The sequence below is a fragment of the Lissotriton helveticus genome, chromosome 3_2, assembly GCF_964261635.1.
Source record: "Lissotriton helveticus chromosome 3_2, aLisHel1.1, whole genome shotgun sequence".
In the NCBI taxonomy this organism is placed as follows: Eukaryota; Metazoa; Chordata; class Amphibia; order Caudata; family Salamandridae; genus Lissotriton; species Lissotriton helveticus.
Window position 1 is genome coordinate 257,936,337 of NC_136062.1, and position 1,153,433 is coordinate 259,089,769.

Genomic DNA, 1,153,433 nt, shown 5'->3' on the forward strand with positions numbered 1-1,153,433 from the left:
ACAGTGGAGGAATATGTGGAAAAAATGTTGTTAGCTACAATCGGAGCTGAAGATCTCTCCACCAACTTCATATTTGAAAGATCTCACCGGTCCTTGGGCCCTAGACCCCCACCAGGCACTGCAACCAGTCCCCGTAATCGCGTGGCTATTGAATTACCGGGATAGGGACGTCGCCCTAAAAATAACCGTAGATAAGGGCAAATCAGCTTTGAAGGGAACACATTTACAATATATCCTGATTTCATGGCAACTTTGCAAGACAAGAGGCGAAAATTCATAACGGTAAAGCAGGAGCTGAGAAAAGGAACCCTTGCACTCCATAAAAAGGCAAAAAGTAGCCCCCTGATATACTCACAGATTAAGAGACAGTAAACAATCATGCCGTAAGCTAGAAAGGATCTGGAGACAAGGTCGTTCTCAGCACAAGAAGGCAGACTATAGAGCCGCAATTAGGCTTTATAAAACTGAAATTAAGGCGGCTCAAGCCCAGTTCTAAGAAACAAAAATTAACTTGGCCGCAAATGCTCCCAAGGAAATCTTTTTGATAGCCAAATCACTGATCTCCCCTCCCCCAGAGCGAGCACCACTAGATGGGGCACTTGCCCGTTGCAATAATCTAGCAACTTTCCTCTTTCAGAAGATTCAGACCATCTATTCATCTTTTGCCTCGGATAGAACTGAACCTGATGCTGCTACAATAGCAAACCCCAGCATACCAGTCCTCTGTACGCTGGAATAATTCCCTCTCCTTGATTCTGCCTTCTTAGATAAAATAATCCCTAAAGTTACCTCAGGATCCCCGAGAGACCCAGAGTATCTGAGTTAATCAGGGCAGACCAAACTACCAAGCCAATTCTTCACTGGAAAGGAAACAAGCTTCCGGGGACCGGTTTCTGGCATTACAGCCGTCTTCGGCCCGGCTTGCTTGAATCCTGATGGTGCAGTGAGCAAGGGACTCATGTCTGAGCATACCCTTCCACACTTGTGGTGGCCAAAATAATTGCAAATAGGGGGTGGTGATGGACAGAGTATCTGAGTTAATCAGAACACTCCTACCCAGTCAAGAGATCAGGGCTTGATCCATCACCGTTTTTTATCTCACTGCACCATCCCAGTTCAGAACCTGGCTATATGCAAATTAGTCTGTCCCTGGCCCAGTGCATCATGGGAACAGGGCAGACCAAACTACCAAGCCAATTCTTCACTGGAAAGGAAACAAGCTTCCGGGGACCGGTTTCTGGCATTACAGCCGTCTTTGGCCCGGCTTGCTTGAATCCTGATGGTGCAGTGAGCAAGGGACTCATGTCTGAGCATACCCTTCCACACTTGTGGTGGCCAAAATATTGCAAAAAGGGGGTGGTGATGGACAGAGTATCTGAGTTAATCAGAACACTCCTACCCAGTCAAGAGATCAGGGCTTGATCCATCACCGTTTTTTAGCTCACTGCACCATCCCAGTTCAGAACCTGGCTATATGCAAATTAGTCTGTCCCTGGCCCAGTGCATCATGGGAACAGGGCAGACCAAACTACCAAGCCAATTCTTCACTGGAAAGGATACATGCTTCCGGGGACCGGTTTCTGGCATTACAGCGTCTTCGGCCCGGCTTGCTTGAATCCTGATGGTGCAGTGAGCAAGGGACTCATGTCTGAGCATACCCTTCCACACTTGTGGTGGCCAAAATAATTGCAAAAAGGGGGTGGTGATGGACAGAGTATCTGAGTTAATCAGAACACTCCTACCCAGTCAAGAGATCAGGGCTTGATCCATCACCGTTTTTTAGCTCACTGCACCATCCCAGTTCAGAACCTGGCTATATGCAAATTAGTCTGTCCCTGGCCCAGTGCATCATGGGAACAGGGCAGACCAAACTACCAAGCCAATTCTTCACTGGAAAGGAAACAAGCTTCCGGGGACCGGTTTCTGGCATTACAGCCGTCTTCGGCCCGGCTTGCTTGAATCCTGATGGTGCAGTGAGCAAGGGACGCATGTCTGAGCATACCCTTCCACACTTGTGGTGGCCAAAATAATTGCAAAAAGGGGGTGGTGATGGACAGAGTATCTGAGTTAATCAGAACACTCCTACCCAGTCAAGAGATCAGGGCTTGATCCATCACCGTTTTTTAGCTCACTGCACCATCCCAGTTCAGAACCTGGCTATATGCAAATAAGTCTGTCCCTGGCCCAGTGCATCATGGGAACAGGGCAGACCAAACTACCAAGCCTATTCTTCACTGGAAAGGAAACAAGCTTCCGGGGACCGGTTTCTGGCATTACAGCCGTCTTTGGCCCAGCTTGCTTGAATCCTGATGGTGCGGTGAGCAAGGGACTCATGTCTGAGCATACCCTTCCACACTTGTGGTGGCCAAAATAATTGCAAAAAGGGGGTGGTGATGGACAGAGTATCTGAGTTAATCAGAACACTCCTACCCAGTCAAGAGATCAGGGCTTGATCCATCACCGTTTTTTAGCTCACTGCACCATCCCAGTTTAGAACCTGGCTATATGCAAATTAGTCTGTCCCTGGCCCAGTGCATCATGGGAACAGGGCAGACCAAACTACCAAGCCAATTCTTCACTGGAAAGGAAACAAGCTTCCGGGGACCGGTTTCTGGCATTACAGCCGTCTTCGGCCCGGCTTGCTTGAATCCTGATGGTGCAGTGAGCAAGGGACGCATGTCTGAGCATACCCTTCCACACTTGTGGTGGCCAAAATAATTGCAAAAAGGGGGTGGTGATGGACAGAGTATCTGAGTTAATCAGAACACTCCTACCCAGTCAAGAGATCAGGGCTTGATCCATCACCGTTTTTTAGCTCACTGCACCATCCCAGTTTAGAACCTGGCTATATGCAAATTAGTCTGTCCCTGGCCCAGTGCATCATGGGAACAGGGCAGACCAAACTACCAAGCCAATTCTTCACTGGAAAGGAAACAAGCTTCCGGGGACCGGTTTCTGGCATTACAGCCGTCTTCGGCCCGGCTTGCTTGAATCCTGATGGGCCAGGGTCAGACTAATTTGCATGTAGCCAGGTTCTGAGCTGGGATGGTGCAGTGAGCTAAAAAACGGTGATGGATCAAGCCCTGATCTTTTGACTGGGTACGAGTGTTCTGGTTTATTCAGATACTCTGTCCATCACCACCCCCACTTTTTGAATCGTATCCACCAAGCAGCCACTTAGTTGTGGGGTCCCCCAGGGCTCCGCCCTGAGCCCCACACTTTTTAATGTCTACATGAGGCCTTTAGCAGGGATAGTCCATCCTTTTGGTGTTCGAATTGTCACCTACGCAGACGACACTCAGCTGGTGGTCTCATTGAACCACGCTGAGGGGTCGTCTAGCACTCTGAGCCCATGTTTAGAGGCAGTGGCCAGATGGATGGAATCCTCCTGCCTCAGACTAAATGGGGAAAAGACGGAAATCATGCTACTGGGCAACCCCTCACCTACCATTCTGGTCCCCATCTGGCCTACATGTTTAGGCCCCCCCCCCCTCCTCCCAAACCACAGATAAAAAGCCTGGAAGTTTGGCTAGATAAATCACTGGATTTCACTTTTCAGGCCACCAAAACCTCATCTACCTGTTTTGGGCTGATGAGAATGCTCGGGAAAGTTCTCCCTTTGCTCCCGTTCCAGGCGAGGAGAGTCATGGTTCAGGCCCTGATACTCTCTCGCCTGGATTACGGTAATGCTCTTTATCTGAGAGCTCCGGTGGCCGCGATCAACAAACTCCAGGTCATCCAAAACTGTGCGGCCCGACTGCTTTTCCAAATTCCACGCTGGCAGTCGGCCAAACCCGCTCTGAAGAAGCTACACTGGCTTCCTGTGGCAGCTAGGGTACAATTCAAAGCTATGTGCCTGGTCCAGAAAGCCATACACAAAACAGGTCTAGCCATAATGCACCCTCTAGCCACTCCCTACCTTCCCCTCAGAGCTCTCTGCTCCAGCTCGTTACATCTGGCCACCACGACTAAGATAAACAAAGCTCGCTGGGGCGGTCCCTCATTCTCACACAATGCTGCGAGAATATGGAATTCCCTCCCGCTTGACCTTAGAGAGAACAACAATCTGCTGGCATTCAGAAAGCTTTTAAAAACTCATTTGTTCGGAAGAGCCTGTTAGCACCCTATCCTGCCGCCTTTTGATTCCAGTAAAGCGCTGCGACGCCTCAGGGTAGACTATGCGCTATATAAATATAATTTTCATTTCATTTCAAAAGCTCAAATTGAATATGCACTTCTCTACCCGGCTTAAGGGAACCAATGGAAGCATCAAGGGAAGCAATGGTTTTATACCAAACCGCAACAAGTGGAGGAGTTACTGAAGCGGCTGAAACGGCAGAACAATGACCCCAAAGGGGTACACACTCCAGAGCCTCCTCACCGGTTAAGGAATGAGCCACAAAATGATGAGGTGAAAGCCACTCTAGCTATGTGACAGCTGACGACGAGACAAAATGATGCCATCCAGGAACTGATATGAACATTACCAGGAGTCGCCCTACATCACCTGGGACCTGAAATACTGGTATGCTGGATAAAGATATCTGGGAACGCGGATCACCTTCACTCCGGCAGACACAGCTGATTTCATCTGGCTGGCTCTGTGGAAGTATGGGAAATTGTGCTAGCCTCTAGGAGATCCCCCCATAAGGGCATTTCCCTATTCCTTTGGACTGCACTAATATGTGCGCCTTGGTTATGGAATTTTTTTTTGCAAGGGAGAGGGAGGGACTGTTATGACTGGCATGATTAGGATGCTTCAGTGGGAGGGGGGACAAGGGGATGTTTTATTGTTTACGGTATTTCCAAGATACGTCATGACAGACAAGTATATGAGAATTCGGTACATGATACACACAGGAAGCAAATTCTGCAAAGGGCACATTGCTATTTATTGTGTACAATAGACACAGATGACTAATTGGGCAATACACCAGACCTTGCACATCATCACCTGGAATGTGAGAGGGCTAGGTGATTCACGAAAATTTCGTCAGCTACTAGCGTACCGAGTTAGGCACCAGATACAAATTGCCCTTCTTCAAGAAACGCATACTGATCCTTTGCATCCCATCACATTTGCCACCAAGTGGGCAGAACATATGTTGTTTTCATCATACTCATCCTACACTAGGGGCACAGCCGTACTAATTAAAAAGTGTCCCCCTTTCTCACTAAACAGTACCTTACTGAACCAAAATGGGAGATACACCATAGTTTGGGGGTAATTGGGCACAGATTCAGGTACATTAGTGAGCTGATATGTCCCAAATGTAGATAATCCTGAATTTTTTACACTTCTGTGGGGAAAGATAAGGGAAATAGGCTCTACTCATATCATATGAGGAGGGGATTTTAATGTAGCACTTTTAAGTGTCTCCCAGATTCACTGCCTTTGTATTAGCACACACGTCCTCGATTCTTTCAAAGATCGGAAGGTTGTCAGTATGTCTAATATATTAATAATGACTGATTGGTCTTGAGTGCTAGAAGGTAACAAAGCACCCTCTAGTAGTGCTTAAAAACTGGATACTTCCGCCTAATCATTAACAACATCCTCCCCTCTTTCCATGTAGCTATTACCATTAATTATGCACATTTATTATTTACTGGTGGAGACTGCTTCATTTTAACTTCATGGAGTAGCTTCCAAAAGCTGGTCTCTAGTGCTAAAAAAAAGTAGTGAATGTCGCTTTGCAGTCTTCACTGCTTATATGATACTGACTGGAGCAGACATCTTTTGCTTAGTTAAACTACTACCTAGGTGATTTTGCACAAGATGAAAAAGTGAAAAGGGCAGATTTTCCTAAAATCCTTTTCCATATTTAATAAGGTTTATATTTAGGAAGAAGAACTCGGATTTAGAATTACCTGTTTTAAATAGTAATGCAACAGATTGCTTTGTCAGAAAACACAACAAATTCACACATCACAAATTGAAAAAGGGATTAAGTAGTTTCTAGTAAATGAAAGTTGGCAGGGCCTTAATCACGGTATCAGTAGTAAGTGCTCGGTTATGGCACTAAACAGCAAATCAGCAGCCCTATTGGTGAAATGTAAAGGATGTGAAAGGTTTAAGTGAACACTTTGAACATTGAAAAAATTAGAAGCAACCTTTATCAAATATCAAACCAATATGTCATTAACACATTTCTCAGAGAAATTATGCTGAAAAGGCATTGTTTGCCCCCATCTTTCCTTGGTTAGACACCTCCCAAAACACATGGGGAAAGAAGAAGGTCAGCAAATAGGAGGCTTGGAAACAAAACAAGCAGCATTTTGTTCAAATTTGTTGAAGATCATACTGTCCACAACTAACTCTCATGAAGAACTGAAAGGGGTCCCAAAGACCCATTCTTCCATTCTCCTTGTCGAATAATGCACACACCAAAGGAAAAACAGGCTAATCCAACCTGAAAACAACATTGGGGACAGATATACCATCTAGGAAATGCCAGGCGATCACCCACATAACTGTGGCATGCTTCATCATTGGGCATTCCCACACTGGAACTCAGGTGAGTTCAAGTGGACAATGGCAGTTTTCATGGGCGCAAGAGATTTGTTTTTATTATTTAGGGAGAGCGAAGACTTCTCTCTTAGTAAATAAAAAAAGGTGTGGCTCACTTGATCTCACATGAGTTAGGATTAGCCTTGTTCTTCTTTAGGGCTTCATTATGATTTTGGGCAGAAAGCCTCCTTCTTACAGTTGGAATCTCCTAGACCGTATCGGAACCCTTCCGATCGACTCGGTCGGTTTACAATCCGCCCAACCAATTACGATGTTTGCGGTTGGAAAGGAAACCATGCAGTTATTCCGAATCAGTTCCGCACCGTGCACCTCTATGGACAGCGTTTCCGACCGAACGAATATGATGTCTATTTCCAACAGCATTTCCGACATGAAAAGGCTGTCGGAAAGTGACTTTGGGGGCCCCTAACAGAGCCGCTTCATCCTGAGGCCTCCAGTTGAGGGGCCAAGGAGTACCTAAGAGACCGCTCTGTAAAACCCTGCAATGTGTGACAGGCACAATGGTGTGCCCGCGACAGGGTGCAGGGTTTTCCATAGGGATCAATGGGACTCCGACCAAACAGTGTTTGGTCACATCGTAATTGGTCGGGCGGAAATGCTGATCGCGAGTCGGTCGGTCCCCGAATACGAGATTTGTCGGGCGGAAAGTTTCCGCCTGAAATCACAATGAGGCCCTTACTTGTGAATGGAAGGCTGCATTATAAAATGCATAAATTGGCCCAATTGTTTAGATAAAGTATTGGTGGGAGATTCCTACCACCCCACACAACCCCTAAACATCGTAGTGATATTTGAGCTCACTCGCATGCTTCACTTCACCACATCGGCTTTGGATAGACTTCAAGTGGGCGGTATTTTAATATTCTGGCTACACCCCTGCCTGGGTCCAATTTTGAAGCACCAGCACCAGACTTCAATGAGGTTTGCGCTATATAAATTCCTGAACATTTAGCATAACCCTGGTTTTGCCATTGACTCTATTGAATGCTCTAAACTGCACTGTCCTGTCTCATTTTGCGTGATAGACCAGTGAAATAACTCCTTTTTACGGAAGCATTTGCAGGAAACACTGTTCATCAGCAGATGAATGTTCCTACTACCTTCTAGGAAGTCAAATGAATGTGTACTGACTTAGGGTCATGAAATGCCAGATTACACTCTAATGAGATGCATGTCACTGACATAGAAAATCAACACCAAAACATGCCAGATTGGTGTATGAACAAAATATCAATTTAAAAATAGCAAGAGAGAGAAATATCGGAAATAAAGTATCATCACCCACAAATATCGTGACGCAGAAATATCATTCACGAAAATATCATTTTTTGAGATAAATATTGTAAATAATATCAATGTTTTTAAAATAAATTTCCCTAATTGAGTGTTTAAAAATGTGTTTTTTAAATGATTTTAATATGTTTTAGTTGATATGTTAATTTTGTGTTACTATTGTTTATATTATTAATTGCTTTTAAAATATAACTTGCAATTCTAAGTGATTTTGAGGTTTTATAAAGTTTTTATATTAACTCATATGGTTGTAGTTGTTTGGTTTGTAGAGGGATAGGGTAGGAAATTAATTAGGTAATACATAATTAAGAATTATTTAATACATTTTATTTAATTATATGATTGTCATTTATTATGTAATTTATGTTAAACAGATTTATTTTTATTCTATGGTTTTTGCAGGCTGTTAGATTGTAGGGGTATAGAGTGGGACGTAAAACAGTAAATTTCCCTACTGTTGCACCGTTTGGAGTGGGAATAGTACATTTTAGCCCTCTGAAGTCCAACACTTCACCTATGTTTGACCTGTTTGGAGTGAGAATAGTACATTTTACTCTTCCGAAATCCAACACTTTGCATACAGTTTGAGAGACTGGAGTGGGGATAGGTAATTTAACCCCCTCAAAGTCCAACACTTTCCAAACTGTTGTGTAGTCTAGAGTGGGAATAGTGAATGTAACCCCTCCGAAATCCAAAGATTTCCCTACTGTTGCTGAGATTATAATGGGAATAGTAAAATACCCCATCCAAAGTCCCAACAGTTTCCCTACTATTGAACTGACTGGAGTAGGAAAAGTAAGTATTACCCCTCCCAAGTCCAGCACTTTCTCTCTTATATATCCGGAGTAAAGTGGGAAGAGTCTATTTAATATTCTTACACTCCAATCGTTCTCATAATAGTGGTTAAATAGATGTTATAGCATTTATCGTTTTATTTTTTAGATGTTATACTATTTGTTTTTATTTTTAAATGTATTTTATTGTTCATAGTATTTTGTGTAAAGGTACTCAATTGTTTAAAGTTTATTTATTGTCTACACTAATTAATATATTTTTTGTTATTCACTTGTTTATGTACAGATTTATTGTGTATAAGTGACCTATATAAATATACAGTTATAGTTATCACAAGTTACTATTACTTATGCCCTAAGGTAATTTTAACTTATGCCCACACCATGAACACTTATGTCATCAATCTTGCAGTGATGTCATAGAGCATTTTTTGAGTGTTGTAATATGTGAGGTAATTAGCAGTGCATTTTGAAGGTGTAAGTTATAGCTGCTTTAGGCCACAAGTCATTAGGAACCTAGGGCACAAGTCAGTTGGAACCTTAGGTATCACTCTGGAATCGGTTCTCAGAGTGATTCTGTCCTTTGTGAACCCTGAAGAAAGGTTCCTTGATGGTGAATGCTTGTATTCCCCCTACTCTCCTTGCTGATGTTATTGCTACGAGAGGCACTGTCTTCTATGAAAAAAATATTAAGTGTGCCCTGTGTAGTGGTTTTAAAGAAGGTCGCATTCACTGGCTGAGGACAGTATTGAAATATACCCAAAATGGCTTACAGCCATTTTAACACTGTATACTATTATCTATATGTACTGGGGATTACCAGCCTGAAGACAAGGAATGATTCAAGCATCAATCAAATGAATATATGAAAGATCTTGTGTTGAAGAATTAAGGATTTCCTGTATTTGTCACAAAATTTGCAGATTTCACCAAAAATGTTGTTTCTATCTCAAATTGGTGAAACTAATGCTGACAGTGATTGCGCCACATCATTTGCATGTCCCGCATAATTTATATAACCTTGTTGCATAGTTTATTACTCCATACCCCATATCCTCTTGCCCTGATAATGTTAAAGTTCTGCAAAGTGTTTTGGATGATGATGAAATCCATCCATATTTCACAGACAACCTTGAAAAAGTTTCATTTTGTTTACAGTACCCTTTGAAATATGTGTGTATGTTTCTATCTATCTATCTATCTATCTATCTATCTATCTATCTATCTATCTATCTATCTATCTATCTATCTATCTATCTATCTATCTATCTATCTATCTATCTATCTATATATCGATCTATCTATCTATCTATCTATCTATCTATCTATCTATCTATCTATCTATCTATCTATCTATCTATCCGTCTGTCTGTATGTTTGCTATCGTCTTCACTCCAAGATATCAATGCAGATACCTTCTGCAGTACATACAATTTTTATTTTCTCTCTGCCGTTATGCGTTTCGGCTGAACACAGCAGCCTTGGTCAAAGCTTTTTCATGTTCTGCCTCATCGAAACAAAGATAAAACTTTCCTCATAATTCATTGTAGCAGCACATATTGTATTTCCATGATTAAAATAAGATTGCTTTATATATTGGTACTAATCACAGCCATCCCGATTACTGTTTCATATTTCTAAAATCATTTCCACAATTATTCATAATTCGATCTCAAAATAAAACATGCCCATGCTCTATCAATCAAGCTGGTGAAATCCACTAATTTGGTGACCTCTATACGTGTACTCTGGCCAAATTGTCTCCGTGTTTTTTTTCTCCATATAATACACTACTCACACCTAGGAGTCTTCATTGGTGCAGCATTTCATTAAGGCCATGTGGGCAATCATCCAATCATATTAACCTTCCTGGCAATTTATTTCAATGCCAATAATTTCATCTAAAAGATTCCAAAAACAAAATCATAACTGTGATATACTGGGGTGGAATAAATCAAATCTAGTTACTGTGATATTGCTACTTCAACTTTAAGATTAAAACCACATTAACCACTTGACAGGATGCAGCTTACATCCACCCCTTTGCCCATATGGGCAAATGACCCATTGTCAACATCCACACATCCTTTTTCTTATCCTTCTTAAGGGCAGGAATGTCATATCTTATCAAAATTAAGGCCATTTGGTACCTGTAATTAAGATATATATTGTAACTGGTTTCCATCTCCCTTGGTGCTTTTGCCCGGTCCCCATCGATCCTGAGGGTAAAGCATTGATCACATAATATCATATCTGCTTGGGATCATTCGGATGGTGTGCTGCACAATGTTTTGCAACTGGATTAGTTTCATGCTGAAAGGTGACAGATAGATCATGGTACTCTTGCCTATTCCGCAGACTTTACTTTTCGAAAATTGTTTAAAGCCTGCCGGAGGTCGTAACCAACTCTCCTTATTTGACATTTCAGGACTGATACGCTAAAGAGCAGCAGTTAATGCTTTTTTTCCAAGCTGTTTTTATTAATTTTAAAGGAAAGGTACAATCAACAGAATGGTAAGTCTCACATCTCCACTTGGTAAGTCATCACAAAGGAGAAGAAAGATACATGGTTAGAGCCTGTAAGTCCATGGTGTGCGTAGAATACAAGTAATCATATGCATAAACTGTACCTTCATAATGATAAATGCAGATATCAAAGACAAACAATGGGTAGAACTAGGGAAACTAAGCAACAGGGGGAAAAAAGGGGGGAGAGGGTATATTTAGGGTAGACATAGCGGGATTCATTCAATCATAATCATTCAAGAAAGAGGGAAGATGGAAGCAGTTTGTGTGGGATCTGTTAAGGTAGGGTCATGCAATATAAGCATTGAGGCCTATGTGTGGAGAGAAAGGAAGTAAAAGGAGGATGTGTGGAGTAGTATCTTGGGTGGCTTCATGAAGGGAGGTCATCATTTCATGTGCGGTGTAGAAATTCAGAGAATAGAGTGGCCCACTGTGGAGAGATGGGTTATCTCCTCATAACGAAGGCCATTCTCCTCTGCCGTACTCCATTTGTGGACTGCACCATACCAGGATTCCAATGAGGTGGGGGGTTGTCGGGGTACACCAGTTTAGAGAAAGAATGCGCCTGGCGAGGAGAAGTGCCAGGGAGGCAAAGCGCAAGCGTACTTTGTGGGGCCTGCATTGCTTAAACTGCTAAGTGAACATGCAGCCCAAGTGTGGCTATGAGGAAGTTCTATAATCTAGAGGATTTCCTGTATCTTAACACAATAATGATGTGGGAATTGACAGGACCACATCATGTGCCGTAGGTCCGCATCAGAGGCTTGATATCTAGGACATTTGCCTGGGGAAAAATATGATTGATTTGGGCAGGTGAGAGATATGCGCGGTGCAGAGCAAGAACTTGTAGATTTGTAAAACGAGAGTTGCAGGATGCCTGTCATGGAAATTGTAAGGCTAATTCCCATTCGTCATCATGAAGAGCCCATCTGAATTTCCACTCCCATTTATGTCAAAGTGTTTCTAGTAAAAGCGAGGTCAGTTCACGTACCACCTAATAGAGCCAGGTGATTAAATGGCATCCAGAACCCATGGTTAGGATTGTCTGTAGTACTGGGTATGGTGAGAGCTCAGTTGTCGCGGCGTGCTATAAGGTGTGATATGTATATGAGGCAGTGATGTAAGAGAAACTGTCCAGGAGGCAGTACATACTCAGTTGTCAGCTGGTCAAATGTAAGGAATTGTCTGTCTTGGAAGAGGTCTCCTATTGTTTATAACGCGCAAGAGGTCCAAGGTGCCAAATGAAACCTTGTGTAAAATTCAGAGAATTTAGGAAGTCCTATCAGGGACAGGGTCGGGGGAAATGCTGGTAGTGTGTGTGACATATGGTAAACATGTGAAATGCATGAGCGTGCTACAGCCATTTGTATGGGCGGAGAGGTGGGAGGCAGTGTTTTCTGTAGAAGAAGGTGAAGGACAGCCTGAGGTGTCATCACTCTGTCTGTACTACATGTCTCTCCCAGGTATCTCTCGTTAGTCCAATGTGACACCTGAGAGATAATACACCTCCAAGCCGCCCCGATTGAGAGGGAGCTGTAGTTTGCTGTGTGCCACTCGACGCCGCCCGCTACCCCAGATGAGAGCGATTTGCAGAGAATTAAGGTCTTGGAAGAAAGAGTGTAGGAGGGACCACTGGGAGACTGGCAAAGTAATATAATAGCTGAGGTAATATGATAATTTTGCTCAAAGTAATTCTCCTTAACGGGACAAGAGGCAGAGAGCACCAAAATTTCTTTTGCGTTTTTATGCCATGAACTGCCACCGGGAGATTCCCGTCGAATAAAACTAAAGAAGTGTGGTACAGGCGGATCCCGAGGTAGCGTGAGAAGAGCATCCTTTACTGAAGGCGCTTGCTTGTAAGTAATCAAAGGCCATTTGGTTATGTGTGTACCTATTACCGGAACTGCTTTGCCTATATGTCAATTCGTTCTAAGAAGGGCTCCCAACTTCTTTTCTTGATTGTATATGTTGTTCTGAATCTTACTTCTGTTCTACATTGTTTAGAAAACAGAATGGTCTCTCTACCTTTGTTGTTTGCTGATCAAAGAAATGGCGTCTGCCATCCTGAAATGGAGTAAAGTTAGCCCCAGAGAGTGATTTTATTATACCACTTTGTCATTCTTCATGATGGATTTATGACTTATGCACACAAGATCCACACTTAAGGTATGTGGAACTTCCTATTGTCTACGATGAATGTGGCGATATCAAACCCTTACTTGAGTGGGGTGTACTCAATTGTAACTGGGAATTTTCTGTCTGACTTTCTCGTTTAGCGCCAATAAAGAATTCGTGAATACACTAAATCTTGGACACAGTAATCATTGTTGCCCTTTACTGTGCAAATACCACTGAAGTACTAGAACCCATTCCGGGTCAGAAATACAACTGGAACTGAGGTTGGTTTCCCTACAATATCTTTCCACAATTATCACTATTCACTGGATTTCAGTGGATTTGTTATTTTAACACCACATTATTTTCTTCCCTTGTACCTTTTCTCCATATAGGATCCATACAAAGAGATTAGAGGTACTTCGTGGATTATAAATATACTTTTTATTGATCTGAGGCAACATTGAGGGGGTGCCATGTTTCTTAAATCACTTTAGAAGAGTCACTGCTAAATGTTTGGAGATTGGATGTCACCAACTAAGTCACTAGTAAAACAGGCTTATTTTCATTTCCTGGCAATTTTTGTTTGTAACAGCGATCATCTTTTACCTGCACAAATCTGTCCAGTTACAGCAATAGTGATATATTGTAGTAAAACAGCATGGGTTTCCTCAGACTCAAGGACTATATTAGAGCCACTCTCTGCGCTAAACATAGTCACAAAGGGTAACGAACATCTGATGTTAGTGATGGATATATTTTACTCCCAACTTCTATACACTTGTTTGTTTCTTAGCCCTGAAGAAGTCGCTGCGCACATCAATTAAGCGCGACGAAAAACGTGTTGGCAAAAATCCTCAAAATTAAACTGAAGTAACTGTTTCAACGGAGGACCAATAGTGTTTTTTATTATTTTTATTATTGTCAATGATACATAATATATACTGTTGGCATGTGCAAAGGACTGTTGTTTTGGTTTATCAGTGGTTATCCACACATTGGGGAGGAGGGTGGCTCTCCCCACCCTTATGCACCGCAATCAGGATTGTACACTAGTACATACTCATTGCAAATTTCCAAGGAGCGCCATTACCATACACAATCCGCCAACCAAGAAGCCCTGCTGATTCTTCTTCTAGGGCATCAATCTGTTTTTGGATATGTGCTCTATCCATCTCTGCATGTTTAATCAGGATTGGTACTAGCCCTGCAGATGCTTTAAAGTTTACTCTCAGCCCACTCTTTTAGTATCTCAGGATCTAGGCTTTCAAAGCTTGGTGCCACCAGTATTCTCAGCTCCTAGGAGTTGTTCATGGCTCTAAATACTTTGTTAATGATTTGTATTCCCACCATTTGGTTAACTCATTTAGTTTCAGTTTCTCCATTAATCTTATTTTTTCAGGCATATCCACCCAAGGCTGCCTTTAAAAACTCTCGGCGCTGATGTCAGTGTCTCCTCATTAAACATTTTTTATGTTGCTTCTCCCCATTCATACAGCATGTTTGCTGACATTTTGATATAATTATACTCTGACTACCAGTTAAATCCTGCTCCGTGGCTTCCTGGCTCTCACTGCCTCCTCACCCATGTGCCTTCTCACCTGCTACCTTGAGAGGTCTGCAGGAGTCCTCCGACTCACCTTCGACTTCACTGTGGCTGGACGTCACCTGCTACCCCAGATGAGAGCCTTTAGCAGGGAATTAAGGCCTTGAAAGGAGTGTTGAGGGGATCACGGAGAGATTAACAAAGCAATATAATAGCTGAGGTAATATGATCATTTTGCCCAAAGCAATTTTCCGTATCGGGGCAAGAGGCAGTGAGCATCAGAATTGCATTTGTGTTTTGATGTCTTGTAGTGTCACCCCTAAGATTCTCGAATACAACCAAAGAGGTGTGGTATAGGCAGACCCCCAAGTAGCGCGGGAAGAGCATCCTTCACTGAAGGCACTTGCTTGTAAGTAATCAAAGGTCATTTGGGTATGTGTGTACATATTACAGGATCTGCTTTGACTATATACCAATTCTTTCTGAGAAGGGCTCCGAATTTATTTTCTTGATTGTATATGTTATTATGATTCTTACATCTGTTTTTCTTGCCCTTGAGTATTATGTTGTTTAGAAAACAAAACAGTCTCCCTACCTTTCTTGTTTGCTGATCTCTGTGCTTCTTCAATAATTTTGAGGCTATACCCTACCTGTAAAATCCTTTGTTTCATGTCTTCCTGGCAGTGTTGTGTGTCTTCTAAGGTTTTCTACATAGCATTTCCTCATTTAAGATGCTCATTTTCTGTATGTTTGGGATGGAAACTTGAAGTGTGCAAGATTGTGTTGCCCACAGTTTCTTTCCTATGCAGGCATTTCCAACTTCCTATTCTGTATGAACACATCCAAACCAAGGAATGTCACATTTGTTTTACTGATGTTACGTGTAAAGTGTAGTTTCAGAGTATTGTCATTGATCTCCTTCACATATTGTTCAGCAGATTCAATTGACTTCCTCCACACCACAAAAAAGATTGTCTATGTACCTGGTCCAAACCACAATGTGGTCATCCCATTTCCGACTGCGGTTTCTGCAGAGCACCTGTTCCTCCCACCAGCCCACATGCAAGCATGCATAACTGGGACGAAATAGTGCCCATCACAGGCCCATGCCTGTTGGAACAACTCTCCCCTGAAAAGGAAGTAGTTGAACTCCATGCACCTACTGCCACTGTAAGTAAAATTTGTGTATGTTTGTATAGGTTGACCTTTCTACTTTGAAAAAATTGCTCATTGCCCCTAAGACATCCTCATGTCGTATGCTCGTATACGATGCTGTGCAACAAGTACAATCAAAACATAGTCATCCTCCATGGGGATATCATATACAAGCCTTAAAAAGTCCCTCTGTCTTTAACAAAGCCTTGCGCAGATAATATTGGATGCCCTGGGAGTACTTTTGAATTCTTGTGGACTTTGAGGATCATATAGAGCACTGGCGTCTTTGGATTTTCGTTATGCAAGAACAAATGTTCCTCATGAGTGATAAGGCCATCGTTCTGCCATCTTTTGAGCTCTTTGTTAAATTGTTGTTGAATTTGAAATAGCACATTCCAATTATATCTGATGTAACAATTCTTGTCATTGAGCTGATTATACGCTGCTTGTGAATACATACACATTGGCCACAATACACGCTCCCCACCCTTGTCTGAATTTGTTACAACATCATGCTTGTTCTGTCGCAATTTGGTGACTAAATTCCTATTTTCATGATGGCAGTAGTTTTCCAGCCCTCTTTTGTTGGCTTCCATATGGATCTACCTAACCCCTTCCATGATGAAATCATGAAAAATGTCTATGGCAACTTTTGGTGTAATGCACAAAGTTTTAGATGGCGATTTAAGGGGAGTGGGTGTAGTCCCCCACACATCGAGGTCATGTTCTTGAATTATGTCCAAGTCTGTAACTAGGCCATCCCCACTAGTAACTTCACTTTCTAGTTCTGCCAAAGTTCTCATTAAGGATAACTCCGAAATTGTCATAGATTTTTCTTGGGCTTCTGCTCCCAGAACCCCACTTGGCTTTGTTTTTTTTTTTTAGCACGTGCACCTTGAGTAAGTTCAGCTTTCTCACAAATTTGAAGGTATCAATTTTGGTCTGTGCATAATTTAAGGGATATTCTGGACAATAAGATAAGTCCAGCAGTAAAGTTTCTTCCTCAACTTTAGTCAGTATGAGATCAGATAAATTGGTAATGGAACTGGTGTACACCCTGGCTTTCATTTTGACCACCATGTTTCTTTGTATTTGTGATTTGCTGTGCCAAGTCTTTGCTGCTGCTTCTGCTTCTTTCCTTTTTGTTTCTGTGGCTATGGGTTTTTTGATTTCTTGGCCTCAGCATTTGGTGGCAGCCTAATCTTTAATAATCCAATTCCTATTTGATTGACAATGATTTGGTCACTGTACCACCTGTTGCTCCTTCTGCTTGCACACTTTCTTCTGTGTCGGACTCCAACGAACTCAGCTCATTTTCAGTGTCATCGGGACATTTTTCTTGTTTATCACGAATGCCTTCTACTGACGCTGCCACCTAATGTTTTTGAAACTTTTCGCAAATTTAAATATTTGCCCTCACTCATACTCCAGTTCGCCCCTAGAAAAACATTTTCACTTTCTGCTGCTTAATACTTTCTACATGCTCTTTTAGGCACACTTCCATATCTGCTCGATACATTACAACAAATTCCTGATGTTGATGACTTGCTGATTTTTTTTCTAGGGCATCAATCTGTTGTTGGATATGTGCTCTATCCTTCTCTACATATTTAAGCAGGATTGGTACTAGCCTTGCAAATACTGCCAAATTTAGCCCACTCTTTTACCAACTCAGGATCTTTGACTGCAAGTTAAACTCTTTGGCTTCCTGGCTGTCACTGCCCCCAGGGCCGGCTCTAGGCTCACGGAGGCCCTGAGCAGGGAGTGTAGGTAGGGGGCCCGAGGCCGCCAAATCCCTGCCAGGGGACGCCACGCAAATATGTATCTAAGGATATATATTGCGTGGCGGCCCCTTGGGTTTGGTGGCCCTGTGCAGGTGCACAGCTTGCACATGCCTTAGGCCGGCCCTGCTGCCCCTCACCTGTATGCCTTTTCACCTGCTGCTTTGAGAGGTCCGAGGGAGTCCTACGACTCACCTCTGACTTCACCTACGACTCACCTCTGACTTCACCGTGGCCGGCAAGGAATCTTCGGATCAGGACGGGTGGCCTACGGCTGCTGCACACTTGCTTCCATTTCTGGTACAAAATTTGGTTGCAGACAGCGTACTCTTGGTTAAATCAGTAATTGTGGATTTTACTCATTTGTAAAAACTGAACTTATCACTGTAAGGTAAAACAAACACATTATCAACATGTTTGTGTTCCCCAGATTCAATTATATGCTCTCAGTGAAAATTACAGTATCTTAACCATAAGACCTTGACAAGAAGATAAACTGCTACATTGGAGGATCCATGAAACTTAGTGACAGCAGCAAAGCGCCACACATCCATAACCTCTGTAAGAGGTTATATCCTCCTAGCCTCAGAATCATGCAAGCCAAGCGTGCATACTGGGAAAGAGGAAATCTCCCACCAGCTCCACATTAAATGTCTGCCTGAGAGACATTAATACAATGGCCTATCGAATAATTATTCTACCTAGTAAATGGTTGGAGAACAATCTTCAAAGTGATCTGGGGATGTTTCTGCAGCACTAGCACAGCTCGCTTCAGCAGAGTGAATAGCTTATCTCTACGATGTGTCTGTATTTATAAGCTATTTTACTAGTTTGTATGGTTCTTCCTTCTCCTCTCTGCTTTATTCCATGACCCATTTCTTTTCCTGTAGGCTCTATGATGGGACCCCTTCCTGTTCTGTTAGTATATAGATGACACTTATGGGTTCCTTGTTTCTTGCCAGTTGTCCTTCATCACTCTTATGTAGAAGATGGCATATTTTACACTAACACCCTATCAGAGAAAAGACTAGAAAAGGAACCTCTTCTTGCCTTTAAAAGAATTCTTTGTATGTTGCAATTGGAAATATCGATATCGATACAATCCCTCTTGCATTGGATTTGAGTGAACCAGACATGTCCACAATTATATGCTTCCCCACCACTCTAGCTGCAGGAGATGAGAAGCCCTACTCTGGTTTACTGAATTAAGAAGAATATGTTGCGGTTTTAACACAAACCAGTTTAACTGATGGATACGGGATGTTAAGGCTATCTTAATATTTGACCCTGCCTCCTGGTTAAAAGGCGCACCTTGGTGAGTAGATGGGAAACCAAAAGGCATGTATTGGGACTACACACTTTAGTCTTACCTCCACTACCCGATATACCCTCAAATGTGAGTTTATTTATTGGAGGTCACATTGACAGCTTTCCTTTTTACTGTTTTTCTTTGACTTTCCTATTGTCTCCATGTAATGGCCCAACACAATTACTGTTTTTAATAGCAAGCTTAGGAATTACCAGCTCTATTGTGCATCTAAGTCACAATAACATTTGCCTGTATTTACTTAATATTTGTCTCTTTCAGAACCTTAGACGAAGTTGTCTAGTAGAAATAACCTTAGTGTTGTGGCAACTTCTTTTAATAGATACCACTCTAAATTATGTATCCCCATTGATTGTAATGATAGTGATTAAAAAATTTAGAAACAATATGTGCCAAAATACATCAGAATAAAGGTAGTGCATTTGAGAAATATGTTAACTACTCCCCATCAGGAACTCCTATTTAAGGCAAGCACGCTCACAAATGTGTGTATACATAGAGAACCACTACCCACTTCTTCTAATATTGTAAAGGATCAGAAGGAATTATTTGTGGTAATGCAGCCCACTACTAATATTGTAGACAGGTCAGTGGCAGGACGTTGGTGCAGATGGATTATACTCCCGCCATCTACCAAAGAGTAGATATTCCGGAGCACACCAATGCTAAAGGACCAATTCACAAAGGTAAATTTACATATGAGTAAATCTATCTACACTTCCACATTTACACCTACACTTTGTCGTAAATGTACCACTTTCGGCTAGGCACTGTTTCTGAGTGTAAATTTACTACATTGTGTAGACTTCTATCTCTTCACCCCTGAAACAGAAGGTGGAACCAAATTTACAAGTTTAAAGTCGCTAAAAGCAAATTTTCAAATGTAGGCGCAGAACACTGCCACGGGGGTGGGAGGAGGAGATAATCTCTCAATGGCAAAGTATAGTGAAAATTACAAAAGTTTAATAAACTTTTTTTTAAAAATAGGAAAAGTATTTCTATGAAAGTTGTTATTTTTTATTTGATTTACTTCTTTTAAGAGTTTTATATAGTGCTGACACGACCCGAGGGGTATCGGAGCGCTTTACAGCAACAAAAACGACTGATATTAGAGACAGTCACATTACAATGACAACACAGATTCCAGATAGTCAATTTCATATATTGTTATGGTGGTGTTGCCTTTGAACGCGGTGAGTTGGCCGTAAGGGATTTTGATGGCATTAGTAATTTGTAAGTGGCTTGCTAGATTATTTCTTCATTTGACCTGGCAGGTAGTGTGAAAGATGAAATCTGTTTTTCTTGTCTTTTGGAGGTGTTGTGGTAGAGGTCTGCTATGAGTGTTTCAGGATGTTGTTTGAGTAATCTGTGTTTTAAGATTTTTGTGGTGTTCGCTGAGAGGTTGGGGGGTTGGTGATGGAGAAAGAGTGTGGACCGTGGGGTTCCAGGTATTTGAGAAGTATAGGGGACAGGGGTTCTTTGGCGGCCTGGATGTGTTTGTCGTGTATTTCTTGTCATCTTCCTCGATAAGGGGGTGTTGTGGAGGGAGCCTTCAAGTTGAGTCCTAGACTAACGGGTACTAACAGGATATCGGGATGCTATGCCTCAAACGCAGGGGATAACCCTAAAATAAGGGGCAATAGGGTGACAGTTGAGCCAGCCAGTTGATGTAGGCAAGTCTGTAGTTAGATGGCTCCTAAAGGGTTAAGTAGGTTGTAATTTATGATTTGGTCACTAGGTGGTGCTCCAGTGCAGTGGCTTTCTGGGCTTGGCAGGTTCAGTAGTCTTTTTATTTATTCGTTTGTGTTTAAGGTAGATTGTGGATGGATTGGAGGGAAATGGCTTAAGGGAAAGTGGGCAGCTTCAAAGTCTAGACCTCCGCTCGCTGGTAGGCAACTGGGTGGTGCAGCTTCAGTGAAATCAAACAGATGGAACCAGTCCCAGATGGCTGCACCCTAATGGAGTCTTATGGTTGGATAAGTCCTACTTTACTTTTTCTGAAACTGCATGTAAGCAGTCCTATGTAAATATTAACTTGTATTTATTTTATATATTTATCTGAAATGTAATCCACATTTTCAAAAGTGTATTCAACTTTAACAGTGTAGTAAAAAAAGGATGTTGAATAATAATGTACATGTATATTATATATTAATTTTAAACGAAGAACAACATACAAAATCCCACAGAACTATTAACTTAATTTTGAATCAAAAATGAAATTATTTAAACAATAATAAGTTAAATCAAAGTTTTTAAAACTTTAACAAAACAAATTCCCACCTAAAGTAAAATGTTTATATTTATTTATTATGTATAACACATTAAACAAATGAATGTATAGGATTAATTTAAGTTCATGGATTTTTTTTAAACGAAGATTCAGTTATACTCACTTAAAAAGTTATTGCAATATTTTATAATAAGATATTCTTTAGTGTTTTACTTATATATAATTTGTGTAACATTACCTAAGTGTGTGTGTGTATATATATGTGTGACCAAGGGCAAGTGGTGCCCGAAACGCGTAACTAGGAAGCAAGAATAAAGATTTGAATTTGCCTGCAGTTCTATATATAGTCAAAATTTACTTATTTATTTTTAACATTATTTCCTAATAGGTTCAATTTTGATTCCCTGCCTCCATTATTTTCTTAGGGAAGGTGTTTCAGTACCCGTGATTGGGCATGTATGATACTGTTTAGGGTCCTTTTTGGCTGTAATAACTTTTGAGGTGCATTTTGAGAGTAGGAGTGTGCTTACTCTTATGGGTGGGTCCATGGCTCAACTCTGAAAATTTGTTTGAGGGGGTTGAAAACCCTTCTCAAGCAACAACCATATTCCTTGTCAGAGTCAACCACAAAAGTCACTACTATTACCGGGTGCTTAACCCTCTAGTAGCTTGGTACAAAAGCAGTCAGGCTTAACTTAGAGCCAATGTGTAAAGTATTTACGCGCCACATAAACAGTATTAAAGTGAAAATACAACAGAAGAAAAATCAAACAAATCTAGAAAATAGATTGAATTTTAATAAATAAAATGAAACCTGAACTACAAGAATCCAATCAGTAGGTTAGTCTGTGTCAAAGTTACCAGTTCTGGCCGACTGGACTGAAGCACTGGAACATTATTTATTTTCCTGCAACTGCTCCAAAACTCAATTTATCACCTAATAATTTAAGGTAACCAAATGATGTTCTATGGGAGTGATAGGCCTTTCAATAGTGAAAAATGTGTTTTTTGCTACTAGGACTACAACTTAAATCCACATGTCCTACTTTTTAAATGCAATGCTCCCTTCCCTATGAGCTTTGAGGGCCAACCTTGAGGGTGATTTATTTGTACTAAAAAAGGAAGGTGTAGGCATGGCAAAAGGTTTATTCTTCTAGGTCAAAATGGCAGCTTAACAGTGCACTATAGTCACAGGGCAGACCTGGGGCATGTTTTAATAGGATACTTCAGAGGGTGTAGCAGTAAATGCTGCAGGCCCACTAGTAGCATTTATTTTACAGGCCCTGAATATGCAGGTTTCATTTACTAGGGACTTACAAGTAAATTACATTAAATGTGCCAATTAGATGTAGGCCAATTGTACAATGTTTTAGGGAGAGTAAACACGCTCGTCAGCACAGGTTAGCAGTGGTAAAGTGCACAGAATCCTTTGGCCAAAGAAACGATTTCAGCAAACCAGAAGGGGTGTAGCCAAACTGGTTGGGTGACTACCATCCAAGGGTGTCAGGTCTAATACTTCTGTAATGTATATGTACGTGCTCAGACAGCTCCTCAGATGGAGCAGTGATTTCAGCACATGATAGATGGGAGAGGTGGAGGTTGAGACCTCCGCCCAAGTGTTAGTGAATAGCAAGTTATAATATATGAGTAGTACTATTGAAGTACTTCTAAATGTACTACATACTACGGTGTGAAAATAGGCTCTTGGGTGTCTAGCCTATGTTTCAGGGATGTGGACAAACGCAGTCTAATGCTAAGTGGGTACCTTCCAATGGTCAGGTCCCTATTAATGAGGAAGATACATAAGGTACCGATGTGCATGGGATTGGCCCCCGACCACTTCAAAACAAATTTAAGTGGTATGAACCCACTCGGTCCCTTCGATCCTCCTCTTCTAATCTCATCAGTATACCCAGGATCAGGAAAGCCACCTGTGGTGGCAGAGCCTTCAGCGTAGCGGCAGCTCATCTGTGGAATAGACTACCTATTGACATCAGGAAAACAGATGAACTGATGGCCTTCCGAAAAAAGGTGAAAACATGGGTTTTCCCTAAAATCTAACTATCCAGAATCAAAAGATATCCTTTCTGCCCCTGATGCACAGCGTTTTCAGCTATATGTACACAACACGCCAGGATGCCCGTAGGGTTGCCGAGCGCTTTACAAATGCTTAAATAAATAAATAAATAAATAAATGTGTCCCTGAGGAAGACAATGTATAGGAGCCACAGCATTACAAGGGGCCTTTATTTTATTTGTTGTATACATGAGTGAGGTTGACTCCAGTTGTCTCCCTGGCACTCATTAATAGACAGCTCCTTCGACTTGTACCAAAATGGAAATATATAGAACAGAAAGAGAATATGGTCAGAATGGACCAGCCACACAGATGCTCGGGACTTTCATTTTCACTCTCTACTGCTGATCCATCTCGCCAGTGGCAACATGCATCTAAGCACATTACTACCAAACACTAAACGTGAAGCTGCAAGCTCATAGGACCTTGTGGCCTGAACCCTTCCGGAGCAATAGGTATTTATTTTACGCTGTTCTCACTTGCACAGTAACTAGTAGTTGTAACTATTTAGGAAGACTGAATGGTATCCAATTAGAATTCATTGCCCATGAAACTCTGATCACTACAATACAGTCCTCGCCCAACAGTAGGCAAACAATTAAGAGTTTTCAAATTGTTAGTTTTTAATTTACGCTTACACTCTCCATTTTATACTCTTTAAATATCTAAAGCGGTCCGTTACATTCAGTGCTGCTCCCTGATATAAAAATGAATTTTATGTAATGTTTGTATGCTTTGTCTATATTATTGAAAACTCTATTTAAATGTACCACGTCTTCATCTCATGTACAATTGGAAATAGCTCAAATGGGTACTCTTCAGATGTTGGATGGTTCAGCAGAAAAAATAAAAGCAAATCAATATAAAAAGTGCACTGCTTTTAATATTCATACAGTCCTCCAGGTTCTGCCCTTTCTGCCCGTTTCCTTCCATCACTATCCATTCACCCTCCACTGGCAGGTGGAGACTTTCAAGAGGCCTCTATGCAGCTTTATATTTACCTGGGGGCAGACACAGACATGAAATAAGGACACAGCATATAACAGGTCTTATCTCCTTCAATCACGCTTTTATTGTTACCAGTTGACTTTCCGTTCAGGTGGTGAGAATAGGTCTAGACACTCTTATGGAAGAGCAAAAAAACCTCAGCTTTTTAAAGGGTTCACAATAAGGTTCTTGACAGGTTGGCATATGTTTTCTTGACACCTGCTCTCTCGTATTCTTCATTCTATAATATCTGTGCAGGTGTTGTTGCTAGGCTAACTGGAAATGGATATCAGTAGCTGTTTGCTGTGTGGTTGAAGCTTTCAGCAGGTACCAAAAGAACACTTGGAAGTAAGATACTTACAATTTAGTGGTGATATAGTGTAATTGCACAGTTGTACTTCAAATGCACATTTACCTTCCTGAGGATAAGTCCTAGCATGTTGTGTAACTACTTTCCTGGTGCACTAAAGGTCTCAAAAATATTAGTCACATCATCTTTGCCCCTAGCCATCAGTTCACAATGTGGAAAGATCCACTCAACGCCCTGTCAGTACAGCAGCCACTGTCTGGTTTTGCTTCAGTTCCAAAGAGCATCCTCTGTCTTTAGGACTGTTCTCTCCAGGATTAGGAGAGAAGTTCCAACCACAAGCAGGCGCTTGTGATCAACATCTGAACCCTTTTATCCTCAGGAATTGCCTTTCACCAGAGAGTGATGTGCACTTTGTGGGAGGTAATTGGAATTAATAAATGAAAGTTCAAGTAAAGTTCAAGTATAAAATTTGTATAGCGCACTACTCACCCAGAGGGTCTCAAGGCGCTTGAGTGAGGGGGGGTACTTTACTTATCGAATAACCAAGTTTTTAGTTGTTTTCTGAAGGAGAGGTGGTTCTGTGTAAGGCGGAGGTGGGTGGGGAGAGAATTCCAGGTCTTGGCCGCTAGGTAGGAGAAGGATTTTCCCCCCCATGGTGGATCTTTGGATGCGTGGAATTGCGGCGAGGGCTTGATTGGACGAACGTAGTTGGCGGGTGGGGATGTAAAAGGACAGGCGTGTGTTGAGGTATTCGGGTCCTAGGTCGTAGAGGGCTTTGTGTGCGTGGGTGAGGAGACGGAACGTTATTCTCTTGTTGACGGGGAGCCAGTGGAGTTCTTTCAGGTGACCAGAAATGTTAGCTTGGCGGGGGATGTCTAGGATGAGTCTGGCTGAGGCGTTTTGGATGCGTTGGAGATTTTTCTGTAGTTTGGCTGTGGTTCCGGCGTAAAGGGTGTTTCCGTAGTCCAGTCGGCTTGTGACCAGTGCATGGGTGACCGTCTTTCTTGTTTCGGTGGGGATCCAAAGGAAGATTTTTTTAAGCATTTGTAGGATGTTGAAGCATGATGATGAGACGGCGTTGACTTGTCTGGTCATCGAGAGGGAGGATTCCAGGATGAAGCCCAGGTTGCGTGCGTGGTCCGTTGGTATGGGTGCGTTTCCTAGGGCCGGTGGCCACCATGAGTTGTCCCAGGCGGAGGGGGATGAACCTAAGATGAGGACTTCCGTTTTGTCTGAGTTCAGTTTTAATCGGCTGTTCTTCATCCACTCGGCTACTTCTTTGAGACTCCTGTTTTGAGGAAACCATGGGGTTCCCTCATACTGCAGCGTATGGACCACCATTTGGGCCGATAATCTTGGGGCTCACTCGACTCCAGAGGTTGACATGGTGTCTGCCGGATTTGGGCTTTGTCACTTGTCTCTGCATACTCCAGGCTGAACCAGGACATCAATATGACATCAGTATGATGGATCTGAAGCGCTGCGAGGCCTCCGGGTAGCATGGGCGCTATAGAGCTACAGAACTCTTACTGGACACACAGCGTGCTGAGACCCTGACGCTGCAACACCTTGCTGCATAGCGCTTCGCGCTTTTAACTTACCGCTTTTTTTCATTTTGGTTATTTTTATTTTCCTTACCCTGTTTTTAATTAGGGACTCCTGGCCCCCACTTGCACTATAATTGGCCCCTGCACCGCTACTTAGCGGATCTGGGTTCCGTGGGCCCCTAGGTCGCCGACACTTCTACAGGCGCCATCTTGGGTGAGGACCGCCGTCCTAGAGACGCCGGACCGAGCGCTCTAGCCTTGCGGCCCTCCTCCGCCCGCCCTACTTAAGTTTTGCCCTAGCGCGCAGCGGTGACGCGCAGCGGGTAGCGCCTTCTCTGCGCCTGAGTCGCGCCAGAGTCCTGCCCGTCTGCGCTCGTCAGCGCTTGGGGAGCGCTAGGGCTGGGCTCTGTCTCCTGGTCGGTACGTTTATCTATATCATCTTAGCTGTCTACAGCCATGTATTCTAAAACCGATCTTCTCCGCCTCCGTTCCACTCCTGTTCCTTGCTCGGAGAATTCTTTTCATCCTTTGTGTGGACCTTTTAGGTGTCCCGGCTGTGCTTTTATGCTTCTTACACCTACCCCGATTTCCATTCACTGCCCTGCTCCTCGTCTGTCATTAGAGCCTACTATATTTAAGATCTATCATCTTAATGTTCGATCCTTAGTCAAGCACCACCTTGATGTCCATGACTTACTTGCTGAGGCTCCTGACATACTCTTTATGTCTGAAACTTGGCTTCATAATGACGCTTCAGCTGCTATTAATTTAGCACTCCCCCCTGAGTACACCTTCTACACTCTCAATCGCGACTCTAGAGGGGGTGGCATCGCTGCCGCTGTCAAAACCAGGTATCCCTGTACTTGGAAGGCCATGGATATTGTGGGATGCGAAAGTGCTTATTTTTCAGTTTCTGTTAATCCGCATTTTTCTTTCTCTGGTTTACTTATTTACCGACCCCCTGGCCCTGATGCTGCCTTCAGGGCCGCCCTCCCCGATGTAGTTAGTTCTTTGGCTCTGAAAACTGCCAATTTCAATATAATTGGAGATCTCAATCTGCATTTTGACTCTCCTTGTCCTTCGGTGGCCAGTAGCACTTGTGCTGATTTGGAGGCTCTCCAACTTTCTCAATTAGTTCATCATGTCACACATATTGGTGGTCACATCCTTGATCCTTTTTTTACTTCTCTTACCTCGGCCAAAGTCCTGCTCCCTAGACCTATGGCCTGGACTGACCATCACCTAATTGAATGCCATCTTTTACTTGAAGATCCTCCTGCTGCTGCCTCTACGCCTGCCACTCTCAGGCGTCCGTGGAAAAAGTTGAAACTTAATGATTTTCATCAACTTTTAGGTGAGGCTCCCTTGGCCCCTTTCACAGATGTGGAGTCCGGTTACAATCTTTACTGCAGCTGGCTCACCAATGCATTGGACAAGCTTATTCCTCTTACCCTGACTAAACTACAGCGCAGCCACTCCAGTCCCTGGTATGATGATGCTCTTCGGCAATTAAAAAAATCTTGCAAACAAGCCGAACGAGCCTGGCGCAAGTCATATGACCCGGTCAGGAAAGCTTTGTACCGTACTACCATCAAGATATACCACAGAGCCATTTGCAGGGCCCGGGCCTCTTACTTTTCTCGTGAGTTCAATGCTAGTTCCAACCCTAGTAAACTTATTTTTAAAGCACTGAAAGACCTTTCTGCCTGTAGAACCTCTACCGCTGAGACTTGCTCTGCCTCCCGCTGTGAGGATTTGGCCGCCTTTTTTATTAATAAAGTGGAAGGTATTTATCAAGCCTTTTCTAGCCCTACAGGTTCTCGGCAGTGCACCACAGTCACTCCTAAAACTACCATCCCGCTATTCCATCTTCCGGAGCTTTCTGTGGAGGAGTTTGACAAACTCGTGATTAGGGTGAAATCAGGTTCCCCGAAAGATCCTCTGCGGCCCCCACAATTCAGGGAATCCTCCTCTATTTGCCTTCCCCCGCTTCGTAAGCTCATCAATTTGTCCCTGTCCTCGGGCTCTGTTCCCTGTGCCTGGAAACAGGCGCAGGTAATTCAAGTCCTGAAAAAACCTGCTCTAGACCCCAAAAAAGCGGAAAATTATCGCCCCATTTCTCTCCTCCCGTGGGCCGCCAAACTGACTGAGGCTCATGTTAATACCATTCTAGCAAAACATCTCCATTCTGCGAATATTTTAGACCCCTCGCAGAATGGTTTTAGGCCCGGTCACAGTACCGAGACTGCGCTCCTGTATATGGCGGAACATCTTCGCATGTTGGAGGATTCAGGTCACACGGCGGCACTAGTGCTCCTTGACCTAAGTGCCGCTTTCGACACTGTCTCCCATGACATTCTACTACAACGTCTGGTTGAGGCGGGGGTGGATAAGCTGGCCCTTAAATGGTTCAGATCTTTTCTATCTGATCGTTCCTTCAGGGTCATCACTCCCCCCTTCGAATCCAAACCACATGCGATTGCCCAGGAAGTTCCGCAGGGATCGGCTTTAAGCCCCACCCTATTTAATCTCTATGTTCAGCCGCTAGCTGCTGTTGCCGTGCGTGGGAACCTTTCCATCGTGTCCTACGCAGACGACACGCAGCTGGCGGTTGCGATTAGTGGGGCTTCTGATCTCGAGGCAGCAAAGTTCCGTGAGGGACTCATATCTGTGGCCCACTGGATGAATGATAATTTCCTGCAATTGAACGCTAAGAAAACCGAGGTGCTCATTGTGGGAAAACAAACTCATCTGTGGGGCGATAGCTGGTGGCCACATGAGCTCGGTCCTACCCCTACCCCTGTCACTCAAGTTAAAAACCTTGGGGTTTGGTTTGACTCCCAATTGAGTTTTTGTACCCATACTAAAAAGACCGCTGCATCTTGTTTTGGGATTTTGCGTCAGCTTCGGTCCACTTTTAAATATTTTGACGCTCCCACTCGACAATTGATCGTGCAAGCCATGATCTTGTCTAAACTAGACTATGCTAGCTCTCTTTTTCTTGGAGTCAATCAGGCTGAGCTCTCCCGGCTCCAACGCGTTCAAAACGCTGCCGCCAGGGCTCTGGTTGGTTTGCCCAGATTCTGCTCAGCCAGAAAAACCATCTTTAATCTCCATTGGCTTCCGGTGGCACAGAGAATAAAGTTTAAATCCCTGATCTTGACATTCAAAATTCTTAAACTTTCTTCCCCTCAGATTTTGCAGCAACTGATTTCCCCTTATATTCCAGCTCGTTCTCTGAGGTCCTCTGCCCTCCACCTTGCCATAGTTCCTCGTTTCAGGAGATCCAGGACTGGCGGTCGCTCCTTCCGAGTCCTCGCCGCCAAGTTATGGAATTCCTTGCCTGTCCACATTCGTGCTATTGATGAGCTCCTTGCTTTTAGGAAGGCTGTCAAAACCTTTCTCTTCCCCTTAGCTCCTTAGTTCTGCTGTTGTGTTGTGTCTTCCATCTCCTGTCCGGTTTTTATGTTCTGTATTAGCGCCAGGTCGCCCCTTTGCTGGGGCATCTGTGCGCTCTATAAATCCGGATAACATAACATAACATAACATAACATAAATATTCTTTCAATTCAATTCAATTCAATGATAGTGAGAGTTCCTCCATCATTCTCTTGCCAAGTTCTGACTGGCGACCATCAAGAGGGACAGGCAGAGAACTGCTAATGTTTACATCTGGGTGCTTCAGGATTGAGTCTCTCCATATTATCAAACATAAGCCAGCTGCAATGGAGAATATGTATATGCCATGCATTATATAATTTACCTTTGTCTAGCTTGGGTTTTTATTGTAATGTAGATTTCACATTTATTAAACATCTGATGTTGTAAACCTGATCTCGTCCAAAGCATTTCCTCTAAAAGCAGGCTAATATAGCATTTGATGCTCTAATGGAAAATCGATGCGTTTGTTTCTTCCTCCTCACATATCCGGTTATCACAGCGTACCAAAGTGAAAGGCGCTCTGCAAAATGGCAGCAGTGCAGTGATTTACTAGGATGTGTTTCGGTGAAAGCGGCGGTGATTTTAATTGGCGTCTGCATAGAATGTAATTGTGATTGCAAAAGTCTGAGCAAATGTCAACGAATTATGGCCCATTGTAGCCCTTTTGTTCTCCGTGGTTGGATCTGCATTTTATAGCTTTCTTTGTTCGCATTCATGGTTTGTGCCGTGGTTTAATGGCCTCATTTATGGAAAGCCGACACTTGTAGATTTCCAGGGATTTGTTTACGGGATACTCTAATCCGCACGTGCACAATGTAAAAACTATGCCATTTGAGTGTTGTGTTGGTAGTAGAGCTAATTGCAGCTGCCAATCCAAGCTTTTGTCCTAAATATCATTTAAGCGGGCTCGAAGTCTTCAGAAATTAATATAACAAGCCATATATATGTAGCCAAAATCATCTTTTCCAATCCACTCTGCAGCTCCTCTATTTGTTTCTTATTTCTCCATTGACAATTAAGGTTTGTTCTACTTGTGCAAAAGAAGTCCGAATCTCAAAATATTTGAACATAGTCGGTTTTTTTGTGGTTTGCTCCTAGGATTTGGTAGGTTCATAGATTTGAGATGAAAGACACAAATACCCAAGATTATGTCTAGAAAGCTACACAGTCGTAGATTTTTATATTCCTCCTTCTCCACACATACTCGTGCAGAACCTTATTTTCTTGCAGATTAGTTAACTCAAACTTTCCTCTATGTATTGTGGCTATGCGCATTAGCATGCGCAACAATTTGTTCTCCACTTGGTTCCATACACTGTCCTGTAAATATATTTACTTCGCAGTAAGCATAGGTGTGTTTCCAGCCATTCTAGGCCGTGCCCAATGATCGTTCATTCACAAACGTTTTCGCCTTCCTCAATATTCCAAACATGTGGATAGAGTCCCAACACCACCCTACCCATTTCTCTAAACCACTACTCCTAATCTTGGGATTTCAGAAAATCCCCATTCCTTGACATAGCTGCCACCCCATTGTAGTGCTTTATACGCCTAATTATCAGCTAACGGTAGGACCCTCTGTGGTGATTCGTACTACTGTGTATATTATATTGTATTATATTATATTATGTCAAATCATATCATATCATATTATATTATATTGCATTATACTATATCATATTGTATCGTATGATATATTATATTTTATTATATTATATTGTATTATATTAATACAACACTAAGTAATCTCTAATGCACTTTGCCATCTTTAAGTTCACCTGAATAGAACTATCCCTACGTCCTAAACCTTCCCTTAGAATTTCACAGCTTAGACCTGAAAAGAGTGAGTCGTTAGCTGTAATCAGCCCGGTGGTTAAAGAATCATTTTCGGGGGACCAGGCAGCTAGGCAGGTCCGATGCACCATATGAGATCCCCTTACCTCTGGAAAGCCCTAACTCTGCTTACTCATGACATCGCCTCCTTCGAGCATGGTGAAGGAGTTAACAAAGTCTAACAGAGTAATTTATAGTTCGCCTTTAACGTCAATGAATGACCAATAACTAGAACATGCAAATCAGTTAAACCTGATGCAGTATAAAGCAGAGCTTTAGATGCAACATTCTACACAACATAACGTAAACATTCCCCAGAAATTTGATAGGGTAAGGTCACTACAACATCTCCCTCATTTAGGAAAGCAACACACCGTTTATATGAACACGAGAAAACTGAGGGCACAAACTATTTCTCTCAAACAAAGGTGTCTACCATCTTAGTAAGTGGGCCAGGCTTTCCCAGCACCTTGAGTTACCAATACTAAGAGTACCCGGTAGCTGCGGAAGATCAAGTCCATTGCACATTGGACTCCGTGAGTCCAATAGGAAATGAGGAATTACCAGGGAATCCGTAATTCTGGGTTCAGTTCCCGGGTAATTACTCATTTCCCCCACATACATTCACACAGAGATATCGTCTGTTTTTATCATAAATCATAAATTACTTTTCCAATTAGACAATTGTTAAGGATTAAAATGAGTGCAAAAGATAAAACAAAATTATGTTACAGGCATCAGGAAAAACACCATTACTGTGCACCTATGCAAATCCTGAAGTCATACTCGCTCGTTATCCTGGGAGTGCAAGAATTAAAATGATTTTCATTGGAGCATGAGATGTAGCAGTTTGGTATAACATGAAAGCACATAAATCACTCTATACCATGCATGTAGAGCAAACAGGGTAAAGGATGAACACCTAAATCATTTTATGCCCCTATGCAATCAATAAGACAATTAGGCGCTGGGGAGGGGGCGATGCAGGTTCCAGTCCATCAAGGAGCGGGTCTGTCGAAGAGCCAGGTTTGGAAGTTTCTTGTGAAGATGGGAAGCGATGTTGTCTGTCTGAGGTGGAGGGGAAGGTCGATCCAGGCCTTGGCCATGAGGAAGGAGAAGGAGCAGCATCCCAACCTGGATCTTCTGGTGCGGGGGACCACAGCATAGGAGAGCTGGGCTGATCGTAGGGTTCTTTGGGGTGTGTGGAATTTGAGTCTGCTGTTCTAGTATGCTGGTCCAGTGTCGTGGAGGGCCATGTGTGCGTGGGTGAGTATCTTGAAGATGACTCTAGCCTTGATGGGGAGCCAGTGGAGTGTGCACAGGTGCTGGGAGATGTGGCATTGTCTTGGCAGGTTGAGGACCAGTCTTGCGGTGGCGTTCTGGATGTTCTGTAGCCTGCGGGTGAGGTTTGTGTTTATTCCAGTGTAGAGTGCATTGCTTTAGTTGAGTCGGCTGGTGACCAGGGTGTGAGTGACGGTCTTTCTGTGTTCGAGGGGGATCCATTTGCAGGTCTTGCGTAGGAGGCGGAGGGTGAGGAAGCAAGAGGACGAGGCAGAGTTGATATGGCGGTCTATTTTGAGCTCGGAGTCCAGGATGATTCCTAGGTTGCATGCGTGGTCCGTGGGGTGGGCGGGTTTCCAAGGGCCGACACATGATGGCTGGGACAACAGAGCCCTGTCTCCGATAATCCCCAGCACACTGAGGATTACTCCGGGCCACTGGTCTGCATGGCTTTGGGACGGCACAGCAGATGTTTCCTCCAAGCCAGGCTCACCCACAGACTTCCCAGGGTGTGAGTTGGGATGGAACATGCTGGCTACAAGACTTGTACGGCACTGAACAAGAGGACATGCCAGTCACTGGGGGATTAAAACAAAGCCCTCACCACACACTTATTGGCAGAAACCAGGTGCACATGACCATGCTAGCACAACCTGTTTGAATCCAGGGACAGCGTTCTCCCTGCGCTGGGTTGCTCACAAAGCCCGGCGCTGGACTCACAAGTCCCAGGGCTGGTTTGGGTGGAATACTTTTTGCTCCCTCGGATTTTCAAAGCAAAGAAGCTGCTTGAGATCACTGGGAGCACAAAAGCAGGAAGCAGGCAGCAGGCCAGCACAAAGAAGATGTTTTCAAAGAGGCAGTTCTCCAGTAGGCTGGCAGGTCAGCACAACAAAGCAAATAGTCCCGATGTTGTTACCTCCTGGCAGCACAACAATCCTACAGCATGTAGAGCCAACAGCGTCTGTCCACGCAGTGTCTAAAAACATGGAATCAGAGTCCCTCTACATATACTCAAAATGTCTTTGATCTGGGAGAACTGCAAAAGAAACCTGAGAAATGCACAGCACCCCTTTCAACTCATTCCTGGCTCCAGACGTACAGTACGGGTGTGAGGTCCAGACACAGCCTATGCCAATATAAGTGCGCCCTGCCTTCCTCTCTCTTAGCCCAGGAAGACCATTCACTATGCAGGTGAATGCAGATGCAACCCTGTCACACTCAACTCTCCTTGTGTGATGTCAGTCTGGAAAGTATGGACAAAGTGTAGCTGTCAGGCTGCAAAGCACATGGAGTCATGAGCACAGAGAAATGCCAACTTTCTAAAAGTGGCATTTCTACAATAGCAATGAAAGATCCTGCTACAACAATAAGCAGGATTTATCACCACTATTCTCAACATCCCAAATATGGCAATGCTGCTCCTTTCAGATCAGGAATTACCACTTAGGCACCTATAAGGGAATTCCCCAAAACAGCCCACAAGAGGAGTAGGCCTTCCCGCAGTGAGAAACCAAAGAGGCTGTTTGTCACTACCAGGACATGCCACACAATAAAGGCACAAGTCCTACCTTTTACCTATACAGCACCCTCCCCATAGGCCTACCTAGAGCCTACCTTCGGGGTGACAAATATGTAGTAAAAGGGGAGTTTGGGGCATGGAAATTAACTTTAAATGGCAAGTCAATCTGGCAGTAAACTGTGCACACAGGCACTGCAGTGGCAGGCCTGAGACAGGTTTGAAAGGGTTCCCCTGTGGGTGGCGCAAGCAGGCCTGCAGGCCCACGAGTAGCATTTAATTTACAGGCCCTGAGTATATGAGATACCATTGTTAAAGGGACTTACAAATAAACTAGATACTCCAAACAGGTATAAACTAAACATACCATATTTTAAAGGAGAGAGCAGATACACTTTAGCACTGATTAGCAGTGGTAAAGTACCCAAAGTCCTAGAACCCCCAAAAGGAGGGTCAGAGAAATACAGGAGGAAGGCAAAATGTTTGGGGATAACCCTGTAAAAATGGCTAGATCCAACAGATTTCGGATGCTCCTCTGTCTCAGAAAATGGGAGCGGCATCCATTTAGTATGTTGCATACATAGCAGACACACATAATGTATATAATACAATGCAATGATGTAAGATTGTTGGGGCATGCTGCACAAATGGTGCCTCATTGTTGCGTTGATGCCTGTCACATCAACGTGTATGTGATAATCTTGATTGTATGACAACAACAGGTTTTGGCTCCGAATATCTAAATTCACTCACTGAACTGTTCTCTGTGTTAGAAATGTTAGAAATGTAGGTCTCTAGTTGGCAGTGGTATAAAATAAAGATCGTATTTGGTTTACCTTTAAATAATCACAAACAATATTTCTTTTTGCAGACATCACAATACGTAAAAAGAGGCAGGTAACCAAATTTGATTGTGATTTATCAAAGTAGCCCCTTAGCTCCTGTTTGAATAAGATGACACCCACTAAAAATTACTTTAAATCACTCTCATACTTTTCTTTAGATGTTCCACTTCTAAAAGATTAAAACAAATCAGCACAGAACTGGTCGTGTTAACTCACTCTCGTGGTAAGAACCATTGAATGTATAAACTGTAGAAATCAGTAATCCTCCGAAGCATCAAAAGTAATAAAGTTTCCCTCTTCTTTTCTTTCAAAACAGACCCCTGACGAAGGGGCCCTAGCCCCGAAATGCATTGGGTTTTTTATTTATTTATTCCATTGGAAGTGTAATTTTGTTTGAACTGAAGATTATGCAATGTCGAAATAATTGCTTACTCTGCAAATAATCATGTATGATAATAAAATGTAATCGTGATACTTCAACTTTTGAAACGTGAACAAAAAATTATTTGAATGAATTATTGGAGAATTTGTATTTTTTGTGGTGCATGTTAGAGTCCTGGTGACTTTTGGAACCAGGCCACATACTCTTAGGAGTGTCAGCTACATATGGATTTACCAATTCGGTAAATATACCGATTCGGTATTTTACTGAATCGGTATATTTACCGAATCGGTAAAATTACCGATTCTAAAAATAACATGCCCCTACATCTGAAAACCCTAATACCGGTCGGAAACGGCCGAAATCGGCCGTTTCCGACCGGTATTAGGGCTCCTACATCTGGCCCAAAGTGCCCAGACTACCGAAACCAGCAACAACAAAACCCAGCACACAGTCCAAAATACCTGCCCCTACATCTGAAAACCCTAATACCGATCGGAAACGGCCGAAATCGGCCGTTTCCGACCGGTATTAGGGCTCCTACATCTGGCCCAAAGTGCCCAGACTACTGAAACCAGCAACAACAAAACCCAGCACACAGTCCAAAATACCTGCGGTAGAGGCAAAAAGTCTGGGGAAACCATGCCAAGGATGTCAAGTCTAACACTCTACCTTTCTTCGTTTTTTAGCATTGGGCTGCACCATCTTAATCTCAAATTGAAGCTCTAATGTGCACAGTAGTCAAGGATCTGCAGCAATACGTTCACTTATGTCATCCTCACTGCCAGTGAGCCATATACAAGAAAACACACTTCATTTTTTTTCTTTGACAATCGCCTGATCCAGATAGATGCTGCCAGCTCTTCTTTCCAGGCAACAACTGCCTTGGAGAGAATTTGATGGTGCAAACCACACTCTAGAGTTTCCATTCATGGCACAGCACAATAACAAGTAGAAGGAATTCTAGGACACAAGTGCCAGATACTTCTGGTGGGCTTGCAGGAATACTGGGCAGGGAGTTAAACGCCTGATTGCCATAAATTAGCAGTGCAATGATGGAACTACCAGGCAGTGTGAGCTCAGCACAGTTGGAAAAACAATCCAGACAAGGAATTTTAGTCCTAGTTCCTGAGGGGTCCTCACCAAGATGAATCTGGTTTTACCCTTTAGCTGCCCTGCCTGACACACCCTCTAGAGAGATCTGGCTACAACAGATGAATTACTTCCTTCATAGGACTTTCTGGCTGCATCACAGGGACTGCTGGATGGATCTTTACAGAAATGTGAGGAGGTTCAATTTTGCAGTGAGAATCTACTACTTCATATCTGTGTAAAGCTGTTTCCAGTCACAAAACATTTGTATTTTTGTGAAAACACACATTCTCCTTTCTGTAGGTTGTCGGCTCCAAGTCATCTATGAAGTACCCTGGATTCTTAAAGTGTTCAGCTAACAGTGTGAATATATTGTTGTAATCACTGTTATGGTGATGATTACTCATTTACTTCACAGTTTAGCCTGTTCTATCCTCAGAAAACACAGAATTAGATAAATCAAGAGTAGAAGGGCAGATTAAGACCTGACTGTATTGTCATATGCATATTACCTATTGCTTTGGTGTATGTACTGATTTTGTTGGCAGTGCAGCATTCCGTATTGTGGTATGACAAGCATTTGTTTTAAATTGTTAGATTGTCTAGAAGATATCAGTGGAGCCACTATGAAAACTTATCAAGAGATGCTTGGCAATTAGATTGCCATACCAGAGACATACTTCTACTGCACATTTTTATTAGGGGTGGGTGATAAATTCAGTAGAGACTTGCCTCTACAGGGAGAGGGGGGTGGATGTACGAAAAAAAAAAATATATATATATTATTTTTTTTGTACATCCACCAATCTATCTATCTATCTATATATATATATATATATATATATATATATATATATATATATATATATATATATATATATATATATATATATATATATATAAATAAAAGAAAACTTACCGGGCAAATGTGTCATCCAGACTTTAACCAATCAGGCAGTTGCTCTCATGCTGAGAGCAGCGCCCTGATTGGATATAGCAGCATCACTCGGCGCTCCACAGCGTCCAGGGGGCCGCATTGACTCTAACCCATCTGTCTTAAAACAGTTGGCTTAGAGATGCTTAAAGTGCTCATGTACGGCTTGCCATTTCAAGACGGTTGGCCAAAAAGACATGCACACCTTGAACATAAGTGCATAGACAGCTCACCCTCCTCCCTGCTGCTGTCATTCAGCAGCAACCCCGCCCCCGTCCTGACGCTCATTCGGGATGGGGATGAAAAATAAAAATGGTATTAAATTACCATTTTATTTTTCATGGAGGTATGAGGGGATTTTAAATGGGGTCATGCATCTCCGCTCCAATGGAGGTGCCCCCCCTGGATATATTCCACTCCGCCACTGGAGTTGGTAGAATTTTGGCTACATTTTCAGCCAAATTCCACCAACTGCTGTAAAGTTTTTTCTCACCCACGGTAAGTTAGCAAGCAAGAACCCCCTAGCATGGTCTTCGGGCGCTTAGGAGGGCACCCGGCAATATTTTTCCAACACGGGCGGTCGCGACCATTCGTGCTGAGAAAGCTGCCACTCGAGTACAAAAATGGCAGGAAAATCAACTCTTAGCAGAATACCCTTTGGTGCATTGATGCGGACCTTCGTGGAACCACGCAGAGGTTTTTAAAAAAAACGTTATTTACCAGTTTCAGAATTAACACAATACCATTTCCAGCTCCAATTCAACGACAGTTGTGACACTACAAGGTATATTACATAAGTATCTGCATTACATGCCTTGTAGCTCCTGATGAATGTGGGTGTTCTTGACAATTAGTGTTTTGCTTGCATAGTACATATCCTTGTTAAACTCCACTTCTTATACTGCTGTATCTCAGTCGAATCACAGTGCGGGAAACATGCATACATTAAATTTAAATATCCAAGTTTTAAGCTCATGGATAAGTGTGCCAGAAGTTAACCAATGCCCGCCGGCACTAGCCCGCTATTTGGCCGTGGGATAGGTTGTGATTGTGTTGTGGCCGTATATTGTTTAAAAGGGCCCCAAATGTCCCATGGACGGGATTTGCTGGGCAGCGGGGTGGCATATAAATCGTAGTTGAGGTTGCAATATGCCAGACTATTTAGCCAGTCTTTGCATGTCGGCACTGCATTCCGTCCCCATTTGAGTGCAATATCCCTTTTGGCCTACAGCAACCCCAAAGCCGTAAATTTCCTGACCTACTATGGGATGCTGTTCAGTATCCCAATAAGGCTATGACAGGTGTAGGGTCTGGGTCGAATCCTATCATGTCCCAGAGTGTGGAATATGTAGGTCCAAAATCTGCCAATCTTGTAACAGGTCCAAGCCAGGTGCGCAAAATCTGCATGTGGGGCCTTGCATTGTAGGCAACAGAGGGGTCTATCTGGGTGTATTTTGTATGACATTTCTGGTGTAATGTAAATTCTGCGTAAGAATTTGAAGTAAATAAGCTTGTGGCGGCTGTTCAATAAAACCTCCTTAGTTTCTTAGTTTGTAAACAGCATGTAGCCCACTGGTCATCAGTTATAGGGTGACCTAGATCTGCCTCCCAAGCAGCCCGTATCTTGTCATCGTGGACTGGGATTATCTCTACACAGGCCCTGTACAGTTTAGAAAACAGATAGTCCCCCGTGCTGCTATCTATAACTATGGACAGAGGGGTGAATGGGTCCGGTTCGATAGGAAATCCAGAAATCTTAGCTCTTAAGGCTGCTCGCAGTCGGGTAAGCACAAATTTGTCCATCAAAGATGCCTCTTGAAACTTATCCCCATCAGAGACTGAGAAGGCTTGGCCCTCAATGTAAAGGTCTCTTTTGTGGTCACGTCAAACCGAGTAAGAGCACGCTGCACTATCCTTTCCCCAGTTATTGGTAACCTCGGGCAATACATAATCAGAGATCCCAGCACCCTAACTAATTTTTGCCAAGCCCAACTGGTGATGGAGACCGTCTGAAGTTCTAGAGGGTCGGGGTAGCCCAAAGGTAACACAGTGTTCAATGTGTCCGGTAGGACCAGATCTGCCTTGGGTCTTAAATAGGGAATTCTGGCGTCAGGATGGAACCAGGAGTTAGCATAACTGCACTGAGCGATTAGTAATATAACTGAAAATTAGGGACTTCCAAGCCTCCCCTGTGGTATCGAAGGGTCATGACCTCCCAGCGGACCCTGGGTCATTTACCCCCAAGTCAGCCGAATAAGGTAGGTGTGAATGGATTTGAAGAAGCAATTCATACGAGGGAAAGGTATTTTATTAAATAAATACAGAAATATGGGCAGGACGATCATCTTAATCCGCGCCACTCGCCCGCGATCAAGAGTGGAAGCCTTAGCCACCTATCCACTTGCTGCTCCAACATGTGTATCGCTGTGCCATAGCTCAATAGTAACATTTCGGTGGTGTTTAAGTGTATGTTTATCCCCAGGTATTTAATAGAGTCAGAACACCAGGTTAATGGATATTCACATTCCCATTTGACTGTGCCCGTGGTGAGGGGGAATATCCCAGACTTTTGCCAATTTATACCAAGGCCATAGAAACTGCCAAACTGAATTATCTCTCTGATTAGTGGGGCCAAATTATTTTGAGGGTCCCTGACATATAGTATAACCTCATCTGTGTATAGTGACACCAGTAGTGGACCCGTGTTAAATTGGATCCCTCTTTGTAAATGACAGTCCTGAAAATATCCAATGAGTTGTTCCATTGGTAGTATGAAAAGTAGTGGAAACAAGGGGCAGCCCTGTCTGGTGCCTCGGGAAAGTGTGCCATTTAAGTGCAGACTAGCAATGGGGGGCAAGTACAGTAGCGCCGTGAGATTGACGAACCCAAAGGGCATGCCTAACTTGCGCATAACCGTCCATAGAAATGGCCACTCCAGAGAATCAAATGCTTTCTCTGCATCCAGCAGAACTGCCTCTGCAGGTGTAGCCAGGTTTATTCGGTGCAGGACTGCGAAGAGAATACGCAGGTTTAGGGAGGTAGATCTATGGGTACGAACCCCGACTCGACTGGGAATAATATTTTATCCAGTAGCAGGGCAAAGCGCACTGAGATAGTTTTTGCCAAACTTTTATGATCAAAATTTAACAGTGACAGCGGTCTATATGACCCGCATTGTAAGGGATCCTTGCCAGGTTTTGGAAACAAGACTTCTTGATCACTGCTTCTCTCAAAGTTGGCGGCAACTGATTCTGTTCCAAAGATTCATGATAGACTCCTAGGAGCTTAGGAGACAGTATATCTTTGTGTTGTTTATAGAAATCACCCACGAAGGGGGGCGGAGCTTGCCAGCACCGATGGAAGTCGTGTGAGAGCCGAGCTCCATGCTAATGCCCCAAATATCCTGTTAAATATCCTAAATCGACGGAGCCTGTAAACTCCTGGAGAGAGGATACGCTCTCCGAAAGTAGATGAGTGCCGACCACTGAATTCTGAGGCGAAAAGGGGAAGTTAAGATCACACATGCCCACTGGTGGACCAGGCCTCTGACCCTGGACTTGCCTGGGAGGCTGGCCGCCGTGCGTCGCCTTGCGTGCGGCTTGTGCAACGGGATCCACCCCGGGCCCACCGGAGCGCCGTCGGACCAAGAACGGCCCTGCGGGGCGGGGATCGGCCGGGAGCCGGGGAGGTGCGCAGAGCGGGCAGTAAGCAGCGCGCTGCCCCCGAAGTACAGAGAGGAGGAAGAGTGACACAGTGCCGCATGTAACACGCCTTGCAACGGAGGTCCGGCAAAGAGTTGGAACTAAGGTACGGGAGGCCAGAAGGGGACACCGCGCGGGGCTGTCGGCCTGCGCAACTCAGGAGACAACTGCCGAGGCTCCTCGGTAAGCCCGCTCACACCGCTCCGTCGGGGCTGTCGCCCCCTCTCCCCCCCCTCGCAGCTTAAAACTCACGGCTGGCTTGGGCTAGGTGCGTGTGATCGGTGGAAGACAGAGGCTTGCAGGGGGAAGGAGGTGCAGAGATTGACTGTGGGGAGAGAGACGTGATCAGGAGTCCTCCCCCCCTCCAATTGACCGGCACAGAGACCCGGGAACCCCTGTACTGTCCCCGCCGCGGGCCCAGCACGAGCGACTGTGGGGACAGGTGGAGAGGGCCGGCGGGGTCGCAGTGGGGCCTAGAGACCTGACGCAATTGGGGCGATATTGCCGGCTAGACCCGCATGGCACCAGCACACCAGAGGAGATGAAGGGTTGGTGCCAAAAGACTCGTCGCATCTCGGCGCGGTAGCCAGGAGACGAAATATGTATGCTGTTGTCGAGGGCGGTAATAGATCAATCAATCAATCAATCAATCATAGACATTTATAGAGCGCTCTACTTACCCGGAGGGTCTCAAGGCGCTAGGGGGGGGGGTGCTGCTACTGCCCGAACAGCCAGGTCTTGAGCTTCTTCCTGAAGGCGAGGTGGTCTTGGGTCAGGCGCAGGTCGGTCGGGAGGGAGTTCCAGGTCTTGGCAGCCAGGTAGGAGAAGGACCTTCCTCCTGTTGTCGTTCTTCGGATGCGGGGGACGGCGGCGAGGGCGTGGCTGGCTGATCGGAGGTGTCGTTTGGGAGCGTAGAAGTTGATGCGGTTGTTGAGGTAGCTCGGGCCTTGATCGTGTAGGGCTTTGTGTGCGTGGGTGAGGAGACGGAAGGTGATTCTCTTGTTGACCGGGAGCCAGTGCAGGTCTCTTAGGTGTCCGGAGATGTGGCTGTGTCGTGGGATGTCGAGGATGAGTCTGGCCGAGGCGTTCTGGATCCGTTGGAGTCTCTTCTGGAGCTTGGCGGTGGTTCCGGCGTAGAGGGCGTTGCCGTAGTCCAGTCGGCTGGTGACGAGGGCCTGGGCGAGATAGGCTGATACCCAAAACTGCAGCTGCGTCACTACCTGATCCTTCCCGGGAGACAAGCCGGGGTCTTGGATGGACTTGGATGGTCTTGGATGGACTTTCATAACGCCTGGGATACTATTGCTGGAGAGGGCCTATGTGCAGGTCTAGCTGCTGCATGAGTGAGTGGCGAACCTCTAAGCCACACATCCAGGACTACCAGTGCGGTGTCAATAGGCTGCAATATTCAGCGCTGAGATCCTACCGCGACGCGCTGCTACAGCATACTGGGATGCACTCAGGAGTGGATGGCTGGAAAGGCGTGATGACATAAGTCCTTTCTGAGTTTGTGCCACGGCGGAGCGACCATTGGGGTACAATAGGACATACTGAGCTACTAACTGGAACACGCTCTACGCACTGGACGCCAGGCCTGGAGGGTGCTGTGAAGCGGAGGCCCTGTCGATGCATAGGGGCACTCAGAAGCGGGATCAGTGTCTGGAGAAGTGCTTTAGACTCTGCAGCTGAGGAAGTGTTGTGAGGCCAGTCGCTTTGGAGCCCAGACGGACCGCCATGGGTAAGGGCGACAAAACCCAGACCAAGTTAGCGTTTGATCAGCGACGCTCGAAGGCACTGGAAACCCAAGTACCTGAACAATCGCCGCGGGTCAAGGGCCCAGAGAGCACAATGTGCTCGGACATAAAAGACATGCTAGTAATAATGGAGAAAGGCTTGCAAGACAGCATGGCGTCCATCGGATCGAAAATTGACACCCTCACGTACCGCATGGATCGCATGTCAGAACGAGTGGACAAGCATGCGGAGCGGCTCGACATGTCCGAGAGGCGGCTCACTGAAGTTGAAGAAGCGCAGACTGAGTGGGATAAAGATCGCAAACTGTTTAGTAGACTACTCCAGGTCATACAGGATAAATCAGAGGATTTGGAAGCACGCTCGAGGCGCTCGAATATTTGCATTACGGGGGTCGCGGAGAGGACGCAAACGGGGAAGATGGAACTCTTTGTAGAGAAACTACTGGTCACCCTCCTGGGAGATGACGTCTTCTCACCAATGTTTATTGTGGAAAGGGCACACCGCACGATGGGTCCTCGCCCGCGCCCAGGGGCTCCCCCAAGACCAATAATAGCGAAATTATTAAACTATAGGGACAGAAATACTGCACTGCGGGTTGCAAGAGACAAAGGAAAACTGCAGTTTGAAGGCATGGATATCTCCTTATACCCTGACTTCACTGCGAAAGTGCAGGAGGAACGGCGGCACTTTGCTCCTTACAAGCAACAGCTCCGTGAACTCGGCCTGGACTACGCAATGCTGTATCCGGCAAAACTGCGAATCAATAGACAAGGGCACTCACATTTTTTCACAGACCCTAGAGAACTCCAGAAGTCTTTGAAGATGTGGTCGAAGGAGCAGAGAAGCAGTCCAAGGAACCAAAATGGGGAGCAAAGCAATGACAATCAGCTGGATGCGCAGGAATAGCTTGGCTGGTACGACACAGACCTCCCTACTGTAGTACTTATTGCAGGCTGATCGAGGGTGTATGCGAAGGACCTACTACTGCAGTGATTGCTGGGCAATGTCCAGCGTCGAACTATGGGAACGAGAGGGACTGCGACTGGAATGCAGTGATACAGCTGGGTGAGATCTTTTCATAATATATGTGCCAGAGAACAGACATGGGACAGTACAAGGTTGGCTCAAACGTATGATACCAGCATATGGATATTGAGCTCTGTTCACTCTAGGTGGGCTATATAGGAAACGGAGAGATGTCCTCGGAAGACTTACTGTGTAATAGCTCAGGCTCACGTTGATGGACACAATGGGGGTAATTGCGCTGGGGCGACTTGGAGGTGCATACCACTGCTGCATTGTTGTTTGTTTTTCTCTGGTGACCTCTGCCCTGGCGCTCTGATGGCCGCTAGAGAGGCCAAGTTGGGGATTGTTAAGGAAGGTTCCAGTGGAGGGGAGGGGGAGGGAAGGGGCTCTGCCTGGCCAGGTTGGGGGTGGTCGGCTGTGGGAGGGGAGAAGCGGGGTGGGGGGGTGTTGTATTTTTGGGGGGGGGGAGCTGAGTGTTAAGTCAAGCGGTTTGCCCTTTAGTCCTACTAGTTATGGGGAGAGTTTTGATTTTGGGAAAGGGGAGTTGAAAGTAACGCCAAGCAATGTGTTGCCTGCTTTTACCTGTTGCAGACTGATGATGACAATTATGGCTTTGCTGCGGATAGTGCGCAGAGCTGGGAGAACTCCGTTTGATGACTATCGCATCTCCCTGTTGAGATGGCTGATGCAACCGCACTGACCTCAGAAGGCGACTCTGAGTCGCTGAGAGCAATGACATGGAATGTGAGAGGACTCAATGACTATCGTAAGCTAAGAAAGGTTCTAAACTATTTATACAGGCACCACATTGACCTCGCCCTTCTACAGGAATCCCACCTCCCACTCAATAGTAAGATGCTATCAGCTAAGGGGTTCGGTGGCAATAGTGTTGCAGCGGGGTTCACTACACACTCCCGAAGGGTAGTCACCTGGGTCAATCCTAGATCTAAACTGAAATTAGCCCTGATTGAAGCAGACCCGGAAGGCCGCTACATAATAGCCAGGTGTGTTGGCAAGGGGCACGACCTCATAGTAGTCAATGTCTATGGCCCCAACTACGACAACCCTGAGTTCTACGACGCTTTGACGACGCATTGCAGAACCCATGTTTGCTCAAGAAAGCTCTGGGGCGGGTGATTTCAATTTTGTGTTTGATCCAGACCTAGATAGATCGTCGGGTCCGGCCCGACGACCGGCCGCTGCGGCGCAATTAATGCAGGCGGAACTGGTTAAACTAGATCTAGTCGACATCTGGAGATACAAGCAGCCCGCAAAAGGCGGTTATACACACTACTCAGCCTTCCACGATGTTCACACAAGAATTGACTACTGGCTAGCGTCTCAGACAATGCTGAACAGTATTAAGGGGTGCGCGACATTACCGCGTACACTCTCGGACCACTCCCCCTTGCTTCTCGTACTTGCGGCGCCGGTGAGAAAAGTTCCCCCCTTCACATGGCGATTTTCCCCTTATTCCCTATTGGCTGATGCATTCAGGGGAGAATTGGCAGAGGACATAGAAAGCTTCTTCGAGATAAATCTGGGGTCTGTTGACAGCTTCCAGACAGTGTGGGACACTTTTAAGGTGTACATCAGAGGGGTGGCAATGGCCAAACACTCAAGTGTACTTAAGTCTATAAGGCAAAGACTGAAACACCTTGAGACTCAACTGTCGGACCTTGAGGGGCGTCAGCGGAGTGTCCCTGATGCAAATACGGCAGCGCAAATCCAAACACTGCTTGCTGAATATAATGAGGAGGCAGATAGGGAAGTGCAGCACATGGGCAAGTATGCCGCGGCGCGAACATATGGGGAGGGGGAGAGGCCTAGCTCGCTGTTGGCACGATTGATGCGAAATGATAGGTGCCCTTTGGTGATTGACGAACTGGTCTCGGACACAGGGGTGGTAATCTCAGACGAGTCGGAGATTCTCAGAGAGTTTACAGACTACTATACTGATCTCTACAAGTCCAGGTCCTCGCAGGTGGAGGAGGAAATAGACGATTACCGTAGCTACATTAAAATGCCATTTTTATCTAATTCCCAACGGGAATTCTTGATGACGCCCATACAAAAGGAGGAGATCTTGGAAGCTCTGGAAGGGATGAGATCGGGCAGTGCCCCAGGGGCAGATGGGCTGACGGTGGGCTTTTAAAGACAAACTGGTCCCTCATCTGATGACTCTCTTTGATGACATTTGTGAGGAGGGCAGCATGCCTGTATCTATGAGGGAGGCCCTGCTTGTTACTATCTTAAAGCCTGGGAAGCCTCCTAATGCCTGTAGTTCTTACAGGCCGCTCTCCCTAATCAATGTGGACGCCAAATTGTATGCCAAGGTTCTAGCTACTCACCTGGCGCTGCTTGTGCCGGAGCTGGTGGGCCCGGAGCAGGCTGGATTCATACCTGACAGGAACCTCAGGTACAATATTCGCACAGTGCTTGGAGCTATGCAACATATCCGTCAAGAAAACAAAGCGCTGGTGATTTTCCTTGACATGGAGAAGGCCTTCGACTCTGTGGAGTGGCCCTTCCTGATAAGAGTCCTACGAAAGTTTGGACTGGGGGAACCCTTTCTGCAAATGCTGGGAGCATTGTATTACAAGCCCATGGCGAGACTAAGGATAGGAGACAGAGTCACGGATGCCTTCGAAATAAGCAGGGGAACTAGGCAGGGCTGTCCGCTCTCGCCGCTCCTATACGCACTGGTTGCGGAACCGATAGCTTGTGCGATCAGGGAATATCATAGTTTGAGGGGTGTCAGCTTTCCAACATACAAAATTGGCATCTCTACTTATGCTGACGACACTCTCCTATATATTCGCGACCCGGAAGTAAACCTCTCACCAGTGTTGAGAGAGGTGGTGAGGTTCGGTGCTCTTTCTGGGCTTAAAGTAAATTGGACCAAATCAGTTGTGTTCCTTTTAACGCCAGTAACCCAACCATTTGATATGGAATTCCCATTGCAGTGGACCACCGACCCAGTAAGATACTTAGGGGTACAACTCCACACAGATCCGGACATTCTTGTGAGGGAAAATTATGGGGTGGCATACACTAAACTAGTAGAAGATGTGGACACATGGTGTAAACTCCCGTTATCCTTAATGGGAAGAATAGCCATCATGAAGATGGTGATCTTACCACGATTTTTGTTTCTGTTCAATCACATCCCTGTGGTCCTGTCCAAGGCTTTTTTTAGACAATTGACTCAGGTCCTCATAAGGCTGGCCTGGGGGGGAAAACAACCCAGAGTCCAGTGGAGGGTACTGATGCTCCCTTATGAAATGGGGCGTTTGGGTGCCCCGGATATGGAGAGATACTACAGGGTGGCACAGGCAGCCCATCTACATACATGGATACATGGAGATCCAGATATCCTGCATGTTATTCTTGAAAGGCTATTTGCTGACCGTTCCCCTCTGCCGGCTACTGTCTGCTACCCTGTTGACCGAGGCGTTGGTAGGCTGGACTCGATCAAGACTACAAACCACGCCTGGCACTCCTTGGTACATGCACAGAATTGTGAACTGCTCTATTCCCCACTAATGCAGATAGAATGGGCAGTGTGGCTGGCCCCACTAAAAGAGAAAGGAGTCACAAAAGCATTACACGAACTGGGAATTGTAAAGATGGAAGATATATTCACCAATGGGACAGTTAAAACTTGGGAGCGGGTACTTCTCACGCAGACAGAGCCCTCACTTTTAACGCGCTTTCAGTTTCACAGGGTCCGAAGTGCGTTGCTGGACCTCTTAGGTCCGGATCTAGCAGAACCACCCGAAGTTCCGGAGCTCACTTACGTGATTAAAACGGTGCCGTCCCGTAAACTGGTTACTAATCTCAATAAACTAGGGGGCAGATTTATGTTGGGAATGTGCCACGTTTGCGTCACGCAACTGCGGCGTAAACGTGCCGCATCCCTACGACCCATTTACAACGTGACGCATCTAGGCAGATGCGTCACGTTGTAAAGCCCTGCGCCACTTGTGGGCGTTCCGGCGCAGGGTGGGCGTTCCGCAGGTGCGCCTCGCAAAAGAGGCTGAGTGAAATCTATAAGATTTCACTCAGTCACTTTCAGGCCAATGCTGCGTCAAAACCCTGCGCCTGCTTGAAGCAGGCGTAGGTCTTGACGCAGCATTGGTCAGATAGGGCACCCCCGAGCCTTGCTGGAGCTGCGTCGCGCTTGCGACGCAACTCCAGCAATGCGCCACCTTTACGGCACAGATGCGTCACGCATCTGTGCCGTTTTTGCCCCATGGTGCGCCGCATTGTAAATGCGGCGCACCATGGGTGGCGGAGCAGCGGCGCATGATAACTGGCGCATCCCTGGGGATGCGCCAGTCATCATAAATCTGCCCCTAGGAGTTCAACATAAGCAGTTCCAATACTCCAAGGCTAGGACTGAATGGCAGCATGATCTGCAGATGCAGATAGACGACGAGATGTGGAGATATTGCTGTACCAGCACCAGGAAACTGTCTCTGAATGGAAGGCACAGATTGATCCATTTCAAATACATTCAACGAGTTTACTATACCCCAGAGAGACTACATAGATATGGACTTAGGCAGTCAGCGGAGTGTGAACGTTGTCATGTGCAAGTTGCAGATTTTATGCATATGGCGTGGAACTGCCCAGGTGTTGCAAAATTCTGGACGGAGGTGTTCTCGGAACTGAGCCGGATCCTGGACAAAGAGATTCCGGTAGGCCCGGCATTGGCACTGCTAGGATATTCCAAGACACTCCCGGTAGCACTGCGTTGCTTGGTGGATATGGCTTTGCTAATTGCTAGGCGGGTTGTTGCTATTTGCTGGATGAGGGGACCGTTACCTACGAAGAAGAGATGGGCCAGAGACATGCTCTACTGCTGTACGCAATCGGAAACATATAGCGAATTACTCCCACCCAAGAGTCGCCCCAAGAACTTCTGGGGTCTATACCAGACATATTTAAGTGCAGGGGAAAGGGAGGAGACAGAACAGGGGGATACGCTGAGCCGGATCAACTGGGGTCACCGCTGTAGGGGAGGGGTGGACTGGGTAACGTGGAATCGGGAGGGAAACGATATGGTCCTAAGGGGGGGAATGGGGGCAGGGAGAGCTACATAACCTAGCGATACTGTCAGGAGAATTGTCCGGAGTGTGGGTCGTAGCGGCGTTGTACTGAAGAAGCCGATGACCAACTTCCGGGAGTGGTGCAGGCTTTTCTGTAGTGGGCAGAGGAGGGGGTTGTGTGTTAGACTACTCCCAGGTGTTTCAATCAGGGGGGCAACAGCTGGCAGGTTGAGGGGGGGTTGTTGGGGTAGGAATTAAGGTTTAGGATATTGTAAGGAGCCTACTATTGGTTTACAACTCTCTGGGGTTGGCGTGATGATGGTTCAATCCTGGGAGTAAGCATCATTTATTTTTTTTTTTTTTTATTAAAATCACCCACGAAGCCATCTAGGCCAGGGGCGGAGGCACCGTTTAATGCATCAATCACGTTAATTATTTTTTCCATGGAAAATGGCTCAGCAAGGAAGTCTTGCATATATTTATCCATATACACCAGCGCAATCTCCACAAAGTAGTCATCCCGCTCCGTGGAGTTGTGCACAAGTTTGAAAGTGTACAGTTTTTCATAATACGCTAAGAATGTGTCCTGGGTGTCAGATGTTTCCGTTAAAGTAATCCCAGAGTCTGAACGGAGTGCTGTAATGTATGGTTTGGAATATGGGGATCTCAGTAGTTGTGCTAGCGTACGCCCCGGCCTTTCGACTTTGCCATACCTGCGTGCTACTGCACATTTGCTGAGGAAGTGACTTTCTCTTTCCGCAGCTTCCCGAAACTCTAACCGTAACGCCAAGTGGCACCGCTCTCCCTCAGCAGCATCCGAGTAACATAGTATAAAGGCTTCCAAAGCAGTCAGCTGTTGCTCAATATTGGCTATAGTTTTTCTCAGTTCTTTCAGTACCCCTGCGTGTTTTGATATGGCAATGCCCCTGATTTTTGCCTTGAAGGCCTCTCAAAGCGCTGTCCATGTGTCCACTGACACTGTGTTTAAATCAAAATACTCCTCAATAGTTTCCCTAATTTCAGAGTCAAATAGGTCATCATTTAATGCCCTGCCCGGGAATCGCCACTGGTGTTTGTGTCCCTCCGTTCTGGGAATGCGTAGTTTTAGCAGGACGGGTGCATGATTGGAGTAAGACCGGGGGAGTATCACAAATGTGTTATACCATGTGCGTCGGAATGGGGCAATCAGCCATAAATCTAATCTGGTCCAGGTATTGTGTTGGGCTGAGTAATGAGTATATCCCGGGTTCGCCAGATTGCGGACTCTCGATACATCAGAGAGCCGGAATGCCTCGCACATGTCCAACCACACCTGACGAGCCCGGGGCTTGGAGTCTGCCGCCCTAGAGGAGCAGTCAATAGTACGATCTAAGAGTAAGCTAAAATCCCCACCCAATAGCACATTGCCAGTACCCATATGTAAAAGTATGGCGTCAAGCTCATGGAAAAATTTAGGGCTGTCAATGTTCGGGGCATAAACGCATACAAGAGTAACAGTGTGACCCATCAGTCTACCCACTACTATTGTGTATCGACCCTCTTGATCATTATGGCAGCAAGTCAAGGAGAATGTGAGTCTCTTATGGATTAAAATCGATGTGCCACGGGCATAGGTACTGTGATTGGAAAAGAATCGGTGAGCATCCCAGCCAGCCGGTAAATGTGTGGTGTTGGACCTGGTTAATGCAGGAAGGCGATATCAGCATTATGTTGTTGCAAATAATGTAGCACATGTTCACATTTTTTGGGCTTGATGAGTTCCCTTACATTCCAGGTTATGAGAGACAGATTCAAATGGTCGGCTAAATCAGGGGCAGTCGTCATTGATGTGTAGTAGAACAATGAAAATGTGGAGCGTGATGAGTATCAACTTGATGGACATGTTTGGAGCTGGTATAGAAATAACATCTAACAATTTGGGAAATTTCCCCACCCATCCTCGTGTCCCAGTACGCAAGGCAAACACCCAATTAACCTAATGCATCCTGGAAACATCCCATTTGGAAGGACAGGGTTGAAGACTGATGCATTGTAATCTGTGAGTTGAGCAGTGTGCTACGCACCTAGGGGGGAGGCAATGCTCCAGTGGTGCCCAGCATTGCTAAAACAGTGTCAAAAAACAATAGTCGTGCTGTCTCGATTACCATATTAGCACAGTTATTACATAATATCGATGCATTTAGAATGTAAAATCTGAAACAGGACTTGCAAAAAGCTTGAGCTTCATTGGGGCTGTCGAAGATGCTGGATCTCCCGTTAACGTCGACCCGCAGTTGTGCCGAGAACAGCATGGCATATCGGAGGCCCAAATTTCACAGCGTTACTTTGACACCAGTGAACTTGCGGTGTGCTTCCTGGACCATGATTGTAAAGTCCGGAAATAACAACACAGTAGAGCCCTGCCATGTAAGCGCACCACGTTCTCGGGCCAAACATAGAGCAGAGTCCCTATCTCTAAAGTTCATTATATGAGCAATGATTGGGCGAGGTGGGCAGCCACGATTAGGATGAGGGCCCAATGATCGTTGCGCCCGCTCCACAACGAAGCCAGGGGTGATCACCTCCTTTCCAAAAATGTCAACCAGCATTGATTCCATAAAAGTATCCATTCTTCCTGTGTTTGGAGGTTGTTGCGGCAACTGCGTGCTTCTAAATCTTCGTTTTTAATGGAAATGTCCTAAAAAAAAAAATCCATGTGTTCCAGTCGTTTTGTTGATTGAGTGGCGCCGTCTTCAAGATCCAAGATACGACCCTCAGCTGTGTCTAAACGTTCATCATGAATGTCTAGTTTGGCCCCAAGGGAGTCAAGACACTTATCAAGTGTGTCAAATCTGTTATTGAGCGATTTGAACCCAGCCCTGAGTTTCACAAGTAAATTGGGATGGGAGGAAGCAGCTCCTGGCACAGCAGCTGAGCCCTGGTCGCCATCCGCCATAGTAGGGCTGCTGTCCAGTGCTTTGACTGTGGCGATGGGAAATGATAGCACTCTCTGCTTGAGGTCTTTTCTGCCCATGACTGTGTGCCCGTAGCCAGAAGAATTGTATGCCGCTATCAACAACAGCGAGTTCGGGTTGAGATGTGGGCACATGGCAATGATGCCAAATGTAGTGTTGTTTGGGTGCCGCGGCCATCAATTTGAGAAGTGTGGAGTGTTGGCGTTTTATTAAAAAGGCATCCACAACAGTGATAGCCTGGCACAGAAGGCCCCAGATGTATCTGTAGATTTGAGGTGACCAGGAATCTGGGGGAGAGCCTCCCTGCAGAGGAGGTGCCTGGATGGATGATTCTAACAGGAAAGCCCCAGGCAGCGCAAGGTGATTAGGCCTTAGGCAGTGATCTCACACAGCGTGGGAAGGGACAGCAGCGTCCCGGCGATCTCTGAGGCATCCCTCGCCACAGAAGAGGGCAAGCTTACTCTTCGGAACGGATGCTCGGGCGCCTACCAATTTCATGTGGCGCAGGTGGGACTGTGTCTCTACTAGTCATCGCCTCGAGGCAAATGGCGGATCCCAATGCAGTCTCTAAGTCGTCGTGGCCCCATCTACACATCAATCTTGTGGCAGAGGGTTTGCGCTGTCTCCAGCGGTTGACCCCCCCACAGCCCCTGCTCCCAGCTGAGCGGCTGCCTTCCTGGAGGGCCCGAGGACCCTGTCTCCCCGGGGGCCTACAGGGGCTTCGGCAGAGCAGTGCGTGCCCCCCGCGTTAGCTGGAAAAAGGGGGGCATGCTGTGACAGCCGTATGGGGCAAGAGATGGGGAAAGCAAGTGATGCACTCACCGCAGCCCGGACTTAGGCCGGGGGTTCCGCAGCAGGCACCTCCATGCCTTGCTGGCATGCCCCTTTAGGCAGCAGTCCGGAAGCTCCATCAAGCCGCGTTGCAGGCCGCCTCAGGTCCAGGGGAAGTTGTCAGCGTATTGCAGGCAGATTTAAGGGATGAAGATGTCACCGCTGCCGCTCCATCAGTTGAGGATTTAGTTAATTGTGTTGCGGTGTCTTAACGAGCTATATCTGCAGAGACAGCTGGATTGTTGCTGAGCCATCAGTCGGAGCTTCAATGCCGCATGGCCATCTTGGTCCCTGGCTAGGCCACGCCCCGCAACCTCTCAGAGCTTTCATGTAACTCTGCGGAATTCCGCAGAGTGAAACTCGGCGATTTTCGCCCACCCCATATTTTATTACTCATCAGATAAATTGCCTTTATCAAATACAGTGCACAGTACAGTAGAGTACAGTTGCATAGCTACATTGCTAATTCAGAATCAATCGAAAGTAAAATATGGTTCATTGTGAGAATGAGACTAGAAAAATTGCTTTTGAGATGGTAAAAATAGATTCATTGTTGGGTAGCACTTGAAATTTAGCAGTGCTTTCAATTTGCAAATGTCCTTCAAAATGAATTAACATAAGCTGAGTGTTGGACTTGCTCTATTGCTTTATCGTCTTTAAAATTTTCATATTCATAAAGAAATCAAGCCATCTTTGTTTTGTCTAATTTTGTGACATTTGGATTGAGTCATATGAAGATCTGTGAATAGAAATGGCTGCAGGCAATGAACCGAGGCTGGATATGAATCGATGAAAATGATGTCAGGATGGATTTTTAAATTTGTTCTAAGAAGCATATCGAAACAATGGAACTATTTTTTAAAGTGGAAATTATGAATATTTAGAGAATGACTGGGCCACTGTAGGAAGTACAACATTAACACTAATGTGCACATTTATTAATATATACAAATCCAAAAGTAGGATCCATTTTTGGTGGATATCATAATCTATATGTCTAACAATAGGATGTACGTTGTTACAACGAATGCTTTTACCACGCATGCTGTTACAACGCAAGTTTTACCACGCAAGCCATTACAACGCATTGCTTTGGGGGGTGCTGGATAGTGAATAGTTTAATTTATTATTCCAACTCCAGTCCCCGTGGATAGTAAGGAAGGTGTTGGATAGTAAATTAAACTATTACTTATCCTAGAGCGCCCCCCAGTGCAATGCGTTGTAATGGTTTTCGTGGTAAAGCCTGCGTTGTAAAAGCACTGCGTGGTAAAAGTTGCGTTGAAAAGGATGTTCCCCCTAACAATATGAACACATAAGACCCATATAGGATTCTACAGGATGTATCTGTCACTATTTGACACATGGCACACATTTATTCAATAGTTTCCTTTCATCACACATATAGTTCTGTAAGGCCCAGGGTACGTCCTCGTTCTTGCTTAGCCAATTAAGTAGACATGACTAAGAACAACACTTTTTGAGCTGTTTCCTGAACAAGGTTAGCATGTAGTGCGGAACCTCTTCACCCCCACATTTTAAACGTTTCAGGTAGAGGCACCCTAGGTTTGCTTCACTCAAGCACATGAGTCTATTTGACTCTTACATGGTTAGGCTGTTATAAGGTAAGTTTGGGCCACTGCAAAAGGGTGACTTGTTTATCAAGGCCTAGACCTTACATTTTACCCTCAATGAGGCTGGCAGGCACTGAAATTTGCAAACAACTGAAGACAGATCGCAACCCATTTTGGACTGGTGCTTTTTAATGTCCTTGGTGGTAAGTTAGGGCAGTTTTTGGTGCAAACTCCTTTTACCATGGTATTATGACAGTAAATTTGTGGAGTTGGTAATGTGTGACAAGAATGTTTGTACATATTAGTTGGATGACATCGTTGTGATTTTACTTTTTTGGTGATAGAAAGAAACGGCAGGAAGAGACAAAAACATCATGGCATATTGTAATTAAGCATGTTTTGAAATGTTGGATGCCATTGTAAGACATTCTATCTGCATGATGGGTTTATCTAATTTAATTGTCATTTTGGGCTTCTGAGCTCTTTAATGCTGCTGTGGACTGCTGCTTGATAGAATCAGATGTCTTTGCTCTCCTAGTACAGCTCCAGGTACAGTGAGACTGGTCTACCTGCCGCTCAAAGCTTCAGGCTGACACTGAGGAATACTAAAATTGAAAGAAAACTAGTTAATTTTAAGACAATAGTAAAAGTGCATATCTCAATGCATTTTACATTAGATCAGTTATATGATTGGCGAGCAGGATATTTCCCCATAGTTCAAAATAAATATCATGCAGTATTGAACCCTGTCCTGATTCCTATATTGCAAGAAATGTGTCTTGCAAGAACACATTTTTCCAATTTTGATCTCAACATGTCGTTGAGTTATTCTGGGATAATGTCAGCAAAAGGTACTGTACTTCATACAGGTAGACTTGGTTGATATGATGGGTGGTTAGTAGAGTTGACAGAGCTGGTGGTTAGAGGAGTGGTAAGAGATACACTTTAGACATGGGGCTGCCCTGTTGGAATTTCTACTGCAGAAATATCTTTTTTGGCATTTGATGCTTCTCTGAACAATAATATATCAGAAATCATACCACACTGGCCATTTTAAGAGATTAACACCAGTAGGGCAAGAATTGTTTTTGTGTGTTTTTAATAAATAAAAACTACCCCATATCACTGGTAGTTGGTCCAAACCCGGGCCCTTAAAATTATGCCTGGCCAGCTTGGAAGAAAAGGTAGGAGATCACTGAAGACAACTATATTAGAAGGATATCTGACTCTATGTTAAACAAACACTAGAAGAAATATTTCAGCTGTAGCATGAAATCTTGACCTCTCAGACCTATTTCTGTATGCTGGTACAGCATGTTTGCAATCCTGTTCCTTAGGTAGATTTTGATTTACCCTGCCGAGGATGGTTTGGCTATCTCCTAGGGAATTGTCCTCTAGACAGTCTAAGGTCCAAAACAATTGAGAGATTCCATGGCAGAGGATGTTGTATCTGAGTTCTGAAGCACTAAGTTTAACAGTGCCTTGCTGGGGAACAATTGACACTCAAGAACAATTTCTATGGACCCCGTGGTTGAATTTAAGGCAAATGATATCCCCTTATCTGATTCCAGGCCAAAATTCATCCTGGATGACAAATTTTATTTTTGGGATATATCTGGCATACTTGGGGCCACAACTACCATCTTTTAAATTTCCAGAGGATTAGGGTATAGTGGAACAATCCATCTATCTGAGCCAGGACCTTTTAGCGCAAGTTAATTCTCAATTACTCACATTTCACAGAGCTTTACCATGTCCACAATAGGTATCCACCAATAGGTATCCACCAGAGTCTCTCGCCAATTGGAGCTGACCTCATGGTGGACCTTATTGGAAGCAGCATGTGCCTTCATTCTGCTGGGCTTCTGTGTGCTCAAAAAGCGACTAAGGTGCTTAATCAGAGTTTGGTGCATGCCAAAAGTGCTGGATATCCTGTAAGCCATATTGCAAGTGTATTGATTTCAATAACACTCTAAATACAGCAGACGTTTGTGTGGATGTCCCACTCATACAAACATGAGGTCTTTTTTAATGAGGATTCCTTCTTCATCTATCTGAAAACTAAGGAACCCTACCTGGTTTTAGCCTCCAGGTTGGTAATGGTTCTGTTAAACTTTCTTTTTCCCCAAACCAAAAAGTTTCTAAGTTTTAATATCAATCTTATCAGGGTCAGATCACTAAAGTTTTATTTTTGTTTTTAATTTAACTTCCAACTTGGCACCTTTTTGAATTTGTTTCAATTGAATGTTTTTCATTTTTGCCTTTGAATCTTTTGTTGTTGTTCTTATTTTTTTTTAATGCTTTCTATTTTAGAGTTAGTGTGGGCTTTGTAAATTCTTTATTTTTTTACCTATATTCCTGTTTGGTTGCTTTGATACACAAAACATATCATATATTATATCTGAAGATTGATAACCCATCTCACATCAGGACATTGCCTTTCTCTCTCACAGGCTGCTAGTGGCCTTTGCAACCCACATCAAACAAAACTATCTTTCAAACCATCTGCTGGTAAAGTTGTAATTAATTAATATCATTAGGCCAAATTAAATCCTACTAATGAGTGACATAAAAATCTACCTACAGGGAAATCAGGACATAATCCTTAGGGTCAGTTAGAAATGCAAATAATGTGGTACCAAAATATCATTGTTAGATTATTGGTGATATAAATTATGTCCTGGGGTAGAAGCTCAATATAAATGTTACTCTTTATGATGATTTACTAATGGAAAATCTAAACCCAATTGAACAATGTTTTTGTAAATGATCTGAGATACAACCGGGCTCTCATTGGAATGTCAGTTTTTTCTACAGACCCATCCACAGCGCCACCAGTCCTTCGAAGATGTTATCTTTGCTGAAATGTGTTACAGCAAACAAATGATGGACGGAAAGCTGAGAATGCAAACATTCTCCCCCAGTCAAAAGATCTGGGTTAAATCCATCATTATTTTGCCCACTATGCCACCCCAGTTTGGACCCAGCCATATGCAAACCAGTCTTGATCCTGTGCCCCATGGGAACAGTTCAGACCAAACTGCCAGGCCAGGTCCTCTCTGGACCGGAAACAAGCATCCTGGGTTTAGGTGTTTCACCCCTCACCAGCCAGGGTAGCGTGAATCCAATGGCACAGCGAGCGAGGGATCCACGTCTGGGCATACCCTTGGCCACTAAGGGCGAACATAGCAAACGCAACACGATGATGGACGAAGTGCTGAAACTTTTCAATCACTCACCCCCAGTCAAGAGATCTGGGTTTTATCCAACATTCTTTTGCTCACTATTACTCGGCTTAATTCATCGACTTTTGCTCACCATGCCACCTCAGTTTGTAGCCAGAGATAGGCAAATCAGTCTTGACCTTTTTCGTCATGGGAACAGTCCAGCCCGAATTGCCAGGCTAGGTCCTCCCTGGACCGGAGACAAGCATCCTGGGACCGGTTTTGGTGTTTCACCCCTCACCAGCCAGGGTAGGTTGAATACAGTGGCACAGCGAGCAAGGGACCCACATATGGGCATACCCGTAGCCACTTAGGGCAAACTTAGCAAACGCAACTAGATGATGGACTAAGTGCTGAAACTTTTCAATCACTCACCCCCTGTCAAGAGATCTGGGTTTTATCCATCATTCTTTTGCTCACTATTACTCCTCAATTTGGTCCTAGCCATATAAAATTAGACTTGAACCTGTTCCTAATGAGAACAGTCCAGACCGAATTGCTAGGCCAGGTCCTCCCTGGATGGGAAACATGCATCCTGGGACCGGTTTTTGGGATTCACCCCATATCAGCCAGGCTAGATTGAATCCAGGGGCACAGCGAGCAAGAAGCCAACATCTGGGCATACCCTTGGCCACTTAGGGCGAACTTAGCAAACAGAACAAGATTATGGACAGAGTGCTTAAACTTCGCCCCACCCCAGTTTCGACCCAACCATGTACAAATCAGTCTTGCCCCTGTTCCTCATAGGAACAGTCCAGCTAACTCATCAGTTACCCCAAAACTGGTCCCAGGATGCATGTTTCCTGTCCAAGGAAGACCTGGCATGGTCAGTTCCGGCTGGGCGGTTCCCATGAGGTACAGGTTCAAGACTGATTTGCATATGGCTGGGTCCGAACTGGGATGGCGACGTGAACAAAATAACGATGATGAATTCAGCCAGATCTAACAGTGACTGGGGTTGAGTGTCTGAAATTTTATGCGCTCCATCCATTATCATATTGTGTTTGCAAACTCTAAATCAGGGCTTGAATCTTGCCATATAAAACGATTATCTCATGAGTTGTTTGAATAGCTAATCCCAGGGCAGAAGCAGCATTATTACTGAGACGTTCCAGTGCTTAATTGGAGCCGGTAGTTTCCAGTTCTCAGCACAGGAACTTAAATGTCAACTCCAGAACTCATGACACTCTGCCAAATGGTGGCACTATATGCCTAGTTTAAAGAGAAGCAAAATAACAGGTGTTTAATAATTCAATATACTTAAAAAATCACTAACACCTGCCACCAGGATCAGTCTTATAGATTGGGCAGCGTGAACTAATCTTGTCACTGTCAGTTCTCATTAGCAGCACTGGCATGGGCAATGGATGGTCGTGCAAGCTGCCAAAATGTAGTTTCTTACTGACTTATGTTTTTACAAATTAGGCACAGCGGAGACCCCATACTTTTCGAAGATCACACACCCAGGCTGCAAAAAGTATTTATACCTTTCAAAGCAAACCTGTTCTGTTAATGATGAGGCAGCTAACATGGCCATACCACTAGATGGTACTGGATTCTGGAGCTGCTGTGATTTCGCTTTTCCTGTAGAACGTGTTTTTCCCTTTTTACTTACAAACGTATGCTCATGCTGTGTGATGTCCCACTGATTATTTTCACCTATGTCCCCAAGAATGGCTACATGTCTTGCTAGTCCAATCTAATGTCATTTAGTTTCAGTCTACTACTGCTCTTGTGGCATTTATAATAGAAAATGCACTAAAATTTCAGTTCTGTAAAGTTTAAGAAAAAATCTGAAAAGAGTGAGCTGCATACACCTCCCAGTCTCAGTTTAAAGAGATCTGTGCATTACAACTGCGCTGATTGTATGGGAAATGATATCATTGAATTGAAAACAGTTCAACAACATATGCTCATATTAACTTAATATTCATCTCAGTACTAGTGGTTTCTAATATAGCCTTAGAGTCTGACGTAGCAGGCTTTTCTGGCCATTAGAGGCCTGCTTCAGTATTAAAAAACAAGCAGGATTTTAATGGCTTGTAGATCCCACTATGGAGAGTTCTCAGTAGAGAGAAGAATGTTCTAATTTGTAAAACAAAAGCCACATGGAGCCCGAAGTGGGTTGAAATCCCCTGGGGCTCTGTGAGGCCTTTATTCACAGCAACAGCTCTGAACAAACATTGGAATGTTGATGCTTTGGGCTTCTATCAGCCATTAGAAGCCAGGAGCACTCTATTTTCTTCGAGCGCTCATCATTCCATTGTTCTAATAGAGGATAAAATAACAGAGGTGCTGCTGTTTCGTAAACGTGCAAACTTTGCCCTGAGTGAATAAGTCGCGACATTCTTAAACAAACATAAGTTTACCTTACAAATGTTAGAATTGACAGAAAGGTGACAGGATAGCGATATTCGTGCAGAGGAAGTAATATGTTATCTTATATCGTTGGAATAGTATTATTATATTATGAAAAGTGAAAGTGGCATCCGTTTGAATTTTCTGTGCAACAACTCCTAGATTGGATCATTTTGAAGAAATGCATGCTTCACAAAAAGTAGAACATTTGGGAATCTACTCCAGTAAATCTGTATATATTTGAATGCATGTACCATTCTCTTTTTTCATTTACATTTGAAGACAGTTCGAATTAGTTGGTGTGTGAAAAGATTTCTCCCTTTGAAATAATCCCTTCCTCTTCATCCCCGTGGAAGATGGTGAACGTTCCCTTCTCCTTCCTACTTCAATTACGCAACGCCAAAGTCAGTTGGTCTGGCCTAAGAAAGCTGGGGTGGTGCCACATTTCTTTGTATTTTTTTTATTTCAGGCATATGGCACGAAATTACCAAAGACTGGCAAAGCCTTGGTTGGCAGCGTTTTCGTTTTGTCAATGTTTTGTCACAGTTTTTGCAAAACATATTGTTGGGGAAGCTGCCTGGTCCTCGTCAATCTGACAAAATGACACTGACTAACGCAAAAACATTTTAATGATCTCAGGAAACACTTTACTATAGTAGTCCCTCAGATTTATGGGAACTACTTTATGTGTCGATGTGCCACTTGTGAAAAGACAGAAAGCCATCACTTAGAGTGAGGTTAGCCAATGGCTGAAGAGGGATGACCCACTGCCCCTACTGTAAGCTCTGGTGGGTAGAAGGAAAATTTGAATGGCACATCAATTGACCAATGGATGAAGGGTGCTGACTGAAAGCCTCTAAAAGTAAGTACATTATACATATAGTTTTGGTAAAATGAAAAGGTCTTGGCTAACACTAGACCTAGACGAAGGTTGAAAAGAAACCTGATGCCACTTAATCCTGTCGACATTAACCTTGCAATAAAAACTGTAAATGAAAAGAATATATATTGGATGTAACTTTAATATAACAATACAGGTGGTTCCTAGCAGGTGCGAGTAAAGAAACCGTTTTTAGTTTTAATGCGCATCACAATAAAATATTGGGGCGAGAAAGGTACTACTATAGTGTAACCTGAATGCACAGCTCAAACACATAGGATAACAAAAAAAATGTAAATAACAATAATAAAGAATGAAGAGAAAGGATAGTGTTTAATTATTGGCCCATCAGCCCAGCCAACGTAGTGAACTTCTTCTAAGGCAGATGTGCACATGTGGTTAACCAAAGTGCTATCACTCTCAGTGCAAGAGAAAGAATGGCTGAAGAGGGCTGACCAATGACCCTGCCCAGTATTCTGTGGTCAGGGGAACCGAAATGTAAATGACAGTTGCACAGTTGAACATAGCAGTGGATGAGGAGGGCTGAACCAATGCCCCTCTACTATGTATATATGTGTGCATTCTTTATTCATAAATGTATATGATTGAGGCAGGCAAAACAGATAAAACTGTGTATAGCCCAGACCTCAGCATTTATTCCGACTTTTACAGGGCTACTTTTATGTGACAAAAGCAAAGGTTTGTGAAGAACTATACGATTACTAACTTGGGATTGTTGTATGTATTTTAAACAGTCGTCATCTTGCCACAACCCCATTTCTGCGCTATTTCTAAATTTAATGCTCCATAAATTCTGCCCAATTACTGGATTTTTCTCAGTACTAATCTCCACCTAGTTAGGCTATTCAGAATCTCTCAATCTACTGCTCAAAAACGTTGGCAAGGAGACAAAGCAGGTCTCCTTTGAAAAGTGGTTAATTTGTACCAGTCGTTGCAGGGTTGGGCACCGACGCTTATTTTTAGGGAACAGGACTTATTTAGCATAATCAGAATGTGACCCAAAGCAAGAGAAAAGAGTAGAAAAGAGACAAAGAAAGGAGCAAGAGAAATATTGTGGGGGTCATTAGAGATGCTTAGGTTTGCTTCAGAGACAATATACTGTTTCACTCATTTTACGAACATAAACGTTGCTATTATGTGAACGCCTCTCATTCATTTCAGATTACCAGTTTTTATTAACTGGTAATATTTTGATACTAAGTAGAGCACGACCTGTGTCTATCACATCGCCATGGGAGAAGGCGCTATCTCAGTCGACCACTGCCAGAACTAATGCTGCATTAAACTTCTAAGCTTGAAGGCATCTCTCTGGCATGGCACTTAACTAAACCGATGAAAAGGACGGCTGAGATAAGCACGGGCACAGGAAAAATGAATGGCGAAATATTGTTTCTCACAGGAAAAGTAATTTATTGCTTGTGTGAAGAGCTTTGCGAAGCAATTTTCTTCTTACGCAACGCCATAAAATCTGTAATGAAGTAGATAATAGCTATCTCTTTTGTTTTCTTTCAAACCTTTTATTCGTGCCCTTGAAGTGGACTTTGAAGGTACTGTATCTATTGTCACTCTACAATAAGGATTTCTGGAGAGCAATGTTTGAAAAAGCCTTTGTGCCACACCCACTGGGACACATTCTAATATTAGAAACACTGGAGCATGGACACACCACTGCGTGCATGTAATTCCTTAAGGGAATTAAACTCAATAATCAATAAATAATCATGGACCCGGGTGCTAAATACATTACTGACATGTATGAGCATTTCACTGTGAACCTCCATGGAAAGTTCACTGAACATTAGCACCCCATAATCTCTGGATCAACAGTTACATTTAGCCCCAAATTGGTAGAGGTCTTTTTTTTAGTCTGAAGTTCATTGCAATTGATTCAGTAGCCGTAGTCTGCATGGACGTTCAATGTAGGCGTGATATCAGACTCTATGTGGGCGTATAGCTGTTTATCAGACTCACATTTGTTGCTCAGGGTGGTAGTGGAAGGCAAGGACCACTGAGAGTAAACATGTCTCTTAGATTAATTAGTGCAGTTAGGGATAACAAGTGCTCCCCCCTCATTTCCATCCATGATTTTTCTGTGATATTATCTCCACTTAACTCGAAGTATGAAAACGGTTTGCATCAGCATCACTGACAACTAGCACTGACTGGTGTGGCAATTAAGGATGAGAGGATGCAGGTAATCCTCTCTGGAGGCAGGCAGGTGCATATTTATTACCATGCAGATTAGCGTAGCAGTTAGGTCATTAGGGCATGTGAGTCAGTGCCCCACCAGAAGAGTCATGTTATTAGCTAAGTCCATGGGTCACTTTTACTGCTTACATCTGACACACAGAATCCTGAGGAACCACATGGTGTGACACACAGAACCATACAGATATTTTTATCCCCAGGTATACTGCCACATTAGTGACTCTTGATTCTCTTCTCCAGCCTTATTAACGGCCACAATCTGAGTTTTTCTTGTATTAAATTGATAACCAAAACCCTAGCTAAACTCCTCTGCCTCAATGAGCATGACTGTGTTCGCTTCATCCTAGGAGTAGATAGCAACATCATCAGCACGAGAGGTCATCTTAGTTGTATACCCTTAATTATGGCTAATACCCTTATACACAATGGAAATATGGCTGCATATAAATGGCAGACAATGACGGAGATATCACGCAGCCCTGGTGGGTCTCATAGAGAATAGGCAAACAGTCCAGAGTAACGCCCAGTTACCATGACTTTAGCCCCAGAATCTTTATAAAGTAATTGTACCCACTTACAAAAGATCTGACCAAACCCCATCTTTCTCATAATTTACCACAGACATATGCATCAACCTTTGTCAAAAGCCTTCTTGGTATCCAAGAAGATAATGCCAGCCCAACTCCCCAAAAGCCCTGTGGCGTCAAACAACACTACTACAGTATTTATATGTGTAGTATTGTGTCCTGAGGGGAGAAAACCAAAGTCTCAATAATGGAGGCAAGACATTAGCCAGTATTTTAAAATACATCTTGGCGTCAGCATTAAGGAGAGATATACACTGATATGTTACTCTTTTGCCTTCAAGCTTGCTTTTTTCAAAGAGATAGCTATGTTTAAGTTTCAAGTAGATCGACCAACATTTTTAATATAATACGGAAGGTATGCAATCCTCACCAGTCATTTCACCAGCTGATAAAGAAGAAATCTCTTGGTTAACATCTTCATCAACAAACTAGCATGTACATTATTAAGCTGCTTAAATAGGTATCATCCAGATAAACGTCTATATCTGCATAAGAGGCCTCCGTGCTTTTTGCTCAATTTAGGTATTGACCAAAATCCATAAAGGTTTCCAATATGTCTTCAGGGCAAGACACAAGTTGGCTTGCTACATTTTTCTTTGATTTCTAAACAAGCACCTTGCCTATTGGATCATCTTATTCATACTCTAATCTCTTGTATGCCTCAAAGACAGCCGCTTCTTTCCCTTAAGCATTCAACCAATGCAACTCCTATGCTTCACAAGACACTGATATAACTCTCTTTCTAGCTTTTTCTGATTTTGGATTAGTCTGGAATGCAATACCTCTTTCTCCTTGTTCCATGTGGTCCTATTTTTATGCTCCACAAATCGAGCAGTTACACCCCTTTTGTAGGCATTCAAGGCATCCCAGACTTTATTAAGAGGCGCTGCACCAATATTAAGAGAAAGAAACATTTGAATGGCCAAAAACATACAACTTTTGTACTCCAGAACTAACAACAAGGAGCGCTCAAAGTTTCATCACCCAACCTTCATTATAAGGTTTTTATTTCAAGCAGCATTGTAATGTGGTCAGACTTGATCGTGGATCAAATATAAACCTGTATGTTGGTCACTTCCAAGCTGCAGGTATTTTAAAAGTGGAAGGCTAATTTTTGTGGCTTCTTTACCTCTGTTGGGTTTAAAAAGTAAGATCGTTCATGCAGTCAGAAACTACTTTGACACTACAGGTCACCTTTTAACTATAGCTAACTGTTACTGCCCACCAATTGTTTTTAAATTATGCTTGCGAAACTTACTTGCTCAGTGCTCCCCTGGTCCGCCGCGGCTCGTGCCGTTTAAGCGGAGGGGCAGGAAACATCTTTACACCTCTCACTCTCTGCCACTCTCCTACGGCAGGTCAGCGCTCCACGCTTTCGCGGTCCTGCCCACTTCCAAGCGTAAAAGGAAGTGCGCCAAGCAGACGTGCGCAGCGGCACGCCAAAGGCAAGCTCATCTGCGCCCGTCCGTGCCTGACCGACGCCAAACATGCTGCCCTTCATCGAACTTTCTCCCTGCAGCAGTTATTCCACACAGCTAAGGATGTCAATTTAAAAATATATTAGCCAAGAGCTTCATCACCATAACAAACCCCTTAACAGTATCCCACCCAATCACCACTAATGAACCATGCTACGTCTGACAGCTGAGCAGCTGAACAGCTCCAGTGCCAATCCTTTGACCAGACCCACGCACTTAACCAGGCTCTATTGCAACGCACATTCTCTACCAAAACATGCACTAGAAATCTGGTCCTTACTGGACTCAGAGAAACCCGATCTATTTTTCATCACAGAGACTTGGTTGCAAGATTCCTCTTTACCAGACGTAACAACAGTACTTCCCCCTGGCTACAAACTGATAAGACAGGGCAGGAAAGATAAAAGGGGTGGTGGAATAGCTTTGCCTTTAAAGCTAACACTAAAACTCACATTGTCGAATCCCATCAGTCAGAAAGGGGCGAACTGTGCATCTTTAATATAGAGCTCACAAACAAAGATTCCTGGAAAGGTGCCCTCCTCTATCGTCCACCGGGAAATAAAACCCACTTTATCAACAACTTGACCGAAATAATCACGCCTCACATTTTAGCCACCAAGAAATTCTTCCTACTTGGAGTTTGTAACTCCCACGCTGAACTTTCGTCGGATCCCCACACTAAAGATCTTACCACCAGTCTTGGCACACTGGGTCTGGAGCAATTGGTAAAAGGCCCCACCCATGTTGCTGGACACTCCCTAGACCTCATATTTTCTAACTCCCCTAATGTCATTTTCGACCAGTCATTCCCAGTCTTATGGTTCGACCACCATGTATTAAGGTTTCTGGTACCTGGGCCATTGACCAAACACACACCCAAGTGAGAGTCTAAGCAAAGTTGATCTTAGAGAAAGATCAATACAGAGTCCATTTTAACTCACCTCACCCTTCCCACCCTGTCCGAGACCACCCACATCGTCACAGCTGCCAGAGATCTGGAAACTGCAATTAACAAGACCTTGGACACTATTGCCCCAATAAAGGACACAAAATGCCCGTCCAAACTCTCCCCCTGGTTTACCCCTGACCTAAAGACAGAGAAACTTATCGTCCGGAAGGCCGAACGCAATTGGCGACACACTAAAAATGAGACAGACTAACAGGACTACAAAAAGACACACAGGGGCTACATGGACCATATAGCCTTAGCAAAAAAAACTACCTATGAATCAGAATAAATCAGGCCTCCAACTCACATAAATAACTCTATAAAATAGTCAAAGAATTTACCAACCCAGCCGCATGCCAACCACCTCTTACAGCCTCCCAAGAATGGGTCGACACCCTTTCATCTTTTTTTGTACAGAAAATTGAGGACATCTACAGACTGTTCCCACCTGACACCATACCTAAACATGAGATAAACAAGACTCCCTCCCCACTCACCCCCTCCCTCAAACAATTCTGTGCTATCACAGAGGATGACGTAACTCTCATACTAAACAAAATCAAATCCGGATCTCCAGATGACCTGGCATCCACTCAGATCTTATCTAAAATCGCCCCAACCCTTGTCCCACACTTAACGAAAATCTTCAATATTTCACTGTCCCAATCTACCGTTCCCACTCTTTGGAAGGAGGCTACAATCCGACCAATTCTGAAAAAACCCACGGCTGACCCGAAACATCCTGTCAACTATCGACCTTTCTCCCTCCTACTCCTGTTTGGCAAGGTTATGGAATCACTGATCAACGGGCAGCTATATAAATACCTGGAACACAACAATCTGTTAGACTCATCTCAATCAGGTTTCCAGGCGTGCCACAGCACCGAAACCACCCTACTCGAAATTGTCGATAACATCAGGCTCTCCCTCGATGCAAAACAAGCTGCTATTTTAATCTTGCTGGACCTGTCTGTGGCCTTCGACGCCATCTCATGTTCTTCTAATGTGACTGTTAGAGATTGGTGTCGAGGGCTCTGCATTAAGCTGGATCAGAAGCTACCTGTCAGGCAGGTCCTCCAAGGTGCAAATAGGTGTCTTCTCCTCCAAAAAACTGAACATTGATAAAGGAGTCCCTCAGGGCTCCATATTGAGCACCACGCTCTTCAATCTGTATGTGTCACCCCTAGCCAAAATTGTCCGAGACCATGGGTTTGACACGGTGTCTCATGCAGACAACACTCAGCTGCTAATCACACTCAGAGCAGATCAAAATGACACTAAATCCAGATTTACACACTGCATGCCATCCATCAAAGATTGCGTGAAGAGTAATCATTTATTACTCAATGCGTGCAAAACTGAAATCTTACTCTTCGGCAATGCTCAGAACATTTGGACTGATGACTGGTGGCCACCATCATTGGGTCCCTGCCCACCATCCAAATCCACAGCACGAAATCTGGTCATTATGATAGACGACAAACTTTCTAAGGTCGATCACATAAACACCGTGATCCACACCTGCTTCAGCCAAATGGGAACCCTCAGAAAAATCTTTAAGTGGATCCCTTTATCATCCCGGATGCCCCTAGTACAGGGTCTCATCATTAGCCCCCTGGATTATGGCAATGCCCTACTGGCTGGAATAAATGAAGAGCATCTGTCCAAACTCCAAGTCCTACATAACATGGCAGCCAGATTGGTCCTTAACCTCCCTCCTCGCACCCTCTCTGCCCCCAGTCTGAGAACCGTCCATTGGCTCCCCATAAAAAAGAGGATAAACTTCAAAATCTGCTGCCTAGTCCATAAATCCTTAAACGGCAACAGGCCCAAATATCTAGCCAAAAAACTAATAGGATGCCAACCAGCCAGACTACTACGCTCGACAGGCAAATCCCTGCTAACCTTGCCCAAAGTGCGCACTGTAAGGAATGGAGGTAGAGCCTTTTCTAGAATAGGCCCTGAATCCTGGAATGCCCTACGACAATATATCCGCACTGAACAAGACCACGAGAGGTTTTGCAAATGACTCAAAACCTGGCTTTTTCAGCAATAACGAGAGACCACTCATGGTGATCTGAGTATTTCTGCTGGCGCTGTGAGACCTACGGGTGATACATGCGCCTAACAAATACCAAATAACATAACATAACACATCAAACCTGCTTCCTGCAACAAAAAGTATTTTCAAATAACACATGTTTATGCAGAGGATCAAACATCCTCATGTTATATTTGCTAGCCACGATTTATGTACTCCTCAAACCTACCTCCCTCACCAGACTCCTGTCTGGTACCAGAACTATTCTGTAGCACCTCCTTGTAGGTCATCTTGCCTTGCAGTTCCATCTTTAATGACCAGTGTTGCAATTAAGGATGAGTGGATGCAGGTAATAATCTGTAGTGTTGGCTTTCCAGCTTATACACTGCTGTCATCATTTGAAATGTGATCATTCATGACATATTAGAATGTTGGGTTCTGAGCTCCAGTCAGTTTGGAGCTTGGGATTGAGCTGAAAAGTGACAGCTCCTGGATGGGGTTTTACTTTATCTTATTCTTAATATTACGAATTACCACCTTGTACCATCTTACTCAATAATTATCTATTATTACAAGAAGCTACATGGACCTGATCATCATTTACTTCAGTACATAATCTCTAAAGGTATGCAGGTACTCGTGTAAAATATGTGTTACAAATTTGATCAGCACGGCTGTGATGTGATAAGGTATGTGAGTCAGTGCCCCCCTAGAAGAGAGATCTTATCAGCACAGCCCCATAGTAGCTTTTTGTAGCTCCAAGTGATAGACACAGAAACTTGAAGAACCACTTGGGATCACACACAAAATCATGACAAGACAAGGACTGGACCAAGTGCCAGACCAAGATACAACAGTGGAATCCATTGTTAAAACTCTTTGTAGTGTGGGCTAGAAGACCATGGCATTGCTGACTGTCAGGCAGGGTGAAGATGCTTGTACTGACAAACTTTAGATTCTAGTGCAAACAATGTGCCATCTTCACAGAGCACACCAGTCTCACATGCACCAAGAGGCTATCAGGTTTACAGTATGTACTGTTCTCAAGCCACTCGCTAAAATCATTATGATGGAATTTTCTTTTCTATGACTCCGAAACATAACATCTACATTTTACTGTCTATAATAAACTGTAATTACACAGACATCAATTTCCCAAAAAGCCAGGGGCAGCAAATTTGACATCATGTTTAATGTAAGCATTGATCACCTCACAAGGTTGACTCCACTCTGAGCGCCTCTTATTTGCTACCAGTGTGATAGGGGATGGCAGTGATTTCCAGGGTTGTTAGAGTGTAAAATTCCACGAGACTCTTCCGCAAGCTAACAACACTTGATTGTAAATGGCATGACCAGTTATTTGTTTGGTGAAGAGGAATAATTAAAGCTTTGAACCTCTAATAGAGGGTAGTGTTAACCTCGATTGGTGTTATTGCATTTTGCAGTGAAGAAAGAGGAGTCTACCTTCCAGAAAGCTTTGTGTACCAGAAATAGTATCCTCAATAGAATTCTCTTTTGGACTGGAACAGTTGGCTCACATGTTAATACTTTCTAAGACAAAATAGAGATGAGCAGCAGTATAGTTGATGTGGTGCAAACACTGGTGTAGGATGTCTGGATGTACTGTATTTTACAGAAAAACCTTGATAAAAGAAGGTAATGACTACGGAGATGCGATGTGGGAAGCTAACAAGTAAAATTCATGTATGGAGTTTAATATGAAAGAAAATATTGTCTGAGTCCAAAAAAGATAATTGTATATTGGCTGAGTGCCATCATCATCATCATCCATGAAACAGATCTGCCCTCTACTGGAGTAAAGACATCAACAACGTACCACAATCATACACAAAGCGTGGCCCTCCTCTTACACATTGGGCCCAGTTCCCTCTTCTTTTTTTAGAAATCAAAAGCTCAATAGCTTCATACCGGCTGGAAATCTTTAACTCCACTCTGAACGAAGGAATCATTTCGACCCACACATATTTTTTAATTAAAATGTGGGTGGCCCAGATAACTAAAACAGTTATACCCTAGAACAGCCTTATCTTTGCTAACGAAGGTCATGGAATCCAGTGTTGACTCTCAACCCAGGAACTTTTTAAAGGGCAATTAACTTCTTGATGGATATCACTGAGGCTTCTAGCCCAGATGCAGCATCAAAACAGGCACTCTGATGATTATCAGTGATATCCTTAGTAGTCTAGACAAAGGAGGAGGATGTTACTGGTTCTCCTACATATGTCTGCTGCTTTTGACAATATAAATCACCACTCTCATCTAACCATCCTAAAGAACAGGATAGACATCAATAATATAGATATCAAATGTTTTTCATCTTTCCTGGGCAACCGGACCCAAATAATTAAGATTAATGACTATTTTTCAGAAAAAACGTCCTTGCAACAAGGAGTCTTCCAAAAGCGAATGCTATCTCCCACTCTCTTCAACACCAATTTTAAGCCTCAATCTAACTGTCTCAGTTGATTTATCAGCAACTACCATTTCTATGCTGATGGTGCAAAGATTTACTTTCCCAAAAAACATTGAAACCTATCAGAAACATTGACTATGATCCACTCCTTGTCAACAGCCCATTCTCGAAAACTCAACCCAAACAGAAAATCATTTTTCCTCAGATCTTCCCTAAACTACAATCTAGTGGTAAAGAAATTGCTTGAAGATATCACTCTCCTAAACATCATGCCTAACACCGAGGCCTCTGGAAAATCACTAGGGTGTACATGCATCAAGCAAAGGAATTGCGGTTCCTTACTAGTGATTATTAAGGAATCGCTGTTAAAGAATCGCAATTCCTTATGCATGTAGGTTTCGCTGAAAAAATAGTGATTCCTTCACATTCCCTATTAGCAAATCGTAAATTGCGATTCGCTATTAGGAAATGCTTTCCCATTCATTCCTATGGGCCTATAAGCCTATAGGCCCATAGGAATGAATGGGAAAGCATTTGCAATTTGCGATTACCAAATAGGTAATCGGCAAATTGTGACTGCAAGTCAAAGGTGAAAGGGTCCCAAAAGGCCACCCTGATGGACCCCAAAAATGGTATTTGTGCACACGTGGCGCACACGCCACATGGCACTTATAAAAATGCGATTTTGTGCATTTTTCTAAGGAATTGCAAAGTACCATAAACTTGAAGTTGATGGCAATTTGTGATTTCTTAATGCAAAGTCGCAGTCAAAGAATGCATCTTGCGTTGCATTTAGGGAATCGCAAATTGTGATTCCCTAACTGCATTCGCAAAATAGGTAATTACAGAAATTGCAAGAGCATGCATCCTTTCAACATTAAATTATGGCAATTTCACCAATGTAGGTATTCCAAAATTCACCTCACATCCATCAAAACAACTCTGCATGGTATATCACATCAGAAAATTAATTTCCCCCATTCTACGCTATGTGAACTTGTTTCCTACTTAAGCAAGGGCCAACTTCAGACCTGCCTGCAACAACCACAGAGCAGTAAACAAACATACACCTAGGTATCTTGCAAGCCACTTCAAATTTTAAGGAGAGCAATCTTAGCAGCACAAATGCCCTCCACCTTGGAAATTCAAAAATTAAATAATCCAGGTCATCAAAGATATCCTTCTTGAGAAAAGTCCTCTGACTATTGATAAGAACAACCAACTCCTATGAAGGGTTCAAGGAAAAGCTTAAATTATATCTCTTGGGGCCTGTACATCACATGCTGTATCAAATTCACAAATGTAAACTAAGACTGTAGACTTTTTGATCCTAAAACAACTGGTCTGCATATGGTAAAACTCCACATGGGTATATTAAACCTTGTTTCCTATCCTTTCCTCTGCATCCCCATCTATCTGCTGTAACTGATTAGTTGTTTTTTGCATGCCTTTATTAGCTAAAACTCTTTGCACTTGTAAAATGCTGTGATACCCATAGGTTGTTTGATTTTCAGAAAACTAAATAAATAAATAAAAATCATACGTTTTATAAACAAAGATTTACGGTATAAAGAATCCACTAGCTCATCCCATGGTTAGGGGCAATAGAGTTCTTAATTCTGGAAAGGATAACTCTATTATATAGACTTTATTGTCATAGAAAGGCTGACTTCAATAGTTAAGACTATGTCTAAGCCCTTGGTCTCAAATATTTAATTGTAGTACTTGTCTGAGAACAAGGTCCTTGACAACTCTTTAAGAAAGCGCAATGAATTACAATCTGGCAAAAAAATCCATCTGCAGTAACTAAGCATCACCATTACGTAGCCACAAACACTCTGAGCCATATGGAACTTACACTCAATGAATCTAAAGGGACCACCAACGTTGTTTGTCTTGAATCCTGTGGAGCTCTGCGAAATGTAGATTGTCTTGCTTCCACTTGAATGTTTTCCATAATACAGGTGAATCAGCTACAAAGCCTCAAACCAAGCAGTGCATACACTCTGTATGTACCAGTCACCTCCTCTGTAGCAGAAGATTCAAGCACCTTTGAAGTTCAGGGGATCGCATCTCAGTGCTTGTCCAGCATACATGGGTGAGCTGGAGTCATGGACCAAGATACACAGTACTCCTCACAAATAAAAGTGATGGGTGAATTGGTTGAATTGAGGAGTTTTGATTAGCATTCTGAAAAGAAGTAGAATGGCCCGCCAAAGGAAAATTTGGTCAAAGGAGATATAAACAAAATTGCTAATGAAGGGACAATCTGGAGCAACCTTTGAGCATCAGAGAAAGAAAACACCAAAAGCTCAGTTGAAAGCCAAGGAATTGTAGCCTTTGCTGCTCTTTAAATTCCTCTGCAAAATCTTAACCCAGAAGGGAAAGTAATACAATGGCTGCTACCATCTGTAATTGGTTTGTCTCAGTTCCCATAGACTTGTAGTGTTGTCCATTTTCATTTTCAAAGGATGCTTTCTGTTACATGTGTTTTGTTGACCCTCACAAGTCCTATGGGTACCACTTTCTCCATTCCCACTCCATTGACCTTGCCACTGCCTAACAACTCCTACCAGCCCATATTTTCTTGGTTATTTCCATTAAGTCAGAATACATCCGCCTTTGACAGAATTACTGAATAGAGTTATCCACAGTAAGAACTGAGATCCAACTATGAACTAAGTATTGGGCAAATTACACATTGTTTTTCTTATTGTGGTGATGGCTGCAGGCACAGTACTGTGTGCGTGCTTACAGGACTTCACATTGTTGTCAGCGTCGGTGACTGAGACTATGCAGGATGTTTTCATTTTACTAGCATCACCATAGAAGGCATTGATGCTGCTTGGGCTGGCGGCTGGGCCCCCATAAAACAGCATGCAAGGGGCCCCGTAAGAAGCAAAAACTGCTGTGAGCCAGAGCGAAAAACAATGAGGAGAACTGCCTGTGGCTCTCCATGTGCTCTGACACATCTTTAAATTGCAGCTATAGACTTTTTCCTTCCTCCCTGGCTGAAGCACCAAAACACACCGCAGCTCAAGACTAAAAATATAGCTGCTCTCAGGCACTAGTGGAAAGCAGCAGTCAGGTAACTCACCCTAGGGTTCATACCTTTTCCAGTAAAAAATTGGCCATTAGTTGTTATTCAAAGAATCTGCAAAGGCGTGGATCTGATACTAAATAGGACTGAATACAAAATTTTATTTATTCATTGGAACGTGCCATTTCTCCATATGTTTACTTTAAGTGTTAGTCACTCATAGATCACCTCCAGAAGACTTTTAAAACTGCTTATTAATGTTTCCTGTTCACGCCCTCAGGCAAACCAGTCATAACCAGTGTTGCTCTACCCCACTCTTGGGTATAAGAAGGCTGGGGAGCAGAGAGGACGGCCTCTCTTTTATGCCGCTCCCCAGCTGAGTAACTGCCCTCGATGGGTCCGGGCCTCAGGCGAAGGCCCTTAACTATACTTTTCGTTTTTTCTTCTCTGCATGTGTTTCCATTTGCGAGAGAGGATCGAAACAGCGGTCTTTCCAGTAGGGTATTGGGATGCCCACGCATCCTTTTGTCCCATATTTCTACTGGTGACTGTAGGTTCCATTCTAGGCCCAGGGGAAGGTTTCCTCCAGCGATGCGCTTCATCGAGGGGATCAGCTCTGGAATTGGATATGACCGGCGAGTCACAAGCATTCGAGGGCCATCGATGGCTCACACCGATTTCAGCTAAGTGTGGGGGCAGAGTGAATTTTGGCTGGGGAAGTGCACATTTTACAACTGAGTTCGCTTGTGTCTGCCGTATTTATTGATCGTTGGGAGCTCGCAGGATTCGAGTTCCTGGGAATTGCCATTGACAGCATTTGGCCCCCATTTTATATATGCGCAAGGTTTGGCGTATTGCGGCAGTTGAGTGTCAATGTTATCTTAAGCAGCCACTTCAGCAAACTGCAGTTTGGCTTTGAGGGGTGTAGCGCATTTTTAGCCGCCTGCCGCGCATCGGCGGCATTGTGTCTCTGTGTGTACAATATCCCACCTCATCGGAGGGTATTAATGGGAGCATGTGTTTATGTAACTCTCCAGTCGGTACTTCTACAGGGGTGGAGTAGTGTAAGAACACCTTGTCAGGGAGGCGTGGGGCGTGTGAGAGGTAGATCCTGTACTAGTGTGGGTGACATTCTCTGGTAGTGAATTACAGCCATTTTCGTTTTTCACTATTGAAAGGCTATTTTGCCCACAGGCTATAATGGGGAATGCTGCATATAATGTTAACCTGCATATCTTCCCATAGGAGCAAGATAGAAAATAAAAGTCTGGTATCCCTGAACTCAGAATTTAATAACACATCTTTAGGAAGGATGGTTTTTAAACCCTGTGTTTGAAAACAGCACTTTTAGAAAGTGGCTGTTTTCTTGCCTGACCTTTCTGGGTGCCTTGGCCTGTTTGTGAATTGACTGTCTGATTTGTGAGTGACAGGGGCTGGGGTGGCTCCCAGAGGCTTAGTGAGTCATCCTTGGGCTGAATAGCTCCATCTGCATCTTGAGTGGTGGGAGGGGATAGCACCAGGGCCTGAATAAGGCTGTGCCTGCCTTCCACAATGCTGGCTCCACCTCCTGCTGGGCGGCTGACGACCCTGTCCCTCTCTCTCAAAGGAAGGAAGAAGTCAAGTAAACAAAGTGCTCCAGGACTGGCCAGAACTGGTTCTGACTAAGCCAAGGCCTCTCTGCCCTGAGAGAACAAAGAGAAAAGTGATATAAAAAGGGCTATTTATTTATTTATTATTTCAGCTTTTAAAGGGCGACAGCTACCCGAAAGGGTTTACCAGCACTAAGATAATGCAGCTAGTAGAAGATAGAAGAGGCCATTAAGTTATTGATCAAAAAGCCAGGTCTTGACAGCTTTACGAAAGCGAGTGTAACAGTCCTCTGACCGAATATCCAGAGGGAGGGAGTTCCATAACTTGGGCCCCAGATAGGCAAAGGAGCGACCGCCCATTCTGGAGAGTTTGACCTTAGGCACAGCAAAGAGAACTTGGGAAGAGGAGCGAAGGGAACGGGTAGGAGAGTAGCACTTCACCAAGGTCTGCAAGTACATAGGTGCCACCTTATTCCTAATCTTATGCATGTAGCTAAGCGCCTTAAACTTCACTCGGTTTTCCACCTTCAACCAGTGAAGGTCACGAAGGCGACTAGATATGTGATCAGTTTTGCGGCAGCCACTGAGAAGGCCAGCCGCGGCATTTTGCACAAGTTGCAGGCGTCGAGTGACTGCCTTGGCCACCCCTAGGTAGAGTATGTTGCCATAATCCAACCGGGAGGTGACCAAGGCATTAACTACAGATCTCTGGGTGTCACTAGGCAGCATCCACAAGATCTTTCTGAGCCAGCATATGATGGTAAAACATGTTGATGACACCTTATTAGCCTGAACCTGCATTGTCAGACCCCTGTCGATGATGACACCCAGGTTACGCACCTGCTCCTCTGGAGAAGGAAGCGGGCCTAACTCTGCAGGCCAGTGTCTGGGGGACCAGAGATCTGGTTTGTGCCCAGGACGAGGACCTCCGTCTTCCCCCCATTCAGTTTGAGAAGATTGTGGTTCATCCACTTGGCAATTTCCCCAAGTCCAAACTGAAGGAGAGAGATGGAGGCCTTGTCAGATTTAGTAAGGGAAAAGACAACCTGTGAATCGTCGGCATACGTGAACAAAGTAAGTCCGACGCTGTCTGCTTGTGGGCCAGAGGGATAACATAAAGATTGAAAAGTAAAGGACTAAGAATGGAACCTTGGAGGACACTGTGAGGCTGGGAATAAATATTAGAGGTGGCTGAGTGAGAGAAAATTTGGAAAGTGCGGTCAGAGAGGAAGGAAGCCAGCCAGCCAAGGGCTGATCCTTCAATACCCATGGTGGATAGAGAGTCAAGGAGAATTTTATGTGATATGGTGTCGAACGCCGCGCTGAGATCAAGTAATATCAGTGCGGCCGTCTCACCTCTGTCAAGCAGGGACCGAAGATTCTCCGTGATGCCTAGGAGTGTTGTTTCCGTAGAGAAACCTGGCCGAAAACCTGATTGCGAAGGATGCAATAAGTTGTTTGTGGTCACAAACTGGGTGAGGTGGTGATGAATGTGTTGCTCTAGAACCTTAGAAAAGGCAGGCACAATGAAATAGGGCGATAGTTTGACAGAATCTCAGGGTCTGCAGTAGGCTTTTTCAGCAGCGGCGTGATCATGGCGTGTTTCCAACTGGCTGGGACGTAAGCAGTCTTGAGGGAGAGGTTCAGAGTGGAATAAATCGCGGATAGTTGCGGGGGATCAAGTGACCGGAGTACAGCGATAGGTAAGGGGTCGGAAGGGGAGCCAGATTTTATTTTACACAGAATTTCAAGAAGACCATCAGGCTGTAAGGCCAGGTTAGTAGCGGACCAATAATGGAAGCCAAGTGTCGGTTAGCCACCGTTGCATATGTGGAAGAAACCACATGGTTGTTATGGCTGTTTTGAGTGGAGATATCCAGATGGATCTTGTCCACTTTGCTAGTAAAAAAACTGGGCAATTTCGTCACACTTACGGCTCGACAAAGGGGGAGCTTCTGCTGTAGTTAGGGAGCTACCCAGAACACAGAAAATGAGATTATCCTGGAATCAAGAAGGAACCTCTGCCAAGGAGAAAGCTGGAAGACTGAAGAGGAAGGACTGTCCTGCTGTGTGTTTGTGGGCTGACCTGCAGCTGCTTTGCTGCCAAGGAGAGGGGAAGGACTTTGCTGTTGCTCTGTCCCCTGGGGCCTGAGGAGAGCTGACCTCCTGTGAAGAAGTCCCAGGAACAAAAGGACTTCATCCCCAGCTTCCTCCTGAACTCTGCTGTATGAGATCTGCCCTTCCTAGAGTGCTTGATCCAATTGTGGGGCCTCTGGAATTGCCTTCTGTTTGGGGAGCTGGACAAGAAGAAAAGAAGAAGATCTGCAATTCTCACGCATTGCTCGCTTGTGGAGCGTATCGTCGACAGTGTGAGAAAATTCCAGTCACCGTGAAGATCGTCGCAGCGCATGTTGCCGCTGCAAGAACCGACACATCGTTCGCTTGCGGAGTGCATCACTCTGGTGCGGGAAGATTCCTGTTGCTGCGCGTATCGTCACAGAGCCTGTCGCCGCTGGGTGAGATCATCGCACCGCTTGCATGCGGACCGCATCACGTCGCTGCAAACATTGTCACAGAGCCATCACATCGAGGGGCCGTGAGAGGAGAAGATCACGCTGTGCTGCGCATTGCCGCCGCACCTGAGATCGTTGCCGTCCCAAAGATCGTCGCATCGTGCCTGTGCGATACGCTTCCTACCGAACCTGCGCACCGGAATCCATGCAAGGTATTGCATCCCTCCCCATACAGACTGGATCTGTCACAACACGCTCGCTCTGTGCAGCGGGGCTGTTGCATCACCTCCCCTGGGTCTCAGGAGTGACGCATCGCTTGTTTTTCAATGCTGCAGCTTCCATTTGGAACTTTTGTCGCATCTACAGGTGCTTTACCAGTGGTTTCGTTCGTTTCTCGCGGACCGTTCCTTCTGTGTGGCTGCCCCGCCCTATCAGTCCAAACGACATCCTCTGTCTCTTGGGGTCCTGCAGGGGTCCTCGCTGAGTCCCACGTTGTTCAACCTCTACGTGAGGCCGCTGGCTGAGGTTGTGAAGCTCTGCGGTATGACCATGGTGTCGTACGCAGATGACACCCAGCTAGCGGTCACGATCAGCGGGGACTCCGGGGTGGATGCCCCAAGATTCAGAGAAGGACTCCGGGTGGTGGCCAGTTGGATGACGTCCAACTGTCTCCAACTGAATGCCAAAAAAACTGAGGTTATGGTCTTTGGTAAGCGGACGGAACTATGGGGAGACACCTGGTGGCCTCCTGAGCTGGGCCCCACCCCCACTCCGGTTTCGGAGATTAAAAATCTGGGGGTTTGGTTAGACCCTTTACTCAACTTTGTTGGCCACACTAAAAGGACGGCGGCTTGCTGTTTTGGCATCTTGCGCAATTTGAGACCCGCACTTAAGTACTTTGATGCCGCAACCCATCAACTTGTGGTTCAAGCGACGGTTTAGGCTCGGCTAGACTATGCTAGCTCCCTTTTCATAGGGTTAAACCAGGCCGAGCTTACCCGCCTCCAAAGAGTGCAGAATGCGGCGGCCAGAGCAATTGTAGGCTTGCCTAGGTTTTGCTCGGTCGCCCATACTCTGCGAGCTTTGCATTGGCTACCCGTTAGGCAGCGGATCCATTTTAAAGTGCTGTGCATGTCCTTTAAGATTGTAAAGGACTTATCGCCCCCGCTACTGCATCAACTTCTGCGCCCCTACATTCCGGGCCGCACCCTGCGTTCTTTGAACCAGGAATTAGCAGTAGCCCCACGATTTAAACTCAGCCGGGCCGGGCGTCGCTCCTACAGGGTGCGGGCAGCCGCACTCTGGAACGCTCTCCCTTTGAAAATCCGGACCCTTGGTGACTTGCTTTCCTTTCGCAAGGCTGTTAAAACTTTCTTGTTTCTCCAGCACTGTTAAATTTTAATCCTTTTTAATAATACTCTCTGTTTCTTAGTTATGTTGTGTGGCTACCTTGTTGGGCGCCGGGACGCTCCTTCGCTGGAGCAGCTGCGCGCATTACAAATGCCATTAACATAACATAACATAACATAACTTTGGGCTAAACGTTACGCAACTGTGGATTATTTTGTCACAAACCCTAGAACTCTTTTAAAATCATATTCTTGAACTGTATGTTGGATTTTTTTCGTTTTGGTCTTGTGTAGTTTAGATAAAGATACTTTATTTTTCTAAACTGGTGTGGAGTCCGTTTATGGTATTTTCACTGTGTTACTGTGAGTGTTGGTACAAATACTTTACACATTGCCTTTGATAAGCCTGTCTGCTCGTGCCAAGCTACCAAGGGGGTGAGCAGGGATTATCTAAAGAGTGTATCTCCCTTGCCCTGACTAGAAGCAAGGGTCCCTATTTGGACATTGGTACCTACCTCTGCCAACCAGAGTCCCCCAGATCTAACACAAAGCATAAAGCAACCATCTATAAATTGCCCCCTGTAAAAAATATGATCACACCACCTTATACAACGTGGACCCCAGCTCTGCCCCTCCTCAAACCACCCCATAAAGAGGTTCACGTAAGGAAGTGCTAACCTGGAACCCATAACTGTCCCTTGCAGCTGTCTAAACCAATCATTGTTGAACAAGAAACCATTATTCTTCAATATGATTTCAGTCATCGCTAACAGCATTTCTGTGTGCTCCAATAGGGCTATAGATCTAGTCTTTAGCACCTGTCTGAGTGCTGTTATGCCCTTTTCATGATTGATACTTGTTTAAAGAGAGACATTATTGAGTGTTACAATCAACATGCCTGGTACCCATGTCACATCATTCAAATTTTGGAATTAAAATCAGAGAAATGCTAAGGATCTTCTGCATCCTAAGGTCTCATAAGGACTAGGCAGCAATAAACAATGGCAACCCTTACCTTGCCTTTCGGGTTGTCTCGTTTTCGCAATATATGTTATCATATACCACAGACAGTAAATGTGGTATTAGAAACGCAATTTCGGTTGTGGCTAGTGAATGTAGGTGCTTGTCCTACTTGTTCTTTTTTAAGGAACCAGGAAGATGATGGCATCAAGGTGAGGTTGTATAACATTACAATAACTTCAAACATCATGATGTTAAAAATATGAGAACAAGGATTTGACCATGTCGATTCATTCCAATTCACTAGACATTTTAGATTACATAAAGGTGGGCACCCACCTCTATCTTGCCTATACAACTCTGATTCTTTCAAAGACATGTTCATATCTGCCCTAGCCACGCGAATCTCACCTAAAATAGGTACATTGGCTATGTCATATGCTTTCACTGGTAACAACTCCACTTCTCCATGTCTGGTGCTCATCGCCTGCATAATGTAAAATTGTTCACGGTTCATCATTGTGCAATGTTCCACTGTCCTCTTGGAAAACACTGGGTCACTCATTTAGGCCTCATTCTAATTACAGAAATCAATAAATACATTAACATGCAATCATATGTTGAATTGTAAGGGTGTTGGGATTATTGACAACCAGCATAATTATATATAGGCGAAAGATCCCTAAATATGTGTCTCCGGCACAGATTCGCCTACAATTTGGCCTCATACAGGTAAACAATTTGAAGACAGAGTGCTTTCATTAAGTGCTGCTACAGTCTGAGGCATTCCTGTAAAAGCTCAATTACTACCATATGTGACCTTCAAAAGGGTTTTAAATAAGTGAGTGAAGGAAAATCTCGGATTGAGGACAAATTAGTTCTGACAAAACTTGCAGACAGGCCATTATTGTTTGCTTATGTCATGAGGATCCGATTTTGAACTGTAGATTTATTAAATGTCTTGCTAGTTTTCAGCAAGTTTTGGCTGCCATGTCTGGAGTTGATACTATACAACAATAAATACAGGCAGCCTCGCTCCATAATATTAATGTTAATAGTTTTTACTCCTCGAATGATCCAAACCCATAAGCAGACTTTCATTTTCTACCTCAACTCTGTTACCTCAAAATCAAATTATTGAGCCCACAAGACAAGAACAGAAACTGTCTTGTGCATGCAGGAAATGTTTATAATGTATAACTTTAATGAAGTATTTAATGTTATTTATCATTCTTTTGCTCTGATTTTAATTAACAGATGCCAAGAAATTGAAACTGGAAATTGAAATTAGCAAACCCCAAAAAGCTGGCATGCCTTAGCTAGCTGACCTCTTGTCAGAATCTCTGCACTAATGAAGATCTTCATTGTGTTTGTTGGTAATGGGATATACAGGTCTCATCTCTCGAAGACACAACAATTGTTAATTCATTACAATGAGGAAGAAGGACCCATTTTCAGCATTACCTTATGAGGGGCATTTGATCTTGTTAGCAGCAAAATATACAAATATGTAATTTCAGGTCAAACCTTTGATACCCATGGTGTTTATATTAATCCTCATGCCCATGGAAAGGCGGGATTTTGGCTCTAGAGTCTACTTACCATTCTCCAGAATCCCGTCACAGGTCGGCTAGACCTTTTTACCTGTCATAGAGTGAATTTAGGCAATCTTTTCATATGGAAAATAAACGAATTTTAGAAATCCCAATTGCTTCCCCCAAGAACCACTGACAAAACTAAGTTTGAAAGGTTTATTACATAACCAAAAATAACTGCAGATACAAACACCTCAGCAAGAGGTTCAGAAGATAAACAGGCACTAATACAAACATAATCCTACGGAAAATTCTCAGGCGACTGATGAACAATACAAGGATCAATTCCAGAACCATCAGACTGAACAAAATAGCTATAACCTGAGTTCTGGTACTCATCGGGATAATAGACATAAATTCAGGTTAATCTGTCCCTACTCTATACTAAGTGACATCCCTACTCAACAATAGCCAGATCTAACCAAAGGTGTCAGCTGTGGTGACTTCCCAAAGAAGTTCGCCCACATTCTCTCTCAACTAGAGACGCCTTCCTCACAGCTAAGCTCCTTGACCATCTAACCGCTCTCTCTAGCTCCTCAGCCCATCTGCTCTGCCTCCACCCTCGGGGTGCTGTCCCTAATACGAAACCCCAAAATGTGAACGACACGCCTTCAGGTACGCCCTCTCGAAGGTGTCGGTTACATGAAGTTTTCCACTGTGGCATTCTTCCATCCTTGTCCGTTAAACGTCCTTGGGTCTCAGACTCTCTGTCGCTTCCAGTTGTATCTTCAAATTCCTGGTCTACTCCTCCATGTCTGAGTCTAGCATTTCTAAATGTCATACACAATGGGCCCTTCTACTCTACAATCTACTTGGTGATGCACCTGCAAAAGAATATACGCAAGTAGGCTCACATTCCATCAATGTTGCAATATCTTCCAAAACCTCTTTCATAAACATTTCTACCGTTTATATGTTTAAGCAAAACATTTTCATACAGGCCTGCCCCATTTCCATGAACTAGGCCTCTGCTAGAGTTTTAGGCCTCACGTTTACATGAGCAATTCTCTGGATTCACTAGGCCTCCAACCTTAACAATAAATGCATTTTTCTCTATTTTCGACTAATTCTCAAGTACATAAAGCATGATTATACGTTTCCATTAGTCAATCTGAAGGCACATTAGTAAATCAATTAAACACTCTTATCATTAGTGAAAGATTTCATTTCAAAAGCATCTCTATATTGCAACAAGTATGAATTTGCACTTTGTAACGTTGGTTCTGCACATTTTCTAATACCAATTTACTTTAGTACGTTATCATACATTGTATCTAACCATGATTAAAGTCCTTTATATATACGGGTGCTGACTACTTGTACATATGATGCACCCCTACAAATTTCACTGTAAATGGCGCTCTCTCAGTTCCCCCCTTTGATGACCCGTGTCATCACCACCCTACCTCATCCTCAGGGTAAGAACCGACTAAACCGAGCTTGTGGCCATTTTCCCTCGCTTGAGCATTTCCAACGCTCTCAAGCTGCGGTATTGACTGTCCTGCAGCCTCTCCATTCGTATCTCTTGCGCTCTCATTGATCTCGCCAACCTGTTGGACTTGTACCACTTGTACAATCTTACCAAACCCTACAATCCAATCACACATGCCACTGCTATGATAAGGGGCTTCAGTACAAATCCATGGAAACTCTTTCCCAATTTGGCAAACCAGTTTCCAACTTTCCCAAATCCCTTGCCAACCTTCTCCCACGCATTCTCTTGTGTCAAGTCCTCAATTTCATAATGGATTGCAGTATTGTTGCTTATATATTTCTCCTGATCCTTAGAGTTGTCTGGTATATAAGTGCAACATTCTTGGACCTTCAAACGTTTACAGACCCCGCCCTCTTTCGCTAGAATGACGTCTAGGGCAAGAAGGTTCTGTAAAACCATTGTCCTGATCGACAACATCTCACCCTCAACCAGCACTAATGACTTAGCTGTATTCATCGACAATTCATCCACCACAGTTGCCAACCGCCGTATCTTCACGTCATTCAAAATGACACCCAACATAGGTATCGCTGCTCCAAACACATCCCCCACAATTGCTCCAGCACTTTCCCCTCGCTTTACCCTCCTTTGAGGCCCTCCCTCTAAGAGTGCAAAATCTTCCGTATGATAAATCTTGGGAAAGATGATTGCTAGGTAGCAAGTTCCATACCACTTCTCTGGCAACCTCACACACTCATTCCTTCCACAAACAAAATACACAGTAGGAATCACCTGGACCACGCTCTTCAAGAAGTCCTTTGTGTAGTATTCTAATGTGAAGGTGTGGTCACACGTAGTCTGACCCACATACACATTTTCATAATACGTCTGTGGTCTGTGAAGACACAACTTCCCTTTCTGTACTTCATCTAGAGCTATTGGACCATAACTCCCCCTTGACTTATGCTGCTTCTCTTCTTCGGTCCAATCTACCTTGCCTTGCCCTGAATCTCGCAACTTTTTCTGTTTCGTGTACCTATCTTCTACTTGTTCAATGAACTTCTTTTCTGTATCAGATAACAAACATGTCAGGTTGTGTCGGTGTGCATACGGAGTGTCTAGCTCTTAAGTGGGAATGAAAAAATATCCAAGTCTGTCCTCTGACTTATAATAATCCCACTCGTTCAAATGCTTATAATTCGGGACTTCTGGTAACACAGCATCATAATTCGAAAAGAAATATTCAAAGTGATTTCGCCCATAAAGGATACTAATCAGCAAACTACAGGATATTCCATATGTCAATGGAAGGTGATGGTATCTAATACCCTCATCTACTGAGGCTGGCAGTTGCATACACACATAACAGTCCTTCGCATCCATCGCCTCAATGTATTCATACAACAGCTTTGCATACGCATTCTGCCCAAAATTTCCTTTAGACAGATCAGTGTGTAGCCTACGAGTTTCTGCAGCCAGTATGGCTTTCTCTCTTCGCTCTCTGTCTTCTTTCTGGCTAGGGGTGGTAGGTGTCGGTGTCCCCACAGCCTTCTCTACCTGTTCGTGTGGTGCAAAATAAGAAACTAAAACTACTATCGCTATAAGGAGTATCACTCCTCCTAAAAGAGTGCCTACTATGCACTTGGCTCTACGATTCGGGTTTCCAGACGCCATGGTCTCAGCACAAAGTAGTTCGTTCTCGGAAAGAACCCAAAAGTCTCCTTCTGTGCTGTTTGAGTCTCTCGAACCACCTTGGAAAGCGGAAAGTCCCGTTTCAGTTCTTCTTTTGTTTCAACAACAGACAACCTTAACCCTTCTCCGTCCTCTGTGGAAAGTCCCTAAATTTATTCTTCTTCCACTCGGCTCTAGGTTAAGTTCAACAGCTATTTACAAAGTCTTTTCAAAAGTCTTTCAAAGCAAATTCAAAGTTCAAAGTTTTCAATAGTCTATGATTATACTTGATCCGATTGCCTGCAACACATAATCTAAAAGTTCCATCCGGAGCACAACTTCATCATATGTTGGCATGTCGGGAACAAATGTAGGAAAAACCAGTCTATCCAGGAGTAAATCACGTATCTTGCTCAGGAGAGGGGGATTGGGAATGGTGAGTGTCAGTTTACCTTCGATTTCAAGTCCAGGAACCAACAGTATCACTTCCAGCTTAACATTTGGGATCGTACTGGTCACCGCCACTGACCTCACCCTCCCGGACCTCAGTACACCTGGCATTTGTAAATGGGTAGGTCCACTCTGGAGTGGCGTATCTTCGGCAAGGTACTCTCACCCTCCTTGACCTTCTCGGACCCCCGTGTTCTGCCCCTTGTTCTCCCTCCTCCGGATCTGATTCTTCGGACAGAGGAGCAAGGTCTCTTTCGGAAGCCAATCGTACATTCATTCGCCTCCACCTCTCGGGCCAATGAGCCTCTGCACCCCTTGTTCTCCTGCTTCTCGTTTGCACACCCTGTTCGTCTCCACTGTCAAAGTTTTCTGCACTCAGATCACCTTCTTCGCCACTTCCTCCCTCTGAGGCAGATTCAGTGTCACTGTTGTCGTGGTCGTTTCCTGCCTGTTCAGGGGAATCCCAAACTTCTACAGGCACCCCCACAGCTTGACTTGTCCCCTCAGATGAATCCTCCTCTTCGTTGTTATTTTCATCTACGAGAGGAGCTGTTCTCTCCACAGGTGCTGGGACTCGGCGGGTGTGAGAAGCATGGACCCAATTTGGCAATCCACCGCACTTCTCAGCAGTAGTAGTGACTAAAATCACTTGGAAAGGTCCTCTCCAACGTACATCCAGGCAGCTTTTCCGCACGTGTTTCCGCACCAGGACCCAGTCACCAGGGCACAGGTCGTGACAAAGGTCGCTAGAAGCCGGGATTTCAGCAGCCTGCACCTGAAGAGACACAGAACGCATGACATCAGAAAGTCCTCTGCAATAGTCAAGAATCACATCATCTGTGATATTCAGTAAGGCAGTTGTAGGAATAGATGGCAGTCTCATAGCCCTCCCCATCAGTACTTCGTGAGGTGAGAGCCCTGTTCTTCTGTCTGGGGTACTACGCATGCTCATTAGTACCAATGGCAAGGCATCGGGCCACTTCAGGGACGTGGATGAGCACACTTTTGCCATTCGAGCTTTCAGGGTCCCATTGATTTGCTCCACTATGCCAGAAGCCTCTGGTCGATAGCTACAATGCAATCTCTGGTCAATGTTCAGGGCAGAGCAAAGCATCTTCACAACTTCGCTATTAAAATGTTTTTCTCTGTCCGATTCCAAAGATGTCGGAACCCCGAATCGTGGCACTAGTTCCCTCAACAATAGTTTTGCTACTGTGAGTGTATCGCACCTACGAGTGGGATATGCCTCAACCCATCTAGAGAACACACACACAATCACCAAGACATACCTGAGGCGATTGCACCTCGGCATCTCGATGAAATCTATCTGCATCCTATAGAAAGGTCCGCCGGACCTCCCAATGTGACTCAATGTAACAGGTGTTCTTTTCCCAACATTCAGCTGTTGACAGGTTACACATCTCTGACAAACTGCTTCTGCAGCCTGTCTAAATTTTGGATTGTACCACGTTTGCCTGAACACACGCACCATCGCATCCCTTCCCAAATGTACAGGACCATGTATCTGTCGTGCCATTGCACTCACCAACTCATTCGGTAACACAGCTCTTCCATCGGCTGAAACCCACATGTCCAAATCTCCCTTGACACAGCCAGCCGATTCCCACACCCTTTTTTCATAATCAGATGTCTGTCCCTGCATGTCTCTCAACTCTTCCCATCTGTCTGCCACCTCAAGCATCATGCTTAGTTCGGTTCTTTCCATTGGTCCCTCAATTGTTTGTTCCGTAAAGGAGTATCCCTGCTCTGCACAATAACGTGCAACTTCATCAGCATAGCGGTTCCCCAATGTCACAAAATCGGCTCCCTTTGTGTGTGCTGTGCATTTTGCCACAGCTATTTCTGCAGGTCTTTGCAAGGCCTCCAGCAATAACCTGATAAATTCACAATTTCTGATTGGGGAGCCCGATGATGTCATGTAACCCCTCTGAGACCACAACTGGCCAAAGTCATGACCCACCCCAAATCCATACTGGCTGTCAGTGAATATGGTGATCTTAATTCCGTTGGCTGCCAGACAGGCACGCGTCAACGCAATTATCTCAGCCACCTGCGCGGAGTGTACTCCTTCCAGGCAAGCTGCTTCAATTATTCCAGAAATAGTGCAGACAGCAAAGGCTGATCTCAACTGACCAGTATTGTCTCCTACACATGAGCCATCCACAAAATAAATTTCATCAGGATCTGTTAATGGCACATCAACAATATCCGGTCTAGGTTTGGTGCATAGTTCAGTTACATCAAGGCAGTCATGGTCTTCCCAATCATCATCTATATCATTTGGTAATGGCAACAAGGTAGCAGGGTTCAAGACAGAGCACCTCCTGAGGGTCACATTCTCCGCAGCAAGTATAACCTGCTCGTAGCGTGTGAGCCTGTTGTTTGTCATGTGCTGCGTCTTGGTCCTGGTCATCAACAATTCCACAGAATGTGGTACATATACTGTCAGTGGATATCCCATCACAATGCTTTCGCACCTTTCAATGCTGACATCTGTTTCAGCAACGGACTTGAGACATCCCGGCAACGCTGCGGCTACTGGATCTAAGGTAGCCGAAAAGTATGCAACTGGTCTACGGACTCCTCCGTGATCTTGCACTAAGACTGCACATTCGACCTAGGCCATATTAAGGGAAGTGAGAGTATCGGCTTTTCTATCAAGCTCAATGCCTCCACCTCTTTCACGGGAGGCCTAATCTATCGCCCTCCAGGCAATGCCACCTCCTTTTTGGACTCCCTAGATGAAATACTGGGGTCACTCATGTTACGCTACCCTCACTTCACTCTAATGGGAGACATGAATTTGCAACTGGAGTCGTGCGACGACCCACATGCCATTTGTTTTCAACATACCCTTAATATCTTTGGACTGGCCCAATTAGTTACCGCACCTACCCATCTAGCCGGTCACATGTTGGACGGTATCTGTTCCAACCTAGGTACTATGTCCACGTCCCCTCCCATTCCGCAAATTTGAACCAACCATAGTTTCATCCCCTTTGACATTGAGCAAAAAGTCCAAGCTTTACCAACTATAAAGCGTTCTCAACCCTCCTTCTCGGTAAACTCGTGAAAGGTGACCGACCGCATTAAGCAGAACTCCCAACCACTGGCACAGGCACCTAAGTTGGTGGGAGACGCGTCGGTTGACTCACGTAATTTTCACGTCTGGATAAATCAGATTATCTCGGACAACTCTAATCCTAAAGGTGACCGTGTGAAGTGTCTCAGAAGGAAACTGAGCGCCCCATGGTATACCCAGGCCTTAACTGAGAGCCACCTACTTTGCAGGATAAAAGAAAGGAAGTGGAGGAAAACATATGACGAGGCATCCAGAGCCCTCTATGTTCAGCAGAGGAAACTATACCTCTGAAGCATAAAATCTGCCAAAAAAGAGTATTACATAAAAGCTATCAACAACGCCCACCAGAAGCAAAACACGTTTTTTTCAATCGTTAAATCCTTCACCCACCCCAAAGCTCTCCAGCCTGAAATCCCTCCCTTTGAAACCTTGTGCAACAATATTGCAGATTTTTTCGGGGAAAAAATTGCTACCATTCAAAAGGATTTCCCGCCCCCCCTGACCATTCCCATTCTAGGTCCCCAGAAGCAGGTAGTCTATAACCATCATTCCCTTTGCAGGTTCCAACCTGTCTCCCTCCAACAGACCCGCAAAGCGATCATGGCCTGCAAATCAAGAGCACCAACTGACTCCTGTCCCCCTCGCATACTGCATCACTTAATTGAGGCAGTCAATCCAAATATCAACGCCATCATCAATGCTTCCCTAGACTCAGGGGTAGTGCCCAACGAATGGAAGAAGGCCATCGTGAAACCCTTAATGAAAAAGCAAAATAAATCCCCCACAGACCTGACAAACATACACCCTATCTCACTTCTGCCTGCTCTAGGAAAGATCACAGAGCAGATAGTGTACTGGGAGCTAAAAGCCTTTGTGGAGGACCATAACATTCTGCATCCCCAGCAATCTGGCTTTCGCCCCAGCCACTCTACCGAAACGGCCCTAATAGAACTCTCCGATTCCATCCAGTTCCTGCAGGATGAGGGAAGGAAAGCCGTCCTCATCCTGCTTGATCTCACAGCAGCGTTCGACACAATCTCTCATGCCATCCTGATTGATAGGATGCGTGAGATTGGCGTGACAGACACAGCTTTGGCATGGGTAACATCTTTCCTGACTAATAGGTCCCAATCTGTGTCTTTGGGTCCCCATCTATCCAGCGAAAAAACCATTACATCGGGAGTACCGCAGGGGTCCATATTAAGTCCATTACTTTTCAACATCTATATGGCACCCCTCCTAGCTGTGATAGAGTCTCATGGGATCCTAGTCACGTCTTACGCTGACGACACCCAACTCGTCGTCTCTATCGACAAAAAATGCACGGATACAGAGCTGCGTTTCCAGAATTGTCTCACGGAGGTATTTCAGTGGTTGAATAAAAACCACTTGAGGTGCAACAGTGGGAAAACTGAAATCATACCATTAGGTAAAGATCTGCTTTTCTGCCCTAAGGATTGGTGGCCCAAAGATTCAGAGGCCCCGCCTAGTGCAGTGACCTCTGCGCGCAATCTTGGCGTGCAATTTGATGCAGCCCTCTCCTTTGATGATCACGTCAGGATCACGGCCGGTTGCTGTTTCGGACTCATCAAATCTCTAAAAAAATTCTTTGACTTCCTCCCCATTGCGTCCAGGAAATCGGTCGTGGTCGCATTAATACTCTCTCGACTCGACTACTGCAATGGGTTGATGGCTGGAGTGAAAAAGTCCACTCTGAAGAAGTTGCAAAGTGTACAGCACGCAGCTGCAAGATTAGTGTTAAAACTTCCCAGGAAATCTTCAGCCTCAGCAGCATTAAATTGTCTCCACTGGTTGCCACTGCACAAGAGGATCCTTTTCAAACTCCTACTAACAGTTTTCAAAGCCCTGAAAAACACAGGTCCTAAATACCTCGCCAACCGTTTTGTCCACTATAACCCTGCACGATGTTTGAGATCCTCCGGTGGTAACCTTACCAAGATCCCGAGGTATAAATACAAAACCAGGGGCGGAAAAACTTTCACAGTCCTAGCAGCTAGGGCCTGGAACAACTTGCCTTTAAACCTCAGACTGGTCGAGACTGAGAGTCTCTTTAGGAAACAACTGAAGAGCTGGGTCTATCAGCAATCTGATACTTATGTGATGGCCGCTATTTAGATTTTTTCATTATCTAATCCCATCCACGCACAATTAGCGCCATGATGCTCCCTCCGGAGCGATAGGCTGCGCTTAATAAATACCCACAAATACAAATACAAATACTGCCAATGCACACCCTTCTCTCTCACAGCAGAACAATGCAAATGATTTAGCATAATCTGGCATTCCTAGAGCCGGAGCGCGACACAGGTCCTCTCTCAGTTCAAGAAACGCCATCATACAATCTGTGTCCCATGGTACAGGATCATTTACGTCCTTGTGCGTCAGTTTCTGCAATGGCTTCGCTTTCAGAGAAAAGTTAGCAATCCACTGTCGGCAATAACCAACCATGCCCAGGAACATCCTAACCTCTCTTTGAGTCGAGGGCACAGTCATTCTCATGATTGTCTCAATTCTGTCAGGCGACACTTTTCTCTTTCCCTTCTCTATTCTGTGACCCAAATATTGCACTTCAGATAGGCAGTACTGTAACTTGTTGGGGGACCCTTGTGTCCGTTTTCTGCCAAATGGTTTAGCAAGGCAATGGTGTCAATTCTACAGGCATCTTCGGTATCTGATGCAACAAGGAGGTCATCTATGTACTGTACGAGAACAGGGTTCTGCGGCAGTACCAGACTCTCAAGATTCCTTTTCAGCAACTGATTAAAGATCGATGGACTCTCTGTATACCCTTGAGGAATTGGACACCATGTTAAAACGCGACTCTCTATTTTGAACGCAAAAAGAAATTGGCTTTCCTCATGCAATGGGATGGAAAAGAAGGCCTGACACAAATCTATCACCGAAAACCATTCAGCTTGAAACGGTATCTGAAACAGTATCACGGATGGATTCGGTACCACTGGACAGCATGGAACAACTATGTTGTTAATCTTTCGTAAATCCTGCACAATCCTGTACTTCCCACTTGGCTTCTGCAAGCCCATGATCGGAGAGTTACAGGGACTTCCCATAACCTCCTTCAGAATTCCCTGTCTAATCATGGACTCAATCACAGGTTTTATACCTTCAAGTGTTTCTGGGGTCAACTTGTAATGGGGAGTTCGAGGGAATTCAACATTCTGTCTCACCTGAATTCTAACTGGCTCTACCCCTTTGATCAGTCCAATCTCCTCTCCTGTGAAGTCCCAGACTTCTGGGGAGACCGAGTCTCTCAAGTCCCAAGGGAGTTCCTCCACAGTTATAGCAGGGTACAATTCAATGCACACATGCGTATTTGCAACCTTAAAGTCAGCATCATCATCGTTAGTCTGTAATTCCACTCCCTTTGGGGTACAGTAGATGGTGCAATTAAGTTTACATAAAAGATCTCTTCCTAACAGTCACACAGGACTGGAATCACACACCACAAACTGGTGTCTGTCACTAAAACTTCCAATCTTCACAGGGACTGGCTCAGTCAGGGGGTTTGTCATTCTTCTGTTTGCTACTCCTACCACCTGTATGGTCTGTCCTGACAGAGGTAAGTTGGGAACTACCGCAGACCGCACAGTGGAGCGAGAAGCACCGGTGTCAGAACCCTATATGAGATCTGTCTCTGTTTTCTTGCCCTGGGGACAATTCAGTAATCTTAGCGCCGGGACACTTCCTTCGGAGGTAGCTGTGCGCTCTACAAGCTTCAAAATAAATAAATAAATAAATAAAATAAACCAAGAAGGTGGTGGGATGTCCATCCACATCTGCCTCTACAAAAGGTCCTCTCTGATCTACCTCCAACACTGCTCCAAGAGTACAGCCCTCCTCCCCATCCAGGTACCGACCTGTCACTGGGTCAAAGTAATAGCACTCATCCCCTTCAACTATGAAAAGCATCTGCTGGTATACCTTGTTCCCTGCTGAAATCTTCGGTGGCTGGGGAACCGGAGCCCTAGGGGCTGAAGTCTCCCCTTTCATCGTCTGCAACTTGGTCCCTGTCACCTTCCGTACCGGAGGGGCCTGAACTTCCTCCTCCTCCTCCTCCTCCTGTACCTGATTGTCAGGGTTATGGGGACACTCGCGTCTCCAATGCCCTACCTCGTGACATTGATGGCACTTGGTCGTCTTTTTCAGGGTCGCTATATCTATCCTAGGTCTCGGACCTTCCTCGTTGTCCCTCTTTTGTCCCCCTGATTTCCTTCCCAGCGTGCCATTACCTGACTGACCCTGTCCTCCCGCTTGCATCTGTACTAACATCAATTTGTCCTTAAGCTTCTTTGTCTTCGAATCTATCTCATCACTGCAATACCTCGCATACCTCAAAATCTCATCCAGGGGTTTGTTTTGCCAACAGATTAAATGTTGCTGTATCATAAGGCAAATATCAGGCCTTAGTCCTAGAACAAATTTGGATACGAACTGTCCCATGTCCTTTGGGTCCATCACGTCTAACCCACTGTACTGCTTAAATATCTGCAATAACCTCTCGTAATATTCATGCACTGTCTCTTTTGGTTCCTGTCTAGTCCGATCTATTTTCACCCAGTCTATGTCCTGTGGTGGTACCTTAGTCTTCAGCCACGTGATCGCCTGCTCATACTATGCCATCAACCTGGGTGACGGCCCATTCGTGGCCGAATCTCGTTCTGGCTCCGCGGTGGGCCATTCAACACTAACCTTGCACGCTATCCACAAGTCACTGGGGACCACAATGTCAAACAGTGTGTTCAAATCAATCCACAGCACCTTCGAGATTTTAACAAACCTCTCCACCTGTTTGTACCATTCCACTGGACTCTCCCTCAACCTTGGAAATGTGTTCATAAAGGCATCCAGATCTCCCCTACTTCAAGGTACATGTACATAACCTCCATGAGCCACCTCCCGCAAAGGGTATGCCTCTGCATGCATCAACCCTCCTCCCAGAGATGTCTCCAGAACGCTCCTTCTAACACTCTTTCTCTTTGACCACCTTTCCTCCCATTTCTCCAGAGGGGACCACATTCGTATTCCCACTATCAGCTCCCTGATGTGAGTTTTTAATCCGATCACCCTCTTTTCTTCTAAATCCCGATCTGAATACTGTAACCGGTGGCCACTCTGCAGTGCTTTTGTTTTTGTCAGATCTACACTATACTTATTCGCCAATTCAGAGAGTTTCTCATGAGCAGTCCTAGCCCTCCGTGTAACATCCTTCGCTACAAACAATAGCTTATCTGGTACATATAGTTCGATCCTTTCTAGTGGCAATGTACCTTCCACTATCTCCTCCACTTCAGTTTTCAGTCTCAGCACATCTATCCTTCTTGCTTTTATCGCAGCCCTCAATGTACCTTGGCTAGTAGTTCCATTAGAGTCCCTCCCGCCACAGTCCTGACTCTCTCGCCTGTTTTCCTCAGGTGTATTGGGGGGAACCCTTCTGTTCTCCCAGCCTTCTTGAACCCACTCCCGTCTACTGTCGCCAGAGGTGTGGTGGGACGCCCCCCTATTCCCCACCCCTTCTCGTTCCCATTCTTGCCGATTTTCACTAGGCGCGCTGTGAGACACCATCCTATTATCCTGCTTTTCTGACCCAAAGACATTCTTTGATCTATCACTCTGAGTGTCCACAATGGTTTCCCAAGTCCTCAAGTCTGGCCTTAATTCTCTCATCGACCTCGGCCTTGGTCCCCTCAGATCCATTGGTCCCCTCCAACCCATTTGCTCTTCCGAGGAGTCTGCCGATGCCACCAAGGGAGTGCTTCTTTCTACAGGCGTTGGCAACTGCCTCCACCCTTCTGTCCCATTACTCCTGTCCTCGCTGGCGCATCTCTCACTCCCCCTTACCACCGGACTCTCGTCTTGTTTCTGTTCTGGGTTGTACACTGATACTATGGGACCTATGGTAACAGGTACCGTAAGGGCATCTGGCAATTTCTGTGAGTGGACACCCTCTTCTACCCGAACTTTTTGTACTGTGAATCTTCCCACTACTCTTGTCACTGGGGAGGGTGGAGGTGTCTTTTCTCCTTTTTCTGGACAAAACGTGTCCCCTGCGGTACTCAAACTACTCACCATTTGGGCCCCACCATCCCCTTCAGAGGCTTCCCAGTTCCTGGCTGATGTTGGCGTGCCCCCCAACTCGGGATTGTATGGAGGTGGTCTCTCCGACAACAGCCTCTCTATCAGGCTGTCGTCGGTCTCACTGTCCTCATCCTCCGTACTTTTCCTCTGTGCATCCCCTGTCCTTTCCAGCAACGGGTACATCCTATCCCCTTCTATGGTCTGTACCCTCCATCTCTTGGCCAAGGCATCCCATCTCGCATCTTGGACCGCCCTAACTGATCGTTTCACTCTTTCTTGTCTCCTATCTCTGTTCCGTTCATGGGCTGCCCTGATCCATGCATTTAGTGCTTCAAACTGTGTTGGTCTGGGCAAAGGTCGCAACGCAGCCATAATCGCTTTCAACTGATACAGCACCTCTAATCTAAACGTTCCATATTTAGGAAATGTCAATTCTTCGTTTCCGTCTGTCATCTTACACCAGGTACTAAGCCACAATATGGTGTGTAACCCAACATTCGTTGCCATATAATAAGCTGGAGTATCCTCGGGTGGAGCCTCCTCTCCACCCCGAGGTTCTATCCTGTTTTCGCCCTTGAAACATTTCCGCAATATTTTAAAACATTTCATGATGAAAATCCACAACGTTTCCTTGTTTACAGCACTCGTTTACTTCCTGATGACAATCCACCAATCTCAGCGCGGCTTCTCACTAACCGCCCTATCTCAGTGCGGCTCCACGCCAACCGACCAATCCCAGCGCGGCTCTTTCTGACGTCACTCGCCTCCGTTTCGCAGCAGTTTCCCTCCTCTCTCCGTTCCTCTCGCGGTCTCGCATGCGTCCCAATCATACACTGAAAATGATTACTTCCGACCAAGCAACCACTTTCCTGACAGTACGGCCACAGTCTAACTGTAATTGTCACCTGAACTGGCAAATGTCTGTCCGCGAACGACCGGACAATCGCCTCACTGATAGGTTACAAACTCACGGCAACTTCCGACCAACGTCCGTTACCCACGCACTCACACATCCGTTCCCCCTATCACGGTCCTGCGGGCGATCAATGGTACCTCATGACCCCCTTAACAATGGTCGACAATTACTTTGGATGTTCGATACATCCGGACCACTTAAACTCTCCTTGAGCTCAAGATTTCCACTGGTTGCGCGCGCTCACAACCTGTTCCTCTTTCACACTACAGGCATTCAACTCCGCATGACAATACAACACACAATACAACATAATACCGCAATCTAGCAACGCATGACCCTTTTCATACTCACTCTCCTTCGACCTGCTGCTTTCTGCCGCACTGTCACTCTCCGTCAGTTTCCGTGGAACGCCGTCCTCCTTCCGCGAATCTCTGGACACTCATCCTTGGTTTCTATGGGCCTCGGGGAAATCTCAACCTACTTCTGGATTACCCTCACTCCAGAAGGTAAACCATCCTACTCTGCTACCAACTGGAAAGGCGGGATTTTGGCTCTAGAGTCTACTTACCATTCTCCAGAATCCCGTCACAGGTCGACTAGACCTTTTTACCTGTCATAGAGTGAATTTAGGCAATCTTTTCATATGGAAAATAAACGAATTTTAGAAATCCCAATTGCTTCCCCCAAGAACCACTGACCAAACTAAGTTTGAAAGGTTTATTACATAACCAAAAATAACTGCAGATACAAACACCTCAGCAAGAGGTTCAGAAGATAAACAGGCACTAATACAAACATAATCCTACGGAAAAGTCTCAGGCGACTGATGAACAATACAAGGATCAATTCCAGAACCATCAGACTGAACAAAATAGCTATAACCTGAGTTCTGGTACTCATCGGGATAATAGACATAAATCCAGGTTAATCTGTCCCTACTCTATACTAAGTGACATCCCTACTCAACAATTGCCAGATCTAACCAAAGGTGTCAGCTGTGGTGACTTCCCAAAGAAGTTCGCCCACATTCTCTCTCAACTAGAGACGCCTTCCTCAGAGCTAAGCTCCTTGACCATCTAACCGCTCTCTCTAGCTCCTCAGCCCATCTGCTCTACCTCCACCCTCGGTGTGCTGTCCCTAATACGAAACCCCAAAATGTGAACGACACGCCTTCAGGTACGCCCTCTCGAAGGTGTCGGTTACATGAAGTTTTCCACTGTGGCATTCTTCCATCCTTGTCCGTTAAACGTCCTTGGGTCTCAGACTCTCTGTCGCTTCCAGTTGTATCTTCAAATTCCTGGTCTACTCCTCCATGTCTGAGTCTAGCATTTCTAAATGTCATACACAATGGGCCCTTCTACTATACAATCTACTTGGTGATGCACCTGCAAAAGAATATACGCAAGTAGGCTCACATTCCATCAATGTTGCAATATCTTCCAAAACCTCTTTCATAAACATTTCTACCGTTTATATGTTTAAGCAAAACATTTTCATACAGGCCTGCCCCATTTCCATGAACTAGGCCTCTGCTAGAGTTTTAGGCCTCACGTTTACATGAGCAATTCTCTGGATTCACTAGGCCTCCAACCTTAACAATAAATGCATTTTTCTCTATTTTCGACTAATTCTCAAGTACATAAAGCATGATTATACGTTTCCATTGGTCAATCTGAAGGCACATTAGTAAATCAATTAAACACTCTTATCATTAGTGAAAGATTTCATTTCAAAAGCATCTCTATATTGCAACAAGTATGAATTTGCACTTTGTAACGTTGGTTCTGCACATTTTCTAATACCAATTTACTTTAGTACGTTATCATACTTTGTATCTAACCATGATTAAAGTCCTTTATATATACGGGTGCTGACTACTTGTACATATGATGCCCCCTACAAATTTCACTGTAAATGGCGCTCTCTCACCCATCTTGGCCTTAGGGGGTCAGTATGTGGTCCAGTAGCTTAGTGGGCGACCTGTGTTAGAATGTCAGTGTCAGCAGTTGACTGAAAATCATCTTGTTCTTGGCAATAACTACATGTCCTGTGCCTAAAATTGTAAATGTGTCAAATACAATATATAATTAAAATATGTCAATCATTACTTGATGGTCACTTCTACAGTCTTCCACTGCTGATAATATGTGGTGCTCCTGAGATACATTTACATGTCACTATTTACATACCTATCCCTTACAGTGGAGATCCACGACATGCAAGACGCCATGGGGTGTATTATTAAAGTGTCCTGGGAAGGCAAGGGGTGTGTGCACCCATTTTCTGCACCTGGACATTGGTTGTATAGAAAGGAACACTGGTGCGTGCACTGTTCCAACTGTAACACAGATCGCACTGGTGCACATGTAGCAGGTGCTATATCAAGGTAAAATTGTATTATTTGTATGAGAATCACTTTGCCTCCCTCTGTGCCTGCATTATATTATTGATGTGGGTTCAGAGTTAAAGAGGCCTCCAGGAGAAGCACTTATTGTGCCCTAAATAGACATGGTGCACAGTTGTGCATCCCCTGGAAAGGGAAATATTTGTCTCCCTTTGTCACGTAGGATGTTATGTCGTATGCACAGTGAAAAGCAGACCGGCTGCTTCAAACAGACTTTACTAATGCACTGCTCCACAGGGCTGTTGCAAGTTTGTGGCTGTGATGGCGCTGCACATTCATTACGACCCAGGCAACTGACCCAGTCTGCACTCGGCACGCCCATTTATAAATGCGCCACTGTGCAGACCAGGGCAGTGTTCTATGTCTTTAAGATGAGCTCATATGTGAGCTAAAGTGAAAATATTTCAGCAGCTTTGTTGTAGATCTGTGGTGGTTTGTACCTGGACTAACATGAAATAATGAGGTGCACTCTGGATGCTTCCTTGTAAAAGAGCAAAGGTCACAGAAACCACATAGGAAGAGCACATTTGTTGTAAATAAACGTAGCGTAGTCTTTGTAATTCCTTGTAGTTACTTTATTCATGTAAGATGGTAAGTTAAGAATAAGATAGGGTTTACCAATCTTATTCTTAACTTACCATTTTACATGAATAAAGTGAGACAAAATGTTGTAAATAAACGTAGCGTAGTCTTTGTAATTCCTTGTAGTTACTTTATTCATGTAAGATGGTAAATTAAGAATAAGATAGGGAAACCCCACCAGGAGCAGCCTCCTGCGGATGTATGACGTTACAACGCAGGCTATTACAACGCCTGCCTTTCCAACGCGGTTTTTACATCGCATACCATTACAACGCATAGCGCTTTTGGGTGTTGGATAGTGAATAGTTTAATTTACTATTCCAACTCCAGTCCCCGTGGACACTAGGGAAGGTTATTGGATAGTAAATTAACCTATTACGTATCCTAGAGCGCCCCCCAGCGCAATGCATTGTAATAGTTTGCGTTGTAATGACCGCGTTGTAATGGTAGTGCGTTGTAAAAGTTTCGTTGTAAGTGATGTTTACCGCCTCCTGCCTCTCAGCCCTCCATCCAACTGACAGTCTTACACACTCAACATTCTAACAGGCTCTCACATCATACATCATTCTAGGCCGAGCAGCAGGAATAAGTACAACAACATTGCTGCATGGAGGATTTGTCCACGTACCCTGTATCGACGCAGCACGTGCTTATGCACACTCTTCAAATTCTCCAGCAACCGTACAGTTTCATTTAAGAAGCACATATATTTCTTAAGCATAGAAAACATTAACATACATTTTAATGCATTTGGAAATATAAGATTCTTAAAGTAAATATTATCATTTTAATTGCACAGTTAAAGAATGTCTTAAATTATTTTCAAGTTGTCATCATTAAAAGTCAATAAAAGGGAATCCAGCATGGGTGCTCCTATAAAGCTACAGCGTGACCAGCCGTGTCAACAAGACAGAGGCATGGACGTGGAAAGAGGTCCTCTCCAAGGAAAACATACATTGAGAGGAGGGCGGTGGGTCGGAGGATGGTGGGGTGACCATAAAGGGAAGAATATGGAACAAGGCAGGTAATCATTTTCAGTGCTTTGTGAGCGCACGCTTCCCATATTCCCCCGAATATTTACTTGTAACATGTCTGCCTAACATTTCCAGGATTAGGACTGCACAACTTAACAGGAATGGGGCAAAACAATACATTGAGAAAACCATCAGGTGCAAAAAAATATTAGTTTGAGAAAAAAGTGAAAATATCAAAATGACTGCAAGCTAAACGGGCATTAAGGTTGCAAACTGTGTAACAAATTATAGAGGGGACGGTAGAAATAAAAGAAGTCGTCCAACTTGGAGAAATAATTAATTTTTCTGAGCCATACTTTTAGATGAAACTGAAATAACACTGAGAAAAATGTTCCCTGAAAGATAGCTTATTTATTGACATTTTGCTTGGTGAAATCTCAGTATAATGCTGCAGAAGACGTACACAGCGTCTCAGTCGATGGAAGTGCCAGCAGACCCAATTTTGTAGCCAAAAAATGGCTTTATTTAACTGTCTCCCACCTGAAATTGACTGTGCTTCAACCGAAGTCTAAGGGGAAAATATATTCCCCCGATTTCTTTTTCAAAATCTCCCACTTATCCAAGTCGAAAATGTCGGCATGTATGTAAATGTAACTCGGAGAAAAAAAGTGTATATGCCACAGTCACATAGATAGTTTGTGGTGTCTGGGGTCTGTTCCGGTCTCATCGGTGTCATGCAGTTGGTATCCTGTGAGAATTTTGAAGCTGAGACAAGCTGTTACCAGACACCACAAGCCCTCAAGACCAGAAGGCAATCAGCAATGTTCCCCCATGGGACTCAGCCGCCCCAGCTGGTGATCCACTGACCAAGCACAGTTTTTAAACAGCTGTCAGAAATAAATGCCACAGGCCTCTTCTGATATATGACAAATTGGCTTGATTAAAAAATATAATTTGAAATATTGATTCTTTAAAGAAGTTTTATTTTTTTTAAATGCCTACAAAAATCCCTCCGCGAATCAGCAAACATCACACACATTATCCGTGCAATGCTTCTTTAGCGTTTTTATGCAATTAAAAGCATTTCTGGGATTAGATTGAAAAATATAATTGTTTTCTTGGTCAGCTGATCTCAGAGAAGTGATCATTTTCCCCATCAGCATTATGAGAAGTTCATTTGAGGGATTTGATCATTTTTATTTGGTTAAGACTAGGCTTGGATCAAATTTTAAATGTCTTGAAGTTACTCTTAAAAATATTCTCAATATTTGAAAAGTGTAGATTCCAGCTAGCAGGATTTCACTTGCTGCAACAAAAAATGTTGGAAAGTGTCCTTAGATGATTAATGTGTTTTCAGAAATGTTATAGCATTCCATAATTCAAGAAGAGTGTTTAAAAATATGTGTTCACCTGGGCTGAGCTATTTGTCCAATAAATTGGATGAGGTTTGTTTTCTATTCTTGATCAACCCTTTTTGGTTTGATAAACTTGTCTTGTTGATAAGTTGAGGATGATGACAAGTGTTAAGAATCTGCAAGTTCACCAACTGTAATGATATGGGTTCGCCCTCGGAGGCGGTCCGATGCTCAATAGGTCCACCTCTTGATAGCCTCAATTCTGCATGCCATAATAGACCAGCATTTTAAGGTGATCAACTGAGGGAAGGGAAGGGAGTGAACAGCAGGGAAGGAGTCCTGAAAAATGAGCAACACACCATTAATATGTGTAGTTTTACCCACCTGTGCAAAACATATCATGAACACCTTAATGTACCTGCAAACAATAAGAAAGCCTTTGTATCAACCCTTGAAACTGAGTCCATTTTCATGTAGATAAATGTTAGTATTGGTCTTATATAACTCCGCTTACTCTTCAATAACGAGTGGCTTATAACCTGGAAAGGATACCTCATTTAACTGTAACAACAAAGAAAAAACAATATTGGTAACACATGTCCAATGACTACTCTCTCTTCCCTCTTTATGAATCTCTCTTTTGAAATGTCATTTGATGTACAGACATAACACTTAATAATGCCTTGCATCACAGGGAGGGAACCTTAACTTGACAGGACGCACGTTGAACCCTGTTAATAAACGGCAAAGTATAACCACCTCTTAGGCTTTTGAGCCATATTTGAAGAAGTATAAAATAATTGGGTATTTCGTCATACCCCTAGGATAGTCTGTGAATCACAAGTAATGGTAGTCTGAATAATGTAACTCAAGAAATGTCTCATACAATTATTTACACTGAAACTCTGTAATGCTCCTTGTATACTTACAATTACAAAATATTCATACATGGAGGAAATCCTATCCCCTCAGCAAAAGTCAGTATATATTTTACAACCAAATAGAGTGATACAATAATCCCAAGAACAGCAAGTTCTTGTGGTACCACGCTGTCTCCAAGTACACTGATAGATTGGGACATTCACCAAACGGAAAAAAAACTTCTAGTTGGTGGTAAATAACGAATTCTTAAACCCTTGTAGCACTGATTACAGTGCTACCTACATGTTAAATTACAGAATAAGTAATTTTACCGATTCTGTATTTTACCGAATCGGAAAAATTAAAGACTCTGTAACATTACCGATTCTGTAATTTAACATGCCCCTACATCTCAATATCCAAATACCGGTCGGAAACGGCCTACCTACATCGGGCCCTAGATCTCAATCACAAATATACACTGTGCCAACTGGCACTAGGTAGTACTTTACAGGGGTTTATATACAGGACAGGGCCAATCGGGCCACTGTCAAAACCATAAGAAAAGGTAAGTAGTGAGAACAACCAGTGACTACTGGTAAAATACTGTACTTAGCGGAAACATATTAATGTGTAAACACATTAGGCATACATCACAGTTAAAAGTGTACTGAAGTAACACTCTCTAGGTGGATACATCAGCTCAGGCATCAAACACATTATGCACACTCTCAGGGCCTTACGCCCTCGCCGGCCCACTTGCCTTCCTCTGGGGGCCCGTCTGGCCCAGAAAATGGAGACGAGGGTGTCACCCACCCTTGTATCTCCTGAGACCACACAAAGAAATGCCCCAGTTGTTGCAGATGTACGTGCTCTCGCGATGCAGCTGAGAAAATCAGCCTTGGCACCACTGTGCCTCTGAAGCCCCACTACAGGACTTCTAAAACAATGCCCCCTTGTTGCAGCTGCTCGCGCTCTTGCGGTGCAGCTGTAGGAGAAAAAGCACCGGCACCACCGTGCCTTGTGTGTAACCCCGGGCATAGTGGGAGTAGCGGGACTACGCAGAGGGCTACGCAGTTGAGAACAAACTCAGTGGAACTCCGTGGAACTCCGTGGAGCTCCGCTATGCCACCCGCTCCCACCCCCCTATTAACAATAAGTGATGAAGAAGAGGAGGGCTGCCCGGGGACGCCGCAGACAAGGTAAGTGTTTTTTATTTACTTTAAAGTCTTTTCATTGACGTTTTCATCAATTGTTAATAGAGGGGTGGGAGGCGGGAGCTGGCCAACTCCGCTCCGCTCTGCCGCGGAGTGTGTAGTGATTTGCCTACTCCGCCTTCTCCGCGGAATGCGGTGTAAGCAAATCTCTGCATACTCTGCGGGTGGAGCGGAGGTCTCCATCCGGGGTTCTTCTTGGTGCCCTCGATTGGCACCAACATTGCTCAGCCCCAATCACCGGGCTGGTCTGGGTAAGATTCAGGAAGGGGCCCAACAGCAGGCATCGACAGTGCCCTGTGGGTCCCCACTCACTGGGACCCTTCAAACACAATGTCCCCATGTTGTAGCGGCCCAGGCTCTCGCTGTGCCGCTGGAAGAATAGACTCCAGCACAAAATAGTGCTCCAGACAGGCCCCACTCGCCAGGGCTCTTCTCTGGGCGGCGGTCAAGGAAATATGCAGGTCTCCTTGTAGGACACGGCGGCAGCGGGACACTGAGCAAAGTGCATCGTCCCCTCCACAATTCCTTCTCCCGCAGCAGTCTCTGGCCATACACTGGGCTTCCACCGGCATGGGAGCCCTGCCCCTCTCCAGGCAGCAGGTCTGCCTGACTTCCCCTTGTGGTGCCTTCTTCTCGCTTCCTCAGCAAGGCTCCACTTACATCCAGGCGGTCTGCCTAACTTCCGGCTCGGGCGGCGGCAGTGCAGAACAGAAGCCCACGCTAGAGGCTCACATCGGGGGGCACAAAACGGCGGGGTAGGCTCCCGCCCACGATCAGGCAGCACAGGGGGAATCCCCGCACTAGGATTCCTTCCTCACAGTGCTTTCAAGTGCAGCACCCCTGAGGCACTCGTCCCGTCCTCTGGTGCCAGCAGTAATAAAGGTGTAGCGCTCACTACTCCAAATGGAGATCTTCCCATTTAGCTTAGCGCTGACTCACCCATCCCTTCTGGAGCCACACACCTCACCAGCCCCTGTCACTCCAGAGCCAGACATGCAATACACATCAGGCAGACAAAGACACATCGCACACAGAAATGCCAACTAAAAGTGGCATTTTTAAAATAGTGATCATAAATCTGCGCACACCATTATGCAGCATTTATTATCACTATTCCAAACATACCAAACTTGACCATGCTGCTCCTTTCATATCAGGAATTACCACTGAAACACTTATCAGGGAATCCCCAATGCATTTCTATGAGAGGGCAGCCTCACAGCAGTGAGAAACCAAAATGGCTGTTTGTCACTACCAGGACATGTCACGCACTTAAGGTACATGTCCTTCGTTTTTCCTACAATGCACACTGCCCTTAGGGCTAGCTAGGGCCTACCTTGGGGGTGACTGACATGCAGTAAAAGGGGGGCACAGATGTGGCAGCCACTTTGTGTGCCACGTCACAGCGGCAGTAAACTGAGCGCATAGGCCCTGAAATGGCAAAGGCCTAGGACAGGCTTGAAAGGCTTCTTTGGTAGGTGGGGAAATCAGCACTGCAAGTCCACCAGTAGCATTTAATTTACAGACCCTGGGTATACCACTTTACAAGGGACTGACAGGTAAATTAAATACGCCAAACAGGTGTACACCAATCTTACCATGTTTACCACAGAGAGCACTCAAACTTTACACAGTACAGCAGTGCTAAAATGCCTAGAGTCCTAAAATCACCAACACCAGGTCAGAAAATAGACTAGGAAGAAGTCAACAAGTTCAGGGATGACCCTGCAAAAAGGGCCAAGTCCAACAAGGTGACATTAATGTTATGTTTTTTGATGTCACAAAATTATTCAATTACATTTAGTAAGTGATAGATAGGTAGCTCAGTGTGTGCCTGCAGTACTGCATCAACCGTGAAGAGGGACTTTCTCACCTCCTCTCACTAGAACATTTAAGGTTCAAATCTAAAAGGAATCTACAAAAATAATATATGTATAGATCGAGGAATATTGGTGGTAATACACAGCCTTGGTGGACTTCAACTTGTATCAGAAAGTTTGGTGTGCATTCCTTTTTGGTCCACATCCGACCTGACAGTAGTCTCATTATACATTTTTTGAAATGCTCACAGGAAGTTATCCAGAATCTCATGCTCTCTCATGGTGGACAAAAGAAGATTTCTGTCAAGTGAGTGGAATTCCATTTTCAGGTTTATAAATACCAGGTGAAGAGTGAATTTCCTCAGCTATTTAATTTACGTAAGATAGAGTCTCATAGCCTGGCCTATAGTTTCAGTTCAAAGGAATGAGATTACTTTCGATCCAATGCTGGATATGATTAAGATAAGTTTCCCATGGATTTTTCCAACTCCGTCAAGTAGTGCAATTGGACGATAATTGTTTTGAGTTCTTGAATTTTCAAAGCAGACTTAACCCAGTCACATACATTTTGGTGCAGCTGGACCGTTTTGTATTTGAGTACATGCTTTATAGCCGTTCCATAGGTTGATGAATGTTTCTTGTTCCAGAGGATTTAAATGCCTTCTTCTCAAGACATCCTTTGATACCTGTCTGTCCTATAGACATACATCATTGCACCATTCCAGATTATCCACATTGATTTTTACTGGGTTTCTAAGAACTGTATTTATTTGTCTTAATCTGGAACGTAAAAGGACCTCAACAGTTCACAAAGTTTCTGTTGCCATTCCTGTGTTTTCCTCATGTTGTAGTATGATTTAGGGCCTACTTTTGCGTGCATGTTATGTTGGCATAGCTTATTAGGAGTTTAAACGCGATTTTACCTTTTGCTGCTTTTGCACACGACACCGCATAGCTGCTTTTGTACGTTGGCCTTCACGAAGGTCTCCACATGAGAAAAGGTTTTGTTTTCCGACATTTCTAGACTTACATCGTGCCCCTAGTCTGAACAGTGAGTGCTGAGCCGTCAAGGTTATCAAAACATGTTAGCTGTTTTTTGGCATGTTCGTGTAACACATTCTAGACACAACATTTTGGCAGCTGTGAGCCAAGTAAGATTCTGGCGCCTTTATCATTACACACTTGCCATGATTTCAGGCACGTGGAAGATTTCCATTTCCAGGGATGCATAAAGTCTATGCTGATCCAGATGTAATTTACTCTTACTGAGCGTAAAGGTAATGGGGTCCCCCAATACAAGCCTAAGAGACCTTCTTTTGTTTATAATACATAGTTCCTATATATGGAGGGTGTTCAAACTAGGTGCTATAGGACCTGTTTTCACCATCATTGTAATATGATTCCTCCTTTTGATTTTATGGAATTGTAACCATGCTGACCATAATATTTTTAATCATGCGTCTGCTTATGTTGGCTAAGATACTGCACATGGAATCGCTGTGTTAAAATAAATATTTTAACCTTACTGTGTCTCTTATTTACTCCTGTTGTGGACTGGTATGAGAGTATAACAACAGGGTTTTCTCACTTCTCACCATTCCTGAGATGGTCCTAAGTCGCATGTTCTAGGTTGTCTAATCATTGATTACTTTGCTATAGGACGTATAGCTAATGTGACACTGATGCTAGCTGGTTGGGGTTTTTCTAGGTACGAAGGTGAGTTTCTGGTACACCACAATTCACTGACATCCTGGGTCTCTGTGCACAGTTCTGTGTATGAGCATGATCCTTGCAACATGGCGCCGCCAACGAGTGTGACTGTGCAACTTGGGGTGTGATTTTTGCAGCTGTTTATACTTGGTGCTTCGGGACCCGTCAATGGCTGTCCTGCCCTTCGTCATTAAGCGTGTTCAGGATGAACACGGGCCGGAGGCGGCTGTGGAGTTGGGAATGCGACTCATGGGAGCATTTGACATGGTACGCGATCTCATCCTTGCAAATGTCAAGGGGGATGTGGTCAGTTTCCTAGTGTCTAATGCTTTGCGCGATGTCCCAGACACCGACAAACCCCATCAGTTACCGAAAATTATTACGGAGGCTTATAAGATCGATGGCCGTAATAGTTTGGGTGTTAAGCCTTTTGCTAAGAAATAAACACAGCAGCAAACTCAACAAGCGTCATCTGATAAGGATGACCGCCCAAAAGTTCAGAAACAAAATTGGAATAAGAACAAAAAACAGGGGAAACAGAAACAGGGGTCCCGTTCTGCTTCATCTACACCTGCCTCTACTGAGCGTACATATGAGTAGCGCGACCGCAGTACTATTAAGTCACCTGATAGATTTCAGGTTCCTGAACAACGTTTTCCTTGCAGGAAAGATCGCTCTCAACCACCGGTGGAGGAGGAAGCAGAGGTCGAGGTGCCCAACAGAGCCGTGAGCATCCTCGCAGGGCTGACGAAAAAGGCAAGCAAGACGAGTCAATGCGACAAAGACCCCAGTTTCAAAAGAGGAAAGTTGCTGCTGTAACAGCGAGATATGCCACAGATAGTGAGAACGCAGCTTCGGAATCTGACATGGGCGCTGACACTGTTGGACAGCGCGGCGTAGATTACCATAGCGTGAGAGCCCCTGCCTCCACTACTGAAGGTGACAGCGACTGACACCTTCGTTTTAGTTGAGACAGCAGACACTAGAGTGGCTCCCCCTGACAGGCTTTATGAAATTGTCCTTTAATTGAAGGTGACATAAAACGTACCTTAAAAGGTTTTTTTTGGGAACATCTAACTACTACCTATGATATTTTGTTGGCGGAAGTTGACTGGCCCCCACACATTGTCTTAGCTGCTCCCCAAGGGGAGGAGGTAATCCTCCCCAGTTTCGCACACACAGTGCCGAAAGAGCAGGTGCTGCATTTTGAAGAAGAATGGGCTAAGGCGCTTGCGCCGGCTTTGTACCGTACTCACTGTGGGTGGGACAAATTTTCCCCTCAACATGAGATTCCTTTGCGGTCAATGTCATTACCCCAATACCCCATGCGTAGAGAAGCAAAAGCTTCCGTTGCGGAAATCCTTGAACAATTGGAATATCAAGGTGTAATTGAAACATCTGTGTCTCCAATGAATAACCCCCTTTTTTCTGTGACCAAACTGGATGTTTCGTACCGTTTGGTATTGGATTACCGCCACTTAAACTCACATTGTCGTATGTGCGCGGTGCAGAATACTCACAGTTCTGCTCTTGTGGATAGTCTTGTGCGTAAACTGTTCAAAACCACACTTCACATATCCAATGTTTTTTTTGCCCACAATCTGTCGCCACTTAGTAGTCAATGGACATCTTTTACCAGTGGTGGCAAAGAGTGCCACTTTCACCATTTGGCTATGGGCCATAAGAATAGTCCTGGCGTCTTTGTCGCTCGCGTTGTCTCTCTCTTGGAGGAGATCGACACAGATGCATGTTAGTATGTGGATGACATCTATGTCACTGACGACGAGTTGTGGCTGCATCTGTGCCGGGTGGTCCGCATAATTTGCAGTTTTGCGGATTTTGGCTACAAGTTTAACTTTGCAAAATCTCACATTGCAGAGTACACAGTGTTGTACCTGGGCTATGAGCTCAACAATGAAGGTCGAGGTTTAGCTCCTCACTTCCAGGAGAAATGCGCACTTTTGCGAGCACCCACAACACTGAAAAAACTACAATCTTTACTGGGCTTTTTGAATTTCGGGCGTACCTACATTCCTGAATATGCCCAGCGTATCAAGCCTCTTTACGATTTGTTACGACCTTCTTTTTCCAAATCATTCTGGCTACCTGAGCATTCAGCAATCTTTGCAGGCTGATCTGCTTTAATCTAAATTCTTGCTAACCCGTGATAACCACACCAACCTGGTGATAAGAATTGTGCCAGCGGCGGTGGGTTTCACGTACTTCACATTTTTTATGAGAGTGACACAGTCCCTATCGCTTCGGCTGAGTTGCGGTTTTCCACTGAGGAAAAAGTTTTGACAGCAGTGCAAATGGCGATTCTTAAATAACGTGCACTGTCGCAGGGAGAACGCATTTTGGTTGTTACTCCATATCCTGCCTTGGAGGCAGTGACGAAAGCCAGTGTACCAAATTCAAAAGCTTTGCACCCTCGGTGGATACAATGGGCCACGTCATTGACATCTCCAGATGTCACGTTCATTTTTGATTCCTCACTGCAAACTCAAGAGTACTTGTAGTATGAGTTTGTTCATCCTGCTCCTCTGACTATGCGCCCATTTCCGTTGTATCATTTACACTGACGGAAGCGCGCAAGAAGCTACGGATTCAAAGCATGCATATTCTTCGCCCTGCGCAATTGTGGTTGGTACTATGGTGAATGGTGAATTTAAGTCCAATGTCGTGCATACTCAGACATTAGGAGACTGTAACATCTAATTGGCAGAGCTCCGTGCTCTGATGCTTGCATTGGAGTACACAGACCCCAGTGTGACCACTCTAATTGTAAGTGACTCTTACTACTGTGTTCAATCCTACAGTGGCAATCTACCCTTCTGGACTCAAAATGATTACCGTGACTCCAAAGGGGGCACAATAAAACATAAAATGATCTGGGTTCGTGTGGCTGAGCTTAAAGAGAGGCTGCCTCTTGTCCTTGTAATTCATACTCTGGGTCACCAGCGTGTTGGAGTTCACGCTGTTGGCAGATGTCTCACAGACAATACTGCGAAGGCAGCAGTTGCAACATATGCAGTAGCAGCGGTTACACGTTCCAAAAGTAAGATTGATGATAGCATCTTGGCAGCTATTGCCGCAACAGAGAAGGAGTGCCTTTCTCCCGCGATTGAGAGCGGATCCCGAGTGAGACTGAATACCTCTACCAGGAAATTACCCGTTTTGGAATATGACCGAGCACGACGGGGCAACCCGCCCTGATTAGGTCTTGTGTTCGTGATAGACTTCAGTACCATAGGAATAGACTGCTCCATAACTACTATAAGATTACACGCACGTACGGTCTACCTCTTCTAGAAATTTGACGATTGCGAAAAGAAAGAAATCATTCCAGTAATTTACCACCGTGTGAAATTAATTTCTCCATGCACCATGAATTCATAGTGTACCCTTGGTTTCACGTTTCTTGTCCTGATGAAGACCCCGATGCAAGGCCTTAAGCACGCCTACATTTGTAGCGTGGGGTCGAAAAGTCGACGGCTACTTCTTTTCATCTCAGTTGACGCCGCCCCTATTTTTTGGATATAGAATACCAGCGTCAAATACATGATTCTTGATGAATGTTTGGAAATCTGGGATTCCATGTTTTGGCTCAGGGATCTGAAGCCAACTTAGTTTGCAAATATTTAATGATTTTGAAATAATTTCTTGTCACAATTACTATCATCTCTTACTTATTTCTTTCTTTCTCACAGCATCACGCTATTTCTCGTCCTTCCCTCCTGTCTTGGGTCACTGTTATTGTATTTCATGTATTGTAGATCTTGCCCATTGTGATTAATTTACAGTGTGTTGTTTTAATGTCCATATTATTGTCATTGTAAATAAATATGACTAATGTCTAAACGGTTCACTGGGACCCTTTACTCATATATCATATAGCACCCAGGTCCCCAGTGACTTATTTGGGTAAACCCCCCTCTCCATTTATCCCATGCAACAGAGAAGGAAGGTAATTACCCTAGGGGTTTCCTTCTAAATACTCTTATCATTTATGCCCTGATAAAGTTCCTTATGTGAGAATTAACAACGTTGGTGACAGGTTAATTCCCAACGTGGACCGCAGGCGGGCTTTGATTACAGCAGCCCACGCCGAGATGGCTTCGGCGCATGCCGGAGTCTCAGCTACTGTTTCTCTTCTCTTGGTGACGGGGTTTGTACAAACAAACACCTGATTATGTCCTTCAATGTGGTGTTTGTCAGCAAATTAAACCTTCTACTGCTGCACGCCCGCCTCAAACTCAGTTGTACATATATAATAAACCACTTGCGTGTGTTTATTTGGATCACTGCGGTCCTTTCTCATCTGATACTGCGTATAAGTACATCTTAGTTGCAGTTAACTCTTGCACACACTTTGTGTGGCTATGGCCTCAAAGGAGTGCTGATTCCAGGACTGTCGTAAGGGATTTGCCTGTCTTTTTGAGAATTTTTGCGTGTGGTTCCTTCCATTCGGACCAGGGTCCAGCATTCGCCTCTAAGGCGTACAAGGATTCCATGGCTTCATTGGAGGTCCAGGTCAAATTTTTGTCTCCATACCGGCCTGAGGGTAATAGTGTTATGTTATGCAATCCATGACAGCTAAGGTATTAGGTTCTGGCAGAGACTGGCTCAACCACCTCAATAGCGTACAACGTGCACTAAATAATCTCCCTCGAAGGTCTATGGGTGGGCGGACCCCATACGAAATGCTCTTTGGCATGAAAATGTTTGTCCCGGACCTTGATGGTCTAAACATGGCGGCGGCAGTCGCATCCTTTGACGTAGATGAACTTTCTAATGTTTAGCAGAACCTACAAAAGACCAGAGACAGTCTTGCAAAGGAACACTTGACCTCCACATCTGATGCTGCGTTGCAGATTCCGGTAGTCGGCTGGCTACCCCAAGTTGGAGAACTGGTCCGAGAGAAGATCGACAACAAGATAGAATTTGGTCCTTCCTATTGAGCTCCAGTTGCCGTGCTTGGCGTGCAGGGTACAAGAACAGTCATTTTACCTCCTCTTCCTGGGCGAAAGGGGAACAGGTACATCTTCATTGACAATGTCAAACTACACAGGGTGGCCGATTCCTCATAGTATGACTCCTGCTGTTTCGTGTCCAGCAATGGTGCGACACTCTGTTTTGGTTCTGGATCCTGTCATCAGCCCTGATGTTGTCATTGAAATGAATACAGTTACGAATCCTTTATTGACTTCAACTGCTGGTGATCCTCTTAATGATACTGAATATACTGACTTGTCTATGCCTGATTTGGAGACCCGTGTGGCTAACCAATCCCGTTTTTCATTTGACACTGCCACTACAACATCTAAGGCCCCTTTAAGAGTTTTGATTTTTGCTACCTGGTTTAAAAAACATTTTTGATTCCCCCTCGCGCTTACATTTGGCTGGTACTTTTTGCAATTTTTTTATTCATGCCCATCGTATTTGTGGTGTATTTTTTTGTTTTATTAATGGACACTACGTTCAGGAAAGAACTTCAATTAGACTGATTGATGGAATGTTGGCCCCTCCAATCCTCTTCGCACAAAATGAAGAGGAACCAGACATTTGTGAATATAACTGCTTGGCCCGTTTTAGATGGGATTGCATGGGATGCTGTAAAGTTCTAGATTCATGGTCCCACAGAGGTTATTAATGTTCCCAATGTACTCCGTGTTTCTATGGGGAATATGGTTATTTGCTCTGATGAATGGGACTTCCAGGCCACAGAGGCTTTGTTTTCTGATTTGAAATATTATGCTGCCTTTGATGCTGAAGATTTATATTTAGAGTCTGCAAACTATGGTGATTTGTACTGTTACCAGCATTTTGGAAATCACTTTCTGCATAAAACAAATTCATTTAGAGATGTGGTTAATGGCACACAGTGGGGACATTGTGCCGCGCCAGTGGAAGGCAGCTCAAAAACGCTTTTGAAAAGGTTTTTTTATTTTACTGATTTTAATCAATCCATCCCTGGTGCATTTTATTTTAAGTTGACTGAGAAATCCTCTTCCAAGTTTAGATTTACCCACACTAAATTACTGTATTCGAAGTTCTTTATTGACCAGTTGGCTGTTGGGGGCTATGAAATGTGGAAATATACCATTGATCTTAAATCTGTTTGGGGTTCTAAAAGTTGGCAAGTGCAAGGCACTGAGGCTTTGCATCGTGCATGTCTCATCCCAAACCATATGTTGTTTCTGAATGCTACTATTTCACAAACCACCTGCTTTGGATTGGCTACTTCAAAAAAATTAAATGCTCCTTAATTTCCTGATTTGGGTGAATTTCCCCATTGGAATAATTACACTAGTACTTCCCTAAGTGACTTTATGAAACATTTCTCTTTTAATGTCTGCAGCATTAATCCAGAAGGCTGGTTGCTATGGCAAAAAAGTGCAGATTCCTGCCAGCACCGTTTTCTGGGTCTGACCCCTGGCTATACAGTGGTTGGAGTGGATCCCCGTTTTCAGACTCAACATTCAGTCACCACCTATTCTGTAGGCAAATTATGTCAGAATTGGTCCAGACACTCAACCTTAGTGTCTGTTAAGCTGAATTTGTCCAAGTTGACTGACACCGTCAACTCAAATGATTTTGTGAAAGGTCCTGCAGCAGGCAGATCGAAAAGATGGGTATATGCTGCTTACAACGAGGCTTGGAAACTGTCCAGGATTGAAGCTGCTTCTAGGCTCAGTGCTATAGATCAGGCCAATTTAGAAAAAGTGCTTGCCATTGTACATAATAGCATTAACACACTTTCCTCCCGCATTTATACATTGGACAATATTGTTTCATCTGTTGTTGATATTGTGCAAGAAGACGTTGCTGTACTGGACCTTGGGCAGAATCAATTGCATTCTCTTATGCAGTTTGCATGGACTCTTCAAACGTTGAAAAATGGCAAGGTGCCTTGGGATTACATGAACATGAGTTTGTTATTTTTGCCTTTTAATTTGACTGTTAAATAACAATTTATGTCAATGAAGAATGCCGCGTTTTCGCTATTGCATATTGAAAAACTGGAGCCCCTACCATTTTCAATGGCCAAGTCGAATTCTGCAGTTTGGCTCATCCATGGGTTGATAACTCTACCTTTTCCCGTGTTTAAATTTTAATCTTGCATGAAACACTATGCCATAGGTAGATTTGAACCTTTTGGTAGTGCTTATCTTCATGAAGTTTGGAATCTCCCATTCACATATAGGTGCTTGAGGGAAGGAAAGGAAGTTTATTTGAAAGGTGAAGATTGCTCAGCCACACCAGATCATTCATTAGTCTGTATAAATCTGCAATTGCACGGTTCTTGCAATGTCCAGGCGCCAAATGTTGCATTTGTTTTGAAAGGCACCCCCACCCCGGCTTTTACACCGACTTTCACACTGCTTGCAAACGGTAGTTATTTATTATTAAATAATGAGGATTGTTGTGGTATGCTTGCTGGTATTCCTTATATTGTTACAGTTTCCCAGTGTGTAGTTTGCTGTAAGAATGTCTTGTTTCCTCCTCCACATGGGAGGCTCGATGTTTCCGTTCTATCCTGACCTTGAAGGCAGAGTTCAACAAGATCAGTCGAATAAGAGCACTTTTGTCCCAGAAGGAAGTCCCCCTTACATCTGCACGTGAGACATTCGTCCTTCACGTTGCAAATACACTTACTGAGGTGAATGCCTTATTAAACACAGACCTGCCCCTGCATTTCGGTGCTTTGAGTCACACAATCTTTGAAGCCACTGGCCTGGCACAGTTTTTAAAGTAGTATGTTCTGGCCTTGTGACCTCATTTCAAACTATATTTGGAGTGATCCCAGCATTTTTTCATTCGATTTTTTTCGAATGTGTTCGGTGGTTTCCCGTTAATTCTCGCTTTGGGAGCGGGCATACTGCTGTTAATTTGTTTACTCCAGAATGGATGCACTGTCTGTGCCCACGACGATCTTCTCAGGCTGCTCCAGCTTCGTAACCGGATGCTAGAATACTATGGATCGCTGCCTCTGGCGACTCTGAGTGTGGCGTATGGTTTATCTTTCCGGTTCTCATTCTTCACTTGTGTGCAGCCTGTTTTCCATTGCCTAGATTGTGAATTTGAATGGGCCCTGGATTTGTGTCTCTGCAAAATGGTGTCTCATGACCTGAATTTTAATCTACTAATGAGTCCCTTAGTTGCTCATGAAATAAATTGTTCTGCTTTCGGGGTTATGGCCTTCGCAGTGGCTCAAGGGGTTTTAGGCAATTGGAACATTTGGGCTGCTGCCAATAACTTTCTTTACCATTGGATTCAAGCAAGCCTTGCTGAAGACCGCTGTAATGCCAGAAACCGGTCCTAGGAAGCTTGAAGCCGGTCCAGGAAGGCATGGCTTCGCAGTTCGGGCTGGTCTGTTCCCATGAGGCACAGGGTCAGACTGATTTGCATATGGCCATGTCTGAACTGGGGTGGCAGAGTGGGCTAAAGAACGGTGATGGATTAAACCCAGATCTGTTGACTGGGTGTGAGTGTTCGATTGGTTCAGATGCTCTGTCCATCACCACCCCCTTTTGTGGCAATAACTTTCTGGCACGCAGTTACATTGAAGTAAGCCCGAGTTGTCCTCGTCTGTTCATTTCCATTACTTAATTGGATGGCTAAAATGTTCATGGATGATCACAACGACTTCCTATTGGAGGCAGTCGCAACGTATGGTGCCTATACGCTTTTGGATTGAAGTGTGAATTTATGTGCTTCATAGACACGTGATGAACTCGTGAACTCCCCCTGTACTGCCTTAATGTTTCTCTAAACTTTTGAGGTCATTTTTCACACCATGGCCACCCGTGAATGGTTTCATTGAATTGGTTACTTTTTAATTCGGATTTTTACTCCCAATTCACAAATTTGGCAAAATTCCTGAACTTGGTTCTGTCTCATTCGAACTTGAACTCTGCGTTCTATGAAGCTTGTCCCTTTTATTGTGCGTTCCCCGAACAAGGGTGGGTGTAGGATGGTTTAGGACCTACTTTTGCATGCATGATTTGTTGGCATGGCTTATTAGAAGTTTAAACACCATTTTACCTTTTGCTGCTTTTGTACACAACACTGCATAGCTGCTTTTGTATGTTAGCCTTCACGAAGGTCTACACATGAGAAAAGGTTTGTTTTTCGACATTTCGAGACTTACATCGTGCCCCTAGTCTGAACAGTGAGTGCTGAGCCGTCAAGGTTATCAAAACATGTTTGCTGTTTTTAGGCATGTCTGTGTAACACATTCCAGGCACAACATTTTGGCAGCTGTGAGCCAAGTAAGATTCTGGCGCCTTTATCATTACACACTTACCATGATTTCAGGCACTTGGAAGATTTCCGTTTCCAGGGATGCAGAGAGTCTATGATGATCCAGATGTAATTTACTCTTACACAGCGGAAAGGTAATGGGGTCACCCAATACAAACCTAAGAGACCTTCTTTAGTTTATAATACATAGTTCCTATATAGGGAGGGTGTTAAAACTAGGTGCTATAGGACCTGTGTTTACCATCATTGTAATATGATTCCCCCTTTTGTATTTTATGAAATTGTAACCATGCTGACCATATTATTTTTAATCATATGTCTGCTTATATTGGCTAAGATACTTCACATGAGATCACGTCGTTAAAATGAATATTTTAACCTTACTGTGTCTCTTATTTACTCCTGTTGTGGACTGGTATGATAGTATAACAAAAGAGTGTTCTCACTTCCCACCATTCCTGAGATGGTCCTAAGTTGCATGTTCTAGGTTGTCAGATCATTGGTTACTTTGCGTTAGGAAGAAGAGCTAATGTGACACTGATGCTAGCTGGTTGGGGTTTTTCTGGGTACGAAGGTGAGTTTCTAGTACACCACAATTCACTGACGTCCTAGGTCTCTGTGCACGGTTCTGTGTATGAGCAGGATCCTTGCAACAATGTTAGTAATCATTTCAAATGTTTCCATGTCACCTTCATTTGATTTATAGTTCTAGGTGATCATAGTAGTCAGTTGCTAGCTGATTCTGTCACTGCCAAACTTATTTTGCCATGTTTGGAGAACTCAGGTGACTCTTTACTTTATGGTACATGAGCTTTGAGCCCTGTATAGAAACTAATGCAAACAGATGAGGATAAATTTCAACTGGCCTTTCACATGCATGTCAGTGACAAAATGCCATGATTACGTGCTGATTAGAATATAGTCAATCTGACTTGTCTGATTGTTAGATCTGTATTTTTTCTTTTCTGGAGTGCCTGATAATGTGTGGGTCCACATGATGCTATCATTGGGTAAATATATGTACTTCTTTCCATAGTATTTCTATAATTGTTCATTGAGAATTCAAGTATACCCTATACAGTTTGATTTTCAATTAGATCTATCTCTCACCTTGTAGTGTGTGGTGTAATAGTCACCGCAGACCACAATTATTTTTGTTTTTAAATTTGAGTCAGCCTCTTTTATTGTCAATCATGTTTTTAAAATTGTAGATTCTAGGACCTTGCATAGCTGGCACCTTGCATATTTTTTTGCTGGAGACAGGGAAGCATTAGAAAAGTTTATGATCATCAGATCACTCCCTAGCATGAGGTACTGTATGTTGCTACTTATTATTGAGTTTGCTTAAGCTTTAACAGCAAGAGTGACTGAAGTCCATGTGATCAAACCTTTTTTTGTTTTATTGATTTGATTCATGGAGCACAGCATGGGGTAAAAAGATCCATGGCCACTTCTTCCATACCCCATGTTTCTTGGAAGCAACAGATCTCAAAAGATTTTAATAAAGGACACTTCATTCTTCTCCTCTTTTTATGTTTTACTCTGGCAATATTTCAGTGTAATAATTAGTCTGGTACAAATGAGTGCCGGGCCTGTTTGCTATGACTGGATGTTGTTGGTGCTCTTAAGGCTGTTGCTAACCAACCAGCCTCAGTCATTACTGTTTCACCCGCCTTGACACGGTTGGTGGTTCTTATTTGTTATTAGCATTATCTCTTTCTCTCTAATTTGATGGTGGAGAATATCTTTCTGATTAGACAGGTTATTTCCACTTGCATATTTCGAAACAGATCGATTTATGCATCCATAGGTCACTTTGGTGCTATCGCTGAAGCACTTTGTATTCCATTTCTCTGCTTACTTCATGATCATGGGGTATGACTTCTCTGTACTTGGGGAGATTTTTATACCTCAAATGTGTCTTTCATTACCAGGATTGTCTTTGCCAGAGTTTGAGTCAATCATAAGGTCTGCTCTATTTATCAAGAATTTCAGTAAAAAAATGTTATTCGAAGATGCGTGATTTGGAGTTGGCAATGATTGAAATGCTTTCAGGATATTTCCCCCACTCTGGATATCATGATTTCCTCTGGAGGAATACAATGATATACAATTATACTATTTGTTGCAACACTTTTATTTGTGCTTCCATTACTCAGAAAGTCCATTTTTAGAGGTGACAACAAGGCAAGACGAAGGGGTGTGGAATGGAAAGGACAATCACAAGACCAGGGCATTTTCAGAACTACGAGGAGAATATATTGACGGTATCAGCTTTACAATCCATTAGCACACTTGTACCTATTCCTCTATATAACCTATTTTCATATGAACTGTCTGATGCTGAGTCAAAGATGTTAAGGAAAGGTCTCTTCTTTGTTAACAAATTCAAAACCCGGTAGAGACCAAAACAGAACTTTTACAATTTCTTTGCAAAGTTAGACTCAAAAAGTACTTTGTGAAAGCAGTCGACACACGCAAGACCATTGTAAGTGGCCTCAAAAATAAATCGTACTTTTGCCCAGAAAGTACCACCATGTCTCCAGTGATCCTGGCTTTCAAAAAAACTATTATCAGAGAGGTAGATCAAATTAATGACAACAAACTTTTCTTCTAGCAAAACTGTTCCAAAGCTGAATCACTGTCTATATGTGAATTGGCTAACACTATCTCTATAGTCATCAAACCTACTGATAAGGGGGTGGGATTGTTTTTTGACACATAGCCCTGTATGCCGGAGAAGTAATGCAGCAACTTAACAATAGTACTCATTACAGATCAATACAACAGAATCCTAAACGGCAGATCTCAGCTAGGATCCTAGAACTGACTACCAAAGCCCGGGGAGGGGGCTCGATATGCCAAAAGGAATTCAGGTTTTCTGAATGCAAAAAAGGGCAAGATTCCTAATTTACACGTCTTGCCCAAGGTTAATAAAAGTACAGAAAACACTCCTCACCCCACTGATCCCTGGCTGAAGTGGAGGTGGTGTTTGATAAACAGCAGCCAGGATTGGGGGGGCACAAGATCGGGTTGATGTTGGTTTGGAGACAGGAAGTGGAGGTATTCATAGGCTGAGGGTGGTAGCAGTTGGGGTGGGAAGTGTAGGTGTGGGCCAAGTAAGAGTCACTGGAGTGGTCTGCCCAGGCAGACCAGATGGACCAAGCAGCTCCTTGTCATATGGACTTGCAGGAGTGGGGTCCTCACTGAAGGTTTGCTCCTGTTCCTCAGCGAAGATAGCCTCAGTGGCAGAGGTTGCCTTAGTACTCTGGGTGTTGGACATATTATGAGTTTTATAAAAATGTGTATTATTAAACTATGGAGTATACATCAGATGAGTCTGAAGCTAAAAAAGAAGGAACCTAAATGGAAAAAGATAATGTACATATTGATTGTTTCTTTCAATGGTATTGCAATACAATACACAAACTGTTTAAATTACACACAACATTACTTCAAAAACACAGGTAAAAAAAGAGCCTGATATGAATAAAACATTTAGAAAGCATACATAAAATATACCAAAGATTAAACACAACACAATAGAGAGGAGGATTGTGAAAGAAACTATTCCAAGGCCTAGCAGGCTAAAAATCTGACAATTAGACAACTCAGAAGGATATATTGCATTTGTCAACATATACACATTACAGAGTGAATTGTATTAACAAAATACACTTATATTCAGCATGCAAAATTACATACCGTAACATTTTAAAGTCAACAATGTTTGATTTGTGATAAAAATAACATCAATTCAATGAAATGACAAGGATAGGACAACATACAAAATTAAACAAAAACATTTCAAAACATAGTATGAAATAGAGATTGATGAATACGTAGCACTTTAACATATGGGGAAATGGTGATAGAAAAGAGAAAAAGAGCAAGATGACATTGCAACATTTTTTTCACAAACTTAAAACAAGACATCATGGCAGTTGTAGTCATTTAAATTAAACATTAACAACACCTGCAAAATGTAATTTAAACATATATTGTGTAAATATGCAGTACATATAGAACAGACATTTACAATATGAAACTAGAACTGGGCGGTGAACTCTGCTCCATTCCCAGAGTTTGTGGAGATTGCCGCACTCCGCACCGTTTGCGAAGTTCAGAAAAACTCCAATCCGCTATTTTTCCTCGCTTGTGCTTGCCAATGTTAAGTTGGTGAGCACAAGTGAAGAAAATCCAACGATAGACCACCTCCCAGTGAGATTTTTCAACACGGGCGATCACGGATGGTCACGACCGCTAACATTGAGAAACCATCCATTTGCGTTGAAGAAACTGCTGCTCAAGTAGAAAAACTCTAGAGCAGCAGAAAGAAGCTGCGTCCTCTAGCGCTGTTCATGGTGCTGTTCATGCTGATTTTCCATCCAGGAGCAAGCTACCCGGAGCTAAAAATCAGCGTGAATGGTTCGACCTATTGCACTCCGCAGCTTACAGAACTCTACATTGCATGGCAGAGTTTTTGGGTCACTTTGCGGAGTTACAAGAAGAAACATTCACACAAACAAAAAAGACAATGAAAAATGATAGAAATATATATGTGTTTCTATGTTTCCAAAAGGTGCAAAACACATTAGCAACAGTTACATAAAAAGCAAAAACAGCATTTAGGTTTAGTGACACATTCAAAAGTATAACTTAAAAGTGTCCTCTTTACCTGGGATTCCAGTCAATCCTTCAGGATGTAGAATCTGCAAGACCATCTCCTCCAAGTGAAAAAGTTGTAAGGTGGCTGGGAGAACCACCACCACTCCTCTGCGCCTCCAGGTGATGGTTGGAGGCCAGGGACTCTCCCCCACAGGATGTTCCACCTCTTCCTAATGTCCTCCTGTATGCACAGGTTGTTTGCTACAGCATTCACTCTGTCAAATATTCTGGTCCACATTTGCGTTTTCTGGCTTTGGTTGTATTTTGGACTTTGGCTCTAAACACTTGTGGCTCTACTCTAATAATTCTATTCACCATGACTGACAATTTTCCCTCTGTAAAATGGGGATTTCTACTCCCTGCCATATTCCCCAAAAAAAATGAAATAAATGTTAAGACCCACAAGAAAATAAATGAAAGAGGAAAGAAAAGGGACAAGAAACAGAGAAAGCCAGGAAAAACCTAACTTCAGTGTCAACAATTCTGCTTGGCAATGTTGTGCTGCTCAGAATGGCAAAGTATTATGGTCTGAAATGGAGTGAGTTTTAAAGGGTGGTGTGCAGGTGGAAACAATTAGGCAAAACACATCGGGTGTGTGATGCTAGCATTCATCCAAAAGCCACAGGAGTATTTCAATGTTTAACACATGCCACAACGGAATACCTCAGTCTGCAATCCACCTCCAGAACAATGCCATCACAACTCTGAAATCTAAATATGCTCAGCGGAATCCTGCCACCCTGACCACCATGGAGCAATATTAGCCATCAGAGGAGTCCGCTGTGTCCGCAGCGGTGTGCCGCTTACGCAGTGGTAAATGCTCTGTCGATGCAGATGGCGATTTAGCTAGGACACATCTAAATATGGGGGGTGGGATTCCAACAGCTTGGCGGAGTACTTATAAACTCCACCACGGAGGGACAAGGGGAGTCCTGCGAAGATCCCAATTGGCCCATAAGTTTGAAGATAGAAATCTTGATCGGGTGAAGACACCAAAAGAATTCAGTTGGTGGGAGGACTTCCAGGGCATGGAATTTGAGTTTCCCCCAATCTGTGATTGTCACTCCAAAACTAATAGCTTAGTGGTACGTTGTCCAATGCCTTTCTGAGTTCGTGAGAATTTCTTCAGTCAGTCTGCTGCCTTGCCCCACTGAGTGATTTTGACTTCCAGGAAGAAAGACTGAGTACAAAGGTAAAGCCTTTGCCCGAACAAACCATGATTGTTGTATCCAACCCAAGCTTCATCCTGGTTGGCTGCAAATAGCTCTTAGGTCCTGGTCTACTGCGTCTATTGACTCCCTTAAGGTATTTGTGTCTGTTCGCACTATTTTTACTTACATCTTGAAAATGTAATATCTCTGGCTCCCATTTTTGTAGTTTTAATGTCATGTTGCTCCTTAAATTATTGTCTATTGTTATAAAGTGGTGTGGGACTTTACTTAATTTGTGGTATTGACTTTTTAACTGCTTTGGTATTTCAAAATGCTTTACACATTTTCTCTAAGTTAAGCCTGTCTATTCTCTGGCATAGCTGCCACGGATTGAGCTCTAGTTAAAATTCCGATAACATTATAGTGGACCTAACAAGATAGTGCCTTTTTTACTTGTGTTGGACCCTGCCCCGTCCCCCCACTAATATACACCTTTTTCCCAGTAATCTGGAATAATGGAGCCGAAGAGCACATAACACTATGTACAATATTACCTTACACAGAAAAAAATCCACAAATGATAAATACTTAATCAAAATAACATTAGGTAAAGGTGTGAAGCAACTCAAATCTTCATTCTCAGGGGTCTCACTAATACAAAAGAAGAATCTGACACAGAAGCTGGAATATAAAGAGAACATTTTTATTAAACTCAAATGAGTGAGACTACGTCACACAGAAGCCTTAGCAACTGAATGAGGCAGTCTGCTAGAATGGTCTTACTTCACGTCTTATCCTACCCCAGGCATGTAAGGGAGTTGTACCAATTACATTCCTAAACAAATGGAAAATCTGGAGAGTCAGCAGGTGAGTAGCCTTTGGGGTTTTAGCAGGAAATGGGCAAAACATTATAATTACATAGTTCACAAAGGTTAATCTGATTTAGATGGCACGGCAGGGCATGGCATGATTACATGTACAGTATCCCAACCCAAAAGTTAATCATTAAGAATGTCCCAAATTCAATCTCCAAAAGCCGGACAAACCTATAATTGAAAGCATAACCCATGTAATGAAGAAACATAAAAAAGAAACAGTAACAGATGATGAACAAGATAAGGCATATGCAAGGAAACTAAAAGTTAACGATGTCCTGAACATTGATTGGCAATCTCAGACAAAGATCGATCAGGGAAATTGGCTTTGCGAGGTCAGTTTCAGGTGAAGAGGTCAGTTTCTTACAGTTCATTCCAGAGTCAGAAAGAACCCTAGTTAATGTATACATGGACTAAGAAGGCCAGGCCACTTTGTTCGCCAGGCTACATTCACAGGCCTACGTGAGGGCAACACAAAATGGTGGCACAATATAAAATGGAGTCAGTCTCGAGAATTACAGAACCTCAGGTGAAGCGCAGGTACCGTACATGTTTAAACCAATACAGAGATTTCTCCATCATAAATTAGAGTAAAAAGACTCAAATAAAATATATGTCTTAATACTAGTGCATCAGGCCAGAGCTGCACAGATTGAGTTGTCTTTTTTTCTCTCCAAGGGCCAGAGTCAAAATCATTACAGTGTTGCTGACAGATTTTGGAGTATGCCTTTAAAACAGAATAATAGTGCATCTAGCATTGTTCTTCTGCCTTCTGCATTAAAATGGGTTTTAGATATTTTTTCTGTGAATCCATTACGGCTGGGCACAAGCACACTATAGGTACCATGGAACTCCTGGGCTAGTTTACACATCCTGCACATACTGTAAGTTTGACACTTTGAGTTCCAAACACCATAAAAATCCTTAAAATGAAGATAAAAAAGCCTGCAATCAGAACGGCAATATTCTCCAGTGGCCACATATCAAAATCGAGGTAAGGTTGCCTTAAAGGAGTAAATATTTTGATGGCGTATTAACTCTGCTTGTACTTTTGCTGCAATCCATATATTCCTAAACAAGCTGGAAGATGTAACTCCTTTTTTACCACTAGCTTCTGGACAGTTCTAGAAAAACCTGCTAGTGGGAGGGAGATCGCAAACTATAAGGAAGGGAGATGGTAAACTATCAGCAATTTTGCAAATGAACTTACTGAGAAAAATGAATCCACCGTGAGTGTAGTTAAAGCTTTGTTAATGTGAGCTCTCAGGGTGTTAATTCCTGCTTCCTTACAATCTATAAAGTAAATGATTTGGTTAATATCAGCCATATCAATGAGAGGATTAAAGCCTAGTTCTAGAGCCAGATGTAAGACCCTACCAATTTGTGAGCCGCAAATTACGTTGTTTTGAGACTCGCAAATAAGAATGTATAACAGTGCCTCAGACACTGTTTGCAATTTTTAATAGGGTCATAAATTGCCTGGCTCATTAATATTCATAAGGCAGATAGTATTGGCGATCCCATTAAGAATGGCTAGCACTCCCAGGGATGGGGGCCTGCTGACCACTATGTCTGTGTCTGCTTTTTAAATAAAGCAGTTTTTTTTAAAATGCAGTACGTTTTTGATAAAGGAAAATGGGATGTATTTAAAAAACTGGGACCACTGCCTGCTCTTAACATTTTTTTGAATGCCAGTCACAAAGGGGAAGGATTGCCCTGAGGGACCCCTTCCCATTTCTGAGTGGCTTACCACCTACTTGAAGTAGGTGGTAAACTGCGAGTGTTTGGCGACCGCCATAGCTGTCACAAAGCAATGGTACATACCATTAGTACTCGCCATTAGGAAGGGACGCCCTTGGCATACACCTTCCTAATAGCGAGTTGCAGACCGGATTTTTCGAGTCTGTAATAGGTTACGGACTCACAAAATAGGTTTTGTACATGGGCCAGACCTATTATGTGGTCGCAAACAGGCCGATTTCCCGTTTGCAACTGCAAAATACAGTTGTAAATCTGGCCCCTATTCTTAAGCGGTACACAGGGGTAGGCTGTCTTAAACATAGGAGTTTTTTCAAATACAGTTTCAAAAAGATTGAATCTAAGTTTTGAATGTTTGTACAAGGCCAAAGTAAGGAACCATATAAAAGAATAATCTTTGCTTTTATGACTTCCATCAAAGGACCTATTGCGCCACCCCCATATAATGTAGACACCAAAATGTACCACACCTCAAAGTATCAGACATAGACTTAGATTTTCTTTTTTGTTAACTATTACTTGCAAATTAAATGACTTTGTGTACAAAATTTCATGTAGAACACTCTAATGCAGATGATAAAACAAGGGAACACATAATGCAATGTATGTTGTAACAAGCAGACGTCGAGAATTTATGTATAAAACATTTCTAGGTCATAAAGTGCACTACAATGAAGAGCTCAGTGCAAGATTATAGGTTATGATTAATAAAAAAGTACAGTAACTCTGTATTTCAAATGAAAGGAGTCAGCATGTGACTTTAACTGCATTTGTGAACATTTGCTCCCCGACAGACTTTTATTTTTCTAGCTTTCTTACATTTACTTTAATCCATCAGCCAATCCATTTATGAAGGTCTTTGGGAATACAGCTATAAATGAGAAGATAATAAGAAAACATACTTCAAGGAAAGCCTTTGTGTGCAGCAGCAAGGAAATCCGCTCTAACCCTGACAGCATGAAGATTGTAACACAAATGAAACTTCTTAGGTTCCAGTCACCGTATTTTAAAGAACCTATAACTGCATCCAAAATATCGAATGCATATTAGCAATCAATGAGACATTTAAAATGTATTAGTGGATAATGTGCTGGTATTAACCCCTTCGATGCTGGCCCGTTTCCGCCGCTGTGCGGTAAACAAACGAACAGGGCGGGGCCGTGACGAACCCCAGCCGTCATCCGCAAACGAGCGCCGCGGAGCGTGACGGCTGGGGTTCGTCACCAGCATGGAAGAGGTTAATGTAATTGAGTTTTATTACAGTGACAATTTGTAAATAATATTCATAACAATAATGAGAATAACTATACTGCTTGTGATCATTTCTTTGATAATGAATTGTAAAATCAGTTTTAGATTCTATAATTTTTAACATGAGTTAGGTTTAGCAACTGACTAGGTGGTATAAAATTAAACAAATATACTAATACCTTTAATTCTTGTTGACAAATATTGCCAATTACTAAGACTTCAAGAGGAATTTCTCAAAGTTCAGATACAGAATAATAGTTTTGTTTTTATAATTCCTAATGAAGAATTTTTCTGTAGAAAGTTTTATATTTTGTCATGAAAACTCTTCGGAGACTATTTGTAAACAGGAGCATCCCAGAAAGGCATTTTCCAGAAAGGACCGACCTGCCTACATAGTTTACAAAGGACATTTTAAATATGCAAAGACTGACACTGATACCCACATTCATGCACAGACACCCGAACATAGACAAACATTATAACACCTTAAAAAACAAAAAATGAATGCTACGAGGTTGTTACTTATTCCTTCTCTTGTACTCTCCTTTGCCTTCATTCCCCAAGCCACAGACGACCTAAATAAAGACCAGTGAAGGGGAAAATGCAATGAAAAAGGGGAATACACATGTGCCCTTTGTCTGTGTGCGTCATTGACGTGTATTCAAAGTTCATAAAGAGCAATAGCATAGGTATGTTTTATGTAATTTCCGCTCAATTCAGGGAAAGGCACTACCCATTTAATGAAAGCAGATCTTGATACCGGCTCTCATCAATAGGAACCTGTCTTCCCCATATTGGTTTCATAACAAGCAAGACTTGACTAAGAATCAAATTTATGCCAGGTAGATATTTCATAAATGCTTGGAAGGGCAACCGACAAAGTACTTGTACTTAATGCATTCTCCCTCCGCAAATGCAGGTCTCAAGTGCTAATCATTTTTTTCTTTTTAGAGAGTATTATATAGCGCGAACTTGAACCGAACCGAATCAGTTATCAGAGCGCTTTACATAGCACCAGTTACGTTACATGAGGACACACTTTCATTTTTTTTTAGGCACGGGGAGATTAAGTGATTTGCCCAGAATCACAGGGGGTTTCTGGCGTCGTTACCGAGACTCGAAACAAGTTTCCGAGGTCGAGCGCCTTAGCCGTTAGGCCAACCCCTCTCCCTATCATGATCATGATGTGTATGCGGAACAATGGTACTTGACATTTGCTTTTAGCAATCCTGGCATGATAATATCACAATAATATGACCAACTCTGTATTCTCTGCTTTTACAGAAAAGATCATGAATACTAAAACAGTGAGTGGTTTACAGGGGAGGTCAGAAGACATAACCATTTTATTTTCTTGTAATTTCACTGGCTCCTGTTCACATTCATTGCTTCTCTGCTCATGTACAGTGCAGAATGTATTCAAGAGAGAATTGTTGAATAAACAAAATGACACCAAAACAACAAAAATACAATGAAGGAAACCGGATGTATGAGTGTTTAAGGTTTCAAGTAAAAATAGAACCAAAAAGCACTAAGCCACAATGTGGGTCAACTGGTGAGAGTAGACCGGGCCCTAGGTAGGATTTCACACCAACTGTGATAGAGCGTTGATTGAATAGAACTGCCAGGTACAACCCAGTTGGCATTATTACCTTGATACTTTTTTGGGGAAATCCAGATGCTTCAGCGGGGCAAGGCAGCACTAAACTGTAGTGTGAAAATGTTACTTTTGCAGCAAGGAAAGTCCTGGTCGAATACTTTTGCCACCTACGCCCAGAAACGATTTTACATTCAGACTCAATATCTTTTTCTGAGATTTGAATCCTCCAGTGGGGCAGGGCTGCAGGCTGTGTGCAATGAGGTTGGATACTTTCTCATCAAGGCCCCACTGAATCGTAGTTGCTGCTGTGGAGAAGCTCAGAGCGAGGGAAACCTGTTTCTTTAGCAGAGAAAAGTTGCACCTTTAGTGGATCAGCGGGGCAGGTTTCTTCCAGATCCTCCAGAGGTCTTTGAGCTCATGAATGTCCAGATTTTCAGAGACGATAGAAGAAGTCAAGTTAGACACAACAAAGGGTCCCATGCTCACTCCAGCAGAATCTACTAGCAGGGTCCAGGTCTGGTCCTGTTGATACTTATTCTGGCCAGCTGAACGCTTCAGAAAAAAGTCCACTTGCAGCTTGTTATGTCCCTGTAACCACACAGGAAGTCAGCCAACTGTCTCTTGGTATCCTTTTCTTTGATTGGTACAGTTAGGAGCAGGTCCAGCCCTTTAGCTCTCCTCCCGGGTCTCAAACAGCAGAAGCACTCTTCTGTTCTTCCATAGGCCCAGAGTGTTCTGAAGTAGGTGCCTTGGGGTACCCCATTTATCCATGATACAAGCCTGTAGGCAGGAATGGATCCTGGTCCTTCCCAAACCAATAGGGTAAAAGTTCCCAGCGGTAACCCTACCCACTTTTACAGAGTGTCCATCACTTACTAAATCCAAAATGGCAAAACCCTTCTCCCCTTGCATAGAGCCTGTGAGGCTATCCATATGTGTAGGCAGGGCAATGAGCAATCCCCTCCACCTTGATCACTCTAGTTCTGGGGAGAGGTTTTACCCCTCTGCCTTTGGTGTTTTCCTGACAAAAGAAGGAGATTGAGCAGGTGGCATCTGACATCTGCTTTATTACAGGAGAGGCTTCTTTGAAGTAAATGATGTTCCTGTTTCAAAACGTTCCTTTTCCTTAATATGTATTAACAATCTCACTTTTTGATTAAGTTGGGCTTTTAAAAATATTAAAAATTGTTGTCTCGCTAGATCCAAGCCGGAGATAGCAGAATTATTATTTATTTATTATTGCTTCCCAGTTTTTCTAAGTGGGCCCGCCATCCTTCCTACAGTAAACATGGCTTTTGAATGCTATTCCCTGTAAGGATGTGTTAGCTTTCAATTATTACTTTTAAATAACATACACCATCCCTTGTGGGCTTTAAGGCCTACACAGGCGTGACTTATTAATATTTAAAAGGGACATTTTCACCTGTCAAAAAGAGTCTTTTTGATAGGTTTGGCTGTATTTTTACAACTGCAGCAGTCAGGCTCATTGGTAGGTCTGGAATCATGTTTGTCTTGGCACACTAATGGATGGCACAACAGTATGGTAGTCCATAGTTGACATTTACCTTTCCATGCTATGGATGCGTTATGAGACACTATATACAGTGGTCTTATAGGAAAGGTAAATAGGCCAGGAGTAAGGCAATTACAGCATCATTTACGGGCCAGAACACCTGCACTATGCTTGGTTAGAAGTGTCCCAGTGAACAGAGTAAAAATACCATTAGCACTGATCCTCAAAAATGGGGATCAATAAGCAAAGATTCTCACAATTACCTATCGCCATATTATAACAGACTATTTATTTGTGTTAAAACATAAAATACTAGTTCATAGTATAATGCTTTTTGCAGTAGGTTCTTCTTACAGTAGTCTCCTTTATACCAATCAATCCAATTTGCATCCACTGTCCCCATTCAGGCAATCTATAAGTCTCGTGAGGTGCTACAAACTTCATGATATTGTGGAAATAGAGGCAAGTTTGTATGAGATGTAAGCCACAATCGGTCCTCAAAAACGCGCCTTTTTGGGCTGTTACATTCAAAAGAAAGCTGACAAGCGACTATGACAATTTAATGACCCTCACCGCAAAAATATGCCAGGAGGAGATAGACGTGGCTGGGAATGCTCAAGGAAGAATAGAAGTTCTTGATCTTTGGATGCTTTCAGATTTTATCAAACATTTTAATACAGAAATGTAAACACTTGAGGTGGCACTTGCATCGGACACAATGAACTGAGCCCTGAGGAAAAGTCTGATTACTTTAACTTCATATATCACCTGAAACCTGAGAAATATGGTAATGTGTTTTTTGCCTTATACGGTATTGTCAAAGTAGTACAGGTCTTGTTACTAGCTTGTAATGGGGCGCTGAGGGGGAGTCTTTTCAGTAAAGTCATTCTTCTGTCTGCGGAAAATATTAGGTAGGCAGGAGACTGTGTTGCCATGAGACAGAAAGAACTACGGTGGAGAGTTTGTGCCTATAAAGGAGTTTAAAGTTGAGGACATGGGTAGTGGCTATAAGGATGATAACATTTTGGGAGGCTTTCCACAAGACAAAGCCCAGTCACCATATAAATAATGGATGCAGTAAAGAGCCACCTTGAGATACCATGACCTCAGAGCAGCGACGAGACTGACTGATGCTGACTGAGCTCCCAGGGTCTCTCTTTGGCTTTTAACAGTCCTTTTAAGCATGGCCAGGACTTCCTCGAGTAAAGCCTTCCATAACATTGTCAGCATGCAAGGCCTGCATGAAAGCTGCGGGAACATGATGTTTTATGTTTATTAAATTCCAAGTAAGCTCCTTGTGCATTAGTGTTACGTTTAGATTCCTTAAATTATCTTTTTTTCTTTTTCAGAATTCCCAAGGGAAGTAACGTTTATTTTTGACAGTGCATCCCAGAGCAATTATGTACTGAAAGCCAAAATGGAAACCCTCACGGTGGCCTGTAGATTAACACCCTGGAGACACATACCTCACTAAAACCAGACAGATGAAGGTAAGCAAAAACAAAATGTGCAACTTGTTTTTCCTGCCATTAAATCTGATAATATCTGTTGTTGGTTATTCAAGTATAAAATGTTTCGGCAGCTTATTTGGGTTTTACCAGGCTTTTATGTTGGTTTATCATTTTTGCTGGGCATGCTTACCAGCATCCCACTCACTTGAAGGGAGGTTGTATTGAAAGAAATGGGAATTACTATCAAAATCCGTCAGAACGTTCCTGAAGGTGGTTATCATCTTTCTAAATGAAGGTATGAAGCGTAGGTCTTTGACGGGGGTCTTACAATTGTGATATTGCGAAATCTGAATGCATAGCTTGGTGTTTCTGCATGATAAAAAAATCATACACCATCTGGCGTCACTGTCTTATTAAATGATCTTTATCATTCCACTTGAGACGGTGAAGGTGAGCGCACGAGAAGCCTCAGAACAGTATTTACAGTTCTTCCGAAAAAAACATGTTTCGTTTATATAAAAAACGTGTAAAATTACTTTGGTGTAGTATAGTCAACAATTGAAAAACATGTTTTTATTCATTTATATGTGCAACATAGATTAGAGCATAAATCATAAATATTATGCTGAGGCTAGATCTATATAAGATATCATTTGGTACCTGCAGGGAAAAAAAACATGTGTTGCTCTAACCTACTTCAACTAATGTTATACACAACTACCGATGATTCTTCTACAACTATGATTTGCCAAACTACTGGCACTAGAATATACATTACTACTTTTATTAGTATTATTTATGGTAGTGTTAGTACACATCTTGTTGCTACGTCTTCAGTTAATACTACAACTGCTTATAACAGTTATATGCTATTGTTATTACTTGTAATAGTCCTACTAGTTCTATCCCTATTATTAGTAAAATAACTAATATCATCAGTAGAAATGTAATGCATTGTCAGTGGTGGAAGTAAATTCTGCCTGTGCAGATATGACCATTTCTATGCTAAGAAGATGAGGGCTACTAGATGTAGTAAAGGTAACAGTAGAACTAGCAGGAAAAGTAGCTCTAGTGCTAATAAGGCAATAGTGGTACGAGTGAAATCTCGGCTACTACTAGTCATAAGCTTTAGTCTTACTTCTATTGGTATTACTAGCACTCATCAGAAATTTGGTTATTAATTGGGGAGGCAGTGATCCTAATAAACATAATAAACAGAATCTAGTTAGACAAAACAGTTATTAGAAAGTCTCTACTCATCTCCTGGTAGCGATGGTGCTAACGTCATGTAATCCCCATAAAATGTCTTGTTTATTTATTTTTAATTTTTTTTACATAGTTTTATATAGCGCGAACTTGACCCGAATCGGGTATCAGAGCGCTTAACATAGCACCAGTTGCATTACATGAGGACCAACAAATTTATAGTCAAGAAAACAACACAATAAAATTAACACATTTTAGAAAAATTGAGGAGGTATAGTAAGCAAAAAGACAACAGCAGTCTAAGTGATATTCAAGAAGGGCAATAACCAGAGGACAATCATATCAGTGCTCCATGATTAGAGACTTTTGGCTTCCCTGGACCTAGCATATACTCAGTGGAATGTGTCAGATACGAGCAACAAACAACACTCCAAGCATCTTATAATGGCTGTAAAAATATTGGGTTATTTGCTGAGGGGGGTAAGCCCCATTCAAGCAGTAAACTCAACCCTTGTTAGGGTAAACCACAAAAGTCGGTAAATAAACATGTGCGTAACCCTTTGGTGGCTTGGTACAAAACCATTCAGGCTTAACTTAGAGGCAATATGTGAAACATTTCTCTAGCACTCAAACAGTAATAAACTGAAAACAAAACACAGCAACAAAAAAACAGGTCAGGATAACAGAGTAAAATTTAATGACACCAAAATGATACACATGTAATCAGTGGCTTGACAACTGTTCCACATGTTTATCGTCAGTTGGACAGTCTAAACAGCACCTTGCTGCAAAGCTTGTTCAACAAATTCCACTGTTAATATACAAACTAAAATGATTCTAAAGAATAATATTACACTGATGTCAGGGAAAAGTAAAGATGTGAGCAAATACAACAAGGCATAGCCCTCTCTTATCAATCTCCCTTTGAAAACTGGAAAAAAGGGTGGCTGCATAAAATGCCTGCCGGCTACACGGTCACCCAACAACAGCAATCAAGGGAGCATGGCCACAACAAACAACACATGCAGGCCTATGGCAAAAGCACACTGGCTGGCTACACAAAATAGCCACTGACTACATGGTCAAATAAGAACAGCAAGCAAGGAGGCATGGCCACAACAAAGAAAACATGCAGGTCTATGGCAAAAGCACACTGACTGGCTACACAAAATGGCCACTGGCCACGTGGTCCACAAACAACAAAAAGCAAGGAGGATCATGGCCACAACAAAGAACACATGCAGGTCTATGGCAAAAGCATACTGGATGTCTGCACAAAATGGCCACTGGACATGTGGTCAAACAGCAAGCAAGGTGGCATGGCCACAACACATAAAACATGCTGGCGTATGGCAAAATCACACTGGCTGGTTACACTAAATGGCCACCGACCACATGGTCAAACAACAACAGCAAGCAAGGAAGCATTGCCAAAATAAAGAACAGATGGAGGCTTATGACAAAAGCACACTAGCTGACTATACAAAATGGCAACCAACCACATAGTCAAACAACAGCAAGCAAGGAGGCATAGCCACAACAAAGAACACATGCATGCCAATGGCCAAAGCACACTGGCTGGCTACACAAAATGGAAACTGGCCACATGGTCAATAAACAACAACAAGCAAGGAGGATTTTGGCAACAACAAAGAGCACATGCAGGCCTACAAAAAAAGCACACTGGTTGGCTACACACCGACCACATGGCCAAACAGCAAGCATGGAGGCATGACCACAACAAAGAACACATCCAGGCCCATGGCAAAAGCACACTGGCTTGCTACACAAAATGGCACTGACCACTTGGTCAAACAGCACCCAGCAAGGACTTATGGTAACAATAAAGAACACATCCAGGCCTTTGGCAAAAGCACACTGGTAGGCTACACAAATTGGCCACCGACCACGTGGTCAAACATCAAAGGCAAACAAGGAGGCATGGCCACAATAATGAACACATGCCGGCCTATGGCAAAAGCACACTGGCTGACTACACAATTTGGCCACCAACCACATGGTCATGCAACAACAGCAAGCAAGGAACCATGGGCACATTAAAGAACACATGCAGGCCTATGACAAAAGCATACTGGCTGACTACACAAAATGGCCACCAACCAGATTGTCAAACAACAGTAAGCAAGAAGGCAAAGCCACAACAAAGAACACTTGCAGGCCTATGCAATATCATACGAGCTGGTTACACAAAATGGCCACTGGCCACATGGTCAACAAAAAACAAAAAGCAAGGAGGATCATGGCCACAACAAAGAACGCATGCAGGCCTATGGCAAAATCATACTGGATGGCTAGACAAAATGCTCACTGTCACTGGAACCAAGATGTACTTGCCGGTGTTCAGCCCATAACTAGCTCAAAACTGGGCCTGGGTTCTTGTGTGCCACTTAAAGGAGGACCTGGCTTGGCAGTTTGGACTGGACAGTTCCTATGAGGTGCAGGGTCAAGACTAATTTGCATACGGCTGGGTCCAAGCTGACATGACATGGTGAGCAAAAGAACGATGGGCTGCGATGCTACCCTAGCAATTCCCAGTGGTTAGACAAATTGCAAGCATTCCTCCCATCATCTTTAGTGAGTTTCACATTTTTTAAAGTGTAATTTTCAGAATAATAACCTTAAATCTAACAGTACCCTTTAAAAGGATTTTAAATTACAATTTAAATGAGGGGTAGAGCTATTTCTCTACATGTTCCAAAACTGAAGTTATCACTTAGTAAGTTTAATAAGGTAACTGAGTGTTAGTCTGTTGGAGATGTAGCCCTGCTACGGTGGAAAAATACTGTTGACGTTTTTCACTGCCAGGACATGTGAATGAAATAAAATGAAATTGCAATTTACAGAGCTCTCTACTACCCATGGGTGTCTAGGAGGTAAGAGATTCTGGCAGAGGAAAAAAGACAAAGAAAAGAAAGAAGTGGAGGAAATGATGAGACAATGTAAGCATAGCTATTTATTAAACAACCATGTCTTGAGAGCTTTTTGGAAGGTCAGTAAGTTGGTTGTTTTTTTCAGATTCAGGGGTATTGAGTTCCCTAATTTGGCCATTGTCACCACAAAGCTTTTGCCTCCCCAGGTGGCTTTTATTACTTTAGGCACAACCAAATTAACCAGAGAGAAATATCTTAGTGGTCTTGGAGGAGTGTACCATTGTAAGAACTGCCTTATGGACTCTGGATACTCAAGGTGTAGAGTCTTAACAGCTATACAAAGAGATTTAAACTCCACCCGCTTTTTTACCGGGAGCCAAGGGAGCGTGTGGGAGACTGACTGATATTTTGGTATCCCTATCAGTAGTCTCGCTACCGTGTTTTGAATAATCTGGAGCTTGTGCAGGGATCTTTATATGGGCACTAAGGAGCAACCCACTGCAATAATCGATTTTAGAGAAGATAAGTGCAGTGATCACTGCCTTCCGCAGGTCCAGAGGAATAAATGGGAACATTTTTCTGAGTGTCTTGAACATTAAAAAGCAAGATGAAATGATGGCATTTACATATCCTTCAAAGAGAGTTTCTCATCTAAGTGAACTCCTACATTTTTTGCTTTAGCAACAGGAGTCGGGAGAACTCCCAATTCCTGAGGCCACCACTTGGGTGACCAGAGCGATGGGTGATGGCCAAAGAGCAGATCCTCGGTTTTAACCAAGTTCAGTTCAGACAGTTATTTGACATCCAGTTCCCAATCTGTTGCATGAAATTATGGAAACAAATGAAGGTCCTCTCTAGATGTTCCGTGACAGACACCACAATCTGGGTGTCATCAGCATACGAGACTACCCTGAAACCATAGCTTTTAATCAGTAGTGCTAGAGGTTTTACATACAGGTTAATGAGAGTTGGACTCAGTGCGGATCCTTGCAGTACCCCGCAGGGTAGTTTAAAACTAGATCTAAAGCCGTTCGATTTTACAAATCGTTTCTGTCTAAAAGAAATGATTGAAAAGCATAAGGGCCTTGCTCCTTATGCCTAAAGAAAAAAGTCAATTGATAAGAAGGCCTTGGTTCACTGTGTCAAATACTGACAAGAGATCTAACAGGATTAAGGCAGTGTTGCCTCCACTGTCCAATGTTTTTCTAATATGTTCTGTGGCAGTAATCAGAGCCAACTCAGTACTGTGCTGGCTTCTTAAGCCAAACTGTGATCGATCCAGTAGTTCTTGTTTCTGGATAAATTGTGAAAGCTCAGTGTGCATAGCTTTTTCCACCATTTTATCAGGGAAAGGAAAACAATATAGGTCTATAGTTACTGAGATTGCTAGCATCCAGATTTGGTTTCTTTAGAAGTGGAAGAATAGAAGCAATTTCCCATTTTTGAGGAAAATATCCTGAAGAAATAAATCTGATTAAAGATGGAAAGGAGATAGTCTGGGACGATGTCTGAAGCTAGGTGCAGAACTCTCCGGGGGGGGCAGGGTTCAAGAGGTGACCCTATATGAATGTATATATACAAATGTCCTACGTTTTAAATACCTTACACCCTGCTGTATATGCATTTAAGTTTAGGGCGTACTTTAGGAGTGACTTATTAGGATTAAAAAGGAAGGTTTAGGCCTTGCAAACCTTTTATTTTGCCAGGTTGAATGGCAGTTTAATACTGCACTATAGGCTGCAATGAAGGCCTGAGCCCTGTTTTACAGTGCCACTTTAGTGGGTGAAACACGGGAGTACTGCAGCCCACTGGTAGCATTTAATTTGCAGGCCCTGGACACATGTAGTACCATTCACTAGGCCTACTCTTTTTATTAACTGACAGAGTTTTAGTGTACATTTTAAATGTTCTATCTTGATTGATCGATTGACTCCTATACCACTGGGGCAATGTCTTCACCATCTACTATGGCATTACAGGAAAGTTAAATAGATCAATTGGATGAACCCGATTTTATTAGTACCCTTTTATGGTCAGAGAACATGCACTGTGGCACTGAAAAGTAGGGTCACAAGGCACAGAGTCCTGATACCAGCAGAAATCGGGCCCAGATAGGAAGCTAATTTGCTGCTATCACTTTTTTTAATGCTTTGGTGGAATTGTAGCCAATCCGCATTACTCTTCAATGCAGAGTTCTGGCCAAATTCTGTCTACCGCCGCATGGTGGTATTTTTTTGCCATGAGGCTCCAGACTAAGCAAGCTTGCAAGTGAGATTCGGCGGTTCAAGAAAGTGTCTGTGTTCCTTGATTATTATTGAGGTTAGGGGGTCGACAATGTAGGATGTGGGATTTTGCTCTGATATAATTTTAATGAGTTCATCTTCTGTGAGGGTTCAGAATTGTTTGACATGATGCATTATTCTTCCCAGGTTAGGGATCGTGGTGTTTGAGTGCCTCGTGTTCCTTGGCTACTTAAACTGATTGCTGGAGTGTGTCTGGTGTAGAGTTTTTATTGCAATTGTGGTAATTGAGAGAAAGTTCAATCCTCTTGATTTTGTCTGTGAAGAATTCAGCAAAGTCTTCGCATTTCTTAAGTGTGGCCATTTGGCCCTATACATTGGGGAAGTAGTTTGTTTTTTGATTATGTTGTGGAGTTTTTGGGGGAAATGTCTGGCCTTGCCCAGTTAGGAGCAGAAACAAATTACATTCATTCTGAAGATGCTTTTTGTAATTTTTTTCTTTTGTTGCGTAAGTGTGTTAGGTGTGATTTTGAAGGGTTTTGCTTCCCTCTTCTCTCACCTCAACTGAGATCTCTTCTTTCTATATTGATTTCTTCATTGGACCATGTGCAAGATGGATTATTCCTAAGTCTTTTTAGTTTTAGTACTACTTAAGTATGTCCGATAATGTCTCTGTGTGTTGTACAGTTATATCTTCCAGCATATGCTTGTCCTTTGCTGGTAGTTAGTTGACGCTTATCTTGTCTGTTATCTTGTTGGTGTCTATTTGTTTGATGTCTTACACCGAGCATTTCGGTTTGTAAGGCTGCCCTTTCAGTCTATGTACAGTTGAGCTAAGGTGGGAGTTGATAGTATGGTGGTCAAACTAGGGGTGGGCATAACTTGTCATTGGCAGCATGGCCCATTAACAGTGGGGGCGAAACCTCGGATCACTCCTCTCGGGTGACCCCCAGGCTGCCTACCAAGCCACCAATCCACCCTATGAAGAGGTTAATAGGAGCATTCTCGAAAGGGTGGGGATAGACGATGAGACCTATCGAATATGACTACGGCAAATCAAAGAAGGGGTAGAGGAAACACTGAGGGCATTATACTATCGGGTAAAAGATATGGCCGATAGATGGTTGAGACCCACAACCTCCACTAAAGAAGAGATAATAGAGAAGGTATACCTAGAGCAGTATCTCTCTTCCCTACATAACCCCATACAGCGATGGCTCAGCAACATTCTCAGCTGACCCTGAACAAAGCCGTAGAGATAACTAGTGCTTATTATCGGGCACAGGCAATCCAAAAGGGTAGGTAAGAGAATCAATGGAAACTTCCAGGAGGGGTTTCGACCAAAGGCCAGAAGGGTCCAACCCCAAGAAGAACTGAAACCATCACTATAATGCCGGGTCCTGTACCCCCGTCTTCCCGACCAGTTCCCTCACCAGGGCCCCAATGCTTTAACTGTGGACTATTTGGATACATTGCACGTACCTCTCCCCAGAAGAAAGTACCAATGGAAGTAGGATTAGCCAAGGTCCTGTATGGCACACAGCCAGGTCCTAGTCTTCGTTATCATTACCAGGTCGCCGTCAATGGAGAGACCCGGAAGGCCCTGGTAGACACTGGGTGGGTACAGAATGTCATGTATCCCCAGGAGATACCTGGTGGTGTGCGAACTATTAAAGACATGGTAAACAGAAGATACCCCACTACGGAAGTACAGATCCAACATAAGCCATCAACTAAGACAGTACCCTTGCGAGTAGGACTCATCCAAAAATTGCCTGAGACCCCAATATTAGGAAGAGACTACCCACATTGGGACAGCTTACTACGAGACACCTGGGAAGAAGGGGAAAAATTGAGGGAGACAGGCCCCTTTTCCCAAGTGCGAGAGAATAAATGTCCACTAGGGAAACCCTGAAAAAGTCACAGACAAAGAAGGGCAGAAAAGAAAGAATGGAATTGTGTCTCTCTAGCCCAGTTTGGGTGAGACAGTGTATGGGCAACTGATCGAGGATTCCAACTGGCCCAAAGAGAAGGCTCCACCCTGAGAGAAGCGTGGAATAGAGCCTCCCCCGTGGCGGACCCTAACCAAGTATCTCCCCAGTTCTTTGTAAGAAGGGGTCTGTTGTATCAAAAGGGAGGAAATGACCATACCCCGCAATTATTAGCCCAAATCATAAAGGGAAAAGGTACTGTTTGTAGCACATAGCCATTTGTTGGGGCGTCATTTTGGAGGGGAAAACTGAAAAAATCATACTAGAGAAGTACTATTGGTCAGTAATTTATGAAGTAGTAGGGAGATACTGTAGAGAATACCCACTCTGCCAAAAATATACCAGAGATCCACCTTCCAAGGTCCCACTAAAACCTCTCCCTAGAATAGAGGAACCATTTTCAAGGGTAGGTATGGGCATAATTGAGCATCTTCTTCCCTCTTGCAGTGGATGTTGTTATGTCTTGGCCCTGGTTGATTACGCAACCTGATCCCTGAAGCAGTGGCTTTACGATAACCCAATGCAACTCAAATCGCTAAGGCTATGATCAATATCTTCTCCGGAGTAGGGTTCCCGCTGGAGATTGCAACTGATCAGGGAAGGCCATTTGTGTCTGAAATGCTAAACCAAGTCAACAGCTTTAGATTAAACAGATAAGAACAGCGGCCTATCATCCACAGACAAATGGGTTGGTGGAGAGATATAATGCCACGCTGAAAAAACACTGAAGGAGTTATTAGAACCAGAAACGCGTGGGAAGATATGCTGCCCCTAGCCCTATTCGCCATCCGATGCAAACAGCAGAAAAGCACAGGATATTGCCCTTTCAAAATATTATATGGTCGACTTCCACGCACCTTGTTAGATATGCTCAAAGAAGAGTGGGAGGAAGAACGAGTGGGGTACACCTCTGCCCGAGTATGTCCTTAACCAAAGAAATCAGTTAGGCAAGACCTGCAAAATTGTAAAATCCCATTTAGAGAAAGCTCAAACCAATACAAAAGGTTCAATATGACAAAAAAGCCAAAGAAAGGACCCTTTCAGTAGAAGATCTGGTCCTGCTTATGATGACCACCTCTGACCATAAGCTATTAGGACAATGGCAGGGTCCATTCCAGGTGATATAACAAGTGACCCTAGTCACATACTGACTCAAAATGGACCCAGAAAGGAAAACAAACACACAAATATTCCATATTATTCTATTAAAGAGATGGTATGGAGCCAGACTCACATTACTGGGTATTCCTGAGAACCCACCTCCCTTATACCTACAAAGTATAGACACCGATTTATCAGGCTGTCAGAAACAGGTGGTAAACTCCAATTTCCAATCATTAAAATCAATGTCTTCTTTGCTTCCCAGGAAAGCAGCGGTAATCGAACATTCTATATAGACTCTTCCGGGGAAAAAGATTAAATTATGTCCCTATCGAATACCAGAGTCTCGGCGAGTTGCTATTGAAAACGAAATCCAGCAGAGGCTTAAAATGGGTGTTATAGAACCCTCCACCAGTGATTGGAATTCCCCAATAGTAATTGTCTCAAAACCTGACGGGTCTATCCAGTTTTGCATCGATTTCCGAGAGGTTAACACATTTTTGCAGTTTGATTCCCATCCACTCCCGAAGGTAAACTAAATGATAGAACGCTCGGATGAGGCACAGTACATTAATACTCTAGGTCTGTGCAAAGACTACTGGCACCCGGGCATGTGCCACCTAGAGAGCAAGATAAAGAAAAGGCAGTGTTCTCTACACCAGGAGGGCTATATAGTGTTACCCTATTGCCCTGTGGTTTACATGAAGCCCCAGCAACCTTTCAGAGGCTCATGAATACCATTTTAAGACTGTGCAGCGCCTTTGCAACAGCATACATAGATGATATTGTTATTCATAGTACGTCTTGGGAACAACACTTAATGCACTTGACAAGCGTTATCCAGGCACTAGGTGATGCAGGGCTGACTATTAATCCGGCCAAAAGCCATAAAGCTGTAAGGTCCATAAAATATCTGGGATACCTTTTAGGGGAAGGTAGCATAAAGCCTCAAAAAGAAAACAAAGCAGCGATATTGAACCTGCCTTTTCAAAATACTAAAAAGGACCTGAGAGCCTTCCTGGGCATTCTGGGATATTACAGACGATTTATCCCAGACTTCTCACAAAAAGCCGCTCCCCTGACTGACTTATTAAAGAAAGGTAGCAAAACCAAAATAGAACTTAAGAACCCATCACCTGCTTCCCTACATGCCTTCCAACAGCTTAAACACACTCACATCTAAACCGGTCTTCATCAGTCCTAAATAAAATAACCCCTTAATTCTGCAAACAGATGCCTCAGAGCAAGGCTTATTAGCGGTTCTCTCCCAATTAGAAACCCATGGTCATGAAGGCCTGTGGGCAACATCAGTGGCAAATTGTTTCCATGAGAGACACACTACGCGTAATAGAAATGGAAGCCCTAGCCATCAAATGGGCTATCGAGTCTTTACGGTACTACCTTAACGGTAGAGATGTTGTGTTGTAAACAGGCCATGCTCCATTGGAATGGCTGTCCGGTATCAAAGGGCACAATGCCCGGGTACTGAAATGGTTCCTCGCACTCCTACCCTTCCGGTTTCATACATATCATCAAAAAGGAAAACACCAAACTAATGCTGACTATCTGTCCCGATACCCTGTAGATACTGGTCTTGCAAGCTAGAAAGTTAGGGGGGGGATGTGAGATAGGCTAGCCCACTCCCTGAAAACAACCCATCACCCCAAATCAGCCCCAACCCTTTACCCCAAAACGTCCCTCACTTACCTCTTCCGCCTCAGCACGACAAATGGCTCCCCCAACTCTGTCCCTGGAAGATAAAAGAAGAAAGGGTTAACGCCATCAGCCAGGAACCTCTGATGACTCAAGGAGGCGGGACTGTGGAGGTCAATGACGAAACAGAGAGGAAGGCAGGGAGTCAAGAGAGGACAAGCAGGTTGGAGAGGAAGAACCCAGAAGACGCAGAGAGGAATAACGCAGAGCCCAGCCACATTCGCAGAAAAGAGGGCTGGACCAGTTCCATCGGAGCCATCGGAGGTGTCATGTACGGAACCGAAGAAGGAAGACCCACTCCCGAAGAAGACGAAACCCCTGAATCCTGGAGTAGAGAGTGGTGGTCGCCCTGGGATACGTCACTCCCCCGCCGCAACTCCAGAGAGTTGCAGCACGCCAGGTACGGGTGTAAGAAGGGAAAGGGGGTGGGAAACATAGGTGACGGTCAAACAGAAAAGAGAAAGAAAGATGGGAGCCAGAGGGAGAGGTTGCCCTAAAAAAGAAAACGAGAACCGCAGTGCCCAGATAAGCGGTCGGGCATGGCGTGTATCTCGGTGGAAGCAATTGTTCATGGGTTATTTTTTTCTTTCTCTCATGGGTGGTTTCTTTTTTTCTTTTTCTTTTTTGAATTTGGAGTGATTTATTGTAACATTCACTTCTACTATGCAGAGGGAACCATATTGATGAGAATTGGGTTCAAAGGAAAACCCAATCTGCAATTTAAATTTAAACCAAAAAGGGAAGGCAATAGAGATAGACAGCGTACACAGTCATCTGATCTAAATGTGCACAGCCCTTTCCCAAAGACACAAACTAGGAGGTTCGACCTGAGAGCCACGAGATCGCCTGATAAAAAGGAGGTAGGGACGATGAGATGACTTGCCGTTCACATCAAGAAGGGGTATTTCTCTAACACTTCTGGGTGTGGTGAAGGACTCTACCCCTCCTAAGACCAAATACACCATTCCCTTGTTACTCACCTTCCTTTCCCTGTGTTTCTTTTCCTGGCATACCAGGGAGACACACCACGGAAGCCCAAACCTGCAAAGAAGACTAAAAGACTAATATCATGGGAAGAAGAAGACTACAAAGTCAAAACAGTCATCATAAGACTGTAATTTGTTTCCTGATTAAGTGTTCACCCAAAAAGGAGAGAATAAACGCCAAAATAGAAAAGCAGATTTGGCCTCCTCGATTTGTCTTTCGCTCGTCCCTCCCACAGACGGCTAAATCACCTTATTTGCGATCCTCGTGATCAATTGATTTCATTAGGAAGTTCAGGGGACGAAAAGGTCTAACAATGGTGAAGCAAAGTCATTCCGCCATTTTTCAGTCAGGAAAGTGATGTCTATTTCCTGTGTTAAGATTGTTTCAGCTATTTCTGTTGCATTTTGTGTTGCAATCCTACAATTGTGAAGCATACATTAAATGCTTGATTTAGTAGTCTCCATATTTTAGCTTGAAGCTTTGGTATGGCAATGAGTTGATTAGGAGTAATTTTAGATTTTCACTTTGACTTTGTCTAAATTTACTCATGTGCCCAAGTATCATGAAACTCTGTAGCCATAAGACTTTTTTTGTTGTAACATTGCATGATTTGAGGGGGTTTTCTAATTCCTCTTGATTCATCCTGTTTGTCGTTCATTGAGGTCTCTGTATCCTGGCAAGTAGGGTTATGGTTGACCAGGATAGTCTATGAGTGTTTTCCCCTCCCTGAGCTCTGCTTGGCCCACATCCCCTGGGGGCCATTCAATTCAATAAGGGGATGGGGCACATAGGCCCCCTCTCTAAGCTGTTTTTGGCCCCATGAACCCCATCCCCAGGGGCATATCTTAATTTAGAGGGAAGCGGTGCCATGTGGTACTCCTCACCGACGCTCATTAGGCCCTAAACTCCATCTCCGGTGGTCCCATGAGTTAATTAAGGGTGTGTGGCCCTCTCCTTGAGTATTAAAAAAGCTCTGCGTACCCCATACCGTAGGGCTGTGTTTTTTTTAAAGTGTTGGAGGCCCACTTGGCCCCCCTCCTAAAAAGTATTTTAGCCCCGGGGACCCCATCCCGAGGCCTCTCATTAATGCAGTGGGTAAATACCGTGCTGAGGGCCATGTGGTAAGCCCCAGGGTCCCCGGGTCCCTAGTAGGCTCCTTGCTTGCAGTGAGAGCCAGCATTGCTCCCGCCCATGGAGAGCAATTATTTGTGCTGCTCCCTAGAGGTGGGAGCAATCTGTTAATCTTTTTCCCTGTCAGTAACAGTGTGGGCAGGGAAACTGATCAAAAGTCTTCTCTGAGCTGGTTGGAGCATTTCATTTTGAAAGCTCTAGCCCACCCAGGAACAGACTATGGGTTTGGGCCTGTTATTGGAGAATACAACCCTGACCACCATTTTTTCTAACCGTGATCCAGGTGGAGTCCAATAACGATTTGCTTTTTCATTTTGGCCCCACAGGAGGGGAGGCCCTCTGGATCCCCCTATCTGCCATAGGAGGGCAGGGTATCCTATGTTGCCCCCTTATGTTATTTTTCGTTTTTTAATTCAGGACAGGAGACAAAGGGCTATATGTATAAAACTCATGTTTTGTAATTTCTAAATAATGATTCAGTAGAAATAGCTATTAGGGAATCACAAAGTGAGATATACTTAACAGTGGATTCCTCAAATATCGATTTCTTCAGATTTGCATTCACAACTAAGGAATCGCTATTCAGGACATTGTAAAATTGCGATTTCTTAATAAGAACTCACAAATTAGGAAAAGTCACATTTTGGATGCAGAATGATGATTCCAGACCAGGAAATTTACAAATACAGGGTGTGGCCACACCACTGAAGCCTAGCAAGGTGCTGGATTGAAGGAGTGCTCCTGGCTCACTACCTGAAGTGGTTTCTGGCAATTCCTGTACAACACCAGGTCAAGTTTCTGAAAAGGAGCAGGATCTACTGACAGAAGAATGTCTGGCATATATGGACCACCTATTTGGAAAAGCCTCTTTCACTGTTCCAGAGAGCCAAAAACCAAGATATGGAACAGCATCTTGGAGAATGTGAATTCCCTAGGTGTCACACAAGGACCATCCCAGAGACATGCAAATGTTGGTATGACCTGAGATCTCATACAAAGGAGAACATGGCTAGCAAGATGGCTGAGGGTTGTGGCACAGGTGGTGGGCCCTCAAAACATCCCCCTCTCACTCCCATGGAGACACTCATTGAGGGGACACTGGAAGCAGAAAGTGTGGTGGGAGTGTCAGACATTGATACCTCCAATCCTGCAGACACCAGCCAGGGTAAGTCTGCTTCCCTTTACTTACTTTACAAAACATAATAATTGCAATTCCCCAAATATTTCACCACAGCATAAATAACTCCAGTGAGATGCTCGTCTGACCATGGCAATGCATCATGGGATTTGTAGTACACCAAAGTTGCATGCTGTACTGTGTGATAATGACTACACCACACATATCGGTACATCACAAACATGTCACAAACACATGGTGCACAGTTACAGCAATGTGGTAAACAGACATTAACTATTTATTTACACTAACTATAAAAATGCATCTTGACAGATCACACCCAGGATGTGTCAGAAACAATTGAGGCTGAAGAAGTTCCCGACTGACAGCGAACAGCACTTTACCAACTCCTATGCGCATCACTCCTACTGCTTGGAGAGCAACCATTGCACCACTACCAGTATTTGTGGATAGTGATGAGGGACAATCCCAATTAGGGAACAACAACATCTGTGGGCAGGACACACACACAGCATAGAGCCCAACCAACCACAGCCTACAATGACAATGTGCCAGAAGACATGGCTGTGAGTTCTGCTGTGTTTGGTGGCTTGTAGAAGTCCATCATCTCTGTACAGCATCTGCCAAGCAAATAAATCAGGACGGTTAATAGATGTCTACTAAGTATGTCAAGCTTCACACAGCAATTGCAGAAAGGGCAAGACCGGTGGATTGCTTCCTTGGAGAAGGAGCACTGTGTGCAGAGACACAGGCAGTACCTGGCAACCTTTGATTCCCTTCACCCATTCCATAAACCAAATTGCAGTAACCACAACAACTCTAGCAAGGAAAACTGTAAACATACACACTGAAATGTGGCACAGCTGTCAGGATGTTGTATGTGGGTTAGTTCAAGTGACCACAGCCCTTGAAAATATACAAATCCACAGCCTCTGTGTCCCCAAAATACTGACCCCACCTGAGAGAAAAGAGGGCACTAGCCTCAGTGGCACATCTGTGCAGGAACTCACAAAAAGTATATCTGGTGTCTAACAAAGACAAAAGGAGAGGCAACAGAATGAATCACTTGTGAGAAATTCTGCTTCTTTAAGGATGAAAACCCTCACTCACCCATGGGAGACATGCTTCATCATTGGGTTCCCTCCTTACACCCAGATCACAAGGTACCAGATATGGGCTACAACTCCCCAATAGGGAGATGCAGAGGTGTTTTCAATTAGATGAGCAGATGTTGATATGCATTGAGGGGCAGAGTGAAAAAATACAAAACCTATCTCCAGAGGGATGAATTGGATTTATTCTGGTGCCCTCCGAGATAGGGCTAAAAACAAAAGAGGACAGGTGGATTGTAAACAAATATACCTCTTTATGTAGTCAACATGTCTCTGCCTGTCAATGACCTCAAGAGGGGTTCCAAGTCGTTCGTCAGGACTCAGAAGGAAAGTCACTCTGGTTAGAAAATCAAAAAAATGTTACCAGCCTCACAAAAGGTAAGTCTTGCAGGAACCGGATGGCCCAACGGAACTCGGGGGCCACCAACATTCTATAAAACACAACGCAAACAGGAGATTATATCTGAAGCAATTGGACACAAATACAGTATCATGTGTTTTGGTGAGTACGTCTGGTGCCCAACACCAACAAACAAAGTGATGCCGAGTGAGAGAAAGTGGGTCAAAGTGGGTCATCTTACCCGAGACGGAGAGGTAAAATCCACTCTCAAGTCTGTGAAGTCGCCTCATCCACAGACCTGCATCGTGTAAACAGGAGAACAAAAGAAAGCAGTGCAATCACTTAATACATCCCTTACCAACAATGAACTTTAGTTGTGAAACCTTAAAAACAAAAAATTAAAGGACGTGTCACAGTGTTCGAGACAGTGTACTTGGCATTTCCCTGTCATGTGTGTTTCATATGCCTGTGCTAGGGCCATTTCTATAGTGCACGCTATGTCTTTTCTCCCATAGAACACCCAGATACCGTGCTGTATGCTTAAAAATGAGTTCATAAACATACCCTCTCCCCTGTGCAGGGGTATCTAGCTGCAATTTCCATATTTCACAAAACTTTCTGAGGGTCCCTTACCCATATAAATTGGTATGTAGAAACTAAGATGGTGTTCAAGAGCACTGATTGGAGAGGTGTAGGTGAATTCATACATGAACTACACCTGTTCATTATAACATAAAGTGATATCTAGTAGTTGCTGCCAGACCAGCAGATTAATAGAAAGGTGGGTAAAACCACTGACTCCACCAGACTAATAGGCGTCCAAGTACAGGGTCAATCATGCTGCTTTGGGGGGTAGGGTGCATCAAAGAAACGCCATGTGTAAATATATTACTTTAAATAAAGGAAGGGAATCCAAGGAAACACCATGCTTGCTATGACAGAATGGAGCTGAGTACAGCCCTGGCAGGTTTAGTGCAAAAGCTGTAGGATGAAGTTGCCTCTATTCTTCAATAACAGGGATTGTAGGAAGGAAACAGGGAGGGTTGACAGTCCTACCCCTTGAATACAGATTAGTGTGTGTCCCAGTGTGGGACCGCTTACACTACTCCTGAGGGCAAGCATTGAAAAAATGCCATGTCAAAGCACCTTGTAGATGTTTGGAAGGGCAGGTACAGATTAAATCCTACTCAGACATGACCGAAGAAGACTAGGTCCGGAAGTGGGTTGTGTGGATAGCGGCAGTACAGATTTGCCATTTCTATTTAACTTGAAGAGAGGCAGACAGTAGTCATTAGCAATGGCCAAAAAAGTACTCAGTGTCTAATCAAACTGCCAAAACAACAAAATACACCTGTACCTGCACAGTTACTGTGGGAAACCTCCATGGCGTGCCCGGCAAGAGTAGGGAAACAGGGAAACAGTCCCGGGTGCATCATGTTAAAGGGCCGCCAGTGACTGTAACATGCCAATAGTGGGTGGAGAGACACATGGGGAACTCTGGGAAGTGTAGCCTTATTGTGGGACCTACTCAGTTGAAGACCTTCACCAGGTAATATAAATTACCCTGCAGATTGGAATGAGCAAGCACAATATGTAAAGGTCTGTAGTTAACTGTGACTGTGAATATAGTCACTCCACGAGACCTTGTTGCGGGACCATAGGGTAGTGCCAAACAACGCTTCAGGCTATAAATAAAAGAGAGCCCTGCTGCCTATGGAGTGCTCATGCCAGCGTGCCTGCCACTGGCGAATGGGAGAGGGGCCCCAGTTTATAGGACAACCTGCAATGGGCAAAGTAAACAAGTCTGGGGTAGCTATACAATTATATGATGTGAAAGTCTCAACCACCTGCTGCAAGGAATCACTGTGGCACCTGAGGGGCAAAGTAACTTGACTCTGGCATTGCAGTAACAGAGTGAAAACTAAAAGCAAGTAACCAGAACTCTACTAAGTGTAAACTATCTCAGCAGGATACCTTCTCTCCCTGCCATAGTCAAAGTATTGGAGTGACAACAGGACATCTAATTCAAGGGAGTTGTGGGAGAACCAAATGAAGATGCCTAATATGTATAGGAAGAATTTCATAGAGGGAAAGAATGTTCCGGAAAGTGATGACTGAGCCATAAGTGAAGCACTATTATCACAAACTTGCCCATGGAATGTCATTGTTTAAACTCTGTGAAATGGTTTTTGAGTCTAAAGCTCCAGCGTCGGTCCCTCTGGAAAAGTACTGTTTCTAAGGTATCCATACTCACTCAATCAATCAATCAATCAATCAATCAGGGGGTTGTAAAGCATGCTACACACCCATGAGGGTCTCATGGTGCTGGGCGGTGAGCACCTCCGTTCAGTGTCAGAGCCAGGTCTTGGGTGTCTTCATGAAGATGTTCAGAGAGGGGGCGCGTCTGATGTCGATTGGGAGCTCGTTCCAGGTCTTGGCCACGATGTAGGAGGTTATTCCACCTGTTCTGGCTCTGCGGATGCGTGGTGTTTTGGCGAGGGCAAGGTCGGCATATCAGAGGTTTCTCTTGGGTACGTGGAAGGAGATTCTCTTGTTGAGGTGTTGGAGTCCAGTGTTGTTGGGGCATTTGTAGGTGTGGGTAAGTATCATGAAAGTTATTCACTTCTCAACGGGGAGCCAGTGCAGGTTCAGCAGGTTTAGGCTGTAACTGACGAAAGAAACACGCTACCATTGCTTTCCATTTTTGTATGCTCTCTCCAGTGAGGCATACTGGTAGTTGCAGTTCAAGATTCCCCTTTGGTGGGGTCCATCACAAAGCAGTCGATAATTCCTGCTTTATTCCTTGCCAAAGTTTCCACAGTCCTCCAGTGGGCCCCCGAAATCAAAGGGCAGCTGCCAAAATAATAGGGTCTCACAAGCTGCTGTTAGACCGATGAATTTGCCGTCAAGCAGTCCCTTTACTTTTCAGTTAGGGCGGTGCATCTCCTGCGGCTGAGGCAGCTGCATCATTAATTCTCCTGCAAGACAAAAATGAAACATAAGTATGTGTGCCATGTGGAAGAGGAAAAGAAAGGTAGTCCGAATGAAAGGAAGATAGTGAAATGGGAGGGAGAGGGAGTGGGTGGAAGGGAGAAGGGGAGGGAGAGGCAAAAGAACAGAGGGAGGAGAATACAGCGATTCGGCCTACTGCACCCAGCCCTCAGTCTTTACCTCCTGTCACCCATTTGTCTAGGACGCTGGGGTATGCGAGAAAGAATGTGGTCCAGGTAGTCCTTAAAATGAAACATATGAATGGCCAGAGATTACATTATTAGCTACCGGATCATCGCTTACCTGAACCTGTGCACCCAGGGTGCTGCAGCCCAGCACCTTCCCCCCCACTGTGCTCAATTGTATGTACTGCGCACCCAGGCTTCACTGCTCACCTGCCACCATCAGTGTTTCCAACGATGTGTTGGTGCAAGCTCCTAGTCCGGGGTACCTTTGTAGGGTGGGAGAGCAGGTCTCCGGTTGGGGATGGTGTCTTGATACCACGATGGAAGGCATCAGAAGGCCGAGGGCATCATGAAGGGGTGAACACCCGCTCCGCCCATTTTGGCTCAATCAATTCAGTGTCTGAAAAGGGAGAAATAATTTAATGGTGGAAATGTCTGGTGGTAAATGAAGGTTTATTTCAAGCTTAATAGAAAACACCAGGTGAGTGCATCCTTCATTTTTGAAGTACGATCTACCAACTGTTAGTTGTAATCGTGGTTCGTAGAGGAGTTGGAGTGCACGAGAATACAGAAGGTTAAATAATAATATGTTATGCCAACGTTTATATACAAAGGAACAGAGCGCATGCTAGAAGCCTAATGTGCGCGTGTAATGCAGTGGCGGAAACCTGTGTGCATGTACACTTAGTAATGAGCTCCCTGCAGTGCCCTAAAAGCCAACACCACATGTTTGTAGGGCAATGCTGCCCACTGGCTGAGGCCTACAGTACGGTCCAGCAGGTCCTTAAAATGAGACAGGGATGTGACTGAATGAGGCCAGAGATCACATCATTACGCACAGCAACATCTCTTGTTCGCACCTGCGCACTCAGGCTGATGCACCCCACTCCTACCCCAGCACTGCGCTCAACACGTGTCCGTAGGGCAGCGCTGCCCGCTGGCTCGGGCCTACAGAACGGTCCAGCAGGTCTTTAAAATGAGACAGAGATGTGACTGAATGAGGTCAGAGATCACATCATTACGCAGGGCAACTTTGCTTGTTTGCACCTGCGCATTCAGGCTGATGCAGCCCACCCCTCTCGCTGCCCCACGCTCAATTGGAGCCGCTGTGCACCCAGGCCCCACTGCTCACCTGCTGTCATTGTTGTGTGTGCAAACACTACGGGCAGCAGTGTTCACAATACAGTTGCAGTGTTGATTGCAGGATGGTGTACACCTCATGGATCCCTTTCGAAACACGCGGGCAGTAGGGCTCACAATTTAGTGCCAGTGTTGATTGCCAGGATGGTGTACAACTCATGAATCCCTTTTTTGTATTGTGCATCGTTATCCTATTTATACGTACACAAAGTGGGCTTGGCTTGTGTACGCCAGGCCAGCGTAGAGGTGGGATTAATTGTTCCGAGTATCTGGGCTTTGTTCAGTTCTTGCCTGGCCAGGAAGTGTACTTATGTGTGTTTCTTTTGCCGTTCTGACGTTGCAGAATGCGCAATTTACATTAATGTAGCATGTACCGGGAGGGCGACAACTATCGCTAATGAGATGCTGTTCGAAAATGTTGAATGGCCAACATCACATGTCGTTGTCAAGCTCGTGGATATGCGCAGACACGTATGGTGTGCGTTATTATTGAAAGTGTTGCTATTGCGAAGCGCACACATGTGAATGTGCTCAGATGGAGGGAGGATCAGCAGTGAGGCTACGTCATACACAGTGATAACGCTCATTACAGTCAAGCAATATATGTCAAACGTGAATCTTAAAGTCTCACATATAACACACTACTATATTGGTAAAGCCTAACAACAGAGCGTGCAGCAATACAAATCAACACATTACTGTTTACTGTTTGTCACATGTGATCTAGGATGTCCACTCTGCCCGTGGCTGATGATACTTCTTAGAGCCACCAATACCCAGGCTGAAAGGCAGCACAATAATGTGCACACACACACACACCAGGGGCATTGTGTAACACACATTTGTTTTTTGATGTAACGTTTGGGATGCATGGCCATCACACATGGAAGGCTAATGTACAGACCATGAATATTGATCAAGATGATCATTGCATGTTGTGTGTAGTATAAGATATAAGATATGTGTATACAGCAAACAACTTTTCAAAGAAGCTCTTTATGCAGAAGAGGTATCTCTCATCAAATGCTGTAGAGAGAATGACTAAAAGGCGTGGGGTCGTCCAACTGTTACAATGGGAAATGTTATGAAGCAATCAAATGCTTTTTTTTAAGGTCACATGGCAATCGCGCACCGAGCGTATAAGGAGACCGCACCCGACGCGATTTTGAGAAAATATATTTATCATAACATAAGTTTATTACAGTAAGAAATATATAAATGTTTAAAATATTTTAGATTATCGCTCGCTCTCATATACTGTTTAAAGTTATTTAGAGATACTTTTGAGACAAAAAAAGAGGGAATGCGTACCCGGCGCAACTCCATACGTCTGTGACGTAACACAGGGCTTGGCAGTGTGCACTCATCACAGGCACAACGCACAGCAGGCACGACCCCATACGTACATGACGTAACACGTGGCTTGGTACTGCATACCCGTCGAATACCAAAGTAGCAGCTGGGGCGACTGCATGCGTATATGATGTTACGCGGGACGCGGTGACAAAAACCCGTCGATAGAAAATGCACATTTTTTATTTTATTTAGATATCTTATAAAGCGCCTGAATCACCCCACATGGGGTATCTCCGCACTAAGGACTGTAGAAGCATGAGATCATAGCATTAGAACAGGAAAGTCTTCAGATTCTTTCTAAAGCTGAGATAGTTGTGGGTAAGGCGAAGTGTCTCAGGTAGCTGATTCCCCATTTTGGGCGCCAGGTGAGAGAAAGCTTTTCCTCCCCACTAGGTTTTCTTAAAGCGGGGGATGACCAGGAGGCCTTTGCCTTCCGAACGGAGCCTGCATGAGGGGATATATGTGATCGATTTGTTGGATAGATATGTTGGGCCAAGCTGATGAAGGCCCTTGAAAACTATGCAACAGATTTTAAAGTGAAAACGTTTGCGAATGGGGAGCCAATGGAGTTTGTGTAGGAGAAGGAGGGAGGGGGTACGATGGGGGGCATTGGTAACCAAGCGGGCTGCTGTATTCTGTACCACCTGTAGGGTCTGTAGGGCAGAATCTTTGGCAGAAATAAGGAGGGCGTTGCTGAAGTCCAAACGACTGAGTACTAGAGCATGTATAAGAGTCTTAAGGGTAGAAAGGGGGAGAAAATGGAAAACTTTCCGCAAAAGACTAAGAGCATGGAAGCAAGAACGTTTGGTGGATGCTATGTGCTCATCCATGAACGTTTGGTGGATGCTATGTGCACATCATTTACAAGATTAGCAATATGGTAGATCGGATTCGAGTGGTGATGGAGCTTGCTACGCCACCAGTATGTGAGTGCAGTTTTCTCAACAACAAAAAAAGAGATACATATTTTTGGGGGACGATATAAAACATTACATCATTTTTAAAGTTAAAAAAAGAAGTATACTAGAGTTCCAAAATATTTAAAAATATAATAGAAAAAATATAGGTTTTATAAACATTAAAAAAATATGAAATTAACATTTAAAAAACCTTTGCAATTTATTGAAAAAACCATAGGTTTTAGAGACGTTAAATTTAGGATTTAGAATTAGCATTTAAAAAATCTTAGAAATTCAATAAAAAAACGATAGGTTACAGGGACGTTATAGTTAGTTGAACATTTGACTCATATAAAACCAGAGAAATTCGCCTGTTATAGTTAGTTGAGCTAACTATAACTCGCGTGCGCGCAACGCACTGGGGATGACGTCACATCTTACATCACTCATGACATGGTCAGTGACATCACTGATGACATCACTGATGACATCTCAAATTACATCACTGACAACGTCACTGATGACATCATCCACGTGAAAATCTGATGCACTCTAAAATACAGACTACTATGTTTGAAACCATACACACAAGAATGCCAGATACTACATACCACCCACTATTTCCTAGGTCTATACACACATATATATATATATATAGCACAAGGGGATTAGGTAATTTTATTCACATTCCTAAGATTAACATTGGACGCCAAACTGACAAGTTTCGACAAAATGTCTTTATCGTAAGCAAAAACTGCCATTTTACTTTCTCTTCTTTAGTGTCCTTCTTCAGTTTCTCTTTACTTGCAATGCATTATGGTAATGGTAGTTCATATATTTGCAATGCGAACTTCACAAAAATGTTCATTTAATGAAGACAAGTGACTTAGTCAAATGAACATTGCTGCGAAGTACTTCTACATCATTTCATAAATACTTTACTGGGATGGTTGCCCCAAGAAGAGGCACCAAAGGAGGCTGTGTTGTAAACCGCAGCAATTCTAAACCGCTGACAGTGCACACACATCACATATATCACACACATAAATTTCTATATGTATTCACGGAAAAAACACAGGTCACAGGTGCTCCACTGTGAGCAAATGAGAGCACTGTGAAAAAACACTGTGAAAAGCAAAGTGCTCCACTGTGAGCAAGTGAGAGCACTTGTTTGCTATGGGCGGTTTGCTATGGGCGGTCCCTAGAGCCATTTACTACTCCAGGAGGGGGGCCACATGCCCCCCCCCTCCATTTTTGAAAGTAGCCCTGGGTCTGTGTGGGGGGGTTGAAGCCAAAATTGGTGTAATTCCATTCAGCAGTTCGGGCTGTAGCCATGTCTAAAGTTTCCTATAGAAATTAACATGGAGAAAACGCTTTTTGTGACCCCCCCTTTTTTCTCGGCTCCCGCTTGACAAATCACCTAAAAATCTTAAACACGGGAGTTGACCTGACTGCCCCATTCGTTTTGAAAATTTTGTGAAGATTTGTCAAACTGCGCAAAAGATATTAGCAAATCAAAAATATATATATGTGTATGTGTGTGTATAAATATATATGTTTTATACAGCGCATACAATGCCTGCACTTTACTTACACAAGGTCAGATTCATTTTATTGTAAGCATGGGCAATTAAGTGATTTGCCCGATATCAAAGGCTAATGAGCCAAAACTGGAACGCGAGCATGGTTTCTCAGATCCAAAGTCGGCAGCTCTGTCTACATACATATTTCTCAATATATGTGCGAAAGTCATACACAAGTGTTATGGATGTGTTGAAATTTTGTGTGTAATAAAAACAAATACTGCAGCAACAAATAATGGAAAGTTCACCGAGAGTCTCCCTTGTGAATATTTGCAAAGTTTTTTTTTTAACTAAGCTTATGGATATTGATCTGCACCTTTGAACTGGTGCACAAACAGGGCTAATCGTTTGATACACGTTGAAATAGAGGATTATATTGTGGTTATACTCCAAAGGCTGAGTTGGACCCACAATGTTTTATTGCTGTGAATATGTTAATTCTTTTGTTTCTTGTTATTTCCAGGACATACGTCAACCCATATTTATGTTGCTGGTTGTTCCCTAGAATTCCCCTGCCGATGATGTGCAAAGCCAAGGGCATCCAGTATAGACTTCTGGTATTTTTGTTGGTTTGGAGCAAACAGGCGAGAGTGTCTGTCAGAATGATTCATAGGCTGCGTGGTGCAGACTGACATATTCCTGAAGCTTTCACATTTGTGAGTCAGTTTTAGAAAAATGATTGCATTTATCTTGGCAAGAGCGCAAAACATTTTTAAATTAAAAATAACAGTTTTGCCACAAACCAGTGTCAGCATTGATGAATCTCCAAATCTTGCTAATGCCTTTAATCAGACACTTCCGCCAAGCTCTCACAACTCGGAACTTGTTGCCAGGTTAACTACATCTGTCCAATTGAGTTGTGTTCCTAAATTCTCAGGAGCGGCCTACCTAATGTCCTTCATGTAGTATATCTAAAGAAAACACATTTGTCTTTATATTGTGAAGTCATGTTTCAATAATAATGATAACTTATTTTAACATACTGCTCCATAGCCCACTCAAAGGGATATTGCTTTAAGTAACACTCTTTTGTTTGCCCCTGTTGTTACATTACACCAGTGAAAACATGAAGTTCAATCACGTTATTCAAGCTCAAGGGTCTCTTTTAAAGTTATGCATGATAGTCATATTTTATTTTCTCAGGAAATGATACCTTAACATGTCTACCTAATGTTAACATTGCGGATTTATTACTGAGGTGGAAGAGCATTCTCGATATAATTTAAGCAACACTTATATTTTTCAAACCATTATTCAAACCACTTATGATGCTATTTTAATATGCAAAAATGAACTTCCACCAAACATTAGGCGTTTGCAGAACAAGTGGAGTTTCACTCCCTGGAATTCCACGGACTTACATAAAAACTCTGCGAGATTCCACGGAGTTCCGGTAGAGGTGGAATTCGGGAGGTCGTACTGATTTTTAGCGCCAGGAGCTTGTTCTGCACTGTAAAAAATCTCTGTTACACGGCGGTTGGTGGCATTTTTCCAGGTCTCCATGCTCCAAGTGGAGTGTGGCGTGGGCAAAACTCTGTGAACTATGCCGGCAGGGTTTATCACCCACACCTACAGAATGTCATGCACACACCAACATCAAGGCTGCCTAATCTTGATTCCAGGTCATGTTTCTTTCTTACACAGATTTAAATATCCTATATAACTATAGGAATCTGCATGACCTTTTTCATTCACTTGACACGTTTTACTATTTTCCCTTCATTATCTCTCTTTTTTTTTTTAATATGGCTAACTTCCCAAAAATGTGTGCTGGTTCCCACCACCTGCCACCACCAGCACCAGGATGGCAGCAAAGACTAGGGCACATTTTATAGCTTTTTACAACTTTTGTACATTTCCCATGTAAACTCATCGTTTTGGTTAAGAAAGTGAAGCTATACGTCCCATTATGCATTGTGGTGTTGACTATAAAAAGAAGGATTGGTTGAAGGTCATCATTATGGCATAGGCCTGTTGACATTTCTAGAATGTGTCAAATGTTTGTGTTTCTTTTTTAGAAGTTCATGATTATCTTTCACAGTTCTCTGGCAAATGTTGTTTTCTTAATATGGTTTCTTCAGGTGATGTTGGCTTGGCATTGCTACCAGCTGTTTTTCTGATAGTTTTCAGTGTGCTTTCTCAGTTTTCTACAATGTCTTTTTGTCCGAGGGCATGACACATGCGATTAATGTCAGCGGCAGCAGCAAAAGGAGAAAGACATGCTTTTGGCAGTGATTTTGGGCATCAGCAAAAAACGATCTTACATGGACTGACAGCAGGTGCCATTATGCTACTGTCGCCCTCCCTGATGACATATAAGCAAAAATACCGGTCACTAATAATGGAATCATACATTTACAAAAAAAGTAACTGCAAACAAGTGCACGTTTAGAAATAGTTGTGGTGCACGTTCAGGGTCCACCTCAAAAATAACAAAAACATTTTCTTTAGAAAAGGAAGGCATACACAGTTGCAGAATAGGAGGGTAGCAAAGAAGGAGAGGGTGGGAGGAGAAGTCAATGTGGGATGAAGAATGTGAGGTGGGAAGGAAGGAGAGAAAAAATTAATAAAAGCACATACATCCTAGAGAGGGATGAGGATGCAATGGATGAGGAATGATACACAGCGTGTGGGGGATGTTAGACAGTGGAAACAGCAAGAGGGAGTGAGCAAGCTACGTGCTCCCATTGCGTTTTGAAAGAAAATGAAAAAAGTAGTACCTTAAATGCAAACAGTAGAAAAACACAGGTCACAGGAACAAACTATAGAAGCAGGGAAATGAGAAAGACAAAAAATCAAACTAGTCAAGAACAAGGGACTGACCCAAAGGCCGCTATATGAATATTGTTGGACTTGGCCTTTTTTCTGCAAGGTCATTCCCAAATGTTTCTGACTTCACCCTTTTGTTTTGCTGACTTTGGTTTTGCTGGCCTTAAACTATGCACACTTTATCACTGCTAACCAGAGCTAAAGTGCTTGTGCTCTCGCTTAAAACATGGTAGAATTGGCTAATACCCCATCGGCATATTTAATTTACCTGTAAGTTCCTAGTAAAGTGGCACTACTCGTGCCCATGGCCTGTAAATTAAATTCTACTAGTGGGCCTGCAGCACTGATTGTGACACCCACTTGAGAAGTCCTGTAAACATGTCAAAGGTTTGTCATTGGAGCCTGTATATGTAGTTTTAAAACTGTCATGCTGACCTGGCAAAGGAAACCTTTTGGCAGCCCCAAACCTCCTTTTTAGTACACATAGGTCACCACTAGGTTAGGGCCAGGACAGCTCAGTAGGCAGAATGCAGTGTTTTAAAAAAGTTAGACATGTGCGTTTTAGTTTTACATTTCCTAGCAGTGAACAACTCTTAAATTCATTACGGCCTACCTCTCCCATAGGATGACATCTTTGGTGTCTTTGGAATTGAAATGGAAAATCCCGTTCTATGGTAATGTTGAGGTTTTAAGTCACATTTTTGAAAGTGCCACCTTTTAGAAATTTGGCATTTTCCTGCCTTTCCCATCTAGTGCCTGCAGCCTGTCTCTGGGTCCCATGACTGGATGTAGCTAACAGTTGGGTTTTGTGTATTTCTCATAGACAGCTATACACTACAGAGATCTTAGATGTGCCTGGATTGGCCATCACTGACAAGATGGGAGGGAGGAGCTGGGTACAACCTTACTTACACTTGAATGGACTGTGTCCTACATCCACACAAAGAGCTGCATAACCCCTGTAGTTCGTCTGGAGCCAGAGCAGGGGAGGCAGGAAACTTGTGCACTTCAAAGGAAAACCTCTAGAAGCTTCTCCCACTTCAAAGTAGGCACTTGGTACCTCAACCTCAGATACCAACTCTTCAGTACACTACTGGACGTGTGGACTCTGCCAGGAAGAAGGACTGCTGTGCTGTTGTACTACCCGGCTGTCCTTTTGCCCTGGTGAGAAGGACTGGACCTGCATTTGTTGAACCCAGCATCTCAGAGTTACTCCATGTGCTACTTCGCTTGCCTCCTGACTACAGCCTGAGGGTCAGAAAGCTCCAACAAATTTGAATCCAGCACCTGTACTCTGCCATATGTGAGCCCTACTGTGCCACGTGGTGCCACCCCAGTCCTGAGCCCTTGGAAGAGACCGGAAGTTGCTCCACCAGCCTATCGGTTTATCCCGCAGGACTGACCCATCTCTTCCTGCATCTCCCGCAGAACCAGTGCATTGCTTTTGAGACTCATTGCCTTCAGAACCAATGCATTGCCTGCTGCGGGGACCTCCCTGACTCAAGAACTATGCATCACCCATCGCAACCCATGAGAGTCAATACATCTCCGTGCAAGGACATCACCTCACCCAACACAGCCCATTGGAACTGCTACTGCATGACACATCTCCACTCAAGAACACCACCTCACACTTCATGGCTCACCAGAGACACTACTGCATGATGCATTTCTTCGTCTGGACTTCACATCATCTCTGCTACATGACATCTTTTCGTAACCAGGATTCAGGTACTACGGTACTGTGTTCAGCTGGCCTGAGTGGGTCCCTGTAGCAGGCTCGTACTCCATCACTTTTGGCCAGCACTCATAAATTTATCTTGGTCTAGCGAAACCAGATAACAACGGCTGGCACTTCGGGCTTTTTGGAGCCATTTTCACTGAGATCTTTAAACTTGCACATCTCCAGTTCTACTGATTGTATTTTAGTCATTTTGGTATTGTTAAATTGATTACATTTATTATTTTTCAATATGGGTGTGGGATTTGTCTTGTGTTGTATTTTCACTTTATCACTGTTTGAAAAGCTGTATAAATATTTTTCACATTGCCTATAAGTTAAACCTGACTGGTCTGTTGATTTGGTTAATTTGGGGGTTTGCTTGTGCCCCAACCTGACAAGGATTGTTGTTGCTGCTTGAGTAGGGTGTCACCCCCCTCAACCAGTAACCAATTTCTAACATATATATTTTATGGTATTAATGACAATAAGTGTCTGACAGATGAAACTGGCTGTAGTTGAAATTTAAAACAAATCCCTTCAGGTACAACTCATCCATTCAGGACAATAAGAGACTGAAATACTCCTCCGTAGGCCAAACACAAGACTGTAGAGGATAGCTATCAAATCAAGGGCAGACAAATTAGACAACAAAGACATCCAATCAATAGCAAAGATGTGACCCAAACCACACTTTGAGCCAGATGTTGAAAGCCTAATACCGGTCGGTAACGGCCGAAATGACCGAATTTCGTCCGTTACCGACCGGTATTAGGCTTTTCAGATGTAGGAGGCCACATTTCAGGATTCGGTAATTTACCGAATCGGTAATTTAAGAAATCTGTAAATTACCATGGGCCCGATGTAGGTATCCAAATACCGGTCGGTAACGGACGAAAATACTGATTTTCGGCTGTTACCGACCGGTATTTGGATACTGAGATGTAGGGCCATAACAAAATGCAGAATCGGTAAAATTACCGAATCGGTAAAATTACCGAATCTGCATTTTGATATGTAGGTAGCACTGTAAACAGTACTACAGTGCTTTCAGGATTCGTTATTTAGCACAAATTATTAATTGGTGGTAAATAACTAATTCCTATGCAATTGCAAATATGTGCATTTACACCTGTGCCATGTGGCACACATACATGCCCTTAGGGCATGAAGCCCTAATCAGGGGTGCAACAGGGTGTCAAAGTGACACCCTGTCACCCTTGAATTTTTCGGTATTTACCAAATTGGTAATTACCGATTCGGTAATTGCCATTCATTCCTATGGGCCTACAGGTCCATAAGAATCAATGGCAAATACTGAATCGGTAAATACCGATTCGGTAAATACCGAATCCTACCGATTCGGTATTTTGTACCGAATTTTTACCTACATTGGATTTACCGATCCATAAATACCGAATCGGTAAAATTTATGAATCGGTAAATCCAAATTACCTACATCTAGCCCCAAATTCTTAAAATACAGATTCGGTAAATTACCGAATATGTAATGTAGGGAGCACTCAAGTGAGTGCTTCTTACATTTAAGGATTCGTTATTTACCACCAACTATTAGTTGGTGGTAATTAACGAATTCCTTTTAAAAAGGTATTTTTTTTGCTTTTTTTTCAGAGCCATGTGGCAGACATACATGCCCTTAGGGCATGTATGTCTGCCACATGTGCACCCATGCACTATTCAGGGGTGCAACAGGGTGTCAATGTGCCACCCTGCCACCCTTGAAAGGGTTCCCCCTATTAACGATTCGGTATGGGCCTCCTCTAGGTCCATAGGAATGAATGGGAATTACTGAATCGGTATTTACCGATTCGGTAAATACCGAATCGGTAAATACTGATTCTTAATTACTGAATCTTACCGATTCTGTAATTTTTACCCAAAAATTATCTACATCCCATTTACCTATTCTTAAATATCGAATCGGTAAAATTCGGTATTTAAGAATAGGTAAATTGAGATTACCTACATCTGGCCCTTTGGGCTTTATAGCTCTGATGGTTGGTGTTAGTGGTGGTGGGGAGATTACAGAACATAGAAGGAAACCATCCTCTGTGCTCCCTGGACGGAATTCCATATAGTATTACTAGTGTTATGGGAAGTCACAATAATACATGGCGTTGCATGCTGCTATCGCAAACTCCCACGCTGCCAGCCTCTTCTACTCAATATAGTGAGCTGAGGTCGCTGGTTTGTAGCAGAACCCACCCTTATCAGGGCTTTACTGTGCAGTGACACTATCTTGTCTCTACTAGGAAGATGGTGGGACCAAGTTGTTGCCTAATGGAACCAGTGAAACCAGTAGCTATGTGATGGTGGCGGTACCACTGGCTCCCTCCTGTGGAGAATACTAGTGAGGAGAAGGGGGAAGGGCGGCATACTTTCAAATTGGTCCATTGTCCAGCCTCACAGACGAGACTGCATCTGCATGTTCCTTGGCTATGAGTTGGTCCCTTTGCTCACATGCTGGTTCTTCCACCACACGTCACTACCGCACACTGCTGCAATTGTGAAAGCATCTGAGAGTACATTGCAGCATTCACTTCACTTACAAATAAGTGTGCCATTCTTTCAAGAACACCCACCTCCTCCTCCCAGATCACAAATAAAACCTCCTTCTTTTATGCAACAACAATGTCCACTGTGCCTTTTCTAACCTATTGTGCAATAAAGAAGCAGTGGACATGACTTCAAACATTATTAGTTCAACTTTTGATTACAAACATTTACTTTCAGTTTCCTGTTATTTGTTATCCAAGTCATGTACAATCCGGATTCCTTTGCGGATACAATTCCTTGTCGATATATGTTTGTCTAAGGCCAGGAGTCAGCCTCGCCCCTTGAAAGAGAATAAAATGGTGTACCATTGTATGTCAGTAGGAGCAACGACGTCTCCCAGCTAGCAACATTGGGGAGGGGCGGTGACGTCCTTCAAGAAACACAGAAAGGCACTAATTGTTATTTATTTTGTTCTCTTAAATGATGAGAACATAGATACATGTTTCCTCCCTTTTCGGGGCAATGTGAAATGGGGGACAGGATCAACAGTGAACAGAGCTTTAACTTTCTGTTGCACTCACTCCAACTTGACTCAGAAAAAGCCAAACAACTCTGATTCACTCCATCGAGGTGGCTATGAATATATCATTATCATGATTGTATTTCAAACAGAAAAAAACGCATCTTTCTGTTTAGTGCGTTGCAACCAAATGCCAGTTTCCCATTTATCATATTTCATAGAATTTGTTTCTTTTCATCTGAAAGAATTGTGCATTTTGTGGTCCAAAGGGCTGGCCAGTGATGTTACTAGGGAATACAGGGCCTCCGCCTTCAATAGGTGCCAATAGTTTTTCAACTGACCTTATTGTCCTAAATTGAAAAATGGGACCAGTGCTCTCTGGTCAGCGTCCCCAGGAAGCAGAGCCACACCAAGACGTCATGAGTTACTCCCTATCTCTAATGCTGGTTAATGTGCAGTTTACTCTTAATCAGACAATCCAGCCAAAGAGCAGGTGAAACTTGTGGACTTTGCACTAAGTCTGTTAGCCCTATTTTCTTTTGCTTCTTTTTTGCCTCCTCCCACATTTTCTGACCAGCCCACATTATTTATCAACTAGCCCATCCCATCTACCCCTCACTATCCCCACATATTCTTTCCTCTCCTTCTCTTTTCGTGTCCTCGTTTTCCTGCTCTCTGTCCCCAAAAAATAATCTTAAGTGAAAAAGAATGCCTCATTTAATCTGCTTCCCCTTTTTTCCTCCTTCCTAATCCAACTTTTAAAAAAGTCCCCTGCTTCGACAGACTATGCCCGCAACCTCGGCATCATCTTAGACAGCAAGCTATCTATTAAGAAACAGGTAAATGCCATCTCATCTGCCTGCTTCCACACCCTACGCATGCTCCACAATATCTTCAGGTGGCTCCCAGTCAACACCAGAAGCACTGTCACACAGGCCCTCATCACCAGCAGGCTGGACCATGGGAACACACTCTTCATCGGAATCACCACACACCTCCTGAAGAGACTACAGACAAATCAAAACTCTGCAACAATACTCATCTCGACCTCCCCAGATGGAACCACATCATACCCCACCTCAGGAAGCTACACTGGCTCCCGATCCAGTAGGGATTTCAGTTAAAGATGCTGACCCATGCATATAAAGCCCTGCAGAAAGAAGGACCAGCATACACCAAGAAACGCATAACCTTCCACCAACTGACCAGACACAATCCGCCTCCCGCTTCCTCTCAGACACCCCTCAGATTTGCCAAGGCAAAAGCAGAGGATGTACCTTCTCACACCTGGCAGCCAAAGTTTGGAACGACTTCCCTATACACCTCAGGATTGCCTCTTCACTCCAACAATTCAAGAAAGGACACTAGACATCGCTGCTCGAGTGAACAGACCGCAACCACAGCGCCTTGAGACCCTCACAGGGGATTTGCTGTGCTTTATAAATCCTTGGTTGATTGATGGAAATATGTAATTCTTTCCCAAATATTCTGTATTATTCAGTGATTTATTTGTTAACAGAGATGGGGCGCTAGGTGGCACTAGACCGGCATGGCCGCTCTGGTGTAGAGCTCTCGCCCTGCCGGGGATAAAATATAATCATAAACCCTATCCTTCCTTCTAATTGCATCCACAACCTTCACCGACGTGTTGGCGAGACCGAGCTGCTCCCTCGGTGAAACTCCTGAGCGGTAGCTCTTACGGCGAGCCCGCAGTCGGCGGGCGAAGTTACTGCGGGAGAAGGTGGCTGTGCTGGCGGTCCTGCTGAGCAGGCCGGGGATCCACGTGAGACCGGTGCTGCACGGCCCTGTAGGCCGCGACACGCAACAGATCCGACGCTACTCGTGACCCCCAGCTTTGGAAGCGGCGCCCCCTCGCTAGATGGGAGGACCCCCCTGCTGGTAGGACTCTGCCGCCCACCCTCCCTCCCCCGAGCCCCCTTCGGCAGCTCCTGGCTTCTTTGGCAACGTGGTAGGAGCCTGCAGACCCGGGACGACGTCCACTGATGCTCCAACAGTGGTGGGGGGCTAACTGTGTCGTTGCCTAGGGGCGGCGGGGGCGGTGAACACCGAACTGCGTGTGGCGCCGCGGGCGCAGAGGCGAAAGCAGCTTTAACCATCGTCCTCCACACCCATGCACTGCCCGGGTCCCTGAGCTTCTCCTCGCTGTCCCTGCCTGCGACTGTCTCGGACACCATCTCCCGACCAGCCCATTGTCTGCAGACAGCACGATCCTGCTGGGCCACCTTCCCCAAATACATACCCTGTAGCCGCCATTTTGGAGACATCATATGAACGCACCCGCGGGACTAGCCGTAGCTGACAGCCCAGATCCCCCTGCTGTATTGGATCCGTGGGGCGCCGTGGGCTGGCCTGGTCTTACCTTGCCACTATCCTTTGGATCATGAGATAGGCTGCTCTGAACTGTCCCTGGATTACCCTCCTGTGTGGAACACACTCGCAGGGTTGCTGGCACTGCCGGAGGGCGCGTCATCGGGGGGCTGTAAGTGGCGCTGGAACTGACCGCATTAATTGAAGGGAGACGGTGTGAGAGGACCGTTCGGGGGATCGTCCCCCCCCTCCCCTCTGTTCCCCCTACTTGCACGGAGTTTGGGAAGGTACTGTGTCACCGCCACCCAAAGGACCTACCTTGGGTGTACTCCTACCCACCACTTTCTCGAACTGAAACTGCGCAAACAGCTGGGTGGTGGTGCGCGGGTTTCCCTCTCCCCTACTTCATCGCACCCCGTGCCGCCCGATCAGCCGCAATGGGAAAAACGGAACCCAGACAGTCCAAACTACTGTTCGATGGACGCAAGACAACGAGCGCCAACTCTAAAACCCAGAGTAACGATGATCCGCCCGAAACAGGGGAGGACAGCTGGAAAACCCTCCTTGTCGCCATGCAACAGAGCCTCACTTCAATTGATTCCAAAATTGACTCAACGAACCATAGACTAGATAATGTAGTGGCGAAATTGGATGGACATGAAACACGCCTTAAAGAAGCTGAACAAAGAATCTCTGATCTAGAAGATGGCGCTACCTCTAATCAAAAGCAAGTGGCACAAATGGATTAACTATTGAGGGTCATAGCTGACAAGAACGAGGAGTTGGAGGCGCGCTCCCAAAGAAACAACGTTCGTATGCTAGGCCTGGCGGAATACACCAGCATTGGACGATTGGAAGACTACATGGAACGCCTATTAAGTGATCTCTTCGGACGTGAGTCTTTCTCGGCGCAACTGGTTATTGAACGCGCCCATTGCTCCCTGGCGCCCAAGCCTCCTCCGGGAGTGTCACCGCAGCCGATCATCATGAAATTTCTTAATTACCGCGACCGGGATACCCTGCTACGTCTGGCGAGAGAGAAAGGTGAGTTGCGCTTCGAAAATACAATTCTGTCATTTTATCCGGATTTCACCCAAGCGGTGCAAGATGCTCGGTGGAAATTCATCGCGGTGAAGAAACAGCTCCAAACACGCAGTATCCAGTATGCGATGCTCTACCCCGCTAAGCTACGGATTCACCACAGAGGCTGTCAACACATTTTTTTGACATCCCAACTAGCCGAGGAATATCTAAAACGCGACAGAAGATCATCACCGAGTGAAGCGGCTGCCCGGCGCCGCTCGCGCTCCCATTCACCCTTGTCTGAACCTTCCTGAGTCGCTGTTTCCATGCAACATCAACCTTAATCTGGCGCCTCTCTCCTGATGACATGCAGCCGACCAACTGTCTGGTGATGTATAATGTTCCTATTGACTTGAAGGATCTTATTGTTTCCCGGCCACTCGCCTCCGTCCCGTCATTCTGACCCCTGTGATCCAGGAGGTTGTGGATGGGTGAAATAAGGAGCTGGAGTGACTCGGGCGGGAGCCCCTAGTGGCCCCCCCATCTGAGGGTATTACCCACTGAGAACTAATGATTGTTAATGTTTGGGACTGTTGCGGCCGGGTGCTAATACTCAGCGTATTGTTTGGGGGGGGCTGCTTTTTCCTGGCAAGTTGGGGTTGCCAGTGTGGGAGCGGGGGGAGGGGGGAAGAACTGTGGTAATTGGTCCGAAGTAACAATGTTCTATTCGCAGTACATGCTTTGTGGCACTTTTCCTTCAACTGCTTATTCATTTTGCCGTTTGCCACTACCCTGCCTATTATTTCACACTACCTACCCACATGTCCACTATGACCAGACCTGAAGCAAACCAGACCATTAGATTAGCTTCCTGGAATGTTAGGGGCCTCAATGACCCTAGGAAACGAAGGCAGATCTTGGGATATCTAGACAGGCATGGCATAAATGTGGCTCTTCAACAGGAAACACACCTGGCTCCTGGGCACGCTCCACAATTCGCATCCAGATGGGCCTCCAGCCGCACCTTCTCGCCTTATTCTAATTATGCCAGAGGGGTTGCAATTCTGGTAAAAAAGGGAGTGGCCTTCACGCCTACGGGGTTTGAAACTGATAAGGAGGGCAGATTTTGTCTGGTGTGGGGGCGCCTGTGCTCGCATGACGTTCTATTTGCTAGTTTCTACGGCCCCAATGTGGATAACCCCTCCAGTTTACTGACACTATGGAGCAAAATACAGACATTGGGAATCACACACATTATCCTGGGCGGAGATTTTAATACGGCGCTGCAGCCGACGCTGGACAGATCTCGTCCACTCCCTTCACACTATACCAACACACGTACCACGCTCAACGATATAGTAGTCGATAATCACTTGACGGATGCCTGGCGATACAGACACCCTGCTTTGCGAGAAGGCACACACTACTCTACCCAATACTCCACCTGGGCGCGCTTAGATTATGTTTTTGTCTCTGCGGGTCTAGCCCCCTGGCTGCGGCACGCAAAACACCTTGCCCGCACTTTTTCTGACCATTCCCCAGTCCTTTTGGAGATACAACTTCCCCTGGATAGCTCTCCCTTTCTGTCATGGCGTCTCAATCCGGCACATCTTCGGGACCCTGCCTTTAAAGCCGAATTGGAACAGGACATCCAGGATTTTTTCGAGCGCAATATTTCATCTGTTGATAGCATTGTCACCGTTTGGGAGGCTTTTAAGGTAAGAGTCAGAGGCTGGTGGATTGCTAAGGGAGGTGGTGTTCTACGGTCATTGCGCACGGACTTGCATAAACTGGAGGTAGAGTTGAGGGACTTGGAGAGGTCCATCGATTGCACCCCTATGGACCCAGATGCTCATATGCAAATGTGTAGTAAACTATCTGAGTACACGCAACTGGCTGACAGGAAGAGCAAATTCTTAGGAAGCCCGCATTTGGCCCGTATATACGGGTAAGGGGACAGGCCAGGCAGGGCCTTGCCGAACGCGGTTAAGGCCCCTAGATTCACTAACTATGTTACTCAAATACAAAATGACTGTGGCGGTACTTATAAGAATCTCCCTGACATACTTCGTACTTTCCGGGACCATTACCAGAAACTATATTCCTCGCACAGAACAGAACCCCTTGATCTCCCCACATACTTTGATGATGTCGCGCTGGCATGGTTGGGTAATGCGCAGCAGAAATTTCTCCACGCTGAATTAGAACTGGATGAAATTACCGAAGCTATTATGAGCATGCGCTCGGGTAAAGCCCCTGGCTCAGATGGCCTCCCCATTGATTTTTATAAACTCTACGCCCCCATTTTGGCCCCCATACTTAAACAGGTGTACTATGCCGCTCTGGAAGAAGGTAGTCTGCCCCAAACCATGCGCGAGGCCCTTATCACTTCCCTGCTCAAACCTGGTAAGCCCCCCTCACACTACGACTCCTATCGCCCATTATCACTTTTAAATTGCGACACCAAGATCCTTGCCAAAGTGTTAGCTACGTGGCTCAACTTACTCATGGAGCGCCTGGTTCTTCCTGACCAAGCTGGGTTTTTGCCTAATCGTGCTACATCCCATAACCTCCGCACTCTTCACGCTGTGCTTCAAGACCTTAACCCTAAATGCGACGCCGTGGCGGTGTTCCTTGACGCCACCAAGGCATTCGATTCCCTAGAATGGGATTACCTGTTTGGCACGTTACAACATATAGGGCTGGCCTTCAGTTTCCTGGACTGGGTGAGGTTGCTATATCATCAACCTACAGCTACTGTGCTCCTCAATGGGGCCAGGTCCACTCCGTTTACTGTCCAGACAGGTACCCGCCAGGGATGCCCACTGTCCCCCATCCTCTTTGCTATAGCGATTGAACCCCTAGCCGCAACGCTCTGGCAAAAACATAATCATCGCACCCTCATTTATAGCTCCCGACCACTCCTTGTCTCACTTTACGCAGACGACCTCACACTTTATATTGAAAAACCCTGTGAAAATTTAAATCCAATCCGGCGTGAAATAACTAAATTTGGGGTATTGCCGGAGTACAAATCAACTGGGCCAAATCTGCGATTTTTCCGCTTACAGACAGCACACACTCATTCCAGCTGGACTACCCGTTAGTGTGGGAACAAGATGACCTGAAGTATCTCGGCATCCACATACATAGGGATAAGGAGGCACTGATGCGTGCCAACTATGGCACTACACTAGACAAAATAACGGACAACGTAACTAAGTGGCTGCACCTCCCCCTCTCCATGGCAGGCCGCATTGCCTTAATTAAGATGAATATTCTGCCCAAACTGTTATATCTCTTTGTAAATATCCCGTATAACCCAGGCACTTTTTTCTTCCGCTCCCTCAGATCTCAGATCACGCGATTGATTTGGAGTGGGAAACAAGCGCGTCTCAGCCTCAACACCCTCATGCTTCCCTTTCACCTGGGCGGATTCGATGTGCCCAACTTTGAACGATATTATGACTGTGCACAAGCGCACTTCGCCGTCTACTGGTATCACCCACCCCCCTACATGGCACACTTGGCAGTTGAGGACGGCTATATGGACCCCTTAGTTCCCACTGGCTATATACACACCACGGTGAGCCAAAGAAGCCGGGACCCCTCCACTGTAGACTGTACAGTACAGGCCTGGAATCGACTTGTGCGGGCCTTTGATAGCCCATTTGTTTATTCACCCAATCTCCCTTTATTGAATGACCCGAGACTGCAGGTCACCTGTGAAGTCATCTTTCAAATCCTGCTCCGGAAACTTAAAATCCGTTGCTGGGGAGACCTGTACGTGCAGGGTACCTTCCGCACGGCGGACCAATTTTTTGGGGACATGTCCCCGTCCTGCATGGATACCTTCTTGTTTACTAGATTAAGGCACAATGTCCGGGCCCTTACTCCTTCCTTCCCCACTGAACCAGACACGTTTGCTCCGCTTCACGCCATAGTTCAGCCGACACCCCAAAACACGTAATATCCATGCTATACAAACATGTGCAGGCTGCACTCGGAACCACCCTCATCAGGGCTGGAGCGGAATGGGATAAAGATCTTGAGTCACCACTAACAGACGAACAATGGTAAAGCAGCTGTATTCAAATGCAGGTGATTACAAGCAATAATAGATTACGACTTTTACACTATAAATTTCTTCATAGATTATATCACACACCTGCCCGGCTGAAAAGATTTCACTTGCGCGAAACAGACTGCTGCCTACGCTGTGGTGCTGCTGGCGCTGATTTCATACACCTGGCTTGGTCCTGCCCCCGGATTGCCAGTTTTTGGGAACAAGTCTTTGTTGGCCTCACATAAATGCTAGGCGTAGCTCTTACCCCGTGCCCGCTTCAAGCATTGCTGGGATTGAGGCCCTCAGACTATTACTTGCAAAGCGATTAATAGCGTGCCGCTGGGGTAGAGGGCGTGCCCCCAAATTTAAGTGTTGGATTCGCTCCCTGTCTACCTGGCAAGAAAACTTACACGACTATGCGGAACTCCTACCCCCTAATTCCCAGCCAAAAGACATATGGGCTCCCTTCACAGCATATCTCCTCCAGCGGAGAGCAGGAGAGGACACTGGCCAAGCTGTGGTGATCACGGACACTGCCACGTCACCTCAAGTGCAGGATAGATAATGCCCTCCTTTACATGCATTCCGTACCCTCCCGACGACGTTTTATGATTTAACTGTATTGCCATTGCTGTGCCTGGGAGTGCGACTGGGATCGCCCACGGGGCCGCTATCTGGGAAGTCATTTGGACATGGTGCCCACTGTTATATCTTGCATGATTGCTCTGTTTGGATGGTTGGGGTCCCTTTCTTTTCAACTGAAGCATCAGGACTCATCTACAATGCTCCAGGACTACTTCGGACTTTCGATTGCTGTATTAGATTGCTATGTTGGGGAGGGGAGGTGGGAGGGCGGGTGGAGTTACTCATGAGATGTTCCTTTGTTTATTTGATCATTGCTCAGTACTGCTCTGCATGGGAAGATGCCACTATTCTGTAACATAATATAATGTATACCAACTTGACTTTATTGCATTGATGTACCATGCCAACATGCTCAATAAAGATTTTGGAAACTAAAAAAATATATATATATATTATTTGTTAACAGCGACAAGTTGAAAGGCAATACGGAGCATACGTTAGGGAGAGCAGATTTCAAGGTAAAAGAGAATATGTAATTTGATGATATATTTCGCTTCCTTGGTCTTGTTCATGCTGTGTTTCAGAATTGTTAGTTGGCAGACCACGTGACTACTTACAAAATTTTAAGGCTAAAGAGTGTTGCACTGTTCTTTTGTTTTGTGAATACATGTTAGTAAAAATAACCCCTAGAACAAATGGTGCTGTGATTGTAGATGTGTTAATATTGATATATACAATGACAGTGTACATCATGATATATGTACGTATACGTACTTGCATTGCTTTTGTCTAATCCACCCGATATGACCTCCCCATCAACCCCAAATCACAAATAAATGGTCAAGCAGGCCCTGTGACATAGGCCAGAAGCAACTGCTTGACAGATCATGGGTAAGGTGACACAAAATCCTTAGACAAATGCACAAACAGGAAAAACCAGATCGATCCCACAGATCGGCAGTGACACCATAATGGTCTTAGGAGATTGGCCCCAATAAAGCACGTTTGGTCGAAGGGGCGAGCGATCCCAAAACACTCTAAAGACAGTTGCCCCACTAAGTAAGGAACACTCAGCCAATCCGAACACAGCGTGCACAATAATGCCTGGTCGTTTGGCTTAGTGGACTAATGTGTCCATTGTAGGGTCCTGTGTTCTACCTCATGTCGTAGGTTCACTCCTGTCGGGTCCACTCGGCCTTTCATCCTTCTGAGGTCGACAAAATGAGTACCATTGAGGTGGGTAACAAGAAACATCTGTTTTTTAGCACCAAGATATCCTTGGGTACAACAAATACACATGTTATGTTACTACACGCAGTGATCACGTGCTCCCCATGCTGGAAATCTGGACACATACCCACTGGCCTCAAATTATGTCCACGCAAGGTCGAGACCCACCTGCGCTTCTTATCAAATGACCAGATTTATGGCCAGATTGCTAGGTTAAGATTTCTGTCTGCAAAGGAATGTGCAAATTGTTTTATCACGCTTTATGTAATGTACTAGCAGCCCGCCCCAGTGTTGCCTGGGGCAGAAAGGGGCTGGGGGCAGCATTTGAGGCTTGCGTGCACTCCCACTCCTGCCCCCTCCCACCCCCTCCTGCCCCCGGCCCCCTCCCGCCCCGGCCCGGCCCCCTCCCGCCCGTCTCCCGGAGAGCCTGCCTGATCCTTACCTCAGCCGCCGGTCCCGCTCCAGGCGCCCCGCCTGCAGAGGCCGCCACTCTCCAGGCGCCCCGCCCGCACAGGCCGCCACTCTCCAGGCGCCCCGCCCGCACAGGCCACCACTTCGCCCAGCAGCAAGCAGGGCCGCGGCAGTCCTCCCAGCAGGTCGCGATCTTCGGCGCCATTTCAGGAAGTGTTGCCAGGGAGCGAAAACGCAAATGATGTCATCACACAGACGTCGCGGCCGGCGCTACTTGCAAGGGACTACTTTATTTTTATTTCGACATTTTTTAAACAACGTATATTTTTTATTTTTAATAGCCTATGTCCATCTGCTTGCCCTGAGGTTTTCAAAGATGTCTTGGATGTTTTGATTGGTGGTTTATATTTTCGAGTTTATCTGGCTCAAAGGTTTGTGTTCTTTCTTTATAATAGTAGTATAGATAAAAAGATGGATGAACCCAATGTGCTTTGAGATAGTTCTCAGACCCTGACTCTGTTGTCTGTTCTCCCAGCTGCTGCGTTTAATTAGACCAACTGTTCCTGTTTTGACAAATGCCTCGTCTTTAATTTTTTCAAGGTAAATTCATATTTGTGCAACAGATGGGATAGTTTTAATAATAGGTCATTTGCAGGGAGTACCATCTTACTTGCTGAGCTTCACAGATTATCTATTGCACAGTATTCTGTGAACCCTAATATGCAGTTAGTTTCATACATAAAAAATCATGGTTGGAAATTCATAGAAAATAGGAGTTGCGCTTTTCTTCTAGTGCAAATCCCACTTGTAACTATTGTGGCATTCTACAATTGTTGATTTAGGACTCAGGTGAGGAACACTGGTGTATCCAGGGTAGGAGCAGCAGGAGGCAGTCGGAAAGGCAGTGGACATCTGCAGCATTGGAACTTTGTGGGTATTCACAAATCTTTCCAATTGTTGTAACACTCAATTTGCACAACTACACTTAGGGATTAATTGCTTGTTCCACTTTTTCTCAGCGGGAAAGATACCAGGGTTGGAATTAATTATGTCAATCAATCAATTAATATGGATTTGTAAAGCGCGTCTAATAATCGATGAGGGATGTTGTGAGATAACGAGGATTGCAGGTTATTTCACTCAGACTGTGGAATAACATACAGACCCTCGAATACCAGGTCCAATTGCACATTTTGCCCTTTTAGGAGAGCTAGTAGATATAAACTACAAACATTTAACAGCTGCCCTAATTAGGTGTTAAATGTTGCTGGGGCCTTTTCTACTGCCTTTTCTATTGGATGTTCTGGCTGCAGGAGGGTAGTTTTATTTTTAGGTCGGGCCTTGGCAGCGCATGCGCTGCGAGCCATGCTGTATTAGAGTATGTACTTGAAGCCCCGTCCACTCTCCGCCCATATTTGTCATTGGCTTTTGTCATTGTCCTTTGTGAATGCTGGCTTCTGATTCGTTATTAGGCTTGTTAGTCCCTCCTTAGAACAGCCTTATCTTCATTTGTTACCTCCCATGAGGACTGGCACTTTTACTTCGGTTGTTACAGGGTATGTCTTCTTTAGCTTGTAAACAGTATTTTCTTTAATGAGTTTCTCTTAATTCAGGAGGGTCTCTCGTGCGCAGTTGTGAACACCGGCTTTATTGAACTCGTAGCAAAAGGGGAGCTCTTAGGTGGCCAAGGGAGACAGAAGGGGGCAACTCAGCAATACCTTCAAGCATTTGGAATGCAATAGGTCTCTCATTTGCAAGAGTTTAAGCTATTGACATTGTAAATGACAATGCCTTTTATTTATGTTTAAAAAAACAAAACATAAATAAAAGGCATTGTCATTTGCAATGCCCGTAGCACAAACTTGAGTAACTGTGAGGCGTATTGAATTGCAGATGCTTGTTACTTTAGCTGGGGGAGATTCTTCTCTGACCTGGAGGAACCAAGATTTCTGGGTTTGGAAACAACAGCTGCGCGTAGCCCTTGAATTTCCACAGAGAAGTCAAGTAAGGCTTGAAGTCTCTGGGCACCAAATTATTGGGTCCTGATTTCGCAGACAACATAATTCTGGGAATGGACATACTGGGAAAGAGATAATTGCCCAGAGCAGTCTCCACCCGGGATACCACTCTGACACTTCATAATAGGTCCCTTAGTGGCAAAAAGATAACAACATCCACAAATTTTATGGAGTGCAGAGAGATGGAATAGTTAGATCTGCTAAAGTACACATTCATTATACTTACTACTTTGAAATGTCGACTGTGTGGATAATCTGCAGGTTGTAGGCCATTCCGAGTATGCATGAAAAGTAATGATTATATAGATTGCCATTTGTATTTTCTTGAAGGACCTAAACGTTGGAAATTAACACAAATGTGTAGGAATAATCCTATGATACCTAAAACGATGACTAATACGAAACTAAACCCCTGCATTTTGAATCATGAAGAACATTCACATTTTAGAAGCCATGCAAATGCCAAAATAATGCACTGCCTAAGCTTAATTAATATTTTATACTTGATGCCAGTATCCAGACCCTATTTACCACCGCAAGAGGGGGTTTGTTTCAGATCATTTCTCATACTCAACATGGCCACCAAGAGTTCAAAAGCTCAGGTTAATGTTCTTCTTTCTTGTATTGCTCTTCTAGATGGACCGGTGCTGATTTACCCTCCCAGCCTGGTTCTGCTGCACATCAGGCAGCAGCTCTCGATGATCACATGACTCTGGATATGGACTCGGTCCTGTCAGACTTTGTTCGGTCCACAGGGGCAGAACCTGGTCTGGCAAGGGACCTGCTTGAAGGTAAGCCTGATGTGTGAGGTGTCTACACAGAGCTATGCGCGCCTGTCAAAACATCAAAGATTTTATTTTCTCATGATGTTGCTTGGTTCATGAAATCATGGTTAATTCACAAATTTTTGGTTAGGGAATACATTTTTTTTTAAATGATGTATTATTTTTAGATTACATCATATTCCTCTTACCTTATTTGCCTAGCACTCCTGCAGCTCAAGTGATTACTTGGTGCTAAAAGATTCAAAGGTCAGATTACTTAATTATCTCAGGCAGGTTGTCCAACGTAGTTTCAAGAGAGTCTGATCCATGCCTGAATTTCAGGCTAGGTAGGTAAAATATATGCCAGTTAAAGTAGAAATTATTTACATTGTCAGCATTAAAACAGGATAGGCATCCAATGCTCCTGAACCTGGTGCAGCCGTGCCTCAAAGGAGCACTATGAAATTAGCCAAGTTTTAATTTTTGATACTGAAAGGGAATTCATTCTCCAAGGCTCAGAACTTTATTAAGTGCCAGAGCATGTTTACTCTCATGGAGCAGCTATTATAGTCACGTGCCTTGACCTCTGTGTTTGCCATGTGTATTGAAAACAAAGTCAAAAACTTATCAAATGTCCAAGCTCAGGAAGATTATCACATTCAGCATTCTTCAAATTACTTTCTAAGCGCCAAGTGCATTGGCCAACAGTGATTGTGTTTGTTTCATATATGACATCAAATGTGTGATATCATGCAAAGCTAGTTTGGTTTTAACAAGTCTTGTTTATTTACAATCGATAAATAAACTGCTCTACAAGACATATTTCAATAATCTTTAAATTATTACCAGTTTTTCAAGAACCTTAAGTGTAATTACCCGTTTTAAATCTACGTGTACTAGACTATGATATAATCACACGTTTTAAGTGAAATATGAGTGTATTTTACTGTTTGCAACAAGTAATCTTTCTTGTTAACACTGTCGAAATGTTTACCTTTAGTGTCCCTAATGCAGTGACTGAAATGTAGTCAAGGATTTCTACTCTTTTTATGGTATTGCTTATTTATAAGATACACTGGATTGTTTGTATCTGTTTTCATGTGTAATCGATGTCAGATATTTTTTATTATTAGGTAAATAGTCGATTTTCTTGCTACAAAATATATTGTGCCCACAATCCAGTAAAACAATCATTGGAAATTGTACGAAATGTACTTTAAAGTTTAGAATCATAACAGCAAGAAGAGTTAAATTAATACCAGGAAACTGATGAACTCGTTCCTTGTAATAAAATCTAAAAGCCAGAAAAAACACAATAAGGTAGACTCCCCTCATGAGAAACAGACTGTAGTGACGTTGGTAACACACTAGACTAATCTAATGGGCACAGACTGAATTAGGTGGGTTTGAGCAAATGGTAAGTAAGTGCAATTGTTGAAGATCATCAAGTATGCCTTCTTGCTCTTCCGGTGCCCTAGGCTGCACCACATTGCTCTGAATTACTGTATACCATAGCTTTTTAATCTGCTGACTTCATAGGCGGTTTGCAGTGAATTATCCGTAGTTCGATATGAAATAATGCTGCCTATCGATCCTTAGCAGTGGTATATTTGTAAAAAACATAAGTGCCGGGACTCTCAACTGGACACAGCTTGTACAACCCCATTTCTCTGTTAACACCCCCTAAAACAGTATCAACACTTTAACCCTGGGCGTAGTTCGCATAGTAGCGCTACGCGTAGCTACGCGAAGTGCACTTTGCACTACGCGAGCTACACGTAGCACTACGCGAACTGCGTAGTAGACTGTTCGCACTGTGCAAGATGCCGTTTTCAATGATTGCACAGTGCGGACAAGCATCCGGCACTGTGCAATCTTTGAAAACGGCATCTTGCACAGTGCGAGCTGTAGTTTTCTGCCGCTCGAGTAGATTTTTACTCGAGCGCCAGCTTTTTCAACGCGGACTCGTAGTTTCTCATCGCGAGCGGTCGCAATGAGAAACCTGACCTCCCTGCATTGAGAATTTCTCCAGGAGGTTTATTTTCCACACTTGCGATCGGCAACTTGATGTTGCTGATCGCCAACGAGGAAAAAGTCTCGCTCGATGTCATTTTGCTTGCTCGCGGTCACCAACTTGATGTTGAGGACTGCGTGCAAACAAAAAATGACCGCTGTACTACGCTACGCTACGCGTGCTTGCACTGTGCTACGTGCAGTTCGTGTAGTGTGAAGTAGCGCAAACTTCGCAAACTACGCGAGCGTAGCGTAGTGCTTTGCCCAGGGTTACTACTAATCATCAAGTGGGGAGAGGATGTGGTGTAATGGACAGAGCTGTCGACTTTTGAACTGGGGAGGAGGTTTGAATCTGGATGTCAGCACAATATACTGTGATTCTGGGGAAATCACCTAATCTCCTTATAAATGAATGCGTCCTTAATCGGTACTCATGAAAAGCATTGTGTTGATGATTAAGCGCTGATGCTGAGCACCAGTAACCACTGGCTCAAATTAAGCACTGGTTCTAAGAGTACACTAGTTCATTTTTGGAGGAGTCAAAAAAGAAAATCTAACAAATGATTGAAATTTTGGAGGCCAAAAAGTAATCAGAACAATTTTTCAGGTAAAGTTGGCCATTGTTTCACACAGTTGTGCAGTCGATTCTCACTATTTTAGAGCATATATGGGCACTGATTTGTGGGACCAAGAGTCGATGTGGCTACCTAGGGATTAGGCATCTCCATTAAGCCATGGCTGGTGACGTCAGTGATATACACACCCTGGGTTAGTTGTATGTAAGCATGGGCGGATCTAGCGGATCTCGCGTACGCGAACTTGCGGATTTACGGATTCGCAATCCGCGAAGATCCGCGAACTCTAGCGGATTTGCGGATTTTCCCGTTTTTTGTGTTGGCGCGCGTTCGCGCCGATTTTGGGACAAGTTTGCAATTGCGAACTTACTTTTCGGCTCGCAACGGCCGCGACTATGTTGTTTCTACGTCTGGTTTATCATCACAGGTTCACAGCACCCTCTGTTTCACCACTGCCACCCTCTGGGACACCCATGCCACCCTCTGGTACATCCTCACTGCCACCCATTAGGTTTATTTATCACTGTAGATTATGGTGGTTGAAAAAAGCAAGCACACCTGCCCTTCTTCAACTGCCATCAATTAATTTGTGTTTCATTAATGTGTCAGTAATTTTGAAAGTTCCAGTCTGGCTGGCACCTGCTTCCTTCCTTATCTGTAATTTGCTTTTTGTTGCAGTGAAATTTTTTTTTCACAGGACCTTTATGGTCTACTTGTAGCTATTCTATGAGCCTGCTGTTTGGGTCATAGCAGGGTCATAGAATAGTTGCAAACTCTGGAGGGGCCCATCAGGAAGCACTACCTTGAATGTTACTAATGTTAAGTTTGAACTTTTGCACCTGCTCATTGCTTTCAGTTTAGCTAAAATCGTTTTTTTCTGCAATTTCGCGCGTTTTTTGGGGCGCGAATCCGTGCGAGATCGATTTCGGAAGCCGCGAATACGTGCGAATACAAAAGTGTTTTTTTTGCGACGTGTATGTTCGCGTGATCTTGCGCGTGTTCGCTAAGGTGCTTCTAGCTATACGTTTGCCAAGTTACCCTATCGGTCGTACACGGGCGCGGCCATCTTGTTGGCGTGACGTAATTCTGTTTCCGGCCGCTATGTGTAATCTCGCAAAGTGTGCTGCTCGCTAGTACAATTTCGCGCGTACTCGCAAGGAAAATCTCGCGCGAACTTACCCACGCGGTCGTGAACGGGCGCGGCCATCTTGTTTCTCATTCATTGCTATGGTTCTGGGCATGCTTTCTCTATCCTCTCTCAATCTCTGCCATCCTTTGCTTGTTTGAAGTTTTTTTGATCTAATTTTACTTATTATCTATCCCTCTATTTTTCTAGCTCTATATTTTTGTGTTTTCTGCAGCTTTTAGTTACTTTTAAACTACTTTTTTAAACTCTTTTCTTTTCTTCTTCACTATTCTATTTCTTGTTTATCATTTAACTCTATTTCTGCCCAGACCATGGTAAAGGGAGCCGGGAAGCACCCTGAGAAGGGGAAGGGTCCCGCACCCCGTGCCCGGCTCCCGTGCGGGCGTTTAAGGGGGGAGCAAGTGGTCCCGAGGGAGATCTTCAGCGCGGAGGAAGTGGCGGCACTGATCTTCCACGTCCAGCGCCGCCTCCCCAAGACGATCCTGGGAGGCGGCAAGATCGCGACTGGCTATGGCATCCGGGAGCGTCGCAAGCGGTGGGAGAAGGTGTGCCGGGCCATGTACAAGATCTCTGGGGTCCGGCGCGCATATAACCAGGCCACCCACCGCTGGACCGATGTCATGGACCGGGAGCGGGACTTGCTGGACGCGCTCGGCGTAGAGGTCCCCGGGCTTGGTGAGTAGTAGTAGTAGTACATTTACTACTCTGTTTTATCCTGCTCTGTTATTTGCAAATCTTTGTTCTTTACCAAGAGCAATAATGCTGCCGATTACATTGAGGTAAATTATATTTCAAAATCTTCTATGCATTTCAGGTGCACTGCTCTCCTTCTCAGTAGCCTTGCTTGCTACTATGCTTCTTTGTTTTGTATGTTGTGTTCAGAAGCATTTCATTGGCCTGAGAAATTATGTATGAGTGTAGTGTAAAGATAAGAACTGCGTAATGCTAGACAGTAAGGGTCATATTTTCAATTACCGGCGCATCCCTGCAAAGTAGCAGGGATGCGGCAGTAATTGTGTGCCATGCCACCACCACCCATTGGCCCAAAACGTCACAGAAGCCTTACGCATCTGTGCCGTAAAGGCAGCGCATTGCTGGAGTTGCGTGCCAACGATGGCGCAGCTCCAGCAATGCTCTGGGGTACCCTATCTCCCCAATGCTACATCAAGCCGTACGTCGGCTTCAAGCGCGCAGGGTTTGAGTCATGCATCATTGTCCTAAAAGTGACTGATTGACATCTTGTCGATTTCCCTCAGCCACTTTTAGGATTCGTTCCTGCGCAGGTACGCCCTCCCTTGCGCCGGAACGCCCCCTGATGGCGCAGGGCTTTACAACGTGATGCATCGCCCATATGCCCATATGTGTTTTTTTTTAATATATACGCCGCACCAACACCATGGCGAGTCTTTTGTTCTGCCGCTGCGTCACAAAAGGCACGCAACAATGGAGGAAAATGAGCCGCAACTTCCGCAAGGGACTTCTAAATCAGCCCCAACAGACTGAAGTCCAGTCCTTCCTTTAGACACATGGCTATAAGAAGAAATAGTGGCGGTGGTGGCGGGTGGATTGATAGTTTGAGTATTCACTGATCTGCAAGCAGGATGGACTTTGTCTGTCACTTCGCGTGCTGCGCACTGCTGCCTGCAGTGCCAGGCCTAGGCAAACCTCTTTAGTAGTCTGTTTATTGAGTTACATAGGAACTTTCTAAGTCAACGTTCCGCAAATCAGGCAATACGAATAACGTAGTATACCACATGAGATAGATCCCGTGGAATAGTTGTCTATCTATTTGCTATTTTTCCAAAATATTTTGTTATTGTTCTTTTGAAATGTTTGATTTGGTTGAAAAATCTCATCCATGTTTTCTGGTTTTTCTTTCTTTCATGTTGTACATCAGCTCCCCCCAAGGGCAAGAGGACACAGGAGGAGGGTGCTGAGGATGCAGGCCAGGATCGGGCAGGCGAGGGCTCCTTTGCTGGCCCCAGTAAGTTTACATTTTAATAAACAGTACCTATTTTTTCCTAGCGTTCCTCATTCGATTTTTTCTAAATCGTCTTTGATCTTCTTGTAGACTGGATATAAATTCTTATCCTGCCTTGAATATGACTCCCTGTGGTATTACTAGACTATTCTTATTAGTCTGTCTGTGTAGCTAACTAAGATTGGACATTTGGCAATTCCATTGGACTCCCATTCTATTCAGCAATACCTCTATGCACTGTCTCCTTACTGACTAGATAGTGTGGCAGAGTCATTCAGCTCCCGAAGTCACCGATTATAGATCCCCAATGATCTCTAGATTATCGTACGCAGGACAAGAGAGTAGTACGGAGTCACAGCACAGTCAAGAAGTGTCAGAGGCACTCATGCTTGCAAAAATTCCAAAACCTTTAGCTCATCCACTCTAGTCTGGAGGAACAAAAACCACAGAGTCTATTTAAGTTTAAAAGCTTTATTAAAAGTAAACACATTTATTAAAATCTACTTTGTCATAAAACTATTTAACTGAAAATGGAAAAGTGGTTAGTGCTTACGATAAATTGGACACATTTCTTGTGGTCGAGCCAAGCTCTCACCTGGTTTGAACTTGATCCTGGTCGTGTTCTTAGGAGTCAAGCTTCTGTCTGTTAGGAGAAAAAGTGGTGCGTGTTAAAAATCAAAAGCAAGCATTCATCAGTTGTGCATAAAAGTGCAGCAAGACAACAGCCTTCCCTGGAAAATGGGACATTTTTACTATGGAGTAGACAGTCACAAATTATTACATTGTATTCTGTTTTTTTAACATTTCTCCTAGACCAAATATAATATAGTAGTGAGTGGTGTATTCTAACATTCTTAAATGTACTTCGTAGGTGTAACATCTGGTGACGGGGCCAGCGCGGAGGTGGCTGTGTTGGGCGAGGACTCGGAGGACTCTGGGGAGGAGGCGGTGCAAGAGCCGGCGGACGGTCCTGTGGGGGTTCAAACGGTGGTGGCGGAAACAGGTAAGCTATATATTCCTTACTTATTGAGATTGAAGACTGCATAGTGTGCTTTCTGCACGGGTGTATTACAATTACAAATCAACCAGGTAGTAGCCTCCTCGAAATGTACTTCGACTTAGCTGTGAAGTTTTTGGTGAGAAGAATCCCAATAAGTTCTTAGACGAACGTGATGGATGGGATGAACGAAAAGCGAAAGAAGGGTGTAAGTAAGTGGGACGCGAACTTGTATGATGGCTGGCAAAGAAGAACGATATGTGTTTGCTTGGCCCCCGAGGTGGCTGGGAAGGAAAGAATATGGTATGGTGCATGGCTGGGTCAATGATGAAGCAAGGATGGGTGGAAGGACAGCAGCCTGGGTGGGTGAAACAGAAACTGTATGTGTGCGTATTCTTTGACTGAATGGATGCCCGGAGCATGGTATTCTCTGACTCTTAGATAGCACATGTGTATCTAGAGAGAGTAGATGGTCGCCAGGTGAAGTAAGTGTTACCTTGAAGAGCATGTACCACCGCACCCGCACGTCCGTTCCAGTGCAGGGAAGGCATGGAAAAGAAATTGTAAATGTGTCCAATACTACCATGAATAGTAGCAGTACTTTGTATTGCGTTTGCAATCACAGCATATATCTGGTTATTACGGTGGACACTCCGTACCTCTCTTAATAACTTTAGTTTACTTGTAGTACGTCATTCATGTGTGGGTGTATCACTGTTCACTCAATATTAAGCAAAGCACCTAAAGTCATCTCATATGTCATCAAATACGTCCCATGTGAAGTGATAGATAATCAAATTAGTTAGCTTCTTCATTTTCCTTTTCTAGTACTCATTTGCACTGTAGGGTGAAAGGTAAATTAATTAAGCAGTAGCCCTTGTAACAGAGTATTCTCAGTGCCACCCGTAATAGAAAAGTAATAGCTTCACCACCTGCATGTACTGGACCGGTACAGTAACGCAAGTCTGTCTCACTCATCATGGTGTGCAACTTTTTTTCTCGGGTGCAAGTTCACTGTGCTGTCCATGTCATTCTGCCGGCTTGCATAAGATAACGTAACAATTTCCCTAAACAAGAGAGAAGAAGAAGAATAAGACTGGTGTACTGTCATAGTCGACTGTAATGGAAGTCCATAGTGGTCGTAGAATTTGTTCATTAAACTACCACTAATGTTAGAGCAAGGATGCAGAAGTGGGAGGTTACATAGATACTGTCCTCAATAGTTTTGTACTGTGCTTTCAATTTGCTACTTGTACTCTGTGACCCAACTTTCGGCTCAATCACTTTGTGTTATTAATAAGGAGCATTGGTTACAGACTATGTCTTTCTTTCTTCATATAGTTGCTCCTTCCAAATCAACAACAAGGAGGGAGCAGGCTAGATTGGCCCGGCAACGGAGGCTGGAGGCCACTGTCGCCGAATATCGGCGGCTGGTGGCCCTGGAGGAGGAGGAGGACACGCAGTCGAGCGGGGCAACAACGACATCCTCGACTGTGACCACTGCATCCTCCTCCGTGACTAAGCCAGCAGGACCGAGCCGGGCTAAGAAAGATGACCGCCACCGCCAAGCAACCGAAATACCAGCTGCCCCCCACAGGAGCTGCAAGGACCGCCAACGCCGCCTACGAGTCCGCATGTCCAACCTGGAGCAGGAGGTCCTGAAGTATAAGAACTTGGTTAAGGGCCTCCGCTCCGAGCTTGCCACCCTCCGCAAGGAGTATGATGCCCATGCTGCATCATGCACCAGCACCAGCACCCTCCAGTAGTGGAGTGTCCCTTGCCCTTTTTTTATAGACTTTTGGGGGGTGGGATTTGGGAGTTGGGATCGTTTTGGGACGTTTCAGAGACAATCGTTGGGGTTAGGGTGGGTGAGGGAGATTATTTTGTTAGGGCTAAATAAATATATTTTTAAACTTTATCTGACCATACCTGTTTTTTACTGCTTTTCAGTCTGGTGGGTGGGGGGCGGGGGTGTAACAGTAACTTTGTTTTCCTGAACAGTCGTAGGACTTTAGTAGTACAACCGTCAATCTCTTGTCTACTCCGAAATAATACTCCATTATACTACCTCCCACCAAACGCTTATCTTACCTGTAATTTGTGTTAGAAATTAGGGCTAGGCCCAGGGCTGGCTCCAGGTGAAATGGGGATTAACGTTGTCAATCCTGGGCGGGTGACATTTCCTCATTGCGGTGGTACTAGTGGTGTGACACAGTGGCAGTTGCATGCCTATGGAAAAAAAGAAAACGAAACCTTGTTTGTCCTCCTTACTGTAGCATTACAACGGTTACGGTACGATCGAGAAAATAGCAGGTGACAGTACACTAGAACAGTGCCATAATGTAGCCTAACAAATGGTAAAGTATTTGCTTGCAAGTATAACTAGTACTTGCGTTGAATTTATTTGACATTGGCTACTACTACTAGAAGATATAGTACTGAAGCTGAGTAAGTCTAGAAGATATCCTTGTATTCCTTCACCAGCCTGTTGCTATGACCTTATCCTCCCCAGCAAGTGTGTGGAATTATTGATGTCATTTTAGTCAGACATCAAGCAAAACAACACAGCCCGGGGGAAGAGGGTTAGGGTTTGTAAAATGGATGGGAATGGGGGTTTCTTTTTGGGTAGGTTTTGTTGAGAGAAGAAAAAAAAAGCAGAGCATGGACAAACAATAATTGAAGATACAGACAATCTTTGGTTACAAACTAAAGGTAAGCACATGCAGTCACACTCATAGAATAAAAGACAACAATGGATACTGTATCTGTATTGCGTATGTTGTTGGAGTTGTCCTGTTGAATTTGGTAAGTAAGTTGCATGCAGCAAACAATTCCTCTTATTGGCGGCACTCCTCCATTCCAGCTGACGCTTCGTCCATCAATGTGGTGACCACTGACAGAAGACACCCTGTCCACTGCCTGCCTGGCGGATGTTGACTGAAACCCGGCCTGTAATTATTGAACGGAAAACAGGAAGTGCTATTACAATACCACTGATAAATAAATAAAAGGTATGTACGCTGTGTGGTTCAAAAAGTGACACTTTGATTTCCCTAATAGACAGTACAATATTTTTGAAATTGCGTGCTCTGTCTGAGTCACCTTTTTAAGGATCAATAAGTATGGCCAAAATATTATAGCGGATCTTTCCCCTCAAGGTAGGTGTACTACTGTGTTTTAGAACAAAATTTGACCTTCCCAGCAATGCTCCCACCAAGACCCTTACTAAAGCCAGTCGCAAAAATGTAGAAGAACCCCAATCAGATCTCCAAAAACGATGCCTAGCAGAAAAATGGTTACAAAACGTACTTTGAAAGTAACAGTAGGCCCAAATACAGACCGTGGATTGTATTCAAACCACTTGCAAGCAAGCAAAAGTATCCATAGCCAGCATCGCTCCAACAGTGCTCTACAACAACAGAACTGCGTTGCAATAGAACCCCCCGAAACACATGCAATCCTGCTGCTAGGGCTAACCCTAACGAACCCTAACTTACAAAAAGTGCCAAAACTGGTGTTTCCTTATGGATTTTGTCCAACAAACTTCTATCCGGTATTAGACCTTCCCAGGAATGCCCCAGGCAAGACCCGCCAACCCACCCGCAAAAAAACACCCGACAACACCCCCAAACAGCGAAAAAGCTAAATCTCATACTTACAATGTCTCTCGGCCTTCGGTCCAAACGCGGCGCTGTGCAGCTAGGTCATCATCATCATCATCAATCATCATAACTCCTGTTTTCCACCACGGATTTCCTGAAAAGCAAATGCAATCAAGATTAGACTGTCGCAGCAGTGCTTCGACAGAGACCCCGGCCGCAACCCACCCACGAACAGCAGGAAGCCCCCCAAAACGCTACATTGAGCAAGATGTCAGAAGAAATAGCAAAAAAAAGGCTGTTCCTTATGGATTTTGTCCAAAACACTTCTATCCGGTATTAGACCTTCCCAGGAATGCCCCAGGCAAGACCCGCCAACCACCCGCAAAAAAACACCCGACAACACCCCCAAACAGCGAAAAAGCTAAATCTCATACTTACAATGTCTCTCGGCCTTCGGTCCAAACGCGGCGCTGTGCAGCTAGGTCATCATCATCATCATCAATCATCATAACTCCTGTTTTCCACCACGGATTTCCTGAAAAGCAAATGCAATCAAGATTAGACTGTCGCAGCAGTGCTTCGACAGAGACCCCGGCCGCAACCCACCCACGAACAGCAGGAAGCCCCCCAAAACGCTACATTGAGCAAGATGTCAGAAGAAATAGCAAAAAAAAGGCTGTTCCTTATGGATTTTGTCCAAAACACTTCTATCCGGTATTAGACCTTCCCAGGAATGCCCCAGGCAAGACCCGCCAACCCACCCGCAAAAAAACACCCGACAACACCCCCAAACAGCGAAAAAGCTAAATCTCATACTTATAATGTCTCTCGGCCTTCGGTCCAAACGCGGCGCTGTGCAGCTAGGTCATCATCATCATCATCAATCATCATAACTCCTGTTTTCCACCACGGATTTCCTGAAAAGCAAATGCAATCAAGATTAGACTGTCGCAGGCTCGCAGCAGTGCTTCGACAGACAACAAAAATTACCCACAAACACCCGGAACCCCGCCAAAGAGCACCTCAAAGGCAAGCAAGTCAGCAAAAACGGCAAGAAATTTCCACCTCATATTTGGTCCAAAGCACTTTTGTCCATTATTAGAGCTTCACAGCAATGGGCCCAAATCCGTCAACTCACCCGCAAAGAAGTACAACACCCCCACAAGTGCTGAGTCTTTCTTCATTGGGCGTAATCCAGCACTCTGCTTGGAGGGAAATCGCAGTCTGGAGGAGGAGGATAGAGGAGCATGTTCTTCAGAACTTGTGAACCTGAGGAATGTAGACTGCGGCACCTTCAAATCAATAAGCAAACAAGTGAAGACAGTTCTGATGATGGTCTTGTTTTTGGGATTAGGTGATTAAAGTTTGAATTAAATTAACTGTGCAAAACAAAGAAAGAGAGACACAAAGCACACAGGAATAAAAGTGAATAAGGACGAAAAAGAAAGTTCTTGATTGATTGTCTCATTTTCAGGGCTCGGTGTCAGGGAATAAGAACAAGATTTCGTCATCATACTCTGCGAATTCAGGCTGGATGAGGTCAGTGCCACCGAACAGAGAAAAAATCCCCTCATCTACGTTGCCGTCCTCCTCGTCTTCATGCGGCGTGCTTTCTCGTACTTTGTAATCTGGTGGTATGAGGTGCTGATTCATCTTGATCATTGTCAGCCGCTCCACATTTTTGGGCGAGAGGCGGCTCCGTTTGGGAGTTACAATGCCACCAGCAGCACTGAAAACACGTTCAGAAGACACACTTGCGAGTGGGCAAGACAAATAGTTTATAGCCAGTTTGGAGAGCTGTGGCCACAATTGTTTTTTGCCATGCCAATACTGCAATGGCTCCTCATTAAGAAAGACCTCTGTTGAGTCATTCAGATAGTCCTGCACTATCGACTCAAGGTCATCAACTGTTCCTCCACTTTGCTTACTTTTTGCTGTGCCTGTGACATTTTTTCGAGAACCATACCCCATCAAACTTAGCCAATCCTCCTCCGCAGCCACTGTTAGTGTTGTCATTGTGTGTGGTGCAGATGATCCAGTTGCCGGTGTCTTTAACGGCTGAGAGGTCACTTGTGCCCCAGCCACAGGTGCAGAAGTGGATTCTTGTGACTGGGGATGGCCTGCTGATGCTGATGCTGATGTACTGGCTTCTCCTTCAATAACCTGCCGTTCTTTTTCAAACCTCTTGGCTGACCAGGCTAACCAATGTTTGTACTTTTGAACATCTGCATCAGCAAAAGGAAAGAATGCTTCGTCTGCCAGCGCCTTTTTGTAGCGTGGATCCAGAATAGTAGCACAAATGTAATGCTGTTCTGAGTTGATCATTTTAAGACGTTCATCACCACGTAGGCGCTCTAATAATTTCTGAGACAAAATAAAATGGTCTTTTTTTTTTCATCTTTTTCAAACTCAGAAGACACCGCCATCAGTTGGTGCTCCAGCATGCACAACAATGGGATAGCTTTTCCCAAATTACAGTCCTCCTGGCTGACTGCACGCGTGAAGAACTCAAAAGGATGAAGCATGTCTGTCAGGCTTTTAACTATGTCCCATTGCGCCGCACTCATCCGCAGGTCCTCCTTCTGAGATGTACCCTCTGTGAAGAAATAGTGATCGAGTACCGTATACTGCTCATACAGACGCTCAAGCATGTAGAAGGTTGAGTTCCAACGTGTTGCCACCTCCTGGATGAGTGCTTTCACTGGCATTCCACGTTGAAGTAGCAGTCTCCTCAGATGCTTCCGGGCCTTAAAAGAATGGCTGAAATGGTTGCACATTTTGTGGCAGGTGGCCATTACCTCGAACGCTGTACTGTCTTTATCACTCAAGAATTTTTGAACTACCAGGTTGATACAGTGCGCCAAACACGGCACTCTAAAATAGTGACCCTGCAACATGGCCTTAACTACATTGGCGCCATTATCCGTGGAAACATAACCAATCTTGCGTTTTAGGGGGGATAGCATGTTCAAGACCTTTTTGTCAAACTCTTCCAAAAGGTTTTCTGCTGTGTGACTTTTCTCCAAGCCAAACATGGCTAGTGTTGCATGTTTCCGAGCAGCTTTGAAAACTTTGTCCGGGTCAACACCTGCGTTTAGCTTTGCTTTAACACCTGAAAAAGAGACCCAGTGTGCAGTGATGCACATGTAATCAGCGCCTGCGCCACTGGTCCACATGTCTGTTGTCAGATGTATTGTGTGAACAGCACTCTTCTGCAAAGCTGCCCCAATCGCCTCCAGCACATCTTCATGTAGTGCTGGAACCGCAACTCTGGCAAAATAGAACCGGCTCGGAACCTTCCATTCAGGGCAGAGCGTTGCCACTAATTCAAGAAAACCTACCGCTTCTACAAAAGAAAAAGGTAGAAGGTCCACAGCTAGCATTTTAGCCAGCTTAGTGTTATACAGACGCGTCAGTGGGTGGTTGCGTTCATATGGCACGTCTGAAGTAAGCATTGTTCTAATGTTGCCCTGGACCAAGCATTTACGGGCTGATAATGACTTCGTTGACCCAATTTTGCTCGCTGGTGAACTTTTGTGCGTTGGTGTCTCACTCGCTCCAACACTCTTAGTGTGCCTCACATTGGGTGTGCTGCTGACAGGGGTACTGGGTGTAAGGGAAGTGTTTGACACGTCTTCTTCCTGCTCGTCATCATCCGATGAAACATCAACGTTTCCTTGAATTTGGCCTTTCTTGATCGCATCTAGGTGCGCAAACCATTTGACAGTGTGCTGTCTCCTAAGATGACCTCTCTGGCCTCCGGTACCATAGTTGGTACCTGGCTTACCACGACTAACTGCTTGCTTACAAATGGTACAAATGGCAAACTTTGGTTTTTTTGGACAAACAGTAAAGAAGTCCCAAACTGGGGACTTGAAGTGTCTGTGGGACATGGAGGAGGCGGCGATACTGGTGGTGGTGGTCATGAAGCTAATGCCAGATGAAGTGGAGGATCTGGATTGCCCAACTTTTGTACGTTTTGCACTTTCACCGCCACTAATTAAGGTCGAGGTTGACGGAGGTCTCTTCTTGCCAGAAAGAAATATGGAAGCGGGACGAGTTGGTGTACTACTTAACTCCAATGATTGTGGTGTTTCCACTGCCTCCTCATCGACAACATCATCATCATCATCATCACACTCAGCAGCTCTTCGGGCTAGGGTCAAAATGTCTGTTTGCTGCATGCCCGCTGGGGCTGCAGTGACCTTTATGATGACTGGGTCGTCGTTGGCAGAGTCTTCATCAGCAGCAGTATCCGCCACTTCTTGTTGAGACTCATCACACTCCATAACTCTGAGACTTTGGACGAGCTTCCTTTTACGCTTAACTACCTTTGTTGGATCATGGTGTGCCTCACTCTCAGACGGCTGTGGTGCTGGTTCCCAAGTTTGATCCGTATCATCAGAAGGAGGTGTGCTTGAAGAGGATGTAGACACCACCCTTGATCTCTTCCTTGCTAGGGGTGTGGAAGACAATGAAGGATCATCAGGAGGAGTGGCTTCCTCAAATGATACCTCGCCTTGATTGTCGATTTCCTGATGTGCCCCTACTTCGGGAGGAACAACTATTGTGGGCACTTGTTGTGACCCTCCATGCACCTCTGCTTGTGCATCTCCTTGCGCTGCCTCTCCTTCCACATGTACTTGGGCTTGTACTTGCACATGTGATTGTTGTTGCGGCTGTGGTTGTTTTGGGGCCATCTTCTTCAGAGCAGGTCAGCAGGCAGCAGTTGCACGAGTTGCAGAGGGTTCTGTGTCCAGACGTGACGTCGCGTGACGTTATGCTGCACACACCGCTGCAGGACTTCTTCCTGGCACTGGTGGTTCTCTTGAGTCTTCTTGTGCACCTAAAAGCAATGGAAGACAGAGGAACATCAGTTCAGTTATACACCCCAAAAAATCGACAAAACACAGAAAAATGAGCACAATCCCATGCCATCCATGATGTTTACATTGAAGACACCCCACAGAAAGACTAGGGACATGCAAGTATGCAACACTCACTACCCCTGGGCATAATGGATGAAAAGTAGGCAAAATAAGTGCAGGCCTCAGACACTGCCTCTCCTCAAAATGGCCCCCTTACACCCCAAGCACATGTTGCCTGTACCAGCCAGCACTCAAGATGGCCACCACCACCACCCACATGGCCAGTCCACATCAACAGTACACCCCCAAAAAACAGAAAAACAGCCAGAAATCACCACAATCCAATGCCATCCATGATGTTTACATCAAAGAGAGTGAGACCACACCACAGGCACACTCAGTCCATGCACCACCACCACCCCTGGGCAAGCAAAAGGCCACACCAGCAGCCCCCCAAAAATGACAAAAAACACTAAAATAAGCACAATCCCAGCCCATCCATGGCCTCAATTATGTTTAAATTCAAGAAGACACCCCACAGAAAGACTAGGCCCATGCAACACTCACCACCCCTGGGCAAAGGGCCACACCAGCAGGCCCAAAAAAATGACAAAAAACAATAAAATCTGCACAATCCCAGCCCATCCATGGCCTCAATGGAGTTTAAATTCAAGAAGACACCCCTCAGAAACACTAGGCCCATGCAACACTCATTACCCCTGGGCATAAGGGATGAAAAGTAGGCAAAATAAGTGCAGGCCTCAGACACTGCCTCTCCTCAAAATGGCCCCCTTACACCCCAAGCACATGTTGCCTGAACCAGCCAGCACTCAAGATGGCCACCACCACCACCCACATGGCCAGTCCACATCAACAGTACACCCCCAAAAAACAGAAAAACAGCCAGAAATCACCACAATCCAATGCCATCCATGATGTTTACATCAAAGAGAGTGAGACCACACCACAGGCACACTCAGTCCATGCACCACCACCACCCCTGGGCAAGCAAAAGGCCACACCAGCAGCCCCCCAAAAACGACAAAAAACACTAAAATAAGCACAATCCCAGCCCATCCATGGCCTCAATTATGTTTAAATTCAAGAAGACACCCCACAGAAAGACTAGGCCCATGCAACACTCACCACCCCTGGGCAAAGGGCCACACCAGCAGGCCCAAAAAAATGACAAAAAACAATAAAATCTGCACAATCCCAGCCCATCCATGGCCTCAATGGTGTTTAAATTCAAGAAGACACCCCTCAGAAACACTAGGCCCATGCAACACACACTACCCCTGGGCATAAGGGATGAAAAGTAGGCAAAATAAGTGCAGGCCTCAGACACTGCCTCTCCTCAAAATGGCCCCCTTACACCCCAAGCACATGATGCCTGTACCAGCCAGCACTCAAGATGGCCACCACCACCACCCACATGGCCAGTCCACATCAACAGTACACCCCCAAAAAACAGAAAAACAGCCAGAAATCACCACAATCCAATGCCATCCATGATGTTTACATCAAAGAGAGTGAGACCACACCACAGGCACACTCAGTCCATGCACCACCACCACCCCTGGGCAAGCAAAAGGCCACACCAGCAGCCCCCCAAAAACGACAAAAAACAATAAAATAAGCACAATCCCAGCCCATCCATGGCCTCAATTATGTTTAAATTCAAGAAGACACCCCACAGAAAGACTAGGCCCATGCAACACTCACCACCCCTGGGCAAAGGGCCACACCAGCAGGCCCAAAAAAACGACAAAAAACAATAAAATCTGCACAATCCCAGCCCATCCATGGCCTCAATGGTGTTTAAATTCAAGAAGACACCCCTCAGAAACACTAGGCCCATGCAACACTCACTACCCCTGGGCATAAGGGATGAAAAGTAGGCAAAATAAGTGCAGGCCTCAGACACTGCCTCTCCTCAAAATGGCCCCCTTACACCCCAAGCACATGTTGCCTGTACCAGCCAGCACTCAAGATGGCCACCACCACCACCCACATGGCCAGTCCACATCAACAGTACACCCCCAAAAAACAGAAAAACAGCCAGAAATCACCACAATCCAATGCCATCCATGATGTTTACATCAAAGAGAGTGAGACCACACCACAGGCACACTCAGTCCATGCACCACCACCACCCCTGGGCAAGCAAAAGGCCACACCAGCAGCCCCCCAAAAACGACAAAAAACAATAAAATAAGCACAATCCCAGCCCATCCATGGCCTCAATTATGTTTAAATTCAAGAAGACACCCCACAGAAAGACTAGGCCCATGCAACACTCACCACCCCTGGGCAAAGGGCCCCACCAGCAGGCCCAAAAAAACGACAAAAATCAGCACAATCCCAGCCCATCCATGGCCTCAATGGTGTTTAAATTCAACAAAACAGTTGTATCATGCACCCATAACCAACCCTGGTCCTACTGGATACTGTGGCTACCCACAATATAATTTATTTAATTTTCTGAAAAAGTTCCAAAATTGTACTTGCAGCAACTGTAATGCCCCAAACAAACTTACTTGTGAAAGTTGATTTCTAATCCAAAAGTGATCCAAAGACAGTCAAAAAGGCCTCAAATCCAAATATCCAGCAGCACCCACAAAAAGTAATCCTTCCAGCTCCAGATCCAAATGAAAGTGACCAGGAGATGGACAAAGCACTGGGAGGAGCCTGCTGGACAGGAACAGGAAGTTGGAGACTGTGGGGCACTTCCTTCCTCCCCCCCCCCCAAAATGGACTCCTTGCAAAAAGAAAGGCCATGCAAATGTCAACCTGAGGAGTGATTCTGATAAAAATCATCATTTTCTGAAGGTTTATCCTGTTTGCTGGTGATTTTCTTGTGCGAAATTGCAAAATCTCTACTTCGCAAGTGCGAGATTGTTCCTTTCCGCCGCAACTACGTGTTCGCAATTGCGAACTCTCGCGAGATGTGCTGTGCAAGGTGGCAAGCCGCGATTACGTATTCGCGGGAGCCAAACTCCCGCGGGAACACGCAGCAAGATCCAAAATGGCGCAGCACTCTCAAAATATGATCGAGAAAAACAACTCGGCAAACGCTAAATGACGGAAAGTGAACGCCGTGCACCACGCCGCGCGCCGCAACCAAGCAAAAAATCCGCCGCGAGCGGATTCACGGATTTTAGACAAATTCGCGAGCGTTCGCGGATTGCGAATTTGCCGAAAATCCGAAAAATCCGCGAGCGGAGCGGATTTTACGCCCATACTTAGTTGTATGTGCATATAAAATAAAGTGACAACTTTTTATCTGAAATTCAATCCGAATACAACTCCGTTTTTTTTGTTCTCATTCTTTTCTTTGACTCCTTTGTATGGACTTGGCTTCTAGAATTCACCATAAACAAAAACTCTCTCACCTGGCCAACTTGTTCCATCTAATGCATTGGCTTAATTTGTGATTCTCAGCTAGAACCAGCACACGATCTCCCCTTCAACACAAACATAGGGTGGGATTTGCTGCTTGCATTACTTACAGGGCCGGCTCCTCCATTTGAGCAGAGGAGTGTGTTGGACTTGGCCCTTTTTGTCCTAACTTTTTTTGCTTTTCCCCCTAGCCTTTTTACTGACATGGTGTGTCTCAACTGAAAATAATAAATGTTGTGCAATGGTGTACGCACCTTTATTTCCACCATTGTAGAAATGCACCTTTGTAAAATGTCACTTTAAAAATGGACGCCATTTCTGTCTGCTTGTGCCGCCTGCCTGATGTGGGTTGGCGGTCCAGTGTTTGAAGTGACAAGGTGCTCTACACTTCCCCCAGTGACAGTGAGGCTGGAACAGCCAGGGATCTTCTAGAAGCTTCCAGCCCTTTCTGGTAGGTGGGAGGAGGGGTGCATATGTGAAGCAGTAGAAATGCCATCTGCTCAGACTGAGGGTGGACTGGAATGAGAGGGGACACTCTGCCAGGAGGTACCGTCGCATGGGCCTGTGTGCTGGTCCCTGAGCCTATCTGTACCCCTCTGCTGTCTACAGGGCCAGTGAGAGCCGTTGCTGGAGTGAAGACTGCTGTGTCAGGAGGAGTGCCACTTTATGGGAGATGACTGCTTCTAGGAGCTGCTGTCCTGTACTAATGAGTGCCCACTGTCTGCTTATCTTACCCAGCCTGGTCTGCCTGCTCTGCTGCCCTAGCACCTTGTGAATGCTATACTTTGACTGCCTGCACTCCAAGGAGGTGAGGAGCGTGGGTGCTACTCCCACGGGTGGGACCGCGGGAACTGTGAGTCACCTAGCACCTGGTGAGTGCCATATTTGAAGTGACTGTGCTGCTCTGCCTGCACTCTAGCGCCTGTTGGGCTCTATTTTCCTGATTACCAGAAGAGGTACACTATCTTCTCTGCCTGAAGATTCTAGTGGGACCTAGTGCCTTGCATGCGCTATATTCAAGGTGCCAGGGGAAGAGGAGCTGACGCTGCAGCGCTGTGCTCTCAAAGCACTATATTTCAATTCCTCTGCATGTGTTCTGCACTGGGGTGCTGCCAGAGTGCCATATTTGCATTGACTGTGGTCTGCTTGTTGCCAAGGCGCTACAACTGTGCCCAGGAGAAGATGAGCGGACGTCCGCAGCACCGGGATTCTAAAGCGCTACGAGGGGATCCCAGCGTGTGAAATTCCCCCCTGCCTGCTTGGTTGACAGTGAGCAGCTGCAACGTATTGGGGGGCATTGTACTCCTCAGGAGAAGAGAGAGAGGAGTGAGAGACACTTATGCTCTTCCCCAGTGCTTTGCGCACTTTGCTTTTGCTGTTTTTGCAGCCAACCCTGACTTTGCAGGACATAGGGCATTTGAGCCCCAGAGAGAGGCCAGTTGACCTGGGGCCAGTTTCAGAGTGTTGTGCCCCTGACTGGGGTGAACTGTGTTTATGCTGGCGAGGCCTATTGCCCCATATGATTTATTGCATAATATTGTTGTATAATGCATTTGTACCTAGGATGATACCTAATGCTTTTCCCTCAGGTTTGCAGTGCTGATTTTAGGCCTATTGTGTTCCTGGGAAAGATTTGCCACATGATAATATGTTTATACTCTTGGATTGGTGGAGAGTATAATTGGCAGGCCTACTGTGGCCTTTATGCTACTGTTGATGCCTCCTACAAATGTAATACATGCCTAATGCTTTTATGCCTAATGAGGTTTTCATGCCAAGTGTCATGCCAAAGGGTGTCTAGGCCTAATGTCATATTATGATGTTTTCACGTTTATGCCTACTGCCAATGTGATTTAAGCTAAGTGCATGATCCTGCCAGTAGCTACTGGCGGTTATACATTTCTTGCTGGTTTTACCTTGGCTACTTGTACTTTGTGATGAGACTGGCTGCTATACATTTACTGCTTATGGACTTTCATTTATCTGTGGACTGTGTAACGATGTTGGCAGTGGGGTGATTGGCCCTGCCCTGTAAATAATCCCCTATACATGACTACCTGGTGCCAGTTGGTGCCGTGTTCATCACTGTGATTCCCTTCTGACATGTTTATTTTACAATACACATACTGTTTTTCACCTAACCTGGTGTGGAGTCTCTTTTTGTAGTTTGCTTTGTGTGTCGCCTGTGTGTACTGCACGCATGCTGTACACATTTTCTCCGGAGTTTTGCCCGCCCGCTCTGCACCACGCTACCTGTGTCTAACAGAGTGTCACCCCACAAGCCCTAGAGCGGAAAAATAAAACGGTATTACTGCTTATTTATCACCGTTTTATTTTCCCGTCCTGAACTAAGTGTGAGGATGGGGCGAGGCTAGCGCAGCCGAGCGGGAGCAGTAAGGACCTGTCAGCTTTAAAATGCTCATGTCTGTTTGACCAGTCGTCTCAGGACATCTACCCAGACATGCACATTTTAAAGTTTTCTAAACCAGCTGTCTACAGGCAGCTGGGTTAGAGAACGTGCATGTCTCCAGTGCTCTTAGGAGCTCTGGGAGAGCCTACTCTACCCAATCCTGGCTCTGCTTTCATGCTTCGAAAGCAGCTCTAGGATTGGGTAATGCAGTTTCCTGCATCAGGAGCTTCCTGTGAGACACCAGAAGGAGGAGTATGTCACAATGCGGAAGGTAAGTGAATTTTCTTTTTTTTGTACCACCACCCTCTGTATATGCCAGCTGCCACTGGTTACTTATGGTGTTTCTTTCTGGGTTGCGCTGCCACTTTGGGCACATTGTTATCTCTGAGTCTCTGAAAAATTTGCAGGTCGGTAATAGTGGACTTTTCCTTTCTTAATGTAATTATGTTTATATATGTTTTCATTTGTTTGATATAAAAATATTAATTTATAGCCCTGAGGAAGCCTTTCAAGAAGACGAAACTTGTGTTGACTAGATTGGTAAAATATGAAATAATCAAGTATCAACTTTGATGAAGACTTCAACTTTTGCTTTCTGATGCTCAAGGGTCTCTGTAGCTTAATTTGGAAAATTTCACGTCGCCATTGGGCAGGGTCATAGAGAGGAAAAAGCATTCCCCTTGGCTCCATTATAGAGGGGGCAAAAGATGAACATCTAATCCTCCTAAATAGTGTTTAAAATGTGTATATTTTCCTGTTGTTAGGACCAGAAAACCACAGAAAGAGTTGTGTTGAGCTAGGGGGCATTCAGGAGAATAGCAGGCTCTAATAGAGCCCCGTCCACATCTTTTTGGGGTTCTGCTGCCCTAAGTCTTCCAGATCGAATCATTTGTGATCTAGGGAGAGTTTAAGGTAAGTACTGAACTTTTGTTATATTGCTGCAGTTTATGGATTCGAGTTTCTGGGTCCTCTGTAGTTGTTCGGCAACCTAGTTGAATCTAGAAATTACAGTTTCATTGAAGTGTCCCTTCCTTTGCATTGCTATTAAAATCATGTCAACGCCCGTAGGTATGGATTTTTAATAGTGAAAGTCAAAGCAGCCACATATTTGTTATGAAAACTCAAAATATTCACTCAAATTGAAATGATGGCAGCCTGTGACAAAGCAAGTAGTCCTGATTATTATAACTGCATATTTCATGGTTGCTAGAGGCATATGTGGGGGTGCTGTGGTTTGAGCAGGTAGGGTCTGGCGTTGCACAATTTGTGTAATAAAAAAAGTATCATATCTAGTAGTTATGGCCCACATTTTAGGGGTTGAGTGCTGTATCCTTACTTTAGTGGGTACCCCTTGAATTTCTAGAGGCCCTAGAGTGTTTTACTTACTTTCATTTTGTACATATACACAACAGAGTCCTAGAATGGGCAGCAGCAGTGCAAGCTACACACACACACCCTGCCACGAACAGAAGTACGATACATTTTTATTGCGCAGTTTTTTCCATGTGAGCTCTCTGCAGGAGTTACCAGCTCCCTATGTTCACACTGTGCGATCTTCACAGTGAGACTGTGTGAAGTGAGCCAGGTGAGCTGGCAGGTATTAGGTGGTGGTGCATAGACAAGCATACACACATACACACCTAGTGGCACAAAATGGACACCACTGGCTCTAATCCAAGCAAGTATATTAAACCCCCATTCCTTCTTTTTGTTGTAGATGAAAGTAGTCACTATTTTGGGTATAGGAGGCTCCCCACCTCCCTGCCTGTGCCCCAGTGCTTCTGCACCCCTTCCACAGCTGTTAGCTGCACCCAGTTGCAGATTTATTTATATGATGTTTAGAAACTGATATTTTATTGGATTATTACCCTTCACCTGTCGATGAACTAGTACCTAATTAGGTGAACTAGTGTCTTGTGCTAGTGACGACTACACACCATACAGAACACCGCAGCCAGACTCGTCCAGGATATCGATAGATGAACCCATATCACCCCCCACCTCAGGGAACTCCACTGTGTCCCGATACAGAAAATATGCCAGTTTAAGCTACTGACCGATGTATAGAAGGTGTTGCACAACTGCGGACCAGCCTACTTGAACCACTGCCTGAACTTCCATCAGCCCGCCAGACACCTCTGCTCCACCCCTCGCATCCGACATAGCAGATGCAGAGGTCACTCCTTTTCCTAACTAGCTACGAAGACATGGAACAAGCTACCCTTTCATCTTCGGACCTCCTCATTTCTTCCAGAGTCTGAAGACCTGACTCTTCAGCTAATCAACTGGACTCTGCCAGCACCTAGATACCCTCACGGGTGACATCTGTGCTCTACTAATCTACTGATTGATTGCCAGGTGTCAGATCTATAAAGAGGGGCATTACAATAAAGTTGCAATCATTCTTTGCTCCTGCTTATCACTAACTAATGACTCCTTTCAAACAGATGCAGTTTCTAACTTTCTGGTGTTTGCAAGCAAAATTAGAAGCAACAGTGTGAATTGTCTAGCAATATATTGATCTCTACATTCAGCTACTGCTGAGAAGTAGGACATTGGTAGAACTGTGGCTGAATCTAGATCATGTCCCTCCTTCGTACAAAAATAGTGTTGCACTGCATCTTTAGTCTATCCCTATCCAGTGATGAGAGGAGTTTCTGGCTATAGTCCATGTTGAAGTGTAATAGTGTTATATCTAAAACTAAAAAGAGTGTCTGCATCCAGTCACAAACTTTAATTAGATATGGGTAGTCTCTATCAAAATATTGGGGCCCTATTCAAGGGTTAAATGTAAAATTTTTGAATATTAGTACAGATCTACATCTGTGTAAGCTTGTTTTAACGATTTTGTTTCTATTCACAAGCATTCCTAGTAGTACTCCTGGAAAGCTGCTCTAAATAAAGGTTTCCATTCGCACTACTCGGAATTTCATGTGATAAGTCCATGGTGTCCTATTGCCCTATGTGGAATTCTACATAGCATAGAATTCAACGCAGGGGTAATGAGAATTTGCCTAGCCTTCGTGCTGGTAAGTTCCAATTCGATTAAGGACTCTGAGGCGAGGATTATGCCTTCTACCTTCGCTTTATTATTACACACAGCAGCAAGAAAAACATCAAACAACTACATTTCCCATGAACACTTGGGAAACAGAAACTTCTGAACATTCGCCCTTCGTTAGTGTCAGCACTCCAGCAGCTCCCATCATGCAACGCTGCTGTTTCCTCTTCCTCTTTCTTCACGCGAAGACCATGTTCCAGAATTCTCACGCATCCTGTTGGGACCATCATTCCCTGCAAAAATCGCAATGTCAGATACCAACCATCTACTTAGCCCAACCAAGGTCACATGGCAAGAGAAAACAGTGCAAAGCAATTAGAGCTATAACAGCATAAACCTTCCATGAAAGAGTTACTTACATTCCATACGGGGAGGGTCCACTTCCTGAAGTCATTGGGAGGGATAATCCTCGCCTCCGAGTCCTTAATAGATTTGGAACTTACCAGCACGAAGGCTAGGCAAATTCTCATTCTATGGCAGGACCGGAGACTTCGGATTATGCCAGTTCAAAGCTTATCGACTACTAGCCGAGCCACTTCCAACACTAGCTTGAAATAAAACCTCTTAAAGCTGGAATCTGACAACCAATCGGCCGCTCGCATCAGATCCTCTAACCTATCCCCAAGGGCAAAAGCTTTAGAGGCCATCGCCCCTCTCGCGGAATGAGCACCGAATTGCTTGATATCAATCCCCATCTCCTGCATCACCCAACGCACCCACCTGGTGATTGATGGGGAGGAAACTGCCTTGTACGGTTTGCGTAGGGCAATGAGAAGTTGTCTTTCGCCCAGAGGGCGAGTGTCCTCAGTCATTTCCTCGTAAGCACGGAGGCACTTCACTATACACAGTTTAGGGGAATCTGGAAAGGCCGGGTACGAAATGACCCGTGTGTGGGACTTAGTCCGCCTACTCACCGTGAAGGATACCCCGTTGGGGGAAAAAACCCTGGCAGAAATGTCAAGAGGTCGTACTTCCGAGACCCTCCTCCAGGATATCAAGCACAAAAGCATTGCTAGCTTAGCTGTGAGTTCTTTACGAAAAAGAAATTATTTGGCTGCCAAGACAGAAATAAGTTCAGAACCTTGTTTACATCCCAAAGGACGGAATAACGTGGTTCGGGAGGCAGCGAGAGGCGGATCCCTCTCAGAAGTCTGCACACCAAAGGGTGCTCCCCAACCGGGGAACCCTGCACTAGATCGTGACCAGCCGAGATTGCGGAACGGAAAGTATTGATTGACCTATAGGCAAGACCATCTTCCGCCAAACTGGCCAGGAAGTTCAGAATGTGGACTACATCTGCCCCCACTGGATCAAAACTCCATCGCACACACCAACTACGCCATCTATGCCAGGCTGATCGGTATCTCCTGGAAGTGCTATCCGCCCATGCCTTGGAGAGCAGATCCTCTGCTTTTCCCGAAAGGCCTGGGAGCGTCCAACGACGCCGGAGATCCTCCAAGCCATCAGCTTCAGCGATCCCTCCTGAACCAACTGGAGGGGAGTCCCGTCCAAACTGAGCAGAATGTGAGGAGAGTGGAGGAGTAGGATTGGAAAATCCCAAGACAGTTCCAGAAGAACCGGAAACCACACTTGTGATCTCCACCATGGCGTGATCAACACCGCCTCTGCCAACTGACGACGCAGCAACGCTGACACTCGTTTTATCATTGAAAACGGGGGAAAGGCATACCCCTTCTCGCCCGACCAATCCTCGAGGAAAGCGTCCGTTGCCTCCGCAAACGGATCCGGTTGCCAACTGAAGTACCTCGGAAGCTGATGATCCAGGCGTGAAGCAAACAGGTCCACCGTGAAGGGACCCCACCTGGCCGCCAACAGAGCGAAGACCTGAGGGTCCAGCTTCCACACGCTGGCATCCAAAAGGTGTCGGGAGTGCCAATCTGCCATTTCGTTCTGCCGACCCGGCAGATACTCCGCCGTGACCGACACCTGATGGTCTAGGCAAAAGTGCCAAAACTCCGGTGCAAGGTCCGCTAGCATTTTGGATTTGGTCCCCCCCAGATGATTGATGTATCGGACCGCCGACATGTTGTCCATCCGTACCAGGACACATGATTGCACTCTGTCCTTCGTCCAACACTGGACCGCAAAGGACCCTGCTAGCAACTCCAAACAGTTGATATGTAAAGACTGCTCGTGTGCGGACCAGGCGCCACCCGTGGAAAATTCTCCGCACCTGCCCCCCCAACCAGACCGACTGGCGTCGGACTCGATAACTATATCCGGGGCTGATCCAAAAATCGCACGGCCGTTCCAGGCCTCCATGTGTGACAGCCACCACTGCATCTCGTCTCACACCTCCTCCGAAAGAGGAATCAGCTGTGAGTACGTCAGGCCTTTCCGAAGGTGATACGTCTTCAGACGCTGCATTGCCCGATAATGAAGAGGGCCCGGGAATATGTCCTGAATCGAGGATGACAGGAGACCCACCAAATGCGCCAAGTGGCGCAGAGATATGAACGGCCTCGCCAGAGTCTGTCGTAGCTCGTGTCTGATCTTCGCCATCTTCCTGGCGGGAAGACTCAAAGTGGAAGCCACCAAGTCTATGTTGAACCCCAAAATGGTGGCACACTGGACGGGAACCAGAAGGGACTTCTTCTCGTTGATAACGAAGCCCAGTCCCTGAAGGAGGTCGACCGCAACCTGCAGTTGGGACACCAGCTGCTCTGGACACTGGTCCATGAACAGCATGTCGTCCAGGTACACGATCATCCTGATACCCCGCAAGGCCTCTACCGCCGGACGCATCACCTTTGTGAAGCACCACGGCGCCGAGAAGAGCCCGAAGGGCAGCGTGGTGAATTCGTAAACCTGACCGTCCCACCTGAACTGGAGGAAACGACGGTGAGGAGGAAAAATCGGAACCGCCAAATAGGCATCTTTTAAGTCGAGCCTGACCATCCAATTGGACGGATGCAAAACATCCCTCAAGAGGTGAATCTCCTCCATTTTGAAATGGCGGTACACCAGCCACTCGTTGAAGTCCCTCAAATTGATGACCGGACGTCGCCCCCCGTCGACCTTGTCGACCAAAAGAGGTTGCTGAGGAAACCCGCGGGATGCTCTCGCGTGCAACAGATCGCCCCTTTGAGGAGGAGGGCGGAAACCTCTTCGCGCACTAAGTCTGCATCTCGCTGTGAGAAAGTCATGGGGCTGGGACGCTGTAGCTGACACGGACGACCATGGAACTCCATCTGGAAGCCCTGGACCGTCTGCAGCACCCAAGCATCGCTTGTAAGGGAAACCCGTGCCGGGAATAACTGCGCCAAGCACCCCCCTACACGCAAACTCGCTGAGGGCAGTACACTCACCTCTTCCAGCACCCTGTTGCTGGCCTCTTTGGCCTCTTCGGCCACGGAATCTCTGTCCCCTCGTCTGGTAGAAATTTTTGAATCGGTCGTTGGTTTGAAACTGATCGCGGCCGGAGCCTTGCCACGACCGAACGAGCAGCCCCTGCCACGTCCGGCCCTCTCAAAAACCAGAGGTCCAAAAACTTTCTTTACATTGGACTGTGCTCTGTCCAGAGAAGTAAACGTGGCACAAATTTGCCGAGCTCCTTAATGAACGGGTCTCCGAATAGACCCCCTTGTGCCACAGCGCCAGCCTCAGAAGAGGCGAGGTCACCCAGCTTTGGGTCAATCTTGATCAACAGTGACCTCCTTCTCTCAGTAGAGAGGGCGCAATTTGCATTGCCATGAAAAACAATGGCTCGCTGCGCCCAATTGGAAAGGACCTCCGGGGATATAAGATCCCCCGAGACCTTGGCCTCTTGGGCCATGTCCAGAATCTTGGTCATAGGACCTACCACATCTAACAGCTTGTCCTGGCAGGTACGCCAGGACCTGTCTATACCCTTCCTAGGGTCTTTGACAAATGTAGCCAAAAATGTTGCCATCTTTGGGTCGATATCTGGGGTCATCGCCACCTTACCATCTAAGGTGGGGCGAGGACACTCTGCTCTAAGGCGACTGCGGGCGTCCTTATCCACGTGCTTTCGCAAACAGTTTGCCACATATTGGGCCACCTTTTCCCCGGGGACCCAGTCCGAAGACCGGGGGTGGACAATATCGTCCGGGTCCAATATGTCCGAAGGACCCGCGGAGGAGGCAGCTTGGGACGGAAGCCACGACCTAAAGGAACAGGCCTCCTCGTCCGTATCCGGAGAATCCCCATCCTCCTGTGGCTCCAGGGACATTGTGCGTGGGGTCGGGGGAGGCACCTCACTGGGGGCACAAGGATGGGCTGGGACCCATTGTGCACCATAAAGGCACTTTTAACCCTAGCAAAAGCCTCAGAGTCAACCCCCTCAGTGCACGTTTTTTTATTGGGAGGGGGTAGAATAAAGGCCGCAAGTTTTGCATACGCCTCATCCATCTGCGCTGTGAGTCGCTGCTCTAGGGTAATCATGGCCTGATCAACTGCTCTATAAATAGAATCATCCACCACCTGGTAAAAATCGTCATCCCAGGGGGCGTAGTTCAGAGGGTCCTCCTCTGGCTACTGGCCTTGGTCCCCCTGCATCATGAGGTAAGTTAGGCTCTGCAGGGTATCAGAGATATGGCACAGCAATCAATCAAGGGCCCTCACGGGCACTGACTTCAAATTGGGAGGGAGCCCAGATAATGGGGGCACGAAAGGCAAACAATTTAAGGGGGGGTTAGCCCCAGGGTACGCTGCAACCCTTCTACTTATAGGGCACCACCCGGAAAAGCGTCCCACCGCACCCACAGGCTGGTGCTGATTTCGACCCCACAGGGTGTCAGAGATTGCAATACAACCCACACAGGGCGTCCAATAATTGTGAAAACCTAACTTTGCGACCCCAAAGGGTGTCAGACCGGGTGGCAGGGAGCAAAACCAGCCACCTGTGGCAAACGCGCGAAAAAACACCTTGAAAAAGCGTCCTTCCCTCGCGCTTGTCACAGAGTGTAAAGCTCGTCCCCTAGCGGTGGGAGGACCACACCACGCTGCTACTGCTACAAAATCACGTGAGGAGCACTAAAAGCGTACCACGATTTTCAGGGGACACTGAAATTAAGAATTAGGTTAGCGCTAGCCAAGAAACCAAAAACGCTAACACCACAGCCCCCAAAACCCAGGAGAGAGAGTAAAAATCACTTAACTTGCTGCTGAGCAGCGAAGAAAGAGGAAGAGGAAACAGCAGCGTTGCATGATGGGAGCTGCCGGAGTGCTGACACTAACGAAGGACTAAAGTTCAGAAGTTTCTGTTTCCCAAGTGTTCATGGGAAATGTAGTTGTTTGATGTTTTTCTTGTTGCTGTGTGTAATAATAAAGCGAAGGAAGAAGGCATAATCCGAAGCCTCCGGTCCTGCCATAAAATTAAGTTTCCTATGAAAATGTAAATTTTGTTTTACTCTGCTTAAAAAAATATCCTCATAGAGAAAGCTTTTCTCCTACACCTAAATCTGGGGGTGTCCATTCCTCTTCTAATCCTCAAAGGACAGGTACAGGGCTTAGGATAAAGCGAATCATATCCAGAAAGAGAAAAGAGTAACTTTACGACCCTATTATAGCCTGGGATAGAATCGGTCAGAGTTTGGGGATACCCTCAAGTGCACATGTCTGTGGGCTTTACCATACTTCAAAGAAAAGCCAAGTCTTAGAATACCTCAAAAGTGGAATTTCCTACTGCAGATTTTTCTACCCTCATTGTGTAGTAAATGTATTTACACCTATCAGGAACGTCTCTGAATTCCTGACAAGAGTAAAAAAGGTATGTTGGGCGGTAAACTTAAGTTTATGACTGAAAATACCTTGGAGAATAGGACCACCCACTGGTCACAGGTTTACATAAAAGCATGCCGTTTTTTTGCAGCTAAATAGAATTAGCATAGACCAAGTAACATACTCATTATAATTCTAGTGAATTAGATGGTTTCTCAGTGAGATATGTAAGGTCCCCAAAATAGTAAATATAGTCAAAACAATGGTACAATTCATACAAAAGTGTGACTCAGCACCATTGTTAGAAAGTTTAATGTACCAGCAAAACTTGTGGCATCTGCATACTCCTGTGCCCCGTGCTTAATTTGAACCAGTGGTTTCCAGTGCTTGGCACCATGATTTAATTGTCAACACCAGCACTGATGACAGTTTGCCACATTGTGTCATTGTCTATCTAATTAATGACTAACACCCACCACCCAAGCCATTCCTATAGCTTTGGGGGCCCCCCTAATGGTCTGATTGTCACATCTGTAGGAGTGTGATCGTTAGTAATTGTATTGATACTTTCATTGGCAGCATTTTGTAGGGGCAATGGGTGTTGCAAGCTGCAGTTGCCTCCTGACGAGGGCCTGGCACTTATTTCTTTTTACAAATGAAGTACTGCCTCAGCCACAATGTAAAAGATGCTGCAGGAAGGCTTCCAATTCGAGCTTTAACCCTACAGCAAAAAAGCTTGCCCAGCGGCTCAATTTGAAAGCACTTATGCATGCAAAGCCTGACTTATGCCCAACTAAGCTGAAGAAACAACTCAGACTCATATGGCTACGGGACCTGCTCTCAATTTTTATTATCTCTTAATGCTCTGGTATTGTGCCCAAAGATGCAAATCTGCAACAGTCAGACCACTGCCCAAAGAGTAATCACTAAAAGTTTAGGATCTAAACAATTTGCGACCAATCTAGACAGGCTGGAGAATAGATAGGGATGGTGTTCCTCCATCAGGGCATGGAGGCGAGGGGCTCTTCCATCTCCGTTGGATAACAGGGATGCCTGCCAGGCATAAAGGAGGCCATGAGCTGTAAGTTGTTTCAGGAACAAGAGAGAAAGGCAGTTAGATGTGTAACACATTGCCTGTGGAAAGCTAACAGGGGAAAACCAAAATAAACCGCAGTACTGTAGTGGAGGAAAATTATGAGAATAGTTGTTTACAGGACATACCAGACACAAAAAGCAACTGCTCAAAGTTGTTGCAGTGTTTGTGCTCCCACGACAGTGGTAGAATGAGGCTTTATTAGTTTTAGACCTCTGTGATAAGGTAGTTCCTGGGTGATGAGCTGATTCTCTGGGCTGAGAGTAGTGGCTAAATCCTCCTGGCCTACACACTTCAGAGTTGTCCTGAGTTGTTACCACATACATGCCTTCTTGATGGTTCTTTTATGAAAATAACGTTCACCATCTCAGGGTGCTGAGGGAAGAGTAGGTTGATCCTTGGAATTTCAAGGCAACTTCTTAAATAGCTGTTGCACTGCAAGCAGTCATTTCTGTTAAGAAATAGTACAGTGTATGTAACTCAGTAGGCAGGGAGGACCCAATACACTTGCAGAAATCCTAAACCTGTAGAAAAAATAAATCACAGATTATCAGGTACAACTTGATGTACGAATAGTGTCTGTGACAAATCTTACTCTGCAGCCCAGGCAAATCTGTGTGTGAGGTGGGGATTACTATGCTGGCATGCAGGTCGGATCATTGCATCGGTCAATGCTTACCTAATTAGGTATACTTATCTGCTTCCAACTCTCAATACAGTGAGGGATGAAAAAACTTCGAAAACAAGCAACTACCTAATCATAGCTTAAGGACTGTGTTCATATTCTTATTGTTGGTACATTATACAGGTTGCAATATTGTAGTATACTGTTTGGGATAAAACCTTCAGTGTTGGACTTGGTTCCCTCTACCTGGTCACCCCTAAATGTTTTGCCCTAATGCCTCCTATTTTCTGAAGTTCTTTTTTGTTGGCTTTAGGACTCTGTACACTCTACCACTGCTAACCAATGCTAAAGTGCCTGTGTGCTCTACTTTAAACATGGCAAAATTGGCTTACACCTGATAGGCACATTTAATTTGATTTGCTTATAAATCTCTAGTTTAATGGTACAACATGCACCCAGAGTCAGGAAATTAAATACTACCAGTGGGCCTGCACACTTACTGTGCCACCCACTTATGTAGCCCTTTAAAACATGTCTTAGGACCGCCATTGCAGCCTGTGGGCAGTTTTAAACTGCCAATTCGACCTGGCAAATTAAACCTTTTGCCAGGCCTAGACCTCACTTCCTAATACATATGTCACCACCAGCGTCGGCCCTAAACAGCCCATGGGGCAGGATACAATGCATTTAAAAGGTGGGACATATAGTTTTAGGATTTACACTTCCTGGTAGTGAAAAACCACTAACTTTATTTTCCACTATTGTGAGGCCTACCTCTGCCATAGGATAACATTGGGTTACTTTATTTATTCATTGATACATTTTGTTTGAGAACATATAGAAATGCCATATTTGGTCTCTAAATACCTGTAAATTAAAATCCCATTTATTGGTGAAGTCAGAGTTTAAGTCACTATTTTGAAAATGCCACTTTTAGAAAGTTGCCTTTTACTTCTCCTAATCATTTGGTGCCTGCAGCCTGTATCCTGAGCCAGAAACATGGCAGTTGGCCTTTGTGTGTTTCTCCCAAACAGTGAGACAAAGGGGGACAATGTGTTGGCAGGCTTGGCCATCCTGCGAGGATGAGTGGGGCGGAGCTGTTCCCTACCCCATTTAAATTTCAAAGGAGCTGCCTCAGCACACTCACAAATAACTTTACACTACCATATTGTCACCCATGATCTCTTGTATCCTGGGCAGGGAAGAAGGGCATTCCAGAACCATCTATGAGGGTAAATTTCTAGATGTTGCTTGCACTTCAAAGCTGGGACCACATATACAAACAGAACCTTCAGACCCACTCTTCAGTTCACGTCTGAACCTGCAGAGGACCCCCAGAAGGACAGTGTGAAACTTTAGAAGACTACCCTGCTGCATGAGGTCTGCTTCATACTACAAAGGACTGCCCTGCTGCTGTCAGACGACTGATGTGCTGCTTGAAGCCTGCCTTGTACCCTTAGAGGACTGCCCTGCTGCTTGAGGTCTGCCTTGCTGCTTGATCTCAGGACTAACAGAGTGACTCCAGGGCCTATTCGCTTGCCTCGTGTTCTGATCTATATGTACATAAAAAGCTTCAACAACCTTAAACCCACACCTGACTCCTGCTGGAAGTGACTGCTGCCCTCCAAGTGGTGCCCACCCAGTTCTTGATCCTTGGAAGTGGTGCCAAAGGTGCCCGAAGAGCCGAAAACCACAACTTGGGACCCTGAAACTTTTCTATCAAAAAGTGCTCTGAGGACTGACAGGAGAGAGGGTCCTACCTGCTTGCTGATTCGCTCAATGTGCATCACTAGTTGGCCTGAATTTGCTTTAACTCCCGCTACATTCTTCCCTCCAGCATCAAATCCTGTTTAGTGGCTCCTCTTCAGAGGTGTAGGCGGCCTCATGGAGCCCTCGTTGACAACAACCTGCAGCTTCATCCTGCTGGAGATTTTGACTTCCAAAAACACACAACCAAACCTAGGAATCTTCATTGCAATTTCGTTCAACTGCTCCCAGATGACTTCTCCTCCTCAGACACCTCCATTTAGCGGAGACAGAGCCCTATACACCTTGTTCATTCAAACTGAGGTCCATCGAAGTCGGACATAACTTTTGACTTTGCTCCAATCCTACGTTACTAGATGTCAGTAGTTGGCTCGTTGATCTTTTAGGCATTCGTTTTAACAAAAAAATGTAAACATTTATTTTTCCGGTGCTACTAATTGGATTTTCGTTTTTCTGGTGTCAATGTATTTATAAATGTTTTCTTACACTTTTATAATTTGTTGTGGGTTTTTGCTTGTGCTGTGTTTCACTTTATTACTGTGTGAGTGTTGCATGAATACGTAACACATTGCCTCTAAGTTAAGCTTGATTGCTTTTATGGCAAGCTACCATAGGGTTAAGCACAGGATAATTTGGAGACCTTTGTGGTTCAACCTAATAGAGATTGTGGTTTCTGCCTGAGATGGGTTCTGACCCCCCTCAACCAAATGCCCAATTTCCTACATTTAGCTAATTGTAAATAAATATATCTGCATGTTTATCAAATTGACTCTTCATTGTCAGGCACTGTTGTAGCAATGGTGGTAGTTTGCCTATTTATAATAATAGAAAGCTCTGTCCCACAGTTGCGGCTGTCAGCTATGCAGAGTAGTTTGGCAGGCAAATGGGTGGTTGGTGCATACATGGGCAAAATTACATTAACAAAATGCATGCCAACATGCATTACATTATCGTTTTAAAGTTAAAACAGTAATGTAATGCATGTTGGGGATTTAGGACATACATACAGACAAAAAAATAAAATAAAAGTCACTTACCTTGCTTCAGGTCCTCACTCCGGTTCTGGTGTTCTTCTCTCATCCAGGATTGGGGCCAGCCAACTACCCAAACCAATCCTGGTGCTGCTCTCATGAAGCTTTCCAGGCTCTCTCAGTGTTCCAAAGGTCACTGGAGGCCTCAGCTTGCTCTGAACCTGGCTGTCCAAGATACCTGGGTTGAGAGGTTTAAAGTGCGCATGTCTGGCTGGTTATTGCAAGACACCCGGCCAAAGAGACATGCGTACTTTAAACTTAAAGTGCCCTGCCCATCTCTCCTCTCTGCTGCTGCCAATCCGCCCCATCCTGACACTCACCTTGAGATGCGAATTTGCTGAGTTACTAAAAATTAAAATGGTAATAATATTTGTACCATTGTATTTTTATCTGGGGGCCTTTTACTTAGAAGAACAATGCTTCTCCACCTTAACGGAGGAGCCACCCCTGCAATCTAGCCCCTTTTTATTCAGATACAGGAGACATCCCACCCGTTTACAGATCAATGCTGTTAATTCCCGTTTACCTTACGTGCACTGTCTCTACAACCAAAGCTTCTGAGGATAAGTGCTGAGGTGTGCTTGTGCTCAACTAGGTTTATTTAAAAAGGTTTCGAGTAGCTGAACCCTATTGCGCTAATGCATAACATCACTGCGTGGGTCAAATTGATGTTCCCTTGTCAAGGTCTTCAGGAGAATTGTAGTTCGCTGGTATTTCGTTTATAAATTACTCATACTTCAATGCTGCCTTTTCTGTGTGTATAGACCGAATAAGCGGTATTGAGAGAGCAGCTGCACTGCCTAAGAAGAGACATGTTCTGTAGGTAAGTAAGAAAGTTGGCTGGCATCTTAGCAGTGTGAACAGAAACCATAGATAAGGCTCAAAGGGTGCATGCTACAAGGATGCAAGAAAAATCCATATTTGAAACATCTCGTGATGCAGCCCAGAGACGAATGCAGCAACATTCTGTTTACTTGCCCAACAGCTCCATAAAAAATCAAGAAATTAAGTTGGGGGGGAAAGAGGAACAGGCATCAAAGCTGTCATTTCTATGGAGCAGTTGGTGTTCCACAATTTTAGGTAGGACATACTTGACTTTCTATATATGCCTCTCTGTAAAGATGTATGAGGGTGTTAGAGTTAGTGAACCGGGTCATCGAATAGTATGTGGATGGGCGGACGGATACCATCATCTGCAGAGTAGCACAGTGACCAGAGCCGGACTGACCGTACCGGGTGTTTCCCTGGGAGGCTGGAAGGGTTGGGGCCTGTTTTGTTGCAGAGGGGGCCGGGTTTGTTACTGGGGGCCGGGTTTGCAGCGGTGCTGCAATCTGGGCTTCCAGTAACAACCCAGGGGGTACTGGTCCAGAAAAATTGCCAGGGCTGCTTTGGGTTCCTACCCGGCCCTGACAGCGACACTGGATAAAATGCATTACCGTCCACATCTGCAACATGCATTTACAATGAATGGCTGAGACACCTCCATCATGTAGTCTGTGAACATGGAGCACGTCATTAAAGCAGCCATCTGCATCTACCATAAGGGCCGGTAGAATATTGCTTTTCTTTATTAGTGTAAATGTGAGGTTTGGCTATAACCTTTTGATTAAGTGGCAATATTTGGAACTTGATAAATGTTTTATGACTAATGCAGGTTCTTTCCTTTTAAAGGAAATGACATATGGTATGATTCACATGGGAATCTTGTGCCAGTAAATTGTTGTACGCTTTGTACCATACCTAACATTTACTCATGCCTTCGTTTCTTTATTTTTGCTTTTAAAATACAGAGAATAATATCCTACAAAAACAAGAGCCCTTATTTCTCAAGATACAGTGACGAACATGATGGACAAGTAACATACACTGAAGTTAAAGTCTCGTTTAAAAAGTCAAACAATGCACTTATTTTTAAATGTATATTCTTTTGAAGTCTGACAACAGATTAAGACTACAAGGTGAGCCTGCCTGCTCACTTTATGACTTCTTATTACAGATTTTTCTCTTTTCAGATTACACTCTCTTTCTGCACCAGGCCACTCTTTTAAGAGAGAGTGCGCTATAAAAGCATATTGAACATTACACACTACCAAAATTCAGACATCCAAGCATCAATTACAAGGCTGTTGCATAGGCAGGGATAATGCCAACAAGACAGCGATAGCCTGGCCTCCACCACCCTGAGTGGTCAACCACAGCGACTTAATATAAAGAAGTGAGTAGTTTGTTTGCCACACAATTACATTAGGACCTGGTGTGTTGGAAGGAAGATAATGTGAATATAGTGGACATTATTGCCTCAGAGCTTCTGTAACCTCATAACTTTCCCTTCTCTGAGCATAGGAATCCCCTCTGCCCTACCATAAACTCACAGTGACCAAGGTGAAATCTGAGCTCTTGTGAGAGCCATCTCCGCACCCAAATGAACACTTGTAATCCGTAGGCTGACCTTCAACGGGGTCTACACAAATACCTAACAGAAATTGAGTGCAGATGGTCTCCTTGATCATGCCACACGCCTGTTTAATAGCAGTGAGGCAATCTCTGTGAGTCCCATTTTGCTGAGAATTATCAGCAGCGGCCGCTGCAGGTAAGTGCGGTGCGGCGGTGCGGGGCATGTGGGGGAAGTCGACAATGGAATGGTAATTATTCATTTTATTTTCCCTATTCCGTCATCTGTTGACTATCTCTGCTCCCGGCCCACCCCGCCCCATCACGCATACCTGCACTGGCCGCTGCTGGGGCTTATGCACCCTGGGGAAAGTAATTCTAAGAAGTACCAGTGTGATGGCCCAAGGCCCCTTGTGGTCACTGCCTAGTGGTGTTTCTGTGACAAGCAGAAGCCAGGTTTGGGCCAATGGGACCTTTAGGTGTGGATGTCTACTGAAGATAAAAAGTTCTTTGCAGAAATATATGAGGAGAGCTGATGCACGCTTGTTTGAAGATGGTTTTTAACCTGGTTTTCTGATTTCGTACAAGGTACCAAAAGAGAGAAAGGCAGAAGACTTGAAATAAACAACAATGTAAAGTAGAGTAAAGGTTATAAAAAGAACTTGGGATGGGCGGATTACCATGCTTCTTTAAGAAACTCCCTACGAATGGCCTGATAATTTGCAATGCTTATGTCAGGACTCAAAAAAGGGTAAGGGAAATGTCACATGATGCACTTATTGTCTTGGCTGAAAGGGATGTGAATGAATCATTGTCCAGGCAATTTCAGTGTACCTTTTACATCAAAGACTAGACACTAGAGATCATTGGCAATTGCAAGAAAGAGACACAAATGGAAAAATGCAATGTCATAACAAGACCTCAGGGGGCCCCCTACAAGGCAAGGGTGGGGGGTCTCATTCCCATTACCTAGCTGCTTCTGAGTGTTTTATTTGTTATTAGTTGGCCGGCTGTTACAAAGGCCCCCCACCCTTTGTGGTGAATGGTATGGGGGTCCTCAAAATCATGGTACGCCTTTATTCAGTGCACCTAGATGATTTCCATGTGCTACTAGTTGTTTGGTGTCTTCGTCTTGTTCATGATTTTGAGTACTTATCTAGAGTAACAATAACCCTGTACTTGTAACGCGTGAACTAAGCACCTCTAAGGGTCTCAAGGCACTGGGGCCTGTCGTGAGATTAACAGCCCGATTCATCAACCAAAATTGCGATCGCAATAGCTGCGAATTAGCTATTGCGATCGCAATTCAATGAACCGCAATTCATGAAATGAAAACAGACTAATTTGCGATTTCGCAAAATATATTTTGCGAATTCGCAATTAAAATAGCAGAATCTAGATAGAGCCCCCTTAGCGAATCGGAATTAGCGAGACTCTAATGATTCTGCGATTACTATTGCGAATTTGCAAAATAATCGCTAATCAAATTCATGAAAAATCGCATTTAGCAAAAAACCTCAAAATCGCTATTTGCGAGGCGCAATTTAAGGAGAACCTAAACCAGGTGGTAACCATGAAGTAAAAAAAAAAAAAAAGCCCAAACTAGAGACACAGTAGGATCATGAGGACATTCACAATGCCAGGACTCTACATGGTGGTCAGGCGGCGAAGGTTCCAGGCTGCAGCAAGGAACAGACGCAGAATCCAGGAGCGAATTTTCCGCCAGCGGATCACACTTCTGGGCCAAACTGAGGAGGAAATCTACTCCAAGTACCGGCTGAATGGGGCAATGATTACAAAGCTCATCCGGGACCTTGACCTCCTGATGCAGCACCCAACAAGGAGGGCCAATGCCGTGCCCACCCATGTCCAGGTCTTGTGCAGCCTGCATCTCCTGGCTTCCGGAAGCTTCCAGGGGATAGTTTCCGTTGCAGGGGGGATCTCCCAGAGCACCATGTCCCGCTGCCTGAGGAGTTTCCTGGATGCCATGTTGAGCCGCCTACACCATTACATTAAATTCCCAAGCATCCAACAGGACTTGAATCAAACCAAGCTAGAATTTTACAACGTAGCACAATTCCCCCATGTAGTAATTGGATGCATAGACTGTACCCACATCCACATCTGCCCACCCGCAGAGACAGAATACATGTACCGAACCGCAAGTCCTACCACTCCCTGAACATCCAGATGGTATGTAACGCCAAGACAATCATCACTGACATAGTGACACAATACCCGGGGAGCACGCATGATTCCTTCATATTCCGGCACTGCGGCTTGCACATACGACTGGCCAGGGGAGACTATGGCGAAGGACACCTTCTAGGTAAGTACACGTGCCAACAAACAGTACATGACAGGCACTCACACTCTGCTCCTTTCATTCAGGTGACAGCGCCTATGGCCCCCGTGAGTACCTCCTCACCCCATACCTCAACCCTGCCACACCACAGCAACGGCGTTACAATGCTGCTCACATTCGCACTCGGAATTGCATTGAGCGGACATTTGGACTTTTAAAGAGCAGGTTCCGCATCCTACACAAGACTGGTGGGGCCCTCAAATACCAGCCTGAGGTCTGCCTCCGCATCGTGGCTGTGTGTGCAATACTCCACAACATTGCTACCAAGCGGAGGATGCCTGTGGACGTCTCTGGTAGTGAGTCGGAAGGGGACAACCGCCAACCTGCAAACGTGCATCATGCACGAGGGGAGAATCCTGCTGAAGGACACAGGTGGCGCAACCAAATGACAATGAACTGTTTCTAGTGCACCCATTCCCCTCACACAACACTGCACTCATTCATGACAAATATAATAATGACATGAGTCGGATTTACGTGAGACCATAAATTCTTATTGTTTATTCACAATAATGTGGCCTTTGTTGTCCATGATTTCACATGAGAACTGTATTGCGTCATACGTCCCCATGAAGGGGTAGAGGGCTTGCTTGTTGAATCAGAATGGCCCTGTAGGCAGAGTTAAATGTGTCACTGATGCCTCTGTCCGGACCCACCCAGTCGCCTCTCTGTGTCCTCCACAACGCTGTTGCCCCGTGATGCTGCAGTGGGCCTGCTGCTGCGGCGGCGTTCAGTTACCAGCGACAAGGACATGCTGCTGTGGCTTGAAGTGCCCTCACTGGCATCATCCCCCCCCCGCTTCAGCATGGGCAGTTGGCTGCAGACTATGCACTGCTGCTGTCACCTGTTCAAGTGCCCTGGCAACATTGTACCATCTGCACCTGCATTGCATTGCAAGGGACCGGCGGGAAAGTTGTGAGGTGGCATTTCCAAAGATGTGATTGGACCTGGTGTAGGTTGACAGGCGGGTCAGCAGCTGGCGGTGGCGGCGGCGGGTGATATCCTGCTGGGATACCAGGATCTGGCTGTTCTCACGAACAGCTGCGGTCATGCCCTGCATGCATTCCGTGAGCTGTCCCACATTTTGCGCGGTCTTATGCAGCTGCAGGTGAATGGCTGCCAAGTGACGCGCCTGTTTCTGATGTACCGCGAGCATGCGGCGTTCAATGGCCAGGATCCCGTACATGGACACCCCTGCCTGCGCGCGTCAGTCCGCTGGACTGTGATCTTACTGCGGATGTGCGCCTTGTCTGCCTCCTGGCTGCTGGTGGTGTGGCCTGTACCACTGCCGTGGGTGTCAGTTGGGGTGGTTGCTGGGCACCTGTGGCTGCAGGGGTGGCCCTGTCCACATGGGGAGGTGGTGGTACTGCTGCAGGTGGCTGAGATGGTCCTGGTCGTGGTGCAGGTTGGCCCTCACCCTCGGTGTCCCCCGGGTTCTCCTCAATATGTAGGGCCTCACTGTCGGTGCTGGGTTGTTCAGACGCACCTGTGATGTAATGGGTGCATGATTAATGATATGTATCTTGCACATGATATGTATCTTGCACATGAGATGTTGCTACATGCATACAGGCTTGCTTTCCCTGACTGGCTTTTGGAATTACTTTGAATTGACAGGTCTGGCTGTGTTGGGCTATCTGGGAATTTTGGTTACACTACAACTACCACAATGCAATAGGGCATTTCAGGTGTGCATGGCCTGCATTACTAGGGATGTCAAATAGCTAGCTCAGGAGTCATGGGCATTGTTAGGAGACGGGGTCGCAGTCGCATAGCATTTACCTTGGGATTGTTGAGTGGGTCGGGACGAGTCCAGCTGGCTAACCCCCACGCAGGCTTCAGGAATCAGGGTGTCCTCCACAAGGTCTTCCAGTGGAGTGTTGGGTGTGACAGTGGGCTCTCCTCCACCGGTGGCAAGTCGCTCCCCCAGCCTCTCAGCGATTCGCTCTTTGGCACGCCTTCTAAGGTCGTACCACCTCTTTTTTAATTTGTCTTTTGACTGCTGGGTCACCCTGACAGAATTGACCTTTGCGCGGATGCGCAGCCAGATGCGGTGCTTGTCAGCCTCAGGCACCCTCCGGGAGTCCTTACCAAAAAGGCGAGCATGGTCCTTACAGACTCCCTCTATGAGTAACTCAAGTTCTTCCTCAGAAAATTTTATCTTCCTCTTCCTTCCTGGAGCACTGCTCCCTGCTGCTTCCTGGGACATTTTGAAGAGAGAGGGAACAGCCTACTTCCTGGTTGTGATGTCAACAATGGGCTCGAAATGCGACTTCCCGTTTTTGCGATCTCGCAGTTAGCGAGATCGCAAATTGCGATTTCGGTAATTGCGAGATCGCAATTTCAACATGGAAAACGGCCGATTCTGCGAATTTTATGTCGCCAATTGCGGCCGATTGCGATTCGCTTTTCTTCATGAATCCCATTCTGCGAATTCTAAATTGCGATTCGGTAATTATTGCAATTTGGAATTCGCAGAATGTAGTCTTGATGAATCTGGGGGCTAGTGAGCTATTGCCCAGAGTCACATGATGCTGAGCTGCCGCCTGTGCTGGGGATCGAACAGTGAGTCACGTGGGTCAGCCACTCAGGCCGCTGCGCCACACTTCTCCGTAGAGTAGACATTTAAGATGAGTTTGGTTCAGTGGTGCGTTGTTGCGTACTTTTTTATATGTAAGGTAGGCTCCAGCCAAAAAACAATAGTCATCGTTTACATAATTTGATTCATGGGGTTGCCTTTTGGTCTGCCCCCAGAGAAGACTAAATAATCAAGTTTTATGCACCTTATTTACAATGCTTTCTCATACACTCGCATTTGGGAAATCAGAGGGTATGCAACTGGTAAAAAGCTTTTACTTTTGTACTAGGGGCCTCATGTACAAAACCTTTTGCTTATTTTTTTGGTATAAAGCCTTTAATGAGACAGAAAACGTTTTCCAGCTCGTTAAATTACTTTTGTGATCCTTTCTAAATCACAAATAGGAGGTGGAGCATGAAAGGGCCGTACCCTCTCCTATACCCCAATCAGAAAGGAATTTATCAATGGTCTAAAACTGCAATTGAGGTCGCTAACCATTGATGAGGTATAGACCCATGATTTGGGGTGATAACTGATTAGCAAAGAGCCCTTCCCTTTTGGAGGTCAAGTTGGCAGCCCTGGGGAAAGCAAGCAGTGGTCTAAAGAACCACTGCCTGCATACCCTGGAGTTCTTGTAAAACTTTTTTTTAAAGCAGCACTGATTTTTTTAAGGAACAATGGCAGTTTTTTTTGTATTTTGTTTAAACTTTCAGTTTTGGAATGTAATCATAAGGATTGTGGCCTGCTCTCTATTTCAGGCTACCTACTCTGTGACCACAGACAATCGCAGGGAGTTGCAAATTGCCACCTTCCTTATGAATATTAATTAGGCAGATCATTCAGTGACCCCCTGTGATTTGGTATTTTATCAACCAGTCTATTAATATATAAGTTGATTTGCAAAATGCTTTTCCACTCACAAAATGTTGGTGCTGATTTGCAATCCCTTTTTGTGAATGGAATTATAGTTCATCAGGCCCTATACCCAGTTAATGATTCAGAAACATGTTTCTATATAGCTAAATGGGTTTAGAAATAGTTTCCAAAATGAAATGCACTTTAGGAGTGATGAGTTTTGGGTGCCCCTTCCAAATGGCCATACAGACTCTGATGTATCAACTATTGAGCAGTTACCAAATCCCAAGCTGGGTGGTATCTGATTTGAAATGGGGAAATGGTTTCCCTTGGAATCCTTCCCCATTGGAAATTAAGGCTCCAGTTTGAGGGGGTGAATGCAGTGGTCCAGGGAACCACTGACTGCTCTCACGGAAGTTTTTCAAAATGGAAAAAAAAGAATTCTTTTAAAGCAGCTTTTGTCCTTTAATGTCCTTAAAGGAACTCAGACTGCTTGTACAAAACAAGTTTTTCATCTTGGAAAGAAAGCACTGGAATGGCAGTCTGCTGTCCATTGTAGACCTCCATCCCTGTTGTTGTATCCAATCAAATGGGGTCTCAAATTGGGACCTGCCTCATGAATATTAATTAGGTGGGTCATTCTGTACCCTCTGAGATTCAGTATTTTATGAAGCGACCTATTTGTACATAGATTGGTTCACAAAATTAGATTCAAAAGCTACTTGATCTGTGGACAAAAATCATTTCAAAGGGCATGAAAGCACAGATTATTCAGGCTACCCTGAGTTCTACCACCAATACACGTCTGCTATTTTCAAAGACCATTGTAGTACAAGCAGGAAAGCAGAGTAAATGTTTCTGCGTTGCAACTCTTTCTTTGAAGAGTCTTTATAATGTTTTATAGAAACGCACCGAGCAATACTTTGAGCGCATTTCATGTAGTAAGATCAGACACACAGCTGGATAAGATGGCAATAGGTCTGTTTTCCTCAAGTAAGTGTTATTTCCCGTGAATTAGTATGTTCAGACTAAGAGATAGTATTGAGTAAGACAATGAGTGGGTAAATCTCTGCAGAACATTTACAGAGGTGATTTTGAATCTATCATTAAAATTTGTGAGGAGGAGCTACGCTTGCAACCAAGATGGCCGCTTAGGCTCCCGGCTCCGCCGACCTCCATCCCCCGCTGGATAATCCTGCTACAGATCCTGAATTTCCACCCTGCCTCCGGGTGTGTGAACTGCTACGTTGTATTTTAGTGCAATCCCGGGATTTTTCTCAGCTTTGTGGACGAAGTTACGTTGAGTTTTAGTTTGGGGCCTACACCAGCTTGTGAGCCGGAGACTCGAGTACTGGCCCAGCCGGGTTCCAGTTGAATAACATCGGCCGTGGGTGATCAACAGGGTCCGGTCCTTGGATGTGGAAAACTTTTTAAGCCTGATTTTGACGGCGGTTGTTGCTCTAGCCTACAATCGATGGAGGGTTGACGAGGCACGACTGTGCGCGGTGGGTGTGGGTCCCTGGCCCGGGGACCCGGTTTGCCCCCGCCGGTGTTTGCCGGGTTGGGATCTACACTTGTGGTACCGGAGCCTGGATTGCGACCTTGGTAAGTCCTCGGTCTCCCTCCATGACAGTCCGTCTCAAAATTTTCCGATTCCCCCGGGGTAGGCCGGGCCTCGTGGGGACGCGAACATGGGTGTCTCGGAACAAGATTTGGTGGGACGGACTGAGTTTGAACCGTCGATACGATCTGTACTGGCAGCTATCGGGGCACTACATTCCCATGTGGAGTCCATTGTCCGGAAAATGATTGCGGTTACACACGGACATGGACAAGTGGGACCGGACCCTGCTCCGTTTCAATATCCTGATCGGCCTATACCACCCTCGGCGGTCTCTGTCATGACAGTGGGCCCTGTGCCACGAGAGGTGTCGGAGCTTCATGGCAATGTGATGGCCGATTACCGTGTACTCGACGTGCTCTACGGATTGCCAAGCCCACCATCATTGCCTACTGAGTGTGGATTAGTTGTTGCTCCCCTTCCGGACACTCTTGATGGGAACTGTCTATGGAACGATTCAGTGTTTTCCCCCTCTACGACGCTTTCACTACCATCACAGAGACAATGACGTTGGGAGCTCATGTCGATGAGGGTCATCGTTGAGGCCGATAGGGTTCCCAGGGACTTTACAACTTTGCCTTGCCTCATACGGAACTTTACTGAACGGTTTTCACATTCTGATTATCCTGCGGCGGCGAACGCCTGTCCGGAAGGGGCTTGTACGACTGATCGGAAGGGTCAAGGATGAGGCTGATTGTTGGGGTTTGGCACCAAGTGGTTTTCTGAAGTGGGATTCGGTACCATTGTATTTACGGGAGGTTGGGTGGTGGCTACTGTTTCCCCTGTTTAGTTTTAAATTTGCTTCTCAATGGAGTTGTGTGTTTTATTATGGGGATTCTTGGTTCTGGCGGGGGGAGGGGGGACCGGGGGCCCGTATTGAGGTGTCCTCCTCCACGTTTTTCTATATTTAGTACTTAGATAGATGGGGCGACAGGCACGCTGCTAGTTGGGGATAGGGCGCAAGCCATATGCAGGGGTGCAGGGTGGGGGGAGGGGTGTTTGTCTAGTTAGTATTTGTAGTTGTTATGTTTGAAATCCTTCAAAATCCTGATATAGGTGGTCTTATTGAGTAGCAGATTTGTGTTATGGGGTAGACGGGTTCTGGTGGAGATATCACTTGCGTGAGTTAGCCAATTGTTGCGTAATTTATCATTGTGTTCGGTATGCGGCTGTAACTTCGTAACCTTCTTATTGCTGCACCCTTCCCCCTCCCTTCTACTCTGGGCTGTTACTCAATGTTTATCCTGTTTTCCTGGGGAGGTGGGGTTGGTGGTAGGCATTTGTTTGACTATCCTGATTGTAATACGGCCGCATACCTGATGTAACTCGTGAGCAAACTTTATTGATGATTCTCCGTCTATATGCCCTGTATGTATATTATTGATCCTTTAACTCCACTATGTAAGCCACCTGTTATTGTTTTTCCTTTTCTTGTTTCTTCAATAAAAAGATTTTTTTTTTTAAATTGTTACAACACTTGAGTTCTAGAATTGTGCACCTGTACTAAAGAGCTCTTCGACATTCTTGGAGTGGTGACTACAGTTAGATATGTGAAATTGTGGATGAGCATTCTAGATCAAAGTCTTGTCTAACAGAGAAAGGATTGTTCTGTAATATGTTCGGAGAGAGACGTTTGGTCCTCATAAGGAGCTGAAGATTGTTGAAAGGCATAAACCACTTGCATCCACAGCATTCTCACCGACAGGGGAGAATCCTAGTGGGGGGGAGAGAAATCGATCAGGCCTTGATTGTTACACAATGTCCAGATAATGAATGTGCCTCGTTCTTTTATACAGTATGTAGGCAGATGCTACTTAACTTTTCTTCAATCTTACCCAGTCACACTCAACTGTTGCTCACCTTTTTTACCGTAAAAGTATATTCCTTCGAAGACTGAGGTTTTAGTAGAGGATGCTTCTTCCCCCTTACTGGAGCACAATGGAATTGCCTATTTCAATGGGCCCCAAACCAACTCCTGTTAAATCTGTCTGGAATCTGGGGATTACTATAGATGACAAGCTTTCCTTAAATTCCCAGATATCTGTAATATATAGTTCACATGTTCATTGTAGTCTGCCTTTTGCGTCCATCCACAATTTCACTCCCTTGATGTTCTCAAATTCATTCAGTCCATGCTAGATTATAGCAACAGCTTCTACCTGGTATCCTCAGTTTACCAAATATAGTCCTCTTCAACTGATATAACATCAGCTGCAGACTACTCTCTGGCTGTTAAAAAAAATTAAAGCATATCTTTACTGTTTTTCACCATCTGCATTGGCTTTCTGTTCATAAATACATACAATCCAAATCTTTGTGCAACATTGTGCATAAAGTGGTTTCACTCTCAACCTTTCATGGCTTCCAAATGTAAGTGAAAAGTTTCCTCCACATTCTGTGCTCAGCAAAGTGTGCTCAGGTGACAGAGCCTCTTTGTTAGCTGCCGCTAAGCTTTGAAGCTCCCTTCTGCTGGTTCTTCAGTCTGAAATCATTTTCAGAAAGTAGCTAAAAACCTGACTTTTAAATCAATAATCTGACTACTCACTTCCGTTCATGTTTTTTCCTGGATTTCAGTGTCAGCAAGCTTTTGCAACAAAGCACTTTATGAATAATTTATAACATATCTCTTGGAAATTACCACATTCTGTTCTTCTCTACCTTAATATCAGAGAACATTAATAGCTCTCACTGATTAGATAGAAGGTCTTGGCGAGTTTGAATCAATTCTGGACTCTCCTATTAATCAAAATGTATTATAGCGATCTATAGACCCGTACCTGGGACACCCTTCTCATGAAGATACTTGAGAAGGTGGTCAGAAAATGGTTGACTTAACACACCTAAGCAATAATTACCACTTGGAGCGTAATATTTTGGGGATTACATATATCCTCTGTTTTAGATTTTAATTTTTTTTTTAAACTCTTTTTATTAACCAATTAAAAGAAAAGAAAAAGGCATCAGGTTAGTTAACAGTTCTTCATTGGCTTGGTTCATACATCGCTCGTACAAAATTACTTAAACAATTTACGATTCATAGGATCACGGGGATTCCTGCGCCTCGGTTTCCATTTGTCGCACTGGGGGTGTACAAATCTCGCCACGGTGTCCATTACAAGCCCCCCAGTCCTTTCCCCATTTCTCCGGACATTAGATTTTCATTTTAAATGAGCATCTTTTCGTAATGGAGATTTGCACTATTTGTTTTCTCCAATACGAGAATGTTCAATGCACACATTTTTTCCTGATAGACATTGTCACCCTCTGGACTGTACATTTATTCCCTGGGTCGTGCAGTTCAGAACACAGTGCATTGCTTTATTTTTTCTGCGCTCATTGGACATGACTCTTTTACTTGAGTCTTAATTACAATGCTGCTCTATACTGTTGGCACAGTGTGATAAACTTGCCGTTTTATTATAAAAACAGCGTCCATGCTGAAGTCGGTAAAAGGTTCACTTTCCGCCAAAATCATCCTGAAACACTGCTGCAGTTGTGAGCTGTGAGTAAGATGCAGGTCTGCTATCCCCGATCTTTACCCTGGGATGGAAGATGACCATGCAAGAGAAGTGTATAGGCCTGCACACTTAGACGGGTGCATTTGTTAATACACAGATGCCGGCTTCCTGACATACAGTACTAAGGTATGGGTTAGGTCATTCCAATAGGCCTGGCAGATGAGTACTCCAGAAATGCTCTCTTCAGCATAAGGAAATTAGTGATAGATAGGAGTAACTTTTTTACCATTGTGAACAATTAACATGTAATGAATTGTTTTTGATTTTCACCATTCTAATAATGTTTATAACAGTGATGTGTTTCTTCTTTTCATAATGGCAGTTCATGTTTGAAAATGCAACACTGTATCTTTTCTTTGGGACACTTTGGACCATGCAAAAGTGATAAACAAAAGGGTGAGATCTGTTTTCACATTTTCCTTGGGAATCTGACAGCCATGTTTTAGGTTACTGACAACATCTATATATCTGTAGGTTTCAGGTGCTGTACTGCGAGCTGGCCAGACAGACCAATAATTACTGATTATATAAGAAGACTCAGTCTCTGTATTAGGAAGTTTTGTTGTTCCATGTACACAGTCCTACTAAATTAGTAGGAACCGAATAACATGGCACCACCAACGTTCTAGGTCTGATACCTAGTTAATGGGTCTCCTGAGTAGTTTCTGGCATGTGACCAAAGCTCCTCTATATGGGGACGTCTGCTGTGATAAGGGGTTATCCTTTTTTATCTTAGTAGGGAGCATCTATTTATCTCTGTAGATTAATTTGACTTGATTATTTAAAAGGATTAGCTCTGAGTCCTATAGTTTATTTATTTATTTATTTATTTTGAAAGTTTTATAGAGCGCGAACAAGACCCTTGCAGGTATCAGAGCGCTTTACAGTAAATGTGTATAGGCATATCAAACAATAAAATTAAGCAGGACTGTAAGAATAACGTCAGAAAGCTTAATAAAAAAACAAAAGGACAAATCAAACATTAAGGATAAACAGGACCATAATGAATAACAGCAAAGACAATCACAGATAGAAGGCTAAATCAGATAAGGTGCAGAACCGGACCGGTTGGTTTTGAAGGATGATGGTAATACATTGATGATGAAAACGTCACAATAAATGGAACAAACTGTACATATAAAAAGCCAAGAAGTGAGGTGCACAGCAAGGGCGAATCATGCTGGTCAATGGTAGTGGCAAAAATTGATTCCATTGATAGGTAAGAAGAATGGAGTAGGGGTTCTCAACAGTCATGTAAGGCTATGTTTACGTAAATGTTGCCATAAGGATGCCTTTTACTTCCAGTTTGAAGGAAGAGGTGGAGGGGTTCAGTCTTATTTCTGGTGGAAGGGCATTCCATATCCTGGGTGCCATTCCTGAAAAGGAACGATTATACGTTTTTTTCTTATTCAATTTTTATGGTTTCACAAGGAGGTTTTCCGCAGTTCTTGTTGATCTTGACTCTCCAGATATTGTGAGTTTTTGTGTGAGATAGCTGGGTGCACTATGATGTAGGGCCTTGTGCGTCATACAAGCTATTTACAGGTGAATTCTGGCTTCAAATGGCAGCCAGTTTAAAGATTTTAGATCCGGGGAGATGTGGGCCCTTCTTTTCGAGCCAGTGATGAGTCTCGCTGCCACGTTGGTGGAGGCTGTTAGAGGAGCTGTAGTGGCTTTGGGGAAACCGCATAACGAGACACTTCCATAGTCCAGCCGAGGTAAAACTAGAGCCTGAACCGCTAACTTGAAGTCATTGGAAGGTAGGAAGGGTTTCAGCTTCCTTAGTGCATTGATCTGAAAGTTTTCTCCCTTCGTTGCGTTACTAATATGCTTCTGCATATTGAGGTTACAGTCCAGAGTTATATCCAGTGATTTTGCCGAATCCACAATGGTTGGTTGAACATCGAGTGCTGTGAGGTGTTTGATCAAATTGTGCATTGTGGGGACTTTGGCGGGTGGGGCAATAAGGAGGAATTCAGTTTGTAAAGCATTCAGTTTGAGGTGATTCACTGCCAGCCATTTTTGGGTGGTCTTAAGAGTATTGTTAAGCAAACTAATGTTGTCCAAGGTGTTAATCTTGAGGTAGAGTTGGGTATCGTTTGCATACATGTGGAATTGCACGTTGGATGTTTGTAACAGATCGGTGAGTGGTTCCATGAAGAGGTTGAAGAGTATAGGGGATAACGAGGAACCTTGTAGGACTCCTAGCGTAACAGGAACTGGTTTGGACAATGTGTTGTTGACCTTGAATTTTTGAGTCCGGTTATGCAGAAAAGAGGTAAACCAGTTTAGCACTGGTCCTGAGAGACCCATTCTGTGTTTCAACAGATCTATCAAGTGTTCGTGTTTGACCGTGTCGAATGCTGAGGAGATGTCTAGTAGGATGAGGAGGCATGCTTCGTTATGATCAAGTAATTGAAGTGCATCATCAATCATGTGTGTCATGGCTCATTCCGTGCTGTGATTTACACGGTAGCCGGATTGGTGTTTATTTAGGAGGTTGAAGTGATCGATATGTTTTGTCAGTTGGTGATGAACACATTTTTCCAGAAGTTTGGCCAGGGTGGGAATATTGGAGATAGGGCAGTAGTTGTTTAGGTCCGTGGGGTCAGATGTGGGTTTCTTAAAGGTTGGAGACACCTGCCCTACCTTTAGGGAGTCCGGGATGCAGCCTTGTTGAAGAGAACTGTTGATGACCTTGGTCCATAGGGGTAGTAGCAGAGGTGTAAGATCTTTAACCGCATTTGCGGGGAAAGGGTCAGTGAGTTGATTGGAAGGCTTCAGGGCACTGAGAAATTTGCCTATAGCTTCTTCAGAATAGGTGTGAAAGTATGACCATGTTGCGTTGTTTTTCAAGGTAAACTTTGATGGGATTTGTTGAGACGCGTTTGGGGGTGGGTGGAGGATTTGGTGAAGGGGCAAGAGTGAGAGATTAGGTCCTTGAGGAGATCTTTCTTGATGTTCTCAGTCTTTAGGTTAAAGTGGTTAGAAAAGTCCTCACATGATGGTTGTGGGTGAGTTAGTTCTTGTGGCCGTTGAGGTTGGTCCTTATATTGCGTTTTGATTAATTCAAAAAGTTTTTTTTGTCGATTTCTTGCCTGGTCAAGTTGTTGGCTAAAGAAGTCTGTTTTAGTGCGTTTGACCTTACGAAAATAAGCATTTCTCTTTCTTTTTAGAGTCAAGAGGAGCTTGGCGGATGGTACTGATCTCCAGTTGCGTTCGGAAGTTCTGAGAGAGCATCTATCCTCGTTAAGGAGACCGTTGAACCAGGGTTTAGAGTCTTTCGTGGAGACTCTCTTTAGTTGCAGGGGAGCAAATTTGTTAATTATCGAGGTCATGGAGTTTAGGTAGTGGTTGGTGAGGTCAGTTACGTAGGAAGTTCCAGCAGGGGTTAGAAGTAGATTCTGGCTAAAGGTGGGTAATATGTTTTTGTTGAGCTTTTTCCAGTCTCTTTTCCATACCTTAGGTTTTGTAGCTTGGGCAGAGATCCGTTTTTGATTGTTTCATTGATGAAGAAGGTGATGATGTGATGGTCAGACCAATCACAAGGGAGGATCGATTCCAGATGGGTGGAATCAGTCTTCGAGAATATTAAGTCTAAGATTGCGCCTTTATTGTGTGTCGGGCTGTTGCACAGTTGGTTGAGGTCTAAGGCGTTGAGGAAGTTTTTGAGGCGGTTGACCACTGTGTCATTAGGGTCATTCCAGTGGAGGTTAAAGTCACCCAGGAACATTTGTGAGTTTCGTCGATCAGGTCCATGAGGTGTTATGTGAATAAGAGGTTGTCGCCAGGTGGGTGATAGATGATGTGGAGCGAGCAGACAGGTTTACCATTACTGTTGATGTCGAGGCTGATGTATTCAGAGGAAGGGAGTAACAAGGGTATGTCTTTGTTTACGGTGATGTTGCTCCGGTGTATGCATGCAATACCACCTCCAATCTTGCCTCCCAACCTGTCTAGTCCGATGATGTCATGGTTAAGGGGAGCCAAAATGTCGATGAGGGCGAGGAAGAATCTGTAAGCCATGTTTCAGTGTGAATTATGAGGTCAAGGTTAGTCGAGGTAATGAGGTTGGCTATGTCAGTGGCGTGTTTCGATGCCGATCTGCAATTCAGCAGTGTGCATTTAAGACAGGGGTGGCGGGGGAGGAGGTGTGTTCCTGGATGAGTGGGACTTTACAGAGATTATTGACGGTGATTTCTCTGTTGTTGTGAGTTGAGGGCCTGTGAGGGTTTGCGAGGATAGAGGGGATGAACATGTGTGTGAGAGGATCGGGGGTAGTAAAGGCAGGTACTAGGAGAGCAGGAGAGAGAGAAGATCGGTCTCGGAGAGATGGTTGTAGGTACGCGATGGGCGGGAGGGTAGGTTACGGGAGGGTACTGATATCCACCTGGGAGCAATGTGTTTGATGGTGAAGTGGGATGTTGGATCTTGGGAGCCATGGATGACTTGATAGCATGACTTTAAAAGCGTGGAGGTCTTCTTTGATTAGATGAAGTGTGGACACGATCTCATCCAATCTAGTGTCTGCTGTGGTTATGGTGGGGGGGAGATGCGATTAGGTTGTGTGTCTGGGGTGTCAGCTGGTTGGGTGAATGTGCTGGTACCGGGGTGCATGTGTTCGACTGTGCAGCTGTGTGCGTGTGTGGTAGGGATAGTGATGTAAATGGTTGAATAGAGGGTTTGCCATGTAGGTGGGCAGGAGTGGGAGGTGTTGAAGGAGGCATAGGTTGTTCAGAGGGTGGACTGTGGCGTGCAGGGTACTGAGCTGTGGTGAACTGGTTGGCATGTGTCAAGTCCTTGAAAGGTGTGATATTATGAGTAGGGGAAGGAGGGTGAGCTATGGTGGTTCCCGTAGTGGGTTCCGTTGTTAATGGAGGTAAGTGAGAAGAAAAGGTCGAGTTAGAGGGGGATTGGTTGAGCTGTAGGGAGTCGATGTTTGTCGTGATGTTTTGAGGTGTGACTGGGTTGGGGGAGAGATGATGAGGGGGGATAGAGGGGGAGGGCGGTGGGGAGCTATGGTCAGGCCTAGAGTGGTATCCGTAGAAGTGTGAGGTGCAAGAGTGGTCCCAGCCATGATGGGTAGGGGAGCGTGAGCTGTTTCGGTGTGGTGCTGCTATGTGTATAAGTGGGGGTGGACGTCCGGGTAACTGGGGTCGCGGAAGCAGATGAATCAGGAGAATCAGAAGCCTGAGATGGCCGGAAGGGAGGGAGGGATAGGGTTATATCATCCTTACTAGGGTTGGTGTGGGTGTAGGTGGGTAGTGAAGCAGTTTGCGGTTTGTCCACTTGTTCTTTAATGATAGGGAAGGTGTTGTCTAGGAGGTTTAAACTACAGTCAGTGGCTTGTATGAGGATGGTACCGTTGTTATAGATAGAGATTGTTGCTGTAGCTTGAAAGAGTTGGGAAGGGGCAATATAAATAACTAGACCGTGTGCCGATTTTCTAGTGGAGGAAATAGGAAAAGTGGCTAGGAGTACTTTCCTCCATTGTACTCTCCGTTTTGTGTGGAAGATGATGTCGATGGTTGAGAGTCCGTTGCGTGGTGAGAAGTAGGGATCAGCGAAGAGGGTTTCAGGGTGTGATTTGATGAAGTTGTGTTTAAACTGTTTGGCCGATTTTTTTGAGAGGCCAGGGGGATAGATGATGTTGTGTGTGTGAGTGCCTGTGAGTTCCATGGTATAAGTGGGCGGGTAGGCGAAGGTGAAGAAGCACCAAAGAGACTCACGGATGCTGGGGCCAGGAGGGGCCCTGAGAGAGGGAAAGACGGAGGAGGGAAAGACGGAAGCAAAAAGGTCAGAAGCCAATGTGTATGGGGCTCTTATAAGGGTCTGTGCTGTTTGGGGTGATGGGCTTCGGTAGGTGGGTGGGTACGGGAGGGGGAAGTATCAGCTATGGTGGAAGTATCAGCTTTGGTGGCGGCTGGATTTTGGTCTGGAGGTGGGAGGCGGTAGGTTCTAGAATCCTAGTGATTAATTCAAGGGGGTCAAGTGCAGGGTAGGATGTGGAGTAGGCCGGGTAAAGGACAAAGAGGCATAGGGATCATTCCAATATGAGAGGGAAAGGGGGAGGAGGGAAAGACGGAAGCAAAAAGGTCAGAAGCCAATGTGTACGGGGCTCTTATAAGGGTCTGTGCTGTGTGGTGTGAATGGCTTGGGTAGGCGGGAGGGTATGGGAGGGGGAAGTGTCAACTTTGGTGGCAGCTGGATTTTGGTCTGGAGGTGGGAGGCGGTTGGTTCTGGAATCCTAATGATTAATTCAAGGGGGTCAAGTGCAGGGTAGGATGTGGAGTAGGCTAGGTAGAGGACAAAGAGGCATAGAGATCGATTAAATTGAAAGAAGTTAATGAAGAAAATCTGACCTGAAATAAGGAGGTGGAGAGGTAGGTGGTCGACGTTTATGTGTTGTACCCTTGTGTAGGGATCATTCCAATATGGCTGCTTCCTTTGTAAAGAGCCATATACACATCTATGTAGTCCTATGTCTATTTCCATGAAGGTCGTCTTGTTTCAATTTCCATCGGTCTTGTGATGTTATTAGTCCTTTTACAGTGGTTAGGTTGAGATTCCATGCAGACCTGTGTCTGTTTCCATTGAAGTAATCTTGTTTCCCTTTCACTTCATCATTGGATGTATTTAGTCCTTTTTCAGTTGTTAGGTTGTAAATCAATGGGGGTTGGTGATAGTCTCGCTCCACCTACCGCACGGCCCCCGTGTGCTGGCCTCCACCGCTGCTCCTGCTTGCTGCCGCTGCTGATTGCCTCCAGGGACCCCGCCCTCAGGCCTTCCCCCTCGCCACCTCCTCCGCGCTCTTTCCCGCCTTCCAGACCCCCGCTGCTGCTCTCCTGCGGCCCCGCCCCCTTCCTCTGCCCTGTTCCCCATTCACTGCCCCGCTCCCGCCTCCAAGCTGTTCCTCCCTTCCAGGTGTCCACATATAGCTGGGACCGCACGGTAGTGAGCTGTGACCCTTCCAGGTCGCTCCACCTACCGCACGGCCCCCGTGTGCTGGCCTCCACCGCTGCTCCTGCTTGCTGCCGCCGCTGATTGCCTCCAGGGACCCTGCCCTCAGGCCTTCCCCCTCGCCGCCTCCTCCGCGCTCTTTCCCGCCTTCCAGACCCCCGCCGCTGCTCCCCTGCGGCCCCACCCCCTTCCTCTGCCCCGTTCCCCATTCGCCGCCCCGCTCACGCCTCCCAGCTGCTCCTCCCTCCCAGGTGTCCACATATAGCTGGGACCGCACGGTGGTGAGCTGTGACCTTTCCAGGTCGCTCCACCTACCGCATGGCCCCCGTGTGCTGGCCTCCACCGCTGCTCCTGCTTGCTGCCGCCGCTGATTGCCTCCAGGGACCCCGCCATCAGGCCTTCCCCCTCGCCGCCTCCTCCGTGCTCTTTCCCGCCTTCCAGACCCCCGCCGCTGCTCCCCTGTGGCCCCGCCCCCTTCCTCTGCCCCGTTCCCCATTGGCCCCCCCGCTCCCACCTCCCAGCTGCTCCTCCCTCGCTCCGCCCCCCCACTCTCCATTTATGGCAGAGTCTGCGCATGCGCGCAGCGTCCACGCGCAGCGGGCGTGCCGATTGTGCGCCGAAGGCGCGCCAAAGGCAAGCCTGTCTGCGCCCGTCCGCGCCTGGACCGCGCCCAGCACCAGGACCCCTGGCCCCCGCCGCCGATGCAAGACTTCCCGACAGACCTACGACGCCGCCACTCTCAATGCACTCAATGCCGTCCGGAACCCTGCCTGCTACCGAGCAACCCCGAGACGCACCCACGGACCCTTCGCCTGCCAAGCCTGCCGATTCACCTGCTACCGGACCTGCACCACCCCCGCCAAGTCGAGCACCAGCAGCAACCACCTGAAGTGCATCCTGCTCAACACCCGCTCCGTCCACAGGCACGCCGTGGAACTCTGGGACCTGCTCGACGCAACAGCACCGGACGTCGCCTTCCTCACCGAAACCCGGATGAACGCCTCCTCAGCGCCCGACATCGCCATAGCCATCCCGGATGGATACAAGATCACCCGGAAGGACCGCGTCAACCAGACGGGAGGAGGCATCGCCATCGTACACAAGAACACCATCCGCATCTCAACGAACTCTGACGAAACCTTCACCGCCGCCGAACACCTGCACTTCCAGATACACACTGACCCCAAGACCACCCTCCGAGGCACCCTCATCTACCGACCACCGGGACCACGCACACAATTCAGCGAAGACATTGCAGACTTCATCAGCCCGCACGCCCTTCCCTCCGCCGACTACATCCTCCTAGGGGACCTCAACTTCCACCTGGAGAACAACAACGACAGAAACACCACCGCCCTGCTGGACAACCTCGGACTCAAGCAACTGGTGAACACCCCCACCCACTATGCCGGCCACACGCTTGACCCCGTCTTCTCATCCAGCAAGCACATCTCCTTCAGCCACGCCACCGGACTCCACTGGACCGACCACAGCTGCGTCCACTTTAGCTTCAGAAGAACTACGACCCACCACCACCCGCAACAGGTTCCCCGCCGAAGCTGGAGCAAGATCACCGCCGAGCAGCTCACCGCCTCCCTCAACCAGAACACTCCCACCAGCACAACGGACCCCAACGAAGCAGCCAGCAACCCTACCAAGTGGCTGACCGCCTGCGCCGACGACCTCGCACCACTAAAGAACCCTCCCAGCAGACCCGGCAGCAAGAAAACCCCCTGGTTCACCGACGAACTCAAGGAATCCAAGAAGAACTGCCGCACCCTGGAGAAGGCCTGGCGGCTCGACCAGACCACAGACAACAGGGCCGCCCTCAAGCACGCCACCCGCAAACACCATCAGCTGATCCGCGCCACCAAGAAAATGGCACTCAAAGAACGACTGGACAACAACGCCCACGACAGCAAGGAACTCTTCAGCATCGTCAAAGAGTTCTCCAACCCCAGCGATGGAAACAACGACATCACTCCCTCGCAAGACCTCTGCAACTCACTCACCTCGTTCTTCCACCGCAAGATCGCCGACATACACAACAGCTTCGACGCACAGACCATGCACCCTACCACCGAACCATAGCCCGCCACCACCACCCTCTGGAACTGGACCCCGATCAGCACCGAAGACACCACCCGCACGATGAACTCCATCCACTCCGGATCACCAACCGACCCATGCCCACACCACGTCTTCAACAAAGCCGACGCCATGATCGCACCCCATCTCCGAGACATCATCAACTCCTCCTTCCACACCGCCACCTTCCCGGAGAGCTGGAAGCACGCCGAGCTGACCGCCCTCCTGAAGAAACCAACGGCGGACCCCACCGACCTCAAGAACTACCATCCCATCTCACTCCTTCCTTTTCCGGCCAAAGTCATCGAGAAGACCGTCAACAGACAGCTTGCTGCCTTCCTCGAGACAAACGGATCCCTCGACCCCTCGCAGTCCGGGTTCCGGGCCAACCACAGCACTGAGACCGCCCTAATCGCTGCCACCGACGACATCAGAACCCTGATCGACAACGGGGAAACAGCGGCCCTAATCCTCCTGGACCTCTCAGCGGCGTTCGACACTGTCTGCCACCGCACCCTAGTGAAGCGCCTCAGCAACATCGGAATCCGTGAGAAAGCACTGGAGTGAATCATCTCGTTCCTTGCCGGAAGAACCCAGAGTGTCCGCCTCACTCCGTTCAGATCCGAGGCCACCGAAGTCATCTGCGGCGTACCACAAGGATCTTCACTCAGTCCAACCCTCTTCAACGTCTACATGAGCCCCCTCGCAGCCATCGCACGCCAACACAACCTCAACATCATCTCCTACGCCGACGACACCCAGCTGATCCTCTCCCTCACCAACGACCCCACCACCGCCAGAGCCAACCTACATGAAGGGATGAAAGACGTCGCCGACTGGATGAGGAACAGCCACCTTAAACTGAACTCAGACAAGAGGGAAGTCCTCATCCTGGGATCATCACCCTCCACCTGGGATGACTCCTGGTGGCCCCCGGCCCTGGGCACCGCTCCCAAACCAACGGACCACGCATGCAACCTGGGCTTCATCCTGGACTCCTCCCTGTCGATGACCAGACAAGTCAACGCCGTCTCATCCTCATGCTTCAACACCCTGCGCATGCTCCGCAAGATCTTCAGATGGATCCCCACTGAAACCAGGAAGACCGTCACCCAGGCACTCGTGACCAGCCGACTGGACTACGGGAACACCCTCTACGCCGGAACCACAGCCAAACTTCAAAAAAGACTCCAACGCATCCAGAACGCCTCCGCACGACTCATCCTCGACATCCCTCGACACAGCCACATCACCGGACACCTGAGAGACCTGCACTGGCTCCCCGTCAGCAAGAGAATCACGTTCAGACTCCTCACCCACGCACACAAGGCTCTCCACGACCTTGGCCCCAAGTACCTCAACGACCGCATGACCTTCTACATGCCCACCCGCCAGCTACGATCGACCAGCCACGCCCTCGCCACCGTACCACGCATCCGCAGAGCCACCGCCGGAGGAAGATCCTTCTTCTACCTGGCAGCCAAGACTTGGAACTCCCTCCCCACCCACCTTCGGTGAACCCAAGACCATCTCTCCTTCAGGAAGCAGCTCAAGACCTGGCTGTTCGAGCAGTAACATACCCCTCTCCCCCAGCGCCTTGAGACCCTCCCGGGTGAGTAGCGCGCTTTACAAATGCCGTGATTGATTGATTGAATGATTGATAAGAGTGAGCACTGTGAGGGGGTGGACCCCTCTCCATTGATGTTTATGTGGTCGGCTATTTTGTTAAAATGTAATTCAAAGATCATACCAGCCAAGTTAACTCAAAAACATAAGTAAAGATAAAAGTTCAAAATAACAATAAAATGAGGAACAGTACCATTAAGGCTTCCGCAAAGTCGCCGATACAGTCGTTGTTTACTAGACTTGTTGAGCTGCAGGGTACATCAGGGCCACCCTTAGATGATCGGGGGTTCTGTTGGTGCTGTGGAAGCAGAGTGCTTAATCAATTGTTCCCCATAAAGTTCCTTAAAAGAGGTCAAATTGCCATGCAATCCGCGTTGTTGTGTGTTGATCCTGAGGGGGCAGTGCTGAGTAGCGTCTTCCTCCTCAGAGCCGCCGAGAGGCGCATATCCTGGCCCCTGATCCCTCAGCCCTCGCGGAGATCGAAGCGCGATGTCTACGCTTCCGAGGGGAGATCCTGTTTTGTCTGGGGCAGCCTGCACTCTGGTCGTGGGGCCTCTGCCCCCTTGACCCGCGGGGAGATCAGAAGCGCGATGCCTGCGATGCCTTGGGGTGAACATGCCGCACATGGGCTAGCCTACAGCCTCGTCCGGAGGTTCCCAGAGCTTTCCCCGAGGGTCTCCGATCCAGTTAGCCCTCTCTCCCTTATAACTGGGTCCCTCAGGCTCATTCAGGCTCTTCCGGCAGTCGTCGGATCCGTCTCCGTCCCAAAGTCGGTGTTCCTCGGCAGAAGCTCAGAGCCTGTGAGGACGTGGGTGGGTGGCGATGAGCTCCACAACCTCGACGAAGAGACACTCGGCTTCACTGAAAGGCGGCCAGTCAATCCTCCATTCCGTGGGATATATCCAGATGACAGATGTTCTTCTGCCCCGATCCTTGTACAATTAGATCCAGAAGATGTGTGTTTTATTCCTGTTACGCTTGTGAATTAACTATACATAGGCTCACCAATGGCAGTGGTGCAGGTATCTTTGTGGTTGCGGCATACGAAGCATATAGATGTGACGTTTTTTATTCCTGGGTTGGCTTTCCTGCAGTCAATACCAGTAAACTCACATTTTACAACTAACACTGAGGCACCAGTTCCAGCTGCATATAGACATTAAGAATATTTAGATATATCTTTAACATACCAGGATCATCATAATTGGTTGCAAGGCGCTTTTGCCACATACTGTTCACAATGTTAGGCTGGGTCCTCTCAGTAATGATGGGGCCCCATAGCCAGCTTTGGCAGGCCTTTTACTAATCCACAGACATTACCCCAGAGTCTAATTTAGTATGTTCTGCATATATCTACTACTGCTCCGGCAAGGGCAGCCCAAGTTTGATATGTTCAATTTGCTATGCCTGTAATTAGTCCTATTACCATTGATGCCATAATGGGTAAAGTCCCTACCAAAGAAGATGAAAATCCATCCAAGCATACCTCAATTTTCTTCACACAAAATGCTTCATAAATCACAAGGCTTAAGTGAAACATTAATTCTTAAGAGTCTAATTAGGGATGTACCTTACTCAATCAGTACATAAATACTGTTCAGTTAGACATTGCTTCTGTTCTCATAAATGGCTTGTGAGCTGGATCCGGAGAAAGACACAGAACATAGATGCTTATAAGAAGAGAAGAAGACATTTTACCCTCCCTACATTGGTTTATCCACAGAAGACAACTAAAACTGTTTGGTGCACATTAAGTATTCAAGCCCCAGTGGTGCTCTAGTGATTTTATCCATACTGCTCTATGAGAAGTGCGCTCTCCCCACCCTTCTGGCTGATGCTTTGAATGAGTTATGGGGTTGTGAAATGTGGTGCTCCGGAGGAAGGCATTTGTGACTCAACTCGCGTTGAGAAAGATTAGCTAACTCACATTAGGACACAATAGCAATACAATAAATAGAATCAAGAATGTTAAAAGATATTGAATCTACAATTGAACTGACCCTATGTTGTTTTCTGAAGCATTATTTGTTCCGATTATACCTTCCTTTTCCATTATTATCCCTGAGGAAGTTAAAACAGTAGCAGCTACAGAAGGGGCCCGTGCTCAAGTCCCAGCATTATCCTGTAAACCAGGCGGGTTGAGATAAAGATTCACCGTATATCATGCATATAAGTCACGGCAAAATATCCTAATAAACATGGCTCTAACTTCCCCATTAGGGAAATTCAATGGGCCTTAATATGAATATGGCAGTCCACGGTCCGCCAGACTTGCGAGAGCACGGCAATGGCGGTCTTCCGACTGCCCTAGTATGACCAGGGCCACCCTGGGACCACTGCAATTGCCAGGGATCTGAGAACCCTGGCGTTGACGCAGCAGTTTTGAGGCCGCAATATGCTTTGTGGGGCTGCTGCAGCCCGCCAAGCAAATTACGAGTTTCCTCACCACCACACTTTTCATGTGCATACTCCTCAGTATCTGCACGGCATGGACTTTAGCTAAGCAGGTACTGATTTTGACATTCTCGTTGTAGTGGCTGGTTCATAGGCACTGCTGTGGGAACACCAAAAGCAGCCTGACAGACAGGAGGAAACACCTAATCTGGTGGGCAGTTCAAACATGGGTTTGGCTGTGAGGGAGCGGGGCATTCCAACTCCTGCACCTCCTAATTCATGATAAGGCCCTATGACAGTTAGAATAGCAAGGCACGATTGACCCTTGTGTCTACCTAATGATATCCCATTGTTTCCCGTGCTTAAACCAGATTATTCCTTTCATATAGTCTTAAACTATCAACAATTAAACAGTCACACACACACATTCTGCTGTGCAAAAAGCACACAGCACAGGCTTAGTAAACTACATTGTTCTAAAAAAAAATGCAAAACTATATTGGATATTTCCAGTGGCTTTTACTGTCAAATATAGCAGCTAAAATTTGCAACTTGACTTCCTTTAAAGCCCTATGGTCAAGTGAAAATTCTGTATGCTTCCACAGGGGTAACAGTAATGGTCTGTTTTTAGCCAAACTACAGAAGAAACTTCAACGAATCCAGAACGCAGCCACACGACTCATCCTGAACATCCCCCGCCACCACCACATCTCCGGACACCTGAAGAAACTTCACTGGCTCCCAGTCAGCTAGAGGATCACCTTCTGGCTCCTCACCCACGCACACAAAGCCCTTCACAACCTCGGACCAAAACTCATCAACCACCGCCTCTCCTTCTACTACCCCCCTCGCACCCTACGCTTGACAGGACAAGCCCTAGCAGCCGTGCCCCGCATCCGCAGGGCCACCGCCGGGGGCAGGTCCTTCTCCTACCTGGCAGCAAAGACCTGGAACTCTCTTCCCAGCCACCTGCGCGCCACACAGGACCACCTCTCCTTCAGAAGGCAGCTCAAGACCTGGCTTTTTGAGCACTGACCCCCAGTCTTTGTTGAACATGCCTACATATTTAATCTTCCAAAATCTAAAATTGCCTTTCTCAGTGTCCTATTTTTGAGAATTGATTTATGAACTGAAGGAAAATGGCTGGCACCATATTTCAACATTCACAATATATCTCAGTCTCACTTGGGTTGTATAAACTTTGGTAGAACATACATACTGGGTTAGGAACAGTGGGTAAACCATGGCACGATTTAATTCCTCCAGATTTTTCTAATAAGCATTAGACTCTGTAATGTTGGGAGCTCCATTGAAATCAATGGAATGCTCTGGGCTTCTAATGTTGTCGTTCACAGCTGTTGCTGTGGACAAAGGCCTCATGGACCCCGGGAGGATTTCAGGTCCCTTCGACTCCATGAGGCCTTTATTTTATTTGTTACAACATTCTGCCCCCTAGTAATGGAAGGTTCTAATAGCCTTGTAGCCCTCCTTAGCTGGGCTATACCGGCATTAACATCCTGCTCCCTTGTTAATGGCCCTCGCCGAGTGCTGGAAAGGGCCTTTAGTGGTCATATTGTCCGCTACGGCAGGCTATAACACTATATTGGACAACAAGGATGTATGATGCTACAAAAGAAGCCGGAATATCGACAGCGTTATCAATGTAGGTGTTACTAGGAAATTGCCATTACCATGCCAGTTTCAATAAATGTTGGAAAATGCAACATTGTATTTTTTCTTTGTGACACTTTGGGCATGTGAAAGTAAAAAACAAAAGGGTTAGATTAGTTTCCACGATTTAATTGGGAACCTGAATGTTCTAGGATACTGATATCTACTACTCTGTAGGTTTAGGAGTTTAGATGCGGTAATGTGAGTTAGCCAAACAGACCAATAATTACTGATTAAATAAGAAGACTAACTTTCTGTATTATGAAGTTTTGTTGTTTTTTATTCACTGTCCTTCTAAGTTATTAGGAACCATATAACAGTGATAGCCTGGATTCAGGCATCATCCTGACAAAGAAATAGCACATATGAAAATGAGAGAGTGTCAATTATTTGCACTATTTGTGCTGCAAGGCCTCTTGGCCTTGTTCAATACCATTACTAGTGATGTTTTTCCTGCATTCCCTAGATCATTAATGTCCTTCCTTGTTGAGCAGACATCACAGAAGGTTTTGAATGGCATGTCAGTGCAAGCAGTGGAGAGAACATGCTGAGTGCCTCAAGAATTCTCCATAGTGTTTTTAACATCTACATAACATCATACAGGATGTATTGGTTGTATGAAGGTTAGTTTTCTACATATATACTGGCATTAATCCACTGCTGCTCCCTATAAGTAGAAACTTTACGGCAGATGTCAACACCTTGTCCAGTTTCTTTGAAGTAATTCAGAAATGGATAGATGGAATTGGCTGGGACTTAATACTAACATAATCTAGTTAATTCTGTTGTGTTCCACAGTCATAATTGGAAAACTGGGTGTCTTCTACAAATGTAGATAATGTGACATCAACAGCAACCGCTCCTGTAATGTTATCCAGGGTCAAGTGAATTTCGTGTCTAAGACCTGTAGTCCTTATATTCATCTGCTCTCCAAATTACAGTCCTACTTTCCAGAGGCGGAAATAGCTTATTTAGCTAGAGGTATAATGGAATCTAGGTTTGATTATTGTGGTAAACTCTTTGTAGGTGGCATCAAAAAGCTATTGCGTCACCTACAAAAAATTCAAAAATGTTGATCTCAGATTGGGGTGGGCTGAATTTGACAGCTACTTTCCTCAGCTATACTCTTCTTAGGCTTTATTGGCTGCCAGTGGCAGACTGATTTAAAGACTAGATCAGTATCACGGTCTTCAAAGTAATCCACCATAATAACCTGACATAGTAGAAGACCATGCTAAAAGCAAATGAATCATGCAGGTCTTTATGATATATGGGCAAGGACTGTTTAAAGATCCTTATAGTCACATAAAGTACGATTAGAGATAAACATTTGTAGGTAGCAGGGGCTCCCTGTCAATCTACTTATCAACATCAGTAGTTCTGCCAGTTGTGTCAAATTCAAGAAAAGATCCTCTTCTAAGCTGCTGCCTACAATGGTTTGGACTACCAGTGCTTGACACCTAAGAGAGTTAGTGAATTATAAAATCACAATTTTATGAGTAGAGTCTCATCTAAAAGCAAATAATTCTTTCAGGTTTTCATCTGAGACTGAAACTCGCATTTTATGATAATCAATCAAATTTTACTCAATTGGTGATATTGCTTTTGCCATGAGATTGACCTTTAAGGGCTGTTTCCATCACATGGTGATCACTGGAAAAGAAATCAAGCACCCTAGTCAAATGCAGTGTTAAATTGTTCAGTGACTACAAAAACATAATCAATCGGGGATCACAGTCCCAGAATTTCTAAACGTTGCCTTTAGCTGACCTGTCCCCTGCAAATTGGGCATATTAATTTAACAAATCGGCCTGCAATTTTTCAAAGAAAAGCAAAGGCATTTTTTAATTCAAATGTCCCCCAAAATAAAAAAGGCAGACAAGGAACATTCCCGTAACATCAATACGTTGTTATCAAACTTGTCTAAGTTATCCTCAAAAGCTGCTGTGTTAGATGGGATTTAAACTATTAAACATATCAGTGACCTAGGAAAGACTTAGAAGATAACAACTCAATGAAACAGGGTTTATGCCTGCAAGACTAACCTTGATTCCTCTCCCACAGACCAACCATCCTTCCAAAATTTCAATACCATAGGCATATAGGTCCTGTACACACTCCTGAATAATAGTATATGCCCGAGTTTCATTTGAAATGAGACTCTGGTTGCTTCGTTCCCACCTTGCATGGCAAACCCCACTTAGTAGCAAATCAGTTGAGGAAAGCACGATTAGACTCAGCACTGCCATTAATGCTACGAAAAGTTGTGAATTGTTGTGGTGCAGATTTTTCCTTTCCCCTTTTTTAGGGACTTAAAATGGATAGCGACAGTAATACTTCTGTTTTTCAGCAGTCTTCCTTACTTGCCTCAGAGTTGTATAGGAAGGAGGTGCTTTTGAGTGCAGGCTCAACTAGGCTGGGCACCTTCCCCACGATGTCCTGCTGGATTCGATTTGCTGCTGTGGAAAATAATGTAGTGGCAGAAACCTGATTCTTTGGCCCAGTAGCGATGCACCTTTGTCGGATTGACTTGGAAGTTTGATCCCGGTCCCCAGTCAGGTCTCGGAGTAAAAACGTTGGAAAAGATTTTTAAGAATCAGATTTCAGGAAGCGTTAGGAGGAGTATACTTAGACACCAGCCAAGGGTCCAGAACCTCGGGGTCAAGACTCACTCCAGCAGGATCCAGCATTAGAGTCCAGGGCAAATCCAGTTGGAACTGGTCTGCTTGGCAGTTGCAGGAAAAGCTTCTGGAAGTTTGCTGTGTCCATGTAGCTCAAACTAGAGGTCAGCCAGTTCCACTTGGAGTCAGTTTTGGGATCATTAGTTCAGGGTAAGCAGGCTTGTTCAGTGTGCAGACCACAGAGCAGTCCTTATTCAGATTTTTACAGGTCCAGGAGTGTTCTGAGAGTGGACCTGAGGATGCCATGTTTATGTCCAGTGCCATCCTGTGGGTGGGGGGGGGGCCCTAGTCACTCCCTAACCAATGGGGTAAAAGTTTCCTAGAGTGACACTGCCCACTTTTGCAGCACTTCCTATGCGTTTTACTGTAATCTATAACACAGTGCCCTTATTCAACCTAAATCCAACTTGCAGAACCCTTCTTCCCCTGGTCAGATCTTCCTGTGCCCACCCAGAGGTGGGGCTAGGATAACGGGCAAGCCCTCCCTTGTGGTCACTCCAAACCAGTTCTGAGCAAGCCTTCGTCTCCCACTGGGTTTGAAGCAAAGCTGAAATGGCCAATAAAAGGTGGTAGGCCTAGGTGTGAGCTACAGCAGCCTGTGCCAGGATAGGTACTCTTGAAGTTCAGAAAGGAGCTTGGCACAACACCGAGGCCATCCTGGGCAAAGAAAAAAAACACCTCTCCACACTCAAGCCTTTTGTTCACTGGCTGGGAGCAATCCTTCTCTCACCACAGGGGAGTCATTCACCAGTGGGGTGACACTGGCTAACTGACACATTTGCCTTAGTCTGAACAATGGCAACTTTCTAAAAGTGTCATTTTTAAAATAGTAATATAAACTCTGACTTTACCATTAACTTGGATGTTAAATTAGTATTAAAGGGATCCTTGAATAATGCTCCAGTTATTGCAAGTATTTCCCTCTGGAACAACCAGTCCTTGCTACAGTGAAAAACGACTTTGGAGGTTTTTTACTACCAAGTCATGTAAACCTTTAAATATACATGTCCTACGTTTTAGATACCATGCACTCTACCTTTTGGCCACTTAGGGCCTACCTTAGGTGGAACGTTTGAAACTTTCCACCCATGGCAGACCTTTAGACATGTTTTACAACCCTATGTTAGTGGGTGCACAATGAGAACTCTAGTCAACTAGTAGCATTTAATTTAGAGACCTTGGGAAGATATTGTACCATATACTAAGGACTTACATGTAAATTTGCTATGCCAGTTAGGCTTATGCCAATGTTATCATGTATAAAAAGCAGAGCACAAGCACTTTACCACTAGTTAGCAGTAATAGATTGTGCAGAGTCCCATAGCCAACAGAAATAGGTGCATCTACGGAAGAAGAAAATCCAGCTGAATCAAATCGGTCTACGGACTGCATTTCCAGCCGAGCGATTAGGATGTCAGATACGGACAGCCATTCCGAATTGGTTGTTCTGACACGGATCAGGTGTCGGAATTTGACTTTGGGGGCTCGTCGCAAGCCCCACTTCACCCGAGGCCCTCCAAATCAAGCCCAAGGGGGGACCCATGGGTCCCACTTTCCCATGCAGGCACCCTGTCGCAGGCACCATGGGTGCAAGGTGTTCCCCAACCTCCCCTTTTGTCAATGGGAGCCTGTGTTCTCGTTCGGAACACAGGCTCCCATTGAAGTCAATGCGAGTCTGACTGAACAATGTCCGGAAGCATCGTAATCGTTCAGTAGAACTTGCAGAACCCAATTTGTTTGGAAACCATTTCAAATCTGATTTGGTCAGGAGAGTTTCCAGACGACATTGTTATTGACCCCCTAGTAGTGCATTTTCTACTTTTGTCTCTTTACCCTTTTCTAGTACAAATTTAGAGGATGCAACCAAATTTATGAGTATAACGTTCCTACTGGCAACATTTCACACATAGGTTGAGATCTCTGTCACCTTCGTGGAGATTTCCACCACCCTGTCGAGATTTCCACCACCTTGGTGGAGATCTTCCCCATTTTGGTTGAGCCCTCCCTATGGGGAAAAAGTATAGAAAATCATAAAGTGTATGAATTTTCAAAAGCGGTACAAAATGCAGTTTGTGAATCAGGTTCTAAGTGTTTACAAAAAAGCAGCTTTGATGTCACTCTTGAGGTGATGGGCACACGTTGAGAATTCCAAACGTATTGGATAATTTTTATCAATGTGTGGAAAGGATTGATTCTTGCAAGAACAAGAAACAGCCTTTGTGCAAGAATCACATTCCTGTCAGGGTATGGCATGGTGTTAAAATATGATTATGGTGAACTGATCACCAACAAGGGGATTTATGGAAAACGAAATTAGACTCCAGACGAGACATGTCAATCATACACCTTCAAGAACTGAAATCAGCTGCTGGCAAGGCATCTTGATTATGAGTTCATGGAAGCAATTTTAGTTTGTTTAATATGTTAATAGTCTATTTGTCGCTAATATTTTAAAACATCATATGGCCAGAGTCACATTTAAACACTTTTGGAAATAAGAATCCCAGAAGTGGTCCATACTGTGATTTAAAGGTATTGAATTTCAAATATTATCTGTAACATGGCAGCTTCTACATCCAGGGATTCCACAAAGGTATTTAATCAAATGTATAGATAGCAAATGTATTGTGTAAAAGTTGCACTCACCTTGGCTTAGTTTCTGGAGGAATGTGGCGCAGAGTGTCAGCGGAAAGGAGAATGCCTAGTTTGTGCTCGGAAACGATCTTCTCCATACAGTGTTCATATTTACGATCTCTCTGTTTGAAGGTCGCGTTCGGTGCAATGGAGTTTATTTGCTTGATGTAGTAAATAATTCTTTCCCGTCCTGCTGGGTCCTATACACTCTGAGGAGCAGACAATGGTGCTTCTCTGAGCATCTTTTATACCACAGGAGTCAGCATCCGTGTCATGAGCGCTTGAAAGTGTCTGCAAGCGAGTTTTAGTCTCTGACCGCTTCCTCATCCATCATAAGGACACATGCCCCTGAGGTACAGGCTGGAGTATACTTCTGGGCACATAAAAAGCCTCCACTGTAAGATTCGGTGATGCTACAGATGCCGTCTCATGTACATACAAACACAAGCATAGTACACCGTATATTTGATGCATTTGAAAGTTGTGTGGTAGACTTGCTTGCATTTCCATTTAATTCCATCAGCAATAAAAGCTGCTTGTGCATAAAGAAGCCATGAAGTTTGCAACGTATACTTCTATGATTCTATCACGACAAAAACAACTGGATGAAGTACCAATTTGTTTTAAGCGTTGCGGTGTGGGTCGATGGGATAATATAATGTATTTCTGGATAGTTCTTCCACTAATTTCGTTATCAGAGACACATATTACAAATTATCATTTTCAGTGATTGCTTGATTGCAGAATTGCTCATCAACAAACGACCCGACCGGATATTGAAGGTTGAAGGTTAAATTCACCGCCAAAGTAAGTTCCCCCCAAATCTGGTTACAGGAACACAGTTGCCCTACGAGAGATTATCCCTAGGATAGGAGTACTTATAGACCCTCTTCCTTAATTTTCTCCTCCCTGTATTTATTGCCGATTCTGATGCAGCGACTTACATTGATGTGTCTTCCTCAAGCCGCTGACCCTGATGTAACATATACAAAAAAAAAATATGTTTTAAATAAAGGTAGTATCCCACGGGGTTATTCAGTTTCTTAAATCCTTTTTATTTGACTTCCTTTAGATTCAGAGTGCTCATGCTTAAGTCCTGATGATGACCTCAGAATAACGGAGGTCGAAACGCCGTTGACAACCAGACATATTTAGACTCCTTTTATACAGTTAAAATCAAGCAAGACAGGAGTCATGTGTCTTTTAATAGTAATGCACTGGCTTCTATTCCTTTTATCACACCTCACTGCACCTCCCTATCACTGAATAACCTGAGCACATGTTCATGTTTATTCTAGTAAATATCAATTAAAGGATATTCTATGCCATAAATGTGTTTATCTGCTACTGGTTCATGTCTCCATGCCGATGTGGGGCTCATTTATCAGGAGATATCGCCATCAGAATGTCACTTCTAGTGACGTTCTGATGACGATATCCCACCTTCCTTATTTACAAAAGTGGCATTAAGCCACTTGGGACCAGATGTACGACCATTTTATTTTGCGCCTCGCAATTTTCGACTAGTTGTGAGTCACAAATTGCGAGGTGCAAAATAAAATGTACAACAGTTTGTTTAACACTGTTTGCGATTCCCAATGGGGTCGCAAACTGTAAGGGATCCCTTCACCTTTGGGAATGCATGCGCAAACATTTTTTAAGCGCAGGCAGTGGTCCCATGGACCACTGCTTGCCCTTAAAAAATGAAACTGACAGACAGGGTGCAGCTAGGGGCAGGCAATATACTGGCAGTCCTATACAATAGGGGACAGATTGCGAAATTGGTGGGTCCAACAAAACATACAGTCCTACTCTGGCACACGACACAGACACGACTAGGATGGAAAGGAGTGATCACTAGAATGACTCCACTCTGGGACACAAAGCGGTTAGGGCAACTAAGGAACAGCAAGGGCTTTGTTCGGTGGGATGATATAGGTATTTCGACAGTGGAGGACATGTGGGACAGAGGGACTATCATACCGTTTACACAACTACAGCAACAGTATGACCTGGCCCCCATAGAGACCTTTCGCTACACTCAAATACGACATGCTCTATTGACGATCCTACCACCAGAGTCGGACGTGCCTGAGGTTTCCCCACTAGAAGACCGCATACTAACAGACCACATGCCAAAACGCGCCACATCCCTCACCTATCGCAAACTGGTCAACAACCTTCCAGACCCCCTAGGCACACTGAAAGATAAATGGGTGACTGAGGTGGGAGACATGGACGACACTGTGGCAAGAGGCCCTGGCGTCCCCAAAAGAGATAGGTATACCATCAAGATTCCGACTGGTGCAACTTAAAATCCTCCACTGCACATACTACACTAGACAAGTATTGTTCAAAATACGTAGAGCACAACACCCATATTGCCTTAGAGGATGCGGAGAGGAGGGATCTTTCTTTCATACGCTGTGGGATTGTTGCAAAATAGCTGATTATTGGCGTAAAGTGTTGCGTACCATATTACAAGCAATGAATGTATCACTCACGCCGGAGCCACGCAGGTGCCTCCTAAATGTGTGGGAACCTAATGATCTCACGAGACACGGACAGACATGGGTCACTTTGGGTCTCATAGTGGTGAAACGTAACATTGCGAAACATTGGGGGTCAGTGTAGGTACCGTCACTAACAAAATGGTGTAAAGATATGGACCTCATCATGTCAACGGAGAGGACAGTGTATATAATCCGGAAATGCCCCCAAAAATGGACTAAGATATGGACTCCTTGGAACACCTATAGAGGGGACATTTGTGAGGCAGTGCCAGAAATTGATGATGATAGTACTGATGATGACTCTGAAGACTACTGAGGTAGTGATGTCACGGGAATTGAGTGCTGCGTTAATTAATGGTGACAAAGTTACAATGCGAACTGTGGTAGGCCTATTATTATGGTTCATTGACATACTGATACTATATATATATATATATGTACTCTGATATATATGCTATTGTTTGGCTGAAAAACAATAAAACAGATTTAAAAAAAAAAAAAAATTACATTGAAAAGTTTCATTTTTATTTTTTAAATGCAGCCAGTTTTCCTTTAAGAAAAATGAGCTGCATTTAGAAAGAAAAAAACTGCTTTATTTACAAAGCAGTCCTACACATGGTGGTCTGGGAGAGCTAGCCATTGCCAATGGGGTAGCAAATCGTGACAGCCTCATTAATATTCATGAGGAATGCAATTTGCAACAACCCTGGGAATCGCAAACAGTGTCTCATCTGGCCCCATATTACTTACCCCAGGTTCTCTAAATTTATGAAGTTATCCTTGTTTTTCTATATCAATGCAGCACACATGACTTGCGCATGCCCTGCATAGTTACTTGCATTAACAGCCAGATACAGTGTTCCTTGTCTTTGCAGTGGCATAAAAGCCAAAGGGCTTAGTGAAGACTTTTGCTTACATTCCATCTGCCAAGTTCTTTGTGTTGAGGTTGTGTTGAGGTTGTGCGAGGGGACAAACAGAGCAGGTGTTGGCCAGGAGATATGTGACTTTAGACAATACCCATAACCATTTTATGTAATATAGCCCAGTACATATTGATAAGTGCACAAATAGCGAACGCTCCTAGCACATTATCATACATCATGAGATAATGTTACATAGTATTGTCCTGTGTATCTAAAAAGATGTGTGTGTAAAAAGTAGAAAAGAAAGGCCTCCTCAGCAAAGCCCCCCTAGCAAGGTTCTCTGAGTAGGCACTGCATGCCTCCTAATAGTAAAGCAATGTTTGTGTGTGGTCTGCATTTAAAATCGCCAAAGAGTAGGATCAGACAAATAATGGTTCATATCAGGGCAGTTGGGTAGATCGAAAGAAAGCCTCTTAGGTGCAGAATGGTACACTAGGACCTCCACAGCAGCCTGGTCTAGGTCAGCGACATGACTCATTGCACATCATCAGCAGAGGGATGTCGCAGTGTGTTAGAGTACCCATTTCAATTAGGCATCATTTCCACCTGCGGGTTCAAGAAACCTCGTCAGCTGCGTTCTACTATTGTTTCCCTTGTATCAGGGCTGATGGATAGATTTCTTGATTTAGTGTCAACATGTCACAGGATTAAGATATTCCAGACCAAACAAAAGAACCAGCATCGTGTACTGGTTCTGGGGAAAAAACTCCTCCCAATATTTTGTAGTGTAGTTCCTATATTCCCAATAGGCTCTGCGCATTGGAATAATATCTTCAATAGTATAGACGTAGGACAGAGGTTAACTAGGTCTTCTACTGACGATATTAGACTTAAGTTTTGTGTGCCAGCTAGCTCAGAGTTCACTAGAAACTTTCTCGAATAAGCGAGGAGGAGTTTAACCTCCCTGGATAGACAAGAAGGGATTTACAGCCTTATTCATCAACGGGCCGTTTTGCGAGCCCCAAATAGCGATTCATAGCAAATCGCTATTAAGGACTCGCAAAACGGTATTCATGATGTATAGCGAGAAAAAAAAGCAAATCGCACGCGGCCGCAAATACCGTTTCCGATCATCGAAAATCGCATAAAAACGCTATTTCCGGCAACATCCGTGTCGGAATAGCAATATCGCAAATAGCGATATCGCTAATAGCGAGATCGTCAATAGCGGGACCGCAAAAAGCGCGAGATCGGGAAAACGGGAAGTCGCATTTCGAGCACAGTGATGACATCACAACCAGGAAGCAGCCAGTTCCCACCCCCATTCACCACAGTGAGGCAGACCTCGAGGCAGCAACAGAGACATCTCCTGCAAGGACACCTGCTAAGTTGGACTACCACCTCCAATACCACTGCAGCAATGGCTGAGGAGGCAGTACCTGGGCCCAGCAACCCCAGGCGCAAGAGGAAACTCAAGTTCTCGGAGCAAGAGTTGGAGCACCTAATTGAAGGGGTGGTGGAGAACCACTCCAAACTTTTCGGAAAAGAATCAAGGAGGGTGCCCGAGCAGGAGAGGCGCAGGATCTGGCTCAGGATAGCGGCTGCAGTGAACTCTGTGGGTGTGGCCGACAGGTCACTGGATGACCTGAAGAAAAGGTGGTACGACCTCCGAGGTCGTGCCAAGGAGAGGGTCGCGGAGAGGCTGGGAGAGTCCCTGGGCACTGGAGGGGGAGGACCTACAGTCCCTCCAAACACCCCCCTGGAGGATCACGTTGAAGACACGCTGGAGGAAGAGGCGTGTATTGGAGTCACCCGAATGGACTCATCCCGCCCCACCCAAGAGAGCCAAGGTAAGTGGCATGCAACTGCGACCCTGTCCCCTATGAATGGCCATGACCCTATAGCCTCCCATAATGTTCCAAAGTCATGCCATCGGTGCACATCAGTTAATGCCCTAAAGCATTGTGGGACATGTAGTGTGGCCACAATGTACAAGTACCCCAATGCAGCCTGACAGGTCCAAAAGTACGCAATTCTATAGGCTGTCAGGGAATGTCACCCAGCATGCATGTAGCAACTGCACGTGTGACAGATACATGCAACTAATGTACGTCCACTTCCCCTCACAGGTGGCGCTGACAGCAGCGACAGCGAGAGGCTGCACATAGATGAGGATGCACAGGATTACGATGAGGTGCCGTTACACACACAGCCTCCTGCGTCTGCCGCAGCAACTACACCTGCAGCCCGGCCCACTACCACTGTGCCTCCAGCCTCTGCCCCAGCACCAACACCTGCAGCCCGGCACACTACCACTGTGCCTCCAGCCTCTGACCCAGCACCAACACCTGCAGCCCGGCACACTACCACTGTGCCTCCAGCCTCTGCTGCAAAAAACAACAAGTGATGGACTGAATGTGGATCAATGTCACACACTCCCCCAGTCAAAAGATCTGGGCCCAAATCCATCGTTTTTTTGCACTCCACACCACCCTGGGTCAGATAATGGCTTTATGCAAATCAGCTCTGACCCTGTTGCCCCATGGGAACAGTCCAGTCCGAACTACAACAGCCATATCTTTCCCAGACCGGAATCAAGCATCCGAGGACCGGACCGGTTTCGAGGTAACACCTCTCTTCAGCCCGGCTAGCTTGACTCCAAGTGGTGTGGAGTGCCTGGGACCCACGTCTGGGCATCCCCAGCGCACTTAGGGCGGCAATTGCAAAAAACAACAAGTGATGGACTGAATGTGGATCAATGTCACACACTCCCCCAGACGTGGGTCCCAGGCACTCCACACCACTGGAATCAAGCTAGCCGGGCTGAAGAGAGGTGTTACCTCGAAACCGGTCCGGTCCTCGGATGCTTGATTCCGTTCTGGGAAGGACATGGCTTTTGTAGTTCGGACTGGACTGTTCCCATGGGGCAACAGGGTCAGAGCTGATTTGCATATCGCCATTGTCTAACCCAGGGTGGTGTGGAGTGCAAAAAAACGATGGATTTGGGCCCAGATCTTTTGACTGGGGGAGTGTGTGACATTGATCCACATTCAGTCCATCACTTGTTGTTTTTGCAATTCCAGCCTCTGCTGCAGCACCAACACCTGCATCCCGGCACACTGCCACTGTGCCTCCAGCCTCTGCTGCAGCACCAACACCTGCATCCCGGCACACTACCACTGTGCCTCCAGCCTCTGCAGCACCAGCAATGCCTAGCTTGACTCCACCAGCAGCTGGCGCTTCAACATCAGGTCCTGCGACAGCGGCAACCCACTGTGGCAGGCCAGCAGAGCAGGCGTGGCAGGGCTCGCCTGCAGACCAATGCTCCCAGCACCAGGAGTGGGAATGGACAGCGGCTGCCGAGCATGAGTGTCGAACGTCGCATGCTCTGTATTCACCAGCTGCAGGCACGCCGGCAAGGGGCCATACAGCTGCAGCTGCATAACATTGGCCGCAATGTGGCAGGTGTGGGGGACCGGATGGACCGCATGGCGGCAGCCATGGCAGGTGTGGGGGAGGGGATGACCCGCATGACTGCAGCCATGGAGGCCAACACAGCTGCAATGATTACACAGCGCAACACGGACCGCCGCCGCCACCGTCAGCTACTGACCCGGCTGACGGCTTACACCCGGTCAAACTATGTTATTGGCAATGCCACCTCGCAGCTATCGCGCCGGTGCCTGGCGCAGCAGCAGCAGCTCATTCAATGCTGCGAGGATGTTGCCCGGGTACTTGAGGGCCTGACCACTGCCGTGATGGCACTTCACCCTGCTGTACCTGCCACTGTCGGGGGTGACGATGCCAGTGAGGGGACATCAAGTGTGAGCAGCCACTCTGCTCACACGTAGGGGCGCTGAGACGCAGCACCAGGCCTAATGCAGGGACACGTGCGGTGGATGAGGAGGAGCCGGAGAGGCGCTTGGGTGCTTCGCGCCGGAGGCGCACCTGACTGAATGGTACTTGTACAGGCACAGGCTGAACATAAGCCTGCCCTGTGTATTGGACGCAGCAGTATGCTGAAATACTGTTTGCAATGAAAGGATGTCAACTGGAAACATTATTGTGATTCAAACATTAAGATTTAATTTGGCATCACACATTGGCGTAGTGTCATTATTATATTTTGCATGCAATTGTGATATGTTGGGTGAGGGGAGAGGGTGCACTAGAAACAGTTCATTGTGATGTGGTTGCGGCGTCTGTGGCCTTCAGCTGGGTTCTCCCCGTGTGCATGACGCCCATGTGCAGGTGGCCGGTCGTCCCCTTCCGACTCACTGCCAGATATGTCAACAGGTATCCTGCACTTGGTAGCAATGTTATGTAGTATTGCGCAGACAGCCACAATGCGGCAACACAATTCAGGACTGTAGTACATGGCCCCACCTGTCTTGTGCAGTATGCGGAAACGGCTCTTCAGTAGCCCAAAAGTCCGTTCAATGCAATTCCTTGTCCGTATGTGTGCAACATTGTAACGCCGTTGCTGTGGTGTAGCAGGGTTGAGGTATGGGGTGAGGAGGTATTCACGGAGGGCGTAGCCACTGTCACCTGAATGAGAGGAGCAGAGGGTGAGTGCCTGTGCTACGCAGCTACTTCATTGTAATGTGACATTGTTGAAAAAGTGTACTTACCAAGTAGGTGTCCTTCCCCAAAGTCTCCCCTGGCCAGTCGTGTGTGGAGGCCGCTGTGCCGGAATATGAATGAGTCATGGGTACTCCCTGGGTACTGGGCCACTATGTCCGTGATGTATGTCTTAGCATTGCAGACCATCTGTATGTTAAGGGAGTGGTAGGACTTGCGATTGCGGTACATGTACTCCTATGCAGCTGGTGGGCAGATGGCGATGTGGGTACAGTCTATGCATCCTATCACATGTGGGAAATGGGCCACATTGTAGAATTGTAGCTTGGTCAAGTCCAGATCCTGTTGGCTGGTGGGAAATTTGATGTGTCGGTGTAGCTGGGTCAGCATTGCGTCAACGAAACTCCTGAGGCAGCGTGACATTGTGGGCTGGGATATCCCCCCAGCAACCGCTACTATCCCCTGGAAGCTCCCGGAGGCCAGTAGGTGCAGGCTACACAATACCTGGACATGTGTAGGCACGGCATTGGTCCACCTTGTTGGGTGCTGCATCAGGGGGTCAAGGTCCTGTATTAGCTGGATTATCATTTCCCCATTCAGGCGGTACTTTGCATATATCTGCTCTCTGGTTTGGCCCAGCAGGGTGACCCGCTGGCGGAATATCCTGTCCTGGATTCTGCGTCTCCTCCGTGCTGCTCGCTGTAGCCTTCACCGCCTGACCACCATGTACATTCCTGGCATTGTGAGACTCCAACTGCTGCTGCTGAATCTCCTTATGTGTGTTTGGTCAGGCCTGCACCTGTTCCTGATTGGCCAACGGTTTTTCAAAAAAAAAATTCCAATGGCTTTTATGGTTACCACCTGCTTTGGGTTGTCCTTTATTTGCGCCTCGCAAACAGCGATTTTGGGGGTTTTCGCTATTTGAGAATTTTCATGAATACCGATTGCACTTGTATAGCGAATTCGCAATTTCTTTTCTCAGATTCCGATTTTTTTTGCACTCCTGCAGGGATTTTGAGAATATATTTGCTAATTCGCTATTTTTGGATAGCGCTTTCGCTATTTTCTTGGTGAATGCCGATTAGGGAAATTGCGCCCGCAATAGGATTTTTGCAGCTATTGCGGGCGCAATTTTGCTTCATGAATGAGGCTGTTAGTTTCTGACAACCATAGAACATGACAACTTTGCTCTCCCTGATCAAGAGTATATCTCTAGAGTCGTGTGAAAACAAAAGACAGCTATTTTACTCAGTCAATACGTGCATACTTAGTTTCACCAGATTGCAGAGAAAAGGAGAGACGGGCGTTTTCAATAAAAGGTGTTATTTATTGATCAGTCTCTTTTCTCATACAAGAGAAATGAATCGCTACAATTGCAATACTTATAGTTAAGTAAAGTGCATACAGTAAAAGCAGGATTATAAAATAATACTGTAAAAGCATTGATATGGTTTCTTAGCCATATGATGACGCCCTTCAAATTCTTGATCGCAATGAGTCCTGCCTCCTCATCCTTCTTGACCTCTCGTCAGCATTTGACACGGTCAAACATGAGAACTTGCTGGAGCTGCTAAGCACTAGAATGGGTCTATCGGGAACGGTTCTCAAATGGTTTTCGTCCTTCCTTCACAACCGGTCTCAGAAGTTCAAGATCGACAATGTGCTATCTTCACCTGTGCCTGCAGATCTAGGTGTTCCACAAGGATCCTCCCTATCCCCCACATTGTTCAACCTCGTCATGGAACCGCTCGCCACCTTGCTCCAAGCTTCTAATGTCCAATTCCATATGTACGCCGACGACACACAACTGTACCTAAAGCTTCAATCTCCGGAAGATATCAAACATCTGAATTCCACGCTTATTAACACTCAATCTTGGCTAGCCGATAATCACCTCAAACTAAATGCTCTGAAAACTGAGTTCCTTCTCATCTCACCAGCGGCGAAAATTTCCACCACCCAAACATGGCTCAACAACCTAACAGCACTCAATGTCCAACCCACCATCGTGGACTCAGCGAAATCCCTAGGCATCACACTGGACGCCAAGCTCAACATGCAGCAGCACGTCAGCAAAGCCACAAAAGCAGCCAATTTCCAAATCAACACACTGAGGAAAATTAAACCCTTCATCCCTATTGAAGACTTCCAAACTGCTGTACAAGCGTTAGTCATCCCTCGAATAGACTACGGAATTGTGACCCTCAGCGGACTCCCGCTATCCACAACAGCACCCTTAAGAGCCTCCCTGAACGCTGCCGCAAGACTCATTACTGGCTCAAGAAAACATTCGCATATTTCCCCAGACTTAAAGTCCCTAAAATGGCTGCCTTTTGAAGCCAGAATACAACTAAAAATTGCAGTTATGACACACGCGGCCGGGCACCACAATGCACCCAACTACCTCGCTCAAAAGTTGTCCATATCAGGAGGTTCGAGATCCAATAGAAGCTCAAAAAATCTACTCCTGAAACCCCGTAGATTCAGGAAAGAGAAAACTTACAAGCGCTCCTTCTCAGGAATGGCACCCAGGATCTGGAATGCGCTCCCGCCTGAAACCAGGCGTATCTCCTCCGCTGCACTCTTCAAGAAAGAGGTGAAAACCATCCTTCTGGCCAAGATCTCCTGAACCTTATAGGTGCCGGATCAGAGACTCTGCATTGCCTTGTATCAATGCTCACCTTGTCCTTTGGCACTTTACCTCTACTTGATGGAGACACTACTACGCTACCTTCTTGCTACCGACCAATATATGAGACACATTGGGTCACTGATTCACCCTCCCGATGCCCCCACTCAGTGCGCTCTCTATACTAAAACACTGGTATAAGCCTTCCACACACCCAAGGTGTACCTGAACACCTCTGTAATGGGATCAATGACTTGTGCCGTTTATATTACCTGTTTACCTGACTGTATATTGATATGTTTTATGTATTTTATTATTATCCTTTCATGTTAGTGACTACTACATTGCTCCCATTACCTCTGTTCATTCCTACTGCCCCTACCCTGTCATTGTGAAGCGCTCTGATATCTGTAAGGATCTTGTTCGCGCTATATAAAACTTTGAATAAATAAATAAATAAATAAATGATACTTTAAAATGGATAAAAGATATACATACATATATACATTGACTAATCTTACTCAACTGGTGCTTCTAACTACGCCTACCCCGGTGTACCTGACCTAAGCCTAATACATGGGAGGGAGTATGTAAGTAGCAGTTTAAGTTAAGTTTGTTTTGCCAAGAATCTGACTCAAGAATTCTCTATAAGGGTTTAGTCAGTTCAGTACCTGGGATTTAGAAGGCAGGAGGGCTGGTATCTCTTTCTCAGGACTCGGTATCCCAGTCACCCGTGAAGGTGGGCTGGAAACGCTGGAGGCTGGATTTCTCAGCGCGTCAAAAGGGGAGGGGCAGCGTCCGTGGGCTCTCGCATCAGCTGGGCTCTCCGGCAAGTAGTCACTGCTCCAGGTTCATCACCACCGTGTCTCTGCTTAGGACAGCATTGGTATATTTATACCTGAGAGGTGCTGGGTTTGACGTAAGGATGGACATAAGACGTCAATAAGGATGTCACTAAGAACTGAGCGTTCTTGCAGTGCTTTACAGGAGTTCTCGGACTAAATCAAAACATGGCAGGCGGGGATTTCCCAGATTGCTCTAGGCTTGGATTTGTTTAAGAACTCGGTGTGCTTTCTAGGGGGCTGGAGGAATAGTGCTTGCTTAATGTGACAGCATGCGCTATGACTAATTTATGAAATGGGTTTCTGTGCCGTTGTATGGATATTAGTGATTTATAACTGGGCAAGGGTCAGAAATAGGAGTATCGATACAGGTCCCTAGATAAACACACTACACCCACTCCACGAATTCATGTCCATATTTACTAACCTAAGTAATAGTAAACATAACTAATAGTGCATGTGTATACCGAACCACCCCAAAATAAAATTTTTTTGCATTTGAAAAATGGCATATTTGAAATACACGAAAATGAGTATAGGTACTGTATGCATTCAAGCAGTGTAGTCATTCAAAAAAGGATGCACATTTTATATCAGCATGAATGATTTGCGAAAATAACACATGAAATGGCTCTTAATACAGAAGAAAAAGTGCGAGACCACTTCATCACATATAAATACAATTATATGTAAATATGCTATAGGCTGAGGTAAAATATTGTCTCTAGAGTTCCTAAAAATAGAAGCTCTGTTCTCTAAGAATAGTTCTACTTTAAGCAGAGGACAAGTGCCAAAAAAAAAAGGTAAATATTTTGGACTTAGAAAAAAGTTTTTGTTTTCAGGGGAAGAAGAAAAATTGTTCCAAATTGACTCAGTAGCTCTGTTTATTAAAGCTGAAGGCCAAATTCAGAGTTCAGGGAACGCTGTGTGCTCGATTGCTTAAAGTTATTCTTTCTGTTCGGGGGAAAACATCATGTCAGACAGATTTTCAAAAAAGCAGTTTACCGCTTCAGGTGAAAGTTTGACTAAGTTGGAAAATGTCGCTACCATGTAGTCGTGCGCATGTTCGCTTTCAGTGATGTTTCGATCAGCATTGCTTACTGAAGGTCGTACCTGGTTGATGCTGCTCTCATCTTGTACTTCACTACCCTTCAATCGTAGTGGTGAAGTCTCCACGAATGCCGTCATCAGGATAGGTAGCCGCTGGGGACAGCACGATGCATGAGCCTTTACTGGACCCAACAAAGTATCTGTATCCAATGGTACTTCTGATTGTAGTGTAAGACAGGTGTCCAACACGCATTCTTCGCCGCATAGCATGCACCTTAATACAGGTAAGACACAATTCTGCCATATGGGTCTGAACAAAAGAAACCAGGTCATATTCAGATCTCTTAGCCGGGCTCATCCAAGGACTTTAGTTATGCGGTCCCGATAGCGTATAGCTAGGATCGTTTCTTCCATTGTTGCTGGAGTCTTGTCTGTGACATGGCTTGCCATAACGAAGCAGGAGTAGCAAAAATAAGACGCCTGCTACGAGTCCCAACAGGAGTGGAAGTCCGCCAAAGACAGAATGGACAAAATTGGGAAATATACCCAGGACTGCTTTGAATGGGGTTAACAGTCCCGAAAAAACGGTCTTAAATACACTCGCGATACCATTCGTATCCGAAATGTTTAATATTTCGTTCAGCATTTCTGCGAAGTGTAGGGGGCAATTTGTTGGAGATCATACGTTTCTTTTGATGACGTCAAATGAACTGCTGTCTGTAGGAGCACAGTCTTCATTCTGCTTAAAGTATCAATTCGAATAGAAGAGATTTTCAAACTTGGCCACATTTTTCCCTCCCTGTCTGGAGTGTCGTTTGGAAACAACGTCTATCTCAACATCTGTAGTGCTATTACTGTCAGGTGTTGGCTTTGGAATAGACGGTTTGTTCAAGTCTTTAATGTTTGCTAGGCCAAGACAGGTAGTCTGTTGAATTGTGTCATTCAAGAATATAATTTGTTCTGGGATCATGCAGGCTCCAAATAAGGTATCTGTACCTTGCACTTGCCAATCTTTTGTACCCCACATTGTTTTTGTTTCAATATTATCGTTCCAGAAATCGAAACCGAATGTATTCATTTTGTCAAAAAATGATTCTGAATAGATTAATTTTGTATTTGTAAGCATGGTTTTCATTCCTGTCTTATTTAACAATTTGAAATAAAACGTTTCTGCATTACTTGTGTTAAACCCTGAAAAATATGGACATTTTTCATAAAATGTTTTCGAACTGCCTTTTGGTGGAGTTGCACAATGTTCCCATTGGTTATAATTAAAAACATTTCTAGGTTGAGCAGATTTATGCAGATAATGGGTACCATAGTGGTTGTAACAGTACATCTGGTCATAATTAGATGAACCCTGTAAATAATCATGTTCTGTAAATTTAGATGACATCACTAGATCTTACATCATATCATTAATACTTTCAAAATCCCAATCATCAGCGAATGTGCTAGGTTTTACAAAGTCACTTAATGAAACCTTAAATTGATGAGGATACTTCAGGAGCTCGACCGGGCCATAGATTTCGTAATCAGTTTTGTCCCATGCTACCCCACCGGGTATAGGATTGGCTGTGAAGTTTACTGAAGAAAGTTCTCTTTTCTCGATGTGTGAAGACTTGTGTGGTTTCAGAACCAAGTTGATTTTCTGACTTGCTGTGTCCATTGTAACATATTTTCCCTCAATGAAATGTCCCAAGTATAGTACCATGATGAGCCAAAGTATGAGGACAAATACACCTTGTGCCACCCAAAATTCAATCCATGGAGAAATCAGATAGGTTGCTTTTAGTTGATGAAGAAGTTCTTTAGTCTTGTCTTTAAAAGTTGTTTCTGATGTTGGCTGTTCCTCAGGTTCACTCTGGTCCTCAGAAAAATCATCGAAATTGATGAAGTAGCCTGATGCAGTTCTGTCAATTGTTTCAATTGCTTCTGGATTCCTTTTTGTTTTTGGAATTCTCTTTGTTTCATTAGCATAGTCTGTGGGTACATCATTGTAGACTGGTGTTTCTTGATGTAAGATTTGGATTTGGGTTTCAAGAGGTTTAAGTTCCATGGCTTTGTTGCATAGTCCTTGTTGATTCACTGTAGGTTTATCAAATGTGATTAGTCTCTCAGTTTGAACCTCTATGTTTGTAGCAAACTTTGGTGTTCTGCTATTTCTTGGGAGTCCACTTGGCCTACTACTTATTATCGGCCACATGATTGTGGTTTAACCAGGTCGATGGATACAACTCGGTTCTCCTTTTTACCAGCAAGGGGTGGTAGTACAACTGATCTTGTCTGTTGACAGCTAAGACAGGTACTGATTTTCTGTAAGAAGGCCCACATTCCTTCTTCACCGCTATCTTCTCTCTGACCAGATCCCCGATTTTTGGAATCCAGACAGGCCTTGCTGGGACAGGTGGTTTTTCTTCAGTGGTTGTTGGCTGTCGTTTCAATTTTATGTTGCTCAGGTTTTTTCTTGTTTCATTTAAGTCCTGTAAAATAGCCAAACGATCTTTGATATCAAAGCATTTTTCTTTAACCACTGAAGTTTGACTATCGAGGTCCTGGATCAACATTCTAGTCCCAAACAATAGTTCGTACGGACTGAGACCTCTCAGAGAATTTCTTGGCAGATTATTAAGACTACGTTGGACACTTATTAAATGTTTGACCCACCCAGCCCCCGAACCTAATACCTTTGCCGTTATAGATTGCTCTATGCCTTGGTTTTTTCTTTACACCATCCCGTTTCCCTCAGGAAGGAAGTGATAAGAGTCCCGCAATGCAATGCCCATGCTGGCCATGCCCCCTCCATAAGCTCGAGAGCTAAAAGCAGGACAATGGTCAGAATGTAGCATGCCCCTTGCGTATATGCGATTATAGACTCGCAAATCTTTTTATAACAGTTCAGACGTCAGCCGAGAGCTGGGGTCTACATTTTAAGTGATGATAGTCTCTATATGTTAATATGACGCATTATTCATACTGGGTTTTATATATTTATTGTTTAATCCCATCTTGAGCGAAACGCCATGGCAAAACACCGTCTCGGTCGCCACTGCGATCTCTGTTGCAGTTTGGACAGTTTTTTGCAAATATGTGATGTTGCAGGCTCATTCCTGGCCACCAGTATGTGGATTGCAATTCTTCCAGAGAATCCTTTAGCTTAAGGTGTCTAAGACCCTCACCCATATAAGCGTCTGCTATTAACAATATTCTCCTGTTCGTGTTTGGAATTACTCTATCCCCCACTCCAGGGATTTGAGCAAAAGGAACGGAGTTTACATCGATTATGTATGTATAATTGAGTGGATAGGTGATGGGTAGCGCTGAGCAGTCGCCTTTTGATGACGTTTTCACCGCCAGCATTGTTTCCCCGTCAATGTATTTTCCTGAACGCTTTTTTTGTAGCTACGGAAGCCGATTCATCTTTGTAACCATTTTGAACCCATTTCTGCAAGTCGTTATTGTATGATTTGATGCAGTAATATGAATCGCACACTATTAGTGTCGGGAATTCGCGATCAGCATTATCTAGCACCATTTTTAACGCTATTATTTCAGTTTGTTGTTCTGAATTATTTTCCACTGAATGTGTTTTAGTTACCAGAGGTCTCAATTTACCTCCGCGCCACACGTATTTAACAATTTCGCATGTGGCGTTATAGGCTTGTTTTCCCCAAACCGAGGGTTGTGCATGTCCGTCTGTATATATTACACAGGCATACTGTCGTATGGGCCGAATGTCGATTGGCAGAGGATATTCTCTTTCATATTCTAGATTTTTTTATTTTTTCATTTCCGGGTCAAAATAGTATTTCACTCTGTCTGTAGCAAGAGAATTTTCCCATTGTATGCATTTTGGATTTAATGCCACAGTAGGTAAATTACATGGGCTTGTTAATGCCTCAAAGGCTGATTCTGCTGTTCTGACTGTAATCCGTCTGCCGTCAGCTTGGTCTCTTTCTCTTGCTACAGCTGTTTGAACCGCATGTACAATGTTTTCCTTAATGCTGAATGTTTTTTCAGCTTCTGTGTACAAATGTGATTTGTAAGCTATTGGTACCGTTTCTCCCTCATTAGAGGTTAGGTATGTGAATCCGCATCTTCCTGGGATGACTCAGATTACAAGGTTGCGTGTGTTATCGCGTGTTTGCAATTTTGTTTTAGTTAACATGTCTGTTTGTAATGATCTCAAAATTTCTGTGTGTTTTTGAGTCCAATTGATTGTTTTAAAATCTGGTTTTATTAGGTCATAGAGAGGTTTAACCCTCTCTGCATAATTTATAATGTACGTACTACCGAAATTCAGGAAACCTAGAGTTGATTGTAAGTTTTTCAGCGTTCTTGGTGCTTGGATTACGGCACATTTCTCTAGGAAATAGTCTGCCAGGCTTTTGCCTTCACTTGATAGTTCATATCCTAAAAACAGGACAGTTAGATGGGCAATTCTTGACTTTTTGAAGTTGAATTTATAACCCTCTGCTGCGAACCCAAGTATTATGGTGTTCACTCTTTTCAAGTGAGTATCCAAGTCATCATCTGTTAGATAGATGTCATCGACATAAGATAATGCCTCATCATCATATATTTGTAGTAACTCTGTTACTCTCGCTGAGAATAATCCTGGGCTGTTCTTAAACCCCTGTGGCAAACGACAGAAATTTGCTGCGAGCCATTTATTGAGAAAGCGGTCAAATATCTGCTTTCAGGTGCTATATTTTGACAAAAGAATCCATTAGAGATGTCTAATGTTGTTTTGTATTTTTTGCGCACTATGCTATTCATTAGTGCTGTACTGTGTGAGTTTTGTACTGCAAATGTTTTACAACATGAGTTAAGGTGTCTGTAGTCCAAAACTAGACGATATGAATCATCTGGCTTGGAGACAGGAAACAAAGGATTGTTCATTTGTGAGGTGCATGTTTCAATCACCCCCTGGTATTCAAGTTGATCTAAGATCTCCCTGATCTGTTTTTTTGCTTCCTGCTTAATTGGGTACTGCCTTTGTGCAGTTGGTTGAGATTTTAACTGGATTTTGTGAGGAGGTGAGTCCTCATCCCATCCTACGTGGTTTTTTATATAATGCAGGAGCTTGGGCTACTGCCCACTTTCTTGCAAGTGTATATTTTTTATGTATTGGAATGTGATTTGAGAAGGCAGGCATAATCATTTCTTCGCCATGAGGGCACTCCCTGACAAACTCTGGTGGCCAGTCTTTTTCAGCTAAAAGGATGTCATAGCCTTTGGAGAGGTTATCCCAAAATAGACCCCTTATTTTCCTAGTCTTATCTCCCTCTATACGTAATGTTATTTTGTATATTTTATGAGGTTTGCTAACTCTGGTGTCTGCAGTTTCCACTTGAATGTATTCATTCGTGTCCACTGTCTCCAGATGATTCATCAGGATCTTGCGAGCTATGCTCACTTCTGCTGCGCTGTCTAGCATTGTCTGAGCCCACTCTCCGTTTTTCAGCTGTGTCCTAAGGATCCTCGGCATGTTTGATTACTTTAATACTGGCTACCTTCTACTTTGGAAACTGTAACTTTTTACTTTGATGAGCAGGTTCCTTGTCTTTGGACTTGACGTGCTCTTCCCTGTTTTCTGACCGTCCTCTTCTTTCCGGTTTCTGCGAGGAAGTCTGAAAAGATCGAGATGGACGTGTATCAATATCTTGATATCTATCAGGTTTTTTCAAATTATCCCTATTTCTAAGGTTTTATTTTTTCTCAGAGGGCTCCCTCTAGGGAGACTTGTGTCCTTGGTCCGGAGATCTCTCTCTCCGCCGAGGAGACCTTCCTCTGGACTGGAATCTTTTTTCTTTGGGAGTGGATTGTTTATTTCCATCCCAGCTCTTTTTTGCAGCGGTTAGATTGTTTTTAATAAATACTTTTTCAGGATTTTCAGTTAGTTGGGGTTTCACTGGTTTCTCACCCAAACTATCTCTTCCTAGTTCTTCATAGGATTTTTCTATGATTCTGGCAAGTTCAAATGGTTGTTCTGCTATATCTGTTTCTTTCAACTTCTAGCGGATCGCTACAGATGCTGCTTCCCCTTTTATGTTGGCTAGTAATATAGCCGAGACCTGCTTGAAGTCTTTCAGTAATTTCATACCCAGAGTTAAAGCAGGTTCTGGACCGTATTCATTTTGAATCTGTCTTAGTACGTCTGGTATTACCGCCATGGACGGAACACCATGTGTTTTTGTGTAAATGGAAGCAAAGACTGTGCCCCAAGTGTCACAGTCCTCCACATGTGGTGCGATCCCCATTGGAAGACGGATAGTCAGAATCCTGTGTTTCTCAGTAGAGGTAGTATCCGGAAATACCGCCTCTATTTGAGTGATTTTTTGTGCTAACCAGAATGGAATTTGTTCCCGTTTTGCGGGTACTTTACCTAGACATGACTGTATGTTCTGTGGTGTGATTTTATTTGTGTTCCCCTGATGAGGGGTCAGCTGTGGAATTTTAATAGCTGGTTGGACTGTTGAAGTCCGCATTACATATTGGACTAATTGTCTATGTATTTTAATCAGTTGTTTTAGCTGTGCTAAAAGTTCCCGGTCAGACATTTTTTGTATGTCGGGATGTGGTGTGTAGCCGGCTAGTACTGGCCATGTTGCTCCTGGTCTACCTAGTGGACCGAGCCTGGTGATGTGATCATTATGTTTTAGGGCGCCTTTAAACCAGAGCAGGTGCTCTTAGTATTTTAATGGGATTTCCACCTCCTCGAAAGGAGTGTACGCATCCGGAGGTTCCTCTATTTTATAATAGTGGAATTCTTTTGTGACAGCGTTTGCTGCTGGAAAGTTTATCCATGAATAGAATACCTCTGTCTGCCGATATTCGTGTGCCTCAATTACGAATATGACTGTACCACCTCTTGGTGTTAGTCCATTTTCTATTAGCTTAAGAGTTATAGTTTTCCTTATGTTGACCGGGGTGAGTATTGCATCTGGGTCTTGCTGTAGGAGACTTGTGTCATCCGCTAGGAGTTGAGCTGCTATTCTAGCTGCCTCCCTTTCTTCTTCATTGTCTGACATTTTACTGACAAGAAGGTTTTTGTTGCAGATCAGGTTTTCAAGGAAACAAAGATTAGGTGCACAATATTTTGGAACACTGTATCCTTCAACGTTGAATAAACCAAAAACTATACATAGAAATCTTTTTCTACTAAGTTCTGGCGGATTTTAACCTTTGACCCACTCCAGACGTCTTTGGAGTATTTACGGTAAAAAGGGTCTGTGTGAAAAAGCACGACTGAGTTACTCTAATGTCTTGCGTTAGATTTATCGCCTTACCAAACCGTTGGGCGCCATATAGTGTAGTTCCTATATTCCCAATAGGCTCTGCGCATTGGAATAATATCTTCAATAGTATAGACGTAGGACAGAGGTTAACTAGGTCTTCTACTGACGATATTAGACTTAAGTTTTGTGTGCCAGCTAGCTCAGAGTTCACTAGAAACTTTCTCGAATAAGCGAGGAGGAGTTTAACCTCCCTAGATAGACAAGAAGGGATTTAGTTTCTGACAACCATAGAACATGACAACTTTGCTCTCCCTGATCAAGAGTATATCTCTAGAGTCGTGTGAAAACAAAAGACAGCTATTTTACTCAGTCAATACGTGCATACTTAGTTTCACCAGATTGCAGAGAAAAGGAGAGACGGGCGTTTTCAATAAAAGGTGTTATTTATTGATCAGTCTCTTTTCTCATACAAGAGAAATGAATCGCTACAATTGCAATACTTATAGTTAAGTAAAGTGCATACAGTAAAAGCAGGATTATAAAATAATACTGTAAAAGCATTGATATGGTATCTTAGCCATATGATACTTTAAAATGGATAAAAGATATACATACATATATACATTGACTAATCGTACTCAACTGGTGCTTCTAACTACGCCTACCCCGGTGTACCTGACCTAAGCCTAATACATGGGAGGGAGTATGTAAGTAGCAGTTTAAGTTAAGTTTGTTTTGCCAAGAATCTGACTCAAGAATTCTCTATAAGGGTTTAGTCAGTTCAGTACCTGGGATTTAGAAGGCAGGAGGGCTGGTATCTCTTTCTCAGGACTCGGTATCCCAGTCACCCGTGAAGGTGGGCTGGAAACGCTGAAGGCTGGATTTCTCGGCAAGAGAAAAGACAGCGTCTTTCTCAGCACGTCAAAAGGGGAGGGGCAGCGTCCGTGGGCTCTCGCATCAGCTGGGCTCTCCGGCAAATAGTCACTGCTCCAGGTTCATCACCACCGTGTCTCTGCTTAGGACAGCATTGGTATATTTATACCTGAGAGGTGCTGGGTTTGACGTAAGGATGGACATAAGACGTCAATAAGGATGTCACTAAGAACTGAGCGTTCTTGCAGTGCTTTACAGGAGTTCTCGGACTAAATCAAAACATGGCAGGCGGGGAATTCCCAGGTTGCTCGAGGCTTGGATTTGTTTAAGAACTCGGTGTGCTTTCTAGGGGGCTGGAGGAATAGTGCTTGCTTAATGTGACAGCATGCGCTATGACTAATTTATGAAACGGGTTTCTGTGCCATTGTATGGATATTAGTGATTTATAACTGGGCAAGGGTCAGAAATAGGAGTATCGATACAGGTCCCTAGATAAACACACTACAATTTCAACCCAACGACTTGAAGGAATGTATCACAAAATACCACTGCTGGGACCCTATTATAACACACACAACCCTCCAACAAAAAATGAAATTGGTATATGTGTGGCTGTATGAGTTAGGGCATTACTGGAAAAACATTTCAGGGTAGGCAGAATCATGAGTGTAAGGACAAAAGACATTCTCCCAACATGAGCGGAAGGAACAGCCAAGAATGAAGGGAAATTCATGCCTCGATTCATCTTTCAATAGCAATTTCAAGGCCGCTGGTGGGTTTTTCTTCCGTTTTCCAAAATTATGAATTAATACCGTGTGTTTTATTTGAGGTGAGAATTTCGCAATACCTACGATAATCAGAAATGTTCGCCAACTCTATGCTACTAGCACAGTCTCTCCTGTCTGTCTTCACTGGGAAAGGGAATCTTGGCGCTCTTCGGTTCTGCAGTATAGACATGTTTTGGGAGTTTTTCTTGGTAGTTCAGTTGTTCCTTTATCACACTTTCCCAAGCAGCCGGGATAGAATAACATTTGCGTTTCTCCAATGACACAAAGATTTAACTCAAGTCCACCATTTTCCAGTTGTGGTGTATGTTGCTGACCAACTGTTTTAAATTGGCTCCAAAGACGCTCAAGCAGCACGTCTTTTTTTTTTGTGTTTGAAAAGCTTTATTAAGAATAATAATGATAACAATAAAATTGACAACAGCAAATAAGAACATAATGCAAATATGCCATAACATTGCTAATGTCAACTAAGTAACAAAAAGCATTTTATGGGATTTTTAAGGGGAGAGAAATGGGAAAAAAGGGGAAGGGTATGAGAGAAAATATGCTATAACATAACAATATTATAGAAGGTAACGGCAAAGAAAAAATGGTACAAGCAATAATCAAAAATTGTATAATGTATATAAAACATTGCAATAAAGAAAAGCTGCAAAACAGTATTGAGATACACAAGAAGGAGAGAGTAAAAAATTTCAAGGAGGTTTAAAATTTTCGGAATTGTTAAAAACTTGTTTCTTTTGAGCTAAATGATCTAGGTATGTGGTAATAGGTAACCAATACAGGTCTACATTACGAGGTGGTTTACAGGAGGAAGCAAAGGAAACATCAAATCTGTGAAAATGACATAATGAGTTCCACCAATGTTGTATGGAAACATTTGTAAGGGATTTCCAATTAGAAGATACATGCTGAAATGCGAGTGCAAGCATAAGATCAAAGAGACCCTGTGAATGTGAAGGAAGAGTTAGAGAATCTGAAAGACTACCAAGAAAAAGAAGAGGGAGTGATTATGGGATGGAAAGTGTGAAAACATGGGAAATGAAAGACCAAACTTGTTTCCAAAAAGAAGAAACTGTAGGACAGAAAAAGAACATATGTAGAAGATCAGCATTATGGTATTTACAAGTCCAGCAGCTAGAGTCAGAGGAAGATGTGAAACGAGATAGGGAAAGAGGAGAAAGCTAAAGTCTGTGGTATTGAAAAAATAGAGATTGAGTAAGAGATGCAGCTCGAGAAACTTTCACAATTTTGGACCAGAGTTTGTCCCAAATGGTAATGGGCCAAGTGCATCCCAGATCTGTTTCCCAGGAGAGTTCCAATTTGGACTTGACTCGGTCCGGATTAGGGGAAGAAAAGAATTTATAAATAAGAGATGCTTTAGGTAGAGTAGAGAGTATTACAAGAAGATGAGAAGGGGTAGTAAGGGAAGCTGAAGAAGGAAGAGAATGACAACGATCTAGAATGATTTCCATAAGAAGAGTATATTTCTGTAGAAAAGAGCGAGGACAATGAAATGTAAGTTGAAAATGGGGAAAAGAGCAAGACGATACGCCATCGAAAAGATGGCGGATCCATATGATCCCCTTAAGTCTCCAAGAGGGCAAACAAATAGGTCTATGTTGCAAAAGAATACGAGAGGTATACCAGATGGGTAAGTCTAGAAAGGCTTCGCGCGAAATAAACGACGGAGAGAATAAAGGTTTAAGAAGAGAGGAAGTATGTTTGAACAATGGAAGCAAATCATAAGGGGACTTAGAAGAGAAACGCACTATCTCCTCAAAAGAAAAGGGCGATAAAAAAGATTGCTCAATACAGAGCCAAAGAGGAGGCTTGATGAAAAGAGAAGGATTTATGGTAGAGACGGAAGTCTGGAAAATTAACACCACCATTTGATTTAGGACTGCGAAGAGAAAGATGAGAAATTCTATGTTTTTTATTTTTCCAAAGAAATTTTGAGATAGAGGAATCAATACACTTGAAATACAAGGCAGGAATATGTATAGACAACATAGAAAGAATGTAAATAAGAATAGGAGCGATCATCATCTTAATGGAATCAAGGCGACCCCACCAGGAAAGAAAAAGAGGGTTCCAAGAAGAGAATAATAGCTCAATTCGAGAGAGAACAGCAGACATATTTAATTCATTAGAAGTGGCAATAAAATTGGAAAACCAAATACCAAGATACTTAGAGGCCCATTAGGATGTCGGGCGGATTGCCACCGCCAGCCTGGCGGGGGCAATCCGTCCGACATCCTTCCCTGAATTCCCCCCCGCCATAGTAGTACCACGGCGGGAGAAAACACCACCCGCCACTTTTCCACCCCGGTCGCCTTGCGGCCGGGGCGGAAAATGTTGAATATGGTGGCGGTGTCTATGAGACACCGCCAGCCATATTACAATGGCAAGAGTGCAATGCCTTTCCGTGGCGGCAATGCCGCCACGGAAAGGCAGGCGGTATTCACTCACCAGAGTGAAGGTGAGTGGGGGGGTGCACACGGGGGGGGTACCTGTGGTACCCCCCTTCATTTTCATTTCCAAAGCGGCAGGCACCGCGTGGTGCCTGCCGCTTTGGAAATGAAAATGCTGTGATGTATTGTCAGCATTGTGGTGGGCGGTGCAGAGAGGCCCGCCACAATGCTGAGAATACAGGATGTGCCCGCCACTGTGGCGGGCACATCCTAATGGCACCCCCGGGAACCCCGCCCTTAAGGCGGGCGGTCCCGTTTTCCGATAGGGTGCCCGCCCGCCATCCTAATAGACCCCTAGATCTTTGTGCTATTCCAAGCAAACCCGGTGGAAGAAAAGAGGTGAGGGAGACAAAACTTAGTCAGAGGGAGAATTTCTGTTTTATCCAAATTGATCTTATATCCTGAAACAAGGGCGAATGCTTCGAATTCAGATAATAAGGGACAGATAGAAGATTCTGGATCTGATATAAACAAGAGGATGTCATCGGCATATGCAAAAAGTTTTAATTCATGGTCACCATAGGGAAAACCAGAAATGGAGGTATTCTGCCGAATGGAGGACAAAAAAGGTTCAAGGGCTAAAACAAAAAGAAGCGGAGAGAGAGGACAACCTTGACGAATTCCTCTTTGAAGGGTGAAAGAAGAAGAGAGTTGACCATTCACGAGGATAGACGCTTTGGGTGAAGAATATAATAAAGAAATAAGAGAAATACATTTGGAACCAAAGCCATGCCACTTAAGTTAGGCAAATAAAAAAGACCAATCTACTCTGTTAAAAGCTTTTTCAGCGTCGACAGTGATAGCAGCCAAAGGTATTCAAAGAGAGGGGACTTTATTTAGGACATTTAGAAAAAGACGAGAGTTGTCAGAGGTAAGCCTTCCTTTAATAAAACCGCACTCTTCTTTTCCAATAAGATGGGGCATGAAAGGGTCTAAACGTAAGGCAAGTAATTTAGCGAAAAGCTTATAATCAACATTAACAAGCGAAATAGGGCGATTAGTTTTTACAAAATTTAGGGTCACAGCCCTCTTTCGGAATGAGACAGATGGTGGCATCTTGAAAAGTACCTGCAGCCATACCAGAAGAATAAAAGGATTGAAAAAGCAATAAAAGTTTGGGTAATAAAAGGTCAGAAAAGTGCAAGTAAAACTCAACCGGGAAGCCATCAGGGCCAGGAGTTTTACCCTTAGTGAGGGAAGGCAGAGCCATAGAAAGATCATGCAGGGAAAGGTCAAGGTCAAGGGTTGGAAAGTTAAGGTGAGAAGTAGAGGGTTTAGGTAATTTGTCAAAGTAAGACTGAATCATAGAAGAAGTAGGAGGAGATTCTGAAGTGTATAACTGTTGATAAAAAGATTGAAATTGTTCGAGAATATCTTTATTTGTGTGGAGAAGAACATTGTCAGGAGAAAAAATGGATTCAATGGAAGTACGCTCCTTACGAGATTTAAGATAATTAGCTTAGAGTTTCCCAGATTTGTTACGACCTCCATAATAGCGGTCACTACTACGCAGAAGAATGGAAGAAGCATTATCCGGTGTTGAAAGAAATCTTTGCACGCAAGAGGTCTGGTGGCATATATTTATCGGAGGAGGTATAGAACTGATGTTCCAATTTTTTAATATATGCGAGAGAAGACTTACGTTGTTAAAGAAATTGCTTCTTTTTCCTAGAGACAACGTCAATGATAAACCCTCTCGCAGTAGCCTTAAAGGAATCCCAGAGGATATAAGGAGGAGTGTTGGGAGTAGAGTTAATTTGGAAGAAGTCATTAGTAAAAGATCGAAATGAAGAAGAGAAAGTAGGTGTTTTTAAGAAGTGTAGAAGTAAAGCGCCACCGAGAAAACTTAGGATGAGGTGGGAGTAAATCCATATCCGTTATAATGGGGGCATGATCTAAGATAACAATAGGCTCAATAAAAGAGTAAAGTAGATTTTGAGTGAGAGATTGAGAGAGAAAGATATAGTCTATTCTAGAGAAAGAAACGTGAGGGTACGAGAAAAAGGAATAATCCAGGGTGTCTGGATGCGTGAGTCTCCAAGAGTCAGAGAGTTGTGTTTGTAGTATAGTGTTCAAGAATTGCTTGTGAGGTTTGTGGGGAATGAAACGAACAGTGGACTTACGATCAAGGAATGGATCTATAACTTAATTACAGTCTCTTCCTAAAAGAAAAAAAATCATCTTTGTGTTGTATACACTTGCTTGTAATTAAAGGCCAAAACGAACAATCTGGTTGAGTAGGACCATAAATGTTAAAAAATTGTGCGAGAAATAGAGTTAATCAGTAATGTAACCAAGATCCATCATCCTTCCAAAAAATGTTCCTCTAATAACACCTTACATTTCAATTTTTATTAATTAAAATAGCAACTCAATTTTTTTTATTAGAAGAGGGAGAGAATAAAACTGCACCAACCCAGTTTCTTTTTAATTTAAGGTATTCAATATAATTAACCCCTTCCATGCTGCCGTCGGCCATTGGCCGACGGCAGCACTTCCTCGCTGGTGCTGCCGTCGGCCAATGGCCGACGCGGCCCACCCGTTTTGCGGAAGCGCCGCACTTCTGCAAAATCGGCGGCGCAGCCGAGGGGTTAAGGTGAGTCTCCTGTAAAAGAGCAATATCAGGGGTATAGGAAGATAAATGAGAAAGTACTCTCTGCCTTTTAATGGGATTAATAAAACCTTTTACATTCCACGAGATAACTCTAAATTTATAAACCAAATAAACATAATAACATAAAAATTTGTAAACAAGTATGAAAACATCATAAAGCCGAAAAGATAAAAAAGCAATATGCCATAACAAAAAAAGAAAATAGGATCCAAGAGAAAAGAGGAGGGAAAAGGAGAGGAAAGAAAGGAGGAAAAAGAAGAGAAGAGACCGTACATATCTAAATGGATGACTGAAGTAAACATACCTGAAGGGGAATACAAAAGAAGAAATGGGGTAATGGCGACACTCAACAGGACGAATCGCCTGAAATCTAGGAATCCAACCGCACCAGGACACAAAAAGGAAACCAAAGGACAGGATTCACACATGTTAAGGAATCAGGGGACACGAACATGCGCTGGAATCTCTGAAGAGAAATAGGAAGAAGAAAACAAACATTAGAAGAAAGCAATACAATGGAAACAACAAATAAACATATATGACGGAATATTTAAAAATGCTTGTATTAAATTTGAAGAGAAACACCAACAGGAAATCTGTAAGAAGAAACAAGAAAGCAAACAAATGTAAATGCCGAGTCAATTAGCCAGGAGGAGGAGTAGAGGTATCCATGCTGCTGTTAGATTGAATATGAATAAAGTTCTTTAGTTCGCCAGGATCCAAAAAAGTCCAAGTCTCAAAGGAGCTCGAAGATTCAGGAATTCCTTTCTTCTAGTTGCGGTGGCATTGGAGACATCTTGAGATATAAACACTCTCTGACCAAGCCAGGAAACTTGACGCTTTGCTCTTGCTGCAGAAAGGACGGAGAGTAGATCTGTGCATTTCAAGAAGAGAATAATGATTCCACGCGGTTTTGATGAAGTAGATGAACGAGGACCAAGTCAGTGAGCTCTCTGAATACTAAGAGAAGTAGTGGGAGGCATATCCAGTAAATTTGGAAGAAAGGAAGTGAAAAAAGACACAGGATCATCACTCTCCAAGGATTCAGGTAGGCCATAAATACGAAGGTTGTGTCTCCTGTTCCTGTTTTCTAAATCCTCTATATGTTGCTGGAGAGTCAGGACAAACTTTTCCAAAGCAGAGATACGTTGAGAGTTGATTTGGATTTCCACAACTTGTTGTTCCACAGAGGTAAGTCTATTGTCCATCGACGACCATTTTTCCTTCAAGATCTGCATATCACTACTAATCTCCTCTACAAATGGACGTAATGCACGCGTATTTCCTCCAAAATTAACTCCATAGAGATAGTGGGGGGTGACTTATCAGGAGAAGGAGGATCCTGTTCCAAGCGCTTAGTCGAGGTAGTAGGAGGAGATGATTTGGTAGACGTAGAATGAGTAGAGGAAGAGCGGTTAGGCGTTACGCCAGCCATTTGAATGTCAGCAGTATGAGAATGTGGGATTGAGGAGGATGACACTCGGGCAGAGGTGGAAGGCACAAAAACAAATTTCAATGTAGTGAACAGTGGATAAAAATAAAGAAATGACCGTCAATCTGTTCACAAAGGTTGAGTTAGCTAGTACAGCACACAAAGGAGACCATTCGAGAAGAAGGTACAGCAGATTCTTATTACCCAGCGCTAAAGATGGAGGAGATAACTGAGAAAGTCTAGATGTGATAAAAAGTTAACATTTGAGAAGAGCACTTCACAGTAAAATAACAGGCAGCAGCCGATGACGTCGACAGGAGGTAAATGAAAAACAAAGGAGCCAAATGTTATAGCTGATTTGAGAAGAACCACCTGGAGAAAAGCATCCGAAAAATGATGTAGGAATTCAAAATGGCGGTATTCCTAAGGGAAAAAAGCAGGAGGTAACAGCAGATGGTCAATCACAAAATGTAAAGGAAACTCAGTAGTCCGCTGTACAGCGCAAATAAGGGAGGAATCCGCTGAGGGATATGGAAAACAACAATCAGCTACCAGACGATTTACATCAAAGAAGTAGACATGAGGCTCCTGAAATTAGTGACAGGAGAACAGTGAGTGGACAGGCTCTTAAAATGTCGGCATTTCTGAGGAAAACTTAATAGTGTATCCAAAACGTAGGTAAAACATCCTAAAAGGCAGTAAGGATAACACAGTCACTGGAGAAAAGGTTGGAGAACCACAGAGGTAGAGGGGTCAGAATATGCAGAGCTCTTTCTGAAAGGCGCAAATTCCATCATTTTTACTCACGCTGTGGTGCTCTTCAAAATGGCGGCTAGTTATGCTGGAGGAGACGCGATAAAAATTACATTGAGCGCAACGCGCTGGAGGCTCCAAAACTGTCTCACACCGTACTGCAGGCACTCCGATGCATACCGCTGCTTGCAGGATCCCACAGCGTCTAGAATAGCGGTAATAAATTGCGGGAGAAGCTGCCGGTGTGGCAGAGCTATTCATCAGGCGAACATCTTGAATAGCACTGAAACCACGCCCCCTCAAGCAGCACGTCTAAGTCACCACCCACGGGGATTTCATGTTGCAGTCTTTGCGGCTTCCAATTGTGGTGGACTTAGTGCTTAATTTGAGCCGGTGGTTTCTGGTGCTCGGCACCGGCACTTAATTGTCATCCCTGGCGCTTGTGACACTCTGCCACAAGGTGGCCCTGCCCGGCATATTTGGAGATGACCTCAACTACAGGCAATTATGAATTCAATATATATTAAAAATGACTGTTACCTACTGCCCAATCATTCCTGTAGTTCTGGAGGCCTGAAATAGTCTGAATTATAACACTTGGAAGAGTGTGATGGTTGTGTTGTCACTATCATTGGCAGCATGCTGGGGCAGTGTGTGGTGCAAGCTGCAGCGGCCCCCTTCAAGAGAGAGCCCCAGCACTTAATTTTATTTACAAATTAAACGCTGGTGTTTGTGCGAGTGTTGATGAGACTCACAGATGCTGGGTGCAGTAAGGGTTGACCGTTGTTTCTGGCTATCCTGTACACTATGCTTTCCTGTCACACGACAGGAAGTGTGCAACAGTGATAGTTCATTGGCAATGAAGCACTTCGGCGCATTTTTACCATCATTCCAAGTTAGACAGGGAATCGTGGACTACCTGAATAAGAAATATTGATTGGATTTTTGAAGCACCTTGGTAATCAGCAAGATAAGGGGTTGTGATCCTAAGTCACGGATCACTTAATAAGTTACCCTTGATTGAGGCTCTACAGAAAAGTTGACCTAATTTGGATTGACATATAGGTACCACTGGAGGATTTTCTGAATCGTTTAGGAGCCCTCCGCCACCTTTAGCAATCACAAGGCCAATACACAAGCTACCTTCAAATATATCCATATTCCGACGAAGACCCGCGAAGATGTTCATCACTTACACTGTTTGAATAGGGATCGAAACGTTAACTTACAGATCAGGCATTCCGTACCAGCACTTCACATATCAGTGCTCAATAATAAGGCTACATGTGGTAATACATATGCTAAGTCACCACAGATGCCAAATTAAATTTTTCTTCTATATGTTTTGTAAATGTTAAACGTTTGTTTTTTGTTGATTTAATGACACTTATTTATGCATGTATGGATATATGTTGTTGGACTGTCTTATGCTTTTATATATTTGTATATGTAGTGTGCTATACGATATATGACTGATAATATATGGATCACTTTTTTAGTTTATAGCGTGAGTCTTACTGTTTTTTTGGTGTTTTTGTGAATATGTATGCTATTCAATGTTGACTGTATACCATTGATTGTTTTTCCTAGTATTAATGAGAAAGAAAAAGCTTAAAATTCTGCCTTGCTCGACAGAACCACCCATCGCTATCATTAGCAGCATAGCTGGGGCAGTTTGTGGTGCAAGCTTTAGTGCCCTCCTCAAGAGAGCCCCGGCACTTAATTTTTTTTACAAATTAAACAATGGTGGTGGTGCGAGTGTAGACGCAATCGCAGATGCTGGGTGCAGTAAGAGTTTGATTGTTGGTTTCTGGCTTACCTGTACACTGTGCTTCCCTCTCACAAGACAGGAAGTATGCAACTGTGATAATTTATTGGCCCAAGTTAACCCAGACAGTTTGCGTCTTGGGAGCCCTCCATGACACTCCTCAACGGGACAGATATTCCCCATTCCGCACAATGACGGTTAACAGGTTCAGAGGCCTGAAGCAGCACAGGGAGGTCTTCAACCTTTCAGGGTCCCATTCAACCAAACACTAATGGATATCTGCGAGCTAGGAGAGACTCAGGGGCCCCTCAACACATTCTGAAGGGGGCCCCATAATTTTGCGTTACGCCAATGGAGTTGGTGGCTGCTAAACCCCATCCCCGCACAGGGAATGCACTAATCGCCAAAATCTTTGCTGTGATCTTGCTTACAAATGGCACACCAGGAAAATCAGGTTGAAGGGAGTTTATTCCAAACCAAACAGAAACACCCTCAATTCGTCCTGGCTCTGGGGAGAAAACTCCCTCAACCTTCCAACCCTATAACTTAAAAAGTAGTAGAACACGCTTGTCCATAGGCACCACTCTGTATGTCCCATTATAACAAGTATTATAAAGAACAAGGGTCCTTAGAGAAAGAAACTATGGAAAGAGATAAATATAGACCAAATGGAGCTATATTTTTGGGGGGAATGTCCAGCCGGACAATTTATTACCCTGATACAAGAATAATCATACAACAATATTAGAGTGTGATAGAAGCGGGACACCAGCCGGTGTCCGACTAACACACTAAGAAAACATACAACATGAAGGAAATAGCAGGCAATAGCTGGACATCTGATTAGGGTAAATCATAAACCAGACAATCTGTAACATACACATATGCAAGAAAAAGTGTAAATCAATTTATGCATTTAGTGTAATGGTGTCGACGACGTTTCGAACCACAATTAATAAAGGTTCATCCTCAGGACAGAGGGTAATTGCCTTAAGAATACACATTTGTAAAGATATCACTAGTGTAAATATAAGTATGCCATATCATAGGAAGAGAAGGGAGACATAAAAAAGATAAAGACATGTCATTAAAACATTGTTAAAACTGCGTGCATAGATTGCATGACTCATACCATGCCAAAGTGCTGACGGCAGCGGGGTGTAGTACATGCTGGGTGCAGGCAGTGTGAACAACGGAAGGAGCAAGGCTAGTGGCGCAGCGTATCAACAGTGATTGTAGGTGACTCTGGCTAGTACAAACCGGGGTGCAATAGTGGTAAATAATCGTGCGGGAAGTGAATCGGCAACAAAGTAGGAGTGCCGGTAAGTGCAAATACTGGGATGTGAAGGAATGGGGTGCGGGCTCAAAAAAGAGTTGCTTACCAATTGTGTAGCACTCAATTTGAGAAAACGTGTTCTATTTATTTTGCTCCAGGGCAAAAACCGTAATTGATCTATTTGGGTGGGAAAAGGAACTGTGAAATGACTCGAACTGTTGCAAAAATTACAGGGCTGTAAGAACGAATCCTACCTTTGAAAATGCCCAGGGTAGAATAGGATCTGTGAGTGAAGAGGACGAATTATAGTTAGGGTAACGACAAAGTGATAGCATTAAGGTAACGTTTACAGGGGAATACAGCTTACCCGAAGTAAGTTGCTCTCGATATCCGGGTCTGAAAAAGTAAACAAACAAGCCGGCGGCGTGAGTGCCGGTATCTCTTTAGCCACATAGAATGGAGGCAACCAGAGAGCAGAGATGGGTCTCACCTGGTAATACAGCTCGCAAGTCCACAATAGGGGTTCTTGCTGGCACGGGGAATCTGCGCAGCGTCAACTACAAAGGCAGGACGCGATGTAGTGAGCAAAAGGTGTCACGTGGGTGTTGTGAACCAATCGGCATACGGCAAAAGCTGTCGGCCATTTTGGGTTGGGAACAAGAACCATAGAAAGGGCTGTAATAGTGGGAACACCAGGGCGAATTGAGAGTGCATTAATATTTAACCGAGTGAAGGACGGGGAAATGCATGCCGATACGTTCAATTCACTTTAGACATGCAGTGACATAATGTCAACATAATTAATACATTTATACCATATGTTCACGATTTCTGGCAATAATAGTTTAAATTATTCGCATATACACAAAAAAGGGGGAGACAATTGTGTTTGTAGGCGCCAGTCAAAATATCAGTAGAAAAAATCAATTTCAGACCATGAAGTCAGTTCAAGGCAGTTAGATCAAAGAGGTCCAATCCTCAGTCCGATTAAGGCCAGTATGAAGACTTTTTGTCTTCAAAATCCAACGTAGTTCCTCCTTGTTCAGAAGTTGTTGTAGGTTGCCACTGCGGCTAGGGAGTTTGACCAGGCAGATAATAGTCCATTTGAAATCCATTTCTGTGTGGGCCTGTTCAGTGAAATGCTGTAAAAGGGGAGCATTCGCAGTTCTGCAACGTATCCTGCTCCGATGTTGGCATATCCTCGTTCGTGTCTTTTGTATTGTTTGTCCTATATAAATCATAGAGCAAGGACAGAAAATTGCATAGATCGCATTTGAGCTGTTACAGTTAGAGAATTCTCTACGTTCATATTTAATATCTTTGTACATTAACTCTTTGCCTTCTATAGTGCTGTCACACATGGAACAATTACCGCATCTGACATGTCCAGTGAGTCTTGGCAGTCCCCAGAGTGTATCAATTGTGGTCATTTCTGCAGGGGTGGGTAATGCTGCCCGCACCAGATGGTCTTTTAAGTTCTTGGACTTTTTAAAGGCAAACATAGGTTTTTCTAGTTGTAGTTGGTCAGCATTCAACACGGGCCAGTGTTTTTTAATGCTCTTAGTGAGGGAATTAGATATTGGAGAGAAGGTGGTAACACAGACCAACCGGTTCTGTGTCTTTTTTGGTTTGGATTCCAATAGTACTTCCCTTGGACAAAACCACTCTCTTTTTAACGAAGTTTTTATCAATCTGCGGGGGTAGCCACGGGCGCTAAGTTTGGCACTAAGTAAATGAGCTTCTCTGAAGTAATCTTCTTTTAGATAACAATTTCTCCTAAGCCTTAGGAATTGTGAAAAGGGTAGAGATTCACGAAGAGCTCTTGGGTGATTGCTCTTGTAACACAATAAAGTATTGCGCTCAGTAGGTTTCCTATAGAGGCTAGTAATGAGAACACCTTCCTTCTCCTGTATGTTTAGATCTAAGAAGGGAATGTTTGTGCGACTAGTGGTGAGGGTGTAAGTCAAACCACTGCAGTTGGAATTAAGCCAGTGTAGGAATGGGGGTAGTAGATCTTCGCATTCATTCCAAATCATAAAGATGTCATCAATATACCTTTCAAGCAGGCATCATCCCGGCGAAAATGTAAGTCACGGTTCTCGGCATAGTTTATGTAGCGACGAGCGATATGCTTGCCACCGTCTATGCCATGCACCGTTCCCAATAATACTTCCCTACTTATCGCCCTGTGTAGCCCGGTAATGTGCCAGTGTTCCATGCGGTCTCGCTGGAGAGGCTTTTCGAAACTGTGGCGAGGTAAGCACTTTCTATACCTCGTTTGCTATTGGGGTCTAACGGAGGCTGCAGGAACACATAGATTCACATATATATTTTGATCAGGTTACCGGCAGAATCTGGAACATACTCCCTCATTAGATTACATTGAGAGTCATGAGTGCCAGTGGGGATGTGACTTAGCGAGGTGGTGCGTGGACATGAACTTAATGGGTCAGGACCTAATTGAATACATTTTTATGTCTCCTGAGCCCTGCTCCCTTTATTTATTTATTTCTCGTATTCGCATCGATTGAGTGAATAGATGTATACCCGGATGGGACACATCATAAAGGCATCAAGTTGTCACTGATGTTTTTTAATGTTGTTTATTTTGTTTTTGGTTCCCAGGTTCCTATCAGGAGCATTGTTTCACCATGCAGCTGTAACCTCATTATAGGTATAGTGGTTACCGTTCCGCCCTGTTTGGTTTAGAGGGTCCAATTTTATTTTTCACGTGCACCTTTTTTTAATTATAGCTCCGGTCCTGACGAAGCGCCAATGACCCTTATGGCGACGCAGGTGCGAAACATGTTGACCTATAACTTCAAGACACCCAAGCATAGTATGCCGTTGGGGCAATATTTTATTTAGCAATTATTTGCAAAGGGTTTATACAATATAGATATTCGCTGCATATTTACCCTTTATTAAATTTTATCACTACACTTGCACGCACCTTTCAGTACCCTCACTGGACCCACGCCCCACACACCCTCATGCACCATCCGGCAGTCCTGAAAAGATCTCCGATAAAGAGACCCTTCGGGGGACCCGTAGGGGATTGCAGCGCCGGCCCTACGAGGAGCAACTGCCCGATGATGAAGCATGACACCTTTCGGGGTGTGTGAGGGCAACACAGGACAATAAATGCTTGTCCCACCTTACTAGTGGGTCACACTTACCTGGGACATTCTTCTTTCTATCTCACTTTTCTATCTTGTGTGCACGGGTGACTATTAGCACCCTAAGGCGTGAGTGACTGTTTGCACCCCGCTTTATAGGAACAGTGTTCCCCCCTTTTGATATTATGTAGATATTAGGAGCATGGACACTGGACCTTGATTAGCTCCTTGGCCCTTTTCTCCCCCCTTTTTGTAAAAATCAATATACCTTTTCCATAGGGCAATGCCACTATGGAAAGGGTTAGACGGGGTCAAGATACGCCCACATTCAAGGTTATCCATGTACAATACTGCCAGGTTCGGAGCAAAAACAGCCCCCATGGATGTGCCTTTGATCTGGCCGTAATACTGGCCATCAAACAAAAAATAGTTCTTGGAAAGACAAATTTCCAAAAGCTGAAGAATAAATAATGTAGGTATAAAATGGGGTCTTGGGCGGCTGTTGAGAACTCTTTCAATGACTAACATAGAGTCATTTTGAGGTATGTTTGTGTATAGTGACTCCACGTCCAGACTACAAAGTACATTGGACGTGGAGTCAAATGGATGTTCCTCTATCATATTGATCATATGTGTGCTGTCGCGTATGTAGCATTGGGTGGCCGGCACGAAATCTTTAATAAAATGGTCCACAATAACGCCCAAAGGCTCTAAGGCTGACCCGCAGCCTGACACGATGGGCCTACCGGGGGGATGTTCTAAATTTTTATGCACCTTCGGTAGTGTGTAAATAACCGGGGTACGGGGAGATCTGGCATTAAGGAAAATATATTCTTTTTTGCTTAGGAAGCCTGAATCTAGGCCTTCCTTAGTGACCGACTGTATCAAATTTTGTATCTCAACTATCGGGTTCCTCGGGAGTTTGACATAGTGTGAGGGATTGTTCAATTGTCGAAGAACTTCTGCTTTGTATGTGTCAAGATTTTGTAACACAATTCCGCCGCCTTTATCTGCAGACTTAATAATTAAGTCAGAGTTTGATTTGAGGCTAAAAAGTGCTTTTTTCTCCTCCAAGGTTATATTGTAGGGAATGAAGGTATGCTGCTTCTCTAAATTGGAGAGGTCCTGTAGGACCAGTTTCTCAAATGTCAATATCTCAGGAGGCACCATGTTGCCCACTGGTGAGAAAGTGGAAGGAGGTCGGAATGGAGTATTTGGCATAAGTGCTGGTTTAGGATGAAGTAGGAAAAAAGCATGTAGTCTCAGTTTCCTAAAGAACCTTAATATCTCTGTCTGAACATCCAGATAATTGGGACGTACCGTCGGAACAAATGAGAGGCCCTTGTTTAATAATGACAATTCAGTGTTGGAAAGGGAGTGATGTGTGAGGTTAAAAATGGGCAATGGCATAGGATTAGCTGAATCTGCTGAAATAGGCATTGTACTGGTGCTTGTAGCAAATTGCTGATCTTCCATTGGTAATGTGGGCGTCTGGTACTCCGTTCGCCTGGCGGGTAAGGGCCTCGTTGGGCTGACTTGGGTTTTCCCCTCTTGGGGGGATCGGCTTGGCCTCTGGATAAAAAAGGAGGTCTGTTGGAAGGACCAGGTGCTCCACCTTGATCGGAGCTATCAGAAGACTCGGCCAAGGAGTCTGAGAAACCGACCAATGTCTGGCGTCTGTTGTAGCGGCCCCACGGTCTTTGGTTCTGATTCTGTGGGCCACTATATACTCGGTCTGTGTAAAAATCTTTGGCTAGATATGGGTAAGCTCATTCTTTTTTTTTTAAACTTTATTGAGCCACAAAAATATATGTACAAACACGGGCCGGCCGCTAACAGCAAGGCATGGTGCAATACAAGAAAATCAGTGGTCGAAACCCCAGCGGTCAAGCGAGAACAGGATACAAAGTGCCGCACAGAGTGTAGAGCAGGATAAAAGACTTTTCTTATTGTAAATAAAAACTTAAAGAAAACAAACACAAAAACAAAAACAAAGGCGAATAGCGTAATGAACAGAGTCAGCCCTAAAGAGGGGGGAAGCTCACGAACAGGAGATACAAATTGCATGCAATAGAATGAGTCAGGGTGGGGGGACAGAGGGGAGGTCAAGCAAACCATATGATTAATGAACGAACTGACGGGAATGCCAAGTCAGGGGGACAAGGGAACATCAGGGGTCTCTACCAGGGGAGGAGTACAGATGTTCCCACGATAGGCATTCCACTGACTCCAGATCTTCGTCCAGGCCCCTGGTCTGCCCCTAGCCGTGTACACCGTCTTTTCCCGGAACATAGACCAGTCCATATTTTCTACCCACACAGACACTTTAGGGGGTCTTTGCGAGCCCCAAAGCTGCGCTATATCTCGCTTTGCAACCATGTACCCCAGGGTCGCCCATCTCGTCTGGGCCACAGTGTAATCATTGGGTTCCCACACGTTCAGCAAACACCTCCGGGCCTCAGGCAACAGGGCAATCCCAGTAACATCAGCCATCACCGCAAGCACCTTAGTCCAATAATCAGCCACCTCCGAACACTCCCAAAGGATATGGAGAAACGTAGCACTCATCCCGCACCCACGTTTGCACAAACCATCCGGGGAGAAACCCATCGCAACCAAACGAGGACCTGTAACGTACACACGGTGTAATATCTTAAGCTGGACAAGACGGAGCCGGGCGGGAATGGCGACCTCTTTCGGGGAAGACAGAGCCGATTGCCAGTCTTCGTCGTCCAAGTCCAGCCCGTCTCCAGTCCATACTTCTCGAAGCCGGCCGAGTAAATCGCTCGATTGTTGATCAACTTCTTATAGATCAAAGAGATAGTGCTATCAGGGAGATGACCGTCAAGTATACGATCTTCAAGGGGGGAGGATTCAGGGATGGCGGCACCGGAGACCAGTACCGAAGTCAGAGCATGACGGACCTGCAAATATCTAAAAAACTCTTTGTCACTCAGTTCATATTCATTCCGAAGGGATTCGAAAGACTTCACCGCTCCGTTCACCCAAAGGTCACCCACTCTACAGATACCAATCATGTCCCAGCGGTCAAACCCCTTCGTAGTCCAGAGACTACCCAAACGTTCAGACGCATAAAGTGGAGTCGCCAGCGTGACTCGATCAACCCAGCCCATGCTCACATTCGCAGCCCGCCACACACCGACAGCAATCCTGGTCGGACCCGTAAGGCAGAGCCCAGCCGCCCTGGAATAAAGCACTCCCTTGAAGTCTCCACCCGGCAATTGGAATTTGTCCATTTCAAAAGCCGGATTCGGGCCGGGGGAGTACATCGAATGGTTGATGGCGGACAACTGGGAAGCCCAGTAATATCTTCTGATATCAGGAAGCGCCACACCCCCGTCATACCAAGGGATGGTAAGCTTCGCAAGGGCAATGCGCGGACGCCCGTCCCAAATCAGCCGTCTCTGTAAACCCTCTACCTCCCGGAAATAACTAGGAGAGATAACATCAAAAGAATTCTGGAGTGCATAAAGAAAGCGCGGTAGGGACATCATCTTGAAGAGGGCGGCCCTGCCCAGCGGCGACAAAGGTAACTTACGCCACCGGGCCACATCCAGCCTCAATCTACGAAGTGGGGGAAGGAGATTACGTTCGAAGCGGAGCGACGAGTCCAGTGTAATAAATATACCCAAATAGGTAAAGCCCGTTTGAGCAACCTGAATGGGAAATCTACGTGGTAGCGGAGGCAAACCGCCAGAAATAACATACACACAGGATTTAGCCCAGTTTATAATCAAGCCAGAGTTCTTGCCGAACGAAGTAAGGACGTCAAAAAGGACATTCAGAGATTTACGTGGGGAGGTAAGATAAAGAAGAATGTCATCGGCGTAAAGCGAAACACGATCCTCAAAGTCGGGGGACCACCGTATACCTTTAATAGACGGCTCCCATCAGAGCCACGCAGCGAGCGGCTCCAATGCGAGAGCAAAAAGCAGCGGAGACAAGGGACATCCCTGCCTGGTCCCCCTACCAAGGGAAAAGGGTACCGACACTCGACCGTTAACAACGACCTGCGCCAAGGGGTTGGTATACAACAGTTTCACCCATCCGATAAACTCCGGGCCGAAACCAAACTTCACGAGGGCAGCCCAAAGGTAGGGCCACTCTATCGTGTCGAAGGCCATCGAGGCGTCCAATGAAGCCAAAATGGCCGGTTCCGTCAGAGACCCCGCCCTCGCAAGGACACCATGAAGGCGTCGCAGGTTAAGGGCCGTGTTCCGGTGCGGGATGAACCCGGATTGGTCCGGATGAATCAACTCACCGATGACCACCAGCAGACGAGTGTCAAGAACCTTGGCTAGAACCTTAGGCTCAGCGTTTAACAGGGAGATAGGCCGATATGACGCACAAAGGTCTCGGGGCTTACCTTCTTTAGGAATAACCACTATCGTGGCCAGACGCTGGTCATAGGGGAGTGTGCCTAGATCACGGGATTCCCGAAACATCGCTCGAAGATAGGGCGCAATCTTATCAGGCCGCAGCTTGTATAGCTCAATCGGCAGGCCGTTCGGGCCCATGGCCTTGCCCGAGCGGAGAGATCGAATTGCCGCCGCTATTTCGTCCGTGGAAAACGGGGCCTCCATAGATACCCGCTCCACTTCCGAAAGGCAGGGCAGATCTATATCACGCAACAAGAAGTGGGAGTCATCTTCGTCCCTAGCCGACACCGGGGAGTAAACCGTACGGAAATAATCCGCAAAACATTCCACTATCTCACCCGGGTCAGTCACTCTCACACCATCCAAAGTCTGAATCACAGGCACAACACGATTCGCTCTTTCCTTCTTGTCCAACCAGGCAAGCAATTTACCCGCCTTATCCCCAACATCGTAAAGTCGGCCCCGTTGTTCCCTATACATCGTCTTGGCGGCATCCGTGACCAGGGACTTGTATTCAAATTGCTTCAGACTAAGGGCATGGAGTTTGTCACACGTAACACCCGACTCCAGGTCAGCCTCCAACCCAAGTATTTCCGTTTCCAGAACCACCACCTCCCGATGCCTGGCCTTCTTAGTTTCAGCGATAAGAGATAGGGCCTGCCCACGAATCACCGTCTTAAAGGCCTCCCATAGGGACAACGCAGAGGCGACGGACCCTTCGTTGTCCAGAAAGTAGTGGTCTAAGGACTCGAGCAGTTGATCACGTGTCCCAGGAGAGCTCAAGTACCAAGGATTGATAGGTGCCACCCGCCCCACTGCTTCAATACCCATTCCAAAACAGAGCCAGAGCGGGGAGTGGTCAGAGATGCCCCGGGCCAGGTGTCTAATCTCCCGGATCGAGGAAGCCTGTGCCGCTGGCATGAGGAAATAATCAAGGCGGGACAAACTCCCATGAGTCCCGGAGTGGAAAGTATATTGGAGCTGGGTGGGATGTAGAAGTCTCCAGCAGTCCACCAAACCAAAGGTATCCAGGAAACCACCCAGCCAAGCTTGGGCCTAAGGGGTATCCCTGGGGGGGTGACGATCAACCAAACCCGAGAGAACAGAATTGAAATCACCAGCCAGGAAAAGAGCACCATCAGGAAGTCCCAACAGCACTCGGCCAACATCAGAAAAGGTGGAGGTCTGCAGGCCAGGGGGTACATAAACGGTAAATAGGGAAAGGGTCTTGCCCTCATATCGTCCCACGAGGGCGGCATAGCGCCCTCTATCATCCAGGAGTAACTCGTCTATCTCAAGGGGAAGGGAAGACCGGACAAGGATGCCTACCCCTCTGGAGCCCGTAGTAAACCCCGAGTGTGCAACAAGACGATAGCCCCACCTATTCATCGCATGACAAGTATTACCCACTAGGTGTGTCTCCTGCAAAAACACAATATCAGGAGACAGTCGTCGCAAATATCGCAACACCACCCCCCGTTTTATACGATCCCCCAAACCATTGACATTCCACGAAACAAACCTCAACCCATCAACCCCCATCCCAACATGTGACGCAGGAGCCACCCCACAAAGAGCAAGACACTGAAAATAAAGTTGCAAACATTACATCGCCTTGAAAAAAACAAAACACAACCACAAACACCCCACCAACCCACCCCCCAACACCCAATGCAACACCCCCCACCCTGCACCCCTGCAATAGACTGAAAAGCCACCCCAACATGCAGTGTGCCTGTCGCCCAAACAACCCCATTCTACAGAAAGACCCCGGAGGAGGAAAGGGCCCATGTCCCACCCGCCACCCCGAGAGAGGAAAAAGATGGGGAGACACAGAAAACAAAAACCACACAACTACGGAACCCCAGCTGAAATTGTCTTGTTACGGGGGCAGAGATATTACTGTCAGCTCTCCACGCCACCCTCGGCCCCATCCGGGAGCTCGGCGGGATCAGTCAGGTTAGTTCGATCTGGCAAGGAATCCAGCCAATCACTGACGGTCTCAGGTCGATCAAAGAAAAATGTCCGCTCATTGTACTCAACTCGCAGCCTGGTGGGAAAAAGCATGGCATATTTCAGTCCCAAGTCTCGGAGACGCTTCTTGACTTCACGGAAGCCCATTCGTTGTCTCTGGACCAGTTGAGAAAAGTCCGGATAGAAATTCACAGTAGCATTCTCAAAAGCCACCGGGCCCTTCACTCTCGAGGCCTGCAGGATAGCGTCTTGGTCCCTGTAGTGAAAAAGCTTGGCAACGATGGGCCTCGGCGGCGCGCCTGGCTTGCCCTTTCCACCCGGAACACGATGGGCACGTTCCACCGCAAAGAATTTGCTCAACCCAGACGGAGCAAGGTAGTTCTGAACCAGGTCCTCAACAAGGAGATCAACGGAGTGAGCCTCAGGATTTTCCGGAACGCCAATTACACGCACGTTACAGCGTCGTGCCCTGTTCTCAAAATCCTCCAGTCGATGGGACATGAAATCGTTCGCCGTTCTAAGATTGCCAATCTCCGTCTGAAGCTCCGAGACGTCGGCCGTGAGACTTGTCGTCTTGAGGTCCAATGACGTCACCTTCTCATTGGTCTTGGACAGATCAGCCCGAATCAAGTTCACATCAATGGCCACAGTGTCGATTTTGTGAGCCAAGGTTTCGTACTGTTGGCCGATAGTCTCCTTCATGTTAGAGATGGCACCCATGACGTCCTGTAGGGATAGCTCTGCCATCGGGTCCCCCATTGCACTCGGGGTAGATATGACGGCACCCGGGGACACTTTAGACTGGACCGGGCCCCCACGAAGGGGAGTCTTGGTCTTCCGTCTCTCTTGGTCCCCTTTGCCAGACATGGTGGAGAATGAGCCCCCGAGGGACCCTCGCGACCTGGTGAAAATGGCCGCCGAAAAACAGGGCGCCACCGTCCAGAAATCACCAACGGGGGCAAGTCAAGGTGTGAGACGGCCCGGACAGATCCAAATCGAGCGAGAGGCTCCCTTACACTGCGTCGTTGTTGGGTCAGCCACCGGCCAGACACATCAGTAGAGAGACGTAGTCAGAGTGGAAATCGAAACCGAAAGTTAAGAGGGGGACTCATGAGTCGAATCCCACTGCCGCTGTTGTTCAACTTAGACACGGCATCAGAGCCTCGCCAAGTCCCGGGAGCGCCCCGAGGCGGGCCTCGGAAAGTTCGATTCGACGTATCTTCGGTGCCCCCGGTCCAATTCAAAATCCGAAACCAGTGTTGAGATCAGCCCAGGTTCCTCTTCAATAATCCATTTAAGAATCCAGGATATTTTCAGGATATTATGCCGGGAGTGGCGGGGGTCCGGAGAGCTCCGAGCTCACGCGGCCATCACGGATGCCCGCTAAGCTCCTCCCAAGGGTAAGCTCTTTCTTGCGAGAAGTTTTTAATGTCTTTTCTGACTTTGGTTGTTTTTTTGTTCAACTCAATTCTGTGAAAGTCGCTTACAGTTTTAGCTATATCATCTAATAGTTTAGTGCAATCAGGTACAGGGCATTTGTCTTTTATTTGTGTTTCCAGATCTAGTATTTCCAATCCTAATTTTTTAAGTTCCTCTGAGGCAATATCGATACCTAATGCCATCCACTGTCTAGAACAGCCGGTGCTGATATAACTGAACCCTGTGGTATACTTGGGGTTATCAGTAAACACACCCGGTATGTTGCGGACTTGCAACCCAAGCGGAATAATATTAGCCTTGAGGTATTGGGTAAGAAGAAGTATCATCAATTCCAACCTAACAGCCTTCTTTTTGATTTTTTCTAATTGGTCACCTAATGGAACATTAAGTGTACTGGGACTTTCAGGGTTATCTGTAAGTAGAGACGGGCCTTCTAGAAGTTTTTTAAAATACTCCTCGTTGTATAAGGGCGTGTGGTCAGACATGCCCTGGAGAGTAAGGGAAGAGATAGGAAAAAGGGAATGGGAGTGAAGAGACTGACAAGGGACAGTGACCCGCTTCATAACAACCCGCATTATAACAAGAGCCTATTTCAACAAGGGCATTGCAAGTAACCTCATTACTTTGTTGGGAGGGCTGCCAACCTGGAAAATATCAGTGTGTCTGGGCCTCTGAACATCCTTGCACAGAAGCTGCTGATGCCAATGTGTCTGCAGCAGATGAACGTATGGGGGTAAGTTCTGTGGTGGTGCATGCTCTTCACTCCAGGGCTCCGTCTCAGAGTATTCCCACCTGTGGTAGTGTGTTGCAGGAAGGTGCGGTGTGTGCCACACACCTCACAAGCCCTCACCACAGCCCCAGCCGTGATGGAGGAGCTATGTAATTAGCATGTGATTATACAGAGAAGAAGGAAAGCGGCACTGTCGCCAGCTTATCAGTGATTTCATAGTAACAAAAGGAAACATTTCAACACATTTGTACTAAAGTATTCCTGGTTAGTAGTCTTTTACGAATTGTGAATTATTCCGACATCAGAAGGTGCTTGTGATATGAAATAAGTGGCAGGCCTTTTGTTGAGAGATTGCAATATTTCATACGTCATGTTAGTAAGAATAACCATTCATATACCTTACACCATAGACTAAATATTTTATTGATATTTACATAACAAGAGTAAAATATTATCATATTTGAGAGTAGTCACAGTACACAGGTAATGTACAGTGTTTCACTAATAAAACAACATTCATTTCATTGTTTAAGTGTTGCTAAGCAAACAACAAATGTTTTAGTTTAAAATTGTTTCACGTATGAGGGGGAATAAGTGAATTGCCTCCTAACACCCTGAATTATGCATTAAACATTCCAACGCTGTCTGGTGTGTATATGGAAAAGCCATAACTTTGCCATTATGCCAGGTGGAACATATGCTAAGAGCTGTTATGTGAACATTTGTGCCAGACTGCATTCCTGAAAGCCTACGACACTATGCAGAGGCAGCCCTGCAGGTCCCTACTTACATGTTACTATGTCAGGACCACTTAATAAAACTGCTGTGGCTCTGCCGCATAATTTTCCTTTAAGGAAAAGGGAGGTTGCTTCATTAAGTTTTCCACTCAAACCCCATGACACCGAGCTCGAGTCCCTCTAGACTGCACACACTGCGGATATGTGTGCAGACTAGTGCTACATTCTTCTGTGGACTGTGTCTTGGAAGCTGAGGCTGATGAGCTGCAAAGAAGCCAATAGAGTGACTGACCTGCTGTCAGTCAGAAGTTATAAAGGACTTTGTTTGCAGTGCTATGAATGTGAAAGCAGAGGTGATGGGAGACAGAGTTGCACAGAAAGAGGCAAATCACATCTTTCAGTCCTCAATATAGGTAGGTCATAAAAAGCATACATGTTATCTCTCTCCTTTACCTGTATTATTGCGTTGCATAATTGTTTTCCATTATTAAAACTGAGCTTCGACTTACATATATCAGGGACACAACTCAGCATAGATGTGGCAGCTGACTGGAAGATAGGATGTGAGGTAAAAGCAAGCTCGGCCTAGAAATCAGCAGGGGAAAAGAGAATAGTCTTACGTGTGCAGTAGTTTGCAGCTGCTGAAATGGTGAAGGGTCACCAAATGCGCATGGCACACAGTGGAATGGCATGACATTGTGGTCTCTGTTTCCCATCACTTAACAGCCTCAGGCACATAGACAGATACACTGTCCTAAGAGGCCTAGACTCCCCTGAGACCTTCCTCAGATGAACTCAGCCGCTGCAGATGCTGAGGCCCATGCACGTCAATTAGAGGTACAAAGTGGTCACAGCTGGTTGACCCCTGGCTTTGTGACCACTATCCTCAGATGTGGCAATGACAGTGCCAAGAACACAGAGGTGGTTTCGTATTTCTTATTTTCTGCCTGTTTTTCATTATACTAATACAGAATAATAATCTACAATTCACTGTTAGTGTCATAAAATTCACTGTTAGTGTCATAAAAATTGGAGCATACTTGGGAAGGGAACCCAAGGTGGCAGCTGTGGGAAGTAAACATGGTTTTGAATGTATATTGTGTACATGCTTGTGGTGAGAGTGTTTATGTGGGAGAGAGTGTGTGTCTGTGTGTGAGCATGTGTCTGCATGTGTTACAAATAGGGGTCTCTAGTTGGCAAAGTAGATACCTTTGTCCAAATCGGGACCCTTGCTTCTAGTTAGGGTAAGGGGGATATAAACTTTAGATAACCCCTGCTCACCCCCTGGGTAGCTTGGCACGAGTAGACAGGCTTATCCCAAAAGCAATGTGTAAAATATTTGTACTCAAAACACACGGTAACACAGTGATAAGACCACAAATGAACACCACACCAGTTTAAAAATAATAAAATATCTTTATCTAAACTCAACAAGACCAAAACGACAAAAATCCAACAAATATGTACTAAGAATATGAATTTTCAAAGGTTTCAAAATAAAGATGCGTCTGTTCCTAAGACATTGGGGAGGCGATGCAACAGTTCTGCTGCACGCAGGAGAAGTGATGCGTCAAATCCGATCTGTAGGGGGAAGTGATGTGTCGACTCCGAGATGACTCTGGTCCGCGGGTGATGCGTCGGGAAAACTTGCTGCACAGGTGCAATGCCTGGAAATCCTGGATCTGGTGGCGATCGATGCAGTGGCATCGAGCGGCACTGCATCAGCCACGATCCCTCGATGAGTTGCTTCTTGCAGCCACAACTGGCGCTGCGTCCGTACTGGAGTGATGTGTGGAGATTCTCGCACAGAGGCGCTGCATCGGAAACACAACTGCAGCGATTTCTTCATTTCTACTTTTCTTCCTGTTCCCAGCAGCAGGTACAACCTCCAGAGGCCCACAACTGGAATTGGCACCTCCTGGCAAGTCAGAACTCTCAGCACCAGAGTTATGGGGAGCTGGGGGTGAAGTCATTGTCTCATTGAGACTTCAGAACAGGAGGCCAGCACACACATGCCCTTGGAGATCTTCTACAAGCAGGTTCACAGAAAGGTTCCAGTCTTTGTCTTTTTCTTGGCAGAAACAACAACTGTAGCCCAAACCCTCACAGCACATAGCAAAGGGTCAGTACTCCTCTTCACAGCTCTTCAGCTCTTTTTCTTGGCAAAGGTTCCTCTTGAGTCCAGAAGTAATCTAAAGTTCTGGGGTTTAAGGTCTACTACTTATGCCCCATTTTGTATTGTTCTCTTTGTGCAAGTGTCTCCGAGCCCAGCCCAAACCAGTTCCGTCCCCACTGGTGCAGTATGACCACAGGGGGTGGATATAGCATTGTGCAAGGCAGACAGGCCCTATTCAGGTGTAAGGGAATCTCCTCCAACTGCTCTAAATGCAGCCAAGCCCCATTCAGCTTAGCTCAGAGACATCCAGGAAGGGCCAGGCACACCTCAACACCCCCAGTGACTGTCTACAGTGAATGCAAATCCCCAGCACCTGTCACTCCAAAACCAGATGGTCAATCCACAAACAGCAGAGGCAAACAGAATGGTTAAATAAGAAAACACCTTCTTTCTAAAGTGGCATTTTCAAACACACAATTTTATAACCATCTTTACTAAAAGATGTGTTATTAAAGTCTGAGTTCAGAGAGCCTAAGCTTTATTTTCTAACTTTTCCCTATTGGAAGTTAAACTTGTAAGATTTTACAAAGTATTTGCCATTCCACCCTATGGAGCAGATAGCCTTTCAATAATAAAAAAAAAAGATATTGGCAGTATTTTACTATCAGGACATGACACACACACCAGTACATGTCCTACCTTACACTTACACTGCACCCTGCCCAGGGGGGTACCTTGGGCCTACCATGTAAAAGAAAAGGGAAGGTTAGCGCTTGGCAAGTCGACATGGCAGTTAACAAACTGCGCATAGATACTGCAGTGGCAGGTCTGAGAAACCTTTTCAGGGCTACTAATGTGGGTAGCACAATCAGTGCTGCACGCCCACAAGTAACATTTAATTATTTAATTTACAGGCCCTGGCACCCTTAGTGCACTTTACTAGGGGCTTAACAGTAAATCAGATATGCCAATCAGGAAGAACCAATTGTAATAACAATTTTCACAGGGAGCAATTGCACTTTGACACTGATCTGCAGTGGCAAAGTGGCAAAAGCATCTAAGAAAGCAAAAACGAAATTCAGCAAAGCATCAAAAATACAGGTGGTAGAGGCAAAACGTCAGGGTAAACCAACCAAAGGTGCCAAGACTAACAGTATGTGTAAGCATGTGTTTGTAAGTGAAAGTGCATGAGAGTCAGTGACAGGTAGTTAGTGAAAAGGTGGAAGAATGTAATGCTGCACCAAATTTGCTGAGTTTCCTTGTGTCAGAGAGAGAGAGGAAAATGTGCCATATCTTACAGTGCTGTGGGACACTAGTGTGAGCCATGCACCAACGCACACACTCTTGCGCCATAGTGCAATTGTTTGTGTGTTCCCTGAAGCATGCGTTTTGTGTTGGAAGGGTTCCCTTTCAGTTAAAAAACGATGCTTTAACTGTTTTCCCACTTTGTACAACGCAGTACACATGTAAAATGGGAATTCCCCCTCATTCTACCATCTTTGCTGTTCTCAATTTATGTATCATGATTCAAGTATACATCTGCTGTAGTATATATGGGAGACAGGGACTATCCTATGGAGCAGATATGTTATCTATGTATGCTGCCAGCAGTATTATTGGACTGTATTATTGGCTTTATTCCTTTCTTTCAAATGTAATCAATATACAATCACAGCAACAAAAAATTGGAAAACTGAGAAGGAATGTAAACATTTATCCTCGAAACGTCTCCCATGAGGTGATGTAAGATTTTGGTGCAATGTTTGTAAACAGGGATTTCATCAAAACTCTTGGGTTAATGCATGGGAACGCACATGCACCGCCCATAAAATGTCCCCTTGATGCAATGTATAAAAAACAGCGCATTGGACAATTTTGCATTATTTTAGGATACTATCCAATGCAAATCCTGATTTGCGGTGGATAGTAAATCCCACTCTAATACTTTGCACTCAGTTTGCTTCACTTTTGTGTGATGCAAAACCAGCTCAAAGCATTAAGAAACCTGAACCTGGATGTCAGTAAGTTGAAGTTAGTGAGAGTGAGTGTGATTACGAATTGTCAGGGACTGTCCGGGACTATGTGGGGAACACAGTCAGGGACTGGGACAAGGACTGGGAACTGGGTAGAAGACGTACACAGAAAGGAGGAGTACAGCGCTGCCCAGGATCATACAGGGAGTCAGAGGAGAAAAAGGGATCCAAAGGGGAAGCCTCTACAAGTGAACAAGATGGGTAAGACTCAGAAAGGAAGGGCACTTGTGGTATATAAATAAATAATACCGGATCTAGGTTTGACTGGACATAGTAATAACAGATAGCTCAATAAATAAGAGTCAAGATTCGAGGTAGTAGGAGTTTGCAGGTTTAATACAGCATAAAGGACAGGAACAGGACATCCTGCACAGGAATAGGATGGCAGAGCCCGGCAGCTGCCGGGGCTGGATCTGGGATGAGCGCGCTAACTTTAATAACAGTACACAAGCATATATACTAAAACAGTTGCATTACAATACATACAATAGGCGGAGCAGTGGGTGTGGTCAATAGCAGTCGCGAAAGATAAGGGTGAAAGTGGGTGTAACAGGAGGCGTATACATAGACATGTGATGTAAACGTAACAGAATATGTCATAAATGGGGCGGAAACATGGAGGGGGCTACCTAAGGAGCCGGGACCTCTAACCTAATAGTGCGCGCAAACTGACAATGACGTGTTACTAGGAGAAGCTGGGGGCTATGAACTCTGTACTAGGAGCAGAGACTGAAGTCTGGAGAGTCAGGGCGACATGTACCTAAACCCTATCTAGTATCTAATGTTTAGAGAACATGTTGATATAAACTAAAAGTCAGGAGGGGAAAGGCTAACAGACTCTAAGACTGGAGCATGCATTATTCTACATGTAGTGCGTGTTGAGGAATATTAAATGACCATAAATACAGTATTTCTCTTATATGGAGACGTAAAGGCTAGACCATGACGGAAACTATTGATGCGATTCAGTAGCTTAGGAATGCAGAGAAGGAGGGCTGAACTGATAACTAGAATCATAACATACTCTTGGTAGACTCGTAGGCAGAGCCAGGCTGAACCGGGCACTGTGAGGCAGGAAGTAAGTGAAAGGTCAGGAACACAGGTGGGGGCTGTATCGCTCCTCAGCGAGGGCTCAGGAGACAGGAGCTGAATCTGGTGTCCGGGCCCTTTTGAGGCCTAGAAACGGGGACTTTACAATGAAATAATCGTGCACACTGTGAAACGTGGCAACGTAACTTTACATAGGCCTGATATTCGTAGTATTCACGAGAACTGGGAACTGGCATACTAGGGATGGACACAACTGTAATTGCGTCTTTAATCAAACATGGGAAATACATATGCATATTAATCATGCACACATAACATAAGATGGGGAACACGTAGGGACACAGAACATGGCAAAATGTACTTTTCCACATTCCCTCCTTGTCACTACGTTTCCATCAGGAAACATCAATATTCATGATACTATCTATCATTTCATACAGTATCATTTGCTCGTCTCGAATTTTCTTGGAACGGGATTTAGAACGGGACTTGGGACTAGGAATACAAGAGGTAGCACAAATGCCACAAATCGCAGGGCCACATTGTATACAGAGGCAGCAACTGAATATGATCGCTACTGCAATACCTAGAAAGGACAATACTTTCCATCCCCAGGCGGAAATTATATTCCAGAACCAACCGGACCATGTCCAGGTGCCTGGATCTTGGTGTAACATATGGGCAATTTTATGGAGTCTGGTTATAGCTGAATAAACAGACGGCGCGTTATTAGGAATGAAAATGCAGCAACTAGATCCGATGACTCTACATGCCCCGCCCCTATCGGCCAGTATGACGTCAAGGACGAGACGATTCTGGAGCACGACAATTCTCATAAAGGATTGCTCTTCGGTTAAGTTACCTAGAGCAGAGGTAGTCTCAATCACTACTGCCTCGAGTGTTCTGGTTAATCTACGTATCAGTTTACTATTCACAACAGTACCTAAATAAGGGAAGACACCTTTATTGATATCTATGTATTGTTCTAGAGCAGTTTCAGTATAATCGACAATCGGGAGGTCTCTCTTGTGTCTGATATGTACTAGGTGGGAATTCCTATGGTAGTCAGGTGGGGCTAGAAAAACTGGTGGCAGTAGGAAGGCAATGTAACAGGTTCCCTCCCAATCGAGGGGCAGACGAACATATGCGGTCTGACCACAAACAAAATAAGAATGACGTGAAGCTTTGAAAATAGATTTCCCACTGTCACTATACTTGACAATAGTAGTACAATCACTATGGCCTACATGTACGGAACCATTCTTTCGGACACATAATTCACCTTTTACTGGTAATACTGACATAGCAGGTAAGTCTGGAGTAGTATCAGACTGAACATTCAGGACCATAAAATTCGAAGAATAATTACCCAAATTATAAACTTCATTTTCTAGATCTAACCCTGTTCTGTGGGGAAGACCTTGCTTGCCTGGGAAACATGTACTGTTAAGAAAAGACATATCTGTTGAGGATGACGTTAACGTGGACCATGCTCCACACGAACCATTATGCGAAAATGGATAAGGAAAGAGTGGCAGAACTCCCTTCGGTGTCTGGAAAGGGGGGAGTCGACCACACACCCAACAATTAGTGGCATTGCTGGTCTGGTGTGAATAATGTAACATGCGGATAAAGGAATTATTACGCATAGCAAGACGATAAGAGAGTTCATGAGGAGGCAGATCACTAAACGTATGCTCTACTGTAGTATTAGAAGACTTATTTACATGAGAAACTAGAAAATATAAATAAAATGCATAACTTGTGCAGGTAATCATAAGGCTGAAAAACAATATGAAACTTAGAAAAACGATACATCGGATTGAGTTTTGACTAACTCTCTCACTATGGGGGTCTATTTTATACATGTCAGAAACCGGTCTAACCGTTTCACCTAGGGGAGGACTTAGACAATCAAACTGGCTGACTTATTTTACTAGACCTTAATTTTAGCTTATACTCCTGCTGCGGAGTTTTCTCTAACAGGGAGGGATTTGTATCATTGTCTTTTGCGGGACAGTCCTTGAGATTAGTACTTTGGCAATCTTTATAATCCTCGGAAATGTTCTTGGAAACAGTCTTTAATCCGTAAAACTTTTTCACATGAGACAGGTGGACCCAGCCCTTCCTGCCTTCCAGCTTGACGGCAGTACGAGTGGCCAGGAGGACCTGTTTTGGTTCCTTCCAGCGGGGCTCCAGCGGACTTGAACGATCAAAGTTCCTGACAAGAACCAAACATCCAGGAACGATGTCATGCGGTGCCACCTCGATATTGTCTGGAAATGCGGCAGAAACCTGTGAACGACAAGAGTGTAGGGCAGACATCAAGGAAGCTAGGTAATCTGTCAGCATATTACTTGAAACATCGGTAATACTTCGGGGTCTAGGTGTACCCCACACATTAGGGGGGCGGCCGAATACGACCTCGTACGGGGACAGACCTGATCTGGAATGTGCGACCATGCGCATATAAAACAGAGCGACTGGCAGAGCAACTAACCAGTCCACACCTTTCTCTTTACATATTTTGGCAATGCGGATTTTCAGGGTCTGGTTATGTCTCTCTACGAGACCGGCTGCTTCAGGATGGCGTACACAATGGAACTTCCACTGGTACCCTAACAAAAGGGAGATGTGTTTCATAAGCTCAGATGAGAATGGCTGGCCGTTATCAGAATATACGACCCTAGGGAGTCCGTAGCGGGGGAAGAATTCACGAACCAACTGCTTGGCAGTGGTCGCGGCTGTGTAATCTGGAACTGGATGTGCCTCTGTCCACCTGGACAAAGCGCATACAACTACAAGGACATACTTGAAACCTCGACATCGCTCCATCTGAATATAATGTCTAACATAGCTTTTTCTCCTAAGTGTGCTGGACTATGTGCGGTATTGATAATGACTTGAACCATAGAGTCGGGGAGAAACCATGTGGCTCTACCCTTCGTTACCCATCCCTGATCTGTCTGGACCCCTCCTTGTTCGGACCATTTCTTGATTTCTTCGGGAGTAGCATGTAACTGGATATCTATGACATCTTGAGTGGGGTCCTTAACTGTCATACATGTAGTCGGATCTGGAGTATGTGTCTGTGTCGGGTTAACTGGAATGTCTGGAGTCTGTGCTGTAAGCTTGGCTGTGCGATCTGCTAGATCATTACCTTGAGAAATAATGTCAGTAACTTTCGTATGTGCTTTGCATTTCATGATAGCAATAGATGTCGGTAAGTGTATGGCATCTGCGGGCTGTGGAGTCTGGGAATAATTGGTTCTGGCCCTCCTTCGGGTTTCGGTGCTCTATGGGAGTTTTAGATCGGGATGTTCCTTTCTTGCTCTCATAATTTAGGTTCTTTCCTAACCCTCTCCTTTTTCTTTCTTCTCTTCCTATTCTAAATTTCGGGATTGCTGGGCGACAGACACACTGCTGGGGGGGGGGGTAGGCCGTAGCCTCCGCATGCGTGTAGGGTGGGGGGTGGGAGTGGGTCCTTAGTTTATGGGTTTTAGTTTCTATGGTGCCTTTGTTTCTTTTTCTTTTGTCTTTCTTTTCTTTTCTTTGGGTCCGTGTGTGGGACTAATGCGGGCGGGTGGCGGCATGCGATGATCCGATTGCTCCTGTTGTTACTTTAGTTACACGTACCTTGGCCGCCGTACCGCCGGGGGAAGCTTGACTTTTGGGCTAGGACTGTCGGACTGATTTGTCAATCTGTTGCCGTTACGCCTACACGGACTCAGCGTTCTGCTTCTATATTTTATATTATTGATCTGCAAGTGCAATGCCGACCTTTATTGTTGCTACAAAAAATGTTTAAAATTTACCTTCATTGCTCCTTCGTCACGGTATCATGTTGAACTAAGCTGTGGTCTTTGATGCTCGCTTGGAGTTATGATATATTACTGTGTCGCCATATTGTATGCGCAAGTGCCTTCACGTTTTTGTGGCCAGCCGGTTGGTTGTGGGCCCGTATATTGTCTTCTTAAATGCACAATAAAGGTTTTTGGGGGAAAAAAAAAAAAAAAAAAAAAAGTGTATGGCATCTAACAGAGCTTGAATAAGGAGACCATGCTGAATCTTGGTTCCATGAGAAGTCATGAAACCTCTCTCCTGCCAGAGCACTCCAAAGTCGTGTACGACTCCAAATGCGTAACGTGAATCTGTATAAACATTAACTTTCAGGTTCTTGGCGTGTATGCAGGCTTGTGTCAGAGCAACTAGCTCTGCTGCTTGAGCAGAGAGGGTGTCAATACGGTGTGTTTCTATAACTTCAGTGTCAGTAGTCACTGCATACGCGGCTACTAGTTCTCCTGTACTTGTTCTCATACATGAACCATCCACATAAAGTGTCAGGTCGGGATCTGGTAATGGAATATCTGTCAGATCTTGTCTTGGCTTTGTCATAATATTAACTACTTCCACACAGTCGTGTGTGGCAGGATTCGAATTAACTGACGGTAATAGTGTAGCAGGATTTAGAACGTTGCAGCGTCTGATTTCTATGTGTGGCTGGAACAGTGTCAGTTCATAACCTGTTAAACGTGCAATTGTCAAGTGCTGAGTCTGTGTTCGGTTTAAAAGAACTTCCACAGAGTGTGGAACTTGTACTGTCAAGGAATGTCCTAATACTATGGAATCACTTTGTCTGATAGCTAGTGCTGTGGCTGCAACTGACTTGAGGCACGCAGGCAGAGCCTGGGCTACAGGATCTAATGTGCTCGAAAAATAAGCACAGGGCTTGTATTGTCCTGCTTGATCTTGTGTGAGAACAGATAATGCTGTACCTTCACGTTCAGTGACAAAAAGTGTAAAAGGCTTACTGTAGTTCGGTGTAGCTAGAACAGGAGCTTGGCATAAGGCTTTCTTTAACTCATTGAAACTAAGTGTATGTTCAGATGTCCAAGGGAGGACAGTCGATACGGCTGCCTCCTGTGTCGTTAACTGTATCAGTGGTTTAGCTAGAAATGCATACTGAGGAATCCATTGTCTGCAGTAAGAAGTAAGGCCGATAAAAGCACGTACCTCCTTCTGGGTCTTGGGCTGAGGAAGACTCGCTATTAACTGGATACGGTCTGGTGTCAACTGCCTACCCCACTTGGACAGTAAGTGGCCTAAGTAGATCACTTGCTGGACACAGAATTGAAGCTTCGAAGGGGACACCTTGTGCCCCATCTCGGCAAGAAAATACAAGACTGTAAGTGATGCTCGCTCGCAAGCACGTTCAGAACGGGCTGTGATCAGTAGATCATCGACATACTGGAGCAGGGCAGTGTCTGTTGGCATGTGAATGTTGTCTAGTTGTCTCTTAAGTGCTTGACTGTAAATGCTAGGACTTTCCGTGAAACCTTGAGGAGCTCGTGTGAATATATAGCTCCTTCCACTTAAACAAAATCCGAAAAGAAACTGGCTGTCTGGATGAATGGGGACACTGAAAAACGCGTTCTTGAGGTCTATGACTGTAAAAAATGAGGCTTCGGAATCAATGGCTGTCAATAGGGAAGAGATATCTGGGACAACTGGGTACTGGGGAATAATACATTTATTGAGTTCTCGAAGGTCAATCACTAATCGATATACTGGGGGTGCATTTGGATCAGTACGTTTCATGACTGGAATGATCGGAGAATTACATACATTGGAGTTAGTTTCTACAACTACTCCTTGAGCCATGAGCTCGTCAATAATTTTGGATAAGGCTGCTACAGCCTCAGGTGGCAATCTGTACTGTCTGATTCGTGGTAACACTACACCTGGCTTGAGAGTCACACGATGGGGTGTGATTTGCATGAAGCCAACATCAGTTGGACCTTGCGCCCATAGATGCTGCGGAACATTAGACAATCTTGGATCAAAATCTCGTAATACATAGTGACCCTTGAAGTCACGTAGAAACAGTCGTATTCCCTCGGGGAACAGCAAATAACTGCACCTAATTCTTTCAGTGTCTTAATACCTAACAAATTTTCTGGACATGACTTCGTAAGTAACAGATCAGTAGTGCGGGACAATGGACCTACTTCTAGAGTAACTGGCTTAGATATCTCGTTTACAATATGCTTTCCTGAAAATCCAAGGGAAACATTTCTAGAGCCTGAGAGCGGAGCCCCTGGAACTTCGGCGTGACTGATGGTCGTCCTACTTGCCCCTGTATCAATCAGAAACTTTCTGTCTTTCCCTAGTACTTGACTATGAACATAAGGACCTTCTTGATCTACAGGTATCTCGATGAGAGGCAAGCCTACCTCCCTCTCTAGGCTGTTTCATGAGTACTGTTGATACTCTGGATACTCTGTCTGAGCATACTGGTACATTTGCTGTGTAACATGCTGTGTTGCAGCAATAGGCTGCGGTGCTGGAACTGTCTGTTGTGCATTCTGTGGCTGAGAAGTCTGTGAAACTTGTTCTTGTCTAGGCGGACGTGGTCTTTCTTTAGTCTTACCAGTAGCTATATTGTGTTTCAGAACTGCACACTTGTTTATGAAATGACCTGGCTGTTTACAATAATTGCAGGTCCCTTTAACGGGAGCTGCAGGATGACTGGCTTGATTCGGACCCCTCTTCTGACTGTCTTGTGGAACAGATTGTGCAACTAGTACTTTCATTTTCGTGTCTTTCATACGTTTCCTTTCATGATCTTGCTCTTCTCTGATTCTATTCTGGTGATATTGGAGCATCTGTAACATCTGGGACGGGGTACTAGCTTGCCATGTACTTTCGACTTTCAAAACTCGATTCTTAACTTGTGGACTTGAATTCTCGACTAATTTAGTAACAAAAAGATGAGGGTATGACTCGCTACTCGTCTTCAAGCCACTGTTTATAATAAAGCATTTCTCAAATCTAGAATAAAAATCACTAGTGTCTTCGTCTTGTTTCTGTTTACAGGCTGAGATTGCATCCCAGTCTTCCTTTTTAGTGGCTAATAATCTGGGCAAAACTTGTATTAACAATTCTGGTAATTCTTTACATTTCTCTCCAAGACCGGTACCTGGTACTCGTATCTTATCTTCAGCTTCTAGAACTGCCCAATCGATCTTTTTCTCTCCCACCTCCCATTCTTTTTCCTTGAGTTTCTCGTATACCCCTGCGGGCAACAGGACCTTTAGCATTTTAATAATATCTGGATACGTGTATTCTCCCATACGGAGCATGTCTTTTAATTCTCGGTGGAACCCTGCTGGATCTTTGTCATGGCAAGGAATTAATTTCTTCATCTCTAAGAGTTCCATCTTTGTAATCGGGGTGTAAACAAATACTCTTTGCATTTCACCATCTGCTGTCCTGACTGGGTGTACTTCTCGTAACGGATTCTGTCTATCTATGTAAAAGGGTTTACTTTCTGGAGGTGAAACATGAACAAAATGCGGGTTCAGGAACGTTCTATATTTGTGGCGCTGTTCTAGAATGACACTAATTAAATCGGTACCTAAACCTTTCCATCTATACTGGAGTAACTCGTTCAGGACATCGTGTAACGGACCTGGATCAGAATGTTGACCCTCATACAATGTGATGAGGTGCTGAATCATATACATACCCACCAGTCGTTGCTCGGCTGGGGGCAGTTTCAGAAACATTTGTGCCACTATTTCGTCTGGAAAAGTGGTAGAATCAGTAATCCATCGGACTGCTGATCGGGCTAGTTCTTGTTCATGCATGGTATTTAACTTACTATAACCGATTCGTGATTTCAGAATCTGATCGGTAGCTTGAAATATTTGTTCTAGAGAACCTTGTTCTGGTGCTGGGTGATGAAAAACTGACTTGTGTTCTAGGCGTAAATGGCGGTCTGGAAATCTAGATTTTCCTACATACGCTATTCTGGCGGGATTCTCGTCGTCTACCTCTTCAGTAGAAGAGTCATTCTCTTTCTCGCTTACTTGTGCTGCTTTACGTTGTTCGTGTAACTTTATTATTTCCTTACGAATTCTCTTGTACATACTCTCTATACTACTGATAGTTCTGTGTTTACCCTCGGCTATATTATCACTCCACCTTGTCAGGATTCTCATTTCGGCCGGATCTTTGGTCGGATAATCTTGTTCCCTTATTAAACAATTAATCAGAAACTTTAATATCATGAGCTGGATCTCAGCTTTCCTTTGGGACATGTCTTCGCCAATACTTTCTGGATCATCCCCTGTACGGATGAAACGATATATTCTGTCTAGATCTTCTTTCATATTCGGTAGGGTGTCCAAATACCCGGTCACCCGTCTTAAACGGATGGAATATATAACTGTGCTATCATCACCTGCAACTGGATCATAGCGGCATTCAGTAAGAGCTCGTCGGATATCTGCAACGGACTTATATTTGGGCGTACGCTGTAACGCACTTTCATGTAACTCGACTAATGTTACACGTTGGTGTGGTGGCGGGGTACCAGGAGGACCTCCTCCTGCGGCCCCTATACTGGAATCGTCGACTGATACTCTTCGTGCTGGCAGAGTGGGAAATTGTAATGTAGACTGGACCGGGGGTACCGTAGCAGGTACTCCGGTGTCTGGAGGAGCAGGAATTACATGATTTACAAGGACTGGCGGAACAGGATTTGCATATTCTGGAACCGTGTCGTCCAAGTAGGACGAGATGAAAATATCGGCTGCGGTCGGTTTGTGACATAGCTTGGTCGGAACTAATGGTGGCGGAAAATTACTGGATGCCTCCGGGGTCGCTTTTGGCAAGCCCTCGGCAAGAAGAGGATACATACCCTTAATGAGGGCATTCCTCTGTCTGTCTGACTGTTCGGTTTTAACTCGTTCACCTATCTCGATTAATTCCCTTTCTTGGGCTCGTTCTAAGGATTCTCTACTTAATTCCGACTTTCTGATTTCTTTTTCGGTTCTTTTATGAGATTCTTTGCGCCATAACTCGATGGCATCTTTCTGTGACTGTCTGGCTTTCTTTTTCCATAATGCTTCTTCTACTCGCATGATGCACTCGGCATCCCATGTGCCTGATACAGGCCATCTATACTTTTCTTCTAACTCTTTGGTGTACTCCACCCATAAATCTAGATATAATATGGCACTTATGCCATGCTTCTGATACATAAAATGACCTGGACTGTCCCTAGGCGGGACAGGAACTGCTGCTTCTAACAGACCTTTTCTGGTTTTTAACTGACGTAGTTTAGAAAATAAAGGCATGACTGAACTGTAATCTAGACACAATACAATACAAAATGAACACGATAATTACACCACTCTCATACCACGACATTAAAATACATGAAGAACATTTAAAATAACAGTTCTGACAAAATACTACCTGGAATACTGGAAACAGAATACATGAATTTTCTCGAGAACAGAACTGGCTAGAACAGAGACTAGATGCACTGCTGAAACAGTACGAAACTTACCGGTCTCATAAAGAGACACGTCAGGACCCGCATCCACCGAAGTGGACACTTCGTTTTGGGTCTGTGTACCACCAAAACCCACGGACCAGAGACAATTTAGATTGACCCTGTCTAGATACTACCCCAGCAACGGTACTCACCGGGCAGCAAGAACGGAAGGCCTCGGACTGGACTGGACTGCTTCGACGCCGGAACGGACGAACTTCGGACTTCTGTTACGGGTGGGCCTCCGGATACCTCGGACCTTGGACTCTCGGCTTGGGCTCTGGTCGGGACTCGCCGCGTTCCTCCACCGCCTCGTCTGGATGCTGGACCGCAACCTCCATCTCCTCCGTGGGCCTGAGGGATACTTGAAGCAGAAATATCTGCACGTGGCCGGTATGGTTCCGTCACGGCTGCAGAGGGTCAGGGGGCATACGTGGCTTCACCGGCGCGTGGGGAAAGGGCAAGTCCCTGTTCGGGCGCCATTATGTGGTATATAAATAAATAATACCGGATCTAGGTTTGACTGGACATAGTAATAACAGATAGCTCAATAAATAAGAGTCAAGATTCGAGGTAGTAGGAGTTTGCAGGTTTAATACAGCATAAAGGACAGGAACAGGACATCCTGCACAGGAATAGGATGGCAGAGCCCGGCAGCTGCCGGGGCTGGATCTGGGATGAGCGCGCTAACTTTAATAACAGTACACAAGCCTATATACTAAAACAGTTGCATTACAATACATACAATAGGCGGAGCAGTGGGTGTGGTCAATAGCAGTCGCGAAAGATAAGGGTGAAAGTGGGTGTAACAGGAGGCGTATACATAGACATGTGATGTATACGTAACAGAATATGTCATAAATGGGGCGGAAACATGGAGGGGTCTACCTAAGGAGCCGGGACCTCTAACCTAATAGTGCGCGCAAACTGACAATGACGTGTTACTAGGAGAAGCTGGGGGCTATGAACTCTGTACTAGGAGCAGAGACTGAAGTCTGGAGAGTCAGGGCGACATGTACCTAAACCCTATCTAGTATCTAATGTTTAGAGAACATGTTGATATAAACTAAAAGTCAGGAGGGGAAAGGCTAACAGACTCTAAGACTGGAGCATGCATTATTCTACATGTAGTGCGTGTTGAGGAATATTAAATGACCATAAATACAGTATTTCTCTTATATGGAGACGTAAAGGCTAGACCATGACGGAAACTATTGATGCGATTCAGTAGCTTAGGAATGCAGAGAAGGAGGGCTGAACTGATAACTAGAATCATAACATACTCTTGGTAGACTCGTAGGCAGAGCCAGGCTGAACCGGGCACTGTGAGGCAGGAAGTAAGTGAAAGGTCAGGAACACAGGTGGGGGCTGTATCGCTCCTCAGCGAGGGCTCAGGAGACAGGAGCTGAATCTGGTGTCCGGGCCCTTTTGAGGCCTAGAAACGGGGACTTTACAATGAAATAATCGTGCACACTGTGAAACGTGGCAACGTAACTTTACATAGGCCTGATATTCGTAGTATTCACGAGAACTGGGAACTGGCATACTAGGGATGGACACAACTGTAATTGCGTCTTTAATCAAACATGGGGAATACATATGCATATTAATCATGCACACATAACATAAGATGGGGAACACGTAGGGACACAGAACATGGCAAAATTTACTTTTCCACACACTCACAATTGACAGGGAACGAATGTGCAAATTATTTCCCCCCAATCTGTAGCCAGGAGATGGATACATCTGGGATTCTTGAACTACCCCATGCTTTACATAACGTGGATACTAATAGAGATGTTCCGCTGATAGACGAGGGGGAAATGGAAAGCCCTCTTCTGTCAGAAAATATAACTCCCACTCCCGAGCAACCGGACCTCCAGAAAGCCCCACAAATTTTAAAAATTCTTTCGTGGAATGTGGCTGGCCTGTCAAATAAAGTAGACTCAGATGCATGGGCCGAACTAACTCAATCAAACAGTGTTTGTCTCTTTCAAGAGACTTGGTCAAGGGATGAGATCCCCTTTCGGGGTTTCCACACATTTTCAATCCCTGCTGTTTGGGGTGGGAAAAACAGAACAGGGTGGCTGGACAGGATTATTCGTGAAACAATTCACCAGACACACAGTCAATCTGTACCGTGTGACCACTGGATTTAATTTTCCAAACAAGTTTATTTTTCTTTTTTACATTTATCAGCAATTTTTTGAAACACAAGCACAAACACCTACAGACAGCTTGTTCCTGGGAGAGAGTGAGCAACACGGACCTTCTGTGGCTTGATTACTTCATTCAGAAAACGGGCCAACTTTAACTGCCGGCCTGAACTGAGGCCAGTGACCGGCCGCTTCCCTCCCTGTGGTCTGCATAGCCAGACCTACACGCGCAAAATAATGTGAGCCGCCCTGATACCTGCAAGCTTCTGAAGCCTGACACCACGCCTTAAGTCCTGCTCTGCGCCTATTGCAGGTGTGAACACGACATACCTACGCCACGGCAACCTTTGTGCCCGCGTGCAGAATCTGTTTCCCAGTCCCTGTCCTGAAGAGAACCTTGAATACTTAGGTTCGAAACGCGTCGACAATACCACCCTGTGGCTACAACAAAGGGTGCCGCTAGGATGTAAATCATACCACCACTCTGTATCCTAGCCTTGCAACCCTATTTAACATTACACCACAGGCTTTCGTTGACAGGCAGGCTTGTTTTTGATCTCAACCCCGCCTGTCACTTGGTTTTTTCAATCTCTAGGACTGGTTCCCGTTTGTTCGCTTATGGATTAATCTCTGCACTGTATATAATTGCAATTTATTTGAATTATTATACATTTGTGATTGTCTTTTGGTGTGTCTAACCAATCTTTTGTTTGATTCTTTGTTGTAAATTTGTAAATGTGTGCATTTGTAGATACTGTATATATGAACCTTTTGAATTGACAGTGGTTTTGTTTGTGCTTGTGTTTCAAAAAATTGCTGATAAATGTAAAAAAGAAAAATAAACTTGTTTGGAAAATTAAATCCAGTGGTCACACGGTACAGATTGACTGTGTGTCTGGTGAATTGTTTCACGAATAATCCTGTCCAGCCACCCTGTTCTGTTTTTCCTATTGTTGAGATCCGGGTTGGTCAGATGTAGGATCCAATACCTTTACTGTTTCACAGTTTGGGGTGGGAAAGGCAGACCATCTGGAGGCTTAGCAACCTGGGTGGCCTCGGATATAGGATGCCGAGCCTCAAGATATCCAGTAGACTCTGTAGACATACTGGCCGTCCTCCTTGAATGGCCGGGTCCTTTTAAACTGTTGGTTATTAATATCTATTCAAGGCCAGTCAAAAATGGGTCCACCTCCAAAACTATAGAGCTTCTCTCTGGCCTACTGGAAACTATCCCAGCGGATATGTCTTATTTAATAGGAGGCGACTTCAATTCACATTTTGAGCCTTTACCTGGTTTACTCGATGGACCCTCCCTAGAGGAGGATTCGAGTTGGCAGGTTCCTCGGACGGAAGCACCTCCTCCCAGAGCATGGACAACTCTGGCCATACAGATCAACACCTTAAACCTCACCATGGGTTGAGAGCCTGTAATGGCCGTACTAGGTCCGATATTCCATCTAAATGTACTTTTAATAAACCAGGGAGGGAATCTAGAACCGACTACTTCCTTGTACATTTAAAGGCATGGAAAAGGGTGGTTGATTTTAAAATAACATCAAGACATGATAGTGACCATAATACTCTGGAGCTACAGTACACCATCCCTTGGGTGAAAGTGATAGGTGAGGAGAAACAGAAAGGAGGAATCCTTCTAGAGAACAACAGGAGGCGGATAAAATGGGATAGGCTTGTCTCCAGCGGAGAAAGGCTTACCTCTCTCTATGCTGGGATTATTCCCATCCTTGAGGAGGCTTTCGACTTGTGGGATCCACACTCCACAATAGATAAAAATGAGGACCTGGTCCAGGTTCATACTCATTTAATCAAGAAACTTGAAGCAGATCTCTTTATTAAGGGCCGCCCGAAAGCAGAGGGACAATTTATCAATTCTTGGTATAATCGCACTTGCAGGCTGGCAAAACAAGACCTTATTTCCACCATAAAGGAGGGAGGCAGCAGGTCAGAGATCCGCTCTAAAAGGAGTGCCTATAAATCACTTGTAACAAACGCTAGAATGGAGTGGGATATACAGTATTGGGAGAATCTATCGGAGTCCCTAGTCGATAGGGACTCCCGTAGATTCTGGAGAATGATCAATCACGGGAGTGGGGACCTTCCATCCGCAATTGAACCAAACATTGCCGCCAATGTTTGGCAGGATCACTTCCAGAGGCTATATGCCCCCGAAACTGATGAATTAGAGACACCAGTACCTAGTATTACCACCACATATAGATCAGCCCCTTTTAGCCTGAAAGATATTGAGGTGGCCATATCGGGGCTGCCATCCGGAAAAGCCCCTGGCTTAGATGGGATCCCAGGTGACCTCTTTAGGCAGGAACCTGTGATCTGGGCACCATACTTGATGGTTTTGTTCAATGCAGTGTTGGGGGGAATGGGGTTACCAGATACTTGGCTGGGAGCAGAGGTGGTACCGATATATAAAAAGGGTTCGCCTCTGCTCCCCGCCAACTATCGCCCGATTAGCCTCATTGATGTTACCCAAAAATTGTTTGGAAGGCTAATCCTGGACAGGCTGCAATGTTGGATGGAAGAGACAGAGATCTTGAGTCCCCTTCAAGCGGGCTTTAGGAGGGGTGTCTCAACAGTGGACCAAATATTGAGATTAAATATCCTATTTTGGAAAACTGCGTATTTAGAAGGGGGGTCACTGTACGCAGTTTTTGTAGACCTCCGTGCCGCCTTCGACCTGGTCCCACGGGCCAGGTTGTGGGCGGTACTAGAGGACATGGGTGTCCCTGGAGACATTCTCCAGATTCTTATCAGACTCCACACAGATAATTATGCCCGGGTAAGATACGGAAAGGGAGGCAGGCTCACAGATAGGTTCCCTGTCCAACGCGGGGTAAGACAGGGATGCGTGCTGGCGCCGACCCTGTTTTGTTTATTTACGAACGGGGTGATAGAGCACCTGTGCAGAATCCCCAACATTGATGCGCTGCAATTGAACAGCAGTAGGGTGCCGGCGATTATGTTCGCCGATGACACCCTGCTGCTGTCAAAAACACCAATGGGGCTACAAAGGATCCTGGATGGATTCCTGGACTTTTGTAATAAAAGGGGATTGGAAATAAACCCAGTGAAGACTAAATTTATGATCCTGAGCCATAAGCATAAAAGCTGCCCAAACCCACGCTTGGGGTCAACACCTCTGGAGAGAGTTCAAGTGATTGAGTATCTGGGCATAACACTCAATCAAAATTTAACCTGGTTGCCACACAAAACAAAAGCAACCACCAAATTAATCCAGAGGGCGGGTGCAATCACAAGAATCGCAAAAAAATCCCCCCTCCGTCCATTGGCACCCGCAATACAAATTTATAAGGCCCAAGCACAAGGAGGCATTACTTATGGGGCCGAACTATGGGGACACACACCGCTTCATTCTATACAAGTGGCCGAGAACAATTTTATTAGACACTTGACGGCCCTTCCTTTGAGCACTCCACTACTCCCGTTGAGAATGGACTTGGCATTGCGCCCAATTACTGAAGAACTGAGCCTCAAACCCTTGACTTATTGGAGGCGCTTGTGGAGTAGTCAGGATTTGGGCCACTATAGAAGTGAATTACAGGAACTTCTCAGATCGATACACGTGTCCAAAATTCAATGGCTCAAGTATATTAGAGACATGTGTATGACCCTTGGAGTCCCAGAGCTATGGAATAACCCTGAACTAATGTCTGTAAGGCTTCCCCGGAAAGCACTCGCTAAACTTTTCTATGATTTTATGTTGCAAGGTTCTATCAGTTCAATCCGGGAGGGCTCTTTAACTGATACATTCGCCAAAGTAAAAGACTTTTATAGTTTTGAATATGTCCTTGATGCAATGTCCCCTGTGCATGTAAGAAAAATCTTTTTACAATGGAGATACGGCTCTCTACCCCTGAGGTCGCTTACCAAAAACTGGGATGGTAACCAAGACTCACCTAACTGCCCCGCGTGTAATTATAAGCTAGAAAGTGACATACACGTGGTCCTATTTTGCAAAGCCTACTGCAGAATTAGGACCTACTGGCTCGTCCCCTACCTAAGAAACTTGGGCTTTCGAACTTATGCCCCAGCCTACAGAGTCCTTAAAACTGACCTTGCATCTCCAACAGTGTTTGTAATGGCGAAATTTCTGACGGCAATGTGGAGAGTACGCGCAAGAATTATAAGGGATTCTACCGTGCCATGATTAATTTGTTCCTAATCTAGTTTAAAAATGTACTTTGAAACCTAGAAAATGATTTTATGGATTTTAAAACTGATGATTTTTCTTATTATACAATTTTATTGTCAATGGTCTAATGTTTGTTTACCTGTACATCTTTTATGATCTTAACGATCGAAATAAAGATTATTTGACTTATTCCTTTCTTTCAAATGTAATCAATATACAATCACAGCAACAAAAAATTGGAAAACTGAGAAGGAATGTAAACATTTATCCTCGAAACGTCTCCCATGAGGTGATGTAAGATTTTGGTGCAATGTTTGTAAACAGGGTTTTCATCAAAACTCTTGGGTTAATGCATGGGAACGCACATGCACCGCCCATAAAATGTCCCCTTGATGCAATGTATAAAAAACAGCGCATTGGACAATTTTGCATTATTTTAGGATACTATCCAATGCAAATCCTGATTTGCGGTGGATAGTAAATCCCACTCTAATACTTTGCACTCAGTTTGCTTCACTTTTGTGTGATGCAAAACCAGCTCAAAGCATTAAGAAACCTGAACCTGGGTGTCAGTAAGTTGAAGTTAGTGAGAGTGAGTGTGATTACGAATTGTCAGGGACTGTCCGGGACTATGTGGGGAACACAGTCAGGGACTGGGACAAGGACTGGGAACTGGGTAGAAGACGTACACAGAAAGGAGGAGTACAGCGCTGCCCAGGATCATACAGGGAGTCAGAGGAGAAAAAGGGATCCAAAGGGGAAGCCTCTACAAGTGAACAAGATGGGTAAGACTCAGAAAGGAAGGGCACTCACAAGGCAATTTAGCATTCAGACTAACTACACCCAGGACGGACGTGCAAGACATATATATAATACAACATTAACAATAAAGGGGGGTGTGGGGTAAAGCACTCAGGAGCTCCACATGGTAAGACTGAAGCTCAGTAAGTTTCTTACCCGTAATTGCTGTTACAGATACTGACTGCAAATACCCACGTGTAGGATATGCATGCAAAGGCAGGGTCTGTGGAGCTTATACTTATAGTGATGTTATAAATGTAACTCAAAGATAAAACTCACAGTGAACAAGAAACACCACCTAGGTAGTCAGCTGAGCCCATGGATCCTGGCGATCAAACAGGAACGCGCAAGGCAGTAACAGCAAAGGGGTAGAACTAAACACAGTCACAATAGCCAAAGAGCTAGTAAGGAAGAGTGCTTAACAGGAAAGGAAGGAAATGACAGGGCACACTTGGCAGAAAGCAGGTAACAAACATACAAGGTAACAGAAGTAAAACAGCAGAATAGAAAGGCAGCCAACTAGAACTGGAACCAAGGAAATGGGAAGCAAGGCAGGGACTGGAAACAGATATACAGAAGGGGAGGCTACAAGGGTATACTAGAATAGTGCAGGTTAAGGAATCAAGAAAACAAAAAAGCATAGAAGGCAGTATTGGGGCAGGAACAAGAAGTGAGGTAAGGATCAGGAGTCAAGATAGCACTGCAGACAGTGCTGGTTCAGGAACAGGGAACTACCAAAGCTTCAGGAGTCAAGGTAGCACTGCAGGCAATACTGGATCAAGGAAACAGGACACAGCTACAGCTCAGGAAACAAGGAGTCAAGAGAGCACTGCAAGCAGTGCAAATCAGGAACAAGAAAATAGCTGAAGCCCAGGAACAAAGAATAACTATAGCTCTGGAACTCAGGAAACAAGGTAGCACTGCAGGCAGTGCTAATTCAGGTACAAGGAATAGCTATAGCTCAGGAACTCAGGAAACAAGGTAGCACTGCAGGCAGTGCTAATTCAGGCACAAGGATTAGCTATAGCTCAGGAATCAAGGAACAAGGATTAACTATAGCTCAGGAATCAGGAAACAAGGTAGCGCTAATTCAGGAGAAGGGAAACTGCTGTAGATCAGGAACAAGGAATACTAAGGCTCAGGGGTCAGGGTAGCACTGCAGCCAGTGCTAATTCAGGAACAGTTAAAAAAGCAGCAGGTCAGGAACAAGGCATAATTAAAGCTCAGGGAACTCTGGAAACAAGGATTGGTCTCACCGGTAAACAGCTACAATGACCAACCTTTGCCTGAAGGGAGCTGGGGCTTAAAAGAGCTCACAGTAATCATATGCATCAGGTGTGAGCAGGCTAGCAGACTCCAGCCACAAGTGAGCTGAATCCCTCCACCCATCCTTGGCCTGCAGGGGTGGAGACAAAGCAGTGAGCAGGGAATTCTGGGTAATGGAGTTTCAGGCATGAGTAGGCTGGCTTCAAGTATAAGCAGGCTGGCTTTCACAAAACCCGGCATGGATTGGGAATGGATGTCAATTCCTAAATGATGAGTAACACATTTGAGAGTATACAGTGTAATCTTGGATGAAAAAGGTGAAACCTAACAAGAGCTATATCATAAGAAGCTAATCTAAAACAAACCTCCACAATAGGCAAAACATAAGTAATTGGTCCAATCAAGTCTCAATGACTTAACCCTTGCTCAACCCTTGATAGTTTGGCAAACGAGTGGTCAGGCTTAACCTAGAAGGCAGGTTTGTGTAAAGCATTTAATATCACCAAAACAATAAACAAATGAAAGGCACAACAAAATTAAATCCAACAGAAATTTATAAAAATAGAGAATATTTCTATCTTTAAAACAACACCACAACAACAGTAATCCAATGTAAAGAACAGAATATATGAATTTTTAAAGGTTAAATCGTAAATTGTGCATTTTAGCACCAAAAAGCTTAAAGCACCATTGCGGCTATCTGATCGCATTGGAACGGGACAAAGTCAATGTTTTTAGCCATTCTCAATGGAGTGAGGGTCAAAAAAGCTGATTGCTAGGTCCCAGTCAAAAGTTTTATTTCGGACTTAGTCTTGTTCCTGAACCTTTTCTCTCAACGTTGAAATCCTCGAAAACGAATTTCCTGTGATAGTTACATTAAATCTAACTGTGGCAAGTTGTTTTGTTTAATGTGACTAATAATTTCATACTTTGATATTGCTAGCTAGCTCCAAAGTAAATATATATATATTGTTTAAAGTTTCAAAAAACCTTTATTGATGCCAAATGGTTCCATACACAGCATGATGCCTACATCCCAGGCGAGCCAGCAATGCAAGTTGACGTGTCATATAGCATTAGAGGCGGGAGAGAAGGTACACAGCAAGCCGCCTACAATCACATTGGGCCGGCCGCGTCAGGTGGGCGAGTATTATTGTTGGCTTCAAAAAGGCCTCGAACAATAATGGTCTAAAAAACCAAATAACATAGTAATGATACCACTGTTCACCAATTTAACAGGATAAAATGTCCACATTCGATGATTCGTGCCACCTAGTTGCATTCATACATGTTTTGCCCTAAACTCAGTTGCCACATTTTAGTACTTATGTCCCGACCTGTTTGATCTCCCATGTGCATCAATTCCCATCCCCGCCATGTGCGCCATCCCTGTCAGTGGGAGTCAGTGATTGCGTCTGGGGTTGTAGTGTGCTCCAGGAGGTAAGTCTGGAGAGGAGCCCATATGTCGCGTGGGCAAGAGGAAGGTGGTAAGAGTTCAGCATAGGTATGTAACTGTTATTGACAATATATAAGATTGTGTACCCAATTTAGGAGCTCTTCTTCTGTCCCACCAGAGGCGATTCGTCATTTGGCAAGGAGGAGTGCCAAGGAAACATATCAATGTATCTTAGCAGGCAGCGGTTCAGTGTAACCCAGGAGTGCAGTCAGGGGTCTTCCAACACGTGTAGCCCAGTCATTTGATCCAAAGCGAGCATATTTTTCCCCCAATATCGGCGGACAGGCGGGCAGTCCAAAGCCAAATGTTTGAAATCAGCTCCCTCTTCCCTACATCGATCGCATGGATCATTATCACGCAAATGTAGGTGATGCAGGCGTGCAGGCGTGTAATACAAGCGGTGAATGTATTTGTAGTGTATGTTGCGCAGTCTACTGATGGTCGAGACCTCACCGGTTTGGTGACAGCAGAAGGACCATTGTTCTTCAACGAGGGCATACCCTTGTTCACCCTCCCATTTATTCTTGGCTGGGGGAAGGTCACACTCGCAATCTGTTTGAGTGGTGCGATATAGGAGTGACACTACATGCGTAGGAGTAGTTCGCTGCAGAAGGGCATGAAAGGGGGGCATGATGGAAGGCTCCTGTGGAAAGCATGGGGTGAGGGTCCGCATGTCCTGCCTAAGCCTAATGTAATAAAAACGGTCTAGAGGGGTGGGGGTTCCGAAGAATTCCTCGCTAGTGCAAAATTTACTGTTTGAATATAGTTTTCCCCAGGTAAGGATGGACAGCTTATTTAGCAGGCGGCGGCAGCCCCTTTCTTGCGAGACCGGGAGATCGTGTCTCCCCTAAAGGGGTAGTAAGGGTGAATAAAGTAGGGGACAGTGGGTTCTTCGAGCCAGGCCCTATCTGTGGTAAATAAATAAATAATACCTCTATTTTTGACTAGATATAACAATAACAGATAGCTCAATAAATAAGAGTCAAGATTCGAGGTAGTAGGAGTTTGCAGGTTTAATACAGCATAAGGACAGGAACAGGACAACCTGCACGGGCAAGATCTGGGATGGCTAGCCAACAGGGGGGCCCCGACAGCTGTCGGGCAGGATCTGGAATGAGCGCGCTGACTTTTAATAACAGTACACAAGTATATATACTAAAACAATTGCATTACAGTACATACAATAGGCGGAACAGTGGGTGGGGCCTGTAACAGTCGCGAAAGATAAGGGTGAAAGTAGGTGTAACAAGAGGCGTGAACAGGGCGTATACATAGACATGTGATGTAAACGTAACAGAATATGTCATAAATGGGGCGGAAACATGGAGGGGGCTACCTAAGGAGCCGGGACCTCTAACCTAGTGGTGCGCGCAAACTAACAATGACGTGTTACTAGGGAGAAACTGGGGCTATGACTTCTGCGCTAGGAGCAGGGACTGAAGTCTGGAGAGTCAGAGCGACATGTACCTAAACACTATCTAGTATCTGATGTTTAGAGAACATGTTGATAGAATCCAAAAGTTATCAGGGCAAAGGCTAACAGACACTAAGACTGGTGCATGCATTATTCTACATGTAGTGTGTGTTGAGGAATATTAAATGACCATAAATACAGTATTTCTCTTACATGGAGACGTAAAGGCTAGACGATGACTGAAACTATTGATGCGATTCAGTAGCTTAGGAATGCAGAGAAGTAGAGCTGGACTGATAACTAGAATCATAACATACTCTTGGCAGACTGACAGGCAGAGCCAGGCCGAGCCGGGCACTGTGAGGCAGGAAGTAAGTGAAGGGTCAGGGATACAGGTGGGGGCTGTATCGCTCCTCAGCGAGGGTTCAGGAGACAGGGGCTGAATCTGAGTCCGGGCCCTTTTGAGGCCTAGAAACGGAGACTTTTCAATGAATTTAACGTGCACACTGTAAAACGTGGCAACATAACTTTACATAGGCCTGATGCTCGTTGTATTCACGAAAACTAGGAACTGGCATACTAGAGATGGACACAGCTGTAATTGCGTCTTTAATCGATCATGAGAATACATATGCATATTAATCATGCACACATAACATAACATGGGGAACACGTAGGGACACAGAACATGGCAAAATTTACTTTTCCACATTCCCTCCTTGTCACTACGTTTCCATCAGGAAACATCAATATTCATGATACCATCTATCATTTCATACAGTATCATTTGCTCGTCTCGAATTGTCTTGGAACGGGATCTAGGACGGGACTTGGGACTAGGAATACAAGAGGTAGCACAAATGCCGCAAATCGCAGGGCCACATTGTATACAGAGGCAGCAACTGAATATGATCGCTACTGCAATACCTAGAAATGACAATATTTTCCATCCCCAGGCAGAAATTATACTCCAGAACCAACCGGACCATGTCCAGGTGCCTGGATTCTGGTGTAACTGATGGGAAATTTTATGAAGTCTGGTTATAGCTGAATAAACAGACGGCGCGTTATTTGGAATGAAAATGCAGCAACTAGATCCGATGACTCTACATGCTCCTCCTCTATCGGCCAGTATGACGTCAAGAACGAGATGATTTTGGAGCACGACAAATCTCATAGCAGATTGCTCTTCGGTTAAGTTACCTAGGGCAGAAGCAGTCTCATTCACTACTGCTTCAAGGGTTCTGGTTAATCTAGGTATTAACTTACTATTCTGGATAGGTCCTATAAAGAAAAAGAATCCTCTATTGAAATCTGTATACTGTTCTAGAGCAGTTTCAGTTTGATCGACAATCGGGGACTCGATCTCCCTTCTATGTCTAATGTGTACTAGATGTGTGTTTCTGTGATAATCAGATGGGGCTAGGAAAACTGGTGGCAGTAGGAAGGCAATGTAACAGGTTCCATCCCAATCGAGGGGCAGACGAACATATGCGGTCTGACCGCAAACAAAATAAGAATGACGTGAAGCTTTGAAAATAGATTTCCCACTGTCACTATACTTGATAATAGTAGTACAATCACTATGTCCTACATGTACGGAACCATTATTTCTGACACATAATTCGCCTTTGACTGGTAGTACTGAAATTGCAGGTAAGTCTGGAGTAGGATCAGACTGAACATTCAGGACCATGAAATTCGAAGAATAATTACCCAAATTATAAACTTCATTTTCTAGATCCAACCCTGTTCTGTGGGGAAGACCTTGCTTGTCTGGAAAACATGTACTGTTCAGAAGGGACATATCAGTTGAGGATGACGTTAACATGGACCATGCTCCACACGAACCATTATGTGAAAACGGATAAGGAAACAGTGGCAGAACTCCCTTCGGTGTCTGGAAAGGGGGGAGTCGACCACACACCCAACAATTAGTGGCATTGCTGGTCTGGTGTGAATAATGTAACATACGGATAAATGAATTGTTGCGCATAGCTAGACGATAAGATAGCTCGTGAGGAGGCAGATCACTAAACGTGTGCTCTACTGTAGCATTAGAAAACTTATTTACATGAGAAATTGAAAAACATAAATGAAATGCATAACTCGTGCAGGTAACCATTAAGCTTAAAAACAATATAAAACTTAGAAAAACGATACATCGGATTGAGTTTTGACTAACTCTCTCACTATGGGGGTCTATTTCATACATGTCAGATACCTGTCTAACCGTTTCACCTAGGGGAGGACTTAGACAATTAAACTGGCTGACTTATTTTACTAGACCGGAGCTTCAGTTTATACTCCTGCTGCGGAGTTTTCTCTAACAGGGGAGGCTTGGTATCAATGTCATTTGCGGGACAGTCCTTAAGAATAGTATCTTGGCAGTCTTTAGGAAAAATGCAATCCTTGGCAAAGTTCTTGGAAACAGTTTGTAGTCGGGATCCGTGAAATTTCTTAACATGAGACCAATGGACCCACCCCTTCCTGCCTTCCAACTTGACGGCAGTACGGGTGGTTAAGAGGACCAACTTCGGCTCCTTCCAGCGAGGCTCCAGCGGACTTGAACGATCAAAATTCCGGACGAGAACCAAGCTTCCTGGAACGATTTCATGCGGTTTCACCTCGGTATTGTCTGGAAATGCAGCGGCAACCTGTGAACGACAAGAGTGTAGGGCAGACATCAAGGAAGCTAGGTAATCTGTCAGCATATTACTGGAAACATCTGTAATACTTCGGGGTCTAGGTGTACCCCACACGTTCGGGGGACGGCCGAATACGACCTCATAAGGAGACAGACCTGATCTGGAATGTGCGACCATGCGCATATAGAACAGAGCGACTGGCAGAGCTACTAACCAGTCTACACCTTTCTCTTTACAGACTTTGGCAATACGGATTTTCAAGGTTTGATTATGTCTCTCTACGAGACCGGCTGCTTCTGGATGGCGTACACAATGGAACTTCCACTGGTACCCTAACAAAAGGGAAACGTGCTTCATTAATTCAGATGAGAATGGCTGACCGTTATCAGAATACACGACCCTTGGGAGTCCATAACGGGGGAAATATTCACGAACCAGCTGCTTGGCAGTGGTCGCGGCTGTGTAATCTGGGACTGGATATGCTTCTGTCCACCTGGACAAAGCGCATACAACTACAAGGACATACTTGAAACCTCGACATCGCTCCATCTGAATATAATCCATCTGGAGGACTTCAAAAGGGTGGTCAGGGGGCTGGAATCCACCTTGTTCCACCGGGACACTTTTACCTGGATTGAATTGACAACATATCATACAAGTACGGACTTTCTGCTTGGCTGCAGCTCGTAAATGCTTGTTAAACCAAATGTTCTGGATACTGTCTAACATGGCTTTTTCTCCTAAGTGTGCTGGACTATGTGCGGTATTAATAATGACTTGAACCATTGAGTCGGGTAGAAACCATGTGGCTCTACCCTTCGTCAACCATCCCTGGTCTGTCTGGACCCCTCCTTGTTCGGACCATTTCTTGATTTCTTCGGGAGTAGCATGTAACTGGATATCTATGATATCTTGAGTAGGGTCCTTAACTGTCATACAAGTAGTCTGTTCTAGAGTGGATGTCGGTGTCTTGTTAACTGGTATGTCTGGTGTCTGAGCTGTAAGCTTGGCTGTTCGATCTGCTAGATCATTTCCTTGGGAAATAATGTCAGTAACTTTCGTATGTGCCTTGCATTTCATGATAGCGATAGATGTCGGTAAATGTATTGCATCTAACAGAGCTTGAATAAGGAGACCATGTTGAATCTTGGTTCCATGAGAAGTCATGAAACCTCTCTCTTGCCAGAGCACTCCAAAGTCGTGTACGACTCCAAATGCGTAGCGTGAATCTGTGTAAATATTAACTTTCAGGTTCTTGGCGTGTATGCAGGCTTGAGTCAGAGCAACTAGCTCTGCTGCCTGAGCAGACAGGGTGTCAATACGGTGTGTTTCAATAACTTCAGTGTCAGTAGTCACTGCATACGCGGCTACTAGTTCTCCTGTACTTGTTCTCCTACATGAACCATCCACATAAAGTGTCAGGTCGGGGTCTGGTAATGGAATATCTGTCAGGTCTTGTCTTGGTTTAGTCATAGTGTTAACAACTTCCACACAATCATGTGTGACAGGATTTGAAGTAACTGACGGTAACAGTGTAGCAGGATTTAGAACGTTGCAGCGTCTGATTTCTATGTGTGGCTGGAACAGTGTCAGTTCATAACCTGTTAAACGTGCAATTGTCAAGTGCTGAGTCTGTGTTCGGTTTAAAAGAACTTCCACGGAGTGTGGAACTTGTACTGTCAAGGAATATCCTAATACTATGGAATCACTTTGTCTGATAACTAGTGCTGTGGCTGCAACTGACTTGAGGCACGCAGGCAGAGCCTGGGCCACTGGATCTAGTGTGCTCGAAAAATAAGCACAGGGCTTGTATTGTCCTGCTTGATCTTGTGTAAGAACAGATAATGCTGTACCATCACGTTCTGTGACAAAAAGTGTAAAAGGCTTATTGTAGTTCGGTGTAGCTAGGACAGGAGCTTGGCATAAGGCTTTCTTTAACTCATTGAAACTAAGTGTATGTTCAGATGTCCAAGGGAGGACAGTCGATACGGCTGCCTCCTGTGTCGTTAACTGTATCAGTGGCTTGGCTAGAAATGCATACTGAGGAATCCATTGTCTGCAATAAGAAGTAAGGCCGATAAAAGCACGTACCTCCTTCTGTGTCTTGGGCTGTGGAAGACTCGCTATTAACTGAATACGGTCAGGTGTCAACTGCCTACCCCACTTGGACAGTAAGTGGCCTAAGTAGATCACTTGCTGGACACAGAATTGAAGCTTTGAAGGAGACACCTTGTGCCCCATCTCGGCTAGGAAATACAGGACTGTAAGTGATGCTCGCTCGCAAGCACGTTCAGAACGGGCTGTGATCAGTAGATCATCGACATACTGGAGCAGGGCAGTGTCAGTTGGCATGTGAATGTTGTCTAGTTGTCTCTTAAGTGCTTGACTGTAAATACTAGGACTTTCTGTGAAACCTTGAGGAGCTCGTGTGAATTTATAGCTCCTTCCATTTAAACAAAAACCGAAAAGGTACTGGCTGTCTGGATGAATGGGGACACTGAAAAATGCATTCTTGAGGTCTATTACTGTAAAAAATATTGCCTCAGAATCAATGGCTGTCAATAGGGATGAGATATCTGGAACAACTGGATACTGGGGAATAATACATTTATTGAGTTCTCGAAGGTCAATCACTAATCGATATACTGGGGGTGCATTTGGATCAGTACGTTTCATGACTGGAATGATAGGAGAATTACATACATTGGAGTCAGTTTCTACAACTACTCCTTGAGCTATGAGCTCGTCAATAATTTTGGATAAGGCTGCTACAGCCTCAGGTGGCAATCTGTACTGTCTGATTCGTGGCAAGACTATACCTTGCTTGAGAGTCACACGATGGGGTGTGATTTGCATGAAGCCAACATCAGTTGGACCTTGCGCCCATAGATGCTGCGGAACATTAGACAATCTCGGATCAAAATCTCGTAAAACATAGTGACCCTTGAAGTCACGTAAAAACAAACGTATTCCCTCTGGGGAACAGCAAATAACTGCACCTAATTCTTTGAGTGTCTTAATGCCTAACAAATTTTCTGGACATGACTTCGTAAGCAATAGATCAGTAGTTCGGGACAATGGACCTACTTCTAGAGTAACTGGCTTTGATATCTCGTTTACAATAGGCTTTCCTGAAAATCCAAGGGAAACATTTCTAGAGCCTGAGAGCGGAGCCCCTGGAACCTCGTCGTGACTTATGGTAGTCCTACTTGCCCCTGTATCAATCAGAAACTTTCTGTCTTTCCCTAATACTTGACTGTGAACATAGGGACCTTCTTGATCTACAGGAATCTCGATGAGAGGCAAGCCTACCTCCCTCTCTAGGCTGTTTCATGAGTACGCTTGATACTCTGGATACTCGGATTGTGCATACTGGTACATCTGCTGTGTAACATGCTGAGTTGCAGCGATAGGCTGCGGTGCTGGAACTGTCTGTTGTGCATTCTGTGGCTGAGAAGTCTGTGAAACTTGTTCTTGTCTAGGCGGACGTGGTCTTTCTTTAGTTTTACCAGTGGCTATGTTGTGTTTCAGAACTGCACACTCGTTTATAAAATGACCTGGCTGTTTACAATAATTGCATGTCCCTTTAACGGGAGCTGCAGGATGACTGGCTTGATTCGGACCCCTCTTCTGACTGTCTTGAGGAACAGATTGTGCAACTAGTACTTTCATTTTCGTGTCTTTCATACGTCTTCTCTCGTGTTCTTGCTCTTCTCTGATTCTATTCTGGTGATACTGGAGCATCTGTAACATCTGGGACGGGGTACTAGCTTGCCAGGTACTTTCGACTTTCAAAACTCGATTCTTAACTTGTGGACTTGAATTCTCGACTAATTTAGTAACAAAAAGATGAGGGTATGACTCGCTACTCGTCTTCAAACCACTGTTGATGCTAAAACATTTCTCAAATCTAGAATAAAAATCACTAGTATCTTCGTCTTGTTTCTGTTTACAGGCTGAGATTGCATCCCAGTCTTCCTTTTTAGTGGCTAATAATCTAGGCAAAACTTGTATCAATAATTCTGGTAATTCTTTACATTTGTCTCCAAGACCGGTACCTGGTACTCGTATCTTATCTTCAGCTTCTAGAGCTGTCCAATCGATCTTTTTCTCTCCCACCTCCCAATCTTTTTCCTTGAGTTTTTCATATATGCCCGCAGGCAACAGGACTTTTAGCATTTTAATTATATCTGGATACGTATATTCTCCCATACGGAGCATGTCCTTTAATTCTCGGTGGAACCCTGCTGGATCTTTGTCGTGACAGGGAATTAATTTCTTCATCTCTAAGAGTTCCATCTTGGTAACTGGGGTGTAAACAAATACTCGTTGCATTTCACCATCTGGTGTCCTAACTGGGTGTACTTCTCGTAACGGATGCTGCCTGTCTATGTAAAACGGTTTACTTTCTGGAGGTGAGACATGAACAAAATGCGGGTTCAAAAACGTTCTATATTTGTGGCGCTGTTCTAGAATGACACTAATTAAATCGGTACCTAAACCTTTCCATCTATACTGGAGTAACTCGTTCAGGACATCATGTAACGGACCTGGATCAGAATGTTGACCCTCATACAGTGTAATGAGGTGTTGGATCATATACATACCCACCAGTCGCTGCTCGGCTGGGGGCAATTTCAGAAACATTTGTGCCACTATTTCGTCTGGAAAAGTGGTAGAATCAGTAATCCATCGGACTGCTGATCGGGCTAGTTCTTGTTCATGCATGGTACTTAATTCACTATAACCGATTCGTGATTTCAGAATTTGATCGGTAGCTTGAAATACTTGTTCTAGGGAACCTTGTTCTGGTGCTGGAAGATGGAAGACTTTCTTGTGTTCTAGGCGTAAATGTCGGTCTAGAATTCTAGATTTACCTACATACGCTATTCTGGCGGTATTCTCGTCGTCTACCTCTTCAGTAGAAGAGTCATTTTCTTTCTCGCTTACTTGTGCTTCTTTGCGTTGTTCGTGTAACCTTATTATTTCTTTACGTATTTTCTTGTACATACTCTCTATACTATTGAGTGTCTTGTGCTTACCCTCGGCTATATTATCACTCCACTTTGTCAAAATTTTCATTTCGTTCGGATCTTTAGTCGGGGAATCTTGTTCCCTAATTAAACAATTGATCAGAAACTTTAATAACATGAACTGGATCTCAGATTTCCTGAGAGACATGACTTCACCAATACTTTCCGGATCGTCTCCTGTACGAATGAAACGATACATTCTGTCTAGATCTTCTTTCATATTCGGTAGGGTGACCAAATACTCGGACACCTGCCTTATACGTACGGAATATATAACCATACTATCCTCGCCTGGGACTGGATCATAACAGCATTCAGTAAGAAGTCGCCTGATTTCTGCAATAGTCTTATATTTGGGCGTACGCTGTAACGCACGTTCATGTAACTCGACTGCTCCTGAACGTCTACTTGGCGGCGGGGTACCAGGAGGACCTCCTCCCGCGGCCCCTAAACTGGAATCGTCGACTGATACTCTTCGTGCTGGCAGAGTGACTGACGTGGCGGGAATTTGTACTACGGGCTGGACCGGGGGTACCGTAGCAGGTACTGCAACAGGTGCCCCGGTGACTGGAGGAGCAGGATTTACATTATTTACAGGAGCTGGTGGAACAGGATTTGCATATTCTGGGACTGTGTCGTCCAAATAGGACGAGAGAAAAATATCAGCTGCGGTCTGTTTGTGACGTAGCTTGGTCGGAACTAAGGGTGGCGGAAAATTACTGGATGCCTCCGGGGTTGCTTTTGGCAAGCCCTCGGCAAGAAGAGGATACATACCCTTAATAAGGGCATTCCTCTGTCTGTCTGACTGTTCGGTTTTAACTCGTTCACCTATTTCGATTAGTTCCCTTTCTTGGGCTCTTTCTAAGGATTCTCTACTTAATTCTGACTTTCTGATTTCTTTTTCGGTTCTTTTATGAGATTCTTTGCGCCATAACTCGATGGCATCTTTCTGTGACTGTCTGGCTTTCTTTTTCCATAATACTTCTTCTACTCGCATGATGCACTCGGCATCCCATGTACCCGATACGGGCCATCTATACTTTTCTTCTAACTGTTTGGTGTACTCCACCCATAAATCTAGATATAATATGGCACTTATGCCATGCTTCTGATACATAAAATGACCTGGACTGTCCCTAGGCGGGACAGGAACTGCTTCTTCTAACAGACCTTTTCTAGTTTTTAACTGACGTAACTTGGAAAACAATGGCATGACTGGGCTGGAGTCTAGACACAATACAATACACAATGAACACGATAATTACACCACTTTCATACCACGACATTGAAATACATGAATGACATTTAAATTAACAGTTTTGACAAAATACTACCTGGAATACTGAAAACAGAATACATGATTTTCTCGAGAACAGAACGGACTAGAACAGAAACTAGATGCACTGCTAAAACAGTACGAAACTTACCGGTCTCATAAAGAGACACGTCAGGACCCGCATCCACCTAAGTGGACACTTCGTGTTGGATCTGCGTACCCAAACCCACGGACCAGAGACAATGCAATTGACCCTGTCTAGATACTACCCCAGCAACGGTACTCACCGGGCAGCAAGAACGGAAGGCCTCAGACTGGACTGGACTGCTACGACGCCGGACGGATGAACTTCGGACTTCTGTTACGGGTGGGCCTACGGATACCTCGGACCTTGGACTCTCGGCTTGGGCTCTGGTCGGGACTCGCCGCGTTCCTCCACCGCCTCGTCTGGATGCTGGACCGCAACCTCCGTCTCCTCCGTGGGCCTGAGGGATACTTGAAGCAGAAATATCTGCACGTGCACGGTATGGTTCCGTCACGGCTGCAGAGGATCAGGGGGCTTGCGTGGCTTCTCCGGCGCGTGGGGAAAGGGCAAGTCCCTATTCGGGCGCCATTATGTGGTAAATAAATAAATAATACCTCTATTTTTGACTAGATATAACAATAACAGATAGCTCAATAAATAAGAGTCAAGATTCGAGGTAGTAGGAGTTTGCAGGTTTAATACAGCATAAGGACAGGAACAGGACAACCTGCACGGGCAAGATCTGGGATGGCTAGCCAACAGGGGGGCCCCGACAGCTGTCGGGCAGGATCTGGAATGAGCGCGCTGACTTTTAATAACAGTACACAAGTATATATACTAAAACAATTGCATTACAGTACATACAATAGGCGGAACAGTGGGTGGGGCCTGTAACAGTCGCGAAAGATAAGGGTGAAAGTAGGTGTAACAAGAGGCGTGAACAGGGCGTATACATAGACATGTGATGTAAACGTAACAGAATATGTCATAAATGGGGCGGAAACATGGAGGGGGCTACCTAAGGAGCCGGGACCTCTAACCTAGTGGTGCGCGCAAACTAACAATGACGTGTTACTAGGGAGAAACTGGGGCTATGACTTCTGCGCTAGGAGCAGGGACTGAAGTCTGGAGAGTCAGAGCGACATGTACCTAAACACTATCTAGTATCTGATGTTTAGAGAACATGTTGATAGAATCCAAAAGTTATCAGGGCAAAGGCTAACAGACACTAAGACTGGTGCATGCATTATTCTACATGTAGTGTGTGTTGAGGAATATTAAATGACCATAAATACAGTATTTCTCTTACATGGAGACGTAAAGGCTAGACGATGACTGAAACTATTGATGCGATTCAGTAGCTTAGGAATGCAGAGAAGTAGAGCTGGACTGATAACTAGAATCATAACATACTCTTGGCAGACTGACAGGCAGAGCCAGGCCGAGCCGGGCACTGTGAGGCAGGAAGTAAGTGAAGGGTCAGGGATACAGGTGGGGGCTGTATCGCTCCTCAGCGAGGGTTCAGGAGACAGGGGCTGAATCTGAGTCCGGGCCCTTTTGAGGCCTAGAAACGGAGACTTTTCAATGAATTTAACGTGCACACTGTAAAACGTGGCAACATAACTTTACATAGGCCTGATGCTCGTTGTATTCACGAAAACTAGGAACTGGCATACTAGAGATGGACACAGCTGTAATTGCGTCTTTAATCGATCATGAGAATACATATGCATATTAATCATGCACACATAACATAACATGGGGAACACGTAGGGACACAGAACATGGCAAAATTTACTTTTCCACATATCAGGCGCTAGTAGTGCATTGAACAGTGGTGGAGGTCAGACGTCTCGGGAGAGCAGGGGTACCCAAATATGCTGAGCATGGTGTGGTAGTTATGTATCCGTCCTCTATTGCCAGGTGGGGCATGTAAGGTGGGGATTTATCCAATAGGCTGCAAAGTGAGCCTTGGCACAGTTGAAATAGAGCTCCAGATCTGGTACCTCATTTTCCCCCGGCAGCAAAGGGTCTTGTGAGGATGTCCCAGCTCAGCCTAGCTTGTTTTCCGCCCCAAACAAGATGAATCAGTTGGGTTTGGATATCTTTAAAAAAATTGTGGCTCGGAGCGTAGGGGATGTTTGTAAAAAGGTAAAGCAATTTGGGTAGTAGCACCATTTTAATCAGGGAGGCTCTGCCAGCCATGGAGACGGATAGCGCAATCCACCTGATGAATTTTTCAGTTAGGAGATCAAGCGCGTGCCCGTAGTTGGACAGCATCAAGTCGTCCCGGTTCAGAGAAATAACTATTCCGAGATATGTAAGCGTATCCCCACACCACATGAGTGGAAAGTCAGGCTCGAAGCGCGTGGTGGTGTCTGTAAGTGGGTATATCTGGGATTTCCCCCTGTTGATATTGACCCCTGCGAGGTGGCAAATAGGATGAGTAGCCTGAGGATGGGATTGAGACTTTCGTCTGGATTGCGCAGGTACAGCATAAGGTCGTCGGCATATAGGGAAATTAGTACTTGCCTTTCTGGATAGATAAGAGAATGAGCCCGGAAATGCTGTCAGACTTTGGCCGCCAGGAGTTCAATTGCTATGGCAAAAAGTAGGGGCAAGAGAAGACACCCCTGGTGGGTGCCTCTGGCATTGTGAAGGGGGGGATTGGATGCCGTCGACCATGACTCTAGCCCGTAGGCCAGTGTATAGTAAGTTTATCCAGGCCAGGAAAGGAACGGGAAACCCCATGCGTTGCAGGACGAATGCAAAGTAATCCCACTCTAGTGAATCGAACGCCTTAGTAGCGTCGAGGAATATTGCAGCTGCATTCATGGAGGACTGCAAACAGAGTGCGCAGGTTGTGAGACAAGCCTCTGATGGGTACAAATCCTAATTGGTCTGGAAGTACTAAGGCAGTCATGAAAGGGCTGATGCAGTTGGAGATCAATTTTGCTAATATTTTGGCGTCGACATTGATTAAGAAGAGGGGCCTATATGAGTCACAGTGTGAGGTCGACTTGCCCGGTTTGGGCAAGGAGATTGTGCGTGCCTCTCGCATCGTTGGGGACAGTATGCCCGTTTCACATGCCTCTTCAAAGACACGTCGTAGTACAGGGATGAGTAAATGGCAGAATTTTTTATAAAATTCGGCCAGGAGGCCGTCTGGCCTCGGGGCCTTGTCGGTTTGTAGTTGCATTATGGCGGATACGATCTCTTCATCTTCATGGTGTGCTAGGAGAAATTATCTTTGTCTGTTTCCCAGCCAGGCTATTCCTGTATCTTCGAAGCAGGTGGTAAAGTCTACTGGGTGAGTTCTATGTGTCTTGTACAGGGTTTTGTAGAAGCTACGGAAAGCTACCATGATCTCTGGAGTGTTTCTATGAGTTGACCGTTTTTGTCTTCGATTTCGAGGACCATGTTAGAGAAGCGGGGAGGGCGAATCAGGAGCAAATATAGACTTTATTCCGTTTAATAAAGGCTTCCCCATTCAGTTAATGGAGCTAGCAGTACTAGAATAGGGAATACTACTTTGGCTGTTTTTTCTTACCAGGGCATATAAAACATATTTTATATTGTCCCTGTTTTTTATAACTATGTACCCAACCCTTGTGGCACTTAGTGCGGAACTTAGTGGTGACTTATAAGTAATAAAAATGCAATTTTGGACTTTGGAAGTACTTTTAATTCCAAAGTTGAATTTGGACATAGTTTAATTTTACAAACAGCTTGCAAAGCAGACCTGCCTTCAAAATGACACCAGACACCACAGCAATGCATGCTTGTGGTATCTGGACATGACATTGATGGCATCGCTATTATGTCAAGGGTGGAATGTAGATTACATTCTTATGATGTCAGGTTAGAATGTTAGCAGGGAGTAGAGAATCTTGTGAGAAGAGCGAGACAGTTTACTTGGATGGTTGGCTTAGATCCTTTCTCGGTACCAGAAGGATTATCCAATAAATCTACTCCTTCAATTTATCCTTGTTGGTGTCCTCAACTTCACTTTGGTGACAAGCCGGTACCATGACCTGAACCTCAACAACCGAAGATCAATTTAAGGATTGTGTATTATTGAGCTCTTTTTATCAGATCATCTCTCTTCTAAGGGGTCAATGTAAACAGCGGTCGTATGTTTAACTATTTCTTGGCCTGCAATATTGCTCCAGAGCTGTAGATTCCTTTTATTTTAGCTTTGCACACTTCAGGGCTAAATGGTCGATCTCAGCATGACCAGCACTCAGGCGCAAGCTCAGAAACTTTATGGGCAATGTTACGGGCACGTAAGGGGTGCCATTTGAGACCGCGCGACTCTCTGTGAACATTGTTAAGAGTGTGTGATTGCTTTCATCTGTTCGAACGTAGCTGCTCTGTGAAATCAGTGTCATTCACTGCAGCATGCACTGCAGCATGCTCAGCGCGTTTGACAGTAAAACTTGTGTCATCTACAGTGCATGGTTTCCACAGCACTTTGAAAGTCATATGGATCGTATGTAAGCATTAACATGGAGCCAGGAGCAGCCAATCCCCTGCCAAAGTAGCTGGGCGGGCTGGGCCAAAAGAGGGAGGTGAGGAGGGGAGGCGGGTTCAGGGGAGAAAACAAAAAAAAACCTTACCTGAACATCGCTGCCCGCCACATCACGCTCCTCCAGACTTCTTCTTCTGGGCATAGGCTCCCAGACGGCACTGTGGCCAATCATGACGCTGCATGAAAGCAGCATCGGGATTGGCTTGAATTCCTGCAGCTTGCGCTCACAGGCAGACTGGGAACGTGTGCCTGCTCTCTCCAGTCCCAGCAACCAGCTAGGGCTGGAGAGAGCTTCACTGCGCATGAGGGTTAGGCCTGCATGAGATGGCCGGCCAAACCCTCATGCTCAATGAAGCGAGTGCTCACCACTCCACCACCATCAGTGTCATCCCCTGGAACTACTCCCAAGACACAAGACCTGGGTCCCAGGGGATTAAAATAAAATGATAATAAAAAGGATTTAAAACATGTTTTATTATTGTTTTGTTTGCTGGTGGTGGCAAGGGGGTAGTGCACCTCCGCCCTAATGGATCCACCGTCACTGCATGGAGCTGTATTGTTCATCCTTAGTGCAACCATACTGTGTAGCATCACCACTTTCTTACTGACTGTTCCTTTTTGCCGTGGTGTTGCTGAGGTGCATTTTTACCGCCAGACTGCTTTGGTCTCTGCTCTCCTCGTTGTATGAACAGAGCCTGTGCCATGTGACCTGTGCCTCAAGAATTGGATTGGCTCAAGATTTTGGAAGCGGATTGGCTATGCTTGTGTTGTCTGAACCGATTGGTCTAGAATTCTGCAATGTCATTGGTTCCACTCTCATGCTGAAAGATTCTTCTCCTTCATAGGGACAGTGTTCTGCTGTTTGTCAAAGGTTTTACTCGGGTATTATTTTGAATACCAGCATGTAAAGAGGACTCTTTTTGTTATTTTTTTTTTTTTTACTGTGCCTGAACAATATGGAAGGGGGTAGTGCTCCTTCTTTATTTTTATTATCGCCAGGTGAACCAGCCATTCAATGTTCCAAATGGTTTTACTTAAGGGTATGTGGCACGCAATTGAGGGTGGAAAGGAAAACAACTCTTTTAATGCATTGTTTGGCCCTAGAAGGTCAGGAGGTATATTAACATTTGCCTGATCTATCTGAGGATGAGACTGAAGGTTTAAATGAGTTTGAATTATGTATTAAAAAGTTAGATGGCCATTATCTTCACAAGGTGAGTACAGTTTTGGGAAGGTATTACTTTGGGAAGAGGATTCAGAGGGAAGGTGAATCCTTGGATAAATACATTTCCTCTTTGCCCAAGCCAGCTTCCACTTGGAATTTAGGTGTGTCTTCTGAAGAAAAACTCTGTAACCAGTTCATTTTGGGGTGTTCAATTGATAAAGTCAAAAAATCGTTATGGCAGAAAGATAACCCAAATCTGAAGGCTGGTTTAACAATTTCCAAAAGATGTGAACATTCAATAGCTTGTGTCAAGACAATAAAAAAGGATACGGTTACAGTTAAGAAAGGGGATGGTGATAATGTTCATCTGGTCAAACCTGGCATTAAAAAAGACACTATTAGAAAAGATGATGTTAAGGTGTACAAGAAAAGTTCTTGTACACCTTAACATATCGCAGCATGTAATCAGCATATAGCGAGATTAGATCCTCCAAGTCAGGGTCCCAGAGCAGGCCTTGTATCAGAGCGTCAAAATGGAACCAATTGAAAAAGGGCTCCAGTGCAAAGATCAGTGGTGAACTCATCTGAGAGCGTACCATTTACTCTGGCAGTTGGCTCCCAGTACAACTGCTGTATCCAGGTAAAAAGTACAAGCCATAACCCAGTTGCTGAAGCAACGCCATAACGTATGGCCATTCTAGGGAATCAAACGCCTTCTCGGCATCCAATACCAGGAGTACCTCTGGCTCTTGTAAATCTTTCGACCAGGATAGACCGCCAAACAGTCTCCAGAGTTTTTATCTTGTATATCTGTAGGTAATGAAGACTGATTGATCTGTATTTCTAAGGCCATTGATCATCTGAATCAAGCCAGTCACTAAAACTTTGGCCATTATTTTTGTTTCAAAATTAAGGAGGGATGTCAGCCTGTTGGAAGCACATTTGTGTATGGGTTTTCCGGCTTTGTGGATTAAGACCACATGGGCTAGTCAGAGATCTCTGGGAGTTTTCCATCAGCCCTATAGTCATATAGCATATTTCTGATAGGTTGCATCACCCGTGTCTGTATATATTTAAAGCATTCTGATGGCAGGTCATTAGCCCCCATAGATTTCCTTCTTTGGAATTGGGTGGGGGTCCCCGCAAACTCTCTGTCTTGCAGATCCTCCTTCAAGCTCTTCCTGGCCTCCCTGTTCAGTAGAGTGTCCTTTATTAACCCCTTCGCTGCGGCGGCTATTCCGCCGCAGCACTAAGGGGGAGTCGGGGCCGCACGGCGGTCCTGTGCTCGTGACGGAACCGCTCCGTCACGACCCTCGGGTGAGCTGTGCTTGTGACGGAACGGTTCCGTCTCGGACCCGCCCGCCCATTAGAATGTCAGCGCAGGCGCGGAATTCGCGCCGCAGGCGCCGCGAGCGGGCCGTGACGTAACCGTTCCGTCACCAGCACAGCCCACCCAAGGCTTGTGAAGGAACGGTTCCGTCACGAGCATGGGAGGGGTTAAGTAATTCACATTTTCTCAGTCCGCGGGTCCTGTTTGAGGCGCATATAATTTCCCCAAGTAGCCTGCAAAAACCTGAGCAATCTCCTGGCCTTGTTCCCAGCTTCATAAATCCGGCTCTGTTTTGCCTTGTAAAGTAATCTAGGTACATTATACTGCAATCTTTTTTATACCTCCTACAATTGTCCTAAACTTATGAGCAAAATAGAGGCTGGTGTCAAGGTGTATTAGGACTCCCAGTCTAGGATCTTTGTCTCCAGGTCATTCAGTTCACCCTCGCTCTCTTTCTTCTTCCCCTGCACATGGGCTATTAGAACACCGCTGACAACTGTTATGTATGCCTTCCACAGAGTCACTCCTATTTTTATTGAGGCTATGTTCCGCTTCATATACCACTCCATGATCTCCTGGATATGTTTCAGTATGTCCCAATCTGTCAATTCCCAGGGGACTAGCCTCACCCAGTGTTAGCCCGGGGCAACGGGTTCCATAATATCTGTCTTGCTGACTCTCCGGGATCAGGAAATAGTCAGGTCGGAAGAGGGAATAGTTTGAGCTGTGTATTGTCGAGCTTCCAGGTCAGCAATACGCCATATATCAACCAACCCCTTGACCTCTAAAATGTTTTAGTCTGGTGTCCCCCATAATCAGCTCTGACTCATTGCAACTCTGTCCGGGCCTTCGTACACAGTGAGATTGAAATCCCCCCCCCCCATTATGAAGGTGGTGTTAGGTAATGTTGCTATCCAATCCCCCATCTTCTCCAACCCTTTCTTTTGTAGGCCAGACGGGAAGTACCAGGAGGCCACCATTACTTCCTCTCCATTCCACGCACCTCTCACTGCCACCCAACAGCACTACGAGTACGTCCTTGCCTGTGTAACGTGTATCGGTAAAGACCTACAGACCAAGATAGCTGCCCCCTTTGACCCTGTGAAGAAACTGATATGTGACAGCATTTTGTATTTGCTCCTCCCCATAAAACCACAGCATTGCCTGCCAGGTGAGTCTCTTGCAGGAGGATTAGGTCTGGGGAATAGCACGCCAGGTATTTTATCACCACCCCCTGTTTCAATTTGATCCTCAGGCCATTCACGTTCCAGGAGAGAAGCTTAAGAGAAGTGCCCCTCCCTATGCCAATGAGAATCCCATGTACCATCCTTGCGGTGTAAGCAACACCAACCCCACCAAACCCTCCTCTCACAGTAGTAAAATGTGAACAATTTAGCTGTCACTGGTTGAACCCACCCACCCATATCCCCTCACCCTAGCGTCCCTTGATACAAGTTTTGAACTACCCACTCCCCTAATGCTTGAGATGCCAGTCACCCCCTATATTTTTTGATAGCTTGCCAACTGCCGTTCTATGGGCATGGTGTGATATGAGTGACATGTGTACCGTGGGTGAAATCCGAGACCAGAAATTCCACTTAGGTACTTCCTCTTGCCCACATTGCCAACAGATGTACTCTGCCAGTGGTCGTGGCCCTTACGCTCCCCCAGACTCCATCAGATAATTTCATCCGCCATCCTCGGGGTGATTGCAGGTGCCCCCAGGTCCTCCACATCCTCCTCTGATGCAGTAAAGCCTTTATACAAGGAGTCTGTATCCCTGTCGAGGGCAGTCCAATGATTCTTGGATGTCCATGGCTGTTGCTGTTGCACCTCCCTTAAGACACACGCTCTATCCAGTTCTGCCTGGACCTTGATGGGAGTTGCTTTACTGCATCAGTACTGCCAGCTTTTGCTTTTAGTTTCCACCATCCGGGGGTGACTGTCTCCCCTCGTTAGGGGGTATAGGGTGCTCCCCTTTCTCTGTCGATTCCCACACTGCTGCCGGGGAAGTGAAGACGTGGGATTCTTCCCATACAGTGAGTCAGAAGTGTGCTGGGTAGAGCAGTGCATATCACAAATTGAGTTGACGTAGGCGTTTTTTTACCTCAAGGGATTATTTGCACTGATGTTGCACTGTATTGATGCAGTTTGCATATACGCTGACCTAGCTACCCTTCACTTGCCAGGGCCCATGGGAGCGTGTTGTTTGGAGGGTATTGTCTGTATGCCTGTAGTTAAGCAATCTTGCCAACATATGTCACAGTGGAGCTTCCTGTAACCCTCTGTGCTTGTTTAATGGCATAAAGGTTATTTGCCTCGCTCCATAGCAACAGCAACTGCTTCACGAAAAGCTCAGCACTGGTCCCTCTGGTCTGATTTTTCTGGTAGTCTGATTATACCTATGTTGTTTCTCCGAGATCGGCCCTTCGCTTTGTCCAGTTTCGCCTCGAGGGAGTGAATGCTTGTTGCAGCGTACGGATCGATGCAGTGAGGCCACAGGGCACAGATTTGCAATACTGGATTTTGTGTCTGCTACTCTTTTGCCAAATTTCTTGTCGTCAGTAGATAGTAATCCTACATCTTGTGCTACTGATCCAATTTTACATTCTAATGAGACGTTAGTATCAGGGAGTCTGTGGGGTTTCTCCAGCCCAGGTGTTCAATGCAGCCAGGCTGGAAAAACCTAAGTGTGCATGTGTGTTCGGCCAGCCTGAGAAGGGCGGCCAAACACAAATGCGTACTTAGGGAGTGCACATAGCACTCCTCCTCCTCCCCCTCCCATTGTCCGTCCCTCCCGCACAAGCTGGCTCAGAGCCGGCAAATGGAAAATAAAGCGATGCAAGAACATCTCCTTATTTTTCATTTACTGTCTCTTTGTCAGTTGGGCGATGCTTTTCTGCCATTGCTGAGGAGCTGCAGCTGGATGTGGGCAGAGAAGGGTTTCTGCCCTTGCACACCTTTGCCACCTGCTCTGAGCAGTGGTAAAGGTGTGCAATGAGGAATAAGTAAGGTGGGGGTGGAGCGAGTGTACCGGGAGGGTTCAAAAGGGGAACATTATCTGCGCTCCAGTGCCGTGGTAGAAGGTCAGGTGGTGGCCATTGACTTGTGCTGGCTTTTTCCTAATGTGATTTTACCAGCCATATGTTACAGCCGGTAAAATTGGGACCGGTGTTCACCCACACTGAAAATCCAGATAATTGGGCGGAATTCCACCCAATAATTCCACTCTTGTGCATTACTCTGGCTGACCACTAGTTCTGCAGCCAAGTCTGGTGTTAGCATAGGATGGGTGGAAAAGTTCTGCAGTTCTTTCCAGCTACTAAACTACTGTAAATTATATGATATGAATATTGTGAATATTATCGTAAATGTTTTCATTGTTCACGGTTTCTTTAAGGGTTCACCACCTCTGATCATTATACCATACTCAGTGCGTATTATGTATAGCCTAGCGGCTTCCTGTTGAGAGTGCAGTACGCAGACTATTGATTGACAAATATACTCAAGAGGCTTAAAGACCTTTCCCCCTACCGTTGTAAAAGTATAGTGCATTACAGAAATTTGCACTGGTGCTAAAAACACAAACCTAATTAATTTACAACATTTTTCTGCTTGATTATAGGGAAAGATGTATTTCGATTTTGTCTGCTTGCATAATAGGGAAAGATGTATTTCCACTAGGGTAAAAAGAACATGAAGGGATTGCGCATTATTTTTGCTGTATTTATATAATTAAATAAATTGAGAATATAAATGTTTTCACTTTCCAGATGTGACTATGGGGTTATATTCCAGGCAAAATTAAGATGTCCCAATTTCTGGAACATATGCAGCAAAGCAGGGCAAAATCAGTATGTACTATTATTTTATAAAGAATAAATAACGTACCAGACTCTCTTTGTTACAATCTCTAGTACACATACAAAATGATTATAAGCAAAGCAAAAGAGTGATGTATTGGTTTCACCACAATCAATATTCAAATGTTTGTTCACCTGCAAAATGTAATGTTTGTTTACCCCAATTCGCATGAAACAAAAAGGAAAATAGACCGAAATGCTGTTGCCTCTTTTTTGCACCAGTGCAAACATTCTGGAATGTGGGCACTGGTGTTTCAAGAAGATGAAAACATGTTGTGTACCAACATTCAGTGGAACGTTTTTGTAGGAAATTACTCGAAATTCTTAAGGCCTTATTATGTTTTCCATAGTAATCCCAATTTACCACACAGAACACCAAGCCATCATGAAATCCATCCATTCAGTAGCGCTCCACTACTCCCGCCACCTCTTCAACCTAGGGAGTACAGATATAAGCAGTCAAATCACCATCATCCTTAATACATCCATCACCACAGCCTCCTTTTCAGACACAAGGAAACACAAAAAGTCAGAACTCTCCTCAAGAAACCGTCTGCCGCCCGAGCGACCTCCAGAACTGCCACCCATTCTCGCTGCTCCCTTTCCCCACCTAAGGTCTCGAGAAGGTAATCTTCCAGCAGCTCGCCAAGCACCTGGAGAGAAACAACCTACTAGATGCCTCCCAATCCAGTTTCCGCATCAAGCACAGCACTACCTTGATTGCCGCCACTGATGACATCCGCGCCCTACTTAAAAAGGGAGAATCAGCAGCCCCGATCCTCCATGACCTCACCGCAGTGTTCAACGTAGTATCCCATCACATACTCATCACGAGACTGCACCACAAAGAGACTGAGGGAGATGCATTAAGATGGATCGCATCGTAACTCACGGGACGAACTCAGAAAATCTGCCTTCCTTCCTTCATCTCAGAACCCAAGAGCACCATCTGCTATGTCCCTCAAGGTTCATCCCTCAGCCCCACCCTCTTCAACACCTATATCACACCTCTAGTTGACATTGTCAGAACCCACGATCTCAACTTCATATCCTACGCTGATGATACCCAGCTCATCTTCTCACTCTCAGTAAACCCACCATTATGAAGACCAATTTCCACAGCTGCATGAAGAATGTTGCCGACTAGATGAAGGCCCACTGTCTGAAGCTCATCACTGAAAAGACCGAAGTGCTGAACTTTTGCCACAACACCTCTTCTTGAAACAACACCTACTGGCCGGCCCAACTCGGTCACATTCCAACACCAACAGACCGCACCCTCACCTAGGCATCATCCTGGACATCAAGCTCATCATGAAAGGACAGATCAACACAGTCCCTGCCACCTGCTTTCACACTCTCCGCATGACCCTAAGAATCTTCAAATAGCTCCCTATTGGCACGAGAAAAAACTTCACTCAAGCCCTAATCACCAGCCTGCTGGAAAACAGCAATGCACTTTATGCAGGAACCAGCATCGAACTCATAGTAAGACTTCAGACAATACATAACTCAGCAGCCAGACTCATCCTCAACCTGCCCAAACAGACTCACATCACCCCACACCTCAGCAAACTCCACTGGCTACCCATGGTGCACGCCTACAAGGCCCTCCAACCGAGGATCAGCAGACATGAAATACCGCCTGAACTTTCACCAATCATCCAGAGATCTTCACTCCACCTCCATCGCACAGACAACACGCATCCGCCACAGCGGAGGACGTCGTTTTCCTAATTCACCACCAAGTCCTCCACCTTTGGACATCAACCTCGTTTGCGGTCTTCAGGAAGAGACTCAAGACCTGATTTTTCAACTGAGCCCTTTACAAATACTGATTGATTGATTCATTCATTCATTCATTTATTCATTGACTGATTTGGGTTCAATTCCCAATTTCATATTAGGGAAATAACACCACACTTTTTCCTGAAACCAATATTGCCAGATAAAGCCTGTCAAAAATATTGCCCATTCTGACTTATAAACTTGGAAAAACATGCAGTATTACTGTGTCACTCCTCATTCAGAGGTGCAGTGATAATAATGCTATAATACTGTACTCTGTAAATACCTACACCATTTAGTACCATTTTAGTTTTGGCCCTTGTTCTTGCTCCAAGGCTTGCCACAGCCTGCAACATGCCACAGAAGCCCTTCACTTGGGCACTCTGCGTCTTTTACTAGCAGGAATCGCTGGAGGGCCAAGACAAGATGCGACAATTGAACAAATATCGCAGACTCCTTAAGTGCTTAAAGTGCCACATAATCGTATTATGAAAACCAATGATTGCCCAGGTCAGAGCCTCCCAAATGTCTGCTGGCTCAATTGAAGGGCTGTTTCAAGATGTTTGTTTTCAAAGCAGTAAATGTTCAGAACTGCCAGAACAGCGGGACAAAGACTCACTGTACAGCATGTTCTTTTAAAAACATTGCTGATTAAATGAGGTAAGGAAGGTATAATCGTGATCAATATAAATAATTCAGGCGGCAGAATAGCTCAGTGGAATAATGCTGCTGCATAGATCTCGGTAAACATGCACTTCAGTTTCCAGCTTCAGCAGTGTCAGTCCAGCCCTTCCCCATTTTCAAGTCTGTAACTGGGTGTGCAAAGGGGCAGAATAAACTGATTTGTGGCCCTTACTAACTTTGATCTGTGGCGGCTCTCAGGTCATCACAAGATAGAATGCTTCTACATCCTGTGAATGCTATGCAGGATTTTCTAGTAGATCTCACTGGACACCAGATGAACAGTCACCCAGGCTCTTACCACCAATAGACTTGATTACAGTAGCGCTGTCTACATCGGAATCCCAGCCAATTTCCTACGCCAACTCCAAACCAGCCAGAACGCTGCCGCCAGACTCATCCTGAACATCTCACAAAATAACCACATCTCTCCACACCTCAACAATGTCCATTTTCTCCCAGCCAGGAAAGATGTAAGTTCAAGCTAGGATCTTTAGGTAGCACTAAACAGAGGGCCTTCATAGAACAAACATACACTGTTGACCATAAAACAGCAGCAAATGCTTAGTCCTTGCCCTGGGGACCACTGCCCTAAAGTCATGCATGCCTGATTAAGAGTTGGTCCATTGGAAGCCAAGGGCCATCAGTACTAGAAGCTCCCAGGGCTGGGATCATTAGCATTTAAATATCCCACCAGTACCCTGCCATCCACCAACTTTTGTTACTAGCATCGCTACTAGAAAGGAACATAAATCGCTCTCTCACAAGCATTTCTTAGTTCTCCTTGCATGCAGCAGGAGTTCCCTTGATGACCAATTCGTCCACCCAGGGACTATGAATCCCTTCCTGTGATGGCTGCCTTCGCACGGGAAGCATTGCTATCGAGTGCATATCACCCCTACAGTAAGTCTGGACTTCCCTGTAACTCCGGGATGGGTGCTACTAATTTGATCTATGACGATGCCCCCGGACTGGAACCTTGAGCATGTAGGCAACACGGAGCCGGATTAACAGGGCCCATGCCCGGTGTAACTTTGATGGAACATTTGATGGGCTTTTAATGATGCCCCCTGGGCGGATACCAAAACTGTTAGTCCTTACCTTGGTGCACGAGCAACCCCGGCTGATGCCCAGTGGAGCTGTCATATGCACTATAGAGGAGTCTGGCCCTGGTTTCACCCCCTCAGCCGTCACCTATCCAGCGGGTCATCTGACAATGTTTTCCTCATTTCCCCATTGTGTTTCCTTCCCTCCCCCTCCTCCTCCCTCCATGATTCTTTGATCTAATTGATATAACTATGCAACCTGCATCTCGCTGATCCTCTGAAACCTTGAACATTGTACACACCACGGAGCCAGATCAACAGGGCCCTCACCTGGTGGAACTTTGATGGAACTTTCGATGGACCTTTGACGATGCCCCCTGGGCGGACACTAATACTGTTTGTACTTACCTTGGTGCATGAGCAACCTTGGCCGATGCCTGGTGTAGCTGTCACATGCAGCTATAGAGGAGTCTGGCCCTGGTTTCACACTCTTGGCCGTCACCTACCCAGCGGGTCAGCTGACTTTGTTTCCCTGTTGTGTTTCCTTCCCTCCCCCTCCTCCTCCATCGTGATTCTTTGATTTAATTGATGTAACTATGTAACCTGTAACTCACTGATCCCCTTATAAAGCGCTCTGATACCTCCGGGTCTAACCAACGCTATATAAAAACTTTTCAAATAAATAAAACATATATAAATAAATAAATTTGCCCATGCCTACAAAGCTCTCCAAAACATTAAACCAGCTTTCCTCAACCACTGTATCAACTTCTACCAAGCCATCAGACACCTTCCATCTGTGTCCCAGGCAAGCACACGCCTCCCTCACATCAAGAAGACCAAAAGTGGAGGACACTTCTTCTCATACCTTGCAGCTAAGACCTGGAAATACCTCCTGCAACGCCTCCGAACCTTCTCCTTCCTCATGGATTTCCGAAGGAACCTCAAGACATGGCTCTTCAAGATGAAACTGCCATGATCTCCTCTTCGCCTGCCCTACTCAAAGCCTGGCTATCCTCACGGGTGATTAGCTATGCTCTACAAAATAACATAACATATCAAGCAGAAACTTACAAATACTGCAAAAATATTTGTCATTACACACCTGTGGGGTGGGAGCAAAGGGTACCAAAGAAGCGGAAAATGGCAACGGAGAGTAAAAGAAAATATTAAAATGGTAAAGAAAAACATGTCACAGGTAAATGCATTGAGAGCTTGCAAAGGAAGACAGGAGTGGAAAGTTCAAATAAGAAAAGCCAAGTAGAAATCACAAAAGAAGCATACAACAAGAATGGAAATAAAGAAAGATGGAAAGGGAGAAAGACAAATAAAGAGGAAGGAAAACCAAAAGACAGAATGAAATAATTAGAAATGGCAGCAAGAAGGAAAGATAGAACAAAGAACGCAATAAAAATAAGTAAAAAAAATAGGGAGACCAGGACAAAAGATTGTAATAATGAAAAAGGACTGAGAAGAAAGAAGTAACAAAATGAAAGGAATACAAAAAGAAAGGATGATCGAATACAAGGTAGAAGGAAGGGCAAAATAAACAAGAAAATTATGAAAGGATGGAAAAAAGCAAGAAACTGGAAAGAATAAAAGGAAATTAAATAGTAATATAAAGAAGGGCAGAGATAGAAAGAATGAATGAAAGAATAAATGAAAGAAAGGACAGACTGAAAATATAACTAAAAGAAGGAATAAAAAGAGAATGAACAGTAGTAAAGGAAGTATAATAGAATGTAAGAGAGAAAGATGGTTAGAAGGACATTATGAAAGAACATTAAAATGAAAGAGAGGAGATGGAAAGAATTAAAGAAGTTAATACAGAAAAATAGTTGTAAACCAAGCTCTTTTAAAATTCATAGTTTTCCACTATTTTTTGCCAACTTTACTGGCTTTCATAGAAAGGGCTGGGGTTGCTTACTTTCTTTATTTTTTAGGGCCAGAGGTACAACCCTTACATTTTGCGACTTACAAAGTACAATTTATAACAGCGTCTCAGACACTGTTAGCAATTCCTAATGGGGTCGCAAATTTCCTGCCTCATTAATATTCATGTGGCAGGTGCTATTTTTAACCCCATTAGGAATGGCCAGCACTCACAGGGATGGTGGCCTGTTGGGGTCAGCAGACCACCATGTCTATGACTGTTTTTTTAATAAAGCATTTTTTTAATGCAGCCCATTTTACTTAAAGGAAAATGGGATGCATTTAAAAAGGAAAAATGAAATGTTTTTGTTTCATTCTCTGGTAGCAGGCAGTGGTCCCTGGGACCACTGCCTTCTCTTAAAAAATACACACTCATAAAGTGAGTTTGCGAGTGGCTTACCACCTTCTTGAAGGAGGAGGTAAACTTCAAATGTTTTGCGACCGCAGGAAAGGACCCCCCCTTGTGGGTCTAAGGTGTTTGCTCAAGCTGAACCAATGCATCCTCTGCTGCTGAAACACAATCGATGCATCTACGCCCATGTAGGAACAGAATTGGTGCATTACCTTTAGAAAAGCTGCATCACCTTTGGAACCTTCGCATCTCGGAACCGAAGCACCATTGCTGCTGCATTTAGAAAATCGACGCACCAACCCTATTGTTCGGAGAAAAGGTACGCATCCCCTCTTCTGCGTGCTGGATACCGACGCATCTCTTCTGCTACACCCTACATCTTCATCAATGCAACTGGGATTCAATTAGAGGCTTGTCCAAGGCTGAAGGGGAGGGTCCCAGGATGAGTACTTCAGTCTAGGCTGAGTTAAGCTTGAGGCAGCCGTCTTTCATTCAGGTGGCAATGGCCTTCATTCCGCTGTGGAAGTTGGTTCTGGCAGTTGTGGGTTCATTGGAGAGGGAGAGGATCAGCTGGGTGTCGGGGACGTAGGAGACGATGTTGAGTCCGTGGCTACTGAAGATTACTGCAAGGGGTCATGTAGACATTGAAGAGAGGGTGGCTCAGGGAGGAGCCCTGGGACACCCTGCAGCTGATCTCTGTAGGTTCTGAGAGGAACAGGGATAGTTGAACTCGCAGAGTCCCGCTGGTGAGGAAGGAATGGATCCAGGATTAAAGTACTTTATTTCAGTGGCCCTCAATGGATCCCTGTATCCGGCCTGCGCTACATCGTGTTTGGCCTAAACCTTTGACTTTGTTCCGGTCGAGTGCAACCAGATATCAGGGAGAGGATGTGGACTAGAGGCTAGGGCGGTCGACCTTGAAGACAGGGACCCGGGTCTCGGCAGGGACACTCAACATCCTGTGATATTGGGCAAATCACTCAATCTCCTTGTGCCTAAAAATTAATGTGTCCTTCTGTAACGCAACTGGTGCTCATTCAAAGTGCTCTGATACCTTCGGGTCAAGTTTGCGCTATATAAAACTAAAAGAAAAGAAAATAAAACACATGTACGCGCTTATTCCATCTAAGTGCTATTTTTCAGTTAATTCTTTAAAAATGAATCTCTCAAGTTCTACTTATTGGATTTTTCTTGTTTTGGTCTTGTTTTAATATTAAATTAAGAGCTATCTTCCTAACCTGGTGAGGAAACCTTTTGCGTGGTGTTTTCACAGTTTTACTGTTTGACTGTTGCACAAATACTTTACATATTGCTTCTTAAGAGAAGCCTGACTGATCTGTGCCAAGCTACCAGAGGGTGAGCACAGGTTAATTTAGAGTGTGTTTGTGACTTATCCTGACTAGGATTGTGATTACGGCTTGACCATGGTTTATACCCCAGTCAATCAGGAACACAATTTCTAACAGTTGTCATACAAAGTGCATGTGTCCTACAAACATTGCTCCCACATTAAGTTTAATGCAAAAAGAAGGAGGAGGTAAAGTCTCCCACCGAAGCAGAAAAAACTCCTTCCCCATGCATTTCTCTGACTCTGGGGCAAGGTCCAGTAGAGCATGTTGAAAATCAGAGTGAAGTGTAAAGTAATGGATTTGTGGTCGTTTTCGCGCAACCCAGTCCAGTTTAAAATAGTCTGTATTCAGAGTGATGGGTGCTTTGTCTCTACTGGTCCTAGAATCCTGAAACGGATCATACCCTCTGCAAAGTAGAGGGCAGCACTCATCTGCATGGAAGCCACTTCCGTACAAAGAAGGTCAGGTCATTGGTGTGCTCGGCCATTGAGATTTCATTTTAGTTGGTACACCCAGTGTGACTCTGGCCACTATATTGTAGATGGTCCTCTATGTGACTGAGCGAACCAGTGAATGCTGTGAACAGGTCACTGTAGTGCTTAAAGTTGCTGGCAACATGTAGTTGGTGCAGGTACATGTTGGCTGTCAGATGTAGTAGTGGTGCAACACAGACAAAAGAAGGGCTGATGGAAAGTGGTGGCTTGGAGAACTGAACAGCAGGACCTGGCTGACAACTTAACAGGAGAGAGTGACTGATGGAACAAAATATTTTTGGGTTGTTACTATAATATGCCTGTAATTCCCGATAAGAGTCTGGAATTCTTACTCTAAAGATGCATCTTTGAAGCTGGTATTCTGCACCAGCTGCGGCCCGTGCAGGTAAGAGAGGTGTGGCCGTGTGGGGTGGGAGGGGGGATTTTGACATACGACCACGAGAGAAAATTAAATATTTATTTAATTTTCCCTCGTGGTTGTCTGTCCAACCTCCCCGCCACCCCCAACCTAGCCCCGCCACTCTTACCTGCACGGGCTGTGGCTTCTCTGCACCTCCAGGTTGCACAACCGGAATGAGAATCGGGTGCCAGCCATGAGTATAACATGAGTACTGTTGATTTTAGTTCTTGTACCACTGTTGTTTAAACTTTTGTGGAACCTCCTTACTCAGCACCACATCTCTTATGTATCTGCTGCAGTTGCTCTCTCGTCTCCGCTTCAACTGAAACCTGATTACAAGACAGTCATCAGCAAGACATCAGTTTTGCTCTCTCTATTGAGCACAGTGGTGTCCAATGGTCAAACTCTGTGACCTCTATGGATTCTTTCTCTTGCCTCTATTTCCCTCATACTCTCCCATCCTGCACTGTGTATGGCAACACAGTGGTGGTGGATCTCTTATGATTTAGGTTGTGGCTTGTGATGTGCTGATGAAAGGGCAGATTGTTTTTATATGGAAAACAGTAAGTGCACGAACTGTATAGTTTCTACGGTCGAACCCGCAACCCTATGGGTGGGACTGGGTACTTGGGCAGTCCACACCCCATGTCCTGGGTGAGTGCTAGCCCCACACACAGGTTGCTTGTGGATCCTTTAATGTATGCTGGACAAGGAATCTAATAACATTGATTTAGAATTATCTCAGCTACAAGGAATCAAGGTGATGTCATTCCTCAGAGTAGGTCTACGGACCACTGAGAGCTAGGACCCGGTGGTATTTACATTGTCCTTAGGATAAAGAATGCAGCTTCTTAGGGAAACAGAATGGGGCAGGGAAAAGTTGGCCTGGGCTCCTACTATAATCTGTAGTCCTATTATGAATCAAGATTATTCGGGGGGTGCATGTGGAGTCACTCAGCCTTGCAGGCACCTCCTTCAATCAATATTCACCTGAGTGTGGTGTCCGCTTAATTATACCTGAAACATATGAAATTATTGTAATCTATGGCAGGTTTAAAACTATTGGCATTTTCAGAAATTGAAATAGTCAAGCTAAGTATCTGTTTACAAAATATATAAAAATCAGTGGTGGAGACCCTTTAGATTTTCAGTGGTTCAGTGCTAACTCTCAGGTCTATATATTGGCAATTCTATTGATTGACCTCGCCTGATTCACTATGATACAAGTATGTCTTTTAGAATATATTAGATTGTTAATTGTCAACCTATTGTCAACCTATGAAGGTGCACGGTGTCTTACCCCACACAAAATTATTTGTGTTGCCAATGGATAATGCTTCATTAAAAAACACCACCAGGCCTTGCTCAAGTTGTTACATGAAAATTTAGAGAATGAAGAACTCTCCCCCCAGTCATGTCACTGCGCTGAAGACGTTGTTTAACTTATTTTATTTACAATAATCTGTGTACTCTTATTGAAAAATGCTGTATGCGGGATATTGACTTTAGTAAAGATGACAAGAAGAACATTAAGTTTGTAAATCAGTACACACTGCTGGGCCTTGACCCTATTTATAAAATACAAAAAGCCTCCCCAATATATTCCTCCTCACAACAAGCTCATGGACCATTCAACTCTCACAACTTCATCTGTCCTTTTCCACTACTTTTTGCAATCTGAGAGGAAATGTAAAGAAATCCCACATATAACCATCAATTTGAAATGTTTGTTTATCTTTTTATTTCATTAAAAAAATGTTTTAAATGGTAATGCTTTTTTTTTTAGAATGTAAATTCTCAGTCAGAAAAAAGAACAAGACCATAATTACACAAATTTAACATCACATCACGAACTGGAAGAATTATAAGATTGTGATGCGGTGTTAATTTTGACTTAGTTAATAAAATACCTATTTAATGAAATAAGTCCAGTGTTAATAGACATTTACTTTAAAATGCATAGATGTCGACTTTTTCACTAGAAGTGAAATTTACAAGCATACATTTAATACACTGGAGTATTCCTGGAAATGTTGTCACATTTGTAACAAATTTCTGAACTGACGCTAGAAGAAAAGCATAAATTACTCTGATCTTTTAACCTCTAACGAGAGCATCTCCATTTTTTCGAAAATGGCATGCTTCTGGCAACCTAATAAACATATTCACTGCACAATGGGGCCGGCAGGCGCCTGTGGGAATCCAGATGGAATTAACCGATCAAGCACACAGGCAAATTTAATGCAATAGTATTCCGCCCTACTGATGGAAATCTGCAGCACTTAGAAGAGATCGATTTACATTCCGTAGGAAAGAAATATCCCTCATGCCTTTCTTCTTACTGGCAGAGCTCAGAAGCCAGCAGCAGCCAGTCTGCTCAATCAATCTTTATTATTCGGGCAGACAGACTCCATGGCTAAGCTGTGTGCAGGTTTGACTCCCCCTTTTAACTGGTCACGGCAATAATACATAAGATGGGGCCGAGCATCATTATCCCATTATGTCCCCGACAAGGAGCAATACACGTTTGAGAAGTGCCTGTGAAATGGGTGTCATTAAAGGCTAACTAACCCAGGGCAGAGGTTACTAACCCTGGGATGCTGCTGGTAATCCCTGGCACTCCTCTGCAGGCCTTGAGATGTAACCCATCTCACTGGACTTCACCCTTTTTGGCTGCAGCAGGGCCAGGGCAAGGATGTTGGCACCACAGGGAAAGGATAATTTTGTATGCTTCCCTTGGCATCCACGACCTACGAGTATTTCTTCGCAGTAACACCGGGCCTTAGACCCCCCCTTATCAATTACTGTCTATTAACAAACTGCAATCTTGTGTGAGGTGACATCCGTTCCTTTGATGTCCTGCCAGGGGGAGTCCAGTGGAATGTCAAGTCACTTCTGCTACCACTTGCATTTGGGTAAAGTTAACCATTACTCTGAATGGTGACACTTCACCCCCTTTCGCCCCCTCCACCTATGGAAAAACAGACGTCCTAAGTGCTCCTGTATAGAATCCCTGAATGTCCTCACACTGCCCCTTGCTACGGCCATTTGTCGAGGTTAATATGCTATCAACAATAATGGCTTTTCCTCTAGTTCTTAGGAATAAATATCCCTAGACGACTATTTTCATTATTTCAACTAGGCAACCCGGGTCACATATTCCCTTGGAGCCTGCTGTGCTACTCATAGTCACAATCAATGTTCTATCATGCGTATATAAAAACAGATTGTGTGTGTGTTTGTAGGACAATACCCCAGATGGCTACAACAAACTACTCCACCCTCCAACTGTGAAAAAAGGGGACGGGGGGGTCGACAGGGCCTCACGGGAGCAACACCCGGGGGGGGGATAATACAGACTGGTACTCGCCTGTGTCCCCGCTTCTCATCATCAGCGCCTGTCAACCCAAAACGAAAAATGGGAGTACAAACAGTGTGCAACAAAAACAAACCCAAAATGTGTAATAACGTTTTGGTTGACCCTTGAAAATTTAAAAAGAGCTGCGCTGAACTAGCATCTATAACTTTATTCTTTGCTGTTCGCTCACTCTAATAAAACAAACAACCAACATGTTTCATCACCATTCTTACTTAGCTGGTGATTTCTTCAGGGTCTTGTTCGGGTCAGCGGGTAATTAGCACCTTTTAAAATTCTCCATATATTGTACCTGCAAGGGGTAGAGACAACAGAACACAAACACACATACAATCTTTTAACTGTGTCACACTGTCTAGCCAGGACGTTAAAACATACACCACTTCGGAGCCCCTGGTGTCACTCATGTATCATGAAGGCTAACTTAATACTTTACCAGGTGGCCCCTGTTGTGTGGCCTACCGGCCCCCGTTGAAGAATTTATATTATGGGGAGTTCCCCTCGCTTGTTTAGCGGGTCCCGTATTTGGCTCCTGTGATGAATGAGTGTTGAGAACGGCAGCTTAGCCGTGAGAGCCAGCGACGTTAATAATTGTTTTACCTCCATAGTGGATTATAGTGTTCAAAGACATAGGTTTTGGATATTGGTTTTATAATATACATTATTCTGATTGTGTCACCGTACTGTTACGCAGCAACAGGGACGTTAGTTACTCACCATGGCGAATTTCTGTTTAGCATTCACTGATGACCACATAGCGAACATTCTAGCAGGCCCTTCCCTTCTACCAGACACTCCATTAGGGAACTCTAACACGGCACGTGATGAATGGGAGAAACTCTCTACATTACGTAAACGTCAGATCAGGATTGCCCTTCACGGGGCACTCATGACTGAGTACCTTAGGGCAGGGGCGGCGCCCGCTAGTCTTCTAGTAAGACTAGAACCAAAGATATTCTTGGAAGACAAACAGTTCCGGGTCGATTGGAGCTACATAGCGAACAAATGTACCCGGGACTGGTTGATACTAATCATTAATACTGCTAAGCGTCTCAGTGAAGAATTGCTTACAGAAATATTGGAACTTGAAAACACCATAAAAAATTACTCTACCATACTTGACACTAAGGAACAACTGTCCAAAATCCAACTGGATCTAGGTGAATATCAAGCGTATATGGTCAATCAGAAAATCAAGGGCCTAAGGCGTAACCTAGACAGATTCAGTCATGAATGGGCTTTTCCGTACACTGAGGACCAATATTATCAGCAAGGCAGCAATACTAACCAACAACCACAGCGTGGCAAGGGTGGACGGGCACCATTTAGGCGTACTCCAAACAACTGGGTGTTTGATAACACCAGCAGTGAGGACGATGATCAGAATGAACAACCCGCGCAGGGCAATCCGCGGGTTAGGTTCAATGCCCAGACGAGTACTGATCAGGATCTGGGAGCACTGTTCCGGGTTTTTTTAGGGCAACAACAAGCAGACCAGAGAGCAGAGAGGGGCCAACTCCAGAGGCAGGGGTCGGGCTCGGCAATTTACAAACACCAACCAGCAAGCCTACTCACCCAGAATTACACGCAGCAGGGGCAGAATGCCAATATAAACATGCACAACAATATAGTGGTGAACCTTTCGGATTACCAGCTTACAACGACTAAGAATGCTATATTGAATAAAGGATTAGGATATGTCCCCACCCCGAGACATGACAGCTTCCAACTGAGAGGAGAACTCTATGGGATGTTTAGAAAAATCAAATTGTGCAAATTTTTTGAGGGAAAAGATACATCTCCTGCTGAGACAATATACTGCACTGACCTACGCCGTCCCTCTACCTTCACACCCTTAAACCACCAAGTGGGTCCTGAAGTAGGAGTCTTTGAACAGAAAGTTCTACAAGACATTCAACAGTTAGAACTAAAACAACAGACTCCTAAACATAGCAACATGTCTAAAGCTGATTAAACAGCAGTAAAAGCCTTGCAAGATAATAGATCCATCACCATCAAACCAGCCGATAAAGGCGGGGCGGTGGTGGTGATGAACACCCTCGACTATGAAAATGAGATACACAGACTTCTGAGCGTGAGGGAACACTACCAACCTCTGGCTAGAGATCCTACAGAAGAACTGAAAATCATGATACAAACAATTGTTGGGGAGGCACGGGAAAAGAAGTGGCTTACCACCAAGGAGGCTGATTTTCTTATCAACCCCACTCCGAGGATACCGGCGTTCTATATCATGCCTAAAATTCACAAGGCACAACGGCCCCCTCCGGGCCGTCCTATAGTTTCTGGCATCAACTCCATACTAGAGCCATTGTCACAATTTTCGGATTTTTTCCTCAGGGAATGCGTTGTTACGCAGCCGTTGTTTGTACAGGACACCACTGATATTCTCAGACAGTTACAGACAGCAACATATGATCCAACAGAGCAATTCCTAGTTACCATCGACATAGAATCATTGTATACAAATATACCCCAGGAGGCGACGCTGGTGGCAGCAGCTCGATCCCTGGAGGAGTGCAAGTGGTTCTATGACACTCCAAGGACTTTCGTACTGCAGTGCATTGAAATAGCATTGACAAGGAACTTTTTTGCCTACAAGGAACAACTATATTTACAGACATCTGGGACCTCGATGGGGGCTACTTTTGCCCCGAGCCTGGCCTGTATATACGTGGGACATTTTGAATCCTATCATATCCATCATGAATCCAATCTCTTCCAGGGGAACATTGTCCTCTGGAAGAGATACATAGATGACATTCTATGTATTTGGAGAGGATCTGCCGACAGGCTAGATCAATTCCTGTCGTGGCTGAACAACTTGGACCGTTGCCTTAAATTTACATGGACCGTGGATCGCTACAAGGCCACATATTTAGATCTAGACATAGAGGCCAGAGACAATGGTCTCCTCACTACAGTTCACCAGAAGCCAACGGACAAAAATTCACTACTGCATTATGAATCATTCCATCCGCGGGCATTGAGGGACAACTTGCCTGTGGGGCAATTTATGAGATACCGCAGGAATTGTTCCACAGTACAAACATTCTTACAACAGACAGAAGGTTTGTCAGAAAACTGGTCGCTAGGGCTTACCCGCAGAAAATTGTAAAACAAGCTAAGAAACGGGCCCTTAATACTCCCAGAGAAGCCCTCTTGGATCGTAGACCAAAAAAACAGAATGACTGCATTCCAGTTGTTACCACCTTTGGTCCCCATTCTACCCAAATTCGCCAAATAATACGTAAACATTGGCACTTACTCAGCACGAGCTCGATGCGAATGCCTCAGCCACGCTTTGCGTTTAAGCGTTCCTCGAGTTTGAGAGACCGGCTGGTCCACTCACGTGCTCAATCTACACCATCTGAATCCACAGTTCCATCTGGTTACTACCCGTGTGGGAATTGCAATGTGTGTGCTCTTACGAAGAAAACGGGTATGATAACTAGGACCAATGGTAAAACTTGGTATCTAAATAAATTCAGTAATTGTAATACTGACAATGTCATCTACAGACTGACTTGCCCCTGTGACCTCCATTATATTGGCTTGACCTCTAGAAAAGTAAAAACCAGAATACAAGAACATCTTAGCACGATCAAGACAGCTAAATTGACAACCAAGCTGGTGCAACACTTTTCTGATATGAAACATCAACCCAGAGATGTACGCTGGGTGGTAATAGAAAGTGTCAAGGGGGATGAACACAATATGGGGATCAGACTACATAGGAAAGAGGCGCGTTGGATCTATGAAGAGGGCACTGACCAGCGGGGCCTGAATGAAGTGATCGAATGGAACCGTATGGCCCGAACATAGAGAGTCACAACACTGGCTACGGGAGTGACAATACAGATCCCGGGGAAATGAGGATTTGTTTTTACAGAGGACAGGTAGGAAATGCTGTGTCTCATAAGAATGAACAAATGTGATTGCCACTTGTCCTGATACATATGACTTGAGATAGTTGCTCCAGATGTAAAAATAGAAAATAAAAAACAAAAAACAAAAAATAACAAACGAAACAATAAAAACTGGAATGTTTTTTCAAATAGGCAGTGACTATAGATCTTAGATCGCCACTGGTAGAGGGCGTAGTGCGTGCGGTTAACTCAGACCTGACAAGAAGCTACGAGCTAGTATTAGATACAACATATAGTCAGCACTAGCTTAAAATGGCGTCCACAGTTACAGAGAAAAAAAGAGACGTCTTACACGCAGGCCACGCAGCGGAGCGAACACGTGATTTCACCCGTGTTCACATATCCCTTCACTGGACGCTGCACATTGTACGGAGGGTGAGCGGAAGCCACACGATTCAGGAACACCGGTAAGGAGTGTATGTTGGCTAAATGAAATCTCGGGAACGGCCCGTTGTTGAGACTAGAGATCGGGGGTATGATAAACGGTACATGCGATCCCCGCATTGGGAGAATGTAACTTCAGACGCAATGCGCAGTGGGCTTAGTCACTACAATAACAAGTGAACAGAATGGGGGCTATCACTTCCGAGGCACGAACTAACACAATGGAGATAAGGATGTAGAACCGTAGTGACACTTGACTAGTAATACAGGTTTTTAAAAAACAAAGTGAACGTTGGAAACGCGAACTGTGTATACATAACTATCACGTTTTCCTCTCTGCAGATACTGACCTTGAGGCAGTATAAGGGACCCGCTAAACAAGCGAGGGGAACTCCCCATAATATAAATTCTTCAACGGGGGCCGGTAGGCCACACAACAGGGGCCACCTGGTAAAGTATTAAGTTAGCCTTCATGATACATGAGTGACACCAGGGGCTCCGAAGTGGTGTATGTTTTAACGTCCTGGCTAGACAGTGTGACACAGTTAAAAGATTGTATGTGTGTTTGTGTTCTGTTGTCTCTACCCCTTGCAGGTACAATATATGGAGAATTTTAAAAGGTGCTAATTACCCGCTGACCCGAACAAGACCCTGAAGAAATCACCAGTTAAGTAAGAATGGTGATGAAACATGTTGGTTGGTTGTTTTATTAGAGTGAGCGAACAGCAAAGAATAAAGTTATAGATGCTAGTTCAGCGCAGCTCTTTTTAAATTTTCAAGGGTCAACCAAAACGTTATTACACATTTTGGGTTTGTTTTTGTTGCACACTGTTTGTACTCCCATTTTTTGTTTTGGGTTGACAGGCGCTGATGATGAGAAGCGGGGACACAGGCGAGTACCAGTCTGTATTATTCCCCCCCCGGGTGTTGCTCCCGTGAGGCCCTGTCGACCCCGCCGTCCCCTTTTTTCACAGTTGGAGGGTGGAGTAGTTCGTTGTAGCCATCTGGGATATTGTCCTACAAACACACACACAATCTGTTTTTATATACGCATGATAGAACATTGATTGTGACTATGAGTAGCACAGCAGGCTCCAAGGGAATATGTGACCCGGGTTGCCTAGTTGAAATAATGAAAATAGTCGTCTAGGGATATTTATTCCTAAGAACTAGAGGAAAGGCCATTATTGTTGATAGCATATTAACCTCGACAAATGGCCGTAGCAAGGGGCAGTGTGAGGAAATTCAGGGATTCTATACAGGAGCACTTAGGACGTCTGTTTTTCCATAGGTGGAGGGGGCGAAAGGGGGTGAAGTGTCACCATTCAGAGTAATGGTTAACTTTACCCAAATGCAAGTGGAAGCAGAAGTGACCCGGGTTGCCTAGTTGAAATAATGAAAATAGTCGTCTAGGGATATTTATTCCTAAGAACTAGAGGAAAGGCCATTATTGTTGATAGTGTTATGAGTGGGGGGCGGCCTATCCTTGTCGCAATTGTCCCTCTTTGGCTCCTGTGATGAATGAGAGGTTAATATGCTAACCTAGAGAGACAGATACTGAATGTAAACTGATGTCAAGCAAGTAAGTTGTCTTGCTGGTCCTTTTGTATTTATGAACCAATATTTTAAGTGCAAGTAAATTGGCTAAAGGTGAACCGTGATAATCTGAAAGTGGGGCTGTGATTGACAGAATCAGCTGGGTATCGGTAAATAAGACCAACATTAGATTATGACATCAGCCACATCTGCATGAAGGCACCAAGTGTTTGCCTTATATTTGCGCCCAGGGGCACAGCTCGGTGCATTCTAGGGGATCCAAACATCTAGATCGTTTTGGTAGCTGAAACATAGTAATTGTGCACATTAAAATCCAAAGCAATCAGATTGGCACTTTCTGTTGCAACTATTGCTCTTAGTTGTACATTAGGTAACATGAACATATTGAGTATTAGAAGCAGTATTGATTACAGAGATGTGAACATGTGTCCTGTCCCTGTTTGCCTGCATTCTTGCTTCAGTGGCGGGCACATGATTGTTTATATGCCTGTGTGAGATGAGAGGAATCAATGCTAACAGTCCTATAGCGCGCCTGCTGCCCTCATTATGAACCCCTGCCTTCAGCCCAGGCCATTGCCTGCAGGGCGGACAGTTATCATCAGAGTGGACAGTTATCATCATCATCTTCAGGGTGGACAGTTATCATCATCATCATCATCATCATCAGGGTGGACAGTTATCATCATCATCATCATCAGGGTGGACAGTTATCATCATCATCATCATCATGAGGGTGGACAGTTATCATCATCATCAGGGTGGAGAGTTATCATCATCATCATCATCAGGGTGGACCGTTATCATCATCATCATCATCATCATCAGGGTGGACAGTTATCATCATCATCATCATCAGGGTGGACAGTTAGTAGTGCTGAATGCCGGTTCAGTCCTAACCACTGTTAATGCCCCGAGCAGAGGGAGATAATGCTGCTCGCCTTCATTCATTCTCCAGCAGCGCTGTGCCAGACCCAGAGCTCTGTGTGCTGTGTGCCTTGCATCCTTTTGATATTGTATGTTCTCTGTTAAGACCCTCTTTCCAAGGGATGCTGTAATAAAAGGAGGTAACACCGCCTCTGGAAATACTCATACTGCAGGGTCTGTGTTTTTCCTGATGCAGTAGTACTTCCCCATTCCAAGTTCGGCAGCTTGGACTCCCAAAACTATGTGTGGTATCTCCCACCACTTCCTCCCCCCGGCAGATCTGCTTAGATTGGAACGACTCGCGGTGACGTCATGCGAATGTCACCGCGACCAGCGTTCTAAGCTGAGCGCCTCGGGGGAATGTGAAGTGCCACCCGCCGGGATTAGTGCTGTGGCTGAGGTCGCTGTGTTAAGTACTTAATAAACGTTCTATTTAAGTACCTACCTCTGCGTCTGGTCTTCTGTCAAAGCAGACGCTACACTGGCAACGAGGGTAACCGGTCAACAGCGACCTCAACACGCTTGTGGCAAAGTGTATTTTAGAATGGAGTTCATGGCCAAGGCGGAGAATGCAGACTGAAGAGCTGCGGATCTCGAGCGATGGCTGACTGACACCGGCGACGGCACAGACGACTCACGGCTAAACCCTGTGATGAGGAGAGATTGCAGGGAAGGCAGGAGTGACGGCTGATATCCCTCGGCGCAGATATCCCTCAACGTAACCCAGTATTAGGAGAAAGTGCCGCACCGTGAGTAGAGCCAGCTGATTGAGGGCAGACTGTGCACCTGTGCGCTGGGCTGTGCGTGTGGGACGGACTGTGCACCGGCTGACAGAGTCGCGTGTGAGAAGATTCCCTGTGCGGGGAGCGAAGGTCGCATCAGCAGGGAGGAGCGCCGGAGGAGGAATAAAAATGGAAAATAAGGGGGGCCGACTATTTAGCGAGAAAGGCCTGCAAGAGCTTTAAGGAAGTATGATTGGAGGTGCCAGCATCGTGAGGCAAAGAAAGGAGAGTCTACAACGTGTTAGGCTTCGGCATCATTCCAGCTTAGACTTTGCCAGGGCAGCGCGTAACAGAGCCCTCCTCAGCGTTTTAGCCTAAGCCGGTCTCTGTGTATCTAGACGTCTAGTGGTGCCAGCGCGCGCTGAATCAAGAGTACCCCCACAGCATACTGGCAGACCTCAACGAAAACAACATCGGAGCAGAAGCCCTCACTCTCCGTGCAAGGCTCAACTCACCTGTGGCCCCCTCCCCTGTTGCTCTTTTGTACTCTGTGTTGTGAAGTAGCACCTTTTGGAGTCTCCGGTGTGGTGAGGATATCTTCGGCAAGGGATTTTCCTCAGAGTAGCAACATCCTGTTTTCATTGTACGACGACTGGACTGTTGTCAAGCTAGTATTCACCCCAGAATTGATTTTCTCACACACCACAGTGCCACCCTGTGGTTGTTGTGGGGATTGGTTTAAATTAACAGTGAAGGAACAGTAAAGTGCTCCATCCAAAGACTGGCAAAGCGAGGTGTATTTACCGTGGTAGTCTGTATAAACCCTCTCATTCTATTCCTCTGTGTATCTCTCACCCCCTCCACTAAGCTGTCACCGTACCTTTGGGAGGGACCAGCATTGCTGTAAACATGCAGAGCGTAACGCCCCCGCCATTCTTTTTAACCAACCCAGGGGAACCTGCAATACAGTGGAAAAAGTGGAAAAAGGTGTTCTTAAATTACGCTACTGTGTGTGGCCCAAATCTTGGGTTGGAGAGGAAAGTGGCACTGTTGGCCTATTATCTGGGGGCAGAAGGGGAGGAAGTTCTTGATCACCTCCCAGACCTAGGGGTACAAGAAGCGAGGGGTCTTAATGAACTAGAAATAAGTTTGAAAAAACTGGATTTACATTATCTCCCGAAGACTAGCACCATAATGGAGCGCTACCATTTTGGGAAAAGAGCACAGAAGGAAGGGGAGTCAATAGAGGACTTTGTCTCAGACCTTAGGAAGCTAGCTGCGACCTGCAAATTTGGTGGTGCAAGTGAGGAAAGGATCAGGGACCAGTTTGTGTTGGCATGCAGGATGGAACGGGTACGGGAGGAATTGTGGCTTAAAGATGACCCACCCCTAAGAGAGGTCCTTATAATAGCCAAACAGGTAGAACACATGCTCCAGTGCGTCAGTGAAATTAAACAGGATAGTGGCGAGAGGAGAAGCGAAGAGAAACCCAAAGTAAGTGAGGTTGTGACTGAGTTGGAGGCTGTGTCTGTGATCAAGGGCCAGAAGATAGCGAACAAAGAACATAAAGATGACAAACCAGGATGGTCGTTCAAAGGTGCCTGTTACAGGTGCGGGAAGCAAGGTCACATGGCCAATGACAAGGAGTGCCCCGCCCTCAAGTTCACATGCAACAAGTGCGGAAAGAGGGGCCATTTCAGGCAGTATTGCAGAAGCGGACAGGGATTCAGCAGGCAAGGTAAGGAGAGGACAAGCACGGTCTGTGACGAAATAGTTGTGCAAGTGGAGGAAGGCCTGGTCTGCAGCCCTAAAGACACCGTAAAAGTAAAAGGCACGGAGTTGGAGGCACTATTCGATTCCTGTTCAAGGATAACTATCATCAGTGCGAAAGAGTTTTCACGTCTATCCAAAGGGAAGGTGGTCTTGAAGAGAATGGACGTGAGGCCTGGGGGATATGCGGGTCGCCCCATCTCCATGAAAGGTTACTTCTGGGACGTAATTGAATACAAAGGCAGAACAACAATGTCCAAGGTGTATGTGTCCACTGTCGGTGATAACATCCTGGGGTGGCAAGCACAGAAGGAGTTAGGAGTATACCTGAATCCGAACAGCAATCCCCAAATCCTGATACAGGAGCCGGAAGAGGGTCTGGTGTCGGAGTTCAAGGAGGTATTCAAGGAAGAGCTAGGATGCCTGAAGAACTACTGCCACAAGATCAGATTGAAAGAAAATGCGAGACCAGTAGTAGCCAAGGTCAGGAAGCTGCCTATCGCCATCCAAGAAGCAGTGAAGACTGAACTTGAGAAATTGTGCAAGGCAGGAGTAATTGAACCGGTTGAAGCGACAGAATGGTTGGCACCCATCGTGGCTGCACAGAAAAAGGATGGATCAGTTCGACTGTGCATAGACTTGAGGGCCTTGAACAAGGAGGTGATAGTCGACCGCTTCCCGCTGCCCAATATCACCCAGATGATGAGCATGTTAGAGGGTGCAAGAGTATTCTCCACTCTGGACCTTACATCAGCGTACTTCCAAATCAAGCTTCATGAAGAGTCGCAAGAACTCACAGCGTTCGTGACACCCATGGGCGCGTACAAGTTCAAAAGAATGCCGTTTGGGTTGGTTTCTGCGGCAGCTGTCTTTCAGAGGCTCATGGGAAACATCCTGAAGGAAATTCCTGGGGTTGTATGCTACCAGGATGACGTCCTAGTGTTTGCCAGAGATCATGAAGAGCATGACAAGAGACTGAGACAAGTACTAGCCAGGTTTAGGTCACAAGGACTGACGGTGAAGAGAGAGAAGTGTGTGTTTAGGTGTGCAGAACTGGACTTCTTGGGACACAAAGTGACTGCGGACAGAATCCGTCCCAAAGCAGAGCTCCAGGACACCATTGTAAATCTGGCGCCCCCGAAGAGCAACGAAGAGATCAGGTCCTTCATGGGAATGCTAGAATTTTATGGAAAATTCATACGGAACCTCGCAGGGAGAACTCATGCCATCAGACTGTTGTTGAAAAAGGAGACGGTGTTCAATTGGAGTCAGGAGTGTCAGAGTGAGTTCGAAGACGTGAGGAATGCTCTTGCTGAAGCACCCAGTTTGAAGTCCTATATACCTAATCGTATGACAATAGTCACCACGGACGCAAGTGCCAAGGGGCTAGGGGCGGTGCTCACACAAGCAGGCAAAGACGGAGAAGAAACTATAGCTTTCGCCTCAAGATCCCTCCAAAAGTCAGAAAACAACTACTCGGTGATCGAAAAAGAAGCCTTAGCAGTGTTCTGGGCGTTGAGCAAATTTAGGGACTTCCTGTGGGGCACCACGTTCATCCTTCGCACTGACCACAAACCATTGGTGGAAGTCTTCAGCAAAAAGGGGTTGGATGCGATCTCCAGTAGGATCAGGCGTTGGGTTGTTGGTCTGCAGGAGTACACCTTCAAAGTCGAGTACGTCCCTGGAGCTCGCAATCTGGCGGCGGACTGCTTATCAAGGTTGGTGAAAGGAGGTGATGAAAATGAAACGCACGACAGAACGGAAGATGATCTGGATAATCACCAGATGGAAAATGTTTGTGCCATCCAGAGAGCAATTGGTGAGGAAACATGGAAGAGTGCATTAAAGGACGACGGTGTCTTGGGTGAGGTGTGCAAGAGAGTAATGGACAGATGGAAACATGAAGATAAACGTGTGGAGGCTCTTCGGCCATTCTGGATTGTAAAGGATGAGTTGTCTGTGGTCGACGAATGTCTGTTCAGAGGAACGAGGTTGGTACCTCCCGCGACGGTGAGAGAGAATCTCATTGACTTGGCTCATGATGGCCACCTGGGCATCACCAAGACCAAACAAAGGCTGAGAGAAGACTATTGGTGGCCGAGCATGGACCTGGCGATTGAAAGGAAGGTGAGAGACTGCATCCCGTGTAGCAGCAGCGACAAAGTGCTGAGGCAATGGACACCCCCAATGGTGAGCAGACCACCGCCATCAGGACCCTGGGAAGAGTTGGCGATAGATATCGTTGGTCCCTTGACAGGAGAGGTGCGCACGCCTTATATCCTGGTGCTCATGGATCTGTACTCCAGATGGCCAGAGGTGAAATTGGTGAGTGAAATCACAACTAGGGTCGTCATCGAGTTCCTTCAAGGGCTGTTTGAAAAGGAAGGATTACCCAGCAGTCTACTCACAGATAATGGAGTGCAACTGTGTTCAAAAGAGATGGAGGATTTCCTGGGAGAGAGAGGAATCACTCACAAGCGGTGTGCCTTGTACCACCCAGAGACTAATGGCATGGTGGAACGTTTCAATAGGACCCTCAAGGAGAGCATCCAGTTAGCCAAGGTCAGCGGCATGAACTGGAAGGAGGAAGTATGGAGGCGCATTGAAGCATATAGGTTCACCCCGCACCAGACAACGGGAGTTACCCCGTTCGAAATGCTCCGAGGAAGGATTCCCAACACTAAACTGTCTCCAGGGTGGATGGGTTGGCGCAAGGGTTGGTCAGACCACTCCAAAGAAGCGGAAGGGTTGATGAGGCAGGAAAGAGCAATGGGGGAGAGGAAAGAAAGATTCGACAGGCTCAACTCCACACGGGAGGCTGGGTTCCAAGTTGGTGATGACATTAAGATCAGGACACCCACGGGCAGGGCAAGTTGGTCAGGGTACAGTAGGCCCACCAAGGTCACAAAATTGTTCAGGAATGCCATCAAGACCCAGGAGGGGAAGATTTGGAACCTGGGGAGAGTAGTGAAGTTTTACCCACCTAGTCAAGGTTCAGATGGAGGCAGAGTGGGGGAGGACGACTCTGAGGGGAACTGTGGCCCTCCTCCTAAGAAGCGGGGGTCAGACCCCCAACCTGGTGGGAGAGCTAGTTTGAGAATGACCAGACCACCCGGACATTTTGAACAGTATGTAATGATGTAATCCTCCTGTGATTCCTGGTTGCCATGTTCTTTTGTTCATTGTTTTCCACAAGGGAGGGGGATGTGTGGTATCTCCCACCACTTCCTCCCCCCGGCAGATCTGCTTAGATTGGAACGACTCGCGGTGACGTCATGCGAATGTCACCGCGACCAGCGTTCTAAGCTGAGCGCCTCGGGGGAATGTGAAGTGCCACCCGCCGGGATTAGTGCTGTGGCTGAGGTCGCTGTGTTAAGTACTTAATAAACGTTCTATTTAAGTACCTACCTCTGCGTCTGGTCTTCTGTCAAAGCAGACGCTACACTATGTATTTAGTTTATGGTGTGTTTTTTGCCTGTATAAGTGTTGTCGGATTTTCAGTTGTGAAATTGTGTGTGTGTGTGGGAGGGGAGCACTGGGTCCAGGCATTATTTGCGCAGGAGGTATGATCTCGACTTTAGAGCAAATTCTCGTTTTCACTTACATTTGGATCATGGGGGCCTTTAGATTGTAGACCGTGGCAGGCTGCCAAGCTGTCTTCAGTCTGTGCAACTTTCACAGTACCTGGAACACTTGTATGTTTTAACGAGGTTACACCTGGCCCGGTGATTCCTTTTTGTCACGACTGAAATATGACATTTAGCAGGTGTCTGAAAATGAAGTCATATGAGCTGGCTTATGTAATAACTGCAACGTTTTTCCGTTCTGATTTCATCTAATCCATATGCATTGGTTAATCTCTGTATTTTATTGCAAAGATTTTAACACAGAGAAAGGTATTTTAAATTCTTGTACGTGTATTGCAGAGAAAAGCAGTGTTAAACTCATTGAGACCCAGAGTAAATTCAATTATCTTAGTACGTAGTAAATGAAGACAGCTGCAAAAGGTCACCTTGGCACATCTCCAAGTCTGCCGCTGGGTTTTATTATATTTCATTTCCACAATAATTAACTAGATTGACTTTTAAAATCACTGCTGCCATAGAATAGAGCTGGAGACTTTTTTTTAGTCCTCTTATATTCGGAAGGGTATGTCCCTTAATGTGCCATTATTAAACCGTTTGAGATCTTAAGAGAATGGGCTTTCAGGTACAGAATTATTATATGTAACACGACAGCGTCATAATATCAAAGCTGAACTCTTAGCCTCAGAGCAAGCGTGCGTCACCCGATCTAGGTGCTGTCAAGAAAGAGCAGTGTTCTCAGCCATTTTAACTGGTTTTTGGACATCGTTTGCCTGATTTAGCCATTTCTTTATTTCCCCCGAATTAGCCTTTCAATCATAAATAATCTGGGTGGGTCTTTTTTTGTGGTAATCTAACCCATCTATAAGAAGGCTTATTTGGTCTCGCCTACAGGCCACTCTACAGCTTTGTGGATTAAGGGCCTTATTATGACTACATGGTGGTGGCGGTTGGGCGACCGCCGCACTGCAGGACTGCACCTCCAAGCATATTTTGAGTTTTCATGGCAGCATGACCACCATGAGAAAGGTGGCAGAGAGGCAACAAAAGAGACCCTACCTGGGCCCGCTCCTGCTCCAGGGCCCGGGGGTGCAAGCAGGGGGTACGTGTTGTGTCCCCTGTATTTGTGCACCCCAGTTCCTGCACGGTGCAGCATGCATTACATGGTGCATGCCACACTTTGCAGGAAGTTGCAGACAGTGCTGTCACGGCAGCGGTCTGCATGTAAAGATCTCCAACGAGCCTTACAGACCAGCGCTGTGCCACAGCACGCCATGGTTTACAGTTGTAAAAAGGCGAGCGGTGTGGGAAAGGTTTGGCGGTCCTACCTGCGGGGCGCACGTGTGGCGGCCAATGGGAGACCCCCCAAAGCCGTAATAAGTATAAGACCCCATATTGATTTATTTTTTGGGGGGGGTTTGGGGTTTGCAACATTTATTTATTGTATATTGGTGCAGTAAAATACACATACACATGGGACCAACATATTACAGGTCGTCAGCAGTAGTTAGGACAATCAAAGAATAATAAAAAGAACATAGAATCTGGGGTCTGCGAAGGTTTGTAATAACCAACATCAAAGTATCTTTGATGAGCAATAACACCCCATGAAAACTAAGAAGAAGACTCTTCTGAAATACCTCCATGGGGTAGGGGCAGAAAGGAGGGGAGAAGTAATGTGGAGAGTCAAAGCCACGGAAGGAACACTAGAGGGTTGCCATATGAGAGGAATGACAACACGGTGACAGGCAAGTGTGGTGGAATAGCCCTCGTCGCCTCTGCAAAGTTGTCAGCCAATGGTTATCTGTATTTTGCTGTGCCTGGGGTAGAGATGGGGTAATAATGTTATCAGGTGCAGGGGATATAGTATCACTTGTAAAGAAAGGACCCCAGACTGTCTCAAAAGTATTTTGTTATTCATTGAGCTGGTAATTTTTTGTGGCAGGCTACTGTATGGAGTTCAAGCAGCCATTTGATGTGTGAAGGTAGTGTGGGTTGCCACCAGTGCTCAGTTTGGACGTGGGAAGTGAGGCAGCCAGCCATCGTTGTACATGCAATGACAAGTCAGTGAGATCTTAGATGAGGGCGAGATCAATATAGAACCACATTGTAGGAATCGACCCCCCACGTATGCAGAGTAGGAAGGGAGAGCAGGACCATGGGAAGTGAAATAGGTCACAGTGATCAATGCTATACCTTCAGCAGAGGTAGTGGGGCAAAACCCTGGCCCTTTTGAGTTTCCAAGCGTCAATATGAATCATTCAAGATCTTGAAATACAAGAGAGGTGGGACTTCCAGAGAACTCCACCATGGCCAAGAAGCAAAGAGGCCTTTTCTAGGAGTGGCTCCCACTGAACTCTAGTTGCTGTGAGAGTCGGAGAAAATTAGGATTTTGTTAAGATCTCATTAGGGGCGAGATAGTAAACCCCGATATTGGCCCAGAGTGTTCAGATATTGGAGGGAAGGCGAGAAAGCAACTCCACTAGGAGTGCTCTGCAAGTTGAACAAAGACATTGGACCTCCTGGCGATAGCACCAATGATCTGTAGCTCAGAGTTCAAATGCAATCCTTAGAGACAAGAATGGTTTAAGCCTTCCTTCATTAAGTAAAGTAAAGTAAGTAAAGTAAAGTCCACATTTGTAAAGCGCACAATCACCCGTAAGGGTCTCTAGGCGCTGGGGGCCGTCGGGAAGATTAAGCGAGCTATTGCCCAGAGTCACATGGTGCTGGGCTAATCTGCCGCCGGAGCCGGGGATCGAACCGTGGTCCCCAGATTCCAGCGTCAGTCGCCCTGGCCGCGGCGCCACACCTCTCCCCATGTATGTGAGCTAGCCGTCGCTGTCCATGCTCATTACATGAATTTAAGTAGAAGGACTGACCACCTATGTGGAGAGCTACGTTATGTCGTTATAGAGCTCTTTGGAGAAATAAGGGATAAATTCCCCGAAGTATATGGACATCATTCATGCTGCTGTCATCGCAGCATGTCGGGAATGAAGCTATGGATAACTTGGGGGACCACTCTACCCAAGCAAGTTGCTAATATGTTAGCCATAATTTTGAGATCCAAACTGAAGAGGGAGATCTAGCAATAACTGGCTCAATTCAAGGTGGTCTATGTTATATTTGAGAAGAATGATAATGACCGCTTTGTTGGATATAGTTCTCAGGGAATTATCCTCTGTCTCACAAAAAGCCTGGGTTAGGTGGGGTGTAGCAATAACCTTCGCTGTTTTATAAAACTCTCTGGAAAGCTAAACCTCTTCCAGAGATTTACATGTTCCGAGTGCCTATATGACCTAGCCACCTCCTCCTCTGTGAAATCCCCCAAAAGTATATTGCAACTCTCCTCATTAAGGGTGGACAGTTTCAAGGATTCCAAAAATCCCTAAATCTGTACAGAAATGGCTCCATATTTTGAGGGATATAGGGAGAAATAGAAGGCCATAAATCTTTTGATTATATCTCTAGGATGTTCCAGGGGGTGTCATTAGGCATGATGGATCACAGAAATAGCTGCTAGCGATTTCCTCTGCCACAGGCAGCTTTCTTCCTATGTTCATAGTGGCATCAGCGGAGCTTGACTAAGCCTTTTTCCAAGGTATCGAAAAAGAGGAGTTCAAGCTTATTTTCACCAATCCCAAATGATTCTGCAGTGCTTTTGTGTGTGTGTGGGGCAGGTAGCTTTTCAGTGTGCCTTCAGGGTACTAACCTCAGACTCCAAAACCAGTATGTCCACAAAGGCGCTGTGTTTCAATCCTGCAGCATCCTCAGCGTTGCCTTACTCACTGCCCAGAGTACTCTGCAGGAACCTACTAATCTTCATTATCTGTTAGGTTTGACCAACTGTGATTACGAAGCTGCTGCTTACCCTCTTGGGATTTGTATGCAAACGGCCTCATTTTCCATCTGATTGCAGATGGGTGAGTCACTTCCAAGTCCAGTTCTAGTCTGACTGGGCTATTGTGGTCACTGTCCCCTCCATTCTATCATGGTAGGTAATGTAAGAGAGTAACTCTACCTGCAAAATATAATAGTCTTTATGGGATGGGACCCCATGGGGCCAAGAGAAGAAGGTGTAGTTCTTACAAGACGGATGGAACAGATGTTAAAGATCAATGAGGGCATGATCATCTTGAAGGTCCAGAAGCAGGGCCCTATCAATCCAGTGGTGGGAGTCAACACTTTCAGTTCTTTCCAGAGTCCGGTCTGAAGCTAGGTTCCATTCACCTCTTAACAAGACAACTGTTTTTCCAAAGTATGATAATAGCTTAGGTCATTGGGCAAGAAAGCGCATTTTATGGGTGGTGGGGCATAAATGGACCCCACAACCACTGATCGCTCCAGAACCCCCTCTCCCATATGCCCTCTTTGCCTGACCAAGGACCTTACACAACAGTCACTTCCTAATAAGTATTGCTACTCCACACATCATGGAGCAGCTGCTCACAGAGGAATGCTCCCCTTGTTATATACAGACCTGCTGTTGTCATTGACTACTCCCACCCATTCCAGCTTAAGTTTTGATGACTCTACTGGGGGTAGATGGGTCTCCTGGAGTAGTGCTATGTCCGGGTGTTTCATGTGTAAAAAGTGTAGAATTTTCTTGCTCTAGATGTTGTTGGCTAAGCTATTAACATTCATAAATATGGGTGACATTGCCAAGGGTCATACAAGAGGGTACTCACATCTGAGATTGCAGTAGAAAACTATGAGCGCTGTGATCCTTTGGGAAAAGTAGAGATTCATTTGCTGATGTGGCTCTTGAGTGGAAATGAAGGAGGGAATAGAACGTAGTGCTCAACCCGCTTAGGGATAAGGGGGAAAACTATCTGTCGGACTTTAGGTTACTAAACAAAACAAGACCAAAATGACAAAAATCCAAAATACACAATTCAAAATATTACTTTTAAAAGATTTCAAGCAGTTCTGTCCATAGGAAACTATTGGTGCGTGATTGCTATACAAGGTACCTCAAATGTGTCAAAATCCACAGTGCAAAACAGCCTCAGAGGAGGGAAGCATTGGAAAACACAGCTATACATCAGTTCCTGAGTGCTTGGGGAGGCGATGTGACAGTTCTGCTGCACGCAAGAGAAGCAATGCGTTGAATCCAGACTGTAGGGGGAAATGATGCGTTGATTTCAAGATGGTTCTGGCCTGCAGGTGCTGCGTCGGAGATGCATGGTGCACAGGTGTGATGCATGGAAATACAGACGCACTGGAGGTCAACGCAGCAGTCAGCAAAAAAGAGCTGCATCAAATTTTTCAGCTAAGGTAACACGATCAGTTGTTTCTTTTCGGTGCACAGAAGGGCTTGCGTCAGAGTCAGGGCAGTGGTCTCAGACTTAGGAGACCAGTGCGCTGGGCTCAACGTGCAGCAATTCCTCAGGCCACTGATAGGCACTGCATGGATTTCTTTGGCCGCACGGGGATATGTGTCAGGAAAGTTACTCACATGGCGGTGCTGCATCAGAATATTCAGTCACAAGAAGAGTGAAGTTTCGATTCATCAGGTTTCTTTATGTTCCTGTAGTTCTTTGCAGTAGGAACAACCACCAAGGGCCCAGAACTGGATTTGGCACCACAGGGCAGGTCAGAACTCACAGTAGTGGAGTTCAAGGAAGCTGCAGTTGAAGTCTCTCTGTTCCTGAGACTTCTTAACATTAAGCCTTGGAGATCTACTTAAGCAGGATACCAGAGCTGGGAAAAAGTCCAGTCTTTTCCAGTGCCCACAGGCAAAAGCAGCAACTGCAGGTCCTCTGAGTCAAGAAGCAACCTAAAATCCCAGGGTTTTAGGTCCAATACTTATACCCCTTTTTCTTTTCGAGGTATTGTTCACAAAGTCTCTCTTGCTCAGTAAAACCATTTTTGTTTTTTCTGGTCCAGTTTCACTACAGGAGGTGGAGACCGCATTGTGCAGAGTAGCCACAGCCTATTCAGGTGTCAATGACAACTCCTCACACCACTCTAGCCCCCTTTGTGTGAGTGTCTGACGTTAATGCACAAATAGCCCTTGTCAGTCTAAAACCAGTGGGAGGCACACTGGATGGTTAAACAAGAAAATGCCCACTTTTCTTAAAGTGCAAAAAGAACAATTGGATGACAGAATATTGACCAATGTCAAACATTCACACCGGTATAGAGATCTTGGTCTAAATCCATCATTTGGTCTGGACTGTTGCCATAAGTAACAGGGTCAAGACTGATTTGCATATGGCTGGGTCCTAACTGGGGTGGCGTGGTCAGCAAAAGAACGATGGATTAAACCCAGATCTTTGTGACTTGGGGTGAATGTTTGCATTGTTCAGCATTCCGTTGTTCATTTGTTCCTTTCGCTTTTGTCGACCTAAGTGGGAAGGGTATGCCCAGACGTATGTCCTGTGTTCACTGCACCACTGGTTATAAGCTTGCATGACCAATGAGGGGTGATGCCCCAAAACCAGTCCCAGGATACTTGCTTCCGGTCCAGGGTTGACCTGACTGGGCAGTTCAGGCTGGACTGTTCCCATGAGGTACAGGGTCAAGACTGATTTGCATATGGCTGGGTTCTAACTGGAGTGGCATGATGAGCAAAAGAATGATGAATTAAACCCAGATTTTTGTGACTGGGAGTGAATGTTTGCATTGTTCATTATTCAATAATAATTGTTTCCCTTTAAACATGTTTAATGTCTGCTACTGCAGAGCCTGTGTGAGTGAATGTGAGTACATGTGTAAATTTGTAAAATGTTAATGAGTCTGCTGTAGTACCCAACATATGGGAGGTAATTCTTGACTCCCTGAGTCATCCTATGCAAAGTATACGCCTGGCATACTGGAGGCAAATCTCATCATATGGCAGTACCCATGGCACAATGCCGGTGCTTGCATTTTGAAGGTAATTCTTGTAATAAGGGAGGACAACCGTGGCATGTGAGCATGGGCCAGGTACCCATGTGTCAATGATGGCCCAGAGAAATTAAAGGTAATTTCTGGCATATTGGACATTCATGGTATATGTACAGAGCCATTGGCAACATTATGGCACTGGCATATAGTTGGTAATTCAACAACAGGCTTCATTGACACAATTTGGAAGCACATGAATATTTAACAGATGCCTTATGAGGGTCTATGGCTTTTTAGGAAATATTTGTGAAAATTGTGTTTTAAAATGTACTCTTTCATCCAATGTGTTCAAAATTTGCAAGGGGGAGAATGCCCATAATCCTTCTTAGAGCTGTCCATCTAGCTCACCTTGCTTGTTTGCTATAATTCAGGGCCCGCAACTGTTCAAGATCAGCAGTTGCTACTGTCTTAAAGCTCAGTATCAAATGGTCATTTGGCATTCAGCAGAGCAGGGAGTACGTCAGCCTTTTCTGACCTTACGGCAGTAACAAAAGGCCAACCACTTGACTCTTGGAGAGCAGTTTCAATCCCTGGGTGCCAGTAGGAGTCATTGTGTCTTGTTTCACCAACAGACCAGCAAAATAAGTCTTCTTTTCTTCACTATTTATGGTTTAGCTTTACAGCACCGCTGTTGCCAGACAATTATGTGAGCATCACTAATGACGGGCCATGGCTCTGGCCAAATTTTGAGAGCCAGGAATACATGTAATTAATGGTTAGAAGTTGTGCGCTTCCACATAAAAGTCCCTGCCCTTTCCACATCTGTGATCAATGTGTTTATTTATCCAGCTGTCTGAGCTTGTACTTTCAGGAGCACACATATGGCATTGTAATGCTATAAAAGTGTCCTAGATAATTGATGGTGTTTTTCTCTGGCAAAAGCACAGATTGAGGAGGGTAGTCGTTAACCTACATGGGTGTTTAGGTCTGGTGTGACAGTGCAACTGTCCCATGATCTTTTAAACCACCCCACTATATTCTATAGTTCTTTGCATCCACAGAAATACATATTGATTCCCAACTAATTACTTATATTGCTTCACATTACTATACAACATTCCTTTAAAACCAGATATTTTGGCATTGCCAATGCTTGTTTTCTTCTGAAGTGAGGAACATTCTAAGGAGGCTGTGGAGATGTATCAGTCTTATGATAGGCTGTCACTGGAGAATTCCCTACACCTATTTGCGGCAACATTGCTCCTCTCTTAATTTTTCGCATGTCTATCTCAGTTTGCTGCACACCTTTCCAGGGCACCACACCCAAGACTGCCCCAGCCTTTCTTCAGCTGCATGAGCATTGCCCTCCCTGCTGAAAAAAAGCTCGAGCCATTTTGGAGAAGGTACTCTGGGAAGGATTGTCATAAACTGAGTAAGTAAACCTAAAGATAAAGAGGTTGTGTTCATAGCCCTTTCCACTTTATGATACCATTAATAGAAGCAAGAAGTCAGGATGAAAACATGAAATGCATAATTTATGGGAGAAAGAAAATATATAATCTAGGACTGTTAATGTAGAAGAGAACATGAATTCAATATCAAATTCAGGAAGATGCAAACATTTACGATTGCTGGTGCCGACAGTATAAAGACATGCATATTTATCCAAGACAATTAGAGAACAAATCTAGTTATGTTGTTAATCTAAAGTTTTCATGCCCCAAAGATTATAATGTTTAGTAACCTAAGCACTATAGCTGGTACCAGAGTGTTAGACTTGCCATAGTTTCCTCCAGACTTTTTGCCTTCAGACTGCCTGTTTTTGTTGACTTTAGGTAAGGTAAGTTTATTTGTTTAAGTTAATGAAACCCTTTACAATATTCACTTAAAACGACAAGACTGATAAAAAAAAAATCCATATTTACAAGCTCAAAAAACATAACTTAAAAATCAAACAGCTGGTTCCTGATCGTTCAAACATTAAAAAGCTGACATTTTTCTTTTGCGATCGCACCTGAAATTTCCATTCTTTACTCATTATGGGCCATATGTATCAAGCCGTTTTTGAATCGCAAAGGCCGAAATTCACAGAATTTCGGCCTTTGCGACTCGCAAACGGCCGTTTTGCATGTTTTGGGATGTATGAAACATTCCCAAAATAAGGAATTGCAAAGTTGTGTGATTCCTTATTTTGCCATAGCATTTAGGGAATCGCAATTTTGCGATTCCTTAAATGCTATGTATGTAGCATTTTTGGCTAGCGAATTATGGTTAAGTATTCGCAAATTACCACCAACTTTTAGTTGATGGTAACTTGCGAATTCTTCAAAAAATTCATATTTTGGCATTTTTTAAGGTGGCATGTGATGCACACACATGCCCATATGGCATGTATGTGCGCCATATGCACACACATGTACATTTCAGGGGTGCAGCAGGGTGTCTTTGAGACACCCCTGCACCCTTGAAATAATTCTCAAATTGCGATTAGCAAATTGCGAATTCACAATTTGAGAATTATTTTGCAATCATTCCTATGGGCCTCCTGGCCCATAGGAATGCATTGGAAATTATTCCTTAATTGCGAATTCGCAAAATGCGAATTCGCAAATAAGGAAGATTAAGGAATCACTAAAAAATAGTGATTTTTTTCATACATACCATTTTGCAATTCCTAAATAGCGATTCCTTAAAAATCGCTATTTAGGAATTGCAAAATAGTTTGTTGATACATATGGCCCTAAATATGCGAAACTTCATCGGCGTGACAGTTCATCCAGAGTGCAATATGAGGTACTTGCCTCTAGAATATTAGACTGAGGTCCTGGGTGCATTATTAGTTTAAGATTACAAACAGAGTTCAGTTTGCCTTTTGCCCGCTCTTGAATGCCTATTGCATTGTTGATGCAAAACAAAATACATTTAAGAATCTAAAATGTTCCACACAAAGACAGATATACAGCACGATCCATAATTACAGGCTTGAGGAGCATTACTTAAAGCAACTGGTTCCTAGATGATGTCAGACGTTAAAAGAACCAAAGCTTCGGATTTACGATCAAGTGTCAAATGTACCCTCGGACTAAATAAGTCTGCACAGTTTCAGTACCTTGAAAATTGCAAACGTATTACTTGTTTTCGAAGACTTGAATCCGGAATGCTTTCTTGGATTACATTGTTAGTTAAAGTTGTTAACCTTGCTGGACTTAGGGCTCTGCACACTTTACCACTGCTAATAAGTGCTAAAGTGCCTGTGCTCTTTCCCATGGTAACATTGGCTTAAACTCAATTGGCATATTTAATTCACTTATAAGTCCCTGGTATAGTGGCACTACATTTGCCCAAGGCATTCAAATTAAATGATGTAAATCAACGCCAGCAGCACTGATTGTATAACCAACATAAGTAGCCATTTAAACCTGTTTCATGCCTGCCATTGCAGAGCCTGTGTGCACAGATTAAATTGCCATTTCGACCAGGCAAAATATACCTTGTGTCTGGCACAAACATTCTATTTTAACACATATGTCACATTAGGGTAGGTCCTGGACAGTCCAGAGGGCAAGTTGCAATGTATGTAAGAAGTAGGTCATGTACTTTTTAGTTTTTAATTTGTTTTGTACCCCTGCTAGGCCCATGTTTCCCACAGGATAACATTGGAGTTGCCTTACTACATTTTATAAGTGTAATTTCCAAATGAGAAGAGATACCCAGGTCATGTTTGGTGACTCTGGAATCTTAATTTAAAATCCTAACTCATCTTGAAATCGTATTTGAAATCCAGTTCTGAAAATGCAACTTTTAGAAAGCTGGCATTTTCTTGTTTTAGCCAATTAGTGCCTGTAGCCTGTCTCTGGTCACATGGTGGGTGTAGTTGGCAGTTGGGCTTTGTGTATGCCTCCTAGAGAGCCACAGACAATGGGAGCTTAGGTGTGGCTGTATGGGCCATCACTGGCTGGATGGGAGAGAGGAGCTGGACAGGACACCACTTACACTTGAATAGGCTGTGTCCTGCCTCCTCATAAAGGGCTACATACCCCCTGTGGTTAGTCTGGAGCCAGGGCAGGGAAGGCAGGGCATCTGTGCACTTTAAAGGCATGCCTCTTGAACCTTCTCCTCTTTTCAACATCTGTGTAAAAAGAAGGACCTCAGACACCAACTCTTCAGTAAAATTCTGGACTTGTGTATGCTCTGCCAGGAAGAAAAACTGTTGTGCTGCTACAAGGTTTGCCACTCTGTTGGACTGTTGCTGTAAAGGAACTGCTTCCCTGCTGTGCTGACCTGCTGCCCTCTTGCCTGGGGAAGAAGAACTGGACCTGCAACTTAATCTTGAACGTAGGACCCCAGAGTAACTCAGAGGGCTAGTCTTCCTGATCTGAGCCTCAAGAACATAAAAGGCTCCCTAACAGCTCCTGCACCCATCTTTGGCGACTTCCTGACCCCCAAGTGGAGCCACTCAGATTCCCGACCCTTGGCGAGGCTCTCAAGCTCTTGAAATCAGGCTTTTGAGCTCTTTGCGCCCGTGACCAGGCCCGTTAATTCTGACTCATGCCGCTCGCTCAGAAAATCTGTGCAAGCCACGGCCTGCCTGTCTCTTTGCCTAGCAGTATCGACAGCCATGGGGAACCGTCAACATGAAGCACCAGCCTGCCCAACCGGTGTAGCAGGGATCCTGTTCTCCTACAGAACTGTGCATAGAGACTTGGAACCTTAGTAAGTTAGGGTGTGCCAAAACTCACCTTAGTACCCAAAATCCCCTTACCAGACTTGCTACAGTGTCTTATTGGTCATTACAAACTCCCAATATTTAGACAAACCAGAAAATGGACTCAGATTACCTCAGGTAACGTGGAACACATGAACACTCTTTCGTTATACAATCATTTCAAACCAAAACAAGGAGTAAATGAGGACATGTGCATATTTGAAATGTTTATTCACTTAATGCAGGGTTCTCAAACGCAGTATCTTAGATAATACCAACAAACATATTATAAGAAGCAAAATCATCAGCATAGCTACTAGTCCATAAAATACACATGGTGACAACATATTAAAATGTTGAAATGAATCGGGTTTAACAACACCTAATTCTCACCCTCCCTAACTAGCATATTATATTATATCTAAGAAGGTCTCATTGGGTTTTAGCAGGGCGGCCCCATACCTCAAGATCCCAGTGTGAAGGGATCACATCATCCTCCACCAGCTCTCTGCATGCGAAGCACCATCAAGTATGTGTGGGTGCGCTGCGTGAAGCAATATAAAACGTGCTTAAAGCCAGAATTTGGCTGCCGCTGTATGTATGTTATGTCTAGGAAGGTGCGAAGATCAAACCTCACAACAACCACTGTGTCGAGTTATCCTTGAAGGCTTCAGCACTTAGTGTACAGACACAGTTCACTAAGCAAAGCTGATATCAGAGTAATAACATATTATTCTCGTGTGAATCCAAAGCGCTCTACTAGGCTCAAAGCTACTACAGCAGTTTATGTGTCGTGTGAAAAAGCAGCAAACAGGAAGAAATCTTCTTATAAGCTCATGCTAACTTAACACAGCATATAGGTAATGCGTATCAATATGACACCGGGATGCCCAGGATGCTCTTCGTGCCAAGCCAACTACAGCCTGCATCGCTCTCCTTGCTCCCGGCGACCCTCTCCAGTGCGAACAGGACTCTTACCTCAAAACTTGAGAAGGTAAAACTTCAGAGGGACTAATCTGGAACTGTAGTGGACGTGTGCTCCAGCGATGTCAGCCTCCACTTTTGACTTTGACCCAGTCCAGCACAACCAGATAGCCGAAGCTGGCGCTTTATGCTTTCAAGCCTTATATTGCAGATAATTCTTTAAAAATTCATGACTCCAGTTCTGCTGATTGGATTGTTATCCTTTTGGTCTTGTTGTATTTTTTAAATTAAGCTCTCATTTCCTAACCTGTTGTGGGATTCTTTTTGTATGGTGTTTTCCCTGTTTTACTGCTTGCAATGATGCACATATGCTTTACAGATTGTCTCTAAATTAAGCCTGGCTCAATGACAAGCTACGAGGGGGTTAACCACAGGTTAATTCGGGCAGTAGTGCTGCTACCTAGCAGTTGTGAGGGGGATGGGGAGGTGGGAAATACAAAAAATGCCACTTACCTTGATATGGCTACCTCGCCTTCATCTTCTTCTCTTCTCCTGTACAATAGAAAGCGCACAGCCTCCCAGACTCCCCTGACGAATCACAACGCTGCTTTATAGCAGCGTTGTGATTGGCCTGAGCTCCATGGTTCAGCGCTCATACAGGGGATCGGAGGCTGTGCATGTTCTCCACACAGGCTGTTAATGGGGCTGAATTCCATTTCCTAATTTTACTCGGGAATACCTGGCCGATGGCCTTTATTGCCTGCTAAGAAGTGTGGAAGGAAGAAAACAATTTACCAATTATACATTTCCCCTCCCGTCCCACTAAATAACTATGGATTCGAAATTCAGTTTTGTTGATTTATTACAAAGCCAGGAACAACAGGATATAGACAAACCTCAGAATAAAGGCATAGAGATACATGAAAACTAATACAAAGCCCAATCTACGAACATAGTTCATACGGCACAATAGGCACCGCACAAAAAATTCTAAAAAGACAACACAGCTGAGTTTAGACACTGCGTCCATATCCTTTTTCATTTGTATTTCTACATTGAAGAACAATCTGTCCCTACTCTACTTCTAAAGTGGAATCCCATCCTAGTTTCCTAGAAGAGTTTCCCCAAAAGGTGCCAGAATGTGTTGACTTCCTCAGAAGTGCACTCACGTTAAATTGGTCAAGTAGCGTAAAGCTCTCCTTTCCCAATCAAAGGCAGAATCCCTGCAAATCTGCCCCTGTGCCTAATACAAAAAGACAAAGTTACACCCCTAACAGATCACATGGTACATTATTCCATGAACACCTTCTTTAAGTAACTTTCCATAAACTCCAATTAATTTTACAGCTCTGTTCGTCGACCTTGGTTCCCAAGTTTCACCAGGCACGGAAGGTGTCCTCCCTTCTCTCTGTCCGAGCTCTTTAAAGCCATTCCTCTCCACCCATGTATGTTCATAAATCTAAAATAACAAGGTCAATATCCTGCACCTGCAGTAGGGGTGAAAAGAAAACTTTCTACACACATAAAGTTTAATTAGCTCCTGACCTGAGAGCAAACGAGGAGAAATGAAACCTTTTAGATAAACGAAAGTCAGGCCTACATTTCAGGCTAACCTGAGAACGTTCTTTAAAGTGCATTTGTTACACATGCCCCTATATGAGTCTTAAAACAGTGACTATGTTTATTTTGAGTACACAACAGAAGCTGCTCCTAAGATTATGACCAAAAAGCTCTCTTAAGTATTAAGTGCCAGTGCTGGCATCTCACAAAAAGTGAAGGACTGTCCTCACACACCACTAGGTGTCATGCTTCAGTCCTCGCCCCCTAGAAACTTGTCTTGGTAGAGGACTATAGCAATCACTTTGGTGAGGGGACAATAATTTCCCCAAATTCACTTTTTTTGTAATTTTACCACCATATAGCTACCTCCCCCTATTAAATGTAATTTGGTAACTGTACTGGTTTTTACCTCCACTCAATTTCACTGGCCCCCGCTTAGCTTTAGAAGTGCCTCCCTGTCTCCAGGTGAAGGTCCGCCCTCTACCAAATGTAGCCCTCTACCCTCCAAAATTGAGTCAGCTATTGCCCTTGAATTAATGCAGACTCGTCTACATGTTTTCCACTATTTATTTGAAAAGTTTTATAGAGCACGAACAAAACCCAAATGGGTATCAGAACGCTGTACAAAGTAACAAACGTTGACATGAGGTAACAGCATGAGTCCAGTACAAAAAGGAAACATAAGAAGTACATGAAACATAAAAAGTACATGGGGTGTAAGGGGAAGGCAAAATAAATGTAAATGTAAATGTAAATGTGTAGTATTTGTATAGCGCACAAGTCACCCATGAGGCATCTTGGCGCTTGTACGCATACAGCTGTGGAACCCTTCCTGGCTTTTCCTGTGAAGGGCCCACTCCTGGGCATCCCCAAGGTGAAGCCAGGCATCCTAGCGTTGTTGGGGCTGTTGTTAAGCTAGCTATTGCCCAGAGATGCAGAGTGGGACCCATGATTAGAATAGGCACCGAGGCGAGAATTATCAGGTCCGAGGAAATTCAGCCCGAGACCCGCCGAGGTGGGGATTGAACCCTGGTCCCGGGCTAGACCTCTGCATCAGGGAATTCCAAGAGGCATTGTTTTTGGGAGTGTACACTGTGGGATAGAGAGTATCACACACTGCCATAGGTACTGCCGAAGCAAGGGCGCTCATAGACCGCAAGTTAGGAGCGGCACGTTGTAGCTCCTGTTCAATAATCCTAGACTTTTCACAAAAGTGCGCTGAGAAGTCCTCCTCGCTGGGGCAGGGAGTCTTGAGTGCTGGGATAAGATTAGTAGAGTGGTTAGCTTGTTGTTTGATGATTTCAAACTGTTTCTTGTGTTGGTTTTTAGCACTGCAAATGTCTTTGTTGTAAGAGTTTCTCAACCTCCTTAACTGATTGAGACTAGTTGTGGAGGGATCATTTCTCCATCGTCTCTCAGAGAGCCTAAGTTTGCGACGTTCCTCATTAAGGGAGCCATTGAACAAGGGTTTGGATTGTTTGATCAGAATCCTTTTGAGTTGCTTCGCTGCAGCAGTCGAGAATACTTGTCAAATCACCTACTGCGTGCTTGTCCTCACCTGCTCCACTATTCACTGGTCATTCACTGGACCACCTATGATGTGTTGGCACGGTCTACATTGATAGCTGTATTATTGTAATGTACGATTACATGAAACAAAGTGATACAGAATCAGTTTTGGTACTTAATAATATTTGCTTAGGAAGCAAAGGCTTGTTTCTCTTCCTCCGAGGGAACCATTCTTTTTTAATATATACAGAAAACTGTGACCAGCGCAGCTTTCCAGGTATTGTAACACCTCAAATGGGTGAAACTATCTATGGGAGATGAAAAATACTGGATGCAGACATATGTATTTTTTTACCAGATTTATATCAGACCAGTGTTCCTAATCTTGAGACTACCCTTTATAAATCTTCGTTTCAAATATTTTTTCTAGTTGGTTCAGTTAAAGCAAACAAAGTCTACACCTCACAGAATGTACATTAATTCTAATAAAAGCTCTGAGGAATGATTCTAGAGTGCTGGGATCATAGTGGATATTTTCACCCACTTTTCACACTCCTGAGGCACTTCTGTATTACAGTAGGGATCGCATATGCTTATCTAGCCCCTTCTGTATTACGTATTGCCTGCATTTAGATTCCACCCAATGTGGAGGGTAGTTACTCAATTTATATCAGAATGTGGTCTAATACAAACCTGTGCCATATAAATAACTCAGTTGCATGACCTATAAAGGGAAGAGATAGAAGAGCTCTAAAGGCAGCAGCCTGAAGATCCTCCAGCAAAGCAAGCAGTCCACAGCTTGCACAAAGTTCAGAGTCCATAGAAGAAACATCCTTAAGCCCCACAACCAGTGGGAGTACAGGAAGACTAATGCCAAACAAGATTGCCCAGATCTGGGACAGGAAACTGTAGCTCACAGTACAAACCTAACAGCAAGCACCCATGAGTTTGCAGGGGAGGGCCACAGACAGACATCATACCGTATCCATAATGCCCCAAGTTAGTACTAAAGGGGAAGCGAGAAGTGAGCCAAAAGTCACCCACGAGCCAGCATAGCAGTGCCCAACAAATCAATGGGGAAGAACTTGCCCAAACGCACAGGCACGTCTGCTTGAAAAACTCTTGGCATTCCAATGAAGGTGATAGACATGCATGCTATGCACCAATGAACACCTACTCCCACCAGAGTATAGGTGAGGCCAAAAAAGCACAGGACCTGTAGAATTCAAAACAAACACAAAGAACACCCGAAAATTTCATGCAAAGAACCACGCGGCCTTAGCCAAAAGCAGGGAGGGGATATAGCCCTTGCTCAGTCTCCGACTGAAAACAGTAGGCAAAACTTTTGACAACACACTCACACCAACAACAGAGATTGCGAGCCCAGATCCCCAAGTTCGAGGCATGCAACAATATGGAAATCAGACCCAGCAAAGTTCAAGTCTTGTCCCAATAATTAGCACAGGGGTAGAAACCACCAGAGCCAACAGGACCAACATTAAAGGGCGTCGCAACCAGAAGAAGCCTATACAGGGCATCCCACACTGAACCCTCAAAGGCCAGGTAGAACTGTGGAATGCCTGAGGAGTCACCAGAGCCAAAGAAGAGGACTCTTCCACAAACAAGTATTCTAAAGAAGTAAAGAAAGCCACACCTTACAGTGAAGAACAAGCAAGTACTGCAGACCTAGAATGGCAAGACCATCAAATAAGGCATCAGTACTTCGTCCAGAGCATACAGAAGGAACAAGTAGTGGTCCACAATGGACAGAAACCCCACAAAATTGAAAGACCCACAACACACTAGGAGCATTGCAGATGAAGCAAGTGGAAAATAGGCCACAACATGCATACCCCAGCTTCTAATGAACCTGTAGACAAACCTCCATGAAAGATAAAGCAAGGCAAGCAAAAGCCAGCCAGCTTGTCAATTAGGAGCCACATGGATCCTTGATTGGGTCTAAAGTGGCTCCCTGAGCTGAGACAAAAGTGAGAGGGGTTGACCCCCTGATAGGATGACCATCTGGGCTGTGCCCAGGAACTCAATTAACTTCAACTGGTGCCTATCCTGTCACAGGCAGATATCGCTCACACCTGAGTCTTTCCCCTCCATTGTGCTGCTGGTCAGCCAGCCACCACTCCCAGTGGGGGGGGGAGCTGCGTTCATAATGAGTTTGGAGTGACTACAAGGGAAGGTTTACTCATTATCATAGCAACTCCTTTTCTTGAGCACAGGGAGCTTTGCACATGGGAAGAAAGGTTCTGCAATATTGGCAAAACACACAGGAAGTGCTGCAAACATGGGTTGGATCATCAATGGGAATATTTACCTCATTGGTTAGGGATTGGAACTGTGTTTTCCCCACTCATAGGCTGGCACTAGCCATGAATGTGGCAACCTTCGTACCATCCTCAGATCACATTTGGACCTGTGGAAGAACAGAAAAGAGTAGATTTGCTGTGTGTGACATGAAAAGACATGAAAAGAGACTTGAAGACTGATCCTACTCTCCCTCATGAACCTAGAATGTAGGTGAGTTCACAAGGCTGATCATCTAGCGCTACAGGTACACAGCAAACACTAAGTGGCCTTTTCCAGCATTTCCAACTGGCAAGTACCAACATGACCGGCCAGGACCATTCTGTTGTCCTCTGCTGGAGTGAGCCTTGACCCCCAAGTGATGTCTCCAAGGTTCTGGACCCATGGCTGGTGTCCTGTGTGCTCCTTCCGAAGTTTTCTGAAACTTGTGCCTTTTTGCTAACTTTTTCCTCTGCAAACCGATGGGGAACTGGGACTGACCTGCTAAGCCAATTTGATGGAGGTGCATTGGCACTGGTCCGAAGGTTCAGCTTTCTCCCGCTACGTTCTTCTCTGCAGCACCAAAAAGGATTTAGTGTAACCTCGCGGACAAGGTGTCTGGCCACGCAGCAGGGTAACCACAGAAAATGCTAACAAGGCAACCCTTTGCCTCCTAATGCCTCTTCATTTGTTATTTTTTCTGGTACATTACCAGAAGGCTCATGTGTCTTTTCCTCCAGGCGCTATTGAGTAGAAAATTTTAAAATCTGATATTTTGTCCAAAAGGGTTATCTATCCTTAAAAACGTTTCAGACGTCATACCAAGCTTGTCCAGTCTCAGCAAAAGCATCTCCCACATCCAGAAACTTCCAACAACTTAAGCAAGCTTCCTCCTGACAGCAACTTTTCATCTGACTACCCCAAGGACTCTCTCTACAAATAGACCAAGTAGCTCTTAGACAACATGATAGAGATAATTATTTTTCTAAATATATATTTACTGTATTTCCTTGACCGGATATAATATGACTAGCCAGTTCTTCTAGCAGGACAAACACCCCAGGGACTAAACACCTGAAACAAAAGAAAAACTCATGATTGTCATTAGTGGCTAGCTGCCCACTAGGTATACCCACAGCATACAGTTGGCTTAAAGGAGGGCAAGCATGTGTCGGGTGTCCATTGAGATAAAGCAAGCATACTTATTGTTTTACATCCAGCAAATTCAGATGTGAAAATGCATTCGCCTGTCCATATTTAATAGAAGCAGGAGCAGAGGGATAGGAGGGATGAGTGAGAGTGAAATGGACCTGACAAAGCAGTGAGACAGAGAGGAAGGTAAATAGTGAGGTCAGCTGTGGGCATAGAACAACTAAACCGGTTGTATGCACAATCTAAGTAAAATGTAGAGGACACTGAATTCTGAGGTCATAGGATAGTACTTTTTGTAGTAAGGAGAAAATAAGTTAAGTGAGAAGGCAGCTCAAAGTGGCTTCACTAAAAAGGCCAGCGTCATGTCCCACGGATCCCAAGCACTCCTGATTGGTTTGAGTCAACACACTGAAATTCAAGTTTGAGCCTCTTTTAATGTTATTCCGAGCACTTGTATAGCGCAGTCTGTAATTAGTATGACTTTCCCAATGTTTCTATTGCACACTGGTGTTGATTTGGGTATGTGGAGATGTGTGCTGTGTGGCGTGTGAGTATGTTAGTTTGATCAGTTGAGTTGGATGAGACTGGAGGGCTGTACTAAATGTATTCTGTACGTCTTCAGCTGGTATGTGGGCCCATTGCCTTCAAGGCATGTATTGTAATTAACTGGCAGCAGTGAGTGCAGTTGGATGTCTCAATACCGAGTTAATGATATGTATATATTTTGCTGAGGGTATGTTCAGCATTCTATGTTAATGTGCGCTATTTTTAAGGGGTGTGAAGTATGTCTTGGTGGGCAGTAATGGTGGTAACATGTTCATACCCACCTAAGTGGCATATGTGTTTAGTATCTGATGCAAGTGCAAAGGTCTATCTAGAGTGTACCATTGGATGTTGTGTGTGTGACAGGCACTAATTGACACATCCTGTTGTTAGGCATGTTGATGTCCATCAACATGTCTTATCTATGCGGCCACAGTGTATGGCCAGCGTTAGGACTGCTGTTGAGGTGGACTACAAACAGTCTAATAAGCAGCTTTTGTTTGCTTCAAAATGTGGTCAGGTACTGAATTAGGACAGGATGTGGGCCATGTGAAATCTACTAAGCTACCCTGCTACCTTCTCAAGAGTTAGTATTTATATGAAACGTTTTATAAAGCGCGAACATGACGCGTACGGGTATCTGGGCGCTGTACAAAGGAGCTGATGCGAGTAGCTTGAAAGTATGATTTCACAGATGTGTGCTTTTCTAGAATTATACCGCCCAAAGTGTGAAAGTTCTTTCATCCAAGTTGCTGAAAATCTTTAGGGATTACCAGCGACTGAAGGATGCATAGGCTGGGCATCTTGTCCACTAAAAAACCTTGTCTGGCAGGTAGCTCAGTGCCAGCAGGAACCAATATTTATAGCGGTTACTGAGCAAACCACTGCGTTCTAGCGTTTGTAGTGTTTTCTACAAAGGATAGGGCACCTGATAAATGATAACAATGGTTTCCAAAACAGTGCCTGGCACTAGAGATAGTGTCCTTCCGTCACGGATTTACCTGTTGTTATGATGTACACGTTCTAGTAGTTGGGATGGGAGGAGTCTAGGGGTTGGAGGAAGAGGAGGAGCCGTGGCAGGAAAGGGGCAGTTAGAGTAGGGACATGGAACTGATAGGAAGCTAATAATAAAGCTCCTTGTGATATAACATAAGTGTCTGTCACTATTGATCACAAGACATGACAACTGGCGACGAGGGTGGGATGAGATGACCTGCCATCCCCACGTTTGAAAAAGAAGAATATCCTGTCCCGGGCAGCACCAAGGACGTGGTCGCCGTCGCGACGCGTGTGCCCCCACGAAGCCGCCACCCACAGCCTTAGGCCAGCGGTAATTAATCAGCTCCGCGATTCAGGGATCGCGTGGAGCCCTGTCCGACCAGCGTAGTCGAGCGCTGAATGAAAATTACAGCGAGCGGTGCTTTGCGCAAAAAAATCGGGAGTGCATCGCGAGTGTGCCAAGAGCGGTGTGCATTGAAAGAAGAAATTGGGAGCCCACCCCAGTCCTCCTGAATCGCCCCGAAATGTGAGGAGCATCTGGAGAGGTGCGGGGACCCCTGTGGAGGCGCCAGAAGGAAAGCGCCGGTATCGCCGAAATTGGAGCTCACCCCCGATGCGTGAGAAACGGCACGCAGGCAACGGAAGAAATCGGGAGCTCACCCCGAGCCTACCTTGATGGTGAAAGTGGCCTGGAAGTAAGAGCTGGGCTGCGCGAGAGAGAGCCTCGGTGAGTGTCCATTGAGACCGAGTGAGATGACGAATCAATGAAAATCGAACCTCGTGGGTGATGAAAACTTCTGTGTGGCGGCCATCTTAGAGTCAGGCAGTCATGAAGGACATCCCTGTGCAATGCATGAGCGGCCATCTTGAAGTCAGGCATTCCAAGTGTGAGGCTGAAACAAGCATTGAAAAGGCAAAAACAAGCATTGGAAAGGCAAAAACAAGCATTGATGAATACAAAACAAGCACTGATGAGTTCAAGGACAAGCATTGATGAGTGCAAAACAAGAAAGAGTGACAACTGCAGAAACAAGCATTGATAGCCGTAGAAGCAAGCACTGGTGAGTAGAAGGACGAATACTGCCACCTGCAGAAACAAGCATTGGCAAAAGCAAGTGCAAACAGTGGCGAATACAAAGCAAGCATTGGACATTGTGAAAGCAAACACTAGCCAGCATACAGGTGCGTCGCTAACACTCCAGCACAACCATGTCAACCTCACCACATCGGAACGGAGGTGGGGCAGCGGTGGCTGCTCCCGTTGTGCCCATTGTCTCACACCTGCGTCCCCCGGAATCACTGACCCTGGTGGCGGGTGGTAGTATGGGCCCTCGATGGCAGGAGTGGCTGGAGGATTTAGAAGATTACTTAGAAGGGTCGAAAGTCACAGGAGACAGAGAGAAACTAATTGCACTCGGCAATCTCGTTGGCAAGGAGATTGGAAAGGTGATTAAAGAACTACCGACGGATGACAAAGGCACTTACGACAAAGTGCGTGATGCACTCAACAGAAAGTTTGTGCACAAAAGAAACGTGGATTACGAGAGATACGTGTTTCATCAGGCACGTCAAGACAAAGAGGAAATGATGAGCACTTTCCTATCACGACTGCGCCGACTGTCGCAGTTCTGCAATTTTGACTCGTTTTCAATGGAAGATGCTATCCGACTGAGACCTTTTAAGTAGCCATACAGTGTAACCATTTTGTATCAAGTTCTGTATGTACTACTCTGGTATACACTTGTAACACTGATTTAAAAGTGCCCAGTTTGCTCACTTCTCCTTTGCCTGAAAAATCCTTTCATCTTTCTTACAAAGCTAACCTCTAACTTTTCACTTTGCTCTCTGTCCCAAGTAAAGCACAGGATTGTGGTCGTCATTTCTGAAATATTGCTCTTGTATTGAGATGTTATAAATTCTATGATTATTGTATATAAATAAACTCCTTGTCCGGCTGGACTTGGACAAATATATAGCAGCCTATTATGGTCTGTTTATCATTTCATCATATCTCTGAAATTGCTCTGGACCATTGTTTTTTCCTAGCTATCCGACTGAGAGTCATTGAAGGCTGTCATTCAGAGACACTCAGAAGGCGATTGCTAAGAAAGAGCCATAACCTTGATGAGATTGAGGAAATGACCAGGGTATACGACCAGGCAGAGGAGCATGCGAAAACCATGGAGACAGGGCGGAGCGGAAAAAAAGAACAAGCGTATTGGACGCAAAGCTCCAGCACTCAGAGAAGATCAGGTGATCCTCAGAGAAGGTCGCGCCCAGCGTCCAGACACACACATCGAAGCCATCGACGCTACGAATCGAGAAGGAGAGAAAAGAGATCGAGTCACACCAAGAAGCCAGAACGTCCCCGAAAATGCTACCGATGTGGGTATGACTTCCCGCATACAGACACTTGTCCAGCAATGGGACAGCAATGCCGGATATGTGGGCGCAAGAATCATTTCGAAGTCATGTGTGGAGTGTACAGCATGGAGAGAAGAAGTGAGACAACCAGATCTCGACCAGAAGAAAAGCGACACCACGCAAAAGCCGTACAAGACAGAGCACTGCCGTCTTCTGGCTCGTCCCATTCCAGCAAGGAATCCCACAGGTCTCAATGGATCAGAAGGTCACCGTCAACGGAATCGAGGTCAACCTCTCAAGAGACAACCTTCACAGATGAGTACATATGTATGGTGGCTGACCCGGACCAGCTAAAAAAGTATCCTCCGCTGGACATCAAAGTGGGAACTCATGCCACCAAATTTGTACTTGATAGTGGGGCATCGTTAAATTACATGCCCGTGACAGAATACAACAAGATGAGACCACCACCTATACTGAGTCCCGCACATGTTAGGGTGTTTACCTGGATGGCAAAGAAACCACTTCCCTGCTCAAACACGAGTCCACAGCAGTACCGGCTTACATCCATGTTATCGAGGGACCGGAGGCTGACTGCCTCCTCAGTTTGCCCACGGCAGAGAGACTCAGACTGGTTGAAATCCTGTACCGGGTACATGACAATCCAGACATTGTCCGGAAATTTCCCAAATTGTTCAGGGGGCTGGACAAGATGAACAAGTGTCTAATTCGTCTACACATAAATGACCAAGTGCGCCCTATTGCGCAGCACCCAAGGCGGGTACCTTTTCACCTTCAGCAGGCAGTAGAGGACGAAATTCAGGAACTACTTCAAGCAGACATTATCGAAAAAACGGACGGTCCCACACCCTGGGTGTCACCAGTCATAAATGTTCCTAAGAAGGGTACCCTGGAGAAAGTTTGGTTGTGTGTGGACATGAGGCTGCCCAACACAGCCATAGAACGAGAGCGGCATCCGGGGCCTCACCTGAGTGACATGATAGCGGCAATGAATGGAACCAAAGTATTCTCAAAGCTAGATCTCAACAAGGGATATCATCAGTTGGAGCTGCACGAAAAATCAAGATACATTACTACATTTGCCACCCATCTGGGCCTGTTTCGGTACAAAAGACTGAGTTTCGGCATCTCTTCTGCAGCTGAAATATTCCTAGAGGTGATACGGCAAACCATCAGGCATATCCCGAATTCCCTAAACTACAGCGATGACATATTAGTATATGGATCAGACACCCAAGAACATGACAAAGCCCTGGATCGAGTATGCCATGCTCTCCTGGAAGCGAATCTAACTTTGAACAAGGACAAGTGTGAATTCCATCAGTCCACTCTCAAGTTCTTTGGTCACGTGTTCTCCGGGGCTGGAATGAAACCTGACCCCGAGAAAGTAACTGAACTCAACGCCACCAAGAGTCCTCAAGATGTCAGCGATGTTAGATCGTTCCTGGGAATGGCCAGCTATTGCTCTAGATACATCAAGGACTATGCAACGATCAGTCACCCCCTTCGTGCCCTTATGAAGCAGGGACAACCGTTCATGTGGAGCCCTCAGTGTGAGCGGGCTTTCCAGGAAATCAAGCAGGCAGTGGAATCGGCGAACAATCTGGCCTATTTCAGCGCCAAAAGGAAGACAGAGATCACGGTGGATGTCAGTCCAGTGGGTTTGGGTGCCATCCTGGCTCAATATGACAGTGACAATGAGCGGCGTCACATTGTGGCATACGCCAGTCGCAGCCTGTCCGACACTGAGAAGGCCTACTCTCAGCCCGAGAAAGAGAGCCTAGCAGTCGTGTGGGCGTGTGAGCATTTCCATGAGTTCATCTTCGGCAAACACTTCACCATGATCACGGATCACCAGGCCCTTGTCACCATTTTCGGTAATCCCAAAGCTAAGATGCCACCCCGCATTGAAAGGTGGGGTCTGCGACTGCAGGAATACACGTTCACCATCATTCATAAACCCGGGAAAGGTAAGAATCCGGCGGACTACATGTCCAGGCACCCTCAAGCATCCCATGACTCACTTCCGTCAATGGCTGAGGAATATATCCACTTTGTGGTAGATGTAGCCCGACCACCGGCAGTTCCAATAGAAGCGATCAAGTACGCCACGGCGCAGGACAATATCCTTCAGAAGGTAGTGCGCCGGCTGCGCGCACATCGCTGGAGAAATGATAGTGAGGATGAAACAAGTGACCCACAAGTAGGTCAGGAAATACAAGCCTTCCGACACGTCAGTGACGAGTTGTCGGCTACGTCAGAGGGGCTCCTGTTAAGGGACCATCGGATTGTCATCCCGAGGCAGCTACGTCAAGGAGTGGTCAACCTCGCACACGTAGGTCACCGGGGAGTTGTTGCCACAAAGAGAGCTCTAAGGGAAAGAGTCTGCTTCCCGCAACTTGATCAAATGGTTGACCTCACTTTGAAGGATTGTCCCCAATGTCAACTGGTGAAGTCAGGAGAGCCTCCAGCTCCTCTTCAGATGACTCCATTGCCCAAAGGGGTATGGCAGGAACTTGCCATGGACTTCTATGGACCCCTCCAGTCAGGTCGTTACGTGGTGGCTATCATGGATGAATACTCCAGATTCCCGTTAGCTCAATTCGTGTCTTCAACCAACGCCTCCAGCACGATTGCTGTGCTAGACGAAGTATTTGCCGCATGGGGTGTTCCAAAGGAACTCAAGACAGACAATGGTCCTCCTTTCAATAGTCATGATTTCAGCGAATTTGCAAAGCATTTAAACTTTCGGCATAGGAAAGTTACGCTGTTGTGGCCACAAGCCAATGGTACCATTGAGAGATTCATGGCCACCCTGAAAAAGACTTTTCAACAGGCCACGTTGGAAAAGAAAGATTTGCAAACAGCTCTGAACGAAGTGCTCAGAGCGTATAGGACTACTCCTCACGCCACCACTGGAAAATGTCCTGCTACCCTCATGCTAGGACGACCCATCAGGAATAGGATCCCGACTTGGGAAGGAGCTCTAGCTCTGGTGCACCCAACACGCCCCCATCGAGAGACAGCAAGAGCTGACCGAGCAGGGAAGAGCAGGATGAAAACATATGCTGACACCAGACGGCGCGCCAAGTCTCCCTCCCTCCAGACAGGAGACTGTGTAGTGGTTAAACAAGAGCAGAACAAGAAGACGGATTGTCGGTACAAGGAAGAGCCATTGATCATCGCTCAACAAAAAGGCACCATGATCACTGCTGAGTCGGAGCAAAGAAGAATTACCAGGAACGTGTCTCATTTTCAGAAATGTACCCCGAGCATGAGAGAGACACTTGATGGGACTCCAGCCCAACTAGATGTTGAAGGACTGAGTCAACCGAGTCCAACCCTGAGACTTGACAGGCCACAAGAAGACGTGCCTACAGACATTGGAACGCGTCTCAGATCACAAAGAGACATACTTAAGCCAAAGAGACTAATTGAAGAGATGGAGTGAGAATATTTAAAGTTTTGTTAACAAGGGGGGAAATGTTATGATGTACACGTTCTAGTAGTTGGGATGGGAGGAGTCTAGGGGTTGGAGGAAGAGGAGGAGCCGTGGCAGGAAAGGGGCAGTTAGAGTAGGGACATGGAACTGATAGGAAGCTAAGAAATAAAGCTCCTTGTGATATAACATAATTGTCTGTCATTATTGATCACAAGACATGACACCTGTCAACCCCGAAATCCCTGGGTTGAATAATAAAAAAGACCGAGACAGCCTTTGATAAGTGCTAAAGGCTGTTTCAATTAACTCTCTAAACAGTACTTTTCGAATACGTTACAACAAGAGCCCTCTTGATTCTGCAGATCAGCCTGACAGACTAACGTCACCGGCAGTCACAAGGTCTTTAAAAAAACAGAAGAACCATTGCTCAAAATAGAATACACCCTGTTGACCTAACTAAATCATTTCTCACTTAGATTTCAATTAGCAGGTTTGCATGCTGCAGTTTGATAAGCTAAATTTATGCATGGTAGCAGGAATTTTCAGACAGTGATTACATCTATTTATGGCATTCCAAAAAAAACAGTGGGAGACACTTTTTATCAGTTATAGCTAACCTCTGTTTCTCCTTTTACTTGCGCCTGCATTCGCTTTTCTAACTTATCTCAGAAGGAAGGAACTTGTGAATTAAGTACAAAAATAGCTACTGTGCTTGTGCCTGGGGTGTTAATGGTTCTTGTAATCTTGGTTCATAGACTGAGCACCGCCAAAAAGGAGTCTATTTATTGACCTTGAACATGCATGGATCTTTTTTGTGACCCGTGCTAATTCTGTTTGTTTATGGGTTTTCTATTCATTAAACCGGACTCTTATTTGGGTTTGCGATTTAAAGCGCTACCCAAAGTATACAGGGGCGGCTCTAGGCTCATGGCGGCCCTGGGCAGGGAGCATAGGTAGGGGGCCCCCCAAATTAGTCTTAGAACGATAAAATTTAGGAGGAGGAGGGTATTGTGACACACGACGACGTGAGGGACTGGCACAGACGGCAGCAGTGCCAGGGCCATGACAGGGGCTCCGGACCCACAGCCCCCCCCACAGAGAAAGAATCGGCGGCTCTTTGCCCGGAAACGTCAATACTGATACCATATCGAATATGGTGTCTTACGCATTGCGGATGGCCACGTCCGTTGCGGACACTGAATATAGTATAAATTGGCGTGGCGGCCCCTGTGGCCGTGGCTTTTATACGCCTGGGCCAGCAGTGGGAAGGGAAAAAAAGAAGCCAATCAGGAACCACGAGGCCAGTGAAGAGGGGGGGACCGGGGTCAGGGTGTTTGGAAGTGGAACAGAGCCAGAGGCCACCAAATCCCTGCCAGGGGCCGCCTCGCAAATATATATCCATCCTCAGAGGATTCATATATTAAGGATATATATTAGCGTGGAGGCCCCTGTGGTTTGGAGGTCCTGTGCAGGTGCACAGCTTGCACATGCCTAAGGCTGCCCCTGAAATATATGTGAAGATTACAAGTGGGTGTGAGGGAAACATACTGCGGTGCATGGACGACCAAGGGCAGCATCTGGTGCCGCCCATAGGTGGCACTGGCGTTTCAGGAGGGAGGGGCTTGTTTGGAAAACAGCTGAAATGCCATGTCTTTCATGGGGTCGTGAACTGATGTCTTTTTCTTGTCACAGAGTGTACAGAGATTGATCTTCTTTCCACTATCTATAAAGATTTACCTATTTAACAATGTTTTTAATCTGTTTTCTTTGAAAAATGTTAACATCTCACGAAAGCTTGAAAAGCGTCGTATAGATTATTTAGTCAAAAGTAGCAGCAGTTACTTGAAGGCTGTAGTAATGAGCCAGGGTTCCTGAACGTGGGAAGATAAGCAATGCCTGTGAATCGTTGTGATAGGAAGTTCCAGGACAGCTAAGTTGATTGCAAACCTTTCTCCTCTCAATAACAATAATTTAAAAGAAAAGAGTGGAGGGGGAAGATAATTATTCATTTCTGAGGAGCAGGACAGGATCCGTTTCTTATGCACAAAGTCGGGGCCGGACTGACCGTATGCGGGATCTGGCTTTTCTCCGGGAGGCTCGAAGGGTGGGGGGCAGTTTTATAGTGGGGGGCGTTTTTGGAGCAGTACAGCAGTTTTAAAAGTACTGCAAAGTTTCTTGTATATCCAGAAGTTTTTTGGGCAACCATAAAAGTGTCAAGATAACTCTGGTGATTACTGTACCTGCAGGAGAGAGATGGGAGTTTTTTTGTGGTAATTTTGACTCATCTAAAGTAGCACAGGGGGTTAATATGCCTGCTGCAAAGAATGTATACCATGCATTGACTTCACTAAATAAGATAGAGGTGGAAGAGGTTAACACATGCTCGGTCACCCCCTCTTCCTAAATGACCCCCTCAGTGTCTTGAGCTGGTAGCTCTCCTTCACTGAAGCCACAAGGGAGCCTTCACAATGGTTAATTGTGGCCAATGCAACCAAACAAATCTGGCTGTTAAATTATGGCGCACCTGGAGCCTAAAGCACAGGACAGATTTCACACTTTGTTTGTCATGTCCTTTGTAGAGTCTTGTGCAGTTTGCTATGTGATTTATATTTTGGGAGTACAAAAGTATTCGTTTTTCACAGATGTTTAATTATATTATTAGATTCATATACGAAATTGTGTTTAGTCGATCCCAGGTCAATGGGAAGTTGCTGGGCCTTATCCTTGTCCCCAAGGGCATTTCAGCTATTGGAGCCCTGGAACCTTGAACTGAGAAACAGATACCTCTTTGACACTAGACTTGCAGAGTAGCGAGGCAGAACAGTCCTGGGCTGACTCAGGAAGGTGGTGTGGGCTAGAAACTCAGAACTTGGAAATGCAGTAAATAGCACCAAACAGTTCATTCTCCAGCGAGTGCTTTTTCTTTAAAACGGAAAACATTGTAATACATACACAAGAAAATACTTCACAGATGATAACAAACATATATAAGATAGGCTTGGAAACACCAATTGGAATTCCTCCTAATGGTGCCACACAGAATAACTGGAGTGAAAAGTATGTCCCCCAAAATAAGGTCACAACCCCACAACTACTCCCCTGCAGTTGCGGCATGCATGTCTTGCAGGTGGGGGTGGGCGCGGGGGGTCGTGCGGGGAGGGGGGGGGCTACATGGGGGGTTTAATTTAACACAAAAAAATAGACTTACCTTTCCGCCAGCCGGGTCCCGCGTCTTCTCTGCTGCTGCTCCTGCTCTACAGCCTCCGACAGGAATAGGAAGCAAGCAGCCAGGCTCCCTCCCCTAAGTCAATCACAATGCTGCAAGCAACGTTGTGATTAGTGGGGATGCCGCCCAGCCAGGGGCTTACGGGGAGGCCATGTTCTCCATGCAGGCTGCAGAGAAGATCAGAGTGTGCATGACGAGATTGGGCGGCTTCAGAGTACCGACCAAACAGTCATTGCGCCCTCAGGAGTGGGCACACCACTCCTGCCCTGGCTGCTCGCATTTCAGCCACGCCCACCCCCCTGCCCGCAACCGAACATAATGTATATGTTTCTACTTTCTGCACTGGGAGGAAGCAGTGTGGCGACTCTCCTCCTCCCTAGTGGAGGAGCCACGCCTGCTTCCCTGAATCTAGCCTGTACCTATTAGATGTGATGTATGTAGTAGCAATGTATGCCCAGCAAGTCCTCTCTATAAAAACAGTAATACCTCTGTGCATGGTTACAGCAAACCGTCGCAGGGTGTTCAATATGAAAAATGAAAGCCTTTTTGCCTTGTAAAAGGTATTCACAATTGCAGTGTTCGACCTACTATCTTTGATAATGCATGTTGCACAGTACCCAGAAGATTGCTAGCTTTAATCTAACAGATATGACATTTGTCTTTCTTCATAGTAAGTAAAACCTATTAGCTTTAACACAACTATTCACAGGTAAAATAATAAGTCATTCTTTCTCTAATACAAAGTTGACTAGCAACCATCCATGGACCCATAACACATGGGCATCACATATTCTCAGATGCTTTGCAAAAGCCAGGCCTCTCTATGAGGGGATTCAATAGGTGCCCTGGTCCTCCTCCTTATCACCTGTATTCTTCCTCCTGGAGACCCAGGATGACTCATTTTCTCTCTAGGCCATGACGCTTAATGGAGTGCTCACTACTCCATCAGGCCCCTGCATGCCAGGGCCTGAGGCAGTGTTTCATTTTAGTTTTAGATTCTTTGATGCACCTGTGAGTTATGTGTATTTATTTTGCATCTTGATGATCTTATTACATATAGTGCTCCTGCTCATCCACGGAGGCACTTGTGCTCACACCCTGCTTCCTGCAGGAACATGGCACGAGAGTTGCCTTCGACAGTTTTCGGCACTGCGGCTTTCTCTTCTTACGAGCAACTTCACTATAGGATCCTGTCCTCCTGTTTATCTGTGGGAGACTCCGACCAGAGGTGTTCCTAGCAGCAGAAACCAAGATTCACCTTTGCAGGGCACTTTCTTTTCCTGTACTGTCCAGGCAGGAAGTCTTTCTGGCACCTGCAGATTGAGTGTGTGTTCAGCAAGAGTGTGTCCTGCGCACTCCTAGGGTACCCATAGCAAGATTAGTCCACAGAAGACCAACTTTTAAGGTAATTTAAAGAGAGTTGATATTATCAGAAATGGAAATTCCAACTTCACCCCTTTCTCCAGCAGGCGAAGCCTAATCTCCATGGAATTGGGCTTTTATGTTCAGGTCACGGGTACTTGATCTGTCGCCTGGGGCAGCAGAGCAATGACCTCTCTCCCCCAGGCAGCCCATACAATGACTGTCATGGAAATATGCCAGATCATGAAATATGTGAACCAACCCAGATATGTCCAAACAACCTCCATGTTTGGATTGTGGGTCCAATAGTTTGTAAACAAGGCAGAAACACTGACCTTTGTATTGTTTTCCAATCTGTAATTACAGTGAAGCACTATTTATGCATGGAGACCCTAGTCGTGAAAAAAACGGTTAAGAACGGGCAGAGAATAACTTTTACACCTAAATGTACTTGGAATGCTCCTATTTTACTGGAGCAGAATTCTACAGAAAGTCAATTCTGTACAGAGTTAATGAAGCACCTTCTGCAGATGCAAACTTTTATTTTCTCCGTGGAACAAAGTATTTTCCCCACGGAGAAAGGACATTCCCTACACCCTATGAGGAATGATCCATTCCCCTTCTCATCCTGGAAAAGGAGCTACTTCAAACCTTTGCTGAAGTAAATCTCTGATAATTTCTATTACGGCAAGGTGTTGTGTATTAGAATTTTGGAATGGCACCAAACCTACACGTTTGTGGGTGCTCCTGATAGAGCGCGCAGGTCTCCCGACTATAATTTTACCATACACGTATCGGGCCCATATAATTTCCAATTTACCATATTCATAAATCGGGCGACCTTGCACTCTACTACCAGTAATCCTTGTTCCTTCCTATTTTATTTCCAGTGTACCCGACTTACCAATCCACCATTACGGGTACCTATGACCACAATGGATCAGGGAGCTAGCTGTAAAAGAAAGGCAGACACAAAATACTAAAAATCATATACTATAATTTGCACTCATAAATAACCAGAGACTCAGGAAGTTTTGAAAACCTTTATCTAAAGTTCATCAGTTTCATAAAGCATTAGGTTTACCACCACTAAACTGTCGATAACTAAGATTACAAAGAGCACGTATCCATAAAGAAAGTATATGAGACCAACCATTTATGAGTTTAAAGGAGGGTAAGAACAGGGAACATATGAGTAAGAATTTTCAGGGTTTAGACTAGGCGTGGAGCAGCTAAAGGACGGGGACAATAAGGAACATACTAGAATATATATCCTTCAAAGGTGGACATGGTACGAGAATTTTTATCAGTCTATAGAGAATCGAAAGATAACATGTGACTGTTAGGAAGGCACACACACACTACTATTTCAATGCAGATTTATTATAATTTGCTAAAGGAGGGTAAAGAAAAGGAACATCTATATATCATGAACGGAAAAACAGGAATGTGCTTAAAGGATGGGTAAGAAATGGAACATGCTAGAATAACAACGACAATGTAGGACCTATTCTATTTTAAACTCAGAGTGGGCACCTTACCTCTGGCTGACTTGGAGATCCCCAACGGCTCAGCCCTCAGCTTTCTGTGCGGTGTGTCTTACAAGGGTTGAGACAGTGGCACACTTCCTTTTTGAATGTCCCGACTACCGTGCCCCAAGGAAGTGCTGGCTGGTACCTCTATGCAGGCTCCTTGGCACTAGACAACATTTGGTGGCTCTCCGCATTTTACTAACTGATACTTCCCCTTTTATTGTCTGCGCTGTCTCCAAATTCCTAAAATGGGCTTGGATGATTCGAGCAAAAAGGCTTTCCATCTCAATTTAATCTTATTTTAATTATTTATTGTATTTTTATCTGACTGTTTTATGAAAATATATCTGTATGTCATTTTTTTTAATTCTTGAAATTACATTTTGTAATGTATTGCTTTTAAGATATTTACGTATCGAAATAAAGCCTTTTTCACTCAGTTTCATTTAGTGGTGCAAGAAGCATGGAAAATCAATTATGCAAGAGTATGACTTTATTAAAGGAAAGAAAGGAAAAATAGAAGATGCAGAATAGATTTCTCAGCTCTATATTTACCTAGTATGGTGTGAAGACTAACCCTGGCCACGGGTCAGTTAAGGACAGGAAGAAACACAAGTATAGGACAGTCGCCAGTAGGCCAGCAGGTGCAGAATGGACACCCCAGGACAGGACGGGAAAACCAAGTTAGGATCAGGACAGGACCGCAAAGGTAAGACCAGCACCCGCAGTTCGGAAGCAACGCCTGCGCTCCACCCTCTCTGCAGCTATCAATTAGAACCCGATTGGGTTATCGAATTCCCCAGCAAAAGTGCTCCGCCAGCACTTAAGGTCAAAACCTCCGCTTGGGTCTCTGGAAATTACAGACAGAGTGCTCCGCAGCAGTCTGTATCAGTCACCTATTGAGTGCGTTGGGTCAGTGACAGGTCAGCTATTCGGACAAGTCGGACAACTTTTGCTAGCAAAACCTAGGCTAGTTATACTGTTTTGGGGTCAGTGTACCACCCCCCAAATGTTGCAAGTGTAAGAATCCCCAATTTTGATTGGTCCACAAGTAGGCCAGGTCAACACACCAACCACATTTCACTTCTACAAGACTTAATTAGCATATTCTGGGACCGCCTATTGAATTTGGGGTTCCCATGACATAAATCTTAACGTTACAATAGTGCATCTATGAATTATGATACATTTAGAACAGTTCAGCTTTTTCTGCTAGGCGAAGGTGCATCTTCCCAGGCACATCTTGGCTGGGACCTTGGCTTGGCAGGGTTTCAATGCCACCGGCAGAAGACTGTCATGCGCAGAAAGGCTGTTCAATATGGAGTATTTTCATCCCGCATGCTCACGGATTTTCAATACATGTAAAGTAAGCGTAAACAATTTAGAACATAGAAAATAAATGATTACACTGTATACCAGGAATCCCTATATGACTCCCCTTATTTTATATTAACTATAGAATTATTATTAATGTGATACGAACAGAAAGCAGAAAGCAGCAAGACAAGCTTCGGCATGTGAGAACACAAAAGCGGCCATCTTAAGTCAAGTGCGCAAGCGCGAAAACTTCCCACCAGAACTGCGAGTACGTCACGTCACGTGATTGTGACCGACGCATGCGCAGAAGAAACTCCCGCCAAGCAGCGGCCATTTTTAGAGGCAAGCTTTGTTAAGGTTAATAAACACATAGGCAAGCATCACTCGGATACCCAAAATGTCAGAATAAAAGGGAAATTAGTAAGACAAACAAGTTGATTTAGTTCATTATGGTTATTCGAGGTTCATGAGTACAAGCAAGCCGCTTTATGTGCGAATTCTTGCTCCATCAATCCCCTTTTTGATGATATTTGATATCATCACAAACAAAATAGAGCCAGATGCCAACTTTTCTCATATTTTGCCCAATTTGATTTCTTCAAACATTCTGTTAAATTTTTCGTTTGTTTCTTTATTAGGGTGAGAATTTTTCACCCTTTTATAAAGCTGATTATTCATTTCTTCTAATTCAAGTTCATCCACATTCCGTTTCACCCCTCTCTGGTTCACAGTATACTTTTTCTGGTGCTTTCGACATTTACAACAAACTAATATAGTGAATACTACTAAACCTATTCCTGCAATTGGCATTAGTACCTTAATCAGAAGACTTCTACCTAAATTAGCAAACCAATGACCTACGGCGGAAAGACCATCAGTAAGTCTCTTCCAGGCACTGTCAACCTCCAGTGGTTTGAGTTCTTTTGCCAAATTAGTAATGTTCCTTACATACCTTTGGATTTCCACACTTTTATCTGGTATGTAAGTGCAACAATGTTGCGCTTTCAACATTCTGCAGACTCCGCCCTCTTTTGCCAATAGAGTATCAAGGGCAAGTCTGTTTTGTAAAACCATTGATCTGACCGCAACCATTTCGGTATTGACCATCAGGAAACCTCCAGCAGTGTCGGTAGATAACTGATCTACTACTGTTGACAATTTGAAAATTCTGTGTGCATTCAGAACCACTCCCACTGCAGGTATCAGTGCACTAAAAATATCTCCTACAATTTCACCAGCACTTTCTCTCTTAGTCCGTACTAATTGGTTAGTTTCTTCAGTGCTTCCAGTGATTTTTCCCACATGGAATATCTTTGGAAAGACAATACCAAAATAGCAACTCCCGTACCAATGGTCGGGCAATTTGAAGTAAGCCTTGTTCCCACAAATAAAATAAATTCCAGGAAACACAGGCTCTGTCCCATCTTTGAAACCCCAACCTCCAATTACCTTGTAATTATGTTCGCACTAACTGGAACCAATGAAAATATTGTTATAATAACTAGTCATTTCCCTTTTAAGACAGAGCTTCCCCTTCTTTTCCTTCTTTTCGAAATCCAAAAGCATTGCAGCATTAGCTCCACCATTTGAGGTGCTCCCTATACTCTCTGCCCATTTAGGAACCTTGTGGTTCTTGTCTTTGGCTTTCTTTTGGAAACTCTCTCTTCTTTTCTCTACCATGTCTAGAAATTCTTTTTCCTTTTCATGTAAAGAACAGGTCAGGTTATTTTTGTGTGCATCATCTATATTAATTTTCCCTACAGTCAGAAAATAATCACTCATGTATTTTGCTTTATCTCTAGTCGTATGTACAGGGTTCAGGTTTCTTCGAACAGGAAGTTCAGAAAATGTCACGTCAGAGTTTGAATAGTAATACTGTAAAGGTCCTCTTTTATAGAATAAGGTAGTTAGTATACTACAGGAAATTCCATAGGTTAAGGGCAGGTGATGATAAGTCACACCTTCAGCTACAGAAGTAGGTAGCTTCATACAGACATAACAGTCGTCTATTTCCATAGTTTCTACATAATGCAATAACAGGTTTGCGAAAACATTTAAATGCGTCTTGTTCTTAATTTTGTTAAAGTGTAATCTTTCCTCATCTGGTGCTTCTATGTCTATTTGTCTCCGTTTCAGGCTAAGTGGTTTGTTCAATGTGTCTACTCTTCGTGGTGTCTTTCTAGTGTGTGATTCTACAGTGTCGTCAGGTAAATTATTATTTGGGTACAGACTTGGGTTCTTGCTCATCATAGAAGGAAGTGTTATTGTTAGTCCTATCCAGAGGATCAGTACTATGGCTACACTACATAAACATACTTGGCAGCATGTTTTACAACAACCTCGTCTCGGTCTCCCGCTCTCAGAAGAATCAGACCTTTTATCTCAAAAGAGGTGACAACCCCTCTTTGTAAATTTACACAGCTTGCATACTCGAGTAACTTTTCAGGTTGCGTTTGCTTCTTCACAGATCTGTTCAGCAATTACTTCTTCGTCACTTTCATCACTTTCGTCACTTATTTCCAAATTCTCTAACTCCTCCAATACGTAATATGTCCACTCAGGACTCGCGTACTTGTTATTCAGTTTCTTTAAGCGAGCACTTCTTCTCTTTACCTTGGTGTGGACTGGATCAGTTTGACTCAACACCTCATTTATTTGTTCAGGCTCCTCGTTTATCGTCTTCAAACGTAGTCTCAGCCTTTTCACAAATCGAGGTACTGAATCACCCTTTCGGAGTCTTTTGAATGGCACTGTCTCTTGGCTTTTGTCCAATATTCTTTTATTTTCATTTAGTTGTGGCACATTGGAGTCTTGTTCGTCTTCAACAGTTTTCCCTACTTGACTAGGTCCAGGTCTTTCTTCTGTTTCTTCTGCCTGGTCCCTAAACTGGCCTTGTTCAGGTATCTGTTGAGTCTGACTTTGATCTATTTCGACCTCTTCTTCCTGAACACAGTTGCCTAATCCTGTCTGTTCCTGTTCACGCTCTTCGAACTCTTGATTTTCTTCTGCATGAACTTCCGCCCTAATTTCTATCTGTCCCTCTTCTGGTGCAGGTGTTCTGGGTAGAATGTCAATTACCTGCTCTTCCCCTATCTGGTCCTCCTCAGAGTCAGATCTTACATGGATTTCGATGATCTGAGTAGGTTCTTCTTCACCTGTCTCGTCCTCACTATCCCACTGTCTGTCTAGCTGGGCTTGGCTTCTGGTTCGGATTGGGTCAATTGTCAGGTCGATGAGTGGAACCCAATCGTCTTGACTGGAGCTCGGTTGTCCCCCATCAGCTACGTCAGGACCAATGGCTTGGGATCCTTCAGCTGGGCAACCTTCAGCTTCAGTTAGGTCTGGTTCAGTCACTCTCTTCGTGTGGCTGGCATGGATCCAGCGAGGTACTCCTGCACACTTTACAGCTGTGGTGGTTACCAGGATCACTTGTCGTGGCTTTCCCCACCTCGGCTCAAGGCAACTCTTTCGGGTGTGCTTCTTTATTACAACCCAATCACCAGGATTCAGGTTATGTGTTGGAGTCGTTGCCCTGGCGACGTCTTCTCCCCCAACCTGGTGAGAGATAGAACGTACTTGGTCAGCCAGCTCCTTACAATACTCCAGCACCAAATCATCAGATATGCTTATCTGGCACCCATGCTTGCCGCATTGCTCTTCCCATCAGGATTTCATGTGGACTCAAGCCCGTGTTCCGGTCTGGAATACTTCTGAGTCCCATCAGCACAAGAGGCAGAGCATCTGGCCATTCCAGTTGAGTGTATTCACACATTTTTCCCAATCTTGACTTGATTGTGCCATTTATCTGTTCTACCACTCCGTAAGCCTCTGGACGATATGCACAGTGCAGATGTTGCGTGATTTTGAATGCTTCACCGATTTGTTTTATTATTTCGTTCTGGAAATGACTTCCTCTATCAGATTCAATTAAGACCGGGAAGCCGTAACGAGGTATAAGCTTTCTAAGTAATAGTTTTGCTACTGTGATACTGTCATTTCTACGTGTAGGAAAAGCTTCTACCCATTTTGAAAACAGGCAGACAATGACAAGCAGGTATCTCATTCCTCGACAAGGAGGCAACTGAATGAAGTCAAGTTGCAGTCTAATGAAGGGGCCTTCTGCCTTTTCAATTTTCCCTGGTAACACTATGGTCTTTTTTCCAGGGTTAAATTGCTGGCAAGTCAAACACCTCTGGCAGAGTGCCTCTGCTACTCTTCTGAAATTCGAATTGAACCATGTTCGGCGGAACATGCGAATCATCGCATCTCTGCCCACATGTGTATGTCCATGTATCAGTCTAGCCATAGGAGCAAGCATACAGTCTGGCAACACAGGCAACCCATCAAGGTAAACAATGACACCATCTTCATCTCTCCGGCGGCACCCAAAGTTTCTCCATCTCTGTTTCTCCTGTGGCTCTGCTGCTTCCTGTAAGTCTCTCACCTCTTCCCATGTATTCACTACCTCTAGCATCAAAAGTTGGCAGCTGCTTCCAGTTCCCCCAACCCTTATATTGATTGAGATTTTGTATTTTGCACAATGTTTAGCTAACTGGTCAGCATAACAATTACCGGCTGTCACATCGTCATTGCCAGATTTGTGAGCAGCACACTTGACCACAGCCAATTCTTTTGGTAACTGGATGGCTTCCAGTAAATCCTGCACATATTTTCCATTGCGGATAGGGGTACCTGAAGAAGTCAGGAACTCCCTCTGTAGCCACAATTGGCCAAAGTCATGCACAACCCCATAACCGTACTGGCTGTCAGTATACACGGTTATTCTCAAATTTCTCCCAAATTTACAAGCTTTTGTCAATGCAATTAATTCGGCTATTTGTGCAGACTTAACTCCATACAAATAAGATGCTTATTATGGACGATCCAGAGTGCACACCGAGTAGGCAGCACTTAAGCCACAGTCCTCGTGTCTCATGCATGAGCCGTCTACAAACAGCTCATAATCTCCATGGTTCAAAGGGTGCTCTTTAATGTCTGGGCGTGGTTTTGTACTGAATTCAGTCAAGTCAATGTAATCATGTGCAAATTCTTCCCTCACTTCTTCTGCGAATGAGATAGGTAGTAAGGTGGCAGGATTTAAAATGTTACATCTTTCGATGGTTACATTTCCTGCACCTACAAGGATTCTCTCGTACTTAGTCAGCCAACTAGGTGTGAGATACTGGGTTTTCGTTCTTGTCAGTAAAATCACAACAGAATGCGGAACATACACAGTTACTGGATGTCCCATCACAATGGACTCACTCTGTTCAAGACTCATGCAGGTTGCAGCTACAGATTTCAAACACCCAGCTGCTACTGGGTCCAATGTGTAAGAAAAGTATGCCACTGGACGTCGAGTCATGCCATGAATTTGGGTCAGGACTGAAAGTGCACAATTGTCCCGTGTGTCACAGAACAGTGCAAAATCCTTTGAATAATCAGGCATTCCTAATGCAGGAGCAGTACAGAGACAATCTCGTAATTTGGTAAAAGCTGACATGCTTTCGTCATCCCACTCCACTGGGTCACTTGCTCCTTTCCTGGTCATTTTTATCAATGGTTTTGCTAGGACTGCAAATCCCACAATCCATTGCCTGCAGTAACCTACAACTCCAAGGAACATTCTGATTTCCTTCTGAGTGTTTGGCAATTCCATGTTTCGAATTATCCTGATTCTTTCTGAGGTGACTTTCCTGATACCTCTCTCTATCTGGTGCCCCAGATACGTAACTGATGTAGTACAGAATTGCAGCTTTTCTGGGGACACTTTATGCCCTCCCTCACCTAAATGGTTCAGTAAGGCAATGGTGTCAGTCACGCAGTCTTTTCGGCTCCTAGACGCCACCAAGAGGTCATCTAGGTACTGCACCAGAACTGAGTTTCCGGGCAAAATTAGGGTCTCAAGGCACTTTTTCAGAATCTGATTAAAGATTGAGGGGCTTTCTGTATACCCCTGAGGGATGCGATTCCAGACGAACACGTGACTGTCGAATTCAAATGAGAATAGAAATTTGCTGTCTGGATGCAATGGAATTGTAAAGAATGCATGACATAAGTCAATGACGGTAAACAATCCTGCATTCCATGGAATTTGGTATAAAATCACTGCAGGGTTTGGCACGACAGGACAACAGGGAACCACAATTTTGTTAACCCTTCGCAGGTCCTGTACTACCCTGTACTTACCGCTAGGTTTCTTGATTCCGATTATGGGTGAATTGCATGGACTGCTCCTCACTTCTTGTATGATTTTGGCTTCTAACAATCTTTTAATTTCAATGGCAACTCCTGCTTTTACTTCTGCACTCATCTTGTACTGTTTAATGTTTGGGTACACTGCATTCTCCTTTATGGTTATTTTAATCGGGTCTACCTTTGCCATTAATCCTACATCCTTTCCAGTAAAATCCCATACCTCTGGTTTTACTGTTTCTTAGAGTTCTTCAGGTAAATCTGCTATGGTCAGCTTTTTAATTTCAGAATCGGATCTTGCTAACATTAGTTTGTAAATTCCATCTTCGTCTGGGGTCTGAATTTCCACGCCATTTGGTGTGCAAAAGATGGTGCAATTCATTTTGCACAACAAATCCCTCCCTAACAGGTTTACAGGACTGCTATGGTCAGCTTTTTAATTTCAGAATCGGATCTTGCTAACATTAGTTTGTAAATTCCATCTTCGTCTGGGGTCTGAATTTCCACGCCATTTGGTGTGCAAAAGATGGCGCAATTCATTTTGCACAACAAATCCCTCCCTAACAGGTTTACAGGACTGGAGTCGCAAACGACAAATCTGTGCATTTCTTTAAAATTTCCAATCTTAATTTCCATGGGTTTTGTGACTGGGGTACTAATTAGCTGATTAGAGACACCAACTACCTGGATTGCTTCTCCCGAGAGGGGTAGGTTTGGAACGTCTGCTGTTCTCACAGTAGAACGAGTGGCACCAGTGTCCAACAGAAAGGTGACGTCATTTCCTTCAACCTTTCCTTCAATGTATGGCCCTGTCTGGTCCACCGGCAAGGAGGCGCCAAGTACACACTCCTCGTCCTCCCCCCTCAGGCACCATCAGTAGGTATCATCACAGAGAAATGTGTCGTTTAACAGGAATTGTGGAACAGCTGCATTTCTGTCCTCCCTTCCTTCCCACATTTCAGTGTCTTCCCTCTGCTGTGCTTTGCCTTTATAATTCTGTCTAGGTGCACGAGGCAACTGATTCTGCTTTACCTGTTGCTGGGTCTTTCGTGGTTTCTCATTCTGCGTCTGTGGATTTAAATCATTGATTTGGATATTACCATTCTGGGCATATGGACACTCGTCTCTCCAATGACCTTTCTGGCCACATCCGTGACAGGGGAATTTCTTTTTTGCTTCTTCTCTGCTCATTTTTACTCTGGGTTTTCCTCCCCCCCCCAGAACCTTGATTTTGGGTATTACTATTCATGTTACTCAACTGTTTTTCTTGTTGTTCTGCTAATTTTACTTGTGCCCACATGACTTTTTCCTTTAAGACCTTTCGTTTGTCAGCCATCTCATCTTCACAGTATTTGGCATACCTTAAAACCTCATCAATTTTCTTAGACTGCCAACAGATTTTATTGTCTTTGATCCATTGGCAAATTTCGGGTCTTAAACCTGATACAAACCTGTAAATGAAATGAGTCATGTCCTTCATCTCAATGTTATCTAGGCCACTGTACGTTTTGAACACCTGTAACAATCGTTCATAATAAGAATGCACAGTCTCATCTCTATCCTGGGTAGTTCTATCTATTCTGGTCCAATCAGTTTCTTTCGCAGGTACCTTCCCTTTCAGGTGCAACATTACTTGATGGTATTTTTTCATTACCTCATCGGAAGGAGCTCCTGTAATAGGGTCCCTCGGGAATTCCTCACTAGGCCAACCAATAGCAATTTTACATTCTGTCCACAAATCTACGGGAACTACGATATCGAAAAACCCGTCCAGATCTTTCCACAAGCATTTTTGTACCTTCACAAACCTTTCTACCTGCCTGTACCAATCCACAGGTTTCTCTCGTAATTTTGGGAAATCATTGGTAAAGGACACAATATCCTGTCGTGACCATGGAACATGTACATACTTTCCACTTGGCACTTCTCGTATAGGATATAATTTTTCTGCCTTGTCTGCTTCTTTTAGGACATACTCTGAAGCCATCTGTTTTGATCTAATTTCCTCCTTTTTCTTTGCCCATCTGACTTTCCATTTTTCTAATTCTCCCCATTTTTGCAACAGGTTCACTAATTCTTTGATCTGTACCTTTTTCCCTGACACATTCATATTTTCCAGATCTTTGTCTGAGAACTCTGCTCTGTAGGGTTTTTGCAATGATTTAGATTTCCCAATATCTATTCCCATGCTAACCGCGGTATCCAATAATTTCTCATGGAACACTCTGGTATTACGGGTGATGCTCTTACAGATAAACAGCAGTTCTTCCTCAGAAAAGGTATTTAGTCTGTCTAACTCCACATTTCCAGCCATCAGTTCTTCCAATTCTATTCTTAATTTGTAAATATCTAATGGTTTCGACTGAGGATTTGGTTTCTCTAATTCTCGACTCCATCTTTCGATTTCTTCAGGAGTCACTATGGTGGCACTTCTAGTACCAGAAGCTGACTCAATCTGCACTTCTCCTGAACTGAAAGGAGCGTTCTTCTTTCTTGAACCCCTTTCTGGTTCCCTTATCGGTAAATCCATCAAGGAAATCACAGACTCACATTCACTTGCTTGGTCATCTACAATTAGGGATTCTTTTCTCGGCTGCACTACAGCTGGGGTAATAATTGGAGTCTTTGGACACCCCTGTTTATCCCCATACAAAGGAACAACTGGTCCAATAGTCACTGGGATTGTCAAGGCTTCAGGACTTGTATTTAGTAGGGAAATTTTCTGAATTAATTCTGTTCTCTGTTTACTTAGTGCCTCTCGTTCTCTCTCCTGCAGTACTCTTTCCAGGTTTGTTTCATGTACTATTTGCGGAGTCAGGGTTGGGGCAGTTGGATGCGTCATACTAGGTCCCTCACCATAATTAGGTTTCAGGAATGGATTTCCTGTGGTTAAAGGTCTTGGTTCCTCCTGATAAGGAGGTATTTGACAGCCGTCTCTTACACTTACTGGTCTTGATCCCTCCTGGTAAGGGGGTCTTTGGCAAACATCCCCTACACTTGAGGGTCTGGGTCCTTCATTATAAGGAGGTGGATTCTTCATGAACAATTCCTCCAAATAATCGTCATCTGAATCCCCACTGGTCACCCAATGTTTGTTTTTTTCTGTCTTTTTTCCTCCCACAGGGTCTCTTAGTGCCATCATAGGGTACAGTCCTTCTACTATCATATTCTGTCTCCATTGTTTCATTCTGTTCTCTCGGGTTTCTTGTTTCACTTTAGGATACCATTTGGTTAACCCTTTATCCATTCTAGGTTTGTCTCGCTCGAAAGCCTCTATCTCCCATTCTTCTAAGGCTTCGTACTGTGTCAATCTGGGTCTGGGATGCAAATCATTCATTCGGGTTCTCAAATTAAATAGAATCCTACTATTAAATGTACCATCTAACGGAAATGCCCAAACTCTGTCATTCTTTGTGTATGCCACCCAATTTTCCAACCATACACAAGAATGGTACCCTTTATCAAACATCATGAAAGATGCGGGAGTATTAGGTGGTGGAATGACAACTCCTTCTCTAGTTTTGATAGGCTTGTCTCTTTTGAATTTTTTTTTCACTTTGCCTACTAAGGTCATTTTCCTCTTGTTTCCGTACATAATGTCGTATCTACGACCTTTCCACTGATCTTTTCCAAACCCTAGATATCTTGGATCTGGTCTAGTCTCCGGAGTGTACGAATGCCACATATACTTTTCCCATAGCGACCTTGTTTACAAACTCACTCCCAATCCAGATACGTCTTTTATTCCTCAACAACCAATCAACACGGTGGTTGCAAAATTTTCTGACCAATGGGTGTGCGGCCTTTTCGTGAGACAAGTTCTCACGCTTCTGCGCTCACCCCTCCTTTACAATACCATCTCCGCTACACACCCGCTGTCTCTACCAATACCAGCGCGGCTCAGAGTGACGTCAGAGCAGCTTCGCAACTGACTCCCTCCTTCACAAGGTAACGGAAGCTTGATTTCTTTCTTAAAGTGCAAGTGCTTTAGTTAATTTACAACGTAAAACATTCGCCACTGTACTCAAGTGTCTAGAAAGAAAAGATACGTTCCACTGCAAGTAAACCTCTTGTCTACTTTTCATATACTACGGATAGATCTCTTCTGCCTACCCTTCACTCAAGCATTAGAGAACCTGCTACTTCTTCGACTCATCCACTCTTTCCGGTATATATACTGAGTCTAAAGTTTCACTAGCGAACTCTTTTGCTATCACTCAAGCTTAGACGAACCTGCTACTCCTTCCGTGTGACCCTTACTAGGTTATATCACAATAGAAGTTTTGCCAGCAAACTCTTTGCTACCATTTATTCAATTATACATTTAGAAAACCCTAATTAGTGCTTCCAGTTCTACCTAACCCGCACCAATTTTCCTCTAGCCAGTGACCTCTCTACGGCATGGATTCTCCTCACCACCCGTTATTCTATTTCCCCGGGGATTCCAGACAAACATATAACAATCACTAACGAGGTTTGTTAGAACATATATAAATATATCAGCAAGAAAAACAACTTAAAACATTTCATAATTTTCAAAGCAATAAAACATTTGTAAATTCGTTTTAGCAGCAATTAACCTACCTACCTATCTTAACTAGTTCTACCTACCTTTAACTAGTCCCTAACCATCACCTCTGCTACCAGGAAATTACTGATAGAGCGCGCAGGTCTCCCGACTATAATTTTACCATACACGTATCGGGCCCATATAATTTCCAATTTAACATATTCATAAATCGGGCGACCTTGCACTCTACTACCAGTAATCCTTGTTCCTTCCTATTTTATTTCCAGTGTACCCGACTTACCAATCCACCATTACGGGTACCTATGACCACAATGGATCAGGGAGCTAGCTGTAAAAGAAAGGCAGACACAAATACTAAAAATCATATACTATAATTTGCACTCATAAATAACCAGAGACTCTGGAAGTTTTGAAAACCTTTATCTAAAGTTCATCAGTTTCATAAAGCATTAGGGTTACAACCACAAAACTGTCGATAACTAAGATTACAAAGAGCACGTATCCATAAAGAAAGTATATGACACCAACCATTCATGAGTTTAAAGGAGGGTAAGAACAGGGAACATACTAGTAAGAATTTTCAGGGTTTAGACTAGGCGTGGAGCAGCTAAAGGACGGGGAAAATAAGGAACATACTAGAATATATATCCTTCAAAGGTGGACATGGTATGAGAAATTTTATCAGTCTATAGAGACTCGAAAGATAACATGTGACTGTTAGGAAGGGTAGAAGTGGCACACACACACAACTATTTCAATGCAGATTTATTATAATTTGATAAAGGAGGGTAAAGAAAAGGAACATCTATATATCATGAACGGAAAAACAGGAATGTGCTTAAAGGATGGGTAAGAAATGGAACATGCTAGAATAACAACGACAATGTAGGACCTATTCATTTAGTGGTGCAAGAAGCATGGAAAATCAATTATGCAAGAGTATGACTTTATTAAAGCAAAGAAAGGAAAAATAGAAGATGCAGAATAGATTTCTCAGCTCTATATTTACCTAGTATGGTGTGAAGACCAACCCTGGCCACGGGTCAGTTAAGGACGGGAAGAAACCCCCTAGGATAGGACAGTCGCCAGTAGGCCAGCAGGTGCAGAATGGACACCCCAGGACAGGACGGGAAAACCAAGTTAGGATCAGGACAGGACCACCAAGGTAAGACCAGCACCCGCAGTTCGGAAGCAACGCCTGCGCTCCACCCTCTCTGCAGCTATCAATTAGAACCCGAATGGGTTATCGAATTCCCCAGCAAAAGTGCTCTGCCAGCACTTAAGGTCAAAACCTTCGCTTGGGTCTCTGGAAATTACGGACAGAGTGCTCCGCAGCAGTCTGTATCAGTCACCTATTGAGTGCGTTGGGTCAGTGACAGGTCAGCTATTCGGACAAGGGTGACAACTTTTGCTAGCTAAACCTAGGCTAGTTATACTGTTTTGGGGTCAGTGTACCACCCCCCAAATGTTGCAAGTGTAAGAATCCCCAATTTTGATTGGTCCACAAGTAGGCCAGGTCAACACACCAACCACATTTCACTTCTACAAGACTTAATTAGCATATTCTGGGACCGCCTATTGAATTTGGGGTTCCCATGACATAACTCTTAACGTTACAATAGTGCATCTATGAATTATGATACATTTAGAACAGTTCAGCTTTTTCTGCTAGGCGAAGGTGCATCTTCCCAGGCACATCTTGGCTGGGACCTTGGCTTGGCAGGGTTTCAATGCCACCGGCCACCGGCAGAAGACTGTCATGCGCAGAAAGGCAATCCTTTGAGGAGTCCTGGCAGGTACAAATTGAGTTATTTTCAGTGGTAAATGCACAGCTTCAGCTTGACACTTTGGGAGTCTCAAGCTCCCTTTTTTGTAATCCTTTTCCAGACGCAAATGTGATTTAGTGTCTCTGTTTTGTGCATGTTTTCTGGGGGATTGCTCACTTTGAAGTGCCCATTCCTCTGTCTTGCTCTCTCTCCAGAGAGCAGTCTATCACAGCAGGCGTGCCTACAAAAACTGATAGCCTTAATCATAGGCAATGGGAGTGATTAGCGAATCAGACCTGACTGCAAGCTTTAGTGATTGTGCATCAAAGAGTGAGCCAGAAGTTGCCATCAAGTGACCCGGGTAAAAAGGGACGCTCTTTCTACTGATCACTATTACTAAAAAATGCTGTGCTGCCACCACAGGGCTTTTGCTACTTAACTCTATGTGAAGACATTAGCCTTCCACCTCTAGAGGGTAGCACTTTGGGTGTCTGTCCTGGTCTTAGCCAGACTGCATTCTATGAGAAAAGCCTAGATCATGGCGCACAAGCATGATCCGTGTTTACCCATGGCCAAAAAAGTCTTACCAGGGATTCAGAGATCAACACAGCTGGGGCACTCAGGCAGGGGTACATGTCCATCACCATGCAGAGACTTTTCCATCCCAAAAAACATTTGGGGTATTCGTGTGTTAGAATGTTACTTCCTATAGTTTGGTTTTCACTTTAATATCTTTCACAGGGACATTCATTTCATACATCGGATGAACCTTTGTAGTTGTGCTGTTTTTATTTCCTTTGACATTTATGCAGCTGGTGAACTTAAAGCTCTCCTCTTTGTCATGATGTAATGAACACATGTTGGATTTGCCCCATTGACAAACAGAACGCCTGGAATACAAAGATTTAACAGAAGCCAGTTGGATTGATATCACCATTCATGTCCAAATTCAAACACCAAGCATATTCCTCTCTCAATAACATGAAGAAATGACACACTACGAAATATAAAAAAAGATTTTTGCCCGGCTAGAAAAAATCGCATCAAAGTAAGTAACACGGGTAGACATCTAAAATGAAAAGTTTCGAATGAATGCAGTATAATTGCCTTACCTGATTAGTCATCGGGGAGAAAATAACAGGGGATGGTACAATTACAGCAAATAAATGCTCAGTTACACCAAGCAATTCCATAAATCAATGCAGCTGAAATTTGATCAGTAAACTGTCACCGCTGTGTAAGCTTATATAGGTACATGTCTTTGCTTATCTAAATAGACTGTGCCCAGATAATCTCTGCAATATGAATTTAATTCTGTAGCTCATTGCAGATACTGAAAACAATAATCTTCCCTCCACCATTCCCTAGTTATATCATTCTGAGAATTCAGCAAACATGTTTTGCTATGGCTTTGAGCTGAACACCCTTATCACACCGGTGGCTGTAACTTCTTCCCTCCTACACACTGCCTGCCTGGCATGTAAAAAAAAATTGATACTTGTATAACGCACTACTCACCCGCAAGGGTCTCAAGGCGCTTGTATGAATACCGCTGTGGAACCCATCCTGGCTTTCCCTGTGAGGTGTCCACTCCTGGGCACCCCCAAGGTGGAGTCCAGGCATCCTTAGCGTTGTGGGGGCCGTTGTGGAGATTAAGCAAGCTATTGCCCAGAGTTGCAGAGTAGGACTCCATGATTGGAATAGGCACCGAGGCGAGAATTATCAGGTCCGTAGAATTTTTGAGCCCAATGCCCGCCGAGGCGGGGAATTGAACCCTGGTCCCGGGCTAGACCTCTGCATCAGGGTCTGCCGCTCTAACCATTGAGACACACTCCTCCACATGATCCAATGATGTGCAGACTGGCTTACAGAAGCTATACATCACCTATCCCTGCCAATCCAAACACTGCTGTCATGGAATTTATATCAGTAAACAGCATGAGAGCCATGCAAGGATTGGCTGGGGCAGGAGAACCCAGTGCCCCGTCAGAGACTGGTGGTGCTCTATCTGTACACTCGCCCCCACCTCCATGACGGTGCAGGTTGTGGAGTCCTGAACTGTGGATGTAGAGCTGGCACAGGAAAACTCCGGTCAACAAGGGGGAACATTAATAGCAGTCTAGGGGAAGTATTTTAATTGGTAAAAATATGTTTTATTAATGAGTCTGGTATATGCTGGCCCACAGTGGGAGAAGTGCAACACCCAGCACCCCTATGTACGAGCTGCCTCTGGCTAAGAGGAGAAACAAATAGAAGCAGATACCAGTTCTGACATGATGTTAAAAGATTGGGGTTAAGATTTTCATGACAATATTGCTGTATATAATGATTTTATGAAGAGAATTCTTTTTGTATTGCAGAATTGAGAAAGTCCTTGTGTATGATGAAATGCATTGGCCAGAATGCTGTATGTATGTTTTTGTAGAAAGATATTTATATAAATAAAGAAGAAATAATTGAATTTAATATAGAAGATTGATGAAATAAGACTGTCAGTGGATCAATCAAGTTATCGGTCCTGACCAAGAGGGGTCAGGCAGGGTTGTATAATGGCACCTTTTCAGGTTTTTAAAAAAATATTAATTTCTCTAAACAGAGCCCTGAGTTTATGTAGTGATGATACCCCTAGAATTGCCTCTCCTCTGCGGATGATGCCGTTTTAATCTCACAAACAGTATTGGCCTCCACAAACTTTTGAGTGGTTTTAATAGTTTTATGAGAAGTAAACCATCAGAAATCATTTATTTTAATCTGTGGTCCAAAACACACTAAAACAAAATCTTTTTTATTGGCGAGACCGCAATTACAAAGGTTGTTCATTTCAATTATTTAGGCATCTTGTTCAAAGCAAACCTGTCATGGTGCTGCATGACCAATCAGAGGATAGAGAAAATGGGAGTTGAGAGTGAATCTATTTTTAGGTTTGCAAAAATATTGGGGCAGAAGCCAATTACAGAGAGGGTCCAGCTATATAAGTCTAAATGTCTGGGTGTGGGAACGTATGGAGCGGGCATGTGGAGCCACGAAACACCGACCAGAATTCAGGCATTTTAAAACAAATTTCTTTGTCAGTTGCTGGCTATTCCGAAACCGACCCCAACCTTTATATCCCACAGTGAATTGGATATGAGCTATTTAGAAGACAAAGTTAAAATGGCCCGTTCTTACTCTTGGTCAATATATGGCCTACCCTACAAGCGGGTTTTTCAAGAGACATTTTAGGCAATTGCCTGTAATTGGATAATAGATACTCTTTCCCGTGGTTGACATATGTAAAGAAAAGCTTTAATAACATGGACATGATTAACCTTTTTGATTATCCAGACTGCATTGGGCCCCAAACTAAGACCATAGTAAAGAAAAAATGTACTATGATAAATAAAGAAATTAGATTCCCAAGGGCAAGTTGTTTAACTTCAGTTCTTAACTATCTGCCTATTTTAAAAATGCATGGGATAGAGCAGTACTTAACCTGGATAAAAAAAACAGAACACAGATTTTGGGCCAGATGTAGGTAGGCCAATACCGGTCGGTAACGGCTGATAATTAGCGAATTTCGGCCGTTACCGACCGGTATTAGGCATCTGAGATGTAGGGGCCACATTTAAGGATTCAGTAATTTACCGAATCGGCAATTTAAGGAATTGGTAAATTACCGAATTCTTAAAATACAGATTGGGTAAATTACAGAATCCTTAATGTAGGGAGCTCTCAAGTGAGTGCATTTGTCATTTAAGGATTCGTTATTTACCACCAACTACAAGTTGGTGGTAAATATCTAATATCTTTAAAAAAGCAATTATTTGCTTTTTTAAAGTTCAATGGGGCAGACATACATGCCCTTAGGGCATATATGTGTGCCACATGTTCACCCATGCACTATTTAGGGGTGCAACAGGGTGTCAATGTGACACCCTGCCACCCTTGTAAATGGTCCCCCTATTACCGATTCGGTAAATACCGAATCGGTATTTACCGATTTGGTATTTACCAAATCGGTAAATCCCATTCACTCCTCTGGGCCTCCAGGCCCATAGAAATGAATGGGAATTACCGATTCGATTAGGTAAATACCAAATGGGTAAATACCGATTCGGTATTTACCGAATCGGTTATTCCGATATTACCGATCGGTAAAATGAACCGAATCTTTATCTACATCCCATTTACCGATTCTGAAATACCGAATTGGTAAAATTCTGTATTTTAGAATTGGTAAATGGGAATTACCTACATCTGGCCCCATATCTTATAAGGCTCTGGTTAAATACAATTCGTTTTTTGGTTGCTTTCCCTAAACCTGGCTCCTGGTTTGAATTTTTTCTGGTTTGCCCATGTAATAACTCCTTATCACAATCAACAACGCAGTTTATACTTTTTTAAACTTTATACAGCAGCTTGAGAAGTGGTTTCTTGCGACCACTTTTAAAGCATAAAGGCTTTACTTCACACCATGTATTGGATTAGATTTGGTGGCCCTTAAACTTAGGGTTGGTACAGCACTATTTCTAACTGTTGTGTTGTTATAGCCATAGTTGCCCTTCTCAAATAATAAATTCCAGTTGTGAAATGCACCCGTTTCCTGGACAGAAGAGGGGGATGGGACCAAACATGCTTGACCTAATGATGGGGATAATGCCAGTTGACCAATCAAAGATGGTTTACGGTGGATTCATTTGCTATGATAAACCTTTTAGTGTTTACTGGATTGTCGTGGAGAAAGGTTCACTTGCATCTGGAAACTGGTTACTGGTGCCTATTAAACTCTGTTTTCTTTATTGCTTAAGTAGATAAACTATAATTTTTTCTACAGTATATCAATTGTCCAAAAAGCTTTTGGGCCAGAACTGGGTCTGGTGTGTAAAGCCAAAAATGATGATTAAGGAACATCCCTGGGTCACTATATACACCAACAGCAGAATATACACAAGTAGCATATTTCAAATTTCGAATTCCAGTTGGGACTCTAATGTAATGGTACCATATAGTTCTTGTAGCCTGCGTCTATTATGATTTGTTATGCAAGGCTGAGATAGAGAGCCGGCCCTTTGTGTGAAAAACTTCAAATCCAGTAACTCACTGCTATGACGTATCAACAGTTGTTATCTAAAGCTGTTACCCACTGTTGCTATGTCATCAAGGAATTCCAGGCAGCCTGACAGGTTCTTTGAAAGCCTGTCAGAGCAGCGCTTGAGTGCAGGGAGCACAGCTTGTGGAGGGAAGAAGATTAAAGACACAGATGGTGTTGGGGGTGCGTGGCAGGAGGTCAGGTAGTTTGTAAACAGTTGGGTGCAGGGAAGTCATATTATGTATGGCTCCCCCATTTTTCTCTGCTGAATTGCTCTGGGTCTTCCACTGACAGTTTGCGCATAAATGCAGGTGGACACAGCAGTTCATTTCACAAACACCTTTGAACGCTAAAATATTTGCAAAAGGAAATCTGTGCAGTAAGCATATACGTACAATTTGCGCTATTTGCAAATATACCATCTCTGAAGTTCGGGTGGGTGAAGTGCAAAATGTGCAACTATTTGCCAAAGGAAGGGGTGCAACAGGTCATGACAATATTGCATATGTGAATGGAGAAGTAAAGACATTTCAAGACGAACATTTTAAGTAGTGCAATTACTATGAAGAAATTTAAGTCTGTAGAAAGTTTGCTGATTACCAAATATGGAGCAAAGGATCTGCATCAGCTTTGCCTGGACCTGTTCCTGGTCCAAATAGAAGATTAAACATTTACTGGGCAATGGTTGTTAGTTCCTACTATGAATGCAATGCAATTAAGCGACCACTGCATAGAATCTACTACATCAAATTCCCACTGCACTGGCCAAGTCCAGTTAGTCACTACATCACTATCACTACCACTACACCAACACAACATAAACATTGACAACAACCATAAAATTATACAATCCTTGGTAGCATGGCAGTAAAAGTAACATTTAGCACAGACTATCCCTCAGCATCCCAGCTGAAAGACCATTGAGGTCTAATCATACCCTAACAAAATGTTCTACATGAGTACTGACAGAGCAGCGGTTGAAACAAGGAAGTCCTCTGCAGGGTAATGGATGTGCACCCCTGCCCTGTGTGCCCAACTGTACTGATGTCTGGATCCCTAATCCTGATTTTTGTCTTAGGCAAATCGGATCATGTGTGTGTGCCATGACGTAGGCCTGACTCATTGATTGCAGTCTTGTCGGACGAGGAGGAGTGCCCAACGTGCTTCCCTCATGGTGTGAGAGTCTACTGCCTTCACCAGGAGTTAAGTATACAAAACAGTGATGGATGGAATACTTGAATTAAACTCAGTAACTTGTAATCACTCATGGCCACATTCCAAATGTTATCTTGCACACCATGTCACCTCAGTTTGAGCCCACCTATATCAAAATCAGTCATGACCATGGCTTTGCAGTTTGGGCTGGACTGTTCGCATTGGAGCAAGGTCAACACTGACTTACATATTGCTGGGTCCAAACTGAGGTGTGCAACATGCCAATGGACATGCGGCCTCAAGTAGTTATCAGTGGCTAAGATTATTTCAGGCTTTCCATCCCTTACTTTTATGTAAACTTTGTGTAGCCCTACGTCGGATGGTACACCCAGACGTGAGTCCCGTGCATACTGTGCCACTGGAACCAAGGTGTACCTGAATGATGAGCCCATAACTGTGGCAAAACTGGTCCTGGGTTGCTTGTGTTTCGGTTCAGGGGAGACCTGGCGTGGCAGTTCGGACTGGACTGTTCGCATTGGATTAGGGTCAAGAATGATTTGAATATAGCTGGGTCGAAACTGAGGTGACATTGTGTGCAAAATAACAATCGGTTGGGTTGCAGCCCGAGTAATTAAGAATGGCTGAGATTAATTCAGGCAATTCATCCATCACTTTTTTGTATTCTTTGATGTTTCACCAGCGGTTAAACAGTATAAGTGTGGTAGTGGCAGCATACCGTGTAGTGATCAGTAGGAATTGACTGGTCCTTTCTAACCTGTGTCAGTGGAGTGAGGCCTACTGGCTCACTCAGTTGAAGTTCTGTTTCTTTGTGCTTTACTCACCCTTGGCTTACAATGTGTTGGTGAGTAGGTCTGTGCAGCAGATGAGTGGTGAATCTGTGGTGGGTGTATGATTGCTTGGAAAGGGTGCTGTACAGGGATAACACAGTTCTAAGCTATACATGCATGGTGAATGCATATGCAGGATGTATGTGCGCCCATAAGTGGTACAGTACATGAACGCTACAGTTCTGTACAGTATGTGTAGGCTTCATACATGTACTGGCTTGTATTTATGCCTGTTGATGGTACAATACATGGAGGGACCAGGGTTCTATTTTAGGAGACCCAGGCCTGCATGGCCAAATGTGAGGGGGTAGAGAAATCCACCAGACAGATTTTGTATATTGCTGCGTTCCCGTAAGCTGGGTGGGGCACACACTTGAAAGGGTGCTAGTTGATTCAGTGAGAGGTCACGAGGAAGGGACCTGGGCACATCGCAGGTGATGGATCTGATAAGAGAATCTCAAAGCGTAGGACTGGGTCCTGGGCTAACCTTTTTATGCACATAACTCTTTGGCTGACATCTCAATATGAACTGTAGTCACTCCTACAAACTGTGTTGTGGGGCTATCAGCTATGGAGCTACTCCTGCTGTGACAAACTTATTTCAAGAGGAAGAAGAGGGCAGAGGAGTGGGCGAGGAGTGGGCACTTCAAAAGAAGCAGACCCAAATACACTTCAGAGACTCAGACTCTAAATCACATTTGATCTCTGGAAATGGACTATAAAAGGGGAGCATTGGGCGCCAAAAAATGTAATCTGCTAAGCAGCCAGTTGGGCTGCATGAGGAGGGGAAGCTCTGCAAAACCTCTACCTGTGACCAGCACCGGGAGGCTAACACCTGCTATTCTCCCTGCTCGGTGAAGGGGCATCACCCATGGAATCCAAGACCACCTGCCTTGGAGCCTGGAGCACTAGTGCCTGCCGGCTTGCCACAATCAATTTGCCTTGTGAGGAAGAGCAGAGAGTTTAAGGGAGTGAGGTCCAGTGGAGACCCCTGCATATTGGACCACTGCTGCGATGTGCGAAGAAACGACTGCTGCACCGACCGGTAATGTCCGTGTGCAGGATGAAGTCAGTGACCCTTTTATGCCAGCGACGAGCCACTGTGAAATCAGCTGTGTGCATCACTGCATCAATTGGGTCAGAGCCCATGCACAGTGAGGAGCTGCAATCCCATATGCCAGGAGGCACCACAGCGTGAGGAATGCCATGTTGTGAGGGCCTTAGCCCTTGAGCTGTGGTGAGCCATGACCTCATTATCCAGGGTGGATTCAGCTGAGGAGTTTGCTGTACCAAACAGGCCAGAGCCCGTGTCCATGAATGATACAGTTATCCTGGATGCCAGAGGAGGTCATGGGGAGCAACAAACCATGCGACCTGATCTACCACCTCTGTCAAAGTAGTGCGACAATCCTCCTGTGGGAGAATTGTTACCAAGCCAAGGGACCTGCTTTAGGGTCGTCGCATCACCACTCCCCCACTCCATGAAGTGGTTTTTACACTCATCCTACAAGGAGGAGCCGCAATGAACCTATGGTCCCTTAGGTGGTGCGACCATTTGTGAGGACATTTGGTACCGCTGAGTGCAGCCCTCATGGGCTACGCATGGTGAACTCACCTAATTGAGCTGCTGCTCCAAGCACCCATGGACGAGTTGGGGTCAGGAACTCCGGATGCTCCAAGCGTTCCGGGGCAGGTAAGACTGATTTCAGGCCAGTTGGCCCCTTGGAACTTGCTTGTTAGGTAGCGCTGGGGCGCTGGCACACTGTTGACTTTAAAATAGAGTCAAAGTGGACTCTTAAGACTAGTACTACTAGAGGAGCTTGCCCTGGATGTTGCCTATAGTGAATGGGGAATACCCACTATCACTAGGAACAAGGAGGGAGTGGTACTCACAGGACTGCCTAAAGAAGCAGCCGAGCCCTGACCTCAGTGGAACTCTGTAGTTGTTTGTGAATGTTGTATTTTTCCTTTGTGTTGGTAGCAGTATAAATAAAATAATTCTTTTTTTTCATAAAAGTGGGTATTTGGCTGGACAATGCTTTATTGCTGCTGCAGCATAACATTTGAGTAGTGAGCCTGTGTTCACTCCCTGTACTCCTCCCCCATGCCCGCACCAGTGCGCCTTGGACTTCTCAACCACGTAACTACTGACAGTCAAGTGCAGAAATGGTATTTGGTCCAGTTGCTCAGAATCCATAGTAGTTCAACCACTACGGTTGGACCCAGTAACCCCTGCTAGTCCCATGGCTCTCTGAAAGATGTTCTAACAAATAAGACTCAAGCAAAAATTGCTGAGATCTGAATTTACTATGAAACCATCAAAATCTAATAGCACCATATGACAGAGCTGTGTTCATTATGGCATATTAGTGATTTTAGTTCTAGTAGGTTTACAAGATCAACGTAAGCACTAGATATATAAATTGCCTTTCCCAAAATCTCGTCTATCATCTTGCATATCCTGATAAAGTGCGGATTGGTCGGGTGAACTCACATCCTCAAATCACTATTATAGATGAAGATTCAAGAAAATTGTTTAGTTTTAAAATGATTGTACTGTCTTTTTTGTAAATACAATTGTTACTTATATGTTTCTGATAATTGCAGAGGGCTTACACTCATATACATTTACTATAGAGCATCCCCCAATTCCCTAAGTCCTTCTTGGGTATGTTGATAAAATTATTTCACAGGAACCAAAGACACGTTCCAGATTTCATGAGTCTGAGCAATATTGGTTTGTACAACTGCTTTTGTCCTCTAGCATCACCATAACATGTTAGAAGGTAGTGCTCCCGAAACAGTTGTTTATTATATTGGTAGCTCAGGACAGGCAGAGTTGTATGGACCGGGCTCTGCATCTTATTTCCAAAGGAGGTTAGAATTGGCTTTTGAATAGGGCATACTTCCCCATTAGGCTTGAAACACATAGCAAATAGCTTCAAGATGTTGTATTTAGAAGATTAATGGACTGATACCGACTGCAGTCTGAGGTTGTTCTCAGTTCGGCCAAGCCGATCTATGCATAAAACTTTGACATGTGTAAATATTTGAAGTCTGAACTAGGAAGCAGGTTGTTCCATTGTAAATGTAAATCCATTAGGCTCTTAATACTCACATGGCCATTACTATAGTCCTATCCAGCACACCCCCTGCCACCAATATGAAGTGAAAGGTGGCGCTTGTTTTAAAGTCTTTTCTGAGCTCTTTGTAGAAATAGAAAATCTGGACTAGCATAGGACATTGTGTTTTTCTAATGGTGTTAGCAAATTCAGTTTCTATGGTAGACTTGACTGGAATTTAAGATACTCCTCAACACACTCTAGTTTTTGTAGACACTTTGACACCATTATTGAGACACTGAGCACCTCACATTCAGCCGCAGCCCGTGCAGGTAAGAGCGGTGGTGCTACGGGTCTGGGTTGGGGGGGATTCGACAGACAATCACCAGGGAAAATTAAATAAATGATTAATTTTCCCTCGTCGTCACCTGTCGAAATCCCTTATCCCCCCGCTCTTACCTGCACGGGCTGTGGCTGCTCACATTGGTAAGGCAATAAGGTTGTTCGTTCCAACTTCTACTCACCCCCATGAAGTACTAACCATGGTGCTAACTTTCTAATTGTAGAAGATTTTCACATTGATTGTTCTGAAGTTCACAATTAATATCCCTCCATCCCCACTCCCCACAGAGTCCGTTGTCTTGGGAAAACTTACAAGCTGAAGATGCTCTCCGAGTATCTTAACAGTGCCAAGAGCACACACTATCTGGAAGAACGACCCCGTGTCCGCCAGGACCGCCCTACTTCTGCACCAATTTAGGAAAAAGTTAAGTTGTGCCTCTTGTTAGAAAACTACAACACAAAGCATTACCAGACCATAAATCAGTTACCTCTCTCATCACTCGTTGAATCTTTCACCCTGTACAGCATCCCATTGCCTATTAGCTAGGTTCACGCTATAGAAATACCACACGCATACATATGTACACGTCACCATACCTGATCCAGGTATCCAGTAATGCTGGTTTTGATGAAGGAATTATACTTTCACGCGAAAGAACATGTAGGGGTTGAAATAGCACATTATTTTTGTTTGTCAAAGAAAAGGAGACTACGCCGTTTTAGCAAGGGCTTTAAATAATGTTGTTACCTGATCCTTCATTCACACTATAGGTGTGATATTTCACTTCAGTTGCTAGAATGTATCTGACAAGTTCATATGCACATACACACTTTACTTGAAGTAAGGCGAAGGGATATTGGAGCACACATTTACCAGCATATCTGTCTTTGAACAGGGGTTGCAGAGCATTGTCCATTTACACAATTTAATTGCGTGCTGCTAGTCAATTGATATAGAGAAATTGATGAATGGCTTACTGATTTATTTATTATTTCAATTATTTAATATACTACAAGCCAAGCTACAAGAAACAGAGGAACGCTTTAAGGAGAATAAGCTTACATTATTTTCGCACAAGTCTTTCGAAGTTGAGGTGCTTTATGCAGAACATGATGATATGTGGGATCTAACTGAAACCAGTTTAAATCATCCAGATCTTTTGGAAAAGGGAAGGGAATATGCTTTGGCGACAGGTGTACACCTAACATTGTACATCGGTTCTGAACTTTGCAAATATGTCTCCCTTACATTGCATTTGTACATATATTTGCATTGCAATATGCATTTGCATATTATCAGACATAGAGCAATGGAGTACTTTCAGACATTCATATAGATATACAGCTATACGAAGCATGTTTGAATGTTTGTTTATGCTTTTTGGAGTTAAACTTCATAATACATGTATACACCATGTTTCTTTCAGGATCCAAAAGTCTCACTTATCTCCTGCCCATGGCAGTAGCTGGTCAAATATTATGCTTGGATTGTTACGCTATGTGATGGTATTGAGTTTATCAAACGCGCGTTCACCAAGCGGTTTCATGGCGCTGTAGTGGGAAACATGGAGTTGAGATACAGAAAATGCAGTGCATTAGTTATATGCGTGACTAAATAACCACGTTTTTAATTGTTTCAAGATGCAGATCTCATCTCAAGGGGAAAAGAGTTCCAAAGTTTCAAGGCGATAACTGCAAATCTGGCGCCACCCAGTCTCTTCTTCTTAAAATTAGGAAGCAGCAAGAAGTTCAAGTAGGCAGAATGTAGTGGGCTTTGAAGGGTGTACTTCAGGATTCGGTATTTGATGAAGAGAGGGCTTTTACTGCGAAGTGATTTAGAAATGGTGCAACTGACTTTGTTATACAGGCAGCTAGTGGAGGCCCATCATCAGTGGGGTGATGTGGCAACGTTTGGCTTGTTTGTAAATTAGACAGGCTGCCTGGTTCTGGACAATTTGAAGTATTTTAATGACTCCTTTGGGTAAGCCAATGTAAAGAGAGTTGGCGTAATCAATCCATGAGAGGACAAGGCAATGAAGGCCTGGACAAGGGCCTCAAATTTGACAAATTAAGCTTTTTTTTGTTTGTTTATAATTTGCACATCATTAAGAAGGAAGACGAGATTACTGAGCTGATTTGTGGCTTCATGGATTGATTGGCATCAATGATTATCCCAAGACTTTTTTCAGCTTTTTGTGGGGCATAGGGTTTTCCCAGCCCTGGCGGCCAGAATGAGTCAGTTCAGTATTCAAGCTTATTTTGAATGATGAGGATTTAAGTTTTTTCCATGTTTAATTTCAAATGGCTACTGTTCAACCAGTCACAGATGAACAGCATTGTGGATTGGAAATGCTTTTCAGATTAGGGGGAATTATCTAGTTTAAAGAGTAATTGCATGTCTTCTGCATAATTATAAGTCTTACAATTCATTAGTTTCAGTGTGTGAACTAGGGGCAGATGTATATGTTGAAGAGGTTGGGAATAAGGTGGGTCCTTGGAGGGCTCCGCAATCTAGATGGACATGAGAAGAGGTGAACGGAGTTAGAGGAATGGACTGGGACCGGTCTCCTAAAAAAGGAGGTGTCGGACCTGGCATCCTTATGGTGGTGCTTCTCCAGACTTTTTGCCTTATACCTCCTGTTTTTGCTGATTCTTTTTGCTGGCCTTAGCACTCAGAGCACTTTACCACTAATAATCAGGGCTAAAGAGCATGTGCTTCTTCCCCAAACTTGTGTGTAATTTGTGTATACATGATCAGCATATTTAATTAACTGGTAAGTCCCTTGTAAAGTGGTAACCATATACCCAGGGCCTGTAAGTTAAATGGTAAAAGGTACTAGTGGGCTGCAGCAGTGATTGTGCCACCTGCAGAAGTAGCCTTTCAAACCTGGCTCAGGGCTGCCACTGCAGTGCCTGTATGTACAGTTTACTTCCAGTTTGACTTGGCATTTAAAACTACTTGCCATCGTTAAACTCCCCTTTTATTACATGTAAGTCATCCCTAAGGTAAGCTCCAAGGGTAGGATGCTATGTAAGTTAAAAGTAGGACATGTTCATTTATGTTTTACATGTCCTGGTAATGGACATACAGGCTATTTCGTTTTAAACCACTGTGAGGCCTACCCTTCTTATAGGTTAGCACTGGGAATTCCCTTTTACTTTTTTAAGTGGTGAATCTCAATCAGAAAGGAGTTACATTTTCATGTTTTATCTCTTTGGATTGGTAATGATAAATCCTCCTTACTGGTGAAGTTAAATTTAAGCTTACTTATTTAAGCCTGACTCCAATATACATCTGGCTGGCCTGGATGACAGCTACATTTGTGCATTCCCTCTAGACAGGCATAACACAGGACACTCAACTGCATCTGCATTCTGTTGGGTCTCCCTGGGCAGGGTGGAATGGGAGGGGCTGACACACTTCAATAGGTAGTATCCTGTCCACAGACAAAGGGCTGAATACACCCCACAGATAGCCTGGCAGACAGGACTGGGTTGAAAGGGATCCTTGTGCACTTCAGAATGTTCCTTTGAAGTCACCCCCTACATCAAAAGCACTTTTCGATATAAGTAAAGGTAAGGAGTTGGCCTAATGGCAAGGGCAGTCAACCTCGAGTCTGGGGAACCAGGTTTGAGTCTCGGCAATAAAGCTGAACATCCTGTGATTATGGGCAAATCACTTAATCTCCCTGTGCCTAACAAAACTAAATGTGTACTTATGTAACGCAACTGGTGCTATGTTAAGTGCTCTGATACCCAAAACCGGGTCAAGTTCGTGCTATATAAAAGTCCTTGAGAAAAAAAAGTACTGGGTCTCTGACCCCCTAAAGTCAGACACTTTTTGGACCTGTAAACAGACACTGCTGGATCTACATTCGCACATTGCCAGAAGGACTGCTGTGCTGCCAGAAGGGACGGCCACTCTGCTCACTGCTCTGTTGTGTTAGCCATGCTGATTGCTGTGCTGCAGAAGGGACTGCTGCTTTGGTACCTGCCTTGTTATGCTGGCCTGCTGCCTGCTACCTTTTGTGTGCTGAACTTAAAAGTGCTCTCCAAGGGCTTGCTTACTTGCACCCTGTTCTCGAAGTCTCAGGGTCATCAAAGACTTCAATCCCTGCCATGGGACTCTGCTATATGGGATTTCAGCAGCTATTCTTCAACTATCAACCACCTGCTCGTCAGCTTCTGTTGCTCCCAATTGAGCTCTTTGTCGAGGGCAGAGATCGATCATTGCCCAATTCACTCTGACCCAGCACGCATTGAGAGCTGGTCGAGCATGTTGTCGTCGTACAGCTCCAAGTGCCTGTTACCCGGGACACAGCAGCACCAAAGCAAGTCCTCTCTGTGCGGCCTGCCTGATTGCCTTGACAATGAGAGTCTCTGTATCAGCACCGCCTACCACTTGTAGATCTCCACCCCTGCATGCCAACCTTGAACATTGTGATGCAAGGCCCCTGTAGCTTCCGAAAGGTACTGTGATCCCGACCTCGGGACCGTAAGATCTGAGAACCCACCTGCATGCCCCGATCCCAAAAGGACCCATGCAGTTTTCATGACGAGTGTGGATTGGGTACAACCTGTGTTTTTAAATACCTAGCAATCCACTTCTTGGATCAAGAACACTTTAACCCGCATTTGGACCAATATTACTGTAAAGAATCAAATAGTAGCAAATGATCTTTTAATATTTGTGTTTTCTAAATGAAATAACTTGAAACATACTCATCAGATTTTTATTGTTTTTGGCTTGTTTTGTTCAGAATGTAATAAGCTATATTTCTAAACCTGTGTGGAGGCTTTTTTTTGTGTATTTATTGTGTTACTGTGTGTGTATTACACAAATACTTTACTGCGAAAAAGAGAGTGACGCACTCCTTTGGGGTATTCAGGAAGCTCTCAAAAGATGGTAATACGGTAGGTGGTGCAATTGGGTAGGCCCTCCTGAGTATGAGGATGATCAAGACGTAGTTCCACTCTCTTAGTATAAGTGAGTGTCTCCCTCTTGCACTCAGTATATAAGTTCGATATTTGGTTAAGAGGGTAATTACTTGCTTCACAACATTTTTTATCATATATCTTTTTTTATTTCACGGGTTATCCAATGATAAAACTGTCCATGGAATCTTCAAGTTAACTTTGAATTCACATTCATTGAAAGTGCCCAATGCATTTCGGGCCAATGAGCCCTTCATCAGGGGATAATACAGCGTCTGTGAGGACGGTAATATGAGTATTTAATGTTAAGTGGTGTCGGTGAGTAATCCGTGGGTTCTTGTCAGAGCCCGACTCGTATTACCGTCCTCACAGATGCTGTGAGACCTTGTTTTTACTGTAGAGCTACCACTATTTCTACCTTAAATGCACTGAGTATTTTTCCAGAGTTGAGGGAATGGTTGAGAAGTGACAAGACCGGATCTGGAATAAAAGTGAGAGCTGTTTTCAAATTTACAGGAGGGCAAGGTTTATTCAGAGAGCCCGATTTTACTTCTATAAGTAGGTCCACAAGGCAATCCTCACTGATTTCTTGGAATCAGGATAGAGTAACAGGGTGCATGTCATCTAGAATATTCTGGTTCGAGCGAGAACTAGTGGAGATGTTTGCTTTAATGGTCTTGATTTTATCTATGAAGTAGGTATTAAATGCATCACAGAGTCTGGGAAAGGGTGATGGGTAATGTCACTCTCTCAGAGTTGGAGAGTTCTGAAGTTTTTCGAAATATCTTCTTTTAATTTGTTTGAGAACGAGATATTTCTGTTTGTAAAGAGAGTTGTTAGAGTGTATTAGCCTCTATATTATAGATTTTCTGCCATTTACATTTGTGATGATGGAGGTCTAGTTTTTTTACGTTGTAGTGCCTTTCAGAACCATTTGGAGGCTCCATGACATCTGGGTGGTTTTATTTTACAAAGGTGTGCATGAGTATCACTGGCTTTTGTGAGCCAGTCAGATACCATCTTTCTATGTTGGTCGATGTCATTGGATTGATCTGGTGTGGTTAATATCCATGAGTTGCAGAAGGATTTTTAGTTGACTTGTAACCAGCTCCTGAAAAGGAGTCCAGACTGAAGTGGAGATTTATGGGAAAATAAACTAGTCAGTGAGAACTTAATTAGATGATGGACAGACCAAGCACATGGGTACACTGTGAGGTTGGACAGTGATAAGTGTATGTACTAGACTTGGTCTAAAATGTGACCATTGATGTGAATGGGGTTCAGCACATGTTTCTCAAGATTTAGGTTGCTGAGATAATCAGAGAAATCTGAGGAATGATGTCCTCCCTTCTCATTGTTGGCCCAGTAATTTAAATCTCCAACCAGTAGGATTATGGCATGATCAATGAGAAATTCTTTATAATGGAACACTAGATTCTGTTAATATCCACAAGCCACAATGAGCTAATGGTCCTGGAAAGATGTACAATGGCAAGCTTTTAGTAAAAGACAGACTAAAGAATGAGATCCTTTTGCATCAAGGCCAAGATGGCGATTTTTTAAAAATATTTGGGATTTGAACTTGAACCCCAATGTTGTGTCAATGGCCCTTTCTCACATTTCACACTTTGTTCACCAGGCTGACTGAACACACTCTTTGGAGAAATACCAACTTTTCAAAAAGTGCAATCAGGTTTTTCAAAAGGGCCTTTGAACTGAAACAGTACTGTCTTAAGGAATGGTTGATATCAAGTGTGTAATGGATGAAAGTGGAGTGGCAGCCCTGAATTTGTTAGATCTGTTAGTGGCCTATAATACCATCTAGCACTCAATTGTATTGCATCGTTTAACCTAAGCTGGGATTTCGGCAGGATAAAACTGAACAGTTGCCCTGGCTAACTCCAGATGCAGTCCTAAGATGATTCTCACTAGTGTTCATCAGGTCCCCCTACTGAGTCTTTTATGTGGCCCCATTTGCCTTTCTCCTTGATCCATTTGGCATTCTGTTCCATACTAATACTTGTTACTCAGGTGATTCTCAGGTTAAGCAGCAATTTGTCTTCAGAACCTGAGAAATTGTCTCCATGAAATCTCAGTCTGGTTGGATCAGCTGCTGCTTGGACAAAAGCCTGAGACTTTGGGGTATCTGCCTTCCCCTTCAAATCAGGCAAGGAATTCGGGAGTCATGATTGATGTTAATTTTGTGCTTCATGGAATACTTCAAATCCATCTGTGTCTCTGGCTTCTGTCTTCAGAATAGCATCAGAAAAATAATCAATTTTGTTGCCACCTGCTTCAATGAAAGCTCTGATGCAAGATCTCATTTTGTAAAGAATCGTTTACTGCAGTTCTTCGATGGCTGGCCTACTAAAATATCTGTTCCAAAGATTGCACACCCAAACTGCAGCAGCAATGATGATCTTGGAATAAAGGACCATCTCAAATCAACAGCATAAGCTCCACTGGCTAAAGGCGAAGACAATACGTTATTTTAAAGCCCCATGTCTTTGCCACAAGTCAATTTACAACACTGGTAAAGAAACACATATGGTCTCACTATTCAGCTGAAATCAAACTTTTCTTGTTCTAAGATCTAAACACGCAATCTTGGGCAAAATCCCTACATTTAAAAAAAATCAGATTAGGAGGTTGCTCTTTAGTGATGGTGACAGCTAAGCATGGTATTTTTGCTGATTGCTATTCGAGCTCAATTGATCCTTAGCATCATCAGGAAACATCTTAAAACCTGCCTGCTCCCTTATATCAAATAGTTGTTTGGTGAGGGTATTCTAGTTGTTTTCTTCTCTTTCTTGACCTGTGGTCCGGTTTTCTTTCTCATTAGTGCTGGGATAATTCTTTCTGAACTAGCTGTTTCGCTGTACAAATGCTATCAATCAATCGCATGGACTGAAAGCAAATGAGGGAGGGCAGTGTAGGCCAGTGTTGAAAGATGATCAGGATGAATAGCAATGAAAGAATTACATATTCTAAGTCTGGTATCACAGCTATGGTCAGAGAACCTGGTCCACGCAAGTCAACCAATCTTTGTCCAAAACAGAGGAGTACAGCATCCTCCATCATCCATGGATTAGATGGTGTTGGGAAATGACTACACATTCTGTCAAATATAGGCATTCTGGCTCATTGTAGACCAGGTACTTATGTTGTCCCCCTCAGCATTAGTTCTTTCATTTAATCTCTATGTGATGTAGCCCCACATTTGACGGTGTTTTAGGGGAATGGCCTTCCATAGGAAGAAAAATGTTTTTGCCAAAGAAAAAAAATAAGCTTATTTGAATGTATAATTTCTAATGAACGCACTAAGGACAATAATTTACCAACTTCTTTACTAAAAATATCAGTTTTTAAATCTGAATGTGTGTTGGTTAACATGCACGTTGCTTATTTACATACTGGCATTGTTTGTAAAGGCCTTTTTGCAAAGAGATGGCATTGGTTGCCAAATCATATTCTCTCATATGTCTGCAGGAAAAAACTGGGACCTGACTGCAGCCCTGAATGACTATGAGCAACTCCGGCAAGTTCACACGGCCAATCTACCCCAGGTATTCAATGAGGGAAAGTACTACAAGCAGCAAGAGCGGGACCTACTCCAACAGGTGACCAAGGTGGAGAGGACAGGACTTCAGCGTCAGGATGACATTGCCCAAGGTAAGTGAAGAATATGTCTTACGATGTATAGAGAGTGGAAAATTCTGTAATATGTATTTATTCATATCTATACACCGAATAAACAAACCATATAGTCATAATGAAAATGATAAAATATACTATACAATTTTACAGTTTTCCCCTAGGATGAGACTTCATATAGAATGCATTTAAAAATGAGATCACACCATTAACAACTTGTAAATCATCCGTGTTGGTTCAGTTTGAAATGACTTCAAGTTCAGCCTTTCACTTGGATTCATTCAGGTTCAAAATATTCACTTGCCTCAGTATTGAACATCTTCAACATAATGTCTGAAGTATCAAATTTATCTCTATTTATTAAGGCGTAAAAGAGATATTTTGAAGAAAATTCATTACTTCTTGACAGGAATCTTGGACACAAAAACCTCAAAGACAACAAAAAACATAAAGTGTAAAGAATCAGTGGAATGGTATTAAGAAAACCTGAATGAACAAATGAAAACTGTTAATGCTACAGAGCATCCAGGTGCACATTTTGTTCACCCCACATTTCGTAGTAAAATTTAGAAATGTGAAAAAGAAGTATACACAGCAAAGATTTACATTTCAGAATACAGATTGGCTAAGCAGAAAAAGCACCCTAGGTGTTCATGATAGTAATTAAAATCATGCACACAATTGTTTGAAAGGAACACCAACGATTCAATTGAAAAATGTATGAAGTTCCCTGCATCCTGTAATGTCCTCAGTTAGGCCCCTGCAAATGAAAGACACAGGCACACGTGGGGTATCAGTGGTGGCCAGATATGTACTGACTCACGCCCAGGTCCCTAGGCTCTTTATTCAATGCCTTACATGCTGGCCGAGCGTTCGCTGGGCCAGCCTACTATGTTGGCGTTGTGGGGGTCCGCTGGAACGACACCCCTCTTAATAAGTGCGAAGTGGGCTGGCCCGCTAAAGACTACATTACATTCCTCCTTTGCCCAAAGAGCAAACATTCAAAACTGTGTGAACAATACAACTCTAAAAAGTAAACATCAGTCTCTGACAGATAAGATATTCACGGAACAGTCTTACTTGGTTCGCCTGGGTTTTCCTGGCTCCGGCTTACAGGGGTCGACAGCGGGCAACAAAGTCTTGGTACTTTTTGGGACGGCCGAGGATGGGGCCGCAGGTTGTACCGACTCTGGCTGCTTCTGGCTGAAGGGGTCAGAGGCACATCAGCTTGACTTTCAGTCTCTTGCACTGGCTGACCGCTTCGGCGTTCCTGGCCTTGGGATTTTTCTGTAGCAGGGGTGGTTCGGCCAGCTTCTCCGCTGACAGCTGTAGGCCGGTCACTATTTTCTTCGGGCCCGTGTGGACTGTCCAGATCTGTGGTGCTAGGTTCATTGAGCATCGGGAACTCTTCGGACTCGTCAGCCGGGATTCTCTTGAAGAACGACAGATTCTGGGTTACCTTCTTGTGACCTCGGGAAGCCGTCACCATTGTGCCTTTGATTTCCGTCACAGTCCATGGATCCAGCTCAAACGGCATCTTGAACTTTCCACCAGGGTGGCGATTTCGCATGAGTACTCTGTCACCCACAGTGATTGGGCTCTCCGCAGCATGTCTCCTCGGGGAGGCATCTTGGTTGATCTTTGTCCGCTGTGCCAATGACTGGTTCGGAGGGTTCGGGGACTCTGTCCACACGGGATGGTGTGGGATGGTGTCAGTCACCGTTCAACCAAAGCATAGGCCGCTCGGAGAGATTCCGGTGGTGCAGTGAGGTGTGAGGCAATATTCCAGAAGGAACTGGTACAGAGCTTGTTCAAGGATGTGGCCGTCGGCGAGGGCTATTTGGATTGTCTTATTTAGTGTCCGCATCAGTCGCTCCAGTTCTCCGTTCGCCTGGGGCCACCTGGTGGTTACCCGGCAGTGCTTGATTCGCTGGGACGAGAGATACTCTGAGAGTTCTGCGCTGGTGAAGGGTGGGCTGTTATCCGTTCGAAGTTCCCCAATTAGGCCGTGGGTCGCCATGACTTTTTCAAGTTTGGGGATGACATCTCTAGCTGCTGTGGAGGAGATGATCTCGACTTCTGGGTACCGTGAAAAGTCATCTACGATGACCAGCATGTACTTCCCTCAGTGAAGGCTGCCGTAATCCGCGCTGGCTCTTTACCGTGGGGAGTTGGGACCTGCTTCTGTGATGACTGGTGTGGGTCAGCTGGGGAGGCTGGTTGCTAGGCACACTGGGCAGCGCTGGATGATTGACTCAACTTGCTGGTCTAGGCCAGGAAACCAGACCTCGCTCCTGAGGTGGTTCTTTGACTTAATGATTACTTGGTGTGGTCCATGTCCGAGGAGGGCGGCTTGGTGAGTCAAGCGCCCAGGTTGAACAAGGCAAGGACCTCTCAGAAGGCAGCCTTCGGTGGATCCTGACAGCTTGTGGCGCATTTGGTGTAGAGCTCTCAAGGTGGTCTGTGCTTCCATGTGAGAAAGGGTGTTGGGTTTTGGAGCAGCTTCCAATCACCTGAGGAAAGCGCTCGGATGGCGATCTGGAGGCAATCGTCTTCCTTGGTTGCTTGTATCACTTCTTCGAGCGAGATTGGGAGAGGTCTGGACCACTCGATGGTCATCCGCACGTACTCCTCGGTGGCTGTCACTTCTGCTGCTTCTGGCTCCGTGACCGGTCTGGCGTACCTGGATAGGAATTCGGCTGGGTTGAGGGTGCCTAGTCTGTACTTCACTGTGAATTGAAACTCTTGAAGCTGAAGTACCCACTTCTCTATCCTTGGGGGAGGACGTGATGAAGATCCTTCAAAGAGTGGAATGAGGGGTTTGTGGTCAGTTACCACTGTAAATGGAAGTCCATACAGATAAATGTGGAAGTGGCGACAACCCCAAAAGATCACAATGGCCTCTTTCTCGATTTGAGAGTAGCATTGCTCTGTGGGAGTGAGGGTCCAACTGGCGTAGGAAACAGGGGCCCATTCTCCACAGGTTTGCTACTGGACCAACACTGCTCCCAGACCCGTGGGGCTGGCATCTACCACTAGGTGGCATTTGTGTCTGGGGTCAAAGTATACCAGTGTCGTGTCAGCTAATAGGGCATCTATTGTCCTTTGGAATGCCTCCTCTTGCTCTTTTTCCCACACCCAGTGGCTGGTGGTCTTGGTGAGGTCTTGTAGGGGACCAGTCAGGTCTGATAGGTTTTTGATAAAACGTCCGCAATACGTGACCATGGCAAGGAAGTGGCAGACTCCAGACACTGACGCCGGGGCGGGAGCGTTTTGTATGTTCTTCACTTTGTCTGGGTCAGGGCCAATGCCTTTGTCGGAAAAGCAGTAACCAAAAAAACTGATGTCTCTCCTCAGGAACTCGCACTTCTCTCGGTGGAGGGTGAGTCCGCTGTCTCGGATTCGGGTGAACACAGCCTTGAGGCATTGGATGCGCTCTTCCAGAGTGGGCGCATGCACTAAAATGTCATCGCTGATGTTGAGGACACCTTCCAGCACTTGGAGGACATACTTAACTATCTTTTGGAAGACCTCAGCGGCGCTGGAGATTCCAAAATTGAGGCGAGTGTAGCTCCACAGTCCTGCATGGGTGGAGAACGTCGTGCTGGGGCGAGAGTCTGGATGGAGTGGAATCTGATGGTATCCAGAGCGCAGGTCCATTTTTGAAAACCATTTGGAGCCGGATAGTTCTCCGATGATGTAGTCTACCGTAGGGGTCAAATGGCGCTTGCGCTCGATGGTGAGGTTTGGGACCCTCATGTCCACACAGATGCGGACTGCATCGGGTTGTTTCAGTTTCTTCATGACAACAATGGGTGACACCCAGTGGGTAGGGCCTCGCACCCATTCGATGATACCGGCTTTCTCCAGAAGACGCAGCTCTGCTTCTACTTTGGTGCTTAGATGGAAGGCAATCCTCCGGTGGCGGAGGGCAATCAGGGCGATGGACTTGTAGATGTGTAGGCGGATTGCGGGCCCTTTCAGGCATCCGATTCCCTCGAACAGAGTCCTGAATCCTTGCAGCAGGTGGTTCAGGTCATTGGCATGTACGGTGAATGCAAAATGAATCAGATTGAGGTCTTGTGCAGTCCGGCAGCCTAGCAGAAACCCAAACCTTCTTGGGATACATACACTTTGGCCTGCTGGTGGGCAGCTTTGTGAGAGAGATCAGCCTGGAATACTCTGCACAGCCTGAGTGGATACTTGATGCAGTAGGCATAGACTAGTACCCTGGTGGGGCGGAGCATTGGGAGATTTGGCACACCGGTTCCTCCTGGATGGTGGCGGCTGGTTTAGGGTCCATGTGGGCTGCCCTGGCTTTCGCCAACACTTTGGAGCGGCCAAGCGTTTAGATGTCCCTGATTGGCATGTTGTGTTCTTGCAGGACTCGTTCGCGCAGCTTGGATGATGCACAGCCTTGAATGAACTGGGCTCGGACCTCGTCGTCCTCGGCAGGGAGGGTGCAGGTGCTCGCCAGATCTTTCAGTCTGGCATAGAATATGTCCACAAATTCATCCGGGAGCTGGTGTTTTTGGCGGAGCAAGAAACGCTTGTAGTCGGGGCTGGCGAACGGCTGGAAGTAGGACATGATGGCGTCAAGCATTGTGGCGTAGTTCCTAAGGGGGCAAATCTTGTGGATGTCTGCCCCGCCTAGCTGGATGAGCATGGGTCTCCGTCGTGGAACTGGAATGTCTGCAGCATTGAAGGAATTCTCCAGGTGCTCAACCTACGCCTTCCAACGGCTGCTTGGGGGGGTGGAGGTCCAGTTATGGTGAAGGGCTCGAGCAGGGGAACCGTTGCCATGCTGGTGTGGGCACAGGCATAGCCGGGGTGACCAAACTACGGCGTCTAGATGCTCACAGGTAGCTTCTGCGGACGTACCTGAGGCTGACTGGGCTTTATGCGGCGGTTGACTGGGGCCACAACAGGTAGTTAGGAACGAGATGTATCCGGTGGGAATGCTTAACCACAGTGTGGAGGCACCGTGTTCGCGAGGGTTCGCCCGAGCTAGATAGAACCTTGCTGTGCAGTTGAAAGCGGGCACACTGTGTCCTGGTGTCTCGTGGCGCAGAAAGTAGGCCCAACAGGCAGGCTCCTGTTGTCAGTGGTGAAGACAGGGGGCCAACATGTGCACTAGCAGGGCGTGTGCTATTCTGAGGGCACCAGGGGGCTGTTTGCAGCGAGCGTGCCCCAGTCGCTGTTACCGGTGAAGAAAGGAGTCAGGTCGTCCCCAGTGCGGGAGGCTGGGCAGTGCGGCCGCCATGAGAAGGGGAGGTGGGAGAGAGGAGCAGCTGGGAGGTGGGAGGGAGTGGACGAATGGGAGCATGGGGGCGGGTCGCAGTGGACCCAGCGGCAGGTAAGCGGGATCGGCGGAGGGTACGCCTGTAAAAAAGAAGGGCACAACAAAGACAGGGGAAAAAAGGGGCAAGAAAAACGGGTACAGAAAACAATAAAAACTATTACAGTACAATACAGGTAACAATTACAATGCAATATGGGCAACAACCAAGCAAGCAAGCAAACTTAGGTCCTACCACTGGCCACCAGGCATGAGGCGCAGGTGGTAGCCTGCGGGTGGAGGAGGGCCTTGATCTCAGCGCAGAATGGCAGCAGGGCTCAAGGGCGCAACACAGTGGTAGTGCTGAGCGGCCTGGGGAGCGACCTGGCTAAAGAGGGTCAAGGGTCGCTCTCTTCACCGCGCAGCGGCCGCCATAAGAAGGGGAGGTGGGAGGGCGGATCAGCTGGGAGGCGGGAGGGAGCGGACGAATGGGCAGGCCGCAGGGGACCCAGCTGCAGGAAAGCGGGATCGGCGGAGGGCACGGCTGGAAGAAAGAGGGGCACAGCAAAGACCGGGGAAATAACGGTTGAGAAAAACGGGTACAGAAAACAATAAAAAACAATTACAGTACAATACAGGCACAATACAATACAGGGACAATTACAGTGCAATACGGGCACCAACCAAGCAAGCAAGTAAACCTAGGGCCTACCACAGTCCACCAGGGATGAGGCACAGGTGATAGCCTGCGGGTCCAGGAGGGTCTTGATCTCACCACAGAGCGGCAGCAGGGCTTAAGGGTGCAACACAGTGGTAGTGCTGTGTGGTGTGGGGAGCGACGGGCCTAAACAGGTTCAAGGGTCGCTCCCTTCACCGCACAGCAGCTGCCATAAGAAGGGGAGGTGGGAGGGAGGAGCAGCTGGGAGGCGGGAGAGAGCAGACGAATGGCAGCGGGAGCAGGGCCATAGGGGCACAGCTGCAGAAAAGTGGAAAAAAGAGGGGCACAGAAGAGACAGGGGAAATAAGGGGTGAGAAAAACGGGCACAGAAAACAATAAGAAAACAATTACAGTACAATAAAGGCACAATACAATACAGGTACAATTACAATACAATACGGGCAACAACCAAGCAAGCAAGCAAACCTAGGGCCTACCACTGGCCACCAGGGATGAGGTGAAGGTGGTAACCTGCGGGTGGAGGAGGGCCTCGATCTCACAGCAGAGCGGCAGCAGGACTCAAGGGCGCAACACAGTGGTGCTGCTGTGCGGCTTGGGGAGTGCCCTGCCTAAACATGGTCAAGGGTCGCTACCTTCACCTCGCAGCGGGCGCCATAAGAAGGGGAGGTGGGAGGGAGGAGCTGCTGGGAGGCGGGAGGGAGCAGATGAATGGGAGCGGGGGTTGAAGACGCAGGGGACGCAGCAGCGGGAAAGCGGGATGGGTGGAGGGTACGGCTGGAAAAAAGAATGGCACAGCAGAGACAGGGGAAATGGGCGGCATGAAAAACGGTACAGAAAACAATAAAAACCAATTACAGTACAATACAGGCACAATACAATACAAGTACAATTACAATGCAATACGGGCAACAACCAAGCAAGCAAGCAAACCTAGGGCTTACCACTGGCCACCAGGGATGAGGCGCAGGTGGTAACCTGCTGGTGGAGGAGGGCCTCGATCTCACGGCAGAGCGGCAGCAGGGCTCAAGGGTACAACACAGCGGTGGTGCTGTGCGGCGTGGGGAGCGACTTGCCTAAACAGGATCAAGGGTCGCTCCCTTCACCGCGCAGCGGGCGCCATAAGAAGGGGAGGTGGGGGGGAGGAGCAGCTGGAAGGCGGGAAGGAGCGGACCAATGGGGGTTGAGGGGCGGGGCCGCAGGGGACGCAGCTGCGGGAAAGCAGGATTGGTGGAGGGTACGGCTGGAAAAAAGAGGGGCACAGCAGAGACAGGGGAAATAAGGGGCGAGAAAAACAGGTACAGCAAACAATAATGGAATACGGGCAACAAGCAAGCAAGCAAGCAAACCTAGGGCCTACCACTGGCCACCAGGGATGAGGTGCAGGTGGTAGCCTGCGGGTGGAGGAGGGCCTCGATCTCACGGCAGAGCGGCAGCAGGGCTGAAGGGTGCAACACAGTGGTGGTGCTGTGAGGCGTGGGGAGCGACCTGCCTAAACAGGGTCTAGGGTCGCTCGGTCTATCCTCAATAAACCTAAAAGATATTTTTTTCTGATATCTCCCCCAAACTACACTGTCCTTGTCAAAACCTAGATTGATGCACTGAACTTCTATTCCCTCAGTATGGCGTGCACTAAATCCCTAGGCTTCTTCTTAGACAGAACTTGAACTTTCAAGCACGCACAGTACATTGGCTTAAGCTGCAAAATATTAGCACAGGATCCCTAGGTATTAAACCTGTCATGCCAGAAAACTCTTTTAAACAAGTATGTCAAGGCATTGGTTCTATTGAGACTGGACTATAGAAGGTTGCTTTTAGCAGGAATCACTTAACCGGTCAAGGCACTTCTGAAAGTGCTACAGTCAGCGGTGAGACTGTTCACTAACACAAGAATGTTTGCTTATATAGCCATAATCTTTGTCACACAGAATTAGCTACTTAATGAATCAAGAAGTATTTACAATCTAGTCTGTACTACACATGCATCAGGTATAAGCTGTAGGCTCATGCAAAGTCCATAAAGCTTGTCCCGGTGTTGGTGTGCAGGGTGGGTGGCAGATGGTGTTACCACCTTAAACTAAAACGCCGGGCATGTGCTACTTGAACCTGGTTGTGGTATACTGTAGGGATTACATGAGTTATGCCCACCTCTATCTAATGTGTACTAATTTAATTTGGGCACTTTTCTTTCTTCTGTTCTTCTTTGTTTTTCCAGATTTCATAACTTCCTCTAGGTCTTTCATTGGCTCCAATTCCTTTAATAGTTTTTCTTTAGCCATGTGTTTTACCAGACTAACAATTAACTTAATGGAGAATTGTACTGTATATTTACAGCATTCTTTCAATAGGTCCTCTTGGATGTGAGAATTAGCATGTTTTATAAACTTTGTTGTATTCTTCCTTAATACTTTTATTTGGGGTCTTTTTTGACAAATCCTTATCACCCTTGAGGTCTAGTCTGCTTTAAAGCAAACTGCTTATGAAATAAATGTAAGATAAAGACATACATGCTTTAATATGCACCCATATGCCTGCCAGGCACAGGACATTAAACCTGCAATGAACAACAATCAGAATGCGGCCAGAGCAATAGCCAGTGGCTGGGATGTTAAGGTTAAGATTTTTAACCAGTGTTATTAAGAGGGTTTTTATTGATTCTATAATGGTAGGTTTGCAGCTGAATGTGTCAATGGGCCCAATTCACAAAAGTTATCTGAAACAAAATCCTAACTTTACAACTTTTGGTATTCACAAAAGGCATTTAGTAGTATTAATGTTAGGATTTATAACTTTACTACTACTAAATGCCTTTTGTGAATACCGAATGTGATAAAGTTAGGATTTTCTCAGTTTGAGTAGCAAAGTTAGGATTCCTAACTTTACTACTACTAAATGCCTTTTGTGAATAACGAAAGTCGTAAAGTTATGATTTTGTCTCAGATAAATTTTGTGAATCGGCACCAGGTGAATAAGCCATTTCTGAATGTGTAGGGAGTTGTATAATAGGAATTCTGTTTTGATAAAGTTCAATTTAAGGTTGTTTAACTCCTTCGCTGCGCCCGTCGGTCAACGGCCGTCACGAGCACTACCTCTGTAATGCTGCGCACGTCCGTTGGCCGACACGGCCCCACCCACTCCTTTAAACCGCCGCACCGAGGCAGAATTCACGCCACAGTTAAGCGGTTAGAGAGAGTCGGGTTTGTGTTTAACCTAGAGTGTTATTGAGTCAAATGATATCTTCCAACTAGGATATATTTAAGTATAATTGCATAATATCAGCATACATGTGGCGTGCAAGGTTTGATTGCTTGAGTATTTCCATCAATGGCTCCATATAGAGGTTGAAGAGTGTGGAGGAGATGGTTGACTCTTATGGAACTCCACATCTCACTGGTGAGCCTTTGGATAGTGGGCTGCCTGTCTTGATCCGTTTTGAGGGGTTCCATAAGAAGGATGTAAACCAGTTGAGTATGTTACCTGATAGTACCATTCTGCTTTCTAATAATTCTAGAAGGCTGTGTGGTTGACCATGTCAAATGCTGATGAGAGATCTAGTAGTATTACGTGAGTTACGCCCATCTCTATCTAGTTTGTCCCAATTAAATGTGTGCGCTTTTCTTTCGTTTGTTTCTTCTTCATGTTTTCCCAGATTTCTCTCCATTTTTTAAAGCTTCCTCTAGGTCTTTCATAGGCTCCAATTCCTTTAACAGTGCTTCTATTTTGGATGATTGTAAATCCATCTTCCTCCATGTATTTTACCATAATACCCATTAACGTAATGGTGAATTGTACTATATATTTACAACCCTCTTGAATTTAGGAATTAGCATGATTTGTAATCTTTGTGGTATTCTTCCTCAATAATTTTATTACAGGTCTTTTTTGACAAATCCTTATCATCGTCGAGGTCTAGTCAGCTTTTTAGAAGCCTGCTTATCAAATAAATGTAAGATAAATATATGTATGCTCTAAAATGCACCCAAATGCCTGCCAGGTACAGGACATTTAACCTGCAACGAACAACAATGAGTCCAGAGCAATAGCCAGTGGCTAAGATGTTACAGTTAAGATTTTCATCCAGTGTAATTCCGAAGGTTTTTATTGATTCAATAATGGTAGGTTTGCAGCTGAAAGTGTCTAGGTGATTAAGCCATTTCTGAATGTGTAGGGAGCTGTATAATAGGAATTCTGTTTTGAGGGAGTTCAGCTTAAGGTTGTTTTGAGAGAGTCCGGTTTGGGCTTAACCTAGAGTGTTATTGAGTCAAATTACATCTTCCAAGGAGCATATATTTAATATAATTGCATATTATCAGCATAGTTGTGGTATGCAAGGTTTTATTGCTTGAGGATTTCCATCAACGGCTCCATATAGAGGTTGAAGTGAGTGGGGGAGAGGGTTGACCCTTGTGGAACTACACAGCTCACTGGTGAGCCTTTTGATAGTGGGCCGGCTGCCTTGATCCAATTTGAGCGGGTCTGTAAGAAGGATGTGAGCCAGTTGAGTACCTTGGCTGATAGTACCATTCTGCTTTCTAATAACTCTGGAAGGCTGTTGTGATTGACTGTGTCAAACGTTGATGAGAGATCGAGTAGGATGAGTAGGCAAGAGTCATAGTGGTTTAGCGTTTGGGGCATTGTCCATGATGTGTACGATGGCAATTTCTGGTTAAAATGTGTCGAGTAAGTTGAACTGACACACTTGATTGGGTACACATTTTCTAACAATTTGTTGTGAACGGGGATGTTTGTCACCGAACGAAAGTTGTACAGAGCTGTAGGCTCCCCGCCCACTTTTTTCAAGAGGAGTGTCACTTGCCCAATCTTTAGACAGTCCTGGAATATGCCTTGCTTTAGTGATGAGATTACGGTCAACAGGAGTAAAATAACTCCAGCTTGCTTGGTTTTAAGTCTCGGGAGGATGATTTGTAATTTGATTCTCCTCTGGGGATTGTAAAGCACTGCAGCCAATTTTCTCTAAACTGGCCAGTTAAAAACTAGACAAAGCCACTAGCGTTGAATCTGTGAATTACCAAAAAGAGACACCAGTCACTCGCAACCTTATCTTGAGCTTACCAGACTCGTTTGACAGTAATGGGCCATATCCTTAAAGACTGAACACTGTCAAAAAATAAAACAAGTTTGACAGACCCAGGATCCAGTTTAACAAAGCAATTAATTTGGTCAGCAAAGTAATAACTGTAGTTGGCTACCAAAGTATTAGAGGACTAGAATTCTATGTTAACAAATTCAAGCTCTTGGGTCAGAGTAGGGTGTTCTCAGAATGTGGGTCTTGGGCTATATACAGAAAATTCAGGTTCACAAACCATGGAAATAGATTTACATACCAAAATATGGAAAAGCCTAGTTCTAAGCATGCAAACCTATGTACTGGATGCATAAACAGGTTTTCTAAGTTCTGTCCATGGATCCAAAACCCTTGTGCACAAATCAGTGATTTCTTTTACAATGGCTAATCTAGAAATCATGTTCTGAAGACAGAGTCCCGTTCATGGGTTCAGGACCCCAAGGTCTTTCTTTTCGAAAATTGGTTTCTGGGTTACTAGTTGTGAGTTATGGTCCAGGGTCCATATCATAAGCAGCACAGATACAGAGCTTAGATTAGTGTATCAATCAACCCTTGGCATAGTGTGCGTAGCGGGGCTACGCGGAGTGCCACGGAGTTGAGAACAAACTCCATGAAACTCCGCTACGCCACCCGCCTCCACCCCCCCTCTTAATAATTAGTTATAAATTATGTAAAAGTAAAGAAAAACTGACTTACCTGGACTGCGGCGCCCCTGGGCTGCCCTCCTCTTCCCCGCCGTCTCTGCAAAAACTGAAATGCACAGGCGTGCGCGCAAGCACAGTTTTCGCAGAGACAGCGAGGAATAGAAGGAGGGCTGCTTGGGGACGCCGCAGTCCAGGTAAGTTGTTTTTCTTTACTTTTATGTAATTTACAATTAATTGTTAATAGGGGGTGGAAGCGGGGGCTGGCCAACGCCGCTCCGCCCCAGAGTGTGCGGAGATTTGCCTTCTCTGTGGAATTCAGAGGAGGCACATCTCTGCACATTCGGCGGGCAGAGCGGAGGTCTCCGCCTGGGCTTAGCATCAGTAACAAACTAAAGTAGCTAGAACATGGATCTTTGAATATTTTGTGAGAGGGACTACGGTTCTTCTTCTTATGTAGACACATTCTGTATTTACAAACCCAAGTAACTTAATTCAAGATCAAGCACTTTTTTATGTTCTTTGATTTAAGGCATAATATGGCCAGAAATGAAGTCCATGCAGTTCATAAACCAGAGCTCTGTGTCTGTGACTTATTAATGTATTTGTATTTATAAAGTGTGGCCTATCACCTGGAAAGTATCTAGGCGCTAGAGAAGGTGTGTAGGTCACCTGCTGTGTGTTAATTGAAGACCCATGTCTTCAGCTTCATGCTGATTTCCAGGAGCAAGGAAGATACTCTTACTTGTTGAAGAAGGTTTGTTAGAAATGGGATTTCTGGTTGGCTAAGGCTTGTGCCAAAGCCAGGCAGAAACCCCCACTCTAGTCGGGGCAAGGGAGTTACACGCCAAGATAACCCCTGCTCACCCCCTTGGTAGCTTGGCACGAGCAGTCAGGCTTATCCCAGAGGCAATGTGTAAAGCGTTTGCGCAACACACACACACAGCAGCAACACACTAGGCACACCACGAAAATGAACTCCGCACAAGGTTATATATAAAAATAGCCTTTGTATTACCATAAACACATTAGATCATAATCACACAGATACACTGTGCCAATTGGCACTGGGCAGTATTTACAGGAGATTATATACACAGGACAGGGCCACATGGGCCACCGTTAGAAATAGCACTTAGTAGAAATAGCACTTAGAATACCTGTAGCACAAAATAACACTTGTAGAACACAACCAGTAACCACTGGTAAAAGGTAGGTACACACTACGCAATACAGTAGGCATAGATCACGCAGGAAAACATAAACTCACTAGTAAAAACTATACTAGGCAAAACAACATCCTAAGCATAAAAACACAGTTAGAGGTATCACAGGCATAAAGGCATTGCACATTACGCATAAATCACATTAGGCAATTATTATCACCAACATAGAATACCATCAACCTGCGCAAGAATCACATTAGGTACTGTCCCCAGGCCAACTGGCCTTCCACAGGGGTTAAAATGCACGATGTCCAGAATGTCCGGGCTGGCTGCGCACACAGCGAAAGAAACCACGAAAAAGGGCAGCCTAAACGTGGCAGCTGCCCACTAATTGCTGGGCAGCTGTAGAAATGAGCATGGGCACCTGCGTGCCCTAGGAGCCCTCTGTCTGGGACTCTAATTGCCAAACTAGCCCCAAGTGTCACTCGGGGACTTCAAAGGGGGTATGCCCCCAAAAACAATCAACCCAGGCACCTTTGGGGGAGTCCCACTCGGGGGACTCCTGCAGACACTTGCCCCCAACATTGGAGCGACCCTCTGGTAGGCAGGGCCGCTCATAGAATATGCCCTGGCCCCCACTGTGCCTTTAAAGAACAATGTTGCCCCCATACAAAGTCAGCGACGGCAGGCGGAGAGGCAGGCACCGTCAATGTGCCCCGGCGCTCTCTCTAATAATGAACAAAGGAGCACTACTCACCAGGCTGGACTGTTCTTCTCTAATGCAGCCACATGCGGGACCGGCACTCGCACTCCTCTGGTCTCTGGGGGTCTCCCAGCCTTGTGGGACCCACGTCAGCTCCTCCTGCTATGGGGGCGGGCGCCAGAAATGCCCCTCAGGCCCTCCTCTCTGCAATTCCTCTCAATGCGGCTCTCCCTCACACTGGGGAGCTCCGCTCTTTCACCGACACGGCTTCTGCTCGGGCGCTTCTTGCAGCAGGTGGAGTAGGTTCCTGACGAACTTCAGGCTCTAGTTGGCGGCACATGCGGGACTCCTCATGACACACAGGAGCCCCGTCAGCGACTGCAGCCCTCTTCCACCTCACTCGGCTCCACGGGGCACAGGCGGGCAGTCCGGGGTTCTGATCACGCCACGGTCTTCCCCAGAGTACAGGAGCGCGGGGTGGGCTCCCGTCCGCTTCCTGTTGGCCTTCAGGACTTCCTGGTCGCCGCAGGCAGCGCGGCGGCCCTCCAGGTTCCCGGCACTCCTGGCTGCAGTACTGGGTAGGCACCAGTTTACATCTAAAGTCCCTGGCAGGGTGGGCATCCGCTAGGGCTATAAAATGAAGCACAAGGTCCCTGGCAGGGTGGGCACCCGCTAGTGATACTTAAAAGCACAAATCTGCGGGGTGGGCACCAGTGCATGAAATCGGCCAGAAGGGCAGGGATCCCACGTGGTGCAGCTTCGCGCTGCAGTTCAAAGGTAGAAGCGCTGCTCCTCTTGGACCCACAACAAAGCACTCTTTAAAAAACAAAGGGAGCATAAAGCGCTCCTCAGGAGAATAAAGCGCCTTCAGGCACTAGGTTTCTCAAGGTCCAAAAAAAGTCTCTTCAGAAGGCAGGGGGGCATAGGCTGGGCCCAGGGGCCAGCTCACAGGGCCCTCCAGCAGGGAGGCAGTCCCCAGTGGCGGCACCTCCTGGCGCCCAGCAGCAGCAGCAGGCCCCCTCAAGATGGGATCAGTCAGAACATTTCATATGGGGTCACAGGCCCTTTTTATACACAATTTCCCTTTGTCTAAGGTTGTAGGGCAGGGGGAGAACCAGTTACAACTGGTTCTTGAGCACTTTGTTTTGCTCAGTTCCTCTCCCCATTCACAGGACAGGCTAGGGACATCAGACGCACCTCAGGGGGTGGAGCCAGCATTGTGGAGGGAAGGCCCAGCCCTATTCAGGTCCCAGGTGCACTCCTCCCTCCCATCAACATGCAGATCTCTCCATTCACCACCGGGGCAGACCCATCCTCACTCCTGGAGCCAGGCACACCAGCCAATCACAAGCCAGACAGTCAATTCACATTCACTGCACAGACATGCCAACTTCTAGAAGTGGCACTTCCACACCAGACACATTAAATCTATGCACACCATCGCACAGCATTTAATCTCACGAGTTCGCACATACCAAACTCGCCCATGCACTCCCCACACATCAGGAACTACCATGGACACACATATCCCCATGCATTCCTATGGGAGGGCTGGCCAATCTCACCACACGCACTCAAACTGAGCACGCACTTTATACTGGGATACAGTGTTAAAGTGCGCAGAAGCCAAAAACAACTAGTATCAGGTCAAAATTAAAAGCAAAAAGTTTAGGGGTGAACCTGCCAAAAGGGCCAAGTCCAACAAGGTAGTTGCAAGTTTTGGGTGCGAGGTAGGAGGTAGGAGAAGACTAGACCTCCTGTTCTACTTTTGCAGATGGGAGGAGTGTGTGCGAGAGAGAGTGAGGCAGTGAGGAGGTGTCTGGGTGGAAGTGGAGGCGGCAGTTGGGGCAAGCTGGTCCTATGTTATGCAGCATCTTGTATGCATATTTGAGGAGTTTGAATTAGAAGCTTTGTGTGTCGGCAGCCTGTGGAGTTCTCTGAGGTGAGGCATGATGTGTGTGCACCAATGGAGGTCCAAGATTAGTCTGACTGAGGTGTACTGGATGTGCTGAAGACGGTGAAGGAGGATGTTGGGGATTCCGCCATAGAGTGCATTGCCGCAGTCTTCTCTACTATTGACTAGGGCTTGAGTAATGGTATGCCTGGAGTTCTTGGGGATGCATTTGAATTTTTTTCTGAGGATGCGTAGTATGTGGACAATGGAGGATCTAATCAGTTTAATCTGTGTGGCCATCAGGGCCGGACTGGCTACCGGGCATTTTGACATTCTACAGTGCTGGGGGCTGATTTCATTGATGGGGACCTGCGTGTGCAAAACGAAATTCGTTTTGCATTGTTGATTTCGAGGCACACGCAGGTCTCCATTTACGAAATTAGCCCCCACCGCAGTGACATCAGCCCCCGGCTCTGCAGAATGCCAAAATGCCCGGTAGCCAGTCCGGCCCTGGTGGTCATGTTGAGTTTATCATCCCAGTTTTTGTGAACGGTTAGTCAGTGATGGTGTTGGCCCAAGCTCTGAGTTTCTGAACATCAGCACTTAGATCCAAGATCTAGCTATCATCTACTACATTCACCTAAACCTGGTTAAGGGATTCGGAACTTTCATGGTAAGGAGCTAGAAATCAGTTATGTGCATGTTCGATTAGTAATTTCTGGGTTCGAAAACCAAGGTGTCATGAACCAAGAACTGAGGTTTATGTACTGGGATGCATAAAGACACTTGTACTGGGCACTGAAACAAGAGATCAAATAAATGCTAATTCAATGTTAAAGTGCATTTACAGTCTTTGGATACTCCCTAAATCTGTATTCAGGCTGTTCTGTCATACAGGTTATGAGCCACATGTTTTTTAATATAAATACAAAATCATTGGATTATCTCACATCTCTTGTAAAATGTAGTAATACTTGTGAGGAGGTTCTTGGAAATCATGGCAACATTGGAGGATATTGATACAATAGTTATTGCTTTGCTCATGATAACCTTGAGATACCAGAATGTTTCTTCCCTAATTTCGATATGCCTGCAAGCACTTGACTATATTGATCTTCTTCCCGAATCAGGTTAGAATAAATTACAGTTAAATCCAAAAGTTATTTTTAACTTTAAATATTGAATCCTTTGTGTACCTTACCTCTGATGGAATGACATTTTAAAGCTAAAACGTTTTTGATTTAGCTGTATAATGCTTTAATAGTAACCTCAGTGTTTCTGCTGTGTTCCTCACTGTTGGGTTGAAGGGATTATGTTTGCATTTTGCATTAGTAAAATACCAGGTATTTTCCTGGCAATAGGTTAACGCTTTTAATCATCGCTATTTCTCTTCCAGAGAAGCGACTCTCCAGGGGGATTTCTCATGCCAGTTCTGCAATTGTCTCTCTTGCTCGATCCCATGTGGCCAACGACTGCAACAACGAACAGTTCCCTCTGGAAATGCCCATCTACACCTTCCAGCTCCCAGATCTTAGTGTGTATAGTGAGGACTTCCGTAGCTTTATTGAACGGGATTTAATTGAGCAATCAACAATGATTGCTTTAGAGCAAGCAGGTGAGAAGACATTTACTATAATTTAGTTTTAATTGCATTTTTTCTTGGGGAATGCTTGACTTCCATCATTTGCCTATACAGGTTTGAGGACTCAGGGTCACTGATTACAGTGACGATTTATGGATAGATCCACAAGCTTCTTAACACATAATTCTTATCTCCAAAAAGACCATGCTGAACTATAATTAGTTACAGCTAGTTAGACAAATTATATGTGCAGGTTCTGGTGTAATGTTATCTTACCTGGTGTAAATTCCCACTGAACGTTTACTAAGGCGAGTTATAGCACACAGGTTTGTGTACAAATAATACTTTTTTGTCATAAAATAATTGATAATTGGTACTGTACAGTATACTTGGTACTAGTAGCTTATAGATGCTGCTAGGTGTTTACTATTGATGTCTTTAGGTTTCAGTTGAAATGTTTGAACACAAACAAATCCTTTGTTTCTACTGCTTGATTTATAGTGTGCAAATTCTAAAAATCTATGTACCAAAATCAGACTGAGTAGAACCATTTTCAGTGTCTCTCAAGACGTTCAAGAGTTTGATAGCATTAGTGATTTGTTGGAAATTGGGTGACTGGTAGAGCGGGGTAAAACCCTACTCAAGCAGCAACCTCGATCTCTGTAAGGCCAACACAAGCAAACCACAATTTACCTGTATTTAACCCTCTCATAGCTTGGCACAAAAGTAGTTACTTAGAGGCAATGTGTAAAGTATGTATGCAGCATTTCAAACAGTACTTAAGTGGAAATACAAATAGCAAAATATTCTGTGGTGGCTTCTCCGCTGAGGCAGAGGAGTGTTGCCCCACTGTTGTGAAGGAAGAATAAAACGATAATAATGTTTTGTTATCATTTAATTTTTCCTATTGCAGTCAGTGGTGGGGCGGGACTGGCTAGAGCAGGGGGAGATGTTGTTTACACTTCCTAGGTGCTCATGACTGTTTGGCTGGCCCCCTTGGACCGGCCAAACAGCCATACACACTTTGCATCAAAAATGACAATAATCCAATCAGTAGAATTGAAGATATGCAATTTTAAAGATTTAAGTGAAAATCGTGCCAAAATGCACAAAGCTGAACGTGATGGAGAGCTGTCTGGCTCAGGGAGACCCCGTTAGGCCCACTGAACTAGAGTGCCTTAAATCCCAGTTGCAAAGTGTTGCAAACTCCTTGCATTTAGGTGCGCTGGCCGGTGACGAGAAACCGTTGATGTGGAGCTTGCGATGCTAGATCCTGTGCCAACTTGCATCAAGTAACAAAGTCAGTGACCATTGATTGGAACTTGTTATGCGAGGTCCTGCATCCTAGTCAAGGAAGCTGCTTGGGTTTGCAAGGACTTGCAATGCGTCGTCTCTGAGGTCAAGTACTGATGAAGCTGCTGGGGCTTGTGAGTACTTGCTTTGAGATATGCTCCATCAAGCGGGTCCACTTGTCAGTGTTGAGATGATTCATGCTGGTTCAGGCTTGCGGAGATATCGGGACAATACGCGGACCTGCGTCAAAGATACATGGCACACAGAAGCGGGTTGTGTCCCTGTGGCTTGAGAACAGGAGGGAAAATGACTGACCCTTGGAGATTTAGGAGTCCTGAGACACACAGGCAGGCTGGTTTTTACAATGGCAGCTCACAGCAGAAAAGTCTATATGCAGCAACAGCTGTCCTTAGGCAGCAAAACATGTCGCCATATCAGACTTCACAGCTGGACAGTTCTTTTTCCTGATAGAGTCCTAAGGTCCAGAAGTGATTTAAAGAGTTGGGGGTCTCAGGTCTAATATTTATACCTGGTGACCACTTTGAAGTAGGAGAGTGTTCTAGAGGGATCCACCCCTGAAGTGTCACACATCCCTTTCCTCTGTGCCCTGACCCCAGCTTGTCTGGGGTCACAAAAGACAAGTGACAAACGCCTTGTGAGTGCATTCTGGCAGAGCCTTTATGATGTGCAAAAGATGACTGCTCCTACCCCTCATTAAGTCAGAGTGGCCCATTCTACCAACACCAAGCTTCCCTTTTTCTCACTGTCTGAGAGCAATACATGAGGACCAACTGCCAGCTATACCTACTCATGTGACCAGGGACAGGCTGTAGGTATTGAATGGTTAGGATATGAAAATGGGAACTTTCTAAAAGTGACATTTTCAGATTTGTGACAAAAAATCGGACTCTACCATTACAGAGGGCTTCTAATTACAATTCATTTGGCTCCAAACTCAAACTGTCTGCCTGTTCCCAATCGAAAGTTATAATTTTTTATATGTAATAATTTAACTCAATGTTATCCTATGAGAAAGTTAGGCCTGACAGTTGTAAACAATGAATTTAGGAGATTTTCACTACCCGGACATGTAAAACTTAGAAGTACATGTCCAAACTTTAAAATACACTGCAACCTGCCCTCTAGAATGTGTCGGGATCTATCCTAAGGGTAACCTATATGCAATTAAAAGGGAGGGTTGTGTCTGGCAAGAGGTTTATCTTGCCAGGTCCAAATGGCAGTTTAAAACTGCACAAACTGGCTGCAATGGCATGCCTGGGAGATGTTTCAAAGGCTACTAAAGTGGATAGCACAATGAGTGCTGCCGGCCCACCAGTAGCATTTTATTTGTGGGCCCTGAGTACATGTACTACCACTTTACTCTGGTCTTGCGGGTACAGTAAAAATGTAACTTGGGTTTAAGACAATTTTACCATGTTTAAAGGAGAGAGAGAGCACGCACTCTAGCACTGAGTAGCAGTGGTAAAGTGTGCAGAGTGCTAAGGCCAACAGAACAAGATCAACCAAAAATGGAGGAGGAAAGCAAAAGGTTTGGGGGAAGACCACTCTAAGTTATCAAGTCTAGTATGGAGGGAAGTGACACTTATTCTGGTTTCTTCTGGGCCTTCTATACATTTATATATAAATAACAGTTGCCTACATAACAACTTGATGTAAATATTTCAAACAGTTAATGAACTTCCAGTTTGTTACACCTCAATGTTTTTCCCTAACAACACCCTTCAAACAGAATTTGAATATAAATTTGAATTGCATCTGTGTTGTTCTTGCATACATATTAACATTTAAAATATTTCACACAATGGTTGTTCATTCAACAAAATGCAAGAGGTTGCACAAGAGAAATCATGCAGTCTTTCCACAATGAAGATGATTCTACTCCAAGATACTGCGAAATGGCACCCATTTTTCAGTCTATAACTTTCTAAAAGTGTGTCCATTCAACTGTCTTCAATACGCTGACATGATCCTACTTTATTGTGTCTAAAAGCATGTGCCTTCACCTGTCTTCAATACACTTATATGATCCTACTATATTATGTTTTAGACCAAGGCCAATTCCTAGACATTTCTATCATTTCATTCTGCCTTCCAGTTCTCAAAAATGCATGAACATTAAACACATATAACATTAAATATATATGGGAGGGTGCCTCTTCTTTTTGCATGGTCACACACCATTTTTCTTTTATTGACTACTATTGCAGTTTTTTTAACTCTAAACTAGGTGACTGCTATCTTGGCCAGAGTTGATGTATTCTGGCCCTTAAAAAATGGTATCATGTCTATCTCCTAACTGGCCTTCTGAACATTCCAGTAAGGCCTTAGTATGTAGCGTAGAATACCTACCAATGGCATGGAAAGTTAAATGTCACCTATCGATTGCAGCACATGTTGTGCCATCCACTACTCTGACAAAATATGGCTGCTATTCTCCTTTTACCTGTGAAATAGGTCACCCCAAAGTAGGCCTGTTACTCCACAAGCTCATGCGATTACAACGCGGTCGTTACAACAACCTCGTTGTTACATCGCAGTACCATTACAACGCAAGTCGGTACAATGACTTGCTCTAAGGGACGCTCTAAACTAATGAATAATATGATTTACTAATCCAACACCTTCCCTACTGATGCACACACTGGAGTTGGAAAAGTTGGAAAAGTAAATTATATTATGTCTAAGTCCAGCGCGTCCCCTAGAGCAACTAATTGTAACAACTTGCATTGTAATGGTACTGCAATGTAACAATCTGGTTGTTGTAATGACCGCGTTGTAATTGCATGCATTATAAACGCATGCAATTTAACAAGCTATATTCCCTAGTAGTAGTGACTAGCCCCAAAAGTTATTTTCATAGTGAAGGAGCATACCTATTCTCTGACAAAAAAACAAAGTTCAGTATAAAATAATAAGACTAATATTTCTCAAAGTGAGAAGCTAGAAGGATAATTCAAACACTATTCTTAATGTTTAGTAAAAAATACAATCCATTGTTGAAGTCAAATTTTTTATAAATATTTTGTAAAAGTGATTTTTTAAACATTTGACTTTGGCTTCTTGAACCTCTAGTTGGGTAATCAGCCTTAGCCTGCCAGCAACTCATCTATCAGTGATGGGTGTTAGCTATGTGCCACTTTTGAGTTCAGTAAGGGCAGCTGGATAGGCTTAAGGAACTCCATTAACTTGAAACGCACCAGGGGGAGACCTGCCCAATTGTAGTTAAATGTAAAAGGAGACCTGGAGAAGAGCGTCTATGGAATGCTGACCTCTCTGTGGACAGCTTTGCACCAGCTCTTTGGGAAAGAGAGTTGCTTCTTAATATAGTTTGGTGTACTAGAGGAGGAGGGGACTGCTTATTTCCCTAAACACAACCCTGACTTGCACACAAACCACCTCCAAGGGCAGAAAGGCTGTGCTGTTTTGGATTTTGTTATAACAGTGCATTGTGGGATAGTTTCAGTAAGGCAAATAGGATGTGCTCCCGAAGTCAGAAGGTTTACCCTTAGGAACTCTTTCCTCATTGGTTAAGGAGAGTCCAGGTGTCACCCAACCCACTAGCTGGTGAATCGTACAAAAGTGGCACCTTACCCACAGCTCATCAGAACATTTTCCTGACATACGGAAGAACAGAAAAGGAGTTGACTACTGTGGAAGACATGTAGACATGTGAAGGACTGGACCTGCTGCTACTCAGGGGGAAGGTGGGGAAAAGGTCATTTTTTTAAAAAACTTGCTTGCAGGACGGCTTACCGCCGCTGCCTGTCGGTCGACAGGAGGAACCAGTGAGAACACAGGCTCCCAGACTCCCCTAGCCAATCACGATGGTGTCTTATAGCAATGTTGTGACTTGGCTGAGCGCCGTGGTTTGGCGCTCAGAGAGGGACTGGGAAGCTGTTCATGTTCTCCACCCAGGCAGTGCAATACAGCTGGTTGAGAACATGCAATGTGTGCATGACAGTTTGGCCGGCCAAACCATTGTGCATCCCTTAGAGAGTGCTCACCATCTCCTCCCTCTGTACCCCGCTCTGGCCAGCCCATCCCTGCCCCGCCTACATCTATGCAGGAACGAAAAACTAAAATGATAATATTATTGTCTGTTATCATTTTAGTTTTCTTTTTTGAACTGCTCACAGAGCAGTAGGACAATGCTCCTTCGCCTTATCAGAGGAGCCACATCTGATTTACAAAAAGCTACATCTGAACAGAGAAATCCTGACTGTGTCAAGGAGATATTGGCCTGATAGGGGTCTTCAATCCCTGTCAAATTTGAATTTCTCTTCCTTTTCGCTTCAATAGGACCTTGTCTCATAACTATCCTGCCTTGAGAGCACTACAACCTGCAATTTTTCTCCAATGGAGGATTTCTACTTCCATTGCAGAGACTGATTACCATGGGGGGTGGACGTACCGTATTGGAAATCGGGACTGCCTGACAGAAAGTCGCAGTCCCGACATGGGCATTCTGATACGACCGCCACCATGGTGGCCGCATTGCCTATTGTTCGTAATGCGGCGGTTGCTGCTGGCTGCAGCACACGCTGCAATACAAAAAGGGTCACTTGACATATCCCTGCACAACGTTGCAGGCACCATGCGGTGCCTGCCACATGATGTAGGGACATGTAAGGGGGCACCACTAGTGCCCACATTGGAGAGCCAGGAGTTAATGGGGCTTACTGCGGGCCCCCAATGTCCCTTTCCGCAAGTGTTTCCATGTCTGGTGTACCACCATGAAAAGGCTGGCGGGAGGAACATCGTAATCCATACGGTGGTGCCTGGTAGGCACCACCACCATTGCAGGGATTGCTGACCCTCTGCCACATGGGCAGACTCAAAGAACCCGTCAGATGTGTGGCGGTTGGTGTTTCCAACCGCCATCACACCCTCCGCCATCCTAATATGGCGGCCGGTGAAGGTGGTTTAGATGGCGTAATGACCAGAATACTAGATTGGGTGGAGTACAGTATAGATTCAGAGCATGTTTAGGTACATTACAGCAATGCTTACATTTATTTATTTTTTTCAAAGATTTTTTTATTGAATTCAGCATTCAGAAATAGAATACAAACATTGATAGGCATACGTTTCAATCGGTTTGTAGCTGGTTCACATCTTATAGCTGTAGTAGATAAGTGATACATTAATTCAAGATGAGTGTCTGTTTTGTCTAGACATTTCCATTTCAACAGCTGGGGATATTCCCAGGCCCCCTCTATGTGCATTCCAACCGCCCCAATTCCTATCCCATTTCTTGGGACATCCTCTGGCTTTTAAGACTTCTTTCTCTGCTTGCCATACATTTGTCAAATTCAAAAGTTCTAGTTGTGGGTCTTTCTACCGCCCCCCATTTCATGGTGAACGCTCTTTTTACTAAGGTATATCCCAGAGTGGCTAATTGTTGCTCCACCTCTGTGAGGTCAGTGGCCTCCCAGATGTTAAGAAGCCCTAAAAGTGGCGTTAGCACTATCTGTTTTTTCCATTGCCTCTTGCATTTGTAGCGTAGCCTGATCACCATTTGTGTCATATGTGGGGGCATCCCCAAATTATATGATAGAAGGTTGCCACTTTCTTGACACCTGCGCCGACATAAAGTGTTTTGCCTAATTCCCATCTTCGCTAAAGTGGTCCCCGTGAAATATGTTCAGTGTAGGATTTTTATTTGTATCAGCCTGAAGTGAAGAGTTATTGCTGCTTCCCGGGGGGACATCAGTGCCGTTTGCCAGACCTCGTCGTCAATATGTCTGATGTCAGCTTGCCACCGCACTCAGAGAGTGCGAAAAGGATCTGGCAGGTTGTTACACAGTTTGCGATATGTTAAGGAAATAGCTTTGTTTGAGATGGGCTCAGATAATAACTGGTCTTCCAAAGGGGAGGACTCTGGCAACACACTCATGTCCAGGAGCGCTGTTTTTAGTGCGTGATGGATCTGCATGTATCGAAAATTCTCTCCGTGATTCAGCTCATAGTGTTTCTGTAGGTCACTGAATGTGAGGAGTTTACCCTTTTGTACCAACTGTCCCACGGTAGAGATCCCAATCGTGTCCCATTTGTCAAATCCTGAGTGATAACATAGGAGTCCCAATTTTTGAGAGGCCCACAGTGGTGTGGCATGTGTCAGCACACCAGTCCATCCCAAACGTTTTGTGGCCTGATGCCATATTTCCACAGCCTGGACCATTGGTCCCACATATCTCACTTTCCGGGGTTTTGTGTATAGGGCTCCCATGTATCCCTCCCTTCCAACCTGGTATTTATCAAGCATGTATGCTGGGTCTGGCGGGGAGCGGTAAAAACCAATGATTTGTGGCCACTAATTGCGAGGCCCAATAGTAGAGACGTATGTCTGGAAGTGAGATTCCTCCATCGCACCACCCTTTGGTCAGTTTGGCCAGTGCTATACGGGGCACTCCTCCACTCCATAATAGTGAGCGGACTTCGCTTTCTATATTGTTGAGGTATGAGTCGGGTATTTTATGGGGCATTTTTGGATGATATATAAAAACCTCAGGAGTGCAAGCCTCTTAAACAGGGTGGCTCAGCCCAAATGCTTACATTTTTATCTAATGTATAGTAAATATGAATTTGCTAAGGGGGGCTCTTTGCATTTGGCCTTTTATGTACAGTGTGGGAGATTTTAGAATTAATGAATGTGGATAATGAAACAATCATTGTTTTGCACAGACTACAAAGAAATGAAATGAAATGAAAAATTACATTTGTATAGCGCATAACTGCCCTGAGGCCTCGCAGCGCTTGAAGATTAAATGGCTTAGCGCAGGCTCAGGGCAGATCAGCAGGATTTTGCAAACAAATGCGTTTTCAAGGCCTTTCTAAAAAACAGGAGGTTGCTATTTCCTCGGATGGCGAAGGGAAGGGCGTTCTAGAGTCTGGCCGCCGAGTGGGAAAAAGAGTGGCCACCCCAGCGGGCTCTATTGATTTTAACAGAGGTAGCCAGCTGCAGGGTGCCAGAACGAAGGGAGCGGGCTGGAACATAGGGCGTAACCAGAGGGTGCAGAATCGCTGGGCCTACACGATGGAAGGATTTGTGCAGAATGCACAGAGCCTTGAACTGCACTCTGGCAGCTATTGGGAGCCAATGGAGGTCTTTCAGAGCCTTCCTCGCCGACTGCCGACGGGGCAGATTAAACAGTAGGCGGGCCGCACTATTTTGTGTGACCTGAAGCTTCTGAAGTACCGAGGCCGGTGCTCCCAGATAGAGAGCATTCCCGTAGTCCAGGCGGGAGAGAATCAGGGCCTGGACCATGATCCTCCTCACCTGGAAAGGGAGCAAAGGGAGCACCCGCCGGAGCATCCTCATTAGTCCAAAGCAAGTGGCGGCGGTCTTGGTAGCCTGGACCGAGAAATCAAGGGCGGTGTCAAGCCAGATCCCGAGGCTCTTTATCTGGGACCTAGGGGCGGGGGGAACGCCTAGACATGGTGGCCAGACGGGTGCAAGAACAGACGGGGAGGAATTACCGAGGAGAATGATGTCTGTCTTCTCCCCGTTAAGTTTCAGACAAGAGGCTTGCATCCATCTGGCAACAGCCTCTAGACAGGGGCCTAAGGTGTTGGATGATCCATCTGCGTGGTCTAGAGAGACCACCAGCTGCGTATCATCCGCGTAGGTGACAATACGCACACCAAAGGGATGGACTATCCTGTCCAGAGGTTCCATGTAGGCGTTAAAAAGGGTCGGGCTCAGGGAGGAGCCCTGGGGGACCCCGCACCTGAGAGGATGTTTGGGAGAGACTATCTCGCCCTCGAAGACCTGGAAAAAACGCTCGCTCAGAAAGGAGGCAAGCCAATCTAGAGCCGCGCCCGACACGCCCATGCCAGCCAGTCGATGTAGTAGCGTGGCATGGTTTACCGTGTCGAACGCGGCGCTAAGATCTAACAGGATAATGGCCACCTTTCCTCCCTGATCAAGCACGGCTCTTGCTTCTTCTGTAACCGAAAGAAAGAGTAAGATCGTCCAGGGATGTGAGTAACTGAGAGTTTTAGCCTAACCTGAGGTGAATGCCTGGGATGTATTCTTTCTCCCCTTCTCTTTGTTTTATATACAGATGGATTGATGAATCAATTAACAGGGGCTGCGATGAATACACACGGACTGAGGAATAAGTCTTGATCTGTATTATTATATTCAGATGATGTTGTGGTCTGCGAAATGTGTATGGACTAAGAACCAGATTGATTTCTATGTTTTATTAATGGATTCCTGTGTTTAATTCATCCAAACCCTTTTTCTTAAGAAAGGGTTCAAAGGGTTGATAACATGTATGTAACATGTGTTAACCCATGCTCCATCATTTAACTACCTAGGGATTCCTTTCACTACAAATAATTCATGGCCCCCTGTACTGAGGCCCAGTAGACGTAGGTTTGTGGTGTGGTGTTGGAGTTTTCAATTTTGCAACTTGGTTTGGGAATAAACCCATTAAACACATGACAATTATACACAGTAGTAAAAGTGTTCTTATTGTTAGATATCGTGCAAGTGTTTGGGGTTATGTGGAAATTACCTCTTTGCAGGCATAATCATTTTACAGACATTTCCCGGATTTTCCCATCGCAAGTAACATTTTATATCTCAAAAATATCTTAATAAAAATATATATTTTTAAAAGTTAGTAACACTTCATCTGCTAGGAAGAACTAGGAGAAACTTCTGTTAGGCATGGGCAAAATTTAAATTGCCTTGGTGTTATTCATGTTATTTAGTAAATTTGGCACTATGCTAGATATGCAAAGTTTCCCCAAACCTACAATCATGCCATGGTGTGTAATTTCGTATCTTTCATAGTAAAGATTTACTGCAAACACATGGGTAATACAGAACACATGCAGCAGTTTTTCACAGTGCTCCTTTTTAAATGCATCCTCGTGGCAAAAAATCATGCAGGGATGCATTTCACGCTACATATAGGACAAAAGAATGGATTTGTGTTTTGCATAACTACGTATAATTTTGCTGTAATTTTGCACGATTATGCAAAATTAAATTACGCAAAAGCGAATTTCAGGACATTCACAGACCCTTAATATCCATGTAGACTAACCCCAACACAACTTTACATTCAGAAATCATATTATATTCCTTAAAATTAGAGCCAAGATATTCCTGGTTGGGTCATTTAAAAAACTTTTCACAAAGTTGGGCTGTCTGAAACTGTTCAATCTCCCTCAAAATATTAGTAAGGTGTGTATACTGTGATTACAGAAGGGGATCTGTAAGAGGAAACAATTTTTCAAAGAATGCATAGAACTGAGAAAAAACACTGAGCATTTACTCTTTTGAAACCCAATCCAGGACAGGAACCAGATTTTAACTTTAGCCCTAAACAGTCATGAGCGCAATGACCCGGGTTAGAGCAGGACTAGTTAGCATTTACATCTCCTTTAGATTGAGACGTGAAAAATGTACTAACTACAAAGTGGCTTTTTTGGGGTTGTGTGACAGAGGCACATATGGCTAAATCATGCATGCCTCTACAACACGGTCCCAACAACGAATACGCCCGAACAAAGCATTCCTTTACCATGCATTACTTTACCATAAATGTCTTTACCACACAATTTCTTGGTAAAGACCTGACTTGTATAGATATGTGTGGTAAAGATCAAAACCCAACCCCCTACCCTTAGCCCTAAAATCTCTCCTGACCACCGAGCCTTAAAAAACGACCCTGCCTCCCCCTGCACTAAACACTATCCTGACCCGAGCCCTAAACACTACCCTGATCTGCCCTGAGCACTACTCCAACCCCTGAGCCCTGAACACTACCCAACCCCCAGCTCTAAACACTACCCGACTCCCGCTGAGCCATACACATTACCCCGTCCCCCGAGCCCTATATACTACCCGGACCCCTCTGAGCCCTTAAAACTACCCAGACACTTAAAATCTAACCCCCCCTTCCCAAAACCCAGCCCCAGCCATAACCCCACCTCCACTTACCTCACCGCGTCCTCTCCAGATCCTTCCTGTTCCTGTTCCCGCCCATCCCAGGATCTAGACAACGCCCTGCCTTAATCACGCATGAGTGGATAAGATATATGAGTGGTTACGGCATGCCTGGTTGAGCTTGCGAGGAAATGACACGTGTGGCTCTGCCCGCGTTGTAAAGGCCATATACCCTTATTTTGTTTCTGCAGGTGGTACCCTACTCCATGTTTGTTTTTCTGTAGGACGATTTTTAAATGCAGATGTACAAACAAGCAACATTTTTTTATACCTAATCTGTGATTGAGTGATATTGCGGTGTAGTTTATTGTTGTTTTAGCTGCTTTTTAGTGTTATTTGTCTCCAAAATGAACTATTCGTTGACTGACTGACATTAACACTAGTGGTACATTTACTCCCCTAATCCAGAATCAAATAAATGCACATTCTGAAAGCATACCCAACGTTTACTTCCACAACTTCATCACTCTCTATGAAATTGATCTCTTCTTCATATCCAAGTTCTGGCTCACCATTACTTCATCTCCCACCTATGGTGAGCTCACCCCAGATCGTTTCTAGATCACCATATTTCCTACTCACATTGTAATTTTGAATACATTTCTGCACACCTTGCAAATTAACCGGCACACTCTATCACTTTCCATCTCATCTAATTCACCTCTGTCCTCCACAAAAGATTTATTGATACATTCTAATCCTTCTTCCACATCACATCTTCCATATCCAGCTCCATTGCTAATAACATCTGTTAGTGAAGTAGTAACACCCCAGCACCAAACCTATGAGAGATCCTTTACTTGGACTTGTTGTGTCACTCAACCTTATCTTCCAAGGAAATTGTCACACCAACAACCTATGAAACAACCAAAACGAAATCCTCTTACTACCCCTGACTCTCTCTAGTCTGAATCTTCTCCCCACCTAGGCTGGATTTGACTGCTACCTACTACGATTTCACATCTCATCTGTCGTTAAAAAGGAACGCTCATATACCTTCTGATCAACAAGACATGTCCTCACATTATCGTCTATCAAAATCTTGGCCGCCGTTTCTCCTGACCCTAAACCTGTCTTGGACACTCTTCTTAACAACCTAACGTTCACTCTCCAGGACTTTGCTGACATCCAGACATCCATTCACAGCAAGAACACCAAAGATAACTCAGATGCAGCAGAGGAAGCAAAGAGTAAGAAAAGTTAAGGGTGTAATGGGTTGTTCCCCCCAGACTATACAGTATACACTACAAACCAAGAAATATATATATATTCTAATTCAGGAGGGTTGCATAGCACAATCCTAATGCTATACTAAACAGGTAATGTGTTTTGGTTTAAAGGTTGGTATAAATACGAACCCTCGCCTACATCATCGTTTATGTGTTCCCCCACATTCACAAGATTAAAATCAATAATGAGTGGAATTAACCTATCTATCTTGCCAGATAGTTGCCATGTTTCTGTCTAAACCTGTTGCTTATAAATATTGCAAGACTTTCATCAGGACTGTGACCCAAATAAAAAAGAGGCACACAGTGCGTTACATACTCTTCTTAGCTGTGTCAAACTCTTCCCTAACCTGTAGTGAAGACAATGAAAAGCAAGCATTTTAAAGCCAACAGGTCTTGTCTTGGTAAACTTGTGATTTTTGTTATTTCTTTTTTTGCAAATGTTTAATAAGCATTATGGGCCAGATGTAGGTAGGCTTTTACCGGGTGGTAACGGCCGAATTCGGCCGTTACCACCCGGTAAAAGCAATTTGACATGTAGGTCCCTGTAATTTACAGACTCGGTAAATTTACCGGTAGGTAAATTTACCCAGTATGTAAAATACCGAGTCGGTATCATTACTGATTCCGGACAATTGGTATGTAGGTGGGACTCTTCTGAGTCCCACAAGCAGTACCACATCGGTATTTTACCATCAAATACTACTTGATGGTGAAATACCGTTTCTGGTGTGCATGCACATGTGTGCATGCACACCTATGCCATATGACAGGCAGACCTGCCCTTAGGGCAGGTATGCCTGCCACATGGCACCCGAGCCTCTTTTGGGGGTGCCAGAGGGTGTCAAAGTGACACCCCCTGCACCCTTGTGACAGTCGGTATTTTCCGATGTGGTAAATACCGACCGGTATATGCCCAATCAATCCTATGGGCTTCAAAGCCCATAGGAATGCATGGGCATTAACTGGTCGGTATTTACCACATCGGAAATTACCGACTGTTTCCGATTCGGTAATTGCACATCTGCAATTACCTACATCTCGGTATTTTTATTTTCCGACCTCTTAAATACCGAGTCGGTGTGACTCGGTATTTAAGAGGTCGGTAAATAAAAATTACCTACATCTGGCCCTTAGTATCTTGATCCTTGATGAAGTTCGAAAATTATTCATTGCTCTTATGTCCAACAGTCTGATTTTTATTGCATCTAATTCATCCTCTACATTATAAAAAGTATCATCCAAAACAGGATTAGAATACTTGAACTGTTGTATATACTTTCATCAGCCCACCACACACCTATTCGCTCCCTCAATCTCACACGCACACATTCCCTGCATCTGCAAAAGGAAAACTAGATGTTGCACAAACTGTGACATCGCACCCAAGACATGGAACAATCTACCTCAAAACATCAGAGCCTCCTCGTCACATCAGGAGTTCCACAGAAAGTTGAAGACCTGGCTCTTTTTTTTTTATTCAAATAAGTTTTTATTTGTTATAGTTGTCATTGTACAGTTTTATAAATGTAGCAGTGAACCGGAATATGATATATCATTGGAAGAAAAATCGAACAATTACCAGACTCGTTCTCATTCTACATATTTTCATGCGCCACCCTTACACTCTACAAGCATTAAATACAGTGGGTAAGAACAACGTTGAGTTGTGGTGATACGTGAAAAGCTGGTTGGGAAGGTTACCCCATTAATTGACAGAGAGGACTGCCTGCCGAGGGTAGATTACCATAGACAGGTCATATATAGAGGCGGTACTTTGTTGTTCCTAGTTAACTCGGTAGAGATCTGGAGGTGGGACGGAAAAATAGTGGTCCAAACCAGGAATAACAGGAAGACCGTAGCCCAGCTGTAACAGCAACAGCCCACCCATACCAGAAATAACAAGATATTATGCATGGTATAAGCCCCCAATCACATCAGTCTTATGGAATACGTGAGGTCTACGCTCAGCCCTGTATGGAGCACAGCACATACAATTCACGATAGGAGGGGGGTCCAAACTGCACCACCACCTCCCTCTGCTATCTGATCTACATCTCCCGAAGTACTCCACCCGCTGGGGACCCCTGCCGAAAGTCAGGCAGCATAGCGTTCCAGTGAGCAGCAATGGGGATTTTCCGGAGACAGAGAGTCTCCTCTTTGTGTGGGGTGATGTTTTCGGCCCTGGCCGACACCAGCAGCGAATGTCTCCAAGCTAGCAGAGGAAGGTGGGCGAAAGATTTCCATTTCCTTGTGAATAAGCACTAAGCCACTAGCAGCCTTACGTCTAGGAAATGTCAAGTTCCCCTCTGACGTGTACTGCTAGGAATGAGATGTAGTAGGAGTTCCTCCCAGGTGTGTGTCATGGTGCGTTCAGCTCAAAATGACTGTGACCGACCGCCAATATGATGCAAGCTGGGGGCAGGACCACACCGTGTGAATCAGGTCTGCATCTAAAGCACGGCATCTGGGGCAAGTTGCATCAATGTGATGGAAATATTGGTTCATCTTATCTGGGGTAAGGTATGCTTTTTGTGGGAAGTAATATTGGATTTGATGAAAACAAGCATTTTGGGGAATCCTATCAGAAATTTCTAATATTGTGGCCCATTCTTTGTCTGGACAGAGGCGGGCTAGGTGGTTGAACTAGGGTTAAGAGCAACACCACCGCATGTTGACACAGCAAATCTTCTGGTAAGATGTCTGCCCGTTCTATTAAACAGTGAGGTGGGTCTGATGCTCGCTTTACATGTCTCTCTACCAGTGCCCTAAAGCAGCGAGTAAGGAGCTGTGCAAAACGTATTGACCAGGGTGTAGATCGTCCTCCTCTACCAGTATGCCATAGGGTAGCAGTACACCGTCTCGGTAGAGATCACCTAGGTTGTGGGTGGCTCAGGGGATGAGGTGTCAGCCGGAACATGGGGAGTACCCAGTATGGGAAGCGCCGGTGCAGAAGGGGTCATCGTTTGAGGGAGATACACGTTTCTGTGTAAGGAGTGGTAAGCAACTCCAAGCAGTTGGGAGTCTGGTGGCCTACAATGAGCACAGGTGGAACAACGAGAGCAGCGCTTTGAGCGACCAAGGGGGTAAGTGCAAGAACACCCACTGTGGCAGGAAAGCGAGATAATATTGTTCCATGTTAGGAATAGTCTGATCTCTTCAATCTGTGGACAAATTTAGCTTTGAAAGTGCCACTCGACAACTGGGGCCATTCCAAATAAATTCCCTCATGGTGCGTAAATTGTGCAAAAATGGGGGACACAATAAATGGGGACACAATATAGAGAGGCAAGTTAGTGAAATAGGATAACAGTCTCTGCGGGACGACCATTTTCAGTAGCACTATCTGACACTTGACCGATAGGGGAAGCGTGTGCCAGAAAACCATCTGGGAACTAATAGCTATCACAGCTCTGATAAGATTACCATCAAGTAGTTAAGTTAGTTGATGATCGATCCTAATTACTAGATAGCAGAATGAATTCGGTTGCCACGTGATGGGTACACCGCAAAGTGCCAAGGCGGGATCAGGACTTGTGGATGTGAACGGGAATAAACAAGATTTCGCCTAGTTTACCCTCAAACCAGAAAGGGCAGCAATGTCAGTGAGTATGTGAGCCAGTGCAGTGGGAGTCGACTGCAGATACCAGAGGTATAGAAGGAGATCATCTGACAGAGAGATGTAATGTGAGTATTGTCTCCCGGGGGAAAGCCTGAATCGGCACCCCTTACAAGAAGAACGTCCGCTAGTGATTCTATGGCCAGGGAAAAAGAGCAGAGTGGATAGCAGGTATTTTTGGCGGGTGCCGCGGCACATCAGGATTGGGTCTGATATGTAGGAACCCGTCCTCACCCTGGCCGTTGGCACAGTGTAGACCAGTCAAACCAGATGAATAAAACAGGGCCCAATATTGTAGAGAGGCATGGTGGAAAAAAGGAAATCCCATTCCAGAGAATCAAAGGCCTTTTCTAAGCTGAGCACAAGATAGCCCGAGGAAGGATAGAGATGTGTGGAGTAAGTGGAAACACTGAAGAAGCACCGCAGTTTCAGGGAGGTGTTACGAGCTGGGATGAACCCATTTTGATCCAAATGCACCAGTGATGGAGCTAGGGGTGCCAAGACCTGGCCCTTCTTATAAGCACATTGGGGACCACACACCTATACACCTGCCCACTTGCCTGCATACCCTCTAGAGTGATAGGTGTGCTATACAAAGCAATATAGCATTACAAAACTTTTCCTTATTTATCTGCCATTGATGCTGCCCTCTAATTTTCTGAATGTCATACGGGCATGATTAGAATAGGAACATGCCATGGGGAGACACACTAGGCTTAGGGCCTGTCTTCGAGTTTGGCAAACAAAGTTTACTTCATTTGGGTGACAGAAGAAAATACTGATGTCACCCCAAAGGAGTTCTGCCTGCCAAATTTATCTTTGTCTTCCGGCCCTGTGGGCATCTCTCTACATTGACAAAAACCACTGTTATGGGATTTTTTGTCAGCTTAGGAAGAATTTGACCGGTGGAACCATCAGCCATAAAGATTGGCCGTCAAATGTTTCAACTGTTTTTTGGCTTCCCAATTCCCAAAGTGGGAATTTGTTATTGAAAAACAAAAAAAAAATGGTTCTCATGCCCTGGGAGTGTTATCCAAGGGTGTTGGGCTCCTTAGTTTTATTTCTTGTCCTTTTACTGACAGCTTTTTCCTGGTAGTGTCAGAGGTAAAAAACACCTTACACTGTCCACCCAAAATACAGAAGATTATGTAAAGTCCCTCTTCCAATGACCCCTATTTCATTGAGCCATCGGGGGAAGTATTCTGTCCATAGAGCTAACGGAGGTCCCTGACATAGTAATTCATACGGTTTGCCACAGAGCACCCTGTCCACCAAACTCCAAATCAGAGCTTCAATCCTCCTACTGCTGCTGTTTTTTTTATCCATGTCAATTCTTTGCACTTGGAAGCATTTTCAGACTTCAAGCACTGTAGATGTGGAGAAGACTATGGTGATAACAATTGCTTTTTATATAAATTAAACCCCTACAAGTAGCATGCTGCCAAACATCAGTAAAGTCAGCAGTTAGGTTAATGCCAAATTATCTATAGAACATGGTGAAGCAGCTATGCCAATAAACAATTTCTCACTGTTACCCATATTTGCAGCTGGCTACAGGACTCCCCTCCTGCCTTCCCTATAGTTCATGACTCGGTGGTTCTCCTGCATTGTGTCACCAGGTTAGTTACATAGTCCTCATAATCAAACCATAGACTGAAAACTGTCCGGATCGCACCTCCAAAGTTTGCATGAGGTTAGTGAAGTTTGTCAGCTCCTCCACTTCAAAGAAATCATCAACAGTTAGTATTGCTTTATATTATACTCCGGCAAGAATAGCACAATGGGGGAGGACTTTCTTGGATTACTTGTCCGCGGTGTGGTAGGTCGGCAGCAGACCTCGTGCATATGTTTGCATCTTACCCACGGCTTCAGTGTCTGTTAGAATCCATCACGAGATTCTTGGATCAGTCTCTGGGGCTAAAAATTATACTATCCCCCTCGTTGGTCTTATTGGGAGTAAGCTGTAGGAAAGAGAATGATATGGCGTATCAATTTCTCTTTATGGTTACGGCTGTATTACGGATGAGTATCGCCTCTGCCTGGCTTGACCCTTCCCCTCCCACTTTTCATCAATGGCTATCAAGCTTACTCTCAATTTATACAATGGAAAGAGCTATCTATGAGAGGAAGGGTTAAAAATCGAAAATGTTAGGGCAGGGGATCTGGGCCCCCCTAACAAGATGGAAGGATTTATAGAAATTATAATAACCCAGGTTTATAAACTGAGCTGTTGCGCTGATTGTTTTTTTTATGTGGGTTTAACTCAATTGTTATAGTTTTTTGTTTTTTATGCTTTTATGGTTTTTTCTTTGAAGATATATTGTCTCTTGCTTAAAATGTTTCTATAATTGTAATGCTTTGCAATTATTTTTTAAAGTAACACTTTGTAACCTTCTTCCTAAAACCTCATATTCTAGTTTTTTTTAATTTGGTTGTAATCCATGCTGATCTCTGGGAAAAAATGCTAAACTTGAATAAAGAGATTTAAAAAACAAATAGAATTGCAGTCTTAATGCATGGTGTCAAGCCTAGAGATCAGGAAACCTCATTCAGGTTGTGTGGCCACCATAGGAGCAAGCCAGGAGGTCACATGAAATCCTCGAAGCTGTATGTTTCAAATATCAGTACCAGATCTTTCTTGCTGTGTTTAGAAATTTGGCGTTTTCCTCTTTTCCCCTTGGTGCCTTATATGCCTTGGATATTGTTCTAATGTTCAACTCTATCACACATTCAAGTTGTTCCACAAAATAATACATCTCATTATATGGCAGCTACAGAATTCCCTCTGTCATCACCAACTGGTATTTGAACACTGCTACTGTTCTGCGACCATTACACTCACTATAAATCCAGTACTTTAACTACTACCACCATTTGTATCTTACTAATAGAAAAAAAGACAGTACAACTCAGGGTTGATATTACAGCTTGTATATTCAAAGAAACAACATCATAATCCCAGTAATTAATCTGGACCCAAAGATATTTGAATGTGGTGTCCACCCACTTCAAACCTGAAATGCTAAGTATCCTTACCCCAGAGCCGACAAAGGGCTTAACTGGTAAAAAAAAAACATTTGTCACAATATACTTTCAACCCTTACATACCACTAAACCATTTTAATGTGCATATTGTTGGGTTTAGTTCAGCGTGAACATCCTTCAAGCGCAACAGCACATCAACTCTGCAATGTAAAGATTTTGTTTTTTTAATGATGCTGGCTGATTTTGGCTTATTATTTTTATAATGCTTAATTGTATACATGGATGCCTACTTGCCTCTTGTTTGCAGAGACCAAGGCAATGCAGGGCCCAATGGATTCGTTCTCAAACCAGTATGTGCAAATTGCACACCGCTTGTTTTGTTAATCCGTGTGTAATTTGCTTTGTGACCTTCATACAAAGAGGTTGTCCCTAATAGGGCAATTGCTGCTTTAACAAATACCACAGTGCTACAAAGATTTATGACTTCACCACCAGAGGGATAGATGGTGTGTCTAGAGGGTGGTCCATTACAGATGCTTCATTGACTTTGTATCATTGATTCAGTTTTCAAAAGAAATATTTAGGCACCTGTAGATTTTGCTACAAATGTTGGATATTAGGGATAACTGGAACATGTATTAGCATTGAAAAATGTCTGTTTGTCCAAAACCAATAAAAAAGACAGTTTGCAAAAAAACATATTGTTGAGCTTTCCAGGCACACCTTTTAGCAGTTTTGGAGAATAAGTGTTTTGTCTGTTTAAAAGATTAAAAAGCTTTCTAATTTTCTTAAATTAAAGTTGAATATTTTGCTTTCTGTTACTGCCATCCCTGTTTGAGTCCCAAGTGTTCAGAAGAAATGATCTTTTGACCGGTCGTCAGATGACCAGTACCACTGTCAATTATTAGTGTAGAACTCACCTGCACTTCTGATACTGATAGTAGAGACCACAACGAAGTGTGGAATTCCAGCCCGGCTGATCTTGACCAGAGTAAGATTTGTGTTTCAATAAACGTGCCTACAACAGGTTTCATTCTGAGCCTTTTCATTGTTGTGAAGAAAGAATCCTCAACAAGGGCTCATGCAAAGCTTATCTGAGGTCATGGCACTCTGATTTTCCTTAAACTGTGCTCATTGTCTAGGGAAGAAGTATGAGCTTGAGAAAGGACACAAAAGAACAGCCAGTCATTAAAGGCAGCAAGAGAATCTGATAATTATATATTTTATTTTCTATTTATTTTAGGTTCTACAGTGCCTGCTTTACCCATTAGGTTTTAGAGAACTTTACGTACATAAGAACTGAAACTGAGAGTCCTACTTTGCAATTAGCAGTACTAGATGAAAACAATGTTCTCATCAACCAGGAGTTCAAAGGGAGGTCTTTAAAGGGGGCAATAGTGGGACGGAGTTGTACGGTAAGGCTCAGGGAAGTGTGGGGCGGGTGAAACATATTGAGGACATTCCAACTGCTGGAATGAAACATTTAAAAGTTGCTTGAAAAGAAACGTTTGTACTTCTTTCCCAAAGCTGCACAGGACTTCTTCTCATCTCATCTCCTTAGGTACAGAGTTCCATAGAGTTGGGGGGGAGGGAGTACCCCAACATAGAATTTGTGTGAGGCTTAGTAAGATTTCAATTTCTTACTTTCAAATGCAGAGGGGTAATTTGCATTCTCAGGAATAAGTGAAGGTGAGATATTTGTCCCAGTGTCAAGACTTTGAAGGTGAGATCTGCGAGGTTTCATTTAACACTTACCCTAGTGGAATCCAGTAGAGGTCTTTTAAGGGAAGATGTAATCGAATTAGCTAAATCTTTCTGTTAATTGAGAAGCTGAATCAAAGAGTGCTGTTAGTGGTGCCAAAGGCGTTTTTGTAGCGCCTGTGAGAAGGGCATTTCCATTCTAGTTTTGAAAGGACAATTGCTTGCATAGGGGTGTGAAAGTCGGATTTATAATAATAAATAATAATAATAATACTGAGTTTTCTAGAGCGCGAACAGCTACCTCACGAGGAGGTGTCCCGGCGCTAAAACGTACCACAGAGGACCCGGGGCAGGAGTGGGAGACCTATCGAGGCTGGCAAAAAAGCCAAGTCTTTAGCAGCTTTTTAAAGCAAGGTTCAGATGGAGCCTGCTGGATTGCTTGAGGTAGGGAGTTCCACAGCGCAGAAACATTTGCTGAGAAGGTGCAACCACCAAGGCGTGCCTTTTTTGCTCGTGGGACAGCCAGCAGGATACGGTCATTAGACCGTAGTACACGGTTTTGGGTATACCTTGAAAGGCGTTTTTTTAGGTAGAGTGGACAGGAGCCGTGCAAAGATCTAAACGCGAGTGTCAGGGCTTTGAATTTTATCCGGTTGGCGACAGGGAGCCAATGCAGGGTTCGAAGATGCGGAGAGACTGACTGTTTGAAAGGAATTCGCAGTAGCAGCCTCGCAGCCGCATTTTGCACTACCTGCAGTTTATGGATTAAGAATTGTGGGAGACCCAGATAGAGACCATTGGCGTAGTCCCGCCGTGAAGTAACAGTTGCATGGACTACCATTTTTCTGCAGCTCTCGGGTAGAAGTCTAAGGAATTTTCGAAGGTTTCTTAATTTACTTAGGCAGCAGCCGGCCACTTGTTGGATATGGGAAGAGAAAGACATCTTATCATCCCATCTCACTCCAAGGTTTTTTGCCGAGTAACTGGGCAAAGGTGAGGGGCCCATTTCCACCGGCCACCATAGCTCAGGGGCGGGGACAGGGCCTTTACCGAAGAAGATGACTTCGGTTTTATTGGCGTTTAATTTTAGTTTGTTGGTATTCATCCAGTGTGCAATGTCCTGGAGACAGCCTTTGAAATTTGCAAAGGATTCCTGTGTCATTTCCGTGTACGGAAATACCAACTGGGTGTCGTCGGCATATGAAATTGCCTTAACACCCCAGTTGGCAATAAGCGTAAAGAGGGGGGCCAGGTAGATATTGAATAAGAGAGGGCTGAGGGCCGAGCCCTGCGGGACTCCACAGTTGAGGATTTTAGGTATGGAAGAGATCGTCCCGAGTGCCACCTTCTGCGTTCTCTGAGATAGATAGGAGTTAATCCAGCTCAGCGCGTGGTCTTGAATGCCTATCTCTGCCAGCCGACTGAGTAATCTGGCGTGGTCCACCGTGTCGAAGGCGGCCGATAGATCCAGGAGTACCAGCATAGCTGAACTACCTGCATCTAGCGACCACCTCACTGACTCGGCTACCTCTAGGAGCGCTGTTTCAGTACTGAAACCGGGCCGGAAACCAGATTGAGTTTCATGGAGAATGTTGCTGGCTTCCACAAATTTACTCAATTGGCGTTGTATCACTTTTTCCAGCATTTTTCCCGGTGCGGCTAGAAGGGATATAGGGCGGAGGTTCGTCAGATCATCTGGATCCCCATTTGGTTTTTTTTTTAGGGGGAGGAGCGTGGCATGCTTCCAGATGTCAGGGAATATTCCTGACGTAATGGAAGAATTCCAGATACTTTGGAGTGTGGGCGCTACAGAGTCCGCAATGGTGCTCCAAAGTTTAGCTGGACAGGGGTCATCAGGTGAACCGGATTTGCAACGGTTGAGCTCTTGCCTCACCTCGTTCAAGGGGACATGCGCGAACTGGGTGAGGATTTCTTCAGACTCGCTATTGTACGCTGTGTCCTGTTTCTCAGTATTTATTACTGGACCAAAGGAATCATATACTTTCTTGATTTTGTGATCGAAGTATTCTGAAATTTGCTCACAGAGTAATGGTGTGGGGGTCACCTCTCTTTCAATACATTGAGGTTTGAGGAAGGACTGTACAACTTTGAACACTTGTTTGCTGGATTGTTCTGCCTGCCTAATCGAGTCCGCATAGAAGCGCTTTTTATTATTCCTAATGGCTTTCCGGAATTTTTTTAATGCATCCTTATATATAGTTTTTTCGTCTAGGCCGTAGTTTTCTCTCCAAAGTCTTTCCAATTTTTTACAGGCCGCTTTCTCCTCTCTAAGTTCCTGCGTGAACCAGGGGGCCGAGGGGGATTCTCTTTTTGAAAGAGCACGAGAGGCAGGGGCAATAGAGGAAACCATACCTCCTATCCATTCGTTGAGTAGCACTGCGTCCCTATTGGGATTATTTGTCAGAAGGGGGGTGGTACGCGCCAGAACCGGGAGCATAGCCTCGGGGGTCAATTTTTTCCCTTGTCTTTTCATAAAATAGCACTTACTAGACACCTTGATATCGCTTCGGATATTCAGAGTGAATGTGATAAGTGAGTGATCTGACCATAACAGAGGGAGGGGTTTTTCAGGTCGCACCTCCTTAATATTAGTAAAGATGAGATCAATCGTATGGCCCCCAGTATGTGTGGGGCCCTCATTGATCAGTCTGAGGCCAGCCGCATCTAACGTTGTACGGAGTGTCTCTGCCAAGGCATAGTCTACTTTATCCATGTGGATATTAAAATCACCTACCACTAAAAAAAGGGGATGAAGAAGTGAACTCTGTACTATCGTATCTAAAAGGGTAGTGAGGATGGGATCCGCACTGGCCGGGGGGCGATATATCACTAGCCCTGCTAGTGAGAGCTGGGGGCTCACTTGGAAGCAGAAGTGAAGACCTTCAATACCTTGAATCGACGTGGCAGCCGAGGATGTCAGTACTAGGTGCTCTTTGAAAATGATCGCTACGCCACCACCTCTTTTTGTCCCAGGCCGGTTGGCGAGGCATATTTTAAATCCCGGAGGGATGGCCAAAGCGATAGAGGGTAGGTCTTAAGTTTTTCATGGAATAGTGTTCTGCGCGGGCTGATTTGGGGTTATTTTCAATATGAGCGATCATGGTGAAGTTTGAGCAGGTTCCGAAGCCAAATATTTCAATTCTCGATTCAATATTGATGTGAAACCTTCAGAAATAATCCCAATTATCCAACTGATGTCAATTCTAGTCTCCAATGAGTAATATAAATCCCATCTTCTCTAGATTTTAATTTCATGTTGTTTGCCATGATCCATTTTGTGGCTGTTAGAGACTTTTTGAAAGTGATGACAAGGTTGTTTGACACTGTGATATAGTTACATCTTCTCCCATCATCTAGGGATGCCATCTTTCCATTCTGAATGTTAATACTATTCACATTGATATCCTAATTAATGACCAGGGAAGTCATTTGAAATTTCTCAGTGAAAGTATATCTCCAAAGTCCAGGCCAGGGTTGCCGCCTTGCAAGTTGACCTAACTTTTTAGCCCACAAACTGTAAACAGGTTCATACTGATACACAAAATGTGAATCCTCCTTGTTCTTTTTTCCCACTGATAACAGTTGAACATACTGGAATTCATTAAACATGGTTAAGTCTATTTGCCCTTTTATCTACACTACGATTTTTCTATATTATAGTGAGAATTAGTTAAAATGCTGGGTCCTTAAATTGTTTGTTCTCTTAACTGCATTGCATTTTAAATTGACGGTAGTTTACTTACTTAAAACATATCTATTCTCAGGAAAATAATAACGGCGATCATCATGAACCACCCATAAACCACTCAGCCATTTGCTAGAAGTCCTAGCGTAGCGCCGTGATATCCTTTGGATGAATGTCGCACTTTATAAATACAAATACAAATACCCCGTCACCTCCCACGTGTAATACTTAAGGTTGACCCAGAAAGGGGACTTCAAGAAAACATCCCTCTTGTACCATGGTATATTTGCTGGTAGGAGTATTGTGTATGCACAGCAAAAGCACATACACAAGCCTTGGGTCTTTCTCCCACCCTTCTGTTTCTAATTGTTCAGAGAAGATTTTAACCATTCCCTTTGTATATGTGTGACTTTTGGACAGAGCGATTTTAAGGGTGGTGGATGGCATATCAAAAAATATTTATTGAATATATTGAAAATAGCACATGGAGCTAGAGAAGGCCAATCAATAACGCATTCCCTTGTTCTGAACAATAACAGTCAGATTATAGTCTTATTGCTTGCCGTAGCTGGTTATATCGTCCATTACAGTGCCCGGTCCAGCGTTAAAGGCCCAAGGGGAGGGCCTTTAACAAGGGAGGGGGACTTTAATGCCGGGATAGCCCAGCTACACAGGGCCATTAAGCTATTGGAACATTCTGCCACTAGAAGGCAGAATGTTCTAACAAATTAAACAAAAGGCCTCAAGGGACCCAAGGGGATTAACACCCCTTCAAGCTCCCTAATGCCTTTGCTCACAGCAACAGCTGTGAAGGACAACATTGGAATGTTGGCGCTCTGGGCTTCTACTGGCCATTAGAAGCCCGCAATTTAAACCAAGGAGGGAGGTAGAGCTATTAGTTGGATTTGTACTCCACTATCATAAGTAAATAAACAAAAGAAATCCAACATCAGGGGAGGGAAAGAGTGATCAATGGATATTGAAGCACTCAGTGTTTGTTAAAATACCCCTCACACACCAAAAGGCCCCTTGGTGTCATGCTTCATCATTGGGGTCTTCGCACCCCTCTATCGGGATGCGGCGTGCTGCGACCTACGGATACGCGGGAGCACTTTAGAGTTGGCTATGTGTGGTGTACAGTGTGTGGGGTATGTGACTAAAGTGAGTAGGGAAACGTGGTGAAGGAAATTAAAAAGTACCTGGCACTGGAGTGAAAAATTTTTTATTCCGAACTCTGGCTGGTACTAGTAAAAACAAGTGCAGGGCGAGATCAACCTGTTATGTTAATGAACAGGATCTCTGGTGTGCTGTGTTGTCGACATGTTTCGGAGACAAGCTCCTTCTTCAGGAGAGGGGCACAAACTCCCTTCCCTACTCACGTCTTCTTCTACAAAAAAAAGTGTAATATTTACAAAAAAGTGAAATTTTGTAGGAATAGGCTAAGTGTGCCTACAGCGGTCTGCTACAAGTACAATGACCTGTAGAAAGACAAAACCAAAAAACTAATGGTTACCCATGTAGCGGGTAGTTGCAAGGCGCAGTCGCCTGGAACCACACCATGTGCTTTTTAATAAGCTGGTAAAAAACGGACTCACAACACAAACAACATAAAACACATAAAACTAGGATTTTTACTGTCAGGTATACTCATACTTGTGAAGCCTGGTTGGTGGGCTTCATGAACAGCGCGTTGGGGTGCTGCTTCAATGGCTATCTGTGGTAGAGGATAATGTAATTGTAAATTGCAGTCTATTCCCACTTACTTCTAAAGATAAAGGTCGATTTCATGTGGGATGTTGTCTTGGATGATATACTCACAAGGTCCGGACACTTTGATCACCGCCTTACCCCTCTCGCTGCTCCGCTGGTATGGAGTCATGCGAAGGACATGGGTATTTATACTCTGTTTTGTTAATTGGTTTCGTTAATTGGGCGGAAACCGGAGTGTCTCCATGTATGGGTATTCCGTATGGTAGCCATACAGGGCGCTCGTATGTTGCTGCCGTGTTAGCATAGGAATCGCGTCTGTCTGGTCTAGTTAGTGCCGCTTGACGCCGCTACTTCCTCGCGCATGCGCAGTTTGTTCGTTCCCTCGCGCATGCGCACAGGCTGTAAGCGCACCGATTTTTGTCTGAGGAGCGCTGCATCCCGATAGAGGGGTGCGAAGACCCCAATGATGAAGCATGACACCAAGGGGCCTTTTGGTGTGTGAGGGGTATTTTAACAAACACTGAGTGCTTCAATATCCATTGATCACTCTTTCCCTCCCCTGATGTTGGATTTCTTTTGTTTATTTACTTATGATAGTGGAGTACAAATCCAACTAATAGCTCTACCTCCCTCCTTGGTTTAAATTATAGTCTAGGCAGCGTGCAGCTGCGGGAGTAACCCAACCTCTCCACAACACATAATCACATACACTAGGTCACTGTAGACCACAGCGGTCTCTCAGAAATGGAGGACGAACATGGCTTAACCTTCGGCGAGGATGAGATTGACAGAATCTTGGCAGCAGTAAACCCTTTTGAGGGACTTACCAACCCTGAACCCGGCCCAAACATCGATGATTGGAACGAATTGGTAAAATTAAGACGTAACCAAATAAAGGCAGCTCTACATGGCTTGATAATGACAGGATACTTGAGGAACAAGAGGGGACCTGCAGGACTTATTGTAAAAAATGAACCGTTCATTTTCCAGACCGACTTACAGTTTAAAAAAGAGTGGTCACTGATCTCTTGGCACTGTACCAGGGACTGGTTGGTTCTAATAATTAAAACAGCAACCAGAATCACACAAGAACTTAAAATAGAGATCGGTAAAATCGAAGTCAAACTAAAAACGTACATGTCGACAGAAGACCTAAAGAACAGACTGGATGAATTGAACCAACAAATGACGGAATTTGAATTCACCCTGAAACAAAGCAAACTCAATAAATTGAGTAAGGACAAAGATAAATTTACACCGGAAGGAACGTACCCATACACTAAGGCTGACTATGTATCCACGAGAAATGACACAGATAGTGATGGGTCGGACGGCAGCTCCACCGGTTCGAATTCCAGCGGTGGCAGAAGGAACCGCCCGAATAGAGGCGGGTGGAGACAAAGACGACAGCAGTTCCCAAGACAAAGAGGATGGAGGGGATACCCGCCCCAGTATCCGCAATTCATGGGACCACCCCAACCCCCCCCTTTCCAGCCTTTCCAGTTCAACCATCAACCGGATATACAGAGTTTCCCACAATGGAACCAAGACTACAATGGAGGTTTTTATGATCCACAGCCTTTTTTAGGCTCCCGTCCAGGAACACGGGGAAGGAACCGGAAGGGCAACAACGTCACATGGGAGTCAACAGACCAAGGGAACCCCAGACAAACCAGGAGCATGACGGGCTCCCTACCGAACCAGGCATCAACCAGCAACCAGAGAGGGACCTAGTGGTGAATCTCACCTCTAAACCACTCACGAGTATCCAAAGACAGGTACTAAATAAAGGCCTGGGTTTTGTACCAACACAAAAACCGGACATCTTCAAAGTAAATGTCGAAATGAAAGAATTTGTACGAAAGTTGAAACTACAGGTCTTTTTCAGTGACAAACCAACAATAACCACATCAACAGACACTGGTCTGAGACCTAAATCGACCTTCACACCTCCCGACCCAGCACTCCCAATCGAACTACTCGCCTTTGAAAAGGCTGTCATGACGGACGTCAACAAATTAGATGTGTCATCCACACAAGTCTTTCATAATACGACAAAGGAGGAACAACTTGCCTTAAAGAGTCTATCTGGAGACACCAGCATAGTCATTAAACCAGCGGACAAGGGGGGAGCAATAGTGTTACAGTCCGCTGAGGACTATGACACTGAATGCATGCGCCTCCTGTCGGACATACGCAACTATATGGTTCTACAACAGGATCCAACGGAACAACTCAGGATAAAAATCGGGAGTATGATTGAGGAGGGTCTAACACACAATTGGCTGAGCAAAAAGGAAGGCGAATTCCTTGAGCAAAAGAAACCCCGCATTCCCTACTTTTACAGTATCCCAAAGATACACAAGGACTTCAGAAAACCTCCGGGGAGACCAATAGTCTCAGGCATTGGTTCCATCTTAGAACCACTGTCAAAGTTTGCGGACGCATTCTTGAGACCTTTGGTGCAGTCTACAAACACGTACCTAAAGGATACCAAGGCAGTATTACAACTTCTTCAGGAAATGACCTTTGACCCACATACCCAACTACTAATGTCCCTTGACGTGGAAAGTCTATACACCAGCCTGCCCCACGATGAGACTTTGATGATCATCGAAGAAGTACTCTTCACCACCAAATGGAATTACCAAACACCACGAGGCTTAGTTCTGGAATGTATCTCACTGGCTCTGCAAAAAAACTTTTTCCAGTACAAAACAACTATTTACCAACAATGCCATGGGACCAGCATGGGAAGCACCTTTGCTCCCAGCCTGGCTGGTCTCTATGTGCACCACCTAGAGACCAGTAAGATACTCCACGAACAGAACCCGTACAGGTCAAATATAAAATGTTGGAGAAGGTATATTGATGACATCCTGGTCATATGGCAAGGCGACCATCAGTCAGCGGAAACCTTTGTGAATTGGCTAAATACCCAAAACACATTCTTGAAATTCACGAGCACAATTTCAGACCAAACAATGGTTTTCCTAGATCTTAACATCTATGCAGATGCAGGCATACTAAAAACAACTACTCATTTTAAACCTACTTCCAGGAATTGCCTACTGAGGTACGATAGCTTTCACCCTCGGCATCTACGGGAAAACCTGCCCTACGGGCAGTTCTTACGCTTAAGGCGTAACTGCACAGATGTGTCTATTTTCAAGGAACAAGCGTTTGACCTCAAAGACAAACTCAAACAACGAGAATACCCAAACAGGATCATCAACAAAGCGCTAAAGAGGGCAAGAAATAACAACAGAGAGTCATTACTGGAGGAACGAACAAGGGAACCTACTGAAAATAAAAGACCAATCTGTGTGACAACCTACAACACCATGTCGAATGAAGTATCCAAGATAGTGAACAAACACTGGAGAATACTAACGAGTGGTGATCTGGATCTAGACAAACCGATGTTTGCCCACCGCAGAGGACGCAACCTAAGAGACATTTTGGTACACACCAGACCAAAACCTACTACTGTGTCCCCCCAACTATCAATAGGGATCCAAGGCCACTTTCCCTGTGGGAACTGTAGCAGCTGTCACCTAACCGAAAAAAGTAAAAAACTCACCTTCCGCAATGGATCAACATGGGAGCAGCGTAGATTTACGAACTGCAACTCAAGAAACGTTATCTACCTCATCAAGTGCCCATGCCACCTTGAATATGTGGGAATGACAACACGAGCCATAAAAACGCGTCTGAATGAACACAAGAGTAACGTACGATGCAAGAAAAGCACAACGAAAATGGCCACGCATTTTCTCACAATGCAACATTGCGTTAATGATTTGAGATGGACAGTAATCGAACAATTACCCACTGATGCTGGCCTTTTTCAAAAGGAACAAAGATGGGTGTTCCGTCTGGGCACACATATTAATGGGCTCAATGATGATGTGCCATGGAGCCAACTGTCAGCATGAATATCATAACAACACCTATGCCACAGATCACACAGTTAACACATATTCCTTTATTCTCAAAAACAGGACCTCGAAGTAGCTTCTAGTAGTGAGCTATTGAAAACCATCGAGGGAACAATACTGCTCCTGCTGTTTTTCTCACCCGCTGTACTAAGCCTTGTGACCACACACAGCACCATTCTTGAGATAATTGGAACTTCTCAAAGACACTAAGTCCGCAGCGCTCCTCAGACAAAAATCGGTGCGCTTACAGCCTGTGCGCATGCGCGAGGGAACGAACAAACTGCGCATGCGCGAGGAAGTAGCGGCGTCAAGCGGCACTAACTAGACCAGACAGACGCGATTCCTATGCTAACACGGCAGCAACATACGAGCGCCCTGTATGGCTACCATACGGAATACCCATACATGGAGACACTCCGGTTTCCGCCCAATTAACGAAACCAATTAACAAAACAGAGTATAAATACCCATGTCCTTCGCATGACTCCATACCAGCGGAGCAGCGAGAGGGGTAAGGCGGTGATCAAAGTGTCCGGACCTTGTGAGTATATCATCCAAGACAACATCCCACATGAAATTGACCTTTATCTTTAGAAGTAAGTGGGAATAGACTGCAATTTACAATTACATTATCCTCTACCACAGATAGCCATTGAAGCAGCACCCCAACGCGCTGTTCATGAAGCCCACCAACCAGGCTTCACAAGTATGAGTATACCTGACAGTAAAAATCCTAGTTTTATGTGTTTTATGTTGTTTGTGTTGCGAGTCCGTTTTTTACCAGCTTATTAAAAAGCACATGGTGTGGTTCCAGGCGACTGCGCCTTTCAACTACCCGCTACATGGGTAACCATTAGTTTTTTGGTTTTGTCTTTCTACAGGTCATTGTACTTGTAGCAGACCGCTGTAGGCACACTTAGCCTATTCCTACAAAATTTCACTTTTTTGTAAATATTACACTTTTTTTTGTAGAAGAAGACGTGAGTAGGGAAGGGAGTTTGTGCCCCTGTCCTGAAGAAGGAGCTTGTCTCCGAAACATGTCGACAACACAGCACACCAGAGATCCTGTTCATTAACATAACAGGTTGATCTCGCCCTGCACTTGTTTTTACTAGTACCAGCCAGAGTTCGGAATAAAAATTTTTTCACTCCAGTGCCAGGTACTTTTTAATTTCCTTCACCACGTTTCCCTACTCACTTTAGTCACATACCCCACACACTGTACACCACACATAGCCAACTCTAAAGTGCTCCCGCGTATCCGTAGGTCGCAGCACGCCGCATCCCGATAGAGGGGTGCGAAGACCCCAATGATGAAGCATGACACCAAGGGGCCTTTTGGTGTGTGAGGGGTATTTTAACAAACACTGAGTGCTTCAATATCCATTGATCACTCTTTCCCTCCCCTGATGTTGGATTTCTTTTGTTTATTTACATTAGAAGCCCGCAGCACTCCATTGTCATCAATGGAGCTCACAACATTCCAATGTTCTAATATGGTTTACATTAGTTTAAGGTGGATTTCGAAGGCTCATAATACCATGTCATGTTAAACCACCACAGTCATTATAAATTAGTTAAACTGAGTCAATTAATAGGCAACTTTTCCAAAGCACACGAATGTGAGAATGATCATAATGAAAAAATTGTATTTTTTTAACTTGATCATTACTTTTTGCAGTCTTAAGTTGGGCTAAAGAAATTATCTGTGTATGTTCTGTAGTGTAATTCACACCTTTGCAGGTGCCCGAGTAGGGGATAACCACATTGAGGTGGGCATTGCTAGGTGCAAGACTATCCTTCATCTGTGAGATACCCTAATACCCTCACAATGTCCTACATGTAAAATGGGCTGGTATTTCCCTATCCTAGATACTGGGGTATCCATACTTCCAAGTTTGGGGAACAGTTGACCCATTGTATGTTTACCATGAGCGTTCAGAACGAGATTAGGAGTTACCTGGGAACTCTGTAATTCTGGGTCTGATTTCCCTGGTTATTCCTCATTTTCTCCCGCACTCTCATATAAATATTCTGGATTTTTCAGCAGCCGAAATCTACCGTTTTGCATTCCATCACCGCCGATTTTAACAAGTTGCAGAACAAATTTGACTTTTTAGTTGATCTGGATTGTTTGACATGCTGGCAATCCTGAATGCGTAGACAACTTGCATTATGTGTTTTATTTATTAGAATATAAGTATGTTGCACCCTTTCTTACGTTTTGGCAGGTGAAACCTGCTGGAATCTGACAGGGCATGAGAGTATGACTTTTACCGTGACGTGGATTTGATCTCCCAAATCTTCATGGTTTACCCCAAAAACCCAAGGAATCAGATTTTATCGGGTGTGATAAATAATACGTACTCTTCCTACACACTCGTGATCGTGGCCATACTGTTTTGAGCTAGGCAGAGTTCATCGTGGTATTATCACTGATCTTTATGATACTGAAACAAAACAATAGCTCGGTTTTTTAAACAATGGAAAATCACAGTATAAAAATATGGTCGAATTTGTTTTCCTCTACGTGGTACAGCATTTATTTAACCCGCGGGCAAGTGAGATCCGTGACCTCATTTTTTGGCAGTATTCTATTTGCAGCCATTTGGCTTATCTCGAAGATGAATTTCATAAGATTCCCGGCTGAACTTTTACTGAGCATTTGCTTGATTGGATGGTTTCCACGGGCCTCTCATGCGTGTCCCTTCCTCTGATGCATGCTTCAAGGGCAGGAGTGACTGATGAATAACCCTGCAGACATTACTGCAAGGAGGAACAGGCCCCATATATTCTGAAAGGAAGGCTCTGCTCTCTTCTCCGATCAGCATACTGCTTATAAAAAGGGCCTCAACCTTTGCACGAATCATGAGTGTACATGGTTAATAAAGTGAAGGGGAGGTAAGAGGCATTTAATAGGCATGAGACAGGCTTTAGCAATTATACTGTTTTGGATATAAAACCATGTAACCTGTTAGGATGATGCAGACTGGTGCACTGCAATCATGATGATAACGTCTGAGCATTGCTTTAATAGTGCAGGCTGGAGGTTGTAAGAAGGTCACAAGTAAATGTGGAATAAGAGCTAGGATAGGTGGGAGGAAAGGATGCGAGCAGTGATAGCTGGCTGAACAGGAGATAATTCATGCAGAGTCCTTGACAACATTTCCATTATTATAGAGGGCCATTTGTAGCTCTGCAGTTAACCGTTGATCCCTAGCCCAGCTTCTACTGAGCACTGCATGCTAAGCTTCATCTCAATTACCTCCGCAGCTGGCTGGCAGCGATAAACACACACAGTCACAAAGTGAACAGAAGCTAAGGTCCTTGTCTGGCTTTAGTGCTGATGCTGAAGTGAGCTTCCTGCCAACTTCCATATCCAACTCCAGAGCAGGGATGAAGCAAGGCAAAAGTGACTTTTAGACTGCATTTTTAAGTCAAATGTTAATATATTTCTCAGCATCTACAGTCATCCCACTGGACGGTTTAAGGTAGAAAATTGGGTCCAACCTGCAGAGCAAGGCCACCTGATCTACCATTGAATGTAGTTCAAATTATATTGTTACCTCGGATGTCCCTGTCCCTTGGGCTGAGTTATATCTAGGACAGACATCCGCCACCACTAATTTGCTTAAGCTAATCGGTTCATCAATTTGATTCTTCTTCAGCATCACTCGTCACTCCGACAGCATCCCGGTCTTAATGCTCTGTGCTTCTCAATGCTAACTAACTAACTAATTCTACCTCAATTCTACCTTTCCGTATACTAGTACCACCCATTAATGTTTCAAACTTATGATAATACTATTTCTGATCGGACAGGCAAAGGTAGGTGATCATCACACCATGCTTACATATTACTCTTTTCAGTTAGCCCTTTGTTAACACTTTCCATGCTCATGATGAGCTCAGCTCGTCATGAGGCACGGTTGAACTGTGCTCATGACGAGCTGAGCTCGTCATGGCCGTTGAAACGTTCACACGCGGGGATAATTTCCCTGCTGTGCTGAACGTTCCAAAACAGGTGTGAGCCGAGCTCGTCACAAGCACGGTGGTGCAGCGCGTGGCCCCCTTCCCCCCGCACAGCTGGTGAAAATGCCCCGCAGCGAAGGGGTTAATAAACTCCTCCCCTTAATTCTTTATTCAAACTTTATTTCCCACCTGCATTCACAATGTAATTGTCACAAATTATAATTTCCCATCCATTTCAGTGGACTGTCGTTCCAGTTCTCAGGAAAGTATCCATCATCAACCTTGGACGATGTTCAAGTTGACATTGCGTCTTCGACCTTGGTTGCACCACACATGTGCGGTAGAACGAGAGGGAATAGACTGTGGCTCACAATTCTAGGCCCATAATAAGCACTATTGAAAGAGTCAAAAAGACAAATGTTAGAATCAAAAATAAATGGTTTCACTGTATACCACCTGTCTCTACTCTAATCCCATTTACTTATTATTAGTCTCCCTGCATTAACATTAGTAAAATAGCTGATTTTAGTTTTCCAGCAAGTAAGTGGCAAGCATGTGAGTTTCAAGTGGCCATTTTGTTAACTATGGCACAAGTGCAGAAAGTTCCCTCCAAGCAAAAGGTACGTCATACTACGTATATGCAGTAGACGCATGCGCACTAAAGATTTTCGGTTAGCGTCCATTTTATAATTACACTCGGGTTACTTATTAATAAAACATGTAGGCCTAAACTCAGAATATAAAAATGCATCTTTTAGTAAAGATGATTTTTATATTGTGTGTTTGAAAATACCACTTTTAGAAAGTGTATATTTTTTTGCTAAGACATCCTGTGCCTCTGCTGGTTTGTGTATTGACTGTCTGGCTTCGGAGTGACAGGGGCTGGGGAGGTGCATTCTCTCAGACAGCCATCGCGGAGGGTTAATGTGTCCTTTCCTGAATGAGTCAAGGCTGGGCTGAATAGACCTGGGCTGCATTCAGAGTAGGGGGAGGAGTTCTCACTAGCACCTGAAAAGTGCCCGTCTTCATTTAGAGTGGTGGGAGGAGATTTACCTTGCACCTGAATAGGCCCTGTCTACCTTGGACAATGCTGTCTCCACTTCCTGCCGGGAAACTGCACCAGAGAGGACAGAACTGCTTCTTGCTGGGCAAAGATCTTATCTGCCACCAGTGAAGAAAGGAATTTGCTGTACAAAAGAGTGGGCCCAGACCCTGAACTTTAACTTACTGCTGTACTAAGGAACCTGCCAGGAAGAAGAACCGGGAGAGCTGGAGGAGGAGTACTGTCCCTGTACTGTGTGCTGTTGGGGTTGGCCTGCAGTGGTTTCTTCTGTCTTGGGCAGGAAAAGGACTGGACTGTGCTTTCATCATCCTGCTGTTAGAATTTTCTCGAAGTGCTTGAAGTAGAGCTTGCCTCTTGGTGGAAGTCTCAGGGACAGAAAAGACTTCAAAGATCACTTCTGGGAATCAAGAGGAACGTTTACCAAGGTGAAAAGCTTGAGAAACTGGCAGAGGAATACTGCCCCTGTGCGGTTTGCTGTCTGGGATTGGCCTGCAGTGGCTACTTTCTGCTAGGGAAAGGAGAAGGACTTTGCTGTTTGCTTTGTCCCCTGCTTGAGGAAGATCTTCAAGGGCTTGAAAAAGAGCTTGCCTCCTCTTCTGAATTCTCAGGGACACAAAAACTGCACCCCTGTCCTCCCGGAACTCCTTTGCTGGGAGTTCTGACCTGCTGAGAGGTACCTGCCAGTGTTCTGGACCTCTGGATTTTGTTTTGGGACTGGAAACTGCAAGAACTTTGAAAATCGATGTAACGTCTGCTTCAGACGCATCGCAGCGGTACAAGAAGATTTTTTGACGCATCACTGCTGCCGAAGAATCGTCGCAGCGCCTGCTCGCGGATGAAGTGTCTGCCCTGCGACACATCCTGTGCACCGATCTCCGAGATCACTGCACCGATTCTGACACAGGCCTAGTTGGAGAAGAACCAACGCATCGTACCAAATTGTCACGCATTGCATCAAAACGTCAAGTCTGTTGCATCGTTGGGGGATGCAGTAAGAAACTGATGCATCATCTCCTCTCGGGTAAGAAACCGACACATCACCTCCCCTGGAGCTAGGAACTGACGCATCACCTTCCCTGAGTGTAAGGAACTGACACATCATCTTCCTGCAGCCCTTTTTGCTTGCTTGCATTTTTCAACGCATCCAAGGTACTTTGTGTAAAAGTGTTGCATCCTACATTTTCTTGGAACAGAACGGTTTCTACCTTTTAAGAATCATATTTTTAGTACTGCATTGTCGATTTTTGTCATGTTGGTCTTGTTTTGGTTTAGATAAAGATTAGTTATTTTTCTAAACTGGTGTGGTGTCCATTTGTAGTGTTTTCGCTTTATTACTCAATTCAATTTGATAACTTTATTTCGGCCAAAGGCCATAAAAGCACAAATAAAATATGTACATACAAGATAAAATACATAGAATACATACATAGTTAAAAACCTTGGTTAAAAAATTATTAAACAATAAGTTATCAAATGATTACTGTTTATGTTAACCAATGCTTTACACACTGCCTCTGAGATAAGCTTGTCTGCTTGTGCCAAACTACCAAGGGGGTGAGCAGGGGTTATTTTAAAAGTGTATCCCCCTTACCCTGACTAGGAAGAAGGGTCCCTACTTGGCCAAAGGTACCTAATTCTGCCAACTAGAGACCCCCATTTCTGACAAGCAGGAAACCCCATCCTACCTTTGGTGCCATGGGGAGCAGGAGAGGGATTGTCCAACTGGAGGGAGGACAGGATGAACCCACCTCTTAAGGAATGCACAAATGAATATTTCTCCTGCATTCATGCTAATACAAGTAGAGTGTGTGCGCAACACCAAGGCTAACTGTTAGACTCAACCACTTCAGGCTGGCTGAAGTGGTTGAGCTCATTACAATCCACTGCTCTAGATAGGATGAGTACTATGCATGTGTACGATAACCTGTGCTTACTCTTAGATAGCTTGCCACTAGAGGGCCCACGTGTAAAGTACTGGCACCGCACCACCCATGCAACACACTGCGTACACCACTAGAAGACTCCACAACATATGTATGAAATACTTGTCTTTGTATTGCACGCACACTGAAATCGAAATGAGATAAACATTGTATATACACTTTACAGTTATATGCAATTGCCGAACCTTCCCAATCACAGAAAGGTCAAACAGTCACAGGTATTTGACTATGCCTCATGACCCAGCCCCTCAGTCACTCAACTACACCAGCCAATGATGCACGTTACCCTGCTGGCACCCTGCTGACTAGACAGTCGGAAACACCTAACACAGAAAGAAACAGTTACTTAGTTTCGTCCATCCAAATTAGACCTCCAGGCAACCGGTGGCACCTGCACAAGTGAGGGATCATGATCCCCATAGACAAAAGTTTGTGACCCAGGAAGCAGGCCCACTTCCAAGTCTGGAAAAATGTTTCCCCTTAGGCAGAGTTGTGAACTGCCGTAGTCCCTGACAGTCAGCTGCAGGTGCTCGGAAGGCACACAAAAGGCCACATCAGGATGTTCTCCACGACAAAGTACCTTGTGGTGTGGGTCCAGGGAGAGGCAGCCAATTAGGTCGGACAAAGGCTGTGATGTATGGCATTGTTGTCCTCCTGATCTAGAGGTTGAAGACAGTCTCAGCTCCCCTCAGATGCCACACGAACTGAAGCCAAGCTTGCACAGGTCCACTTGGTTGAATGCCTGGGTCCCTCAGACTCTGCAAGCTTCCCCAGCACTTCTCGAACTCCTCATGTCTCAACATATTGATTTCTCCTTCTACAGAGCTATAAAAATGAACATATGCAAAGAAAATGCCCTGTCGTGCATGAGCATTGCTGTAAAGGGTGCAGAATACAGTCAAGTGAAATGTTTATCCTGTGTATGAATTTTGTCTTTGTCTTCACACATAAAGAGGGTATGCAAATGCTTGGAGGAAGGTATGGTGAGGGATAGCACAAAACCAATAACAATCCTTTGGGATTGACTGAAGAACCTAAGTCTTCAGTCCATATACCCTCCACATTCCCTATGCACTTTTATACACATTTTGCATATAGTTGACCTGTGTGTAAGTAGGATCTGTGCATTGTTTGGATAATATAAACTAAGGGCTTGGTGCCTAGATTGGTTCCAGACACCCCGCAGGATATGTTGCCCTATATTCCAGCTAGCTCACAGTGGCACTGTAAGCCACCTATCTTACCAGGGAGCAATCAGTTTCTGGCAATTACTGAAATTGACAACCCTTCATTTCTCAGGAATCATGGAAACAGTACAGAACCTTTAGCTCAGTCACTTGTGCTCACTTGTTCTCAGAGAAATATACAGAGAATACATAGTGGGATGTTTTCAATAATATTTATTGAACCAACTTTATTCTTGCATAAATACGTGTGCTAGAATGATTAGGAGACAGAAGTAAATAAAGGAGATTACAGGTACCAAAAGAGTAAAAAGTAGATACATTTCTACCATGGTGCTGAAGCAATGAATATATACAGGCATATATGTAAAATGGTAATCTAACATACTCCTATGATGCAAACCCTACTCTAAGTGTACCTAGAGTGTTTGTAGGTGTAGAGCCAAGAATACCCCATAGGGACGACCCTACCCCATTAGCTAAGGGGGAGAGAGTAGGGCCCATCTTAGTCTGTAGTTGGACATCCCTCACGGAATGTCAGCCTGGACCATGGTCATTTCTTAACATGCAGGGACCTTCGGTTGTCAGCAGCAGTGCCTCCTCTACCAATCTATCGGGATGCCTATTATTTATAATAAACCAGCCTTCGCAATGTGCGCGCTAGGTTAGTGATGTTATGGATATCTGAGTATTGCTGCCACCCTGTGGACGAATATAAGATGACTTTTGTACCTAGTTCGTAGAGAGGCCTGGTTCATGATGTTCATGGCATCGTGATAATGTTGTGCAAAGTTGGATGTATAAACAAAGTAGCTTCAGAGAAACGAATCTAACATTGTTGTGCATGCAAATGTGTGCAAAAGGTCACCACTAAAATATTATTTTCTAAGACAATGTAAGGAATAAGCTGCCTTGCTACATAGGCTTTACTCGGGAGTATTACACTTCATGTAGTCTTTGTTTGTGGGCCGTGTAGGTGTATTTCCGAATGTAAGCCAGTCATCGAGTATGGCTCAGCATTAGCAACACCACTCTTCTAATCTAGTAGGTTGTTTCGGGAATGTCTTTTCTATCTCCAATAAGTTAGCCCCGTCTCGATCTAGATCATTGGTCAGTTGTTTTCGCATCCCGTATGTTGTGTTCATACACAATCCCCAAAGTAGCACTTTCATTGCTTCCCAGTCGGAAGCCCTAGTTATGGAACTTCCCCAGTTTTGGTGGAAATAATGCCCTGGTGACATCTAGACTGTGGTCAGAAATGGCAGGTCTGCTAGTGCCTCTGCACTTAGGCGCCATTGTGAAACTGCAGGGCATGGTCGTTCCTGTAACAGGGCTAGCAGGAGGGGGGAGTGATCTGAGAGCTACCTCGCCAGTTATGACACTTCGCACATCAGGGTTGCAAGGGCTAGGTTCTAGTCTGCAATATGTATCCAGTGCCAGTGTTTAGAAAGAAAAGGTTCTGGTGTTTAGGTGCTTTTCCCTCCATATATACTTTAACCCAAAATCTTGCAGCCTCATTTGTAGTCGTGTTGTCATGTGGGGTTTTGTGTGTGCTCTAGGGGGCTTGCCGTCCAGCAATGGATCTAGTACAATTACAGTCACCTGCAAGTAGTATGCTTTCAGCTAAGAACAGAGCCGCTGCTGTAACCACATCAGTAAAGAACTGTGGGCTATCTACATGTGGAGCATACCCCGAGATGCAGTTCAAGACCATCTAATACCCAAGACATGATCATGAATCAGCACTCTTTGTCAACTACATGTCCTTTATGTTGAAACAGTACCCTAGGGGCCACCCAAATTAAGGCACCTTGTGCGAACCCCAAGTATGACATTGCATACAGCTGACCACTCCTGTGCCTTTGCAACACTAGTAGATAGTCTTCCCAGACATGTGTCTCTTGTAAGAAGGCGACTGCCATATGATATCTCTTGAGTTAAACATGCACGCTCTGACGTTTCCTAGGCTGCTCCAGTCCTCTGACATTCCACGTCAGGAACACTATGACTGGCACCAGAGGAAGGAAGGACCAAAAGAAGATACCTCTCCCATCCCACATCCCAGCAGCAGCCATGCGACCTCTGGTTCCTACATGTAAAGGCTATTCACCTCTAAATAAAATTATCTCGACGAAGAAAGAAGGAGCATATTGAGGCCCTTCAACTTACTATCTGGTATATATACATTTTAGGCTTGAAGGATTTGAGAGTCAAATTCTGGATGTTACCTCCACCCCCGCACCACAGCAGCAGAAGTAAATTAGCAGTTCCCATTAACTCAGGACATAGTAAAAGCTGTCACATTTTCATAGGTGTTCCCGTCTGTGTCGCCACCCATCAGAGCCTCTAGTTTATTTACATTAAAGTATTGAGTCAGGAATGGCTGTTGTCGGTGCTGTCATAGTGGTATTCTGGGCTGCTCCGTCTATCTGAATGGATTTTTGGGGTTACCAGCTGGGTATTTATTTCATGCAGTGTTCCATCAGGGCAAGCCTCTATGCATCCCCGGTCAGTATGTGGGCCATGTCATACAGTGTTTGTGGCTCGTCTTCTCTGCCTTGACAATCTATGCTTTGTCATGAAGGTCCGTGAACTTGGATTCCCAGTGGGTTGGGAGATAGGCCCCGGGAGCATGTTCACCCAATCTGATGCCTCGTCACCGAGCTGAATAAATGCACTTTTCCCTGATATAGCACTCAAAGCTTTGCCGGGAACATCAAGCCACGACATAGGTTGTGATTGTGGAGTCTCGCTTTAACTGTCAGAAAGGTTCGCCGTTGTTCTTGGACCTTCATGTTACAGTCCAGGAACTGGTGACCCTTGAAGTTCGGTGAGCCCTTTACTCGAATGCATTGTAGTATTGCATTTCAGTCAATGATGGCCCTTGGTGGGGCACCCATGCGGGGTGCTGTGCCAGTTCCTTGTATGCTCGTTCCACCGTGTAGAAATTGGACAATGTCTGTGGGTGCATACATTTACTAATCCACTCCTCGAGGAACAGCTGCACCGACAGTCCTTCTGCCTTTTCCAGAAACCCTACAAAACGGAGATTATTCCTTCTAGATCAACCCTTTGCATCTTCAACACGGTCCTCTAGGTGCATAGTCAGTTTTTGAAGCGAGGATAACGTTTCACGTAGAGTAGCAACCTATGACTGCAGGCCTGCCATGGCACCTTCCATGGTAATTACTCAACAAGGTAACATCAATGGCCACAGAATCCAGTATGTGCCTCACCTGTGCTCCTCGTTAGAGCTACGATCTAGGTATAATTGTCAATTTTGTTGGACTGCATAGTTTAATCTATCTTGTCTATCCCCATGATCCCTCTGCCAGGACCCACAGGTAGGACCCACTTGTGTTCTGTCCAAGTTCCCCTTCAGAAAAAGTCACAGTTTTTGACCCTTCACACCTAGCCGAAAGGGACTTGTTTTCAGGTACGTAGACGGCAATGATCATTTGGAGGATCTTATCAACTGGTGACACCCCACAACTACTGGATTTGGTACTGCTCAGTTCAGTGGCAAGTGGAAGCATCAAACTCCTAGGCAGAATGTAGCACGTATGTCCAAAAACCTTGCTTGCCTTGTATTATCATCCCCTTTTGTATCGCTTTGTACTATGCCTCCAGGCAACTCCACAGGTTTCAGGCCCTTAGGTATGGTGGTGCCCTTGGGGTCTCCAAGCAATTACTCAGTACAGCAGGTAATGGCATGCAGTTTTTTAATCAGGGCTGGGCAGGATCAGCACACACTCCACATAGCCATAGCCCTATCAGTCTTCCTAGCAGCCCGTATGCTGAGGGCTCTGCACTCCGGAATCCTATCAGTGGGGGCACCAAACCTAGCACCAAGGATTTTTTTTCATTTTTTCAAAAAATCTATTAAATGGCCTTCACGTGTGCCACTACTACACCACAGTAGCAGCCGCCAACCATCATGCTTGCAGCAACATGGGGCTGATATCGGCATCCCTCAACCCCACCCCCTACCCTCTTCACCTCCGTCCGGCCTCGGGAGCCTTCAAGTGAGCGAAGGGCCACGCCTCCAGCCCAGACCGCAGTAGCTTCGGTCCAGGGATCAAGCCCTCCTCCGCTGCCACCCAAAGGGGGGCACCATCCCATGTCGTCCGGTGACGTTGGCATCAGTCCAGATTCTGCCGCACCACCAGCCACCGGTTCAGCAGGTCCCCCAAGACTCTCAGAGTCAGCTGTAGCCAGTTCCCAGCAACTCTCAAGAGTGCCAAGCGGGCCTCTCCCATCACGGATAGCCATACTTCACTTCCACAGGTCCTTTATCAGGCTGCTCACTGCCGCAGACCTGCCCAGCCAAGCACTCCACCAGGTTTCTTGGTCGTCTCTTCCGGAGGGATTCCACCACGGAGCCTCACTGGTCATGCAAGGCCTCACCACACCGAATAGGTAAGCCCAGTACAGTGTAAGATTACTGTGGGGTCCTCTGTAGAGGGGGCAGAGCCGATATCTGGGCTCACCACCAATGCCTCTAGCGTGTTCTGGGTGCAGGGAAATGTCCAGGCAGTACAGCATTGAAGCGCACAGCAGGATTTTGGTAGAATAATGGGTTCTATGTCGGAGCTCCTTCAAGGTGTGTCCGCCATCTTGGCCATTCTGGCCACACTCCCCATTAGTCTCTCATACTTATCTTACTGTTGGTTCCGTAACAAGACTAGAGTGTTTTCAGAATTACTGAAACAATTACCAACTATTCTGTGTTACCCTGCAGACTCACAACCTGTCGCAGCCACCCACCCTACCTCAATAAAAACCCTATCACTTTCAGATCCATTAATTCCCTCCTGTCAGTTGTTCCACACTTACAAAAACAAGAACCAGTATTTACACTAGTGAGCTGTCTAGTAGGTAATGTAATGTGGTGATCAATACAATAGCGTTCCTATTTCCCAATTTTCGAAGAGAAACATAATCCCAGAACCCCCTGGACTTACCTGCCACCAGTGTTCCACCCAGTCAAGGCCCTTGCCAACATTACTCCAGCGCCTCAAGGCATCTGCCTCACCGTTCTCACTCTCTCTCTATCCAGTCTCTCTCTTTTTGTGACTTTTGTGTAACTTCTTTCACACTTTCTACCTTTTCTCTCACTCTTACTGCGACTTTTGTGCCTTTTGTACTCACTCTTTGGGCTTTCTCTCTCACTCTGTGTGCCTTTTCTCTTTGAGCCTTCTCTATTTTTGCCTTTTCCTCTTACTTGTACTGCAGCTTTTCTGTGCCTTTTCTCTCACTCTGTTGGCCTCTTTGTTGCATTTTTCTCTCTTTTGTCACTGAGTGTGTGACTTTTCTGTGCTTTTTTTATCATTGTTTTAGCTTCTTTTTGCAATTTCTTTCACCCTTTTCTCACTCTATGCGTCACTGTCCTGTGTTTTTTTCTCTCGCTCTTGTGACTCTTTGTGCAATTGCTGTGATGTTTCTCTCAGTTTTTCTGCCTCTTTGTGCCATTTTGTTCACTCTTTTCTTAGTCTGTAACTTTTCTGTGCTAATTCTCTCTCATTTTTTTTGGTGACATTTCTGTGCTGTTTCTCTCACTCTTTTTACCTCTTTTTTCCATTTCTTACTCTCTATGTGACTTTTTTGTGCTATTACTCTAGCTCTTTTGCCTCTTTGGGGCATTTCTCGCACTCCATCCATGACTTTTCTGTGTCATTTCTCTCCCTATTTTTGCCACTTTGTGGCAATTATCACATTTCTTTTCTGACCTTTGGTATATCTGCAGCTTCTCTGCATTTTCTGCGATCTCAGTCCTGCTATTCCACCCACCACTCCTTACCAGCTCTGTTGCGCCTCTCTCCTTCATGAACATTACACTCCTCCTCAGTGCCACCCACTGCCGTCCCGGTGCTCCTCCCCTCTCACAAGATCTGCTTAATGGCAGCCACAGCGGGGATACACAGCAGGGTCACCTTGGATCTTGGACCTGCTGCAAGACGTTGCCATGACCTTCTAATCCTCACCAAAACATGGCTGACCACAGTTTAAACACAAGACATTACCACCGCCACCCCTGCGGAATCCAAGATCTCTAGGCAAATCTGCTAAGAGGAGGAAGAGCGATCATGTACAAGAAACCTTCATCTGCACCGCAGCTGCTGAAGCCAGAACAAACTATATGGAGCATCTCAAATTACAAACCATAGAAAATGTCGCCCTAGTTGGACCCGGATCTACTGCCTCCCAGGACTCCGAGCCAACTTTGCAAACAACATTGCAGACTTCATTGTGCCCATACTCCTCGACACTTGTGCCTTCATTATACTAGGAGACCTCAATTTCCATCTTGAAGACCTGACTGACTAGACTACCTGGGGACCCTGGGACTAACCCAAATTAATGGATTTCACCTATACCGCTGTACACATTATAGGCCCCTTCTTCACAATCTTCAACAACATTACGATCAACATCCTGAAACCGGTCACCTGGACATGCCACGCCGTAATCAGTTTTACCATTAATATTCATCAACTCAGAAGAGCATCTTCTCCAGTAGGCCCAGCATGCTGACATGGAACAACCTAACAGAGACAGACTGGACGACCACTTTTCATGAGAACAAACCAGAATCCACAGGCATACTAGGAAACAGCAGTGATAACTTCAACCAGTGGATGACCAACAGCACCAACTCCCTGGTTCCCTTGAAATGAAGCAACAAAGCCAAAAAACAGAATACTGGTACACAGAAAACCTGACAGTGACCAAGCGGCACTCAAAGCAGAATTGGAAAAAGATGCCTTCAATCCCGCCAGTGAAGGTACCACTAGCTTATCTTCAAACCAAGAGGAAGGCCCTATTGAAACGAATAAAAGCCAGCTCAAACAGCAGGAAAGGCATCTTCCCAAACTTCAAAGATTTCAGCAAACCCACAGCTGTCACTGGAAAAATCAACCCATCTCAAGATCTGTGCGGATACCCCAAGAATTTAATCTGTAGCAAAATCTCAACCACATACAGCAACTTCCTCCTGCAAACAGATCCCTTGGACCTCTCCAGAAGTCCCTCAGGGATGAAGGAAATCAACACCATCACCAAATGGGACACCATTAGCGCAGAGGAGACCGCAATAATCATAAAAACCATTCATACTGGGGTCCCGGCGGACCTCAGCCCACACTACACCTTCCACAAAGGAGTTACCCCTATCAGCATGGCCTTCACCCCCATCCTCCACATGTTCACTACATTTATGATAGAAGCAGCCACCAGGATGAAATCCAGTTACCTGAAATTGAACTTGGGCAAGATCAAGGTGGTAGTCTTTGGGAAGAATGGCTTTCCAAGGGACGCCACCTGATGGCCCACCGTCTTTGGACCCACACCCTACTTACAAATGAGAAACATCGGAATCATCATACCCAACAAACTGGACAAGACAACCTAAGTCTACGTTGTGGTCTTGACCTACTTTAATACACTAAGGATGCTGAAGAAAATCTTCAATTGGCTTACAGACAACAACAAAAATTATCATCCATGCTCTTATCGCCAACAGACTAGACTATGGAAACACCCTGCACGCATGGTACCAGCCAGCTCACAAGAAGACTGCAGCAGCCAAACTGTCCTCAACCTCACACACTGAGAGAATGCCACTCACCTTCACCTACACCTACAAAGCTCTCCACAAGGCTGCCTGAGCCTACCTGAACAGATGCATTCACTTCCACCAACCTTCCAGACACTTCCACCAACCTCTGCTCTGTTGGTCTCTCACTAGCACACACTCTATGCATGTACAGAAAAGCAGAAGAGGGGCCACACGTTCTCGTATAAGGCACCTGCAGCCTGGAATGTCCTCCCACAACACATCAGAGTCTCTTCTGAACATTCGCAAAATGCTGAACAACTGGCTTTTCTAGTAAGCCCCCAAGGATGGCTCCACACACCTTCTACAGAGCGTCCAGATACCCTCATGGGTCATTAGTGTGCTATGAAAACGCTGAAAACATAATATAACTTGCTAATAAGGTTACAGGAAATCAATCACAGGCAAGGTAATATATCATTTTCTTCTGATGTATTGCTATGTAAAATAGTATTTATATAGCGCAACATTCACCCATAGGTCTCTTAGAGCACAGCAGATAATAAACAAAATACATTTCAGGAAAAAATTCAATCTTAATATTTTTCCAAAAAAGGATGATACAGCTTCTAAGCAGCAAGCTCCTTTGATAGATATCTAAACAGATTGTGAGACCTCGTAAGTAACAATGAATAATCATACACTGATCAAAAATCAAAGAAACATAGGCATGAGAGAATTTAGTTACTGTATTGTAAAAGCATGCAGATAAAAGTAGAATAGAAGGAATATACTCATGTAATAAAATAGCTTTTAACGTGCCTTACATGTTATGAATCTCTTAATCATCCTTACTGAAATAATAATGTGTGTGATGAATTATTTAAATCTAATATGATTTTGTTAATTTTACGTGCGATATTGAAGGGTTTCATTTTGAATTTCATAATTGCATATGTGAAAATCTGCACCGAAAAGTGACCAGAGAAAAAGTGGTGTTGCATGGCCATCTTTAGTGCAACTGTTCTGAAACCTTTAGATTATGATCTTCATATATGTACTAATGTAAATCATTGGAAACAATATTAATATTTTATTACTGTGAACTTGTGACCGAGGTCCCAACAGAGGTAGAAGCTGCCCAGTGAGACAGGCGCAAGTGGTTGTCTCCAGAGGGCGCCAGAGAGCAGAGCCAGAGAGACGGACAGTGAGACAGACCGCCGACCAGAGCGGAGCAGAGCGGAGCAAAGCGGAGCAGGAGCGGAGTGGGAGGCTTGCTGCCAATACTACGATCTAAGAACCCCCTCCAGCCCACCGGCCCATCGGGCCCCCGCAGCGCGACCCGCAGTGCAGCAGGCAGTCCAAGCGGTGGTATTAACCCGCAACCTGCAGCGACGACCAAAACAGAGACCAAGCAGTCGGGTCTCTCAATAGCGCGGAGTGGAGAGGAGCAGGAGGCTCGAAGGCAACTCCGCGACCGAGAGCTACTCCGCCCGTTCGTCAGCCCGGCCCCCGAAGCGCAGCAGGCAGCCCAAGTGGCGGAAATCAGACCGCTATCTGCCGATGACAATCGATGACAATCAAAACTAGACCAAGCACTCGGGTCTCTATAGCGATAACGCTGTGCGTGGGTGGCCCCAGCGGCGAAGACGGCCTGCATAGTTAAAGACCCGCCGTTGATCGGCGGAAAGGAGTGGAGGGAACCGAGGAACGGATCGAAGTGGACCGGAGAAAAAAGAGAAGACCTAGAAAAATACTCCAATGTGCCAGTGTTACACCAGTATCAAAGTGGCTTGAAGCACCAGAGTAAAGCCCCAGAACTGGTGGACTCCGGGACAGGAGACTGCCAATTTGAACGGAAACATCCCGCAGTAGGACGGTGAGAGGGGCACCTGGGACTCGGGGAAAGGGGTGGCGGTGATTTGAGCGGTCAGTACCACCATACCCCGCCCCAACGACCCCCCCAAAGCGCCCTACGCCTCCAAAGAGTATCCACTCAACTATTTAATCAACGCCTACAGAGATTCTAACCCCTCCTTATAGCCCATCAACCTCCTGATAGTACGTAGGGTAGTCCAAAATAACCCCCCCCCCCCCGAGAAGGCAAAATAACAACCGCCCCAGGATAAGGTAATGGCTTACAAGAAATTGAGGTCGCAAACCATTTTCATGAAACGAATGGGAACTGAAGAGGCAATCAGAAAGTCCTATAATAAAGCGGTGAAAAGTGGACGGATAACAACGACTCCGGCAATAACCAATTATTTTTCCTCTCTTACCATCAAAGGTCAAATAGAAAGTCAACCGCAAAAAGAGGGAACAAAACCCGAGTCGAAGGAGGGTGGAGAAGATAAACTGGGAGCTCCACAGTATGAATCAGGTGATCAAAACCTAACAAACTCCGTATTTGAACCTGAACAAAAAATCAGTCCATTAGCTAAAGAGGAATCCCCCTTGGAATCTGACTCATCTGGCCTAACTACTCCGAGTCTATTAATTATCCAACGTAGTCCTGACTGTAACAACTCATGTCCAGAAACAATTGTTAAGGAGGACGATAAGAAGCTCGAACCGCACATAAGGCCAGATGAGATACTCACCAGCACACTACAAAAATCCCCGGATCAAGAAGTAGATCTTGAATACTCACCAGACCTCCATATGTTCAAATCCACCAGCTTAACTAACTATAATACTCCTGTGTCTAAGTCACTTTTTATTTTGCAAGAAATCTTAGAGTCAGTCCTTTCACTCTTAGGTCACATTCTGGAGAATTCAGACCAAACTCTTGACACCCAAATAGGAATTCTAAAATTCCTAGTAGAAGAAAAAAGGAAAAAAGACCACTCTGAGTCAATAAAAACACAAGAAACGCCAGTAACTATTCAAGAGGCAATAAGTAACAACAATACCACCAACACGCTGAAAGTCCAGGGAAAAAGTGAAATCGGTACTCAAACGAGAAGAATATCATCTAAGGGAACTCGGAATAACCAGCAGGAATAAACAATATATTCCCTAAAGAAGCTCTTCAGAGAAGATCCAATTAATACTCAAAACCAATATACTATTTTTACTAATACCAAAAATAAACCAACAACGTCCAAACCGGTGACTGATCAAGGAATGAAGGCTAATATTATCTTCGACGGCGAACAAGTGAAGAACATAGGAAAAACCAAGAAGAACCAAGAAGGAGCTGGGAAAAAAAGAGGAAAGCCGCAACAAAGAATCAAAAAGAAGAAAGCGCGTAGGCTCAAATTTCAGAAAGTTATAATCCATCCCGCATCCCAGCACAACCAAGAAGAAAGTATGAAAGCACAGACTCCCATAAAGGGAATAAACCGAAACATGGTTACAAACGCAGACAATAAAACTCTTCAACAAAACACTACCTTAAACCCAAAAGCCGAAGAATTTCACCTCAACCCAACAATTATAGAGCTAAGGGAGCGCTATAAAGGGCCAGAAGACCATGACAAAAATGCCCCACCCGGGGAAGAAACATCGTCAAAATACTTACAAATAACAGAGCTCTTTCCTACAGACAATGTCCCACTAAATCGAGGCTGAATCGTTAACCTTCTCCAACGTATCATTTCGCTACAAACCATAACAAGAAAAGAAATCGATCTAGTAATATTCCCAGATAAAGAAAATACCAAAATAGCGGTGGTAGTATTTTGGTCATCGGTGTTACCAGGGATCATCTTAAGAGAACAGGAGACCCTACACAAATGTGGCTATGACTTGATCCCAGTACAGGAAATCACAGTTAATAACCCCAAAAAATGGCTCAATTGACCTTTATGGAAAAATTCCCATATTCAAAATAAAATTATCTACAGCACCGAAGACTCAGCAGCAAACTTAAATTTAAATCAAAATTTAAAGATTTCAGTGAAGAATGGAGAAAGAGAAGTTTGGAGCCATGACGCAGAAGCAAAGGAAGCAGCAAAAACGCTCCAGTCATGGTCATGGATCGCTGAATCATTGAACGGCAGGAAAAAAGCGAAGTTTACGACTTATACCGTTTAACAACGGCCTTTCGATAACATCATGGAACATGGCAGGGAAAACTACAGACAAAATGATGGAAGCCACAAAAAATCGACCGGACATACTGGCATTGCAGGAAACCTGGTCAACAAAACCTTTTAACCAGGACGGATACTTTGTTTATGACACCCCTGCACAAGAAGCCAAACGGGGACACGCTAAAGGAGGGATAGCTATCCTATTAAGGGATGATTATCTCTGGGCCCAAGAGATCGTTGACACAAAATCTAATCAATTCCAGTGTATAAAGATCAGGTTGGAGACTCACCCCTCAGACCCACAAAAAGGTCTATTTCTTTTCAACGTATATGTTCCTCCCGGATCAAAGAATGACGTCCAATTTGAGGAAATCTTTGACGCCATCCAGCAAATAATCGAAACTGAATCCCACTTGCCATACCTGATCATGGGCGACCTCAATGGCAAAATATCAAACACCGAAATATCCAACTGGGCGAACTGGTACAAAGACGAAGCCCTAGAAATTCCGGTGCCGACATTTCCGATCAGAAGCAGGGCTGACAAAAGGGGGAAAATGCTATTAGCGTCACTCCCAATACTAAATGGAACCATCTTAAACGGGAACGTGGAAGGTGACATCCCTGCATCCCACACAATACGGGGAAACAGAACTTTTTCAATTCTAGTTATATGATTTGTAGTTTGGAGTCGTTCGAGTCCGCTTCAAATCTCCGTATCTATTTTACTGAAGAGAGTGACCACGCAATCTTGTACATACGCAATGGAAAATAAGAACCTGCCTACCTAGTCATATCATGTTTAAACATAGCAAAATAGAGGTAAAAATAAATCAAAGGCGGATCTATTGGAACTCAATTATGTTAGATAAAATAACCACCTTAACCGACACAAACCATCTTTTATCCATAGAATACTCCGCTGACCCAATAACAAACTTTGAATCCATCATCAAGAAATTAAACCAAGTCTTTCAAAATAAGCTACAACAAGCAGCACCAGTAATGAATATAAATAAAAATACAACTTTGAATTCATCAATTGCAAAAAGATTAAATAAACTTATTAGAGCACAATACGTGGATCGTTCAATCTCAAGACAGGCAGAAATTAACAAGCTGAAAAATCAACTCAAGCGAGAAAAGCGTCGTCTAAAAAGAATAATGCAGGGCAAAAACTGGGTCGACCTACAAATTGCGGAACAGCAGCGCAACCAACGATCCTACTGGTCATTAATCGCAAAGGAGACCGGTACAAAAAAGGTCCTGCAAGCCATCCCTGTTCCCCCTCAAGAATGGGAAAACTACCTGACAGACTTGTATAGAGTAAATACGAGTAATGAAGAGGCCGATAATACTGGGAATGAAAGCGAAGGAAATAACGCTCCGATAGGAACCGCTTCCCCATTTTCAATAGAAATGCACATCTAAAAGGCAAGATCTACATGAGCCTCCGGCCCAGTCCAAATACCAATCAAGGTCCTACAGGCAGACCCCAAGGGTTGGAGTAAGATGCTCTCTCCCCTTTTTAACTTCATCTTCAAAACAGGATCAGTTCCAAAATCCTGGAAGGGGAGTATCATAATACCGATTTTTAAAAAAGGATCAAGATATCAGGCTGGTAACTATCGCCAAATAGCATTACTAGATGCCACGGGGAAAATCTTCGCCGCCGATGTATTGGACCAACTTAAAAATTGGGCATTTTCTCAGGATCTAATTCCCTTATATCAGGCCGGCTTCAGACCAAAACACTCGGTTGTCGATAACATCGGGATATTACAAACAATCCTCGACAAATACGTTGTAGGAAAATCCCAGCCGGTATATGCAGCATTCATTGATTTTTCAACTGCATTTGACCGAGTTGATAGGCCATCTCTCTGGAAAAAACCGAGGAAGTTGAAGATCCCAGAACAATTATTACAAATTATAATCACACTACATTCGCGCACGTGGTGTCAAGTGCAAATGGGGTGTGAAAAGGGCTTGACCAACATAATTCCAACAGCAAACGGACTCAAGCAGGGGTGTCTCCTAGCCCCCTTGTTATTCTCACTATATCTTAGTGATTTGCCTCAGCACCTGCAACAAGTGCCAAGTCTGCCTCCAAAGATCGCAGCCCAAAATGTTCACGCCCTCCTATATGCAGACGACATCGTAATGCTAGATCTCACGCCCTTTGGTCTGCAAAGACTCCTAGACTCTCTGAACAATTATACCCAGGAAAACTTCTTAATCCCGAATCTCACTAAAACAAAAATAGTTTCCTTCTCAGGAAGAAAAAGAAGCACCAAATTTAGCTGGAGACTCGGCGGTGGAAAAATAGAAGAGACTGAGGAATACACCTACTTGGGCAGGATTTTCACAAAGACCTTAAAAAACAATCTACAGGTTAACAACCTGACCAGGAAATCCGAGGTGCACGCCGGAGCCCTTCAAAGATTATATGCGGCCTCAGGTAACCGACATTTCTCATCCCTTCTTAAAGTATATAGCACAAAGATACCTCCAGTTTTATCATTTGCTCTGGAATATATTCCAATAAAACAGTGGTCATTTTTGGACCAAAAAGAAGGGAAGATACTGAGGAAAATGCTGAAGGTATCACAATCCACCCCGGTGCAAGCTCTTCGTCTTGAATTTTCAATCACGAGTTCCTATTCAAGAGCTATCGCAAATGTCATCAGGTGGGCATATAACCTGCTGCACGCAAAGGATGGAACCCTTCGCTCTCTACTTAAAGCCGAGACCTTCGACTGCGATGCTTCGAAACAAGTATTCTTCAGCAACATGTCCACTGCATTCAAACTGGCTGAGATAAATGCAAATCTGTTGCTTACCTGGACCCCATCACAACTAAAACTCTTTTTAAAATGTTTTACTCCCAGACTCAGTTACGATCTCGATTTTTCACACTGCGCCAAGTTGACTCTGTATAAAAGCTTTGCAGAAACAATCGCACCCAAGCAAGTACAACAATACATAGCCTTTAATCTCTCGCATGGCGCTAGGAGATCAATTACCCTGTTACGACTCGGCACTCTACCAGTGCTATCTCTAACATCAAGTTGGCACTCAAATGGATCTTCATTATGTAACCTCTGCCACGGAGGGGAGCAGGACGTAGAACATCTCTTATTCGCATGCCCTAATCAAAAAGTAGTGGCAGCTAGGACAAGACATCTGTATCCTATATACATTAATTGCCGTATTACTACAGTAAAGGACTTGATCACTGTATGCAAATCTCCCCCCAACGAATTAGTTTGTTATAACTTTTATACATTTTTGAAACCTTTTTTAGCTTTGTACTAACATGTAAAATTTTAAAAAGTACTTGTAACTGATTTTTATCGTATAACATTTGTGGTCCTCAGTAGAGTACCAAAACAAATAAAATAAAACTTGAAAAAAACTTGATATTAATATTTTATGATTTGAAATAATTTTACAGGCTGATACTTTGAAATGCAGTAATATTCCATAGCTATCTGTGATCTTTCAAATATAACTAATAATGTATTTTGAGTGCCTATGAATTGGAAGAATCTTAGAGAACTGTTTTATGCATGAAATGTATATTTTCACTACTTTATATTCTGCAAATCTTTGAAAGCACATATACTAGGCCTGCCTTTTTTCGTATTTTGCGCTGCTTCACACTTTTGAGAAAGTTTCAGAAACTTACAATGTGAAGCTAACTGTATCTTACTAGTAGAGTTCTTTCTAGCTTGCAAGGACTATTTGCAACAAAGTCGATACTTTTGGGAACAATTGCAATGGGAAATGATACTCATTTTTAACAACTTGCCCTTTTTAACAACTCGCTTTAATCCCAAGGGGAGTCCCAAGTAAAAGTATCACCTTCTTACAGGGTCATGTAGGAGGTGGTATGCGTTTTGTTTATCCCTGGGAGACAGTACTATAACCCAGAGGTTTAAAAAAAAGAAAAAGACAGACAAGAATAATTTATTGCCATTTACCAGCTTCCATGAAAGATCATTGAGAAGAAATCTACCATGAAGTCAGTAACAGTTATTAAGAGAACGCAAAACTGTTAAACATTATGTTAAACATTATGGCACATTTTGTTATAAAAATTCCTGGAAAGAGTCTGTATTAAACATTTATTAACTGAAGTGAAGTGAACATCTATTCACAGGGTTGACACAAACGAAAATGAAAACCCTATTGAATGAGAGCAGAGTGAAATTAATGTTACCATTTTCCTGAAAAAGTCAAAAGTTATATTTTGTGATCTGGAATCCTTGGAATATTATTGAAAATGATTACAACCGAAAAGCTTAATTTAAGAAAACCTGTTCGTTCATATACATGCAAGAAAATTGCAGAACATATTGATCTATTCAGAAAAAGACACTAGCATCAGTTTACAAGGAACATTAAGAGCACCAAGTTTGGCCATGCCAAGTACCCAACTCATGTGAGCGGTCAACCGCCCGCAGCATGCAGCGATTGAAGCTTCGCAGTGGGGGAGGGGGTTGGCCCCTGGGCATGGCCAGAACCTTCCCTTCACCTAACTTCCCGCAGGTGGCCCACCTCTGGCAGTGCACAACCTTCGCCTATGCACAGCAGGGAGGATTGGCGAGTACCCCACGGTGCATGGCCGTAGAGTCTGGTCCAATAGTGGCTGCTACCGACCAGGGTTGGTGGGGCGGGGGATGGAGGTAGGGGAGAAAAATTATAATTAAAAAAAAAACGCACTTTCCTTTTCTCCGCAGCCTGTGGCTGCCGCCTCTTCATTCTATGTCTTCCCCTCCACTGGAGAAATAGTGCTGATGAAATTGGAATGGAGTGGCGCACTCCTTTTCCCAATGCTAAAATGTGGCTCATGCAGGACAAATGTAAAATTATGTAATTTCTCCAAAGACAGTGTGTGTTGTAATGAAACACAGCTTATGTTAGTTGTGAATTTATCTGAACAGATATATGAATAAGTGAAAACAAATACTAAAAATCAAGTTAGGTTAAATTATTCTATTTTATATTTTTTTTACAGGGCGTCTTAACTGGTGGTCTACGACATGTTCAAGTTGTAAGCGCCTTCTTCCACTGGCGACCACAGGGGATGGAAACTGTCTCTTGCATGCGGCATCATTAGGTAGGGAAATGACTTTCAAGAAACGGCTACTGTGCAGATTAATGAAGATGACAACATTCTGACGTGGCCCTGTGACGCTCTTCATTGACTTATTTAACGTCATGGAATTAATGTCTCATCTAATTGGAGCCGCCTTGAATTCTAGGGAAAGTATGCTATTATTGAGTGATTCCATTGACATTTTTGCTTTCAGTTGCAAAGTGATGAATAAAGGGTTTGTTCTAATAAACAACTACACAAACACAAATCAAATTTGGCATCTGGGTAGGTTACCCTGCACAAATCAGAACCTTGTCTTTATTTTAAGAATAATCACAAAACAGGTAGTGGAGGGTCTAAGGAAATTTTTAAGACCTGCCCAGGCTATCATCCCCTAATAAACATACTGTTGAACACAAAAAATCTGGGGGTCTAGTGAGAAAGTCAACAGGTTATTCTCAACTCCTAACACCTAAGGGTGCTCGGTAAAAGACTTAAAGAGTCCTATGCCAAATATACTACCCAACGCATTTTCCTCCCAGCAAAAGTAGGTGAGACCCAAGGTCCAGAGATGGATTCCCATCAATGTCTTGTAAGTGATCTTATAGTCTTATCATTTGGTCATCCAAAAGGTTGGGATGGGGTATCTCTGTGTAATTGAGATACCTTACAAACCACCTTTTCGGACAGGGAACAAACCCGCAGTTGCTCGGTAGACCATGCGTGGGATCACTTAATGGGAGTAAGTGCAGTGAAACAAAAGTGAAAGAGGGTAAGATTAAAATTAGAATAGAAAGCGTACAGTGAAAAACTGTAATAGCTGTAGGCCTCTTTCTCATTAAAAACAGGAACAGTGCAAAAATGCAGTGTAAACAAATAGCTGCATGTGATCCGACATGTTTCTGCCAAAAACACCTCCTAAGGCTTCATCAGGGCCTCTGTTCTAAAGAGATATTATTGTCACTGCTTGTGCGTGCTACAAATTAAACCAACCATCAATACAGTGATTAACTTAAACCATAAAGGATATATGTTTCTCTATTCCTCCATGTCAGATGGTGTTATTCTCACCTATAATACAAAATATAGCAGGAAGGTATAAAGACATAGGGTAGTAATTATTTTGAAAATAAAATAAAAATGTACCATTTCGTCAAGGACAACAAGAGTTCCTTACTCACCCGTCGTGACAGGGGATATTACCTCACCTCGCCTGGACCAAGCTCATGATAAGGGAGGCCAAGCTCTATGAAGGTAAGTGAAAAGAAGGGTTTCTCACTATGAGTAAAAAAGTGAAAAATTGCTGGGAGGAAAATGCGTTGGGTAGTATATTTGGCATAGGACTCTTTAAGTCTTTTACCGAGCACCCTTAGAGCTCAGAGTTGTAGGAGTTGAGAATAACCTGTTGACTTTCTCACGAGACCCCCAGGTTTTTTATTTTAAGCATGCCACATCCTATATCACATCTGGTATGGGGGACAATGTCGTGGCCTACTGAAGGGACATTTCTGCACAATTGGGGCGTCATAAGGTGCGACTTGAAACACTATTTAGCTACAGGCATTGTGTGCCTGTGCGCCAGCCAGGACCTGCTTCAGCACTGGTGGCGCCCGGTGCAATATTTCGTTTTGGCGTCTCCATATCCAGGGCTGGACAGGCATTTCCCCGGTGGGCTGCCAGGGTTGGGGGTCGGTTTTTGGCCCTTGGAGGCCGATTTTGTTACAGGACCATTTTTGCAGCATAGCTGCAATATCGTCCGCTGTATTGAAATAGGCCGAAACGGCCGTGGCAAACAGCTCGGCCGCACCCCTAACCCCCTGGGGGTTGGCCAAGCACTTTGCCAGGGCCGGTTTTGGTTTCCAGTCTGGCCCTGCCCATACCCCTAGGTCGCCTCCTTGGACTCCCTCACTACCACCAGGCAAAAGTGCCTCTCATCTCTCCAATCACAAGTTTTGTGAAACACAGCGCCTCTCCATGAGGCCAGCGCCTCCTAGACTGGTCAGTACCCAGTGCCACCGCACCGGTTGCACTGCCCTAAAGCCAGCACTGGCGCCAACTTACGCCACCCTGGTGAATGTGCAAAGGGCACAGCTGTCGGTTTCGGCATTCCATGAAATGAGTAAGCCCTATCTAATTCCGCTGGTAGCACATGCGGGTATCATTGTTAATATGTAGATCTCCCAGGCAGGCACGGCCCGTGCCGGGCGTTATACTGGGGCAGTGACGTCAGGCAGGGGAGGGTCAGGGTGGGGGGTTGTAAAATGCGGGATATGGACCATTAGAGGTAAGTACTGATATAAATAAATAAAACGAACTTCGTTGCCCACGCTGCATCACATTTGGCGATGCAGCGTGGGCAACGAAATTTGTTTTATTTATTTTTATCAGTACTTACCTCTAATGGTCCATATCCCGCATTTTACAACCCCCCACTCTGACCCTCCCCTGCCTGACGTCACCGCCCCAGTATAACGCCCGGCACGGGCCGTGGCTGCTCCCAGGTGGTAGTTTCCAGTTAAAGGGGACCGCTGAATGTCCTGTCAGTCATACTCAGCTGTCACAAACATGCAGAGACCCTACCAAATTTTGCCAGGAATTGTGCTTACCCTGCAGAGCGGTGGCATGAAGCAGGGTATCTTTAGCAGTAAAACGTCTCTGGGCATTAACAAGTGAAGAATGCATCACAGCACACATTCTTTATCGCATTCTTCAACCATTTGCTCCTATTTTTGTCCATGATTTTTACTCATATACCTTTTAATTTTTTTCTTGATTTCTCGAATGGCTCTTTCCTCATCTCTGATGTCAGGGACAACCTGCCTCTTAGCTATTCTGCTTCTGCATTACTCTTCACCTTCAGGCAAGAACTATACTATCCACAAGCAGGTTTTTTACCCTTGTATTTTTCCCTCACAACTGAGAAGACCTTTTTCTTTGCATGACTGGAGTGTTTATGATAAAACTCTAGAAGCAAGAAAACATGTAAAGTCTTTTATTAACAGTATCTTGCATGTGAGGTCATCTCAGTATTGTTTACACAATAGCAGACAACCGATCCTAGCTCCCCCCACCCAATAAACTTTGAGAATCTGGTAAAAAAAAACAGAGCATCATGTAGGTCCATTATTGTTTGATATGGGGCTAGGTTATGCTCCAACCAGAACCATCAACCCAGACGTTGAATGTAGTTGTGTATTACTACAAACACAGAAAGGATAAAGAAATAAAATGTGATTCGATAGTGCTCCTAATGCAACACATATTAAAATGTATCTCAAAATTGAGTTTTTTTATTGAAGTGCTAAGTGTTAAACATAAAAACTTAAACAAACGATGTAGGGCTGTATATAGACATGGCCCCTTCTCTTAACAATGAAACAGACCACATTAAGAGTACAGTGACCATATTGATCTGCTATTCCAGATGCAAAACATAGATTTCTTCGAATAGACCTGCTCAAAAGAGATGGTCAAGGAACATAGTGAATTGATCATGTTCTAAATAACCCTAAAGTCTCTTCACCACTATTTGGCTATGTAGTAACACCCTTGGGCAAACAAGGTTGATTCTTCATGTAGCAAACTACTTTTCTACATACTGAATCGCAGATCTAACAATGGTGAGTTACAATCTTGCTTTAATGTGCATCAAAACATAATTCTTTTAGTTTGTAAACTATAAGAAAAGACCTTGCTATTTCTGTAGTATTCTGTACATGTTGAAGTGCTCTTTGTAACAGTGCAAATTGTCTTTTAAACACACACGCCAACCTCGAAGAACAGATATCAGGAAGATTTAGACAATCAATTTGAAGGATTTATTTTCACCATAAATTTACCTTTCAGTGGAGGTGGAAGAAATCTTAAGTAGGAGAAAGTTATTGACTGTGATGTGTGTGGTGCCACTCTTTTCAGCGAACAAAAGCAGAGGTCGCATGGGTGTCATTGGTGCTGATCCCAGTTCAATATACACCATTGGACTTTGATAAATTGTAATGGCTCTTACGAAGTGTGATGCTGAGTATTCTATTTTATTATAAAAAAAATACAAATAATTAAACACAAGTAAGAGAAAGTTAAATTGTGTTCTTTTTAGCTTAAAAAATCGAGACTCTCTGCAAGAATTTTTACTTTAATCCTTCACTGGGGTCCTTCTCCTTCGATCCAGCTCTGGTCACTCTCCAATCAGACATGCTGTTATGCTATATGGCAAATTCATAAAGTAGACTTGGAATATCTCGGGTTTTTCACCTTCACTCTCTTCTCCATGTGGCTCTTAAATGTCAGGCTTCGTCCTAGCAAACAATACCAAAATAGGTCCTGCATTCACAGATAGAAGTTATATATCAAGCAACCTCATTTTGATTAGAATGGTGTTTTAGTTATCTGACCGCCATACAGATCACTTTATTCATGATTGGCCTAAGTGTCTTCCCTTATTTGAAATGTAAATGGGACAATGACTGTGACTAAATGTTTCACCTTCCATTCTTACCCCACATTTGCAAAAATACCTCACATGCATATTTCAGCCGCATAGATTCCCTGATAAGTACACTTCCATGGTGATCCTTGGAATCACAAGGGGCTGGAATTAGTTTATAGTAAAGTGGAATATCTCTTGTGTACTATATGTCAGACAAAGAATATAATGGCATCTTCAAGTGAGCTTCTTTCAATATCATTGAGCTTGAGTTCTCAAAATCTACCATTATATTTTAAACAAATGACATCCAGTATGTAAGCTGCATTCCAAATGTGGCCTATGTTCTAAATTAAATGCTAGAAGGACATTTAATCATACTGCAAATGCAACATCTTCTTTCAGACACTGCCACGTTTCGGAATGATCTCCAAATTTTTTTTAACCATTTTTAGGTATGTGGGGATTTCATGACAGGGACCTTGTGTTACGGAAAGCGCTTTACACCATGATGAGGAATGGCGCAGAAAGAGATGCACTTAAAAGACGGTGGCGATGGCAGCAGACACAGCAAAATAAGGAGGTGTGTAGATCCTATTCAAATATTTTAAAAACCGTTGTTGGGTTTCATAAGTTGGGCTTTTTCATATCTTTTTGACCTAGAGATGTTAGAATTTTGTCTGACTTGTGATTCGCCCTCTCCCCATGCATGGCTTGTACCCTAACGTAAATTATCATAACTAACAAGGACCCCCTGTGAATGAATAGAATTCCTGGGACAGGGTAAAACAAATAATGAAAAACAACACTCCCAGGCAATATATACTGCAGTGCAATGTAAACAAGCAAGTCACAATGAAAGATGTGAATAAAAAATGTCATACATTTTAATCATATTCATAAGGGTTAAAAACATCACAGAAACGGTAGCATATCACAAAATTATGATACACCTAATATATTAAAAACATTTCTTACTATGGTGCTTAATTAAAAGACGATGGTTTCTTCAACGCGTTTCAACATAATTGGTGTCTTCATCAGGAAAGTAGCATCAACAATCTAAAATTAGATAAACAGTTTTAAAAATCTATACTTTGTTAAAAATACATCGTTTCTTGCTGTTACATTGCATATGTCAGGAACATTTCTCTTAAGTGCTGCTATATAGCACCAAAGAACAATAATATAGCATAATGAAAAGAGTTGGGAACGTGAGCAGAGAATGTAAAAAATTAGAAGGAGTTAATTGGTCGCGAAGAGCAGATGGCATAAAATGGAAAGAGGATAAATGAAAAAGGAAAGACCTAAACACTTTTCATTATGCTATTTTATTGTTCTTTGGTACTATATAGCAGCACTTAAGAGAAATGTTCCTGACATATGCAATGTAACAGTAAGAAACGATGTATTTTTAACAAAGTATAGCTTTTTAAAACTGTTTATCTAATTTTAGATTGTTGATGGTACTTTCCTGATGAAGACACCAATTGTGTTGAAACGCGTTGCAGAAACTATTGTCTTTTGATTAAGCACCATAATAAGAAATGTTTTTAATATATTAGGTGTATCATAATTTTGTGATATGCTATCGTTTCTGTGATGTTTTTAGCCCTAATGAATATGATTAAAATGTATGACATTTTATATTCACATCTTTCCTTGTGACTTGCTTGTTTACATTGCACTGCAGTATATACTGCCTGGGAGTGTTATTTTTCATTATTTGTACCCTAACGTAAGACAACAGTCATGGCATTTTCTGTAACTGCATTGATAACATGCCTAACAACATCTGAATTGAAATCATTTATAAGAACACTGTGCCTGGCGAGGGCACAAATTCTAGCTACTCAAAGGCATAAGTTATAGTTACTTGTTTATAGTTAATTGAGATCATTATAACAGAGGAATTTCAGTACTTTTGTTAAATTTAAAATGTTACGTTTTAACTGACATTTTCACCTAACTATAACGTCCCTTTAACTTTTGTTTTTCCCTGAAAGGTTTTTTTTTCTCCAATGTATAGTAAAATATCCAACGCTGTGCATGGCATGGGGTTTGGCCAAGGATCTAGCCTGTGGTCAGGCCTGCACCCAACTCTCAATGAAGAGTCAACCTCCAACTGAACATGGTCTGCAGAAATCCATAGCATGGTTTTGGGCCCCGGCAGGAACCCAGACCCCCATGGGTACCTAATCCACCTTTCAAAATGTTGTTGCACCATAGATTCATGCATCCTCCATGATTCTACAGGGGACCATGATGGGATGAAAATTCACAGGATGTGAGGTTCATAAGCCTTTTAGTTTTCAAAAACAAACTCACTCTTTGGGAGTTTGATTCTGAAAGACAAACAAATGTAAATAGTTTGCCAGCCGGCCATCCACTGATCATTTAGTACATTGAAATGAACTGCTTTAACAGAGGTAACTTTCAATGTACAGAGATGACTGCTGGGCCGGCAGTCATCTCTGAATCTCAAAGATGGTAGTCCATCAGGGTAGCAAACGTAATGTCTTCTGCCACCCTGACGGATTGAATACAGTCCAGCAAGCTTTAAATCAGGCCCTTGGTCATTCCTGCTTTGTGTGGTTGGTTTATAAGCCAGATTTGAAAGGCATTACAGAGATGAAAGAGTGGTGGAACCATACCAATGGTTGAACTGTTGTGTTAGAGGTTTCAAGGGTATATGAGAAACTGTAGTCTAGCCTGTGCTGGTGGGCTACTCAGCACATATTTGAAGCCACATGTCTGAATATTTTTAAGGAGTTTGTATGAGAGTAGGATCTGCTTCTTATAGTTACCCCCACCTTTTGCTGATGTTTCACTGTTTTTCGACTTTAGTCTGGCTGGGACCCTGGTATCCAGGGCCCCAGCCTAGCTGCTTCCTCTCTAAAATGATTGCTTGTACGTTAGGTACACCACAGATTGGATTATGGGGTACCCTTATAATTCCCTAGTATATGGTATCCTGTATAGGCACCCCAGAGGCCTCTCAGGGGCCGTAGCATGTATTATGCCAACCCTGAGAGACCACTCAAAATGACACCATTGGTCTGCTACAGCAGCCTATGTAAGGTGGTGTATGCACCCCTTACTTAGGTATAGGTTCCCTTAATCTCACTTATATCACTACACATATAAACCTACCAGTCACCCCTATGGCAGGCCCTATCAATCCCGAAGGCAGGGTGCTGGGTTTTGTGTGAGAGGGTGCCCATGAATGAGCAGGGCCCCTCTGTAGCCTTGAGAATCTATCCTCCGGGGTTGTTCTGTGATGCAGCCGCACCATATACTCATAAGTGCATTATAACCTCGCTGTAAATGCTAACTGTGAAATGGCTGCCAGTCCTGGTGGGGGAGGTATGTTTCTACCCTCCTAGACGGAGCAATATGACCACACCAGTACACCCGGTACCAGCTTACCAGAACCCTGGCATCACAAGATGGATGCTGCCAGCCACAGACACACGTCTGCCATCCTGCTGCTGGACGAAACTCCGGTAGGGAAGGCTGTACAATAGGTTTCCTGTCACAGGGAGTTGTAACCACCTCCCTGACAGGCTTTAGTGAATTGGGGCTGGTTGGGTGCACTCCAAGAGTGCTTTGATGTCTGCACTGGGGTCATATTTGGCGTCCCTGTGCACAGTCTAGCTCAAACCGGTAGCAGAGGCTACCAGCCCCAGCTCTGGTAGGTAACTGGGCAAAGGATATGGGTTTAGCCACCCCTCTATCCTGACCCTCCAATAGGTGGATCAACAGAATTTGTCCCACCCCCTCCTTGGGTATACAGTAGGAACGCATGACTACAGGACTTTAGATTTACCTGGCCGAAACTCTGCTACAGAATCTCAGAACTTCATCTACCTACACTTCGTTGGATGACTGAAGAATCTCCTTTGGAGTAAAGGAGTTACTCCCCTGCAAGGCAGGCACCAAAGACGCATCTGTCTGGTTTGCAACTATGCAGCTCCTGAAGGACTCCAAAGACTTTGCAACACAGGAGGTGGGTTTCCAAGCTTCCCCGAGGCCGATCCGTGCTCTCAGCAAACCTGAGATCCAAAGCCTTCGTGGGGACCGTGCAACTGGAATCCCTGGACACTTCGACTATTTGCAGCTGCATATGCTTCTTGGTGATCCCTGAGGCTGTGCTTTGTGATACTTGTAGTCCTGACCCCGAGCAGTGATTCCACTGAAGATTAGTGGCCTACACTCCACGAGTGCCCCGGGGCTGGTATTTAGTGATTCCTCTTGAGGTCCCTTTGCGATCCCTTCTCCGTCGACTTGTGGGTCCCTGAGAAGGGTACTGTAACTTTGAATGGGCTTACCTGGTTGCTCCAGATGTGCCCTGACTCTCCATTGCTTAGGGAGTCACCTGGACCTTGCTAGTCCATTCCGAAGCCTTTTTACTCTTACTGCATAGGTTGCTGTTGCCAAGGCTTGTTGGTCTTCGATTCGGACACCGACTCCCCAGCACTCAAAATCCTTTGTGGGACAGCTCGTCTGTGGACTCTGGTCATCATCGACATCACCTGGTCCCCCTGGCAGGGGAGTCAAGCTGCACCTCATCGCACCTGAAACACCTGACATTGGTGGGCATTGGTCTATCGTGCCCCTTGTCACCCCAAAGTGATCCAGACTCTGTCCCCTCTGCTTTCAGGTTCTTCACATCTCTGATCCAGGTTTGGATCGCACCGGATACTTTTCCTTTCCTCAGCAGCAGCACTTTGCAGCAACTCACCATTGAAAACAGCGACGATTCCCGACATCATTTGGCACCTACACACCCGGCTTCCCTAGGTGAGGTAACACGAGTACTCCGGTGCTCACATGGGTGCTGGCCTTAGAACCTTCTAAGTCTAAAAGGGTTTGCTCCAAGTCCTCTCTGAAGTGTCCTTAATCTTTAAAATACTAACCGCGACTTTCCCATAGGATTGTACGAAGCTCGCGTCTGTGTTCTCACACTGCACACGTCCCCCGTGGGTTCCCTGTGTCACCTCCTTGGGTGGTTCCTAGGGATCCCAGCGATTCTACGTGCTCTAGGCACTATGTCTAGTCAAGTCATGGTTCTTATACCACTTTCTTAATATATGGTTTGGTCTCCCCTGGGACCCATTGTATATTGTGCTATTTACTTACGTTCTAATGTGTTGATATTGTGTATCTTGTTCTCTAATCTCATAAAGAGGTTAGTAGAGAGTGTTTAGTAATAAATACATATATTTGATATATACCTTGTGTGGTTCCCCTTTCATTTGGTCATTCAAGAGGTTATAATCCGGTAAACCAAGATGCTTTACACTCCTTCAAGACTTATAGCTTTCAATAAAGGTCTTAAACCTATCATCAATAAGGGTTGTTTGGACTGGTACAAGGTGCCTAATATAACTAGTGAACAGCATATGCCAGGCCAACTTCTCACAGAGATCAGTTGCAGGTTTGTGATGCGATCTTTTAACTCATAAATTATTGGCTTTTGTCTGTAGGTGGAGAGTGAGCTCAAAGAACTTTCCCAGAAATATGAGGATTTATCACTGTTTAAACAAAGGAGTTTTTGGATTTGTTGATGCACCAGCCTCAATATACTGCTAGGATGGGAATGAAGTGTTGAAAATATTAGTGCTGTTGTGTAGGCTACTAAGCCCAATCTCCCAATTATCATCTCAAATTACAAATGGTTTTTGGCCCTGAAGAGAAAGGATGTTGAGGGTCTTAATTGAATTGTCTCTGGACCATTGTCAGGTAACTGAGCATTAGATTCAGATGTGAGGTGAAGTCCTCATTCTCTTCAGAATACTTCATTGTGGAATAGATGTTATGTTAGAATTCAGACCAGGCCTCGAGGCACTTCATGTTCAACATTAGCATTGTGTTTGAGCTGGGTCAATGCATGGGCATTTTGGGATTCAAAACATGGAGTCAGGTGCCAGATTGAGTTGGATTGTAGTTGGGTGGAGAAATTTGGTTCTGTGGCGCAGATGGTAATGCAGTATCATATTCTAGCAGCAATCGATGAGTGGTAAAGGGTTTGTGTGTTTGAGGGTGAGTGAGTTATATAAGTAGTGGGATCTGCAGTGAGGCTTTAGATGATCTCTTCAAAGGTCAATAGATTTTTGTCATTGACTTGAATGAGGATTCATCTTTTATTGTAAGGGTAAGATTATTCGAGATGAGCATAGACCGTAGTTTATCTAGCCTTAATTCCAGGTTTGTCATAATTCAGAGATCTGTAGTGGTGTAAACACATCCGCTGTGGAGATTCTAGATTTGTTGTTGCATTTTGTAAAGTATTTTTCTTTTATTTATATTGCATTTACGTTGAGGTTGGTTGTTCTCCCTCATTATGATGAGGCGTCCTGTGTGCAAGGCGTCCTGGCTCAAGAGGTTTGTCAGGATAAATGGGTAGGCACAGATCACCTGCCATGGAGAGATGAGTGAAAAAGGGATGTGGTGAGGAATTCAGACTTTTTACCTGGAATCTGTGGTAACTGTGATGGATTACAAAGAGCACCCTGGTTTCTAAAAAGGACCCTAAGGTATATTTCGGGGATAGTAATCATTAGTGAGGAGAGACAGGAAAGAGGCAAGTTTTTTTTAGAGTGAAGTAAATGAGGGCATGCAAATTAAGAACCGCATGCGATGAGTAGAACTGTGCTTGGCTTTGTTCTTGGTGAGTCATCTATGCCAATCCTCCAGATTTTTAAATATAAAATGGCTTAAATTTAGCTTAAGTTCAAACATGTCTCCACTTTCATACAAGTTAATGAAAAAATGACAGTGCCCTAATTAATGTGCTGCATGTTTTAAGGCTCCCACTTCTCAGTTTCTAATTGTTGACATATTGGGTGATGAAGGGAATAGTAGTTTGCTCTGTTGTTAGAGGGGTCAGTGGTGTGAGACCTGCCAAGGGCCACCTCCTTATTTAGCTGATGGCAAATCTTTTGAGAGCAAGTGCATCAGCTGAAGCAAGTGAGCAGTCATGTTGAAATTCACTCACCGGTGCTGAGCAGAACCAACATGGCTGCTTTCAGTTTTATTTTAGTTGGTTTAAAGGGATTGCTTACAGTAAATGGTGGTCTCTGCTTGCCCATCAAACTTGGGTGGAACTACACAGCTTTGGAACTCAGCTGGAGTAGAGCATTAGCATGGCACCTGATGCCTGAGGTGGGGAGTTAGAGAGGCTGGCTTACCTCATGTGTCTGCCCAATAGTTAGGGAGGTTCCGACTGATCGGCCAAGCAAGTCTCTGATAGGCAAGTGAAGGGCAGCACCAGGGGCCATAGGAGAAACCATGGAGGCATCAGAATGTCGATGATCCCTGGGGAGGCATCAGAATGTCGATGTCCCAGCCTCTCTATTAGTCCTGTCTCCTTGGGTTCATGGTAGGTCTGCACTAGTGCCTGGTAAGTCAGTTAAGTTCAGCAGTGGCACATAATTCCTTTCAGTACACTTGGTTGACAAATAGGTGCTCTTTATGAAGTGCATGCAGTGTTTTATTAAGTGCACCAACTTGCGGCACAAAAAGAAAAGATTTGGAAGCCAGGCCTGGTGTGCAGAATCAGTCATGGACATGCTATGCCAACAAAGAAAACCATAAGTAAGCATTCAAATAATCATTCTCAATATGATTAGTAACATTAGGGCCTGTTTGTGTTTGAATTTTTTAGTTTTACTATTGTGCACCGCATCAGACGTGTTCTTGTTATTGCTATAATGAAAGTTTGTGCAATCTAGGTAAATCAACACCCCCTGGGATACTGAAACATGAAACATGAAATTTGAAGAAAAAAACAGGTACATTGACAGACATGACGAGCCAGAGTACACACCATGGTGCTCAGGCGTTTTTTGACTGTTGGTTATGTACCATGGTTGAGTTCTGAATCACTTACTGATTATAGCCACACAAAAAGATGATGGACGGAATGCTGAACATTGTCAAATATGCTCCTCCAGTCACAGATCCAGGCCTAAATACATAATTTTTTTGCTCACCACGTCATTCCAGTTTGGACCCAACAATATGCAAATCAGTCTCGACCCAGCTCTCTATGGGAACAGTCCAGCCTTAAGTGCCTGACCAGCTCCTCCCTGGACTGGAAAATAAGTATCCTGAGAACAGTTTTGGGATATCAGCTCATACCAGCCAGGCTAGCTTGAATCTGATGGCGTAGTGAGCACAGGATCCAAAATGGGCATGCCCATCCAACTTAGGGTGAAAATTGCAACACAAAAAGATGCTGGACAGAACGCTGAACAATGTCACAGAACTAGGCCTAAATCCATAAATGTTTGCTCACCATGCCATTCCAGTTTGCACCCTGCCATATGCAAATCAGTCTTGACCCCGCTCCCCATGGGAACAGTCCACCCCCAACCGCCCGGCCAGGTTCTCCCTGGACCGTAATTTTGGGGGGTGAATGTTTGACAATGTCCAGCATTCGTCCATCATCTTTTTATGCTGCTACAGTCACCCTAAGTGGTTATGGTATGCCCAGACATTGGTCCCATGCTCGCTATGCCACTGGATTCAAGCTTGCCTGGCTGAGGAGGGGTGATACCCCATAACCTATCCCAGAATGCTTGGTTTCTGGACCAGAGAGGACCTACCCTGGCAGTTTGGGCTGGACTGTTCCCATGGGAAGCAGGATCAATGCTATTTTCCATATGGCTGGGTCTAAACTGGGGTGGCATGGTGAGCAAGTGAGCAAGAAAACTGTGGATTTAACTCCGATCCGTGACAGGAGTGAATGTTTGACAATGTTCTGCAATCCGTTCATCATCCTTTTGTGTCCACATACATATTAGCCAATTTTTTGAGTTAATCATCCTTTTGTGTCCACATACATATTAGCCAATTTTTTGAGTTAATTTTCCATTGACATATACCTTTTAGATGGAAAGAGTGGCAGTATGCTCTACTGACCCTGACAGAAGATACTTTCAGGCAAGCATTGCTGCTTCTGTGGCATTTCCAGTCAGCCAGTACAGTCAACGGTGGCAATGTGAGCAAACGGTTAATGTCACGGCCCCTGAGAATTCAGACACTCTCCTGACCTTCACTGCTGCCGCCATTTTGACTACTGTGTAGCATATCTACTTCTCTGTACTTTCACTTTCTTTCTCTTTGGGGATTTCAGTCTTCACCTGCAGATGCATTATCTTCCTTTCATCTTGGTCTAAGTTTATTCACTCTGACCCTGTGGAATAAATCCCACACACATCAATGGATTCTATATGGTCTACTTTTCTTCTCTCACCCCTCACCTACTATTTGTTTTCTAGCTACTCCTGAAGGGGTTCACTGCCTTCACTTCTTCTCTTACTGTACTCTTCCTTCCTCTGCTACATTTCCTTTATTGTGAACTTTGATCCCTTAATATTCTTTTTTTGGTGTCTTCCACTACAACTTTATTCTTAGAAATGTATCGGCATTCCTTCATCCTAATCTCATTTCAGCTCATCTTTCTAACAAAATGTCATGTGCCCTGGACTCACTTTGCACTCCTCCTCCATTTGTCCTCTTTTGTAAACCTTCCCACTATGCTTTATCCCTCCACTCTCGCCTCACCATTATTCCCTCTACAAAGGGCAGAGAAGATAACAAAGGATCATCTTACAGCTGACCATGCCATCTGCCTTCTATGTACTCTCATTGAAGCTACTCTACCACGCACTGTGCAACTCTTTTATCAATAACCTATTACTTCTATGCACTTTACCACCTCTTGTCTCAGTCTATGGACCCTTTTGTCCTCTTCTCACTTTCTCCAGCTAGACATTGCAACATTTCTCATTGCTCCTCTCCTTCTTCATCATTTACCTTCTCCTCATAAATGTATTTCACACCCTTCTTTGAACCCAAGCTCCTAGTTCATTTCTATATGGATTGCCCTTTTGACTCTCTGTCTTTTTCCTCTGCCATCTACCCTAGTTTGTACCCTATCTTGTCTCCTTTTGTAATCTTTCTCATTAATCTGGTGTTTTACCATTTCCTATGATGCAAGATGTTGATGATGATGTTACAAAAAGACGTCTGATTAAGCCTTTAAAAGAACTTTCTATTAAGATTTAATTTGCGATGTGAAAGCGGTAGAACTGGGCTTGAGCAGGATTTGAACCATTTCTGCTCTCGTTGACGAAGGGCAAGTCACTTTTGCTAGGGTCCTCTGAGAATCATTTATTAACAGGTTTCATGGACGGTTGATTGATGTGGTCTTAGTGAAGCATCTTGATGCAACACTTGCAGGAGAGCTGAATCAAAGTAATTCATAGCATCATTAACCGAGGAAAACATTCTGTTATACCAGTTCAGTGCACCATTACTCCCAGCTAGACAGTTCTTTATAAATGATTAGAAAATACAATTAACAGAAAGTCTTTTATTTATCTACACACCAACATGTAGACAGTGAAATATTTGAACACTGAAATATTTGGAAGGAAAATAATGTGCATGCAGTGAGTGTTTGAATCCATGTCATCCGGACACCATTGTTAGTGACCTTTTCTTCCAAAACCTTGGAACCAAGACTACTACTTCCAGAATGCATCTATTGGGTATTAAAAGGCCCAGTATTCTAAACATGGCGTTCTAGTGAAATGGGAAAGTAGTGCAGCTGTGTTGTTTGACCTTTATCTCAGATTGGCTTACCCTTCTTCTTTTGTAGTCTGGCCTGGTTTACACTGAAGAAGAGTGGGAGCGAGAATGGAATGAACTCCTGAAACTTGCTTCAAGCGAGCCACGAACACACTTTAGCAAAAATGGAGGAGCAGGTGGTGGGTAAGTTTACATCCTTCGGTTATTATTAAGTATGTAATCCTGCATATTCAAGCTACCATCACAGCTCGATCTCATTTCAGCAGGAGCTACTTACTTCAAGAAAAAATGGGACTGTTAAAGCCCTCAACACACAATTGAAGGTGTGTTTGAGAGTATCTTCCACATACTCAGCATTCATTGACCCCTGAGAGCTTTTCTGTACTGTCTTAGCTGAATACATCAAGACTCACAATCATACATGGAAAGGAAGCTTAAAATATTGGGAGTCTTTTTCTCCACCTACTCAAAGCTTTAACTCTGCTGATACTGTCATCTCTGTGGTCAGTTATGATAATGAAGCTGAAGGCAGGAGAAGCGGTCTGCTTCAAAAGCACAACAACAGGAATTAAATAGTATTGTATTTAATTTAAAATAATTGTCATTTCCAAAAAGTGAATGAGTATAAAGTTTTGAGAGAAATAAGCATTCTGGATTTGCTTGATCAGTGGACTTTGCTGGTAGGCAAAGGATCTAATGGTCAACCACGGGCGTTAACTTTGAATTTTCCATTGTGTTGATGCCCTGAGTGGTCAGGGTGACATTGATTCTGGTCCTTGAGAGGATGGGGGGAGGCAGTCTACATGCAATGGGTGGACAGTGACACCAGCTGACAGACCAGGACATTAAAAAAGAACCTGACACGGCTACTAAACAGATGGTCACATACGCCAGTAAATTTGCCATAATTTGTCAAAGAAATGCTTATATAAATATAATAAATGAGCTAAAGTATTGAAAAAAACTGCCACAGATAAGTCAATGAATCGAAAGTGGCTTGTGAGCTTTGAACTTTCTTAGGTATAATTACCATCGCTAGATGGCAACGAGCAAGCAAGCATGCGGAGTAACTGGATCCTCTCTCTGGAAAATATGAATAGGTCTTACCCCAAAATAATTTTTTTAAAGAATTGGGCTAGAAGTTCTTTTTGCAGCACTTTTAAAAAATTTAGAGAAGCTGTACATTTACACTTATTTTTGAAGTGGCACTTATGGACTATTCCAACACTTCAAGATCTGAAGAGGTTGCCAGACCTTCCCCAGGGTAGTTGTTAAGGTATCCAAGAATTATTTTTAAAAAATGGATCCAATGAGTTTCCAAATAAATTGATTGAAACCCGTTACGTTTTCCATGCTACTCTCAAATAGAAGTGAGAGATGTGCCACAGTACTCTGCAGCATTAGTACTGCACAGCTGCAAATGATGTATACTCTTTGAGTAATTTGTGTGACCTATGGTATATCTGCAAACATAGCAGACTAAAAGCGTGAGAAATAGTATCTATCAGTCACAGGAGGCACTACAAGAAATATAGCCATCATAAATACTGCGGAAAGAGAAATATTCAGTATTAACTACTGTTCCGTGAAGGTCCATGAGGTATAATGCTCTTCATTGTTTATGCACCAGTTGCTTCTAATATTTTCCAGAGGGCGGCTCAGTCTGTCAGTGGCCTATCAAAATGCATTGGCCACTATTGAAATAAGCTAAAGCTTCTGAGGTAAATTATCCTCTTAGACTTTCCCCAAATGTGATGTCACATAGAACTCTATGGTGTCATCTGAACAGGGTGAGGTCTAGAGATGGCAGGGTGTTGTTGGATGGAGGCCAATAAAGGAGTTTCTTACCGTGACTTCATGTGGAGCCTATTTTCCACACATTACCCTCCTCAATATATGCCAATACTGCTTGTCATATCTTAGAATATAGTACAGTGTGCCACTCTGTTAAGAATGTAACTTAAACAGGCCATAGATGCTCACTGGGCTAGTGTTGGTGTTCCAATACGACCAGTCTGCTCGGTGTGCCAGGAATCTTGCTTGGACCGAGGCCTTTTTGTATAATTTTCCTTGTGTAATTTAGGTGAAATGCCCAAAAAGTGATGCAAAGTTGTGTTAAATGCCTTTCTGGCAAAAACACACAGTATGGTGCACGAAATGACACTTGTAACTCACGGTAACTGTCACTTTCATTTCTGAACTGGCAACAGTGGTGCGTGCAGAAGCCTGCCTACTTGTTTCCAGCCAATAGATTCTGTGGAGTGGATTTTTATTTATTTAATTTATTTATTTAATGTGATTTTATATAGCGAGAACTTTAGCCGAAGGTGTCAGAGCGCTTTACATAAGAACCAGTTGCAAAACATAAGGATTTAGGATTACATGCGTTACATAAAACATACAAACAGAAAAAATTGCAAATGTACAAGATGTAAAGTCACACAAGGAAGAGATACAAACAGAAAGAAAAATTGCAAATGTACAAGATGTAAAGTTACACAAGGAAGAGATAGAAACAGAAAGAAAAATTGCAAACGTACAAATAGTAAAGTCACTCAAGGAAGATATACAAATGGATATACTCTAAGAGTCACATAGGAATGGTAGAGAGTTCAAATGTCTACTGCATGTACTCGTGATTAGAGTTATCTCTATATACATATATACACATAGATGTTCTCAGGTCAAGACCCAAATAAATCCAAAACAAAAACCAGAAGAGCAGAGTTCCATTAAGTGGGGTCGGAGGGGGGACGCAGTCACAGCACCAAGGGAGGGTGGGAGGGATACAAGGGTATGGAGAAAAGGCAAATCAGAAAAGGGAAGAAACATTTGAGGATCGTCAAGGGGGAAACGAGGGAAAAGGGTAAAGGACAAGCGAATGGACAAGATGGCGGGTCGGGGTCCAGCTAAGAGAGGGGCCACTGCAGGTCAAAGACCGATGGTAGGTCAGAAATGAAAGTGACAGTTACCGTTCGCCTAGGTGAACCTGACAATAAAACCACTGGGCATATTTGCTGTGGAGACTGAGAACTGGAATTTATTTTGTACAGTGGAATAATGTATCGATTGACACTACTAGTTGTGACACTGCTTTTGTCGCTTTTAGCCCTGAAGAAGTCCAGCCTTTGACGAAATGATTTGGCTGCCTGAATGTCGTATATATAAGGACCGTTCCAATCTACGTTTAAAATAAAAAGAAGAGATTGACACAAGAATTGGAAATCTGTTTCTTTTGGACTGTTGACCCCAATTTACAAGTGTCTAATGGTGCACCATGCTGTATGTTTTTGCTTATGTAGGTCCTTTATTTGGACTGCACCTTGACAGCAGGTGTTGATAGATGTGCACATTTTAGGCATATTTTCAATTTTTATAAATTTGGGGATATACAGAATAAGTTGCGTGTTGTGCTTGGGGTCCACTGTCATTTTAATGTTTTGATTGCGTTTGTCATTTTGCGCTATTTTTAAGCATGTCCGTAAGGACACATTTTGCTCTGAAAATTGCCAAAATCAGAAAACAGCTGCTCTTGTTCTGTTTGTTTGAGTGTTTGAATGCTCCTTTAATAGGACTTTTACCGCAACAACAACTCAGTTACTCAAGATGAAATAATGGCATAATCTCAGGCATTTCATATAAAAAGTGTAAGTTAAAATGTCAGAAATTGCTGGAGGCTTATGCTAATGTGGAGAAGGAATTGCTCAAATATGTGATTCATTCTAATTTTTGCCAGAAGCGCTGAGGTCATACCTTATAAAGGTATATCTCCATGTAAGAAGCTACACACTATGGGGCAGATTAGGATACCGGTTTTTCCATATCCTCCGGGCCGGCGGAAGCCACCGCCGGCCCGGAGGATACGGAAAAAATGCAGCAGACCCACCAAAGACCCACCGCCACATTAGGATGGCTGGTGGGTCCAGGTTTACGTCTGCAGCTTTTCCGCCCCGGTTGGCTTACAACCACGGCGGAAAAGCCCTAATATGGTGGCGGTGTCTGTCAGACACTGCCAGCCATATTAGGATGCCCAAAAAGAAATGCTTTTCCACGGCGGGTTTTCCGCCGTGCAAAAGCATACGGAGCTTCACTGCGGGGGCCCGTTGCGGGCACCCTGGGTGAAGGGGGGATGGGGGAGCACATGGGGGGTACTTATGGTGCCTGCCGCTTTCTGCATACAAATGCAATGTATGCATTTTTAACATTGCGGCGGGTGCAGCTTGAAGCTGCAGCCGCCGCAATGTTAAAAATAGAGGATGTGACCGCCAGAGTGACGGTCACATCCTAATTGGACAGGAGGGAACTCCGCAGGTCATGCGGAGCTTCCCTCCTCCTCGATGGTCGCGGACGGACTCAAGTCCGTCCGCGATCATAATGAGCCCCTGTGTCTGTTTTTCTGTGTGCTAAGTTGGCATGACAAATTACTGGTGGAGCTCATGGGAAAAGCGAAGATGCTGGGAAGGATGACAGTTGTATTATGGCAGGGCTTTCAGAATGGTAGCCCAAAATGACATGGTAGGTCACGTTGTTGCCATTTGTTACAAGTTACTTAGGTCATCCCGATCAGTAGGCCCAGGTATCAATAACTATCCAAATCTCAAACATTCATGGCTATCCAGCAGGTTGCTTCTTCTGTTAAATGTATTCTTTTAGAGAACTTCTATTAGTTTTAGAAGCTCTATTAGTTTGTTCCTTATGCTCCTAAATGTCTTTCATGTTCTATATATCATTACTATAAACGTAGAGCTTTGATCTTTGTAGGAAGATGATAATGAATCATATTATCACAAAAAGCAGCCTACTCTAAGCAAAAAGCAAAAAAGAAAGGTAGAATTAACAAAATGCTCTCAACAATTTCCAATGTGTTATTACAAATCTGCAAACTCTACTTTTCCTTCTACCGCAGTTATCAGAACTGAAATAAGAAAGGAAAGACACATCAAATCTAGATGACATTTAAATGGCAAGTTTCCATGAATGTCTTTAAAAAGCCTAAAAATACAAAATGATGCTCAATTATATTTTTTCCTTTCATATATTCGATGCTGTCACAAAACTCGCCTCTAATGGATTTTAATAGTTAAACCTGGCTTTGTTCTTCAGCTGTTCGCCGCCAAGCCTTTATTGCCCTGCATACAGTATCTACATTCCCAAGATGTTCACTTATTATATATTAATGCAAGATGGAAAAATTTACGGAAACATCCTCTACAATGTGAGAATTAACTTTTGCAGAAAAATGCTTTTAGTACAGGAATAAAAATGACCTCCAACCAGGCGTTTATCAATATTGAAAACTCATGAGATCTATTCACAAACTGCATCTTGTAGTATATTTAGTAGCACAATAATAGATCCTCACACATGTAAATGTACTACTTCATAGTAAATATAGCAGGGGTGGGGAGAGTGGCTAGAAATAAGTGCATACTTACTCCTAATTGAAAGGTTTTTGGGAAAAGTAAGGAGAGGTTTGGGGCGTGTTTGGGGCATGTGTGGGGTGGGGGTATGTTAGGGGTGGACATGCACCTGCCCACCAAAGAGTAAGTCCATTAATATTAACAAACTGAACTTGTAAAGTTGCTGATGCCAAAAAGAGACCTATATCCAGTTTAGGGCTGAAGTAAGTCCTGCACAACACATGGCCAATGACTGGTACTGCAAAACCCTCCCGTATAAAATAATGTTGTTATGGACTTAAAATGAATCACTATCAGAAATAATATTAAAATAATTATTTGAAATAGTTAAATAATTATAAATTAATTTAAAGCATCAAAACATATAATCAATCATTCAATATCTTTATTTCAGTCTAAAAAGCTATAAAAGAGCAAGATAAACATATAGATACAGATTATATGATAGCAGATACAAATACAAAACATATAAAAGAGAGAAAAAAATCCCACAAAAAATATTACAATAAAACCGGGATAAATATAACATATTAAATGAAATAAAGCTAGTACCTAGATATTAGCTGGAAGGGCATTTTGTAGTTTCATAAATAAGGTATAAAGACTGGAAATGAAATGTTGATCATCTCAATAATACTATTTCACTCAACCATACATTCCTCTACCAACACTTAAGTGTTCATTTATGGATCAGCATGACTCTTGAAAATAAAATATTTGGAGTATTACAGCAAGATCTAGTCCTCTGAAAACTTTTTAACAAATTAGATTTTTCAGGCCACATATGAAGTCCGTATCAAAAGACAACAATTGCGGTTTGAACATCCATTTTCTATTCAATTCACTTCTTTTTAATATTACTCAAAGTTCAAAGTTCAAAAAGTACTTTATTCGGTTAAAAGACAATAACCATAAAAGCAACAGTACAAATATACACATTTACACAAGGAAGTTATTTAAAAATGACGATTCTAATAAATTTCATCGACACCAATTGTTTTCCGTAATTTAAAAGCATGTTTAAAAAAATTAAAAACTACAGTAACAGTAAAAACAGTGTCCATTCTCTGAAATTCTAAAAAGGCTGGGCGACATCTGTTTAAATTAATTTCTTTGAGGAATGGGACAATGAATTTCCTACGTGGTAAAATATAAAATTTACAGAAAAATAAAATGTGGATGTCAGATTGGGACGAGGAATCATCACAGGGGCAGGTAGGCAAATTTCGCACCCATGAATTCATTACTGGGAAGGACAAAAGTCTAAAAACAATATTTAGTCTAAAACGGGACAAGAGAAATCTATCATAATTAGACATCAGCAGGGTTAAGTATGGCTGTACTTTTTCACCAGTTAATAGCAAGAGATGCGAGGTAACAGTCTTTTTTCTCATTTCCTCTCGCCTTCTCTTTTCCTCGAGGTATTCAATGCACAGGTTTTTCAACACTTTTCTGGATATATTGCACATTAAGAGTGGGTCCTCATAATATTGTTGGCAACCAATATCAGTCAGAAAATGTTTAACGTAATCTAGCCATTCAAATCTACCCACATTGTCCAGTTTTAATACATCCTGCAACATAGCCCGATTCATGACACACTCATTAGTTGTCCATACCCTATGCCACAAGAGGATGGGTTGTATTTTAATTGTGTCAGATATATGGGGTTGTCCCAGTTCAGTATGAATGATGTAAGTCGCCACACTTTGTGGGACTGTCAGGACATCCCTCAAAAATTTGTTTTCGGCTGTTTGAATTGATTCTATGTTCGAATTATCCCTAAAGACCCGAGCCATACAAAGCTACTGATATACACGTGGCATTATATATACTTAAAATTTCTCGAATTGGTTTCTTGCCCAGCTTTTTAATAAAATTCTTTAAGGCCATTATTGTTTTTAGGAACAAAAGTGTTCTGGCCTTTACAGCACTTGTCCACACCCCAGATTCATGGAACAAAATACCAAGATAGGGAAAAGTGGGAGTGTTTTTCAGAGGAACTTTATTTATAAACATACGTTGCATCTGCTTTCTAGATCTTATGCCACAGTTCATGGAAAAGGTTTTACTACAATTGTTTTTTTAAATCTAAACTCGACATGAACTTCTCAAAAGATATTATCAAGTTTTGTAAGGCTAAGGGAGTGCGTGCCATTAGGACTGCATCATCCGCGTACAAGAGTGCAGGGATAGATCTCTTACCAACCCTGGGCATATCCTTGCACTCCTGCAGCAGATGGTGCTCAAGTCCATTTATGTATACCAGAAATAGGAATGGGGCCAGGACGCACCCCTGGCGTACTCCGCGTCCCACGCCAAATTTTCTGGTACATTCGCCCCCCTTACCATAACGAACTGATGCTGTGGCTCCTGCGTATAGTTCTCTCAGAAAACATATGATGGAATCTTCCACACCCAACCCTTTCAAGATTGCCCACAGTTTGACATGTGACACACAGTCGAAGGCCGACGATAGGTCTACAAACGTGAGGAACAAACGTTCACCTTTTACCCTCGTGTACTTTTGCTGAATAGTCATTAAATTTAAACATTGTTCAACAGTTCCAATGCCCTTCTGGAATCCATACTGTAGGTCACTCATTGTCTCATTCTTCTCTGCCCAGCTTTGAAGTCTTGCCAAGATGATTCTCCCGAGGATTTTTATCGATGAGTCTAGAAGGGAGATTGGTCTATAACAAATGCAATTTTGTCTATCTCCCTTCTTATATATCGGCACAATGACCGAGGTAAGCCAAGATGGATTTAAGCCCCTTGCTAGTGCGGCATTAAAGAGCTGTACCAGCATGGGGCCCCAGATCTCGATATTTGCTTTGTACAGGTCTGCCGGAATCCCATCTGGACCTGCGGCCTTGCCACCCTTCGTTGCTTTCAGGCCCATCGTAACTTCCTCTAGGGTTATCACCAATTTTTTGGCCCCTGCTTCAAAATTACCCATTGTAGTAGGATCTAAAATATGGCTTTCATCATGAGACCTATAAAGATTTGAGAAGTGCTCTACCCAATCCTCCTCAGTGATAGCAATCTCCATGCGAGCCTTGAGATTGTCGTAGAGGAAAGGAGTGTTTACTGCCCTCCAGAATGGGGATGCATCCTTGGACAGTGATGCTTCGCATAGAGCTTCTAAGGCCTCCTTTTTAATCACATTTTTTCTCTTTTTTAAAGCCTCATTATATAATTTCCTAAAACTTCTTATTTCCAAAGGGTCTCGGGGTGTCCTATGGATAGCATGTTTCAAAGTAGTCAAGGCCCTTGTACATGCATTATCGAACCAGGTTTTCTTACCCTTTGCCCAAGACTTTACCTCCACCCGCAGACTATTTTTAATTGTTGAAGCAATTTTATTAAAATGCTCTAATATCTGCTCACTATTAGACTTCTCACCCAGGCAAATCGCGAAACTATCCGAACACACCGGCAGCAATTTGCCTAGGAACATTTCTGGGACGACCTTACCCCATTTTAGAGTATACCCATTTTTTCTCCCAAGGACCACATCAGGAACTGTGCATAAAGAATCCACGTCTTCACGCTGTTCCAAAAATGGGTATTCAACCTCCATTATTTGGGGTAAATGGTCGCTTACTGGTAACTCCATAGGCTTCATCTTAATAATTTTATGACTAAAACTATTTGAGGAAATTATGTAGTCAATAGTGGATGATGCTCCTCTACCAATAAATGTGGGCATAAAGGGAGTGGGTTTATGGGCTATCTCATTAGCATAACCCAAATCATACATAAACAGTATTTCATTTAATAAATCCTCAATCAAGGAGTGGTCAAAATGTGTTAGGGTAATCTCATGGTCTAACATTAGTCCACAGATACCTTGTTTTCCCTTTGCACAGAGCGGACAATTAAAATCCCCACCCCATAAAATTATTACTTTCTTGTCGTTTTTGTCTATTTCGTATTGTATGTCCTCCCTCAGCATTTTTAAGGTGCTGGGAATTTCATTTTTCGGGATATTGTTATAGAAGTTGATAACCACAACTTTAATTCCCCTCTTGTTGCTTAAGGTTATTAGTTGTTAATAACAGGATTTCGGCATGAAACATACTCGCTCATACTTGAGCTGGTTTGAGAGGAACAGAATTAGGCCTCCCTTTGCTCTCCCCGGTTGCCCCCCCCACTGCCGGGGTGAAAAAAGTTCTATAACCATTTATATACACAGGAACAGTAGACCAGGTTTCTTGAAGGGCCAGGATATCACAACCATTTATAACAGTTTCCCAAGATGGATTTTTAATTTTCTGCCTTAATCCTGCCACATTCCAAAATAGCAATGAACAGGATTTACTATGTTCATTTACTACGGGATCAGACAGGGACGCATTACCCAGAACCTTATCATGTGGCGGAGAACTCACTCCTCTATACTTATCCCCCTCTTTTAAGTCAAGGGTACTGAAGGACTTGCAACAAACTTCTTCAGTCTCACCAGGGTTCTCTATACAGCCAGTTTCTGCTCGTAAAATCGCCTCATTGCATTCCCATGACTTCTGATCTTTTTCAATTCCCTTGATTTCACTAATATACTCCCCTAGTCCTGATATTTTGTTTTGGCGAGTATCCTTCTTGTGTCAATCCACATAATCAAGACCTGAGAAAACATCAAATCTATTGTTAGTTGGAATATTATAGGCAGGTAGAGCTATACCTCTACCATCCCAGGAATAATTATTTCCAAAACTAGGGCCTAGGGTTGATGGATAAAGCTGCCTAGGATGGAAGTTAAATATTCTATGTGGTTGAGAAAGAGGAATCTGACTATAATCTTGATGGTTAAATCCAAACCTGTTAAAGGGTTGCTTTTCTACTTCCCGATTTTTCGGATATTGAACTGGGCGGAATGGGTAGAAGTAACTCAGATAATGTGTAGAAATGGAATCGCTACTTCTTGGGTCATACCAATCCCCAATATGCCTAACAGCTCTTTGATCTTTAAAGTTGACTATAATTACATCCCCTTTCTTGTCTTTGGGTCTTGAGCCCACCCAGGTTGAACGCCTAACATTTAAAATGTCCCCGTTAATATGGGCAGGCAAAGGTCTGTTGTTACATAGCCAATAGATGACTTTGGGCCAGATGTAGGTAGAATAGATTTACCGCTTCTTAATTACCAAAAATTACCGAATTTTACCGATTCGGTAATTAAGAATCGGTAAATCTGAGGGTTGGATATGTAGGTATTCCAGATGTGCTGGAATAACGAATCGGAAAAATTTGGTATTTACCGATTCGGTAAATACCGAATCGTAATGCCCATTCATTCCTATGGGCTTTGAAGCCCATAGGAATGAATGGGCATTACCGATTCGGTAGGTGCAGGGGGTGTCACTTTGACACCCTCTGGCCCCCCCCAAAACAGGCTCGGGTGCCATGTGGCAGGCATACATGCCCTAAGGGCAGGTCTGCCTGTCACATGGCATAGGTGTGCATGCACACCGGAATCGGTATTTTACCATCAAATTGGATTTGATGGTAAAATACCGATTCGGTAAGGCCTCTGGGACTCAGAAGAGTCCCACCTACATCTGGGTGCCTCAGATTCGGTAAATTTACCGAATTTTTATTTTATCGAATCGGTAACATTACCGAATCGGTAATTTTACCGAATCGGTAAAAAAATGCCCCCTACATACCTGTCACCCATTTACCGATCGGTAACGGCCAAAATCGGCCGTTACCGGTCGGTAAATGGCCTGAAACGGCCACCTACATCTGGCCCTTTGTTTCTTAGGGCTTGGTGGTCTTCCCTAGTGCCTAAAGGGAGCTCAGGGACACCCGTCATAACAATAGCATAAGGGGCAGCTTCTGGTGGTAAATCAACTATTCTATGCGGCTGCCAGTTTGTATTATGCGGATGCCCAACCCCATTGTCTTTAGAGACCTTATTTTGCGAGGGTTCTGCTTTTTCTTCTAGAGTCAAATTATCATCCCTTTGCTCGCTTGCTTTATTTATACTTAGAACTTTGGAAGCTGGCTTCATCTTCAGCAAAGGGGGTGTCTGTACTTTTTTCGGGGAAAGAGAGGTTGACTCAATTCCAACATGGTTAGGTATTATGGAGGGAATGAGGCATGGTGGAGCTGTTTTTGTTGCTAACCTCATTTTTACAGGTATTACACTGGGGTTTATGTTATTTAACCCCTTCGCCAATTCCGATAATAGGAGTGTGTTTTGTTCCACCTTCTTATCAATCAAGTCTAGGAGCATGTTGATCAAACTGGTCTTTTCTATAAGGGGTTTCATTAATGATGTGACCAAGATTTCAATTTTTTCCAACAAGCCGCCCTCACTAATAGCAAAGTCAGTTGTCAATAGGGGGACCCTAGGTGTAATCAGTGAATCATTCGACTCTAACAGTGTTGAAGTTGGACCCCTCTTTTGTACTTTGCCGTGTCGATTCTTTAATGGACAACCCCTTCTTTTTTTGGTTTTGGCCTTGGGTGGTGACATATAGTTTGTATTAGGAGGAGATGTAATAGAAAATCTAGGGGAATTAGATAACCCTTCATCATTACTGTTGTATGAACTCAACAAAGACACACAGGTATTGGGAGGTGTGCTCAGCAGGGAGACATCAGAGCTAGGATTGGCCGACATTTCTCCTTTGTCCTCTGTATCTATCGTATTAACTAAACCATTTTGTATTAGTTTAATGTTTGTTAACTTCAGCGTGGTACAGTCCCTATTTGCCCCCAGGGAGGATCGTCTTCCAATCAGTGAGTCCAAGGAAAGCCCCTCGTGCACGACCTCGGCCAGTGATTGCTAAGCTCCTTAATTACCACGACAGAGACATGACCCTAAAGCAGGCCAAAGTGAAGGAACCATTGCTATACGAAAACCAGCGTGTCCTAATCTTTCCAGACTATACCCGCATGGTGCAGCAACAATGTCAGTCATTTGCTGCGGCCAAGGCCCGGTTGCGTGATTTGAAATTACAATACGCTCTTCTGTATCCGGCCCATCTGAGCGTCGTGTATCAGTCCAGCACCCACTTCTTTGACTCCCCGGAGGAGGTGTTTACTTGGACTGACGAAATTGTGCCGGTGAGGGTGCATACGCCTCCGGGGTTGGACTCGGACTCCTCTCATGGTGGGTCACAGGCGCGGCTCCCCCGGGAAGCACGGCGCAATGACAATTGGAGGTCCAGGTCACGGCAGCGATCTACGTCATATATGGCCACGGAGAAGGACGCGGGAGTAGCCGGGAAACAGTCTAAGGGCTCCTGAATATATAGAGTGACATGAGGGTGATGCCTTTGTTTCTGTTTTGCCTTCGCCTCCATGGACTTTGGGTCCTGCCCTGGGAGGTGTTGGGGCCCCGTCAAATTTGGGGGGGTTGCGTGTTGGAGGCGCCTGAGTGTTCCTGTGAGTGCCCTGGGGGTGACTGGGGTGGGGGGAACCCCTAGTTGTGGGTTGGTAGTTGAAAGTTTTTGGGGGGATGGGTAGTTTTATGGGGATCCATTGGGGTGGAGGGTCATCGACCTCGAGTTGGGGGTGGAGACTCTGCTACACCGCGACTGGTGCTTCATTGTTCTTTGAGGTATGGGGTGGGGGAGGGGGTAGGGGTCACGGGGGAATGTTTGATGTTGAAACAGGGGGATGCACGGTCCTAGTGTTGTTGCAGTGGTGGCTGAGTGTGTGCATACACGGCGCATACAGTGGCTCTTTGATACGGGAGGTCTTTGATGTCATGCCCTGATGATGGGGCACACTGCGTGTCCTCAGTTGGAATGTGAGGGGAGTATTGGATAAGATTAAGCGGGGGGAGATCTTGAAGCAGGACAAGCGAGCGGGGGCTGATGTAGTAATGATGCAAGAGATGCACCTTTTAGGTAACAAAACCCTTTGCCTCCAACGATATGGTTATACTCAGGTCTTTCATGCTGGCTTCGCTAGGGGCTCCAGAGGGGTGGCCATTCTGGTACATCGTAGGGTTCCATACGTCCATACCACTCAATGGGTAGATAAGCAGGGTCAATACATATATGTCCAGGGCACCCTTGAGGAGGAGTCTGTTATGTTTGGTTGCGTCTTCGCCCCACCCCTGTTACAGTGGTCTCTGGTGGAAAAGATAATTGAGGTGTGGGCGGATATCCTAGATGTACTAGCAGTAGTGGGTGGTGACTGGAATGATGTTGTAGACGGTGCACGAGATAGGTACAGGCCTGGGGGAGGGGGGGGGACGGTGGCAGCCGGCAGTACCAAGTTGAGTGATATGATCAGGAATCTGGGCTGGGTGGACACCTGGAGGCATGTCCATGGTACACGGCGCGAGTATACCTTTCTTTCCGCAGTCCATAAATCCTTCTCCAGACTGGATTATATATTTGTCCCTACGGCAACTCAGGGCAGGGTTGAGACCGCGGCTATACTGCCGCGGGGGCGTCGGACCATTCCCCAACGACCGTTACTATTCGTCTGGATCGGCGGCGACAGCCATTTCGGTGACGCCTCTCTGGTTGGCATCTGCAACTAGTAGACTATCAAATACACATGAGGGAGGCCTTCGCCCATTATATGGCTGAGAACGTGGGGACGGTGGCGGACAAGGCGACGGTATGGGAGGCCATGAAGCCCATGTTGAGGGGCATCGACATTGCCTGGTGTGCGGCGGCTAAGAGGCGGCGTAGGGAGGACTTAGATCAGGCCGAGGCAGAGATCAGGGACCTGGAGTGGCGCAGCAGCCTGGAAGGTGAGGGCCGGACAGTGGGGCAGTTGTTGTTTGCTCAGCAGTCTTACGCCTCGTTATTATTGGAGGAGGCACGGCAGATGTGGATGGCGACCCGCAGTCGAATATATCAATGGGGCGATAAATCAGGGACAATGCTTCATAGACTGTGTCAGGGCCTGACTCAGGCTCAGTCCCTCCCGCGGGTTGTGGATGGCTCTGGATCCCTGATTACAGAGCCTCGGGCGCTAGCGGAGAGCTTTGCGACGTACTATGCCGATCTATGTGCCCCAAATTAATGCATCTCCGCGGATCTGATTGACAAATTTATAGCTGATCTACCACCGCGAGCAGTTTCGGATGAGGCTCGTGACCGCCTCGATCTTCCGCTGACGGAGGATGAGTTGGGTGTCGCTGTAAAGGAGTTGAATACTGGCAAGGCCCCAGGCCCTAAGCGAATTCTTTAAGAAATTTCACTTACAACTTGGGGCCCACTATAGAAAAGTGGAGGAAGAGGCTAGGGAGCGTGGCTGCTTACCCCCAGATTGGAGACATGCTGAGGTGGTGGTATTTCACAAACCTTGTCGGCCCCGGAGCAGCATGCTTCGTACCGTCCAATTTCTCTTTTAAACGTGGAGGCCAAGGTCTTAGCCAAGGCGTTGGCCAATCGGTTGCTGCCATATATCTCTGATCTCATACACCCTGATCAGGCGGGCTTCATGCCCCGATGGGCGACGCGGCATAATATTAGGCGGGCTCATGTTGCGGTGGTGGCGATTCGCTCTACCGGGGTGCAGGCGGCACTTTTGCTGGCCGACATGGACAGGGCGTTTGATTCGCTTAGTTGGATATATTTGTTTTCGCTCCTGCCCCGACTGAATCTGGGGCCCGTTTTCGTGTCCTATGTGCGGTTGCTGTACACGGATTTGCAGCTTCCGTTCATGTGGCGGGGTTGTCGTCCCCGAGTTGTGCCATAGGGAGGGGAACCAGGCAGGGCTTCCCCCTACTTATTCGCCTTGGCCATGGAGCCGCTGGCTGCATGGGTCCACGTAGATGCGCATGTGCAGGGGTTTGAGTGGAAGCGCGGTCTGTCGGACAGAGTCGCGCTCTATGCGAACGATGTCCTGTTCTTCTTAACGGACCTAAATAGGTCGGGGCTCCGCCTGATGCGTATTTTACAAATTTTTGGCGAGACGTCGGGCCTCTATGTCAATCCGCGCAAATCTACCCTCTGGGTGCTGGGGGATGGCCCGGCAGTTGGAGACTGGGCGTCAGCCCTTCAGACCGCAGTGGGAGGCATTAAATACATTGGGGTGTTCCTGTCCGAGATCTCCGCTGTATCCTGGGAGCGCAATGTGGCGCCAGTTTGGGAGCGCACCCGGGCGGATATTAAAGTGTGGTCCCGCATGCCACTGACAATCTATGGTAGATCGGCCATATTTAAAATGGTGGCCCTGCTTAGACTACTTTATCAGTTGCAAAGCCATCCTTATCCTGTCTCACCCTCCTGGTTTCGTCAAGTAGACTCGGTCCTGGGACAATTCCTCTGGGTGGGTGGTTCGGTCCGGGTGACCCGGCCTATGCGCTGGAGCAGTTCCTTATGGAGCCCCACGCGCTCCACACCTTGCTATACATGACGCAAAGGCGCAGGGCACTGCCATCAGTGTCACAGGTAGTATTTGATGTTTGGAGGCAAGCCCTGCGGCGAATGGGGTGGTGGCAGACCCTGACTGAAGAAACTCCTCTTTGGCGAAATGGCCGTTTCCCTGACCTGGCGGCCCTTCGGGGCTTTGCGGGGTGGGACGATATCGGAATTTCTAAACTGGGAGATGCCATGGCCGGGACGTCGCTCGAGTCGTTCCAGGACTTGAGTGCAGAATACCATATGCCCCGTACTCAGTTCTTCCGTTATTTACAATTCCGACATGCCATTGCCCCATATCTGGAGGGATTGACATCTCTTCCGGAATTAAGTCCGCTGGAGGCTCGGTTTTTTATGGGAGACAATGAGACCAAAAAAATATCACGCATATATCAATCCCTTATTATACATTGCTCTTCTGATTTGCAGAAACTGAAGGGGACCTGGGAGGATGATGTTGGAGCGTTGGAAGAGGAGGACTGGAATGAGGCTCTGGCAGGCCCCAGAGGAGCGGCCATTTCTGTCCGCCTTAGGCTGATCCAATTCAAATACCTCCACAGGGTATATTTCACTCGGCGGAGGCTGTGGCAGGCGGGCAGTATCGCGTCCCCGATCTGTACTAGGTGTGGACGTGAGGAGGGCACTTTCTTTCACACGGTGTGGAGTTGTGGTCACTTAGACAGGTTCTGGAATGGGGTTTGGAATGGCTTAGATGAGGTCCTGGGATGGGTGCTCCCCCGCACGCCTCGCCTGGGACTGTTGCATGTGTTGGATGGAGTGGGGGGGAAACCTTTACAAGAGGCACCTATTGTTGCTGGGACTCACAGTTTCCAAACGAGATATAGCACAGGCGTGGAAGGACCCGAGGGCTCCGACATTGGTGGCGTGGAAGAGGGGGCTAGATTTTTGTATGGGGATGGAGAAGCCCATATTTCTTGCCCGGGGCTGCCCTCGGAAACATAAAATCTGGAAGCGTTGGGCTGATTTCAGGGGCATTTGGCTTGAGCCTCCGCCAGAACAGGACCCGATACTGGATGTTTGAGTGTGCTGTGCCGATGGATGTGTGTGCACAAATTGCCGACATTGTTTGAAACCGTGCAGGATGGGAGGGTTCCGGGACGGTTGGGGGTTTGGGGGGGATGGAGGGGCGGGCCGGAGGGTGGGTTGTTAATTGCATTCATTTTATGGTTTTTGATGTAAAAGATGTGATGGATCGCAATGCATTATGTGTATCTATATGATTGGCAGTTGTCTCTGGAGTACAGAGCTCTGCGATTTCTGTGTGATCTTTCAATAAAATCTGTTTAAAAAAAAAAAGAATTCACCAAGTTCTGAGATGGGTGAAAGGGCGTAGGCAGGTCTTTAACTGCTTTAAAATGTGGCTTTGCAGAATTGTTGCCAGCCCTAATTTTTTCGGTGAGGAAATCAGCCTTGGTAGATTTAATGGCAAGCTTATAACACTGTAACCGGGCTTTATGCTTTTCCTTTTCCCCATGGGCTAAAGGTTGACCTCCATCTACACTCATGTCTACGGCAATCCTAATGGAGACCCATACATTTGAGAAAATGCCATCGAGAGTGTATCCTGAGAAATCGGTAGCTACATATTGGACATAAGTTCAAGGTGGGAGGCCGTAACCTTTCATAATGGGTCATTAAGATGGAAATTAAAATCCCCCAGAATGGTAAATTGAAATGTATTGATAAATTCAGTTACCCATTGGAAAAATCGGTTTTTGTGATCCGTCAGTTAATAATTCTCAGAAAGAGAAACCCACGCAACAATTATAGAGTCTTTTCCATATTTAAACAGGGCACACTTAATAACCCTTCAAAATTAGTGCTTACATGAGCTCCAGAGAAAGAATTAATACTCATAGTTGAAGTAAATTGATGAGCTGAATACGATAAGGAATGATATAAAATATAGTATTACGATAAATAAAATTGCAGCGTACAGCAATCACCTATTTGAAAAAAAAATTGCACAATTTTAGCTAGGAAGGGTCAAATAGCGCCAATTGCATATGTATTGCCCAATTTCACCCCATTCTTGACATGGCATTTGCATCATGTAATTGATACAAAATGTCATTCATGTACAAGAGTTTAGTGCTAGTTTTCCATTGCTGGTGAAATGTACATGATCTTTGTCATAGACTGGTGGACTCAAGCTGAAAACAGCCATCTTAAACGAACTGGTTGGTGTAATGTCTCTGTTTAATGCCAGCTTTCAGCCAACACTGAGCTTTTGTTGATATGTTTTAATAGACACACACAGCTCTGTTTGCTTGTGCTCGAAAGGGTTGCTACCTTGAAAATTGATGTGATCTTAGGTAGCTGGGGAGGATGTAACACTTGTTAAAATCATGTTAGATGCAGGAACGCTGCAACTCGCGAGGGTAGCTTAACCAGGAGGCTGAGCCCTTGGCCCGCTGTGCGAGGTTATTATCGTGAACTGCAATCTTCAGACCTTCATATTGTATTAGCTTAAGAGCAAGTCCTGCCCTACTGACAGCGAAAGGCAACTGAACACATCTGTGTCTGCTGGCAAACTTAATTATAAGTTCAGTGTCACTAAGCCTGTAGGGGAAAGACACAGTTTTCTCTTCATTACTATTCCCTCATGGCAGACCTTTTGTAGAACAATTTACTCACGGGATATCTCCAAAATTCTGTGCGGGACCTGTGTACATGCAAGTCGACAAGTATCTGGGTAGGATGCTACAGTGTAGACTACTAATGCTTCTGGTTATGTTCGCACATTATAAAGTAAACATGCAATGTTTTGTCCATTTTTATGAATAAAATGCTTGTCAGTGAAGGCGCCCTTCCAGAGGGTCTGACTGGCTTGTCATGAATCCTTTGTACAGCAAAGAGTGGCTTTGGCTACCTGCCGAGCCTGACTAGTGATCGAAACCAGGCATGCCAACAATATTCAAACAAGTCCCATACGTGAGCATAGCGACTGAGCATGCCCCTCTTCATTGGTTTAAATAATTTTATTTTAAACATTGGTTTCAAAAAGTATATATTACAGCTCCCTGATTCAAATATATTGACTAACCATTCAGAGGAATGGAGAGTAACAGACCTACTCAGGCCTCAACACAGACTCCCAGCTTGCAGTGGGAAACGGAAACAAGAAAGGCAAGTGGGAAAATGCTCTGCTTATTCATGTGGATGTCTTTCCAGATAATGTGAATAAAACAAAATGTATACGTGGTGTGCAGGAACTTTTGCTACAGACAATCCTGAATGCTCTCAAAAAATCATCATTTGGGCAGGGTCTGTTGAGGCGTGTTTTTAATGGGTAAAGAGAAAGCTTAAAGGGCTAAAGTAGCTAATGCTTTTCCATGATGCGCTACTGGTGGATTGTAAGAAAAGCAAAGAACGTGAGAAGGTGTTGATCAAAGTTTTGGAAAAAAAGGAAAACGGTAGTCCTGTAGTTCAGAGTAAAAATATTAAATTACAAGTTAACCAGGTGCCTCGTTTGGTACACACTATCGTCCCATGATTGACTTGCCAGAGTAGATAGTTAAGGCATCTGTTCTTGAGGAAACTGATTAACTGTGTTCATTTCTTATATTTGTCCAATATTATTTAAATTTCATCAGATCTTTGTCAACATTGCACATTCTAAAAGCGCAAATAGACAAAATTAGCTGAATGCGTGGTTAAAGGAATGCTGGTGAGCCTTTGATCCTATCAAGTTAGTGATGGGGAGAATGCTCATCTTGGGGAATTCTGGTGTGCACAGGAATGTTGTGTTGATGGAGGATCACAGTTTGTGAGGTGTAATGTGTGAACTTGGCCAGCTCGATAATGGTGGGTAGGTTATGTTATGTTATTGTAATTTGTATAGCGTATACCCCTGGGTGTCTTGGCACTTCCGGTTCTCCATACTGTGTTTCAGACCAATAATTCTAAAAAACCATATCTTCAGTTGCTTTCTAAATGCAAGGAGCATTGGAATTTCCCTCAGGTATCGTGGGAGAGAGTTCCACTCCTTTGAAGTGTTGTAGCTGAAGCTCCTACCTCCCCAGCTCACCTTTCTAATTCTGACCGTAGGCATCAGATGGAAGTTTGCAGATCTCAGGGGTCTGTTAGGGATATACCATTTAGAAATATCCCATCAAAATGTTGGACCTTCTTTATGGAGGGCTTTGTGGGCTATACATAATGCTTTACATGTTACCCTTTGGCCGACTGGCAGCCAGTGAAGGTCCTGAATCCCTGTTCTAATGGACTGATATTTAGGTATATCCAGTACGAGTCTTGCAGCGGCATTTTGTACTGTTTGCAATTTGTTTAGAAGAGTGGATTGGATATTAATATATAGGCCATTGCAGTAATCTAGGTTAGGTAGGACTAGTGAGGTTACAACCGTCTTTCTAGGTTTTATAGGAATAAAAGGAAATATTTGTCTTAAGGTTTTTATCATAAAATATGCCGAAGACACCAATTTGGATACTTGAGGTTTTAAGATCAACTTATCTTCTATGATAACTCCCAAATTTTTGGCTTTGGTCACTTGTATGGGAGGGGGGCCGAGATTATCTGGCCACTACTCAGGTCAACCAGGGGGGAGAAATTCCCAAACATGATCACTTCCGTCTTGGTTGAATTTAATTTTAGGCAGTGATCATTCATTCAGGTTCTTAATTGGATCATACAGTCGTGGAGCTTAGTAGAATGATTGATGTCCTTGTCCACTGTCGAGGGAACCAGTTGGGTATCATCGGCATACAAGGTGGGACTCAGATTGAAACTTCTGATTAATGGGGCCAACTCTGCCACATTGATATTAAAAAGCATGGGACTCCACGATAAACCCTGCAGGACCCGGTTTGGCAGTGTAAAAGGTGTTGATTTAAAATTGCCCAGGTGAACAGATTGAGTCCTTCTGATAAAAAAGAGGTCAGTAGGGCGAGTGCGACTCCTCCAATTCCTATTGTTTTTAAACGCTGCACCAGAAGAGTGTAATCTACAGTATCAAATGCTGCGGATAGGTCCAGCAGCCTAAGAGCTGCTGACCCACCGCCATCTAATGACGATCGGATTTCTTCTGTGGTTTTTATCGGAGCCGTTTCCGTACTATGATTGGTTCTAAGCCCAAATTGGCTGTGGTCTAAAACCTCGGTGTCAGCAATAAAAGCAGAGAGTTCTGTATTGAACTGAATTATTTTTGCAGGCTAAGGAATTCTTGCTATGGGTTGATAGTTGGTTGGGTCAATTGAATTCAGATTTGGTTTTATTCAAAAGAGGAAGAATGCAGGTCTGTCTCCAAACAGAAGGAATATTTGATTAAACAACTTGGACAAATAAGGTCCCATAAAGTGACTGATGCTTTTTATAATTTTAGGGGGAGCAGGGGTCTTCGGGTGATCCTGATTTTGATATAGAAATACATTTGACTATTTGAGTTGCTGAGGTGGGGGTAAAGTTAAGAAAGGGTGTTTTGGCTGTGTCTCCTTGCCCTATCTTCTCAAATGATTTGGAAGAAGCAAATTGATTAAAGATCTGATCCACCTTGGATTTAAAGGTGTGGGCAAATGTGTCACAGAATTCTTAGCTATGGTTGGCAGAGTCCTCTTTCATGCTTGAGGTCAGGTGTTTTACAGTTTGAAAGAGTTCCTTGCTTGAGTGACCCGCTTTTTAAATCAGTGATGTATAATATTGGCTCTTTTCGAATTTCTTTTTTTTTAAAGTCTAAGAGCAAGGCTTTGTATTTGTATTTTTCTGGTGCTTCATAGTGTTGTCTCCATGCTCTTTCTTGTCTTCTGCAAGCCTGTTTGGCCAATCTTAAGGCTTCAGAAAACCATGGAGCTGAGGATTTTTTCCTATTTTTATTAATGGTTATAATCGGGGCAAGTTTTAGGCAGTTGGAATCTAGCCATGAGGTATATTTTATGGCTGAAGATTCTGCCTTTAACTCCAAATCCATCTGAGTTTTGGCTAGGTGGTCTACCAATGATAGAGGATCAATTTTATGCCAAGATCTATCCGTGGTTTTGGCGTAAACCCTACTCCTGTTATCGGTTAGAAGAGGCATATATCTAAAAAGAATAGCATGATGGTCAGACCACGTTGGCGGAAGGGTAGATATATTGTATAGAGCAGGATTATTGGAGAAAGGGCCATCTAAAGTATGTCCTGCTAGATGTGTAGGTTCTTTGATAAGCTGACTAAGACCCAGCTCTCACATCATTTCTAGAAGCTCCTTCGTGTCTTTGTCTTCCAACATTTCTAGGAGGAAATTCTAGTCACCTAGAAACGTGAAGCATTTGTGTTGGAGACTTAATTCTAATAGTGGGCTTAAGGTGATGGTGGTGTTTGCCTCTCATTCATTCAAAGGCCCTAAGTTATTTATTGGGAGGAGTGGCCTGCACATGAGCTACGCAAGATTTAAGTATTTCCTTTCAGGAATATCCTCTAAGAGATAATTGTCATTTAATTCATGGTCTGTATTGTAAGGGAAGGGAGAGCTTTTCCCAGGTTAAGCAGGTGGGTGAAAGATGTTGGGCAATTCAATTTCTCTGTAGAATATTTGACAAAATAAGGCAGCTGATTGATTTTCTTTCTAGTTTGCCTATTGTGGGACAAAGTGTTTTGATGACCCTATGTTATGCATGTGTATGAGTGAGCTGTAAAGAAGAAAAAGTAGGAGGAGTCCAAACCTAACGATATGTTGCTGACAGTGCGGGGAGCCTAATTATAGAACCTTGTCCGATTTACAAAAAGGGTTTGCAATGTTAGAGAAGAATTGTGCATACATGATGTGCAGTTATGCAGGGAAAGCAGATGGATTCCTCCTGTTACAGTGAGGGAAAATATTTTTAATCTGAATCATGTAGAGATTTAGGGAGGAATTTGACAAAGGGTTGTGTTAGAGAACAGTATTGGTTGCCTAAAATTAACTGAATTATGGAAGTATTGTGTGTGATAGGATTCGTGGGGTCGCAAAATGTGGTGGCAAACTCCTTTTGCATCAGTGGAGATTACTGAGGAGCCATAGTGTAAGTTAGGGATGAACTTTGTAGGAATGGAAGCCTTATTGCAACAATCAGTGACTGGTCATTTTGCTGGTTGATTATACGAAGAAGTGGGTCTCCGCCAAATGTGCTACTTCTGTCCAGACAAGTAATGCAATGGATTTGACTTGAATGATGGATTTGCTTGTGAGAACATATCCAAAGACATACTAACTGACAATCGTATTGTTATTCTCAGCTTAGATGTATAATTTCTGCCTAGCATTGGCCATTAAACATCATAGAACTACCCTATTTCTGTGGCTGTAGTTTCACCTTTCATTGTCAAATAGAATTGTGTGTCAGCTTGAAGTTGAACCCTTAATGCTTGAACTCTTTTGTGAGGAAACAAGAAGCATTGAGAACTGTGGCCTTGCCTCTCTTTTTTCCTGCTAAAAAGAGCGGCCGGCGCCCGTCTGCGCCCGTCCGCACCGGGCCGGGACCAGGGGCCAGATGCCCTGCTCGGGTACTGACCTACGTGACAGAGACTTTATGGGCACTCAGGGGGGATGGCTATGTGCTAGAGGAAAGTGTGCAAGCAAGGTTGCAAGCTGAATCCCTGCTGAAGGCCAGCAATACTGAGGTGGAGGGGTCCCGGAGGACTCAGGGTCAGACCCGAGCCCCTATGGGAATTTGACTGAAGGTAGCGGTGCTTAATACTCGCTCCTTGCAGAAACATCATCTCGAAGTGTTTACCCTACTACAAGAGGGAAACATTGATATTCTGGCACTACCCCAGATATTGTGGCAGCCCTGCCAATGGATTTTGATGCGGTATGGCACAATAGGCCAGGGGACTCCAGGGGCGGGGAGTAGCAGTCTTGTTTAAAAAGAGCCTTATGGTCACTAAAATACTTGCGGAAAATTGTGACATTGCGGACGTTTTGGGGATAAAAATGTCCTTGAAATCCTCCTGCCTGAGACTGATGGTAGTGTATCGGCCCCCTAGATCCACCCCTGATTTCAAAGATGGTTTTCTGGAGCTTATAACTGATCTATGTTCCAGATATAAACACCTCATAGTAGTGGGGGATTTTAACTATCATTGGGACAAGACGCAAAGAGAACCTGTGGAAGCTCTATTTGAGTCGAATATGAGCTCTATGGATATGTTGCAACTGGTGAATAGCCCTACCCACATTAAAGGTCATATTTTAGACCTTATCTGGTCTTCACAACTGCGGGCACAGATAACCGATATCAGTCCATGTGCCTGGTCGGATCACTCACTGTTAAGATGTTGGGTCCCTAGTGACAGCCCACTCTTGCGACTTCCACCATTGTGGAGGAAGGTCAGATTGTGGGAAAATGTTGATGCAGATTCTGTAGTTACTCGGCTCCACTCAATTCCTGTCCCTGTTGTGAGTTAGGACAACCTAGACCACAAAAGTGCAGCCCTATTCTCCTGGTTACAACAGGCCATTGATTCACTGGCACATGAACGGAAAGAAAGGGTTAGAGACAAAGGGAAAGGGGCCCCATGGTTTGATGAGACACTAAGGGTAAAAAAGCAACTTCTCCATCAAGCTGAGAGGAGATAGAGACTTAATTATGAACCAACAGAATTAAAAACCTATAAAGCCCTCCTTGCTACGTATAAATCAGCTATCCTAGGTAAGAACGCAGCATTTTACGAGGCAACGATTACTTTGGCAGGAAATAAACAAAAAGAGATCTTTGCCATTCTGAAGGAACTGAGCCAAAAAGGGGAAAATATGCCCACAATCGCTCTTCCGACCTGAAAATAGATTCCAGGATTTCTTTCTCCAAAAAGTTTTGGACATTGGCTCAGAAATTACCACAAACCCCATTGACTCCAGGTCTCTGGATCAGACTAGCACTCCTTGCCCTAGCAGCCAGTTGGCTAGTTTTCCAAGGTTTGATTCTGCTTCCCTGGCTGCAGTAGCAAAACAGATTAAATCACGGTCTCGAATGGACCCCTATCCTCCGGGGATTTTCCAAATTGCTCTGCCGGGTCTGGAAAGGCAGGCCCTGGGATTACTCAATGAGTCTTTAGATCTGGGCTACTTACCAACCAACTTGAAGGAAGCAAGGGTCCCCCCCTATTGAAACAAGCATTTGCAATGCAATGGGTGTCGCATTATGAAAGTTTGAGCTATTGGTCTTGTAAATGACAATTTTTTTATTTATGTGTTGGTTTTAAAAATAGCTAAATTAATAGCTTTGTCATTTACAATGCCAATAGTTATAACTTTCGCAAATGTGACACCTATAGCATTTGTAATGCAACATGTTTTGTATTTACGTGACTCAGATGTATTGATATTACAAATAACAATGGCTTTTAATGTTTTTAATAATTAATACTTGAATAAAAGTGATTGTAATTTATAATGGCAATAGCTTAAACTTTTGTAAATAACTTTTGTTGTGAAGATTATGTTCAGTGTATTTTATTGTGATGAAAATCCAAGAACAGAAGTGAAATATTAACATTTTTTTGTGACATTTGTAATAAAGCTTGAAACATTGAGAGAACATATTTGAACCAGTTGTTGTTGAATGGTTGCACAGATTGATGCTGTGATGGCGCGGAGTGATGTTGTGGTGGTGCTGAGTGATGCTGTGGTGGTGCTGAGTGATGCTGGGGTTGCGCTGAGTGATGCTGTGGTGGTGCTGAGTGGTGCTGTGGTGGTGCTGAGTGATGCTGTGCTGGTGCTGAGTGGTGCTGTGATGGTGCTGTGTGATGCTGTGGTGGTTGAGTGGTGCTGTGGTGGTGCTGAGTGATGCAGTGGTGGTGCTGAGTGATGCTGTGGTGGTGCGGAGTAGTACTGTGGTGGTGCTGAGTGATAATGTGGTGGTGCTGAGTGATAATGTGGTGGTGCTGAGTGGTGCTGTGGTGGTGCTGAGTGGTGCTTTGGTGGTGCTGAGTGATGCTGTGGTGGTGCTGAGTGATGCTGTTGTGGTGCTGAGTGGTGCTGTGGTGGTGCTGAGTTATAATGTGGTGGTGCTGATTGATAATGTGGTGGTGCTGAGTGATGCTGGGGTAGCGCTGAGTGATGATGTGGTGATGCTTAGTGGTGCTGTGGTGGTGCTGAGGGATGCTGGGGTGGTGCTGAGTGATGCTGTGGTGGTGCTGAGTGATGCTGTGGTGGTGCTGAGTGGTGCTGTGGTGGTGCTGAGTGGTGCTGTGGTGGTGTTGAGTGGTGCTGTGGTGGTGTTGAGTGATGCTGTGGTGGCGCTGAGTGATGCTGGGGTGGCGCTGAGTGATGCTGGGGTGCGCTGAGTGGTGCTGTGGTGGTGCTGAGTGATAATGTGGTGGTGCTGAGTGATAATGTGGTGGTGCTGAGTGGTGCTGTGGTGGTGCTGAGTGGTGCTGTGGTAGTGCTGAGTGATGCTGTGGTGGTGCTGAGTGGTGCTGTTGTGGTGCTGAGTGATGCTGTGGTGGTGCTGAGTAGTGCTGTGGTGGTGCTGAGTGATAATAAGGTGGTGCTGAGCGGTGGTGTGGTGGTTCTGAGTGATGCTGTGGTGGTGCTGAGTGATGCTGTGGTGGTGCTGAGTGATGCTGTGGTGGTGCTGAGTGGTGCTGTGGTGGTGCTGAGTGGTGCAGTGGTGGTGCTGAGTGATGCTGTGGTGGTGCTGTGTGGTGCGGTGGTGGTGCTGAGTGATGCTGTGGTGGTGTTGAGTGATAATGTGGTGGTGCTGATGAATGAATATATAATGGGGTGTTTTTGTTGTGTGTCCAGTTTAGCCGTTTCCACTCTTTTGCACTCTCCCGCCAGCATTTTGGCAGCCTGTGCAGGCGCTAATTGTGCTTCTGCACGCCCCAGCATTACATTTGCGTCTGTGTTCAGTTTGCAATGCAACTGTTGTTGGAAAATCCCAGAAATTAATCCTGCTTTCCGGTTGGAACTTCGGGCTTTATGTCGATTAGTGACCCTTAGGTGGGAACAAAGTTTTGTGAATGTGGCCCATATTTCTAAAGTGCGAGCATCACCAGAAACTAGTGAACACACGAGCTTTTCCGTGATGCTCGGATTTCTTGGCGTTTGTTTTATCTTAATAAACTTTATTGCACACCAAACGAAGGGAGCTTTTTGTCAAATAATTAACTATTAAACAATGATTCTTCGCGGGGAGGTGCATCCGAATATGATTAGGAAAAGAAAGAAAGAGGAGCTGAATCCGCTTTTATCCCACAGTATAATGTAATCACGTGCTTTTACAGCGCTGTGCAGTGAGACCAGGCTGCTTCAGGGCGCGTGTTTCTTTATTTTAATTTTAGGGTTTGACATAACCCAGAGGCACATCCACGCAGCAGCGGGGCTCTACAAAGTGCTATTTTATTGTAGCATGAGCTTTATAAACTGTAAGTGCTGTACATAAAACTATATCGTGTGGTGTGGACCGTTTAAACCTGTGTGTGGGAGGGGGCATGTACTTGAGACAGTACTAAAGAGCAGAGCTTAATTTTGAGATCACACATACATGTAAATGTTACCGATGCTACAGTCTGCGTCTCGTGTTTTTAGTGCAGTGCTGGATTGAACTGGTAGTCAAATAATTGATCCTTATCCGTGGCCTTCTTCGTGACTTGGTCATTTTGAACAGTGACGCAGAGCGAATATATCAGAAGAGCAGTGATGCTGTCAGGGAAAAAGCCCACTTCTCTAGTGGGACTAATAGTGCTGCGTGTTTCACATAGCGCCTAGTACTGTGCTCGTCATTATCACCGGCTCAAATGCATTCAATGTATCAACAACGAAAGGAGGAAATGGCGAGATTCATACACTGCACGTGTTTCAGAATACTATGAGTGTTATTATGAGGTTAGCAGAGGGGAAAAACTAAGAACGTGAATGAATACCACGAATAGCTAAATGTGTTACATATCAGCCTCAATGAATGTATGTCTCATTATCTACTAAGAGGAATGTAGAAGTTTTCCTACATCATTTGGTTTCAGCTTCGCATCTGCCGCCGTCAAAGAACAATGGCTGCGTGTTTACCAGCACGAGTGTCAAAACGGACAGACTCTTCTGTGTCACGAAGTCCTCTCCCAGCGCGTGCTAGCTGAGTCACGGTTTTATAACATGCCCACAAAGTAAACCCCTAACAATGAAAACAAGCATTGGCCGCGCGCGTGGTGGGCTGCGCACAAAACAAGGGGAAAACGAGTCTAACAGGGGGCAGAAAGGCACAAACAACGAGTCTAACAGGGCAGAAGTGCACAAAAAACGAGTCTAACAGAGGGCATAATATATATAAAAATAATGAAAAGCGGCCGCAAAATGCTCAAGAAATAATGAAAAGCAGCCGGGAAATGCGAAAGAAATAATGAAAAGCGGCCAGGAAATGCAAGCGCCGGGAAATGCAAGCGGCCGGGAAATGCGCATTCCTTTGTGCTGGGGGGCGGGGGAGCGGATCCCTTTGATGAGAAGCTCACGGCCTCGCGGCCGTGAAAGTGAAAGCAATTAGGGGGGAGGGGAAGTGAGGCAGAGCGCGCACTGCGCACGCTGGGGAAGCAACAGATGCCTGTGGGAGGGAGGCTGATGGCTTTGATGTGGACACGCTTTCCGCACGAGTGCACCACACAAACTGTCCGAAATCCGTGATGGTTTCAGACCTTGGTTTTGGCTCTATATTCTCGCCTATTATCCCTTGCGGGATTAATAGGCGAGACCTAAAAACCAGGGGCTGACAGCCTTAAAAAACTAGAGGCCCATTTCTCAGCTCCCCTTTCTAGCAAAAATATTGGAACAAAACGTCTTGAAAAGACTCGCAAAATACTTAGATGACCACCATCTGCTCCACTCCAGACAGGCGGGCTTTAGGACATACCATAGCACAGAGCTGGTGATGGTGTCCGTCCTGGAAGAGCTTAGAATTAGGGCCAATAACAAACATCCGAGTGCTCTGATTTTATTAGATCTGTCAGAAGCATTCGACACGGTCAGCTATAACATTCTGCTGAACCGTTTGTCGAATCTGGGCATAAAGGGGCAAGCACTTCAATGGCTAAGATCCTTCCTGACTGATCGCACTCAGAGAGTTCAAATGGGTGAGCAGTTGTCGAACTTGGGCTCCCTGACCTGTGGAGTCCCCCAGGGTTCTGCATTGCTTATACTGCTTTTTAATATCTATTTGCAGCCCTTGGTGGAGGCTCTCACACGCAGAGACTGCCAGGTCTTTAATTACGCTGATGACACCCAACTCTTAGTCTGAAATGACAACACCAGCCAGGTTCAAGAATCAGTGAAAAATCTACTCAGGTTTACTGTTAACTGGATTGCAGCCAATTCTTTGAAAGTCAACCCGGATAAAACCGAGGTGCTCATTATTCCAGCTCAAAATCGCTCTTGGTGTGATCTTTTTTGCCTCCAGAATTGGGTGTGGTTCCAATCCCAGTGCCAGTAGTAAAAAGCCTGGGCCTGAAAACTGACTTGGATCTGTCTATGTGCTGCCAGGTTACTTCGGTGGTAGGCATCTGCACGGGCTTACTTAGGCAACTACGGAGACTTGTTCTTCTCCTCTCTACTTCTGCATTACAATCAATTGTCTCCGCCACTGTAATTTCTCGGCTGGACTACGGGAATGCCCTCTATCTGGGCATCCCCCAGAAGTTCCTGAGGAGATTGCAAGTTGTACAAAACGATGCGGCCCGGCTCCTTTTTGGTCTCCCTAGGAGAACGCGAGCCACCCCTCTACTACATAAATTGCACTGGCTGCCCATTGAACAGCACGTGCACTTTATAAGCCTTTGTATAGCCCACAAGGCCATTTATGGGGATGCACCGAAATACATAAAAGACCGAGTGCAAAAGTACGTTCCCGGCCGGGCTCTACGTTCTTCCGAGGCCTGCAGGCTAGCCTCTTCCAGGTACAAACTTAACACTAAAGGTGGCAGACCATTCTCGGTCCAACTTCCACAGATCTGGAATGACCTACCGGAGAACCTGCGTAAGGAATCGGCTCTGGTCTCCTTTAGAAAGCTTTTAAAGACCTACCTATTTAGAGAGACATTGACATCTGTCTAAGCTCCGCCTTCGCAGCTACGCTACGACCTGCCCCTTCTCTAGAAGCGCTTAGAGACCAGTGGTGATTTGCGCTATATAAAAATAAAATAACATAACATAACATAAAGTACTGGGTGTATATGTTATGTTCTGGTATGTTATATATATTTATATTGCGCGCAGATACTCGGCAGTGTTCCAGCGTGTACTTGGAAAAAAGAAACATAAGCCAGAGCAACACCTAGAAGAGAAGGGTTTTTAACTTTTTCTTAAACATCCCAGGATCCTGAATGCCGCGCAGCACCTGGGGCAGTGCATTCCATGCCAGAGCAGCTTTCCGCACAAAGGAACTCCCAACAAGCCTTTGGCGTTTGAACCTAGAGGTCTGCACTAAGAGTTGCGAAGAAGAACGCAACTGTCTCACTGGATTGTATAAAGTGAATCTCTTCTGTAGGTAGGAAAGACCCACGCCATGAAGAGCCCTATGGGCAACAGCCAAAATTTCGAATTTTATTCGGGACTCCACTGGGAGCCAGTGCAAAGAGTGCAAATGAACATGCACACTACACCTGCTAGATAGACCAAGCAGGAGTCTGGCAGCCGAGTTTTGAACAGCCTGCAATGTATTCAAGAGGTACTCAGGGATGCCTACATAAAGTGCATTGGCATAGTCCAGGCGGGACAAGATCAGGGCGCGGACAACAGTTTCTTTAGCAGGTCTTGGGAGGAGAGGAAGAAACTTCCTCAGAGCTTCCAGAGTGCCAAGCAGGTCCCAACCAGCTACTTGACCTGGGTTGAGAAGTTCAGATTCTCATTGAACCAACCCCCCAGATTTTTAGTAGCGTTTCCCATTACACTAGGCAAGGGGAAGACAGTGTTGAGCAGAGAGGACTAAATCATCGTCCCTACCCAAGAGAACAGAAGCTGGGTGTCATTAGCGTAGGCCATCACTTTAGCCCCTAATCTCTTCGCCAAGCAAACCAGCGGGGTGACATAGATGTTAAAAAGAAGGGGTCTAAGTGATGACCCCTGCGGGACATCTGTGGCCACCTTCTGAGGCACAGAGGCACATGGTGGGAGCCAGATATGCTGCGTGCGGCCTTCCAAGAAGGACCTGATCCAGGCCCAGACAGACCCGGATATGCCAAACTCAGATAGGCGATCAAGAAGCAAGGAGTGGGGCACAGTATCGAATGCCGCCGGGAGGTCTAGCATGACCAATGCAGCTCTCCCGCCGGCATCCAGACACTCACGGATTGCCTCTGACACCTCTAGCAATGCCGATTCCATGCTATACGAGGCGCGGAAGCCAGATTGTGCTGGGCGTAACAAACCCGATGCCTCGATGAAATTGGTCAGTTGATTTGTAACCACCTTCTCTCAGACCTTAACCAGACTTGGCAAAAGCAAGATAGGGCGATAATTTCCAGATATCAGCGGGTCAATGGATGGCTTTTTGAGGAGAGGAAGAATTTGTGCCTGCTTCTAGGACCAGGGACAAGAGCCTCCCGCAAATACATGTTAACAATCTGATTAACTTCGTGATTAATGATGTCAGCAGCAGCTGCCAGAAGTCTTGCAGCACAGGGATCAGTTGGAGAGCCCGACTTCAAGGCCTTAATAATTTTAAGAGAGCAAGCCAGATCTATTGGCGCAAAGGTTGACTGCGAATTAGCAGGACCAGCAGCAAGCTGGCCAGATGGGGAAGCCGTAAGCACCATGGTACAGGAGGAGAAAGTAGCTTATATATTGCAAATTTTGTCCAGAAAAGTTTTTGTAAGAGTATTACATCAGGACTCCGAAACTGGAACAACAGTAGCCTGAGCACTGGGAATCATAAAACTTTGTACAATGAAGAACATTTCTTTTGAGTTATTGTTGGCCTGGTCGACACGTGAAGTAAAGTAACGGCTTTTATCAGCAGCTATAGCAGCGTAATAGCTTTTTTGTTTTGGATCTAAGTGAGTGTTTCGCTATAGGGCAATAACCACTAGAACGCCATGCCCTCTCTTATATTTTACATTCATGTTTCAGGGTTTTCAACTCTAGAGAAAACCACGGTTTCGAGGGGGAATATCTTGCCAGCTTAGGCCGGCACGGTGCAGATAGAGTGGACTCCGAGTCAGCGATCCAATCAGTAAACCTGGACACATTCCCCTCCAGGTGTTGCTGAAAAGAAGGCAGAGAGGCAGCCAAAGTGCTGATGAAGTGGAGAGGGTCAAGTTTACTAAAAGTCGGAGGGTGATGGCAGCCGACCAGCCTGGTGGGCTGGGTGAATTCCCAGGAAAAACAAATAAGGAAGTGATCTGACCAAGAAACAAGCAAGGGCATGACCACCTAAATAGGGAAATTAGAACAGATGGGGTTTAAGTGGTGGCCTCCTTGATGAGTGGGATGGGTAACCCATTGAGAAAGCTGAGCTGATCGAAGGCAGTCAAGTAAATCAGCAGAGTCTCTCAGAACCAAGTAGTGGGTAAAATGCAGTGCTTGCTCAGCCACGCGTCCCCACAAGATATAAGAAAGGCGCCAGCTGGACCAGGGGGACGGTAGATAAGGGAGCCACCTAGTGTGAAATGGGCTGAAAACTACATGCTGAAATCCAAAGCCTCACACTTGCCCCAAATACTGGAAGTATTGCTATGGAGAACCCAGTTATCCTTATGCAAAATGGCCAGGCCACCCCCTCTGCCAACTGGGCGATCCACACGATGAAACTTATAGCCAGCAAGTTTTGCCAGCGCAACAATGAGGTTGGATGAGGAGTCCAGCCAAGTCTCAGTGACAAACAGCAGGTTTAATGAATTGTCAGAGACCAGGTCGAACACGTCCACCAAATGCTTCCTCAATGATATAGCATTAATAAGGGCAGCTCTAATACACAAGGCCCTCGAGGATTCATTAGGCAAATTGCAAGAGGAGAGCTCTAGTATCAGAGTAAAACCGCAATCAGAGCAAACAGAGTCCGAATTAGAGAGCATAGAGTTTCCACTATGTGAAGGGCATGAGGAAGGCCCAACTTGGGCAGCATAACTGGCCCTGGCAGCTGACTTAGCTCTGAGGGGCGCATATTGCTTTGGTCATTCATTTTTCAGGACACAATAATTCTTTTTTTTTTTAAATACATATTTATTTTTCATTTTCATTTCTTCAAGTAGAGTTATTTTGCTGCACATCTATAACATTTTGATTTCATTGATAATTGTTTTGGGACAAAGGGGAATGTGATATGGTTTTCTTTTGGTGTGAATTGACATAGAATGTTGTGATGCTACCTAGGATGTGGACTCGAGAATGTGGAGACTACGTGGTGCTCGAATGTACTAGGGTCACTTCTAGAAACCATCTTTCTGCGTGGTCCTTTGGTGGTGTGTCACTGGAACAATATATTACCCCTTGATGCCAACGGTGCTGTACTCCACTTATTCCGAAGATAATCAAACCTAACACATCGCCAAACTTCCAAGGCGCACTTTGTGATATGTGAATGCTTCAGCCAGTAATGAGCTCTTGGTATAAAGCACTTTGCATTTTGTTATTTTCATACTCAAAATTCTCTGTTGGCTAAAATCTAGAACTGGCTGAATATATCACACATGAAGTGCCCCACAGAAGGAAATTGGGATACTGGGTGAGGGGGGAGACACTCTACTCAAGCAGCAACCACAGTTCTTGTCAGGGTGAAACACAAGCAAAGCCCAAATGTACCTGTACTAAACCACCCTCTGGTAGCTGGGCACAGAGCAGGCAGGCTAAACTTAGAGTCAGTTTGTAAAATATTTGTGCAGCACTTCAAACATCAATAAATTGAAAACATCACCCAAGAAGAAATCCCACACCAATTTAGTTAAATAGAGTAAACTTGAAAAAATCATTTGAGACCAAAACACGAAAAATCCAATCAGTAGAATTTTAAATATGCAAGTTTTAAGATTGAAATGAAAAACAATGCTTAGAAGCACAAAGCGCCAACAATGGTTATCTGGTTGCACAGGACCAAGAGAAAGTAACAAGTTCAGGCAGACCACAATGGAGCACTGGCTAGATACAGGGACCAGATTAGGTCCATTGAACAAAGTACCTTAAATCCTGATTGCAGAGCGTTGCAAGATCCAGTGCAGAGGATGTATCGCGCAGCAACAGTTCTGCGGGGATGTGGGCAGTGATGCGTGGTCCTGCATCAGAGATACATTGCACACTGGTGATCTTAAAGAGGCCATTGACAGGATTGCGATATGAGGTCAGCTTCGAGGATATAGTCAATGAAACCTTAAAATGTGAGGTCCTGTGTGTGTGATGCTTTGTGCAGTGGAAATTCTGAGAAGCTGCGGGCTGCAATGCGAGGTCCTGCATCTGTAATGCATCGTGCAGCAGCGGTTCCAATTCGGTGCTTTAAGAAGATGTGTCGAGCTTTATCTGTTCTGCCCAAGAGACCACAGCTGATTTGCCAGAGCACCTTCCATGGGTGCAGGACTAGGGTGGAGCCTCTTGGGGGGCAGGGGTGAGACTCACAGCAGGCAGATTCAAGGTACCGGGATCAAGGTGGCTGGAGCCTGTTCTGTCGCTGAGACTGTGATCAGGAGGCCAGCCAATTAGCCTTTGGAGTCACTCTGGTGGTCCTGGCTTCAAGATTCAGGTCTAGTTCTTCTCTTTCAGGCAGCAGGCCAGAAGAGAGCAGTCCTTTCTGCAGAGCAGCACAGCAGTCCTTTTGATTCGTCCACAGGTCTAGAGCCGTACGGAAGAGTTGGGTATGAGAGTCCATTATTTATACCTCGTTCCAACTTTAGTAGGAACCGGTGAGAAGGCTCTGGAGGTTTCCATCCCCAAAGGTGGTTGAAATTTCCTGCCTACTTGTCCTGTACCCTGATTGCCTGGGTGCCCAAAAGACTAGTGTCAAGCCCTTTGTGAGTGTGCTCTAGCAGTGCCTTTGTCAGGTGCAGGGTATTGGGTGAACCCCCTATCAAGTCAGCTTTGACCCCTCTATCAAACCATTTATTTATTTATTTGTGTATTTTATAAAGCGCGCAGCGACCCCAACGGGGCATCCGGGCGCTAACAAAAGACTCTGACAACTGGAGGGATCAGGAAGGGAACCAAACTAAGAAGAAAAGAGAAGGGTTTTCAAAGATTTACGAAATGCGGGTTCTGTTTGAGAGGAGCGAAGAGCTAGAGGTAGAGGGAGCTGGTTCCAGTGCTGAGAGGCACAAACCGCAAAGGTTTTGCCACCTGCACGGGAACGTTTGAAACGGGGAGTTTCCAGCAGTAAAAGGGCATTGGAGCGTAGTAGCCTGGGTTTGACATAAGGGCGCAGGGTGGTCTTCAAATGGGCTGACCCAGTGCCTTTAGATGTACGAAAGGCCAGCGTCATTGCCTTGAAGACACACCTTTCGCAATGGGGAGCCAGTGAAGTTTACGGAGAGATGTGGTGTCTAGCAGGGATTCTCTCCACCAGCCGAGCAGCGGCATTTTGGACCGTCTGTAGTTTGTGACACAGGCCGGCTGTGATACCAAGATAAAGAGCATTGGCATAATCAAGATGGGAAATGATTAATGCCTGGATCACAGTCTTACGTCAGTCCTCCGGCAGATAGTTAATGAGCCGTTTGATTGTTCTAATTTTAATGAAGCAAGAGGCTGCTACGGTCTGTACCTGGGTGTTAAAGCTGAGGTTGGTATCCCAGCGTACTCCTAGATTTCTCACAGAGTCTTTGGGCGTGGGGGCTTGACACAGATCTAAGGGCCACCACAGACTGGAGTCAAGGGGAGAAGGAGATATGAAAAACAGGATCTCCGTTTTGCCTGCATTGAGACGGAGGGAATTAGCATCCATCCAGTTGGAAATGTCTCTAAGGCAGGATTTCAATGGCTCAAAGGCAGAGGCAGAAGGGGTATCAAACGTAAAAAGTAGCTGAATGTCATCAGCATAGGATATGGACTTAATCCCAGTCTGAGCAATCAGCTTAGCCAAGGGGGAAAAATAAACATTAAACAAAAGCGGACTGAGGGAAGAGCCCTGTGGGACTCCCCATCTGAGCAGTCTGGCAGTGGAAGTAAAGGGAGGGGTGAAAACTTGCTGTGTACGGTCGGATAGATAGGAAGACAACCACTTCAGGACAGTGCCCCCCAGTCCCAGGTCCTCCAACCTTCTCAGCAAGATCTTATGGGAGACGGTGTCAAATGCTGCTGAAAGATCCAGCAGCACTAACACCGCCCTCGACCCTCGGTCAAGCGTCCACCTCACAGAGTCGGCCATTTCAATAAGGGCCGACTCCGTGCTGTGGCCCGACCTAAAGCCGTGCTGGGAATCATGGAGAAGCCCATTGGACTCGATGTAAGTCGCCAGTTGAGAGTGGACCAACTTTTCCAAGACCTTGGCCGGGGCAGGCAGAAGGGAAATGGGCCTGTAGTTACTAGGAAGGTCAGGGTCGAGGCTGGGTTTCTTCAAAATGGGGACCAAGGAGGCATGTTTCCATTTAGAAGGGAAACATCCTGCTCTGAGGGAGTCATTCCAAATAAGATTAAGATGGGGGTTAAGTAAGGAAGCTAGTTTTTTGTATTCCTTGGCAGGCCAGGGATCGTTAGGGGAACCTGATTTGCATTTAGCCAGCTCTTTCAAAGAGTCGGCTTCCGATATTGTGGCAAATTCACACATGGAAAATGGAGGCGGTATAGAGGGAATGAGTCGCTCGATGCCTCCCTCTCGATCCTACCAGAGATGGTCTATTCAGCCAACACCTTTTTTCTTTTTGTCTCATAGTCTGGGAGCAAAACACAAAGAAAATGCCAACTTTCTAGATTTGGCATTTTTAGAATTGTGACTAAAAATATGACTTTACAATTAAAGACAGTTTTAAATCACCCAGTTCGTTAGACATCAAATGCAACATTCATACCTTCACCCAATTGAACGTTATTACTTATTATTGTGTCTTGCGAGTTAGCGATGACCGGACCCTTTTGGTTCCTGATGGACGATGATGCAAGTGTTCGAGTGTGGTAAATAGAGTTCATGTTTAGAATGGCGCGTTTGAAGTTTGTCGATCTGACCAAAGGGAATCATAAATTAGAACTCAAAGAAAATTGCTAGTACATTACCAACTTTTGTACCTATATTGGTTTGCTCAGATATAAATGATTGTGTTTTGGTGTGTCATCAGTGGCTGAACTTTTTCAAGATGTCATTTTATGCATCATACAACCTGCCATGAATGCCTTCACTTACAGTGATGACATATTAGTTTTCAGAGCTACACAAAAGGAACATGATAAAGCTCTTACACAAGTGTGTAATTGATTTGCTGATGCTGATATAACTTTGAAAACTGAGAAATGTGAGTTCCACAAAACAAAACTCGTATTCTTTAACCATAACTTTTCTGATGGGGTATGACATCAGATCCAGCTAAAGTAACGCTTTGTCAGCCACTAATACTCCACAAGTTGTTACCATGTCACACTCATTCTGTGGCATAGCCAGTTACTGTTCTCAATACATAAGTGACTTTGCCACAGTAAGTGCTCCCTTAAGAGACTTAACTAAAAGAAATGCCTAATTTTACATTCACACAAATGTGAACAAAGCTTTAAGAAAATCAAGCATGCAATTTAGAAAGCCACTGAAATGGCCTACTTTGATCTGAAACCTTATACAGAGGTTGGTGCTGATGCCTAGCTGGGTCAGGTTGGGCACGATCCTTGCCCAACACAGTGGACACCCACGCGCTCAAAGGCATATCCAAGCAGAAATTTGTCACAAACTGAACACACCTATCCGCAGCCAGAGAAAAAAAGCCTAACAGTAGTGTGGGCTTGTGGACATTTCCAAATATTCCTATATGGACAACCTTTCACTCTTGTAACAGATCATCAAGCATTGCTTACTATCTTTGGCAACGCAAAAGCCAAGATGCCTCCTAGAATTGAGCATTGGTGTTTGAGATTACAGTAATATGACTAGACTATCATAAGTTGTAAGATCAAAACTTTGCTGACTACTTTTCACGAGTACCAGTTCAGTGCCCTGGTTACCCTTTGAAAGTGGCTGAAGCCTACATTAACATCATTGTGAGGTCCAATACACCTGTCATTATTTCAATAGAATAAATCATTGCTATAACGAGCAAAGATAGTGACATGTTGATGCTAAAAGACATTATTGCACATCAATCTTGGAAAAAGCACATTGGACCTCTCACACATGACAATGAAAATAAAAGTAATAAAATGTGAAAGATGAACTGTCCATTAATCAAGAAGGTATTGTCTTACAAGGTTCACAAATTGTCATACTGTAGAGTCTACGACAACAAATAATGACTTGGCCCAAAAAGGACATTGTGGAATCCTTGCCACAAAACAGGCTCTCAGAGATCGAATTCGGTTCTGGATGAGAGAGTTGAAAGAGAGTTGAACGCCTGTCATCTGTGCAATTGCTCATCTCCCAAAACCACTCAAGATGACTTGAATATTTCTGATCTGCCAAAGCATGTATAGGAGTGAATCGCTGTTGATTTCTTTGGTCCTTTGTTTTAGGGGTGGGGTGACTGCCCAAAAAATGTTGACAGTTCATTTCCATCCACCTAATGGGATTATTTCCCACTGACATCACCTCTGTTTTATCTCGGTTAAGTTTGAGACTCCTAGCTGCCATCCCGTCCATAACAAAATTGCGGGCCCCCCCTGCAAAGTGCATGGAGTGGGCCCCCACACTTCGGACCCAGTCAGGAGCTCTCAGGCCGGCCCGTGCAAAGTGTGGAGGGGGCCCCCTGGAGCTCCGGAGCTGCAATGGCTATTGTTACTCCATTGATCTGATCTACTGTGTGCGTGAGAAGCAGGAGTTAAGGAGATTAAAGAAAAGGCCAAAACTTTATGATCTCCTCCAGTGGTGTGACGTACAAATGAAACAAATTAGGGCTTAAAGAAGAGCCCTGTTGTACTCCACACTTGAGGAGATAAATATTTAACTGCCTATCTTCTTCAAATACTTTAAAAGATCGCTTATAGAGAAAAGATGTAAACCATTTCAGTGCTGTGCCTGCAATGCCTCCTTCAGCTAGTCTTCTAATCAGTGTCGGGTGTGAAACGCTGTCAATTGTAGCATTTAGATCTAGTTGGATTAAGGCTGAGGAAACACGTTTATCCAGAATTGACTTCAGTTTGTCCGTAACTAATAGGAGGGCAGTTTCTGTACTATTATTCTACTGTTCTAAATCCTGTTTGGGAGAGATGTAGGCTTCCGTTAGACTCCAGATGTAAGGATAGGTATCTATCTATCCATACATGTGTGTGTAAATATCTATATATCTATCTATATATCTATATATATGTATCTATATATATATATATATATATATATACATACATATATATATATATATATATGTATGTATATATATATATATATTTTCACATATATATAAAATACTTACTAGAGGAATGAAAAATGTGTAAATACATTTAAAAATACATACATGAATAGATGCATAAAAATATTATATCTATATACTTAGATGTATATATAGATATAGATAAACGTTATCATTGTATCCATATATTAGTAGATAAATAATGTGTAATCTTATAAGTTTATGTTCCTATAATAGCGCATATCTGTCACAATGTATAAATATAATTATAGCACTTGGATCTATAAGTGCTTCTCTACTGAAATATTGGGGAACAAATATAAATTAAAAACTGTTAAAAAAGTTAAATAAAAGAACATGTATACAAAAAAAAAATTACTTTAGAGCAGCAATGGAAAGCCTGAGTTTGTAAATATTTATCCATGCATGTACGTATGGGATTTTATCTAGTGCAAATGTATACCTCCTGATTATTTTGTATATGCTTATCATATTAAAATCACTCTGTGTATACTTTTGATGTGGGATTATGTATCTACATATTTATACATTTTCAATTTATATTTCCTTCGACTCCACCTTGTGTCTGGAGTAGCATGCAAGTATGCTGAGAAGCGATTTAACCCCTTGTCAGTGGTAGCACGTGATATATAAATTCAATTACATTTTAAACTGTATGGCTAACTCCCTTTTCCCACTTTTCTTGCCAATCTGCTCACAGGAGGGTGATGCAGTGTTATGATGGCCTTCATCAGAGGTTACAATAGGGCTAGTGACATAAAACCTGTCCTCCTTTCACTTCCCTGAAACTTTCCCTGACCAACACCCACTATTCCACCCTTGTTCATACTTGTTCGGCAACCTAATTTCATACCTACAATAAAGGCACCGATTGTAACCTCTCTCAGAAACTCCATTACACTTCCTCTGAATTCCATCCTGCTGCACCTGAACAGACTCCTCTGAGCTTTTACCGTGGGGAGTGGGGGGTTGTATAATGCCTAATCCACTCCAAGTCCTGTGTTAGCTCCATTCAATTTGTATTGCCTCCTTAAATATGGACCAGGACTTGTGTTTCAGCTGCTCTTTGATTGGCTTCATGTAGTATTTACCGGTTTTTCTGCCTCCAGACCCAGCACTCCTGAAGTGAACTCTTTAGCTTTTCCTGGCCTCGGAACACTTTCTAAAGGTGAGGAATTCAGGGTGGGTTCATGCAGCTTAATACAGGTGAACCTGCTGATCTGCATCAATGGTTACTTTTACCCTTTAATATAGTCCACCCTAAATGAATGAATTACGGACTTGTACCGCGCACAGCTACCCGAAAGCATCCCGGCGCCTTTCGCTCACTCATTCACAGAGGGTAGGTCTGCACTCGTATGACTGCATCTCTTCTCCTCAGAAAGAGAGAGTGTGTGTGTGTGTGTGTTAATTTTCCTGCATAAAATGACTGTGTATCTGTATGGTCTTGTTAGTTCTGGGCTCTGTTGAATTCCTTTAATCTTTTTTTTTTTACCCATTTGCTTTTTTACTGCTTAACTATAGTGATATTCTAAATACTGTCAATGTTAACAACGGTTGTGTTATAATTGACTTGTGCTATTCCCTTCTCTAGCTGTGTCTTCCCTGCTGCTCAGCCAGGATGAGTGTTAGAATGTCTGATGACCTCACGGAATGCTTGAGTGGCGGCTTGTGTGTGCAGTGGCAGTTGGTGGATGCAGGCTGAGCTGCAGGGAGGCTGCTCCTGGTGGGGCTACATTTCCATCTACCTATCTTCTCCTAATGAACTTACCTTGTAACTAAACTTTAATAAATCCAGCCTGTTTTATATACCTGACTCCTGGCCTTTCCATTTACCAAATGTTCCCTATCCCAGGGGGTATTTTTGTGGCTTTTGTTTTCCCTTACTATCTACATTACAAAGATTTAACTTGAAGCAATGCCTGCAAGCAGTGCACGCCTGGTGACATTTTCCTCCCGGCCACTCATTTATCTGAGTCCCCTGGATGGCTGCTTTCTCGCCGAGGTCTCGAGGAAGCTCTGGGAGTTCAGCGAATGTTTGTCTTTTACACATGTGGGTCGGGGGAGAATTGCAGCCTCGTCTGGAGAGCTGTGGAGCACAACATATTCATCTAGCCAGGAATACATTCCATGGCGCTCTCATATCTCCAATGCTGTCATTTTACAAAGCTAAAAACGCATGATAGAGATTATGAATAATATATATTTTCTGTTTGTGAAGAGCCTTTTCTGCAATGCTTAAAATGAATGGAGACATTTGGTTTTGTCATAGTAAAAGGTTTGTGGAATTGCGACAAACAGTGATGTGGAGACAATGTCGACATGCCTCTCTGAATACATACAACAGGCTTATACTTCATACTAGTGCAGGCCGCCCGCTCATCCTGCCCCCATGAGATTATCTCACTAATGGACTTCCTAAGTAGCAGCTGGCTCTTTCATTGTTACGTTTCTCACCTATACTGCTGCGGTAAACATCTGTGCTTTTTCCTTGTGTAAAATATGTGACTGTAATAAACTAATGTTATGGTAGGTGCTCTCACCCTGACATGCTCCCAAAGCTAATTGACCCTCAGCTTTAGAAATAACCTTACCGTGGAGATATGTATAAAAACCATGTGACATCTGACGTGTGAATTCTTTGATTCAGATTGTTCTTTACAACTCAGAAAGTAGTGTACTAAAGAAGCACGTGGCTTCACTCTATTGTGTAATGGGAAACAGTATTTACTTGCACTCTTTGTGTGTAATTCAATAACATATAGATTCCAAGATGCACTATGCATCCTGTTCATCATGGGTATAAAACAGTGAGGTAATGCACAATGATGGATATTATGTTATGATCCCAGTATTTGTAGAGCGTACTATCACCCGGGAGGGGATCCTGGCCCTGAGTAGGCCTGGGCGTGAAATTCCGCTCTGCTTGCAGAGTTGGTGGAGTGGTTTCCACTCTGCATGGAGTTCTGAATAACTCATCGAACGGACCTAATTCACACTGTCGCTTGCGGAACTCCGCGTCGTCGGACAGAGTTTTTTGGAGAACCCCGCCCAGGCCTAGCTCCTAGGAGGTGTGAATGTAGCCTTGTGGGGAGTAGCTAGACAAGAAGTCCGGTCTTCAGCTTCTTGCAGAACTCAGAAGTGAGTAGGAAACTCTGATGTGTAATGGAAAGTCGTTTTGACACTTCAGGAGTATTGTAAGGCAAAGCCAGGCAGACGGGTCTGGTTGTGTTGAAAAACGTGGTCCTTAGGGTACATGCGGGTTACTTACAACCACCTGCTACGCCTTCCCAAGAATGAAGAGTCGGTCAGACAGTAGAGAATACAAACAGTTAGTTTATTAGCAATACTCTGCAGAGGAGTCCATCATGACCTGCACCCTAAGATGTCTGCTGAAGGACTGGCACCCCAACAGCCTACAGTGGATAATCATTCCTCTCATGAAGCCTCCAACCACACCCACCATGGAAAACTACCGTCCTAGGCCGAACATGAACAAAGAGGCACAGTGGGATGAGCTAACACCTGCCAGATGGGTACACGTTATCAAGGCCTTAAGGCCACAGTGCTGGTTCTCAGCATCTCCTAACGTGGGAGCAGAAACTACACATTCAGATAAGTATGCAGGGCAGAATGGCCTATTCATTAGCAAGTCAGAAAACAGCCTTGAGCAGCAGAGAAAATAATAATGAAATTCAGTGTTCTGCTGAGGCAAGCAATATGAGCAGTGAGGCCTTCCTCAGGCACAGTCTAAGCAGCCTACACATTATGGGGATAACTCAGTGGGTTGCATACGTAAATACAAATGGCATCTATTTAGCCACGCAATGCTAACCTAATATAGCATGAAACAAGTGCATTGCAGGAATTTGGAATTTCAAACCTAACAGTGTGTTCACATGGGCTATGTGCAAGGAGTCTGGTCGAGTGGTGGTATCTAGATGGTTTGTGACACAAGATACACAATTATTTCAGAACAACAACCAACATGATCAATCCTTTGTACCATTTAGAGTTTCTAGAATTGATATTATGTCATTATGGTCTAGGGTCTCTCCGTGAGCAACGCAAAGTTAATGAGACTATCACATAAATAACACTCCCATTTACATCATCAGCCATCAAAAGCAACATAAATGAGAACAGCAGCAGCGCTGGAGAGAGATAAAAAAAAATCAAATGTTCTTTGTCAAGCGTTATACTTGTATGGGAGCACTCTAGGGCGGCTCGCAGTGGACTTGACTGATCTTCCCTATAATGGGGCAAAGCAATTCATTACTGGTCTTCAGAACCTGAAGATTACACATAAGGCATATGTGCATATTTATCCATTTTCGTGCTCATCGAAAGGAAGGAGGATACTTCCAACATAGTCTTGTGTCAGACAAGTTTGGCACAACATCTGCCAGGACTGCCCAATTTCCCATTGTCTCAGATCGCTTCTCCTTTCCTTTTTTTAACACTGCACCGTCATACTCTGCCTACCTGATCAAATCCTTATCGCACTTCCAGAAACAAGAGCCCTTAGTTATTTTACAACTCATTACTAATTATCGACTAGCAAGAATAATCACTAGGTCTGCAAATCTGGGTGTAACAATGTTTACCTTATTTCTCAGATAAAGACCCGGCAAACAACATCTTGGGGCTACAGTGTAGTGTAGTTCCGATAGTATCCTTTCATGCAGGACCTAAGCTGTTTACGGATAGCATATACTGTGGGCTTGTTGGCAAACTGACTCTGCACAACCCCACCGAATATGTCAGCCTATGTTTTCGCATTAGCTAGCTCACAGTGCCACTAGAATATTCTGTTATCAAAGAGATTACTTTCTGGCAACCACAGAACATAATTGGACCTCAGACTTGTGGAAACAATATACTACTTTTCACCCAGTCACTCGTGCTTGCTTGTTTTGCTCTCAGAGAGATACACAGAAGAAACAGTTAAGCGTGTTTACAATAAGAATTTATTGTACCGTTGTTCTTCTCATGTAAGATAAGTGCGCTGCTACAACTGTAACACAGTAGCAGAGATATAGAACCAGCAGTGCGGTGAATAAAAAGAAATAGTATTGTTCTACCAATTTGCAATAGTCATGAACACATACAAGAATATAAAATGCATTTATAAAATAAAGTGCGTACTCCTAAGATGCCTGTCTAGATGTACCTAAGTGTACCGAGTATGTGAATATGTGTAAAAGAGCCTAAGTCTAAGAGCCAAGTATCCCACTAGGATTTAGTTGAACCCCCATACATGAATAGTGAGAGTGTGGGACTTCTTAGTGGACTTGAGCTGGACACCCCGCAAGGGATCGTCAGACCACTGTCAGCTGGAGAGATGGCATGCTGGAGTCGCAGCGTCTCTGGTCAGTGTGTCGGCCTTGAAGTCTTGGTTCCCTCCAACTCTCTGATAGCAAGAGGTACTGTATTGATATAGTCTATGTGCGTGTGTTCCTCATTGTTCAGTATGAGGATGACGTTGGGGATTAAACCTTGGGCTTCGATGCGAGAGGTGAAGTGTACCTCCTGGAGAGTGTACTCATAAATGATTCATCTGTGCTAAGGATGACGTCTTAGCAATATCAATTGGGAAAACCCACCCTCGACATGGAACTAGGTGAATGGTTTAGTCCATAAAAAGCTAGATTCCTTATAAGGCGTTATGTCCCTACAAGGCTGTCTGTCCTTATTTTGAATGATGTCCTTATAAGGCTCGTTCATATGAAATGTCGGGGAGATGATGTAGGGAAAGTGTACGATGTTCACTGGACCTATATCAGGGTACCAATATGAAATATAACAACAGGAGAGTTTTGTTTGTAGCGTGTTAATGATTTGTACCACTTTTTTCCAGTATTCCCTCAGTGTGCGGAAACTCCATACCATATGATAAACATCTGCCAATCAAATTGGCATCTTGGGCACAATGCCTGTGCTTCTAGACATATTAAATTTATACTTTTAGGGGTAATTTGCAGGTAGTAATAGTTCATTACTTTGAATCTGCAGTTGCTGGAGAAATTGGGTGTATTTTGTAGGATAGTTGTCCATTCCTCCCCAGTCTGTGGTGTACCCATATCCGCAGAACACAGTTCACAAAGCCTAGTCAGAACACATTGCAGTGTACTACCAGCACTTTATATACCAGGGTAACCACTCTATGCTCACTGATGAGTGTGCAAATAGAGCTAATGCATCAGTGTATTGGGGGTTCCAGTAGCCAGCCCTGCCACCACCCACGTAATGTGGCAACTATTGCAATATACAATAGAATTACCATTAGTGGATCCCTGACTCTCCAGGGAGTTCATGCAATTCCTTGAGCTTGTCAGACTCAAATACCCCGCCAAGTTTGGTCAGTCCCTTTGCTTCCCAGTCAAGATATCCACTCCAGATACCTGCATGGGGCAATACCAATAGTGCTGTTAGTGGACTATACAGGACATATAGCAAGCGTGTGTAATTTGTAAGGCTCCAGTCCATGCATATCGAAGTGCCCCCATTAGGTTCCCTCCCTGTGAAAGTGAGGCTTCATGGATGGACTAAGGAACAGTGGATCATGGATGGACTTAGGAACAGTGTCAATAGGTGGTCAATCTCCTGATGCTCCCCAGCGCTTGTCCCAGCACCGTGTCGCCCATTGTAGTTGCTCAGTTAGGTAATGTAGTTCAAAATCTGGGACAGACAAGCTACACAGCTCCATCATGAGTTGGAATTTGGAAAGTGCAATTCTGCTCCTAATAGGTCCCCAAATCGGTTCCAGTATTAAGGGGTCAAGTTCCTGAAATACACACCTAGGTATCTGTATTGGTAAAGTCATAAAGAAGAACAGGAGCTAGGGCAGGCAAACCATTTGAGGAGGCTATACAGAGTGACATCCCTGTCAATTTGGCGGCAGGTGTGTCCACATATGTTTGATAGAATTTGATGGGTAGGCTATCCGATTCGGGTACCTTACCCTTTGTTGTCCCTGACTTCCTAAACCAGCATCCTCCCCTACAGGGAATTAGTCTTGTCAGGTGATAGTCAGGCCATCCTGGCCCTTATCAAGTAATCATGTGTATCCTGCACTCAGAGGGAGTACTGCAAAGCATATTGTTTTTCATACTGAGCCTTGAATATCTGATGAAATTCGACTTGAATGTAACCTAGGTCGATGTTAGCAGTGTGGATGCTTAAGATTGGTGAGCCCTTTTTCTCTAAGTTGGCTATCTACACTAATAACCTCCCTGCCATGTCTCTTTCTTCTTGCTCTTTTGGGAGTAAAAGCCTTTTAGGCAATTTATCATAGGGAGCAAGCCCCCCTTTCTACTTTTACCCGGCATTCAGGGGTCAATACATGTAGGGCCACCCATTCAAGTGTGTTTAGTTATTTCTATTTTCTATGTTGTCATCGTTGAGTTGCGCCCTGACCCCAGCTGTGGTCATCAGGCAATGAATGCCCTTTGATCAAATTTTTTAATGAATTCCATTCAATCATTATTTAGGAGGTGATTTCCTTATTTTCAGTGAAATAGTTGGTGACTGCGTATCAGAAACCAATTGGGGAGGTGAACGTTGGAACGCGTTCTTCTCTCTGCTGGACACGCAGAGGTAGCTGGACCCCAACAATCCCCAGAAACCAGCAGACGAACACTGAACCAGAGACACCAGTGCTCATCCAATAATCTCAAGGGAAGGGGGTTTGGGAACAAACAATACACTAAAATAAATAGTTAAAATAAAAATCTAAAATAAGGTTTGTGGCGTGGAGAAGCAAACTCCTGGGACATCTGTTCTAAAGTTAGGAATGAGTATGGGGACCAACTTCTGCAGTAGTAGTAAAAGACATTAAAAAAAACACAAATAATCAATGACATAAATCATGCATAAACTTCTGCATTGGGTCACGATAAAAGAGGTCTTTTAGAATGATTAGAATAAATCAGAACTGCACTCACACCATAAGGCGCCAAAAAGAAATACACACTTGCACAATATTGCGCCAAAGATAAATACACACGCACACAATATTATGCCAACAAAGATTATACATAAGCACACCATACATTCTTATTGCAATGAGATGAGACATATTCTGTATCCTTCAGCTGAAATATGTCCAAGGCTTCAGAGCGTTACCAAGACCTTGTTTCAGTGAGAAAAATCAGAGACGTAACAGGGTAACTATAAACACTGCAATAATAATGTACACTTCTATCAGCAAGAACTATGCATGAAAGTACATAAATGATATAAGGAGGGAATGACCAAAATCCAGGCAAAGTAGCGTAAAGTAAGCTGAGCGGGAACAAGAGGGAACTGTGATATGGAGGTTGCTGAGTCGAGCTCTGGCATGGGTTGGGAAACAAATGTAAGAAAAACACCCCCACATACCGGAGCAGAGAATTTAAAGAAATATAAGTTAGCTTTTCTTCCTCAGTGGACACAGGGAGTGAAAAAGAGGCATGTGTTGAGAACCTTCTAGGAGCCCCCACCGACAGGCAGTTTTCCTACATAGGATGTAAGTGAGTGAAATGCATCTAGCGCCCTGGGGTTCACCCTGACTAGTTCCCCCACTACTGCTGGAGTGTGGAAGGGGATTGGGCAGTCCGATGGATCCTGACACTGCGTCTGTTAGCGCATCTCTGAATAGACGGTTTTCAAGCACCTCTACATTAAGCCTCTTGTTAAGAAAACGTATGTGAGGGTTTCCAAATGTATGGTCAACAACAACGGCTCGTGGTCTGAGTGTGGTTTAATGAGATATTCTATCTGCATGACCTTCTCATGTATGGGATAGTTGCACACAAAGTTGTGAACATGGAGATCATGTGCCAACTTTTAGAACCCCAAACAGATTTAAGGTCAACTGTTTCCTTCCACAACTCGTAGCCTCCAACAGCTAATTGGTCTATAAAGGACTTCGAGTAAAATAATTTAGTATCGGGAAGTCTAACCTTGGACATGGACTTTTCTGTCATTTTAAAATAAATGATGTGGGATTGGACTGATTAAAATCAGTAAAATAAGTGTACTTTTTCAAAAAGGTACTCAAACTGCCTTGTATAGGAGCTGGACAATGTTCCCATTGTGTATAATTTACAGTGCTCCTCCTGGAATTAGTTTTATGTAGGTAGAGGTTTCAAAAATGTTGGTAACAAAATAAATGACCATAATTAGCAGATTCTAAATACAAATCTTCAGCATCAAAGGCAGCATAATATTTCAAATCAGAAAACAACGCTTCTACGGCCTGAACATCCCAATCATCAGAACGTAGGTTTTGTTTAACTACATCCCCCATGTTAACTCTAAGCACATTAGGGACATTGATAACCTCAGTGGGGCCATGTATTTGAAATTTAACAGCATCCCATACAATCACATCCAGGACAGGCCAAGCAGTGATGTTAACGAAAGCCAAGTCTCTCTTCAATCTGTGTGCAGTATGCGACGAGGAATGGGGTGCCAAAGTTCCATTGAGATGTCGAATGCATGTTCTCTCTTCGACATAGTGTCCATTGACGATTCTGAAAAAATAAAACACAAAACCAATAGACATAAAAAGGTAAATCGAAAAAAGCCCCAGCCAAATATATGTCCAAGGGGGAATCAAAAAATGTTTTTTAAATCATCTTGCATAGACTGTAATCCGGGAAGGCTTTCCTGATGTGTGTGAAACGGTGTCGAATGAAAATTTGGATTCTGTGGCTAAGCGAGTTTGTAAATCAGGCATTAATAAGTCAGTTGGGTAAGTGTAGTCAGTTTCATTAAGTTGAGTACCAGGCAATGTACTCAATAAAGGACTAGAAATTGCAGGGATCTCGAGGGCAACCTCAGACTCAGGATTCGAAGCCGTGGCCAATACAGAATTTCTCACAATCGAAGGACATAAGACTGCCGGTGTCATACTAAGAAGAATAGGCCACTCTGTGTATCTTGACATTGTCAATGGAGATATACCTGTTTCCTTTACGACCTGGAAGTGGTGGTAAAATGACTGTTCTTGTGCCCTTCACACCAAGCACTGGAACTGGAGCTCGATAAGAGGGACCAAATTATTTTCTGTTTTCAATCTTCTCCCGAACTAATTCTCCAACTTGGGGTAGCCAGCCAACTACCGGGCTCTGCAACGCATCATCCGAGGTGGAGGGCAAATGTTCCTTTGCAAGACTGTCTCTCGTCTCTTGTAGAGTCAGTAAAACATTGCAATGTTCATAAACGTCAAAGGAGGCAGCAACAGCCGCCGAGTGTAGACCGTCAAGGTTCGATACATACATCTTGATACCAAAGAGCATTTCGTATGGGGTCCGCTCACCCAGAGACCTTCTAGGGAGATTATTAAGCGCACGCTGCACGCCATTGAGGTGGGCCAGCCAGTTCCTGCCAGTGCCTATAACCTGAGCTGTCAATTATTGCTTTAATTTGTTTATCAGCAAGGAGGGATGAGGAATTAAAGCGTCCGTTTCTTTCCCCAAAGTAGATAATAGATTAATCAAGATGAAAACGGACACTTGTGTCACTTCTAGACCATTGGTTAAGAAGTATATTAAAATACCCTCAAACACTCAATGTTGTTTGGAAAGCGGTATATGTGTTTCCTCCGCCCCACATTGTAGTTATGGCAGTTATCATTGGGTATTCTAGTTATTTGTAGTTTGCCAGCCTCATCCAGAGGCACCTCTGGTCTAAAGTGCAGTGTCCAGAGATGAAATAGAAAAAGTGTGAAATCAAATTGTTGGAAAAAAGGAAAAAATCTTAAAAAAGGGGGAACACACCCGAAGTTTTTTTATTGGAGGGTGAAATTCCTCTGTTCTAAAATATGCTCATACTTCATATAGATCAAGTTATTGTATCTAGGAGTATAATGAAAAAATTGTCGACATGTTTCAGCTCCTTCGGCCCGAGGGGTTTGTGGAGCTTTCGTCAGGACTAACAAACAGAACATTTTTTACTCACACAATTTGTGTAGTATCTTTTGTGGTCGTTTTCGATTATTTTTTAAGAAAACCGTTCCTCCAAATTTTGTAAGAAAGGAAACAAACATGCACAAATACACACTTTTCATTTGTATTGTATTACATTCAAGAAAGGCTGAAAAGAGATAAATTAACTTTTGTACAATGTAAGCATTATGTTACAAAGATTGTTGATGGAAGGATACTACTCACTGGATTAGGGTAGACTAGCTAAACGTGGACCTCTGGAATGTGGTCTCAATTTATAACAAAGTATAATTTCACCGGTTAACTGGTGTGGCAGCGTTAATTCAAGGACAGTTTGATGTTGCACAGTATATCTGGTCGGTAAACAACACGAACCCCAATGAGGATACAATTCAGTAAAGGATACGGGTCTTTACAAACTCATTAAGCGCTGTATTGGCACTGTGGCTCATAGGCTAGGTCAATTGGCGGAATGCTCAAATTTAACTTAAGATTTTTAAAAAGTTTATTGAGACTACCACCAACGAGTGTGCCCTAGTCCGTCACCCGAAGTGGTATCATGAGCGGGTTCACGGGAAGACACAATGTTGAAACAAAGGTTAAGTAAAGAATGTTGGGTTTGTCCTACCTGAATCGGTAGAACCAGTTTCTCCATCGGGGATTCCGCTAGTTGGAGCACAGAGCTGTTTAGAAAGGGGGGGTGCGCATCATTATATTAGCAGCTTACTCGTCTTACCGGTTATGTTTGGAAAAGAATCTGCGCCGCCATTACCTGCGTGTTGAGCAATTCTCCGACTTGTGCTGACTCTGCCCCCGGATGTAGAGTGCAAGCTTTGGGCTTAGATTTAAAGGGGCTTCGCTGGCGCACAAGAACGTGGAGTTTTTTTATTTGTATATTGACACATCTTTATGGTTCCTCAAAGCTGTTAACACGGTAAAGTTAGCAGTGTTCAATTGCATCTTGCAATGCCTGGTTTGACACATCGAGGGAACATTAGAGCCTGTAGTGAGTGTTGGAACTAGTTTGTTATGTTAGATACATCAAAAAAGCATTGGAGTCTGCAATTAGTGTTGGAACCAGCTTGGTATGTTAATGCAGGTAATAGAAGATTTTATTTTGCGAATTGGTGCCAGGGTATGAAATCGTTCAATCCTTGTTCATAAGTTTTAAGGCGATTGACCCACCTCTGTTCTTTTTCATACAGTATTTTCTCAGAGTTGTGGGATTTATCCGTGAGCATTTCTATCACGGTCCAATGGAGCTCATCACAGGAATGGTTCAATTCTGTAAAGTGGGAACACAATTTGGTGGTATTCTTTTTTAATCTTATATTACTTTTATGTTCGCCAATTCTTGTCTTTATTTTGCGGCAGGTCAAATAATAGAAAACTACCACAAAAGATACTACACAAATTGTGTGAGTAAAAAATGTTTTGTTTGTTAGTCCTGACGAAAGCTCCACAGACCCCTCGGGCCGAAGGAGCTGAAACATGTCGACATTTTTTTCATTATACTCCCAGATCCAATAACTTGATCTATATGAAGTATGAGCATATTTTAGAACAGAGGAAATTCACCCTCCAATAAAAAAACTTCGGGTGTGTTCCCCCTTTTTTTAACATTTTTTCCTTTTTTCCAACAATTTGATTTCACACTTTTTCTATTTCATCTCTGGACACTGCACTTTAGACCAGAGGTGCCTCTGGATGAGGCTGGCAAACTACAAATAATTAGAATACCCAATGATAACTGCCATAACTACAACGTGGGGCGGAGGAAACACATATACCGCTTTCCAAACAACATTGAGTTTTTGAGGGTATTTTAATATACTTCTTAACCAATGGTCTAGAAGTGTCACAAGTGTCCGTTTTCATCTTGATTAATCAATTATTGCTTTAAGTCACGGTTCATTCGTTCCAAAACACTATTACCCTCAGGTCTGTATGGAGACGAAAACTTGATTTGGACCCCCAACGAAGCCATGGCATCCTTATACGCCTTAGAGGCGAAAGCAGGACCCTGATCCGAATGGAAGGTACCACAGGCAAAAATCCCTACAAAGACATGCAAATCCCTTAAGACAGTCCGTGAATCAGCGCTGCGGTGAGGCCATACCCACACAAAGCGTGTGCATGAATCAACTGCTACTAAGATAAACTTATACGCAGTATCAGAAGAAAAAGGACCGCAGTGATCAGGATAAACACAACCTAGTGGTTTATTAGAAATGAACAACTGTGCTTGGGGCGGACGCGCAGCAGTGGAAGGCTTAATCTGCTGGCAAATGTCACATTGAAGGACATAATCACGTGTCTGTTTGTACAGTCCCCGCCACCAAAAACGCTGTTGTAACTGAGCCACAGTGGCTGAAACGCCTGCATGCGCAGACGCAACTCCTTCATGGGCCAATGTGATCAATGTATTTCTGCGATCCGAGTTGGGAATCAATCTCTACCCAACGTCAGGTATTTTCACATAAGGAACCTTATCGGGACTAAAGTAGTATGAATACTTCGAAGGGAACCCCTTAGGATATTTACCTATTTACCTAGATCATTGTATGTTTTATTGTGCTACCCTTGGAATCACGAAAATCATTCTGAATCCAAAAGAACACGTTTTCATTGTAAGACTGGACACAGTAGTAAGAATCACTTACAATAAGAGTCGTCACACTAGGATCAGCGTACTCCAATGCAAACATCAGAGCACGAAGCTCTGCCAATTGTGCGGTGCAGTCCCCTAGAGTCTGCGTGTGCACGACTCTGGACTTGAACTCATTGTTCACCATGGCACCTACCACAATGGCGCAAGCTGAAACGTATGCGTGTTTAGACCCATGCGCAACCTGCGCCGAACCATCAGTGTATATGTTGCAATGGAAATCCTCCAAAGGCCGCATAGCCAAAGGTGCAGGATGAACGAATTCATATTGCAAAAACTCCTACGACTGCAAGGAGGCATCAAAAATAAATGTGACATCCAGAGATGTCAATGATGCTGCCCATTGTATCCACTGAGGGTGCAAAGCTTTAGAATTAGGTACACTGGCTTTCGTAACTGCTTCTAATGCAGGAAACGGGGTAGCAACCCTGTGACAGAGCACGTTCCTTAAGAATCGCAATCTGCACTGCCGTCAAAACTTTCTCCACAGTGGAAAATCGCATTTCAGCCGAAGTGTACAAGTGTGACTTGTAGGCAATAGGTACTGTGTCTCCTTCGTTAAAAGTAAGGTATGTGAAACCCACCGCGCCAGGGATGATTCATATCACCAGATTGGTGTGGTTATCATGAGTCAGTAAGTATTTAGATTCGAGCCGATCAGCCTGCAAAGATTGCAGTATGGCTGAGTGTTCTGGCAGCCAGCACGATTTGGTGAAAGTAGGTTGTATAAAACAACAACAGGTCAGTAGGAGGGTCCCAAGGGAAATAATTTAACGACCAAACACAGATACGTCCCCCAAACAAAGACAGTCTGAACAACAAAGAGTAACTGTGGGTCTAGACAACATAATCCATGACACAGTGTCTGTCGTGTAGCTCTATTCTAAATTAAATTGTACAATTTAACAAAACGTGACTTTAAGTACAGTCGGATACTCCCATGTTTTGAAAAGTACCCGTCAGTTAACGGCCAGTACCGCCCTTATCATCATCTGGGCCTCCTCACACCAAGGAGAGTATTCTTGCAGCCACTTATGATGAATAAAGTGGGTGCCCCAGTGTGTAGATTGTTTTCAGGAAGGTAACCATGGACTGATAACTGCAAAGCAGTGCGTAAAAAAATGTGAGTGAAAATAATAGTGTGTGACTAAGTGCAAATTCTAAAATTGGAGAACCGGGAGGGAAAGTTATTTGTTAGGTACCTCACGTGTTTCCAATGCTTAAAAAATCAGTGCGGAAGAAAATAGTAGGTTTAACAAATAGCTACTATATATATTCATATAAGGTCAACATGTTTCTGCAGTAAGTGGACCCACAATGGTGTCCGCTGCTTTCTTCAGGACCATATCTCGCTACTGCTTAGTTATTGGTTTCTATCAACGGGGTTTATTTCTCAATTGAACTTTTGAAAACTGATCTCTCTGGGCCAGGATAACCCCTGATACAGTGAGACCTCGAGTATGACGTGTCTTATTCAAATCCCGCCCTGTGTTAAGTACGGGATATAAGCACTGACCAATACAAATAGATAGGCAGTTATCAGTTCATGGTTACCTTCCTGAAAACAATCTACACACTGGGGCACCCACTTTATACATCATAAGTGGCTGCAAGAATACTCTCCTTGGTGTGAGGAGGCCCAGATGATGACAAGGGCGGTACCGGACGTTAACTGATGGGTACTTTTCAGAACATGGGAGTATCCGACTGTACTTAAAGTCATGTTTTGTTAAATTGTACAATTTAATTTAGAATAGAGCTACACTACAGACACTGTGTCATGGATTATGTTGTCTAGACCCACAGTTACTCTTTGTTGTTCAGAAAGTAGGTTGTATCAAAGCATACAAAGGCTTGATACGCTGGGCATATTCCGGAATGTATGTCCTCCCGAAATTCAAAAATCCCAGCAAAGACTGTAATTTTTTCAGAGTTGTTGGAGCGCGCAGTTGTGCGCATTCCTCCAAAAAGTGAGGAACCAATCCTCGTCCTTCATTGTTGAGCTCGTAGCCCAGGAACAACACTGTGTACTCTGCAATGTGCGACTTTGCAAATTTGAATTTGTAACCGAAATCCGCAAAGCTACAAATTATGCGGTCAACTCGACACAGATGCTCCCAAAGTTCGTCGTCTGTGAGATAAATGTCATCCACATACGAACATGCATCTGGGTCGACTCTCTCTAAGAGAGAGACTATGCGGGCAGCAAATACTCCAGGACTATTCTTATAGCCCATTGGTAAACGTTGGAACTTCTTTTGTTCGCCGCCGCATGTAAAACTGGTCCATTAGGAACTTAGACCATCCAAATGATGGGCATAAAAACCGTGGAAATGTTAAGGGTGGTTTTAAACCGCTTACGCACCAGACTATCCACTAAGGCAGAGCTGTGTGTATTCTGTACTGCACAGGTACGGCAATGCGAGTTTAAATGCCGGTAATCCAATACCAAACTATATGATCCGTCAGGCTTGGTTACAGTAAAAAGAGGGTTATTCATTGGTGACACACATGTTTCAATCACTCCTTGATATTCTAATTGCTCAAGGATTTCCGCAACGGAAGCCTTAGCTTCGCGCCTAATGGGATATTGAGGTTGAGGCTGTGGCATAGACCGCAAAGGAATCTCGTGGTGTGGGGAAAATGTATCCCAACCACAGTGTGTACGGTACAGAGCCAGCGCAAGGGCTTTAGCCCACTCTTCTGCAAAATTCAGCGCATGCTCCTTCGAGACTGTGTGCGCGAAACTATAGAGGATTACCTCCTCCCCTCTTGGAGCTGCGAGAACAAAAGGTGGGGGCCAGTCAGCCTCCGCTAACAAAATGTCATATGTAGTCGTAAGATTTTCCCAAAATACCCCTTTTATGGTACGTTGTATGTCACCTTCAATAAACAGGACTATTTCATAAAGTCTATCAGGGGGAGCTACTCTAGTGTCAGCTGTCTCCACAACAACATAACGGTCAGTCGCTGTCACCTTCAGTAGTGGACGCAGGGCCTCTTGCACTATGTTAATCTCCGCCGCGCTGTCCTGCAAGGTCAGAGCCCATGTCTGATTCCGAAGCTGCGTTCTCACTATCTGTGGCATATCCCGCTGTTAAAGCGGCAAATTTATTTTTCTGAAACTGGGGTCTTTTCGGTGTAGAATCGTCCTGCTTGCCTTTACCATCTTTCGGGCGGGGCTGGTCGCGTCCTTTCTGGCCACCCCGACCCCTGCCGCCTCCTCCACCACCGGTCGATGAGGCCGATGAGTCCTGAAAAGAACGTGGAGAGCGTTGATCAGAAACCTGAAAACTATCAGGTGATTTTATCGTCGCGCGATCGCGCAAGTCATAAATACGTTCTGGGGGCTCAGTGCTCTCTTAGGTGATTGGTGGCATATCGTGGATGAGATATAAGCTGGAACAGAGTGATTCATTGCTCTGTGCATTATGAGAAGAGGCTTAACTCAGATCTGCTTGTTCAGAGGGAGCCAATGCAGATTTCTCAAATGCGGCGAGACGTGCTCGCTATGATAAATTGAGCACCAAGGCAGCATCCACATTTTAAACCGTTTGTAGTTTTCTCAGCAAATATTGTGGGAGACCTGCAGAAAGGGCATTAACATAGTCCAACGTGGACAGAATCAATGCCAGTACCACTGTTATTCGCACTGGTACAGAAAAAAGATGCAGAATCCTTTTTGGCGAGCGCTAAAGTCCAAAGTGTTTGCCTACTACCATACAGATTTGATTATGCAGAGTCATCAGACTGTTGAACTTGGCTCCCAAGTTTTATACCAAGTCTATTTGCAGGTTGGGCAGAGAAGCCTTATCTGGCCAGTTAGCTTGCATGGTGAAGCTGAAAATGTAGCCAAAGCTAAAAACCTCTGTCTTCTTGGTATTACATTTGAGCTGGTTAATTTCCACCCAAAGAAAGACAGCCAATAGATAGTGTTTAATGGAATCGGAGGCAATTATCTCTCTTTTCTGGAAGGAGAAGTCCATTTGAGTATCGTCTGTATATGAAATTATCTTGGCCACAAATGATTCGACCAGTGCCGCCAACAGGGTCATATAGATGTCGATCACTGTGGAGATGAGAGCTAAGCCCTGAGGTGTCCTGCAGAGACACAACACTTGCCAGATTAAAAAGCGGGGAACCAGACTTCCTGTCCTCTATCTGCCAGAAAGGATTTTAGCCACTCCAGCGCAGTGTGTCTGATGCCCATGTCATGGAGGAGAGCGTTCAGCCTGGAATGAGAGATCATGTCAAAAGCAGTTGACATGTCTAACAATACCAGGACTGATTTCCCACCAGCATCTAGAGTGATTTTGATCAGTTTAGAGACTTCCAGAAGAGCAGTCTCTGTGCTGTGTTTGGGCCTAAGCCCCGACTGACTGGGGTGAATTAGTCCATTAGATATGGTATAGCTGGACACCTGCTGATCAACAAATTTCTCTACATGTTTTGATGGTGCTGGCGGGAGGGAAATAGGCCTATAATTGCTCGGAGCATTAGGATTCGTGATAGTTTTTTTTTTATTGGTAGAATTTTAGCCTGTTTCCAACAGATGCTAGAGACCAATTTAGCATTAAATTCACAACAGGATTAATAGCGTCCACACCAAGAGCTGGAGAAACAGGGAGCAGGGATCAGAGGGGGAGCCTGACTTCAGATTTAAAATGCCCGCCTTGGAGTCATACAGGGAATTCGAATTAAAAGAGGAGAGGGGTCAGGATGTGTTACAATAGGGCCTGGCTTTAGCCTGCATATAAAATTCCTGTTTTAGACTATTCTGAATGTTCTTTATTGCGAAAAAATTGGCCAGTTGTAAACACCACTCGACTGAAGGAACCTTACTTAGATGACAGGCAGTTGGACCTGAGAAGCTATTTTACAAATTTCTCTAGATTTATTTTCTGTCCTTTTGGTACTTCCTTCATGAAAATCCCTTTTTATTGAATTAACTAGCTTACCCGTCGCGCGTTGCTGCGATCTCTGAAGAAAGGAAATTCAAGGAAACTCATTATGATAACATTGAATTTACATTGTGTCATTTTTATTGAAACGTATTCATTTTAATATGGAAAACATTTCAAAGTGTCGTTTTAATTCTATTTATTTATTCGAGTGCTTGTGGATACACGATTTCTTGTTTTTCCGTCTGGTGCGTACATCAGTATCCGATAGATTATGAGGGCCCGGGGGGGCCAATATTTGAAAAAAAGGTATGCCAGAAACCGTCGCTGGAGTGTACTCAACAACTTCCCAAAGTTTCCTGGCGATCGGATGAATGCTGTTTTAGTTCTATTTATTTATTCGAGTGCTTGTGGATACACGATTTTTTGTTTTTCCGTCTCGTGCATACATCAGTATTCGAAAGATTATGAGGGCCCTGGGGGGTTGATATTTAAAATATTTTTATGCCAGAAACCGTCGCGGGTGTGTACTCAACAACTTCCCAAAGTTTCCTGGCGATTGGATGAATGCTGTTTTAATTCTATTTATTTATTCGAGTGCTTGTGGATACACGATTTTTTGTTTCTCCATCTTGTGCGTACATCAGTATTCGAAAAGATTATGAGGGCCCTGGGGGGCCGATATTTAAAACATTTTTATGCCAGAAACCTTCGCGAGAGTGTATTCAACAATTTCCCAAAGTTTCATGACGATCGGATCAATGGTGTTTTAATTCTATTTATTTATTCGAATGCTTGTGGATACATGATTTTGTATTTTTCCAGCTTTTATACATATATTTTTTTGCTGTTGCAGGGTGTCATTGAACTGGGGCAAGAGATCTTTGATCTACCTGGTATTCGATCTGGGAGAGGGGGATAATTTTTCTACTGTGGTACATTTACAGTTGTCCATCACCTGTGCATCTGACTCAATAGACTCTATTGACTCTAGTAAGTTTGGCCTATTGTGTTCATAAGTACCCTGCACGTTCTTCTGAGTAATCCTGGAGAAAGTTCTAGCTTTAATGTCAAGCAGGAAAATTTTCTTGACTTCTATAAAGGGATACGTGCCAACATAATTGAATCAGTTAGTGGTCTGTCCAAGGTACTGGGAGGGAGTTGGACATGCTTAAACTTATATTAGAAAAAGTTAATCTATAGTATGGCCACAAATATGAGTGGGTTTATTAGCACATTGGGGGAGACCTAAAGAGGACATACTATTCTTGAGACCATCATGTCTTTATTCGAGGGACAGTCCCAATGTATATTAAAACCGCCTAAGATGACGCACTGCAAAAAACGCAGAACTGCATAAGAAACTGCCTTGTTTAGAGAATTCAAAAAGAGGCTGTCGGTCCGGGTGGTCTTCAAATCAAAATGCCACGAACAGATTGCTGGGCATTCAATGTCAGGCAGAAGCCTAATGCTTCTGCTTTAGGTAGATCAGCTGCCGAGAAAGTTGATCATGTATAGGTGTGCATATAAATAATAGCAATTCCGCCTCCTCTCCTTATTGGGTGATCAAGGTTCTGAATCTTATATCTGAATGGGATAGCCATTTCTATGATACGTTTAGATGAAGCTGGCAACCAAGTTTCTATAATAAATAGAATACAAGTCCTCTCATCTCAGAGAAGGACATGTACAGAGACCACATGCTTTTGAAGAGAGCGCACATTAACAAGTTGTGCTAAGAAGGGTTCATCCCTTTGTTTTGGGGGGATCCAACAAGATTCATACCTTTATCTTAAAATTGAAGAGAAAACAAGTAGAGGTGTTGGCTACCTCGTGAGGCTCCATTTTATTGGGGAAAGTATTAGGGGGTATTACGGGCTAGTAGGTCAGCTTTAGAGTACATCATTGTTACCCCATTGTCTGTCAAGAAATGGGCTGAGTAGCTGGCGCTGGTCGCTTCTGGGACGCTGATGGGCTCCGATGGACTTGCCTTTGTCTTGCCAGGGGTGCGTCCACTGTGTGTCCTCCCTTTGAACATACAAAATAGTGTCTGGAGCAAGAGAACAAAGCGCTGCCCCACCCACTACCAAATACATATGAGTATGGAAGTGAAGGCGTCATGGGAACTAGACCGTTGCCATGAGCTGTGCCAAGTTAAAAAGTAATAAACACCAAAGTTAAAAAAAAAAAAAAAAAAAAAACACTGCGCCACATAATCTATTAAACAGTAAAATTATTCCACCCCACCAACCCTTCATCTATCCCCAATAAAAGAAGTGAATGCATATTTTAAAAAGGAAGAAGATTTAAAAAGGTGGTAAACGGGCTTCTTCCATTGCCAGACCGCCGTGCTGCCACAGCATACATTCCTATGCTGCGAGGTGATACTGAACCAATTCTGAGAGGAGCTAGGCCCAGCTGATGTATGTTTTCCTGTTGAGGAAACACTCCCTCCTGGCCAAAGTCTGATAACAGCTTGTTGCTATAAACAGGTATGCAGTGTGCTAAATCCCATGAAATTGTATGTGCAAGTTATGCTACTCCATGCTCTGTGCATAGTGCCTAGAAGTAATTTTTAGGGTGTTAGATTGTCAACTGACATTCATTCAATCATTTAATCAATCAGGGGTTTATAGAGCGCGCTACTCACCCGTGAGGGTCTCAAGGCCCAGGGGCGGGGAGCAGCTTAGGATCACAGGATCAGTCGAAGAGCCAGGTCTTGAGGTCCTTCCTGAACATGTGAAGGGTCGGTGAGCGTCTGATGTTCACAGAGAGCTTGTTCCAGGTCTTGGCTGCGATGTAGGAGAAGGCTCTCCCGCATACTCTGTTTCTGCGGATGCGGGTGACCTCTGCCAGGGTGAGATCGGCGGAGCGGAGGTTCCACTTGGGTACATGGAAGGATAATCTCTCGTTGAGGTATTTGGGTCTGGAGTTGTTGAGGGATTTGTAGGCGTAGGTGGGGAGTTTGAAGGTAATCCTCTTCTTGACGGGGAGCCAGTGGAGGTCTTGTAGGTGTTGGGTCATGTGTTTGTGGCGCGGTGTGCCGAGTATGAGTCTGGCTGCAGCGTTCTGGAAGATTTGGAGTTTGTGTAGAAGGGTTCTGTTGATTCCAGCGTATAGGGCATTGCTGTAATCCATCCAGTCTACTGGTTATGAGTGCGTGGGTGACTGTCTTTCTGCAGTCAAGAGGGATCCATTTGAAGGTCTTATGGAGGATGCGCAGGCAGTTGAAACTGGTGGAGGCGACGGTGTTGATCTGGCGGTTCATGGAGAGGGAGGATTTGAGGATGATACAGAGGTTTCGTGCGTGGTCTGTAGATGTGAGTGGATTCCCGAGGGCGGTGGGCCACCAGGTGTTGTCTTAGGCAGGGGTGCAGGATCCCAGGATGAGGGCCTCGGACTTCTCTGAATAGAGTTTCAAGCAGCTGTCTTTCATCCAAGCTGCCACGCTCTTCATTCCTTCCAGGAAGCTGAGTCTGGTGTCTTCTGGATTTTTCGTGAGTGAGATGATGAGCCAACCCTGTTACGAATGTTCATATCATTCTCCTTGTTAGTGACATACATATGTTCTGTTCTGTTTATATTCTCTGTGGTTATTATTCATGTGCTAAGCAACACAGTGAGACTGTTGAACTTAAGCACTTTTGAATATAAAGTATATTTTTCATAGTACAGTACTTGCATGTGATATGCTAAAGAATGTCCCCTTTTTAAGAGACTGTTAATAACCCAAAAGTCATGGACAACTAATTGACAAGCCTGTTGAGAAGGATTGTGCGGGACTGCAACAACCTTGACTTTCATGCTGAAGCTCTGGTGCTCGGAACTCAGTTCATGCATTCATTGGAGGAAAAGTCGAACCTCAAAAAACTAAGCCAAATGCTTAATTTATGCAACCTGGTGCCCAATGTGGGGAATTTGGATTTTTGGCTCTTTGAGTAGTCTTTAAATATGCGCACACAATAAAACCATGAATACAGATATATGGAGACATCTGTATTAAACATGGTTACCTCTTACAGGGAATAAGGGAGCACCTATCAAAATAGGTTTGTCAAGTTTGACTCTTAAGAGGTTATTCCCCATATGTGGGTTTTTGCTATTCTTTGAATCCAGTGTCTTTTGGATCTGTTCCATTATACTGGTGGCTCATGTTACAATAGGAGTAAATTACCGAGGGGCCGTCACACAACATCTCAAGAATAGACATGTGTCCGATGCCGGAGGGAGGGACAGGTACATTTGTAATAGATGCAATGCAGCATATGCCTTTGAGGCATTTTACTTATGGGTAGAATTTAAGGTTTTAGGCACTGCCTCAGGGCACTTTCAGCCCTACAAACCAACAGCATCGCCTGCACTCTATAGATTACACCAGTAAAGGATATCCCTTTGATTTACCAAGAGCACTAATATTGGTTTGCAGGTGAGTTTCAACACACATATACACACAAATGTTGAATTGAGTGCCCTGAGTAGTGAAGGGGCTACATCACCATTACTACCTGGATTCACACCCTTTCCATGTACTGAAACCCAACCCATCACTGAAGTGTTAGGGATCTTGAATTACAGATTGTCCTTATACAGAAAATCCGTTCAGTATGTGCCATGAAACATGAAACCTAAACCAGCTGCAGCAGGACCAGTTATACAGGAGCAGGTTGCAGTACAACCAATCAGTCAAGAGACAATAAACGCTATCATGGGAAGGATGCCCTTAAAGCTTGATGAAGTTGCCTTCTGGTTTGCTCACAAGACCAACCAGTTGGAAGCAGTTTACCCTTATACAAAACCACAAGACCAGCATAGAATATTGACTATGTGTCTTCCCCTTAATATAGTGCCACCTGAAGAGGAGTGCAGTGTGCAGTACTCGGGGAAGTATATTTGCATGCATCTACACAAAAACACATAGTACACCCTCACTAGAAGTTCTCCCCCGAACTATTGAAACAAATACAAAATGATCATGCAGGTCTGTACTTAGTTATGTAGGTAATGGGAAACTTCTTTACAGTCTCCTCAATCATCCTACACAACATTAAGGGAGAATCATCAAATGTGACCATGCGCTAGAGGCTTGCAGTCTTTCCTGTTCAATACTATGAATAAGAAATATCAAGAATAATTCAGGAAGTTTACCACTCTGTGATACATTGGGTACACAAGCCATTAATTAATACCTAAAAGCGACATAAAAAGTTCAGAGCCACTACAAGCTGTGGGGGTCCCCCAGGCCAGAAACATGTATGCCCATTCCAATGCATTAAATTTGGAGAGGCACTACGGTGGTACCACCGTCTGCAGCCAATATTCTAAAAGGGAAAGCATAGAGGTGCCCTGATTGAATTTGAGGAGGCCAACAACTCCTATATTATGGTGTCTTGTCCGACCCCCCTGGATCTCAGCGTTCACCTCTAGAGCTAGTATCATCACATTTGCAGCAGCTATCCATTTGATAAGGTCTTCGTGCCCTGGGGTCAGGTCAGCTACTGCTGTCCCCACTTTATGTACTCTATCTGAGATGTTCCTATGATCAATGGGTAGGAGCACTATGGCCATGGTCAGAGCATCTATTTTGAGTTCCAGGAGGTCTCTCAAGGCCTCACTGGCAGACAATCTGGCATATAATGTATCCCCTTCGAGAGTGCTATCTGCCAACTCCTGTGGATTAGCCCCTTGTGCAACCTTTGCTGTTCCTCTCTTGCTGCTTCCTCCTTATGTTTTTTAGTTTTACCCATCTTAGTTTGTAAAGTGATCAATGCCTCTGTCAATGGCGACCAAGTCCCTCAGGGTCAATGTTTCATGTTGTTGAGTAATTATACCAGTATTCGGCATAGCAAGACACTAGGGGCCAGTGTCCCGCCTAAAACTCAAATTTTCCCCTACCATCCTAGCTCCAATTTGCCATCAGCTAGTCAATTTAGGTGCCCAATGGGACTGGCCCACCATCCTCAGTGCTCCCTAGCCTCCATTTTGCCTTTAACCGTGGACCCCACCTTCCTTTCAGTCCACAAGTCCCACTGCCCTTGCTTCATCCCAGTTCCCCGTTAAGTGCCTTCCTATCTGCACCCGGTATTGGGTTGTCTCTCCTCTTTGCCCTTGCTCGCCAGGAGAGAGGCGTGTTGTGATCCCAAAGGCACTAAGAGGGCTCTGTTGCCGACAGAGAGGCCCAATATATCAAAACACACAAGGCGATGGACGGAATGTTGCACATTGGCAAAACATTCACCCCCAGTCACAGATCTGGGTTTAATCCATTGTTATTGTGCTCACCACGCCACCCCAGTTCAGACATGGCTATATGCATTTTCACCCTAAGTGGGAAGGGTATGCCCAGACGTCGGTCCCGTGCTCACTACGCCACTGGAGTCAAGCTATCCTGGCTAAAGAGGGCTGGAAGACCGAAACCGGTCCTAGGATGCTTGATTCTGGTCCAGGGAAGACATGGCCGGGCAGTTCGGTCTGGACTGTTCCCATGAGGCACAGGGTCAAAACTGATTTGCATATGGCTATGTCTAAACTGGGGTGGCGTGGTTAGCAAAATAACGATGGATTAAACCCATATCTGTGACTGGGGGTGAATGTTTGACAATGTTCAACATTCCGTCCATCATCTTTTTGTGTTGCATTTTCACCCTAAGTGGGAAGGGTATGCCCAGACGTGGGTCCCGTGCTCACTATACCACTGGAGTCAAGCTATCCTGGCTGATGAGGGCTGAAAGCCCGAAACCGGTCCTAGGATGCTTGATTCTGGTCCAGGGAAGACATGGTCTGGCAGTTCGGTCTGGACTGTTCCCATGAGGCACAGGGTCAAGACTGATTTGCATATGGCTATGTCTAAACTGGGGTGGCGTGGTGAGCAAAATAACAATGTATTAAACCCAGATCTATGACTGGGGGTGATAGTTTGACCATGTTTTGCATCCCCTCCATCATCTTTTTGTGTTGCAGACCCAGTATATCGACAGTATTCTCCCCCTGTTGTTGGATGTAAATTACTGTTCTTTAGCTGCGGCTGTGTTCAGTGTCTCTTAAAAATTCTACCATGCTACACGGAGTTCCAATACGGCAGAGTGCGTTAGGTCATGCCGTTTGTGCTGATTTTTAGCACCAGGTGTTTGTCCCATGCTGGAAAATCAGCTCAAACTGCACCATGCTCAGTGAAAGAGGGCACTGCTTCTTTCTGCCTCTTGAGTTCTACAGCTTCTTCAATGCGAACAGGAGGTTTTCTAAATGCAAGCAGTCCCAACCATCTGCGACCACCCGTATTTAGAAATCTCATTGGGAGGAGCTTTAGCATTGGATTTTCCTTGCACGCGCTCATGCTTGTGAGTGTGAGCAAGAAAAAAACTTCACTCCACTTTGCGGAGAAGAGATGTTCGGAATTTAGCGTGCTCACAGAGTGAGTAAAACTCCTGAAACTCCACTAATGGAGCTGAGTTCATGTCCCAGGCCACGTGGGACCCAGGCGCTTTCCGACGTTTCCCTCCTAGGCAGGGAGGGGAGCTCCATTCCACTGCTCTTCACTCCATCACAGCCAGGCTATGTTCTCAGAAGCTATAGCATACCTGAAAGCAAATTAGGAGAATTAGTTACTGTTCACTGGCGATATTGATAGAACTAATTTGATAACTTTATTGGATTCATCTAAGAAGCAACAGCTGGCATTAAAATCATCATTGGGGCGTGGCGTGAAGGCCTACCATGGCAGCTGCTTTATGAAAGAGCTCCGCACTGCTGTGGAATGAAAATATCTTACCTGGTGCGTTACTTGGACTCTCCACCCAAGATTGAGTCCTGGGATGTGGCAACAGCTTACCTCTCGAGGAGCCCCGGTGGGGACGGCTGCACTTGCAGAATCCCGAATTGCTGCATTACAAAGACTGGTCAGTCAACTGGAAGCTCGAGCGAAGGATGCTGAGGGTAGGTCCTGGCGGTACAAAAGGGGGTGGTGATGGACACTCTGCCACCCCAGTTCAGACATGGCTGTATGCAAATCAGTCTGACCCTGTGCCTCATGGGAACAGTCCAGCCCGAACTGCCAAGCCATGCCTTCCCTGGACCGGAAACAAGCTTCCGAGGACCGGTTTCTGGCATTCCAGCCGTCTTTAGCCCGGCTTGCTTGAATCCAGTGGCAAAGTGAGCAAGGGACTCACGTCTGAGCATACCCTGCCACACGTATGGCGGCCAAAGCGGTACAAAAGGGGGGTGGTGATGGACGGAGCATCTGAACCAATCAAACACTCACACCCAGTCAAAAGACCTGGGTTTGATCCATCACCGTTCTTTAGCCCACTCTGTCACCCCAGTTCAGACATGGCTGTATGCAAATCAGTCTGACCCTGTGCCTCATGGGAACAGTCCAGCCCGAACTGCCAAGCCATGCCTTCCCTGGACCGGAAACAAGCTTCCGAGGACCGTTTTCTGGCATTCCAGCCGTCTTCAGCTTCTTGCTTGAATCCAGTGGCAAAGTGAGCAAGGGACTCACGTCTGAGCATACCCTTCCCACTTAGGGTGAAAATGCAACACAAAAAGATGATAGACGGAATGTTGAACATTGTCAAACATTCACCCCCAGTCACAGACAGGGTAGGTCCTGGAGCATCAATCTATGCATTATGGGCATCCCAAAGGGATTAATCTCAAACTGGCTGAAGACTCGGGTGGCAACTCTAAGGTTTCCTCTTGCTTCATAGTCGAGAGGGCGCACAGAGCTCTTCTTGCCAAGTCTTCTGTAGGCTCTCCACCCTGACCTTTTGTTGCCCATGTCCTCAATTATGCAGACTGAGATGCTGTTCTCTGAGCAGCACGCTCCCTTGGCAACCTGACATTTCATTCCTTTCCAGTAATGATCTTCCCAGACTATACTTTGGAGGTTCACAGCAACGGGGGTCCTTCTAGGAAATGAAACAGAAGCTGAGGGCGCTAACATTCACCATATGCTCCTTTTCCCTGCCCGACTGAAGGACATTTATCGAGATAAGACTCTATTCTTCAACACCCGGAGACGGCATGGGACTGGTGCCCAAACTTGAGGTTCTGCGTATGTCCTTTATGAGGAAAATGTGGAGGGAGGAGATATTGGAGGTGGAGATGGATGTGGCAGAGGCAGGAGGCCTCCCAGAGACTGGAACACTACCACGCAGTGATGTAATCAACGTCCAGAGGGCTGGGTGCCTACCACAGGATCTGGAGGAGTAATCAATGACAATTTGCATATAGCCTTCTGGTTATCACCAATCAGCTGTGTTTTTTACTAAGTCTACAACAGGGACAATATGCTTGTAAAGCTATTCTGGCTTACTCTGTCACAAATCGAGTATAGTTCAGAAGGTTAAGCCTTCTATTCTAGATGTCTATATGTGCCCAGCAAGTCTCAATGTGTAGTATTGGTACAATGGCTCAATCATAAGTATGTTTGCTGCAGAGACCTGTTTGCAATTGATGGTAACACGTTTTAACCATGACATACCTTGGAGAATGTCTGCCGCCAAGAGTTGCATGCAACCATTATACCCCAGACTTGTAGTCGCAGTAAAATACCTCTGTGAGTTAATATATTTATTGCATAGATCATTTTTTAACTTGTAGGTCAGATGTGCCACTCCTTGTGAAATAACTGAGTGAGGAAATCGCTCAATGCAAAAAGCTGTATATCACATGCAAAAAGAAATTTGAATGCTTTCAGGTTTTAACTTGCTCCTTTATTTTTCTCAGGTTGATAACAAGGGTGCTATTAAGTAGGTTAGTAGCTGGATACTTCACCTAAACTCCTAATCTTCTGTAAATGGGGCCTGGATTGATGAATATTTTTCCAGGTCTGCTGTTTTCAGTTTCCAGACCGGCCTGTCTTTAACCAACATCACTTTGCATTTTAGAATTTTTAGACCATAGTCCCTCCATTGTACCATATTCAGCCAAGGTCGTAGAAAAAGACACCAACAGATGCCTCCACCTTGCAACCACGAGCTCCTCAACACCAAACCATCAGACTTCAGATCTAACCACAGTACTCATCATAACAACAGTTGACCTGAACTCAGGTCACTCCCCACGCCACACGGCCCCTCCTAAGTGCCCGTGCCTCTCTCCCGCTGCTGCCAAGGGTTTGGCGCCCCTGGTGACCGTTTGGTGACTGTTTTGGCTGAACTGCTAATCTTGTTTCTTTTTTCCAAATTGTTTATTGTAACTTGTCTTAGTATTTCTGCTTTTTTGTCTCTACTTAGGCGCTCCTTCTAGCGCCACTGCCCTCTGTGCCCCTCGCCCCCCGCTTCCCACCGCTGCTCCCCTGCGGCCCACCCCCTTTTTGCCTTCTGTGTCCGTCCCCTCGCCCATTGGCCGCCCCGCTCCTGCCTCCAGCTGCCCCTCCCTCCCACTTGGCCTCTTATGGAGGTTGCTGCGCGGCAGTGAGTGTGACCTGTCCTCGGGTCACTCCCCACGCCGCACGGCTCCTCCTAAGTGCCCGTGCCTCTCTCCCGCTGCTGCCGAGGGTTCGCCGCCCCTGGTGACCGTTTGTTGACTGTTTTGGCTGAACTGCTAATCTTGTTTCTTTTTCCCAAATTGTTTATTGTAACTTGTCTTAGTGTTTCTGTTTTTTTGTCTCTACTTAGGTGCTCCTTCTTGCGCCACTGCCCTCTGTGTTCCCGCCGCTGCTCCCCTGCGGCCGGCCCCCTTTTTGCCTTCTGTGTCCGTCCCCTCGCCCATTGGCCGCCCTGCTCCCGCCTCCCAGCTGCCCCTCCCTCCGACTTCGCCTCTTATGGAGGTCGCCGCGCGGAAGGGCAGCGGGGGCGCGTCTCTGGCACGCCAAAGGCAAGCCTGTCTGCGCCCATCCGCGCCTGGACCCCGAGCCCCCCGCATCGCTAGACTGCACTACGACTCCAGCACCCTCCACGCACTCAACACCGAACGAGACCACCCCTGCTATCGGGCCACCCCGAAGCACACCCAAGGGCCCTTCGCCTGCCGGAACTGCAGATACATCAGCATCCAGCCCACCAAACCACCAGCCAGAGAACCCAACCACCTCCACTGCATCCTCCTCAACACCCGCTCCGCTCGCAAGCACGCCATCAAACTCTGGGACCTCCTTGACTCCACTGCCCCCGACGTTGCCTTCCTGACGGAGACCTGGCTGAACGCCACCTCAGCACCAGACATAGCCATAGACATCCCACAGTGCTACAAGATCTCCCACAGAGACCGCACCAACGGAGTGGGAGGGGGAATCGCCATCATCCACAAGGACACCCTCAGAGTCTCGACCAGCACCGACGACACCCTCATCACCGCCGAGCACATGCACTTCCAGATCCACACTGACCCCAACACCACCCTCAGAGGAACGCTCGTCTACAGACCACCCGGACCTCGACCACAGTTCAGCGACACCATCGCCGACCTCCTCAGCACCCACGCCCTCACCTCCACGGACTACATCCTCCTCGGGGACCTGAACTTCCACCTCGAGAACAACAATGACGCCAACTCCACCGCCCTGATCAACAACCTCGCCAACCTTGGACTCAAACACCTCGTGACGACACCCACCCACGCCGCTGGACACACGCTGGACCCCATCTTCTCCACAAGCCCCCATGTCTCCTGCAACCACACCACCGAACCCCACTGGACCGACCACAGATGCGTCCACTTCACCTTCAAGAAACCCACTACACACCACTGCACCCAACAGCTGCCACGCCGCTGCTGGGGCAAGGTCACCAACGACCAACTGACAAACACCCTCGCCCTGAGACCACCCGCCGACCCCACTGACCCAGACACCGCCGCGACCAACCTCAAACAGTGGATCAACGACTGCGCCAGCACCCTCGCCCCTCTCAAGACCACTACAGCCAACCACACCAACAAGAAAGCCGCCTGGTTCACCGAAGACCTCCGGATCTCCAAGCGCACCTGTCGGAAGCTGGAGAAGAAATGGCTCCACGACTGAACACCAGACAGCCATACAGCCCACAAGAACGCCACCCGCAGACACCACCAACTCATCAGAACTGCCAAGAGGACCGCCTTCAAGAACCGCTTAGACAACAACGCATCGTGAAAGAACTCTCCAACCCCAGCTCCAACACCAACGACATCCCACCATCACAAGACCTGTGCGACTCCCTGGCCACGTTCTTTCACCGCAAGATCACCGACATCCACGACAGCTTCAACTCCGACACCCCCGCACCCACCACCGAGTCCACCACCCCTGCGACCACCACCCGCACCAGCCACCTGACCGCCTGGTCCTACGTTAGCGACGAAGACACCATCAAAACCATGAACTCCATCCACTCCGGATCCCCATCTGACCCCTGCCCTCACCACATCTTCAACAGAGCCAGCACAACCATTGCGCCCCACCTCCGGAAAACAATCAACAGTTCCTTCGAGACAGCAGCCTTCCCGGAAAGCTGGAAGCACGCCGAGATCAACGCCCTTCTGAAGAAGCCCAAGGCGGACCCCAAAGACCTCAAGAACTTCCGGCCCATCTCCCTGCTCCCGTTCCCGGCAAAAGTGAGAGAAAATATTGTCAACAAACAGCTAACCCGCTACCTAGAAGACAACAACATCCTGGACCATTCCCAATCCGGTTTTTGCAGCAACCACAGCACCGAGACCGCCCTCATCGCCGCCACTGACGACATCAGGATCCTGATGGTCAAAGGAGAAACAGCCGCCCACATCCTCCTGGACCTATCTGCAGCCTTTGACACAGTCTGCCACCGCACCCTATCAGCACGCCTCCATGAGACCGGAATTCAAGAGAAGGCCCTGGCCTGGACCACATCCTTCCTCTCCGGCAGAACCCAGAGCGTCCGCCTCCCACCGTTCCGCTAAAAAACCACCAAGACCATCTGCGGCGTCCCACAGGGATCCTCCCTCAGCCCGACGCTCTTCAATATCTACATGGCACCGCTCGCCCACGTCGCACGACAACATAACCTCAACATCATCTCCTACGCCGACGACACCCAGCTGATCATATCCCTCACCGAAGACCCCCACCCTGCCAAAGCCAACCTCCACAGAGGAATGAAGGCCTTAGCCGACTGGATGAAGGACAGCAGACTGAAGCTGAAGTCAGACAAGACGGAGGTCCTCATTCTCGGACCCACCCCATCAGCCTGGGACGACTCTTGGTGGCCCACATCGCTAGGCACATCCCCGGAACCCACAGACCACGCATGCAACCTGGGGGTCATCCTCGACTCCACCCTCTCCATGACCAGGCAAGTCAACGCTGTCTCCGCGTCCTGCTTCAACACCCTCTGAATGCTCCGCAGGATCTTCAAATGGATCCCACCCAACACGAGAAAAACTGTCACCCAGGCCCTCATCACCAGCAGACTCGACTACAGGAACGCCCTCTACTCAGGAACAACAACCAGCCTCGGCACGACTGATCCTCGACGTCCCCCGACGCAGCCACATCACACCCCACCTGAGAGGCCTGCACTGGCTCCCCATCAACAAGACGGTCACCTTCAAACTCCTCGTCCACGCACACAAAGCACTACACAACACCGGACCTACATACCTCAACAACCGACTCAGCTTCCACACCCCCACCCGAAGCCTCCGCTAGGCCAACCTCGCCCTCGCCACAGTTCCTCGTATCCGGAAAGCCACTGCCGGCGGCAGATCCTTCTCCTACCTCACCGCCAAGACCTGGAACACTATCCCTACCAGCCTACGGCAGACTCAGGAGCTGATGGCCTTCGGAAGACTTCTCAAGACATGGCTCTTCAATCAGTAGCACTCCCCCCCCCCCCGCGCCTTGAGACCCTCACGGGTATGTAGCGCGCTTTAGAAATGCATTGGGCAGCGAGGAGCAGCGGCGTGTTGCGGTAGGGAGCGACAGTGGCAGTGTCTCCCCGACCCGCTTCGCTTTGCAACAGACATTGGGCACGAATTGGGTGCTTGCTGCCTTGATCCCCTGTGTTCCTGCATCTGAATCTGATCCGATTTAATTAATATTTAAAAGTCCCACGTTACCTTTTAAAATTGAACTGCAGATTGCTTGCATTTCTATTGCATATATGCGCTGTGTTTTAACATCTTTTTATTATTCTGACACAATCTATGTGCTTGTGGGAAACGTAAGGGGCGCTGATACTCACACAGGTAGCCTGTGCTCGACGTTCCATCCTGCCCGCCCCGGTCCGACTCGGTAGTTAGTACCGTTGAGCGGAGGGCGGGGCAGGGAGAGCCAAGTGCTTCCGGCCACTGGAGCGGTTATCGTTCTAGCTGATATACGGACGGGCTATTTAGCCCCCTTGTCGGCAGGAGCGCGCAGCGGTCGCGCGCAGGGACGCGCCTGATACAGCGCCTGAGACAAGCCAGAGAGAAGCACGTCTGCGCCCATCCGCGACTGGACGGGGCCAGGGGCCATGTCCCCTATATCGAGAGACAGAGATCACTGTACGTCCAACCGGGTTAGTTACTCAGCCCAAACGTTACTTGATTTACATTGTGTTCCACAGTTAGTCTGTGCCGGTGGGGCGGGGTCCCCTCCGGAAGGCCCTTTCTCATGCCGGAATTGCCGATTTCAGACGCAATATCATTATGATAATGATCTTCCTTCAGATAAAAGGATCTCTGGGGCGGGCTCCAGCTTTCAACCGGGATGGAGCAACTTGCTCTGCAATGTGAGATCTTTACCCAAACACTCTGTGGAAGTTTGGGATCTTATCTCCTCGCAACTACCTGATTTATGTTTTTTTACTGAAACCTGGCTCAAGCCCCACGCCATCCCTGCTATTACAATGGGGATTCCAGAGGGGTATAAAATGGTTAGATTAGACCGCCCGATCAAGACAGGTGGTGGCATAGCCATAGTCTTTAAACGTGGCATCAATGTTTGTGTTTTGGAACAACACTGCACTTCGGAAATGGAACTGATGGTTTTTAAAATTAGTGCCTCATCCAGGAACATTTGGAAGGGAGCTTTGGTATATCGCCCCCCTGGCCCGTGTGCTAACTTCCCTGTGTCACTGATGGAAATACTGGCCCCGCATGTACTCCCAGTAAGGGATTTTCTACTTCTGGGTGATTTTAATATTCACAGCGAACAACAGGACCTCGCTGAAGCCCAGACATTTCTGGAAGATCTCAGTCTCTTGGGTCTTACCCAACAAAATGTAGGCCCCACCCATCGGGCCGGGCATACTTTGGACCTTATCTTCACAAATTCATCAAAGGTTGCATGCCACCCGCCCAGGCAGGTTTATTGGACAGATCATACTGTTTTGAAATTTGTTATGTCCCATTCGGACAAACCTTCTAGTTTAACAGTGACCCTCCCTTTGAGGCGGAGACAATGGCACAAAATCTCCCACGAGACTTTCAAGGAGGCGTTTGTAGAGCCAAACATTACATCCACTGCTAACATTGACCTTGCCCTCTCCCAATATAATGACGCCATTCAAAAGGCGGTGAACTCAATTGCCCCTTTAAAACTCTATAAACCACGCTCTGCACAAAGGCAGGAAATTTGGTTTTCAGAGCATTTGAGGTCCCTGAAACAGGCATGTAGGAAACTGGAAAAAGTATGGTGATCATCTCACCTGGAGGCTGACAGAATTAGTTACTGGACAGCCCTGTCCTCTTATCATAAGTCCATAAAAGCTGCTCGCAAAAAGCATATTTCCCTACAATTGGAGGCAGCAGGCAATGCCCCTAAGGTGTTGTATCAGATCTTGCAGACCTTCATTAAACCAGTGGCTTGTGAAAGTCCCAATCTTTCATCACAACAATTATGTGATGATATCTCTCATTACTTCTCCAACAAAATAGATAACGTTTATGAGAAAATTGCTGTTTCTAATTCCTCTACTGTCAGTACCCCCAGGACGCTACCTCAGTATGAAAAGCCTGATCATTTTGCAACACTCATTGGGTTCCCTGCCATCTCACTACTTGAGGTGGAGGACCTTATGGGTCAAATTAAGAGTGGCTGTCCTTTAGACACTATTCCTGCCAGAGTTGTGCCGGTGGTTGGCAAGGTGCTCGGTCCTACGATCCAGTGCCTTGTCAACCTCTCGCTCAACGAGGGCCTAGTGCCACTGGAGTGGAAGAAGGCAATAGTAAGGCCCATTCGGAAGAATTCAACCATCCCATGGTCAGACCTGTCCAACCTCAGGCCCATCTCCCTACTCCCGTACCTAAGCAAGCTTACGGAGAAGCACGTTAATAATCATCTTTCGAGCTTCATCGAATGTATGGATAGCTTAGACCACTCTCAGTCCGGTTTCAGGCCTCTTTACAGTACTGAATCGGCTCTGCTATCCGTAACAGACGATCTCCGTATGTACCAGGATAAAGGACACTCGGTAATCCTGGTACTACTAGACTTATCGGCAGCATTCAATACCATATCCCATAACATCCTGCTCAAACGTCTTGCCGATATTGGGCTTACGAGTATGGCCTTGGCCTGGATCCGGAGCTTTTTGTCTGATCGAACCCAAAACGTCAACATGGGTTCGTTTCATTCAGCAGAGGTAGAGATTACCAAGCGTGTGCCACAGGGCTCATGTCTGAGCCCCACTCTTTTTAACATATATGTGGCACCCCTGGCTAGGATTATGAGAGCCTTTGGTTTCATCCCGGTGTCATACGCTGATGACACTCAGCTCCTCTTTCCCTTTAAATCTCTAACCCCTGAGACAATAAGATCATTCTCCGAAGGTATGAAGGCGGTCGCACAATGGATGACCTCGAACTTCCTACAGTGCAATGTGGGGAAGACAGAGGTCATGCTGTTCGGTGACGCCAAAATACTATGGACCCCGGACTGGTGGCCTCACGACCTAGGCCCAGTCCCCCCGCTGAAGCAGGTGGTAAAGAACCTTGGGGTTCGATTGGACCAGAATCTGTCCTTTAAAGAGCACGTGAACAGCGTAGTGGGTACCTGTTTCCATGTTTTGGGGCTTCTCCGCAAAGTATTCCCTCTCCTTCCTGATTCAACAAGAAAAACTCTGGTGCAGGCCCTGGTGCTAAGCCGGTTGGATTATTGCAACGGGTTGCTTGCATCGGCCAGTGAGGGGATACTGGGCAAGCTCCAAGTGGTGCAGAACACTGCAGCAAGATTGGTCCTAAATGCTCCCCCGAGATCGCCCATAAAACCCTTATTAGTAAAATTACATTGGCTCTCCATCCGCCAAAGGGTCAAATTTAAGAGCTGTTGTACTGTCCATAAAGGACTGCACGATTTAGGACCTTCCTACTTGGCCGAAAAATGTATCCCCTATAATCCCTCCCGTAATCTCAGGTCCTCTAACCAACTCCTTCTTCAGGCACCTATTGTAAAGAAGTCCAGACAAGGTGGAAGAGCCCTGTCCTCTGTTGATCCAGCACTCTGGAACAAACTCCCCTTGGTGCTCAGGCAATGCAGTGATTACTTAGCGTTTAGGAAAAAGTTGAAAACCTTTTTATTCCAATGTTAGTAGTTCCCAAATACACTGTCCTCCTGTCTGTAGACCATCCAACAAGGCATTTGGCGCGGAGATACTCCTTTGGGAGTCAGATTCCAGCGCGGTATAAACTCACAAATAAAATAAATAAATAAATTGATTGATTGATTGAGTTGATATCCAGATTGTTAGACCTGTCACCATTGGCGTGGGTCTCCCCTGCATTTTATGCCTTTGCCTCATGTGTTTTGGCTGTATGTTGGACTCTGTTCTTCTGGTCTAGATGCTAGATGCTTTTCGCACTTTGCTACTGCTGTTCAGTGCCAAAATGCAAATGCTCCCTTTGTAAATTATTGCTATGGATTGGTGTTTCCATGATTGGCTGATGTGATTTACTCAACAGTCCCTAGTACAGTGCACTGTGTGTGCCTAGGGCCTGTAAATCAAATGCTGCTAGTGGGCTGCAGCACGGATTGTGCCACCCACATAAGCAGCCTGTAAATGTAACTCTGGCCTGACATTGCAGAGCCTGTGTACAGTCTAGTACTGACATGTTAACTTGGCAAGTGCACCCACTTGCCAGGCCCTAAACTTCCCTTTCCTTTCATGTCAGTCACCACTAAGGTAGGCCCAAGGATCCCCTGTGGGCAGGGTGCAGTGTATGTGAAAGGTAGGACATGCCCGTGTGTGTATGTGGCATGTCCTGATAGTGAATTACTGCCAATTACATTTTTCACGATTGTAACGCTACCTGTTCCCATAGGATAGAATGGGGAGTTTGCTTACAACATCTTATAAACATAACTGCCCCTGGGAATAAGGTAGTAAAATAAAGTTTAGTATGCCTGAACTTAGAATGTCAAAATGCATCTTTTAGTGAGGGTGATTTACATTCTGTGTTTGAAAATACCACTTTAAGAAAGTAGGTATTTTCTTGCCTAGCCATCCAGTGTGCCTCTGCTAGGTTTGTGTAACGCATGTCTGGCTTTTGGATGACAGGGGCTGTGGAGGAGCAGTGGGTCCAGAGAGCCTGATGAGTCAGGGCTGGGCTGAATAGACCTGGGCTGCATTTAGAGTAGGGGGAGGAGATTGCCTTTCACCTGAATGGGCCTCGGTCTGCCTTCCACAATGCTGTCTCCACCTCCTGCCAGGAAGCTGCACCATTGGGGACAGAACTGTTTTGACTAGATATGGACACTCTCTGCCTTCAGAGAACAACTGATTTTTGTGTATAAAATGAGGGGCCCAGACCCCAGACTTTTAGATCACTTCTGGGAAAACAAGAGTAACCTTTGCCAAGTAGAAGAGCCGGAGAACGGGAGGAGGAATACTACCCCTGTGCTGTTTGCTGTCTGGGGTTGGCCTGCAGCGGCTACTTGCTGTCAAGGAAAGGAGAAAAGGATTTTGCTGTTTGCTTTGTCAGCTTGCATGAGGAAAAGATCTGCAAGGGCTTGAAACTGAGCTTGCCACCTATTCTGACGTCTCAGTACACAAAGACTTCAGCCAACAGCACCCCTGAACTGCCTTGCTGGGAGTTCTGACCTGCAAAGAGGTGCCTGCTGTTGTTTTGGCCCTCTAGAGAACTGTTTTCTGCTGGGAGTTGGAAAATCAACGCAACTTCGAAGAAGCGAGACGCATCTGCACCTGCGTCCGACGCATAGCCGAAGAAACCGTCGCAATGCCTGCCACGACTCGAGAAATCCTTGCAAACTGCATTGAGTGCACTGATCTCTGAATTCCGAGATCATCGCACCGAGTTCGACACATGGCCTGCTGTGCGGCTGCAAGAGTTCAACCATTGTTCTGGATCGTCGCATCACATCACATTGAGGCGCAAAGTTTGTCACATCGTTGGGGAACGCTGTAAGAAACCGACTCATCACCTCCCCATGCAGTAAGAAACCAATGTATCATCTCCTCTCCGGTAAGTAACCGACGCGCCATCTCCCATGTGCTGCAGTAAGGAACCAACGCCTCACTTCCCCCGGAGCAAGGAACCAACGCATCACCTTCCCTGGGTGTAAGGAACTGCCTCATCACCTTCCCTGCAGCCTGTTTTGTTTGTTTGCGTGACGCATCCCAGGTACTTTGTGAGGAAAGTGTTGCATCTGCAATTTGCTTTGAGCTGAACTATTTCTACCATCTAAAAGTCATATTTTTATGACTGTATTGTGTATTTTTGGGATCACTGACAAAATATAGAATACACAAATATAGAATACCCAAAATATCGAAGTAAAAATATAGAAAACAAAAATATCGAAGTCCTATTCACAAACAGGTAAGTACAAAAATATCGAAAAAATATATATAGTCAAAATATCGAATTTTATAAATGTCTTAAAAGTAATTTAAAATGAATGAAATAATAACTATAATTAACTAAAACATACTTATAACTACTTAAATAACGTTACAATTATTACATAATTAATTTAAGTTAAAAAAAATAAACATACAATATGAGTTTTTACCACATATATATATATTAACATAATATTAATTAAAAATATACAATATTTTTTACCATAGGATACCGGGAGGGTAAAATTTACTATTACCACTCCAGCAACTGCAACAGTAGGGTAAACATTAGATAGCGTAGGGGTACAAATTACTATTCCCACTCCAGTGAAGGCAACAGTAGGGAAAGCGTTGGATAGCGTAGGGGTAAAAATTACTATTCCCACTCCAGTGAGTGCAACAGTAGGGAAAGCGTTGGATAGCGGGAGGGTAAAAATTACTATTCCCACTCCAGAGAGTGCAACAGAAGGGAAAATGTTGGATAGCGGGAGGGTAAAAATTACTATTCCCACTCCAATGAGTGCAACAGTAGGGAAAGCGTTGGATAGCGTAGGGGTAAAAATTACTATTCCCACTCCGGTGAGTGCAACAGTAGGGAAAGCGTTGGATAGCGGGAGGGTAAAAATTACTATTCCCACTCCAGAGAGTGCAACAGTAGGGAAAGCGTTGGATAGCGGAAGGGTAAAAATTACTATTCCCACTCCAGAGAGTGCAACAGTAGCGAAATCGTTGGATAGCATAGGGGTAAAAATTACTATTCACACTCAAGAGGGTGCAACAGTAGGGAAAGCGTTGGATAGCAGGAGGGTAAAAATTACTATTCCCACTCCAGAGAGTGCAACAGTAGGGAAAGTGTTGGATAGCGTAGGGGTAAAAATTACTATTCCCACTCCAGAGGGTGCAACAGTAGGGAAAGCGTTGGATACCGTAGGGGTAAAAATTACAATTCCCACTCCAGTGAGTGCAACAGTAGGGAAAGTAAATATTTAATATATTAATAAAAATAAATTAAATATCAATACCAATAAAAAATAAATTAAAAGTAATTACCAATTTAATATAATAATTAATCTTTTAAAAATACAAATAAATATTAATTATTAAAATTAATTACCTATTAATACAAATAATTACCAATTACCAATTATTTATCAATGAAAAATTAATTAACAATTAATTCAAAATAAATACCAATAAATAAATTTAAATATTTATTAATTACCATTAAATTACTTCCCATCCTATTCCTCTATAAACCCACAACCCGCTACCGAAAATAAATTCATAAAATTAACATAATTATCAATTAATCAATTAATAAAAATGAATTACCAATTACAAATTAATTAATTACCAATTAAAAATTAATTAACAATTAATTCAAAATAAATACCAATAAATTAAAATATTTAATTAATTACAATTAAATTCCTTCCCACACTATTCCCCTATAAACCCACAACCCACTAGAGAATTAAATTACGCAAAAATTAAATATCATAAAATTCATAACTTAAAATACATTTTAATAAAAATATATACTTTTCGCACTTATACTAAAATACAAAGCACTTAAAAAAGAATCGATATTAATAATACCTATATTATATACTTCTATATTTTGACTTTCTATATTTATAAAAATCGATATTAAATTACTTACCTTAAATTCGATATTTTTGTTGACAATATTCTGTCCATTCGATATTTTGTCCATTCTATATTTTTACTTTGCTATTAATGTAATTCTATATTTTGTATTCGATATTTTGTATAGTTACCATATTTTTGTTGTTTGGGCTTATTTTTGTTTAGATAAAGATTACTTATTTTTCTAAACTGGTGTGGTGTCCATTTGTAATATATTACTGTATGTGTTCACAAATGCTTTACACACTTCCTCTGAGATAAGCCTCTCTGCTCGTGCCAAGCTACCAAGAGGGTGAGAAGGTGTTATTTTGTAAGTGTATCCCCCTTACCCTGACTAGAAGCAAGGGTCCCTATTTGGACAAAGGCACCTACCTCTGCAACTAGAGACCCCCATTTCTGACACAGATGATCCTCAACAGAGGAGAAACCACACCCTGCATCCTATTCAGCATTCCTGCAGCCTTCCACACAGTCTCATACTCCATCCTGATCATATGTCTTCACGAGGCTGGCATCCAAGGACCCACCCCCGATGGGCCTGCATCTTTCGCATTGGAAGAACACAACAGTCAATTCCTCAGAAGCTCAGAAACTTAGTTGCGGACTGTCACAATGTTCTTTACTCAGCCCCATCCTCTCCATCATCTACAAGATGCAGCTGGGTAGTGTCATCCATGCTCACAGCATTAACATACCTACACTGACGACACACAACTTGCAAACAAAAACCCAACATGAGGAACAACTTCTACTTGTGCATGACCGAAATGGCCTCCTAAATGAAGACCTCCTGCCTCAAACTAATCCTAGAGAAGACCATACTGGTGATCTTCGGAAAAGATGACCCAATGTGGGCCTCCACCTGGAGGCTTAAAGGCCTCTAACTCACTCCCATCCCCACCACACAAGCAAAAAACCTAAGGATCATTATCGACAGCAAGCTGGACATGTCAGACCAGGTCAATACTGTCACCATGGCCTACTTCCCCACCCTGAGAGTACTGAAAAAGCTATTCAAGTGGCTACCTAACAACACCGGGAAAAACTCGCACCCAAGCCCTCATCACCAGCAGGCTGAAATTTTGGAACACCCTGTATGTGGGAATCACCAACCAACTCACAAAAAGACATCAGACCACAAGAGCCAGGCTGGATCTCGACCTGCTCAAGTCTTCGATGACGCACTTTATAACTAGAGTTAACGATGTTATGGTATTTACTTTTTTAACACAAATACAGAAATACGGAAATGTTAAAAAAAGTTTAAAAAAAAATAGAGAAGTCTAGTTATAAAGTGCGTCATCGAAGACTTGAGCAGCACTATACTCGTTTTTTCCAAATCCAGGAATGTTTGTGCACCCCTCAAATATACTGAAAGTGCCAAATATTGTACAACCATCCATTATGTTACTAATTTGCCCAGGACTGGTGATCAATATTGTGTCCTTGCTTTTTATTTGCCTTATCTCTTATTTCTGCTTCACGTTGGGTTGGTAATTCTTTGCAGTGTGTCACACTGTATCAAATAGCCATTGCTTTCCCTGGTACATACATGTGCGACTACTGTTCATCAAATGTCTTTAATTGGACACACTACTGTTCATTAGTTCACTCGGGTTCCACTCACTCGGCGGGGCATCTATTGGACCCTATTCTTGCTACCATTCCTTTTGATTGCTCCCAGAGTGCTCGCCCGCTAGAGTGGTCAGACCACTTTGCAGTCCATTTTGCTCTATCTAACATCAAGCAAACTGCTGAGAGCAGCCACAGCATGGGAGATTTAATTCATCGGTGGGGTAAACTCGACGTTATGAAGTTTAACCAGCACCTTTCTAACACCCGCCCTGAGAACAACGATGTCCCACTTAGGGATTTGAACTCTGCTTTATCTCACTGGCTTACCAATGCGGTAAATACTGTTCTTCCCCCTATCCCGAAACTCTCCAGATCTCATCGCTGCCCGGCACCCTGGTTCTCGGCCGATTTAAAGGCCTTACGAACCAATTGCAAGGCTCTTGAAAGAAAATGGAGGCATTCTTATTCGGCTTCTCGGAAAATTGCCTATAAAGAAGCCTTGAAGGGATACCATTCCCAATGTAAAGCTATGAGAGCTGCGTATACTGTAAACACAGTAACACAAGCACAGAACTGCCCCCGCACCCTTTTTGCGGTTGTTAAAAAACTGACAGGAGCAGATGCCATCCCGACTCCCCCGGCCTTGGAAGAAGCCAAATGCAATGCTATTGCGGAATTTTTCATTGCCAAGGTTGAGCACATATATAAATCTATGAGCGCTCCCATGACAGATAGTGAACATCTACTGGGACCAACCGTCGTGAAAGATCCCCTGTATCCAAAGGCAGCGGTAACTCACTGGCAACTATTTGATGACATCTCATTTGCCTCGTGCCTGAACAGCGTCAGATCCGGCTCACCGCGTGATCCGGTACCTGCAAAGATCTTAAAGCTGTTGGATCTTGAACCTCCGTGAGTTCTTATGAGACGTTTGAATGCCTCATTAAATGAGTCCCACGTGCTACCTGATTGGAAGCACGCTATGGTGGTCCCTCTCCTAAAAAAGGCCGGAGCTGATATGTCCAACCTCGCCAACTTCAGACCGATATCCCTGTTGCCTGTTCTATCTAAAGTGTTGGAGAGGCATGTGAATACACAGCTTACCCATCTTGCAGAAAATCAGAACTTTTTACATCCTTCTCAGTCCGGCTTTCGTGCGCATTATTCCACCGAGACTGCGCTACTCGGGGTAACGGAGAGGCTACGACACGGTATCGATCGCGGGGAAACTCTTGCCCTCATCCTTTTGGATTTGAGTGCGGCGTTCGATACTGTGTCTCATTCCATCCTATTGAACTCTCTCCGGTCCCTGGGAGTAGATGGTCCTGCGTTGGCCTGGATTACCTCCTTTTTAAGTGAGCGCACTTTCCAGGTCTTTTCCACGAAAGCCGCATCTGAGATTTGTCCTTCGGCGTATGGTGTCCCTCAGGGGTCCATCCTCAGCCCGTTATTATTCAATATTTATATCAAACCTCTAGCTTCCATCGTAGAGGACGCTGGGCTGACTATTTTTTCATACGCCGATGACACACAAATTGTTTTCTCCCTCTCCAGCACTGAAGGCAGCAGTGTGTCTAAGCTGAAAATTGGATTGTCACGCGTGGCTGAGTGGATGCAGAGGCATCTCCTCAAGCTAAACGGTGACAAGACCGAGATTGTCATCTTGGGGAAACACAAAGAGCTTTGGGGCCCGCAACACTGGCCTGGTGCCATGGGTCCCCTTCCCCAACCGGTCCCCGTGGTTCGCAACCTCGGATTCCTCATAGACGACAAGCTCTCTATGAGGCAACAGGCTACCAAGGTGGCTGCCATCTGTTTTTCCACCTTGAGATGGCTCCAGAAAATTCTTTGGATGTTGCCATATGTCACCAGGAGAACCGTTGTCCAAGCGTTAGTAACATCTCGCCTGGACTATGGGAACGTCCTCTACCTTGGCGCCGATGCTGCGACCATAAATAAATTGCAGGTTGTGCAGAATTCGTCGGCTCGACTTTTATGTAACATCCCTAGGAGATCCTCGGCCACCCAGGCTCTCCGCGCTTTACATTGTCTCAAGGTCCCGAGCCGCATCAAGTTCAAAGCCTTATGCTACCTTTTTAAAATCAAGCAGGGCTCTGGCCCTCTGTATCTTCAGAACCTTGTTCTACCTTACAGGCCCAGCCGTACATTAAGATCTTCGACTAACTGTGACTTTGTCATCCCAAGATTCAAACTTGGGAAGATGGGGGGAAGATCTTTTTCCCACCTAGGTCCCAAATCTTGGAATGCCCTAGCCACTGCCCTGAAAACCGAGACTAATTTGTTCTGTTTTCGGAAAAAATAAAAAACTTTACTTTTCCAATAGACTTCTGGCTGTTTTAGCTGTTAATAATGCTGCTGTAAATGTCCATTTTCTTCTTCAGTCTATCCCTTGCGCCGGGAAACCCACTGCGGGTAGCTGTTGCGCAATATAAGTTTTGAATAAATAAATAAAAAAAATAAAAAAATTAGGTAGGGTAAAGGATCTCCCACTTTTTTTTACTTACCTGCACAAAACAATATGTCTGACAAAACAGACCAGCAGTGGGCGAAATTGCAATGTGGATGCTTCATGCAAGTTGGAGGGCACTTATGGCTCCAGTCCAGGCATTGTTGGGTGGATGAAATAAAACTATGCCACCCTGGATTACTTTTGAGAATGTTGTTCTTCACCCAGTACGAAATTCCATAAATTCGCTCAACTTGATGGATATAGGTAACCACTTCACACCCCTCCTATCTAACACCAAAGAGTTTTGGGCTAAATTGTTAACAATTTTCGATATTCATAATCGAAGAATCTGAATACATCTTTTCCTACTCTTGGTTCCAGCCATGTCTTTTAGGCGTACGTGTGATTTTATGCAATGGACAGATGTTGCTCCTGGATACCATTTAATGTTGTGAAAAATCTTCATAACATGAGCTAGGTCTCACGTGACTAACAATTACTAAGCGCCATAGAGTTCCTGGAATTTCACAGTTTTGCTATCCCTTTGATACATGCAGTGGGCTAGTGTCCCAAAATATACTGTGCTTTGTGGTGGATTAAGGACCAGTGTGTTCCCCGCAGTTGCAATACAATGTGGTGGAATGATGTCCCTGTGATGCAATGCAAAGTGTTGTGTGCCTAGTTTGCAGTGTATCTCACTGACATCCCTAAAACACAGTGTAGTGTGTTGTTTATTGACCCTAAAATGCAGTTCTATATGTGTTCAACCAAAATATCATTTTTTTAAATATTGAAGTGCACTCACATTGACTCACACAATATCGACTACTAGCATCTCGTCAGATAACTAGATGTGAAGTTAAGAATAGGTAAACTAAATGTTCTTGTTTACGCTAACTTGATGTTCAAATTTTTGGAGTAGGTGTACGTTCAGTTCACTATTATCGAGTTCAGTGTTTTGATATACAAATGTTTGGATAAATGTCTGGAATATGTAGTGCTGTTTGATGGGTTGTCCTACCCAATAGCATCATGCACCTACTCAACAGTGCAGTATATTGGGAAGGTGTGTGTGTGTGGGTGTGTTTGTATGTTATGCAGAGTAACGAATTAATTGACCTAAAATGCAGTGTAGCGTGAAGGGTCTGTGGCCTTAGGAAGCATTACAGTGTGATGAGTTTGTGTCCTTAGAAAGGCTCGTTCTGCTTGGGATGGTCTACAGTGTTGAGGGTTTTTATTCTTAAAATAGAATGCAGTTTAGTTATTTTGTGCCATTAGAATATAATCTAGACATGTAGATTACTAATGCTAGGATGCAGTGCAATATTTATATAGTGGGAGCTCTTCCTGAAGGTATTGGGTACATGAGTGTCGTGTATTTCTATAGGTTCTGAATCGATCCCCCTATTCCTGACCCTATTCTGGTTAAACTACCTAGCTAGTTAACTAACAGTCAGCCCATGAGGCAAGAAATTCCCCATGATGCAGATACCGTTATCTGACGCAGTCACACTACGGCACAGGAACGTGTTATCTGATTAGGTCATAACGCTTGAGATCCAATTAGACAAGCGATATTCCTCCAGCCCCTGATAAGGCATACGACGTTCTCATAACAAATCAAACCTATGACAACCTGGATAATCCGTGCGGCCATTGTTTTGATTTCACAGAGAACTTTAGTAAAGAATGTGCTAACGAGCAAGTCGTATGACATCTTTATTGACGTACCTATGTCCATCCTTACGTCAATCCCGGCACCTTTAAGGTATAAATATTGCCGACCTTGCCCTATGCAAACACACGCGTGGTGACAAGACGGAGCAGCCATACTTGCCGAAGCAGAGAGCAGAAGCAGACCCCGCTGGCAGCAGCCCCGCCTTCCTGACGCGCTGAGAGACGCGCTGCTATCTCAAGCCGAGAGACCCAGCACCGGCGCTTCCGGGTAGCCCTCGCAGGCAGCCTGGAATATCGAGAGCAGAGAAAGAGATACCATTCCTCATTCATCCTAACTTCCAGGTACAGAACTGAATAACCCCTCCTAGAGAATTCTTTAGTTATTCACTTGGCAAAAACAAACTTAACTTAAACTGTAACTTTCTATTCCCGCCCACGCATTAGACTTAGGTCAGGTACACGGGGTAGGCGTATTTAGAAACACCAGTTGAGTACGTTTAGTCAAATGTATATGTGTATGTAAATATATTTTAATCATTTTAAACATCATATGGCTCAGAAACCATATCAATGTTTTTACAGTATTATTTTATACTATTGCTTCTAATGTATGCACTTTACTTAACTATAAGTATCGCAATAATATCGATCCATTTCTCTTGTACGAGAAAAGAGACTGATCAATAAATAACATCTTTTTATTGAACACGCCCGTCTCTTCCTTTTCTCTACATTCTGATGAGACCAAGAATGCACGTACTGACTGAGTAAAATAATTGCCTTGTGCTCACACGACTCTTGAGATTGACTCTTGATTAGGGGAGAGCAAAGTTGTCATGTTCTATGGTTGTCAGAAACTAAATCCCTTCTTGTCTAATCAGGGGAGTTAATCCTTCCTTGAACATTCGAGAAAGTTTCTAGCGAACTCTGAGCTTAGCTGGCAAACCCAAAAATTAAGTCTAGTATCGACAGTAGTAGACCTAGTTAACGTCTGGCCTAGGCCTTTACTGCTGTAGGTACTATTCCAATGCGCAGAGCCTATTGGGAAGATAGGAACTACACTACATGGCGCCCAACGCGTTTGGAAAGGGCGATAAAACTAACGTAAGACATTTAGAGTAACTCAGTCGTGCTTTCTCACTCAGACCCCTTTTCCCAAATACTCCAAAGACGTCTGGAGTGGGTGAAAGGTTATAATATCCTCCAAAACCTCGCAGGAGGGAACTCCTATGTATGGTTCTTGGTATAGTCAACGTTGAAGGATAAAACAGTTCCAAAATATTGTGCACCTAATCTCTGTTTCCATAAAGAAACCTGATCTGCAAATAAAAATAATACCATCCTGTCAGTAAAATGGGAGACAGTGATGGAGAAAGAGAGGCAATTAGATTAGCTACTGAAATAGCAGATGCTGATGCTACCATGCAAGCAGCAGACGCGGATATAATACTCATTCCGGTCGCCAAAAGGAGATCTATAACCTTAAAACTTATAGAAAATGGACTGACACCTAGAGGTGGCACAGTCATATTCGTAATCGAGGCACACGAATATCGGCAGACAGAGGTATACTATACATGGATACATTTTCCAGCAGCAAATGCTGTAACAAAGTACTTCCACTATTACAAAATAGAGGTTCCTCCAGAAACGTACACTCCTTTCGAGGAGGTGGAAGTACCACTCAAATTCCAAGAGCATTTGCTCTTATTTGATGGCGCCCTAAAACATAATAATCACATTACAAGGCTCGGTCCTTTAGGAAGACCAGGAGCAACGTGGCCGGTCTTAGCCGGATACACACCACATCCAGACATCGACGAGATGCCTGCACCAGAGCTATTAATACAGCTAAAACAACTACTAAAAATTCACAGAAAATCACCCAAATAGAGGCGGTGTTTCCTGACACCACCCCGCTAGAAAAACACAGGATTCTGACTATATGTCTCCCAATGGGAATCGCACCACACATTGAGGACTGTGACACTTGGGGTACAGTCTTTGCTTCCATCTACACAAAAACGCACGGTGTCCCATCCATTTCGGTGATACCAGATGTGCTAAAACAAATTCAAGATGAATACGGTCCAGAACCTGCTTTAACTCTTGGTATGAAATTACTGAAAGACTTCAAGCAGGTCTCGGCTATATTACTAGCCAACATAAAGGGTGAAGCAGCAAACGTGGCGATCCGCCAGAGGTTAAAAGAGACAGATATAGCAGACCAACCAGCTGAAATTGCCAGAATCATAGAAAAATCCTATGAAGAACTAGGCAGAGATAGTCTAGGTGGAATACCAGTAAAACCGCAACTGACTACAAGTCCAGAAAAAATGTTTTTTAATAATAATAGCAATTCACCAAAAAAGAACTGGGATGGGAACAAACAATCCAATCCAAAAGAAAAGAAATTCCAGTCCAGAGGAAGGTCTCCTAGGCGAAGAGAGAAATCTCCAAACCCGAGACAAAGGTCACCTCAGAGTGAACCCTCTGGGAATAGATATAACCTTAGAAATAGGGATAATATTAGAAAACCTGATAGATATCAAGACATTGATACACGTCCCTCTCAATCTTTTCAGAATTCCTCGCAGAAATCGGAAAGAAGAGGACGATCAGAAGAGCACGCCAAGTCCAAAGACAAGGAACCTGCTCAACTGAAAAAGAAATCACAATTTCCAAAAAAGAAGGTAGCCAGTATCAAGGTAGTTAACAATGCCGAGAATACTGAGGACACAATTGAAAAACGGAGAGTGGGCTCAGACAATGCTAGACAGCGCAGCAGAGGTGAGCATAGCTCGCAAAGTCCTTATGAATCATCTGGAGACAGTGGACACGAATGAATACCTTCAAGTGGAAACTGCAGATACCAGAGTTAGCAAGCCCCACAAAATATACGAGATAACATTACGTATAGAGGGAGATAAGACTAGGAAAATTAGGGGACTATTTTGGGATAACCTCTCCAAAGGCTATGACATCCTTCTAGCTGAAAAAGACTGGCCACCAGAGTTTGTCAGGGAGTGCCCTCATGGCGAAGAAGTAATTATGCCTGCCTTCTCGAATCAAATACCGATTCATAAAAAATACACACTTGCTAGAAAGTGGGCAGTGGCCTTAGCACCTGCTTTATATAAAAATCATGTAGGATGGGATGAGGATTCTCCTCCTCACAAAGTCCAGTTAAAATCACAACCAACTGCACAAAGGCAGTACCCAATTAAGCAAGAAGCTAAAAAACAAGTAAATGAAATACTAGATCAGCTAGAATACCAAGGGGTGATTGAAACTTGCACCTCACAAATGAACAATCCTTTGTTTCCGGTCTCCAAACCAGACAATTCGTACCGTCTAGTTTTGGATTACCGACACCTTAACACATGTTGCAAAACTTTTGCAGTGCAAAACTCACACAGTGCTGCACTAATGAATAACATAGTGCGCAAAAAATACAAAACAACCTTGGAAATTTCCAACGGATTCTTTTGTCAAAACATAGCACCAGAGAGCAGATATTTAACTGCATTCTCAGTAAATGGCACTCAAAAACAATTCTGTCGGTTAGCCCAGGGGTACAAGAATAGCCCGGGGGTATTCTCAGCGAGAGTAACAGAATTACTACAACAATATGATGATGAAGCATTATCTTATGTCGATGACATTTACTTAACAGATGATGACTTAGAAACTCACTTGAAAAGAGTGAACACCATAATACTTGGTTTCGCTGCAGAGGGTTACAAATTCAACTTCAAAAAGTCCAGAATTGCCCATCTGACGGTCCTATTCTTAGGATATGAGTTATCAAGTGAAGGCAAAAGCCTGGCAGACAATTTCCTAGAGAAATGTGCCGTAATCCAAGCTCCTAAAACACTAAAAAACCTACAGTCAATTCTAGGCTTCCTAAATTTCGGAAGAACTTACATTGCTAATTACGCAGAAAGGGTCAAGCCCCTTTACGATCTAATTAAACCAGACTTTAAAAGATCCAGTTGGACTCAAACACACACAGAAATTTTGAGATCCTTACAAACAGACATGCTAATTAAAACAAAATTTGAAACCCGTGATAATACACGCAACCTTGTGATCCGAGTCATCCCAGGGAGATGCGGATTCACATACCTAACCTCTAATGAGGGAGATAAGGTACCAATTGCATTTAAATCGCACTTGTACACTAAGGCTGAAATGAAATTTAGCCCAACGGAAAAAATTCTTACAGCAACACAGACAGCTATAGCAAAAGAACGAGCCCTGGCACAAGGTAAACGAATAATAATCGTGACACCAATACCAGCCTTAGAGGCAGTAACAAAGGCAAGCATTCCAAATGCGAAAGCACTCCATCCGAGATGGATACAATGGGCTAACTCTCTTGCTGCAACAGACGTGGTGTACGAATTTGATCCTTACTTAAAAACACAAGAATTTCTACAATATGAATTCGAATGTCCTCTGCCAACCGAAATTCTGCCTCTAGACCAATACGGCTGTATAATATATACAGACGGATCAGCACAACCCGCAGTAGGGGGTAAACAAGCTTACAGTGCTGCGTGCGCGATTGTTAAAGGTCGTTGGCACGAAGGGAAATTTAAACCAACCCTAACTAAGACCCAATCTCTAGGAGATTGCACAGCTCAGCGAGCTGAATTACTAGCATTCAAGATGGCGCTTGAAAATACCGATCGAGAATTCCCCACACTCATAGTGTGCGATTCGTATTATTGCGTTCAATCTTATAATGAATACTTGCAGATCTGGCTTCAAAATGGTTTCAAGGATGCGAAAGGAGGCACAATCAAGCATAAAATGCTATGGGAACAAGTAGCTCTTTTACAAAAAGAACTACCAAAGACTCACGTGATACATACACTGAGTCATCAACGTGATGGCGTTCACGTTGCAGGGAATTCATTGGCTGATGAGGCCGCGAAGGCAGCTGTGCAAACGGCTTCCGTAGCTGCCATCACCCGGTCAAAAACAAAAATAGACAGCGAAATATTACAAGCTGTCAGCGCTTCTGAAAAGGATTCGATAGAACCACTCCCTAAAGGCTTTCCATTAAAGTACTCATACATAACAGATGAAAACAATGTTCCTTTTGCTCAAATCCCTGGAGTGGGGGATAGGGCAATTCCAAACATGGAACACAGATTAGGACTAATAATAGCGGCACACGAAGGGCTTGCTTCTACCCATGCTGGCGTCTCGGCCACAGTATCATTATTAAAACAGAGATACTGGTGGCCGCAAATGAGAAGACAAACAAGGAACTATGTTCTAGCATGTGAAATATGTCAAAAAATGAAAGTATCAACTGTGAGACGTCCAGCACAGACGCCCCTTCTAATCTCGGATAAACCATTAGCCTGTGTTTATCTAGACCACTGCGGTCCCTTACAAAGGGACGGTAACTATAAATATATCTTGGTCGCAGTGGACTCATGCACGAGATTCATATGGATGTGGCCCCAGCGAACGGCTGACGCCAGAACTGTTATAAAAGATTTGCGGGTCTTTATCGGCACATACGCAATTGGCATTCTGCATTCGGACAATGGTCCTGCTTTTAGCTCTCGGGCTTATAAGGAGGCCATGGTCAGCATGGGCGTGCAATTGCGGTACTCTTGTCCATTTCACCCTGAGGGGAACGGAATTGTTGAAAGAAAAAACTGTGACATAAAGCAATCTATAACGGCAAAGGTATTAGGTTCGGGAGCTGGGTGGGTCAAACATCTAATAAGTGTCCAACGTAGTCTAAATAACTTGCCAAGAAATTCTCTGAAGGGATTCAGTCCGTACGAATTATTATTCGGAACTAGGATGTTGATCTCTGACCTTGATAGTCAGACTTCAGTGGTAACAGAAAAAACCTTTGATGTCAAAGACCGTTTGGCTATTTTGCAGGACTTAAACAAAACAAGAAAAGACCTGAGCAACATACAGTTGAAACAACAGCCAACAACCACTGAAGATTCACCACCTGTCCCAGCAAGACCTGTCTGGATTCCAAAAGTCGGGGATCTAGTCAGGGAAAAGATCGCGGTAAAGAAGGAATTTGGGCCTTCTTACAGAAAAGCAGTTCCTGTCTTGTCTGTCAACGGGACAAGATCAGTTGTACTACCGCCACTTGCTGGAAAAAAGGAGAACCGAGTTGTATCAATCGACCTGGTAAAACCACAACATGTGGCCGATAACAAACAGTAGGCCAAGTGGACTCCCAATAAGTAGCAGAACACCAAGGTTTGCTACCAGTACAGAGGTCCTAACAAAGAGGCTCATCACATTCGAAACGCCTACAGAAGAACAACAAGGACTATGCAACAATGCAATAGAACTTAGACCTCTGAAAACCCAAATAAAGACATTTAGCAGAGACACACCAATCTATACTGAAGTACCAAGTGAAAATGCAAGAAACAAAAATCCTGAACCAATTGGAACAATTGACAGAACTGCATCCGGTTACTTCATCAACTTCGATGATTCCTCTGACGGTTTCAGCGAACAAAAGACACAGCCATCATCAAAATCCTTTAAAGACAAAGCGAAGGAACTTTTGAAAAAACTAAAAGAAACATATCTGATTTCTCCATGGATTGAATTTTGGGTGGGTTTTGGTGCATTTATCCTCATACTTTGGCTCATCATGGTATTTACCTTGGGACGCTTCATTGAGGGAAAATATGCTAAAATGGACACAGCAAGTCAGAACATCAACTTGGTCCTCAAACCACACACATCTTCACACGTCGAGAAAAGAGAACTTTCTTCAGAACTTTCTTCAGCCAACTTCACAGCAATTCCAATACCTGGTGGGGTAGCCTGGGACAACACTGACTATGAAATTTATGGTCCGGTCGAGATCCTGAAATATCCACACCAAATTAAGATCTCTTTGAGTGACTTTGCAAAACCAAACTCATTTGCTGATGATTGGGACTTTGAAAGTATAAACAATATGATGTCTGACTTAGTAATGTCTGCTAAATTTACAAAACATGATTATTTACAGGGTTCTACAAATTATGATAGTATGTATTGCTATAACCATTATGGTAACCATTTCTTGCATAAATCTGCACAACCTAGAAATGTTTTAAATTATAATCAATGGGAACATTGTGCTACACCTCCAAAAGGGAGCTCTAGAACCGTATATGACAAATATTCATATTTTTCAGGTTTTAACATAACTAATGCTGAAACATTTTATTACAAATTGTCAAACAAGACAGGGATGAAAACCATGATAACCATCACAAAATTGATATATTCAGATTATTTCTTTGAAAAAATGAATACTTTTGGATTTGATTATTGGGACAAACATGTTGATTTGAAAAGTGTTTGGGGTACAAAAGAATGGCAAGTACAGGGTTTAGAAGCTTTGTTTAGAGCCTGCATGATCCCAGAACAAATGATATTTTTAAATGACACCGTCCAACAAACCACCTGTCTTGGCCTAGCAAAAATCAAAGATTTAAATAACCTGTCTATTCCAAAGCCAACAATGTTTAGCAATAACTCTGATACAGATGAAGAAATAGACATAAACCATATACTTAACCAAAACAGAACACATCCTGATTGGAAACAATGGTTGATCTGGCCCACAGATACAAATAACTGTCAAGATAGATTCCTGAATAAAACACAGGGTTTCAAAATGAACAGGCCAGACCCTAGATATCCTCAAAGACATCACCCAGGGATAATAACAACCTACAGTGTGGGCAAATTATGCCTCCAATGGCTACAGTCTTCCACACTGCCTGAAATTAAGCAACACCTAACTTTACTTACTGATGGTGCTGACTTGCGTGATTTCATACTGGGACCACGCAAACAGCGTCATAAGCGTTTCATAGCAGCCTCTGTATATGCAGCATACAATGAGGCCTGGAAGGTTACTCAAATTGAGACAGCAGAAAGAATACGGGAAATTGACCGTATTAATTTGGAAAAATCACTTTCTGTAGTGGACAATGGGTTAATGACTCTGTCCTCCAGAATTTTTTCATTGGACAGCATTGTGTCTTCAGCAATCGATATATTATCGCAAGACTTACTATTATTACAACATGGTCAGTCACAATTGCGTTCTATTGTACAGCTTGGCTGGACGTTACAAAATCTGCGTTCAGGCTATGTGCCTTGGCGTTTAATCAACACAACGTCACTATTCCAAATCTTTAACCTTACTGATAGACAAATCGGTATGGCGCAGAAGGGTGCTGATTATACAATCTTGAGCATTGAAAAACTAGAAAGATTACCAATGACAATGTCAGAACGACCTGTCAGTGAATGGATAATACACGGAATCATAAATATTCCAATCTCAACCTTCAGGTTTCAATACTGCCAAAAATATATACAGGCTGGCATGTACGAGAAATTGGGAAAAGGGTACCTTAAAACAACTTGGAACCTGCCCTATTCACATGCATGTGTCAGTAACAAAGGACAGAAAGTGTTTCTTAGTGGCAACAATTGTGCTATGTCACTGAGCGGCACGCTTCTGTGTAACGGTATTAGTTTGCACGGAGCCTGTGAAGGGAATTCATACAACCTTTCATGTCACCAGCAAGGCGCACCTGCAACTGAAATAGAACCATTCTTTCAAAGACTCTATAATGGGAGTTACATTCTTATTGTAGACCGCAGATGCTGTAGTCTTATGCCCGGGACTCCTTATCTCGTCACTACGACGGCGAAGGTCAAGTGCTGTGGACGTTCTTTGTTCCCCAGCTCCTTTCCAGACAGGGAGGCAAGGGCATGGCCCGGTCTGAAAATTACTTCTATTCGAATAGACACTTTAAGCAGAATGAAAACAGTGCTTCTTCAGACGCCTACAAGGCTCACGTCATCTAAAGAAACGTATGATCTACAAGTCGCAAGGACGACTGCAGAGATACATACATTATTATCAACCAATTCCCCCGTACATTTCGCGGAAATCCTGAGCGAAATCTTAAATATTTCTGATACCACAGGAGTCTCAAAGGTATTTAAGACAGTATTTTCGATGGCATTAACACCATTCAAAGCCATACTGGGTATTTTTCCAGACTTCGTCCATTCGATTTTTGGCGGACTTCCCCTGATCCTAGGACTAATTGCAGGAATCCTATTCCTGGTCCTTATTTTTCGTTATGGCAACCCATGTCACAGAACAAAATCTCACGACAATGGAAGATACGATCCTAGCCATTGGATACCGGGACCGGATATCAAAAATCCTGGGACTCTCCCGGCTTAGAGACCTAAACATGACTTGGTTTCTATCATTTCGACCAATGTGGCAAAGGTGTGTTTTACCTGTACTAAGGTGTCTGCTATGCGGAGAAGAATGCGTGTTAGACACCTGTCTGACGCTACAATCGGATGCGCCAGTGGATGCAGATACACTGTTGGTTCCTACCAAGGTTCACGCACTGTGCTGCCCTCAAAGGCTGCCAATTCTGATGACGGCATTCCTGGAATCTTCACCACTGCGATTGAAGAGTAGTGAAGTTCAAGATGAAAGCAGCATCGAACAGGTACGACCTTCTGTCAGCAATGCAATTCAGAATGTCAATGGAGACAATCATGCGCACGAATGCATGGTTACCCCTATTTCCGACTTAGTGGAACTTTCCCATGAAGCTGTTGACAGTTTTTTCGAAAGCCTGAATGATATGATGTTCTCTCCGGAACAGAAATAGAGACTTTTGAGTAAACTCGCACGCGGCGTTCCCTGAATTCGGCCTTCAACTTTAAGAAATAAAGTCACATGAACAATTACAATCCAGTTCACGGACAGCAACTTTTTTCAGCAAGCCCCTAAAATATTTTTCTATATATTTTTTCCCGGGACACTGATCTTCTGCTTAAAGTAAGAAACTATTCCTAGAGAACTAAGATTTCTATTTTTTTTAGATTCTTTATAGACTTTATATAGACTTTAGCTGCCCACTGGTATGTTCACAATATATTTTATGTGATGAAATGGTTTCGACTTTTTTTCTGTATAGCCATATTAAGAGCCATTTCATGTGTATTTCTCATATACCAACAAACAATAATGCATAACAATGCGTGTTTACTTTTGCATTTGATTCATAGCTTAAGTGCATACGATATATATGACTGCAATTTTTCAGTATATTTGAAAATTTCGAAATGCATTTATGTATTTTGGGGTGGTAAGGTATACACTATACTCTATAGTATGTTGTACTATGTTATACTATGCATAGATTAGTAGATATGACCATAGTTAGCGTGGAGTGGGTGTCGTGTATTTCTATAGGTTCTGAATCGATCCCCCTATTCCTGACCCTATTCTGGTTAAACTACCTAGCTAGTTAACTAACAGTCAGCCCATGAGGCAAGAAATTCCCCATGATGCAGATACCGTTATCTGACGCAGTCACACTACGGCACAGGAACGTGTTATCTGATTAGGTCATAACGCTTGAGATCCAATTAGACAAGCGATATTCCTCCAGCCCCTGATAAGGCATACGACGTTCTCATAACAAATCAAACCTATGACAACCTGGATAATCCGTGCGGCCATTGTTTTGATTTCACAGAGAACTTTAGTAAAGAATGTGCTAACGAGCAAGTCGTATGACATCTTTATTGACGTACCTATGTCCATCCTTACGTCAAGCCTGGCACCTTTAAGGTATAAATATTGCCGACCTTGCCCTATGCAAACACACGTGTGGTGACAAGACGGAGCAGCCATACTTGCCGAAGCAGAGAGCAGAAGCAGACCCCGCTGGCAGCAGCCCCGCCTTCCTGACGCGCTGAGAGACGCGCTGCTATCTCAAGCCGAGAGACCCAGCACCGGCGCTTCCGGGTAGCCCTCGCAGGCAGCCTGGAATATCGAGAGCAGAGAAAGAGATACCATTCCTCATTCATCCTAACTTCCAGGTACAGAACTGAATAACCCCTCCTAGAGAATTCTTTAGTTATTCACTTGGCAAAAACAAACTTAACTTAAACTGTAACTTTCTATTCCCGCCCACGCATTAGACTTAGGTCAGGTACACGGGGTAGGCGTATTTAGAAACACCAGTTGAGTACGTTTAGTCAAATGTATATGTGTATGTAAATATATTTTAATCATTTTAAACATCATATGGCTCAGAAACCATATCAATGTTTTTACAGTATTATTTTATACTATTGCTTCTAATGTATGCACTTTACTTAACTATAAGTATCGCAATAATATCGATCCATTTCTCTTGTACGAGAAAAGAGACTGATCAATAAATAACATCTTTTTATTGAACACGCCCGTCTCTTCCTTTTCTCTACATTCTGATGAGACCAAGAATGCACGTACTGACTGAGTAAAATAATTGCCTTGTGCTCACACGACTCTTGAGATTGACTCTTGATTAGGGGAGAGCAAAGTTGTCATGTTCTATGGTTGTCAGAAACTAAATCCCTTCTTGTCTAATCAGGGGAGTTAATCCTTCCTTGAACATTCGAGAAAGTTTCTAGCGAACTCTGAGCTTAGCTGGCAAACCCAAAAATTAAGTCTAGTATCGACAGTAGTAGACCTAGTTAACGTCTGGCCTAGGCCTTTACTGCTGTAGGTACTATTCCAATGCGCAGAGCCTATTGGGAAGATAGGAACTACACTACATGAGCACCAGTTACATTACACAAAGACACACTCATTTTATGTAGGCATGGGGCAATTGAGTGATTTGCCTCGAATCACAGGATTTTAAGCCCAGGCTGAGACTTGAACCTGGTTCCCCCACCTCCAAAGTCGGCAGCTGTGGCCGTAATGCACATCCTTTCTTAGTGTGTCTAGGAAGTACTTTAGTAATAGCCAGGACCTATCCTCGTATGGAGGTATCTCCTGTTTGGATTATATAACGCTGCTGTACATTACCAGTTAGAATTATGAGTATAATGTGTACTTTTATTGTAAAGTGATATCCCTTTTACATTGTTTTTGATGGGAAAAAAGCTGACATTTCTCCTTCTGTTTCCTGGGGCATTGACAATTAAAATCAGAGCCAGTATGCATGTTATTCTCAAAAACCTACTTGGATAATTATTTTGGTGCAATTTAAATCAAGGATTGTGTTGAATGTTAAGGTGATTTTGATGTTACATTTTGACTTCCTACTGCGTGTCCATGCAAATGTTTGAGAGAAGTGTTTTCGCTCACAAATTTTTCATGGGTAAAATTAGACAGTGGTCCATGAAACTTGAATAGGGCTACTTTTTCTGGAAGTTCACAGGTTCATAGGTTGTTATTCCCCCCCCCCCCCAAAAAAAAAAAACCATTTATTATATTTTGAATAGAATACTTTTTTATCACAGCTATAGTTTATCAATTGACGCTACTGTATTACTCCTGTTAAGAGCATTGATGAGATCCAGGAAATCCAGATATGTCTGAGATGGATAGGGTCGTGGGTTTAATGAAAACATAGGACTTGGTGGGAATAGGAGTTAGCACTTTTAGTCGTGTATAAGTCAGTGCTCCTGTAAGATGAGAGCCTATTGTGATGTCATTATAGAGTTGTGCTGAATAATGGAATATGCTTTTTCATTAACTTGATATCGTATTAATGTTTTGTAACTTTTATGGCTGTGTTTACTGCCAAAACAAAAATGTTTAATAATACTCCTTTAGGCTCATATTATGCAAATGAAATATACTGGTGTGTTTGTGTGTGTGTAATATATAGTTCATCATAAAATGCATCGTATTGATATTGCACAGATGCCTTTACAAAGTAAAACCAAGTCCCTTCTTGGACCTTCTTCACTTCGAAATAGAATCTGTGTTTACACTTTATAGACGTTTTCTGCGTTTGCGACTTGCTTTTATAGATTATTGATGCGACTGGCTTTTAAATGTTTGTTTTCCAACATGCTTGCTCCTCGTTGTCATCTTGACACTTGTTGAAAAAATATCTCGGCATCTCAGGGGAAAAAGCAGATTTCATCACGAAGCAAACTTGCTTCTTAGTACTGACATAATTGCCTTTTCATGTGGCGAGACGCATCACCGTTCGTTTGTAGTATGCGCTGTATTGTGACATTTCTTTCATGTTATAAAAACTGAGTAAAGATGTCTGCGGGCATTTTGAGGGCGAAGGCTAATGGCTCTTTCAGCGAGAGATGTGTCAGGGTTCTGAAGACACCCATGTGGCTGCTCTTCATCGAATGCCTGCCGAGGTGCATTTGTTCATGTAGGATAGCGGGCGCCCTTTTGTTGCAGGCGCTCTTCGTTGCACACGACTGACTTGGTGTTCCACAGATTCTGATTTTGATTTAGTAGCTCAATGGAAAAACTGAAAGGGCAGAACCTCTGGCCCCTAGAAATGAGAGTGGTGTTCTTTCTGTCACTGGTATCCAGTGCTTAACTTGAGCCGGTTGTTACAGTTGGGGCCCACGGGCATTCATTTTGGGAGACTGGTACTTATTTTTCCTCATCAGACTTTGACCCAGAACAGGAGAGAGGAAAACACAAAGGGGGGAAGGAAAAACAGAAATAAGTGACAAAGATAGAAAGCAGGGATGGAAAACGTACCTGAAAGAGTGAGGTAAAGGAGCAGATAATGTCTTGTGTTGAATGGAAGTGGCATGAAGAGGAACTATGGGTAGTCTTTTTATTCGGCACCCCTGACATTTGATAGCACCAAGTGCGGGCTTCTGAGAAAAACATATTTTTTAATAAAGTAAGTGTTGCTGATATCAAATCAAAAGATCAGAAGAAGAAATATTTTAAAAGTTATATTAAGTAGAATCACAGAAAAACATGTCATTGTGTCAAACTCAACTATACAGTTTAGCAGATGTGCAAAATAAAATCCATACTTCCAATTGAAAGCACATATTCTGATTACCCATTCTAGGTAGGCTATTGTTCCATAGGTAAATGCAATAACTTTGGTACACTTTGGCAGGAAAAGAAAGATTCAAATGAGTATGATTTAAGTACCTAACTTGTGCATTTTGCTGTTTTCCACTATTTTTGTATTCTCTTACATTCCCTTGAGCTGTAGCTGTAATTTTTTTTATTTTATTCAGTATTATTTTCTATGACCATGTTTTTATAACACATTAGAACATTTCAGTGTTTTATTATGTAATGTAACGTATGTTATGTTTATTCGAATGGCATGCATATCACTAGGGGGACACCCTAGCGTCGAAGAAGGGGAGGAGCTAAGCTGATGGGTCCTATTGGAATAGCCAGGTTTTTAGTTTATTTGCAAATTCCTAAGATAGAGTTGGCAGCTTTATTGTGCAACGGGAGGTCATTCCAGGCTTTAGGTGTGTTTATGTATGTGCATGAGGTGGAGGTCTTTAAGATAATTGGATGTGTGTATGTGTGTGCATAGTGGATTTTGAGAGACACTCTGACTGGTCCATTCTGAACGGTCTGGTGTTTCTTGGACAGTTGTGTGGTGATTCCAACAGAGAGATAATTTCCATGGTCCAGTCAGTGGGTGATCAGTGCTTCAGTGATAAGTCTTTGGGGGTCTAGCGGGAGCCATCTAAAAACTTTCTTGTGGAGTTACAGGGTGTAGAATCAGGTGGAGGCGACCATGTTGACCAAAGCATATTATTGCAAAACCTTTAAAAAAATCACTGAAAAACATTTAAAGCAAATATGTAGTTCTTTGCTCGGCCAAGAAATATTGTCTGGTATTAAAACACATCGAAATTCGGCTAGAAAACGTCAGTTGAGTGGAGTTCATTGTAACGGATGTATGTCATTACAACGCGGGCTTTACACCGCGCTACAATTACGACGCAGCCATCACAACGCAAGTCGTTACAACGACTTGCGCTGGAGGCGCTGGATGTAGGAATAGTATGATTTACTATTCCAACTCCAGCCTACGTAACAGTAGGGAAGGTGTTTGAATAGGAAACCATAATATTCCTTAGTATATAGCGCCATCCAGCGCAAGTCGTTGTAACGACTTGCGTTGTGATGGCTGCGTCGTAATGGTAGCGCGGTGTAAAGCCCGCGTTGTAATGGCTGTCTCCCATTATAACAATACAAAGGAAGAAACCAATATAATTTACGAGATATGGCGAGCAACATAATTATGGCCACTTCTCTCATTGCTCATCCTTACCCTTATGCTTCGATATTCCAAAATGATTACTGTCCTGATCCACAAAGTTGCACTCACTATATTTCAATGTAGGTTTTTACACATGATGTTTCTCTGCTGTACTTTGATGCTCTGAGCCAAGTCCTTTATCTTGGTCAGAACTAGGGGCAGACAGAACTTACAGAGTTTCACTCCGTGGAATTCCACAGAGTTGCATACAAACTCAGCAAGTTTCTGCAGAGTTCTGCCGATAGATGGAAATATGCATGCTGTGCTGCTCGCACTGCAATTTAGTGTCAGTAGCAAGCGCTGTGCTGAAAATATCAGTTCGTACAGCACCATGTGGTGCGCTGGAGCGATCAGCCATTCCAATTGATTTTGCTTCTGTTCAAGTGGGACACCTACCTGAGTAGCAGTAAATCTACTCGGGAAGCAGCTCTCTCAATGTGACTAGCTGTGACCGTACCTGTGACCGTGACTATACCTGCATTATAAAATGAAGCTAGGGGACCCCAAATCTTGATCCCATTTTGGGAACCTCGCGGGAAAAATGATGATCGGCGGAATTTGTCTGGAATGCCGCGTGACTCTGAGTGACTCCGCGTTACAAGAGTCATCAAATTCGGCCAATTCTGTGGACAGAATGAAACACTCCCCTCAACCCTAATTCTAACGCTTGTGCAGATATTCAAATCCACTGGATTTTTAATTTTTTTAATTAAGACAATCATTAGGTAGTGGACAGATTTACCAGCTTTCTGTCCAGAGGTAATGTGAATCTTAGCCCTGGGTGAAAATACCATCCTGTTACAAGTTAAGAAGTTTGGAATAATACAGTATAAGAATTTGTTTACTTAGTTACCACAGATATTCTGGGCAATTTGCAAGAGGAAAAATCTAGATGTGCAGAATTATTGTACAGTACATAACCCATTTTAATTTTAGCAGTCTGCTAGTTCTTCTTACTGCTTCACGACCTCCCTAGCTTCTGATTACTATTTGGTCTGAATTTTACAACCCCTGTTTGTCCAGGGATCAGGATTACTAGTTGAGTGGAGCTTAGTGCATCCAGTAAGTACCAGGTGCATAGAATATCTCACAATAAGTTACATTTAGGCAGGTCAAACCTGCTGGAACTTACCACGAATAAAAGAGTACAGTCTTTAGCGTGCCATGCTGAGTTGTATGTTATTCCTCATTCTGAGAAGGTTATATTTATTGCATTAAAAACAATAGTACGCCTCAGTATTGTTATCTATCTGGTGCACTAAAGAGCACCTGGCTTCAGACAATCTCAACATTGGGACCCTACAGTCTTGTCCACTAGTTTGGACCCACTGGTTTTACTGGACATTGGCCTCCAGCACAGAGCACCAACATATGCAGTTTTTGAGGACCTATAAGAGATATGTAAGCATGAATGAGGTTAGATATTTAGAAATATAATAAAAAATCTAAACCTGTTTTCTTAATAGTAAAGTAATTCTTTTTATGTGTGATATTTTAAGGTTCTGATTTTTATAACATGACCTGATTAAAAGTTACATGTATTTTTACATGCTTTGTACAATCTAAATCGTAACAAAAAACAACTTTTTTCATTCTTTAGGCAGTAAGATGGTGTTAGACCAGGTATCATTGGCGTGAGTCTCCCTTCCATTTTGACGGATTGCCTCCTCTGTTTTGATATGTTTTTGCAGGTTTTATGCTTTGGGCACTGTTCCACTGCTAATCAGTGCCACAGTGCAAGTGCTCCCTATGTTAAATTAATGTATTCATTGGTTATTCCATGATTGGGTTATTTGATTTATCTGTCAGCCCCTAGCACAGTGCACCATGTGTGCCCAGGGCTTGTAAATCAAATGCTGCTGGTGGGCTTGCAGCACTGGTTGTGCAACCCACCGAAGCAGCTTGTAAAGTGTGTCTCAGGCCTACCATTGCAAAGCCTGTGTGCAGTCTAGCACTGCCATGTCTAATTGGCCAAGTGCACCCAATTGGCAGTCCTTAACCTTCCCTTTGATTCATGTTAGACACCCCTATGGTAGGCCCAACGGCAGGGTGCATTGTAAGTATAAGGTAGGACATGCTCTGGTGTGTGTAGCATGTCCTAATAGTGAATTACAGCCATTTTCGTTTTTCACTATTGAAGGCTACCTGTTCTCCATAGGCTAGAATGGGCAGTTAGATTATTACATTCTTATAATCCTAACTGACTCAGGGAACATGGTAGAAATTCAAATGTAATATGCCTGAAATCAGAATGATAAAATACATCTTTTAGTAAAGTTGGTTTTAATATTCTGTGTTTGCAAATACAACTTTTAGAAAGTAGGTATTTTCTTGCCTAACTGTCCAGGCCTGCCTCTGCTAGGTTGTGTATTCATTGTCTGGGTTTGTGAGTGACAGGGCTGGGGGATTCCTGGAGACAGGCTGGGGCAGCCCGGTGGTGAATAGAGAGGTCTGCATCTAGATGGGAGGGAGGAGTTGCACCTGGGACCTGAATAGGGCTGGGCCTTCCCTCTACAATGCTGGCTCCACCTCCTGTGGCTGATGTCTCTGCCCTGCACTGTGAAAGGAGAGAAGGGATCATGTCAACAAAGTGCTCAAGAGCTGTATCTTCCCTCCCCTGTGCTGGCTCCACCTCCTTTGGGGCAGCTGATGTCTCTGCCCTGCACAGTGAAAGGAAGAAGAGAGTCATGTAAACAAATTTATTTATTTGCGGATTTGTAATGCGCATGGCTGCCTCAGCGACGAGGCGTCCCAGTGCAACCAGAGACGAGAAACAAGAGCATGAGAGAACAACCTAGGGATTAAACATCAAACGTAGGGAAAAGCCAGGTCTTTATGGCCTTACGAAACACCAGAAGGTTCGGGATGACTCTAATGTGAGCCGGGAGCGAGTTCCAAAGTTTTGCCGCCAAAAAGCGGAAAGAGCGTCCCCCGGCCCTCGCTCTCCAGACTCGAGGTACGCAGACGAGCGCGAGGTCGGCAGATCTTAGTGAACGCCCAGGCACATCGGGCATCAACAGACGGGATAGTCCTGATGGGGCCTGGTGTGTTAAGATCTTGTGTGAAATACATAGCACCTTAAACTGAATGCGTTTTTCGACGGGCAGCCAGTGAAGTTTAGGGAGCACATGTGCCACCGAGCATGATCTAGGTAGTGCCACCAAAAGCCGCGCCGCCTCATTCTGAACCCTCTGCAGGCGCTTAATGCTGGCCTGATTAGCGCCCAGGTAGAGAGAATTGCCGTAATCTAACCTGGACAAAAATGGACACCAGAACAATGGTCTGGCGAACTTTAGGAGGAAAAAAACCAAGCAGAGGTCTCAAGCCTCGCAGGAGCCCGAAGCAGACCGCTGCAACGGCTTTCATTTGTTTCTCGAACGTCAGTCCGTTATCAAACCACAAAGTGCTCAGGAACTGGTTTGGACTAGGCAGAGGCCTCTCAGCATTCAGAGAACAAAGGATTTTGGGGTATAAATATTGGGACCCTGATCCCAAGAAATGAGACGACTTCTGGAACAAGAAACCTTTTGCCAAGGAGAAGAACCAAGGAAGCTGCAGGAGTTTTACTGCCCCTCTACCAGTGTGCTGTTTGCTGGGTTGGCCTGCAGTGGTTGCTTCATTGCCAAGGAAAGGAGAAGGAACTTTTTAAAGACTTTCATCATTTACAGAATATTCTCCAATGGCTTGAACTGTGCTTGCCTCCTGCTGAATTCTCAGGGACAAAAGACTTCATCTCTCCTCTGAATTTCGTTGCTGGGAATTCTCAACTCCAGACATTTGCGTGTCGCTGTGAGCTGGTAGCGCGACGCACCGAGAGGAAGCGTGTGGCTGCCGCAGCCGAGATCGTTGCATCGCCGGAGAAGCGAGCCTTCACCGCATCTCTCTGGAAGCGTGTGTTCTTCGAAGCTGCCTGCTGTCTCATCATTGGAGAAGCGTGACGCCATCGTGAGAGTCTCCATTGCATCACCGGAGAAGCGTGTCGCAGGGCCTGTCGTGGCTCCAAAGTACAGAGTAGTCGCAAGGCTGCCAGGGCATCTACACACCATCATTGCATTGCCGCATCAAGGGCGCCATTTTCTCGCATCGCCACAGGATCATGGCATTGCATCAAGGCTCCATCTTGCGCACCGCAACGGGCCCGCAGGCGAGAATCTACGCATCACCTGCGCACCAGTAAGGATCACAACGCATCCCCTACTCTGCGAAAGCATTGAGGCACGACGCATCATCTCCACCGGATCACAGAACGGACGCATCTCCCCTTTTGCAAGCCTTTTGTTTACTTTGCGTTATGCATCCAGGTACTATGTTGAGAACTTTGTCGCATTTATCATCAACTTGAACTAAGCAACGTTTTATCATCTTTAAGTAATCTTAAGTATAGTATTGTGGATTTTTGTCTATATAAAGAATACTTATTTTTTTAAAACCTGAGTTGTGTCCATCTGTAGTGCTTTCACTGTATTACTGTGCATATACACAAATGCTTAACACACTGCCTCTGACATAAGCCTGTCTGCTCGTGCCAAGCTACCAAGGGGGTGAGCAGGGGTTAATAAGGAGTGTAATCCCCTTATCCTGACTTAGAAGTAAGGGTACCAATTTGGACGAAAGTGAATACCATTGCCAACTAGAGACCCCCAGATCTAACAGATGGCGTTGAATAGTAATAACAGTTTCTCGCGTTCTGAGGGGCTTTAGGAAATTTACAAAAGATCTGCACCCTCAAACATTCAGCAGATCATTGGCTTGAATGTATATTATGTGATATGGTACCTTTTGTGAGTTATTTTCCATCTAACAATAATCATTGGAGTTAGTAGTTCCCGAAGATCTCTACTTCATAGATATCTTTTTAGGTTGAGCCAAGGAAGTGCATGCGCTATCTCTTCGAGACATGCTGTATTCACCCTGTGGGCTTTCGGCCCGCCCATTGTCTTTTTATTCATCCCTGCATTTGCCATTCCAAAATGATTGCTTGCTAGTGGGTATTCCTTCCTCTTTGTCTCCCCTTTTAGTGGTTGGTTTCCTCCCTCAAAGCACCGCTCAATTACTGTTAACATTACTCTTCTGTGTTTATGTATTCATTTGAAGGGACTAAACTTTCTTTGATGCCTGCTCGTGTCACTGTATGGCCTTCTTCGGTGGCTCAGCTTCTGCTCCCGTCACTTAATCTCCTCGTCTCGTTAAAATACTGAGATGAAATGTCAGACACCAGACGTAGTTTTCAAAATTGCCTCTTTAATTTTTTCTGACTTCAAAGTGTGAGGATTTCCCTCAAACCTATCCCGCTTCGCTGCTTGTTGCTTTACCAGACCTACAACAGCCCAACCTTGCAGTACAGTTAGAGGCAAGGCTTGAGCAACTCCAATCTTATTTTCTCTGATGCTTGTTTATGTAATGTGAATTCAAGTGACCCAAAGGTGTTGGAGCGCTTTACGTGAGTGCTAGTTACTTTACACAATGCCCGATTAATTTTGGGGGGCATTATCATAAAGCACAAACTCAACAGACCCAAAGGCATTGAAGTGCTTTACAAAAGTGCCAGTTAAATTACACAATGCAGGTACATTTTTTTGTTTTAAGGTGCCCAGAGATCAAGTGATGCAGATGCCACCCCTGTTTATTCATTCTTTCCCCTCTAATTGTGAAATGGGAGCAGCATTCTCACTGGCCTGTTAGTCTATCGACCTCCAGGTCCGGCAAATACCTGGCTGGCCCCGTTTACCGATTACATAAGCTCGGTCCTCTCATCGTCCAGCAACTTCTTAGTCGTGGGCGATCTTAATGTGCATCTGGAAGACCCCACAAATAGCTTGAGCACTAGCCTTATTGCCGACCTGGTTGCCATGAACCTCACCCTTCAGAATAAAGGTTCCACCCACAGGGGCGGTCATCTACTTGACCCCATTTTTTCCAATATTCCTCATTTACTTTGTTTCCCATCCCTACCGATTCTTTGGTCTGACCACTATTTAATTAAGTTTACAGTTGTCAGTACCGAAGCATTGACTAATAGTAGACCCTTTGGGAGCATAAAGAAGAGAGATTGGAAAAAGTTGGACATAGGTGCTCTCAATAAAGCTCTGGCTGACCACTCACCGTTTAGTCGGCCGGACCTAGCAGATATTGAAACTGTGGCTTGCGCCGTGAATGCCTGGCTCCTTTAAGCCCTTGATATTTGTCTTCCTTCAGTTCTGAAGAAAAGCACCACTCACAGAACTCCCGCCCCTTGGTATAATGAGTCTCTTCAAATCGATAAATCCCGATGCAAAAAATTAGAACGGGCTTGGAGAAGGGATTACTCCGCCTCCACTTGCCTCGCTTATAAAACTGAGCTGAAGCATTATCACAAAGCTTGTGCCCAGACTAGGGCAAGCTACGTGAATAAAGTGATCTCCGAAGCGGTCAATAAATCTAAAATTGTGTTTAGCGTGGTCAAGGAACTTGCTGGCTCCAGGACTACGGCCACACTTCCCTCCCTATCTAATAATAAATGCGACGAGCTTGCACAGTATTTCATCTCCAAGATAGAGAACATACATCAGGACATTGCCGTTCAAGGAGCTAATAACATCAGTAATATTTTGGTCAATCTGCTCCATGACGTCGGTGTGGCCGTTGCCTCTCTATCACAGCCATCGGTTCCACTCCTGTTTTGGCCTGATCTTCTTACTTTAACCCTCTTGGAGACCCTGAGCAAGGTTAAGTCAGGTTCGCCATTGGATCCGGTGCCTGTCTCCATACTACGCTCCTTGGACCTCCCCCAGATTTCTACCATCTGCATGCTGCTTAATCACTCTCTAAATTCTGCTACTGTTCCCAGCTGCTGGAAGCACGCTATGGTCACTCCACTCTTGAAACACTCCACTGCTGATCCCAACGTTTCCTCCAATTATTGTCCCATTTCTTTATTGCCTATTTTTTCTAAAGTCCTGGAGAGACATATTCACGTACACTTGTCTCAGTACGTTGCGCTCAACAACTTATTACACCCTTCTCAGTCCGGCTTCCACCTGGGATTTTCCACCGAGACTACTCTCTTAGGTGTGACTGAAAATCTACGCTTGCTTCAGGATCGACGGGAAACGGCTGCACTGATATTGCTTGATCTCAGTGCAGCATTTGATACCGTATCCCATAACATCCTCATCAGAGCTCTTGCGAACATTGGCATTGGGGGTAAAGCCTTGGATTGGCTCTCGTCCTTTTTGAAGGATCGGACCTTTAAAAATGTTTCCCACTCATCCACCTCTAAAATGTATTCTTCCCCTCATGGTGTACCCCAGGGTTCTATTTTGAGTCATCTTTTGTTCAATCTTTATGTTACCCCTTTGGCTCATATCGCTCAAAGGTCTGGGCTGAATTTATTCACTTACGCCGACGATTCACAAATCGTCTTTTCCCTATCCCTTGCTGACCCCACTTTGCCATCCCATTTGCAAGCAGGACCCAGCGACATAGCTTGCTGGATGAATAGCAACCTGCTTAAATTAAATGGCGGGAAAACGGAGGTCCTGGTATTAGGTAACAAACCAGATCTTTGGAGCCCGAGGCATTGGCCTTCTGCCATGGGTGCCCTGCCGGTCCCATCCAAACGTGTGCGCAACCTTGGAGTGACCATCGACAAGGGGTTATCTATGAAGGACCAAGCCAACAAGGTAGCAGCCACCTGCTTTACCATCCTGCGGTGCCTCAGAAAAATCTTCTGGATGCTTCCCTCAGACACCCGGAGATCTGTGGTTGACGCCTTGGTGACCTCCAGGTTGGACTATGGTAATGTGCTCTATCTGGGATCCACCAAGGCAGTCACTGGCCGCCTCCAATTAGTTCAGAACGCCGCTGCTCGGCTCCTTTGCGGCTGTCGTAAAACGGACCATATCACGGAGCGTCTGGGGGAACTCCATTGGCTCCGCATCGAAAGCCGTGTAAAGTTCAAGGCCCTTAGCTACATGCACAAGATTAGGGCGGGTGTAGCTCCCCTATACCTTCAGTCTCTTGTTAAGCCCTATTACCCTTCTCGCTCTCTCGACTCTTCTTCTCAATACCTATTCTGTGTACCTAAGTTTAGACTGTCCAGAATGGGTGGTAGTGCCTTTTCTAATCTAGAACCCAAACTTTGGAATTCCCTTCCTTTGGCTATTCGCATGGAGGACAGCCATGCTTGCTTTCGAAGAGCAGTAAAGACCTGGCTCTTTAATCAGTAGTTTTCTTTTCTGTTTTGTTGTCAGGTTGCTTTTGGTCAATTAGCGCCGGGAAACCCTCACGGGTAGCTGTTGCGCTTTATAAATTCAATAAATAAATAACTTCATCCCTCCCACGTCGGTGTATGCCCCCTGCCTCTTCTTGTTGTCCTCATGCTCTCAGAGCTCAAAATTCAAAGCGCATTCACTGCAGCTCCCCATGGACTGTGAGCCATTTTATATTATATAATGTGAATTTGAGCGATCTTAAGGTGTTGGAGCCTTTGCATGATCGCTAGTTACATTACATAAGGCCTGATTGGTTTTTGGGGCATTTTTATAGTGCACAAACTCGACTGACCCAAAGGTATTGGAGCGCTTTACAAAAGCGCCACTTACATTATACAAGATCAGGCTATTTTTTTTTATTTTAGGTGCGCAAAGATTAAGTGATGCCAATGCCTTCCCTGTTTATTCATTATTTCCCCTCTACTTGACAAATGGGAGCATTTTGTTGTTGTTGCTTTTTTCAGTGCTCCTATACCCAGGGGCTGGGACAGAGGGCGTGGCAGGGGCTTGCTGGTAAACGGATGGTGCAAGCAGGGTTTTGAATGGAAATCTCTGGAGAAGGGTGCCTTGTGAATTGAGGGAGGAGGAGGGATTCGACTTCTCTGCCATTGGAAAGTACTTCACTGATTTTTTTATAGAGTGTTCAATACTCTAGTGGTGCAGTCTTACACAGAATGTAATAGTGCTGTTGACTTGTATCGAGGCAATTATCTATCTGTCTGTGCGTTAAAAAGCCTTGGAATGTGTCCATAAATGTTTCTTAAGGCAAGTATGTATTCCTGAATTGCACTGCATGACCCACTGTGTACTGATTGTATAGCTCTACAATCCCATGTGGCACAGCACCCAGGATCATGTGCTGCATGGCTAAACACTTATACGGTCAAATGGTAAGACCTATTGCTATGCCAATGCTTTTTTGTTGTGGGTGTTGCATATACAATCCACAGGCTTAATGAGGCGAAATCCAACATACTAATTTATAGACCAAACATTCTAATGTGATGTAGTAAAATATAATTCAGTTAATGGTTTATTTCTGTAAATTAGAATAATTTGCTTTACTCTCCTTTTCCCGAATTCTTGTAGACATTATAAATTCACCTTGACAAAATACTTGCCACACAGCCACGCCACACTATAAATATTGATTGCCATCTAAATTCAAGAAAAATACAGGCTATGGGTCCCATTACGATGCGGGCAGGAAGGGCTCTGACCGACGGTCGTAGCCCTCCTGCCCGCATCTTAATCACCGATTCAGATTCATTTCCAACCGAGCCATTTCGATGGGCTCAGCCTGAAGTGAATCCAAATCAGTCTTCCGAATTGCTCACGACGGGCTAAGAGAACCCATCCGTCATTCGGAAGGTCCACAGTTATCCACTGCTGGCTCTTTCCGGCCGAGGGATTACGATGGTAGTTACCCACTGCTTTTATGTGCCAGCCTTTCCAGCACAAAAATGCATTGGGAAAAAGCTATGGGGGCCCTCAGCAGGTCCCTCATGGGTGCCAGACCGCTGGATGGCAGCCTAGGGGGCAGCTATGGTGCCCCCCTGTTGATCCCTGCACCCGGTTGCAGGCACCTTAAGGTGCCTGCAACCGGGTGCAGGGATGAACTGCACACCTGCTCTTTGCTTTGAGAACATGTATTCCATTCGGAATGCATGATTTCATAGCAAAGCATAGGATTGCAACTGAACAGGGTTCGGCCGCATCCTAATTCCTGGGCTGGAACCGACGACTGGAGGTCGTTCGGTTCCAGTTCCAGATTAATGCCTGATGGACTCTGGTCCGTCCGGCATCGTAATCGGCCCCTCAGTTGGCATGCAAATTCTTGCTGCTGAACTCATCTTCTGTAGCTTCATAGAGAACAAGCAAGAGTTCAGAGTAATAGTGTATGATTTGCTCAGCTAATAACCAACATGTCTCATGCAAGTAGTACAATCAGAGACACAATCAACTTCTTCCAAGCATGTTTCAAGCATCGTGGTGTTAGGCACATTTATTTGAAACAAATCACTTGGCAGCTTAGAGAATTGTAGACTCAGGGTAAACTGGATATTACACCTGCAGCTGAACAGTCATACTCTTCAGTCCAGAGTGGAGAATTTATATATTCTAATGAAAGTACATTTAACTTGAAATTGGGGCTTCCTCAAATTGAAACACTGTTGAAAAGGCGTTTGTACGACTATTTGTTGTGTCTCTCCTCGAAGTTTGATGCAATTAGCTTATGAAAAACTGCAAATGAGGTATCCCACTTTTTAGCATTTATATTTGCAAGTAATAAAATTGCCTATAAACTAGATTTCCCTGCACAAATGTTTCATGTTCTCTAAATTTCTGATTGGCCTAATGGAACAGCAGCTGTAGTGAGACCTCATTGTTGCCCGTCTTTAAAACATGTACATACTCACCTGGCTCCATGGAAAGCTCTCTGTATTTGCTCTTGCGAATTCGAGGAAAAAGCTCTATTACAATTTGCATTGACCCTGTCGTACCGCTTGTAGCTTCTTGGTAAAACTGTGCATTTGTTGAACAACATAAATGTCAGCATTGTGCCAGACCGAGTCCGTACACACCCTAGGATATGTTGGCCTATAGTCCTGCTATCTCAAAGCGCACCATCTGCACCCCAAACCCAATCAGAAAACAGATGAATTCTGCAACCTCAGAACATGACAACCTTGACTCCCCAAGAAAATTGTGGTAACAGAACCCTTTCTTTTGGTCACTCATGCATACCCAAAGAAATACTCAACATGGCATTTTAATATTTATTCAAGCATTGTGATTCTTGTATAAAGTAAGTGTGCTGCGATAATCAGTAGAATGAAATAGATAACTTAATTATGAGAATAGTTAAAAAGATTAACAATTCCACCATTGTTCTATAACAGTGAATATATGGTGACATATGAGTACTGTGTTCTAATGTACTCCTACCTAGGACTTCCTAACCTAGTTTGCCTTGGTTGGTGATCTGCCAAATCCCTTTGGGGTAGTACAACTCCCCACTACCTGAGGGTACTTGTCACAGGCTACCAATCTTGGTCATAGGGTGGACATCTCTCTTTGCAGGTGTAAAAAGGACTCAACTGGGCTGGAACTCTATCATGCAGCAACCTCGTAGTGTCAGTGCAGTGAAATGCTCCTCTAATTTAAACAAGGAAGCAATGCTGTATATATATTAACAACACCCATGCTGCCATGCTGTAGCCCAAGTCAGGCCGCTATTGTTTATTCTATTGCGATAACTTAGTCGCCTACCATACAACAACAAGCAGAAACATTGGTGCAATTAACTTTATGCTTTGTACAGAATGTTCAAGGTGTCGTGATAGTGTGTCTATGAAGTGGTAATGTAAGCAATGCAGTTTCAGAGAATATTATCCTGCATCGACACACAAGCAAATGTATGTCAAATATCACTGTGAAAGGAAGAAGGCAAATTAAGAAACATAAGCATGTAAAATGGTGGTGTTTCTACTATGGCCTATCCTAACCACGTGACAACCCCGTCAAATATACATTTAGTGGATAAGTCTGAATTTTGAAGTCTAACTAACTGTACCTGTTCCTATCCCCACCCTGTTTGAGCAGTCCTCACTCGCTGAATGACACATGCCCATACACACTTCTGCTCTGTACTAGGATCGTGCAGTAACTAAGGGCCTCGTATACAAAGTGTTTTAATGGTTGCAAATGCTCAGACTCTGTAAACCTGAAGTTTGTGACTGTAAAAACACTTTTTAATATGTGTTAAACCCATTAAATGATTTGGAAAAGGTTTTCCAGATTGTTAAATGGGTTTAGGAAACTACATAGTATTGCTATTTGGAAGGGGTGTGTCAGAGGCATCATTTCCAAATACCTAATCCTTATGGTATGTATTAATGTTTTGTGACTGAAATCCAGTTGCAAACCATTAAACGTTTATCACCAACTCAAAGGAAGGGGTAACCTGGATGGGGTCCTCAAGACAACCCTCTCAATTTGTAAATGTTGACAAAAAAGTTTTTTAGAAGTAGGCAATAGTCCCATGGGCTATTGCCTCTTCCTAAAAAAGGTTTGTGTAGCTTTTCATTTTTTTAAAAAATGCAGCCCATTTTCATGTAAGGAAAATGCTTTGCGTTTTTTAAAATAAATATTGCTTTATTTAAAAACAATGACAGAATTGCGGTCTGCTGACCTCAACAGGCCACCATCCCTGTGACAGTGGCCAAATGAATTGGGTCGCACTTTGTGATCTACCTCATAAATATTGATAAGGTGGGTCGAATTGTAACCCACTATGATTCTATATTTTGTGAATCAGCCTACTATTATATATGTTGGTTCACAAAATCAAATATGATTCTGTAAATGCTGGTGTGTCATTTGTTTTTTTTTTATTTGTTTTTTTATTTTCGTCCTCATACATGCCACCAGTAGATGTTATCTCTAGATGAGCTTACTCCAGGCCACTAACACTTCTGTCCTTTTCCGCCCGAGTGTTATGGAGAGCCGTTGGAGATTGCCCAGAGGTAGGTCAATACCAATCCAACTCCCGATTTCGATGTTGTGTGCCTCTTTGGGAGGATCGGACCATTAACCTCTGGCATAATCATTGGACTTATGGATTTCATTTTTCACACCATAGGTTTAATGCTGACCACAGTTTTGTTGAATTAACACCACCACACAACAAATCAAAACGACTTACATCCATAATATTCCTTAGACAGTCGGCAAATTTTGGAGGACATTCAGATTTCCACTCTCTGCAGATCTCTCTCCTAGCAATAACAATAACGTAAAAAATAAACTGTGTAATATGACTATTTATGTTGTAATCTTGTGACAGACCAAATAAAACTAATCTAGGGCTATAACTTATTGGAATTGATAACACTTCCTCGAGAAACTCACAGACTTGCCTCCAATACGTAGCTATTTCCGGGCATTCCACAAACATATGACCATCGTCCGCTGCTAAAGATTTACATCTTGGACATAAGTATTCTTCCGTTGCAAATTTAGATAGTTTCGCGGGTGACCAATACGCCCTGTATGACGTAAAGAGATGGTTTCTTCGCAAATTTGAAGGTTTTATAATTTTATGGGATAGAAAAAAGGAATCCATCCAAACTTTTGGAAGGTTACCTTCCATCTGTACAGAAGAATTACCCCATAACTTAATGATTTCCACTTCATGGTTGTCCCTTCTTCCCACTAAAATCCTATTCCATAACGCAGTCTCACCCTTCCATCCCTTATCTCTACTAATTGATTTGAAGATGGGACTCTCCTCCTCCTGGGACCAGATCTGATTTCCCCACCAAGATGACAGTTGATAAAATTTAAATCTAGTCAACGTTCCTCTTGTTAGATTTGATAGGGATTCCCAGTTCAATAGAGAGGAGTTAGTACATAAATCTCCCCAGTTGGCAATACCAGCTGTTTTCAATGGAAGGGCAAGTTGATCCTGTAAACATTCCGGAGTGCCAGGAGAGTCCCATATCGGGGCATGAAAATGGTAATATGGAGTACCCAGAATTCTACGCATTGATTGCCAATTATCCAAGGCTGCCCGTAAAATCTTCAAACGAACTTTCTTAAAAAACTTCTGATCTCCAAATTTATAAAGAAAAAAGTCTGGGCCGTATATTAGGTCTGATGTCATTGCTCGATACAGTTTACCATGTGATGAGGAGTCCAATTTATTAGCCAAGAGTGTGAAGTTTTTAAACTGAAAAGCATAACAATACAAGAGTAGATCCGGGAGAGCCAACCCCCCCAATTTCAGGCCCCTCCTCAATTTCTTACAAGCTATTCTTGGGGATTTTGTGGACCATATAAACGAACCAATCCTCCCTTGCAGTTTAGAAATATCTTTTTTGTCGAATTTTAAAGGGATAGAATTAAAAAGGAAGGAAACCTTTGGTAATATAATCATTTTTATTAGGTTAACTCTACCGTAGATATTAAGAGGCAAAGTATTCCATCTGGTCAAGAGCTTATTTATTTCCTTGATGACCATTGACCAACTCGTTTTTGGGATTTCTTCCAACTTATTTGTGAGATAAATCCCTAAGTATCTAATTTTTGATTTTGTTTCAGGTATATGAACTGGATTATTCCAACTCATTATGTCAGTTTTGTCTTCATTTATGGTATATCCTGATACTGAACCGAAATTTTTTGCTAATTCAAAAAGCCTTGGAATAGCCTCAATAGGATTAGATGTGTAAAGGAGGAGGTCGTCGGCGTAAAGAGCAGTTTTAAGGATCATATCTCCCATTACAAACGGTTTAATTATTTGATCTTGTCTCAGGGAGCAAACAAAGGGTTCGATGTAGATATCAAAAAGGAGAGGAGACAGGGGACAACCCTGTCTTGTTCCCCTGGAGATATTAAGCCACTCAGACATGCTACCGTTAACTAAGATTTTAGCCCGTGGGCTTCTATATAAGGATTCAATCCCTTTAATGAAGATTTCTGGAAACCCGAATTTTGTCATAGTCTTCCATAGAAATCGCCAGTTGACTTGATCAAATGCTTTCGCGGCGTCTATGGCCACTAAGGTGAGGGGCATCTTCTTTTCAATTGCTACATCGATTGCGCCTATTACTTGGAAGGTCAGGTCGTTCAATTGACGGTCAGGGATGAATCCCCTTTGGTCTGGGTGAATAATGGACTTGATGATTTTAGCCAACCTAAATGCCAGGATTACAGAATAGATTTTTTAATCTGAATTTAAGAGGGAGATGGGTAGGTATGATTCTATTCTTTTAGGGTCTTTGTTTGGTTTGGTTATTAAAGAAATTGTGGCCTCAGACCATGAGGTTGGAATGCTTTCGCCCTGTAGGAATATTTTATTGAAAAGCCTTAATTGCGTGACTATCATTTCTTCTATGTTGTCTTTGTAGACCTCTATTGGCAACCCATCCGGGCCAGGGGCCTTATTTCCAGACATTTTTTTCAATTGTGATCTTACTTCACCCTCCGTGATCTCAGCAACTAAAAAAGTTCTGTCTGTCTGACTGAGCTGGGGAAGGTCTCTCAAAGCCCACCAGGTGTCTAACTCCTCCGCCCCTTGTGTGTTCTTTTCACGATATAGTTCCTCCATAAAGGCTCTTGCCTCTTCTTTTATCCCTTTATCTTCTGTTAAAGGTAACCCCGTATTCCGCTGTGTTAGAGAGCTGATGTTATTCCTACTGCGTTCTGACCTTGCCTTCCAAGCTAACATAGAACCGCACTTTTCTCCATATTCAAAATTACGCAACTTACTCGCTTCCCACCTGTCTTTGGTTATTTTATCCGCACGGGCTTTGAATCTTGCCTGTAGTTCTAGTAATTCTTTTTCGAGACCCTGTATTCTATTCCTATCATTCAATACCGCTTGCTGTAATAAAATTTCCTTTGTTTTATTAAGGTAAACTCCTGAGTATCTCTTTCTTTCTTGAGCTTCCTATTTAAGATCATTTGAGAACCAAAAGTCCCCCTTAAATAAGACTTAAGTGTGTCCCATAATATTTGATATGAGGTCGTCCCCTCATTAAACAAGAAAAATTCCACTACACTGGCCTTAATATTATTTCTAGACTCATTATCTAATAGGATGGACCTATCCAAAGTCCATCTGTATTCTGAGTGACTGGTTTTAAGAGATAATTTTAGTTTGATCGCTGAATGGTCTGACAGTCCTACTGGAATATGTGAAATTGAGTCTATATTGGAAAAAAAAGATTGATCTAGCAAAAAAAAATCTATTCTAGAGAATGGGCGATACTTTTTACTATAAAATGAATACTCTCTAAGAGTTCCATATTTGACTCTCCAAACATCTTGCAAAGAAAAATCTTTCATGATATTTTTTAAGGCTGCGAGGGATTTATTGGGGGGGATTATATTTAGTTTTGGAGGTACGGTCAAGTTGCGGGTCCAATAGAAGATTGAAGTCACCTCCCAATATAACTGGTACTGTGTATTGTATTAGGTATCGCTCCAGTTTTTGAAGGAAGCAAGCATTATCCTCATTGGGACCGTAGTAAACTGCACACAGGAATTTAAGACTATCAATTGAAAGAACTGCTGCTAGCCATTGGCCCGTCTGATCTGTTCCCCAGTCATGAATTTTAATTCCTTTGTTGGATCGTAGTACTAAGGTTACCCCTCTAGTAGAACCAGTTTGCTTAGAGCAGAGAACTTCTTGTACCCAATTAAATTTCATAAATACTTTCTTGCACTCTTCCGCCCCTAAATGTGTTTCTTGTAAAAAAAATATACATGCTTCTGAATCTTTCAAAAAATCACAGACTCTTTGCTGTTTTTTTGGGCTCCCTATGCCATTTAAGTTCCAGGAAAGGATTTTACTATATAATACCATGACTAATGTTATGTGCAAGTCCCTTTACAAGTACCTTTGCAGCTTCCGATAATAGTGGCCTGTGGTCAAATTTCAATTTCAATTTAAAAAAAAGCAAGGTTATGGCAGTTGAGGACATTTTTATTTGTTTTTCCCCCTTGGTGCCCCTCCCTGCCCACCCCCCGAGGAACCCTACCCTTCTGTTTGGCGTACTCACGCCGTTTGGAGCCTCCATACTCCTCCATACTCCTAAACACCCTCTATGTGAGATTTTAACCTACGGTACTTCTATCCCGAACCAACTTATAAACACTACGTAACACCTAACCCCTCTCTCCCCTCCCCTCCCTCCCTACTCCTTCCCCCTCCTCTCTCTCCTCCCCCTCTCACGATTTTCTTTTTTTTTAGTTCATAAATAATGATTTACCTGGGTAAAAAATAAAGTAGTAAAAGGGGGTTAAGTAGACTCCTCTACAAAGGAAGAAAAGAGAAAGAATAGAAGCAAGAGGAGAAAAAAAAAAAAAAGAAAGGAAAGTTTAACTACTTCTCATTTTTGCTAATACATCATCTACTTCTTCTGGGAAGTGGCAAGTAAACATCTTATTGTTCCACATTATCTTTAATAATGCGGGAAATTTCATTTGGACCTGGGCCCCCAATGAGCGTAACTCTGGCATCCTAGAGCCCAGCTCCCATTGTCTCTGAGCAGTCTTACCCCCGATGTCAGATCTAACTTGATATGGGTTTGCTCTGTAGTGGAGAGAGGTGCGTGCCAAGCACCTCCCAAGAATTAGCTCTTTAACGCTATATGTCTGAAAGTAGACCAGAATCTTCCTCGGCGCTTTGCATTTTTTAAAATAAATATTGCTTTATTTAAAAACAATCACAGAATTGCGGTCTGCTGACCTCAACAGGCCACCATCCCTGTGACAGTGGCCAAATGAATTGGGTCGCACTTTGTGATCTACCTCATAAATATTGATAAGGTGGGTCGAATTGTAACCCACTATGATTCTATATTTTGTGAATCAACCTACTATTATTTATGTTGGTTCACAAAATCAAATATGATTCTGTAAATGCTGGTGTGCCTTTTGTGAACATTTCTTTTGCTAATCAAATTATTTGTACAAGTGGCCCCAAATTCCAATCAGGAAGTACTGTGGACTCAGAATTGATTTCGTTTGTGATGTGTGAAGGTTGTGTACCCAATATTGCTACAGCTCGAGATTCCTGGAAAAACAGATTTGCACAAGCATGTTCTGACAAAACTAATTTATCCATGAACAAACATGATTTTTGGATGCATTTCCTCCACCTATAAAAATTGGATTTGTTTAATAAAAAAGACAGTAGTTTATACTAATAAAGTCCTACATCTGTGGATTCCCCCACACTATACTCGTCTTTTGCTCAAGTATACCTCATGTTGAACTTTAACCAATACTTGTAAAGCTTTCTGAGTGCCCTAATGGGTATAAAGTCTGAGCTATATAAACTGGAAGTTACTGCAGCATTTTCTATCACTAAATGTAGGTAGTGCAAAAAATGATTTTTCTCTAAATTCACATTCTTGAGACATTGCCCTTTAAGTTTTTGTTTAATAAATTTGACACAGTCATTATATTTGTGAGAAAATATCTTATACGATTTGTATTGTGTTTTCAAGAGCGGACAATGCGGAGGATCCAGTGTACGAGAGCTTGGAAGAGTTTCATGTGTTTGTTTTGGCTCACATACTAAGAAGACCTATTGTGGTTGTGGCAGATACCATGTTAAGAGACTCAGGTGGAGAAGGTAAGTCCTTAACAAATGAAAGCTTCACTTCATTGAACAGTTCAATGAACCTTTCACAATATAAGTTAACATTTCCTTATGAATATCAATTAATACATTTACAATGAAAAATATGTTATAATTATGTATACTAATCGGCCTGGTGTGCAGGACAGCGGGACTATCACACTCAGCAAGGGTTTAGTTGTTGCTAAAAGAATGGAAGTACATATACTTGTATTTCATGAATAGTATTCTTTAGTTGCCTTTATTTACATACAATATGAGGCAACAACTATGGACCTGATTTCAATGTCGGGGGTAAAGCCTCTGACCAGGGGTCGTCTGGTTTCATCCCAATCGCCATTTAAGGATGACGGCGGTCGGTACAAAACCGGAGGAGGGATTATGACGTGGTACCCACGGGCTCAAGGAGCCTGTCAGAGCATTGGAAACAGCATAATCCCCTAATGACAGCGGAGCCAGGCTCGGCTCCGCAGTCTGGATTATGATGGCACTTTCCGACAGCCATTTCATGATGGTCTTTCCAACAGGAAAAGGCTGTCAGAAAGTGTCTTTGGAGGCCCCCAGCAGGGCCTTCTATTTACATTCATGGTGCCTTCCACACTTGTTAATAGTTGGGTCATGCATATGGCAATTTTCAAGCATATGTGTATGTGTGTTTGTGTGTGTATATATATATATATATATATATATATATATATATATATATTACCTACTGGCGGTCGCCAGTAGGTATATATAGTTAGGATTTTTTCTCTATGGGATTTTTGAAAATTCTATGTCTAATAACTTTGGCGTTTGTGGACGGAATTGGCTGAAATTTTCAGGAAAATGGAACATTTTGTTTCTGAGCAGCCCCTGAAAATTTGGGGGGGTTTCGTCAAGGGGGGGCCGAGAAAAAAGGGGGGTCCCAAAACGTGTTTTTAACATTGAGTTTTCCATAGGGCGGTTGGCCTCACTTTTAGCCCGAACGGCTGAATGGATTTGCACGAAACTTGGCAAAATTGTAGGGACTGGTAGCCCGATGTGCCTTTTGTAGGTCTCAATATATGTGCTACAGTGGATTTTGAGAAATTAACGTTCAAAAAAAGATATATATCTAGAGCCGCGCCTGGAGCGCTCCCCGGTACGCGTACCGGGGAGCGCTCAAGGCGCGCCACGCGACTTGCGCACGGCAAGCTGATTGGTTCTCGGGTGTCTGTAAACATTCGAAACAGTCCGCAGCGGCCGCCATCTTGTGTCTCGGTAGGATTGAGACACAAGAGGTGGCAAAAATCAAAGGGGGAAATGAGCAAGAGGGGGCAGGGTACACACCCCCTGACCCCCTAGGTTTCATGTGGGGGCCATAAAAGGCTCCCGCGGGTGAAAAAAAAAATAAAAAAAATTCGATTTTCGCGGGGGTGAGCGCCCGGTACGCGCACCGGGGAGCGTACGGGGGAGCGTACCATGGAGATTAAAAATGACAGACTTTTAAAAAAATAAAGCTGCTTTTTAAAAATTGGAGGTAGTTCTGAAAAGAACTTTTTTTTGATTTTGTTGTTTTATATATTTTTTTTGTTTTTGTTGTTTTATATTTTTTTAGACTTTTTAAAACAATTTTATATTTTTTTTGGATTTTTTTCAAGGGAAAAACAAAAACAAGGATTCCAAAACTGCTCAACAGGAGCAAAAAAATTTGAAAATTTAGGGACTGGAAGAGCAGCGGTGTTGCTGTTTCTTTAGGGCAATCAGTTCAACACTCTGCTCCCCATAGCAGAGCAGTTCGTCACACTCTGTGCACAAAAATTTGATGCCCGCAAACACCGGCTGAATGTTAGGGACCATTCTTCCACGGGGTGGTCCCGAAGGTGTTGCTCCACCAGTGGAGGTGCTGCCGCCATCTGTGGGTACATTCCGTGCCAGCTCTCTGACACTCTCCCTGGCAAAGTTGTTAGGGTGTCTTCTTTTCACATGCCGGATCAAATTAGCATTCCCAAAACTATATTTTTTCAGAGGATTGCCTCTGGATAAACTACTCCCACATATTTTGCATGTTACTTTGGGAGCGTTGACTTTTTTCTGTCCTTCTGGGATTTCGTAAAATTTCCAGATGAAATGGGTTTTTTTCTTTTGCTGAGGAGGGTCCTCATCTAAAAATCCCTCTGAATCACTGCTGGATGACTCTCTTGCAGCCATTGCTGGAGATCAGAAAAGTAGGAGATAGAGTAGACACAACAGCTCTTGCTCTCTCCAAGTACAAAGCAATAGTGAGAGAAATGGGTGGGTTTCACACAATTTGGAAAAAAAAAAGTTCTGAACCAATGAAAAGTGTTATTTTAAAGTCACATGGTTTGACGCGCTTACGCTACGCGCCCCGGGGCGCGTCCCGGGCGTGTATCGTAAGCGCATCGGGGCGCTTACGTTGCGCGATCGTATGCGCTTCCGGGTGCGCTTACGCGGTGCGTCATAAGACGCATCTCGCGGCTACGCGATACGTGTCTTATGACGCAAGGCGTGGCGGCTACGCGATACGTCACGATGTTGTTTTCGTTCTCGGCAATAGCGCTTCCGGGACGCGCATTAGTACGCGCCCCGGGGCGCGCCGCAAGATTGTGCTTACCCGTGCGTTCACCTGTCCGCGCCCCGGGAGCGCACTAAAAATAATATTAAAAAAAAATAAAAAAATTATACAATATAAAATTAGATTTAAAATGTATTATTTTTATAAAGATTTGCTATTAAAAAACCTATGAAATTCACTGAAAAAACCATAGGTTATAGACCATATATAGTTAGGAATTAGCATTTACAAAACCTTGAAAATTCACTGAAAAAACCATAGGTTATAGACCATATATAGTTAGGAATTAGCATTTAAAAAACCTTATTTTACTCACACAAAACCATTGAAATTCCATATATAGTTAGTTGTACTAACTATATATCGCGCACCCGCAATCCACTGCTGATGATGTCACATATTACATCATTCATGACATGGTCAGTGACATCACTGATGACATCTCAAATGACATCACTGATGACATCACTGATGACATCTCATTTGACATTACTCATGACATCACCGATGACATCATTCATGTGATGATACGATGAACCTCTTCAGACTCTAATATAACCGTAGATACACTCAGTGTAAACAGACACTCACAGACTGTCACTCATCCATGGAGTTACTCACACACCTAATCAGTCTTGCAAAGAATCAATCACACCTCCATTTGCTCAACTATATCGTTAAACACACCTTACTTATTGAAACATATAATAACACATATTTACTCTGTTATACAATCCCTGATACAAGTTCACAATAATCCATACAGCCACTCACACATTCACTGGCTCTTATGCACAGTTATTTATATATGTCAACTACCACATGTACTGTGTTTTACATATGTACTTACTTTGACATGTAGCACTGAGATATCCATTCACTCACCAATACACTCATGCACACAGTAAACCACATGCACTTTTGAACCCATACATCTAGTGAATCAACTGCTCACACATCTATGCACAGAGTCATACACCTCCCAGCCACCCACACACACACTCAGTCTCCCATACAAATACTTGGCCAACTAATCAATAACCCATATAGTTAGTCATATAGCTAATGATCAACACATGCATCAGATTACAAAACAACAGACACAATGGTGCACAATTTAAAACAGTTTAGTCACTAACCTATGCACTCAGTGAGACACATTTAATCACTCACTTATACAGTCAGTCATGCACCTACTAAATACATCATCCAGACACTTATACATCCACTCATTCTTCAATATATAAGACATATTTTAACTTTACAGAAACATACAGTCACTGGATGTTGTCATCAGTGATGTCATCAGTGATGTCATTTGAGATGTCATCAGTGATGTCATCAGTGATGTCACTGACCATGTCATGAATGATGTAATATGTGACATCATCAGCAGTGGATTGCGGGTGCGCGATATATAGTTAGTACAACTAACTATATATGGAATTTCAATGGTTTTGTGTGAGTAAAATAAGGTTTTTTAAATGCTAATTCCTAACTATATATGGTCTATAACCTATGGTTTTTTCAGTGAATATATATATATATATATATATATATATATATATATATCATCACTACCCACTGTGGAATATTTGCAGATATTTCATGTGCAGGGGCACGCCAGCTCACGGAAGTAACATATGACACACATCGATACTACAAATACCATCAGGCCACGGCAGTGGCCACGCCCTCGAAGGCGGGATTGTGGACATTATCAGCTTTGTCAAAGAATGCCGTGCCTCTGCTCTTGCAAGTCCGTCGCCTTTGAAGAAGTGGTTTCCCCACGAAACGCGTCTGGCAATTTGGACTAGAACTTTTGTGAGTGCGAGTCTTCAACACCGCTGTTCCCTGTAATAAACAAGTGTGGCAGAAACCTACCTGTCGTGTGGCCTTTCTAACAGCAGACACCTCTTGGTTGACATATGTGTGTGTGTGTATATATATATGTATATAAATATGTGTGTGTATATATATCTTTCTATATGTAGGTATATATATATATATATATATATGTGTGTGTGTGTATATATATATGTGAGTGTGTGTTAATGTTTATATATATATATATATATATATATATATATATATATATATATATATATATATATACAGCAGCTGCAGTCTCCCAGCACGCCGACGAAACGACAGAGAGACCACGCAAATCCAGCGTTGCTTTTAGGCACAGGTATTTTTTAAGGTCGAGTTACCTTGCTCACAGATATATATACTATTTCATACTCCGCCCCAAAAGGGGTGTGGCCGCGACTGCAGCCCGATTGTCATTGTAGTGGCAACAATATTATGTCAGTGAGCAGCCACGCTAGTTCCCCCAAATAAGCTCACAATGTACCCAAGTGGGTGGTGGGACATAGCTTGAGTCCCCGCTGCACAATATCATTCTTCAAAAATCGGCATTCTGTTCCATAAGCGGTGGCGTTGGTTGGTGTCATCGCATGAGTGTCTCAACAACACCGGGGCTTACTCCACGGCTCATGCTAGCCGTTCAACATCCAAAACAAGTTTGCCTGTGTAAAGAGAGCCCACAAAGAGGTAAGTTCAATTGCCACATTTATTCATGAAGGGAGCAGCGAAGACCAGCCGCCATGCCTCACATCATTATTCCAGTCCAGCCGACGCGTTTCGTGTTCTACACACTTCTTCAAAGGCCAAGGAACAGCAGAGAAAGCAGCGCAGCATTTTTTGGTGGCACCGTTGTATTTCATACTCCGCCCCAAAAGGGGTGTGGACGCGACTGCGGCCCGTTGGTCGTTGTAGTGCCAACAATATTTCTTCAGTGAGCAGCTACGCTAGTTCCCCCAAATAAGCTCAAAATGTCCACAGGTGGGAGGTGGGACATAGCTTGAGTCCCCGCTGCACAATATCATCCTTCAAAAATCGGCATTCTGTTCCATAAGAGGTGGCGTCGGTTGGCGTCATCGCATGAGTGCCTCAACAACACCGGGGCTTACTCCACGGCTCAGGCTAGCCATTCAACATCCAAAACAAGTTTGCCTGTGTAAAGAGAGCCAACGAACAGGTAAGTTCAATTGTCACATTTATTCATGAAGGGAGCAGGGAAGACCAGCCGCCATGCCTCACATCATTGTTCCAGGCCAGCCGACGCGTTTCGTGTTCTACACACTTCTTCAAAGGCCAAGGAACAGCAGAGAAAGCAGCGCGGCATTTTTTGATGGCACCGTTGTATTTTATACTCCGCCACAAAAGGGGTGTGGCCGCGACGGCAGCCCGATGGTCGTTGTAGTGTCAACAATATTTCTTCAGTGAGCAGCCACGCTAGTTCCCCCAAATAAGCTCACAATGTCCCCAAGTGTGTGGTGGGACATAGCTTAAGTCCCTGCTGCACAATATCATCCTTCAAAAATTGGCATTCTGTTCCATAAGCGGTTGGCGTCATCGCATGAGTGTCTCAACAACACTAGGGCTTACTCCACGGCTCAGGCTAGCCGTTCAACATCCAAAACAAGTTTGCATGTGTAAAGAGAGCCCACGAACAGGTAAGTCAATTGCCACATTTATTCATGAATATTCATGATATTGTGCCAACAATATTTCTTCAGTGAGCAGCCACGCTAGTTCCCCCAAATAAGCTCACTCATGCGATGACGCCAACCGACGCCACCGAACCCACGAACTTACCTGTTCGTGGGCTCTCTTTACACAGGAAAACTTGTTTTGGATTTTGAACGGCTAGCCTGAGCCGTGGAGTAAGCCCAGGTGTTGTTGAGACACTCATGCGATGATGCCATCCGACGCCACCGCTTATGGAACAGAATGCCGATTTTATAGTTATAGTTAGGACCTAGCTACCATAGGAAATCCGCAACATTCTATTGGGAATAACTCTGGCGCCGGTTGAGGAATTTGCGTGTAATTTTCCTAAATTTTGGCCAGCTCCGCTCCTTCCCTGTAAGTTTTGGGGGGTCGTGAAGTGGGGGCTGAGAAAAAAGGGGGGTCCCAAAACGTGTTTTCCCCATGTTAATTTCCATAGGACGTTCTGACAAGTCTACAGCCCGAACCCCTGAACGGAATTACACCAAACTTGGCAAAATTGTAGGGACTGGTACGCAGATGTGCCTTTGCTATATTTGGTGAAAATTGCTCCAGTGGTTTTTATGAAAATTTACTTCAAAAACACATATATATCTATAGGCCCGCTACGAGCGCTCACCGGTGCGCGTACCGGGGAGCGCACCCGGCGCGCTATGGGAGTGCGCAAGCGGAAAGCTGATTGGCTCTCGGGTGTCTGTCAACATTCTGAACAGTCCGGAGAGTCGGTAGAATCGAGACACAAGAGGTGAAAATAAAAAGAGGGCAGGGTAGACACCCCCTGACCCCCTAGGTTTTCTGAGGGGGGCCTAGAAGGACCCTGAAGGGCAATTTTTTTTAAATTTTTTTTACATTTTCGCGGGGTAAGCGCTGGGGGCGTTCTCATGTGCGCTCTCCGGTACGCGCACCCTGAGCACACCACGGGGAAAAACAGTGTAAAAAATTATAGTAAAAAAATTATTTAGAGTGCTTAGAGGTAGGGTAGATCTGAAAAGAGCTGTTGTATTATGTGGGTGTTTTTTTGTACCTCACTTTTTCTGAATCCCCACGTTTACTCCCCTTTTCCTCACTCCTCTCACACTCACCTTCTTTCAGACCTTCTCCTTTACTTTCCTTCCTCTCTCTTCCCTTCCTTCGCTCCTTTACTCTTTTTCCTTCCCTTACTCTCCTTCCTCCACTTTACTAACTGCTTCTCTTACTCCCTCTGTCCTCTAAGTTCTACACTCCCCTTCCCTCATTCTCTCTCTGTTAGCCTCATTCTCTCCGTCCCCTTAGTCTCTCACTCCTCTTCTGTCACGCTCACTCCCTATAACTCAGCCATACTCCCACACTCACCTTCTTTCAGACCTTCTCCTTTACTTTCCTTCCTCTCTCTTCCCTTCCTTCGCTCCTTCACTCTTTTTCCTTCCCTTACTCTCCTTCCTCCACTTTACTAACTCCTTCTCTTACTCCCTCTGTCCTCTTAGTTCTACACTCCCCTTTCCTCATTCTCTCTCTGTTAGCCTCATTCTCTCCGTCCCCTTAGTCTCTCACTCCTCTTCTGTCACGCTCACTCCCTATAACTCAGCCATACTCCCACACTCACCTTCTTTCAGACCTTCTCCTTTAATTTCCTTCCTCTCTCTTCCCTTCCTTCGCTCCTTTACTCTTTTCCCTTCCCTTACTCTCCTTACTCTACTTCACTAACTCCTTCTCTTACTCCTTCTGTCCTCTTACTTCTACACTCCCCTTCCCTCATTCTCTCTCTGTTAGCCTTATTCTCTCCATCCCCTTAGTCTCTCACTCCTCTTCTGTCACGCTCACACCCTATAACTCAGCCATACTCCCACACTCATCTTCTTTCAGACCTTCTCCTTTACTTTCCTTCCTCTCTCTTCCCTTCCTTCATTCCTTCACTCTTTTCCCTTCCCTTACTTTCCTTACTCCACTTCACTAACTCCTTCTCTTACTCCCTCTGTCCTCTTACTTCTACACTCCCCTTCCCTCATTCTCTCTCTGTTAGCCTCATTCTCTCCATCCCCTTAGTCTCTCACTCCTCTTCTGTCACGCTCACTCCCTATAACTCAGCCATACTCCCACACTCACCTTCTGTCAAACCTTCTCCTTTACTTTCCTTCCTGTCTCTTCCCTTCTTTCGCTCCTTCACTCTTTTCCCTTCCCTTACTCTCCTTACTCCACTTCACTAACTCCTTCTCTTACTCCCTCTGTCCTCTTAGTTCTACACTTCCCTTCCCTCATTCTCTCTCTGTTAGCCTCATTCTTTCCGTCCCCTTAGTCTCTCACTCCTCTTCTGTCACGCTCACTCCCTATAACTCAGTCATACGCCCACACTCACCTTCTTTCAGTCCTTCTCCTTTACTTTCCTTCCTCTTTCTTCCCATCCTTCGCTCCTTCACTCTTTTCCCTTCCCTTACTCTCCTTACTCCACTTCAGTAACTCCTTCTCTCAATCCCTCTGTCCTCTAACTTACTCACTCCCCTTCCCTCACTCTCTCTCTGTTACCCCTATTCTCTCCGTCCTTTTAGTCTCTCACTCCTCTTCTGTTACGCTTACTCCCTATAACTCAGCCACACTCCCTCACTTACCTTTCTTTCCTCCCTCACTCAGTCTTCTACTGTCACTTCTTCCTTCGCTTCCTCTGTCTTCTCACTCTCTTACTCCCCTTGTCTCACGCTCATTTGCCTTTATCCACTCTCTATCACCACTCTTTCCTCAACATCACTGCTCTTCTCTTACCCTTTCACACCCCCGTTCCCTTACTCCGTTTTCTTCAGTTATCCTCATTCCCCTTGTTCACTCCCCTTCTCCTCACTCACCTCCCACACTCACCTTCTTTCAGTCCCCCTAGTTCACTTCCCTTCCCCTCTCGTCCCTTTCTTTGCTCCCTCACTCATTTTCCTTTGCTCTCTGACTGCACTCCACTTCACTCACTCCTTTTGAATTTGTAAAGAATACAGCTCTTTTTGGAGAATTGGAGGTAGTTCTAAAAAGAACTGTTTTTTTTCTTCTTTTTTAGGTTTTTTTTCTGAACAAAAACAAAAACAGGGAATGCCAAACTGCTCAACAGGAGCAAAAAAACGGGGAAAATTAGGGCTGGGGACGGCAGCGGTGGTCTTCCCTTCTGCGTACAATGTTCATGATACTCTGTTCTCAGTAGCAAAGCAGTTCATCACACTGCTTACACTTGATAGTGATATCATTGAAAACAGGCTGAATGTTTGGGATCAGCTGCTGCTGCTCAGGTCTTCCTCTCACGGTTGCTCCTCCAATGGATGTTGAGGCGCCATCTCTTGGGGGATTACGTGCCAGGTCCCTGACACTCTCCCGGGCATAGTTCTGGGGCTGCCTCCTCTGAACATGCCTGATCATTGTGGAGTTGTCAAAACTGTACTTTCTTCTAGGGTCACCCTGTGAAAGAACTGTTTGGCAAATTTTACACTCCACCTTTCGAGCATTAACCTTTTTTTCACCTGGTGGTATGGTAAAAAATGTCCATATAAAGTGCTCCTTCACCTTGGGCTGAGGAGGCTCCTCCTGGATGAACTCATCAGAGTCCTCACTGCTGCTGGGTGGTCTGGCAGCCATTCTTTCCACTAAATTGAAGAACAGAAGGGAACAAGTCTTGCTGTCTCCAAAGTGAAAGAGGTAGTGAAGGAAATGAGTGGGGTTTTCATTAGTTGTAAAAAAAACTGTAAAGAACCAATGAAAAGTGTTATTTTAAGGTCACATGACTTGACGCGCTTATGCTGCGCGCACCAGAGAGCTTCCGGGGGCGCTTACGCAGCACGAACGTAGGCGCTTTCGGGGGCGCTTACGCAGCGCATCTAAATGACGTTTTGCTACCTTTTCGGAAATACGTTTAAAGTTAAAATACGGGTATTTAAAATCAAAAATATTAGTTTTATAAGTATGCCACTAAATGTCTTGCAATTTTTTTTTACTTTAAATACAAACTTTTTTTTTTTAGGACATGCAATATTATTAGCCCCCCACTCCTCCAACATTTCAGGTCGTGTTTCCGGCTGTGTGGGCATCGTTAAAATCCTCAACCCCTTTGGTACTCTGACAATGTCCAAGTATTTCTGCAATGCAATGATTCCCCAGCTTTTGTTGATTTCTCGTTTATACTGGTGTTCTAATTGTCCAAAGCATTGTTTTAATGATGGCTCTGTTACTCTTTCTATATTGCCCTATTGTTGTGTAATTGTCCGATCCCCGACTCCAGTTGAGAACGTGAGTGTTATCTGATCATCACGCTCTGCCTTTCGTGCCTCCATTTATGACTGTGCAAAAAAGACCCCACTTTTCTTAATAGTAACAAAATCTCGAAACGGAGATGCTGATGATGAGCGTACCTGTTACTTTTTTCTCGGAAACAAATCCTGCTAAATGCCAGCTCCGTACCGGGACAACAGAGTTTGTGCTCTCGCAGTTCCTCCGGTGCTAGCAACACAAGTCGCTTTAGTTAAACCCTCCGCTTAGTGTTTGAGTTGGTTTTTTAAATCTCTACTCACCTCCAGAAAAAAAACACACTCCCAACGCGTTTCGAGATCAGCCGATCTCTTGCTCACGGGTGGAGCTTACCGGCACCATCATTCATTTAAAGAAACATACTAAGTTGTAAGGTGTACCACGTGATCATAGACATAGAGAATTTCTTCAAATTACATGCTGTGTTAACCAAATAACCATTTCATGTGAATATATTATTATATGCAGAAACTAAATCAGTTATAAACGAAAGTCACCATTCATCTGGCAATTAGAATTCAATTACGAACTAATTCACGAACTAATTTAACATTGCGAGTGAACGAAATATCCAGCTTAGTGGCCATGTGAAAATTCATCTTCTCATTATTAACATAATTAACAGCCAATAGTCGTACAATTCCCCAACTGTATTAGCTGCATACAATTATGAAATAGTTCGTGAAACAATACCGCCCAAGTGGGCATATGTCGTGTGTTCTGTTTGGCCCATAGAATGACTTCCAAATTCAGCCCAAGTGGGCACAATCAATGAAAACTGCATGCTCCTGAAAAGGAAAAAGAAAAAACACAGCTGTATATGACAAATCTTACTTTACAGATCCGTGTACTATTAAAACCAATTAAAATCCTTGAATTTCAGTTACCCAAGAAGCAGCATCATATTCCCACACCAAATTAGACTATTACTCAAACCTGGAGGTGAATGGCTAACTCCTCCCCCAAGTTGTGTCCCACAGGCTGCATGGTGTTGTACATTATGATATACTTTGATTCTAGTTTTCTCAGTTCCAGCCATCTGTTACCTCCCCTTTTATTGCTTTCAACGCTGTCCAGAACACAAAATTTCATTAAGTTCGGATTCTTGTTATGTTTCTCGGCAAAGTGCCTAGCTACAGGATATTGTTGGTTCACATTCCTGATAGCTCTCTGGTGTTCTAAAATTCTGAGTTTTGCTTGTTTCGTGGTGCACCCTATATAAAACTTCTTACAGGGACATTCCAGTGCATAAATAACGTACTCTGTTGTGCAGCTCAGATATTTGGTAATCTTATGTGCACAACGGTCGTTGGACAGTTGGATAGATTTGCAGTTGTTACTATATTTGCAGGCCTTACACCTGCGACAGGGATAGAATCCTTGAATAGTATTGGTTTTCTGGCTACCTTTTATCAATGTGCTGCTTAATATATCCTTAAGGGATTTCGCTTTTCTGTATGTCAGAGAGGGGATGTCATGAATGGCTTCCCTGATATCCTTATCAAGCTTGAGAGTATCCCAATATTTGAGTAAACATTTACGCAATCTCCACGATTGACTGTTATAGGTAGTTATAAAACGTACCTTTTCCTCAGTGTTGCGTTGTCTGGGAATTAACAGCTCTCTTCTATCCATGGCATTGACCCTCAAAACCGCCTGCTGGATTACCTTCTGACTGTATATATATCTATATACACACATATATATATATACACACACAATAGTGCTGGCAGCCAACGCATTTTAACAATTGCCTTTGACTGGGCCAACACTGCAAAAACATTAGTAAACCTAATTTCTACATTCTCCTTCTCCCATTTCCACAAAACAAAAGAGTAGAGCCTCAACCTTTTAGTCATCTTCATCCATCTGCAGGTCCCATTTTGTTTCTTTGATAAAAGTTCACAAATGTATTTTCATCAATTCAAAACAGTAACAGAGCCCTGCATGCATAAATTACCAGGTTTATGAATTCATAACAATCAAAAATTATTTAATAATACAATGAGCTCAGTGGAAGAATCTAACACATCTAGTTTCCTTTTTCATGAAATAATAACAATCAATTATGTATGGTATATACGTCTGCCCATATTTTTATCTATATTTGCAACATGAATCAACAAATCGTATATTTTACAAAAAAAAAAAACGTTAAATGCTATATATAAAAACGTTAAATGCTATATATAAAAAAGTTGCATAGTGCTGAAAGTGCTCTCTCATGTAAAGTGCACTGGTGCTTACAATGACCTTGTACGATCTCACATAAGCCATTCCATTCATAGCAAAGTATGTAATGATCACTCATATATTCTTGTCAGGATGCTCATGACTATTTCCTTCGTATCTAAGTGAGATACTGGACCATTATTCGTAAAGCCATTTTTGTTCATCCTGGCGTGCTATTTTCATTTTCTTTTCCATTTCATACAATATAATTTTTGTTTGAGTCTAATAAAAACTTACATACACTGATTTTTATACATTCATTCTAATCAAGGATTTGTAAGTATATATATTCATATGTACCCATCCATGTTTAGATCGTAATTTTGAGGGTAAACCAATTGAGGGATTTTGAGGGTAAACCAATTGTCTCCAAAGAATATTAAAGTACTACATGTTGAAAAAGTGCAGGATGCTAAAAGTGCTATATATTCAAAAGCTCAGTAGTGCATGTACTAATCTTGACCAGTCTCTACATTTTCCATTTATAGGTAATACGGTATGGGTCATTCTTGTTTATTTCACTCATGACACCTATGACTACCAATGTTATTTGTCCGCATTTTGCATGTCCCTTCTGTTTTTCTAGAAGTGATTTGTATAACCATTGTTTACCTTCACTATGTAGAGCAGCCATTAGTTACATTTTACAGAATCTATCTTAAGCAGAACATTATATCATATAAAGTGACTAGTGCATAAAGGCAACAGTTTACAAATGTAAAATGTGCGCGGTTAATATCTTACTAAGAGTTCCTCCATTAGAAAATGAATATCCTAAATTTCTTTTATTTTCTCATACAGGTAGAAAATACATTCTAAAATGTAATTGAATGTTGTACTATCATATCTTTTAGTTATCGAGAAAGACCAATCATGTAATCAGGAAACTCATATCATCTGTATACTTTGAGATCATATATAAAATTATTTGAATAACTATGGTGTTTAGACCATCTATATGTTCTCTAAATCACTCTCAGTCTTAAATAGTCATATACTGTTTGTACACAATTAAGACATAGTAAATAAGGGATCCGATATTCAATATTATTTCCAATGTATTATTTTACCATATGAAGACATAATTGCAGCATTATAGATTGACATGAAGTTCTGCCTCCAGATTGTGTCCCCATGGTTTTTCTGTATAGAGTAAGAGAATCATCTTTGATTCACATATTCCTAATTCCAAATCATGATTACCATGTTGTGGATGTGGGTTAATGTATTCTATCCCATAATACCTATTCCATAGTACATGATGTACTTCCCAAAATTATATAGCCATCGGGTATACTCAGTCCTGATTTCTGATTGCTGTCAGGTGTTGTAAGATCCTCATTTCACCGTATTGATTGTACTTTCAACATATATCTGCTAACAAGCACACTCTAAAACATATACAACATTTTTTGAGTTGCATGTAATTCTTTCAGTAATTGTTCATATAGAAAGAGTAACAGAGCCATCATTAAAACAATGCTTTGGACAATTAGAACACCAGTATAAACGAGAAATCAACAAAAGCTGGGGAATCATTGCATTGCAGAAATACTTGGACATTGTCAGAGTACCAAAGGGGTTGAGGAATTTAACGATGCCCACACAGCCAGAAACACGACCTGAAATGTTTGGAGGAGTGGGGGGCTAATAATATTGCATGTCCTAAAAACATGAGAAGATCCTCATAAAATACGCAAATATGGATTTGGATGATACACATAAACTGAATAAAGACTTAGAGGATAAAATCCTCCTTGAAAATAATTTTCTTTTCCATTTCATACAATATAATTTTTGTTTGAGTCTAATAAAAACTTACATACACTGATTTTTATACATTCATTCTAATCAAGGATTTGTAAGTATATATATTCATATGTACCCATCCATGTTTAGATCGTAATTTTGAGGGTAAACCAATTGAGGGAATTTGAGGGTAAACCAATTGTCTCCAAAGAATATTAAAGTACTACATGTTGAAAAAGTGCAGGATGCTAAAAGTGCTATATATTCAAAAGCTCAGTAGTGCATGTACTAATCTTGACCAGTCTCTACATTTTCCATTTATAGGTAATACGGTATGGGTCATTCTTGTTTATTTCACTCATGACACCTATGACTACCAATGTTATTTGTCCGCATTTTGCATGTCCCTTCTGTTTTTCTAGAAGTGATTTGTATAACCATTGTTTACCTTCACTATGTAGAGCAGCCATTAGTTACATTTTACAGAATCTATCTTAAGCAGAACATTATATCATATAAAGTGACTAGTGCATAAAGGCAACAGTTTACAAATGTAAAATGTGTGCGGTTAATATCTTACTAAGAGTTCCTCCATTAGAAAATTAATATCCTAAATTTCTTTTTTTTTCTCATACAGGTAGAACATACATTCTAAAATGTAATTGAATGTTGTACTATCATATCTTTTAGTTATCGAGAAAGACCAATCATGTAATCAGGAAACTCATATCATCTGTATACTTTCAGATCATATATAAAATTATTTGAAGAACTATGGTGTTTAGACCATCTATATGTTCTCTAAATCACTCTCAGTCTTAAATAGTCATATACTGTTTGTACACAATTAAGACATAGTAAATAAGGGATCCGATATTCAATATTATTTCCAATGTATTATTTTACCATATGAAGACATAATTGCAGCATTATAGATTGACATGAAGTTCTGCCTCCAGATTGTGTCCCCATGGTTTTTCTGTATAGAGTAAGAGAATCCTCTTTGATTCACATATTCCTAATTCCAAATCATGATTACCATTTTGTGGATGTGGGTTAATGTATTCTATCCCATAATACCTATTCCATAGTACATGATGTACTTCCCAAAATTATATAGCCATCGGGTATACTCAGTCCTGATTTCTGATTGCTGTCAGGTGTTGTAAGATCCTCATTTCACCGTATTGATTGTACTTTCAACATATATCTGCTAACAAGCACACTCTAAAACATATACAACATTTTTTGAGTTGCATGTAATTCTTTCAGTAATTGTTCATGTTTTTCCTTCAGATGTTTTAAATTCCTTCATGCTGACCCCATATGAGCATGCTTTACATTTGCCACACTTCCAAAGCCCAATATTTTTGTTGGTCAACCAATTCTCGTTTGTTATTGGCTGAAAAAATGCATTTTGACTATATATCCCAGAAATCTTGTTTTCCGATATGTAATATTAGGGTGGCATTCCACTACTGATTTAAAATGCTTATCATGTTGGAGAGCATTCCCATTCCTTTTTCAATCTTGAGCCTATATTCTTATGCTCATTGTTGTATTCCATAAAAAACCTGGTATGGGAATTTTTTTCATTATGTATATATCAGTATTCAGGATTGATTTCTATCTGTTCTCTCTCCTACAGTAACTCATCTCTTTTCTTATTCCACACTCGGTTGTATACTTCCTGCAGTATCTTCTTGGTGTAGCCTCTATTTATGAATCTCATAATCATCAACACTGATTATTTTACAAAAAACATATCTTGTTGACCAAATTCTATGTGCTCTCAAAATCTGGCTCCATGAAATGCTCCACTCTAATGCCTTGGGGTGACCACTGTTAGCAAGTAGTTGTGAAGTACTTGCCGTTTCTTTCCAATGTATTTTTGTTTTTAAAACATAATTTTCAGTATACAGTGTAACATATAAAAAAGTGATCTTAACTTTGCCCCAGACTGAGGTGAGTTGGATATTAAATTCATTACTATTTCATTCATCAAGATACATCTTTAGTGTGGTCACCTTACCTTCCCAAATTACAAATATATCGTCAATAAATTCCATATCGCAATTTGTTCCATATATATATCTTATTTCTCTGCTCAGGAGACCTCCTTCTCCCACCATCCCATAAATTAGTTTGCATATGTGGGAGCAAAGGAGGTTCCCATGGCCAGTTTTTGTAGATAATATTCATTATTAAGCCAGAAAACATTGTTTGTTAAACAAAATTGCAGCATGGTCATTTGGGTAGGTTGTGGGTTGTAAGTAATTAATTGATCTTGAACTTAAATAGTACATACATGCATCCATTCCAAGGCGTGTTCAATTGATGTTTACAGTAAGGCCACATCAATTGTCACCATGACACATATGTTCTTCCATGGAATGTTATCAATTTTTCCTAGAAAATCATTAGTATCTCAGACATGCAATGGTAATGTGGTGACACGTTCCCACAAAAAGAGGTCCAAATATTGTTGTCTTTTTTCAATAATGATCCAATGGAATTTACAAAGGGTCTACCAGGCGGATTAAGTCTATCTTTATGGATTTTGTTAATTCTAAGGTATGTATATTCTTCATAATCTAGGAGATCAGATTTGTACCAATCCTGCCACATAAGATTTATTTCTTGTTGAATTTCCTTAATGGGATTAATTTTCAAGATCTCATAATGTTCTTCTTTTTGTATATGTCTTTGAGCTTCCAACATGTAGTGTTCTTGATCCATAACAATGATATCCCTTCTTTGACGGAGGGATTAATATTTATTGATTTGTTCTTTGTCAGTTTCCTCAATTCTTGCCACTCCTTTGATGATAGTTTGCCTTTATATTGACATGTGGGTTTTCTCTTATTTTTTTATATCTTCTATTACCATCTCATGAAATATATCTATTTTATTCCCAGCTGGCAATTGTAGGAAAAACTTGCTATGTGGTTTTAGGTCACTTGAAACATATGAATCTGTGGAGAACCCCATTTCTCCAAGTCCTCTATTCTCAATTGTGCTTTCCAAACATATTTTTTCATCCACGTCCAAATTTTCTCCTGCCAATCCACTCATTTTCTTAACTTAGGGGTTTAACCAATAGTGAAGTCAGATGTTCTTATGGTTCCACCAGGGTCCTGGGCTTGTGGTTGCATTGTTTTCATTGCATAAAGCTTACATATTTGTAATGTCCTTGTAAATTTAAATGCTTCGATTCTTAAATTCACTTAATTCGTATGTAGTGTTGAATAGAAACTCAAACCATATTTTAGAATACATGTGATTTTGTTAATTTTGCATGGTACATATTTATTACCAATGGGTACATTTAAGGGTTTAGGGTTGTGTAGGGGGTATAGTGTTGTAAGGGTATTTGTAGGATTTAGGGTGAGCAAGTGTATTGGGTTGTAAGAGTATGTTTAGAGTTTAGGGTGGGTAAGGGTGTTAGGTTGTAAGGTTATTTGTAGGATTTAGGGGTAAGTGTTTTGTGTTGTAAGCGTATTTTTAGGGGTCAGGGGTGGGTAAGGGTATTGGGTTGTAAGGGTATTTTTAGGGTTTAGGGGTGGATAAGGATGTAGGATTGTAAGGGTATTTTTAGGGTTTGTGGTGGCTAAGGGTATTGGGTTGCAATGGTGTTTACAGGGATTATGGATGGGAAAAGGTATTGGGTGGAAAGGCTGTTTTTAGGGTTTATAGATAGGCAAGGCTAATGAGTGGAAAGGGTATTTTTAAGGTTTTAGGATGGGTAAGGATATTGGACTGTAATAGTGTTTGTATGGTTTAGGGGTGGGTAAGAGTATTGAGTGGAAAGGCCGTTTCTAAGGTTTTAGGCATGGGTAAGGGCATTGAGTTGTAAGGTTGTTTTTAGAGTTTAGGGGTGGGTAGGGGTATAGGGTGATAAAGCTATTTTAAGGTTTAGGAGTGGGTAGGGGCAGAGGGGGTAAGGCTATTTTTAGGTTTATGGGATGGTTAGGGTTATAGGGTGGTATGAGTTTTTTGGGGGGGTTATGGGTGGGTCAGGGGTATAGGTTGTTAAGAATATTTTTTTAGTTTTGGGGTGGGTAGGGGCATAGGGTGGTTAGGATACATATCTGTATGTATGTATGTATGTATATATATATATATATATATATATATATATATATATATATATGTATGTGTATATATATATATGTATATTTATTTCCAGAACAACAGGTCACTGCCGCTGCTCCACGGGTCCCGGGTGCTAGACTAGCGGTGGTGAGCCGCTACACACGCATCCACAATGGCAACACAGCCTGGGTCAACCAAGAATGAGCGCACTCACTGAATTTTCAAGCGAAGTGTTTTTAATGTGCAAGCCTCCTGCACTGGCAGACCCTTTTCTGCGCTAAGCCTTTATCAATGTCAGTTTCAATTTTCTCACGGAGCCATTTTAGTCAAAGCAGTGCATCACGTGTCAATCATAAACAGAAAAGACGGTTCGCTGGTCTTAGTTAGTCGCCAGAATAGTGGCGGCCATCTTAAAAAGTGTTTTAAAATATAAGCATGTGCAAATAAAATATATTCAAATAATAAGTGTGGTGAATAAATCGACATGTATAGAGACTATTTATCATGTTGCATAACATAGGAGGGTGATTATAATCATTGATAAAAATACTCTGTTTTTGGTGGTGTAGAACGAAAGTAACTGTGCAGCAAGTGATCGCTAAAGGATGTGCATCGTCAACATGTTATCTGTAGTCTAGTAGAGATAGTTTTTCTCAAGACGTTATCAGATTGTAAAATATGCCAATTCCTTTTGAAAATCTGGACCATCTGTGGTGAATTCTCATTATAGTGAGTAATCATCCTAACTGGTCCTTCCCGGTTCCGTCTACCAGTATCATTAGTTGTCTTTGCTATTAGCAATTCAGACCTAGTCACTTGTTCCACCCTCACCTCAGACTCATGTAAGCTGTTGGTGGTGTAGCCCCTGTCTTTTAACTTTTTAAGGGACTCATTTTTCACTTTTTTATATTCAGGCTGTGTTGTACAGTTACGTTTCATGCGTTACAATTCCCCGTAAGGGATATTTTTAACCAGACATTCCCGCATGCAAGATAGAGTTGCCTGCTGTAGGATTACTATACAATCTTGTCAGCAGTTTTTCATCCTCTATGAATACCTCCAGATCTAAGTAGCACACCCTTGTGTCACTGATATGTTCTGTGAATGTCAAATTTATATAATTGATGTTTAATGATGCAATGTATTTTTCCTCCATAGAACGACTGCCTCGCCGTAGAATAAATAGGTTTTCTATGTATCTGGCCCATAAGGCCACCTTGTCAATCCAATGCTCATGTCTTTCACCCCAGGCCTTGTGCTTCTCTCACTAGCCCACAAACAAGTTTGCGTAGCTGGGGCAAAGCATGTGCCCATCGCAGTCCCACACTGCTGTTGATACAGTTGTCCTGAGAATGTAAATATGTTATTTTCTAAGCAAAATTTGACCATGTCTAAAAGCATCAGGTTATGTTTTTGATATTTCACTGGTCTTTTGTTTTGGAACCATTCTACTGTGATCATACCCTGTTCATGATCGATATATGTATATAAACTTGTGATACCAAGATTAATCAGCAGTAGATCCTCCTCCCATGTCATACCCTCAATGAGTCTTATAAAATCCTGGGTATCTCATACATATGAGTCTTAGTCCTTAACTAGAGGTGATCAGAAAGAGTTAATATATATATAGAGGAGTTTTCCAGAAGGCTATTGATAGAGGCCACAATTGGTCTGCCGGGGGGGGATTTTCATGTCCTTATGAACTTTTGGGAGATGATAAAAGGTTGGAAGAACAGGATGTTCACAATACAAAAACAGATATTCGTCTTGAGTCAACATACCATCATCTTTCCATTTCTTTAATCATTGGTAAAGGATTTGAATGCAGTTGGCATATTCTGCTTTGTTGATGGGCAGACAGCAATGTGCACCGTTGAGTTGTCTTTTCGCCTCCTTGTAGTAATTTTCTTTATCAAAAAACACTATGCCCCTCCTGTCCAAAGGTTTGAATACTAAAAAATCATCCTTCTTAAGTGCTTGTATTGATTGCCATTGCTTGAAGGTTAAGTTGCACTGCTGTTTTCTGTGATTGTCTTTCTTTTCAAGTCTGCGATGATTGCTTCACTGAAACCATCGATAGCATCATGGGGGGGTTTGTGGCATTATTCTTGATTTCCTTTTAAGATCGCTTCTTCCACTGGACCTGGTGATTTCCGCTTGCACTAAGCATATATCTACACTGGCCATGCCTCCTGGTCCACTGATGTCACCTGTGGAGTCCAGAGATTGTAATATCAATAATATTTCAATATCATGGCCGCTAAGGAGGTCCGTACCATGCGGAATATTAGCTCCTTCACCTTGTATCTTCTTTGGATATAGCAAGTGAATTTTTTGAAATTTCAGTTTTCGTATATATTTAAAGAGATCTATGCGAGTCTGTGCATAGTTAAATTTCGCTGTTGGGCAGAATGTCACACCCAGTTGTAGAACTTGTATTTCATCTTGAGTGAGTATCCTTTTTGAAAGATTCATCTAAGTTATTTTTTCTGTTGATTTTACCATTTACCTCTCTTCCCCCTGCTGCGAGTGACTCTCTGGGTAGGAGCTTCCCCTCCTTCTTTTCTTACCCCTCCTTGTTTTTTCATTTTTTTGTTGTTGTTCTGGAGGATGAGTCCTTTGCGCTAGTCTTTGTCTGGTTTCTCTGATTAATTTGTATTCCCGAAAATAACTGGGCTCACCGGTGTTTCCTCTTTCAACAGTTGTGGTTGACTGTTCCCCTTCCGATGTCTCCACCTGTGATTCTGATGTCTCCCTGTTGAAGGACATAGCACCACTTTGTTGGCTCAGTTTCTTCCTGGGGCCATCATATTTCCGGGCAAAAGTAAGGATCTGGGCTGTCGCGTAGTCTTGCTCGTCCCTTTGAAATTTGATTTGCTTGCATCGGCTGATGACATTCTCTTATTCCTTTACGTTTCATCATGATATTCTTGAGTTCTTCATTTTGTTTAGTATCTTTGTCTTTATTAATCATCTCCTCGAGTTTTTTGATCTCTTCCAATAATTTGTCCCTATCACCCCAGGCATATTTGATTAGGATCATTACCATCCCTTTGGCTGACTCCCTAGCATGTACTGACCAGTCCTTCAGTAATTGTGGATCACGGTTCTCATATGATGGAACTGTAAATATGCAGAGACCTCTTGGTATCCGTTCACAATCCTGGTACTTCTGTAATGAAGTGGCCTCCCACCATTTTTGTATCTCTTTTTCATAGGTGTTTTCAAGGGTCTGATATAAAAAATTTCAAATTGCTTGGATGGGTGGTGGTAATATTAGTACCTTTTTGATTTGTCCTCCCTCTGGACTGTTGCTGTTTGTAAATAACTGATCGACAACAGTAAGAAAAGCTCACTCACCAGTGGTCCACTGCCGAGGTTCACATCCTTCGACCCAGAATCCTTTGTGCGTTTCCAGTCAGTGGTGAGCTCCCAATTCCTATACGTCGTTTCGATGATTTTCAGTACGCCGATGATCCTCAGGCAAGCATAAATTCTACTGCAATGGGCCAGGCACCCACAAATATTTCCAGAACAACAGGCCACTGCCGTCGCTCCAAGCGTCCTGCTCTAGCGGTGGTGAGCCACTACCCACGCATCCACAATGGCAACACAGTCTGGGTCAACCAAGAATGAGCACACTCACAGAATTTTCAGGCAAAGTGCTTTTAATGTGCATTTTAATGTGACTGTAATCACTCGCATGTGTTATTTAACTCAATAAATTGTCTCTATACGATTTCCCATTCAAGGCACAATTGTGAAAGTACAGTAGAGAATTATCGAATATTACTGAACTGCCATTTGCCATATGGTATAGGGGCAAATGATTGGTATCCATCATGAATTTTTATCAATGATTGTTATCACCCCCTTGTGTTATTCAATATGATAAATAGTCTCCATACATGTTGATCTATTCACCACGCTTATTATTTGAATACATTTTAGTTGCACATGCTTATGTTTTAGAACACGTTTTAAGATGGCCACCACTATTCTGGCTACTAACTAAGACCAGTGGACCGTCTTTTCTGTTTATGATTGACTCGTGATGCACTGTTCTGACTAATATGGCTCAGTGAGAAAATTGAAACTGACATTGATAAATGCTTAGCGCCGAAATGCGTCTGTCAGTGCAGGAAGCTTGCACATTAAAAGCACTATGCTTGAAAATTCCGTGAGTGCGCTCATTCATTTTGGTTGACCCAGAATGTGTTGCCATTGTGGATGTATATGCAAATCCTGAGTGCGGCGTAACTTTGTTCAAAAAATTTATTTCGGACATGGATTCAGCCCCACGTACTCACCCGCTGTAGAGCACTTTGGTTGTGGATCCAACCGACAAATCGAATTGAACCGGAGGCGCCTGGCATTGACTCTTCCCATAATCAGCAACACAACTGTAACTTCTGGGAAACCACCACGGGTCTAACGGAAAAGCCAGCTGACGGAACCAGAGACCGCTACCGGGGTAGGCGCTTTCCTATCCGGAGGTGAGTAGAGATTTAAAAAACCAACTCAAACACTAAGCGGAGGGTTTAACTAAAGCGACTTGTGTTGCTAGCACCGGAGGAACTGCGAGAGCACAAACTCTGTTGTCCCGGTACGGAGCTGGCATTTAGCAGGATTTGTTTCCGAGAAAAAAGTAACAGGTACGCTCATCATCAGCATCTCCGTTTCGAGATTTTGTTACTATTAAGAAAAGTGGGGTCTTTTTTGCACAGTCATAAATGGAGGCACGAAAGGCAGAGCGTGATGATCAGATAACACTCACGTTCTCAACTGGAGTCGGGGATCGGACAATTACACAACAATAGGGCAATATAGAAAGAGTAACAGAGCCATCATTAAAACAATGCTTTGGACAATTAGAACACCAGTATAAACGAGAAATCAACAAAAGCTGGGGAATCATTGCATTGCAGAAATACTTGGACATTGTCAGAGTACCAAAGGGGTTGAGGATTTTAACGATGCCCACACAGCCGGAAACATGACCTGAAATGTTGGAGGAGTGGGGGGCTAATAATATTGCATGTCCTAAAAACATGAGAAGATCCTCATAAAATACGCAAATATGGATTTGGATGATACACATAAACTGAATAAAGACTTAGAGGATAAAATCCTCCTTGAAAATAAGGATGACGCAATAAAATATAGAAAGGAAAAGGACACACGACTGGATAAATATGAGGATGAGATTCAACAAAGAAAACATAGAAAATACATCAGGGATGAAACAGATAGTCAGGAAGGAAGAATCCTCACCTTTGCAAAAAGATTTGACACTCTCAAACTAAACCATGGCAAAAATATTAAACCAATCACTGTGAAGCAGCCGGTGGCTCAAATCCACCTAAAGCAATTTCTTTTTTAGAAGAGATGCGCCTCATGCATCTGGATCAAACGCTAGCAGGAGGACGAGGGAGAGGAAGAGGCAGATGGCATGGAAGGCGAGATTCAAAATCTTCCGGAGCACAAGCAAACCCGGAGGCTCCCGGCAAAAGAAAACAGTACCCCTTACACAACTTGAAACCACGCAAATAGAGGATGCCAATCTCATCATCAATTTGTCCAACCATATTTTGACTGAAGAAGAACAACTACTCCGGAACAAAGGACTGATGTTTTCTCCAGAAAGACATTTTGATTATAGGGATACTAAACTCGACATGTACAAGTATGTGGGAAAATTAAAACTAACTAAAACTCACATCAATTGCCACGAAGATACTCCAGAAACAGATGCAAAGCATGGAAATCCAGAGGCCTCAAATCTACTAACCATCAAACAGAATCTGGATCTTAAAAATCTTTTTGATTTGATGTACGATTCAGATAATAACACAACTACTAAAGAGCAAGTTCTAAATGAACTAAGTATTGAGACCACCGGACTCAGGCCGAGTGCCTTTAAAAAGAAATCAAAATACTGCCAGGCAACTGTCACCGGGAAACAAAATAGATCAATTTTCAGAGGCAGTAATGAATGAATTGGACAATTTATGAAAAACATGCAATAACGGCAAGCAGGAAAACGTGTCCACAAAAGAACAGCAATAAAAACGCTGATGGACAATAGTGAGATAATTATTAAGCCCACAGACAAAGGCGGCAACACAGTAATACAGAATCGATCTGACTATGTTCAAGAAGCTCACAAACAGTTAAGAGACACTACTAAATACCACAAACTACAGGACAATCCAATAAATGGGATGATGATAGAATTGGAAAAGAGTCTTGTAATCTGGAGAGATAGGGGTCTATTAAGTGAAACAGAATTTCAATTTTTACCCACTATACCAACTATTTCTTTCCTGCCCAAGATTCACAAAACTCTAGTCAACCCTCCGGGACGCCCCATAGTATCCACATGTGACTCCCTATATGAAAATGTGTCCATATATGTGGACTACTACCTGGCACCGATGGTCCAAAATCTCAGTTCGTATCTAAAAGATACTGGTGACTTCCTACGGATTCTGGACAATACTATTTGGAATGCCAATTACATCATGGCCACAATCGTTGTTGTATCTTTGTATACATCTATTCAACATAAGATCGGACTGCAGGCATATGCGTATTTCCTTAAACAACATAATATAAAGGATTTACAACACTCTGCCATGCTCCTCATGATGATCGAGCTATGTCAAATAAACAACATGTTCTTATTTGAGCATGAACTATACAAACAACATTGTGGGACTGCCATGGGCTTTTCCTTCTCACTGAACTACGCCAATCTCACCATGGGGTGGTGGGAGAAGGAGATTGCTTGGGGGCCGGTTACACGGTTATATTGTGGGTACGCTACATCAATGATTTATTTATTATCTGGAATGGTGAAAGAGAGGAATTTTTGTCCTATTTCAAGAACCTGAATCAAAACGATGTTGGTCTGGCTTTCACCTGTTCAACCAGCAGGACTACAGTGAATTTCCTGGATTCAACAGTCTTTATAGACCAGGGACAAATTCAAACTACTCTATTCAGGAAACAAATGGCAACTAACAGTATCCTGCAAGGGACCAGTTTTCATCCGAAGTCTCTCAGAGACAGCATTCCATCTGGAGAATTTGTACGGATAAGAAGAAACTGTTCAAAATATGAAGAGGCTAATACCAAAATTCTGTAAAGTGCACATAGATTGCAGAATAGAGGATACAAATCTGAGGAAGAGTTTATAAAAAATTGCATAAGTGACCAGAACAGGCACTCTCATCCCAAAATCACAAAAATAAAATTAGCCCATTACATCAGGCAGTGGGGCACCAAGACTCATCCTAACTTACCGCAAGGAGAGCCCACAAATCATTCAGATTGTGCAAAAATACTGGCATCTCCTAGCCAATGACCAGGAGATTGGAGATATGACTGGTGACAGACCACAGGTGACATATAGGAAGGTACCTTTATTACAAGATACTCTAATCCAAAGCCACTATCAAATGAAAGCCAAAACATGTTGGCTGGATGATAAACAGCTTGGCTACAAGAAATGCAACTAATGCAAGGCATGTAAAGTTGGAGTCAATTGAGCACAGTCCAAAGACTATGTAGGAAAAACCAACAAAATCAGCAGAAAAACACCTGTACCACACAGTTTGTGGTCTATGTCATCCAGTGCGCCTTTGGAATGAGATATATAGGGTCAACTGTTTGCATGCTTAAGAAACGGATCGTTGAACATATCCTCAAAAATAAGGATCTGAACAACTACGCCACAGCTAGACATATGGCGACATGCCAGAACAGTGATTGGAGAAACATGGAGTTTTTTGGACTGGACACAATCTCAGTGAGTGAAAGGGCAGGGGATAGAAAGAAAAAACGTAGACAACTGGAGTCCCGATATATCATTAACCTACGAACCAAGACCCCAAGAGGTCTTAACAATGACGTAGAACTCCATGTACATCTGTAACCTTTCAATCAGCTTTTTAATTTAGCTGGGTTGTTGGGAGAGTACGATCTTAGTGAAGGATTCCATGCTTGTAACCTGAGCCACTTCTGCCTTAGACTTATGTTTCCTGTGTATCATACTAATATCAAAAGTCAAGGTAATTTTGCTTTTCTTTCTCTTTTATAACTGCCATTGAAATTGGGTAATTTGACCAAGTTTGTGAGTTATACATCCATTTTATTTAAACAAAATGTGCATAGAAGGTTGTCTGCTACGCTCAGATTACAATTAGAAATACTGATACACTGGGTATGCATGAGATCATTCGTTATTGCAATACTAAGATTTATTCAGACACCCTCAAATGTGCAGGTTTGAACAGACTTGGCCATCCTGGTGTTGAGACACTGCTTAGCATCAGAAGTTATTAGAGTTACTCACAACGGTCAATATGGCAGTTTGTGTACATATTATTGTTCGATATCTACTGTCACTGTACAACATATAATAAGTGATATGACCTCCTACTCTGTATTGATATATTATTATATTGCAGTACCCCCAGGAAACACAATATACACAAGAAATTAGCATCTGTAGTATTTAGGACATAGAACATAAGATTGAAACTACAATTTCCAGAATGCCTCATTATGGGCTATGATGGGACTAGTATAGAAAGGGCATTGTGGGTAAAGTCCTCTAACCGTGAGCAAGGCTGTTGTAGCTGAAACGCGTTGGTGAGACTCACAGATAAGGGTCCTGATGGTGACTTGAATAAAATAATCTGACCTGCAAATCCTGAATGCGGCGTAACTTTGTTAAAAAAAAATATATATAGATATATATATATGCACCCAACGCCCACTCAATTACGAATGAGCCCGACATATGCCGACTTGCCATATATATATATATATTTTACTTTGCTTTTTAAATTTACCACTGTAGTAATTGCATGCGTTGTAAAGAATTTATGGTAAAGGCTTGAGTGGTAAAAGCATGCATTGTAACGTCACACAACCTTTAAAAATAAACAATGGAAAACAAAGGGTTTTAAAGTGTGCTGGTCAGATCATGCTCATGCTTTTGTTTTGCATATAGATAGGTCCTCTCTCCTGCATGGTGGTCATAATCAGTGATGACCTTTAGGCCTTTAGGGGCAAGGGGTCGAGGGAGTCTGCTGTTGATTGACTCAGAGAGTCAAGTGCATGTACGAGAAAGAAAGTTTTTTTTTGTTTTTTACAACGTGACTGTTCAACACATTTCTGTTTACAATATTAAATTATACCATGACATCGAGTGGTATTTGTTAGAAGTGATTGATTCTAATCAGAAACATTTATGGCCCCCACTACTACTGCCATGACGACCATGCTATTAGAGAAACAAAAAAAGTTAGATGTCTTTTGCCATCTATACATGGCCTAGGGTGTTACTAAAGGGAGAGAAACCTAGCAAACCCCCTGCAGTGATCAGGCTCACTCACTGTGCTCACTCTTTGCATACTGCATGGGGCCTGTCTAACAAATTTTGCCTGGGCTGCTTTTGGTAGGCAGTCTGGTCCTGCTCGTGAAGGCAAGCCAGTACTCTTACAATTGTGGAAATGAAGGGTTCTCCTTGGCCTTTAGGGAACTGTAAACTCAGTACAGGACATTTTCACCGGATACTAACTAGATACATGCAGCAAACACTGCTTCTATCTAATTCCAGTTGTAATACTTTTCATGACTACCTGTATACTTCAACACCAGCCCCAAGAAAGTTTAAAAAACCAGGATTATAGCATTACAAATATTAAGCAGTACTGACACAGGAGGGAACCCATGATTGCCTTGGTGACTCTTATGTAAGGGACAATTTATTAAACACATATTTTTCAATATGTTTGCAAAACAAATGTTTGAAATAGATAATCAAATGTCAAGGAAGTATTTTAGATTGTGAGAAAGTGCGTCTTTTTGTGTGGAAACCCTCAACCATTTTGTGGAATGGTGCTGCTTGTTTTTGAAATCTGCACTCTGGGGCACTGCTATCCGGTACCCAGTGTATTTCCTTTGACCCCTAAAACATGGTAGCATTGGCTAACTTCTAACTGGGAAATTTACTTTCCCAGGAAGGCCATTGTATATTGTGCAGTAAATACACATATAGCATGGACAAATTACATATCACCCTTAGACCGTAGCACTTGTTGTGCCATCTTGTAGGCTGACAAAGAAAACATGGCTTTAGCCCTACCTGTATAGCCTGACTCTTGTAGCTACTAAACCTGCAGGCGAACCTGTTAAAAGTGGTACATGTAAGAATTTAGTGTTGTCATGATACTACAATGAATACAACAATAACTCTAATGCTATCTTTGGTTTGGTTTGGGACAGGCTACAGAAATATTTCAAACATGATTTATTAAAAATCAAATTCTCTGAACCAGTTTGGTACAGTTGAGGAGGAGGGACTGCCCTAAACACACACTCTGACTAGCATTGCAGCAGCCTCAAAGAGTAGAAAGATGGTAGAATACTGGATTGTAGTGCAATAGTGAGCAATAGTTTACAGTAAGGCAAAGCAAGATGCGATTCAAAGGTGAGAACTTTATTCTCGTGAATTAGAATGCGTCCAGGAGTCATTTCCACCCACTGGGTAGTGAATCCTACAAAAGTGGCGTCTTCCCCACAGCTCATCAGAACACTCTTTGTACCTGTGGATTAACAAAACACTGGACTTGCTGTTTCAGACCTGTGTAAAGACCTGAATGGCTGGACCTGCTTTCTCTTATACCCAGGTCCAAGACATTGGAGCCATGGATTAGTTGGCTGACCTCCTGTGTGGTTATAGGGACAGAACAAGCTGCATGAGACCATTTTCTTGAAGTGCCCAGCTGACCATTAGCAACTAGACCCGGACTTGACCCTTCTGGTGGTACCTGCTGCATTGAGTCCTGCCGCCTAAGTGCTATCCTTGAGGTCCGGGGAGCCTTAAACATGCCCAAGAGGATCTGCTCCAGAAAGTCTGAAAAGTTGGGGCTGAGAATATATTTGTACTTTCAAGACCTCTGGATTGTTAGCGGGACCTCACAGCAAAGGTGTCTGATTTTGAGTGATTTTTGTTGGATACAGGGTCTGAATTGCGCTGCTGGAAGATATGGAGCTCAATAAAAAGGACTGAGTCAGAAGGTAGAACTTTTGACTGGTAGAAGGAGTGAAAAGTATCTGCCTGAATCGAGGACTTCAGTTACTGTAAAATTTGAAATTCCTCCCTCTCTGGCCTTTTCCCACCAAAACCAATGGCTGTATCGGGACGTCGTCCAACAGCTAACCAGCTTTGAGAGGACTTTTTGGATGCAGTCTGCTACCTTGTGCCATTTGAGAATTCCGACTTCCATTTCAGAGTTTTAGTCGGAAGGTGTGAGAACCCCATACAGAGGGCCATGGGGCACACAGGGCTACCTGGACCCAACGGTGGTGGCTGAGGCCTTTTACTCCTGATGTCCCGGGGACCGACTTACTATGGATTCTGAGCAACTGGGCCAAATAACCCTTCAGCACTATACTGTCAGTACAAGCTATGGTACAGCAGTCCAAGGCTCCCTTGGTAGATAAACTTTAGTGCACTCGAGTCATAACTCAAAGAGCACGCAGCAATGTCAGTATATCAATGTACAGTCAAATACTTATTTTCATAGTAAAATAAGCATTTTATTTCTAACTAGAGATGGACATAACTTGCAAACTTCAGGTAGCATATTTCCACAAATTTACCAAACAATTACATAAAATTATGCAAAAATATTCAAACTGCATCTCGCACAGAAAAAATTACACGAACGGTCCTTTCGGGTAAAAATTGAACTTGAAAATGTAATTTCCAGTTGCTTATGTTCAAAACATTTGGATTTGCAGTTTTGCATTTAAAAATTAACTGAATGAAAAAAAAGTGTACCTGAAATGATTGTTGACCACCCACATTAAAAGAACTGCTGTTAGCGTTCAAACTTGTAATTTCACTTTCACAAATCACTCAAATGGTTCAGCCAGTTAAAAATTCTACCTTAAATGCTGCTCACATTCAAAACTGAACCGAACTGTACATCTCACATTAAAATTTCCTCCCAAAATTATGCAATGTGGAGTAATGGCGTAATCTCTGTAATTTTACATTGATTTTTGTAAGGTGAAATAACCAAAATGACGGCCTATTTCTAAATCCACGCATTGAAACAAGTAATATGACATTCATATGCAACAACACAGTCCCCTTGAGGTCTGGGCTCTAGTGTTTCAACGGCAATCCCTGTCCCATCTGCTTCTGCTACCGTGATCGGAGTTATTCCCCATTCACTGGTGGTCACATCTACAAATGCTCACTAATAGGCCTTAATCAAGTGTTCATTTTGACTCTTAGAAAGTAGTCAAAAGTGTTCTTGGTGCCACAGCAGCTATAGCAGCAAGTCCCCCTGGGCCCTGTAGGCTTGTATCAAATCTTACCTGCTCCAGCAGCAAGGAATCATTCAGCGTCTCAGCGGGTGCCCCAACCACAGGCACTTGTGATGCTCCAGTCCTGCCTGGATGTATTGGGCTGTGCACAGGAGGCACAGCAGCACCTGGCAGGCGCCGGCTCTCTGTGAGCTTGAGCAGCCAGCTCCAGCAGCGATCTGAGGTACTCCGGTTCTTCCTCCCCCAAGGGAAGCTCTGCATTCTCCACTGGGGGAGGATGTGATCCTGGTGTTCCCGATCTCGTCCCAGTGAGTTTCATGCACTCATCGCATCCTCCTGTATGTACCAATTAGGTCGGGGGCAATTCCTCAATGCTTGATTTCGACTCAATGGTCGCACTTCAGTTCATCGACAGCACCCCAAACTCCAAAAGTTCATTAGTACTGGCAGCCCCATCTGGCATACGGAGCTGCCGCGATACTTGCACACGAGATGTTGACATTTTATGCACTGCAGTCCACATTACAGTGGCCCCTCCTAGCAAACGGGGTAGTCACAACAATGTGGTACGGGCTTCATGCTACCCGCACCGCCTTTCACTCATAGTTTTCTTCACAGCGGTCATCTCCTTACAAAAAGAGGTCACCGACCTGTTTCTGCACATGGGCAACAACGCTTTTGATGCAGCAGCTATCTCTTCACACTTCACTCTGGGAGTCCTCGCGACAGGGCACTCCATTGGACTTCACTCCCTCTAATGCTCTCCTCTTACCCTTGGGCACTCAGGCCCTGGCAAGTAGGCAGGTGCTGGAGTTCCAGAGCAGATGATCTTGGTTGCACTGGGTGATGTCCCCTTCTCCTGGCAGGGAGACTAGCAGGCCTTGACCCCCAGGTCTTAGTCACCAGCAGAAATCTTGCAGAGCTTCTCTTCCTCACACAGCCTGACTAGCTGCTTGGCAGATGACAAATATTTGGGGTATCAATCTGCTCTTCTTATAGTCCATTTTCAGACACCAACTGTGATTTAGGGTCTGGTCTTTGAGGTTTTAAGTTGGGGGTTCTACTGCTTTTGAAGTGTACTCCTTTCCTTTTCTTCTTTCCTCATGAAAGGCTGTCTGTCACAGAAGGCAAGACTGTGAAGCTGATTGTCCCACAACACAGTTCATGATAGTGACCAGAGTTCAACCTTTATGTCACCACAGTGATATGCGAATCAAAAGGTTAATCTCAGGCTACCAGCCTCATTCTATATGACTCCTTATTTGTCCCATCTGCTTCCTGAGATGTATTCAGGCCCCTTCATTGTGATCTCCTACTGAATCAAAGAGCACTTTTAAAGTGTACAGAGGAAGTTGCTCTCTCCCATCTTTAGTGTGACCTACCCACCTCACAGGAATACAACAATACACAAATCGATATGGGGAGATTCCTCTACTCCTCATGTCTTCACCAGGCAGGCCGTGGCTTTCTAGAATGGAACCCAGGATCCTCCATTTAATGTAATATTATAGGCACACTTGCACTCTGTGTACGTACACAGCACTCAAAGCCCAGGGCTGTTACCTCCTTATATTGTGCCACCCCAGGCACACATACATTCAGCACACACAATCACTCTGCATGCACTACTCAGTACTGAGTACTGTATCCTTTCTGTATTGTGCCATGGTGTGCTACATACAAACACACCTACTGCACAACACTTCATCCTTCATGTATTGTACTTCTTGGAAGATCACATACACTCAGCACAAGCTTTCACTGCACATGTACTGCCCAGCACTACATCTCTCATGTAATGTATTCCTCTCTGGTATACACACACCAGTACACAAACTCAGGAAGCATGCACATTACTGCTCTCTCTGTTCTGTACCCTTCCCAGGCATGCATACATCCAGCACAGTCACCACTCCTGCACTGCACAGCACTCTACATCTAACTGATGTAGGCCAAGGGTAAGTTAAGAACACTACAGCGGAACTCTAAAAAGGTGAATGAGCCTGTAAGCCTCACTCCAGTGGCACAGGTTGAAAAGGACTTGTACAATCCTACTGATCACTACATGGCATGCTGCCATCACTGTGTTCATGTTGCTTAACTGTTAGTGAAGGCAGTAGCCTCAGGCGTGGACATGCAGGTTAGAGCGGCGGGGCACAGTGGGGAGAAGTAGACAGACGACGACAAGGGAAACTATTTAAAAAAAGAAAGCTACTTACCTTGCGCACGCCGCATTGTTGACTCTGCGATGCAGGGAACACAAGGTAGGTGGCTTTCTTTTTTTTAAATTTAAGTTTTCCTCGTCGTTTTCTGTCGACTCTTCCCCACCTTGCCCCACTGCTCCTACCTGCACGGGCTTCACCTGAATAGCCTTCCACCACTATGAGTGTAGTGCTTTGGGTTTCCACCTGGGTCTAACAAGACCGCAATCCGTGAGACAGGCCTATGGCATGGCTCTCACACATGATTTGTTTTTGCCCATGTTGCCAAAAATTAGTATTTTGGATTCCAACATTGGAACAGTTGGAGTTCTTTCCCAACAGAAAGTAAAATTTCTGACCGGGGTGAGTTGCTTAGTGCATCGTGCCTAGGTTCGTGTCAACCACAAACAGTGACTTCTGATTGGTACTTCACTTTTACTTGTTTTTTTGCCTTAAATGCCTTAAAAAACAAATCTCCCTATTGAGATTTTTGTAATTTATAAATCATTTTGTTTATTACATTTTTGCTCTAGATTTAGAAGTTGGTTGTGGGATTTTTGTGTTGTGATTTGACTTTTTAACTGTTTGGTTGCTTGGTCCTTGCACTTAACCCGGGCCAACGCTGTGACAAGCTAGTGGGCTGCATTGGACAGACTGATCTTCATTGTAAATCCTGTAACTTAGTCATATCTAAGCCGAGCCTACTTCGACACAAAGCCAGTATAAGAAAACAAACTCTGCTCACGATTTTTCAGCTTAATGTCAGGTCCCTGGTAAAGCACCATCCTGAGGTCAATACTCTATTGACCGATGAGAACCCAGACATATTATTCTTGTGCGAAACCTGGCTCAAGGACGAGCTAACCAGCATTCCTAACCTTACGTTGCCGGATGGATTCTCTATGATATCCATCAATAGAGACTCTAGGGGAGGCGGCATTGCCGTTATCTACAGAACGCCATACTCTTGCTCCTTTCTGAAGGAAGACATCACGGGATGTGAGTGCGCCCATTTCAAAATCACCACTAGCCCTCATTTCTCCCTCTCTGGCCTTTTCATCTACCGACCCCCGGGGCCCACCTCTAAATTTACGGAGGAACTTTTAGAGGTAGCCCACGCTCTGGTTATGAGCTCCGACAACTTTACTATTTTGGGAGACCTAAATCTCCACTTTGACTCCATCTCGGATCCTACCATCAGTAATCTCTTAGCGGACCAAACAGCCCTACAGCTGATCCCTCTTATACAGTCCACTACACACTCTGCTGGTCACTTACTCGACCCTGTTTTCACCAATATCCTGGAAGCCAGAGCTGATCCACCCAAACCCATGGGTTGGACTGACCACTTTCTCATCAAATTTGTGATATCGGCCGATACCCAATCCAACAAGGATTCGCCTTCCTCCTGTCTTAAACAGCCCTGGCATAAACTCCAAAATAAGGATCTCTCCGCTATCTAAGGAGAACCTAACCTCGCAACCACTAACGACATCAATATGTCGTATGCCTCCTTTCAGGACTGGATCACTAAAGGACTCGACACCCTCATACCTGCCAAATGGACTAGAGGACGTAGCACCCCCTCTAATCCATGGTATGATGAAAATTTGAAACTTCTTAGAAAGGAATGCAAAGTAGCTGAACGTTACTGGAGAAAGGACTACAAGGACAAGGACAAAGCTTTTTACCTGTCCAAACTTAAATCATATCATAAAGCTATACGCGCGGCCCGCGCATCCTTCTATGCCAAGGAAATCGACTCCAGCTCCAACCCTACGAAAACCATTTTTAAACTGGTTCAAAAGCTGCAAAACTGTGGCAATCCTGCCTCATGTATCTCTTCCACTGAGCAGTGTGTGGACCTCGCCACCTTCTTTATTGAAAAGGTGAGGAAAATTTATAACACCTTCTCACAGAATCCTTCTGACCGCACTAGTTCCTCCAACTCCCCCTTTAAAGGCACCAGACTTACTTGTTTACCTGCTATCTCTCACGAGGATCTAGCTAAACTCTGTAGAAAGGTGAAATCTGGTGCCCCTTCAGATCCCATGAGACCGGCTCAATTTTTAGAGGCTCTGGACTTCTTTCTTCCATCCCTGGCCACACTCCTCAACCTCTCCTTCTCCTCGGCAACCGTTCCTACATGTTGGAAACAGGCATGGGTCACTCCCATTATCAAAAAGCCTACCCTGGACCCCACAAAGCCGGAGAACTATAGGCCCATCTCACTGCTCCCCTGGGTGTCCAAACTAGCAGAAGCCCATGCTAACACCGTACTATCAGACCACATGGCCCAAAATAACATCTTGGACCCTTCCCAACACGGGTTCAGGCCAGGGCATAGTACGGAGTCCGCCCTTCTATCCACCACCGAACATCTCCGGAGGGTACTAGATGCCGGTCAAAGTGCTGCGCTGATACTACTCGATCTCAGCGCAGCCTTTGACACGGTCTCCCATAATATCTTGCTGAGTCGCCTGGAAAACATAGGGATCAGTGATCTGGCCCTCGAATGGTTCCACTCGTTCCTGACGAGCAGATCCTTCCATGTCTCAGCACCCCCGTTCACCTCCCGATCACACTCTATCGGCCAAGGAGTTCCGCAGGGTTCGGCTCTCAGTCCATCCCTTTTTAACCTGTATGTGCAGCCTCTCGCGGCAGTGGCCAAAGAATGGGACCTCACGCTGGTGTCGTACGCCGACGACACACAGCTGGTAATTACCCTCACTGAGGCGCCCTCAACCTCTGCCACGAGATTCAGGGATGGACTGGCTGCAGTCGCCCATTGGATGACGGCTAACTGCTTACAATTGAACGCAGGGAAAACCGAGGTGTTGGAGCGACCATTGGTGGCCTCCCTTGCTGGGCCCCATCCCTCCTTCTAAATCTCTGGTAAAAAACCTGGGAGTTTGGTTGGACTCCTCGCTGAGCTACCAAACTCACACCAAAAGAGTAGCAGCTACGTGTATCGGGCTGCTGAGAAGCCTTAATTCCATTCTAGGGTTCTTCGACCCCAAAACACGGCAGCTCATAGTCCAATCCACCATCCTTTCCCGGTTAGACTATGCTAGCGTCCTACTCTTAGGCGCTAACAAAGCTGAGACAACCAGGCTTCAACGAATTCAGAATTCTGCGGCCAGGGCAATAGTTGGCCTTCCTAGAAGATGCTCTGCTAGAGCCACCATACAAAGACTCCACTGGCTCCCAGTGGAAGCCCGAATCCAATTTAAGGCCCTTACCACTGCCTTTAAAATCCTCAAAACTGATGGCCCCGAACTCCTCCGTCCGCTTCTAACACCCTACACCCCCCAGCGCAACCTCCGCTCCCTAGGTCAACATTTAGTAGTGGTCCCCCGCACGAAACTCTGCCGTGTCGGGGGTCGCTCTTTCAGACTTTTGGGAGCAAAACTCTGGAATTCCCTTCCCCTGAACATCCGCCGCCTTGACAACTTGTCCGCTTTTCGCAAGGCAATAAAAACTCACCTGTTCCCACTATTGTAAACCTCTGGCCTCCCCACCCCCTCCCAGTAGGTTATGCTATGGTTTCTCAGCGCCGGGACGCCCCGTTGCTGGGGCAGCTGTCGCGCTTCAACAAACTCGTAACATTACATAACATAAATACTTTCTACTTTTTCATAAGTTGAACATTGCTTTTCTGTACCACAACTATAACTGAAACTGTGTTTTACCCTGACAAGTTTGTGCCCTTATTCTTTATGATAGACTTACATCCACCCTAATAACCCACTTTCTTACATTGATCATTGATATTTAGTTTAACACTTTTTATATTGCAGCTTCTCAAAATACGTTTTCTTTACAGCCTTTGCACCCATCCCATTTGGAGGGATCTATTTACCTCTGGAGGTTCCTCCTAATAGATGTCACTGTTCACCCCTCGTTCTTGCCTACGACCAGGCTCATTTCTCTGCACTTGTGTCCATGGAACAGAAAGATCAACAGAGAGAACAAGGTAAGATGGTAATACTCCTTTTTTTAAATTTAGTTTAAGAATTTGCTGAGGTGTGGTACAGGAGCTTCTGGAATAATGGGTCCAATACATAGAGCATCATGTTGTGTGTGGTTTTGTTTAGAAAAATGTAAATAGAATAGCACCAAACAATATTCGAAGTTTGATTTCTTTTTTATTTTACATACTTTCATGACACATCTTTGCAGTTTAGGCACAATGGAATGCAGGGATGTGGCTTAGTCCCTCATTATGAGTTCGGACCGCCAAACCAGTTGTGGCGGTTTTTCAAAAGCACTGCAGTGGGACAGCCAAAGAACCCCCCACCAGAGTAAAAATAAGTTTAATGGCTTTGGCGGTCTCGGAATAGGCCAGCAGCATGGCGGCCCCGCTCCGAGACCTGATTAGAACCCATATGTATTAAAGGGAAAATAAAAAGAATCCTTAGAATGAAATGAATATTGATCTTTTACATTTCAGTCAGAGCTAAGAAGGGTGTTAGCATACATCTTTTCAGTACTTCCTTTCCAGCACCTTTTTTCTAACTATTGAGGTCTTAGAATAGACAACATAAATTGTCATAAATGCCCAACCATTAGACATGAACTAAGGTTATTTACTGCAACAATGGATGTGGCTATTGACTTTTTCTCAACTATGTATATGCAGGGCCTCTATGAGGTGAGAGCAAAGGCTAATAAAAAATGAATTGTAAAAAAGAAATCCTATTGTATCTGGAGTACCAACAATTCCTGCACCATTTCTGCATGACAGGTTCTTTATGATTATAGAATTTGAATGTCCCTTTACAGAATGGAAGAATACAGCAAAATAGACCTGTGGAACCCGTGGTGAAACTTGTAACTGATTTACGCAACTTTCAACAGATTCACTGAACTTGTTCATAATTTGTTGCCGTGATTCTTTAAATGATAACATTACAATACATCTACAAAGGGGATATTTATTTCAACGGGGGTAGTGGCACCATCACCCATTACTTTCTCTTGTCATGTTCACACTCTCTGGCTTCCCCATAGAAATGAGTGACATGGAAAAAGCCTGAGGCACATCCAACATTTTTCCACTCAACAACATTCAGCTGATTAACCAAATGCAACTCTAGAAATAATGGATGCAACAGAAAGTACACTCTTTCACTTCATAATCAATGTAACCACCCGTTCCCAAACCTCTCACATTTTTCCACAGTAAGTTATGATTCAATATGATTAACAAACTGTAATGATGAGAAGTCCACAAGTGATGTAGTATTTAAGAGATGCTTTATTCCAAGATGTACAGAGAGACCCAGCAGGAGCATCCATCATGGTGCTCAGCTCAGCCAACTGTAAACTCACAGGCAGATCACCAACATTCTGATAGATGCATGACATGAACATTCTATTGGAGGTGGAGAAGGACAGCATAGGGAATACCAAGATACTACATTATCCTCTCTTCTTAACGGAAAACAAAAAGCTAAAAACAGCAACGATGAACAGGAGGAAATGAAAACAAGAGAATTGAGCAAAAGCGGAAAAAGGAACAGCAAAGAGAAAATACTCATAAAAAGAGGACATAGAAAGAAGAATGGAAAAAACATATAAACCATCCTCCCTTCTTACACCATATAAACCATCCTCTCTTCTTACAGAACTTTAAAAAGAAGAAAACAAAGGAATGCAATAGAAAAGAGAAGGAACAAAAGAAACCTTCGTTTCAAGAAAAAGGAAGATGAGGAAAAGTAGAGGTGAAACCTCATCAAAACACTATTACCTCTAAACAAGATACAATAACGTAATGCAAGAGATAACAGTGCAAACAGTTGCAATAAAAATTGATCAAATCTGAACATATTTAGCATAGAAAGCATAAATGCACATAAATAGAGAAAACACAAGCCAAATATGTGGATGTAAAACTTTAAAAACCTAGACTCTTAAAAGTGAATGGTAAACTAGCATATGTGAATAAAAACACAATAATGCTATAAGACTATAACCCAAGCATAGCTCCACTGAAAGAAACAAAATACACACACCCAACAGGGCATAAAACAAAAATAGACGAGGTCCGTGTGGACAACTGACATAGTGTCAGGTGAGACTAAAACCCACTACAGTAATTTAAATTAAGTAGATGGGACTATAACCCACTACAAACAAATGGGACTGAAACCCATAGCAAAAACATTTAAAATAAGTAGATGGGACTAAGACCCACCACAAACAAATGGGACTGTGACCCATCGCAAATACATAGAAATTGCGCAAGTAGGACTAAAACCCACTGCAAACAAATGGGACTTAAACCCATAGCAAATTAAATAGGTAGGACTGAAACCCACAGTAAGCAAATGGGACTGGAACCCACCGCAAAAGACATTTAAATTAAACAGATGGGACTAAAACCCACTGCAAGTAAATGGGACTAGGACCCATCACAAACATTAAATAGGTAGGACTGAAACCCACAGTAAACAAATGTAGTGAACATATTATGCCAACTGGCATACTGGGGTGATGGGACTTAAGACCCACCCCCAACACAAAGGAAAAAAAAACATGTTTCAAAAAGGAAATGGGACTAGAAACCCATCCCAATACTAACCACAGCTAGAAAGTAGGAAATACATTTCATAAACCCGTGAAGAAAAAGAAAACATATTGTTTACCCCCATTTCTTTGTCAAAACTTGTAAAAACAGAAAGACAGTGGTGTGCCTGTCACCGGAATGAGATTGACAAGCAAGTTAAATTTACCACAAAACGCTATTACTTTAATGTCATTGGTGCGCTAGTCACCGTGTAAAAGTAGAGGTAACTTGGAGGGAACACCGGAGCTCGATTCTTGCCCCCGAGAAAAATATCCATATTATAATAAAAACAAACTGATATTTCGCTTCCGATTTACCAAAGAACAGTACCTTCATTATCACATGCCGCTCCGTCTGCTGCATCGCAAAGATTGAACGAGCGAAAGGGAAACTCAGAATGACACTTGACTCGCTGACCGCTGAGTGACAAATAAACATTGAGGCAGATAATGTACACAGCGTTACGTTGAGGCAGGCAATGTTCACAGCGCTCGGAAAGGCTCCAAAAAACAAAGATGGCGGCACGTAGAGTGACGCATAGCAGGGTGGCTCACGGCGCTTCTTGACACAAACCACGTCGGGAGATCATGGAAAGAGGACGACGCGTCACAGAAGCCCCACATCGGCGTCACTGAAACTGATGAACGTGATGAGTCCAGCAGGTGAGAGCGTGCACACCCGCGCTGCATTTTTAAATGAGGAAACTGACGGTTGAACTGATGATAACCTCAAAGGCTCTATTTTCAGTGTATTTGGCTCAAAATAAAGCAAAATGATGTACATAAAAAAACGTTTAAGCTTTGGCAAGCATGGTGAAAACGATGAAAGTGACAGGACGTCAATAAAAAGATAAGACCATAACTGCAGCGATCAGTTTGCTCTGGGCAAAGAAAAACTTTAAATAAAATTAACTTTCAGTCACTGCTGCACTGCTGTAACACCACTAGAACAGTCACACTTCTTTCCCAAACATCGTAGGAAGGCTTAACCTCATGTGAAAGTACAACACAGGATGAGCCAGGAAATGACAAAATTAAGGTTTATACTTGAGGGCACAGCTCCAACACAGCAAATAATAGGCTCTCCTTGTAAATAGGACAATAGGCAGAGTTGGCAAATGGAAAGCTTACCCTCATGTGAGGATACAGCGTGAGTCCCAAAGTCAGTACAAACAGGCATACCCAGCGTCAGGGCAGAGCTCCAACTTAAAATTTGTAGACTCACTGTTACACAGGACAACTGCCAGACTGCTGTGGGCGACCGGTTGTAGGTCACTGGTGGGGTCATACTAGCAGTTGGGGTAGCTTTTCTTGTTGCAGGAGGTCCTTTCAATAATTTGTAGTTTACTTTCTTAATATCTTCTAGTTTGAAGTACTTCTTGACTTGACAGTTGTAGGTTCTTCCTAAAGATCGTCGCCAATATGTAATGATGAGAAGCCCACAAGTGATGTAGTATTTAAGAGATGCTTTATTCCAAGATGTACAGAGAGACCCAGCAGGGGCATCCATCATGGTGCTCAGCCCAGCCAACTGTAAACTCACAGGCAGATCACCAACATTCTGATAGAAGCATGACATGAACATTCTATTGGAGGTGGAGAAGGACAGCATAGGGAATACCAAGATACTACACAAACACAATTGACCACGTTATTAAGTCTTTATAGCTGTCATTTAAGAATTAAAAACACATTTTTTTTAGAGGATATTTTAAAACAGCTAAAATTATACATAAAACAAGATCAATCATATTTTTTAGGTGTCTTAGAGTTCTTAAAACGTTACCTGTTCCTGTGAGTGAGAATAGCAATGCAGTGCAGGCTCTGATGCGAATGTGGAAGATGTTGTGCTTTGAAAGCATTAGAAGAAAATTGTGGCAAGACCCACAAAACAGCAATTATTTTTTGTTGTTGTTGTATCAATTTAGTTTGGGGGCTGGCCAATTTTGGGCAATCGCAGGTACCAGAAACAGTTCCCGCCTCACTCCAGGGAGCAGATTGTAGGGTTTGCCCCAATCTGGCTGCCAAGAGCCTAAGAAAGCCTACTGGACACCAGAGATTGGGGTCCATTCTGCCACTGCACAGCACCCTTCCACTCCCTGGCCCTTGTTAGTTTCTATGCTTACTGGGTAGCACATTGGGGCCCTGACCAGCAATCTGCTTGCCCCAGAGAGTGCACAAGGCCATCAGGATAAAACTTTTTTGTTTTTGTTTTAAAGGAATGGGCTGGAATGCCGGCTACTCCTTGTATGACCTCCCATTCCCCCACCCCTCTTAGTTTTCAGATACTTTTCTACCACCTCGGGCCATATTATGAGGTTTACCCCATACCTATCTCGCCCTCAAACTTAAGGTAGGTGAAATGGTAAAACAGGAAATATTGACCACTATCTGAAAGAAACGCAAATACTGGGATGATTGTGTTTTACTGTGTTTCTTGTTTCTGAGAGTTTAGCACAGCAAACGTTTTGTTGAGGCTATTTTTGGAAACAATTAAATCGTAATTGTTGCCATTGTTTGTAAAAAAAAAAAAGTTAAAAGAAAAGAAAAACATACGCACACATGTTAGGGTTTTCTAAAGCCCTTCGAAAGCAAATCATAGATCACAAACCCGGGGTACCGTTACAATCCCCAAACAGGTCTGGAGACATGTGCACACACATCAGTCTGTCAATCTCTAGTTTTAGATCCAGCAGTTGTAGAGAGAGAAGGGTACCAAATGTTTTACATGTATGTCTGGGTTCACTGGGTGGTGAGTAATTCTGTGTCCTCCTTCCATGGCTGGACAAGAGTGTATGCGGTTGTGTAGAAGAAGTTTAGAGACTTTAGCCTTTTTGGCCGCAAATGCACCGTGTCAGACTTGTATAGTCTAGTAGGTTGTTCTCGAGCGACCTAAAATGGAACAACATTTCACCAGCCATTTTGTTTAGGCCTCTATTCAAACCATGCCGGATCCCATCAGGCTTTGCTGGGCAATCAGGATAGGAATGTGCACATCTGCTGCAAGTTGCTCATCCAGCCTCAGAAGTCTGAAAATACTAACCAAGTCACCTACAGGAGCTAGTAGGCCGGATGTATGACGTTACAACCCATACTTTTACATCGCATGCCTTTACAACGCGGTATTTACAACGAATACCATTACAACGCATAGTGCTTTGGGGCGCTGGATAGTGAATAGTTTAATTTACTATTCCAACTCCAGTCCCCGTGGACACTAGGAAAGGTGTTCGACAGTAAATTATTGAATAGTCTATGACTCGTTTTTTTAGTGTTCAGAATTTTGGCGCTCAACTTCTCACGGTAGAGTATTAATTTGTCCTGGTATCAATGTAGGTGCTTCTTGGCCAGAGGAGAACCTTAACCTCTGTAAAAAAAAAGGGGGGCAGAGACCTCCCTTTTGTTCTGTTTGGGCAAAGATCCAGAGCACACTATATATATCAATAGAATGTTTTCTTGTAAGAGTATTGTTTAATTAGGGATAGATCAAACCAAACGTGAATTTTTCAAAAGTTTTATTCATCAGCAGTGTTCACCACTTGGGAATCACTGTACATGTCACTCAAGCCGACACGTGTTTCATCACAGCATGTGGCTGTGACTCTTCAGGGCTGATCTTAATGATCAAGGCGCGTGGTCGGGGAACCGGTGATAATTCCAACCCGGTCCTTATCGGGTGGTTTTTAAGTTTCGATATAGCGGCACCAGTCAGTCAGTCAGGTTGCCGAAACCAGTTCGTTTGTTTGGGAACCGCACTTGGAGACGGACGCTCATCGAGGCAAGAATACAGGCTCAACACGGCCTCCGCTCCACTGAATTTGTCTATATAACAAATTCCCCAAACAAACGAACTGGTTTCGGCAACCTGACTGACTGACTGGTGCCGCTATATCGAAACTTAAAAACCACCCGATAAGGACCGGGTTGAAATTATCACCGGTTCCCCGACCACGCGCCTTGATCATTAAGATCAGCCCTGAAGAGTCACAGCCACATGCTGTGATGAAACACGTGTCGGCTTGAGTGACATGTACAGTGATTCCCAAGTGGTGAACACTGCTGATGAATAAAACTTTTGAAAAATTCACGTTTGGTTTGATCTATCCCTAATTAAACAATACTCTTACAAGAAAACATTCTATTGATATATATAGTGTGCTCTGGATCTTTGCCCAAATTGGACAGTAAATTAAACTTATTCCCTATCCTCGAGCGCCCCCCAGCGCAATGAGTTGTAATTGTTTGCTTTGTAAAAGTTGTGTCGTAAAGGCACTGCGTGGTAAAAGTTGCGTTGTAAAGGACGTTTCCCAGTAGGCCATTCTCCTTTAGCCAGCTAGAGATAAGACCTGGGGAGGTAGAAAAAGGTTAGCCAACAGCTAGGTAAATAAGATGCATTCTATCAGGCATTCAAGGGCAACCTTTAATGCATGCACTAACAGAATAACAAAACAAGGGTTCAGAAATTAAGGTTAAGAAACTAACGCACTTATAAGGACCTATATTGTAATTTTGTAATGTATGTCTGTAAAACGACAAAAACAGATCGGAACCTCAAAACCTTGAATTTAAAGTTTAGTTAAGAACAGGAGAAAACCATAAAACCCTAGAACTCTAAAAGACTGCAGCGAGGTTTCTGAAGAAACTAATCGAGATAAACTCAAAACAGATGAAAGTTGAACAACAGCGGAGATTACTTTATAGCAGACCAAGTGAAGTCCAGAACAATCAATTAAATGAGAGAGGATTTAGAGGTTTAAAGAACAGGAATAGGTGGGTACCTAAAAAAATCAAGCAGAACAATAGTAATGCTGAAATATAGTTTTTAGAACGTAATAACCATTGCTTATGTGTACAAGGACATATAGAGTGGAAGAGTGCGGTGGGATCTTGAGGTGGCGTCAACTCAAGGTCTGTAGCCATGTCCTCTCTCTTTCTCGTGCTATTCCCCCTTGGTTATGCATCGACCCATTGCCTTGATTCGGTGGGCATCAGCTTGTTTATAGGAGCAAGGCCCATTATCATGGCTCCTGGTGGTAACAGATACATGTGAACGGTGCACTCTATTGTTACACATTGTGGCTTATTGCAAAGTAGGTAATAACTAGATTGCCATGGAAACTGAAATCTGTCATCACCCTGCAGTTTGGATGTTTCTAAGGACAGACCAAGGATTGAATGGACACCCACATATTATGTTTTTCTTCAGCTCATATATAACTTCCTCTTTGTCTGTCTTTCCAACCCGTAGCTGCACATCCTTGCCTATACATTCTGAGTCTGCATTTGTGTGTCTGGGGGTATACACATGTTGCAGCTGTACATGAGTATATATGTTGCTCTCGATGTTGTATTACTGATGGATTATGTGCATGGGCGCTTGCAGTTCTGGTATGTCTGTCTGCCTAGATGCCTCTCGGTCTTTGAGAACGGGTATCTTCATGTCCGTTTGTCTGTGCGTTGTGGTTGCTGTACGTTTGTTAGTCTGGCTGCAGGCCTTTGTGGCAGAAGGAAGTGATAGCGTGTGTTGGTGCATGTTGTCTTTAGGCATGCTCTGTGTCTGTCAAACGGAACAATAGTTGATATATGCCAGTGTGTGATCTATTGTCGTGTGTCTCTGTGCTTGCAGCATGCATAGTCTAAACCTTCTGCACCAAGCATGGTCCTAACTCCCTGATTGTTGTGAATGCACATAGAATGCTCACCATGTGGAATCGGCAGAACTTCTCACGTTATTGTGCTGGGTCTCTTGATATGAATACGGGGCTTTTTGACCTCTTTAACATTTTCAATGTGAATAAATATACATGTATTTGGTCTTTCATGCTCAAATATGTAGAACGAAACTAGGGTTGATAGTCGTTCATCACACAAATAAAGCACAGGATTTTCCTTTAACTTCTACTTTCCATTTCTCTAAAACAATTACTCAAAGTCAAAGTGCATCAATTTCTTACTGATTTACAAGGCAATGACTCATAAGGCTACAATCTTAATAATGAGTAACTCTAGGGATTTCAAAACGACTGCTGTGGTTAGTCTTTTTTGTTAATTAAAAGAAATCCCAAGGAAATCATGAGTCAGAAACATATTTGCACAAATGTTGTCGCACCATCCCCCCCCCACTGTGTATATCCCATAGAAATATTCAGCTCCTTCGTGTGCAAACTCAGCAAACAACTTTAACGGGGATTTTCTCAACCAACATTTTTATTAAGTAAATCTACTCGGGCACTTTAGTTTGTGGAAATTGTGATGATTTTCAGGAACAAAAGAGTTAATCCCATATATCTGGGCTCACAGCTCACACGGGCAGAACTGTGTTTGTGGCAGTGCTTAATTTGTAAAAACAATTAGTGCCAGGGCTCTTGTCGGGAGGCCACTGTAGCTTGCACCACACATTGCCCCTTCCAGTGCTGCTAGCGACAGTGCCAACACAACCACTAACCATCATAATCCTACAGGTGAAATAACTCGGGTTATTTCAGGCCCCCAAAGTTATAAGAATGGCTTGGGTGGTATGTAATAGTCCTTTTGAATGTATATTGAATTAATGATTAACTGTTGTTGTGGTCATCTTAAAATTAGCCAGACATTGCCACCTTTTGGCAGACTATCACAAGCTCCGGTGTTGACAATTAAGCACTGGAAACCACCAGCTCAAATAAAGCACTGGTTTGTGGCCGACTCCCACAGGGGTGGCGGCTCCGAGATTTGGTAGGGAAAGGAGTCAGGTAGAACTACCTTACCTTTTCCTTAGGCGGTTAGCATGGATGGCGATACTGCACCTGTATGAACTGTCTAGTGCAGAATAAAATCAGTGGTTTCTGAGACAGTTCCCATGGGTTGGATGGTGCAATATCTCACTCGGAGTTGGCTTGTTGTTCTCAGGCAGAAAGGAAGACGAGCAGCTAAGAGGACTTAGCAGCGGACATGAGTCATTACAAAAGGGCAGAGTACAGTCCTGAAAATCCTTTCAAAGGGGATGAGCTTGTGTGGGACCATGCTCTAAGCCTTTAGGGCCGATTGGACAGGCCAACTAGGGAATGGGTGGTACAAAGAGATTAGCCAATCAGGAATGGGGGCAGACAAGTATCAGAGAGTCTACTGCTCAACCCTACATATATAAAAGATGTAAATGCCTTAAAACGGGAGATACAGGGTCCTAAAAGGGATGATCGATACCATCATTTCTTGTGTAGGGTAGTCTATAGTCTGTAGGGTTTACAGTATCTATAGGAAGACCACCCCCCGCCCTACGTCTTACCACGAAATGGATTTGTGGGAAAATATGTTGACTGGTGACCTACACTGGAAAAATGAACTAGAAGGAACCTGGGATTAGAGAAGGAGTAATCGCAACATATATCATGAGTATGAAGGAATACTTTTGTATGTTCTTATGAACTGTGAAAGACAGAATCCCATATTTACAACCCCCTTATACTGGTATGGCCCTGCTGTTTGCACTGTGACAGTTTGGAGCCTGAAGTTGGACTTAAGAACGCCCAAAGATTGTGAACTTACTACAACACTTCGCTCACAGTTTCAACAGCAGCAGTATCAATTCGACAAAGAGTTGTTTCAAAAAGCTTTACAGGCGCAAGGAACCCACCGAGTAACGGTCAAAGAAAAACATCAAAAAACCCTACTATAATTAACTGAACTCATTGCAAGGGCATGAATCCAATCCAATGTACCTTCAAGCTTGTTCCATAGATACACACTGGGATAAGGTCTTGTGCATTTCTTTACAACATTTGAGTGAGAAGTCTGTAGTGCTTTCTGGTCACAAGAACCCTGTTGACAATACACAGCCACTCTTTTATAAGATATATATATATATATATATATATATATATATACATACATATAGCTATATATATATATATATATACCAGGATTTGTAAAGCACACAGCTACCTCTGAAGAGGTGTCTTGGCGCTGGGGGCCGTCAGGAAGATTAAGCGAGCAATTGCCCAGAGTCACGTGGTGCTGGGCTAACCTGCCTCCGGCGCTGGGGATTGAACCATGAACCACATGGTCTGGAGTCAGGCACTCTGGCCGCTGTGTCACACCTAGTCCAAGATGATGGGCAAACATTGCTTAAACCCACTAACTCTGATGGGAACACTTATGCAGATCTTAAAGCAGCTACAGTTAGGTTTGGATGACAAAGCCTTTAGAGCGAAGTTCCACTCCATCAAATTGCAAAACTCAGAAACACCATCACAATTATTTTTTAGAATGTTGGATCTGGCCGACAAATTGCTAAATCCCATTGACTGTGGAGGGTTTTAAATATAAGACTGTATGAAATAAGTTATTGAAGCACTTCAAACAATTGGCGAAGTGATACCTCAACTATATTCTTTAAAAGTGGAGGTCTAGCTTCTTCATCTCAATTGGCTGGAGCCATTAAATGTAATTATCTCTGTGGAGAGATTTCCTTTTTTATTCAAAACAAACGAAAGAAAGTAGTCTAGGGAACTCAAAGACAGGAATATGGAAAGAACTGCGGTGTGAGGAACTATTCCACTGGTGGAGCTTTAGTGTTATGAGGCTGGAGACTTGGGTCAAAACGAAGAACAGGGTCTCAATTGAATCTAATAGAACGAATGAAGGTTGGTCTAGCAGATGGTACTAGTAGAACAACATACTTCTGAATCAACTATATAAGCAGGAAGTAAAGCCACTCGAACCTTAGTAGTCAATGGATATCTCCATACTGTGATCAATCCATAGTTAAACAAAGAGGTTCCCACAATTGAAAAGGAACCTATAGTTTGCATCCACAGGGACACCAAGCTTTGTCTATATGAAAAGTTGACTTAAAGATCAAGAGAAGTAATAATGTTGACTATTTCCCTGGAATCCTTGTTAAACTGGAGACTGAAACCTAACAAATCCTTCCAAGAAGTCAATTGGAATCATCATTCATTAAAATATGCTTTGGTGAAAGATGGGAGAACATCACCAATCCCCTTCCCAGCATACAGTACTTCCGGAGAGAGAGGATTGGCATATAGAATGGTAACTGTTGGGTTTTTTGCCTTCACTTCTCCGGCTTTCTGAACCAGTTTTTGGTGAATTTTAGGACTCTGTGCTCTTTACAACTGCATAACCAGTGCTAAAGTGCTTGTGCCATCTTCTCTAAACATGGTAAAATTGGCTTACACCAAATTGGCACATTAATTTACTTTTAAGTCCCTAGTAAAGTGGTTCTGCATGTACCAAGGGCCTGTAAATTCAATGTTACCAGTAGACCAGCAGCACGTATTGTGCTATCCACTTAAGTAGCCTTTTTGAACATGTGTCAGGCCTGCCACTGCAGCCCATGTGCAGATTTAAACTTTTATTTCGAACTGGTAAAATAAACCTTTTGCCAGGACTAAACATTACTTTTTTTTTTTACATATAAGTCACTCATAGGGAAGGCCCTAAACCTCTCATAAGGCAGGGTGCATTGTATATAAAACATTGAACAGGTACTGTTACATGTCCTGGTACTGAAAAACTCTTACATTTGTTTTTCACTACTGCAAGGCCTACCTCTCCCATAGGATAACACTGGAATATCGTATTATATTTAAAAAGTTATAAAAAAAATTTGGGAACAGGTAAAACGGTCAAATTTGGTGTCTACGGAAATGTAAGTTAAAACCAACTTCAATGGTAAAGTTGGATTTTAAGTCACACTCCTAAAAATGCCACTTTTTGAATGTTGCCATTTTAATGTCCTAACAATTTAGTACAAGGTGCCTGTATCCTGGGTCACATGACTAGGTGTAGTGTGCATTTGGCCTCTGCATATCCGTCGCAGACAGTATAGCAAAGGGGGACCTGATGGGAGTGGCAGAGCTGTCACCTACCTCACTTGCACTTAAAAGAAGTTGCCTCCTCCCACACACTAAGAACTTGACACTGGCCTTTTTTGACTCCAGACATTCTGGGACCAGGACAGGGAGGAAGGAAATTCCAGATGTGTGGCGAAGTCTATAAGTTTCTCCCACCTCAAAGCTGGCACCAAGTATAAATATTGGACTCTCAGACCATCTCTTTAGTACACTCCTGGACCTGTGGATAGTACAGTAGCAGGGATGCCCTGCGATAGAGGACCGTAATGCTGCTTGAGATCTGCCCTGCTGTCTCAGTAGGAAGACTGGACCTGATCCCTTCACCCCAGGCTACCTGAAGAGACTCCAAGGGTCAGCGGCCTGACCTGTTTAGAGCACAGGTACAAAACAAGCTCCAAAGACATCCATGCAACTGCCTAGCTGACCTACTGCACTGGACCTGCAACTGGACCGGCCCAAGCTCTGTTGCCCGTCTGCTGGAGTGATTTCCTGATCCTCGTAAAATATGTATGGAAAATACCTAATCTCTGAGTTCCACTCTAACTACTTTACCTTTAATACAGTGCCTTAATATAAGTTGCCTTGAGTAGAGAACCTGAATGTGTACGACAGTGAAAATTGATGATCTCATGGTATGATGAAGTGATGGTGGGAACAAGCATATGCTGCTGGTTAATATTCAATTAGGACAGAAACCAAGGCAAAAGCTGCATGCAATATTAGTTGCAGAATATAAAATAAATAACAGATTCCACCAGAATATTCCGTCTGAAACCATCTTTATTTAAAAAAATTAAAAACTGTACAAACAATTTGTTAATGACTTTGAAAAAGACTATATATTGGCAATAGATGAGCTCACAAAGGACACATGAATTCTTTCTGTGACTATTTTAACAATTGAAGACGATCTAAGTGTTCAAGAGCAAGCCGATGAAGTACAAGAATTTCTGGAATAGAAAATCCAGTCACCTATGTATAACCTCAAATACTCAAACTTCCATACATCCTCCTTTTTCATCCATCATATATTTGCCCATTCTTTTTACCCATGCACTTAGTTACGTACTCATCCATCCATGCTCTCACTCATCTATACAGTGATTGACTCATTCATGGCGGGACTGCGAGGACCAGCGTGCTGTGCGGCGTTGATCGTCCGCAGCTGGTCCTCTTCCCGCCCCTCCTTCTTCTACACCTATTTAGCTGGTAGGCTTCACGCGCACGACGAAGCCCGGACAAAGGGCAGGCCGTCTGAGGCCGTTCGAGGTCGAGAGAGGTCGGGTTGGGTCCCCCCCTCTTTCATGTGAGCTGCGGATAATATTGTATTTATTTTTATTTCATTGGTGTGGGGATCGTTGTGATTCTTCCTCTTAATTGTACATCTGGGTTTGGTGCAATTACTTATTCTATTGGTCGTGCTATTGTTGGCGGCCCAATTTGATCCTTTTTGAAACATGCCCCTACTATCTGGGAAAGAAAGACTGGTACAAGTTACCACATTGAACAGGGTGTTTACTGGCACGATTGATCACTTTTTAAACGAACAACATGTATTTTGGAAAAGGAAATTGCTCTTGCCGAAAAACGTTTATCTATTGATCTTGTAACAGGGAAGCGGTCTTCGTTGGGGAAAATTGGGCAGGTAGTATCTCCCCTTCAACTATGCCAACTTGATCCTAGCGTCAACTTATGCCCAAGCCCCGAAATGGTGCCAATGGACCTGAAGTCCGATGTTGGGAGCCATGTTTTAGATATATCAACGAAGAGCTCTCATACTAACAGCCTATTGAGTATTGTTGCAGATTGCTCTGTATTTTCTAGTTTATCACTTAGTCCTGAGCATAAAACCCCACCCATGGGAGAATCTCTTAAACCCAAAACCAACAAGAGGAAAAGAGAAGAGACATTCCAGAAGGGGGGAATTGCGAAGTTATCTAAAAACAAGTGTACAGCACAATCTGAACATGTTCCAACTACACCCGCTACCAATATTCCTGCCCCTATAAATCCTACCGAACATTCTCCAACTAATCGAACTGACGATGTCCTCTTAGGCAAGATAGAATTCTTGGTAAAATCCTTAATGTTGCCGTTGCTAGAACGCACGAGGATGTTAAATGCCAAAATGGACCAGTTGGAGGTGTTAGTAAGAGAAAACACGGTCACGCTAAAAATCCTAGCAAATCGTCCTGCAAATATAGTAGATGTCCAACCTGGAACTAAATGACATCTCGGGGTTAGTGTCAACAGCTAAACCTGCACCCTTGCTTCCTCAGCAGGAACAGCAAAGGCTGGAGAATAGCAGGAATGATAATAAACCTATTAGGGGTAAACCTCTTAAGGAAGGTTTGGCAACGAAACCACAGCCAGCTCCCAGTAAGTTAGCTAAAGCCATCCGGCCGCTGAAACAAGGCAAACCGGCCACCAAGTCTGTTATCCAAAGGCGCAAAGTGTTAACTTACCTCCTGAAACAGCCCTTTACACTATCATTTTGACGGGAGTTGTTCCATTGGAGGGGGTGAAATTGGAATCATACAGGGAATTATATAATAAAGTTACATACTGGCTACATAAGAATAGAACCCTTCCACCTATGTCCACAACAGAGATCTTAAATGTCAGAAGAGCAAATTGGGTAGGCCAATTCCCAAAAGATCTGGAGGGGGACTGTGTCATAGTCAGCTTTAGGGAGCCTTGGGTGGTGGACTTTATCTGTAGACAACCAAGATTCGGTAAAGTGGGTGAAGTCCAATCATTAACCCTGCATTATTTCTATCCCCAAAGAGGCAGGCTTTGTGGTCCATCCCAGCAAGTACCTTTGCATCAAAATAACAGACTTAGAGAAAGGCACCCTTTTGATTTGGTAACACATTCTCCATTTTTTCCTCTACTTTCAAACCGGTTTGAACCACTCTGTGGTCTGGAGGGGGTTGATTGACTCCAGTGCAAGTCAGTAGGTAACATCAGTCCAGAGAAAATAGTTAGCTGTCCAAAGGGTTCTGACCTATTTCAAGTCGGGGTGGAGGAAAGTAGTCTCCCAGGACAGTGTAGTCAAAGTGAGGTGGTAGTGAAGTCCCTGGGGGGGAGTCAGAATGGGGGCGTCTTCAATGGAAGTACTGTGGAAGCCGGTTCTGATGCCGGAAAGCTGATGGGTGGGGGTGGGTGGCAAGGAGAAAACCCAATGGGGCCTCGGACCTCAGCCAAGTAAGTGCAGTGATAAATCAGGACCCAATGATCAAAATAGTTTCATGGAATATCGCAGGGCTGAAGGGGAAACTGGATGGGGCAGAATGGGGAGAGTTTATTGACCAGCATGATATTCAAATTTTTGAAGAAAGTTCGGCACTTGACCCAATCTTTCATGCAGGCTACATTAATTTTTATAAACCAGCTATCAGGGGGAAAAAGGGCAGACCATCCGGTGGACTGACAATATGGATTAGACAATCCCTTGATTATAGGCCACAGGAATTGATAGTCCAAAACATGGATATATTGGGATTAAAACTTTGTAGAGAAAATCAACAGGATATATTTTTAATTAATATTTATGCACGGGGCCTATCAGGAGGGCGGAGTCCAGCAATTATCGATGATCTTGATCTTTTGCTGAATTCAATTGGGAGGGACAAGTTTATAGTAGTGGCAGGGGATTTAAACTGCACCTTCGAACCCCTTCCGTGTGAGGGAGAGGACAGTTATGGAGAGGTTGACCAGATTTGGAATGTTCCACTCCTTGCCCTTAACCCTATTAATAAGGTTACCGAGGCAGCACTGCACTGGCTAGGCTTATGCCTGGAGTGAGGCCTAAGAGCAGCCAATGGACGGGCAAACTCGGACAAAATTGGGCAGGTAACCTTCGATAATGGAGCCAGTAGAAGCAGAATTGATTACTTTTTAATCAAACTAGAGTTTTGGTCATTACTAGATGACATGGTAATTTCTGCACGTCCAGAGAGTGACCACAACCCTTTGATATTAAGTCTGAAAATCGTTGGTGGGCTTGGTAGAACTAACGCCACAAATTGTATTACAGCAGAGGCCATCTTAACCAACGATAGATGCAGGGTACGCTGGTGTAGGGTATTGGATGATCCAGTCACTCTTGACAAAATATCCTGCGAAGATTCATCTTCTGTAAATGTAGTTAAGAAAGTGATTGCAAAATCAGCCCCACTTGAGCAGATATGTATTCAACATGAGCAACTGTTTGATAAGTTGAAAGCTCTTTTTACTAAGCCAGGGAAATCTGGAAAAGTCGTGGGACGCTCTCCTAGTACCACATGGTATGATATAACATGTCGTCAGGCCCATAGCTCCTTGATCAATGCCATTAAATCCAGGGTTACATTAGATATTAAGATGGCAAGGTCGAACTATAAGATGGTCCAAAGGGAGGCGAAGAAATTGTGGGACGATCGCCGATGGCAGGATCTGTATGAAGCCTGCTTGTTTTCGAACCAGATTCTGGCAGGTTGTGAAATGGGGAGGGACTTTGGACTCGCAAACACCAGCTAATCATGTCCCTGCCGAGGATTGGGTGACGCACTACTCAACCCAGTTTAGTGGTTTGGAAGTGGCTTTAACGAAAGCGCCGGTATACCCGATGGTCTCGCCTTTAACACCTCGTCCACCCCTTGTGTTTGAAAATAATGAGGCAGAGAAGGCGTTAGGACTGGTCCAAGCGGGTAAAGCGCCCGGTATGGACTGCATCTCGGCTGACCTTTTCAAGCATGATCAGCATAACTGGGTGCCATATATCACGATACTAGCTAATGCCATTGCTAACGGGGCAAGGATCCCAGATTCATGGAGAGGGGTGGAAATTCTACCTATTTACAAAAAAGGCGATCGATCATCCCCAGGGAATTACCGCCCAATAAGTCTTATAGATGCCCTTCAGAAAGTTATAGCAAGAATGGTCTTGGCTAGAATTCAAGCTTGGATGTGAAAGGAAAACATTCTATCTCTGATGCAAGCAGTCTTTAGGTCATGTACCAGCATGATCGACCAAGTGTTCAGATTTATTCTGATATACTGGAAGGTCGTGTTTTTAGGTGGTGACTCTATATATGCAGCGTTTGTGGACCTTAAATCCGCATTTGATCTCGTCCCACGGGACAAGCTGTGGGTAGCCTTGGGTAAAATGGGGATGCAATCAGAACTCCTGGAGCTTACCACAAGATTGCATGAGGATAATTTTGCTAGAGTTAGATGGGCTAGGCAGGGGCAGGTGACTGAGCCCTTTCCTGTTACTCGTGGCGTAAGACAGGGGCGCGTTCCCGCACCAACCCTGTTTTTATTATTCATTGATCAAGTAGTGCAGTTCCTAGCAGACACGCCTAAAGATGCGCCGGTATTGGGCGGTACCAAGTTTCCTCTCCTCATCTTTGCAGATGACACGTTAATTCTGGCAAAAACCCAAAAGGGTCTACAGACCGTGATAAATAAGTTTGTGGACTTCTGTAAAATCAATAATCTAGAAATCAATGTGTCCAAAACTAAATTCATGGTCTTAACCAAAAACAGACCACAACGGAGCCATGTCAGCATGAAAGGCATCGACTTAGAACAGGTGGATGTCATGACCTATTTAGGGGTGGTTTTAGATTACAGACTGCGTTGGAAATCACAGATCGACGCCCTCTGTTTAAAATTTGCTCGTTTAACGGGGTGTCTCCTAAAGGAGCAACGATGCTCACTAACTAAAAGGATTATGCCAGCATTAAAAATCTATAATGCAAAGATAAGCTCTGCAATCCTTTACGGTGCAGACTTATGAGGCTATGTGGATCATGCTCCTTTGGTCAAAATTCAAAACAAGTTTCTGCGTAGCCTGGTAAGTCTCCCACAATCAACCCAGATGCAACCTTTATTATTAGATATGGGCTGTCATTCTATTAAAGACTTAGCACGGTATAGGATGGTAGCTCTGTGGAGACGTATATGGTCTACACCGGAACTGGCCTTATTTGCTAAAGGAATTTTAGATCTAAGATCAATCTTAGGGTCAGGAAACCTCCCGTGGTTTCGTGAAGTGAAGTCTATATTGCGAAACATGGGCCTAAGTCTACAGTGGTCAGACCCGGGAAACAATGCTTTTCCTTCCAAAAAAGAATTTAAATTATTATACTGGGCAACTGTAAAAGAAAAATCTGTCATGTTATCACAATCGGCAAATTTGACAGGTTTGTTTTTGAGTCACAAGGTAGACACCCGATTAGAGTCTTATTGGGACACCATCATCGCAAGTTTGGACAGAAAACTCTACCACCAGTTTAGAGTTGGCTCGCTGCCAGTAAGGACGTTTACACACAAATGGCGTGGCCAACAAACTGAGTTCTGTCCCTGGTGTAGTGGCCACAGGGAGTCTATCGGCTACATCTTCTTTGCCTGCCCTGCATATTCCGCACCCCGGGGCAAATGGCTAAAACCCATTTGTAGGAGGATTAAGACACGGGAGTGTACGGAAGCTCTCTGGGTTTTAAGAACAAACACATCAGAGTGTGTTTCCATAGGTGTGGCAAAATGTTTAGGGTGGGCATGGATTATCAGAGCCAGGTACCCATCTGTCATTGATTAGGTGATAAAAAATGTATTATGAATGAATTCTGTACGTCTTCTGAGCCAATTTAATTAGGTTTTAATGGATTAATTGATGTATAGAGGATTAATGTGAACTTTTAAAATTGATAATTCATTATGTACTAAGTTTTATGGATTATGTGTATCTTTTATATGATATCTTTTATGGTGTAAAAATCGAAATAAAGACGTATGAAACTGAAACTGACTCATTTTTACACTCACCTTTCCACACAACTGCGCCAATAAATGACGAAGCACTTTCATTTAGAACATAGCCAGTTCTAATCGCTTGTGCCACAGCTTGCTTGCATAGCTGTAATGAAACTGTAGCAAAACGGAGGCAGTACTTGTGTTGCACTTTCTGTTTCTCGTTGCTAGTCATGATACCTGTCATCTATTAAATACTAACCTATATGCAGGTCAATGCTGGGGTCTCTTTGTAATATGGAACTGCTGAGCTGGTGTCACCGTCCACCACCTGCAGTTTAATCTGCACATATGAGCAAATGTGTTTAACACGTTACTAAGAAAGCTCCTTACACAGGCCAGCTCTAACTCTTTGCAAGTGTTAACTGGTCGCTGTCATGGGTTTAGGAATTAAGAGAGATGAGATATTCACAAGATTGTCTTAATACTTCTGATCAACAGAAAATCACGATTCATTGAGGAGGGAGGGTGATGCCTTTTTATCTACATATGGAATGAAAATCATGATTCACTGAGGAGGGAGGGTGGTGCCTTTTTATCTAAATAAGGAATGAAAATCATGATTCACTGAGGAGGGAGAGTTGTGCCTTTTTATCTACATAAGGAATGAAAACGCCAAAATGTTTTAAAAGTATAACACGGTGGAAGGAATGAGTCATGCTCTAGTATAAAGTTTGTTTTACTATTCTAGCCTGTAGGACTTGGCCTTTTTGGTTAAAGTTCTCTAACCCTTTTGCTTCCCCCTAGACCGTTTTCCTGACCTAGAGATGCCAATTTAGATGCTTTAGGTACTTTGCCACTGCTGATCAGTGTCAAAGTAGAGGAGTTCTCTATGTGAACTGTAATGGTGATTGGTTGTCCATGATTGGTATGTTGCCTTACTTGTAAAAGTCCCTTGTAATGTGCACTGTGTGTGCGAGGGCTAGTAATGCAAAGGTGTGCAGAGATGGGAACTCAGGACTTCTGTGTAGGGCCTGTGCGAAGAATGCTAAGTTAGCATGTAGCCCTGACAAGTGCAACCACTTGTCAGGCCTGACTTTCCCTTTTACATACACATGGGGCACCCCTGTGGTAGGTACCAGGTAACCCCTGGGCAGGTTGCAGTGTAGGTAAAAGGCAGAACATAAACTGTGTGTGTGTTATGTTCTGAAAGTTAAAAACACTCCATTTCGTTTTTCACTGCTGAAAGGCCATTCTGCCCATTGGACAGCATGGGGAAGGCTGGGTGTTGTGTTTGTTAGCCTAGTTTCCTGTCAGTTTATAATGGAAAGGTGAAGTTTGGTATGTGTGGACACACAGCGTCATAATGCATCTTTCTGTGAAGGTAGTTTTGTCACTGTGTGTTTATAAGCCTCTCTTTTAGAAAGTGGCTGAGTTTTGTGCTCTGAGCATTTCTCTGTGTCTCTGAAATGTAGATTGCCTGTCTGGAACTGAAAAGTGAGAGGAGCCGGGAGAGGTCTTGATGCAGGGAGGGGTTGAGATGGCACCAGGCTGCCCTGCATCTGGAGTGTATGGGGAGGAGAAGCCCGAGAGGTGAAAAGGCCTGGGCTGGTACTATAAACCAATTGACCCATCTCCTGCTGAGTGATTAAAGGATCCAGACTTCGAGTGTCAGAGAGAGTGGTGACACTCAGAACTGATTTAGGGATGGCTAAGGGACCCCTGAGCATATACAAACGTCAAAAACAGTAAGGGGTATAACTATGAGAGTTGAAGCCCCTGAACGTTGGAATGAAATAGATTTGGATTGAGACTGAAAAGGCTTGGACCCATTCTGTGGTCAGAAGGAACCTCTGCTAAAGAAGGAGCAATTGAAGAGACTGCTGTGGATAGACCAATCCTTGCTTCGTGATCTGGGGCTGGTCTGCAGTTTGCTGTTCTAACTAAGGAAGAGGCTGCTGGGACTGTGCTTGGAGGTGCTGGGTCCCCTTGCTTGAAGAAGACAGTAACCACAAGGGCCCGAGGTCAGCTGGCTCCCTGTTTTGGAAACACAGGAATATAAAAGTTTCCAGAGAAGACTCTCAGATTCGCTGTGAGTGCGTGTGCTCTGTCTACCCTAAGACCTTTGCAAGTTGTGCCCTGTGATCTTGGGCACCTGGAGTTTCAAGGGAGCGAGTTGTGGTGCAGCCCAGGTGTTGGTGAGGTGCGCCTGGGCCTCGTGTGCACCAAGGAAGAAGCTAGACTCGGATGCACAGCGTGCGTGTTGTGGTGCAGCCAGGGCTTTGGTGAGGAGTGCCTAGACATCGTGTGCACCAACGGAGGAAGTGAGTCTCAGACTCGCTGGGTGCGTGTCACGGTGCAGCCCGGGTGCTGGTAAAGAGCGCCGGGGCCTCGTAGGCACCAAAAGGAGAAGTGAGTCTCCGACGTGCAGGAGTGTGTGTTGTGGTGCAGCCAGGGCGTTCGGGAAGAGCGCCTGGATATCGTGTGCACCGGGAGAAGAGGTGAGATTCAGACGCGCAAGAGTGCATGTTGTGGTGCAGGCAGGGCTTTGGGTTAGAGCGCCGGGACATTGTGTGCACCGGGAGAAGAGGATAGGCTTGAACTCGCCGGTGTGTGTTGAGGTGCAAGCGGAGCATTGGTGAAGAGCGTTGGATCATCGTGAGCACCAAAGAAGAGGCAAGTCTTAGACGCGCAGTGTGCGTGTCGAAGTGCAGCGTGAAGGTACTGGTGAGGAGTGCCAGTTTCGGATGTGCACCGAATTGAAGTAAAGTCTCCACAGTGCTGAGGGCGGGTTTTGGTGTGGACTGAGCCCGCCGGAGTGAGGGCCAAGTCATTGGGGCCCTCAGAGTCAATCAGCAGCGGCCCGGACCAGCAGCCACAGAAGAACTGAGCCGCCAGCCCGAGTCCGCCGCAACCCGCGACAGAGTTCTGGATCAAGGGCCAAGTCGCTGACATCGGGTATGAGTGGGATCGCGCCCCCCCAGGTAATGTGGATCAACACCTAGGGTAGGGTGGGGTGCGGGTCCGGAGGGACACTCTCTCGGCCTCCCACTTCAGTCAGCTGCACCGTTGCTTTGGCTCGGATCTCGGGACGTGCTGACCCAGGACAGGGCAGTACTGGGGCCGGAGTGGAAAGCAGTACTTTTTTGTGTCAACATTTGACGGGGGCACTGTTAACGGAGCATGTAAAACTGTCGTATTACACTTTGCATAATTGCTGCTAACGAACTATCAAACTGTCCTATGACGCATGACCACATTTGTACCTGACGAACTTTATGCTTGGTGCACTATGCACTACGTTATTTCTCCCTTGCATATTACCTGCTTGTAACGTGGCGCATTGCATTATTTCTTCAGTGCACAGTATCTGAGTATAATGTGGCACAGTGTATTATTTATTTATTGCACCGTGCAGGATTGTAGCATGACGCATTGCTTTGTTTCTCTCTGGTACAGGGCATGCTGATGGTGATACGCATTGCATACTTCCTTAACTTACAAGTACATGACTGTGGCGCTACGTACGGCATTGTTTCTCTGTTGCACAGTATAAGAGAATATCATTACGCATTGCAGGATTGTTTCCTTTTGCAACATGTGTGATTCTAGCAATACGACTTGCCTAACCTTTTGGGAAATGGCTAGAAGTGAGCTTAACTGTTGGTTAAGAAGCTGTGGTTGGGATTAGAACCTACCAACACACCGGAAAGAATACTACCCATTCTTATATGTTGATTTTGTATTGTTTGGTCGTAACATATAATTGCTTATATAAAGATTATACCCATTTTTATCAATACTTGTGTGGAGTCTATTTGTGATGACATCATGGGATTGCATGTGAGCGTGGTTGTACATACTGAACAATGATGCCTTGGAGATAAGCCTGGCTGCTCATGCCAAGCTGCTAAGGGGGTGAGCAGGGCTATATCAGATGGTGTCCTTACTTATCATAACATTGAAGCAAGGGGTTGGGGACTCACGCCTCCAGCAGTTGGTGGTGGTGGTAAGCAACAGGGATCTCCACTTCCAACATGGCCCTTCAGTTTTGCATCGCAAAGTTCTGGAAACAACAAATGTTTCACAAGAATAAGCAGAATCTCCTTTACCTTCTAGTGAGAGACTCACAAAATAAAATGAATTGAACAACACTGTTCTGCAGGCTGTTATCTTTTAAAGTGACACTTTCTGAAGCCCCACCCTAAGAATGCTGAGTACACCTAACCCTGTTGTTTGTAAGTGTTGATCTGTCTTCTGCTGGGTGAAATGTTGCATACGTTTTAGAGAGATCGGAGTCCCTGTGCTCTCATTTCTCTTTCATTAATTGGTTTAAGCCGCTACCTGGTTGCTTTAATTCACAAAATCCACTCCATCACTATTTCTTTGCTCTATTTTCAGATAAAAGTGTTTTCAACTATTATTAGAATTTCACCTACTGCATGTACATCTCTCCTCTTACGAAATGCATAATATCTTAGATGAAAAGCACCAAGCAAACTATACCGGTTACTTTGTCTTGCCCCTCCATCGTCATTGCTTCTTTTGTTCCATTATTGTTTGTTTATGAATATCCTTCTAGTGTTGCTTATTTGTTAATTCTCATTGGAGCAGCTGCAGGATCCAGAGCCAGTGCTTAATTTGAGCCAGTGGTTGCAGTCGGGACCCATCACTCCTTTTTTTTTGGGGTCCGGTACTTATTTTTGCGTAACAGACTTTGAACCAGACTAGACAGGGAGAACACAAATAGATCAAAGAATGAGGAAGCAAAAGACAGAAAAACAAGGCCAAAGGGAGAACCCACGGAAGAAAAAGAACTGCAAGAGTAAGCTAGATAGGCATGGAGTATTTAGTAGTGGATCAAAGTGGCATGAGGTGAAATCAAGACTATGATGCCTTAGCATTCGGTACCCAGACCTTAGATGGTGAAAGTCTTGAACCTTTGAGTAAAACATTGCCCCCCCCATTCTGTTACAAATTAAAATGAAAATATGCCTTTAATTTGAAACAATCATTTCAAATGAATTAATCACAATTCATCTGAGAAAGACAAAATACAGAATTGTTGTCCAATTAGTAACCTTTTTTTGTAAAAAGAGTCCCAACCAACACCTTCAAAATCGAAACCAGTTTTGTCCATTCATTAAAAACAGGCCCCTGTTGTGTGTCACAGTCCCAAAGCTAAGAAGGTGATCTCTATTCGTTCTTCCTTGAATGCACGACAACAGTAGGCACATAAAAAGCGTTGACATACGTTTTGGTGAACCATACATACTTCTTCCGCCTTCTTCAGGATTAACAGATGCAAAGTGGAGTTGGGACAATCTTCAATCAGACAATAAAAGGTGGTCTAAGATTCAAAGGAATAATTTATTCGCTTCTCATGAGGTAAATGCAAACTGAACTCCATGCACCAAATCAAGAACAGCCCAAGTAATAGAGAAAAAGCAAGACAGGACACATATGTCAAGAAACAAACTCCTCCCTTTTAGCGATGTGTTTCTGGTAAAACACATTTTAGCTTTTCCGCTTGTTAAAACTTTGGCCAGTACTTTATACTCCAAGTACAGCATTGATAATCAGCAAGAAGATGCTTCATTGAATGGGTCTCTGTGGTTTCGTAAAGGTTACTATTGGCACCTCTTTAATGATGGGGACTTTGCTTTTTTGCCAAAAGATACATGACTTGTAGGTGTGGGGCAAGTATGTTCTGTTAGGTGGTGTAACATTCATGCACGCTTCATGCACAAATGTTGTTTGATGTTCAGTTTGCCTAGTGTTGCCAACTCTGGGTAGTATGCTGTTTATTTCTGCTTCTGTGTGTACCACAATGTCATGTACCACAACAAAGAGAGGGACAAGGAGCTTGATCAAGGTCTAGTACCCATGCTCCTTAGGAAGATAAACATGTGAAACAACAAGAGGGAGCACTTGTTCCTGTTTAGAAGAGAATTAAGAAGAGTGGTAGGTATAGAAAAATGTGCCGGCGATCTTCCTTAATAGGAAGTGATGCCCTCACACACCCATGTAGCTGTCATTCTTCATCATTGGGCTTTTTGCTCCTCCTGGGCCAGCGCTGGAATGCCCCATGGGCCCGACGAGAGGGCTCTTTGTTGGAGATCTGTATAATAAAACAGCCATGATGATGCGTAAGCGTGTGCGGAGCTGATAAGTGACTGTCTGTGATCTAAAACTACCTGCACTGTCATGAGTATATTAAGGGGTCCCTTTGGTAGGGTTAAAAGAGGTAAAATAATGGCATTCGATGCAGAATTATGAAGCGCGACTGCCGGTGAGTGAAGTAGGATTACATAATGGTTCATGCTTAGTCAGGTCGACATGTTTCACACCCTTGTTGTCCAGGAGGATCCGCGGCATTTCTTCAGGACCAGAAATATGGTGTGTACCCTACTCTAAATCGGAAAGGGTATTGAAGTGTAATCAATTATGACATGCCCTAGTGGTTCAGCATATGGTCAAGAGAGTACCTGGGTCATGCTCACCCTATCCTGTTTCTCAATCCAACCTGGAGATAAAAAGAAAGAAGAAAAATGAAGAAAAAAGAAGAAAATCACCACAGAATAAATGATTCTGTTTCCTGGTAAAGTCACTCGCAATGGCGATTTGCCTGAACATTTCATTGTAAAGTGCAATACCACACATTTTTTTATTCCAACAACTCTACTTAAATCTCTTGTAGACAGGACCAAGTTCCCCCTCCTGTTGTTACTCATGTCCCACAATGTTATCATGTTTCTGCATCGTTGCTATGAGGGTATTATTTTTTTCCAGCCAAACTGGAAGACTTGCAATCTCACAGTGCCTTTAGGACATATCCCTTTTCCTTAGTGTATCGAGAAGTTATGTAGAGCCTGCTTTTTTCTCTTCTCATTGCTCCCTAGTGCCTGGGTCTGTAACTCCTGCTTTTCCAAGGTCTCTCATTTCTGCCTCGAGACTTAAGCCATCCATACTCAAGGCTTTACTAACCATATGTGTTGTCCATGTGGCAGGTCCCTCTCACACGGACCTTGAATGCTTCCCGTTCAAGTTGTGTGCTGTATGTTGATGCCATATTTTTGGTAAAATATGTTGTGGTTTTGAGTTATTCCATGTATGTAGTGTCCCTCAATGCTTCTGGCTATGGTCAACAAGTCAAAATAGAGGTTGGGAGCTTGCCCCTGGGCAGTGTGATCAAACACATGTTATGATCTAATATTTTACTTAAGCATTCTGCAATCAGCATGTGACCCCTTCATATTAGTGTTTATGAGGAGGTCTATTCTAGTGTGGAGGAAGTTCACACAAGAGCAGAAGGAGTAGTTGTTGCCACAGGGTGAGCTGCCTGCCATGCATTTGTAAGTACTCAGTAGTTGATGTGGCATAGAAGTGGCAAAGGCTACGGTTCTGCATAGCGATGGCTTTGACCTATTTAAATCTGAGTCTACCACACTGTTGACGTCACCTCTCGCAAAGTGGGGATATTTTGCATGTGTGTCACTAGAGATGATACTTTTGTTCTTTTGTTTAGGAAGTTGGACAGTGTGGTGTTCGGAATGTACACACTTATAAGTCATATCAGTTCCCGCCTAAGTTATCTTCTACTATTACATACCTGCCAGCAGTGTCAATCAATGTGTTCTTCACAGTAAAGTGGACACCCTGCGTAATCCATAGTAGCATACCTCTTGGATCCTTCTCTTGAGCTTTTCTTCATCTTCCCCGTCAGCTGTATTTCTCTTCATAAATACAATATCCACCATACCTCATCTTATACAGGCATAATTTATGTAGCATTTAGACAAATTATCGATCCACCTTGCATTCCATGTCATCATAATGCACCTAACATGGTTCATCATGTGTGAGTACTCTGAGTATGGAACCAGATAAGACTTGTGCATCTGACAGGTGGTTGAAATATATAGGCTATTTAGTGCAGTTCTCCAGGGATTGGCTAGGGCAACGTAGGTGGAGGCGATGTACCAATAGCTTCTTGCAGAGTCACAGTTTATATCCTTGCCTGTCATGGCCTGTGTACATTTTTTTATGTGTAACACCCTCCGAGGGTGGGAACCCCAACCTTCCAAGTTCAAGAAATGCAGGAACTGTCCCAATCAATGTTTCATCCCATGGTTTCGGTTGAAAGTTTATGGGTAGGGCTAAGGGTGAAAGTTGCAGTAAAGCCTTCCTTGTAGCCTTCCTACCATGCGCTGTTAAAAGATGACTATAAGAATACATGTAAGACTTCAATCATTATCTGCTAGTTATTCTTCTGCAACATTCTCTTTCCACCGGTTATTTTGGTTCTACAGTTGGATTTCTATGAAGGATCATTATTGGTCCTGAAGGCAGTGTGCAGGGTAGTTTTCATCATCCTGTCATCTCTGCATCTGACATGGGTATGTTAGATTTGACATCCTTACTGTGGTCTTCACCTCTCCTGTTTTCTGAATTAGTTTTTGTTGGCACTGGTGCTCTCTGCACTTTCCTGCTGCTAAGCAGTGCTAAAGTGCTTGTGTTCGCTCCTTAAAAACATAGTAATATTGGCTTACACCTCTTTAACCTATTTAATTTACTTAGAATCTCAAGTATATGGTACTACATATACCTGAGGCCTGTAAATTAAATGCCACCTGTGGGCCTGCAGAACTCAATGTGCCACACACAACAGTAGCCCTTTAAAACATGTCTCAGGCCTGCCATTGCAGCCTGTAATGCAATTTTAAACTGCCCGTTTGACCTGGCAAAATAAACCTTTTGCAGGCCTAAGCTTTGTTTTTTAATACATATAACTCACCCCTGGGATAAGCCCTCAAAGGCCATAGGTCAGGGTGCATTATATTTAGAAATTAGGACACGTGGGTTTAAGGTTTACATTTCCTGGTAGTGAAAATCTCCTAGATTTGTTTTTCACTACTGTTAGACCTATCTCTCTTATTAGATAACATTGGGTTACCCTATTACCTTTATTAATTACTAACTTTTAATTGGGAATAGATAGAAATGTCATGTTTGGACTCAAATAAATTATAATTAAAAAATACTCTTTTATGGTAAAGTTGGATTTTAGATAGCAATTTTGAAAATGCCACTTTTAGAATGTTAATCAACATATACAAAGACCATTACTTACATTAGTTAGTGACACACTTACTTTTTATTCGTGGACACGAAAATCAATTGGCTTGATCACCTTTGATTCCATCTTTCGCTTTTCATCAAAATACTCTTGCAATTTTTAAACGTAACACGTCATAAAGACCATGTTGAACAAGGCAATCAACTACAATATTTGGAAGCCCACATGACTACCAGCGAGTTTATGTCACAAACCACTTAACATCTAATAGTGAAAGTTAAATAACAAAATATTAACCATGAACATCTAGAAATTGGTGATATGAAATAGTGTCTAAGCCCTTAATTTTTAAAACAGGTGGTGTTAACATTTGGTTATCACATTTATCCACACTCCTTCAGTGAACCATAGCAAGGGATTGAGCATCACTTCTTAATAAGGCCATAAAAAGTGACCCAGGTTATTTATTTACAATGATAGGTTCCCTGCATGCTAGAGATTCTCAGCCAACTCCCTTGGTTAGAAAAATGATCACGTGTTTCGAACACCACAGTTCAGGGTTCTCCGAAGAACCAATAACTGGTGTACAATTTTTTCATATGCAGTCCATCTCACTTTTTTATGTGTGTTATTGTCCCTTCTTCTGGGGTGTCCATTCTTTTACGGTGAGCAATAACTCAGTATCCTCCATCAGTTATAACAAGCTGCATGTCTGATTTTACATAGCCTCTGTGTCCTGTAATGGCTTACAGCATCCTCAAGCTGCTTGTTTCAAATAACTAACAGAGGATACTGAGGCATTGCTCACCGTTCCTAAGCCAGCCGTCATAAACGCCTGAAGCCTGCCAAGAGTGATGACACACAGGCTCCACACAGATCCCTCTTTTTAAAAACAAATTTCTTGAAAATCACCACAAAAGAACGCACAATTGCACTTCCTGTTCTGAGCTACAGGAACAAAACAAGATACAGATGCCTCATTGCAACTGCCCCGCTCACCTTCTGCAACAGGACCTGCCTTAGCCTTTCTGGCCTCTGCTAGAGTGAGTTCCTGATCCTCAAGAGGTGCCTCACCAGGGCCTGGTCCCTTGGCTAACATCAGAGTGCACTCCTCAATAAGAAAAGGAGAAATCCTATAGGTCTTGAGTCTTAGCCGTTGGATTTTTAGAAGGTAACCTTTTCAGCAGAACTAACCTGTTCCCGTGTGTTTGACCAGCAATGCTTCATGGTCAGTCTGAACTTGTGACATTGCTCCAGGACCAGATAACTGTGAGTGCTTTGTTCATTTAGGCGCAATACCTACCTGAAACCTTAAAATTCAATATCTCTTTTTCTACTGATTGGATTTTTGTCATCTTTGTGTCAGTCTATTTATTAAAATGTACTCTATTGTTCTAAATTTGGTTGGGATTTTTCATGTGTTGTATTTTCACGTTCGTGTGCTGCATAAATACTTTACACAGTGCAGCTACATTAGGTCTAATAGCTTTTGTGCCAAGCTACCAGAAGGTTAGACAAAGGTTTCTTTAATGACTTTTGTGGTTCATCCTGATGAAGACTGTGTTTGTTGCTCAAATAGGGTTTTCATCTCCCTCCATCTATAACCCAATTTCTTACCGGGTGTAACATTAGTACATATCTATTTTCATCTCCACTGTTGTCCTCCTTGATGCAGCTTCCTTGCATGTGGAATCAGTGTTCATCTCCCTTCGGGGAGTTCCTCTATAATCCCAAGATCTAGCAGCAAACATTGAAGCCTCCTGCGTCTTGCAGAATGGTGTTGCCTCTTCATCTTGTTAATTTTCTTCATCTGCCCAGCTGCCTGTCCCTAGGTATGACAATCAGAATGTCATGTTCTGCTGTCTGCTACTCTGTCCTCCCCAGGCTGTTCTGGAATCCTTTAAGAAATTGCAGTGATTATTATCTGTGATTTTAAGAATGGTGGCACCATGTATTTGACTCCTAATTGTCCTACTTCCTGTTTCACTTTTTAAAAAAAGTGCACCGTTTTGACTGCACCGCCACTGCTTGTAGTCATCCACTGCTAATGGGCTTTTCTTTCTGGTTTCTGTGAGAAGAGGGCATCCTCTAGTGACTAAAAAGCCTCTGGAGTGCTATTGCGGTGAGGTGAAAAGAGCATGAATTTGGTTTCATTGTGCATTCCCTCTAGACAGCCACAAACACAGGAAGGGTAGGTGTGTTGAGTGCCCATCTGCATTCTGTTGGCTCATCCTGGCAGCCGCGGCCCGTGCAGGGAAGAGTGGTGGGGCCAGGTAGGTTGAGGGGATTCAGCAGACAACCACGAGGGAAAATTAAATAAGTAATTTGTTTTCCCTCTTTGTCATCTGTCGAAATCCCCCCCACCCGACCCCACTGCTCTTACCTGCACTAGCAGTTTTCTGTCCCCAAACAAAGGCCTTATTACCCCCTACTGATAGTCTGGAGCCAGACCTTGATAGGAAGGACCTCTCTGCACTTCAAAGACCCTTCTTTGAAGGTACCTCCACTTTAAAGCCACAACTGGGTATTAGTACTGGGTCTCTGACCCCTCCTGCTGTCTGCTACCCTCTTCCCTGCTATAGAAAAGGACTGGTCCCATCTCACTTGAACCCAGAGTAATTCCAAGTGCATGCTGGCTTGCTCCCTGTTCTGAAGTCTTAGGGATATCAAAGACTTCCTGCAACCCTGCAACAGCACCTGCATTTTGCCATCTGTGAGTTCTGCCCTGCCAAGTGGTACCAATACAGTCCTGGGCCCTTGTAAGTGAGGTTTTCTTTGCTGAAAATCTCAACAGTGACTCATTGTTGCTATTGCACTGATCAGAACCGGCACATTTCCCCTATCTTCAGCACTGCTCGACACAGAAGATTTCCACAAGTATGCTGCTCGACAATGCTGTTTTGCCTATGAATCCCTCAGATCTACGGTGACGCATCACCTCCCTGCTCCTCGCATCTCGACATTGACGCAGCACTCTCCAAAGGTACTGTTTTGCGCTGGCCAAGGCTGGTCCCTGTATCTGACCTGTGCTCCATTGCAGTCTGCCTGAATATGTAGATTTTCCCCAGTCAAGGATGACCAGAAGTCTGGCGCCTTAAGACTATAAGCACTATATTTTCATTTATTCTTAAAAAATTCATAACTTAGGTTCTACTTATTGGATCTTTGTCGTTTTGGTCTTGTTTATTCATAGAATAATTCTCTATTTTTCTAATCCTGTGTGGAGTCTTGTTGTGGTGGTTTGATTGTGCTACTATGTGTTGTGTTGCACAAATACTTCCCACATTGCCTCTTTAGATTAGCCTGACTGCTCTGTGCCAAGCTACCAGAGAGTGCGCTCAAGTAGTCTTTCAGTGTATATCTGACTTACCCTGACTAGGATTGTGGTCCCTACTTGGACAGGGTGCATACCTTTGCCAATTAGAGACCCAATTTCTAACATCCTGATAGTTAAAACATCTTAAATTTGTTTTTCACTATTGACCGGCGCACTTCACCCAGAGGATAACATTGGGGTTACATTATTACATTTAATAAGGATAATTTCCAAATAGCAACATGAAAGCAGTTCATGTTTGGTGTCTTTGGAATTATAATGAAAACTCCTCGTTCTTGGTAAAGTTGGATTTTGAATTGCAATTTTGAAAATGCCACTTTAAGAAAGTCTACATTTTCCTGCCTTAGCCATTTAGCGCCTGACGACTGTCTCTGAGTCACATGGCTAGGTGTAGTTGGCAGCTGATCCTTGTGTATTCCTCCCTGACAGACACACACAACAGAGAGTATCGGACAGCCACACACAACAGAGAGCGTGGGATTGCCGAATGGGCAATCACTGACAGGATGGGGAGAGTGGAGCTTGTCACAGCCCCACTTACTCCTGAATAGGCTGTATCCTGCCTTCACACAAAGGACTGCATACCCACTGTAGTTATTCTTGAGCCATGGGAAGGGAAGGGAGGAAGGATACAGCACTTCAAATGGAATCCTCTAGAAGCTTCTCTCACTTTAAAGATGTTACTAGGTATAAGCATTGAACGCCAGACACCAACTCTTCAGTACAATTCTGGACCTGTATAAGCCTCTGCCAAGAAGAAATACTGCTGTGCTGCTGAATGGACTGCCACTCTGCTGGACTGCTGCCCTTCTGTGCCGACCTGCTGCCCTCTTGCATTGACCTGCAACCTTTAACCAGAGTGAGTCCTTGGGCTAGTCCCTTGTAACCAGCACCTGGACTCTGCAACTCCGAGTCCTACCCTGCCAAGTGGTGCCACCACAGTTCTGGACTCTTGAAAGTGGGCCTGAAGGTGTTCATCTGTAAATCCAGCAGAACCGATGCATCGCCTCTGCTGTGAGAACCCTCCCGGCGCAAGGACTTTGCATCGCTCTTGCAGCCTCATTGTAACCACCGTTGCGTGGTGCACCTCCAGTGCAGGCCTACGCATCTCTAGTCCCTCATCGATGGCATACTCGACAATGACGCAGGACTTCACATTGTAAGCCTTGCAGCTGCCTTGGAACCAGCCGTTGCTCAATACATCCTTCACGCAGGACGTCCTTGATGACACCGGACCTCGCATCGTAGCTCATCGAAATTGATGCTTTGCGAAACATCCCCGATCTGGACCTCGCGGTCGGCCTGAACTTATGACTTTGTCCCGGTCCAGCGCTACTAGATATCCACGGTTGGTGATCTGTGCTTTATGGAGCTATATTCACTGACATCTTTCAAACAGCTTATCTCCGGTTCTACTGATTGGATTTTGGACAATTTGGTCTTGTTTTATTTATTAAAATGTATTCTACTTTTTCTAACTTGATGTGGGATTTTTCGTGTGTTGTATTTTCACTTTGTTGCTGTTTGAAGAGCAGCATAAATACTTTACACAGCTCTGTGCCAAGCTACCAGAGGGTTTAGCAAAGGTTAATTTGGGGAAACACACACGGTAGTGGTGGATATAATATCGCGCTTCAAGAGAAGGTGTTGTCAGATATGGGTACAATTTAAATAACACTTATTTGCAATTCGCCAATTATAATAGGTGACACTCAAGGTGAGATACCCCACTACACTCGATTAGAACAAGACACATAAAATTACTTATTCAAAAATACGCAAAAGACAGGACCCCGGCACTCTAAATGTATCATATAGACGTTTTGGATATTATTCTATAGCACAGAAAGCACCCTAGGATCATGAGAGAGACGTCGTGTCACAGGGATTCAGTATACAGATCAAATTTGCATGATTCAACAGTGATTTATTTCCTCACAAATACATGGGATAGATTTCAGACAGTTATAGCAATAACACAACAAGAATCTCCTAATTAGAGTTGCAGTTCCTTGTCTGTGTAGCACGAAAACAGCCAACTCGCGTTTCGTCACCACCGTGACTTCCTCAAGGCTTGTAGTATAGTAGCGGGATGAGCCTGGAGCAATAATCCAATTTGTAGCTCTAGATTCTCGAGATACCGAAGAACTCTTGCCAAAGCTAGTAGCAGAGAGACTTATAATGTAGTGGCGGATGAGTCTAGTAAAGGGTCCACATGGAGCTCTAGAGTCTCAAAAATGCTGAGGATCCTTTATCGAAAATGATAACAGATAAGCTATAAATATTAATTCAATAAGTGGTAAAGCCTCGCTTGCCTTGTGCCACTAGATAGGCCGTGAATCCTGAGCAAATGTACACTAGGCAGCAGTTAATAATTTGGCTGCTCGTAATTCCCCAGCTCAGGCCTCTCTTTTAATAGAAACTCAGGATATAAATCAATTCAATATGAATGAAATGATATCTCTAATGTAGCTGCTATTTCGGTATTCAAAGTCCAATAATGTGGTGCTCCAAAATCGATCGCTATTAAGCCAATGTTAAAGTTCTCTGCGTTAGTCAGTTCATGGTCCACGATGGGGTCACGTGAAGCGGGTACTGTAACCTTTCCTGATAATATCGGCGACCCCAGCAGCCTGTGTCCGTCAGTTTTCAATAACCAGAGGTTAATTTGGGGTTTGCTTGTGACTTCACCCTGACAATTTTTGTGGTTGCTGCTTGGGTAGGGTTTCACCCCCACTAGAACCAACTTATTACAACTACTCATAAATAAACTTCCACTGTATACTTAATGTACTCGCTACTACATGAGGAACATATATTCACTATTCTGGGTTCCAAAAACAAGCAGTTTATCTAAACAAATGCATTTGTTGCAAAAAGGCATAAGCATAATTAGGAACATCAACCTCATTCTTCGGATTTCTCCATTTCACTCCAGGGAGTCATAGCAAATCTGATCAGTGAGAGAAAGACACCTGGTGGGATAAGGCAACAGTAGCTGCACACATTGACCCAGAGTCATGTAAGAATATGTCATATTTTCCAGCATTCAACTCTAGGTCAGTTCTGTATTTTATGTGGACTTTAAGTGGCTATGGGTCATTGATAGTCATATGTATCCCTTCTGCTGGTCTCTTTATTTGAGCAGCAAAATCAAGCAGAGTCTGATGATTGCCACATATTCCTTCTAGTCAGACAACCTATCATCATCCTGGAATGACCAAAACTCTCTGCTGAAAGAGGACTCACAGTGTCCCCCCCAGTCTTGGTCACTGGTATCATTGGTGACAATCAATGCTGACAAAGTATGTCTTGGGCAAATATGAGAATTAGACCACACTGGTGGGTGTGATTGCGGAGTCAATGGGGAGTTGACACTTAAAGCTATGGGAGATGAAGGCCAGAACTGACCTGGAAGAGTCTCCGGGCTAAAATCTATGCTGGAACAGAAGGCAGTAGATTTTGAACCCATCTCAGACCCTTGTGTACCAGAACTGGACTACCATATCCAACCACTGCTACCAGTTGAATTTTCAAGTGAAACTTAAATCCAACATTCTAAACGGTTATTTTTCTTGCTTTTCTATTAGCAAAATCATAGATGACATCATCACAGTCTAGTTCATCACTCAGTTGTATATATAGACAGTATGGCAAGATTTCTTAAACGTAAGGCACTCATTGTAGATCTTAGGTAATTCTTAATCAATTTCAATTTAGAAAAACTCCTTTCACAACTAGCAACACTTACAGCAATTGTAAGGAAAATTCGCAGTAGAATTACAATATTTGGAACGGAGTTCTCAAGACTGTATGTTAGAATAAACTGCAAAAGTTCAAGGGGACTGTCCTTCCATGTCTCGTGTTGCGTAGCAGCAACAGAAATAAAACTCTGAAGTCTTTTTCTCTCAACCAGGAACTCTTCCTCATTAATGTCATCATGATAATGATTTAGTTGACATTCATATTTATCATCCAAAAGATTTGATGGAGTAAGGAAAGCATATTTTTCAGCAAGAACATGAAGTTGTTGAAATCTTGTGGTGATTTCTTGGATCACTCTGTCCAGTGAAGAAAACATTTCTCTTCTCAACTCAGTTTCGTATGACAATTCAGCACCTCGTGATTCTTCACCTGCCATAAGTTTCTTCTTTCTACTCCGACGATCCATGACTATCCCAAGATCATCACAAATTTCTTTGGCGTAAGCTACTGATTTGTTAACTAATTCACACCTATTTTCAGTTAGAAATGATTTTAAAGCATTGAGCTTTATGTCACATTGTTGAATATTCAATCCTTTGGTTTGGAGGTAGACCTGAGTGTCGTTAATTTCTACAAGGACAGATTCCCACAGTCCAAGAAAGCACAGGAAGGAAAAAGATTGTAAAGCAACAAGCAGCACACCAGCATCTGACCTGGTAACTCTATTTTCTTCTTCACCAGTTAAACGTTCTACAGCACTTAAGATTTTTGAGTAATTCTTTTTTACAACACTCACAGCATCTCCACGTGCACTCCACCGAGTTTCTATTACACGCTTGACACTGTGACCAGTGACTGAAGTCAGAATATCCCAGCGATGGGTCGAGGAAGAAAAAAACGTAAACAAACGCTCCACAGTTCCAAAAAAGGTAACAGAATTCACAGCAACAGAAGCTGCATGTAAACCAGCCAAATTCAGCGAGTGATTTGTACACGCGACAAATTCTGCTTTTCCATTAATTTCTCTGATGCGTCTTTGAACGCCAGTATGTTGACCAGCCATCACAGCAGCATTATCATATGCCTGTCCTCTACAATTTTGAATATCAATTCCGTTGCTTTCTAAATTCTGCAAAATCATAGTTGAAATATTCTCAGCAGTTTTTCCTTTAGTTTCAATGAAATCGACAAATGATTCCACAACCATCACTTTATTTCCATTGATCATAACGTAGCGTAAAACTTGGCTTGTCTGATCCTTATGAGAAATATCAGGGGTGCTATCGAACATCATGGAAAAATACTTTGCTTCTTTCACTTGCTCAATAACTTTGCTTCTTACTTTTTCTCCCAAAATTTCTATAAACTCATTCTGAATAGTAGGCGACATATATGATTTAGCATACTTTTTCCCAGCTTAATTCTTACAGTATGCTCACGTAGCACTGGATCGTATTTTGCCAACAAATGAACTAATTCTAGAACATTTCCTCTATTTCCTGTTGAATCAGGTTCATCATCAGTCTTGCAATTAATTCCTTCTCTGTGACCCATAAAAGCCAAATTTTGTTTAGCTAGGAATCTAATGATATCCAACAATCTTGACAGTATCTCCCTCCACTTCTTTACTTCGTTTTCAACTTGTTCTTGTGCCTTTTTATCAATTGTTGCTCCACATCGGATTCTAATTTCCAACTCCTTCCATTGTGTGAAACATCGAACATGGGCAACACTAGATTCATGATCGAAGATTTTGGGATTCAGTTTCCACCACGTGTTGAATCCATCTGCAGAATCAAAATTCGAATGACTTCTGTCAGCAAATAGTCTACAACAAAAGCAGTAAAGAGCTTTCTTGGAAGGAGAGTACACCAACCATGACCTCAACATTTTTTCATTATTTGGCATGGTTTGAAAAAACCACTCGCGTGTAAGTTTTCTGGTTCGTCCTTTGATCAAAGCACCCTCACGAATGACATCACCAAAATCAGAATCTAGATGTTGAACCACAGACGCCCCTTGTTGTACCAGCAAGATACGTGTGTCATCTTTAATCTTACTTGGCCAAAGACCAACATCTTTTAAGTCAACAGCTGGAATTTGTTTTCCATCAGACCCCTTATCACTTGTTGAAGTTGAAGGATCACTTGACTTTGATGATGGATTGACTTCGAAATCAGAAACTGCTCCAGTAACAGTAGTAGTACTAGCAGTTTCTGCTTCTGTAACATTAGTAGTAGTAGTAGTAGTAGTAGTAGTAGTAGTACTTTCTGTTTCGCCAAAATCAGAATCTAGATGTTCAACCACAGACGACCCTTGTTGTACCAGCAAGATACGTGTGTCATCTTTAATCTTCTTACTTGGCCGAAGAACAACATCTTTTAAGTCAACAGCTGGAATTTGTTGTCCATCAGACCCCTTATCACTTGTTGAAGTTGAAGGATCACTTGACTTGGATGATGGATTGACTTCAAAATCAGAAACTGCTTCAGTAACAGAAGTTGTACTAGTAGTTTCTGCTTCAGTAGTAGTAGTAGTACTTTCTGTTTCGTGACTGAGGTATTTCAGTAGTGAACCTTCATACTTTTTTAATTCTTCCTCTCTAGCCTTTTTCTTTTTTCTAAAGGCTGCACCGCTTTCTTTTATTCGCTTCATCTTTAAGCTTGAAAGAATAAGAAAAAGATATTCATAATAAAAAGAATAACGTTTAAATACATCCAATTTCAAAATGTTAGCTTGTAGTCTGCTCCATTTCAATTGCAATAAAATAAAGTGAGACAAGAAGGGCATGCGACTCCAACAACTTGTAACCCTCACTAACTTGTTATCTGACACAACCTGTATGTTGAGTACCATACAGAGGGGGGCGTCACATCACTTCCCAGCTGTCAGAGCGCGGCTCAGTTAAGGGGCCATTAGGCCTCCTTTTGATCGAGTGGCCTGGAACATCACACTTAAATGTAAATACAACAGAGACAAAAGCATACAGCTGGTTATCTCTTCACAGAGGTACTTAAGAGAGGCATGCTTCTGACTTTGTTAGGCCCCTTTATGTGAGTGCATGTACTGAAAGAATGTCAGATGTGTTGGTCTGTCCCAGTATTTACACACAATGTAAATAGTACTATTTTACTTTCTTTTATAACGCTACACATCCCAATGCAGAGTGTCAGAGCGATTTTAATAACCTACAGATTGAAAATAAATCATGCCAGCGTGTAAATCAGTGAGTGAACAAGATGTGTTATTGCATGAGTCAGTGAGGGTTAAAAGTAGTAGCAGTCACATATCCTACGTAGCTCACTGTGCTATATTAAAAGGCTTACTGTTTATAAACTGCAAGTAACTAAAGGATCTGACTGTGTTCAAAACAGTAACCTTACCTAGCTACATTAAAACAAAATATGTCACCTGATCATTACATGATGTGCTTTGCAGGCACATTAACCTTCTATACTACTTCGAGTCAGATCTGAGACTACACAAAACAGAAATTTCTCCAAGAAAAAAACGTTATCCTCCAGGGTTCTCTCACCGATTGTTATTCCCTGATAGTTACTGGGCACCTCTGAAGCAGATGCCTTAACCCTCTAAAAATAATAGGAAATGCAGACTTGGTAAACAATTAAGCATAAAAAATCTACTAACATGCTTCTATTTGTTGCCAATTTCTCACCAATCCCACCGCATACTTCCAAAAAAGACACCATCCAACAACATCAGAGTCACTAAAGAGCCAGAGAAAGAGGTGCTCAAAATATGTCTTTCTCCACCATTTTGTAAACAAGTCACTCTTAAAGTTACCTATGCAGCCCATTAAATGCAAGTCTTACTCTTTTTCTTGCTTTCCTCTCTGCTCTGAAAACATGTCATAGTCCATCCCGCCGGCCAATAAACAGCCCTGGGATGCTCTTACAGTCTGGTGATCTTCGTACCATGTTTACATTTGCCTATTTTATAAAATATCCATCCCAATTACGACAGTCTATGTAAACGCACAGAAAAAATGGCGTATATATCAACTTCTAATACGCCCAATAACATTCACACTGAGGGCAAGTGCCAACATCCTGACTGTGAATGCTTACATTGTTAGATTAGATTTGTTTTGATTAGCTTAGATTAGATTATTTGTTCTTTCAGTGCTTGATCTCCATCCACACAAGTTTGAGTGGAATAACATTTAAAAAAATCATTAAAAACAATGTGGGATTCTATTTCGGTGCAAATGATATACAGCACAGAAATAGTCTGTTAACTTCAGCGTCGGCTGCAATGCAAATGCCCACCCACCCCCTTATTTGTCCTTCCCTCCGTGAGCCTGTCACCCTGGAACAGAGCTGCGGTGCTGCCCATCACTGTACCCAAGAAAACAAACACATCTAAGGCAACTTTTATTTCAACCAGACATTTTAACTTCATGCACCTGCCTCCAGCAACACCTGCATGACTTACTTACAGCACCATTGTTCCGTGCATTTCTTTCTAAGACTTCTCTACAAAAGAGCGGAACATTTTGGACAATATTCAAGGTGGGGGGTGAGGGGGTGGGGGACTGTGAGGTCATGTTGTGTGCTGCATATGAGCACAACCACTGGCAAAGCGAGTAGGTCACGCTGTTGTGGAGATTAAGCAAGCTATTGCCCAGAGTTGCAGAGTGGGACTACATGATTGGAATAGGCACCGAGGCGAGAATTATCAGGTCTGTGGAATTTTGAGCCCAAAACCTGCCGAGGCGGGAAATTGAACCCTGGTCCCGGGCTAGACCTCTGCATCAGGGTCTGCCGCTCTAACCATTGAGCCACACTTCTCCACCTTAACCTTACTATCAACATGCCTTGCCTAAACACAGTCATGCAGAACAGAGGGAAATCAATATCAGTTGTTACAACTTTAAAAAAATATATATATATCCAAATTGAGATGACCCATTACAAAGGTATCTTAAAACTTTGAAGGTATCCAACTTATAGGAGAAGATGGATGTCTAGCTATGTGTTTGGACTTGTGTAGTTACGGTGTATTAAAGACTAATTTTTACCAATGGTGGTTTTTCTTGGTTTCGTTGCTGTTCTGATTGATTACATGTCTTTTATCTTTGACGTAAACCGCTATTTATTGAGTTTCATCAATAAATAATTTTTTACACATGACATGGTTGACATGCAAAGGAGCGAGAAACTCAGTATGTATCAATATTATTGAGAGGCTGGATGTCAGTTACACTTCTAGCACGGCTGAGAGTACGAAGTGGATTCAGTGCAATTGATAATTCGTTATAACTTTGGACTGGCTCTTGACCCCCCCCCCTATCACTACTGTTCAGTCCCTTTAAATTCGCCAGTGTAATGTCTGATCTGAAAGGTAGGTTGCCCGTAACGTTTTAGTTTCAATTGCACATAGTTGATGCTTACAGGCAATCAATGATCATTTCCTTGTTGTAAATACACATTTAAATAAACTTCAAATAAAAAAAAGGTACAATGGTGGGTCACATGCCATTTGACAGAATGCACTGTAATGCTAGTGATGGCCAAAAAGTGTGCAAAGCAACTTCAGCTGCTTCTTTATTTTTGGTAAAATGAAGCCATCATAACAAAGAAACTTTGCCAAACTAATTGGTCTGCATTGCACTCTGGGTCATGAAAAAATATTGTAAAACGCCTGCTATAGTGGGAAAAATAAATCAGAAAACAATTGCTTTCTGTATCCAATGCACCCATAAGATCAATAATTTGCTTTGTGAATCAGTGTGCATTTGAGATGTACAGTTGCCCCTCATACATTAAAATGCAGGCATTCCATTGGAGAGAAGAACGATGCGCCAAACAGTATGAGGAGTGGGGGGATACAGTAAACTTACTGATCATGGTTCGCCCTGTATATTGGGATAGTTTGGAGCTCTGTCCCCCACTGGGCACTTGGGCTAGGTTACAACATTTATTCCATCTCCAATTCTTCTATACCTACCTTCTTTATTTCTCTCTTCTCTGTCCCCTCCATGTGCACGCCTTTTCTCTCCCTTGCTCTTTTTTAGTTTGTCGTTTATAAGGTGTTCTGTTATTCCATCTCCCTGCCCTCCAGCTCCCTCCCCCACCACCATGTGCCAAGCAGGTTGGTTGTTGTAACTAGAATTGTTCTGTGTTAATAACTAATCGGATTGCATTTTCTGGATGAATTAACAAATCTCTAATGATGTATTGATTACGTGAATGCACATTGCGATATCCGAAAAAAGTACTTCTGCATTGGGCTTTCAGATCTTACATTTTACAATTACAATTACAATGGTATTGTGCCCTACTTGTCTCTATTACTAAATACCTGAAATACATTGTTTACAGGAAAGAATGTCAGCGTTCACGTTTTAATCCAACTATCTCATCATGAACAGCAAGGACACAAAAAATATAGATGTTTATCAATGACTACATTTTCAAGTTTACTAAATGACTACGTATCTCATTTTCTCGGCCAATTGCAAAAGACGTGAGACGCCTGTGCTCTACTCAGATCAGCCAAGTTCCAGCCGTAATCATATCAACGTTATATTGCTGCTTTTCTCACAAAGCTAATTTTCTTTGCGATTTGTAAAGCACTATGCTAGATAACCGATGTAGCCTATCCTATATAAAACCACGAATACAAAAAACTAAAATAAAGTTCTGTAAATAAGTAATTGCTGTGCATAATGGTAGTGCGTGCTAATAGTCAGCCCACCAAACAAGGCGACCACAAAAGATATTAAACATGTATGTCTAAATGCACCCATCCTTAAAGAAAATCTAATCACAGTACAGTAACTGTAGATTGCTGCCCCCAGAAAGTAGCTGCCTCAACTGTCACTCCTCGTTCACTGTAAGTTTGCCTTTGACCTTGTAATGTGCTCCGATGCATTTAAGTCTGTTCATTTTGTGATACTCCTGTCACTATGTACTGTAACCTGTAAGCCGCTGCAGGCCCTCTGGTCAGTCTGACTCTGAGACTATGAACTGAACTCCCATTGACTTATTATGTGCAGACAGATCCATCAGGAATCTGGTGCTGCGGTGCAATCATCGTCCGTCCACCTGAATGATTACAATCATTGTAATCGTTCAGATCTGGACGGACCAGACGGTGGGACGGGGGCGGTAATTTTCATTTCATTTCATCAGGACAGAGTGCATCATGTGCATTTCATTCTCTCTCTCTCACCTGTGACCTGCTAGTTGCGACGCACGCGTGCCACTGCCAAATTTTCAAGCAACAGGCTGAGCAGGGCCAGGCCAGGCACCGTGACGACGCACAACTTGTGATGGTGGTTGGTGGCCTGCACGCACTTCTTCTCCGACGACAGCAAGACGACGGGAGGGGCGCGATGAGCGCGCACTTGCGCAGCGCGTAACACGCCGTCACGTCTGGCTGGCTACGGTGTGGCGAGGGCTGGCCCAACGGTCCTTACAGGGCCGTCATTGGTTCGCGCTCGTGCGGGTGCGCGCACGCTGAATGACGGCCCTGAGAACTAGTGTGTAGTGTGGTTGTGGTGTGCACAGAGGCTGGCTGAGGTGGCGGCGGGCTGGGCCCCCAACAACGGTCGGTGTCGGTGTCGGTGATCGCATCAAACCGATTATTTATTATATCCATCCACCCTACACTCGCAGTCCCGCACCGGAGCTTCAAAAGGGCAGGGCATGCATGCGGCATGCCACCGCGGCCGCAACGGGCCTCGGCTCGGCTTCCACAGTGGGGGGCGTTGGAATTATTGCATGAGACGGCAGCAGAGTTGCTTATGTTGCGGAGTGGCGGTAGCGAGCGAGACTAGTGCAAGAATAGGAATGTCAATAGAGACTGGGGCAGAGAAGACGTGAGACTGCAGCTAGAGCATGGCACGGGGTAACGTAAGGCCTTTCTGTTAGGAGGGTGAAGCTTCATTCAGTCTTGTGCGGGAGGAGAGGTAGTTGGACAGCAGCCCTGGAATGTGGTTGAAGAGGGACCCGGAAATTTTCCTCTTGCAGGTGTCGAGTGATATTTTGTTTCCCTTTTTCGAAGTTTCATGTAGAGCGAACTTGACCCGATCATGATGGTAGAACACTTTTCATGAGCACCAGTTGCATAACTAACGGACACAGGAATTTTTGTTGGGCACGGGGAGAGTAAGTGATTTGCCGAGAATCACAAGATGTTGAGCGTCCCTGCCGAGACTCGAACCCAGTTTCCCAGCTTTGTGGTTGACCGCTCTAGCAATAAGGCCACATCCTCTCCTATGGCGGTAGTAGGGTGCAGTCGATGTTGGTGAAACTAGAAAATGGGGATGAAATTGCTTTCGGGTTGCTCCCTGACACCGGGGACAATCTAATGCAGCTCAGTTTTAGCCGCCAATAGTGCTGTAATTTTTTTAGCTCATGTTTGCATTGTTAAAAAAAACTGCAAATCGGAACGCCACGTGCGTGCTGTTGGCTAAAAACTCCAGGATTGGGTGGGTCTAAGTGTTATACAAACTTGTGACACTTGAGCAGCCATTCAGATAGTGTGGTTGTATTAGAGGCAGAGAGGGGGCTCTTTCACTCTTGGATACGATGTTGCAAGTCTTTTCGAAGAGAGTGTGATAGCCTGAGCGGGAGAGAAGAGGGACCGGCGTGGACACAGATGTAATCCAAAGAGGTTCGAGAGAGACTCGAGTGAGCAACTTTAAGAAATATACCCCAAGGATAAAGGGGGATTAGTTAGGCGCTGAGCTACCTAATTAATTGTAGATACATTTAAGTGGAGTTAGTGGGATGACACGCAGGAAAGAGGGGGCAGCTTCAGAGCAGGTGCGAGGGAATATAGCTGCCAGCCCAGGGTACAGTAGAGACGGAAAGCAGCCCGTTAGGGAGTTGTAGCATTTATATAGAGCTTCACTGAGCACGACAGTGCATTATCGGTATATACAGCCCACACTCAGAGTAGTAGTGACAGTGAGTGTCGGGCCGGCCCGCTCGGCCGCGGCCCAAAACACCCGGGCTAATCAAATTAAACTAACACACAGTCTCAGACTCAGACATGGATGGATTAGTTCATATTTTTTTTATTGCAGCAGCAGCAGGTCATCTGTAATCAGGGGACGCCGGCGCAAAAACTCAGCCTCCGTCCAGAGCACCCGCCCAATAAAGGTGCCGCCTCAGCGGCCTCAATAAAGGTGCCGCCTGGGGCGGACCGCCCCCCCCCCCCGCTCCCCCCTAGCTACGCTAGTGGCCCATCCTGAAGAAACCCAATGCTGACTCGTCTCTCATGAGCAATTTCCGTCCCATTTCCTTGCTCCCCTACCTCAGTAAAGTACTGGAGGCCTATGTCACCAACTTTCTGAGCTCCTTCATCGAGCGTACCCAATTTCTCGACCCTCAACAGGCTGGTTTTAGACCCGCCCATTCAACTGAATCGGTCATGCTTTCAGTGATGGAGGAGCTGCGGAGGGGGGCGGACCTTAAGATCAGCCAGAGTCTGGTGCTCCTGGATCTATTGGCCGCATTTGACACGGTCGACCATGACATCCTGGTCGACCGTGTCAGCGATGCCGGCGTCCAGGGTCTGGCCCTCGGGTGGGTTCGCTCTTTCCTAAGCGACCGTCACCAGGTAGTCCGTCTCTCCCACTTTTCTGCTGGTAAAGTTAGGTTGACATGTGGCATCCCTCAGGGCTCTTCCCTCTTTCCCCTCCTTTTTAATCTGTACCTTACCCCTCTTATTCGTTCTTTACGAGGCGGTAATGTCACTGCATTTAACTATGCAGATGATATTCAGCTGGTCTTTGACATTGAATCCTCAGCCCAATCAATCCACAATTTTCAATCTACACTGTGCTTTATTAGCGACTGGATGGGGAGAAACCATTTGAAGCTCAACCCCGACAAGACCGAGTTGGTCTTGATCGGGGGTGTTTCCACCCCTTGGAGCTCCAACTTTTGGCCCTCATGTCTGGGCCTTCCTCCCCGCCCTGTCGACTCTGCTAAAAGCCTTGGAGTCACCATTTGCAAAGACCTCTCGATGAAGCCCCATATTAATGCTGTGGTCTCGTCCAGTTTCTTCCATCTACGCAAGGTTCGGAAGATATCTCGCTTCCTGACTATGGAGGCCCTCACCTTGGCACTCCTGGCTCTCGTAATGTCCAGGATAGATTATGCCAATTCCCTTTATGTCGGTATCCCTGCCTACCAGATAAATCGTCTGCAGCTGGTACAGAACCAGGCTGCAAGACTGATCTTCCGTCAGCCCAGGCACCACCACGTCCGTCCCCTGCTTAAAACCCTTCATTGGCTCCCGGTAGCCATGCGCTGTGAGTTCAAACTAGGCTGTATCATTTTTAAAGCCCTGGCCGGCCTTGGCCCTGCCTTTATTTCCTCTCTTCTCCATCACTACTCTCCATCGCGTAACCTCCGGTCCACTCATCTCGTTTGCTCACAACACCCACTTTTAAGCGCAAGAAGTATGGAGGGCTCAGATTTTTGTTTCTTGCTCCCTCTTTCTGGAACGTGCTCCCTTTAGAGTTTAGACTCACTACCTCTTACGCCCATTTCAGATCCCTCTTGAAAACCCATCTGCTCCGTAAGGCACATGACTAGGTATTCTCTTCCCCTTTCTCTCTTTTTTTCTCCTGTTGCAAGCACTTCTCTCTGTCCGCCTCCTTTTGCCATTAGCGCCATGAAACCGTTGGGTGTAAGTGCGCTCTATAGGAGTTTTTAACATAACATAACATAACAATGTAAAGTGTGAACAACCTCTACCTCTGCCAGCCCAGTAAGACCATCAGTATGTAGATAAATACAGATGTAATCCCTGTCATACCCAGCCCTTCATATGCTGTGGCTGTCTGGAAAGTATGCACCCATTGTAGCTATCACTCAGCCCTAGACGTGTATTGGAGTCAAGCTGCAAAGCACAAAGTGTCATAAGCACAGAGAAATGCCCACTTTCTAAAAGTGTCATTTCTAAAACAGCAATGGAAAATCCAACTACACCAGTCAGTAGGATTTATCGCTACCATACCAGACATGGCAGCACCACTCCTTTCAGATCAGGAATTACCACTTAAGTAAATATAAAGGTATTCCCAATGGTAGCCAATGAGGTAGTAAGAAACAATATAGGATGATTTTCACGACCAGGACATGCACACATAAAGGCACATGTCCTACCTTTTACTTACAAAGAACCCTGCTCCTAGGGCCTTAGGGGTGACCTATGTGTAATAAAAGGGGAGTTTAAGACTTGGCAAGTAGTTTTAAATGCTAAATTGAAGTGGTGGTAAACTGCGCATGCAGGCCCTGCAGTGGCAGGCCTGAGACAGGTTTGAAAGGCTACGTCTGTGGGTGGCACAAGCAGTGCTGCAGGCCCACTAGTAGCATTTAATTTTTAGACCCTGGGTATATTAGATACCAATTTACAAGGGACGTAAATCAAATATGCCAAACAGGTATAAACAAATCATACCATTTTTAGAGGAGAGAGCTCATTCACTTTAGCACTGATTAGCAGTGGTAACGTGCCCAGAGTCCTAAAGCCAACAAAAAGAAGGTCAGATAAATAGGTGGAGGAAGGCACAAAAAGTTGGTTATAATCCTGCAGAAAGCGCTAGGTCCAACAGTGGGTAAGACAGGATGATTTTGTAAGTTGCCCACTTGGTTCTTTAGAAGGTGATCTCCCCACTGCTGTTTTTGGAATCACATACCAATGAATTCTAGAATGCATGGAAAACGTTAAGTCAATCAATCCTAGGAATATATGACTTTGATAAATATCTATCAAAGTCATGTATTCCCAGGATTGATTCACTTAATTGGTGTCCATCTTGAAGCAATTACTTCAATCTTAACATGTTCCCATTTTTGACCTACTACTAATTGAAAGCGTCCTGACAAGTTCATAACAGGAAGTGTGGTCTGTCTTCTTTAGGAGAAGTTTGATTCTTTCCCACATTGCTTTCTGATTTTCAACCACACTCTTGTCACTTTACCTGGATCTTGCGTGGCCCTGGGGGGATCTTGACGGACCCAACAGCATACGCTCTGCTCATAATATCCATTACCCGTCTGCTTGTTATGTGGGCTCACATCAATAAGTAGATGTCTGGGCATCCAGAGAACGCAATAATAGTTGCTTCTCTACTCTGGCATGCCACCTATGTTTGCCATGCACACCTCTAACACTGGAATAGGGCAGTACGTTCTGACCACCTACAAATGAAACCATTCTTTGTAATTAGGTCAATGCTTATTTACATTTATGGATTCCTTGGGCACACATTTTATCAGATTACCTCCACCACATTGGGCATTCTTCTCTCATTCAAAGACAATATAAGCGATTTTTCTAAAATTCCTGCTTTACAGCTCTGAATCTTAATATCATTCACAGTTGTTTTCATTTTGTTGTATTTGCATGTTATGTGCCCATTGAAAAGGGTCTGATGTTTCATTATATAATGTCCCTAATACCTTTTTTTTCGATAGAGTTAACTACGTTGAAAGTAAAATAGCTAGAAATCCTTTGGTGTTAAGTCAGTTCATAAAAGTACAGGGTTTTCATTCTGACAGTCCTTTAATCAAAGGTGAGACGTGGAGCACTTGAAAACAAGTCTTTGTGAATGTGTTAGTTCAAAGCACATATTCTTTGTTTGCATTCTCATTAAGCGTATGACACTTTCGTGGAAGTGCTCTGTCTTTGGATGCAAGGAACTCAGTCAAATTTCAGTGGAGTGCGACGGTGCTGTGAAGTTAGGCTCCAAAAAGTAAACAAATATAATTTTTTGTCATTAGTGTTCTGATCCGTCTCTATATTGATGGACATTTTAAGCTCATTTAATTTTAGTTTTTGTGATGGGGTGGAAGACATGAGAGAGCAGGCCGTGGAGTGACTGAGCAAGACAAACATAAGAAAAACGTAGCATCTATAATAAATGTATTCTAATTAGGCCTGGGCGGAGTTTGCAGGAAGTGACAAAAAACCTCCGCCGTCCTACTCGGAGTTCCGCAAGATTTATAGCGCAGGGTGTTTGGCCTGCTCTATAAAATCAGTGTGTACAGCACCACGTGCGGCTCAAGAGGGTGCTCCTTCTTACCACAACATGAGTAGTAGAAGTTCTACTCGAGCGGCAGCCTCCTCAATGCGAACGGAAGGTTTCTCAATGCAAGCATAGGTGACCATCGATGACCACCCGTGTTGAGAAATCTCACTGGAAGGTGGTCTAGCGTTGGATTTTCCTCGGTCGCGCTCACCAATTTAACATTGATGAGTGAAAGCGAGGAAAAAACTCTGCTCCATTATGCGGAGCGGAGATTTTCGAAGTTCCGTGGAGCACGGATTGTGGAAAACTCCGCAAACGGAGCAGAGTTCACTGCCGAGGGCTAATTGTTTCAAATAGTACAAGTAAAGTTTAACACTTCCGAATGCCCTTGATTGAGGAAGACTTTCATTGAATCACATCAACATTTAGCGCTCCTTATTTACTCCAGGAGAGTAAATAAGGTGCATTAGGGGGCAATACAAATAGAAAATACTGGAAAACGTTACAAAATTATATTTAGTTGGACTAACAGTGGGTAAAATTGGCTAATAAGTTGGGCACATCATAATTGGAGCAGAAAATAGTAAGTTTCATTTTAGCACGTTAAAGTAATCCAAAATAGAAATTGAAAAACTAGAGTATTGGTTACAGGACAACAGATGGCAAATAAGCAAACATATACAAGAATTAATAGGAGAAATCATATGTAGGTTAACAATGTTTGCATAGTTTCATCTGAGATATTCAGACCAACATTTGTTGAGACAAGCTGATCTGTCCTGTGGTATTCCAAGTGTGCTTTGTGTGTCTTTTACAACATGGTCACTAGGTGGCATGGACCACATTAGAAGATTTCCAATTATTATAGCAAGTAAGTTTTAAATGTACATTAGCAGAGTTAAAGGTCATAGTATTCGACTGCCAGAGTTGGGCCTTCGGTGGGGGACTGAGGAGTTTCGGTACCTAGGAATAAGGGTCTCCCATATGAAGGCTGCCTTTCAACACCTAAATATCAGCACTCTCCTGGAACGCCTGAGGACCTCTATAGCTTCTGGTCAAAACTTCCCCTTTCGGTGAAGGGCAGGGCGGTGGTATCGAAAGAGGTCTTCTTGCCTCAGTGTCTCTATTTAGTTCAAAGCTTCGGCCTGAGTACTTTTGTAAATTAGACAGCTTTGTTATCTCACTAGTGTGGGCGGGGATACACACAGGGTGTGTATCCCCGCCCTGTGTGTAACCCCATCCTCCACATCTCTTAAATGTGATGTGGAGGATGGGGACTGGCCCTACCAGACTTACAAATGTATTATTATGCCACCACGCTACAACACGTGGCGAAATGGTTGAATGACTCTGACAACTGGGAGAGGAGATTGTACGCAGATATGTTAGGGGGGATACCCTACTAAGGTTATTAATGATAGCAGGTCGCTCGGAGGACCCCGTCCCTTAACTGGTAAGACCGACAGCAATCTGCAGGATTCTGTGGTTCTGAAGGTGATACACAGAGCCTCATTTGGCAGGGAGCTTAGTCTGCGGGACCTGGACCTGTTCGTGCTATTGACAGGGACATGTCCATGGAACTGTAGTGAGTGGGTGGATGCACAGTGGCGGGTGACCTACACCCAGGGAATGTTTTCCTCATCTTTCAGGAGGCACAGGAGACGCTTTGGGTGGGCCCAAGTCAATTGCTACACTATGCCAAACTGGAGAATATAGCAAGAGAGTTGTGAGCTGGGTTCCAGTCAGTGCCCCGACTCTCCCAGGTGCTCGGCAGGTTGATCTGGTGGGAAGATGGGCGGCACCTTATTACCCTGTTTTATAGCATGATACAGGTGGATAGGGAGGGCACAGAGTGTGCATCACAATGGACTTGGGCAGAGGAACTGATGGATCCTTCTCATGCGAACAGGTGAGGCGGGTGTCCTGTAACCACAAGCTTAAATTATTGAATTTCAATTTCCTACACCACATTTATGTGACCACTAGATAGTTGAAAAGACTAGATGCCGTTAGAGGAGCTGGCTGTGGACGGTGTGAAGAGTTTTCTCAATTTAGCCTCGCCTGTACCTGCATCCAAAATATCTGGAGGACTGTATACCAGTCACGTTTCGAGATCCCCCTTACTCTGCCGGCTTGCCTTTTGGGAGTGGTGTCAAAACCCAAGGACTGTAAGTTCCCTTACAAGCTAGCCCAGCTTGCATTGCTCTTAGCCAAGAGGAGAATAGTCATCGGGTGGATGGGTGACAGACTGCCACACTTAAATTCATGGCTTAGGGACCTATGTGAATGGGGTGCGGTGGAGGAGGCCCATATGCGCCTCACCCATACTGATGAGAAAGCCGAGGATGAGATCATGACCTGGTAGGTAGTTCATAATAAAGTCAATGAGGACGGTGATACCAGCTGGGGGGGAGGGCTCGGGCAATGAGGAGTGAGATGCTTGTTTTGATTTTAATGCCTTGCACAGAATGTGACTGCCAAGTCTGATAATGTATTCCCTTATATTCTCACAGAGTAATCAGGTAGGGTCTTGGACTCATCATTCTATTGCTCTGGATATAAGTTTTTCTACCTCCTAAAACCTGCCTGTTGTGATATTGCTCTGTTGACTGTGGCATGGGATGGATGCAAGGGAGCAATACTCCTATTGAAAAGTACACTATTTTTTGTACTGCTTGTCTCTTTGTTCTTTGTTGTGTTTTATGAGCAACACAATAAAATAAAGTTTAAAATAAAAAGGTCTTGATATTGTATTGATACCGACGCTGCATATTCCACATACGAAATGACTAGTCAGTGGTGACAAGCCCCATACTTAGGTAATCTGTGTTTTGGACACTAGATGCGCTTTCAGCTCGTACTAGATATCTCTGATGTTTTACATCTTTTAAAAGAGAAAAGAGGATGTTCTAGGTCAGTATCTAAGGATTCTAACATCTTTCTATTTTCAGAGATATAATTGAGTTACAAATGTAATCTTTGGTGATCATTGTTTTTTTCTTTAGTAGGCGTGAGCATGGCTTCTCTAGGGCAGAACTAGCCCTTCTTTCTGGCACGTGTGAGGAGGTGTTTAGGCTAACCCCCCTCAACAAGATGGGAGATCAAGGTGTCAGTTTCTCTAAAATAATTGTATTTCTTAGTACATTTGAGGCGTACGCGTAAGAATTGCCCAATTGGTAAATTCTCACACAAACTGTGAGAATGGAAACTAGAGTATAGTATTGTGGAATTTCTATTAGTGGGTTTTCTATATAAGGTAGTATATACAGACCCATTTTAGGATTTAACTATGAGGTCCAAGAAGCTAATCTGTTCAGTATACGAAGTCATAGTGAATTAGATATGTGGTTTTATTCTTTGAGCCAGCTGTGGAAAAGTTGTAGTTCTTTATGGCTACCTGTCCAACTTAGGAACATGTCATCAATACAGCATTTTCGTACTGTCAAATTGTTCAAAAATAGACTGTGATTATTATGGAGAAACCCCTTTTCAAATTGGTGCATATACACAATGACTAATAAGAAGGGTTGAGGGTGCACAGCTGAGGTTTTCTTTCAAATGTTCTGTCGAAATTTAAATAGTAGTTTTGACTGGTTGGGTGCTCTCTCAGGTAGCGCCTCCGTCCGGTGGGCGCATAAGTGAAACTATGAAAAAGTGCACGCTAATGATGCATGTGCATCCCTGTTTTAGAGGCACACCCTTGGGTTAAAAGACATCCAAAGTTTTTTGAAGTTTTTTTTATTGTTCTTTTTTTACTTTTTTATCGAAAGTTCATGATATTATCAACATATCATATAATTTCATTACTTGAATCAAAAGCGGGTTCAATTCCAAAAAGTAGAGCTCCGATGCATTTCAGGCTATATTAGCCCTTTGTCAAGGAGTACAGTCGCAGGCCTCGTCAGAGGGTATAGCGATTTGGGAGCGCGAACGCTAGAGCTGTAGGGTGTAGCCAGGGCCGGCTCTAGGTTCAAGGTGGCCCTGGGCAGGGAGCGTAGGTGGGGGCCCCGGAAGTGGGAGTCCGGGCGGGGCGGAGCGCCGAGGCCAGTGAAGAGGGGGTAGGGTCAGGGTGTTTGGAAGTGTAACAGAGCCGGAGGCCACCAAATCCCTGCCAGGGGCCGCCACGCAAATATGTATCCATCCTCAGAGGATTATTATATTAAGGATATATATTGGCGTGGTGGCCCCTGAGGTTTGGTGGCCCTGTGCAGGTGCACAGCTTGCACATGCCTAAGGCCGGCCCAGGTGTAGCCCGGTGATCCATTGGTTTGAATTCATGCATCATTAGCGTGCACTTTTTCATAGCATATACACAATGGCCATATTTTGGACAAATGCAGCAGCCATAAAAACTCAGATGGTTTGGAAGTAGTATCCTTTAAGGAATTTGAAACTATATTTTTAGGTCAAGCCTAAGGCGGCAGAGTGCATGCGCTGCTCGCTTTGCGAGTCATGCAGTTATCTAGTATAGAGTGGAAGCTTCATGGAAGCTACGCCCATGTTTTTAATTGGCTCGTGTCATTGTCTTTCTTAAATGCTGCTGTCTGATTGAATATGAGGCGTGTTAGTCCCTCTTTATTATGGCCATATCGTCATTTGTATCCTTCCACCTATACTAGCCCCTTTACTTTGAGTGTTGCACGGTATGTTTTATTTAGATTGTGAGCACTATTTTCTTCCCGTGCCTCCCCCTACCTCCCGCAGTCTCGGCCTTCTCATCCCCCGTACTCCCGTTTGCAATTCAATAGGTCTCGTGTAAATGCAAGTCCTACTGCATTGCAAATGCTTGCTCGGTTTACAAGAGCTCTATGACTACCGGTCAAGTAGGCATTTTCTATAAACACCTCCTCTGATTCTGCTCCAGCCATTTTGAAACTGTATATCTGTAATCTCAGTGATTAAGTCTCAACTGTAAAACATAGACATAACACCTAAAAAGAAAAGCATGTTCTTTTAAATTGATATAGAAATCACAAGATGAGTAAATAAACTTAAATTAACCCCCTACATTATCGCAGTATTTTGAAATAGGAGCCATTAAAAATGTACAGTTTACCTCTGGAATTGAATGTTTTATATTGGTACTTTATATAGTATTTTTACAGACGCGATCTAAATGTTCCTACCGAGATGAACGTTGTCACTGTCAGTTGATACCCGCCCTTCAGTTCGCGCAGCTTCTCTCCCGACCAGTTCCGCCCTGAACTACTTAAAGATGTAATGCCCGCATTTTTTCGTGTTGTAAAGTGGCGTGTCAAAACAAGGGCGGTGCTAGTGATGGTTCTGCCCACTACAACCTGCTCTTACTGATTTGTCCAAATATATTATCATAACACCGGCGTACTTGTAGAAGTTTAACCCTCGGCACTTTTGACCCACTGAACCTTCTCGCTAGCCGCACTACAGATCGCGGGCTGCCAATGGCAGAGAAAGAGGACCACCCTAGCGAGTGGAGCCGACTGGAGTCCACTATCCTCAGCACCATTGGACGCTCAGGGACCTTTACCTGCCGAGTATGAGAAGATGTATAAAGAAACAATTCCCAACAGGTATTATTTAAGAGACAGTTCTCGGAGTGTATGCAATATGCATTACTGGTAATAAGAAACAAGGAGTCACTTGCGTTCTTTTGAAAAACGGTATGAGAAGACGCAGTAAGGATGCATCAGTCGTGCAGCACGAGCGCAATGCCGATGGAGAACTCACCAGCGCCCTGCAGTGCCTACTGGTTAGTGGCCATGCCTCGTAAATGCAGAGCTCCCCAGTTTTTATAATTCTCAGAGGAGTGTGATGTATTTACCATATTTAATGATGCCAGAGAAAACTCTGTCACCCACTGTTACATTATAAAAATTTACAATTATTTATAACTTGAAAAACGAGTGACTTGCAAAGTAGTAAGCCAGCTCTCTAATGTGTCCAAAGTGATCCCTTTTCTGTCAAATTAAGCAGTCTGTATGAGAACTCCCCATGTAGAGGAAGAGCTTCATAATTTTTCGCAGAAGCTGCTATTCAGACACCAGAGATTTGAAAAGTCCCATTTAGATTTTAGGTTCTAGCCCTTCTCACCAGATGTGAAATTTTTCTTGTTGTGAGAGTTCAACCCAACCTCCAAATGTGTAAATCTCATACGCAAAAAATGAGACTTGTCTCTACTTGCCAGCTTTCTGTGACTAAATAGAATTTGGCTTTTTCAGGTTTCGCTTATCATAACGATTTGATCACAGTAAATAAATCACGCAGGGGCCTAATCATAGCTTAACATCACATCATATGACATTAGACCGAGACTGTGCCCTTCTGAGAGGTTCACAACCATGGTGTGAAGTTGTTCACGTACTGAGTTTCATGGTGTAGAAACTCTGTGCTCCAAAATGTACGCCTTACAGTGTATAATGAGTATGTACAGTGCAAAGATGTGAGGCTGCACTTAGTGTGTAGAACAACCACCAATGCACATTTGTATTCAAACGCCTTTTCCCTGGGCTATTTCTAATCTGGAGAAGGCATATAATTACTAGAGGTAACACTAAAAATAATAATAAAAAAATCTAAAAGTACCTTATGTATAAATAGCAGTAACAAAAGATTAACCTCTGCTTCAGCTTTTTATTTATCTTTTCCTGATCTCTGTTCTGCACCACCCCACCCCAGTCCCAGCGCTGAACTACCACCTGCTTTCCCTGCTGCCCACTCCAGTCCTGCCCCTTGCCCCCTGCCCCCAGAAGTCCTTCCCAGTCACATTGCTACTTAATTTCAGCTGCAGAGCTAACCAGCCATTAAGCAGACACTACCTGGCCCTTCCTGTCCCATTTACCTGTGCCAAGTACTACAACTATACCTTGCAGACCCAGCTCCAATATTGTTCTAGGCCCCAGCCACACGCACCTGCTTAAATCCTCCCTGTAGACTCTTGTTCTCTCGCTCTGCTCTACTTTTTGTCGTGTTCTATGACTGCTTTCCTAACATTTTTTTATTATAACCTTTCAACATGGTGTACAGCAGCCACAATGCTCTACAACAACATAGCTTAAAGACATTGGCAAAACTAATAGCTCTGGCTAAACACTTACATGGTCCCAAAGGCAAGACCTATTGGCTATGCCAATGCTGGTTTTACATGGCAATATTTAACAAGTTGACTAAAATGAAGTTGAACACATTTCTGTGAGGCTCCTTTTATTCCTTCTCTGTATCGTCTCTCCTTGGCACTGTTCTACGTGCTTTGAGAAACATACTTTATTTGTGGTTATGCCAACTACATTCAGATGTTGTGGGAGGGTGAACAAAAATACGTTCTGCGGACGGGGCAGGAGGAAAGATGATGCCATGTACTATCTGACCAAACAAGCGACACGCATTGAAGTAGAAAGAGTGTAACTTACTGTCTGACACTTTGGAATAGGGAGGTGAGCTTGTATTGTAGTTGTAGAGGCTCTTCTATAGCGCATGGCTACTCGGGAGCATCCCAGCGCTTAGGACCGACCAAAGGGAAGTGGATTGCAAGGAATGCGGAAGCCCAGACTCTAGATCCTGGGAAACAGAACAGTTTTCAGCTTCTTTCGAAATGCAAGTAAGTTCGGCTCTTGTCGGAGGGATGGAGGAAGGGCATTCCATAACTTAGCCGCATTATACGAAAAAAGACGGCCCCCTGTGCGGGCCCTATTAATCCTGGGAATTGCTAATAGATTTTGCTGATTGGAACGAAAGTTCCTAGATGGTTTATAAGGCCTAATCATGTCATCCAGGATGGGGGGACCTCTCCCATAGAGTGTTTTGTGGACCGTACAGAGGGTCTTGAAGTGAACCCGCTCCCTCACCGGAAGCCAATGCAGAACACTCAACGCGGGTCTAGCTGAGGAGCGATAGCTAGCACCCGTAAGTAGCCTCGCTGCAGAGTTCTGGGCAACCTGAAGTTGCCGAATAACCGAGACAGGGACAGCTTAACAAGTTGATTGTGAATTCTGTTGGTACCTCCATTGGGGTCGGGCAGATGTCAAGTACCTTCTTTATGACATTAATAGGGCCCTATTGGGGGATATTTGTGTAGAGGGCTTGTTCATCCTGAATCAGATTAGGCCTGAATGTTTTTGAAGGATTTTCCTGTCAAAGCTGTCCAAATTCTTTTAGAATTTTTTTCTCAAAAGTTTAGACCTCAACATAGAATTAATGTAGATGGTAGGTAGAAAATCGAGTGGGTGTTCTACATCTGTGAGTTGGTGTGAGAGTAATAACGCTCTCTCCTTGAAGAAGGAACAGAGTCTGATTTTGCAAAAAATGCATTCAGCGCCAAATCTATAATGAAGAAAATAGGTTGGTGAGAACAAAGCTCAGTCCACTGCTCTGAACAGAAATCTGAGGAGCCATCAGATAATGGGTAGATAGATTAAAGATAGGGGTTTTATTGCTGGCTTGCGACGTTTGCATTGGTAAAAATGACTCCTGGTCTGGCATGCTCCCAGTTGGTATTGTCTCTGTTGTGGAAGCTGTACATTACCGTGTCCTCTCCCTCTCTTCCTGCTGCATCCGTCACTGCAGCTACCTCTAAAACAAATGGGGGGCTAAATTTGTGGGGGGTGTCAGTTGTATGGAAAGAGATTGACTGAAGGGCAACTGCATCCCACTAGTACTACAGATTAGAAATGTTCCTGTCACATATGTTGATGACCCAAAATACCATTGAGATTTCATCCACAGCTCAAACCATTGATTTAGACACTAGATGATATTATGGATAGATACAGCATTTAGACACATTCAGAAGTTGATCAGAGAGTTAGCTTAACTAGAGAAGGAAATATTTGAAGATCAGAGTTTATCTGGTGCTAGAGAAGCATTACATAATATAGACAAAAACCATTGCTGAATTTGAATCTATTAACCAATATTACAAATGTATCAAACTTTAATAGGATATTTGAGATTATGACAAGAATATAACCTATCCCTACTTATAAGCTAATCATTATCAAGCAAATGCTTGAAATACACAAAACAGATCCACAACAGAAATTCATCACTTTCTCTGACTCATCTGCTACAAGCATTTCATCATTACACTCACCATTATAAAAACCTACTGGCAACGTGCTAAATTGTTCTGCACCGCGTGAGCATTCACACAATTCATAGTTAATAAACCGGTGATGTCTTCATGATGAATGAGCGATACTAAGTGAAGACAAAGCCTTGGTGGTGAACTCTGCTCCCCTTGCGGATTTGCGGATTTTTCCACACACCACATTACACGGATCTTGCGGCGTTCCAAAACACTCCGCTTTGCATAGCAGAGTGGAGTTTTTTTCCTCACTCACGTTTGTCAACGTCAAGTTAGCGAGCACGAATGAGGAAATCCACCTCCCGGCGAGATTTTTCCCAGTTTGCGATCGGCAACGGCAAGTTGGCGAGCGCGAGTGTGGAAAATCAACCTCCCGGCGAGGTTTCTCAGCGTGGGTGGTCGGATTTCTCATTGCGAGTAGTCACGCATGCTCGTGACCGCTCGCGTAAGAAACCGTCCTTTCGCGTTGAGAAAGCTGCAGCTCGAGAAAAAAATGTACTCGAGTGGCAGAAAGGAAGCAGTGCCTGCTTGCGCTGTGCATGGTGTCGTTTGTGATGACTGCGCAGTGCGAACAAACACCCGGCGCTGAAAAGCACCGCGAACAGCATTTATCTAACGGTCTCTGCAGCTTGTGGAGCTCTGCGCAGCGGAGTTTTTTACGCAAAACTCCATGAACTCCACCCAGGCTTAGTGAAGACAGAGACAAACCTGGAAATTTTGCTGAAGCACTGGTCAGGAAAGAGGCCTCAAGTCAAGCTGAGCTCATGGAGACTTTTCTGTCCGTTAGTAGAACTACATGTTTACGGCTTTCAACATTTTTGGCGGAATGAGCACTACCCAGGAAATACATGTCTATCTGTATCCAGCCCTTAAGTGTAGAGATATTATGTGCCTATGCATACGGGGTAGAAGGAGCTTCCTCCAATATGTCCAGGACCCATACCAGGAGCCCTGGACAGCTAGATGGTGATCTTGGCTGTGCATGGAGACTTTACTTGTGCCATTTTTGCAGTGGCCACAAGACCTCAGGAGAAAAAGGACCAGTGTACAGTCATCCGAGGGAATAAGGAATCATGGGCCACAGACACTCAGCCAAGAAATGCATATTGTATGTATACAGAAGGCCCTTGTCTAGACTGTGAGCCAACCAGTAAGTAAACTGGGCCATGGGTTGTAAAGAGGCCTCTCACTAGATTTAGTTTGTTCTTGATCTTCTTAGTGTAAAGACGGGTGAAATGGAGGTCCAAAAAAGTGGAGAGTAAAAAACAAGTGTGTTCCACCAGGGCTAGAGCCTAGTAGGGTCTTAGTGCTTCCTCATCGGAGGTGTATCTATCTTCCTCTTCATTGTACACCTGTGCAGAGGAGGTTACGTCCTTGGACTTATCCTTTAGGACCCTTGTGAGAAGTAGGCCTGATATGCAGTGCTCACTATTCTAGTGATCACTATGTATCAGTCCAAACAACCCTTATTGATGTTTGGTTGTAAGTCAACCTGATAGACCAGCTATCCTAGTAGCATGGACACGTGCAGTCTTTAGGCTAAACTCTAGAGGGCGTGTTAAGCCAGCTGTTTTACCATCACATTTACCCCTTGAACACCAAGTGAAAGGACACCACACAAGTTGTTATCAAAAATAAAGTATATTTATTTATAACAAGACTACCCTGGCTCTTTATGAGACAGGGAGCTAAGCACACAACAAAACTCTTAAGAAAATACTTCAAGTCGCACAATTTACACAAATGCCCGAGGGGCACGAAAAACCATATACACAAAAAGTGGAATGCGAAATTACTAGCAGGTAAGTACTATTCTCATAGGCTTTAGAATCGCTAGGACTGGACTACTGAACCTTTAGATTGCAAGCAGGAGGCCTAGGGACGTCGTGTGCAGAGTGGGAACTCTCACGCGTAAGGCGGAAAAAAGTCTATGGAGGCTAGTAAAGACAAAGTTACTGTTCTCGGGCGAACCCGACTAGGTAGGTCAAAAACGAAAGTGAATCCGGACACTTAGAGTGTTGGACTACGCTGGAGCACCGGAGTACTCGGTTTACCTAGCCCAGGGGCTGCGGCTGCATAGGGTTCAAGTGGCGTCGGAAACCCTCGTTGACGACCCAGGAGCCTGAAGAAAGAAGTTGCTGGCAGGCGGCCAGTGAAGAAGTTCGTGGTGATCCAAGCCTGGATCAGGGAAGTTGAAGACCTGTAAGCAGAGGGGACCAAGTTCTGAATCACTAGCCAGTGATTTAGGGGGGCACCAGGATGGCACCGGACGAAGTCACCTCAACCAGGTGAGTGGGCGCTGCTGGGCTCTGCAGTCCCTCGGACCAGGAGGCATTGTCGGCCACCAGGATGGAGGTGCGAGCTGTCCCACGAAGGTGTCTGCTGTTGACGTCGCTGGACCCGGGATTGGGGCAACAAGTCTTGGCAAATGCAAGCCCACGCGGTGGACTTAAAATGGCGTCTGGAGTGGACCAGGAGGGTCCAGGGTGCTCCTCTGTTGGAGGGGAGCAAGGGCTAGTCTGGAGCAACCAGACCAGCGGTGTTTGTCGTCGTGGAGCGTCGTAAAAGGGCCACTAGCCAACGGGCAAGTGACCTGGACAACACGGTGAGCAGCAAAGAGCAGAAGGGCCCCACGCAGATCTCGTGGATGCAGGGGGCTGAACTTCGGTGCTGGAGCTGCTCAGGGTCGGGGCTTCTCTTACCCCAAAGCACTCAGTCGATGGTCACTCGGTGGTCGTGCTGGACAAGCGTCGTGCAGTCTTTAAAGATGGCCGGTCCCTCGAGGTCTCGTCACACCCACGGATCACAGCTGGGCTGATGATGCAGGTTGAGGTCAGAGGTGTCAGGGAAGCTGGTTCTCGTCGTGCTGGGCAGTCTTGATCCGGAGGAGAGACTTACAGCAGACCGCGATGCTTGGTTGGTGCCTGCTGCTGCAGGGTGACTACTCCTTAGTCACAAGGGAGAAATCTTAGGAAGAGTCTTGAGTTCCTCTCGTAGAAAGTCGGTTCAGGATTCAAAGATTGATCTGATTTGGAAGGGGGCCTGCTCCTACCTTTATCCTGCAAAAGGGGGCTGGCACGCGACTAAGTCCTGCCCTATGGGTGGGACTAGGAAGGGGGGTGGTTACACCCCTCTCCCATGCCGGGCTTTCCCCAGCTCAGGGGCTGGTGTGCCCCTGGAACTGGTTCTAGCCGGCATATGCACAGTGAGCACCGGGGTGCCACTTGCAGTCACCTTCCTCTAAAGCCCTGCCTACCTAGAATACACAAAATCCTGTCTGGGACGGTGCTGGCACTGCCCCTGGCAGGAAACCCTTTGTCCTTGCCTCCCGCGCTGGGAGGACTCCCAGCAGCAGGAGGGCAGACTGGTGTCTCGGTGGCAGCATCCATTTTGTGGAAGCTGAGGCTATGTCAGACTTTAACCGGGGTTACAGGTTACCAACATGTCGTGTCCCTCTAGAAGGGTGGAATGCTAACCCCGTCGCCAGAATTGGCGAGGGGTTAGTATTCCAATTCGTATGACACCTTACTCGACATGTTTTGATAATGTTATACCAAAGTTAGCATTTGACCGCGAGGTACATAATGCACTTAAGAGTATATGGTATAGCGTTATCATGGAACAGCTATTAGGACTTGGTTCCGCAAGCTGCAAACGGGCTCAGCTCATGCCAGAGCACCATTTCACATTATTCCAAGCACTCTGCCTTCAGGATTGTTAAGGCCTGCCATAGGAGTGACTGATAGGAATATATGTGTCCATTTTAGGGTTAGATATAGGAATACTATATCTAAAGCAAAGGGTGTGTACACCACCTTGCCCCAGCTGTCAAGCAGCCAGTTGTGTCAGTTTTGGATGGCCAGCCAGGGGTGGCATAATACATGCTTCAGCCCCTGGTAGGCCCTGGGTACACCTATGCCCTGGATACCTAAGGTATACTGTACAGGGACTGATAAGGTGACTCAGTATCCAATCAGATATGTACCTAGGGTACAGGGAATCCATTTTAACAGAGAGAGCAGTGGGCCTGGGGTCCTGAATGGCAGGGCCCCAGGTCGACTAAGTCGGAAAACCAGCAAAACACCAGGCAAAAACTTGGGGGCAACCATAGTCAGGGTTCTACCTTCCTACAACCCTCATAGGATAGGTAACAGTTTGCCTCTGTCTCTCATGGGAGGGAATCAACCACTGAGGCGCTTGCACACTAATGGCGATTGTACTCTTAGCTTTTAGAGGGGTAGTGTTTGTTCACCAGACGTTAGTGATCCAGTGGCCAACTCAGAAGCCAGGCGTGTCCATTGTGGACTCCTTATAGATAGATTCAGCTGGCCAACCCACTTAAAAGATAAGACCTCAGAAAGCAAGATCTTCCATAAATATGCCAATAAGCTCTAGGGCATACTCAAGTGAACGTTCCAACTTGCAATTAAATCCTACAAGAACCAAATTTATCAGTAGGCATTGTATGCAAAGCACTAATCGAACTTCCTAGTCTCTATAATCTCAAGAGACTAGTATGCAATGGCAACAACATCAAAGAAATAATGACGTACGCGAAAAACGTACACACAGAAGTGATCGGAGCAGATGCATCCGCCCTCCGGGACAACTGGGAAAATCTGATTAGAAACTTTTTTTTTTTTTTTTTTTTTTTTTTGAAAGACCTTTATTACACATTACACATATACACAGCGGTGTGCCTACAACCCACTGGTAGGGCCGGCCACAATCAGTGTACTATGCAAGAACATTGACGCAAATGCACAAGTTGGAAAGGCACAGCTCATGAAGGCACGACAGAAGATCTGAATGTTATAGTGACAGTACATCGGAGGACTGCGGCTGTATCACCCTTATGTGAGCTCGGTCTCATTTTCAAGATATCCGCAGAAACAAAGTCAAGCAACAACAAATCCCAACTACCCCCCAACCCCCCCCAGTCCTGGTCCCCGTGAGCAGTCCGAGTTCGTTAGGCACAGTGTCCAAGAGGCACTCAATCTCAAAATCGGCAATAAGGTCATCTACAGGGAGGCATTATGTAATTGGTCTTTTCAACCGGGCACAGACAGTAGTGGGGAATTGCAAGGTAGCCAGGCCACGCCAACCTATCTCAGCGCATAGGGGACATCCAATTAATTCCATAGCTCATTCCTACGACACAGGACGATCGCCCCTCCCTTACTCAGGTACCACTCATTCAGAGACGCCGCCTCCCTCTAACAGGTCGGCATTCACACTCCTCTCGCTATCAGTGTCAGCTAGGGACAGCATATAAAGTGTAAACGAAGCCCATACATCCCGGGGTCGCGACTGCGCTGGCAGTCCCTCATAGTAAGTGTTCAGTTGGTCCCTGCAGTAAGCCATGTCAGTCAGCCATTGCTGCACATCAGGCGCTCTCCTCCCTCCCCATCCCATAGCAACTCTCCTCTTAGCCAACTGGAGCGCCAAAACCACAAATCGCCTTGCCGTCGCTGGTACACCAGAAGCTATCCCCAAAAGACAGAGGCGCACATCCAGCGCAACTTCAGTCGACGTCATGACAGACAGCTTCTCAGTCACCTCCTTCCAGAAGCCATACACCCGCGAGCATCCCCAGGCCAGGTGCACAAAATCAGCATCCTCAGCACCGCAACGGACACACTGAGCAGCAGCCCGAAGGCCAAATCGAAGCAGCTGAACCGGCGTGTAGTACCACTGATGCAGAAATTTATAATGCAAAAGGCGGAAGTTGCCATTAATCACAAATCCCCCAGTCATAGTACAACATTCGGTCCATTCGTCATCACTCAATGGTTCTGGGAGGCTCCTGTCCCATCTGGCCCTAGCCAGGACTGCTCCCCCTCCCTCATCTTCCTGCGCAGCCCTATATAGTTTAGACAGCAATTTAGTCCTGTCCTTTGCGGTGTAAAGCAGTTGTAAGGCCCCAAGCGTTAACGGCTCCCCCGGGTATGTCGGAAACAGATCACGTACAGCAGCTCGAAGCCTAACGTAGACAAAGGTAGCCATACAAACACTGGTTGAACGGGCTGTCATAGCCTGTAAGGATATAAACGATGCCCCAGGGAAGAGGTCCCCCATTGTTTGTAGTCCAGCTTCCCTTAGAACCTGTAATCCTCCAATCTCACCCGATACTGAAATATCAGAGTGATAAAGCAGCGGCATAGCCGGCGCATATAACGGCAACCTGTCAGCCCGTCTACCTAGGTCCTCCCAGGCGGTCGCCGTGATTCGCACCGTGTCAATCTCCCCCTTCTCAAACACCGAATGGTCGTTGACGATCATGGCCCTCAGGGGACGTGGCAGTACAGCACTGGCCTCAAGCGCAACATGCGGGGTGTATGGTGGAGCGTTCATCCAGTAGATCGCAAAATGCGCTTGCGCGCAGAGATAATATAGCTTTATGTCTGGTATGGCGAACCCCCCCAGTTCATATGGTTTGGTCAATACCTCCCATGTTACCCGCGGCTTCTTACCAGCCCAGGTGAGAGATATCAAAAGGGACCGCATCCTGGCAAAGAAATGCGACTTCAGCGGGACAGGAATGTTGACAAAAAGATAAAGAAATTTCGGCAGCACCACCATTTTAATCAGGGACACTCGATCCGCCAGGGACAGTGGAAGACGAGTCCAGCGCGCCACCTGATCCTCCAACTTAGAGATGGCAACGCCATAATTAGCCCTTATAACTTCTTGACAGTCCCTATGCACCCAGATGCCTAGATATCGAACCGATTCTGTTGCCCATTCCAGCGGAAATTCCAAGGGGATTTGTTGAGTTGCGTCCGTGAGGGGCAATACCACAGATTTGTCCCAGTTGATGGTCAGTCCAGAGTGGCGACCAAACTTAATGAATTCACGGAGTATGCTTTCCAGATGGAGCGCCGGGTCCCTGATGTAGAGGACCATGTCGTCAGCATACATTGATACGGCCAAAGATCTAAGTGGGAACTTTAGCGCCGCCTCCGCATACCTCTGCCGTAAGATACAGGCCAGAGGTTCCATCATGATAGCAAAAAGCAAGGGTGAGAGAGGGCAACCCTGCCTCGTCCCCCTCTGAATCGGAAACGGGGAGGAAACATGACCGTTGACCCTAACTCTCGCTGTGGGCGCAGTATATAAAAGGGCAATCAACGATATAAAAAAGAAAGGCACCCCCATCCGGCGTAGGATAGCCAGCATGTACCTCCATGCCACCGAATCGAAAGCCTTGGCGGCGTCAAGCATGACTGCCACCGCGGCCAGCTCCGGTTTAAGCAGGTGTAGCACAGCAAATAGAGCTCTCAGATTGTGAGTAGTAGACCTGAGGGGAACGAACCCCGACTGATCCGGCAGCACCATGACTGGCAGAAGTAAACGCAATCTTGTGGCTAAAACTTTGGCGATTATCTTAACATCGGTGTTCATGAGCGAAAGGGGCCGATACGAATCACACTTGGTCGGGGGCTTCCCTGGTTTAGGCAATGCTACCAACAACGCCTCTCTCATTGTCGCCGGAAGCCGGCCGCATTCAAACGCCTCCTCCAAGACCAACGCCAATTGCGGGATCAGCAAATCTGCATATGCCTTATAGAATTCGGAGGGAAGGCCATCCGTGCCAGCCGCCTTCCCATTTGGGAGAGCAGCAATTGCGTCCCTAAATTCGGCCGCAGTGACAGGAAGCATAAGGAATTCCTGCTGGCCCCTGGACAACCATACCAAGGCGATGTCCTCCAAATACCGATCCACGTCCTCCTCATCCGCCGTGTCCCTTTGCTCATAGAGCTGCGCATAATGTTTCGCAAAGCAGGCGAGAATACCGTCCGTGCTAGTCACAACGTCCCCCTGATCTTCGATCTCCTGCACCGTGCAGTGGCGTGCCCAGGGGTCCCTGATCCGATCCGCTAGCCCCTTTCCCGGCCTACCCCCTTCACCGTAATACCTAGCTGTAGCATGTTTGGACAGAAATTTCACCTCTTGCTCCGCCAAGTCGTTATATTCAGTGACTTTGGATCTAATGTCAGCCAGCAATGTGACCTCCGCACACACCTCCAGTCTCCTCTCCAAAACCAGCAACTCTCTCTCCAGCCTGGCCATGGAATCCCGGATAGACGTGAGCACCCCTGATCTCAGACCAATACACGCCCCCCTCACCGTCACCTTAAAGGCCTCCCACACTGTACTCATCGTGTCAACAGACCCCACATTGTGCTCGAAAAACTCCTCAATTATCTGCCTCAGCCTCTCACTCAACACCTGATCAGTCAGCACGCCAGGGGAAAGACGCCAAGTGAAAGGAGCAGGAGCATGCGATGGTAGCTGCAGCACCATTTTGACAGGCGCATGGTCAGAGATAGTACGAGGCAAGTGTTCAACACCCATCACCCAACCGCTCACATCACGAGTCACAAGCCAGTAGTCCAATCGCGACCACGTATCATGCGCCGACGTGCAACATGTCCCCTCCCGCTTGCTCGGATACTTCAATCTCCAGATATCCAACAGTTGCAGCCCACTCATACCCTCACATACCGCGTCCACCGCTTTCTTGCGCACATAGGGCCTGTCCTGTTTCTTGTCCAATTCGGCATCGAGCGTGACATTCCAATCCCCTCCACACAGGATTGCCGAAGGAGGAAGCATATAAAGTTTGTTCCAAAGTGTATTAAAGAAATCAGGATCATCGACATTCGGTCCATACACATTAATGAGAGTGATCAGCGTACCACATAATTTACCCTGTACAATGATATATCTACCATCCTGGTCAATTTCCTCATGATGTACTTCAAATGGGACATTTCTCTTTATTAGTATCATCACCCCACGGGCATAGGAGGAGTATGCCGTAGCCAATCGCACCCCCGCCCACTGCTTGCCCACCATTTCAGCCGCCTTACCCCGAAGGTGGGTTTCCTGAAGAAAAACCACCTGAGCACCATGTCTATTCAAAAAAGCAAGCATTTGTCGTGCCTTTTGCGGCCTATTGAGTCCCCTCACATTCCAAGTTACACACGTGAGTTTGCCCCCCCTATCCATATCGCCAAACCTTCAAGCAACCCATCAGCCAGCAGACCCCCGCCAACTCCCACCCGATGACCCAACAATCTATGTCCAGCGTCCTAGTAAGGACATGATCTCCCCTACAACGAACACCGCACCCACACCGAGAGCTCTGAACATATCCCAAAGATATCTCAGACCCCCCATCTTTGACCAGGAAAAAAAACGACCCCCCTGTAAACATCAAAAACCCGTCCCCCATCCCTCCACCCACTTCAGCATACCCAATTCGCCAAAGCCATCCCATACCCCCCCCCCTTGCAACCCCCAACAATGCAACCAACTGTGCGTGGGGATCTCCCATGTCTGGGGGCGTAGCGGCACTCCACCCCCGCCAGGAAGCTGACGAGAGTGTAGGCCATTCTCAATAACAAAATCCTCAATCCCTCAATCCCATCCATGTGTCCAAAGGAGTAGACAATCAGCAAGCAAACAATTCAAAAATCAGCACATTGCCATAGGCCGCCCAAAGTTATGTACAAGGCCAATAGGAGCATTAACTGCAGCAGAAAGCATTATTAGTGATCAACGCAGCAGGCGCACATGCCCCCCCTGGGCACCATACATCGAGTCCGGTCTCCCTCAGAGCCTACAGATGGCACAGCCCAGACCATAGCAAACACAACATCAACATTAGAGCCATCGCAGGTCTGAGCGACCACGTCTTTATAACAGCCGTGACGGCAGAGTAAGGCAGTCCAGGCATTGGGGCACCTTGAGAGGCGGCATCAGCCATCAACTGCCAAGCTGTGCATGTGTCTCAGTGCAGTACTGCTCAGTCATGCCCCTTCCTTAACAATCGTACGCAACAGGTTAGGCAACTTCATCCTGCCGCTCATCCTCGCCATCGCGTCGTTCATTCGGCTCTCCATTACGTTTTTTGAGTTTTTTGGCGTAGTCCATGGCCGCCTTAGGGGAGGAAAAAATCTTATTATCCGCAGGGGGACCGATTCGAAGGCGGGCGGGATACAGCATGGCATATGTAATGTCCTCAGTACGCAGTAATTGTTTTACCGCGGCAAATTCTTTGCGGGCGGTTTGCACCGCCATGGTGAAATCAGGATAGAACTCAAGTTTGTTACCCTGGTATTCTATGGAGCCCTTTTCCCTTGCAAGGCGTAGGATAGTATCCCGGTCCCTATAGTTCAGGACCCTGGCCACGATAGGACGCGGCGTCGCCCCGGGTGGAGGACGCTTAGCCAGGGAGCGATGGGCTCGCTCCACTATGAAGACACGAGACAGCTGGTCAGCCCCAAATATGTCAATGAGCATTCGTTCCATGTAGTCCTCCATCCGTCCAACATTTGTTGATTCTGGCAGGCCCGTGACGCGAATGTTGTTCCTTCTGGACCTCCCTTCCAATTCCTCGTTCTTTGCCTGTATGACCGCCAACACTCTCTCCATGCTGAAAACTTTCGACGAGACCGTGGCCAGGCCATCTTCGGTGGCAGACACTCTTTGTTCCACTTCCCCCATCCGCTCGTTTTGGCGGTCAAATTGCGTCGCCATTAGGTCTAGGCGGTGATTAACTGACTCCATGGTACCTTCAATGGATTGGAGTGTCTTTTGCATAGCCACCAGGGTAGACTCCAAATTCGGGGTGCCCCCAGCTGCCCCCCCCTGCTCAGAGTCAGTTGCCGCCTGGGTAGCCATAAGTACAGTTTTTTTCGCCTCAAAAGTGATTTTCGGTTGATTCCTCTCCGTCCTGCCCATGGCGACAAGCAACGCAGCCCAGATGTAGGCGCAGAGACGCCAGGCAGCTACAACACGCAAGACGCCCTGATCGATCACAGAGTATATACTAGCTGTCCCACTACAAGGCACTGGCCTAGGCCCCCGCAACAAACCCCAGCTCAGGACAGTCAGGCTCACCGCACCCGGCGGTGAAAGCGCGCCAAATCGACCCTGCAGCAGCTTCACAGCCCTCGCGTTGAATGGCAGTCCAATAGACCCCCAAGTGAGCAGGTGGCGATATCTCTAGGGCCACAGACCGGGTACACTCTCCCTGGCAGCCCCTGCGCCCGAATCCGGGATCACCAGGCAATTTCCACTTTCCAAAGGCAGTCCTCTATGTGGGACGGGGGTCCGGAGCCACAAAATGGCGGATACGCTGCAGGTCCTCAGTCAGCCAGCACAACAGCACCCCGTGTCCAGCCTCAGCAGAACGACCGCTCTAGTGAATCTGCCCCCAGGAAGCGTCGCCTGTCCAGCCGCTCCACCCAGGGCCACAGCGCCGCCACTCCACCTCACTGCGGGCCCCCTCCCCGTGTCCCCGCCAGCCTCAGCTCGCGCGGCGCGGTCCAGCGCGGCCCGGCGCCACCTCCGCAGCCCCGGGCTTGCGTAGCACCCCGCCCCACTCACCGCCACCAGCAGGGCCGGGTCCAGGCCGGTCGTTTTCCTGGCGCCTCTTCAATAATAGGACACCGGTCGGCCACCTCAGGAACCGGGCGCCGCGTTATCCAGGCGATATCAGAGGCACCAGCACAGGCAGTAGCGGGACGGCTCCTCCGCAGGGGCCGATGTCTCTGCAGGCGGGATCCCGGCGTCGGGCAGCTCAGCCCCGGGTACGCTCAACACAGCCGCCAAACTTAAGAAAGGCGCCTCAGCGAACCCCCAATGTGAGCGGGGGTCCAACAGCTTAGTTACAGGGCTCAGGAGTCGGATTATGCAGGATAAATGAGCGAATATTAGATGGTCTTTGGCAGAGCCTCACTCACGTGCGGCCATCTTGCCCGGCGCCCTCTAGCGCCCCCCATCTGATTAGAAACTTAATGGAGAAATTCGCGAATCAAACCCAAATCACCAAAAGGAAGACCGGAAAACCACCCCATGAGTCTCTGGGTCCAATATTGCGTAAGAAAAGGTCGTTTAACCGAGAAATCAGAAAGCTACATGCAATAGCCAAGACAAAGGGTGAAGATACTGGCAAACAAATTTACAACTTGAGACAAAACTACAAAAAAGAAGTGTGGTTAGAAAAATCAAAATACCAAAATGACATCTGGCAATCACTGCTAGCATCTAGTAAATCAAATAACAACGGGAAATTTTGGGCTGAAATTAATAAAGTGGCAAATGGAGCGGCACAGGACTTCAACGTTAACATACTTGAGGGCGACTGGATACAGCATATCGAGCAAGCCCAAAGGAAGAAGATCTCAGCATGGTGCATGGACCAGCAGACTCCGCTACTAATAAATACCCAAGAAGCAGAGTCACCACCAGATGGAAACTGGATAACGCCATCTCAGGTAGCAATGGTCCTTAAAAACTTGAGGTCCAAAGGCGCCCCAGGCCCAAACGGCCTACCGAACGGTTTGTTCAAACAAGATCAACAGTTTTGGGCAGAATATCTCACCCCACTATACAATGACGTATTTCAAACCGGAAGTATTCCCGAGTCATGGAGAGGTAGCATTTTACATCCTATTTTTAAGGCAGGAACAAGGTCCGACCCAGGCAATTACTGCCTTATTGCACTCATAGACGTCAAGGCCAACATTTATGCCTCGAATCTTCTGAAGGACCTGGAGGATTGGGTGAGTGCGAAAAAGATTCTGCCGATCACGCAGACAGGTTTCAGGCCAGGAACCAGCACATCATGCAACCTGCTGGCATTAAACCTTATGGTGGAAAAAGGAAAGGAAAACTCAGCGAAACTGTACACATGCTTTGTAGACCTCAAAGCAGCGTTCGACACAGTCCCGAGGGAGGCACTATGGCGAAAAATGGCCAACTGGGGAATAACATCAAAGCTGCTGCTGGCCATTATAAACCTATATTCGCATACCTGGGTCAGAATAAAAGTAGCAAATGGCTATAGAACGACAGGTAAAATCTTCACCCATGTTGGCCTTAAACAGGGCTGTGTATTGGCACCAACTCTCTTCAACATCTTTACAGCGGACCTGGACAAGTGTATCGCGGAAACAGAGAGTGACCCACCAAAGTTAGCCAACCACAAAATTAGGAGCATACAGTATGCAGATGACATTGTACTCTGCAGTCAAACTCCGTTGGGCCTACAACGTTCCATCACAAAGCTCAACGACTACATCTGTGCACAAGGGCTCCAAATTAATTACAATAAAACGAAGATCGTGTGTTTTGCATCTCGGCCAGGGAGGAAATCCTTTAAATGGCATATTGCAGGCAATACATTAGAGCAGACCTCCACGTACAAATACTTGGGAGTTATAGTTGATGCCAGGTGGTCGCTGAAAGATCATCAGTCTTATAGAAAGGCACAGGCTACCAAACTACGCTTTGCCCTAAATTTGTTAAAAAGAAAAATGAATTGTCCATCTAATTCGCATTTTTTGAAGGTAATATCTGCAAAGTTTCTCCCATCTCTTACGTATGGATCGGAATTGTATAAGGGAAAAGACGCTAACTTTTTGAACACACAACAATCAGAGTTGTTCAAATACATCTTCCAGATCCCGAGGTTTGTATCTCAATCACAGATCCGCTTGGAATTCGGTCTACTAAACCAGCACCAAATCAGACAAGCAGCCATATTAAAAACATGCTGGAAATTAAGAGCTGCTGAAGAGGACACGCTCATGGGCCTCTGCTGGACTGAGATGAACAACCAGAAAAAGACAAAAAACTCATGGAAAATGGTATGGGAGAACGCCGTTTCGAGCCTTAAGTTGGAAAAGGCATGGAACACAAACCAATCATTTGTGGCGTTCAAAAAAGAGACTAACGCAGCAGCAAAGCAAATATCATGGACAGTAGACAAAGCTGCCATAGCAAACAAAAAACATGGATGCACTGTGTTGGCCACGTATGGGAAGCCGGAGCCACAACCTTATTTAGTCAACCATATATCCCCAGCTGCTCAAAAAACACTTTTAAAATTACGGCTGGGAACCACCATATTAAAAAATCACACACCTACATGGAAGCAAACATGGCTGACACCGGTTTGCAGACTATGTGGGGAAATGGAAGAATCTTTGTTGCACATAATGTGTATTTGTCCGTCTTTAACAAACTTGAGACGTTATTACCTACTCCATATTTTTAGACTTCTTCAAATCAGATCATGCCGCCCAGCCGTCATGCTGGCTCTGAACAGCCATCAACTGCAGACAGCTTGTACGGCCGCTAAATTTTGCCAAAAGGCACTCCAGCAAATCCTGAACACTGAGGTAAAGGACTGCAAACGTCTGAACCCGACTGTGTGAAGCGCAAGTATAACTGCAAAAATATCACGCACACAGACATTATAGAAAGTCTTCTTTTAACGATTCTTCAGTTTGTATATTTAATTTATAAATCATATGCTTTTTTTTCTCCTTTTTATGTGATCAATATTGTAAAGGTTTTAATTAACTATATACAATAAATGTACTTACTTACTTACACTAGGCAATGGGGGAGGAATGGAAGATAAGAGTGGCCTCTTCAGCAACATTTCCAGATTCTGATTGATTTATTGATGGATTTATTGGAGAAAGATCCTAACATGACGATAGGTGCTGACTGATTCCCAAAAGCTATTGTTATTTATTACCATGGTCAAGTACTCCACATCCTTATATATTACATGTTTCCCTAAATAAAGAAAGTCCCTAAGCATTGTTTGGTATTTAAATTGGACATAATAATCTACTATTTATTAATAATATGGCATACCGTATTGTACTGTAAAAACAGAAAAAACGTAATTTCTTTTCATCCGGAATGCTTCCTCACTTGCAACAATATGTTTATTTCAGAAAAAAGATACCACATACAGTAAAGGTAAATTAACATGCTAAACATATATTCAATAATACTTCCAGAGAATAAATGATTCAGGACAGTCTCCCTGTCTCATACATCACATTTCGACTGGGCAATTCACAAGTTGGACTACTCCAGATGACCAGGGATTAGCAAATTTACTGATACAGTTAATAGTCAAGAAAACCCATGTATGTAGATGTTTTACATAAGTCAGTTATGCGTAAATACTGTATCTACAAGTGATATGTGACCATAACATCGCTATTGGACAGTTGGCGTAGAGAGATCTTTCTGCTTCAGTGACCTAAGTTTTATTAAGTGTGTAATTTTCATTCTAGTACTACCACTGTGCAAACAGGTTATGTAATACTATTATGCCCAAGAAATACAGTTAAAGAATACATTTTTAGATATTCATTGAAGTAAGCCTACTCCATTCTGCTTACTCATTAATGCCTATTTGACTGCTTTCAAGGAGTCAATCCACTTACATTACCTTATGTTACTTTCTAGGGATACCTTGCCACACCTTGGTACAGGTCAAATTTGCTTAATCACTTCCTAACGTAACTCACCTGCTATATGATTTTTGTTTCATAAAATGTTGTAAAAAGGGTGAATTAGGTTTTTCACAACATATTCTGCAGGACTCAGTATTTGACGTATATTCTATTTCAGGGCAAAAAGTAACAGATCTTGTTAGTTGTGCTGTAACTCATATGTTGATGCAGTGTGGTTTTTGTATTCCTGTAATGACGTCTTGTATCTTGGTGTAAATAGTGTGGGGAAAGACCCTACAGGAGTTTCATTTAAAATGACCTCCAATTTCTGGTAAACCCCGTTGGAATGTGTGGTAAGCAATCACCCTGGTTACATGTGTGCTCTGAAGGTAAAGTGTTTTATGTCTATACCTCAGGTTAGGCTGTAGAGACTCTTTGCCACACTTTGGCACCGGCTAAATCTGTCAATCAATTAGGGTTTATAAAGCAAAACTTCTCACCTGTGAGGGTCCTAAGGCACTGGTGGGGGGCAGAGCGGGCTGCTGAGCCATCTGGTGCTGGAATACAGTTGAAGAGACAGGTCTTGAGATCCTTCCTTAATTGGGTCAATGACGGGGATTGTCTGAAGTGGAGAGGCAGGGTGTTCCAGTTCTTGGTGGCGAGGTAGGAGATATGTGTGATCACTTCCCGTGTAACTCCCCTGCTGTGTGATTTTATGTTCTGTAAATTGCTGTACAAAGTGTGAATTAGGGTTTTCATAATGTAGAATTTTACGTATTTTATATTACAGGGCTACCGGTAACAGATCTTGTTAGTTGTGCTGCTATATTGAAAGGTTTAATAAGACCTGTGCTGAAGTCACCACTTTACCTGCACATTGGTATCTTTTTCTAATGATCACTTTTTACATGTTTTGCACTTACACAATAAGATACTTAGAAATCATTCTACATGTAGCACATTTCTAAATAATAATTTTATCATATTGCCCGTACACACTGTCCAATGGCTAGGAACATTGAACAAGGGTGCATTTGGCTACCCGGCTGACATCCACGACAGCTTCAACATCTCCACCGCCCCGACAACGCCAGACTCCACCCCCCATGCGAACCCCACCCGCACCAACCGCCTGACCTCCTGGACCAACGTCAATGATGATGAAACACGCAAGATCAATAACTCCATCCACTCAGGCTCACCGTCTGACCCCTGCCCACACCACATATTCAACAAAGCAAACGCAGCCATCGCACCCCAACTATGGAAAGTAATCAACATCTCCCTCGAGACAGCCACATTCCCGGAAACCTGGAAGCTAGCCCAGACCAACGCCCTTCGCAAGAAACCCAAGACGGACCCCAAGGACCTTAAGAACTTCCGGCCCATCTTCCTGCTCCCGTTCCCGGCGAAGGTCATCGAGAAAGTCATCAACACGCAACTGACCTGCTACCTCGATTACCGCAACATCCTAGACCCATCCCAGTCTGGATTCCGAAGAAACCACAGCACCGAGATAGCCCTCATCGCCGCCACAGACGACATCAGGATCCAACTTGACAATGGCGAAACATCAGCCCTCATCCTCCTGGACCTGTCAGCCGCCTTCGACACGGTCTGCCACCGCACACTAAAGACACGCCTCCAAGAAGCCGGAATCCAAGAGAAGGCCCTGGACTGGACCACATCCTTCCTCTCCGGCAGAACCCAGAGCGTCCGCCTTCCCCCCTCCTGCTCCGAAGCCATCAACATCATCTGCGGCGTACCCCAGGGATCCTCCCTCAGCCCGACGCTGTTCAACATCTACATGGCCCCCCTCGCACACATCACCCGCCAGCATGACCTCAACATCATCTCCTATACCGACGATACCCAGCTGATCATCTCCCTCACCGAAGACCCGCACACCACCAAAACCAACCTCCACGAGGGAATGAAGGCTGTTGCCGAATGGATGAGGAACAGCCGACTGAAGCTGAACTCGGACAAAATGGAGGTCCTCATCCTCGGAACCACCCACTCAGCCTGGGACGACTCCTGGTGGACGACCATGCTGGGAACAGCACCAACACCCACCGACCACGAACCCAACCTGGGATTCATCCTTGACTCCTCCCTCTCTATGTCGAAGCAGGTCAACGCTGTCTCCTCCTCCTGCTACATCACCCTCCGCATGCTTTGCAGGACCTACAAGTGGATCCCCAACGAAACAAGAAGAACGGCCCTCGTCCGCAGCAGACTAGACTACGGCAACGCACTCTACTCAGGCATCCTGGCCAAGCAACTACAACGACTGAAACGCATTCAAAACGCCTCCGCCCAACTGATCCTCAATGTCCCTTGCCACAGCCACATCACCCCCCACCTGAGAGACCTACACTGGCTCCCCATCGAAAAAAGGATCATCTTCAAGCTACTCACCCACACACACAAAGCCCTCCACAACACCGGACCAGCCTACCTCAACGGCCGACTCAGCTTCTACACCCCCACCTGCCAGCTCCGCTCTGCCAGCCTCGCCCTCGCCGCGGTCCCACGCATCCAACGAACTACCTCCGGTGGCAGATCCTTCTCCTTCCTTGCAGCCAAGACCTGGAACACCCTTCCTACCCACCTACGGCAGACCCAAGACCGATTCACCTTCAGAAGACTCCTCAAGACCTGGCTCTTCGAGCAGTAGCAGCACACCCTCCCCCTCAGCGCCTTGAGTAGTGCACTTTATAAATAGACTGATTGATTGATTGATACCCGGTTGGAGACAGCTCTGATTATCAAGACAAATAATCACATCAACGCTGCATCTTTGACACAGTGCAATTGGAACAGTGATTTTATTATATGAACTGTCTCTGAATCAAATTTTGTAGAGGAACACTCTTCTGGGTTTGTCCTTGAACGGTGTACTGTGGCTGAGATGCAGCCTTGCTGACTCTAACCTTTATCTTGCAAAGGACAATAGCCTAATCTACACCAGATCAGCTTCTGATATATCATACACAGGTATGGGGTTTGATTTGTCCCAAGGGATCTGGCAGAGGGTACTCCCACTATGCTCTAGCTAATGTATGTAGTATTAGATAGGAGTAAAAATATCATTATATAATCACATTATCGCACAATAATATTGTACTTGTTGAACTGCTTATCTTTTCCATCATTCGTGTAATGCTGGTTACAATCTTTTGTTTCATCCTGCTAATAATTGGAGCTCATGCTTTTTACACAAGAATACAATTGCTTCAATATGTGTTTGAAAAGTCAACGTGTATCTTTCTTTTGTCTCCCTTGTGTATTCTTGAGTAATAACAAAAGGGTAGATCTGTTTCCACAATTTCCTTGGGGAATTAGAGTGGTTATGTTCTGAGGTTGCAGATACCATCTGGTACCTTGGTAAGGTTAGGAGTTCAGATGGGTCACTGTGAGCTAGCTAGGAATTGGGACAACATACTCTGTTGATATGAGTAGACCCAGTCCCCATATTCTGGTGGTTATGTTGTCCTGATACACAGTCCTACTTTATTCATAGGAACCGTATGACACTAATTTGTATGTTGATGCAATGTGTTTTTGTATTTCTGTAATGACGTCACGTATCTTGGCGTAATCAGTGCGGGTAAGACTCTACATCAGTTGGATTTAAAATGACCCCCAATTTCTTGTAAACTTCTTTAGAATGTGTGGTAAACAGTCACTCTGGTTACATGTGTGTTCTGACAGTATTGGGATACATGCATTAAAATTGTGTATTGTGAATACCTAATTGTGAATTCCTGGGAATCGCATTTAGGTCATTGCAATTTGAAATGTTTGAAACTCAAAGAGTTTCATATAGCGATTCCCAGGGGGTCGCAAATCGCTCTACCTCATTAATATTAATGAGGTAGGTCGCAATTTGCGACCCCCAAGTAATTGCAAAAATCACAGGGATGGTGGCCTGCTGAGTCAGCAGCCCACCATGTCTGTGATTGCTATTAAATAAAGCAATTTTTGTTGTTGAAATGCATTCCGTTTTTCTTAAAGGAAAACAGTATGCATTTTTTAAGAGTAGGCAGTGGTCCATAACAAACATTCACAAAGGGGAAGCAGTCCCTTTAGGACCCCTTCCCATTTGCAAGTGGGTTACCAACTTCTTAAAGCAGGTGGAAAAAAGGCAAATGTTTTGCGACTGCATTTCAGTCTTGCAATTGGTTTCGGAATTGTTTCCAAACGAATCGGGTTCTGCAAGTCCGAACGACTGATATCGATGTTTCCCAACATAATTCGTACGGATTCCCATTGACTTCATTAGGAGCCTGTGTTCTGAACGAGAACACAGGCTCCCATTGAAAAAAGGGCTTATTGGGTAAAACCATACACCCTGTGATGGGCACCCCATGGTGCATGCTACACTGTGCAGTGTTTAACACGTGGGGTCCCGTGGGTACACCTATGGGCCCTAACCGGAGACCTCAGGGTGAAGGTCAGATTCTGACAGCCGTTTCTTGATGGGATACGAACTGCTATCCGAATCGGTCATCGTAATCACTCACTCGGAAACCGTGCCCATAGAGCTGTATGAATCTGAATCGGCTATGAACGACTTGGTCTGTCCAAATGCCACTCAGAACCGATTCGGACAGCCCGAATGGTTTCCTTGCATCGTAATCAATGGTCTGGAAAGGCGTCCGATTTGTTCGGAAACATAGGTTCATAATCGGATTAACCAAATCCGAATCCCGTTCTGAGCCTTTCCTGACGGTATCGTAATTGACACCATAGAGTGGATTTTGTCTCAGCCTCTTTTTTATGAATGGATGTTTTTGTTGTCTATCTCACTACCCTGGTCCTGATGTAATTGCTGTATTGACTAGGTGCATTTTAGTCTCACAGTGTTCTGATTGGAGGAGTTGTATAATTTCACCACAATCATGATGGAATATTTTTTTATTTATTTTTGGCACACCATGAGAGTACACATTTCTTTCCTCTACTACACTTTAACTCTTTGTAGCCTCTCAGCTTCATGCTGTGCAAATTTTTTTTGTATTTAGCATTTTAGTTTACTGTTATGGTATAGATGTCCACCATGTTAGACCAGTAAATTAAAAATGCTTGCCATGCTCCTGACGCATGCAAGCATCACAATATACATGTGCACATGGATGCAATAGGTGGCCAAATTGTTGCAACTGAGATTGGGGTATTGGTATTGGTATTTCTAGGATGCAAGAGTACCAGACTATTACAAACCTTGAACTCGTAAATGTGGATTAACCTCAGGAACTGGTTCCGAAGAGGTTATTCTGCCTGGTGTCCCCACTAGTGTGCGTAGAAAGGAAAATGACAAATTAAACGCAATGGAAATGTTGCTTCCAACAACAATAGATTTGCGACGAGGCCCATAATGAGGACTTTACTAGCACAACTCAGTTGTGTTCCTGAATCAATGCTATGACCTGGAATTTGGATCATCAACACGTAAACCACTAGAACAATTAATCGATTTGACACCTAATCAAGGAGATGATAGAGCAGGGCTGGGGATGAGATTTCTTCCTCTGTGTAATCAAAGCACCTGCTCCCACCTGCTGTGACAAAATCCAATCTAATCAGGCTTCTAGCTGTTTTCCCAAATCAAAGCTAATCAAAAACATTTCACATTATGCATAAATCAGCAAGTCTTAAATCTGTGGTGTGTTCATTTTGGACACAAATACATTTTCCCAAATGCAAACAAACCCTTAAGCAGAAGAAAAGCTTGTGAATGGGGAAAGGGAGAAAGAAAAATAATTCAGCTTTGTGGCACCTGACGACGCCGCACTTGTGTTCTACCTGCACATCGACCAGCCATGAAGCAGGCACGACTCTTTAACAACACGGAGGTAGTTCATCTGCCAATGGATTCGCTTTTCTGAGAAACAAGCTTTTTTCACTTCTTGACTACAAGAATTCAGCGGGGGTTTAGGCAGATGTATTAGTAGTGCCGCCTTAAATATATAGGGGCCCCGGGCAAGACATATGTTGGGGGGGCTGTACGGAACAACAACATTGCATTTTATTACGCACTTCCTGCTAATTCAAGAATGCATAATCCCACACTGTACTTGATTATATGTTAAACTTTCGGTAACTGGGACACACAAAAATAATTGAAACATGCCTCGCAGGGAACACAAAAATCCTTAAGATGTCATCAAGTAAACGGAGACAGAGTAAGAGGTATAGGAGACAGAGAGAGACGTCGAGTGATTAGGATACTGAAATAACAGCTGGCAGAGGTCAAATGGACAGAATGCTCACTTGCCTTGTGGGGCCTTGGAATGTGGGGGCCCTGGGTAATTACCTACTTTGCCCATGCCTAAAATGTATATCCTGCATTAGGACTAATGACTGATGGAGCCACAAAAGTCAAAAAGTGTTCATGGCATGTCTAATCATCATTCCCTGGGCCGCCCGAACAGTCACAAGGTGTTTTTTGCCACCCTTAATTTTACTAAGTGTGACCACCCCGCCCACGAAGGCGACTCCCTTTTTGCAGGTATTAAGACCGTTTCCATTCCTGGACTTTTGTGATGTAGCCTAATGCATTCAGTGTGTTGTTGCCTTGTTTTGCTCCCATTGCACTAATTATACTAACATATCTGAAAATAATGTTTTTTCGATAAAAAGTTCAGGACTGGAGACAGTGTTCTTAATGACCTGGTGTGAGGTGTCATCCCAAAACAGACTTAGTACCAGAGACGTTAAAACAAACGTATTCATTAGAAACAAATATTTCCCCTAGTAGTTAGCTGTCTTCTGGAGAAAACGTCTATTTGGCTGGTTCGCCTACAGCCAATCCTTCTTGCGGGTTCCTAGACAAGGTCACTATGTGCGCTGTATCTAGTCACTCCCTTACAGTAAAAGTGTGTCATAGTTGCAGGGTGTTTTGGGTGAAAGGAGCTGCTAGAAGGTTTGGGCTAACAATCACCATTCGCTGACGTGCAACAATAGGACTCAATAAATAATTGTCCAGTCTTTGCTTTTTGTCTGAAAAATGAAAAGTATATATATTCCCCAGACACTACTAAACAGTATGCATTAATTTACAAACATATACATCAGTCTGATGGAATTACCTTTGATGACAGTCTGAGATTACATTTGATCATTAGTTGGTCATGAACCCCACATTCACAATATTCCCCACATATATCAGATAGAACATCACAATATGGGAAGTGTCTTTGTCAACACATCAATATATTAGGCAAGCCTATTAGCTTTGTCAAGGGTTTACTACATTCTAAGAGCATTAATCATGTTAAGAAATCACCATATCACTGAAATCAGTAATCATGTTTAAATGCAATCACTATTAGTCAATACAACATTGTAATGTTTATCAAAAATCACTGTCATCAACATACTTTCAATAGGGCATTGAAATTAACACAACATGTGTCTAAGACTTTTCTTTATACTTCAGTACTAAATAAAAAGCAGCCATAGATCCAACCTCTAGAGGTCCTTGCACTCCCAAGCTGTACAGCAGAAGTTCCAGCCCAAGTAGTCCATTAAAATGACTCTTTCCTAGCCTAGGTATCAGAAATTCAATATTCCCTGACACTTTTGGTCAGATGGAAACTCTACATGGAGGTGCACATTTTTTTCTCTTAGTTTTTTCCAAGTTTGGTCCCACCCGGGGCAGCCATAAATGTGTACAACATTGGAGCTTGTGAGGGGAGCCTCAAGGCACCTGCAAACCCCATGGCTCCATGAGGGCAGCTTGTGTGCTGCGTGGGAGCTGGAATTTGCTCTCCTACTCCCTCTGTGTGGGAGCCGATCCCCTCTCGCTGCTCCTACAGCAGGACCCATTCTATGTGTTGTTGGGCACCCCCACCCCCTGCAGACAAGGCTTAACTTTCTCTGCCTAAGGTAATGGGGTCCCCAGCCTTGAGGCAGGAAAATAATGTCCGCTTTGGCTCATCAGTAATTATTTTTGTGTCGGCTCCCACGGGCATGGGGGCAATTAACATTCAGGCGAGGGGGCCCATGCAGGCCTGCTTCCACTGTGTTTTTTTTTAGGCAACCATGTCTTCTCTAACCCCTGGTTCACTGCTGAGATAGTTTAGAACGCAGCGGTGGAGCCTCATGCGCTTTGTTGTTCGCAGAGGTCAAATCATCTAAACAGCCACATCTTAGCTCACTTTGCACCAATTTTGATGATCTGGGACTCACTGTGCTCCTGGTGGCCAAGCCCAGCTACTTAGAGTAGTTGCCACACTCTGCAGGGAACTGTTTTCACTGGCTCCCTGCGCTTGCTTTCTGCTTTGCCTGGCTCCAGGGGTTCCTTTCCTCCTGCTCGGTCCCAGAAGTCCAGGTATTCCCCCAACTGGATTTAGGGGGTGTAAGTGTGCCAGTGTCACTTGTTCAAGAGCCAGTTATCTAGTCCTGAGGGTCAGATGCAGATTCCTTCATACATCAGTGCACCAGGTGGCTTTCCCTTGCAGCTGTACATGGTATTGCTGCAGTCGCCGTCCAGGGTCTTGCTCTCCTTCAGGTTCTGGGGGTGCTACTTTTATGCTCAGTGCCAGCTTGTGGGTGGGAGACCACCCTTTGTCTAACCCTAAAACTGGTCCTGGTCAGTTCTTCCATTTCCCCTGGGCTTGGCTCCAGCCTGGCTAGTGCAACAAAGGCAGGGGTAGGCCTGGTGTCCGGTTCCTTTTTGTGTGCTGAAGGCAGGTTACTTTGAAGTGTAATCAGGGAAAGCATACCCCCTCCTCACCCATCCTGTCTGGAAGACATTCTCCCCACTACACACATGCCTTTTTGTTTCCCGTCTGGCCCCAATATTCATTGCCCAATGGGAGAGCAGGTACTCACAGAAAGACCCCAGAAACTTTAGGCAGTGAAATTCCAACTTTCTAAGGGTATTTTCAAAATAGTAATTTGATATCTGACGTTGTCATTAAAGAAGATTTAAATTTACAATTAAAATGAGTGGAAGAAGTAGTTCTCTAGTTTATACCAATCCTTATTTAGAATTTAATAAATGTAACAGTGTAGCCCAATGATTCCCTATAGAAGCAACCAGCCTTGCTACAGTGAAAATCATGTTTGGGGACATTTCACTGTAAGGACACATTCAACATTAATTGCTACATGCCCTACTTTTAAATGTCATGCACCCTGTCTTTATGAGGAACAACATCTACATATAGGTGAATTATTAGTATTTAAAAGGAAGATTTGGGCCTATTGGAAGGGGTTACTTTGAGAGGTTGAATTTGCAGTTTAAAATTGCCACAGGCAATGTACTTGTGTGCAGCTACCAGGCTGTGCACAACTGTAGTCTGTCATGTGCAGGCTACACCCGTGCACACATGCTTATGCACATGTCCACCTGTAATGCTCCAGTGCACCCTTACCCTAACTGCATTGTAGCTGCCTTATCTTAAAAGGTGGGCACCAGCAGTAAATATGTGCAGCCCAGCTAACATGCAATTCCTAGTAGTGAGACTCAGGTAGTGGAGACTCAACCACAATAAAGTTTTCAAAAATGGGTGACCTAAAGCAAAAAATCCTGGTGTACTAAATGGGCTGAACCCATTTGCAAAAGCATTGCCATAAGTTGCCTGTATGTGATTGATAATTCTGCGAGGGTTCATGTAATGTGAAGAACAATGGTTCCATGCAGTGATAAAGCTCGGGAGATGAGCTGCCTTAATTTGGATGAAGAGACAATGGGGAAACTCAAGGAGACATACTATGGTTAGGACTCACACTTACATCATTAAGTTGAAGAAATTATTCAGCTACTTGTAAAGCGAGTGAGAAAAGCCAGCCCACACAAATGAGTCATCAGGTGCTGTAAAAGATTTGGTAAGCTGTAGCAGCACTCATGCTCTATTGCTTGTCTTTAACCCGTTCCATGCTGATGACGGAACCGCTCCGTCATCAGCTACAGGTGCGCTGTGCTGATGACGGAGCGGTTCCGTCATGGGCCGCCCAGCTCGATAGAACGCTCATGCGCGGCGCAATTTCCGCGCCTGCGCTGAGGGTTCTATTGAGCGGGGCGGGCCGTGACGGAACCGCTCCGTCACACGCACAGCTCAACCGACGCTGGTGACGGAGCGGTTCCGTCACCAGCATGCGTCCGCCGCGCGGCCGCCCCGCCCCCTTAGCACTGTGGCGGAATAGCCGCCGCAGTAAAGGGGTTAATATGTTGCTGTCTCCTTGGTGTTTTTGTTGTGGTAAAGACTGCATCAACCATATACTTGCAGTAAGTTTTGGGATCTTTTATTTGGTGGTCCTTCGAACATTTGCACCATGACTTTCATTTCAGAATGCTTTATCACTCAAACAAAAGCCATGAAAACATAAAAGGGAGGTGTGTATTGGGTCTTTAGTTCAATTCAATTCAATTTCAATTTTTATTGATTTACATCACGTCCTTATTTACAATTATAAATCATTTATTAAAAGGACACATAAAAGACGTGACAGTCTCAATGCGAGCATACTGTTAATACATAGGTAAAGAAAATTGCAAATTGTAGCACACAAATTCATCAGGAGCGGTCTTCGCTCAGGCAATCAGATCATTGACTTTAAATATATTATATTTGAAACACAAAGGTTTTAGGGGCAGACAAAAAGAACATGTTTAATATCTTGAATCCCACCCTTACAAAGTTCACATGTACCAGTCTTATCTCCTTTGTCATACCAATGCTTTTTACAATTATTTAATGTCTAACGGTAAAATGGGTAATATTAACATTATTATAAATCACCTAGTACTATGTTTCAAGTAAACTTCAGGTAGTTTTGATTCTGCTTGAAAGATAGTCTGTCATAATTGAGTTGGTAAGTTTCTAACCAAAAACAGTGTGCAATATTCAATGTGTAGCTGAATCTGGCCATCACATTTTTGAGTTGTGCTGATGGCCATAACTGCAGATGGGTGAAAAAACATTGTAAATTAACTAGTGCAATCTCAAGATTATTCTTAAAAGTATGAGTTTCTGTTTTTTCCCTACAGGTTTAATTCCTTACGAGGCCACTAAATGTACCTTCTGATTCGTTAAGTAGATTGTAGGCCCATCTAATCACATTTGCAAAGGATCTATAGTAGGCATTGAGGAGGGAAAGATCTAAGCGTAATGCTTCGACGTGATTTGCTTGACTCAGAAACAGTATCTTCCGTAGAAGCCTCCCTTCAAATATATTTAGAATGGACCATTAGCTTATGGGGATATATTCGAGCGCATACGATAGAAATGGGGGGTATCTGTGCCGGATAGATGTCTAGGAGAATTTTAAAATGACGCCTGGCGAGGAGCAGTGCAATCTTTTTGAGGCGCCTATGTGAGCTGTTGCCTTGAGGCCTGTGTGGGGAAAATGAGAGGTACTTTCTAGGGTCTGAGAGAAGACCTTTTCCAGATATATGTGTGTTGTTGTTACCACCTCCACTGGCCTTCTGCCCAACCTGCAATTAAACGGGTGATACGGTCTCTTTCCTCCTAGAAGGTACCATTTAGTTTTGGAAATAATTATTTTTAAGAAATTATCCTCTGCATACACATCCAGATTCTTCTGAAGACCAAAGGGTGCGAGGTTGAAAATGACCACATTGTCAGCATACATGAAAACATGCACATTTTGGAGTGCAATATGTGGAGAAAAATTGTTGATCTTATTAAAGCAGGCAGGTAAGTCACTAAGATATATTGAAAACAAAAGTGGGGCTAAAATGCATCCCTGCTACAAACTATTTTGAGTTAAAATCTTAGAAGTCAGTCCTCACCTCCCCCAGTTAAAACTGCACCAAGTGGATATATAAAGTGTATAAGTCAACAAACACAGAGTATATAACTTGCAACTTAGTCACCACATACTTGTCAATAACAGTTTGCACTATTGCAATATTATCAGGCACAGAGTGTTTGAGTCTAAACCCCACCTGGACTAACGGTATCACACTCTTCAAGTATGACCAGTACTCGAGGTGATCCAAAACGCTTGAGGAAAAGATATTCCCTGTTGCATCGAGTAGTGCAATTTGATGGTAATTACAGGGAGAAAGGCGGGAACCATTTTGTGAAAGGGGACTACTACGCTTCCTGTCCATGAGCTTGGAATATGTCCAGTTGCATAACAGTGAGACACAAGGGGGGAGGGGAGGAGTGGTGAAAAGGCTACTCCAGCCTTATGGGTCGCTCTGTAATACCTTTATGGGAATCTTATTGGGGCCCATCTCTGCAGAAGACCTTGCTCTCCTTATATACATCTCAATCTATTTCTCTTTTGGAGGTATTACATGCCAATGAAGCTTGTGAAATGGCTTTAGAGGCTCCTCACAGTTCGTACAGGCAGAGCTGTCTTATGCAGTTCAGAGAAGTAGTTAATCCATTATATCTGAGAGATGGATACTGCAGCAGGATTTTTCCTACTGCCCATAAATCTAGAGATAAGCTGGAAAAAGATTTGACTGTCTTTTTGTAGGGCTGCTTGCTGCTTTAAGTATACGCAGTTCTTATCCATTATAGTTTTTACTGTTTACAAAGCAAGTTTTCCTCCTTTCCCTTCGCAAAGCTTGAATTTCTTTGCCCCTTGTGACTGAGAAACAATAAACTGGTGATGAATGAGCTTGTTCAACTTTCAAGAAAGTTCAACTTCATGTCAATATTTTTTGGTAAGGGCCTTTTCTTTCCGAGGTATACATCTCCCCTGCATCCCATGGACAGCATCTCAGATTATCTCTTCAAATGTCTGAATGGGACTTCTTTCTTCTAGTGAAAGTTGAGACCGAGGTGACATGACTACTGCATTCATCTGAGTTTTGCTGTTTGAGTTCCAAATAATTCAACCTTGCTTGCAGGCTATAGAAGCTTCTCAGTTTCCTTCTGTTTAGGACCAAGACCATTTTTGATGTAGTTGCAATTCAAGTTTTGAATTTAATATTGCCTGCCCGCTGCCTTGAACAAACTCAGATTTGAAGAAAGCAAAATTCCCCTTTTCCTGTGCATGGATTTTGGCCATTTGTAGTAGACTCTTGCATCAGTCCATGCCCTTCATACAGCACTAGTGGACCCAAAGTCAACTTCAATGGGGAATGGAATGGATACAAGGGATTGCTATTGTCAGTACCCTGTGCCCTGCTAATATGTGTATGCAGCTCATTGTCATTTGCTATGTGAAGCATGCTCTGATTGGAGCGTGTGGCCTCTAGACATATTACGCAACCAGTCCCCATGTCCCAGTTTCTGCTGTGCACGGCCTTTGACCTCTTGTAGCCAGCGTTAAGTAGAGATACTAACCCCATGTTCATTGAATGTGATAAAGTTGTTATTTACATGTGTTTTCCCACTTGTTGCCTTTGTTTTTCTTTTTCAAAAAGTTGTCATACCACTTCAGTGCTAAAGCATTGTGTGCGTGTAGGAAAGGAGTTCTGCCCATTTAATCCTGCTAGATTTTTTGCTTTATGACTACTCGATTTTGATCTTTTACTGAGTCTCACCAACTGAGTATTACAACACATTCTGTGGAAAAGGGCTGAGAGTGCTTACTTTCATTGCCTTTGAAGATAATCTCTACTGTGGTGCAGCTGGGGTAAAATGCTCTGGACAGGTTATTCATAAACACTGGAGCCCACACATGTTTACATAAGCTTCATGATTGAGAGACAGAGGGCCAGATGTAGGAAGGGAAATACCGGTCGGTAACGGCCGATTTCGGCCGTTACCAACCGGTATTTGGAGTTTGGGATGTAGGAGCATGTTAAAATACAGATTCGGTAATTTACCGAATCGGTAAAATTACCGAATCTGTATTTTGACATGTAGGTAGCACTGTAATCAGTGCTACAGGGGTTTAAGAATTCGTTATTTACCACCAACTAGAAGTTGGTGGTAAATAATGAAAACCCTTTAAAAAGCATTTATTTTGCTTTTTAAACAGAGCCTAAGGGCATGTATGTCTGCAACATGTGCACCCATGCACAATTGAGGGGTGCAACAGGGTGTCAAAGTGCCACCCTGCCACCCTTAATGTTTCCCCCAATTACCAAATCGGTATAATTGACATTCATTCCTATGGGCCTTCAGGTAAATACCGATTCGGTAATTACCGAATAATACCGATTCGGTAATTAAATCGGTAAAATTACCTACATCCCGATTGCCAGTTCTTAAATACCGAATCGGTATGATTCGGTATTTAAGAATCGGTAATCTGGGATTACCTACATCTGGCCCTCAGTGACCAGCTGTTCCGCGCTGCCGTAGGAGCGCCATGCGTGTGGGTAGATTTACGAGCCCTGGCTGCACGCACTAGAGGTACCGTACCTTACCGTGCTGCTCCACGGGAACAGACTGCGGGGCCCATTGGGGACACCCTTAGGGTCACCACACTACTGCAGGACCTCTTGGCCTGCCCCCTTACTGACCCAGAGAGGTTGTATCTTTTATTTTTTCTTTATTGTTTTTTCATCACTGTGTAGTACTGAGCACTTGAGGTCCTGAGGAATTGCCAGTTGGGCAAGAAACATGTCGACCTGACCAGAGGGTTCGAGGTAGTCCGCTGTGCCCTTAAAGTCTCTATCTCCCCTCCCACTCTTTTAATCAAGGGAGTTAGCCACGTGAATAAATGTCCTTGTGAACTGACTCACCTTTTTTAACCACAATCCCCTCACGACTACACCTTCACTTGACCCCTCACACGCACTCAACCATTGGCTGGAACAAAAGAACTCCACCAAAGAGCGCCTCTTACGCGCCCGTCAGACATTGCAGCGCCAGTCTGACGAGGAGCAGGAGGCCAATGATGAAGCATGACATCTAGCTCACTGGGTGTGTGAGGCCTTCCAGTTCCAACAAGGGAACTCCTTGTTCCCTGCCTTTGCTCTCCTTGTGTACAACACACACACTTTCTTGTCTATTCCCCGGGGAACTTTGCACCTTCTGCTGTTTACTGCGTACAGGTAGCCTGTCACAGAAGAAACCCTTCATGGATTGCCACTTACCTGTGGTATGTCTTATATTGTGGGTGAGCATTCACAGTGTAGGTCTGTAGTGCTTACTCAAAGACCTTGGTGCTTAACAAAATTACACGCTATAGGTAAATCTGCACCAAAGTACATATTTGCCCTAGTTAGGCCTACAGGGTACAGAGAGGTATCAATCTTAGGGCAAACATGCATTGTGAATAGAGATCCACAGTCAGTTTCTTCATAACTGTACTCCTTATGGCAATTTAGGAATTGTAATATTTCCCTGCAGGCATAATCAGATTGCAGACCTTTGCCTCACATACTGTGCCTATTTAATTTCCCTGATGGCCAGCAGTAGGATCAAAGGCATCCCCACACAGTAGAGCAATTAACATGGTTTGGCCGGTTTCTTGGGAATGGAGGGGTTTGGTAGGGAATCTGCAGGTGCGTATAAGCTCCTCACATTCCACCTGAGTTGGGAATGCAAAAGCTTACAGAAACAAAGGGGAAAGGCCAGACCTCTGGAGGCAAAAACAGGAGCGGCTCTACTATGAAAGTTTGTTGGGAAGGGCTCAGGCAGGTGCGTCAGTTGATGGCCAAGCTGTAGCTCCCAGTGGAGGTCTCTCTATAAACCACTTGAAGTGGCAATGTTGAAATGTCCCAGAATACTGTGCAGGAAGGTTGGGGCAGTGGTGGAGTGATGATGTGGCACCTTAGGATTAATACAGGTGCCTGGCTTCTAGTACTTTCTACCCCCTCTTAAAAACCCCTGCACAAGGGAGAGACTATGGAGAAGACACTTGACCTGGGAATGACAACTGCAAGCACATTTCCAGCTGAAAGTATAAGTCACCTGATGGCTCTGAAAGGATGGTCTAAAGAATGTTATATCTGGGTGTCCCCTAGGACTAGGAATGGTCTTTCCGGGGTCAATGGCATCGGCCATATTGTGCCCCCTCAGGAACAGTTGGAAGAATGGACCTGCTGGGGGATCCTGAATGGTTCCTCTGCGATTTCTGTGGACTGGTCCTGGACTCCCCTGATACACAGGTAGCTTTCAAGTAGCCAAGAGACTGTGGAACCTTGGAAGTGTGGCATGTAGGTTGTCCAGCTTCCTGCCTCCAGGGAGGCTGTGGATGAAGCTCTCCCAGCAGAAGAGAGCAACAAGTACCCAAGCAGAAGACAGGTTTGGCAAGGATGCAGCAAAACCGCCTCCCAAAAAAAGTACCTGTAAGAGGCAAGGAGGCCAGCGAATGTGCTCCCAGGGTTAGAGCTTGTCCCCATTAAGAAAATGAGACCAATATTATCGAACTAGGCCTCATGTGCTGGGCAAAATTGCATCTAAAGCTTGTTCCCAGGTGGGTACTCTACATGTTACAGAAAATGCCAGGCCAGGCATAGCCATGGGTGGGCCAGGCTGGGGCTTAGCGCATCCTCATTTGAAAACTTTTTAAATAGAGACTTCACCAAGATTTTCCGCAACTCCAGGGAACCCATCACCCAAGATCCAATTAATTGGAACTAGCCTGGGGGAACCCATCTCCTTGGGACAAAAAGCTGCAGTTTGAGCGCCACCATGATCCTCTCTCAGGTGATGAGTCGCCCAGCTCCCTGTTGCCCATGTCTAGGGGGGCGGGGGGGGGGGAGGCAAACATCATCCCACCACTACTTGCCCACAGGACATAGTTGGGAGAAACAAGTTGCCAGTTCTGGTGCCTATACCAGGAGCAGTGTCAATCAGGCAGGGAGCCCACTGGGCAGTGCAAGAGTGGGCACCATGTGTCCAGTGAGCACAGGCACCCAGTATTTAAATTAAAAAGATTGCAGCGGGAGGCTGCTAAATAGAAAAAAATAACATTTCCTGAAAATGGCAAAGTATATTCATACTGGAGGGCAAAGGAATGCCCCATAAACCCTGGCAAGGGGGCTTAAAATAACATATACTCCTGTGGTGCGGTTGTGCACTAGGAAGGGCAAGGGCACCACCAATGCATCTTAGAATGTGTTTGGGGAGCTGCACGGAGTAGAGCAGACCTCCTGAAAAGTTGACCGAAAAGTCATAAAGGGGTTACATTTATGCCCCTTGGACATGTTTTGCCTAATTTCAAAGCACATCTAGAATGGACTGGGGAGTGCATTGACTGCTGTTGGTAGGTCCTAAAGCTGTAATGGCAGCACTGTAAAAGCCGAAATAAGACACCGAGACAAAAGTTAATCCATGCAATGCTTTATTAACAATGGTCATGGTTGCCAATGCAAGGTTTCACATTATAATCAATGGTATTAATTATTGGTACTACCCCTATTGATTTCAATGGAGTTGCAATGGTGGGTTATAACAAGTTTTCTGCTTTACTGATGTGGTGACACCTTGACACAGACTGTAGGCCTGCCTTATTGGCAGTGACATTTCTTATATTGTGATATTGCATCCAGTATCGGTGGGAGTATTGTGGCAATAAGGATTCAGACCCCACGAAGGGTGTAACATGTTTTGAGGGTGTCCCCAAAGGTATTTCCATCTACTGATTGGATACATTTGTAATTAATGTATAGTATTCAGTAGTATGTGTAATAAAAGCATTTAGCATTTGTATAAGAAAAATTCCCTACTGGACAGTGTTGTTGTTGCGTACCAGTGAGCTGTGGGTACTAGCCCACACCACCTTCCCTGAGTAGGCCTTGGACTGCTCTGCTTTACTGCTCTGCAAGAGCAAAGTGCTACAATGGGGTACTTGGTTCCCAGTAAAGAGAAAGTTGCACAATTATTACTTGTGATAGACTTTCATCCATCACATCTTATAACCTAATTTCTCATAGTGCTAATTTGAGCTTTGTTCTTGGAAATAGAGTACTTTTAACTCTTCTAGGATGCATCCTCTTTCTCTCCCCTAGGGTTTAGAGTGTGCCTCACGTCCCCCAAAGATTATTTTGCTCGATGCAGTTTAAGTACTAGTTTGCAAACTGCTTGCATCATCCCATGATTGCAACACAATCACATTTCTCTTTTAAAATATTTTTGTACCAAAATATCTGAGGGTTGGTTGTACCCCTGTTCAGGGTTTCTGCTATACTGGTGAGGAAAAAATCCTATGTAACTTAGCATATGCATGTTCCTCAAGTCATTCCAACCTGTACACTTCTCAGGAAATGCGCAGTTCTATTAAATGGGCCATACAGTGAATGGTGTCACAAGGCATCTCATAACACCAGCTAACATCATCTAACAAAGCAACATTTTGATTATCAGAGATACAGGACTGTTTAAAAATAATTGTTTATTTGCTTCACACTGGATGACCCCTCTAATTGGATAGTACAAACACTCTCAGTAAGGTTGCTTTACTTTTCTGGATAAATCAAACACTTCTCAGCAGGTCTGCCATATATTCACATGACATTAGCAGTATGTTCTATAAGAACAGGAACGCGCCACTCATGCTTTTAGCATTGTTCTGCCTGTTTCCAGGTGTAATAGACATGAAAACTATACTCCTGGAAGGCATCTCCAATATGCTCTCCTCAGGCCTCACATTAACAGTGGAATCAGTGGAAGTTAGTGTCTCACCTAATGGATCAACCAGAAACCTGGAGCTCTGTGATGTTTAACCACTGAAAGGGTGAACAACCACGTGTTCTAGCATTACTTCTTCATTCTTCAGCTGTGATTAACTTTTACACTCAGACCTTTACAATCAACATATTATCAAATGCAGTTTTAATCTAATAACTGCCATTGTACAATGTTTCCATTCTCTCATTTCCTTTCAGCTTTCTAATCCAAGTCATACCATTGACACTCCAAAAAGATTTTTTTGTTTCCATTTTAGAGATTGTTTTCATTTAGAGACTTCCTTTTCCTTTAGACTACTAAAATAGATATTCTTCCTGCATTCATGAGTCTCTTGAATGTCCTTTCTGCATTCCACAAACTCCTGTTCATCTCTTTAATCTCTACCACTCTTAGCTTCATTCCCTTTAGTATCAGAATCTGATATGTAATTTTATCTGGCACAATCTTCATTGCCTCCCTTTTCAATCCATTGCTAGCTTTACATATAAGTTCTACAGTATGTATATTTAATCTTCTTTTCCTTCTTTCGTCTACCTTTAATGCATCCATGATCTCTGGCTTGGTTCCCTTAGGCAGCCCAGGTCCCCGTCATGTGTAAGCACAAGCAAACCCAGACCAGTTTTGACCTAGTTAGGTCTCATCACTGAGGTCTAGCTTGAGTCCTATGAAACAGTGAGTACGGGACTAATATCTGGGCATACTTGTTTCACTTAGGGCATATACTGCAAAAACAAGCTGATGGAACGAATGCTAGAACTAATCAGTGGCAATAGCTCAGGCCGCGTTCCAGATCATAATTTTTCACTCATTGTGCCATTCTAGACAAAAACCTGTCTCATGAAGATCAGCGCTGGTCCTGCTCCAATACATACAGTCCAGCCCTAACTGCAAGGCCAGGTCCCTTCCAGGAAAGCTTTGATTAATCTGAGCCACAGCAATCATTTGGGGCCACATTCGCCCACTGTGCTATTCTGGACAAAGACCAGTCTGGCAAATGCTCAATCTGGTACGTCTGAAAGGAGGATGTGTAACTAGAATTTGCTATAAGGATCATGGATTGAATGATACAGAGCTCATTTTGTCTTTCACATGCTGGGTCAATGAAAAGACTTGTGAACGAGGCAGACTATTTTGAAATCAGATATTTTTGTAAAAAAAAAGGCCAATGTAATGACTTGAGTCTGAGTAAAATGTGAATTAAAGGGGTCCTGTTCAGAATTGATGAATGCCTCATGGCTTTGAGGAACCTGAAGGTACTGGTTTGCAGAAATGAAGGGGCCTAGATAAGCTTGTCACTACTTCTTATTTTAAAAAATGGACACTCAGCCAAGTACGGGGCAAGTCACAATGAGTTCTTAGTTATAGTCTACACTTAATGGCCATTTAGCGGGTGCTTTGTAATGCTACAGGTCGTAGAGATCAACATCACACTGAAGAATATATTCCGTGACATAGTAATATTCACCAGATTGTGCAGCAAGGCAGATGTCGCCTACTCCTGACTTCTTTTTATGTGTCTAGAACATGTGTGGGTGGACAGGGGTTGTTACTGGCTGAACTCATCAGAAGTGATAGAGTGCATGTTGTGATTCAAGGGGCAGCATTGTTATTCATATTATCTTCCAGTCTCACTTTAGTGCTGGTTTTACCTGAGACAAAATGAAATAAAAAGTGGCTTGCCTTAAATTAGTCACTTGCTACAACAATAGAAATGGAAGGCAGACTGTTCAAGAATGGTTTGCCACTGGAAGCTGACGTGCTTCTCCCTTCAAAGCATTAACCAGAAATGGAGCCTTCTTAGTAATGATGTAGAGAGTGTAGTCATGTTTGTTCGAATTATGTGGAGCAATACAAATAACGTCTTTCAAGGTGAGTAAAGAATGAGTAAATAGAGTTACATTGAGGCTGTCGCATGTTTCTCATTAAATATAGGAGTAGTCCCACCCTATTAGTCAAATACACTTGCTGTTCAATTTTCAGATTTCATAGAAATAAAAGAAGGTGCGTGAAAATCAAATGATGTGTATAACAGAAAGTAGACATTCAAAAGCAGAACTGACAACAGTACAGCAAGTGAGAAAACAGCCTTACTCCTACATGCAGGTGCAGATCTAAATCAATGTAAGGCACTTTTTCTGACAACAGTGAAGTTTGCCAGCCTTTTAAGTAAGATCGTCCAAGAAGGAGGGATCGGACAACTGTTTCTGGATTACCTATTGCAATGAATGTTATTTTATGCTCATCCTGACTTGCTGAAATATAGACCATACAAAGTTACTAGCCATGTGTTACTTTTTCTAATTGTGAGTTTTACTTCTATCTGCCTTAAGCCAACCGTTAGGCTATATCATATAACTTATGTGTAAAGTCTAGGGTTCCACATATGAGTCAGTCTGCCTTGAGCCTGCTAGTGCGATTTTCATTTGCAAACAAAAATGCTTTTTATTAAAATATTTAAAACCTGTGTTTAATTAACACATATACTAAAACTTTTAAACTAGGTAATCATACTTTAATGATATAAGCCTCCAAGTAAAGTAAGCCAGGGCTGACTTAAATTAGTCTACCTGTTGATGCCATGTTAATTGAAAATGGTGCATTAACATTCAAAGGTCTGTTTTAATTTAAGTCATTATTTATCACAAGAGGTTTTTCGCTTATGCTGCAGATGTTGTAACTTTCTAGAAGCCGTCTATTAGTTAGTGCATAGGCTTTTGTTTTGTATTAGACAACTGATAGTGAGGTTTTCACCGGGAGAAGAAGAGGCAATCGGAAGGATGATTCATAAGAAGAACAGCCTGGACTACAGAATGTGAACAATGTAACTTCTCAAGGTCTAACACTAAAGACTATTGTACAAGTGTGAGTAGCAGTTTACTAGAATCCTATTGGATAATATAGGAGATTAAAAGACATTTGTTGCCATTCAGAATATTGTGTGTTTATATCAGTGTTTACATAAGTGTTTGATCTTAGAAGAGAGAGGACCTATCTCTGATGAGGACTTCTCTGAGACCTGTTCCCTTTAAATGTCTTTCATTCGCACTGGAAGGGGACTCCTCTTTGAGTTTCTCTAAATATCTCTGTTTGGGAGATTTCTTAGCTTACTTCATTGATGTCTGATGATGTATAGCTGAGAATACTTTCCAGCTTATTATGCAAAGGCTCTATGCTTAAGCATCGAGTCTCGTATTAGTGCTCCTTATTGAGTATCTTACTCCATATTATTCCAATGTTTTAATTCTTACACATTTCTCTTTATTGACTGGGCTAAAAGTAACAAATTATTTTTTATGTTATTGGATTGATGTAGACCTTTGCTCCTTTTGATTTATCCTCATTGACGAACAAAGGTACATACAACCAGTGGCGGGGGTGATTTAATGATTATATCTGAAAACTAAGGTATTGAAAGCCCCACTCCTTCAAGACAAAAGTATTTTGATAACCTTATGAGAAGTTTAGGACATGGATGCATGAGACCATTAGGTGGAAAGCTGTCTCAAACAGAAAGAACTGTCCAAACTTTGATGAGTAGCTAGTATGCCACCCAGTCTATGCATTGCTCATCCCTTGCAGGACGGTAGGGAGACTGATTCCCATCCTACTTCTCTGGGTAGTTCCATTTATCCAGCCTTAATTTACTCCTCAGTTCCCTCACTTATAGTAAGGGACAATCAGTCATCAATCTATATCAGAGAGATGTGCTTAACAGAAAAGTAGAAAGCACAACTCCCAGCTAACATTCACGATATTTGAAGAATAGTGACAATATAATGCTGGTCGCTTTAGGCGACTGTGTGTGGATTTTGAGTCACTCCACCATTTCCTACTACCTTCCATTACCATTACAACAAATACACCTTTTCATATCCAAATAAAGCTTAGCACCACCTCACACATACATGTGCATGATGACTGGGGCACAGTTGAAGACAGCAGATCATGATTCTAAGCACATTCCTACTCCAGTCACAAAGTATCATTTAAAATATACCCAGCGGTGCAAAGTTGTGTGCAGCAACTGGCGAATTCGGAGAACATACCTCAGTTCAATTTAGACTCTTATTACCCATGCTCCGAAGCATTTGTACTTAAACTTCTATAGCACTTCTCTTCTCCACTAATGCTCACCTGAAACGGATCAATATACATTTGAACACATGAATGATACATTATAAGATATGTCAGTATTTTAGTAAAACGTAATCACATATGCTAACCCACCACATTAATTGTATAAGTAATCAAGTGCTCAGACATAGCAGTGAATCAGCAGGTTAAGGTAGGATTTTATTAAACACTATCCCATGGTTTAAAGGCACACAATTATAGTACAGTGAGTCAGCAAAGCCTGCTATAATTGGAGCCAATTATATTCATAATCTTCAGAAAGAGCAATCTGCACTTGATTTTCTTTTTTATCACCACATATTCAATCCAGCATTGCTGCTTGTGGATGCCACCGGCAATGCTTTTCTACAAGCACAAACGGTGCTTTTCTCGCATTTGAATTAGGAAGGCACAGTGTGCCGTGGACGGTACGTCATTGCCAATAGTCACAAAGTGGTGCTGGCTGCCCAACTGCATGAAATTACTTGTACAACGAAGAACCAAGTCTCAGAGTACACACTGTCCCCAAACATAACAAATTATCCCCTTCTGTGCATGAAGTTTTATAAAAAACAGAACAGGACCACTTAAATTTCCTAATGGAGTTTTAAACATTTTTGACAGAATAACTATTATTAAGATACAGTTTACAGACTGAAGAAAGCATTGGCTTAGAGTTACAACCATATGCCACTCAGCAAAGGAGGCCCTTGTTATCTTTGCATGAATCTCTTCCGCTACGAATCTGGTATACAACTCTTTGAATAAAAAAACATTTTTACTTGAAGGTACACACCAAAGGAAATACCATAGAAAACAAAACTGTCAACATTTCCAACATTGGTGTCTCGTACACCCTGAAGCTCAACCCAACCAACACATAATGCCTATTCAATTTCCAATAACAACAAACAAGAAACATTATAAACTATACTCTATAACATGAACCTTTAGGGATTCCAACTTTTCGCCTAATGCTGAGTCACTTAGAATTACCAGGGACACCCTGCCTCACCCTCAAGGTACACATTTCTTCCAGAAAGTGACTTCAGAAATGCTTTTCAGTCCCTCATAATCTTGCACCTGGATGGTGGTAATGCCCGATTCCATGGCCTCCCAAACGCCACATTGGTACCCCTTAGGGGCATCCTACATATCACAGCATGTCTAATCCATGGCCTGAGGAAATATGATCACATCATTCCCATCCCGATGGAACTACACTGGCTTTCCATGCCAGCCTGCACCATATTCAAAACGAGCTGCATAATTTACAAAACGATCATGCTCAGCAACCACAATTATCTTACCGACTTGTCTATCTCTGGTTGTTCTCAGTCAGCCCAAAGCCAGAGGACCATCAGACTGTGGAATAATATCTGTAAAAAGCAAAAATAAAAGACAGCAGGCCTTTTCCATGTATGCACCCAGGATCTCTGGAAAAATATCCCCATATCCATCGGGACCATTCCAGCACTATTACAACTTAAGAAAGAGGTGAAGACTCACCTCTTTAAAGAACACTATATCACAATTCATTAACTGTCCATGACCCAGCTACCTTTCCTGTTACTCATTTACTTTATGCTTGTCTTTGACCATGTACAGAACTCCACTGCTGTTTGTCTAGGTTCCCACTATCAAAATACCATAAACATACATATGTACATACATCTTCATTATACGATGATGATGATAGTGATGTATTTATAAAGCATTCAATACCCTAAGATGTCTAGGTGCTAGCCGTGAAGCAGATGGATTCAACTCAAATAGATTAGGTGTTATGCCCAAACAGCCATGTTTTTAGACCCTTTCTAAATTTTAGCTGCTCCATCTCTTTTTTGAGTGATGTTGGAAAAGAGTACCACAGTTTGATTGTTATATTGTTGAAGCTCTTACCACTCCACCTGGACCCTTTTTATTCTCGAGGCGACAAGATTCCCAAGCTCAGCTGATCTGAGGGATCTTGCTGGGATGTAGGGTTTAAATGATTAGCCCGTTGCATTGGCCCTAGATTGTTCAGTGATTTGAATGCAATGCAGAGAGATTCGAACTGGATCAGTTTTGGGACCGACAGCCAGTGGAGATGAACTAGGACTTTGGTCACAGAGGTAAATTTAGAGAATCCTTAAAGTACTCTTGCTGCAGCATTTTGAACAGTCTGTAATTTCTGGATACTGTGTTTAGAAGCACTGGTAAACAGAGCATTGCAGTAGTAAAGCATTGATGATATCAGTACAGATACCACGGTTTTCCTTAACGTCAATATACGTCAATAACCACGTCTTTGAACACCTGCCAAATAAGTCCATGCCTTGAGTCATATCTTCTTTTAAATATCAAATTCTCATACATAGATACAAATACCCTCCCCACAGTGAAGTTACCACTAAAGGTTTTCCTTGGAATTTTCGACACAAGTGTTTTAGTCACTATTAAACTCTGTGGAAAATCACAGGCTTGCGCAGGAGGAGCCAAAGAAGATTGCTAACATTCTAAAGGAAAATCATGTGTAGAGATATTTTCAAGGTCATCATTCGCCACAAATTTACTTTCATCAAAAAACATTTGACTCAATATGGCATCACCTCTCTCACGGTAATCCTTGTCGGGTGTTTGCATATACTTAGATAGACATGTACATAAACTATAGCCAAATGTAATAATGGTCTTGATATTGGCGTGCGGCAGGAGGAGCATCTTATGGGTAATAGAGAGAAAGTTCTGGTCAATTTTCGGAGCACATGTGTAAATGATAATTTATGTTCTTCACTAGAAAGAGGCCTCATTACTGTCTGTGCCACCGTGCACTAAATTTCAATCTGGTGCGAAGAAATAGCGGTGATGCCCCACTTTCCACAAATCTGATCTTGAGTGTCTCTAAGTTTGTGATAACATTTCCTTATGTGATTAGCACTGGGTCTCCACAAAAGGAAGAAATGGTCCAGAAATTGCTATTATCTACGCAAGGTTACAGTCAAAGGTTGAAGAAAGTATAGGATGTACCCAATGCTTGCAAGTTACTAGATAGCATGGGACACATGTCTAGGAGCTATGGTCAAACAGAATAGACCAGCCCAAGCTGAATTCCCAGATGTCAACCATAGAGGGCATATGAACCGTCAAGGTCCTAAACTGAGAGCCTTAAGAACTTCCTGTTCCACCATGCAAAACAAAAACTCACAGGTCCCTCACAAAAGAAAGCAGCAAGCCTGACAGCACTGTAATGGGTTAAACAGAAGTCCTCACTACCTATCCTACAACAGCCGAGATGCATAAAAAATGGAGCCTACTGTGACAGATTACGCATGAAGTATCACAACAGTGCTAGAGATGCCAAGCAATTGGTGCACACTGCACTTTAGAAAAAGCATAATAGAACAAAATAGAAGACAGTCCTATGGACTTTGACTGTGCAGTATTGACTGTGGGGCTGATGCTGGTGTTAATAAGGGGGTACATTTGCACTCTTCATCTTGTCGGAGTTTTGTCAGTAGTACGTTGCTTGGGGTGCTGCTATCACAGTCATCATGACGAACGGGTTCTCTTTTAGAGTAGCTGGAATAGGCTATTGGATGTTCTTAACCTGATAGTAAACAATGTCATTTCATGCAGTGAAACATCATGACAGTATGCAAGAAAGAGCCGCCGAGGGGTTGCTATGATGTGTTACCTTGGTACTTGAGTGGATGTAGGGGGAAGTTCTATCTCTTGTTTCCTTGTCTGTGGGCAGTGAGCATTCCTTGCAGGGATGATCTGAAGAGCGAAACATATATAGGTCATAAGAATCTTTTCTGTATGATCTCTACTACAAATGACTAGGTTCAACTGGAAATGCGATACCTGTAGCTTTCCAAGAATTCTCGCAGCTGCTTTCTTTTCATCATAGTATGAAAGTCTGCACATCTGTTTGAACAGTGCTTCCAGGAATTGAACTAATGTTCGTTTATGAGAGGTTATAACAGAAAGACGCTTATGGTTTAGGTGACTGCACATATGGGGGCAAATAAGAGCTCACCTTTCCTCATCATTTTTAATGGTGGATGATCGCTTATTTGGACTAAATGCCAAGAAGAGGCACATTCTAAATAGAAGATGAAAAAGTCATAATATTTCACACTATTTTACAATATAGCACCACAACCTGAATGAAGATTCTGGCTAAATAAAAGTGTACATTTTGGACAAAAATGTTCACATCAAATTAAGCTAGGCTGGTTGTAAAAATAATTTGTTTTACTTACTATCGTACAGAATTTGCAATGACAACTGGAGACCTATTTAAGGTTTCAGTAAACCAGGCAGGTCATTTAGACCCAGGCAGTGCCTGGTCTGTCAGGGGGAGAAGACGGAGGTCTGCGGCACCTTGGCGGAGGACCATCCGCCATATGTAGAAATCCCCAATTGCCTTTGGAGGGATCTCAATGTTGTGCAGATATGCAGCTCCGCAGCAACTGTTCTGCAAACTGTTTTATTTAGAGAAAACAATCTGCCGAAGTGGGACATTGTTTATTCTAAACAATAAGCAAATGACCACGATGCACATAAAGTTTTGTCTCTGTTCGTGCGTACCATTCTGCATTTTTACTGTCTGTGTCCACCAGGGATTCTGTAGACGCTTATAGGGAAACTCAGTGGCATTCATCCTACCCCCAGTATGGGGTTAACGTCACTGTGACCTGGTGGCCCCTGGTGGACAGGCTACCAGGCAGTGTGAACCTGGAATTTCCCTTGACTTTAGATGCAGTGGAGGAACCACGAGTGTGGTGGGCAGGAGCATCGCTGCTTTACAGCGGTTCTCCCACTCCATCAGACTGTAAATAAAGCCCTAGGTTGAAGGCTAAAGGTTAAAATTATTCTTGTTTGGAATTTTTACACCCTGAATGTCACTTTTAGGGTTTCTAAAAGAAATTCATGTGGGCAAATTCAGGCAAGAGTAGGGATTGACAGGCAGATTGTGAACGTTTTACACTAAAGCATCTTTATGCTCAATGCTCAAACAATTTAAGATGTTTTTGATAGATGCGCAAAAAGTTTTGCACACAAAAAGCGAATTCATCTGGCTTTTTTTTGCAAAGTACAAAATTGCATTCCTATAAAGAGGGGTGTGGCATGGCAAATGGAGTCAGATGCATAGGCACCGAGCTCCGGCGCCTATGGCCAACGATGGCAGCAATCCTGGTTCCCCGGGGCCCTCTGATGGGGTGAGAAGGAGGCAGGGATGGGGTGATTTACCCAGACACCGTGGGTGTCATTAAGAAGCAGCATCTGTGGATGCGGAAGCTGCAGCAGCCCGCATGGTTTAGACCATGGCATTCCAAAATGCCCCCGGCCATAGGACACAGCTACCTTAATGCAGGAGGCATTGGATAGCCTACTAGAGGAGCCTTGCAGAGTGTGGAAGACCATAGAGAGGGTCTAGGAGGGGCCTGGAGGTGACAGGAGGAGGATCCTGCCTGGTACACATGGGGCCTAGACAGGATTGTCGCCGGACTGCTGGGTGGCACCCTTGCCCACACTGGTGCAGAGAGGGGCTGAGCTTGGACCCAGAAGTAACCCAGCAGCTACAGGATTGGGGGTCCCTATGGACCTGTCATGGGGTCCAGAAGGGAGCTTGGCTGGCCCACAGAAGGACTCCGTGCCTGGGTGTACTACGGAGACTGTGAGCCATAGACATAGCACAGGGACTCCTGCACTAAATGGAGGAGTGTCATATAGTGGAGGATGCCACTTCCCTGTTGGGGACAGAAATAGCCTGCAGGAGGAGGCCTGAGCTGGCGCAGATTGGAGTTGGGTGGTAGAAGCCAGAAGATGCAGAGGTGCACGCAACAGCGACTAGAACAGGAGGGTAGGAAAGTGCTGAGGGCACTTGGGGTGCTCGTGCCAGAGAGGGAAGGTGGCGGGCCTTGCATGGGGCTGGTGATGTTTCGGGCCTGGTCAGTGAGCATCAAGGCAATGGGTAGCTGGCTTATTGGTGGGTGCCAGAGCAGGGGTCAGTATGGGTTCTGGTTGAGCTGTAGCCTCTGAGCTCTTGATGGCGGCCCTGAATCCCCGCCCCCTTTTTTTCTCTTGAGGTTCTAGGGGAGCACTGGAGCCATGGATTTCTTTTTGGACCTCAGGCATGCACATAGAAGCAAATGGTCAGAACAAAGCCATACAGGCAGTCACCCCTGTGCCGGCATTCTATGGGAGTCTAGAGACCCGGGACTGGAGGCCCACTTTGAAGCAATAATAACAGTTAACAAGGACACAAGATACTGTGGCTCAGAACATGGGTCTCCTACTGACAGATCACAAGAAGTTGGTCAAAATCATTTTGCAGGCAGAGTCCACGATGGTCCGGCTTGAGCCATGTAGGTGTAAAATAATGCTCATCAGCACAAAATGAAAGAAGAAGTGACAACCGTGCCAGGGAAACTTTACGTGGAGGAAAGCTACCACCGTAACAACATCAGGGTGGTCAGGGTAACAGAAACGGAGGAATGCCCAAGTATTGAACTGTGTCTGGAACTGTGTCTGGAAGAGTGTCTGTCAGCCGTAGTCCTGGCAGGGCAAAATCTTGAAGTGGTTTACAGAGGAACTTTCACACAGAGTTCTTGGCTGCCCGTCCACTCCTGGGGTGCCGCTACGAGTGATCGTAGTCGTGCAGCAGAGATATAACAGATGGCGTGGGCACATGGTTTGTGGTGCCTGCAGGGTGAGAGTGTGAACATATATCTGGATACTACCACCATGGTCCACTCTGCATCCACTATTAACTGTTTGATGTAGTCGCTGTTAGCTGTAAATGTTTGTCTCACATTCTCTTGCAGGAATTTTCATTGTAGGTGGATATGATTATGTTACAGAGCCACTTTTTCACTTACGCAGACCTTAGTGTGTGTGCGTTCACGATGCCTGCTTAGCATCCGGCAGGTCCTGGTAGCACTGGTACTAAAGAAAGCCAATTGACACTGGTTTGTTTGGCTGAAACATGAAGACCCTTCACTTCATTGGGATGTGCAAAATAATGTTTTCTCCTACAAGTCCACCATTGATTTTTAAAATGGAGGAACTATATAATGAAAATATTCTTCTGTAATTTTACTTAGTGTCCTGGAGGCAATTTTGAGGTTCACTCCCACTTTATTCACCTACCCACCCAACAAAATCCTGCTCCACTGTAATCAGGCATCGAAGCATGCCTAGGAGGCACTCGGCTCCCTAGGTGCAACCCAATGATGAAGCATGCCACCAACTAGGTTAGTGGGTGAGGGTTCTTTTAAAAACCCAATGGGTTTTCCTTAAGGGAGACAACTTCCGTAACCTGTAGGATCCTGGTCTTTGCAGATTCAATTTAGGTACTTCTTTTTCTTTGTTAATAGTTCTTTGAGGAGACGGATGAGCCCTCTTGTTCCGTTCTCTCTCTCTTTTTTGTTTAGAACGGTTTTATATAGCGCCAACCCCACTCGAAGGTAGTGGAGCGCTTTACATTAGCAACATTTACTTTGTTTGTGCAGTATTCTTTAGTGCCAACAACACTCAAAGGTATTGGAGCACTTTACACTAAACCCAGTTCCTTTACATTAGGACACATTCATTATTACTGGTTTTTTTTAATAGTAATAAAATTCCAATCATCACAGGTGTAGACTGCAGACAGTTCGATGTTAGAACATCAGGTACAGATTACTGAACATAGTTATACATTCATTCTATCATGTCAAGCGTGAGATGTTTCCCCTTAGCCATTTCCAATTCTACAGTAGGAGATATACATAGGTTTCCATGATAAGCATTCTACCCACTCCACTTCCTATCCCATTTTTTGGGGCATTCTCTGAGTATGAATACTTCTTTTTCTGCTACCATACATTTATCCAGCTCAGCCGCCCATACATTTATTGAAGGCTGCCCTGCCACCCCCCACATTGTAATGGCTCTCTTCACCAACACATAACCCAAAGTAACCAGTTGTTGTTCCACTTCAGTAAGGCCGGATGGTTCCCAAATGTTGAGGAGCCCCCAGGATGGAGTGAGGCTGAACTGTTTGCCTAGTGCGTCTTGCAGGTATGTGGTAGCCCCTTCCCATAGGTGATGCAGAAATGGACAATCCCAGATAGTATGGTAGAAGGTTGCATCTTGGTGACACTCCCTCAGACAATATGCGTCCTGATGCGTCCCAATTTTAGCCAGTGTAAACCCGGTAAGGTAAGTTCTATGCTGAAATTTGAATTGAATCAGCCCGGAAGCGAAGTGATATGGCTGCATCCTTTGGTGACATTAGAGCAGTTTGCCAATCGTTGTTGTCAATGTCACCAATGTTGGATTGCCACCGGCTGCGGAGAGCTAGGAAAGGGTCAGAGAGGTTATTTCACAGCTTGCGCTACGTTAGGAAAATGGCTTTATCAGGGAGTAGTTCAGAGAGTAGTCGATCCTCAAGAGGAGAGGATTCCGGGAGGTTACCCATGTCTGGGAGAGCTGTCATTAGGGCATTAAGAATCTGCAGGTATCGAAATGTCTCCCCTGGGCCATTTTGTATTTCTCCTGCAGTTCTGGGAACGATAGGACTCATCCCTTTTTCACGAGGTGACCTATATTGGAGAGTCCAATCGTGTCCCATTTGTCAAACCCTTGTTGATGGCACAAGAGTCCTAACTTCTGTGTGTACCACAACGGAGTGGACTGTGTCAGTACATCAGTCCAGCCCAAGCGTTTGGTCGCCTGGTGCCAAATTCGCACCGTGCATGCCGGGACACATTCATTTTTATAGGCACAGGGACATTAAGTGATTTTCCCAGAATCAAGGATGTTTTAGCAGTTTCATATATATCGCTAGCACCACCAGAAGGTATTGGAGTGCTTTACCTTAGTACCACTTACTTTTGATGAGGACACTGTAAACATAGGCTAATTACTTAGTCTCTCTGTGGCAACACACATTTGCTGTTGGCTGCCCATCATACTCCTGCCAGACACTGCTTGCCCACGCTGAACTCCTGTTCCACATGTCCCCTCTTTCCCCAGATCCTCTACTGCCCAACTCTGCTTTTCTTCACAATTGTTTTTTTTGTTCCATTTCAATAACGCTAACACCACCGAAGGTAATGGAACACTTTACATAAGCACCAGCCACTTTTTTTAGGGCAGTTTTATATGGTGCCAAACACCACCCGAAGGTATTGGAGCACTTTACATTAGCACCAGTTACTTTATACAAGGAGACATCCATTTTTGTAGGCACGGGGAGAGTGCATGATTTGCCCAGTATCAAAGCTATTAAGCTGACACTGAAACTCAAACCCTGTTTCCCAGCTCCATAGTCGGCAGCTGGGACCTTTATGCCACATCCTCCCCCAAGAAGCTGCCACATCGTCTCCCTAGCCTCAGCCTCAGTTCCAGATTTTGTGATTACAGGCAAATCACATAATCTCCCATAGGCTGCCCACATTTGATGTTCGTTGGCAGGTCACCTCTTGCCCATCGCTGCTTGCCCCGCTAAACTCTGTTGCACAGATCCCCTCCTCCACTGACTCTGTTTTTCAATTTTTTTGTATCCAGTTTTGTGTAGCACCAACACCACTCGAAGATATTTGAGTGCTTTACATTAGAACCAGTTACTTTCAAACAATCTGAACAGCAGATGCACTGCTAGACAACATGGCTAAAAGACATTCACATTGACAAGACCAATACTCTGGGCATTGTTTAGCTTTCTAAATCACTAATCGGGCTACTTTTATTTTGGTGCCTGGACCAGTCTGACCCTGGACAAGATGGCGTGTTGATATCTGATTACATTTCTTTCAGTACACGGTCCTAGTAATGAGCTGCACTATCACGGAGCATGATGATGATTTATTACTTTGAAGCTAATGATTGCATTTGCCTGTGCAGGCAGGTTATAGACAGCTGTACATATGTATTTAATTGAGAAACATTGGAACCATAGCCACACATGTTATAATGTTTTATTGAAGGTGAACAATAAAGAGCATATATCATAGGCATGCTCTTGGTTAGTCAATCACTGTCAGCTTTGTGGTGCCCCTCCAGGCAGCCAATGAATTATGTACTAGTCATCTGTAGGATGTTAAGTTAGATATTGATTAATATTGCCTTGTAAAATGTGCATTAGAATAATCAAGGAATTCGCATTGCCAGAAAGTACAGGGATAATTTTATCATGTATTGTATGAGGGTATGACCCAGGAGTGTAATTACTCCATCTTAAATTTCCTATCACTTCAGTCTAGCTCTGTAATTGCAACACTGATCTATTCGCTGATCAGGCGAGAACAAGTTGACGTTAATTTGTAAACAGAGCAGCCATCTTAAGTTCTAAATTCTGGTGCTTTTGTTGCACTGGATAACATTATACCCAATTTACTACAGTAAACTCGTGTTTGCCTCCCACTCTAAACGTTAGATCCAATTACTGGTACATTAATTAAGTAATCATTTTTAATGTTGTTGCGTTTTATTTGTGAATACAATCCATAGCCTTTACAGTCTTTCTCTCTATAATTCAAGTTCTCCACCATCCGTTGTTAGCCTAATGCCTAGCCATTACAGTGAATCTAGCATAAGTAGGCCCCATTTGGCATATGTGAGTATTTTAGACAATATGATAGCCCCATTCATCCATTGATATATAGCGCTTTTTTCAGTGGCATAATGTGGACATTCTAGAGATTTTGGTGGATTTGGACTAGTAATATGCTCCACCAATGGCATATTGCAGGCATTCTAGGCTTTGTGGTGAATCAGGGATTTGGGGGCCTCCTTGTAATATTTTGTTATGTTGTTACTTGTTTAAAGGGTGCTGTTATCCATAGCTGTGCTGGTCCTGAGTAAGTGCTCAAAGGCAAGCAAATCACAAAAAATCTAACAAAGCACAATCCTTCATTATTTAACGAAGAGCAAAGACTTCAACCCTTTCTTAGAAGACAAAATATTAGTTTCTTCTGTAATGTTAGTTTCTTTTGAAAGACTTAAGGGTGTTTTTGTGCATAATATCAGTTGTACTTACATAGAGCTATAGCAATTGAAACAAAATCATTATGATGTATTTAAATGTCTTTTTCTAGCTTTGGCTAGCTAGGCCTCGACCAGACCTCAACGACATTTTGCTTAAAATGGAGGCTGCATCATGATGCACATTTTGTGTTTGTGTTTCTTGTTAGTGTATGCAGGAATTCATGAATTGTTTATTTTTGTATGACATATTGTTCTTGAAGAACCTGCTAAGAGAAGCCTTAGCAACATGTCAAGGTTCTTCCAGCAAACGCACTGTAATTCCATTTGTTCTCAATGTTTCGGTGTTGATTATATAACCACCACCGAGGCCAGAAGGAGGCGCACCAGTATTCATGTAGTGGACTAATGCTAAGGTGATAGAGTATGTGATATTTAAATTGAGAGAATCTGATTTGTTATAGCAATGATTGCACAATGCTGACTTTACAGTTTTAATAATTTTCTATTCCACAAAACTATATGTACCTTTGAATTTGGGATTAGCCGTAGAACTTTCTTGAGCTTCTAGGGGTACTGTCCTATTTCTTACTGAGTTTGCAGCACATTTTAGACAGTCTAAATCTGATTTCACCCCTTATGTACTACTCTATCACTGTGAGACTTCATGGCAAATTATTTCTACCTATATTATAGAGATTTTTACTACTTTTGCATTCTCATATTTCTGTATTGCAGATTAACTTTTAAAAAACCTTAATGGCTTCCCTTAAATATAATCTCAAACTCCCTTTTTGAGTCAGTCCTTTCTTATTGACTGTATTTAGAAATTCTGTTTTGAATCTTGTCTCTCGGGGACACATTGCCCAATAGGCCTCGAGGTTAACAACATCCCCGATTCACCCAATATTGGGTGCCCCACTGTCATACAGATTTTTAAGGGGTATCGCTCTTCCACATAAACAACAAAGACAGGGTGTTCCGTTCACTTGTTCTAGAGACAGTGAAAGACTGACTACTTGCTTTAGACTTTTTGAAACAGGAAATGATGGCTGTCTGAGCAAATGGGGAGTGTATAATGGCTATCCTATTTCAGGCATTATTTTACTAATGGTAACGTTGGCCCCAATGGCTTCTGATGGGCAATGGAGACTCTTAAATTTGGTGGCTAATAATAGCAAATGTCAATAGTCATATGCATGTACTTGATTAAAAAGACAGGCACGCAGCTGGGGCTGGGGTCAAAATGTAGGCTTATTAAATAAAATTGTAACTACATTATAATCACTGTTTCTGATGAGATTATTGGAGTGGTATAACCTAGTGTTCGCTCTAAAGTCTGCACCTGTGAAATCTGTATACCCCAAGATATTGCTCTTTGGATCTATGCAACTTTGTTTTTCTCACCTGTCTCCTTCGAGTGAAGTTGCACTTATTATATGGGAATGAAAATCTACTTGGAAGAGACAGAATGCACAAATAAAAAAATAAGTGAGATAAAAAGTGCAAGACACAATTTTGTAAGAGTGTTTCCTATCAGAAACCTTTTTGCGAGAGAATTCTTCCATGTTTTTTTCAGACTTTTTATCATGTAAGTCAAGTTTTCTAACCTTATTTTATTTTTTTAAACTTTGCAAGTGTCATCGATTTTGTGAGGGTTCCAATGCTTTAAAGAATACGTCACGAAGTTATAGAGGGAAAGGAATTTATTTTACAATTTTAGAATATCATAATATGTCATGATTACATGATTATTCAGTAGAAACATGATAACTGTATTTTAATTGCTTCTGTTGTTGTTTTTTTTTCTTTTTGCAATTTTAACAATCTCTTTTTTCTGCAGCTGTTATCCCTCTGACCGACTCAGAACACAAATTGCTGCCTTTGCACTTTGCCGTTGACCCTGGAAGTGATTGGGAGTGGGGGAAAGATGATAACGATAACACACGATTGGCCAGGTAAATGTCTGAATTTTAATTAACCAAAAACATAAAAGAGGTAGGTAGTTTCAGGTTCTAAAGGCAACATTACCATAGCACTTACCATAAACCCAGTTAACAGTTAGAGGCACCAACATATTTTTGATCTTTAATTTATATTTATTTATCTGCCTGATCCATTGTTTGTCATTATTAACTTTATTAATATTATCTCAGATGCTCCTGAATCCATCGTAAGAGTAAGCGTAATTGTTTGTTAAGCTACTTTGGGGTTTCGTATCATGCCAGCAGACCTATGTAGATAATGCTCCGGTTACTTACCGGTAATCTTCATTACTCTGAGTCCTGGTCTTTCTTGATGCAGTCCTGAGTCCTGCCCTCTCACCCTGGGCATGGTAGTTGATAATTTCCAGTTTGGTGTGTTATACTTCTTTCATTTGAGTGCTATATTACAGGTTGTGAATCATTAGTTCCTTGCATCCCGTGGTGGTGCCTGAGTAATGGTGCCATCTTGATTAAACTTTTTTGCTTCAGCTAGGCAATTGGTAGTGTCACAGAGGAGAGGCGTCTCAAACGTAAAGATTGCATCAAGGAAGATGGACGAGGAGGTAATGTATTAGGATTAGGAAAAGGCCAATAGGAGAATAATGTTTTTATAGTTCATTACAAACTGAAATCCAGGGATCCTACATTCTTGGTTGCCAGTTTTGGGGACAAAGGGTTCAATCACAATCTTCTCTAAACAGTTTTCTGCAGTCTGCTGAGGTATGGTCAAAGTATATATTAACCAAACAGTCACATTGTGTCCTAAATATTGTTTACAAACATATTGTAACATTGATGTTTATGACAGGCTATTTACACCCAATTTCATAATATTTTTGACAAGGATATTTAGAATACCATTTTCTGCCAGAATACATTTTGCTAATAATAGTCTGACATAAAACTGTTCTTGAAAGGTAGGTAACTTAGTGTCCGTGTTCAGGACTGGGGGTAGGTCCTTTGATAAAATGGACAATGAACTCCCAAGCGCCTGCCCCCAAGTTTTAGATTCATGAAATAAGGCTGAGCCTTAGCTGACCAGACATTCCTTGTTGGGATGTAGAGGTCGCCACTCTTTCCATGTGCCCTTGTTTCAGAAGGATCCTGCACCGTCAATTATACTTCCATTTTCATCCAGTACACTCTCAAGAGCTAGGTTAGTGTAGTGGTGTCTCTTGCAGTTAAAGGCCACTCTTTCCCCTGGTGCTTTATCTCTTGTAATATGATTGAGCTTCTTGGAAAGGTCTGTATGAGAACGTAGTGCATATTCAGTCGGGACTTGACCAGTGGTCTGGTCAACTTTTGCAAACATTTACATACAGATAATGAATTTGCACATATGCAAAAAGGTAGCAAAAATGTACCTTCTCTTGCTAGCTTTTTTCTCTTTATCTTTGTAGAGCTTAATTTGGGTATGCCCTTTCTTTTTGGACCCTTTGTGTGCCCTGGATATGGTTTTACTCCAGCCATTACCAGAAGTAAATATCTCGTGCAGAGTGTGAATGGTTGTGAAAAATTCTCTGAATACCCACAAAATCAATGATATGTCAGTAGTCAGAAGCTTTCTGTGGCATCGATGACCTGGAATGCCCACACCCTCTCATGAGAGAAGATTTACCCGTGTGAATAATTACACTAACGTGGTTTAATTTTAAATGTGAGTAAATCGCTTTACAGGCATAAATGCAGGTTTTGTGCACTCCAAGCTTCTATTTGATGCCGTTTGCGCACCTAAATCGAATTTAGGTGAAAATGCCTTTGTGCATTGTGCCCACTAAATTTTGTTCATGCAGATTAGACCTGTTAATAATATTATGGATATTCTAATCATGAAAGGAGTTTCAGAAACTAATATAAAATGAGTCTGGCAAGGATGGACATGGGGATACTTCAGGACTTGGTTGGTTGGAGGCATCATGTCTCATTAGAAACTGATCCCACTGAGACACTACTTCAACCATTGCATGCCTTACTTGATATGTCTCTGTACTACGGTGGTAAGAGGGACCGAGGTGGAGTAATGAGTAAGTATCCAACCGACCTTCGGAACTTTGCTCAGCAGGTAGTAATAGAGCTCTCACCCTATAGTTTTGTAAGTAGCTGAACACAAACTGTTACCTGCTTTGTTTCCACAGCTTAATCCTGTCTCTGGAGGCCAAGTTGAACCTTCTGCACAGCTACATGAATGTAACATGGATACGCATCCCCTCGGAAACACGGGTAATACTCCATTCATACACCATGACATTTATTGTGTACTGTTTACACAGTTGTGTTGCTTCAAACACAGTGTTATATGCTGCATATTTGTTCTGAGGCACCTATAGACTAATCTGGGCACTTTAGTTTAACACCATCTAAATGCTCTATTACATAATGTGATGGTGCATTCTTCTCCCAGAATTCAACAACACCCCTCCATCACCTGGTGTGTGCAGGACACCCAAAGCTAACAACAAGACTGGCTGCCCTTGTAGCTTCTGGTAAGCCTGGTTGTAAGTTGTTCAGAAGGTGATTGGCCTCTACAAAGTCAGAAATCAATTTTCTGGTGGATTGTTCAATCAGTGTAGTATGGAGTGATAGGGTTGAAAGGCATGAGGTTTGGTAGAACTGATGACCTTCGTTTATTGCCATCTATAGCTGACTGCAGAAACTACATAACACCATAGAGGAATCCAGATAAATGTGGACAGATGGAGTAATCTAAAACTGTTAGCAATTTGAGCAGACATTGGTCCAAGTTGAGGTATAGCTACAATTTCTTGATAAAAGTCAGTAATTTCATGACTAGGCAGAGATGGAAAGAAAAGCATAAGGTTATGGTTTTCCATTCCACTGTGCATACTCATTATTGCATAATAGACCAAAAATAGTGGCAGAAATATTATATTGCAAATGAAATAAAGTGTAAAGTGAAAACGTAAAAGTATGAGAAGTAGTTTTTCTGGCTGTCATACTGTATACGGCCTGATTACAAGTTAGGCGGTTCATTCCAACCCTTGCGTAAACCCCTGTTTACACACAGGCTGGAATTATGAGTTGTTAGGTATTTCGCACATCCGATAATTAACTCAATCTCTGTTAAATTTAATGGCAGTATCTGCTGTATCATGTGGATTTAGGTGTGTTAAACACCAAAATCTACATGTCATTCTCCAACAACTTGTAATATGTCATATTTATCACACTCGATAAATGACGTAACCTGTGGTATCGTTATTTAACATGTGCGATAAATGGCACCAATACTCATAATCATGACCAAATAGTGTCTTAGTTGTGCCTTGCATAAGTACCCTTTGGGGCATCACAATTACACCATTTTTGTAAAACGAGTACTGATGATGTTTTGTTTTGCTCTTTTCACTGAAAATACGGTTAGCTTTGCTCTGCTTTATGATTTGTTGATTTAGTGATGTATACATTTAAAGCCCAAACTATAAAATTGAGGGGTCACCATGCACTGGGGAGGTTAATACAAGGAGTATGTGGTCAGGTGAGGGCTAAGAAAGAAACACGTAGGAGTACAGGGAAAAGGTAAGGGATAGGTTTTAAGTATTGACAAGTGGGTGCCAAACATGTTGCCTGAAATGTGGTTGCTGACAGGGGAGGATGTAGTCAAGAGCAGGGAGAAAGGTATAGCAATGCTAAAGTTGGAAGATGCAAAGTGTTGAAGTAAAGGGCTTTCTACATAAGGGGCATACCAAGAGGTTACACTAAAACCAGATGCTGTTTGAGGAGGAGAGTCGTTAGCTCCTTCCTGAGACAGAGGAGGAATGCACCTTCTTCATCTTCTATGCCCATCTTACTATTACTACTGCTGTGATCCTCTTGAGGGGTTTAATGCGCTTTCCAGACATTGTGGCTTACCAGATTATTGTGGTAAGATGTCTTGCTTGGGATACGGTTAAAAAACAACAAGAGAAAGAGCAATCCTGTTGATTTTTGAGACCTCTGTTAGGCAAGTTGCCATGTGTGAGAAGGGCTTCTCTATGTACAGGTTCAGATTGTGCTTGGCTGCCTTTGATTTCTGTCCAATTTGTCTACCGAATCTAAGGACAGGGTCAATGTGAAAGCCTGAGGATTCTGTGCAGCCATTGGTTGTGGAATGAAGCCATCCATCCCTAGCCCTTGTACTCAACACATTGTCAAACTAGGCACATAAATCTGACATAGGGACATCAGAGTGAGAGGGTAACATGCATTCTTGTTTAATATATTTCATTGACACTAGGACAGATGATTTTGAATTGAAGGCAAAATCCATGATTAAAAGTGTCAAATGTCACGAGGCTTGCAGCTAATAAATATGAGATAAAATACCTCCCACCATACATCATGAGGATACTGCAAGTCACAGAGGAATTTGTTGACCAAATAGAGTAATGAGTTGCTTCATGTGGTCCTAAAGCGCTGATGTGATTTTCAATATTTTTTTTAAAGGTAAATCAGCTTCATTGAGAATTAACACTGGCAAAAAAGAGTAATAATAAATGCTTATATCCAAAAAGCAATAATCATACGAAACTCTCAATAAGAAAAGAAGCTGTTTAACATTTTCCAACTTTGGGTTAATATGGGCAGGAGGAAAAAGGGGGAAGGAGGAAAAGGAAGAATATCAAAATTGTAGCCCAAGTCACAACAATATAGAATATAAATGTTAAAGATCATAGAGTGAAACAAGGAGATCACCGCATGCGTGCGGCAGCTTTTTTCGCGCTGTGCGGCGTTTTGCGAAAAACCGCATTACATGACGAGCTGAGCTCGTCATGAGCATGCGAGCGGCGCAACTCATGACGAGCTCAGCTCGTCATGAGTGTGGAAGGGGTTAACGAATGCATATGTAGAGAATAAAACATCTTAAGGTGTTTTAACATTTTCAGAGGAAAAACAATTAGTGTTTTTGTTAGCAACAGAGTCTAAAAATTAAGTTAGTGGCAACCAATATAACTCTCTATTAACTTATGGAGCAGACAATGAAGCGAAAGCTGTGTCAGGCCGTGTATTATATATCAGAAGAACATTTTCAATTAGGTATAATTTGTTGTAACACTAAAGCCAACATGAGATACTACATATTATTATAAATATCTGAGCCAGTATCTTCAGATAAACTTCCTATGAATAGTGTTAAAGGAGAGAGTGAGGAATGCAAGTGAAAGATTGTTGTGAGTTGAGATCAAATCTTTTTCCAAAAATATACTGTGGGAAGGCAATGCCATTACAAGTGAGTAAGATCACAATTAGTATGATTACATGACCAGCCTTGATTGTTAGTATTATTGGCTAGTTTAACAAGGTTGGTGTGAGTAAGATACAGTCTGTGATGACTGAGTAGTAGAACCTGTTCTAGAGATCTCATGGATTTTATCCCATATTTTGCTACAGGGAGTGATAGGCCAGGTAAAGCCCAAATCTGATTCCCAATTAAGCATATCCTTAGTTTTAGTTCTAGATAGATTTTGGAGAGTGATGCTATTTATACATAGGAGGTGCTTTAGGAAGAGAGGTTAAAATAGTACAAAGAGAAGACTGCATTGTAGAAGGAGTCAGAGTTTCTGATAAAGAATAATTAACTTCCAAACTAATGTTTGTGAGGAGAAGATATTTAGGTAAGAAGGAACTGGCCACTTAAACAATTATTGGAAGTGTGAAAAAGAATGAGGTTCATTATCAGAAAATAAATCTCTGGGCCATAATATACCCTTTTGTATCTAAAATTTATAAAATAATTGTTTTTTGTTTATAGTAATGAGACTAGTATATCAAAGTGGATATTATAAGAAATAGTCTCAAGTCAATGTGTGTGGCTCCATAAAAAGGTTTTACTGAAGTGCAAGTCTGCTTGAAAAGGGGTGAAGATGTGATATTAGTGTTAGAGGAGAAGGAAAGAATCTTTATGGGAGAGAAGGGTGAAAGTAAGGAGCAGTCGATATCCAGCCATTAAGGCAGAAATTAACATTGTAATGGAGAAATCCATTCGAATACTTGTCTTAAGCGGAAGGCTTTATGATATAACTGTAAATCTGGAAAATGAACACCACCCTCCTGCTTTGTCTTTCAGGGCTTTGTAAAAAACACAAATCTGGATTATTTTTATTACTACAAAGACATTTAGAAAGTATTGAATTGCTGGCCAGGCACCTCCCCCTCTGTCGCACAGCTCCTCCTTGCTGCGCCAGTGCTCCTGCTGCTGCTCAGTGGTGCTGTGAGGCGTGGATTCGATCCCACGGTGCCTGACTGCCGCCCGCCTTTCTGTTCTCCCTGCTGCCCAGTGTTGCCCCTTTCCGTTGTGTAATGTCCTGTTTTGTGCCCTGTTTTTTTCTCTTTTCCCTTTGCCTTTCCCCCCCCTCTCCCGTTTCCTCTCCCCACTCCTCCCCCTTTTCTTTCTGTAAACCCCTGCCTGTTCCAGCCGCTGCTTCCCGGCGGCCCCGCCCTCCTCGTCGCCCATTTGCCGCCCGCTCCCGCCTCCCAGCTACTCCTCCCTCCCTCCCTGCCTTATCATGGAGGCCGCTACATGGCCGCGCCGCTGGCACGCCTAAGGCAAGCCCGTCTGCACCCGTCCGAGCCTGGACTGCGCCCAGCACCAGAACCCATGGACGCCACGGAACACCACGACACCAGAATCCACTACCACACCAGCACCCTCCACGCACTCAACGCCGGCCGAAACCACACCTGCTTCAAACAGCCCCGAGACGGACCCAGGGACCCTTCTCCTGCCGCACCTGCAGCTTCATCTGCGACAGAACCACCAAACCTCCAAGGACTGGACCCAACCACCTCCGCTGCATACTCCTCAACACCCGCTCCGCACGCAAACACGCCGTCGAGCTCTGGGATCTGACCGACACCTTCGCCCCAGACGTGGCCTTCCTGACCAAGACCTGGAGGAACGACTCCTCGGTGCCCAACATCGCCATAGCCATCGCGGACGGCTACAAGATCACCCGCAGGGATAGCGCCAACTGAATTAGAGGAGGAATAGCCATCGCCCACAAGTCCACACCCAAGGTCATCACCCACGCAGATGACACCCTCAACACAGCCGAACACCTGCACTTCCGGATCCACCAGGGCCGGACTGGGAACTGAAAGCAGCCCTGGCAAATTTTTTCAGACCAGCCCCCGTACGGCATGAAGCTAGCCAGCCCCCGTGTGGCGCGTAGCGAGCGAGCGCAGCGAGCGAGCGCAGCGAGCGAGCCGGACTATCACTAGGGGGGTTTGGGGGGATTTTCCCCCCGAGAAATTTTTGGAAAACGACAGACCAAAATGGTGAATTTTACAGCACATTTTCATCACATATTCAAATTGGGTGGTCAAATTACAAGGGGAATAGTTGACTGGCACTCCAGAAAAGTAGGGAGTTTCCCTTTGCTCTTGAAGCCAGGGAAAGTGCGATCATACTAATAATAGGCTGGTATAAATTGAGACCGAAGTAGCTGTGGGATTGTGTCTTATCAAATGTTTTTGACAAGGGTATTGGGGAAAGTGGTGGCGAAATTCGGAAAGGCCACAGTGAACAGAGCCTGTATTCCAAATATCTACCAATTTGAACATTCAGGAGGAGAATCAGCAGACAAGCAGAATGGTGGGGCAGGCAAATGGTATGCTCGCGGTAGACCCAATGCAATGTGACTAATCTGAAAATGTTTGAACGAAGGGCTCTAGCTTACATTCTAGTGCTGGAAAGAGTAAGGTGCATACAAAACATGAAGTTCATGGGGTCTTTATTAGGGGATTGCTCACAATGGGACTACTTTCTATGCACTATTGTTGACATGCTGTTACAAGTTGCACCCGAGTTGTAGAATAGGCGGTTGTTGGTTGTCTGTGTGTCTGTAAGGGGGCGTTTTTTTGTGGTTAGGTTTAGAGGATGCCAGGAGTTGTGGGCAAAGAAAGGTCCAGGGTGATTATAACAGGTGTGGATATCATGTGGGGGCATCATGTTTGGCCAAGGGAGATGGAAAGTAGGGATCAGGTCAGTGGCAATAGGGATACATGGAAGACCGTTACACATAATGTCAAGGGTACGAATAGCTAGCTACACAAAAAGGCACAAGGGTGCACTATTACCAGAAAACAAAAGGAATCGTAATCCCAGTGTTACAAGAGAAGAACATACCTCTAGCAGAAATAGATAAAGTGCGCAAAGAATGGGAACATTTAGTGCATGTTGGGGCTGTCTCTAGTTAAGCATATGGTGTACTTACATGATGTGGCTGCCCTAGTTTCGCTGCTGATGAGAGAGGATAAGGTAGACACAAAGGGGAGATATCTACTGGGACGCTAGGCGGTCAGGAAATATGTGTCATTAAATTGTATGTGCTGAATGTAGATGCTAGCATTTTTGGGAATCAATTCTAGATTATACTGTTTTATATAGCAAAACTGGTGTAGGTGGGGAATACAAGTTTTGTTCTGGACAGACATGGGGCTGGATTCCACCAAGAGACAGCGCTAAGCCATGGGTGGTGACAGTGACTCAGTAGGGAGAGACCCTCTCGAGTACAACATGTTCAACAGTAGGGGAGCACATCCAAGGACCAACTTCGGGTTCAAGAAATAGTCTTAAGCAGAACTCTGGGAGGCACACTCTGAAAATTAAATCGGTGACTCCGTATGCTCCACTGAACTCTGGGATAGAGGCTGAAGCTGTGAAGCAAGATGCAAAACAAAATGTGCTGAAGCCAGAGCCCAGGTGTGGAGAGCAAGTAGGTGGGCACGAGCACGGAGTGCAATGGGGGAGGAGACCAAAACGAACAGACCACAACCACAGCAACCACAGTAATGGCATCATAATGGCCAGCAGCGGCCCATATCATGAATGTGTTCTGTGCCATGCAGGAAAGGAATAGAGCCACACAACATTTGTTTTCAAAACATGCTGTCCACAGGGCATGCACTAACTGTGTAACTCTGGAAGTTAGAGAGGTAACCACCGCTTTATTTCTGAGATACGGTGCATTGCAGTGAATGGGCTTACTAAGAGAATACCTAGCTAGTACATTCACTGTAGACAGCGAAGTAATGTTAAAAATTGGTATATGGTTCCTTTTAACAAGTTTATGATAGTGGATTGCTGACTTTTCTAGAAGCATTCACCTCCAGGATGTGACTTGTCATGTGACTTGTGAACATTTGTGTGGGGTGAGTTGGCATGTCCAGGGTGTACCACCATCCATAGAAAGTGGCGGACAAGAAGGCACCTAGGTCCATTTACAACTCACCCATGCTGTTGGTTGTCAGCACACGTGTTGTGATGGTGGTTGCAGAATCATGAATGACAGTTATGTAATGTGGAGTAATCAACCAGTGGCTGAGGGGGGGTGGCCTATTCACCCTGAATATCGATGGTAGAAGCTTTGCAAGACAGCTAAAAATGCCTCTGCCTAACCTAAAAATACACTGCATCATATAAATCACAACTATGAGACGAAGCCTTGACATTCATGATAAACCTGACTAGTATACATGATGAGAGCGCGGCTTAGCTACTGATCCACGCTGATTGGCCATCCTCAGGCAGAGTGATCACACATGGCAGGCATCAACGGACACACTTAATAGCCTGCTGGCCTTAATACCCAGAAATGCTTACATGTCATGAAGAGGGCTGGCTTATGAGACCCAGCCTTCCTGTGGCTTTAGCATGATCCCCATCTGCGGATACGGAGGGGCCCTGAGAACGTTTTCAACAAATTCTCACTGTTAACAACGCATACAATAACATAATAACTCTACAAATATATGTATAACATTTTTTAAAAACATGCTGAAATAAATAATAACTCTACAAATTGGTGGTTGAACAGCGAGAAGTGGTTGGCGCTTCCTGTTTCTGAGTTGTGCTGTCTGCATCTCATGCACTAACTGGAAGTTGCCGAGTTAATATAAGTAACCACCCGTCTGGTACATAGATCGAAGTAAAATAACTCATCAATAATTTCAAAGCTCAATAAGTCGCAATTAAGCCCAGCGATTCAATACATCACAAATCTCAAAGCCAGGTTTGAGGCAAAAATGTATACATCATATTTATTCACAATATTCAACGATTCTTATGGTACATACACCTAGACTTAGGTATATACAATATCTATTCAAATGCCAACACCACAGTAACAATATTCATAACAATGTATGTACACCCTGGAGAGACCCAGGCTCAACCCCCCAAATACCACAGTCAAACTATCAATCACACTACAAACATTCCATTCAAATCACACATATAAATATATAATGCAAATTCAATAGAATCAAGTAGAATTGTTATAAAAGAAACAAGGGCCAAAATAAGATTCCTTATATGTACGTGGGCCAACTTATTTCAAATACATGTTGTACATAGACCCTAGATCCTGTATTATATGTTGGATCACTCGGTTCATGAATGATAGGATTAATCGTGTATTCTGGTCCCTGTGTTCCAAACCAATGTAAGTTCTCTTACCCTGCTTGCCAAGTTAGTGTCTGAACCCTTGGCCGGCCAATTTTGTTCAAAACCAGGACTCATGAACCCTTCCTGTGCACAGTGCACCGGCTCAGAATAGGATCCTGAATGCTTCTTTCAGTCTCGTCCCGGGGCAGAAAAACGGACTCACTCACCTCACTCAGGCGGCAGGCCTGCTGATGCTGACTGTAAGGTGTTGTGCTACCTGAGCCAAGGGGGTATGACGGGCAAACTTTGCTCAGATTATATTATGACGGGCAAACTGCGCTCAGATTATATAGCATTTTCCCCACCAAAGTAAGGAATGGAACCCACAGACCTTGCTTGTATTACCTCTTTGAAATGGAAGTAATGTCCGGATTAGAAATGTATTTTCCATTTCTTAACGGCCAGATCCTCTATAGTGTAAAAACGGAATTTATAACACAGCCCAACTTTATTGGAAAGCATTAACACTATAAACAGAGTTATGGCGAAGGAAAGAATTTACTATCGCCGTCATGGAATTGTCAAGAAGTTCAATAAGATTTGGGGAATTCTTTTAACAATTGAACTTTGGATCTACTGATACAAAATTGGAAAAATATGTTGTTTTTTCCACAGAGTTTATATAGCGCGAACTTGACCCAAATCGGGTATCGAGCCGCGCTTTACATAGCACCAGTTGAATTACATGAGAACACATTCATTTTTGTTAGGCACGGGGAGATTAAGTGATTTGCCCAGAATCACAGGATGTTCAGTGTCACTCGAACCCAGTTCCCCGCATTCGAGGGCGACAGCCCTAGCTGTTAGGCCAACTCCTAGTAGAAAAGAAACTAAGGCTATGTGGTCGCTTGATTTAAATTGATATGTGCTATATTACCTTCTATGTTGAGGCCAATTAAAAAAAAAGAAAAACGAGTCTGCTGGAAATCCCGATTGATACAGGAATGGGATTTTATTCCCCTTAGAGATTATTCCTTTAGTGGGAATGCCTGCACATTCCATCCCCACCACCTGTGAAAGGTAACTGAAATGTAGTAGGGGAAAATGCTCGAAATAATGTCAAAATCACCGCGCACACCAATTTACGTGATTATTCCTCGTGCTCAGCACTGGCGCGTTATTGGAGAGAATTCCTGCATGCTGTTATTAACGCTCCATGCAGTATTGGTGATAATTAGGTGGAGATTTCAAACTTGGCCTGTCTATCGATGGTGCAGCAGGTGCAGTGGCACCGGGGCCAGGGCGTGTGACGAACACTTAATTATGAAAGTCTTTTAACGTCCAACCGGACATTTACCTTGCTGGTTTTCGGGCCTCTGGTCTTGGAGAGTTAGGTTTTATACCGGGTTTGCCGTCTTGAAGCCTGCTGTTGGTGGGGTCACGGGACGGGGTGGCACTGGCACTATGGCAGACACAGGGGGATCGGGGGGCTAGGCGGCGGCGCTAGCCAGCCACTGCCAGTAGCCACTGTAGGAATAAAATTATGCAGGGGCCGGCCGCTCAACTACAGTCCGTCCGTGCGCACCTCTGCTCCTCTCGTCAGTCACGCGCAGTTAATTGCCCAATGCGCATGCGGGAAATGGAATTCTGCGAGCTGCGCACAGGCACCTCCTCCTCCTCGCTCCGTCTGTTTATGTTAGGTTATCACAGGCTGTGACGGGCGGACTGAAAATTGGCCCCCAGCCACAAAACCGGCTCCCACCCCCTCCAGCCTACCGGGGGATTGCCCGGTGCCCGGCATTGCCAGTCCGGGCCTGCACCTGCTCACAACCTCCAACAACATGTACCAGGATAGGCGGTGGGCTTCTGCTTGGCAGCTGGCACAAAGGAAAGAACGCTTACAAAATAAATCTCCTCCTGAGCAATATTAGAGAAATGTATAAGAATCAATCAGTTCAAGTCATCTGTAAATTGATTGTTCAAAGGAAAGAACGCTCAAGTTGTATGTGCCAGCACCACGTGGCCAGCCCTACGGCCACTACGTCACAGTATCACTCCCTCTGCTCCACCCAACTGCAGTGACCGGCTTGTCACGTTCTAGTGTTTCCAAATACTGTGCATCCACCAGACACTCCTTGAGGGCTGGCTTCCACACACCTCACACCCATCCATCACAGGTGTCAATGGTCAGGTGACCCTTCCAATAAAAGGGGCCAGGAGTACGTGCTCTGAGCCCATTCCAGATAGTATAGCACTTCATCTGTGTGGTCATTTCTAGCTATGGGGGCCTTTGGCCCCGCCCTTACACCAACCTTCCAAGCACAGAATGTGCAGAGCTGCCCGCTCTAGGGGCCCTGACTATTCAGGGGTAAGCAGGGTAAAATTAATTATTTCCCAGAAATCACACGTTATGTATAGAAATCTCAAACTATAGTCCACTTGTCCCTGGTGTCATTTGGCATTCAGATTTCAGGCAGAGCCAGGTCAGTAAATGTGGTTTTGCGTCAAAATTGAATGGTTGTGTTGTTCCTGCCCTGTTAATCCCCTTTGCTTGGCTAATAACGGGACGGGGCTCTGTGGCATAAAGCAAATTTGCACGGTGCTAGTGTCAACTTTTGGCGCAATATAGCTTTTGTATCTGAAATGTTTATTGCTGCTTCTTTGTGTGCTGCAAAGTACCACCTTTCATCACACCATTGCGTGTGCAAAGGTATTGTCATTTCAAAACTGTGTTGTTTTAAAGTAAGGGACGAAGGTCTCAAACAGCAATGTGTGTAATGACACAGGCTACATTGCTGTTGGAAATGCACATCCCCGTTTTTGAACCTAGTAAATTCGTTTATCTCTTACACATAGAAATTCTAGTACATTTTAACTCTCCTCAAAAATAATGACCTCGAGTCCAACTATATTAATTACCCCTGGATGTACAGAAATTCTGCAATCATAAAACCTGAGGGAACACAGCCCGTATCTTTGCAAATCTCAGCCAGGAAATAAAAAAGCAAATTTTGATAGCATTTGCATTAGATAACTTACAGGGCTGAAAGGTTCATTTAGCTATGGATGCTTGCAAAGGAACATTCATCACGTGGGAACAAGGCAAATATGTCGAGCAATCATTTTTTTAGCAGAAATTGTGCTTCATTAGTCTCAGCGCCCTAAAAGCAGACTGACTCGTTTCAGCGCTCCGCACATTAGATAAATAGACGCTTCCTACATGTACTAACTTCGGCCCTACCTACCTGTTAACCCCGCGCTCCTATTCTGCTGTGCATTATCGGATTGAAATTCAATTTGGAAAAATGCAAATAACACTCACCTGGCGGCGGGCGGAAGACAGGCCACTGCAGGAAGTTGGACACTGGGACAGGCAGGGCCAGGGCTAGAAATTATTAAATTATGGGGTGGGAGAGGCCGAGGGCCTCTTGTTGTTTCAGTCTCTGGGATCTGGAATTCTGGTCACGCCGCGCGCACTTTTTATTGCGCATGTGCCACGCCAACAGCCGCGCCTGCCCCCCTCCCCCCCTCCCCCTCCTGAGGTGATTGAACTGAACTGAAGACTAGGGGCAGCCCGGGCGCGCACGCGACCCACCCACCCACTAAAATGGCACTGCTGCGCCAGCTCCAAATTTATTTATCCTGAACAGAACGCAGCTGCAGTCACAGGTGATTGCAATTCTGTTGAGATTGTTTAAATTGTGTGTTTTACCGCAAGGAGGCTCTGGAGCGAGTGACACGCACGCAGTGTTAAAAAAAACGGCACCAGCCCCACCCAGCAACAAAACCGGCCCCCGGCCAAAAAACCGGCCCCCAACCCTGGCAGCCGACCGGGGGATTGCCCGGTGCCCGGCATTGCCAGTCCGGGCCTGGGCTGGATTCCACCAAGAGACAGCGCTAAGCCATGGGTGGTGACAGTGACTCAGTAGGGAGAGACCCTCTCGAGTACAACATGTTCAACAGTAGGGGAGCACATCCAAGGACCAACTTCGGGTTCAAGAAATAGTCTTAAGCAGAACTCTGGGAGGCACACTCTGAAAATTAAATCGGTGACTCCGTATGCTCCACTGAACTCTGGGATAGAGGCTGAAGCTGTGAAGCAAGATGCAAAACAAAATGTGCTGAAGCCAGAGCCCAGGTGTGGAGAGCAAGTAGGTGGGCACGAGCACGGAGTGCAATGGGGGAGGAGACCAAAACGAACAGACCACAACCACAGCAACCACAGTAATGGCATCATAATGGCCAGCAGCGGCCCATATCATGAATGTGTTCTGTGCCATGCAGGAAAGGAATAGAGCCACACAACATTTGTTTTCAAAACATGCTGTCCACAGGGCATGCACTAACTGTGTAACTCTGGAAGTTAGAGAGGTAACCACCGCTTTATTTCTGAGATACGGTGCATTGCAGTGAATGGGCTTACTAAGAGAATACCTAGCTAGTACATTCACTGTAGACAGCGAAGTAATGTTAAAAATTGGTATATGGTTCCTTTTAACAAGTTTATGATAGTGGATTGCTGACTTTTCTAGAAGCATTCACCTCCAGGATGTGACTTGTCATGTGACTTGTGAACATTTGTGTGGGGTGAGTTGGCATGTCCAGGGTGTACCACCATCCATAGAAAGTGGCGGACAAGAAGGCACCTAGGTCCATTTACAACTCACCCATGCTGTTGGTTGTCAGCACACGTGTTGTGATGGTGGTTGCAGAATCATGAATGACAGTTATGTAATGTGGAGTAATCAACCAGTGGCTGAGGGGGGGTGGCCTATTCACCCTGAATATCGATGGTAGAAGCTTTGCAAGACAGCTAAAAATGCCTCTGCCTAACCTAAAAATACACTGCATCATATAAATCACAACTATGAGACGAAGCCTTGACATTCATGATAAACCTGACTAGTATACATGATGAGAGCGCGGCTTAGCTACTGATCCACGCTGATTGGCCATCCTCAGGCAGAGTGATCACACATGGCAGGCATCAACGGACACACTTAATAGCCTGCTGGCCTTAATACCCAGAAATGCTTACATGTCATGAAGAGGGCTGGCTTATGAGACCCAGCCTTCCTGTGGCTTTAGCATGATCCCCATCTGCGGATACGGAGGGGCCCTGAGAACGTTTTCAACAAATTCTCACTGTTAACAACGCATACAATAACATAATAACTCTACAAATATATGTATAACATTTTTTAAAAACATGCTGAAATAAATAATAACTCTACAAATTGGTGGTTGAACAGCGAGAAGTGGTTGGCGCTTCCTGTTTCTGAGTTGTGCTGTCTGCATCTCATGCACTAACTGGAAGTTGCCGAGTTAATATAAGTAACCACCCGTCTGGTACATAGATCGAAGTAAAATAACTCATCAATAATTTCAAAGCTCAATAAGTCGCAATTAAGCCCAGCGATTCAATACATCACAAATCTCAAAGCCAGGTTTGAGGCAAAAATGTATACATCATATTTATTCACAATATTCAACGATTCTTATGGTACATACACCTAGACTTAGGTATATACAATATCTATTCAAATGCCAACACCACAGTAACAATATTCATAACAATGTATGTACACCCTGGAGAGACCCAGGCTCAACCCCCCTAATACCACAGTCAAACTATCAATCACACTACAAACATTCCATTCAAATCACACATATAAATATATAATGCAAATTCAATAGAATCAAGTAGAATTGTTATAAAAGAAACAAGGGCCAAAATAAGATTCCTTATATGTACGTGGGCCAACTTATTTCAAATACATGTTGTACATAGACCCTAGATCCTGTATTATATGTTGGATCACTCGGTTCATGAATGATAGGATTAATCGTGTATTCTGGTCCCTGTGTTCCAAACCAATGTAAGTTCTCTTACCCTGCTTGCCAAGTTAGTGTCTGAACCCTTGGCCGGCCAATTTTGTTCAAAACCAGGACTCATGAACCCTTCCTGTGCACAGTGCACCGGCTCAGAATAGGATCCTGAATGCTTCTTTCAGTCTCGTCCCGGGGCAGAAAAACGGACTCACTCACCTCACTCAGGCGGCAGGCCTGCTGATGCTGACTGTAAGGTGTTGTGCTACCTGAGCCAAGGGGGTATGACGGGCAAACTTTGCTCAGATTATATTATGACGGGCAAACTGCGCTCAGATTATATAGCATTTTCCCCACCAAAGTAAGGAATGGAAAGACCCACAGTCCTTGCTTGTATTACCTCTTTGAAATGGAAGTAATGTCCGGATTAGAAATGTATTTTCCATTTCTTAACGGCCAGATCCTCTATAGTGTAAAAACGGAATTTATAACACAGCCCAACTTTATTGGAAAGCATTAACACTATAAACAGAGTTATGGCGAAGGAAAGAATTTACTATCGCCGTCATGGAATTGTCAAGAAGTTCAATAAGATTTGGGGAATTCTTTTAACAATTGAACTTTGGATCTACTGATACAAAATTGGAAAAATATGTTGTTTTTTCCACAGAGTTTATATAGCGCGAACTTGACCCAAATCGGGTATCGAGCCGCGCTTTACATAGCACCAGTTGAATTACATGAGAACACATTCATTTTTGTTAGGCACGGGGAGATTAAGTGATTTGCCCAGAATCACAGGATGTTCAGTGTCACTCGAACCCAGTTCCCCGCATTCGAGGGTGACAGCCCTAGCTGTTAGGCCAACTCCTAGTAGAAAAGAAACTAAGGCTATGTGGTCGCTTGATTTAAATTGATATGTGCTATATTACCTTCTATGTTGAGGCCAATTAAAAAAAAAGAAAAACGAGTCTGCTGGAAATCCTGATTGATACAGGAATGGGATTTTATTCCCCTTAGAGATTATTCGTTTAGTGGGAATGCCTGCACATTCCATCCCCACCACCTGTGAAAGGTAACTGAAATGTAGTAGGGGAAAATGCTCGAAATAATGTCAAAATCACCGCGCACACCAATTTACGTGATTATTCCTCGTGCTCAGCACTGGCGCGTTATTGGAGAGAATTCCTGCATGCTGTTATTAACGCTCCATGCAGTATTGGTGATAATTAGGTGGAGATTTCGAACTTGGCCTGTCTATCGATGGTGCAGCAGGTGCAGTGGCACCGGGGCCAGGGCGTGTGACGAACACTTAATTATGAAAGTCTTTTAACGTCCAACCGGACATTTACCTTGCTGGTTTTCGGGCCTCTGGTCTTGGAGAGTTAGGTTTTATACCGGGTTTGCCGTCTTGAAGCCTGCTGTTGGTGGGGTCACGGGACAGGGTGGCACTGGCACTATGGCAGACACAGGGGGATCGGGGGGCTAGGCGGCGGCGCTAGCCAGCCACTGCCAGTAGCCACTGTAGGAATAAAATTATGCAGGGGCCGGCCGCTCAACTACAGTCCGTCCGTGCGCACCTCTGCTCCTCTCGTCAGTCACGCGCAGTTAATTGCCCAATGCGCATGCGGGAAATGGAATTCTGCGCGCTGCGCACAGGCACCTCCTCCTCCTCGCTCCGTCTGTTTATGTTAGGTTATCACAGGCTGTGACGGGCGGACTGAAAATCGGCCCCCAGCCACAAAACCGGCTCCCACCCCCTCCAGCCTACCGGGGGATTGCCCGGTGCCCGGCATTGCCAGTCCGGGCCTGCACCTGCTCACAACCTCCAACAACATGTACCAGGATAGGCGGTGGGCTTCTGCTTGGCAGCTGGCACAAAGGAAAGAACGCTTACAAAATAAATCTCCTCCTGAGCAATATTAGAGAAATGTATAAGAATCAATCAGTTCAAGTCATCTGTAAATTGATTGTTCAAAGGAAAGAACGCTCAAGTTGTATGTGCCAGCACCACGTGGCCAGCCCTACGGCCACTACGTCACAGTATCACTCCCTCTGCCCCACCCAACTGCAGTGACCGGCTTGTCACGTTCTAGTGTTTCCAAATACTGTGCATCCACCAGACACTCCTTGAGGGCTGGCTTCCACACACCTCACACCCATCCATCACAGGTGTCAATGGTCAGGTGACCCTTCCAATAAAAGGGGCCAGGAGTACGTGCTCTGAGCCCATTCCAGATAGTATAGCACTTCATCTGTGTGGTCATTTCTAGCTATGGGGGCCTTTGGCCCCGCCCTTACACCAACCTTCCAAGCACAGAATGTGCAGAGCTGCCCGCTCTAGGGGCCCTGACTATTCAGGGGTAAGCAGGGTAAAATTAATTATTTCCCAGAAATCACACGTTATGTATAGAAATCTCAAACTATAGTCCACTTGTCCCTGGTGTCATTTGGCATTCAGATTTCAGGCAGAGCCAGGTCAGTAAATGTGGTTTTGCGTCAAAATTGAATGGTTGTGTTGTTCCTGCCCTGTTAATCCCCTTTGCTTGGCTAATAACGGGACGGGGCTCTGTGGCATAAAGCAAATTTGCACGGTGCTAGTGTCAACTTTTGGCGCAATATAGCTTTTGTATCTGAAATGTTTATTGCTGCTTCTTTGTGTGCTGCAAAGTACCACCTTTCATCACACCATTGCGTGTGCAAAGGTATTGTCATTTCAAAACTGTGTTGTTTTAAAGTAAGGGACGAAGGTCTCAAACAGCAATGTGTGTAATGACACAGGCTACATTGCTGTTGGAAATGCACATCCCCGTTTTTGAACCTAGTAAATTCGTTTATCTCTTACACATAGAAATTCTAGTACATTTTAACTCTCCTCAAAAATAATGACCTCGAGTCCAACTATATTAATTACCCCTGGATGTACAGAAATTCTGCAATCATAAAACCTGAGGGAACACAGCCCGTATCTTTGCAAATCTCAGCCAGGAAATAAAAAAGCAAATTTTGATAGCATTTGCATTAGATAACTTACAGGGCTGAAAGGTTCATTTAGCTATGGATGCTTGCAAAGGAACATTCATCACGTGGGAACAAGGCAAATATGTCGAGCAATCATTTTTTTAGCAGAAATTGTGCTTCATTAGTCTCAGCGCCCTAAAAGCAGACTGACTCGTTTCAGCGCTCCGCACATTAGATAAATAGACGCTTCCTACATGTACTAACTTCGGCCCTACCTACCTGTTAACCCCGCGCTCCTATTCTGCTGTGCATTATCGGATTGAAATTCAATTTGGAAAAATGCAAATAACACTCACCTGGCGGCGGGCGGAAGACAGGCCACTGCAGGAAGTTGGACACTGGGACAGGCAGGGCCAGGGCTAGAAATTATTAAATTATGGGGTGGGAGAGGCCGAGGGCCTCTTGTTGTTTCAGTCTCTGGGATCTGGAATTCTGGTCACGCCGCGCGCACTTTTTATTGCGCATGTGCCACGCCAACAGCCGCGCCTGCCCCCCTCCCCCTCCTGAGGTGATTGAACTGAACTGAAGACTAGGGGCAGCCCGGGCGCGCACGCGACCCACCCACCCACTAAAATGGCACTGCTGCGCCAGCTCCAAATGTATTTATCCTGAACAGAACGCAGCTGCAGTCACAGGTGATTGCAATTCTGTTGAGATTGTTTAAATTGTGTGTTTTACCGCAAGGAGGCTCCGGAGCGAGTGACACGCACGCAGTGTTAAAAAAAACGGCACCAGCCCCACCCAGCAACAAAACCGGCCCCCGGCCAAAAAACCGGCCCCCAACCCTGGCAGCCGACCGGGGGATTGCCCGGTGCCCGGCATTGCCAGTCCGGGCCTGGGATCCACACCGACCCCAACACCACCCTCAGAGGAACACTCATCTACAGACCCCCCGGACTCCGGGCTCAGTTCAATGACTCCATCGCCGACCTCGCTAGCACCCACGCATTCGCCTCCACGAACTACATCTTCCTCGGAGACCTGAACTTCCACCTCGAGAACAACAACAACGCCAACTCCGCCACCCTGATCGACAACCTCGCTAACCTCGGCCTCAGACAACTCGTCACCGCACCCACCCACGCCGCCGGCCACACACTGGACCCCGTCCTCTCCACAGGCACCCACGTCACCTTCGACCACACCACCGAACTCCACTGAACCGTCCACCGCTGCACCCATTTCACCTTCAAGAAACCAACCACGCACCACCGCACTCAACAGCTACCTCGCCGCTGCTGGAGCAAAGTCACAGACGACCAGCTGATCACCACCCTCGCCCAGAACCCACCCACCGACCCCACCAACCCAGACGCCGCAGCCTGCAACCTCAGACAGTGGACCGACGACAGTGCCAACACCTTCGCCCCGCTTAAGAAACCCTCCAACAGCCCCGCCAGCAAGAGAGCCACCTGGTTCACCGATGAGCTGCAGACGGGAAACATCCTTTACAACGCAACTTTTACCACGCAGTGCCTTTACGACGCAACTTTTACAACGCAAACCATTACAACGCATTGCGCTGGGGGGCGCTCTAGGATAGGGAATAAGTTTAATTTACTATCCAAAACCTTCCCTACTATGCACGGGTACTGAAGTTGGAATAGTAATTTAAACTATTCACTATCCAGCGCCCCAAAGCACTATGCGTTGTAAAGTCATGCGTTGTAAAAACCGCGTTGTAAAGTCATGCGTGGTAAAAGCATGCGTTGTAATGTCATACATCCTCTGCAGACCTCTAAACATGCATGCCGGAAACTGGAGAAGATATGGCTCCTCGAATGCACACCGGACAACCACAGAGCCCACAAGGACGCCACCCGCAGACATCACAACCTCATCAGATTAGCCAAAAGATCCTCCTTCAAAAACCGATGGGACAACAACGCACACGACAGCAAAGGGCTCTTCAGAATCGTAAAGGAACTCTCCAACCCCAGCGCCAACGCCAACGACATCCTGCCCTCACAAGAACTGTGCGACTCACTAGCCATCTTCTTCCACAGCAAGATCGCTGACATCCACGACAGCTTCAACACCACGATCTCCCCGACTACGCCAGACTCCACCTTCCCTGTGAACACCAACCGCCTGACCTCCTGGTCCAACGTCAACGACGACGAGACACGCAAGGTCATGAACTCCAGCCACTCAGGTTCTCCGTCAGACCCATGCCCACACCACGTATTCAACAAAGCAGACGCAACCATCGCACCCCAACTACGGAAGGTCATCAACATCTCCTTCGAAACACCGACCTTCCCGCAAAGCTGGAAGCACGCCTAAATCAACGCCCTCCTCAAGAAGCCCAAAGCAGACCCCCAAGGACCTCAAGAACCTCCGGCCCATCTCCCTGCTCCTGTTACCGGCAAAGGTAATCAAGAGAATCATAAACATTCAATTGGCCCGCCATCTGGAAGACAACAACATATTGGACCCGTCCAAGTCCAGATTCAGACGCAACCACAGCACCGAGACAGCCCTCATCGCTGCCACAGACAACATCAGGTGCCAACTAGACAATGGCGAAACATCAGCCCTTATCCTCCTGGTCCTGTCAACCGCCTTCGACACGGTTTGCCATCACACTCTAAAGATACGCCTCCTAGAAACAAGAATCCAAGAGAAGGCCCTAGACTGGACCACGTCCTTCCTCTCAGGCAGAACCCAGATAGTCCACCTCCCACCCTTCCTATCCGAAGCCACCGACATCATCTGCAGCGTCTCCCAGGGCTCATCCCTCAACCCGACGCTGTTCAACGTCTACATGGCCCCCCTCGCACAAGTGGCCGGCCATCACGACCTCAACATCATCTCCTATGCCGACGACACCCAGCTCATCCTCTCCCTCACTAAAGACCCACACACCGCCAAAACCAACTACCACAAGGGAATTATGGCCGTCGCTGACTGGATGAGGAGCAGCCATCTGAAGCTGAAATCAGACAAGACGGAGGTCCTCATCCTCGGACCCACCCCCTCAACCTGGGACGACTCCTGGTGGCCGACCACAATGGGAACAGCACCAACACCCACCGACCATGCACGCAACCTAGGATTCATCCTCAACTCCTCCCTCTCCATGTCTAAACAGGTCAACACCGTCTCCTCCTCCTGCTACAACACCGTCCGCATGCTCTGCAGGATCTACAAGTGAATCCCGACCGAAACAAGAAGAACGGTGACACAGGCCCTCGTCAGCAGCAGACTGGACTACGGCAATGCACTCTACGCAGGAATCCCAGCCAAACACCTACGATGACTACAACGCATCCAAAACACCTCCGCCGGACTTATCGTCAACGTCCCCCGCCGCAGCCACATCACCCCCCACCTGAGAGACCTACACTGGCTCCCCGTTGACAAGAGGATCACCTTCAAACTCCTCACCCACGCACACAAAGCACTCCACAACGCCGGGCCAGCCTACCTGAACAGCAGACTCAGCTTCCACACCCCCAACCGCCAGCTCCGCTCCACCAGCCTTGTCCTTGCCTCTGTCCCCCGCATCCAACGTACGACCTCCGGCGGCAGATCCTTCTCCTACCTCGCTGCCAAGACGTGGAACACCCTCCCTACCCACATACGGCAGACCCAAGGTCTTCAGAAGACTTCTCAAGACCTGGCTCTTCGAACAGTAGCAGCACCCCCCTCCTCCCATCCTCCTCTCAGCGCCTTGAGACCCTCACGGGTAAGTAGCATGCTTTACAAGTACTCTGATTGATTGATTGATCGATTGAATCCAAGTTAATTTAAATATGTGATAGGTATGTATACAGGTATCATGGATAAAATATGTAAGATAATGGATGTAATCATCATTTTGATTGAGTCAAGAAGACCCCACCAAGAAAGAAACATTGGGTTCCAAGACGACAGAATTTATTGACCCAATCTATTAACTAAAATGAACACCATGGGAGATTTATAAAGCAAAGAAATAAGTGCCATGAAATGGGGACCCAGACCATGCCAGGACAGGGATTTGAGTAAGAAGGTCGATTCAATGCAATCAAATGCTTTTTCTGCATCAATAGATACAGCCTCTAAGGAATACAACAAAGAAAAAGCTTTTTTTTTAAATATTAAAAAATATTCTAGAATTGTCTGGTGCAAGTCTCCACTTGACAAAACCTGATTGCTCCTTGCCTATCGGTGTGGGTAAGAAAGGTTCAACGCGCAACGCCAACAGTTTGGTGAAAATGTTATAGTCTATGCTTACCAGAGCAATGGGTTCTTACAAAGTGTGGAATCCTTACCATCTTTATGGATGAGACAAATGGTAGCATCCTCTGAGGTGCCCCCAGCAGACCCAGTGCTTGAGGAAAAAGTGGAAAATGTAAAAAAATCTGGGAAGTAAAATATTAGAGAAGTGAAGGAAAACTTCTGCCATAAAGCCATCCAGTCCTGTAGTCTTGAGCTTCTTAAGGGAATGACTTGCCAGAAGAATTTCTGAGAGAGATATGTCGTTTTCTAGAAGAGAAAAGTTCAAAATGTCACGGTTGGGTTTCACAACAGCTTTTAAATAGTCGTCCATCTGAGAAGGATGTGCTGAAGATTTAGGCATATAGAGAGTTTGGTAAAACCTCACAAACCATCCATAATCTCATGATCTTTAAACACAGGGCTTCCCATGGAAGATGTTATAGAATATTGATGTTTTAAGCGTTTAAACAGTTTATGATGTTTGACAAAATGTCCTATCCACATGGATCTTCATAAAATTAATCAGTAAAAGTACCAAAGGAGGAGGAAAAAGCTGGGACTTGGAATGTACTGGAAGCAAATCTAGATCTGTAATAACTAAGGCATGATCAGAAATCACAATCGATTCAATAATAGAGTTAATAAGATTTTGGGAAAGCGATTTACTTACAAAAATATGGTCAAGCCTAGTGAGAGAGCCATGAGAGGCAGAGAAAAAAATCCAATTCCCTGGTGGAAGGATTACAGAGTCTCAATGAACTACACAAGGAAATGTACGAGAAAAGAGTGAAATTGTTTGTGTATTTTATGAGGTGTAAATTTGACTTGAATGTGGCGGTCAACAAAAGGATCCATGATTTGATCGCAATCACCCCCCCCAAAAAAAAGTCTTCATCATACTGCAAACTTTTATTGGAGACATTAGGCCAGTAGGAATAATCTATTTGAGTAGGACCATAAATATTAAAAAGCGTTAAGGGAATATCATTGATATGTAATTTAACAATGAGCCATCTCCCCTCAGTATCAGATTTTTGGGAAATAGTTTAACACTTTAATGTCTTATGGCATAAACTGATTACTCTATTCTTTATAGCAGAGGCTGGAGGAACAAAAACTGAAAATAACAAATAGGGGAGGGTGGAGGTTTCAAGAGAATAGAATCTACCTCCTGACAGACTTTGAATAAACAATGAGATTCTATCCTAAGTGTCTAATATTTTTATATACTTTTAATTTCTTATTGTGATCAGTGAAGGAAAGTGTCTCTAAAGATGTTTAGAGAAAAGCACTATGTGTTTTTAAAATTCCCCTCACACACTATGAATCCCATAGTGTCATGCTTCATCATAGGGGTCTTCCCGTCCCTCTACGGGGCAGGGCGTGCTACGACCTACGACTACGCGGGAGCACTTTGTTGGTGAAAAGACTATGTGTGTGATGAATTTGTGAGAGTGATAGGGAAAGTGAAAATGGTGCAGAATATTAAAAAAAAATTAAATTCCCTGGCTGGTGGAAAAAATACAATTTATTCTGCTCCCTAGCTGGAAACATTAACATTTTTAACACGGCCTCCTCTTTTCCAAAACTCAAATTTTACTTGCTTCAACCTGTAAGACATTACTAATATGTTCCTTCATTGATGAGACTCTTGCTTCCATTTGAGACCATTTGTCATCTAGACTTTGAATGCAAGTCTTGATTTCAACAACAAATGGGCACAGAGCTCTTATGCCATCCAGCAAGAGTTCTAATGAGAAAAGTGAATAAGGTTTGACAGAAGGAGGTGGGTCTTGTTTAATCTGCTTATGAGCAGAGGTAGTGTTGCTGGTTTTGAGAGAAGATTAGGAAGAGGAGGACATCTTAGATATAGTTAAAGGAGTAGCACTTGCAATAGAATGAGTGTCTGCCTTTAATGAGAACGGTGACTTCTGGGAATATGACCTTGCTTGATGAGAAAACATTTTCAATTTCTTTAGTCTGCCCACACAATATGCATTACAACAACAGAGTACCAATATAAAGGGAGTAATTGAGGCAACTGAGGCAGTAAATAACAACTATGTAGACATCTTCCATGAGTACACCAGAAGGAATCCAAATATAAGCTAAGCTCTTTCAGTGGAGCCAAACAGGAGAGTAAGGCCTCGAGAGGGTAGGCAAAGAAGTACATTTAGTAGAAGTGACCTTTTAATATGAAACCTGTGGCATTTCAGAGCAAGGGGAACATTCCATTGCAAGCACTGAATTACTTAGAATTGGTGCTGTTGTGAGGAAAAGGAATGTAGACACCATTGCGAGGCAGGCAAAAACAGCTAAAAGAAGAAATTCCCCTTGGACTCTGTGATGTGAAATTTAATAAGAGTGCCTCATGAGGTCGACATGTAGAAAAAAGAGGTCCTGTAGCAACTTGGTACACATGCAGGCATAACTGAAGTGAATGTTGTATAACGAATAACAGTATAGTAGTAGGCGGGGATGTAGTAGTCCTTTAAAATGGTAGCGAAATACAGATAATGGTGAAGAAAAATCTCTCAGGAGAGAAACTGCAGCATTCTAGGGTGAGGGGAAAAACTCCATTACAAGTGCGAGTTGAATGTGAAATGTCCGGCGCTGTGAGAAAGAAGAAAGCAGTCACTTGTGCAGCATGAAAAAAGCACAGAAACAGTAGCCAAAATGAATGTCTCGCTCACCTTGTTAGGTATCTGTGGTCTGACCAGTCCATGCAGCCAAATTAGAGGCGTGGAGGCTCCATGACAGGCAAATAGGCTTCAACAATTCACGGAGTTCCAGGCATGAGTGGCCATCTTGGCTGGCGCTCAAGTTCAGCACTGTTTTGAAATATTCTTGTATTTCAGAGGGGTTCTTTATTCATTATAATCCATAGCCACACCTTCACTTGTCCCCCACAGCCCACTTAAATCCTTGATGTGTTGCTCTTTTATATGAAAGAGATAGGATGTTTGTAGGAATGATGAATTAAAGTTGAATCTCTAGTGCAAAATTAAACACACCAAAAAAACGTTAGGTATTTGATGCAAAAAGATATCAGAATCAGTTTGATGTAAGTCAAACTTAAAAAGCCCTGTCTCTCGGAATGCCTCCGGACCTGATCTGACCCTGACAACACCGATTCCGCGATAGTGATCGCGCCCTGGGGGTCCGTGGCCTCCACACACCATGTTGCCAGCGGCCACCAATGCCTGAAGGCTGAACCCAGCCCACACCAATGACTCTCGACGTGCTGCCTATGCACTCCGGCACGACCAGAAGGGCCACAGTCCATACCACTCCCCATCTGTCCTTACTTGCTGGTCGTCCTCCTATATGGCATTGCTGGCACCGACTAGCCACGATGCACTCCCCATGAGGCATTCTTAAATTTGAGGCCGCATATACCTCGCAGAATATGCGCCTGGGGGCCCGACAACCCTCACCTTGCCTTAATCCCCCCAGTCGGTCACCTACAACTGGGAGTGCAACAGCCTCATCTCAGACAGCTACTCAGGGGCCAGCCTGGTCCACACCCTATGCCGTCAAAGAAGACGATGAGCAAGCAGACGGGTAAAGTCTCAGATTTTTTTTCATTCCTTTAGTCAAACGCCCGACGCTGCGAGATGACACAGGAGCCACTGCAATGGCGATCACAAAAGCGGATTTGGCGGCTATATTTAAAAAATTCCAAAAAGGAACTTCACAATGACTCTACTCTACTCTTCCCACTCTACTCTTCTCCACTTTCCTGCTTCTGACCTGTGCCCTCACCTGTCCTGGCCCTTTAGTCCCCCCGTTCTATCTGTGAATTTTTCCCTCATCATTTGAGGGCTACCTATTCTGTCCGACGCCCGATGGAGCTGCCTGGTCTAGCTGTAGGGGAGACAGGCCGGGATTCTCTCCCTGGACATCACCTACCCAGTCGGTTTTTTGACAGACTTCCTTTCATCTCTCTTGCTGTCTCCGCTCGCTTCCTCCCTCCTTCTATTTCTCTCCTTCTCTCCTCTCTCAATGTAGTGAGACTGACCTATTCTATCTGATGCCCAATGGAGCTACCTGGTTTAGCTATAGGGGAGATGGGCCGTGGATAACCTCCTTTGGTCTTTAGACAGACTTCCTTTCGTCTCTACTGTTTGTCTCTTCCCCTATCTTCACTTTCTCACCTCCCTTACCCCCCACTACTTCCCCTCTACACATCAATTATCTCGTCTTCTACGCTCTTGCAATTGTTTGTCTAGCAACTGATGTAATTTGGAACTGATGTAATCTTGTAATTGTAATTTTTGTGGAACCTCATGTAAAGCGCTCTGATACCTCTGGGTCTAGCCAGCGCTATATAAAACTCTTGAATACATAAATAATAAATAACTATAATTGTCTAAAGTGTGCAAAAAATAAACATGTTGCCATAGATATCTTGTTTCTGTCCATCATTGGAAAAACAGATCAAAAGCCAGGTTTGTTTAAACTGCAGCTCTAATTATTTTAGGTGTCCTACCATTCATCTTTTCTGAGTCTGGCAGCAGGTATTATGAGGACAGAACTAAAGTGTAATAACTTATTACAGCAGAGGATACTAAAAGGGTCACAAATGGCATGTAATAAGGAAATTAGAGACCGTTTTTACACATGGATTGCAGACTCCCATTTATGCAATGCTGTAACCAATTGCACATCTGGCCATGTGTCATAGGCCCTTTATCAGCTGAACCGTGCTTATGTTATGTTATGCCATGTCATTGGCATGCATACAGCAGACAGTCTGCCATTTAGTAAGCGTTGTGCCGTTGATGGCGTATTGACAGATTGGGTCGAGGCCACAGTTTCATGCTAGATTGGAAAGCTATGGTCACATTATTCTACAGTTTAGTTTCTTTCAACGGATCCCGGCCACCAAGAATGTAAAGTTTCGGGCCCTACTTTACCTGCTAGGGCCGGGCTTATCCTTTCTTATATGCTATTGTGGCATGCTTTCTGCTCGGTAAGCGATCCTGAAATAGAAATTGACATAATACACTAGATGGCGCTAGAGTACGGATTTAGAAACTAGCGAATTTTCAATGAGGCTTTGTGAATGTCTGCAGATGCTTTTCTTGTTCAATTCAAGAAACTACCCCATACAGTCCAGAAGCAATACTAAAAGGCACAATAAAAAGCACAGATTGTGCAATCTAATCATAGAGTGAATTTTAAATGCTGGAAAATTGCATAGTAGCATGCTTTCACTGTACCAATTGTTATGGTGAACACACAATAATTATACTCGTTGCTAGTGGGCAGTTTTCATACATGTGTCTTTAACGGTTTTAAATAGAATGGGAATCAGAGTCGAATTACCATTTGCTTGTTTAATTCTTCATTCTATACCAACCTATATTAGTAGCGCCAGAGATGAGGAAAATTCAGCCATTTCCCAGGCGACATGACCTAATGCGGGCCTTAATGGTATCGGTTGAAACCCCAGTCACTGCTGTACAGTTTTCAGAATCCCCGCCTGCACATTGTACTCAATCAAGAAAAGAGACAGATGACCATCTACATGTGAGCAGCAGTATGAAATGAAGACAGGTGCCACCATATGTTATTATGAAAACACCATTAGGACTTTTTGCTCCCGGTACATAAAGCCATTGCATAGGTAAATTCGACTTACACTGCTAGATTACAAGGACAAATTACATTTTGTAATTCACAAAATAGTTTTACCCTTTTAGTATGGTGTAATATCCCTTTTTCGTAAATCAGCTCCCATAGGTATGAAATTAGTGTTTAAAAGGCTGGGATTCCCAAGAAATGTTTTTAATGCCCTATGGGTAGTAGGAGATGGGGTTTCTCCACTAGTGGGGAAAAATGTAAAATTGATAAATGCGCTGATGAAAGTGTACTTGCTCTGTCCACAATACACATTTACCAATGGCTTTACACGACTGTAAGAGGTAATTCACAATTGTGTCCCAGAAGCACCCCTGTAAACCTATGATAGTTCTAACATCCTTTGGGTTCTCTGGGAAACGATTGAAAATCCCAGAAATTCAAGCTACTATACTGAAACCAATGTGTAAACCTACAAGTGCAGTGTCACAGATTTCTCCAAGAGTCACTCCACTTGTACTCAAAAGCCTTCTTCTATCTAGGAAGGTGAGAACTTCCTGACAACTCTAGTCAATGCATTCTAACCAAATAACGTTTGTGCTTATAATTTTGAAGTGTTTTAAAGATAAAGATAATTTGGGGGTGCAGCACATAAGGTGTACCAATACATGTGGTTTTGTCTCTTCATGTAAGACACCTCTTATTCCAAATGGTTGTATTCGATATTATACAAAGTCTGTACGCCATCTTTCACACTCTTGTAAGTGGTTCAAAATGGGAGCCATCAGGGGATAAACCTCTCTTGAATGTTGCTGGAGTCTAGGTAGATATCCCTTTGCCCAATGCCTCCAATTTTATTGGGCCAGCCATTGCTGAATTTGCTAGTTAAATCTAATGGGAGGGATCTGCCTGCCAGTCCTTGCCCGAAAGACAGACAGTCTAACCTCTGATGAAGTCATCTGTGATCCCTAACAACAGAAGCCAGAAAAAGGCTTATCTGAAAGTAGGATTGTTAGCCATTTAATAATAGTCTTTTCGTTTTTTTCTCTCTGAATGGTGGAATGTTATTTAAGATCTGTCCTTCGTCTTGGTTGTTGTTTTTGTGGGGTCGGGAGTAGGTGCCTCTTTGTGAAGTACTTCTAACATTGTTTAGAGCTTAGTAGAGATGAAAGATCTTTGCAGTGTTTCTTTTAGACCTCTCTTGTTTGTTCAACACCATGTTATGTTGCCTCAGGGACTGAATAGGTGTTCAAGCCGCTAGTGCTTTTCATACTTTTTGTGAATACCAGATTTTACTGGTTCCCTTTTTTGCAAGTGGGTTTCTATGTTATTGAATATCCTATTATATGTCCTCAAAAACATAAGTCTTAGTGGCATTTCGATTAAGGTATATGCAGAAAAGATCACTAAAAACACCAAGAAGTAGACATTATAGCTATGGTACTGCATCCACTCCACCTCAGATATAAATACTGTGTTAGCATCCTCTGACCAACAGGACGAATTTAGATACAGCCAAACTGTGACATTAGTAGAGTTAAGTTGATCTCGCCTCGGATACCTATGCTGCTAGACGTCATCTTGTTTTGTAAGGGTTGGTGCCCGTGTCTATGGTAAGAGACCAGTGCAGACCATCATCTGAGGACCAGGCCACCCACGAAAGGCTTTCTGGGTTGACGACAACGACTCTTCTACGGTATGAAGGTTGTGCTTCTTATGTCCTGAGGAAGACCCGCAGGTCGAGGCTCCCAATTACCCACGAGGCCACAGTCGGGTCGAAACGTCGACGCTTTTTAATATTGCAAACTGGTCCACTAATTATTCCAACTGCATTATACATGTGATTTACGACTGCATATATGAACCAAGAGTTAATTGACTAGTAGATGTCGTTTGCCCAAAAAGGGCTGTATATTTTTTCTATCAGCCTATGTTTTGAATCATTATAAACTGTGTATATACCAATTCTTTGTCACTGATCTTGTGCAGCTTTTCCACCCTTTCTAATCACTGCACTCTCTTCTTTTTCTTGCGCGGTCTTAGTAATGTTGCTCCTTTATACCGTTGATGAAACTATGTAAAAATGTATATAAATAATATGTGCGATGGAGTGATTTATTAAACTCCTTCTGTTCAACCTGGTTTGATAGGTCAGGGTGCTGTTACTTTCCTCTTTTTCCTTGCAATGAAGTAATTGATTGAATCTTTGGAGCAGAATATTTTGATTGCTCATAAAGAATAAGTAGTGATTGTAAGAATACATTGAGTTGATCTTTAAACTGTTGGTTGGGACCACTGTTTTTGATACTACTAACTACCCTGGTCCTTGAACCATTTTGGGTTACCCCATTTTCATAGTGGTACAGGCTAGGGCATGGTGATACCAATAAAAACAACTCCAACCCTAGGGCGGCTGCAGTTCAACCTGTCAAAGTACCACTATAGTGTAAGCTCTGGCTACTATAGTGGTTAGTAAAAATGATGCAAGCTTGTGGGCAGTCATGTATATTAAAGGCTCGCATAGATTTAAATCTGTCAAATGTTATCATGCGCTCATTGCATAAACAAAAAAGACAGAGCCTATCAGGAGAGTATCTTATGGGGAGGCCATCTAATATTGGTAATCACCTAGGGAAAACATATCAACTGGTTGACCTTACCTGGAGACAAGTCAAGGTGGGAGGCAAAACCTTTTCTGAATTAAGGGCTAAAATGTAGGACAGCCTACCACCGAAGAGTAGGGCAATTAAGCAATTGCTACCTTTCAGAAAAACATTTAAGACTTGGATATATGGCCCATAAATGTTTGCATAGGGAAGATAAGTTTCTATTAACGATTCTTACCAGGATGCCTATTAGGTGACTATAGCACTCTAGCAATAGTTTACAAATACAATAATCATGTTTACAAATCCCACCTCAAACAGTACTCTTGTAGTTGTACTTTGATGGCCTGGGGTCTCACCAATCCCAACTTTTACATGGATAAACATTTGCAAGAGTACTACACACAAGGCATGAACAACACAGTTGTCTCGAAATAGCAATACCAAGCTCAGTAATTAGTGGTCCTATACTTGTAAATTCTGGCATGCCAACCCTTCGGTGTTAGACGTCACTATTACAGCCTAACTATATTCCATTAAAAATATATATATAGAAGCAATGAGTACTCTTAATAAACACAGTCTACATGATCAATGGGTTCATCTGCAGACTTCCTCATTGGCTTTGTGGGCATACATTAAAGTTCAGCTCCCTTCATTCAAAGGGTGTGCTGGCTGCATTGACATATGTATTCAAGGAGTCTTTGGGTCTGTTGCAGAGTTTGAGGAATTTCTTGACTGATTTTGGGTAGTGAAGCTGTGCACTCTCCACTTGTAGGTAATTCTGAGCCTGGCCAGTATCATCATAGTGTATGATATCTGCAACTGCCATATTTCCTTTTACACGAAAAAGTCTTTATTTTTGTAATTTGCATATTGGTGTAAATCTGTAAAAAGTAAAATTGATATATCGTTATCCTGCAGGTCTTCTTTTCCAAGTTATGTGTACAGAATTTGCTCTACTAATAGCTCATTCAGCATTTCCTCAGCATAAAGTCTCATCTTTCCATCTCTGTTGGTGGATTCTGGCAACCCAGTAATGCAGACATTCTTCCAGCAGGAGCGCGCCTCCACGTCTTCATTCTATGCTTGGATGGTATCTAAGAGTTTTTCCATCTTTATGAGTTTCTCCTCTCCTGCCATGTGCCATGTCTTCTTTGACAGATATGCCCCATTCATCCACAATTGCCATGCTTGTTTGTGTAGTCACTCTCTCGGGTGGTAGATTCATAGAATTAGAAAGTCACTTTTTCCATCAAGTGTTTGAAGGCTTTGTTGAATATCTATCAGAGACTTGGGGGCCCATTAGGATGGCGGGCGGATTGCCCCCGCCAGGCTGGCGGTAGCCACCGCCAGCCTGGTGGGGACAATCCGCCCGCCATCCTCACCTAAATTCCCCCTCGCCATATTAGGATGGCGGGGGAGGCCGCGGCGGACGGAAAGACCGTCCGCCACTTTTCCGCCCCGGTCCCCTTGCGGCGGGGCGAAAAGGTTTAATATGGTGGAGGTGTCTATTAGACACGGCCAGCCATATTAGCATTGGCCAAAACAGATGCCTTTCCGATGCCGTCCCTGAAAGGCATGCGGTCTTCACTTCGGGGGCCCCCTGCGGGCCCCCGGAGTGAAGGACAGGTAGGGGGTGCAAACATTTGCATTAACAAAGCGGCAGGCACCGTGCGGTGCCTCCTGCTTTGTTAATGCAAATGCATATGTGCAATTTTTGCATTGTGGCGGGCGGTGCTGAGAGCACCGCCCGCCACAATGCTAAACATGCAGGATGCGCCCGCCACAGTGGCGGACACATCCTAATCCCCCCACGGGGCCTCCCGCCCTTATGGCGGGCGGGCCCAAACACCGATAGGATGGCGGGCGGACTAAGTCTGCCCGCCATCCTATTGACCCCCTTGGTGTCAATGTCTTCAGCCTAAAGTTCGGCCATCAGTTGGAACCTCCAATTTGTTCTGCCCCTTTGTCTGACCATTTTTCAGTATATTTATGGTCAAACTTGAGTTTGGGTTATCGTATCGTTCACTATTTTTCTTGTGGATATGTGTGAATGGGTACACTAGTGTTGTGGTGATACTGCATACACTTAATTACTCAGAGCCTAGAGAGGCAACAATGACAGCCAATGCACTGTCACTGGGTAGTACAGTACCTCCATTTTATTTATTATTCAGCAACTCAGATTTATCAGGTATTTTATCTTTGTGCATTTTAGTAGGCCTGCAGCATTTAGCCATGGGTTTGTACAATCAGGCAAAGCCACATATGTTGGTTTATTGTGATTCGTGATGTCTATATGGATGTTTCATTTAATGTCTCCGCACATCAAGAAAATGACAGCCAGAATTCCTTTTTTTCAGGTTTTGTTAATGCCCTGTTCCAGGATGCCGCACCACCCCTTGCCTCCACATCACCTACTTATCTAACACGTTGATAGCTTTTGTATTGTCAAGGCCACAGTGAGGGATGGTTTCTCTGCGATTGCAGATCCCGGCTGCCCATGGTACGACACTTCCGTCACTCTGTCCTGCACTTGTAGTCTGTCAACGACTCATGTTGGCTCTATTTCCATGCCACAGATCAGGCCAGAATCGCTACCCTCACCCATCACAGATCACCATCATTTAGATCTACAGCTCCACGGGTATGCACCATCATACAAGGCTCAGAAAGATCGTGAATCTGTGCGGCCCGGCCACAGTACACCAATTCTTTCACATGTGCAGCACTCTCTGAAGCAGCTGGAGGCACTAATTAGGCACACGTCTTCTACTGTATCCAAATACACAGATAAAGTCCTTTTTTGCAGAATCTGAAATGGAGCTGGGCCCCGGATGATCACCTACCTCTGCAACTGTTAGGTTTAAGTATCATCAGATAGGCAACATCACTCTCCACATCTCAGATCTACAGAACTCTGCAGTTGGCTATCACTCTAAATACCACCATCGTCACTTACTTATTTTTTTTCATTTGGCTCCACCGACCAGCCAATCACTGAAAAAAACTATTATTTCTCCAGCCTTTCACCTCCGCTCCCTGGGTGCATTTCTCACTGATGCTATGCTATGGCCCCCAGTTTATTCTAAGTTGCTAAATACTCAACCTTTGCAAATTAGAAATATTGTACCACGTCAACAACATTTCACTCCACACACCACCTCCTTGCTCCAGACACCACCACCTTGTTGTACTAGACCAAAATCTTGGAGTGCTGTTTGACGGCGCTCTCCTATTTCTGCATTCATTACCTTCACTACTAGTGTAGAACACTTTCAATGCATGAGGAATAATCCCCCAGATCACATAACATGTAGCCAGATCTTTCTTCCACACTGTATTCAACAGTCAACTAGCTTATTGCTGCACCCTTCTTATAGAGCTTTCCCTCTGCTCCTTTCAGCCAAATAGACAATGTCCTTTATTGTGCTAGAAATTCACTGCACAATCTTCTGCAATCCCAGCATAGCCAGCCACACTGTAGCAAGGCGGCTTTAAACGTATCCTTGAGCCCGCTTCAAATTCCTTACCCCAGCATTCAAATCAGGACATTGCTAGGCCCCACCAGCTGAACTAGAAAGATAATCATTGTTTAGGGCCCCCAACAGAATTATTCATCAATCTGCTCTCAAGGCTTATCTTCTCACCTAGAAAGGGCACTGTGTTCACCCCATCCCAAAATAATTTGCAGGACCCTTGAAACCACGGTCAAAGAGACGTTAAAGTCTTTGATTGCTATCCATTGTATTCGATCCCTTAGACCACGACGCTAAACCCACTATTGCCTTATGTTATGTCATGTTGCTCATATACTCTCTAATCTTGTACAATGTTCCACCTAGAAGAAGAGTTGGAAGAGTCTAACCATATGTGAACTATATTGTTAAATGACTGTGTCCCGTTAAAATAAAAGAACAAAAAATGTGGCCTGCTTTGTAGAGCTCTTACATCAGCACTGTTGAGACAGCTATTTTAGCTTCCTGTTTAGCCACAGGTAGACATTAAATGGTGTCAACCAAACATGCCACTGAATAATAAGGCCTCAAAAGTCTCTAACTGGCGTCGAAGCCACGTTCAGGCTGATTGCTTTTGGGCAACATTGTAACACAATTGAGCTACATCCCTGTACCACTAACAACACAACTCCAGATAGGCTCACAAAAACACAAGTGCACACTTTGGGAATGCCATCACTAGAACAGCTAAACCAGGAAACAGTGTATATGAACTACAGCCAAAGAGGGAAACCGTAGCTTATTCATACAGACGCCTCTTGTAAATGACTGGTTAACTGACCGCCAGTTATCTTAATATGATATATGCCAGTGTTTGTATTTTATATACATCTAATATTTTGTACAGATAGCACCCTGAAGCAGGATGATTTGCATCAACAACGTAATGCAAATATAACATGATAAGATATAGAGAACTAGCTCTCCAACTTTAATGGCAAATTCATCTCTGCACATACTTCGGATGAATATGAGAGAATTATCTAGAGAGATCGGGAGGACAACTAGATCAAGAGATTGCTTTTCATGGCATCCTTGTAAGACAATTAGAAATGCATACATTTGTCCCTGTTTTTGTTGCATTATCTGATATGATGTTTATTGTGTCAATCAGCGCCAAGATACCCGCGAGGGTGATAGTGTGCTTTACAAATACACATAACACAACAACATAACATAACTGATTATAGGATTGCTTCAAGGGCAGACTAATGGCCTTAATGAGTGTGCTTTTATAGTTTTTTTGTTGCTTTTCTGTGAGTGTGATTACTGTTGCTTCTTTTTGAAAATCCACAAGATGTACGCATGCAAATTTACATTATCAACAAGCCTACGCAATGTTGGTAAATATCAGTATGCACATAGGTTTGGTATGTGTATGTACAATAATCAGGAACTTGTGAAATGACATGCTGATGAATGCTTCGCACTTTCATGTGCATGATTTGACAATTTGATGTCACATATCCCACCTGTTCTACCTTTAAAATTTGAGAAAAGCCAGAAGGATCCATACAAGCATTCAAGGATGAAGTTGTTGTTAGGGTTGTCTTCCTCCCCCTCCTGCTGGTTTGCTGTCTGACCTCCACTCTAAGGCTAGTGTTCTAAATTTCATTATTTAGCCTCCTTCCTCTGCCTTCTCAGTATAGGTCAGGGAGACCTTCCATAAGTGCAATCTGAAAGAGGGGGGAGATGCTGTTCCACTGTATAACATCCATCTGTGTGTTTCAGGCTAGTGCATATTTTGTATCCTAAATGCAATCATTTGTATAATGTATAACGCTTTGCCGCACCAACTGTACCTAGTTCACAGTCTGTCATGCATCCCTTAATAAACATTAAATGCATATAAATAATTGAATACATTTGTAATAGTTGTTAAAAACTTTCAAAGCACTGACGATCTCTCTGAATTGCTTCACACAGGCTCCACTGGCCCAACCAGAATCTCCAACGGCTTCTGTGGGAGAAGATGTCCAATCTCTAGCCGACTCCATGGACTCGGACCGTGATTCCATCTGCAGTAATTCTAACACCAACAATGGGAAGAATGGGAAAGAAAAGGAAAAAGAGAAACAACGAAAAGACAAAGAGAAGAACCGGGCAGATTCTGTGGCTAATAAACTTGGGAGTCTAAGCAAAACATTGGGCATCAAACTGAAAAAAAACATGGGAGGTCTGGGAGGTTTGGTTCATGGTAAAATGAGCCGGGCAAATTCAGGTAATGGTAAGAATGGAGATTCAACTGAAAAAGTGAAAAAGTCCAAGTCTCGGAAAGGAAGCAAAGAAGAGTCTGGTCAGTCTGCCAGTACATCTCCTTCGGAGAAGACATTGAGCCCCTCTCCAACAGACAAAGCAAGCATTTCTCCAGTTGATAGAATCCTCACAAAGTCTCTCTCGGACAAGCAGTGTGATCCATGGAAATACAGCACTGACGTAAAGCTCAGTCTTAACATCTTGAGGGCCGCTATGCAAGGTGAACGCAAGTTCATCTTCTCCGGCCTCCTGCTAACCAGCCACAGGCATCAATTTCATGAAGAGATGATTGGCTTCTACCTGACAAGTGCCCAAGAGCGCTTCACTGCAGAACAGGAACAGAAGAGGAAAGAGGCGGAAAAGAAAGCATCCTTGAATGGCCTGGCAAGCAGGAAGCTGGAGCAAGATGGGTTTGTGAAAGAGAAATTAGATGCCTCTCCTCAGGATAGAGCATCACCAGTCTTGCCTCAAAGCCATACAACACAACTTGTTTTAAAACTGAAGGACCGCACTAGCCCCATTCCCACAACCTGTTCCTCACCCAACACAGGTGCTAAAAGAAGTAGTCCCATCCCGGTATCTGCTCACTACAGCCATACACCTCCTGTCCAAAGGCAGAGTGTGATCCATCTGCATGATGTCAACTCTAAGCCCTCAAGTTTCAAAGAGGAAGCTTACCGGCCAGCAATAGGCACCTTAAAAACATGTGCGACATATCCGCAACAAAATCGCTCCTTGTCTTCTCAAAGCTACAGCCCCGCCAGGGTTGCAGGCATCCGCACAGTGAACACAGTGGAAACATTGGCGTATGCTATGCCGACTGAGCATAAGTCTCAAACATACACGAACGGGTTTAACACTGCTGATATCCGAGACTGTTTAGAATATGCGGACCACGAAACTCCACAGACCTGGTTGAACAATGATAAAAACAAGGGGCGAAACTCAGTTTTTCCTATATATTCCCTCCATCAGAGCCGCTGCAAGAGGGAAAACTGTTCATTTTATGGACGCGCTGAGACTGGAAATTACTGTTCCTACTGCTACAAAGAGGAGCTAAAGAGGAGAGATAAGGAAAACAAGGCCCACAGGCACTGAATGTGATAGTGATCTTCACAGACAATTTCCTTATGTTTTGTTTTCCAACTTGAAAAGAAAACACTGGAGCAAAAGAAAATTTTTAGAAGGATGTGATACTGGATCTACATGGCTGATTTTCTGGGGGTTGTGCAGAAATGAAATGGCAAACTTTTAATGAATTAATTATTTTTCATTGTCAACATCTCATTGATGTACATTGGTCTAGCTGAGATGCAGCTGTTTCCTTAGTCAGTGACAAATATGTTTTGGTACTAGATTACTAAATGTGCCTGAAAATACACTGACATAACTCAGGTAGTTGGAGGTCATCAGGGGGGCAATAAGGTAGTATGAGAACACTTTGCTTTAGAATGCTCTTAATCCAAGATTTTAGGATCTTTCAGATGCCATAGGTAAGGTGATCCTAAGTAAAACAAAGTCTGTTTATCTGTAGCAGCCGCCAGGTGTACATTTCTTGTACATTCATTGCTGACATCTTACATTAAACAAGTGGGTGTGTTTAGAAACAAATGGTGCCTGAATAAAACACAGCCTCTATGTCTGGCATTTATGGCAAAGGTATATTGAATGAGTTAGAAGGTTGTGTATCATACCTATTGACTTAAAACAGAGCTAGTTCGTACATCATCTTGGTTTCATATATTATCTGAGCCTTAGAATACATGTTAATAAGGCTTTTTCACAATACAGTGCCAGTCACCAAAGGCAATGTTGACATGATACCTCCGAGTCCAATTCCCCTTGGGATTATTGGGTCACCACTAGTTTACCGGACACCCACTACTAATTGGTGGGGTCAATTTCATGTTAAACCCTTATAACTATTGCTTGATGTTGAGTCATGCTAAAGTGGAGTCCCCTATCATGAGGAAGATGTCTTTCAGTCAGAGAACTGAGCATCACTACTTATTTCATGAGACATAATATCCCAGGGGTGGTCATAAATATTTCAGAAGAGCTAGTTTAACACATAGCATTTGATTTAATATTCTACATATTGAGGCTAGAGGCCCTCAAACGCATTTGCAATTGGGAAGACTGAAAAATAAACATATCAAAATGAAACTTGGGGAACTTGTTATTTCATTGTAGTACACTAAGTATCAAATATTAGTTGCAGTAATGATCATTCTTAATTTTGCACTATAACTCTGCCTTTTAAAAATAAGTCACTCTATACCAAACTTTGGTGTGTTCCGCTACACTCACATTGAATAGTGTAAAGAATAGTGAATATTCCATGTTGTCTCACACTTTATAAGATAAAACTGAAAATACAGAGTTCTTCTGCAGGAGAAATTCCCCCAGTGAGTATAACCAATACTTATTAAAGCAGTGTAGCAGCAGTTGTGACAGGGTAAGTGAGTGAAAATGCCTTAAGACATGGGTCGCAAAAAAAAATGAGTAAGTCACATTAACTAATGTTTAAATAGTTCAAACAAATGATTACAAAAAGTTTATTCTAGGCTGGTATATTATCAGAAAGGTGGGAGGAGATCAGAATCCTATCAAATCATGATACAAGTATGCAAGATGCTTGTGAGGTGGATTAGGATGGAGTAGTACCAGAGCAACAAGGAATGTTTCAAATGACCACTAAAGAATGCCCAGCATTTTACATTTTGATAGAACTATTGTAATCATCTCACCTTTGTGTTTTGCTTAAATTTGCTACATAGTAACACTTTAAATCCAAAGTGGTATGCTAAAGTATATGGTGCCTAGTATGACCCGCCTGGAAAACATTTACTTTGGAACTCTGCTAACAACTTAACTTAAGTCTTGAACCGCAAATATAAGATATCAGGACAGGATTATTAGAATATTCAACTCCTCTAATAGAAAGACACATTTCCCTCATGTTGAAGCATGTCATCATCTCTCGACTGCTGTCAATTACAAAACTTTCCCTAAGTTTGTTATTGTGTTATTGTGGCTTTTAACTACCAGAGCAAGAACTCCATTCGTCACTTGTTAGTTTTTAGAGATACCTCTCCCATCTTTTTATCAGTTTGAACCATGGTTTATCTCTTTGTCCCTGATATAAAGTTTTGACTCCAACTAAAATTAGTAATTGAGTCTACTCTTTTTAATGTTATCGCCTGCGATCTTGCCTTTCTTTTTACCAGAAGGGCTTTATGCAGTCATTGGTGAAGCCTTATTTGACTTGATGCTTGATACCACTAGTTTGCCGTATTCTGATCTTTTCTCCTCAAACTTTTAAACATGGACCAGGTGCAAAAGCCAGAAATTTGATACTATAGAATTGCTCCTATACTTGAAATACATTTATGAGTTTTTAGGGATTCACAAGTAAATTCATAAGTACTACCAGAGATCTACTACAGTCATACAGTTCCTAAAGTACTCCAGTGCGTAAAATTTGCTTCTGTGCAATTTCCGACTGATAAATTCTGAATGCAACAATGTGACCTAACCGTGCATTAGGACATTCATCTTTTTTCTCTTCTCTTCGGGCAACATGTTCTCTTTCCATTCCAACTCTCAGCACATGTCCTCTTCCCTTTCCACCATGGAAACGCACTTATGTCTCTAGGAGAAGCAAGTTTACATGTTTTAGCTGGATAGGAAACAACATAAAAGAGGTTTGTAAATACCTACAAATGAACGCATTTGTGGATGTTTATCTATTTTTGCAGTTCCCCACCCATGAACACCAACAAGTCTGCTCTGAAAGGCTAAACGTGATGTGAAAATTCTGTTGCCATGGTAAATGTTTACATTCACAAGTGGACCCTACACTGTGCAAAATTCCATCATTCTGGGTTATATGAACCAGGGTTGGGGTTTTATATTTGTAAATTGCTTTTTTGACCACCCATATTCAACTTGAGTGCAGAAAAAATCGATGCACATCTTGCCTATAGTGACCTACATGCTCTTTCACCTAAAAAAAACATATATCTTATCTTCCATTACCACAACACCCTCTGAAACCTCCTGGGATCACCTGGGATTCATTTCAAGTTTTGTTTAACATGGTTATTCCCTGAGTTTTCAGTTGTACTTCTATATCCCTCAACAGGTGATATGGTCACCAATAATTAAGTGAAAACATTCAGTTAATTTTTCACCTTTTCTACCTATGGACCTCTTTCTTTGACCTCACTTAAATTAATTCCTCCATGCAAATTGCCATTACTTATCAAAAAGCAACTATATGTTAAGGACAATAAGGCCTTGATCTTGGACATCCTTGATGGTAGTTAATGCCAAAAAGGTGATAGGTCCTTGGTGTCCCCAGTAAGAACCGTTGGACTGCTATCTGAAAACGAATTAGGAACGTGAAAACCCCCACACAAAGTATGATATAAGATCCCATTGCATCATATTACTTCATAGATTGCATTGTGTGTAAATTATCCTTTGCTATCCTTTTTCCCATTAAATATCCTTAATTATTTCAAATACCTTTACATTGAAGGCTCAATAGAAGTAACGGTGGTTGAAGCAATAAGCGCTTTACAGGCCTGTCAATGGAATTAAGCTCTATATAATTACTACAATATGAATTGAATACTACTTGTATATAAACAATCAAAATCTAACCGTCAACATTCCCTTGCTGACGCTGAAGTTTTAAGATAAAATTGAAAACTGGCTAATCTTCCTTGGAAGGCATACCATCATTGAAAAATTACAATAATAATTAGAGCGCTTTGAAAGCGTTTTATCATTATTTCAGAGAGGGACAACTGCTCTGTGCCTTCTTAAACGCAGACATTGCCTTTTGTTCTTCTTGGGTCTCTGTAAATAACAATGGCCATTGTTTAAGGATCACTGATGAAATCTTCATTTTGCACTTAGAATCACAAAATCCTTTTGATAGATGAATTTGTCCATTTATCATAGTAAACTAAATGCAATCTTATTGAATGCAATGTAAAAGTGTTGTATACAACCCTGCTACAGGAGCATATGCTTTTAAATTTGAAAATATGTTTGGATAGCATACATATTTATTTTGAGGCTGATTCACAAAAGCATTTCTGAGTAAGGGAAGTAATACTGCATGAGTACTCTTTTACATACTCATACTTGGGTTTCTGATTCAGCCCCAAAACGTCCAACTCCCTATTAGTAAAAGTGCAAAGAGGGCACAGTCCTTACTATTTGTACTAATTGTATATTAATGTTCCTTGAATATTTTATTCTAATTGTAATTGTGTTGGTGCCTTTTCACAAATGGTGTATAAGAGTATGGAAAAGAGTGCTCCTTCAGTACTAGTTCACATATTCAACCCCCTATAGTAATCACTTTTTGGCTGCAGATTTCTACACACTGTTTATCAGGCTTGACTTAAAATGTAAAACAGTACTCAAACCTAAATTTTGCTCATGAAGCATGTTTTTTAAGCAAAAAGCACCTACGTTAAGCCAATTCGGTGCTACTTATATAATACTAATATAACCATTTTTCGATTAATTACACAGAAGATGATCCTTTGTTAACCCGCAGTAGCGAAAGGTATAGATATATAGACATATACAGTTGCCCATTGAAACGTATGTAGATAAAATCCACAATATGCAATTATATTTTCCACATGGAAATTAATAATTTAATCGGCACAATCAATCTAAACTAAACTAAGATGGTCATGGTTCTACAGGTATGGATACCAAGCTAACATTTCCATCTTTATTCAGTAATGCACACGAACAAACAATAAATGCGCACTAATTAGACCAATATTGATTCTCGAAAAGCATTTCTGACCTTTGCGTTCAATGCCATAATTGTCTCCAATTTCCTGCGCTCTGGAATCCGCACTGGAAGCAGCAGCAGTTTGTCATATGCCTTGATCAATAGACTTGTCTGTGTGACAGCAGCTCAGTGTCCAGCTGCTGAACCTTTTTAAAGTCAATTTATTGTAGCTTTCTAGTGCACATTCAGGCAGAATGCATCTATTTTAAGTTCCTTCAATTTAGACTTCCACGCCATTACTAGTATAGGAATCGCAACAATTTTGGCTGAAATAAGGAAGCTTAAAACCTGTCTTTCGTCACTATGTCCATTATGAGGTCTGATTCAGCCTACAAGCTCCCTTAAATTTGCCTAGGGCTAGTCTTTTTTCATTTCTTGCTTCCATCAATATGAGTCACAGTTCCTTTGCATCCAAACTGAGAGTCCCAAAGTGCACCTGCTTTGTTAAATAGAGACAGGGGAGATGTCAAAATGAGCCCACATTGCAAAAGATCCAGGAAGTAGCACACTGGTAGACCAGTTATTGACAGTGCCATGCGTTGGATGCAATCACACAAGAGTTTTGTAAAAGAGGCAGTAATGAAAGGCAAAGCCAAAAGGACCAAGAGAAAAAAAACAAGAACAGCTGCAAAAGTGTGAAAATACTTCCCAGTGCAGGATCCATGAAGGGAGGTATGTCTTGTAGTTGAATGGAGATTGGACACTGTAGTTTAATCCCTACTCTTCCACTTGAAGAGATGGTGTATTTATGCACAATGCACTTAGCCTAAATTCCTTTCACTTCAGAAATTGCAAGCACTTAGAAGCAATATAACCCCAATATTCAACTCTATATAATCAAACAATAAATCTATACAACAGCAGTCACGATTAAAGTCAAGACAATGGTTCTAAGGTAGAATTTCTTTCTTTTTAGTAGTGTTCCCATAATAACACAAGCTTTTTTGGTTCTTTTCCTTTAACTCTTCAGTTTACAGTGTAACAAGTATCACATTTCAAGCAATACATTATGTTTTCATTGATATTTTTTTAGGGGACTTCCACTGTAACCTGAATAATTGTTGTGCAGCCCCCGCCACAGCAAAAAATGTATTGCAATGAATGAGCTGAAATTGCTTTTAATGTCACACAGGAACTCTCACTTACCAAACATGGTTACACTTGTTAGGCCGATCAGAGGTTTTTCGTGGGTTAGTATTTTTTATCCTGTGATCCACAGAAAAATGTATTAAAAAATATTGCAGATAGGTCTCCAGAACAGGTGTGCAGGGGAGCTTGTTGGCTTTCTCCAGCTTAGGAGCAGCAATGGAACAGCTATTTGCTTGATTACTTATTGATAATCTTCATTATTCCACACTTTAGGCTTTCTCTTCCCAGTCCTCACCACATGAGGACTTGGATGACAAAGACAGGCAAGGAGGGAAAGACACAATTATTTACATGTAAACTTCATTACTCCAAATCTTGTTATTCCTCATCTCAGTCCTCGAGCCAGCAAGGGCATGAATGAGAAGAAGGAAGAGTAGGTGATGTCAATAGAGCGGCCTTCACTGAAGTGGCCTTGCTCCCTACTTTCTTTCCGCATTTCCATCTCAATCACCAGTTATTTGTTTCAATTCTGTATAGGAAAACTTTGAAAGGGAATCATGTGCTGTGAGCAGAGTGGATGTGTCACGTCTTTCCATATGGTTATAACCTCATGTACAAATCTCCGTAATGCACAAAACTGACACGGGTGAGACTCGATTTAGAAGGAGGTAGGTTAGATAATAGCTCTGTATTGAACAGTGTTTTTCTCTCACTCTTATGCTATCTTAACAGTTGCTATGCAAAGATTCCCCAGGTAGATGCGCTGTAGAGTAAGAAACCATTTTTTTGTATGATGGGGGATCTTCTTGTGCTTTTGTAAGTGTTTAATACTAATGTAATCTTGAAGAATTCAAAGGTAACATAACTGTGCATAGTCATGAGGGATGTGGCACCTAGGGTCTTGTGTGTTTACTCTTACTATGAGCCGAATGTGAGCCTTCGGTGAACAGATACAAGTTGTGATTATAACAATATGGCCATCTTGATTCACTAATGCTCATGCCCTATGTATAGACAAACATCTTAAGGTGTATCGTTCACCAAGCTTCACTAGCCATAGATGGGTTAGGACCTCAGGAACAATCTGTTAAAAAACAACTAAATTCTCAAAGTAGCCACCTGTTTTTGAGAAGAAAAGACATGTTCTCTTTACTCTGTTCTGCAACTGTAACAATCACCAAAAAAGGCATTCCGGAATGTTTCTTTGTTTGATGATATCTGCTTGTGTTTAGAGGCCTATAATGACACAATTCAGGATGGACCCATTAGGAAATTGGACACCATGTACCCTGTGGGTTCTATGTATGCAAATTCCCAACTAATCTATCTGTGGTTCCTAAGCTCTGAAGTTGGGCTACACAGTTCTGACTCTTATATGATAAGTGCCAAGCAGACTTCCTGCACAGGTCTCCCAGCTGCTAATTGGAGCAAACTTTAGAGGCTCTGTTGCCTCTCTAAGAGTCGCCGTCGGGGTGCACCCTGTGTTTTGACTATGCTTGCTAATTATGAGATACACTTTATTCTTGGGATGAGTGAGTTGAAATGGTTTGGCAGGACTGCTCCAGTGTTAAATTCAGGTGCCTGGTTTTTAACCAGCTAAGGTTGGTGGCAACTGAATGCCTTTCCTATCTGGCTTTGCTACACTGTTTGCTAGCTTTAGTCATGACCATCATGGTTAGATACCTGCCCTGTGTGCACCGAAATAAAAACATTCACAATTGGATTTCAGCTGACAGGTTCTCAATAGGTATTTCACCCAAAGGGCCAGAGAATTTAGCAACGTGACATTACGACTGTCCCCCGGCTTTTGAGGTCTCTTCATATTAGGGAATTGTGGGGGAGCTAGCTCATCTACATCTCCAGTAGACCTTGGCCTCTGCATTTGCACATGCATTTTGACATACACTTTGTTTGTATGATCCAGTAAATATGGCATTTTGTAAACATTGGATTATAATTGTGTAATTTGCCACCATGACTAGCACTTAAATTCACATTCCAAAACCAACACAAATGTACAAATGAATAGGCGTGGACATATCGACACGTACATTGCAATTGAACAGGTAAAGTATTCCCTGTCGTATATACACAACGCAACTTGTACACTCACTGCTAGGGGATATTTGGGCGGGCATGACTAATTTATTCGTTTAGCTTCTTGGAGGTATATTCACGCTGCCAGATCCTAGAAATCTCAGTAGTTATAGCAAGACCTAGCAGCACTCTTGCTAGTGTGGAAGGTCATTGGACTCTGACTGTAGGTGACTTTTCAGCTTTACCCACTGTAACTTTATATGTACCACAGGTATCCTTGTGAAAACTGGGCCGAATTTTCTAGACTTATTACCAAATGGGTTTATCAGTGGTAAGGAATTGGAAGGGGCTCAGAAGTTTACTCTACTTTCCGTTCATTTGCACATTGCCTATGTATGTGATAAAAACGAATAGTGGTTGTTGAAACAAGAAAGGTGTTTGTATGTATGTCCTGTTTGTAGATTTAAGGCTGTATTATGTTGGAATTTTACAAGCCAAGTTAAAAATTGTAATATAGAAATAATTATTTTTATATTATTTTCAAAATATGCTACAGAGCAATATTTTGCGCCTTTATTAAAAACAGGGTTGCCATTTTAGTGGGTAAACTACGGAATTGTAGGTAGAGGCTGCTCTAGGACGGAAAAAGCTTTGTAAGAATTAATGTGAGCTAAGAATGCTAATCATTGTTATGCACTCAAATGTCTGTCAAAGTTAGAAAATATTCATGTTACATTTTTTTTACCTGAAACGTTTAATTTGGTTTCCCTAGTCCCCATGTTCGCCTTGTTTCTGTTTCTTTTCCCTAAAGAAAGAATTTCTAGCAGCAGTCTTTTCATTAAGAATTGTTTTTATTTTTTTTACGCTGAATAAAAATGCTGATGCTACTCAATGTTTGAAATTATTTTTTCATGCGGAAAGTGTTGGTGGTTGTGTGGCATTTGTTTTCTTGAAAATGTTTCCTTTGCTTCTTTTGAACACAACAGGATATGCTATCGAATGATTTGATGCAAACTTATCATACAGCTATTCTGTCATCTTTTTCTGTGGGTCTGCCAGTACATGTTTGTAATCCTGCAACATTTTGCGTCTCTAGGGCGTTCCTCTAACTGGACTGCATGGGTAGATAACTTTAAATAAATTCTTATCAAGGTAAAAACATTGAGGCAGATTTACAAGAAACTGACTCATCTCTGTATCAAAACAGAGATGCGTCAGTTTACTTGCGTCTTGCAAGAAAACCTTGCACCACCATGAATACGTCACATTTACAAGGCAGCGCACCATGGTGCAAGGATTGACAGATGCGTCACGCATTGCTGGAGTAGTGTCGCAAGCACGATGCAACTCCAGCAATGCTCAGGAAGGCCTATACCTATTGTGCTGCGTTACTCCTTATGCCTGCTATAAACACGCGTAAGATTTTGACGCAGCGGCCTCGTAAAAGTGGCGCAGTGAAATCATCTAAATTTCACTGCGTCATTTTTACGAGGCTTTCATGCGTCGGAACAACCACCCTGGATACATTATACCCGACGGAGGTATAATATGGCGCAGGGCTTTAGAACGTGATGTATCTCCCTAGAGGCATCACATTGTAAATGTGTTGCAACATGGCACATTGTTTACACCGCCGCTGCATCACAAAAGTGATGCAACAGCGGCGTAAAAGTGTCGCAAAGGGGCTTGTGAATCTGCACCATTGATTACAAACCATCAGCAGATGATTTTGGCAATGAATGATCAAATCTAAAAAAGTTCTGAGCTTTGGAAGAATATGTGTATTTTACTTGCTGAGTTATTTGTACATTGTGTGCAGAATAATGGCTAGTATTGAGACAAAACTGTGAACTAAATTACATAACGAGCTTTGGTGAAGCCAATAGGTCTCCTGTTTAAAGGTGAATGATGATCTATTAAGTTTAGCAGTAGTTGGTTGATACTGACGTGTGAAAGCACATGCAAGAACATCTGTTGTGTCTCTATAAGGAATGTAGAGACATAAAGGAAACTAAATGTACGATTTGCATAGCTGAATGTGTGATGTAAAAAAAAACTTGAATCTATGTGTCATCAATATATTTTATCTTAGCTCTGTGGCATCAGTATGGAGACGTTTTGGTTCTACATAATGAGCATTGGGACTGTACACATGACACAAGTGCTGTTAACCTAACATAATATGTTACAAGTGGAATTATAGTGAAATGGACGTATGCCTGTTATGTATGACTGTTGAAATTCCGTTTTCTTTGTTTTTTAAGTGAATTTTAAAGTTTTTTATGTCGTTTTATTTTTTAATCATGCCTCGAATAAAGTGGATTTATCCCTATTGAAGGATACTCTAGCTGCCACCAAACCTACGTTGACTAATCAAATGGAAAGAAAAAGAAACGGCTGACCAAGGTTATGCACAAGTATTTCTGAGTATGAGATCTAAGTCCAAATGTTGTGCACAATACATCCAGAGTATGCCGCACCGATACTCTCCTGTCAAGCAGATCAAAAAGTTCATATATACATGGATGGTGTACAGAAAGAAAGGGGTGCTCGGAAGCTCCAACTTGTATTCCAAAATTCCTTTATTTCATTTCCATAAAACCTCTTCAGCCAACGCGTTTCGTTCACAACGAACTTCGTCAGGGCTTTCAAATATCCAATTTTCGGAATCCAGATTTAAATGGGTCAATATGATAATCGCCCACCGGTCAAGGAAATAGATGTATGTACTCAATAGTATGATGAACAGGTCCCCACCGTGTGGTAGCGTTGGAAAGATCGGACCTAGTTCTTATATATATGTTCTTGTACAAAAAGCAACAAGTCGATATGGTAATCGTAAAAGGAATTTTGGAATACAAGTTGGAGCTTCCGAGCACCCCTTTCTTTCTGTGCACGTCCATGTATATATAAACCTACGTTGACTGGTGGCATAGTCTCAGACGAGGTCAGTGTGAACAACTGGCTCGCGGAAGCTGCTTCTATAACTGCCCCTAAAGTAAGACACAGGACCCTTAGAAACAAACCGTCGACCACTTAGTTTAGGAGCGAACTAGCAGAATAAAGAAAGCACTGTAAAAAGCTCGTACGGGCATGGGGAAAACAATATAATGAATCCAACAAAAAAGCAAGTACAGAGCGGCTCTTAGCATCTTCACATTAACCTGAAACTGGCACGTCACACTTTTTACTCTAATAGAATTGGGAAAGCAAACAATAATGCGAAATAAATCTTTTAAATTGTATCTGATTTTACAGACCGTAAAGGTACTGCACCTCCCTTGAAACAAGTGCCTCCCTGTGTACTCAACTGAGCACATTCTTTGAAAATAACATTTGATAAATTCAGGGCAACCTTGCAAAAATGTAAGTCAATGAGCCCTTGAACGATGTATGTCATTTAATGGCTCAGGATAAACTGATGCAGTTTAACCCTCCAACAATCGAAGACCTGGAAAGTTTATTTGCCAAAATTAAATCGCCTATGCCCTATTTACCATGATATTTTTTCTAATCTCTGTGATCCAGGATAGTACCCTCCTCTTGGAAAAAGGCAAACTTTACTCCCCTTTTTAAAAAAACTGAATGCAGATCCTAAAATACTTTTGGATTTTAGACCCATCTCTCTGCTCCCCGGAGTCTCCAAGATTATGGAAAAAGTTGTTAATATCCAGCTAATGTTATTCCTCAGTAACCACAGCACCAATCACAACACCCAATACAGCGTGGAAACGGGCAGTTGCAGCAGAAGGACATAGGCTATGCAGACGGCCACCAAATACATTAAAAGGTAAAAGAACCGTGCCAGCAAAGTAGACCCTTGTGGGCGTGTCTGCATTCTGCTGTGGGCGTGTGCTGGGGGCATGACAAATGCTGGGGGTGTGTGGTATGTTCCGCCCTTCATGCCATGTGAGTCGTAATTGCGCTGCATCAAGGGGCACGCTGGAGGCGTGACACGCTGGGGCCGTGACAAACGCTGTGGGCGTGTGTCCGCGCTGTGGGCGTGTGTCCACCCTTCATGCCATGTGAAGCGCCAATTACGCAATTGCACCTCATCAAGGGGCACGCTGGGGGCATGACAAACGCTGGGGGCGTTTGCTACGTTCCACACTTCATGCCATCTGGGTCGTACATTAATCAGATCGTCTGCTGTGGCCGTGTGCTGGGGGCGTCACAAAGGCGTTCACCTCGAAGCGTGGTAAGTAACCATTCACAAGACTCCCTTGGGGGACTGCCTGTTGTCTCACACATACTGGGGGTGCCAAATGCAGTGTGTGCCTTGGCCTGGGTGTGTCTGAAAGGGCCGTTGGCTTGGCCTGGGTGCGTCTAAAAAGCACTCGGGGCGAAGAGTGTCGTTGTGGGTCATAAAAAAATAAGAACAGCGGGAAACAATCATTCAAGACTCACACAATTCTAATTGTTAGACGGTCGCCGCTGGCCCTCAAGCGGGGGCACACGCGACTGAGCGTGTCTGCGGGGACAATTACTGCAGCCTCTCATGCGCGCTGTTACTGAACTATCACATTAAACCAAATTACACGCGCCTGCTAACATCAGTCAGGTCTGTAGCCGGGCTCAGGTAGCGGGTCACTACACTAATTACATGCGCCTGCTAACATGAACCAGGGCTGCAGCTGGGCCTCAAGCGGGGGGACACGCGCCTGCTAACATGAACCAGGGCTGCAGCTGGGCCTCAAGCGGGGGAACACGTGAATGACCGTATCTGAATACACACATTCTATTTCATACCCGGACAACGTCAGGAAGGGCTGCTAGTATATATATCTATATATATATATATATCTATATACATATCTATATATAGATATGTATATAGATATATATATATATATAGATATATATATATATATATTCATCCCACAAAGGTTGCACTGTTGGAAACGCCACACATGAAGGGTTGAAGCACAAATGCCGCCGGTAGCAGCACTCCAGCCTGCCAAACACACCAATCCTTGTCATGCCATATGCGTTTTGGGCGTCCTCGCACCCTTGTTCACTGGAGGCACAAACGGAAAACAAAGGCTATAGTTCCAGGCACATGATTTATTTAAATATACAAGTCCCGCCCATGTGGGGGTGTGGCAAAGAAGCATTGTGGTTGTTGCAGTACATTGCCCTACTCGATAGTGCCAAAACCCCCAAGTGGGTGCATTTGTCCCTCCGTTCTCAAAAATGTTATTCCACAGTGGGCGGAATGGGATTTGAACAGCGCAGTTGGGCTGGCAATATCTACGGACAGCTCAGGCCCCCTTCGTTCTTGTCACTGCTCGAGTACCTGAGCAATGTAGATCCGCTTGTAACAACGGCGGGGCATTTCCGCAACTGGACCAGCCGCATATAAATTCATTCCACAAAGGTTGCCCTGTTGGAAATGCCACACACGAAGGGTTGAAGCACAAATGCCGCCGGTAGCAGCACTCCAGCCTGCCAAACACACCAATCCTTGTCATCCCATACGCGTTTCGGGCATCCTCGCGCCCTTGTTCACTGGCTGCACAAACAGAAAACAAAGGCTTTAGTTCCAGGCACATGATTTATTTAAATAAACAAGTCCCGCTCATGTGGGGGTGTGGCAAAGCAGCATTGTGGTTGTTGTAGTATACTGCCCTACTCGATAGTGCCAAAAACCAAGTGGGTGCCTTTGTCCCTCCGTTCTCAAAAATGTTATTCCACGGTGGGCGGAATGGGATGTGAACAGCGCAGTTGTGCTGCCAATATCTACCGACAGCTCAGGCCCCCTTCGTTTTTGTCACTGCTCGAGTATCTGAGCAATGTAGATCCACTTGTAACAACGGCAGGGCATTTCAGCGATTGGACCAGCCACATATAAATTAATTCCACAAAGGTTGCCCTGTTGGAAACGCACCACACGAAGGGTTGAAGCACAAATGCCGCCGGTAGCAGCACTCCAGCCTGACAAACACACTAATCCTTGTCATGCCATACGCGTTTCGGACGTCCTCGCGCCCTTGTTCACTGGCTGCACAAACGGAAAACAAAGGCTTTAGTTCCAGGCACATGATTTATTTAAATGTACAAGTCCCGTCCATGTGGGGGGGTGGCAAAGAAGCATTGTGGTTGTTGCAGTACATTGCCCTACTCGATAGTGCCAAAACCCAAGTGGGTGCCTTTGTCCCTCCGTTCTCAAAAATGTTATTCCACAGTGGGCGGAATGGGATGTGAACAGCGCAGTTGTGCTGCCAATATATACCGACATCTCAGGCCCCCTTCGTTCTTGTCACTGCTCGAGTAGCTGAGCAATGTAGATCCGCTTGTAACAACGGCGGGGCATTTCTGAGACTGGACCAGCCGCATATAAATTCATTCCACAAAGGTTGGCCTGTTGGAAACGCCATACACGAAGGGTTGAAGCACAAATGCCGCCGGTAGCAGCACTCCAGCCTGCCAAACACACAAATCCTTGTCATGCCATACGCGTTTCGGACTTCCTCGCGCCCTTGTTCACTGGCTGCACAAACGGAAAACAAAGGCTTTAGTTCCAGGCACATGATTTATTTAAATATTCAAGCCGCGCCCATGTGGGGGTGTGGCAAAGAAGCATTGTGGTTTTTGCAGTACATTGCCCTACTCGATAGTGCCAAAACCCAAGTGGGTGCCTTTGTCCCTCCATTCTCAAAAAGGTTATTCCATAGTGGGCGGAATGGGATGTGAACAGCTCAAGTGTGCTGCCAATATCTACCGACAGCTCAGGCCCCCTTCGTTCTTGTCACTGCTCGAGTACCTGAGCAATGTAGATCCGCTTGTAACAACGGCGGGGCATTTCCGCGACTGGACCAGCCGCATATAAATTAATTCCACAAAGGTTGCCCTGTTGGAAATGCCACACACGAAGGGTTGAAGCACAAATGCCGCCGGTAGCAGCACTCCAGCCTGCCAAACACACAAATCCTTGTCATGCCATACGCGTTTCGGACGTCCTTGCGCCCTTGTTCACTGGCTGCACAAACGGAAAACAAAGGCTTTAGTTCCAGGCACATGATTTATTTAAATATACAAGGCCCGCCCATGTGGGGATGTGGCTAAGAAGCATTGTGGTTGTTGCAGTACATTGCCCTACTCGATAGTGCCAAATCCCAAGTGTGTGCCTTTGTCCCTCCGTTTTCAAAAATGTTATTCCACAGTGGGCGGAATGGGATGTGAACAGCTCAGTTGTGCTGCCAATATATACCGACAGCTCAGGCCCCCTTCGTTCTTGTCACTGCTCGAGTAGCTGAGCAATGTAGATCCGCTTGTAACAACGGCGGGGCATTTCTGGGACTGGACCAGCCGCATATAAATTCATTCCACAAAGGTTGCCCTGTTGGAAACGCCATACACGAAGGGTTGAAGCACAAATGCCGCCGGTAGCAGCACTCCAGCCTGCCAAACACACAAATCCTTGTCATGCCATATGCGTTTCGGACTTCCTCGCGCCCTTGTTCACTGGCTGCACAAACGGAAAACAAAGGCTTTAGTACCAGGCACATGATTTATTTAAATATTCAAGCCGCGCCCATGTGGGGGTGTGGCAAAGAAGCATTGTGGTTTTTGTAGTACATTGCCCTACTCGATAGTGCCAAAACCCAAGTGGGTGCCTTTGTCCCTCCATTCTCAAAAAGGTTATTCCACAGTGGGCGGAATGGGATGTGAACAGCGCAGTTGTGCTGCCAATATCTACCGACAGCTCAGGCCCCGCTTCGCCTCTTGTCACTGCTCGAGTACCTGAGCAATGTAGATCCACTTGTAACAACGGCGGGGCATTTCAGCGATTGGACCAGCCGCATATAACTTAATTCCACAAAGGTTGCCCTGTTGGAAACGCCACACACTAAGGGTTGAAGCACAAATGCCGCCGGTAGCAGCCCTCCAGCCTGTCAAACACACCAATCCTTGTCATGCCATACGCGTTTCGGACGTCCTCGCGCCCTTGTTCACTGGCTGCACAAACGGAAAACAAAGGCTTTAGTTCCAGGCACATGATTTATTTAAATATACAAGTCCCGCCCATGTGGGGATGTGGCTAAGAAGCATTGTGGTTGTTGCAGTACATTGCCCTACTCTATAGTGCCAAAACCCAAGTGGGTGCCTTTGTCCCTCCGTTCTCAAAAATGTTATTCCACAGTGGGCGGAATGGGATGTGAACAGCGCAGTTGTGCTGCCAATATCTACCGACAGCTCAGGCCCCCTTCGTTCTTGTCACTGCTCGAGTACCTGAGCAATGTAGATCCGCTTGTAACAACGGCGGAGCATTTCCGCAACTGGACAAGCCGCATATAAATTCATTTCACAAAGGTTGCCCTGTTGGAAACGCCACACACGAAGGGTTGAAGCACAAATGCCGCCGGTAGCAGCACTCCAGCCTGCCAAACACACCAATCCTTGTCATGCCATACGCGTTTCGGGCATCCTTGCACCCTTGTTCACTGGCTGCACAAACGGAAAACAAAGGCTTTAGTTCCAGGCACATGATTTATTTAAATATACAAGTCCCGCCCATGTGGGGGTGTGGCAGAGAAGCATTGTGGTTGTTGCAGTACATTGCCCTACTCGATAGTGCCAAAACCTAAGTGGGTGCCTTTGTCCCTCCGTTCTCAAAAATGTAATTTCACAGTGGCCAGATTGGGATGTGAACAGCGCAGTTGTACTGCCTATATCTACCGTCAGCTCAGGCCCCCTTCGTTCTTGTCACTGCTCGAGTACCTGAGCAATGTTGATCCGCTTGTAACAACGGCGGGGCATTTCCACGACTGGACCAGCCGCATATAAATTCATTCCATAAAAGTTGCCCTATTGGAAACGCCACACATGAAGGGTTGAAGCTCAAAGGCCGCCGGTAGCAGCACTCCAGCCCACCAAACGCATTAATCCTTGTCATGCCATACGCGTTTCGGGCGTCCTCGCGCCCTTGTTCACTGGCTGCACAAACGGAAAACAAAGGCTTTAATTCCAGGCACATGGATTATTTAAATATACAAGTCCCGCCCATGTGGGGGTGTGGCAAAGAAGCATTGCGGTTGTTGCAGTACATTGCTCTACTCGATAGTGCCAAAACCCAGGTGGGTGCCTTTGTCCCTCCGTTCTCAAAAATGTTATTTCACAGTGGGCGGAATGGGATGTGAACAGCGCAGTTGTGCTGGCAATATCTACCGACAGCTCAGGCCCCCTTCGTTCTTGTCACTGCTCGAGTACCTGAGCAATGTAGATCCGCTTGTAACAACAGCGGGGCATTTCCGCGACTTGACCAGCCGCATATAAATTCATCCCACAAAGGTTGCCCTCTTTGAAACGCCACACACGAAGGGTTGAAGCACAAATGCCGCCGGTAGCAGCACTCCAGCCTGCCAAACACACCAATCCTTGTCATGCCATACGCGTTTCGGGCATCCTCGCGCCCTTGTTCACTGGCTGCACAAACGGAAAACAAAGGCTTTAGTTCCAGGCACATGATTTATTTAAATATACAAGTCCCGCCCATGTGGGGGTGTGGCAAAGAAGCATTGTGGTTTTTGCAGTACATTGCCGTACTCGATAATGCCAAAACCCAAGTGGGTGCCTTTGTCCCTCCGTTCTCAAAAGTGTTATTCCACAGTGGGCGGAATGGGATGTGAACAGTGCAATTGTGCTGCCAATATCTACTGACAGCTCAGGCCCCCTTCGTTATTGTCACTGCTCGAGTACCTGAGCAATGTAGATCCGCTTGTAACAACGGCGGGGCATTTCCGTGACTGGACCAGCCGCATAATAATTCATTCCACAAAGGTTGCCCTCTTGGAAACGCCACACACGAAGGGTTGAAGCACAAATGCCGCCGGTAGCAGCACTCCAGCCTGCCAAACACACCAATCATTGTCATGCCATGCGCGTTTCGGGCGTCCTCGCGCCCTTGTTCACTGGCTGCACAAACGGAAAACAAAGGCTTTAGTTCCAGGCACATGATTTATTTAAATATACAAGTCCCGCCCATGTGGGGGTGTGGCAAAGCATTTTGGTTATTGCAGTACATTGCCCTACTTGATAGTGCCAAAACCCAAGTGGGTGCCTTTGTCCCTCCGTTCTCAAAAATGTAATTTCACAGTGGCCAGATTGGGATGTGAACAGCGCAGTTGTGCTGCCAATATCTACCAACAGCTCAGGCCCCCTTCGTTCTTGTCACTGCTCGAGTACCTGAGCAATGTAGATCCGCTTGTAACAACGGCGGGGCATTTCCGAGACTGGACAAGCCGCATATAACTTCATTCCACAAAGATTGCCCTGTTGGAAACGCCACACACGAAGGGTTGAAGCATAAATGCCGCCGGTAGAAGCACTTCAGCCTGCCAAACACACCAATCCTTGTCATGCCATACGCGTTTCGGGCATCCTTGCACCCTTGTTCACTGGCTGCACAAACGGAAAACAAAGTCTTTAGTTCCAGGCACATTATTTATTTAAATATACAAGTCCCGCCCGATAGTGCCAAAACCCAAGTGGGTGCCTTGGTATCCAGGTGGTCTCCTATGCAGATGATTCATAACTTCTACTGAGCTTAAACAACAATAAATAGGAGGCCATAGATACATTTGTGGCCCATATGACAGCTGTGATGGGCTGGCTCAAGACTAACTCCCAACAATGCAGCCCTGAAAAAACGGAGGCCTCCATGATTGGTATCAACCCCCGGCCTGGCTGATATGGGGCCTGGCCAGCCACCTGCACTGCACCTCCCGCCCCTGTTGAGAAACTTAGGTGTTCTTGTTGACACCCATTTATCCCATAAACACCAGATCTCAGCTTTGATTAAAAGTGCATGCTGGATACTAAGAATGCTAAGGAAATTTTTCAAATTCCTGCCTTGGGAAGCCCAGAAAAAAGTGGTACAGGCACTGATCCTATCTGAGCTAGACTAACTCTTTTACCTAGGTATTCCAGAATATCTTATTCAGAGACCGTAAAAGGTACAAAACTTGGCAGTCCGCCTTCTGTTTATTCTTCACAAACAATCCTCAATATCCCAGTACCGTAAACAACTGTACTGACTCCCAGTGATGATAAGGGTAATTTTTAAAGCCCGACAGCCATGACAGTGGCACATTCAGCTTTCTACAAGACAGGTCTGAAATACCTACATGACCGTATGACCTTATACTGCCCCAAAAGATCCCTGCGGCCACAGTCAGCACGTCTGCTAAATGTCTCCTTCACCAAATGAAACAAGCATTTACAGTACAATGGTCTCGGCATTGTTAAAGTTAGAACTATTGGCATTGCTCATGACATTATTTTTATTTATGTTTTGGTTTTTAAGACATAAATAAATGGCATTTTGTCATTTACAATGCCAATAGCTTAATCGCTCGCAAATGCATGACCTATTGCATTTACACCAACACAGAGCCACACACACAAAGCCACCCACACACACATACAAAGCCACCCACACAGTCATTCACATAGAGCCACACACACACACAGAGCCACCCTCACATAGAGCCACTTAGTGCAGTGCCTGTTCTCTGTGGGTGTCACTCCCATAGCATTGGTGCACTGCCTGTTTTCTGTGGGTGTCACTCTCACAGCATTGGTGCAGTGCCTGTTCTCTGTTGGTGTCACTCCCATAGCATTGGTGCACTGCCTGTTTTCTGTGGGTGTCACTTTCACAGCATTGGTGCAGTGCCTGTTCTCTATGGGTGTCATTCCTGTAGCACTGGTGCAGTGCCTGTCCCCTATGGGTGTCACAGGAATCCACTGTAATGCTTAAATACGGTGAAAGCGTGCACTGACGGCTGGTAGTGTTTGTGCCCGGTGAAAGCGTGCACGGATGACTGATGGTGCCTGTGCCTGGTGAAAGTGTGCGCTGACGGCTGGTGGTGTGCACCTGGTGAAAGCGTGCACTGACGGCTGGTGGTTTGTGTGTGCCTGGTGAAAGCGTGCACTGACTGCTGATGGTGTGTGTGTGTTTGTGTGTCTGGTGGAAGTGTGCACTGATGGTGTGGGTGTGTGTGCCTGGTGAAAGCGTGCACTGACGGCTGGTGGTGTTTGTGCCCGGTGAAAGCGTGCACTGACGACTGATGGTGTCTGGTGAAAGTGTGCACTGACAGCTGGTGGTGTGTGCCTAGTGAAAGCGTGCACTGACGGCTGGTGGTTTGTGTGTGCCTGGTGAAAGCGTGCACTGACTGCTGATGGTGTGTGTGTGTTTGTGTGTCTGGTGGAAGTGTGCACTGATGGTGTGGGTGTGTGTGCCTGGTGAAAGCGTGCACTGAAGGCTGGTGTTGTTTGTGCCCAGTGAAAGCTGCCATTACTACCACAGCGCTCATGTGTCGAGATGCAGCAGTAGGAACAATAAGTAAACCAGGCTCCCAGAGCAACATTTACTTCTGTGATTTTCAGCGCTTGTCGCTTATATAGCTAGTTTAGCCCTTAAGCAAGAACTAATGGTCTGATAAGAAGCGAATGGTACGAGTCAACCGCGAAATGTCACTAGGGGTAGAAGAAGCATAAATGACCCTTGGTTACTCTAGAAGAATTTGATAAGATATCTCCAGGACACTGTCCCTCAAGAAAGGATAGTGTTGAACCCCTATATGATTAGATAACAAGGACCCCCTGAAGGAACAAATGTACCAGTCCTAGGTCAGGGAAGAATGAATGAAATAAAACAACCTAGGCACTATGGTATTACAAAATGTCAAGCTAACAAATAAAAAAGAGGTGGGACTACACAGGGTCAGTTTATAACATTTAATAATATACATATTAAAAACAGCCAAGGCTTTAGACAGAACAATCTGAATTAAGACCTTGAGAAAAGCATCACAATGCATGAAAATTAAACTTGAAATAAATCAATTGACAAAACACTATCAAAATTATCACAAATATAAAAAGTGGCAGAGTTAATATATTGTTCTCGACGCGCGTTTCGGATACCAGCGCCTTCTTCTGGAGGAGCCACAGTATATTCTAAAAGTAAAAAGAACAAATTTATCATCTAAACTTAAAATTAAAAAACAAATACATTTATATAACATTAAAAATAACCTAAACCTGTGACGTCCTGATAACCTCATGCGTATAACAAATATACATCAATGATGTAAACCCAAAGTGGGTTTTCCATTTCCTTGTACATTTTAAGCACTGGGGAGGAAACCCAGTTCTGGTGGAAAAAAAGAGATTGGGGGGAATAATCAGAGACAGGGACATAGATAGTACTAACAGGGATCAGAATAAGGCACGATGTCTCTAGGTTCGCTTTCTTTTATGGAAGGACAAACCATTTTAAACTCAATTATAAAAAGTAAAACCTAATATTTAGGGAAAAAGGATAATTTTGATCTCATAATATCAATATATAGGAACCACTTATTAGACAATCAGTTGGGTCAGTGCCTCAAAATAATCGGGAACAAGTTAATTTGGATATGATGCAAAATGGAGAATCTACAATTAATGAATATGCTATTTTATTTTATAAGATCGATGGTGCTATGCATACTATTGGGATTCTAGCTTAAGTATGCGGAACGTATGTCTCCCTTGATTTCCTAATTATACTCACCTTATTCTAAAACGAAATGTAGAGCTAGTATGATTATCGATGATTTTATTTAGGATGCAGGCCTCAGGCGAAAAATTAGTAATTCTGGGAACCAGAGATAAACCATGATTAGATATAAAGAATAAGTATAAGTGATAAGTTTGTATACAGAGAACGCTGCATGGAAGTGCATCCCAAAGTTAAAAATTATAACTGCTATCAGTGCACTGTAGATCATAAATATATGTATCGGTACATAGTATTTGTAACTCATATTTTGTTTCTAATAATTACCTTCGTCCTGGAAATTATCTCAAGTACGGCAGTAGGAATGAAAATGTCTCATGGATATTTTGATGTGGCTAAAATTCTTCGAAAAGAAACATGGGCATTAGAGAGAAATATATATTGCCTCTTTAAGGATCAAATGTGCAGCTTCTAATAGATTACCTATTCGAACTACAATCATAGGTACCTGATCGGCTCTCGAAATCAGCCTAGCTCAATTTTTCAACGATGTTTTATATGGTTGAGTTCTATAAAGAAAAACATGTGCATTTAGCTAGAAGCCTCTTCATGTGTGCAATAAGAGGCCTCTAATGGCTAATTCAAGCTAGGATCACAGGTACCTGATTAGCTGATGAATTCAACCGCACTCGCAATTCGGAACGCTGACGTTGACGTTTTAAAATCTATTAAAAAATAAAAAACAAATACACATATATCGTCAGAAAACCCAGCGTGTTCAAGGGTTCCCTCATTGGAATTTGGGATAATTACAGGTAGTCGTAACGTACCTTATATAGAAAAAGGACGATACTTTTAAATATCTGGAAAAGCCCTCCTGATGTGGGGAATTCTCTGTTGGCATAAAACAAGACAAAAACGATAAAGAATAATAAAAATGCCAAAAACCAAGGAGAAGCCCATTTACTTAGCCAAACGGATTCTACGAGGATACTAACACCTACCGAGATACAGAATGATGAGTGTATTCTAGCGTCCGAATACGAGGAACGGGGTTCCGAGTCCGTGGGACTATCTTTCTGTTCGGTAAAATGTTTTACCAGGGCGGCAATCATTTTACCCGTTTTGATGACGGAACGGTGCTCGGTCAAACGGGTCTGAATCATTCTGGACGTCTCTCCTACATACCCAAGGAGACACGGGCACTGTATGAAATAGATGACATTAGAAGATCTACAGTTCCACATCTCCTTAGCTTTAGTAATGTGTCCATTGTGCTCAAATTCTTCACCTGCAATGATATTCTTGCATGATATGCACGAGGAACATGGCATCGTTCCTTTAATAGGATTGTTAGTAAGAATAGATCTTTGGACAAAACTAGCTTGGTTAGTGGAATTTGTGAACCTAGAATGAACAATGAAATCTTTAATGTTTTTATTCCTTCTGTGTGCAAACAAGGGTCTGTCTAATTTTTCTTCTATTGTACAGTTACTATTAAGGATGTGCCAACTAGAACTAATTATTTGCTTAATTTTGGCATTCACCGTGGAGTGTTTGGTAATACAGACCACTTGTTTGTTATCTTTTGGTTCTTTTCCTCTAAGGAGGCAATCCCGATCATAGTAGTGAGCCCTCTTGTAAGAGTGCCTCACCAGCCGGTGGGGGTAACCTCTTTCAATAAATTTCGATCTCATAATCTGGGCTTGCCTATCAAAGTCTGCAAGATTTGTTCAATTGCGTCGCACTCGTAGAAATTGCAAAAAAGGAATGCTATCCTTCTGTGATCTGGGGTGGAAACTCTTAAAATGTAGAAGTGTGTTCCTGGCAGTGGGTTTAACGTGGAGATCAACTTTTAATCTTCCACGGTCGTTCATAATGACTATATCCAGGAATTCAACCTTCTCTGCGCTGACATGAGTGGTAAATTTTAAGTTAGGGTCAGCTGCATTAATCCATGCAGTGAATTCTTCAAGAGTTTCCCTCCCATCAGTCCAGACAAAGAATATATCATCGATATATCTGGACCAATGGGAGACAGATTCAAAAAAGGGAGCAATATTTATTTATTTATTTATTTATTTTGGAATTTTGTAAAGCGCTTAGTTACGCTCACCGGCGTGTCCCTGCGCTGAATTGCTTAGTAAGGGAGGAAGAGTGAGGGAAAAGGAGCTAGGGCAGTGCTAGGCGGAACAAGTGAGTTTTGAAGGCTCTGCGGAATTTGGACTCAGAGGGTTCCAGGCGTAGTTCAGTCGGCAGCAAGTTCCAATTCTTGGCTGCGAGAAAACGGAACGATCTTCCACCCATGCGGGCTCTGCGGATTTTGGGGACAGTGACCAGGCCAGTGTCGGAGGATCTAAGCAACCGCTCTGGTCTGTAGGGTGTAATGAGACCGTTCAAGGGGGCGGGGGCCTTGCCTCCTAAGATACGATGGCAAACGCAGAGGGCTTTATATTTGATCCTTTCAGAGACCGGTAGCCAGTGGAGAGATTTTAAGGCCGCTTTGGAAGAGGTACGTCTCGGGAGCCTTAGCACCAACCTGGCCTCCGCATTCTGCAGCACCTGGAGACAGTTCATACTGCTGACCGTACTACCCAGGTACAGGAGATTAGCATAATCCAGTCTCGAAGTTACTAAGGCATGCACGAGGGTCTGTCTATCTCCAACCGGGAGCATATCAAGGACCCTTCGTAGGGTCTTGAGTACTCCGAAACACATTCCCACAACCCGGTTGATCTGTGGCGTAAACGATGGCTCGGAGTCAAATAGAACCCCCAGATTTTTGGCCTGTTGAGCTGGTATAGGTGTAGGGCCCAAGCAGTTTGGCCACCATGCTGAGGACCACACAGACGGGCCGCTCCCTAACACGAGCACCTCAGTCTTGGAGCCGTTCAACTTCAGGCAGTTGTTGGACATCCAGGAGGCTAGCTCCTGCATGCAGGCACTGAAGTTGGCGGCTGCTGTGCCGGGCGCCCGTGATAGGGAGATAGCCAGCTGCGTGTCGTCAGCATAGGATACGAGTTGGATATCGTATTTCTCCACAATAGTGGCTACAGGAGATGCATACAGGTTAAACAGGGTGGGGCTAAGAGCAGAGCCCTGGGGAACTCCTTGATCGAGATGGAATTGCTTGGAGTAGCATTCACCCTGTCTGACCCGGAAGCCTCTTTCCATCATAAAATATTGTAGCCATCTAAGTGCTCTCCCTTTGATTCCTCCCTTATTGAGACACTGTAGCAAGATGGAATGTGCTACAGTGTCAAAGGCGGCACTAAGGTCAAGCAAGATGAGTGCCATAGTTTGACCCTCATCAGCTCCTTGCCTGATAGTCTCGGTGGCCAAAAGCAGCGCAGACTCTGTGGAATGGCGAGGGCGGAATCCAAACTGCGTAGGGTGGAGAAGATTGGATTCATCCACAAAGGTCATAAATTGAGAGTTGACCACCTTTTCTGCCACCTTGGCCATATAGGGAAGAAGGGAAATGGGTCTCAGGTTATCCAACCTGTCCCAGCTAAGGTTAGCTTTTTTTTGGAGCGGGAGAACAATTGCTTGCTTCCATTTTTTGGGTACAGTGCAGGTCTTGAAGGAGATGTCAAGAACATCTCTAATATAAGGTTCTAAAGTTTCAATGCTTTGACCGGGAAGTTTCGGCGATGCTGGGTCACAAGGAGACCCGGATTTAATCGAGCGACAAATCCGCTGCAGCTCATTCGATGATTGGATCTCAAAATTGCACAAACTATCTGTGCATGCATCTAAGTTAGGAGATTCCCTAAACTCAGTTGCCTTGTCCTTTCCCCCTGCAAAAGCAGAATAGATGTTAGCCACTTTATCGGAGAAGTAGGTCGCAAAACGGTTGCAGGACTCGCCTGAGCTTAGTGAAGGATCAACAGAGGAGCTGCACATGGAAATTTCCTTGTAAATTTTAAATAGCTCCTTGGTGGAGTTTTGGGCTTCTCCAATCCTATCTATAAAGTGCTTAGTTTTGGCGCGTCTGATGAGAGTGTGATATTCCCTGCTTCTGGTTTTATATTTCAATTTGGCTTGCTCTAGATAGGCAACCCTCCATTGACGTTCTAGTTTCTTGCATTCCGCTTTAACTAAGCGGAGTTCTTCACTAAACCAAGGGGCCGATTTGTGTGATCTACTATAGGGTGATTTTTGACAGAGTGGAGCGGTGGCGTTCAGGGCCATAGTTATACGCTCATCCAGTCTATCAGATGCAGTGTCCCCATCTTCCCCACCTGGTCTACCACCTATAGTAAGGGCCGAGTCAAATTTCGCTTGGGAGAATGTAGTCCATTTCCGACTAAGGTATTTAGTACACTGGGGTTTAGGTGTATTAACAGCTGGGACAGATAATGTGAATGGAACAACAAAATGATCGGACCAGACCACAGGGATAGGAGAATGAATTTTTACACCATCCCAGTTGGCAAATATTGGATCCAATAAGTGGCCTTTTGAGTGAGTGGGGGCTATCATTCTCAATGAATTTTTTCTCAAAGGCAGCCATGAATATGTTAGCAACAGATGGTGCGACAGATGCACCCATGCTAACTCCTTTTGTTTGTCGGTAGGTATGAGGTCCAAAACAACATTTTTTATCAGTGAGAACTATTTTTAGACAGGCCAACACAAAAGCTTTCGGGCATGGGATGTGTTGTTCCTCAATGAACCAAGAAGTGGTATCAATGGCGTCTGCTATTGGGATGTTACTGTACAAAGATTCTACATCCATTGTAACTAATAAGTCGTGTGCAGGATTGAAGACCAACCCCTCAGTTTGGGCAATCATATGTCCTGTGTCTCGAATATAGGACTTAATATTTGGAATATATGGACGGAGGAGATTATCCACATATTTGGATAATGGTTCTGTTATTGTTCCTATGGTCGAGACAATGGGACGATAAGGGGGGTTGTTTTGATTTTTGTGTATTTTAGGCAATCCATATACACATGCCACTTTTCCATCATTGTGATTTAAAAAATCATATTCTTTGACAGAAATATGTCCATCTTCTAAGGCTTGCTTTGTTAGAGATCGTATCTCTTTTGATAGATTCAAGGTGGAAACAGATTTTACAGGACAGTAAAAGGCGCTCACCGAGCATCTCAAGCATCTTTGTCTCATACTGTGCCGAGTTTAAAATGACAATACCGCCACCTTTATCACAACTTTTGATGGTTAACTTCTCATTAGATGAGAGAGAAAGTAAGGCTTGGTGTTCTTCCTTATTTAAATTGTATAATGGCTTAGGCATGAAGTGTAGAGCAAGATCTAATTTCTTGAGGACAACCAACTCAAAGGTGGCCACCTCGGGTCCTAGCTGTTGGAGAGATGGACTAAATGTAGAGGGGAGACTGACAGGTCTTGTAGTCACATGTTCAATATCAGTAGATGGATTGGAAGCAAAGAAGTTTTTCAAACGAATCTTTCTAAAGAAAGACATAATATCACAGTAAAGTTCAAAGATATTAACTGTAGAATGAGGAACAAAGGAAAGTCCTTTAGACAGTAACCTAACACTTGGATCATCTAATTCTGTATTGGATAAATTAAAAATTGGAATTACATTCCTGGCTGCCAGTATTGTCGGTTCCTGGTTTCCCGGACAAACTGGGGCTCTTCTTGTTGGTGATGATACTGAGGCTTGTAATTCTCTCGGTTTGTTCCCTGAAAATGTACTCTCAGGCGCCCTCGATTCATCCCACGGTTTCCTAAAAAAGGCTGCCTTTGGTTACGTCTTCCTTGGGCTTGGTTATGATTGTTTTCAGGTTCATAATAAGCTTCATAATTTTCATTTTCAGAGTCTGAGGTTGCAGAAAAGGTGTTAACTCTCTGTTGTTGGCCCTTACTTTCTTCTGTATAGTGATTCTGCTTGTAAAAATCAATATTAAGATAAGGATATGTATTATCAATAGTACAGAGTTTCTTGTCTTTTAGGAGTTTGTCATTCTTACGTTTTTCCAGATAATTGGAAAAGGATTCTAGTTCTTTATTACACTCCTCAATTCTTTTCAGGGCTTCTTCAACATTACCTATTTTCTTGATTTTGTCTTCTAATTCCTCTACTTCACTTCTAACCTCAGCAGCTAGTTCCTTTGCTGTCTCTACAATGAGGATCATGAGATCAGGTGAGCACCTGCTGGCAATCATGCTCCATTTCTCTAAAAAGATCCTATGGTGTACAAACAAACCGGGAATGTTACGTACACGGAGACCGATTGGAATAATACCCAACCGAAGATATGCCAGCATGAACTCACCATGAGCTTCAATGCGTTTCAATTTCTTTTTAAGATCAGTAAGTTTCCTACTATCATCATTACTGCGGTTAGAATCATTGGTGGCACTTCCAATTGCAGAGGACGTACCTACAAGTATTTCAAATTCTTCGTCAGTGAACCCAAAGGTTTTCTTAAGGGCCATAGTGACGGGGAGAAGAGGAGAAAATGCCAAAAGGCAAAAGGACCCTGAAAGGGGAAATGAACAAGGAAATGGATCACATTAACTATGGTATCAAAGAATAAACATGTGAATAATGGAACAAAGACTAAATTGCAGTTACTAACAGCCCTGCACAGACAAGCTGTGGGTAAGTATATGATTAGGTAACAAGGACCCTCTGAAGGAACAAATGTACCAGTCCTAGGTCAGGGAAGAATGAATGAAATAAAACAACCTAGGCACTATGGTATTACAAAATGCCAAGCTAACAAATAAAAAAGAGGTGGGACTACACAGGGTCAGTTTCTAACATTTAATAATATACATATTACAAACAGCCAAGGCTTTAGACAGAACAATCTGAATTAAGACCTTGAGAAAAGCATCACAATGCATGAAAATTAAACTTGAAATAAATCAATTGACAAAACACTATCAAAATTATCACAAATATAAAAAGTGGCAGAGTTAATATATTGTTCTCGTCGCGCGTTTCGGCGACCAGCGCCTACTTCTGGAGGAGCCACAGTATATTCTAAAAGTAAAAAGAACAAATTTATCATCTAAACTTAAAATTAAAAAACAAATACATTTCTATAACATTAAAAATAACCTAAACCTGTGACGTCCTGATAACCTCATGCGTATAACAAATATACATCAATGATGTAAACCTAAAGTGGGTTTTCCATTTCCTTGTACATTTAAAGAACTGGGGAGGAAACCCAGTTCTGGGGGAAAAAAAAGAGATTGGGGGAATAATCAGAGACAGGGACATAGATAGTACTAACAGGGATCAGAATAAGGCACGATGTCTCTAGGTTCACGTTCTTTTATGGAAGGACAAAAATTTTAAACTCAATTATAAAAACTAATACCTAATATTTAGGGAAAAAGGATCATTTTGATCTCATAATATCAATATATAGGAACCACTTATTAGACAATCAGTTGGGTAAGTGCCTCAAAATAATCGGGAACAAGTTAATTTGGATATGATGCAAAATGGAGAATCTACAATTAATGAATATGCTATTTTATTTTATAAGATCGATGGTGCTATGCATACTATTGGGATTCTAGCTTAAGTATGCGGAACTTATGTCTCCCTTGATTTCCTAATTATACTCACCTTATTCTAAAACGAAATGTAGAGCTAGTATGATTATCGATGATTTTATTTAGGATGCAGGCCTCAGGCTCTTAGGTGAAAAATGAGTAATTCTGGGAACCAGAGATAAACGATGATTAGATATAAAGAATAAGTATAAGTGATAAGTTTGTATACAGAGAACGCTGCATGGAAGTGCATCCCAAAGTTAAAAATTATAACTGCTATCAGTGCACTGTAGATCATAAATATATATATCGGTACATAGTATTTGTAACTCATATTTTGTTTCTAATAATTACCTTCGTACCGGAAATTATCTCAAGTACGGCAGTAGGAATGAAAATGTCTCATGGATATTTTGATGTGGCTAAAATTCTTTGAAAAGAAACATGGGCATTAGAGAGAAATATATATTGCCTCTTTAAGGATCAAATGCACAGCTTCTAATAGATTACCTATTCGAACTACAATCATAGGTACCTGATCGGCTCTCGAAATCAGCCTAGCTCAATTTTTCTACGATGTTTTATATGGTTGAGTTCTATAAAGAAAAACATGTGCATTTAGCTAGAAGCCTCTTCATGTGTGCAATAAGAGGCCTCTAATGGCTAATTCAAGCTAGGATCACAGGTACCTGATTAGCTGATGAATTCAACCTGACCCTGTGTAGTCCCACCTCTTTTTTATTTGTTAGCTTGACATTTTGTAATACCATAGTGCCTAGGTTGTTTTATTTCATTCTTTAGTGTTTAACCCCTTGCATGCTGATGACGGCCCCCATCCATCATGCACTACGGCGCTCGTGTGCTGATGACGGCTGGGGGCCGTCATAAACCCGCCCACCCGCGATTTTGCCGCCCAGGCGCAGAATCGCGGCAGCATGCAAGGGGTTAACTGAGAAGGTTGGATGTACTGAGCATAACTGGAGCCCGAATGACAACATGAATGTGTACCGCCAGCAGTGGGCCATCAAAGGCTACTTTTGCATACCTAGCAACAATAGGCATACATTATTATTTTTTTTGCAGCTGGCCACCCTAGCACTTGCTCCACCTTAAAATGCATGGAGACAAAGGTTTTAATTGTGGTCAATCACGAAAATGAATTTAATGTCAAATTCAGGACTGCATCACCTTAGGACATGATCTGGGGTGTGGAAGGGGGTGAGTAACTGATCCCTGGCACCATGTCAAATTTCAGAAAGGTCACACGTGTGCCAGAACAGAGGCCAGATGCTCTCTACTATCTAAAACAAGCATTAGCTCCAAGAATTGAGCCTTGATTCCGCTCAGAGTATCTATGTGTGGGATGTTCTTTCTTATATCCAAAAATAGGGGTGTAGTTGGGACTAACTGAGTTACTTCTTCACACGGGTGGATAAAATAAGAGTTATACAAGTAAGAATTAAAGCTGCATTGTTTCTGAACCGAGGCTAACCATTCACTTTAAAATATTTGGAGGATTCACGCTAGTTGTCTGCATAGCTAACAGTACTCGTTTATCGACCTCGGAGGGATTAAATGATAAACTATTGGCGTTCAAACTCGTTATCTACAGGTCATGTACACATCTCAATCTTGTTGAGGCATGAGGAATCTTCTTACTGACAGATACACTCAAGTAATATACACTTTTGAAATTGGTTATCCACCTGGGCAGTAGCATAACATTGATTGACTTCACATAGGTATATCTGCTTAAAGCACCATTTTTTGAGGTTATAACGACAAACTGTGTATATTTATAAATGCATCACTGAACCCCATGATGTTTTAACAGCACCCTCCTATCCAAAAATAATTTACAAAAGAAATAAGTTATTGTCATGAGCACCACGTTTTAAGCAAAATTATTGTTGACATACAGAAATTAAAACAAAATATGGATTCTCATATAGGCTGTATGGAGTACACAAATTGTTTCCTGGATAGTTTAGCTGGGTGTGCCTGGTGGGGGATACAGGGTGGGCACAGAAAGCTCTACCTGCCTACTCTTTGAGATGGTGAAGCAGAGCTCTGGAAGTCAAGGGGTGTCCTAGGTTGCGGTTTTATATATTGTGCAGATCTGGTGTAGCAGCTACACACCGATGAAAGGGCAGGGTTCCGCATCAGTCAGGTATTGCTCATACTAGTGCCTGGTCTGCCCTCACCAGCTGCTGTCACACTGGTAGGGTGAGCATGGTAGCAAGCTTGGTGATGGACATATCACGCAGCACTCAATTCCTCTGCAGGAGGGGTCTCAGCGGATCTGCCATAGTGCGCTCTCTCCCTCTGCCAGGGACCAGTGCAAGGGGTTGGGCCAGTCGCAGTCACAGGCAACGAGGGGCGTATTGAGCTAAACAGCTGCAGCACCCCCCAGCTTAGGGAATCTTTGCTACCCATTTTGCAGCACTTCTACTTCTAAAAGGAAGTCGACTGACTTTGAAGATGTTTTCTTTACCTTTTAAAGCACAAGACAACCATTGCAAGAATAGTAATTGATTCCCGGTACTGAAACTGAACTGCTTCTGTTGCACTGCGAGACGAACGCATGATGTACTTAACGTTTTTTTACACCTCTCCTTGTGGAAACTGTAAAATATAATATTTGCTAGTTTTGTTTTAGGAATACTGCCGGCTTTGAATTTACTGTTGAATTTGCTTTCGGTTTACAGATGGTCCTAAAACATCGTGGCTTTAGTTACCCTCTTGGATGGGGAAGATCAAAAGACTTACAGAGAGTTCTATACCGGTTCGGGGAAATACGACCCTGCAGTCACCAAATGCGGACATCCATCTTGAAATGGAAACGTATAAATTCAGCTTACTTTAGGAGTTCTGTCGTTAAACCAACCACGTCTTATTTTTTAAATTAATTTTGTTGTCTTTCAAAGTGCAATTTACAAACAATTGGGGTTGGAAAGCGCGGTAAACTGGAGAGGTGTGAGATCACTGTAGTGTGGGTGGTCTTCAGACAAACAGATCCAGTGACGGGCGTGACAGAGTAGGAAATCCAGCGAGGGGCGGGAGGTTGTGGGGGACACTGAACGGGAGATTAAGTGAAATGCAGTGATGGACAGAGGTGGTGGGGGGACAACTCCGCGACCGGAGGCAAAAGAAACAAGACGTGCAGGGCGAGTGCCGGTCCGGCGAGAAGGGGCGGGACTGCGAGAGCTGATTCAGATGCGCGCCTTCGGATTGGGCCGCGCAACGTCACGTGAGCTGTCTACGTTACAAGCTCACGCACGCGACCCGATCCCAAGCGTGCGTCGGAATCCGACGCCGTCATAGGGAATGCTGGGCGCACAGCCAGCTCTTGTCTCCCCTTCGTCGCGTTTTTCGCCTGAGACGCCGACTATAGTTCTCTGGCGAGAACGCGCTTCGCGCGTTACTAGCCGAGACCTAAAAACAGCCAAACCATGGAATGAGCGCCCCTTTCCAAAGAAAACCCTACTCCACTAGGAAGAGAGCACGCACATGAAGAATGCTAAACTCAAGGGCCTTTTATTCCGTAGGGCCTCCTCTGACCCGGCAACACAGACAGATGCGTTTCGGCTGTCACAGCAGCCTTCCTCAATCTGGTGAGCACCATTTTAAAAAAAACACATTTATACTTGTCAAATTCATAGGCATGGAAAACATCTTTTGCTTTTACATTTTAAACAAGATACAAACAATGTATTGCAGATATGTTCGCAGGTACATTTACATGAAATGTATTTAGTAGCGTAGGTGGTCGCAATGTTCACTTTAACCAATAATGATACTAAAAGCCATGATAGTCATAAATGCATCAATGCACCCTTAACCTGTATAGTACATCATTAAACACCCACTTTCAGCCTGCAATATGAGCATTTGATTATTATACCAATGATGTGCCTTTAACAGTAAATTAAGCCAACTGCTCGTAATGCCCATTAAAAAAAAAGAAATATATATATATATATATATATATTTACTTATATATTCCAACCACTCCCGACTTTCTACTGAAAAATTGGACACCGATACACAGGAGTAAGCTTCTGCCATCCAGCTTAGGGTTTTATTTCATTTGTCACACGACGCGTTTCAGCACACCTAAAATCAAATACGTTTTTATCAGAGGAAATTCAGTCATATGATCAGCATCATAGTTAATACAGAAGACTGCCTATACAAGTGCACGCAATAGAGATACAGAGTGACATAGGCTATTCAGTTTTGTCCTCCTACCATAAATATGACATAATTCACATTTTCACTGCACAGAATATAATACATTATTTCAACATAAAACAATTGATACGACCATGTCAAATTGTTGGTGTGCTTATGCTTCAATTTATGCATTAATTCAAGCATAGCTAAAACCAAAATATAAACACAAGTTGATCTCCTCAAACAGCATTTTATAAAAGCTATATTAAATTTATTTTCAATGTTTTCCATTATTCTCTCAACCTGTGTCCATCACTTTAATATGATTCTCAGTGCAGTTTAGAATCAGCATGTCTTATATTCATCAACGGTGGACAAATGTTCTGTTTTCAATCTTACGCCAAACGTTACACCGGGCAAGTGGCCATGATTGGAGTCCAATTTCCTACATGTTATGTTATGTTATGTTATGTTATGTTAATTTATTTCTTCTATAGCGCTCGGCGACTCCGAGGAGCATCCCGGCGCTTTGGTGAAGAAAGAGCAGCTAGTAAACAACAACACAACAACTTAAAAGCAGACACAAGAGAGGGATCACATTTGTTTCGTGAACAGCCACGTTTTTAGCTCTCTTCTAAAAGTAGGAAGAGTGGGAGTCTGTCTGAGAGAGAGTGGTAGTTCATTCCACTCCTTCGGGGCTAAATAGCGAAAGGATCGACCACCAATCCTTGCACGCCTGATTACTGGGACTGTCATTTTAGATAGGCAAGATGATCTCAGAGATCGACTAGGTACATAGCGGGAGAGGCGTTTCCCTATGTACTTAGGACAAGTTCCATGTAGAGCTTTAAAAGCAAAAGTCAGACACTTGAAAAGAATTCTTTTGGCGATCGGTAGCCAATGTAAAGAATTCAGTAAAACCGTAGCTCCTGCTCTTCTCGGCAGTCCATAGATAGCACGAGCTGCGGAGTTCTGGACTACTTGCAAACGGTTCAGAAGATATTTTGGTAAACCCAAGAAAAGAACGTTTGCGTAGTCCAGTCGAGATCCGATCAAGGCCTGAACAATAATCTTCCTGTGCTGGTGAGACACCAGAGGAAGAAACTTCCTCAGCATTCGCAAAATGCCAAAGCATTTGCCTGAGAGACACGAGATATGTGGCCCAAAAGACAGTTCACTGTCCACGATCACTCCCAAATTTTTTGCCTTGAGAGACACATTGTCAGGAGGGAACAGATCTTGTGGCCACCAAGCCTTCCAATCTGGTTCACAGGTGCAGCCAAAGAAGAGCAGCTCCGACTTGTCGGAGTTGCACTTTAAACCATTGCACCTGAACCACTCAAAGACCGCACTAAGGCAGTCCCTGATCTTTACGCCGTCGAATGCCCCACCCCTATCACAAGTGAAAAGGAGCTGGGTGTCGTCGGCGTAGGATACGATCTGGGCGCCAAAGGATTCCGCGACTCCCGCCAGAGGTGCCATAAAGATGTTAAATAGCATGGGGCTAAGAATGGAACCTTGCGGAACCCCTACCTCTAGCGGAGCCATATCAGCGGAAAATGGTGGCGCCCAGATCGTTTGCCGGCGGTCGGCCAGAAAGGATTTAAGCCATTTCCACACCGTTCCCCGAATGCCGCTCTCCCAGAGTCTTATGAGGAGGCGATCATGAGGAACGGTGTCGAAAGCCGCCGACAGATCCAACATGACCCACATAGCCCTTCCCCCAGAGTCGAGTCTTTCCCTGATGGCATCTGTGACCTCGAGAAGAGCCGACTCCGTGCTAAAGTTTGCACGAAACCCAGATTGCGTATCATGCAACAGGTCATTTCTTTCGATGAAATTGGAAATCGTTCGATATGCAAATCTCTCGGCCACTTTCGCCAGAGCAGGGAGAAGGGAAATAGGCCTGTAGTTGGCATGGATAAGGGGGTCCAAGGTGGGCTTTTTAATCAATGGCAGTGCTAACGCGGGATTACTGGTTGCTAATTATCCTACCAAATCCCATTTCCTGTCGACTGAATCGTTGGTACCTGTCTTGAGTAAAAGGTAATCTCACAATAAACAATCAATTTAAGAACTTACACCACTCTAAATGACCACTGACCAAAATTAAGTTTTAAAGATTTAATATAAAGTCAAAGATAACTGAAGATACAAACTTCTCAAAATGAGATTCAAGAGGTAGATTGGAATCACTATGAACATGAACTTCTTGAATAGTCTGAGTCTGAAGAACAAAATAATAAGTACAAGTTCGAATACCATCAGGGTCGCTAAAATGGATACAAGTTGCAACCTCAAAGTCATTACAGAAAAGAAAATTAAGGTTAGTCTGTCCCTACACTACACTAAATGACATCCCTACTTAGCAAGATCTTAACCCTCTAGGTGTCAGCCGTGGTGATTTCCTAAGAAGATCACGCACTTCTCTTTGTCTCTTCTCTGATAATGGGTCTCTCCTGATCAGCCTATCTGCCTACCCATCCGCTTCCTTAGGCTCCCAAAATCATCTGCTCTGCTCTCCTCCCGGGTCACTTTCCCTAATACCAAATCACATTTCCAATAGAAACGCCCCTTGGGACGCCCCTCACGTGGTACATCTTTCCGCGGCAAACTCCATGATGGTACTCTTGAAGACCCTCGTTATAGTTGACCTTGGTTCCCAGGCTTCTTCTTCAGTGCGCTGATACCCCCTGAAATTCCTGGAAACTCCTACAGGCCTGCGCAAGGCGCCACTGAACAAAGTCCCTTTCATTCGAGCTGATTAGGACCCTCGCACCTGCATACAGCTCGTCCTGCAGTGGGCCTCAAATTCCAGACTTCACCATATCTTAGGCCATAAAACACTCTCAGAGCTCCATACTGGACACCTCACGACCTCTCCTCTAACGAGCACATGACGATTTAAACTACATGACATTATCTGCTCTGGCCTACTTGATTTACATGCAGCAGGTTCCTGCACTCTTAAAACGTTAACTTGATTTAAACAGCAAACATTCTTAACTAGCATACGTTTCTAAAATAACACATCTATAAAGCATATACTTTTAACCCTAAGTTCAATAGTACATTTTGAAAGAACCATGTCAACCTTGTCTCACATTATTTTAGCAGCACGTTTAGATTTGCTTGTGAATTGCCATGAGGCCTACACAAAATACTGGGTTTTAGAGTTACATTCAACTCTTACATTATTCCTTTAACATGAGAACGTGAGGTTTTCATATTCATCCCAAACATTTCTACATTAGTCTCACACAGTTATGATTATTGTTACTCTACTTAAACATTCTATGCATTTCACCACTGAATATAAGACACTCGGTGTATTTCACTTCTAAATATAAACACTCTGGTGCAAAGTACATGTTAACTAACTACGTGCTTGTAAATATGGCGTACTTATACATTTTTTTCAAACTTGTGCTCTCTCAGTCCCCCCTTTGATGACCTTCAGGGGTCATCATCACTATGACACCAAAAATGTAGAACCTTTTAAAGTGAAGTCAGGACAGTACCACTTCTTTTCATACTCTCTAATGCTTTCAGACTTTTGTATTGGGTGTCCTGCATCGCCGTCAACTCTTCTTCCTGTTTCTTCATAGCTCTCTGTAACCTATTTGCTCTATACCATTGATACAAACGCACCAATCCCCACAAAGTGATTACACAAATCACTACTATGATGATGGGTTTCAATATGTACCAAACGATACCCTTTCCTAAGTTGGCAAACCAACTTCCAACTTTACCCATTCCATGGCCTACTTTTTCCCACACATTTACCTTTGCCAGGTCCTCAATTTCGTAGTGTATGGCAGTGATGTTTTGTATATACTTCTCTAGAGGCTTTGAATTGTCTGGAATGTAAGTACAACATTCCTGGACCTTCAAGGCCCTACAGACTCCTCCCTCTTTTGCTAACAGAACATCTAAAGCAAGTCGGTTCTGAAGAACCATTGCCCTAATCGATTGCATCTCCCCTTCTATCAGCATCAAGGACCTTGCAGTACTGGCAGACAGTCTATCTACGACTGTAGCTAACCTCCTGATCTTAATGTCATTCATTATCAATCCTAAGAAAGGGAATGCAGCACCTATTACATCTCCAACTACTTCTGCTGCACCCAGTCCTCGCTTCCATCTAGTTGATATTTCTTTCTTAGGCGTGTCTAAATTCTCAACATGATATATTTTAGGGAAGACAACAGCCAGATAGCATGATCCGTACCAATTATCTGGTAACTTCACATAGGCATATCTTCCACATACAAAATATACATTTGGTATTGCTTGCATCCCTTTCATGAAGTTCTTAGAGTAGTACTCCAATTGAAAAGCATGTTCGCAATTGACTTGTCCTACATAAACGTTTTCATAGTAGGAGTAACTCCTGTGAATGCACAGTTTCCCCCGTTTCTCCTTATCCAAAGCAATTGGACCAATACTTCCTTTTCGTTGTTGTGCCCTTTCTTCCTTGGTCCAATCTGTTTCTCCTTGTCCTGATGCCTTCAATACCTTCTGCTTCCTGTATCTAGTATCTACCTGTGCTATAAACTTTTTCTCAACTTCTGATATTTGACAAGTCAGATTGTTTATTCGAGCATGTGAAGTATCTAACGTTCTCCATGGAATAAACCATTTGTGTAACCTGTCTTCGCTTTTGTAGTAGTCCCATTTGTTCAAATGCTTGAAATTCGGAACCTCTGGCAATGTCGAGTCGAAATTCGAGAAGTAATACTCAAATCCGTCTCGTCCATAAAACATACTTAACAATAAACTGCACGTTATTCCATATGTCAACGGGAGATGATGGTATTTGATACCCTCCTCCACCGAAATTGGTAATTGCATACATACATAGCAGTCCTTTACCTCCATGGCATCAACATATTCATAAAGCAATTTAGCATAAGCATTTGACTTGTAATTCCCCTGTGACTCATCCATGTGTAACCTTTTTACTTCTGCATCTAACAACGCTTTGTCTTTCTCATTGATGTTTCCCTTTTCCTTAACTGTGGTAGTTCTCGGTGTTGACACTCCCTTATCCTCCTTAACTGTGGTTCCATCCCCTTCGTGTCCCGCTAGGAATGAAACAGTTACCACTAAAATTATAAGAGAAACCACTACTCCTAAAAATGTAACAGCTATACATTTTGCCCTGCGGTTCGGGTTGCCAGCCTCCATGTTCTCAAACAGTGTAGTTTTCGACTTTCTTCCAGCATTCACTTCCTCTTCTTTTCAAACAAAGTCTTTCTCTCTTGCAATGTCTTTCTTGAAACACTTGGAAGCTTGACAATTTGTTTCCGCAAAACAGTTCAAAGTCCAGTAGAAAATAGACAACCCTAGCCCTTCTCCATCCACTAAAATGAAACCCCTATCACTTTTCTTCTTCCACTCGGCGCTAGGTTATCTTGCAACAAGTTTACAATTTCTTTTCAAAAGTCTTATTTTCGTCTGAAGTTATGTATGACTCAAGGAGTGACACTACTTCTTCATAAACGTCCATCCGAAGTATCATTCCCTCAGGTTCTGGACAGTTCGTACCACACCATGGAAAGTCAACCTTTTCTAGGATTATTCTCCTTATTTCGCTCAAGACAAGTGGACGGACGAAATTGAGAGTTAGCGTTTTTTCAATTTCTAATCCTGGTACTATCAGTTCTATATCCACAATTACAAAGGGGTCCGTTCTAATCAAGATCACTTTCTTCACTTTTCCAGATCTGCACCCCTTTGAAGACATTCGTAGTATGGTTTTAGTCCACAACAATAAGCACTCCTAGCAATTCTACTACTCGTTCAAGCATTTCCAAACGAAGAAGAGTTCCCTCCAATATTGGATATCGTGAACAGCAAACTGGAAACTCAACTGTCTCTAAAAGCAATTTTCTTATTCCACTCAGGAGAGCAGGATGAACGATGTTAAGTGTCAGCAACCTTTCGGTCTCCGCTCCTGGCAGTAGAAACTTTATTTGCACTGTGATGATCGGGTCAGTTCTGATCAGTTCCACTTCCCTGATCCTCCCTGTTCTGTGTCTCCCAGACATCTGCAACAAGGTAGGTCCAATCGGGAGTAGAGTATCTTCTGCTAGGCACTCGCACCCTACTTGATCTTCTAAGTCCCTCCTCGGCTTGATCCTGGATATCTTCTTCTGGATCTGAGTCTTCGGATATAGGAGTAAGCGTTTCTTCTTGGGCCGACCTCAAACTTAGCCTTCTTCTTCTTGTTGGCCAAGTGGCAGCTCCAAGCCTTATTCTCCTATTCCTTGTCCTCCCATTTGGTTCTTGGTCGCTCCGATACGGATCTGAGTCTGAGTCGTATTCACTTCTGCTCTCTCCTTCGGTTGCGTCTTCTGTCTCACTGCCGTTCTGCCTTCGCTCTTCTTCTGAATCCGATGCGTTCCCAACTTCTTCCGACACCTCCTCAGCTGCCTCAATCCCTTCTTGCGACTCTTCTTCCACTTCCGGGCTTTCGTCTGGGATGGGAGCTGTTCCTTCTAGAGGTGCTGGAACTCTTCTAGTATGGGATGCATGGATCCAATTTGGCAGCCCCCCGCACTTCACCGCGGTGTTCGTGATCAGGATTACCTGAAAGGGCCCACGCCAGCGAACATCTAGGCAGTTCTTCCGGACGTGTTTTTTAACCAGGACCCAGTCCCCTGGGTTCAGGTCATGACACAGGTTCCTCGCTGCTGGAACTTCAGCCGCATGCACCTGAAGGGACACAGAATGGATGGCGTCAGACAGTCCTTTACAATAATCCAAGATCAGATCATCTGTAATATTCAATAGAGCAGTAGTTGGAACTGTAGGAAGTCTCATGGCCCTCCCCATCAGGATCTCGTGAGGAGAGAGACCTGTCCTCCTATCAGGTGTGCTGCGCATGCTCATGAGCACCAATGGAAGAGCATCTGGCCAACTCAAAGATGTGGATGCCACTACTTTAGCCAATCTATTCTTCAAAGTGCCATTCACTTGTTCCACAATTCCTGAAGCTTCTGGTCGATAACTACAATGCAGCTTTTGATCGATATTCAGCGTGGAGCACAACATCTTCACTATTTCGCTGTTAAAATGTTTTCCTCTGTCCGATTCCAAAGAGGCAGGCACCCCGAAGCGCGGTATCAACTCCCTGAGCAACAATTTAGCCACTGTGAGAGTATCGCACCTACGTGTAGGGTACGCTTCAACCCATCTGGAAAATACGCATACAATCACCAACACATACCGAAGGCGATTGACTCTTGGCATTTCGATGAAGTCTAGTTGCATTCTATTGAAAGGCCCCCCTGACCTCCCAATGTGACTCAGTGTGACTGGTGTTCGTTTGCCTACGTTCAGTTGTTGGCAGGTAACACATCGCTTACATACTGATTCTGCTGCTATTCTGAATTTCGGGCAATACCAAGTTTGCCTAAAAACTCTCATCATAGCATCCCTTCCTAGATGTACTGGACCATGTATTTCTCTCGCCATGGGATTAGCTAATTCTTCAGGTAACACAGCTCTCCCATCTGCTGAAACCCAAAAATCCATTTCACTTCGCACACAGCCTGCTATTTCCCATGCCTTTTTCTCTGTTTCAGGTGCGTTCTCCTGCATTATCCTTAAATCCTCCCAAGTGTCTACAGTTTCTAACATCATACTTAATTCAGTCTTTTCTTCTGCACCTTCTATTTCCACCTTTGAGAAAGAATAACTTTGTTCCGCACAATAGCGTGCGACTTCATCAGCATATCTATTACCTTGTGACACAAAATCTGTATTCTTAGTATGAGCTACACACTTCACCACTGCAATATCAACAGGACCTTGTAATGCTTCTATCAGCAATCGCACAAATTCTCCATTTCGAATGGGCGAACCAGAGGAGGTCATGTAACCCCTCTGAGACCACAACTGCCCGAAATCATGAACCACACCGAAACCATATTGGCTGTCCGTGTAGATGGTGACTCTCTTTCCATTTCCTGCTATGCAGGCACGAGTTAGGGCAATAATCTCTGCTACCTGTGCAGAATGTACTCCTTCCAGGCAAGCGGCTTCCACAACTCCAGTAATGGTACAAACAGCATAAGCTGCTCTTAACCGACCAGTATCGTCTCTTAAACATGAGCCATCAACAAAGTAAATTTCATCGGGGTCAGACAATGGCTCATCCACTATATCTGGTCTGGGTTTCGTGCATAGTTCAGTCACATCAAGGCAATCGTGGTCTTCACATCCTTCGCCTTCTATTACAGTAGGTAATGGCATCAAAGTAGCAGGATTCAAGACAGAGCATCTCCTGAGAGTCACGTTTTCTGCGGCAAGTATAACTTGCTCATAACGCGTGAGCCTACTATTGGTCAGATGCTGCGTCTTCGTCCTGGTCATTAACAATTCAACTGAATGCGGTACATACACCACTACTGGATGTCCCATCACAATACTCTCGCTCCTTTCAATGCTGACACCCGTTGCAGCAACGGATTTGAGACATCCGGGCAACGCTGCGGCTACTGGATCTAATGTAGCCGAAAAATATGCAACTGGTCTACGGGCATTACCGTGGGTCTGTGCCAAGACTGACAAAGCACATCCCTCTCTCTCACAGCAATAGAGTGAAAACGACTTTTCATAATCTGGCATTCCCAGAGCCGGAGCACGACATAAATCGTCTCTCAGCTGTAAAAACGCCACCAGACATTCTTCATCCCATGGTACCGGATCACTCACCTCCTTGTGCGTCAGTTTCTGTAAGGGCTTTGCTTTCAGTGAAAAGTTAACTATCCACTGTCGGCAGTAACCCACCATTCCTAGGAACATTCTAACCTCTCTCTGAGTTGTAGGCGCATTCATTTTCATTATCGCCTCAATCCTCTCTGGGGACACCTTACGTTTCCCTTTTTCTAACCTGTGCCCTAGATACTGTACTTCTGTCAGACAATACTGTAACTTGCTCGGAGATACCTTATGTCCATTTTCAGCTAAATGATTCAGTAAGGCAATTGAATCTACTTTACAAGCTTCCTCTGTTTCTGACGCAACAAGTAGGTCATCTATGTACTGTACCAGAACCGAGTTCTGTGGCAGTACTAGATTCTCTAGATTCTTCTTCAACAACTGATTAAAGATGGATGGACTGTCTGTGAATCCTTGTGGAATTCGACACCATGTTAAAACGCGATCTTCCATTTTAAACGCAAAAAGGTACCTGCTCTCTTCATCCAATGGGATTGAAAAGAAAGCCTGACAAAGATCTATCACTGTGAACCATTCTGCTTGACATGGTATTTGAAACAATATTACTGATGGATTCGGTACCACGGGACAACATGAAACGACTATGTTGTTAATCTTTCGTAAATCCTGAACTATCCTAAACTTCCCACTAGGTTTCTGCAAACCCATAATCGGGGAGTTACAAGGACTGCCCACGATTTCCTTCAGTATTCCCTGCTGTATCATTGACTCGATCACAGGCTTTATTCCTGCAATCGTTTCCTGGGACAATTTGTATTGAGGCGTTCTTGGAAACTCAACATTTGGTTTTACCAGAATTTTTACCGGTTCTACCCCTTTAATCAATCCTATATCTTCTCCTGTGAAATCCCACACCTCTGACGCCACTGCATCTCTTAAGTCTTGTGGAAGATCTTCTACAGTCAGAGTAGGATATAGTTCTACACAGAATTTTGAATTGGCCACCTTAAAGGTAGCATCATCGTCGGTAGTCTGTACCTCCACTCCTTGTGGGGTGCAGTATATGGTGCAATTCAATTTGCATAACAAATCCCTACCTAACAGACATACCGGACTCGAGTCACAAACCACAAACTGATGTTCGTTCATGTGGTTTCCAATTTTCACAGACACTGGTTCTGTCAAGGGACTAGTCATTCTTTTATTTGCGACTCCTACTACCTGAATTGTTTCCCCTGACATCGGCAAGTCTGGAACTACCGCTGATCTCAGAGTCGAACGAGTAGCTCCAGTGTCCACTAAGAACGTAGTGGGACACCCTGCCACTTCTGCCTCAACAAATGGCCCCCTCTGATCCACTTCTAGAACTGCCCCGAGGGTACAGTCTTCTTCACTGCTCACCCGTTGTCCTGTCAATGGATCAATGTAATAACATTTTTCTTCCTCGATAAACAGAGGCATTTGTTTAAAGACCTTTCCTCCAGCTGCTATCTTCGGTGGCTGTGGGAATTGGGCCCGTGGAGCCGAAGTCCCCCCTTTGGCCACCTTACTGCTTGGGACTGTCACTTTTTGCACTGGGTCTTCTTGGACCTGCTCTTCTACTTCTTGCTCTCCGTTTTCAGGGTTAAAGGGACACTCGCGTCGCCAATGTCCCACCTGGTGACACGGATATATGACGTTAAAACGCATACTTTTACAACGCATACCGTTACAACGGGACTTTTACAACGCAAATACTATTACAACGCATGTATTTACAACGCATTTTTTTACAACGCAGGTACCTTTACAACGCATACCATTACAACGTAAGTATTGGTAAGTATATATAATTTTTCAATTGTATATTATTTAAAATTATTTTAATTTAATGTAATTGTATTTAATTTAATTTAATTTAATTTAATTTTATTTAATTAATTTAATTTATATTTATTTTTTTTTTTTTTTTTTTTTGTACCCCTTTATCTAAAATTCCCAAAACTGACCCTGAACCCTAAAAATACCCCTTTACCCAAAAACCCAAAACTGACCATGAACCCTAAAAATACCCTTTTACCCAAAAACCCAAAACTGACCCTGAACCCCAAAAATACCCCTTTACCCAAAAACTGAAAACTGACCCTAAACCCTAAAAATACCCCTTTACCCAAAAACTGAAAACTGACCCTGAACCCTAAAAATACCCCTTTACCCAAAAACTGAAAACTGACCCTGAACCCTAAAAATACCCCTTTACCCAAAAACTGAAAACTGACCCTATACCCTAAAAATACCCCTTTACCCAAAAACCCAAAACTGACCCTAAACCCTAAAAATACCCCTTTACCCATAAACCCAAAAATGACCCTGAACCCTAAAAATACCCCTTTACCCAAAAACTGAAAACTGACCCTGAACCCTAAAAATACCCCTTTACCCAAAAACTGAAAACTGACCCTGAACCCTAAAAATACCCCTTTACCCAAAAACTGAAAACTGACCCTATACCCTAAAAATACCCCTTTACCCAAAAACCCAAAACTGACCCTAAACCCTAAAAATACCCCTTTACCCATAAACCCAAAAATGACCCTGAACCCCTAAAAATACCCCTTTAAAAAAAACCTAACATATAACATTTTAAATATAATTATATACTTACCTATACTTACGTTGTAATGGTATGCGTTGTAAAAGTACCTGCGTTGTAAAAACATGCGTTGTAAATAAATGCGTTGTAATAGTATTTGCGTTGTAAAAGTTCCGTTGTAATGGTAGTGCGTTGTAAAAAATGCGTTGTAATGTGTGTTTACCGGTGACACAGATGACACTTTGTCGTTTTCTTTAAAGTGGCAAAGTCTATCCTAGGTCTCTGCCCTTCTTCATTATCTTTGTTCTGACCATTTGGTTTTCGTCCCATCCCCTGTTTCTGCTGGCCACCCTTCCCAGCGGACTGCATTTGCACCACCATCAATTTCTCCTTTAGATTCTTGGCTTTAGAATCTATCTCGTCACTGCAGTACCTCGCATATCGTAAAATCTCATCTAGTGGTTTGTTCTGCCAACAGATTAAATGTTGCTGTATCATCAAACAAATATCAGGTCTCAACCCCAATACAAACTTTGACACGAACTGCCCTATGTCTTTGGGATCCATTACATCTAGTCCACTGTATTGCTTGAATGTTTTCAACAATCTTTCATAAAACTCGTGAACTGTCTCCTTGGGTTCCTGCCTTGTTCGGTCTATTTTTACCCAATCTATATCCTGTGGTGGTACCTTATCTTTCAGCCATGCTATTACCCTTTCATACTTTCGCATGACAATCTCAGATGGTCCATTTGTTCGAACATCTCTCAATGGTTCAGCATTTGGCCATTCGACACTAGTCTTACAAGGGGTCCACAAATCAGATGGGACCACGATGTCAAACAACGTGTTCAAATCTATCCACAGTACTTTCGAAATTTTAACAAACCTCTCTACCTGCTTATACCACTCGACTGGGTTGTCCCGTAACTTCGGAAATGAGTTGGTAAATGCGGCTAAGTCTCCTCTACTCCAGGGCACATGTACATAATTTCCATTTGATATTTCTCGCAAAGGGAATGCCTCCATCTGCATTACCCTTCCCTCAGGGGTCATCACATTTGTACTTCGCCTAACTGTACCCTTTTTCGACCACCTTTCTTCCCATTTATCCAGTTCTCTCCACACTCTTATCCCTGTTACCAACTCTCTTATGTGTGTTTTTAATCCAGCAGTTCTCTTCTCATCTAGATCTTGGTCTGCGTACTGTAATCTGTGGTTGCTCTGCAATGCCCTTGTCCTAGACAAATCCACGGCATACTTGTCTGCCAAATCGGTCAGTTTTTCATGAACCGTTCTAGCTTTCCTAGTAATATCCTTTGCCATGAACAATAACTCATCCTGTTCATACAATTCTATCCTCTCCAAAGGCAATGTTCCATCTATTATCTCATCAACATCTGATTTTAAACTGGTAACATCAAGCCTTTTTGCCTTTATTTCAGCTTTCAAGACACTCAATTTAGCTCCTCCATCTGCATCTCTCCCATCCCAGCTCCGAGATCTACGTTTAGGTATTGGTGAATTATAGGGAGTCCTCCCCTGTTCCCATCTCTCTAAGTCCCATGCCTTTCCGTCTTCTCGGGGTGGGTGGTGAAACACTCCTTCATGCCTCCCAGCCTCTCTCTCTCCATCCTGGCTAGTTTCACGGGATTGAGGATAAGAGGTTCTATTACTCCCTCTTTCTTCCCTACTTCCCTGTGCTTCCTGAGTATTCGAGGCGTGGCGGGACCTATCGCTGTTCTCCTTTCTCCAATGTTGAACGTCTTCCCCAAGGGTATGATGAAGGCACCTAAACCTATTCTGGAAAGCCCGTACCGCCTCATCTCCTCCGTTCCCCCAGAGACGGGACATTTCCTCACATTCTACAATCCTAGTATTTTGTTCCGGCTGTTCTCTCTGATTTGTAGGACATGCATCCCCTCTATTCTCTTGACTTTGGCCTTCCCGGCCCTGACTGCTTTCGCTGGCCCCACAATGAGATACAGTCCCGTTACCCCTGCTTTCCCACTCTGGTTCCGTTCTTGTCCTGTTACTCGGAGATACTATGGACCCGTCCCATTCCCTCAAATCAGCTCTTAACTCTGAAAAAGATCTTGGCCGCGGTCCCCTTAGATCCATTGGTCCTCTCGGACCTCCCTGTTCTGAATTGGGACCGACAGTTGTGTCTAATGGGGTGTTCCACGTTACCGAACCTGGTAATTGTTTCCATGCATTCGTCACATTATTCCTCCTTTCCATCTCAATCCTTTCCCTATCCAATTGCCTTTGTTGTTCCCCTCTATCTCTCTCAGAATTATAGATCGAAACTATGGGTCCTATGGTAACAGGCACTTGAAGAGCGTCTGGCAATCCCACAGACTCAACCCTTTCTGTGGTTGGCGTTTTCTGCACCACAAACCTTCCCACTACACTCTGTACAGTGTTGTTTGGAGGTGTTTCTCCGCCTTTGCTAGGTGTCCATTCCGATATAGGGAGTGGTGTATACCCCTCTATCTCATTCCCATCTTCCCTTGCGAGCCCTCTATCTTCTATCAATCCCACTCTCGGAGGTGGTCTATCCATTAACAATCTGTTTATCAGATTGTCCTCCGACTCGCTTTCCTCGTCTTCTTCCATGAGGTTTCCTCCTCCTGACACCTCCCTCATCGGATACATTTTCTCCACCTCAATAGTCTGTACCCTCCAACGCTTTTCCTCCTCATCCCATTTGGAATCTCGCACTGCCCTTACCGATCGCGTCAGCCTTTGTTGACGCCTGTTCAAATTTCTGTCGTGTGCAGCCTTAATCCATGCATTAAGAGCCTCAAACTGTGTTGGTCTAGGTGAGGGTTTCAATGAGGACATGGTTGCTTTTAGCCGATGTAACACCTCTAACTTAAACGTTCCATACTTCGGGAACTGCATTTCCTCATTTCCTTCCGTAAGCTTATTCCAAGCCCCAATCCACAATATCGTATGCAGCCCAACATTCGTTGCCATATAATGAGCTGGCGTACCCTCTGGGGGAGCCTCTTCCCCGTAATAATGTTCACTTCGTTTACGTTTAAAAATCCCTTTCAAACACTTAAAACACTTCATGATTTCTCTTTTCTCCGCGTTTGTTTACTTCCTGATAATATTCCACCAATCTCAGCGCCGTTCTCACTAACTGGCCTATCCGTACGCGGCTTTCCTCCGACGTCACTCTAGCCGCCCAACCAGAGCGCGGCTCTAGCTAACGTCACACCAACCGCTCAATCAGAGCGCGGCTCTAGCCGACGTCACCCGTCCCCCTTCGCAGCAGTTCCCCTCCTTTCTCAGCTCGTCTCCTCGGTCATGCACGCATCCCATTCATACTCTGAAAAATGATTACTTCCGTCCAAGCGATCACCTTTCTTTGACTGTACGCCCACAGTCTTTCTGTAGTTGTCACCCTAACTTGGCGAGATGTCTTTCCGTTTACTTCCAGACAATCGCCTTCTCCGATAGGTTACTCACACGCAGTAACTTTCGACCAGCGTCCGTTACTCATACACTCACTCTTACACTCCCCCTATCTTGGATCCACGGCGGTCAATGGTACCTCGTGACCTCCGTACTATGGTCGACAACTACCCTGGATGTTCGATACACCCAAAACCACTTAAGCTCTGGCCTGAACTTAAGATTTCACCAGTTAACCCGTTTACCAGGTTACCAGTTTACCAGGTTGCGCGCGCTCACAACCTTCTCTCATTCACACTACAGGCATTCAACTCCGCAAGACATTACAATACAAATACAACACAAAACACCGCAATCTGTTCACGCATGACCCTTTTTATACTCACTCTCCGATACTGCTGCTTTTCTCGCACCGTCTGCACCTTTCGGCACACGATTCTTCCGCTGCTCGTCTCTCGACGTCTCGGGCCTTGGGGTAAACTAACCTCTCTAGATTACCTTCCTCAAGAAGATAACCATCCTCACTCTGCTACCAACTGCTAACGCGGGATTACTGGTTACTAATTATCCTACCAAATCCCATTTCCTGTCGACTGAATCGTTGGTACCTGTCTTGAGTAAAAGGTAATCTCACAATAAACAATCAATTTAAGAACTTACACCACTCTAAATGACCACTGACCAAAATTAAGTTTTAAAGATTTAATATAAAGTCAAAGATAACTGAAGATACAAACTTCTCAAAATGAGATTCAAGAGGTAGATTGGAATCACTATGAACATGAACTTCTTGAATAGTCTGAGTCTGAAGAACAAAATAATAAGTACAAGTTCGAATACCATCAGGGTCGCTAAAATGGATACAAGTTGCAACCTCAAAGTCATTACAGAAAAGAAAATTAAGGTTAGTCTGTCCCTACACTACACTAAATGACATCCCTACTTAGCAAGATCTTAACCCTCTAGGTGTCAGCCGTGGTGATTTCCTAAGAAGATCACGCACTTCTCTTTGTCTCTTCTCTGATAATGGGTCTCTCCTGATCAGCCTATCTGCCTACCCATCCGCTTCCTTAGGCTCCCAAAATCATCTGCTCTGCTCTCCTCCCGGGTCACTTTCCCTAATACCAAATCACATTTCCAATAGAAACGCCCCTTGGGACGCCCCTCACGTGGTACATCTTTCCGCGGCAAACTCCATGATGGTACTCTTGAAGACCCTCGTTATAGTTGACCTTGGTTCCCAGGCTTCTTCTTCAGTGCGCTGATACCCCCTGAAATTCCTGGAAACTCCTACAGGCCTGCGCAAGGCGCCACTGAACAAAGTCCCTTTCATTCGAGCTGATTAGGACCCTCGCACCTGCATACAGCTCGTCCTGCAGTGGGCCTCAAATTCCAGACTTCACCATATCTTAGGCCATAAAACACTCTCAGAGCTCCATACTGGACACCTCACGACCTCTCCTCTAACGAGCACATGACGATTTAAACTACATGACATTATCTGCTCTGGCCTACTTGATTTACATGCAGCAGGTTCCTGCACTCTTAAAACGTTAACTTGATTTAAACAGCAAACATTCTTAACTAGCATACGTTTCTAAAATAACACATCTATAAAGCATATACTTTTAACCCTAAGTTCAATAGTACATTTTGAAAGAACCATGTCAACCTTGTCTCACATTATTTTAGCAGCACGTTTAGATTTGCTTGTGAATTGCCATGAGGCCTACACAAAATACTGGGTTTTAGAGTTACATTCAACTCTTACATTATTCCTTTAACATGAGAACGTGAGGTTTTCATATTCATCCCAAACATTTCTACATTAGTCTCACACAGTTATGATTATTGTTACTCTACTTAAACATTCTATGCATTTCACCACTGAATATAAGACACTCGGTGTATTTCACTTCTAAATATAAACACTCTGGTGCAAAGTACATGTTAACTAACTACGTGCTTGTAAATATGGCGTACTTATACATTTTTTTCAAACTTGTGCTCTCTCAGCAGGATCAAGGCATGTTTCCATGCCACCGGAACCACTCCAGTTGACAATGAAGAATTTAGAAGAGGGTTCAACAAAGCATTTAGGGCCGGTGCCACCTTCCCTAGATGTTTAGCCGGGCACGGGTCAAGTGGAGAGCCTGATTTCAGGCCTGACAAAAGCTCTAAGGATGTGTCAAGGCATAGGTATGGAAACTGTAAAAGAGAAGGGCCAGGATCCTCCCTAAACGGGGGGGGGATGAAGGATCAACAACCGACCGAGAGCTAGGATGGAAAAGAGAGGCTTGGATGGTAGTGATTTTATTTACAAAAAAATTTGCAAGCTGTTTTATCCATACTTCTGAATGAGTATGAGCTGGTGTACAAGTGGCTGGAGAGGTGAAATCCAGAACAACTTAAAAAATTTCCTTGCATCCATTTTCTGCCTCATCGATACGACGCTCGAAATAAGCCTTTTTTTCACTCCAGATTGACTGGTGATAGGCTTTAGTTATTACTCGAAGCTTCATTTTCTCGGTCGGGTCATAGGCCCGTCTCCAGACTCTCTCAGCCCTTTTACAGCCCTGCCGCTGCTCTCTTAATTGGGGGGTGAACCAAGGGGCCGACGCATACATGTATACATGTAGTATATTCCTTCATATCCTAGCGCTCCCTGCCAATTAGATCAAATAAATTATTTTTAGTGCTGGTAAAGGACACAATTATAACACTTTTATAAATGATTTCTAAAATACAAAAAACGACTTTTGTGCAAATTTCACAGAATTTTCAAGAATTTATCTTAAAGTGCAAGTGCTTCACAGTAATTGCAATGGACTGCGAAATGTTGCTTATAAAGTAATAATGTTTCACAGTACTTAAGTCATTTATTATTATGTGCAAATATCGCATGCAAGGTAAATAAAGTGCAAGTGCTTCACAAAATACCTATACAATATACAACATATAAAAATGACCTAATAATACTCTTTGTAAGTCATATAAACCTCAGCCTTCTTAACACTTAATCTTATGGCTTGGTACGTTTACGTTTTATTTTCTACGTAAATTGGCTCCAGACATTTTAACATTTCTCATCACAGTAGATGTGTCTAGCCTGCTCACTTCCTCTGATAGTTAAAATCCAGAAATTCATTAAAATCATGGAAATGGAATATCTCACTATGCCAGATGTACATGTAGATCCTCCTCAATACTTAAACCATGGGGACTCTTAGTGTTAAACAGGAGTATATACTTAGATTCTAGCTTCCTTAGTTTTCTTTCCCGGTCACCGCCTCTCGGGTCTTTAGGAACTTGATCTATCGCAAAATAGACCAGTTCACTGCAGTTTTCTCTGTGCACTTCATTTATGTGTCATGCTACCCCATAGTTTTTATCATTATTTTTTATTGCCCTTAAGTGCTGTAAAATACGGACATGAACCATGTGGATCGCACTGCCATTTTTGGACAAGAACACCTGAGAACATAAACAACAAATTCACTTTTACAATTGAGCGGATTTCTTATTTTCCAAGGACTATTCAATAGGGGTGAAACAACTTGTTGTTAATTTTTACTTATATATACACACATATATATATATATATATACGTCACTGTCTTCTTCTGTATAATATATATATATATTTTTTTCACTGAAAAAAAATCAAATGTTACATGGTCGTTATAGTTAACAAATAGAATTTTAAAAAAAACCTTGGAAATTCATACAAAAAAACAAAGGTTACAGGGACGTTATAGTTAGGATCAGATTTTACTCATACAAAACCAAAGAAATTCAGCCATTATAGTTTCCTTAGTTAACTATAACTCACACCCCAGCAATGCACTGCTTATGACCTCACATAATACATCACTCATGGCATGGCCAGTGACATCACTTATTACATCACTACTTGGGGATGAAGTCCCCTTGGCTCTTAAGGGTCCCTCCAAGCCATAGCAAACTCCAATGTCCTGGGGGTGGGCACGCCGGGACATTGCTGGTAGGTTTTGGTTCAGAAAGTGTTCTATTTTTTTAATGGTGTAAATCCGTTCAGTAGTTCCTGAGAAATTCAAAAACAGAAAAATATAAATATCTGTTGACCGAGGAGGATGCCCGAACCCTCCCGATCAGGAGCTTCATTTTGATTGGCTGTCAACACTCCAAACCAAGAAGTGTTGGCAGCCATCTTGTGACTCAGTAAAACCGAGTCAGATTAAAAAGGTAAAATAAAAAGTTAAAAATGAAGAAAAAGGGGCAGGGTAGAAACACCCTGACCCCCACAGGAACCCCCAGGGCCCAAAAAAGCACTTTTATAAAAAAAAAACAATTGGTAGGATTCACACTTCATTTTAATGAGACCCCAGGTGGGCCAGGTACCACCACCTCCCCGGGCCATAATTTTTAAATTCAGGGTGCTCTCCCCCCCCCTGCCCGCAGCCCCTGGGACCTCCACCTCCCCGGGGCTTTATTATTTAAAAAAAAGAAAAAGCATGGGTGGCTGTTACCCCCCTCAAACAACCCCAGGGACCACCACCTCCCCAGGGCCATAATTATTCAAATGCGGGGTCACATGGCCCCTCCACAGCCATGGGGACCGCCACCTCCCGGGGCACAAATTAAAAGAAGCTTTGGGTCCGTTGCTGACCCCCAGTGACCACAGCTTCCCAGGGCTATGTTCACATTGGTAAGGGGGCTGCATGGCCCCCCTCCTGGAGCCCTAGATGGCCCTGGGGACTACCACCCCCCAGGGCCGGCTCCAGTAATGTCCCGGGGTGCCCACCCCCGGGACATTGCAATTTGCAATGACAGGGCGGGAGCACTGCTCCGGCCCTGTCATTGCAAACACTGCTTCGCTTCATGGAAGCGAGAGCAGGAAACCTGCCCTCACTTCCTTGAAGCGATGCAGTATTGCTTTTAGACAAGGGGAGTTGAATGTCAGCAGTTCCCCTTGTCCAAAAGCAATGCCGGCTCCTGTCGGAGGCGGGGAGCAGTTGGGTACTGTGGGGGCATTGGGGCTCCCCCCGTGCTACCCATCAAAGAGGCCAGGCCACTTGGCCCCCTCCTTTTTCATTTTTTTTTTTTTTTAAAGGAAGGCCGGCCCGATAAGATGGGGTCCCCGGTGCCATAATTGGCCTCTGGAGAGAGGGCCATGCGGCCCCCCTCTAAAATTAAAAATAAAGGCTGGCCAGGCCCCGGGTGATGGGGTCCCCGGGGACAGAATCGGCCCCCTCCCTTATAAATAAAAAATATGTATTGTTTTTAAACGAGGCCATGCCCAGGGGGATGGGGTCGCCCGGAGCCAAAATCAGCCTCTGGAGCGGGTCCGCACAGCCCCCTTCAAATGAATATTTTTTTTTATTAATGGTTCAGGCTCTGGGAGATGGGGTACCCAGGGCCCACAAAATACTAAGAGGAGGGGAGCCACACAGCCACCCTTCTAAAAAAAAAAAGCTGGCATGTTGCCGAAGGCCCCACTCCCTCCCTGCACAACTCTGTAAACACGTCTCCTGGCGCGTTCTAAATTGGGGGATTAAGTCCCCTTGAATCCTGAGGGTCCCGGAGGGCCAACTAGCGCACCAGGTACCTCCAGTCAGCCATGAAGAGCATGCCAGGGAGTGGGTTTGAAGACTGGTGGGCAAAGGGGGCATAGCCTGCTACGGAACTTACAAATGCTGCTGTGTGGGACCTACTGGAGGTAATAGGCGGGGTAGTTGGCCCCCAAGGTTGGGGCCAACTACCCCTCCTGTTACCTCCAGTAAGTTCCACACAGTGGGATTGCTTAGAGGTCTTCAGAGGATATGCCTTCCTTTCTCCAGCACTCTCAAACATTCCTCCTGGTACATTACAGGAGGTGGGGGGATTGAAGTCCACTTTTCTCCTGAGGGATCCTCAGGGCCAAAAAGCCCTCTTGATACCTCCTGTAAGTCCTATGCAGTGGAATTCTCCACCTCTCTGCAAACACGTCTAGTTAAAGAAGTATTGGCAATGTAATAGATTTCATATTTGCGAGAGGTAGAGCTATTGGCGTTGTAAATGTAAAAGTGTTTTATTAACGTTTCTTGGAGTGGATTGGATGTATGTTGTGCAGTGAAATTATGTGGATAGAAAGTATGTGGTATTTAGTGTATAGGACTTATGTAGAGTAGATTATGTGTAATGGAGAGTAATTGTGTAGTATAACAGTCTGTTTTGTAGAGTGGTAACCTCAGGTTTAGTCTTCCTCATTTCCATAGAAGCTAAACTATAAACTCAATGAGACAAAAAAAGAAGGAACCACTGAGGAGCACTTCTGGACCTAGTCGGAGGTATGAGCAGGGCCACTTGAACTATGCAATTGTTTGGCTGTACCGGCTTCTGCACAATTATACATTTTCCGCAATAGCCACATAATCCATCATATGCTGCATAATCTGCAGATTTGAACAAAAAAAACTTGTTTCTAACTCAAACTGCTCAGACATTACCAAAAATGCATAGACAAGTGTTACAGCGTGATGGAAGGCCCTCTGCAAACCTAGAATGGTCACCTGTTACTTATTGCTAAATGTGAGCATTAAATTGGTACTAATGGTGTGCAAACCACGCTTGCTTCTTTCTGCGCCTCCCTTGCCTCTTTCTGCATTTCTGTTTCTTCTTTCTGTACCTTTCTTTCTTTTTTGCACTTGTTTTGCCTCTTTCTGCTCATCTATACTACTTTCTGAACCTCTCTTGACTCTTTCTGCACCTCTGTTGCCTCTTTCTGCACCTCACTAGCTTCTTTCCGAACCTCTCTTGCCTATTTCTGCACCCTTCTTCCCTCGTTCTGCACCGTTCTTCCCTCTTTCTGTACATCTTTTGCCTCTTTCTGCACCCCTGTTCCCGCTTACTGCAACTCTCCTGCCTGTTTCTGCACCTCTCTTGTCTTTTTCTGCACTTCTCTTGCCTCTTTGTCCACCTCTGTTGCTTCTTTTCTGCACTTCTGTTGCCTCTTTCTGAACCCCCTTGCCTCTTTCTATACCTCTCTTCAATCTTTCTGCACCTCTCTTGCCTCTTTGTGCACCTCTGTTCCTTCTTGCTGTACTTCTCTTGCCTCTTTATGCACTTCTGTTGGTTCTTTTTCACTGCTCTTGCTTTTTTCTGCACCACTCTCGCAAATTTCTGCACCCCTCCTGCCTCTTTCTGCACCACTCTTCCCACTTTCTGTACCTCTCTTGCCTCTGTCTGCCACCCTGTTCCCTCTTTCGGCACCTCTTTTGCCTGTTTCTGCAACTTTCTTGTTTCTTTCTGCAGTTCTTTTGCTTCCTTCTGCACCGTTGTTGCTTTTTTCTGCACTTCTTTTGCCTCTTTCTGCACCTCTCTTGCTTCTTTCTGCATCCTTCTTCCCTTTTTTCCATCACCCTTGCGTCTTTCTGCAGTTCTTTTGCCATTTTCTGCACCTCTCTTGCCTCTTTCTGCAGTTCTATTGCTTCTTTTTACACCTCTGTTGCTTCTTTCAGCATCTCTCTTGCCTCTTTCTGCACTTCTCTTGCTTGTTTCTGCACATCTGTTGTGTATTTGCCCACCTCTGATGTCTCTTTCTACACCTCTCTTGCCTCTTTCTAGGCCCGGTTCCCTCATTCTGCATCTTTTCCTACCTGTTTCAGCACCTCTCTTGCCTCTTTCTGTACCTATGTTGCTTCTTTCTGCACTTCTCTTGCTTTTTTCTGCACATCTGTTGCTTCTTTCTGTACCCCTCTTTCCTGTTTCTGCATTCTTCTTCCCTCTTTGTGCAACTTCCTTGCCTCTTTCTATAACTCTCTTCCCTCTTTCTGTACCCCTTTTGCCTCTTTGTGCACCTCTGTTCCTTCTTACTGTACTTCTCATGTCTCTTTCTGCACTTCTGTTGGTTCTTTTTCACTGCTCTTGCATTTTCCTGCACCACTCTTGCAAATTTCTGCACCCCTCCTGCCTCTTTTAGCACCTCTCTTGCCTTTTTCTGTACTACTCCTCCCACGTTACTGTACCTCTCTTGCCTCTGTTTGCCCCATGTTCCCTCTTTCTGTACCTCATTTGCCTGTTTCTGAAACTTTCTTGTCTCTCTCTGCAGTTCTCTTTTCTCCTTCTGCACCTCTGTTGCTTTTTTCTGTACTTCTTTTGCCTCTTTCTGCAGCTCTCTTGCTTCTTTCTGCACCCCATTGTCTCTTTCTGCACTCGTCTTCCCTCTTTTTGCACCTCTCTTGCCTCTTTCTGCAGTTCTGTTGCTTCTTTCTATACCTCTGTTGCTTCTTTCAGCATCTCTCTTGACTCTTTCTGAACTTCTCTAGCTTATTTCTGCACATCTCTTGTGTCTTTGTGCACCTCTGCTGTCTCTTTCTGCACCTCTTGCCTCTTTCTAGACCTCTGTTCGCTCATTCTGCAACTTTACTGCCTGTTTCTTCACCTTTCCTGCCTCTTTCTGTACCTCTGTTGCTTTTTTCTGCACTTCTCCTTCCTCTTTCTGTACCCTTCGTGCCTCTTTCTGAACTTCTATTCCTTTTTTATGTACCCCTTCTGCCTCTTTCAGCACCTCTCTTGCCTCTTTGTGCACCTCTCCTACTTCTTTCTGCACCCCTTTTGCCTCTTTGTCCACCTCTTTTGGTTCTTTCTGCACTTCTTTTGCTTCTTTCTATACCCCTTTTCCCCATTTCCCCACCTCGCTTGCTTCTTTCTGCACTTCTCTTGCTTCTTTCTGCACTTCCCTTGCTTCTTTCTGCACTGCTCTTGCTTCATTCTGCAACTCTCTTGCAAATTTCTGTATCCCTCTTACCTCTTTTGCCACCCCTGTTTCTGTACCTTTCTTTACTGTTTATGTACCTCTCTTGCCTCTTTTGGCACCTCTGTTGCTTAGTTCTGCACTTCTCTTCTTGCCTCTTTCTGCACCCCTCTTGCCTCTGCCAGCTCCTCTGTTACTTCTTTCCATACTTCTCTTGCTTCTTTCGGCACCCCTCTTGCCTCTTTCTGTATCCCTTTTGCCTCTTTGTGAACCTCCCCAGCCTCTTTCTGCACCTCTCTTGCCTTTTTCTGCAGGTCTCTTGCTCTTTCTGCCCCTCTTTTGCTTCTTTCTGGACTCTTCTTGCCTCTTTCTGCACCGCTCTTGTCTCGTTCTGCACCTCTGTTGGTTCTTTCTGCACTGCTCTTGATTCTTTCTGCACCTCTGTTGCAAATTTCTGCATCCCTCTTGCCTCTTTCTGTATCCCTCTCCCCTCTTTCTGCACATCTCTTGCCTCTTTCTGTACCCCTGTTCCCTCTTTCTGTATCTTTCCTGCCTGTTTCTGCACCTCTCTTGCCTCTTTCTGTTCCTCTTTTGCTTCTTTCTACACTTTCTTGCCTCTTTCTGCACCCTTTGTGCCTCTTTCAGAACCTCTGTTGCTTCTTTCTGTACTTTTCTTCCTTCTCTCTGCATCCCTCCTGCCTCTTTTGCACCTCTGTTGGTTCATTCTGTACTGTTTTTGCTACTTTCAGTACCTCTTTCGTAAATGTATGCATCCCTCTTGCCTCTTTCTGCACCCTCTCTCTATTTCTCCACCACCCCTGCTTCTTTCTGCACTTCTCTTGCATCTTTCTGCACTGCTCTTGCTTCTTTCTGTACCTCTCTTGTAAATTTCTGTATCCCTCTCACGTCTTTCTGTATCCATGTTCTTTCTTTCTATGCCATTCTTGCCTATTTTTGCACCTCTCTTGTCTCTTTTGGCACCTCTGTTGCTTTCTTCTGCACTTCTCTTCCCTCTTTCAGGACCTGTCTTGCCTCTTTGTGCACCTCTCCTACCTCTTTCTGCACCCCTCTTGCCTCTTTGTGCACCTCGCTTGCTTCTTTCTGCACTTCTCCTGCTTCTTTCTGCACTGCTCTTGCTTCATTCTGTAACTCTCTTGCAAATTTCTGCATCCCTCTTACCTCTTTCGGCGCCCCTGTTTCTGTACCTTTCTTGACTGTTTATGTACCTCTCTTGCCTCTTTTGGCACCTCTGTTGCTTATTTCTGCACTTCTCTTGCCTCTTTCTGCACCCCTCTCGCCTCTATCAGCAGCTCTGTTGCTTCTTTCCATACTTCTCTTGCTTCTTTCAGCACCCCTCTTGCCTCTTTCTGTACCTCTCTTGCCTTATTCTACAGTTCTCTTGCCTCTGTCTGCACCTCTGTTGGTTCTTTCTGCACTGCTCTTGCTTTTTTCTGCACCTCTGTTGCAAATTTCTGCATCCCTCTTGCCTCATTCTGTATCCCTCTCCCCTCTTTCTGTGCCTTTCTTGCCTCTGTCTGCACACCTGTCCCCTCTTTCTGCACCCCTTTTGCCTGTTTCTGCAACTCTGCCTCTTTCTGCACCCCTCTTCTCTCTTTCTGCACATCTCTTGCCTCTTTCTGTACCCATGTTCCCTCTTTCTGTATCTTTCCTGCCTGTTTCTGCACCTCTCTTGCCTCTTTCTGTTCCTCTTTTGCTTCTTTCTACACTTTCTTGCCTCTTTCTGCACCCTTTGTGCCTCTTTCAGAACCTCTGTTGCTTCTTTCTGTACTTTTCTTCCTTCTCTCTGCATCCCTCCTGCCTCTTTTGCACCTCTGTTGGTTCATTCTGTACTGTTTTTGCTACTTTCAGTACCTCTTTCGTAAATGTATGCATCCCTCTTGCCTCTTTCTGCACCCTCTCTCTATTTCTCCACCACCCCTGCTTCTTTCTGCACTTCTCTTGCATCTTTCTGCACTGCTCTTGCTTCTTTCTGTACCTCTCTTGTAAATTTCTGTATCCCTCTCACGTCTTTCTGTATCCATGTTCTTTCTTTCTATGCCATTCTTGCCTATTTCTGCACCTCTCTTGTCTCTTTTGGCAACTCTGTTGCTTTCTTCTGCACTTCTCTTCCCTCTTTCAGGACCTGTCTTGCCTCTTTGTGCACCTCTCCTACCTCTTTCTGCACCCCTCTTGCCTCTTTGTGCACCTCTGTTGGTTCTTTTTGCACTTCTCTTGCTTCTTTCTAAACCCCTTTTCCCCATGTCCCCACATCGCTTGCTTCTTTCTGCACTTCTCCTGCTTCTTTCTGCACTGCTCTTGCTTCATTCTGTAACTCTCTTGCAAATTTCTGCATCCCTCTTACCTCTTTCGGCACCCCTGTTTCTGTACCTTTCTTGACTGTTTATGTACCTCTCTTGCCTCTTTTGGCACCTCTGTTGTTTATTTCTGCACTTCTCTTGCCTCTTTCTGCACCCCTCTCACCTCTATAAGCAGCTCTGTTGCTTCTTTCCATACTTCTCTTGCTTCTTTCAACACCCCTCTTGCCTCTTTCTGTACCTCTCTTGCCTTATTCTACAGTTCTCTTGCCTCTGTCTGCACCTCTGTTGGTTCTTTCTGCACTGCTCTTGCTTTTTTCTGCACCTCTGTTGCAAATTTCTGCATCCCTCTTGCCTCATTCTGTACCACTCTTCCCTCTTTCTGTAACGTTCTTGCCTCTGTCTGCACACCTGTTCCCTTTTTCTGCACCCCTTTTGCCTCTTTCTGGAACTCTCTTGCTTCTTTCTGCACTTCTCTCTCCTCTTTCTGTACCCGCTTGCCTATTTCTGCACCTCTGTTGGTTCTTTCTGCACTGCTCTTGTTTCTTTTTGCACTTCTCTTGCATATTTATGCACCCCTCTTTCCTCTTTCTGCACTTCTCTTGCATCTATCTCCACCCCTGTTCCCTCTTTCAGCACCTCTTTTGCCTATTTCTGCAACATTCCTGCCTCTTACTGCAGTTCTCTTGCCTCCTTCTGTTCATCTGTTGCCTCTTTCTTCACATCTCTTTCCTCTTTCTGTACCACTCTTGCCTCTTTCTGCACCTCTCTCGCCTCTTTCTGCACCCCTGTTGCTTCATTCTGCACTTCCCTTGCTTCTTTCTGCACCTCTCTTGCTTCTTTCTGTACCCCTACTGCCTCTTTCTGTCCCCTTCTTCCCTGTTTGTACATCACTCCTTCCTATTTCTGTACCGCTCGGGCCTCTTTCTGCACCGCTTTTGCCTCTTTCTGCACCTCTCTTGCATCTTTCTGTACCCTTCTTCCCTTTTCCTGCATCTCTCTTGCCTCTTTCTGCACCCCTTTTGCTTCATGCTGCACTTCCCTTGCTTCTTTCGGCACCTCTCTTGCTTCTTTCTGCACCCCTATTGCCTCTTTCTGCGTCCTTCTACCCTCTTTGTACATCTCTCTTGCCTATTTCTGCACCTCTCTTACCTCTTTCTACACCACTTGTGCCTCTTTCTGCAACTGTCTTGCATCTTTATGCACCCTTCTTCCCTTTTCCTGCTTCTCTCTTGCCTCTTTCTGCACCTTTGTTGCCTCTTTCTGCAGTTCTCTTGCCTCTTTCTGTACCATCCTCCCTCTTTCTGTACCTCTTTTGCTTCTTTCTACATTTCTCTTGCCTCTTTCTGCACCCTTTTGCCTCTTTCTACACCTCTCTTGGTTCTTTCTGCACTACTCGTTCTTCTTTCCGCACCTCTCTTTCAAATATCTGCACCCCTCTTGCCTCTTTCTGCACCCCTATTCTATTCCCTCTTTCTGCAATTCACTTGCCTCTGTCTTCACCATGACATCAGCTCCCCTTGTGCAAAAGCAATGCCGGCCATGGGGGCATTAGGGCTCCCCCTACGGTTGACCAATGCAAAGGGCTGGCCCCGGGGAATAGAGTCCCCCTGGGCCACGAAGCCCCCCTCCCAGTTAATTAAAAAATGTTTACTTTTTTTTTTTTTAAATGGAAAGGCGGTCCTGAGGGGATGGGGCACCAGAGCCATAATTGGCCTGAGGAGGGGGGCCATGCAGCCCCATCCCCAAAAATAAATATAAAACAGAAGGCTGGCCAGGCTTTGGGGGATGGGGTCCCCGGGCCATAGTTGGCCTCTGGAGGGGGGCCATGTGGTCCCCATCCCCAAAATTAAAAATAAACAACAAGGCAGCCAGGACCCGGGGGATGGGGTCCCGGGGGCAAAAAGTGGCACAGGGAAGCTGGGCCATGGGCCCCCCTCCCAGAAAATAAAAAATATTTTAAAAAATTAAAAACAGCAACTTGCGGAGGCCCCGCCCCCTCCATGCATGACTCTGCAAACACGCCCCCTGCTACATTCTAAGTTAGGGAATTAAGCCCCCTTTAATACTGAGTGTCCCTGGGGGCCAACTAGCCCACCACGTACCTCCAGTACACGCCACACAGCTGGATTGCAGAGAGGTGGTTAGAGGCCACTCCCCTTTTTACACCACTCAGCAAACACACGTCTTGGCGAACTGCTGTTGGGGCGATGCGGTCCTCTTGTGTCCTGAGGACCTCAGGACATAAGTATCCCCCGAGCAGCAGTGCGCCAGGAGCAGCTTTTGCAGAGTGGTGTAAAAAGGGGGTGTGCCTTCGGACCACTCTCAGCGATCCAGGTGTGTGGCACTTACTGGAGGTACCTGGTGGGCCCCCGGAACCCTCAATATTCAAGGGGACTTAATTCACCAACTTAGAATGCACCGGAGTTGCGTTTGTAGAGTGGTGGGGATGGGGGCGGCGCCTTTGTCCACCTCTCTGGAGGTAAGAGGTAGACTAGTTGGCCCCTAAAGTACCCCCAGTAGTGAAGAGGACTTCAATCCCCATCCAAGAGCACGCCAGGGAGTGCATTTGCAGAGTGGTGGGCAAAGAGGGTGTGGCCTGCTATGACAATTTAGCAATCCTGCTGTGTGGGACTTACTGGAGGTAATTGGAGGGGTATTTGGCCCCCAAGGATGTCCTTGGGAGCCAACTTTCCCTCGTCTTACTTCTAGTAAGTTCCACACAGTGGTATTGCTAAGTCGTATTCGGAGGCCATACCCCTTTCTGCACCACTCTGCAAACAGGCCTCCTGGCAGACTACAGGATGGGGGATGAAGTCTAATTTACTCCTGTGGGACTTTGGGGTGCCAAGAAGCCCTCCTGGTACCTCCTGTAAGTTCTTTGTAGCGGAATTCCTGATTCCTGGTCGGAGGCCCAGCACCCTTTCTTCACTACTCTGCAAACGTGACTACTAAAGAAGTGTTTGCAAATGTGGGTAGAGGAGTTGGCCTAACGGCCTGGGTGGTCAACCTCAAATCTGGGAAAGCAGGTTCGAGTCTTGGCAATGACGCTGAACATACTGTGATTCTGGGCAAATCACTTAATCTCCCCGTGCCTAACAAAAATAATGAATGTGTCCTCATGTAACGCAAATGGTTCTATGTAAAGTGCTCTGATACCCGATACCCGGTTAAATTCGTGCTATATGAAACTCTGTAAAAAAAAAAGTAATAGGTTTCGCATCTGCAGGAATTAGAGCGATTGGCGTAAATGCAAACGTTTTTACTCATGTTTTTTGGAGTGGAGTGGCCGTACGTTGTGTGTAGTGGAATTATGTGGTATGTTGTGCAGTGAAATTATGTGAATAGAAAGTATTTGGTATTTAGTGCACAGTAATTATGTAGAGTGGGATTATTTTTTATGGAGAGTAATTATGTGGTATGTTAGTCTGTGTTGTGGAGTGGTAACCTCCGGTTTAGTCTTCCTCCTTTCCTTAGAAGCTCAACTATGAACTTAGGGGCACATGCATCATTGGTCAGAATTGCGAGTCGTAATTTGCGAAAAATAGGGAATCGCAAATTACGAATCGCAATATGGAATGCATGAATTTTTGTGCGAATTTTTACCGATTCTGTAAAAATCGCAGAAATATGCGAATCGCACTTTTTTCTGTGAATTTATTGCGAATTCCCTTTTTGCGATTTCTTAAAATGTGAATTCGCAATAAATTCGCATTTTCATGCATCACAGCCAGGACACACCCAGGAAGCCAGGAGCCTGATTGCACACACCTGCGAAGCTGATTCAAACTGAAAAAAGGCAGTTTGTGCATTCAGCTCTGTTTGTCTGCAGTGGAGGAGTGTTTTGGAGTGCTGCTGTGGTAGAAATGGAGACAGAAACTGCCAGTCAGGATTTACAAGCCAGAAAACGTAAAATAAAGTTCAGTGACCATGAACTTGAGATTCTAATTGAGGAGGTGACTTTGCGCCAGGACCAGCTGTTTGGGAAGCTGTCGTTAAAGGTCCCTGAGGCTGTAAAAAGGAAACTTTGGCTAGCCATAGAGGCTAAAGTGAATGCAGTGGGGGTTGCCCACCGGGACATCACCAACCTCCAAAAGCGTTGGTACGATTTACGCTCACGCGCAAAAGAAAGGATTGCGAGAAGAATGAAAAGTGGCAAGAAGACTGGTGGAGGCTCCCCTAATGACAAACCGACAACTCCCCTTGAGGATTTGGTTGAGGGGACACTTGTAACAGAAGCTGTGATAGGAGTGACACAGATAGACACCTCTGAGCATGCTTGCACTTCTCAAGGTAAGATTTTATTTTTTTAATTACAAACTTAAATAAAAGAGGGTTGCAGGATGTATTTAGACAAGTATTAGATGCTGTAATATAATTCAAAACTTCTGTTACATCCTCACTTGCACAGAACTATTGTAAAAGCCAATTTCATTGAACAGTGCAATGCATCATGGGAATTGTAGTATTTCAGTCCAAAAATTTTCATTACAGCAATATGTACAAATGTCTGTTGGCCTAAAAAGTAATTTTCAAAGACATGGTAAATTATGTTTCAAAAGGCGTCTTTCATCTGGAACACACGTAGACTTTCTTGTAATTTTTTTTAAGAAAAGACATTACATTGACATCATGCATCATTTATTTAAATTTCAGATTTACAAAAGGAAAATTAAACAAACGCTTTTGATGAGATCAGCATGGAAATACATAGCCAATCAGACATTAATTCTGTGAATTCATCACCCTCTGTGCACTTAAAAAAAGTTAGAAAATCAGTGCGTAAAGTACAGGAATCAGACTCTGAGGAAGAGGCAAATGTCACAGAACTTGTGGTGAATGATTCTGGAAACCCTGCCACTTTGACAACACAGTGTAGTGGTCGTAGAAAAATCCAACAATTCTACAGAAGAAGAACTCGCTCTTCCAATCCAAGACACTCCACAGTGGATGACGTCCATGCAAGTGCAGTTGAGCTTAAACTATTGAAAGTGCAGCGTCTTCAGGGTAAAGATCTGAGAGTAATAAAGGGGAAAATGAGTCATATGGTTGAAGACCTGAGTGGAATCAATAAGACATTGAAAACATTATCCAAGGTGATTGAAGGGGCGCATACGGCGTCAAATCAGAATTTTGAGCGTTTAGCAAATGCTTTAGAGACAATATCTGATGTCTTACAAAGTCAAAACATTGCCAATTGTAATAGACATTTGAGAACTGTGGCAAGTATGCACACTTATGCCCGGGCTCTGAATAGGGTGAGCAGTAGCAATGCACGTCTCATCAAACATACAATGCGCATGCAAGAGGAAATAAAAAAATGTTGTGCAGATCTATGCGAAGGATTCAAAAATATGAAAAGTGGGGTTAATGTGCTGCCACCTGATGATAACCAGAATACAGGCAATGTTAAGAATGATTCTGCAGGAACCAGTGGCGATGCACACACCAATGACGTGTGCGAACGCCGTCGCAAAAGAGGGAAAGAAAGTAATATTTGCCCTGCCATGGTTACAGAATCAGTTAAAAATAAAGCTTTAGGTTTGCGTGGACGGAAGAAGTGATGACATGATATTCTTGCATTCAATTTCTTTCATTTTCTCTAAACAATGATATGGACTAAGAATTATATTAGTGTAATTTCTGGAATTTATTTTTTGGGGAGAAGTCATTCTTTAAATTTTTTTTTCAAGTTCATATTGTGTGAAACATGTAAAAATAAAGTATTTCATTTTGGAAACAAAAAAATAGTTTTCCTACTTTTTTTAAAACTAATGTTGTATTATTTCTGCCCTTCTTCTTCTCCCTTCCGCTGCGTCCGGTTCATGAACTCTTGCATGTGGTTGTTGTGGCTGGTTGAAATTATTTGGTAGCAAATCATCTACATCTAGTTCAAGGCCTCTCCTAGGGCCCGATGTAGGTAAAATAGATTTACCGATTTTTAATTACCGAATCATACCGATTCGGTAATTAAAAATCGGTAAATCTAAGGGGTGGAGATGTAGGAACATCCAGATGTTCCTTTTACCGAATCGGTAAATATCTGTATTTACCGATTCGGTAAATACCGACCGGTAATGCCCCATTCATTCCTATGGGCTTTGAAGCCCATAGAAATGAATGGGGCATTACCGGTCGGTATTTACCGAATCGGTAAATACAGATTTTGACAAGGGTGCAGGGGGTGTCACTTTGACACCCTCTAGCACCCCCAAAAAAGATTCGGGGGCCATGTGGCAGGCATACCTGCCCTAAGGGCAGGTCTGCCTGTCATATGGCACAGGTGTGCATGCACACATGTGCATGCACACCTGAATCGGTATTTTACCATCAAATATATTTGATGGTAAAATACCGAATCGGTAAGGGTTGTGGGACTCAGAAGAGTCCCACCTACATAGCAAAAATACCGAATAGGTATGAATACCGATCGGTAAATTTACCGAATCTGTAAAATTCTGGGCCCTACATACCAAATATTATTTACCGGTCGGTAACGGCCGAAAATACCGATTTTCGGCCGTTACCGACAGACCTACATCTGGCCCCTAGTTGCTAGGTTGTGCAAGACTGCACATGTTGCAACTATTTTGCAACAAACATCTGGACGATATTGCAGGGCTCCACCAGTCTTATGCAGTATGCGGAACCCCAAAGGTCCTCTCTATTATGCTGCGGGTTGAGATATGGGCATTGTTGTACTGCTGTTCTTTGCGGGTAGTTGGAGTCAGGTATGCATTGCTTGCCTCTCGCAGGCAATGCAAGGTGGCTGAAAGGGCTTGGCGGACCCAATACGATTCTGTGGCCAGGTGTGAATATAGAACTAGGGTTAAGGCCTACCATTGTGATATCTTCCTTGAGAAGAAGAGTTACTTTGCCAGGAGGATCGAGGCTGCCTCTAACTCCTGCAAGGAGATTTTCCACGATTGTTAGGGAATTCATTGCCCCACGATCAAATGCGACCCAGACGGGTTCTGCCGAGACGTGGGCTTTGGATCTCGCCAACTTCTTTGCCACTAAGATAAAGCTGATTCAGGACTCTTTTCCATCGAGGCCGGTTGCAGTCTCCCCGTGTCCTGACGACGGACCTGATCCATCGGTCCCTCTTGGGTTAGTCCTGTCTGACTTTCCGCCTATTTCAGCTTCTTCATCTTTAACACTCATGGCTAATCTTAAATCGGGGTCGCCGTTAGACCCATGCCCGGCCAAATTCTTGGCGAAGATGGCGTCTGTGGTAAACCCGTTGGCGAATCCCCTTTTGAATCTCTCGCTGAGTCTCGGAGTGGTTCCACTAGCTTGGAAACAGGCCATGGTCATCCCTCTTATTAAGAAGCCTGGCTTAGACCCTGAGATTTTGGCCAATTATGGGCCTATTTCCCTTCTTCCTGCGCTGACCAAGATCGTGGAGAAGCACGTGCACGCTGTGCTTTCTAATTTTTTGGAATCACACGACTTGCTTCACCCCACGCAATCGGGTTTTCGCCCTAATCTTAGCACTGAGACGGCGTTGCTGGAGGTGTCCGAGGTCATCAAGGAGACGCTGGATTCCGGTGGTAGAGTCATGTTGACAATGCTTGATTTGTCGGCGGCCTTTGACACCGTCCCCCACGAGGGTCTACTTGTCAGACTCCAAGAGATCGGTCTGAGGGGGACGGTGTTCAGCTGGTTTAGATCATTTCTGGCCGGCCGGCGACAAACGGTCTGGGCCTCTTGCAGCTCTGCCGAGATGCCGCCACTGGGAGTCGGAGTCCCGCAGGGCTCTATGCTGAGCCCGACTCTATTTAACATCTTTATGACCCCTCTGGCGGCATTGGTTGAGTCTTTCGGGGCCCAGATCGTATCCTACGCCGATGATACCCAGCTTCTCTTTACCTGCGGGAAAGGAGAGGAGTTCGACGGAGAGAGTATTCGGGAGTGCCTCGGGGCTGTTTTTGAATGGCTACAGCTGAACAGCCTCAAGTGCAACTCGGATAAATCCGAGATACTCTTCTTCGGTTGTCAATCCGACCCTGATTGGCAGGTATGGTGGCCTGCGTATATGTCGCCTCCGATGCGATCGTCTCAGGTGGCCAAGAACTTGGGGGTCAAAATTGACAACAATTTGACCTTAAGATCCCAGATTCTTGCCCTGACCGGTACCTGTTTCGGACTCCTCAGGATGCTTCGGAAGTTTTTCACTTTGTTATCCGAGGATCACAGGAGGACTACGGTTCAGGCCTTAATTGGCTCAAGATTGGACTATGCCAACGTCCTATATCTTGGCCTGCCGGAGTATCTCCTGAAACGGATTCAGGTGGTCCAGAATGCGGCGGCACGTGCCATTTTTGGCTTGCACAGGCGAGTCAGAGTCTCCGGCCTACTGCAGTCTCTGCATTGGCTCCCTATCCGGAAGCGGATAATTTTTAAAGCCCTGACTCTTGCACACAAGGCCCTTTACGCCTCGGGGGCTAAATACCTTCAAAGGAGGCTCGCCTTCTATCGTCCAACACGATCTCTGAGATCTGAGTAGTTGTTTCGTGTTACTGTTCCTCGTGTGAGGAAGGCCTGGATCGGAGGTCGCTCCTTTAGTTTGCGGGCTCCTCAGCTCTGGAACACTCTGCCTTTGGCATTGCGTAGTACTTCAAACTTGTTGGCCTTTAGGAAGGGCTTGAAAACCTGGCTTTTTGCCTCGTATTTCTCCTGTCTCTGTTTTTATATTTTGTGTTGTGTTTGTCTTTCTCAGGTCTTCATTAAAGCGCCGGGACACTCTGTTGAGTAGCCGCGCGCTATAAATGACACAAATAACATAACATAACATAACATAACATAACCTATGGGGTGAGAATGTAAGACCTCACTCCATATGCACTATCTCCTAAGTTGAAAGGTGATATATGAAAATATACATCAGACACATTGAAAAGCATGTCAGAAACATTACATTTTGCAGTAACCATAAGCAATTTACCTAATAAATATCCATCACCAAATTCTCCAGAAATCAGGCGATCATGAATGGCACTATGTTTAAAAATGTATGAATCGTGGGCACTACCTGGGTAGCTGGCAACTAAGTTAGTGATGATTCCTTTGGAATCACAGATTGCTTGTATGTTTAAAGAGTGGTAATTTTCCTATTGCGAAAAATGTACTCATTTGCATATGGTGGACAAATGGGGACATGTGTTCCATCAACACATCCTATGACATGTGGGAAGTGTGCCATGTTATAAAAGTCTAACTTGGTCTGCATCAACTCCTGATGCGTTGATGGGAAAATTATGTGGTGGTTTATCCTATGGAGCATTGCATTGAGGAAGTCATTGAAAAATCTAGACAATGCACTCTGTGAAACACCCCCCACAACTGCAATTACACCTTGGAAGGAGCCAGAGGCTAAAAGGTGTAGACAACATAAAACCTGCACATGGGTGAGTATAGCTTGAGTTCTACGCGTTTGCCTTTGCAGTATGGGGTCCAACTCTGCTATTAAATCAATGATGGTGTCTGCATTAAGTCTATACTTATCATATATGTCAGCCTGTGTCTGCCCAAGCAAAGTGATGCGCAACCTAAAAACCCTTTCACTGAGTACTCTTCTCCTCCTCCCTGCTGCTCTCATCCACCATCTACGTGCTAGGAAAATTACTGCTGCCATCCTGGAAGAGATCCTGAGTCATTCTGAAGTCCCTTTTATAGGTCTGTAATCATTTGCACATGTTTAGTGAAAAAAAAATATATATCACCTGCTCCCACTTCTTCTTATTTTAGCACTTCTTAAATGTGTTTTCTGAGAATTTCTCTAATTTGCGAAATTTGGTGCATTCCGTTTTTCGCAAATTATTAAGGATTCCTTAAATTAGCGATTTTTTTAAGATTCGCAAACAGAATAGCGAGTTTTTAAGGAATCGCAATCAGTTTTACGATTTCTTAAGGAATCGCAACAGTAATTGCGATTCCTAAATGAACAAAAAAATGATGCATCTCATTTTCAGATATTGCATTCGCAAACGGCCAAATTCTACGATTCGCACCATTTGCGAATGCAAAATCTGTTGATGCATGTGCCCCTTAGTGAGACAAAGAGAAGGAATCACTGAGGAACACTTGTGGACCTAGTCAGAAGTATGAGCAGGGCCACTGGAATTATATGACTGTTTGGCTGAACCGGCTTTCGCACAATTATACATTTTCTGCATTAGCCACTTAATTCATCATCTGCTCCCTAATCGGCAGGTTTGAACACAAAAAAGCCTTGTTTCTAGCTCAAACAGCTCAAACGTTACCAAAAATACAGCCACAAGTGTTACAGTGTGGCCCTTTGCAAACCTAGAATCGTCACTTGTTACTTATGGCTAAATTTGGGTGTTAAATTGGTACTAATTCTGTGCAAGCAACCCTTGCTGCCTACTGCACCTCTCTTGCCTCTTTCTGCATTTCTGTAGCTTCTTTCTACACATTTCCTTCCTTTTCTGTACATCTCTTGCCTCCTTCTGCAAATTGCTTGTACTTTCTGCACCTCTCTTCCCTCTTTCTGCACGTCTGTTGCCTCTTTCTGTACCTCATTTGCTTCTTTCTTTAACCCTTTTGCCTGACTCTGCACCCCTCTTCCCTCTTTGTGCAACTCTCTTGCCTCTTTCTGTACCTCTCTTCCCTCTTTCTGCAGCACTTTGACCTCTTTCTGTACCTCTGTTCCTTCTTTATTTACCTGTCTTGTTTCTTTCTGCTTCCGTCGTACCTCTTTTAGCACATCTTTTGCCTCTTTTGCACCCCTAGTTTCTCTTTCTGCACCTCTATTGCCTCTTTCTGTACCCCTGTTCTCTCTTTCTGTACCTTTACTACCTGTTTCTGCACCTCTCTTGCCTCTTTCCATACCCCTTTTGCCTCTTTCTGCACCTCTAGCTTCTTTCTGTACTTCTATTGCCTCTTTCTGCACCTTTCAAGCCTGTTACTGCACATCTATTCCCTTTTTCTGCACCACTCTTGCCTCTTTCTGTACCTCTATTCCTTCTTTCTTTACCGAGTCTTGTCTCTTACAGCACCCTTCATGGCTCTTTCTGTTTTTCTCTTGTTCTTTCTGCAACCTTTGCACCTCTTTCAGCACCTCTGTTGCTTCTTTCTGTATTTTTCGTCCTACATTCTGCACCCTCATGCCTCCTGATGCACCTCTGTTGCTTCTTAATGCACTTCTCTTGGTTCTTTCTGCACTTCTATTGCCTCTTTCTGCACCTTTCATGCCTCTTTCTGCACCTATATTGCCTCTTTATTCACCCCTTTTCTCTCTTTCTGTACCTTTCCTGCCTGTTTCTGCACTTCTCTTGCCTCTTTCTGCACTTCTTGAGCTCTTTTTGCACCCCTACTGCCTCTTTCTGTACCTCTCTTGCCTCTTTGTGCATCCTTCCTACTTTTTTCTACACCACTCTTGCTTCTATTTGAACCTCTGTTGGTTCTTTGTGCACTGCTCTTGCTTCTGGTGCTCCTTACATGCATCTTTCCGGACTTCTCTTGCTTCTTTCTACACCTGTGTTGCTTCTTTCAGCAGTTCTCCTGCCTCTTTCTGCAAATCTCTTACTTCTTTCTGTACCTCTGTTGCTTCTTTCTGCACTTCCGTTGCTTCTTTCTGCACTTCTCTTGCCTCTTTCTGCAACTTTCATGCCTCTTTCAGCACCTCTGTTGCTTCGTTCTGCAGTTCTCTTCTTCTTTCTGCACCCCTATTGCCTCCTTCTGTACCTCCTCGTTTGCTTCTTTCTGCACTGCTCTTGACTCTTTTTGCACCCCTCTTGCCTCTTTCTGCACCTCTGTTGCTTCTTTCTATGCTTCTATTGCCTCTTTCTATACCTCTTTTGTTTCTTTCAGCACGTCACTTGCCTCTTTCACCACCTCTGTTGCTCACCTCTGTTGCTCTTTTCTGTACTTTTCTTCCTACATTCTGCACCCTCATGCCTCCTGCTGCACCTCTGGTGCATCTTTATGCACTTCTCTTGGTTCTTTCTGTACCACTCTTGCCCTTTTCTGCACCCCTCATGCCTCTTTCTTCACCTCTGTTGCTTCTTTCTGCACTTCTATTACCTCTTTCTTGTCTGTTTATTCACCTTTCCTGCTTCTTTCTGTACCTCTGTTGCTTTTTTCTGCACCTCTCTTCCTTCTTTCTGCACCCTTCATGCCTCTTTCAGCACCTTTGTTGCTACTTTCTGCACTTCTCTTCTTTTTTTCTGCACCCCTCCTGCCTCTTTCAGCACCTCTCTTGCCTCTTTCAGCATCTCTCTTGCCTCTTTCTGCACCCCTCTTTTCTCTTTCTGCACATCTCTTGCCTCTTTCTTCACCCCTTTCCCTCTTTCTGCACCTTTCCTGCCTGTTTCTGCAACTCTGTTGCCTCTTTCTGTACTTCTCTAGCTCGCTCTGTACCCTTCACGCCTCTTTCAGCACCTCTGTTGCTTCTTTCTCCACTTCTCCTCCTTCTTTCTGCACCTCTAATGCCTCTTTCTGTACCTCGCTTGCCTCTTTGTGCACCCCTCCTACCTTTTTCTACACCCCTCTTGCCTCTTTTTGAACCTCTGTTGGTTCTTTGTACACTGCTCTTGCTTCTTTGTGCTCCTTACTTGCCTCTTTCTGGACTTTTCCAGCTTCTTTCCACACCTGTGTTGCTTCTTTCAGCAGTTCTCTTGCCTCTTTCTGCACTTCTCTTACTTCTTTCTGCACCCCTATTTACTTCTTCTGCACCTCCTCGTTTGCTTCTTTCTGCACTGCTCTTGCTTCTTTCTGCAATCCGCTTGCCTCTTTGAGCATCTCTTTTGCTTCTTTCTTTCTGCACTACTCTCACCTTTTTCTTCACCCTTCTTGCCTCTTTCTGCACCTCTGTTGCTTCTTTCTGCACTTCTATTGCCTCTATCCACACCTCTCTTGCTTCTTTCTGCACATCATTTGCCTTTCAGCACCTCTGTTGTTTTTTCTGCAGAACTTTTGCCTTTTTCTGCACCTCACTTGCCTCTTTCAGCACCTCGCTTGCTTTTTTCTGCAGATATCCTGCCTCTTTCTGCACCCCTCTTTTCTCTTTCTGCACCTCCCTTGCCTCTTACTGTACCTCTGTTGCCTCTTTCTGCACTTCTCTTGATCTTCCTGCACCTACGTGCCTCTTTCAGCACCTCTGTTGGTTCTTTCTGCACTGCTTTAGCTTCTTTCTGCACCTCTACTGCTTCTTTCTGCACCTCTGTTGCCTTTTTCTGTACATCTCTTGCTCTCTCTGCACCTGTGTGCCTCTTTCAGCACCTCTGTTCTTTCTGCACTGCTATTGCTGTTTAATGTACCTCACTTGCTTCTTTCTGCACTTCTCTCTCCTTTTTCTGCACCCTTCTTGCCTCTTTCTGCACCTCTGTTGCTTCTTTCTGCTATTTGATTGCCTCTTTCTACACCTCTCTTGCTTCTTTCTGCACGTCACTTGCCTCTTTCAGCATCTCTGTTGCTTTTTTCTGCAGATCTCTTGCCCTTTTCTATACCTCTGCTGCGCCTTTCTGCACTTCTCTTGCTCTTTCTGTACCCTTCACAGCTCTTTCAGCACCTCTGTTGGGTCATTCTTCACCTCTGTTGGTTCTTTCTGCAATTCTATTGCCTCTTTATGCACCCCTCTTTTCTCTTTCTGCACTGCTCTTGCTTCTTTCTGCACCTCAATTGCCTCTTTTTGCACTTGCTTTTTTCTAAACCTTTGTTGCTTCTTTCAGCAATTCTCTTGCTACTTTCTGCCCTTCTCTTCCTTCTTTCTGCATCCCTTATGTCTCTTTATGTACCTCTCTTGCCTCGTTCTGCACCTTTCCCACCTCTTTCTGCATCCCTCCTGCCTCTTTCTGTACCTCTCTTGCCTCTTTCTGCGCCTCTCTTGCCTCTTTCTGCACCTCTCTTGCCTCTTTCTGCCTCTCTGTTGCTTCTTTCTGCACTTCTTTTGACTCTTTCTGCACCTCTGAGTTAGAGGTATTTTTGAATCCCTCTGTCCTATTATGTACTAGGGCCTTATGGGGGGTCATGCCAATGACAGGGATACCCAAACCCACTGTATACCCTAGTGTATGTAGGTGGTTTCACTGTATTCTAAGTGTCTTTTAGCATAGCACTGGCTCCAGGCATGGTTAGTCAAAGTTAGTTACCACCAGTACCAGTCATCAACAAGTTGGGGGCACAGGATGACTTTGCAACAAGGCCTCTTTCTGCACCTCTGTTGGTTCTTTCTGCATATCTCTTGCTTCTTTCTGGACTTCTCTCCGTCTTTCTGGACTTCTGTTGCCTCTTTCTGCATTTCCCTTGCTTCTTTCTGCGCCTTTCTTCCTCTTTCTGCATGTCTTACCTCTATAGGCATGGTTAGAAATTAGCATTTAAAAAATCTTTGAAATTCACTGAAAAAACATAGGTTTCTGGGATGTTGTAGTAAAAAATGAACATTTAAAAAACCTTTGAAATTCACTGAAAAAAACATAGGTTTCAGGGACGTTTTAGTTCGAAATTAGCATTTTAAAAAAACATAGAAATTCACTTAATAAAACACAGGTTTCAGGGACGTTATAGTTAGTTGGACATTTCACTCGTACAAAACCAGAGAAATTCGTCCATTCTAGTTAGTTGAGCTAACTATAACTCGCGCCCCCACAATGCACTGCTGATGACATAAGTCACTCATGAGAAGGGTCGGTGACATCACTGATGACATCTCAAATGACACCACTGATGACATCATCCATGTGATAATCTGATGCACCTCTTCACAGTCTAATATAACCTTTGATACACCCACTCTAAAATACAGACTGCCTTTCTCGAAATCCTATACAAACCAATACCAGTTACTACATACCCACTCACTGACTCTTAGGTCTACACACATATCCACTCCCTCATCCATACAGCCACTCATAAATGCAGTCACTCATCAATACAGCCACTATCATAAGTACTCATACACCCATACAGACGCTCACACACCCCCACTCACTCATAGTTACTCACACAGCTAGTCAATCATGCAACGGATCAATCACACTCCCATTTACTCCCCTACACAGTTATACACACATCACCTCACTTATTTACACAGATACTAACACATACTTACTCTCTTATACATTCACTGACACAAGCGCACACTCATCCATGCAGCCACTCTCACAATCACTCACTCTCACATATAATCATTTATATACTCCAACACTCACATATTCTGCCTTTCAGATAAGTAGTTACTCACACATGTACCACTAAGACATCCATTTACTCACCAACACAGCTATACACACACTCACCCACCCATACAGCCCCTCACAGATGTACTCTTGAACTCATACACCCAGTGAATCACCCACTCACACATCCATGCGGGAAGTCACATTTACCCCACCCACCCACAGACACTGAGGCACCCATTCATACAATCAATCAAAAACCCATATATAGACACTCATGGAGCTACTCACCAACCCAAGCAGCCACTTAAACACCAACTGACAGACTGATACAGACATTCATACAGATTAGTCAGCCACCCATGTATTAGTAAGACATGTTTAATCACTCACTTATACAGTCAGTCAGGCACCTATTAAATCATACATTCAGACACTCATATACCCACGCATTCTTTAATACACCTTGGCATATATATATAACACATATTGACACTTTTTAGAAACACTCAGTCACTGGATGATGTCATCAGTGATGTCATTTGAAATATCAGTGATGTCATCAGTGATGTCACTGACCATGTCATGCGTGATGTAATATGTGTTTTCATCAGCAGTGCATTGCGGGGGCGCGAGTTATAGTTAGCCCATGTAACTATAGCGGCCGAATTTCTCTGGTTTTGTACGAGTGAGATGTCCAACTAACTATAACGTCCCTGAAACCTGCGTTTTTTCAGTGAATATATATATATATATATATATATATATACATATATATATATATATATATATATACTCTCGCTATGTTTCTTCTTCGGTACCAAAGAAACTCAGCACTCACGGGGGCGCTTGAAAACTTTATTCCACAGCAACCAACAGCAACAAACGTGTTTCGGCAAACTGCCTTCTTCGCTGTTGATGACACACCGGAGGCCATGTTTCAAAGGCATTTCATTCGTGCATTACAATAAAGAAGGGACAAGCACTCTCGTACCAACGTGAGCGCCATTTTAAAGTTTCATATAAACACACATTTCATATAGAAACATTAAATTCATTCATGATATCATTCATAATTACCATGGTTATAGTCATAATTCTAAACAATCCACTTAATATATAGTTTACATCTCAAATTGTCAATGTTTAATGACAGCTTATTCAGCCGTATATCGGCTTGTATTGCACTGCACACTATGGCTTTTTAGTTAATCTTGCCGTGGATCGGCAGAGGTCCCTTCCTAACGTACCTCTAATTGATGCTTTTCATTTCATATCAATATTATAAAATCTTTTTGAATACAGTATTTTGGCATACAGTATTTTCCACAGGTTTCAGGAAACACATTCAGTTTTAATTTCAAATTTTAGAGAGCTTCTACTCATCACGCTGTGTATCAGCCATTACCATAACATCTCAATTTCAGTTTAAGAGCCTAGATGTGGGGCTAATTCCTCACCACTGTTGAGGTCTCTAGGAAATTTAGGGGCATATTAGCAAGAACCCCGTTAAAATTATCGCCATTTTAGCGGAAGGAAACTGCCGTTAAAACGGCAATAATGGGCTTGCTAATATGCATTTTAGAATTCCAATAGAAGCCCAGGTTAGATGCCCTGCACATCTAACCTGGGCTTCTATTGGTATTCTATAATACATATTAGCAAGCTCATGATCGCCGGTTTTGCGGCAGTTTCCTGCTGCTAAAACACCAATAATTTTGACAAGGTTCTTGCTAATATGCCCCTTAGTGAGCAAGTCTATGATATAACGTGATTCTAGTCTACATAATTTACGTAGCCTATCACCTCCTCGGACATTAATTGGAACATAATCCAAACCATAATTTTGCAGTTGATTTCTATCACTGAGATGTTTCTCAGCAAAGTGACGTGCCACAGGATATGCAGCATCTATCTTAACTATGGCTCTCAGATATTCCAATATTCTGATCTTTAATTGATGGATAGTACTGCCTATATAGCGTAGCCTTCAAGGGCACACCAGGCAATACACCGCATACGATGTACTGCAGGTTATAAACTTGATTATTTTCTTGATTTTCCCTGTGTCCAGTATCTTATATGACAGGACCCTTCTGCTATTAGGGCAGGCTTTGCACCTATTGCAATGAAAAAATCCCTTCATTTCTTTCAAAGTACTTACTTTCTGTGGTCCAAATGACTTCTAACCAGCATGTCCCGTAGGGACCTGGCTTTCTTGAAGGTCACTAGGGGATAAGCTGGAATATCATCACTAAGCATGGGCGTAAAATCCGCTCCGCTCGCGCATTTTTCGGATTTTCGGCAAATTCGCAATCCGCGAACTCTCGCAAATTTGTAGAAAATCCGTGAATCCGCTCGCGGCGGATTTTTTGCTTGGTTGCGGGGCGCGGCGTGGTGCACGGCGTTCACTTTCCGTCATTAAGCGTTTGCCGAGTTGTTTTTCTCGATCATATTTTGCGAGTGCTGCGTCATTTTGGATCTTGCTGCGTGATCCCGCAGGAGTTTGGCGCCCGCGAATACGTAATCGCGGCTTGCCACCTTGCACAGCACACCTCGCGAGAGTTCGCAATTGCGAACACGTAGTTGCGGCGGAAAGGAACAATCTCGCACTCGCGAAATAGAGATTTTGCAATTCTGCACAAGAAATCCACCAGCAAACAGGATAAACCTTCAGAAAATGATGATTTTTATCAGAATCACTCCTCAGGTTGACATTTGCATGGCCTTTTTTTTGCAAGGAGTCCATTTTTGGGGGGGGGAGGGAAGGAAGTGCCCCACAGTCTCCAACTTCCTGTTCCTGTCCAGCAGGCTCCTCCCAGTGCTTTGTCCATCTCCTGGTCACTTTCATTTGGATCTGGAAGGATTACTTTTTGTGGGTGCTGCTGGATATTTGGATTTGAGGCCTTTTTGACTTTCTTTGGATCACTTTTGGATTAGAAATCAACTTTCACAAGTAAGTTTGTTTGGGGCATTACAGTTGCTGCAACTACAATTTTGGAACTTTTTCAGAACATTAAATAAATTATATTGTGGGTAGCCACAGTATCCAGTAGGACCAGGGTTGGTTATGGGTGCATGATACAACTGTTTTGTTGAATTTAAACACCATTGAGGCCATGGATGGGCTGGGATTGTGCTTATTTTTGTTGTTTTTGTCGTTTTTTGGGGCTGCTGGTGGGGCCTTTTGCCCAGGGGTGGTGGTGCATGGACTGAGTGTGCCTGTGGTGTGGTCTCACTCTCTTTAATGTAAACATCATGGATGGCATTGGATTGTGGTGATTTTCTGGCTGTTTTTCTGTTTTTTGGGGGTGTACTGTTGATGTGGACTGGCCATGTGGGTGGTGGTGGTGGCCATCTTGAGTGCTGGCTGGTACAGGCAACATGTGCTTGGGGTGCAAGGGGCCATTTTGAAGAGAGGCAGTGTCTGAGGCCTGCACTTATTTTGCCTACTTTTCATCCATTATGCCCAGGGGTAGTGAGTGTTGCATGGGCCTAGTCTTTCTGAGGGGAGTGAGTGTTGCATGGGCCTAGTCTTTCTGAGGGGTGTCTTCTTGAATTTAAACACCATTGAGGCCATGGATGGGCTGGGATTGTGCTGATTTTATTGTTTTTTGTCGTTTTTTTGGGGCTGCTGGTGGGGCCCTTTGCCCAGGGGTGGTGAGTGTTGCATGGCCCTAGTCTTTCTGTGGGGTGTCCTCTTGAATTTAAACACCATTGAGGCCATGGATGGGCTGGGATTGTGCTGTTTTTTGTGGGTTTTGTCATTTTTTTGGGGCTGCTGGTGTGGCCTTTTGCCCAGGGGTAGTGGTGCATGGACTGAGTGTGCCTGTAGTGTGGTCACACTCTCTATAATGTAAACATCCTGGATGGCATTGGATTGTGGTGATTTGTGGGTGTTTTTCTGTTTTTTTGGGGTGTACTGTTGATGTGGACTGGCTTGGGGTGTAAGGGGGGGCCATTTTGAAGAGAGGCAGTGTCTGAGGCCTGCACTTATTTTGCCTACTTTTCATCCTTTATGCCCAGGGGTAGTGAGTGTTGCATGGGCCTAGTCTTTCTGTGGGGTGTCTTCTTGAATTTAAACACCATTGAGGCCATGGATGGGCTGGGATTGTGCTGATTTTATTGTTTTTTGTCGTTTTTTTGGGGCTGCTGGTGGGGCCCTTTGCCCAGGGGTGGTGAGTGTTGCATGGGCCTAGTCTTTCTGTGGGGTGTCCTCTTGAATTTAAACACCATTGAGGCCATGGATGGGCTGGGATTGTGCTGTTTTTTGTGGTTTTTGTCTTTTTTTGTGGGCTGCTGGTGTGGCCTTTTGCCCAGGGGTAGTGGTGCATGGACTGAGTGTGCCTGTAGTGTGGTCTCACTCTCTTTAATGTAAACATCCTGGATGGCATTGGATTGTGGTGATTTGTGGGTGTTTTTCTGTTTTTTTGGGGTGTACTGTTGATGTGGACTGGCTTGGGGTGTAAGGGGGGGCCATTTTGAAGAGAGGCAGTGTCTGAGGCCTGCACTTATTTTGCCTACTTTTCATCCATTATGCCCAGGGGTAGTGAGTGTTGCATGGGCCTAGTCTTTCTGTGGGGTGTCTTCTTGAATTTGAACACCATTGAGGCCATGGATGGGCTGGGATTGTGCTGTTTTTTGTGGTTTTTGTCGTTTTTTTTGGGGCTGCTGGTGTGGCCTTTTGCCCAGGGGTAGTGGTGCATGGACTGAGTGTGCCTGTGGGGTCTCACTCTCTTTAATGTAAACATCCTGGATGGCATTGGATTGTGGTGATTTTTGGGTGTTTTTCTGTGTTTTTGGGGTGTACTGTTGATGTGGACTGGCCATGTGGGTGGTGGTGGTGGCCATCTTGAGTGCTGGCTGGTACAGGCAACATGTGCTTGGGGTGCAAGGGGCCATTTTGAAGAGAGGCAGTGTCTGAGGCCTGCACTTATTTAGCCTACTTTTCATCCATTATCCCCAGGGGTAGTGACTCAGTGTTGCATGGGCCTAGTCTTTCTGTGTGGTGTCTTGAATGTAAACATCATGGATGGCATGGGATTGTGCTTATTTTTCTGTGTTTTTCCATTTTTTGGGGTGTATAACTGAACTGATGTTCCTCTGTCTTCCATTGCTTTTAGGTGCACAAGACTCTAGAGAACCACCAGTGCCAGGAAGAAGTCCTGCAGCGGTGTGTGTGCAGCATAACGTCACGCGACGTCACGTCTGGACACAGACAACTCTGCAACTCGTGCAACTGCTGCCTGCTGTTCTGAAGAAGATGGCCCCAAAAAAAGTTACCCGTAGCTCCTCTAGCAAGAAAGTTGCCAGTAAGAAGCAGAAGAAGCAAGTTACCAAGGAGACTGGTGTGCCGGCCGCCCCTTTTTTTGGGAGTAAAAAAAAAATTATGCCTGCAGCAGCAGCGGGATCTGCTGGGGACCAAGCTGGGAGCAGCACCCCCGCTCCATTGGGCTCAGTGCCACCACCACCACCACGCCAACTTAAGTCCAAGCCCTTCAGTGCTGCAGAGGCACTTAGTCTAGTTGTTCAATCACCATCGACCAGTGATGTTGGCTCATCGCAAGAAAGTAGCAGCAATGTCCCTCAATCAACACAGGTTGTTGTAACTCATCTGACGAGTGTTGAACAACCACAGCCGCAACAAAAACCACATGTGCAAGTACAAGCCCAAGTACATGTGGAAGGAGAGGCAGCGCAAGGAGATGCGCAAGCAGAGGTGCATGGAGGGCCACAAGTGCCCACAATAGTTGTTCCTCCCAAAGTAGGGGCACATCAGGAAATCGACAATCAAGGTGAGGTATCATTTGAGGAAGACACTCCTCCTGATGATCATTCATTGTCTTCCACACCCCTAGCAAGGAAGAGATCAAGGGTGGTGTCTACATCTTCTTCAAGCACACCTCCTTCTGATGATACGGATCAAAATTGGGAACCAGCACCACTGCCGTCTGAGAGTGAGGCACATGATCTGACAAAGGTAGTTAAGCGTAAAAGGAAGCTCGTCCAAAGTCTCAGAGTTATGGAGTGTGATGATGAGGCTCAAAAAGAAGTGGCGGATACTGCTGCTGATGAAGACTCTGACAACGACGACCCAGTCATCATAAAGGTCACTGCAGCCCCAGCGGGCATGCAGCAAACAGACATTTTGACCCTAGCCCGAAAAGCTGCTGAGCGTGATGATGATGATGTTGTCGACGAGGAGGCAGTGGAAACACCACAATCATTGGAGTTAAGTACACCAACTCGTACCGCTTCCATATTTCTTTCTCACAAGAAGGGACCTCCATCCACCTCGACCTTAATTAGTGGCGGTGAAAGTGCACAACGTACAAAAGTTGGGCAATACAGATCCTCCACTTCATCTGGCATTAGCAGCATGACCACCACCACCAGTATCGCCACCTCCTCCAGGCCCCACAGACACTTCAAGTCCCCAGTTTGGGACTTCTTTACTGTTTGCCCAAAAAGGGAAAAGTTCGCCATTTGTACCCTTTGTAAGCTTGCAGTTAGTCGTGGTAAGTCAGGTACCAACTATGGTACCGGAGGCCAGAGAGGTAATCTTGAGAGACAGCACACTGTCCAATGGTTTGCGCACCTAGATGCGATCAAGGAAGCCCGAATTGGAAGTCAAGAAAACGTTGATGTTGCATCTGATGATGACGAGGAGGAAGAAGACGTGTCAAACACTTCACTTACACCCAGTACCCCTGTCAGCAGCACACCCCGTGTGAGGCACACTAAGAGTGTTGGAGCGAGTGAGACACCAACGCGCAAAAGTTCACCAGCGAGCATAATTGGCTCAACGAAGTCATTATCATCCCGTAAATGCTTGGTCCAGGGCAACATTAGAACCATGTTTTCTTCAGACGCGCCATATGAACGCAACCACCCACTGACGCGTCTGTATAACACTAAGCTGGCTAAAATGCTAGCTGTGGACCTTCTCCCTTTTTCTTTTGTAGAAGCGGTAGGTTTTCTAGAATTAGTGGCAACGCTCTGCCCTAAATGGAAGGTTCCTAGCCGGTTCTATTTTGCCAGAGTTGCGGTTCCAGCACTACATGAAGATGTGCTGGAGGCGATTGGGGCAGCTTTGCAGAAGAGTGCTGTTCACACTATACATCTGACAACAGACATATGGACCAGTGGCGCAGGCGCTGATTACATGTGCATCACTGCACACTGGGTCTCTTTTTCAGGTGTTAAAGCAAAGCTAAACGCAGGTGTTGACCCGGACCAAGTTTTTAAAGCTGCTCGGAAACATGCAACACTAGCCATGTTTGGCTTGGAGAAAAGTCACACAGCAGAAAACATTTTGGACGAGTTTAACAAAAAGGTCTTTCACTGGCTGTCCCCAAAAAAACGCCAGATTGGTTATGTTTCCACGGATAATGGCGCCAATGTAGTTAAGGCCATGGCGATGGGTGCATATTTCAGAGTGCCGTGTTTGGCGCACTGTATCAACCTGGTAGTTCAAAAATTCTTGAGTGATAGAGACAGTACAGCGTTCGAGGTAATGGCCACCTGCCGCAAATTGTGCAACCATTTCAGCCATTCTTTTAAGGCCCGGAAGCATCTGAGGAGGCTGCTACTTGAACGTCGAATGCCAGTGAAAGCACTCATCCAGGAGGTGGCAACACGTTGGAACTCAACCTTCTACATGCTTGAGCGTCTGTATGAGCAGTATACGGTACTGGATCACTATTTCTTAACAGAGGGTACAGCTCAGAAGGACCTGCGGATGGGTGCGGCGCAATGGGACATAGTTAAAAGCCTGACAGACATGCTTCGTCCTTTTGAGTTCTTCACGCGTGCAGTCAGCCAGGAGGACTGTAATTTGGGACAAGCTATCCCATTGTTGTGCATGCTGGAGCACCAACTGAAGGCGGTGTCTTCTGAGTTAGAAAAAGATGAAAAAAACAAAGACCCTTTTCTTTTGTCGGAGAAATTATTAGAGCGCCTACGTGGTGATGAACGTCTTAAAAAGATCAACTCAGAACAGCATTACATTTGTGCTACTATTCTGGATCCACGCTACAAAAAGGCGCTGGCAGGCCAAGCATTCTTTCCTTTTGCTGATGAAGATGTTAAAAAGTACAAACGTTGGCTAGGCTGGTCAGCCAAGAGGTTTGAAAAAGAACGGCAGGATATTGAAGGAGAAGGCAGTACATCAGCATCAGCATCAGCAGGCCATCCCCAGTCAAAAGAATCCACTTCTGCACCTGTGGCTGTGGCACAAGTGACCTCTCAGCCGTTAAAGACACCGGCAACCGGATCATCTGCACCACACACAACAGTAACAGTGGCTGCTGTAGAGGATTGGCTAACTTTGCTTGGGTATGGTTCTCGAAAAAATGTCACAGGCACAGCAAAAAGTAAGCAAAGTGGAGGAACCATTGGGGACCTTGAGTCGATGGTGCAGGACTATCTGAATGACTCAACAGAGGTCTTTCTTAATGATGAGCCATTGCAGTATTGGCATGGGAAAAAACAATTGTGGCCACAGCTCTCCAACCTGGCTATAAACTATTTGTCTTGCCCACTCGCAAGTGTGTCTTTTGAACGTGTTTTCAGTGCTGCTGGTGGCATTGTAACTCCCAAACGGAGCCGCCTCTCGCCCAAAAATGTGGAGCGGCTGACAATGATCAAGATGAATCAGCACCTCATACCACCAGATTACAAAGTACGAGAAAGCACGCCGCATGAAGACGAGGAGGACGGCAACGTAGATGAGGGGATTTGTTCTCTGTTCGGTGACACTGACCTCATCCTGCCTGAATTCGCAGAGTATGATGACGAAATCTTCTTCTTATTCCCTGACACCGAGCCCTGAAAATTAGACAATGAATCAATAACTTTCTTTTTCGTCCTTATTCACTTTTATTCCTGTGTGTCTGTCTTTCTTTGTTTTGCACAGTTAATTTCATTCAAACTTTAATCACCTAATCCCAAAAACAAGCCCATCAGCAGAACTGTCTTCACTTGTTTGCTTATTGATTTGAAGGTGCCGCAGTCTACATTCCTCAGGTTCACAAGTTCAGAAGAACATGCTCCTCTATCCTCCTCCTCCTATTTCCCTCAAAGCAGAGGGCTGGATTACGCCCAATGAAGAAAGACTCAGCACTTGTGGGGGTGTTCTACTTCTTTTCGGGTGAGTTGACGGCTCTGGGCCCATTGCTGTGAAGCTCTAATAACGGATAAAAGTGTTTAGGACCAAATATGAGGCGGAAATTTCTTGCCGTTTTTGCTGACTTGCTTGCCTTTGAGGTGCTCTTTGGCGGGGTTCCGGGTGTTTGTGGGTGAGTTTTGGGGTCTGGGAGCACTGCTGCGACAGTCTAATCTTGATTGCATTTGCTTTTCAGGAAATCTGTGGTGGAAAACAGGAGTTATGATGATGATGACCTAGCTGCACAGCGCGTTTGGACCGAAGGCCGAGAGATATTGTAAGTATGAGATTTTGCTTTTTGGCTGTTTGGGGGTGTTGTCGCGTGCTTTTTTGCGGGTGGGTTGGCGGGTCTTGGGGCATTCCTGGGAAGGTCTAATACCGGATAGAAGTGTTTTGGATAAAATCCATAAGGAAAAGCCTTTTTTTTGCTATTTCTTCTGACATCTTGCTCAATGTAGCGTTTTGGGGGGCTTCCTGGTGTTTGTGGGTGGGTTGCGGGGTCTCTGTCGAACACTGCTGCGACAGTCTAATCTTGATTGCATTTGCTTTTCAGGAAATCCGTGGTGGAAAACAGGAGTTATTATGATGATGACCTAGCTGCACAGCGCGTTTGGACCGAAGGCCGAGAGATATTGTAAGTATGAGATTTTGCTTTTTGGCTGTTTGGGGGTGTTGTCGCGTGCTTTTTTGCGGGTGGGTTGGCGGGTCTCTTGGGGCATTCCTGTGAAGGTCTAATACTGGATAGAAGTGGTTTGGACAAAATCCATAAGGAAAAGCCTTTTTTTTGCTATTTCTTCTGACATCTTGCTCAATGTAGCGTTTTGGGGGGCTTCCTGGTGTTTGTGGGTGGGTTGCGGGGTCTCTGTCGAAGCACTGCTGCGACAGTCTAATCTTGATTGCATTTCCTTTTCAGGAAATCCGTGGTGGAAAACAGGAGTTATGATGATGATGACCTAGCTGCACAGCGCGTTTGGACCGAAGGCCGAGAGATATTGTAAGTATGAGATTTTGCTTTTTGGCTGTTTGGGGGTGTTGTCGCGTGCTTTTTTGCGGGTGGGTTGGCGGGTCTTGGGGCATTCCTGGGAAGGTCTAATACCGGATAGAAGTGTTTTGGACAAAATCCATAAGTCAAAACCTTTTGGCACTTTTTGTAACTTAGGGTTCGTTAGGGTTAGCCCTAGCAGCAGGATTGCATGTGTTTCGGGGTGTTCTATTGCAACTCAGTTCTGGGGTTTTAGAGCACTCTTGGAGCGATGCTGGCTATGGATACTCTTGCTTGCTTGCAAGTGGTTTGAATACAATCCACGGTGGGTAAGGGTGTATTTGGGCCTACTTTTACTTTTAAAGTACGTTTTGTCACCATTTTTCTGCTAGGCCTCGTTTTTTGAGATCTGATTGGGGGTCTTCTACATTTGCGACTGGCGTGGTGTGGCTCACTGGTTAGAGGCGGCAGACCCGGGAGCAGAAGTCGGCCCGGGACCAGGGTTCAATTCCCGACGCGGCAGGGTCGTGGACCAGGGTCAGCGGACTTGACAATTCTAGCCTCGGTGCCTACTCTAACCTGGGGTCCCACTCGGCAACTCTGGGCATCAGCTTGCCTAATCTCCACAACGGCCCCATCAACGCCGGGGATGCCTGGCTCCACCTTGGGGATTCCCAGTAGGGACCATCCCACAGGGAAAGCCAGGACGGGTTCCCCAGCGGTATACAGCGCCGGGACGCCCCTTTGCTGGGGCAGCTGTGCGCTTTACAAGTATACGACATTTAACATTTAACATTTAGTAAGGGTCTTGGTGGGAGCATTGCTGGGAAGGTCAAATTTTGTTCTAAAACACAGTTTACAGTACATCTACCTTGAGGGGAAAGATCCGCTATAATATTTTGGCCATACTTATTTATCCTTAAAAAGGTGACTCAGACAGAGTACGCAATTTCAAAAATATTGTACTGTCTATTAGGGAAATCAAAGTGTGACTTTGTGCACCACACAGCGTACATACCTTATATTTATTTATCAGTGGTATTGTAATAGCACTTCCTGTTTTCCGTTCAATAATTACAGGCCGGGTTTCAGTCAACATCCGCCAGGCAGGCAGTGGACAGGGTGTCTTCTGTCAGTGTTCACCAACATTGATGGACGAAGAGTCAGCTGGAATGGAGTGGTGCCGCTAATAAGAGGAATTGTTTGCTGCATGCAACTTACTTACCAAATTCAACAGGACAACTCCAACAACATACAGAATACAGATACAGTATCCATTGTTTTCTTCTATGAGTGTGACTGCATGTGGTTAGCTTTAGTTTGTACCCAAAGATTTCTTTATCTTCAATTATTGTTTGTCCATGCTGTGCTTTTTTTTTCTTCTCTCAACAAAACCTACCCAAAAAGAAACCCCCATTCCCATCCATTTTCCAAACCCTAACCCTCTTCCCCCGGGCTGTGTGGTTTTGCTTGATGTCTGACTAAATGACATCAATAATTCCACACACTTGCTGGGGAGGATAAGGTCATAGCAACAGGCTGGTGAAGGAATACGAGGATATATTCTAGACTTACTCAGCTTCAGTACTATTTCTTGTAGTAGTAGGAGCCAATGTCAAATAAATTCAACGCAAGTACTAGTTATACTTGCAATACTTTACCATTTGTTAGGCTACATTGTGGCACTGTTCTAGTGTACTGTCACCTGCTATATTCTCGAGCGTACCGTAACCGTTGTAATGCTACAGTAAGGACAAACCAGGTTTCGTTTTCTTTTTTTCCATAGGCATGCAACTGCCACTGTGTCACACCACTAGTACCACCGCAATGAGGAAATTTCATCCGCCCAGGATTGCCAACCTTAATCCCCATTTCACGTGGAGCCAGCCCTGGGCCTAGCCCTAATTTCTAACACAAATTACAGGTAAGATAAGCGTTTGGTGGGAGGTATTATAATGGAGTATTAGGACTAGACGAGAGATTGACGGTAGTACTACTAAAGTCCTAGGACTCTTCAGGAAAACAAACTTACTGTTACACCCCCACCCACCAGACTGAAAAGCAGTAAAAAACAGGTATGGTCAGATAAAGTTTAAAAAAGTATATTTATGTAGCCCTAACAAAATAATCTCCCTCAAGACCCTCCCTAACCCCAACGATTGTCTTTGAAAAGTCCCAAAAAGCACCCAACTCCCAAATCCCACCCCCCAAAAGTCTCTAAAAAAAAGGGCAAGGGACACTCCACTACTGGAGGGTGCTGGTGAATTTTGCGGCCAGGGCATCATACTCCTTGCGGAGGGTGGCATGCTCGAAGCGGAGGCCCTCCACCAAGTTCTTGTACCTATGGACCTCCTGCTCCAGGTAGGACATTCTCACTCCTAGGCGGCGCTGGCGTGCCTTGCAGCTCCTGTGGGGGGCAGCTGGTCTTTTTGCTGCTTGGCGGTGGCGGTTGGCTTTGTTAGCCCGGCTCCGTACCGCTGGAGCACTGCGCTGGCTGGCAGCCCGTGGGGTCATGGAGGAGGATGCAGCTGTCCCAGTCGAGGATGTTGTGGTTGCACCGGTCGACTGCGTGTCCTCCGACTCCTCCAGGGCCACCAGCCGCCGATATTCCGCGACAGTGGCATCCAGCCTCCGTTGCCGGGCCATTCGAGCCTGCTCCCTCCGTGATGTCGATTTGGAAGGAGCAACTATATGAAGAAAGAAAGACATAGTCTGTAACCAATGCTCCTTAACATTAATAACACAAAGTGATTGAGCCGAAAGTTGTGTCACAGTACAAGTAGCAAATTGAAAGCACAGTACATAACTATTGAGGACAGTATCTATCTAACCTCCCACTTCTGCATCCTTGCTCTAACATTAGTGGTAGTTTAATGAACAAATTCTACGACCACTATGGACTTCCATTACAGTCGACTATGACAGTACACCAGTCTTATTCTTCTTCTTCTCTCTTGTTTCGGAAAATTGGTACGTTATCTTATGCAAGCCGGCAGAATGCCAGCGCAGTGAACTTGCACCCGAGAAAAACAGACGCACACCATGATGAGTGAGACAGACTTGCGTTACTGTACCGGTCCAGTACATGCAGGTGGTGAAGCTATTACTTTTCTATTACGGGTGGCACTGAGAATACTCGGTTACAAGGGCTACTGCTTAATTAATTTACCTTTCACCCTACAGTGCAAATGAGTACTAGAAAAGGAAAATGAAGAAGCTAAATAATTAGATTATCTATCACTTCACATGGGATGTATTTGATGACATATGGGATGACTTTAGGTGCTTTGCTTATTATTGAGTGAACAGTGATACACCCACACATGAATGACGTACTACTACTAAACTAAAGTTATTAAGAGAGGTACGGAGTGTCCACCGTAATTACCGGATATATGCTGTGCTTGCAGTTGCAATACAAACTATTGCTACTATTCATGGTAGTATTGGACAAATTTACAATTTCTTTTCCTTGCCTTCCCTACACTGGAACGGACGTGTGGGTGCGGTGTTACATGCTCTTCAAGGTAACACTTAGTTCATCCAGTGACAATCTACTCTCTCTAGATACACATGTGCTATCTAAGAGTCAGATAATACCATGCTCCAGGCATCCATCCATTCAAAGTATATGCACACATACAGTTTATGTTTCACCCACCCAGGCTGTTGTCCTTCCACCCATCCTTGCTTCATCATTGACCCAGCCATGCACCATACCATATTCTTTCCTTCCCAGCGACCTCGGGGGCCAAGCAAACACATATCATTCTTCTTTGCCAGCCATCATAAAATTTCTCGTCCTTCCACACTTACTTACACCCTTCTTTCGCTTTTCGAATATATAGCTTACCTGTGCCCGCCACCACCGTGTCAACCCTCACAGGCACATCGGTGTCGTCCGGCACTCGCACCGCCTCCTCCCCAGAAGTGTTGTCCTCCTCATCCACCACCTCCGCGCTGGCCCCGCCACCAGATGTTCCACCTACAAAGTAAATTTTTAGAATGTTAGAATACACCACTCATTACTGTATAATATTTGGTCTAGGAGGAATAAAGAAAGTTAAAAAAAAACTAAATACAATGTAATAATTTGTAACTGTATACTCTACAGTAAAAATGTCCCTTTTTCCAGGGAAGGCTGTTGTCTTGCTGCACTTTTTGGCACAACTGATGAATGCTTGCTTTTTATTTTTAACACACAACACTTTTTCTCCTAACAGAAGCTTGACTTCTAAGAACACGATCAGGGTCAAGCTCAAGTTCAAACCAGGTGAGAGCTCAGCTCGACCACAAGAAATGTGTCCAATTAATCGTTAGCACTAAGCACTTTTCCATTTTCAGTTAAACGGTTACTTTTATGACAAAGTTGATTTTAATAAATGTGTTTAGTTTTAATAAAGCTTTTAAACTTAAATAGACTCTGTGGTTTTTGGTCCTCCAGACTAGAGTGGATGAGCTAAAGGTTTTGGAATTTTTGCAAGCATGAGTGCCTCTGACACTTCTTGACTGTGACTCCGTACTCTTGCCCTGCGTAGAATAATCTAATGATCATTGGGGATCAATCATCGGTGACTTAGGGAGCTAAATGACTCTGCCACACTATCTAGTCAGTAAGGAGATTGGGGGTTCTTCAAAGTCTGATATCACTGAGGTATGTGGAAAGAAAGTCTACCTGCGCCTATTATAATTGATAAACAATGCACTATTTAGTGTTCATAGTACGGTTTGTGCAGATTTGTCGCTGCAACAGTAGTAGAATGGATTGTCCTCCTATCCAAAACAAAAGTAAAGTAGTATCTTATTCTTTCTTGGTGGTCATTCACCTTTTTATTGTTGGCAATTGTCAAAGCATAAACATTTAGAAGACTTGAAAAGACATTATGGACAATCCCAGAGGACTGCACTCAGTGCATAGAGCTATTGCTGACTAGAATGGGAGTCCAATGGAATTGCCAAATGTGCAATCTTAGTTAGCTACACACACAGACTAATAAGAATAATCTAGTAATACCGCAGGGAGTCATAGTCGAGGCAGGATAAGAATTTAGATCCAGTCTACAAGAAGATCAAAGACGATTTAGAAAAAATCGAATGAGGAACGCTAGGAAAAAATAGGTACTCTTTATTAAAATTAAAACTTACTGGGGCCAGCAAAGGAGCCCTCGCCTGCCCGATCCTGGCCTGCATCCTCCTGAACAGCACCCTCCTCCCGTGTCCTCTTGCCCTTGGGGGGAGCTGATGTACAACATGAAAGAAAGAAAGACCAGAAAACATGGATGAGATTTGTCAACCAAATCAAACATTTCAAAAGAACTATAACAAAATATTTTTGAGAAATAGCAAATAGATAGACAACTATTCCACGGGATATATTGACCTATCTCATGTGGTATACTACGTTAATCGTATTGCCTGATTTGCGGACCGTTGACTTTCAAAGTTCCTATGTAACTCAATAAACAGACTACTAAAAAGGTTTGCCTAGGCCTGGCAGGCAGCAGTCCGCAGCACGCAAAGTGACAGACAAAGTCCATCCTGCTTGCAGATCAGTGAATACTCAAACTATCAATCCACCGACCACCACCACTATTTCTTCTTATAGCCATGTGCCTAAAGGAAGGACTGGACTTCAGTCTGTTGGGGCTGATTTAGAAGTCCCTTGCGGCTCATTTTCCTCCATTGTTGCGTGACTTTTGTGACGCAGCGGCAGAACAAAAGAGTCGCCATGGTGCGACGTATATATTAAAAAAAAACGCATATGGGAGATGCATCACGTTGTAAAGCCCTGCACCATCAGGGGGCGTTCCGGCGCAAGGGAGGGCGTTCCTGCGCAGGAACGAATCCTAGAAGTGGGTGAGGGAAATGTACAAGATGTCAATCAGTCACTTTTAGGACAATGATGCGTGACTCAAACCCTGCGCCTGCTTGAAGCCGACGTACGGCTTGATGCAGCATTGGGGAGATAGGGCACCCCAGAGCATTGCTGGAGCTGCGCCATCGTTGGCATGCAACTCCAGCAATGCGCCGCCTTTACGCCACAGATGCGTAAGGCTTCTGTGACGTTTTGGGCCAATGGGTGGTGGTGGCATGGCGCACAATTACTGCCGCATCCCTGCTACTTTGCAGCGATTGAAAATATGACCCTTAGTGTCTAGCATTACGCAGTTCTTTACACTACACTCATACATAATTTCTCAGGCCAATGAAATGAACACAAAATACAAAACAAATAGGCATAGTAGCAAGCAAGGCTACTGAGAAGGAGAGCAGTGCACCTGAAATGCATAGAAGATTTTGAAATATAATTTACCTAATGTAATCGGCAGCATTATTGCTCTTGGTAAAGAACAAACATTTGCAAATAACAGAGCCGGATAAAACAGATTAGTGATGAAATAGCTAGAAATGGCTACTACTACTCACCAAGCCCGGGGACCTCTACGCCGAGCGCGTCCAGCAAGTCCCGTTCCCGGTCCATGACATCCGTCCAGCGGTGGGTGGCCTGGTTATAGGTGCGCCGGACCCCAGAGAGCTTAAACATGGCCCGGCACACCTTCTCCCACCGCTTCCGGCGCTCCCGGATGCCATAGCCGGTTGCGATCTTGCCGCCTCCCAGGATCGTCTTGGGGAGGCAGCGCTGGACGTGGAAGATGAGTGCGGCCACCTCCTCCGCGCTAAAGATCTCCTGTGGCAACACTTGCTCCCCCCTCAAACGCCCGCACGGGAGCCGGGCACGGGGTGCGGGACCCTTCCCCTTCTCAGGGTGCTTCCCGGCTCCCTTTACCATGGTCTGGGCAGAAATGAGTTAAATAATAAAGAAGAAATAGAATAGGGAAGAAGAAAATAAAAGAGTTTAAAAAAGTAGTTTAAAATTAACAAAAAGTAGCAGAAAACACAAAAATATAGAGCTAGAAAAATAGAGGGATAGATAATAAGTAAAATAGATCAAATAAACTTCAAAAAAAGCAAAGGATGGCAGAGATTCAGAGAGGATACAGAAAGCATGCCCAGAACCATAGCAATGAATGAGAAACAAGATGGCCGCGCCCATTCACGACCGCGTGGGTAAGTTCGCGCGAGATTTTCCTCGCGAGCACGTGCGAAATTGTACTAGCGAGCAGCACACTTTGCGAGATTACACATAGCGGCCGGAAACGGAATTACGTCACGCAAACAAGATGGCTGCGCCCGTGTACGACCGCTAGGGTAACTTCGCAAACGTATAGCTACAAGCGCCTTGCGAACACGGAAAAAATCACGCGAACATACACGCCGCAAAAAAAAAAGTGTATTCGCTCGCATTCGCGGCTTCCGAAATCGATCTTGCACGGATTCGCGCCCCGCAAATGACGCGAAATTGCAGAAAAACGATTTTTGCTAAACTGAAAGCAATCAGCAGGTGCAAAAGTTCAAACTTAACATTAGTAACCATTCACTCTAGTGCTTCCTGAGGGGCCCCTCCAGAGTTCAGTTGCCTATTTGCAACTATTCCATGACCCTGCTATGACCCAAACAGCAGGCTCATAGAATAGCTACAAGTAGACCATAAAGGTCCTGTGAAAAAAAATTGCACTGCAACAGAAAGCAAATTACAGATAAGGAAGGAAGCAGGTGCCAGCCAGACTGGAAGTTTCAAAATTACTGACACATTAATCCCCCCCTAATTAATTCATGGCAGTTGAAGAAGGGCAGGTGTGCTTGCTTTCACTGCAACAGAAAGCAAATTACAGATAAGGAAGGAAGCAGGTGCCAGCCAGACTGGAAGTTTAAAAATAAGTGACACATTAATCAACCCCAAATTAATTCATGGCAGTTGAAGCAGGGCGGTGTGCTTGCTTTTTTTCACCCCCATAATCTACAGTGATAAACAAACCTAATGGGTGGCAGTCAGGATGTACCAGAGGGTGGCATGGGTGTACCAGAGGGTGGCAGTGGTGAAACAGAGGGTGCTGTGAACCTGTGATGATAAACCAGACGTAGAAACAACATAGTCGCGGCCGTTGCGAGCCGAAAAGTAAGTTCGCACTTGCGAAATGGTCCACAAATCCTCGCGAACGCTCGCCAACAAAAAAAACGGAAAAATCCGCTAATCCGCGAGAGTTCGCAAATTTTGTGGATTGCGAATCCGTAAATCCGCAAATTTGCATACGCGAGATCCGCTAGATCCGCCCATGCTTAATCATCACAGATAATACTGTCCGTTTTCAAAATATGCCAATTCTTTTTGAGCATCTGTTTCAAATGATTGGCTTCTGCTGAGTAAGGGGTAACCATCCGGAATTTACCCTTACTGTCTTTCTCCATCTGTTTGTTCTTATCAATCAGCAGTTTTTCTCTTGGAATCCCTTTCACTCTCTGTAATATTTCTTTCAATGCTGCTGGCTCATATCCCCTCAAAGTAAACCTGGCTAAACACTCTTTGGCAGCCGCCTCAAAGTCCTTCTCTCTAGTACTGTTTCTCTTTAATCTGAGAAGCTTGCCGTACGGAATGCTGTGGATGAGTTTAGGTGGGTGGTTGCTGGTTGCAAACGGTGTCGAATTTCGTGCTCTGGACTTAAGATATAAGGCTGTATTTATACTGCCATCTTCTACAAACACCCTCAGGTCCAGGTAGTCCACTGCCACCGGGCTCACTGTCCCCGAGAAGTGCAAGTTTAATTAATTCATGTTAAAGATATCAATAAACTGTTAGTTAACATTGACAATTTGAGATATAAACTTTTTATTAAGTGCATTGTTTATATTTATGACTATAACCATGGTAAGTATGAATGGTATCATGAATGAATTTAATGTGTCTATATGAAATGTGTGTTTATATGAAACTTTAAAATGGTGCTCACGTTGGTACGAGAGTGCTTGTCCTTTCTTTATTGTGATGCACAAATGAAATGCCTTTTAAACATGTCCTCTTCCGGTGTGTCATCAACACCGAAGAAGGCAATTTGCCGAAACGCGTTTGTTGCTGTTGGTTGCTGTGGAATAAAGTTTTCAAGCAACCCCGTGAGTGCTGAGTTTCTTTGGTACCGAAGAAGAAACAGAGCGAGATTATATTGCGGAGTTCACAGCCGCATATCGGCACCCGCCCGAGAGTGCTTCGTATGAGGTGGGGCTCGAGCGTGTATATATATATATATATATATTCACTGAAAAAACCATAGGTTATAGACCATATATAGTTAGGAATTAGCATTTAGAAAACCTTATTTTACTCACACAAAACCATTGAAATTCCATATATAGTTAGTTGCACTAACTATATATCGCGCACCCGCAATCCACTGCTGATGATGTCACATATTACATCATTCATGACATGGTCAGTGACATCACTGATGACATCACTGATGACATCTCAAATGACATCTCAAATGACATCACTGATGACATCATGACACACCAATACCAGTTACTACATACGCACTCACTGATTCCTACGTCTACACACACATTCACTCATTCACCCATACAATCACTCATACATACAGTCACTCATTATTACAACACTATCATATGCACTCATACACCTATGCAGACACTCACACACTGCCACTCATCCATGGAGTTACTCACACACCTAGTCAGTCCTGTAAAGAATCAATCACACTTCCATTTCCTCATCTATACAGTTAAACACAGAACACCATACTTCAGTGACATCACTGATGACATCACTGATGACATCTCAAATGACATCACTGATGACATCTCAAATGACATCACTGATGACATCAGGACACACCAATACCAGTTACTACATACGCACTCACTGATTCCTACGTCTACACACACATTCACTCATTCACCCATACAATCACTCATACATACAGTCACTCATTATTACAACACTATCATATGCACTCATACACCTAGTCAGTCCTGTGAAGAATCAATCACACTTCGATTTCCTCATCTATACAGTTAAACACAGAACACCATACTTTTCACACATATGCTAACACATACTTACTCTCTTATACAATCACTGATACAAGTACATATTGATATGCACAGAGTCACACACCTCCCAGCCAGCCACACACACACTCAGTCTTCCATACATCCACTCATTCTTCAATATGTAAAACATATTTAAACTTTACAAAAACACACAGACACTAGATGATGTCATCAGTGATGTCATTTGAGATGTCATCAGTGATGTCATTTGAGATGTCATCAGTGATGTCATCAGTGATGTCACTGACCATGTCATGAATGATGTAATATGTGACATCATCAGCAGTGGATTGCGGGTGCGCGATATATAGTTAGTGCAACTAACTATATATGGGATTTCAATGGTTTTGTGTGAGTAAAATAAGGTTTTCTAAATGCTAATTCCTAACTATATATGGTCTATAACCTATGGTTTTTTCAGTGAATTTCATTGGTTTTTTAACAGCTAATATCTGTAGCTGTAAAATGTATTCTTCTTTAAATCCAAAAATATATTTTATATGTTTATTAAGAATTTTTTTTTTAAATATTTTTTTTTCTTCGTTCCCGCTTCGCGAATCGGGAAACTTCCCGTTAGCTGACCTTGATGCCGCGAAATAGACCGCGAGCCGGTAAACGTTTCTTTACCGCAACTGCCGCGTTAGAAAACAACATCGTGACGCCTCCCGTCCACATGACGTTTCGCGTTGTCGCGTGATACGTCATATGACGTGCTACGTTAGCGAACTGGTACGCGAAGCGAGGCGCAAAGCGCAGGTTTCTGGAAGCAAACCGGGAGGCCCTGCAAAGCGCGTAACGTAAACACAGCAGGTCATGTGACTTGGTAATAACACTTTTCATTGGTTCATTTCACTTTTGGTTTCCTAATGTTGTAAGACTAGGTCATATAATCTAAAATGAACACTTTTCATTGGTTGAGAACTATTGTTTTTCCCAAATGATGAAAATCCCTCCTTCTTTCCTCACTCTGACTTTCATCATTGTGAGAGAAAGACCCTTTGTTACCAGTGAGCAATGGCTTCTTTAGTAGCTTCAGCTGGTGCTTCCCCACCACCTCCACCACATCCAAGGAAGAGTGGACCACCTGCTCAAGTTATAATTCAGCAAGAAGAGGAAGAAGAGGAACAGGACGAAGAGCACGAAGAGAGGCACTTTTTGCCTGAGGAGCCCAGGACGTCTCACCGGAAAGAAAACTTCATTTGGCAATTTTTTAAAATTCCCAAAGGTCAGAAAAAAGTAAATGCAAGATACGTAACTTGCCTTATATGTCAAGATAGACTGTCCAGAGGGACCGACAAAAAATACAGTTTCGGAAACTACACAATGCATCGCCATATGACTAGGTGGCATCCTAACAACTACAGTGCTGCACAGTTTCGTAACGACCTAGATAATCTCCCTATTATGGCCAGAAGATCTGTTGTACCGGAAGTAACGGGACCAGAGGGCAGGGAGATGGTGCCAAATATACAAACGAGATTTCGTGAAGTAAAACAAGTCTGCGTACATTGCAGTGGATTCATTTGCTACGGAGAAAGTAGCATCACTCTGATCAACAGAGCTATTGACAATCATGCTCATGTTTGTCCGAAACGCCCCAAACAATAAATTCTTTTTTTTTTTTGTTGCTCCTGTTGAGCCCTTTACAATGAATCGTTTTCGTTGCCCCCTCCAAAAAAAAAACAAAAAAAATATAAAACTGTTCAGAAAAATTCAAAAAAAGTAAAAAAATGTTCAGAAAAATAATTAAAAAAATATAAAACAACAAAAACAATAAAAAAAAAGTTCTTTTCAGAACTACCTCCCCGGTATTAAAAAATTGGTACAATATTTGGAACTGTGCCAACCTCTATTTCTCTTAGTTCGCTTCCCAGTTCGCTCGCCGGTACGCGAACCGGAAGCGAACCAAAAAAACAGTAAGTATAAGGGAAGGAAACAGACAGTTATGTTAAAAGAAAGACAGCTATAGGGGAGTAAACTAGAGATACTATTACCCGTAATCCACTGCTGATGATGTCACATATTACATCATTCATGACATGCTCAGTATGTATGGAAAGGGGCAGATTTATATTAACTAGCACATCCCCAGAGATGCACCAGTTAACGTGCACCGCTGCTCTACCACCCACAGTCTGCCGCATTTACAATCAGATAGGACAAAGCTGCATCAAAACCCTGCGCCTGCTTGAAGCAGGCATAGATCTTGACGCAGGTAGGGTGAAAGCTAAAGCAACAACTAAGTGTCGTGTGCAGAAGTTGCAAAAAAGGAAAAATGGCGTTTAAACCAATAATGAGCCCATGCTAACTTAACACAGTGTAAAGATATCCAGGATCTACATCAGTTTGGGGTTCACGAACCTGGCAGGTAAAAGGCACTGAGGCTTTGCACCGTGCATATCTCATCCCAAATCATATGTTGTTTGTGAATGAAACAATTTCCCAGACCAAATGCTTTGGATTGGCTACTTCTAAAAAATTAAACACCCCTACTATCCCGGAGTTAGAGGAATATGATGGTTGGAGTAATTTTACTCGGTTGTCCATTAAAGATTTACAGGTCCTACTCCATAATTCTTCCTTTAACATTTCCAGTATAAATCCAAAAGGTTGGCTGCTTTGGCAACGTGCCTTATCCACGGTTTAATAACGCTGCCTTTTGCTTTATATAAGTTTTCAAATTGTATGAAATATATACCAATAGGTCGTTATGCACCTTTAGGTAGTGGTTTTCTTCATGAGGTCTGGTCGCTTCCATACACATACAGATGTTTCAAAGATGATCAAGAAGTTTATCTGAATGGAGAGGAATGCACTGAGACGCCAGATCATTCACTAATGTGTAGGCACATACAGTTACACGGTTCATGCAACAAACACCGACCAAATATGGCTTGCGTGTTGCAAGGCACGCCAGTTCCTGCTATCATCCCCACGTTCAAGTTGTTGGAAAATGGTAGTTATTTGATGCTCAATAATGAAGATTGTTCTGGGTTAATTAAAAGTATTCCTTTTATCGTAACAGTAAGTGAACGGGTTATTTGCTGCAGAAATGTTCTATTTCCTCCCACACATGAACATAGGGAGTTTTCAATCTGGCCACAAATACCAACCTTGGGAACAGATTTCAACGGCATGGCAAGAATAAGAGCTCTTTTGTCTCAGAGAGAGGTGGCCTTGAGTTCGGCCCGTGAAACTTTCGTGCTTCACATAGCGAACACCCGTACAGAGGTGCAGACCCTTTTTAATACAGATTTGCCTTTCCATTTCAGCAAGATGGTTCGGACTATCTTTAACGCGTCCTCCACAAAGGGCCTGGCGCACTTTTTTAAAGTTGTTACCAGTGGTCTCGTGACTTCATTTGAGAAAATCTTTGGAGTCATTCCTGCTTTCTTTCATTCTATTTTTTCCACTGTGCTTGGTGGATTCCCATTTTTACTTGCATTACCAGCGGACGCTCTTGTGCTTTTTTACATTTTTAAATATGGATGTCCCTCCTGTGCAAGCTCCCGCCCTGCAGCTGCTGACGCTGTTCCGCAATCGCATGCTTGAATATTATGGCACAATGCCGTTGGCGATATTAAGCACGGCATATGGATTATCTTTTCGATTCTCCTACTTCACCTGTGTCCAGCCTGTATTTCACTGCCTGACCTGTGATTTCGATTGGGCCATTGATTTGTGTCTCTGCGGACCGGTTTCTCCTGACTTCGACTTTAATCAGCTGATGACTCCTATCATTACTCACGAGTTGGTTTGTCCTGGCGAAAGGATTATGGCTGTGGCATTGATGCATGGACTAATTGGTCCCTGGAATTTACTGGCGGCAACACAGTCTTTCTTGGAACAGAGCTTTCTTGAAAACCCACCGAGCTGTCCTCTGATGGTGATAGAGGATCCGGTGCTGGGAGAGCACGTATGTTCTTTTCCGCTTTTAAATTGGATGGCTGAACTCTTTTCGGATGAAGACGGTGACTTCCTATTGGAGGCTGTTGCAGCTTATTTTGCATACACAGTTATGTCATAGACCTTTTTCATGTTTGATATGCTGAGTACTAGCATTTCATTGACAATTCATTGACTTATTTGTCAAGTTTTTATTATTTAGCTTGCCTATTGGCTTAAGCCTCGATAAAGTAGTTGGCTGTTTTATTTTTCTTTAGCATTAAATTTTCCTAGTTTTTAATGTTTTACCTTGCGGACCGTCCACATATAAAGTTGCAATCTGCTCTCATGAGATGCCACTTCTATTATCTTATTCAGTTCGTTTCCGGATCATGGGGAAGTGTCATCTAGATCCTGGATATCTTTACACCGTGTTAAGTTAGCATGGGCTCATTACCGGTTTAAACGCCATTTTTCCTTTTTTGCAACTTCTGCACACGACACTTAGTTGTTGCTTTAGCTTTCAACCTAGTAGTTCATCGTGGTTTACATGAGAATAATATGTTATTGCTCTACTATCTGCTTTGCTTGTTAAACTATATCTGTACAGCGAGTGCTGAAGTTTCAAGAACAACACGATACAGAATTGTTATGAGGTCTGATCTCCACGACTTCATACTCATAACATAAGTGCAGCTTCTCCCAATTCTGGGCATGAGGCGGGTTTTATATTGCTTTGCCGAACACACATACACAACACTTGATGCGGTTCACATGAAGAGAGAGCTGGTGTATGCTGATGTGATTCCTTCAAATCTAAGACACTAAAGTATGGGCACGCCCTAAACCAACACAAAGAGACCTTCTTAGCAAATAATATAATATGTGTATTAGGGAGGGTCAGATATAAGCAGCCGCGGGCCGTGGAGGGAGTTACGGTGAGGCAGGGAGGCGGGGAGGGGGAGGGGCAGGGTGGAGCCCTCTCCACCCTGCCCCTCCCCCTCCCCGCCTCCCTGCCCCACCGTAACTCCCTCCACGGCCGGCGGCTGCTTATAAGTGTTGCTAACTCTTATTCATTTACAGCATGTTAACATACTGTCACCATTCGCTTTTTATGTACTAGTAACTATGCTGGTAATTTTGCTACTGATAATATGTGTACTTCTATTATCTAAGATACTACGCCTGAGAAGACGGCATTAGTAAATAAACATTTCAAATACACATGTGTTCTTCTTAACTCCATGTTCTGGTTTCTAAGAAATATATAACGACCGACTGTTCATGAGTTCCACGTATCCTGAGGTACTATAAGTTCATATTCTGGATTGTCTAAACATTGAGAGTTTGTTATATCCAATGTGACACTGTACCTAGCTTGCTAAGGGGTTTTTGATTACTAAGGTGAGTTTTGGGGCACCCTAATTCGCCGAGGTTCCAATCCTCTGTCCACAGTTCTGTGTGAGAACAGAAACCCTGCGCCAGGGACACCCCTGAGCCTTGCTGGAGCTTCATCACACTTGCGATACAACTCCAGCAATGCGCCACCTTTACGGCACAGATACGTCACGCATCTCTGCTGTTTTTGCCCCATGATGCGCCGCATTGTAAATGCAGCACACCATAGGTGACGGAACAGCGGCACAGAATGACTAACACATCCCTGGTGATGCGCCAGTCATCATAAATCTATCCCTATGCTTCTTATCTTGTTAGAGATGAACCGCCATATGTATCATCAAAGTTTTTTGCATTTCCTAAATAGCGAACTTTAAGGAATAAATAGCGATTCTTTACCATTCCTAGTTTGCGATGAGCTATTTGCTAATTACAAATTACTCATTCATTTCCATGCAGCAGGAGGCCCATAGGAATGAAGGTGCAATTTGCGATTAGCAATTACCTCATCGCAAATTACGAATTTTTCCGAGGGTGCAGGGGTGTCTCAAGAACACCCTGCTGCACCCCTGAAAAAGAAATTTGGGGGCATATGGCGCACATACATTTTGAAAACATTCCTTTACCTCAAAAACGATTTTCAACTCATAATTTGAAAACACTGCACATGGGGAAATGACTTAAAATGTCCTTAAGACACATAAAAGCGTTTTTTGATTGCCTTTGCAGCATGTTTCAGTCACCTTTAACATGCCTATGTAACGCAAACATTCAAAATCTAAATTTGCCATGCACAGGTGGGAGCATATTTACAAGCAATTTGCTCCACAGACAAACTTCTTACATTGAAATGGGAAAAATAACATCAGAGACTCTCAATTACCTTATAAAGAAGCAGACACCATTATGTCCTTGTCATCAATATTAAAACCATTGCTTTTTCTCAAAAACGATTTACAAGTCATAATTTGAAAACACTCCACAGCTCCTATGCACATAAAAACCCTGTCAGTACTAATACTTCACATTTTCTCCAATTACAATTTCTCAAAGAAACAAAATCTATTTGTAAAACACTTGAGACAAAGCAACATTTGAAAAACACAACTTTCTTCATAATTTTCTCCTTAAAGCACACTATTTTCTATCTAAATTAAAGAAATCTTTTCTCACCTTAGCAAATACTTTGAGTTTCAAAACAGTCTCAGAAACACACCAATTTGTCTTCAGCAGAGCAAAAGGTATGCACTCCAGAGTCTGCAGCTATCAAAAGCACAGAAATGCTGTAATTCTTCACACATATCTCTCATGTCACCCAATCAAAACTCTTCCCTCACTTTTTTTCAAATGAAAACCCTTCCCCCCTCTGCCATTTCATGCCTTTTCTGCATGGCAACCACGTCTTGGAAGACCTCTGGTGTTTGCAAGTTCACACAACAATGTTGCAATTGAACTCTGAACTCTCAGTGCACCTCATATCCAGTACATTCTTTCATTTAATGATTTTTTCTTCACCACTCAAAATACATCTTTCAAACAACTCATCCATGCACCCTAACTTTCTGTTTTCAGCAATCAAAATCCACCAATCACTGTTACTGCTTCATTAACACAGAAACTCCACAGTTTTTTTCATTTTAAACTCTTATTTTTTCAACTGCCATTTCATTGCCACACTTCATCTGACTGCAGGAGAACCTTCTCTCACCATGTTTTCTGTCTGGATTGTTGGACATAGTTACATCTATTGGGCTCAGAGGTATGCTGAGAACAGGAATTTACCTAACCTCAATTTACAAGATGTGGAAATTAAGTGGTTTGGCCACAGAGGATTAAAATGTCACCAATTGATACCATTGGTGAAAACCTTTATGCATTTGCCAAAACCTGACCTGTTAATTGTGCACTGTGGAGGTAATGATTTGGGCACTTTGACTGGGGTAGGTCTGGAAATGCTTTTAAAGGACACCTTTGAGCAATTGATGGCACTTTTTCCTCAGACTGCCTTGGTATATTCAAATATATGCCAAAGACAGAAATGGAGGTGGTCAAACCAATTTTGTCCACAAATTGAGAAGTCGAGGAAGCATGTAAACAAATCTGTTTCAGCTTACATGAGAGACCATGGAATGGGCTCCCTGTACAACAATAACTTGCGTTACTACATGCAAGATATCTACAGAGGAGATGGAGTTCACTTCTCAGATGAGGGCAACAGAGTTTTCATTTTGAATTTAAGACTGTGCATTGGTACCTACTTATAAGTACCTAAATGTACCATAAACCCAAAAGCTCTTCTCAGAGCTACCCTACATCTGATCACTCACAATTATTATTTTACTCTAACTTTTTTCACTAATTTTCAAGAAAGTACGCTCCCCAGAACGCTTCCCGGTTCGCGAACCGGGCGCACTCCACGCAAAAAAACTAAAAAAACGATATATTTTTTTTTTGCCCTGCGAGACCCTTTTAAAGCCTCCACATCAAACCTAGGGGGTCAGGGACGACCTACTATGCCCCCTTATGGTCATTTGCCCCTTCGCTTTGGCCTCCTCTTGTCTCTCGATCCTACCGAGAGACAAGATGGCGGCCGCTACGGACTGTTTGGAATGTTTACAGACGCCGATGAACCAATCAGCTACGCAAAGCTCCGAAGCGGAGCGCTGTTACAGATATATATCTTTTTTTGAACGTTAATTTCTCAAAATCCACTGGAGCACATATATTGAGACCTAGCAAAGGCACATCGGGCTACCAGTCCCTACAATTTTGCCAAGTTTCGTGCAAATCCATTCAGCCGTTCGATTATTATTATTATTTTTTTTTTTTGCCCCGCGGGGCCCTTTTAAAACCTCCACATCAAACCTAGGGGGTCAGCGAGAATCTACTATGCCCCCTTATGGTCATTTGCCCCTTCGCTTTGGCCTCCTCTTGTCTCTTGATCCTACCGAGAGACAAGATGGCGGCCGCTACGGACTGTTTGGAATGTTTACAGACGCCGGAGAACCAATCAGCTTCGCTTCACAAAGCTCCGTTGCGCGAAAAGTACGCGAACTGGAGCGCTGCCCGGTCCGCTGTTACAGATATATATCTTTTTTTGAACGTTAATTTCTCAAAATCCACTGAAGCACATATATTGAGACCTACAAAAGGCACATCGGGCTACCAGTCCCTACAATTTTGCCAAGTTTCGTGCAAATCCATTCAGCCCTTTGGGCTAAAAGTGAGGCCAACTGCCCTATGGAAAACTCAATGTTAAAAACACGCTTTGGGACCCCCCTTTTTTCTCGGCCCCCCCTTGACAAACCCCCCCCCCCAAATTTTTAAGGGCTGCTCAGAAACAAAATGTGCCATTTTCCTGAAAATTTCAGCCAATTCCATCCACAAACGCCAAAGTTATTAGACATAGAATTTTCAAAAATCCCATAGAGAAAAAATCCTAACTATATATACCTACTGGCGACCGCCAGTAGGTAATATATATATATATATATATATGAAAGCTCACTCCCTCCCGGTCCCGAGAGGAAAATAAAGACAGCACACACGGGAATTCTTTTCGATGGCAACTTTTACTCGCACAGACGCGTTTCGGAAGCTGCGCTTCCTTCCTCAATGTTAGTTACCTAACATTGAGGAAGGAAGCGCAGCTTCCGAAACGCGTCTGTGCGAGTAAAAGTTGCCATCGAAAAGAATTCCCGTGTGTGCTGTCTTTATTTTCCTCTCGGGACCGGGAGGGAGTGAGCTTTCATATTGAAGCGCGAAGCTCTGACGCGCTTGGACGAGCACCCGCTGTAAGAGTGCACCGGACCTCGGAGCAGAGGGCCTGGATATATATATATATATATATATATATATATATATATATATATATATATCTTTCACAATGTGACTCTCAGACCTGCGATGCGCTCTGCTACCGGTGCTCTGCGCAGGGGCCGGATCAGGGCCCAAAATGCAATTTTCACTCCAAGGACGCGGCACTCTAGGTTGGGGTTTTAAATAAGATTTTATTTAATCACTTCTGCTCGACCAACGCGTTTCAGCCTGCAAAAAAAATAAAATATATATATATATCCCAAGGGCGTCCTTATTCATTGATACCATCTTGTTTCCACATTTCAGTTGGCCTTTAGGGTGTGACTGCCTTGGTTTAGTCACCGGCTGGTGACTATCCTAATTGTACACTTTTGTAAATAGAAATATAATGAAAAAATATTTGGGAATAGAGTGTTGTATTGTGCTATTTCCACAGTAGTCTATATTAGTATGCATTAAGACTGTCATTCAATTATTACCTTTTTGCAGTGTGCCTTCTTTAGATTGAGATTCTTTTATGTCATGGTTTAAATTCCTATTTACTATGTTTTTTCCACAGGTAATTTGTCACCACATCTCTGTGTTAGATCATCTTTATTGTGCAGACAATAGATCTCCGTTCTAGCAATACAATGTGATCATTGCTGGATTTTGGACTTAGACATTGTGTCGTAACATAGGTTTTGTTGTTTTCCAATGAATTATGGTGAATACCTTTGATTCTTTCTATTTTTAAGGCACTATGCCGTCAATTTGCTGAAAATAAACTTTTGTTTTTTTCTCTCAATTGAAAGATCTAATATTTATCTGATTACATCATTGATTAATGTATTGTACATCCTATGTTCAAATTCCATTTTTCTATTTTTTGATCACATTCTTTGTTCATGAATTGCAAATCAATCTTGTGAATATCAGTCTGTCTGTTTTCATTTTCTTGCACTTGTATTGTAGTTAGTCTATTCACTATTTCTATTATGAAATGCAGAGACGGCGTGCACACTTTTTTGTATTGTCCCACCTTTATTTTCATTATATATATCTCTAAATGGCTCTGAGCGCGCTATGTGAACAAGCTCCCTAGTGGAGTGAAACGCGTCATCTTTCATTAAATATATCGCCATTCTGCAACTCACTTGAGGTTTGACTGGTTTCTTGGCCAGATTTTCGTTGCACTGTGTGGGGCTATTGGAGGTCTAAACCTATTGGGTTCCGCCGACCACTGACGGAACAAGGATTGTTTTTTTCATATATATATATATATATATATATATATATATATATATATATATATACACACATATATATACACAGTATTTGTCCATCTATAAGTTTCCACCTTCACGGTGCAGCATCAGTGTGTGGGAAACTGAAACCCGCTATGTATACAAAACACTGAACTCTATTTCCACACAGAAGAAGAGTTTACCACTGCAGGCCAGATACTGATGTGAACAGGTACTTTTTAATTCAATCTTCTTGCAACACATATCCCAGACACCACTCATTTTAGCTTGTGCCCTCGAGCCTTGTTTACTGATGGGCATCATTTTCAAAACAACAATATTTTAAGAGAAAATTCTTAAGTGAAACCATAAAAGACACTATAACTCCCTTTATATATAACTAATATTTGTACTCATTCAATAAATATCCAATATAAGATATATGCCTATGACCATACATTGATCTTTCAATTGAATGACGCAACTTTCAATTCATCAAATCTCTTAAGATTTTTAACAGACATAAACAAGAATATACAGAGATGCTTCCTATAGATCTCTCATCGGACACTTGTGCCTCGTATTTCCCGAACTAATAGTAATTCCCTTCTTATTCTTGAGATATCAATTAATTATCCTCCATTTGCAACGCCATGTGTAAATTCACATCTAACTAAATAATGCCCCTGTGGCTGAATACCTTGGCTAAGAGTAATTTATCGTAGCAATCAGAACAAATTCTGTGCGCCCCACGTGCAAATAACTGGTCATGTGAGAAAAGGAATCTATTTTAAAACATAAAAAAGCAACCATTCCACTGTTACTGTCTTAAAATAACCTTTTATTCAGTGACTTGAGGGTTTAGTGGAAAGGAACCTAGTGCCACAGAATTGAAGAACCATTACTCTATGTAATGCACAGCCAAATCCTCACCCATGTTAAAACCCGCAGGTTCGATGGTCTCCAGATTTATAATCTAGCCAGATTCTTGTCTGTGCCGCTTCAAACATTGATGTCCTTTTCTTAGGGCCCGATTCACAGAACTAACTTAAGACAAAATCCTAAACTTCCTACTTTTGGTATTCACAGAAGGCATTTAGCAGTAGTAAAGTTGGGATTTTGTCTTAAGTCTGTCTTACGTCTGTCTTAAATCTGTCCTAAATATGTCCTAAATTTGTCTTAAGTCTTTCTTAAGTCTATTTTAAGTGTGTCCTAAGTTTGTCCTAAGTTTGTCCTAAGTCTGTCTTAAGTTTGTGTTAAGTCTGTCCTAAGTTTGTCTTAAGTTTGTCTTAAGGCTGTCTTAAGACTGTCTTAAGACTGTTTTAAGTCTGTCTTAAGTCTGTCTTAAGTCAAAGTTAAGACAAAATCCTACTAAATGCTTTCTGTGCATATCAAAAGTAATAGGACAGACTTAAGACATACTTAAGACAGACTTAAGACAAACTTAAGACAGACTTGAGACAGACTTAAGGCAAATTTGGAACAGTCTTAAGACAGGCTTAAGACATATTTAAGACAAAATCCTAACTTTACTACTACTAAATGCCTTCTGTGAATACCAAAAGTAGTAAGTTTAGGATTTTGTTTTAAGTTAGGTCTGTGAATCTGGCCCTTAGTGTTTCCTTACCCTCACCAGGCACAGAACCTCATAAGCATTCTATACCCCCCCATGTCTCTCGAAAGTGATGGGCAACTGGATACTTAGGGGCTTTATAACTAATGGCCCTCATATGTTCTAAAATGTGTTTCTTGACCTGAAAAGTTATGCTTATAACTTTGCCACTGTTTGACGAATATCCACAAAACTTTCCAAAAAAGTGATCTTTTTGCTTACTTTGTGCATGGAAAGTTTTATGGTGATCCATCAAGGGGGGGGAAGAAAAAAGGAGTAGGTCCAAGACACAAAATCCCCATGCATTTTCCACAGACCTCTTTCGGCAGCTCTATTCTAAAAATTGCTGAATGGAATTACATCAGATTTGGCAGAATGCTAGATCATGGTCCTCAGACTACACTTTTTGTGCTTTGGCTTATATCAGTTCAGTAATTTTTGAGAAAGTAAACTTTAAATATATGTGTATATCTGGTTGGTTGGATTTGAGGGACTCTTGTGAGAGTCCCTCTGATCCAATGTCAAAGACTAGAGCATTCTGATTGGTCAGGGAGCTTTTTTACCCTTGGGCCAATTTGCTGCAGTGGGAGCCAGTCTCCCATGGGAGGAGCGCCCTGATTGACTGACAGCAACATGAGAAAAATGTTGCTGGCAGCCATTTCAGGATTCAGGGACTTAGGACCAGATGTATGACAGGATTTTGCATGCGCAAATGGGTTTGCGACCTGTTTGCGCATGCAAAAATCCTGTGGGCCATGTATTAACACTATTTTGTAGTCACAAATAAATTGTGACTCGCAGAATAGTGTTTAGCGACTCGCTATTAGGAAGGGGCGTTCCCTTCCTAATAGCGACCCCACAAGCCATGTACGAATGTTTTGCAACCGCAATTGCGGTCACAAAACACTCGCAATTTACTGGCCTCTTCAAAAGAGTAGTAATGCAATCACAAAAGGGAAGGGGTCCCCTTCCACTTTGCAAATGCAGAGGAAAATATTTTTTAGGGCAGACCACAACCTGCACTTAAAAAACTGAAACGAAAATGTTTCATTTGTTTTTTTTTAATGTATCCTGCAAATTGCGAGTGCCTCATGAATATTGATGAGGCATGCAATTTGCAACCCCATTGAGAATCACAAACAGTGTCTCTGACAATGTTGTGTATGTCATTTTGCGAGTCGCAAATTGTTACTCGGAATTGAGCACAATTTGCTACTCGCAAAATAATATGGTCGTGCATATGGCCCTTAGACCCATGTCCTGAAGTTAAAAAAATAATATTTATAAGGGGTCAGGGGAGGGATACCCTGCCCCTGTATGCCCTGTGAGGGGGGACTAGCGATAGCCCAAAGGGGCCCACTTTTTTTTATTAAATCACCAATTTTTGAAGCTTTCTTGCTGGAGTCTTGCAGGATCATGGCAGAAAAAAATGCTGAACCAACATTTTCATAATAAATATATGGGGAGGGTGTCAGTAGGGCTCCACTCCACAAGCCAATTTAGGGCCCCGGGGACCCCATCCCCTGGTGCCAGTTATATTTAATTAAGGAGAGAGTGCACGCAGCCCCCTCCCAGAGCTGATAGTGGCTGTGGGGACCTCATCTCCTGTGGCCGAATTTGTAAAAAAAGAGGAGGGGACTGTACATACCTCCTTTTCAAGCATTAAAAAGGCCACAGGCACCCTATCCCCTGGGGCTGAAGCATTAATTAAAAGGGAGGGGGCCGCCTCCCTGTGCCTGTGAAGCCCCATGGCACCCCTCTTATGGGACTCTTTTTTTTTTTAGAAGGTGGTGGCTATACAGCCCCCTTCCCTGAGCCTATTTCAGCACCCTGTCCCATGTGGGAACTCTAGAAACAAATACTGGGGCCATGCAGCCCCCCTCTCGGAGCTTTAAAAAGGCTGTGGGGACCCTACCCTGCAAGGCCAAAAAATATTTAAAGGGGGGGCATTGTGGCCTCCCCTGCCTGAACCTTTAAAGGCCCTTGGAACCCCATGCCCAGGTAGTGGATCCCTTACTGTGTCCAGGTGAGCTCACCCCAAGAGACAGTAGTTTCCCTACGCAAAGTACAGTAGGCACTCCCGGCATGCGCATTTATTAATCTCCCGCCCAATAGGAGCAAACAATAACTCTTGGTGGACAGGGTGACTCTGTCTCAAACATGACTGATATCCCTTCTGCCATATTACAATTTCATTATATCCTATGGAACTTGTAATATGTTTGTGACAGAGTATCCCACCCGCCGAGATCGTAATCAGGCTTAAAGTCTGCTCCCAGCATGCAGGAGATTGAGAAATGTCCCGCTGGCTGGAAGCAAGCTTATATTCTGTTTCTACCTGCATTGATTTGAGCGGGGAAACAAAGGGGAGAGGAGTTAGCCTAACGACTAAGGTACTCGACCTCGAATCTGGGGAACTGGGTTCGAGTCTCAGCAATGACGCTGAACATCCTGTGAATCAGGGCAAATCACTTAATCTTTCCGTGCCTAACAAAAATGAATGTGTCCTCATGTAATGCAACTTGTGCTATGTAAGGTGCTCTGATACCCGATTCGGGTCAAGTTCGCACTATATAAAACTCTGTAAACTTTTTTTTTAATTAAAAAAGCACATATTGATGCCACGTAGAGCATGCAAAAAGCAGCTGCTCCTTCCGGGTGGAGCAATTCTGGCCCCTGTACAATGTGGTGAGTCAGCTAGGGTCGTGGGGGCCCTGGGGCTTCGTCCACAGCCCCGAATATGATGGTAGATGAGTGCCCTGGGGAACCAACCTATTATTAATAGTGGCCTAGTGGAATGGGTCCCTGGGGCCTGATGAGGCTCAGGGAAAGAGACCACTCTCCTCTTTTAAAAAAAATGAATAGGGCGATGGGGTCCCCAGGGGCTAAGAAGGCTTGGGGAGGGAGGGAGGGCATACTGCATTCACCCCTTTATTATCATATTTTGGTCAGAGATGCAGTTCCCGGGCATAATTAGTCTTGGGGAGAGTAGCTACGCAGCCTCTCTCCCCTTTTTTATTGAATTTTGTCCCAGAGGATGGGGTCTCCGGGGCATATTAAGGCGTGAAGTGGGGGGGCTACACGCCACTGTGCACTTAGATTTTGGCCCTGGGGTACGTTATGTTTTTGTAGAGTGCGCTTACCACCGAGGGGTATCCAGGTGCTGGGTAGGTGAGTAGGCTGGTTGGGTTCCTAGTTGAATAGGCAGGTCTTTAGTTTCTTGCGGAATTGGAGAAGAAATGGGGTGGTCCTGATTTGATGTGGAAGGTTGTTCCAGGATTTGGAGGTGATATCAGAGAAGAAGCTTTCTCCTGACATGCTCCTGTGGATGCTGGGTATTTGCTCGAGGTGGAGGGATGCTGAGCATAGTTGATGAAACTATTGATGAAAAGTAGATTGATGAAAGTTGACGCTATGAATGAGATAGGCAGGTCTGACATTGTGGAGGGCTTTGTATGCGTGGATGAGCAGTTTGAATTGGCATTGCTTCTGGATTGGTAGCCAGTGTAGATCTCTGAGGTGGGGTGCAATGTATGTGTTGTGGGGGATGTTGAGGATGAGTCTGGCAGTGATGTTTTTGGTAATCTGGAATCTTTGTATCAGTTGATTCATGATGCCATCATAGAGTGTGTGCCATAGTCTAGTCTGCTGGTTATAAGGGCATGTATGACAGTACGTCAGGTGCATGTGGGGAACCAATGGAAAATCTTGTGGAGCATACGTAGGGGCAGAAGCAGGAGGAGGTGATGGTGTTCACTTGTTTGGTAATTGTGAATCTGTTATCCATGATTATATTTAGGATTTTGGCGTGGGGGTGGGTATTGGTCCCAGCTCTGTTGGAGCCACCTCATGGAGAGCTCTTGTTCCCAAAGATCAGTATTTCAGTTGTATCTGACATTGAGCTTTAGGCAGCTCTGTTTCATCCAGTTTGCTACGTTAGACATGCAGGTGTTGAAGTTTGTCCTGATGTGGCTGTTGTCTGAGAGGGAGAGGGTAACCTGGGTGTTGTCTGCATAGGATATTATGTTTATTCTGTGGGATCATATGACGTGGGCACCATGTACACGTTGAAGAGGGTAGAGCTCAGCAATGATCCTTGAGGGACTCTGCCAATGAGGTTCTTGAGTTCAGAGGTGTGGGGCGGGAGCCTGATTCACTAGGGTCCTGTTACAGAGAAAGGAGGCCAGTCAACTCAGGGAAGGGCCATGTAATCCGGAGTTGTTGAGTCTTGTAATGAGAGTGCTGTGGGAGCTGGTGTCTAAGGCTGCGGAGAGCTTGAGTAGTATGAGTGCTACTTTTCCCCCATTGTCTATGATGGTCCGGATGTCATCAGTTGCTGTAATGAGAATGGTTTTCATGCTGTGGTTGCTGCAAAATCCAGACTGCGAGATGTCTATAGGTGATGTTGTTGCAGATGGTTGTCGAGTTATTTGTTGATAGACTTCTCAATGACTTTGGATGGGAAGGTCAGGATGTGAGATGGGTTTGTAGTTGCTGAGCTCTTTTGGGTCTGCCATAGGTTTTTCAGGAGAACTCTGATTTCTGCGTGTTTCCAGTTGGCTGGTAAAGTTCCACTTTGGAGGGAGGTGTTGATGATAGTGGTGAGGTGGGAGCTGATCAGAGTTCCTCCTTGGTTGTAGATATGGTGGGGGCAGTGGTTCAATGGGGCTATGGAATTGATTGTCCTCATGATCTCGGAGGTGTCTTCTGGCTTGAGAGGATTCGAGTTTGTGATCCCGGGGTCAAATTTGCAGGTGATGTGCAGCAGAGTCATCAGTTCTTGTGTCTTCTGTTGGGATCGAAGTTGCGGTAGATGTTGAGAATTTTGTTGTGGAAGAAATTTTAAAGGTTGTTGCAGAGCTCTTGCGAAAAGGTGATGGAGTTTGTGGCGGCTGTGGCATTGGAGAATTCTTTGATGATGTTGAAGAGTACTTTATAATTGGTAAAGCTGTTTTCCTGTCTAAGAGTTAGGGCTGATGGTCTTGCTTAGATTGAGTTGGATGTTGTATTTCCGGAGCGCAGACTTGTAAGTGTCTCTTGTGGTGGTGTACCGACTGGTCCTCCATTTTCTCTTCAGTAGTTTGCAGACTCCTTTGGAGCTCCTTAGGTCTTTGGTGTACAAGCTCACCCTGTTGGTTCTTCAGTGTCTTATGTTCCTCATGGAGGGCTATGGTTTCTGCACTGTTAGTGATTCAGTTGTTGAAGGTTTTGGTGGCAGCATGCGGGTTGCCAAAGAGGTTTGGTTGGTAGGCAGTGAGGGTATTGGTCCAGTCTGTGTCCCTTTTTTTGTTCCAGCTATGTCTGAGGTTTGTTGGTAGTCTTGGCAGAGAGTGGTTGGAGTGCATTGATGAAGAAGTGGACAATAGAGTTCTCAGTCTAGGTGAGCAGAGTGAAGAGGCTGAAATTGACCTTTTTGGCTGTGAAAGTGGGGTTGAGGGTGTGGCCTGCATTGTCAGTGAGGCCCTGGGTAATCTGGGTAAATCCTAGGATCTCAAGGCTCTTGAGTAGGGCTGTGGAGTTTTTTTTAGTCTTTGATATTGAATTTGCGGCAAAGAGGAAGATCAATTTGTTCGAACTGATGGGGATGGGGGCATTGTAATCTGTGAGGAGGTTGCTGAAGGGGTCAGTGGAGGTGGTGCAGGTGATGTAGTCCTTGTTTATGACGGCAAGTCCTCCTCCTGGTTTGGTAGGTCTGTCCTGGCAGGAGAACTTGTAGCTCGGTGGAATTGCTGTGGTGACGGTGGGTGCCAATGTTTGCTTTAGCCAGTTCTCTGACGGGAAGATTTCTGGGGAGTGTATCTCAATGGTGCCCAGGATCTCTGTGGCATGTTTGTTCAGAGATCTGGTGTTGAGGAGCATGTGTATCAAATGGGGTTAGGCCTGTGTGATGCATGATGGGTGCTTGTTGGGTTGGTGCAGGGGAAAAGGCAGTGAGTGCATGAGAAAGGTACTACCATGCAGTGAGGAAAGACCAGGATGCATCTGATGTGGCAGCATCTAATATTGAGTGCATTCAAGTTGGAGGCTGTGTAGTTGCGGCGTTCAGTTGGGCCAGGGTCCATGGCCCTATTGAACTTCAGAAAGAAACTGAAGACCTGGCTTTTCAATGGAGACTTAACACCCTCAGCGCCCAGATACCCTTGGGGGGGGGGCAGTGTTGTACTTCACAAATTATTGATTTATTGAGTGATGGTGCTGGGAAAGGTCCAGGCGTGGATGGGCACAGACAGATTTGCCTTTGGTACGCGAGCATAACACCCATTGCGTGGTTATGCAGTGACGATGATGAAGCATGACAGCTTTCGGGATGTGTGAGGGCAATAAGAGGCAAGACATGTTCTTTCCTCTACCTTATGGGCCCACCTAACTTAGGACTTCTTTTTAGGATTCTTTTATTCTTTTTATTACTAGGCATATGGGTAAATTTCTTGACCCTGCCCCAGAACAGTGTCCACTTTTTGTTGATATACAGTGACCACCATTAAGCAGGTGGGGAGCATAGGGTGGTGGAGCCTGGGGCTAGGGAAGGGCATGGCACAGGAGGAGGGAGAAGGCATGTAGGTAAGGAGTGGGGTAGAAGAGAAAGCATGGAAGGGGGAGGAGCAAGGCAGGAAAGCATGAGAGAACAGGAACAAAGAAAAAGCAGGGCACAAAGGAGGTAAAAGTGGGACACATGAGGCTAAAAGGAGGAAAAAGCGGGGCACAGAGAGAGAGAAAGGAAAGTGGAAAACAGGCACTAAGAGGCCCAAGAGTGAAGGTGTAAAGTGCAAACCGGGAACCGGCCCGAGATCAATAGTGGAAAACTGGCACAAAGAGCCCCAGGAGAGGGAGCAGAAAGTGGAAAGACAGGGGCGAAGAGACCCAAGAGTGAAAGTGGAAAATGGGTACAAAGAGGCCCAAGACAGAGAGAGAGAGAGTGGGAAGAGAAAAGTGGGCACAAGGAGAGAGAAAAGGATCGAGAGAAGGGTGAGAAGGAGGAGCAGAGAGAGCGAGAAGAAGGAGCGCAAGAATGATCAGGGGAGAAGTTTCCCTAATCACTGAAGCACCGTTGTAATAAAGGACTCACACTCAAAATTCCCTGCCGTGGAAATGGTGTGATCCATGGCGTGCCCTCAAGTCAAGGTGGTGCTGGATAAGACCTTTGCAATGCTGAGCCTGCCGGAAGAAATAAAGTCTGACAATGTGCCTTGATCTCAGGATCACGCGTTCCAGGAGTACCTTGCCTCTTTTGCCATCCAGCAGAAAAAAAACACGCCAGAAGAGATTGGGAGCTGTTGATGTACGCCGTGTAGCACACTGCCACACTATCCCGGTGTGCGTTCTCTTGCTTGACACAGAGAAGGTTTGAAACAGAGTGAATTGGACCTTCCTCCAAGTAGTTTTGGGCAAGATGGGTTTGGGACTGGATATGAGAGCTAAAGATATGGCATGATATGTCACCCTAACAGCCGCGATACATGTCAAGAGACAGAATACAGATCAGATTCGTATATTCAAAGGCACCCAGCAGGGGCATCCACTGTCACCCCTTCTCTTCGCCCTAGTGGTTGAGCCATTGGCTATTACCATCCAACGCTCTACTGTAATTGCGGGCATTCCCTTTGGGGGCCGAGCTCATAATATAAGCCTATTTGAGGATGATCTCTTGCTTACTATCTCTCAACCCACTACCTCTCTACCGGCTGTGGTGGACAGCCTTGTCACTTTTGAGGCAGAATCTAGGTTCAAAGTCAATATGACCAAATCCTTTGCGCTCAACCATACCATACCTAAGCAGTTTCTTCCCGCTCTACAGGAGCTTGCACCATTCTAATGGGCCACTGCATAATTAGATACTTGGTTCTTAGCCTAAGCCCCATGCTGTCCTCTTGGACACAGGCTAACTGGCCAAACCGCAGGCGATCCATCCTAGAAGATCTCGGACCCTGGAAACCTCCCCACATAGCTTGGCTGGGTCGAATCAATGTCATAAAAATTAATATCCTCCCAACAGTCCTGTATTGTTTTCAGTATCTACCTACTCTGATCCCCCACTACACCAGGACATCCGCTCCTTTATTTGGAGTGAGAAGGTACAAAGGATCTCCAATTCCCTACTGATGCGGCCTAGAGAAAGGGGTGGGTTTGCCTGCCCCACCTCCTGGAATACTATTGGGCCCCTGATCTACAGTACATCTCTGAGTGGGTGGTCTGCAAGAGTGATTACACTGGCTCTGTATGAATCTGGCGGTGCCCTGTCAAAACCTTTGGGACTTAGCCTGGCTACAAAGACACGCCAGGCCTCACAGTGCTTACATAGTCTCCCCCACTAGGACAGTGCTTGAAATATGGGACAAACAAGCCCTCAAGAGGGGGTTAGCCACCTTCCCCTACCCTAACATGCTGATAGCACACAAACCCCAGTTCACTCCAGCACTCAAACCCCATTAATTTCTTAGCTGGGATGCAGGGGATTGTAGGACGCTTAGGGATCTTTGATGGGAGCCTATACAAGCTCTTTTGAACAGTTTATAGCAGACTACCACCTACCTGAACTATCGAGGCAGCAGTACTGACAGCTGAGGCACTTGGCACTGCATATATCCAACTATCTGGGGATACTAGATTCTAGATCCTATATCCGCTTTAAACAACTAGTGGGAGACTATGACATATCTAAAGGACTAACCTCTGACAACTACCAGACACTTCAATATTCAACTCTACCCCAAACCCACACATATAAAACTTGCTGGCAGACTAACAACAGAGAAGGCATCTCCCCTAGGCAGTGGGACCCCTTTTTCAAGATGTGTCCAAAACGTACCAAAGCCTATCCCAGAGAGAAATGGCCTATATGATCATGTTTCTATGGTATTATACGCCATTCCGCCTCTCCACCATGTACGCCTCCGCATATCCCTTCTGCTGGTGGTGCAAAGTGGAACCCGGGGACTTTTGTCACATCTGGTAGTCCTGCAGCCTCAAAACCACGTACTGGAAAGAGATCATGCGACTCATCAAGGGCACCATAGGATACCCACACCCTGCATCCTACCTCACGATCATACTAGGCAGTCGGCTCCTCACTAGAAGCAATGACCCACATTAATTGGAGGCATATCACCCATATGCTGAATGATATTCAACAGCTTGTGGCATTGGCATGGAAAAAGACGACTCCCCCCTCCATTGCTCAATGGTTCGCTTGCCTATGGCAGTTGATGGCAATGGAACAACTCTCTCACAACTTATCCAAAGCCAATGCTAAATTCCAGTCTGTCTTATGTACATTAATATACTATCGGACACAATTGGAGTTCACTTGCTTCAACCCACTGAAGCTCAGGGCATTGCAGCTTTTTTAATAACTTGACTTGCAATGCATATCTTCAATAACAAGCACTCTCTCCTCCACTGTCAGTAAAGTCCACCTGTAAACTACTGCACAACATTACTCATGTTTCAGAACTTATTTTTGAAAGCATTGACCTGAACCTGTTGCACCCTATTGTTTCAATGTGTTTACTTTTCCTATCTGTGACACATTATGCTGTGGGAGATTCCCTTAGATGGACCTTTAGCGCCTGTTTTACCTATTGCGGCGATTCTTTACTGCCACCACCCTATATTTTCCTGATGTGCATCAGTCTGTTTTCTGAATTATTACAATCACTTATAGAAGACATGTTATATGTTGTTATGCTTTCTCATACATTTTAAATAAAGAGTCAAAGTAAAAAAATATAGTGGTCCGTGATGGAGCGCAGTTCGGATACAAGAAGATGATTGGGCCTGGTCAGCACTTACCTTTGGCTGCAAGGCTCATACAACAGTGCTGGCCTCTAAGGTTTCAAGGCAGGTTTCAGGCAGCAAAGCAGTGCTTTCAAATACAGCAAAGTAATTTTGCAGAGTGCACAGCAGCTCACAGCAGCAGGCAATCTTCAGAGTCCTTTAGTAGGTACAGGACTGAACTGAAGAGTGTGTTTGAGGGCCATATTTTTATACTTAGTACCTCCTTTGAAGTTGGGAGAAGTTTCTAGAGGTTTCTTTTTGGAGTGCGTGTAGTTTCCTGACTCCCCTGCCCTGGCTTCAAGCTTGCTGCAGTGAATATGTGGAGCAGATAAGCCCTTTGTGTGAAGGCAGAGCATAGCCTTTTCAGTTGCACGTGGGGCTGTGCCCAGCTCCACCCCCACATCCTGCTAGCAGATGGCCCCTACAGGTACACCTAATCCCCTAATCCCTCTACTGTGTGACTGTCTGGGAGGGATTCACAAACTCTGTCATGTGACCCAGGAGTGGCTGCAGGCACCAAGGGGCATATTATCAAGGGGGTTTATCTCCGCTTTTTTGGCTTTAAAAGGCAAGAAAGCGGAGATAGAATTATCTCCCTATTACCTAGCTGTCGCTAACACCAGTTAGCGACAGCTAGTAGGAGATAGCGACCATCTTGGGCCCCACTTTGCATGTCAGTGATATTTATCACTAATGCCATGCAAAGTGGGTGTGCCAAGATGTTAGCGACTGGAAACAGTCGCTAACATCGCTATCTCCTATTACCAACTTTTGGAGATAATTGCGCTAAGCGCGAATATCTCCAAAAGCTAACACCTGCCCTGAGCAGTTCTTAGCCATGTTATCCAATGGGAGGTGGATAACATGGCTAAGAGCATTAGCTCGGTAATGCATGAATATCGCTGACTTTTCAGCGATATTCATGAATTGCGGCCGTTTTTTATCGCATTTGCGATAAACCTTGGTAATACCAAGGTTTATCTGCGATAAAAATCGCCGCAGCTCAGCGGTAAAATTTTGTCTCTAACCAAGCAATAGCGATAATTATCGCTTTGGTAATATGCCCCCAAATTCCTATGGGAAGGAAAATGTCAACTTTCTTAAAGTGACATTTTCAAAATTGTAATTTAACATCTGACTTTACCATTAATGAGGATTTTTCATTCCAATTTCTTAGATATCAAATATGAAATGCTTACATAGTCCCAATTAAACGTTATCACTTATTCTAATGTTATCCTATGGAACAAGTAGGCCTCACATTAGTAAAAATCTAATTTAGGAGTTTTTTACTACCAGAACATGAAAAACTTAAAAGCAGATGTTCAACCTTTTAATTACAATGCCCTTTGCCCCATTTGCTACCTAGGGCCTACACCTTGGATGCGACTTGTATGAAATAAGTGGGGAGTTTAAGGCTTTGCAAAGGGGTTATATTGACAAATCGAATTGGCAACTCAAAACTGCATTTAGACTGCAATGGCATGCCTGGGATATGCTGCTACTTAAATGGGTGTCACAATAAAGTGATGCAGGTCCACCAGTAGCATATAATTTACAGGCCCTGGGTATATGGTATTCCACACTACAAGCGACTTATAACTGAAATGAATATGCCAATCAGACATAACCCAATTAAACCATGTTTAGTGGAGTGAGCACAAGCACTTCAGCACTTGTCAGCAGTGGTCAAATGCACAGAGTCCGAAGGCTGACAGGTCTAACACAAATGTTACAGAATCTTTGCTCATACCACTTCCTTCCTATAAATTGAAGGGGTCTATTTTAAAGCCCTTCGTATGCAAATTGTTCTTTGAGATTCCCAGGTACTAAGAAGAAAAACGCTTTGATTATGCCGTCCTCCTCGTGAGGTGCATTCCTTAAAAAGGAGGGAAGCCCATCACCCTCAGCTGATAAATGTGACTAGAATACAACTTTTGGTGTGCACAATTTATGCCTTTCTATCTGTATTTCCTCATCAACACGAGGAAACTTTGCAGCTAAAAAATGCCACAAAAAAACAAAATTGCTGTGACCCTCAACCACTCACATTCTGGTTCTTAGCGCTGTTCCTGCAGTGTAATTTTGCAGTGAATAGTGGCAAAATTATGTGAAATGGAGTAATGGCGTTGTTTAGGAAATTTAGCATATCAAGTGTAACATGAAATTCCATAAATTATGCCTGTATAATTTAAATTTAGCTTGGGCCTAATTTGTACCTTTACTGGGCATGCCACTCTGGGGAGGATTGAAAGATGAGAGCTTGATTCACTCCCGATGAAGGAAGTAGAACCATGCAACTCACCTAGTAGCTGCTGCTAGGTGGGTAGACTCATGACTAGCTTGAGCCAGAGGCAAGCCTCAGATAGTCAATGACGTATTTCTAAGTTTTGCCATAGGCAGGGGAAGATGATGCTTCCCACATGGCCAAATTTGGATGTGTCATTAGCATCATCATAACAGTCAGGGCACCGTGGGCTTTTTTTGATAAGAACATGATATTATTTGGTGGGGGTATTTCTTTGCGCTTGGGAAATGGCTAGATGCACCTTGCAGTCATTCTAGTGGCATTCAAACATGGTTCTGAATACTTGGGCAAAGGCCTTTGTGAAGAGAGGATCTGCTACTGGCCTGTAGCTGCTTATGTGCTGGTATATTTAGTTTGTTGCTATTGTGCATGAAGGAGGCTGAGAAGGTACAGGTGAATCATTACCCTGTAGGAGGACACCAAATTCTCCTAGCTAGAGACATCAGTGACTGACCTGCTCATCAGCCATACGAATTTGACTTTGCTAACTACAAACTGTAAAATCTCCCACCACAATTACTACCTCAAGTCGGAAGACTTTGTTGAATTGAGAATTCATGTAAGGGACTGGCAATCTAGCCAGTAGAGGTGGTTGGGAGGATCCAAGCAGGGCAGTTTCTACCGTTAGACAAGACTAGGCGGCGTCTGCAAAAGGGCTAGCGCGGCAAAAGGGGGAAACACTTTTTTAAGTTGTGCATGTGTATAATGCCCACTGGAACAGTCTGCATTCATTTCACAGAAGTAACAGGTGAAGTGCTTTACGTATGTTATCCTTCTTTTCATTTTTATAGTTTCAGTATTGTAAAGAAACCATAGGGAACCCATTTCCTAACCTTTAAAAACAGTATAAATAATGTCAGCATTCTCGTGCAGACACATGGAAAAGAGTACACATGTAAGTGAACGTAAAAAAAGTATGAAAAGCTACATATATATTGTACTTTAAATAACATCACTAAGTTTGCAAGGAACACTTTGCAGTGCTCCAAGTGACAAATGGGAAAGTAAAATAGAAAGAGTAACGTGGAGAAGCGGAGATGAAGGGGGTCATCAGATATAACAAAGCGGAAAGGAGCACAACATACAGCACAATAAGCGCTTTCTTAAAGTGTCAAACAGGATTTCTTCCCAGAATCCATGTCGTAGATCACAGCAACTTATTGGGAGACTCAATCTGTATGAACAGTAAGGAATCAGGGCCTAGATTCACAAAAAGCGCACTGCTTGTATATGCTGCGTAGCGCACCCTAGCATAGTGGTGTGTGGAGCGGGCCGGCGGTACCAGTGTGTGGGTCCCCAGGGCCGTCAATCTTGTAGCGTGGAAAATCGCTACCAATGACGGCCCTGGGCATACTTTTTGGCCAGTCCCCTAGTGGTGCTCTATGCAGCAGCCAGTGACTGTGACTTTGTCTCACCCGTTGCATCACCCTCTCTCTCGGTGCGCGAGGGAAGGACTGTTTGTGTCGGCTGCTCTGGTGCCTAGGAAATAAAATAACGGTGTCAGGTAATTGTTTTATAATTCACTCATTTCATTTGTTTTTAAGCAGTGCAAACAGGTGGCTCATAGCATGCCACACATAAAAAAATATATTGTGCCAAGAGGCTTATTTTTTCCATCATGTCAATCTGAAATTCGTTTTTTGTTGTGTTCACTCCAAAATACAGATTCCGGTCTTATAATGTCTGGAAATAGTAAAAAAAAGAGACGAATAGCCATAATTTATTTTCTAATCTGCAATAAAAACAGGTTCACAATGTGCTCTGCCTCTTGGGCTTTAGCTCTTGCAGTTGTTTGTCATGATTTATGCGGCGAGACATATCAGCGGCGGCTAGATATAAAATGTGTGATGCTTGACCTGCGTGAATAAAATCATATAGCGAGACTCTCCAATCCACCTGGTTCTAGAGTTAGTTTGGCAGCTCTCTATGGTTTACCACTCAAGTGTACCCAGGCAACTATTGTACTGCGCTGTGTTGTTCTACAGCTATATTTGCGCTCTATACGCCCACTTACAAAACATACATCGCTAATTAAATTGTGCCTCGGGGCTTAGATAATAGGTCAGTATTACTCAACACAAAGGCACTACTTTTTAACTTGGAAAGGTAAAAGGCTGAGTAGACTGTGCAACTATTTCAATTTGTGACCAGCTAACACTGCAGATCTCTGCAGCAAGTGGTTAACCTACTCAGCTGTTTTGCCTTGTGCTCTTTGATTGTTGGTGTTATTTATACTCTGGGCCACTTGAAATTAAGCCGCAGGAGGAACCAAATTATGCGGAGAGTTGGTTAAATTATGCATCAAAAATAGGCAAACTTTGTGGCATAACGAGGCACATTTTGTGATCTAATGCATTAATTCTTCTAGCCTGGATGACAGGAGAGAGAGTGATGGTAGTAAAAGGGAGAGGGCAGCATTTTTCAATTCTCGCCTAGGGCGGCGAAACACCTGGAAACGGCCCTGGATTCAAGATGTTCACCAAAAGAGGTAGAAGACCCTCCCACCATATTAAAAGGGCATTGATCTGAGTTGTACTGTAAATATGGTGGAAGAGACATCCACCACCTTTTGGAAGACATGCTGCATATAACACAGTCTACGTAAAGCCCTTTGGCTCGTGGGACAATTTTTACAGTTGATTCCACTCTTTGCTTTCTGGGGATTGTAGAAAATCAACCATACCGGAAAGTAGTTCTCTTTTGGGATTATAATACATCTGGGCCCTGTATTCTGTATGTACTCTGGGGCATATTCACAAGGAAAATAGCAAAGTATGTTGTTAAGCCAAGAAGACTAATGACACGTTTTGTATCTTTAGAAACGCAGCCCTGCATCATATTTATAACAATATGGTGCTACGTTTCCCCCTGCGCTAAATTTAGCTGCTTGGCACCAATGCAGGCACCCTTGCGCCATAGTGTAAGGGTGCCTGCGTTGAGGGGATTGATTATTTATGTGCAGGAAGGTATCCCTTCCTGCACATAAACAATCTGAAATGGCTATTTGAAACTTCTATGTGTGCTGCTTAATGTAGCGCACACAGAAGTTGCAAGACGTCATTTTTTTGATGATTGTTAATGTGCAGCAGGGGCCACCTCCCTGCACTTAAACAATCAAAGGCGTTTTGCTGTTTCCATGTGTGCTGTCCAATGCAGCACACATGGTAATAGCAAAAACGAGGAGAAATTTAAAATTTCTCTCATTTCGCCAGGGTAGGACCAGGTTTTACCTGGTCTTAATTTTTGCGCTGCCCCATATTTATGCCACCTTTGGAAATATGGGGCAGCTTCAAAATCAATGGGTGTTGCTGTCGAGAGCCCATAGCAACACCCATTGCCCCCTCCTTTCACGCTAAGTAATGCATTAAAGGGTGCTTTATTTGCAATACATCATAAAAAGTAAAAGGAGGCCCCCTTATCTGTCAACTTAGGGACAGGGGAGATATGTTATAAACCAGATGTTGTCCCACAAATTTACCACTAAGTTGGTTAGGAGTGGAATAATGGTACCAAGTTAATTCAAAAAAGTCTAACAATACCAATCACACAATTGTATATAGAGCAGAAGGCTAAATTACAGAGCATAGGTCAAACAATATAGTCAATAAACCACCAGAGATTGCAATGTTAAACCACTATAGCACATATACTTCAAATTCCAATCAAGATAAAAAATAAAGCCAGAAAGTAGTTGTATGGAAAAATATATATACTTTGTGTATTTATTCAAATTTTAACATTTTGACACAATGATAATAAATTATTAAAAAATATACATAAAGTACATTAGACATTTCATTAAAAACTTTAAAAATCACATAAAGTAAACATAAGTTAAAAAGTTCAAAGAGAACGAGGGTCGACGCGGCGTTTCGGTTACAGGCTAACAATAGACAACCTTCTTCAGGACCAAGTTCTGTATTTGGAAAAGGATTCCAGATAAATCTTGGAATACCACGGGCCGATTATAGAGTCCGGTCAGGAACTGTTATTAGTTCGCGCAGTTTAGACTTACGCTGTATCGATATCTTATATTTTTCTGGGAATGAGTGTCGCTCTGGTAGTAGGAGCCACCGATATGAATCTTCAGTTGTACTAGTTTCAAATGACTGGCGACTAAATATTATCACAAGCTTTTCAATGGGCTTGAGTGTCAGTTTTGGCTTTATTTGCAAGGCAGCGTTAAGCCACATTAGGTGGCCTAACACTGCCTTGTAAATAAGACGAAGCATGTATCACCAACACAACATCTTTAACCCGTTTGCCGCGGCCGCGATTTTGCGGCAGTGCAGCACTTCCGCAAAACGGGAGGGCCGCGTCGGCTGTTGGACATGCGCAGCACTACGTAGGTAGTGCTCGCGATGTCAAACGGCCGACGGCAGCACTTAAGGGGTCAAAAGTGACGGTGTGGTGCCGATAGGGGCTTGCAAATATGCCCCTCAGTTTAGCCAGGGACATATATACAGCAAACCTCTGTAGCGACCAAAGTGGTCCGTGGGGCTCAAAGAATATGTTCGTCTTCCAGCGGCATAAGGCTTGTTCACTTTTTTTGTCAGAATAGTTTCATTCTGTAGTTAACATTACAAAGGGGGTTAGATAGCATGCTTGAGGCTTATTATGCATCTCACCAGCTCCAGCTTTGAAATGACCTCATGAGTCTGTCAGTTCATTAATAGACCAGCGTTTAGTCTTGTACTGATTCAGTAGCATGGTATGGTGCAGCTTCCTGTATCTCTTCATGGATGCAGTGCTGATGCTCAATGCTCATTAGGAGCCTAGAGGAAGATATGAAGAGATAAGCGGATGACCAGCCTAGCTGCAAGATGCAGTGTCAACATGACCTGAAGACACTGCTGCTAGATGGTGGCATCCTCATGTTGACACTCTACCGAATTCAAGTTCTTTGTGCATTTCATTAAGGATTTTTGACATGGAAATAGTTTTGTATGGAGGTCAGATGTTCTAATCAAAGGGCCATTTACACAAAGATGTGTACATTTGCGCATTATAGAATATGCACCTTCCATTTGCGTAGATTTTGCATTTTCGGTGGTCCCCAGAAATAGACAACAGCTTTTTTCTACAGCCTCAGAAAGTATGTGTGTCCTTGAGAGGGGAGGGGTTCACAACAAATATTTTCCCTTATTCCAGAGTACAAATTCAGTGTCAAAACCAGTGTCTGCGTACATCCCCAAAAAATTTAATTGGTGGTGTTCACCGCTTTTTTATTGTCCCCTGAGAATACCACTCAGCCTAATCTTACGATCAGAGCATTTGCAAAACTTGCATATGTTCCTCTGTGCCAATTGAAGTTTGTAATCAAGCATTTAAATATTTTTTTTTTTAATTCAGACCACAAATTCAACATTTTGTAGATCGAAAGTTATTGTAGCAAATTAAACTGAATTTGCAATCACAATAGAGTTTGTGAATTGGGCCCAACGTATTTAGAGCCTGATTTACCAATTTCTCTCACAGCACAGTGCAACAGCCACAAATGCTGCACTGTATGAGAAGGGGAAAGCACCAAATTTACTGAAATATGGCACTCTCCTCCCCACTCTCTAGCGCGGGTGCTAAAATTAGCTGCGGTGCGCCACAGACACACCTTTGCGCCATATCTCATTGGTGTTTCCGTGAGTCAAGCATACGTTTTGTACTGTAAGGATACCCTTTCTGTACAAAATACAATGCTAAGACTAATTTTAAACATTTTCCCACTACAATGGAGCACACATGCGAAGTCGGAAAGTAAAGGAGAAAAAAAGTATTTCTCTTTCACAGCGCCTAGTTGAAGGGTGCGCTATTTTCTGATCATTAACCCTGTCTATTTTGTTTAGTGAATTGGGTTTAGCGTCTGAAAGTTTGGGTGGTTGCATGGGAACGCTCATGCACCATCCATGGTACGGCCCCTTGGTGTTAAGTAATGCATTACTTTCATGTTATTTCCAGCGCTAAACAAATTTAGCATTGGAAAGAAATCAGACAAAAATATTTTGCACCTATGTGCACACTCTTGTGATGCAAACACAGCATAAATTCTTAGTAAATCTGCCCCTTAGTGTTGTTGCTGCATTTTGCTCATTACATGCAAAAGAGTGCTAACTTTACATACACCAGGGATTGCCTGATAAATCCTTCGAGCCATCATCACCCCCCACCCTTCTGTTAAGCATTTGTTGATCTATAGCGGCGCCCTCTGTCTCTTCAATCATATTATTTAACAGAACCTAAGATAATTTCCTGCTTTAAAAAAAAAGTCAGTTGGCTCTTTCAACTTATCATGGATAATTGCCAGTCTGGCAGAAGTGCTCACTCAGAGACGTCCATAAAAAGACTTAAATGCAATTAGTAGAATGTTCCTAGCCCAATCGTCATGGTAACTAAACATTTAATTTTAAAGACAGGAGAGCTCTGGGACTCAGAACATGCTAAATCATTAAAAAAGGAGGCGGGGTGGGCTTCTGCACATAATCTTCTGTTATGAAGAGAACAACGCTTGGACCTGCCATGAATGTCTCACCCCTATTTAAGTGTCAGAAATGAATCTGCGAGCATCCTTTAGCTGCAAATGTTCAGGAGAACCGATGGGAACCGTGGGCCCTAACCTAGGAAAAGAACAAGTGTATATTATTCATGTAGACACATATAAACAAGCAGAAATGACAGTGCTGTTACCTGTGAATAGTTCAAGTGAATGCACAGTACTGTTGCCAATGTACTGTTGCGTAAGGAAATCAAAGTGGGGAGGAAGAGGTGGTGCTAGGTGGCACCGAGGTGGGCACGTCCTCCTCTTGCGAAAGTACATGTAATCAGAAAGGGTCCACCTCAAAAAAGGTTTTTTTTTTAATGTGTATCCTGTTGACCTTGGGATACACACATTTGGTTAAAATACCCCTCACACACCAAAAGGGCCCTTGGTGTCATGCTTCATCATCGGGGTCTTCCCGCCCGGCTACCGGACGGGGCAGTGCTGCGACAAGCGACTACGCTGGAGCACCTTTATAATTTGTGGGTGCTATGTGAGTGAATGGAGTGAGTGTCAGTGGGGTCAGGGGTGATAGACAAGTGATGATTAAAAAATACCTGGCCTAGTGATACAAAAACTATTTAATAAACACTGGCTGGTATTGTTAAAACAGGTGGTGTCGGAAAGGGTAAGCGGTTTAATGGGCTTACTTTCCTGTGTGGGTCGACATGTTTCGGGGCGACATGCCCCTTCGTCAGGACCGGGGTAAGAGATCCCCCTGTCACTCACTGATGTGTCGCCACAATGGGTCTATTTACAAAAAGGTGAAAAAAAGGGATCAATGTGTATGCATATATACTTTATATTAGTCACACACTTCCCTAGCTATGTAATAAGATACTCATGTAGTATGCCTGAAAAGACAAGAGCATAGTATTACTAATGCGCGGATCCCAAGGCGCTATTTCTTAAATACCTGTAGGAAAAAGAGGACAGACATACATATAGCAGTGGTCCTGCCTTGGGAACCCAAAGAAGGATCCATGGTTTTACATTGTTAATCACACACATAGACAAAACTCACACGCTGTATATAATCACAATATAGATGCAGTGGTTGGGTAGTCTGTACTCATTTTCAATACATACTTATTATGATGAGGAGCGATGCCTCATGGGCCAACACTAGATCGAAGGGTAAAGTAGGGGTCCAACTGTAGGTGGAACAAAAAATATATATAGGGTATTCTGATGGTAAGTGTGCTAGAGTTAAGTTGGTAGCATTCCATTGTTTACTGGTCCTCCCCTGCCGGCTATGCCGTACTTACTCAACCCCGGCCTCGTTGTGCTTCGTCCTTCGTCCGTGGCCTCCGTGGTAATGGGGATAGAGGCAGGGACGGGTGTTTATATAGCTGTGTTAATTGGATAACAAGGGAAAGGGGCGGTGATTATGGACACCTGTGACGAAATTTCGCCGTGATCTAGCTGCTGCGGTGGCCATTGTCAACAGGTCACCGACGTTGTTTCGAAATGGAGCAAGGGAGAGGTTCTTTTAGGAAAGGGGTGCCCCGTAATGTTGTTCCTGTGTAGGGCATAAATATCCGAAAAATGCGGATTTTAAGAAGGTAATTAGGGTGCGGCCGCAAACCGGAGCGGAGGAGTGTTCTAGAGATGCGCATGCGTAAGCAGCAGGTCCGTATGCGCATGCGCGGAGGAAAGGGTGAGACTCCGCGCATGCGTAAAATGCACTGAAATCCCGCGGTGCCAAATGGAAAAAGTTAACAACATGGGACACTCAGTATGGATGGTGGGACGCATCATATCCTAATGCAAGTAATGCACAGGGCGTGTTGTTAGGTGACATAGAAAAATAAAGATTTTTTCTTTTTAGCGCTAGGGTGACAATTATGTCAACAACAAGGCGCGTTGTTCCCATGTGGATTGGTTGGAGAAAGTGATGGTGCGGCTTTTTTGAGTGTACCGGCAAGACGTGCACGAACCACAGGGGTGGTGGCCACCTATTTCTGAAAGTCTGGTAGGGGCGTTGGACTCAGTGTGTCTCGGCCTAGTGTGGACCAGTATATCTTTCAGATTTTTGCCTCTTCTATGCGAGAACATTGGTTTGGGAAAATCCAATTCACCGCAATTGAGCATTCTCCAATGCTTGTTAACAATTTTTGTGATGTGATTGGAGTTTGTGTTGTATGTTGTAACAGAGATGGGTCTCGGGTCAGGCTCTTTAGTCTCAGTTTCCTCTAGCAGAGCCTCTCTGTTGTTGTTGCGGGCTCGCTTTTGGCCTTTTCTGATAATGGCCTTTGGATAGTTCCTGCTGAGTAGTTTGCACTCCAGATCTGCTGCTTGGGTCTTAAAATCGCTAATGTTGCTGCAATTGCGTCGCAACCGGAGGAATTGCCCATAAGGTAAGTTCTCGCGTAAGTGTCGCGGGTGAAAGCTATCGAAAAGTAGCAAGCTATTTTTAGCTGTAGGTTTGAAATGTGTGCTGGTTTGTAGTTTTCCTTCCACCTGGTAGATGTTCAGGTCAAGGAACACAAGGTTCTCTTTGGAAACTGTATGTGTAAATTTTAGGACCTGGTCTTGTTGGTTAAGCCATCCCATAAAAAGTTCAACTGAGTCCTGATCGCCCTTCCAGATTACCAGCACATCGTCGATGTACCTCTTCCACATTACTACATGGTGTCTGTAGGGATTTTGGGTGTTCAGGATCTTGGACGTTTCAAGATGATGTACGTACAGACCTGCCAGGCTAGGAGCACAGGTACTGCCCATGCTCGTGCCATGCTTCTGTAGGTAGCAAGTGTTCTCATATTGAAAGTAGTTCTTCGTCAATGTGAGAGAGATGCACTCGAGAACAACCTGTCTAGGAGTGAGATACTCCCAGGCGGTGGAGAAGAGAACTTCCTCTATTATTTCCAGGGTTTCTTTGTGGGGGAGGCTCGTGTAGAGACTCTCTACATCCAAACCTACTAAGAGGTGTTGTTCTGGGTCAAACTGTATCTCCCTCATTAGCTGTAAGACAGCTTTTGTGTCTTTTAAGTAGGTATCTGTTGCTTGTACAATGGGTCTGAGAAATGCGTCAGCGAACTTGGATAGAGGTTCCAGGATCGAATTGATACCAGACACTATAGGGCGCCCAGGAGGATAAGGGGCCACTTTATGAATTTTTGGTATCGTATAGAAATACGGTGTGATGGGGTTGTCCTGTATCAAAAACTCGCTCTCTTTTCTGGAGATCCAGTCAAAAGCTGTCGCTTCCTCGACCATTATCTGGATATTAATTCTGACCTCTTCAGTTGGGTCATCCCTCAGTACTTCGTAATTGCGTCTGTCCTCCAACAGTTTTCTACACTCCCTATTGTAATTTTCATAGGTCTGTATAACTGTGGCTCCGCCTTTATCGGCTGGTTTTATCACGATATCTTGGTTGTTGGCAAGTTCTTGTAGTGCAATTCTCTCTATTCTGGAGATGTTCTGAAATCTGGTACCTGTGTCTGTTGGCAGTTTCTCTAGATCCTCCATGACCGCTTTTTCAAAAGCTAGGAGTTCAACCGGTATTGCAGAGTCCTGTGGCATAAATGTAGACTTTTTCTTAAGTCCCGTGTCTGATTGGTCATCAGTTCTATTCTCAGAGTTCTGAAAAAATGCTCGTAGCTTTAGTTTTCGCATGAACTCTTTCATTTCCTGACAGATTTTGAATTTGTCCATTTTATTGGTTGGGACGAAACCCAAGCCCTTGGATAGGACTTTTTCTTGAGCTTCGGTTAGTTGAAGCTCAGACAGATTCACCACTAGGTTCCTCGACTGGTTGATGCTGTCTGGCTCCGAGTTGATACTCCTGGGGGTGCCGTTGGTTGTTGGTTCCAGTGTACCTGAATGCCCTTTCGGTTTCTTCCCTTTCGTGGGCCTTGGCGCTGGCCTAAAAAAGGCGGAGGGCCATAGTGGTTGAATGAGGGTGCCTGTTGGTTCCAAGGGTGGAACTGGCTGTCCATGCAGGGTGGCATTGGTGGATACTGCATGTATCCTGGATACCCTTGATAGGATGTCCAACCTCTCCCACCTTGTGGATATGGTCTTCTATAGGATCGTCCGCCACCTCTCGCTCCCTGATTACTGTTCCTACTGGAACCTGAACTATTGGAGCTGGCATCAGAATTATCTGTGTCTTGATCGCTATTGTGATCCTTGGACACATAGTCTTTTTTAATGTAAGGATATATGCGTTCTTGTGTGAATCCCTCTGTATCTTTCTTGTGTTTTTTATATTTATTTTTCTTGAGGGTGAGTTCAAAATCTGTCATTTCTTGATTAAGTTCCTCAAGTCTCTTTTTGAGAGCGGCTGGAGAGAGATAGCTCTTAATCTTCAACTCCAGTTTTGTTATCTCTATTTTTAGTTCTTGTGTAAGTTTTGTGGCGGTTTTTATAATCAGGACTACCCAGTCTCTGGTACACCTCCAACTTATCAATGACCAGTCCCTCTTGAATTCTAGGTCATGTGTAAAAATGAATGGTTCATTCTTTACTATTAGGCCTGAAGGGGCGGTTTTTGATTTAAGGTATTCTGACATCAATAGGCCATGTAAAGCTGTCTTTATCTGTGTTCTCCTTAGAACTGTTAATTCATCCCAATCGCTGTCGTTTGTGCCTGGTTCAGAGTTACATAGCCCTTCAAAAGGGCGGAGGTTAGCTAGTAACCTATCCACTTCTGCGTCATCGAAGGTGAGGCCTGCTGCATCTTCCATTGTGAGAAACTAACTCAATGTGTGAGGTGACTATGTGTGTAAACTAACTGTAATGTGCACAAACAAATGTACGTAGAAGTGACACAAGGACCAACAAATTGGTGGTCCTGTGTTGTCCCAGAAATACTGGTAATCTCAATCAAAAATTGAGAAAGTACTCCCACAGCTGCGCGCTGTCTAAAGAGTAAGGAAATCAAAGTGGGGAGGAAGAGGTGGTGCTAGGTGGCACCGAGGTGGGCACGTCCTCCTCTTGCGAAAGTACATGTAATCAGAAAGGGTCCACCTCAAAAAAGTTTTTTTTTTTTAATGTGTATCCTGTTGACCTTGGGATACACACATTTGGTTAAAATACCCCTCACACACCAAAAGGGCCCTTGGTGTCATGCTTCATCATCGGGGTCTTCCCGCCCGGCTACCGGACGGGGCAGTGCTGCGACAAGCGACTACGCTGGAGCACCTTTATAATTTGTGGGTGCTATGTGAGTGAATGGAGTGAGTGTCAGTGGGGTCAGGGGTGATAGACAAGTGATGATTAAAAAATACCTGGCCTAGTGATACAAAAACTATTTAATAAACACTGGCTGGTATTGTTAAAACAGGTGGTGTCGGAAAGGGTAAGCGGGTTAATGGGCTTACTTTCCTGTGTGGGTTGACATGTTTCGGGGCGACATGCCCCTTCGTCAGGACCGGGGTAAGAGATCCCCCTGTCACTCACTGATGTGTCGCCACAATGGGTCTATTTACAAAAAGGTGAAAAAAAGGGATCAATGTGTATGCATATATACTTTATATTAGTCACACACTTCCCTAGCTATGTAATAAGATACTCATGTAGTATGCCTGAAAAGACAAGAGCATAGTATTACTAATGTGCGGATCCCAAGGCGCTATTTCTTAAATACCTGTAGGAAAAAGAGGACAGACATACATATAGCAGTGGTCCTGCCTTGGGAACCCAAAGAAGGATCCATGGTTTTACATTGTTAATCACACACATAGACAAAACTCACACGCTGTATATAATCACAATATATGTACTGTTGCACCATCACTTGGTGATTACATAGATTACAGTTATGACAGTGCAATTACTGACATTTTCACCATCCAACAAGTGAAAAGAAATGAGCATTTGCCTCTACGCACTAGTGCAAAAAAACCTTTCAAAGTTCAGTGAAAATGTTGGAGTAAAATTGCATTGGTATCAGTGCAATCTTTGAACCCCAGAAAATGTCTTTTTAGGTATGACGTTAGCCAACATCATTTGATTTTACTAAAATGATAGGTATAATATACATGAATTAGCTTTCAAATAGCCCTCTTCTTCCATCGGTCTGTTGTTGTGTCATTCATATATTTCTTCTACCCATTAGAGCACACAGCATGGGAAGATGGGTCAGCCCACTTCAGCTATTGATTGGGTGAAGGCCTTCTGCCCTTTCATAAGGAGCATATTCACACACAAAGTAGTTCCTTTCACCAGAGTCACTGCCAAAATACTAGAAATTACTAGGGAAGTGCTTCAAAAGGGAAAGGTTTGTAAAAAGGACTTTGATTTTTTGAATCAGAAGAATCCTCAGACTCATGTTGTACCCAAAACACATACATATCAACACAATCCAATTTTTTCACCTATAGTGTCCACCACAGGGCAGGTACGGAACCCCTCTCGAAGTATGTGGACGTGCTTTGGAGCCCTCTGGTTACTACTTTTAAATCCTACATAAAGGATGAAGGGTATATGATATCCAAAATGGAAAGATTGTACTTTAATGAAGCTAAAAAACTTTTGGTCACAATGTCTATAGAGGCATTGTATACCAACACATCTCAGAAGCAAGACATTGAAGGGATCAGGAGAAATGTATTGGAACATACAGATGGCATTTGAGTGTATGAGTTTATGGTTAAATGCCTCGAGATTACACTTGTAATTGGACTCGTAGATGATTCTTTTTAGTATTCCACCTACTGAAACGATCAGCATGGGAGCTTCATGTGCTTCCACCAAAGTGAATCCCTACATGTGCCTTATTGAGGAGCAATTTATAAACCAGATCGCCCAGTTCTACGAGACCATCCAGCATTGGTCCATGTACACAGACAACCCCTTTTTATATGGCTTGGTGATGAAGGTAAATTGAATGGACAAATGTATGTGATTATGACTTGAGGTTCACCCCTAACATCCATTAGAGAAGGGTGGAATTTTGGGATATCTGAATTCTATACAGAGAAAATAAGCTGGAGGTGGAGCTCCATACCAAACCAACTGCAAGAAACACACAGCTTCACTCTCACAACTTTTATCCTCCAAATCAAAAACAGGGCATTTCCTTTGAACAGTTTCGGGTGGAATTCTACCAACATACAAGACTTTATACACAACACAGAAGTTCTCAAAGAAAAGGTTCTGAGGAGAGGATCTCCCAAATGTTTAGTGAGGGTTTCTTTCAATTGAGCCAAATTCTAAAATACAGAACGTTTGTTTGTGCAAATGAATGAACTCAGCACGATAAACTAGTTTGTGTAACCCATCACTTGACACTCAATAATAAAATATGGCAGATCATCAACTCACATTGGTGTATTCTAAATTTCAATGATGACAAACCTAGGTTGCCAAAATTCCTTTTTGCATTTCTCAGGTATAGAAATCTGAGGGACAAACTGGTAAGGCCTAGATTTCCAGTTCATCACAAGTTTGTCCAGCAAACTGCTGATGGCAGTACACTTATCTCAAGAAACTACAAATGCGGCCAATGTCATGCTTGAGATGCAGCCAAGACAACAATTGCAGTTGAATACAGAAGAGTTTTTGTATATCTGAAGGAGATGACTAACTGTAAATCACAGACTATTTTATACCTCATCATCTGCCCCTGTGGGTTGGGTGTCTCTCGGTGAAACAGGCTGAGTATTCTGTATCAGGTTAAGTCAGTGGTAAGAACAAAGAAGGCTCATGCCACAAACCCCACTACTACACTGATGTTAATGGATCATCCTGTGCACTCACCCGCTGGGGGTTGTACCTAAAACGTTGGCGTAAAATCAGAGGCGCAGAACAAGCATCCTTAAATGCTCACCTTTGGGCAGAGTTGTCAACCCGAGAAAAATCACCTGCTAAGAAGTACCTGTTAGAATCACTGGAGTATCTTGAACTGGCAAACCTCTGGGAGACATCCGTAGATAATAAGAGCTTTTAAAAGATAGTAACAAAAGTAATAAAATGGTATCAACAATAGAAGATAAGGAAATTCTGCCCAAGAGGGCTCATGGCTGGACAGTATTGAATGATTATAAAGCGCTTAAACCACAAGTATATCTGAACATGGGACTTACACGGAAGACAAAAGAAAACTTCTTAAAATTATGCTTCGGAGTTCTACCAATCCTTCCTCACTTGGCACCCTGGAAAAGGAGAGATGGAGAACAGACCTGCTGCTTCTGTGGGATAGGTAAAGAGGACTTAACGCACATAATCTGTATTTGCCCAAACCGGGTGGACACAAGGCGTGCCTAACTACTAAGTAATAAGAAGCTGCAGGCAAGCTGTGAAGCTGTATTTCAATCCAGAGGAAACTCAATTAAACTGCCAAAGTACTTTGACATAGTGGTTAGCAGACTCAAAGTCTTATAAAAAGGTGCAGGAAGTATACAAGCAGCTAAAACATTTTTGTTAATTACAGAGGCAGCCCGTCTAGAATCAAGGGGCATATTATCAAGCAGGGCGTTAAAAATGATCGCTGTTATAGCGGCAGAAAACTGCCGCTAAAGCGGCGATAATGGGCTTGATAATATGGCCTTGTGAATTCCAATAGAAACCCATGTTCTGGTGTGAACATGGGCTTCTATTGGAATTCTCCAGGGCATATTATCAAGCCCATTATCGCCGCTTTAGCTGCAGTTTTCTGCCACTAAAACGGCGATCATTTTAACGCCCTGCTTGATAATATGCCCCCAGGTTAGCTCAAATTAAGACCAGCACTCTGAAGCACAAGCACTTTATTACCTTTGTAATGGACTGCACAGACAATGAAATTGAGACCGATACGATTTTTTACTTAAGAGAAAAACACTTTTAAATGTAATTGTACAAAGATAATGCTATACATAATTTTAACTTCAACGTTTAATGTTTTTTCTTCTTTTATATTGTGAGTTTTAATTAACTGTACAATAAAAGTCAAATTATTAACATGCTGGCGGTTGTCCCAAAACCTCCTGCATGTTGCACCACCGAGGCCATACCAGACCTTCTTGGGGTGGTGATATTCTCGTCCACCAACATCCAGCATGCCATAGAGTACAGGCATTCGGACAGTAGTCTAAGACACACTATCTTGGAGAAGATTAAATCATTTGAGGACAGGGACCATATACAATACCAGAAGATAAGTGAAATCCACTGGATCTTTACTCTTCAGGCTCATCTTGTTGGGCTTAATGAAAACCTAGCAAATAGAAGGAGAAGTTGGGCGGGCCGCTGAAGCTTTTCAGACACTCACCCCCAGTCACTGATCTGGGTTGAATTCATCATCGTTCTTGATGAGGAAGGGGCTTGACACAGGCGTCCCTTCCTAATAGCGAGTCTCACTTAAATGTATGATTGTTTTGTGACCGCAATTACGGTTGCAAAACAATTGCAGTTTACCACCTACTTCAAGCCTCGCAAACTATGAAGGGGTCCCCAGGGGACCCCTTCCCCTTTTGTAAGTGTTTACGAAAATATTTTTTACGAGCAGGCAGGTGTCCCACGGACCACTGCCTACTCTTAAAATATTAAACAGATTTTTTTTTTAAATGCAGACTGTTTTCCTTTGAGGAAAACGGGCTGCATTTAAAAAAACTGCTTTATTTAAAAAGCAGTCACAGACATGGTGGTCTGCTGACCCCAGCAGACCACTGTCCCTGGGAGTTCAAGCCATTCCTAATGGGGTCGCAAATTGCACCTACCTCATGAATATTAATGAGGCAGGCAATTTGCAACTCCATTAGGAATTGCTAACAGTGTCTGAGACACTGGTGTAACTTACATTTTGTAAATGTAAGGGTCATACATCTGGCCCTTAGTCCATTATCTTTAACCCGTTCAGAGCGGCGTGAATTTTCGCGCTGTGCTGAACGTTCTAAGAAACGGGTGTGGTCGTGACGGAACGGTTCCGTCATGAGCACAGCTCAACCGACGCTCATGACGGAACCGCTCCGTCATGAGCACCGAAGGGGTTAATCACCAAACATTGATTTTCCTTAGTGCAAGAAAAATAGATATCTAAAGTTGTTTTTTTTTTTTTTTTTTTTTGGTTATAAACTTTTATTCAGTGACAGTACATACACACAGCTCTATGCCTACAACCCTGAGGCCGGCAGCAATGTAAGTGAACTTCAAGATCATCACGGTGGGACCGGCAGATCAACGGAGCGGGAGCCCCACAGGGAACAGAGGACGTCCTGCCCCTACTCCACTGTTGAGCACACATACCCTGGGTTCCATGGCCTACCCATCCTAACCTCGCCCCCCCCCTTTGGTGCCCATCCAGCCCCACTGTGTGGTTATGTGTGTTGGTGTGGAATGTCTGTCTATCCCCTGAAACCCAGCTTATAACCTCTCTTACAACCACCCCTCTCGAACTTACCCCCTCCCCCCCTTAACTACCCCCGTGCTTGCCTCAACGTGAGTCCCAAATCTATGCCTCCTCCCTACCCGACCTCCCAGTTCATGACCTACCCTCCTCCCACTCCAAATCTCAGTGCCCCCTGTGTACCGTGACGACCCGCCCTGCAAGTAACACACTGGAAATAGCGATCAAAGGACATGTTATCACATACTGCCCACCACCCCTGGAGACTCATCCAGTAACGTACCTAGGCCTCCACTAAGCACTTAACCCAAAAGAATAGAGCCCCGAGCCTCAGCGTCCTCCTCCCCGATCTGGTTCTCCTCTTCCTCATGCCCCGAAGCCGAGTCAGACTTTTTGGTAGAGTAAGTCAGGTACTGGTCCCAGAAATTTTTCGGTCTGCTGCGAGGGGGTAGAAGCTCGCTATATAGCTGCGACTGAGTGCACCCATATAGCATATCTCTGGACCATCCATCTTTGGTCGGGAGAGGACCTCGCATCCAACATCGCGCCACCAACCGTCGGGCCATTATGAATCCCAGGTCTGCAAGGCGACGCATCGCCGGTGGGAGAATTCTGGAGTGTCCCAGAAGTGCCAGCGCCGGGTCAACCGGTAACTCGGTCTCCAGTATGGAGCCCAGCTCCTCAAAAATGTCCGCCCAGAATCTGTTGATGCCCGGGCATGTCCACGCAAGATGCATGAAATCCGCCACTGGAGAGTGGCAGCGCTCGCACTCCGCAGATTGTCGGAGGCCATACCTATGTAGGCGTTCAGGGGTGTAATACACTCTTTGAAGGAATTTAAAATGGATGAGTCTATGTCGAGCATTAATGGAAACCCTTCTAGTATTGCGGCAGCAGTATTCCCACATAGAATCGCTGATTTCTGCCTGCAGATCCCGTTGCCATGCCGATCGAGCTTTGGAGATAGTGTGTTGGCCGCTACGCTGGCCTATCCGATACAACCGGGATACAAGGTGGCTGGGGGATGGCGTCTTGACAACATACGTCAGTTCCGGGGTTTCCGGAGGCTCCTGCATGGTCGCGCCCAACGTGTCCCGTAACGCCGCGCGGATCCTATGGAAATGGAAGCGCTGCATCAGCGTGGCAGCCGGCCTGGATTGTGCCAGTTGTGTCCAGGTGATCGCTGTACCCTCTTTGAATAGGTCTCCCAGTTTGAGTATGCCCAATTGTCGAAGCGCACACAGGACCCCCTTTTCCCGTAGCGGTGAGAGCCACACAGCCCAGTCTATAGGGACTAGTGGGGAATACAATAGGTCCTGTCCGTGTCTACGGGCCAAAGAATGCCACGCATGATTAGTCGCTGTAATGGAGTCCAATGTACCAACCCGACGCGAGGCCGGTTCAAACACCGTGGCCGGAGGAGGGAGAGGGGCGGCGAAAAGGGTTTCAAGTATCACGTGGGGGATGTTACGATCCCCGTGAGTCCATGTATGCAAATGTGTTGCTTGCGCAACCCTGTAGTATCTCTCTAAGTCGGGCGCCCCTAATCCTCCTTGCTCATATGGGAGCGTTAGTATTTGCCATTGTATCCTCGGTTGCTTGCCCCCCCAGGCCAACCGCGTGAGAGCCTGGGTCAGCGTCTTGAAGAAAACCTTCGGTAAAGTCACCGGGATAGTGTTGAACAAAAACAGGAACCGGGGCAGGACAATCATTTTCATCAGGGCGATGCGATCTGATAGGGAGAACGGCAACCTGCACCACCTGTCAATGTCATCGGGCAGTCTGGAATAGGCCACCCCATAGTTCTCCCTCACCAGAACATCTGGGTCCGGGTGCAACTGTATGCCCAGATATCGAACCGGGTCGTCCGACCACTGTAGCGGATAATCCATCTCAAACTTACTCGTTGCCGGGGTCAGCGGGAATGCGATGGATTTGCTCCAGTTTACTTTCAACCCTGATAACGCTCCAAACTGCACTACTTCCCGCAGCACCGAGGAGAGATTGAGCTCTGGGTTTCTAACATAGAGGAGGGTATCGTCAGCATACGTGGATATGCAGATCTTGTACGTAGGGAAACTGATTCCCTCGAGACTATGGTATTCTCTCAGCGCGCACGCCAGAGGTTCAGCAACGAGCGCATACAGCAGCGGCGAGAGAGGGCAGCCCTGCCTGGTGCCCCTGCCTATTGCGAAGGCGTCCGACACTCTGTTGCCTAGGCGAATTCTAGCCGATGGTTCATAATATAACGCACCTATCATCTGCAGGAAGGGTTCTCCCAGGCCCAGCTTCCGTAGCACTCTGGACAGGAAGGGCCACTCGACGGAGTCGAACGCCTTTTCCATGTCCAGAAATACAGCTAGCGCCTTACACTCCGGTTTAACGTGTTGCATTGTCCCCAACACCGTGCGTATGTTGTAGGTGAGGCTCCTGGTAGGGATGAAGCCAGCCTGCTCCGGAGCGACCAGTTCCGGGGTTAAGAGAGCCAGACGTGTCGCCAGGACTTTGGCGTATAGTTTGGCATCGACGTTTATTAACGAGAGTGGCCGGTATGAACTCCGTTCTGTCGGGGGCTTTCCCGGCTTAAGGAGAGTAATAATGAGAGCCTCTCGCATGGTCGGCGGCATACAGCCATCCTGACAGATGCCGTCGAACAGAGTCGACAGGTGGGGAACCAACTGGTCCACGAAGGCCTTGTAGAAGCCAACCGTCAGCCCGTCGGCTCCCGGAGCACTGCCCGCGCTCATGCTGTTCAGGGCATCAACTATCTCTTCCCTCTGAATAGGCATCATCAGGAACTCCCTCTGTGCGTTCGATAGCCGTGGCATTTCAATAAAGTCTAAATAATCGTCTATCGCCCCTTCCATGCCGGTAGATTTAGCCTCATAAAGAGTGGAGTAGAACAGTCGAAACTCTTCTAGAATCCGCTCTTCGTCGGTCAGGAGCTCTCCCGTACTCGACACCAATTCGCCAACAACAAGCTGTCGCCTTTCGCTGCGAACCATGCTGGCCAGTAGGGATCCAGGTCTCCCACCTTCACCATAAGTGCGTGCTGTAGCGTATTTGCCCATGTGTTGGACCTCCCTATCAGCTTCCTCATTGTATTCTGTCACTAGCTGTTTAATAGTAACTAGTGTGTCCCCGTCAGGACCAGCCTGCAGCTTCTGCTCCAGCTCCGCCAGGCGCGTCTCCAGGTGTTGAAGCCGCTGCCTGATGGACTTAAGGACGCTGGAGTGTTTGGCCATAGCAACACCGCGCACATATACCTTGAATGTCTCCCACAGCGTTTGGAAGTCATCAACAGAGCCCAAGTTGATGTCAAAGAAGTTCTGGATCTCCTCTGCGAGTTCGCCCCTAAACACTTCGTCTAGTAAAGAATATGGGGGAAAGCGCCACGTGAATGGGGGGAGACGAGGCGTCGGCAGTTCGAGAAGCATGAGGAGAGGAGAATGATCTGAAAGTGTGCGGGGCAGAATCAGACAGTCCCTTACTCTGCTAGCCAGAGGCCGCGACGCTAGCCAGTAATCAATTCTTGTGTGTATGTCGTGGTACGAGGAATAGTGCGTGTAGCCCCCTCTGGTATGGTGCCTATTCCGCCAAACATCCAGTAAATCCAGACGCGTCATTGCAGTATGCAGCACCTCCGCCGCCGCCGACGGACTCCTATGCGGTCCCGCCGACCTGTCCAACATCGGGTCAAGAACCAGATTGAAATCCCCACCCCAGAGCATCCCTGTACATTCATACAGCTCGCACTTCTGAGCCAATGTCGTATAGAATTCCGGGGAGTCAAAGTTTGGGCCATACACATTCACCACCATGCAATCAAGACCTCTACCCTGACATCTGCAGAGTACATACCTGCCCTCAGTGTCAGCCTCCAGGGGCGTCAGAGTTAGTTTGGAGCCAGGGCTAACCCAAGTGAGAGTTCCCCTAGAGTGTGTTGTGAACCCAGAAGCTACACTACAATCCACCAGACCCTTGTGAAGAAGCATTTTGCTGGTCAAAGGCAAGTGTGTCTCCTGTAACAGTGCAAGATCTATGTGATGTCTGCGCAGGTAGCTGAGGACTTTACGAAGCTTCCTGAAGTCATTTAATCCCCGTACATTCCAAGTCAAGACTCTCAAGTGTGTAGGTTCCGGCTCCCTCAGCGCCGTGAGCTCGGAAGTCTCAGTCCCACCCGCCATGACAGAAGATAATAAAGTTGCGGAATAGATTTGCGGTTACTGCGGCTACGCAGTCAAGCAGGAGAAACGGAAGAGGAGCAACGGCTGCTTGCATTTTGGGAGGTCCCCGCACAGATTGGCAAAGCACATTTTCAATCAGTAACAAAAGGAACAGTACAAGTACAAAAACAAACCCCAACATTCCACCCTCCTCCCACAGCTGACCCCCCCCAACTCGGCCACTCAGGTCCCCATCCCACCCGCCCCTCCCCAGCCACCAGTCCAGAAACCCCATAGCCGACGGCTCGTGGGCAAAAGGTAGCCAGCCACTACAGGCTTACCTAGGAAGTCTCAACGCTGTTGTCCCGAGTCTCCACACCCCGCCGTACACCATCAAGTATGGATCACCCCATCAAACCGCAGATATAACATCTACATATCCCCCAGCTATGTCGGGGACAGCTCCCCCCCCCCCCACCCACACCCCCAACGCCGCAACAATCACCCAACCAACAATAATAAGCAGAGAGAGCAACAGTCACAGTGGGTGCAGTCTATACACAGCAGTGAGCAATAATCATACCCGCCTCCCACGCCCTCTTATCTGTGACATCTCAGCAGTGAATAGTCCCTCCGGATCCAGATCACTCCATGCAAATACAACCTAAAAAAGGATCAGATGGTAGAACACAGTACCACAGTGCGGCCATCGCCGGGTCACTCCTGATTGTCCCCACGTTGCTGACCGTCTTCTTCCTGATTATCCGCCTGCTCTTCCGGCTTGTCTCGAGCCCATTTCTTCAATGCTTTTTGCAGCTCCGTAGGATCAGTGAAGATGTGCGAGTGGCCCTGCCTATTCACACGCAGCTTGGCTGGGTACAGCATGGCGTAATCAAGGCCCATATCTCTGAGTCGTTTCTTGTGCGGCGCAAAGTGTTTGCGCGCCTCCTGTACCCGGGCCGTGAAGTCGGGGAAGATGGAAATCACTGAGCCCTCGAAGTGTAGAACACCCTTGGAACGTGCCAACCGTAGCGCCGTGTCCCTGTCTCTGTAATTCAACAGCTTCGCAATAATTGGCCGCGGAGGAAGACCCGGGTTAGGACGTGGGCCCAGCGACCGATGAGCACGTTCGACCACAAACATGGACGAGAACACTCCTTCTCCGAGCAGGGTGGTCAGAAGGGTTTCCACAAATAGCTCCATTCTCCCGGTCTGAGTGGTCTCCGGCAGGCCAAGGATACGAAGGTTGCAACGACGTGACCGTGCCTCTAAATCCTCCGTCTTGTCTTGCAGAGTCTTGATCAACGTTTCCGCCCGGCGTCTCGCGGTATCCAAGTCTGTCTGGGCCTCCTCCACCTCCGTGATGCGCCTTTCCGCCATGTCGTGCCTCTCTGTGTGTTTGTCGAGACGCTCCGCCATGCGGTCCATCCTATACGACATGGCGTCCATCTTGGTCCCCAGCGCCGTGATGTTTGTTTGGATATTCAATTCCATGGAGCGGAGCATCGATTTTATCTCCGAATTGTCCTCTGGGCGTTCACCCGCGGGCAAGACCTCATCCTGCTGCGCCTGTGGGCTCAGCACCTGAACCCTCCGCTGCGAGAAGGGGAGTTTGCTCTGGGTCCTGTCTCCCTTCCCCATGCCGCGTTTGTTCCTGTTATGTCCCCGCCTTTGCGCGAAGAGGAAGCTGGCCCCCAAGCAAAAGTCCGCCGCCTGCAAGCCACAGGGGTAGCCCTACTGGGAGTTTCAGGAGATCGTCCGGCGCCTGATATGGGTACCTTGACCAGCGTGGTATCGTTTGTTCGGGGGAGCAGCAGGCCCGCAACCACCAGAAAGTACAACCGCTGCTGGCAATGCTGTGGGGCCCAGGCCTCGCGGTGGAAGAGCAGCAGGAGAGCGGGGGAGGTGCGCAGGCCCCAGGAGATGGGCCGATCTCAGGCCGAGCAAGCTGTCCAGGGCACCCTGGGTGGGTAGGAGGGGGGGAAACAGCAAGTTCCTTCACTCCCCCCTCCGCAGACAAAGTCCGCGACGAATGCTGAGTGTGCCCCTGGCGCCCCCGGAACGCGGAATGCCGCACCTGCGCCCCGTCCCCACCCGACCTCTCACCGTAGGGTAAAGCGAGGGCCGAGTCCGCTGTGATGGTGATGATGGCCGCGCTCCCCGCGGCCACGCCTCTGCCACCTCTCCGAGCCCGGCGGAGGGTCCCAACAACTGGCGGTGCTGCTGCCCAGACTCTGCCGCACGTAACCGCACGCAACGCGGGCGCGTTGCAACTTGAGGCCGCGGATCACGGGCCTTCCAGGAGTCCCAACGGGGGCAGCCCGCCCGCTCCGCCGGAGCAGGATGGATCCGTTGCAAGTCGGGCAGCCGGGCCCCCAGGTGTTCCGCGACACTGAGGGAGGGAAGGGGTGTCGTAATTCGTGGGTTGCTGCAGGATAGTGAAGGATAGTGAGATGGTGTCGACGGAGCTCCGGGACTATGCGGCCATTTTCCGCGGCTGCTAGCTCCGCCCCTAGATATCTAAAGTTGTTAAAGTAATAGTCAGAGGGTTATGATCCTCAATATTCATCTCTACTACCTCTCATGCATTGGGATAACCAATTAGACGTCTAGATAAAAATATATAATAGGTAGCACACCTACTACCTCTTCCCAAACAATGTAGGAATAGAATTTGCATCCTCAGCATCTATTGTCAAAGTGCTAACAAGGTCCAGCTCTAGAACATACTTACACAACACTGTGCCCCTAGCACCAGCTTGGCAGTATGCAGCGTCTTTGTCCCTATGTAAATTAGCATGATAGGCCCAGATGTAGGATTGTTTTTTGTAGTTGCAATCTGGCAATTGGTCTGTTTGCGACCGCAAAATAGGTCTGGCCCATGTACAAACCCTATCTTTCAAGTCGATAATGTATTACCGACTCACAAAATAGGGTTTGCGACTCGCTATTAGGAAGGGTTGTGCCAAGGGCGTCCCTTCCAAATAGCGAGTCCTAATAGTATGTATCACTGTTTTGCGACCAAGATTGTGGTTGCAAAACATTTGCAGTTTACCACCTAGTAGGTGGTAAGCCACTTGCAAACGAGAAGGGGTCCCCAGGGGACACCTTCTCATTTGTGAGTGGTATTCAAAATATTTTTTAAGAGCAGGCTGTGGTCCGACGGACCACTACCTCCTCATAAATAATGAAACACTAATATTTCATTTTTTTTTTTAAATGCATCCTATTTTCCTTCAAAAAAACAGACTGCATTTAACAAAAATGCTTTATTTGTAAAGTAGTCATTGACATGGTGGTCTGCTGACCCCAGCAGGCCACCATTCCTGGGAGTGCGAGCCATTCCTAATGGGGTCGCAAATTGCACTGCATAAAGACTATTAATGAGGCAGGCAATTTGCGAACCCATTAGGAATCGCAAACAGTGTCTGAGACACTGTTGTGCATTCCAATTTGCGAGTTGCAAAACGATGCAATTTGCGACTCGCAAATTGGTAGGGTCGTACATCTGGCCCAAAATCCCCACACAGAGTTAGTGTAAACTCTTTATGAGAGAGCGCAGTGGACTTCCTAATACTGTCAAGTGTCCTAAATAAATAATTATTATAATGATACAGCGTAGTTGGAAAAATTTGCTGTAGCCCAGGTTTTCTGTAGCAAAGTAATATCATACCAATTTATAAATTATTTGTATTCTACTATATCAATCTTTGTATTAATTCCTACTATATTTCAGCTAATCATCTTTAGTGGGGACACTGTACCAGGAAAGTGACAGTCATGAATAGTAGATGGATTATCAGAATTACTAGTATGTTCTACATGGCCAGGGAGTCAGTCTACCTTTTCAAGGCCCTCTAGGCAATTAAATCTGTTGTTTAAGGTTAAGCCAAAATTTGAAAAAGTTGGTATTGAATGGCTGACAATGTGAGGATAATTTCAAAGCAGGGGCGGCCCAGTCAATAAACATTGCCCTGTGGCGGGACTACATTAGTACTATCTTCACATGGATGCCTGTAAGCGTATAATAGCACGTTTTCCATGTAACAACCATGTTTAAAATTAACGACTTTACAATCGCCCATCAAAGATTTATTTAGTTGAAGGGCCAATCCAGGCAAAACTTCTAACCAATAGTATCTAGGCTGAGATAATTGTGTTAAATTCAACAGATTTTTAGCAAGCCACTGTGTCACCTTGGGGCATATTACCAACAAATAGCGATATTTATCGCTGAGTAGGGTTAGCGGCAATATTTTTATCGCCGCGCATCACTGGTTTTTATTGCTGAGATAACTTGCTATTAGCAAGGTTTATCTCAAATGTGATTAAAATCAGGCGAAATGCGTGAATATCGCTGAGAATACAGCGATATTCACGCATTAGCGACAAAATGCGCTTAGCCATGTTATCCACCTCTCATTGGATAACATGGCTAAGAACTGGTCTGAGCAGGCATTAGTTTTTGGCGATAGCGGGAATATTTCCATTGCTACGCCTGCCTTGCTAATAGGCGATAGCGACGTTAGCGACTGCTTGCATTCGCTAACAGGTTGGGTTTGCCCACTTTGCATGTCATTAGCGATAAATATCGCTGACATGCAAAGCGGACCCCAAACCGCTCGCTATCACCTAAAAGCTGTCGCTAACATCAGTTAGTGACAGCTTGCTAATAGAGTGATAGAATTATCGACGCTTAGCGGCCGAAAACCGTTGCTAAACCGGCGATAATTCACTATCGCCACCCTTGGTAATATGCCCCCTTGTTTTTTAATTACAAACCGTCCTCACCAGTATCTGGGTGTCAGCGGGGTACTTTGGCTTAAACCAGGGCATACAGGCATGCTTCTGGCAGCAGGCTCAAAGTAGGTAGAGGAGTATGAGGGCGATGTGTAATATTTAGATGAATGTCTTGGCAACCAACTTAGGGTTCCACCTCTGGGTCTATATAAGAGATGGTACCATCTGTGGAGCTAGCAAACTTCCACCAACTACAGCAGAAGTACAGATGGGAAACTCAGCCACAGTATCATTAGTGCTAGATGAGGGCAAGGATAGTAATGTGGGAGGCAGCTTTAATGACACAGGCTGTACGCAGGGCTTTAAGTGAGATGGAAATCTGGGGGTCTCTTGAAGAGGCGTGGCCAATGTAATTAAGGGTGTGGTTTAAAAACACATAAGCTAAAAATCTGTGCTTAGCGTAGTGTGCCGCCAGACTTGTATCTTGCTGTTTCTGTCATTGCATCCAGATATATGATACAACAAGTAATATCATACCTACAACACGTCAGGGCTATTGGCTTTGTCAATGGTTGTTAGTTGCAGCAACTATTGCTTGAATATAATATTTAAAAAGCTTCCACTTAAAGCCCTGGTGACACCACAACAATGTTGCTGCAGCTAATTTTAAAAAAGAGAAGGGAAATCCTAAATGACACTCTTTAACGGATTTCCCTTCCCCAACTATGCTCACCTGGCATGACGTCATCCCGTTACTTTTCCACTAGTGAGAAGTGACCAATGTGAGCAAGCGCACATTGATGTTCCTGCTGTCCCTGCAGTCCGGTAAAAACGGTCCGCCTGCCAAAACAGAGCCCGATAGAGACCTGTTTCGAGGCCCCCTTTAAACAAACATTTGCAATGAAATAGGTATAACATTTACACAAGTTTAAGCTATTGGCATTGTAAATGACAATGCTTATTATTTTAGTTTTTTAAAACATAAATAAAAGGCATTGTCATTTACAATGCCAATATCTTACACTCACGTAAATGCGAGACTTATTGCATTGCATGCTTGTTTTAGTTTAAAACTGAGCTGCGGTGCTGCTTCAAGGACAACGCGCTCGGTTTCTTTTTCGTTTTTTACTTTAACACTGAGCGCGGTGTCCTTGAAGCATGCGCCACGCTCAGTGTTAAAGTGAAAAAAGAATAAAGAAACCGAGCGCAGTGTCCTTGAAGTAGCACTGCGCTCAGTATTAAAGTAAAAAAAAAAAAACAGAGCGCTGTGTCTTTGAAGTGGGCAACGCTCTCACTTTGAAAGTTTGAAAACAATAAAAATAAACAGAGCGCGGTGTCCCAGAAGTGGACGCCGTGCTCAACATTAAAGTTACATTTACATAAACAAATAAACTGAGTGCGGTGTCCCTGAAGTGGGCGCCGCGCTCAGGATACAAATACAAAAAAAAATAGCATCTGCCATTGCCCCATAAGTGCTCATAAACAAAATAGTGTTGACCCCCCCTAGATAAAGCCGACCGTGTAACATGCCAAGTAAAAGGTCCACTCGTTATGGGCGGTAACAAATGGCGACAAGGCGGTGACAAGGAGGGACTAATAAGCCTCATAATAAATCAGAAGCCAGCATTTACCAAGGACAATGACACAAGCCAATGAAAAATATGGGAGGAGAGTGGGGGAGGCTTTCACAGCATACTCTACTACAGCATGCCTCGCAGAGCGAGCAGCGTATGCGCGCTTCCGCTACACTCGACCTAAAAACTGCAGTGCTCAGTACCAGTGAGACCCGGCCCCTTAAAGCCCTGGCTATACGTCTATAAGTAAAATGCAACATGTTGTTTCTGAGGAGACTGTTTTTGGGGAGAATTCCGTGAAGACTTAATCACGGCAAAGCTCCATTCGCTCGACACGTTACAAAAGCAGTTGGAATAGTTGTCTAAAAGTGGAGGCAAGTGTAGAGGATAGTTATTCAATGAGGTCAGTGGAGTGAAAGCCGGACAGGGATACAAGGGAAATGTAATCAGAAATTAATCAGAAGTGTTTACAGTGACGTTTCTGTCCATAAACCAGCATGAAATGATACCGCGCTTACTCGTTTTCTCTACTGGTTCAGGGGTGAGCAGATAGGCTAGAATTGCAAACGGTAAGAGTCTGGGGTGAAGTCTCGAGGAAAATGGCAGTTGGAGCATTACCTTCTGATACCCCATACTGACGTGGTGGCTGTCCTAGAGTTGCGTGTGTCATGTGCTGCCAACTGGGCAGGACCGCTTGGCTTTGGGGTAATTTTTACAGGCGGCTGGCATCTCTGCACTTCTGGCCCCCACGGCCCTAGATTACACTGCATATTTGTGGGGCTGGTGAAAAGCCCACCTCTGCCCTCCTGGTAAATTCGGACAGCATTGATAGTGGCACCGAAGGATTGGGACTGTAATACCGGCTCCTCCCCCTTTGCAGGGCGAAAGCAGCATGTTGATTTTCCCCATACCACCGAGCATACAAGACTTCCCAATACTTGTACTCAATGGCGCCACAAGACCCAGTTGGCTGCAAGGGCAGGAACCGCGGCTTTGATCTAGCAGGGAAATAGGGCCCCTTTACCTGGACAGGCTAAGTATTGATACTTCTGCACTCGTATAGCGAGGGGCCGCTGTCAAAGTTTTAGGACAATTGACCGTCATGAGAAAATGTCACTCACAGTCCTTGAAATTTCACTCATAATTATATTGACATTTTGAAAATGTCACACAAAGCAACCTGAAACCATGGCAGCTATGCTTCTATTTTCCTTTTTCCCCACGTTTTACTAAAGGCATGATTGAGAGAGGAGCCCAGACCAGCTGCTTCTGGGTGCCGACGGCCCCCTCTTGGCTTAGACGCATCCTACATACAGCCGCTTTGCGCTCAAGCTAGGTGCCTTATAGTGTCGATGATATCAAGTGCAAAATGGCCCCCACAGCTAGTGTGACCAACTGAGGCCTCACCCCTTCAATACCCCCCCCCATGGGGCCACCTCGCACTCTTCCTGGAGCACAAGAGCAGCCCCACCTGCTCCTTGTCATTCTGTAATCCGGGTTATTGCCACAGACAGAATGTCAATGGGGCAGTCTGGGGTGTTAAAGCATGTGGTGGCCTCTTCCTGCCTCAGTGTACAGCAGGGCATTCTGTTAGATAAAATGTAAAAGGCCAATGTAGCAATGTTAGAAAACAGTTTATATAAAGAAACCTGTAAAACAAGTTAAAAAGAACGGTTCATCACTTTAGAACCGAAGTATTTTCAATATTATATTCAACAAAGCCATGGTTGCTGCTTTTTTATTTTAAGCAACTAACAACCATTGACAAAGCCAATAGTCCTGGCTTGTGTTGGTGTAATGATACTTGTTGTATTATATATCTGGATGCAATGACAGAAACAACATAATACCAGTCGGGTGGAACACTATGCTAAGTGTAGATTTTTAGCCTAGGTGTTTTAAACCACGCCCTTAATTACATCGAACACCTCCTTTGAAGAGACCCCCCCCCCCCCCAGTTTTTCTACACCACTCAAAGCCCTGGACACAACACCATGTCACAGTCACCTCACATCCTGGCACTGTGCATCATGCATGACTCATGACTTCTACGTTTTCAGACTGCCTATGTGCAGGAAGATAGTAAACTCTACCCCACCCCCACCCCACCCTTGCTTTAGGAACTACAGAGAGGTGATGTTCTTGATGGGCCTCTTCTGTCTGCAACTCTACAGACAAAGGCTCAGCTCATAATGTGAAAAGGTGGGTGAGTAAATAAGGTCAGGAATGTGTGAATGGCTGGATGGATTACTGAAAGGATGAATGGATGAATGAAAGGTGAATGGATAGATAATGAAAGAAAGGATGGATGGATGAGTGAATGAGTGGAAGTATAGATGAGAGAAAAGGTAAATGGATGGATGGATGGATGTGTGGATGGATGGGTGGAAGGGTTGATGGATGGGTAAAAGGGTGAATGGGTGTGTGAAAGGATGGATAGATGGATGACTGAAAGGGTAGATGATGGGCTAGTGAATGGGCGGATAGATGAGTGAAAGGATGGATGGGTTGATGAATTGATGTGAAAGGGTAAATGGATGGATGGATGAGTGAAAGGGTGGATGTAAGGATTGATGAGTGAGTGAAAGGGGGTAAATGGACAAAAGGATGGATAGATGAGTGAAGAAGTGAAAGGGTGGATGGATGAGAGGATGGATGGATGAGTAATAGGATCAATATATGGATTCATGAATGGATGAGTAGATGATGGGTGGGTGGGTGGATGGATAAGAGAATGGGGGATGGTGAGAGAAAGAGAGGATGAATGACTGAAAGGGTGAATGGGTGGAAGGATAAGTGACTGGGAGGATGGATGAGTAAGTGAATGGATGGCTGGATGGATAAATGGCTGGATGGATGAGTGAATAGATGGATGGTTGGAAGAGTGGATGGATGACTGTACGGATGGATGGTGTGAAAGGGTGGGTAGATGAATAATGGATGGATGAGTGAAAGGGTGGATGGAGGGATGAATGAGTGAAATGATGGATGGAAGCATATATGGTGGATAGATTTGCAAATGGTTGAATATGTTTGGATATAGATGGGCACATAGATGGAAGGACAGAATGAATGGTGAAAGAATGAATGATAGACAAAAGATTGATTACACCTTGTAGCACCCATTATCTTAAGTAACATTTCCTATTCATTGACTTTCACGTTAATATGAATCATTGTCTATATATAATCTCTATATAATGAGTGTGTGATGTAACACACTACTGCACCCTGCCCTACATACTTGGGATGAGTAAGACCATAAAAAAATTAAATACGCGTGAGCGATGGTCTAAGTGAAAATGAGGGGCACCATTGGAGTGTGGTAGCAAGGCCGGACTGGCCAGACCGGGCATCGTGTGTTTCCCTGGGAGGCTGGAATGGTGGGGGGGCAGTTTTGTTACTGGGGGCTAGCACTGCAAAGTTCCTTTTATATCCAGTAGTTTTCAATCAACAATAAAAGCAGCCTAACTTATATTCAGGTGTGGTTCACCATTGTCTGGTGAGTAATCTACCTGCTGGAGTGAGATGCAAATTTTGAATCGTCTAAGGAATCAAGCTGCGAACCATACTGAAAAAACGTGAAGTGCACGATTGTCTCAACCTAATATAAACTTATTTTGACTTGTACTTAGGTCGTTGTCTATTTACTTACTTATATATTATTGTGCCACCACCTCTGTCGTGTCTGTAAAACGTACTTTTTGTCCTGAATATTTGACCCGAATTTTACCTTTTATCCTGAATGTTGTCCCTTTGTCCTGAATTTTTACACTCGCCATCCTGAATTTGCACCTATGCCAGTTGGTCACCCTACTCACCGCGTCGTGCACTATGAGCCTTGTAGCCCAAAGCCGATGCGTTCCTAAATCCTTTTGCCACGAATCTGTATGTTATATTAAGACAAAAACAAAATACATATTTTCAAAGCTCCTTTCTTCCGTAAGTTAAAAACTTGTCATTATTTTACTAACTGAAGGTTCCCCACACGGTCATATGGCTGTGGAGTAAAAGGGGCCTTCGAAGATGATAGGGTTTTGTTGGGTACTGTAACGTGTTTCCTCCAATAACACTGCAGGTCCTGAGCAGACTCGATGTTATCCCTTGAGTCAGCTGAACCGCCTGGAAGTTTTCTTAGAAAACCTAAATGAGATAATTATGCGGTGCGGCCACCTGGTCAGGAACAGCAAGAGGCTGTCGAGTTTGTTCCTAGCGAGGCTTGCAGAGACGTCTATGAATGCAGGATTCAGGCGAGAATGACGCCATGTATTTACGTATCCTTTAAGTGGGGTTAAGTCGTTTAATTTTAGAAAAGGCGTATGCAGCAGTTACACCTAGAGATGCATCCACATCCTGGCTACAGACACACCAGCTAGCCCGGCCGAAATTTACAAGACCGGCCCTGTTTTTTCGGTTAAATAGAAAATGCCCAATTGTCATTAGCCTGTGTATTTTTGTAGTAATGCGGGTGGGAAGGCGTTTGAGTGACAGGGGAACTTTAAAGAGTCACTAACGTTGCCAAAAGAATACATTGTGATTATAACCTCATTACGTCCTCATGCTAAATTCAGACGGTAATAAAAATTTGAAATATTCAATGCTATCAAGAATGGAGAAAAACATAAAAATGATTGTATTTAGGTGTGTAGGTATGGGTATTATATAGCACAAACATATTTAAAGTGTAACTTAGTTTATGACTTACCCCTCCACAATGTTTTAATATGGAAACCGCAATTTTACATTAACAAATGAAGCATTGTGAAAAAGTATTTAAAATGTTAAACACGCATTGGCAAATCAATATCTCATTGGCATTCACATTTGGTTGCCTTTGGAGTTTTTGAGAGCTGCAATCTGCACCTTTCCGATTCAGAGTGCAGTAGTTTAGGCCATCACTAAAGGCACCTGGAGAAACACAACGCTGTCTTCTGTGATGACCTATTGGATTGGGAAGGAGCAGAGCATCATAAGAGAGCATCCGGATTTAAAGTCACTTAAATATTTATCCAAACAAAACTTCCATTTAAACATGTTTCAATCGTTTATTTGTCCCTTCAGACAGGGGGCAACTCTATACAAATCAGTTTTACTCCAAAGTGAATAGTCCAGTCTGAAACTGCTAAGTTACAACTTTTATTGAGGGAAATGTAAGCAAAATAAATGGTAGTGCAATACCAGCATGCCATCATCCCATTTTGAAAAAAATAAGGGTTCCTTGTAGCTTTACAGCTGTTCTGACGCAAACCCAATGCACAATCCCTGCACTCTTAGGTGTGTGCATCAGATACATTACATAGATGTCGGATGGGTGCATATCTTAATGCATTGGTAAGGGAGTCAGATGCAGGTGTCTTGTCTCGAGGAGATTGTTTGTGGATCCTCGGTTAAGGGTGTTATGTCCCCTGGAGGGGAGGATGCTTTGGAACCTTGCTTGAAGGAGATTGTGAGATTGTTGGATAGATGTTACTGCCAGTGGTTTCGGTGACAGTAGTTTCGGTTTTAGAATTTCCATTATACTGATGTGGTCTGGTGCTTCTTTGAGTCTTCTGAATAATGGGCTGGTTGGTGTGTGCAGAGCTGAGTGATTCTTTTGAGGTTTCCAGATTTGTCGAGACTTCTAAAGCATGCCAGAGATAGTGTCAGTGGGTAAGTAAAGGATGAGGGGGCTTCACTAACAATAATAGGGGTATTCTGTGACTTACAGGATTGCAGTTTTTGTAGTACCGTTCACATGGGTATCTTGGTCACTCCTGTGCTAAATAAATGCAGTAGATGAACTCCTGGTGTAATATTTGTCATCAAGTGGTGAAGGGGGTGACAAAGGGAAATGGACCTAGGAAGGTCGGGGAGAAGGAGGTTGGGAGTGAGTACTGGAGCCAAAAAGAGGTGATTTAGGGACAGAGGGAGAAGGGGAGTTGAGAGATGTGATAGAAGAGGTGCAGATAATGAAGTGGAAAATATAGAGATTTTTGGTGTAGGGCAGCTTGTACTTTTTTTGAAGTGACGCAAATGGGTGGAGCGGGTATGCAGATTGATGTAAGAGAGTTGTAACACGATTTTTCATCATTACAAATGCTGACTTGAAGCCTGTTTGCTCTTGAGACTCTTAGACGCATTCGTGGAAGACCCAGAGGAGAAGATAATGTCAAAGATGCAGCAGCCCAAGAATTTAATTTTGACTTGAAAGCTTAGAGCTCCAAGTACCTACGAGGTACGGTGAGGCACCCTGAGTGTTAGGTCAAAGTGAAATTTCATGAATGTTTGTTATGTAACAACATAAGATTAATTATTGTTCAAGGCTTAAAACAAGAACAATTTTATCTCGACAGTGATGACCATGGTGGGGTAAGCAATGTGTAGTTTTGAGGAAAATGCAAGTTTCGGGATGCCTTAGTAATTTTTGGTGCTACAGCACACTTTTTTGTTGGTAGCCGAAAAAATACTAGATTTTAATCACAGGTAAATAATATATATTTTTAAACAACTCACAATGAAAACATTTGAGATCGATGAGCATCATTACAACACAGTGTATGATGGTAAACTCGAAGTGAGGGGCTATTTCCATGGATCGCAGTCTTAAGCAGCAAATTTGACTTAGAAATTGAAATTTAGACAATATTAATAGTCATCAAATGATGTAGCAGCTATGTATTTCTTAACATTTTTGGGCCATGGGGCCTGATGTTCAAGGAGACAGGTCATACAAAGTGGTTACACCCTCCTCATCAAAGTTTTGAGGCCTATCTCTGATTTTGGGATACAACCTATATACTGATAGGTCATTCCACTAATTCTCCAATCTCAGTTTTTTTTAATTAACTTGCCTAATGACTATTATTTAGACAGATCACTATTTGAGACCCCTGTAACTGGATACAAAACAGGGATGGTAGTCTCGAGGTAAACCACCAACCCAGTGTTTACATTCCCAAAAGGTAATCTGTTGTTTTGAAGCAGACCATGTTTCTTAAAGATACTGGTGCTGCTTTAGAAAAATGTTTTCTCTTTCCACTACCTACTCCCTCTGTCCTGAGGACACCCCAACGTTTGTGAATCAGTTACCACCTCCTTTGAAGATATTTACTATTGTGACTTGTAATTTGGAAGGAGTTCCCCTTTTATGCTTGCTTCCTATTGTAATTCAGAATGAAACACAAAGCCCATTTCGCTAGTCTTTTCCATTTTGCACAAAGGGGTTAATCCACTACAAGAAACCCTTTTTTATTTGAAAACCGTGTGAATTTGTGAATTACAGGTGTTCCAATGGAAAAGTGATTGGTACATCGGGTCGACAGTCTCTTGTCCTAAAGACTGAGGCCCCGACAGGCGTAATGTCCTCAGAAAGCACCCATAGAAAGGATGTCTAGCGCAAGGATGCCGTAGGAGAACAGGTCTCATGGAGGAGGAACGATGTTTTACCTCCTGAGTGGGTGGATCAATCCTGACAGGGGGCTACCAACTCTCGCCTACCCTTTAGTGGCCGTACCCAGTGCCTGCTCCTGCAGGCGTCTTCCAGAGAGTGTAGCAGATGCAGGGTCTGGTAAGAGGATGGGGAAGCCTTCCGCACAGACTTGTTTTCAGACCGACTTCAACTTCCTCTAGGAAAGATCTTTTGGTGCTGCTCTGCTGAGAAAGAACAGGTATTACTAAATTCAGTAAATGTAATCTGATGTCACATTTCCACAATTATTCTGCACACTGCTGGCTCCTCCTGCACTTTTGGTCATAATGTTGGACTCCCATAATTTGAAACACTTCCACCTAGGACGAATATCTCACTCCAGTTCATAATAGACACTGTCTCAAAAGCGGAACTTTTCACGTACAAATCATTGGCCCAAGATTTATTTTTAGTAGATTAATATGGTGAATTGTCAAGGAGTTCAACAGCACATTTAAACACTTCTAGAAGTTGAATACTTCGCTATGAGTTTGTATCTACGTTTGTGTTGTCCATGCTCACTAAATGTGATCTATCTGTAGCATGGTCTGGGACTGCCGGCCACCCCCCGCCTTAACACACAAATTACCTTACCCATTTAACAAGTCAACACATAATTCTTTGGAAGGCAGGGGGTCTGGGACCCCCTGGACGTATTTACTAAAATATGAAACAAAATTAAAATTTTTAATAAAATAAACATTTACACGATTATTAAATGCAAATTTCAGAACATTATATTTACATCCATTTTGACATGATATGATGGGCTAACCTTAACAAGTAGCTAATACAGCGTGGTTCCTAACCGAATCTAACATCCTGAAAAATTAAATTTGCATTCTAATCATTTTGGTCCTACGGCAAGGTCGCTAACCGGTGTCAGATCCTTTTTTACCAGCTACGCTCTCACGTCCGAGATGCGCATGCGCAACCGGGGCCCGTTTACCCGCGTGCGCTCCCTGAACTCCATTTAACCATAACAGGAGGGCCCTTACACTCGCGCACCTTGATGACGTCATAGTGTATGTGAGGGGTGGCTACCAGCCTGAGGAAAGCGTAAACTCCCTCCCCCGCGCCCTTCTAAGCGATGGATACTTGCCCCTGAAGTTCTGGGAGAGACCAGTGGCCCCTCCCCCTGGGCGGTCCCTTTCGTGAATGGGACCGCCCCCCCCTAAGGACCTTAAATTGCTGCTCACCGATTATGACCTTACCGCCAGATCCACATAATAAATACGACATTACTATTCTAAGAGGGAAAAAGGGCCTAAGGAAAAAAGAGTTACTGCCACGGCAAAACACACCAAAAATTTTACATATTTACATTTGCCTGTAAACGGGGAAAAGAGCCTAAGGAAAGAAAACATTTACGCCTATGACATTGCATAGCGTTATACCGTATACCTACCAGTGCCCTCACCATACTTCTGCTACAAGGGGATGGAGGGTGGGGAAAATTAGACGGCCCCACAGTGGGGCGAGGAGGGAGCCTGGGAAGCACGGGCACAAAGAGGCAGCTTCCCGCGCTCCCCAGGCTCTTAACCCTTCCATGTTGCGGTCCCGCCCCCCCGACCCGGAAGCGCAACCACACTTCCGGGGCGGGTGCGGGACGCGAAACCAACCAAGGATCGGCTAGAGGGGGGGGCCGGGCCCAGCCATGTGGTTGTGGGGGCCGATTGGCCCCCCCTTTTCTCATGGTCTGGGACTGCCGGCCACCCCCCGCCTTAACACACAAATTACCTTACCCATTTAACAAGTCAACACATAATTCTTTGGAAGGCAGAGGGTCTGGGACCCCCTGGCCGTATTTATTAAAATATGAAACAAAATTAAAAATTTTAATAAAATAAACATTTACACGATTATTAAATGCAAATTTCAGAACATTAGATTTACATCCATTTTGACATGATATGATGGGCTAACCTTAACAAGTAGCTAATACAGCGTGGTTCCTAACCGAATCTAACATCCTGAAAAATTAAATTTGCATTCTAATAATTTTGGTCCTACGGCAAGGTCGCTAACCGGTGTCAGATCCTTTTTACCAGCTACGCTCTCACGTCCGAGATGCGCATGCGCAACCCGGGCCCGTTTACCCGCGTGCGCTCCCTGAACTCCATTTAACCATAACAGGAGGGCCCTTACACTCGCGCACCTTGATGACGTCATAGTGTATGTGAGGGGTGGCTACCAGCCTGAGGGAAGCGTAAACTCCCTCCCCCGCACCCTTCTAAGCGATGGATACTTGCCCCTGAAGTTCTGGGAGAGACCAGTGGCCCCTCCCCCTGGGTGGCCCCTTTCGTGAATGGGTCCGCCCCCCCTAAGGACCTTAAATTGCTGCTCACCGATTATGACCTTACCGCCACAGGCAAGCATAGTTGACCGACTATCTGGCCCCCCCAAAGACTACACTGCAAAAGGTCATATCCCCCTCGCAAAGCCCTCTACCCATGCTAAGATGTTCCTTATGAATAGAGCATTCCCTGACTCTGTTAAATGGACCCCGTCCCGCACGTAGAACTGCTCTCCCCAGATGCACCCATGAGGTATGGTCTGTAGGACCGGAGTTCTTAATAGCTTGTCCAGCTTATTGTTGACCCTCTTTACCGAGTGATTCAACGCGCTGACTGAATCCCCCCCCCTCCACTGCAGTCTTGGTATCAACTGAGACCACACAATGGTGCAACCTGGTAACAGTTTTGCTAGCCACCCTGCCGCTGCTATGATTTCTTCCAGGAGGACCCTTCTCCCTAGATCCGCTAAATCATTCCCCCCCAGGTGTAAAATCACCGCTGAGGGAGGTGAGCTGTGTCTCTTGAGTAGTCCATACATATAATCCCTAAGCTGACTGAGACGAAGCCCCCCCTGCCGTGAAAGGAGACCATACAACCCTCGCTCTCCGCCCTCCGTCTACCTGCTCCTGCAAGGAAAATGGGGTTAGCACGTTTCACATATGAATGACCAACTACCCACACTACCAAAGTCTTCTTTGTGTCATCCTGCTGGTTCCTTGATGTTGATGGATGGTTGTGATGATCCTTGTGCAGTTTCCGTCCTGCATCACAGGCCCGAGAAACTGTAAATAAACCAGACAAAAACAGCAGGCGTAAGAAAAAGGTGGCGGCTGACCCTTACAACATGTGCAACCGCACGTAACGCTTATATGCATTAGAGGACCACCTCCCAATCCTTTGCACATTATTTGTACTCAAGCCGCGAGCCGTGGCTTCCGTGGCCGCCCCTATCCGGAAAGAGTGTGTCCCAAATTCCTTGTGGTTAAAGCCTGCTTTGGCCATGCTCATAGCTAGAACTCTTTGAAATTGAAACCTGGTCAAGGGGGTACCATCCTTATGCATTAGCAATGCTCCCCTAGACCCCTCCGCTCGCTGCCTAATCAGCGCTTCCACATGTGCCACCGGGCAGCAAGGGTTGTTCTGCGCCCGGTGTAACACCAGGCTTTGACCCCTCGCCTCCTGGTCCGTCTTGGATTTCCTAATATGAACCCGCATCATGTCGCCCCTTACGTTGACATCATGCAGCTGCAGGCCGCCTTCACTATCCAGCTTGTTGGCTGCTACCAGTTCGCCTACCCTAAAAGCCCCATAAAATGCCAAAGAGAAGGCAGCTCTAAATAAAGCCACTTCGGCTGTAGAACTGCATACGTCCGGCAGGGCGAGGAGCACCGCTGACAATCGATCAAAACCTATCGGTTTCCTAGCATCAGCGGAAGAAGCCTGCAAGCGCCGCCATCCTTTCAACGCTTTCTGCACCTGGAAGCTGTTTGTTGGGTCCCTCACTCCCTTGGCGCGTGCGAAAAAGGAGACTGCTGCCTTGTGTTTGCTAGCTGTCGCCGCCGTGCGCCCTTCCTTGTGTAATGTGCTCATGTACCTGTTGAAACTAACCTCTAGGTTCCACTCGCTCTCCCAACCCTGACCCAGAAAGTTACAGTAAGACCTGAATGCCCCTTCATAAGCTGTCCTTGTCTTTGGTGCTAGGCTGGCTGCCACGAGGTCGTGTAGTTGGGGGCACCAATCTGCCAGAGCGTCGCCGGGAAATGGGCCGGGGATGCCTCTGCCTCCGGCATGTGATCCCTGAACACCTGCATCTTAAAGCGAGAAAGGGCATCAGCTGCGTTATTTAAAACCCCTGGGACATGCTTGGCCCTGAAATGTATATTCAATGTCATGCAACACAGCACAATCTCTTTCATCAGGCGCAGTATGAATGGACACCTCGCCGCCTGTTGATTGATGCATTCAACCACGGTCATGTTATCCGACCAGAAAATCACAGAGCGGTTGGCCAATTCCTCCGGCCACACTTTTACTGCCACCCAGATTGGGAATAGTTCCAGGAACCCGATGTTCATAGTCAGCCCGCTCTCCTCCCACCAGGTGGGCCACTTCTGGGCCACCCACTTCCTGCCCAGGATTGCACCAAACCCCACACTGCCTGCAGCGTCAGTCCATAATCCTAAGTCCTCTGAGGACAGCGTGGGGGCACCCCACAGTACTCTTCCATTGAAGTCCTCCAGGAATGCAATCCATATCCGCATATCCTGGCGAACCTCAACAGATAGCCGTGTACGATGATGTTTCTCCCGCAGACCCTTCATGGCTTGTGCAATTGAGCGGGAAAATGGGCACGCCATGGGGATCACCCTCAATGCAAAGTTTAGCTGACCCACTGTCTGCTGGAACAGTTGCAACGTGACTTTCTTTGAATGCAAGCATAGTTCCAACGTTGCCCTGAATTTTTGGATCTTTTCTGTGGGTAGTCTAAAGCAGCCTTCTACTGAATCCAATTCAATTCCCAAGAATTCTAAGCACGTCGCTGGCCCTACCGTTTTCCCCTGTGCTAGCGGGACCCCAAAAGTACGCATGAGCACGCAAAACTCCTGCAATGCTGACGCGCACTCCCGTGATCCCGCCGGACCCAGGAAAAGAAAATCATCTAGATAGTGCATGACATACTGGTGATCTGAAGATTGTCTGAAGACCCACTCGAGAAAAGAGCTGAATTGTTCAAAGTATGCACACGAAATAGAGCAGCCCATGGGCATGCACTTATCCATGTAGTATTTACCTTCAAAGGAGAAACCCAACAGGCGCTGGTCCGCTGGGTGCACTGGGAGAAGCCTAAAGGCTGACTCAACATCTGATTTGGCCATCAGTGCCCCAGGGCCCAAGCTCCTCAACATATCTGCTGCCTGATCAAATGAAGCATATTTCACAGTACAAATTGAGTCATCTATTGCATCATTCAATGATAGGCCCTTAGGTGCCGACAAATTGTGTATGAGCCTATACTCGCCCTTCTCCTTCTTTGGCACTACTCCTAAAGGTGAGCAGACAAAATTCTGTGCCGGAATTATGAAAAGGTCCTGCTACCCTACCTAAGCGCAGCTCCTTCTCTATTTTACTCGCCACCACTTTGGGGTTTGATCAGAACTGACAACTGGTTCCTGCACTGCGGTGTCCCGATATAACTCCCAGCTGGAATTCGGAAACCATGCGTGAAACCCTCTTGTAACCTCCTAGCGGAAGTGTGATTAGGATACCTATTGAGCCAGGGGATCATAGCCGTCAACAAAATAGGGGAATGTGCCATAATCGGATGTATCTTGCTATTCTGGTTTCTTCCTCCCTCTGTTGCCAGACCCATTGCCCTTTGCCCTGCATGTCGTCTCTGGGTGGGAAGGATGGCCGCATAAGTTGCACGCGTGCCTGAATTTGCAAGTGCCCGGTGCTCTGTTGCACGTCCGCCTGTTGAAATCCCAGCACACCCCTTTTCCACCCGCACTACCTCTGGTTTTATTGCCCATCTCCCTACCCTGCGCTGGTCAAAAGGGCTGCTGAAAGGGCTGTTGGGGTTTGGGGGAATAACCTTTGTTCCAGGCAGCGCTAGTGCTTGCGGCCTGACCCTTCTCGAACTGGGAATGCCAGGAAATAGAATCGACCTTGTCCCATGCCAAAGACCTGTTGTGTTCCCTAGATTTCCTGAAAGCAATGTCGTATTCCTTCCATGCATCCCCCCCATGATTCTCATGGTACATTGTAATCCTGCTCTGATAGCAGGCCATAACTGATTGCATACCTGGGAAACGTTCTCCAATCACTGCACTACACACAGAAAAGGCCCTGAGCCAATTGATGAGTGTCTCCTCCACCCTGAATTTGTGCAGTTGTGATCTCCATTCGCTAGGCAACATCATATCTTTCTGTGATTTTGCATATTCCCATTCCCTGTTATCAATCAGCAATGAAAAAATATTAAAATACTTGTCTGCCCAAATTAATTCCTTCACACTCTGAGATACATGCTGCGCTAGACACTCCCCCCTGGAGGGCATAGCGCCCTCGCCCAGCACCGGCAGGGCAACCTCCTTACCACTGTTGTTGGGTTGCGTCGAGTCCACAGTCTTGGCTGCTCCCCCATTGCTTGCTGTACCTGTTTGGGTAGAAATTGGTGCACCCGGCGTGCTGCCCTGACCACTAGCCATCAATATTTGAGCAACCAATTTTTGAGCCTCTGCCGTGGGGTCTGCTGTGGCAGGCAACACTCCCCCTATACCTAACCAAGGCAGTACTGCCGCTATCTGTGCCGCCAATTCTGGTGGCACTGGTCCTGGCACGGGAAAGACCGGCGGGACAATAGTCGGTACAGGGATACTTGCTGGCGCAATTGGTGGCGGGATAACCACGGGGACCGGGGCGGTGGGTGGCATGACCGGCGCAACTGGCACACCCACTGGAGGCTGAGGGACAGGAGCCGGAAAGCCCGCAGGGGCCTGAGGGGTAGGTGTTGGAGAGCTAGGTGTAACCGGCAGCACATTAGGACTTGGACTCGGGGACCCCCCACCCTCCCCGGACCTCGGTGGGCGACACACCACTTTCTTAGTCCTGGCACGCTTGGGTGGTGTTTCAAACTCACCCCTTGGTTTGGGGGGCACTATTGTCCGCTTAGGCCTTCCCGATGGGCCCGCCTGAGCATCCACCCTCGCTCCCAATTCCGCCACGGTCTTACCCAACTTGTCAACCTTCCCCAGTCGCTTATCCATTGCTGACATCCTACGCATCATTTTCTGAAACATCAATTCCACGTTCGCATTTCCTGACCCCCGTCTTGCAGACATATTGGTCTTAACCTACACTACACAATAGGTTAGACGGCCCCACGGTGGGGCGAGGAGCGAGTCTGGGAAGCGCGGGCACAAAGAGGCCGCTTCCCGCGCTCCCCAGGCTCTTAACCCCTTCCATGTTGCGGTCCCGCCCCCCCGACCCGGAAGCGCAACCACACTTCCGGGGCGGGTGCGGGACGCGCAACCAACCAAGGATCGGCTAGAGGGGGGGGGCGGGCCCAGCCATGTGGGCGTGGGGGCCGATTGGCCCCCCCTTTTCTTTCCCACTTCATAGATGCAGTCCAGCTGCATCTTTGAGCAATTCAGCACTATGTGTTGTGCCCCCCGCACTTTGTGCATGGGTTACATATATTAAATATACAAACATTAATGTATAATATTCAATAATAATAATATTAATAAAATACATTTACACAGCGTGCAGCTAACCCCAATGGGGTGTCTCAGGGCTAAGACAGACAGCACCAAAGGTAGAGGAGAGCACATATCTAGTCATTACGACTAAAGAGCCAGGTCTTCGAGGCCTTTCTGAATTCCTGTTCGGAATGCATAATTTGTAGGAGGATAGTCAGGTTGTTCTAGCACTTGGTGGTACCCACCACGAATGTCCTACCCCCCATTCTTGCCTTCGTAAAAAGGGGGGGTGAGGTACCGTTTATGGTTGGACCTTAGGGATCTGTCCTGATGGTATGGGCGAAGCCTCTTCCTCAGGTTGCTGGGCCATTAGCCTTGACACGTTCGGAAGGCAAACGTAAGGGCCTTAAATTCGATAGGTTTGGCTACTGGCAACCAATGAAGTTGCCTGAGGTGGGGCAAGATGCATTGGTGGAGGGGGACCTTAAAGACCAGTCTAGCTGCCGCGACATGTATATCGGTACCACAATATTGGGAAAAGTTGACTAGGCCTGTCACTCCGGATGTATTGCAGTGCACACTGCACCACATTCATATTGTACAATTGGTTATGCTTAAAATCAACGTGGTTTGGGAGGTGTCATCAGCAATGTTCCCTCTAATTTATCTGTTTGATGAGCAGTAATGCAGTTCCTTTGTGCACACTATTCTGAGATGTGTGCGCAAATGGAACTTACCATGTGACATTTTGCAAGCGAACCTGCTACCTCTTGGGTGATCAGGTGAAAGAACATTTTAATTTTTTACACTAATAACTTAATGGTAAATTATGTTTTAAAATGTTGTTATTCAAACTGTGTTGTCTAAAGGCAAATACGTAGTAATGACATTTCGTAGAGGGTGTGGTGCAGCTCATGCAAAAATTCAATCTTGCTAGTCCAAAAGAAGATCCAGAGAGGAGTTTTGATACATTTAACATGCTCCTTTCCTAATTCACTGCAGCTTATCCCCTCCCAGGCTTCTTTCTGCCAACATCCCCAGAGTGCAGGTTCAGCTTCTCATGGTCTTCACTGAATAACTCTCTACACAGCCTACCAAGTACTATGGATATATATATATATATATATATATATATATATATATATATATATATATATATATATATATATATATATATATATATATATATATATATATATATATATATATATATATATATATACATATATATATATATATATATACATATATACATACATACATATATATATATATATATATATATTACCTACTGGCAGTCGCCAGTAGGTATATATAGTTAGGATTTTTTCCCTATGGGATTTTTGAAAATTCTATGTCTAATAACTTTGGTGTTTGTGGACGGAATTGGCTGAAATTTTCTGGAAAAATGTTACATTTTGTTTCTGAGCAGCCCTTGAAAATTTGGGGGGGGGCCGAGAAAAAAGGGGGGTCCCAAAACGTGTTTTTAACATTGAGTTTTCCATAGGGCGGTTGGCCTCACTTTTAGCCCGAACGGCTGAATGGATTTGCACGAAACTTGGCAAAATTGTAGGGACTGGTAGCCCGATGTGCCTTTTGTAGGTCTCAATATATGTGCTCCAGTGGATTTTGAGAAATTAACATTTAAAAAAAGATATATATCTGTAAGCGCGCTCCGGTCCGCGCCCCGGTTCGCGGACCGGGGCGCGTACCGGAACTTCGCGTAGCGAAGCTGATTGGCTCTCCGTTGTCTGTCAACATTCTAAACAGTCCGGAGCGGCCGCCATCTTGTCTCTCGGTAGGATCGAGAGACAAGAGGAGGCCACAACAAAGGGGGAAATGACCATAAGGGGGCATAGTAGATCCTCCCTGACCCCCTAGGTTTAATGTGGAGGCTTTAAAAGGGCCCCGAGGGGCAAAAAAAAAAAAAAAAAATTTGTTTTTTTGGCGTGGGTAGCGCCCGGTACGCGAACCGGGATGCGTTCTGGGCAGCGTACTACAATGAAAAAAGAATGAGAGACTTTTCAAATGCAGTATGTTAATTGATTGTTGGTTTTGTTGATTATTTTTTATTTTCTTTATTTTTTAAGCATTTTTTTTTATTGTGATTGTGTTTCATAATTTATTAAACTTTCTAACATTTCATTGTCAGAAATTTCATAATTATCATGGAATATACATTGTAGTCTCTGAGGGTGTAAAATGTCCTCATTTGCAAGGAGGTTATCTACTGCTTGTACACATTGCAGTAGTTCATTGTCCCAAGATTCATCGAAAAATTCAATGTCAATTTGATCAATTGTATCAATCAATTCTTGGCTGCTCTCTTGCAGGTCCATTTCAAAAGAAACTTGGTTTTCGCCTTCCATTTTGCCTGAAATTTGGATTAAAAAAATATATATTAGTAGAGATAGGGCAATGTTGGGAATAATTTTAGATAGGCATTTTTTATCAGTGAATTTATCTTTGGGCAGTGTATAGTATCAGAGTGGAAGTAGGAATTTAAAAAAGTGTATGTGATTTAACGTAAGTAAATTCATAATTATACAAGAGAAGCCTAACTCCATCCATAACTATAACAGAGAAGTCTCTCTAAATCTATAACTACTACAGAGGGATAGTATATATCTATCAGAAAAAGTTTACCATATTAACTTATAGTGCACAATATACTTCAGTTTTAAAAATAAAAACTTACCTTTAGAAAGAAGTTGAAGGAATTAGTGAAAATACTATTGAAATGTACAGCAAGAAGTAGTAGTCAAAATGGCTGTGTTTTCTTCTCTTCCTTTATATATATTCAGGTATATAACCAATGAAATGTCAGGTAAAAAAAGTAGAAAATGAAAGTAACATTTTCATTGGTTGTCAATTCCAACACTTCAGATGTGTTTTGTGAAGTAATTTACCTCAGGGTATTTAGAGAGGTCTACAGGCTAAATGACTAAATGGAATTCCAATCAAATTTGTGAAAATGGTAGGGATTGGTATGTAGTATGAGCTAATCTATATTTGGTGAAATTGTCTCCAGTGGCTTTTCTGTGAACTACTTTCCCACCTTTTTTGATGGTGCGCTTCCAAGGGAGCGACCCGGTACGCGAACCGGTGAGCGCCCCGGTACGCGAACCTTAAGCGTTACGGGAGTCCACCATTTTGTGTTTCGGTCGAATTAAGATACAAAATGGAGGGCAAATAATGTTCAGAATGGGTAGAAGGGGGCACGGTAGACTTATCTTGACACCCTAGGTTTTGTGAGGGTGGCTGAGGAGGCTTATATGTGCGGAAAAAAACCATTTTAAAAAAAAAATTCGCGAGGTTAGCTCCCGGTTCGCGTACCGGGTAGCGCCCCGGGGAGCGTACTTTGTTGAAAATTAGTGAAAAATGTTAGAGTAAAATAATAATTGTGAGTGATTAGATGTAGGGTAGCTCTGAGAAGAGCTTTTGGGTTTATGGTACATTTAGGTACTTATAAGTAGGTACCAATGCACATTCTTAAATTCAGAGTGAAAACTCTGTTGCCCTCATCTGAGAAGTGAACTCCATCTCCTCTGTAGATATCTTGCATGTAGTAACGCAAGTTATTGTTGTACAGGGAGCCCATTCCATGGTCTCTCATGTAAGCTGAAACAGATTTGTTTACATGCTTCCTCGACTTCTCAATTTGTGGACAAAATTGGTTTGACCACCTCCATTTCTGTCTTTGGCATATATTTGAATATACCAAGGCAGTCTGAGGAAAAAGTGCCATCAATTGCTCAAAGGTGTCCTTTAAAAGCATTTCCAGACCTACCCCAGTCAAAGTGCCCAAGTCATTACCTCCACAGTGCACAATTAACAGGTCAGGTTTGGGCAAATGCATAAAGGTTTTCACCAATGGTATCAATTGGTGACATTTTAATCCTCTGTGGCCAAACCACTTAATTTCCACATCTTGTAAATTGAGGTTAGGTAAATTCCTGTTTTCAACGTACCTTTGAGCCCAGTGAATATAACTATGTCCAACAATCCAGACAGAAAACATGGTGAGAGAAGGTTCTCCTGCAGTCAGATGAAGTGTGGCAATGAAATGGCAGTTGAAAAAATGAGAGTTTAAAATGAAAAAAACTGTGGAGTTTCTGTGTTCATGAAGCAGTAACAGTGATTGGTGGATTTTGATTGCTGAAAACAGAAAGTTAGGGTGCACGGATGTGTTCTTTGAAAGATGTATTTTGAATGGTCAATAAAAAATCATTAAATGAAAGAATGCACTGAATATGCAGGTGCACTGAGAGTTCAGAGTTCAATTGCAACAAAGTTGTGTGAACTTGCAAACACCAGAAGTCTTCCAATGAGGTGGTTGCCATGCAGAAAAGGCATGAAATGGCAGAGGGGGGAAGGGTTTTCATTTGAAAAAAAGTGAGGGAAGAGTTTTGATTGGGTGACATGAGAGATATGTGTGAAGATTTACAGCATTTCTGTGCTTTTGATAGCTGCAGACTCTGGAGTGCATACCTTTTGCTCTGCTGAAGACAAATTGGTGTGTTTCTGAGACTGTTTTCAAACTCAAAGTATTTGCTAAGGTGAGAAAATATTTCTTTAATTTAGATAGAGAATAGTGTGCTTTAAGGAGAAAATTATGAATTATGTGGCGCAAATTGCTTGTAAATATGATCCCACATGTGCATGGAAAATTTAGATTTTGAATGTTTGTGTTACATAGCCATGTTAAAAGTGATACAAACATGCTGCAAAGGCAATCAAAAAACGCTTTTATGTGTCTTAAGGACATTTTAAGTAATTTTCCCATGTGCAGTGTTTTGAAATTATGATTTGAAAATCGTTTTTGGGGAAAAGGAATTGTTTTTAAATTTATGACAAGGACATAATGGTGTATGCTTCTTTATACGGCAATTGACTGTCCCTGATGTTATTTTTCCCATTTTAATGTAAGACCTTTCTCTGTGGCGCAAGTTGCTTGTAAATATGCTCCGACCTGTGCATGGGAAATTTAGATTTTAAATGTTTGTGTTACATAGCCATGTTAAAAGTGACCCAACCATGCTGGAAAGGCAATAAAAAAACACTTTCATGTGTCTTAAGGACATTTTAAGTAATTTCCCTGTGGGCAGTGTTTTCAAATTATGAATTGAAAATCGTTTTTGAGGTAAAGGAATGTTGTTAAAATTTATGTGCGCCATATGCCCACAAATTTCGTTTTCAGGGGTGCAGCAGGGTGTTCTTGAGACACCCCTGCACCTTTGGAAAAATTCCTAATTTGCGATGAGCTAATTGCTAATCGCAAATTGCACCTTCATTCCTATGGGCCTCCTGCTCCATGGAAATGAATGGGTAATTTGCAATTAGCAATTTGCTCATCGCAAATTAGGAATGGTAAAGAATCGCTATTTATTCCTTAAAATTCGCTATTTTGGAAATGCAAAATAGTTATATGATACATATGGCGGTTAATGTCTAACAAGATAAGAAGCTTAGGGATACATTTATGATGACTGGCGCAATGAAGTGGACATCACTTACTTCATTGGTAGAGCTTTACATGTATTATGTCCTCTGTATTCTTCATCAAGTGTAACTTTAATCTGCAATCCTGAGTAGGCCTCACCTTAAACAAACCTCTGGATAGGCCACACCTTATCGTCATCCTGAATTAATCATTTAAAATGCTAGGGACAGATTTATGATAGGTGTATGCCTCTTTTGTGCCACTTACAAAACACTGTCCACGGGGAAATGACTTAAAATGTCCTTAAGACACATGAATGTGTTTTTTTAAAGCGTTTGCAATTTTTTGGGGTGACTTTTAACATGGCTATGTGACTCAAACAGTCAAAATCTAAATTCACCATGCACAGGTGGGAGCATATTTACAAGGAATGTGCTCTATGGGGAAAGGTCTTATAATGTAATATGGGAAAAATGACATCAGAGACACTGAAATGCCTTATAGAGAAGCATACACCATTATGTCCTTGTCATAAATTTTTAACCATTACTTTTCCCCAAAAACGATTTTCAAATCATAATTTGAAAACACTGCACATGTGGAAATTACTTAAAATGTCCTTAATTCAAAATTTGCTATTCCTTATTTTGCGATTGCACTGAAGGATTTGCAAATTTTGCGATTCCTTAAATGCAATGTATCAAACAAAAAATATGTAAAAAATGATATTAAGGATTTGGAAACTACCACCAACTTCTAGTTTGTGGTAATTTGCGAATTCTTTTCAAAAAGCATTTTTTTTCCAAAAAACAAAAGGTGCCATATGACGCCTATACATGTCCTTAGGGCATGTATGTGTGCCATATGCCCCCAAATTTCTTTTTCAGGGGTGTAGCAGGGTGTTCTTGAGATACCCCTGCACGCTTGAAAAATTTCCTATTTTGTGATGAGCTAATTGCTAATCGCAAATTGCAACCTTCATTCCTATGAGCCTCCTAGCCCATGGAAATGAATGGGTAACTTGCAATTAGCAATTTGCTCATTGCAAATTAGGAATGGTAAAGAATTGCTATTTATTCCTTAAAATTTGCTATTTAGGAAATGCAAAATAGTTTGATGGTACATATGGTGGTTCATCTGTAACAAGATAAGAAGCTTAGGGATACATTTATGATGACTGGCGCAATAAAGTGGACATTACTTACTTCATTGGTAGGCCTTTACATGTATTATCTCCTCTGTATTCTTCATCAAGCGTAACTTTAATCTGCAATCCTGAGTAGGCCTCACCTTAAACAAACCTCTGGATAGGCCACACCTTATCGTCATCCTGGATTAATCATTTAAAATGCTAGGGACAGATTTATGATAGGTGTATGCCTCTTTTGTGCCACTGTGCGTCACTTTTATGATGCAGCGGCGGTGCTAATTTGCAATTAGCAATTTGCTCATTGCAAATTAGGAATGGTAAAGAATTGCTATTTATTCCTTAAAATTTGCTATTTAGGAAATGCAAAATAGTTTGATGGTACATATGGTGGTTCATCTGTAACAAGATAAGAAGCTTAGGGATACATTTATGATGACTGGCGCAATGAAGTGGACATCACTTACTTCATTGGTAGAGCTTTACATGTATTATGTCCTCTGTATTCTTCATCAAGCGTAACTTTAATCTGCAATACTGAGTAGGCCTCACCTTAAACAAACCTCTGGATAGGCCACACCTTATCGTCATCCTGAATTAATCATTTAAAATGGTAGAGACAGATTTATGATAGGTGTATGCCTCTTTTGCGCCACTGTGCGTCACTTTTATGATGCAGCGGCGGTGCAAAAGATTTGCTATGAGGCGACAACATTACAAATTGATGCATTTAGGCAGATATGTCATGGTGTAAAAAAAACGTACCACATGAAACCGATGCAGCAGTGATGCAAAAGATGCACCATGTCGCAAGACAGGCCTCACTTGGGGCCATATGTATCAAGCTAATTAGCATTCGCAAAGATCAAAATTCTACGAATTTCGGCCTTTGCGAATGTTAATTAGACAAATGGTATGTATCAAACAAGTTTGATGCAAAATAAGGAGTAGCAAAATTTGCTATTCCTTATTTTTTAATTGCACTGAAGGATTTGCAAATTTTGTGACTACTTAAATGCAATGTATCAAACAAAAAATATGTAAAAAATGACATTAAGGATTTGGAAACTATTGTGGTAAATTGGTGGTAATTTGTGAATTCTTTTCAAAAAGCTTTTTTTCAAAAAAACAAAAGGTGCCATATGACGCCAACACATGCCCTTAGGGCATGTATGTGTGCCATATGCCCCCAAATTTCTTTTTCAGGGGTGCAGCAGGGTGTTCTTGAGACACCCCTGCACCTTTGGAAAAATTCCTAATTTGCGATGAGCTAATTGCTAATCGCAAATTGCACCTTCATTCCTATGGGCCTCCTGCTCCATGGAAATGAATGGGTAATTTGCAATTAGCAATTTGCTCATCGCAAATTAGGAATGGTAAAGAATCGCTATTTATTCCTTAAAATTCGCTATTTTGGAAATGCAAAATAGTTATATGATACATATGGCGGTTAATGTCTAACAAGATAAGAAGCTTAGGGATACATTTATGATGACTGGCGCAATGAAGTGGACATCACTTACTTCATTGGTAGAGCTTTACATATATTATGTCCTCTGTATTCTTCATCAAGTGTAACTTTAATCTGCAATCCTGAGTGGGCCTCACCTTAAACAAACCTCTGGATAGGCCACACCTTATCGTCATCCTGAATTAATCATTTAAAATGCTAGGGACAGATTTATGATAGGTGTATGCCTCTTTTGTGCCACTTACAAAACACTGTCCACGGGGAAATGACTTAAAATGTCCTTAAGACACATGAATGTGTTTTTTTAAAGCGTTTGCAATTTTTTGGGGTGACTTTTAACATGGCTATGTGACTCAAACAGTCAAAATCTAAATTCACCATGCACAGGTGGGAGCATATTTACAAGGAATGTGCTCTATGGGGAAAGGTCTTATAATGTAATATGGGAAAAATGACATCAGAGACACTGAAATGCCTTATAGAGAAGCATACACCATTATGTCCTTGTCATAAATTTTTAACCATTACTTTTCCCCAAAAACGATTTTCAAATCATAATTTGAAAACACTGCACATGTGGAAATTACTTAAAATGTCCTTAATTCAAAATTTGCTATTCCTTATTTTGCGATTGCACTGAAGGATTTGCAAATTTTGCGATTCCTTAAATGCAATGTATCAAACAAAAAATATGTAAAAAATGATATTAAGGATTTGGAAACTACCACCAACTTCTAGTTTGTGGTAATTTGCGAATTCTTTTCAAAAAGCATTTTTTTTCCAAAAAACAAAAGGTGCCATATGACGCCTATACATGTCCTTAGGGCATGTATGTGTGCCATATGCCCCCAAATTTCTTTTTCAGGGGTGTAGCAGGGTGTTCTTGAGATACCCCTGCACGCTTGAAAAATTTCCTATTTTGTGATGAGCTAATTGCTAATCGCAAATTGCAACCTTCATTCCTATGAGCCTCCTAGCCCATGGAAATGAATGGGTAACTTGCAATTAGCAATTTGCTCATTGCAAATTAGGAATGGTAAAGAATTGCTATTTATTCCTTAAAATTTGCTATTTAGGAAATGCAAAATAGTTTGATGGTACATATGGTGGTTCATCTGTAACAAGATAAGAAGCTTAGGGATACATTTATGATGACTGGCGCAATAAAGTGGACATTACTTACTTCATTGGTAGGCCTTTACATGTATTATCTCCTCTGTATTCTTCATCAAGCGTAACTTTAATCTGCAATCCTGAGTAGGCCTCACCTTAAACAAACCTCTGGATAGGCCACACCTTATCGTCATCCTGGATTAATCATTTAAAATGCTAGGGACAGATTTATGATAGGTGTATGCCTCTTTTGTGCCACTGTGCGTCACTTTTATGATGCAGCGGCGGTGCTAATTTGCAATTAGCAATTTGCTCATTGCAAATTAGGAATGGTAAAGAATTGCTATTTATTCCTTAAAATTTGCTATTTAGGAAATGCAAAATAGTTTGATGGTACATATGATGGTTCATCTGTAACAAGATAAGAAGCTTAGGGATACATTTATGATGACTGGCGCAATGAAGTGGACATCACTTACTTCATTGGTAGAGCTTTACATGTATTATGTCCTCTGTATTCTTCATCAAGCGTAACTTTAATCTGCAATACTGAGTAGGCCTCACCTTAAACAAACCTCTGGATAGGCCACACCTTATCGTCATCCTGAATTAATCATTTAAAATGGTAGAGACAGATTTATGATAGGTGTATGCCTCTTTTGCGCCACTGTGCGTCACTTTTATGATGCAGCGGCGGTGCAAAAGATTTGCTATGAGGCGACAACATTACAAATTGATGCATTTAGGCAGATATGTCATGGTGTAAAAAAAACGTACCACATGAAACCGATGCAGCAGTGATGCAAAAGATGCACCATGTCGCAAGACAGGCCTCACTTGGGGCCATATGTATCAAGCTAATTAGCATTCGCAAAGATCAAAATTCTACGAATTTCGGCCTTTGCGAATGTTAATTAGACAAATGGTATGTATCAAACAAGTTTGATGCAAAATAAGGAGTAGCAAAATTTGCTATTCCTTATTTTTTAATTGCACTGAAGGATTTGCAAATTTTGTGACTACTTAAATGCAATGTATCAAACAAAAAATATGTAAAAAATGACATTAAGGATTTGGAAACTATTGTGGTAAATTGGTGGTAATTTGTGAATTCTTTTCAAAAAGCTTTTTTTCAAAAAAACAAAAGGTGCCATATGACGCCAACACATGCCCTTAGGGCATGTATGTGTGCCATATGCCCCCAAATTTCTTTTTCAGGGGTGCAGCAGGGTGTTCTTGAGACACCCCTGCACCTTTGGAAAAATTCCTAATTTGCGATGAGCTAATTGCTAATCGCAAATTGCACCTTCATTCCTATGGGCCTCCTGCTCCATGGAAATGAATGGGTAATTTGCAATTAGCAATTTGCTCATCGCAAATTAGGAATGGTAAAGAATCGCTATTTATTCCTTAAAATTCGCTATTTTGGAAATGCAAAATAGTTATATGATACATATGGCGGTTAATGTCTAACAAGATAAGAAGCTTAGGGATACATTTATGATGACTGGCGCAATGAAGTGGACATCACTTACTTCATTGGTAGAGCTTTACATGTATTATGTCCTCTGTATTCTTCATCAAGTGTAACTTTAATCTGCAATCCTGAGTGGGCCTCACCTTAAACAAACCTCTGGATAGGCCACACCTTATCGTCATCCTGAATTAATCATTTAAAATGCTAGGGACAGATTTATGATAGGTGTATGCCTCTTTTGTGCCACTTACAAAACACTGTCCACGGGGAAATGACTTAAAATGTCCTTAAGACACATGAATGTGTTTTTTTAAAGCGTTTGCAATTTTTTGGGGTGACTTTTAACATGGCTATGTGACTCAAACAGTCAAAATCTAAATTCACCATGCACAGGTGGGAGCATATTTACAAGGAATGTGCTCTATGGGGAAAGGTCTTATAATGTAATATGGGAAAAATGACATCAGAGACACTGAAATGCCTTATAGAGAAGCATACACCATTATGTCCTTGTCATAAATTTTTAACCATTACTTTTCCCCAAAAACGATTTTCAAATCATAATTTGAAAACACTGCACATGTGGAAATTACTTAAAATGTCCTTAATTCAAAATTTGCTATTCCTTATTTTGCGATTGCACTGAAGGATTTGCAAATTTTGTGACTACTTAAATGCAATGTATCAAACAAAAAATATGTAAAAAATGACATTAAGGATTTGGAAACTATTGTGGTAAATTGGTGGTAATTTGTGAATTCTTTTCAAAAAGCTTTTTTTCAAAAAAACAAAAGGTGCCATATGACGCCAACACATGCCCTTAGGGCATGTATGTGTGCCATATGCCCCCAAATTTCTTTTTCAGGGGTGCAGCAGGGTGTTCTTGAGACACCCCTGCACCCTTGGAAAAATTCCTAATTTGTGATGAGCAAATTGCTAATCGCAAATTAAACCTTCATTCCTATGAGCCTCCTAGCCCATGGAAATGAATGGGTAACTTGCAATTAGCAATTTGCTCATTGCAAATTAGGAATGGTAAAGAATTGCTATTTATTCCTTAAAATTCGCTATTTAGGAAATGCAAAATAATTTCATGCTACATATGGCGGTTCATCTGTAATAAGATAAGAAGCTTAGGGATAGATTTATGATGACTGGTGCATCACCAGGGATGTGTCAGTCATCCTGCGCCGCTGTTCCGCCACCCATGGTGTGCTGCATTTAGAATGCGGGGCATCATGGGGCAAAAATGGCACAGATGCGTGACGTATCTGTGCTGTAAAGGTAGTGATTGCTGGAGTTGTATCGCAAGTGCGATGCAGCTCAAGCAAGGCTCAGGGGTGCCCCATCTCCACAATGTTGCGTCAAGGCCTATGCCTGCTTAAAGCAGGCGCAGGGTTTTGACGAAGCTTTCTCCTATCTGATTGTAAATACGGCACACCATGGGTGGCAGAGTAGTGGTGCACGTTAACTGGTGCATGCCTGGGGATGTGCCATTTAACATAAATCTGCCCCTTTACATTTAAGTATGTGCAGGACACACAGAGTCGGTGAGGCTTATCCAAGGTTAAGAAGAGATGAGTCCTGTTCACTGAAAATTTAGACATAGTCTTCACCTGCTCAGCATTGATGGACATGGCTAAATAATAGCTGCAAAATATTACTCTTGTTAAACAATTTTACTATTATACTCTCTGAGATTTGTCTCTTACTCTGCAACATCTCATTGTTGTTATCTTTCTTTAAAGATAAAGACAACCTCAACATGAGCGACAATCTGCAATCAGTTGATTTTGACCTCATCATTGAACTTGTAATTGAAACATCAGTGGATGTTGATCCCTTGGAGGATTTAAATCCTGAGGATGAAGAAGAGCGTGATGAGGATGCAGATTTGTCCGAATTATATGACATAGGATGGGAAGCTGACCTGCTTGAGCCTATGGAAATATAAACATTTATTTTTAAAATTTATAATTAATAAAAAGTAAAAAGGTAAACCGTTTAATTTAAAAATAAAGACACCTTCAAAAGCAGGTTATGTGTAGTGTCTTCAATAAAATATTAAAATATGCTCATAAAATTAGATCAGATTCACATATAAAATAGCACAGGTAACATAAATATAAATGTCATTTCTTTTCTGCTATTTCTGTATTGTAAATTTGCAAGGACTAAAAAATCTTCTATTTAAAATGTCAAGTAGTGTGTTAAGTTTTTGATCACTGTTATTGTTTTACTGTTTGGTAATAATGGTTAATAACATTTTTTATTATATTTTACCACAGATTCAACTGCAGATCATTTCAAGATTTCACCATGCCAACAATAGAAAGACAGAGAAAGGCTGCAAAACGTCAAAGACAGCAGGTGAAAGAAAATAAGCAGCAGTCCTCTAACAAAAAGATTTGTCAAGTCACGAAGAAAGCACCGGGTAAGAGCACAAAATATTTCATAAGAAATATGTGTAGTAAAAAAAATATTACTACAGAAAATGTTTCAGTCCATAAAACGAGAAGGAATTCAAATGGAAAGGAAAGGCCAATGAAAAATGTTACTGCTAGAGCAAGAGATAACTCTGTGCATGATAGTAGAAGGAAACAACAGTTTAGGGAGATTCGTAAACGAATGTTCCGCAACAGGATAATTGGCAATTTGTTAAAAAATATTAAGAAAGGTCAACAGAAACTGTTTTTTTATAAGAGAAAAAAAAAAGTTGAGAAAGTTATTGATCAGGCATTTGAAATTAAACGTAAGTTATTTATTTTGATAATCAATAGAATTAGGAAGCTAAACAAGGCAATTTATGATTTCAAAAGAAATAGTAGATGGAAGAGAATATTTAATCGTAGTAATTTTTGTGAAGTTTTTTCTGGAGAATGGATGCATAGTTCAAGCTGTGAGGCATTTTTTAATGAGGAGAGTTATTTCCAGGATAATGATTTGGTGCATGCAGTTGACACCAGTGGTCGTGCTTATGAAGTGAAAGATGGTTGTCCAGTTGAAAAAGAAAAACTTGTGACAACAGAGGCAGAAGAGGTGTTAGGTAATGAGGTTTTAGGAAGACGTGCTAAGGGTCCTGTGTACACCTGGAAGTGTAGTAGTATTTGCAGTGTGCGACAGGATTCCATCAATTTGCTTTGTGATTTTGTACGGTCATTTAATAAGAAAAGTTTGAAGCAGAAAATAAGGTTGTTGCAAGAATTAGATCCTTGCAGAGTGAGAGAAGTGACAGGTTTGCATGGTCATTCACTGGCTTGTCTTTCCAGGAGAGTATGCCAGAGTGTTTTTCATCATTTCAGGATGCTAGCAGTGCATCATAATAAAGTGAGGAAATTAGTTAGAATGTTGTATTATGCTAAGAGTCCAGCAATTATGCTTAAACAATTATGCGCTGCTCTTTTGCATGGTTCTGAAATAGATGTGAAGAATATATGTGAAGAAATTGAGTTTTGTTACTTTGGAAGTAAAGAGGAGAATGTTGAAATTGAGCAAGAAGAAGAGGGTCATGTGGAAGATAGTGTACAGGTTTCCAGTACAGATAATTTCCAGAGGGAAAGTGCGACGTTTGAGGTGAAATCAAGTGAGAGGCCTAATTTCACTTGTGTGTGTTGTCGACGCACTTATTATAAGAATCAGACTAAGTTAGTGGATTTATATGCAAAAAGTGAAAGGGAAAATAATAGTGAATGGAAGGATTTCGCAACATACTTGATGGTAGAAAATTGTTTTGATTTGGGATTGGATCAACGTGTGTGTAGTTATTGTTGTTGCAAATTAAATCAAAACCAGATGCCTGCTAGAGCAGTTCATAATAATCTGGAATTGGTTGAGATTCCTTCTGAATTGAAGGATTTAAATACTTATGAATCTATTTTGATTCAAAGTATCCATCCCTTTCAGGCTATTGTAAGAATGGAGCCAAAGACAGGGAAATTGCCTCCATCAGATTTACAGAGAGGATTAAAGGGAAGAGTTGTTTATTTGCCTCTAGATTTGAAGAAAAACATTAACACAATTGGAGTAGAAAAAGTGGAAGAGGAACCTCTGGTTATCTTAGTTAATGTGGTTCCGACAAAGAATAAGAAAATATGGCAAGATTTAGTAGATGTTAGGAAAGTTAAAAAGGCAACATTGTATTTGAAAAAAAATAATAAATACTATAAGAATGTATATGTTGCAGAAGAGGAAGTAAGTGAGGAAGAGGATAGCGATTTGTGTGCTGGTCAAATTGAGAAAGTAGAACCCTCTACTAGTGAAGAAATATATGAACATTATAGTGTTCATCCTTTGCATTCCAAGGAAGTCATGGGGAATGCTATTGAGTTGTTTCAAATGAAACAAGCCAAAGGGAGTCCCATTAGTGTTTGGGAGGAAAGTTTGGAAGCTCGGTGTTTCCCACAGCTTTTTCCAACAGGTCAGGGAGGAAGATATGATGAGCGACCTCATCAAATTCCTGCTTCTGAATACCGGACTTTGCGATTGTATGCAGGAGATGCTAGGTTTCGACAATGCATTCCTTATTTGTTTCATCTCCTGTTTGAAAGCGATCTGTCTGGACTGTCATATGCAGTGAACCACATCTTGAAAAGTGGTATACACATGCAAAACATCTCGGCAAGTGACTTTATGGATAAAGTCAATGTCCAAGACAGTATTTTGGATTCTCACCTGATTAATCTCATGGCGTGTCAGCGTGGTACTAATGAGTACTGGTACCGTCGTCATGGTGATTTAAAATGTATGTTGAGGAACTTAGGTACTCCCACATGGTTCCTCACTCTGAGCTGTGCCGAGTATGGCTGGGAAGACTTACTTGAATTTCTACGAGAGGCAAATGCTAACGTAGATAACATCGAATTCAAGACACCCGGAGAACTGTGCTCTTTGGATCCAGTCAATGTATGTAGGTACTTCAATCATAGATTTGAAGCTATGATGTCTTTCATCATGAATAAGAAGAATCCACCTCTTGGAGAGGTGTTGGATTTCTTCTGGAGAAAGGAGTACCAAGCAAGAGGTGCTCCTCATATACATATGTTGCTGTGGATCAAGGATGCACCTAAATTTGGAACGGATCCAGAAGACTCAGTGATGAGTTTCATCCAACAGTATTCTACGTGTGCTGTTCCAAACGCAAAGGAGAAGAAAAGCCTAAGAGAAAAAGTTCTGCGTTTCCAAAGCCATCGATGTGGAAAGTACTGCCGTCGTAAATTCCGAAACAAGGACAAGTTCTACACTAAATGTCGTTTCGGCTTTCCACGACCGGTGATTTCTAAAGGAAGAGTAAACAATTTTATGTCTTCGCTGCGACACAATGTCATGAAGAAATCACCTAAAAACACTTACAATTTGAAGAGGAACGAAGAGTCCAAGTACATCAACGACTACAACCCGGTGATTTTGTCCATGTGGAATGCTAACATGGATATACAGTTTGTGGCTGATAACTGTATGGCTGTGGCTCGGTATGTGACGTCTTACATCACCAAAAAAGAGAAGACAGAATTGAAGGATATGTGGGAGGACATTTCCCATGAAAAAAGCCTCAGCAAGAAGTTGTACAGTTTCAGTCTGAAGATGTTGTCACATCGAGAAATCGGAGCGTACGAATGTTCTGACCGGTTGTCTTCAGCAAGTCTCTATGCCAAGTCCAGGAGTATCGTTTGGGCGAGTCTTGGTCTTGCAGCAACGCGTAATCGAGTTCTCAAACCTGTGCGGGAAATTGAGTATTTGGCGGAAAAGGAGCCAAACAGTACCGACATTTTGAAGACAAACATGTTGGATACATATTATCCAAATCGAAGCAGTCACCTCGAGAATGTTTGTCTGTATGAGGTTCTGCAAAATTACATATTCAAGAGGAACATCAAAGAAGATACTGAGAAAGGAGTGTATGCTGTAATAGGAAGTGAGGGATGTCTGGTCAAGCAAAGAAAATGCCACTTGGTAAACCATCGAAAATTGAGTGGCGAATCTCCTGAAAAAAAGGAGTTTTTCTATTTAGCACTTTTGCAACTTTTCAAGCCTTGGCGTGCAGAAGAGGAACTGCTTGGAGATTTCCTCTGTTACGAAGACTCTTTCAATGCCGCCAAGGAGACCATAGAATGTCCTGCTTTTCCCAAATATGTAGAAATGTTGAATGCGGAAATTGAGCAGGAAGCAACGATTGCAGCCGAGATTGCCAGAGACAGTTCTAAGGACAGTCAGAGTTCTGCTTCATTGAGTCAGGATCCACTAGGAGGACCTGTTATTGAAAATGAAGCTGCCACTGCTATGAATGAAGTGGAAAGAGCCATGGCACATGCTCAAGAGGATGCGGTTAACTTAGAAGAGTTGGAAAGACAACTCAACGTTGAGCAGAGGAAAATATATGACGAAGTTACCATGCAAATTGATCATGGATTAAGTCATGATAAGAAAGAGTGCTCATGTACGTCGTTGAAGCCTGTCCGACTGTACGTGAGTGGAGAAGCGGGAACTGGAAAAAGTTTCCTCATTAAAGCAATTTCATGCTATTTGCAGGAAAGGACAGAGTCATCGCTGTCTTGTGTTGTCACTGCTCCAACTGGACTGGCAGCACATAATATTAAAGGGATTACTTTACATCGTTTACTGATGCTGCCAGTGGAGCATGACAACAAATTACAATATCACAAGCTATCTGGAGATGCTTGTTTTGAAGTTTCAAGAATCTTGAGGAAAATGAAACTTCTTATCATTGACGAAGTAAGCATGGTTTCCAATGTCATGCTTGCCTTTGTGCATTTGAGGATGCAAGAAGTTCTCAAAACAGAGTATGATGTGTTATTTGGTGGCAAACACATCATTGTTTTCGGAGATCTTCTGCAGCTGACACCAGTGAAAGGGCAACCTGTGTTCAAAATGCTCACGCATGAAGATACCAGGAAGTGCCTAGGCAGCATTGGCAACGTCAATATATGGTTAAACTTCAATTATGCTGAACTGCATGAAAATATGCGTCAGGCGAAGGATGAAGTTTACAAGACTATTCTACAAGATGTTAGAATTGGAAAAGTGACCGAGCATGGGAAAGAAGCTTTACATGCACGATTACTGTCAAATTTATATCCAGAACAAGATGTTGTGCCTGAGAATATTTTTCAGAAAATTACTGAGAAGAAATCTGGAATATGTTTGATGCCAACTCTTGCAGAATGTGCCAAATTTAACAACAAAATGTTGCATTTAGAAAAGCAAGAGATTGTGAAACTGGAAGCTATTGATAGAGTAGAGCATATGGGATCAACAATTATTTTGTCTGAGAATCTGAAAACAAAATTGGATTCATTAGAGAAGAGTATATCTAAAACTGCAGGTTTTGAAAAGACTCTGAATGTGTGCTTGAACTGCCGTATAATTTTAAGAAGGAATTTACATGTTGAAAGAGGTCTGGTAAATGGATCAATGGGTAATGTTGTTGATTTTGTGAAATACAGAAATAGAGATGGAATTGAATTTTTAAAAATTAAATTTGATGGCATTGAGGAAGTACAGCTAATTGCTCGTTGTTCTGCTAGATTTTTGCTTGTAAAAGACTTATATGTTCGCCGTAAGCAGTTTCCTGTTTGCTTGGCATATGCGGTGACAATTCATAAATCGCAAGGTTTAAGTGTAGACAGTGCATTGGTGAATATTGGCAGTTCTGTGTTCAAGGAGGGTATGGCATATGTGGCATTGTCACGAGTTAGAACTTTATCGGGATTGTACTTGATTGAGTGTGATGTCACAAACATTTGTGCGGATCTAGATTGTGTTAAGGAATACAATAGGTTAAGAAGAGAGTATGCGCCACATTTGCCTCAGTATCCTTTGTTTGAGAAACGTGTGGTAGGCCGGAAACGAAGAAATGAGAACAATACTGGGGAGTTTGTAGCAAAAAGACAAAAAGTCAATGAACCTAAAATTACAAGCAGAAACAAAAAGGATTCTGTTGAAGATGTTGTTGGTTTTCAGTTTGAAAACAGTTCTGGTGTCAACTGCTATGCTAATGTAGTGGTTAATGTTTTGTTTTCTCTAAAAAATGTAAAAGAAGAGATTGTGGTCAATTCTGATCAAAGATTTTGCAGTTTGTTAAATTCTGTGTTAGAGAAATGTAGCACTGATAGAAGAAACATAGAAAGTGTGTCTGAAATTCGAAATCTGTTAGACAGATGTTCAGGCCAAACACAATTCTCTCAAAATATTCAGCAAGATTGTCAGGAGTTTTTAATGTATATGCTTGATGTATTACATGCTGAAGGTGTAGATGTAGATCAGCTGTTTGGGCTTTCTTATCAATGGCAGCATGACTGCGAGAACTGTATGGTATCAAGTACTACTAGTGTAGACTCAGAAAGATTTATATATTTAACTTTGCCAGACAGTAAATCAGTCTCCTTTAATAAGCTAGTAAAAGCAGCTGATCACAACATGGAGTGTAGCCAATGTAAATCTGAAATGATGTCCACATTATTTATACGAACATATGGCCAGTATGTCATTTTAATGTTCCAACGATGTAGGCCTGATGGAACAAAATTGACAACTTTAATTAAAAATTTTGTAGCTTCGCAGTTGTCAATATCAGGAAGGACTTTTGTAACTGCAGCAATTATATATCATGACGGCCCTTCAATAACATCAGGACATTACACAGCTTATTTAAAGTCTAGAAATGGCTGGTCATTCTGCAATGATTCTGTTTTAATTTTCAAAAAAAAATTGCCGTATGACCTTAAAAACTCTTACCTGGTGTTTTTAAAACCAAAATTTTAGGGAAATAATCTCGGGATGTGCTCTTTGGAATTTCAAGAAGTTCTAATGGCTCCTACACAATTTGGCCTTGAGGATAAGTGTAGTTCAGAGACATAACTTCTAACCATAGGACTGGACGTCATGGAGAAATACGTGCACTTTCAATGAGTTCAGAAAAACTGTTTCTTTTTATAAGCTAATTGAAGCAGCCAATCAAAACATAGAGTAGAGGGAATGTAAGTCTGCAATGCTGTCTACTGTTTTACATTGCTTTGTGATTAAAAGTGATGTAGAGAATTAAATAATTGTAGTAGTCATAGAGGTAGTGTAAGTCTGCTTCATAGTAAGCAGTATCAGTGTCATAGGAAATGTAGAACATGACTGAGCAAGAAGGGGAAGATATTACTATTCCAGGATTGTGAAAATGATCTTCAACATTTTAATTCTGAAAGTTGCGGAAATGCCAAATGACGGGATTGGCTTACAAGAAATCCAAGAGTTATAAATGGCTCTGACCAGATTTGGCCTTGTGGAAAATTGTGGTAGAGAGCAAGAAGTCATTTATTGCATGTAACGTGTTTTTAAAAACGATGGAGATTTTCTTTCAGAAAGTGGCGGGCTGAAAGTAATAACAGCACAAAAGAGTGTAAGCTGTTCATAGGACATCCTTGGACGTCATGGAAAGTAAGTTAACTTTAAGGAGTTCTGAATTTTGATTTCTGATGTTGTATGGGTTTTTTAAACACAATCATTTTGATTGTGTTTTTTTTTCCCCGCTGTTACATGATGAATACCTTCAAGTCACTGTTTTTAGTGAAATTTGATACATTCTGAGAACAGCAAAAATAAACCATTTAACATGTATAATTAATTCTGTACTGTTTGCATTTATGATGTATATGTAGAACTGTGTAGGAGGCATGGAGAAGGTGAGGCTTCTGTAAGTGTCAAAGTTGTTGCATGCAGTGCTGCACTTCTGCGTATTCTTTCATATGCTAGACTACATCTGCACAATGAGATACCTAAGCAAAGGAAACACAAGTGATGTGATTGTGAAATGAGCAAAATAAATTGCACGTATTTCAATTACATCACCTGTGTTTCCTATCATTATGAATCACATTGTGCAGATCAAGTTTAGGTCTGTCCAGGGAAACATAGGAGATTTGGACTTTGTTGAAGAGTGCAGTGGACATGACTCACTTCATTGGTAGACCTTCACATGTATTATCTCCTCTGTACTCTTCAACAAGTGTAAATCTCATCTGCAACCCTGAGTAGGCCTCACCTGAAACAAACCTCTGGATAGTAGACATCTTATTGGCATCCTGAAGCAATTATTTAAAATTTTAGTGTCTTGCGACACTTTTCTGAAACAACAGCAATGCAAAAGATGCACCATGTTTTAAGATAGGCCTCACTTCATCTGCATCAAGATACTGTTAGTTTAAAATGTATATCTTTAGGACTGTGTAGGGGGCCTGGAGAAGCAGAAGCTTCTGTAAGTGTCAAAGTTGTTGAAAAACTGTTTGTCCTTCAATCTTTTCCCTTGTCTTTTCTAATTTTTAAATACATTTTTTAATATTTTTCAAATGTTTGTTCTCTCTTTCACAGATTGAAAGTATAAAAACAAAAAGTGAGTAATTTAACGACAATTATAAGGTAAATATTTTGTACTGTTTTCGTTACATTTCTATCACATTTAACTACTATTAGTTCCACTGCTTCATTTCTTTAACCCTCAGTTTCCTGCCTTTGCTACTTCCCTCATTCCTTTCTCTATTACCTACTTACTCAACTCCTTCCACTCTTTTTCTCAGTCCCTCTCTTCTCATAGTTCCTCACTCTTGTTCACTCACTGCGTCTCTATTACTCTTAGTGTCTTTGACTGATCACTCTATCACTACTTGTTCATAATGCTTTCTCTGTGTAGTTGAAGCACACTAAGGGGAATATTATGAACACAGCCAATAAAATTATTGCTCTTTTTATTGGCAGAAAACTGGTGCAAAAGTGGTTTTAGTGGCAGTTTTCTGCCACAAAAGCAGCTTTAGCGACACATTTCTGCCAATAAAAGCTGCAAAACTTTTATTGCCTATGTTGATGATATGGCTCTATGTTAATTACATTTCTTTGCTGTTTCAATTAATCTTTTTCTGTTATTTTTTGTTTTCTGTTTTCTATTTTTTCTCTCTGTTATTCCTCATGTTTTAATCTTATTTTGAACATTCACTCACATTCTCCAAGAAACTCTTCTTTGTTAATGTTATACTCTCTTTTTTTTCTTTCACTTCGTTATCTATTTTGTTTTTCACAATTATACCCTCTTCTGTCTTTTCTTCGGTAAATAGATCTATTAAACAGTATCTCTTCTTTACTCCCTATAGCTGTCTTTCTTTTAACATCACTCTCTGTTTCCTTTCCTTATACTTACACTTTTTTTTTTTTTTAATCTTTTTGGTTAGCTCCCGGTCCGCGTACCGGGAAGCTAACCCGGAAGCGAACCAAAAGAAATAGAGCTTGCCAGAGTGCTAAACATTCTAGCAATTTTTTGGGAAAGGGAAGGTAGTTCTGAAAAGAACTTTTTTTAAAATATTTTTGTTGTTTTATATATTTTTTTTTTTTTTGAACATTTTTTGTTTTTTTTGTATTTTTTGAACGATTTTATATTTTTTTTGGTTTTTTTGGGGGGGGGGAAACAACAAAAAACAGGCGTTGAAAAGGGCTCAACAGGAGCAAAAAAAAATTACTGGGGGCGGTTAGGGCAATCATGGTGTTCATACGCCAGGTTGAGTGCATTGATGCTCATGTTGCCACAAGCTAATAATGCACGACAGTGCATACATAAGTGAATCATGTGCCCAAAATTTTCTTGAATATTTGGCACAGTTTCCCGTGCCTCTTCTGGTGTTAGAGAAACCGGTATTGTTGGTCTGGCCACAGGAGTTGGTCTTGGATTGTCGTGCATATCCCTTAATTCCGCCCGGCTGTAATTTAGGGGATGTTTCCTCGTCATGTGCCTGTGCATTGTGTGATTTCCAAAGCTATATTTTTTGTCCGTCCCTCTAGACAATTGTTCCTTGCATATCAGGCAGGTGACATACCTCGCGTTGACTTTTTTTTGGCCACGAGGTATTGAAAAAAACTGCCAGATAAAACTGGCTTTCTTTCTGGAAACCCGGGGCAACTCTTCTAAAAATTGTGGTTCTTCTCCCTCCTCATCCATTTCTTCCTCTTCCTCCTCAGTGTTGGTAAGGACCTGGGGAGGTGGTCCTCTCTTCCCATGAGGAGGTGGTGGTGGTGGTGGGGGTCCACCAGCTGAAGCTACCAATGAAGCCATTTTCCAACAAGCAAAATAGGTCTTCCTCTCACAATGATGAAAGTCAGAGTGAGGAAAGAAGGAGGGGTTTTCATCATTTGGGAAAAAACAATACTTCTCAACCAATGAAAAGTGTTATTTTTAAGTCACCTGACCTAGCCTTCCATCATTATGAAACCAAAAGTGAAATGAACCAATGAAAAGTTTTATTAACAAGTCACATGACCTCTCACGCTCATGTTACGTGCTGCGGAATGCGCCCCGGTTAGCTTCCGGGTCGCTAAGCTTCGCGCCCCGGTCCGCGCCCCGGGACACTTCCGGGTGCGCTAACGCGGTACGTCACAAGACGCATTACGCGGCAACGCGATACGTCGCGCTTTCGCGACGCGCCCCGGTTAGCTTCCGGGTCGCTGAGCTTCGCGCCTCGGTCCGCGCCCCGGGGCACTTCCGGGTGCGCTAACGCAGTACATCATAAGACGCATTACGCGGCAACGCGATACCGTCACTAAGTTGATTTTTTACCGGTTCGCGGACCGGGGCGCGGCATCAAATTGAGCTAACGGGAAGCTTCCCGGTTCGCGGACCGGGAGCGAAACAAAAAAAATATTTAAAAAAAATTATTAATAAACATATAAAATATATTTTTGGATTTAAATAAGAATACATTTTATAGCTATAGATATTTGCTATTAAAAAACCATTGAAATTCACTGAAAAAACCATAGGTTATAAACCATATATAGTTAGGAATTAGCATTTAAAAAACCTTGAAAATTCACTGAAAAAACCATAGGTTATAGACCATATATAGTTAGGAATTAGCATTTAAAAAACCTTATTTTACTCACACAAAACCAATGAAATTCCATATATAGTTAGTTGTACTAACTATATATCACGCACCCGCAATCCACTGCTGATGATGTCACATATTACATCATTCATGACATGGTCAGTGACATCACTGATGACATCACTGATGACATCTCAAATGACATCACTGATGACATCACTGATGACATCTCAAATGACATCACTGATGACATCACTGATGACATCTCAAATGACATCACTGATGACATCACTGATGACATCTCATTTGACATTACTGATGACATCACTGATGACATCACTCATGTGATAATACGATGAACCTCTTCAGACTCTAATATAACCTTAGATACACTCAGTGTAAACAGACACTCACAGACTGTCACTCATCCATGGAGTTACTTACACACCTAGTCAGTCATGCAAAGAATCAATCACACCTCCATTTTCACAACTATACAGTTATACACATCTTACTTATTCAAACATATACTAAAACATATTTACTCACTTATACAATCCTGGATACAAGAGCACAATGATCCATACAGCCACTCACACATTCACTGGCTCTTATGCACAGTTATTTATATATGTCAACTCTCACATGTACTGTATTTTACATATGTACTTACTTTGACATGTAGCACTGAGATATCCATTCACTCACCAATACAGTCATGCACACAGTCAACCGCCCATACAGCTGTTTCCACATGCACTTTTGAACCCATACATCTATGCACAGAGTCATACACCTCCCAGCCACCCACACACACACTCAGTCTCCCATACAAATGCTTGGGCAACCAATCAATAACCCATATAGTTACTCATATAGCTACTGATCAACACATGCAGCAGTTTACAGAACAACAGACATAATGATGCACAAATTAAGACAGTTTAGTCACTAACCCATGCACTCAGTGAGACACATTTAACCACTCACTCATACAGTCAGTCATGCACCTACTAAATCCTTCATCCAGACACTTATACATCCACTCATTCTTAAATATGTAAGACATATTTTAACTTTACAGAAAAATACAGTCACTGTATGATGTCATCAATGATGTCATCAGTGATGTCATTTGAGATTTCATCAGTGATGTCATCAGTGATGTCATTTGAGATGTCATCAGTGATGTCATCAGTGATGTCACTGACCATGTCATGAATGATGTAATATGTGACATCATCAGCAGTGGATTGCGGGTGCGTGATATATAGTTAGTACAACTAACTATATATGGAATTTCATTGGTTTTGTGTGAGTAAAATAAGGTTTTTTAAATGCTAATTCCTAACTATATATGGTCTATAACCTATGGTTTTTTCAGTGAATTTTCAAGGTTTTTTAAATGCTAATTCCTAACTATATATGGTTTATAACCTATGGTTTTTTCAGTGAATATATATATATATATATATATATATATATATATATATATATATATATATACATTTTTTTTTAAGCGCAAAAGGAGCTGCACACCCAGGATATTTTCAAAGGCTTTTTATTAGAGCTTCACCCCACCAACGCGTTTCAGCCTCAACAGGCTTTGCTCACGGTCAGTTAGTCCTTCCACTCTTTCGCTATTTATACTAGCCCATGTTAGCCTGTTATGTGGCATTATGGGATACGTAGTTTTTTACACAGTTTCAAAAATAATTATAAAAGAAAGACTGGTGTAAATCACATTTTGTGTTTTGGTAAACAAGCGCTACATATTCAATTCATATGGGCGAGTCTTATTCTCAGAATTCATTGATGCGACTGCTTCATTGTTATTTTTCAAGGTATGTCGGGTGTAGTACCCCTTTGTACTTGAAAAAGTCTAGGTAGGTGCTTGTAACAGTCACTCTAGGTGTACGTGCAGGTCCTCACCAAAGTTTATTCCTCTCGGTGCCTTGGTCCGCAGACGGATAATTAGACGGGACTCCATTTGTCTCAGTTTACGAACTGTGTCACCGCCTCTTTCCGTTTTTGTGAGCATTTTAAGTCCATAGAATCTCATTGATTTCCAATCACCATTCTGGCATGCATTGACATGTTTTGATGTTGCATAGAGCATATTTTTGTTCTTGACTGCTCTGATGTGCTCCAAGATTCTCTTTTTCAACAAGCAAGTTGTACTGCCAATGTATTTGCTGCCACATTTACATTCGATGACATAGACTACATTCTTGGATGTGCATGTGATCTGTTGGTCAATGTACATCATTTTGCCATTGGGTTCCTCGATACTTTTCTTGGTTGTTCCAATTTTGCAGGCCTTGCAGTTGAAGCAAGGTTTGAATCCTTTTCGCTGATTAGTCAACCAATCTGTTCGTGTTTTGATTTGAAAGTGGCTGCTTACCAGCTGATCTTTAAGAGACTTGTTCTTTTTGTAGGTTATTTGCGGTTGCCTTCCCACTAGCTGACCTATGTCCGGATCCCCGGATATGAGATGCCAGTATTTCTTTATTTTGTTGGCAATCATCCAACTTTCTTTGTTATATGTGGTAATGAATCTTGGCAGGTCTTTTTCCAATATTTTTTTTGGTTTCTCTATCAGCAATTCAGTTCTTGTTTTTCGGTCGACCTTCCTTTTGCAGTTCTTTAAATCTCTTTCTTCATATCCTCTAGAATCTCATCTTACTTTCATTTATTTTACTTTCCGCATCATCAGTTTTGGAACAGTTTCTTTTCAATCTGATATATTCTCCATATGGAATGCTTTTTAACAGTGCTTTTGGGTGAAAGCTGGATCCATGTAGCACACTATTAGTGGCTGTCTTTTTGCGGTACAGTGTCGACTCGAGTTTGCCATCCGAGATATATATTTCAGTATCAAGAAAAGCGATTCTTTCGGTACTTGTGGCACAGGTGAATTGTAGGCCCACAGAGTTTTCATTCAGTTTTGAGAAGTAGCTACGAAACTCAGAGTCTGATCCATGCCAAATTATAAAAAGATCGTCTATGTACCGGACCCACAAAATGATCCGATTCAATTCCGTTTCATTGTTGATATCCCAGGCAATTGTTTTTTCCCACCATCCCATGGTGATATTGGCGTAATTGGGAGAAAACGAAATGCCCATGGCCGTGCCACACTCTTGTTTGTACAGCTCTTGATTAAATAAAAAGACATTGTTTGATAAGCAGATGTTAATCATTTCAAGGAGCATATTTGTATGTTCCAGGGTTGAGATGCTACGTTGTCTTAAGAAATACGCATTTAGACCTACATCATGTCTAATTGAGGTATAAAGAGAGACAACGTCTATTGTCACTAGCAGGTATTGTTCGTTCCATATTATGTCTTGTACTGTTCGTAAGAACTGACCCGTGTCCTTGATGTAGGAAGGCATACTTGGTGCGATGGGGGCCAAGAAGGTATCCACATATTTGGATACGTTTTCGTATATGGAGCTGCAAGAAGAAACAATTGGTCTCCCTGGAGGGTCTATTAGTGTCTTATGTATTTTCGGTAGAAAATATATACAGGGCATTGTAGGAAAGTCAGTATCTAGGAATCTCTTCTCTTCATTACTCAGTAGCCCTTTCTGGTGCCACTCAGTCAGGTTGTCTTTGAATTCTTTCAGCATTCTAGTGCTTGGATTCGTTGTGACCTTTGAGTAATTTTTCAGTTCATCCAATTGCCTCATGGCTTCCCTCATATAGTTAGATGTTTCCATTATTACAATATTTCCCCCTTTGTCTGCGGGTTTAATTGTAATTTTATCATTGTCCATGAGTGATTTAAGTGCTTTCCTTTCTCCAGTTGTGAGGTTTTCCCTGTTGCTGTTTCTTATTTTCTGCAGTTTATCCAGCTCCTCATTGACCGCATCCGCGAATAGGTCTATTTTGTTTCCAGGAGACAGGATAGGATAGAATCGTGACTTTCTTTTTAGTCCAGTATCTGGTCTTTCATTCGTTCTTATGTCCATTTGCTCCAATATTTGAGTATTTGAGTATCTGAGAAGTCTTGGTTTTCCTGATCAAACATTCTTTCAAAGGTTTCTCTTATCTCAGGTAGTTGTTCTATTGTAGTAGTTGTTTCCGTTTCCTCACTAGTGATCTGCATATTCTCATCGTTTTGAATTGGGGGTTTGTTGACATGTAGAGAGGTGGGGCAAGATGCATTGGTGGAGGGGGAACTTAAAGACCAGTCTAGCTGCCGCGACATGTATATCGGTACCACAATATTGGGAAAAGTTGACTAGGCCTGTCACTCCGGATGTATTGCAGTGCACACTGCACCACATTCATATTGTACAATTGGTTATGCTTAAAATCAACGTGGTTTGGGAGGTGTCATCAGCAATGTTCCCTCTAATTTATCTGTTTGATGAGCAGTAATGCAGTTCCTTTGTGCACACTATTCTGAGATGTGTGCGCAAATGGAACTTACCATGTGACATTTTGCAAGCGAACCTGCTACCTCTTGGGTGATCAGGTGAAAGAACATTTTAATTTTTTACACTAATAACTTAATGGTAAATTATGTTTTAAAATGTTGTTATTCAAACTGTGTTGTCTAAAGGCAAATACGTAGTAATGACATTTCGGAGAGGGTGTGGTGCAGCTCATGCAAAAATTCAATCTTGCTAGTCCAAAAGAAGATCCAGAGAGGAGTTTTGATACATTTAACATGCTCCTTTCCTAATTCACTGCAGCTTATCCCCTCCCAGGCTTCTTTCTGCCAACATCCCCAGAGTGCAGGTTCAGCTTCTCATGGTCTTCACTGAATAACTCTCTACACAGCCTACCAAGTACTATGGATATATATATATATATATATATATATATATATATATATATATATATATATATATATATATATATATATATATATATATATATATATATATATATATATATATATATATATATATATATATATATATATATATATATATATATATATATATATATATATATATATATCCAACCAAAACAGGAACACCCATGTGAGGGCGGCCACAGGGAGCAAACATATTCACAAGGAGGCATGGCAGCATGCTGGTAGGCGGCTTGCTGAGGCTTCATCAACAAGATCTGTTGCCAGACGCGTTTCAAGAGTAAAGACTCTCTTCTTCAGTGGCATTGTTATTGGGTCTCTGAAAGCGCTGTTCAAATGCGCACTTAATTAATAACACCTGCCGAGTAGGGCGGAGCCCGCCGCCCGGCATCCTGGATGTTGTAGTGCGCATAGTCTTGCTACAGTGAGCGCGCCATTTCAAATGTCCAAATTAATGTAGAACCCATGTGGGTTTGATGGGGACATCAGCTCGACACCCACCCTGCTTCTTTGCTGCCAGCGTGATGGGGCTGACACCGCCCTGCTGCAGTGCCTGTCCCGCTCCCTCCTCGATCCCAAACTCCTAAGTAGGTGCCTGGCGAGGCTCACGGAGTGATGGACCGCTCCTCTCGAGCGGGACCGGCCGATATAAATCCAACCAAAACAGGAACACCCATGTGAGGGCGGCCACAGGGAGCAAACATATTCACAAGGAGGCATGGCAGCATGCTGGTAGGCGGCTTGCTGAGGCTTCATCAACAAGATCTGTTGCCAGACGCGTTTCAAGAGTAAAGACTCTCTTCTTCAGTGGCATTGTTATTGGGTCTCTGAAAGCGCTGTTCAAATGCGCACCTAATTAATAACACCTGCCGAGTAGGGCGGAGCCCGCCGCCCGGCATCCTGGATGTTGTAGTGCGCATAGTCTTGCTACAGTGAGCGCGCCATTTCAAATGTCCAAATTAATGTAGAACCCATGTGGGTTTGATGGGGACATCAGCTCGACACCCACCCTGCTTCTTTGCTGCCAGCGTGATGGGGCTGACACCGCCCTGCTGCAGTGCCTGTCCCGCTCCCTCCTCGATCCCAAACTCCTAAGTAGGTGCCTGGCGAGGCTCACGGAGTGATGGACCGCTCCTCTCGACCGGGACCGGCCGATATAAATCCAACCAAAACGGGAACACCCATGTGAGGGCGGCCACAGGGAGCAAACATATTCACAAGGAGGCATGGCAGCATGCTGGTGGGCGGCTTGCTGAGGCTTCATCAACAAGATCTGTTGCCAGACGCGTTTCAAGAGTAAAGACTCTCTTCTTCAGTGGCATTGTTATTGGGTCTCTGAAAGCGCTGTTCAAATGCGCACTTAATTAATAACACCTGCCGAGTAGGGCGGAGCCCGCCGCCCGGCATCCTGGATGTTGTAGTGCGCATAGTCTTGCTACAGTGAGCGCGCCATTTCAAATGTCCAAATTAATGTAGAACCCATGTGGGTTTGATGGGGACATCAGCTCGACACCCACCCTGCTTCTTTGCTGCCAGCGTGATGGGGATGACACCGCCCTGCTGCAGTGCCTGTCCCGCTCCCTCCTCGATCCCAAACTCCTAAGTAGGTGCCTGGCGAGGCTCACGGAGTGATGGACCGCTCCTCTCGACCGGGACCGGCCGATATAAATCCAACCAAAACAGGAACACCCATGTGAGGGCGGCCACAGGGAGCAAACATATTCACAAGGAGGCATGGCAGCATGCTGGTAGGCGGCTTGCTGAGGCTTCATCAACAAGATCTGTTGCCAGACGCGTTTCAAGAGTAAAGACTCTCTTCTTCAGTGGCATTGTTATTGGGTCTCTGAAAGCGCTGTTCAAATGCGCACTTAATTAATAACACCTGCCGAGTAGGGCGGAGCCCGCCGCCCGGCATCCTGGATGTTGTAGTGCGCATAGTCTTGCTACAGTGAGCGCGCCATTTCAAATGTCCAAATTAATGTAGAACCCATGTGGGTTTGATGGGGACATCAGCTCGACACCCACCCTGCTTCTTTGCTGCCAGCGTGATGGGGCTGACACCGCCCTGCTGCAGTGCCTGTCCCGCTCCCTCCTCGATCCCAAACTCCTAAGTAGGTGCCTGGCGAGGCTCACTGAGTGATGGACCGCTCCTCTCGACCGGGACCGGCCGATATAAATCCAACCAAAACAGGAACACCCATGTGAGGGCGGCCACAGGGAGCAAACATATTCACAAGGAGGCATGGCAGCATGCTGGTAGGCGGCTTGCTGAGGCTTCATCAACAAGATCTGTTGCCAGACGCGTTTCAAGAGTAAAGACTCTCTTCTTCAGTGGCATTGTTATTGGGTCTCTGAAAGCGCTGTTCAAATGCGCACTTAATTAATAACACCTGCCGAGTAGGGCGGAGCCCGCCGCCCGGCATCCTGGATGTTGTAGTGCGCAGTCTTGCTACAGTGAGCGCACCATTTCAAATGTCCAAATTAATGTAGAACCCATGTGGGTTTGATGGGGACATCAGCTCGACACCCACCCTGCTTCTTTGCTGCCAGCGTGATGGGGCTGACACCGCCCTGCTGCAGTGCCTGTCCCGCTCCCTCCTCGATCCCAAACTCCTAAGTAGGTGCCTGGCGAGGCTCACGGAGTGATGGACCGCTCCTCTCGACTGGGACCGGCCGATATAAATCCAACCAAAACAGGAACACCCATGTGAGGGCGGCCACAGGGAGCAAACATATTCACAAGGAGGCATGGCAGCATGCTGGTAGGCGGCTTGCTGAGGCTTCATCAACAAGATCTGTTGCCAGACGCGTTTCAAGAGTAAAGACTCTCTTCTTCAGTGGCATTGCTATTGGGTCTCTGAAAGCGCTGTTCAAATGCGCACTTAATTAATAACACCTGCCGAGTAGGGCGGAGCCCGCCGCCCGGCATCCTGGATGTTGTAGTGCGCATAGTCTTGCTACAGTGAGCGCGCCATTTCAAATGTCCAAATTAATGTAGAACCCATGTGGGTTTGATGGGGACATCAGCTCGACACCCACCCTGCTTCTTTGCTGCCAGCGTGATGGGGCTGACACCGCCCTGCTGCAGTGCCTGTCCCGCTCCCTCCTCGATCCCAAACTCCTAAGTAGGTGCCTGGCGAGGCTCACGGAGTGATGGACCGCTCCTCTCGACCGGGACCGGCCGATATAAATCCAACCAAAACAGGAACACCCATGTGAGGGCGGCCACAGGGAGCAAACATATTCACAAGGAGGCATGGCAGCATGCTGGTAGGCGGCTTGCTGAGGCTTCATCAACAAGATCTGTTGCCAGACGCGTTTCAAGAGTAAAGACTCTCTTCTTCAGTGGCATTGTTATTGGGTCTCTGAAAGCGCTGTTCAAATGCGCACTTAATTAATAACACCTGCCGAGTAGGGCGGAGCCCGCCGCCCGGCATCCTGGATGTTGTAGTGCGCATAGTCTTGCTACAGTGAGCGCGCCATTTCAAATCTCCAAATTAATGTAGAACCCATGTGGGTTTGATGGGGACATCAGCTCGACACCCACCCTGCTTCTTTGCTGCCAGCGTGATGGGGCTGACACCGCCCTGCTGCAGTGCCTGTCCCGCTCCCTCCTCGATCCCAAACTCCTAAGTAGGTGCCTGGCGAGGCTCACGGAGTGATGGACCGCTCCTCTCGACCGGGACCGGCCGATATAAATCCAACCAAAACAGGAACACCCATGTGAGGGCGGCCACAGGGAGCAAACATATTCACAAGGAGGCATGGCAGCATGCTGGTAGGCGGCTTGCTGAGGCTTCATCAACAAGATCTGTTGCCAGACGCGTTTCAAGAGTAAAGACTCTCTTCTTCAGTGGCATTGTTATTGGGTCTCTGAAAGCGCTGTTCAAATGCGCACTTAATTAATAACACCTGCCGAGTAGGGCGGAGCCCGCCGCCCGGCATCCTGGATGTTGTAGTGCGCATAGTCTTGCTACAGTGAGCGCGCCATTTCAAATGTCCAAATTAATGTAGAACCCATGTGGGTTTGATGGGGACATCAGCTCGACACCCACCCTGCTTCTTTGCTGCCAGCGTGATGGGGCTGACACCGCCCTGCTGCAGTGCCTGTCCCGCTCCCTCCTCGATCCCAAACTCCTGTTTTGGTTGGATTTATATCGGCCGGTCCCGGTCGAGAGGAGCGGTCCATCACTCCGTGAGCCTCGCCAGGCACCTACTTAGGAGTTTGGGATCGAGGAGGGAGCGGGACAGGCACTGCAGCAGGGCGGTGTCAGCCCCATCACGCTGGCAGCAAAGAAGCAGGGTGGGTGTCGAGCTGATGTCCCCATCAAACCCACATGGGTTCTACATTAATTTGGACATTTGAAATGGCGCGCTCACTGTAGCAAGACCATGCGCACTACAACATCCAGGATGCCGGGCGGCGGGCTCCGCCCTACTCGGCAGGTGTTATTAATTAAGTGCGCATTTGAACAGCGCTTTCAGAGACCCAATAACAATGCCACTGAAGAAGAGAGTCTTTACTCTTGAAACGCGTCTGGCAACAGATCTTGTTGATGAAGCCTCAGCAAGCCGCCTACCAGCATGCTGCCATGCCTCCTTGTGAATATGTTTGCTCCCTGTGGCCGCCCTTACATGGGTGTTCCTGTTTTGGTTGGATTTATATCGGCCGGTCCCGGTCGAGAGGAGCGGTCCATCACTCCGTGAGCCTCGCCAGGCTCCTACTTAGGAGTTTGGGATCGAGGAGGGAGCGGGACAGGCACTGCAGCAGGGCGGTGTCAGCCCCATCACGCTGGCAGCAAAGAAGCAGGGTGGGTGTCGAGCTGATGTCCCCATCAAACCCACATGGGTTCTACATTAATTTGGACATTTGAAATGGCGCGCTCACTGTAGCAAGACTATGCGCACTACAACATCCAGGATGCCGGGCGGCGGGCTCCGCCCTACTCGGCAGGTGTTATTAATTAAGTGCGCATTTGAACAGCGCTTTCAGAGACCCAATAACAATGCCACTGAAGAAGAGAGTCTTTACTCTTGAAACGCGTCTGGCAACAGATCTTGTTGATGAAGCCTCAGCAAGCCGCCTACCAGCATGCTGCCATGCCTCCTTGTGAATATGTTTGCTCCCTGTGGCCGCCCTTACATGGGTGTTCCTGTTTTGGTTGGATTTATATCGGCCGGTCCCGGTCGAGAGGAGCGGTCCATCACTCCGTGAGCCTCGCCAGGCACCTACTTAGGAGTTTGGGATCGAGGAGGGAGCGGGACAGGCACTGCAGCAGGGCGGTGTCAGCCCCATCACGCTGGCAGCAAAGAAGCAGGGTGGGTGTTGAGCTGATGTCCCCATCAAACCCACATGGGTTCTACATTAATTTGGACATTTCTAATGGCGCGCTCACTGTAGCAAGACTATGCGCACTACAACATCCAGGATGCCGGGCGGCGGGCTCCGCCCTACTCGGCAGGTGTTATTAATTAAGTGCGCATTTGAACAGCGCTTTCAGAGACCCAATAACAATGCCACTGAAGAAGAGAGTCTTTACTCTTGAAACGCGTCTGGCAACAGATCTTGTTGATGAAGCCTCAGCAAGCCGCCTACCAGCATGCTGCCATGCCTCCTTGTGAATATGTTTGCTCCCTGTAGCCGCCCTTACATGGGTGTTCCTGTTTTGGTTGGATTTATATCGGCCGGTCCCGGTCGAGAGGAGCGGTCCATCACTCCGTGAGCCTCGCCAGGCACCTACTTAGGAGTTTGGGATCGAGGAGGGAGCGGGACAGGCACTGCAGCAGGGCGGTGTCAGCCCCATCACGCTGGCAGCAAAGAAGCAGGGTGGGTGTCGAGCTGATGTTCCCATCAAACCCACATGGGTTCTACATTAATTTGGACATTTGAAATGGCGCGCTCACTGTAGCAAGACTATGCGCACTACAACATCCAGGATGCCGGGCGGCGGGCTCTGCCCTACTCGGCAGGTGTTATTAATTAAGTGCGCATTTGAACAGCGCTTTCAGAGACCCAATAACAATGCCACTGAAGAAGAGAGTCTTTACTCTTGAAACGCGTCTGGCAACAGATCTTGTTGATGAAGCCTCAGCAAGCCGCCTACCAGCATGCTGCCATGCCTCCTTGTGAATATGTTTGCTCCCTGTGGCCACCCTTACATGGGCGTTCCTGTTTTGGTTGGATTTATATCGGCCGGTCCCGGTCGAGAGGAGCGGTCCATCACTCCGTGAGCCTCGCCAGGCACCTACTTAGGAGTTTGGGATCGAGGAGGGAGCGGGACAGGCACTGCAGCAGGGCGGTGTCAGCCCCATCACGCTGGCAGCAAAGAAGCAGGGTGGGTGTCGAGCTGATGTCCCCATCAAACCCACATGGGTTCTACATTAATTTGGACATTTGAAATGGCGCGCTCACTGTAGCAAGACTATGCGCACTACAACATCCAGGATGCCGGGCGGCGGGCTCCGCCCTACTCGGCAGGTGTTATTAATTAAGTGCGCATTTGAACAGCGCTTTCAGAGACCCAATAACAATGCCACTGAAGAAGAGAGTCTTTACTCTTGAAACGCGTCTGGCAACAGATCTTGTTGATGAAGCCTCAGCAAGCCGCCTACCAGCATGCTGCCATGCCTCCTTGTGAATATGTTTGCTCCCTGTGGCCGCCCTTACATGGGTGTTCCTGTTTTGGTTGGATTTTTATCGGCCGGTCCCGGTCGAGAGGAGCGGTCCATCACTCCGTGAGCCTCGCCAGGCACCTACTTAGGAGTTTGGGATCGAGGAGGGAGCGGGACAGGCACTGCAGCAGGGCGGTGTCAGCCCCATCACGCTGGCAGCATAGAAGCAGGGTGGGTGTCGAGCTGATGTCCCCATCAAACCCACATGGGTTCTACATTAATTTGGACATTTGAAATGGCGCGCTCACTGTAGCAAGACTATGCGCACTACAACATCCAGGATGCCGGGCGGCGGGCTCCGCCCTACTCGGCAGGTGTTATTAATTAAGTGCGCATTTGAACAGCGCTTTCAGAGACCCAATAACAATGCCACTGAAGAAGAGAGTCTTTACTCTTGAAACGCGTCTGGCAACAGATCTTGTTGATGAAGCCTCAGCAAGCCGCCTACCAGCATGCTGCCATGCCTCCTTGTGAATATGTTTGCTCCCTGTGGCCGCCCTTACATGGGTGTTCCTGTTTTGGTTGGATTTATATCGGCCGGTCCCGGTCGAGAGGAGCGGTCCATCACTCCGTGAGCCTCGCCAGGCACCTACTTAGGAGTTTGGGATCGAGGAGGGAGCGGGACAGGCACTGCAGCAGGGCGGTGTCAGCCCCATCACGCTGGCAGCAAAGAAGCAGGGTGGGTGTCGAGCTGATGTCCCCATCAAACCCACATGGGTTCTACATTAATTTGGACATTTGAAATGGCGCGCTCACTGTAGCAAGACTATGCGCACTACAACATCCAGGATGCCGGGCGGCGGGCTCCGCCCTACTCGGCAGGTGTTATTAATTAAGTGCGCATTTGAACAGCGCTTTCAGAGACCCAATAACAATGCCACTGAAGAAGAGAGTCTTTACTCTTGAAACGCGTCTGGCAACAGATCTTGTTGATGAAGCCTCAGCAAGCCGCCTACCAGCATGCTGCCATGCCTCCTTGTGAATATGTTTGCTCCCTGTGGCCGCCCTTACATGGGTGTTCCTGTTTTGGTTGGATTTTTATCGGCCGGTCCCGGTCGAGAGGAGCGGTCCATCACTCCGTGAGCCTCGCCAGGCACCTACTTAGGAGTTTGGGATCGAGGAGGGAGCGGGACAGGCACTGCAGCAGGGCGGTGTCAGCCCCATCACGCTGGCAGCATAGAAGCAGGGTGGGTGTCGAGCTGATGTCCCCATCAAACCCACATGGGTTCTACATTAATTTGGACATTTGAAATGGCGCGCTCACTGTAGCAAGACTATGCGCACTACAACATCCAGGATGCCGGGCGGCGGGCTCCGCCCTACTCGGCAGGTGTTATTAATTAAGTGCGCATTTGAACAGCGCTTTCAGAGACCCAATAACAATGCCACTGAAGAAGAGAGTCTTTACTCTTGAAACGCGTCTGGCAACAGATCTTGTTGATGAAGCCTCAGCAAGCCGCCTACCAGCATGCTGCCATGCCTCCTTGTGAATATGTTTGCTCCCTGTGGCCGCCCTTACATGGGTGTTCCTGTTTTGGTTGGATTTATATCGGCCGGTCCCGGTCGAGAGGAGCGGTCCATCACTCCGTGAGCCTCGCCAGGCACCTACTTAGGAGTTTGGGATCGAGGAGGGAGCGGGACAGGCACTGCAGCAGGGCGGTGTCAGCCCCATCACGCTGGCAGCAAAGAAGCAGGGTGGGTGTCGAGCTGATGTCCCCATCAAACCCACATGGGTTCTACATTAATTTGGACATTTGAAATGGCGCGCTCACTGTAGCAAGACTATGCGCACTACAACATCCAGGATGCCGGGCGGCGGGCTCCGCCCTACTCGGCAGGTGTTATTAATTAAGTGCGCATTTGAACAGCGCTTTCAGAGACCCAATAACAATGCCACTGAAGAAGAGAGTCTTTACTCTTGAAACGCGTCTGGCAACAGATCTTGTTGATGAAGCCTCAGCAAGCCGCCTACCAGCATGCTGCCATGCCTCCTTGTGAATATGTTTGCTCCCTGTGGCCGCCCTTACATGGGTGTTCCTGTTTTGGTTGGATATATATATATATATATATATATATTACCTACTGGCGGTCGCCAGTAGGTAGTTATAGTTAGGACCTAGTTTCCATAGGAAATCCTCAACATTCTATTTGGATTAACTTTGGCCCTGGTCGATGAATCTTTGCGAATTTCTCAAAGAAGATGGCTCGGTCCGCTGCGCTCCTTCCCTGAAAGTTTGGGGGGGATTGGTGAAGTGGCGGCTGAGATAAAAGGGGGGTCCCAAAACGTGTTTTCTCCATGTTATTTTCCATAGGACGTTTAGACACGGCTACAGGTCGAACGGCTGAATGGATTTATAAGAAATTTGGCAAAACTGTAGAGTCCGGCTCGCAGATTACGCTTTTTTTGGAATGGTGTAAATCCGTTCAGTAGTTGCTGAGAAAATTAAAGTTAAAGTCAATTATATATCTATACGCGCGGACGGGTGCGCGCACTCAAGCGGCTGCGCGCGAGCGGAATTTTTTTTTGCTGCGTGACGTCTGTTAACGTTCGATTCGAAGGAAATCAGGAAGTGTTGACCGCCATTTTGTCACTGCGAGTAAATATATTGTTCATTTCAAAGCGTTGGAACATGGAAAGGGGAGAAGGTAGAGATTGTTTTGCTGCGTAGGTTTTCTCAGGGTGTGCAGTAAGGCCCTTAAAGGCGAAAATATATATATATTTTTTTTTTTAAAGTTGCGGGGTGCGCGCACTCGGGCGCGCACACCTATTTACAAGAGTGTGAAAATGAAGATAAATCAGAAGTTTGAGTGCTTTGATATAAGGTGGCTCTGAAAAGAGCCCTTGTGTTAATTGAGTTTTTTCTGCATTTATAAGTAAGTACCGATGCAGAGCCTGATGTTGCAGAGGAAGATTCTGTTTCTGCCTTCCTTCTTACCTAGTTATGGTTTTTTCACTCCCACTCCAGGCTTTTAGTCTGTGGATGGAAAACCATGAACCTACACTCACCTATGAAAATCTTACTATTGATGCTTGACTGAGGCCAAGGAGATCAGAGTGCATGTCTGTGTAAGGTGATGTACCTCTGGGGAGATGATGTTACGTTTAAACGTAGCCCCTGAGTGCTTAGTTCGCTTCTGTTCTCTGTCACTGTTGTTAATTTAGAGCCCCAAATACAAAGGCTTGTTGTTGCTTGTGAATCCCCAAGTGTATATTTGCCCATACTGATCCATAACGCCCCGGCCTCTCCATGTCGTAGGCCGCAAGAGTGGGCGAAACTCAGCTGGCCGAGCGAGACTTGGGGAGGGGGCAGGAGCCAAGAGGAAACAAGGAGGGGTTTTCATCATTTGGGACAAAAAATAGTTCTAAACCAATGAAAAGTGTTATTTTTAGGTCACATGACCTAGCCTTACATCATTAGGAACCCAAAAGTAAAATGAACCAATGAGAATTTTTAATAACAAGTCACATGACCTGGTATGCTTACGTTACGCGCTCCGCGCCGCGCCCCGGATTGCTTCCGGGAAGCTGCGCTTCGCGCCTCGCGCACCGGAGCACTTCCGGGTGCGCTAATGCGGCGCGTCATATGACGCATTACGCAACAACGCGATACGTCGTTGGGGCTCCACCGGAACTGATCGAATTGGTAGTCTACAGTGTTTCTGGATGTTTCAGACTGCAGCTGGCGTCAGCATGAGAGCACCCCGTGGCTACGTCGTGGCCATTCCGCGAGCAATCATGGCAGTCGCTCCCCACCGGAACTCTGCGGGAGTCGGGGGCCCCGGTGACTCTTGTAGAATCTTCAAGGCTGAGGGGACGCTTTTGGGAATGGGGCCCATGCCCTAGCAGTCAAGTGTCCGAGTTCCAGGGTTGCCCAGAGCCATCCTTGCAGGCCAGGCCCAAGTCTGTGGAGCCGACCGCCATTTCCTGAGCTCCGTGGCAGCCGCCTGTCGCTGTATCGCAAGAGTGGGTGCAATTCAGCCGGATGGCGGGTGAGACACTGTAATAGCAAGAGCAGGCGTAATTCAGCTGGCTGAGCGAGGCACTGTGCCGCAGGAGCGGGCGCAACTCAGCTTGTCGAGTGAAGCGCTGGGGTGTAGCTGAGAAACCTCCACCTGGGGAGGTGGGGGAGGCTCGTTCGCGCCGCCTCTCCCTTCAGGTGCACCCCACGCCGTCTCATGGCACAGGTATATGTGATGGTTGGACCAGGGCACTGCAGGACGTGTCTTTAGGTCAAACCCTCAACTATGGCACCCAACATCCAGGACTTATGCTATTTGTGCAAGGCAGTGACATCGAAGCATGTCAGGGACCAAGCATATCCAGAGTCCTTCCTACAGCCTCTGCCTTCCTTCTTACCTAGTTATGGTTTTTTCACTCCCACTCCAGGCTTTTAGTCTGTGGATGGAAAAATCAGCAGTGCATTACACGCGCGAGCTATAGTGAGTCCAACTAACTATAACGTGGAATTTCATTGGTTTTATATCAGTAAAATTTCCAGCTAACTATAACTGGTGTCAAACCTATGGTTTTTTCAGTGAATTTCATAGGTTTTGTAAATGCTACTTCCTAACTATAACGTGTGTAAAACCTATGTTTTTTTTTGTGAATATATATATATATATATATATTCACTAAAAAAAACATAGGTTTTACACACGTTATAGTTAGGAAGTAGCATTTACAAAACCTAATATATATATATATATATATATCAAAGCTCCTGAATGCCCCCTGGCGAAAGCGCACTCCTCAGCGTCTCGCACACTGGCGTTTGTCAGGTAAGGTGGGGATATATCTCCCGATAAGACTGCAGTTCTCTTGTCGACCATTAAAAAGCCTGACGCGTTTCTGAGCTACTGGCTCGTCTTCAGAGGCTTCGACAAGAGGATTGTGTACGTGACACGCCCATAAATACTCCTGTTCGCCCTCCATTGGGCTGCCCAGCTGTGTGATACGCAAGGTTCTCTGGGCCTTGTGGTCCGTGTCACGTTAATAAATCCTGGATGGATGCACAATAATTCAAAACTGTCTGTGTAAGCCCGGGATGGGCCTCGGAAGCGTGTCCCCACACAACATCCCTCAAGGCGCTGACTCCTTTTACGTAGCTGGAAAGGATTTCGAGCCACAGGACCCCCGTGCTTCTCGGGGTAGTGCGCTTTTTACGGCTGGGCTGCCGCACAAACATCAAAGCTCCTGAATGCCCCCTGGCGAAAGCGCACTCCTCAGCGTCTCGCACACTGGCGTTTGTCAGGTAAGGTGGGGATATATCTCCCGATAAGATTGCAGTTCTCTTGTTGACCATTAAAAAGCCTGACGCGTTTCTGAGCTACTGGCTCGTCTTTAGAGGCTTCGACAAGAGGATTGTGTACGTGACACGCCCATAAATACTCCTGTTCGCCCTCCATTGGGCTGCCCAGCTGTGTGATACGCAAGGTTCTCTGGGCCTTGTGGTCCGTGTCACGTTAATAAATCCTGGATGGATGCACAATAATTCAAAACTGTCTGTGTAAGCCCGGGATGGGCCTCGGAAGCATGTCCCCACACAACATCCCTCAAGGCGCTGACTCCTTTTACGTAGCTGGAAAGGATTTCGAGCCACAGGACCCCCGTGCTTCTCGGGGTAGTGCGCTTTTTACGGCTGGGCTGCCGCACAAACATCAAAGCTCCTGAATGCCCCCTGGCGAAAGCGCACTCCTCAGCGTCTCGCACACTGGCGTTTGTCAGGTAAGGTGGGGATATATCTCCCGATAAGATTGCAGTTCTCTTGTCGACCATTAAAAAGTCTGACGCGTTTCTGAGCTACTGGCTCGTCTTCAGAGGCTTCGACAAGAGGATTGTGTACGTGACACGCCCATAAATACTCCTGTTCGCCCTCCATTGGGCTGCCCAGCTGTGTGATACGCAAGGTTCTCTGGGCCTTGTGGTCCGTGTCACGTTAATAAATCCTGGATGGATGCACAATAATTCAAAACTGTCTGTGTAAGCCTGGGATGGGCCTCGGAAGCGTGTCCCCACACAACATCCCTCAAGGCACTGACTCCTTTTACGTAGCTGGAAAGGATTTCGAGCCACAGGACCCCCGTGCTTCTCGGGGTAGTGCTCTTTTTACGGCTGGGCTGCCGCACAAACATCAAAGCTCCTGAATGCCCCCTGGCGAAAGCGCACTCCTCAGCGTCTCGCACACTGGCGTTTGTCAGGTAAGGTGGGGATATATCTCCCGATAAGATTGCAGTTCTCTTGTCGACCATTAAAAAGCCTGACGCGTTTCTGAGCTACTGGCTCGTCTTCAGAGGCTTCGACAAGAGGATTGTGTACGTGACACGCCCATAAATACTCCTGTTCGCCCTCCATTGGGCTGCCCAGCTGTGTGATACGCAAGGTTCTCTGGGCCTTGTGGTCCATGTCACGTTAATAAATCCTGGATGGATGCACAATAATTCAAAACTGTCTGTGTAAGCCCGGGATGGGCCTCGGAAGCGTGTCCCCACACAACATCCCTCAAGGCGCTGACTCCTTTTACGTAGCTGGAAAGGATTTCGAGCCACAGGACCCCCGTGCTTCTCGGGGTAGTGCGCTTTTTACGGCTGGGCTGCCGCACAAACATCAAAGCTCCTGAATGCCCCCTGGCGAAAGCGCACTCCTCAGCGTCTCGCACACTGGCGTTTGTCGAACAGGAGTATCTCAGAAACGCGTCAGGCTTTTTAATGGTCGACAAGAGAACTGCAATCTTATCGGGAGATATATCCCCACCTTACCTGACAAACGCCAGTGTGCGAGACGCTGAGGAGTGCGCTTTCGCCAGGGGGCATTCAGGAGCTTTGATGTTTGTGCGGCAGCCCAGCCGTAAAAAGCGCACTACCCCGAGAAGCACGGGGGTCCTGTGGCTCGAAATCCTTTCCAGCTACGTAAAAGGAGTCAGCGCCTTGAGGGATGTTGTGTGGGGACACGCTTCCGAGGCCCATCCCGGGCTTACACAGACAGTTTTGAATTATTGTGCATCCATCCAGGATTTATTAACGTGACACGGACCACAAGGCCCAGAGAACGTTGCGTATCACACAGCTGGGCAGCCCAATGGAGGGCGAACAGGAGTATTTATGGGCGTGTCACGTACACAATCCGCTTGTCGAAGCCTCTGAAGACGAGCCAGTAGCTCAGAAATGCGTCAGGCTTTTTAATGGTCGACAAGAGAACTGCAATCTTATCGGGAGATATATCCCCACCTTACCTGACAAACGCCAGTGTGCGAGACGCTGAGGAGTGCGCTTTCGCCAGTGGGTATTCAGGAGCTTTGATATATATATATATATATATATATATATACATGACGAGACATCCTTCAAAGAAGAGATCAGAGGCCAAGGGGGTTTTCAGGGCAGGAAACACGCTTTATTTAGATTGTCCCAGTGGCGGCGATTGCATTTCGGCTTGGTTGCCTTCGTCAGCGCCCTGCACTGTGATGAGCCCTTCACCAATTGCCTCCGTCCTGTGTAAAATACATGCTAGCACCTGCCCCAGATGCATTCAGCCCACCTGTGAATGTTTGCGATGAATGCCTTGAACTTCAAATCCCAGCAAGCACTGTGCTGGCGTTGCTGAGTTGGTGGTGTGGGGGAGTAGGAAAGAACAGTGGGTCGGTGCGAGCCGCAGGTGAGTAGTGAAGCGATCGTTGATCAAACGGAAACCACGGTTTCTGCACTGAGTCCCCTTATACTGCCGCAGCCAGTCCTCACAGGTCCGCATTTGAGCAGGGGCAGTCAAATGGAGACCGCACGCCCCATCGAGAATAAATACCTCTGTCTGCCCATGCCGGCCCGTGGTTCTTGGCGTTTCCTCGATCACAAAAGCGCTGAGAACAGCGTGGTTCCAGCTTGAATCCGGGTCACTTGGTGCCGCAGGGCCATCTGTGCTGCGCCTCTGGCAAGCGCAGTATACATGACGAGACATCCTTTAAAGAAGAGATCAGAGGCCAAGGGGGTTTTCAGGGCAGGAAACACGCTTTATTCAGATTGTCCCAGTGGCGGCGATTGCATTTCGGCTTGGTTGCCTTCGTCAGCGCCCTGCACTGTGATGAGTCCTTCATATATATATATATATATATCCAGAATTCGTCCACCAACCACGCACCAAGGTAGGAAAATTAGACGAGGTAAACCCAGATAGATGGTGCAATTATTTTATTTCGTTAAGCCCAAAAACACCACTTTGCCTGCTCTGCTTTACTAGCCTTCTCCAATGCTTTAAATAATTCTTTCAATTTAGGCTGGCTCGTTTGAGAATTATTCACAGTCAATTGCTTAACAGATTCCGTAATTGCTGAATCTAAAAACATGCCTGCAGCCGCCTCCTCTCTAATCTTCAACATGTCAGCAGACATGGTATTCGTCGGGATAATTCGAATAAATTATCCAAAAATACACTCGCAGCGAGTAATGCCAAATGCTACTTGCCCGAGGCTTGCACACTTCCCAACAGGGCTCTCAGCGGCGTACGCGCTGCAACGGGAGATTACGGCCAGTACAGTCAACTTCCGTCAACCGACTTCCGATCCCGCTCCGACTCCGTCTCTCCTCCCAGCTTGCACACTTCCGCTGCCCTGGGGTATCCACGGCAACTTCTCCTCGAAGATTTTTGAAATAACTCTGTGAACAGAGTTGCTGCTTCTCGCCGCTCGACCGAAGTCTGAGAAGGGGTATTGCCAAATTTCGAGGAAGCAAACTCGAAAAGTATTTCTCCAGAATTCGTCCACCAACCACGCTCCAAGTTAGGAAAATTAGACGAGGCAAACCCAGATAGATGGTGCAATTATTTTATTTCGTTAAGCCCAACAACACCACCGCCACGACGCGTTTCAGCCCGCATAGGGCCTTGATCACATGACATGTGTGTGGGGTCACCTCCCTTTTAAAGTGCCAGTGCAAGTAAGTACTTCCCCTTTTTCCCTATGACTCATTTATAGACATAGAAACAATACTTCAATTTTATAACTGCATAAATGCTGTAGTTTTTCCAGAGCTGATACGTCTGTGCAAAATGTATAATGGAAATTCCTGTCCCTAAGTTTAGGGCTTCCTTATGACATTATTTATTTCTCATTATACCACTTCAACTTGTTTTAAATAAAATTCGAGATAAATACATGAAATAAATATCTAAATTAATAACCAAATAAATACCCTTCCAGCTATCTAAAATAAATATATATATATATACTTCAACATTTTACAAAAATATACAAATATATATCTATATACATTCTCTATATATGAACTGTACATTTATAAATATAATTAATCCATACACATTTTTTTTTAAGTTCGCATAGAAAAATATATACGCAAAACTAATTCTAATCTCTCGATTCATAATGTCCATCATTGTATTATGTTGCACAGAGCAAAATCACAAGAAGCTCTATGTTGCTATAGTTTCGAATGGATCTAATTTTTGTGTGTGTGTATACACATGTGTAGAATCCTTAATTTGGTCATTAGTATTTGTTACATTTGACCAGTTCCCTACACAATCTTCTCTTACTATTTTTAAGAGAAAATCCATTACTGAAACCAGCAAATGTCATTGTACGGGGACTACTTAAAAAATTAAATACTCTGCACTCACTACTCACTACTCTGCACTCACTACTCACTACTCACTACTCTGCACTCACTACTCTGCACTCACTACTCTGCACTCACTACTCTGCACTCACTACTCACTACTCACTACTCTTCACTCACTACTCACTACTCACTACTCACTACTCTGCACTCACTACTCACTACTCTGCACTCACTACTCACTACTCACTACTCTGCACTAACTACTCACTACTCTGCACTCACTACTCACTACTCACTACTCTGCACTCACTACTCACTACTCACTACTCTGCACTCACTACTCACTACTCTGCACTCACTACTCACTACTCACTACTCACTGCTCACTACTCTGCACTCACTACTCACTACTCTGCACTCACTACTCACTACTCACTATTCTGCACTCACTACTCACTACTCACTACTCTGCACTCACTACTCACTACTCACCACTCACCACTCTGCACTCACCACTCTGCACTCACCACTCTGCACTCACCACTCACTACTCTGCACTCACTACTCACTACTCTGCACTCACTACTCTGCACTCACTACTCTGCACTCACTACTCACTACTCACTACTCACTACTCTGCACTCACTACTCACTACTCTGCACTCACTACTCTGCACTCACTACTCTGCACTCACTACTCACTACTCTGCACTCACTACTCTGCATTCTGCACTCACAACTCTGCACTCACAACTCTGCACTCACAACTCACTACTCTGCACTCACTACTCTGCACTCACTACTCTGCACTCACTACTCTGCACTCACTACTCTGCACTCTGAACACTCACTCTGCACTCTGAACACTCACTCTGCACTCACACGCTGCACTCACACTCTGCACTCTGCACTCACACTCACAACTCTCCACTCACTACTCTGCACTCACTACTCAGCACTCACTACTCTGCACTCACTACTCTGCACTCACGCGCGCCTCCTTAATCAATCCCTTATTTCTTATCTAAATTTTATATAGCGCAATCAGGAGCCTAGAGGCCATCAAGGCGCTGTGCAATTGTTAAGACATAACATAGCACAACTAAGTGACATTTGTCAATGAAACCCTCTCACAAATGTTTATTGGTGCCTATTACTTTCAGTTGATATATTGGCACCGTAGAAAGCGCAGTGCTGCTCCTGCGAGAAATGGTGTTTACTCTGTGGGGCTAACGTGAGCACGCGCGCCCACCATCTGCCTTCAATTAACGCCAGCCATGACAGCTGGTAATTGAAGATTTATGACCTTCTCCCGCTCGTGTCCGCACGGAATATGCTGGAAGTGGAGAAACTCTAAAACGTATGGCCTATTGCGTGCTGGCTTCTAAAAAGACAGGCATGCAAGGCCCAATTCCCATGCAGATGGCAAAAAACGAACACGAAAAATCACGAGCATTCAGGAATGTTTGGGTTGCTTCTCGCAGACCCTGATTATAGGACTCTTGGCTCCGCCCAAACTGCTTCGCAGTGTACGACGTAGGCCCGAGCCCTAAAAAGGATGAGGGCATACAGGCCCCTCCTCCTGAGGCTCTTGGAGAATCAGGATCCACCACATCCCTGGGGCTTTATTTATAAAAATGGAGGGTGGCTGTGTGGACCCCCCTCGATGGGCTCTTTAGAACGCCTGGGACCACCACCTCCCCAGGCTTGCACTAATAATTAGCAGGGGCCACATGGATCACCCGCACCTTGGGGACAATCACATCTCTGGGGCCAGCTATTATAATGCATGTAGGAGGGGGGCTGGGTTGCCCAGTCATGGGCCATATAAAGCCCTTGGGACCACCAACTGCCCAGGGCCAGCCTGTGAAAACAGAAGGAGGGAGGCCACATGGATGGCCCCCCTCTTGGAGCCATTAATGGCCCTGGGGACACCCCCCCCCCCCCAGTGCCAGCTCCTGCAATGTCCCGGGGTGCCCACCGCCGGGACATTGCTGTTTGCTTCCGCTTGGCGGGAGTGGACAGCTCCCACCAAGGAAAAGCAAACACTCTGGTGCTAGTGGGCGGTCAGTGTTAAAGTGCTCCCACTTGCTGGAAGTGGAAGTTTCATCTCTTTCCCTGCCTGCAGACATTCAGGCAGGGAAAAAGATTAAACTATTGTTCTTGCACACAGGAAGCTGCATTTCCAGCAGCTCCCTGAGTGCAATAATAATTCTGTCTCCCGCAGGAGGTGGAGAGCCATCGGGGACAGCAGGAGCCTTGAGGCTCCCCTCTGGCCCCCATTCAGTTATGGCCTGGCCCAGGCGATGAGGTCCCCTGGGCTGAAAACGGCTCGGGATGGGGGCCATGTGACCACCCTCCCCCATTGAATTGTGGTGGACCCTAGGGAATGGGGTCCCCAGAGCCAAAAAAGGCCAGGAGAGGGGTGTTGAGTGGGTTCTCTCCCCCATTAGATTTTGTCTGGGCCCCTAAGGATTAGGCCCTGGGGTCATTCTGGCTATTCTGGCCCTGATGCCCATTTCTCAGAAATTAAACCCCAACAGGAAGAACTTACAAATATAAATGTAGCAGGCAGTGATCTCTGTAAGGCATGTGCCTGAGCGCGCGCCCGCTGTAACTTCCCTGAGCGTGCAAACTGAATTGCGAAGCGCCCACATTTCACATATCATGCAAAAGACTCCTTGCAGCTGCTTTTATTCACCTGAAGATGCATGATTTGTGAAATGTGGAGAAGCACTTCACTGTGGAAGAGGCAGGGGCGGGGGCCTGCATAGGGTCACACGCATTGCTGGCCGTAATCGATTGACTCGGACTGCAGAAAGAAACTTTTGTTGTGGAGGCTGGGGTCGTTGTGATGTGATCACAAGAGGTGTGTCCATGGCCCTTTATTTCTTAGCTTTCCTTGCAGGGGAGTGGTGATAAGATGTGTTGGCTATAGTTTTGAGAGCAGGAGAAGTGACTGGAAAAGTAAGATTTCCTTAAGGCTCCCTGCCCTCCCAATGATATTATAGACAGAATCTTTCATTCAGAATCTGTCCCAACCTTCACAATGCGCATTACACATCAAAAGGTTTGTCATGTTCATACATGCCTTTGACAGACCCTCCCCACATGAATCACTCCCTTAGATTTGGCTTAGTCCTTTGTTTTTATCACTTTTTTATCTCTGGGTGCCCTGATCATGCTTTCCTTAATAACTCAGACCCTACCATTTTCTGACAATTCAATTGTGATGCAATGGACTTGTGAGCAGTTTCTTGTGACTTTATGCAAATTGTTGTATCATTTCATGTAGGATATTCAAAAGTATCGGATCTGGTTCAACCCTCCCTATGAACTTCCAGTCTTGCATAGCTCTACCCCCCCTTTTGTGTGCAGCTAGGAAATAGGTTTTTCCAAGCAAGTGAGGGCAATTCAATAGCGCCACATTTCTAGAATCATTATCTGGAGAATTTCAAAGTAATTTTTGGTCTTGTGTATAATACCTTAGGACTAAATTTAATTTATTATCAGTTTCAGGGAAGCTCACGTCCTGATGATGATCTAAACCAACCTAGATCGAAACGCCGTCGACAAACTCAAGGAAAACCCCCCCCTTTTTTATTGTATATAATTTGTGTGGGAATACCCTTGTGGTGACATCTTTGTATATAAATGTATATAAATGTTTTTTAATTCACTAAAGTCACTTTGAGCACTTTTTGTCACATATGTGAGCACCTGATAAGAAATTCATTATTGCTTTACAAGTCCTTTATTTATTCTTTGTTTAAATTCTAATAAAATTGACCTATATGGTATTCAACCGAGACCTTCTCCAGACTTAATTTTATGAATTAATTTCATAATTTACAATATTCTCTCAGGACCTCGTTGAGGCCACCAAAACCATTGTTATATTTACAAGTACTCTTAACCCCAGGTTTCACTAATGGGGTACCCTTGTCTTCTTTAAATACTCTACCTCTCATGCAGCATGAATGCCAGAGAAAAGGCATCACAGAAGGAGAAACACACAATGCGGGTTTAAAAACCTGTTTAGCGTAAGAAATGCTAATAAAGAAACATGTGAGTACCTGTCTGTTTGGCCTAAAGTGGAAATCCAGGTAACTCTTGCATGCATGGCCAGTTTCTTGGTGCACATAACCTTGGCTGCACTGCACAGAGACCTTATATTGCTGTACACAAAGGAAATATATTAGAGGGAACACTGGTAGCAGGTGCCCCATTGAAGCCCCACTTCTTTAAAGGACCAATGATCCTAATTCCTGAGCTTGGTGAAGGCAAAGAAAGTGTGTTTTACCGACAATCCCAATTTGAAAAACGATCTGAAATCTTTTGTGAAGGTGACTACATCGATGATCTACTGGAACACAATCTGAAGTTACTGTGACAAGCGGGTTTTTTGTTGTCCTGTCCTGATGAGTCCGTGGTTTTCCCTTCAAACTGCTAGGAGTATGCACATGTGGAAATGACCTGGATGCTTCTCTGTTTGGCCCTGCCCACCGTAGTAGTATCTAAAGATCTGTTTGCCTTTTGCCAAGATAATGGACAGCTTAACAAGTGGTCTCCCCAGCGCGTTACATGCCAATGACTTTGGTGAGGAATTCTTGATGCTGAGTAATATGAGGTTATCTCCACCAAGCAAAAAAGCACTTACTTTATATTGTTAAGAGGATGGACCCTTGTTTGGTGGAGATCTATGTCTTTGTAGTCTTGTTGTTTTCTCTATAGGAGTAATCGTATTATCACATATTTCTGGATAAAGACGCACCAGGAGCAATCACATTACCAAAACGCACACTAGGTCACTTGTGATAGTTCCTTGTGCTCCATTATGCAGCTGTAGTGTAGAATACGTACTGTACATTTACCCAATGAGGTATTACTTAGTAATTAACCAGTAGAAATAACTCCAGTTGGGTAGATATGTTGTGTAAAACTGTGGAATCTTTTTGGATAAAAGGGCAAGTATGGTCCTTTTGTGGCCGAGTCACTCACACAACTATGGACACTCACACACCCACTTACAAACACACTCAGACACTCATGCAGACACTTATACACCCACCCACAGACCCATAGAGCCAATCACATTGCCACTCACAGACCCATTCAGACACTTATGCACACACTCACAGATCCACTCAGACACATACACCCACTCACAGGCCCACTCAGACACTCGTGCATCAACTCTACAAACCCATACAGCCACTCACAAAGCCATTCACAGACCCACTCAGAGACTTACACAGCCAATAACAGACGCACTCAGAGACTAACTCACCCACTCACAAACCTACTCAGACTGTCATGCACCCACTGAGACACCCACTCAGAGACACATGCATCCACTCACAGACCTAGTCAGCCCCTCACACACCTACTCACACACCCATTGAGGCACTCACACACTCCCTGACACACCCACTGAGACACTCGTGCATTCACTCACTCACTTACTCACTTTCAAAGGTACAGTTAGGAAATAACATTTCTAAAACCTTAGAAATTGTCTAAAAAAACAAAGGTTACAGTGACATTATAGTTAAAAAGCAACATTAAAAAAAAACTTAAACATTCACTGGAAAAACAGTTACAGGGATGTTATAATTAGGCTCACATTTCACTTGTACAAATCCAGTGAAATTCAGCAGTTATAGTTAGCTGAGCTAACTATAACTTAAGGCCCTGGAATGCATTGCTTATGACCTCACATATTACATCAATTAAGACATGGTCAGTGGCATTACTAATGACATCACTGATGACATCATCAACAGAAGTACTAACACACCCACCCACACCCATATACAACTTGTCATACACCTACTCACACAACCACTCACATTCCCATCCACAGACCCATGCAAGTACTTACACAACCAATCATTCATCCATAGAGCCACCCACACACCCACTCGCTCACTTATAAAGCCTCTCATACAACCACTCACACACCCAGACAACTACTTATACAACCAGTCTCTTACCCATACAGCCACTCACACAGCCATGCACTCAGCCATACAGCTACTCACACACGCGTTCACATATATATTCACTCACTCACATATACAGCCTATCAACACATTCACTCACCCATACAGACACTCACATACTCACTCAGTCACACACCCACACAACCACTTACATCCCAATCCATACAAACACCCACACATCCACTCACTCACTCATGCATCCAATTCACACAGACACTTACCCTACAATACAGCCACTCACACACCAACTCACTTAACCAAAGACCCACTCAAACAGCCATTCACTCACCCATATGCCAGTTACACAGCCAGTCACTCACTCACCTATACAGCCACTGTCTCACCCTCACTCACCAAAACAGTCACTCACACAACTACTCACTCATCCACACAGCTACTCACACACCTTGTTATACACCAATACAGCCACTCACACATCCACCTATACACCCATGCAGACACTAAGACACCCACTCACACACAGATACACAGTTGTGCAGCCACTCACATAACATGTTACAAATAGTATCACTCATTAGTAGTTCACAAAGTATACAATTTCAACTTTTGCAGTACCTATATATATATATTTAACACTCATAAACGGTTAGAAAACACTCACACTCGCTGGGTGATGTCATAATTGATGGCATTTGTGATGTCATCAGTGATGTCACTGACCATGTCATATGTGATGTAATATGTGAGGTCGTAAGCAGTGCACTGCTCAATTTTTTGGGTTTTCTTTGAAGGAAATGTAGACCTAGCTAAAATATCCCAGTTACCTTAGATTTTTCAGTGAAAATATACATATATATATATATTTTAAATACAACACTTCCTCCATAGACAAACATGTTGGTACTCCAATGGAATATTATTATAGAGTTTGCCACACTATAGAATGTAATTCTCTTTGGAAAAAAAGCCTTTTTCAAACAGGAAGTAACCCCAAATCCTCAGGGACTTCTTTTAAATAACCACAAACAATATTTTTATAGTTTTGCTGCTAACATTTTTGCTACATTATTTTTGTGGTTGATATATTTACATACAAAGTGGCACTTTGTGAATGAAGCAATGTTGAAGACCCCTGCCAGGATGGGGTAGACGTAGGGGCTTCATCCCTTTGCAGGGGTTTCAGCACTCCCTCCTAAATAAAGAAGATGTTTATCAGCATATAAAATGGAACTTGCAATCTCCCCATTATGCAGTACAAAAAAATATGGGCAGGTCCAACTGCCCCTTGTAAAATAAGCAGCTGAGCGCATTTATTTTATCGCCGTAGTCACATTAATCTAGAAAGAAGGGGGCATATTACCAAGCAATATTATCGCTATTGCTTGGTTAGAGACAAAAATTTACCGCTGAGCTGCAGCGATTTTTATCGCAGATAAACCTTGGTATTACCAAGTTTTATCGCAAATGCGATAAAAATCGGCCGCAATGCATGAATATCGCTGAAAAGTCCGCGATATTCATGCATTACCGAGCTAATGCTCTTAGCCATGTTATCCACCTCCCATTGGATAACATGGCTAAGAACGGCTCAGGGCAGTTGTTAGCTTTTGGAGATATTCGCGCTTAGCGCGAATATCTCCAAAAGTTGGTAATAGGAGATAGCGATGTTAGCGACTGTTTCCAGTCGCTAACATCTTGGCCCGCCCACTTTGCATGTCATTAGTGATAAATATCACTGACATGCAAAGTGGGGCCCAAGATGGTCGCTATCTCCTACTAGCTGTCGCTAACTGGTGTTAGCGACAGCTAGGTAATAGGGAGATAATGTTATCTCCTCTTTCTTGGCTTTTAAAGCCAAAAAAGAGGAGATAACCCCCCTTGATATTATGCCCCAAGATTCGTTTATTTTGTAACAAAAAAAAGTGCAGGGGTTCAAGGTGCAGGAGACTGTTGTCAGTGATGCTGAATGCTTGTGCTACGGATTACCGAGGCTGCCGGCCTTGATGCCAGCCTCCTCCACCATCCTACACTCTCTGTCTCTTTATCCCACTCTTGTAGGTTGTTTTTAATCCTTGCTTCTTCTTATCTTGTTTACATCATGCACACGTGCTCATGTCAAGGTAACTTTGATGTTTTATATCGACTTATTTTTTACAGCACACTCTGCATCTGAAATTACGTCGCAATGCTAAAATGCTCAATGTTTGCCCTAATATATATGGAACACAGCCCCGGGTGCGTTGTTCCTTTCATTGCTGTTAATGTTTCAAATGAACACTGCGAATAGGGCCTTTGAAAACAGATTAATACATCGTTTACATATAAAGTATCCTAATACTTACCATAAAAAGTACAATCACAGGAAAGTATGGTTCAAGTCAAAGTGCACTGAGACAAGCTTTAGAAGGAGCCGTAAATAAAACATGGTCTAATATACAATGACGGAAGAATTGACTTGTATGTTACAGGAGCGGAGCACTTAGAACGAAATGGGGCCCTTTCTGAATTCTTCCAAGAAAAGCTTCAATTAGCCTGACCTTGCATGCGCAGCCCGAGGGCATTGCTGTTAACTGGGTTAAAAGTGAACGCGCGAAATGCTTCTCAGAACCCACCAGCGGGCTCAGATAACTAGCAAGATACGCTGATAATAGTGAATGCTGTGGCATTGTTGCGGCACTGCACGTATGCTCTTTGTATATGAGGCCTTCTTCCGGTTCCCTGGACACTCTCAAAAGCTGCTTCAGCCCCACATCCTAAGGCTGTCAACAAAGTGAGCAGGTATCAGTAATGCATTGTATGAAGTGTGTGTAAGAAAGGGTCAATCTTTAGTAGAAAATGATTTTTAAAAATGGATGGCCTCATTTATGAAACCTGTGGCATCCCTGTGACAAAACAGTGATGTGACAGTTTTCACTGCGCCCTCCTTGCGACCCGATTGATGCACCGTACTTAATGTCCATCGATCCATGTCGCAAGAGTTACAGATATGTCAGTATTTCTGACATATCTGTAGACGCAAAAGCGACGCATTGCTGGGGTTTGTCTGAAAACAGACGCAGCTCCACAAATGTGTCCTTGTGAAAGTGCTTGCATCAGTCTTACACCTGCTGTGAGGCAGGCGTAAGGTTTTGAAATAGTGGCGTCCAAGACGTGACGCAGTGAAATCTAGCTGTGGAAACACCCATCCTGCATACATTACACCTGAAACAGGTATAGTGTAGCGCAGGGCTGTACAAAGTGACGCAACTGCTTAGATGAGTCACTTTGTAAATAGGGCGCAACCTGGTGCCTTTTTTACGCTGCAGGTGCGTCACAAAAAGTGTTTCAGGGACTGCATAAAAGTGTTGCAAGTCCTCAAAATTAAGGCCCATAATGTACAATAATGATTATTATTATAATATAATACAGTCCTTATTATCATCATCATTTATTTATTTATTTATTTTTTTTTTTGCATTTGTAATGCGCACAGATACCCACAAAGGGTTTCCCGGCGCCAGGGCTGAGAGGTCGAAACACAGAGAGCAGCAACTGTCAAGGACCACAGTTATTTATTAAAAAGCCAAGTTTTAACGTTTTTCTTAAAGCTGGCGAAGTTATCTTCCTTGCGTAGAGCTAAAGGGAGGGAGTTCCAAAGAACTGGTCCCAGATGGGAGAAAGATTTTCCCCCCACTCTGGCCAGTTTAAATCTAGGAACCACAAAAATTGCTCCATTTAGAGAACGGAGATTCTGTGCAGGAACGTGGGGCCTAACCAATTTTTGCAGGTACTTTGGTGCGGTCCCTGCCCTGATCTTGAACATATATGTCAAGGCTTTAAACCGGACCCGGTTCTCGACCCTCAGCCAATGCAAGTCCCTAAGGTGCTTCGAGATCCTTGCTGTCCTAGGGATCTTACACAGCAACCTGGCTGCGGAGTTCTGGACCAGCTGCAGCCGCCTGGTCACGGCTAGGTTGGAACCCAGGTATAGGATGTTACCGTAGTCAAGCCTAGATGTAATTAGTGCATTGACTACGGTCTTCTGGGTATCCACAGGCAGCATCCAGATGATCTTCCGCAGCCATTTAAGGATCGTGAAGCAAGTACCAGCCACTTTATTTGCCTGCTGTTTCATCGATAGTGAGTCATCGATACACACCCCTAAATTTCTAACCTGGGTAGCCGGGATGGGGAAAGCACCCAAAGATGGCGGCCAGTGGATATCCTGCCACAGATCTCTATTTTTCCCCAGGAGAAGAATCTCCGTCTTCTCCCCGTTGAGCTTCAGCTGGTTCGTTGACATCCAGCTGAAGACTTCCTGAAGACCTAGTTTCAGCACAGAGGGGGATGAAGGCTCTGAGTTGGTAAGGGAAAAGATAATCTGCGAATCATCCGCATAGGTCATGAGTTCTAGACCTACCCGCTCTGCTAGATCAGCGAGGGGGCGGAGATACAGGTTAAAAAATAGTGGACTCAAAATTGAGCCTTGGGGCACGCCATGGGGTGACAGAAAAATGTCCGACTGGGCATGTGAGGACGAGATCTGAAACGTCCGGTTGCTCAAGTAAGATCTAATCCAATCCAGCGCAGTCCCTCCGACACCATCCTCACTCAGCCTGACAAGCAGTCTGTTGTGTGAGATGGTGTCGAAGGCTGCGCTCAGGTCAAGCAGGACAAGAGCAACCGTTTGCCCGTCGTCCAAAAGTCCCCTGATCTTCTCCGTGACTCCCAGGAGGGCAGATTCGGTGGAGTGGCCTGCCCTAAATCCCGACTGGGAAAAATGGAGTAGGTTGTTATTCTCCGTGTATGTTGAGAGTACACCGTGGATGTGCTTCTCCAAGATTTTTGAGAAGGCAGGCAGCAGGGATATCGGGCGGTAGTTGGCCAGCACCTCTGGATCAGCAGACGAGATCATTATTATTATTAATACTAAATATTACATTAATACATCATAATATAATCCTTATTACCATTTTTTAAATTATTATTGTTTGGATTATTATTACATTAGAATGGTGACAGATTGCATCCTATATCTCTTCGAAAAGGGGACCTTTTCAGTGCTGAGGGACTCTTAACTAAAGGTGTGAACTTGCGTAGGTGCACAGCTCAAATCTTTCAATCATAAAACAAAACTAAGCCGAGCTATTTGCAGTTTTAAAAGAAAACTAATTATGGCCCACACATTGCAACAGGGGTAACTGCCACCTCTTGGTAGCCATCCACTACAACACCCCCCCCAACCCCACAGTCCCGGCTGACAGACATATACGCCCACCACACCATCAGCCCCGCAATCCACAGAAGTCAAGATTCCCAGTGCACAGATGTTCTTACTAAGGCATGGGCAAAATTGACAATCGCCCAGGGACACCATTTATTTATGGCCCCCTTAAAAGGTGAACTTTGTCTCTATTTTACCTTAGTTTATTCTATTTCCCTATCTAAAGTTCTCTCCATTTCTACCTGCCTCTATCTCTCTACCCTATGTCATCTAAGGACGCAAGCAAGCCATATTTTAACTGTTTTTGTGTGACCCTGTTTAAGTTTGAGATAGTATTTAGTCTTGTTTAGAAACATGCTGGCTTGACTTTGCAGGCAATAAGTAATGAAAATTCAAATTTGTTCCTTACAGGAGGTCCCCAAAATAACTTTCCCAGGACCCACAAAATTCTTAAGATGACACTGCCATTCGGTCCACTTTTCATCCCATTATCTTCGCCAGAGCCCTTCTGCAACCTTCCACAACCTCTTCACACAACACCAAGGCCAGTATCCAATCTGAGATCTCCTAAATCCCCAGCGTCCTACTGCCTTCATTTAGTGGTGTAACGTAAATTGTTGGGACCCCCTGCAGAATGTGGTGAGGGACCCCTAGCGCTCCCATATCTAACTGAATTGTATAGATCTGACTTTAAAAAGCATTTTCACTACAGCTGCATAGAAGTAGGAAATGTAAAAACTTCAGAATGGTTGTGGAGGTAAAATGTTCCCATTGTATATTGTCCTATTGCACACCAGCTTTATCAAGGTGGTAAAACTCTGCATACCCCTAATCATAATTTATAGGCTCAACATATGTGAATCTTCAGAGCCCAGGAAATGCGTGGAAATATGGCAGGTAGCATTCTCTCGTGAGAAAACTCCCCGCCTAAGAAAGAGCAGTAAGCATGTCGTCGTCTGTATCCTCTCACAGATAAACCATACTTGCGAATAGACTCAAAGTAAACTCCTAATTACTTTGGGTAAGGGTATAAAAAGTTAGTGACCTTTCCAGGCTACATGGCACCGTGGAAACAGTAAGAAAAATGAGTGGGGGCCTAGAATACTAGCTGCAAAGTGCAGGTCCTAAACCAATCTCTATTACGTACCCAACAGGCACAACATCCTAAATCAGTCATGTCAACTGAGATAGGTTACCTCATAACAGAGGTTTGTAAAGGCTAATTATATTATCTAACTAGACTGATATACCGTTCTACATAAACAACCCTGAAGTGTGGCTGGATCTTACAGAACCTCAGAAGGCAAAACAGCAAATCACCATAACTCTAAAACCTACTCCTTACTTCGTCAATCCAAAGCTACATTATCGAAGACAAAGTAATATGCCAGCAGATCATGTCTGAAATATGATCCTGCATTCTAGGGATCAATTTCAGAGAAGAAATGGTAGGAAGATTTGACTAAAGATGTAAACCTTTCAGAAGTAGAAATGTATGTTCAAGGGGTGTGTTCTAAGGGGAAGGTGTTGGTTTTGACTTAAAGACATCTCGACTGCTGAAAAAGATGGATTATCCAGAAGGGATGGATTGTTATTTAGAAGGGTGAGATTGATTCCTCTACCTTGACTTAGGAAGAGGGTTATTCAGTTAGAATGTGAAGGTCATTTGGGGATTGTAACTTGACATAGCAGCACCCAACGCTAAGTACACCCACCCGAGTGCCAACCCAATAATGCTTTTATTGGAAGGCTTCATATGTCACACATGCCCTCAAGATACATGAACCAGTGGGTAGTGACACAGCTCCTGCAAATTTTATTTCATTAAAAATAGTATATTCTTTCTCCTGCTAGCCATTACCTGAATTAAAAATATCACTGGACCTATTTAATAATTAGCTAGTGCCCAATGATTCTTGATGAAGGTAAACATGACCTACGTCACAAACCTCTGTATATTCCTAAGCACTGTTTGCATGCACAAAAAAGTAATTCCACGCATCAGTCTCAGAAAAGGACTTATGGTATTGTATTGCTGTAAATTACACTGAGGACTGTAGTAAATACAATAGGAAGGCAGATTTACCACTGCGTGAAAGAAAGGGTATTGTAGGTGAGAGCTTTGTAGGTAAGTGAAAAACTGCAGTAAACACCCACATTACAAGGCAAGATATATTTTGGGGCCCCCTATTTGGAACAATTTTTAATTTTATTTAGCCCTCTGCAGCTCATTCTGGCTCATGGGATGCCACACAATGTTGAAATACACGTCGAACCACCAAAAATCCTGGTATGGAAAAACTGCCAAGGGCTCAAGCTGTAGTGTTCCAACTTGGAATACTCTGAGATGAAATGTTTCTTTACTTTTGGCTGTATTCTTTCTACAAACGTTGGTGTGGAGAGTGGACGGTTATCTGCCTCCTGTGGTTGTCTAAGCTGTCATGAAGAAATACACTTTTTCTCTTCAAATAACCTGCGTTCAATAATTACTTCATAATTTTGGTGACGATCGGGATTTTGAAATTACAGCGTTCACGTCTAAAGGTATTCTGTTTCATGCCTTTTTCCATGTATTGATGGCACCAGAGGCTGTTCAAATCTATAGTGACTTGATTGCACCAGCGGCTGTTTTGTTTAAAGAAAGGACACGTTTCTATCCTGTGTGGAACCTTGTTTGGAAGCTGGTTTCTGAAGTGTACATCGATTGCACCCACGGCTGTCGTTATTTGAACTGCGGCTGATGCGTGTATATTACCGACTTTCTCCCTATATCTAAGCTGCCAACTTTAAATTGCAGTTTTTGCAGCTGTGAAATATTGCGTGTGTAACATCTCATGAATATTGTACTTCTCTTAAGAAAGTGAAGGACATTGTTTGGATTTGAAACTACTTACTGTTGCGCAAGAGCTGTATGGATTGCTGCTTCACGCGCTTGTCCGGAAGTTTTCTTCTTTCATCTCACAGCGCATCGAGGAATCTACCGCGCCATCGCGCATTACGCTATACACGTTTGGGTCCTTTTTTATTCATCTGTTGATTGTTTCCATAGCAGCATGCATCTTTCTTCATGCTTGCGCTAACATTCAATTCCCTTTGTTTCTCTTACAGTGTGTTTCAGCACCCCCCCATTACCTCGCAATTGGGTTAATATTTCATTTTTTTTTCTAACAAAAAAAAAAAGAGAAAAACTACTTCATATTTTACTAAATTCCTCATGACTATTACCATTGAAACTTTACATATCTGGAGACACACAGACTTCGGTGACTACTTTCTTTATTTTAATTCATCATTTTATAAACCATTTTCAATTTCAGGTTCTTTATTTGTTACTATCGAACCATTATTGAAGTGCATATTTTTATTTTGCTTCTCTCTCATACTCATTGCTTAGAATCTATTTTATGTTCATTATATTTCTTATTCTTTTTGTTTTCAGCTATGTCTAACATTGTTGCACCCCCACACTTTTTACCAGTGGCTGGTGAACCCAAAATGGAATGGGACTTATGGTATCTTATATTTCTAGCCTATGTTGATGTGTTAGAAGAAGATGGTTGTTCCACTAAGAGGAAACTTGCACTCTTGAGGAACTGTTTAGGTGGAGCTGGTTTAAAAGAATTGGCTAATTTACCACCTATTGAAGGTTCTGGAGATACTAATGTGTTTGACATTATTATTCAACAAATGAGTACTAGATTTGGCAGGAAAATTAATACTGTCATGGAAATTTTTTAATTCTATTATCGCGCACAAAAAAAAGATGAGTCCATTGAAGATTATGTAGCTGTTTTACGCACATTAGCAGGATCTTGCGCTTTTGAAACTATTAACTTTGAACAAGTTTTAAGGGATCAAACAATGATGGAAACTAAGAGCAAGAAAATTCAAGAAAGTCTGTGGATGGGTACTGAATCCTCTTTAAGTACTGTAGTAAATATTGTTAAAGGTATCGAGCAATCAGAGAAGACAGGTTGTAAAATTTAACGAGACTGCTCCCGAAGTATCTGTAGTAAAGGACCAATCTACTTCCAAGAAATGTCCTCCTTTCCTTTCAAAGAAAGAAAATGTGGGAATGAACAACAAATTCTTTGGAAAAAAAAAACAAATTGTTTGGTATAGATGTGGTGGTTTTGATCATGTGGGGAGCTACAGAGGGTGTCCGGCATGGAACCAGATCTGTATGAAATGCTAGAAAAGTGGACTTTTTAGTAAAGTTTGCAAGTCTTCTCAAAAAATCAATTTCAGACACATGAAGTGAGTGAATCTCCCTCAGAGGTCAGCAGTCTTTTGTGTGTCGATAATACTAATTGTAAAAGTATTCCTAAAGGTAAAGTGTTAATTAATGGCATAGAAGTGTCTAGGCTAGTGGATTCATGTGATTGGTATAGTATTATTGGCAGAGATGTTTTTGACAAATTTTGGAAGACTAAAAAGCTCTTCTCACCTGATATTCAACCCGGCGGTTACTCTGGTCACAAAATTGACCTTGATGGGTTCATGTGGGCAGATTTGGAATTTAAAGGTAGAAGAACTAGATGGAAAAGTGTATGTCGCCACTAAAGGGGTATCTATACTCGGCTGGCCTCATCAACAAGAAATGGGTATAAAGTTAGATCCCAATGCTTTGCCACCAGTTTACATAGTGTCATCCAACAACGAGGAACATACTACTAAAAAAAAATCAGTTTTCCTTCTCTTTTCAATGATAGTTTAGGGAAATTTGTAAACTTCAAATGTAAAATTATTCTCAAAGAGGGCACAGTTCCTGTCAGACACAGAGTAAGAAATGTACCACTGGCCTATCGTGATAAACTTAAGGGAATATTATCTGATTTAGTTTCTAAAAACATCATTGAGCCCATAGAATCTTCCCCATGGGTTTCTCCAGTCGTTTTATCCCTTAAGAGCAATGGTGATCTTCGTTTGTGTATGGAAAAACTGCCAAGGGCTCAAGCTGTAGTGTTCCAACTTGGAATACTCTGAGATGAAATGTTTCTTTACTTTTGGCTGTATTAATTCTACAAACGTTGGTGTGGAGAGTGGGCGGTTATATGCCTCCTGTGGTTGTCTAAGCTGTCATGAAGAAATACATTTCTTCTCTTTAAAGAACCTGTGTTCAATAATTACTTCACAAGCTATGTTGCGTCCGAAGGTCTAGTAGCACCAAATAAAGCTTGTAGGCCATTTCTTTTCGAGTTTGAATCTCAATATTTACCATTTAATCTTGAGTTTGGATATAGAGTTTTGGGTTGTGCCTACAGAACAAGCTGCCTGAGCATTAACAATCTATTGTGAGCTAACAATGGGCTTACAGTCTGCCTACTGCTTACCACTGGTTGGCTTTATTTTCACGCTCCCTTGCTTCCTCCTTATTCAGTGGCTTGCCTTCATTTTCTTCCGTTTGTCTCTCCTCTGAGCCGTAGCCTCTTTTTATTTGCCTGACTTGCTTTCTTTCCCAACTCACATTTAGGTAACTCCATTTTTGTTTTCATTCACCACTCAATGAGAGCTCTTTCCCTCTTGTGATATTTGACCCCTTAATCTATAGAAGTATAGCAACAGAGACGTGTGTTTGATGAGATATGACTGAAGAGCAGGCTTTAAGGGTTGTTCAACAGCACAAGCTTTGGTACAAAAAGGCTTTTATGGCGCTGGGAGAAGGTCCATTTGCCACACTCACTCACCTGACATCTAAGATATAAAGTGTATTTAGCATTACAATTCTCCTGGAGGTCCATAATCTGATCCCTGTGCTCCCTGAGAAGCCAATGCTGAATCCTGTGGAAAGTAAATTGGGACTTGGCAAATCTTACCCTTTACAGTCTGACACGTTGTTATTCTTTTTCACAGTTTCCTGGGTGCCAAATATTTGAAAATAAGCAGTGCCATTTATAAACATTGACAACTTTGATGTCAATGTACAGTTTTGAGATACCATAAAATATGTGTTCTTTTCCTTCAGTATGTTGAATTTCTTTTTATGTAAACAATACTATACAATCATTTGTACACCCAACAACTTGGTATGCATATAAAGGGAAGACCTATTTGTTATAATTGACTTGTGTCTTTCCTTATTCTGGCTGTGTCTTCCCTGTTGCTCAGCTAGTGTGATTGGTATAATGCCTGGTGACATCATGGAATGTTTAGTGCCTGGCTTGTTTGTGGAGTGGCAGTTGATGGTAGGCAGTGTTGTGTATCGATTTCCCGATTCATGCCCTTATATAGACATTGCCCTTATATAGGCATAGAAATCCAGTCCTTATTTAGGCATAGTCCATGCTTCTCAAATACTGGCATGGCTACTTACATCCGTTCATCTGCGTCACGAGTTCCTGGAAAACCAGACTCTTTAGCCTTTAGGAGTTCCCCTTGCTTGGAAATTGATTTCTCCAAGAACTCATTTATTATGCATGAACATATATTCCTTAGGGGTTCAATCATGACGTTCATATGCCCGACTTTTACGTCAATACTGGCATTCCTAAACACCTCCAAGGTATAAATATACCTTCACTTGCTATGGCAAGGCACGGTGCGGTTCAGCTACCAACTTGCACGACGCAGCTTGCCACAGCAAGTCCCAAAGGAAGTCATCTCCCCCACTGATGCGCTGACCAGACGCTATCATCCTCCCAGCCCAGAATCCAGCTCCAGTGTTTCTGACTCTCCCTGCGGGGTGTTAGAGAATCGAGTCCCAAGAAAGATATACCAACCTCTCTCATTCTAAGGTATGGAGCTGATTAGAACCTAGAGAAACCATTGGCAATTCTTGGCAAAACTAAACTAAACTAAACTTATGCTAAAACAGCACCTACTTCTTACCTCGTACTAGACTTAGGTTAGGTAAACTGGGGTAGGATTATTTTAGAAGTACCAGTTGAGTATTTTAGCCTGTATTATTTATGTATGTATTTTTATATATGTCATAGCAACAGATCATGCTATTATAGAATTATTTTTTATTACTGTTTGCGCTGTACGCATTATACTTCGCCTTCTGTCTAACGATTGTAGCAGTTCATATCTCTTGCATGAGAAAGAAGACTGTTTAATAAAACCTTTTTATTGAAATGCCCGTCTCTCTATTTCTGTGCATCTCTGTAGAAATGAAGCATGCACGATTGACTGAGTGAAATAATTATCTATTCTTTCCATGACTCTGAAGTTATTGTTCCGACTCTAAGGGAAACAAAGTTGTCATGTTTATGCAGTTGTCAGAGACTAATCCCTTCTTGTTCATTCGAGAAAGTTTCTAGTGACCTCTGAGTTAGCTGGCACACACAAGTAATTATACTCGATAGAGACATACTGACCCCAGTCCTATGTTAAATCTAAAGTGTATGTTATTCCAATGCACAGAGCCTATTAGGGATATAGGAACTACACTACATGGCGCCCAATGGTTTGGTAAGGCACTCATTTAATGCTAGATACTGAAGTAACTCAGTCGTGCTTTTCTTAGAGACCCCTTTACTCATAATACTCCAATAGACGTCTGGAGTGGGTAAGGGAGAATAACCGCCATAGCTGAGTAGGACGGAAAATCTTATGTATTAGCTTTTTGGTTGTTCAACGTTGAAGGATACAGTGTTCCAAAATATTGTGCACCTTATCTTTGTTACCTTGTAGCTTGCTCTGCAACTTTCATTAAAATGGCTGATGAGGACAACACCTCGACTGGAGCTGCGGCTGGCCAAGCCCAAGCAGTTTTAAACTATAGAGGTTTCCAAGAAACCAATGAGAATGCTGTAATCATTCCTCTTAATTTAAGGAAAGCCATCACTCTAAAACTTATAAAACATGGCCTAACATCAAGAGGTGGTAGGGCAGTTTTTGTGATAGAGGCACATGAATATCACCAGACAGAGGTATTCTATTCCTGGATAGTATTTCCAGAATCAAATCCAGTAACACATTTGTTTCACTTCTACAAAGAAGATGATCCACTGGATGAATATATTCATTTTGAGGATATTAGAATTCCACTCACATACCAGGAGCATGAGCTCTGATTTAAAGGCGCCCTAAACATTTAAATCACATTACCAGGCTCGGTCCACTAGGTAGACCAGGAGCAACATGGCTGATTTTAGCAGGTTACACACCTCACCCTGAAATCGAAGACATAACAGATGTAGTTACTTACTCAACTCAAAGAGTTAATCAAAATATACAGACAGTTGGTCCAATATGTCATGCGGACTCCAAAAGCCAATATTTATTCCACAACAAACCTCCAACCAGGGAAATACACTAAAAATTACTCCACAGACTTTACACGCAGTCATGAGTAAATTACCCACATAACATGAACAATAACATTCTGGATCGCTCAGAAAATTACTCAAATAGAAGCAGTATTTCCAAATACTAGCCCTCATGAGAGACACAGAATTTTAACAATCTGTTTACCAATGGGGAACACACCACATCTGGAGGATTGCACCACTTGGGGTACAGTCTTCACTGCAATCTACACTAAAACACATGGTGTTCCATCTATGGCGGTAATACCTGACGTCCTGAAACCGATTCAAAACGAATACGGGCAGAGCCTGCTTTAAATTTAGGTATGAAATTACTGAAAGATTTTAAACAGGTCTCAACAATAATATTATCTAATATTAAAGGAGAAGCAGCATCAGTGGCGATCCGCCAGAAATTAAGGGAATTTGATGTAACAGAGCAACCACAAGAACTAGCCAGAATAATTGAAAAATCCTATGAAGAATTAGGCAAAGGCAGTCTGAAAGTCCTGAAAAGGTCTTTACTAAAAACACTCCTACATCTTCTAAAGAGAAGTGGGAAAATAGCAGACAACCTTCCAAAGAGAAGCGTTCTCATTCCTGAGGTAGGTCTCCTCCAAAGGAGCCCTCTGAAAGGAGGTACAACCTCAGGAATAGGGATAAAGTGAGAAAACCTGACAGGTACCAAGATACTGATACACATTCCTCTTGTACCTTTCAGATATCATCACAGACATCCAAAGAAGAGGACGGTCAGGCAACAAAGAAGAACGCGTGAAGACGAAAGACGATCAACATGTTCAGAAAAACAAAAATGCTCAATTCACCAAAAGAAGGTAGCAGGTCTAAAGATCAGACATGCCGAGGATCTTGAGGACACAACTCAAGAATGGAGAATGGGCTCAGACAATGTTGGACAACGCAGCAGAAGTAACAATAGATCGCCAGAACCTGAAGGAACTTCTGTAGACAGTGGACTTGAATGAGTACATTCAAGTTGAAACTGCAGATACCAGGGTTAGCTCTCCACATAGGTTATATGAAATAATATCCCCAGTTGGAGGGAGGCATACCAAGATAAGTGAAAGCACTCTTTTGGGAGCGACTTTCTAAGGGCTATGATATACTTCTAGAAGAACAAGACTTGCCACCAGAATTTGTCAGGGAGTAACCACATGGCGAAGACATCATTATGCCAGCCTTCTCTAACCATATTCCAATACATTTGAAATTGACTTATGCCAGGAAATGGGCAGTTGCCCAAGCCCCAGCATTATACAAAAATCATGTAGAAGGGTATGAGGACTCACCTCACCACAAAATCCAATTAAAAAATCAGCCAACTGCACAAAGGCAGTATCTAGTTAAGCAAGAAGCTAAAAAACAGGTCAGGGAGTTTCACAACTGCTGCTCGGAGTGCTCAAGATGGTGGGCCATCAACGCGCATGCGCGAGGAGGTCAGGCAGGCTTAAGAGCCTGACTTCCTCTCATCACAGCGCTTTGCGTTCTAGCCATGCCGATACTCCAGCTAGAAGACACTTACAAGACTGGTAAACAGCGCGCTGCGCTGCTCTTTTTTATATCTAATATCATTAAGTAACACGTGTTATAACCAGCTTGTGTCCTCTGTGCGACTCTTAGATATATGTGGTGAAGAAGGACTGTTTGGTTCTATCAAAGATTCCAGTCATAGCCCATTCACTTCATTCTATATGGTGAGACAAAGGGTTGATAGGAGGGAACTAGCAAATCGTAGTACAACATACACTTTCTAAAGGTCTTTCTATTCTTTTCCTTATCTTTATAGGGAACATTAACAGTCTTTACATATACCACTACATGAGCATAGGAAGCGATAACCTTCCCACCAACCATTTGATTTTGCATACAGAGAAGACATTTTGGTAACTATCCCATCAACACATAATTCAAGTGCATCCACCTCATTACTGCCTTGTAATCTGTTCCTTCCCTTACAGCTCCTGCCAAGCTCTAAACCAACCAGTGTAGAGTATCGCTGCACCAGCCAGTAGAGGGTATCGCTCCAAAGATTTCTTCCCCAAACCTTTCCTTGTTTTGTTTCCTTTCTTCCCCGCAGACACCCTCGTGATCTAGAGTTTGATAGTCACGGTGGTGTTGTTGGGAAGTAGTGGACCTGTCTTCGGTTCCTGGACGCTCCTGCAGAAACAAGGTGAGATCCTTACAGGGAGGTCTTAGATCAACTTGAATACCAAGGGGTGATTGAAACATGCACCTCATCAATGAACAATCCTTTGTTTCCTGTCTCCAAACCAGACATATTGTCTAGTTTTGGATTACAGACATCTAAACTCTTGTTGCAAAACATTTGCAGTGCAAAATGCACATAGTACAGCATTAATGAATGACATTGTGTGTAAGAAATATAAAACCACATTAGACATTTCAAATGGTTTCTTTTGTCAAAACATTGCACCTGAAAGCAGTTATTTGTCCGCAATGGGGACACAGGGTCAATTTTGTCGTCTCCCTCAAGGATTCAAGAATAGTCCTGGGTTATTCTCAGCAAGAGTAACAGAGTTACTACAAACATATGATGACGAGGCATTCTCATATGTCGATGATATTTATCTGACAGACGATGACTTGGATAGGCACTTGAACAGGGTGAACACCATTATACTGGGTTTCGCCTCTGAAGGGTATAAATTCAATTTTAAGAAATCAAGAATTGCCCATCTCAACATACTTTTTCTAGGATATGAACTATCAAATGAAGGCAAAAGCCTGGCAGCCAACTTATAAGAAAAGTGTGCGCTGCTCCAACCTCCAAAAATGCTGAAGAATTTACAATTGATTCTAGGTTTCCTAAATTTAGGAAGAACTTACATTCTAAACTATGCCGAAAGGGTTAAACCTCTCTACGAATTAATCAAACCTGATTTTAAAACAGTAAATGGGACACAAAAACACAGAAATTTTGCGTTCACTCCAAACAGACATGTTACCTACTAAACATTTACAAACACTCTTAAACGTACACAACTTAGTGATCCGAATCATTCCGGGTCAAGGCGGATTCACCTACTTAACTTTTAATGAAGGTGAAAAAGTACCAATTGCATACAAATCACATTTGTACACACAAGCAGAAATGAAATTTACTTATACAGAAAAAATTCTGACAGCAGTTCAAACCGCTGTAGCAAAAGACAGAGCCCTAGCACAGGGGAAACGCATTATGATTGTAACTCATGCACCTGCCTTAGAAGCAGTGACAAAAGCGAGCATTCCAAATGCTCTCCAAATAACCAAAATTTGTACGGAATATCGTCTTAGGGCCTGCAATGGACTGTGGTATATAAATAAATAATACCGGATCTATTTTTGAATGAGTGAATGAATAACAGATAGCTCAATAAAATAAGAGTCAAGATTCGAGGTAGTAGGAGTTTCTGCAGGTTTATTACAGCATAAGGACAGGATCAGGACAACCTGCATAGGAACAGAGTGACAGGGCCCAGCAGGACAACGGGGGCCCAGCAGCTGCCGGGGCTTGATCTGGGATGAGCGCGCTAACTTTTAATAATAATACATTGACTTATATACATAGCGCAAACACATAGCATTACATTGCAGTAGGCGTAACAGTGGGTGGAGCAGAAGGCGTGACGCGTAGCAGTCGCGAAAGATAACAGTAAAAAGAGGTGTAACTGGGAGTATACTTAGACATGTGATGCAAACGTAACAGAATATGTCATGAATGGGCGGAAACTTTGGAGGGGGCTACCTAAGGAGCCGGGACCTCTAACCTAATGGTGCGCGAAAACTGGCAATGACGTGTTACTAGGAGAAGCTGGGGGCTACGAACTCTGTGCTAGGAGCAGAGACTAGAGTCTGGAGGGTCGGAGCGACATGTACCTAAACCCTATCTGGTATCTGGTGTTTAGGGAACATGTTGATATAAACTAGAAGTCATGAGGGGAAAAACTAACTTGATTCTAAGACTGGACCATGCATTATTCTACATGTAGTGCGTGATGAAGAATATTAAATGACCATTGATACAGTATTTCTCTAACGTGGAGACGAGAAGGCTAGACAATGACGGAAACTATTGATGCAGTTCAGTAGCTTAGGAATGCAGAGAAGGAGGACTGAACTGATAGCTGGAACTATAACATACTTTTGGCAGACTCAGAGGCAGAGCCAAGCTGCACCGGGCTCTGCGAAGCAGGAAGTAAGTGAAGGGTCGAGGATACAGGTGGGGGCTGTATCGCTCCTCAGCGAGGCTTTCAGGAGACAGAAGCTGAATCTGATGTCCGGGCCCTTTTGAGGCCTGGAAACGGGGACTTTATTATGGAATAACGTACATACTGAGAAACATGGCAACATTACTTTACCTAGGCCTAATATTCGTAGTATTCACGAGGACTGGAAAATGACATACCAGAGGTGGACACAACTGTAATTGCGTCATTAATCGGACATGGGGAACAATATATGCATATTGGTCATGCACACATAACATATGATGGATGAGGCGTAGGGACACAGAACATGGCAAAATTTACTTTTCCACATTCCCTCCTTGTCACTACGTTTCCATCAGGAAACATCAATTTTCATGATACCATCTATCATTTCATACAGTATCATTTGCTCGTCTCGAATTGTCTTGGAACGGGATTTAGAACGGGGCTTGGGACTAGGAATACAAGAGGTAGCACAAATGCCGCAAATCGCAGGGCCACATTGTATACAGAGGCAGCAGCTAAATATGATCGCTACTGCAATACCTAGAAAGGACAGGACTTTCCATCCCCATGCGGAAATTATATTCCAGAACCAACCGGACCATGTCCAGGTGCCTGGGTCTTGGTGTAACAGATGGGCAATTTTATGGAGTCTGGTTATAGCTGAATAAACAGACGGCGCGTTATTTGGAATGAAAATGCAGCAACTAGATCCGATGACTCTACAGGCCCCGCCCCTATCGGCCAGTATGACGTCAAGGACGAGACGATTTTGCAAAACGACGAATCTCATAGCAGATTGTTCTTCGGTTAGGTTACATAGAGCAGAGGCAGTCTCATTTACTACAGCTTCAAGGGTTCTTGTTAACCTACGGATCAGTTTACTATTCTGGACAGGTCCTACAAAGAAGAAGAAACCTTTATTGAAATCTGTATACTGTTCTAGAGTAGTTTCAGTATAATCGACAATTGGGGACTCCCTTCTATGTCTAATGTGTACTAGATGTGTGTTTCTGTGATAATCAGATGGGGCTAGGAAAACAGGTGGCAGTAGGAAAGCAATATAACAGGTTCCCTCCCAATCGAGGGGCAGACGGACATATGCAGTTTGACCACAAACAAAATATGAATGACGTGAGGCTTTGAAAACAGATTTCCCACTGTTACTATACTTGATAACAGCAGTACATTCACTATGTCCTACGTGTACGGAACCATAATTACGGACACATAATTCGCCTTTGACTGGTAGTACTGAAATAGCAGGTAAGTCTGGAGTAGTATCAGACTGAACATTCAGGACCATGAAATTCGACGAATAATTACCTAAATTATATACTTCGTTTTCTAGATCTAAACCTGTTCTGTGGGGAAGACCTTGCTTGTCTGAAAAACATGTACTGTTAAGAAAAGACATATCTGTTGAGGATGACGTTAACGTGGACCATGCTCCACACGAACCATTATGTGAGAATGGATAAGGAAAGAGTGGCAGAACTCCCTTCGGTGTCTGGAAAGGGGGGAGTCGACCACACACCCAACAATTAGTGGCATTGCTGGTCTGGTGTGAGTAATGTAACATACGGATAAATGTGTTGTTGCGCATAGCGAGGCGGTATGAATATTCGTGAGGAGGCAGATCACTAAACGTGTGCTCTACTGTAGCATTAGCAGACATATTTACATGAGGAACTGGAAAATACAGATAGAACGCATAGCTGGTGCAGGAAATCAAGATGCTGATGAATAATACGAAACTCAGAAAAACGATACATTGAAGTGAACTTCGACTGACTCTCTCACTATGGGGGTCTATTTTATACATGTCAGAAACAGTCTAACCGTTTCACCTAGGGGAGGACTTATACAATCAAACTGACTGACTTATTTTACTAGACCTGAGCTTTAACTTATACTCCTGCTGCGGAGTTTTCTCTAACAAGGGAGGGGTTGTAGTAATGTCTTTTGCGGGACAGTCCTTTAAAACAATGTCTTGACAGTTTTTAAAATCCTGGGAAATGTTCTTGGAGACGGAGACAATCCTTTAAAAAGTTTAACATGAGACAGGTGGATCCATCCTTTTCTGCCTTCCAACTTGACGGCAGTACGGGTGGTCAAGAGGACCTGATGTGGCTCCTTCCAACGTGGTTCCAGCGGACTTGATCTGTCGAAATTCCGGACCATCACTAGGGAGCCTGGAACGATTTCATGTGGTGCCACCTCGGTATTGTCTGGAAAGGCGGCAGCAACCTGTGAACGACATGAGTTGAGGGCAGACATCAAGGAAGCTAGGTAATCTGTCAGCATATTACATGAAACATCGGTAATACTTCGGGGTCTAGGAGTACCCCACATGTTAGGGGGGCGGCCGAATACGACCTCATACGGGGACAGACCTGATCTGGAATGTGCGACCATGCGCATATAAAACAAAGCGACTGGCAGAGCTACTAACCAGTCCACACCTTTTTCCTTACAGACTTTTGCAATGCGGATTTTCAGAGTCTGATTATGTCTCTCGACCAGACCGGCTGCTTCAGGATGGCGTACACAATGAAACTTCCACTGGTACCCTAACAAAAGGGAAACGTGCTTCATGAGTTCAGATGAGAATGGCTGACCGTTATCAGAATATACGACTCTAGGGAGTCCGTATCTAGGGAAAAATTCACGAACCAACTGCTTGGCAGTGGTCGCGGCTGTGTAATCTGGGACTGGATATGCTTCTGTCCACCTGGACAAAGCGCATACTACTACAAGGACATACTTGAAACCTCGACATCGCTCCATTTGAATATAATCCATCTGGAGGACCTCAAAAGGGTGGTCAGGGGGCTGGAAACCACCTTGTTCCACCGGGACACTTTTACCTGGGTTAAACTGACAACATATCATACAGGTACGGACTTTCTGTTTGGCTGCAGCTCGTAAATGCTTATTGAACCAAATATTCTGGATACTGTCTAACATAGCTTTTTCTCCTAAATGTGCTGGACTATGTGCGGTATTGATAATGACTTGAACCATAGAGTCGGGGAGAAACCATGTGGCTCTACCCTTCGTTAACCATCCTTGATCTGTCTGGACCCCTCCTTGTTCAGACCATTTCTTGATTTCATCAGGGGTAGCATGTAACTGTATATCTATGACGTCTTGTGTGGGGTCCTTAACTGTCATGCATGTAATCGGATCTGGAGTATGTGTCATGTTAACTGGAATGTCTGGAGTCTGTGCTGTAAGCTTGGCTGTGCGGTCTGCTAGATCATTACCTTGGGAAATAATGTCAGTAACTTTCGTATGTGCTTTGCATTTCATGATAGCGATGGATGCCGGTAAATGTATGGCATCTAACAGGGCTTGAATAAGGAGACCATGCTGAATCTTGGTTCCATGAGAAGTCATGAAACCTCTCTCCTGCCAGAGCACTCCGAAGTCGTGTACAACTCCGAATGCGTAACGTGAATCTGTGTAAACATTAACTTTCAGGTTCTTGGCATGTATACAGGCTTGTGTCAGAGCGACTAGCTCTGCTGCTTGAGCGGACAGGGTATCAATACGGTGGGTTTCAATAACTTCAGTGTCAGTAGTCACTGCATACGCGGCTACTAGTTCTCCTGTACTAGTTCTCATACATGAACCATCCACATAAAGTGTCAGGTCAGGATCTGGTAACGGAATGTCTGTCAGGTCTTGTCTTGGCTTTGTCGTAATATTAACTACTTCCACACAGTCATGTGGGTCAGAATTTGAACTAACTGATGGTAACAGTGTAGCAGGATTCAGGACGTTGCAGCGTCTAATTTCTATGTGTGGCTGGAACAGTGTCAATTCATAACCCGTTAAACGTGCAATTGTCAAGTGCTGAGTTTGTGTTCGGTTTAAAAGAACTTCTACGGAGTGTGGAACTTGTACTGTCAGGGAGTGTCCTAAAACTATGGAATCACTTTGTCTGATAGCTAGTGCTGTGGCTGCAACTGACTTGAGGCACGCAGGCAACGCCTGGGCGACTGGATCTAATGTGCTCGAAAAATAAGCACAGGGCTTGTATTGTCCTGCTTGATCTTGTGTGAGAACAGATAATGCTGTACCTTCGCGTTCAGTAACGAAAAGTGTAAAAGGCTTACTGTAGTTCGGTGTAGCTAGAACTGGAGCTTGACATAGGGCTTTCTTTAACTCGTTGAAACTAAGTGTATGGTCAGATGTCCAAGGGAGGACAGTCGATACGGCTGCCTCCTGTGTCGTTAACTGTATCAGTGGCTTGGCTAGAAATGCATACTGGGGAATCCATTGTCTACAATAAGAAGTAAGGCCGATAAAGGCACGTACCTCCTTCTGGGTTCTGGGCTGGGGAAGACTCGCTATTAACTGGATACGGTCGGGTGTCAACTGCCTACCCCTCTTGGACAGCAAGTGTCCTAAGTATACCACTTGCTGGACACAGAATTGAAGCTTCGAAGGTGACACCTTGTGCCCCATCTCAGCTAGAAAATACAGGACTGTAAGTGATGCTCGCTCGCAAGCACGTTCAGAACGGGCTGTGATCAGGAGATCATCGACATACTGGAGCAGGGCAGTGTCAGTTGGCATGTGAATGTTGTCTAGTTGTCTCTTAAGTGCTTGACTGTAAATACTAGGACTTTCTGTGAAACCTTGAGGAGCGCGTGTGAACATATAGCTCCTTCCATTTAAACAAAATCCGAAAAGAAACTGGCTGTCTGGATGAATTGGAACACTGAAAAATGCATTCTTGAGGTCAATGACAGTGAAAAACATGGCTTCGGAATCAATGGCTGTTAACAGGGAAGAGATATCTGGGACAACTGGGTACTGAGGAATAATACATTTATTAAGCTCTCGTAAATCAATCACTAATCGATATACTGGGGGTGCATTTGGATCAGTACGTTTCATGACTGGAATGATCGGAGAATTGCATACATTGGAGTCAGTTTCTACAACTACTCCTTGAGCCATGAGCTCGTCAATAATTTTGGATAAGGCTGCTACAGCCTCAGGTGGCAATCTGTACTGTCTGATTCGGGGTAACACTACACCTGGCTTGAGAGTCACACGATGGGGTGTGATTTGCATATAACCTACATCAGTTGGACCTTGCGCCCATAAGTGCTGTGGAACATTAGACAATCTTGAATCAAAATCTCGTAATACATAGTGACCCTTAAAGTCACGTAGGAACAATCGTATTCCCTCTGGGGAACAGCAAATAACTGCACCTAATTCTTTCAGTGTCTTAATGCCTAATAGATTTTCTGGACATGACTTAGTAAGTAACAGATCAGTAGTACGGGACAATGGACCTACTTCCAGAGTGACTGGCTTTGATATCTCATTAACTATTGGTTTTCCTGAAAATCCAAGGGAAACATTTCTTGAGCCTGAGAGCGGAGCCCCTGGAACTTCGGCGTGACTAATTGTGGTCCTACTTGCCCCTGTATCGATCAAAAACTTTCTGTCTTTCCCTAATACTTGACTGTGAACATAGGGACCTTCTTGATCTACAGGTATCTCGATGAGAGGCAAGCCTACCTCCCTCTCTAGGCTGTTTCATGAATATGGCTGGTACTCTGGATACTCAGACTGTGCATACTGGTACATCTGCTGTGTAACATGCTGTGTTGCAGCAATAGGCTGCGGTGCGGGAACTGTCTGTTGTGCATTCTGTGACTGAGGAATCTGTGAGACTTGTTCTTGTCTAGGCGGACGTGGTCTTTCTTTAGTCTTACCAGTAGCTATGTTATGTTTCAGAACTGCACACTCGTTTATAAAATGACCTGGCTGTTTACAATAATTGCAGTTCCCTTTAACGGGAGCTGCAGGATGACTGGCTTGATTGGCTTGATTTGGACCCCTCTTCTGACTGTCTTGGGGAACAGATTGTGCAACTAGTACTTTCATTTTCGTGTCTTTCATACGTTTTCTCTCGTGTTCTTGCTCTTCCCTGATTCTATTCTGGTGGTACTGGAGCATCTGGAGCATCTGGGACGGGGTATTTGCTTGCCAGGTGCTTTCGACTTTCAGAACTCGGTTTTTAATTTGTGGACTTGAATTCTCGACTAATTTAGTAACGAAAAGGTGAGGGTATGACTCACTACTTGTCTTGAGACCACTATTAATACTGAAACATTTTTCAAATCTAGAATAAAAATCACTAATATCTTCGTCTTGTTTCTGTTTACAGGCTGAGATTGCATCCCAGTCTTCTTTTCTCGTTGTCAATAATCTGGGTAAAACTTGAATCAGTAATTCTGGTAATTCTTTACATTTATCTCCAAGACCGGTACCTGGTACTCGTGCCTTGTCTTCAGCTTCTAGAGCTGCCCAATCGATCTTTTTCTCTCCCACCTCCCATTCCTTTTCCTTTAGCTTTTCATACACCCCTGCGGCAACAGGACTTTTAACATTTTAATGATATCTGGGTAAGTGTATTCTCCCATACGGAGCATGTCTTTTAATTCTCTATGGAACCCTGCTGGATCTTTGTCATGACAGGGAATTAATTTCTTCATTTCAAGAAGTTCCATCTTTGAAATCGGAGTGTATACAAACACTCGTTGCATTACGCCACCCGCCCCTTGGACTGGGTGGACTTCTCGTAACGGATTCTGTCTGTCTATGTAAAATGATTTACTTTCTGGGGGTGAGACATGAACAAAATGCGGGTTCAAGAACGTTCTATATTTGTGGCGCTGTTCTAGAATTACACTAATTAAATCGGTACCTAGACCTCTCCATTTGTACTGGAGTAACTCGTTCAGAATATCATGTAACGGACCTGGATCAGAGTGTTGACCCTCATACAGAGTAATGAGGTGCTGAATCATATACATACCCACCAGTCGTTGCTCGGCTGGGGGCAGTTTCAGAAACGTTTGTGCCACTATTTCGTCTGGAAAAGTGGTAGAATCAGTAATCCATCGGACTGCTGATCGGGCTAGTTCTTGTTCATGCATAGTACTTAACTCACTGTAACCGACTCGTGATTTCAGAATGTGATCGGTAGCTTGAAATACTTGTTCTAGAGAACCTTGTTCTGGTGCTGAATGATGAAAAATAGACTTGGGTTCTAGGCGTAAATGGCGATCTGGAAATCTAGATTTTCCTACATACGCTATTCTGGCGGGATTCTCGTCGTCTACCTCTTCAGTATCAGAGTTACTTTCTTTCTCACTTACTTGTGCTGCTTTACGTTGTTCGTGTATCTTTATTATTTCTTTACGGATTTTCTTGTACATACTCTCCATAGCACCGACGGTCTTGTGCTTACCCTCGGCTATATTATCACTCCACCTTGTCAGGATTCTCATTTCGGCGGGATCTTTAGACGGGTAATCTTGTTCTCTTATTAGACAATTGATCAGGAACTTTAATATCATGAGCTGAATCTCGGCTTTCCTTTGAGACATAATCTCGCCAATACTTTCTGGATCATCCCCTGTACGGATGAAACGATATATTCTGTCTAGATCTTCTTTCATATTCGGTAAGGTGACTAGATACTCGGCCACCTTTCTTACGCGGAATGAATATAAAACCATATTATCCTCGCCTGGGACTGGATCATAGCAACATTCGGCAAGGGATTTTCTTATTTCTGCAACAGACTGATACCTAGGCGTACGCTGTAATGCTTGTGCATGTAATTCGGCTAACGTTAAACGCTTGTGTGGCGGCGGGGTTTGAGGAGGACCTCCTCCTGCGGCCCCTAAACTGGAGTCATCGACGGACATTCTTCGTGGCGGAGCGGGAAGTTGAAATGCTGGCTGGACCGGGGGTACCGTAGCAGGTACTCCGGTGTCTGGAGGAGCGGGAAGTGCCTGATTTATAGGGACTGGCGGAGCGCGAACAGGATTTGCATATTCGGGGACTGTGTCGTCCAAATAGGACGAAATAAAAATATCAGCTGCGGTCGGTTTGTGACGTAGCTTGGTCGGAACTAGTGGTGGCGGGAAATTACTGGATGCCTCTGGGGTCGCTTTTGGCAAGCCCTCGGCAAGAAGAGGATACATACCCTTAATGAGGGCATGCCTCCGTCTGTCTGACTGTTCGGCTTTGACTTGTTCACCTATCTCGATTAATTCTCTTTCTTGGGCTCGTTCCTGGGATTCTCTACTTAACTCCGACTTTCTGTCTTCCTTTTCCGTTCTTCTATGCGCTTCTTTACGCCATAACTCGATGGCATCTTTCTGTGACTGTCTGGCTTTCTTTTTCCATAATGCTTCTTCTACTCGCATGATACATTCGGCATCCCATGTACCCGATACGGGCCATCTATACTTTTCTTCTAACTGTTTGGTATACTCTACCCATAAATCTAGATACAATATGGCGCTTATGCCATGTTTCTGATACATAAAGTGACCTGGACTGTCCCTAGGCGGGACAGGAACCGCTTCCTCTAACAGACCCTTTCTAGTTTTTAACTGACGTAACTTGGAAAAGAGCGGCATGACTGAACTGTAATCTGGACACAATACAATACACAATGAAAACACGAAATCACATCACACTCATACCACAACATTAAAATACATGAAGAACATTATAAATAACAGTTCGAACAGAATATTACCTGAAATACTGAGAACAGAAATAGAACAGATTTTCTCGAGAACGGAACAGACTAGAGTTACTGGATGCACTGCTGTAACAGTACGGGACATACCGGTCCCATAAAGGGACGCATCAAGACCCGTATCCACCTAGGTGAACACTTCGTTTGTGAGTCTGGGCACCACCAACCCACGGACCAGGAGTCAATTTAGATTGGTCCTGTCTAGATACTACCCCAGCAATGGTACTCACCGGGCAGCACGGAACGGAAGGCCTCGGACTGGACTGGACGACGGACGACGAACTTCGGACTTCAGTTACAGGTGGGCCTCCGGATACCTCGGACCTTGGACTCTCGGCTTGGGCTCTGGTCGGGACTCGCCGCGTTCCTCCACCGTCTCGTTTGGATGCTGGACCGCCTCCTCCGTCTCCTCCGTGGGCCTGAGGGATACTTGGAGCAGAAATATCTGCCAGTGCACGGTATGGTTCCGTCACGACTGCAGAGGGTCAGGGGGTCGGCGTGGCTTCACCGACGCGTGGGGAAAGGGCAAGTCCCTATTCGGGCGCCATTATGTGGTATATAAATAAATAATACCGGATCTATTTTTGAATGAGTGAATGAATAACAGATAGCTCAATAAAATAAGAGTCAAGATTCGAGGTAGTAGGAGTTTCTGCAGGTTTATTACAGCATAAGGACAGGATCAGGACAACCTGCATAGGAACAGAGTGACAGGGCCCAGCAGGACAACGGGGGCCCAGCAGCTGCCGGGGCTTGATCTGGGATGAGCGCGCTAACTTTTAATAATAATACATTGACTTATATACATAGCGCAAACACATAGCATTACATTGCAGTAGGCGTAACAGTGGGTGGAGCAGAAGGCGTGACGCGTAGCAGTCGCGAAAGATAACAGTAAAAAGAGGTGTAACTGGGAGTATACTTAGACATGTGATGCAAACGTAACAGAATATGTCATGAATGGGCGGAAACTTTGGAGGGGGCTACCTAAGGAGCCGGGACCTCTAACCTAATGGTGCGCGAAAACTGGCAATGACGTGTTACTAGGAGAAGCTGGGGGCTACGAACTCTGTGCTAGGAGCAGAGACTAGAGTCTGGAGGGTCGGAGCGACATGTACCTAAACCCTATCTGGTATCTGGTGTTTAGGGAACATGTTGATATAAACTAGAAGTCATGAGGGGAAAAACTAACTTGATTCTAAGACTGGACCATGCATTATTCTACATGTAGTGCGTGATGAAGAATATTAAATGACCATTGATACAGTATTTCTCTAACGTGGAGACGAGAAGGCTAGACAATGACGGAAACTATTGATGCAGTTCAGTAGCTTAGGAATGCAGAGAAGGAGGACTGAACTGATAGCTGGAACTATAACATACTTTTGGCAGACTCAGAGGCAGAGCCAAGCTGCACCGGGCTCTGCGAAGCAGGAAGTAAGTGAAGGGTCGAGGATACAGGTGGGGGCTGTATCGCTCCTCAGCGAGGCTTTCAGGAGACAGAAGCTGAATCTGATGTCCGGGCCCTTTTGAGGCCTGGAAACGGGGACTTTATTATGGAATAACGTACATACTGAGAAACGTGGCAACATTACTTTACCTAGGCCTAATATTCGTAGTATTCACGAGGACTGGAAAATGACATACCAGAGGTGGACACAACTGTAATTGCGTCATTAATCGGACATGGGGAACAATATATGCATATTGGTCATGCACACATAACATATGATGGATGAGGCGTAGGGACACAGAACATGGCAAAATTTACTTTTCCACAGGACGGTTATTGTCTGATAGTACAAAAAAGCCAACTTTTACTAGAGGGAACTGTAAAAGTAATATAGATTTTGTGATTGCTTCCATACCAATCTGGGCGTATCTCCTGGACTTTGAGGTGAAAGATAGATTGGAAAGCGACCATTTCCCTCTATATCTTGCGATGGAAACCTCACTGTTTGGGGAAACAGCTTTTTCCCACCCAGTAGAAGAAAGTGATGGAGGCAACACTGAGATGCATATTAGTAACAATAGGAGATCACTTAAATGGCCATTCATATTGGATCATGAGGATATTCTTACAGAAATATATACACTCTTTGCAGGGATTTTTCAACCATATATAGATCCATTGCTAGGAGAGGAAAACAAAACCCATTTCATGTCACTACACCAAAAATTCTTTAATGACTTAAAACTGTTAGTCACAAAAATGCCCAAGAAGAATCAGCAAAAGACTCAGAATCTCCCCCATAGCAAACCTTGGTATGGCAAAACTTGCAGAGAGTCCAAAAGGGCACTCCTACTAGCGATTACATCCAAACTACCTCTTGAAATTAAAATAGCTAGGAACAATTATAAGTCGATTCAAAGGATTTGCAAATTAGAATGGGAGGAAAATAAATGGGCCGATATGCTGTTGGCTGCAAAATTAGGTGACAACACAGCCTTTTAGAGGTTAGTAGCAAATGGGAATCACGTAGGGAGAGTGGTTAAGGATGTCTATTTGGACGAACAAACTTGGATTAACCACTTCACTAATCTCTACAAAAAATATGATGAATCATATATGGCCACAAATGGTATAAGTGATGATCTCTTCACAGATTCCCTGGACTTTACACTGGGTGAAACCGAGTTGGCAATTAGCCAAATAAAGTCTGGCAAAGCCCCAGGGTTAGACAAGATTACGGGCGACTTATACAAGCACGACCTAGAAACATGGGCACCTTATATTAATTATTTGTGCAATAAGCTATCAGCTACCTTAGACTTTCCTGAAAGCTGGAAGGGAGCTGAAATTGTTTTAATTTTTAAAAAAGGAGATAGGATGGACCCCTCTAATTATCGGCCAATCTGCCTGATGGATATACTTCAGAAAATGTATTCACGACATATTTTATTGCGTGTTACTGACTGGTTGGAGGACAATGCAATATTAACAAAATACCAAGCTGGGTTTAGATCTAAAGTTAGCACAATAGATCAGATTTTTAGATTTTGCTGCCTTTACTGGAAATATGTAAAGATCAAAAGGGGTCACTTATATGTTGCCTTTGTTGATCTAAGGGAAGCATTCGATCTGGTGCCACGAAATCTTTTATGGAAAACGTTAAATGCAGTAGGGCTACCAAAACATTTATTAGTTCAGATTAAAGCATTACATGAAGGGAATTTTGCCAAAATTCGATGGGGACCTAATGGAGAACTTACCCAAAAAATCCCCATCGAGCGTGGTGTCCGCCAAGGTTGTGTACTGGCACCCACGCTCTTCTCCCTCTTCGTGAATGACATCCCCTCACATCTAGAGGGGTGTAAAAACGATTCCCCAAAACTGAACGGTGAAAAGGTAACATCCCTATTATTTGCTGACGACACTATTTTAATTTCCCAAACCAAAAAGGGTCTCCAGGCACTATTGGATTCCTTTAGTGATTATTGTAGCAAAAAGGGACTGGAGATAAATGAGAAAAAGACGAAATGTATGGCTTTAAATCCTATTAAAGTTGATAAAGGTTGCCTAACTTTAAAAGGAGTAAAATTGGAATCGGTCCCCCATTTTTCATACCTAGGGGTGACGTTAGACTCCAATTTTTCATGGAGAGCTCAGATGGAAAAAAGCAAGTTGACATTCTCCCAGAATGCCATACCAATCCTCAGGGAACAAAGCTTGAGCACAAGCAAAGCCGTGTCTCCGGCCATTGAACTCTATAAATTCAAGGCCCAACCAGCAGCGTTATACGGCGCTGAGATTTGGGGACCTGGGTCCAAGGACACTTTTAGCGTCCTGGACAATAACTTTATGAGAAGTCTGACAAGGGTTCCGAGAGGCACTCCTTTAGTGCCACTTCAGTTCGACCTAAATATCCAAAGAACTGATCACCATATTATTATCCGCCCATTGATGCTGTGGGTCAGACTATGGCGGGTCCCCGAACTACAAGACTATAGAGACGGGCTAAAAGAAATTATGGTGCTCGACAATCTAAAAATTATCCCATGGTTTAAGCACGTTAAAAACTGGCTCAGTAAAATAGGTTTAATACATTTTTGGGAGAATCCAGATCAACTTCCATCTAATTCAAAATTGATTTTAAAAAGAGCCTTTCAGACATTTATCGTTCATATGACTACAGGAGTCTCAACTGGAGGAACTCTAGTGACAAAATTCCTTACTTTCAAGGACGAGCCATCATTTGAGACCTTTATGGACGAAATAGACCCCCCTCTTGCCAAAACTTTGTTTCTCAAATTTAGGTACGGGAATCTTTTAATAAAGACAACCTTGGCACGTTGGATTAGGAGTTCAAATACTTCATCTACAGCGACAGATGAAGTTTGCACTATGTGCGAACGACATCAGATAGAAAATGAGGCCCACATCCTCTTTTTCTGTCCTGCGTATGCTCAGGCGAGAAAAAGATGGATTAAACCAATATGCCTATTATTAGGCGTGAGGTCATGCACACAAGCGCTGAGAATTTTTTCAACTAACACAACGCAACCAATAATATTTAGTGTCAGCAGATTTTTACATTCTATCTTTTTCCTAAGGAAAAAAAGTGGCCAACAATTGTAATTGTGACTATTCGTAGAGACTGAATTGATTTAGTTTTAGCAGATAGTGGGTGGCTTCTTTTAGATTTAATGTTGTTTATATTCGTGTTTGATTTTTAATATGGAATGCATTTTTGTTTGAATCTTGTTCGTATTTTGCTTTTTGTATAAAATAACTGTAATGCATAACCATGTTTCTTTTATGGCTGTATAGCCGAAATAAAGAATTTTGAAATGAAATGCTAAAGCTTTACATCCGAGATGGATACAATGGGTTAATTCTCTTACTTCAACTGATTAGGAATACGTTTTTGATCCTTATTTAAAAACACAAGCATTCCTGCAATACAAACAAGAATGTCCTCCGCCTACTAAAATTCTGCCTCTAGACAAATATGAATGTATAATTTACACTGACGGATCTGCGCAACCCGCTACGGAGGGGTAAGCAGGCTTACAGTGCAGCATGCGCGATCGTTACAGGTTGTATGCGCGAATGGCAAATTCCGACCTATGGTCACAAAAACGCAATCTCTAGGAGATTGTACAGCTCAGCGAGCTGAACTACAAGCATTCAAAATAGCACTTGAAAATACGGATTGCAAAATCCCCCATACTCATAGTGTGCGATTCTTTCTATTGTGTTCAATCATACAATGAATATTTACAGAATTGACTTCAAAACTTTTTCAAAGATGCAAAAGGTGGCACAATGAAGCATAAAACGCTTTGGGAACAGGTAGTTCAGATGCGAAAAGGACTACAAAACACTCACGTGATACACACACTGAGTAATCAACGTGATGGCGTTCATGTAAAAAGGGAATTCATTGGCTGAAGAAGCGCAAAGGGGGCTGTACAATCGGCTTCTGTAGCTGCAATCACTCGTTCAAAAACGAAAATAGACAGTGAAATAATGCTACAAGCAAAGGCAGCGGTGCAGCGTTACCTAAAGGGTTTCCACTTAAATACTCATATATAACTGATACAAATAATGTTCCATTTGCTCGAATCCCTGGAATGGGGGATAGGGTAATTCCAAACATGGAACATAGATTAGGACTAATCCTAGCAGCACATGAAGGGCTCACCTCTGCTCATGCAGGTGTTTCCGCCACAGTGTCATTATTAAAACAACGATACTGGTGGCCCGGCATTAGGAAACAGACCAGAAACTATGTCTTGGACTGTGAAATATGTCAAGAGATGAAAGTCTCTACTGTGAAATGTCCTACGCAGATGCCCCTGTTAATTTCAGATAAATCATTAGCTTGCGTTTATCTGGACTACTGCGTGTTAAGGGTATTTACACCGCAACTGGTTTTCCTACATAATTCTGTGATTTCTTGGTCCTGCTATGTGTTCCTGTTCTCATTATAGCTTGCTGGATTCATTATCAGTGCCAATGCTCTTGCATTATTAAGTGGAAGGTACGTGTTCAATGTTAAATTCTGTCACCTGTGTTTATTTGTTGCTTCTACCAACGCTTGTTTTGTTTGCTGCCATGAAAACTCATTGTAACTACATCCAAACATAACACGCGTAGGAATAACAAGCTGCTTCCACGTGCGAGTTATGCAAATGGCAAAACTGCCGTTGTGGAAGCCTATTTAAGGAACGCTCGATACGTAACAATGCTTCGTCTCATTGCTTCCGTTACGACGAGCGACGAGCGCTCCAGCCTTGGATCTCATGAACACCAGCATTGTTCCTGTCTCCGTCTTTGACCCATCTTTCCGATTTCCTGTTTCCCGCCCGCTTATCTGCCTTCAAGTTCCCGCATCCTTTTCCTCCTTACCTCATTTCAGTCGGCCTTCGTCCGCAAGTCCTGCAGTCATCGAGGAGCTTCTGGGGATCGTCGGAAGTCGGTGACACATCCATTCTACGCCAGGAAGCACGAACATTCCTACAAAAAGAGAAGAAGGACAGTAAGCTTGTATTTTTGAATGGACAGAGTTTATACAAGCTTATAAACTATTGCATTTGTTTTAGATCGCGTTAAGAGGGCATGTGAAGTTAAACAAGCCTTGGTCAATACAATCTTATTGCTTATTGAAAAATCCAAAAGACAAAGCGTTATTGAGTGCAACTGAAATAGTTTTACTATAAACATTATTGTTACAAAGATTGCAACTCGGACAATTATATATTGTGGATAAAACATTATTTATCTGATTTAGTTTCAGTACATTCAGCCAGTTACCGGCTGTGTAGGTTGCTGGCATTTCATGTTTTTGTTCTTTCTTTTCTTTAATTACAGAACCCCCTTGAACAAATATCAAACTGAGATATTCAAATATGTGCATGAGTGTTCATGTGAAACCTTTACTAAATAAAAACTAACCCACTAATATCATAACTAGAAAGAACAGTATTGAATATTTTCATCTTTATTTAAGGAGGCTGTCTAAAGTACAAACAGGCTGCGTTTGACTCTTGACCCAGTAAAGTGTGAACAAGGGCCGCTGTTTCAAACGGTCAGTATATTCGGATGTGAAATTAATATGTTAAGACAAATCATGTTGGTATACAAGAAGTGTTGTTAATACAGTGTACTGTAAAACAGGATTACGTGAAAATAAGACATCGGCCTGGAACACTTTCAAGAGAAACAACAGCTGGAAGCAGTGTTTGTTGTTGTTGTTTGTTTGTTTCCCTAGCCACTTCCCCTTTCCCTTGTGGTCAAGTTGACATAGTCAGAGTTATCCATCCTGACTTCGTTAGCTGATCCTTGAGGGAGTTGGGATATTACGGCGCCAAGAGGAAACAACTGGAGTGACTCGCGTAATTACGCAACACTGAGGTCCCTTGCAAAGGGATGGTAACTATAAATATATCATGGTTGCAGTGGATTCGTGTTCAAAGTTCATTTGGATGTGGCTTTAGCGCTTAGCTGATGCTCGAACTGTTATAAAATATTTGCGAGTCTTTATCAGCACATATGCAATAGGCATGCTACATTCTGACCAGGGTCCTGCGTTTAGCTCTCGAGCTTACAAGGAGGCCATGGCCAGCTTGGGCGTTGCATTGCAGTATTCTAGTCCATTTCATCCTGCGGGAAATTTGGTTCTGGAGAGAGAAAAAAGGGACATAAAGCAATCTATTACAATTAGGGTATTAGGTTCGGGTGACGGGTGGGTCAAACCTCTAATAAGTGTCCAACGTAGTCTTAACAACTTGCCAAGAAGTTCTCTAGGGGGTATCACTTCATATGAGGTCCTGTGTGGGCCAACAATGTTTGTCTCGGACCTTGATTGTCACACATCAGTGGTGGAACAAAAGAAATTTGATATCAACGATTGTTTGGCTGTTTTACAGGACTTAAATGAACTAAGAACTAAACAAAGCAACGTGTTCCTGAAGCCATCCACCACTGGGGGGAAACCAACCATCCCAGCAAGGCCTGTCTGAATTCCAAAGCTTGGTGATCTAATCAGAGAAAAGATCACGGACAAGAGGGAATTTGGGCCTTCTTACAGACAACCAGTACCTGTCCTAGAAGACCACGGAACAAGAACAGTGACACTGCCTCCCCTTGCTGGAAAAAAGGAGAACAGGTTTGTGTGCATCGACCTGATCAAACCACACTATGTGGCCGATATTAAACAGTAGGCCAAGTGGACTCCGACAATGTAGCAGACGCACTCCTCTAGCTACAATCCAAGAGGTTCAAACTGAGAGACTCATCACCATTGAAGAATCTGTAGTGAGAAAGGAAGGACTACAAAGCTTTGGAACTCGTACCTCTTGAAACCCAAATAATAGATCATCCTGAAGCACCTGTCTACAATGAAGTAACACGTGATCAAGTGGTTCCAGCGATATCAACAAATCCGGATGCCAATCCAATCCAAATGACTTTATTTCGGCCACTAGGGCCATCAAATTACAGTTCATAGTAAAACAGGCATAGTACATTTTGTAGTTACAAAATCATAAATTTCTCAAATTCATATATTAAGCAAGTCATCCAGTGGACATACACAAGTTAAAAATCTCACAAAAATTAAAAAAGCTCATGATACAGTCATCAGCCAATTAAAAATATAAAAGATAGATGCAGCCGACTAGGGGAAAGCAGCACTCAAAGATTAACACACAGCTCAAAATGTGGGACTACGGCACTACACCCAGAGCATGCATATAATTAATGAACCTTGTCTAAATTCGGTGCATTTCTACAGCCGCATGGTTCTGCTTTAAAAAAGCTTGTTGAATGTGCCACATGCTTTTTAAAAATCGGGATACAGCAAAGACTATTGGTTGATGAGTGTCATACTTTAAAACTCTGTAGGACTCTGTGGAACACACAAAGCCTAGGTTCTTACAAAGTTGTATTAACCAGTGCTTGCGCGGAAACCAATAGAGACTAGACAGAGGAACAGAACGTGTATTTCAAACTCCACCTTATAATTACAAGGGCAATTCCCCTTTTGTTCTTTGACCCACTTGCTGGTAATTGCTAGTAAGGGAAGGGTCCCTAGTCTAAATTGCACATAAAGTTTCCTAGCCAGTGGGAGTTGAAAGAAGTCCAGAAACTGTTCCTTACTGTATGTATTTTTAACTAGCAAAAATTCTGCTGTTAGGCGACCACGTAAGGCACTTTCTTCTAGAGACATTATATTGGTTTGACTAAAACATTTGACTACTTCAAGCCTCAATGTCATGGCACATGATGCTGCAGGAGTTCTCCAGAGGCCCGGTTTACCCAGCTTGGTGGCTAGGTCCCTTATGTGATGGAGCCACGGGAGCTTTTTAATAGTACTTAAGGTCAGAATCTCCTTTAGCTCGGCCCTATAGACAGACAGCTCTGGGGTCACCCAAAGCCTTCTCCAAAATGTCAGTGGTCTGAGGGCAATTTCTTGCTCAAGCGGCCTAATACCCACGTCCATGCGGGGGGAATGAGAGGAGTACTATGGGGTAGGCCCACGAGCTGCCGCACAAAGTTGTTCTCAACCTTCGCTAAATTAGAGGTGGAGCAGTGCCCCCACAGCTCCACCCCATATAATGTGGCACCCCTTGCTTGAGCTTTGTACATTTCTACCACAGGGGCTCGTGGTTTACAAACTGAACTTCTGTACATCTTCATTATACCACCCACTGTCTGGCTTAACCGCAGTCTTGCTTTAGCCAACTTGGGCCCCCATTCAAAATGCTCTGACAGGGTAACTCCCAGATAATCAAATATCTTTACTCTTTCTAGAGGAGTACCATTTAGAGAAGGGTTTGGCCTGGACGAGCTAGGAGGGTTGAAGACCATATATTTGGTTTTATTTAGATTGATCTCCAGCCCTCGCAGCTTACCAAAATTAGCAAAGCCATCGAGCGTGCGCTGGATGCCCATTGATGTTTTTGAAAGTAACAGGGTGTCATCTGCAAACATCAGCACAGGCACCCTCCCTGATGCTAGCTTGGGAGCATCGATGTCCTTGAGGTTTGTGAGATAATCGACTTGACCAGAGCTTCTCCCGAGGAACCAGATCGAAGGCCGACTTCAGATCAACAAATATAAGGTAAAGGCTCCACCCTCTATGGCCACTGTTTTCCAGAAAAGTAGTTGTAATCTGAATATCTGGTCTACGGTTGACATGTTTCATCTTAAGCCAGCCTAGTAGGGACTTAGTATTTGTTCTTCCTCCATCCAGCCCTGGAGATGGTCCAAAAGCAGCCGACCAAGAAGTCTTTGGGTGATATCAATTAAACTAATTGGCCTGTAGTTGAAGGGTGAAAGGGGACAACCTTTTTTAAGTATGGGCACTATCTCTGCCCCACACCAGGTATCAGGGGGATCCAGACCCTTCAGAACAGCAATAAAAAGGGCACACAGATAAGGTACCCATATTTTTGGTTCTTCCGGGAAAAGGTCCCCTGATAGTTTGTCTAAACATGGCGCTTTGTTGGGGTGTAACTTTTTAATGGCATTTTCCACCTCAGTCATGGTGAGCTCCAGTAACCCCGCCAAGTGGACCACGGCTATCATACTAGGGGAAGTAGAATTGACAGAGCCACCATCCCCAATGGCATATAATGACCCAAAGTGGGTTTCCCAAGCTTCAGGCTCTATGTTAGGCTCAATAGCCGATCTCCATTCCCTGTCACCTGAGCTTACTATGGCCCAGAAGGTTTCCAGATTTTTATCATTAAGGGCGATACTGAGGGATTCCCACCTCTCTACTTCCCAGGTTTTGTTCCCTGGTAGGTGATGCATTTGTACATGGCCCTAGAAAGCTTGATTAGTGTCCTGTCCTTCGCCTTCACCGCATCCAGGATGTCAGGTCTTAGCTTTGCGGCAATTATTGTTAAACCAGGAACATTTATTTAGATTATTTACCCATCTGCGCACTCAAGGAAAAAACACATCAGCTAGTTTTGTGGTTAGCTCGGTGTGTATTTTCCCTGCCACTTCTAGATACCGGGTGGGCACATCCGCCAGCGTTGCCTCCCACATTTTAGCTATCATTGGGATTGCTAGCTGGTACACTCTGGGGAGCTTAGTGGGAGACTGTTGTATGTTGCCCCATCTAAATTTTCTTCTATTGTTTGTTAGAATTAGTGGGCCTGTCCCATTTGTGATGCTAGGAGGGGGATTGGAAATGTCAAGGTCCCATGGTTTTAAAATCAAATTCAGGGCATTGTGGTCGCTGTCCTGCCTCTGCGTGATATAAAAATCGAGGACCTTATCCCACAATCTCGTTTCCACCATAATGTAATCAATTAGAGATGAGTGGCCTACTCTGTTAAATGTGTCTTGGCTTGGCTGATCGGATTTGGTCCGTCCATTGCATGCCCTGAGTGATAGAGTTAGGGTAAGTGAGTTAAGCTGCATTACCAGTGGTGACCATACATTGGTAGGGGTAGTCAAGGGATCAGGAATGGACCGGTAAAGATCTTCTTCGGTGGAGGCAGAATGATTAGGGTCAATGAGGGGTACAAAATGGCAATTAAAATCACCTGACACAATCAACCATATCTTTGGGTCCAAAGTAGGAATAAAATGTCCCAGGTGGTCGATTGTGGCGGATTCTTGGCTATTGTTGACAGGGCGGGAGTACACGTTGATTAGGGCGATTTTCGTCTTTGAGGGACAGGAGAGCAGGACACATTGGATGTCATTTGTGGGTGTTATCATGCCCTACAACGAAGGTGAGTACCTACCCAGATGGAAAGACCACCTGAGGGTCTGCCCCTCCTCTCCGAAGATGCCCGGATGTTAAATGAGGCGAAACCCATCCGGTGGGGGTTTTCCCTCTCCCATGTCTCCTGAAAGAGACATATATCATGTTCATCAACAAATTCACCCCAGTCAGGGCAAGGCAATTTGTTTTTGATACCTACCTTGTTCCACGAAACTAACCTCATCCCGCTTGCCTGCCCTCTTTCCTCCCTTGCAACCTTGGGGGCACTAGCACAGTAAGATAGAGGGTCACCAATGCCAACCCCAGAGTGACTAACTAAGGCCCCCCTCAGTTGGACTTCTCCTTTTATGATGCCCGGCAGGACAGGGGAAGTCACGTTATGGGTCCCGCTTGTTCCTGTCCTGCCACCTGCCGGAGCATTCTGATAAGGGAGGCTAGAGCTGTTACCCTTATTTGTAAATTTCGAGCTACCACCCTCTTTGCCCGTCATGTGTTGAGCTGCCGGATCTATAGCCACACCCTTGAGGAGTCCCTCCATCAGTCAGTCTACCTCCTCAAGGCAGCCATATCTGTTGTTCACTGGGATATTACATTGGGGGAACCTAGTATGAGCATCCCTACTTCTCTCTTGGAAAGCCCCTTGACCTTTTAGTGGGAGTAAAGATGGTACGCGGCTTCTAGGATACAAGTGAAGTTGTGGGGTAGAAGAAATCTAGAGGATGGAGGCTCATGGCTGTTGGTGGATTGTAGGAGTTGGGGGAAGTTTTAAATAAATTGGTGACAGTTTGAGGGTTGTTAAAATTAATGACACAGTCACCTGGTTCGCTCTTTCTGCGGTTACCTACCCACCCTTCTGACCATTAGTATCTTCTCTGCTCTGGCATAGTCAAAGTGCTTGTGACTAGCCAGCCAGAAGAGACATTTATTTCTCAGCTGGAATTGGGTTTCCGTAGAGTTCAATTCAGTTGGTGGGACACCTGTCAGAACAGCTATATACGGCAAACAGGGAGGTGGAAGATTTATATTGGGCAGATCTACGCTTAAATGGGCCTGTCTCCCCTCAGTGGGATCTTGTACCTGCTGCCCTCGGACTTGTCCGTTAAAAACTTGTTCTTGGGTGCTGGATTTGTCACGCTGCCTATGGGGAGATGACCTATTTTTTTGCCCTAAACTCATGCCTTAAACCCCTGCCTCTCTGGTGCGTATGGTCACTCTGCTCCCCCAATTCTTGTCTGGTAAGTGAACCATCGTGGTCATGTAACTCCGCCCCGGGCCGAGATATTGGGCCCATGCTATCTACCTGGCCGCACATGTAGGATCCCAGTGAACCTGAAACAACGCCAGCAAAGAGAACTTTAAATAACAAGCAACAGACTTTTTTCATCACCTGAAAAAGACTTATCTGGTTTCACCTTGGATTGAACTTTGGATTGTGTTGGGAATATTTTTTCTTCTACTTTGGTTAAGTGTAGTAATGACTCTAGGTATGCTAATAAAAGGAAGATATGTCAAAATGGACACAGCAAGTAAGAAAGTCAACTTACTCCTCAAGCCACACAAATCATCCCATCGAGAACAAGGAGACTTGTCAGCAGTGAACATCAAAGCTGTTCCTATACCTGATGTTATAGCTTGGGATAAAACAGAATATGACATTTTTGGCCCGTCGGAGCTGTTGAAGATTCCACACATATTCAAGATTTCATTAAGTGACTTTATTACCGCCAGTACCTTTTCTAATGATTGGGACTTTGAGACTGTTAATAATATGATGTCTGATCCAGAGATATCTGCAGTATTCACAAATCATCATATTTAGAAGGTTCATCCGACTATGAACAAATGTATTGTTATAATCACTATGGTAATCATTTCTTGCACAAATCTTCAATGCCTAAAAAATGTATAACCAATACAATACAATTGTGAACAAAAACAGGAATGAAAAGTATGTTGACAAATACAAAACATGTTTATTATGCATCCTTTTATGCCCAACTGTCTAGACAGGGTTTCGACTTCTGGAAAGACAACATTGAGACAAAAACTGTCTGGGGTTCAAAAGATTGCTAAGTGCTTGGGGTAGAAGCTGAGCCTGTATCATCCCTGAGAAAATTATGTTTTTGAATGACACTGTCAAACAGATGTCTTGCCTTGGGTTAGCCAAGATCAAAGACATGAACAATCGGTCCATACCTACACCTGAGAGGAATAACACTTCAGAGGGGGAGGTCGACGTACATAATATTTTGCATCACAAAAGATCAGATCCAGATAATGGTTGCTCTGGCCCACAGACACCAATAACTGTCACGGTCGATTCCTGAACAAAACTCAAGTTTTCAAAGTCAATAGGCCAGACCCAAAATATGTTCAAAGACAGCATCCTGGGGTAATAACAACATACAGTGTAGGGAAGCTATGCCTTGATTGGCTACAAAGAGCTACACTACATAATACTGGCTTCATCCAGAGCTCCGAGCACATCTGTTGGATTCCCACCCAGTTTCCTGTCCTTCCCCTTACTCACTCCTGAGCTGACAATTCAGCTCTTGGACAACATCAAATCAGGGTCCCCTTTCGATCCCTGTCCGCTTAAAGTTCTCAAATCCTGCCGGGATGTTGTGACTCTCCCCCTCATGAATGTCATGAATTGTGCTATTTCTGAAGGAGTATTTCCATCCTCCTGGAAATTGGCGGTCGTTAAACCCCTACTTAAGAAGTCCACTCTAGACCCAGGGGTCTTGAAAAACGTCCACCCCATTTCACTCCTCCCTGCCCCGGCTAAGATGTTGGAATTCCATCTCAATCGACATCCTAGCTCCTTTCTTCAGGACTCGGCCCTTCTTGATATCTCCCAACATGGTTTCAGGAGCTCCCATAGTACTGAGACGGCCCTAACGGCAGTGGTTAACAACATCCGTTCTCAGGTCGATAAAGGCCACACCACCCTTCAGGTCCTATTAGACCTGACGGCAGCTTTTGACACCCTATCTCCCTCTATTCTGATCTCTCGCCTGAGGGAGATTAGGGTTGGGGGCCCTGCCCTGAGCCTCCTGTCTTCCTTTCTTACTGTAAGAGAACAGAGAGTGAAGCTGGATAAGTTTCTTTCCACCCCGAAGCCTGTACATTGTACATCAGGGCTCCTCGTTGAGCCCTACCCTATTTAATATCTATGTGACCCCACTTGCCAGGATAGTTAGATCGTTCGGGCTGGAAGTACTTTCATACGCGGATGACACCCAAATAATGGTCTCTCTTTCGCAGCCTTCGAACTTCGGGAACTGTATGGAGGCGGTGTCTCAGTGGATGATTCAGAACTTCTTGAAACTGAACGGGGAGAAGACGGAGGTGTTGATCTTCGGGAGCAGTCAGGATGTCTGGTCCAATGACTGGTGTCCGGCTTCTCTCGGGGATTGCCCTCCCCCCCGTCAGTTTGCCAAGAACCTAGGGGTTCTGATGGACTCCGCACTCTCCTTTGATCGTCAAGTCAGCAGGACTGTCTCCACCTGTTGTGGCATCATCAAGGTCCTCAGAAAAATTGCTCACTATCTGTCCCCTGATGCCCGGAAACTGGCGACTGTGGCCTTAGTCTCTTCGAGACTTGACTACTGTAATGCCCTCTACGTGGGCATTGGTAAACAGTCAAAATATCGAGTAAAAAATATCGAATGGACATAATATCAAGTTTAAAAGATAGAATGGACAAAACATCGATTGGACGGAATATAGACATCAAAAATATCGTTTTTAAGGTAAGTAATGTAATATCGAATGTTAAAAATATAGAAAGTTAAAATATCGAAGTATATAATATAGGTTATTAAAATTATCGAATTTTTAATAATATCGAATTTTTTATAGTGTTTTTATGTTATTATATGTGTGAAAAGTGTGTATTTATGTTATAATTTATTTCAATCAATGAATTTTGTTTTTTAAATTTTTGCGTAATTTAATTCTGTAGCGGGTTGTGGGTTTATAGGGGAATAGGGAGGGAAGTAATTTAATTATGATTAATTAAATATGTACATTTATTTATTGGTATTCATTTTTAATTAATTGTTAATTTATTTATATTTGGTAATTATTTAAATTTTAATTGGCAATTAATTTTAATTAATTGATTAATTGCTAATTATGTTAATTTTACTAATTTATTTTCTGTAGCGGGTTGTGGGTTTATAGGGGAATTGGGTGGGAAGTAATTTATTTAAAATTAATTAAATATGTAAAATTATTTATTGGTATTTATTTAGAATTAATTGTTAATTAATTTTTATGGGTAAATAATAAAATTTTAATTGCCAATTAATTGCTAATTATGTTAATTTTACTAATTTATTTTCTGTAGCGGGTTGTGGGTTTATAGGGGAATAGGGTGGGAAGTAATTTATTTATAATTAATTAAATAATTCAATTTATTTAATTGTATTTAATTTGAATTAATTGTTAATACATTTTTAATTGTTAATTAATTGTTAATTTGTAATTAATTTGTATTAATAGGTAACTAATTGTAATAATTAATTTTAATTTGTAATTGTAATTGATTAATTATTATATTATATTACATTGGTAATTACTTTTAATAATTTTTTATAGATATTAATTTATATTTTTTTAAATAATATATGAAGTATTTACTTTCCCTGCTGTTGCACTCTCTGGAGTGGGAATAGTAATTTTTACCCCTACGCTATCCAACGCTTTCCCTACTGTTGCACTCTTTGGAGTGGGAATAGTAATTTTAACCCCTACGCTATCCAACCCTTCCACTACTGTTGCACTCTTTGGAGTGGGAATAGTAATGTTTACCCCTACGCTATTCAACGTTTTCCCTACTGTTGCACCCACTGGAGTGGGAATAGTAATTTTTACCTCTACGCTATCCAACGCTTTCCCTACTGTTGCACTCACTGGAGTGGGAATAGTAATTTTTACTCCTACGCTATCCAATGCTTTCCCTACTGTTACACCTACTGGAGTGGGGATAGTAATTTTTACCCCTACGCTATCCAACGCTTTCCCTATTGTTGCACTCTTTGGAGTGGGAATGGTAATTTTAACCCCTACGCTATTCAACGCTTTCCCTACCGTTGCACTCTTTGGAGTGGGAATAGTAATTTTAACCCCTACGCTATCCAATGCTTTCCCTACTGTTGCACTATTTGGAGTGGGAATAGTAATTTTAACCCCTACGCTATCCAACGCTTCCACTACTGTTGCACTCTTTGTAGTGGGAATAGTAATTTTTACCCCTACACTATCCACGCTTTCCCTACTGTTGCACTCACTGGAGTGGGAATAGTAATGTTTACCCCTACGCTATCCAACGTTTTCCCTACTGTTGCACCCACTGGAGTGGGAATAGTAATTTTTACCTCTACGCTATCCAACGCTTTCCCTACTGTTGCACTCACTGGAGTGGGAATAGTAATTTTTACTCCTACGCTATCCAACGCTTTCCCTACTGTTGCACCCACTGGACTGGGAATAGTAATTTTTACCCCTACGCTATCCAACGCTTTCCCTACTGTTGCACTCTTTGGAGTGGGAATAGTAATTTTAACCCCTACGCTATCCAACGCTTTCCCTACTGTTGCACTCTTTGGAGTGGGAATAGTAATTTTAACCCCTACACTATCCAATGCTTTCCCTACTGTTGCACTCTTTGGAGTGGAAATAGTAATTATTACCCCTACGCTATCCAACGCTTTCCCTGCTGTTGCACTCACTGGAGTGGGAATAGTAATTTTTACCCCTACGCTATCCAACGCTTTCCCTACTGTTGCACCCACTGGAGTGGGAATAGTAATTTTCACCTCTACGCTATCCAACGCTTTCCCTACTGTTGCACTCACTGGAGTGGGAATAGTAATTTTTACCCCTACGCTATCCAACGCTTTCCCTACTGTTGCACCCACTGGAGTGGGAATAGTAATTTTTACCCCTACGCTATCCAACGCTTTCCCTACTGTTGCACCCACTGGAGTGGGAATAGTAATTTTTACCCCTACGCTATCCAACGCTTTCCCTACTGTTGCACTCTTTGGAGTGGGAATAGTAATTTTAACCCCTACGCTATCCAACGCTTTCCCTACTGTTGCACTCTTTGGAGTGGGAATAGTAATTTTAACCCCTACGCTATCCAATGCTTTCCCTACTGTTGCACTCTTTGGAGTGGAAATAGTAATTATTACCCCTACGCTATCCAACGCTTTCCCTGCTGTTGCACTCACTGGAGTGGGAATAGTAATTTTCACCCCTACGCTATCCAACGCTTTCCCTACTGTTGCACCCACTGGAGTGGGAATAGTAATTTTCACCTCTACGCTATCCAACGCTTTCCCTACTGTTGCACTCACTGGAGTGGGAATAGTAATTTTTACCCCTACGCTATCCAACGCTTTCCCTACTGTTGCACCCACTGGAGTGGGAATAGTAATTTTTACCCCTACGCTATCCAACGCTTTTCCTACTGTTGCACTCTTTGGAGTGGGAATAGTAATTCTAACCCCTACGCTATCCAACGCTTTCCCTACTGTTGCACTCTTTGGAGTGGGAATAGTAATTTGTACCCCTACGCCATCCAATGCTTTCCTTACTGTTGCACCCACTGGAGTGGGAATAGTAATTTTTACCCCTACGCTATCCAACGCTTTCCCTACTGTTGCACTCACTGGAGTGTGAATAGTAATTTTTACCCCTACGCTATCCAACGCTTTCCCTACTTTTGCACTCATTGGAGTGGGAACACTCTTGCTATGCTACGGTAATAATATTGTATATTTTTTAATAATATTATGTTAATATATATATATGTTTTAACAAATAAAATTGTTTTTGTATAACTTAAATTAATTATTTAATAATTTTAAGGTTATTTAAGTATTTTTAATTATATTTTTGTTATTTATTTTTAATATTTGTTTAATTTAACATTAATTTTAATAAATTCGATATTTTTACAAAGTACATATTTTTAAACGATATTTTTTATTCGATATTTTTGTACTTACCTGTTTGTAGATAGGACTTCGATATTTTTGTAGTCGATATTTTGGAGTCGATATTTTAAATGCCTATATTTTTGTAGTCGATATTATGTCAGTGATCCGTGGGCATTAATAAGAGTCTTATCTATCGGATTCAGATGGTTCAGAACGCGGCTGCAAAGATGGTTCTTAACCTCCCTAGACGTGCCTCGGCATCGGCAGCCCGTAAAAGTCTACATTGGCTTCCTATTCAATCTATGATTTCCTTTAAGATTCTTTGTCTTGCCCACGGGGCTCCATGGTACAGGTGCTGAGGGTCTTAGGTCACTTATACATCCGTATGCTCCTTGTTGATCTCTTCGCTCCTCTAGCAAAAATCTTCTTGAGGTACCTAAGTTCAATAAGGCCAAATGGGGAGGTAGAGCGTATTCCATGGTCCCACCCAGATTATGGAACTCCCTCCCCCCCGAGCTCTTGAGGCAACCCTCTCTTGCACTGTTTCGCAGAGCACTGAAAACCTGTTTTTTCTCTGAAGCGTATCTGTAAGATCTCCCCTGGTTTACTATTCTCTACCTGACATGTTTATGCGACTTGACGCCCTTGGGCTAAGTTGCGCTTTAGAAGACTCCATTCATTCATTCATTCATTCATGATGTAAAACAACCCTTATCTTTACTTAAAGATGGCGCAGACCTTAGGGAATTCTTGCTAGGACCAAGAAAACCGCGTAAAAAATGTTTCATATATGCCGGTATATATGCTGCATATAACGAAATATGGAAGATTACAAAAGCAGAGAGCGCAGAACGAATACGAGTAATTGATCGTATTAATTTAGAGCTACTGTAGCTCTTGAACTAACTCTGAGTAGCTCACTTGTGTGCAGCCCAGCTTATTAAATTAGAAAGATTTTGCTTGGTTGAATTAATATACATAAAAAGAAATTGAAATTATACTGCACTAATAATATTAGTAGCTGTTAATGTGTTTTATTGAACATAATTAGCTCTCAATACAGAAAAGGTTGGAGACCCCAGATTTAGAGAAATCTCCCTCTGTAGTTGACAATGGGTTAACGACTCTGTCGTCCAGGATATATTCATTGGACAGCATTGCATCTTCTGCCATAGACATCATGGAACAAGACTTGGTCATGTTGCAACATGGTCAGTCTCAGCTATGTTCTATAATGCTATTAGGCTTGTGAGCTCCTGAACCTGGGTTTTGGCTATGTGCCTTGGCGTTTGATCAATACTACGTCACTGTTTTCAGAATTCAATCTTACTGATAAACAAATCAAACTAGCACAAAGGGGAGCAGACTATACGGTGCTGAGCATTCAAAAACTGGAAAGATTACCATTTACAGTGGCAGAAAAACCAGCTACTGAATGGATAATACATGGAACAATCACTCTGCCTGTTACAATTTTCCATTTTCAGTATTGCCTAAATACATCAACACATCCTGGGATTTACCATACACACACAGATGTTGGAGTGGGGGACGTGAAGTGTTTCTTAGCGGTTCTAACAACAGGCGCGTAAGTAACATCCGATTCGAACATTGCTGATGCGAACACTGCTGAAGACGATAGTTCACATCTATGTACGGTTAATCTTCTAAACAAGGTATTCCAACTTTCACCTAGAATGGTCGATTACTTTCTTTCTACAGACATAGAAGATTACATGTTTTCCCCAAGCCCTAACACTGATTTTTGATGCTGGCACACAGTGTTCTGAGAGACTTTGAATTTGACCTACATTTTTCAAAACAAGTTACTAACTTTGGAACTTTTTCCTATGATTAATTTTTTTTTCTCCAAATTTGTATTTTTTGTTTTTTGGAACAAGTAATCTGATTATAGTAGAACTATTCATAGAGAACAAGAATTCTTTAAATATTTCTAGAGACAATATATGACCTTGTCCACAAACATACAGTTTTATGTAATCTGACATGAAATGGTTTCGGCCCTTTTTCTTCTGTATTTACGAGCCATTTCATAACAATGTATATTTTTCATGATTCATTCATTTAGCATCCAAATGTGAATATATGCATAGAATGAAACATTGCTTTAATGTGTACGGCACCAATGCATCTTTTTTTTACGTATGACCAGTTCTGATGCATTTTTTTATGGATTTTGGACATAGTTTTAGCACTTTAAGTATAGATATATTTTAGATATGTTAACATGTTTAGAACTTAGTAATGTCGTACATATGAAAGTGGAGTGGGTGTTGCGTATCGATTTAGATTCCATATGAATTTCCCGATTCATGCCCTTATATAGGTACATTTCTCATTGCCTTATTTACAGATAGAAATCCTGCCCTTATTTAGGCATACTCCATGCTACCCAAATACAGGCATGGCTACTTACATCCGTTCATCTACGTCACAACGAGTTCCTGGAAAACAAGACTCTTAAGCCTTTAGGACTTCCCCTTGCTTGGTTATTGATTTCTCCAAGAACTCATTTATTATGCATGAACATCTATTCCTAAGGGGTTCATTCATGACGTTCATATGCCTGACTTTTATGTCAATACTGGCATTCCTAAACACCTTCAAGGTATAAAAATACCTACACTTGCTATGGCAAGGCACGGTGCGGTTCGGCTACCCACTTGCACGACTCGGCTCGCCACAGCAAGTCCCGAAGGAAGTAATCTGCCCAACTGGTGCACTGACTAGACGCTGTCATCCTTCCAGCCGAGAATCCAGCTCCAGTGTTTCTGACTCCCCTTGCGGGGTGTTAGAGAATCGAATCCTGGGAAAGAGATACCAACCTCTCTCATTCTAAGGTATGGAGCTGATTAGAACCTAGAGAAACTTTTAGCAATTCTTGGCAAAACTAAACTAAACTAAATGTATGCTAAAAAAGCACCTACTTCTTCCCTCGTACTAGACTTAGGTTAGGTACACTGGGGTAGGATTATTTTAGAAGCACCAATTCAGTATTTTAGCCTGTGTTATTTATGTATGTATTTGTATACATGTCATAGCAACAGATCATGCTATTACAGTATTATTTAATATTACTGTTTGCGCTGTACGCATTATACTTCGGACTCTGTCTAACGATTGTAGCAGTTCATATCTCTTGCATGAGAAAGAAGACTGTTCAATAAACCCTTTTTATTGAAACGCCCATCTCTCCATTTCTGTGCAACTCTGTAGAAACTAAGCATGCACGATTGATTGAGTGAAATAGTTATCTATTGATTCCACGGCTCTGAAGATAATATTCTGACTCAACAAAGTTGTCATGTTTATGCGGTTGTCAGAGACTAATCCCTTCTTGTTCATTCGAGAAAGCTTATAGTGACCTCTGAGTTAGCTGGCACACACAAGTAATTAAGTTTAATATTCTCGATAGAGACATAATGACCTCAGTCCTATGTCAATCTATAGTGTATGTTATTCCAATGCGCAGAGCTTTTTAGGGATATTGGAACTACACTACAGCAGGCTGAGTGGCAGGGAGACTGCTCCTGGTGGGGTTCTAATTTCCATCTACCTAACTTCTTCTAATAAACTTAACCTGGAACTAAGTTTTAATAAATCCAACCTATTTTATACACCTGGCTCCGTGGACTTTCAATGACCACATTTGGCGGCGATTTGCAGAACCTACAGCGTGAAGGGAAAAGTCTGTTTTTAAAGGAACTAAGGAACTACTGCAAGTAAGGAACCTAAACAAATTGAAAATATTGAAACCTTAAGCAAAGGAAACGCCTTGGTCAACCCCTGTCCTCTCTCAGCTGGACAGCCTGCATCGCAAGGCCTTTGACCTTCTACTGCCTGTATTCGTGTAGCTACTGTGGAGATTGCTGCCATCCTGTTGCCTTGAAATGTTACTCCTGCCCTGCTGGCCTAACTATAGTTGTGAGTCACGCTACTGAGTTGAATTGGCAGCAGCAACTGGTGCTAAGGGAAACCGGCACTCATGTGAAGCGTTATATTTAACCCCTTCAGTGCTAATGACAAGGGTAACTCATCATGGAGTTTCCATTGATTTCAATGGAAATTCAATGGAAGCACAGAAATGTGCTTAGCATCCAAGTGGTTAAAATAAGCACAGGTTGGTAGGCAGTTTTTTGAGTTGTCAGAAGCTAATCCACTTTATGGGGAAGAGACCGGCTACATTCTGCACATTTGAGGAGTGTTTCACCAGGCAAAATGTTACTGCCTTCAACCTGAGAAGCCAACAGCCATTGGAGAGAACTGTCATTTTAATTGGGCAGCGATCGGCAGGGTGTATTGTGACAGACTAACCATCTTGCGGTGAGCAGTTTTTATTTAACTTGTGAGGAAATCGGATTTATGGAGAGCTACACGCTGCTCAAGCCATTGAAGCCATGTATAGCACAAAGCAGTATGGATGTGACTCTGATTGTTTTAATTTACCTGGAGCTGTTTTCAGCGCAAGCTAGGTGAACTGTGACTGTGTTTATGTGAATTCACCGTGAGCCGCATGCAGCACATACCATTAGAGGTTACGGTGGTGAGTGCATCATTTTTTTTCCACTGCGTGCCTCCTTACTGTTTAGTTTTGAAGTATGTGCCATGTATGAATCTCGTGGTATCCATAACGTCAGTTGCTGTTAAGCCGCGAGCCCTGTGAATAGCTTGAAGTTCACGCGAAGCCCTCTTGAAGCCCGAGATCTTCCATGACGTTGCATTGTCCTGTCAGCAGAGCATGTCCTCACCGCTAACCACCCGGCACGACATGAGTTACGTGCCGCCATCTCTTAGTTGGACCCTGCATGATGCTACTTGCATTTCTAACAAGGGTTTTCTGCCAACCACGGTTGCTGTGACTTTACAATAAAGTTAATTGAAGCTTTTCTTTTTCTTTAATGACAAAGCTGGCGATTGTAAAACATCGTTCTACATTTTGCCATTTCAATGAGTCAAATGATGTGATGCTACGATTGATTCAAGACATCAGTAGGTTTTGAAGGCCTTGCGGGATGCTAACCAGCTATGTGGAGCTTTTGGTGAGGACCTCGGGTGAGAGATCGCTCATCGGTGTAAGAGACTTAATTTTTGGGGTTGCCATATCATTGCTGTGATATTGTTTTGTGGGGGTGGCTGCAGGGTAGTGAGTTTTGTTATTAGGAAGGTGTTATGTCCTCAGAATGTGTAGGTTGTTGGATTAGTGTGTAAAGTTGCGGAGTTAAGTGCCCCAGTTAAATTTTAAGAGGTGCTGGGAGCTAAGTGCCCCAGTTCAATTTTAAGAGGTTTTGGGAGCTAAGGGCCCCAGTTCAATTTTAGGAGGTGCTGGGAGCTAAATGCCCCCATTCAATTTTAACCCCTTGCATGCTGCCGCGATTCTGCGCCTGTGCGGCAGAATCGCGAGTGGGCGGGTTTATGATGGCCCCCAGCCGTCATCAGCACACGAGCGCCGTAGTGCATGACGGATGAAGGCCGTTATCAGCATGCAAGGGGTTAAGAGGTGTTGGGAGCTAAGTGCCCCGGTTCAATTTTAAGAGGTGTTGGGAGCTAAGTGCCCCAGTTCTGTTCCTAGGGTGGTGAGCACCCTTTTGCGGTGAGGTTGTGGGAGCTAAGTGCCCCAGTTATGGATCATAGGGTGTTACCCTATTACGTGGTAGCTGTGGGGGCTGTGTGCCCCAGTTCAATTTGGAGAGGTTTGGGAGCATAGTGCTCCAGTAATAGGTCATTGGGAGTTGTGTTTCCCTACCCCTTTTATGTGGAAGTTGTGGGAGTTGTATGCCCCAGTTCAATTTTGAGAGGTTTTGGGAGCTAGGTGCCCCAGTCATGGATCATAGGGATGTGTATTTCCCTATTAAGTGGACATTGTGGGAGCTAAGTGCCAAGTACTGGATCGTAGGGTGATGTTGCCCTATGATGTGAAGGTTGTGGGAGCAGTGTGTCCCAATTCAATGTTAAGAGGTTTTGGGACCTAAGTGTCCCAGTGCTGGATCATAGGGACGTGTGTTTCCTATTACATGGAGGTTGTGGGAGCTTAGTGCCCCAACCATTTCTAGATTTTTCAAGTTTTGAGTAATATGCCAATGAGTGGCATCAATGTTTCATTTAATTTTCCCCAAGGGAGGGGGATGGGGCTAATCTCAATGTCGTTATATTTGAGAGTGTAATGTAAATGTGATTCTTTCAGAATGCATTTTATATATTGATGTTTATATTTCCTTCCTTCACTTCTGTATTATTACTTCCCTAAGGAAGGGGGATATGTTATATTTGACTTGTGTCTTTCCTTACTCTGGCTGTGTCTTCCCTGTTGCTCAGCTAGTGTGAGTGGTAGAATGCCTGGTGACATCATGGAATGTGTGGTGCCTGGCTTGTGTGTGGAGTGGCAGTTGATGGCAGGCAGGCTGATCGGCAGGGAGGCTGGTCCTGGTGTGGTTCCAATTTCCATCTACCTAACTTCTTCTAATGAACTTAACCTGGAACTAAGCTTTAATACATTCAACCTATTTTATACACCTTGCTCCATGGACTTTCAATTACCACACTATTGGTTTTGCCAGTGCTTATTTTACTTGCAACAACAACATTTTATGTGGTATTCAGTGTTAAAACATAAACATGATAAGTGTGATTTTTATTTAGTGTTAAAGTAAGACATGTACATAGTATTTGAAATTGTAACTTTAATTGCTGAATATTAGTAATCACAAGTATAACCCCCTTCACTACTTGCCTTTTTGCTGCAACACTGAAAAGCAAAGCACTGCTCTGATGAATTTCACCATCCTATTGGTTAAAATCCATTTAACTTTCGCCTCTCTTGTCCATCTGCTCCTCTTTATATATGTGTAATTCTCTGGCCAAACAGTTACCTGTGACCCTCCTATGTTATGTTATGTTATGTTATGTTATATTCAATTTGTACAGTGCACAGCTACTAAAAGTGTCCCGGCGCTAACTTCAGAAAGTTGAATTAATCCACACTCAGAATCCAGGCTAAAAGAGCAGCGTTTTCAAAAACAGTGGGTCATGAACACTCCTAAGAGCCAACGGCAACAAATTCCAGGCCAATCCTGCTTTGCGGGCAAAGGAGTTTCCGCCTAGCCTATGACGATTGAACCGAGGATTCTGCATTAATAGCTGATCCGATGAACAAAGTTGTCTAGTAGGTTTATAAAAGACACATCTCTTCTGCAAATAAATAGGACCTAGCCTATAAAGAGCGCGATGAACAATGGACAGCATTTTGAATTTAATACAAAACTCCACAGGGAGCCAATGCAGGGTCCGTAAATGGATACGAACACTCTGTCTAGATGGGAGTCGCAGTAGTAGTCTAGCAGCCGCATTTTGAACCACTTGCAGTTTCCTAGTCAAATAAATGGGGCTGCCGACCAAAAGGACATTGGCATAGTCTAAACAGGATAATATCAGCGCCCGGAACACAGTCTCCTTAGCGCTGACTGGCGAAAAAGGAAGACATTTTTTAAGGATTTTCAGAGTGCAAAACATGTCCTTGTCAACTTTTTTATCTGGGTTGAAAAATTCAGATCTTCATCAAACCAGGCCCCGAGATTTTTGGCAGTGCCCTTACTCGCGGTAGGGCAGGGGATATCTGGAGGCCATAACCTATCTCTGAAATCCACTGGAAATGAGCCGTACAGCAGTACTTCAGATTTTTCTTCATTGCACTAAGTAATAGAAATGGGACAGGGACAGATACAAAAGATGGAAAGAGTCATAAGAACAGTATAACGAGAGACTTGAAGTAGCAGGTAGAGATAATATAGAAAGATATGGGTGAAAGGTAAGGTGAGAAGTAAAGACACTAGAGAAACGTGAGGTAGCCAGAAAGAAAGATAAGGAGAGGTAGACAGAGGAAAGAGAGCGAGAGACATAAGTTACGTTTTAGAGTTGCAGAAGAGTGGTAGAGAGAGAGAGATAGGGGAAGGAAATGCAGAGAGAGGTGGAGGAGTGTGGTACTGGTTAGGATGAGGTAGTAGGACTGGTAAAAAAAGAGGTCAATATTAGAGCGGTACAGTCAATGAGAGGTATGCATTGACAAAGAGAAATAAGAAAAAACAAAGATATACAAGAGAGATAAATGAGAAGAGGTAAAGAAAAAATTAGTCAAGTAAGGAGAGTAGTGGGGAAGAAAGAAAGAAAGATAGGAAGAGGAATGAGGGGTATAAAGAGAAATGTGGTGTAGAGCTAAAAGAGAACGTTGAGAAACGTGTGATTCAGATAGAGCGCTGAAGTTTACATTGCAATAGAGAGTTGTGAGACTGTGGCATAAAAAGGGGAAGAGATGGTGAGGTAGAGAGATCTATGAAGATCAAGATAGAGAGGGATAGTTGGGGTTAAAGGGATGAGTTAAAAAGGAGAAGGAGGTCCGGAGAGATACCAGTGTCTGTGCAAGAGAAAGACAGAGAGAGAGAAACAGGAGGGGGGATAGAGGAGGTGATGATAAAGATAAAGGGTAGAGAAAGAGAAACAGAGAAAGCAAGAGATAAGTAAAATATTTAGAGAGGTGAAGGAAAGGGAATACAGCTAGAAGGAGATAAGGAGGAGATGGAGAGGTATGGTAGTGAACTAATGGTGAAGTAAATTGAGCTGTTAGGTAGTGAGTGAGACAGGTGTGAATGAGAAAGAGCTGAGTTAGTGAAGGGGATTTGAAATAGAGAAATGAAGAAATGAGACACAGAGGTGAGAGGTGATGATGTAATGTAAGGGCTCTCAGAGAGGTAGAGAGAGGTAGGGGTCATAAAGACATGCCCTCTTGAATGCCTACCGGTTGGCATCAGCCCACTCCCTATCCTTAAAGGATTCTCCAGGAAACCTCTGCCCGCCAACTTACAACAATCGTACCACAATTGACTATATACTTTTAAGCTCTCTGCTACAGAGCCTAATGACAGGGTAGAAAGTCGCACAGCGGAAGGAAAGTGATCATGCGGCTCTAATAACAACCTTAAATCTGACAGCAGACAACCACCACACACTTAAACAACTGGGATCGACAACCGGTATTGAACAGCACATATTGGTAAGAAGGATTAAATGGGATGCAGGCCCTATACATAAGTTTGAGGAATGGAAAAAAGCATGGGTGGACGGTACTTTAAAGGAAACAAATAGGGGCATATTTAAAGACTGGGACCAGCTTGCCCACAATTTGGTAATACTCCTACAAGAAGGGAAAATAAGAAAAACCAACAGTTATCCGAGGCACAACCTCGGTGATATACTTGCAATCCGAAAAAGCGCGAAACTCGTGCGCATCAAACGAAAGACTTACCTGAAAACCGGTTCAACTAAAGATAAACAACTCCTGCAAGAAACAGCAAAATCACATTCAAAGCAAGTTTGGGTGGAAAAACGGAAACAAACTGAAGCAAAGTGGCTAAAGATCTTCGGACTGTTGAGTCCCAGTAAAACTCAAGAGTTCTGGCAATACCTTAATACTCTAAATCAAGGGAATACGCAGAGAGAAAACTCAATTGACTCCGACATCTGGATAGCCCACGTGACATCTTTATACAAAGAGGAAGGCATCCTAAATCATTCAAATACAGAATTAGACAACGTAACACAACTGACTAACCCAAAAAATTCATACACAGTGGAAAAAAAGTTAGTCAACACAATATTAAAAAAAATCAGACCCAATGGAGCGCCAGGACTCAACCGCTTGCCGGGCTCCCTATTCAGGCAAGACACAGACTTTGGGTCCGAAAATCTGTCCGTGTTATACGCGGAATGTCGATTAGCAGGGAACGTACCGGATTCTTGGCGCGGGTCGCTCCTACACCCCATCTATAAGAAAGGGTCAAAATCAAACCCACAAAATTACCGGATGATTGCACTCCTTGATATCGAGGGAAAGGCCTACGCCAGCACCCTATTAATGGAACTCTCAAATTGGGTCAGTAAGGAAGGCCTCCTGCCATTCTATCAAAAAGGGTTCAGACCAGGAGCTTTAACAGTGGATAACATCATAGCACTCTCATACCTAACATACAAGGCAGTGGCACGAAAATCTCTCCCTATTTTTGCCTGTTTTATTGACTATACTGCGGCCTTTGATGGTGTCGACCGCTCTATTCTTTGGCAGAAATTGGCCACCTGGAATATCGACCCACAATTACTAAAATCAATTATATCACTATATTCAAACACATGGGTCAGAATTAAATTGTCAACTACGTCAGCCTCAGAGAAAATTGACACCAATCGCGGCTTGAAGCAAGGATGCGTACTAGCCCCGATGTTATTCAATTTATACACCGCAGACATGGGCAAAGCCTTGATGGGAGCATCACTAGCAACTCCCCGTCTTGGACATACCAAGATTCAATTACTGCAGTATGCTGATGATCTGGTATTACTAGACCACACTAAAATTGGGCTTCAAAAAGCCTTAACGGCCTTGGGCACCTACAATGCAAAAAACAAACTGACCGTGAACGCAGCCAAATCAAAAATAATAATATTTGGTCCTTTTCCCAAAAAAAACCGATAAAATGGAAAATAGGACAACTGATGTTGGACTGCACACAACAATACAACTACTTGGGAGTTTGGCTTTGCGAGACAGGGCGGCTAGGAATACATCTTGAGAAAATACGGGCAAAAGGGAAAAGTATCTCGTACGCCCTGGGGAAGCTGCATGCAACTCTACATAGCCCCACGACAACAGCAATTCAAAGAGTATTAAGGGCAAAGCTAATACCATCACTAAATTACGCTCAGCAGGCCTTTCCAGGTAAACTATCAAGCACCCTGGAACAAAATCCACAGCTCGACCTATAAAAAACTTTTTCACCTACCCTCTAGCACCAGAAACACTCTGGTGAGTCTCGAATTCGGCTTGACACAACAAAAGCTTGAGGAACTGGCCGCAATTAGCAAATACTTTTACCTCACAACCGCGGCCCCAGAAAACACACTGAAATCTAGCATTAAGAGCATTTTCCTGGAAGAAAAGAATCCGTGGTCACACATTCTCTCCTCCGCAAAAGAAACTTTGAACCTTGCTGTGGATAACTGGGACCCCGAGTTACTCAATTATGCCGCCATTAAAAGCGCAACAAAACGACAAGTCCGGCTCTGCTCACGCATCACTGACCTGGAAGCATTGGAATTAAGAGGCTTCCACGAATCGCTAACACTCCCGCAGCTGGCACAGACCTCGAAACCGCATCTTACCCAAGCAGTGGGCAAGGTGGCAGTTAATAGGATTTTAGCGCTTCGACTACACCCTCTGCCCCTTAAAGAGCTTTACTCCACGAGTAGACCTGAGATAACGCATTTTGAATGCCGCTTATGTAAGTATAAACAAGAGAGCTTTGCTCACATCCTGTTTTGCTTCCCGGGGCTGTCTGCCGAGTGTAACCGCTATTTAAAGCCAATTCTACTCAGACAAGGAATTAGAACGACAAAGGAGGCGGAACAACTATCTATTCACAATGGAAATAGTGAAAGACATGGCTATGTTCAGCAAATTCATACAACAGACACGCCGGAAGCTGATGGCCCAGCCCATTTAGGCCAGCGGCCGCTAACTGCTATGAGACATTCCAGCTTACGAAGAAACGGACTAATGATCTTAGCTCTTTTAATCATGTTTTTATTCATTTTTAAGTTTTTCTCTTTTCATGTTTCATTACTTTATCTTTGACATGAAAACAATGCTGACTAAAAGTTTGATGTCTTCTTTAATGGTTTTGAGTAGCCAAATACAGTTTATTCATTCATTCATTCATTCATAAAGACATGGAAAAATAATGTCAGATGAGGTAAGGATAGCGATGATGTGTGAGAAGTGAAGTAAAAGGAGGAGAGGTACCGAGAGATCAAATAAAGATTGTTCAATGAGGTACAGATAGAGAGATGAGGTAGAGTGAGAATTGAGGTAGAGAGAGGGACTCAAAAGTGATATAAATGTAGGTACAGTAGAGAGAGGGGCAAAGTCGAGAGAGAGAGAGACAGAGAGAGAGAGAGAGAGAGGCGTTGAGAGACAAAGTTTATGAGGTATATTGGATATATTGAGACAACAGTGAGGGAGACAAAGCTGAGGTAGAGAGAGCTGAGAGAGGTACGGATAGAATGCGAGTATACTAGGCTTAAGGTAGAATAAGTGAAGAGAAGTAAGTGGAGAGTAATGACACAGAATGATTATTTGTCAATTGTCACCAACTGCCTGAGAGTGTGAGGGTTTTGGCTGTGCAAGGGGAGAGAACGCAGCTCAGATCCAATGTCAGGCTGCTGCTCACTGCACTGGCACTCCAGCAGGCTGCCTAGAACCACACACAATTTCTACACCTTGATGCAGAGGTGTGTGCATATGTACTGTGAATTTCTACTTGAAGCATACCCTTCAAGTATGATATCCAAAGCTAGACAATTTCTTAAGCATCAGCGCATTGTATGTGTGCTGCAAAGTGCAGCACACATGCAATGTGTGGAATATTTGCAGAGACAAACCAATTTCTTCATGATAGTGCATGCTTCAAGGAGACATACGTTTTGTATGCAGATACTGGCCTGGCTATCTGAGTAGATTGAGTTTTGTATTGGAAACTATGCCTGCACTTATCGACTCAAGTTTGACCCAAGTAACATTCTGTTCATGCAAAAAGGTGCAAAGCAGCACAAAACGCTATTTGCACTAAAAAAGAGCACTTTAATAGCCAAAAATAACTTTTGCATTGGAATGTAAGTGTCCTTGCTGCACCACTTTGACTCATTTTGCTCCTGTGCAAATCCTTAATAAATGTGGCCCTGTTTCTGCTAAGCAGGTTCAGTTGTAAAATTACAAAAATAAGATGTTTTTCATGATCAAGATTATTATGGCAGGGATTTCAACTGTTCCTCTCACTTTACCAGGCCACCCATTGGAAGGCGTGAGCCCTGGCAATTGCTTGCTTAGATAATTTCTTGGAAAATCTTTGATCGACCTAAGTTAATGTGGCAAGGTTTTGGTAGTGCTGGAATTCTTTGACTGCTGTAGATTCTTTGCGAACATCCTAAAAGTGAGAAAACTGCCACAAACAAACTAGGGCTCAACTAACTTGAGCATGTTTCTAAATTTTGAAGCCATTCCTTTGTGAAGTTGCTACAATTCTGTTAAAATAGCCGAGTCCCTCAGCACCTCGTCTTTGAATGCAATGCTTTCTCAGTAAAGCTCCATCATGCCACTACAGAATGTTTTCTCAGTCTCAATTCTTGCAAATTGGTTTCTGCTTCCACGCTGTGCAGATGAGCTAATGTTTGTTTGAAATAAATGTACTAAAGAATCTCACACAGCAGTGTTAGTGTTTCTGAGAAGCGAAAAAATGGAATAGATGATAGTCCAGACGCTCGAAAGAGAGATGTTTGAGGTCTACTTGCCCAGGATGCCTTAAATCAATGAGCAGGTCATAGAAAATGAATGTTGAATGTTTTCCAAGGCAGCTAAATTAGAGAGCTAATTAGATCATTCTAAATCATGAGGCGTTCTAAAGCAAATTAATGCTTGAGTGGGTCCTAACTATTTTCCTGTCTCCTGTTTCCCTGTGTCTTGTCCAACTACGCCTTGGAATAATTTTCCTGCAATAATATGATATTTTAATTTGAGTGGTAGCTGGAGCTGAAAATGGATATGGCCTTTCCTCACGAGTTTACATGAGTGGTTTTTTTGATTTTCAGCAAGTTAAAATGCAACATGAATGTCCTTATTCTCAGGAGAAATACCTCCTAAAGTGGGTTTGTGAATTGATACTGATTCAGTAGTAGGGTCATGTTGTGGCCAAATCGGTATCAGATGTATGAATGGTTTGTGTGAAAAATTAGGTTGTTGATTGACTGAGGTGTGAGCCTTGGTCAAGCAGCAACCACAATCCTTGTGTGGGTGAAGCACAAGCCAACCCAAAATCAACCTGTTTGCAGCTCTCTAATAGCTTGGCACTGGGCATTCCGGCTTAACTTGTTTGGCAATGGGTGAAATATTTGTGCAACAATTCAAACAGTAATAAAGAGAAAACACTACACAAAAAGGATCTCACACAATGTTAGAATAATAAAACGTCTTTTAATAAATGATACAAGACCAAACCAACAAACATCCAATCAGTAGAACCGGAGATAAGCAATTATAAAGATGTTGGTGAAAATGTCATAAAAAACCACAAAGCTTATCTGGTAGCTCCGAAAAGGGACAAAGGCAAGGGAGCTACAGGGACCCAGTTAGGCCCGCTGAACAGAGTACCTTAGATCCTGCTTTACAGAGCATTGAGAGGATCTGTGTCAAAGATGCATCACTCAGCTGTAGCGATGCATAGTTCCAAGATGTGGCTAGGCTGCTATGCTAGTACCTGCATCGTCGTCGAGTGTCTCATCGGCAGGGCTTGAAATGCAAGGTCCTGTGTCGAGGAGGCAGTGTGCATTCAAGGTGATGTGTAGGTTCCGAGTAGCTGCGAGGCTGCAATGTAGAGTCCATCATCAAGGCTGCCATCAATGAGGGATACAAGGGCCTGTGCCAAGGATACATTGCGCAGAGGCGGATCTGAAGGCATTGCAGGCTATGGCAGTGAGGCGATGGGTCCAACCCAGTGCACTGGAAATTAATCGGTTCTGCTTAGGGTTGCAGTACGCAGCACAGGAAATGATCAGTTCTGCTGGATCCACAGACGCTGGTAGAACACCTTAGGCCCACTATCAAGTTCCAGGACTGGGGTGGCACCACTTGGAAGGGTAGACTCTCAGCCAGCAGAGTCTAGGTGAAGATGCTAGGTTGTCTGAAGCCTGTTATCTCCCTGAGGCTTCAGATCAGGAGGCCAGCCAACTAGCCTTTGGAGTCACTCTGGGATCTGGATTCAAGAGATGCTAATCCAATCTTTCTCACCCAGTCAAGAGGGCAGCAGGTCAGCACAGCAGGGCAACATTCCTTCAGAGTAGCAGTCCAGCAGAGTGGCAGTCTCTCAGCAATACAGCAGTCCTTCGTCCTAACAGAATATCCACAGTTCCAGAAGTGCACTGAAGACGTGGTGTCTGAGGTCCAGTGTTTATACAAAGTTGTGCCTTTGAAGTGGGAAGAAGCTTCCAGAGGCATGCCTTTGAAGTACATAGGTGCCCTGCCTTCGCTAACTACAGGGGGTATCAAGCCCTGTGTATGGAGACAGGATACAGCCTATTCAAGTGTAAGTGGTGTGGGGCCAAGTTCCTCCTTCCCATCCTGCCAGTGATGGCCCATTCAGGCACACTTAAGCTCCCCATTGTATGTTTCTGTCTAGGAGAAATACACAAAGCCCAGCAGTCGACTACACTCAGTCATGTGACCCAGAGACAGTCTGCCGGCACCAATTGGCTAAGGCAAGAAAATGCCAACTTTCTAAAAGGGGCACTTTCAAAGTTGTAAATTAAAATCTAACCACCCTAATTTATGATTTTAAATTCCACTTCCAGAGACACCAAACATGAACTGGTCACCCATTCCTATTTGGAAATGGTACTTAGAAAATGTAATTGAGTTATTCCAATGCTATCTTATGGGAGAAGTAGGCCTTGCAGTAGTGAAAAATGAATTTGAGTTTTTCACTGCCAGGATAAAACTTAAAAGTACATGGTCAACTTTTTAAATGCATTGCACCCTGCCCTCTGGTCTTTCCAGGGCCTACCCAAGGAGTGACTTATATGTGGTAAAAAGGAACATTTGGGCCTGGAATAAGGTTTATTTTGTGAGATTGAAATGACAGTTTAAAACTGCCCACACAGGCTGCAATGGCCGGGCTGAGACATGTTTAAAGTGTTATCTAAGTTTGTGGCACAATCAGTGCTGCAGGCCCACTACTAGTATTATATTTACAGGCTTTGGGTACGTGTTGTCATGCCACTCACCTGGCTGTTGTCCACAGAGCCGATGCTGGACCTCCTATCTCACCTAGAGTGGCGTATGATCATAGAAGTGTAACCTTGAATCAACTGCTGCCCCAGAAAGGAAGGGGGGGTTGAGGAAAAAAAGAAACCGAGAGACTTGCGTTCCTACGAGTTCAGCCACTGTCTTCTTGAAGTCATACATATGTCTCTTCTCAGTCCTGTAAAGCATCACTGTGATATGTGCGAGATGAAGTGCGCTGAACTGCAAAGACAAGTAGAGAGGTTTTTCAATGATTGAGTGGTAGTAAAATATTCCTTCCCACCTTTGAAAAGTGTATTAACATCATTTACAAGGTAATGAATCTATTGCTAGATAGACTTCCAATAATCAACCGTTATCCTTGGAGTTGCTGCACTCCCAGCAGAGGCTATATTGTGTTTTCATATCACAAACCTTGTTTGAGCTACACTAGGCACAAAGTGCGCAAGAGTATGCTTTTCGAATCACAGGCTACAGCGCAATAAAGGATGGCACATAAGAATGTGACTGGGTGCTAAAACCAAGGCCTTGGTGTGCATGTTAAATAATACCCAGAAAGTCTTAATGTTCAAGAGTTTTCTTGTTTTCTGATTTTCTGCATCATAAAAACAAGTCTTTGGTTGACATGTTTTCTGAAAGTGTACTAACCTTGAGGATGGTACTTAGCCATGTTTTCTCCTTTTAGGTGTGGCGTAGCAGGAATAGTGATCGTTGTGTCACTGGATTTGCACGAAGAAGATGTTCGCAGCGTCAGAGATGCACAGGACAGCCATGAAGCACTGAAGTGATGGAGTTCACTGAGTTGCTGGATTTTCAGTGTAGAGGATGTCCGCAGTTTGGAAATTTGCAGGAGATCCGCAAGGCAGACGAAGTTCCGCCGGGTCGTGGAGATGTTCAGGTGAGATGGATTGTTGAAGAGGATCCGTCCTTTTCAACCAGTGGGTAAGCCAAGCACCATCTCATGGCTTCCCAAATCCTTATGAGTAAGCCCAAATATCTCCAACGTCATGTGCCTATGAGTCATCCCAAATATCATCATGGTCATGATATGTCTACCCAAATACCACCATAGTCATGATGAGTCGGCCTGAAAGCCCTGGGGGATGTTACACTTTGTACTTTGGTGTTTCATGACTCGGTGGCCTAGGGCCCCGAGGGATACTCACCATGCCAAGTACATTGTCAAGCCTACCAGGCAATAAGTCCCATGAACAGCCAGGGAGGCATTGAGACATATGCTCGATCCCACAAGTCCCCCACACATAGGGTAGAGGAGGAGTGAAAACACAAGGAGGTTAGAGTCATGAAAGTTCCCCCCGCAAAGAGGGGCTTACTTGGCGGGGTTTGTTGGTATGGCATGCATGAAAGAGGCAAACCAGATGGGGAGTCCATGAAGTAATATAAATGCAATTTCAGTCTTTTGGCATCAAGGATCCATTGAACCTCGAATTCCATCTGTTCATCAATAGCTATAGGAGGGTGTGGCAGGTCTAGGCAAAATAGGATTATAGGAGGGACATGCAAGAGTGTGCTTTTGAATTCACAGACTACAGCACAATAAAGGATGGCACATAAGAATGTCACTGGGTGCAAATACGCAGTATGCGCTTTTAATAATACCCACAGTGTGTGATTGTTCAAGAGTTGTCCTGCATCAAAAACAAGTCCTTGGTTGATACACTTTCTGTTGGTGCACTAAGCTTAAGGATAGTTCTTAAACACTCACCCCTAGTCACAGATCTGGTTTAAATCCATCGTTGTTTTGCTCATCACAGCATTGTAGTTTAGACCCAGCCTTATGCAACTCAGTCTAGACCCTTCTCCCCATAGAAACAGTACTGTTTATAAAACATGTTTCTCCAATATTATTCCTTTGAAAGTTTCTTGTTGCAAATATGTCTGAACTATCTAGTATCCTAAGAAACAGGTGGTAAATACTTGCCATTGATAGTGTTTAACTACTACATATAGAGGTGTCTACACTGGAACATTGTGCTCTTTGCAGTCTAATAAAATGTGTAGGCAGATAATGGCTATATATATGCAAGTCAATTATTCTGTTGCTGCTTGGTCTTAGCAAATCCATGTGGTATTTTATTAAGCCCTGCTTCAAGTGTTTTTCTGTTGTCTGATTCAGTGTTCTGGTGGAGTTTATGTTGTTTTTTGGGTTTAGGTTTTTCATGTTACTTGTATATTTATCTTTTTACATTTGGTGTAAGTGTATATAGCTATGGATTGCCCTCTAAATGTGTCAGTTATGATGGTCTTATTTATGTCCGTTTGTCCTCTAAATGTGTCAATTATGAGTGTCTTATTCATGACCTTTTGTATGTTGGTCACAGCCCTGATGAAGTTCAAAATAGGTGTTTTTGAACAAAATGCGTTAAGTGGATGTTCTTTATGGTTGAAATGAAGTAAAGAAAAAAAAACAGATATCTTGCAACATTTTTTGGATTGTTACGGACTACATCCTCTTTCCGGGTGCACCTTTCCACATTTCATTTTGCTTCTGCTGGGCAGTGGTACCAAACAACAGCAGGTACCGGATAAGTAGTGCAAGAACATAACTTGTTGAAACTCGCAGTGAGGTGCAGCATCTGTGGTCCACTGTTGTTTTATGCTCTTTGCTTTGTACAAATGCCAGAAGGATGCTAATATGTGCAAGACTGGGTGCCCTTCACAGCACTCACAACAGTCTCCACCTTATGAAGTGCCTGGATACTCTCCCAGGTCAGATGTTCACACTATAAATAATCATAGCAAAACATAATGTTACATTATCAAATGCTGTGCATAGTGCTGATGGCGAGGGTCAGCACAGGTTGCGTTATCCAGACTCATTCACAATTGAGAGGGGAACATAACAGCGCTTTTTGGCAGGGGCGTAGCTAGAGCTTGTGGTGCCCAGGGCAATCCCTCAGATTGCCGCCCCTTGAAGGGAGGGGGGGAGGGGGGGGGAAGGACAGGGAGCGCTTGAAAGATGTCCGAGAGACACGTAGTATTGCTGCTAATAGTTACTTCGATCATGCATGTTACATGCACATACACGACACGGTCAAAGGCTACACTGTTGAATACACCGGTGACTGGCAGTACAAAAGGCACACTAGGCAGAACAGCCAGGGAGAGTAACCACAAAACCCCACGCTGCAAAATTGAAAAAGGCCAGGGGAATAAAAGCACACAGGTAAAGATGATCAAGATATGCAAACCAACCGGCCCGCCCCAGTAAATATTACGTTACAAGACAGGAAGGCCAACCTCCCCATCCTTAAGCATGACAAAGAAGCAAAACATTTGCACCAGGTAATCCGATTCGATCATCGAAACAAACATTTGATTACTTCATCGACGCACTGGAAGAAATGACACAAAGATAATCAAATATCTATAATACCTAGCAGGAGATGGGGTCAAAGGGGCATTCAAGAAGTTCCCAAAGGAGGATGTAGCCACATACCAGATGGCAAATGACGCACTCCCCAAGAAGTTCGATCTGACAACCAATATGCACTATGAAAGGTAGACTTATAGCAAAGCAAGCAAGACAACAGCCAGCCCAGGACAAATGATGCATGAATTCGCAAAGAGGATGGAAACCCTTAAAGACCCACAGTGACCATCTGCAGTGTCACTGTATCTATCTGTGGTCTTGTTGTATTAATCTACGGAGTCATGATGTCCTTGTGTGCAGCATCATGGCATCCATTCTTGTAGGCTAGGAGAGATTAAGTGATTTGCCCAGAATTGCAGGATATTCAACCAATGCCAAGACACGCACCTGGTTCCCAAAATTCTAAATCGGCAGCTCTGGCCATTAAGCTACATCTCCTCCCAATGTATAAGGCTGTTAATCTTACCTCGTTTTCCCATTACTTGGATGTGTGTGACACTGTGAGATCTAGTGTCAACCGATCTGCCCATTTCAAGTCTGTTCAAGACTCCCACACACCAGTGGCATAAAGCAAAATGACTCCCGCCCCCACCCTGCAAAATGGGCGCCGGAATCTCCAATATCTCACATATCTACATAGGCTTTTGGCTGAATGGTTGCCCAACGCGCTGCTGTCCCAGTGTCCCACACTCCCGAATTGTACATTTGCGTTCCCATAGCTATTCGTCTGATGTTCAACAATCCTGGCTTTAAACATCACACTGTCGCATATCTGTAATAATCTGAGGCCAGCAATTGGGAACAGAAAAGATGATTCACTCAAACGGATTGTGCTTAACAGAAATCAAATTTAAAAAACTCGCACTTTGATATAAACAACAGTAAAAGAGGGGGAAAGAAACTAGCAGGATGCTGAATTCTAAATGAATAGGAAGCTAGACGGACGGTGTGCTTTCCAATGTTGTACAAGCAACAGCTGAAGAACTTACAGGCTGTAGCGATGGCCAGGAACAGCAAGAGGACAGTCTGCTCTGAGTGTGCCATTCTTACTTGAGTCTCGTGCTTCTCTACTTCAGCTTCTTGCGCCCTCTCTAGCGCTGTCTTTTTGTCTCCTGCGAGTGTGAGGTGCTCCTCTCCCCCTATTCCCGCTCGAGGAGTTCTCGACTACCCAGCTGGGAAGCCGTCATCAATATATAATCTCCCTGAACTCCGAGTGAGGCTGGGGTGGGGCCAACAACGGTCGGAGCGACTGTCTGGGCTCGGAGCGGGACATCACTAACGGGCCGCGTTGCACTGCAGCCTGCACTCCTGACCTGCGGTAACTGCAGCAGGCAGGCACAGCTGCACACTGCAAACGCGGGACTTGCAATTAAATTGCCAAAACTAAGTCCCGCGTTTGTGTGCACTGTGCATGCAGCGGCAGCTTGCAGTGAGTTACCGAAGCTGAAGCAGGTCACCCGGGTGTGGTCACGTGACGTCAAAGAACTTCTAGGCCACCGCGGCCGCAACGGGCCTCCAGACAGTGCCGGCCTGCGTGGCCGCCTCAAAAATGATGCGCCCCCCCCACACCCCCAGCTACGCCAGTGCTGTTTGGTCAACCCTCTGATATTTGCACTGGCCATGCAGGGCCGGACTGGAAACCGAAACCTGCCCTGGCCAACTGCTCATCCGGTCCCCCTGGATGGAAGGTGGAGCAGCCGAGTCGTTTGCTAGGACCGGATTCGGCCGAAATTGTTACAGGGGGCCGATATTGCTGATCCCCGGTAACAAAAACGGCCCCTCCAAGAGCTGAAAACCAGCCCCCACCCTAGCAGCACACTGGGGAAGCGCCCAGTGCCCGCTGCGGCCAGTCCGGCCCTGTGGCCATGGAACACCTCATATCCCGTACGAACTGGGAGGAAACAGATAAGCATTTACATATCGGCCAGACACACAATATATCATTATATGCAAATGACTTTGGTGCATCTTGGGAATGTGACATCGGACTGAATCAAGCAATATACGGCCTGACACATTTTGGGCAGATCTCAGGTCTAAATTGAACTGGAAAGAATCCTGAGTGATCTACACCAATCCCTGCATACAAGAATATCCATCAAAGTACCAGCCCAGGCCATTTATATGTGAACAGCAGATATGAAGATACCTGGGAATCTAACTGTATTATGACAAGGCTGACATGTTAGGGAATATTCACATTATTGCACTAACCCCCATTAAGGACTGTGTAGACATTTTGAAAAATCAATTATTTCCATTTTGAGCAGGAGAGCCCTGACAAAAATGGTCACCTTACCAAGACTACTATGTTATTTTATTAATATGCCAGTGATGTTGTCCAGTAGGATACTTAAAGACTGAGACAGTGCCCTTCTTCCACTGATATGGAAACACAAAAGACATGAGGTGTTGCCACTTTGGAGGGAGGTTTGGGTATCCCCCACAATTAACTTTGTTACTTGGTGGCTCAATGGCAATGGGAGACTATAAGCTTGGCTGCAGACCCTCCCACTGCAGGAAAAGAAATACACAATGGTGGTGCACTAATGTTACCTTAGGGCCCCTGGAAAGACCTATCGCATTTACTGAAAACAGCCGGACACAGCTGGATGTGATATACTTAGAAAATACATTCAGAAGCAATATACATACCTACTGTGCTGATAAATGCTATATTCGAACCACAAAAAAAGGAATACTGAAAAGACAGCTTATCTTGACAATTGTTGGCATAAAGGAGACTGGTAAATAGCCTACACTTAAGATTGGGAGAGGTAATACTTCCAGAGCCACTCATGTTCATTGTGCTGCTCTTACTTCTCACAAAGAGGAACAGGATGGGGACTATTACAAAACAAAGCATCCTGGTTTTGGGGTAACACCCCTCATCGGCCAGGCTAGCTTGAATACAGTGGCAAAGTCAATCAATCAGGGGTTTATAGAGTGCACTACTAACCCATTAGGGTCTCAAGGCACTGGGGGAGGGCAGTTCTGTTGGAGTCATCTGAAGAGCCAGGGCTTGAGGTTCTTCCTGAATTGGAGCATTGTAGGACTTTGCCGGAGGTGGAGGGGGAGATTGCTCCAGGTCTTGGCTGTGTTGTAGGAGAAGGGCGTTCCACCCGCTCTGTTCCTGTAAAAGCATGGGATGGTGGCCAGGGAGAGGTTGGCTGAATGGAGGTTTCTCTTGGGGGTGTGGAAGGAGAGACAGTTGTTGAGGTACTGTGGTCCGATGTTGTGGAGAGTCTTGTACGTGTGTGTGAGCAGCTTGATAGTTAGCCTTCTTTCGAAAGGGAGCCAGTGCAGATCATGGAGGTGTTGAGTGATGTGTTTGTGCCTAGGGATGTCAAGTGTTATTCTGGATGAGGCGTTCTGGACGGTCTGGAGTTTCTAGAGGAATTTTTTGTTGATTCCAGTGTAGAGGGCATTGCTATACTCTAGTCTGCTGGTGCATGTGCAACCGTTTTCTGGATTCAGGGGGGATCCTTTTGAGTGTTTTCTGCAGTATGAGAAGGTGTTGATATGGCGGTTCATAGTGAGCGATGAGTCCAGTATGATGCTGAGGTTACGTGCATGGTCTGTCTGGGTGGGTGGGTTTCCAAGGGCAGGGGGCCACCAGGTGTCGTCCCAAGCTGAGGGGGTGGAGCCGAGGATGAGAACTTCTGTTTTCTCTGAGTTGAGTTTCAGGCAGATGTTCTTCATCCAGGTTGCGATGGCTTTCATCCCTTCTTGGAAGTTGTGCCGGGTGATTTTGGGTTCCTTGATGAGGGAGAAGATGAACTTGGTGTCATCGGTGTAGAAGACAATGTTGAGTCTGTGGTTTCTGACGATGGTAGCGAGGGGGGCCATTTAGATGTTGAAGAGGGTGGGACTGAGGGTGGATCTTTGGGGTACTCCACATCAGGTCTCTGTCAGTTCTGAGAGGTAGTGCGGGAGTCTGACTCTTTGTGTTCTGCCTGTGAGGAATGAGCTTATGCAGTCTTGGACCTCTTCCTCATATGCCGGCGTTGTGGAGTTTGGTGGCTATTGTGCAGAGGGAGACGGTGCTTAAGGCTTCTGATAGGCCCAGGAGGATGAGGACTGCCATTTGGCCCTGGCCGAGGAGGGCCCAGATGTCGTCAGTGGCGGTGAGGAGGGCAGTCTTCGTGCAGTGGTTGCTGGAGAATCTGGATTTGGAGATGTCTAGGACATTGTTGGCTTCAATGAGGTATGCTATTTGGGTGTTGACGGCCTTTTTGATGACCTTGGCTATGCATGGAAGCAGCGAGGTGGCCTGAAGTTCTTGAGGTCTGTCAGGTCTGTGGGGGGTTTCCTGAGGAGGGGGTTGATTTTGGCATGCTTCCAGTCAGAGAATGTGGCGGTCTCAAGGGATTAGTTGATCGTTCGCCGTAACTCGGGTGCCATGGCTGTGGTAGCGCTGTGGAAGATATGGGGCGGATAGGGGTCTGACGGTGCTCCGGAGTGAATGCTCTTCATGGTCTTGAAAGTGTCTTCTGTCGTGATCAGGTTAAAGGTGATAGGGTCTGGTAGGTGGCATCACTGGGGGTGGGAATTGAGGCTTTGCAGAGGTCTTGGTCATTGAAGTTGTCGTAAAGCATCTTGATATGAGGTGAAAGAAGGAGCTGAGTCTGTTGCAGAGGTCTTGGGAGGGTGGGACGACTGCTGTTTCACTGTCGGGTTTGGCAAATTCCTATATGATGGAAAAGAGTTCCTTGGAGTTGTATGCGTTGGAGAGGGAAACAACCTTTACAACGCAAATTTTACAACGCACTACCATTACAACGAAACTTTTACAACGCAACATCCATTACAACGCATGTTTTTACAACGCATGACACTACAACGCACACCACTACAACGCATGCCATTACAACTCAGTCATTACAACGCATACCATTACAACGTATAACTTACCATCCAACACTTACCCTACTGTTGCACCCCCTGGAGTTAGAATAGTAATTTTTACCCCTAGACTATCCAACACTTACCCTACTGATGCACCCCCTGGAGTTAGAATAGTAATTTTTACCCCTACACTATCCAACACTTACCTTACATGCAATGTAATGTAATGCGTTGTAATGGTATGCGTTGTAAATGTAGTATGCGTTGTAGTGGAATGCGTTGTAAAGGTAGTTTCAAAGAATTCGTTGTAATGGTATGCGTTGTAATGGTGTGCGTTGTAATGGATGTTGCGGTGTAAAATATGCGTTGTAAAGGTAGGCGTTGTAAAAGTATGCGTTGTAACGTCATACATCCGTTGGAGAGGATTCTTTCTTGAAGGCAATTCTTCTTTGTTGCTTTGATGAGTTGGTGGTGTGATGTGGTGGCTGTTCTTTAGGCAGTGCGTGTTTCTGAGGTTTTGCTGTTTCTCAAAGTCTTTTCAAGTCATCGGCAGGAGCGCTTGGATGCTTGGAGTGCCGTGGTGAACCAGCTTGCTTTCTTGTTGTGTCGCCCTGTAGCCTTCCGGGGGGGGGCGAGTGTGTCGGCGCAGTTAGTGATCCATTAATGGAGGTTACCTGCTGCGGTGTTGGCCTCTGGCATGGTTGGGGGCGGATGTGCTGTGCTCTTCAGTGGCTATGTTCCAGCTTCTGTGTGGGAAGCGGTGCACATGCTTGTGTGTGGTGAGTTTTCTAAAGGAGAAATGGATGCTGCAGTGGTCAGTCCAGATCAGTTTCGTTGGGTTAAGTGTTCTTCCTGCTCTATTAGTGGGGGCTGAGACAAGTTGCTTCAGTCCTATGTTGGTGAGGTACTCTAGGAGGGCAGTGGTGTTGGGGTCGTCGGGATTGTCCAGGTGGAAGTTTAGGTCTCCGAGTAGTATGTAGTCTGTGTAGATGAGGGCATGGGGTGCGTTGAGGTTGGCGATGATGTTGGTGAACAGAGCACGGGGGCCAGGTGGTTGGAGGATGAGGGTTCTGTGGAGCGTCGTTTTGGGGTTAGTCTGGATCTGGAAGTGGAGATGTTCCATGGTGGGTGAGGCGTTGTCCTGTTCGTTTAGGGAGCGCACGTTGAGGAGGTTGCAGTTCAGTGGTTTGTGTGTGCTGGTGTCAGGTAAGCTGGGGACTACAGCTGGGGTCCGGAGGTGGGTGAAGGTGCGGCAGCAGTATCGGCAGGAGATCGGGCCTTGGGTGTTGTTTGTCGTCGAGAGCTGGTACTCTTTGCTGCGTCCAGCGTTGAGAGCATGGAGGGTGCTGGGGTCATACCTTCAGTGGGTTGGGGGACAAGGGTTCCTGGTCGTAGTAGGGTCACAGACGGGCTTGCCTTTGACGTGTCTTTGGCGCATCAGAGACACGGCCATCATTAAGAAGGGGTCAGGTGTGGGCAGTCAGCTGGGAGGTAGGAGCAGGAAGGGCCACGGGTGTAGCAGCGGTGGGGAGCTCGGGAAAAGGTTCAGACATGGAAGCAAAAAAAGAAAAAAGGCTGAACAGAAAGAACATAACGGAATGGGCAAAACATAAAGAGCAAAAAAGAAAAAAAACAAAACAGAGCGAGCAAAAAGAGATAAACCGGCACAGAAAACAGGGCGGAATAGCAGAAGAGCAGAGTGCTCTTCCACTAGACCACCAGAGATGAGGCGCAGGCAGGAGCTTGCAGGTGGAGGGGGGCCTCAAACACGGAGCTCAAGCTCAGAGGGCAGTCCCTCAACAGTGGAGCTGCGCAGGGGAGAGCAGTGACACTGACCAGGAAGTGACCCACGTCTGGGCATACTCTGCCAAGCAAACATAATGAGATGATGGAAGGAGTGCTGAAACTTTTCAGACACTCACTCCCAGTCTCAGATTCAAGCTAGCCTGACTGATGAGGGGTGAAACCCCGAAACCAGTTCCAGGCTGCTTGTTTCTGGTCCAGGGAGGGCCTGGCTTGGCAGTTAGTGCTGGACTCTTCTCATGAGGATCAGGGTCAAGACTGATTTGCATATGGCTGGGTCTGAACTGGGTAGTGAAGTGAGCTAAAGAACAATGATGGATTAAACCCAGATCTGTGACTGGGGGTGAGTGTCTGAAATGTTTCAGCGCTCCGTCCATCATCTCCATGTGTTGCTATGTAAAAGGATTTGTCTGTCTTCTGTCCACAAAAGTTGATGTTGCATTTTTCTTCTTAAGATATTAAGGGACTATGCTTTGGTTATTTTTATTCTTTCTGGATTTAAAGGTCTTAATACAGTCTCAACTCAAATATGTCTTCAGCTCCCGGTAATCCTCTTCCTTCTTCTTCCCTTAGGATTCCACCCATCCGCTCCCGGTAATCCTCTTCCTTCTTCTTCCCTTAGGATTCCACCCATCCGGAGCCCTCAAACAGTAAAATCCTCTTCCTTCTAAATAAGCTTCTTATGTTTGCTCTCTCTTTCTTGAGCTGTATGTGCGTTACTAACGTTTCCTACTTATTCCGTTATCAATTTCTAATATTTGAGATATGCTTCTTTTCCCTCACTCGTTTTAGTATCCTGTCAATTTCTGGTGTACTTAGTTAGATTTGACTGAGTTCCTATTTCTCCTCTCTATCTTCTATGTTGGTCACCTGTACAGCTTATCTAATAGGATAATCCTCATATATAGGTTCTTGGTTACTGATCTAGGGGAAAAAAACACAGGGAAAACAAAATTCGAAATTTATGACTGATCCCAAATGAACTTAAATCAAAACTTGCCACAACCCAAGTTCTTTCTGTTTTGCGATTTCCAGAGACTGTGTATTTACTGGTCTATCTGAGTTTTCGTCTTCTCCCTCTCCCCTTATGCCCCTGGGTTAGCCACTCTCATGCCTGCCAACTTTAAGAACAATCTCATGGTGTAAGTAGGGAGCGAGGCATCGTGCCGAGAAGTACCTACGATGCAATTTTGAAACCCACCCCACCACAACCCCAGGTCCTCGCCTCAAAGAAAACAAGCCTGCTGAGGAAGGTGCCGACATCCTGGGGTGTTTTCGCACCTCTAAATGGACATTGGTAGTTCAAAGCTTCAGAAAAGGAGCTGGAAAAAACTATTTACAGTGGTTTTTAGCTAATTTTTCCTGCCACTGTGTGATATTGGCTCCACACCGGAAGACCGTGCGATGGAAGCCAATATCGTATGTCACGAAGTGGCATCGTGTGAGTTGGCAGGTATGCACTCCCCTCATACATCATGGCAAATCTGAGCGCTGCTTCAGTGGGGTTTGGGACACCATGCCCATTCGATTTCTCTCTGTGTCTCGCATCCTGGTAAGCCACCCTCCTCGAGTCTGCCCATCTCCTTCTGCACTGCAACTCCATCGGCGTTCGTTCTTCCTCCTCGTATTCCACTTCCGGTGTCTCTTTAAGCACCCAACGTTGGCTCCTCCTTTTTTTCAGCTTCTTTATTTCGTGGTCCGGCTTCGCTTACTGTATCTCTTTCTTTCTCTTCCTGTAAAAATAATAGTCCTTCCTTTGTCTTTTATAACCCTGTAGTTTTGTGTCTTTCTTCTCTTCCTATAATTTTGCTGTATGTTTGTTTTAAAGCATCCATCTCAGGAGCAGAGAAACATGGAATTTCAGGTATGTCTTCTTCCTCTTCTACTGCCTGCTGACATACCCCTTCTCCATGATTTTCATAATTGGGGCAAAGAGGTCACCTTTAGAGGAAATCAACATTTCCCTACTTTTTTTCTTTACGATTTTGGACATCAAGCTGTAAGGGTTGGAAGGAAAGAAACCATCTAAGGGAAATTTGACTTGACTCACTGTGGAAGGCTGATGACCATGTCTCTCACATCTGCATTGACCTAGGAGACCTTACTGCTGACCTAAGAGACCCTCTGTGACCCCACCTGCGCCAGAGTTCTGCGTCAACCTGAGGGACCCCACTGCCGTCCTCGGAGACTCTCTGCTGCTGCGTCTGTACTAGACATAGAGAGTGGGAGCCTAGAAAACCCAGGTACCAGCTTGTCCGTAACGGCACTGTCCTGTCTTCCAGGGAGATCGGCATTGGCATCTCTATTCAGCCCCCCGCTCTTCTTCATAGCTGCCCTCTCTGACGGCTGTAGGGTGTTGCCTGGTGTTCTGGCGTAGTCCCCCTCTGATCTGTCTGCTGAATGTGTGCTGACCTGCCTGTTTTAGTCTCTGTTGGCCCATTCACGGTCTGCCCTTTCCTGCCCTCTGGGGTTCTCCTTGCCAGGACACAGCCTTTCTAGGACATTGCGGTCCTTCATAATCGTGATGTCTCCCGAACGCGATGTGCCGTTCCCCCCGCCCTCCGTGTTGTCCCCAGGGCGGGTCTTGCACATGGCCTATTGGACTGGTGTGGGCACTATAGGCAGTACAATCCCTCACAAACTGATTGTGGGCGCTGTCTGGCCTGTACTTGGCTGCCTGCTCTCCTCGAACACCATTAGAGGTTGTCTTAATCGGGGCCTGTGTTGGCTGTGGACACTGTGTTGACTCGATCACATTCCCAGCCTCCACTGTTTCTGCTGTATCACACTGGGATTGCTGTGCAGGGTTAAATGCGTGGATCTCTGTATGGCATGGTGGAATTTTTTTCATCATTTTGCAATCCCCTCGCCCGCATTCTCTCAAAATGGCGGATAATCTAAAAACAAAGGACTTGAAACACTTTAATTTTCAAAAGTGAAGAAGGACTCACTCACTTTGCTCTTTCCTACCTCCTATTTACTTTAAAGGTCACTTCTAAAACAAAACACAAAGTAAGTACTCTAATTAGCCTATTAACATCTTAAGATGTACCCTTCTATGACCATTAGAATTCTACTTCGTTAACAGTGGGCATACTGTAATGTTATTCTCACCAACCTCCAGCATCTACCTTTTACCAGCTTTTAGCAGCCTGTGGGCTCTCCCTAACCAAAGCTATCACTATCTACTACCACTATTAGAAAAAAAGATGTGATCATAAATGGTGAATGAAAAATCGCTGCTTACTGCCAACTTATTTAAGTAAGAGTTCTTAAACTTGCTCATTATCTCAAGAAAGAAGTCCAGCCTGCGAACCCCATTCCATTTCATATCATCCCCCTACATACGACCCCCCCAGTTACTTCCTTTTCTCTGACATGGATCCATTAAGTGCTACAAAAATCACCTAAGAACCATTGGGCAAGTGTGCTCATACATTCAGTTACCCCCCAGTTACCCCCCAGAATCTAGCAAAAAAGCTTCCAAGACCCTAGAACACCGACTCCTTAAATCCCATCCAGAAACACAGGTTTCCAACCCCTACTTTTGTGCCAACAAACGGAACTATAATAAGTAACCTCATTTTCTATAGTAATAGGAGCACACAATGAAGGAAAGCCCTGCTCTCAATGCTCTTGATCTCTACAACTAGGCAAACTCCCCATGTTCTTAAACTATCGGTAGCCCCTTCTTCAGCATACAAAGCAGCAGTCACCATCACAATCTACAACAATGGTATCATCCTAATTCAGGCATCGGATGGCCGCCTTAAACTATTTGAAGAATCCTTTCCACTCTCAAAAAATTGGCATCGACCTCCGACTCATCCGCTGCTTCATTCTTTCCTACCATGTTTGAAAACTTCAACACACCCCCATCCACCATGGATTTGGTAACCTTTGCCCACCACACTAGATCACTGACTCTTCCTACACCAAGTGTAACCACTCCAGACTTACATAACCAAACAACCCTCTCCATCTCTACCTCTCTACCTATCCCTCAACCTCTGTCTGCCCCGAATGCTGCTCCTACTATAACACCCAATAACACTCCGTTAGCATGCCTCAGCACTCATCTCTCGAGCGCTCCCCATCCTAATTCAGACTGTAATTCAACCCACAATCCACCCTTTCTCATGGCTTCTCCTCAATATATTTGCACCCCAGCACCACCCTCACACTTAAGCCTCCTTGTCCAATGCCTCAGACATGTCAACCTGCCCCTAGACCTCACTAGATACTAAACTGGATGAGATTTAAAAAGGCTTGCTAGATCTCAAAGTGGACCTACACAGGATCATGCACTTCACAATGATGATGAGCAACTATCTGGGTCCTAATAAGAACCACATGATGCATAACCCCCACATGACTATCCCATCAACTACCCTGCCACAACACGTAAACATCTCCCTACCAACTGGACCTCTCCCTCCATTCTGTCCTTGCATTGGGTTCTGAGGACTAAACTCTACCCCAATACACCTTCACAACTAACTAGATGTAAAGCTCCCCTATTCGACAATGACCTCCAAACCCTACTCCTATCATACAATTCCTCTCACCCTCAGAACTTGGATAGTCAGGTAACTATCCAGGTCATCACAACTAACACTCTCAGAGCTCCAGGACTCAACCATAGAGCTGTCAACAAAAACACTTAGATGAATTAACCTCACACACTCTAACGCAGCACTCCATAAACATAAAACCAAACAGAAATGCATGCTGATTCTCGCACATTATCTTGACTTCCTAATCCTAAGGAAACATGACTAAATTACTCCTCTGCACCTGTCATGGACATTCTAGTCCCCCCTAACCATGCTATTACCAGACTGGATAGACCAGGTGGAGGCATTGCTTGCATACACAGCCTCAACCTATCAGTCATATACTCACAAACCCTCGTCTGATCCACCTGTGAATACCTTTGCCTTGATATTTCATGCAACAACAGATCCCTACGCAAGTTGCACATGCTATACCACCCTTCAAGCAACAACCTAGATTTTATTGAACAAATCATGGAAACCATTGGAACAAACGCTGATTAGAATTTCCCTAAAATCTTCCTCAGAAACTTCAATCTACACTGGAGTGACCTGAATGATCCAGCAGTCAACAGCTTCAAAACATTTTTGGAAGACCTAAAACTGACTCAATTCTGTGATAAGCCCACTCACAACAAAGGATCACATTTAGATCTTATCTTTGCAAAGCCCAACTCAATTCAGAACGAATCTATCCTACCCCATGATTGGACCGACCACCACCGCATCATATTCCTCATAACGGAACTTCTGATAAGCAGCACAGCACAACAATCCAAGCCCAAAGTCTTGATAGGAACATACACAACATCAACGGGAATGCTCTGACTTCTCTCAGTCACAACTGATTGACCCCGCCTAAAGAGCTCTCAGATGTCCTTGATCTTACAAATCACTACACTCGCTCCATGGAGTTTGTTCTTAACTCAATCGCTCCATTCCAACTAAAAAGAATATCCACTAAAATCTCTAGGCCTTGGTACAACAGTAGTCTGAACACAGAAAGAAGCAAATTGAGACTAGCTGGACGTCAGTGGAGATCTGGCCTGTCCATTGAGCACCTCAAGCACCTTAGATCATTGAGGAACAGATACTACAAAAACATCAGAACCTCTAAATTTCTTCAGAAACCAACTCGATCAAGCCAGTAACCGAACCATAAAACTATTTGATCTTATAAAATCACAGTCGAGCTGCACACCTGGTGGGAACCAATTTTCTACCAAATTGTGAGGAATTTGCCTCCTTTCTGCAGAAGTCTGAAACCATGAGAAATGACCTGCAGATAGCCTTGGAACAATGCCCGATCCCCCTCAATCCTGCACCTCTCCTCCCAGGTCTTTAATTCCAGTATGTTCTCCCAGCCTTTTCCCCCAAAACAACACCTCATGGAACTCTTTTAGAACCTTTGACGAAGACACCATTCATAAAATCTTACTTAGGCGAAACCCTCAAACCATTTCAATGAACCTCTCCCCGCTAAATTCTTCAAGGACATCATACCCGCAATACTCCCAATCTAGACCAAAATTGTTAATGCCTCGCTCCTTCAATGCTCCATCCATGACTGCCTAAAGTCTGGTCAAGTTATCCCTATTCTGAAAAAACCAAAAGCGGACCAAACTGACCTTAACAAATTCCGACCTATTTCCAATATCCCTACCCTGGTGAAACTCCAGAAAACACTTGCTCACATTCAACTCTGTAACAACATCAATCATTTCCATCTATTAGACAAATTTCAATCTGGCTTCCGTGCAGGGCACAGCACTGAATCTGCTATAACACACACTGTGGAAGATCCACTAGCCATGCTGGATCAGAAAAAAAGTTTGTCTATTATACCTTCTTGACCTATCATCTGCATTCAATATGGTTAAGCATATAAATCTCCAAGACCTTTTGGCACACTGTATGGCCCGCCTAACAGAGCCAGTCTTTAACTGGTTCTCTTCCTATTTCCTAAACAGATCTTAAAGGGTCAAGCTTAATCTCTCTCTATCTCAGTTCATACCAATCACACTAGGGGTCCTACAGGAATCATCTCTAGCTCTCACGCTCTTCAAACTACTCATGGAGCCCCTAACAGAAATTCTGAGCTCATCCAACATCCACTACCACATGTACGCTGACAATACCCAGCTATACCTAAAAGTCTCTTCCCCAGAAGACATCAGTTCCATCAACACAACACTATTGGAAACTCAAAACTGCCTAGCAACCAATCACCTCAAGCTAAATAATCAAAAATCGGAGCTCCTTCTAATCGTCCACCCAACCAGGCATGGGTCATATACGAATGGTTGAAATAGCTTACAGCTCTCAATCGCACTCCACAAATCGTTGACTCTGCAAAATCAATGGGCATTACTCTTGACTAGAATCTCAACATGCAGACACACATCAGTGCTTCCACCAAAGCAGCAAATCACTAAATTAGCATTTTGAGAAAATTAAAACCTTTCCTCCCCTCAAATGACTTCAAGCATGCAGTACAAGTGCTAGTAATTCACAGGTTGGATTATGGTAGTACAACCCTATCTGGACTACCCAGGTCCAAACTTGCTCCTCTAAGGGTCTCGCTCAACTCTGCCACTAGACTCATCACTAGCTCAAAAAGATTCAATCACGCCACCACGGATCTCAAATCCCTCAACTGGCTCCCTTACGAAGCAAGAATTCAGCCAAAAATTGCCTGCATGACACATAAAGCCCTCCACCACAATACCCCTAACTACCTTGTCCAGAAGCTCGAACTCTGGCAATTCCAGAGTATCCAGAAGCTCCAACAACACAAGAAGACAACCTACAACCGTGCCTTCTTTGGGATTGCCCAAGAATCTGGAACTCTTTACCTCCTGAAATCAGAACGAATACCTCGATCATATCATTCAAGAAAGAAGTCAAAGAACTCCTTATGAACAAATTTCTTCCCTAGATCCCATGACTCTAGTCTCCTCAGCCGCTCACCTGACTACTTATCTCGGCTACCTAATGTGCTCTTCCATGCAGTAGCGACTTAACCCCCCTTGCTTTTCAACCCTGCCTGGTACTTGCAGAGGTCTGAACCATGACAATATGTTTTTATTAATGACAGAACTCGGATATTCGTTTGTGGTGAGTTTGTTGTGAATGTGATATTACTGTTTTTACTACTCTTCTCACTGTAATTCTGTGAAGCGCTCTGATACCCGCAAATAGCATGTTCGCGCTATAAAAAAAAAACGATTAAAATAAATAAATACATACCCTTGGATTGGTCCCCTTATTTCTTCTGAGTCATGTTAGGGCAGCATTATCAGCGAATAAGACGAATTGTCTACCCTATAAATAGTATTTAAACTTTTCAATCGCCCATTGAATGGCTAGACATTCTTTTTATAAATATATGGATAGGCCTTTTCTCTGGGGAACAACTTGTGGCTTTTGAAGAGTATACATTTCTCCTCGCCCTTCTCATTTGTCTTCGGCAGGACAGCTTCAATGCCACAATCAGATGCATCTGCTTTCGCAGGTTCATAGGAAAGTTACGGTACAGGCACTAATTGGGTCTCGCATTGACTATGCCAACGTCCTGTACCTTGGATTGCCAGAGTATCTTCTCCAACGCATGCAAGTAGTCCAAAACATGGCTGCGCGAGCTGTCTTTGGCCTCCAGCGGAGAGCCAGAGCCTCTGATCTCTTGAAGACACTTCACTGGCTTCCTATCCAGAAACAAATTGTTTTTAAGGCGCTTACTCTTGCCTTTAAGGCTCTCCATGATATCGGTGCGAAATACATCCAAAGACGTTTGACTTTCTACCAACCGTCTAGATCTCTGAGGTCAGCGTCCCTGGCCTTGGCCTCGGTCCCCATTATAAGGAGAGCGCGGGTAGGAGGACGGTCTTTTAGACGCCTGGCGCCCCTACTATGGAACACCTTGCCGGTGTCTCTGAGAAAGAACGTCAATCTGTTAGCTTTCAGGAAGGATTTAAAATCATGGCTGTTTGTCCAGTAGCACTCATCTCCCATTTGCCTGTTCTCTGTTCCGTGTTAGGTCTGAAACGCCGGGACTCTCCTCGGAGTAGCTGAGCGCTATACAAAACCACCCCTAACATAACATAACATAACATCTGTCTGTAGTAAAACAGGTTTAGAGAGGTCAGGAGAAAGGAGATTGATGCTTCTCCAATTATTATGCAGAAAGCATCTTGATTTAATTAAAGACAAACTGAGACTACAAGTATATGCATAATGGTAGCCTCCGGTCTTGTAATGAAATTGGTTTTGAGGCAATAATCTGTTTTAGATGTTTAATGGCGTCTATAGCTTGAAAGGAAGGAGTTTTAAAAATTTTAGTAGAGACATTCTTTTTAAGTAGATTTCTTAAGGGACCAATTACAGTACAATATTGGGGAATACATCTTCGATAATATCCTGCAAGACCCAAAATGGATCTCACACCTCACTTATTGGTAGGAAAAGGTGTGTCTGTGATGGCCTTCACTTTCTCGTTTTGGGGTTCAATTAAACCTCCTAAATATCCTAAATACCTCACATGGTTGTAGGCAAATTTGGATTTCTTGACATTAATATGGAGCCCTGCATTTTGTAGTTCTGTAATCAGTGCCTTCATATGTTTAAAATGGGTTTCCCAATCTTTGCTAAATATATTACAATATCATCTAAATAAGCAGAGGGATATTGTTGATGTGATTTTAAGAGATAATTCATTAATCTCTGAAAGATGGCTGGCACCCCGTGTAATCCAAATGGGAGGACTGGAAACTGCAATAGATACACAAAGCAGTCTTCTCTTTGTCTTCTGCCCTCAGAGGAACCTGCCAATACCCTTTGGTAAGATCTATGGTAGAGATATAGCAGGCTTCCCCCAATTGTTCAATTAATCAAACTTTGATATATTGTTTACGGCTTGAAATTTAGTACAAAAGTATATAGTACCATCGGGTTTAGGAACCAGTAAAATGGGCGAACACCAGCCACTCGTTGATTGTTCAATAGGCCCAAGTTGTAACATCTTTACAATCTCTTTCTTTATGGATTTTCTTCTGGCCTCTGGAATACTACAAGAACGTTGTTTTACTACAGTGCCTACTTTTGTACATATAGCATGAACAGAGAGATGCATTCTCCCGTTAGGTCAGAAAAGATGGAGAAAAAAGGGATAATTTGGATGAGTCCATTCTTTTGTAGGTCAGTAAGAAGATAATTTACAGAGACTTGGTCTAGGGTAGTTTCTGTATGGTTTATGCCAAAGGTAGTCTGTACAGCAACAGAGGGAGGACAGAGCCATTCTTTTAGTACATTTATATGATAGGTTTAAAGATGCCCCCTGGCATTTGCAGTTTGTATGTGACCCAACCAATAGTTTCAATAATTTCATATGGACCTTGCCATCCTGATCTCATTTAAATATCTGAACTGGGTAACAGTACCAATACCCATTCATCTATCACCAACTCTCTCCATTTTTCTTTTCTTTATTATAGAATTATTTTGTTGCAGGGATTCTGCACATATACAGAACTATGCACAGGAAAACGGGACCTCAGTGAATAGGGGTGCACCAACCTACCACATTAGCACCCCAAATCCCAAACCGACTAGCTATAGTGTCTCATTTGTTCTTCGACTACAGCATAGCTATCAATGATTAGACAACCCCTGGTGCAAGAGACGTCGACCTACTTGAAGGACACGAAGAGCCTTCTGGCTCTCTTACAAGATCTGGAGGTAGATGAAGACTTCACCATTTTGGTTTCATTGGACATCGAGAGTCTGTACACCAGCATGCCGCCAAATGATAACATTAGAGTACTTGGAAAAGCGCTGGAAGAGGCTGTCTGGGAATATAATACCTCTAAGCAGTTCATCATTGAATGCGCCACTTTGGCGCTGAAACAAAATTTCTTTGAATATGAGGGTGAGCTGTTTCTCCAGACGACTGGGACTTCTATGGGCAGTACATTCACCCAAAGCATAGCCGGACTTTATGTTTTTGACTTTGAACAGAAATATATCCTGGCGGCAAATAATCCTTTTTCATCGGGTATTACCTTTTGGAAAAAGGTACATAGATGATATCCTTGTCATCTGGCAAGGACCGGAACAGACTCTGATGGCTTTCTTGGAATGGATTAACACATGTGACGCAAACTTTAAATTCACATCCACTATTGATAGTAAAGAAATGGTCTTTCTGGGTGTGACCATTTAAAAAATGAATGTCAGTCTTACTGCCAAGACCTATTACAAGCCAACTTCCAAGAACAATCTTCAGGAATTCACCAGTTGCCATCCAAGGCCGCTGCGTGAGAACCTTCCTTACGGACAGTATCTCCGGATTCGGAGAAATTGTAGTAGGGTTGACGACTTTCACTCACAGTCAGCAGGCTTAAAAACCAAATTAAGCAGTTGCGGCTACCCAGAGAAGATCCTGAAAAATAGTTGCAAACAAGCCAGAAACCAACATAGGGATGTTTTACTGGAGGACAATAGTAGCCATACAAGTGAAGTCTCCATGACTTGTGTCACCACCTACAGTGTAGTGTCCAATGCTTTAACAGGATCCATCAACAAGCACTAGAGAATACTGTCCACCAACAACAGGGAATGGAGTAAACCTCTTTTCTCTTTTCGGACTGCTAGAAACCTGAGGGATACGCTGGTGCATACACACCCAAAAAGATCAGTGGGAACAATTCTCCATCAGTTTTGCAGGCCTGGGGTCTACCTTCGGTTGTTGGTCATTTTCCCTGCACTGATTGTAGTGTCTGCCATTTGACCTCTACAACAAAAATACTGGATTTGGAACCAAATAAGATATGGAGACAGAGGTGGCATACAAACTGCAACTTCAGTAACATGATCTACCTGATCACATGCCCCTGTGGCTTACGCTGCCTGGGCATGACGACTAGGAAGATAAAACAGCGTATTTGCAAACATAGGAGCACAATTCGGTGCAAAAAGAACATCACCAAGATGACAGAACATTTTCTTTAGATGAACCACACCACAAATAATTTACATTGGACTGTTATTGAACAGATTAAACCAAGCAGTAATACCCAAAAAGTTCTGTTTGAGAAGGAGCAGCGGTGGGTCTACCTCCTCGCCACACATAAGTACGGCCTCAACAACAATATCCCTTGGGGTTCCGTTTTAAAACGTTGATCACTGTAACCTTAGAAAATGTAGTTGTTTAAACTAACGCTTTAATAATATACGGACCGCCTAGGCATGATGTGCAAAACTGCCTCTGTCTTAGAATGCTTCCATCTAATACAGCTAGTGCAATGGATGTCAGGGTGTTATTTAAGATACTAGCCACACTACCTCGACGATTAGAAAAGTTTGGTCCTGATGGATAATTTGCATCTTTTCATCTGAGCAATTGAATATACCTCTTAGTGAAAAAGAACATCTTCTGTACCCCATGAGAATTATGGGGGTACTTGTGTAATCACATTATTACCTTTAGAACACTTTTTCCATATCCTGTACCCTGATTTGTGCTCACATTTTCCCCTTTCACACACTTAAGGGACCAAGCCATTGTTAAAATCAGCAGTAATTTCAGTATGCCTGACATATTCAGACCCAATTTTTGGGCGCAATATATATAAGTGAGATTTTCTATACAGTTCTTTTAAACAACACAATCAAACTTCAGGGACTCATTGACTCATAACAAGCACTGTCATTAACAGTCTCGGTAACCTGAGACTGATAAAGTTTGGTATTGAAAATCACGAGCTGCTGCGAAGTAGCAGGTAGCGTTCTAGTTGTTTTGACGGCACGTTGGGATCGTAGCTGTGAATGCCGTGTTGTCACAGTCCCGATGCTGCGGGTCCCGGCTACCTCGATGCGGAGAGTGCCTTTTAAACCGTTCTGAGCAGGAGTGACATATCGTCGGGAGCCTGCTGCCAGGTATACGTAGGTGCCTTTTGAGCGCTGGACTTTGGAGTAGTAAGTACTGCCTTTAATGAGGAATAGATCATTCGGCAAACATTTTATCTGTATGCCTGACTGCTTAATGGTATTTTACTTTATGTTCCAGTGAGTGACTATAAGTCCTCGCTCCCCGCCTGGGTCTATGTTGTGAGGTTTTCCCACGCCATATGTAAGCACAATTTCTATTTGCAGTTTGCTTTTCCTCAAGACTTCCTTACCTTGATGCCTCTAATAACACGTTTACGTGTTTTTATTCTGAAGTCATGTTCAATTTGATAACCTTTATGTGATATTATTACTCAAAGATACCGGCGAAGTTTGCCATGTGTTACTATATAAGTTATATGACAAGATATATGCGCTTGAAACATTTGTGAGCACTCTTTTACATAAACGCATGTAACTACAGGATATGTACTCTTGACCTCACAGAGCCAAGTCTACAATTATGGCATGAAGAGTGTCTCTCACACCTTGATTGGGTATAATTGTTGTTTTGGTGTACTCTGTCTATTGGCAAATACATTGTTTTCATTTGCTTTATTTTTCAGACTAACGCTTTCAGCAAATCTGAGGTGTTCCAGTAAACCGTAAGTTATGCGGTCACTTTTTTCTGCTAAAGGTTAGGGTGTACCTTAGTGTGTACATTCTGCTGTGGCGCTAGGTCCTGAAGAAAGCCTCACTAATGGCACTTGTGAGGCTGAAACATGTAGACCACATTTCTTTCACATAAGTGATGTGACTGGCAAATGTATCCAGTCTATCATAAATCTCACTTTTTAATCTTGCTTTACCATTCCACCCTTTAAAAAAAAAAATCTGGTTTGGTAAAGATCATTTTAACCTATCACTTGGTTCATACTTTGCACTGTCACAAAAACCTCCTCCCTGTAATCAGGCGTTGAAGCACACCAGAGAGGCATTCGGCCTTCTGGTGGGAACCCAATGATGAAGCATTTCACCAACTAGGTTGGTGAGTGAGGGTTCTTTTTACACTTATAGAGTGACTCTCTCTGCCTGTTTGTTATTATCTTTGTTGTTGTGGTATAATAGTACCAATACCCATTCATCTATCACCAACTCTCTCCATTTCTTTCCTTTATTATAGAATTGTTTTGTTGCAGGGATTCTGCACATATACAGAACTATGCACAGGAAAACGGGACCTCAGTGAATAGGGGTGTAGCAACCTACCACATTAGTAATCAAAATCCCAAACTAACTAGCTATAGTGTCTCATTCATTCTCAGACTACAGCGAAGCTACTAATGATTAGATAACCCCTGGTCCAACAGACGTCGACCAACTTGAAGGACATAAAGAGCCTTCCTTGTATGCCTTAGAGGCGAACGGTGGACCTTGGTCAGAATGAAAGGTGCCACAGGCAAATATCCCTACAAAGACACGCAAATCCCTGATGACATTTCGAGCGTCAGCACTGCATTGTGTCCAATCCCAAAGGAATCTAGTGCACGAATCAACTGCAACTAAAATGTATTTATATGCAGTATCAGAAGAAAATGGACCGCAGTGATCAAGATACACACAAGCAAAAGGGTGATTGGCAATGCAAAGCGGTATTTGTAGTGGTCGTGTTACGGTAAAAGACTTAATTTGTTTGACAGATGTCACAAGAAAGTACATAATTACGGGTCTGTTTATATAAACCACGCCACCAATAAAGTTGTTGCAAGATAGAAACAGTTGCAGACACTCCGGCATGGGCCGAAGCTATACCTTTGTGTGTGGTTTTGATTAAAGTGTGTCTGCAATCCGCGTTGGGAATCAGCCGATCTCCCATGTCAGGTATTCTAGCAAAAGGAACTTTAAGATAAGAAGATTTTGAAGGGAAACCCTGTGGATAATTAGAGCCCTTCGCAGTTGCAGCTATTGCTGCCAAAATGTCACCATCAATGTTAGTCATGGACCTTGTAATGTAATGTAATGTAATGTAATACGTATTTATTGAGCGCAGCTGTCACCCAAAGGGTATCCTGGCGCTGTGACCAAAAGATTACCGACAGATGTTACGCATTACACTACTCTTGGGAAGAGATAGCTTTTTAAACCCTTTTTAAAAGCCGCCAAGTCCTGGCAGCTCCGCAGGGGCAGAGATAAGGAGTTCCAAAGTTTTGCAGCTGCAAAACTGAACGACCGGCCGCCCATCCTCACCCTTTTAATCCTGGGGACAACTACCAGGAAGGCTGAGGAAGACCTCAGTGGTCTTGCGGCTGAGTACCAGGAGAAGAGATCTTGTAACATCACTGGCCCCAGCCTATGTAAGGCCCTAAAAACCAGGCAAGAGGCCTTGAAATGAATCCGTTGCTGAACAGGCAGCCAGTGAAGGTCCAAAAGCGCCAAAGACGATGACGCTGAGCGTGGACGAGAGAGGGCCAGCTTGGCAGCCATGTTCTGAATCCTCTGCAGCTTAGAAACCAAGATGTTAGGGGCTCCTAGAAGCAGTGCGTTGCAGTAGTCTAACCTGCTGAGAATGGTACTACGCACCACTTCTGTCCTGGCCGCAGTTGGAAGTAACGGAAGAATCTTCCGTAAAGTGCGGAGCAGGAACATACAGGTCGCCGTGGTTTTATTAACAAAAGCGTCAAGCTGCAGGCTAGGCTCGAACATGACGCCAAGATTACGGCCCAGTCAGCAGCAGTCACTGTGCCCAAGATTGAAGAAGGCCAGAACCCACCCGGTAGAGGGCGAGGCAACTAGTCCAGGGAGCAGTGGAGCACCTCGGTCTTCGCTCCATTGAATTGGAGTGAGTTGTGGCGTAACCAATCTGCCGTTGCAGTCATGCAGCGGTGAAAGGTTTCCCTCGAAACCGCATCACCTCCTTCAAATGAAAAAATAAGTTGAGTGTCATCGGCATAGTTAATAACAGATATGCCGAATGACCTAATCAAACTTATTAATGGACGAAGATATAGATTGAAAAGGATCGGGCTAATTGCCGATCCCTGAGGCACGCCCTGCTTTACATTCTTCACTGCTGACCGAAAAAGTGGAAGTGTCACAGCCTGCTGCCTGTTACAAAGATAGGAAGGTGATCACCGTGTTTGCTGAGATTTTTTGGATTAGCGCTGTGTTTTGGCTCGCGCTTCTTTTTAAAAGCACCCTATTTTGTATTTGAGTTTCCTTTTGCTTTTATTCCCCCTGATTTTAATGTGCTGCTGCGACCCCCCCTGGCCCTCACCGCATATAAAAAAAAGTAAAAGCACCGCTACTTTGCGGGTCCGGGCTCCGGGGCTACTGGGTCACGTGACGACGCCATCTTGGGAAGGCTGTTCCCTTCCTTTGCTTGGGGGTTAGCGCGCTAGCGCTTCTCACCGCCACTCGCCTACTTAAGGTGAGCGTTGACACAGGGTCAGCCTGGAGAAGGTGATCACCGTGTTTGCTGAGATTTCTTGGATTAGCGCTGTGTTTTGGCTCGCGCTTCTTTTTAAAAGCACCCTATTTTGTATTTGAGTTTCCTTTTGCTTTTATTCCCCCTGATTTTAATGTGCTGCTGCGACCCCCCCTGGCCCTCACCGCATATAAAAAAAAGTAAAAGCACCGCAACTTTGCGGGTCCGGGCTCCGGGGCTACTGGGTCACGTGACGACGCCATCTTGGGAAGGCTGTTCCCTTCCTTTGCTTGGGGGTTAGCGCGCTAGCGCTTCTCACCGCCATTCGCCTACTTAAGGTGAGCGTTGACACGGGGTCAGCCTGGAGAAGGTGATCACCGTGTTTGCTGAGATTTCTTGGATTAGCGCTGTGTTTTGGCTCGCGCTTCTTTTTAAAAGCACCCTATTTTGTATTTGAGTTTCCTTTTGCTTTTATTCCCCCTGATTTTAATGTGCTGCTGCGACCCCCCCTGGCCCTCACCGCATATAAAAAAAAGTAAAAGCACCGCTACTTTGCGGGTCCGGGCTCCGGGGCTACTGGGTCACGTGACGACGCCATCTTGGGAAGGCTGTTCCCTTCCTTTGCTTGGGGGTTAGCGCGCTAGCGCTTCTCACCGCCACTCGCCTACTTAAAGCTCGCCTGGAACGAAGCGGTCTCGCGCAGCGGTCGCGCCCTCGCTACGCCTGAGTCTCGCCAGAGTCCTGCCCGTCTGCGCCCGTCAGCGCTAAGGCAGGGCTAGGGCAGGGGACTCTGGCTCTCCCAGGATGACATCTGCTGGGGACCTGCGTCTACTGCGTCGTGAGGTAAGAGACTGCCATCATGGCGCTCTGGATCCTCTTAGTGGGCCTTATCAGTGTCTCACCTGTTCTTTTAAACTTCCTAAGCCGTTGCCTATTATGAGTCTTCAATCTACACCTCCCTGTGTCCACAAGCCAGACTCTGCTTTAGGCTTAGTTACTCGACCCACTCTTAAAATTTACCATCTGAATGTTAGATCGCTGGCATGTCACTCTCAAGAAGTATTCTCTTTGATCACAGATGAGAACCCCAATATCTTTTTTTTTACCTAAACCTGGCTGCATGACCAATCTATGGCTGTCATGAATTTAGCACTCCCAGTGGGATACAACATGCACTCACTCCACCGTAATGCTAGAGGCGGAGGTATCGCGGTCGCGGTAAAAACACGCTATCCTTGCGCCTGGCAACCTACCATCATAGCAGGGTATGAGAGCGCGCATTTTAACATCACAGTGAATCCCCACTTTACCTTCTCGGGACTACTAATCTATAGGCCTCCCGGTCCCGAGGGCGCTTTCCGTCATAGCCTCCCGGAGGTGGTCTCCTCTCTAGTCATGAAAACAGCTAATTTCACGATTATTGGTGACCTTAACCTGCATATGGATGCCCCACTTTCCAACTCGGTCCATAGCTTGTTAGCTGATCTTGAAGCATTCCAATTAATCCAACTGGTACAATTACCGACTCATACAGGCGGACATTTGCTAGATCCCTTCCTGACGAATATCTCCACCAATATTTCAGTGCTCCAACCTAGGCCTATGGCCTGGACCGATCATCATTTGATCGAAACTCATATTACCACTTTTATTCCTCCCCCTAGAAACAACACTCCTGATATTTTCAAACGTCCCTGGAGAAACTTGAATTTAGAGCACTTTCACCATCTTCTGATGAAGCACCATCCTCAACCCCCTTTTGAAGCTTCCCTTGGCTATGATAGCTTCTGTGAGTGGATAAATCACTCACTAGATATTCTTATACCGGCCAGGTGGAGTAAGACTAGATCAAGTCCCTCTAGCCCTTGGTACGACGAATCCCTTAAGACGCTTAAATCTTCTTGTAAAAAAGCGGAACGTGCATGTCGCAAAACTTATGACGCTGACCTCAAGTCGGCCTATAGGGCCTGCACTAGAGTGTACCATCGGGCCATATGCATAGCCAGGGCTGCCTTCTATTTTCAGGAGATAAAGAACAGTACGAATCCTACCAAGGTTATCTTTAGGGTATGCAAGGACCTCACAAGTAAAAAGACTGCCACTACTACTCTTGAAGCTTCCTTGTCATATTGTGAGGATCTGGCCTCTCTCTTTGTTGAAAAGGTGGAGGCCATTTACAGGTCATTCTCTCAGTCCACCATCAGTGAGAATATTATCGCACCAATGGTTCCTAAACCACTGTTAATCATTCCCAGCCCCACTTTAGAGGAGTTCAAAGCCTTGACGATAAAAGTCAAATCCGGTTCACCGGATGACCCTATGAGACCCACTCAATTTCGGGAACTCGCCGAGTGCTGCTACCCGGCCATGCATAGTCTTATCGATCTATCCTTTAACACCGGTAGTGTTCCCACTGCCTGGAAGCAGGCTACTATCATCCCTATTCTTAAAAAGCCCTCACTTGACCCTACAAAATCAGAACACTATCGGCCTATCTCCCTTCTCCCTTGGCTAGCTAAATTAGCAGAAGCGCATGCTAATCACACTCTATCATCTCACCTGCAGGAAGCTAATATACTGGACAATTCCCAGAATGGGTTCCGAGCGGGCCACAGTACCGAGACCGCTCTCTTGGTTGTGGTGGAGCACATCAGGAAGATGCTGGACCAGGGTCAGACGGCGGCACTGATCCTATTGGATCTCAGTGCCGCCTTTGACACGGTTTCCCATCAGATCCTTATGCATCGTCTTGTGGAAGCAGGTGTCAGAGAGGTAGCACTTGAGTGGTTCCGATCCTTTCTTACGGATCGTACCTTCAAAGTATCTACACCACCCTATGTCTCCACCCCTCGCCCCATTCGTCAGGGTGTCCCGCAGGGTTCGGCCCTCAGCCCTACCCTATTTAATTTGTATGTTCAGCCGCTGGCGGAGGTAGCCCACAGTTATGGTCTCACCATGGTGTCATACGCCGATGACACGCAGCTGGCGGTGGCACTTAATGGTGATTCCAACATGGATGCCCCTACCTTTCAGTCTGCTCTTAAAGCTGTGGCAGGCTGGATGGCGAATAATCGACTCCAACTCAATGCCTCTAAGACCGAGGTCATCATCTTTGGTAGGGAAAGTGGGCTATGGGGAGACCAATGGTGGCCATCTGAGTTGGGCCCTGCTCCCACTCCTGTAGCTGAAGTTAGAAATCTTGGGGTGTGGCTCGACGACAAACTTTCCTTCACTCCCCACACTAAACGTGTAGCTCGTACATGTTTTGGTGCCCTGCAGTGCCTCCGACCTATCTTCAAATTTTTTGATGCGGACACCAGACAGATCATAGTCCAAGCTTTGGTTCTCACCAGATTGGACTACGCCAGCTCTCTGTTTTTGGGCGTGAATCAGGCAGAACTAGCTCGCCTTCAGCGGGTTCAAAATGCGGCGGCCAGGATGCTGGTCGGCCTTCCGAAGTTTGTCTCTGCTCGTCGAACCATTCAAGATCTCCATTGGTTACCTGTAGGTCAAAGAATTAAGTTTAAAGCTCTCTGCTTAACCTTTAAAATTCTTAAGTTAGCCCCCCCTCCTATCCTTTCACAGACAATCCTTCACTATGCCCCTTCCAGAGCCCTTCGATCCTCAGGGTTAAATCTAGCCATTGTTCCACGTTTTAAAAAAGCTAGAATGGGTGGACGTTCTTTCTCAGTGTTGGCGGCAGCTCTCTGGAACTCTTTGCCTGCCCCACTCCGTTCCATCCCTGACCTGCTCCCTTTTAGGAAGGCATTAAAAACCTTCCTATTTTCCGTAGTTTAGTCCCATTCCTGTCTGGTTACCTTTGCTGTGTTGTGTTTCACTATCTCCTAAAGCGCCGGGACGCCTCTTGGCTGCGGCATCTGCGCGCTATATAAAATAAAATAACATAACATAACAAAACAGTCCAAGGCCAGACCAGTCACCCCGGCCTTCTGAAGCCTGCCCAGTAACACCGCGTGGTCAACCGTGTCGAACGCGGCCGACATGTTGAGCAGCACAAAAAATGCCGCTCTACCCATGTCGACACGCGAGCGCAGGTCATCCAACACGGCCACCAGGGCAGACTCCATACCATGGGCCGGCCTGAAGCCAAACTGGGCCGCGTCCAGGCAGGCATTGGTTTCCAGAAAGTTAGACAGGGCCCTTGTAGCCAATTTCTCCAAGATTTTTATAGAAAATGGCAAAAGCGAAATTGGCCTATAATTGGCCGGATTCGAAGGGTCCAAGGTGGCTTTTTTTAGCAGGGGTGAAACCACTGCCAGCTTCCAACTATCTGGAACCATAGCTGTGGCAAGTGACTGACAGCAGATGGAGTGGAGCGGTGGAAAAAGCTCAGCCTGAAACACCTTCCAAAACCTATGGGGCATAGGATCAAGTGGGGAGCCAGAAGAGACACCATTTGCCACCAAACAGAAGTCCTCCAAGGAAGGAATATGAAAACAGGTCAACAAGGACTGTTCTGACTCTGCCCCAGAAATTTCTGGAGTCGTTGTACTGGCCGATTCTGCAGAGGAATGCACCAACGGTGTAGTCTGACCAGAGTCCGAAAGGGCAAGTAAAATGTTCCTAATTTTTTCCTCAAAGGCGACGGCCAAGGAGTCACATAACTCCTGAGACGCCGGAATAGCTGACGCAGCACAAGAAGAATTGGATAGGTTGTTGACAAATTTGAACAATGCCTGGGACTTGTTCGTGGCCTTAGCCAAGGAATCCTCCAGGAACTTTGCTTTGGCCACCCGTATCTGCGTTTTATATTCTTGAAGGACTTCCTTGTAAACCAGTTTATCAGATTCCAGATAGTGTCTTCTCCAAGCACGCTCCGCCCGTTTACAGCAGAGTTTCTGCTTATGGAGCTCACCAGAAAACCAAGGAGAGGCTCTCATAGGCTTGTCCTTTGCCTTACGCAAAGGGACCAACTTATCTAAAGATTCCAGGATCTGCTGGCATAGAACGGCGTAGCTCTCCTCCACGCTCTCCCTCAAAGAGAAAATCCCAGGCAGTAGCGCGGGCAAACTCATGCCCTTCAGGAGGCGCGAGCATTGCCTGCTGAACTTATACCTACCAGGGCCGCTAATGTTCAGCGAGCCTGCTGGCATAAGAATGGTGAAAAGGACCAATGCATGGTCTGTCCAGCATTGGACTGCAACCTCCTGGACTGAAACCGCAGAGCTATCCGCAAAGACCAAGTCCAGTGTGTGGCCCTTTGCATGAGTAGAGGAAGGCACAAGCTGGTCAAGATGAAAATTGCTGCAAGCTTGGCAAATCTCTCTATAAGCAAGGTCTTGAGGGCCATTGGGCCACAGATTAAAATCACCCAGGATTAGAAATCTAGCATGCGAATTGGATAGATCGTAAACCAGATCAATTAGCTGCTGGAGAGACAAAGCTGTCATAGACGGTGGTCTATAGCACAGGAGATCAGCCAATAGTACACCACCCTGATTTGTTAAAGAGAAGCCCATGAGCTCAAACCCCAAGACCTCTCTAACAATGAGCTGTGATAAGGCGAGTGAGTCTCTAAAAATAAAGCCCACTCCACCTCCTCTCCCTGTGACTCGCGGGATATGCTTAATCGTGTACCCCGGGGGACAAGCCCAACCGAGCTCCACTCCACTGTCCGCCCTGGTCCTGGTCTCGGTCATAAATAAGACATGCAGCCTTGATGATTCGACTAAAAGGGCGATTTCTGCATGGTGTTTGCAGAGTGAGCGGACATTAAGCAGCCCACATAAAAGAGTCCCCTGAGAAGGAGTAGGGGTGGTTAGCCGCCTACCCGTGCCAGAATGGGGATCCAACAGACATAGCTCTTCCCTGGAATACACCAAGGTATTTGTGGCAATAAGGGCGGCATGGCTAGCGCTAGACGCGTTCGGAGCGCGAACGGGCTCAAACGGGCTTACCTCAGGCACACCTCCGGAGTGTCTACGGCGCGCCCGCTGCACGCCCACGCTGCCCGATTGGTCGTCCATCCCCTTTTATAGTATGCCGCGCGGGAGTCCTGTTAGTCGAGCCTCTAGACCCGCTAGAAGATGGTGCCTGAAACTGGCCCAAAGCAGGATAACCCCTACCCAAGATGGTGGCCAAAGACGCCGCAAGCAGTTCCCAATGTCCCCCTACCTAAGCCCCGCAAAGTGCGGGTGATCCAACAATTAAGGTGCAGGTAAGAACCTCGCTATGAGTCCCCCAATGTCCAGCGGAGAAAGCGCCTGCAGACTAGGTAGCAGTGCAAACTATATAGCAGCGCGAGAGAAGTAAAACAAATTAAAAGTTAAAATCACTGCCAGCTACCGCTGAGAGAGGCATGCGCGCAGTAAGTGTCGATCTAACTGGGATCCCTAAAGGAGCCACTTAAATACACTCTTCAGTGCGCGAGAGTCCTGTTAGTCGAGCATCTAGACCCGCTAGAAGATGGCGCGTGAAAATGGCCCAAAGCAGGATAACCCCTAACGGCTGCAACAGAACAGGTGGCTACTGCAGATTTGGCCGCTTCATCAGACAAACAATTCCCAAGAGTGTGTGCTCCCACACGCTGATGGCCAAGCGTTTGTATAACATTCGTGAGTCGCAGACGCTGCTTAAGATCTGCCACTCGAACCCAAAACGCTTTATGCTTAATTGTGCTACCTTTAGAATCTCGATAATCATTTTGAGACCAAAAGAATAAGATTGAACACAGTAATAAGAGTCACATACAATAAGAGTTGACACCTTTGGATCTGCAAACTCGAGAGCAAGAACCAGAGCGCGCAGCTCGGCCAATTGAGCGGTACAGGCTCCTAGCGCCTGGGTATGCACTATATTTAGTCTTTCCTGTTTACAGTTTCTATTTTTGGTAAATTCTGGTGGGGTTTTTTCAGTGTTTTCAAGTGATTTCAATACCATAAAAAACAGTGGTTATGAGTGGTTACACATTTTCACGCCATTAAAAACAGAAACAGTGCTTTTCTGGTGTTTACGGAACATTTTGCTTTTATTATTGCTTGCTTTCTGCACCAATAGTGGATGGTATCTAGACAGTGTATGTACAGTGTATACTAGGTCCGAATACATTTTTGCAAATCAAACTTATTGTAGGACACCATAGAATATTTTTTCAGTGAGTCTTTGGTCATGTGTGCTCGCTCTTTCCTTCCCATGTAAACTCTTTTCCTGTGAAAAGGCCCTCTCAACATTGGCACTTGAGACGGGCAACGCCAAAACAGCAGGTACACAATTTGCTAAGTCCGGCCACTGACACTGCTTTCCATGCCAATACTGGTAGACTTGAAGATTCGATTCTCTGGGCAGGTTCTGCAACAATTGCCTTGAACTGGGCGCTTATGCCCTCAGAGTTATTGAAGCGGTCAAAAATGAAGCAGCACTTTTAAACTAGAACTTGTACAGAGTACCACAGTGAGGTTTCATTGACTTTAAATGCCATGGTTGGTGAAGGGACATTTCTATGCATTATTTCAAGCCATTTCTCATACATTGTAAAGTAAAAGTTCCTTAATTTCTCTTCAGCATCTTTTTCTTACTAAGTGGCAACCACTCAAACAAGGAACATGATACAGTGCCCAATTCACTAAAGGTGTCACCCTGCCTACTCTCAATGCGATATTTCACATCTACACCAATTAAGGTGAACATTTGGCAGACAAGGGTGTTTTCAGACTCTAGTTTTTTTATTATGTCCACTACAGCAGCTATGTTTTTCTGTAAAAATCTAAGAATGCAGTAGAGGTTTTTTTCACATCACTATCAGTATGCGACCAAAGATCCTCACATTTCTTGCCTTTGGCATCATCACTCAGCAAAAATTCTGTAAAAGATTGCCACATGGATAATATAGCATTCATAGCCCCTGCTCTTGGAAAGACAACCATCAACAAGTGACACTGCGTTCCATGTTTTCCAAAAGCCTGGTGTCATGTTTTCACCACTATCCCAGATGCTTGAGGTAGCACTTTTTTATATATACTATTCACTATACCTTGCATTGAATGTTTAAAGTCTGAGGTGTTGGCAATTCACCTACTATCAATACTGACTCACTAGAAACCGGGGGCTGATATATCGAGGTCTTTTACCCATTCTCTGTGGGTAAATGTGATTGCACATATTGGGAAAGATGATTATGAAACCAGCCATTTTACATATCAGTGAAAGAATCAAACGCAGCCAAACTATCAAATATGATTTTGATTTTTCCTGAAACTGTACAGTTTATAAAATCATTAAACAAGACCTAAAACGTGCCTCTAAACCTTGCATCTTTAGACCAAAGATCACAAAACTGAAAAAAGCAAAAGAAAGAAAAAACAATATTTTAGTGACATCCCTAAACAACAAAACTCAAGCAGAATAATGTTAGCCCAGTCTTTATTGCTGCTAGCATGTATAACAAAGTTACATTGCATTGGCCCCTTCAGGAAGAAACAAAATTACTCTTTCACTCTCCTTTTACGGTCTTTTAATTAGATTTAGTTTGTGGTTGTGCATGTGTTTTTTCAGTGTTTATATATTTACACAGGTGAGGGCTATTTCCTTTTCGGTGGGATTTTATCAGTTATTATAGGTTTAAACCTAAAACCGGACAGCCTAACTATTTTAGACTTGAACTCACCATTCACCATTGTACCAGCCACAATAGTACAAGCCGCTGAATAAGCATGTTTAGAAACTGCCGCCGGTTGCGCTGAGCCATCTGTATAAATGAAACATGCGTTCTCCTCCAAAGGAAGCAAAGACAGAGGAGGCGGATGAACATGTTCATACTGCAAGAACTCCTGTGTCTGAAGAGAGGGGTCACAAATAAATGTGACATCTGGAGACGTCAAAGAAGTAGCCCATTGTATCCAACGGGGATGTAAAGCTTTTGAGTTAGGCACACTTGCCTTTGTCACTGCTTCTAAAGCAGGGTAAGGTGCAACCAACAAAATGTGTTTCCCCTGTGCCAGTGCACGTTCCTTCAGGACCTCCATCCCTACAGCTGTGAAAACCTTCTCAACAGTCATATATCGCATCTTGGCTGAAGTGTATATGTGCGATCTGTATGCGATAGGTACTATGTCACCTTCATTGTATGTCTAGTAAGTAAATCCCACTGCGTCTGGCACAATACATATCACCAGGTTTGTGTTGTTATCAGGTGTCAACAAGTACCTAGAATCAAACAAATCAGATTGCAAAGAATGGAAAATAATAGAATGTTCTGGGAGCCAGCTGGCTTTTGAAAAGGTAGGTTGTATCAAGGCATACAGAGGCTTGATAGGCTGGGCATACTCAGGAATGTAGGATCGCCCGAAATTTAAAAATCCCAGCACAGACGTGCGCATTTCTCCAGAAAGTCAGGAGCCAAGCCATTATTGAGCTCATAGCCCAAAACGAGCATCGCATAACAAGTGATGTGTGATTTTGCAAAATTTAATTTGTATCCATAGTCCACAAATTCAAGAATTATGTGGTCAATACGGCATAGATGCGGCCATAATTCGTTGTCCGTGAGATAAATATCAACATACGAATATGCATCTGGGCCAATGCTGTCTAACAAGGAGACAATACGTGCGGCGAAAACCCCAGCGCTAATCTTATAACCCATAGGTAAACACCAAGATTTTTTCTGTTCTTCACCGGTCATGAATGTGGTCCATTGACTGCATTCAGGGAACAGGTTATGGCTATAAAAACCATTGGAAATGTCAAGTGTTGTTTTATATTTTTTACGAACAATACTGTCAACAAGAGCAGAGGTATGGGTGTACTGTACTGCAAAAAGAGGATTATTCATTGGCGGCACACATGTCTCAATCACTCCTTGATACTCTAACTGAGTTCTAACATCAGAAACGTGACCTTTGGCTTCCCGCCGGATGGGATATTGGGGTTGAGGTTGAGGCATAGACCACATTGGAATTTCGTGTGGTGGTGAATCTTTATCCCAGCCCACTTGATTACGGTAAAGTGTCATAGGAAGAGGTCAGATTCTCCCAAAAAATCCCAGTGACTACACGCTCAATGTCACCTTCATCGGGAAAAAGTATATTCTACAGCTGATCCGGGGGCAACCCGGGTGTCAGCTGTCTCTATAGTAATTAAAGTTTCAGTTGCTGTCGCCTCCAGACAAGGACGCAGTGCCTCCCGCACTATTGTAACTTCCGCTGTGCTGTCGAGCAGGGTTACCGCCCAAGTCCAAGTGTCGGCGACCCCTGCTTCTGTTGTTGCTGCCCCACTTCTTGTTATTGCAGTGCTTTTTAGAGAAGACTGGATGCCCATCTGTATCAGATTGAGCTTTCTGTTGTGTTTGAGGCTGTGTTTGCTTCTGAGTAAAAGGCTTAACTCCCAAACTATTGCGGGCAATGGTTTTATAAGCCTTTGCAATAATTTTGGGAAATTCACATGGTTTGTCCACATCAGGGATAGCCTCCAAGCCATTAGCGACTTGAAATGAAAGCTTACTGCATCGCCCTTGACATTGGCAGGGATCATATCAGCAACCACCTCGAACACCCCCACCAGTCTCATCCCCAATTCCACAGCCGCTTCAGCACCCTGTTCATCTTGAACACGCTTAATCACAGAGGGGAGTACAGTCATCGAGGGAGTGCCGAAACACTTCGAATACACAGCTGCGAACACAGTTCCCCAGGTGTTACAATCAGCTAACTCGGGAAGTAAGTCTTTAGGCAAACTATAGTCAAAATTCTGTGTTTTTCTACAGGAGATGTTTTAGGAAAAACAGCTTCAAGCTGTCCAAATTTCTCAGCAAGCCAATAAGGTAATTCGTCCTTATTTTGTGGTCGGTTGCCCATCACCGAATTAACCATGACGGGACTGATTGTTACTCCACCAGGTCCCGCAGATTGCACAGCAATGCCAGGTGGAGCCACATGGAAATTGCGTGACATGAACTGAATAACAGCTCTATTCACTTGTATCAAAGAAGCATGTAACGTGCGGATTTCGGGCAGCGTAGCCGCCGTCAACCCACGTCGGTGAGGGGTATACCCAGCCAACACCGGCCAAGTAATTGATAAAGGACATATACGGACGGGCGTCTATGAGTGTGGAAGGGAGCCATTAAACCAAATTTGGTGTCGCCAAGCTGTGAGCGGAACCGAAAGGGTCCGAAAGGGCTGATACGCAACCGGAACAGCTATTGCAATGTATTCATGAAACAGATTATCTGCTCCGTCCACCGGCGGAAAGGTGACCCAAGAGTAAAAGACTTCAAAGCGGTATGCGGAATCAAGTCCATTCTAGTATCAGAAACTCCATGGAGTCTTAAATAATCCCTGAGTGGAGTGCGAATGTGTGCGGTAATGTTATGCCCCATCCCGAAAGGCTGAGAAGAACAACTTAAGAAGCGGCAGCACAACAACGGTTATGAATAAAGATAGAAACCTTTTTTTTTAATTTAAAACTTCAAGCTTGAAAGAACACATAAAAACTTCAATATAGGAGGTTACACCATCACAGCTGTATCCGGAGGGTATTGTGGACAAGCACTACTCAAGTGTCTCGCACATAAGAACCAGACCAAAACGGCTGCGCCATGTTGCAGGGATTCTGCACATATACAGAAGTATGCACAGGAAAACGGGACTTCAGTTAATAGGGGTGTACAAACCTACCACATTAGTTCCCAAAATCCCAAACCGACTAGCTATAGCATCTCATTCATTCTCCGACTACAGCAAAGCTACCAATGATTAGACAACCCAGAACTCGTCACTCTCTCTTGGGAATCGCGGGAGCCAGACAACTCTTTCGCTCACTCACTCATACTTGTTCACAATGCGAGTAATCAGAGACGCTGTATAGTTTATGTAAACTAATGCGCTCTATGGTACAGTACACATGCCATTACTAGCAGCAAAATGCATAAAAACAATATAGTCAACATTGTCACAATTCCATAGAATACAAACGGGGATATAATTTTATAAAGACAGTGGAAAAAGGACTAAGAGACCTGACCACCCTCCCCGTTGTAAGTAATAGTTTATTATAAAAAAGAAGACCTTTGGGCTTTTTCAGCAGACCCCGTACCTCAGCCTAGATGAAAGGTTCACATCGCAGGACAAGCACAGCTCCTCTCTCTGGAAAGGTGTCTCTCTAAGTGTGTCAAAACATGTTTAGCTTGCAATATTAAAGCACATGTTTTCCAGTAGTGCAACTGTGGTTAGTATGTTATGTCTAGGTGAGAGGGACTGACCAGAACAGAATAACAAGGAGCATTCTTGATCTACCTTGTACATTGTGTGCAAACTAAACCTCAGAGTACAGCAGAGAACGCGAAAAGCAGACAGTTCTCATGTGAAAGGCACAAACACTTTCTTCATTTAAAAAAAGAAATACAATATAATTATTAATATCTTAAAAGGGGTTTGACACCTTTTCTCTGGCACAGGATGCCAGGGAAATATGGATTTTTGGTGGGGAATGCTTATGTATTTATTTTAATGCCCAGGTATTAATTGTTTAACATTTATTACGTAACATTTGTTTTATAATTATTAATATCTTAAAAGGATTTTGACACTTTTTCTCTGCCACAGGATGCCAGGTAAATAGTTTTTTTTTGGGTGGGGACATGTATTAATACTTTGGTATTTATTTAAATGCCCAGGTATTCATTTTTTTTAACAAATTTACCTTTTTTTAAAAATGCTGTAATATGTAAAACTTTAATTTAAAAATGTAAATGTAAGATGTGTTCAAAACTTTTATTAAAACCTACTAATGTAGTATTTTTAAAAATGTATTAATTATTAAATACAAGGGTCAGTAGTTTTTTAAAAATAATAAATTAAAAAAATTAAACATAATTTCATTTAAAAAAAGCATGTATGTACTCAATAACATTTTTAAATAAATGTGATTCACCTATAAAAATTAATAAACACTTATAATACTTTTTGTGATAAAAGACAATAAATAGGAGACATTAAAGAATTTATTTGTAATAATCTTTGATTTAAAAAAATATAAAATGAACACTCCACATTTTTTTTATTACACATTCACATACATATATTTGTAAAAAAAATGTATTCATACAAACAAAATTAAAAGGTATACATTTACATGTTTAAAACATTTCTTTGACATTTTTTGCATGATTCCAATTGTATTCAATGGGTGAAATTTTCCTTTTTTCGTTTTTACTTTTTCAGATGACGTACGCAGTTGAGCACATATTTCTATAGTTGGTGGAGCGTCAATGTCAAGATCAGATGCAAGGAAGAGCTGTGGTCAGGTAAGTAAAACTTTACTTTTTAACTAGACATTGTGACAGGCATACTTTATTGTAAAGAGAGCTGAGGGAGGTAATTAGATATATGTATGTATGTAGTTGTGTTTTTTTATGTTTTATGTTTTTAACACCAATTTCATTCCTATGCACGTAGCAGTTGTACTCTCACGAAGGCGTTTTTGTGAATTTACTGTTAATTTAAAAAAAAAGAATTCTCAATTGGGAAGATTTTCTATTTTTTTTAACCAAAGCGTAATAGAAGTAATGTTTTTTTTCAAAAGTTTTTTTAGGGGGTTGCAACCTTTTTTGAAAGAGATGCGTTTTCATGGATCTTCAACCACGAAGATTTTTGGACTACGCCAATGGGATTGTTCGCCACTACAAAACTTTTAGATATTTTGGAGGCTTTTTTAAACTCAATTCTTTTGAAAAACGATTGGTTTTGAATAATCTTATCGTTTGGTTTTTGATTTTGGAGACATCTTGGAATGAAAATCAATGGAAAGAGAATTGCTCCGCAGGATTTCTTGTTGCTCTTTTTGCCAGTTTTGCTGAAATTTTCGGGATTTTTTGGGGGGATGCGTATTTTTGTTAGGTAACACAGATTAATTTGCAGCATTTGATTTGCAAATAAAAACGGCTATGCCAATCTGTATCTTTGTTTGAAACTTAAACGCAGGCTTTGAATCGAGTTGTGGATTATGGTTACACACTTTGGACATTTCGGGAGCTGCAGACTCTTGTAGGAAAGTGGAGTTTTAGAGAGGAACAAGATTCGAAGAAGGAAGACAACTGAAGGTAGGATACCGTTTTTCTAAATTTAAAAAAAAATGTTTTTTAAAAAGAAATCCAAATACTATAAATTTAAAAAAATACAAAACAGGCAAGTAAGATAGAATAGGTGTTAGTCATATTTAGAAATGTAGTATGTGAGCAATATTATCTAGGTAGTCTGAAGCCACCATCAACGTAAATTGTTGAATTTCTCCCAATAGTCTCTCAGACATTTCCTTAGTTCTTTTTGTAATTCATAGGTTCAAACTACCAGTCAATGATAGCATTATTCATATTTCTTGGAAACTTTGCTCTTTCTTCAAAATTTCCCAAAAATTATGAAAGTTAGGGTGAGGTCTGCCACTCGATTTATTGAAGGAATTGTGCCATCACTCTATGGCATTATTGGTCTTTGCTCCTCCCTCAAAGCAGGATGTTTAACAGTTCCACCACTTGATAGGAAACTTCGGATTCCTTCTGCAACCTGGCCTGCTCAGAAGGCCAATCCATGTGTCCTCGAAGTAATATAGTAGGGTGCCCAATTTTTCTTTATATGCAGTGAAATACTCTGATTCAGTAATTGACGTGTAGTATTCATCTACACTGTCAGGTGAAACAAAGCACAATGCTATTAGTTTTTTTTAATTCAAATTGTAATTTACTGTCTGATATGTAATCCTTAACTTAGGATGTTTTTTTAATTTTTCACCAATATGCCTGTAAAAAGTGAAAAAATCCTTGAATTTGGGTGTCCGGGTAGGTTTTAGTAATGGTGTTAATCATTGATAATTCAAAGTCAATTATCACTTTTCTAGGAATTTTGTTTTGAGTTTTAGAATTTACCACTGATAAAAGTTCAGGGTATGTTGAGGATTGTTTATCAGGGAGTAAACAGTTAACTAATGGAACTACATATTAGGGTGAATTGATGGTGTGTGGATTTAACGACCCATCAATCATCCAAATATCACTGCTCTCCAATTTCAAAAGGTGACGGGTGTGCTAAAGATTAGTATTCTCTTTTGAGGGTTTTTGTTGTCGTGCAATAGAAAGGTTTCATTAGTAACAGTGACAGATAGCTGAGGAGAAATGTTAATATGAGAGAATGTTTGGGGTGGTACACATTGGGGGTGTCTTGCCTGTTTTTTCCTTTGAATAATTCTTCTTAAGTTAGGGATTGTGGGCATAGAACTAGCTACATGCATAGGACTGTTTTGGGATACCTCCCTCAAAACTGAGCTACTTTAGTCAATAGATGGCAGTGTTTTCTGTTCAAAAGTGGCAGTTTTATCCTCCTGCTCCAGATATATGTTATTGTCAGAAAAGTCTGAGCAAAACTGAGGACAAAATGGTGGTCGACTTAATTTATGCGTTTGGAATGGATGAACGAAAATGTAAAAAGAAAATATGTTTCATAAACATGTTTTTTCCGCGTGATTCAGAACTTGACAGAATGTAAATTTTTAATTTTGTGTATCAGAGTTTGATTTATACACTCCGTCTTAGCATGGCATCCATTTTGAGTAGAGGATGGCTTGCCTGAAGTTGTAGAACTAGTTGAAGGACACCATTTTTCTCTTGCTTTGTATGCTGTCAATGCCTTGTATGTAGATGCTGTTTTTAAAAATTTCTGTAGTGTTTTTATTCTGTGAAAAAGTGTTCTATATCTACATCAATGTATATTTTTATTTTTGGATAACTGTTTTTACTTAAAAAAAATATATGTATTATTTAATATACTGGTTTTAAAATTATTGCTCGAGTATTTAAATGAATACCTGGGTTTTACAATGAATACCCGGTTGTTAATACGCTCCCCCATCCAAAACCCCTGTTTCCCTTGCATCCTGTCCCAGAGGGTGGGTGACAAAAGACAATGATATTAATATTCTACATTACTATCCATTATGCGTAGTAAACACATGAGTTGTACTAGTCTGCGTTGCAATGGCAGTTTCAATGTATTCCTATGTACATGCGTTGTAATAGCATGCATTGTAAAAATGTGCAATGTAAAGGTAGTTGCGTTGTAAAAAAATGCGTTGAAAAAACATGCATTGTAATAGTGTGCATTGTAACATCATATTTTCCTTCCAAACGGTAGCTCAAATAGGGAGCAACCCAGGATACTTTGGACTTGTCCTCTTATAACAAACAGGACAAGAGGTAGTAACTGGTTTCAATTTTTCCCATCTCCAGTTAATGTCTTTTTTGATGTGAGTCTTAGGATTTCATTATATCTTCTTACCAACTCATCAGTTTGTGGCTGGTATATGGAGGTCCTAAGATGCCTAATGTCCAGTTGTTTACAGATTTGTATCATTCACTTACATATAAATGGAGTACCCTGATCTCCTAAGATATCCTTTGGAAAACCCATTCACTAAAAGATCTCAATTAAGTTCTGGGCTATTATTTTAGTGTTGGTTTCTCATAGAGGTATTGCCTGTCAATATCTATTGGCTTAATCTACTACTACATACTTATGTCCTTTTCCAGAGCAAGGTAAGGGCCCAGTTAGGTCTATTTCTACTCTTGCAAAGGGGTTACAGATTATACGCATTGGTTGCAATGGAACCTTGGGAGGTTGGTATGGATTTTTCTGTTGGCATGTTCCATACTCCGGCCAATATTTCTTCCCTTGTGCTAAAAGTCCTGGCCAATAGAGGTTAGGCAATAAAGATTGGGTTGTTTTTCTTGAGTCCAAAATGTCCTACCATTAGATGAGAATGAGCATAGAACAAAACTTGTTCTCGGAAACTCATTGGAACAAAAATGTTGGGTGTGTCATTTTCTTTTCCCTCTCTGTATAACAACCCATTTTGTATTCTGAACATTGGGTATCCCGTTATGAGTTTCCCCTCCTCCTGTGTAGGCCTCTTCCATGCCTTATAGAGAGTTAGATCATTTATCTGGGCAGCCCAAAAATTACAATCCAAGGTCTATAGCTCTTTAGCAATTAAGATATTTTGAGGTTTACTCTCATGCAGTGTTTGATTTAAAAGGGAGTTGATTTGGGGGTTTTCTGTACCCAGTATAACATCTTTGGGAAGATTTCTGAGGACTCCCACCTCAATTAAAGTGGCTTTTCCTTCCATAATTTTTACTTTCACTGTTGCCACTGGGTAGGTGTTTAGGTCTCCATGTACACATCTAATGCAAACCTGTCTATTTGGAACTATCTGTTGGGGTAAGACTAAGTCGTCCTGTATTACAGACTGCATACACCCAGACTTTAACAAAGCAGTAACCCACTTTTGATTAACATGTAGACTCACAAAATAGCTGGGTCCCATCTCTTGAGTGAAGTAAATTGAGACTCACAGCCTTAGAAACATCTTGTATTTGAGAAATTATTTTTAAGAACAAAGTGTCTTATTTTTAGTATTATATATATTGATATGTTTGTTTGCCATACATTATTTAAATGATTCATGTCTATTCAAATCATGTCATTGTATTTTATTGAATCAGATTTATCCACGTATTTTTTATAATTATATTAAAATCAATCTTTTTGATATCATTACAGTCCATTGCATTTTTAATGAGTTGTTCATAAATATGTGTTTCTTTCAATAGCCAGTTTTTGTTCCTATTTGTCTGCCTGGGTTGTTACCTTTGCACAAAAAAAAAAAAAAAAAAAAGTAAATTGAACGGGGTACATAATTAACCTCCCTAGGTTCCTCTTCTGATTTCTTGTTCCAGCAGACTCGAGCATTGTGGTCCCGTGTTGGGTGCTTGATCTTCTTTAGTGGATTTTAGGATGCCTCCCATCCGGAACCCTCAAACAGAACAAAGAAAACACAGGTGAGTTTTCATTTTCTCAAGGTTATCTATTTTAACATTATTTTGTCTTCTATGACCTAATTATCTCTGTATTCTTCTTCCTTCTAAACATGCTTTTAATGTTTGCTCTCTCCTTCTTGAACTATATGTGCATTGCTAATATTTCCTGCTTAATCTGTTATCAATTCCTAGTATTCTGGATATGATTCTTTTCTCTCACTCATTTTATTATCCTGTTGATTTCTGGTGTACTTAGTTCTATTTTACTGACTTCTTTTCTCTGCTGACTATCTCTTATATCAATCACCTTTACAGCTTACCTGATAGGATGATCCTCGTACCTAGGATCCCACTTAGTAATCAATGGAAACACAAACAGGTGTAAAATATCCTAAATTTGTCTATTTATGACTGAGCCCAAATGAGCATAAATCACAAGTGGCACCTGCCACAACTTAAATGCTTTCTAGTTTGCAATTTTTAGAGACTGTGTAATCACTGTACTTTCTGAGGTTTCTCCCTCTCCCCTTCCCAACCAGTGACCTTCTTATGCACCTGGGTTAGCCATGCTTCTCCTGGAGGATGGCGGCTATATGCACTGCTCAGGTGGGATTCAGGATGTTACGCCCGTTCTATTTCTCTCTCTGTCACCTGTCCTGGTAAGCCGCCCTCCTCTGACTCTAACCATCTCCTTCCACATCACAACTCCATTAGCATTCGATCTACTTCCGGTGTCTCTTTAAATTCCACACCCAACTCTGACTCCTCCGTCTTCGCTTTCTGTTTCTCTCTCCATCTCCTCCTCTAAACATAGTAGTCCATCCTTTCACTTTTGTAACCATAAAGCATTGTGCCTGTCTTTTCTTTCTATAACTTTGCTGTCTGTTTTACAATGTATGACACAGAAGCAGACCAATATGGAATTTCTGGTAGGTCTCTTTCCTATTCTCCTACCTTCTGACTGGTGACATAGTCAGGGGTACAGACGATCCGGGGTAGGTTTTTGTCCTGAGGAAAGCTCAAGTATCCTTGGTGGTCACAATCCAAGGGCTGAAAATTGTTGACAAGTGAATATGGTAATTATTTTCCATTGTTATCCTCCACATCGTTTTTTAACTATACCATCCCTGAGCAACCACCAGTAAAGGGGATACTTGGGTTGCTTAAGGCCTTTCATTTCTTTACAGACGCCGGCTCCTAACTATTATTCAAAGTGTTCGCTGGAGCATTGTCAAGCCTATTCTGGTTTTTAGAGACCAGGATGAGACCCGATGATGAGGCATGCCACTACAAGAGTGGGTATGGGTCTTTAAAAAGAAATACTTGTATTTCTGAGCAGACGGTAACTGGTCCCATAGACCTAATATAAGATAGTGGGTAAGGATACCCTTTGCTATAGATATAGGATAAACAATCAGCCAGGATAGTGCAATCCCCTTGGATATATTTGACAAAAAATTGTATTTGACAATATTGGATGATACTCTGTCAGTACCAACTTTACAGAGTAAAGACAGAAGTGACTTGTGCTCCGTTTTGATGATAAACTTACATCCCCTACCCACATGAACTGTTCAACTGCCCACAAATAAGCCAAACTCTCCCTCTCAATGGTGAAATAATGTATTTCTGCATTAGTCAAAGACCCATAGGCACAATAAACAGTTCTCTCAGCATCGGTTGTGTTTTGAGATAAAACTGCCCCAATTCCTTCTCCACTAGCGTCAAGAAATAGGGTAAATTGTTTAAAGTGAGACTATGGCACCAACGAAGGAGCACTGACAATTACTTTTCAAGATTGTTGAATGCTAGTGTGTGAACACTGTCTTATACAAAAGTTACTGCTTTTTTAAGAGAGTTCTGAGTGGTGAAGCTCATAAGGCAAAATTCTGAACAAAGCATGAATCAAATACTCAAAGGCCTAGATGAAAGATCGGTTCATGAAGGTAGGTACTTTCAAATTCTCAATGACAGTATATTTTCTTTTGGTTGAATACTATTCTGACCAAGAAACTCTGCTTCTTGAACCAAGAATTTACACTTCTCCATTTGCAGGGTCATAACCTTCTCCTGCAATATTTTAAGAACCTTCTCCAACCCACTATTCTGAGTCTCAATTGTGTAAGAAAACAGTAAAAGTTATTGGAAAGAGTTTTGCGAAAACAGAAGCAGCTGTTGTAAAATACTGAATAAACTTGGATTACCTGGATGAACACTGGATTTGAGTTTCATGACCTTTCTGAAACTCGAGTCTCATGGCAGTGCAACTCGAAGCTAGTGCGTGACGATGCACAGATAGTGTTGATATTCATATGTGCTACTGGGACATAGCATCCTTCTGGCTTGCACGCAAAAATGTATCTTTGAACAGTTCTCTAAACCGTATATGTGGAGTGCATTCCTCCACTTCCTCTTCTCATTGTTCACAATTGTGCCCTCAGACGGTTTGCACCTATGGTTTAATTGAACAGATAGCACAACTTTACTCATCACAGAGGCTCCCTGGGAATATAAGGTTATATCAAATTTCATTGGGAAGAAATGGTTGTCAACATCGTATTATCGATCGTAGAGGATTGTGAACTTTCACGAATTCTACCATATTTTACTCTTTGCAGAGATGTTAATTGTTACCACATTATGGGGGATATTCTCAAGAACGTGTGATAAGTATTGCAAAATTAGCTTAACGCAACTTTCAACATTGCAGTCTATCGTGGAAAAATTACGCTGTGTTAACTAAGTATTCACAACACGGCGGTACCATGCAATAGTTTCACGATAACGCGTCAAATGACCGCATTTAAACCAAAGCGACGCCGCAAAATTGCAAAACACGAATGTAAAAAAAGCTCAGATGAGGCCAATCACGATACAAAAACCAGCGACAGGCCTGCAATTCACACGCGTCAGGCGGGAAAAATCTCCATAAAAGTAGAAGAAAAACAGACAAACAAATGCCAAACAACAGCGAAGCACAATGGATGTTGCCGAGCAAGTACGGAGGAGAACCATAACCCCACAAGCCCCCCGGAGGACCTGCCTGGGACCTCGGGGTCAGGGAAGGCCAAGGAGAAGAAGTGTAGGAAGAAGCGCTTCAGTCCGCAGGAAAACAGGATCCTGATAACGGAGGTGGTTGAACACCATCAACAATTGTTCGCCACCTAAACTGTGTCATTGGCAACAAAAAATGGACTATGGCAGTCGGAGTGCTGAAGAGGTGCTGGAATGATGTCAAGCGCAAAACCAAGCTGAAACTCGCCAACAACCGGAAGGCAGCAATGCAGACTGGAGGTGGGAGTCCAGCACCACAGGAGGAGCTGGACGATATGGAGGAAATGGTGTCCACAGTCATCAGTGGGGAGACGGTGGCAGGAATTGGGGAACCGGACACTGCTCAACATGACCGGACTCAACAGTACCACGGTGAGTAACAACCAAGGACTGGGGGGACGGGGGAGATGGACACAATGGCACACATATACAATTGAGTCGAGCACATCTGCGGACAAACCATGCCTTAGCCCCCAACTCCAACCAAGAGACCAATGTACCCAAGTATGCAACATCTCAGCACTGTATAAGCACATAAGTCAAAGGCACACTGTATGAAAGGGAGAAGGGGCAGCAAATAAAGAGCTGCAGGGGGCGACTCCCCCAAAAGCACACACACATAACATGCAGAGCACATCAACACTGACAACAATGTGGTACAGACCGCAACACGTCCACAACAGAACACAGGACACAACTGGTGCCGACTGGGTGTAGACACTGGCCAATTCCATTTGGCATTGCAGGGAAATGTGAGTTAACAATGTACAAGTACAAACACTCACACGTCATGTTGTCGAAATGTCCACTGTCCCTAAACAAATAGGCAGCACCTCCCATTCAGCCACAATGTACACAGTCATGCAGACTGTGAGAAAACATGTACAATTCGACAACATACATGTGGACACATTGTTAAACTGCATCTCACATTGCAGAGGGAAAATCAACACCTCCTGAAGAGCAGGCCGAACCTCTCTTCTCTGATGACGAAGAGGACCACCACAGCTTCGACTCCGACACCATCCAACAGCTCCTGGACAGCCTCAGAAGCCCACCTCCAGGAGCAGGGCAGCCCAGCTGCTATGAGGAGACCCCACCCCCTGCACAGACCACACAACAGGCAGCACCCACTACCACGGCCACCTCCCAGGACCCCCACAAACAACACATGACATTCCAAAGCTGTGTGTTTTGGGTGCCAGGAGAATCTGGCTAAACAGGTGCGGGTGGGCTTCGACCGCATGGCAGACAAACTAGATGCCATACGTGGGTGTCTAAGTCCCATCAGGGACCATTCACAGTCCTTAACGGACTCCCACAGTCCACTCCATGCTCTCCAACAGACCATGGCTGACATCGCTGGAGCCCTGACTCAGAGAATAGAACAACTGTCCAGTCAGATTGGCTCTAGCGAGGTCACATGGGAGTTGGGAAACATGCGGAGATTAATGGAGACCATGGAGCGGGCAAATACGGAATGAGCAGCTGCCACGGCTGCACACCAGTGAGTGGTAGCTGGTTTCCTCAATGACCTCAAGACCATCCTCATGGCATTGCTGCCACAAGGCCTGGCGCTGCTGCATGCTGCTGCTACCACTACATCCACATCTCCACCCCCTGAAGTGTCAGTGCCACACAGTGCGGCAGACATTCTACCTCCGGCCCCTGAGGTGTCACTGCCACACAGTGTAGGAGACAGAACACCACTACCCACATGTGAGGCACATGCAACAGCAGAGGATGAAGATGCGGATGGATCTGACATCATGGCAAGAAGGACGTAGTAACATTCATCTCCGCCATATGGCCTGTTTCTGCGGGGTTCTGCCCTCTGCATCATCACTTTCTACTGTCCCCCGATGCACTCTGCGACACTCCCCTTGGACCTCGACATGGACTGCCATATGCCGTTTGATCACCAATGACACAGCAAACAGACTGTGGACTGAACTCTTCCTCTTCCTTTGGACTTGTCATTCTCTGAAGGACACTGTCTGGCCCTCCACGGGCCAACATCGTCATGTGGGGTCTTGAGTAGCCTCCTGAAGGTTAGTAGGTTAGTAGGTCTTGGGTCTGCCAGGATGGGGAGGGTGTTCCAGGTCTTGGTGGTGAGGAAAGAGAATGATCTGCTGCCGCTGGTCGCTCTTCGGAAGCGAGGGTTGGAAGCAAGGGCACCATCGGTGCCCTGTAGTGCTCCAGATGCAACACTCCACTGAATGTGCATTAAACATTCCTAATCACACAGATGTGTCATGTCTATGGTCTTTCAAGTGTGGAAGTATGGATGAATGTAGGCTCAATGAATTACTCTTAAGTCCATGTGGCTCATGTCATAGAACTGGAGTCACCGGGTGACACGTTGCCAAATGCAGTCCATGTGGCGCTGACACAACAACAGGGACACATACATTAGTTACTTCCTTGTCCAGCCCAGTACGGAACCACGCACAGAGCCCTGGGGTCATTGTGCACACCCTTACGCTGGACTGCCATACGCCTGGCCACGCCACTCCTCTCACGCTCACAGGGGGGACGGCAACACTACATGTCCCAGGTCTTCCCTGTAGTGATCTGCTGGTCACAGGTCTAGTTGTCAGCATGCCACAGCCACTACCTCACGGCTGGTGTACACCCACATCACAACTATCCAGCGAACGTGTCACAGGACATGTGACCCTGCAAATAAAAAGGGCCGGGCTCATGTGCTCGACGCCATTTCCACTCTCTATCTGGGTGTATCCGTGTGGTGTTTATGTAGGCATGAGGACCTAGGGCCCTGCAACATCACATTACCCCGGCCCGGAGGTGACATGATGGCATCCGTACCACGATACCCAATCATACAGGGTCCATGATTTGCGGGGCACAGACTTGGTGGCACCGGATACATTGCTGCCGGCACCAGCCCACCCCCACGGGATGGTGACTTTCAGTGCACTGAGGTAGGGGCACCTTAACTGCTGAGAGGGTGTGCAGCCTGCGATGATGCCCCGTCCCGAATGCTCAGGATTTGTGTGCCCTGCTGGACTGCAGTGTAGGCAAGAGCCAGGGCTGAGCGGGTATACAGCCTGCGATGATGCACTGGTTTGTCCTCTGCCATGGCAAAATCAAGACCCAGAATAAAATGTGAAACGTGGTGGCCTACGGAGCGGGGTTGCATGATGTGGAGGGTGCAATGTTCGCGGGTACCGAGCTTGGGGCTTGCACCTGCACATGGTGGGCCCTCATTGCAACATGCCGGTGGCAAAAGGTGAGCAGTGAGGCCTGGGTGCGGGGGCGGGCATGCGTTGCTGGGTGGCGGGAGGGGCTGGGGTGCAGCTGCCTGGCTGTGCAGGGGCGGGCATGCACCGCTGGGTAGCGGGAGGGGCTGTGGTGCTGCTGCCTGGGTGCGCAGAGGCTTACATTCGATGATGTTGTGTGCAATTGTATGTACTTTGCCATTCTTGTATCTGGACTCTGTTCCAGATGACAGATCTGTTTCAGATGGCGGACCTGGTGTACTGCACCACATACCGGCATGTGGTTGGAGACACCCCGGTGTCAGCAGGTGAGCAATGAGGCCTGGGTGCGCAGTGTCGGGACTCTTTCTCCCTGTCCCTCTTTTCTTTTATCTGTGTCTCTCTCCCCCTCTTTCCGTCTTTCTATCTCTCCCCCTCTCTTTCCATCTTTCTCTCTCTCCCCCTCTCTTTCTGTCTTTCTCTCTCTCTCCCTCTCTTTCCGTCTTTCTCTCTCTCCCCCTCTCTTTCCATCTTTCTCTCTCTCCCCCTCTTTCTCTCTCTCTGTATCTCTCTCTCTCCTTCGCTCTCTCTCTGTCTTTTGATGTGTGCAAGACACACCTTCTCATCATGAATTTTGTCTTGCAGGCTGTGACTTACAGATTGTCCCGAGGAGAGCCGCCATGTGTCTTCATTTCTGTACTGTGTTTATTTGATACATTTTCATTTGTTAATTCGAAGGTGAATGTGTGACGCTCATTTTTGTGACGACATATGCATATCACCAAATGTGATTGTGTGATATCAGGCAAATTAATTGGTACATGATTACATGTAGTTGATGTGGCATGTCTTTGACCAGGAGGGGAGGTGCCCGGGGAGGGATGGTCCTGGGGGTGATGGTGGTGGGCGTTTTGGCTCTGTTGGGGCTCCCAGCTGCATGATCAGTGGGTCCATGGCATCTCCATAGCAGCTCCATGGCATCTGTTGTACTTCTGGTGTGGCTGTACTGAGCTCCCTTTTTTGGGGCAGGCTGTCGTCCGACTTTACACCAGGTCTGGGCATGTGTTCATTTCCTGCTGCTAATGCGCCTTATCGCATGTTTTGTGATCTTATCGCCGATCTGGCTGGTCATTGAGAATGTTGCGGAGTGGAGTTGTTGCGGCTTTTGGCACGGAAACGCCTACTCTGCATCTCATTAGCGAAAGTTGCCGCATGCGTATCTTTTCTATGTTTACCTGTTTTTATTTCACCTTTCTATGTCTACTTTTTAATTTTATTGGTTGCACCTGAGGTGTTGACAACAGGTTTAAAATGATCAGTTCTCTTCACAGACAATTTTGATGGTTTTATGAGCAGCAACGGGGTCAATTACCGTGATAATAGATTTCACATCGGTGACCACGTAAGTTTATTGTTAAGCTTATTCACAAAGTTCAGGTTAGCACACTTTATTTTCGTTTTTGTTTCATTTACATGTAGGAGATTATATATTTTCATAAGCTATATTTTTTTAACATAGAGCACATAGCAGGTTGGTGTAGTCAGGCATAGTGCATGATGGTTGTTTAAGTTTGTGCACTTAGTTTAGTTCAGTATGGGATAGATAACTCTTTATTTCATCTTAATTTCATCTTATTCACATGCAGCGTATGTTTTTTCTGTAGCCATTTATCTTTATTTAAAAAGCACGTAGCATGCTGGTGTAATTGGTTAGAGTGCATGATGGTTGTTTTAGGCTAGCTCATTTATGATGCATTAGATCCTCCACGACTCTGATGGGCTTTCTTTATGTACCAGTTACCCCTGAGGAAGGGCCCCTAGCCCGGAATGCATTGGTTTTTTTCTACAGCATGGTTATCCAGGATGTAAAGCGTATTCTGTTGTGCTTTGGGATAAAGGCCTGGATGGGCAATTCCCTGGCATTTGAAGCTCCGAATGGTGTTGCCTTTGTTTGGAAATTGATTGAAAAATACTGAATAAACTTGAATTACCTGGTTGAACACTGGATTTAAGTTTCTTGACCTTTTTGAAACTCAAGTCGCATAACAGTGCAACTGGAAACTGATGCGTGGCGACGCACCAGATAGTGTTGACTTTTAGAAACTAGGCATTTTCTTGTCTAACCCTTCTGTGTGCCAATGCCTGTGTGTGTATTGACTGTCTGGTTTTGGAGTGACAGAGTCTGGGGATGTACATTCACTGTAGACAGCCACTGGTGGGGTTGATGTGTTCCTGGCCCTTCCTGGGTGACTCAGAGCTGAGCTGAGTTGGGTTTGGCTGAATTTAGAGTAGTGGAGAAGATTTCCTTCCACCTGAATAGGACCTGTCTCACTTGCAAATGCTATCTCCACCCCCTGTAGCCATACTGCACCAGTGAGGACAGAACTGGGTTGGACTGGGCTCAGAGGCCCTAGCACAAAGAGACCAAAGAAATTGTATTAGACCTAAAACCCCAGAGATTTACAGTACTTCTGGACTCAGAGCAACCTTTGCCAAGGAGAAGAGCTGAAGCACTGTGAGGAGGAGTACTGCCCCTTTGCTGTATGTTGTTTGGGGTTGGCCTGCAGTTGCTGTTTCTGCCAAGGAAAGTACAAAGACTGGAACTTTGCTTTGAACCTGCTTGAAGAAGATCTTCAAGGGCCTGTGTGTGCTGGCCTCCTGTTCTGAAGTCTCACGGATACAAAGACTTCACCCCCAGCTCCCCTGAACTCTGGTGCTGAGCGTGCTGGCCTGCCAGGAGGGGCCTGCTCCAGTTCTGGGCCTCTCGGGGTTGTGCTTGCTGCTAAGAGCTGGAAGAAACCTAAAAAACTGAAGAAATCGACACATCGCTCTTCTTGTGGCTGTTTTCCCGAAGCAGCACCACTGTGTGAGAAGAATCTCCATGCATCGTCGCTGCTGAAACCGACGCAGCGCATGTAGCCGCTGCAAGAACCGATGCATCAAGGGATCGCAGCAGAATAAACAGACGCAGTTCCGCTCGACTACGCCACATTGATTGCCGACGCATCTCGGATTTTCACGTATCGTACCTGTGCCGCAAGTTTTACCGATGCATCACCCGCGGACCAGAACCATTTTAGAGTCAAAGCATCACTTTCCCCAACAGACCGGATTCAGCACATCACTTCTCCTGCGTGCAGCAGAACTGTTGCATTGCCTCCCTATGGTCCCAGGAGCTGATACATCTCTTTGTTTCTCAACACTTCCCACCCCTGCGCTGTTTGGCCTTGTAAATTTTGACGCATCTACTGGTACCATAAGAGAAATCATGCATCCGTAGTTTTCTATGGACCCAGTTGTTTAAAACCTTTTTAAAGTCATAAAGTCATAGTCTTATATGTTGGATTTTTGTCGTTTTGGTCTTCTTGAGTTTAGATAAAAATAGTTTATTTTTTCTAAACTGGTGTGGTGTTCATTTGGGGTATTATCACTATAGTACTGTGTGTTTTGAGTAAAAATACTTTACACATTGCCTTTGGGATAAGTCTGTCTGCTTGTGCCAAGCTACCCAGGGGGTGAGCAGGGGTTATCTATAGTGTGTATCCCCCTTACCCTGACTAGAAGCAAGGGTCCCTATTTGGACACAGGTACCTACCTCTGCAAACTAGAGACCCCAATTTCTAACAATTACCATATAAAGTTTAGTAGGAGAGCAAGTGCGCTGCAGCTTATGTGATTAGGGTGATATATTTTGATTCATGTGTCTTTTTTCCTAATCTAACTTGCATTACATGCACTAAAGATTTGATTTATGTCGTTTTAGTCTTGCCTTGTTCAGGATAACGAGTACTATCTGAGTAACTGCATAGTATGCACAGACTTTATGATTCATGTCATTTGGTCTGGTTTTATGTACAATAATTTTTTTTTCTCCTTTTTTTCTTAGTATCTGTTGTTCCTTGTTGTGTTATTCTACACCGAGCTGCCTGTGGAAAGCGCCGGGACACTCTTTTAGAGTAGCCGTGCGCTATACAAACTCAATATAACATAACATAACATAACATAACAATATACTATGGGGCATATTTACAATTACTGGCGCATCCCTGCAAATTAGCAAGGATGCGCCAGTAATTGTGTGCCATGCCTCCGCCACCCATGATGCGCCGCATTTACAATGCGGCGCACCATGGGGCAAAAGCGGCAAAGATGCGTCACGCATCTGTGCCGTAAAGGTGTCGCATTGCTGGAGTTGCGTCGCATGCCGACGCAGCTCCAGCAATGCTCTGGGGGGCCCATTCTACTAATGCTGCGTCAAGCCTTACGCCTGCTTCAAGCAGGCGCAGGGTTTTGGAATGGTTATGGAATGGTTCAAGCAGGCGCAGGGTTTTGGCAGGGTTATGGAATTCCTATCGAAGCCCATGTTAGATGTCTTCACATCTAACATGGGCTTCGATAGAATTCATAGAGCATATTATCAAGCCCATTATCGCCACTTTATCGGGAGTTTCCTGCCGATAAAAGCGGCGATAATGTATCGCCCGTCCTTGATAATATGCCCCTATCTTCTTTAAGGAACCAGCTTGCAGCACATTTGCTCTTTTGCAACAAAGTATTGCCCTTTAAAAAAAGCTTCAATACCTAGCCCTATTCTCTTTAGGCTACAACTTGCTAATACCTGTCTTTTGCTAATGCTCTTTCGACACCAGCACACCTTTTTAGGTAACAAAGCTGGAAAAAACGTGTTTACATGACCTGATCTTTGAAATGTACACCATGTGCAGTCACATCCATTTTCATCTATGTGCTAACGCGGGATTTCTGGCCTATTGCTGTTAATCCAGATCCCAATTCAGGTCGACTAAATCGTTGGTACCTGTCATTGAGTAAAAGGCAATCCACTACTAGATTAATCAAGGAAGAACTTACGCCACTCTAAAGAACCACTTACCACTGGAAAAGGTTTAAAAGTTTATTATAAAACCAAAGCTATCTGGAGATACAGACATCTCAAAATGAGTTTCAAAAGATAAACAGGTGTCAAGATAAACATAAAATCTCTAAATGCTCGTAGTCGACAGAATAGAATTACCAAGATCAGCTCAAAGGTCATTAAAGTTGCGAGAATAGCTACGAGTTGCAACTTGAGAGTCATTTACAGAAAGGAAAATACAGGTTAGTCTGTCCCTACACTAGACTAAGTGACATCCCTACTTAACAAGATCTTTACCTAAAAAGGTGTCAGCCGTGGTGACTTCCAAAGAAGATCACACACTTCCCTTAGCCTTTGTCTCAAAATCGAAGTCTTGCAGTTCCCTATCTGCCTACCCATCCGCTCTCTTAGGTTCCTCAGATCGTCTGCTCTAACTCCACCCCGGGGTGCTGTCCCTAATACAAAATCACTTTTCCAATAGGAACGCCCCTGGAGACGCCTCTCACGTGGTGTTGGTTCTGGCGGCAACTTCCATGCTGGTACTCCTCGGGACCCTTCGTTAAAGTTGACCTTGCTTCCCAGGATTCTCTCCGGCAAGACGGTACCCCCCTAGAAATTCCTGAAGACTCCTACAGGCCTGTGCCTGGCTCTCTTGAACAAAAGTCTATTCATCACTTTCCTGATAAAACCCCCTCGCACCTGCAAAAGACACTTTCTCTGTGGGCCCCAAATTCCGGCCTCCACCATATCTTGAAGTCGTAAACCATGTAACAGGATTCACAGTTAGTGTCTAGCACGACTTTTCTCTAACGAGCACATACAGATCAAAGAAGCAACTTTATCTATTTAGGCCTACTAAATTACATGAAACGGGCCTCTACACTAAGCACATTTAAGTTCTTTGTTTAAACAGTATTCTAACTAACACACATTACTATAATGTAACACATCTATTTAAAACATTTCAATTCTATGATTAATAATACTTTGCAGTAAAATGACATTAGAATCCAAGTTACTTAAAAGTGTAGCAGCATCTTTCGTTTCTTGTGAAATGCCATGTGGCCTACACATTTCCATGGTTTGCAGAATTACATTTCTTTTTCACACAGCCCCATAACGTGAGACTCTAACATCATCCTAAAATTTCTACAAATCTCTACATTAGTTTTTCACACTGATATATGTATCCCTATTCTAATTAAACACTCATATATATATCTTCACTCTATAGTTTTGACACTCTTGTGTATTCTATTCTGAACTAATACAACGTGCTTGTAAATATGGTGCACTTATACATTTTTCAGATTTGTGCTCTCTCAATCCCCCCTTTGATGACTTCCAGTAGTCATCATCATCACAACACCCTCTCTAAGGTATAGAGTATCAAACTGAAGTCGTTGCAATATTCCCTCGTTTCATCTCCTCTAGAGCCCTCAGACTCCGGTACTGATTCTCCTGCATCACAGCTAATCTCCTCCCCTGCTCTCGCATGGATCTCTGCAACCTGTTTGCTCTATACCATTTGTACAGTCTCACCAACCCCCACAAAGCGATTACACAAATCACTATTATGATGATAGGTTTCAATATGTACCAAATGATATTCTTTCCCAGGTTGGCAAACCAACCTCCAACTTTACCCATTCCTTGACCTACTTTTTCCCACACTGTTACCTTTGTCAAATCCTCTATCTCATGGTGTATTTCAGTAATGTTTCGAATGTACTTTTCTAGAGGTTTTGAATTGTCTGGAATGTAAGTGCAACATTCCTGGACCTTCAAAGCCTTGCAGACTCCTCCCTCTTTGGCCAACAGAACGTCTAGAGCAAGTCGGTTCTGAAGAACCATTGCCCTTATCGATTGCATCTCTCCCTCCACCAGCATTAAAGATCTAGCAGTACTGGCGGATAGTCTATCTACAACTGTTGCCAATCTTCTTATCTTAACATCATTTAGTGCTATCCCCAAAATAGGAAACATAGCACCAAATACATCTCCAACTACCTCCTCAGCGCTTACATCCCTTCTTCTTCTAGTTTGTTTCCCTCTCTTTTTGGTTTCTAAGTCCTCAGCATGGTATATTTTGGGAAAGACAATTGCTAAATAACATGATCCATACCAATTATCTGGTAGTTTCACGTATGCATTTCTTCCACAAACAAAATACACATTCGGAATCACCTGCATTTCCTTTAGGAAATCTTTGGAGTAATACTCCAGTTGGAAAGCATGTTCACAACTGACTTCTCCCACAAACACATTCTCATAATATGTTTGACTTCTGTGTATACACAGCTTTCCCCTTTTTTCTCTGTCTAAAGCTATTGGACCATTGCTACCCTTTCTTTGGTGTGCTCTTTCTTCCTCGGTCCAATCTGTTTTCCATTGTCCTGAAGCTTTTAGGACCTTTTGTCTTCTATATCGATCATCCACCTGCCCTATAAACCTTTTCTCAATTTCGGACACTTTACAAGTCAAATTATTCCTTCGGGCATGTGATTATCTAATGTTCTCTATGGAAGGAAAAATTTCTGTAACCTGTCTTCACTCTTGTAATAATCCCATTTATTGAGGTGCTTATAATTTGGCACCTCTGGCAATATCGAGTCAAATTCCGAGAAGTAATACTCAAACCCCTCACGTTCATAAAATATGCTCAGCAACAAACTACATGAGATTCCATAGGTCAATGGAAGATGATGATACCTGATGCCTTCATCTACAGAGGCTGGCAACTGCATGCAGACATAGCAGTTCTTCGCTTCCATGACATCAATGTATTCATAAAGCAATTTGGCATAAGCATTTGATTTAAAATTTCCCTGTGATTCGTCTGCATGTAATCTCTTAATTTCAGCATCTAACAAAGCTTTCTCTTTCGCTGTGTTTTCCCCCTGTTTGCCAGCCGTAGGAGGCTTATGTGTTGATACACTCTTTGCTTCCTTTTCTATTTTCACATCATTTTCATGTCCCACTACATATGATACAGTAACCACTAAAACTATAAGAGAAATCACTACCACTAAAAGTGTGCCTACTATGCATTTTGCCCTGCGGTTCGGGTTGCCAGCCTCCATGATCTCAAGACAGTGTAGTTCTGGTTTTTCTTTCGCAGTACAAAGTCTCTTTTCTTTGCTTCTTCAATCTTTCGAACCACACCTGGAAGCTGAAAATCCCCTCCGCAAAACAGTCTCTGAGTTCTATAGCAATAGACAACCTTAGTCCTTCTCCATCCTCTAAAATGGAAATCCCTAATTTCTTCTTCTTCTTCTTGACGTTAGGTTATCTCTCAATCTGTATTTACAAAGTTCTTTGCAAAGTCTTTAGCAATCCGAAATTATGCGTGTTCCAAGAACTGCCACCACTTGCTCGAATATTTCCAAACGAAGAAGGAGTCCCTCAAGTATTGGACACCTTGAACAGCAACACGGAAATTCAACTGTGTTTAGGATCAATTCTCTTATTCCGCTCAGAAGAGGAGGATAGACGATGTTGAGTGTCAGCAGCCCTTCGACCTCCGCTCCTGGTATCAGCAACTCTACTTCCACGGTTATAATTGGGTCAGTTCTGGTCAGGGTCACTTTCCTCACCCTCCCAGTTCTGCGTCCCTCGGACATCTGTAGTGAGGTAGGTCCACTCAGGAGTAGCGTATCTTCTGCAAGGCACCCGCACCCTCCTTGATCTTCTCGGACCTTCCTGTTCTTGTCCTCGTGCACTTTCTTCTGGATCTGAGTCTTCGGATATAGGAGCAAGAGTTTCCTCTCGGGCTGGCTTCAAGCTTGGCCTCCTTTTTCTTTCAGGCCAGGTAGCTGCTCCACGCCTTGTTCTCCTATTTCTTGTCCGTTCACTCGGTTCTTGATCACTCTGAACTTGTTCTGTGTCTGAGTTGTTTTCACAGCAGCTTTCTCCTTCAGTGGCAACTTCAGTTTCACTGCCGTTCTGTCTTTCTTCTTCTTCTGGATCTGTGACACTCCCCACTTCTTCAGACACCCCCACAGCTTGACTGATCCCCTCTTGTGATTCTTCCTCCACAACTGGATTTTCGTCTGTGAGAGGAGCTGTTTCTTCAAGGGGTGCTGGAACTCTTCGAGTATGGGAAGCGTGGATCCAATTTGGCAGCCCTCCGCACTTCACGGCAGTGTTCGTCGTTAAGATGATCTGGTAAGGTCCTTTCCAGCGCACGTCTAAGCAGTTCTTCCGGACGTGCTTCTTCACCACTATCCAGTCACCTGGACACAGGTCGTGGCATTGATCTCTTGAAGATGGAACTTCTGCGGCCTGTACCTGAAGAGACACAGAATGAATGGCGTCAGACAACCCCTTGCAATAATCCAGGATCAGGTCATCTGTAATGTTCAACAATGCGGTTGTTGGGACAGTTGGAAGTCTCATTGCCCTCCCCATCAGCACCACGTGTGGAGAGAGACCTGTCCTCCTGTCGGGTGTGCTACGCATGCTCATAAGGACCAAAGGAAGAGCATCAGGCCAACTTAAGGAAGTTGATGAACATACTTTAGCAATTCGACATTTCAGCGTCCCATTTATCTGCTCCACGATACCTGAAGCCTCTGGTCGATAGCTACAATGCAATTCCTGATCAATGTTCAATGCAGAGCAAAGCATCTTCACAACTTCGCTGTTGAAATGTGTTCCTCTGTCCGATTCCAGAGAGGCAGGCACCCCGAAGCGCGGTATCAACTCTCTAAGCAACAACTTTGCTACTGTGAGTGTATCGCATCTGCGTGTAGGGTATGCTTCAACCCATCTGGAAAATATGCATACTACCACCAGAACATACCTAAGGCGGTTGACTTTTGGCATTTCAATAAAATCCAATTGCATTCTGTTGAAAGGCCCCCCAGACCTCCCAATGTGACTCAGTGTAACTGGTGTTCTTTTCCCTATATTCAACTGCTGGCACGTAACGCATCGCTTACACACTGCTTCTGCTGCAATCCTAAATTTTGGGCAATACCAAGTCTGCCTGGACACCCTCAGCATGGCATCTCTTCCCAAATGCACTGGACCATGTATCTGTCGTGCCATTGGACTCGCTAACTCCTCGGGTAACACTGCCCTTCCATCTGCTGAAACCCAAAAGTCCATTTCGCTTCTCACACAACCTGCTGTTTCCCATGCCTGCTTCTCAGATTCAGGTGCATTGTCTTGCATTTGTTTCAAATCTTCCCAAGTATCAACAGTTTCTAACATCATGCTTAGTTCTGTCTTTTCCTGAGCCCCACCTACTTCCACCTCCGTGAAAGTATAACCATGCTCCGCACCATAGCGGGCAACTTCGTCTGCATATCTATTTCCCTGTGACACAAAATCTGTATTTTTCGTATGAGCTACACATTTCACAACCGCAATTGCGGCAGGACCCTGTAATGTTTCTAACAGCAGTCGTACAAATTCTCCGTTTCTGATTGGCGAACCAGAGGAGGTCATGTAACCCCTCTGAGACCACAATTGCCCGAAATCATGAACTACACCGAAACCATATTGGCTATCAGTATATATGGTGACTCTAATTTTGCTACCTGCTATACAGGCACGGGTCAATGCAATGATTTCTGCTACCTGAGCGGAGTGTACTCCTTCCAGGCAAGCGGCTTCCACAACTCCAGTAATGGTGCAAACAGCATAAGCTGCTCTCAACCGACCAGTATCGTCTCTTAAACATGAACCATCGACAAAGTAAATTTCATCGGGGTCGATCAATGGTTCATCCACAATATCTGGTCTCGGCTTCGTACATAGTTCAGTCACATCAAGGCAATCGTGATCTTCACAGTCTTCGCTTTCAATGTCATTAGGAAGTGGCATCAGTGTGGCAGGATTCAAGACAGAGCACCTCTTAAGGGTCACGTTCTCTGCAGCAAGAATAACTTGCTCATAGCGCGTGAGCCTACTGTTAGTCAAGTGCTGGGTCTTGGTCCTGGTCATTAACAGTTCCACAGAATGAGGTACATACACCACTAACTGGTGTCCCATCACAATGCTTTCACAACGCTCAATGCTGACACCTGTTGCAGCAACGGATTTGAGACATCCGGGCAACGCTGCGGCTACTGGATCTAAGGTAGCCGAAAAGTATGCAACTGGTCTTCGGGCATTTCCATGGACTTGCACTAGAACTGACAAAGCACAGCCCTCCCTTTCGCAGCAATAGAGGGAAAATGGCTTCTCGTAGTCCGGCATTCCCAGAGCCGGAGCACGACACAAGTCATCTCTCAGCTGTAGGAACGCCATCAAGCACTCATTGTCCCATGGTACCGGATCACTCACCTCCTTGTGCGTCAGTTTCTGTAAGGGTTTTGCTTTCAGTCAAAAGTTAGCTATCCACTGTCGGCAATAACCAACCATTCCTAGAAACATCCTGACTTCTCTCTGTGTTGTAGGCTAGTTCATCTTCATGATTGCCTCTATTCTATCTGGTGACACCTTGCGCCTTCTTTTTTTCTATCCGGTGACCCAAATACTGTACTTCTGTCAGACAGTACTGCAATTTGCTCGGGGGTACCTTGTGTCCATTTTCAGCTAAATGGTTCAGCAAGGCGATGGTGTCTTCCTTGCAAGCTTGTTCTGTTCCTGACGCAACAAGTAGGTCGTCTATGTACTGGACCAGAACCGAGTTCTGGGGCAGTACCAGACTTTCAAGATTTTTCTTCAACAGCTAATTGAAAATTGATGGGCTATCTGTAAATCCTTGGGGGATTCGACACCATGTTAAAACGCGATTCTCCATTTTAAAAGCGAAGAGATACTGGCTCTCTTCATCTAATGGGATTGAAAAGAAGGCCTGACAAAGATCTATCACTGCGAACCACTCGGCTTGGAATGGTATCTGAAACAGTATCACTGATGGATTCGGTACCACTGGACAACATGAAACAACAATGTTATTAATTTTTCGAAGATCCTGTACTATTCTAAATTTCCCACAAGGTTTCTGCAAACCCATAATCGGGGAGTTGCATGGACTTCCCACGATTTCCTTCAGTATTCCCTGTTGAATCATAGAGTCGATCACAGGTTTTATTCCTGCAATCGTCTCTTGGGACAGCTTGTATTGTGGCGTTCTTGGATAATCAACATTTGGTTTCACTATGATCTTTACTGGCTCTACCCCTTTGACCAATCCTATCTCTAACCCTGTAAAAACCCATACTTTGGATGATACTGCCTCGCGTAAGTCCCAAGGAAGGTCCTCCACAGTCAGAGTAGGATACAGTTCTATGCATGTTCTTGAGTTCACAATTTTGAAGGTAGCGTCATCATCTGTCGTCTCTACCTCTACTCCCTGAGGTGTGCAGTATATGGTACAGTTCAATTTGCACAATAAGTCCCTTCCTAACAGACACACAGGACTAGAATCACACACCACAAACTGATGTTCATTCATGTAGTTTCCGATTTTCACTGACACTGGTTCCGTCAAAGGGCTAGTCATTCTCTTGTTTGCGACTCCTACCACCTGAATTGTTTCCCCCGACATTGGTAGATCCGGAACCACTGCTGATCTCAAAGTTGATCGAGTAGCTCCGGTATCCACCAAGAATGTTGTGGGACACCCTGCCACTTCAGCCTCAACAAATGGTCCTCTTTGGTCCACTTCCAGAACTGCCCCGAGGGTACAGTCCTCTTCTTTGCTTACACGTTGTCCCGTCAAGGGATCAATGTAGTAACACTCTTCTTTACCTGTGAACAAAGGCATTTGTCTATAGACCTTTCCTCCAGTCGTAATCTTTGGTGGCTGAGGGAACTGAGCTCGTGGAGCCGAAGTCCCCCCTTTGGCCACATTACTTTTTGTCACTGTCACCCTTTGAACTGGAACCTCCTGAACTTTCTCCTCTACTTCTATCTCTCCATTTTCAGGGTTATAGGGACACTCGCGTCTCCAATGCCCCACCTGGTGACACTGATGACACTTTGTCGTTTTCTTCAACGTAGCAAGGTCTATTCTAGGTCTCGGGTTTTCCTCGCTGTCTCTATTCTGTCCGTTTGGTTTTCGTCCCATTGTCCCTGTTCCCAGTTGGCGCTGTCCACCCTTTCCAGCTGACTGCATCTGCACTACCATCAATTTTTCCTTTAATTTCTTTGCTTTGGACTCTATCTCATCACTACAGTATCTTGCGTATCTCAAAATCTCATCCAATGGTTTGTTTTGCCAACAAATTAAATGCTGCTGAATCATCAGACAAATATCAGGTCTCAACCCCAAAACAAACTTTGATACAAATTGTCCTATATCTTTGGGGTCCATTACATCTAGTCCACTGTATTGTTTGAATGCTTTCAGCAATCGCTCATAATACTCATGGGCTGTCTCCTTTGGTTCTTGTCTTGTTCGGTCTATTTTTACCCAATCTATGTCTTGTGGCGGCACCTTTTCCTTCAGCCATGTCATTACCCTATCGTATTTCAACATTACAATTTCAGACGGTCCATTTGTAGCAGCATTCCTTTCTGGTTCTACCGTTGGCCACTCGACACTAGTCTTGCATGCTGTCCACAAATCTCCTGGCACCACAATGTCAAACAAGGTGTTCAAGTCAATCCATAATACCTTCGAGATCTTCACAAACCTTTCTACCTGCTTGTACCACTCAACAGGATTGTCCCTTAACTTTGGAAATGAGTTGGTAAATGCAGCCAAATCTCCTCTACTCCAGGGCACATGTGCATAGTTCCCATTCGATATTTCTCTCAAAGGAAATGCCTCCATCTGCATTACCCTTCCTTCCGGAGACATCACACTCGTGCTCCGTCTGACAGTACCCCTTTTGGACCACCTCTCTTCCCATTTGTCCAGATCTCTCCACGCTCTTATTCCTGTTATCAGCTCCCTTATGTGTGTTTTTAATCCTGTAGTTCTCTTCTCATCTAAGTCTTGGTCTGAATACTGCAACCTATGGTTACTCTGTAATGTCCTTGTTCTGGACAAGTCTACCATATACTTCTCTGCCAGTTCAGACAGTTTCTCATGAATTGCTCTTGCCTTGCGGGTAATATCCTTTGCTATAAACAGTAACTCATCTTGTTCGTACAAGTCAATCCTTTCTAAGGCTAACGTCTCATCTATTATCTCGTCCAGATCATTTTATAAACTAGTGACATCGAGTCTTTTGGCCTTTACTGCAGCTTTCAGTATGCTAGCTCTAGGGGGTCCATTCACATCTCTCCCATCCCAGCTCCGAGTCCTACGTCTAGGCTCAGGCGAGTTATGGGGAGTCCTCCCATGTTCCCATCTCTCCAGGTCCCATGCAGTTCCATCCTCTCTGGGTGTATGGTGAAACACTTTCCCATTTCTCATAATCCCACAAGTCCCATCCTGCATGGTTTCCCTAGATACATGGTAAGACATTCCGTTAGTCCCCCTTTCTTCATCATTTGCCGGTGGTCTCTGATCTCTCGACCCATGGCAAGATCCTTCACTGTTCCCCATGCTCCCAGGACTCCAGTGCTGTACATTATCATTAGGTGCATGGTGAGTACATCTAAACCTATCCCTGTATTCTTGTGTCCTTCGGTCTCCCTCATTTGTAATGAGACGGGACGTCTCCCCACATTCTGTACTTCTCTCCCTTCTCTCCTGCCCATTTCCACCGTCAATATGACGTATAACTCCTCTGCTCTCCGGGCTGTTACCATCCCACTCCTGGCTGCTTGCGCTAGCCCCGCAGTGAGACAATGTTCCGTTGCCTCGACTTCCCCACTCAGCCCCTGTTCTTGACCTGTGGGCTGGTGCTTCTGTGGACCCATCCCATTCTCTCAAGTCAGCTCTCAGCTCCTTAAAGGATTTTGGCCGTGGTCCCCTCAGGTCCATCGGTCCTCTCTGACCCCCCCGTTCTTCTGCGGGACCCACTGCTGAATCAAATGGGGTGCTCCACGTCACTGGTCCTGGCAATTGCCTCCAGGCATTTGTCATGTTATTTCTCCTTTCCATTTCAACTCTTTCTCTGTCTAACCGCATCTGTTCTTCCTCTCTGTCTCTCTCGGGGTTGTAAATCGATACTATAGGACCTATGGTAACGGGTACTTGTAGAGCGTCTGGCAACCCGTAAGACTCAACCTTCTCAGTGATCGGCGTCTTCTGTACCACAAATCTTCCGACTACACTCTGTACTGTACTAGGTTGAGGTGTTTCCTCACCTTTGGTAGTTGTCCACTCCGATATAGGGAGTGGTCTATACCCCTCTATGGCGGCCCCACCTCCCCTTGGGAGTTCGTTACTTTCTGTCTCCCCAACGTTCGGAGGCGGTCTATCTATTAGCAGTCTGTTTATCAAGTTGTCCTCCGACTCGCTCTCCTCATCCTCTTCCATGAGCCTCTTTTCTCCTGTCACCTCTCTCACTGGGTACAACTTATCCACCTCAATAGCCTGTACCCTCCATCTCTTGGCGTCCGCATCCCATTGGGCATCTCGCACTGCCCTTACTGATCGCTTCAGCCTTTCTTGGCGCCTGTTCAGATTTCTGTCGTGTGCCGCCCTAATCCACGCATTAAGGGCCTCAAACTGTGTTGGTCTAGGCGAAGGATTCAATGAGGACATAATTGCTTTCAGCCGATGTAAAGCCTCTAACCTAAACGTTCCATACTTAGGAAACGTCAGTTCCTCATTCCCTTCCGAAATCTTGCTCCATTCACTAATCCATAGTATAGTATGCAAGCCAACATTCGTTGCCATATAGTAAGCTGGTGTACCCTCTGGCGGTGCCTCTTCCCCGTAATAAGAGTTCCTTCTTTTTCTCTTAAAAATCCCTCTCAAACATTTAAAACACTTCATGTTCAAAACCTACAGAATTTCTATATCCGCGTTTGTTTACTTCCTAATGACAATCCACCAATCTCAGCACGGTTCTCGCTAACTGCCCTATCACAACGCGGCTTTTCACTGACGTCACACCAACCGCCCTATCACAGCACGGCTTCTCACTAACCGGCCTATCTCAGCGCGGCTCGCGTTGACGTCACTCGTCCCCCTTTGCAGCAGTTCCCCTCCTTACTCAGTTCGTCTCCGCGGTCATGCATGCGTCCCATTCATACTCTGAAAAATGATTACTTCCGTCCAAGCGATCACTTTTCATGACTGTATGTCCACAGTCTAACTGTAATTGTCACCTTACCCGACGAAATGTCTTTTCTTGTACGTCCAGACAATCGCCTTCTCTGATAGGTTACTTACACATAGTAACTTTCGACCAGCGTCCGTTACTCACACACTCACTCTTACACTCCCCCTATCTCGGTCCTGCGGCGGTCAATGGTACCTCATGACCTCCTTACTCTGGTCGACAATTACTCTGGATGTTCGATACACCCGAACCACTTAAGCTCTACCCCGAACTTAAGATCTTACCAGGTTGCGCGCGCTCACAACCTTCTCACAATCACACTACAGGCATTAAACTCCGCATGACATTACAATACAAATACAACACAAAACACCGCAATCTGTCCACGCATGACCCTTTTTATACTCACTCTCGTACGATACTGCTGCTTTTCTCTCTCCGTCAGCACCTTCTTCGGCAGGCCACCTCTCGATCTCTAGGGACCTTGGGGTAAACTAACCTAGTCTAGATCACCTTCCTCAAGAAGGTAACCATCCTCACTCTGCTACCAACTGCTAACGCGGGATTTCTGGCCTATTGCTGTTAATCCAGATCCCAATTCAGGTCGACTAAATCGTTGGTACCTGTCATTGAGTAAAAGGCAATCCACTACTAGATTAATCAAGGAAGAACTTACGCCACTCTAAAGAACCACATACCACTGGAAAAGGTTTAAAAGTTTATTATAAAACCAAAGCTATCTGGAGATACAGACATCTCAAAATGAGGTTCAAAAGATAAACAGGTGTCAAGATAAACATAAAATCTCTAAATGCTCGTAGTCGACAGAATAGAATTACCAAGATCAGCTCAAAGGTCATTAAAGTTGCGAGAATAGCTACGAGTTGCAACTTGAGAGTCATTTACAGAAAGGAAAATACAGGTTAGTCTGTCCCTACACTAGACTAAGTGACATCCCTACTTAACAAGATCTTTACCTAAAAAGGTGTCAGCCGTGGTGAGTTCCAAAGAAGATCACACACTTCCCTTAGCCTTTGTCTCAAAATCGAAGTCTTGCAGTTCCCTATCTGCCTACCCATCCGCTCTCTTAGGTTCCTCAGATCGTCTGCTCTAACTCCACCCCGGGGTGCTGTCCCTAATACAAAATCACTTTTCCAATAGGAACGCCCCTGGAGACGCCTCTCACGTGGTGTTGGTTCTGGCGGCAACTTCCATGCTGGTACTCCTCGGGACCCTTCGTTAAAGTTGACCTTGCTTCCCAGGCTTCTCTCCGGCAAGACGGTACCCCCCTAGAAATTCCTGAAGACTCCTACAGGCCTGTGCCTGGCTCTCTTGAACAAAAGTCTATTCATCACTTTCCTGATAAAACCCCCTCGCACCTGCAAAAGACACTTTCTCTGTGGGCCCCAAATTCCGGCCTCCACCATATCTTGAAGTCGTAAACCATGTAACAGGATTCACAGTTAGTGTCTAGCACGACTTTTCTCTAACGAGCACATACAGATCAAAGAAGCAACTTTATCTATTTAGGCCTACTAAATTACATGAAACGGGCCTCTACACTAAGCACATTTAAGTTCTTTGTTTAAACAGTATTCTAACTAACACACATTACTATAATGTAACACATCTATTTAAAACATTTCAATTCTATGATTAATAATACTTTGCAGTAAAATGACATTAGAATCCAAGTTACTTAAAAGTGTAGCAGCATCTTTCGTTTCTTGTGAAATGCCATGTGGCCTACACATTTCCATGGTTTGCAGAATTACATTTCTTTTTCACACAGCCCCATAACGTGAGACTCTAACATCATCCTAACATTTCTACAAATCTCTACATTAGTTTTTCACACTGATATATGTATCCCTATTCTAATTAAACACTCATATATATATCTTCACTCTATAGTTTTGACACTCTTGTGTATTCTATTCTGAACTAATACAACGTGATTGTAAATATGGTGCACTTCTACATTTTTCAGATTTGTGCTCTCTCATATGTGTACACGTTTATTTCAAAATCCAGGTGTCTATTCACAGAGGAATATGGGGTGGGGGATCAAAACCTGCTCCTGCGGTACTGTTGCATGCCTTTTTGAATTAGCCCCAAAACATTTAAAATGAGACTACTGAGGGAAAATTCATATACAAGTAATAGAACTAGGAATAACTGAGCTCTTTGCTCGTTTAGTAGTTCCTGGCATGATTTACAAACGCATGCAAGAGTGCATAAAAGAGAATTACAGGGGCAGGTGCATTTTTATGTACTCCAGAATGCATTTGTAAATAGGCATAGATTTACTCCAAGAAACCTTTGACCCTGCTGTTGTCACGCAGCTGGAGCTGTTTGCACACACTAGAATGTTACTCTTCCTGAGAAGAAAATACGGCCACTGACAGGCAGTTAATTGTTACGCTTTCCTGGAAAGCCTAAGTGACTTGTAATAATCCTGTGACCTTGTCTCCCTGACGTTCGGTCTGTGTTAATTATGTTAAAGCCACAATGAGGAAGCCTGTGGATTACATTGAGCCTGTACTGAATCATACACAACTTAATCAGTCCTAGGCTGCCTTGTCTACAGTTTTCCTTTCAGGGAAGTGGTACTTCGGCTTACAAAGCAACTGCACAGCTTGCTCATTTATCTGGCTCGATCAAGGTAGTACTGTACAGCCCTTTGTACCTTCGCGTCACACTTAAGGCGCACATGTTAGGGTGGTGTTTACTATCCCAGTGGAGACAATGAGATAGACAAGAAGAGTTGCAACCTGCATAGTGTACGAGCAGCGGCTTATCCGTGGTTTATGTGGTATTTACTATTAGTGCCTCGTCAGTCCAGGAACTAGCATCATCTCCAGAACGACCACAGACATTCGGTACTGATCTGTCAAGCTCAATTGGTGGGGACTCAACACACATAGGGCCAGATTTACCACTTACTCGTGCAGCACAGTGCAGCAGCCGCAAATGCTGCGCTGCGTGAAAAAGAGAGAGGAGGAGAGCGCCATATTTACAGAAATATGGTACGCTCCTGCCTTTTCCCTAGCGCCAGTGATGAAATCTATGAAACCTATGTGCTGTAGTGTAAGGGTATTTCTGTGAGTCTAGAATAGGTCTTGTACTGGAAGGGTACATTTCCTGTACAAAATACAATGCATAGACTGACTTTAACACCTTCCCCTCTTTGGATGTGTGCTGTAAAGTGCAGCAAACATACAAACTCAGAAAAGGAAGGAGTAATGAAAGCATTTCTCCTTCATTGCGCCTACTTCAAAAGGGCACAGTTTTCTGACACTAACCCCTGTCTACTTTCTTTAATATATAGGGTTTAGTGTCAGGAACCTTGGGTGGTTGCATGGGAATGCCCATGCTCCACCCCTGGTACGCCCCCTTGGTGCTAAGTAATGAAAAGCAGCGCTGCTTTGCATTACTTTCGCATTATTTTCACCGCTACACAACTTTAGCTCTGTAAGTAAATTGAAAAAAGATTTAGCACCAATTTGCAGCACTTTGCGATGCATATGTGGCATAAAATCTTAGTAAATCTCCCGATAGAGCTGAGTAGCATTTCCTAGGGGACAAATGCTGGGGGGCAGATTGAAGGGAAGAAGCCCACTCAGACGTTCTAAACCTGTGTTTAGTAATACACATAATCACTCAATCAGGGACTATCACACATGCTCCAGTCCTCTGTGGCCGCTACACACATAGGGATATGAATAATGGGTTTGGGAACGATCCTTGGGTCCAGTGGTTCTCATCACATCAGGTTTTTCTTCCTTTTTTCATATGCCTTGTTATTTACCTTGTGGGACCTTCCTAACCCAAGAACAACGACAGCAGTATTGGGACTACTGTACGGGTGAACAGGGCCTGACATCAGGCATTTCGCTGGGAGATTGGAAGGGGATGGTTTTGCAGCGGGGAAGCCGGTTTTGTGACTAGGGGCCAGTTTAACAACAGTGCTGCAATATTGGTACACCAGTAACAAAAGCAACAAGCAACTGTTTCTAGCCGTCGGGGTCCATAGAGTGCTTCCCCAGGAGCTGGACAAGAAATTTTCCAGGACTGCTTTGGGTTCCCAGTCTGGCCCTGTGAATCCTTCACCCTTCAGCCCTAACTAGGGAAATGTCTGAGGAATGGATGCAATGACTAGTATTATGTCTAAACCAAATTATCGACCAGGTGCTAGTTTAGGGGACACCCCCACACATGACACATTAAGAGACTGCACCAACTTGCTTCTTGGCTCCACTACAATGACTCTTTATACTCAAGCCTCATTAATCCATTTGCCTTTCAGGAGAGAGGCCATTTCCTTCTTATGAGATTGGGGATGACGAAAGGAAACTACGTAGCCCCAGGAAATACCTTTCTGCGACTCAAGATGGAACTTGAGTCCAGCTGTCGTACTCCTATAGTACACCTACCTTCTGTCCCAATACTGGGAGATCCATCACAGGAGGAGGTACATTAAAAAGACAACCTGGAATGTATTAGGCATCCTCGTTTTCAGGAACCCCCTCCTCCAGACCCATCATTCTCATCCAAAGCTGGGTTAAGACATACTTATGCATCCATGTAGACGATAATGCACTGTATAAGCATGCTGGCAACCAGACCCTGCCTATACAGCATATCAAACTACATTCCTGTCACAAGAGTAGCTTATAACTGCAAAATAATTATGATGTGTGTACCCATGCAAATAAAGGCATCCATCATAAGCATGCATGGTAATAGTAATCACTCCAATAACCTATTCATTTTGTTCACCAACTGAGCACTATCAATCGTGACAGCAGTATCAGTCAGTTATGCGAGTTACTGACCTTAACCTGATGTATGAACTCATGTGCAATGCCTTTTCTCTGGTTACCTGGCAGTCATGATTTAAGAACATGTGGTACAAACCGGCAGGGTTGTGTACACTGTGCACTATCCACTGGGTTGCTAAAGAACCCTATCAATTTCTGAAGAACATTATACAATCATACAGTGGTCAATAAGACATTGATCTTTAAACAGTAAATTGTTCAAAAATGATAAACATGTCAATGTACATTAGTCAACATGATAATGAGAACAATTTGCAAATGTAGGACGAATTACAAGAGATGTACATGTGGTCATTACATCATGATCAACACATCATTAAGAGTTCACAAATTTTAAAAGGAATCGATGCATTTCGGCACTGTCACGTCCCTTCGTCAAGGGCTACCTGTAAACAAAAAAATTAATTTTACTACAACTTCAATTACATATTGGACGACAACATGTGGGTCCCATTACATCCAATCCTGAATAAGCCCAATGTGGAAACATGGTGTTATTGTGTTCTGGTGGCTACACCCGAGTGCAGTATAATATAGTGTTTGGCAATTGTTGTCCAGTACGAGAAAGTGAATCTGTTAAAGTATAAGAAGTGATCCTTAAGATGAATGAAGGAAAGTGCTCCCCCAAGGTGCTAAAGAGAAAATGGGGGATTAAAAGTATAAAGAAAAGGAAATAAGAGAAATGTACCTCTAGTCTTTGTAATGGTCAAGCAGATATATTTGTCAACTGGTGGGCTAAAAAAATTAAGGGAAAAATAACTCAAGATGACTCCAAAATGAAAGTGCAGAGTATCGGTGTCAGAAAATAGCTGAACCGCATCTCACAATATAATAGTATCAATCGACGTGAACAGCATAGTCAAAATGCTGGGGACAATGTGGAATGAGAATAAAACTAAAACAAAAGTTGGAGCAAATACAATGACGGACACTGTTATTGTGAAAAAGCTATGGAAGTGTTGAAGTAATCAA

The 1,153,433-nt window shown here is 44.2% G+C and overlaps 1 protein-coding gene across 1 annotated transcript; it reads left to right on the plus strand.

Moving 5' to 3' along the window:
* Positions 1–129,735: 129,735 nt before the first annotated feature.
* Positions 129,736–810,946, plus strand: OTUD7A (OTU deubiquitinase 7A). Its single transcript, XM_078685161.1, has 12 exons — positions 129,736–129,853; positions 173,642–173,796; positions 420,704–420,886; positions 437,709–437,927; positions 492,844–492,945; positions 497,803–497,930; positions 508,020–508,132; positions 626,114–626,241; positions 663,089–663,238; positions 771,342–771,456; positions 773,619–773,703; positions 808,563–810,946. Exons 2-12 carry the CDS (start codon positions 173,712–173,714, stop codon positions 809,988–809,990), a joined length of 2,736 nt encoding a protein of 911 aa, XP_078541287.1. The 5' UTR covers positions 129,736–129,853; positions 173,642–173,711; the 3' UTR covers positions 809,991–810,946.
* The last annotated feature ends 342,487 nt before the right edge of the window (positions 810,947–1,153,433 follow it).

Bases quoted from the DNA above. Each gene is read 5' to 3' on its own strand.
- OTUD7A (XM_078685161.1), top strand. From the start codon at position 173,712: ATGACTCTGGATATGGACTCGGTCCTGTCAGACTTTGTTCGGTCCACA. The intron at 508,133-626,113 runs GTAAGTTTACAT...TGTGTTTTCAAG, and splicing joins AATGGAGGAGCAGGTGGTGG to AGCGGACAATGCGGAGGATC. The intron at 773,704-808,562 runs GTAATACTCCAT...TGCTTCACACAG, and splicing joins GCATCCCCTCGGAAACACGG to GCTCCACTGGCCCAACCAGA.